The sequence below is a fragment of the Microcaecilia unicolor genome, chromosome 4, assembly GCF_901765095.1.
Source record: "Microcaecilia unicolor chromosome 4, aMicUni1.1, whole genome shotgun sequence".
Lineage (NCBI taxonomy): Eukaryota > Metazoa > Chordata > Amphibia > Gymnophiona > Siphonopidae > Microcaecilia > Microcaecilia unicolor.
In genome coordinates, this window is record NC_044034.1 from 235,409,802 (window position 1) to 236,428,845 (window position 1,019,044).

Below are 1,019,044 nucleotides of genomic sequence, written 5' to 3' on the forward strand. Positions count from 1 at the left end.
TCAGTATTACTGTTAAAGTGAGTGAAATCATTCTTGACTCTGGTCCTTGTGACGTGACATATATAAGAAATTTGGCATAGGAACATGTTAGTTTGTTTTGTTAGGTCTGATTCTCTGAACTATTTGGGTCCATAAGAGACCCCTTCACAAGTGTGAGATTGTGTCAGAAGCAGCCAAAATAGCAGCACCAATTCTCTGCTTCAACTTCCAGTGCTGATATGGTACAGGGGCAAAAGGAAATGGAAGGTGACAGCTGCAGAGGGATAGGGGTTCTTAGTCAAAGGTGTTGCACCCCCAAGGGGTGCAGGAAGAAGTCAAATGGTGAAGAGAAAGGTCTTGGAACTTTCTAGACAGAAAAGACAGTTATTGGTAGTATAGCTGTGCACAACTGTTATGTTAGCAGTTAGCACTATTAGTGGCTAACAGTTATTGGTATATATATATTGAAATGTGGTTTAGGAAGGGGTGTGAGGGTTTCATTGATAAGTTAAAAGGGTGCGGGAACCAAAAACAGTTAAGAACCCCTGCACTAGGGCAACAGCCAAAGCCAGTATTATGCTCCCTCTTTTGTTCTGATCAGTGTGTAGAGCAGATCTCAGAGATGCCAAGGGTGGCCCATCTCAAAGCTGGATATTTATTTATTAGGATTGATTTACCGCCTTTCTGAAGGAATTTACTCAAGGCGGTGTACAGTAAGAATAGATCAAACATGAGCAATAGGCAGTTACAGCAGTAAAAATCTTCAACTAACAATACAAAGTATGGCATGGTATACTATTTGCAATACGTAATAGAACATTATAATTGATAGTGAAGGGTAAGGCAAAGTTGTAACATATAGATGGGTAAGAAGGTAGGAAGAGTTAGACAGTAAGGTGACTGATTTGAAGAAAGGTGCACATGAGGTCAGAGAGATAGTTAAATATTATCTTAGCTAGAGTAGGAGTGGATAAACATGTCCCGCTGCAGTGTGTGCAGCCCGAGTCACTCCTTGTGTGTGTGTGTGTGTATGTGTGTGTGTGTGTGTATGTGTGTCTGTGTGTGAGTGAGTGAGACTAACAAGTTAGTTACATCTTCCATTAAAGGCTTGGTTGAAGAGCCAAGCCTTCACCTGCTTCCTGAAGTAGAGATAGCCCTTGTGTTAAGCGGAGCCTTTCAGGCAGTGCATTCCAGAGTGTGGGGGCTACTCCAGAGAAGGCTCATTTGCAGGTATTGCATCGTGTAATGTCTTTTGGAGAGGGTGTGGTTAGTGAAAGTCCTTGGGAGGACCTTAGTGTCCTTGGCGGTGTGTGGAGGATCATCCTATTCTTCAGATACTCAGGGCCATTTCCTTTCAGGGCCTTGAAGATCAGGCATAGAGTTTTAAATTTAGCCCTGTATTGTACTGGTAGCCAGTGAAGCTTTTGCAAAAATGGTGTGATGTGGTCACGCCACTTGCAACCTTCTATGAGTCTTTCTGCTGCATTCTGAATCAACTGGAGCTGGTGCAGGCCCTTTGTAGTCAGACCATTGTATAGAGCATTGCAGTAATCCAGTTTTGATATTACCATTGCCTGCACAACTGGGATAAGATTTACCTTCTCGATGTAAGGAGAGAGGCAGCATAGCTGTCACAAATAGTAGAAGCAGTTCTCAAAGGTTGCTTGGATTTGGGGAATCAGAGTAAATGTTTAATCTAACTGTATTCCAAGGTTCCTGACTTGTGATTTGAGGGGGAGTTTATGCTTCCCAAAAGGGATTTAGATGTCAAGTATGTATCCACTTGTGTTAGGGACCCAGAGAAGCTCAGTTTTACTTGGGTTCAGGCAAAGTTTGTTGTGTTTAGCCCATTCTTTAATAGATATTAGACAGGTAATCAGTTTATTCAAGGATGTAGGTAAGTCAGGTTCAATGGGTATGAGTAGCTGCACATCATCCGCATAGATGTAGAACTGAGTGTCCATTGACTGAATCGTGTCCATTGACTGAATCAGCTCAGCTAGTGGCTTGAGGTAGATATTGAACAGAATAGGTGACAGTATAGATCCTTGTGGTACCCCGCAGGTCAGTGTCCATGGTGGTGATGAGCTGAAACATTATGGATTGTTGCCTATCTGATAGATAAGATCTGAACCAGGCAAGTACTGGTCCATTGATACCTGTTTCTGTCAGTCATGCTAGCATGATATCATGATCCACAGTGTCAAAAGCTGCTGAGAAATCTAGCAGTACTTGTCTCGGTTTCTGTGAAGATCATCTAGCAGGGATACGAGGACTGTTTCTGTTCCATAACCAGGTCTGAATCCAAATTGACATGGATCTAGCCAGTTACTCTTTTCTAGCCATTCATTAAGTTGAACACAGACTGTTTGTTCTACGAGTTTCCCTAGAAACGGGATGTTGGATACTGGCCTGTAACTTTCAAGTTTGTCCTGCTCAAGGTTATTTTTCTTCAGTAGGGGGCAAACCACTGCCCTTTTTAATGCTGTTAGTAGATGCCCATTAGAAAGAGAGGTGTTCACAATTTTTGTGGCGCCTTCTATAAGGCCCATACTTGCCTGCTGCACTATCTTTGATGGGCATGGATCGAGGGAGCAAGTAGTTGGTCGAAGGTCTCTTAGGATTTTGTCAAGGCTCGCCTCTGTCATTAGGTTAAAAGTGTTCCATCTGTCTCTGTTAGGAGGGAGCGAGTTTGTGCACCCCTGGTTGACTGGTTGGGCACTGGGTGGATTGCCACTCATCATCTTGCAATGCCATTTCCCCTAATCACAATCTCAGAACTGAATTAGCTAGATCCTCTCTCCTGATTTAGGCATTTCCACATGCCACAATGATTATTGGCCAAAACCTAACAATACTGTGGTAGGCATACTGCCAGTGGCGTTCCTGGGGGGGGGGGGGTGCGGTCCGCCCCGGGTGCACGCCGCTGGGGGGGGGGGGGGGTGCCGCGCGCTCCTGTCCTCCGTTCGTTCCATGCTCCCTCTGCCCCGGAACAGGTATGCCTCTTCTTGCCTTATCTGAGAAAATATATAGCAGAATTAGAAAAGGTTAAAAAAAAGAGTGAACAAAATAATAAAGGGGGTGGAACTCCTCTCATATTAGGAAAGGCAAAAGAGGTTAGGGTTCTTCAGCTTGAAAAAGAGACGGATGAGGGGAAGATATGATTGAGGTCTACAAAATCCTGAGTGGTATAGAATGAGAAGTGAATCAATTTTTTACTGTTTCAAAAAGTACGACTAGAGGACACTCAAGGAAGTTACTTGGAAATACTTTAAAAACAAATAGGAGGAAATATTTTTTCACTGAATGAATAGTTAAGCTCTGGAACTCATTGACAAAGGATGTGGTAATAGCGGTTAGCGTATCTGAGTTTTTAAAAATGTTTAGACAAGTTCCTAGAGGAAAAGTCCATAGTCTGCTATTGAGATAGACATTGGGAAGTCACTGCTTAGTCTGGGATTAGTAGCATAGAATGTTGTTACTATTTGGGTTTCTGCCAGGGACTTGTGACCTGGATTGACCACTGTTGGAAACAGGATACTGGGCTAGATGGACTATTGGTCTGACCCAGTATGGGTCAATAATTTTACATTGTGATTCTTTCAAATTGATGCCTAAATAAAAGCTCTTGATTATTAAAGCACAGGCTTCTTTCTTTAACATCTCCTCTGGGTAAAAAGCATAGGCTTGGGTCAAACATAACATAGCACACTTTTCCCCATAACACCTTTGCTGTATATATGTGAATTGGATTTCAAGTCTTTACATTTATTTGTGTAAAATTAACCAGGTCCTTATATTTCAGTTATATTAAATGTGAATTTGGATGAAGGATTTGGAGTCTCCCTTGTTTGGTAGAAAACAATTTCAGTACAACCACAGGTTTACCTATCAGGATATATTTGGTAAGAAGACCTTGTAGAGGCCTCAATACATGCAAATGCTGGCATTTACATATGTATCTCAGATACAAATGGAAACTGAATTTTAGAAAGGTGAATTTACACTTGTAAATTTGTACTACATGCAGATGGCAAGGGGAGATGGTTTAGGTGGAACCAAAATCTTATTGCAGCTTTGACAGATCTTTGGCTTGTAATTGCGCCCTCTCCTAGAGATATCACTTCCACTTCATCAAGGTTTGATGTAGAAAATGGCACAGGGATAAAATTTGTCCCTGTCTCTGCCCTGTCCCCATGGGTTCTATCTCCATCCCTGTGGGCTCTGTTCTCATCTGCAGAAGTCTCGAACACTTATGATTTTATATTTAAATCTTGTTATTAAAGCATAAAAAGGAGCAATATGCTGTGCAACTGTTGTGTATAAATTACAAAGAGAAAACAATAATAACAATGACCAGCTATAATAAACCCTCCCACCACCATCACCCTCTACCCTTCCAACCCCAACAATAGCTGACTTCTACTACCCCAAGGCACCGTCTTCATTCCTGTCCCTGCAGGCCCTGTCTTCGTCCCCGCAGGTTCTGTCCCCATCCCTGTCGGCTCTGTTTTCATCTGCAGAAGCCTCAAACAATTATAATTTTATATTTAAATCTTTTTATTAAAGTATAACAAGGAACAATATGCTGTGCAACTGTTGTGTATAAATTACAAATAGAAAACAATAATAACAATGAGCAGCTATAATAAACCCTCCCACCACCACCCTTCCAACCCCAACAATAGCTGACTTCTACTACCCCCAAGGAATCCTAATCCACCCTGTTAAAATGTCCAGGGGTACAAAATACAACCTGTTCAGTATGCCCTATAGGGGAGAAATATGCCCTTTGAAGCACTGTTATGATTTTTTAATCTGTAGATGAATAAGAAGTCATCAACAATCTCAGGATTCAGTCTAACTCTCCTGTCTTCCACAGCTCCTCCTGCAATAGAAGATGTCTTCTTAGAAGATGTGCTCGTAGCAGGATGTACAGGATCCCCCATGCAAATTTAACTAGCTGTGGCCAGCATGTTTGCTTGTTTTTCCCAAAAATAAAAATATTGTCGCCTGCATCAATCAAACATAGTAACATAGTACATGACGGCAGAAAAAGACCTGCACAGTCCATCCAGTCTGCCCAACAAGATAAACTCATATGTGTATCCTTACCTTGATTTGTACCTGCCTTTTTCAGGGCATAGACCGTACAAGTCTGCCCAGCAGTATTTCCCGCCTCCCAACCACCAGTCCCGCCATCCCATCCCAAACATAAATAACAGTCCAGTTCATTAACAGGCTTCAAAGTAGGAAGTGACACCGGGACAAAGTTTGTCCCTGTCCTCACGGGATCTGTCCCTGTCCCCTCACCATCCCCGTGGGATCTGTCCCCGTCCCCAACTCGTCCCCGCAGGATCTGTCCCCTCCCCATCCCTGTGGGATCTGTCCCCGTCCCCGCAGGATCTGTCTCCACCCCGTCCCCGTGGGCTCTGTCCCCATCCCCATCCCCGCAGTTACTGCGGGTCCCCATCCCCGTGTCATTCTTTAGTTTGATGCTCCCCATTTAAGAAGGGAAATGCATATATATGCCTAAATAGATAAACGCTGGGATTTACATCTTATCTGCAATAGTACTGATACTATTTATTTCAAAACGTTATATCCCACAGTATCTACTTTTCTAGGCAGGGTATAGTAAAACATTCATAACAAAAACATCTGACACTAAAAACAAAAGTCAGGTGTAAATACCATTGTCATCATAATACTTAGCACACCAATTGCTGTATACAGTGTTGTTCACAGTACTAGTCAAAGTACTTAAGTAAAAGTTAAAATAAATATATATGTTAATACTTATCTAAAAGTAAAAGTATAATGACGCACACATTAAAAACTTTACTTAACTGAAAGTTAAAAAATTATTGCCTAATATAATACTTTCTAAAGAAAAAGAAAAAGCACTACAACTTCAATGGATGCAACTATTGTTAATGTTTTTATCCCACTTTGCTTATAGTAAAATTAAATTTAAAAAATGAACATCACTCATGCAAGTGCACTTGTGAGTCATTAATCCAGCACAGCTAAAAAGACATTCAACAACTACACTAGCAGGAAGTGGATCATTCAGTCTGATTTTTATCAGTTCCTTTGAATCAGACCAGGCTGCAATACTACTAATGTCTTCTGACTGGGAGCCAGATGCACTAAGGTCCTCGGAACGAAGAGCCCTTCCCTTACCGATTCCATAGCGAATCGGTAGGGAACAGCCATGCATCAAGAAAATGGAATGCAAATGAGCTGCTCGTTGTAGCTCACTTGCATTCTCTATTCCCTTGGAAGCCAGTCGGCCGGTCAGCCGGTCGAGCATGCGCAGAGCAGCCAAGTGTTATGCTGGCTGCTCTGCGCATGCCAAACACGTCCAAAAAGGACGTCCCTGATGACGTCTGCCTTTTCCGCTTTGCCTGTGGCCGTCCCTGCGCTTCCCTGTGCTGCCTGGGAAAGGAAGACACCGCGCCGCTCACCTCCTCCATGGCCTGCTGCAGGAAGGCTCCAATGCGGCTCGGGTTCCTCCCTTCCATGATCCTAGCAGGAGAGCGCAGTTGAGGACGTCCATCGTCCACATCTTCAACACCCGTCCATCTTCCGCCCCTAGGTCTCTCTCAGCCAATCAGCTGTGATTGGCTGAGAGACCTCCAGGTCTCTCTCAGCTGAGCTAAATGGGATCAAGCAGTGAAGGATGTCCAAAAAGGACGTCTTTTTGGAGTGGTTTTTTTATTATTATAATAAGTGAAGAACGTCGAAAAAGAACGTCTTTTTGGAGTGGGGTTTTTGTTACAGGTGAACGACTTCCAAAAAGGACGTCCCTGACATCATTTTTTTTCTTCTGATTCTTTCCTTTACCCTGACAAGATGTGTAGACCTCCCGTTAGGTTTTCCACGGTAAGGGGATTGGAAAATGGTAGTGCATCTCATTATAATAGCCTTGCAACGGTAGTGCAGCTCATTATAACAGCCTTTGGATCATTTGCATTCCGTTTTTGTTGTTTAGGGTAGGAGAGGCTACATTCTTACATATGACTTATTTGATAAGTCTGTTCATGCATTCAATCAGTCTTGCAGCCCTGGGATGGTAAACAGTGTGAAATATCCAGATGATTTCAAGATCAGAAGCCCACTGCTGCACAGCTTGTCCAGTGAAACAACTCTCATTGTCAGAGTGCATTTCTTGTGGCACTCCATACATTGTAATCAATTTTGTTAAAGCTTCCATGGTGCTTCTCTGGTCAAACATACATGACTGAAGGAAATATTGCAATTAGGCTAGAATAGATATCCACAACTGTTAGAGCATACCTCTTTTTGTTGTCTCTTAGCATAGGTCCAATATAGTCTATTTGCCAGATTTAATTTGCTTATGTGCCCCGCTTAATGTGGCCATATGATATGCAACTTGTACGCTCACACATAAAATAGCGCTATGCACACTCATAGCATTTATGTGTGTGACTGTGACATTCATGTGCATAAATTGTAGTATTCTATAAACTTAGTGCACTAAGGTTATAAAATTAGGGGGTTATTTTTTTATTGTTATTATACTATTATTTTTGTTAGCATTGCAGATTATGTACACCATTATGACATTAATTTTTGAATGCAGTATGTCAAGTTCAATAAACAATAAACATTTAGGGGGGAAATTATCAAGCTTCATTAGGGCCTTGTTGCACTATTTGCCCTTAACGTGATTTAAAGGGCTCTAACACACAGCATGTCCTGCCCTACCATGGTGATATTTAGGTCACTGCAGGTTACATAGTAATGTGATATAAAACATGTGAATGTATGTAAAGCAGCTCATGACTATGTACCTGGTGGTTCAATGGTTGATGGTCAGGAGCAATCCCCAGTTACTCCTGCCCTGCTGGCACTGTCTCCAAAATGGTGCTTCTAGTGTTAGTCTCACAATACTACTGCTAGGAGTCATGTTTACATGTAAGGAAGGTCCTGGTAGATGGTGGGGACCATTTGGGGGTGGGGGTGGGGGAGTTGATTGGAATAGAGAGATGTGATGGGGGGCCCCTTTATGCAATGGCCTGGGAGCATCAGGTTGCGGCTTTGAGGCTCAATGCTTCTGGGCTGCAGTAATAACCCTTGCAAGGTGGCTCAGCAGCAGCATTTTTCATTTACCACAGTAGTCAGCAAACTGCGAGACTGTTATACTGCAGGTTGCTGACTCCTGTGGTAAATGAAGATGCATTAAAAGCTTGCCTTTTTCTGTACCTTGATAACTTCCTCCCCTGAAATTATTGAAGATAACAAGGTTTGTCTTTACTCTCACGTCTCACAGTGTAAAGAGCATTTTTCACTGATTCAAAGCCAGTGGACAAAGAAAGGAAATGCCAAATCTTTCCCATTTAGCTACCATTCTATTCTGTTGATTCTTTAAAGTTACATTAGCTATGGTTATTTATTACTTGTTTGGTATTAAACATATATCTATATGCAAATTTAATATGTGAGCTCATTTTTTGGTAAATGGAAACATAATAATCCTAGTCAAACACCCTGAGGGTTGTCCCCCAGGTGCACTATGAAGGCTGCTTGGACAAAACCTAAGCCATTAGAGTTTGGGGAGAGATGAGAAAAGAGAGCAGGAAAAATGAGTGAAGGAGGAAGCTAAGTTAATTATAACACATCACCACTTCAACTATACTCTAAACACTTTCTCGCTATATCTGTTTGCTTAATTTCTACATTGATATCCATGCACTCCATGGAACACCGACTGTATATTTTACTCCAAAACATTATAAGATTAATTCTATATTGCCATCCATGTATTCTTTGCTACACCAATTGTATCTTATTACTCCAGAATGGCGAATGCCATATCAGAATATTGTAAGCCACATTGAGCCTGCAAATAGGTGGGAAAATGTGGGATACAAATGCAATAAATAAATAAATAATAAATAAAGAAACCATCAAGTCTGGTGAATGGAGGGAAGAAAGCAAGCTGAAGTATTAGATGAGGTAGGTGGAGAAATAAACCCTGTCTAGAAAACTATTAAAATGCCCTTTGGATATGCCCAGAACATCTTAAAAAGTGATCATGTTCAGGAAGACCCAGCTATCTGGTATGAGCTTTCCTATTTCTTGATGGCATTAAAAAATAGTATATGGGAATAGGAGGGGGATTAGATTTTATTGGATATGTCTTTACATTTGGCAGGTTTATGATTTTACAGTTATGATTTTTATAAATCACATTGAATGCCTTGTCCAGATATAGTGGTATATACATACATTTTATGAATAAGTACAATAAACATTTCTGTTTACACTTTTGTATCTATAAATCCCAGCATAACTATTACTTACCTGTTCTGCGAATCCATTTTTTATTCTGTATATTAAAGGGCCCTTTCAGTTCTTATTAACAGAAAATCCCTTTCCCAGACTGAGTGTGCAGCCCTTCATATGAGCGTGAGGAAAGCGGCATTGGTCTGGTTCAAAGCAGCGCTCTCCAAGGCTGCAAATCAGTGTGTATGAGGATGCGAGAGTCCAGCTGTTGCCGTGATACCGACGACAAGCAAAGCATCAAAAAGGAACCTGCAAGTACCCACCTCCCTCCCCCTGTCGGAACCAATTGCAGAGCTAGTTCTTCCTTCCTAGAACGCAGTCTCTCTCCCCCCCCCCCCCCCCCCCCCTCCTGCCAGACCATAGGATCACTGGCGCTTCGCTTCAGGGAAGACCACAACCAAAAGCAACTAGAACGGAGGAATAATATAACCAGGGACAGGCAAAGCAATCCCACGATGAAGGGGGTTGCGCTAGTAGGTACGCTGCTATTTAATTCCCTTTCTTGATGTGATTCCTGATATTTGTTCATGTCATCTCCCACCCCTTCTTTTCTGGTTGGTATGGTTGCAGTGTTTGCTGTGAAGGCCGCAACTAGGTTTGAAGATGTTGACAGCAGTTGTTGGAGGGGCTGTAACATTCTCTGTGTAATGTACGATAAGTATTTATCAGAGCAGAATATATCTTTGGGAAGCTTTGATTGAGACTGCAGATGGAACAACAAGGGCAGGTCAGGTTGCTAGGCCTATGCAAAACCAGCAGTAGTTAGGCAGTGAATAGCACTGATTTATTTATGCAATTTTTCATGTATGATTTAATTGTCTTCTGACATGTTTCCTGCTTTTTTTTTTATTTACTTATGTAATATTTGCATTTCTGTAAGCTTTGTAAAAGCAACTCTCTCCCAGCATCTCATACCCTACCCAGTAAATAAGGTGCAATTATTGCCATGGTGATGAGGTTGCTAGCAGTAGCAGCAGAAGCCTTAGCTTTATCAAGTGGTCATTCTCTTTGGGTCATGCATCTGTATTTTACATCTGTACATAGTCTTTTTTCAAATTTTGAATCAGTTACTGAGCTTTTCCTTTGATTTAGGAAAAAGTGAGTACTGTTCTCTGCAAACATTTAGGCACCCCTGGTGAAACTGTGGGGCTGGTGCACAGGGCTTCAGTGTATAGTTCCCTGATGCAGGCACTGAACAAAAGTTTTACTCTATGCAGTATACTAATGGTGCTGGCAAAAAAAAAAAAAAAATCCAAAAACAAAACAAAACTGCTGTTTTCTGCATTGGACAAGCATGGTTTAATGGGACAGAGTCAACGTGGATTCAGCCAAGGGAAGTCTTGTCTCACCTATTTGCTTCATTTCTTTGAAGGTGTGAATAAACATGTGGATAAAGGTGAGCCAGTTGGTGTATCTAGATTTTGAGAAAGTTTTGGATAAAGTCCCTCATGAGAGAGTCCTCAGAAAATTAAAAAGCTATGGGATAGGACACAATGTTCTGCTGTGGATTTGCAACTGGTTATTGGATAGAAAACAGAGGGTAGGGTTAAATGGTAATTTCTCTGAGTGGAGGAGGGTGAATACAGGGATCTGTACTGGGATTGGTTTTATTTAATGTATTTATAAATGATCTAAAAATGGGAACAATTGGGGTGATTAAATTTGCAGATGACAGAAAACTATTAAAAGTTGTTAAAATGTATGCAGACTGAGAATAATTGCAGGAAAACCTTAGGAAATTGGAAGACTGGGCATCCAAATGGCAGATGAAATTTAATGTGGACAAATGCAAAGTAATGCATTTTGGAAAAAAATAATCCAAAGCATAGTTATCTGATATTAGGTTCCACCTTAGCAGCACCCAAGAAAAAGGTATCATTGTGGACAATATGCTGAAATCTTCCACCCTGTGTGGGGCAGCAGCCAAAAAAGCAAACAATGCTAGAAATTATTAAGAAAGGGATAGAAAATAAGACAAAGAATACTATAATGCCTCTGTATCACGCCATGCTGTGACCTTACCTTACGTATTGTTTACAATTCTGGTCACCATGTCTAAAAAAAATATAGCAGAATCAGAAAAGGTTCAAAGAAGGGCAACCAAAATGATTAAGAAGCTGGAACTCCTCTCATATGAGAAAAGGCTAAAGAGGTTAGGGCGCTTCAGCTTCAATGAAGTTACTTTTAACATCAACAATTTTTTATTCTGGATCCAAATAACAATACAGCAACTCTGAAACAAGTATACATGAATGTCCACTGACAAGCATAAAACAGCAATACAACAACACAGTAAAAGTGAATAAAGCTGTATAATATATAGAGACCACGAAAAATATGGGATCCTATAGTAACTAACCCCAATCCCCAAGACCTAAATTCCCCATCACCACCTATAACAATGCCCGTACCCACCATCCCCTCATTTAACCCTCCCCCACCCCAAGATCTTCCCCCCTAACCACCCAACATCGACCTAATTGTCAGAGGACTTGCTTCTTATATCCCCCAACCAGGGCCATAGCTACATGGGGCCCTGGGGGCCCAGGCCCCCCAGTTGGGAGCACTGGCATACAGCCCAGTATCTCTGTCCCTCTCCCCACATAGCCTGGCATCTCTCTCCCTGCCCCTGTGCATCCCGGCATCTACCTTCCCTCCACCTGCCCTCAGTCTGGCATCTTTCCCTTTTCTCCATGCCCTCCAGCTCCAGTCTTCTGACCATTCCAACAGTGCCACAGATTCAAGAAAGCCTCGTCTGCTGGCCCCTTTGCATCATCTCGCCTATGCAGGAACAGAAATTTGTGCAGAGGGAAGACTTCTTCTGGGCCAGCAGACAATGAGGCTGTCTTGTCTGCAGTACTGCTGGAATGGTTACACTTGGACAAATACAATGTGGGGGGGGGGAGGGGGAGAGGGAGGGGGAGGGAGAAAAGGGGAAGACGCCAGACAGCTGACGGATGCCGGGCTGTGTATGTGGGGTGGGAAGAGAATGCACCCATGTGGGGTGAGGTCGGGGAGGGGGGGGAGAGAGAGAGAGAGGATGCAATGAGGGAGGGAGGGAGGGAGGGAGGGAGGAAGAGAGGTCCAAGGGAGGGGGAGAGATGAGTAATGTACCCTGGGGGGAGGGAAGAAAAAGAAGTGTCAGATCATGGAGAATGGGAGTGGGGTGGGAAGAGAGAGCTGGAATTTTTATTTTCTTCAAAGCAGAATTGAGACATCCAGGTTGGGAAATCTCAAGTTCCACAAGTATTTTAGAACAGGATCTGCTGACATGGAGCCAGTTCTAAAATGCATCCAAGAATAGATGTGTACACACCAGAGTATCCATTTCACAAGCATCAACGTTTAAAATGCCAATGAGCACAATACAGCAACATAAACCTGCATGTACCAGCATTTCAGAACATACATTTATGTGTTGGCACATACAAGTGTATGTTAGCCATTTTACAAACATACATATCTGTGTTGCTGAAGCGTTCACATAGCCCGATATCCTATGCCAATATTGTTTTTTGGGGTGGGGGAGGGGTTAGGGCTCTTCAGTTTGGAGAACAGAGAGCTGACAGGCAATGTGCCCTCTAAGCTGAGGCCTCTACTACTACTACTACTTAACATTTCTAGAGCGCTACTAGGGTTACGCAGCGCTGTACAATTTAACAAAGAGAGACAGTCCCTGCTCAAAGAGCTTACAATCTAATAGACAAGTGAACGGTCGGTCCGATAGGGGCAGTCAAATTGGGGCAGTCTGGATTCACTGAACGGTAAGGGTTAGGTGCCGAACGCAGCATTGAAGAGGTGGGCTTTAAGCAAAGACTTGAAGACGGGCAGGGAGGGGGCTTGGCGTAAGGGTTCAGGAAGGTTGTTCCAAGCATAGGGTGAGGCGAGGCAGAATGAGCAGAGCCTGGAGTTGGCGGTGGTGGAGAAGGGTACTGAGAGGAGGGATTTATCCTGTGAACGGAGGTTACGGGCGGGAATGTAAGGGGAGATGAGGGTAGAAAGATAGTGAGGGGCAGCAGACTGAGTGCATTTGTAGGTAAGAAGGAGAAGCTTGAATTGAATGCGGTATCTGATCGGAAGCCAGTGAAGTGACCTGAGGAGAGGGGTGATATGAGTATATCGGTTCTGGCGGAATATGAGACGTGCAGCAGAGTTCTGAACTCTGAGGCCTCCAACTGCATTGCTCCCAATGGGGATAGTGCTTCAATGTTGTCACTAGGTACAGACATGTTCTCTGGAGTCCTGCAGAGCTTGTTTGTCCCTCACTATTGAAAATATGACAATGAAACAGCACCCCCTACTGGCAGAGCTGTAGGTGGCATACTTCCTCTCAGCTTAGAAGAAACAATGCTGACAGGAGATGTGATAGTAAATCATGACTGGAGTGGAATGGGTAGGTGTAAATCACTTGTTTACTCTTTCCAAAAGTACAAGGGCATGCAATGAAACTACTAAGTAATACATTGAAAACAAATTGGAGAAAATATTTCTTCATTCAACATGTGCTAAAAGTGGTTAGCATAGCAGAGTTAAAAAAAAAGGTTTGGACAAGCTACTAAAAGAAAGGTCCATAAATCATTATTATTATTGGGAAAATCCAGTACTTATTCCTGGGATAAGCAGTATGAAATCTATTTTACCCTTTTGGGATCTTGCCAGGAATTTGTGACTTTGATTAGCCACTATTGGAAATAGAATACTGGACTTGATGGACCTTTGGTTTGTTGCAGCATGGTGATGCTTATGTAATGTTGTATTTATGACCTGGGGTTCAAAAGGACCTGTCTATATTTATTTTAAAATAGCAATACATGTATATATCTGAAAATTTAATCATTGACATTTACAACTCAGCAAGTTATGTATAATCTCAGGCTAACTTCTTACGTTTACTTAGAATTTGGTGGAGTCTTTGAGGTGGGAATTGCACTTACCTTTATGGCTTTCAAAACCACCTCCATGAGAAGGAAGAAGGGGTATTAGAGAAGGTCTTCCTAATTAGCTGCTGTAAAGCAAATCACTGTAAAGTTAGAAATGTAATAGATCAAATTATCAAACCAAATCACAAGATCAAATGTCCTTCTGTGGATTAAGAATTGGTTATTGGACAGAAACCAGGAGGTAGGGTTAAATGGCCATCTCTCTCATTGAAGGAGGGTGAATACAGGAATCTGTACTGGGACTGACGCTATTTAACATATTTATAAATGGGGTTGAAATTGGAATGACGAGTGAGGTTATTACATTTGCAGATGACATGAAACTATTCAAAGTTGTCAAAATGCATGTGGATTGTGAAAAATTGTAGGAAGACCTTCGGAAACTGGAAGACTAGGCATCCAAGTGGCAGATGAAATTTAATGTAGATAAATGGAAAGTGATGCACATTGGGAAGAATAATCTGAATCATAGTTACCTGATGCTGTGGTCCACTTTAGGAGTCAGCACTCAAGAAAAAGACCTAGATGTCATTGTAGACAATACACTGAAATCTGTCCAGTGTGCAGCGGTGGCCAAAAAAACAAACAGGATGCTAGGAATTAGTAGAAGAGGGATGCAAATAAGACCAAAAATATTATAATGCTTCTGTGTCACTTCATGATGTGACCTCACCTTGATTATAGTGTTCAATTCTGGTCGACTATCTCAAAAAAGATATAGTGGAATTAGAAAAGGTTCAAAGAAGAGCGACCAAAATGATAAAGGGGATGGAACTGCTCCTGTATGAGGAAAGGCTAAAGAGGTTAGGGCTCTTCAGCTTGGAAAAGAGACAGATGAGGGGGGATATGATTGAGGTCTACAAAATACTGAGTGGTGTGGAGCAGGTAGAGGTGAATCAATTTTTCACTCATTCAAAAAGTACAAAGACCAGGGGACACTCAATGAAATTGCATGGAAATACTTTTAAAACAAATTGGAGGAAATATTTTTTTACTCAAAGAATAGTTATTTATTTAGATTTTTCCTCACACGTTTTTCAGTAGTAGCTCAAGGTGAGTTACATTCAGGTACAGCGGGTATTTTCCTGTCCCTCAAGAGCTCACAATCTAATTTTGTACCTGAGAAAATGGAGGGTTAAATGACTTGCCCAAGATCACAAGGAGCAGTAGTGGGATTTGAACTGGACATTGCTGGATGTCCAAGCTGGTGCTCTAACCACTAGGCTACTCCTCCACTCCATCCTCCACTCCACTCCATCCATCATCAGAGGATGTGGTAATGGCGTTTAGCGTATCTGGGTTTTATAAAGATTTGGACAAGTTCCTGGAGGAAAAGTCCATAGTCTATTATTGAGATGGACATGGAGTAAGCCACTGCTTGCCGTATGATTGGTAGCATGGAATGGTGCTGCTAATTGGGTTTCTGCCAGGTATCTTTTTTGAGATGCGGTGACCAGAATTTAACACAATATTCGAGGTGCGGTCGCACCATGGAGCGATACAAAGGCATTATAACATCCTCATTTTTGTTTTCCATTCCTTTCCTAATAATACCTAACATTCTATTTGCTTTCTTAGCCGCAGCAGCACACTGAGCAGAAGGTTTCAACGTATCATCAACGACACCTAGATCTCTGTCTTGGTCCGTGACTCCTAACGTGGAACCTTGCATGATGTAGCTATAACTCGGGTTCCTCTTTCCCCCATGCATCACTTTGCACTTGCTCACATTAAACGTCATCTGCCATTTAGAAGCCTAGTCTCCCAGTCTCACAAGGTCCTCTTGTAATTTGTCACAATCCTCCCGTGATTTAATGACTTTGAATAACTTTGTGTCATCGGCAAATTTAATTACCTCACTAGTTACTCCCGTCTCTAGGTCATTTATAAATAGGTTAAAAAGCAGCAGTCCCAGCATAGACGCCTGGGGAACCCCACTAACTACCCTTCTCCATTGAGAATACTGACCATTTAACCCTACTCTCTGTTTTCTATCTTTGCTTCGGTCTTCACTGAGGAATATTTGGGTGGGATAACGGTGGCAGAAATGGTATTCGAAGCTGACGAGTCGAAGAAACGTAATGAATTTTCTTTAAACCTGGAGGATGTAATGGGGCAGTTCTACAAACTGAAGAGTAGCAAATCTTCTGGACTGGATGATATTCATCCCAGAGTACTGATAGAACTGAAAAATGAACTTGCGGAGCTATTGTTAGTAATATGTAATTTATCCTTAAAATCAAGCGTGGTACCGGAAGATTGGACGGTGGCCAATGTAACGCTGATTTTTAAAAAAGGTTCCAGAGGAGATCCGGGAAATTATTGACCGGTGAGTCTGTCGTCGGTGCCAGACAAAATGTTAGAGACTATTATAAAGAACAAAATTACAGAGCATATTCAGAAGCATGGAATTAATGAGACAAAGTCAACATGGATTTTGGTGAAGGGAAATCTTGCCTCACCAATCTACTACATTTCTTTGAAGGGGTGAACAAACATGTGGATAAAGATGAGCCGGTTGATATTGTGTATCTGGATTTTCAGAAGGCGTTTGACAAAGTACCTCATGAAAAGCTCCAGAGGAAATTGGAGAGTCATGGGATAGGAGGTAGTGTTCTATTGTGGATTAAAAACTGGTTAAAAGATAGAAAACAGAGAGTAGGGTTAAATGGTCAGTATTCTCAATGGAGAAGGGTAGTTAGTGGGGTTCCCCAGGGGTCTGTGCTGGGACCGCTGCTTTTTAACGTATTTATAAATGACCTAGAGACGGGAGTAACTAGTGAGGTAATTAAATTTGCTGATGACACAAAGTTATTCAAGGTCGTTAAATCGCGGGAGGATTGTGAAAAATTACAAGAGGACCTTATGAGACTGAGAGACTGGGCTTCTAAATTTAGTTATTTATTTATTTGTTACATTTGTATCCCACATTTTCCCACCTATTTGTAGGCTCAATGTGGCCTTCATAGTACCAGAGAGGCCTTTGCAGGCTCCAGTGTGAACAAATACAGGGTGATGATGTGGTAAGATCAAGTTCATGTGGCACAGCCACATTAGGGAATCGGAGAACAGAAGAGCTGTGTTATGTCTATTACGTGCTTTAGTTTGGTTGTGTTGCAGAGATTAGCCATTTAAGTTGGATCAGTAGGGTATGTCTTTTTAAACAGGTTGGTTTTTAGTGATTTCTGGAATTTTAGGTGGTCGTACGTCGTTGTGTGCTTATGTAGTAAAAACTAGATGTGTAAGTTTTTTTGTATTTAAGTCCTTTGTAGCTTGGGTAGTGCAGATTTAGATAAGATCATGTTGATTCAGATGTAACTCGGGGCTTCTCCGTAGATGATTTTGTGAACCAGGGTGCAGATTTTGAAGGCGATGCGTTCTTTGATTGGGAGCCAGTGCAGTTTTTCGCAGAGGGGTTTTGTGCTTTCAAATCGCGTTTTACCAAGTATAAGCCTAGCTGCTGTGTTTTGAGCGATCTGAAGTTTCATTAAGGATTGTTCTTTATATCCCGCATAAATTCCATTGCAGTAATCTAAGTGGCTTAGTACCATTAAATGGCAGATGACGTTTAATGTGAGCAAGTGCAAAGTGATGCATGTGGGAAACAGGAACCCGAGTTATAGCTATGTCATGCAAGATTCCACGTTAGGAGTCACGGACCAAGAAAGGGATCTAGGTTTCGTCGTTGATGATACGTTGAAACCTTCTGCTCAGTGTGCTGCTGCAGCTAAGAAAGCAAATAGAATGTTAGGTATTATTAGGAAAGAAATGGAAAACAAAAATGAGGATGTTATAATGCCTTTGTATTGCACCATGGTGTGACCGCACCTCGAATATTTTGTTCAATTCTGGTCTCCGTATCTCAAAAAAGATATAGTGGAATTAGAAAAGGTGTAGAGAAGGGCGACGAAAATGATAAAGGGGATGGGACGACTTCCCTATGAGAAAAGGCTAGAGCAGCTAGGGCTCTTCAGCTTGGAGAAAAGGCAGCTGAGGGGAGATATGATAGATGTCTATAAAATAATGAGAGGAGTGGAGCGGGTAGATGTGAAGCGTCTGATTACGCTTTCCAAAAATACTAGGACTAGGAGGCATGCGATGAAGCTACAATGTAGTAAATTTAAAACGAATCAGAGAAAATATTTTTTCACTCAACGTGTAATTAAACTCTGGAATGCGTTGCCAGAGAATGTGGTAAAGGTGGTTGGCTTAGCAGAGTTCTAAAAAGGTTTGGACGGCTTCCTAAAGAAAAAGTCCATAGACCATTATTAAATGGACTTGGGGAGAATCCACTGTTTCTGGGATAAGCAGTATAGAATGTTTTGTACTTTTTGGGGATCTTGCCAGGTATTTGTGACCTGGATTGGCCACTGTTGGAAGCAGGATGCTGGGGTTGATGGACCTTTGGTCTTTCCCAGTATGGCAATACTTATGTACAATACTCTGGTCACCTAGTCAAAGAATTCAGTGAGATTCTACCTTTGGTAAAACCATGTTGTCTCAGATTTTGCAACTTGTTTGATTCCAAGAAATTCACTATACTTTCCTTCAGCATCGCTTCCATTACTTTTCCAATAACTGAAATGAGGCTAACCAACCTGTAGTTTCCAGCTTATTCTCCGACACCACTTTTGTGAATAGGGACCACATCTGCTCTTCTCCAATCCCATGGAACCTCTCCTCTCTCCAAGTATTTATTAAGCAAATCTTTAAGAAGACCCACCAGAACCTCTCTGAGCTCCCTCAATATCCTGGGATGGATCCTGTCCAGTCAATGGCTTTGTCCACCTTCAAATTTGCAAATTGTTCATAAACACTTTCTTCCATGAATGGTGCGATATCTGCTCCGATCTCATATGTACCTTTGCCAGTCAATCATGGTCCTTCTCCAGGATTTGCTTTTTCCTCATCATTCACCAAATAGTGGTTCGCAGCATCTTTCAGTCTCACAATTCCATTTGTATTCTTCCTGCTTTCACTATTATACCTAAAATAATTCTGGTCACTCCTCTTTACATTTCTAGCCATTTGTTCTTCTGCTTGCGCTTTCACCAGACGTATATCTTTCTTGTCTTCTTTCAGTTTCATCCAGAATTCCTCTCTGTGTTCCTCTTCTTGAGTTTTTCTGTATTTCATGAATGCAAACTCTTTAGCCTTTATTTTCTCAGTCAATTGCTTGGAGAACCTTATCGGTTTCCTTTTTTTTCTTGCTTTTATTTACTATCCTTATATAAAGGTTCATAGCCATATTTCAGCCTGGACCACTGCCTTTCCTCTTCTCGTATGTCCTTCCAGCCCATCAACTCTTTCTTCAGGTATTCCCCCATTTTACTAAAGTCAGCATGTCTGAAATCCAGGACTGAGTTTTGAGTTGCTGCCCCCCACTTTAGCTGTTATATCAAACCAAGCTGTTTGATGGTCACTGCTGCCCAGGTGGGCACCCACTCGTACATTAGACATACTTTCCCCATTTGTGAGCACCAGATCCAGCATCACACCTTCCCTTGTGGGTTCCGTCACTTTTTGTCTGAACAGAGCACTATGAAAGGCATCCACGATCTCTCTACTTCTTTCCAATTCTGCAGATGGAACTTTCCAATCTGCATCCAGCATGTTGAAATCTCCTAGCAACAGCAGTTCTCTTTTTCTTTCCCAACTTTTGGATATCTGTAACCTGATATATACAGTGGGGGAAATAAGTATTTGATCCCTTGCTGATTTTGTAAGTTTGCCCACTGACAAAGACATGAGCAGCCCATAATTGAAGGGTAGGTTATTGGTAACAGTGAGAGATAGCACATCACAAATTAAATCCGGAAAATCACATTGTGGAAAGTATATGAATTTATTTGCATTCTGCAGAGGGAAATAAGTATTTAATCCCTCTGGCAAACAAGACCTAATACTTGGTGGCAAAACCCTTGTTGGCAAGCACAGCGGTCAGACGTCTTCTGTAGTTGATGATGAGGTTTGCACACATGTCAGGAGGAATTTTGGTCCACTCCTCTTTGCAGATCATCTCTAAATCATTAAGAGTTCTGGGCTGTCGCTTGGCAACTCGCAGCTTCAGCTCCCTCCATAAGTTTTCAATGGGATTAAGGTCTGGTGACTGGCTAAGCCACTCCATGACCCTAATGTGCTTCTTCCTGAGCCACTCCTTTGTTGCCTTGGCTGTATGTTTTGGGTCATTGTCGTGCTGGAAGACCCAGCCACGACCCATTTTTAAGGCCCTGGCGGAGGGAAGGAGGTTGTCACTCAGAATTGTACGGTACATGGCCCCATCCATTCTCCCATTGATGCGGTGAAGTAGTCCTGTGCCCTTAGCAGAGAAACACCCCCAAAACATAACATTTCCACCTCCATGCTTGACAGTGGGGACGGTGTTCTTTGGGTCATAGGCAGCATTTCTCTTCCTCCAAATACGGCGAGTTGAGTTCATGCCAAAGAGCTCAATTTTTGTCTCATCTGACCACAGCACCTTCTCCCAATCACTCTCGGCATCATCCAGGTGTTCACTGCAAACTTCAGACGGGCCGTCACATGTGCCTTCCGGAGCAGGGGGACCTTGCGGGCACTGCAGGATTGCAATCCGTTATGTCGTAATGTGTTACCAATGGTTTTCGTGGTGACAGTGGTCCCAGCTGCCTTGAGATCATTGACAAGTTCCCCCCTTGTAGTTGTAGGCTGATTTCTAACCTTCCTCATGATCAAGGATACCCCACGAGGTGAGATTTTGCGTGGAGCCCCAGATCTTTGTCGATTGACAGTCATTTTGTACTTCTTCCATTTTCTTACTATGGCACCAACAGTTGTCTCCTTCTCGCCCAGCATCTTACTGATGGTTTTGTAGCCCATTCCAGCCTTGTGCAGGTGTATGATCTTGTCCCTGACATCCTTAGACAGCTCCTTGCTCTTGGCCATTTTGTAGAGGTTAGAGTCTGACTGATTCACTGAGTCTGTGGACAGGTGTCTTTCATACAGGTGACCATTGCCGACAGCTGTCTGTCATGCAGGTAACGAGTTGATTTGGAGCATCTACCTGGTCTGTAGGGGCCAGATCTCTTACTGGTTGGTGGGGGATCAAATACTTATTTCCCTCTGCAGAATGCAAATAAATTCATATACTTTCTACAATGTGATTTTCCGGATTTAATTTGTGATGTGCTATCTCTCACTGTTACCAATAACCTACCCTTCAATTATGGGCTGCTCATGTCTTTGTCAGTGGGCAAACTTACAAAATCAGCAAGGGATCAAATACTTATTTCCCCCACTGTATCTAATTCTTCCAATTGTGTCGATGGTCTGTAGACAGCACCCGTGTGGACCAAGGTTACGTCATCTGTTTTTAAGATGATCCATATCATTTCTTTATTTCCCAAGGCCCCTGGCATTTCAGTCGCTGTGTTATCGTTTCTCACATGCAGAGCAACTGTAGCAAACAAGTGAACTTGCCCATTGTCCACTATCTTAAGCTTTGATGGGTAGAGAAGACTAAATCAAATTTTCATGCCAAACAACTTGGAGCACAGCGGGGCAAATGCTTTGCGTGCAACCGATACTTTGGCAGAGTAATCTTGAAAACACAGTAATCGTGCACCTTGGTATTCCAATTGTGCTCCCGCCCGCGAGGCCTGTAATATCGCCATTTTATGAACATAATTTAACATTTTAAAGATTACCACTCAGGGTCTGTCAGCTCCCTCTTTTTGTTGCCCCAATCTATGGGGTCTCTCCACCCGAAGGGTGCCAGCCCAGTCTGTCAGCATTAACACTTGTGGGAGCCATGATTCCAGGAACCTGCGGAGGTCTCTCTCAAGGAGCATTTCTGGCAAGCCAACAACGCGGAGTTTATTGCAGCGGGACCTGTTCTCTAGGTTCTCTACTTTAGATTCCAAGTGCAGAATACGTGCTATAAGCCAAGGCTGCTCCGCTGCCTGTTGCATGGTGTCTTCGATGTTCCCATCCCGCTGCTGGATCATCTGAAGCTCTGCCGTCAAAGTTGTGTAACGTTCTTCCATTCCGTCCAATTTATCTAAAATTTACTGTAACTTCCTACCAAGTGTTTGTTCCACAGCCTTTTTCATCTCTGCTGTGATCTCAGCTGTCCACTGTGAACTTGGCTTCGGCGAAGGCAGCATGCCTATGTCCGCCATCTTTGCCTCGTACACACGACTTTTCTCCTTAGTCTCTCGCCTTGCAACCTTGGATGCCATCCACCCATCCACGCTACGGACCCGGTAAAATAATCCAGCTGGTAGGACCCACTCTCTCCCGGTAGCTTTTCTCTCTCAGTTCTGGAGGGGGGGGGGGGGAGGCCTTCTAAAGCAGATTATAGCGGTTACTCAGGAGCAGTGGTCCCGCACTACCTCACTACTCCATGACCCAACCGGAATTCCGGATTTTGTTATTTTAAAAGATTTACAGTACTGATTTAGATTCCATCCATTTTATAAAATGTATGAATTCTTTAAATATAATGATAGGTTATGTAGTCCACACTCACTCTACAGGTCATGCTTTAGATTTTATAGGCTACCTTTCAGATACATATTCTCAAGCGATACTAGATCATTAAGGGCCTTGTTTACTAAGGTGAGTTAGGGTTTTTAGCGCGCCTACTCTTAGCATGCGTGCTAACCATGTATGCGCCTATAGGCATATTGTAGGCGCGTGCAAGGTTAACGTGCATTAAATACATTAACACGCCTATAGCGCTGAATAGTAAACAGGGCCCTTGGTCAGATCAATTTCTTATGGATTTTTTAAAATCAAACTGTAATATTCACCTAAGTTAATTAAAAAGAAACAGTACTCACTTTTACATGGTTCGAGCCTTCCTTGTTATTCAGTTAGTTATTTAGATAGCTCTAATTCAATGCTTGACATTTGGAATTTTGGTGTAGAGAAAGTATTATCAGATTTGTCAGAGCTAAAGCAAATGAAGATTAGGTATAATAATAATCCTTGGTTTTCTGAGACTTTGGCACTCTTGAAGAGAACTTGTAGGAGAATGGAGAGATTATGGAGAAAAACTAAAGAGCAATCATATTATACACTTTGGTGTTCTAGCATTAGAAAATACAAGAATGCAGTATCATTGGCAAAGGTTGAGTATTATGATCGCAAGATATAGCAATCTGATAATAATTCTAAAGAATTATTTAAGATTTTTAACAAATTAACTAATATGGATGCTGTTGTCTCTTATTTCACAGAATTTGCAGACCAAAGTAAATAAAATGGGTTTTAATCTTAATTCAGTGCAATAGGCCAACCTAAGTCTTTCTTAACAAATGGCGGTATATAATAAATTATATTAATGGTGGATACAATTGTTCTGCACAGCCCCTGAGGCAGTGGCGTAGCCAGACTGCCAATTTTGGATGGGCCTGAACCCAAAGTGGGTGGGCACAAAATTTTCTCTCTACCCCCCCTCACCAAGCAAAATTTAGTCACGCTAATCAGATGCATTTGTCACACAAGGTAAAGTGCTGCTTTTCAGTGCATCAGATTTCAGAAAATTTATTTAATAGCCTAACACCCTTTTCAGTGAGCTGTTGGCAACTCTTAGAGAGGGCTCTTGAGTAGTACACAGTGCTGAATTACAAGAGTACCATTTTTGTACAGTACAGTGGAGGAGTGGCCTAGTGGTTAGAGTGGTGGACTTTGGTCCTGGGGAACTGAGTTCGATTCCCACTGCAGGCACAGGCATCTCCTTGTGACTCTGGGCATGTCACTTAACCCTCCATTGCCCCAGGTACAAATAAGTACCTGTATATAATATGTAATCCGCATTGAACCTGCTATGCGTGGGAAAGCGCGGGGTACAAATGTAAGAAAAATAAAGAAAAAGAAAAATACATAAAGCATACTTCTCTCCTAAGCAGGCCTGTCATGCTGGAGTAGTGGATACGGGATAATGTTGGAAATGCGGATTGACAGATGCCTCTTTATTTCATGGTATGTGGCAGTGTAGATATATAAGATCATTCTGGTTGGCAATGGCAGGGTTTCTTTGCTTAGTATTTGGGCATCGGGTTTCCCTCACATTTGAAAAAGCGATTTTCTGCACTTCGGGCCGTTGGGGTCTTGTGAATATGGAAGAAAAGTTGTTTCTAGGCAAGGCCTGTATGTTGGGAAAGGAATGCATTCTCAATCATTGGATTCTGGATCATCCCCCCCTCTATCTGGTACTGGAGGAATAAACTGCACCAACACATGATATGGGAATCATGGGAAGCCCACTTGTCGACGATGAGGCAGCAGAGGTTTTTTGCGATTTGGGAGGCCTATTTGAATAAAATCTCACCTGTAGCTCGAAATCAAATTCTGAATAGATTATCACTGGGCTGTTGAAGGTGGCTGGATAAGGGGGACTAGGCATCATAGGGAAGGGTTAGGGCTTTAGGGAACAAGGGTAGGTTGGGACCTGAAGGGTAAAGGTCTCGCCTACATCTTAGAATTCTACCACCATGTTGATATTCGTGATTTGGTTGGGATCTTGGAGTGGGATAGGGGGTGGGGGAGGGGGGTAGAAGGGAAAAGGGCGAAAACTTGATCACGAGGAATTATTAATGGACATTTTCTGGTAAAGTTTGATGTTATCACGTTAGATTTGCTGACGCTTGTTTATTAGAAATTGCATATTGTCGGATTTTGCGATGTCATCAATAAAAAAATTGTTTCAAGTTATAATAGCAAAATCCTTTAAAAAGGATGCATAATATGAGATAACTTCATACAGCTTTTCTTGAGCAGCTGCCCATTTTCCAGGTAGTCGATATATCAGCAATAGACCTATAGAGAAAGCTCCACTTGGGTCAGATATCTTGCAGACCATTAATTCAAGATAGGAGTCTACAAAGCTGTGTATTAATGAGATAGAAAAAAATCTTTTATAGACAAGCACTAACTCACCCCCCTCACTTATTAGTAGGTGGACAGTTTATTACTTTATGACCATATACTGAGAGCTTGAGTCAGAAATCCATGTTTCCACTATAAAAGCTAAACCCGCCCGTGAGCCTTCTATTAGGTCATGAATTATAAAAGACTTATTACAAACTGAACGAGAGTTAAAGTAAAAACATTGGGTTGGAACTAAATGATTAACATCTTTAGAAAATGGAATCAAAGGGACTGGTATTAAAGAATCAAAGAGTCGAGATCTCCGCGAGTCCAGGCTCTGTTTCTGTTTAAAGGCTCGATTGCCCACAACAACCTCTATATTATGTTCACATGCTACAGAGCAATCTATCAAATTGGAAGCATTATTATACAGAGCAGGCTTAGAACGACAATATCGTGATGGACATTCCTTTAATAAAGATGAAAATTTCAAATTCTGATCTAATACTTCCTGTCCAGAATAAGAACTAAAGCCTAACACAGCTATAATAATAACTAAAATCCAATGCATCCTCATTAGACTGTTAAACATTAAATAAAACTGAATCAAATATTTATCTCTAAAACAGCCTATCCAAATTACAATCTAAGAATTAAAAAAAACCCTAATCGCTATCCCTAGTTCAGTGTGAACAGCCAGTGAGATTCAAGCACAGAAATGCTGAGTAAAGCTGGCAGTGCTTTAAAAGTGTTTTAAGATCTTTTCTTTAGTAAATCACAGCGTCTGACTTTAGCACACAGAGTGGAGCAAGCTTCTGCACCCGGAGGGATATGGAACAGCTGAGACATTCAGAGACAAGGTAACAAACTGCACTGAGATTCCAGCACAGAAACACTGAGTGGAGCTGGCAGTGCTTTATGATCTTTCTCTTTAGTAAATCACAACTTCTGGCTTCAGCACACAGAGTGGAGCAAGCTCCCATACCCTGAGAGAGATGGAACCGCTGAGACAGTCGGACAAAGTAAGAAACAGTGCACTGAGATTCCAGCACAGAAACGCTTAATTGCTTTCACTACTGGATATAATCAGATTGGGTTTTGATAAAGGGGATTAGTACTTCCTTGTCTCATTAGATGTCACCTCTGCACATTATTGATCATGTCATGTTAGTAAATCAGTTAAGGTCTTATGGTATATCAGGGATAGTTTTAGCCTGATTTCAATCATACCTTTCTGATTGTGAAGTTCAAGTTAGTTGCAATGATTTGTCTTCATCATGGGTCCAGATTACTTCTGGAGTACTTCAAGGGTCATCTCTCTTAGCTATTTTGTTTAATCTGTACTTACAGCTAATTTGTATCGTATTGAGGATGTTAGATGTGCAATACCATATACAAATGATTTGCAATTTTTGGTCCCAGCACAAAGCTCTATGGATGAAACCATAATGTTTTTGAAGTTATGCATTCATACAATTTGAGCTTGGATGACTGCTAATTGGTTACCAGTAAATTTGACCAAAATGCAGATTTTATGGTTAACTCATAAGATTGTAACGTATGATACAGCTATTTCAGTTCTTCAAGAAATGAGAAATCTTGAAGTGTTATTAGATTCCTCCTTGTCTATGAAGTCGCAAATGCAAAATGTAATTAAAATGGTGTTTTTAAACTGCGAATGTTGTATTTCTGAAGCCATGTAATTTTCATACAGTGGTACCATGCCTTGACTACTGTAATATGTTATATCTAGGATTACCACAATATTCTCTTGGTGCATACTAAATTGCTCAGAATGTGATAGCACAAGTGATAACCAGTACTCCATAACTGAGTCATATCACACCAGTTTGAAGTTGTTACATTGGTTGCCTATTGAAAGGTATGGAAAACAGGTGTGAGGATGTTATAATGCTGTTGTATCGCTCCATGGTGCGACCGCACCTTGAGTACTGTGTTCAATTCTGGTCGCCGCATCTCAAGAAAGATATAGTAGAATTGGAAAAGGTGCAGCGAAGGACGACTAAAATGATAGCGGGGATGGGACAACTTCCCTATGAAGAAAGATTAAGGAGGCTAGGGCTATTCAGCTTGGAGAAGAGACGGCTGAGGGGAGACATGATAGAGGTATATAAAATAATGAGTGGATTGGAACAGGTGGATGTGAAGCGTCTGTTCACGCTTTCCAAAAATACTAGGACTAGGGGGCATGCGATGAAACTACAGTGTAGTAAATTTAATACAAATCGGAGAAAATTGTTCTTCACCCAACGCATAATTAAACTCTGGAATTCGTTGCCGGAGAACGTGGTGAAGGCGGTTAGCTTAGCAGAGTTTAAAAAGGGGTTTACACAGTTTCCTAAATGACAAGTCCATAAACCACTACTAAACGGACTTGGGAAAAATCCACAATTCCAGGAATAACATGTATAGAATGTTTGTACATTTGGGAAGCTTGCCAGGTGCCCTTGGCCTGGATTGGCCGCTGTCGTGGACAGGATGCTGGGCTCGATGGACCTTTGGTCTTTTCCCAGTGTGGCATTACTTATGTACTTATGTTAAGTTTAAAATTTTGACTTTGATTAATAAGGCACTGAGGGCCTCTTTTACAAAGCCGCACTACCGATTCCTGGCTGTGTTAGCATTGCTGCAGGCTTTGTAAAAGGGAGGGGTTAGTCATGACTGAAACAAGTTTAGCCAAAAGTCATAATTTTGGCCCCAGATGATTTCATTTTGTTCCATTATTGAAGAAAAATGTCTGTGTTTTGGTGCTGCCCATGTCCCGCTCATGCCACACTTAAAACACGCCCCCAACATACCCCCTTTAAATTTGGAGCAAAACATTTAAAATCAGGGTGTTGAAAATAGCAACTTGGATGTTTTGAGAGAAAAATGTCCTGCCACCTTATGACGTTTATTATTGCTTGTTAATTGGCAATTATCAATTGGCATCTTAACCAATTAGGTTATGCGCATTGTTATGAAATATGCTTCGATTTCTGCACAGAAATCTTGGCGCGATGTATAGAATCTGGGGATAAATGGAATTCCATCTGAAGGGAAGTCAGACTTAGTAAAAATTACACCTTCTGCAAATTCCTGAAAGCCTTCCTTTGCAATAAGTTCTTATGTTAAACTACTAATGCAACTGTAATTTTAATGTTGTTAACTTTCTGTTGACACATCCTGCTTCTTAACATCACTTTTTGTATCTTTATTATTATCAATGTAAGTACTTTAGAGGCCCTTTTACTAAGCTGTGTAAGTGTCTATGCGCACCCAATGCGCGCCAAAATGGAGTTACCGCCAGACTACCGCATGGCTCTTGTGGTAATTTCATTTTTAGCGCATGTCCGATACACGCGTCTGAAAAATACAGGCATGCATAACAGACGTGCGTCAAGTGGCATTTGACACGCGTAGGTCATTACCGCCTGGATTCTTTACCACTAGGTCAATGGCTGACGGAAAGGTCTCAGACCCAAAATGGACGCATTGCAATTTTGATTTTGCCGCACGTTCATTTTTGGCAAAACAAAAAAGGCATTTTTTACAAGTACGCTAAAAAATGGATCGGCATGCACCCAAAACCTGCACCTACACTACTGCAAGCCATTTTTCAGCGCACTTTAATAAAAGGACCCCTTAGTTAATTATTAGCCACATTGAACTGGTTATGCAATTACTGAAAATGTGGGATATAAGTACCAATAAATAAACAAGCAAGAAGTAAGTGCAACAGGAAAAATAGAGTTGTATTATAAAAAAGGCAATATGGTCTATGTAGCAATGGTATTAGAGATAATTTTCTAGGTCAGATCAGGTTTTTTTGTTTATTTAATGTGGAACTCATTTTGGACCCTGTTTACTAAGGCACGTTAGCGTTTTTAATGTTCCTACAATTAGTGCGCGTGTTAAACATGTAGGTGCCTATAGGGATATTGTAGGCTTGTACATGGTTAATGCGTATACATTGTTAATGCACGTTAAAAATGCTAACTAGCCTATAACGTGGCTTAGTAAACAGGGCCCTTTGTCAGCAACAGACATTTCAAATTCATAGAGTTGCAAAACTGTTTACCACCAAAAGTGAACAATTGAGTAAGTGATTATTTTTCCAATTGGATAAAATTATTTTTAAGGTAATCATAATAAGTATATCTAAAAGCTTTGATTGAGAATCAGAGAGTTCTCTTTTAAGAGCAATGGATTTGAGAATAATAGTTGCATAAAATAACCTTAGTATGAGGAAATGGTATTAGTGACAGACCAGACGTCTGACCAAAAGGAAAAGGTGTTTGTATAACCATACAACATATGTTTTAAAGTTCCTTGTATTGATGGTGGTTGTGGTTGTGATGCCTGTGACATATATTTTTTGTGGAGTTTATAAGGTTCTATGAAGCAAGACAAAATACTGAGGGGCCCTTTTACTAAGCTGGGTAGGCGTATACGTGTGTCCTACACATGTCAGTTTTGAACTACCGCCTGTGTTCACTAGGCACGCCAGAAAATTTCTGGCATGTGGCGCTAATCGGGCGCTAATCGGCATTTTACGCACGTAGACCATTACCTTCCGGTTAATGTGTAAGACTTTACTGCTAGGTCAGTGGGGGCGGTAAGGTCTCAGGCCCAAATTGGACGTGCTCTAATTTTTATTTTGCCACATGTCCATTTTCAGTAAAAAAAAAAAAAAAGGGCCTTTTTCGCAGGTGTGCTGAAAAATGGACCTGCGCGCATCCAGTACACGCGTCTACACCAGTTCAGGCCATTTTTCAGCACACCTTAGTAAAAGGACCCCTGATTGAATATAACTAGCAGAGGAGAGAACTTTTCTAGAAATGGTCCAGAATTCTGACCATTGTTCAGAAGATAAGTTACAGTTTAATTCATGTTCCCAAGATTTTTTTTTAGACCAGAGTTGTCAGGGAAAATAGATTTTAAAAGAATTGTATAAATTGAGAAAAATCCACATGGCCACTGGCTAAGACTGATTTTGCTAAAGTAGTTTCATGTTTGATATCAGTTAAAATGTGGGATGATGTTAAGCAATGATGTAAACTAATGTGAGGAAGGAATTGGAAAATGCTGTTGAACATTATATGCATCTTTTAAATAGAGTCCCTCTGCTATTCAAAGTTATTTACTGGCCAGAAATGGCTGCTGACCAGTTAAATAGCATTTTGGCGCCTAACTGTGAATATTCAGTGTGAGATAACTAGTTATCTCTGCTGAATATTCACAGTCAGCGCTGAAAAGTTAATAGGTTATGTTGCACGATAACCAGCAATATTCAGAGCTGACCGACTAAATTTAGCAGGCAGTTTGGACCACGTAAATAGCAGTACTATCTTTGCACTGAATATTTGCTTAGCTGGTTAAGTTAGCACCAACCAAAAGACCCCTGGATATTCAATGTTGGCCATCGGAAATGGCCCAGCATTGAATATCCAGGGTCATTGCTCACCACATCACTTATGCGGGCTGCCTCCCACTGGCTGAATATCAGCCCCAATCCAGCTTATAATCGAAATAGAAAAACGTCTATATTGTGACCCAAATCGGGAGATAGACGTTTATCTCACAAAAACGAATAAAGCGGTATAATCGAAAGCCGAATTTGGATGTTTTCAACTGCACTCCGTCGCGGATGCGGACAAAGTTGATGGGGGCATGTCGAAGGCATGGTGAAGGTGGAACTGGGGCGTGGTTATCGGCCAATCAGAGATAGGCGCCTTTCGCCGATAATGGAAAAAAAATATGTGTTTTTAGCGAGAATTTAGGGCACTTTTCCTGGACCCTGTTTTTCCACGAATAAGGCCCCAAAAAGTGCCCTAAATGACCAGATGACCACTGGAGGGAATTGGGGATGACCTCCCCTGACTCCCCCAGTGGTCACAAACCCCCTCCCACCACAAAATATGCCGTTTCACAACTTTTTATTTTCACCCTCAAATGTCATACCCACCTCCCTGGCAGCAGTATGCAGGTCACTGGAGCAGTTATTAGGGGGTGCAGTGGACTTCAGGCAGGTGGACCAAGGCCCATCCCCCCACACCTGTTACACTTGTGCTGGTAAATGGGAGCCCTCCAAACCGCCCCCCAAACCCACTGTACCCACATGTAGGTGCCCCCCTTCACCCCTTAGGGCTATAGTAAATGGTGTAGACTTGTGGGCAGTGGGTTTTGAGGGGGATTTGGGGGGCTCAACACACAAGGGAAGGGTGCTATGCACCTGGGAGCTCTTTTACCTTTTTTTTTGTTTTTGTAAAAGTGGCCCCTAGGGTGCCCGGTTGGTGTCCTGGCATGTGAGGGGGACCAGTGCACTACGACTCCTGGCCCCTCCCACGAACAAATGCCTTGGATTTATTCGTTTTTGAGCTGGGCGCTTTCATTTTCCATTATCACTGAAAAACAAAAACGCCCAGCTCACAAATTGTCGAATAAAACATGGATGTCTATTTTTTTCGAAAATACGGTTCAGTCCGCCCCTTCACGGACCCGTTCTCGGAGATAAACGCCCATGGAGATAGACGTTTTCGTTCAATTATGCCCCTCAATGTCTTCTAGTTTCCAGAATCCAAGATTCGCTCAGTCTGTCCAAAATATTACAGAATTGTTAACAGTGAGTCTACAGTTGAATCAATAGATACATTTGAGAAGTTGTGCCAGGAATAATTCAGTGCTTTATCTAATTCAGATAAGCATTGATAAGTAGATTGCATTATTGAGTTAGACTTTAATCATTGTTTAAGTACAGTAGATAATACTAGATGAGGTAGAGTCCCACAGGACTTGTTTGAGATTGTAAGCTCTTTGAGCAGGGACTGTCTTTTGTGTATGGTGTACAGCGCTGCGTATGCCTTGTAGTGCTATAGAAATGATAAGTAGATAGATAGATTTTGACCCAGTTAGGAATGTAGTCTTTATGTAAATTTAACCAATAAACTCACTGATGGAGAATAAAGGCTTTGTGTTAAAAATATAACTCTGAAAAGAAGATCTCAGAATTTTTCTTTGCCAGTAGTTATAGCGCATGGGTTTTCCGCTCACTCCAGCCACTTTTTAGCATGGCTCGAAAATGGCTGAATTTCAGATTTTTTCTATTAATGGCCATGTTCTAATTTCCAAGTTAGCACATGGTTATTACCGCATGAGCCCTTACTGCCTCCTATTTGGCAGGCAGTAAGGGCTCACATGCTAGTCATGTGATAATCGGGCAGCGTGTGGCAGTGAGCCTCTGTTGCTCGATTACTGCCGGGAATGCCTACTCCCTCCACCCCACACCGCAAAATAAAAATGATTTTCTAGCATGGGAAATGGCATGTGGCAAAATCAAAACTACCGCAGGATGCCTGGCGCGCCTGGCAGTAGTGCTGTTTTGCTGCATGCTACCCGTTTGGTAGCCCTACTTCGCCTTTGTAAAAGGGCCCCTAAGTTTCTTAAGTGAACTTTTTGGGGGGTTGTTTACTAAAGCTTAGCTCGAGTTATCTGCAGCAGGACCCATTTTATTCCTATGGGCCCTGCTGCAGAGTGGAGGAGTGGCCTAGTGGTTAGGGTGGTGGACTTTGGTCCTGAGGAGCTGAGTTCAATTCCCACTTCAGGCACAGGCAGCTCCTTGTGATTCTGGGCAAGTCACTTAACCCTCCATTGCCCCATGTAAGCCGCATTAAGCCTGTCATGAGTGGGAAAGCACAGGGTACAACAACAAAAAAAAAATAACTCGAGCTAAGCTTAACAACGCCCTTGGTGTTTTCGAAGCCCAGGGAAATTGGGTTAATAATTGCCAATTTGTTGATAAAAAAGATTTAGGAAATAGAGAAGAAACCATAATTAATATAATGTTCATTTTAGGCGCTATCATCATTTCCCCACTAGGTAATGTAGAGTTTTCACTATTTCTGTAATAGTTTGACTATTATTAAAGATTGTGTCAAGAAAATCTGTATATAAACTGATATTTAGGTATCTAATTTTTGTGGACAATACCAATTTGAATGGAGTCACTAAATCTGGGTTGGCATGTTCAAAGGGAGAACTTCTGTCTTTTAATTTTATATCCTGAAAAATTGGATAAGTTGTCAATTAGATGGAAGAAATATAGGATTGTATGGGTGGGACAGGTTCAACATAATGTCATCTGCATAAATGTCTTATACTATTACAATAAAAATGGCTTTCTGCATCTCTGTAAAACAATACAGAACATTTATATTATTATACTAGTAAAAAAGGCCTGTTTCTGAGACCAATGAAACGGGCACTAGTAAGGTGATGACTTTCTGCCATTAATGTTGTAAATGCAAGTGTTAGGATCTTACCACATTGCAAATACAGGAAAAAATGAGTACACTGGAAATACAGAGAAATAAACCAGTCAGTCTTGTAGTTCCAGCGATGTTCCTGTCCTGCGTGGTGCACATAAAATGACCCCTTCTCCGTCCTGACACTCCTCCCTTATACCCATACACTTCCCTCTGATAGGTCCCTCGACGTCGCGTACCGTTGCGTGGCAACTGTGCACCGTTGACTTGACTCAGAGAAAATGAGCCCTTCTCCTGAGGCTCCTCCCTTCTTCCGATACACGTCCCTCTGATTGGTCCCTGGACGTCGCGTACTGTTGCCTGAGGCTCCTCCCTTCTGCCCATACATTTTCCTTTGATAGGTCTGTCAACGTCGCGTACTGTTGCCTGGCAACTGTGCACCGTTGCCTTCGCTATCTGAAAATGACCCCTTCTCCTGACGCTACTCCTTTCTTTCCATACAGTTCCATGTGATACGTCCCTCGACGTCGTAAGTGTGCACTGTTGCCTTCACTCTCACTGTTCCGCCCTCGACGTCATCACGTTTTGACGTGAGGGCGGGCCAGAGAGAGATGTGACGGACTTACAAATGTTACGATGTTATGAACTCTTCACTGAAGCCACGGAGTCAGCTTCAGAACGTTGGAGGTGCGTTTTATTATAGTAGATATGCTCTCACACATAGAGATGTGCAGAACAATCAGGAAAAAATGATTACCAGTGCAAAAGCAGACATGTTGGCATATAACAAAGCATTTTTTAAAGTTCTTTATCAAATTGTACTAATTTCTGTTTTTTTTTCCCCCAGAGTTGTTCATCATTGTAGATCACCACAGCTAACTTCAGGATGTTAAAGCGAAAGCAAAGCTCTAGGGTGGAAGCCCAACCAGTAACGGACTTTGGTCCTGATGAATCTTTGTCTGATAATGCAGATATCCTGTGGATTAACAAGCCAGTAAGTGAATATATTTGAAAAATTTTACAAAATACTGAAACACCTAGGGTCAGTCTGGTGACTTGGTGGCATTGTTGCTCTTCATCTCCCGGTGGCACATGCTTCAGATTCAGAGAAGAGGAACAGAAGGGGCTGTCTTCAGAGTTTCAATATCCTGTAATCTCTGATTGTTTACTGCTACTGTGTTCTTGTGGACACTCAGGGGCTGATATTTAACTGTGGCAGTCAATGGATAAATAAAAGGTTAAAATAAAACCGGATATTCAGTACTGGTACCCATATACTGGCCATCACCGAGTATCCGGTTTCAGCACCGATTTAGAAGTGGTATCTGGTTAACAGTCATATTCAGACCACTAACCAGATAGCTAACTGGAAAAGGTTAGGACAGCCTTTTTAAAAACATAAGAATAGCCATACTGGGTCACACCATGTGTCTAGCAGTAGTTGCAGTGTTGCTGCGCAGTCTGGGAATACTCATGTTTCTCTACCTGGATGATTGAAATGCACATCTGAGGGAGGAGCTCAAGAATCCATGTCCAGAAGTATTTGAGTGCTGGAGCTACTAGGGTTGGCTATCAACTACCCAAAGTCCCATCTGATTCCAGTGTAAAGACTGGAGTTAATTGGAGCCCTGCAAGACATGGTTTAGAGCTAGGCCTTTCTTCCGGATCAGTGAGCGAATGCCTTAGTCTGTATTGCATCCCAGAGCTGTGTCTCTAGTGTAAGTGCGCGCTAATATTTAGCACACATTAAAAAGTTAGCACACCTATAGTGTGGCTTAGTAAACAGGGCCCATAGTTTTTTCATGTACCATTTTCTTTGTCCATGTTTTGTTTTTTTTCCCCTTGATTCTGTCTTTGTATCGTCCATGGATCTATGGTATCATTAAGACTACTCATTATGGTCACGTCCACATCCCCTCCTTTTTTTTTTGTTAATTCCTGTTGGCTCTGTGGAAGTGGTTTTCTTCTTTCTTTTGAAGCATGGGCAGGCCATGCCAATTAACGTGCACAACTTATAGAACGCTATCAGCTACACAAGTTGCACGGCACTTAAGTGCGCCAACTTATGCATCTTGACCTGGCGTAAGTGGGTACACATAAGTTTAGGCTTTATGCTAGTATTCTGTAATTTATTTATTTCATTTCATTCTCTTCTATACCGCTCAATCCAGCAGTTCTTGGTGGTTTACACTTTCACATACATAGAGGGGCATTTTCGAAAGGAACGTCTAAATCAGAATTTAGATGTTTTACAAAGATGTCCAAATTCCGAACAGGAAAGAAGGTCATTTTTGAAAAAGATGGATGTCTATCTTTTCTGTTTGAAAATACTATGGATGTCCTGTGATTTGGATGTTTTGTGATTTGGACATCCTTTTTTTGGTCCATTTTCGAGCAAAAGATGTCCAAATGCAAGAAGTCCAAAACAGAGGAGGAGTGGCTAAATGGTTAGTACAGCAGGCTTTGATCCATGCAACATGGGTTCAATTCCCACTGCTGCTCCTCGTGACTTTGGGCAAGTCAAATGCACAAGGGGCATTTTTGGGTATGACATCTAAGTCTGAATTTGGACGTTTTTTGTAAAAGGTCATTTTCTACAAAAAAAAGTCTATCTTTTCCTTTTGAAAATGCTGTTTGGAAAAATGTTTTGTGATTTGGATGTTTTATTTTTTGGTCCATTTTCAAACAAATACATCCAAATGCAAAATGTACAAAATACACAAGAAAATCCACAATAAAGTGAAACTGTTCACATGTTCTAAGTGTGGTAAAAGCTTTGGTTGTAATGTAAATCTCAAAGTGCATCAGAAAGTCCACACGGGAGACAAACCATTTGCATGTATAGAGTCTGGTAAAAGCTTTGGTCAGAAGGAAACCTTACAATGCATCAGAGAATACACACAGGAGTGAAACCATTTACATGTCCTGAATGTGGTAAAAGCTTTGGTTTGAAAGAAAGTCTCACAAAGCATCAGAGAATCCACACAGGGATGAAACCATTTACATGCACTGAGGAGGTAAAAGCTTCAGTTACATTGGGACAGGTAATTAGGGAATGTACACTCTTGCTATGAAGTATGAAAAAATAGCACACTGGTATTTACATATATGTAATGAGACCTCCTTTTCATCTATAGATCTGAATTCAAAGCCCAAATCTAATGATAAACAATAGACACAAGGCTCAGATGTTATAAAAAAATAGAAAGCTTGGCGTCAGGTAGAATAGTGGTAAAGTGACATCCCAGGAAAGCAATAGGGCCTCCTTGGAGGCACTGCAGTGGACTTTATAAAATGTTCCCAGGTACACATCTCACCATTGCTTCCTTACCTTGTATGCTGAGCCCCCCCCCCCCCCAAACCCACCCAAAACATACTACCCCAACTGTACACCACTACCATAGCCCTTACAGGTGAAGGGAGCACCAATATGTGGGTACAGTGAGTTTCTGGTGGGTTTTGGAGGGCTCACAGTTTCATCCACAAGTGTAACAAGTAGGGGGAGATAGAAACCTGGGTCCACCTGTCTACAGTGCACTGCACCACTACTAGACTACTCTAGGGACTTGCATGCTATTCTAATTGACCTGAGTATAACATCTGAGGCTGGCAAGTAATATTTTCAATCACGTTGTTTTGGGGGTGGGAGGGGGATAGTGACCACTGAGGAGTAAGGGGAGGTGATCCCCGAGTCCTTCTAGTGGTCATCTGGTCATTTGGGGCACCTCTTTTGTGGAGTAGCCTAGTGGTTAGTGCAGCAGACTTTGATCCTGGGGAAGTGGGTTCAATTCCCACTGCAGCTATTCACTATAAAAACAGGTCTAGCTCAAAACATCTATGTTTTAGTCTTGGACGTCTTTGTTTTGTTCCATTATTGCTGAAAGACGTCCATGTCTTAGGAACGCCCAAGTCCCACCTTGAACACACTCCTGGCACGTCCCCTTGAGATTTGGACATCCTTCTGACGGACTTCAGAGAAAGACGTCCAAAAAGAGGTTTCGATAATACTGATTTGGATGTTTCTGTGAGATGTCCAAATGCTGACTAATGTCGCTTTTTGGACGTCTGTCTCTTTTGAAAATGAGCCTGATGTACAACTTACCAACATAAAGTACAGTGACTTGGATTGACCACTGTTGGAAACAGGATGCTGGGCTTGATGGACCTTTGGTCTTTCCCGGTATGGCAATACTTATATACTTATATAAAAACATACTAAAAACTTTAAATCATTTTAACTAACTGCTATCATGATCTTTATCCTTTCTGAACTCCGTAAGCTTGCACAAAAAACTGAGTTTTTAGCTGTTGCTTAAACTGCTTAATTTCTTGTATTTTACTTAGCTTTAATGGTAGACTATTCCATAAAGTGGGACCTACAACATAGAATATGGTAGTTCTGTACTCATTCTGTACTCATTTAATTGTATAGCATAATGTGAAGGCACATCCAATTATTTTTGCTGTTCATATCTCAATGACCCTGAGGGCTGATAAACACTCATCTTTGCCGATAATTACTACTACTACTACTACTATTTAGCATTTCTATAGCGCTACAAGGCGTACGCAGCGCTGCACAAACATAGAAGAAAGACAGTCCCTGCTCAAAGAGCTTACAATCTCTGACACCTGCCCTGTCAAAATCTTGAATATCAAATTTAATATGGAACTCGACTGGTAGCCAAAGTAAAGATTTTTAAATTGGTGTAATGTGCTCATATCTACCAACATTCATTCATTATTTATTTATAACATTTGTATCCCACATTTTCCCACCTATTTGCAGGCTCATTGTGGCTTACATAGTTCCGTAAGTGGTGATTACCAGTCCCGGATAGGAGAAATACATAGTTGAGGTAGAGGGACAGATTAAGTTAGGTTACAGGAGGAAGGTTCGTCCTATGATAAGAACTAAAGGTAATAGGTTAAACTTCATTCATGACAAAAATAACTTGAACAATTAGGATCATTAGACTGGAAATAAAGATAATTAGCATAAACAATTGAGATATAGAAAATACATGTTGTATAGTTGCACTTTGTTAATCTGCATTAGAACTCTTGCCATTGAGTTTTGGACAATTTGTAAAGCTTTAAGTTGCGATTTAGGTAAGCCAAGTAGCAAACTATTGCAGTAATCAAAGCACGGCATTACATTGCTTTGAATCACAGTCCTGAAATTTGATGGAGTTAGCAATTTTTTTAGATGCCTTAACAAGTGTAATTTAAAGAGCACATCTTTCACAATCTTATTTATATGCAACTTCATGTTCAAATTTGAATCCACAGTAATGCCTAAATCTCTCAAATGCTCTTCTATCACTACTACTGAGCCCTCAAATTGAAAACAATCTGGAATATCCACTGAAATAAAAGGTGGCAACAGCAAAATCTTAGGCCCCTGTTTACAAAGCCTCACTAGCAGCTGGCGGTGCGGTACTGCCAACACAGCCCATTCACTTTGAATGGATTGTGTAGGCAATGCCGCACGTCTTTGAAAACAGGGGGGTTAGTCTTGTTTACATTTAGCTTTAAGCAATTTGCTTTCATAGAACACATTACGGCTTTCAAAATCATTGTTAATTTACTAAGAATTATCTGAATTGAATCATCAATTGAAAGCAAAAATTGGATATTCTCAGCATAATGTCTAAAATTCAAATCCAGACAATTTAACAACTGACACAATGGAAATAAAAATATATTAAAACATTTCTTTGCAGCAATCCAGTATTCAGTTGCTTCTCTCTAAGAACATAAGAGTAGCCATACTGGGTCAGACCAATGGTCCATCTAGCTCAGTATCCTGTTCCTAACAGTGGCCAAGCTAGGTCACATGTACTTGGCAGAAACCCAAATAGTGGCAACATTCCATGCTACCAATCCCAGGGCAAGCATTTGCCTCCCCATGCCTGTCTCAGTAGCAGACTATGAACTTTTCCTCCAGGAACTTGTCCAAACCTTTTTTAAACCGAGATACTGTAACTGCTGTTACCACATTCTCTGGCAGTGAGTTCCAGAGTTTAACTATTCTTTGAGTGAAAAAAATATTTCCTCCTATTTGTTTTAAAAGTATTTCTTTGTAACTTCCTTGAGTGTCCCCTAGCCTTTGCACTTCTGGAACGAGTAAAAAATTGATTCACTTCTACTCGTTCTATACCACTCTCGATTTTGTAGACCTCAGTCATATCTCCCCTTATCTGTCTTTTTTCCAAGCTGAAGAGCCCTAACCTCTTAGCCTTTCCTCGTATGAGAGGAGTTCCATCCCCTTTTGATTCCTCTTCTAATTTTGCTATATCTTTTTTGAGATACGGTGACCAGAATTGAATGCAATACTCAAGATGCGGTCTCACCATGGAGCGATACAGAGGCATTATAGTGTTTTTGGTCTTATTCACCATCCCTTTCCTAATAATTTGTAGCATCATGTTTGCTTTTTTGGCTGCTGCCGCACACTGAACAGAAGATTTCAGCATGTTTTCTACAATGACCAGTAGATATTTTTCTCGAGTGCTGACCCACAAGGTGGACCCTAGCAGCAGGTAACTGTGATTCAGATTATTCTCTCCAATGTACATCACCTTGCATTTGTCCACATTAAACTTCATCTGCCATTTTGATGCCCAGTCTTCCAATTTCCTAAGGTCTTCCTGCAATATTTCACCGTCTGCACATATTTTTTTAAATTCTGCCTATCATTAACCTACAATTCCTCCTTTAGATCCCAGTTTTTAAGTTCCAAAAGCACAGAGCTAAATAAACGTCCTCTTTCTCTCAGAACTTCTGAGAGAGAAAGTAAAGTGGGACCTTTCCTCTCTATTTTTAATCTCAGGGGACTGCTTCAAATAGACCCTTTCAAACAAGCTCAGTGATCTGATTGTCCTTAATAACCTTTGCAAATTTTCTACTTCCGCACACGTTAATTAATTCCTAATTCAGGTTAGTAGCAGTGCTACCCCTCCAGCAGCCAAAGAACACAAAATAACTGTCTTTTAGAACTAAATTTGAGCCTTGCAATTATCCTTTTTAATGTTCTTTGCCTGTTAAGTTTCTACCTCTAGAAATAGTTTCAGCTTAAAACTATGGGAAAGGTTTCCAACTCTAGAGAAAGTTTAAGTTTAAAACTATGGAAAAAGGGTTGAACACTGTGGAAACTACTTAATGATGCTTGCTTCTCTCTTTTTTCCCTCCTAAGACTGAACTAGGCCCTGCTGTGCCTGCTAGAGGCTGTTAATGCTGTGGTACAAAGTGAAGTTTTAAAACTAGGGGAGAAAGGATATGGAGAGTAGTTGATAATTTTTTTTTTTAATTCTGCCTATCAATAACCTACAATTCCTCCTTTAGAGCCCAATCTTTAAGTTCCCAAAGCACAGAGCAAAATAATGTTCACTTACCAGAGAAATGTCCTCTTCGCTCAGAACTTCCCAGAAAGAAAGTTAAGTGGGACCTTTCCTCTCTATATAGTTTTAAATCTAAGGGGACTGCTTCAAACAGACCCTTTCAAGCTAACTCAGTAATCTGATTGCCCTTAATAACCTTTGCAAATATTCTATTTCCTCACACCTTATTTAACACCTAATTCAGGTCAGTAGTTGTGCTACCTCTCCAGCAGCCAAAGGGCCCTGTTTACTAAGCCGCATTATAGGTGCGTTAACATTTTAAACATATGCTAACCATGTACATGCATTAACTGTGTACGCACCTACAATATCCCTATATGCGCCTACACAGTTAGCGCACACACTAATTGTAGGCGTGTTAAAAACACTAACCCCCATTAGTAAACAGGGCCCAAAGAACAGAAAATAACTGTCTTTTAGAACAAAATTTGAGCCTTGCTACTATCCTTTTTAAAGTTATTTGGCTGTTAAGTTTCGAGCTCTAGAAAAGGTTTCATTTGAAAACTATGGGAAAAGTTTCTACTTGTAGAGAAAGTTTCAGTTTAAAACTATGGGAAAAGGGTTGTACACTATGGAAACTACTTAATAATGCTTGCTTCACTCTCTTTTTTTTCCCCCCAAGACTGAACTAGGCCCTGCTGTGCCTGCTAGAGGCTGTTAATTTTGTGGTACAAAGTTGAAGTTTTAAAACTAGGGGGGAAAGGGTATGGAGACTAGTTGATAAAGTTTTTTTTTTAATTTAATTTAATTTTTTTAATTCTGCCTATCAATAACCTACAATTCCTCCTTTAGAGCCCAATCTTTAAGTTCCCAAAGCACAGAGCAAAATAATGTTCACATACTAGAGAACTGTCCTCTTCTTTCATAACTTCTGTAGACATATCTTCTCTCTAGACCTTTCTCTAGATATATCGTCACCTAGATCTATGGAAAAATATCTATTCTCTATAAAGGAGGTAAACAAATTCAATACCTTATTACTAATCCCTATTGATCTTAATCTATTTATCAAAATTGTGAGATTGATTGTTCGAAATGCTGCAGATATGTCTAGAGTTTCTAACAAAAACAAATGTCTACCTTCGCTAAATCCACTTTGGATCACATCAAACATTGACAATGATAGAATTTCTGTGTCATGATTCAATCTAAAACCAAATTGATTGACATCCAAAATATTGTGTACGGTTAAAAAATCTGTTAAACCAGTATACACAATTCTTTCTATTACTTTTGCCAAAAATGGTAAATTGGATATTGGTCTAAAATTGTCCACTTGTTACTTACATCCTTTTTCATCTTTCAGAAGTAGTCTAACCACTGCTTTTTTTTTTTTTTAATTCAACTGGCATACTACCTGTATTTAAACTTTTAGTCACAATTTCAGTAAAAACTGGAGCTACCAAATCCTTCTTCACTTTTAAAATTACTGGTTGACAAACATCTAGCTTACAGTAGCTATTCTTAAACTTGATTAAAAGTCTTCTTGATCAGATCTGCTGTTACTAAAGTAAACTCAGACCATTTTTCATCCTTGCTCAAAGCACATGTGGGCTCTAACAGTAACTGTGAATAATCAAATTCTTCTGTTAATTTTTCCACTTTAGTATGAAATTCCACTGCAAAATCATCACAAGAAATAGTGGGCAAAGAATTATTATTACTTTCCACCTCATTAGTTAATCTAGTAACAATAGCGAACATTTCTTTGATGTCAGATGAGGCCTTCTCAGTGGACTCATTGAAAACAGCACATTTAACCTTACTTTCTGTCTATAATCCACTAACTTCTTTTTTTTATTATCTCTTGTTTGTCCTGTTTGTCCTAATTAGATTATAAGCTCTGTCGTGCAGGGACTGCCTCTTCATGTTCAAGTGTACAGCGCTGCATACGTCTAGTAGCACTATAGAAATGATAAGTAGTAGTAGTAGTAGTAGTAGTAGTAGTAGTTTATTTCAATTATTTACCAAGTATTATGCTTGAACAGAAAAGGTACATCGTCAGAATATTTTACATAACAAACAAGTAAGGAAAATCTTTGACTAAGTACTCTCAAGTCCACAATTATGATGCAAGATTAACTTATATGGAGATATACTATCAAAATCATTTTAAGGAATTTGAGCTCTTACATGTTAATATATACCTTAACACATTTCACCTCATAGATTTCTTGGCTGCGATAAATTCTGTAAGTTGCAAAGACTCAAAAAAAACATGCTTGACCGACTGATAACAAACAATACATTTACAAGGATAATGTAAATAGAAGGTGGCACCCAGCTGGAGAACCCTGGTATCAACAACAAAAACTGTCTACGGTTTTTTTTTTAGTCTCCTTAGAGACGTCAGGAAATATACAAACTTTGAGACCCAAAAACTCTTTATCTCTATTTTTGAAGACTTTTTTCATGATCAATATTTTATCCATCCACTAACTTCTTCAAATATCCAATTTGTGTACCTCTAGAAGGAAACATTCACCACTGCTTCTCATTTCTACGTAATTCACATTTCAATCCATACAAATCCTCATTATACCAAAGTGCTTTATAATTTCTTACTATTTCATCAGTCTTCAGCATAGTATGTATTTCCTCTCACATTATTTTTTTGAACAAAAACAAGGTCTAAAGTATGACCAGCAATATGTGTTGGCTGTGTTAATAACTGGTACCATCCTAATCCCTCTAAGGAAGCTATAAAATTTGAAACCACATCATCAACTTTACACAGATCAGCCTGTATATTAAAATCATCTATTAATATAGATTTTTCCCAGTCCACATTAGAGTTAACTAATAATTCAATAAGATAAGAAAAATCCTTATGGAATATACTGAGGGCTGCATATACAGTACTAATATGTTTACATTTTTAGATATCATCATACTGTATAATTATGGTACAGCCAGGGACCCCCCCACTGGAATGGTGGCGGGCCCAGTCATAGAGCTCAGGCTATTACAGACCTTGGCTGAGTCAGAAATCTGATGGCTGACATAACTGGGAGCTTACTGGAAAAGTATGGCCTAGTTTGTAGCCCGGATTGAGGTCTAAATAAGCTAAATTAGGAAAAGTTAGGAATAGATATGGAAACAAAATGGAGGATTTCAGCACAAAATGGAAGCCGTATCTGTTGCAAAGTGGAATTTTCTCTGTAATGTAGTTAGAAAAACAAGTTGAGAAATGAGTGAGTCATGCCAGGTGCAAAGAAAATAGGGAACTAGCTGTCCAAGAGAGGAGGGAGACTTTCCTGTGAGCAGGATTGTGGCCAGCTATGGTGTGAGAAAGGAAAGGCGTAGCTGGATGCAGGGTCTTGCTTAAGATTTGTGGTCAAGCGAGCTAAAGACAAAACCATGTTAGCAAGATAGAAGCAACTCATTAGCATGAGCCAATCAGTGACAACCATGACATTAGCATAGATCCAATCAGGTATATCTACTGTCATATTATCCATATCCTGAGGGCACCTATAAAAATCAGGGTATTTCCTGGTTTAAGTTAGAGAGAGAAGGGTTGGCACTCTCTCTCTCCAAGGGAAACCAATGTGTCCAGCAGAATTGACAAATTACCTAATTGCTTTCCCTTGTAAAACCTCTAATTGGTAAGAGAAATTATAAAAGATTAGGAACTAATTAACACCGGTTTGCAGCTGGATTATTGTGTTCCTGTGACTAATTGATTGTACATGCCTGTTGTCAATCACTTATTTGACTTGTACCTTGGCAAATAAACTCCTCATTCCAAATGATGATTTGTGGGCTTCACTTAATGATGAAAGGCTGTAAGTATAGATGCTTTTGCTGTATCAGGCTATCATTCGCTGCATTGTATAACCTGTACCCTAAATCCAGTTTGTCATAAGGCTGGTATCTATTCCTTGCCAGTGCTGAGAGGCGGACTAATGCGGGTCCCTTAGACCTAACGTCTCTCTCAGTGGCAATTCCTTTTAGAACTTCACAACTCCTTGATTACCCCAGTACTAATGCTATTTAGAGATGGAGTCAGATTTAAGGTCACTCCAGCCTTCTTGGGGGGGCTCGGGACCCCTAAATTCACAACAATACCAATCTCTATTCCATCAATTGTAATACCTTGTTCTTTCTTTAAATTTAAACTTTATCTATATATAATCAATACTCCTCCTCCTCTTTTACCTAATTTTGACTGAAACTGAGCCAAGTAACTTACTGGACAAATTTGATTAATCAATATACTATACTACTACTACTATTTGACATTTCTAAAGCGCTGCTAGGGTTACGCAGCGCTGTACAATTTAACATAGAAAGACAATCCCTGATCAAAGAGCTTACAATCTAAAGGACAAATGAACAGTCAGTCCGATAGGGGCCGTCAAATTGGGCAGTCTGGATTTTCTGAAAGGTAAGAGTTAGGTGCCGAAAGCAGGACTGAAGAGGTGGGCTTTCAGCAAAGACTTGAATATGGGTAGGGAGGGGGCTTGGCGTAAGGGCTCAGGAAGGTTGTTCCAAGCATAGGGTGAGGCGAGGCAGAATGAGCGGAGCCTGGAGTTGGCGGTGGTGGAGAAGGGCACTGAGAGGAGGGATTTGTCTTGTGAGCGGAGGTTTTGGGCGGGAACGTAAGGGGAGATGAGGGTAGAGAGGTAGCGAGGGGCAGCAGACTGAGTGCATTTGTAGGTAAGAAGGAGGAGCTTGAACTGAATGCGGTATCTGATTGGAAGCCAGTGAAGTGACCTGAGGAGGGGGGTGATATGAGTATAACGGTTCTGGCGGAATATAAGACGTGCGGCAGAGTTCTGAACAGATTGAAGGGGGGATAGATGGCTAAGTGGGAGGCCGGTGAGGAGTAAGTTGCAATAGTCAAGGCGAGAGGTAATGAGAGCGTGGACGAGAGTTTGGGTGGTGTGTTCAGAGAGGAGAGGGCGAATTTTGCTGATGTTAAAGAGGAAGAAGCGACAGGTCTTGGCTATCTGCTGGATATGCGCAGAGAAGGAGAGGGAGGAGTTGAAGATGACTCCGAGGTTGCGGGCAGATGAGACGGGGAGGATGAGGGTGTTATCAACGGAGATAGAAAGTGGGGGAAGAGGAGAAGTGGGTTTTGGTGGAAAGACGATGAGCTCGGTCTTGGACATGTTCAGTTTCAGGTGGCGGTTGGACATTCAACCAGCAATGTCGGATAAGCAGGCCGATACCTTTACCTGGGTCTCTGCGGTGATATCAGGTGTGGAGAGATACAGCTGGGTGTCATCAGCATAGAGATGATACTGGAAGCCATGAGATGAGATCAGGGAGCCCAGGGAAGAGGTGTAGATTGAGAAGAGAAGGGGTCCAAGGACAGATCCCTGGGGAACGCCAACAGATAGGGGGATGGGTGTGGAGGAAGATCCAAGAGAGTGAACTCTGAAGGTGCGGTGGGAGAGATAGGAGGAGAACCAGGAGAGGACAGAGCCCTGGAACCCAAATGAGGACAGTGTGGCAAGAAGTAAATCATGATTGACAGTATCAAAAGCGGCAGATAGATCGAGGAGGATGAGGATGGAGTAGTGGCCTGTGGATTTGGCAAGGAACAGGTCATTACAGACTTTAGAGAGTGCTGTTTCTGTCGAGTGTAGAGGGCGAAAACCGGATTGAAGTGGATCGAGGATGGCATGAGAGGAGAGAAAATCAAGGCAGCGGCTGTGGACGGCACGCTCAAGTATTTTGGAGAGGAAGGGTAGTAGGGAGATGGGTCAGTAGTTGGAGGGACAGGTAGGGTCAAGTGATGGTTTTTTGAGGAGAGGTGTGACTACGGCGTGCTTGAAGGTGTCAGGGACAGTTGCAGTGGAGAGAGAGAGGTTGAGGATATGACAGATGGAGGGGTGACAGTATGAGAGATGGTGTTAAGTAAGTTTGTGGGGATGGGGTCAGAGGAACAGGTGGTGCATTTCGAGGAGGAAAGAAGGCGAGCGGTTTCCTCTTCGGTGATGTCAGGAAAGGAGGAGAAGGAGGCCTGGGTTGGTTGGTTGGAGAGGGTTGAAGTGTGAAGAGGAGGAGGAGATGGCTTGGCATTGAACTCAAAGTTGATCTTTTGCACCTTGTCGTGGAAGTAATCGGCCAGTGATTGAGGAGAGAGCGAGGGGGTGGGGTGGGAGCGGAGGGCACTTTGAGGAAGGAGTTAAGGGTGGCGAAGAGACGACGGGGGTTGGAGCTGAGAGAATTGGTCAGTTGGGTGTAATAGTCCTGTTTTGAAAGGAATAGGGAGGAGTGGAAGGAGGATAGCATGAATTTGTAGTGAAGGAATATAAGGTCTTCATCAGTTATCCATGATTCTGTCACACAAAGAATATCAATATTATTATCGATAATTAAATCAGAAATAATTGGTAATTTATTTCTCACTGACCTTGCATTGATTAATCCCAAATTTAAACTTTTTTCCTTTTCTTTCTCAACAACCTTGTCCATTATAATATTAATTAGCTCTCTATAAATAGACCTCTTCCCACCTTTATAAAAAGCTAAATCCCCATATCTTCCTATTTATAATGGCTTAGACACGCCTATGTGTCACTGTAGAATTGGTGCTAAGCACATCCCATTGTGGTCCCTATTTAAATGCCAACACTAGTGTTTAAATTAAGCCTCTCACCACTGTGCTGCTGAAAATTACCCCATATACTTTTGAAAAAAATGCCTTATTTATCTGATTTGATTTAAGCAAATAAGAACATAAGAATAGCCATACTGGGTCAGACCAATGGTCCATCTAGCCCAGTATCCTGCTTCTAACAATGGCCAATCCAGGTCACAAGTACTTGACAGGAACCCAAATAGTAGTAATATTCCATGCTACCAATCCCAGGGCAAGCAGTGGCTTACCCCATGTCTATCTCAAAAGCAGACTATAGAATTTTCCTCCAGGAATTTGTCCAATCCTTTTTTATACCCAGATACACTAACCACTGTTACCACATCCTCCTGCAATGAGTTCCAGAGCTTAACTGTTCTTTGAGTGAAAAAGAACATTTCCTCCTATTTGTTTTAAAAGTATTTCCATGTAATTTCATTGAGTGTCCCCTGGGCTTTGTACTTTTTCAAACTGTGAAAAATTGATTCACTTTTACCCATTCTACACCACTCAGAATTTTATAGACCTCAGTCATAATCACCCTCATCTGTCTCTTTTCGAAGCTGAAGAGCCCTAACCAATTTAGCTTTTCCTCATACGAGAGGCGTTCCATCCCTTTTATCATTTTGGTTGCTTTTGTTTGAACCTTTTCTAATTCCGCTATATCTTTTTTGAGATATGGCGACCAAAATTGAACACAATACTCAAGTTGAGGTCGCACCATGGAGCGATAGAGAGGCATTATAATATTGTTAGTCTTATTTACCATCCCTTTCCTAATAATTCCTAGCCTCCTGTTTGCTTTTTTGGTTGCCTGTACACTGGGCAGAAGATTTCAGCACATTGTCTACAATGACACTTAGATCTTTTTCTTGGGTGATGACTCCTAAAGTGGACCCTAGCATCAGGTAACTATGATTTGGCTTATTCTTCCCAATTTACATCACTTTGCATTTGTCCACATTAAATTTCATCTGGCATTTAGATGCCTGGTTTATCTGTTTCCTAAGGTCTCCTGCAATTTTTCACAGTCCGCATATGTTTAGCCAACTTTGAATTTTTGTCATCTGCAAATGTAATGACTTCACTTATCGTTCCAATTTCCAGATCATTTAAAATATGTTAAATAGCACCAGGCCAAAACAACCCCCCCCCCCCCCCCCCCCCCCCCAAGTATCCAAAACAAAAGTTTGGTCAAGTTTAGATACCTACCTTGAGGAAAATTTTCAGTGATTTTATTTTATTATATGTTGTAATGTCATTTTTGTATCCACTAAGAAACATGTTTTAGTAACACATTATTTGTTGCATTACTGATATAAAGCTGTGCCTGCAGCATGGTCACCACATAAATATCACTGAGGTCTGAAACTGCTATGCTTCTTTCAACTGATGTGATTAGATTATGAGGAGACTCATGTCTCAGCATTTGTTCCAGCTGGTATCAATTTGTGGAATGCACTGTTCAGACAGCTTCGGCAACTTAGTAGTAAAACACAATTTAGAAAGTTGTTGAAAACACAACTGTTTGTTTCTGTCTTTTAAAAAATTTTAATGAAGAATTGAACTAAATTGAAATTTATATGTATATATTTGTTTTCTTTTCTATTTTTGAATAATGTGAATGTTATCTTGTAAACCACCTAGTCATAGGTGGTATAGAGAAATGTTTAAGTAAATAAATGAATATTATTTCCTGTATAAGCACTAACTGCTAAGTGATTATTGTTATATACTACTGTGTTTATTGTATCTTTTGAATAAATAATACAAATAAATTTGGACTTCAGTAAAATAGCACTCCCTGTGGCACTCCACTATTCACCATCCTCCATTGAGAACATGTATAAAATTAAGATTTATAAAATGTATAAGATCTATACAATTAATTGAGAGGCAACTTTGAGTTGTCCTTTGGGCCTATAAGTTACTTTTCAAATGGAAACTCCCTTCAGAGTTGCCTTAAAAGTAAGCTGACTATCAGCACTGTTGACATGCTATTTTTCTGCATAATTTGTCGGTGCAAAGTATACAGAGTAAAGACAGTGCTGAGATTTCATAATGGTATTTCTACGGGCTCACCCAATCTCATTTCCAGGGGATAACTATTCACACTGGGGTAGATTCAAGAAAGAGCACCATAATATAGGCACTGGGATGATGTGTGTTGAGCGCTAATTCTGTATAACAGCAGTTTAAAGTGGAATTGCTGTTATAAAATACTAGCATAAGTCCACAGTTTCATACCAGACTTTAGGCACGAACACATATGCTACGTCAAAAGCTGATGGAAGTGGTTGCTTGTATTTTTTGGTAGCTGGGCGAAGAACTTCAAGGATTCTATAACCCATATGCCTAACTCATTGGCATGCCTCTGAACTATCTAGGTTTATGCTCCTATAGAAGTTGAGCACTATAGAATTGGCGCACACAGCTTCTATAATAGCGACTAAGGGGTAGTTGTGGGCACAAGTGCTAATTTAAACCAGAAATTGGTGTCCGCGCCAATTAACAGCCAAGTTGTGTATGCCACTACCCTTATTCTATAACGTGCATGCAAATTTGTGTGCTCTTTATAAATTTGGACACACAAGTTTATAGAATCCCGGGGACTGTCAGTAGTGCACATATTTTTTTCCTGTGGAAATTTTTATGTGGACATTCTCCATGGCTAAATACCTGTTTCTTTACAGAGAATCTGTTTAAAAATTACTCTTATATAAAAAGTGATACAGAAATTAAGAGCCTAACAACATTATAATTCTATCTTTCAGTGGGTGCACTCCTTGTTGCGCATTTGTGCCATCATCAGCGTCATTTCTGTTTGTATGAACACTCCAAAGACATTTGAGCATTATCCTCCACTTCAGTACCTGACTTTTGCACTAGATACCTTGTTGATGTTTCTTTATACTGCAGAGATGATAGCAAAAATGCACATCCGTGGCATAGTCAAGGTGAGTTTTTCAAAGATGTTTCTACTGTATACAATACACAATCTTAAAATCGTATGCTTCTAAATTGGCTTCTTTGAAAATGAATTACTACTACTACTATTTAGCATTTCTATAGCGCTACAAGGCGTATGCAGCGCTGCACAAACATAGAAGAAAGACAGTCCCTGCTCAAAGAGCTTACAATTTAATAGACAAAAAATAAAGTAAGCAAATCAAATCAATTAATGTGTACAGGAAGGAGGAGAGGAGGGTAGGTGGAGGTGAGTGGTTACAAGTGGTTACGAGTCAAAAGCAATGTTAAAGAGGTGGACTTTCAGTCTAGATTTAAAGGTGGCCAAGGGTGGGGCAAGACGCAGGGGCTAAATTTATACTAAACATTTCACTAAACTCTTAAATCTAAGAGCATAAATAGTATGTGGCAATAAGGGTGGATTTAGAGTGGGGAAAATGTTAGGAGCTTAGCATTGATTTTCAGCATTAGGCTCATAAATCTAGGCAAAGGAATGGCAGCTCTAAATTTATAAACATAACTTGTAAACTCCAAAATTAAGGTGAATTTTCACCTGAAATTTTAGGTGCAAAAGGGGTCCTTTTATCAAGCTGTGGTAAAAAAAGGACCCTTTGGTAGCAGCGAGGGCCGTTTTTCCCATGCACCAGGGCCCTTTTTACCACAGTGGCTAAAAAGCCCCTCCCACCCCCCAAAAAAAGTCATGCGGTAAGATTATTTTTACTTCATGGCCATGTGACGGGGGGCACTTACCGCCACCCATTTAGGTAGCGGTAAGAGCTCCTACCGTAACATGATGGTAACCCGGCAGCAATTGCTGCCGGGTTAGCGCCACGGTAAAAATTCCAAAAATATTTTCCAGCGCACTGGAAATGGTATGCACTTGAGCCGGAAGTACCACTGGCAGCCACGTTGGGCCGGCAGTAGTTCCGTGTTGCCGCATGGCAACCCTTTCTTAAAAGGGCCCCTAAGTTTGGCTGAAAATACATCATAAATTTAGGTGCCTAGCTTAGCAGTCTGAATTTAGGATCTCAACTTTTTAAAAAATATTGGGTCCATCATTGTTTAGAAGTTTGGATTTTGATTTTGGATGTAAAGGCCTGTTTAATAGAGTGTGCTAAGAATTTAACACATGAATCAGAGTGTGCTGTTAGAGCACAAGTCCTATAACTGTTACCACATTGGCATATATGCTGATTCGAGCACTAACTGCATGCAGTGTTAAGGGGTAGGAACTCTGTTGGTTATGTGCAGAGAATGGGTGTAGATTGCACATTGCAGTTAGTTCACAGTACTTTACCATACTCTGTTGCTTCTGTAGTTTGCAAGAATGCACTTACTGCCTCCTAAAGAGGAGGTGTTAAGCACGCCTGCACTAATTGCCAATATACAGTTCTTAACACACAGTAAAGAGCTTTTCTTTGTGGTAACTGCAAGGGGATTTAATGTGTAGTAAGTGCACAAAATTCATAGCACTTTAGTTACTTGACTGTCCAAGTCTAGGTTAAATAGTTCAACTGATATACGGCTTTGGTGTGGGGAAATCTTGCCTGACCAATTTACTTCAATTCTTTGAAGGAGTAAACAAACATGTGGACAAAGGGGAGCCGGTTGATATTGTGGATCTGGATTTTCAAAAGGCGTTTGACAAGGTACCTCATGAAAGGCTACAGAGGAAATTGGAGGGTCATGGGATAGGAGGAAATGTCCTATTGTGGATTAAAAACTGGTTGAAGGATAGGAAACAGAGAGTGGGGTTAAATGGGCAGTATTCACAATGGAGAAGGGTAGTTAGTGGGGTTCCTCAGGGGTCTGTGCTAGGACCGCTGCTTTTTAATATATTTATAAATGATTTAGAGATGGGAGTAACTAGCAAGGTAATTAAATTTGCTGATGACACAAAGTTATTCAAAGTTGTTAACTCGCGACAGGATTGTGAAAAATTACAAGAGGACCTTACGAGACTGGGAGACTGGGCGGCTAAATGGCAGATGACGTTTAATGTGAGCAAGTGCAAGGTGATGCATGTGGGAAAAAAGAACCCGAATTATAGCTACGTCATGCAAGGTTCCACGTTAGGAGTTACGGACCAAGAAAGGGATCTGGGTGTCGTCGTCGATAACACACTGAAACCTTCTGCTCAGTGTGCTGCTGCGGCTAGGAAAGCGAATAGAATGTTGGGTATTATTAGGAAAGGTATGGAAAACAGGTGTGAGGATGTTATAATGCCGTTGTATCGCTCCATGGTGCGACCGCACCTTGAGTATTGTGTTCAATTCTGGTCGCCGCATCTCAAGAAAGATAAAGTAGAATTGGAAAAGGTGCAGCGAAGGGCGACTAAAATGATAGCGGGGATGGGACGACTTCCCTATGAAGAAAGACTAAGGAGGCTAGGGCTATTCTGCTTGGAGAAGAAACGGCTGAGGGGAGACATGATAGAGGTATATAAAATAATGAGTGGAGTGGAACAGGTGGATGTGAAGCGTCTGTTCACGCTTTCCAAAAATACTAGGACTAGGGGGCATGCGATTAAACTACAGTGTAGTAAATTTAAAACAAATCGGAGAAAATGTTTCTTCACCCAACGTGTAATTAAACTCTGGAATTCGTTGCCGGAAAATGTGGTGAAGGCGGTTAGCTTAGCAGAGTTTAAAAAGGGGTTGGACGATTTCCTAAAGGACAAGTCCATAAACCGCTACTAAACGGACTTGGAAAAATCCAAAATCCCAGGAATAACATGTATAGACTGTTTGTTCATTTGGGAAGCTTGCCAGATGCCCTTGGCCTGGATTGGCCGCTGTCGTGGACAAGATGCTGGGCTCGATGGACCTTTGGTCTTTTCCCAGTATGGCATTACTTATGTACTTATGTACTGACTGTAATCAGAGAAGAGACTAACAGGCTTATTTTAGAAAGAGAAGGGCGCCCATCTTTCGACACAAATCGGGAGATGGGCGTCCTTATCCCAGGGCCGCCCAAATCGGCATAATTGAAAGCCGATTTTGCACGTCCTCAACTGCTTTCCGTCACGGGGATGACCAAATTTCCTGGGGGCGTGTAGGAAGCATAGCGAAGGCGGGACTGAGGCGTGCTTAACACATGGGCGTCCTCAACCCATAATGAAAAAAAAAAGGGCGTCCCTGACGAGCACTTGGCAGACTTTACTTGGTCCATTTTTTCTTGCGACCAAGCCTCAAAAAGGTGCCCACACTGACCAGATGACCACCGGAGGGAATCGGGGATGACCTCCCTTTACTCCCCCAGTGGTCACTAACCCCCTCCCACCCTCAAAAAAATTATTTTAAATATTTTTTGCCAGCCTCTATGCCAGCCTCAAATATCATGCCCAGCTCCCTGACAGCAGTATGTAAGTCCCTGGAGCAGTTTTAGTGGGTGCAGTGCACTTCAGGCAGGCGGACCCAGGCCCATCCCCCCCCTACCTGTTACACTTGTGGTGATAAATGTGAGCCCTTCAAAACCCACCAGAAACCCACTGTACCCACATGTAGGTGCCCCCCTTCACCCATTAGGGCTATGGTAATGTTGTACAGTTGTGGGTAGTGGGTTTTCGGGGGGGGGGAGAGGGGTTGGGGGGCTCAGCACTCAAGGTAAGGGAGCTATGCACCTGGGAGCAATTTGTGAAGTCCACTGCAGTGCCCCCTAGGATGTTCGGTTGGTGTCCTGGCATTCCAGGGGGACCAGTGCACTATGAATGCTGGCTCCTCCCACGACCAAATGGCTTGGATTTGGTCATTTCTGAGATGGGTGTCCTCGGTTTCCATTATCGCAGAAAACCGGGGACGACCATCTCTAAGGACGACCATCTCTAATGTCGACCTAAATGTTGAGATTTGGGCGTCCCCGACTGTATTATCGAAACGAAAGATGGACGCCCATCTTGTTTCGATAATACGGGTTTTCCCGCCTCTTCACGAGGACGTCCTGCGAGGACGCCCTCAGAAAAACTTGGGCGCCCCATTCGATTATGCCCCTCCATGGATTCTAACACCTGGGAACAAATGATCTAATATCTCACTTGTAGCACAAAGAGCTGTCGGAGAGCTGGTGGAAGGGTTAAATCCATTGGTACTATTTTTTTCTGAAGTACTACCTACTTATGGAAAGGGAGAGGAAAGATTGCAAATTACTGAGAACTTCAATAGGTGGCTGAAAGCCTGGTGTTACCAAGAAGGTTTTAGGTACATAGGAAGATGGGGCAATACATAGAAAAACAAAAGACTATTTTGTAATGATGAGCTGTATCTTACTGTGGTGGGAAAAAGATTTCTTGGTGCGAAATTCAGATAATATGTTTCTAGGCATTTAACCTAGGAGTTGGGGGTGGCATATAGAAGGAGGTCAATTCAGGAAGCCACCCACAGCACAAGATAACAATCTTAGCAATTTACTTCTTAGCAACACAGTAGAAGGTGCAAAAAACAAAGGCCTTATTTTTCTTTAGAATTGGTAATCCACAGACTTTTCATCTCTATCAATCTGTGGGGCTTGGATTCCAATTTGTACAGAGATTAAGGTGCTGGGTGCATTGTTAGACTTGGGGTGTGTCAGCAAGTAAATGTTTTTTTTTAATGGAGGCAGATCCGCTTGGTTCAGCAACTATTGAACAGAGAGGCACTGTTCTTACCCATCTGGACTATTCTAATTCCTTGTTCAGCAGGTGTAGTCAGAGAGAACTCAAATGGCTCCAGCTGGGGCAAGGAAGTATGATCATGTAACCCCATTTTTGCAGGCCAAGCATTGGCTACCTGTTGTGTCCCGTATAACTTTTAAAATATTGGAGCTGATATATAAAATTCTTCAGACTGGTTCTGTTCTTTTCTTGATACCTTATACTCCTGCTCGGGCACTTTGGTCAGCTGAGCAGCACCAGCTGGTGGTGCTATTTCCTTGCCAGGTTTCTCTGGTTTCATTGCAAAATTCTATGTATAACATGGTAGGAGCCTGGTTCGGTCCTTCAACATCGGCATCGAGGTCGGCGGAGTTGACGTTGGAATCAAGGGAGCCACCGATGTCGGGAATGGAGGTTTTCCGGCGGTACGCTGTATCTGTATTATCCCCCAAGTTAACATCCAGAGGGAGAGTTTGTTTTTTATTTCACCACACACATGTTCGGAGGGAACTCTCCAAGCCAATACATGTTGTGAACTTTATCTGTGCGCCAAAACACGGACCATGTCGTGTCCTCTGTGCAAGTTGTTCAATAAAATGTCTCCAACATCATCTCCCGAGTTGGTTTGTCTATCAGTCAGCCTTTACTCTCGTTGGTTTGATCTACTTTTCGTGGAAGCTTCTCCTGCCTTTTTTAGGCATAAACAACAACCTGGCTGACAGGCTGAGTAGGGTAATGCAAACTCATGAGAGGTCTCTGAATGTGGGCGTAGCTCGCAAGATCTTCTGAGCATGGGGCACCCCCTCGGTGGATCTTTTCGCCACTCAACTCAATCACAAGGTCCCTCAGTTCTGTTCCAGGCTTCAGAGCCATGACAGACTAGCGTCAGATGCCTTTCTCCTTCATTGGGGAACAGGCCTTCTGTATGCATATCCTCCGCTACCTCTAGTGGGAAAAGCTTTGTTGAAACTCAACCAAGACTGGGAAACCATGATCCTGATTGCACCTTACTGGCCATGTCAGATTTGGTTCCCTCTACTTCTGGAATTGTCCTCCAATTAACCATGGAGATTGAAGTGGTTCCTGACCCTTATCGTGCAGAATGAGGGGTCGCTTCTACGTCCCAACCTCCAGTCTCTGGCTCTCATGGCCTGGATGTTGAGAGCCTAGAATTTTTTTCCTTGGGTATTTCGCAGGATGACTCCCAGGTCTTGCTGGCTTCGCAGGAAAGATTCCACTAAGAAGTATTACTCTGTTAAATGGAGGAGGTTTGCCGTCTGGTGTGACAGCAAGGCCATAGATCCCCTTTCTTGTCCTACACAGACCCTGCTTAAATACCTTCTACACTTATCAGAGTTTGGTCTGAAGACCAACTCCGTAAGGGTTCACCTTAGTGCAATTAGTGCATATCATCATCATGTAGAAGGTAAGCCTATCTCTGGACAGCCTTTAGTTGTTCTCATCATGAGAGATCTGCTTTTCTCAAAGCCCCCTGCCAAATCCCACCAGTGTCATGGGATCTCAACGTCGTTCTCACCCAGCTGATTAAAGCTCTTTTTAAGCCTCTGAATTCTTGCCATATGAAGTACTTGACCTGGAAGGTCGTTTTCTTGGTGGCTGTTACTTCAGCTCGTAGGATCAGTGAGCTTCAGACCTTAGTAGTGGTTGCACCTTATACTAAGTTTCATCACAACAAAGTAGTCCTCCGCACGCACCCTAAGTTCCTGGTGGTGGTGTTGGAGTTCCATCTGAATCAGTTGATTGTCTTGCCAACATTTCTTCCCCATCCTCATGCCCACCCTAGCGAAAGCAGCTTGCACACATTGGACTGCAAGAGAGTGTTGGCCTTTTCCGTGGAGCGGACAAAGCCCTTCAGACAGTATGCCCAGTTGTTTGTCTCCTTTGATCCCAACATTTGGGGAGTCACCATCAGTAAACACACCATTTCCAGTTGGCTAGCAGATTGCATTTCCTTCGCTTATGCCCAAGCTGGGCTGACTCTAGAGGGTCATATCATGGCTCATAATGTCAAAGCCATGGCTGTGTCAGTGGCTCACTTAAAGTCAGCCTCCATTGAAGAGATTTGCAAAGCTGCAATGTGTTCTTCAGTCCACACATTCACATCTCACTACTGCCTTGAGCAGGATAGCCAACGCGACAGTTAGTTTGGGCAATCAGTGTTGCAGAATCTGTTTGGGGTTTAGAATCCAACTCCACCCTCCTAGGCCCATTTTGTTCTGTTCCAGGCTGCATTCTCAGCTAGTTTGTATATAGTTTCAGGTTAATCTTTATTACGTCCTCGCTGTTGCGTGGCTCAATTGACCAATGTTTGTTATTTTGTGTGAGCCTGGATGCTAGGGATTCCCCACTTGTGAGTATAATACTGCCTGCTTGTCCTCGGAGAAAGCGAAGATACTTACTTGTAGCAGGTATTCTCCAAAAATAGCAGGCTGGTTATTCTTACAATCCTGCCCACCTCCCCTTGGAGTTGTTTTTTTATTTTTTCATTTTTGCTTTTGGATTAAACTGAGGACCGCAGTTAAGCAACGGGCGGGAAGGCACTCTGCGCATGTGCAGTGTGGCGCTGCACGTGTGCCAGAAGGCTTTAGCAAACTTCTTTCATTTTGCTATTCAATATGCCAGTTCCCGGGTCAACGTGGATCGTTGACCCACTTGTGAGAATGATCAGCCTGCTGTCCTCAGAGGATACCTGCTACAGATAAGTATCTTCTCTCTCTCTCTCTTCTATCTATTTGTTTATTTATCCATATATCTATTTTGTGTAATCCTCAGTATATTTTTTTAACTTGGTTGCTGTATTTGCTAATTTTTATTATCTATAATAAATATTTCCACATTGGCATTATTCCTTCTTGGGGGTAGGTACTACCAGAACCTTAGGGCCACCTTAGCTGCAGTCATACTTTTTGCAATCAAGTCCAAAGTAATTACTATCTGAGTGATTTTCTGTTATTGTATTTGCACCTACAGATCAAAGTTTGGTTTGATATATCAGCTAAAGCAGAGGGCAGCCTCTCAAAACTCAAAGACCTGAATTTCAAACATGCTGACTTTAGTAAAATGGGGAACTACCTGAAGAAAGAGCTGTTGGGATGGGAGAACAAATGAGAAGTGGAAAGACAGTGATCCAGGCTGAAAGGAGCTAAAAAATTGGTTATCGACCTTTACATGAGGAGAGTAAATAAAAGCAAGGGAAAAAAAGGAAACTGTTTTGGTTCTCCAAACAAGTAGCTGAGAAAATGTATGTATTTATGAAATACAGAAAAACTCAAGAACAGGAACACAGAAAAGAACATCAGATGAAACTGAAAGAAGCCAAGAGAGATATACTTCTGGCTAAAGTGCAAGTGGAAGAACAAAATAACAAAATGGCTAGAAATGTAAGGAGGGGCGAAAAGAATTTTTTAGGTATATTAGTGAAAGGAGGCAGTCTAAAAATGGAATTGTGAGACTGAAAGATGCTGTGGACCGCTATGTGGTGAGAGATGAGGAAAATGCAGACGTGCTAAACAAATACTTCTGTGTTCATGGAAAAATATCCTGGATAAAGACCATGATCAGCTAGCAAAAATACATATGAGAATGAAGTAGATATCACACTATTCACGGAAAAAAGTGTTTATGAACAACTTTAAAAACTGAAGGTGAACAAAGCCATGGGACCAGACAGGATACTGAGGGAGCTCAGAGAGATTCTGGCAGGCTCTCTTAAACATTTGTTTAATAAATCCTTGGAGACAGGAGAGGTTCCACAGGATTGGAGGAGAGTGGATGTGGTCTCTCTTCACAAAAGTGGTGACAGAGAAGAAGCGAGAAACTACAGGTGGGTAAGCCTCTCTTCTGTTATTGGAAAAGTAATGGAAGCATTGCTGAAGGAAAGGATAGTGAATTACCTGGAATTCAGTGGGTTACAAGATCCAAGGCAACACTATCGTGCCAAACATGTGATTGAATTCTTTGACTGGGCAACCAGAGAATTGGGTCAAGGACATGCGCTAGATGTGATCTACTTGGATTTCAGCAAAGCCTATGACATGGCCTCATAGCCTCATAGGAGGCTCTTGATTTGACAGGCTGAGGTTAGCACCGAAAGTGGTGAACTGAATTAGAAACTCTTTGACAGACAGACACCAGAGGGTGGTGGTTAATGGAATTCACTCAGGATAAGGGAATTGCCTCAAGGATTGGTGCTGGGGCCAATTCTGTTCAATATATGTATCAGAGACATTGCTGAAGCCCTTTGCAGATGATACCAAGATCTGTAACAGAGTGGACACACCGGAGGGAATGGAAAACATGAAAAAGGATCTGCAAAAGTTAGAAGATTGGTCTAATGGTTGGCAGTTAAAATTTAATACAAAGAAGTGCAAAGTGTTACATTTGGGGAGTAGAAACCCAAGAGAGCTGTATGTCCTAGGAAGTGAGAGGATGATTTGCACAGATAGGGAGAGAGACCTTGGGGTCATAGTGTTGGAGGATCTGAAGGCGACGAAAGAGTGTGACAAGGTGGTGGCCATAGCCAGAAGGATGCTAGGCTTCATAGAGAAAGAGGTGTAACCAGCGAAGAGAGGAGGTGTTGATGCCCTGTACAAAATACTCCAGGTGGGGTTCAGTTTTAGAGGCTGTATCTTGTCGAGAATGTAAAAAGACTTAAAGCAGGCCAAAGGAGGGCAACAAATATGGTATTGGGCTTGCACCAAAAGACGTATTAGAAGATACTTGAAGACCTAAATATGTATACCCTAGAGGAAAGAAGGGACGGGAAGATATGATACAGACATTTAAATACTTGAAAGGTATTAATATAGAAGCAAATCTTTTTCAGAGAAGGGGAAATGCTAAAACTAGAGGACATTAATTGAGGTTGCGGGGTGGTAGACTTAGGAGGAATGTCAGGAAATTCTTTTTCATGGAAAGAACTCCACTCTTTCCTGCCCTCTGCTTCCGCTTCTTGAAAATGGCTGCGAAGACTTCAAGCTGTGGCCTTACGAGACTTTCGTGGAAGTCTTGTGAGGCCACCACTTGAAGTCTTGCATGCAGGCAGGTCAGCGGTAGGGGGAAAGAAAGAATGGGGTTCTTTCCTGCCACAAAGAAGCCACTAGACCACCAGGGATGTTAAGGTAGGTTCAAGGAGAATAGATGGAGTCATGGGTGGGTGGAGGGGTGGAGGGAGGGAGGGAGGGGGCTGTAAGAAAGGTAAATGGTGTGTGGGTGCAGGGAGAGGGGCTGGAAAAAAGATTGTGATGGAGATGTACATGGATGGGGAATGGAAAAGTGGGAAAGACAGCACATATAGAAGGGATGGAGAGGAAAGGAGAGGAGAAGGGGATATGCTGCTCATGGATGGGAGGGATAGGAAAGGGGGACATGCTGCTCATGAATGTTTGCTTTTTTTGAAATGTACATATTTTCTAATTTTGTATTTAGCAGAGTACAGAATAAAATGTATTTTCACTGCTTATAGAATCTAGCTTTCTTTGGGAGTCAAGGAGACTGTGCAGCAGAGGGCGGCACAGTGAGGCGGGGCCGGGGGTGTGGCCAGGGCAGGCCGGGGCAGGGCCTGGGTGGGGCGGCATTTTATTTTTTGTGTCCTCTTTTTTGTCTCCACAAATAGGGTAACCATAGGTTTAATCATGACTTAATAATAAATATGACTGTTAGGCAGAATGGATGAATAGTTCAGGTCTTTATCTAATATTATCTACTATGTTCCTATGAAACTGCTGGAAGAACTCCAGAGTAAAGTTCTTCAAAGATGTGGAGTGAAAGAAGGCTATTTTTAAGTGCGCATGGTTCATTGTTGTAAAGCGGAAACAGTTTGGCACTACTAAGATGCTACTTTGATCAGGCTATTGGTGCAAAGTCAGTAGCTATGGACTAAGGAAAGTGCTAAGGAAGTCACTGTGAGGCCTAAGATTACTTCAAAAATATTACAGAGGTCTCTGGCTGAAACCAGAGAAATTGGTCTGTATGGAAAGGTGGCATGAAAGGAAAGGGAATGGGAATGGGACTTATATACCGCCTTTCTGTGGTTTTTTTCCAACTACATTCAAAGCGGTTTACATATTATATAAAGGTACTTATTTGTACCTGGGACAATGGAGTGTTAAGTGACTCGCCCAGAGTCACAAGGAGCTGCAGTGGGAATTGTGACTCTGGGCAAGTCACTTAACAATGAAGAAGCCATTGCTAAAGAAAAGCTTTATGATGTGCTGCACAGAGTTTACAAAGAAACACTTGGGACACTGCATGCATATGGAGAGCCAAATTTAAAATGTTAGTTTTGATTGGCAGTTGTCAATGCCTTTATCCTTAATATGTCTGCAACATTATTGAGAAATGAGTCAAGTTCTTTGATCCCAGAACCAGAGGTTGTTGATTGTACCCTCAGTAAGGAGTGTCCACAGTTCAGGAGCCAATGAATGAGCTGTGTGGAGTGTGACGTAACACATCTTAGATAATAAAACTGAACTGATTTTCTTTAGAAAAACTCTTATGGGCCCTTTTACTAAAGCATAATGTGCGCTAATGGAATTAGTATGCACTAAATGCCAAAAAGCTCATAGGTATAAAATGCACTTTTTTTTTAGCAAAGCTTTAGTAAAAGAGCCCTTAGACAATTAGTTAATGATTAAAATATGAGAATGTTAATAGATTTGTTCTATAGGTATGTCAAGGGTTTAATTGTGTTTTATGAGCAGTTTGATGGTTAGGGATATTTTAGTAGTATGGGTTGGGTAGTAAGAAAGACAGGAATTAAAGGGTTGGAGAAGAGTTAGATGATGGGAGGGAAGGATGATAAGGGAAAGGAGTTATTTTTAAAACAATATTGTTGTTACATACGTTTTATGTTAGTATTGTCTAAGTTTTGTAAATTGTTTTGTGAATGTTTTAATTCATTTAGGATTAAAGATAAGTGGCATGTAAGAGAAATTAAAGTGCTCATTTTCAAAGCACATAGACTTATGTAACTTTGTAAGTCTTTGTGCTTTGAAAATAAGCCTCCACATAAAATATGGAAGAAAGTTTGGTGAACTGATGAGGCTAGAAATTAGAAATTAGGGACCCTTTTACCAAGTTGTGGTAAAAGAGAGCCTGTGGTGGCGTCAGAACATGGATTTGCCGCACGCCGAGGCCCCCTTTCAAAGCAGCAGGTGAAAGGTTGTTTTCAGCCAAAAAAAGAGAAATGACCCTACGCTAATCACAGGGATTGGCATGCGGCCATTTCCGGGGAAGAGGCCTTACTGCCACCTATTTAGGTGACAGTAAGGGCTCCTGCACTAACCCGGCAGTAACCGCACAACATGCAATGCTGCCCGATTACTGCCAGGTAAGCCCCAGCACTACAAATATTTTTGTTGCACCGGAAATGGCACAGTTGGGGGTGGGAACTGCTGCTGGACTCCTGTGTTAGCACAGTGGTAGTCCCAATTTGGTGTGCGGCAAAGCGGCAGTAGCCCTACTGCCACTTTGTAAAGGGGCCCCTAGATTAGCCCTTGATTTTCAGGTAGATTTGTCCCTTGCTTTCAATCTTGTACATCATGATTTCCTATTAAATCATCCATACAAAATCAGGATCAATGAGACTGTTTTGGACTGATTTAATTCCTGATGACCATAGTTTTCAGACCTGTGTAGGGAATGATTTTCTTCTGTTCATCTAAGTAAATTAGATGTCTCTTAAGGCTCTTTATATAGCACTCATCCTTTTCAGTATTTTAATTTCTCCACTAGTGTTGCTGATTTAGTCTCTTGGCTAAAGTCCTTGGGGTAGATATTCTGCTTGTGGCAGTGATGTTTTTTTAAACGCTGACCAGCGCCGGCAGAATTAGCTCCTGATATTCAATGCCGGGCCATATCCGGTCACCGGAATCAAATATCTGGGGCTGATTCCTCAGGTGCTGGCCACTGGATCTTATTCGGGTCCTGGCTGATATTGGAACCTCATAAGATTCTATATATCATGCCTACAAAACTGGTGCCGAAACAATATATGCCTAGGCATATTCTATATACAATAAGCCTAAATTTCCACACGGTTTATAGAATATGCCGAGTGCCCGTCCATGCAACTAAATTTTGTGCGGGCAGTTATGTCAAGGAAAACTTGGTATAAATGCTGACACCAAATATATGCGCAGATTGGGTGTATTCTATAACACGCATAGATTTTAGAAATGCCCATGACATGCCCAGTTCTTACCCCCTTTTCAACTATATGACTTAGAATTTACGTGCATCAGATCTTGGATCCAAGATGGCTGCTTGAACCTGGAGTGGGTGAAATCGCTGCCTTCCTCTTTCCAATTCTGCATTGCTGAAGCGTAGAGGAAAGTCGACCCCTGCCTCAGCCTCTGGTTGGCCTTCTACCCCTACAGCTGGACCGATGGACCTTTTTGTGCAGAGTTCTGAAGCACTGAATAGGTCAGGAGGCGGCACGCTTGCGACGCCCAGAGTGAGTGGAGACCCTGGAGCGACGCCAGTGCTAAAGGTCACGCTAAGCCCCGACCATAGAGCACTTCCCCCGCAGCCCCAGAGTGCCAGCTCCCCATTGGCGGCATCAACTTCTCTTCAACCAGAGTGTGTAGCTGAGAAGGGACGAGAGGCGCAAGAACAACTCTCGGAGGATCTAGGGCGCTCAAATGGTTTGAACCCTCGTGGAGTTGTGAAAGGGTCATCTATTGCTGCGGGAGATTTCCTGGCTACAGGCAGTGAGTTGAGTGCTCCTTCTTCATTAATCCAGAAGGTACAGACTCCATCTGCTTTTTTTTTTAGTAGAAAAACTGTCTGAGGTAACCCTGGATAATCTGTGGGCCTTGATAGCTAATCAGGGAAAACTTTTTTGCCCGCAAATCCAAGCTTTGGAATCACAAACTCAAACTTTAAAGGAGAATTTAACACTTGTTGAGAGTGATGTTAAAAAGTTATCTGAGAAAGCTGAAATGCAGGAGAAAACTGTTGAAAAAGTACAAGAAATACAAGCAACTATGATAAAAGATTCTATGAATATGCATAGGAAAATTGAATCAATGGAAAATAACTTGCGAAGTAATAATCAATGATTTTTGAATTTCCCTAAGTCCAAATCACCTAGGGAAATGTTAAGGAAATATATAAAAGAAATTTTTGGGGTCTCTGAGGATTCCATACCTCCCTTCTCTCAAATATATTATTTGCCAAGTAAACCATTAGGAGGCCAAGAGGTTCCTGCAAAAGATGATTTACCTTTAGATATATCAGCAATTCTGGAGTCATCGGACTCTGAAAAAATAATTTCCTCTACTCTGTTGGCCACTGTTACGTTAATGCCGGACAAGATATGGTTGATGAGAATGTTTTTCAAAAATAAAGACAAAGATTTCATGGGACTTAAAATACATATATTCCCAGATGTATCAAGAGAGACACAAAAAAGAAGACGTCATTTTTTGCTACTTAAACCAGGGGTACTTCAAATCGGTGCTACCTTTTTCTTACGTTATCCATGCAAATGTGTAGTCCGGTATCAGTTAACTAAATATGTGTTTTTTGAGCCCTCACAACTCACTGAATTTCTTGTAACCAGGAGATCCGTGGGGGATAAGTTAATATTAATATTAATGTCAATTATTGGATGTTTTTGTTAATAAAGCTCTAAGAATGAAATATGGCTGTTCAGGACCGCTTGGGTGATATTTTCTTTAAATATGTTAGGATACAATAATTCCACTTTTGCAATCTTGGATCTCACGTGGAGGGGCATAATTGAAAGGGACGCCCAGGTTTTCCTGGGGATGACCTCGCAGGATGGCTCCAGCAAGGGGCGGGAAACCCGTATTATCGAAACAAGATGGGCGTCCATCTTTTGTTTCAATAATACGGTCAGGGACGCCCAAATCAGCAAATTTAGGTCGACCTTAGAGATGGTCGTCCCCAGCAGAGATGGTCGTCCCCAGGACTTGGTCGTTTCTGATTTTCAGCGATAATGGAAAGCGAGGACGCCCATCTCAGAAACTACCAAATCCAAGCCATTTGGTCATGGGAGGAGCCAGCATTCGTAGTGCACTGGTCCCCCTGACATACCAGGACACCAACCAGGCACCCTAGGGGGCACTGCAGTGGACTTTACAAATTGATCCCAGGTATATAGCTCCCTTACCTTCAGCCAGATGCACTAACTAAACGGAAAAAGCCCTTCCCTTACCGATCCCTTAGCGATTCGGAAAGGAACGGGCATGCATGAAGGAAATTGCATGCAAATGAGCTGCTCGCTGTTAGCTCATTTGCACACGATTTCCTTCCTAAGGAGGGGAAGCCAGTGCAGAGCAGCCAAGCATTATGCGTGGCTGCTCTGCGCATGCCAAAGATGGCTTCAAACATGCAGACAAGCCGTGTATAATAGCTGTCTACAACCATAAATAAATTGCCATCTACAACCTTAGAAAAAACAAGTCCAGGTGAAAACGTTCAAGTGCTCTTTTTTTTTTAGAGTATGGGTGAAGGATGTCCTTCGCTATGCCTCCATCCAAAATGTGGATGTTTCTGTGAAAAGGATGTCCATGCCTTTACTATGCCTCTGACATCCCTTTATTTATTTGGATTTTGGATCACAAGTAGCAGCAGTGGGATTTGAACTGGCCACCTCTGGATTTCAAGACCAGAGAGTGTGTGTGTGTGTGTGTGTGTGTGTGTCCCACTCCTCCACTCCACTCCTTTGAAGTGTGTGTGTGTGAAGGACGTCCATGCCTTCGCTATGCCTCCACTGACGCACACATACCTACCCCCCTCCCCCCCCCCCCCCCCGGGACCTGCATACTGCTGCGATGGACCTGAGTATGACATTTCAGGCTGACAAAATCAGTTTTTAAAGTTGTTTTTTTGAGGGTGGGAGAGGGTTAGTGACCACTGGGGGAGTCAGGGGAGGTCATCCCTGATTCCCTCCAGTGGTCAGTTCGGGCACCTTTTTGAGGCTTGTTTGTAAGAAAAAATGGACCAAGTAAAGTCGCCAAGTGCTCCTCAGGGACGCCCTTCTTTTTTCCATTATTGCTCGAGGATGACCATATGTTAGGCACGCCCCAGTCCTGCCTTCCCTACGCCTCCGACACGCCCCCCATGGTCATCCCCGTGACGGGAAGCAGTTGGGGACGCCCAAAATCGGCTTTCGATTATGCCGATTTGGGTGACCCTGAGAGAAGGACGCCCATCTCCCGATTTGTGTCGAAAGATGGGCGCCCTTCTCTTTCGAAAATAAGCCTGATAGCGGACTTGAGGACAGTTATCTGTTAAATGTAATTTCTTCATAATTTTCTTACTTTATGTAATTAACAATAACTAACTTTCTGTACAAGCATTGCTTGATTGTAAGATTGAAATGATATTTAAAAAAAAAAAGAATTTACATGAATCACGTTATAGAATACGCTTATTTCTGAGTGTAGATTCTAATTAATGCCAATTAGTGTCAATAATTGCTTGTTAATTGACAGTTATCAGCACTGATTGGCTTGTTAACTAATTAAGTTGCGTGCACAGGTCCAGAATATGGTTGAAATTATGCATACAACTTAAGTTGCGCTATGTAGAATCTGCTGAATATCAGCCAGGACCCGTATAACTGTGTCTGCCCCCTTCTAATACCCATTCCCCCCACCCCCTTGGAAACACAGCAAGACACTCCCCCACCCCACTGGATCCTCCTCCCTCCCCCACCCCTGGAACAGTAAGCCCTCCCCTCCACACCATGGTCATGGGCCTACCTGTCCTTTTCTCTGGTGATCCAGTGGAGAAATGGGCAGGAGCAATGCAGTCTCATTCCTGCCTGTTGTAGCTGTCTCCCAAAAATGGCTGCTGCGACCTCTTGGCAGCTTGCAAGAAAATATTTCTGAGAAACAGGCTAATACAGTGGTTCCCAAACCTGGCTCTGGAGGCATCCCAACCAGTCATGTTTTCAGTATATCCACAATAAATATTCATGAGATAGATTTGCATGCAGTGGAGGTTTGAGAACCACTGTGCTAATATTTAAAAACAAGGAAACAAACCAAATAAAGTAGACATATATAGATTAATTAAGGAGAACCAATGCATTAGGCTGCTCACATAACATTGGGTTTATTCCCTTTAGTATATTGGACCTTGACATGATTTTATGCAGAAGATAGCTTTTGCATTAAAATCTCCAATTAATACACGTTAATGCCTTATTCTAACATAATTTAGTATATTGGTCCCTAAAGGTACTAAGTAATGGAACAGGAAGAGGAAATCCTGCTGCAGCAAGTTAATCAAGACCATGATTGATGGCAAAGTTAATTAATAGATTGCATAGCAGGTAAAAATAACTGCACTCAAAATAGATTAAAGAAAATAGAATGCCACAGTTATTGCTAAACAGAAAGACAATAAACAGAAAGGCAAACAAGCTGAAATTCAGAGGATCCTGTTGGTTATTGTCCAGCTCTTTATACATCACTATTTATGACTGTGTAGTTCAATCTGATAAAGCAATGCCTGTTTCTGGCAAAATAAAAAAGCTAGCCCTATTACACAAAAATAAAAAAAAAAAAAGAAGAAAACAGAAGGGTAAAAATAACAATGAATAACATATAACTATAATCAGTGGCGTACCAAGGGAGGGCGGGGGGGGGGGGGCGATCCAGCCCGGGTGCACGCTGCTGGGGGGTGCTGCGCACCTGTCGACTCCGCTCGTTCCCTGCTCCCTCTGCCCCGGAACAGGTTACTTCCTGTTCCGGGGCAGAGGGACCAGAGAACGAGCGAAGCCGACAGGCGCGCGGCACCCCCCAAGCAGGTAAAAATGCACCGGGGGGGGGGGTTGTCCTTTCACCGGGGGGGGGGGAGGTTTCCTTTCGCTGGGGGTGGGGGTGGGGTCACGCTGCACCCGGGGGGGGGGGGGCATCAGCGATCCGCCCCGGGTGTCAGCCACCCCAGGAACGCAACTGACTATAATATAAAGTCAACACCAACAGAAGGTAACCACTCCACTGAAGATCAAATGCCAAGCAAAGAATAGCAGAGCAAAAACCTCTCTCAGATGGTGTCCACAAACAGTCTTAATTCAAATCGATAAAATGAGCAACCCGACATGAGTCTTGTTTCGGCCCTACCGGCCTGCGTCAGGGGTCTAGGAATTTATAAGACAGTATATTTTCCTAGAACTATTGGATTGCAGCCAAATCTCGTGTTAGGACTGCCAATAGTTTTTCATCTTCTGCACTGGTGGAAAACTCGCAGTTTGAACTATAAACATAGACCGAGAGTCAGCAGTGCAGAAACATTCATCAGCAGCAAGGTCAGACCCCAGAGTCCTGCAGCCAATCAGCTGATTCTGAGTCCATCTGCATGAGGAGATAACATGTGACATGAGCATGGCCAAACATTGGTATGTAGCCATATAACAGGAACCAGGCCCAAAGAGGGCTGACAGGGACACATTTGACATGCTGGATAGATATGACCACACAACTCACTGATTAGTCATAGGGAAGAGGTATAAAAAATATCTAATCCACAGACCATGTGTAGCAAGAACCCATAAAAACAAAGATAAAAACTTAAACCAATCACATTCAGTATATATAATACATGTGAAATAAAAAAATAAAATAAAAATAACATTAGCTAATTAATTAAAATTCAAACCTAAAATTAATATATGAAAAATGTAATACAATCATATAAAAATATAAACATTTAAAAACAATAGCATCTATATCAGAAAAAAATATATAATCAAAACAATATACTAATACCACATAAGCTAAAACATGCCCATTCAATCTTTTCCTAAAGATATTCAAATTATCAGCTCAACTGGCATATAAAATCTTCAAAGAGCAAAATCCAGCAGGTTCTACAATCATAAGTAGGCAATTATATCATCATGTATAAAATCTCACAAAAGGAAGAAACAGTGTAACCTATCATCTTTACAAACGTATAAAGATATAAAATAAATCTAGCTATATATGTATGTGAAACTATTGGGACTATCTTCACCAGAGAAATGACAATTTTTAGGGTGTATTTATCTCTCCCAATATGGTGGTCCACCTACCAATGCCTAGGAAGAAATAAATCACCCAAGGCTGCAGCAGTTTGCTCTTTATTAGATACCTTATCAAGTAATTGTATTATTAGCAGATCAATGATATCTCACTGGGAGTACAGAACATTGCTACACAAGAATTACTTCTATATCTGAGACTCCAAAGAATATACAAGCAATGAAATGCTTTTATTTATTATTCTCCAAATATATGTATAAGAGATTCAAGACTAATTATAAGAAAGCAATTGGATTACTTGCCAATGCAGATACAATTGATTTGTTTCTCATGTGAGAGAGCAGCCCTGCTTGCACAAAGGTGCTGCCTATGACTGTCTCTCACCCTTAAAGCAGGAAGTACAATCACTTTTATATGTCCATTTAGGATACAGATAAAATGACAGTAACACACCTTATTGGATATAATATATTGTAGTCACCACATTAGTGACCATATATGGTACCATTTATTGTACGTGCTTTTAGCATTGCTCGGAATCTTCTTGTGAGACCACTCAGTTCTACATTTCTGACTATATCTTCTTGAGTGTAACTGACTCTGCCCTGTTGGTAAACCACACCATCTTGTTTATGAGGTTTTTGCACCCTAGCCATTCCTTATTTTGCTGCATGGTATGTCCCAACAACTCAGGAGTCATACTGGAACTTCAGAGTTCAGATTACAGTTACCGGCCTGTAAACATTTTCTGTTACTGAACCAAAGTGAGGCTTTGAACCAAGGCTCTCAGTTATGATGATAATATTCAGAAAAAAAAAGAGGGGAAAAAGGGAGAGAGGGAAAGGAAGAACAAGTATTACCTATGCCTAAACATAAATAATATTGTAGGGAGGGGGGGAAAGGAGGGGGAGAGCAGGAGGGGGGAGGAGAAGGGGAAGGGAGAAAAGGAGGGGAAAGCGAAGGAAAGGGGGAGGGGAGTGGGAAGGAGAGGAGAAGGGGAAGAGAGGGGAGGGGAATTGGAAAAAGGAAAGAAGGGAGAAAAGAGGGAAAGAAAAGGGAAGGGAGAAGAAAGGAAAGAAATGTAAAAACAAATAACAATAAATATGTCAAATTATCAAATACTTTACAAACACCTCTGTGATGAAAACATCCACTGAGGTGCAACTAGAATCTTCCCAGGAGAAAAATGTTCATCAACATATACAAACCAAGAAAGGATTGTCATGATGCATGAAACTCCATTAACATGTGATCTCTAAGTGCTTTACAACAGCAGTGCTGGACAGCAGGTAATCTGCGCACAATTTAAGCACAGTACTTACTCTTTCAAAATGAAAGTAGCATAAACTGTGTAGTACCCACATATAAGAAACTTAACTGAATTCATATCTACTAGAACAGCTAAACCAAATGTAGTGATCTGCACATAATAAGTAGATTTCACTTACCAACAAAATTGACCATTGTTTGCGTGTCAAGTTACCGCCAAAATCAAAGAGATTGCTTTTACACAGTCTCCACTGTTCTTCATGTGTGTGCTGCTATGTGGAGCATTTATGCTGTGGCAGCTATTATAGCGCAACATTTTATTCATATCAGTAGGCTTTCGATATAAAGTGGTGTTAAAAGTACCGTTCATTTATCTTGATGTCCATACTCCTACTGTAATTCAACTTAAATTTTAAATTATTCTCCTTAGTACTTAACCATGCATAAAATGCTAAAAACTTATCATCTGTACCATTCCAAATCATAAAAATATTGTCAATATATCTTTGCCACGATAATATGTTACTGTTGTGTGGATTATCAGTTAAAAACTTATCTTCAAAATTGGCAATGTACAGATTTGCCTAAAGCTGTACCTTTGATTTGTTTATAAAATGTACCTTCAAAACAAAAATAATTCTTTTTCAAGGCCAATGTTGTCAATTCTACTATGAATTCTGTAGGTATTCTCAGGTGTGTTGTTCTGCTACTCAGTAAGTTTCATACAGTATCCAATGCTTCTATTTGTGGGATTTTAGTATAGATGGATTCTATGTCTAAAGTTATAAGAAGTAAACTAGTCAATCCATAAAATATTGGTCTTATTTTGCATCCCTTTCCTAGTAATTCCTAGCATCCTAGGAAACTGACTTTGGCCAGATGTGAGATTTGGGGTAGAAACGGGACCTTTTTTTGAGGGGTACTTGGGGGCACCTTTTCCATTGTCTGCTAAAATTTTGACCCATGGACCCCAAGTTTTAATGAAAGAGCTCAGGCTCTACACATCAAATTGTCATAGATTGTGTGACTGGTTGCAGGGGGCCTGGCTATTGTGGGGTGGAGCCCTCAGTGATCACCTCACCCCTGAAGGTTGGCCTAGCATTTGAGTACCAGCACATTTTTTACTAGAAAATATGCACTGGGTAGAAAAGAAAGGGAAGAATCAAAAATTATACATAAGTAATGAAAAATTGTCACTGGCATAACTGAAGTTCCGAAAAGTGTGATGGGAGAGGAAGGGGGTGAAGGAGTGCCAGAGAACCAACCAACAAGTGACAGTTTTGTCTGTAATAAGCAGGGGCGTATCTGGAATCTGGCGGTAGGGGGGGCCAGAGCCAGAGAGGGGGGGCACATTTTTGCCTCCCTCCCCCCCCCCCCCGCCGCCGCCGCCGCCGCCTCTCTCCACCCCCTCTCTCCACCCCCTCCCCGCCGTCAACCCTCCCCCGTTGCTTACTTTTGCTGGCGGGGGGCCCCAACCCCCGCCAGCCGAGGTCCGACCCGCAATCTCCATATTTCGTCTTCCTCCGTGGCCATGTGCTTCAAGGAAGTAACGCTGCAGTGCTGATTCGTAAGCAGCGGGGGAGGGTTGACAGCGGGGAGGGGGGCCAGGGCGAAATCTGCGGGGGCCCAGGCCCCTGTGGCCCCACGCAGATACGCCCCTGGTAATAAGTACTAGCTGATGATCCTTTAGCCAGTTAACAACTGAATTGAGAGAAGCTTGAAGTGGGCCAAGAGAAGGAGAAAAGGGAGAATTTGGAAATAACTGTCGAGGATGTAGAGCGTTAATAGATTCAGAAAACATTTGAGTTGAGCCTAGAAATTGGAAAACAGGCAGGATACTTGACAGATATGCATATTACCAAAGGTTCATAAATCGCTCATTTCTCCACCAGGAAGGCCTGTCGTTTCTGTGATTGGTTCAGTGCTAGAACCAGTATACATTTTTGTAGACACTACATTTTTGAGACTACTGATTCCTCTCTTTTCCTCATATACGTGTGATTCCAAGCACATTATTAATATTCTAGATGATATTTATTTATTTGTGGCATTTATATCCCACATTATCCCAAACAAGTTTGAGTTCAGTGTGGCTTACAATAAACAGTATAGGATACATAACAAAGAATAATGCATAAGAAATTAATTTGTTGTAAGAATCCAATTTTACATTACAGTATCATAAACATACTGGGATAGCTATGTATGTTTAACATTTAGAAAATTGTATATGAAACAGAGAGAAAGTTAATGGTAAATAGAGTAATAACCAATTCAGGTAATAATTAATTGTTTGAGATATGGTTGTTCTTTGTGAGGGTTTATGTGAATAGGAACAATTTGAGGATTTTGCAGAATCTAGTATATTCCAGTATGTTTCTTATTTTGGGTGGTAAGGAGTTCCACCATTTAGTTCCTAGGTAAGTGAAATCTGTAGAATGGACAGTTTTGTAGATCACTTTTTTTGCGATTTGGGAGGTGTAGTCTGAGGTAGCTTCTTGCCTCATATTTAGTGTTTCATTGAGGTAAGTTTATTAATGGTACCATATAGTCTGGAGCTGTGCCATTTAGTATTTGAAAGATAAGGTACATAATTTGAAGGTGATTCTCGCTTTGATGGGAAGCCAGTGTAATTTGATTAATCAAGGGGAGGCACTTTCAAAATGAGAGATTTTGTATATAAACCTGGCTGCAGTGTTTTGAGCTATTTGGAGTTTTTTCAACAGGTACTCCTTACAGCCAAGCATATATGACATTACAATAATCGAATTGGGATAATGTTAATGATTGTACCAATAGTCTGAATGTTTCTGATGAGAAATAGGGTCTGATCCTTTTTAGTTTCCAAAGAGACCTGAAAGATTTTGTGATTACTGAGGAAACTTGAGTATCAAATGTTAAATGTTTGTCTATAATTTTACCTAGAATTTTCAGATTGTTGTCAATTGTGTAACTGTTGTAGTCATTTTGGTCAAACAGGTTGGTAATGACCATGAATTTAGTTTTTTATTTAGCTTGTTTGTATTGTAGTGACTGTCAAGTATCCTGCCTGTTTTCCAGTCTCTAAGATCAACTCCAAATATTTTCTGAATGTGTTTAACACTCTACATCCTCGACAGTCAGGGTTTAGGCTGGCTTTAATAGTTTGTTTTATAAAAGTACAAAAATATCTATGTTGCTTTTATAACATAGTCCTAAAATAGGCACCTTACTGCACTTTAAACATAGGTGTCCTTATAGAATTGCCCCCATGGAATATACACTCCTATGTACACCTTTTTTAGAGTGAGTATAAGGTTGTATATGAGCAATTGTATGCTGCTGGGTATCATTGTGGTTGTTTATTTTATAAAGTTATATAGGTGCCTACGCTGTTATAAAATTATCCCTTGCAAGGGCATTTCTTCTGAGGAAAAAAAATAATGTGGAAACAAATAGTTTGCATGTGTTTATGTAGCATCTATGATATCACTGGCTATTCAAATAAAGTACCATATGGTACCTTTCAGTAGAGTATAAATCATATGCTCTATTTTAAACAAAATTTAGGGCCCTGTTTACTAAGCCGTGTTGTAGTTGCGCAATGCTGAGTCTACTCCGAGTTCCCATTTCAGCCAAGATGTTGAACTCCTTCTGAGTTCCAGCTCCAGCCAAGGGGCAAGGTCTAGTCTGAAGTCCAGTTCGAGTTCCTGTCTGGCTTCAGATTCCAGGATGGGTGTGGGCTCTAGCCCAGTTCTGGCTGCTACAGTGGAGTGCCAGGAAGTCAAGGAAGTTGTGGACTCCTTCAGGAGATGGTTCCTGTTGAATAGAACTCCACTTGGTGCATCCAAGACTCTGATCCTGCCTAGCAGCCGTACTAAAGAGCCTCGTGGCGGCCAAAGCCACTCTGGTTTCCAAGTTCCAGATGTACTAGTTACTTCCTGCCCAGCCATCCAGATTTATGTTGTGAAACCCATTGGGAGATTTCATCACAGCTACCCATGGAGACCTAAATTGTCTTTTGAGACCTGGAGCTCACGTGGGGACACGGGAGCTTTGAGGGGGAGGTGCTGTTATGATTGGGGTCTGAACCCCTCTCAAACTTACCTCTTTCCTGGGGGTCAGCTTCTTAGCTGGCTTCTGTTTCTTTGTCTGTCCTTTCTGAGCTGGCTCTGTCTCTCTGTGCTGGCAGCTTCCAGCAGCAGGGCTCTAATTGTTTCACTATACTGCACCTGTGTGGGTAGTCTGAGTTGTTCTAACTCTCTTTGGGTGTACTGGCTTCAAGTGTTTCACGGTTTTGCATTGGTGTGGGTTGGGCCTCTCTGGGTCAGTGTGCTTTTGCCTAGGTGTAGGGAGTGTGACATCATCAGGGAGGGCCTTGATAAGGAAGTGGTGTTGTTTCCTTCAGAGCCTTTGCAACAGTGGTGTTTGCTTTAGGTAGGGTGGTGCAGTGTGCACTTCTGACTTTGTGTCTAGTTTCCCTGCTTGCTTTTGCTAAGGTCCAGGTTAGTGTTAGTGCAGTGTGCACTGGTGACTGTGTGTTTAGCTTTCCTGCTTTTCCCTTATGATTCCCCTGCTTTTCCCTCTTGGTTTTGGAAGCATTGCTGTGTGTAGGGCTTTGGAAGCTCTGTTGCTGATAGAAGTACTTCAGGGCTTGGTGTTGTTAGGAACACTGCAGAGTTTGCTGTTAGAAGTACTTCTGGTGTTTGTGCTATTGGGAGCATTGCAGTCTTTGCTGTTGGTGTTTGGTGATTTAGAATCACTTTTGGCTTATGTGTTAGCTTCCCTTCTTTTTCCTTGTGGCCCCCCTGTCTTCCCTTTTAGTGCTAGGAGCTCTTCTGGTTGCTTGCCAGAGTAGTGCTTGGGAAGCACCTTGTTAGCTAGCTTGCTAGAGCAGTGCTGAGGTAGCTTGTTAGTTCTGTGTTTAGCTTATTAGTGTAAAGCTCTGCTTGTAGCTTGGTGCTTAGTAGCACCTGTGTTAGCTTTGTGTTTAGTTCCCTGCTCTGTTAGTTTAGGGCTTAGGAGCTCCTGTTTAGTATAGGGCTTAGGAAGTCCTTTTTGTCAGTTTACTGTTAGGAACTCTCCTGCTGGTTTAGGGCTTGGGAGCACGTAGATCAGTTTAGGTTTAGGAGCACTTCTGTTTCCAGTCCTGGTCCCTGTGTCATCGGTATCCAGTAAGTCCTGCCGGCTACTCAAACCCATGAGCTCAACTCTTGGGGGGCTTAGTAGCTAAGTGCAGGTGAAGCTGTGTGGACCAGTCCAGTGTGCTCCAGTCCCGTGTTCCAGTCCTGTGTCCTCCAGTCCGGGGGACCAGTCCAGTGTGCTCCAGTCCGGTGTGTGTTCCAGTCGGGTGTGCTCCAGTCCAATGTGTTCCGGTCCGGTGTGTGTTCCAGTCCTGTGTACTCCAGTCCGGGGGATTCCAGTCCATGTGTTCCGGTTCGCTGGGCGGTGCCTGCAGTCCCTGCCGGTGTCGTTGTGCTTGCCCAGCGTTGGTTGGTGGGTTTTGCCTGCTGCTGTTGCTCCTCGTCAGCAGCCCAAGGGCTCATGTTTGCTCCAGAGCCCAGCCCCGCGGGCTCTGAACCTGAGAACCTGACAGATTGCAAAGGCCCTGAGCCCGGCAAGAACCCCCGCCCAGCTGACCCAGCTGGGGTCCAGCTCCATCGTTGTTCTTGATCCTTCTATGACTCTTCGTCGGTATCGTGGGAAACTTTTGTCTCATCCTGTTTTGAAGAAGACCCCTGAAGCGGCAGCTGAGAGAAAACGTGTCCGTGGCTTGGAATCGCTGAAAACCCAGTTTCAGATATGGACCCTTTCATCACGCTCTCAGAGTATCGCCGCAGCCTTGTCTTGAATCCAGCTTTGTGGGATACTCCTGAAGCTGTCGCTGAGAGAAGACGTCTTGGGAATTCCATGGTCTGGGCCCAGCAGGGGTCCAGTCCCGTTCAAGCAGCGCGCCCAGACAAGCCTCTGAATCCAGTCCGAGCAGCGCGTCCAGCCAAGCCACGGAGCGTAGTCCAAGGGACGCTCCTAACCGAGTCGCCGACTCCAGTTCAAGTGGCGCTTCCACTCAAGCCTCTGAGTCCAGTCCGAGGGATGCTTCTGACCGAGCCTCCGATGCCAGTTCAGGTGGCACTTCCATTCCAGCCTCCGAGTCCAGTCCGAGGGATGCTTTCGACCAAGTCTCCGATTCCAGTCCAAGCAGCGCTTCAAGCCAAGTCTCTGCATCCAGTTCAAGTGGCGCTGTCTACTGAGCCTCCTAGTACCAGTTTGGATCCCAGTTCCAACCCTATTTTTGAGCTGGATCCGTTTCTGACGCTCCATGATTACCGGGTTGCACTTTTGTCTGATCCAGCCCTGAAGAATACTCCTGAAGCTGCAGCGGAAAGAAGGCGTGTCTCCTGGCTTGGGTTCGAAGAAAACCCAGTTTCTGCTATTGATCCCTCTACCAAGCTGTTCTTTTATCGCTTCCAACTCCTATCGGATCCAGCCCTGCGGGATACTCCTGAAGCCCAAGCTGAAAGAAGGTGGCTTCCTGATTTTTCCCGCCAAACTTCTGAGTCCAGCCTGAAGGGCTTTGCCTGCCAAGATGCTGAGTCTGGATCGAGTGGCAGCCGAGATGCTGAGTCCGGAGCGAGTTGCAGCAGTGGCAGCCAAGATACTGAGTCCGGAGCGAGTTGCAGCAGTAGCAGCCAAGATGCTGAGTCCGGAGCGAGTTGCAGTTCCAGTCAAGATGCTGAGTCTGGATCGAGTTGTAGTTCCAGTCAAGATGCTGAGTCTGGAGCGAGTTGCAGCATTGGCAGTCAAGATGCTGAGTCTGGATCGAGTTGTAGTTCCAGTCAAGATGCTGAGTCTGGAGCGAGTTGCAGCATTGGCAGTCAAGATGCTGAGTCTGGAGCGAGTTGTAGTTCCAGTCAAGATGCTGAGTCTGGATCGAGTTGCAGCATTGGCAGTCAAGATGCTGAGTCTGGATCGAGTTGCAGTCCCAGCCGGGATGCTGAGTCTACACCGAGTGATGAGTCCATGATGAGTGCTGAGTCTGCACTGTGTGTAGAGGCCAGCCGAGATACTGAGTCCACGATGAGTGCTGAATCTGCACTGAGTACAGAGTCCAGCCGAGACAATGAGTCCACGATGAGTGCTGAGTCTACACCGAGTGCAGAGCCCAGCCAAGATGACGAGTCCACGATGAGTGCTGAGTCTGCACCGGGTGCAGAGTTCAGCCGAGATGCCGAATCAGAATTGAGTTACAGTCCCGGGCAAGATGCAGAGTCCGGGTCAAGTTACAGTCCCGGCCAAGATGCTGAGTCCGGTGAGAGTTGCCGTCCCGGCCAAGATGCTGAGTCCGGTGAGAGTTGGAGTTCCAGTCCCAGGCAAGATGCTGAGTCCGGGCCAAGTTGGAGTTCCAGTTCCAGGAAAGATGCTGAGTCCGGGTCAAGTTGCAACTCCGGTCAAGATGTTGAGTCCGGTGAGAGTTGGAGTTCCAGTTCCAGGCAAGATGCTGAGTCCGGGTCAAGTTCCAGTCCCAGGCAAGATGCTGAGTCTGGGTCAAGTTGCAGTCCCGGTCAAGAGGCTGAGTCCGGGTCAAGTTGCAGTTCCGGCCAAGATGCTGAGTCCGGAGCGAGTTCCAGTGCCAGCCGAGATGCTGAGTCTATGCTGAGTACCAAGTCAAGCCAAGATGCTGAGTCCGAGTTGAGTGGCAGTTCCGGCCAAGATGCTGAGGCCGGACCAGGTTGCAGTCTCAGGCAAGATGCTGAGTCTACTCCGAGTTCCCATTTCAGCCAAGATGTTGAACTCCTTCTGAGTTCCAGCTCCAGCCAAGGAGCAAGGTCTAGTCTGAAGTCCAGTTCGAGTTCCTGTCTGGCTTCAGATTCCAGGATGGGTGTGGGCTCTAGCCCAGTTCTGGCTGCTACAGTGGAGTGCCAGGAAGTCAAGGAAGTTGTGGACTCCTTCAGGAGATGGTTCCTGTTGAATAGAACTCCACTTGGTGCATCCAAGACTCTGATCCTGCCTAGCAGCCGTACTAAAGAGCCTCGTGGCGGCCAAAGCCACTCTGGTTTCCAAGTTCCAGATGTACTAGTTACTTCCTGCCCAGTCATCCAGATTTATGTTGTGAAACCCATTGGGAGATTTCATCACAGTTACCCATGGAGACCTAAATTGTCTTTTGAGACCTGGAGCTCACGTGGGGACACGGGAGCTTTGAGGGGGAGGTGCTGTTATGATTGAGGTCTGAACCCCTCTCAAACTTACCTCTTTCCTGGGGGTCAGCTTCTTAGCTGGCTTCTGTTTCTTTGTCTGTCCTTTCTGAGCTGGCTCTGTCTCTCTGTGCTGGCAGCTTCCAGCAGCAGGGCTCTAATTGTTTCACTATACTGCACCTGTGTGGGTAGTCTGAGTTGTTCTAACTCTCTTTGGGTGTACTGGCTTCAAGTGTTTCACGGTTTTGCATTGGTGTGGGTTGGGCCTCTCTGGGTCAGTGTGCTTTTGCCTAGGTGTAGGGAGTGTGACATCATCAGGGAGGGCCTTGATAAGGAAGAGGTGTTGTTTCCTTCAGAACCTTTGCAACAGTGGTGTTTGCTTTAGGTAGGGTGGTGCAGTATGCACTTCTGACTTTGTGTCTAGTTTCCCTGCTTGCTTTTGCTAAGGCCCAGGTTAGTGTTAGTGCAGTGTGCACTGGTGACTGTGTGTTTAGCTTTCCTGCTTTTCCCTTAAGGTTCCCCTGCTTTTCCCTCTTGGTTTTGGAAGCATTGCTGTGTGTAGGGCTTTGGAAGCTCTGTTGCTGATAGAAGTACTTCAGGGCTTGGTGTTGTTAGGAACACTGCAGAGTTTGCTGTTAGAAGTACTTCTGGTGTTTGTGCTATTGGGAGCATTGCAGTCTTTGCTGTTGGTGTTTGGTGATTTAGAATCACTTTTGGCTTATGTGTTAGCTTCCCTTCTTTTTCCTTGTGGCCCCCCTGTCTTCCCTTTTAGTGCTAGGAGCTCTTCTGGTTGCTTGCCAGAGTAGTGCTTGGGAAGCACCTTGTTAGCTAGCTTGCTAGAGCAGTGCTGAGGTAGCTTGTTAGTTCTGTGTTTAGCTTATTAGTGTAAAGCTCTGCTTGTAGCTTGGTGCTTAGTAGCACCTGTGTTAGCTTTGTGTTTAGTTCCCTGCTCTGTTAGTTTAGGGCTTAGGAAGTCCCTTTCTTGAGCAGGGCTTAGGAAGTCCTTTTTGTCAGTTTACTGTTAGGAACTCTCCTGCTGGTTTAGGGCTTGGGAGCACGTAGATCAGTTTAGGTTTAGGAGCACTTCTGTTTCCAGTCCTGGTCCCTGTGTCATCCGGTATCCAGTAAGTCCTGCCGGCTACTCAAACCCATGAGCTCAACTCTTGGGGGGCTTAGTAGCTAAGTGCAGGTGAAGCTGTGTGGACCAGTCCAGTGTGCTCCAGTCCCGTGTTCCAGTCCTGTGTCCTCCAGTCCGGGGGACCAGTCCAGTGTGCTCCAGTCCGGTGTGTGTTCCAGTCGGGTGTGCTCCAGTCCAGTGTGTTCCGGTCCGGTGTGTGTTCCAGTCCTGTGTACTCCAGTCCGGGGGATTCCAGTCCATGTGTTCCGGTTCGCTGGGCGGTGCCTGCAGTCCCTGCCGGTGTCGTTGTGCTTGCCCAGCGTTGGTTGGTGGGTTTTGCCTGCTGCTGTCGCTCCTCGTCAGCAGCCCAAGGGCTCACGTTTGCTCCAGAGCCCAGCCCCGCGGGCTCTGAACCTGAGAACCTGACACGCAAACATTTTAGCGCACGCTAAAACTTAGCGTGCACTAACTCTAGAGACACCCATAGAAATATAATGGGTGTCTTAAAGTTTGTGCACCTACAGTGTGGCTTAGTAAACAGGGCCCTAAATTTTGTTTAAAATAGAGCATTAATTAGTGCATTTCTTACTACTCTCCACATATACTGAACTTCAATTTATCTTGGATATGTGGTTTATATTAATTGAAAAAATATTATGATTTTTTTTAGGGTGACAGCTCCTATGTAAAGGATCGTTGGTGTGTATTTGATGGATTCATGGTGTTTTGCCTTTGGGTTTCATTAGTTTTACAGGTAACTGCATCATTTTGTATTACCAACTCATTTAAAATGTACACTCTTCTATTTTGATTTCCAAATGTTATTATTTGCCAAACAGGGTATTAGAATCACAGCAGGGGGAAGAACATGATGTTTTGTCATCTCAGCCTAACATGATGGAGAATTTGACTGCCTTTTTAGAGTGTTCACAGGATGGTATTACTAAACGTACAACCCTGCTGGTTTCCTTTGCCCTATATATAGAAAAAGTAATGGTTTTGAAAGCTAGGAAAAAGATTTCCTATTTTGTGGAGGTAAGCTGCAGACATTTTCTGATGTTTCTAGAGCAACTCAGGCTAGGCAAAAACAGTTTCTTTAGTTATGTCCACAGTTCTGGCTCTAGGAGCAACAATTTTTCTAAAGTTTCCCTCCAAATGTTTATTTTTTTTTCCTAATACTAAATTTGTCTTCTTTGAACCAGATCAGCTAGAAAGGCTCTTGTTAGATAGGGAAGCTAAGTAATCAATTTGGGGTGATATTTGTATTTAAGATCGCCTTAAGATAATTCAGGAAGAATGATATTGAGTTGTTTCTTCATGTTTCTTTGATGACATCAGCACTGTTCCTTCTTCCGTGATGTAGACTATTGTATTTCTGAGTGCTTTTGTTTGTACTTAAATTCAAAATTTTCAATAAAAAATAAAATAAAATGTATACTCTTTTATATATTCAAATGCACCAATGAAAAACAATGAGCACAATATTCAAAAACCTTATTTGGTTAGGTCTGGGTGATGGCCAGATAGGGACTTTTTATTCTTTTTAAAACCAGCCTGGGAAAGTTGCCTGTATAAGTTGTTGCTGCTACTACTACTATTAATACTTATCATTTCTACAGTATTACTAGATATGAAAAGTGATTGTAAGCCCTATGGCAAATGGACTATCCATTCAATACAAACAGGACAAAAAAAGAAAATTAGAAATTTTCATTTATTATGGGAAATGACTAAAAAGAACATGGATATGAACAAGATATTAAGGGGTTAACAAAAGCAGCTGCATAAAGGTGGGCTTTTAATCAGGATGTGAATAAGACCACAGGAGGAGCATGACACACCAGATCAGGAAGTCTGTTCCAAGCATTTGGTGCAGCAAGGTGAAAAGAACAGAGTCTGGAGTTGGTGGTAGATGAAGAGAACACAGAAAAAAGTAACTAACCCGACCAGTGAAGTTCCTGGAGTGATTATATGTAATAAGGATTTAGAGATATCTCTGATATTTTATGGTCAGATTCCCAAGGGTCCAAGGCAGCTTCTGAGGGTTCTTGTAAGGGATAGTTGGTCTCCCCCTTTTTACCCTGTCCTATTGCTGGCCCTGGAGTTGAATCATTTATGGCCTACAACAGCCATAACTGGGATATAGTTATACTTGGCTGTAATCTATTTAGGAAGGTCAGGGTAAGGAGAAAAAAAAAAGGTGGAGGAGTGCATTATATGTTAAGAATAATATTAAAGTGACAGAACTGCAGGACATATGGGGTAAGGAAGAAGTGGTGTGGGTTAAACTGGTAAGAAGGAAAGGAAAATATATTTACTTTGGTGTAATATACAGGTCACCTTTGCAGTCAGAAGAAATGGACAGAGACATATTTACAGACATCCACAAGATAGCTAGGAAAGGGGAATTACTACTGATAGGTGACTTGGAGGGGCATAATTGAATGGGGCCAGCCATCTCTATGGGCGGCCATCTCTGGGGCCGGCTCCATGAATGGGTGGAGCCAACCGTATTTTCGATAAAGATTGCTGGCCATCTTTTTTTCGATAATACGATTGGGGCCAGCCAAATCTCGACATAAATGTTGAGATCGCCGGGTTTGAGATGGCCAGCTTCGGTTTTTGCCCGTAATGGAAACCGAAGCCGGCCATCTCAGATCCGGCCAAATCCAAGCCACTTGGTCATGGGAGGAGCCAACGTTCGTAGTGCATTGGCTCCCTCACATGCAGGACACCAGTCAGGCACCCTAGGGGGCACTGCAGTGGACTTCAGAAATTGCTCACAGGTGCATAGCTCCCTTGCCTTGGGTGCTGAGCCCCCCACCCCCCCCCCCCAAAACCCACTACCCACAACTGTACAATACTACCACAGCCCTGAGAGGTGAAGGGGGGCACCTAGATGTGGGTACAGTGGGTTTGTGGTGGGTTTTGAAGGGCTCACATTTACCACCACAAGTGTAACAGGTGGGGGGGGGGGGGGGGTTGGGCCTGGGTCTGCCTCCCTGAAATGCACTGCACCCACTAAAACTGCTCCAGGGACCTGCATACTGCTGTCAGGGAGCTGGGTATGACATTTGAGGCTGGCATATAGAGGCTGGCAAAAAACATATTTTTTTGGGAGGGTGGGAGGGGGTTGGTGACCACTGGGGGAGTAAGGGGAGGTCATCCCCGATTCCCTCCGGTGGTAATCTGGTCAGTTGGGGCTCCTTTTTGAAGCTTGGTTGTGGAAAAAAAAGGGACCAAGTAAAGCTGGTGAAATGCTCGTCAAGGCCGACTTTCTTTTTTCCATTTTCGGGCGAAGCCGGCCATCTCGTAAGCACGCCCCCATCCCACCCCCTTCCCGCCTTCACTACCCTACCGACATGCCCCCTTGAAGTTTGGCTGGCTCCGCGACGGAAAGCAGTTGAAGCCAGCCAAAATTGGCTTTCGATTATACTGACTTGGCCGACTTCAGGAGATCGCCGGCCATCTCCCGATTTGTGTCGGAAGATGGCCGGCGATCTCTTTTGAAAATAAGCTGGTTAATGTGCCTGATGTTGATTGGACCGTCACTGCCATGGGATCTTGGATTCTCTACAGAAAGGATTGTTTCAGCAGTGGGTAATGGAACCAACGCAGGTTGGAGTTATTCTAGACCTGGTGCTTACAAACGGGGAGAATGTTTCTGATGTTACGGTGGGAGATCATCTGGCATCTAGTGATCACCGAGTGGTTCAATATTAAGACACAGGAGGAGAGGTCTTATTCAAGACTGAAGGTCCTAGATTTCAAAAGAGCTAACATTGCCGAGATGGGGGTATTTCTTAAGGAAGAGTTAGTTGGATGGGAACAGCTGAAGGAAGTAGAACATCAGTGGGCAAAACTGAAAGGATCTATTTTAAAGGTGACAAACCTTTATGTTAGAAAATTGCATGAAAGTAAGAGGAAAAGAAGGCTGCTCTGGTTCTCAAACGTAATAACTGAAGAGGTAAAGGAAAGAAGGTTAGCCTTCAGACATTACAAGATGAGTCAGAAAGAGGAAGACAGGCTAAAATACCTAGAAAAGCTAAGAAAAGCTGGGAAAGCTGTCAGAAAAGTGAAGAGGCAAATGGAAGAAAAGATAGCTGGTATGGTAAAATTGGGGGGACAAGACATTTTTCATATATATATAAGTGACAGGAGGAAGTGTCAAAATAGCATTGTGAGACTCAAAGCTGAGGGGGAGGAATATGTAGAAACAGATAAGGGTAAAGCTGAATTACTTAACAATTATTTCTTTTCTTTGTTCAAGGATGAAAGGCCAGGCGTAGGACCACAGAAGACACATGCTAATGGGGATGGATGTATGGTAGACCAGGACTGATTCTCAGAAGACTGTGTCTGTGAGGAGCTAGCTAAACTTAAAAGTAGACACAGTGATGGGGCCCGATGGGATACATCTGAGGGTACTCAAGGAACTCAGAGAAGTTCTGGCAGCTCCGCTGTCTGAGCTCTTCAATGCTTCCTTAGAGCCTGGAGTGGTCCTGGAGGACTGGAGAAGGGTGGATGTGGTCCCTCTGCACAAGAGCGGAATTAAGGTGGAGGTTGGGAATTACAGACCTGTCAGTCTGACCTTGGTGGTGAGTAAACTAATGGAAATGCTTCTAAAGCGGAGGATTGTGAGGTTTCTCGAATCGAATGGACTGCAGGACCCAAGGTAGCATGGTTTCACTAGAGGCAGATTGTGTCAGTCAAATCTGATTGATTTCTTTGACTGGGTGACCAAATAGTTGGATGTGGGAGGGGTGCTGGATGTGGTGTACTTGGATTTTAGTAAAGCCTTTGACACAGTTCCGCACAGGTGACTGATAAATAAACTAAATAAACTGAGTGCCCTTGGTATGGGACCTAAAGTGACTGGGTTAAAAACTAGTTGAGTAGAAGGAGACAGAGGGTAGTAGTAAATGGAACTTGCTCTGAGGAAAGGGAAGTTATCAGTTGTGTGCCGCAGGGATTGGTCCTCGGGCCGGCTCTCTTTAATATCTTTGTGAGTGATATTGCAGAAGGACTGTCTGGTAAGGTTTGTCTCTTTTCGGATGATACCAAACTCTGTAATAGGGTAGACACCCCAGAGGGTGTAGATAGCATGAGGAAGGATCTAGTGAGGCTTGAAGAATGGTCCAGTAATTGGCAACTAAGGTTTAATGCTAAGACATGCAGGGTCTTGCACTTGGGTTACAAAAATCCAAGGGAGCAGTGCAATATAGGGGGTGAAGTGCTTCTGTGTACAAACGAAGAGCGGGATTTGAGGGTGATTGTGTCTGATGATCTTAAGTTGGCCAAGCAAGTAGAACAGGCAACGGTCAAAGCCAGAAGGATGCTCAGGTGTATAAGGAAAGGGATCACCAGCAGATAAAAAGAAGCGATAGTGCCCTTGTATATAAGTCTCTGGTGAGGCCCCATTTGGAATAACGGTAGCCTAATGGTAGGGCTGCTACTGACTCCAAAACTCCCTTCAACCTCACGTCATGACCTTTCTGATCTAGAATTTCCCATCCCCTGAAAAAACCGCATGCCTTTTAAACATCTAACTATATAAATGACAAGTGACTGACTCACCCGCAGATGCGCAGTAGAGAGGGAAACGGACGCTGAAGCTGGAGCCTGGAGACGAAGCAACATCGCCGGTGCACCAGCCTCCACCCCACATCCCCAACGTCGCCGCTGCCGCCCCCCTCTGTATCGGGCCCGCTGCACTGACATGACAGCGCCTCTCACCTCCATGTGGAAGTGCTGAGCGATCTGCTGCTGCCTGCAGCGCTTTCACACGGAGGTGAGAGGCGCTCTCATGTCAGTGCAGGGGGCCCGGAACGGAGGGGGAGGGAGCGGCGGCGAGGAGGGTAGCTGGACATGAGGGGAGGGCAGGGGGGAGAGAGGAGGGTTGTTGGACATGGGGAGAGAGCAGGGCAGAGAGAAGGGTTGCTGGACATGGGGGAGGGCAGGGGAGAGAGCAGGGTTGGTGGATGGGGGGGGGGCCAAGAGAAAGAGGAGGGTTGCTGGATATGGGAGGAGGGCAGGGGAGAGAGGAGGGTCGGTGGACAGGATGAGGCCAGGGGAGAGAGGAGGGCTGCTAGACATGGGGGGGAGGGGAGGGCAGGGGAGAGAGGAAGGTTGCTGGACATGGGAGAGAGCAGGGTTGGTGGATGGGGGTGGAGAGGCCAAGGGAAAGAGGAGGGTTGCTGGATATGGGGGGAGGGCACGGGAGAGAGCAGGGTTGCTGGACATGGATCAGGGGAAGGGAGGGCAGGGGAGAGAGGAGGTTTGCTGGACATGGATGGATAGAGGTGAGAATTATTACATTTTGCAAAACACAAATCTCGCCCTTTTTAGCGGGCTTAACGGCTAGTAGTAACATAAATGACAGCAGATAAAGATCAGTATGTCCCATCTAGTCTGCCCAGTAAGATGACTGGAGTTGTATTTGCTGCTATATGCAGGTTAGCCTCTCTTGTTTAGGGTTGTATGTGCCACTCCATGCAGGTTACTCCCTCTTTGTCTTTTTTTTTTTAGGCGTGCAACTCATTTAGGTTTTACTTTCAGTTCAATGCTATTGCTGTATAGGGGATTCTGTGTGTATATCTCATGTCTTTTTAGATTTGTTTAATTTATTTAATTTATTTTTTATTTATAGCATTTATATTCTATTACAAGCATAACCTGCAAACTAAAATACAGAGATAAACTAAACACATAGTAAAAAAAGAAAATAATTTTAATGAATTTACAACCAATTTCTTTCTTAGACCACTGTTGGCAATAAAGAGGGGGAGAGATTTATAGATGAGGAGATCCAAAATAAAACTCCAAGCAAAATTATAAGTAAATGGCCTGGCCTGAATATTCCAACCCTATAATTTTCTTAATCAGTTATTCCATCTATCATTCCTTCGGTCTGTTTGACTAGTTTCTTCATATCCAAAAATGTTCGAAGTTGTTCTGGCTCAAAAAAAAACATATTTATTGCCCAAGAACCGAATTAAGCATTTACATGGATATGCCAATAGGAATGTTGCTCCTAACACCCTCGTCTCTTCCCTGAGAGCTAGAAATATTTTCCTTCTGTCTTGCGTTGTCTTTGTCACATCAGGAAATATCCATATTTTATGGGCACAAAAAGTTTTTAATGAGTTCTTAAAATATAACTTTATTACCGCGTTTAAGTCCTGTTCAAATACAAATGTCCGTCGTGTTGTTACTTCTGACAAAGATTATTCCAGTAGAGCAGAAATATACTGAATTCCCGGCAAGGGATCCTGAACTTGAGGCAAATTTTCAGAGCCCATTGGCTCTACTCCAGTTCGAGGAGATAGTGGAAGGTAATAAATTTTATTGAATGGAGGAATAGCAGAAGAAGGATATTGAAGAATTTCTACAAGGTATTTTTTTAAAGAAATCCATCACATTTATTCCTGTAGCCATGGGAAAATTCAGTACTCTTAAATTAAGATGCCTGTTATAGTTTTCTATTTGTTCTATTTTCTGACTTGTCAAAAGTTTGTCTTTAACCAATACATCAGTAATAGATTTTACATTTTTAACCTCTGATTGCATCTGTAAAGCTTGATTCGCAGAATCTTGTTTGACTTTTTCTAACGATAAAGTTAAAGCATCTACTTTACTCATGAGAAGAGATGTATCTTGAGCAGATTTAGTAACTGCAGTTAATTCTTCAATTGCTCTCCAAATAGACTCCAATGTAGCCACCACGGGAGCTTAAGGCTCCAAGCACATTTCCTTTGCAGTTTGGGGTAGAGCCGGCCGCAGGGATTGGTCCTCGGGCCGGCTCTCTTTAATATCTTTGTGAGTGATATTGCAGAAGGCCTTGCTGCTACCAGTTCCCGATTCAGCTGGGCCTTCCTCTATACCCATAAAGTACGCAGGGCATGGTGGTGGACTAAGCTCTGGAGAGGATAAAGATGTCTCAATCCCCACGAGCGCTGTTGCGCTCAAAGCAGGTTTCAATGCTCCAGTATTCTGTGGGGTGCTCGTAGCATATTGATCTAGCGTTTGCTGGATCGGGGATAAGGTTCTGGCCAGCAACAGTTGGCCCTTCACCGTCCCCTTCCTTTTGGTATGAGGCATTAGGCAATGAAAGTAGTAGAAGAAACGCCAGAGAACAGCTCAGACCAACTAGCCAACATGCTCAGGCCGCCATCTTGACACACCCCCTCACTAGCGCTAGTTTATTTAATTTAATGTTTCACTTCACAATGAAATCGCCAGTATACTCTAACCATTAGGTGTAGCCTAGTGGTTAGAGCAGTGGGCTTAAAAATCAGGGGGCCCAGATTCAAATCCCACTTCTGCTGTTTGTGAATTTTGTTTAATCATGAAGAAATTGAATGTGCAGAGTGCCAGATACAACTCTAGCCACCTTGTTGGACAGACTGGATGGACTGTGCAGATCTTTATCTGGTATTTAGAATCCACTAAAAATATATACAAATGGATGTGGAATCATCTAAGTCAAAAAATACAAACAAAAAATATTCAAAATGACCCACTAAACTTCAGAAATATGCGCACGATGGGTATTCAGTTAAAGGAAGGAAAAAGCGTCAAAGAGCTCCAGATCAACCAATCTATAGAGATTGAAACGATCACAAAGATCTACTCTTCATCATTGGCTTAAAAAGAATCTTCCCAGTCTGTTTTATTTCAAATATATTATGATAAGTATGAGGCTGTCCTATCTGGGCTAGGCCACTAGAGGGCGCTAGTAGGAGAATAGGTGGAGGTCGCTAGGACCGGGGAGAGCCCTGGGATGTCCATAGGTGTAGGAGGTTATGGGCTGGGTCCTGTGTAGCTAATTAACCACTTTATACCCCACCTGGGTTGTGAAGGGAAGTGGGCTGGCAGGAGAAGAAGAGAGAGCCCTCTGGAAGATGCTGGCTAACCCTATGGACTTGTGGTGGACTATGGGTCCAAAGGAGATCAGCAGGCTGGAAATCCTGGGGTAAGAAGTCCCTAAAGCATTAGTGTTTGACTGTGTGTCCTCAGTACTTATAGGAACTGTGGGTTCAGTGAAAGGACTGTGTGTCCAAAGAAGAAAGGACTGTGTGTCCAGAACTGTGTGTTCAAAGAGGGGACTGTGTGTCCCAGTACTGAGAGAAGCAGGCTGCAAAAGCCTGGGGTTAGGAGTCCCCAAAGTATTGATGTAGTACTGAGCCCCTGTATCTGTGTGGGGATGCTCAGTGTGAAGACCTATAAATGTATAAAGTATGAAGCTAGAAGAAGTGTGCCCAGGGGCTGGAATGAAGAGTTGCCTGAGAAATATGCAGTTGGTGAGACCTGTTTAATTTGCTTAGTGGGAACCAGGACATCCTGAGCGAGAAGGGGTAGCACCCTAATTTGCATATGATCTGCATATTGAGCACCAGGTCACCCTGAGTGAGAAGGGGGATATCACAATATAAACTTTTTTAGAACCTTTTAAATATATTTGCTTGTTTGCTGTTGTATATGTAGAGTCACACTGTCTTAATGTGACACATTTAAGCCAATGATGAAGAGTAGAGCTTTGTGACCTTTTCATCTTCTGTACATCAGTTGATCTGGAGCTCTTTGATGCACCACCACTTCTCCTGAAGAATCCCTCTGTTTGCAAGTTCAAGGACTTTACTTAAGCCCTGTGCCTCCCACAGACACTCACTGCCATCCATTTGGTCTATGTCTTATTTGATTGTTCTTCCACTAAGTTCTTTTACTTCTGCTCCTTGACTATTCCCACCTCCTATATTTTCCAGGTGGCATCCAGAGTTTTGCTATGATAAGATATTCCATTCACTTTAAACAGAAGCCCAAAGGAGCATAGCCACTTTTTAAAACAAAATAGTTGCTTCCGTATATTCATGCTTTTTCTGCAGTGTGACAGAGCACATATTGTCATATATCTCAATATTATATCTGTCCCAAAATAACTGTTTGGCAGTTCTTGCCTTGGCTAAATTCCACTCGTTCACCAGAAATTGCAACAAACAATCTACTATCCTGCTTATTTTCGAAAGGAGAAAAACGCCCATGTTCGGGAGATGGGCGTCCGTTTCCCGTGGGTGGCCAAATCGGTATAATCGAAAGCCGATTTTGGTCGTCTTCAACTGCACTCCGTCACGGGAACGAATAAAGTTGACGGGGGCATGTCGGAGGCATGGTGAAGGTGGGACTGGGGCGTGGTTATCGGCTGAGCAGAGATGGGCGTGCTCGGTCGATAATGGAAAAAAGAAAGGTGTTTTTAGCGAGAATTTAGGACACTTTTTTTGGACCTTTTTTCTCACGAACAGGTCCCTAAAAAGTGCCCTAAATGACCAGATGACCACCGGAAGGAATCGGGAATCACGTCCCCTGAATCCCCCAGTGGTCACTAACCCCCTCCCACCAAAAAAAACCCACTTGCAAAACCCTTATTTCCCAGCCTCTATGCCACCCTCAATTTTCGTACCCACCTCCATGACATCAGAATGTGTTCGATCCTCTCACAGCCTTTCCCTGGGTCAGATGTGGCTCTGGGGTGCACTGCAGGGTCACATCAGCATTGCATTGTGGTGGGTGTAGGGTATTGGGCTCTGTGATTTCACTGGGTTGTGTTATAGTCTCACGATGTTGGTAGTTGGTAGGCTCTTCTCCCATGGTGCTTTTCCCTCTGCTTACTGGGTCAGAGTGTGCCCTGTTTTGTTTCCGGTAGTCCACGAGGTAGTGACCATTTTTGTAAGTCCGTTTTAGATCCCTTTCGTTTGTTAGCCACGTTACAGAACTTAGTTCTTACCTTGAATGTTGCTGAAAGAGGGCATTGTACACCATTCTGCCAGCTCTGACCTACTGCTAATCTTAGTACCAGGGAGACTCGTTGCCAGTGGGGCACAACCTCTGATCTGCAGTTAACTGTGAGTAAACGCGGCTATTGAAATGAAGGACGTTTTCAGCGAGATTAGTCTTACGGTGTGAACTGGTGTGCCAAGGTTATACAGCAGCAACAAGTCCTGTCCCTGGAGCAATTTTAGTGGGTAATACAGTGCACTTCAGGCAGTTGGACCCAGGCCCATCCCCCCTACCTGTACCACTTGTGGTGGTAAATGGGAGCCCTCTAACCCCCCCCCCCCCAATCCCACTGTACCCACATGTAGGTGCCCCCCTTCACCATTAAGTGCTATGGGAATGGTGTTGAGTTGTGGGGAGTGGGTTTTGGGGGGGGAGATTTGGGGGTCTCAGCACCCAAGGTAAAGGAGCTATGCACCTGGGAGGTAATTTAATGTTTTTTCCTATTTTTAAAAGTGCCCCCTAGGGTGCCCGGTTGGTGTCCTGGCATGTGAGGGGGACCAGTGCACTACGAATCCTGGCCCCTCCCACAACCCAAAGCCTTGGATTTGGTCATTTTTGAGCTGGGACACTTCGGTTTTGATTATCGCTGAATAACGAAAACGCCCAGCTCAAACAAACGACCAAATCTCAAAAACGCCCACATCCAATGCATTTGCCTGGCACAAACTGTATTTTCGAGACTAAAGATAAATGTCCATCTTTTTCGAAAATACGATTCGGCCCACCCCTTCACGACCCGTTCTCGGAGATGGACGTTCTTACACATGGGCGTTTGCGTTCGATTATGCCCCTCCACGTCATGCAGGAAAATCACTTTCTGTGGCTCCAGGGTCCTTTGTACCCTCTCAATAAGCGCTTCTCCCTCCTGATGCTCTTCACTTCCACCTTCATACAGTATCTTCTGGAATATTTACTTTTGCTGTGCTCTATACATTCTCGTATTTGTCATCTCAGGGACACCTCTTATTCTCAGGTTATGTCATCTCACTTGATTCTCCAAGTCCTCTAGCTTTGTATTTACATCTCCCCATAGGGCTTTCAGTCTTATCAATCTAGCCTCCAACCAGTGCAGTCTCCTCCTCCTTAGGACTGTAACTGCAATCACTGGCTTCCCCGTTTGAAGTGACTCAGCAGTATTCCTGGTCAGTGAAACCATAGTGGTTTAGAGGATGTCTGGAAAGCCCTGATCCAGAACATTGAAACAGTATTTTCAGATCAGTCACTAGGACAGTGCTGCAGCAGCAGCAGCAGAAGCATTTCATGTTGTGGGCAGCAGGGAGAAGTGCAAGCATCAGGTCTAGACTTTGGTGCAGAGAGTAACAGTGAAATGGAAAACTGCTGGCAGAAACAAGCGTAAGACTGAGTGGCATTCCATGAGGTGAGGGAGGTGCTGGGTGAGCTGTGACAGAAAATTGCTAATAAGGGCAGCCAAGCAGAAGCTGTGTTGGCAGTACTTACTGCACCAGGGGTGGGTTAGGTAGAGAACTGAAATCTAAGAAATGCTCACTTGTTCGTGCACAGGACATCAGAGATGGGCTGAATTCTAGAGCATCAATATACGAATGATATGATGATGTAGAGAAGAGAGCTTTAGGTTTGTTAGGAATAGGGCAACATTTTGGGCAAAGGGTAGAATCAGGATATCAGTGCTATCGTATAACAGGAAAGAGAACAGTATTTAAATTAGTTCATGAGGAAAAGCCAACATTTGCTGAGGAACACATGGTTTGAAATGAGGTACGTTCATAGGCTACTAACAAAATGGGGAAATTAGAATATTGAAAATCATCAAGACATTCTAAGTAGAATCTGGTAGGTGAGAGAATACTACATGTAATAGAAATCCCCAATACCATAACTTTTTATATAGAGAAGCAGAACCCTTTGTGATCGTTATTCATTATAAAATGAACATGAACTCCAAGGGGTTGTCATACAATCAGCACCACTTCATTCTTTTTATCAAACTCAAAAACAAGTGTTTTTATGGAGAATTAAAACTGACAAAACTAAAGTTAAAGTTCAAAAAAATCCACAAAATAGTGTTCCTCACAAAGTGGTTCCATTTAAATCAGCATGTAGAACTTCACAAACAACTTCATAAAGTAATTTTCTCACTTAAGAGTTCTATTTAAATATCATAGAAGCATCCACTTATCTCTGCAGAATAATTATAATACTGTTCATTTTTTCTTGGCTGTCAAAACTGAAAAACAGATTTCCTGACAAAGGGCTTTTGTTTCACCTCAAGCTGCGTCAGAGGAATAGTTTTTCACACATACTTCACTCTATCATAGTGAATGTTTCAAAATAACACCCTCTTAAAGTCAAGATGCCATAGAGGGGCAAAATCGAACGGAAACACCTATCTCCATGGGCGTTTATCTCCGAGAATGGGTCCGTGAAGGGGCGGGCCGAACCGTATTTTCGAAAAAATGGACGTTTTTGAGCTGGGTGTTTGTTTTTTTTTTAGTGATAATGGAAATTAAAAACGCCCAGCTCAAAAACGTCCTAATCCGAGCCATTTGGTTGTGGGAGGGGCCAGGATTGGTAGTACACTGCCCCCCTGATATGCCAGGACACCAACTGGGCACCCTAGGTCAGTGCGGTGGACTTCAGAAAAAGCTCCCACACGCATAGCTCCCTTACCACGGGTGCTGAGCCCCCAACCCCCTCCCCCAAAACCCACTATCCACAAATGTACAACAGTACCATAGCTCTTAGGGGTGAAGGGGGCACCTACATGTGGGTACAGTGGGTTTTGGAGGCCTCCCATTTACCAGCACAAGTGTTACAGGTGGTGGGGGGGGGGGGGGCCTGGGGCCACCTGGCTGAAGTGCACTGCGGTACCAACTAAAAGTGCTCCAGGGACCTGCATACACGCAGGCCTCTAGGACTGGTTGCTGCTATATAACATTGGCACACCAGTTGACACCTGAAGACTAATCTCTCTGAAAACGTCCTTTATTGGAATAACCGCGTTTACTCACAGTTAACTGCAGATCAGAGGTTCTGCCCCACTGGCAACGAGTCACCCTGGTACTGAGATGAGCAGTAGGTCAGAGCTGGCAGAATGCTGTACAATGCCCTCTTTCCGCCACATTCAAGGGAAGAACTAAGTTGTCTAACGTGGCTAACAGAGGAAAGGGAACTAAAACTGGCTTACAAAAATGGCCACTACCGCATGGACTACAAAAGGAAACACAACAGGGCACACTCTGACCCAGTAGGCAGGGGGAAAAGCACCATGGGAGAAGAGCCTACCAACTACCAACATCGTGAGACTGTAACACAAACTAATGAAATCACGGAGCCCAATACCCTACACCCATCACAATGCAATGCTGATGTGACCCTGTAGTGCACCCGAGAGCCACATCTGACCCAGGGAAAGGCTGTGACAGGATCGAACACACTCTGCTGTCATGGAGGTGGGTACGGCATTTGAGGCTGGCATACAGGCTGGAAAAAAAGTTTTTAAAGTGGGGTTTTTTTGGTGGGAGGGGGTTAGTGACCACTGGGGGAGTCCGGGGAGGTCATCCCCGATTCCCTCCAGTGGTCATCTGGGCAGTTGGAGCACTTTTTTGGGACTTGTTCGTGAAAAAAAAGGGTCCAAAAAAAGTGACCCAAAATCGCGGTAAAAACGCCTTTTTTTTTTTCAATTATCAGCTAAAGGCACCCATCTCTCCTCGGCTGATAACCACGCCCCAGTTCCGCCTCTACCACGCCTCCGACATGCCCCCATCAACTTTATTCGTTCCCGCGATGGAGTGAAGTTGGAAACGCCCAAAATCGACTTTCAATTATAACGATTTGGGCGCCTTTGCGAGACAAATGTCTATCTCCCGATTTAGGTCGCACTATAGGCGTTTTTCTCTTTCAAAAATAAGCTGGATAATCAAATTGACCAATTCGAGCACGGCTGGGTTTGAAAGAAACAAGAAATACAAATCCATTAATATCTCAAATGACCCTTATCACCAAAATATAGTGTTATCCAAAGAAAACCTTCCATTCTATTTGACAATTCAATCTGAACGGTTTAATTGTATTTAAAGCAAAAATCCACTTTTGTTCTTTTTGATGGAGAATTTTACGAATGTCTCATACTCTAGTAGTTAGTTGTATATGATCAATTACTCTACTGTTTAATTCTGAGAATACATGATGCTTATGGGTTAACAGTAGTAGGGCAGTTTAGGAATAGTGATCATAATGTGATTAAATTTGACTTAATCACTAGAGAGGACTTTAATGAAAAAGTACCAAGGTAGCGTTTAATTTTGAAAAGGAGGAGTATGATGGAATTAAGAAATGTATTAGAAAGTACGTAAAATGAGGTATTGCAAAGGTAAAAAAAAATACCACCTTAAAAGCCCATATGAAATTTATTTTGTGCACTAAAAAAGATTGAAGGAAGACAGAAACGCTACCAGCATGATTAGATGATAAAGTGGAGAACAAATCGAATTACACTTAATGCAAAACAGAGAAAATGAGAAGTGAAATTTAGGGGTGAATTTATTAATGTATGTCATCTAGCCCCATGGCTTTGTCCACTTTCAGTATTCAGTTTTTCCAGTTTGTCAGCCAATAGAGGTCCTTCTCCAGGTCCTTGCCCCACCAGAGGCATATCTGGAAAGCATTGCCAGGGAAGCAGCCGCTCCCCCAAACGAACTTCCGACAGCACCTATTTTTCACGTGATCTGTCACGTTTAAATTACAGTGGGGGAAATAAGTATTTGATCCCTTGCTGATTTTGTAAGTTTGCCCACTGACAAAGACATGAGCAGCCCATAATTGAAGGGTAGGTTATTGGTAACAGTGAGAGATAGCACATCACAAATTAAATCCGGAAAATCACATTGTAGAAAGTATATGAATTTATTTGCATTCTGCAGAGGGAAATAAGTATTTGATCCCCCACCAACCAGTAAGAGATCTGGCCCCTACAGACCAGGTAGATGCTCCAAATCAACTCGTTACCTGCATGACAGACAGCTGTCGGCAATGGTCACCTGTATGAAAGACACCTGTCCACAGACTCAGTGAATCAGTCAGACTCTAACCTCTACAAAATGGCCAAGAGCAAGGAGCTGTCTAAGGATGTCAGGGACAAGATCATACACCTGCACAAGGCTGGAATGGGCTACAAAACCATCAGTAAGATGCTGGGCGAGAAGGAGACAACTGTTGGTGCCATAGTAAGAAAATGGAAGAAGTACAAAATGACTGTCAATCGACAAAGATCTGGGGCTCCACGCAAAATCTCACCTCGTGGGGTATCCTTGATCATGAGGAAGGTTAGAAATCAGCCTACAACTACAAGGGGGGAACTTGTCAATGATCTCAAGGCAGCTGGGACCACTGTCACCACGAAAACCATTGGTAACACATTACGACATAACGGATTGCAATCCTGCAGTGCCCGCAAGGTCCCCCTGCTCCGGAAGGCACATGTGACGGCCCGTCTGAAGTTTGCAGTGAACACCTGGATGATGCCGAGAGTGATTGGGAGAAGGTGCTGTGGTCAGATGAGACAAAAATTGAGCTCTTTGGCATGAACTCAACTCGCCGTATTTGGAGGAAGAGAAATGCTGCCTATGACCCAAAGAACACCGTCCCCACTGTCAAGCATGGAGGTGGAAATGTTATGTTTTGGGGGTGTTTCTCTGCTAAGGGCACAGGACTACTTCACCGCATCAATGGGAGAATGGATGGGGCCATGTACCGTACAATTCTGAGTGACAACCTCCTTCCCTCCGCCAGGGCCTTAAAAATGGGTCGTGGCTGGGTCTTCCAGCACGACAATGACCCAAAACATACAGCCAAGGCAACAAAGGAGTGGCTCAGGAAGAAGCACATTAGGGTCATGGAGTGGCTTAGCCAGTCACCAGACCTTAATCCCATTGAAAACTTATGGAGGGAGCTGAAGCTGCGAGTTGCCAAGCGACAGCCCAGAACTCTTAATGATTTAGAGATGATCTGCAAAGAGGAGTGGACCAAAATTCCTCCTGACATGTGTGCAAACCTCATCATCAACTACAGAAGACGTCTGACCGCTGTGCTTGCCAACAAGGGTTTTGCCACCAAGTATTAGGTCTTGTTTGCCAGAGGGATTAAATACTTATTTCCCTCTGCAGAATGCAAATAAATTCATATACTTTCCACAATGTGATTTTCCGGATTTAATTTGTGATGTGCTATCTCTCACTGTTACCAATAACCTACCCTTCAATTATGGGCTGCTCATGTCTTTGTCAGTGGGCAAACTTACAAAATCAGCAAGGGATCAAATACTTATTTCCCCCACTGTATGTGCTGACGTAGTCAGCAGTCCACTCTCCGCTCCCCCTGTGCCTTCAACCTTGCTACGCTACTGTACCCCACTACCTCCAAGTTCAAAATTGCAGCATTGACTCCACTATAGGGACCAGCTACTACATAAAGAGGACACTCATCATAAGCATGGAATTTTCAAGACATGAGGCTGAGATGGGTTTGTTAGACTGCCTGTAAAACACTTTCAACATGGTAACTCAATTGTCTCCTCCTTCTTTTTTGCCCTTCCTTAATGCCCTGTGTAGTAGGATGGGCAACCATACAAATTAAATTTTATTTCATTTGCTGTGTTGTTTCTGGGAATGTTTCTTTTTGTTTGGCCATTTTGTTGTTATAGGAACAAAGTCAATGAATGTGCTCTCTTTAGAAATAATATGCAGCATTTGCAAAGAGGGCACACTCTTTCGAAAAGAATGTACACTCTTTTCCTGATCATGCACAATGGTTTATATATGCACACCTGCTTGCATGGGTGCCCTATCAGGTACCATCATAAATGGCACCATGCAAGGTATACCTGAATATTCAGTATTGGCTGGTATCCAGATCCAGTAATGAATAAACGGGGATTAAAAAAACACCGGCATTTTAAAAAACGCTGACTGCTATGGACTGAATATTGGGAATAGTTTTTCACTCAACTACTATTTTCCTTGAAACATTGCCCAGATAAATGGCCAAATAAAGTTAGCCCCAAAATTGAATTCAGCACGAAGGATATAGCAATATCAAACACACAAATGTCTCAGTATGATATAAAACTTTCTAACTCCACTTAGATCAATAAGAATTACTTGCAACCTTAATGGTATATATCTTTCATACCAAAAGTGTGTCTATCACCACACATCCTCATATGTCCAATTTACTTTTTCCAGACATTTTATTAATCCATATCTTATATTTAACCTTCAATATTTACATAAATTATTTACTATATGTCATAAAAATGCAGGACTGTATATCATATTAAAAAAATCACAAAGAATTTATCTTAAGGGGTCCTTTTACAAAGGCGCACAAGCGTTTTTAGCACGCTCAAGGACCAACTACCAGTATGAGTCATGTTTCAATAGCTCTGCTTCAGAGAAGATGGTCACCTGCAAAGGAATCAAAAAATCTATCATTGCTTCAAGAAAAACTATTAGGTTCATGAAAGGTAACAATTTGTTACCTTTCAAATAACTCTCATACATTCCATATAATAGCAGCCTATGATGAAAGATACTCACTGTGTTTGAACTTCAGCTTGTGGCTAACTTTGCACACTTACACACTTTACACACTTACCCAATTACCCAGCGATGGGCGACTAAAATGATAGCGGGGACGGGACGACGTCCCTATGAAGAAAGACTAAGGAGGCTAGGTCTTTTCAGCTTGGAGAAGAGAAGGCTGAGGGGAGACATGATAGAGGTATATAAAATAATGAGTGAAGTGGAACAGGTGGATGTGAAGCGTCTGTTCACGCTTTCCAAAAATACTAGGACTAGGGGGCAATTTAAAACAAAATGGAGAAAATTTGTCTTCACCCAACGCGTAATTAAACTCTGAAGTTCGTTGCCGGAGAACGTGGTGAAGGCGGTTAGCTTGGCAGAGTTTAAAAAGAAAGGCGTTTTTAGAGAGAATTTAGGACACTTTTTTTTGGACCTTTTTTCTCACGAACAGGTCCCTAAAAAGTGCCCTAAATGACCAGATGACCACCGGAAGGAATCGGGAATCACCTCCCCTGAAGGACAAGTCCATAAACCGCTACTAAATGGACTTCGGAAAAATCCACAATTCCAGGAATAACATGTATAGAATGTTTGTACGTTTGGGAAGTTTGCCAGGTGCCCTTGGCCTGGATTGGCCACTGTCGTGGATAGGTTGCTGGGCTCGATGGACCCTTGGTCTTTTCCCAGTGTGGCATTACTTATGTACTTATGTACTAATGGCAGTTTTTAGACAGCTGAAAAGGTGCCTGAATAATGTTAGGACAGCAAAAAGGCTATTCTAAATTTATTTAGCCAGTTATCCAATCTGAGTAACTGCTGGCACCTGGATTACTTCCAGCAGTAGACCAAGACCCAGATATTCAATATTGATGCCCCAATTAGGCACAGCATGAAATATTCGGGTCTGATTCTGCCCACGGCAGTCAGCACTTTTATGATCCATTAAAGTGGTCACTTCTTCTTTCTCTCAGGTGGCATAGTTTTGGAATGATCTTTCCCTCTTAGTGACTGGTTATCCCTCGTAGTGACTGACTATCTTGTTTTTAGGAAGGCGGTAAAATCAGTATTATTTAATGAACACCTTTTAACTACGTCTTAAATTCTACTGTGACGTATCTCCTCGGCTATTTCCAATCTCTTTTAACTTGTTATCCGCATTGAGCTGAACAGGTATTAGGCAGGTTATAAGAACTAAATTGTTTTTGTTGCCACAAACTGCATATCGGCCTAAGTGATAATCCACTTAAATCATGAGGAATTTATATACAATGCAAGCAGGGATTTCTTATAGTTTTGTCTCTTCACCATTCCATTCCACCTCTTCTGATGCCAGTAGTTTATGATGCTTGTAACCCCAGAGAGTTTCAGCAAAACCAAAAAGGTAGAAAGGCCCCTATGATAAAGACAAACCAGATACACGAGACATAGGGGTGGAAACCCTTGGTCCACCTCTGCTTCTTGTGTGTCTGGTTAACCCCAGAGAGTGTGAAATATAATATGCACAACAGTTTTCACCAGACTACTTGGCAGTCTATTGCATGTTAAAGTAGTAACTGATAAACAAGGAATAATTTACAAATACTAATGTATTTTCATTAACAGGTATTTGAAATTGCAGAAATAGTTGATCAGATGTCTCCTTGGGGCATGTTAAGGATTCCAAGACCTCTTATTATGATCCGAGCTTTCCGTATTTATTTCCGGTTTGAGCTACCAAGAACGAGGATAACAAACATTTTAAAGTAAGTTAATTATTTTTCTTTATGGTTTAATTATTGTCCGAGGACAAACATGCCTATTTATTCTCACATGTGGGTAACACAATCCCGTGTTGCCCGATCTGGAGTTTGTAGCAAGCTTTTAAGAGCTTTGTGGAGCACGAGAAACGCTCAACCGTGCATGCGCAATTGTGTTACGCCTGGCATGAGAGCGCAGTTACCACAGTTTTTTTTACTGCAGTGAAGGGTGACTGCATTTTCGTGCTGCTCTTCACAGCTCAGGCCGAAGAGCCTTTTTTGTGCCTTTCGGCTATTTTCTAAACTGTATTTTTTCATGCCTGCGTTCAGGTTCCCCTGTTGTCCTGCCTTTTTTATTTTTAGTTTCTTTTCCTGCTTTTTAAGTTTCCTGTGTTTTTCTGCATCGCTGGGCCATTTTTAGGCCGCATTCTCTGCGGAGGTTTTTCCTTCCATGTCCACAAAAGTTCCCAGTGGCTTTAAGTGCTGTACCCAGTGCAATTGGACCATCTCTGGTAAAGATACCCATTCTTGGTGTCGTCGGTGTCTGGGGCCTGACCATAGCCCTGCTAACTGTATCCTGTGACTTCGAATGAAGAAAAGGACCCAGTTAGCCAGAGAGGCTCAGCGATAAAGAATTTTTGAAGGCCAGTCTGAGTCCTCGTCGTCGGCATCAGCCTCAATGTCGTCGGCATTGGCATAGATGTCGAGTGTTGCACTGAAATCGGGATCATCAGTACGTATGGCTGCTAGATCTATAGAAGCTGGGAGAAGCGGTACATCAAGTGGGTCTCCACCTGCCTCGATGCAGACTGCTGTACATGGCCCCTGGGATCAACTTGCGTCAGACCTGACCCCAAGGTGGCATGAGGATTTGACATCATATTCATCAGCACCAAGGAGCCTCGATGAAGGCCAAGAAGCATCGGCACCCGAGAAGCATCAGTGCTGGGATGACCACTCCCCCTCCATAGAAAAGGTGCTGGTGTATCGGTCTCCCAGCAGCCAGAACCAGGCTCCCGTTTCACCTCCAGTGGATCTGCAGACTTTTTCTGAACTGTCGCCCCAGCCTTTCTCGATCTCGGTCCTTGATGAGCACATCCTGGCCTTGCTTCCTGAGCTGCTGGCTGGCTTCATGCAACGAACTGCATTGGGGGTGCTTGTGCCTACCTTGCCTCCCGTTGCAGCCCTGCTTGGCTTTCAGCCTGCAGTGCAGCCTCCGACACCGGTGTCACATGCAGCCCCAGTATCGACTGCCACCCAAGCCAGTACCTCTTTGACGTCAGTGGAGGAAGCTTTGCTGGAGTTGAGGCTGGAACTGACTCCTCGACGTCCTTCTCAGGGACATGGTTCTTCTAAGTTGAGGCAAGCTTGGTCTCAACCCTCCTATGAGGAGGTTTTGACTGACACTGATGAGGAGTGCTCATGGGAAGAGGATCCATGGTACTTTTCGGAGGATGAATCCTATGGTATTCCCTCTAACCCCTCCCTTACACAGAGAAGGAGGAAGTCTCCCCCTGAGAGCCTTTCCTTCCCCTCTTTTGTTAAGGAAATAGTGGCTGCCATTCTATTTCCTTTCAAAGTGGACGATGAGCCCAGGGCCTAGATGCTTAAGGTCTTGGACTACTAGTCTCCTCCTAGAGAGGCTGTGACTGTGCCACTGCATGACAGGATCCTTCAGGATGTTCTTGTGCAGAACTGGGAGTCCCTTCTGTCTGTCCCGGTACTGCCCAAGAAGATCGATATTATGTACCAGATCCACAGTACCCTTGAATTTGATAAGCCTCAGTTGCCTCATCATTCCATGGTGGTGGAATCAGTAGGCCAGGAGTTCTAGAGACTATGCTTCAGTTCCCCCTGGCAGAGAAGTTTGAACCTTGGACTCTTTTGGGAGGAAGATGTTCCAGGCCTATATGCTCATGTCACATATACAATCATACTAGTTCTTCAAGAGCATCTACTTGCGGGACTAGGTGTGCAAGATGGTTGACTTGGCTTACTCTCTTCCACTGGAGCAAGCCAAGTTGCTTCACCAGTTGGCCAAACAGCAGAAGGCGTGTTGTAAGTTCTTGGCCAGGGGTGCCAACGACACTTTTGATGTGGCATCCAGGATCTCTTCCCAAATTATAGCAATGCGGAGACTCTCATGGCTGTGTGTTTCTGACTTAGAACCAGCAGTTCAGCAGAAGTTGGCAGATGCCCCATTCCAGGGGATAACTTAACCTCCTTCTTATGATTCCCCAATGTGTCTGTCACACATGAACTTTTACTCTACTACTATATCACTTTACATTTGTTCATACCAAAACTGGTGATCACCATTAAGGTACTATGTAAGCCACATTGAGCCTGCAAAGAGGTGGGAAAATGTGGGATCCAAATGTAACAAACAAACAAATAAATAACCTTTTTGGAGAGAAGGTTGAGGAGGTCACTGACCAAATCAAGAAACACACTGATACCATCTCGTCTATCTCCCGTCAGGTGTCTTATGCATCTGCCTCCTTATCTAGGAGGTCTTTTGGCAAGTCGAGAAGGGGTACGTCTCAACAGGTCACAGCTCAGCAGGTTCGAACCCCTCAGCAGGTCACGGCTCAGCAGATGTTGAATTTACTGGGCCACATGGCATCCACAGTCTATGTGACATCCATGACACGTCTTCATATGAGAACTGCCCAATAAACCCTGGCTTCTCAGTGATGTCAAGCCACGGGAAGTCTGTAAGATGTCATCTGAGTGTCCCTGGAACTTACTTGCTCCCTGTTGTGGTGGACCATTTGATTCAATTTGACTCTGGTTCTTCCATTCCAAATTCCTCAGCCACAAAAAGTGCTGACGATGGATGCATCTTGCCTAGGTTAGGAAGCTCATGTAGATAGGATTCACACTCAAGGTGCTTGATCTGCCCAGGAAACAGATCTCCAGATCAATCTCCTGGAACTGTGGGCAATTTGGAATGCTCTAAAGACTTTCAGAGATTGACTGTCTTGCCAAATTGTGCTCATCTAAACAGACAATCAGGTTCCCATGTATTACACCAAGAAGCAGGGGGGAACCAGATCATGCTCTCTGTGTCAGGAGGCCATTTGGATGTGGCGTTGGGCTTTCCAGCAGGGTGTGCTCCTGCGCCACTTATCTGGTGGGCAAAAACAACAGCTTGGCTTACAAACTGAACAGGATTATGCAACCACAACATGGGCATTGCCTGAGAGATCTTCTGAGTGTGGAGCATCCCCTTGGAGGATCTCTTTGTCACTCACATCAGTCACAAAGTCCCTCAGTTCTGTTCCAGGCTCCAGGCCCATGACAGACTAGTGTCGGATGCCTTCCTCCTTCATTGGGGGACAGGTTTTCTGTATGTATATCCTCCCATACCTCTTGTGGGGAAGACTTTGCTGAAACTCAAGAAAGACCATGAGACCATGATTCTGATTGTGCCCTACTGGTTCCCTCTTCTTCTTGAGTTATCCTCTGAAGAACTGTGGAGATAGAAGTATTTTCTGACCCTCATCACGTATAACAAGGGATGTCTTCTGTATCCCAACCTTCAGTCTCAGACCCTCACAGCCTGGATGTTGAGAGCCTAGAATTTGCTTCCTTGGGTCTTCCAAAAGGTGTCTTCCGGGACTTGCTGGCTTCCAGGAAAGATTCCACTAAGAGATGTTAGTCTTTCAAATGGAGGAGGTTTGCCATCTGGTGTGAGGGCAAGGCCCTAGATTCCCTTTCTTGCCCTACACAGACCCTCCTTGAATACCTTCTTTACCTGTCTCAGTGTCGTCTCAAGACCAGCTCCTTAATGGTTCACTTCAGTGCAGTTTATGCTTATCATCAATGTGTGGAGGGTAAGCCCCTCTCTGGACAGCCTCTATTTTTTTGATTCATGAGAGGTTTGCTTTAGTCAAAGCCCCCTGTCAATCTTCCGCTTATGTCATGAGACCTCAATGTCGTTCTCATCCAGCTGATGAAAGCTCCCTTTACTCAGTGTGCGGCGGCAGCTAAGAAAGCAAATAGAATGTTAGATATTATTAGGAAAGGAATGGAAAACAAAAATGAGGACGTTATAATGCCTTTGTATTGCTCCATAGTGTGACCTCACCTCGAATATTGTATTTAATTCTTATCACCGCATCTCAAAAAAGATATAGTGGAATTAGAAAAGGTACAGAGAAGGGCAACGAAAATGATAAAGGGGATGGGACAACTTCCTTATGAGAAAAGGCTAAAGCGGCTAGAGCTCTTTAGCTTGGAGAAAAGATGGCTGAGGGGAGATATGATATATGTCTATAAAATAATGAGTGGAGTGGAAAGGGTAGATGTGAATCACTTGTTTACTGTTTCCAAAAAAATACTTGAACTAGGGGGCAATCGATGAAGCTACAAAGTAGTAAATTTAAAACAAATCGGAGAAAATATTTCTTCACTCAACGTGTAATTAAACTCTGGAATTCGTTGCCAGAGAATGTGGTAAAAGCAGTTAGCTTAGTGGGGTTTAAAAAAGGTTTGGATGGCTTCCTAAAGAAAATGTCCATAGACCATTATTAAAATGAGCTTGAGGGAAATCCACTTCTTATTTCTAGAATAAGCAGCATAAAATGTATTGTACTGTTTTTAGATCTTGCCAGGTACTTGTGACCTGGATTGGCCACTGTTGGAAATAAGATGCTTGATGGACCTTTGGTCTGTCCCGGTATGGCAATACTTATGTACTTATGCTCAGAAACAGTCTCTGCACCCTTCACATTGCTGACCCTGACCCCCTCTCTCTCTTCAGGCAGGTCAATCCCTGTCCCTCGACAGCATTTCCCCGATGAGGACCGGATACCAGTTCTTTCTCCTGGCCACAGGCCATGACTGCTCAGAAACAGTCTCTGCACCCTTCACATGGCTGACTGTGTTAGATTGATCGTGAGCCCTTGAGCCTAGGTCGAGGCATAGGAAGGACCTTAGCCAAGGCCTAGGGTAGACTAAACAGATGCTATGCAGTAACAAGGTCCACGAAACCCAGCACACTCAGGGAAATCAGCAAGCACTACTAGAAAAGGGAAATAGACCACTCATGCGGGCCGCAAGGCTGAACGGGAACCCACTTGTACAGAGTCCAAGTGTACAAGCCGCAAGGCTAAACCGGAACCCAGTCATATACTAGGGAAGAGGAAAGAACAACGAGAGGTCCCAGAAGAGACTGGTGCTCAGGCGGCGTACACAGCGCTGGGCACTGACACAAAAGGAAAGACGTCAGACCAAACAGGTAGATATAGACAACAACCAGAGGGAGAGAACCCAGACAAAGGCAAATAACCCAGGTAGCAGAAGGCAGTTCCCTACAGTAGGTAAAGGGGGTAAGGCAGGGTCGGAGCAGTACTACTACTAGACTCACGGGACCAAAAGGAGCAGAGCTCCACAGATACGTCAGGAAAGGAAAAGACAGACTGAAGAGAGGGCCAGGGTTCACAAGAGCCAAGTAACAAACACAGTATGCAAAGGGTTAAAGCAGACTAAAGGGAAAGGCTGCTTCTAACTACATAAGTCAGGAAAGGAACGGTGCTCACAAGAGCCAAGTAACAAACACTTCACACAAAGGGTTATAACAAACACTGCAAACAAAGGGTTAAAGTAGACAAAAAGGAAAGGCTATTTCTAACTACATAAGTCAGGAAAGAGGCAGTGGTCACAAGAGCCAAATAACAAACACTGCACACAAACGGTGAAAGCAGGCTACAGGGAAGACTAAACAAACAAAGAAAGAACGTGCGTACTATGGACTAGCCAGCACCCACAGCCAGGAAGGGAAAGGCAAGGCAGACGGAGAGACAGCAGACAGCTGCACAGCAGTGAAGTAATCAGGGAAAAAGCTGGCAACAACCAACAGACACAGAACAACCACAGACAAGGTGAAAAGGCAACCAAACTACAGAGAATACAAACTGTGCCACGAGCACAGGCTAAGCAGGATTACGATAGTTCACAGCTGCTAGGGATAACGCTAGAGCGTCCAATGTAGGGAGAGGTAAGTTTAAATAAGGTCTAAAATCTGACGTCTGCTGCCTCAGATGTCAGCCCAATCCCTGACATGGCCAATTAGGAGCGAGTCCCAGTCACTCCCCTGCCTGTCCCAGTAGGTTCATACCACTCTGACTCCCTCTCCCTCTCTCCCTCTTCAGGCAGGTCAGTCCATGTCTCATGACAGCATTTCCCCGGTGAGGACTGGACACCAGTTCTTCCCCTTCTCTCACTAACCAAGCACTGCATTACCTTTAGGGTCCTCTTGCCATGAGTTAGGTAGCCTGTTTACTCCTTGCAGCCGGTTCTCTATGAGGAAGGTCTGTCCTGCCCTCAGGAAGGTTGCTCTCCTTCTCCTCCTTTCTCTCTTCAGACACAGCAGGCTTTTTACCTGGGCGTCTCCCCCCCCTCCCCCCGAGAGAAATTACCCCACCCATTTAGAAGCCTCACTTTGGCCCCCAGGGTATACTGCTTACTGAGCTAAGTCCTAGCATGTCCCTGATTCCTTTCCCACCAGGAAAGCACTACAGGTGTGGAGCACCTCCCTTTCCAGGGTTTCTGTGTCTGACCTGATAAAGACATCATTAGCACTACTGGGAAGGGAAGGGAAGGGTTTAGAACCTGGGGGAAGCTGCCCTCTTGGTAATTCTGCTTGCGCCTCTCCTGCTGCAAGCCTTCCAGGGATGCACAGCCAGCTATCCAGGTAAAATTACTCCTCTTATAGTATTTTCAGGGCAATAAGATATGAAAAGAGAACACGGAGACCAGGAGGGTGTCTTATACATCACAGGTGTCATAGTGCATGTACATATATTCTTAGCTATATGAGGTTTGGTATGTGGGTGTGTATGTCTGCTTATGTTTATATGCATCCGTATGTGTGTAAGTGATTGTTGGGATTTGTGGAGGATTTATTTGTGTGGTGGGGGGAGATCTGTGGAGGATTTATTTGTGTATGGGGGACATTTGTAGATGGGTGATTATGGGTGCGAGCATGTGAAAAAGTGTTTGGGACATGTTGGGGGTGCATTGGAGGTGCATGTATGCATGTGGTAGTGTGTTTCTATTTGTATCTTTGCATAGGAGGGAGGTATATATGTAGGCCTCTGTGAATTGTGTATGAAAGGTGTGATGTGTGGTTTGCCATGTATTGTTTCTGTGTGTTTTATTTATTTTTATTTGTTACATTTGTATCCCACATTTTCCCACCTATTTGCAGGCTCAATGTGGCTTACATAGTACTGTAAAGGCATTTGCCAAGTCTGGTAGAGAAACAAATACAAGGTGATATTGTGGTCAGATAAGGTACATGTCAGGTACAATGGGGGATGAGGAGGGATAAGGTTATATAGTGTCCATTATGAGCTTTGGTTTTGCTGTGTTGCAGGGTGTAGGTATTTATGTTGGGCCGGTGGGGTATTCCTTTTTGAACAGGTTCTTTTTTAGTGATTTCCTGAAGTTTAGGTGGTCGTAGGTTGTTTTCACATCTTTTGGCCATGCGTTCCACAGTTGGTGCTTATATAGGAGAAGCTGGATGCATAGGTTGCTTTGTATTTAAGTCCTTTGCAGTTTGGGTAGTGGAGGTTTAGGTATGTTCGAGATGATCTGGTTATGTTTCTGCTTGGTAGGTCTATAAGGTTTGTCATGTATCCTGGGGCTTGGCCGTAGATAATTTTGTGGACCAGGGTGCATATTTTGAAGGTAATACGTTCTTTTTTTTAGTTAAATCATTTTTATTGATGAACAACAAAATACAGAAATTAAACAGTTCTATTCAGAATCAGTACGTAACACCAACTTGTCAAACTACACAGAGTTCTTCTTTGTCATCATGAATTTAATTTTCACCCCCCCCCCTTCCCCCCCCCTCCCTCCCTCCCATTCCCTTATCTTATGGTTCAATCTACTCGTTAAACCTCCATTTAGGTTATAATGCTTATATATCGCATAAAATCCACTGATACTGCATTACCCACAAACAACATAATAAAATAACATGTCAGTAACTATGTACTGCAACCCCTACTGCAAAACAGCCCTCTTGAAAAGCCTTCCCTTGCTCCACCCTCCCCCTCCCAGTTATCCCCTTTATTAAACAACAAATCTGTATCAACACTACAACTGACTCCTAGCTCCCTCTCGCTGAACTTCCCGGGCTATACCGTAGCCTGTTAATCTACTATTAAGCAAGAGGAGCTTACATTGCGGTTGCCTGAAATAAAATTCAGGCAAGGCCCCCCTTGAAACAGACTCCCTAGTTATCAACACAGTGATGTACCTTGACTCTGATGGCCCACCACCATGACTATAGAACCAATGTGACCTTACCCTACTAACTTCCTCCTCTCCTGTTAACCTATGGTCCCCTTTCCCAATAGGGAACCCTCTTACTTGCAAGAAGAAAATATATTTAAAAAAAAAAAAGTGTTCAGAGCCTATTTAATATTAAACTCCGTGCCCTAGGTGACAGCGACTGTATATATGGTTCCCATATGTCCAGAAATGCCTTTCGTCTCTTGGGGAAGGATCCCACCCCCCTACGCTCCATAACCATGATCTCATGAAACTTGTTCCTCCAATGCCAGTACTCCGGAGATTTCTCACTTTTCCATGCGCCCATAATAAGTTTTTTACCCACTATGCTGGCCTTGCGTATGAGCTGCTGAGCCCCTCTACCACAAGTTCTGAATACTTCGTATTTGTCCAAAATTATTCCCAGGGGTGAAAACGGAATCTTGTGCATCACCAGGGATTCCAGATATTTGAATATCTGTTTCCAAAAGATCTGAATCATGCTGCACTTCCAAAGAGAATGAAAGAACGTGCCTTCTCCCCGTTTGCACTTGGAACATAACGGGTCTTCGACACCTCCAAATTTAAACACTTGGTTCTTAGCCATATATGCTCTAAAAATTATTCTGTACTGGCATTCCCGCAATCCTGCGTTTACAGAAATCTGCGGAATACGAGATATCAATTTCCGAAAATCCAACTGTAACTGAGGTTGCTCCAAATCCTCCGCCCACCTTTGACCAACTTGTCCCATGTCTTTGCCACCCTCTAGCTCTCCCAGAGCTTTCTGTATTCCCGATACGGACAATCTATCTCCGGGAATATCCCCAAAGAAAGCTCTTAATCTACGCCCGTGACCTCCCTCCAACTTACTGGGCTCCAATGATCTAACATAGTGTGTCAGCTGATGGTATGCAAATAGATGTGTCGGACTAATGCCCACCCCCAGTGCTCCCAGAGATAAAATCCTCCCTCCAGAATCCAAAACGTGTTCAAGTCTAGTGATCCCCAGCTCTGCCCATCTGCGAAATGTTGGACTGTCTGACCCTGGTGTAAACTGTAAATTCCCCTGTAGCGGAAGTAAGTCAGAGGTATCTGCTCCCAGTCCCCACAGCCCACTGAGGTCCCTCCACACCTCTCTCAAGGGGCCCAGTAGTACGCTATTGCGCACATGTTCTGGTATTTCTCTTCTGGCACAATGTAACAAATAATATGGATGAGTTGGCCTAAAGAAATCAAATTCCATATTACGTGGCGTGTAATCTTGTCTCCCCAACATCCAATCTCCTAGGTGTCTCAACAAACACGCTTGGTTGTATCTCCGCATATTCAGAAGCCCCAAACCCCCCTCCCTCCATGGTCCAAAGAGACATTGCAATGTTACCTTGGGCTTCGCATTTCTCCACACGAACTTCCGCAGGTGTCTATACAACTGGCGGAGATCTTTTTGTCTGAGTCGCAAAGGCAACACCTGAAATGCATACAGCCACTTGGGAAATTCCACCATACGAAACAGGTGAACTCTCCCATGTAAAGTAAGCGGCAGCATCCCCCATTGACCCAACCGGCCCTTCATCTTATCTAATAAATTTGTATAATTCAGTTGATATAATTTGGTCGTGCTCATTGCAACTCTCACACCTAAGTACGGGAGGAAATCCGTCGCCCATTTAAGCGGGAACCCAGACTCCCACTCCCTCTTTACACTTGCGTGTGCTGTTAGTGCTAAGGATTTAGAGTAGTTAATCCGGAGACCCGCAAAATCCCCATACTCCTGGAACAGTTCCAATAGGGCTCTCAATGAACGACCCGGTTGTGTAAGATGGACTAATATATCGTCTGCAAATGCAGAAACCTTGAATGAAGAAGCTCCCCAGGTCACCCCCTCCACCTCTGGATGTGACTCGATCTCCCTGATCAGAGGGTCCAATGCGAGCACAAAGAGCAGAGGGGACAATGGGCACCCCTGCCTCGTGCCCCTCCTGATTTTGAACAATGAAGATTGCTCCCCATTAACCCATAAAAACGCCCTGGGATTGTAATAAAGCGCCCCCACAGCCCCTCGAAACATACCTTCTATACCAACTCTTTCCATCACCTGGAACAGAAAGTTCCAAACTACGCGATCAAAGGCCTTCTCTGCGTCAAAACTGACCAGCAGAGAAGGCCTTTTCCCGGCCTCTACAATTTCAAGAGACGCCAAAAGAGCCCTAACATTCTTCCCCACTGATCTACCCTTCACAAACCCGACTTGTGGGGAAGCGATCAAGTCTGGCAATACTCTAGACAGTCGATTCGCCAGAATCTTAGCATATATCTTAACGTCACAGTTTAGCAATGATATGGGTCTATATGACCCTACTTCTGATCCATCCTTTCCGGGTTTCTTTAACACTATCACTTTCGCTATGTTCATGGAGTCCGACATCTCTCCTGTATTGGCCATCTCATTATATAAATTTAACAAGGGAAGTGTCACCCGCTCCTGGACTATCTTAAAGTAGGCCATAGTAAAACCATCTGGCCCCGGCGCTTTTTGTATCTTACTTTGTTGGAATGCCAACATCACTTCACCTTCTGTAATTGGGCCATTTAGATATAGCTTTTGTGAATCCGATATTCGGGGCAGGGTATGATTAATTAAGTAAAGCATACTATCTGGCACTATATCAGTGGGCTCCCGATATAAACATTCATAATACCTTTTAAAGCGCTCCGTTATATCTTTAGCTGTCCTAAGAAGTCTACCTCCCTCTTCCCTTATTTCCAAAATGCTCTTATTACCCCCTTCCCCTCTTAACAATCTGCCCATCAGCGCTCCTGTCTTATTCCCATGAATAAAGTATTGGTATTTATAATACATATGTGATTTCTTCGCCCTCTGATGGAGCAATTCATTCAAGGCCTGCTGTGTGGCTAGAAGAGCACCTTTCCCTTCCGGTGTCATTTTTGCCCCACATCTTACCCTTTGTAAACGGATTTCTTTTTCCAATCTAAGAATCTCCTTATCTCTCATCTTTTTGACCCTGGCCCTATAAGCTATGATCTCACCCCGCATCACTGCTTTGGAGGTTTCCCAGTATAAACGAGGTTGGTGTTGATGCTCCTTATTGTGGTCCGCGAATTCCCTCCATTTCCCAACTATGTACTCCTTAAACTTAGAGTCCCAAAACAATTCCAATGGAAATCTCCAGCCTCCCCTACTCCCCATTTCCCCTAACCCTTGCATCTGCAACCAGATAAGCGAATGATCCGATATTTCACACGGACCTATCTCTGCAACTGATACTTTAGAAAAGAGATCTCTGGAAATGAACAAGTAATCAATGCGTGACTGCGTGAGGTGTGCTCTAGACACATGCGTGTAATCCTTCTGGGTGGGATGTAAAACCCTCCACGCATCAATCAAATCCAGTGTCTTACAGAGAAAAGGCAGGCCCCAAGCAGCATGACCCAAATTCGGCGCATGCACGCCCGTTTTGTCCATCTGAATATCATATACTAAATTAAAGTCTCCACCCAGTATGACATTTTTCCCCTGATAGGGACTCAGCAGCTCTAGAAGAGTTTTGTAAAATTTGCGATCCCAAACATTTGGTGCATAAACATTGCAAAAAGTGTATGTGACATTCCCCATCTCCACTTCTGCCAGCACAAATCTACCCTCTGGGCTCCGTTTAACCCTTTTGATCTGAAATTGCAGGCCCTTACGGAACATTATAAGAACTCCCCCTTTCTTGCCTACCGCCGGAGCGCCCACTACCTGTTCTATCCAACCTTTCTGAAACTTACTATGTTCCGATGTCGTCAAATGCGTTTCTTGTAAGAACACTATATCCGCCTTATGGCGTTTCATTGCTTGTAAGACTTTGGTACGCTTGATGGGTGATGAAATCCCCCCCACATTCCATGATATTACTTTAACCATACCTCATTAGTTCCCAAGCTTTCCAATTAAACTTAATTTTTAACACTTTGATACAGGTCACACCCCCCAGCCCCTGGGCGTGCCCTCCCTCCGATATCAAACTGAGACTGCACCACAGCGCTGCGACCCAAGTCTGCTCTGATGAAATAAAAAAAAAACAAAAAAAAACCATACAAATCCCCGCAACCCTCGTCTGCTGTGTCCCCCCCCCCCCCTCCCTCCCATCCCCCCCTCCCCCCCCCCTCCCCACATTCCAAAAGCGTTACTTGGGTCCTCTTTGAGAACCGGTCACGTTCCCGCCCCTCCCCTCACCCCGCGACATCTTGTACCATACTGATTTATATTACCCCTACATAGCACACATCTCCCTCTCTCGGAAATGAATAACACACAGTCTCTCCCTCCTCATTCTAGGACATACTTTCAACCTACATTTATATTGTTCAATGTAGCTGCTTGCTTATGTCACAGCCATCTTCTTCTTTTGCACATGCTTCAGACCAATCTCTCTGTCCCTTTTCCCCCCAGTCAATGCACTGGACTGCTTCTGGAGTCCACAGCTGCGCTACTCTCCTCTGGATGAGTTGTCATCCGCTTTACAAACTCCTTCGCCTCCTCTGGAGAAGTAAAAACATGTTGCTTACCATCATTCTGGACTCTCAGCTTGGCGGGAAATAACAAAGCAAAACGTGCTCTTTTCTCATGTAGTTGCTTGCAGACCTCTGAAAACCGTCTACGCTGGGCTGTCACCGCTGCCGAAAAGTCCTGGAAACATAGAACAGTTGATTCTTCATATTGAATCCTTCCCTTCTGTCTCCAGGCACGCAAAATTTCCTGCTTGTGGTCGTAATTCAGCACTCTGCAAATCACTATTCGTGGTCTCTCTTCCCCTTGTCTTCGCTGCCCCAGGCGATGCGCCCTTTCAATCTTAAGACAGTTCTCCAATTGTTTCAGGGCAAGTACCTGGGGCAGCCATTTTTCCAGGAATCCCCGAAGGTCTACTTCTCTCAGGGACTCCGGCAGTCCCACCAGCCTTAGGTTGTTGCGTCTGGACCTATTCTCTAGGTCCTCGATTTTTGCCTCCAGACTTTCCAGCTTTTTTTGCATGGCGCTTTGGGCTGCCACTTGCTGTGTTGATTGATCTTCTACATCTGACAGGCGCTGTTGGAAGCCTGCCATATCTGTTTTTAATCCTTCAAGTTTCCCGTCCATCTTTTCTATTTGGTCCGAGATCCGTTGTAGTTTCCTATCAACTGACGCCTCTAGATGGCTCGAGACTTCTGCTGCGATCTCCGCCGCCCAGACTGATCCAACCGATTCTCCCGAGGAGGCCGCGTCCGCCATTTTACTCTCTCCCACGCGGCTCCTCGTCCCGTCTTTCCTGTTTGCTTTTGTTGTCATCGCGGCTGAAATAGAGATCGCAGCTGATTTACACCGCCGGGAGATTCCCCCTGCTCGGTCTACGCTTTTTTGAAGGTTTTCTCGCTGATTTTGATGTCGCTAAGGGCAGATGTTAGCGAGGGTCCGCGGAGCTCTAACGTGCGGCGTCCTCCCCTTAGCCTAGCATCACGTGACTCCCAGGTAATACGTTCTTTAATTGGAAGCCAATGCAGTTTTTCTCGGAGGGACTTGGCACTTTCGAATCGTGATTTACCAAATATCAGCCTGGCTGCTGTGTTTTGAGCGATCTGAAGTTTCTTTGTGAGTTGTTCTTTGCATCCTGCATAGATTCCATTGCAATAATCTGCATGACTTAGTACCATTGATTGTATTAGGTTGCAAAATATTTCCCTTGGGAAGAAAGGTTTTACGCGTTTAAGTTTCCACATTGAGTGGAACATTTTCTTTGTTGTAGAGTTCACTTGGCTCTCAAATGTAAGGTTGCGGTCGATTGTAGCGCCGAGTATTTTCAGGCTGTCTGAGATAGGAAGGGTGTGGTTTGAGGTGATTAAGGTTGTGGGTTTGTACATATTGTGCTGGGATGATAGGATGAGGCAATGTGTTTTTTCAGTGTTCAGTTTCAGTTGAAAAGAGTTTGCCCATGAGTCCATGGTGTTCAAACTGAGTTTGATTTCGTTGGTAATTTCTGTTAGATCATGTCTAAAGGGAATGAATATTGTGACATCGTCTCCATAGATGAACGGATTGAGGCCTTGCTTTGATAAGGAGTTGGCCAGTGGGATCGTCATTATGTTGAAAAGTGTTGTTGATAGTGGTGATCCTTGAGGTACTCCCCAGTCTGCTTTCCAAGGTGGTGATATGTTTGAGTTTGATTTCACTTGGTATGTTCTGGTGGTTAGAAAATCCTTGATCCAGCTAAGTATATTTCCACCAATCCCGAAGTAATCTAAAATTTTTAGTAATATGTTGTGGTTTACCATATCAAATGTGCTCGACATATCGAATTGGAGGAGAAGTATGCTTGCCAGTAGTTATGTCCTACTTGAATTTGGCCAGGAGAATGACTAACACAGTTTCAGTACTATGGAGGGGGCAAAATCCCGATTGTGATTCATGTAGTAGTGAGAACTTATCCATGTAGTCAGTAATCTGTTTGGTCACCAGTTTGACAGCTAGTGGGATAGATGCAACTGGGTGGTAGTTGGCAAGTTCAATTGTTTTTTTTCTTGGTATCTTTTGGGATTGGGGTGAGTAGGATGTTGCCGTATTCCTCAGGGAAAAGACCTTGTTGGAGCATGTAGTTTAGGTGGGATGTGAGGTCTGTTATGAAGTGGTCAGGGGTGGATTTTAGTAGGTAGCTGGGGCAGGTATCCAGTTTGCAGTAGGTGCTGGAGAACCTTTTGATCGCCTGGGTGACTGTATCGACGGTGAGGGGTGTAAAGTTTGACCATGTTCGGTCAGCTGGGTATTCTCCGGGGTTTGGATCCAAACTATCGATGAAGTTTTCGGTATCAGTATTGTCCCAAGGTAGTGTTTTACGTAGGTTTGTAATTTTTTCATGAAAGTATTTAGCGAGTTTATCTGCAGATGGAGTGTCTGTATTGGTTGCGGTGACCACTGTAGTGTCTAGTAGTTTGTTCACAAGTTGGTATAGTTTCTTTGTGTCTTTGTAATCTGGCCCTATTTTAGTTTTGTAATATGTTCAGATGTGGAATGTATATGTTTGTGTATAATGAGGGATGTGAGTGGAAGACATTGTATAGAGGGTAACTACAGATGTGATGAGGGTGTGTTTTGGATGTAGATGTGTGTGGGAGTGTAGTGGATGTTCCTGTGTATGTCTATAATAAAGAGTGTGTGTGGGCCTTATGTGTGTTTTACATGTGCAAGTTATCTGTATGTGGGGCTAGTATGTGGTGGTATATTTAATGGTTTCTGTGAATGTGGAGAGGTGTTTATGTATGTAGATGTTGTGTGTGTGTGTATCTGGGAAGGGAATAGGAATGTATGTGCTGGTATATAGTTTTGGTGTGTGGAGGTGTGAAATATCTGTGTGTCTAAGTGGGCATATGTTTGGAGGTATATATGAGGTGTGTTTGTATAGAGATGACTTGGATGGTTGTATGTGTCTTTGCTTCTATATTTGGTAGATCTTTATTTGTAGGTGTTTTGTGTGTAGAGTGTAGGTATGGGTTTATAGGTAGTGCTGGAGTTGTCAGTTTGTACGTGTTGAGGTATGCATGAGGAGGATGTGTATATAGTAGTGCTGTCCAATTCATGATTCAAATTGATTCGCTGATTCGTTTTGGACGAATCGATTCGTTTTGCAAAATATTTGGGAGTCTTGATTTGGGATTTCCCCACCTCTCTCCCTCTTACCCGCTGTCACTGTTTCACTCCCTTTTCCCTCTTACTGTCACCCAAGACGTTGCTTCCATTCCTCCTGCTGTCACCCAAGCCGCTGTCACTGCTTTGCTCCCTTTTCCCTCACGCACGCTGTCTCAGCCGGAACGGGAACTGACATCACTGGGCGGACCAGCAGTCGAGCCAAGCAAGGACTCAAGGAAGGACTTGGTTAATCTGTCCACCCCCGCGCAGCCGTCATTGCCAAGCAAGTAGGTTTAATACAGGAGTGGATGTGAGGCTATTGAGTCCACCACTGTAAGCAAGTAAGCCAATTTGGTTAATCTACTCCTCTGCCCCCACAGCCATCATTGCCATAAGCTCAAAACAAACAAGCAAACCTTTGAGCTTCTGCTTCCAAATTGTTGTTGTTTATTGTTGGTCCGCTGTTGTACCCATTTTTCTTCACTGTTCTTCTATATATTGGGTAATATACATGGCAAATTAGATCTCTGGAGTCCTTTTCATGTTTGCACATCAAATCTTTGTTAAATATGGGTTACACTAATCTTTACCAACTATATGATGAAGATGATTGATATGAAAAAATGGTTTCAGGGCCTATGATAGCTATCAAATCCCTGTATAGATCGAGTAATCGGCAAACGGGATTGATTTAGTACTGAAAGGAACCATCATAGACCTTGGTACTTTGAGGCTGTTTTCCAAATTACCCATTCTTACTGGATAGTGGTGATGTAATTTCAGTACTATATTGAATGAGTGAACCCCACTACCACGCTACTGCGATTTAGAGGATTATTTACAATACCCCATATCATGAAAAGCATACAAATGATAAATATTTAAAAATAATGGGCTCGATATTCAAAGAATGATTAAATGGCCAGGAGAGTCTTCTTGCCATTTAAATTGTCTGCCCATGGCTAACTGGGCATTTTCAGTGGCACTTAACCAGATCGTGCGACTGTAAATGCCTAGTTAGTGCAGTCAAATGACATTTCATCATCTTGACTCTACCCAAAAAAATCAAATAAGGCACCCCAAAATAATGTAGAATATGAATTCATATATTTATTTCATATTATTGAAAATCTTCTGGTTCAAATCTGTCCTTTCCTTGTAGACGTTCTGGAGAACAAATCTGGAGTGTTTCCATTTTTCTTCTCTTCTTTCTACTTCTGTATGGCATTCTTGGTGTTCAGATGTTTGGAACTTTTACTTATCACTGTGTTACAAATGATACTCAGCCAGGGTAAGTATATATGTTTCCTCTTTCTATTTACAAGTTAAAAATGTTATCTATTTTTTTTATTGACTTGTGCCACTCAGTTGTTCCAGTGACTGCATTTCTTACTGTTTTCATTCTGAATGCATTTCACAATCTGAGAATTCACTTTAATCTGTCTTCTTGGTTAGCCTCTTTCTTAATTCTGCCTGCAGCTATTAATGGTTTTAAAACCCAATATTGGCCTCAACATTTCTTTATCAGGTCTTTCTGATGATTAGGAACATATTGGTTTGTTTCTCCTCTTCTTTATGCTTCCTTTGTTGCCACTGCTAAAGTGCTATTTTAGTTCAGTAGCATAGTAGATTATACCACATAGATGGTAATTTTATAACAAGCAATCCATGTGTGAAGGCCAAGTAAGTGCCTATTTCGAGTCTATTTTATAACGATAATTCCAAACAGCAGGAAGACAGGTAATCTGCAATCTCCACTATGGAAGAAATTGATAACAGCAATAGATAACAGCAGAGAAATGTATTATTAGACAAGATAAAATCATGCCCAACATGTGTTTCGTCCTAAATGGGCTGTATCAGAGGCAAATACTATTGTAAAAACAAAACAACAGGAAATCATATGAATAAAAAAAGCAGTATCCAATTAAATAAATAAATAAATAATAGCTGGATGAACACTTGTGACATAATACCTGTTCGTGAACCAGTTAGGTGCAGGCAGTGTATAAGTTGTGAAAGTAAATAAAATAAAATAAGAATAATTTCCACATATTGTGACATCTGTATCATACAATTAAACTTTGTGACATTTAAACAAAAGTATAGATCATGTATTTAAAATGGGCCTCAAAAAATTGTGTAAGGGGGTTCAAGACAAGTATGTTACATAACCTTATGGTGTGTGTTAGGGTTTCATCACTAGGCATTACTATAAAAAAGGAAGAAAACAGGAGAACAAGATCCTTATGGGTGATTACAAAAGGAAATGCAATGAGGACAACAAAAGGAACCAAGGAGTCCATGAGATGTAAAATCTCACTTAAATTTATTCGACAAACCATGAAGACAGTTCATGTTTCTGCCAAATATAGAGAAGGCAAGTAGGAGGCAATAATTCTAGAACAAAGACATTTAAATTAAATGTAAATGGTGGACTGAATGTATCTCTGTGCAGTTCTGCTCCAGAAGGTTGGCTGGTGAAGCGTTTCTTGCTTGCTTTCTGTATATGTTTGTTGGGAACTCTCATACAAAATGCAAAGGGGCTGTTCAAGGGCCAGCTACCCCCAGCTCAAACCTCCTTCCTAGTGCAGCAAACACTGGAGTGTTACACCCTGAGGCCCCCATAGATGGGAACCAGAGGATTGGGTTCGGCGGTAGTATCAGGTGAGGGAGTGCCTTCTTCTCTAGGACTCGATATCTCATTGTCACCTCTGGTTGTCATTCCTCCACTGTGCCCGGCTAAGAAACGGGTCAAAGATGGGTCCCCTTAAGACGTGGAAGTCACTGTAGCCCCGGGGATTGTGTCAGACCTAATGGAGTGCATGCTGAGCTTATTGCTCTGGGAGTTTTGCAAGATTTTACCTCCTTGATGGTGGTTCCACTGGACAATATTTGGAAGGCTGTTCAAGTGCTAACTGCTACGGTGTTTAAATCTGCCCAAGAAACTTCATTGATTGTGAGCAAAATGAATATGCTAACTACAAAGTTGGAATCGAATAGACATGGTATTTGAATACCTCAGAAGAAGCTAAGGGGCCCTTTTACAAAGGCGTGTTAGGCTCTATATGCGTGCAGTGTGATTCAAAATGAGACTACTGCCAGGCTACTGTCCCCCCCCCCCCCCCCCCCCCCCGGCGGTAATTTCAGATTTGTCTCGTGCCCACAATACCTGGACAATTTATTTATTTATTTCCTCCCATGCACGGTGTTTCTAATTGGGAGTTGGTGCTTGCCGACCGGTCACCATGTATGTAGTGCATGCACCCTTACCGCTAGATCAATGGGTGGCGTTAAGGGCTCAGGCTGTTTTTAGGCATGTGCTGGTTTCAGTTTTACCAGGTGTCCTTTTCCTGTCCCATTTAAAAAAATACTTTTTTGTAGGCCCAAAACATGCGCTTACACTACTGCAGACCATTTTTTACTGCGGCTTAGTAAAAGAACCCCTAAGACAGATGTTAAAAACTTGGAAACTTCAGCTGCTGCCATTATTAATGATAATGTAAGGCTGTCCCAAAAGATAGAGCAAATTGAGAATTTCAGTAGAAGGTTAAACCTTTGTATATTGAATTTCCCTAAGTCGGCTGGTATGTCCCCTGTGGATTTCTTTAAAAAATACCAAATTGAAGTCTTGAAATGTTTCTCTATGTCTATTCTTCCTATGAACAAGGTGTATTTCTTATCAGTTGCCATTAAAAATGCAGGGGAATTACCAGTGATAGGAGATCAGGCTCCTCACCAGGATGTTAATGAGCTGCAGCATTTATCAGCTGTATTGGAAGACTCCCTTTCTGATGTGTCTGATTGTGTAACATTTCTATTGTCTTTTGTGTTTGAGCAGGACCTTAATTCTGTTGTGAGACTGTTCTTTCATAATTTACAGAGGCCCCTGTTTACAAAGCCACACTAGCAGCTTCCGCACCTTGGATGCATCTTTTTATTAGCATACCCTTGCAAGTGTTTAGTATGATATCTGGGTTTAAAATATGTAATTTTTCATCCACAGCATCTGAGAGCCTTCTTAGGCGGGCTGTTTCAGTTTAAAGCCTTAGCTATTTGTCTTATGCATTTATGCTCTCCTTAGTATTTTAGGCCGCCACCCCCTCTCCTATTAGTGGTCTAAGTGTTATAAAAAAATGCAACACATGCATATTGATCTCAGTTTTAAAAGAATATGGCACAGATAGCTGATGCATCATTCTTTTCCGTGAAGTGGCATCATCTGAATAGAGGATTTGAAATGACTGTCTTTTATTTCAATAAAGCATAGCATTCTGACAAAACATATATTGGAAAAATGCCTTATGAAAACCATTTAGAGAAACCACACGATATACTTTGAGGTCACTGGATCAAACTGTTCGCCGTGTAGGTTTGCGGACAACAAATTTTGATCATTAAAAAAAATTTGAGTTATTACAAGTATGACTAAAGATTTCTCTAATGGGGGTCCTTTTACTAAAGAGTTGCCACATGGCAACTCGGAACTTCTACTGGTGCGCACCCCCCCCAGCCTGGCCTTGCGTTTTTTGAGGCTTTTTACTTGCTGTGGTAAAAAAGGCCCTGGTGTGTGGCAAAAATGGATGCCACCGCTACCGCAGGGCCTTTTTTGCAGCAGCTTGGTAAAAGGGTCCCATAATTAGTTAAAACAGCATTTTTTTAAAGGGGAAGGAGTGGTAAATTAACAATTTGACAGTAGCAGAGCACTGTGCATATGAAGGTTATGATAAGAATTAGGGGCGAGCAACAATAGGAATTCTAACCGTGATTAATTGCACAACCAAAACTTTTAATCGCACAATTAATCACAATTAATCACAATTAATCACGCTTAACCAATATTGAAACTGAAAATCAATACTTTGGAACCCTGTACATACTTTTCAGTTTTCAAACGGTGGTCCAGACATCATTTTTGAACAAATACTCAGCATGGCTGATTAAAATCCTGCACATACTTTCCAACTGAATTGTCTAACGTTGACCCAGACACCCTTTTGGAAGGGGAACACATGTTCACCATGGCTGAGATTATCCTGTACATGCTCTTCAATTTTTTAATGTTGACCCGATTTGAATGAAAGTAAAATATTCTTCTGATAAATGGATTGGTTGAATACTATGAGACTATCTAGCTGAATACAAATTTAGTCATTGGTCCTACCTCAACCTAGAAATATGTGGACAGTCCAGAAAAGGGCTACTAAAACGGCACAGGGTCTGCAACAGAAATGTTTCCCTCAGCTGCCTTCAAGGGACCTGCAACAATTCCCACAGGCACATTCTGTGCTAGAAATTCTTCTCTCAGACACCTGCAAGGGACCCGTAGCAATTCCCACACAACACGTTCAGCGCTGATCTGGAAGCCTTACCTTTCAGCGTTTGGCAGCAAAATATGAAGTTGCATCAGAGGGGGGTGGGGGGGTGGGATGTGGCAGAGGCAAGTCTTCCAGGTCAGCAGCATAAGCAATCAGTGCCACTGCCTGAAACACCATGAAGAGTCTGAGAAGTTCTGAGAGAAGAGTGCATTTCTCTGGTAAGTGAACATTATTTTGCTTTGTGCTTTGGGAACTTAAAGACTGGGGTTTAAAGGAGGAATTGTAGGTTAGTGATAGGCAGAATAAAAATATAAAAATGCAAACTTTATCAACTAATCTCCATACTCTTTTCCCCCTAGTTTTAAAACTTGATCTTTGTACCACAGCATTAACAGATAGCTTCTAGCAGGCACTGCAGGGCCTAATTTAGTCTTAGTGGGGAAAGCAAAAAAAAGAGAGAGAGAATAGCAAGCAATACTAACTAGTTTCCATAAAGTGTACAACCCTTTTCCCATAGTTTTAAAACTGAAATTTTCTCTAGTAGTAGACACTTTTCCCATCGTTTTAAACTGAAACTTTTTCTAGAGGTAGAAACTTAACAGCCAAAGAACTTTAAAAGGTAGTGGGCAGGCTCAAATCTTGTTCTAAAAGACATCGGAGCACGCTAGGGAGGTAAAATTCCTTGATGAAATCAAGGACAGCTTTAAGGAGCAGCTGGTACAAGAGCCGACAAGAGAAGGAAAAATTCTACACCTAGTCCTTAGTGGAGCGCGTGATCTGGTGCGGGAGGTAATGGTGCTGGGGCCACTTGATAACAGTGATCATAATATGATCAGATTTTATATTAGCTATGAAGTAAGTATACATAGGAAATCAAATACGTTAGCGTTTAACTTTAAAAAAGGAGACTATGATAAAATGAGAAGAACGGTGGAAAAAAAATTTGAGGAGTGACTGCGAGGGTCAAAAATTTACGTCAAGCGTGGATGCTGTTCAAAAACACCATCCTGGAAGCCCAGGCCAAATATATTCCGCATATTAAAAAAGGAGGATGGAAGACCAAACGACAGCCGGCGTGGTTAAAAAGTGAGGTGAAGGAAGCTATAAGAGCTAAAAGAAAATTCTTCAGAAAATGGACGAAGGAACCGACTGAAAATAATAAGAAACAGCATAAGGAATGTCAAGTCAAATGCAAAGCACTGATAAGGAAGCCTAAGAGGGACTTCGAAAAAAAGATTGCGTTGGAGGCAAAAACACATAGTAAAATTTTTCTTTAGGTATATTAAAAGCAGGAAGCCGGCAAAAGAATCGGTTGGACTGCTAGATGACCGCGGAGTAAAAGGGGCAATCAGGGAAGACAAAGCTGTAGCGGAGAGATTAAATGAATTTTTTGCTTCGGTCTTCACCGAGGAAGATTTGGGTGGGATACCGGTGCCGGAAATGGTATTTGAAGCTGACAAGTCGGAGGAACTTAATGAATTCTCTGTAAACCTGGAGGATGTAATGGGGCAGTTCTACAAACTGAAGAGTAGCAAATCTCCTGGATCGGATGGTATTCATCCCAGAGTACTGATAGAACTGAAAAATGAACTTGTGGAGCTACTGTTAGAAATATGTAATTTATCCTTAAAATCGAGCGTGGTACTGGAAGATTGGAGGGTGGCCAATGTAACGCCGATTTTTAAAAAAGGATCCAGAGGAGATCCTGGAAATTATAGACCGGTGAGTCTGACGTCAGTGCCGGGCAAAATGGTAGAGACTATTATTAAGAACAAAATTATGGAGCATATTCAAAAGCATGGATTAATGAGACAAAGTCAACATGGATTTAGTGAAGGGAAATCTTTCCTCACTAATCTACTACATTTCTTTGTAGGGGTGAACAAACATGTGGATAAAGGTGAGCCGGTTGATATTGTGTATCTGGATTTTCAGAAGGTGTTTGACAAAGTACCTCATGAAAGACTCCAGAGGAAATTGGAGAGTCATGGGATAGTAGGTAGTGTTCTAATGTGGATTAAAAAACTGGTTAAAAGATAGAAAACAGAGAGTAGGTTTAAATAGTATTCTCAGGAGACCACGTGATGCGATGAGCTGAGCAGGACGTGACTTGCTCTAGCTCCGAGACTCGCTCCCCCTAAACTGCTTAATTAACAATAAAGCGGCAACTACCACCATTAATCAAGACTACAAGTGCGTATGGACAAATATATTCAAAAATCGCCAGGTGGTATGGCGCTGCGCACTGCAAAGAAAGAAAAAAATAAAGCGGGAACCCTGGATGGAGTTATGGCGGAAGGCCCGGGAATCGCGGCAACGACGCATAATTTTACAGAGCAGCAATTGATTCAACTGACCTCTGCTATCGAAAAAGCTTGGGCTCCGAAATGGTCGGCGTTGCATGACAAATTAGATCAATATCAGACTGCGGTGGATGGCTTGGGGATCAGGACGGGAGATCTGGAGGCCAGAATGGCGGCCCTCGAGGATGAAACACGAGGTTATGGGCCAGATATCCATAGTCTGCAAAAACAACTGAAAGAACAAACTGCAAAGTTGGAGGACCTAGAGAGCCGTTCGCGGAGAAATAATGTCCGTATAGTTGGGCTCCCAGAGCAATTACCAGAACGAAATCTAGAAACCTGGCTTGAAAATTGGCTAGCAAAGGAACTGGCGCTCACGGATTCGTCTGGCTCGCTGGTAGTGGAACGGGCACACCGAATAGGGCGAAAAATGGAAGCAAACAATAGGCCAAGAGTGGTGGTGGCGAAAATCCTTAATTACAAACACAAAATCGAAATATTACAAGGATTTAAACTAAAGAGAGACTCACTTAAATATGGTGGACGCAATATTCTGATCTTCCAAGATTACACAACATTGGTTCAGGAGCAGCGTAAGAAATTTCACCCATTGTGCTCACAGTTGATTGAGAAAAAGATAAAGTTTGCGTTGCAGTATCCCGCTAAGCTGCGGCTGTGCATTCAGGATAAATGGCAATCTTTTAATAAAGTGGAGGAAGCACAGGCGGCTCTGGCGGAACACCAGCTGTTGGACAGTACGTAGAAAAAAATGAACAAAACTGTGTAAGAAGGCATAATTGATTGTGAGTAGGATCTTTACCGGGGAAAATGGGGAGAAAATATGTTGTATAAGAATGGGGGAGGGGGTCTCAAAGCATAGGCACGTGGTTTTTACATTTTCGCAGGCATTGCGACCTGGGAAATGTTTCGGGGTAGCATTACAGGATGGGGTAATGGGAAGTATCGGGAAGGGTTGGGAAGGGATTGGGAGGGGGGGAGGGCAAAATATATTTTAGTATGGCTCAGCCAAAGCAGAGACTCCGAAGGCACAGTATTTATCCGAGGGCAGGACAGGGAGCAGATACAATCAAAGCATGAGACACACAGGGCAACGGCCAAAAGTCAAAAAGGGCGCCGAACATTAGGGTATCACATTCAATTTAGATCATGCCCGTGCGAATAATAACATGGAATGTGGGAGGATTTTCCTCTCCAATTAAGCGGGCAAAAATACTGGCAGCCCTGCGGAGACACAAGGCAGATATCGCCTGTTTACAAGAAACCCGCCTGACAGTGGCAGAACACAATAAATTAAAGAAAACCTGGGTAGGAGAGGTGTTTGCCAGCTCCCCCCGGGGCCGTAAAGGTGGTGTTGCAGTTTTATTTAGAAAAGGATTGGCGTATAAGGCCTCATTGATAGCCACAGATCAGGCGGGGAGGTATTTGATGTTAAAGGTATGGTTGCAAGGGATGGAAGTAAATTTGCTGGTAATTTATGGGCCTAACACACATGATCCTGAGTTTTATCAAACAATAATGAAGTTATGCAATCTAAACGGAAACCGCCCATTACTGGTAGTGGGAGACTTAAATTTGGTAATGGACCCAGTCCGGGACTGCACAAATCCAGGCTCCTCTCATTATCAAGGACATAGGGGAGAGACACTACCATGCCTAGTACACACACAAGATCTGGTTGACACATGGAGAGCCTTACACCCAACAGAAACAGATTTCACGCATAGATCTCGGGCGCATGGGACGCAAGCTAGGCTGGACTATATATTAATATCACGTGGGGAGTTCCATAGGGTGCAGAGGGTAATTATAGGACCGGAAGAAATATCTGACCATGCTCCAGTGTGGCTGGATCTGGAAACTAATATTGCAGAGTCATGCGGGAAAAGATGGAGGTTCCCGGCATATCTAGTAGCAGATCCACAATTCCAAAAATATATTAACAAGAAGTGGGATGATTTTGAGGCAGATAATGCGCAGCATGCGGACCAAGCATCCCTATTTTGGTCGACCTCTAAGGCCGTCCTCCGGGGATCCATTATAGCTTATGTCTCTCTTAAAAAGAAGAAAGTGGCAGCTAGCGTACTTTTACTAGAAGCACAATTGAAACGAGCACAGAAAGCTTATGCGGAGAATCCAACCCCAATGAGGCTAGAGACGTTGAAAGCCACACAGGTGTCCCTTAACACATTGCTGCATGAAAGAGAAACACACTCCCAAATATATAAGAAATATAGGTTAGAGAGATATGGTAATCGACCGGGTCGCATGTTGGCTCGGGCTATAAAGACCTGGAATGGCCCAAGGACAATTGATGCGCTTAGAAATCGACAAGGCCAGCTAACTAACAATCCAACACAAATTGCAAAAATTTTGGCTTCACACTTTGCCACTCTATATAAAAAAGAACAGCTAGAAAGCCCGCAGAGGATTAGGAGATATTTGACACAAACAGGACTTCCTAGGCTGACAGCTGAGGAACAGCAAGCCCTAAACGCTCCTTTGACGGCAAAAGAATTGCAGGCAGTAATAAAAAAACTGAAGTCATACTCGGCGCCAGGGCCAGATGGATTTTCAGGCGAATTTTATAAGATGTTGCCACTGAAGGCAAGAGGGGCATTGATAGACTATTTTGAAGAGGTGATAGAAGGTGGCAAGTTGCCCCAGTACGCTAATACATCAACAATTACTTTAATACTAAAACCAGGTAAACCAAAAGAATTAGCAGAGTCGTATAGACCCATATCGTTATTGAATGTAGACATTAAAATACTAGCAAAAATTCTGGCGGAGCGCATGGCCGATGTTCTTCCAAGACTGATAGGACCGGACCAAGTGGGATTTGTTAGGAATAGGTCATCGGTTTTAAACGTACGAAAGGCCCTGGTAGCGATGGCTAGATGTCAGGAAAGGAGAGACCCCGCGATGCTCCTGAGTCTGGATGCTGAGAAAGCTTTTGATAAAGTGAGTTGGGATTTCCTCTTCCAGACTCTGGAGCATCTGGGATTTGGGGAATGGTTTGGAAAAGCAGTAAAAACCTTGTACAGCCAACCGAGGGCGGCAGTATTGGCAAACGGGACTTTAAGTGAAGAATTTCAAATAGAACGTGGCACGAGACAGGGGTGCCCCTTATCTCCGCTATTGTTTGTGCTCACTTTGGAACCGTTACTGAGACAAATAAATGAAGTAGAAGCCATTAAAGGAGTGAGTTTCGATAAGTACCAACTAAAAGTGCTAGCATACGCCGATGACCTTTTGGTGATAATTACAGATGTTGGGCGCTCGCTTAACCCCCTTTTAGAGGTATTAGACAGGTACAAGAAGGTGGCCGGGTTCACCTTAAATTTGGACAAATCCATGGCTCTGTCAGTTTTCTCTACTTTGGCAGAAAGAGAGGGGCATGGGCTCCCCTTTAAACAAGCAGATGGGGTACTCAGGTATTTGGGGATATGGTTATCAGCAAATCTGGCACAGGTTTATACACTTAACATACAACGATTACTGAGGGACACCGAACAGAACCTAAGGGGGTGGGAATCATTGCCACTAAATCTATGGGGAAGAATAGCCCTGTTTAACATGTGCATTGTACCTAAATGGTTGTATGTATTTCAATTGTTGCCATTATTTTTGAGAAATAAAGAAGAACGCAGTCTGAATAAAATGTTAAGAAAGTTTTTGTGGAAAGGGAAAAGAGCTCGTCTATCTCTAGGCACTCTGTGTACCCCAGAAGAATATGGAGGTATGGGATTAATTAGTATTAAAAATATAACAGCTGCCAGCGGGATGCGTCACATCAACGATTGGTTCCGCCAGACCTCCTATTTCTCAAATACAGAGTTGGAACTCAGCTTGCTTCCACAGACTCATTTTAGTAACTGTCTACATTCAGGAGGAGGGGACATTCCAGAGATACTGAAAGTTACGGGGATCATGAGCTCAGCTAAGGCAAACTGGAGATGGATATGTCGGAAGTACCAGTTCTCGCCCAAAGTAACACCTTACCTTTCTATTGTGAACAACCCTAATTTCAGGCCAGGATGCATCTACCCAGCTTTTAGTAGATGGAAACTAAAAGGAATGACATATTTGTTACAAGTGTTGACGTTGGAAGGCAAGCTTAAGTCATTCTCAGAATTGAAGACAGAGTTTTTAATCCCTCCAAGAGATTATTTTCATTATGTACAGCTGCAACACTACATTAAAACACTGCCATGGACAGACTTGACGGAGGACGTACAAGAAGAATTGTCCTCAGCGTACTCTTTAAGAGCGCAGGATAAAGTACCGTTGGCATTCCATCATCGCCACATAAAGGATATGACTCCGGAGGTGGATTATGGGCGGTTGGCCGAAGTCTGGGGAAAAGATTTAGCCACAGACATTACTGAAGACCTGCTCAAAGACTATATTTTGTCAATTAAGAGACGCTCAAAATATGCAGTACACTGGGAAATACAGTATAAAACTGTGATGCGAATGTACGTGGCGCCTAGAAGGGCGTTTCATATGGGCATGTCCCCATGGGGGGAATGTCCAAAATGTGGAGTAGATGGAGTGACGTTGGGTCACATGCTGTGGACATGCACAGGAATACAAAAGTTCTGGAAAGACATTACATCCCATGTTTCTAAATTGTGGAAAGTGAAATGGCAGCTAGATGCGAGACTGTTGTTTAACCACTTCGGAGCACCGTGGCGCTCTGTGAAGGGGCTGAAAATATTCTTAGGAAAAACTGTCATAATAGCACAACAATGCATAATGGCCAATTGGATTACAAATAAATGTCCCACGTTGCAGGAATGGAGAGTGCGTATGATTACTCTGATGCGAATGGAGAAGACGGCAATCAGGGATATTTCGTCAAGACACGGGGAAAACTGGCAGAAATGTTGGTGTTTATTTTTGAGTACACTAACCCCAGCGGCGAGAAGCCGACTTTTGAACAGATAACTATAAAAAGTCTGAGTCTCATGTATGGAACCAAGTTGGTTTAAAGGGTTGGAGAACGAAAAGGGGAAGGGGGGGGAGCCAAAGGGAAGGGATAGGGGTGGACGGGGAGAGGGAAGGGGGGGGGGGGGGGGGGGGGGGGGGAAAAGGAATTGGGAACTTGTTAGAAAGAATGATGTTAGCATGGTCATAATTGTACAAGGTTTAAATTATAACAAATGATTGGTTACCAATAATGTTAATGTCTAGTTCCATAATAAAAATGATTTAAATATAAATAGTATTCTCAATGGAGAAGGGTAGTTAGTGGGGTTCCCCAGGGGGTCTGTGCTGGGACCACTGCTTTTTAACATAGTTATAAATGATCTAGAGATGGGAGTAACTAGTGAGGTAATTAAATTTGCTGATGACACAAAGTTATTCAAAGTCGTTAAATCGCGGGAGGATTGTGAAAAATTACAAGAGGACCTTACGAGACTGGGAGACTGGGCGTCTAAATGGAAGATGACGTTTAATATGAGCAAGTGCAAAGTGATGCATGTGGGAAAGAGGAACCCGAATTATAGCTACATCATGCAAGGTTCCACGTTAGGAGGCACGGACCAAGAAAGGGATCTAGGTGTCGTCGTTGATGATACGTTGAACCCTTCTGCTCAGTGTGCTGCTGCAGCTAAGAAAGCAAATAGAATGTTAGGAATGGAAAACAAAAATGAGGATGTTATAATGCCTTTGTATTGCTCCATGGTGCGATCGCGCCTCGAATATTGTGTTAAATTCTGGTCGCCACATCTCAATAAAGATTTAGTGGAATTAGAAAAGGTGCAGAGAAGGGCGACGAAAATGATAAAAGGGATGGGACGACTTCCCTATGAGGAAAGGCTAAAGCGGCTAGGGCTCTTCAGCTTGGAGAAAAGGTGGCTGAGGGGAGAAATGATAGAGGTCTATAAAATAATGAGTGGAGTTGAATGGGTAGATGTGAAGCGTCTGTTTACGCTTTCCAAAAATACTAGGACTAGGGGACATGCGATGAAGCTACAATATAGTAAATGAAAAACAAATTGGAGAAAACGTTTCTTCACTCAACGTGTAATTAAACTCTGGAATTCGTTGCCAGAGAATGTGGTAAGGGCGGTTAGCTTAGCGGAGTTTAAAAAAGGTTTGGACGGCTTCCTAAAGGAAAAGTCCATAGACCATTATTAAATGGACTTGGGGAAAATCCACTATTTCTGGGGTAAGCAGTATAAAATGTTTTGTACTTTTTTGGGATCTTGCCAGGTATTTGTGACCTGGATTGGCCACTGTTGGAAACAGGATGCTGGGCTTGATGGACTTTTGGTCTTTCCCAGTGTGTCAATACTTATGTACTTATTTTCTGTTTGTTATTTGCTGGAGAGGTAGCACTGCCACTGACCTCAATTAGGTGTTAATTAAGGTGTGATGAAGTAGAATATTTGCAGAGGTTACTATAGGCAACCGGATTACTGAGCTAGCTTGAAAGGGTCTGTTTGAAGCGTGCCCCTTAGATTCAGAACTATATAAAGAGGAAAGGTCCCAATTAACTTTTTTTCTGAGAAGTTCTGAGAGAAGAGGACATTTCTCTGGTAAGTGAACATTATTTTGCTTTGTGGTTTGGGAACGTAAAGATTGGGGTTCAAAGGAGGAATTGTAGGTTAGTGATAGGCAGACTAAAATTATAAATAAGCAAGCTTCATCAACTAATCTCCATACTCTTTTCCCCCTAGTTTTAAAACTTGAAATTTGTACCACAGCATTAACAGATAGCCTCTATCAGGCACTGCAGGACCTAATTTAGTCTTCTTCTCGCCCACCCCCCACAAAACCCTCCCACTCCTAGCACAACTGTTCATTTATAGTCAGTTATTGTTATTAGGGTAACAAGCAAGTAGTGCTTTTACAGAGTCTTAAATACATTTTGTTACCTTCTAAGAAGAAAACACTAAATAAATCACACAATATACCATATAAACTAAAGACATTTTTATATTAGGCTAATATCCTTAATACCTTAATGCTAATACCTTAGCAAGTTTTAAATTATTGAAAAACTCAAAAATATTAAGATAGAGTCAGCAGTCTAGCAGCGAGAGGGGTGCTATCCAGTCTTTTGCATTGAATGTCACAAGTATGATTATCTTCCAGTTGGTGAGCGGTTATATGTGTGTGCCTGATGCAAAGAGCTTCTAGCTCTCAGAGAGCATGTCCCCATTCGTAAGCAGTATATCCATATAACCGCATTGCCATCTGCTGGAACAGTTCTAGCTGTAGAGAATCTAGGATCTCCCTACTTCTAGAAGACCCTGCAGTAGCGATATCCCAATCAGTATTTGACATATTAAAATCACCTTCCCCTTTCACAGCTATATTTTGAATGTCTTCAATTAAATCTCTGTCTGTGAAAGAGGCCTGTATTTCCCATTCCTTCTTTCCAGATTGACTCACAGTACCTCTTTCTTGCTTTAATATTATCATAAACATATACTCCTTTTCTTCCTGCTCTGTCTTTCGTGAACATATTATAGCTCGGTATAACTATATCCCAGTTATGGTTATCTGTAAACCATATCTCCGTGACTACCACTACATCCAAATCAGCCTCTTTTATACTACAGACATTAGCATATACTGCTTTCCAGACATTGTTCCTTTTTTCCATTTGTGTAGAGGTATTCAATGCTTCACTTACATGAGGGCTTATACTTACCTGAGGGTTTTGATCACCCAGCCCCATTGATTTTTTTTTATATTTAAATTCTTATTGAACCTTTTCATTTAACCATACATCAGAAAATTGTACATCAGGTATAAGTACAAATTTTGAGATGTACAACTCAATAATACAACTAAACAACAACATATTCACCATGGTGTAAGTGTGTCTAGGCCTCCAATCCCCTGTAGAATAATATAAAGTACTTAAAGTACAGATAATAAAATTCCCTGATACATCATTGTGTCAACCTACTGTACATACGTAGATAATATCTGCCCACCACGAGACATATAAGAGGGCCCCATCCCTCTGCCTCCCAGCTGAGGTTAGTCCAGAGAGATACCCCATTTTTCGGCACTAGATGCTAAGAACTGATGTAATGGTCATCTCCTGTTCCATTATTCTACACATCCCTGTAGATAGGCTATAAAGCGCCCTCCATCAATAATACTGTGAAGATTTGTAACCCAATCTGTGGGCTTAGGTGACTAATGACATTTCCAATACAATGTGATCGTCAGCCTGGCCACCAAGAGCAAAAAAGTAAACAGATGGGTTCTGTCCAGTACCGCAAAGCCAGTGTCCATTTGAATCTGTAACATAGCCAGACGATAATAGCATGGGTAAACTTGTGAGGATATGCGACTATAAACACACCAAACAGTATCCCACAGTTGACCAAGCCTGGGGCAGTCCCACCACAGAGAGAGGGTGTAGTGTCATCAGTTCTTTGCTGTTTACGTGGCGTGAGATAGACTCACCTAAGCAATTTATATTGTGAGACTTGGTGCTCCACTGCTGTAACAGTTTTTCTCATAATCAGTGTAATCAAGACCCATTGCTCATCTGAAAAAGAATGCAGAAGATCCTATTCCCATTGGTGGCAATCCGTGATGAGCTTGTTCACCTGCTCTCCCAGCAAAGCTTTACAAAACAGATAATCCCTTCATGCAAATGTGATTCCCAGAACATAGACTCAACCGGATGTAATTTCCATGTAAAGGCTTCTCTATGTGAATGTAGAAAGTGGCAGAAGAATGAGGGGGTAAGGAACACTGGTCCAGAATCCGGGCTTTAGAGAGTATCACTCCATTGTATACGAATTAAATAACAGTCTTGATCCCATTCTCCTGTAACTAATCAAACTGGGTTCTACTTCCCTGTCTTGGGAAGAATAGAAAGGAGCCCTGAAGGGCCAGCAAGCAAGAAAGTTTAGGTTTCAGCTTGCAGTGTTTAATAATTTATATTCAGATAAATAACATAGACCAAGGGATAAGGCAAGAAGATTAAAAAAAAAAGAAGGGAACTTGTCTGATATCATGTCTGAGGTAACATAGATAATTGTTCCATTGCAGCCCATTGTTAGTCTGGTAATGCTTGCTGCCAGAAAAAAAAGAGTTCTCAGGTTTGCTGCACAATAATACTGTTTTAAATTAGGAAGAGCGAGACCTGATTGCATTAATGTCTTAAGAGTTATCCATGGTTTCTTGCCAGCCCAAATAAAGGCTGATGTAGCTCTATATAACTCTTCAATTAAGTTGTTTGGTATTATGCAGGGGACAAGCACACCTCAAGAGTGGAAATGATAAAGCACCAAGATGATTCGAGGTGGTGAAAAAACAATCTCTTTACTGATGGCTGTATATTCAATCTTGATTAAAATCGAGTACAAAGACACACTCCCAGACAGACTCACTCGTCATCAGATTCACTGCTTATTCTCTTTCTACTTCTTTCTTCCTGTCACCTGATCAGAGGCTCTGGTCTATTTGATTTGGATGATATGCGAGGTCTAGATCATGACATGGGCCTTGAGGAGTGGGGGTTGCAATATGGGGCTCTGGATTTAGCCCATTGATATATTTGACCCCTCTTTACATTTTGTTTCTTTTAATATAGTTTTTAAACTCATCCATTCAATCAATAGCATATTTTATCACCACATCAGAGTTGTCCTCTAATTTAAGTGCATCAGTGTGACTATGAAATTCTACTTTTGATGTTCTTTGAGGTTTCAATAAGTAGCATAATTAAATCTAGTGAGCACTTAAGTATTACACACCATTTATCTAAAAAAGATTGGTCATCTTGATACATAATGGGACGCTTCATAATTCTGAGACCTCTGATGGAGGCAATACTCCAACAAATAAGTATAAATCAATTCATTTTTTATCATATCATTTTTAATGTTGATAAAATCAGTCTGCTTATCTAAAAGTGATTGTGATGTCTCTTCATCTTCTTCTAATGAGCATTTCTCCTGTAATAAATTGTATAGACGATCTTCTGGATAACTCAAGATGTTGTGCCAGGGTTGAAAGGCCATGATGGGTCTTCAAGTAGTTGAAGTCCGAAGAGTGAGGAGAAAACCAATATTCCCATTCAAACACAAGCAATTCTCAGGAGTGGAAGTGATAAAGCACCAAGATGATCCGAAGTGGTGAAAAAACTATTTCTTCAATCTTGATTAAATTAAGTACAAAGACACAGTCCCAGACAGACTCACTCAAGTCATCAGATTCACTCCTAAAAAAGACCTAAATCTCGCATATCATCCAAATCAAATAGACAAGAGCCCAGATCAGGTGACAAGCAGTGAATTTGATTTGGAATAAAACAGCATCTATGCAGATTGGCTCTTCAGCCTCGCACTGGTGCCTACTTTACCAAAGATCTGCTCCCCTGAGGTTAAAATCCAGCTATGCTTCTGTTCCCACAACCTTGTAGCTCGGCTTCTCCTCTCTCTTTCTTCTCCCACACTTGTACCCCAGCTTCTCCATGTTCCTCTCTCCTCTCTACCCCTATAGTCCAGCATTTCCCTGTCCCCTCTCCCTTCCCCTCCAACGCTATGGTGCAGCAGCTCTGTGTCCCCTCTCTCTCCCCTTCCCCCTTATGGTCTAGCAGCTCCCTGGCCCTTTTTTCCCCCTGCCTCTCCCCCCAAAAAAATGCAGCTTCAGTAGGACAGCAGCTTGGAGGGGAGAGCTGCTGCAGGATAACCCAGCCTGGTGGCAAGAGACGTGGAGGGGCATTATTGAATGTCGCCGGCGATCTATGTTGGCGGCGGCGCTACAGCTGGCTGGAACCGTATTATCGAAAAAGATGGCCAGCCATCTTTCTTTTCAATAATACGGTTTAGCCCGGCCGAATGCCGTGGAGTTCGCCGGGTTTGAGATGGCCGGGTTTGTTTTTCAGCGATAATGGAAAGTTATGTCGGCCATCTCAAACCCCGGCCAAATTCAAGGCATTTGGCCGTGGGAGGAGCCAGCATTTTAGTGCACTGGCCCCCCTGACATGCCAGGACACCAACCAGCCACCCTAGGGGTCACTGTGGTGGACTTCAGAAAAGCTCCCACGTGCATAGCTCCCTTACTTTGGGAGCTGAGCCCCCCAAATCCCCCCCCCCCAACCCACTACCCACAAATGTACTGCACCCACTAAAATTGCTCCAGGGACCTGCATACAGCCTCTAGGACTTATTGCTGCTGTATAACTTTGGCACACCAGTTCACACCTGAAGACTAATCTCTCTGAAAAAGTCCTTTCTTGGAATAACGACGTTTACTCACAGTTAACTGCAGATCAGAGGTTGTGCCCCACTGGCAAAGAGTCCCCTGGTACTAAGATTAGCAGTAGGTCAGAGCTGGCACAATGGTGTACAATGCCCTCTTTCAGCACCTTTCAAGGTAATAGCTAAGTTCTCTAACGTGGGTAACACAGGAAAGGGAACTAAAAGTGGCTTACAAAAATGGCCACAAACGCATGGACTACAACAGGAAACAAAACAGGGCACACTCTGACCCAGTTAGCAGGGGGGAAAAGCACCATGGGAGTAGAGCTCAGTACCCTACACCCACCATAATGCATTGCTAATGTGACTCTGCAGGGCACCTGACAGAAAAGGTGTCACACTCACCCGAGAGCCACATCGCAACCAGGGAAAGGCTGTCGGAGGATACAACACATTCTGCTGTCATGGAGGTGGGTACAGCATTTGAGGCTGGCATACAGGCTGGCAAAAAAGGTTTTTAGTTTTATTTTTTTAGTTTGGAAGGGGATTGGTGACCATTGGGGGAGTATGGGGAGGTCATACCTCATTCCCTCCAGTGGTCATCTGGTCAGTTGGGGCACCTTTTTGAGGCTTGGTCGTGAAAATAAAAGGGCCAAGTAAAGCCGGCGAAATACTGCTTAACGCCGCTTTTTTTTCCATTATCGGCGAAAGCCGGCCATCTGGTAGCCACGCCCGTGCCCGCCCATGTCCCGCCTTTGCTAATCTACTGACACGCCCCCTTGAACTTTCGCCGACGAAGCGACGGGAAAGCGGCGATGCTGTTAAAAATGCCGCTTTTGATTATACCGATTTCACCGCTTTTAAGAAATCGCGGCCATCTTCCGATTTGTGTCGGAAGATGGCCAGCGATCACTTTCGATTATAAGCTGGACAGTTACACAAATCACAATGTTGTGCTTCTTCCTGGATTGTGTAAGTAGCAAACCATACAGTAAAAGTGAAAACCTTCTAAGTGTGGTTTACTGCTTACACAACCTGGGAAGGAGCACAACATCGAGGTTTCTGTAGCTGCATCTCCTGTGGGTCCAGCATCTCTCTCAATCTCTTCCCTCCATCTCTTACAGTCCAAGAACTCTCTTGGTCTGGCATTTCCCTCCTCTCCTGTCCCCCTCTCCCTTCAGTCTAGCACCTCTCCCTCTTCTTTCCTCAGCCTCCCTGACTTCTTTTTCTTCTTCCCTCAGCCCCCTCTGCAAGTTCAGCATCCCTCAGCAACCTCTGGGAGTTCAGCTACTATCTTCTTTTGTCAGCAAATTGTGTCAAAGGAGCAGTATGCAGCAGAGGAAAGGCTCCAGATCTGCCCAGGGAATGTGTCCTGACTGCTGCTGCCTGCAAAGAAGTAAAGAAGGGGGAGAAGGGGGTGGCTGGGGCAGAACAATGGAGAAGTGCTGGATCTGTGGCAGGAGGAGGAGAGAGGGATATGCTGCAACTTAAAAAACAAACAAACAAAATAACCACTGCTCTGTATGCTGGCACTGCGACACCCCTACCAGGTGCTTACGACACACTGGTTGAGAACCGCTGACTTAGAGGAAAGGAGGAATAGGGAGGATATGATGCAGACATTAAAATACTTAAAAGGTATTAATATGCAAACTAATCATTTTAAGAGATGAGGAAGCGGTAGAACTGGAGGCCATGAGTTGAGGTTGCAGTGTGGGAGCAATGCCAGGAAATACTTTTTCATAGAAAGAGTGGTAGATGCCTGGAATGCCCTCTTACGGGAGGTTGTAAAGATAAAAATGGTGATGGAATTCAGGAATGCATAGGATAAACACAGGAACTCTATATAGAAAGAGGATGGAATCCAATTAAAGCAAAACTTAAATGATCTCTTAACTGAAGTGAGCGTTGATGGCAGCTTCAGAGGTTGGAAAGCAAGACCAATGCTGGAAAGATCGCTAAGGTGTGGGTCCTGTAAATGGCAAAAACAAATCAGGATGAAGGCTGGAATGGGCTTCGAGTCAACTCCAGTAGTTGGAAAGTAGGACCGGTGCCAGGCAGACTGTGCCCCAAAATTGGCAGCAAGAGATAGAGATTAAGGGCCTGATTTTCGAAAGAGATCACTGGCCATCTTCCGACACAAATCGGGAGATGGCTGGTGATCTCCTGAAGTCGGCCAAATCGGTATAATCGAAAGCCGATTTTGGCCGGCTTCAACTGCGTTCCGTCGTGGGGCTGGTGAAAGTTCAAGGGGGCGTGTCGGCATGGTAGTGAAGGCGGGACGGGGGCATGCGTTGAGATGGCTGGCTTTGCCCGATAATGGAAAAAAGAAAGCCGGCCTTAATGAGAATTTGGTCCGCTTTATTTGGACCCTTTTTTTTCAGGTCTAAGTCCCCAAAAAGTGCCCGAACTGATCAGATGACCACCAGAGGGATCGGGGATCACCTCCCCTGACTCCCCCAGTGGTCACTAACCCCCCTCCCACCCTCAAAAAAAACAACTTTCAAAACTTTTTTGCCAGCCTCTATACCAGCCTTAAATGTCATACTCAGGTCCCAGCAGTATACAGGTCCCTGGAGCAATTTTAGTGGGTGCAGTGGACTTCAGGCAGGCGGACCCAGGCCCATCCTCACCTACCTTTTACACTTGTGGTGGTAAATGGGAGCCCTCCAAACCCCCCCCCCAAAACCCACTGTACCCACATGTAGGTGCCCCCCTTCACCCCTTAAGGCTATGGTAGTGGTGTATAGTTGTGGGGAGTGGGTTTTGGGGGGCTCAGCATCCAAGGTAAGGGAGCTATGCACCTGGGAGCTATTTTTATTTATTGTTTTACTTTTTAGAAGTGCCCCCTAGGGTGCCCGGTTGGTGTCCTGGCATGTGAGGGGGACCAGTGCACTACGAATCCTGGCCCCTCCCACTACCAAATGCCTTGGATTTGGTCGGGTTTGAGATCGCCGGCTTCGGTTTCCATTATGGGCAAAAACCAAGACCGACCATCTCAAACTCGGCCATCTCTGACATTTGGGCGGCCCCAACTGTATTATCAAAAAAAAAAGATGGCCGCCCATCTTTTTCGAAAATATGGTTGGCTCTGCCCCTTCGCGGTGCCGTACTCGGAGATGGCCGGCGCCTTTCGATTATCCCCCTCAATGTATACTAGTGTTTTATCTTGAAAAAATGGGACCTTTGCAGAGTGCCAAATTCAGGTCTGGCTACCTTGTTGCACAAATTGGATGAACCATGCAGGTCTTTATCTGCTGACATTTACTATGTTGGTCCCAAGCAATTTACTCTGTGAATTGTGTGGAGAGAGAAATTGTCTTCAAGTACCAAGAAATGTAGAAATGCAGTCCAGGAAGAAGAAAATGTGGCAGAAGGATACAGAATTAATTCCCATCATTTTGGTTGGCACAGGCCTGATTAAAAGGAATGTTCAAGCACATCTGGATATGTTGCCTATACATATTATGTTTTATGAAATCCAGAAGGAAGCTGTGCAAGTACTGAGACGATACTCCTCATACCTTGGCTTAGGAGTGAGGTTCATTAGTTCATTATGAGCACCACTAGCCATTTGGAGACATTACCCCCCTCCCCCCACCACAGAAAACTCAATCTGTCAGAGGTGGCTCTGCACAGTCAGAAAAAGACAAAGAAATATATAAGGAAAATATTTGGATAAAGTGGTGCTGTAGCCAGGGTGACAGCTCTGTGGGAAAACACTTTGCAAGACCAGGACACTATTAATGACTTTATGGTGAGAATATTAAAAGGACATTTTAAAACAATCCAGGAACTAAGACCTTTGAAGTTAAAATGATGAAATACTTTGACACACACCAGACAGAACTTAAAGGTCTGGGTTTCCTATCATATTATAAACCACAGCACTCATAAACATTGCAGCAGCAAACAGCATACTGAGAGACTGGGGGCAAGATGCACTAAAGACTCATTAAAGCCCTTTCCTTACCAATTCCCTTAGCGAATCGGTAAGGAACAGGCATGCATCAAGGAATAGGAATGCAAATGAGCTGCTTGTAGCTCACTTGCATTCTCTATTCCGTCGTTAAACAGTCGGCCGGTCGAGCACGCAGAGCAGCCAAGCGTTATGCTGGCTGCTCTGCGCATGCCAAATACGCCGCCCGAAGACGCCGCACTGCTCACCCCCCTCCGATGCGGCTTCACAGAGGACAGTGCAGTTGAGGACGCCCATCCAAAAAAAACGTCCATTTTGGCCGTCATTCCCCCTGCAATAATAAAAATGTCTTTTTTGTCAGTGCTTGACTCAGCTGAGAGAACTGGAAGTCTTAGAGCCAATCACAGCGCGTTTAGCTCGGCTAAACGCGTTGTGATTGGCTCAGGGACTTCCAGGTGCCACTGAATATCCCCTGTGATTGCCTCGACACTGTGCGGTTAATGTCAGGGCAGTCCGGAGGCAGAGTCAGTGAGGACCCAGCATTTACTGTATGCTTAGCTATGTGGGTGTTGGCACTGAATATTATTTTGGTGGGTTACCTGGATATTCAGTGCCAATGACAACCCTAGCATTGCCTATTTGGGTTAGATTGAGCCTGCAGTGGTCAGCAACTTTAAAACTGCTAAATGCCTTGGGTGGAATATTGGTGTATTTGATTCCTGCCAAATAACAGGCTTAAACTAAACAAATAGTACCAGCATGATCAACACATTATGGGAGCAATTCTGCAGTTGGCACATCTAACTAGATTAGTAAACTATAACAAAAACCCTTATCAAAACGCTTCAAATTAAAGAAAAAATTCTCATTAGTTTATAATGTACAAATAATTGTTTTTTTAAAAAACAATAAAAAATGTATAAATAATTTTTTGTTGTGCTCAGTTTTTTTTGGTACATTGCCGTGAACAGTCCAAGTTTTGCAGGAACACCACATTCACATCATAGCACATCCTACCTCCATCCTAATCAAAATATAATGAAATGACAAACAATATCCAAAAGATGATATCAAACACTACTATTTCAAAAAAAGAGGATATTGTATAGCAGCTACTTAGCTTATGTAGGAATTGTGCAAGTCCAGAGATCTTCTTCCTACAAAATTCTTGTTCACCACAATACTTTTTACAAAAAAACACTCCGTGCAAAACGTAGGATCAACAGATCACTGTTCAAAGATTTTAGTTCCCAACATGGGCCATGTTTCGCCAAATTAATGGCGTCTTCAGGGGAACTGATTGTTCAGCAAAACCATGGAGGAGCATCACCCTTTCTGGTTCAAAACCCCCTCTGTGGTTTTGCTGAACAATCAGTTCCCCTGAAAACGCCGTTAATTTGGCGAAACATGGCCCATGTTGGGAACTAAAATCTTTGAACAGTGATCTGTTGATCCTACGTTTTGCACGAAGTGTTTTTTTGTAAAAAGTATTGTGGTGAACAAGAATTTTGTAGGAAGAAGATCTCTGGACTGGCACAATTCCTACATATGCTAAGTAGCTGCTATACAATATCCTCTTTTTTTGAAATAGTAGTGTTTGATATCATCTTTTGGATATTGTTTGTCATTTCATTATATTTTGATTAGGATGGAGGTAGGATGTGCTATGATGTGAATGTGGTGTTCCTGCAAAACTTGGACTGTTCACGGCAATGCACCAAAAAAAACTGAGCACAACAAAAAATTATTTATACATTTTTTATTGTTTTTTAAAAAAACAATTATTTGTACATTATAAACTAATGAGAAATTTTTCTTTAATTTGAAGCATTTTGATAAGGGTTTCTGTTATAGTTTACTAATTTGATATTTGAAACCGATTTTTGTGGTCACCCAGAATTGTGTTTGACATTTAACTAGATGCCTGGAGGGCATGTAGTAGGAGCCTATTCTATAAAGGAATGTAGGCAACTAGTTTGCTTTACAGAATTCTAGGCGTAACCAAGGAAATATGTGTCTAACATTTAGGCAATTGTGCTTATGCCAGCCATAGATGTGGTGTATGTGCAAGCACCTCAGTGTGGCAGATACCCACATAACTTAACTCATGTGGGAGGGCATACCCTTGATTTAGTCCTCACGCAGTCAGATTCTTCACTGTTCCCATCTGTTTTCTCTAGTGCACTTCACCCTTGGACTGAACACTTGATTATTTACTTCTCGATCACGCTTTCTGTCCCTCATTCTCAGGAATATCTATCCCCACCATATAAATTCTCTAGGAGTCTGTCTAAGATAGACCCTTCTGATATTTCCTCCTCCCTTTTCTGTTTTCCCCCAGTTTTCGATTCTTTGTCTGTTGAAGATATGGCTACTAGTTTTCTTAATGTACTTTCCTCAGCGCTGGATCAGATTGCCCCTATGCAGCCAGTTTGTACTTCCACCTCCGCTAACAAACAACCGTGGTATCATGGTGGGTTACGTCTTTTGAAAAGGCAACTTTGTAGAGCTGAGTGTTGTTGGCTACACTCTTAAGTCTTCAGACAACCTTCTAAGTTATTGTGCTGTCTTGAAACACAATAATTACCATCTAAAAACTGCTAAATCCCTTTATCTCAAGAATCGTATTAAAAAGGCTCCAAACCTCACTAAAGAACCTTTCTCTATTTTTCACCATTTGACATCTCCTCCAAAAGACAACTGTATTCCAGGGGGGGGGGGGGGGGGACTCACCTGTACCCTCAGCTGAAACTCTTTCCCTTTATTTTCATTCCAAGGTTCAAGATCTTGTTAAGTCTCTCCCTTCCCTCACCTCCATGGAGCTCGGTCCCTTCTGTCTTCACCTTTAATCTCTTTATCAACTGGAGATAAGATCTCTTCTTCATTTGTTGGTTCTCATCATGGTCGTCTTTTCAATTGCAGACCCTCCACTCACTAACTAAAACAGTCTCAGGCATGCATGCCACTACCTGTCCCCTTGATCCATTTCCTTCTCCTTGGTTATCGACTCCCCAACTCTACCTCTTGCAGAAGCTTCTTTCAATCATAAATTTTAGTCTGCCCTCAGGACAGGTGCCATTATCTTGGAAAGTCACTGTGGTGTGCCCCATTCTCAAGAAACCATCTTTAGACCCTCTATTCCCACACATTATTACCCTGTTTCCAATTTGTGTTTTTTTTCTAAGGTTCTGGAAAAGATTATTTTCTCCCAATTATCTCTGTTTGCTGATAAAACATTAGCTCTTCACCCAAGGAAATATGGGTTTAGACCTCTTTGTAGCACAGAAACAGCACCCATTTTTATTGTTCCCACCTTTGTAATTCCCATATCCCTTATTTGTTGTGTTTGTCTGTCCTACGTAGATTGAAAGCTCTTTCGAGCAGGGACTGTCTCTTTATGTCCAATGTACAGCGCTGCATACGTCTAGTAGCGCTATAGAAATGATTAGTAGTAGTAGAAACGGTCCTTACTGTAGTCCTGAACGAAATTTATTCCCATTTAGATAAACATCAGATCGTCCTTGCTGTCTCACTTGATCTGCTTCATTTGATCTGGTTAATCACACCGCTTTGTTATCCCATTTATCTTGATGGGTATCACTGGTTCTGTACTATCTTCATTTTCTTTTTATCTCTCTGATCATTCTTTTCAAGTTTTTACTATATCTTCTAATGCTAGGCCATGCCCATTATCCAGTGGTGTTCCACAGGGTTCAGTTCCTTCGCCACTACTTTTTAATTTGTTCCTAAGTCCTCTTGCAACTCTTATTCAATCTATGGGTATTTTATTTTACTTCTATGCTGGCAACATACTCCTGGCCCGGTCTGTAATTCCATTTTTATTTTTTATTTTCGAACGTGTGACACTAACTGGGTGGTAATTGGCAGTGTATGCGTGCTGACAATTACCGCCCGGTTAACACGTGAGACATTACCGCTAAGTAAATGGGTGGCGGTAAGGTCTCAGACCCAAAATTGACATGCGCCAATTTTTATTTTGCTGCACGTCCATTTTCGCCCCCCCCACCCCAAAATAAATTTTTTACAGTTGCGCTGAAAAATGGATCTGCCCGTTTCCAAAGCACATTCTTACACTAGCGCAGGCCATTTTTCAGCGCACCTTAGTAAAAGGACCCTTAAATGTAAATGAGAAGCATAAATTATAGTATAAGATAATTTTGAGGACAGTTTTTAATGGTACTTACCTGAGAAAAATGGCCTGACTGAGAATTGTTCTCCTTGTAATTGGCTGAAAGTGTGCATGGCTTCCATAATGTTCTTTCTTTTAACCACAGAAAATGAGGCTTTCCTATTGGCATGTTTAGAACAGCACACGTGGATCTGATTTTCAAATTTACAAGTGCTATTCTGCTATTCCATTTTTCCCCACACATGTAACAAGTGCGAAGTGTTCAAATGTGTTTTTAGTGTGCTCATTTTGCAGTTGATAATTTGTCAGAGAAATTTCCTGATGTACATATTTTAATTTTCATCTATTAGGACTACTTTACAGTTGCTCTCTAAGTGAATTCAAATTGAGTAGTTATTAATTTGTCTTAATAGACTATATATTTTGCTTTCACAGAAATGTGACCTGGAACAATTTAGCTATTCCAGATACTCACTGTTCACCAGATGGAGAAGGATATCAATGTCCACGAGGCTTTAAGTGCATGGATCTTAAAGATCTGGGACTTACAAGGCAAGAACTGGGCTACAGTGGCTTTAATGAGATAGGTCTGTCTTACTGTTAAAAACATATTTTCAGTATTCATTTAAAATGTTTACAAAAGTGATACAATATATGGACTAATGATAGTTTGACAAACAATTCTATTTGAAATTAGTGTACTGGAAAGCATGTTTCCCAATAGATAACTTGTATTTTCTGCATAAAACATTTGGCTTTAAGCCAGTGGTCTGTTTTCCAGGTACTCTGGACTTTTGAATGTTGAAATAATTTCATAATGTACGTCTGCATGTCCTAACCATTGAGAAGTAGAAACTATATAACTGAATGATATTGCCTATTTGAAAGTCTGAGGGCTTCTTTTCCAAAGCCGTACTACCGATTCCTGCACAGCAAATGAGAGGAAGCCCATAGGAATTGAATTGGCTTCCTCTCATTTGCCGCACTGAGAATCGCTAGTGCGGCGGCTTTATAAAAGAAGCCCTGAATGTTTTTAGTGATTGGAGCATTGAATTGTCAATCAAAAATTCCAAGTTTCTAATCACAACTATGTATGTTATTTGAAGAATTATTTTCCCACATTTTGAGCCTATGAATTAAATTTTTACTATATAAAAATATGTTAAAACTAATTTTAGGATCAAGTCATTCTATTCCCTTGTACCTTCTGCTCTTATTCCTATTGATCCAATACAAATGTAGGGCTTCTTTTACAAAGCCATGCTAGCGATTCCCATATGGCAAATGAGAGGAAGCCCATAGGAATTGAATGGGTTCCTTTCATTAGCTGCGCCGGAATCGCTAGCGCAGCTTTGTAAAAGAAACCCTTAGAGATCTATTTACTAAGTTGCATTATGGCAATAATGCATTTTATTGACCAATTAGCACACACCAATTGCCATTAATATATATTATGTGCCAAAACACAGCATAATGCAAAATTTGATCTTAGTATTAATTAAATAATAATAAGCAGCAAGGCATGTAAAAGTATGCAAAACAGCTGATTATTATACAGCATGAATAACACAGCTTGTAATAATGTTTGCAAGATATGTTATTCATGGAACGTTAACAACACTGAAAGAAGTGACCTTAATTTTCCTCTGAACCAGTGATTCTCATCCCAGGCTTCGGGCCACACTTAAGCAATCAGGTTTTCAAGACTTCCAAAATAAATATATGAAATAGTTTTGCATACTGTGTAGGTAGTGCATACAAATTTTCCTCACGCATATTTATTATAGATATCCTCAAAATATGACTAGCTGGGTGTACCCCAAGGACTGGGTTAAGAACCCCTGTTCTGGACCAGTGACCTGCTAATATGCGGGCCACTTTTTGCAGGGAACAACTGAAAGTGACCAGTAATTAGAAAATATAGCTTTTCACATTCCCTCTTTCCCTTAAAAAATGGCTCTCCCAGACCCATCCACCCCCATCCCTAATCCTAATCCTTTTAGAACATTCCAAGCCCCCTCCTAAATCTGCCACCACTCCTCTAGCCCCAGTCCCTATAGAACATTGAAAATCTCCCTATGAACTCGCCCCTACTTTACTCCTTTCCCCATGGTATCTTATTGGAGAACCCCTAGTGGGTATTGGGGATAAGGAGCAATCTCAGTTCTTTTCTGCCTGTGAAGCTCCCTCTTGACAAATTATACCCACATGAACCTAGAAGTAGTATACATGCTACTGCTGCTAGGGGTCAGCTTGCCAATTAAGGAAATGCAGCATATGGGAGGTGGATTTCCTTTTTGCTGTGACTGTTGCATTGCCAGTGAGATATGTATTATAGTATTTTGGCTATGAAAGATGTAGAATAATTTTGACAGGGTTGGACATTGGGTCTTATTTATGCTTTTATTTGGTTATGAATAATCTAAATTTTATCACAAACAGTGCAGGACCAAAGCAAAAAAAAAAAAAAGGCAAAAGAAAAAAGCTAACAAATCAAAAAACAGCATATGTGCACTGAAATCCACTCATTCATTCATAAGTGTGACTGTTTAGAGTGATTTGAAACATGTGAGCCCATTAGCTGCTGCTTCTTTTTGGGATTTTTTCAAGCAAGCAAGGGAGCATCCTCATCACATCCCTGCAAACACAAACTCCAACCCTACCCTGTCCTCAAGCTCAAACTCCATCCTCACCCTGTCCCCACAAGCTTTGACCCCATCCCCACCCTGTCTCTAAAGCTTTGACCCTGTTCTTTCATGTTTTGTGCTTTTATATATTATGTAAGGCCTTTTGTAGGCCCATAACCAATATAACCAAAATGTGTGGGAAAATGTGGGATACAAATGCAATAAATAAATAAATAAAAATATTAAACATGTATGTATTCAAATTTTAATCAAAATACTGTTATGATTTTATTCCGTGGACGAATAATAAACCATCAACAATCTCAGGATTCAGCATGGTTCTCCTTTCTTCACTGTTCCTTTCCACAATAGAAAATGTGTTCTCAGAAGATGTGCTGGTAGTAGGAATGCTCAAGATCCCCCGTACAAGTTTGATAGTTTTGGCCAGCACTTTTGCTTATTTTTCCAAAATAACAAAACAAAACAATAACAAAAATCATCATTAGCATTACTTGAACATAAATTACTGTCCAGTTCCAAACATGCTAAGTCACATGCATTTGGCGTGTGACACACATTTGTGCCTCTTCTCACACTCACACTCACATTCATTTGGGCCCACCTCACATGCATTCTGGCTCCCAGGCAGTGTTCCCTCTAAGCTGCGTGGCCGCATACCATTTTTTAAGTTGCCGCTCAGCAGTTTTTCACTGCTGCATAGAATGGGTATCAGGACTTTCCCCACCTCCCTCCTGCCACTATCCTGCCGATACTGCTGTTGCTTCTTTAGATGAGCAGCAGTGGCAGCAAAATAAGCTGTACTCACCCTGGGGTTGGACTCTCCATAGGTACAGCTGCCGGTCCCACCCTCTTGGACTTCACTTCCTGTTCTGGGGCAGCTGGCAGCCACACCAATGGAGAGTCTGGCCCTGTGGTTAGTGTAGTTTCTTTTGCCTCCACTGATACTCATCCGGAGAAGCAACAGCAGCAATGGCAGGGGTGTCAGGGCAGGAGGAGGGAACCGAGGGGAGGTAGATGCTGGATTGGGGCGAACAGAGGTGGGACAGAGGCTGGATGGGAGAAGGAAAGTAGAGGTTGGATGGAAGGGGAGGAATGAGGGCAGACGCTGGATGGAAGTGAGGAGAGAGAGAGGGGGCATGTAGTTCAGATTTATAAATCTGTTAATCCTGACTTTTTAAAATTGGGTTTCAACATTTATTGCGGGTATACATTTAAATGCTGATATTTACATGTGTAAATTCCAAATAGGGCTTCTAAAATAAGGAGCACAATGCTTTTAGATCTGAAACACTTTTCTGGTATTCTTTAACTCTTCTTATCTCCCTTTTAGATCCAAGGCTGTATACCTCATTACTTTGAAGGGCATAATCGAAAGGGGCACCCAAGTTTTCCTGAGGACATCCTCGCAGGACGTCCCGGCGAAAGGGCGGGGAAACCCGTATTATAAAAGAAGATGAGCGTCCATCTTTCATTTCGATAATACGGTCAGGGACGCCCAAATCGCGATATTTTGGTCGACCTTAAAGATGGTCGTCCTTACAGATGGTCATCCCCGATTTTCAACGATAATGGAAACCGAGGATGCCCATCTCAGAAACGACCAAATGCAAGCCATTTGGTCGTGGGAGGAGCCAGCATTCGTAGTGCACTGGTCCCCCTCACATGCCAGTACACCAACCAGGCACCCTACGGGGCACTGCAGTGGACTTCATAAATTGCTCCCAGATACATAGCTCCCTTACCTTGTGTGCTGAGATCCCCACCCCCCCCCCAAACCCACTCCCCACAACTGTTCACCACTACCATAGCCTTAAGGGGTGAAGGGTGGCACCTACATGTGTGTACAGTGGGTTTGTGGTGGGTTTTGAAAGGCTCACATTTACCATCACAAGTGTAGCAGGTAGGGGGGGATGGACCTGGGTCCGCCTGCCTGAAGTGCACTGTACCCACTAAAACTGCTCCAGGGACCTGCATACTGCTGTCATGGAGCTGGGTATGACATTTGAAGCTGGCATAGAGGCTGGCAAAAAATATTTTTAAAGTTTATTTTTTTAGGGTGGGAGGGGGTTGGTGACCACTGGGGGAGTAAAGGGAGATCATCCCTGATTCCCTCCGGTGGTCATCTGGTCAGTTTGGGCACCTTTTTGAGGCTTGGTCGTAACAACAAAATGGACCAAGTAAAGTTGCCCAAGTGCTCGTCCGAGACGCCCTTCTTTTTCTATTATCGGTCGAGAACGCCCATGTGTTAGGCACGCCCAAGTCCCGCCTTCGCTACACTTCCGACACGCCCCTGTGAACTTTGGTTGTCCCCACGACGGAAAGCAGTTGATGACGCCCAAAATCGGCTTTTGATTATGCCGATTTGGGCGACCCTGTGAGAAGGATGCCCATCTCCCGATTTGTGTCAAAAGATGGGCGCCCTTCTCTTTCGAAAATAAACCTCTTTGTGTGTCTCAGTTATATTTCTGCTGTAAAGTTACAAAAAACCCACAACACCAAATGCCTGTTAACATTAAACAGGCACTACTAGTGTATAGAGTTCTAGGTAGTGGTTTAAAATCCAAAACTTCCTTTAAACCTGAAAAAAGAAATAAATGTACATTTTCTGGTTATAAATATATAAGGTTTTTTTTTCACCTTTTTGTCAAGGCTCATTCATTAAAGAACTGTGTTCCATTTTTAAAGGCCCGTGGTGCTGTGTTTTTTTTGTTTAGAATCTATGCTTAGTTCATATCAGCCCAGCGCCTAACTTTATGCAACCTACAGTGCAGCAATTTTCAACCTTTTTCATCTCGTGGCACAATGACAAGGTGCAGAAATTGTCAAGGCACATCATCAGTATTTTAAAGATATATTTTATCATTTAACAAATGAGTATTAAGATTGTGTTCAAAGTTCAATAATTAAAATTTTAATCATTGTGTAATCTTTATAGCCACAAATAACATGCAATAATTTAAAGTGAATACCCCCCTCCCCCATCACCACCATCACCCTCATATCTTTAAAATAGTAAGGCTTGGAAGGTCTTTCTATACATGTTAAGCATTGGTGACAAATGAAAACAGATGCAACAGGAGAACTGCACTTGGTTCCATGTGCCATCAAAAATATCATCCTCCACAGGACCTTCCAACCCTAACCCTAACCACACCAAAGGCCTGAATTAGACACTCTGTGCTACTGTCCCACTCAAAAGATACACTGTATGGAGGCTTGGTGTAATGATGATCCATACAATTTTGGTAAAAAACAGCAACAAGTCTTTAACATAAAGTTTCCCCTGGTCTAATACTAAGTAGAAAAGAGTTAAAAAAGTAGAGATTAAATCAATTTGCTCAGACTCTGAAAAACAATATTACAGTTACAATTTAAAAAAATTTACAGGGTAATCTTTCATAGAAAAACAGAAAATTGTGAGGAAATTCCTAGCTATGTAAACCCCCAAATTCTCAGAACTGAATTAGTTAAATAAGGCTCACCAGTCAATCTTGGCTTTAGGGGACAGACACCAGCATTGTGTGCATCCTCGGTATTTGCAGCCAGTACATCCTACAGTGCTGGCATATGCCTCACATTTTTTTCTCCAATCTTATACCAGACAAAAACTAGGAAAGCATACACAAACTTTTGACTCAGTCTCAGTAATGCTTTCTCTAAGATCAGCTTCACTTCAGAACTCAGCTTACCAATATGTTCACATTTCTTCATTGTTAAGTCTTATGCCCCCACCGTGTCATTGGTCATTCAGGTGTATATGCTTTATATTATATTATATTTGCTTACCTGTTCACCATAGTTATCCAACTTAGCCTTTTATCCAAATAAAGTATATAAATATAGTCATCTTTAAGACTCTTTTTATAGATTTTAGCCCAGGGAATGTCATCCGACGTAGACTATGTTTTGCTATATATACGTAATAGCTGTATCAAGGTAATTCCCAGTGTCGGGCATCAAGAAGCCTCCATTCTCTGGCGTTTTTTTCTGCAGCGGTCAGTGACAGAGGCAGCAGGCAGTAATTCAGACAGCCTGCTTGCACCAACCTGAGCCTGCTCTCTGAGGCTTCCCGTCTATGTGGAAGCGGGAAATTACGTTAGAGAGTAGAGTTGGAGTTGGTGCAAGCAGGCTGACTGAATCACTGCCTGTTGCCTTCGACCGCTGCAGAAGAAAACTTTAAATTCTGAGTCACTAGCTGGGGATGGGGGAGCAGCTGCGGCATACTGGTTGAAAAACGCTGCTATAGAGAATTACCACCCAGGTGTAATTTCTTAAAAGGCTTCATGTTCACTGAACGTTTTATAAAATACTATCACACTTTTGCACATGCAAGCTTAAAATCTGTTTTCTCTCCTAGAAGCCTTATACAAAATTATCCTTCACATACCACAAAGAGCATTTTATTCTTTTTAAGAGAGATGTGTCAGATTCACCATTATTTGATTAATGCCAATTTAACCCCTGTAGTAAAATTATTCACTTAGGTGCCCTTGTATTAAGCTCCATTAAGCAGCTAGCTTGGGTTTTATTGTTACTTGTTTCTTCTGTCTCTGTACCTCCTTGCTGATGTTTGCTCTCTGTTTGTGCTTGTACACAGGTATTTAGCTCCATATTGCATGCTGCCCAATTCATGCTCCCCTCCCCCGCTACAGTGTGAAGGTGATGTCACTCTCCCGCCAGGATATCTTCCCACCCGGTGCAAGGTTCTTGTGTCTTTGGCTCCATATTGCACACTGCCTGATTCTAGCTCCCCTCCCCTGCTACAGTGTGAAGGTCTTCGGCTTCATATTGTACGCAGCCCGATTCTAGCTCCCCTTCCCCGCTAGAGTGTGAAGGTAATGCAACTCTCCAACGAGGGTATCTTCCCACCCAGTGCAAGGCGCTTGTGTATTGTTACTGCTTCTACTGTCCCTGTATCTTTTTGCTGATGTTTGCTCACTGTTTGTGCTTGTATACAGGTCTTTGGCTTCATATTGCACGCTTCCCAATTCCAGCTCCTTTCCCTTGCAACAGTTTGAAGATGATGTCACTCTTTAAAATTAAGAATGGTACCGGAAGATTGGAGGGTGGCCAGTGCAATGCCAATTTTTAAAAAAGGATCCAGAGGTGATCCGGGAAATTATAGGCCGGTGAGCGTGACGTCGGTGCTGGGCAAAATGGTAGAGACTAAAGGACAAAATTACAGAGCATATTCAAAAGCATGGATTAATGAGACGAAAGCCAACATGGATTTAGTGAAGGGAAATCTTGCCTCACCAATCTACTGCATTTCTTTGAAGGGGTGAACAAATATATGGATAAAGGTGAGCTGGTTGATATTGATGGGTATAATCGAACGCGGATGCCCATCTCCATGGGCGACTATCTCCGACGACGGGTATGCGAAGGGGCAGGACAGACTGTGTTTTCGAAAAAGATGGGTGTCCATCTTTTGTTTCGATAATACGGTTGGTGCCGGGCAAATCCATCAGATTTGGGTGGACTTGAGCTGGGCGGTTTCGATTTTCAGCGATAATGGAAACCAAAGCCGCCCAGCTCAAAAACGAACAACTTCAAGGCATTTGATCGTGGGAGGGGCCAGGATTCGTAGTGCACTGGTCCCCTTCACATGCCAGGACACCAACCGGGCACCCTAGGGGGGACTTGTAAAAAGTTAAAAAAAAATTTTAAATACCTCCCAAGTCCATTCCCTTACCTTGGGTGCTGAGCCCCCCAAATCCCCCCAAAACCCACTGCCCACAACTCTACACCATTACCATAGCACTTATGGGTGAAGGGGGGCACCTAGATGTGGGTACAGTGGGTTTTGGGGGCGGTTTGGAGGGCTCCCATTTACCAGCACAAGTGTAACAGGTAGGGGGGGATGGGCCTGGGTCCACCTGCCTGAAGTCCACTGCACCCACTAACAACTGCTCCAGGGACCTGCATACTGCTGTCATGGAGCTGGGTATGACATTTGAGGCTGGCATACAGGGCTGGCATAAAAAAGTTTTTAAAATTCTTTTTTTTTGGTGGTGGTGGGGGGTTAGTGACCACTGGGGGAGTCAGGGGAGGTCATCCCCGATTCCCTAGTTGGGGCACTTTTTGGGGACTTGTTCGTGAAAAAATGGTCCAAAAAAAGCGACCCAAATTCTCGCTACTGCCGCCCTTCTTTTTTCCATTATTGGCCGAGGGCGCCCAGCTCCTCAGCCGATAAACACGCCCCAGTCCTGCCTTCACCATGCCTCCGACACGCCCCCGTCAGCTTTGTTCGTTCCCGTGACAGACTGCAGTTGGAGGCGCCCAAAATCGACTTTTGATTATACCGATTTGGGCGCCCATGAGAGAAAGACTCCCATCTCCCGATTTGGGTCGAAATATGGGCATCTTTCTCTTTCGAAAATAAGCTGGATTGTGTATTTGGATTTTCAAAAGGCATTTGACAAAGTACTTCATGAAAGACTCCAGAGGAAACTGGAAAGTCATGGGATAGGAGGTAGTGTTCTATTGTGGATTAAAAACTGGTTATAAGATAGAAAACATAGAGTAGTGTTAAATGGTCAGTATTCCCAATGGAGAAGGGTAGATAGTGTGGTACCCCAGGTATTTGCTAGGACCGCTGCTTTTTAACATATTTATAAATGATCTAGAGATGGGAGTAACTAGTGAGTAATTAAATTTGCTGACGACACAAAGTTATTCAAAGTTGTTAAATCACAGGAGGATTGTGAAAAATTACAAGAGGACCTTTACGAGACTGGGATACTGGGCATCCAAATGGCAGATGACATTTAATGTGAGCAAATGCAAAGTGGTGCATGTGGGAAAGAGGCACCTGAACTAATGTGATGCAAGGTTCCACATTAGGAGTCACCAACCAGGAAAGGGATCTAGGTGTCATCATGAATGATATGTTGAAACCCTCTGCTCAGTGTGCGGTGGTAGTAAGAAAGCAAATAGAATGTTAGGTATTATTAGGAAAGTAATGGAAAACAAAAATGAGGACATTATAATGCCTTTGTATCACTCCATGGTGTGACAGCACCTCAAATGCTGTGTGCAATTCTGGTCACCGCAATTCAAAAAAGATATATTAGAAATAGAAAATTAGAAGTGCGACAAAAATGATAAAGGGATGGGATGACTTCCCTATGAGGAACAGCTAAAGCGCCTAGGGCTCTTCAGCTTGGAGAAAAGATGGCTGAGGGGAGATATGATAGAGGTCTATAGAATAATGAGTGGAGTGGAACAGTTAGACATGAATCACTTGTTTACTGTTTCCAAAAGTTCTAGGACTAGGGGGAATGCTATGAAGCTACAAAGTTGTAAGTTTAAAACAAATTGGTGAAAATATTTCTTTACGTGTGATTAAACTCTGGAATTCATTGCCAGAGAATGTGGAAAGCAGTTAGCTTATCAGGGTTTAAAAAGGTTTGGATAATTTCTTAAAAGAAAAGTCCATAAGCTATTTTTAAGATGGACTTGGGGAATATCCACCACTTATTTCTAGGATATGCAGCATAAAATGTATGTATTGTGCTGTTTTGAGATTTTGCCAGGTTCTTGTAACTTGAATTGAGCACTGTTGGAAACAGGATGCTGAGCTTGATGGAGCTTTGGTCTGTCCCAGTATGGCAATACTTATGTTCTTATGTTCCCACCGGTGCAAGATGCTTGTGCCAGAGGCGTGTGCCGAGGGAGCTCCTTGTGCGCTCTCTAGGTGCCTCCTTGGGCACCTCTGTGGTAAGTCTCCTCCCTCTACTCCTCGCTATGCGTACCTCTCCTGGCCCTACGATGGCACCCTCATCTGCTCTCCCCATCTCCCTCTCTCCCCATCCCGGTGCTCCACCGGCCGCAGCCCCACCCCCCACTGTATGCAATCTTCCTACTGCTTTTGCCCCATCCGCCCCCATGCTGCCTCCTCTTGATCTCTGACTGTCTAGCCTTTTGAAGGTAGGTGTACTTAATGTACGTTCACTCCGTCATGAATCACGGAGACCTGGCTACATATCTGGTTACACTGTTTTACTCTTAGATGCTTGCCCTTCTGACTTTCTCTCTCTTCATATTCCCCGCCCATCCCACCCCACCCCATATTTCGCTCTTCTCTCTACATTACACAATGCACCATCAAACCTCTCGTAATTTCAGAAGGTCTTTTTGCTGTGCCGATCCACAAAGCAGGTAATACATTGGATTTTGTCTTCTCCTCCCCTACTCTGAATATTCTTTCTGGCTCTCTCCTTGCTGTGCCCATTGTCTGGTCTGACCACTACCTTCTTACATTCTCTGTAGCAATCCTCTCCCAGTCCCCATCTCCTATTTCTCAAAGGCCATTGGTGAAGAAGTGCTCTCCGCTCTCTCTTACTATTTTGTCCCCCCTCCCCTTCTCTGCCTGTAGACCTTTGTGTCTCCCACCTAGACCATTCACTCCATTCACTTCTCGACCAGAATGCACCCTTGGTTAGCAGAGCACCTTCCCATGCCCACTCTGCCCCCTAGTTTTCCTCCGCACTCTGCCTTCTGCACTCCCAACTTCATTCTGCAGAAAAGAAATGATGGAAATATCATTCTGCCTCATCCCATGCCTTCTTTCCCATTCGCTATTGTGAATCCTGTCGCACACTTCGCTCAGCCAAAGCCGCCTTCTTTAGCAACAAAAGCATTTGTTCTTTTAACCTCCCCCAGGTGCTATTTTGCATTCTTCATTGAACTGCCCCGTCCTCTGGATCACCCCAGATTTTGACCCCTCTATTCTCTCATTGCATTCCCTTTCATCTGCTTGCCAGACGAAAACAGCCCTTCTTCGCTCTGCATTACTTCCTACTCTTCCTTCTTCCCCCTCTCCAAACCCTCTTCCTGCCTCTGTTCATACCCCAGTCTCACTCTCTCCTTCGTCCTTTCTGTCTCCCCTCCTTCTGCCACCTGTCCATCCTCATCTTGGTCTTCATTTAATTTGGCCACTTCACTACTCTTACCCCATCTCTGAGCTCCCTCAATCCTTTGTCTTCCCCTGATGATCCCTGGCCTGCTGCCATTGTTAAGCGCCTAGCTCGCTCTGTCATCCCTCATCTATTCCCCCTACTTTTTTCCTCACTGTCTGAGGGTACGGTGTCCTCCACTTGGAAACATGCGTCTGTCCACCCTCTTCTCAGAAAGCCACACTTAGACTCAGCAACTTCTGTGAATTTTTACCCCATCTCCAACCTACCCTTTTTCTCCAAAGTTCTAGAAAAACTTGTTGACCCACAACTTACCCAGCACATTGATTCCAGTAACATCCTGCACCCCTTCCAGGTGGGCTTTCACCCAAACCATAGCACTGAATCCTTACTTATTTTCCTCTATTATCTCAATTGTAGTTCTCTGGATCAACATTTTTCAGTGATCCTGATATCCCTAGATCTGTCCTCTGCTTTCAACCTTGTTGATCACATGCTCCTGCTTCAACCTCTTTGCTCAGTTGGTATCTCCGTCACTGTCCCCTCTTGGTTCACTAGTTGTATCTCCGACCGCTCCTACCATCTCTTGTTCAACTGTGAATCTACCTACCCTTTTCCGTACACTCAGGAGTCCCTCAGGGTTCCATACTTGCGCCTGCTCTGTTTAACATTTTCTTGTCCCCCTTCTTTACTGGCATTCAAAACCACACTTGCACACCTTTTTGCTATGCAGACGACTTTCAGATTTTCTTTAGGGTCACCAATTCTTCTTCAGTCACCACTCTCAACAACTAAGGTTTTCTAAGGTTTTCATGGGGCTTAAGTCCAACCTCCCATTTCTCTACAGCTCCAGATGTGAAGTGTTTTCTCTTCTTCATGTCACACCTCCCTCCCCGCCCCTAGCCTTGACAGCAAACCTCTAGTGTACAAGGACTCCAATAAGATCTTAGGTGACACATTTGATTCCTCTTTGACCTTTAAACCTCACATTGACTCTGTTCTTTGCTCATCCTTCTTTGCCTTCCATCAAATCTATTCAGTTCACTCTCTCCTCCCAGCCTCTTTATTACTTCCTCTCCTCCATGCCCTTGTAATATCACATCTGGATTAGTGCAGCTCCATTTGTGCTGGCCGCCCTGTCCAAAGCATCAAACTCTTACAGCTAGTCCAATCTACTATGGTTAAACTTCTCCACTATGCCCATCGCTTTGATCACGTCACCCCCCTCCTACAGTCCAGACACTGGCCCCCGATCTCTGCCCATATTACAGTCAAAATACTCTGGTGTATAAATCTAGATTTTCCTCTGGCCCTTTCTATACTATTTATCCCCTACTCTCCCCTCCGTTGCCTTAGATCTGCTGACAACATTCTCCTCGTATTACCTCCACCATTTCTCATCCACTTCAACCACACCTGTGACGCTACCTTCAGTTACTTAGGCCAAAGCTTTGGAATGACCTCCTTCACCGTATCCATGACCAACCCATCATCTTCACTGTTAAGCAGGCCTTGAAAACCCATCTCAATACTGTGTTCTACTTGCCTACACCCTAGACTTCCTATGTACCTGCTACCTCCCATCTCCTTTTCTCCTATTATTCTCTACAGCTGCTAATCTTTCTCTCTTTTTTACATGCATTTTGTAATCCGCTTTGAAGTGTATTCCAGGCCCTCTGCAGTATATCAAGTTTGTGTATTAAATAAATAAAAATGAATAAGTATGCATCTGCACCATTGGCTAGCATGTGTTAAACAGCAAAAATAGAAGAATCAGTTCAAATGCAGAGGAGTGGTGTGGACATGGTGTGGATGTCTTCACACTCCATGGTAATGGTTTTTGGCACATCCAGTTGCCAAATAGAATCCCATAATCCTTGCCCACTTCAAGGGGGTTTGTTGTGGCTCTTCTGCCTCTTGGCTGTCCATTATGAGAGCAATTGCATTATTTATTGCATTTGTATCCCACATTTTCCCACCTCTTTGCAGGCTCAATGTGGCTTACAATATACATCATGAATGGTGGCAACATGAAAAAATATACATTTAGTATTACAGAAGGATCTTGGGTAACATGATAATAAAACATGATAGTAGTTTAACAAGCAAAATTGTAAGACAGTTCTGGATATATGTATAGGAGTTCACATTTATTGATCTTTGTGGTATGCCTTGTTAAAGAGATGGTCTTCAATAGTTTGCGGAAGTTGGTTAGTTCATAGGTCGTTTTTAAGTTGCGCGGCAGCGCATTCCAGAATTGTGTGCTCAGGTAGGAAAAGGTTGACGCATGCGTTAGTTTGTATTTTAGACCTTTACAGTTGGGGAAGTGAAGATTAAGGAATTGGCAGGATGATTTTTTAGCATTCCTGGGTGGTAAGTCTATCAGGTCTGACATGTAGGCTGGGGCGTCTCCATGAATGATTTTGTGAACTAGGGTGCATATTTTGAACGTGATGTGTTCTTTAAGTGGGAGCCAGTGTAGCTTTTCTCGTAGGGGATTAGCACTTTCATATTTTGTTTTACCGAATATGAGTCTAGCTGCAGTGTTCTGAGCTGTCTGAAGTTTGTTGATTATTTGCTCTTTGCAACCAGCGTAGAGTGCGTTGCAGTAGTCTAGATGACTGAGTACCATTGATTGTACTAGGTTGTGGAAGACGGTCCTTCTTCAGTGTAGATGATTGCCTTGTCTTCCAGTACAAGCTGCTGGAGGACCTTTACTTGCTTGCAGAGGACTGCTTCCTCTGCTGGTTGAAAAGTTGCATCTACTTACTTAGGAACCTTTTTACTAAGCTGCTTAAGCATCTACGAGTGCCCAATGCGCCAAAATGGAGTTACCACATGGCTACCGTGTGGGCCTTGCAGTAATTTCATTTTTGGTGCGTGTCCGCTACGTGGGTCCCCCCCCCACCCAAGTTTTTTATTTTCTGGCGCGCGTCAGCTACACGCTCCAAGTGGCATTTGGCACACGTAGGTCATTATTGCCCAGTTACCATGTGAGACTTTACCGCTAGGTCAATGGCTGGTGGTAAGGTCTCAGACCCAAAATGGATGCATGGCAATTTTGATTTTGCCACACGTGCATTTTTGGCAAAAATTTTAAAAAGGGTTTTTTTTTACAGGTGCACTGAAAAATGGATTGGCGCGCGCCCAAAACCTATGCCTACACTACCGCAAGCCATTTTTCAGCGTACCTTAGTAAAAGGACCCCTCAGACTTTTATGATAGCTGTTGCTGAGTAGCTAGCATACTGCCATGCAGCTTGCAGTTCTGCAAGTAATTCTTCACTTAGGAGCCCTTTTACAAAGGCACGTTAGGCACTACGTGCGTTCAGCATGCACCAAAACGAGACTTCCAGACTTCCGTGCCCCCTTGGTGGTAATTTCAGATTTGGCATGCGCCCATACCGCCTGGATGTTTTAGTTATTTCCTCCCATCTGCTAGATCAGTGGGTGGCGTAAAGGGCTCAGTTTTACCGCAGGCCCTTTTCCTATCCCATTTTTAAAAAACACCTTTTTTTACAGATGCAGTAAAAACTGGCCTGGTGTGTGCGCCTATACTACCGCAGGTCATTTTTTACCGTGGCTTAGTAATAGAATTCCTTGGTGAGGGCTCTGTGTATAGAAATGCCTCAGTTGCCACAGGTCCCTGGAGCAAAGTCTTTGTTTCAGCACGGGTTTCTGTTGGAGCCATCTCTAATCATAGTTTTGACAAAAGTGAGAGAAGAAAGAATGAGGAGTAATATGTAGCTGCTGAGTGGAGATAGACAGAAGAAAGAAATAGAAAAAATGATTAAGGGGAATGATCATCTTCGAAGACAGATGTAGAGAGGAAAGGAAGACAGGATAAGAAAGAAGAAATAAAAATGAGACTCTATGAAAAGAACTTAGATAAAAATGTCACAAGAAATGTTGAAAGGAGAGGCTGGGGCCAAGTGGGTAGTAAAATGTAATGTCGGACAACAAATGTAGAATGCATTGTATTTTCAGTTAAGTAACTAGAACATTTAATCTCCAAATGTCAACCCTGATAACTTAAATTTACATAGTACAGAAGGAAATACATTTCTGTATCTCCAGTGTTGCAAAGAATTCAGATTTCTCAGAGTTTCTATTTGAAGTTTGTGGTTGCTTATTCTGTATTTGATGCTCTTCCTGTATTCTGCAGAAGTGATAGAAGAGAGGTATTCTTCTAGTGTTTAGTTTCTATGTAGGGACCTGTAGCAGTCTGGCTTGTTCTGTTTTTTTTTCTAGCAGAATGTATATTGGTGTTCTTTAGTGCTGCCTTTTAAAGGTAGGATTATTGCTATTTGAGTTCTGGACATTAGTGCTATTTTATTATAACAACCTTTCTGTATAGATAACATTAGAACATAACATAAGGACATAGGTGTTGCCATACTGGGACAGTCCAAAGGTCCATTAACCCAGCATCCTGTTAACCCAGCATCCTGTAGCCAATCTAGGTTACAAGTACCTGGCAAGATCCAAAGACAGTACAATACATTTTATGCTGCTTATCCTAGAAATAAGCAGTGGATTTTCCCCAAATCCATCTTAATAATAGCTTATGGACTTTTCTTTTAGGAAGCTATCCAATCCATTTTTAAATCCTGCTAAGCTAACTGCTTTTACTACACTCTCTGGCAATGAATTCAAGAGTTTAATTACACGTTGAGTGAATAAAATATTTTCTCCAATTTGTTTTAAATTTACGACTTTGTTGCTTCATTGTATGCCCCCTAGTCCTAGTATTTTTGGAAAGAGTAAACGAGCGATTCACCTCTACCCGTTCTACTCCACTAATTATTTTATAGACATCTATCATATCTCTCTTCAGCCTTCTTTTCTCCAAGCTGAAGAGCCCTAGGCACTTTAGCCTTTCCTCATAGGGAGGTCATCCCATCCCCTTTATCATTTTTGTCGCACTTCTCTGTACCTTTTCTAATTCCAATATATCTTTTTTGAGATGCGGTGACCAGAATTGCACACAGTATTCGAGGTGCAGTCACACCATGGAGTGATACAAAGGTATTATAACGCCCTCATTTTTGTTTTCCATGCCTTTCCTAATAATACCCAATATTCTATTTGCTCTCTTAGCCACCACCGCACACTGAGCAGAGGGTTTCAACATATCATGAACGATGACACCTAGATCCCTTTTCTGGTTGGTGGCTCCTAATGTGGAACCTTGCATCACGTAAATATAGTTCAGGTTTCTCTTTCCTACATGCATCACTTTGCATTTGCTAGGATTAAACATCATCTGCCATTTGGATACCCAGTCTCCCAGCCTTGTAAGGTCCTCTTGTAATTTTTCACAATCTTCTCTTTAATTTAACAACTTTGAATAACAGCAAATTTAATTACCTCACTATTACTCCCAACTCTAGATATTTATAAATATGTTAAAAAGCAGCGGTCCCAGCACAGATCCCTGGGGAACCACACTATCTACCCTTCTCCATTGAGAATAGTGACAACCCTACTCTCTGTTTTCTATCTTTTAACCAGTTTTTAATCAATAATAGAATATTATGTCTTATCCCATGACTCTCCAATTTCCTCTGGAGTCTTTTGTGAGGCACTTTGTCAAATGCCTTTTGAAAATCCAGATGCACAATATCAACCAGCTCACCTTTATTCATATATTTGTTCACCCCTTCAAAAAAATACAGTAGATTGGTGAGGCAAGATTTCCCTTCACTAAATCCATGTTGGCTTTGTCTCATTAATCCATGCTTTTGCATATGCTCTGTATTTTTGTTCTTTATAATAGTCTTTACCATTTTGCCTGGCACCGATGTCAGGCTCACCAGTCTATAATTTCCCAGATCACCTCTGGAACCTTTTTTACAAATTGGCATTACATTGGCCACCCTCCAAACTTCTGGTACCATGCTTGATTTTTTTTTTTAATTTTTATTAAATTTCCAAAATATATAATTGAAGAAAACATCTTGAAATAGGCAAAGGGACAATATTACATCAATTAACATAAGTCAGAAATAACAAAAAGAGGAATCTGAAAACATACCATTCCAAAAGTCCACAATTATTGGGGAAAGGCATTATATCTTCCAGGTTTATAGAGATTTCATTTAGTTTCTATTACTCTTCAGTTTTGAATACCATTTCTGGCACTGGTATCTACTACTACTACTAATAGCATTTGTATAGCGCTACCAGACGCACGCAGCGCTGAACACTTGACATAGAGAGACAGTCCCTGCTCAAAGAATTCATTTAATCTCTCTACTATGGCTTTGTCTTCCCTGAGTGCCCCTTTTACTCCTCGGTTGTCTAGCGGTCCAACTAATTTTGCCAGCTACTTGCTTTTAATATACTTAAAAATGTTTTTACTATGTGTTTTTGCCTACAATGCAATCTTTTTTTCCCTCTTTGCCTTCCTTATCATCACTTTGCATTTGACTTGCCATTCCTTATGCTGTTTCTTATTATTTTTAGTCAGATCCTTCTTCCATTTTCTGAAGTATTTTCTTTTAGCTCTAAAAGCTTCCTTCACCTCGCCTTTTAACTAATGCAGCTGTTGTTTGGCCTTCCTTCCTCATTTTTTAATACATGCAGTTTTGAACAGCATCTATTCCTGACGTAAATTTTTGACCTTTGCAGCTGCTCCTCTGAGTTTTTTTTTCACCTTCTCATTTTATTGTAGTCTCCTTTTTGAAAATTAAATGCTAACGTATTGGATTTTCTGTGTACTTACTCCATAGCCGATATCAATTCTGATCATATTGTGATCACTGTTATCAAGCGGCCCCAGCACCATTAACTCCTGCACCAGACCATGCGCTCCAATAAGGACTAGGTTTAGAATTTTTCTTCTCTTTCCAGCTCCTGTACCAGCTGCTCCATAAAGCAGTCCTTGATTTTGTCAAGGAAGTTTACTTCCCTAGCATGCCCTGATGTTACCCAGTCAATATCGGGGTAATTGAAATCGCCCATTATTATTGTGTTCCCCAGTTTGTTAGCCTCCCTAATTTATGGTAACATTTCTACATCTGTCTTTTCATCCTGGCCAGGTGGACGGTAGTATACTCCTGTCACGATCCTTTTCCCCTATACACATGGAATTTCAATCCATAGGGATTCCAAGATGTGTTCTGTTTCCTGCAGAATTTTCAATCTATTTGATTCAAGACCCTCCTTAACAGACAATGCTACCCCGCCACCAATTCGATCCACCCTATCACTATGATATAATTTGCACCCTGGTATGACAGTGTCTCACTAGTTATCCTGCTTCCTCCAAGTCTCAGATATGCCTATTATATCTAAGTTTTCATTTATTTCTTAAGCTTCTGGCATTTGCATATAGACATTTAAAACTATGGGCCTTTTTTACCAATCTGCTACAAGAGGGTGCCTGATCGTCAAGGCCCCCTTTTACCACTGCAGATAAAAGGGAAGTCTTTCTTTCCTGCATGAAATGGCGGTGCAGCTAGTAAAGCACTTGTCGCTTGGCCATTTTGAGGGAGAGCCCTTACTGCCATCCATTGCCCAAGTACCACCGGATACACCCTGGTGCTACAAAAATAAATATATTTTTGTAGCACCGGATATGACGGTACGCTAGGGGTGGGAAATACTGCTGAGCTGCTGTGGTAGCCAAGATGTACTTCCTGTTTAGTGAGCAGTAAGCCCGCATTGGGTTACCACTCCTAAGTAAAAGGGGCCCTATGTTTATTGATCCTATTTGCATCTTGCTCAGCAGTTGACAGTGATAATTTGAAATCTTGAAGATCTTTCTGCTTTTTATTTAAGGACACCTGGTCTACTATGGTCTGAATTGCAACCTTGCTATCAGGATATCCTATCTTCCCTGTTTTGGTGATATTTTTGAAAGATACCTTGTTCCGTACCATGTGCTTCTGAATGACTATCAACCTTCCTCCAGTTTCTTGTTTGAAAGCTACTCTATCTCCTCTTTAAATGCCGATTCCACCAACCCATCATTCTGGAATAGGCTCTTCTTTCCCTAGAATGTTGGCCAGTTTCTTACAAAACTAAAACCCTCTTCCCTGCACCTTCGCCTCATCCAAGCATTGAGACTCCGGAGCTCTGCTTGTCTCTTGGGCACTGCGAGTGGAACGGAAAACACTTCTGAAAATGCTACCCTAAAGGTTCTGGATCTGAGCTTTCTACCTAAGAGCCTAAATTTGGCTTCCAGAACCTCTATCCCACATTTTGCTATATCATTGGTACTCACATGTACCAAGACAGCCGTCTCCTCTCTAGCACTTTCTAAAATCCTATTTAGGTTACGCTTGAGGTCTGCCACCTTCGCACCAGGTAGGCAAGTGACCAGACGATCTTCACGTCATGCCATGTATCTCTTTGCATTCCTAATGATCGAATCACAAACTACAATAGCCATCAACCCTTCCTTCCTGGACAGGAGCTCCTGTAGACAAAGCCTTGGTGCGAGAGGATATTGCATCCCCTGGTGGGCTGGTCCTGGCTACAGGATTACTTCCAGCTTCACCAGGTTAATGCTGTCCTTTTAGAATACCTGTCTCCTCAAAGGCAGCACAGGGGTTGCCAGACTGGAGGTGAGACTTCTCTACATTGTCCCTGTAGGCCTCCTCTATGTACCGCTCTGTCTCCCTCAGCTCCTCCAAGTCTGCTACTCTAACCTCAAAAGAACAGACTCGTTCTCTGAGAGCTAGGAGCTCTTTGCATTGAGCACACACATATAACCTCTCACCAACTGGGAGATAATCATACATGTAACACTCAGTGCAAAAAACTGGATAGCACCCCTCTTGCTGCTGGGCTGCTGTCTGCATCTTAGTATTACAGAGTTGTTTATATTTCAACAATTTTTATTGACGATATAACAGAGTTAACAGTCAACAGTCGCATTATATATCCATTTGAAAGTAAAACAAACTGAGTACAAGCATGTTGAGATATCATCAAATATTTTTGTTAACATTTGCTCCCCTCCCCCTCCCACTCCACTCCTCCCACCTTTCAAAGTTATTTCGATCTTGGTATTAGTTTCTAAACATAGTGCAAACAAGTAATCTCACCATTACAATCAATTTCTATAAACATCAACATTCAAATGAAGTATAGCGAGCTTGTTTCTTATAGCTCTCCACCATCGTACTTTTCAGCTTTTGATTGAAAATGACAAGACAACCGGTAGTACCATAGCATACCTTGTCACATCTAACAGCAATAAATCTATCAATACTTATATTCTTAGTCAACATTATGTTTCCTATTTTTTCTTTGTTGTATTGCCTCCCCCTCTTATGACTACCCTCCAAAGCCTCCCCCTCCCCCCTTCCCTCCCTCTTCTCCCTGCTAATGCCCATTGGTGTTTTATGCATTTCCGACTGCTACAATATATTAATGACCAAGCTCTTCGCCCTGTGAGACAAAGTATCTATGTAAGTACCCCAAATCTTAAGGAAAGTTTGTTTCCTTTTCCTTGATCCTTTAGTCTCCTTTGCTTCCCACACCATCAGCTGGTGGACAAGGTTACGCCAGTGCCAAAATTCCGGCCCATTTTCAGCCGTCCAGTGTTGTAAGATGCATTTTTTTGCCAACAAACTGAGTTTACGAAATAATAAGGTTTCCTCCTGTGTCGCCCCCTAAAGGATCCTGGTATGTTCAAAAGCAATTGCACTGGTGTGCCCGCTATTTCTTGTCCTAGTATGTTTGACATGTAATTAACAATTTTCCCCCCAAATTGTCTGATTTGCCTACAATCCCAAAAAGCATGATAGAAAGTGTTGTCTGCCCTCCCATAGCGCTTACACAACAATGTTTGTACCCCCCCCCCCCCCCCCCCCCAAATTTTGTTAGCTGTTCTTGGGCCATATAGGCTCGGTGTATCACCCGGTAAGCGCATTCCCTGTATTGTGCCCCACTGATCAATCTCGAGATCCCCTTCAATTAAAGTGTTGTTTAATTAAAACTTCTTAAGGTACTATGGATAGTAGATTAATATAAAGAAGCTTAAGGTTATATGCTATACTGGGTAATTTATTTAATATTTGCTTCTCAGAAACTAATTAAATGTAATTAAAACTCAAATGAAAACTCTCCTCTTGTTGACCTGGAATCCATGTTTTGCAGGGTTTTGTTAATGGAGCTCTGAATGCTCCCCTCCCCCCCTTTCAGGCCCTCAGGCCCTCATTACCTTTGGAGAGATGGTGTTATGGGGCCCATCTTAACTTTTCTGCCTGGGGCCCATTCTAGCTAGGCCACTGATGTTTACTTTTCAGGTCTAACCAGAATACCCCTTCTTCATATCTGTAAATGATGATCTTCAATGTGTTGCAAAATTTTTAGAAGATAATAATTTATATATTAATGTGCCAGACGGTCCTTTTAATAAAGTACATTAGGCACTTAATGAGCAGTCAAAGTGTAAAAACAGGCTAATGCACAACCACATTAAGTGGTTTTGTGGTATGCTTGTTTGTGCATGTTTAACAACGTGTTAGTGATTTTTAAATAATTTTTTGTGAGGGGTCATGTCATGAGTGGAGAGTGGGCATGGAAGCGTTAGCCAGCTAATGCATTATACAAGCTGCAAAGGACTTAAATACAAATCAACTTACGCATCCAGTTTTTCCTACATAAGCACGCAACTGTGGAACGCATTACCAAAAGCCCTAAAAACAATGTTCCACCAGCTGAACTTCCGGAAATCACTAAAAACTAACCTGTTTAAAAAGGCATACCCTACCCATCCAACTTAAATGCATGATCTCTGCAACACAACAAAAGTAAAGTACGTAATGGACATAACACAACTGTTTCGTTGACTGTTCCACATGAATTCTATCTTACCACATCATCACTTTGTATTTGTTCATACCGGAGTCCGTGAACGCCTCTCCGTAACTATGTAAGCCACATTGAGCCTGCAAATAGGTGGGAAAATGTGGGATACAAATGTAACTAAATAAATAAATAAATAAATGAATACTTCTCCGAGGACAAGCAGGCTGCTTGTTCTCACTGATGGGTGACGTCCACGGCAGCCCCTCCAATCCGGAATCTTCACTAGCAAAGTCTTTGCTAGACCTCGCTCGCCGATGCGCACCGCGCATGCGCGGCCGTCTTCCCGCCCGAAACCGGCTCATGCCGGCCAGTCTTCTTTTGTCCGCGCTCGGTACGGTCGTGTTTTGCCGTTCGCGCCCCTAAAGTTGACCTCGCGCGTCTCCTTTTCTGGTTTCGCTACAAAAAAAAAATAAAAAAAAGATTTGGAAGATTTCCCTTCCCGCTACTTCCAGTTTTTGCCCCGGTAAGTTTTCTTTCGTCTTCGGGGTAGGCCTTTTTTCAGGCCTCGGGTCGAATTTTCTCTTCCCCTCGTTTTTGGTGCCTACCGCAATTACGAGTTTCGATTTCGCTGACGAGATTTTTCCGCCCATGTCATCGAAGTCTCCCAGCGGCTTCAAGAAGTGCACCCAGTGCGCCCGAGTAATCTCGCTCACTGACAGGCACGCGTCGTGTCTTCAGTGTCTGGGGGCTGGGCACCGCCCGCAGGCCTGTAGTCTCTGCGCCCTTTTACAAAAGCGGACTCAGGTAGCGAGATTGGCCCAGTGGAACGTTTTGTTCTCGGGCTCTTCGTCGGCATCGGCACCGGGGGTATCGAGTGCATCGACGTCTCCAGCGTCCAGACCTTCATCCTCGGCCGCCAGTGCATCGAGTGCATCGAGGCATCGACCCTCTGCATCGGCGCTGAGACATCGGACGACTGTGTCGACGTCGGTGGTACCGGGACCTCGTCTGCTGATGTTGTTGGACGGTGGTGCTTCGTCTGGAGTGCAGGTGAGGGCTGTCCATTCCCCTGCTGGTGGCGGTGAGCCTTCGGGTGGGTCTCCCCCTACCCTGAGGGCTCCTGCGGTACAGCCCCCCCGAGACCGACCTTCTTCGGCCTCGGCCCCGAGGAAGCGACGGCTGGATTCTACGTCCTCCTCGTCGGTGCCGGGAAGCTCCGGTGACGTGCTTCGTCCCAAGAAGTCGAAGAAGCATCGACACCGGTCCCCTTCCCGCGTCGGCACCGAGAGCTCTGGGTCGCCGAGGGAGTCGGCACCCAGCAGGCATCGGCACCGAGAGGACCGCTCACCCTCTGTTCAGGAGGTGTCGATGCGCTCCACTCTGGACAGCCCGGAACAGCCTCCACGCCCGGAACAGACTCTGACATCGACACCTGCATCGGCTTCCACGTCTTTCTCCACAGCCGCTCTGCACGAGTGTCTCCGGGCCGTTCTCCCAGAGATTCTGGGAGAGCTGTTGCGCCCTTCCCCTCCAGTACCGGGGGTGCTTGCGCCACCGGTACCGTCGAGTGAGGCGCCGGCTGGCCCCTTGCCCGGGGTGAGGTCTCCGACATCGGTACCGTTTGCGGTACCGACTGCGGTCGCCTCCCAGGAAGGCTCCCCGACTACGTCGGCGGAGGGAGCTTCGCCGGTGCGGGCGCGGGAGTCTACCTCTCGACGCTCCCACCGTGGCCGGGGTTCCACGGAGTTGAGCCGGGCATGGCTTCAGACACAGGTTCGTGAACTTCTGTCTGATACCGATGGTGAGGCCTCGTGGGAGGAAGAGGAGGACATCAGATATTTCTCTGACGAGGAGTCTGATGGTCTTCCCTCTGATCCCACTCCCTCTCCTGAAAGGCAGCTTTCTCCTCCCGAGAGTCTGTCTTTCGCTTCCTTTGTCCGGGAGATGTCTACGGCCATCCCCTTCCCGGTGGTTGTGGAGGACGAGCCCAGGGCTGAAATGTTTGAGCTCCTGGACTATCCTTCTCCACCTAAGGAAGCGTCCACAGTACCCATGCATCATGTCCTCAAAAAGACATTGCTGGCGAACTGGACCAAGCCATTAACTAACCCCCACATTCCCAAGAAGATCGAGTCCCAGTACCGGATCCATGGGGACCCAGAGCTGATGCGCACTCAGTTGCCTCACGACTCTGGAGTTGTGGATTTGGCCCTAAAGAAGGCTAAGAGTTCTAGGGAGCATGCTTCGGCGCCCCCGGGCAAAGACTCTAGAACCTTTGGGAGGAAGGCCTACCATTCCTCTATGCTCGTGGCCAAAATTCAGTCGTACCAGCTCTACACGAGCATACACATGCGGAACAATGTGCAGCAGTTGGCGGGCTTGGTGGACAAGCTCCCCCCTGAGCAAGCCAAGCATTTTCAGGAGGTGGTCAGGCAGCTGAAGGCGTGCAGAAAATTCCTGGCCAGAGGGGTGTATGACACCTTTGATGTTGCGTCCAGGGCCGCTGCTCAAGGTGTGGTGATGCGCAGACTGTCATGGCTGCGTGCCTCCGACCTGGAGAATAGACTCCAGCAGCGGATTGCGGACTCGCCTTGCCGTGCGGATAACATTTTTGGAGAGAAAGTCGAGCAGGTGGTAGAGCAGCTCCACCAGCGGGATACCGCTTTCGACAAGTTTTCCCGCCGGCAGCCTTCAGCTTCTACCTCTACAGGTAGACGATTTTTTGGGGGAAGGAGGACTGTTCCCTACTCTTCTGGTAAGCGTAGGTACAATCCTCCTTCTCGACAGCCTGCGGCCCAGGCTAAGCCCCAGCGCCCTCGCTCTCGTCAGCAGCGTGCGCCTCAGCAAGGCCCCTCGGCTCCCCAGCAAAAGCAAGGGACGAGCTTTTGACTGGCTCCAGCAGAGCATAGCCGACATCCAAGTGTCAGTGCCGGGCGACCTGCCAGTCGGAGGGAGGTTGAAAGCTTTTCACCAAAGGTGGCCTCTCATAACCTCCGATCAGTGGGTTCTCCAAATAGTCCGGCAAGGATACACCCTCAATTTGGCCACAAAACCTCCAAATTGTCCACCGGGAGCTCAGTCTTACAGCTTCCAGCACAAGCAGGTACTTGCAGAGGAACTCTCCGCCCTTCTCAGCGCCAATGCGTTCGAGCCCGTGCCATCCGGGCAAGAAGGGCTGGGATTCTATTCCAGGTACTTCCTTGTGGAAAAGAAAACAGGGGGGATGCGTCCCATCCTAGACCTAAGGGCCCTGAACAAATATCTGGTCAAAGAAAAGTTCAGGATGCTTTCCCTGGGCACCCTTCTCCCCATGATTCAGGAAAACGATTGGCTATGCTCTCTGGACTTGAAGGACGCCTACACGCACATCCCGATACTGCCAGCTCACAGACAGTATCTGCGATTTCAGCTGGGCACACGTCACTTCCAGTACTGTGTGCTACCCTTTGGGCTCGCCTCTGCGCCCAGAGTGTTCACGAAGTGCTTGGCTGTAGTAGCAGCGGCACTTCGCAGACTGGGGGTACACGTGTTCCCATATCTCGACGATTGGCTGGTGAAGAACACATCCGAGGCAGGAGCTCTACAGTCCATGCAGATGACTATTCGCCTCCTGGAGCTACTGGGGTTTGTGATAAATTATCCAAAGTCCTATCTTCTCCCAGTGCAGAAACTCTAATTCATAGGAGCTCTGCTGGATTCTCGGACGGCTCGCGCCTATCTCCCAGAGACGAGAGCCAACAACTTGTTGTCCCTCGTCTCGCGGGTGCGAGCGTCCAAGCAGATCACAGCTCAGCAGATGTTGAGATTGCTGGGCCACATTGCCTCCACAGTTCATGTGACTCCCATGGCCCGCCTTCACATGAGATCTGCCCAATGGACCCTAGCTTCCCAGTGGTTTCAGGCTGCTGGGGATCTAGAAGACGTGATCCACCTGTCCACGAGTTTTCTCAAATCCCTGTATTGGTGGACGATTTGGTCCAATTTGACTCTGGGACGTCCTTTCCAAATTCCTCAGCCACAAAAAGTGCTGACCACGGATGCGTCTCTCCTGGGGTGGGGAGCTCATGTCGATGGGCTTCACACCCAAGGAAGCTGGTCCCTCCAGGAACGCGATCTGCAGATCAATCTTCTAGAGTTACGAGTGGTCTGGAACGCTCTGAAGGCTTTCAGAGATCGGCTGTCCCACCAAATTATCCAAATTCAGACAGACAACCAGGTTGCCATGTATTACATCAACAAGCAGGGGGCACCGGATCTCGCCCCCGTGTCAGAAAGCCGTCAGCATGTGGCTCTGGGCTCGCCGTCACGGCATGGTGCTCCAAGCCACATATCTGGCAGGCGTAAACAACAGTCTGGCTGACAGGTTGAGCAGGATTATGCAACCTCACGAGTGGTCGCTCAATTCCCGTGTAGTGCGACAGATCTTCCAGGTGTGGGGCACCCCCTTGGTATATCTCTTCGCATCTCGAGCCAACCACAAAGTCCCTCAGTTCTGTTCCAGGCTTCAGGCCCACGGCAGACTGGAATCGGATGCCTTCCTCCTGGACTGGGGGGAGGGTCTGCTGTATGCTTATCCTCCCATACCTCTGGTGGGGAAGACTTTGTTGAAACTCAAGCAAGACCGAGGCACCATGATTCTGATTGCTCCTTTTTGGCCGCGTCAGATCTGGTTCCCTCTTCTTCTGGAGTTGTCCTCCGAAGAACCGTGGAGATTGGAGTGTTTTCCGACCCTCATCACACAGGACAAAGGGGCGCTTCTGCATCCCAACCTCTGGTCCCTGGCTCTCACGGCCTGGATGTTGAGAGCGTAGACTTTCCTGCTTATAATCGAACGAGAATAACGCCCAAGTTCCGACCTAAATCGGGAGATGGGCGTTCTTCTCACAAAAACAAATAAAGCGGCATAATCGAAAGCCGAACTTTGGACGCTTTCAACTGCACTCCGTCGCGGATGCGGACAAAGTTGACGGGGGAGTGTCGGAGGCGTGGTGAAGGCGGAACTGGGGCGTGGTTATCACCCGAACAGAGATGGGCGCCCTTCGCCGATAATGGATGCATTTGTAGCTAGAATTTAGGGCACTTTTCCTGGACCCTGTTTTTTGACGAATAAGGCCCCAAAAAGTGCCCTAAATGACCAGATGACCCCCAGAGGGAGTCGGGGATGACCTCCCCTGACTCCCCCAGTGGTCACTAACCCCCTCCCACCACAACAAATGATGTTTCACAACTTTTTACTTTCACCCTCAAATGTCATACCCTCCTCCCAAGCAGCAGTATGCAGGTCCCTGGAACAGTTGTTAGGGGGTGCAGTGGACGTCAGGCAGGTGGACCCAGGCCCATCCCCCCCCTACCTGTTACAATTGTGCTGCTTAATGCTACTAGTCGTCCAACCCCCCCCAAACCCCCTGTACCCACATGTAGGTGCCCCCCTTCACCGCTTAGGGCTATAGTACTGGTGTAGACTTGTGGGCAGTGGGTTTTGAGGGGGATTTGGGGGGCTCAACACCCAAGGGAAGGGTGCTATGCACCTGGGAGCTCTTTTACCTTTTTTTTTGTTTTTGTAAAAGTGCCCCCTAGGGTGCCCGGTTGGTGTCCTGGCATGTGAGGGGGACCAGTGCACTATGAATCCTGGCCCCTCCCACGAACAAATGCCTTGCATTTATTCGTTTTTGAGCTGGGCGATTTCATTTTCCATTATCGGTGAAAAGCAAAAACGCCCAGCTCACACCTTGGCGAATAAAGCATGGGCGTCTATTTTTTTTAAAAAATACGCTTCACTCCGCCCCTTCACGGACCCGTTCTCGGAGATTAACGCCCATGGAGATAGGCGTTTCTGGTCGATTATGCCCCTCTTTGCCTCTTTGGGTCTGTCAGAGGGTGTCTCCCGCATCTTGCTTGCTTCCAGGAAAGATTCCACTAAGAGGAGTTACTTCTTTCTATGGAGGAGGTTTGCCGTCTGGTGTGACAGCAAGGCCCTAGATCCTCGCTCTTGTCCTACACAGACCCTGCTTGAATACCTTCTGCACTTGTCTGAGTCTGGTCTCAAGACCAACTCTGTAAGGGTTCACCTTAGTGCGATCAGTGCATACCATTACCGTGTGGAAGGTAAGCCGATCTCGGGACAGCCTTTAGTTGTTCGCTTCATGAGAGGTTTGCTTTTGTCAAAGCCCCCTGTCAAGCCTCCTACAGTGTCATGGGATCTCAATGTCGTTCTCACCCAGCTGATGAAACCTCCTTTTGAGCCACTGAATTCCTGCCATCTGAAGTACTTGACCTGGAAGGTCATTTTCTTGGTGGCAGTTACTTCAGCTCGTAGAGTCAGTGAGCTCCAGGCCCTGGTAGCCCAGGCTCCTTACACCAAATTTCATCATAACAGAGTAGCCCTCCACACTCACCCTAAGTTCTTGCCAAAGGTTGTGTCGGAGTTCCATCTGAACCAGTCAATTGTCTTGCCAACATTCTTTCCCCGTCCTCATTCCTGCCCTGCTGAACGTCAGCTGCACACATTGGACTGCAAGAGAGCATTGGCCTATCTGGAGCGGACACAGCCCAACAGACAGTCCGCCCAATTGTTTGTTTCTTTTGATCCCAACAGGAGGGGAGTGGCTGTGGGGAAACGCACCATATCCAATTGGCTAGCAGATTGCATTTCCTTCACTTACGCCCAGGCTGGGCTGGCTCTTGAGGGTCATGTCACGGCTCATAATGTTAGAGCCATGGCAGCGTCGGTAGCCCACTTGAAGTCAGCCACTATTGAAGAGATTTGCAAAGCTGCGACGTGGTCATCTGTCCACACATTCACATCTCATTACTGCCTGCAGCAGGATACCCGACGCGACAGTCGGTTCAGGCAGTCAGTGCTTCAGAATCTGTTCGGGGTTTAGAATCCAACTCCACCCCCCATGGCCCATGTTTTATTCTGTTCCAGGCTACACTCTCAGTTAGTTGGATAAGTTTTTAGGTCAATCTCAGTTATGTCCTCGCCGTTGCGAGGCCCAATTGACCATGGTTGTTGTTTTGAGTGAGCCTGGGGGCTAGGGATACCCCATCGGTGAGAACAAGCAGCCTGCTTGTCCTCGGAGAAAGCGAATGCTACATACCTGTAGAAGGTATTCTCCGAGGACAGCAGGCTGATTGTTCTCACAAACCCGCCCGCCTCCCCTTTGGAGTTGTGTCTTCCCTTCTCTTTGTCTTGCTACATATGAGACTGGCCGGCACGAGCCGGTTTCGGGCGGGAAGACGGCCGCGCATGCGCGGTGCGCATCGGCGCGCGAGGGCTAGCAAAGACTTTGCTAGTGAAGATTCCGGATTGGAGGGGCTGCCGTGGACGTCACCCATCAGTGAGAACAATCAGCCTGCTGTCCTCGGAGAATACCTTCTACAGGTATGTAGCATTCGCTTTACCGTATGCTAACTGGCTAATGCAGAGTTAATGCAGAAGCACTTAGCACCTCCTAAATAGAAGGCAGTAACTGTTGCTGTGTTACTCTCAACAGGTACTGTATGCTAATGAACACTTTCATACGATCTGCAATAAAAAATAGAGGGAATGTCTTGAAAGGTGCTGCTTTATATCTGGGCTTAGCATGCAGTAAAATCCGAAGTTACAATGCATTAAGCCCAAATTCTAGCAACACTTTAGTAGAAGGGCTCTCAAATTAGTAAATATATTTTCCTTTTTAATACAGAATTTGTAAAAGACAAATCCAGTTGAAGGATGATAGATATGATGTATAAATCCAACTTTGGACATTTTGCTGAAAACATCCAAAAATCAAGTAGTGAACAAGGCCATTTTGAAACACGTCTATCTTTTTGTTTCCAAAATGACCATTTTCTAGATGCTTTCTGCTTAGTGCATCTATTTTTTTTGGACCATTAAAAAAAAAATTAAGCCATTGGGATGTAGGAGGCAGGGCCGCCGAGAGGGGGGACAGGGAGGACAAAGTTCCCCGGGCCTCCAGGGGGTGGGCCCGGCGCCGCAGTCCGGCCCGCCCGCCTTCCTTCGCTCCCTGGCATTGAATTTAAGCGCCTCACCTTCAAAAGCACAGCAAGTAGCGTCAGACCACTCCTTCCTTCCGTGTCCTGCCCTCGCCTGACGTAACTTCCGCGAGGACGGGACACAAAAGGAAGGAGTAGTCTGCTGCTGCTTGCTGCACTTTCAAAGGTGAGGCGCTTAAGGACAGTGCAGAGGGCCCGGGGGTGGTGAGAGGACCCAGTGGCGGGTGGAGGGGGGGCCCGGCGACCTTGGGTGGGGGGGCCCGGGGCGGCCCTCCCCGGGCCTGGCCCAGTCTCTCAGTGGCCCTGGTAGGAGGAGCCAGCTTTCGTCGTAGACTGGCCTTACAGGCATCCCAGCAGAGCAGTGGGGCACCCTAGGGGCCACTGCAGTAGACTTCACATAAAAGATCCTAGGTACACATCTCACCCACCAAAAACTTACTGTCCTCAACTATACACCACTACAATAGCCCTTATGGCTGCATGTGTCACCTGTATGTGGGTACAGTAGGTATTTGGTGGGTTTTGTGGGGGCTGACACTTTCCACCACAAGTGTAACAGAGTAGATAATGATTATGATCCTGGGTCCCCTTCTCCACAGTGTAGTTCACCAACCACTAGTCTACTCCAGGGACCTTCTTAGGACTGGCCAAAACATCTGAAGCTATCATAGAGGCTGGTAAATAATGTTTCACATCTTTGGGGGGGGATGAGAGGGGGTCAGTGACCACTGGGGGAGTGTCTTTCCTTTATTCTTCCTGTGGTCATCTGTGGACTCATTTTCGAAAGAGAAGGACATCCATCTTTCGACATAAAATGGAAGATGGACGTCCTTCTCACAGATGTCCAGATCGGTATAATTGAAACCCGATTTTGGACGTCTCCAACTGCAGTCCGTCGCAAGGACGTCCAAATTTCAAGGGGGCGTTTCGGAGGCATAGCGAAGGTGGGACTTGGCCGTGCCTAACACTAGGACGTCTTTGACCCATAATCGAAAAAAGCAAGGACATCTCTAACAAACACTTGGACGTTTTCACCCGGACGTGTTTTTTTAATGAATAAGGCACAAAAAAATGCCCGAAATGACCGGTACTAACCCCCTCCCACCCTCAAAAAAACATCTTTAAAAATATTTCGTGCTAGCCTCAGATGTCATACTCAGGTCCATGACAGTGCATGCAGGTCCCTGGAGCAGTTTTAATGGGTACTGCAGTGCACTTCAGACAGGTGGACTCAGGGCCATACCCACCCTACCTGTTACATTTGTGGAGGAAACAGCGAGCTCTCCAAAACTCACCACAAACCCACGGTACCCATATACAGGTGCCCCCCTTCACCCGTAAGGGCTATGGTAGTGATGTACAGTTGTGGGTAGTGAGTTTTGGGGGGGTCTTGGGGGGGCTCAGCACACAAGGTAAAGGAGCTATGTTCCTGGGAGCAATTGCTGAAGTCCACTGCAGTGCCCCCTAGGGTGCCTGGTTGGTGTCCTGGTATATCAGGGGGACCAGTGCACTACAAATGCTGGCTCCTTCCAAGTCCAAATGGCTTGCATTTGGACGTTTTTGACATGGACGTCTTTGGTTTCGAAAATCACCGATAATCCGAAAGGTCCAGATTCAAGGACGTCCAAATCTAGGGATGTCCAAATTTAAGGATTTGGATGCCTCTCACGGTATTTTCGAAACGAAAGATGGACGTCCATCTTTTTTCGAAAATACGAGTTTTCCCGCCCCTGGATTTCGACATTTTGCAAGGACGTCCAAATCGCAACTTGGACGATTCTTTCGAAAATGCCCCTCCTGATCGTTTAGGGCACTTTTTTTGTGGCTTAGTCAATATTAAAACAGGTCTAGACAAAAAACATCCAGCTTTTAGCCCTGAACATTTTTGTTTTGTTCCATTATGGCAGAAAACAACATCCAATTGTTAGGAACACCCAAATCATGCCCTTAACATGCCCCCTTGTGATTTGGATGCACAACAGATGAACAGCATAGAAAAACATTTAAAAATGGGTTTCGAAAATAGCAATTTGGATGTTTTTGTAAGAAAAACATCCATCTGCTAGTTTATGACACTTTTTATCTGCTAGTTTATGCCACTTTTTGGTCGTTTTTGTCTTTCAAAAATGAGCCCCATTGACTACTAACTAGGTTTCAGAAAATAATTTATTTAATAGCCTAACACCCTTTTCAATGAGCTTTCAGAGGCCAAAACCTCCTGCCTCAGGTCAGTATAATGCTGTTATGGTATCCTTTCCTGACCTAAGGAAGGAAGTATTGGTCTCTGAAACTTTATTAACACAGGTACCATATTACTTTATCTTAAATTAAAAATAAAATTATTTTCTTTACCTTTGTTGTATGGCCATTTACTTGTTCTCATTGTGTTGCTCCCAGTCTCTAGATTCTGCTTTCCAAGTCGTCTTTCTCTTGCCAAGGTTTCCTGTCCATTCATCACCTATGGCTTTTCATCTTTTCCTCACCCGTGTTCTCCACATGCCCCTTCCTCTTATTCTCCAGTCTTTCCCTACTCTGTCCTCTCCCTCTTTCCATCCAGCAACTCTCCTCTTTCTCTCCCCATCCTTCCAGTGTCTCCCCTCTTTCTTTTGCATCCAGCGACTCCTTTTTCTCCCTACCCTTCCACCCAGTGTCTTCCCTCTTTCTCTCCTCATCCTTCCACCCATCTACCCTCTCTCCTGATCCTTCCATCTAGTGTCTCTATCTCCCCTCTCCCTCTATCCAGTGTCTCTCTATCTCTACCCTTTTCTGTTCAGTCTCCCCTCTCTCTCTCCACATCCTTCCACTCCCCTTTCTCTCTGCATCCTTTCATCCATCTCCCCTCTTTATCTCCCTATCCTCCCATGTCCAGCAGCTCTCTCCCTTCCCTCCAATCCCTTCTTCCTCTCCCTCCCATGTCCAGTAGCTCTCTCCCTTCCCTCCAGTCCCTTCTTTCTCTCCCTCCCATGCCCCAGCAGCTCTGTCCCTTCCCTCCAGTCCCTTCTTCCTCTTCCTCCCTTGTCCAGCAGCACTCAAGCCCCTTCCTCCTCCCCCTCCCATGTCCCAGTAGCTCTCTCCCTTCCCTCCAGTCCCTTCTTCCTCTCCCTCCCATGTCCCAGCAGCTCTCTCCCTTCCCTCCAGTCCTTTCTTCCTCTCCCTCCCATGTCCAGTAGCTCTCTCCCTTCCCTCTAGTCCCTTCTTCCTCTTCCTCCCTTGTCCAGCAGCTCTCCAGCCCCTTCCTCCTCTCCCTCCCATGTCCAGTAGCTCTCTCCCTTCCCTCCAGTCCCTTCTTCCTCTCCCTCCCATGTCCCAGCAGCTCTGTCCCTTCCCTCCAGTCCCTTCTTCCTCTTCCTCCCTTGTCCAGCAGCACTCCAGCCCCTTCCTCCTCTCCCTCCCATGTCCCAGCAGCTCAGCCATTTTCCCTCCAGGCCCGCCCATCCACATCCTTTGTGCGCTGTTGCTGCCCTTTTGTCCCGCGGAGGCAGCGTTCAGCATTTCCTTCCTGCCCTGTCTTCTCCCTAGGCTCCGCTGCATCGGTCCCTGCAAGTGGAATCCTTCTCCTTTTCGCCCGTCACGCTGCGCTGCCATACACACAGGCAGCTTTGCTCCCCCCTGCTGCATTCATCCAGACCTAAACAGGAAGTGCATCAGAGAGGGCCAGATGAACGCGGCAGGGAGGAGCGAAGCTGCCTGTGTGAATGGCAGTGCAGCGCGACGGACGAAAAGGAGAATGCACTTGCAGCGGAGCTTGGGGAAGACAGGGCAGGATGGAAACACTGAACGCTGCCTCCGCGGGACAAAAGGGTAGTGACAGCACGCGAAGGATGTGGATGGGCAGGCCTGGAGGGAAAATGGCTGGGCCTGGGCCCACTCAGGCCTGCCCGTGGCTACGCCCCTGGAAAGTGGACGCGCTGCGGTTAGCACGTGGGTTTGCCACGCAATCCGACCACTTTCTAGCACGGCAGAAAAATAGCTATGGTTGGCTTTTTAAAAAATTTTAAATTAAGTATTCTAACAACAATAGAGTAAAAACATAGTTAAGGTATAACAGCAAGGATATGCGTTGATTTAAACCATATAATCAACCTAATTGTATCAGAGTGGAAAGATAATTGTCCAACATTTTCCATTTATGCAGTCTGGCTGGTATGCCTGAGGAGTGGCCATTACCACTGGGAGACCTTACTGCCACTTATTTAGGAGGGGGTAGGGACTCCCATTCTACTCCTGTGCTAATCAGCTAGCACATGGTAGTATCTGTGCTACCCGATTACCATAGGTACGCCTACTCTTCACTCTCTGGATGCGCCTCCCACAGGAAAAGAAAATTACCACGTGAGTAGCACGTGCTGCTGTCCGAACTAACGTGGCTTAGTAAAACATCCCCTTAGGGTGGAAGTAACTAATGCGGCATACTACAATGACTCCTTAGGGTGGAAGTTATCAACGTGGGCTACTGTTAAGTTGGGTTATTTTACCACACTTCTGGTCAGGGTCCCATTTTATGCAAGGAGACCCTGTGCTAAAGTAACCCAATGTGTGGTAAAATAACCTGATTTAACAGTAGCCTATATTGATAATTTCCCCACTTAGACTTAAAGGGACCCTTTTACTAAAGCTTCTTAGCATTCAGCACACATTTTAGTAAGTGGGCCCCAAAATAACTGAGGTGGGGATTTCAAAAAATCTATATAGTAATATATTTTCAGCAATGAAATGGAATTCTTAGTATTAAGAGAGAGACAATAAATGTATCTGCTTTAACTGCCAAATGCTTTCACAGAAAGAATTGTGATACCTTCTGCTTTAAAGATGTGCTTTTATTTTCTCTCAACAGGTACAAGCATATTTACTGTGTATGAAGCAGCATCTCAAGAAGGTTGGGTTTTTCTTATGTACAGAGCAATTGACAGTTTTCCCCGGTGGCGCTCCTATTTCTATTTCATCACATTAATCTTCTTTCTTGCGTGGCTTGTTAAGGTATTATTCCGTTTTTTTTTCCCAGAGCTACTAAAAATACATATAATTTTGAGCAATCACTTCTTTGTCTTTCTTATCTGTATATAGTTATTTTTCTTTTCTTTTAGAACGTGTTCATAGCAGTTATCATTGAGACTTTTGCTGAAATAAGAGTACAGTTCCAGCAGATGTGGGGATCTAGAAGCAGTACTACATCAACAGCAACTACGCAGGTAAAATGCTTTTCAGTCTTTATTGTAAGCCTTTGAAAACACAGGAGGCAGAAAGGATGCATGATTCTTTGTGACTATCTTCCTTATCATAAAAGTATCCTGGGTCAAATGGAACAGTTTCAGCCCAGAATTTACTCCGGTGGAATTACCAAAAAGCCCCCTTACCTATTTATTTCCAGATGTTGGAAGTGGTGATCCTCAAGCATCCTTGTTTTTTTTAAATCATTTATTTATAATTTTCATTTTACAAGGGTCCATTGCAAACAGTAATACAGAGATGACTGCACATTAATACAAGATAAGAAGAAAACAATCCCAACTAGATATATGGATTATATACAATCTTTCTCTTTCTTAGACCACAAAGTAAAGAAAAATAGGGAGAGTGAGATAAGACAAGGAGATCAATTAAACAGTAAACAGAAAAAAGAAAACATGGTATTAACCTGATTATCCCCAGATATTACTCATCTAATTCATTATTCCACATTGATCATCTGGTTGGCTTCTTCAAGACCAAATAAGGTGTATAGTCAATTCATTTCATTGAGAACATACTTATTGTCCAGATTTTTAGTTAGAAATAATACATCTGATTACATTCTCTCTCTTTTAAAAACCAGAAATTATTTATCAATACATATACTTAAGTCTCTAATTCAAATTCCACTGATTAAAGCAATCCCAGTTTTCACAGGCTTTGCTCCTTTCGAAGTAATAATTAAGGAAATATTTCTGAGGAAAACTTTAGGAGTCATACCTAGAACTCTGGGAAAAACAATAATCTCGACATTAATCATGTCGTGATAAATGGATGATTAATCTCAAGCATTCTTGGTTGATCGGTGTAAAAGAACATGTCCTTTGACACTTTTCCAAATATTTTTTACCCTCAGCTACTGACTTTGACAATAACCAATTCCACTACTTAATTGTGTATAGACAAAAAAAGAAAAAAGCTTTTTTCATGTTTTAAAACTGTTCTAAGTTAATTTCACAATGTTAAGGTCTTTAGTGAAATTTAAAATGGTATACAATAAGTTATTCCTTATGGATTCAGCTTAAGAAAATATACAATCTCACTTCATTACATTGAAAAGCAATACAAACCCTCAAAAATTTCTAGGTTACAACTCACCAGTAAATTCCACCAAAATGATACACAGCTTGAGTCCTACTGTTAGGAGGATATTTAGTTGCAGTATCACTGCAGTATGTAGTAGAAAGTCAGTTTAAGCTCAGACATAAGGAAAACTCTTTAGGGCCTCTGTGCTTAGATGATGGATGGAGGATATAGAAGGTCTATATCCTCTTGAATATTTTTTCATATTTTGTTGTGCATTAAAATATATATAATTCTGTATATATAATATAGCAACTCCTTTGTTGTCAAAATTTCTTTTACTATTTTTTAGAATCACTTTTTCTTTGATTTAGCGTTGTTATTTAAGGCTGTGCATTGGAACAAAAAGCAGCAAATCCTATGCTAACTTTTTAATACATTGGCTGCTGTACAAGTTTTAATAAAATTAGTCACTCTACATGCATACATCCTGTCAATTCTTTTGTGGTGGCAATCCACATATTTACTTGCTGTATCTCAGGGTCAGCATTTTTCTTGCCTGAGATAATGTGACAGCATACTTTGGTGTTTTAGTCAAAGTTAGCAATTCATAGGGAAATGTTTGTTGTTTCACTTAAGTTTTCACTTTAATATGGGAGTGGAAGAGTAGCCTAGTGGTGAGTGCAATGGACTTTGATCCTGGGGAACGGAGTTCGATTCCCACTGCAACCCCTTGTGACTCTGGGCAAGTCACTTAACCCTCCATTGCCCCTGGTACACAATAAGTACGTGAATATATGTAAACTGTTTATATGGGACATGCAGGTAATGAACCATAAAATAACTTTACAACAGTAACTGAGAATTATTAGCAAAGCTAGGCCTCTGTGAACAGGTTATGAACAGGTTAAGAGTCACTGAGGCCCTCATGATCAAAAGCAAACGCCGGCGCTAGAGGCTGTTAGTGCCATACTAGCACCGGCGTTTGCTACCACCCCATGATTAGAGCCCTTGAGCGCGTGAAACAACGTGCTCGAGGGCTCTTTGCGCAAGTAGCATGCAAGTGCATGCTAATCAGGGCTCAGCGCATTCATCACCAATGATCAGTGGCCAGCGCGCCAAAATTTGGGTCGCTGGCCGCAGCAAACCCTACGCCAGCTCCGAGCTGGCATTAGGGTTTGCAGATCATTGGGGAGGAATGACCTCCAGTCCCCCCGACGATCCCAGCCACCCCCCAGGTTCAGGGAGGGCTGGAGATCCGGTGGGTCTCCAGCCCCCCCAAACCCCCAGAAAATGGTCCCTGGTGGTCTAGTGGCCGCCGGCCAAGCCCCCTCCCACCCAGCGACGGGGTGGGCTGGAGGTCCGGCGGACCTCCATCCCACCCCAACTCCTGCCCCCCCCCCCCCAGCGTTGTCTGACCAATCTCTGGTGGTCCAGCATAAAAGACAACCCCCTCCTGGCCCCCCTACCTTAGTTGGAGGAGGGAGAAAGCCTGTCTCTCTCCTCTTCCTTGGGTTGACGCCACCGCAAAATGGCGGCGCCCAGCCCCACCCAGTGCATCCTGGGATGCGCTGGGCGGGGCTACAGAACATATAAGGGAATCGCTCCCTTATATGGTCTGAGTATGCTTTCTGAAATAAATAGGTCTTAAGATGTTCCTAAATTGCAGAAGAGAGCTTTTTTGATTAATAAAGGTCTACTGAAGGGGGAAGTTTTCAATGTGGACTACCGTTAAGATGGGTTATTTTATCACAAGTCATGTTACTGACACCTATTTTCTAGGCAGTAAAGGCTCACGTGCTAATCCTGCTCTAATTGGTTAGCATGCGGCAAATGTAGTTACGCTATCCGATTAGAGCAGAACATGCCAACTTTCCGACCCTGAACATGTCCTCAGTGCTAAAAATAAAATCTGTTTTTTAGCATGTGGAACGCGTGCACCAATCTTGAAACTACAACTGGACACCTGAGCGTGCCCTGTGGTAGTGTTTTTCACCTGCAGCTTAGTAAAAGGGCCCTTATATTTGGAAGCAACGTATGTCATTTGGCATAGAAAAATCTTTCAAGTAGGAGATACTTTTGCAGTCCCTTATTTTAGGTATGTATTGAATTTGGTTTTTAGAATAATTTTCATAATTTTTGATCAATAGTTTTCACCATCTATTTATTTATAGGGCTAAAAGTCTTTTTATCGTTGATTAAGGAGGGAATTCATTGAGTGGTGTTAGAGCCTTAAGTCACATTAATTAGCCTTAACACAACTTAAACGACCCTAACACCGCTTGATTAATAATACTGTGGCAAAATGTAAGTTTGCTGCAGGTTATATGGTAATGAGATGTAAAATATGCAAATGCAATCTAACCAGCTTCCACAAAGCTTTGAAAACACATCTCTTCAACAAAGCCTACAAAAGTCATCCTCAATGAAACAAATCATCCCTTAAACCACCCAAGTACACCAAAAACACCTCTCACACGACCTTACCTAACACCTTTCCATCTAAATCCTCTTATACCTCAGCCTGTGATCAACTGTATTTAAATCATGTAACGACTCTATCATAACCATACTCTGTAAGCCACATTGAGCCTGCAAAAAGGTGGGAAAATGTGGGGTACAAATGCAATAAATAAATAAATGAATAAATTACTATACACATACCATAATGCAGCTTGAGATGATACACTGCAAGTTGTGTGATGGTCCAGAAATCATGGTAAAATAACTCCAGCTTTTTTGATGGGGTTATTTTACCATCCAGGAGCATGGGGCCGCAAAGATGCAGCCTGATGCTCCAGAGCCACCAGATTAGGGTCCCCTCAGGCTTCCGACCCCCCAACAAGAACAAGCCCCCTCCTCCACTCTTCCACCTCTTGGTATTATTGGTGATCCAGTGGGGTCCGGGGTATCTTCCTGGAGTCCAGGGATCTTCGGACAGGAGCAATGCCCAATCACACCTGCCCAGTCCTGTGGCAGTTTCAAAATGTTGCCCCTAATGGTAGTTTCACTAGGTGCACAGTTTTGAAGTTGGTGCAAGAATTTGGCAGGAGCACTTGGTCATTGCTCCTGCCCAAAGACCCCCTGACCACAAAAAGATCCCCCTGAATCTCCCCTGGACCAGCAGTGATAGCTAGAGGTGGGCCAGTGGGGGAGGGGAAATGGAAAGGCTTGTTCTTGTGGGGAGTGGGGGGGGGGGGCATTGTCGAGGGGGCTGGAAGCCTGAGAGGATGCTGATCTGATGTCCTGGGCAATGGGAATAATGCTGCTTGCGAGGTGGCTTGCAAGCAGCGTTAATCTCGCTCCCCGGGATCCCTCAGGTTGCTGAATCTCGCAGGGAATCAAAGTGCAGTAAAAGGCGAACTTTCACTGCACCTTGATGAATTCCCCGTAAGTATACATCTCTTTGTTATTGGTGAGCATGGATTAATCATCCTTTTTCATAAAACTGCAAACCATTTATGTTTGCAATTGGTTTTGTTTGATATTACATGATCTAACACAACACTAATCAATTTAGTGATATGATGTGAAATCATTAATTATTGCTTTTTAGAAATTTAGGACCCTGTTTACTAAGGTGTGCTAGTATTTTTAGCGTGTGCTAAAAATTAGCATGTACTAACCGTGTAGACGCTCATAGGAATGTTATGGGCTTCTACATGGTTAGCGCACATTTAGCACAGCTTAGTAAACAGGGCCCTTAATGTTTCATTTTATGTGTTCATATTTATTTGTTTTTTAAGACATTGGTATTGTGGATCATATATTTTATTTCACTTTTGCCATTGTTTATATGGTGTGTCAGAAATTAATGTAATGGTTATTGTCAATTGGTTTTATCTTTTAATTTATTTTGTTTTTTTACATCATGTATATTATTTAATGCATTTGAATAATGTATATATGTTTTTAACTGTACAGTGATACCCATGACAAAGGTATTTCAAAACATGGCCATGTTGAGTATTTTTGCTGTATAGCCCAGTAAAGGTACCTTTGTACTAAAACTAGGGGTGGGCAACGATTAAAAATGTTAATCTCAATTAATAGTGCAATCAAAAGTTTAAATTGCATGCATTTTGGGCACATGCGTTTCCATTTTTTTAATGTTGTCCCAAACCACATGCTACTTGCAACCTTTTTGACCTTTCTGAACAGATGCTCAGCATGGCTGATTATCCTTTACAACATGCTGTTCAATTAGTGGTGGACAACGATTAAAAATTTTAATCAAAATTAATCGTTGTATTAAAACTTTTAATCATATGATTAGTCAAACCTCTGGGCTTCTGGATGGCTTGGTACTAGTAAATTCCCATTGCATGGAAATGTTTTAAATCTACTAAATATAATAAAAGGTTGCATAGACACACTTCCTTCTCACAGCACATTGTTCCCCCTCCCCCTCCATACAAGTACCTACCTTTCTCCTCTCCTGCTGCATCCTTCCTCTGTACATACACCCAAGTGTCTCCTCTTCTGCTATTAAACCTGTTATGCCTTTGTTATGCCTGACACTCAGACATCAATTTGCTGCTGCTATCCCCCCCCCCCAGCACACAGGTCCAGTACCCTCCTTCCTTGCATTTATCTGGATTTTCATAGGGTCTCCGGCAGCGATTCCCACATGCTAGTTGCAACATATGCTGATGCATTCCCTCTGCTACGTTATGGCAAAGTAAAATAGGATAGGCAGGGGAGAGAAAACAATGCTGGACAACAGACTAGAGTTAAAATTTTTGATAATGATTAAAAAAATAAATTGCAATTAAAATTTTAAAACATTAATCACATTAATAGTGCACTAAATGCTCACCCCTAACTGAAACGTACTAAAATGTGGTTTTAGTGCATTTTAACATCAATTGCCTGTGTGCTAAGCCCATATTTAAGGCACCAGTATTTTAAGGATATTCATTTTTTTTTTTGTATTCTACGTTTCCCATTAGCCTGAGGGACATGCAAACAGTTAATGCAGGAGCACATACTGCCTCCTATTTAGGAGGTGCTAAATGCTCCTGTGTTAACCCTGTGTCATCTAGGGGCCCTTTTACTAATCCACGTAAGTATCTACGTGCGCCAAAATGGAGTTACTGCCTGGCTACTGCGTGGCTCTTGTGGTAATTTCATTTTTGGTGCGCGTCTGATACGCGCATCCAAAAAAATAATTTTTATTTTTGGACGTGCGTATTGGGCACTTACTAAGTGGCATTTGATGCACGCAAGTCATTACCGCCCGGTTACCGTATGAGACTTTACCACTAGGTTTATGACTGGTGGTAAGGTCTCAGACCCAAAATAGACCCGTGGCAATTTTCATTTTGCCGCATGTCCATTTTCGGCAAAAATGTAAAAAAGGCATTTTTTGGAGGTGTGCTGAAAAATGATTCTGCTTGTGCCCAAAACACGCGTCTACACTACCACAGGCCATTTTTCAGTGCACCTTAGTAAAAGAAGCCTCTGATTAGCATGCGCTAATGTGAACGTGCTAACTAGATAATACTTCCATGACAATTCCCTGCCCATGAAACTCCCCCTCTTTAAAAGAAATTACAAAAAAGTATAAATAACACATGATTAGCACACACTGACAGGCAAAGTACCGCAGAGTGATTTAACATGTTTTATGGTAAGCATTTTTCTTGTGTTAAACGTACATTAGTGCTTAACACGATTTAATAAAAAGAGCCCCAATGTCTTTTAACAGGGCTGGTCTTAGCAATTGCGGGGCCCTATGCAGGCCAGTTTGGTGAGGCTCCCCATCCCACCTAGCGCCTCCTCCACCTAGCCCCGCCCCTTATTGACAAGATGTGTTTTAAACATTTTTTTAATTCAAATAAAGACAAATCAAGCAAAACTTGTACAGAAAAACTAATTCAAATATGCACAATGCTATCATAGGAAACCTGTGGGTTTAAAAAGCAAAACCATGTGCATGTAAGGACTGGTTAAATGAATTAAAACAAATCTCTTAATATGTAATACTTGGTAGCAGTAATGAAACAGTGATTGAATATTCACATAGCAAGCAGCCTAAGCCAACAGATTTGTTTTCCACTGAACATAATTAACTTTGTATGAACTTGGCTGCTGATAGTGTGCTGAACTGGACAATGTTGGCACATTTAGAATAACTGTGGACAGTTCTGCAAGAAGGAAACCCTTCCCTCGTTAATCAATACCTTCTCTGTGAAATAGTAATAATTAAAAAAAAAGGCAAGTGCGTTTTTATACTATACCACTGCATTCCACAAAGCAAAAGGAGCAAGTTCCCACATGCCATCTTTTTATCTTTTGATGTAGGCACAGGAAAAAAAAGATTTTAAATGCTCCCAGGTTTCAATCTAATTCATGTTTAATGTGGGTTAACATGCCATAAATAAGTAAATAAATAGATAGAAACTCTGAGTGTTGAGCTCCTGATTCTCATAACATGACATCTGTTTAGTGGCCCTTTACCAGGAGAAAAAAAATCTCTGCACAAATATAATAGTACTAGGGTGTCCCTTTAACAAGCCCCTCCAAATGACACAGATATTACCTTGATTTTTTTACAGTATCCTCCCCTCCCCATCTCTTTAACATCTTCTTTAAAATGACTGCCGAGAATTCCAACAGCGGCCTCGCAAGATTTAAATTGCTTGTCTGGGGCTAACTGGTAATATTCAGTGGCCCTTAAACGGATAGATAGCCATTTATCTTTTGATAACCACGCTAAACTCACCACAAAGAAAATGTTTGATATGATGTGGATATTGAAACGAGTGAAGCCTTATCTCCCACTCAACACTTTCCGGAACCTGGTACAGTTTACTGTTATTACCCACGCCGACTACTGCAACAATGTCTTTTTAGGATGCAAAACCCAAATACTGAAGAGACTCCAAACTGCTAAAAACACGGCTGCCAGACTTACTTTTGGCAAATCAAAATTTGAAAGTGCATCACCTCTTTGAGCAAAGCTTCACTGGCTCCCCATCAAAGAAAGAATAAATTTTAAGATCAACACAATGACCCACAAGATCATCCACGGTGAATCCCCTGGCTACATGAATGATTTGATCGACCTCCCTGCTAGAAACAGATCTATTTCTTCACGAACTTATCTTAACCTACACCTTCCCAATTGTAGAGGAATTAAATACAAGACCTACTACGCATCCAGTTTCTCCTTTTTGGCCAGCCAGCTTTGGAACGCTCTACCCAGACCAATCCGATTAATAAACGACTTCTTGCCCTTTAAAAAAATGCTGAAAGCTCATCTCTTTAAGCAAACCTACCCTAATGCCCCAACCTAATCTCGCCAACCTCCACTCCCAATTCTGTTCTGACTTAAATACCAACCTCCCATCCTTCTCTTTCCATCTCTCCTTAATTTTATCCCTCCTTACCCCTTTTCTCCCAAATTACACTATCCTATCCTGTCTACCCTCTTTTATCCTAGTCAAATATTATCTAGCTCAACTTATCATACACTACTAAGCCCGACTTTACGTTGTTTTACTACTGTTTTATTGAAAAGTTTTTCTTAACTTTGTGTTTCAAATTACTATGTAAGCCGCATTGAGCCTGCATTGTGTGGGAAAGTGCGGAGTACAAATGTAATAAATAATAATAATAATAATACCATTGAATATACCCAGTCTGTGCCTAAGCCAAAACTGGCTATTTTGTGGGCAGTCTGGGGGCTGAATCGACACTTATCTGGCTGTGCCAATGTTCAGCACTTAACCGATTACATTAACCAGATAAATAGGACCGCATAAAACACAGTCCTAACCAGATATTCAGTGCTGGTGCGCAAATATGGCCTGGCATTGAATATCTGGGAATACTGCTGGTGGCAGCCAAAATGAACTGACCGCGACCAGCTTAATATTGACCCCTATGTTTGTGCTTGATGCAGTAGAAATTTAAGTGACCTGCTAAAGATCACACAGTGAATCAGTGGGATTTTAACCTGGTTTCCATGGGTCTCAGAGCCTGCTACCCTAACCACTAGGCTACTGCTCTATTTAGACTTGCTTTCGTTAAGTAAGAAAACTACAATGCTCATCATTTGTAGTGTCTTTAGTAAAGATTGTAGCAGAATTGATAAAACACTGCATCCTGAAAGCAGATGTGACATGTTTTAGTTTCATTTATGTAAGTAAAATTCTCCTGACAATGTCTTTTTAATCCTCAAGATGTTTCATGAAGATGCTGGTGGGGGATGGCAACTAGTAGCTGTTGATATGAACAAACCCCAAGGCAGAGCTCCAGCATGTTTACAGGTAAAATAAGGATTTGTGTTGTGGAATGGATGAAGAGAGAAGTGAAAACTACCAATACTTTGCATCATGAACAGCACTGATCTCTCTCTTGTACCCGTAAAATAGAGAAGTAGCAAGTAATGAACTTCATAGTTTATAATATTTTTCCAGTATTCAGCATAAAATGGAATAAGAGTACTTTATAATTTAAAAATTCTATATGATTGAAATATGTAAAAAGATGTAAATTAACTTTTATTAGAAAAACATTCATTTATGTACAATAACTCATTATATTCTATATTATAACTGTTTATGGAAGTTTTTGTTATTGTTATAAGGGCGATTTAATAACTACACATGTGGGGCTAGATTCTATATATCATGCCTAACAAATTGCTGCCGAAAAAAATATGCCTAGGTGTATTTATAAACTATGCCTAAAGTTAGGTGTGATTTATAGAATACGTCTAAATCTAGGTGTAGTTAATAGAATATCCCCAGCGCCCATTTTCTGCGACTATATTTAGCCGTGGCTATTTATGCCAATGAAAACATGGTGTAAATGCAACACCTAAATTACACATGGAATGGGCGTATTCTATATTACTATGCACAAATTAAAGGAATGACCACACCTTCCTATGCCCCTCCCATGGCCACAACCCCTTTTCAGATCCACGTCTTAGAATTTATGCGCATCACTTAATAGAATATAGTTAGACAGTTACGCATGTAAATTCTAATTAATGCCAATTAGTGTCAATAATTGCTTGTTAAGTGCAATTATCAGTGTTGATTGGCTTGTTAAGCTAATTAAATTGTGCGCATATATCCAGAATACAACTGGATTTGCGTGCGCAACTATATAGAATCCAAGGGATAAGGTAAAAAGTATGTGCATAAATTTTTCTGTGCAGACTTTGCCAAATATTCAACGCAATAGTATACACATACTTCTGTCAAGAGGCTGAAAAAATAAGGGCAAAAGGGAACGGACCCTCATTTTGAAATCAATAACCCGAAGAAATACAGAGTTTGACTAACTATTTACAGTTTTGAAAAGTATTGAAAACTTGGATTTACATTCAGCCTGATTTCAAAATATGATTATTGACTGTATACAATGTAAGAAAAGATCATTTCAATCATTTGTATCAGATTTAATAGCCTTTCTATTATTTTTACAATTGTAATATTATGATTGTTCTGCTGTTTATATTTTATGAAAGTTTGTAAACCGCTTTGGTTTCTGTGGGTGTAAGACGGTATATTAAGTAAATAAATCAAATCAAGTCAAATCAAGAAAGAAAGGGAAGATAGGGAAGGAAATATAGGAAGGGAGAAGGGGATGGTAATGGAAAAAAAGGGAGAGAAAAAGGGAAAAGGGGAGCAGGAGAAAGGGGGAGGAGAGAATGGGTAAAGTGAGGGAAAAGAGAAAAAAGAACAAAAGGAAAAAAAGGAAGAATAAAGACAAGAGAAAAAGAGAAAAGGAAACAAGGGAATGAGAAAGAAGACATGGAAAAATTGGCAGCACAAGCAGGTACTTGCAGAGGAACTCTCCGCCCTTCTACAGGCCCAAGCGGTTGAACCCGTTACACCAGGGGAAGAAGGGCTGGGATTCTATTCCAGGTACTTCCTTGTGCAAAAGAAAACAGGGGGGATGCGTCCCATCCTAGACCTAAGGGCCCTGAACAAATTAGGATGGTTTCCCTGGGCACCCTTCTTCCCATGATTCAGGAAAACGATTGGCTATGCTGTCTGGACTTAAACGATGCTTACACACACATCTCGATACTTCCAGCTCACAGGACGTATCTTCGATTTCGGCTGGGAACACAGCACTTTCAGTACCGTGTACTGCCTTTTGGCCTGGCATCTGCACCCAGAGTGTTTACAAAATGCCTAGCTGTAGTTGCACCGTTGCTACGCAGACTGGGAGTGCATGTGTTTCCTTATCTCAATGAATGGCTGGTGAAGAGCACCTCGGAGGAAGGTGCTCTGGAGTCCATGCGAATGACTATTCAGGTGCTGGAGCTACTGGGGCTCATCATAAATTATCCCAAGCCCCATCTTACCCCAGTTCAAAAATTGGAATTCATTGGAGCTCTGCTCAACACTCAGACAGCTCGAGCTTATCTCCCCAAGGCGAGGGCAGACAACATTCTGTCCCTGGTGTCCATGGTTCGAGCATCTCAGCAGGACACGGCTCAGCAGATGTTGAGACTTCTGGGGCACATGGCCTCCACAGTTTATGTAACGCCCATGGCATGTCTACATATGAGATCAGCTCAATGGACCCTAGCTTCCCAGTGGTTTCAAGCTGCGGGGGATCTAGAGGATGTAATCCAACTGTCCACCGACTTTCAGAATTCGATCCAATTTGACCATGGGACGACCATTCCAAGTTCTTCAGCCATGAAAAGTGCTGATGACAGATGCATCTCTCCTGGGGTGGGGAGTTCATGTAGATGGGCTCCACACTCAGGGAGCCTGGTCCTTTCAGGAAAAAGGTCTGCAGATCAACCTCCTGGAATTAAGAGCAATCTGGAATGCTCTAAAGGCTTTCCGAGATTGGCTGACCAACCGAATAATCTTAATTCAGGCAGACAATCAGGTTGCCATGTTTTACACCAACAAGCAGGGAGGCACCGGATCTCGCCCTCTGTGCCAGGAAGCCGTCCAGATGTGGCTTTGGGCTTGCTGTCACAGCATGTTTCTCCAAGCCACTTATCTGGCAGGCGTAAACAACAGTCTGGCCGACAGGTTGCACAGAATAATGCAACCTCACTGAACATGAGCGTTGTCCGTAAGATCTTCCGAGTGTGGGGCACCCCCTTGGTGGATCTTTTTGCCACTCAGATCAATCACAAGGTCCCTCAGTTCTGTTCCAGGCTTCAGGCCCATGACAGACTAGCGTCAGATGCCTTTCTCCTACATTGGGGGACAGGCCTTCTGTATGCGTATCCTCCCATACCTCTGGTGGGGAAGACTTTGCTGAAACTCAAGCAAGACTGCGGAATCATGATCCTGATTTCACCCTTCTGGCCGTGTCAGATTTGGTTCCCTCTTCTTCTGGACTTGTCCTCCGAGGAACCGTGGAGATTGGAATGTTTTCCAACCCTCATCACTCAGAACGAGGGGTCACGTCTACATCCCAATCTCCAGTCTCTGGCTGTCACGGCCTGGATGTAGAGAGCTTAGAATTCGCCTCCCTGGGTCTTTCAGAGGGTGTCTCCTGAGTCTTGCTTGTTTCCAGAAAAGATTCCACAAAGAGGTGTTACTCTTTTAGATGGAGGAGGTTTGCCATCTGGTGTGACAGCAAGGCCCTAGATCCTCTTGTCCTACACAGACCCTGCTTGAATACCTTATACACTTATCAGAGTCTGGTCTCAAAACCAACTCAGTAAGGGTTCATCATAGTGCGATTAGTGCCTATCATCGCCGCGTAGAGGGTAAGCCTGTCTTTGGACAGCCTTTAGTTGTTTGCTTCATGAGAGGTTTACTTTAGTCCAAGCCCCCGGTCAAACCTCCACCAGCGTCATGGCATTTCAACGTCGTTCTCACCCAGCTGATGAAAGCTCCTTTTGAGCCACTGAATTCCTGCCATCTGAAGTACTTGACCTGTAAGGTAATTTTCTTGGTGGCTATTACTTGAGCTCGTAGGGTCAGTGAGCTTCAGGCTCTAGTGGTTCATGCTCCTTATCTTAAATTTCATCATAACAGAGTAGTCCTCCGCACGCACCCTAAGTTCCTGCCAAAGGTGGTGTCGGAGTTCCATCTGAACCAGTCGATCGTCTTGCCAACATTCTTTCACCGTCCTCATACTCGACCTGGCGAAAGCAGTTTGCATACCTTGGACTGCAAGAGAGCATTGGCCTTTTACGTGGAGCAGACATAGCCCTTCAGACAGTCCACCCAGTTATTTGTTTCCTTTGATCCCAACAGGAGGGGAGTCGCCGTCAGAAAACGCACAATCTCCAATTGGCTAGCAGATTGCATTTCCTTCACTTATGCCCAAGCTGGGCTGACTCTAGAGGGCCATGTCATGGCTCATAATGTTAGAGCCATGGCTGCGTCAGTGGCTCGTTTAAAGTCAGCCTCCATTGAAGAGATTTGCAAGGCTGCAACGTGGTCATCAGTCCACACTTTCACATCTCACTACTGCCTTCAGTAGGATACCCGACGCGACAGTCGGTTTGGGCAGTCAGTGCTGCAGAATCTGTTTGGGGTTTAGAATCCAACTCCACTCCCCTAGACCCATTTTTGTTCTGTTCCAGACTGCACCCTCAGTTGTTTATGGTTTCAGGTCAATCTATGTTATGTCCTCGCCATTGCGAGGCCCAGTTGACCAATGTTCGTTGTTTTGAGTGAGCCTGGTTGCTAGGGATATCCCACATGTGAGAACAAGCAGCCTGCTTGTCCTCGGAGAAATCGAAGATACTTACCTTTAGCAGGTATTCTCCGAGGACAGCAGGCTGATTGTTCTCACAAACCCGCCCACCTCCCCTTTGGAGTTGTTATTTGCTTCTTTTTATGTTTTTTGATTTAACTGAGGGAACGCGCTGACGCGACAGGTGGGAAATCAGTCTGCGCATGTGTTGTGCGCGCTGCAAGCGGTCCAGAAGACTCTGGCAGAACTTTTTTTATATTTTGCTTGCAAAATGCCGATTCCTGGGCCGACGCAGACGTTGACCCACATGTGAGAACAATCAGCCTGCTGTCCTCGGAGAATACCTGCTACTGGTAAGTATCTTTGCTATATCATATTGGGGGCCATGGCCACTCACATAGCCATGCCATGGATTTGTAAATAATATTTGCCCTGGAAAGAAAAGTAAGTCTTGGTCAAAGCTATTGCAGTCAGTGTTAGAATAAACCAAATGGGAATCCTACGATTGCTTGTACAGTCTCTGAGTACCCCTTCTATGACATTCAGTGCTTCTGGTTGAGGGATATTAGTATAGAGAGCACTGATATCAAGAGTAACAAGTAAAAGGTCAGATATATCCCCATCAAAATCTTCTAATAAGTTAATCATCTGTCCAGAGTCTCTTAAATATAAATTAATCTTAGGGACAAATGGCCGCAAAAAAGAATCCACAAACACAGATAGAGGTTCTAGTACACAGCCCTTACCAGGTACTATGGGCCTGCCAGGTGGATTTGTGAGTAATTTGTGTGTCTTGGGTAGCATATAGATAGTGGGTACCACAGGATGTTTTGTAATTAGGAAATCTTTTTCTTTGGCTATAAGGAACCCTCTGACTGATGCTAATATTACTTCTTCAGTATCCTGGAGTTATGCAGTAGAGTCAGAACGCAAGGTGGTGTAGTATTGCACATCACCTAATTGTCTTTCTATCTCTGAGATATAATATTTACTATTTTGGACCACAATACCACCTCCTTTATCAACAGGTTTGATGACAATCGATAAATCATTGGCCAGAGAACATACAGCTTCCTCTTCCTCCCTTGATAAATTGTAAAAATGGTTTTCTCTGTCTTGCTAATAGCGCCATTTCTTGTTGCACACAGGCATTGAAGGTGTATATCAACGGGACTATAAGTCGTGGTGAAACCCACTTTGATGGCCTTTTTACTATAGAAATGTCTGTGTTGACTACCCCACAGTTAGAAAAAGCCTGTATGATCTGTAATTTTTGTGTAAATTAGATCCACCCTAGTTTTTATAGGTGATGTTAAACTTTTATATACAAAATTTATATATATATATATATATATATATATATATATATATATTTCTTTTTTTTTTTTTGTTCCTTATGTTTGTTCCAACATCAGTTAGTTTTCATATTTATATATTTTTATGTATTTCTGTACTTATATATTTATCATTTTACATTTTTATTGAATTTGTAGTGTATGTTTTCTTTCATTTATTCCGTTTGCTTATAGTCTGACCTTTTGTATTTTTTCAGTATATATAGTTTGTGAGTGACCCCTGAGACAGGCGGCAGCATCCGCCGAAACACGGTCCCGTGTTGGATTCTTTTTGGTGCTTGTTCAATAAAATTTGAGTTTTAATCTACCTATCAACTGGAAGTCATTGAGTCATCCCCTACTCTCTTCTTGGTATTTTGGGTTCATCATAGGGGTTATCTTCCTGCTTTTGGGTGTTGTACATGTAGCTCTCATCCTCCTCCATAAAGATCAAAGCTGTTATGTTTCCGTGTAGTGAGCCCTTGGTTCATAGTGAAGGCCTACGATAGACTGAATCCTACTGGGACTGGACAAGGGTAAAAGTGGTTTGGCTCAAGTAGGCCACCAGGTTCTGGAAGGCAGTCCCACAATAAAGTAAAAGGGTACTGAAGCCACGCAAGCAGAAGAGGGAAGCAGCTGCAGGCAGCCAGAAATAAAGCACAGAAGGCAGTAAGAGCCCCATCACACAAGAAGCCAAATGCTGGCCCAGAGCCCACACATATAGGAAGCAAGGCTAGTACTGGAACCCGTGCACACAAAAAGCAAGGCTTGTACTGGAACCTGTTCAGCCAAGAATCAAGGCTTGTACTGGAACCCGCACACACAAGCAGCAAGACACTGCACTGGAACCCACACACACAAGCAGCGGGACACTGTGCTGGAACTCACTCACACAGAAAGCAAGGTGTTTACAGGAACCCACTCTCTCAAGAAGCAAGTCTTATACTGGAACCCGTTCACTCACGGCTTTACTGTAACCCACTCTGGCAAGCAGACGGAAGGCAGCTGGAACCTACTCATACAAGCAAAGGTTTCTCAAGACCCACAGGAGGAAAACAGCAACTAGGGCGGCTAACAACGCAAGACAGTCTAGACAGAAGACTGGTGGGTTTAAGTGCTGCCTCTCTGTCGGCATCTGACGTCATCTCGTACACATGCACACGTAGAGGATGGGCAACAGGTCCTATAATGCAAGAGTGAAGACTCCTTCTTGACACACTCTGCCAGAGTGGTCCAGGTGGCCACTCCCTCTGACCCTGTCAGCTGTGTGGTCCTGAGGTCACGAATCACGGTAAGACCGTGACAAGCAAAGACTTCATTTAGTCTCTGCACTATGGACCTGTCTGCCCTAAGTGTTCTTTTTACTGCTTGATAATGGTCTAACTGACTTCCTCACAGGCTTTCTGCTTCTGTTGTACCTGAAAAACGTTTTTGCTATGAGTTTTTCCATCTACAGCAAGCTTCTTATGAAATATATATCCTATTGCAGATACATTAATTCCATTAAATGTGTATTATTAGAAAAGAATAGAAAGATACTTTGGGGTCAATATTCAGCGCTATTTAACCAGGTAGGAGAGGGTTCTACGTGGTTAAACAGTGCTGTCCTGCTCAGGTGCTGATATTCAATAACACTTAACCATAGAGTGCTGCTGAATATCATCTCCCAACACTATTTGGTTAGTGCCAGATTTTGTCTGAAGCAGAAATTAGAGCACACCTGTTAAGTTACCTAGGCAATACTGATGTTCAGTGCTGGTACCCGGATAAGTAAGTGGACAAGTAGGACCGCAGAAATAGTAATCCTAACTATGCCCGGTTAGGTTTCTTGGTATGAGCACTGAATATCTGCTGGACCTGGATAACATCTGGTGGCTTTGAAAGTTCTAGATATTCAGTGCCAGTACCTGGATTAGGTTCAGAACTGAATATCCAGGTCTAATTGGGGTTTTATTGGATGATTGTGCTGTATGTTGCTTTCTTATTTTAATTGGTGTTCTGTTTCTTTCTGTTTTGTTTTAATAATTTTGTAAACCACTTTGACGTCTGACAAATAGGGTGGTATATCAAATGTTTAAATCTATTAAACTATTAATTCAGCCCACGACAGTCAGCCTTTAAAACAATTCTGACCGCTGCAGGCTAAATATTGCCCCCTTTTGTTTCTGGTAAAATTATATTTCATTCAACATGTTTTACTTGTGTTTCTTTCCTTGCAGAAAATGATGAGATCATCAATTTTTCACATGTTTATACTAAGCATGGTGGCAGTAGATGTCATTGTTGCTGCTAGTAACTACTACAAAGGAGAGACTTTCAAGAGACAATATGACGAGTTTTACCTTGCTGAGGTGAGTCATATGTAAATTATTCTAAATTTTCAGAAACACAAAAATGGAAAAATCAATGCCATTTTCTTAAACTTTAAATATGCATAAACACATACAATCAGGCTTATTTTCAAAAGAGAAGGGCACCCAACTTTCGACACAAATCGGAAGATGGGCGTCCTTCTCCCAGGGTCGGCCAAATCGGCATAATCGAAAGCCGATTTTGGGCGTCCTCAACTGCTTTCCGTCGTGGGGACGACCAAAGTTCACGGGGGCGTGTCGGAAGCGTAGCAAAGGCGGGACTGGGGCGTGCCTAACACATGGGCGTCCTTGACCGATAATGGAAAAAAGAAGGGCGTCCCTGACGAGCACTTGGGTGACTTTACTTGGTCCATTTGTTCTTACGACCAAGCCTCAAAAAGGTGCCCGAACTGACCAGATGACCACCGGAGGGAATCGGGGATGACCTCCCCTTACTCCCCCAGTGGTCACCATACCCCCTCCCACCCTAAAAAAAAACTTTAAAAATATTTTTTGCCAGCCTCAAATGTCATACCCAGCTCCATGACAGCAGTATGTAGGTCCCTGGAGCAGTTTAAGTGGGTGCAGTGCACTTCAGGCAGGTGGACCCAGGCCCATTCCCCCCCTACCTATTACACTTGTGGTGGTAAAGGTGAGCCCTTCAAAACCCACCAGAAACCCACTATACCCACATGTAGGTGCCAGTGGCTTAGCCACAGGTGGGCCTGGGTGGGCCAGGGCCCACCCACTTAGGGCTCAGGCCCACCCAACAGTAGCACATGTTTAGCAGTAGCTGATGGGGATTCCAAGCTCTACCAGCTGAAGACTTCCCCCTGATGGAAATGAAAATGGTGTGCTCCACGTTACTGGCACCTGTGAATGCTCAGTTTTCAGCGCATGCCTGCTGCAGACTGCCAAGGTAGAGAGAAGCATTTTTCCACCAGCTTAGATATTTTTTGGGGGGAGGAGGGGGAGAACACTTGGTGCCCACCCACTTTTTGCCTAGGCCCACCCAAAATCTGCTGTCTGGCTACGCCCCTGGTAGGTGCCCCCCTTCACCCCTTAGGGCTATGGTAGTTGTGTATAATTGTGAGGAGTGGGTTTTGGGGGGGGGGGGTTGGGGGGCTCAGCACACAAGTGAAGGGAGCTATGCACCTGGGAGCAATTTGTGAAGTCCACTGCAGTGCCCCCTAGGGTGCCCGGTTGGTGTCCTGACATGTGAGACAGTCATTGGAATGTTTTTATGTTTCACTTATATATTCTATTATTTGTCGTCATTTGCTTATTTCTGATCTGAAGAAGAAGGTATTGCTTTTGAAAGCTAATTAAAAGACATGGTGGTAGTGACTCCCATAGGCTGGCCTGCCTGGTCCTGGCCCCTTTTCTCTACTTTAGGCAGCCCGCCTCTGAGGAAACAGGAAATTATGTGAGAGGCAGGCCGCCCGCAGTAGAGAGAAGGAGCCGCCTCCTTTTGAAAAACAAGAAAAGAATAGAAAAGGTAATTTCGGGGAAGGGGGATGGGGAGGGAGGGCAGGGGCGTTGGCAGAGGAGTTAGGGTGACAGCTCATTTTCTTCCTCAGGCGGCTGTGGACCGGGTAAATAGCATATAGGTGCCCAACCACTAATATTTAGGGGGAGATAACTGGTTATCTCCGCTGAATATTTCCTGTTAGCGCCTAACACATAACCAACTATATTGCTTGACTTATCTGGTTAGGTGCTGATATTCAGCGTTTAACTGGATAAGTTTAGCGGTCAAATAGGACTGCATAAATAGTTTTCCTGTCTTTAACCGCTAAAAAGCTAACCAGTTAGCACTGAATATTGGCATAACCAGTTAACTTTTTAGTGATTAAAAATGCTGATATTCAATGCCAGTCGCTGGAAATGGGATGGTATTAAATATCTGGGTTTAACACCAGCAGCGGACAGCAAAAGTGCTGCCCACTGCAGGCTGAATATCGGGCCCCTATTGCTTATCAGAAATATTTAACACAGTATCTTCAAGGGAATTACAAAAAAAAAAAAATAGAAGCTCCCACTGCAAGTGATCAGGCTATCAACTTAGGAAATTCTTTATGCCATAACTATGTGGCTAAAGAACAATTTGTTTATTTATTTATTTATTAGGATTTATTTACCACCTTTTTGAAGGAATTCACTCAAGGTGGTGTACAGTAGGAATAGATCAATCATGAACAATAGACAATTACAGAAGTAAAAATGTTCAAATAATACAAAGTATGGCATGGTATACTACTTACAATGTCAACACAATACGAAATAGAACATTATAATTGATAGTGAAGGATAAAGCAAAGATGTAACATATGTCTTATTTGTAAGAAAGTAGGAAGAGTTAGAAAGTAAGGTGATTGTTTTAAGGAAAGTTGCACATGAGGTCAGAGAAATGGTTAATTATCTCAGCTAGGGTAGGAGTGGATAAACATGTCCTGCTTCAGTATATGCAGCCCGAGTCACTCCTTGTGTGTGTGAGCGAGACTAACAAGTTATTACTTATTCCATTAAAGGCCTGGTTGAAGAGCCAAGCTTTCACTTCTTCCTGAAGTAGACAGACTTGTGTTAAGCGCAGCCTTTAAGGCAGTGCATTCCAGAGTGTGTGGACTACTCCGGAGAAGGCTTGCTTGTGGGTATCACATCGTGTAATGTCTTTTGGAGAGGGTGTGGTTAGTGAAAGTCCTTGGGAGGACCTTAGTGTCCTTGGCAGTGTGTTGAGGATCATCCTATTTTTCAGGTACTCAGGGCCATTTCCTTTCAGGGCCTTGAAGATCAGACATAAAGTTTTAAATTTAGCCCTGTATTGTACTAGTAGCCATTGAAGTCTTTGCAAAAATGGTGTGATATGGTCACGTCGCTTGCAACCTTCTATGAGTCTTGCTCCTGCATTCTGAATCAACTGGAGCTGGTGCAGGCCCTTTGTAGTCAGACCATTGTATAGTTCATTGCAGTAATCCAGTCTTGATGTTATCATGGCATGTACAACTAGACATTCTTTTTGCAGAAATACTGTGTACTCATTGTAGAGTGGAATCAGGTTATTTCCATTGTATCAGAATTTTTAAATTTATAAAGTAATAGTAATTATTATTTATTTTCTATATTTTCTAGGTTGCATTTACAGTTCTTTTTGATTTGGAAGCTCTTTTGAAGATCTGGTGTTTAGGATTTACTGGTTATATTAGTTCATCTCTCCACAAATTTGAATTGCTGCTTGTTGTTGGAACTACTCTTCACATTTATCCAGACCTCTACCATTCCCAGTTTACCTATTTTCAGGTACTATGCATGGTTTTAAAATAAGTCATCTATTATTGTGCCTTACATGTTCAATAAGTGGTATGTATATGCATACTTTGCACTGGGCTTTAAATAAGGCTCAAAGTTTCTGTATTCAAAGAGCACCCATAAAAAGCATGACAGTGAAAAAATATCCAGTGTAAATAAGCTAATGATATATGTCAGTTTTTCATAAGAGCCCCTCAAAGTTTTGATTCTGTTACTAAATTTTCAAATGATAGACCACAGAATTAAATTTATAAATGGCTACTTGAATTATTCAAGGGCAACTTGTAATTGGAGTACTGTTATGCAAAGAAAAAGTCAGAAAGACTTTCAGAAAAAAATATATAGCAGGAGGAATTTTAAGTATTATAGAGGTGTATTTTCAAAGCACTTAGACTTACAGTACTATGTACTAGATGGTTGTGAGGTAGTGAGATCTCTGGATTCTGAGGGCAATGTCTTCAAATGGATTATGTTTGTGCATACCATGATAGTAATGACCCTCACGTCTAAACCAGGAACAGTATGATCTCATTCTCTCAGATTTACTGCTAATTCTTGCTTTGTGCCAAAGACAGCTTCCTTCTGGAGTTTGTAAGATGTTATATGTGCATAGGCAATTTAACCAGGTGCGTTTGAAAATTATTTTTAATGAGGCTTATGACACCCAAAACAATGGACACACCAAAAATTCAAATAGTGGATCATTGCAATTCTTATATCTTTTTTATAAAGATCTTTTCTTTTCTTAAAAAAGGAGGAAAAAGACCTCAGGTAGCTGTGACTGTTTTACCTAACTGAAATGCAAGCAAACCTGCAATAAGGTAGACATTTATAATTTACACACAGCTCACAATTTTCTATCATTGGTCTTAAAAAACCTCCATAATTTTTAATTCAGAGTGTAAACATAAATTCTTCTCAACAAAGATGAGTATATACTAGGTGTGCATGGAAACAAATCACTTAACAGCAGGGGCGGTCCCAACGGGGACCCGTTTCACCTCGTCAGCTTCTGTATAACCCCTGCCTTCTCCCCAACGCTGCACCTTGTACTGCCCCTGACCTGCCCACTTTTTTGTTGAGCTGTCTGTGGAGATACTCAGCAGCAATGTCTGGCTAAGTGCTGCTGAACATCACCACTTAGGCAATGGTAAGAGATTTAACCGGGCAGGAGAGACTCCTGCCCATTTAAATAGTTTTGAATATCTGACGGACTGTTTATAGAATAGAGGTGTAAGTTTGTTATGCGCACAACTGCAAATTAATGCCAATTATTGGCATTTATAACCAATTATTTGCCAATATAGTGCCAATTAATTAATTGTTATCTGCATAACTGGCCCAAAATTCATCTGCCTAGCTACATGGGCCCCAGCACTGAATATCTTTCGAGACCAGCTTAACTGGTTTTGAATGTCAAAGTGCTGCTGATCCCCCTTCCTGATCCTTCAAAACAGCCCTCTCCATCCTATTCCTCCCTTTAGCCCTCCAGACTCGAAGCCCTCTTTCCCCCATCTCTGAAACGAACCCTTGCCACCCCTCCTCCCCAGTTCTAGGTAGGCCTTCTCAGGTCTACCTGTATCCCTGGTGGTCCTAATGGGGTGTTGTGGGCAGGAGCAAAGCTCCATCGCTACTGCCCCTTGCTACTGCTGTCTGCAAATGGCTGCTGCTACCTCTCTTTACTGCCGCAACTTTCTTGAAAAGGTTGTAAATATATGAATTATTTGAATACAGGTGAAAATTGAGGTGCACTAACCTATACGTCTCAATTCGTACTTCTATGATCTATCTAAAATGACGTTTCAGATGTCTTTGTAAAATAGCATCAAAATTGGCGCCTTCTTGCTTACTTAACCTAGGCCCCTGTAATAAAATTAACCCCATATATATTTTCAGTGATGTTATCCATTTAGGTAGTAGTACAATAAAAAAAACACATCTTAGGGAGGAAGTTATCAACATAGGCTATTGTTAAGATGTGCTATTTTACTGTTAACCTCACGGGTCATTTTACTAAGCTGCTGTAAAAACGGCCTGCGCTAGTGCCAGCCTGTATTTTTGACGAGCGCTGAGGCTCCCTTTTCCCACAATGAGTAAAAGGCTGTCTTTTTCTGGAAAATAAATGGCCATGTAAGTGAACCACTTGCACGCAGCCATTTTGAGGGGAGCATCCGTTGAGGTGGCAGTAAGGGCTCCCGCGTTAACCCAATGGTAACTGGGCAGCGCACTGTGCTGCCTGATTACTTCCGGGTAAGCACTGGTGCTACTAAATAGAAAATATTTTTGTAATACAAGAAATGGCGTGCACTTGGGATAGTTCAGGATTGGCATGTGGCAAGCCTTTTGCTGTGCACCAATCCTTTAGTATAAGGGCCCCTCATTTATTAGTAAAGAAATCTCATTGCACAAAATGGAGCCTCTGCTAAAATAGCATAAGTTAGTGTAAAATAACACATAACTATATCATTGCATAAAATGGAACCTGTGCCAAAATAACATGAGTTAGTAGTAAAATAATACGCCTTAATGGTTCACTCATATTCCTAACTACACCCCAATAAAATTAATAAGTATAACCAGAAAAATTAAAAGATTCTAAAATATTATTTTTATGTTTGCAGGTTCTTAGAGTAGTTCGACTGATTAAAATTTCTCCTGCCTTGGAAGATTTTGTATACAAGATATTTGGACCAGGAAAAAAGCTTGGAAGTTTGGTTGTATTCACAGCCAGCCTTTTAATAGTAATGTCAGCAATTAGTTTACAGATGTTTTGTTTTGTTGAAGAATTGGACAGATTTACAACTTTTCCCAGGGTAAGTGTCAAAAAGACTGTTATAAAATATTGTATTTTTACAGTATTATTGGTAGCACTAATGCTGTCAAATAAATTGTCTTGTATAAAAATGATGAAGAGATGCAATAAGAGATGGAGGTGTTATGCAATACATGAAAGAAGAGATCTTATAAAGCACCTTCTGAGGTTTTTATTTTTCAGTTGTAAATCACTTTGTTTCCAGTTTGAAAGGCGCTATATCAAGTACTAATAAACATAAACGTTCTGCCTCTTTAACGTGTTTTATGGGTGGAAAATGATTCTTATTTAGGCTTTAAAAAATGGAACATATAAAGATACCATGTACTAATACAGAATAGGAGCTTGATTTTATAAAATGTGAGAAGTTCACAAAGCTGCCTATTCTAAGCCTATTTTATAAATGCAATATAGTCACCTATGGAGGCAATTCTATACGTGGGTGCCTCTACTTAAAAGCCCCAAGGCTATGTGAGAGGACCCAATTACAGCATTTCCCAAACTGTGTGCCACGGCACTCTGGTGCACCACAGCAAACTCTTAGGGGTGCCGCGACCCTTCTTGACCTCCCTCCCGCTGCCCACAAACCAGCATCACTCTCTACTTTCCCCTCCCGCAGGTCTGGAATCTGCCACTTCTTGCTTCTTCCCCTGATGCCGCTGCAGTGCTTGCAGCTTACATTTTCGGGCCGCCCGCGATTCACTCAGGCACTGCGGGGACTTCCCTCTGCGGCATCTGGCCCTCACAACAGGAAGTTGCATCAGAAGTTGCCAGAGCCAGTGATGGGAGGCGGGACAGGTGGTTGGGAGGCGGGAAAAACTGCTGGGCAGACTTGTACAGTCTGGGCCCTGGGAGAGACAGGTGCAAATCAAGGTAAGGTATACACATGAGTTTGTCTTGGGCAGACTGGATGGACCATGCAGGTCTTTTTCTGCCGTCATCTACTATGTTACTATGTTAGAGAGGACTGGACGCAGCAGACTGGGAAGGCCCTGGAGTGCCTGCCTGTGTGAATCACGGACAGCCTGAAAATGTAAGCTGCAAGCACTGCAGCGGTGGCAGGAAAAAGAGAAGGAAGTGGCAGTGATCCTGTACCTGCAGGAAGGAAGGTAACTAGCGATGCTGGATTTGAGGAAGGCAGAGGTGTGCTGGATTTATGGAAGGAGAGGGGCTGCAGGGAATGGTGGGCTGGACTTTCTGGGAAGAGTGGGTGCAGGGAAAGGGAGACCCATGTGACCGGAGTCTCCACCTGTCTCGAGGTCTCCTGCTATGCAGACCCTCCCCCCCCCCGGGACCAACCATAGTTGGACCGGACCCCGAGGAGACGTGTGGATTCCATGTCATCCTCCTCGGCACCAAGGAGCCTCGATGACAGGCATTGAGCGAAGGCAAAGAAGCACACTGTGCCGGGAGCTCCGGGGCATTGAAGGATTCGGCAACCGAGAAGCGTCAGTGCCGAGAGGATCACTCCCCCTTCATACAGGAGTTGCCGATGTGTTTGCCTCTTAGTAGCCCGGTACCTGCACCTGAGCCTCAGCAGATTCTGTCACTGGCTGATCCACTGACCCCGCGTCCTTCTCCGATGGTGGTTCTCGACGAGCGCATCCGGGCCCTGCTTCCAGAACTTCTGGAAGGACTGCTTCGCCAGTCTGCTTCAGTGTTGGAAGTGCTTGCGCCTTCTGTACCGTCTGCTGCAGTGGCGTCTGGCCCTTCACCTGCAGTGATGTCCCCGTCCTCAGTGCCCCTTGTGGCACCGGTGTCAGCTGCCACCCAGGTCGACTCTCCTTCGACGTTGATGGAGGAAGCTTTGCCACAGTCAATGTGGGCTTTCGACTCTCGACATCACCATCGAGGACATTGATCCTCAGCGTCGAGGCAAGTTCAGTCTCGAAGTTTCCTTAGGAAGGTACTTTCTGATACTGAAGAGGAGCATTCTTGGGAGTCATAGGGAGATCCCAGATACTTTTCTTCCAATGAGTCGTATGGAATTCCTTCTGAACGTTCCCCTCCACCTGAAAGGAGACTGTCTCCTCCTGAGAGTCTTTCCTTTACATCTTTTGTCCGGGAAATGGCTACGGCTATTCCATTCCCTATGGAGGTGGAGGATGAGCCCAGGGCTGAGATGCTCGAGGTCCTGGACTATCCCTCTCCAACTAAGGAGGCTGTGATGGCTCCTTTGTATAAGGTACTGAGGGAAGTCCTTATGCGGAACTGGTCGTTCCCTCTGTCTGGCCTCGTGATTCCGAAGAAAGCTGATTCCCAGTATCGGATGGCAGATGTACCTTGCCGGGGGGATAATCTTTTTGGAGAAAAAGTAGAGGATCTTGTCAACCAGATCAAGAAGCACAATGATGCTATGGATTCTCTCTCTCACCGGGCGCCATCTGCTACAACCTCTATGCTACGCCTATGCTAGGCGTAGGTACACTCCGGCTTCTTGGCAGCCTACCCAGGCTCAGCCCCAGCGTGCTTGTTCTTGTCAACAGAGTGTGCCTAAGCACTGCTGCTCCCCAGCAAAAGCAAGGGATGGGCTTTTGACTGGCTCCAGTTAAGCATAGCCTCAGTAAAAGTGTCCGTGCTGGATAGCTTGTCGATTGGAGGGAGGTTAATGTTTTTTCACCAAAGGTGGCCTCTCATAACCTCCGACCGGTGGGTTCTTCAAATAGTCTGGTTAGGATACACCTTCAATCTGGAATCCAAACCTCCAAATTGCCCACCAGGAGCCCATTCTTACAGCTCCCAGCAGAGGCAGGTACTTGCAGAGGAACTCTCCACCCTTTTAAAGACCCATGCCGTCGAACCCGTTCCACCAGAGGAAGAAGGGCTGGGATTCTATTCCAGGTATTTCTTTGTGCAAAAGAAAACAGGGGGGATGCGTCCTATCCTAGACCTAAGGGCCCTGAACAAATTCCTAGTCCGAGAAAAGTTCAGGATGGTTTCCCTGGGCACCTTTCTTCAGGAGAACAACTGGCTTACACACACATCTCGATACTCCCAGCTCACAGGAAGTCTCTTCGATTTCTTCTGGTAACACAGCACATTCAGTACCGTGTACTGCCCTTTGGCCTGGTCGTTCCCTCTGTCTGGCCTCGTGATTCCGAAGAAAGCTGATTCCCAGTATCGGATGGCAGATGTACCTTGCCGGGGGGATAATCTTTTTGGAGAAAAAGTAGAGGATCTTGTCAACCAGATCAAGAAGCACAATGATGCTATGGATTCTCTCTCTCACCGGGCGCCATCTGCTACAACCTCTATGCTACGCCTATGCTAGGCGTAGGTACACTCCGGCTTCTTGGCAGCCTACCCAGGCTCAGCCCCAGCGTGCTTGTTCTTGTCAACAGAGTGTGCCTAAGCACTGCTGCTCCCCAGCAAAAGCAAGGGATGGGCTTTTGACTGGCTCCAGTTAAGCATAGCCTCAGTAAAAGTGTCCGTGCTGGATGGCTTGTCGATTGGAGGGAGGTTAATGTTTTTTCACCAAAGGTGGCCTCTCATAACCTCCGACCGGTGGGTTCTTCAAATAGTCTGGTTAGGATACACCTTCAGTCTGGAATCCAAACCTCCAAATTGCCCACCAGGAGCCCATTCTTACAGCTCCCAGCAGAGGCAGGTACTTGCAGAGGAACTCTCCACCCTTTTAAAGACCCATGCCGTCGAACCCGTTCCACCAGAGGAAGAAGGGCTGGGATTCTATTCCAGGTATTTCTTTGTGCAAAAGAAAACAGGGGGGATGCGTCCTATCCTAGACCTAAGGGCCCTGAACAAATTCCTAGTCCGAGAAAAGTTCAGGATGGTTTCCCTGGGCACCTTTCTTCAGGAGAACAACTGGCTTACACACACATCTCGATACTCCCAGCTCACAGGAAGTCTCTTCGATTTCTTCTGGTAACACAGCACATTCAGTACCGTGTACTGCCCTTTGGCCTGATGTCTACGCCCAGAATGTTTACAAAGTGTCTAGCAGTAGTCGCAGCGTCGCAATGCAGACTGGGAGTGCATGTGTTTCCTTATCTCAACGATTGGCTGGTGAAGAGCACCTCGGAGGAAGGTGCTCTGGAGTCCATGCAAATGACTATTCAGGTGCTGGAGCTACTGGGGTTTGTAATAAATTACTCCAAGTCCCATCTCACTCCTGTTCAAAAATGAGTTAATTGGAGCACTGCTGGACACAAAGACAGCTCGAGCTTATCTCCCTGAGACAAGGGCAGACAACCTCCTGTCCCTGGTGTCCACAGTTTAAGCGTCTCAGCAGGTCACAGCTCGACTTTTGGGGCATATGGCCTCCACAGTTCATGTAACACCCATGGCACGTCTACATATGAGATCAGCTCAATGGACCCTTGCTTCTCAGTGGTATCAAGTTGCAGGGAATCTGGAGGATGTGATCCAGCTCTCCACTGATTTTCAAAATTCTCTTCAGTGGTGGACAATCCAGTCCAATTTGACCATGAGACGACCATTTCAAATTCCTCAGCCACAAAAAGTGCTGACGACGGATGCATCCCTCCTACGGTGGGGGGCTCGTGGATGGGCCTCACACTCAAGGAGCCTGGTCCTTCCTGGAAACAGGTCTTCAGATCAACCGCCTGGAATTACAAGCGATCTGGAATGCTCTGAAGGCTTTCAGAGATCGACTGTCCAACCATATCATCTTGATTCAAACAGACAATCAGGTTACGATGTACTACACCAACAAGCAGGGGGGCACCGGATGTCGCCCTCTGTGTCAGGAAGCTGTCCAGATGTGGCTTTGGGCATGCCATCAAGGCATGTATCTCCAAGCCACTTATCTGGTGAGTGTAAACAACAGTCTGGCCGACAGACTGAGCAGGGTAATGCAACCTCATGAGTGGTCACTGAATATGGGCATAGCCCGCAAGATCTTCCGAGCGTGGGGCACCCCCTCGGTGGATCTTTTTGCCACTCAAATCAATCACAGGGTCCCTCAGGGATGGGATTTGATATTTTCTGTGGTTACAATCAAAGCAGTGTACATATCGTATACAGGTACTTATTTTGTACCTAGGTTATTGAAGAGTTAAGAGACTTGCTTGGAGTCACAAAGAGCTGCAGTGGGAATTAAAACCAGGACTAACCATAAATTCTCCCTCCTGGAACTGGATAACTTAGCAGCTCTTCTTAAACTTCAGTGAGAATTCAAATGTATCTGAATCATTCTATTGGCTTTCTTATTTAGGTGACAAAGAGGAACATTTTCACTATTACTTCTAAGTCAGACTTTGGACGTTTTGCACTAAATGTCCAAAATCCACATAGAAAACATGACCATTTTCAAAACTGCAAAACTTCTATCTTTTTTTTTTTTAAATACCGTAACAAGGTTTGTGCTCTTTGCGTTTACCTTTTCAGGCCATTTTTGAAAAAAAAAAAAAAATACAAGTTAAAAACGTAGAAAATCAAGCAATTGAGATGTAGGAGGGGCCAGCATTTTTTTTTTTTTAGCAAACTGGTCCCCCAGACATCCCAGGAGAGCAGTGGGGCACTCTAGGAGTCACTGCAATGGACCTCATATAAATTCTCCCAGATGCACATCTCACCATTGATCCCTTATCTTGTCTTTTGAGCCCTCCAAAACCCACCCAAAGCCCACTACCCCCAACTATACACCACTAAAATAGCCCTTATGGGTGAAGGAGACACCTATATGTGGGTACAGTAGGTTTTTAGTGTGTTTTGGAGGGCTCACCGTTTCCACCACAAGTGTAACAGGTAGGGGGAGGTAGGGTCTGGGTCTACCTGGCTACAGTGCACTGCACCCACCACTACACTACTCCAGGGGCCTGCATGCTGCTCTAATAGACCTGGCTATAACATGTGAGGCTGTCTTAGAGGCTGGTGAGTACTATTTGTAGTCACATTTTTAGGGGGGTGGGGTGGAAGAATGAATGGGGTCATCCCTGATTCCCTCCAGTGGTCTGATCATTTAGAGCACCTTTTTGTGCCTTATTCATTCTGAAAGCAGGTCTAGACCAAAATGTTGAAGTTTTCATCCTAGATGTTTTTGTTTTGTTCCATTATGGATGTAAAATATCCAAGTGTAATGCCTTAAACCCACCCTAATCCTGTCTTCAAAATGCCTCAAAATGCCCCCTTTTGATTTGGACACACTGCAGACAAAATGCATAGATAGACTTCTGCAAAACAGGTTTCAAAAACACCAATTTGGACGTTTTCAGTAGAAATCCATCCAAATGGTTCTTTGTGACACTTTTTGGATGTTTTTCTCTTTTGAAAATGAGCACCAAAGTCAATCTTTCAGTACCTTTACTTAGGCTGGCTCATTCTGTCACAGAGTCGCTAGTGAGAGTGTGGGCAGCTACTTGAGAGGGACTCCCAAGGCTAGAATACTAGACAAGAATAAGATGAGAACTAGAATTGCTCACTGCACCTCCAAAGAGTGCATCCAGCATAAAAAGTCAAATAAGGGTTACTGAAAGCAAAGAGCTTGATAAGAAGCTGGAATTCTGATTCATCAGTAAGGAAGGCAAAAACAGGAACCAAATGTACAACTAAGAAAGAAAATAAGACAAGAGAGAAGCAGCATGGAACAAGCCCAGAGATGGTACAGGAATACCTAAACTGCTCTGGGCTGGTCCCACTGGGCCAATCGGGAACAGGAACTAAGATTACCAGAAATACAAGACACAATTAGGCATAAGCTAGCTAGAATCAGGCTTCCAGAAGCAGAGTAACTGTTCCTGAAAGACAGGTTCCCTCCTACTCATGGGTCACTAGTTTGAGTCTGGCTTATGCCTCACAACTATGAACAACACTAGAAAAAAAAGCTGAAATTTAACAACACTGGAAAGAAACATGACAGTTTGGAAGTTTTCCTGTCATTTCTGGTTAGAAATTATGGGGCCCATTTACTAGGCCATGGTAGGCTCTACATGCGTGCAGTGCGTGCCCAAATAAGACTACTGCTAGGCCAGCATGCCCCCCTGGTGGTAATTTCAGATTTGGCGTGTGCCCATAATGCCTGGATGATTTATTTATTTATTTCCTCCAACACGTGCTGTTTCCAGCGGTAATTGGCAGTTGGACGTGTCGACCAGTCACCGCGGATATAGTGCATAAGCCTTTACCGATAGATCATTAGGGTTCATTAAGTGCTCAGGCCGGTTTTAGACGTGTGCTGGTTTTAGTTTTACCACATTCCCTTTTCCTGCCACATAAAAAAAAAAAAACCCTTTTTTGCAGACGTGGTAAAAACTGGCCCGACACATGCCTAATGCACATGCCTACACTGCTGCAGGCCACTTTTTACTGAGGCTTAGTAAAAGGGCCCCTATATGAGATGATATGGGAAATGGCATTTGTATGCCCCATGTCATTTTCAGGAAATGCACATCTCTATAATGTAGCATCTATCATAGCTCTACCACTTTCTGTATGCAATGAATTTTTTTTTTTACTGTGACATATGTTTTAAAGTTTGCTGTTTTTTTAATTTTTCTACCTTATATGACAGTTGATATTTTGGGTTTTGCCTATTTGTTATCCATAGCGCAATAATTTTGTGAATCAAGCACTAAATGACTGCTCACCCTGTGATATTTTTATGCATTCTCACCTTCTTTATAGCTGACCAATAGTATTAATATACACAGTTGCCAAAGCAGCAAATAGGTTAATCTGATATTCTTTTCTTATGTGTGCTTTAAATCTATAGTTTGTTTTCGATTTGACAGAATAGTATATATTAATACCTAAATATTTCTTAGAACAGGTTTGCCAGTCTACTATTCAGGTTCCTCCTTATAAAACTGTAGCTTGACTTGCATCAACAAAATAGCTAATTAAGTAATAGGGAATAAATACTCAAAAGAAACTTGACAATCTGTTCTGTAAAGTAAATGAATTCTGAAGTCTTCCATTTGCATAAATCTCTAGGTCTCATTTTCACAGCTGTTGGTTCTGTCAGCTTGATGGTTGCATTTCAAATTCATTTTAACATAAACTGAAGGAAGTGTACCTTTCAACTAAAAATATCTTGCTCTGAAAGAAAGATTGTTGGGTGCAAAGCGCATAATCATTGTACATTGCATTGCCTTGTTATTTTCTTAAAACTAATGTTATCTAACACATGAAACTTTAATAATACATAAAAGGTAACTGAAATGCCATTTGAATACTTTTAGAACAAAGTTCATTATGCTATTTTAAACTAAATACAAGGTTTTAAGAGACAACTATCTTCCTTTCTTTAAAAAAAGACAAATTGTTTGATAAATCTTGCACTTACAATAAGAAAGCATGTAAATCATTAAAGATTTCTACTGGTGCTGAGAAATGGATGAGTGAAAAACTGTTTTATCACTCTGCACTGTATGCCAAGGCACAAAAGTTATAAACTTTTAAATTATGCATTATCCCCCGAATTCTATAAATGGTGCTTTAAATTGCATGTGCCCAATTTGTGCATTCAATTTAATTAAATAACAAACCAATTAAAGCCAATAATTGAAATTTTAACAAGCAATTATTGTTGCTAATTGGCTTTAATTAAAATTTACACACATAAATTTGTTTGTAGGATCCACATGTAAATTTTACTCAAAGGTCCTAAAAGGGGACATGGTTATGGGAGGGTCATGGGCGTATCAGGAGCGTTCCTTTAATTTGTGCGCATTGTTATAGAATTCTGGGGATCTGCACCTAATTTAGGCATGGGGATTTACACAAGGGTTTCATTGGTATAAATGGCTGCACCTAAAAGTAGTCGTGGTTCCCTATGCTAAGTGCCAAACTTAGCACCGTTTATAGAATAGCATTTAGCACTTTTTTTTTCAGCGCTGATTTTTTAGGCACCATGTATAGAATTTAGTCCTATGGAGTCAATTGTTCAACAAGGTGACTCCACTTAGGCATCAAGAGAATGCACCATAATGGTACCTGGGCAACCAAGTGTTATAGAAAACTAGCGTAATCGCACCCACCTAAATGTAGCAGGAACACACATAACTGACAGTAATTTGTAAGTTACATGCATAAGTGGGAACCCATCCATATCCCGTCCACCATGTGTATACCCCATTGCATTAATGTGCAATACCACCTATACACGCTGTTACAGAATAACACTTAGATGACCTGCTGGCACATCTGCAGGTAAGTGCTAGTATTCTGTACATTTAGGTGCATAAGAGACAGATAAATGCAGGCATCCAGTTATAGAATTGCCCTTCACTAGGGTAATTTTATTTCAACCCAATTATGTTTCAGATACATGTACAAATTATATACATTTTCAAAGGAAAAGTATACATATACTTTACTTTTGAACATTACCCAACAGAAATAATCTGCATAAAGTTATGCCTGCTAATCTGTGTCCAGAAAAGTTTTACGGAAATGTTTGTGATGGTGTATAACATTGAAATGCAAGACTTTTTTTAGCCAGTGCCTGCATTCTTTTTTCCTGCCTTCCAAAAATGTCCCAAGGTCTCTGAGTATATGGGTTTTTTTCTAGTAAGACACATGACAGCTGCAAACCTGTGCTATTCAGGGTGAAAAGCAGGTACTTTCCAGATAGAGCTATTCTACCTTTTGATAAATAGTCACCAGTATTTTCTACATAATCAATCCATACTGCTGTTTTGAAAGGATATGAAAGTTGTGAAAATGCTATCCTCCAGACAGTAGAAAACAGTGTTTAAACTTCCACACTGATTCCTAAGCCATTGTCTTGGCAGAAGAGATTGACATCTCAAGATGTGCAAATGAAATCCTGCTGGACATTATCATCTAGGGTTAAGAGAGGGAGAGCAGAGATTATCTCTAGCGAGCCCTAGTTGTTGCCCCATGGAGCTTGTTCTGCTCTGATTTTGGTTTTCCCAGGGTCTTCACTTATCCACAGTAGTTTTATTATTTTAGGGGCCCTTTTACCAAGCTGTGCTAACAAATGGCCATCACTATCCCTAGCACTGGTATTTCCCATCCCTGAGGCCACTTATAGTGCGGCAGTAAATTGATGCCATTTTCCCTATTAATGGCCACGCACTAATTTCTCCATTAGCATGTGCCCATTAGTGCGTGAGCACTTACTTTTATTTTCTAAGCAGTAAGGGCTCATGTGCTAATCAGTTTAGTGCATGGCTATATAGCTGCGCTAACTGATTAGCACAGTACATGCTTACTCTCCACCATCACACTAAAAAGTAAAATCTACCCAAAACTACCACGGGACACCTGACCGTGCCCTGTGGTAGTGCTTTTTATCCTGCAGTAAGCACATGTTAATGCTTACTGCAGCTTAGTAAAAGGACCCCTTAGTGAAAGCACATGGAAAGCAGAATCACAAGCGCAATCTTATCACTCTTGGCTTGAACACTATGAACGAATGGGCCAATTCATTTCATCTGAAGTTGAATGCTGAAAAGACTCACTGCCTCATTTTATCATCCCAACATAACAAATATAATCCCACTATTCTGAATACTCCCTCTCTCTACCTATTTTGAACAGTTTGAAACTTCTAGGGATTAGAATAGATAGCCACTTAACACTGGAGACCCAGATAAATAACACCACAAAGAAAATGTTTTATTCAATGTGGAGACTTAGGTGAATAAAACCCTTTTTTCCTCATGATGTCTTCCGCAATTTGATACAGTCTATGGTCTTAAGCCAGATGGATTACTGAAACATTATATATGCAGGCTGCAAAGAACTTCTACTCAAGAAATTACAGACTGCTCAGAATACGATGGCAAGACTGATCTTTGGCAAATCTAAATTCGAACCCGCTAAGCCCCTTCATGAAATACTGCACTGGCTTCCCATTAAGGAACGAGTTGCCTTCAAGGTTTGCACCTTAATTCACAGAATAATCTATGGAGAAGTTCCAGAATATATGCTTGAACTGATTGATTTACCACCTAGAAATAGATCCAGTCTCTCACAGTCCTACTTGAATTTACACTACCCAGATTGTAATGGTCTTAAGTACAAATCTATGTATGCCTCCAACTTTACTTTTATAGGCACACAATTGTGGAATGCCTTATCCAAATCAGTAAAATCTACCCAGATCTATCTAAATTTCAGAAAATTATTGAAGTCCGTACTGTTTAAAAAAGCTTATTCTCCAGGTTCAACATAATTTAACTTTTAGTATTAACAAGGTTTAAGGTCACTAATTAACTTTATTATCTTTTTACATATTGTTGTTTTAAAGGATATTTACTATCTTACTATTTACTGTATAATTGTACTTCTTGTACTGTAGCCTGTACTGTAGCCTTCCTACAGATTAGTGTAAGCCACATTGAGCCTGCAATTAGTGGGAAAATGTGGGATATAAATGCATTAAATAAATAAATCAGGAGTCCCACAGGGATCCTCAATTTCTCCAATCCTCTTCAATCTCATAATGACTCCACTAGCCAATCCCATACCTTTTTTGTAGCTTTTCTTTGCACCGCTTCAATTCTTTTTACATCCTTAGCAAGATACAGCCTCCAAAACTGAACAAAATACTCCAGGTGGGGCCTCACCAGTGACTTATACAGGGGCATCAACACCTCCTTTCTTCTGCTGGTCACACCTCTCTCTATACAGCCTAGCAACCTTCTAGCTATGGCCACCGCCGTGTCACACTGTTTCATCGCCTTCAGATCCTCAGATACTATCTCCCCAAGATCCCTATCCCCATCTGTACATATCAGACTCTCACCGCCTAATACATACGTCTCCCGTGGATTTCTACTCCTTAAGTGCATCACGTTGCATTTCTTCACATTGAATTTTAATCGCCAAACTTTAGACAATGCTTCTAGCTTCCACGGATCCTTTTTCATGTTTTCCACTCCCTCCAGGGTGTCCACTCTGTTACAAATCTTAGTATCATCCGCAAGAAGGCAAACTTTACCTTCTAACCCTTTGGCAATGTCACTTACAAATATTTTGAACAGAATCGGCCCCAACACTGATCCCTGAGGCACTCCACTGCTCACCTTTCCCTCATCCGATCGTATTCCATTTACCCTCTGGTGTCTGTCCATCAAACAGTTCCTAATCCAGTTCACCACTTTGGGTCCTATCTTCAGCCTGTCTAGTTTATTCAAGAGCCTCCTGTGGGGAACCGTGTCAAAAGCTTTGCTGAAATCTAAGTAGATTACGTCTATAGCACACCCATGATTCAATTCTCTGGTCACCCAGTCAAATAATTCAATGAGATTCGTTTGGCACGATTTACCTGTGGTAAAGCCATGTTGTCTCGGATCTTGCAACTTATTGGCTTCCAGGAAATTCGCTATCCTTTCCTTCAGCATCGCTTCCATTACTTTTCCAATAACCGAAGTGAGGCTTACTGGCCTGTAGTTTCCAGCTTCTTCCCTTTCACCACTTTTGTGAAGAGGGACCACATCCGCTGTTCTCCACTACCACGGAACCTCTCCCGTCTCCAAGGATTTATTAAACAAATCTTTAAGAGGACTCGTCAGAACCTCTCTGTGCTCCCTCAATATCCTGGGGTGGATTCTGTCCGGACCCATGGCTTTGTCCACCTTTAGATTTTTAAGTTGTTCATACACACTCTCTTCCATGAACGGTGCTATATCCACTCCATTCTCATATGTACTTTTGCCAGTGAATTGCGGTCCTTCTCCAGGATTTTCTTCTGAGAAAACAGAACAAAAGTATCTGTTTAGCAAATTTGCTTTTTCTTCATCATTATCTATATAGCGGTTCACTGCATCTTTCAGTCTCACAATTCCCTTTTTAGTCTTCCTCCTTTCATTAATATACCTGAAGAAATTTTTGTCACCCCTCCTTATCTTTCTAGCTATTTGTTCTTCCGCTTGCGCTTTCACCAGACGTATCTCTCTCTTGGCATCTTTTAGTTTCATCCGGTATTTCTCTCCTGCTTACCTCTCAGACATGATCATCCTACCCCTTAAGAACACACTGAAAGAAGTGAGAAACTACTTAATCCTCCTCTACCAGAGATGCGACAAACTCATTTATAAGTCTGTTCATTCTGCGAACTTCCCCTACCTTGGAAAAAAGACAGCTGAGGGGAGAATGATAGAGGTCTATAAAATAATGAGTGGAGTGGAAAGGGTAGACGGGAAGCATCTGTTTACTCTTTCCAAAAATACAAGGACTAGAATGCATGCAATAAAGCTACAAAGTAGTAAATTTAAAACGAATCGGAGAAAATTTTTCTTCCCTCAACGTGTAATTAAACTCTGGAATTTGTTGCCAGAGAATGTGGTAAAGACGGTTAGCTTAGCGGAGTTTTAAAAAGGTTTGGACGGCTTCCTTAAGGAAAAGTCCATAGACCATTATTAAAATGGACTTAGGGAAAATCCAGTGCTTATTTCTGGGATAAGCAGCATAAAATGTTTTGCACTATTTTGGGGTTCTTGCTAGGTTTTTGTGACCTGGATTGGCCACTGTTGGAAAAAGGATACTAGGCTTGATGGACCTTCGGTCTGGCCCAGTATGGCAATACTTATGTACCTATGCTCGAAGATGTGGAATACCCTACCAACATCTCTAAGATCCCTAACACCCCATATTACCTTTTGAAAACACCTCAAGACTTTCCTGTTCAAAAAGTTCCTACCTGCCAACAACAAAAAGGAAACATCTTCAAGGATGACATGAATCATCAAGACCCTTCACTCAACTATACTCAAGACTCCAATACACCCTAACCTACCTCCAGCATCCTGATCCACAGAATCACTAACCACGCAGAACCGTCCAACCAGATCTTCCCCCTCCACCATTTGAAGCACCATGATGACCACCTTTTGCCTATCCTCAACATAATTTCTCTGCCTACTGCCCACCTAAAATATAATTCCATTTAAAAATGTAATTCTCTACCTCTATTACCTCCACGTTAAAATGTAATTCATTTTTTGCTGCTTATCACAGAAATAGCAGTGGATTTTCCCCGAGTCAATTTAATAATGATCTATGGACTTTTCCTTTGTTAGATTCTTGATATACCAGTTTTCTGTGGTGGAACCAAAATGGTTTTACATATTACGTAGGTATTTTCTTTGCCTCCTTAGTGTGCTCAGAATCTAAGTTTTGTACCTTGGCAATGGATGGTTAAGTGGGTTGCTCAGGGACACAAGGAGCCACAGTGGGAATCAAACCTGATTCTCCCAGTTCCTGGCCCACTGCAATAACTATTTTAAGCTATGTTGGTATTCTAGGAACTGGTGTAATATTTGTAATGCTGCCCCTATATATGCTTCATGGCTGATGATAGGTTGACTCTGTATGAGTACCAGCACCTTTCTTCCTATTAAAAAAGCACTGTTAAAATGTATGTGCACAATGCTTGATCTCACCCAGAATCAACCTCCCCTCTCCCACCAGAACACTGCTTTCCTGTGTGCCTGAAATTGTGTGGATATAGGTTGTATGCACATGATTTTATGTGCATAATTGGTAGCAATTTTAATAAAGCCCATTTCCATACATAAGGGTAAATTTTCAACACAAAATTATATATGGGGCGCTGCGGAGCACTGACTGAGATGGCAGCATTATCACTGTGCTCCTGAAGACTCCTATAATTGTTAGAAATATCACTCTTTCATGTGCAACAACTGAACATTATCGACTAACCCTGCAAGGCAAAATCTCTTATGGCATCTGGCAAAAACAGCAAACATCACAGAACTGAGCTGGTATCGCCGCAAAAAGGGCTGGCTGGAAAATTGGAAGACACAGACACAGCAGCCATTTTGGATGAGATCAGCATCCTCAACGATTTAATAACAGAAACCAAGGAAGATCTAAACAATATTAAAGAAGATCTCTCGGTCACTAAATCAGACCTATCTATGTTGAATTCTAAAGTTCTAACTTTAGAAACAAAATAAGTAACAGCTGATGAGAACATAAAAATGCTGCAAAGATAAGTCAAGAAGATCACATTACTTGAGAGGGAAATGGAGGACAGTAACAACAGAGCACGGAGAAACAACATCCATTTACTAGGCCTTCCTGAAAACCTAGAAGGCGCTGATACAATACAGTCTTTAGAGAAATTCATACCAAACATCCTGGGTCTTCAATTTTCTAAGGATTTCAAATTGGAACGTGCACATAGAGTTCTGACTCAACGAGGGCCTAAGGATAAGTATCCAAGGCCCATTGTTATGCAGGTTCTGCGATATCCTCAAGCAATGGAAATACTTCAACATGCTTGCATTCGTGCCCCTGTGAAATATGAAGGCCAGGAGCTGCAATTTTTATCGGATCTCTGTAAAGCCACAGTTAAAGCCCAGAAACAACGTCTGGCATATTGGCCTGAACTAAAAGAAATTACTACTAGATATGGTCTTCTTTACCCAGCTTGACTGTGTGTAACCTACAACAATGTTACAAAATATTTCTCTTCTCATGATGCTCTAGCCTCTTAATTAGAAGAAATAGCTCCAAGTAAAATTGACGGAAGTTGAATCTTATTTACCTTAACATGTATCTATACTGCAATTATGTCCTCAGTACAATTGGAGGGGCATAATCAAAAGGGGCGCCCAAGTTTTCCTGAGGACGTCCTCACAGGACGTTCCGGCGAAGGGGTGGGGAAACCAGTATTATCGAAACAAGATGGGCGTCCATCTTTTGTTTCGATAATACGGTCGGGGATGCCCAAATCTTGACATTTAGGTCGTTCCTACAGATGGTCGTCCTTGGTCGTTTCTGATTTTTGGCGATAATGGAAACTAAGGACACCCATCTTAGAAACGAACAAATGCAAGCCCTTTGGTTGTGGGAGGAGCCAGCATTCGTAGTGCACTGGTCCCCCTGAAATGCCAGGACACCAACCGGGTACCCTAGGGGGCACTGCAGTGGACTTCAGAAAAAGCTCCCAGGTACATAGTTCCCTTACCTTGTGTGCTGAGCCCCCCAAAACCCACTACCCACAACTGTACACCACTACCATAGCCTTTATGGGTGAAGGGGGGCACCTATATGTGGGTACAGTGGGTTTTGAAGGGCTCACATTTACCACCACAAGTATAACAGGTGGGGGGGATGAGCCTGGGTCCGCCTGCCTGAAGTGCACTGCACCCACTAAAACTGCTCCAGGGGCCTGCATACTGCTGTCATGGAGCTGGGTATGACATTTGAGGCTGGCATAGTGACTGGCAAAAAATATTTAAAAAAATGTTTTTAGGTTAGGAGGGGATTAGTGACCACCGGGGGAGTAAGGGAAGGTCATCTCCGATTCCCTCCGGTGGTCATCTGGTCAGGCGGGCAACTTTTTGTGGCTTGGTCATAAGAAAAAAAGGATCAAGTAAAGTCGTCCCAAGTGTTCATCAGGGACGCCCTTTTTTTCCATTATGGGTCGAGGACGCCCATGTGTTAGGCACGCCACAGTCCTGCTTTCGCTAAGCCTCCGACACTCCCCCGTGAACTTTGGTTGTCCCCGTGATGGAAAGCAGTTGGGGATGCCCAAAATCAGCTTTCCATTATACTGATTTGGGCGACCCTGTGAGAAGGACGCCCATCTTGCGATTTGTGTCGAAAGATGGGCGTCCTTCTCTTTCAAAAATAAGCCTGTTAGTGTCCTGAATTTTTGTTAGATACTAATTATTGCTTCTTTGCAGGGTCATCTGTGTTCATATTAGATCAGCATTGCTGCACTATTATACATATTGGAATGTTTATATGTTTTTATTGTTGATATCTGAAATAACCACTATGATATTCTCTTATCATAGGAGTCAGTGAGGGGTTGCTGGTCATCCGGGTCTCCACAACTCATGGTTGGAACATACTGTGTGTGTTATGTATACACTGTTATGTTTTTTGTTCATGTACTCAGGTTACAAATTGCATCACCTTTAACTCATAATATCAGTCCCATTCAGTGGATAACTGATCCAGCATCGCTGTTATCAATATTTTATAATTTCGACATTACATTACATTATATTTTTCCTTAATGTTAAGGGCTTTAAGAATCCCATTAAAAGGAAAAAAAATTTAAACTCCTTGACCAAACGTTCACCAGATGTTATTTTCTTTCAAGAAACACAACTAACAGATTACGAGTCAGCCAGACTTAAAAGTAACTGGTCTCTCCCTCCTATATTCTCTGTAGCCGATGGGAAAAAATGGTGTTTTGCCACCCTCATAAGAAATAGAGATAACATTAAATTATTATCATATGACAAAGGTTCTGTGGGTAGATGTGTTAAAGCATCACTGATAATAGATGATAAACCTTTAATTCTTTTAAACCTATATTCCCCGAATACCGACTGTCCTGAATTTTTTCATACAATTGCATACATAATTACATCTGAAGGGAAAAATCTTTTGTGATTGGTGGTGACTTTAACCTCATATTGAACCCAAATTTAGATAGGAAATCTATGTTTTCACGTAAGAAAACCAAAGCTTGGTTTGTTCTAAAAGACCTAATGATACAACTTAAACTTTGTGATGCCTGGCAATTATTACATGATAATGAGCGTGATTATACCTTTTACTCTCCATCACATTCTCGTATTGATTATTTCTTAATTTCTGAGGTTGTACTAAACAATGTGAATCATACCTGTATAGACACTGTCTGATCATGCCCATGTTTCAATCTAGTTTAATGGCATGTCCTTGAAGCATCCAACCAAATCATGGCATTTCAATTCAGCATTATTAGATAATATCTCGACTTTATAAAAGAAATATCTAAAGAAATCAATGACTATTTCCAATTCAACACCTTAAATGAAACTAACTGTACAACTAGATGGGACGCTTTTAAAGCTGTCATAAGTGGCACAATCATTCGATTCTCCGCCAAATTAAAAACATTTTTACAATCTGAAATCATTGAACTTGAAAAAACTATACAACACCTTGAACAAATCCATTAAAAACAACCCTCCAATTTGGCAACATTAGACAAATTTTAAAATGTATGATATAAATACAACCTACTTCTAGCCAACCATGCTAGCAAAGAGATATTCATGAAATTGGCTCAATACTATGCTAATAATAACAAATAAGGTCACTTGTTAGCAAGCTACTTAAAGACTAGAGCAGAAAAAAAATGATATTTCAGCCATTAACAATGATAACAATGATTTAATTACAAACAAAGTATATTCAATGCTTTTCAACAATTCTCATTCAAATCAGAAGTCGCTATAAAAGATGGAGATCTTGCCTTTCTAAATGATCTTAAACACCAAACCCTTAATCCAGGTGATAATTTTCTATTAACTTCCCCTATAACAGAACAAGATGTTATATCTACATTAAAGGCTATAGCAAAAAAAAAAAAGGCTCCTGGGCCCAACAGTTTTACTCTAGAATTTTATACTAGCACCTATCTTAAGCTCATTCTATAACTACCTAATTCAGTCTGGTGAGGTCAATGATACTTTTACGGAAGCTACCATAATCTCCTGAAACCTGGAAAGGACCCCCATTACATACAGAACTATTGTCCATTATCATTAATCAATCTTGGTGCCAAAATATATGTCAAAATCATATCTGACAGATTACAAGTCATCCTACCGAAAATTATCAATCCAAACCAAACTGGCTTTATGCATGGTAGATGTTCATTTGATAACACAAGACTGTTTACCAATGTCTTACTACATACGCAAAACTTAGCTACACCGTTTGTTGCCATTGGGTTAGATGCAGAAAAGGCATTTCACTGTGTTGAATGGCCTTATATGTTTCATATTCTTAGCTGGTTTGGTTTCTCACCTGATGCAGTTAAATATGATTAAAGTTTTACATACACATCCAACTACTAAACTGTTTATGAACGACCTTTTCTCCCATTCTTTCTGTCCAACCAGAGGCACTAAACAGGGTTGCCCTCTTTCACCCCTACTTTTTAACATTACCCTCAAACCTCTACTAATAACTATTCAATCATCAGAACAAATTAAAGGAGTTGAACTATGTAACCTATCAGCCAAACTATCAGCATATGCTAATGATGTTTTGTTGTACACAACACCTTCCTCCATACCACACATTTTAGAAGCAATTAATAAATATTCCATTGTATCTGGCCATAAGCTAACTCCATTCAAAATGGAAATGATGCCACTGAACTCTGCTAGTTTCCAGTATAACTTCTCTCAGTTTCCCTTTAAATGGTCACCTTCTGTTTGAAATATTTGGTTGTATTCTTTTGTACAACTTTGAAAGAGACTGTAAATCAAAATTCTGCATTCCTCTTAAAATGTATATCTGAAATGAGTTCTAAATGGTCACCACTCAGACTCTTCTGGTGGGGAAGGCTGGACACAATAAAAATGATGATAGCTCCTAAGGTGAACTGCACACTCAGCATGTTACCTACCTTTCTTGATCCTGGCACCTACAAATACATGGAACAATTACTAACTAAATTCTTATGGGCTAATAAACCCCTGCGCAGTGAACTAAAAAGAATGAAATGTGCCAAGAACAAAGGTGGAGTAATCCTCCAAAGCTTTTTCGAGTACCACATGGCTTTTCTTCTCAGACAAAGCTCTAATGGATAATCTCTTCAGATGTATCCAAAGATCCATTATGGTTACAATGGGAAGCTGAGAAATGGCACTCAACACCACTACACTCCTGGGCACACATGCATACGGCATCTAATAATCCCATACTGGCTGCAACTCAAATGGCTTGTAAAACATTGGATTCTTTTGTTCAGCATCCTTACCTTTCAACTACTAGCGTGCACATTTGGAATAATCCAGAATTTAAGATCAATGGTAAATGCATCTATTGGCCTAAATGGATCGCTGCTGGTATTTGGTATGTTTCTCAGCTTCTTGATCAAAATAACTGGATCACTTATGCTGTTTTACAATCCACTTACATCTTAAATAATCAATGTTTTCCCCAATGGTTACAGCTAAAACACTGTATAACTTCCAGCATTGACATTCACAACCTTACTACAGTTTCACCGAGCAGCTGGGACTTATGTCATCAAATTTCCAAAGGATGCAAAATTGCTTCTAATTGGTATAAACTCTTCCAAAACTGGCATTTCCACACAGTGCCTGGATTGGAAAGTATATGGAACAAAGAACTTAATACTACTTTAACTTCAAATCATTGGTAACTTGTCTGGTCTTCACGTTATAAAACCACTAAATCAGCAGCTTATACTCAGACATCCTTTTTTATACTACATAGAGCTTTATGGACTCCAAACAAAATTTCCAAAATGTCAGAAAATACATGCTGGTCCTGTAATACAAGCAGTGGAACCTTGGATCACCTCATATACCTGTGTTCATTATTGTCACAGTATTGGAATCAAGTTTGGAAAACAACATCACAAATTTTAGACATTTCTGACCCTCTTTCTTATATCATTATTATAATTGGAGAACAGAGTTTAACTACCACTATCAGCACACATGCTGCAAAATTATTACATATATTAATTCAAATCGCGGTTAAGATGATCTGTCACTGTTGGAAAGACTTTACCAAACTGTCATATGACATGTGGTGGAATAATGTCTGTTTAATTGCCAAATTTGAGCATGCTGCTGCTGACAAAAATGGATCCCTACCATCATTCAAGAAAGTTTGGTCTCCTATTCAAATTTTCTCTTCAATTTCATAGCAGCGTGATCTTATTGATTTTGCTTTCTAGTGAATACTTACTCTCTTCTTTATGCATAATACTAACCATTCTATTATTGGTCACTTATTTCTCTTTTCAGTGTGTATCTGAGTACTATGTTAAATGGTCAGTTACTTATGTCAAATTTTGTTGTTTATATACTGATTACCATAAATGAATAAAAAACCTAAAAAAAATTATATACATACTTCCATTTTGAAAATTACCCCAGGGAAACTATGCAGTTTATTCCTGCTACTTTCCACACAGAAATTCTATTACTTATTTTATTGAAAGTAACTCCAATTTAAAATAGTAAAGACACACTCAAACCAGACCACATACCCCATAACAGCAATCATTATCACAATCAACAACCACAAGATAACATCTACTGCTATCAAAACTCAACCCTAGCATCAATCCCCACTAACTTTCTGGGAGAGCAACAGCAAAAGCTATTACAAAAAATGAGTTTTCAGGAGGTGTTTAAAACATGGAAGAGACTGTACTCTCCTTAGAGATTCAAGGGAGAGAATTCCGCAAGGAAAGTGCCAAATTAAAAAAAATCTTTTTTTTTCTAGTACACATCAAGGGGGCCTCCTTGACCAAAGGAATCGAGAAAGTAAAGGTGCCTGAGCATCTCAATGTCCTAGATGGAACATATGGATGTAACAAAGATGTCAACAATAAGGGCACTTTCTCATAAATAGCTCTATGAGTAAGGATCATCAATTTAAATCAGATCCTATAAAACACTGGCAGCCAATGGTAATTCACATACGAAGGTGTAATATGATCAAACCTGGAGACCATACCCAGAACACGAAGAGCAGTATGCTGGAGGGTCTAATGTTTCTTCAAATTATCGCTTGGGAAATACACATTAAGACTGCATTAGCATAATCAAATTGAGACATAAAAAGTGTGTACATCAATACCTTATCACATATCCTCACACTGCATGCAATTTATGAAGCATAATACATCCTTGGCGAACTATGAAGTCCACATGAGCAGTAAAGGTCAAATGGGAATCAATATTGACTCCCAAGTACTGAAAAGATTCTACAATGAGTAACTCAATGCCATTTAATCTAACAAATACCCCCGGCTGACTCTGCCTCCTGGTCATCCAAAATGCCTTCGTCTTCTGTACATTCACCACCAGTAAACGAGTGGTCAACCACTCCATCACTGAGGATGAACAAGCCTGCATATTTACTAAATCCAGAGAACCCTTTCAACTTTCACCACAAGCAATAGATCATCAGCATAAATGTATGGACTAATCCCAAAGCTTTGTATCACTCCAAGCAGTGGACTCAAAAAGATATTAAACAGCACCGGGGAAAGTGCAAATACCTGTGGCACACCACAGAATAAACGCTTCGGTGCTGAAATTTCAAATCCATCCACTACTGAGAATGTTTGACCTGATAAGAAACTGTCAAACCAAGACAGTACTGTTCCAGCAAACCCCACATCTTTCAGTCAGATCAATAATAATTTATGGTCCACCATACCAGATGCCAAAGCGAGGTCTATGGAGATCAGAAAAAAACAAATCTCCACTATTTAATATAACACACATTTCATTAATACATTTCACCAGGGTTGTCTCTGTACTATAACCCATATGAAAAGCTGTTTGTCTTTGGTGGAGCAACACATTATTTTCCACAAAATCAACCACCTGTTGCACCACGCAGCTATAGTTTGGATTCCTGTTTCCCACATGCATCACTTTGCCCTTGCTCACATTAAACATCATCTGCCATTTGGATGTCCAGTCTCCCAGTCTCTTAAGGTCCTCTTGCAATTTCTCACAATCCTCTTGCAGTTTAACAACTTTGGATAACCACGTGTTGTCAGCAAATTTAATTATCTCACTAGTTATTCCTATTTCTAGATCATTTATAAATATGTTAAAAAGCAGTGGTCCCCAGCACAGAGCCTTGGGGAACCCCACTATCTATACTTTTCCATTGAGGATACTGACCATTTAACCATACTCTGTTTTCTATCTTTTATCCAGTTTTTAATCCACAATAGGGCATTACCTGCTATCCCATGACTTTCTGATTTCCTCAGGAGTCTTTCATGAGGTATGTTGTCAGATACCTTTTGAAAATCCAGATACACAATATTGATGAGCTCTCCTTTATCCACATGTTTAGTCACACTTTCAAAGAAGCATAGTAGATAGGTGAGGCAAGATTTCCCTTGACTAAAGTTTTGCACTTTAGTCACATGAATTATCAAGTCACCGATCAGCACTCCTGTGTGCCTATTTTAATTTCATAAGTTTTGGTTTGTTTTCCAGCTTATAATCGAAAGAGAAAAATGCCTATATTGCGACCCAAATCGGGAGATGGGCGTCTTTCTCCCGTGGGCACCCAAATCGGTATAATCGAAAGCCGATTTGGGCGTTTCCAACTACAATCCGTCAAGGAAACGGGTAAAGTTGATGGGGGCGTGTTGGAGGCGTGGTGAAAGCGGAACTGGGGCGTGGTTATTGGCTGAGGAGAGATGGATATCTTTAGCTGATAATCGAAAAAAAAAGGCGTTTTTACCGCAATTTTGGGTCACTTTTTTTGGACCCTTTTTTCACGAACAGGTCCCAAAAAAGTGCCCCAACTGACCAGATGACCACTGGAGGGAATTGGGGATCACCTCCCCGGACTCCCCCAGTGGTCACTAACCCCCTCCCACCAAAAAAACCCCACTTGAAAAACTTTTTTTCCAGCCTCTATGCCAGCCTCAAATGCCGTACCCATCTCTATGACTGCAGAATGTGTTCTATCCTGTGTCAGCCTTTCCCTGGTTCTGATGTGGCTCTCTGGTGAGTGTGACACCTTTTCTGTTATGCGCACTGCAGAGTCACATCAGCAATGCATTGTGGTGGGTGTAGGGTATTGGGCTCCGTGATTCCACTAGCTTGTGGCAAATGCTCACGATGTTGGTAGTTGGTAGGCTCTACTCCCATGGTGCTTTTCCCCCTGCTTACTGGGTCAGAGTGTGCCCTGTTTTGTTTCTTGTAGTCCATGAGGTAGTGGCCATTTTTGCAAGCCAGTTTTAGATCCCTTTCACGTGTTAGCCATGTTACAGAACTTAGTTCTTCCCTTGAATGTGGCTGAAAGAGGGCATTGTACACCATTCTGCCAGCTCTGACCTACTGCTCATCTCAGTACCAGGGAGACTCGTTGCCAGTGGGGCACAACCTCTGATCTGCAGTTAACTGTGAGTAAGCATGCTTATTCCAATAAAGGACGTTTTCGGAGAGATTAGTCTTCAGGTGACAACTGGTGTGCCAATGTTATATAGCAGCAACCAGTCCTAGAGGCCTGCGTGTATGCAGGTCCCTGGAGCACTTTTAGTGGGTACCGCAGTGCACTTCAGCCATGCGGACCCAGGCCCATCCCCCCCACCTGTAACACTTGTGCTGGTAAATGGGAGGCCTGCAAAACCCACTGTACCCACATGTAGGTGCCCCCTTCACCCCTAAGAGCTATGTTAGTGTTGTACATTTGTGGGTAGTGGGTTTTGGGGGAGGGGGGTTGGGGGCTCAGCACCCGTGGTAAGGGACCTATGCATGTGGGAGCGTTGTCTGAAGTCCACCGCACTGACCTCTAGGGTGCCCAGTTGGTGTCCTGGCATGTCAGGGGGGCGAGCGTACTACAAATCGTGGCCCCTCCCACAACCAAATGGCTCGGATTAGGACGTTTTTGAGCTGGGCGTTTTTAGTTTCCATTATCGCTAAAAAAAACAAACGCCCAGTTGAAAAACGTCCATTTTTTCGAAAATACAGTCTGTCCTGCCTCTTCACGTACCCGTTTTCGGACATAGACGCCCATGGACATAGGCGTTCGCGTTCGATTATGACCCTCTTTATGTACTATGTTTACTGCATTGTACAATAAAGTTTAAAGCTGTTCACTACTTCTACTATTAATCATTTCTATAGCTCTACTAGATGTATGCAGAATGCTACACATTATATGCAGGTACTTTCTGTGTCCCTGTAGGTCTCACAATCTAAGGTATTTTTTGTATCTGGGGCAAAGGAAGGCAAGTGACTTGCCCAAGGTCACAAGGAGATGCAGTGGCAATTGAACCCAGATTGCCAGGATCAAAGCCTGCTGCACTAACCAAAAACAAAGAAAAAAAAGTAAAATACAAAATCAAATGATCAATTTAAATTATAATGAAATATAGTATTCGAAATGTTAATATACATCATCATGCCAATGTGAGGGGCATGGGTGGTTCAGGGGCATGCATATCATCTATGTATGTGGGTTATAGAATACTAACAATTATGAGCCTAACTGCCTACACTTGGGCGTGAGCATTTACACCAGCCATTGAGCTGGCATAGGTGCTTGAGCCAAAAATTAAGTGTATAATTGTGGACTTCTGCTAGTATTCTATAACGACAATAATGTACATAACTGCCATTATTGAACTGGCGCTTAGTATGCATCATCCCAGCGCCTAACTTTAGGTAGTTGTGATAATCAGGCTTATTTTCGAAAGAGAAGGATGCCTATCTTTCGACACAAATCGCAAGATGGGCGTCCTTCTCACAGGGTCGCCCAAATCGGTATAATCGAAAGCCAATTTTGGGTGTCCCCAACTGCTTTCCGTTGCAAGGATGACCAAAGTTCACGGGGCGTGTCGGAGGCGTAGCGAAGGTGGGACTTGGGCAGGCCTAACACATGGGCGTCCTTGACCTATAATGGAAAAAAAGGGCGTCCCTGATGAGCACTCGGACAACTTTACCTGGTCCAGTTTTTCTTACGACCAAGGCACAAAAAGGTGCCCAAACTGACCAGATTACCACCGGAAGGAATCGGGGATGACCTCCCCTTACTCCCCCGGTGGTCACTAACCCCCTCCCAACCTCAAAAATGAACTTTAAAAATATTTTGTGCCAGCCTCTATGCCAGCCTAAAATGTCATACTGAGGTACATCGCAGCAGTATGCAGGTCTCTGGAGCAGTTTTAGTGGGTGCAGTGCACTTCAGGCAGGTGGACCCAGGCCAATCCTCCCCCTACCTATTACACTTGTGGTGGTAAATGTGAGCCAAAACCCGCCAGAAACCCACTGTACCCACATCTAGGTGCCCCCTTCACCCGTAAGGGCTATGGTAGTGGTGTACAGTTGTGGGTAGTGGGTTTTGGGGGGATTTTGGGGGGCTCAGCACACAAGGTAAGGGAGCTATGTACCTGGGAGCTTTTTCTGAAGTCCACTGCAGTGCCCCCTAGGGTGCCCGGTTGGTGTCCTGGCATGTCAGGGAGACCAGTGCACTACGAATGCTGGCTCCTCCCATGACCAAAGGGCTTGCATTTGGTCGTTTCTGAGATGTGCGTCCTTCGTTTCCATTATCACCGAAAACCAGAAACGACCAAGTCTAAGGACGACCATCTGTAGGGATGACCTAAATGTCAAGATTTGGGCGTCCCCAACCGTATTATCAAAACGATGAATGGACGCCCATCATGTTTCGATAATACAGGTTTCCCCGCCCCTTCGACGGGACATCCTGCGAGGACATCCTCAGGAAAACTTGGGCACCCCTTTCGATTATGCCCCTCAGTGTGAACCACAACAAGGCATGGAGTTCTCATAAAATACAGACAGAGGCAGTGCACTGTCAAAAAAAGGCAAAGGCTTTATTCTGTATAAAACAAAGAGAAATAAGTAGCATGTTCCCTCACAGGCTTTTCACTCTCAAAATTCTCTCTTAGGCAACCTTTACACAGGCTGTAGCTACTACCTTTAAGTCCACAGTATGTACACACAGGTCTTCTTCTAGCCAGACTGCAAGACTAGCATCCTTATGTAGCTTAAAGCTTAGCCTACCTTGTATCAAGTCAAGTAGGTTTTTCACACTCCAGGGTGGATACTTTCTTCCCAGGGCCTCCCTGGTGGAAACCTCTGTATAGGGGCCTCTCTGATTTGTACTGCCCCAGGGCTTTTAGCTCCCTTCTAGCCTGAGCCCCGCCCCTCTAAGGCTCAGCCTCTGCAGCCTATCACCACGTGCTGCCAAGAGGATGAACTGTCAGCCTCCACCTCGGCAGACTAGCACCATATGACACCCTCAAAAAACATCTTTAAAATTCTTTTGTGCCAGCCTCTATGCCAGCCTCAAATGTCATAGTCAGGTCCATCACAGCAGTATGCAGATCCCTGGAGCAGTTTTAGTGGGTGCAGTGCACTTCGGGCAGGCAGGCAGGCATTTCTGCAGCTGATCTGTAAGGATTCTGTTTCTGTGTCCTCAGGACGACTCACACAGAAACAGAATCCTTCCAGATCAGCTGCAGCAATGCGCCGGCCCGGAGACCGGCGCTGAAGAGGACTTCAGCTGGCAGGGGTTGGGGACTCCCACCAGCACAGGTACCTGACGGTGGCGGCAGCAGGGGAGGGTTGGTGGCGGCGGGAAGGGCGGGTCGAAAGGAGAGGGTTGGCGGTGCTAGGGGAGGGTCAAAAGTGGTGGCGGCGGTGCCGGGGAGGGGGGGGGGCTAAAATGTACCCCCTCACCTCGGGCTCTGGACCCCCCTCCCGCCGAAGTCTGGCTACGACCCTGATATAAATAGGTAAGAGAGTATGAAGAATTAGAAAGTAAGGTGACTAATTTAAAGAAAGTTGCACATGAACCACATTTTTATGATCACATTGATTTACTAATAATTTTAAGTTGGTATAATTGAAAGTTACTGTTGGTAATTATTTTGTGATTTTACTTCTGTATTTTTGAAGTACAAAGCACAGCTAATATATGATAATAACAATCTATGTTAAAATATAGCTTGTGAAATTACTCCTGATTTTTCTCACTCTCTTCAGGCATTTATGTCAATGTTCCAGATCCTTACTCAAGAAGGATGGGTAGATGTAATGGATCAAACTCTCAATGCTGTAGGACATATGTGGGCCCCTGTTGTTGCAATATACTTTATCTTGTATCATCTATTTGCTACACTGGTAAGTTTTCTTTTCCAAAAACATCATTGAAAAATTTCCATATTACTGATTTAGTGACTTCAGATACTCTTTTGGGTCTGTTGTAAACTTGTATTAATTTCTAATATTGTAGTACATCAAAATGAATCCCTTATCTTCTTATTCCATATGGTAGTCATCTCTTCATTTAAGTTGAACTTCCTTTAATACTAGTAAATTAGATGTTGACTTAAGAGTTAATTTTATAAGTGACTTGAATATGCAAAACAGCAGTTTACATATCCAAGTGCAATTGGAGCTTATGAAAACAAAACCCAGTGGATAGGCTCATACTAAATAAACTAGTTTGCCATACTTGGTCCAGGTTTCAATGGTAAAAAATAAATGCAAGCTGTGTTATTTAATCAAATCACAAACAAGAGGACTCTTATTACTTATATAACAAGGATTCAATAGACCTACACATAAACCTGGCAGAGAGAGAGACAGGAGAAATATCTTTTAGACAGACATGTGACCCTCAACATCTCTGACAAAATTCAAATGCATTGGCTTCTTCTGAAGAATCGTGTTATTTTCAAAATCTTCCCCGTCATCGTCATGACCCCTGACGCAGGTGCGGAGCGTCGAAACACGGCCCGTGTTGGGTCTTTTTCTAAAGACTGTTTTTCAAAGGTTTATAATTAAAGAACTGTGTCCCTCTTTTTAAGGCCCTTTCTACTGTAATTCATTGTCATTCCCCATTACTATTTGGGCTTCTTTTTTGTAAGTCACATTGGACCTTTTTAGGGATTTTGTGACTAATTAATCTCTTTGTTAGATTAGAGTAGATGTGTGTTTATTCATATCACCGTAGCAATGTGTAAAATAAATATTAAGGGACTCTTTTACTAATCTGCACTGGTAACTGGGCTTAACGCATTCTAACATGGGTAGATTATATTAGATGTGTGCTTATTCATATCACCATAGCAATGTATAAAATAAATATTAAGGGACTCTTTTACTAATCTGCACTAGTAAATGGGCTTAACTCATCTTAACATGGGAATTTCCTACTCACTAAGCCCATTTCTTGTGTAGCCATAAATTCGACCTTTTTCTATTATATCTTTTTCTGGCTGTGTTTTAATGTTAACATTATCTTGCAACCACTAGAAAAAAATTAATGAAGGAGCACTTACCACCTCTTATTTTGATGGTGCTAAGAACTCCTGCATTAAGTCAGCATTATTCAGTTAGCAATCACTAATGTCAGCGTGTTAGCTCAATAGTACTTTCATACCTATTCTCCATCCCTGACACATCCCTTCCAGAAAAATACTGAGTGGTTAGCGTGTGCAAATGGCAAAACTAATTCAAAATGCTTTACTGTGTCCTGCTTAAGGCCATTTTTCCTGCATTAAACACTCATTAGCCCTTAACACAGTTTAGTAAAAGGACCCCTAAGTCCCTTAGGTGGTCAACTCCAGTTTCCAAAAGAGGTTTGAGCAAGGGGCAGAGCCAGGAGAAGGCCAGCAGTGGCAAACTCAACATCAGCAAAACAAAACAAAGAAGGGAGAGAAAAATATGTCTTGAGGCCTCCTAAATTTACTCAAATGGTTAATCCCACACAAGGGTGATGAAAGATTATTACAAAATCTAGGGATAAAACTAGATAAGGCACTAGCTCCAGCCCATACAAATAGGAAAGTAGAAGAGAAGACAAAGAGATGCCGTCTAGCCTGCTGAACACTACTACTACTACTACTACTACTACTTGACATTTCTATAGCGCTACTAGGGTTATGCAGCGCTGTACAATTTAACAAAAAGGGGCAGTCCCTGCTCAAAGGAGCTTACAATTTAAAGGACGAAATGACAAGTTGGGGTAGTCTAGATTTCTTGAATAGTGGTTAGGTGCCAAAGGCGACATTGAAGAGATGGGCTTTTAGCAGGGATTTGAAGATGGGCAGAGAAGGGGCCTGGCTTATGGGCTCAGGGAGATTATTCCAAGCATGGGGTGAGGTGAGGCGAGGCAGAAAGGGTGGAGCCTGGAGTTGGCGGTGGTGGAGAAGGGTACTGAAAGGAGGGATTTGTCTTGAAAGCGGAGGTTACGGGTAGGAACGTAAGGGGAGATGAGGGTAGAGAGGTAGGGAGGGGCTGCAGATCGAGTGCATTTGTAGGTTAGGAGGAGAAGCTTGAACTGTATGCGGTACCTGATCGGAAGCCAGTGAAGTGATTTGAGGAGAGGGGAGATGTGAGTATATCGGTCCAGGCGGAAGATAAGACGTGCAGCAGAGTTCTGAACGGACTGAAGGGGGGTGGCAAAGTGGGAGGCCAGTGAGGAGTAGGTTGCAGTAGTCGAGGCGAGCGGTAGACTCTAGTCTGTGCAATGGCAAAGCACACCTGCTGGTTTGTACCTGACTGATCACTATTGTGAGACAACAGACATGTGTATAATAATTCTTTTCCCTTCTCACATATATATCCTCCATGGTTGTATATAGGTTTTTTTTTCCTTCCCTCATCTCTAATTTTATAAGTTGGGTTAAATACATTAAAAAAGCAGCTGTTTGGGTTAAATACATTTTTAAAAAGCAACTGTTCAAGAAGGAATTGGCTACAATTAAGGAAGCACCCAGGATTACTCATTTCCCATCCAATTTACTACCACCACTGCCTCAGAGAATGAAACAACAGAGGAATAGATGGGTTACAGTAGGCTCTGGTAGACTAAGATCCTTGACACAGAAACACTCACACTCCCAAGTTCAGCCCCTGTCAAATTCTTTTGCAGCGTTGAATCATTATGCTGCTGTAAAAAGAAGTACTGTGGTGGAACCAGAGGCAATGAAAGTAGCACAACCCAAGAAACATCCCCCAAATAATGACAGATTGGTGAAAGGCAGAAAATTCTTACTGATCGGAGACTCCATTATCAGAGGCATTAACTTAGGAACACAGTTCAGGGGTTCTAACCTAGTGAAATGTCTTCCAGGATCTTCAGCTACAAGATGTACAGACCAAATACTGAAAGTGATCCAAGATGAGAGCGAGGCTTCAAATGCTGATGTTGTAATTCACCTGGGGACAAATGACCTGGCCAACAATAGCAAGTTTACAGCACAGAGAGCGTTCCAGAAGCTTGGGGAGGGACTGAAATCTTTGGTTCGGACTGTGGCTTTTTCTGAAGTAATACCTACATGGGGGAAGGGAGAGGAAAGACTTCGCAAAACAGTGGAATTCAATAAGCAGTTTGCGTCTTGGTGTAAAGAAGAAGGTTTTAGATACATAGGAGCATGGGGTAATACATGGAAAAATAACAGGCTGTACTGTAATAATTGGCTACATCTTTCGTTGATGGGAAAATGGATCCTTGGGGAGAAATTCAGACAGTATGTTTCTAGACATTTAAACTAGAAGGTGGGGGTGACAAAAGGAAACAAGGGATTTCAGAAAGTCACCCCCAGAATAAACATGATGGCAAAGGGAAAGGTCATTTAAATTTAGAAAACCACCTAAGCTCACTAAACACATGGAAAGCAATGAGCACAAATGCTCGTAGTCCAAGTAAAAAGGTTCAAGACTTACAAGCCCTGATGTTTGAAGAAAACTTGGATATTGTTGCTATTACAGAGACACGGTTCAACGATTCCCATGAATGGGATGTGACCGTACCGGGCTATAATCTTTTTAGGAAGGATAGAGTGGGCTGAAGAGGTGGAGGAGTGGTGCTGTATGTGAGAGACAGTATCAGAGCAGCTGAAATGCGGGGAACCTGGGGAAAGGAAGAAGCTTTATGGATCATCCTGGAAAAAGAAGGAACCTATATCCACACGGGTGTTATCTACAGACCTCATGCACAAATGGAGAAGTTAGACAAGGATCTGATAGAAGATATTCAAAAGATTGGTATGAAAGGGGAGGTGCTACTGTTGGGAGATTTCAGTTTGTCTGATGTGGATTGGCATGTCCCGTCTGTGGAATCGGAAAGAAGTAGGGAGATTGTGGATACCTGTCAAAAGTGCCTTGCTCAGACAAATGATGACAGAACCCCCGAGGGAAGGGTCGATGCTGGACCTAGTGCTCACGAATGGAGGAACTGTTTTCTATATCCAGGTGGGTGCCCACTTATGTAATAGTGATCATCACAACATATGGTTTGATATAAGGGCGAAGGCAGAGTCGGACGCACAAAACTCAAAGTACTGGATTTCAGACGTATTGATTTTGATTAAATGGGGGAATACCTGAAGAAGGAGCTGTTGGCATGGGAAAGCATAGGAGATGTGAAAAAACAAGCTAAAGGCTGCTATAAATATGGCAAATGATCTTTATGCAAGTAAAGTAAACAAAAACAAGAGAAGCAGGAAGCCTATATGGTTCTTCAAACAAGTAGCTGAAAAAATAAGAGCAAAAGAGGCTTTATTTAAGAAATACAAAAGAACGCAACGAGAGGATCACGGAAAAGATTATTGGATTAAACTCAAAGAAGCAAAGAGGGAAATAAGGCTAGCGAAAGCGTGAGCGGAAGAAAAAATGGCTAAAGATGTAAAGAGAGGTGACAAGACCTTTTCAGATATATTGGAGAAAGGAGAAAAGATAGGAATGGAATTGCGAGACTGAAAGATAATGAGAATGGCTATGTGGAGAGTGATGAAGATAAAGCAAACGTGCTAAACAGTTATTTCTCTTCGGTGTTCATGGAGGAAAATCCTGGAGAAGGACTGCGGTCGGCTGCCGAGGGAACATCTGGGAATGGAGTGGATACTGCGCCTTTTACGGAAGAAAGAGTTTATAAACAACTTGAGAATCTGAAGGTGGACAAAGCTATGGGGCCAGGTGGGATACATCTCAGGATACTGAGGGAGCTCAGAGAGGTCCTTGCGGGACCTCTTAAAGATTTATTTAATAGATCTTTAGAGATGGGAGAGGTACCGCGTGATTGGAGACAAGCGGATGTGGTCCCTCTCCACAAAAGTGGAGACGGGGAAGAAGTGGGAAACTACAGACCTGTAAGTTTCACGTCGGTGGTTGGAAAAATAATGGAGTTGCTACTGAAAGAAAGAATAATTAACTTTCTAGAAACCAACGGGTTACAGGACCCGAGGGAACATGGCTTTACCAAAGGAAAATCCTGCCAAACAAATCTTATTGACTTCTTTGACTGGGTGACCAAAGAACTGGATGAAGGACGTGCATTAGATGTAATCTACTTGGTCTTCAGCAAAGCCTTTGATACGGTCCCCCACAGAAGACTCGTGAATAAGCTGAAAGGATTGAACTTAGGACCGAAAGTGGTGAACTAGATAAGAAACTGGTTGACTGGTGGCAGAGGGTGGATGGTAAATGGAATCCGCTCGGAGGAAAGGAAGGTGAACAGTGGAGTTCCTCAGGGGTCAGTGCTGGGGCCTATTCTGTTTAATATGTTTGTGGGAGATATTGCTGAAGAGTTGGAAGGAAAGGTTTGCCCTTTTGCGGATGACACAAAAATAGCTAATAGAGTAGGTAGCCTGGAGGGAGTAGAAACAATGAGAAGGGATCTCCGAACGTTAGAAGAATGGTCGACGGTTTGGCAGTTAAAATTTACTAAACTGTTGCCTGGGGTATCTCTTTCTTCTGGTTTCTTCTGTACTGTTATACTTATTCTATCAGAAACTGTTATTTTTCTTTTTTTCTTTCTGCTGATAACGGTTTTTGATAGAACAAGTTAAAATTTAATGCCAAGAAGTGTAGAGTGATGCACTTGAGGTGCAGAAACCCAAAAGAGAGATACCCAATAGGAGGGGAGAGATTAGTAAGCTTGACTCAGGAGAGAGACCGTGGGGTGTTGGTGTCTGAGGATCTAAAGGTGAAGAAGCAATGCGACAAGGCGACGACCATGGCCAGAAGGATGCTAGGTTGCATGGAGAGGGGTATAACCAGCAGAAGAAAAGAGGTGTTAATGCCCCTCTACAAGTCATTGGTGAGGCCCCACTTGGAGTATTGTGTTCAGTTTTGGAGGCCATATCTTGCTAAAGATGTAAAAAGACTGGAAGCGATGCAAAGAAAAGCTACAAAAATGGTGTGGGATTTGCATTGCAAACCATATGAGGAGAGACTTGCTGACCTGAACATGAATACCTTGGAGGAAAGGAGAAACAGGGCTGACATGATACAGACATTGAAATATTTGAAATATGTTAATCCACAAACGAACCTTTTTTGGAGACGGGAAGGCGGTACAACTAGAGGACATGAATTGAGGTTGAAGGGGGGCAGACTCAGGAGTAATGTCAGGAAGTATTTTTCACAGAGAGGGTGGTGGATATGTGGAATGCCCTCCCATGGGAGGTGGTGAAGATGAAAACAGTAATGGATTTCAAACGTGTGTGGGATAAACACAAAGGAATCCTGTTTAGAAGGAAAGGATCCACAGAATCTTAGCAGAGATTTTAGGTGGCGACGCCGGTAATTTGTAAGCGAAATCGGTGCTGGGCAGACTTCTACAGTTTACGCCCTGATCGTGACTGAATAGTTATGGATGGGCTGGAGTGTAAATGTTAAGGGGTTTCAACGTTAGCTTCGGAACTTAGTACAACAACAGTACTGGGCAGACTTGTATGGTCTGTGCCCTGAGAATGGTAAAGACAAATCATGCTCGGGTATAAAGTATCACATACCATGTAAAATGAGTTTATGTTGTTGGGCAAACTGGATGGACCATACAGGTCTTTATCTGCCGTGATTTACTATGTTACTGTGCTTGCACAGCTTCCTAAGCCCTCATCCATGCTAGTTGGGGGCAAGGCAGTTGGGGGCAAGGCAGCACATTGATCAGAGAGTAAACTCTAGTCTATGTACTGCCTGAGCATACCTGCTGGTTGGTACCAGACTGGTGGGTATTGCAAGACAGCACAACTTTACTTTGATAAGCTGCATATAGTCGGCCAAATGGGTGTGGGCCTGCAGGGTGAAGGAGGTATATGGTGCTGGACTCCTACTGCAAGCTATTAGGCACAGACAGGGAAATGTGGCCTACATCTGTATCTGCTGTCCCCTTCCTGGGGGTGGTACTGCAAATGTCTACCTAGCATCTTTGTCAAGGGATACCTGTGATGAGAACTTGTTTCCAGGCTCCACATGCAACTGGACTGTGGGCCCAGCATGCTAGTTTTCCACAAATGCTTATATCTTGTACCATCCAGCCCCGTAAACCCCAGCTGTCCTACACACCAGATATCTGTAGTCAGCATTGGTGTAGGATATGCCCAGATTGTGACCCCCCATGGGACAGATGACTACAGAGTGCAGTGGTGATGTAGGTGGGCAGTCAGCCCTATATTGTGACCCACAATGCTGTTTATCTGAACTTCTTTGTCTTCTCATATCCAGGTAACTATAGCTACATAAGGGGTAGTGGCATTGGTCATTACAGCTGGCCACCCTTCCCCAGCTCCCCAGAGGGACACTGTCTATGCTTTGGCTTTAGGGTATCTGTGAGTGAGGCCTTTCCTGAGATGAGGCATTATGCCAGACATTGCCTGCATGTCTCTCTCAGACAGATTCCTTGTGCATCTCCTTACCATCTGAGTGGCCAGGGTGCCATGGATGTATCTGGCCTAATGTCTCACCTCAGGAAAGATCCCACTCACATATGCCCTACAGCCATGACCTGGTAGAAGGGACTGGAAAGGGTGACTGCAGTCATGTGTGCTTCCCCCCACTGTGGAACCTGGTAGCAGCTTCTATATACCTCACATCTGTGTCAGATGCTAAATGCTATTGCTGGCTGTGGCAGGGCAACATACATTCCCTGTCACCTCTTTTCTAGCTACTGGAAACGTAATAGTTTGGGGTGTGGCCTACGATCCTGGGGGTAGCCGGTTTGAGTCCCACTGGAGCTTCTTGTGATGCAGGCCACATTAGATCCCTTTCCATTGGGCAACCCTCTGGTTGAGTGCTTGACAGTAAGGAGGAGATGCTCTGATTGTGGACACTGAGGGCTGTTTGGATGCTTCTCTCCTGGTCTCCAACCCCCCCCCCCCCCAACCTCATTCTACAGTCTCCTTTTCCCAGGAATTGGCTAGTAGTGTTTAAACCACAGCAGTTGTTAGCCTTGCATATTAACACATATTTTGGAAAACGGAGACACAGACCTTTGTATGCATATATCAGAAAACATTGTATTTAGAACAAAAATAAAATTTTAAAATATTTGCAAGTTCTTGTCCATTGACTTCATTGTGGCTACAGCCACTGCTGCAGCTGCTCCTCATGGAGCATCTTGAGCTCCCTCAGAATTTGCCTCTGAATGTGGCGCATGACTGCCAGCTCCTACTGCATGTCTCTGCACATGCCTATGACTTAAAGCAAGAGCTGTGCTAGGGTGGCTGTCAGAGGGAGCTCACCAGGAGGTGTGGCAGCTGTTTCAGGAGGAGACTCAGCTGCTGTGACCTCCTGCCTAGCTGTCGGGGGGGGTGGGGGGGGCTCTTCATCAGCCTTTTCTTCTCCCTCCAGTAGGATCATGTCCCTCCAGGGGTCCTCCTCCTCCTATAGTTCAATCTGCTGCTGGGTATGGGCCTGTTGCAGGGAACCTTCCACTGCCCAGGGTCCACTTCTTCCCAGGACCTCTTGACAGCAGGCTGGGCAGCACGTGGAGGGTGGCCTTTGTGTTTAAAAGGTTTCCAATTAAGAACACATCCTACGTGGCTTGCATAGTATTCAACTTGCTATCAGTAGGCAGGCACAGGGACAGATGGTGCTGTTGATTGTTACCTGGGGGACATCTATGATCTATGGCACCAATGAGATGGCATAGCAGGGAATCTTGGAGCCACTGATGTGATAGTTGTTTGTTCCCTGAGAGGGTTGTTTCTCTACAGACGTGCAAGATGGGCCTGGGTCTTCCTGCTGTTTGCTCCTGTAGCACCGCCTGAGTACCTCAAGATACCTGTGGATGCTATATCATCTGCAGAACACAAGTTGGTAGAGAGAGGGTTCAGGTTGATGGGGTTTCTTGGCTTGACATACTTACTTTTTAATGACATGTTGTGCAATGCTCCTCACATAACCTGTGACAGAGCTGGGGGGGGGGGGGGCTGAGGAGGTGGGTAAGCAGTACACAGACATAAGTGCTGTGTGAGCTGAGGTGGCCATGGGGACAGAGGAGGGCATGGTGCCCTTTCTGTAGAGCATATGTACTGTTTCTGGGAGGTGGGGATGGGCAGTGGGGTAAAGCAGGTGTGCCTTTGGGTGGCTTCATATACTTTTGTGAGCTGCTGCCAACATTCCAATCAGTATGTTTAAAACCCAGATATGCTAACCGCTGTTACCACATCCTCCAGCAACGAGTTCCAGCGCTTAACTGGAGTAAAAAAACATTTCCTCCTATTTGTTTTAAAAGTATTCCAATGCAATTTCATTGTGAATGGGGCAGCATGCTGGGGGGGGGGGGGTGGTGTTAGGGGGATCAAGAAATGTTCAGCCCCTCATTTCAGCATATAATGGTTAGTAGAGAGGGCCCCATGGGAGCTGGGAGACATGTTGTGGATTGTTGATGTGGGCCACGGCAGAGGGGAGGAGTCTGATGGTCATCCTTCAGAACTCACTGTATCTGACTCTGCCTATGTATGTTGCTTGCACATGACTGGTAATGTTATCCTGTGGGGCACTGCTTCACACTCACTTTCCAGGCTGCTCTTGATTGATCTCCATGCCCTCGTGCAGTTGTTGTGGGAAGGCAGGTGGTGGTGTCTTTTAAATATTTTTGTCCTGTGCCTGAGGCATAGAGAAATTAGGCTGTCTTCTGAAAGACATGTTGCCCAGAGTGAGGGGCACTCTTCCACATGCAGAGGTATATATGCACATTTTGTACATAGCGGGAATGTCCTGCCGTTGGCGCAGACATTTTATCGATGTGAGGACCAGTACTGCCATTGCACGTTTTCCATAGTGTATTTCCCATTGTTAGATATAATTATCTCAGAACATCTATGTTGTTTGCAGTGCATCCTTTTATTGCATGTTTTTTAAAGTAATTTTGAATATCGGAAAACACTAATTTACCTTTTTCATTATAGACTTACCCTCCCCTCCCGTTTACTAAGCCGAACTAGTGGCTGTCGTGCAACAATGCCAACACAGCCCTTTCAAAGTCAATGGGCTGTGTCAGCATTACTGCCTGGCAGCTGCTAGCGTGGCTTTAGTAAACAGGGGGGTTAATTTTTTACATGTTTTCCTTTATATCAAAAATGCTCCTCAGAATCTTTTGATTACCAACCCCAGTAAAAAGAGATGTCTACATTAGTACGTTAGTGATTACCAAAAAAGGTGTGACCAAATTTGCAGGTATGGTTAAATGCAATTACATGATGGTATTTGCAAATTTGGTATGTGTGTGTGTGTGTGTGTATATATATATATATATATATATATATATATATATATATAATTTGTTTTTACTGTTTCATATGAAAGCAGTATCTAACAATAAATAGCTGCACTGCAGAATGAATGTTTATCAGCTTAAAGATCTTTTTCAAGTTGTACTGCAACTAGTACAGTTGCATAAGCCTTCTAACAACAATCTTAAATCTATAATTACACCTACTATTGTACTTTGTCAGAATTGTGGTGAATTTCCTGATTTAATCCTTAATTGCATATGTCTTTGTTGCTTCGAGGTTGTGATTTTCAAAATACATACCTTGTCAAAGTAATTGCTCTTTCAAGAGGAAACTAGGTGGGAATAATATTGAATGTTGAGGACAGATGTCCACAGTTTTATAGAGCTGACAGAGAAAGGCATAGGAATACTTTTGGAAAGAATAACAAAACATAATTTAAGATGCATTTTCTTATTTTAAAGAATTCATAACCTAGTAATGAAAGCATAATTCTCAGAGCAAGGTTATGATTTTAGTTTGATTCCTTTATCCATTTTGATGTCAATTTTCACAGAAATGGGGCTTTTGAAATTGCTTAACACATGCATACCTCTTTGAGATGGAGAGTGCATGAATGTACATAATTCATATTTCCAAAAGTATGCACTTAAGCTTTCATGGAAAATGTCTTACATATGAATAGCCATACTGGCTCAGACCAGTGGTCCATCTAGCCCATGTCACAAGTACCTGACAGAAACCCAATTAGTAGCACCATTCCATGCTAGCTGTTCCAGGTCAAGCAGTGTCTTCCCCTTGTCCATCTCAATATGGACTTTTTTCCCCAGAAACTTGTCCAAAGCTTTTTCAGACCCATATGCTAACTTCTGTTACCACATCCTCCAGCAACGAGTTCCAGAGCTTAACTGGAGTGAAAAAATATTTCCTCCTATTTGTTTTAAAAGTATTCCCATACAATTTCATTGTATGTCCCCTGGTCTTTGTACATTTTGAATGAGTGAAAATTTGATTCACCTCCACCCGCTCCACACCACTCAGGATTTTGTAGACCTCAATCATATCTATCCTCATCATTGCACTTTTCCCAACTCAATTTTCTAAGGAAAACTTTTCCCCTTAAAAGCAGAAGCTAAGTTAGCAGGTAAAAAATGCACTCTGATTGTATACATATGCACTTCTTTAAAAAAAAAAAAAAAGGAAATGCTTTCTATGAGCTTCTTTTTTCTGAGCTGAGGACAGTAATATTGCAGCCATTTGTACTATATGGAGATGTATAATGTCATAGTTTTGAACTATTACTGTATGAATAGAATAGGAACATTCTCCAAATAAATGAGTTAAAAGCAAAAGCTTCTCTCCAACGCAAGTGCCTTCTCATTATTTTTCTGATTTGCCTTGACTTGAAGTTCTAACATTTAAAAAGAAATAGGGTGCCAATATGGCAAAACCTGTAAGTAATAATTGTGAGGTTTGAGATGGTGCTATCTCCCCAAAGGATATCAGAGATGCAAGGAACATGAACACTCCCCCCCACCGATCTTCCCCTTGCAATGGCTTGCGATTACATATATGTCTTTTATATGTATATTTCTAATATATCTTTTATTTTAATGCCACTGTTATATACGAGATGTGTTTTTTATGTTTTTATTATATATGTTATATTTCTGTTCTAGATCTCTGAAGAAGGCCCTTTTGGCCGAAACACGGACCGTGTTGGGTTTTAATAAATTATTTTGGTTTCCAACATCTGTGGCTTCAGTCTGGTCCTTCTGGATATCTTCCGCCTGTTTTGTTGTTTTCTTGTGTTTTTTGCGGGAGATTTTGGACTCTCTTTGTTGCTTTCGGACTTGTTTGCAGAAATTTAAAGGACTTGTATGTCATAGAAGGTAAAAAGCTGATATGCAGGGACCAGGAAACAGAGAGTCAATAGAACTAGAGAGCATGAAATGAAGTTGCAAAGAGGGAAAATTAAAAGTAACATTAAGAAATACTTTTTTCACAGAGAAGGTTGTGGATTTATGGAATGCTGTTCCATGGAAGTGAAAGGGGTCAAAAAGTGGTTTCATTGAAAAAGACATGGAATAAACAGAGGTTCCCTATATAGCATGAAGATAGAATATAAGTATTGAGTGTTTCTATGCATAGTAAAACTTAAATAACTTTCACAATTTAAAGAATAAAACAACAAGAGGCAAGAAGAGTGTAGACTACATCTGGTGTCAGTTACAACCTTAAAGACGAAAAGGGGTGAGGGGAGTAAGATAACCCTCATGGAGTCCCACGTACAACCCTAGCTGCCTTTCTGGGGAGACTGAATGGGCCATATTGGTCCTTATGTGCCATCTTTTACTATGTTGGTATGTATAGCATTCTGTACAACAAGTATCTTGACTTTTCAGCTGAAATGAGGCAGAAGTAAATGGCAGAAAGGAAAAAGCTCATTGCAACATTGAAGTTCAGCATATCTTCCCTGATTATGCATTAGATCCATTATTAACCACCAACTGGCATAATATATTAATTAAAGGACTAGGATGACTTGCTGGTCTGTTTATCAGATGATGCAGTCTTCCTGCTATCTCTAATGACAATAATTAGTTCCTTTGTCAGTATGTTGGGATAGAAATCCATTATCTTGCCTTAAATATTTTGAGAGAGGGGCAATTCTATAACTGGTTGTACAAATTTGGTTTCTAGATACAGTGTAAGTTAGCATACATTTAGATGCACCCACTTAACGCTGTGTCGGGTAGCAGGTGTAATTGCACATGCCTAAATGTGGCGCTTTAGTATGTAACTTATTGTATTCTGTAAGTTACGTGTATAAGTGCTGGACATGCCCATGCCTTATTCATGCACCTCCCCCTGTGCACATTACCTTGCATTTACAAGCTAAGTAAGTTGCACACTAAAGTTATAGAATATCACTTAGCACCAAACTACTACCACTACTACTACTATTTATCATTTCTATAGCGCTACAAGGCATACGCAGCGCTGTACACCATATACAAAAAAGACAGTCCCTACTCAAAGTGCTTACAATCTAGATAAGACAGGTAAACAGACAGAACAATTAAGGGGAATTGAATAAATAGGTGAGGTTAAAGGACAGGGCAAGTAACACATAACTATAATAGCCACATACATAACTGCTAGTATTCTATAATTTACCTGCATACTTGGCATGTAAATGTAAATAGGGTTTTTTTTTGTATGAAATTGGTCTTTTCTAAATATGCCTTCCAGTGGTGAGCCAAAGATGTAAAGTATCTGGGAGTTCTGTTTTATCCTGATTAAAACACCATTTTAGATATAACAATTTTTGCAATGAGTTAGAGAGGTCTCCACATGTTGGTCACCATGTTATCTATCCTGGTGGGGATTTGTAGATTGTAGATGTAATAAAAATGATGATCATGTCTGTGATCAATTGTTCTCTGGTCATGTTCCTATATATGATCTCTCAGAAATTTTAAAAATTGGTTGAGGGAGGTGACAATACCTAAAGGTGCATCAGAGCTGTGAACTTACCCCTCTGTGAACTCCATCTAGCAGAATGAGTGGTGTCTTCTTCCAGGAGCATCAATGCTGATTCCACTGGACACTGAAGAAGACGCCTGTTGACGTCACTGGTGGGGGGGCTAATAACTTTCTATAAGAGGCTGACACCATTAAATGGTTTGTGGGATTTAAATCAATATGTACAAATGCACTCAGTCTGCTGCCCCTCACTATCTTTCTACCCTCATCTCCCCTTACGTTCCCGCCCGTAACCTCCGTTCACAGGATAAATCCCTCCTCTCAGTACCCTTCTCCACCACCGCCAACTCCAGGCTCTGCTCATTCTGCCTCGCCTCACCCTATGCTTGGAACAACCTTCCTGAGCCTTTATGCCAAGCCCCCTCCCTGCCCGTCTTCAAGTCTTTGCTTAAAGCCCACCTCTTCAATGCTGCGTTCGGCACCTAACCCTTACCGTTCAGTGAATCCAGACTGCCCCAATTTGACTGCCCCTATCGGACCGACCGTTCACTTGTCTATTAGATTGTAAGCTCTTTGAGCAGGGACTGTCTCTCATTGTTAAATTGTACAGCGCTGCGTAACCCTAGTAGCGCTCTAGAAATGTTAAGTAGTAGTAATATGTAGAGGGGATACTTAAAGCTGTTATTTCTCAGACTGTAACATTTTCCTTGGAAGTAGTTCAGAAATTGACTAATGCAGATTATAGTATTGTAACTTTGAATAAACGTTTGACAGGGGTAGAAGTGCAGGTATCTTCTCTACAGTGGCGTACCTAGGGTAGTTGACACCTGGGGCTGGTCATTTTTTAACACCCCCCTCCAAAATCCAGTACTAGGCATACCGAGAATACAAAACACTCAGGACCTATAGAGCAATTCTACCATATCATAAGCAGTAATTTGTATGAGTCACACAAGGAAAAGGAAAGCATCTTAAACACTACAGTGAGCACTAGAACATCAGTTCACCTACTGTAAAACGAAACCAGACAGAATAGAACAGATCATGGATCCTGCACAGTCAATGCCAACTGAAAGCCATGCGTTTTTCACAAACACAGATACACCCTAATCCACTATAGAATAAGTAATCATAAACTTTCTATTTAGACAAAAATTAAACTGAACCCCCAAGATGCCAGACTCTGCATACAATGCAACACCACAGAAACAGAAAATGTCCTCTAGTACTGTGCAAAATATAAAGACAGCAGATGTAAATTTGAAAAAAAGAAAAACCTAACAAATACTAATCACCACTTTACAAATTAACAAATAGAAATAAAACAAATATAGAAAATAAAATACCATTTTATTGGACTAATACATTTAGCTTTCAGAGGCCAAAACCTCCTTCCTCAGGTCAGTACAGTATAGTGCTGTAACAGTATCCTATCCTGACCTGAGGAAGGGGGTTTTGTTCTCCGAAAGTTAGTCAAAATGTATTAAAATTAGTCCAATAAAAAGATTACCTTATTTACATGTTCTATTTATAAACATGTATTAACATAGCTACAATACTACTTTATCCTAAAGCAAAAAAATAAAAATATATATTTTATTTACAGTTTGTTGTCTCTGGTTTCTGCTTTCCTCATCATCTTTTCACTGTCTTCCTTCCATCCAGCATCTGTCTTCACTCTCTGTCTGCCATCCAGTGTCTGCCCTCTCTGTTTGTCCCTTCATCCAATGTCTGCCCTCTCTCCCTGCCCCTTCTATCCACTGACTGCCCTCTATCTCTGCCCCTTCCATCCACATCTACCCTCTATCTCTGCCCATTCCATCCACCATCTGCCCCTGTCTGCCCTCTCTCTCTCTCCCCATTCCATCCACTGTCTGCCCTTTATGCCCCTTCAATCTACCATTTGCCCTTCCTCTCCCATCCATCCAGGGTCTACCCTCCCTCTCGCTCCCCCTTCCATCCAGGATCTGTCCCCCCCCCCCCTCTCTCTCTCTCTCTCTCTCTCGTTGCCCCACTTTTTGGCCCCCAGTTCCAGCCCCTTTATCCCACCTGCCCCTAGTTCCAGCCCCAGCCCACATCTCCCACCTGCCCCCCCTTTTCAGCCCCACTATCCCACCAGTCCCCAGTTTCAGCCCCAGTCCTTTTCTCCCACTAGTCCTGAGCTTCAGCCCCAGCCGCTTTTCCCTGTCACCTTTTCAGCCCTCAGTCCCCACAGTTTCAGCTCCTGCCTCTTTTCAGCCCCCAGTTCCAGTACTAGCTCCCTTATCCCACCTACCCTCCTTTTCAGCCCCCAGTTTCAGTCCCCTTCATCCACATGCCTTGCATTAGAGACCCCCTTTTCAGCCCCAGACCTATTCTCCCACCTGCCCCAGGCATTGCCCCATTCTCCCTCCTGCCCCCTTCTCAGACCCCAGTTCCAGCTCCAGGCCCCTTCTACCATCTGAGCCCCCCTCCCCGACCCAGTCCCCTTCTCCCATTTCAGCCCCCCCCCCCTCTCTGACCAGTCCCCACCTGCCTACCCTCAGCTCCGTGGACAGACGGCAGCCCTCTTCTCCTGCCACCTGGCACACTGCCTTTAAAAAAAATCTGTGAAGTGGTTAGAACTGTGTCCCGCCCTCACGGAAATAGGAAGTTACATCAGAGGAGGGTGGGACACAGTGAGGGAAGGCCCGATAAGGCGATTTGCTTCCTTTACACACAGATGCGAGGCGCCACACCGCCGCTTCACAGATTTATTTTAAGGGCAGGGTGCCGGTTGGCAGAAGAAGAGGGCTGTCGTCTGTCCATGGAGCTGAGGGTAGGCAGGTGGGGACTGCGGTGCCAGCGGCCTTTGGGTGGGAGCAGTGGGAGCGGAGCATCCCCCACCTGCTGACACCTAGGGCAGACCGCCCCCACCACCCCGCCCTTGGTAAGCCACTGCTTCTCTACAGGCTGCCTCTCTCTGTAATAAAAGATTCGTATAACGTTCATTTAAAGTTAGAAATGATGGAAAATGCTAATAGACCTAGAAATCTGTGATCCAATCCACGATTTTTAAATTTTCCTTGTATCTGTTATCGGCAGAGATTTTATTGAGGAAATATCTCAAGGAGATCATGGGTTTAGCTATCGCTGAAATTATTCCTGTTATTAATTGTTACAACTTAACAGATTTAAAAACATTTTAAACCCAACTTCAATGGTATCAACAAGGAGCAATAGGTCTCATCGGAAATTGACTTAACGGCTTTTCTTGAAGATAATCAAGAAATGTATAAATACCAGATCTACTCTTTTGGTAACATTGGGTGTGGAGAGTGATAAATCATTGATTTTGAAGCATTATTTCCAGAATAAAGAATTGCATCTTTGTGGTGCAAAAGTCTGTATTTCCATAGCGTCATCAGCAGATGAATCCAGAAACCAGTGGGTTGTATCTGTCTACCAGCAGGTGGAGATAGAGAACCAAACTGAAGGGAGCTATACCAGCCAGCCAGCCCCTAAGCTATTTAGTTTATCTCTATCTCCAGCAGGTGGTGGATGGACCTGTCTCATCTCCTGGTTTCCCAGAGCCTGTGCTGTCTCCTGAGCTGGTAGCCAGTTGAGACCAGGGGTGGCTCTGTGGTCTCTGACCCCCTTTGGAAGCATACTGGCTTGCCTGCCTGTCCCTGCTTCACTCTGTGAAAGTCCCTCTCTCCCTGTACCTTAGATTCTCTCTGCTAACTTCCTCACATAAAAAAAAACCAAAAACAAAACAGAGAGACTTAGAGCGATTCAGGCAGTGCTCTGCTCCTGCTGCTTTTTGTTGTACGGGAGTTTCCCTCTGCAGAGGCAGGCAATTGTTCTTCAGAGGCAGCGTTTTGATTTTGAGGGATTTTCTGTCTGTTCAGAGTTGGGTGAGTGCAGCTCTGTAATATTCTTTCTGTCGCCTCCATTCGTGCCGCAGCTGTGCCTGTTGCTATGGCAGCCGAAAATGTGAAGCGCTGTGCCTGTTGTGGGAAGCGCAGGTTGACGGCGAGCGTTTGTTCTGTGGGCTTCTCAGACTCAGGCGGAGGAGAGTTGGGGTCGTTTTCTTCAGGAGCACCAGTTTCCTGCATGGGGATCGCTGACGCGGGCACCATCTTGGAATCACCGTCTGTCTCTTCCCCCAGTTCTCTGGCGCTTCCTCATGCTCCTACGACCCCAAAAGGCCAAGAGATGGCTTGCTTGGGCAGTGAGGGGTCCTGTTGTTCCTTCTAGGCCAGTTGCTGTGGCGGAGGGGAGCCTGGCTGATTCAGGAGCAGGCTTTTCTCCTGAATTCATACTGTTACTGCATCAGGCTTTTTTGCTAAAACACACTGTTCCTCCTCCTCCTCCCTCGTGGGGGGGGGGGTCTAGGTGGACATGATCCTTCTCTGGAGGGTGCCGATGGAGGTCTGATGCCTGCTGGGCTAGATCAGACTAAAAAGCGCAGACGCAGGGATTCTGGTTCAGACGCGGGTTCTATTGAACCGCTTTCACTCACTCCCTCTCTGCTTCCCTGAGAGCCGCAGGCTTAGAGGATTCAGAAGAGGGGGGTTCATCGTGGAGGAACCAGATGATCCTTCCGCGATATGGATTTTTCACAAAGAGGAACTGTCCTCCCTCATTTTTTCTGCCCTGGAAGTGTTACACATTGAAGACCCTGAAGCGCCAGATGCTGCCGCTGTGAATGTGCACATTGCTAGCATGAGGAGACCATCCAAGGCCTTCCCGGTGCATGAAGCCATCCAGGAACTCATCATGATGCAGTGGTTGGAGCCGGATGCACCTTTACAGGTGACTAGGGCTATGTCTCGCCTAAATCCTGTGCAGAGCAGTCAAGCAGAGAGATTTGAGCTTCCATGCGTCGATTCCCTTGTGACGGTGGTCACCAAGAAAATTAACCTTCTGGTGGAAGGCAAGGTGGCGTTAAAAGACTTGCAAGACAGAAGGCTAGAAGCAATGCTGAAATGAGCACTTGAAGTTTCAGCTTTGGCTCTTAAAGCTTCCGTGTGCAGTTCCTACGCAGCTCAGGCTTCCCTTGATTGGTTAGAACAGTCTGTGGAGCAGGAACCGGAGGCTACCTGCCAGATGACAGTAGTTCCAAAGATGGAGGCGGCTCTAGCATACCTAGCGGACGCATTATATGATTTGGTTAGAGCCTCAGCCAAAATGATGGCTGTGGCAGTCACCTCTCATAGATTGCTATGGCTTTTGGCATTGGGCCACTGACATGGCATCTAAGCAACGCCTGACTAAGTTACCCTTTCGGGGTAAACTTCTTTTTGGAGAGGATTTGGAAAAGATTGTTAAAGATTCGGGGGACTCCAAAGCTCAGCAGCTTCCGGAAGACAGACCCAAGCCCTCAGCTTGCTTGGGACCCTCAAGTTCTTGGTGTCAGGTTCTCAGGTTCAGAGCCCGCGGGGCCGGGCTCTGGAGCAAACGTGAGCCCTTGGGCTGCTGACGAGGAGCGACAGCAGCAGGAAAAACCCACCAACCAACGCTGGGCAAGCACACTGACACCGGCAGGGACTGCAGGCACCGCCCAGCGAGCCGGAACACACGGACTGGAATTCCCCGGACTGGAGGACACAGGACTGGAACCCCGGACTGGAACACTGGACTGGAATCCCTGAACAGGAGGACACAGGACTGGAACACTGGACTGGAGCACACCGGACTGGTCCACACAGCTTCACCTGCACTTAGCTACTAAGCCCCCCAGAAGTTGAGCTCCTGGGTTCGAGTAGCCGACAGGACTTACTGGATACCGGATGACATAGGGACCAGGACTGGAAACAGAAGTGCTCCTAACCCTAAACTGATCTACGTGCTCCCAAGCCCTAAACCAGCAGGAGTGTTCCTAACAGTAAACTGACAAAAGGACTTCCTAAGCCCTATACTAAACAGGAGCTCCTAAGCCCTGCTCAAGAAAGGGACTTCCTAAGCCCTAAACTAACAGAGCAGGGAACTAAACACAAAGCTAACACAGGTGCTACTAAGCACCAAGCTACAAGCAGAGCTCTACACTAATAAGCTAAACACAAAATTAACAAGCTACCTAAGCACTGCTCTAGCAAGCTAGATACAACTAACAAGGTGCTTCCCAAGCACTACTCTGGCAAGCAACCAGAAGAGCTCCTAGCACTAAAAGGGAAGACAGGGGAGCCACAAGGAAAAAGAAGGGAAGCTAACACATAAGCCAAAAGTGATTCTAAATCACCAAACACCAACAGCAAAGACTGCAATGCTCCCAATAGCATAAACACCAGAAGTACTTCTAACAGCAAACTCTGCAGTGTTCCTAACAACACCAAACCCTGAAGTACTTCTATCAGCAACAGAGCTTCCAAAGCCCTACACACAGCAATGCTTCCAAAACCAAGAGGGAAAAGCAGGGGAACCATAAGGGAAAAGCAGGAAAGCTAAACACACAGTCACCAGTGCACACTGCACTAACACTAACCTGGACCTTCGCAAAAGCAAGCAGGGAAACTAGACACAAAGTCAGAAGTGCACACTGCACCACCCTACCTAAAGCAAACACCACTGTTGCAAAGGCCCTGAAGGAAACAACACCACTTTCTTATCAAGGCCCTCCCTGATGATGTCACACTCCCTAGACCTAGGCAAAAGCACACTGACCCAGAGAGGCCCAACCCACACCAATGCAACACTGTGAAGCACTTGAAGCCAATACACCCAAAGAGAGGTAGAGCAACTCAGGCAACCCACACACAGGTGCAGTATAGTGAAACAATTAGAGCCATGCTGCTGGAAGCTGCCAGCACAGAGAGACAGAGAGACAGAGCCAGCTCAGAAAGGACAGAGAAAAGAAACAGAAGCCAGCTAAGAAGCTGACCCCCAGGAAAGAGGTAAGTTTGAGAGGGGTTCAGACCCCAATCATAACACTTGGTTTAGAGAATCCAGACGATATAGACCAGGTAGACCTTCTCCGGCCTTCCAGCGGCCTAGGTTTCAACAGCGAAATTCCTTTTGCACCGACAAAAGAGGAGCAGGGTCTGGAACACAGCAGAGAGCAGCCTCTCGGCCTTCCCAATGATGGGACACCGGCCCACTCATTGGAATTAAAAATAGGGGGTTGGTTGACTCTATTTTTTCAAGAGTGGACCAAGATTACCTCAGACCAACAGGTTCTCGAAGTCATCAAAGAAGGCTACAAAATAGAATTTGCCGCACAGGTTGGAGATTCTTTCTTGAAGTCCCAGTGTGCTACTTCTGCCAAGCGGGATGCAATTCTATCCTCTGTACGAGATCTAGTGACCATTGGAGCCATTGTCCCTGTGCCGAAGCTCGAAGAACGCATGGATCGATATTCCATATTTTTCATCATCCCGAAAAAAGGAGGATCATTCAGACCTGTTCTTGACTTCCGGAAAGTAAATCACCTCCTGAGGGTTCATCATTTTCGCATGGAAACGCTCCGGGCAGAGATTGCGGCAGTACAGCCTCAAGAGTTCCTGACAGCATTGGACCTGAGAGAGGCCTATCTTCATATTCTGATTTGGCCTCCACATCAGAGATTCCTGCGGTTAGCAGTTTCGGGGCACCATTTTCATTTTCGAGCTTTGCCTTTCGGATTGGCCACAGCTCCCCACACCTTTTCCAAAGTCATGGTAGTGGTGGCAGCCTCTCTACAAAAGGAGGGAATTCGAGTTCATCCCTATCTGGACGACTGGCTCATTCGAGCATCGTCGGAGAGCCACCTGGCTTCTCAGCGCGTGGTGGAAGTTCTTCAGTCCCTCAGTTGGATAATCAACTTCTCCAAGAGTCATCTATTCCCTTCCCAGTCGCTGGAATACCTGGGAGTGCAGTTAGATAAGGCACAAGGATTGTTTTTTCTGCCTGAGGGCAGGAAGATCTCAAGTGAGAGGTCACTTGCGGATGCCGTGCCCTCAGGTGTGGAACTATGTGCAAGTACTTGGTTCAGTGGCAGCCGTGATTGAGGTAGTGCAGTCGGCCAGAACACATATGCATCCATTACAACTGGCCTTACTGAGCTGGTGGTCTCCAGTATCGCAGGATTACTCTCGGCATCTTCCATGGCTGCTGAAGGCTCGAGCCAGTATGATTTGGTGGCCCCCAGCCGCCCACTTGAAATGGGGGATGCTCTTGGCATCCCCTCAGTGGGTGGTAGTGGTGACGGATGCCAGCCTTTTCGATTGAGGGGCTCACTGTCTCTCGCTGTGTGCGCAGGGTCGCTGTTCGACGAAAGAAGCTGCCTGACCCATCAATCGGTTGGAGTTGAGGGTGACTTGGAACGCCCTGCTAGCGTTTTGAGAGAATCTTCAGGGGACTGCAGTCCAAGTGTTCTTGGACAACATGACGGCGGTGGCTTACGTCAATCGGCAGGGCGGGACTCACAAGCTTTGCAGTCCAAAACGAGCAAGATTCTCTCTTGGGCAGAGAAATGGCAGACTTCCTCAGTCGGCACCTTCTGGATGCAGCAGAGTGGGAGTTGTCAGACAGCACATTTCAATGAATTTGCGATCGTTGGGGTTGGCAGGAGATGAATCTCATGGCATCACAACGGAATGCCAAAGGGGCCTGATTCTTCAGCAGGCGCAGAGAGATCAGCTCGGCAGGGCTCGATGCTCTACTTCAGCCGTGGCCACTAGCAGATCTGTTGTACGTATTTCCTCCTTGGCTGAGTTCTACACAGGATCAGCAGACACCAGAGGTTGGTGATCCTAGTGGCTCCGGATAGGCCTGGACGGAGCCACTAGGATCACGATTATTAGCAGGATCTCCTCTTTGCCTTCCTTTAGCGACGGATCTTCTTTATCAGGGGCCAGTTGTAATGGAGGATCCCTCCCACTTTGGTCTTACAGCTTGGCCTTTGAGAGGTCGAAATTGAGATAAAAAGGGCTATTTGGAGAATGTTATAGCTACCTTGCTGCAGGCTCATAAACGTTCCACTACGACAGCTTATGCTTGAGTGTGGCGCACCTTTGTTGCTTGGTGCACTCTTCGGGAACGGGATCCCTCTCAGACTACGGTTTCTCAGATGCTAGATTTTTTGCAGGAAGGCCTCCAGAAGGGTTTGGCTTATAATTCCCTAAGAGTGCAGCTGGTGGCTCTTTCCTGCTACTGAGGTCGCCTTTCCAGGTATTCCTTTGCGGCCTATCCAGATGTTTCACGTTTTCTCTGAGGGGTTCTCCATCTTAGGCCCCCCTGTCGTCGTCCATGTCCAAACTGAAATTTAAATTTGGTGCTCAGAGCGCTGCAGCAAGTTCCCTTTGAACCGATATGTAAGGTGTCAGAGAAGGATTTGATGCTTAAGACAGTGTTTTTGGTGGCTCTGGCATCAGCTCACAGAGTCTCGGAGATTCAGGCTTTGTCATGCCGGGACCCCTTTCTTTGATTTTCTGAGGCTGGGATTACGTTGCGGACTGTTCCCTCTTTCCTTCTGACAGTGGTGTTAACATTTCATGTCAATCAGGATATTTTCCTGCCTGTCTTTAACTAGGAGGATTATCCAGGCCATTTTGATTCCTTCAAGCTTCTCGACATTCGAAGGGTCCTGATGCATTATTTACAGGTGACCATCTTTTTGTTTTGCTGGCAGGTCCTCACCGTGGAGAAACAGCGTCAAAGCCATCTATTGCACGGTGACTCAGGGAAGCCATTACTTTGGCTTATATTCTAGTGGGTTGATCTCCTCCAGCAGGGCACCATGCCCACTCGACTTGAGCTCAGGCTACTTCATGGGCGGAAACGGGAATCCTCTCTTTGGAAGAAATTTGTCGGGCAGCTACTTGGGCGTCATTGTATTCATTTTCCAAACATAATAGAATAGACGTCTCTGCTTATAAGGACGCATAATTTGGAGCAACGGTGTTGGCGCGGGGAGCAACGGATACCTGCCCTACATAGGGACTGCTTTGGTACATCCCACTGGTTTCTGGATCCATCTGCTGATGACGCTATGGAAGGTAAAATTATGCCTTACATAATCATTTTCTTTCCTTTAGTCACAACAGATGAATCCAGGATCCCACCCTGATTTTTTGTTTCCAATGTGCAGATCAGAATTCTCGTTTAAGATGAAAGAAAAAAAAGGAACAAAGGAGTACAAAGAACTTTATGAGTGCTCCGGACACTTCGCGTCTCTCGGAGCTGACATATAGTGTTTTGAGTTAACATTTTAAGTGGCAGTTTGTGCCATGAACCACATGTTTGTGGTTCATTATTTGTGAGGAAGTTGGCAATTTTGCTTGTTATCTACTATAATAAAACTCACCCTCAACATTCCGAAGACAACGTTCTGAAGTCACTCAGTCACTTCCTGAAGGGTTCGTCAGTTCATGGTGGTGAAGCCACAACACTGACCATGTCTCTCTGCCCCGCCCTTGCATGACGGACCAATCAGAAAAAACACCCTCAACGTTCTGAAACACAAAGGACCATCACAAAACCGTTCCCAGGCAACGCTAGGCGATGTAAGATGGACCTATCAGAGGAAACTACGTGGCAATAAGGGAGGAGCATTCACCAGCAGAACGGCTCATTATCTGTGCAGCACGGAGAGCACAGAACCACCGCTTGAACGAGAGAAGAATATTCCTGCTGTGGGTATGTGCAAAAATACACCGGGGGGGGGGGGGGGGGGGGGGGGAAATTTAAAAATGCCTAATGCCGGTACTGAAGAGTGCCGGAGGGCCTATAGCACAGACTATATTTGGGTTCGCTTGACGTGGAGTCGCTGGAGCCGGAGAACAGCGTGCCCCTCACCATCTGGGACGTGGGCAAACAGGAGAAGCTGCGGCCCAGCTGGAAGGATTACCCACGACCCAGCCAGCAGCAAACAGCGACCAAGGAAGGGGGGGGAGTAGGGAAACACACGGAGCGTGTTTCCCTACTCCTTCCCTGCCTAGGAATCGCTGGAGACTGGCTGCTAAACTAACGAAACAACCGCACACCGACGCACCACCTCCATCATTCGAAAGGCATCCACTCTTTCTTCAACAGAAATGCAAACTAATAATACAAAACAAACAAAGAATACCCGGTTTCTCACGCAGCTGCAGGTAACTCCCCACCCCCTTCCTCTTCCCCTTTTGCCGAAGCGGCCGTGCCCAACCATCCCCAGCCTCAGGCAAGCCGTCTCCCACCTTGGGGATTCCCCGAGCACCCGGAAAAAGACGGTGCTGCTTCCCGCAGCGCATAATGTTCCAGCATTCCCCTGCAGCCGGCCTGAAATGGACCGAACATACCGGATCATCCCCCGTTGGCCCAAGACCGTGCTCCTCTCCCTTCCGCCAACTTAAAACAACCATCCCCGTTCTCAGGCAAGCCGTCTCCCACCTCCAGGATGCCCAGAACCCCAGCCCAATGGAAAAAGACGGCGCTGCTTCCCACAGCACATTTCTCTTCCAGCGTTCCCCTACAGCAGCCCTGAAATGGCCAAAAAATACCGACAGACCAAAAACTTGCTCCTCTACCTTCCGCCCATCTAAAACAACACTGCTGCCTCAGCACAACACAAAAAAAAACCCACCACTCAGCAAAGGCTGACCCCCCTACAACCACATTTACATTTCACCAACAGAAAGACCCCCCTCCACAAACCTCCTTGACAGACAAAACCACACACACACACAATACAACACACACACACCCTCAAAGCCACACACCAATCCATCCCACTTTGCCAGCACAGCACAGCACATCCCCCAACCCCCCAAGCAAAAAACAAAACAAAAAAAAAAGACACACATCAACAACCTGCACACACACCCCACTCTCTCTCTCTCACACACACACACACACACACACACACACACACACAAAATAACTCTGTGACACATACACACACACAAAAAACCCCACATGCTAGCGCCCGTTTCATTGGTTTCGGAAACGGGCCTTTTTTACTAGTAATATTATATTTTCTACAGCTTTGTGATGGGACATATACTAAATATCTTAGGGGCTGGCTGGCTGCCTGGCTGGTATAGCTCCCTTCAGTTTGGTTCTCTATCTCCACCTGCTGGTAGATGGACACAACCCACTGGTTTCTGGATTCTGGATTCATCTGCTGTGACTAAAGGAAAGAAAATTATCAAGTAAGGAATAATTTTATCTTTTCTCAATGTTGCCAAGGTTACACAGCTCAGGCATAAAGCCATTTTAGCTCTGAAGCCTAGAGTTGTGGCCTTAGGTGCTATGCTTTTTTCTTAAATATCCTTGTAAATGTATGCTCACCTTCCAGGGTAAAGAATATATTTTTGGGGATTTATTGCAATTAGGACAATTATTTAAAGGATACTGCAACTAAAGCTTTAGGGTATAGGAGTATATAGATAAATATCAATGCCATAATGTATTAGTTTTTATATAGCCTAATTTTTCCCTCTTGTCTCATTTTCCTTTTTGTGTATAATTGTCTCCTCTCTTGATGTGGGCTAATTGGTTTTGAATTTATTATTACTGTTTGGTAATTTTTCTTCTAACTCCATTTCTGCACCTCTTTAAGAATATAAGAATAGCCATACTGGGTCATAAGTACATAAGTACATAAGTAGTGCCATACTGGGAAAGACCAAAGGTCCATCTAGCCCAGCATCCTGTCACCGACAGTGGCCAATCCAGGTCAAGGGCACCTGGCACGCTCCCCAAACGTAAAAACATTCCAGACAAGTTGTACCTAAAAATGAGGAATTTTTCCAGTCCATTTAATAGCGGTCTATGGACTTGTCCTTTAGGAATCTATCTAACCCCTTTTTAAACTCCGTCAAGCTAACCGCCCGTACCACGTTCTCCGGCAATGAATTCCAGAGTCTAATTACACGTTGGGTGAAGAAAAATTTTCTCCGATTCGTTTTAAATTTACCACACTGTAGCTTCAACTCATGCCCTCTAGTCCTAGTATTTTTGGATAGCGTGAACAGTCGCTTCACATCCACCCGATCCATTCCACTCATTATTTTATACACTTCTATCATATCTCCCCTCAGCCGTCTCTTCTCCAAGCTGAAAAGCCCTAGCCTTCTCAGCCTCTCTTCATAGGAAAGTCGTCCCATCCCCACTATCATTTTCGTCGCCCTTCGCTGTACCTTTTCCAATTCTACTATATCTTTTTTGAGATACGGAGACCAGTACTGAACACAATACTCCAGGTGCGGTCGCACCATGGAGCGATACAACGGCATTATAACATCCGCACACCTGGACTCCATACCCTTCTTAATAACACCCAACATTCTATTCGCTTTCCTAGCCGCAGCAGCACACTGAGCAGAAGGTTTCAGCGTATCATCGACGACGACACCCAGATCCCTTTCTTGATCCGTAACTCCTAACGCGGAACCTTGCAAGACGTAGCTATAATTCGGGTTCCTCTTACCCACATGCATCACTTTGCACTTGTCAACATTGAACTTCATCTGCCACTTGGTCCATCTAGCTCAGTATCCTGTTTCCAACAGTGGCCAAGCCAGGCCACAAGTACCTGGCAGAAACCCAAATAGTGGCAACATTCCATGCTACCAATTCCAGGGCAAGCAGTAGCTTTCCCCATGTCTATCTCAATAGCAGACTATGAACCTTTCCTCCAGAAACTTGTCCAAACCTTTTTTTAAATACAGATATACTGATTGCTGTTACTGCATCCTCCAGCAAAGAGTTCCAGAGTTTAACTATTCTTTGAGTGAAAAATATTTCCTCCTTTGTTTTAAAAGTATTTCCATGTAACTTCCTTGAGTGTCCCATAGTCTTTGTACTTTTGGAATGAGTAAAAATTCGATTCACGTCTACTCATTCTACACCACTTAGGATTTTGTAAACCTCAATCATATCTCTCCTCGTCCTCCTCTTTTCCAAGCTGAAGAGCCCTAACCTCTTTAGCCTTTCCTCATGCAAGAGGAATTCCATCCCCTTTATCGTTCTGGTTGCTCTTCTTTGAACCTTTTCTAATTGTGCTTTTTTTTTTTTTTTTGAGATACGGCGACCAGAACTGAACGCATTACTGAAGGTGCAGTCGCACCATACAGTGATACAGAGGCATTATAGTATTTTTGGTCTTATTCACTATCCCTGTCCTAATAATTCCTAGCATCCTGTTTGCTTTTTTGGCCACCACCGCCGCACACTGAGCAGAAGATTTCAGCATATTATCCAAAACTACACCTAGACCTTTTTCTTGAGTCCTGATCCCCAAGGTGGACCCTAGAATCAGGTAGCAATGATTCGGATTATTCTTTCCAATGTGCATCACCTTGAATTAGTCCACATTAAATTTCAGGTGCCATTTGGTTGCCCAGTCTTCCAATTTTCTAAGGTCTTCCTGCAATATTTCACAGTCTGCACGTGTTTTAACAACCTTGAATAGTTTTGTATCATCTGCAAATTTAATCATCTCACTCATCATTCCAATTTCCATATCATTTATAAATATGTTAAATAGCACCAGTCCCAGTACCGATCCCTGCAGCACTCCACTGTTCACCCTTCTCCATTGAGAGAAATGACCATTTAACCATACCCTATTTTCTTTCCAATAACCAATTCCTAATCCGTACCAGAACCTTGCCTCCTATCCCACAACTCTTTAATTTTCTCAGGACTCTCTCATGAGGAACTTTACCGAAAGCTTTCTGAAAATCTAGATACACTACATCAACTGGCTCACCTTTATCCACATGTTTATTCATGCCTTCAAAGAAATGAAGCAAATTGGTGAGGCAACACTTCCCTTGGCTGAACCCATGCTGACTCTGTCCCATTAAACCATGTTTGTCTACGTGTTCTGTAATTTTATTCTTTATAATAGTTTCCACTATTTTGCCCAGGACTGACATTAGGTTTACCGGTCTGTAATTTCCCAGATCACCCCTAGAACCCTTTTAAAAAATTTGTATTACTTTGGCCACCCTCCAATCTTCAGGTACTATGGACAATTTTAACGACAAGTTAAATATTACTAACAGCAGATCAGCAGTTTCATGCTTGAGTTCTTTGAGTACCCTTGGATGTACACCATCCAGTCCAGGTGATTTACTACTCTTTATCAACTTGGCTCAGTACATGTTCCAAGTTCACAGAGATTTCTTTCAGTTCCTCTGAATCATCACCCTTGACAACCATTTCTGGTACAGGCAGATCTCTTACATCTTCTTCTATAAAGACAGAAACAAAAAATTCATTCAGTTTCTCCGCTATGGCCTTGTCCTCCCTGAGCCCCCCTTTTGCTCCTTTGCGATCTAACTGTCCCAAGATTTCCCTCACAGGATTTCTGCTTCTGATGTACCTGAAAACGTTATTACTGTGAGTTTTACCCTCTGTGGCAAGTTTCTCTTCATATTCTCTTTTAGCCTTCTTTGTGAATGCTTTGCATCTGACTTGTCAGTGCTTGTGTTGCTTCTTATTTTCTTCATTTGGGTCCTTTTTCCATTCTTTGAAGGACAATTTAGAAATTATTCTGTAGCTGGTAAGACTGGAAAAGTTTAAAGACTCGTTTTTAAGAATAAGATGCAAGAGCATTCTTCTTTGGAACTGGAAAGTCACCTGCAGAAAGACTGTGATTTACTATAATAGAATAACAGGTAGGAGATCCAAAGTGGAATCTTGAACCAGTTAGGTGGAACTGAGTTAAGAAGACTAGTAGTAGAATGTGAATTAGATGTAAGCTTTAAAAGACATGAACAGACCATCAGGAGATAAAACTTGAGAAGTAAAAGAAGTAGCAACGTCAGAAAGTTGTACAGACTACTGAACAGGAGGAGCATTTGAGTTAGCACCTGCCAAAAGAGAAACCTGAGTATGAGTAGAAAAAGTCTGAACAAGCTTATCAGTGTTGGAAATAAATTGAAACTCAAATGCACCTGCTGTAAGAAAGGATGGAATTGAACATTTACATCCTCCTGCTGTCAAACTAGCAATGATATAAGAATTTCTAAGAACATATGAACATAAACATTGCCATACCGGGACAAATCAAAGGTCTATCAAGCCTAATATCCTGTTTCCAACAGTGGCCAATCCAGGTCCAATCATCTCACATTGGTTAATAGATTTCTGAATCAAAGTAGTGTAATAAGAGCGCAAGCCTCCTTCAATTTTTTATAATTGTTTGGGTTTTTTTTTGTATTTTATTTATCAGTTGGCAAAATTCATGAGAATGTCAAGACCTCAACACACTCCAAGGCCAGTACAGCAACAAACGAGTAAGCAATCAATATAGTTGATCTCTTAATCATAACTAGTATATCAATGTTACTGTAGTCTGCCAAACTAACTACAACCGCCAATGGACGCTTATCCGATGGAGTGAGTAAATAATCATACATCCTCCTAAAAGTTTCCCCATTATCCAATAATCAACATCCATTCCGTCAATCAAACCATCCCCCCCACAAACACACACACACTTCCCTCCCCCTCGCTTCCCCTCAGCACAAGGGTTTTAACTACTAGAAGTCGAAAAGGAGAGTTATCCAAAAAGAAATTCACGCCTACTCATCCAATGCTTCAACAGGGTGATGAAATTTACAAAGAAACTTATTCTACAGTTCTAAATAAGTGCATACCCAAGGTTTGGAATTGTACTTATACCCTCGCAATACAAAAGTACCCATTCTACATATCCACTGGACCCAGACTGATGGGTCTGAATCTATATCTGTGATCCATTCCTTCAGAATCAACTTTTTAGCCAGACTTCTGTGGAATTCAAACAATTCTGTCCACCTCCCTGATCTCCTCTGGTTCCTAATCTCCCGACATGAGTAAGGTGTATGTGTATGGAATTGGGATTTTTCTTACACCAATATGAGTTTTCCTGAGTTTATTGCTGTCTCCAACAATGCTTACATAAGGCCATGATGGGACCAGGGATGATAATTAGAGACGTGAGGTTTGACCATTTTAAAGGAAGCTATATCAGCAAACAATTTGTCACTGTAAAGGCTGATAAAGGAAGTTCGGAGGAAACCCAGCAGCAAACAAAGTCAAAGTCTACGAATCAATGCGGCCAAGACCAAGAGAAAGTTGTAGTTGTGTGACAGCTGGAAAAGAGTGTGTAGAAATTGTAACAACAAAAGTAATTAAGTAATGATCAGTCCCTGAAAGCACCAAAGGTGAAAAATTAGAGTTGGGTTGAGGCAAAACCAAATCAAGAATATTACCACTTACATGAGTAGACGTGCAGGGGCATAATCGAAAGGGACCCACAAGTTTTGGTGAGGGGCGGGGTAACCTGTATTATCGAAACAAGATGGACGTCCATCTTTCGTTTCGATAATACGGTCGGGGATGCCCAAATCCTGAAATTTAGGTCGTCCTTAGAGATGGTCATCCCTAGATTTGGTCGTTTCTGATTTTCGGCGATAATGGAAACCAAGGACGCCCATCTCAGAAACGACCAAATGCAAGCCCTTTGGTCGTGGGAGGAGCCAGCATTCATAGTGCACTGGTCCCCCTCACATGCCAGGACACCAACCGGGCACCCTAGGGGGCACTGCAATGGACTTCATAAATTGCTCCCAGGTACATAGCTCCCTTACCTTGTGTGCTGAGCCCCCCAAAACCCACTCCCCACAACTGTACACCACTACCATAGCTCTTACGTGTGAAGGGGGCACCTCGATCTGGGTACAGTGGGTTTGTGGTGGGTTTTGGAGCGCTCACATTTACCACCACAAATGTAACAGGTAGGGGTGATGGACCTGGGTATGCCTGCCTGAAGTGCACTGCACCCAGTAAAACCGCTCCAGGGACCTGGATACTGCTGTGATGGACCTGAGTATGACATTTGAGGCTGGCATAGAGGCTGTGAAAATATATTTTTAAAGATTTTTTTAGGGTGGGAGGGGGTTAGTGATCACTGGGTGAGTAAGGGGAGGTCATTCCCGATTCAGTTCGGGCACCTTTTTGTAGAGTGGAGGAGTAGCCTAGTGGTTAGTGCAGTGGACTTTGATCCTGGGGAACTGAGTTCAATTCCCACTGCAGCTCCTTGTGACTCTGGGCAAGTCATTTAACCCTCCATTGCCCCTGAATATATGTAAACCGCTTTGAATGTAGTTGCAAACACCTCAGAAACGTGGTATATCAAGTCCCATTTCCCTTTCCCCTGATTGTAAAAAAAAATAGGACCAGGTAAAGTCATCCAAGTGCTTATCAGGGACACCCTTTTTTTTCCATTATGGGTTGAGGACGTCCATGTGTTAGGCACACCCAAGTCCCGCCTTTGCTATGCCTCCGACACGCCCCCATGAACTTTGGTCATCCCTGCTTACGATTATACCGATTTGGGCGACCCTGTGAGAAGGACGCCCATCTTCCGATTTGTGTCGAAAGATGGGCGTCCTCTTTCGAAAATGAGCCTGAAGGTGACCTGAGGAGGGGGGGGGCGGGGGTTTCTGGGGAATTTAAAAATAAAAGAGTTCTGCAGGTCCCGGCTTGATAGTTAGCTGGGGCTTGCATAACTGCCCAAAATTATCCCCCGATATTCAGTTCCATGCTATTTCTTTGTTAAACTGTAGGTCCCTCCATACTGTCTGCAGATATTTCAGATGTTATTTTATCTCACCAAGATATGACTCTAGAACGTTGAGGAACCATATTCTTATCATTGTCTCCTGACTGGGTGTTCTGGTTTTTTTTTTTGTATCAAGATCCTCGAAATGTATAGGATGAGGTTGCTGCATTTATTTCTGACCTTCTCTCTCATGCAAGGCTTTCTTCTTCCTTTCACTCTCCCAAGTCTTGACTTTTTCATTTGCATTCTAAAATTCCTCTTCATTTTCTTCTAATCTATTATCCTCCTGGGACTCTCTTGTTCAAACTCTGTCTGAAGCAACTGTTAAAATAAATATTCAGCTTGTGGTGGTCAGTGGTTTTTTTTTTATGGCCGCCACCAGCGCTATTCCCAGATATTCAGTGCAGGGCCATGCCTGGGTACCGCCACTGAATACCCAGGCAAACACGGTCAGCTAACAGTTATGCAGTATAGCAGGGATACTTACCTGTAGCAGGTATTCTCTGAGGACAGCAAGCCATTCATTCTCACATTTGGGTGATGTCATCCTTGTCGCCTGGCGCAGAACGCTTGAAATAACATACTACAGCTTTAAGACACGTGCCAGCATCCCCACTACTCATGCACAAGTGCCTTCCCACCTACCGCGAGAGCGCAGGACCAGCAGGACAATAGTATATCAGGAGAGGAGGCAACTTCAAGGGGAGGTGGGAAGGTATGTGAGAATGAATGGCCTGCTATCCTTGGAGAATACCTGCTACAGATAAGTATCCCTGTTTTCTCCAACAACAAGCAGGCCATATTCTCACATGTGAGAATCTGTAGCTACCAGGCTCACTGAAAACAGCAATATCAGGACAATAGGACATCGCAATGGCGAAATCAAAAACGAATTAACCTAAAACTATATACAAACTGTGTGAGAGGCTGTCCTCAAGTGGGATGCTGATGCCACCACAGCTCTGACATTATGACCCTCAAGAGTCAGCCCAGCCTGGGCGTAAGTAAAAGAAATGCAATCTGCTAGCCAATTGGAGATTGTGCGTTTCCTGATGGCAGCCCCCATCCTGTTGGGATCAAAAGAAATGAAAAGCTGTAGGGCCTAGTCCACTCCATGTAAAAGGCCAGTGCTCGCTTGCAGTCCAAGGGATGCAGTGGACAGAATGGAAGTAAGGTTTGGGAAAAAATATTGGAAGAACTGATTCAGATGGAATTCCAACACCACCTTAGACAGGAACTTATGGTGTATGTGGAGGGCTACTCTATTATGATGAAATTTAGGGCCTAAAGCTCAGTGACCCTGCGAGATGAAGTAACAGCCACAAAGAGTATGACCTTCCAGGGCAAGTACTTCAGATGACAAGAATCCAGCAGATGAAAAGGAGCTTTCATCAGCTGGTTGAGGACAATGTTGAGGTCCCATAACACAGGCGGAGATTTGATAGGGAGCTTTGATAATAGCAAACCTATCATGAAGTGAACAACTAGAGGCTGTCCAGAGATGAGCTTACCCTCTACATGGCGATGGTAAGCACTAATTACACTAAGGGGGTCTGTGTAGGGCAAGAAATATGATCTAGGGCTCTGCCCTCACACCAAACAGCAAACCTCTTCCCTCTGAAAGAATAGCAGTCTTTGTGGAATCTTTCCTGGAAGCCAGCAACACCTTTGGAGACATCCTCCGGAAGATGCAAGGAAGCAAATTCTAAGCTCTCAACATCCAGGCTGCGAGGACCAGGGACTGGAGGCTTGGTTACAGAAGAGATCTCTCGCTCTGCATGATGAGAGTCAGAAAACGCCCCAAGATTCTTCGGGGGATAACTCCAGAAGAAGAGGGAACCAGATCTGCCTGGCCCAAGAAAGCAGTGATCAGAATCATGGTCCCCTGGTCTTGAATTTCAGCAGTCTTCCCAATGAGAGGGATGGGAGTATACTCATACAGAAGACTGTTCTTCCAATGAAGGAGAATGGCTTCCAATGCTAGTCTGTCATGTGCCCTGACCCTGGAACAGTACTTAGGGACTTTGTGATTGAATGGAGTGGCAAAGAGATCCACAGAGGGGGTGCCCCACACTCGAAAGATCTCATGGGTAACACTCATACTGAGTGACCACTTGTGGTTGCATGACCCTGCTCAGTCTGTTGGCCAGACTGTTGGATTTGCCTGCCAGATACATAGCCCTCAGAACTATCCTGTGCTGGACAGCCCAGTGCCACATCTGGATGGCCTCATGACACAGTGGGTATGATCCTATACCCACCTGCTTGTTGTTTAATACATTCCAACCTGTTTGTCCATTTGAATGAGTACAGTTTGGTTAAACATCCGATTTCTGAAAGCCTTTAGAGTGTTCCAGACTGCCCATAGCTCCAGGAGATTGATCTGGAGAACCAATTCCTGAGCTGACCAGCACCTTGGGTGTGAAGCCCATCTAGATGAGATCCCCACTTTGGTGGGATGCATCAGTTGTCAGAACTTTCTGAGGCTGAGCAATTTGGAACGGAAGTCCCATAGTCAAATTGGTTCGAATTGACTATCAGAGAAGTGATGGAATCAACTCCGGTGTCACTCGGTTGACATCTACTAGGTTCCTGGAGGCCTGACACCACTGGGAAGCTAGGGTCCACCGGGCCATTATTATTGTGTGAGAATGTGCCATGGGTGTGCCACTCAAGTGACCGAGTGAACTGGAAGAAGATGGGACTTACATAGTAACATAGTAAAATAGTAAATGACAGCAGATAAAGACCTCTACGGTCCATCCAGTCTGCCCAACAAGACAAACTCATTTTACATGGTATGCAATACATTATATATAGACCCGAGTTTCATTTGTCCTTGCCATTCTCAGGGCAAAGACCGTACAAGTCTTCCCAGCACTGTTCATGTACTAAAAGTTCTGAAGCTAACGCCGAAGCCCCTTAAAATTTACACTCTAGCCCATCCATATCTATTTAGTCACGATCAGGGCATAGACCATAGAAGTTTGCGCAGTACTGGTTTTGCTTCCCAGTTACCGGTGTTGCTACCCAATCTCCGCTAAGATTCCATGGTTCCATTCCTTCTAAACAGGATTCCTGCGTGTTTATCCCACGCATGTTTGAATTCCATTACCGTTTTCATCTCCATCACCTCCTGCGAGAGGGCATTACATGTATCCACCACCCTTTCCGTGAAAACATACTTCCTGATATTACTCCTGAGTCTGCCCCCCTTCAACCTCAATTCATGTCTTCTAGTTCTGCCGCCTTCCCGTCTCCGGAAAAGGTTCATGTGCGGATTAATACCTTTCAAATATTTGAATGTCTGTATCATGTCACCCCTGTTTTTTCTTTCCTCCAAGGTATACAAGTTCAGGTCGTCAAGTCTCTCCTTGTACAGTTTGCAGTTCAAATCCCATACCATTTTTGTAGCTTTTCTTTGTACCGCTTCCAGTCTTTTTACATCTTTAGCAAGATACGGCCTCCAAAACTGAATACAGTACTCCAAGTGGAGCCTCACCAATGACTTGTAGAGGGGTATCAACAGCTTGTTTCTTCTGCTGGTTATACCCCTCTCTATTCAGCCTAGCATCCTACTGGCCATGGCCGTTGCCTTGTCAAATTGTTTCTTCACCTTCAGATCCTCGGACACCAACACCCCAAAAAAGTACAAAACATTATATGCTGCTCATCCCAGAAATAGTGGATTTTCCCCAAGTCCAATTTAATAGTGGTCTATGGACTTTTCCTTTAGGAAGCCATCCAAACCTTCTTAAAAACTCTGCTAAGCTAACCGACTTTACCACATTGTCTGGCAGCAAATTCCAGAATTGAATTACACGCTGAGTGAAGAGTTTTCTGCTTTTCACCAATCTGGCATTGTTTGGGGATGTTTCTTGGGTGGTGCTACTTTTATTGCCTCTGTTTCCGCCACAGTACTTATTTTTTCAGCATCATAATGATGCAACGCAGCAAAAGAATTTGACAGGGGCAAAGTTTGGGAGGGTGAGTTCTTCAGTGTCACAGATCTTAGTCTTCCAGGGCCTACTGTTGTTTCATTCTCTGTGGTAGTGGTGGTGGTAAAGTGTCTGAGGTGCTAACCAATTAAGTGTCACTGAATATCTGTGGTTAGCCACAGTCTAGTGATTTAAATGGCCAGGAACTTCTCCTTGCCATTTAAATCACTTTGACTATTGACCCTCTGGGAGGAGTAGCCTAGTGGTTAGTGCAGTGGATTTCAATCTTGGGGAACTGAGTTCAATTCCCACTGCAGCTCCTTGTGACTCTGGGCAAGTCACTTAACCCTCCATTGCCCCTGGTACAAAATAAGTACCTGAATATATGTAAACCACTTTGAATGTAGTTGCAAAAACCTCAGAAAGGTGGTATATCAAGTCCCTTTTCCCCCAATCTTATCGTTCTTGGTGACTTCAACTTTCATGTTGCTGCTCCTGTTTACCTTCAACATACTCATTTCCTGGATTTCTTGTCAGACTTAGGTCTTAGGCTCAACATCTCTAAGTTTATCCATTTTCTTGTTAATACTTATTGCTGATGACATCTGCTGCTGTATAGTTGGAGTATAACATTTAATCTGTTGGAGAGCTCCACATTTCTCACAAGGAATGGAAGAAAGTGACTATATGTAAAGTTTTTGCTGCCCTGCTTGTATTCTGCCTCTGCCTTAATTCTCCATGATTTTTTTAAACCTGCCTAGAGTAAACTGTTGTGATTCAGAGCAGATCAGCCATGTGGTCTGCTTTTATATTGGGAACTGAGTAATACATTGTGTAGCCGGCTAGCTCTCATACTCCAGAGCCCACTCTCGGTGACTGCCTAGGGTGGCCCAAAAGGTCAGGGCTTAGAGTTCTCTTCTTCCAGCTGGTTATTTGTGCTCTGATAGACTCTGCAGTACTTTGAGTTGGAAACTAAAAGATGCCTGGTGGTACAGCATAGATGAGACATAAGTACTCTCTCCTTCTCCTAGTAACAGCTTAAAGGTGATAAGGTGGATCACCGATGTCCAAATTCAAACCATTGACAAAACAGTAGGTCAGAGGTCAGTATGACACTTCTGAGTCCTGTCTGTAAAATGAAACAGCTTAAATATGTTGACTGGATTAGCACAACACTACTGTAAGCATTTCTTCTGTGTCTAAAAGGCTGGAGATTTCTTGCTGGAGAGCTGTCCTTAGCACATAGGTAGGGCTCGGGAGGCAGAAGCCAACAGACAAAATTCAAAGTTAGGAGCTCCCTTATATATTTTCCTAACTTTCCCTCCAGGACTAAAATTTCTAAAACGGCATCTATTGTCAGTTGAAAGAAATCTTGGAGTGACTTTACTAGCCAATATGAAATAATAAATTTGGGTTCCTTGAACGATAGTATTGTGAAACATGGTCCATGTCAGGACCCAATAACTGAGGCAAAGAAAGTTGTTAAAGTTTTATTTTTGATAAGAAATTATAAGCACATTATGGCACATAAAAATTAAAAAAAAATTGTGATGATTAGTTGCCTTCTGGACATTTTTTGACCTATGGGTCTGTGACAGTTTTCATGAAAATTTATGAGCACATTTAATAAATTTAAAGAAAGAAGAAGGTAGAATATGAAATTGTATTTCTCTATGGGATTATTGATAGTTATGCCTGAAACAAGGTAGCAGGAGCTAAATTCAAACAGGTGATAGTAGCTGAGGAGAGAGGAGGGAAGGAAAAAGAGAAACAAAATGGGGGTGATAAGGAGGAAATGGGGTATTATTATTTTTTGTTACATTTGTATCCCACGTTTTCCCACCTTTTTGCAGGCTCAATGTGGCTTACATTTTACCGTTAACGGCGTTAGCCGATTCCGGTCTGAACAAATACATGGTATGAATGAATACAAAGTAATATTGTGGTAGAATGAGGTACATGTATGGTAGGTAATTGAAAGGGAGAGGAGAGGAAGAGTCAGGTAATGTCCATTACGGTCTTTGGTTATATTGTGTCACAAGTGTTCAGGTATTTTATGTTGGGTCGTTGGGGTATGCTGTTCTGAACAGGTCTGTCTTTAGTACTTTCCGGAAATTTAGTTGGTCGAGCGTGGTTTTTACTGCTTTTGGCAGTGCGTTCCATAGTTGTGCGCTTAAGTAGGAAAGGCTGGATGCATAGGTGGATTTGTATTTGAGTCCTTTGCTGCTTGGGTAGTAGAGGTTTAGGTATGATCGTGTAGATTTTGTGGTGTTTCTGGTTGGTAGGTAGAGGAGTGTGGTAGCCATGTTAGTCCACTCTTAAGGTTATCAATAGAAATCAAACAAAATAAAACATGGAAAAGAAAATAAGATGATACCTTTTTTATTGGACATAACTTAATACATTTCTTGATTAGCTTTCGAAGGTTGCCCTTCTTCGTCAGATCGGAAATAAGCAAATGTGCTAGCTGACAGTGTATATAAGTGAAAACATTCAAGCATTACTATGACAGTCTGACAGGGTGGGAGGATGTCCCCATGCATACCTCCTACCCACTCCTATCCTCCCACCCTGTCAGACTGTCATAGTAATGCTTGAATGTTTTCACTTATATACACTGTCAGCTAGCACATTTGCTTATTTCCGATCTGACGAAGAAGGGCAACCTTCGAAAGCTAATCAAGAAATGTATTAAGTTATGTCCAATAAAAAAAGTATCATCTTATTTTCTTTTCCATGTTTTATTTTGTTTGATTTCTATTGGTTGGTAGGTCAATGAGGTCTGTCATGTATCCTGGTGCTTCACTGTAAATAATTTTATGAACAATCGTGCAGATTTTGAAAGTGATCCGTTCTTTGATTGGTAACCAATGCAGTTTTTCTCGGAGTGGTTTGGCGCTGTCAAAATGCGTTTTTACAAATATAAGCCTGGCTGCTGTGTTTTGGGCGGTCTGAAGTTTCTTTATTATTTGATCCTTGCATCCCGCATAGATTCCATTGCAGTAGTCTGCGTGGCTTAGTACCATTGACTGTATCAGGTTATGAAATATTTCCCTCGGGAAGAATGGTTTCAGGTGTTTTCCACATTGAGAAAAACATTTTCTTTATGGTGGATTTCGCTTGGGTCTCTAGTGATAGGCTACGGTCGATTGTTACTCCAAGAATTTTCAGGCTGTCTGAGATAGGGAGGGTGTATCCTGGGGTGTTAATGTTTGTAGGTTTGTATGTATTGTATTGGGATGAGATGATGAGACAGTGTGTTTTTTCTGTATTGAGTTTTAATTGGAATTCATTTGCCCATGAGTCCATGATGTTTAGGCTGAGCTTGATTGCGTTGGTGATTTCTGCCAGATCGTGTTTGTAGGGGATGTATAATGTAACGTCATCAGCGTAGATAAATGGGTTGAGGCCTTGGGTGGATAAGGTCTTGGCTAGTGGAGTCATCATGAGGTTGAAAAGATAGAAGAACCAAACATGGAAAAGAATGAAAGGGGAAAGATGCAGATCCTCATCACAGAGACAGACAGACAGACACATTCACATGCACTCCACATACAACACCCCTGCCCTCATTTTTTTTATAATAATCCACATACACCCTCCCTTCACGTTCAATCCCTATATACTGTATACCCAAATACATATGGGTAGAAGAACCAAACATGGAAAAGAATGAAAGGGAGAAAGATTGTGCTGTGCAGGCCCCCATCACAGAGATAAACAGACACACATATTCACATGCATTCCACATGCAACACCCCTGTCCTCATTTTTTTATAACAATCCACATACACCCTCCCTTCACATTCAATCCTTATTTACTGTATACCCAAATACACATGCATATGTACCCGCTCACAACTGTATACCTTCACATATCCCTCACCCACACCCACATCCTCTCTTCTCTTCCCCTCTCCAACTCTGCCCTCCATAGTCCACATCCCCAAGCTCCATATATATCTCAACTTTCCAGGCATAGTGAGAGAGCCACACACAGAAACCTCTTCCAAAAAGACCTACCGACAACCACATATACATGCCATATACACCACACAACCACTAATACAACCCCGCATACAGAATAGCAAACTCAAGTTTGTGAAATGGAGAAATGTGAAATGCAAATTTTTAAAGTTATAATAGCTAATAGAACTGCCCTTTGATTATTCATATACTTAAAAAACTATAGTGGAGGAAAAAAAAACCCTTAGCTTTTGTGTAATTCAACCAGCTCTTATGTAGTTATCCTGCTTATTTTCGAAAGAGAAGGGCGGCCATCATCCGACACAAATCGGGAGATGGTCTGCTTTCTCCTAATGCCGGCCAAATCGGTATAATCGAAAGCCGATTTTGGCCGGCTTCAACTACTTTCCGTCGCAGGGCCGGCCAAAGTTCAAGGGGGCGTGTCGGCAGTGTACCGAAGGCGGGATGGGGGCATGGTTAAGAGATGGCCGGCCTCGGGCCGATAATGGAAAAAAGAAGGCCGGCCCTGACGAGCATTTGGCCGACTTTACTTGGTCCCTTTTTGTTCATGACCAAACCTCGAATAGGTGCCCAAACTGACCAGATGACCACCGGAGGAAATTGGGGATCACCTCCCCTTACTCCCCCAGTGGTCACCAACCCCCTCCCACCCAAAAAAAAAAATTTAAATACATTTTTTTGCCAGCCTCTATGCCAGCCTCAAATGTCATTCCCAGCTCCATGGCAGCAGTATGCAGGTCCCTGGAGCAGTTTTTAGTGGGTGTAGTGCACTTCAGGCAGGCGAACCCAGGCCCATCCCCCCTACTTGTTACTACTACTACTACTACTATTTAGCATTTCTATAGCGCTACAAGGCGTACGCAGCGCTGCACAAACATAGAAGAAAGACAGTCCCTGCTCAAAGAGCTTACAATCTAATAGACAAAAAATAAATAAAGTAAGCAAATCAAATCAATTAATGTGAACGGGAAGGAAGAGAGGAGGGTAGGTGGAGGCGAGTGGTTACAAGTGGTTATGAGTCAAAAGCAATGTTAAAAAGGTGGGCTTTCAGTCTAGATTTAAAGGTGGCCAAGGATGGGGCAAGACGTAGGGGCTCAGGAAGTTTATTCCAGGCGTAGGGTGCAGCGAGACAGAAGGCGCGAAGTCTGGAGTTGGCAGTAGTGGAGAAGGGAACAGATAAGAAGGATTTATCCATGGAGCGGAGTGCACAGGAAGGGGTGTAGGGAAGGACGAGTGTGGAGAGATACTGGGGAGCAGCAGAGTGAGTACATTTATAGGTTAGTAGAAGAAGTTTGAACAGGATGCGAAAACGGATAGGGAGCCAGTGAAGGGTCTTGAGGAGAGGGGTAGTATGAGTAAAACGACCCTGGCGGAAGATGAGACGGGCAGCAGAGTTTTGAACCAACTGGAGTGGGGAGAGGTGACTAAGTGGGAGGCCAGCAAGAAGCAGATTGCAGTAGTCTAAACGAGAGGTGACAAGGGTGTGGATGAGGGTTTTGGTAGAGTGCTCGGAAAGAAAGGGGCGGATTTTACGGATGTTGTAAAGAAAGAAACGACAGGTCTTGGCAATCTGCTGGATATGAGCAGAGAAGGAGAGAGAAGAGTCAAAGATGACCCCAAGGTTTCGAGCTGAGGAGACAGGGAGAATGAGAGAGCCATCAACAGAAATAGAAAACGGGGGGAGCGGGGAGGTGGGTTTGGGGGGGAAAATGAGAAGCTCGGTTTTGGTCATATTTAATTTCAGGTGGCGTTGAGACATCCAGACAGCAATGTCAAACAAGCACGCTGTATCTTTGGTTTGGATGCAAGGTGAGATATCAGGGGTAGAAAGGTAGATTTGGGAGTCATCAGCATAGAGATGGTAGGAAAAGCCATGGGATGAGATTAATGAACCAAGGGAAGAAGTGTAGATAGAAAAGAGGAGGGGACCAAGAACAGAACCCTGAGGTAAGCCGACAGGCAGAGGGATAGAAGTAGAAGAGGATCCACCAGAGTGAACACTAAGGAGGAAGGGAGAGGTAGGAAGAGAACCAGGAAAGGACAGAGCCCTGGAATCCAAGTGAGGACAGGGTATCGAGAAGTATGCTGTGATCGACAGTGTCAAAAGCAGCGGAAAGATCAAGAAGAATGAGGATGGAATATTGACCTCTGGATTTAGCTAGTAATAGGTCATTGGAGACTTTAGTAAGTGCAGTTTCGGTTGAGTGGAGAGGGCGAAAACCAGATTGTAGTGGGTCAAGAATAGCATGTGAGGAGAGAAAATCAAGGCAGCGGCGGTGAACAGCACGCTCAAGTAATTTGGAGAGAAAAGGAAGGAGGGAGATGGGTCGGTAATTAGAGGGACAAGTAGGGCCGAGTGAAGACTTCTTAAGGAGAGGTGTGACCACAGCATGTTTAAAGGCATCAGGGACAGTCGCAGTGGAAAGTGAGAGGTTGAGAAAGTGACAGATAAAAGGAATAAGAGCAGGAGAGATAGCATTAAGAAGGTGGGTGGGAATGGGATCAGAGGAACAGGTGGTACATTTTGAGGAAGAAAGGAGAAGTGTAGTTTCCTCAATAGTAACTTCAGGAAAGGAGGAAAGGGAATGAGGGGAAGGAGAGAGAGGGGAACGGACTAGTGGAGGGAGAGGTGGTGAGGTAGAGAAAGCAAGGTTTATCTTTTGAACCTTGTTGTGAAAGAATTCAGCAAGGGTCTGAGGAGATAATGAAGGGGGGGTTGGGGGAGGGGGCACCTTGAGGAGAGAGTTCAATGTGGTGAAGAGAAGTCGAGGATTAGAGCCAAGAGAGTTGGTCAGTTGGATATAATAATCCTGTTTGGCACGTAAAAGAGCAGATTGGAAGGAGGTCAGCATGAACTTAAAGTGTAAGAAATCAGCAAGGGCCTGAGATTCCCGCCAGAGGCGTTCGGCGGAGCGGGTACAGGAACGTAGGTAGCGGATATTAGAAGTCAGCCAAGGTTGGGGTTGTGTACGCCTTACAGGGCGGGTCATCAAAGGTGCAAGAGTGTCTAAGGCAGAGGATAGAGTATTGTTGTAAGAAGAAACAGCCTCGTTGACAGACGTGGATGGTGCCACAGTAGAGAGGAGGTTTGAAACATGGGAGGATAGAGATGAAGGGTCAATATCATGAAAATTCCTAGATAAATTAGATAAGATAGGACGGGACTGGGAGTGAGGAGATTTAAGTGTGAAAGTTATAAGATGGTGCTCAGAGGAGGGAAGATCAGAGGCAAGGAAACTAGAGGGTGAACAATTGGAGGAGAAGATGAGATCAAGACAGTGACCATTTTGATGAGTGGGGGAGGTGGAGCATAGTTGGAGATTAAAGGAGGACGTTAAAGCGAGTAACTTGGAAATATAAGAGTTGGAAGGATCATTAGCAGGAATATTAAAGTCACCAAGGATGAGAGAGGGGGAGGAAGGATCATGGAAGAAGGCAAGCCAGGCGTCAAAGTCACTGAGAAAGGATGAAAGGGACTTATCAGGGGGGCGATAAATGACCGCTATTCGAAGAGGCAGAGGAGAGAAAATGCGGATAGAGTGGACTTCAAAGGAGGAAAAACAGTGAGATTGAGGTGGAAGAAGGGGTTGAAATTTGGAGGAGGGAGAGAGAAGTAGTCCAACTGCCCCCACGGCCAGCAGGGCGAGGAGTATGTGAAAATAGATAACCGCCATGGCACAGGGCTGCGACTGAAGCAGAGTCATCAGGGCAGAGCCAGGTTTCTGTTATTGCGAGCAGATGGAGGTGACGCGAGATAAAGAGGTCCTGGATATAGGCGAGTTTGTTACAGATAGAGCGGGCATTCCATAGGGCGCAAGAGAAGGGCAGAGAAAAGGAGGGGAGTAGAGAAATGGAGATGAGGTTAGAGAGGTTGCGGTGAGATCTGTAGAGTTGGGATAATAGTTGGTGAGGGGGGCCAGGATTGGGATTGATGTCACCGGCTGAGAGTAAGAGAAGGAGTAAAAGAGAGCGGAGGAGAGTAGGAGAGGTGTGGCCACGAAGGCGTCGAAGGCGAGGGGTATTTAGGTGGAATGGGGAAGGCAAAATGGACGGAAGAAAGAGGCGGAGATTAAAAGCCAAGAGGGAGGAAGAGGGTAGGAGAGAAGGTGAGGTGATGAAGTCGATGGATGGGCAGTGAGTTCCTGTAGCGGAGAGAGGTAGGGGGTGAGGGAAAAGATTAGGAAGGGACAAGGCTAGGAAGAGAATGTGAATAGGGGCCATAAATGACTGAGGTACTTTAGCAACTGGGAAGAAGATTAGATATAAAGAGAAAAATGCCCCGCGCGCCGTTAGGCACGCGGCACCTAGAGCAGAGGCCCTGAGTGGATCGGAGTGGACCTGGGTGTCACCCCAGAGAAGGCTGTAAGGATATGCAGATGAGCTGCAAGTCCTCCACAGCACCTGAAAGGCAGCCGGTGATAGAGCTGGGCACCTCTCAGCTGAGGAAAGGCTTACCAGGGGTTAGGCCGAAGCCAGCATTCCTCCCCCTGAGGGTCACCAGCGTTAGAGATGGCCACCATTGGTTTTCGCCGAATGGAAACCCAGGCCCATCCCCCCCTACCTGTTACACTTGTGGTGATAAATGGGAGCCCTCCAACCCCCCCCCCCAAAAAAAAAAACCCACTGTACCCACATGTAGCCCCCCTTCATTCCTAAGGGCTATGGTAGTGGTGTACAGTTGCAGGTAGTGGGGTTTGGGGGGGGGATTTGGGAGGGGGATTTGGTGGGCTCAGCACCCAAGGTATGGGAGCTATGTAGCTGGGAGCAATTTGTGATGTCCACTGCAGTGCCCCCTAGGGTGCCTGGTTGGTGTCCTGGCATGTGAGGGGGACCAGTGCACTACGAATGCTGACTCCTCCCACAACCAAATGGCTTGGATTTGGCCAGGTTTGAGATGGCCGCCATTAGTTTCCATTCGGCGAAAACCAATGGCGGCCATCTCTAATGCTGGCGATCTCTAAGGGTGGCCCAAATGTTGAGATTTGGCCGGCCCCGACTGTATTATCGAAACGAAAGATGGCCATCTTGTTTTGATAATACAGTTGGGTACGCCGCTTGACAGGGCCGTCATTAGAAATGGCTGCCCTTATAGATGGCCGCCCCCATTCGATTATGCCCCTCTATGTCAGCTTAAATGAGCTTAAAGCAAAGCAACACATCATAGGAGAAATAAACTCCAATATATTATAGTAATTTAACAAGTAACTGTAGTCGAAACAGTGTAATTCAAACCAACAGTGACTCTTTGCAAAGTTATAGCAGACCACTATGGTCTTTTTTTAAAATTGATTTTAAAAGAACAATATAGCAATAAAGCATATTTGGGGAAATGCATACAATATCATATAGCCAGAGAAAAAAGAAAGCATTCAATCAAATTACTAAAGCAACTAGCCCACATTATTGGAACATCTTAATTGAGTGGTGTAATGAGAAAACGGGAAATCTGAGTAACATAATAAATCACTTATGCAGACAAAAAGAACCAAACATAGTAGAATCCTATTTAATTCTTCCTCAAGCTATCTAAAATAACATTACTCCAGAGCTACAGATTAAAAAATCTGATGCTCATTTAAATAAGATTCCAACTGACTTGGTTTGAAAATAGTATAAGTACTATTCCCATATGTAATCAAACATTTACAAGGAAACTGCACCCTACGCCTGGAATAAACTTCCTGAGCCCCTATGTCTTGCCCCATCCTTGGCCACCTTTAAATCTAGACTGAAAGCCCACCTCTTTAACATTGCTTTTGACTCGTACCACTTGTAACCACTCGCCTCCACCTACCCTTCTCTCTTCCTTCCCGTTCACGTTAATTGATTTGATTTGCTTACTTTATTTATTTTTTGTCTATTAGATTGTAAGCTCTTTGAGCAGGGACTGTCTTTCTTCTATGTTTGTGCAGCGCTGCGTACGCCTTGTAGCGCTATAGAAATGCTAAATAGTAGTAGTAGTAGTAGTAGTAGTAAGGAAACTTCAAGAAGAAAGTCCCCCCTGTAGCCAAAACACGAGATTTAAGCTGTAGGAACTCCTTCCATCTCTGTTGTGTCATTTTAGATACACCTGGAAATATTGTTACAGATTGTCCACAAAACACATCCTGTTTCTTCTTAAAATAAGTTTTTAATATCATCATTTTCTATTCTACTTTCTGAAAAGTCACAAGTAAAGTCACAAATAAAGTTATTGAATCATGTGAAAATTATAAGGGCCCGATATTCAGCACTTTTAACCAGCCAGGAATGGCTCCTGGCAGCAAAATAGCACTTAGCTAGCTAAGCGCTAATATTCAGCGTGAGATAGCTGGTTATCTCTGCTGAATGTTAGTGCTTAGCAGCTAGCTGCTAACTGTCTATGTCGTGTGACTTAGCCGTCCAAGCGCAAACATTCAGTGCTAAACCGGCTAAATTGAGCGTTTAAGATAGGCCGCTTTAATAGCAGACCTATCTTTAAATGCTGTTAACTGGCTAATGCTGAATATTCGCTTAAAGTCAGTTAAGTTGCCACGCCCCAAAACTTAAACTGAACATTTAACGCCAGTCACCGGATACGGCCCAGCATTGAATATTCGGAGTCAGCACTTGCGGCGGTAGCTAACCACACTTCCTGCCGACAGCTGAATATCATGGAGTATGAACTTAGTTAAATCCAACTGTCAGGTGAAGAGGTTGAATCCATATTCCCTTCAGCATGCTCAATCCTGGTACCCCTGGGAATATAATATGCATATCCTGTATAGGAAGTTATAAAATATCTTTAAAATACATAGTCAATTACTCTAAAGGTGCCAAATAGTGCATGAGAGGGAAATTCAAAATCATTAAATTACAGACCCTGAATGCATTCTTTGTGTTTTCCAATCGCCTACACATATTTAAATTATCTTTCACTACAACAGATAAGCTGTTTATAAATGTCGCGTTCTCGAGGGCCTTGGCATGCTTTCAGGTCCTCGAGGCGGAACTGGGAATAGTGAGTCCTTGGACCCCTGCCGAGGAGCGGCAGAGGCAGGCAAGACCACCCTGGAGCGGAACACACGGAAGGGCCGGACTGGACCTCTGGACTGGGAGCAGGCAACTGGAACTAGCAGAACAGGAACCTCTTCACCTGCACTTAGCCACCGTTCCGCTGGAGTTGAGCTCCAGCATGCAGGCGGCCAGCAGGGCTTGCAGGACAAGGTGGAACTGGAATCCAGAGCACCCGCCCCAGGTCTAGGAAACATGAGGGAACAAGTTATACTAGACTGCACTAAGCGCTGCACACAGCCGCTAAGCCAGACACACCGGACAGACTAGACAGACAGAAGCTTATCAGGAGCAGGGACTAGGGCAGACATGCAAGCAGGGAAAAAGGGGAGACAGGGAATACCCACAGGGCAAACCCACTAGCTAGGTCGAGGCAGGTAACAGGATAAATCCCCCAGAAGATACACGCTAGCTAGACAGATACAGGAATCAGGATACATAAGCAGGGATCCGGATAAGCACACAGGATATACAAGCAAGGTACAAGGTAGACACACGGGACAGAAGGTAGCTAGGCAGAGTGGAAAGCCGGATAACACTAGCTAGCCAAAACCAGGACTCAGGACGAACAAGCAAGGACCAGGATGTGCACACAGGATCTACAAGGTTCAGGATGTGCACACAGGGAAGATGGCAGCTAGGCAGAGCGGAAAGCCGGATAACCCTAGCTAGCCAAAACCAGGACTCAGGACGAACAAGCAGGGACCAGGATGTGCACACAGGATATACAAGGTTCAGGATGTGCACACAGGGAAGATGGCAGCTAGGCAGAGCGGAAAGCCGGATAACCCTAGCTAGCCAAAACCAGGACTCAGGACGAACAAGCAGGGACCAGGATGTGCACACAGGATATACAAGGTTCAGGATGTGCATACAGAATATACAAGCAGGGAGTAGGGCAGGCTGCAAACACAGACGGGGAAACCAAGGCTGAACAGCAGGCTCCAAACACAGACTAAAGGCAGAAGGGATAGCAGCCCACGCAGAAGGGCAACCAGCCCACAGGTACTGGAAACAGAAGGGCACCAGCCCACACAGAAGGGCAAGCAGCCCACAGGTCCTAAACAGAAGTGAAAGCAGCCCACAGGTACAAAACAGAAGAGCAAGAAGCCCACACAGAAGACAGGCTTAGAAGCAGCGCAGCAACACACTGACTAACCTGTAGGCCTCTGGGCATGACACCAGACAATGACACCATGCGAAGGCCCTGACTGCAAGCACAGGCCTTCCTTATAAAGGAACTCACTGATGAGTCACCATCAGCAGGACAGAAGCAGGAAGTTCCTTGCCTCCAAACAGAGGCTTGACACACAGAGGAAGTGAGCCCACAGGAAGGACAAGCAGGAGCCATCTTGGATACTGGCATAGAGGAGGCGGCAGCCATCTTGGAAGAGGCATAGCCCACACAGCTGAGGTCCAGTAAGGCAATCAGCACACAGAGCCAGAGAGAAACTAAGACAGAGACAGACACAGAGACAAGCAGAAGCCAGCACAGCTGCTGGCCCCCAGAAATGAGGTAAGTCTGAGGGTGGTCACGGCCACAGACGTGACAATAAAGTTGAAAATTGGGCTTTCATAGTAGAGCACTTTTGATCAGACGAAACCAGTTTTTCCTGATGGGCTTTAATCTCATTAACATCATCTTCTGTAAATTTACAAAATTTACTTTAAGTACTTTGAAGATTAGAATCCATTTTTGTAACAGCTGCCCAAACATCCTTTAAAGAAATGTCCAATGAAGGAATCGATATAGTATCTGATTGGACCACAGATGGTAATTTAAATGGAACCAATGCAGAAGAGAAAGTGTTAACCTTATCAGTTAAGTTAGAAGAAATTGGAATGGGTGTCCCCGGAGTCGAAGAATCCCCCAGGGACAATACCGAGCCTGCTTCAGAACGTGACATCCCATCGTTATTAATCATAGGTTGAGGGGGTGGGGTTCATTTGCTTGACGTGAGAGAGGCTTCTCTAGGAGAACTAGTACTCAAAGTTTGAAGAGGTTTATCCATGGTACCTTTAACCACTGGAGACCGATGACACAAAGTGCCACTTCCTTTTCCCCATTAGAAACAAGAGTATATGGCTCCTCAAAGGCACCAAAAGAGCACCAAAGGGGTGTGGTGTGACCCTTTGGGCATACACCCCTGGCTGCATTCCTTGTAGGGGCAAGATGATATAGACCACTCGATTACCACCAGCAACACACTCCAGTCAAATAGATGTTCTGGACTTTCCGCAATAGGGGCAAGATGATATACAGCACAAGGCCCCCCAGCTGACATCAGCAGTCCAACTGTCCGCATCTGTGTCTGCACACAACTACCACCAGCAGCACACTCCAGCCAAATAGATGTTCTCTTCTCTGTGGTCTTTTAAGTATATGGAGAATCAATGGGCAGCTCTTACCTCATTGGTTATTATAACACAAACAATTTGTGTTTATTGATTTTCTTTGTTTGATATTGTTTCACTCCAACTTGATTTATTTGTAAAAAGTGAAATGTGCCATGGTGTCACATGCATCCTGGAAACTAAGCTATCTGGATGGAACATCTTGCTTCTAATTCATGAATAACCCACTCAAATTATAACTGCATTTTCTTTTAATTGTAAATTTCATGTGTAGTAGCAATCTTATTTGACTGGGTATAGTTTGTACGTAGAAAAATAGCTTTCACGTTTTGCTAGATATACTCTAGTGTTTACTAAATCTCAGATGTTCATTGCTTCATAAACTGTGTGCAGCATGATTACTTAATTTCATGCATACAGGGAAATATAAGAATAAAATTAAATAACTACCTGGTACAAGATTGTGCTAAGCTGCTAAGTGCCATAATAGCTAAAATGAGCTCATAATTCTCAGAACAAAAGGGATAGGTTGCCTACTGAATCACTCAATGCAGAACTACAGTATTTCCCTAGCAACCCTGTTATTAATTTTTTTGTTCCTAATATATAGTTATTTTCATTTTTTAGTGCTATTTCACATTTATTGTATTTCAAATTAGGATTTAAATGTACTGAGAAGTACAAGTAAAAGTAATTATGAGTACTTAGATAATGATTTATTTACTTTGGATGGTTAAAAGCAAGGACTAGTTCCAAGTACTAAGCTAGCACATAAACTAAAGATATAGAGCACAGTTTTTTAACCGGTTGCTTATGTGTAAAGGCCAAGTAGACCCCTATTTCAGGGCTATTTTATAAATACATATAGGGGCCTATGTGTTTTTATAAAATGTTAGGGGCAACGCATCAAAAATTGCTCCTAACTTGAAGCTGTATAGATTTACATAAGCTCAGGAGTAGATGTGAATAGTCACATATAAAGTACATGCATATATATATATATATATATATATATATATATATATATATATATATCACAACTTCATGCTTCACTCAAACTCTTTTGCTGAACACACCTACACATGGGTCAGCATAAAAGTATTTGCAACACCCACACTTTTATGCGTGCAATAAAATCATAAAGAAGGGTTTTACATATATAAGTCTTGCTGAAAATTGAATCTGCAACCTTGCCGGTTACTGACTGGAGGTTTGTGACTGAGCCACAGAGGCTAGTTAGCAATACCTCCAATTCCAGGAAAATTGACTATGAGTGGCAGAAAGGGCATCAACCTATTCTTGCACCATAAATAAAAACATCATCAAACTTGTTTAATAGGAGGGAAAAGGCCATAGGCATAGCCACCAATGTTTCTCAACAAAATTGTGGCTTATAGACATCAACAGTGAAAAATCCTTCAACAAATTGTAAAATTGCATTTAAATATATTTTTAAAATTAGTAACTTGCAAATACCTGTCTCAAGCTTATTCCCATTTATATAGCTGCACTTAGCCCCTCAGCTACATAGTAAGATCTTTCATTGTACTGTAGGAAAAGCTTATCTATGTTACTTGAATGATCTAATGCTTGTCTATTAGGTGTTTCATTGGCATTATGCTGATATTGAGGGGCATTTTCAAAAGGACATCCAAGTCAGAATGGGGCCGTTCACATCAGAATGTCTCAAACGAACATCAGTCTCACATGTGTAACACCTCCTTACAGGGAGCTCCTGGATCCGGGGCCCAACCTAGCTGGAGCCTCCCAAAGGCAGTCTCCATCGGTCCCCTACTCACTTGGTGCTTGTTGCCTCCACCTGAGGAAGAAAAGTGTTTACAGATGGATTTAACTTCTTCTCCCCCCCCCCCAGGAAAAATCCAAAAGACTTCTGTGAACAGGGCTGGCTTATAAATTAAACAGGTTTTATTGAACTGTTTACATAGACTTCTTATTTACACTGTCTTATGCATCTAAGAAAAAAGGATTTCTTAGCACATCAATTCAGTTACCATAAACAAACACCAATGAATTTCAACAGTCTTGATACTTATACTTAACCCAGTACTTGTGCACTTAAACCAACAGCATTGGTCTATAACTCAAATCTTTAGAACCAATGATTTATAGTCTTTCTCACCTTTCATGCCCTTTCAGTCTTGCTTGCCAAGGTAGTAGCTGTAAGCTCCTCCCAGTTTCTTAGCTAGGTCAATGTCTGGGCATGGCTGTGTCACCTAGGTCCCTCCTCTCCTTTCCTAGCAAGTCCACCCCCTTACAGGCCCCTCAGATCTCACCCCTCCACTGGAGACTTCTTGGACTGAGGCTGCTGTGCTGAACTTCCAGGCTGTCTATGCTTGGCCCTGCTGTGGCTGCCTGGAAGCTTGTTGTAGCGCCGGTGTATACCTGGAGGTAATGAAGTAGTGCCGCGCACTACCCAGTTACCGCCAGGTTAGAGCAGGAACCCTTATCGCCACCTCAGTGGGTGGCAGTAAGTGCTCCTCCTCCCCCACCCCGAAATAGCCGTGAGGCTATTTTTCCAAAAAGAAAGACCTACCTTTTACCTGCTGTGGTAAAACAGGGCCTAAGTGTGTGTGCTTCCAAAGTGCTGCAGATCTATTGTCGAAAGACTCACATATTATCAAAAGACTTGACATGGCCATGTTGCGACTGACGTACCTCCGTCAGGAGCCTTGTATGATATAAAAAAGATGTAAATAAATATGAATATGCAAATAAATATGGATATCTAACAAATACAAGATAAAAACGCAGTACATCAATAAGGTACTATAAGAAAACAAGTTTAAAACATGATGAATTAATGAATTAAGTAAGATTCATTTGGATTCCAGGGTTCTGTTCTTTCCTGGTTCTCCTCCTACCTCTTGCTTCGCACCTTTAGTGTACACTCTGGTGGACCCTCTTCCATTTCTAGCCCTCTACCAATCGGTGTGCCTCAAGGTTCTGTTCTCGGTCCTCTCCTGTTCTCCATCTACACTTCTTCCCTTGGCTCTCTGATATCATCACATGGCTTTCAATACCATCTCTATGCTGATGACTCCCAAATCTACCTCTCTACCCCCGAAATCTCAACCAGCATCCAGACTAAAGTTTCAGCCTGCCTATCTGATATTGCTGCCTGGATGTCTCAACGTCATCTGAAACTTAACATGGCCAAAACCGAGCTTCTCATCTTTCCCCCTAAACCTACCTCTCCTCTCCCCCTTTTCTCTATTTCTGTGGATGACACTATCATTCTCCCTGTCTTATCAGCTCGTAACCTTGGGGTCATCTTTGACTCCTCTCTCTCTCCTTCTCTGCTCACATTCAGCAGATTGCCAAAACCTGTTGTTTCTTTCTCTATAACATCAGCAAAATCCATCCTTCATCTCTGAGCACTCTACCAGAACTCTTATCCACACTCTTATCACCTCTCATCTTGATTATTGTAACCTGCTTCTCACTGGCCTACCTCTTAGCCATCTCTTCAATCAGTCCAAAACTCTGCTGCGCGACTCATTTTCCACCAAAGTCGCTATGCTCACATTAGCCCTCTCCTTAAGTCATTTCACTGGCTCCCTATCCGTTTCCGCATTCAGTTCAAACTTCTCTTATTGACCTATAAGTGCATTCACTCTGCCGCTCCCCAGTACCTCTCCATATTTTGACAAACACAGTACTAAGGGGATCTTTTACTAAGCTGCAGTACCATTTTTAGCTCTCAGTAGAAATCAACTGGCGGTAAACCCCCGAGATGCTCATAGGAATACAATGGGCATCTCGGTGTTTAGCGCCAGCTGATTTCTACCGTGAGCTAAAAACACTACCGCAGCTTAGTAAAAGACCCCCTAAAATTGTTGCAATGAAGTAGGATATTATCAGGCTTATTTTCGAAAGAGAAGGACACCCATCGTTCGACACAAATCACAAGATGGGCATCCTTCTCACAGGGTCGCCCAAATCGGCATATTCGAAAGCCGATTTTGGGCGTCCTCAACTGCTTACCGTTGCGGGGATGACCAAAGTTCACGGGGGCATGTTGGAAGCATAACGAAGGCGGGACTGAGGTGTACTTAACACATGGGCATCCTCGGCCGATAATGGAAAAAAGAAGGGTGTCCCTGACAAACACTTGGACAACTTTACTTGTTCCTTTTTTTTTTTACGACCAAGCCACAAAAATATGCCCTAAATGACCCAGGCCCATCTCCCCCCCTACCTGTTACACTTGGGTTGGTAAATGTGAGCCCTCCAAAACCCACCAGAAACCCACTGTACCCACGTCTAGGTGCCCCCCTTCATCCCTAAGGGCTATGGTGTACAGTTGTGGGGAGTGGGTTTTGGGGGGGGGGGGGGGGGTTGGGGGGCTCAGCACACAAGGTAAGGGAACTATGCACCTGGGAGCTTTTTCTGAAGTCCACTGCAGTGCCCCCTAGGGTGCCTGGTTGGTGTCCTTTCATGTGAGGGGGACCAGTGCACCATGAATGCTGGCTCCTCCCATGACCAAATGGCCTGGATTTGGTCGTTTCTGAGATGGGCATCCTCGGTTTCCATTATCACCGAAAATCAGGGACAACCATCTCTAAGGTCGACCTAAATGTTGAGATTTGGGAGTCCCTGACCGTATAATCGAAACGAAAGATGGACACCCATTTTGTTTCGATAATACGGGTTTCCCCGCCCCTTCGCGGGGACGTCCTGCGAGGACGTCCTCAGGAAAACATGGGCGCCCCGTTTGATTATGCCGCTCTATGTAATTCACATCTATAGTAAACTGACAGTCACAATGAATAAATTGCTGCTGCCGAATACAGCATGCCGTGCTGTACAATAGAGAAATATTGAATATCTAGTGTGAGAGTGGATAGATGGCTGTATGTAGCCAGTATACAGGCTCACTGTTACTGAATCATGCTTAGGTGTCCTGGTGGCACTTTCACAGGTAAGTGTACACTTAGCATTTAATTGTTAGTATTTTAGACACGGGCACATGTAAGGAGTATGTAAATGTGTATGCATAGATTATAGAATTTCCCTTTTTACCCACAAAAGCACTATTCTGTAATGGCTTTTCTTACATATATCGAGCATAAATGAAAGGAGGTATATACATGGGTAGAGCATGGGTGGGACATAGGCAGAGCTCCCAGTTACACACATAACTTATGGGGTCTTCTGCTAAGGTGCACTCACTAAAATTGTAGGTGCGCTAAATGTTAGAGGTGCCAATGCATTCCTATGGGCATCTCTAACATTTAGCGTGCCCACAATTTTAGCGCACGCTGAAAATGTGAGTGCGCCTTAGTAAAAGATCCCCTAGGTTATGTTATGCATGTCAATGTTCCATTTAGGCACTCACAGTTACAGCAGCTCTATAGCTGCTCTAAGTGCAGATATGTAAGTTTTAGGTGTATCAATGCCAGGTTATGCTAGTATTCTATAATGGAACCTGGGTGCCAAGGTGCCAATATAGAATTGGTTCCTACCACATGGCCTTGGGGCATTTAAATTAAATCGACCAGTTGAGGAATTGCCCCATTATTGTACACTGTTTATAAATAACCCTGTATGTGATTTTAGAATAGCACTAGATCTGCCAAATGCAAGTAACTTTAAAATACACATTTTTAAAATGATGTTTCATTTATTTTACAGATTTTATTAAGTCTCTTTGTGGCTGTTATTTTGGACAATTTGGAACTTGATGAAGATTTAAAGAAACTTAAACAGGTATGTAGAAACACTCACACTAAACCAGTATAATAACATTTATTCCTACTTCAGACTGAAAAAAATAGTTTTGCCCTTATATTCAGCAATATATTTATAGTGCTGATTGCTCCATAAGTTTCAGTGTTCCAGGGCCGTTTTAATGGCCGAAAGCACTGAAAGTCTGCTTCACCAGCTCACCTGTTCTAGTGGCAGTAGCTTGTTGCTTCCCTCTACTGGTCTGATCAAACTCACTACTATATACCTGCATTGGGGCCAATTTGAAGCAGGAAGTGGCTTGTTTACTGTTTCAAAACAGCCCTAGTGCAGGCAGCTAGTAGGAGCATTAGAAAAGCAGAGCAATGGAGGAAAACAACAAATGCCTGCTGCTGGGTTCAGCATTTTCAGAGGATTGAAACTAGAACTAGAGCATGGATTAATGAGACAAAGTCAACATGGATTTAGTGAAGGGAAATCTTGCCTCACCGATCTACTACATTTCTTTGAAGGGGTGAACAAACATGTGGATAAAGGTGAGTCGGTTGATATTGTGTATCTGGATTTTCAGAAGGCGTTTGACAAAGTACCTCATGAAAGACTCCAGAGGAAATTGGAGAGTCATGGGATAGGAGTTAGTGTTCTATTGTGGATTAAAAACTGGTTAAAAGATAGAAAACAGAGAGTAGGGTTAAATGGTCAGTATTCTCAATGGAGAAGGGTAGTTAGTGGGGTTCCCCAGGGGTCTGTGCTGGGATCGCTGCTTTTTAACATATTTATAAATGACCTAGATATGGGAGTAACTAGTGAGGTAATTACATTTGCTGATGACACAAAGTTATTATAGTCGTTAAATTGTGGGAGGACTGTGAAAAATTACAAGAGGACCTTACGAGACTGGGAGACTGGGCGTTTAAATGGCAGATGACGTTTAATGTGAGCAAGTGCAAAGTGATGCATGTGGGAAAGAGGAACCTCAATTATAGCTATGTCATGCAAGGTTCCACGTTAGTCACAGACCAAGAAAGAGATCTAGGTGTCGTCGTTGATGTAACGTTGAAACCTTCTGCTCAGTGTGCTGCTGTGGCTAAGAAAGCAAATAGAATGTTAGGTATTATTAGGAAAGGAATGGAAAACAAAAATGAGGATGTTATAATGCCTTTGTATCCCTCCATGGTGTGACCGCACCTTGAATATTGTGTTAAATTCTGGTCGCCGCATCTCAGAAAAGATATAGTAGAATTAGAAAAGGGTGCAGAGAAGGGTGACGAAAATGATAAAGGAGATGGAACGACTTCCCTATGAGGAAAGGCTAAAGCAGCTAGGGCTCTTTAGCTTGGAGAAAAGGCGGCTGAGGGGAGATATGATAGAGTTGAACGGGTAGATGTGAAGCGTCTGTTTACGCTTTCCAAAAATACTAGGACTAGGGGGCATGCGATGAAGCTACAATGTAGTAAATTTAAAACGAATCAGAGAAAATATTTTTTCACTCATCGTGTAATTAAACTCTGGAATTTGTTGCCAGAGAATGTGGTAAAGGCGATTAGCTTAGCGGAGTTTTAAAAAGGTTTGGACGGCTTCCTAAAGGAAAAGTCCATAGACCATTATTAAATGGACTTGGGGAAAATCCACTATTTCTGGAATAAGCAGTATAAAATGTTTTGTACTTGTTTGGGATCTTGCCAGGTATATGTGACCTGCATTGGCCACTGTTTGAAACAGGATGCTGGGCTTGATGGACCTTTGGTCTTTCCCAGTATGGCAATACTTACGTACTTATGTGGGAGAGGGGGCTGGGACTGCAAATGATGCTAAGTTTGGATTTGTGGCTGGGGCTGGCAGGGGACTGATGCTGAGGTTGGGACTGGGGCTTGGGTTGGGGATGGCTGGGGTCTAATGCTAATGCCAGGGTATGTGGAATATGTTCTCAGTCTATCAGATTTACTGCTAACACTCATCGTGTACATGCATCATGCCAAAGAAAGCTTCCCTCTGGAGTTCATAAGATGCTACATGTATATGCAACTTATCCAGGTGTGCTTAAAAATTCCTTTTAATCAGGTACCCAAAACAAAGAAGTATTTCTGTATTCTTCTGCCACATTTTTGTGATCTCAGACTCCATTTTGTGGTACTTGAAAATGTTTTCTCTGTCTACACAATTCACAGAGGGGCCCTTTTACTAAGGCGTGTCGAATAATGGCCTGCGCTGGTGTAGGCGCATGTATTGAACGCGTGCAGGACAATTTTTCAGTGCCCTTTCAAAAAAGGCCTTTTTTTGGCCGAAAAAGGGCGTGCAGCAAAATAAAAATCTGTGCACGTCCATTTTGGGCCTGAGACTGTACCGCAACCCATTGGCTTAGCTGTTAGGTCTCACAAGTTAACCGGGCTGTAATCATCAGCGCGCATACTTCCAATTACCGCCCATTGGTGCCACATGGCAGAAAATAGAAATTATTTTCTGCTACATGTTTTGGATGTACGTCAAAATTAGAATTACCACCCGGGGCATGCGGTAGCCGGGCAGTAGTTCTAATTTACACACCTTAGTAAAAGAGCCCTAGAATAATTGCTTGAGATGACACCTCTATGATCAGTGGTGTTCTTGTATGTTTTCTCTTTCACCACTATATACTACTTAACATTTCTAAAGCGCTACTAGGGTTACGCAGCGCTGTACAGTTTAACAGAGAAGGACAGTCCCTGCTCAAGGAGCTTACAATCTAAAGGGCAAGTGTACAGTCAGTCAAATAGGGCAGTCAAATTGGGGCAGTCTAGATTTCCTGAATAGAGGCATAAAGGTTAGGTGCCGAAGGCGACATTAAAGAGATGTGCTTTGAGCAAAGATTTGAAGATGGGCAGGGAGGGGGCTTGGCGAATGGGCTCAGGAAGTTTATTCCAAGTATAGGGTGAGGCGAGGCAGAAAGGGCGGAGCCTGGAGTTGGCGGTGGTGGAGAAGGGTATTGAGAGGAGGGATTTGTCCTGTGAGCGGAGGTTTCGGGTGGGAACGTAAGGGGAGATGAGGGTAGAGAGGTAATGAGGGGCTGTGGACTGAGTGCATTTGTAGTTTAGAAGGAGAAGCTTGAACTGTATGCGGTACCTGATCGGAAGCCAGTGAAGTGACTTGAGGAGAGGGGTGATATGAGCATATCGGTCCAGGCGGAATATAAGACGTGCAGCAGAGTTACGCACGGATTGAAGGGGGGATAGATGGTTAAGTGGGAGCCAGTGAGGAGTAGGTTGCAGTAGTCAAGGCGAGAGGTAATGAGAGAGTGGACGAGAGTTCGGGTGGTGTGCTCAGAGAGGAAAGGGCGAATTTTGCTGATGTTAAAGAGAAAGAAGCGACAGGTCTTGGTTATCTGCTGGATATGTGCAGAGAAGGAGAGGGAGGAGTCGAAGATGACTCTGAGTTTGCGGGCCGATGAGACGGGGAGGATGAGGGTGTTATTGACTGAAAGGAAGAGGAGAAGTGGTTTTGGGTGGAAAGACGATAAGCTCGGCCTTGCCCATGTTCAGTTTCTTTTCAACCAACTTTTTATTTAATGGAATGGGGATGTCCACTGTGGCTGTAACCTCTTCATTCTCCATAATTCTCTTAGGGTCATGATCCCAGTGCTTTTCCAGTACAGTGATGTTATTTAACTTTTTAATGGATGACACAGGACAACTAGTGTATTTCTGTACAGAAACTTTCTGCCATCAAAGCTTCACAGCCAGTTACAACATGAGTGACCATTTCCAACTCTTTAATCTACAGATTTCTGTTGCACCAGTTTTTTCTATGCTTTTTGTTAACTGTCTCTTCTGTAATCCACTGTCCTAGGCTGTAACTATCAATTACTCATCCTTAAGTTTTAATTCATCCCTCCTTAATCATTCATATGCTCGATTTTGATTAACAAAATGGTTCCTGGAGTAATACTTTGTATTCCCACTGTGTTTATCCATTTTCCACTTTGTGTTCCTCATTTACTGACACAATTCCTTGAAGAGTTTTTTCTCATCCTTTGCAAATTTTGATGCTTCCTTTCCTTTTGGTACCAGTGGATCCTCACTTATTCCTTCTACTTGTCAGATCACTTGTCCAAGTTTAATAATGGAAATGGATTCTGTACATTTATTTTCATATTTCAATATCTTTTGTGAATTTGGATTTTATGACACCATTAAATAAGCCTGGAGGCCTATGATAGTAGCTTATTAGGTGTGAAGGGGCATTTTCGATATGACATCTAAATCCAAGTTTGGATGTTTTGCTGAAAACGTCCAAAAATCAAGTGGCGAGCATAGTGAATTTCGAACCAGAAAAACATCTTTTTGTTTCGAAAATGGCCATTTCCTGGATGTTTTGTAGATATTATGTGCTCAGTACATTCTTATTTTGTGACTATTTTTGAAAACAAAAGTCCAAGAGAAATATGCACAAAAAAAAGCTAGTGGGACGTATGTGGGGGGGGGAGGGGGGACCAGCATTTTTAGTAGACTGCCCACACAGATATCCCAGCTGACCAATGGGACACCCTAGAGGGCAATGCAGTGGACTTCATATAAAAGGTCCTGTAGGGATCTTAGAGGTACTTATATCAGAACATTACAAGATAGCAATACTCTGGATTTGTGTCTAGGGTGTGTACCTCTGAAGCCCACTACTAAGCTAACCGTGCTGGAAATGAACAATGCCATAGGTGGAATCTATATATATATATATAGTTATTTATTAGGTAGAAAAATATATATAAATAGTTGGGAAGCAATGTGCCAAGCAAAATACAAAAATAACTTGCTATAAAATTAGATTATCACCAATATATATTATATTCTGATTATCCTAATGCACTAACTAAAAGAGTGATTACACAACCCAGTACAATCATGAATTCCTAATGATTGTTATAAGAACTTATCACACGTCTTATGCAAATACAGTTATCAGCTGAATACACAGACCAAAAGTCCTGCCGTAAACCTAACTTTTCCCGACTATAGGTAATAAATCCTGATATCTCACCTTGCCGTCTATGACAGACTACCAATGGTAGAGAAGCAGATTTTTGCTCTGACTCGAGCTGAAGTCTCAGCGAGTCTCAGTTCAGAGATAAGTCCCAGGGTATATCTGAATGTAGATTACACAGTCTTAGATAAGGCCTGAGGTTGTAGCTGAGCAGATACTGTGAGTTTGTTACGAGGCACACAGTTCACTGGTGTTAGGAAAATCAGTCTCTGGCTCTTCCGAGTGTTCTGTTCACCTGCACATCTTCCGGTGTGTCTCCTCTCTGGGCTTCTTCCAACTTCTGAACTTCCTTCAGTCCAAACCTTTGGTATCCAAGTGTCAGATGATACCTGTGGACCAATCAAATACGATTACCTAATGTCCAGCCAGCTGCATGGTCAAGGGCAGAGCCCTGCCTGGCTATACTCCTCAAATGTTCCCAGGAGATAACGACTAGTTTGCACCAAAGTATATGTCCTTGGATGAAGTAATCTTGAAATGCTTGGCAGTAATTGGTCTTGGCAAGAAAGCTGGATTCTGATAGTTACAGATGTATTCAAGGCACAGCCTGTAGAATCCATATTGTTATAAGAATGGTTCAGGCTTGTATAGGCCCAGACCAGCAAAGGTAAGATCTCAGGTAAATACCCCTACAGTCCCAGATACACATCTCACCGTTACCGCCTTATATTGTATGGTGAGCCCTCCAAAACTCACCAAACCCCCCAAAAAGTCTATCTTCCGCTCCGTGACGCTTTTTGGACATTTTTCTATTTCAAAAATGAGCCTTCTAATCTAGTTATTATTAGGTAAGGGATGGTAAATAATACCAAAAATACTATAATGCCTCTGTATTGCTCCATGGTGCAACCTCACCTTGAGTACTGCGTTCAGTTCTATCGCTGTATCTCAAAAAAAGATATAGTGGAATTAGAAAAGGTTCAAAGAAGAGTGACCAAAATGGTAAAAAGGATGGAAGTCCTCTCATATGAGGAAAGGTTAAAGAGGTTAGGACTCTTAAGCTTGGAAAAGAGATAGATGAAGGGAGATATGATTGAGGTCTACAGAATCCTGAGAGGTGTAGAATGGGTAAAAGTGAATCGATTTTTCACTCTTTCAAAAATACAAAGACCAGAGGACACTCGATTAAATTACATGGAAATACTTTTAAAACAAATAGGAGGAAATATTTTTTCACTCAGTTATGCTCTGGAACTCTTTGCTGGAGGATGTGGTAATTACGGTTAGTGAATCTAGGTTTAAAAAAGATTTGGAGGAAAAGTCCATAGTCCATAGTCTGTTTTTGAAATGAACATGGGGGAAGCCACTGCTTGCCCCAGGATTGATAGCATGGAATGTTGTTACTATATGGGTTTCTGCCAGGTATTTGTGACCTGGATCGGCCACTGTTGGAAGGAAGATACTGGGCTACACAGATCATTGACCTGACCCAATATGGCTATTCTTATGTAGTTCTATGAAATCCATTCCTCTTTTGACTAGGGGAATGTACATTCTTGGCATACACTGATACTTATAAATGAACTCCTGAGCATAGAGTTTTCTCATTCATACATCCAGTTTTTCAATGTATTAAGCTAGTCTACACTTACAAAGTTGTATGAAAGTGCATGGATTGCCAGTTGATTATCTCATTATGTCAATGCACTCTTCAGTATCAGTTTTTATCCCCTTTAATATTCTTCACTAATCTTTTCTCTTAGTGACATATGCTTGATTATCTCTACTTCCTCTGACTGTTGAGTTCCTTTATCTCATTTGGCAGTTTTTCTAACCGACAGTGTTCATGATGGAGGTTCTATCTGATGTACTAGCAACTTTCTCAGATTTACCATCATTGAAAAGAAAAGATACAGATTGTGGAACTACATAGTATATTTTCACCTGTTTTGTCTGTATTCTCAAGAGCATTATAATTCTGGGCCCCTGAGGCAGGCATTGTCACGCCGAAACAAGGCCCGTGTTGGGTCATTAAGAATAAAGGACTCTTATTTGTCACAGTCTTGAAGGCTCAGTTGTGCTTTTTTCTTTGGCTGCTAGTATTTTGGTACTTTTGAACCCTCTCTTGTGTCACCTCTGAATTACTGCTGTCTCTAAAGGTAAGGCTAAACCCAGAACCCAAAGAATTAGTAAGAGTATTCAATTAATTATATGCCAAGCAACAGAAGTAGCAACAGGGACTCTACCTGAAATATGCCTTACTTTGAATCTTGTGCACTGTGCATACTATCTTAAAACTAAAATTTCTGATATTTCTGATATTTGATTGTTTACCACTAGTTTTGGTGGCTTTTCTACTTACTTTAAAAGTTATTTTGAACTAGTCATCCTGCCTCGCCCCCACCTTTTCTCTAAAGCAGTCACCTGTTCTAGGAGACAGTTTTATTGCAAAGCAGAGGTGTGGTAAGGGGTTGTTGTTTTTTTAGTTCAAATAGTTTACTGAAATTTTCAATAAAATAAAACCATTAATAATAGTCATGAATAACAACATTATAATGATACAAAGGTATACAATAAGAACTAAGAACTAAGTGGAGAAAACTGGAACAAAGGAAATTATGCATACATCCTCAATTAAGCAGAAGATAAAAATAAATCTATTGGCATCCAAAGTGATTAAATTTGACTTTTTTTAGTAAGGTGTTTTAATACAGCTTAGGAGATTGGCTTCACAGCTAACATGTTGTATACGTTTGGTTGTTTAGGCCTCACACCCTGCCCCTCAGACCACTCACCCCAAGGGTGACACTTCCTATAGAATTATATAGAGGGGCATTTTCGATATGACGTCTAAGTCTGAATTCAGAACAGGAAAGTAGGTCATTTTCAACAAAGAAAAGTCTATCTTTCCCTTTTGAAAATACTGTTTGGAAAAACGTTTTAAGATTTGGACGTTTTATTTTTTGGTCCATTTTCAAACAAAAAACGTCCAAATGCAAAACATCCAAAATAAAGGAGGAGTGGCTTAATCATTAGTGCAGCAGGCTTTGATCTTGGCAATATGGATTCAGTTCCCACTGCAGCTCCTTGTGACCTTGTGCAAGTCAAGTGCACGAGGGGCATTTTTGGATATGACGTCAAAGTCTGAATTTGGACGTTTTTGCAAAACGTTCAGAATCAAAACAGGAAAGAAGGTTATTTTCAAACAAAAAATGTCCAAATGCAAAACACACAAAATCCACAAGAAAAGCCACAATAGAGTGAAACCATTCACATGTTCTAAGTATGGTAAAAGCTTTGGTTGTAATGTAAATCTCAAAGTGCATCAAAGAGTCCACACAGGAGAGAAACCTTTACATGTTTACAGTGTGGTAAAAGCTTTGGTCAGAAGGTAAGCCTCACAGTGCACCAGAGAATACACACAGGAGTGAGACCATTTACATGTCCTGAGTGTGGTAAAAGCTTTGGTTTGAAAGAAAGCCTCACACATCATCAAAGAATCCACACAGGGATGAAACCATTTACATGCACTGAGGAGGTAAAAGCTTCAGTTGCATTGGGACAGATAATTAGGGAATGTACACTCTTGCTATGAAGTATGGAAAAATTGCACTCTGGTATTTAGATATATGTAATGAGACCTCCTTTTTATCTACAGATCTGAATTCAAAGCCCAAATCTTATGATAAACAATAGACACAAGGCTCAGATGTTATAAACAAAATAGAAAGCTTGGAATCAGGTAGAATAGTGGAAAAGTGACAACCCAGGAAAGCAATAGTACATCTTTGGGGGCACTGCAGTGGACTTTATAAAATGCTCCTAGGTACCCATCTCACCATTGCTCCCTTACCTTGTCTGCTCAGCTCCCCAAAACCCACCTAAAACCCACTACCCCCCACTGTACACCACTACCATAGCCCTTACAGATGAAGGGATCACCAATATGTGGGTACAGTGGATTTCTGGTGGGTTTTGGAGGGCTCACAGTTTCCTCCACAAGTGTAACAAATAGGGGGAGGTAGAAGCCTGAGTCCATCTATCTGCAGTGCACTGCACCACTCCTAGACTACTCCAGGGACCTGCATGCTATTCTAATGGACCTGAGTATAACATCTGAGGCGGGGTAGTAATATTTTTAATCACATTTTTGGGGGTGGGAGGGGGTTAGTGACCACTGGGGGAGTAAGGGCACCTTTTTCTGTGGCATGGAGGAGTAGCCTAGTGGTTAGTGCTGTTGACTTGATCCTGGGGTAGTGGGTTCAATTGCCACTGCTGCTATTCGTTATAAAAATAGGTCTAGCTCAAAACGTCTTAGTCCTGGACGTTTTTGTTTTGTTCCATTATGGCTGAAAAACATCTAAATCTTAGGAATGCCCAAGTCCCACCTTGAACATGCCACTGGCATGCCCCCTTGAGATTTAGACGTACTTCTGATGGACTTCAGAGAAAAACGTCTAAAAAGTGGTTTCGAAAATACTGATTTTGCAAACTTATGTCACTTTTTTGGACGTTTTTCTCTTTTGAAAATGAGCCTGATAGTCTGCCTAATCCACTGTCAATCTCTTTGAATTAATTATATCTAAATTGCAGCCAATTTAGAGAGCAAATCATTTTTGATTGCAGTGACTCTTCAGCTGTCTGCTTTTTTTATCAGGTGCTTCTGCTTTAAATTAAAAGGATATATATATATATATATATATATATATATATATATATATATATATATATATATATATCACCAGGTTTAATGTTGCAAGGATATTAATTTACTTTCTCTTTTCCTTAAATAAACATTTTCATCAGAGGTCTGACCCTGCTGACGCTGTTAGCAGCATTAGTATTGTTGGAAGGATAATCAAAGAAATCATTAAGTCATGTAATTGTTACCTCATTAAGTCATGTAATTGTTACCTATTAATTGAGATCAGTTTTATTTCTGGGTCTCTATTTAGTAAGATCTATCCCTTGAATTAAGTCTACAACCAAACCCACTGTACTACATATCAGATATTTAAAAAAAAAAAAACACACCATAAAACAGTTTTTAAAGCCTGAAAGGATAAGCTGAATCACTGTGTATCCCAATAATAGGCAAGGAAGTACATACTCCCACAGAGTAAATCTGAACAGGCTCTTAGATCTCACATTAAGGCAACCACCTGCTTCTTGTAACTTACAGAACAAGTGAAGGAAAAAATAGGACTGAGACTTTGGTAGGCCTTTTTCTTTCTGACCACAGGTACAAAAAGCTCCTACAGTTTAAGTATGGCTAAGAAACATCATGCTCCCGAAAAAGCTGCTCTCATTACAATTTCTGTCTTTCCAGACTGAAAGCTTAGTCCAAGGCGAGAGTCTGTTTTCATGTGCTAATTTTATGCACATTGAATCCGTCATGAAAGAAATACAAGAAATAAGAGAGGAGGTGGCAAGACTAAGAAGCATCTGTGACAACCTGAAATCCATCTCAGAAATGCATCTTTAGGCATTGGGGATCTCTAGCAAAGAGAAAGAAAATGTCGTGCAGAAAAAGGACAGCCAGTCACAGATTATCAGATCCTGCAAACTCACCCCCCCAAAAATCCATCTTCTGTTGAACTGAAGAACTGGTTTGCAGCCCTGGAGCTGCTGAATCAGTGGCCAATAAGAAGTAAAATATAGTGGTGGTTGGTGATTTCGAGGTGTATTGTCTGCCTGGTGCCAAGATTCGAGATATAGTAGAAAGCTTGCCAAGACTCATCAAGCCTACTGATCACTGTCTTATGCTGCTCATCCATGTTGGTACAAATAATACTGCTAGGTATCCGATTGAACATATCAAATGTGACTTCATGGCTCTGGGACAGATGGTGAAGCAGTTAGGTGCACAGGCTGTGTTCTCATTGAGCCTTCCTGTTGAAGGGAAAGGCCGAATGAAGGAACCTCACATCCTAGAGCTGAAGAGACGGCTGAGGGGAGACATGATAGAGGTATATAAAATATTGAGTGGAGTGGAACAGGTGGATGTGAAGTGTCTGTTCACGCTTTCCAAAAATACTAGGACTTGGGGCATGCGATGAAACTACAGTGTAGTAAATTTAAAACAAATCGGAGAAAGTTTTTCTTCACCCAACGCGTAATTAAACTCTGAAATTCGTTGCCGGAGAACGTGGTGAAGGCTTAGCAGAGTTTAAAAAGGGGTTAGATGGTTTCCTAAAGGACAAGTCCATAAACCACTACTAAATGGACTTGGGAAAAATCCACAACTCCAGGATTAACATGTATAGAATGTTTGTACGTTTGGGAAGCTCGCCAGGTGCCCTTGGACTGGATTGGCCGCTGTTGTGGACAGGATGCTGGGCTCGATGGACCTTTGGTCTTTTCCCAGTGTGGCATTACTTATGAATGTGTGGATACGTGGTTGGTGCCAGTGAGAGCGCTTCAGTTTCCTAGACCATGGGATCTACTGAGCAGTGATGGTTTCCATCAAGCAAAGAAGGAATGAAGTGTTTTCCATAACAGACTAGCTACTGTACTAAAGAGGGCTTTAAATTAAAGTTGCTGGGTAAGAAAAGCCCCAAAGCCATTAATAACCCTCAGGAATATAAGACATAAAATATCTTTATAGAAAGGAGAAAAAAGAGTACTATCTGTAGAGCTTTATAAACCAATGCCTGTAGTATGGAAAACAAATTTCTAGATCTTGAGGCTACAATGGTAGAAGCCAACTTGGATTTAGTGGCGATCACAGAGATGTGGTTCACGGAGAACCATGAATGGGACATAGTTATACATGGCAATAATCTATTCAGGAAGGACAGGGTAGGAAAAAAGGGTAGAGGAGTGGCATTATATGTTAAGAATAATATTAACATGACAGAATTGCAGGACATATGGGGTAAGGAAGAAGCACTGTGGTTTAAACTGGAAAGAGGGAATGGAAAATGTATTTACATTGGAGTGATATACAGGCCTCCTTCACAGTCAGAAGAAATGGACAGAGATTTAATTGAAGATATTCAAAAGATAACTAGGAAGGGGAAAGTACTACCGATAGGTGATTTTAATACTCCAGACGTCAATTGGGGTGATGTGCTGCGGGGTCGACTAGAAACAAGGGGATCTTGGATTCCCTACAGGAAGAATTGTTCCAGCAGTGGGATGGAGCTATTCTAGACCTGGTGCTTACAAACGGGGAGACTGTTTCTGATGTTACGGTTGGAGATCATTTGGCATTTAGTGATCACTGAATGGTGTGGTGCAATATTATGACACAGGAGTACAGGGCTTATTCAAAATTGATGGTCCTAGACTTCAAAAAGAACTAAATTTGCCAAGATTGGGGAATATCTCAGGGAAGAGTTAGTTGGTTGGGAACAGCTAAAGGAAGTAGAACATCATGGGCAGAACTGATAGGAGCTATTTTATATTTAAATCTTTTTTATTGACTGAAAGGTCAGTACATATAAACAGAAAACATCAACTTGAACACTAATCTAGTACAAGAACATCAGTCAGCATTTCACAGTCAATGAAATTTCTTTTTTTTTTTTTATCCCCGGACACCCCAACCCCGTTTCTTATCCCTCTACTTTAAATCTGTTTATATTCGTTGTAGTTGATATTAACAGAGACCACAAATACTATTTCAGAACGTATATTAATAAACAATCTTATATCATGGAATTATCAAGTTTCGCTTCACATTCCACAATGAACCATAGTGTAACTCTTTAATCCGTAATTAACCCCTTTCTCCTGCCTTTCCTAGTTATCAAACCCTCCCTCCCTACCCTCCCTTCCCTTCAAGATCTAGGATACTTTCAAACAGTCTGAATACAAGCTGTAGTCACTAGAAGTTCAACAGGTAGCTCTTTGAAGCATGTGGTAATGTCTGTATAAATGGGTTCCATTTCTTTAAGAATTGCTGCAAGTCTGATTCTGGCCTGCCTTGGCACATCTGTCTTTCCAAACGCATTAAAGTCACCATTTTCATTCTCCACACCTGTACTGAGGGACCATCTGGAGAAAGCCAATCTACCAGAATTGATGCCTTCGCTATGACTATGGCCCGGTTTATGAATGCAATGCAACCTCCTGGAACCGGGGATTTCACCTCAGGATTACCAAATAGCAGCAACGGGGAATATCGCCAGTCTATAGCCCACAATTTAGAGACTTGGCTCAAAATTTTTTTCCAAAATTCCTCCACCTGTGCACAGCGCCAGAACATATGCCCCAAAGTCGCTCCCTCCTTCCCACACTTGGGGCATTCTCCATCTGGGGAGGCTCCCATGTGAAACGCTCGCCGTGGGGGAATGTGTAGTCTGAGGGCAAATCGATATTGCATCTCCCAATGTGCTGATAGTAAGGAGGATCACTGGATTGTCAGGACATGTCTTTTGAACATGTCAGACGTTACTGTGATATTCAAGTCACTCTCCCATTCCCCAGCGTATTTATCATAGTCCAATTCCAGTTTATGATCTTTGATGTGTCTGTGATGGTATTTCAAAGGCACTTTCTGTTGAGAGTTGAATGAGAATGCCTCCGCCATTTCCACTTGGACATCTTCTGTTAGGTCTTCCCATTCCAGGCTAGACACATAATGTTGTAGCTGCCAATAGTGAAAATAATCTTTCGGAGTTATCAGCTTTGACCTTTGAAGATCTGTAGATGATTTTAGTTTCCCTTCCTCTGTTAGTATTTGTTGAAGATAAATTATTCCTTGGTCTTCCCAGCGTTTAAACACCGTGTATAAATCTCCTGGAGGAAAGTCTGGATTCCCCTTCAATGTCAAGTATGGAGTAGTTTTATAAGAGAATTGATGCATTCTGCAAATCCACTTCCAGGTTTTTTGCGCAGTCTGTAGAATGTTAGTAGCCGTCAAAACTGGGAATGTTCTCTTACCCAAACCATGAAGGGCACTACTGAAGTGGAGGGGTTTTAATAAGTTTTTCTCCATTTGAGTCGCTGAAAAATCTGATGTGTTACGGAACCAGTCATTGATGTGTCTCATTGCACAAGCCACCGTCATTTGCCGCATACTCAGCACTCCCATTCCCCCATATTCTTTTGGTATCTCCATCACTGCCTGAGGCAGTCGCGGTCTTCTCCCCTGCCAGAGGTATTTTCTTAGCATTACATTCAACTGCTTTTCATCTTTACTAGAAAGGTACAATGGCAAAACTTGAAAGATATATAGCCAGCGTGGAACTATCATCATGTTATACAACACTATGCGTCCCGTGAGAGAGAGAGGTAGCCCCTGCCAATGACCCAGCCTTGTTGCTGTTTCAGTCAGCAGTTTTTGAATATTCAGATTATAGAGTTGGGATAAATCGCTCGGGATCTGCACCCCCAGATATTTGATGGTTCCTGCCGCTCTGCGTAATGGGAATTTAAATCTCTGCATATCATCGGGGCTGGTCTGAATGTGCATAACACTAGATTTCTCTAAATTGACTTTAAAGCCTGAAAGTTTACCAAATTGGGAGACCCTGTTTATCAGCACACTCAGTGACGTTGTTGGTTTAGAGGTCATTATCAATAAGTCGTCTGCAAACGCTAATGCTTTCACAGTCTCTCCCCCTACCTCTACCCCAGCTATCTCCCCCTCTCGTTTCAGGCTCCTCAGCAGTGGTTCTATCGAGAGGAGGAAGAGGGCCGGAGATAATGGACAGCCCTGTCTCGTGTCTCTTGCTATAGAAAATTGTGCTGTTCTTGAGCCATTGATCAGTACTGCAGCTGTGGGGCCCGAGTATAATGATTGGATCGCCTGATATGCCCATCCCTTGACACCTATGTGTTGTAGCACTGCAAACATGTACTCCCATTCCACTCTGTCGAACGCCTTCTCGGCATCCAGACTCACCAAGATTGCCTTTGTTTCTGTACAACTACATTGTCCCATTGCCATGAGTAGACGCCTCACATTTACTGCGGAGTGCCTATTTCGTACAAAGCCCACTTGCTCTGGTTCTATTAATGTCGGTAACACTCTCTGAATTCTGTTTGCTAGAAGCTTGGCCATGATTTTTGTATCCACATTGATTAGTGATATGGGCCTATAGGAGTCTGCCTGTGTTTCTTTTCTTCCTGGCTTTAACAGTAATGTGATTAACGCTTCATTAGCATAGATTGGGAATTCTCCAAGTTCCACCACCTCTTCATAATATGAGAGCAGAGGTCGTATTATTTGCTGGTTTAACATTTGGTAGAATGCACTAGAGAACCCATCAGGCCCCGGAGCCGAATGTTTAGGCAACGTTTTAATTATGTCTTGTAGTTCCTTCCCTGTTATTGGTGAATTAAGTTCCTCTAACTCTATCTCTCCTAGCTTGGTTAGCCCTGCCCGCTCTAGATACTGATTAATAGAGTCTGTAGAGTGGGGCAATGACGTAGAGTATAAGTCTTGATAGAAATCTCGAAACACCTTCGCTACCTTGTCTCTTTGGTTTTGAATATGGCCCTCCTTGTCCTTGACCGCCATTATTACTCTGCTTCCTCCCCAAGTTTTTATTACGCGTGCTAACATGCCTCCCGATTTGTTCCCAAAGCGTTGTAACCGATATTTCCTACGTATTAATGCCCTAGAGGCTCGGTCTTGAAGGAGGGTATCTAACGCTATTCTTGCTGACTGCATTTGCTCTTTGAAGAATGTATTGGGATTATTAATGTACCTGCGCTTTGCTTTTTGGAGTCTTTTTTCTAGGTTGGTGATTGCTCTAGTGATTCGCCTTTCTCTTTTAGCTGTGAATGCTATAATTGCCCCTCTTAATACTGCTTTAGCTGCTTGCCAAAACAAGGATGTCTGGCTTTTGTGGGCTGCATTAAATTTTTCATACTCCTCCCAGCTATCTTGTATATAACGTTTGAATTCAGTGTCTGCGGCTAAGTATGCTGGAAAGCGCCAACCCGCCCCGACTCCAAATGATTCTGGATCTGTCAAGTCTATCCATGTCATCGCGTGATCTGAGACCTCTTCTGGCCCTATTACTGCGTCTGCTACCATATGAAACATGTTTTGATCTACAAGGATGTAATCTATCCTGGACCAGCTGCCATGTGCCCGTGACAAGTGAGTATAGTCTCGTGAGTCTGGATGAAGAGTCCGCCACGCATCCACCAAATTTAGTGATTGCATGAATTGTGGAAGGGCTCTCGATCTCATTCCTCCCCTGTTGGCCCGTCTAGGTGCTGAGCAATCTAATGTTGGATCTGCTACGAGGTTAAAGTCTCCCACTATAATTAGGGGGAGAGCTCTGCGAATGAGACATCGTTGGGCCACCCGCTCATAGAATGATTTGTCAAATAGATTTGGCCCATACAGTGCTACCAGTATATATTCTCGATGTTGAATCCATAGATGAATCATCAGATATCTCCCCTGAGAATCTCTTTCTATAACTTCCGATTTGGCCACTAATCCCTTGCGGATCAGAATAGCTATTCCTTTACTCCTCCCCTCAGCTGGAATCGCATGAACTTCTCCTACCCACGCCCGCTTCAGTTTCTGATGTTCTTCTGTATTGAGACGGGTTTCCTGCAAGCAGGCTACATCCGCTCTATGTTTTTTAAGGGCTGCTAGAATTTTTGTTCTTTTGATTGGGGATGAAATACCTCCCACATTCCAAGTGAGGAACCGAACTAAATTGTGCTTAGTCATTACTATGTCCAGTTGTCGTGTAGCGGTGAAATTTTTTTTTTTTGTGAGGAACCCCGGGGCCCAGCTCCACCCGTGTTCCTTCCTATCTAACCACATGGCTCCAGTGACCTGTTCTGTTGCCCTTCCCCTTTCTATGTGTCCAACAGAGTGTTGTTCTCTATGTGTCCCAGAAAGTCTTGCACTTTACTTTCCCTCCCATCCCCCCCTCTCTCCCGCCCCCCTCCCCTCCCCCCCTCCCCCCTCCCCCCCTATCCCCCTTGACTCCAACCTTGCACTCCCCTCTCTTATCTTAGATCAGGTGTGCTGAGTCAACGATGGTAGGGTCTCCTCCCTCCCCCCTCCACACTTGCCATATATAGTATCTCACAGTTCAAACTTGTTCATCTCTCTCTGCCGGAAAAACACAGCGCTGTAAATCACTTCATATAGTACTTACTATTCAACATTTGGCTATTCAACCAACGTTCTGGCGTCCAACTGAGACTTAACTTTAGATTACTGAGTTTCTGGCTCTCAAAGAGTTATGTTATGTTCTTCAACTGTTGTTTCCCCCCTGTTCAGAGTTTTTATGATCCTGGAATTGAAGTGATTCTTGAGCTTCTTTTGGAGAGCCAAAGGATCTCCAGGTGCCGTCCATGTTGATTTTTAATTGTGCTGGATATAGTAGCAAAAACTGTTGGTTCCTCTCTGCAAGTTGTCTGCAAATCGGGGTAAAAGCTTTCCTGCGTTCCTGTAACGCCTGAGAATAGTCTTGGAACACTTTAATACTAACTCCATCCAAGTTTAAGGAATCCCATTTTAATCGTGCTCCCCTTAAAATTTCTTCTTTATGTACAAAATTATGTACTTTAACAATCACTGCTCTTGGTCGAGTTCCATTATTAAGTCTTTTCCCCAATCTGTGAGCTCTTTCCAGGCAGAGTGGTCCCATGCTGTCAGAAAGGGCAAATTCTGATTTTAACCAGCGTTCTAATTGTTCCGCCAGAGACCGATCCGGAATCGACTCCGGGACACCTATAAGTCTCAAGTTGGATCTTCGAGATCTATTTTCAAGATCATCCATTTTCATTGCCTGTGCTTTCAATTCTTTTTGTATCTCTTGCAACGACGCCACAGCGCTAACTGCGGCGTCCTCTGCTTCCGACACACGTGCTTCAAGTTCGCCCGTTCTTTTTGTTGTTTCACCAAGTTTCGTTTCTACGCTTGTTAGCCTTTCAGCAATCTGGGTTAGTTGCGGTTCCAAAGCGGACTTTACCGCCTCTGTGAGTTGTTCGAGTTGAGCCTGGTGGAACCTTGGCGCCGAGTCTGACGCTGGGCTCGGCGCCATCTTGTTTTCGCCGACCCCTCGCTGCTTCTCTGGCTCTTTTTTTGTTGTTTTCCCCGTCATCGCTCTAGTTTCGCGGATGATATAAGAGTCCATGTGTCTTAAGTTTGTTTCCGATTGCGTTCCTTCGTTTTTCAGCAAGTCAATCCAGTTTGTGGAGGGTTCGAGGGAGGGAGAACCCGAGAGTGAAAAGGAATGCGACCTCTTCCCTCAGCCCATCACGTGACTCCTCCTCAATAGGAGCTATTTTAAAAGCAACAAACCTTTATGTTAGAAAAGTACATAAAAGTAAGAGGAAAAGAAGGCCACGCTGATTGTCAGTAGCTGAAAAGGTAAGAGAAAAAAGGTTAGCCTTCATAAATTACAAGACAACTCAGAAAGAGGAAGACAAGCAAAAATACTTGGAAAAGCTGTCAGAAAAGCAAAGATGCAAATGGAAGAAAAGATAGCCAATATGGTAAAATTGGGGGACAAGACATTTTTTTATAGGAGAAAGTTCCATAATAGCATTGTGAGACTCAAGGGTGAGGGGGAGGAATATGTGGAAACTGATAAGGATAAAGTTGAACTACTTAACAGTTACTTCTGTTCTGTGTTCACGGATTAAAGGCCGGGGTTAGGACTGCAGAAAACAATTGTTAATGGGGATGGATGTATGGTAGACCTGGACTGATTCGCAGAAAACCATTCGTGATCAGCTAGCTAAACTAAAAATAGACATAGTGATGTGGCCTGATGGAATACATTCTGGTGGCTCCGTTCTCTGACCTCTTCAGTGCTTCTTTAGAGTTTGGAGTGGTCCCATAGGATTGGAGAAGGGCAAATATGGTCCCTCTGCACAAGAGCAGAAGTATGGAGGAGGTTCGGAATTACAGACCTCTTAGTCTGACCTCAGTGGTGAGTAAACTAATGGAAACACTTCTAAAGCAGAAGATTTTGAGGTTTCTTGAAGCAAATGGACTGCAGGATCTGAGACAGCATGGTTTCACTAGAGGCAGGTCTTGTTAGACAAATTTGATTGATTTCATTGACTGTGTGACCAAACAGTTGGATGAGGGAGGGGTGCTAGTGTTATGATTCTGCCGGTTTGGCTGAGGGGGAGGGGGACGTCTCTTCTGATTGGCTGCCAGGGTTGGGCTGACGTCAGGGGATAGTACTTTAGCCTGCAGCTGACGAGTCCCTCTGCTTTGGCGTTACTTACACTTGGTGGTAACTGGAAAGCCGGATAGTTTTCTCTTAGAATGTGCTCTGGGTTCTGACAGGGATCTGTGTTTGTGTTTTTCTTTTCCTTGCCTCTGAGTTAGCTGCTGCTGTGTGTGTGTGCATAGCTCTGTAATCAGGGCCAGCTGCTCGTTTGCTAGTGGGGGCAGGGCGTTGTTCAGCCTCCGGGGCTGTGGGCTGAGTGAGAGTGTTATCTCAATTGTTTGTTTGTTTGAAGGATTTCTCTCCTCGGGTGCAGTGAGTAACCCTTTGTGTTCTGTGTGGGCTGTGTCCCTGTCTCTTTTGGTGTGTTGTTTAGTAGGGCTGTGCTTCCCCTCTGTACGGAGCTTTCTTTGTTGTTATAGGAGCTCTCTCTCTCTCTCTCCCTCTCTCCCTCCCTCATGTGCTGGCCCTGCAAGCTTAACCCTTTGTGTGCTGTATCTCTGCCTCTTTCTGCTGTGGGAGTAAGGCTTAGGCTTCCTGCCTCCCTTTTTGTGTCTGGTTCCTCTGGGTTCTGCCTGGGGGGCTTCCTACCCTTTTGGGGGCTGCTGTGCTAGTTCCCTGTCCTGCGCTAGTCCCCTAGGTGGGCTTGGCCTGCTCTGGTTCTTTTTGTTTCTCCCTCTGCCCTATTGCTGGTGTTCAGCGCGTGTCTGGCATCTTGGGGTCCCGGGGGGCCCTCTGAGTTCTTTCACCCCTCCCTGTGTGTGTCTGGGTTCCCATTCGGCCATGAGGCCCACATGAGTGGCTCTGTGTGCGTGGGTTCCAATCCGGCCACGAGGCCCGCCTGTATGCCTATTTCCCTTCTTCCTGAGGGACCGGGGAGGGGTAGCTTAGGGGCATTGTGTAGCTGGGGTGTGTGGTGATGTGTCGGTCTCCCCTTGGCCTGGGTCGGCACCCTGCTGGCCTCGGCCAGGGCCCAAGGGCTAACGACCAACCCAACGGATTACAGCTAGATGTGTTGTACTTGACATAGGAGCTGACTCTGTGGGTGTTGTGGGTACTTGAGCACCCCCAATATTGAGAAACTTCCTTGTATGTGTCCAGGGAGGGGTTATTTCCATTGGGCTTAGCACCCCCAATAATTTTGAAAAGTTGGCTCCTATGGTACTTGAATTATAGCAAAGCCTTTGACACGGTTCCACACAGGCGACTGATAAATAAGCCAAGTGCCCTCACTATGGTTCCGCATAGGCGACTGGTAAATAAACTGAGTTGCCTCGGTATGGGCACTAAAATGACTGATTGGGTTAAAAACTGGTTATATGGATGGAGACAGAGGGTAGTGGCAAATGGAGGAAAAAGGATGTTATCAGTGGTGTACCGCAGGGATCGGTCCCTGGGTCAGCTCTTTTTAACATCTTTGTGAGTGATATTGCGGAAGGACTCTCTGGTAAGGTTTGTTTCTTTGCGGATGATACCAAACTCTGTAATAGGGTGGACACCCCGGAGGTGTGGATAACATGAGGAAGGATCTAGCGAAGCTTGAAGAATGGTCCAATAATTGGCAACTGAGATTTAATGCTAAAAAATGCAGGGTCATGCACTTGGATTACAAAAATCCAAGGGAACGGTGCAGTATAGAGGGTGAAATACTTCTGTTTATGAAAGAAGATCGGGACTTGGGGTGATTGAATCTGATAATCTTAAGGTGGTCAAACAGGTAGAAAAGGTGACGAACACTGCCTACAAAACTACTGACATCACCAACACTACCTAACACTCCCACAAACACTGTCCACAAAAATCCAGCATGAACACTAATAAGCTACTGATAATAATCTATCTCATTCCCGTGGAGGGGCATAATGGAATGAAAACGTCTATCTCCATGGGCGTTTATCTCCGAGAACGGGTCCGTGAAGGGGCGGACCGAACCGTATTTTTGAAAAAAATAGACGTCCATGTTTTATTCGACAATTTGTGAGCTGGGCGTTTTTGTTTTTCAGTGATAATGGAAAATGAAAGCGCCCAGCTCAAAAACGAATAAATCCAAGGCATTTGTTCGTGGGAGGGGCCAGGAGTCGTAGTGCAGTGGTCCCCCTCACATGCCAGGACACCAACCGGGCACCCTAGGGGGCACTTTTACAAAAACAAAAAAAAAGGTCAAAGAGCTCCCAGGTGCATAGCACCCTTCCCTTGTGTGTTGAGCCCCCCAAATCCCCCTCAAAACCCACTGCCCACAAGTCTACACCATTACTATAGCCCTAAGGGGTGAAGGGGGGCACCTATATGTGGGTACAGTGGGTTTGGGGGGTTGGACGACTAATAAGCATTAAGCAGCACAATTGTAACAGGTAAGGGGGGATGGGCCTGGGTCCACCTGCCTGAAGTCCACTGTACCCCCTAACAACTGCTCCAGGGACCTGCATACTGCTGCCAGGGAGGTGGGTATGACATTTGATGGTGAAAATAAAAAGTTGTGAAACATCATTTTTTGTGGTGGGAGGGGGTTAGTGACCACTTGGGGAGTCAGGGGAGGTCATCCCCGATTCCCTCTGGGGGTAATCTGGTCATTTAGGGCACTTTTTGGGGCCTTATTCGTGAAAAAACAGGGTCCAGGAAAAGTGCCCTAAATTCTAGCTACAAACGCATACTTTTTTTCCATTATCGGTGAAAGGCGCCCATCTCTCCTCGGCCGATAACCACGCCCCAGTTCCACCTTTGCCACGCCTCCGACACGCCCCCGTCAACTTTGTATGCTTCCGCGATGGAATGCAGTTGAAAACGTCCAAAATCGCCTTTCCATTATACCGATTTATTCGTTTTTGTGAGATAAATGTCTATCTCCCGATTTGGGTCGAAATCTAGGCGTTTTTCTCTTTCAATTATAAGGTGGATAATCTACCATGCATGGACCACCCCCAACATCAACAATAACCCAACCACAATACACCAACTCTATGTACAACCTATTAACAACTCACCAGACCAAAAATACAATAACCAACCAAAAGGAAAAATCTCCACATATGAACACCACCAACAGAAAGAGAAAAAAAACAACAACAACAAATTCAACCACTGAGGAAACAGACAACTAATAAAAATAAACACATCTAACCTCCCTACAGAACCATACCGCTCAATCCGAATAGGATACATCAACGCTAGATCAGCAGTAAGCAACTCAGTAGACATACTAGACTGGATTACCACAGAGAATCTAGACCTTCTATTCATCACGGAAACATGGTTCCATGGCCCTACAGACCCCGCCATCATAGAGACATGCCCACCAGAATACAAAATCACCCACTGGACAAGAAATGGAAAAAGAGGTGGCGGAATAGCCATAATTTACAAATCTGAGTTCACCATCACTACCACTGGTGAATCCACCTCACCACAACTCGAAATCGCCTCAACAAGAATCAATCATCCGAACCTACAAAGGACACCTCAACGCAATCCTATTGTACAGGCCACCAGGAAAATGGAAAGACTCCCAAACGCAACTCATGGACTTCATCTCGAACACATGTGTCTCTGCCTCAAACATCCTCATAATAGGAGATATCAACCTACACCTTGAAGACGACACCTCAACAGGCACACAAGAATGCAAAGAATTCTTAAAACTCTGGGACTTACACGCACCTAACACTCAACCAACACACGTAAAAGGACACACACTAGACATCATTACACATAAATTCGACCCAGACTCAACTCTCCTACTTACAGACACAAGATGGACACCCACACCATGGACAGACCACCATAAAGCATACGTCTCCCTCCACTGGCGAAAAATACACAGAAACGCAGTCAACAAACATGAACAAACATCATATACCACGAGAGGAAAAATAGACCCCACAACATTCTGGCAACAGGTCTACCATAATGAATGGTCAACAAATGCAGACACCATTCAATTCCTCCAAGAATGGGACGATATATGTAAGACAACATTAGACACAATTGCCCCAATCCAAACCAGAACATCACACAGGAAAAAATCAAATCCATGGTTACCGAAGAGCTGAAAGAACTCAAAACAAAAGTCAGAAGACTAGAACGCGCATGGAACAAAAAGAAAGATGAACACACACTGAATGCCTGGAAATTACTTCGGAGGAAATACAAATATACCATAAAACAGACTAAAAGACTACACAATGATTGGACCAAACTACAAAGACACACACAAACTCTTCTACCTTGTAAATAAATTGCTAGACACCACACCAGTTACAAACAACAGTAAAGATACACCAGGGGTCGACGACCTTGCGAAATACTTCAAGGAAAAAATTATACAATTACGACTTAAAATACCCGCCAGCCCTATAGAATACACCACACTCCTAAACTGTCTAGACCCCAGAAGACGGAATATATCCAGCAGACAGGATCTGGACCGAATTTGAATTAGTATCAGAAGACCTCATCTCTAAAACACTCAAAAGATTCGCCAAATCCCAATGCAAACTAGATATCTGCCCAAACAACCTCATGAAATCAGCTCCTCAACAATTCATAATAGACCTAATGAACCACGTGAACTTCATGCTACAAAACGGACTTTTCCCAAAGGAAAAAGGAAAACTTTTACTCACCCCAATACCCAAAGACACAAAGAAAAGCGCAAGTGAAATAACTAACTACATACCAGTAGCATCTATACCACTAATAACCAAAATAACTGAAGGGATGGTAACCAAACAACTCACAAATTATCTCGACAAATTCTCAATACTGCATGATGCCCAATCAGGATTCTGGTCAAATCACAGCACAGAAACAGTATTAATTACCCTAATGACCAAATTTAAACAAATGATTGCAACCGGCACCAATATACTCCTCTTACAATTTGACATGTCAAGTGCCTTTGATATGGTTGACCACGGAATCCTATTACACATACTTAAATATTTCGGCATCGGAGGCAATGTCCTAAACTGGTTCAAGGGGTTCCTAACCTTACACTCATATCAGGTCACATCAAATTCAACTACTTCTGCTGCATGGACATCTGAATGTGGAGTACCGCAAGGATCCCCCCTCTCACCAACTATTTTCAACCTAATGATGATCCCCTTGGCAAAACGTCTATCAAGCCATAACCTTAACCCATACATATACGCCGATGATGTAATGATATATATTCCTTTCAAGCAAGACATTAAAGAAATCTCCAACGAAATCAACCAAAGTCTACACATCATGAACACCTGGGCAGATGCATTTCGATTGAAACTAAACGCAGAAAAAACTCAATGCCTCATACTTACCTCCCGATACAACACGAAAAAATTTATCGCTATTAACACACCTAAACTAAATCTGCCGATCTCAGAAACTTTAAAAATCCTTGGAGTCACTATTGACCGCCACCTAACACTTGAGACTCACGCGAACAACACAACCAAAAAGATGTTCTACTCCATGTGGAAACTGAAAATAATAAGACCGTTCTTTCCAAGATCTGTCTTCCGCAGCCTAGTGCAATCACTCGTACTCAGTCATCTGGACTACTGTAACTCACTATACGCAGGCTGCAAAGAGCAAATACTGAGGAAACTTCAAACAGCCCAGAACACAGCAGCTAGACTCATCTTCGGAAAACCAAAATACGAAAGTGCAAAACCCTTACGTGAGAAACTACACTGGCCCCTGCATACATGTCTGATTTAATAGACCTGCCACTCAGAAACGCTAAAAGATCATCCTGAACTCTCCTCAGTCTCCACTTCCCGAAGTGCAAAGGCATAAAATACAAAGTACTGCACGCATCAACCTTCTCTTATATGAGCACGAAATTCTGGAATACACTACCACGCAACCTGAAAACGACCTACGAATTAACCGACTTCCGCAAACTATTGAAGACTCATCTCTTTGATAAAACTTATAGCAAGGATCAAAACACATGAAGTCCATACACACTAATAGAAATGCATCAATACACTCTCTTCTGAATTCTCTTCCCCTGTACTCTCACCACATTTAAAACACTACCCAGAGATAAAATTGTTATACCCTAATGTTTCTTACTATTGTTCTATCGCCCTATCATTTTCCCATTGTTACATTCCATTGTTCTATTCCCCTAATGATATTTTGACTTTGTCTTCCCATAACCCTCACAATGTAACCCATAATCGAATTGTAACAAATTGTATTTCCATCATTCACAATGTATTGTAAGCCACACTGAGCCCGCAAATAGGTGGGAAAATGTGGGATACAAATGCAATAAATAAATAAATTATCAAAGCCAGAAGGATGCTCGAGTGTATAGGGAGAGGGATGACCAGCAGGAAGTAAAGAGGTAATAGTTCCTTTGTATAAGTTTCTGGTGAGGCCCCATTTAGAATATTGTGTGCAATTCTGGAGACTGCACCTACAAAAAGATATAAACAGGATGGAGTGGTCCACAGGGATGCTACAAAATTGAGTAGTGATCTCTGTCATAAAGCATATAGGGACAGGCTTAAAGACCTCAATATGTATACTCTGGAAGAAAGGCAGGAGAGAGAGGATATGATAGAGATGTTTAAATATCTCCGTGGTATAAATGTACAGGATGTGAGCCTTTTTCAAATGAAGGAAAACTCATTCCTATGCCCTCTCATTCCATAGGATTGAGTTAAGGGGAAATAGGCTCAGGAGTAATCTAAGAAAACTAGCCGTTGAGCCCGTAAAAACGGGCTAGTATAGGAAGGGGGGGTTGAAAGCCCCCCCCCGCCGCCGAGTTCGCCGCTGCCGCTCCCCCTCTGAGTTCGCCCCCCCCCCCCGGAGCCGTTGCCACCCACCTTCCACCTGGTCGGGCCCTCGCTTCGCTATTGAAACAGCGAGGGCACGCAGCACACAGCTCTGCTGCTGAGCTGCCGTGGCCTTCCTTCTTCTTCTCTGCCTGTGTACCGCCCTCGTGTGACGTAACGTCGTCGAGGGCGGGACACAGGCAGAGAAGAAGAAGGAAGGCCGACGGCAGCTCAGCAGAGCTGTGTGCTGCGTGCCCTCGCTGTTTCAATAGCGGAGCGAGGGCCCGACCGGGTGGAAGGTGGGTGGCGGCGGCGGTGTCCCTCGCAAATGTGCAGTAGAGACCCTCTCTGTTCCGCCTCCATCATCACGTATTGATGCGGGGGTGGGGCAGAGAGGGTCTCTACTGCGCATTTGCGAGTGAGTACGACACTCACCATTTATATGTTTGATACTCTTTCACAGAAAGAGTAGTGGATGTGTGGAATGGCCTTCCAGTGAAGGTTGTGGAGACAAGGACTGTGTTTGAATTTAAGAAAGCATGGGACAGGCACTTGGGATCTCTTAGGAAAAGGATGAGTTAAAAAAAAATCATCCAGAACTTTCCTCAACCTCCACTTCCCTAAGTGCAAAGGCATAAAGTATAAAGGACTACATGCTTCAACCTTCTCCTACAAGAGCACGCAACTCTGGAACGCACTACCACGCGGCCTGAGAGCGGTCTACGAGTTGACAGACTTCCGCAAACAATTGAAGACCTATCTCTTTGACAAAACATACCGCAAGGAGCAAAACATATAAATCCCATATACATCACAACAATGCCTCAAGATATTACCCCACGTAATCCACGTCCCCGTACTCTCCCATTCAATATCTACCCACAGATAAAAACTGTCTACCCCATCGCTCACTTGCTATTATTCGATCAGCGTATTAAATCCCTTACACCATATCCTTTAGTTTCCACGCCCCAAAGGCGACTGATCTGACCTTGTCTTCCTTTATCTGTTCACAATGTAACCCATAATCGTAATGTAATGTAATATAAGAAACTGTATTTCCATCATTTACAATGTATTGCAAGCCACACTGAGCCCGCAAATAGGTGGGAAAATGTGGGATACAAATGCAACTAAATAAATAAATAAATAAATTACTGAGAATGGGCAGACTGGATGTGCCATTTGGCCCTTATCTGCCATCATGTTTCTATATTTCTATGCCTTGCAAAATATTTATATTAGGAATTACAAACTATCTGCATATTGCAGATGGAGAATGGTTTGCTACGTTTTTCATGGTGAACTTGATGTATTTAATCAATTCAGGGATTGTTTTGTACATTTCATGGCAATTTATTATCCATGAATGTGGGATACAATCAAGGGCTTTCTTATAGTCAATCAGTGCTATACTGAGATTTCTGGATTTTTTTAGCACTAACCATAATAGTTTTATTCAGCATTAAGTGGTCCTTACTTCCATATGCTCCCTTCGTCTTACCCTTCTGTTCTATTGCTTTCATTTTCCTGGAACCCGGCATATTTATTTCCAAAGAATATAAAAGCTTAATTTCTCCACCTCTGGATCTTTCTCTTCGCTTTCTTCTTCCTTTTAAGTTGACATCTTTCATTTATTTCACTCTAGTGTGGTTCTGGATCTCTCTGTCACTACCTTATCCTTGCTGTTAGTATTTCTGTTGTGAGCCTTCTCCTCTGATATCAACCTTAGTCCTGATGTTCCTTTCTGAATCTCTTCTTTCTCTCTCTGCATCAGCCCTTCTAAATGTATTTCTTTTTGGATCCCCTCCCCTCTTTCTCCCTCTGCAACAGCCTTTCTTTTAATGCTTTTTTTCACACTCTTTCTTTCTCTCACTATACCAGCTTTTTTCCTGTTTTTTCCTTCTGAGGCTCCAGTTTCTTTTTTGAAATGTTTAAAGCAACCAGTGCAACAGATTGTGAATAAATCATTGTCCTCGGGCTTAGTACCTAAACAATTGTTCATCCTGTTTTGAAGGATCAGAAATTAGATCCCATAAATCCAAATTATTATAGGACAATATCCTCTGCCATTTTTGGCAAAGGTTCTTGAAAAATCAGTGATACATCAATGTAAAGATCATTTAGAGGAATGTACAGTATCAGATTATTTTCATTTGGGGTTTAGGGAGAGATATGGAATTGAGACTGATGATATTAGTGATATAATCTGGAAAGGTTTTGATTCAGATGCTTTCTATGTCCTTGTGATGCTAGATATCAAGTTTCAAGTTTTATTTAGGCTTGATATTCCGCCCTAGAGCACACTGAGCAGTTTACAGTAATTTAAAATCATAGGGAAGAAAAGTAAAAAGAGCTACAATGAATTAGTGATAGGAAAGAGCAGAATGGGAAAACTGGAGAGCAGGGAAGAGGAGGGAGGAGGGGAAGGGAGGGAGCAGCATATCTTTGCAGCATTCAATACAATAAATCATCGGATGCTGCTGAGATGGCTAATGAATATTCTATAGTTTCAGTCTTTTCTGACAGGATGCAACAAGTGTGACAACTTACTAATTATTTTGAATGGATGCCTATTGGTATAGAAATTCCTCAAGGTTTAGTACACATTAGCTGTTTAATTTAATATCTATGTATAGCCAATCTGAACTTTGTTTAAAAATGTAAACATTGTTTATTGCTATTTGCTGATGATATACAATTACTGGTCCCTGTTGTGTGGTCTGGAGATGAGACATTTCAATGTATAGCTGATATTATGAGACAAGGAAAGGCTTGGCTGTGTATGCATAGATTGAGTTTATACCTAAATCTACACTACCCAAGATGCGATGGTCTCAAATATAAATCAACCTACGCATCCTGTTTTTCTTACATCAGCGCACAACTATGGAACGCACTGCCAAAAGACCTAAAACCTACGTACGACCACTTACACTTCAGAAAAACACTAAAAACTCACTTAAAAAGGCATATCCTACCGATCCAACATAATTGACAGACCACTGTGACACAACACCACCAAAGACCGAAATGGACACCATACAACATTTCCACTGAATGAATCTTTTATGTGGTCCTACCAAATAAACCTATCCTACCACAACATCTCCTTGTATTTGTTTACCCGGAGCCTGAAAACACCTCTCCAGCCACATTGAACCTGCAAATAGGTGGGAAAATGTGGGATACAAATGTAACAAATAAAAATACAAATATGTAAAGAAAGCAGAGTTGATGCTTTTATCATGATCAATGGCTACTGACTCTTTGAGAGTCTTGAAAACTGAAGTCTATGTATTTCAGTTTGTTTCAGATTCATGGAATTTAGAGATTCAGACTGATTCCCAACTATCATTAAGATCACCCATGAAATTTGTAGTCCAAATAAGCTTTTTAAAGTTCAGGATAATACATAAGTTGAAACCTTTTTTTGAGTTTTGATCATTTTAGGTTAATAGTCCAGGCTTTGGTGATAACATATTTGGATCATTGAAGTGTTACTTATTTGGAAATAGCAAATTGTCATCTTTGGGCATTGCAAATAGTTCAACAGCAGTGAGGATTATTATTGAAATATTCTGTGGTGATCATATAACCCTTTTGTTTTAAGGAATCTGTAGAATCCAGTATCAAAATATTTGCAATCAATATTCTACTTTATATTTTATTCTGTATCTTTTGGGATGTCATTAAGTTTTTCAAAAGAATATATCAATAACAATGTATAGGAAGTGGAGAAAAAAGACTTCAGTGAATATCGGAGTCACTCCTATTTGTAAGGCAAAAACCTTCAGAATTGTAGGAGGCTCTGTTCAATCATGAGTCATTAAAAAACTCCACTTCAACATTATAAATAGTTATAAATGACAGATACCTTCCATAGATACAGAATATGCTGTGTGAAGCTAAATAATGATGCTCACAGTACAGTACTTATCTTGGATTTTCACAGTTGTAGTATTTTCACCGTCTACTACATCCAGCGTGCCTTCTGAACTGCAACTTTACAAATCCCACCAGGGTTTACCCTGTTTCACCTTTCTAGGCTGCTTCAGGGGAAAATAAAGATGAATAATTCAATCTCCAAGAATTATTAATTCTTCACGAGCAACTCTTCAACAAAGCCACTTCTTAAAATGGCGGAGGGCTTGATGCCGAAAGAATTTAAACTCTCATACATCACACTACATCAAGACACCCCTAGGTTCTCCTTGGTTACAGAAAAGCTTTCCATTCTATAGCCGTATTCAACCCCTGCGGAATGACCGTATTCAATGTAAATATCCATCTTTGTTCTCATTGTCGTAATGTTCGACGTACATCTCCTCTGCATTCCGTTACCTTAACTCATTCCAGCACAATATATTTCAAATCCTCAAATGCATGTTATTTATGCAAAAAATGAGATACTAAAGGTTCATTTAATTTCTGTGTTTAGACACAATGTCTGTGCTCAATTAATCTTGTTTTTAAAGGATGAGAAGTTTGACCGATGTAATATAAATTACATGGGCACACCAATATGTATATGATGTTATTGGAGAAACATGTAGTTTAAGTATGTAAACCAAATACTTTCCCTGTATGTACATCTTTAAATTCGGTGGAATCCCACATAATGTGACATACTGAACAGTTTCCACATATTCACATTATTTTTTTTTTAGTTCAAAAGCTTTATTCGAGTTTTAAAAGTACAAGAAAATCAATACAAATAGATTTTGTTATGCATAGATATCTCCTTTAATATAATCGATGTAGCACATCCACATTCCAACTTCCATAACTTTTCTAAAATGGCACTGCTTGTGTGTTGCTTTGCACTTTTTCATATTAAACTTCATCTGCCATATAGATGACAGATCTGGGTGGACATAAATGATAATCAGACTCACACACTCTCTCTCTCAGCTCTTTCGCAGTCAGCACCAAAACAATCACAGGGAAGTGCTACATTGGCACTTATTTGTGATTTAAAGATGGTCTAGGTCCCCACATAGATCTTGCATTGACTGTACATCAATGTGCTATCTGGAATTGGAGATAGGCATAGAGAATGCCACAACACCCATGACATACCCCCATACTGCCCCCAACACACTTCCACCGGCCCTAGACATTTTAATGGCTTAAATGTTTTGGCCTGCCGTTTTGTAAAATACCAGCTTATACATTTTGGCCCCCAAAATTTATAAGAGCCAGGACTGGGATGTTTAGCATGAATAATGGTTGTAAAATGACTGCCATAGGAAACAGTGCTTCAAGCTATAGCTATATAATGCTAGGTTCCACATTAGGAGTCATCACTCAGGAAAAAGATCTTGATATCTTGGCGGACAATATGTTGAAATCCTCTGTTCAGTGTGCAACAATGACTAAAAAGCAAAAGAATGTTCTTAATTTTACAGTTGTATATAGAATACTGTGTGCAGTTCAGGTTGGTGCATCTCAAAAACGTTGTAGCAGAATTATAAAGGTACAGAGAAGGGGGGGCCAGAAGGATAGAATGAGAAAAGGCTAAAGAAGTTTGGCTTTTCGGCTTGGAGAAGAGACACCTGAAGGGAGATATGATAGAGGTTGTAAAATCATGAAAACATGTAAAAACACTCAGGGGCCCTTTTACTAAGCTGTGCTAAAAGAGGCCATGCCTATCAGTGACCACCTACATAGCTAGGGTTCTCCAAGACATCCAAGTACTGCCTCCTGCTCCTCCTCCTCCCTCCAATAATTCAGTGCAGCTGCGCTTGCTGTCTGCCCTGGTTGATGCAGCAAGGTTCACACTGACACACACACAGGCCAGCAGCATCAGAGGTCACCTGATGTAATGGTGCATGCATGTGGCGACCTTCATGTGCAGCTGGCCCATTCATTTGTCAGCGTGAGCCTTGCTGCATCATCCTGGGCAGAGAGCAAGTACTGTGTTGAATTACTGAAGGGACGACTAAGAGGACTTGCACAGTGGCAGATAACTGTGGTTTATCACCAGAACGGTAAGTGTTTGATGTAATGGATCTCAGATGATGACTGATATGGGGGCTGGAGTGTGGATGCAGGGAGGTGGGCTGGAAAAAAGATTGATAGTGTATGTGTGCAGGGAGGGGGACTGCAAAAAAGATGGATGATGTTTATATGTGGGGGGGGGGCTGAATAAAAAGGTGGATGGCATGTAGGTGCAGAGAGGGTGGCTGGAGTGTGGGTGCAAGGAAAGGGGCTGGAAAAAATATAGATGGTAGGCCTTGAAAAAAGATGTATCGTGTGGGTATGCAGGGAGGAAGGCTGGAAAAAAGGTAGATGGAGTGTGGGTGCAGGGAGAGGGGCTGGAAAAAAGATAGATGAAGTGTGGGTGTGCAGGGGGGACCTGGAAAAAAGGTGAATGGAGTGTGGGTGCAGGAAGAGGAGCTGGAAGAAAGGTGGATAGAGTGTGGGCGCAGGTAGGGGACTGGAGTATGGGTGCAGGGAGAGGGGCTGGAGAAAAGTGGATGGATTATGGATGCAGGGAGGGGTGCTGGTAAAAAGGTTGATGGATTGTGGGTACAAGGAGGGGGGATAGAGTGTAGGTACAGGAAGAGGGGCTGGAGAAAAAGTGGATAGAGTGTGGGTGCAGGGGGAGGGGATGGAAAAAAGGTGGATGGAGTATGGGTGAAAGGAGGGGACTGGAGTTTGGGTGCAGGGAGGAGGGCTGGAAAATATGGATGGATACAGGGAAGGTGGCTAGAAACAAAAGATGCATCGTGTGTGTGTGCAGGAACGGGGGCAGGAAAAAAAGATGGATGGTGTGTGTGTACAGGGGGAGTGCCTGGAAAAAAGGTGGATAGAATGTGGATGCAGGGAGGGGGCTAGAAAAGCCATCACTAAGTGAAGATTTCCCACTGAGTTATTATTTAAAGATGAGGGCGATAGGTGGATGGGGAAATTTGTTTTAAAATTGTTGTTTTTGAATGCATGTTATTTGTGGCTATAAAGATAACACATTAAAAATTTTAATTATTGAACTTGTTAAATGCATTTGTTAAATGCTAAAATATATATATCCTTAAAAAAACTGATGGCCTGGCTTGACAATTTTTAGGCCTTGTGTGCCATGAGATGAAAAAGGTTGAAAATCACCGGTCTAGCAAATGGCTGTTTTCGAAACAAAAAGTTGGGTGTTTTTCTAGTTTGAAAATGGTCATGTTCACTATTGGATTTTTGGACATTTTTTGCAAAACGTCAAAAATCAGATTTAGACGTCATATTGAAAATACCCCTCACTACTAGCAAAGCTAGCTACTTTTATACATTTTATTTTACAACAACTGGCTAGTTCAGTTGGCTGCTTTTTTCTTCTGCAACTTTTATTTAGCTGCTACTTTTCTGTGTCTCTTGTTTCTTTGTAACTACAAAAATATGGAACCAAATCTATATGTTTCACCATTGTATATGTGGCAACTTACTATAGATTATTACACAAAAGTAGAAGGTAGTGAGCATGAAGAGAGAAGAGGTTCAAGTATGTTCTCAAATCTTGGTGCTATTGCAGCCACCAAACAGAATAGCAGACTGATTGTTAAAGTCTAGCAAGCTTCAGTGTGCCTGCCTGTTCTGGGCTTCATGAGCATGAATTAAGAAAGTATTGTGCATTACTCTTTATTCCCTGCCCCTCATACACAAAGGAACCATACAATCATAACATATGTCTACAGAAGTAATACTATGGGAGGTAAAAATGAGAAGAAGTAGATAAATGAAAACCACATATCTGACATGTGTTTGTCTCTAACGTTGCACATAAACTGCTCTATCTGGCCCTTAGTTTGCAGCATTAAAGATTTTCATTCATAGAAGCCTTTCACTATGGCTAGGAAAGTGATTCAAATTTTATACCTTTCTGATAGAGTTCTATACTTACCAGAGCTAGATCTCTTTGGGTTTATGTCCTTTATACTCTATGTGCATTTCGTTTTGTAAGCCACAATAGTTCTGTGCTTGTCAGCATAATTTAGATTCCTAGTGATCACAAGTCCTGCAACGTGTTTTCAAAAAGTCCCCAGCCTATGCACCCTCTTGATTTTAATTAGTTCCTTTTCTAAACTCAGGCTGAGCGTTTCAGATAGCCAGATCTCCAAAATTAGAATTAGCTTTCAGTCTTTCACTGTTTCAGGAAAAACAATAATGCAAATGTTGTTCCATCATCCTCTGTTATCTTGATCCTCAATTCAGTCCATCGGGGTTGTATGTTCTTTTCTCAAACATGTGAGCTGTTAGATGAGTTGTTCCACTGCCATCTCCTGAGACGCCAGCTTATTTTCATTCACCTCAGGTTGAGTTGCATGTTTATATAATTGCTCTTTGATTTCTTCATTAAAGATTAGAGTTTGCTAAGAAGTCCCAAGGCTATAGAAGTATTTTTAGAAATTTATTCAATCATGTCCTCCATTTTTAATATAAGCTTTTCTGACTCAGATGATATTTTAGGTTCTAGGCTTTTAGAGTTTTCATGAATGCCTCATTGTGATTTGGCTGATCTTTCCTTAGGTTCTTTTATAATAAATTTGTCTTTATATCTCCTAGCACAGTGATTTTCAACCTTTTACATCTCACAGCACACTAAAAGGTGCAAAAATTGTCAAGGCACACCATCAGTTTTTTAAGGATATAATAATTTATCATTTAACAAACGAGTATTAAGATTGTGTTCAAAGTTCAATAATTAACATTTTAATCGTGGTATCTTTATAGTCACAAATAACATGCATTCAAAAGCAACAGTTTTAAAGAGAATACCCCCCCCCCCCCCGCACCACCTCCAACACCTCATCCCACCATCTCCTTATTTTTAAAATAAATAAAGCATGGAAGTTGTTTCTATACATCTTCAACATTGTGTGACAAATGCAAACAGATGCAACAGGAATGCTGTACTTAGGGGCCCTTTTACTAAGGCGCACTGAAAAATGGTCTGCGGTAGTGTAGATGTGTGTTTTGGACTTGCGTAGAATCATTTTTCAGCGCACCTGTGAAAAATGCCTTTTTAAAATTTTTGCCAAAAATGGAAGTGTGGCAAAATGAAAATTGTCGTTCATCCATTTTGGGTCTGAGACCTTATCGCCAGCCATCGACCTAGCAGTAAGGTCTCACACGATAACCGGGCGTTAATGGTCTATGCGTGTAAAATGCCGATTACCGCCCACTTGCCAGAAAATACTAATATTTTCCGACTCACGTAGTGGGCACACGGGCCACGCGGTACCTGGGTGGTAACTTAGAATTACTGTGCGTTGGGCGCGTGTAGGCGCTAACGGGGCTTAGTAAAAGGGCCCCTTAGTTCCTTGTGCCATCAAACATATCATCCCCCCCAGGACCTTCTGACTCTAACCCTAACCACACCAAAGTCCTGAATTCGACCCCTTTGCTACCGCCCCACTCAAAAGATACATTGGTGCAATGATAATCAATACAATTATGATAAAATGGCAAAAAGTCTTATCTGCCCTCTCTCTGACGCTTCCTGCCTGTGCAAATGTGGGAAGTTACATTAGAGAGTAGAGTTGGGGGTTGGCAAGAACAGGCTGTCTGAATCACTGCCCACTGCTGCCAACCGCTATAGAAGAAAACTTTAAATGCTGGGTCGCTGGCTGGGGACTGCTGCACACCTGGGGAACAGCCACGGCACAACAATGTGCCGCAGCACAATGGTTGAAAAACGTTGTCCTAGCAGGATATTCTTAACAGAAATAAGTGCTAAATAGATCTGGAACAATAACTAGTGGCTGTTTCACCAGCCTCTACTTAGCCTCTGTCTTATACAACTTCCCTCCAATTAGCCATAACAGGATGTCCTGCATACATTTTGAAAATCTGCTGGTACCTGCACAGGGAAAGTATGCACATACCATTTCTATGTTTTTTCAGTTATAAATTTACCTTGTTTTGGGATAATTTTATAAATGATTTTCATGTGTAAAACTGTGTTTTATGTGCATAAATGGATTCTTATAAAATTAGATCACGCCTAAAATTTTATGTAGGGCAAGTTGGTGCATAGTTGTACAATAGTCATACACAGAGGTGAAATTTCAGAATACCATGGCTATATGTATATATTCATGAAACATATATGGTAAGATTCACACCTGCTTTTGATCAGGCATAATGTCCATACCTTTAATGTATATGTCTTCATAAAACCACACCACAATAGGGCTCACTTATCCTAGGGGCTCTGTTCTAAATGCACCCTCTTTGGAGATAATTCTATAAAGAGGGTGCCAAGAATGCACATAAATGTCCAGGATATTGGTATATATGTGTGTCTTACCAATAAAGTTTTTTTATGAATTCCAAGAATACAGTGAGGTCAGTATTCAAAAGCATATGTGCTTTTTTTTTAAAGACAGTTACATTTGGCCATTTTAAGTTGCTCATTGCCATTTTAAATTGCAATGCAGCCATAATTATACATTTCAAGTGTTCTAGGGTTTGATAATATTCAGTCTTTCCACAGATATAATTATCTGTTCAATTCAGGATGCATAAGTAAAAGGTAAGTCATTCCTTTAACATTACTCATGAATTTTAAGTGATCCTATGTAGATGGATAGGGTCACTTAACATACGTGGAGGGGCATTTTTGACATGACGTCTAAATCTGAATTTGGACGTTTTACACAAAACGTCCAAATTCTGAGCAGGAAAGGTCAATTTCAACAAAAAAAAAGTCTATCTTTTTCTTTTGAAAATACTGTTTTGCAAAAACGTTTTGTGATTTGGACGTTTTGTTTTTCGGTCCATTTTCAAACAAACGTCCAAATTCAAAATGCACACAATCAAGCCATTAGGATACAGACCATAAGAAACGTTTCAGTCACAGGAAAGCATTCATAGAGTATAACAAAGTTCAAACTACTGTAGAATCAGTCTGTTCTATTGCATCTGAAAAATTATTTTGTAGGAAGACTAATATTTCAAAATATCAAAACAGTCAGAAAAATACAATACAACAAATGTATTAACTATATTACAAAAAAAAAATAAATAAAACAGCATGACCTATCCTTTATCAGAATCTAGGTCACATAATGCTGCTGCAAATCCATTCTGCTCTGGTAGTGTCTGGCAGTCCAGGGGGTGGAATCTGGGCTGAGCTTTTAATTACCTGGTTAGCACAATATTCTATCTGGTTAGTTATCCAGGTACCAATTTGCATATCATGGATACCCACTAGACAGGCTATATTCTGATACTCAGCACTGGCTGTTATCCAGATACCAGTGCTGAATATCTGGGTATAAAAAAAAACAATGGCTGGTGTTTAAATAAATGCTGATCACATGGCTGAATATTGGGTGGGGGAAGGATTTTATATTTTTGCATTTGTTCATTGTGTGAAATGATGAAAGGATGTATAAATGTGACTAATGAACTAAACAATAATGTAATTTGAGTATGCAATCATGTTCTTCAGCTAGATACAACCAGTGTATGTGAAAATGGGCCAAACGCAATGTGAAGGATACATCCAACTGAAAAGCAAATTACAGAATTTTAAAGCTCAAATCTTTACTAGAACAAAGTTGTTTCTCTCCTGCAGGACACATGCCACAGATTTTAACTGTGCCGTAATAAAATTTATTTATTTATTTATTTGAAACATTTCTAAACTGCAGTATCCACTAGTCCTAGGAGCTGTACATCAGCAACATGCACAATATAAAAGACACAAAAAACATAGCAGAATACACAAAAACTACAGCAAGGAACCACCAAATGAACTGCCCTGAGCTGGACCTGGGGCAGGGACGCCGCTGCCGCTCCCCACCCAGGATCACTACCCCCCCCCCCCCACAGGATCACTGCCAGAACCCTCCCCCAGGATCGCCACTGCCACGCCCCTCCCCCCCTGCAATTCTGCCTACCTTGGCTGGCGGGGGTCTCCAAGCCCTGCCAGCAGAAGCATTCCTCTAGCGCTGTTCTTCACTCCGCTGCATTGCCTGCCCTGCCCCTGCGGCTGCTTTTCCCCTCACATTGCGCATGCTCAATTCAAAACCGAGCATACGCGACATGAAAGGAAAAGCAGCCACAGGGCAGGCAATGCAGCGGAAAGAATAACAGCACTGGAGGAAGACTTCTGCTGGTGGGGCCTTTGGGACCCCAGAAGTCCCAAAGCCCAGTGTCTGCTCCTCCCCAGCCTCTAAGGGGGGGCCTGGTGCTGGAGTTTTCTCTCTCCTGCTCCTGTCGGGATGTGATCATCTGGGTCCTGTCAGGAGCAGAAGAGAGCGAGAGACCCCAGCGGCGGGCCCCCCTTAGAGGCCGAGCCCAGGGGAATCTTGCCCCCACCACCCCCTCTCGGTGGCCCTGGGGGTAAGTATGGTGACAAAAGTTGAAGGGAACTTGTAAGGAGAATCTTAAATACCAGTAACAACACTTTGTAGGTTATACAATATTCTACCAGAAACCAGTGTTTGGCTCTCAGCAATGGAGTCGTATGGTCATATTTCATTGAACAAAAAAGTAGGTTCACAGCAACATTCTGTATCAATTACAATCATTTAATCTCTCTCTGACAGATGCGTCTCTATATTTCAATTTGTTTATTAATTTTCAATTTTTAACAAGATTACACTTGTTTTGAAATACAGCAATAATTACATTAATAGAAATTCAATAATTTCCCATATAAGCAATTAAAACTAAAAAGAAATTAATACATATTATCACAGACATATATTTTAAGCTTCCTTAAACCACATTTAATCCTGAGGCGAACAGAGTTAGGGAAGAAATTTAAATTAAACTTATATAAAGAAAATAAGGTGGCGCAAATATTCCCAAATTATTTAACTATTAAATTTGTTTAGAATCTAGAAATGATTTTAGACTATCTGGTGAGAAAAAAGTGTATTTGACCTGACCCAACCTAACTAAACATTTACACGGATAGGCAAGAAAAAACATCCCGCCTATTTCCAGTGTTCTTGATTTTAATGCTAGAAAAGCTTTCCTTCTCTGTTGAGTCGATTTTGTAACATCAGGGAAGATTTGTACTTTTATCCCACCAAAACAGGTTTGAAGATTTTTGAAATAAAGTTTCATTATATTGTTCAAATCCTGTTCGAAAACCAGGGAAACTATCAGGGTGGACCGGTCTGCATTTTCATCCACCGTCTGTTCTAATATAGCTGAAATATTCTCAATGTCTAAGAGGCAGATGCACTAAACGTTTTTCATCGTTAAATGAGCCCTCGGGGAAGAATTTCCGATCCTTTCCATGCACTTAAGCCTATTTTCCGACGACAGTAGCAGCTAACGAAAACGGAATGGAGATGAGCAATTAGTGTGAAAACCCCATTGAAACGACATGCACTAACCTTTTCCGATTGCCTTTACGCAGGAAAAAGGCAGGAAAACTAACGAGAGGTCTGGACCTCTCGTTAGGACAGCTCTGTGCCAGGAAAAAGTGTTAAGTGAAAAAATAAACAAACTTTGAGCCAATCCCAGCGCATTAGCAGAGCTAAAAGCGCTGTGATTGGTCCAAAGGACCTCAGAAAACACATAAAAAAATAAAACTAAAAAAAGGATCGGGAGGGGGCAAGGGCGCTCATCAGGAGCGTCCTGTACGGACGGCCTTGCCCCCCCCCCCCCCCCGCCGCTGCTCCCACCCCGAAAAAGCAAAATTGTAGCAGCCCCTGCCCCCCTCCCTTCCTCACTACTCTCAGCTCCGCCTCCCGACATCCTCCGTCTGTGCCCCGCCCCCTTTGGGGGTCGTCGCCGCCATTCCCCTTCTCCATCGGGCCCCCCTCCCTCTTACCGGGCCCGTGCAGCGCCTCTCTCCTCTGTCCGAAGGCGCTGCACGGGCAAGAAGAAAGCTGAATCAGCTGATGCCTGCCTTCGCGATAGAGCGTCTTTCTCCTCCTGGGCCCGCCCCTTTCTGACGTCGGTAACCTACGTAGGTTACTGACGTCAGACAGGGGCGGGCGCAGCAGGAGAAAGACGCGCCATCGCGAAGGCAGGCATCAGCTGATTCAGCTTTCTTCTTGCCCGTGCAGCGCCTTCGGACAGAGGAGAGAGGCGCTGCACGGGCCCGGTAAGAGGGAGGGGGGCCCGATGGAGAAGGGGAATGGCGGCGACGACCCCCAAAGGGGGCGGGGCACAGACGGAGGATGTCGGGAGGCGGAGCTGAGAGTAGTGAGGAAGGGAGGGGGGCAGGGCTGCTACAATTTTGCTTTTTCGGGGTGGGGGGAGCGGCGGAAAGTGGGGAGCAGCGGCGGGGGGGGGGGCAAGGCCGTCCGTACAGGACGCTCCTGATGAGCGCCCTTGCCCCCTCCCGATCCTTTTTTAGTTTTATTTTTTTATGTGTCAATTCAATTTGCCATGTGCTTGTGATTTGACTGTTTGTGGCATGCGCAGAGCAGCTAACATAACGCTTGGCTGCTCTGCGCATGATTTGGGGGCCGATTAACGATGTGTATTGTGATTCTTTGATACATTGTACGTTTCAATACCGATTCCAGCATGTGTGACTTTTTTTTTTGGTGCATTTTTCGTTATTTTAAAATCGTTAGGGACTTTAACGATTTAGATTTTTTTACGTTTGGTTGCTGCATCTGCCTCTAAGTTAGAGTGTAATCCATTCTGTTTTTTCCCATTCTCTCCTTTGGGGCTTGAAATGTAATATATCTTGTTAATAGGCGGCATTGCTTCCAGAGGCATTTTTAAAACTTCATTTAAGTATTTTTTAAGTAAATCATAGGGATTAGTCCCAGGGAGTTTGGGAAAGTTCAATAGTCTCGTTTAATCTTCTATTGAAGTTCTCAATTTGATCCAGTTTCCTTCGAATATCAGCATTATCTTTAACCACACTAACTTTAAACTCTTGAAAAGCGTCTGCTTTATTTTGGAAATCAGTCATTTTTTCAGCAATACCCATTTTTAACTGGTCCACCTTTAAATTCAACTCTTGAAACTTTTTTTTAAATGTACTCACTTCTCCTGAAGTTTGTTGTAATGTCTCGTCCATTTTTCCCAACATTGTCCAAATCATTGTCAGATTTACCTCTCTCGTAGTTCTTAAAGATGTTTCTTGTACTTTCGGCGTCTTCTCCGGCGCTTCCCGCCCCTCACAAACAGCTTCACCCGAAACACTTCCGGTAGGGCGTCGCTGTTCATCGGGCCTCGTCGTGGACGCCGGGCATGGAGGCCTCACAGTTGCAGGTGGTGAAAGGGATATTTCCTCTCCTAGCAGGGCCTCCGCTTCCCCAGAGGACCCCGCTATAGGATCCGTATCTCCTATTCTCCGAGGACAAGCAGGCTGCTTGTTCTCACTGATGGGTTGACGTCCTCGGCAGCCCCCTCCATCGGAAAGTTTACTAGCAAAGGCCTTTGCTAGTCCTCGCGCGCCCATGCGCACTGCGCATGCGCAGCCGTCTTCCCGCCCGAAACCGGCTCGAGCCGGCCAGTCTTCTTTCGTCCGCGCTCGGTACGGTCGTGTTACGCCGTTCGTGCCCCAGAGAGTCGACCTCGCGCGTCCTTTTCGACGTGTTTTTTCTTCTTTTTCGTTACAAAAAGTTCGTGAAGCGTTCCGGAAGACCCTTTCGGGTTTTCTGCCCTTCCCGTAATTTCTCAGCTTTTGCCCCGTAAGTTTTCTTTCGTTGTCGGGGTAGGCCTAGTTTGGCCTCGGTCGAGATTTTTCTCCCCTTAAATTTTGGTGCTTCAATTTTCGCCATTTCGGCTTTTGATTTCGCCGGCGTGATTTTTCCGCCCATGACATCGAAGCCTTCCAGCGGCTTCAAGAAGTGCACCCAGTGCGCCCGGGTAATCTCGCTCACTGATAGGCACTCTGCGTGTCTTCAGTGTCTAGGGGCCCAGCACCGCCCTCAGAACTGCAGTCTGTGTTCCCTGTTCCAAAGGCGGACTCAGGTAGCGAGATTAGCCCAGTGGAACGTTTTGTTCTCGGGCTCTTCGTCGACATCGGCACCGGAGGCATCGAGTGCATCGACGTCGTCAGCGTCCGGACCATCTTCCTTGGCTGCCGCTCCATTGACTGCATCGAGGCATCGGACCTCTGCATCGGCGCCGAGGCATCGGGCGACTGCATCGACGTCGGTGGTACCGAGACTTCGTCTGCTGATGTCGTCGGACGGAGGTGCATCATCAGGAGTGCAGGTGAGGGCTGTCCATTCCCCTGCTGGTGGCGGTGAGCCTTCGGGTGGGTCTCCTCCTACCCTGAGGGCTCCTGCGGTACAGCCCCCCCGGGATCGACCCTCTTCGGTCTCGGCCCCGAGGAAGCGACGGATGGATTCTACGTCCTCCTCGTCGGTGCCGGGGAGCTCCGGTGACATGCTTCGGAAGAAGTCGAAGAAGCATCGACACCGGTCCCCTCCCCGTGTCGGCACCGAGAGCTCTGGGTCGCCGAGGGATTCGGCACCCAGCAGGCATCGGCACCGAGAGGACCGCTCACCCTCTGTTCAAGAGGTGTCGATGCGCTCCACTCTGGACAGCCCGGAACAGCCTCCTCGCCCGGAACAGGTTCTGACGTCGACGCCTGCATCGACCTCTCAGCCTTTTTCTGCAGCCACTCTGAACGAGAGCCTCCGGGCCGTTCTCCCAGAGATTCTGGGAGAGCTGTTGCGCCCTACCCCTCCGGTACCGGCGGTGCTTGCGCCTCCGGTACCGTCGAGCGTGGCGCCGGCTGGCCCATCGCCCAGGTTGAGGTCCCCGACGTCGGTACCGCGTGCGGTGCCGACCGCGGCCACCTCCCAGGAAGGCTCCCCGACTACGTCGGCGGAGGGAGCTTCGCCGATGCGGGCGAGGGAGTCTACCTCTCGACGCCCCCACCGTGGACGGGGTTCCACCGAGTCGAGCAGGGCGAGGTTGCAGACACAGGTTCGTGAACTTGTGTCTGACACCGAGGGTGAGGCCTCGTGGGAGGAAGAGGAAGATCCCAGATATTTCTCTGACGAGGAGTCTGAGGGTCTTCCCTCTGATCCCACTCCCTCTCCTGAGAGACAGCTTTCTCCTCCCGAGAGTCTGTCTTTTGCTTCCTTTGTCCGGGAGATGTCTACGGCCATCCCCTTCCCGGTGGTTGTGGAGGACGAGCCCAGGGCTGAAATGTTTGAGCTCCTGGACTATCCTTCTCCACCTAACGAAGCGTCCACTGTTCCCTTGCACCATGTCCTAAAGAAGACATTGCTTGCGAACTGGACAAAACCTTTAACTAATCCCCACATCCCCAAGAAGATCGAGTCCCAGTACCGGATCCATGGGGACCCAGAGCTGATGCGCACCCAGTTGCCTCACGACTCTGGAGTTGTGGATCTGGCCCTAAAGAAGGCTAAGAGTTCTAGGGAACATGCTTCGGCGCCCCCGGGCAAGGACGCTAGAACCTTAGACTCCTTTGGGAGGAAGGCCTACCATTCCTCTATGCTCGTGTCCAAGATCCAGTCTTACCAGCTCTACACGAGCATACACATGCGGAACAATGTGCGGCAGTTGGCGGGCTTGGTTGATGCTCTTCCCCCTGAGCAAGCCAAGCCTTTTCAGGAGGTGGTCAGGCAGCTGAAGGCGTGCAGAAAATTCCTGGCCAGAGGAGTCTATGACACTTTTGATGTTGCGTCCAGGGCCGCTGCTCAAGGTGTGGTGATGCGCAGGCTCTCATGGCTGCGTGCCGCCGACCTGGAGAATAGACTCCAGCAGCGGATTGCGGACTCGCCTTGCCGTGCGGACAACATTTTTGGTGAAAAAGTCGAACAGGTGGTAGAGTCTCTCCACCAGCGGGACACCGCATTCGACAAATTCGCCCGCCGGCAGCCTTCAGCCTCTACCTCTACAGGTAGAAGATTTTTCGGGGGAAGGAAGACTGCTCCCTATGCTTCTGGTAAGCGTAGGTACAATCCTCCTTCCCGACAGCCTGCGGCCCAGGCTAAGCCCCAGCGCGCTCGCTCTCGTCAGCAGCGCGCGCCTCAGCAAGGCCCCGCGGCTCCCCAGCAAAAGCAAGGGGCGAGCTTTTGACTGGCTCCAGCAGAGCATAGCCGACATCCAAGTGTCAGTGCCGGGCGACCTGCCGGTCGGGGGGAGGTTGAAAGCTTTTCACCAAAGGTGGCCTCTCATAACCTCCGATCAGTGGGTTCTGCAATTAGTCCGGCAAGGATACACCCTCAATTTGGCATCAAAACCTCCAAATTGTCCACCGGGAGCTCAGTCTTACAGCTTCCAGCACAAGCAGGTACTTGCAGAGGAACTCTCCGCCCTTCTCAGCGCCAATGCGGTCGAGCCCGTGCCATCCGGGCAAGAAGGGCTGGGATTCTATTCCAGGTACTTCCTTGTGGAAAAGAAAACAGGGGGGATGCGTCCCATCCTAGACCTAAGGGCCCTGAACAAATATCTCGTAAAAGAAAAGTTCAGGATGCTTTCTCTGGGCACCCTTCTCCCCATGATTCAGCAAAACGATTGGCTATGCTCTCTGGACTTGAAGGATGCCTACACTCACATCCCGATACTGCCAGCTCACAGACAGTATCTGCGATTTCAGCTGGGCACACGCCACTTCCAGTACTGTGTGCTACCCTTTGGGCTCGCCTCTGCGGCCAGGGTGTTCACAAAGTGCCTAGCTGTGGTAGCAGCGGCACTTCGCAGGCTGGGGGTGCACGTGTTCCCATATCTCGACGATTGGCTGGTGAAGAACACATCCGAGGCAGGAGCCCTGCAGTCCATGCAGATGACTATTCGCCTACTGGAGCTACTGGGGTTTGTGATAAATTATCCAAAGTCCCATCTTCTTCCAATGCAGAGACTCGAATTCATAGGAGCTCTGCTGGATTCTCGGACGGCTCGCGCCTATCTCCCAGAGACGAGAGCCAACAACTTGTTGTCCCTCGTCTCGCGGGTGCGAGCGTCCCAGCAGATCACGGCTCGGCAGATGTTGAGATTGCTGGGCCACATGGCCTCCACAGTCCATGTGACTCCCATGGCCCGCCTTCACATGAGATCTGCTCAATGGACCCTAGCCTCCCAGTGGTATCAGGCCGCTGGGGTTCTAGAGGACGTGATCCACCTGTCCACGAGTTTTCTCAAATCCCTGTATTGGTGGACGATTTGCTCCAATTTGACTCTGGGACGTCCCTTCCAAATTCCTCAGCCACGAAAAGTGCTGACCACGGATGCGTCCCTCCTGGGATGGGGAGCTCATGTCGATGGGCTTCACACCCAAGGAAGCTGGTCCCTCCAGGAACGCGATCTGCAGATCAATCTTCTGGAGTTACGAGCGATCTGGAACGCTCTGAAGGCTTTCAGAGATCGGCTGTCCCACCAAATTATCCAAATTCACACAGACAACCAGGTTGCCATGTACTATGTCAACAAGCAGGTGGGCACCGGATCTCGCCCCCTGTGTCAGGAAGCCGTCAGCATGTGGCTCTGGGCTCGCCGACACGGCATGGTGCTCCAAGCCACATATCTGGCAGGCGTAAACAACAGTCTGGCCGACAGGTTGAGCAGGATTATGCAACCTCACGAGTGGTCGCTCAATTCCCGTGTGGTACGACAGATCTTCCAGGTGTGGGGCACCCCCTTGGTAGATCTCTTCGCATCTCGAGTGAACCACAAAGTCCCTCAGTTCTGTTCCAGGCTTCAGGCCCACGGCAGACTGGCATCGGATGCCTTCCTCCTGGATTGGGGGGAGGGCCTGCTGTATGCTTATCCTCCCATCCCTCTGGTGGGGAAGACTTTGTTGAAACTCAAGCAAGACCGAGGCACCATGATTCTGATTGCTCCTTTTTGGCCGCGTCAGATCTGGTTCCCTCTTCTTCTGGAGTTATCCTCCGAAGAACCGTGGAGATTGGAGTGTTTTCCGACCCTCATCACGCAGGACGAAGGGGCTCTTCTGCATCCCAACCTCCAGTCTCTGGCTCTCACGGCCTGGATGTTGAGGGCGTAGACTTTGCCTCTTTGGGTCTGTCAGAGGGTGTCTCCCGCATCTTGCTTGCTTCCAGGAAAGACTCCACTAAGAGAAGTTACTTCTTTCATTGGAGGAGGTTTGCCGTCTGGTGTGACAGCAAGGCCCTAGATCCTCGCTCTTGTCCTACACAGACCCTGCTTGAATACCTTCTGCACTTGTCTGAGTCTGGTCTTAAGACCAACTCCGTAAGGGTTCACCTTAGTGCAATCAGTGCATACCATTACCAAGTGGAAGGTAAGCCGATCTCAGGACAGCCTTTAGTTGTTCGCTTCATGAGAGGTTTGCTTACAGTGTCATGGGATCTCAATGTCGTTCTCACCCAGCTGATGAAACCTCCTTTTGAGCCACTGAATTCCTGCCATCCGAAGTACTTGACCTGGAAGGTCATTTTCTTGGTGGCAGTTACTTCGGCTCGTAGAGTCAGTGAGCTTCAGGCCCTGGTAGCCCAGGCTCCTTACACCAAATTTCATCACAACAGAGTAGTCCTCCGCACTCACCCTAAGTTTCTGCCAAAGGTCGTGTCGGAGTTCCATCTGAACCAGTCAATTGTCTTGCCAACATTTTTTCCCCGTCCTCATTCCTGCCCTGCTGAACGTCAGCTGCACACATTGGACTGCAAGAGAGCATTGGCCTTCTATCTGGAGCGGACACAGCCCCACAGACAGTCCGCCCAATTGTTTGTTTCTTTTGATCCCAATAGGAGGGGAGTGGCTGTAGGGAAACGCACCATATCCAATTGGCTAGCAGATTGCATTTCCTTCACTTACGCCCAGGCGGGGCTGGCTCTTGAGGGTCATGTCACGGCTCATAATGTTAGAGCCATGGCTGCGTCGGTAGCCCACTTGAAGTCAGCCTCCATTGAAGAAATTTGCAAAGCTGCGACGTGGTCATCTGTCCACACATTCACATCTCATTACTGCCTGCAGCAGGATACCCGACGCGACAGTCGGTTCGGGCAGTCAGTTCTTCAGAACCTGTTTGGGCTTTAGGATCCAACTCCACCCCCCGAGGGCCCTGTTTGTTCTGTTCCAGGCTACACTCTCAGTTAGTTGGTAAATTTTTTAGGTCAATCTCAGTTATGTCCTCGCCGTTGCGAGGCCCAATTGACCATGGTTGTTGTTTTGAGTGAGCCTGGGGCTAGGGATACCCCATCAGTGAGAACAAGCAGCCTGCTTGTCCTCGGAGAAAGCGAATGCTACATACCTGTAGAAGGTATTCTCCGAGGACAGCAGGCTGATTGTTCTCACAAACCCGCCCGCCTCCCCTTTGGAGTTGTGTCTTCCCTTGAAGTGTATTGTCTTGCTACATACTGGACTGGCCGGCTCGAGCCGGTTTCGGGCGGGAAGACGGCTGCGCATGCGCAGTGCGCATGGGCGCGCGAGGACTAGCAAAGGCCTTTGCTAGTAAACTTTCCGATGGAGGGGGCTGCCGAGGACGTCAACCCATCAGTGAGAACAATCAGCCTGCTGTCCTCGGAGAATACCTTCTACAGGTATGTAGCATTCGCTTTGTTCGGGAAATAGGCGCGAAATAGCGCTCGAGACCAGACTGAGGTACCGTGGGAGTTGAGGTAGGTGGGGGAGCTGCCTTCATTGTCCCCTTTCTTTTAGTATGTGGCATTCTTTTACCAAGTCGGGTTCAGAGCTGCTGTTCCGTACAACCTATTGCGCCGCCATCTTAAGTCCGCCTCCGCGTCTCTAAAGCACAATACAATAGTCTAAGCGTGTAATGACAAGAGCATAAATAACAATACATAGTGCTTTTTGGTCAAGCAAGTGCTGAACTAATCAAATCTATTGTAATTTGAAGAAGCACACTCTGACCACAAATGATACATGATACCTAGAGAGGTTGGAGTCCAGCAGTACACCTAGAACCCTGATTATATCACTGGGCTGCAGGGATGCTTCTCCAAAAATGAGGAAAGGTAATATGGGGAATGATTGAGTTTTACTAAATACTTGATAGTGCATGCTTTGTAAATTAAGTTTATGTAGTATTCAGTCCTATATATACAACAACAACAACAAACAAACAATGGTCTTGGGAGATGAAAATACTATTTTCAGCATATGAAAGCAGAAAGGGAAAATAAAAGAGCTCCTGAACCAAGGAAGGAAAAGCGTCTCAGCTTCACAGACAAGAGACATAAAAATAATTTCTCATCAAAATAATATATTTCCTTTTACTTTATTTATTATTTTCATGTGATGGTAATTTCCTGCGCTGACAGTTTGCTGATCTTATATAAATGCCAAGGCTGCAATCTGATTATATCATGGGTGTGCTTCAAATAGAATACAGTAGACAGTATATTATGTCTGCATTTTAGAGAATGTTTGTTACTATTGAAACCTGACTACAGCAAACAGCACAGGAGGGATGCAAAGCATGAAAATAAAGACATCTTAAGAAACAAAAAACATGTTGTCATGAGCAGCCAGTTAGAAGTGCAAAGGGGATTTCTTAAGTTAAGAGGGTGTTGTCTTTCCTTCTGAAATTTTCTAGAAAATGTGTGATTAAATTTCATGGTAAAGAGTATGTTTTCTTTGATCCCTTGGAACTGAGTATGATGTTAGCTACACAGGAATCTACAATTAGAAACTGACGATCCAAAAATCAGCTGACGGTGTTCCTAGATATTCAGTGCTGCTCCATGCCCGGGCACTGGCACTGAATACCTGGTTCTAGGTTGGCTGCTAAAGCTTATGTGGTTAAGATCAATATTCAGTGCATCGATCTAGAGACATTTTGGACACATTCCCCTTCCCTCTTCCCTCCAGGTTTCCCTAATCCTTCCGTCCATTCCTACTCTTCCCCAATATCTCTTGTAGGTTTTTCTGCTGTATTAACTTCATTTTACTGCATTGGCTTCTGCCTCTGTGGTCCGTTGTAAGCCACATTGAGCCTGACACTGTTGGGAAACTGTGGGGTACAAATGAGATAAATAAATAAATACTGAACTGATATTTATGCGGCCCAATTTAAGCAGCTATCTTATAAAATCAAGGGCTGAATATCGGCACTTAACCACATAAGTACCAACTCCCCCTCCCCTCCAGAATGCCCACAAGATAGACGGTTTCAGCACAAGCACGAACTGCAAATATTCAGTGGTGCTAGGGGGGGGATTTTATATATATCGCGCCTAAAAATTCCACAAGGAAAATATTTCCGTGTACATAACTACGTAAGTACATAAGTAATGCCACACTGGGAAAAGACCAAGGGTCCATTGAGCCCAGCATCCTGTCCACGACAGCGGCCAATCCAGGCCAAGGGCACCTGGCGAGCTTCCCAAACGCACAAACATTCTATACATGTTATTCCTGGAATTGTGGATTTTTCCCAAGTCCATTTAGTAGTGGTTTATGGACTTGTCCTTTAGGAAACTGTCTAAACCCTTTTTAAACTCTGCCAAGCTAACCGCCTTTACCACATTCTCTGGCAATGAGTTCCAGAGTTTAGTTACACGTTGAGTGAAGAACGATTTTCTCCAATTCGTTTTAAATTTACTACATTGTAGCTTCATCGCATGCCCCCTAGTCCTAGTATTTTTGGAAAGCATAAACAGACGCTTCACATCTACCCGTTAAACTCCACTCATTATTTTATAGACCTCTATCATATCTCCCCTCAGCCGCCTTTTCTCCAAGCTGAAGAGCCCTAGCCGCTTTAGCCTTTCCTCATAGGGAAGTCGTCCCATCCCCTTTATCATTTTTGTCGCCCTTCTCTGCACCTTTTCTAATTCCACTATATCTTTTTTGAGTTGCGGCGACCAGAATTGAACACAATATTCGAGGTGCGATCGCACCATGGAGCGATACAAAGGCATTATAACATCCTCATTTTTGTTTTCTATTCCTTTCCTAATAATACCTAACATTCTATTTGCTTTCTTAGCCGCAGCAGCACACTGAGCAGAAGGTTTCAACGTATCATCAACTACGACACCTAGATCCCTTTCTTAGTCCGTGACTCCTAACGTGGAGCCTTGCATGACGTAGCTACAATTCAGGTTCCTGTTTCCCACATGCATCACTTTGCACTTGCTCACATTAAACGTCATCTGCCATTTAGACACCCAGTCTCCCAATCTTGTAAAGTCCGCTTATAATTTTTCACAATCCTCCCGTGATTTAACGACTTTGAATAACTTTGTGTCATCAGCAAATTTAATGACCTCACTAGGTACTCCCATCTCTCTATACCAGACCTGAGGTACACCCTATACTGTTCATAGAATATTAAGTGCTCTATGCTATATTTAAAACTTGCTCAAACATGCCTTTCTGAAGAAAAGAACTTGTGACCCTGTTAGAACTGTCAAGATGGCAAACTGGCTGATGCAAGCAAGAAGGAATATTGACAGTTATTTCTGTACTACACTGGCCTTTCTGCCTTGCCTCACTTCACCCCATGCTTGGAATAAACTCCCTGAGCCCATTCGCCAGGCCCCCTCCCTGCCCATCTTCAAATCCTTGCTCAAAGCCCACCTCTTCGATGTCGCCTTCAGCACCTAACCACCATACCATACCATATTCAGGAAATCTAGACTGCTCAACTTGACATTTCGTCCTTTAGATTGTAAGCTCCTTTGAGCATGGACTGTCCTTCTTTGTTAAATTGTACAGCGCTGCGTAACCCTAGTAACGCTCTAGAAATGTTAAGTAATAGTAGAAGTAGTAATAGTACTACACTGCCAAGCAGGGGTCAGTGTGATTATATTACCCTCATACCCCCTCCAAAAGTATTTAAAAATAATAAATAATGCTTAAATAAAGCACGATGGAACATTGGGCCTCTTGAAACAATGGTTGGGGGCAATGTCTCTAAATAAGTTAGCTTTGCATATATCATGACGCTAACTAACTGCACTCCTAAGCAACAGTATATGAAGTAGGATCTCAAACTCTCATGTTTACTGCTAATGCTTGCCATAGTACTTGTATGATATCAAAAGAGAACTTCTTTCTGGAGTTCATAAGATGTAACTTTTTGTATGCAGCCTACCCAGGTGTGCTAGGAAATTACTTTTAATCAAGCCAGTGGCAGTTAATACATTGGGATAGTACATATTTCATTGGTCTGTAACTGCATTTATTGGTATTTAAGGATCTTTTCCTTCTCCACCTGATTGATGTAATAATCTGTAAATGTCTATAATCAATGCTGTTCTGTGCAGTTTGAGGAAATTGGTGTTCTCTTTAAAATCTGGGGGGGGGGGGGGGGGGGGTGATACATAATTAGGATTGTTTAGTTCTCCACAATAATGTGGAAGCCCTGGAGAAATGACTTGGAAGAAAGAACTTGAGACAACTCAGTTTCCCAAAATTTGGATTCTGTCATCCAAGGAACTGTGGAAAATAAGTATACCTGAGAAATATGTAGAAGATACTACATAGTGAAACTGTGGTATCTCTAGAATATTGTCTACTTTCAGGTAAATAGAAGGGGAGCGGAGGTGAGTGGGAATAGACAGCTGGTTTTCAACCTCTTCACATTGTGCCACACTTACAAGGTGCAAAAATTGTCAAGGCATACTGTTCCTTGGGCGCATGCCCAGGTACAATCCTCCTGCAGAAGTGCCCCAATAATCGAAGCTAATAGCCTGCATAAATTTGCAGGCTATTAGCTTTGATCATTGGGGCTTTATTTCCCCACACTATTCCTATGCTAATTTTAAATCGCTGTTCAGAACAGTGTGGGGAAATTGATCGTCCAATGAATGAGGCCAAGGGAAAGAATAACTCACACACAATATCATCAATAAGAAATACTGTTAAATGTTTTTAGTCAGCAGTGACAAACTTTGTAGAACTAGATCAACAAAGATTTTTGTCCACTCTGCAACTTTTTGTCAGGTCAAACATTTCAACTTTGTTCTCTTTTTTTGATTCTGGCTCCCCACAGTGTTAATTTTTCCTTAAAGGAGATAACCTTGTCAGTACAAGTAAGAATATTTTCATTCTTTCCCTGCATGCTCTTGTTAAGACTATTCAAGGCTTGGAAAATATCAGCTAGGAATGCAACTCTATTTCACCAAGTCTCATCACTAAGCAGGTCAGCCAGCTCAGACTCTTTTGTGGTTTAAAAAAAATTTGAAGCTCTTTCCTCAGTTCATACAACCTTGAAAGCACCCACCCTTGATACAGCCATCTCACTTCCATATGCAGTAGAAGTTGAGTGTGAGCAACTTCCAAGGCAGAACACAGTGCTGAAAACAACCTCGATTTTATGGCCTATTCTTGATGTAGGTAATCATTTTGATTGTCTCAGCCAGTTCTTTTTGGAGTTCAGGTACTATTGGCTTTGAAATGAGGGCCTTGCTGCGCAGGAAAATGTGTAAAAACAATGCCAGGGTTCTTTTGTTTGGCCAGTGCAATAAATCCTCTTAAGTTTCCCAACATTGAGGGAGCACCATTCATGCAGATGCTGATACATGATTTCCATGACAAATTGTGAGAATTGAAATAGATGTCGACAACATCAAAAATGTCTTGGCCTCTTGTTGTTTCTGGAAGTGATTTGCAAAATAACAATTGTTCAATGATGGCTCCATTACAAACAAACCTGCTGAATGATAGGAGTTGAGCTTCTCCACTGATGTCAGTTGACTCATCCAACTGGATGATCTATTTATTTATTTATTTATTTATTTATTTGGTTCACTTGTATCCCACATTTTCCCAGCAGGTTATAATAGTTATATAAAAATTGACAAAGACAGTAACGTAAGCTGCTAATTAAGAGAATACGGATGGGAAAACAGGAGCAACAAAAGGGAAGCAGACATAAGGCAAAAAGCGGGAAATCAAACAAAACGGAAATAGGGGTTTAAATAGTATTGAGGGCTTTGGGATAGGCTTTACTAAACAAATAAGTTTTCAGTAATTTTTTAAATGTTGGGTGATCCGTTGTCTCTTTCAGTAGTCTCGGCAAAGCATTCCAGGATTGCGGGCTGATGTACAAAAAGGAAGAAGCTTAGATTGACTTGTACTTTAGATTCCTGCAGGAAGGATAGGGCAGAGTACGATAAGTATGAGATGACACCAATGAATTTCTGGGTGGTAAATCTATCAAATCACACATGTAGACTGGTGCTTCTCCGTAAATTTATTTATTTATTTATTTATTTGTTGCATTTGTATCCCACCTTATCCCACCTCTTTGCAGGCTCAAAGTGGCTTACAATACATCATGAGTAGTGGAAGAGTGTTAGTAATATAAACATTTAGTATTGCATGATTTTGGTTAGTATGATGATAAAAACAAGGTAGTAGTATACAAGCAGATTTTAAGAAACAGTTCTGAAATTAAATAGGTGAGTTGTGTAGTGTATATTCACTTGGGTTGGTCTTTTTTGTATGCACTTTCAAAGAGATGGATCTTCAGTAATATGCGGAAGTTCGTTCTGTCATAGATCGATTTCAAGTTGCCCGGCAGTGTGTTCCATAACTGCGTGCTCAAGTAGGTGAAGTTTGACGCGTGCATTGATTTGTATTTCATTCTTTTACAACTGGGGAAGTGCAGAACGAGGAATGTGCGGGATGATCTTCTGGCGTTCCTAGGTGGTAAGTCTATTAGGTCAGACATATAAGCTGGTGCATCTCCATGGATAATTTTGTGAACTAGTGAACATATTTTGAACGTGATTTGTTCCTTAAGTGGAAGCCAGTGTAATTTTTCTCATAAGGGCTTGGCACTTTCAAATTTTGGTTTGCCAAATATGAGTCTAGCTGCCGTGTTCTGGGCTGTCTGGAGTTTCTTGATTATTTGTTCTTTGCAGCCGGCATATAGTGCGTTGCAATAGTCTAGATGACTAAGCACTAATAATTGTACTAAGTTACGGAAAACACTTCTCGATCTTATGTGTTAAGGCGCAGATTTTGAATTCAGTACGGTCTTTAATGGGTAGCCAGTGAAGACTCTCACGGAGAGGCTGTGCACTATCGAAGCGAGTTTTTCCAAAGATTAGTCTGGCCGCGGTGTTTTGAACCATCTGGAGCTTCTTCAGAATATAGTGTGTACAACCAGCGTATAATCCACTGCAGTAATCGATGTGGCTTAGGACCAATGAATGTATCAGGGTTCGAAATATATCTCTTGGTAGGAGTTGTTTGATGCGTTTAAGCTTCCACAAAGATAAGAACATTTTTTTCGTAATCTGCTTAACATGTCTATCAAGCTACAGATGGCTGTCCAACGTGACCCCGAGAATTTTCAAACTGTTCGAGATTGGGAGGGTATAATCAGGAGTAACCAATGCTTTGGGAATTGACTTGTTATGTTGTGAAGAAAAAACAACAAAGAAATCGGCTTTTTTAATGTTAGCTATCACTTGTGACTCAATGTGTTCAGATATGTCATATATACACCGACTAATAGTGTTATCTAACATGGGGATTTTGAGATCTCTTGTTCATATGTTTCACCAAACATTATATTTACAATTTTACAGCAGGCTGGTAAAATTACTGACTCAGCAATTGTATGTGGTATCATCTTTTTTGCCACAATTTCAGCAGTGGCATGCTTCCTTCTTGAGCTTTGTCAGAAATAGTAGTGATTTTGGTAAATTGTTTAGCCTGATGTGTTTGACCAGCTACAACCATTTTAAACTATTCAGTTGGTTTCTTGCACAGAAGCAATGTACTTGTGTGAAGGTGTCTTTTCAGCTTACTTGGAACCATATTTTGGTTTTTCAGTTTCTCACCGCAAACAACACACTCAGGACATTTCATTTCTTATTCAGATGAAATGAATCCAAAGGACAAATAGTCTTCATTATACTGGTACACAATGGTTTTTAGAACTAAAACTGATGGTACCATGTGCGTTACTACCTGAACTAGTGCCAGCCACTCCTATTTCATTGACATCATCTAACTTACATTTTTTAATTAAAAATGTATCCATGTCTGAGAAGCCCTGAAAAAAAAAGTAAACATAATTAGGAACTAAATTCAGACAATCACCCAAATACAGGTCACAAATTAGAAATAGAAATATGAAAACAAAAATTGAACTGTTAACCCCAAGAAGTCTCAACTCAGAATGGTCACAAACAAGGGTCCAGGCTTCCGTCCAGTATCCAGGCAACTCAGAAATACCATTCTACCATGAGGAACAGAAGCTAGAGCACCAAGAACATTTCAAGCCCCTGAATATAATAATGTCAGCACCAGAACACATTTTCCTAAAATACTCCAGCTCTCAAACAGCATTTGCATAATAAGGAATAGGCATGCAGAGTGCTCTAGGATGGTCAGTAATATTATTTCGGTATAGCACAGGGGTTCTCAAAAATGTTGCTTTACTTTGAACCACATATTAAATTTGTTTTTACTCTAATTGACTGCATTTCTCACTACATCAAAATATAGACATATTCATGCAAGCAAGGCAGATCATATGTAAAAGGAAAGAAATGTCAAGTGGAGTAAAAATTAAGTCATAGTACAACTGTTTAAGGAGAGCATATCTGTACCAGAATAAACTGCAGGAAAGCTCTAAATATACAAAACAAAATCTGTAATGGGTATCTAGAGTCCAAGTCTATGCATACACATTTTATGCTTAAAAATTATTTGTAGAACTGGCACAAATAAAAAATAAAAAAAAGAAAACTTATGTGATCAGCATAGGTGCCAGTCTTCTAACTCTGGTCCATTACACAAATGATCTTCCTACAATGGAATTTGGCGAGCTCTTTTATGCTGATAATTGCTGTGCTTCTCCAGTTTTATCTTTTCACTCTGTGGATCAGACCCTGAATGAGGATGTAACCAAATTGACAGAATATTGCACCATGGTGACTCCAGTTGAGTACCACCAACACTACCTGATCCATTCCACTTCCACAATATCAGTGCCAAAAAAGAGCATCTACACAGGTGGCCAGAGACTAAACTTTAGTGATCCTTGGCCAGAATACTTAGGAATGCCTTAAAATCGTCACCTTCTGGGAACACAAAAGAAATAGAAAGTTTAATGGCTCAACATGGTAAACTAAAGTTACAAACACTTCAGATCTCTTGCCTTATTACACTCAGAAGCAACGTACTGCACACCTGTCAGCCAAAGGCCATCAGAAATCATACCCCTAGAATTTTCAAAGGTGCCGCAAACTATGTATTTTCTTTTAATTAAAAAATAAAACACATACTGCAGTGGATGTGTCACTGACTACAGCACAGCCTAAAGCACAAGCAATAAATACATTATTAATGTGCAGAAAGATCATGCGAAAGCAGTTATCTTTTGTGCAGAAATTCAAGTGACTTTTTATGGCTGCTTTGTTCATGGGTTGCCCCTGGCTTTTGCAAGTAAATTGAAGACTTAATGTTAAAAAAGATATATATAGCATGGATTAGAGGTGGGGGAGGGGGAGCCACACTCATCTCATTACACTTATGGCTTTAGTGGCAAACCGGTTAACTGGCACTGTGCAGGAAGTCCTCCAGTCCACCCCCACAAATCCACCACAGGATTAACTGGCACTCTGCAGCAAATCCTCCAATTCCTCCCTTCAATAATTCACTGCGACTGCACTTGCTCTCTGCCTGGGTTGACGCAGCAAGGCTCACACTGACATGCGTGGGCCAGCTCCATGTGTAGTATGCAACACACATGCATCAGATCAGGTGACCTCTGACGCTACTGGCCCATTCATGCATCTGTGTGAGCCTTGCTGCACCAGTCTGAGGAGAGAGCGAGTGCTGCTGTACTGAATTATTGAAAGGAGGAGAAAAGATGGTATTTGGATGACTGAGGACCCTGAGTAGGTAGTTTGAGAGGCTTGTGACTCCCATGGGAACCTCACAGGAACTACCTCCATGCCAGCAGACCTAGAGGTGATTCCTGTGGGATCCCCACGGACTTCTGTTTAGCTATTGGACATGGCACTCCTCGGGAGCTGCCTCAGCACACTGGTGTGCCACTGTACAATGGTTGAAAAATGCTGGGATAGACACTATGGACCCGATATTCAAAAATAAAGCTGCATGTCTAAATTTAAGCTCCTAAGTTAGGTGCCTAAATTTTTAGTCAAACGTAGAGGGGAATAATTGAACGGCGCCAGAGAAATAGATTGCCGGCAATCTATTTTGGTGGCGCCGCAAACAGCTGGCCGAACTAATCAAAGAAGATGGCCGGCCATCTTTTCTTTCAATAATACGGTTTGGCCAGGCCAAATGCCAGAGTTCGCCAGGTTTGAGATGGCCGGTTTTGTTTTTCAGCGATAATGGAAAAAAATGCTGGCGATCTCAAACCTGGCGAAATCTAAGGCATTTGGTCATGGGAGGAGCCATCATTTGTAGTGCACTGGTACCCCTGACATGCCAGGACACCAACCGGGCACCCTAGGGGGCACTTCTAAAAATTAAAAAAATATATACAAAAACCTCCCAGGTGCATAGCTCCCTTACCTTGGATGCTGAGCCCCCAAAATCCCCCCCAAAACCCACTACCCACAACTCTACACCACTACCATAGCCCTTATGGGTGAAGGGGGGCACCTACATGTGGGTACAGTGGGTTTTGGAGGGGTTTGGAGGGCTCAACACTTACCACCACAAGTGTAACAGGTAGGGGGGGCTTGGGTCCGCCTGCCTGAAGTCCACTGCAACCAACAAAAACTGATCCAGGGACCTGCATACTGCTGTCAGGGAGCTGGGTATGACATTTGAGGCTGGCATACAGGCTGGCAAAAAAGGTTTTTATTTTTATTTTTTTAGTGTGGGAGGGGGTTGGTGACCACTGGGGGAGTACGGGAAGGTCATCCCCCATTCCCTGCAGTGGTCATCTGGTGAGTTGAGGCACCTATTTGAGGCTTGGTCGTGAAAATAAAAGGACCAAGTAAAACCGGCGAAATACTGATTAATGCCGCTTTTTTCTTCCATTATGTGCTGAAGCCAGCCATCTGGTAGCCACGCCCATGAGCCTTCTTACCACTTAGACGTTTTTCTGCCATAGTGGAACAAAAACATCCAGGGCTATAAGTTGGACATTTTGGTCTAGACCTGTTTTATTAATGAATAAGCCACAAAAAGTGCCCTAAATGACCAGATGACCACTGGAGGGAATTAGGGATGACCTTCACTTACTACCCCAGTGGTCACTAACCCCCTCCCACCCCTCAACAATGTGATTAAAAACATTACTTACCAGCCTCTGTTCCAGCCTTAGATGTTATACTCGGACCCATTAGAGCAGTATGCAGGTCCATGGAGTAGTGTAGTGGTGGGTGCAGTGCACTGCAGACAGGTAGACCCAGGTCCATACCTCCCCCTACTTATTACAGTTGTGGAGGACACTGTGAGCCTTCAAAACTTACCAGAAACCCACTTTACCCACATATAGGTGCCCCATTCACCCATAAGGGCTATTGTAGTGGTGTACAGTTGGGGGTAGTGTGTTTTGGGGGGCTCAGCAGATAAGGGAGCAATGGTGAGATGTGTACCTGGGCGCACTTATTTGAAGTCCACTGCAGTGCTCCCTAGGGTGCCGCATTGCTCTCCTGGATGTCTGTGTGGATAGCCAGTTTAGTAAGAATGCTGGCTCCTCCTATATCCCAACGGCTTGATTTTGTGCGTTTTTTACTTGGACTTTTTTTTCCAAAAATGGACCAAAAAGATAAATGCACAGAGCACAAAAACTAATACAGTAGCAGCCATTAAAAAAAAAATAGACATTTTTGTGTTTTGAAAATGGCTATGTTCCCTACTTGAATTTTGGACGTTCTTGGCAAAACCTCCAAAGTTGGACTTAGACATCATATTGAAAATGCCCCACCACGCCACTTACACATGCCCTTACAGAGTGCTTAGGTGCCCTGATAACCCTTTAAACAGTAGTATTTGAACCTGACTTACCTGATTCTTATCTCACTCTCTAACCATTAGGCTACTCCTCACTACAAATATCTATGGCAGGGTGCATAAAAACACTCATAAATTACACTGGATCCATTTTGTTTTTATCTTTGTGATCTGACATTGACAAAAACCTGCCCCCAATGTTCAACTGGCAGCAGTGAGCATTTTGCTGGCCACCACCAGCGTTATTCCTGGATATTCAATGCCGGACCCTCTCTTGGCTTCTTAGGTTATTTGTTTCTTGTTGCTTCATGTACCCCTGTTGATCTGGACTTAAGTGAATGCTTTTATTGTTCTTGTTGTTCTTTTTGATTTCCCACATCTTGTTCATTTTATAATTGTGTTATTTCTGTTATGCTTGATCATTTACTTTGTAACCTGTGTTTAGATTTAAATTAAAGAAAGACCTTTGCCTTTCTCAGAAGTTCAGGATGTTACTAAACCATTTTGTGGCAATATGGTCATGTGACCTTCTTGTGTGTGTAGTGAATATATTTGTCTTCAGAAAACTTAAAGCAGCTGCAGGGCATGTATACCAAGAGGCCTTTTATCTGTTTAGAATCGTCTAGAAATTATTTGCCCATTCAGTGCTAACCACAGTCACAGGACCCACTTCATACATCAGTAGTAAAGTGAACTCTGTTTCATCTTGGAAATGTCTACCAAATTATGTTGATAGTACTTGGTAAATAAATAGCTATGGGTACTGTTGTTTATTTTGGTAATTATTTTTGTTATTACTCTATCATGGCTATGTGAGATGTACACCTTTCCTACTACTCACCCAGTGTTACAAAATAGCTGCACAGTAAACAACCACTTTCCTTTCCTATATAGTGTTTTCACTCATATTCCGTTATGGTATCACAGAACATATAAAGTATATACATAGGTGTAACATCCCTATGTCTGGGCGCTTCTGGGTCCAGAGTCTGAGCGAGCTGGAGCCCCATGAAGGGCAGACTCCGTCGGACCTTCGCTCACTCACTCACTTGGTGCGTGGTGCCTCCACCTGGGGAAAGAAGGGTTAGCCGGTGAGATTACCCTTTTCTCCTCCAGGCACCTAAACGTCAAGGTCCAAACCCCTGTGGGAAGCAAGGCTGGCAGTTAATATAGGCTGTCTTGAGGACAGCTGTCCTCTTTCTAATCCAAAATGACCATTCTGCAGTCAGCAGCTTAACTGAAAAACCAGTTTATTGTTCAGCTGTAAACTACAAGGATATTCCAACTGCATGAACTCTTCATCAACGGGTGCAAACTTTAAACAAGATGTACCTCTGATATTCCCTGGGGGAACTCCAGTATTCTTTCTCCTCCCTCGGGTATATTTACAAGGTGCTCTGAAGTAGAATTATTTACACTTTGTACCCACTCCTTTCCATGCCTGTCCCCCAAAGACAGTGTCCCAAAGGCTATGCGCCTTTCTGTGTCTCAGGTCCAGACTCTTGTGGTCTGACCTCCACGAAGGGTGGCCTTTGCCCTGACTACAAGATGGGCACTCCCTTGCTCTGATCCTGCGCTCCTGGGCTGGGTCTCTCCACTGCCAACCCAGAGCTTTCCTTCCCAGTCACTGTTTTTCTTAGCAGCAACTCTCTTCTTCTATAGTTAATGGACTCACTTCTTTTAGTTCTAGGACTCCTCTTTACCTTCCAGGTCAATGGCAGGGGACCATCAGGCAAGCAAAGACCAGGGACCAAAAACTGAACTCATCCCCACTAAAGGGCAACTAATTCTCTTTTAATTAACAGCTAACTCCACCTCTCCTGTCACTCCTATCCAGAAGGGCATTATCTTTCTGCATTTTATTCCAAAGTTACTCCCCTTGGACTGAGTTTCCTCCCACCCAGGGACCTCGCTGCAGGGACTTACTGTCTTAGTTATCCCATCTAGCAGGGGATTACATAAGTATCTGAGATCTCCATGGTTTCTGCACTTTTCATAAACTTGCATATATCTGAATCTGTTAATTGTCTGAGTTCTGTTGTAATATAGTCTGTATTTGAATGGAGACTACTTAGAAACTTGTGCTCTGAGGTACATAAAATCTTTTAAATTTATAAATCTAAATGAGGATTACAGTTCCAAATCAAGCCAACTGCCTGCCCCTGATTTGGATTGAGTTTTGATTTCATCCTCACCAGTTAACCTAACTGGATTTTATGTGATTGATACAGTGTTAGGTATTCTTATCTAGCAACAACAATACAGTGGTAAAAGAGGGGCATTTTTTTTCTATCTGTAAAATGTTGAGAAATTTGCTTTTTTCTTTCAGCTTGAACTTTAATGCAGTGGTACAGAATCTGCAGTTGTCCTCCTTAGGCTAATGCATTCTAATTTGGAATATCTAGAGCGCCTTTTAAAATTCCTGCAGCTATAATAATTACAGATTATAAAATGTGTCATCTAACCTACTCACTGTTAATGGCAAGTCTATCATATTCGTGTTCTGCAAACTAAATTGGTTGTCTGATAAGTCAAAAGGTGCTATGTAAGGTATTACTTATAAAATGCACTAAAAAATAGAACAGTGTGTCTGAGGAACTGTATTCAGTTTTTCTTAAATATGAATTCCTACCTGCCCACTGCTTTAAGATACAAGAAAAATAGTAAGGGAGACAAGGGCACACTGTATGTATCACCAAGATTGTGGCATCCCACATTATCCTAAGAATTCTCATGTTCAGTGTGGCTTACAACAGAGATTATTCACAGCATCAAGAAAGTAAGATATCCATGGAGTGGAGGAGTGGCCTAGTGGTTAGGGTGGTGGACTTTGGTCCTGGGGAACTGAGGAATTGAGTTCAATTCCCCGCACAGGCAGCTCCCTGTGACTCTGGGCAAGTCACTTAGCCCTCCATTGCCTGCCACATTGAGCCTGCCATGAGTGGGAAAGCACAGGGTACAAATGTAACAAAAATAAAAAAAAATAACAGCATAAGGATGTAATACAATTATAATAGTAGAAATAAAGAGCAACTGACTATCAAATAAAATGTACAGAGAATTAAAGACTTGGGATAGGCAGAGCATTATAAACCAAGGAGTTAGGAGTTCATTTTCTGTTAATAGAAATTTTTTAGAAGAGGAAACTTTTAAAACTTTACAAAATTTCAGGTAGTTATGATGCCATTTAATAAAGCAAGAGGCAAGAAGTAGTAGGAAAACCAAATGAGATATTCCAGAAGGTGTATCGCAGAACTCTGTTGAACTGGCAGAGCTGTACCTCAATGGTTCTTAGGGAAGTGCATTTATTTGAAATGACATAGGTAATGTCAACAATGGATTTCAGTGAAGCCTTTGATACGGTCCCTCACAGAAGATTCAGCTAAGTGGGCTGAACTTAGGACCCAAAGTGGTAAAATGGTTGGAAACTGGTTGACCAACAGGCGACAGAGGGTAGTGATAAATGCAAACTGCTCGGAAGAAAGTAAAGTTAGCAGTGGAGTGCCTCAGGGGTCGGTGCTGGGGGCAATTCTGTGTAATATATTTTTGAGAGACATTACTGGAGGATTAGAAGGAAAAGTTTGCCTTTTTGTGGATGACACGAAAATAGCCAATAGAGTGGACACTTTGGTGTGTGTAGAAACCATGAGGAGGGGTCTCCAAATGTTGGAAGAATGGTCAAGGGTCTGGCAGTTAAAATTTATTGCAAAGAAGTGCAGAGTGATGCACTTGAGGTGGAAAAATCCAAAAGAGATGTACTGGATAGGAGGGGAGAGATTGGTAAGCACGGCTCAGGAGAGGGACCTTGGAGTGATGGTATCTAAGGATGTCAAGGCGACGAAACAATGCAACAAGGTGTTGGCCACAGCCAGAAGGATGCAGGGCTGCATAGAGAGGGGTATAACCAGTAGAAGAAAGGAGGTGTTGATGCCCCTGTACAAGTGATTTGTGAGGCCCCACTTGGAGTATTGTGTTCAGTTTTGGAGGACGTATCTTGCTAAGGATGTAAAAAGACTGGAAGTGGTTCAAAGAAAAGTGACGAAAATGGTATGCGGTTTGTGTAGCAAGACAGTACGAGGAGAAACTTGATGACCTGAATATGTATACTGTGGAAGAAAGGAGAACCGGGGGTGATATGATACAGACATTCAAATATTTGACAGGTATTAATCCACATACAAAACGTTTCCAGAAATGGATAGGTGGTAGAACTAGAGGACATGAATTGAGGTTGAAGGGAGGAAGACTCAGGAATAATGTCAGGAAGTATTTTTTCACCGAGAGGGTGGTGGATACTTGGAATGCCCTACCACAACAGGTAGTGGAGATGAAAATCATAACGGAATTCAAAAATGCGTGGAATAAACACGTAGGAATCCTGTTTAGAAGGAATCAATCCAAAGAAGCTTAGCAGAGACTAGGTGGCAACACTGGTAATTGGGAAGCAAACCAGTATGGGGCAGACTTCTACAGTCTGTGCCTTGATTGTGGCTGGATAGTTTTGGATGGGCTGGAATGAAGCTTATCAAAGGCTTTGATAACAACTTCAAATGTTTTTGAACAAAGACAGTGCCAGGCAGACTTCTGCGGTCTTTGTCCTGAAAATAGCAAGGCCAAGTTCAGGTATACATATGTTTTATCACCTTGTATCACCTCATTCTTCAGGCAGACTGGATGGACCATACAGGTCTTTATCTGCCGTCATCTACTATGTATGTTATTATGTATATTCTGTATTGGTTAATGTCATTGGCAAATGAAAACAAGCAGAAAAACATGAAATTTAGGGAGGGGATTGTGTGCTGTCAATAGTGCACACTTTTCTGAAACAGCATGCATGCTTCCTGAATAGTAGGGGAAAGGGAAAGGGGTGAAATTTGATATACCGCCTTTCTGTGAATATGATCAACGTGGTTTATATATTATATACAGGTACTTATTTAGTACTTGGGCAATGGAGGGTTAAGCGACTTTTTATAATTTGGTGGATATTCCATCTACAGATCATATTCACATGGCTCTTTAAACAGTAAAGTTTTAATTTTCTTTAAAATATTCATTATGACACTCTCTAATCTATGTTCCAAGGGCAATGAATTGCATAATTGAGGACCCACGATTGAATGTGTTTGATTACAGCTTAATGTTTGTTTTGTTGGCTCTACATAATGATACCATAATGGAAGAGTACTTGCTTGGTTCAGATCCTATCAGACAGGCAACAGTCATACTGTTTAGCAGCGCCTCATTACCACCATAGGCGCTGGCCTGTGGGGTACCACAAGGATTGATACTATTGCCTATTCTGTTCAATGTCTAACTCAAGCCACTAGCTGAGCTGATTCAGTCAGTGGACACTCAGTTCTATATCTACATGGATGATGTGCAGCTACGTATACCCATTGAATCTGGCTTACATAAACCTATTACCTGTCTAACATCAATTCAAGAATGGGCTAAAAACAACAAACTTTGCCTGAAGCCAAGCAAAACCAAGCTTCTATGGGTCCCTAACACAAGTGGGCACATACCTGACATCAGTTTCTCTTTTGGGAAATACAAACTCCCCCTCAAATCACTACTCAGGATCCTTGAAATACAGCTAGATTCAACACTTACACTGATCCTCCAAATCCAAGCAAATTTCAAGAGCTTTCATTTGCAACAACTGCACTGCCTCTTTCCTTACATGTCTCAGTTGTGCATGCCATGATAACATCAAGACTGTAATGTACTCTACACTGGTTTGATTACAAAGGGTCTGCACCAGCTCCAATTGATTCAAAGAACGCTGCAGCAAGATTAATAGAAGGTTGTAAGTGACGTGGCCACATTGCACCATTTTTGCAAAAACTTCATTGGTTACCAGTGCAATACAAGGCTAAGTTTAATACTCTCTGTCTAATCTTAAAGGCCCTTAAAGGAAGTGGGCCAGAGTACTTGAGGAACAGGATCTCCCTCTACACACCTTTGAGGTCACTAAGGCCCTCCCAAGGAGTATCCCTAACCACACCCTCTCCAAAAGACATCTCACAATGTGGTACCTGCCAGCAAACCTTCTCTAGAGTAGCCCCCACATTTCAGCACTCCCTGAAAGTCTTCACTGAACACAAGACTATCTCTGCTTCAGGCAGCAGGTGAAAGCTTGGCTCTGTACCCAGGCCTTTAATGGAACAAGTAACTATCTTGCTAGTCACATACACAAGGAGTGAAACTGGCTGCACACACTATAGCAGGACAAGTTTATCCACTGCTAACCTACGATAATATTCAATCACCTTTCTGACTTCATGTACAACTTTCTGTAAATTAGTCCCCTTATTTTCTAATTCCTGTTACCTGTCTATATGTTCCATCTATGGTTACTCCTTATGTTGTCTATTAAAATGTTTTATTACATATTGTATTGTTATTCTAATATTTTTACTGCTATAATTGTCTATTGCTTATGCTTGACTTATTCTTGCTGTACATCACTTTGAGTAAGTTCCTTTAAAAAGTTGGTAAATAAATGCTAATAAATAAATAAATACCCTGCATTTGTGCTCAATATGATATTTTTGGACAATAGTTAATTGAAGTACTAAAAGTAATCAACCCAGGCCCATATCTCACTCTCTTACACTTTGGTGGAAAGTGTGAGCCCTCTTAAACCCACCAAAAACCTACTGTACCCACATAAACGTGATACCTGTTGCTATAGGGCTATTGTAGTGGTGTACAATTGGGTACAGTAGTTTTCTGGTGGGTTTTAGAGAGCTCATCATAAAATATAAGGGGGCAACAGTGAGATGTGCACCTGGGACCTTTTATGTGAAGTCCACTTCATTTTTTTTTTTTTTTTGCAAATGGTCACAAAAGAAAAACACACTGACCACAAAATGTCTAGAAAATGGCCATATTCAAAACAAAAAGATAGGCGTTTTTCTGGTTCAAAAATCACCTCTTGATTTTTGGATGCTTTCAACAAAACGTCCAATATGAGATTTAGACGTCATATCGAAAATGCCCCTCCAAATGTAGTATGATTATGGTAAGTGAGATATGTTCCAGAAATTTTGTGCCTGTTATAAGATGTGATTCTATTAATGGGATTATAATAGGTCTGCATAGAACACTGAGTGGATTTGGAAGCTTGATATCACTTGTAATCCCAAAGTCACTGAATTTATCTGTTCTTAGATGATGTGGAGGGGCATAATCGAATGGGGCGCCCAAGTTTTCCTGAGGACGTCCTCACAGGACGTCCCGGTGAAGGGGCGGGGAAACCCATATTATTGAAACAAGATGGGCGTCCATCTTTTGTTTCGATAATACAGTCGGGGACGCCCAAATCTCAACATTAGAGATGGTCGTCCCCGGTTTTTGGCGATAATGGAAAACGAGGACGTCTATCTCAAGAACGACCAAATCTAAGCCATTGGGTCATGGGAGGAGCCAGCATTCGTAGTGCACTGGTCCCCCTCACATGCCAGGACACCAACTGGACACCCTAGGGGGCACTGCAGCAGACTTCAGAAATTGCTCCCAGGTGCATAGCTCCCTTACCTTGGGTGCTCAGCCCCTCAACCCCCCTCCTCAAAAAAAACCTACTACCCACAACTGTACAATACTACTATAGCCCTAAGGGGTGAAGGGGGGCACCTAGATGTGGGTACAGTGGGTTTCTGGTGGGTTTTGAAGGGCTCACATTTACCACCACAAGTGTAACAGGTAGGGGGGGATGGGCCTGGGTCCGCCTGCCTGAAGTGCACTGCACCCATTAAAACTGCTCCAGGGACCTGCATACTGCTGTCAGGGAGCTGGTTATGACATTTGAGGCTGGTGTAGAGGCTGGCAAAAAATATTTTTAAAGTTTTTTAGGGTGGGAGGGGGTTAGTGACCACTGGGGGAGTAAGGGGAGGTCATCCCCGATTCCCTCCGGTGGTCATCTGGTCAGTTCGGGCACCTTTTTGAGAGACTTGGTTGCAAGAAAAAATGGACCAAGTAAAGTCGGCCAAGTGCTCGTCAGGGACGCCCTTCTTTTTTCCATTATCGGCCGAGGACGCCCATGTGTTAAGCACGCCCCAGTCCCGCCTTCGCTATGCTTCTGACACGCCCCCATGAACTTTGGTCATTCCCGCGACAGAAAGCAGTTGAGGACGCCCAAAATCAGCTTTCGATTATGCCGATTTGGGCGACCCTAGGAGAAGGATGCCCTTCTCCTGATTTGTGTCGAAAGATGAGCGCCCTTCTCTTTCGAAAATAAGCCTGACAGGATCGCAAGAATTCCAAATTAAAGCATGGTAGTTGGTCTTCTTTGCCATAGTCTCACTAAGATATGCACATGAAGGCCTGTTTTACATAGAACATTGAAATCAGAGTTCAGTATGTTCAGACTAAGGTATGCTCAATTCCTGTGGTATTTTACAAAAACCTTTTGCCAAATATAGAGCCTTTTGTAAAATACACCTAAGGGCATGCAGCCATTTTAGAGATATAAAGGTGGAAAAATGAGCAGCATAAATTCAACAGCTTCTATATGGAAGTGCTTTCACATGTAAGTGGTTGCTCTTCTCTATGTAGTTGGCCTATTTTTCAAACCTATATCTATAAGTGTTGCTACTTAAGTAAGTACATACATTCATAAGTACATACATACATAAGTATTGCCATACTGGGACAGACTGAAGGTCTATCAGGCCCAGCATCCTGTTTCCAACAGTGGCCAATCCAGGTCACAAGTACCTGGCAAGATCCCAAAACAGTATAATACATACATTTTATGCTGCCTATTCTAGAAATAAGGAGTGGATTTTTCCCCAAGTTCATTGTAATACTAGTCTATGGACTTTTCCTTTAAGAAGCAATCCAAACCTTTTTTAAACCCCGCTAAGCTTTTACTACATTCTCTTGCAATGAATTCCAGAGTTTAATTACACATTGAGTGAAGAAATATTTTCTCCGATTCGTTTTAAATTTACTACTTTGTAGCTTCATTGTGTGCCCCCTAGTCTTAGTACTGGGGCTGCATTTTGTTTGAGGCAGAAATAACAGGGTTAAGGAGAATTGCTCACTTAATCCCTTGTATAAAGCCCTGGCCAAAACAAATACATTAAAACAAATCTTTATGTTCCTCTGAGCTGAAACAAAGCCTATCAGACACAGCAAAGATGACAAATGATGCTAGAAACATCCAAAATTCAGTTGGGGAATATAGCCATTTTCAAAACAGAAAAACATATATATATTTTTTCAGAAATGGCTATTTGCTAAATGTTTTTGCGCTCTGTACGTTTATCTTTTTGGTCCATTTTTGAAAAAAAAAACATCCAAGTGAAAAACGCACAAAGTCAAGTCATTGGGATGTAGGAAGAGCCAGCATTCTTAGTAGACTGGTCACTCAGATATCCCAGGAGAATAATGGGGCACAGGTACACATCTCACCATTGCTCCCTTATCTTGTATGCTGAGCCCCCCCAAAACCCACTACCCCCAACTGTACACCACTACAGTAGCCCTTATGGGTGAAGGAGGCACCTATATGTGGATAAAGTGGGTTTCTAGTGAGTTTTGGAGGGCTCACAGTTTCCACCACAGGAGGAGGTATGGGCCTGGGTCCACCTGTCTGCAGTGCACTGCACCCACCACTAGACTACTCCAGGAACCTAAATACTGCTCTAATGGATCTGAGTATAACATCTGAGGCTGGCATAGAGGCTGGTATGTAATGTTTTTAATCACAATTTTGGGGGTGGGAGGAGGTTAGTGACCACTGGGGGAGTAAGAGAAGGTCATCCCCGATTCCCTGCAGTGGTCATCTGGTCATTCAGAGCACTTTTTTGTGGTTTAATCATTAATAAAACAGGTCTAGACCAAAATGTCCAACTTATAGCTCTGGCTCTTTTTGTTTTGTTCCATTATGGAAGAAAAATATCCTAGTGTTAGGAACACCCAGATCCTGCCCTTAACACCCCCCCTCCCTTGTGATTTGAATGCACCTGACGGATAAACATCTAGAAATTGGGTTATAGGACCAAAACAGGTTCGCCTTGAGACTACTAGGTGCAGTGCCTTCTATTTCACTGCCCCTGCTTCATGGACTAATTTACCATTATGTATTCGCAGCGTTACTACCATCAAAGAATCCAAGCAAACTATAAAAACAAGGCTATTCGAGCATGCCTTTGACCCATAGATGGCTGGTAATAATTGTCACTCTCTGTCTACCTGCTGACCATCCCTGAAAGTTTTCCTTAAACCGATGCTTTAAAATGTGTTCTATTTGGTTATTGACTGTTCTTTACCTTTAATATGAATAGTTTTCTCTGTCCTATTATTGCAGTTCCTTTTCCTTTATTTTTCTATGTAAATTTTTAATTTACAAATTGTACACCGCCCTGTTCTGCGTATCAGTATGGGCAGTATAGAAAGTCTGAATAAACTATAAACTATTTGAAAATATCAATTTGGATGTTTTTTGTGAGAAAAACGTCCAAATGCAGATTTGTGCCACTTTTTGGATGTTTTTCTCTTTTGAAAATGAGTCCCATAGTAGCATAGTAAATGATGGCAGATAAAGACCTGTACGGTCCATCCTGTCTGCCCAACAAGATAAACTCATAGCATAGGATACGATGTGATACTACATATGTGTACTTGATCTTGATTTGACCTTTCCATTTTCAGGGTACAGACCATAGAAGTCTGCCTGGCACTGGCCTTGTTCTCCAACTTCTGAAGTGTACTCGAAGCCCCACTCCAACCCATCCAAATCTGTCCTGCCACAATCAGGGCACAGACTGCAGAAATCTACCCAGCACTCGCCTTGTTCTTCAGCAACTGAAGCTGAATCTGTCTGGCCACGATCAGGGCAGAAAGTGTAGTAGTCTGCCCAGCACTGGCTTTGCTTCCCAATTACTGGTGTTTGCCATCTAATTACCACTACACTTATTTGGTTCTATTCCTTCTATACAAGATTCCTTTGTGTTTATTCCACACATTTTTGAATTCCATTACCACTTGTGCGGGAGGGCATTCCAGGTATCTACCACCGTCTCCATGAAAAAGTACTTCCTGGCATTATTCCTGAGTCGGCCCCCCCTGCAACCTCAATTTATGTCCTCTAGTTCTACCACCTTCCTGTCTCTGGAAAAGGATTTTTTGTAGATTAATACCTTTCAAATATTTGAATGTCTATATCATATCACCCCTGTCTCTCCATTCCTCCAGGCATCTTCAGATCCTCAAGTTTTTTCTCATTCGTCTTGTGACGTAAACCCCATACCCTACCTTTGTTTTGCAGAAATGCTGCAGCAGGGGTTGCCTCTTAAGCTGCTTTGCAGCATTTTTACCCTTCATCTATACTCATAACAAGGTGGCACAGTTACGACTTTACACAAATTTTCAATTCAAAATGAGAAAATCAGCATGCTAGAAATAAAATAAAGCCACTCAGCATATTGGAGATGAAAACAATCTATTCTATAGCACTAATTATTTACTTAAAGCTGAACTGCAACAAGATAAAATATCAACAAAATGTTCCACTAATGCAATTCAGTCCCGAATTAAAATGCTTGATCATTTTCCAAATCTTCAGAAAAATACTTTGCAATCCAGCAGCATATTCAAACCATTCTGCTGTATTTCCTGCAGATGGAATATCCAATATTGTTTACACTGTAGTAATAGTTTGCCTAATCCCCACCTGCGATGGTTAATGCTAACTGTTGTACAAGTGTCTATGATCCCTCTAGGAAGTGAAGGGTGTGCCTGAGTAGAATCCGTTACTTCCTGTTGTTGCTGCGAGTAATAATAAAATGAGTCTTTAAAATTTTTTAGCTGGCCTGAGAATGTCCAAATACATTTCATGTAGTTTCTATTAAAGTTTTGTTCATGAGTAAAGGTATGTTATTTTCCCCCCACTGCAGCTTCTGTGATTCTGGGCATCTGAACCTTCCATTGCCCAGAGTCACAAGGAGCTGCAATGTTGGAAAAAATAGATAACATATCTTTAATCACATGATTAATCGTGATTATAAATTTTAACTGAAATGTAGCCCTAAAAAAATTAAAGAATAAAAAGCAATGGAAAGATAAGAAATACAAAATACAAATTGAAAAATTACATATTAAAGAATCAAAACCAATATGTAGAATAGCTATAAACAGTCTTACAGTTTTCAAAGCCTACTCAGAAAAGCAAGCCTAATTATATGGTGTCAGAAGTAAATTAGCCATGGGAAGTTGCACATTGATTCAGTTTCCACTATCACTGAGTTTGGCAGGGAATTGTGCTAAGAATTTTAAGTGTTTCAAATGCCAGTGGTGTAATTATGAAATTGTAGCTGACTTGAAGGAACAGCAGATGAAAAAACATGATGTCATTCACCTGGCATTCATTGGTATGGAAGCATATGAGTTGTATGAGACCTTGAACTTTGAGGTTGAAGCAGACAAAACTGATGTGACTAAAATTCTGGGAGCTTTCAAAAATTAGTGCATCCAAGAAACAAATATGACTTACGAAAAGTACATCCTGAATAACAGGCTGCAGAAAACAAATGAATGAATTGATATGTATCAGTGGCGTAGCCAGAAGGCAATTTTTGGGTGGGCCAACAGGTTGGATGGGTGGGCACTAGAGTTGCCAACTTTTTTGAAAGAGAAAAAACAGCAACCTGATGCACTCATACTCTGTCCCTACCCCACTCCCCATAACTTCAATGAGGGTTGCAGTGCAGGCTTCAGTGGCTGCAGACCAATTGAGAGCTAAGGGAAGTACAATAGACTGCACTATTCAGCCCCACTGAGCCATGGTCCTCCAACACATATATGGTATTGAAGCCAAACACATTCTGCATCCAGAGAACCTCCTGACCCTCCACCAACAATGGATACAGAGCACAGCAAGGACAATTCTCCATAAAACTCATCATACAAAGAAATTTTGTTTTCTAGTGTAATCTCAATTACAGACATATTATAAATTAACTTTAAAAAAATCTATAAAACAAAAGTCACTCAGAACCTAGAACAAATCTAGCATGCCAACACTAACTTCCAAAAAAAAAAGATCCTAACTATGAAAAAGAAGTGCCTTAAATATTATAGTAGGGCCCTAAAATACAAATACATTTATCAGGAAAGCTGAACAAGCCAAATTACTACAGAATGCTACATGGAAACTTCATGCTAACAGAATACCTCAGTCACACAAACAAGACACAAATGCCAAATACAGAATAAGTAACCACAAACTCTAGAAATATAAATTAAACGGAAACCCCAAGAAACTAGACCTTGCATGTAGTACAACACCAGAGAAACAAGAAAGAAAAGCATTTGCTCCTGTGCAAAATATAAAGATGGCACATGCCAGGGATGGTGTTAGGGGATGCAACTAGGGCAATTGTGCTTGGTTCCTTGGTCAGAGAAAGCCTGCATGCTGGAAGCTGAAGGCGCAGCCTGGTAATGGACTTTGGGGTCCTTTCCTAGATTTTTGTTCTGGACCCCAGCCATGTTTAACATCAACTTTGGCAAGATGTACATTTCAAATCCAACATGTTATATTCACAACATTGAAAATAAAATATTTTTAATACCTTTTTGTTGTCTGGTCATTTTTTCTCAAATCATATTGGTCCCAGTCTCTGGTTTCTGCTTCCCTCTGTCTTCTGTTAAATAACTTGCCAGTGTCTCCTATTTGACATTTCTTCTTTCTTCATGTCCATCATCCATCTCCCATCTCTGTTTTCCTATATTTCCTTGTCCAGTATCTCCCCTGTGTTCATATCCCCTCATCCATCATCATTCCTCTGTGCACCTATGCACCCCATGCCCAGCATATCCCTTCTGTATTCCTATTCTCCCCCTTGTCTGGTATCTCTCCCCCCCTCTGTGTCCATATACCCCCCCCTCCAGTGTCCAGCATTTTATCTCTATTCCATATCCCCCGCCCCCCCCCCCCTTGTCAGGCCCCTCTGTGCCCATGTGCCATCCCCATACAGCATCTCACATTTGTGTCCCTGTCCCCATGCTCCCCTAATGCCCATCATCTCCCTTCTGTATGTGTATACTTCCCTATGTCCCCTTTCTCCCTCCTCCACACACACCAATGTGTCCCTCTCCTCTCTGATCCCACCCCCCAACCAGCTTCTCTTCCTCTCTTTCCTTCCCCTTATGCATCTGGCTCTTTCTCCCTGCACCTCTCTCCCTTCCCTCTAACACCTCCCATAGGTCCAGCATCTTTCTCCCTTTGCTCCAGCCCTCCTTGCAGGTCCACATCTGTCTCCTTTCCTTTCAGCCATCATCTGCATATCCAGCACCTCTCCTTCAGCCCCCCCCCCCCCCCCCCACATGTCCAGCATCTCTCTCCTTTTCATCCAGCCCCCCCTACATGTACAGCACCTCTTTCCCTTTCATCCAGCCCCCCTACATGTCCAGCACCTCTCCCCTTCACTTCAACCCTCTGCGTATCCAGGACATCTCCCCTTTCCCTCCACCCCCCCCCCCTGCATATCCAGCATCTCTCCCCTTCCCTCCAACCTCCCGTCTGCAAATCCAAAACCTCTCCCCTACCCTCCAACCTCCCCTCTGCAAATCCCAAACCTCTCCCCTTCCTTCCAACCTCCCCTCTGCAAATTCCAAACCTCTCTCCTTCCCTCCAACCCCCCCTCTGCAAATCCCAAACCTCTCCCCTTCCCTCCAACCTCCCCTCTGCTAATCCCAAACCTCTCCCCTTCCTTCCATCTTCCCCTCTGCAAATCCCAAACCTCTCCCCTTCCTTCCAACCTCCCCTCTGCAAATCCCAAACCTCTCCCCTTCCTTCCATCTTCCCCTCTGCAAATCCCAAACCTCTCCCCTTCCTTCCAACCTCCCCTCTGCAAATCCCAAACCTCTCCCCTTCCTTCCATCTTCCCCTCTGCCCCTGGCAAGTCCAGCACCCTTCAGCCTTCTGTTCCCTCCCCTCCCCTTCCTGGGCCAGCACCCCACTGACTTCCTCACCCTCTCCCACCCCTGCAGCGCTTCTTTTAATGCTGTTGGCTGCTGTGCACAGTCTCCCACCCCCGCGGCGGCGCTTACACTTTGCTACGGCGCTGCCTGCCTGCCAGCAACTCTACAGATGCGGCACCGACGTCCGACGTCTTCCGTGTCCCGCCTCCGTAAACAGGAAGTTACATCAGCGCGACAGAGGGAAGGCCCCGGAGTAGGAAGTCGGACATCGGTGCCGCATCTGTAGAGTTGCTGGCAGGCAGGCAGCGCCGTAGCGAAGTTTAAGCACCGCCTTGGGGGTGGGAGACTGTGCACAGCAGCGCCGACAGCATTAAAAGAAGCACTGCGGCAGGGGTGGGAGAGGGTAAGGATCTTCTGGGCGGGCCTGAGGCTAAACTGGGTGGGCCTGGGCCCATCCAGGCCCACCCGTAGCTACGCCCCTGATATGTATCTAGCAGAAATTATTATTATTATTATTTGTTGCATTTGTATCCCACATTTTCCCACCTATTTGCAGGCTCAATGTGGCTTATATAGTACCGTGATGGCGATCGTCAGTTCCGGTAAGAGAAATACAGAGTGGTCTAGTGTTGATGTTCATAGATGACAGAGTATTTTAAGTGATCAAGGAGAGAGAGTTAGATTTTGTCCAGTTCTGGTGAGAGTTTTGATTGTGTTGCAGAGTTCAGGAGTTTAGTTGGTTCATTCTGGTATGCCTTTGTGAACAGGTTGGTTTTTAATGATTTCTGGAAGTTTGTTAGGTCGTGCATTGTTTTCATGACATTTGGAAGTGCATTCCATAGTTGCGTGCTTATATAAGAGAAGCTGGATGCATATGTTGTTTTATATTTTAGTCCTTTGCAGCTTGGGAAATGGAGATTTAGGTATGTGTGTGCTGATCTTTTTGTGTTCTGGTTGGGAGGTCTATAAGGTCTGCCATGTAGGGTGGGCCTCACCGTGAATAATTTTATGGACCAGGGTGCAGATTTTGAACACGATTCGCTCTTTGATTGGGAGCCAATGTAGTTTTTCTCATAGGGGCTTAGCACTTTCGTATTTCGTTCTTCCAAATATGAGTCTAGCTGCAGTGTTTTGGGCAGTTTGGAGTTTCTTCATGAAATGAACCATCTAATAAAGTTGTGCATGTATAAAGATTTAGAGGACTTGATTGTATGTGATAGAATTGTTATTAGCATCAGGGACTATGCTACATGGCAAGAGTTCCTCTGGATGTAAAGTCTTACCCTGAATGATGCCATGACAATGCCTTTTTATTCAGTCACCTCCTATGTTGTTGCTGTGCCTAAACAGTGTCCAAAATAAACTTGTGAGTGTAATTAAACTTTCAATATTTCAAAATCTATAAGCAAGTCACACTGTTAGTCACAATAATAAGAAAGACTGATCTGATGCAGCTCTTCGCTTTAATTCACTTACTTGACTCCAATTCATATTCCAATAACATAGTCCCAGAGGCCAACTCACCAAGTTTCGTGGAGTACTGCATCGGAGGATAAGGAAAGAAATGCCACTAATGTTCTCTGTAGAGCTACATGAAGAAATGTTCATATGTTCATAAACATTGAGCTTCAGCTTGTTCTGGTTCCTAACAGCAACAGTTAAGCTCCGCACATCAACATATGACATTACTTGTATTGAACAACTTATCAACAACAGATGACAACCGGAAAGAACCTTACAAATGCAATATTGGGCTTAAAATATGTTTATGAATATGCTAAAAATGTTTTTTTTAATATGCTGAAAATAGAAACAAAGAAAAATGTAGGCAGATAAACATATGGCCTATCCAGTCTACCCACCCATTCCATCTACTCTCCCTATCACTCCCTTAGAGATCCTATGTACTTGTCACAAGCGCTCTTGAATTCAGAAATTCTCTTGAATTCAGAAGCTGTTTTCATCTCCACCACTTCCACTGGGAGGCCATTCCATGAATTCACCACCTTTTCCATGAAGAAGTATTTCCTCAGGTTACTTCTGAGTCTGTCTCCTTTCACCTTTATCCTATGCCCCCATTCCAGAGCTTCATTTCAATTGAAAGAGACTCACCTCCTGTGCATTTATGCCGCATAGATATTTAAATGTCTGTCATATCTCCCCTCTCCCGCCTTTCTTCCAAAGTATACATATTGAGATCTTCAACTCTGTCCTCATACGCTTTATGACGAAGACCACTGACCATTTTAGTAGCTACCCTCTGGACCGACATCATCCTGTTTATATCTTTTTGAAGGTGTGGTCTCTAGAATTATACAGAGGCATCATCACCTCATTTTTCCTACTGGCCATTCTTCTCCTTGTGCACCCAAGCATCCTTCACTTTTGCATCGCCTGTTCTACCTGTGTTGCATTTGCTCACTCTTTGGAGCTCTCTCAAACTAAAGCTTTATGGTTTCAAACGTGTTTCTTCTGGCACATATCTGCTATGAACCTACTTTTTAGGCAGGGTGGGGGCGAGAGAATTTGGTTTAGTCGGTGGGGAAGGGCACTGTTCAGTTTCAGGACTTTTGGGGATTTGCTAACTTTTGAGGAGATCCAGGAACAATTTGACCTCCCTAGTAAAGATCTATTTACTTCTGCAGATCAAACATCAGGAACCTAATTAGCCATGGGAATTAGCACCAAAGGAAAACATTCTTAGGTGTATTCTGTAAACTGTGCCTAAAGTTGGCCACGGTTTACAGAATGCGCCTAAATCCGTCCACGTGACTAGAATTTAGGCGCAGCCAATTATACCAGTGAAAACCTGGTGTAAATGCCCACGCCTAACTTTAGGCATGGAGGGGGTTATTCTGTAACAGTGTGTAAAATTTTGGAACACTCACGACTTGCCCATGCTCTTCCCATAGCCACACCCCATTTTGGGATCTGCGTGGAAGAATTTATTTGGACTAAGTTATAGAATACGCTTAGTGAGTAGTGTGTATAAATTCTAATTATTTGCTTATTACCATCCAATTATCAGCGCTGATTGGCTCATTAAATTATTATGCATGCAAATTGGCTACATGTGCTGATTTGTGCACTTAACTCGAGGTGCCATATATAGAATTAGGTGGTATATGTCCCAGCGGGGTTGGTTGCGGGGAGGGGGGTGGATGAGGACACTGAGCATTTTGAGATTCTTTGGATAGCATTGGGAAAGATTAAAGACCAGATATCTGTTTTGTATAATTTTATTCGGGGAATGACTTTTCAAAAATATACTTTTATGTCATACTGGGAGTGGGACATATGATTCTTGCTCTTTGGCATTATACACCAGCTAAGTTGAAATCCATATTCCCCTCAGCTTCTGGTCTTTGTTGGTGGTGCGGGGCGGACAGATGGGGCTTTCTTTCATATTTGGTGGGAATGTACAAAGCTCCAGAAGTTTTGGACTACTATTATCAAGCTCGTGTTGGCCAGTTTGGGATGGGCCTTTCCTGGAGGAAAAGTCCATAGTCTGCTATTGAGACAGACAGGTGAAGCAACTGCTTGCCCTGGGATTTGTAGTATGGAGTGTTGCCACGTTTTGAGTTTCTGCCAGGTACTTGTGACCTGGCTTGGCCACTGTTTGGAAAACAGGATACTGGGCTAGATTGGTCTGACACAGTATGGCTACTCTTATGTGCTTATATAATCCACCTTAATAATCAACCCCCTCAGTCCAATTACCCTTAATCACTGTTAGGTTACTATGATCCATTGTACTGAATGCAGGGCTGAGGTCTGGAAGAATTACTAGGGCAGATTATTTGTCTACTAGAAGCATAGAAACAGAGAAAAATGAAGGCCTATCCAGTCTGCCCACCCATACCGTCTACTATACCTTCCTATCCTTTAGAGATCCTGTGTACATGTCCCAAGCTTTCTTGAATTCAGATACAGTCTTCATCTCCACTACCTCCACTATGAGGCTGTTTCACACATTCACTGCCCTTTCCGTGAAGAAGTATTTCCTTAAATTACTTCTGTGTCTGTCCCCTTTCATGTTCATCCTATGCCCCCTCTTTCTAGAGTTTCCTTTCATTGAAAGAGACTTGCCTCCTGTGTATTTATGCACAAAGGTATTTAAATATCTCCATTGTATCTCTCCTCTCTCCCCTTTTTCCAAAGTATACATATTGAGATCTTTAAGTCTGTCCACAGACTCAGGAGTAACTTAAGGAAATACTTCTTCATGGAAAGGGTGGTGAATACCTGGAACGGCCTCTCAGTGCAGGTGGTGGAAATAAATACACTGACTGATAAAATTATTAGGGATGTACACTGCCAAAAAGATTTATAGATACTGTTTCATATTTTTTCTGCTTATCTGTTATAAGTGTGCACCTTGTATATATACTAAACCTTTTTGCATGCATGAAATCATTTGTACTGTATGCACATTAATTCATAGGTGTACATATGAACAAGCAATTGATATGCACAAAAGTTTTTAGGTGCCCAAATAAGTATGTCATCAAACATGTCAGTTAATTCTTCTGAACTATAGTGGCACTTATAAATGCACTCGATTGCAAGGGGAGGTATATATGTGGGTAAAACATGGGTGGGAGGTACTGTAAGTTACATGCATCCTTGCTGCATTTAGGGGTCCTTTTACTAAGGTGTGCTGAAAAATGGCTTGCGGTAGTGTATGCACAGTTTTTGGGCGTGTGCCAATCCATTTTTCAGAGAGCCTATAATGAAAATTGCTGCGCGTCCATTTTGGGTCTGAGATCTGACCACCAGCCATTGACCTAGCAATATAGTCTCCGCGGTAACCAGGCGGTAATGACCTATGCGCGCCAAATGCCACTTGGCGAACTTAGCTGAAGTGCCAGAAAATAAAAAATATTTTTCAGGCGTGCGTAGCGGATGCACGCCAAAAATGAAATTAGCACAAGGGCCACGCAGTAGCCGTACGGTAACTCTATTTTGGCGCATGTTGGGCGCATGTAGACGCTTACGCGGCTTAGTAAAAGGCCCCTTAGGCACCTGCAGTTATTCCAGGTCAATGGCTGATGTAACTGCGAGCACTTAAATTTAAGGTGCACCAATGATGGGGTTAGACCAGTATTCAATAATAGTATATGGGCACCCAGATACCATTATAGAATATGCTCTCACGGTACGGCATCAGAGCACCTAAAAGGAGGTACCCACTTATGGAACTGCCACTTCTCTTACCAAGCTGCTAAATTCTGTAACGCCCTACTGACACCAATGCTCAACATCAACTGCTGCACTCCATTCCGTAAAGCCTTAAAATCCATTCTATTCAAGAAATACGTCTTACCAAACTCCTCGTATGTCTAGTTCCCCAACATGACATTTTTAATATGTCTAAAGAAAAAACTGAAGTCCCTTTCTCTGTATGTATGCATTAGACTGATTTTATCTACCTGCTAATCCGCTCTGTATTCTGCTATGAAACTTGTCTTCCTAATGTAGTCTTGCTAATTCTCTTTACACTGTTATCCACTCCTAACCTCTTGAGGTGTGAGAGGAACATAAGCATCTGGTAAAGTACAGTAAACTAAAGTAAAGTAAGTAAATGTAAGGGGTATATTCACATGGGTGGAGCTTGTGAAGCTGCCATTTACATGCTTAACTTACAGAATACTGTAAGTTAACGTGTGCCCTTGTTACATTTATGCAACCGCAGATCTATGGCCAGTGTAACTGGGGGCATGTAAATATTTGTCAAGCCAATGCCAGGTTGCACTAGTATCCTATAATTGAATTTCAGCACCCAGATGCCATTATAGAACAGGGTCTCACCGTGCAGCATTGCAGCCCCTAAAAATGGGGCACCAAATTATTCAAATTGAACCCCTAGGGGCAATTTAAAAATGTCCTTAATATGACTCTGGACTTATAACATTTTCCGTTAATTTTTTCTGTTATTTTTTGTAATACATTTTAACAATTCAGATCACAGATGCAACAGTTGTTTTGCCCATCTGTACTCTTGTAAGTACTTTTGCATCTGTGAGTTTCAAGATTTCATACTTTTGCATGACTTTCTAAAACCTTTAAAACTTCAACTGCTATTTTTAATCATACTTTTCAAATGCTTTTCTGAATATATGCTTCTAAGTGAAATTTTTAAAATTAATATTACAAAATGAAGGTACTTTAGCATTTACAAAAACATCCAGAGGAATAGCCATGTATGTGTGGAGCAGCAAAAATGACACAGGTTGATAACATCATATATACTAACCAATTTATTGAGGCATGGCCTTTCAAGGACAAGAGTCCACTTCATTAGATGCATCTCTTGTACTTGATAACTCGTGTTTCAATAAATGGGCTAGTCTACAGAGTTCTACCAATTTCTTAGTTTTGCACAAAAAAATATGTGTGACTATGATATGTATTCAGCTTTCTATTACTGTACAGTTTTACTATGATTCTTTTTTTTTAAGTTGTTAATGTAACTCTTTGTTTTATATGCAAAGAGAATAAATAAATGAAGCAATAGATTTAAAAACATGCAATACACTGAGGGGCCCTTTTACTAAGGTGCAGGAAGGGTAACATGTGGGTAGCACATGCCAAATCGACACCACCGCCGGGCTAGCACATGTGCCCAGTGGAAATTCTCAGTTTGGTGTGCACCGAATCCTACGTTAGAAAATAATTTTCTATTTTCTACCATGGGGGGCATTCCTAGTGGTAATCAGCAGTTGGCACGTGCTGCATGGTTACCACGCGGGTAGCACGTGTGCCCTTACCACTAGATCAATGGGTGGCAGTAAGGGCTCAAACCATCAATAGCCATGCGCTAATTTTAATTTCAGCACACGCCCATTTCCGGCCCATTGAAAAAAGCCATTTTTTCCAGCCACAGTAAAAAAATGGCCCAGCACGTGTCCAAAACACGCGCTCACACTACCACAGGCTACTTTTTACCGCGGCTTAGTAAAAGGACCCTTGATTGTTTTACTGTAAGGTTTTTTTTCCCTGATTCTTCATTTGTTTTAAGTTATGTATTCCAATGTTTCCATCTAAAAACGAATATATTTGATATCAACTTAGCACGGGAGGATATTTGAAGAAAGAATATTTCAACATTTAAACTGATGGGAAAAAAGGTCTGTTTTAACAATGGGGATTTTTTTTTGGGGGGGGGGGGGGACTAAAGGGTTTTTGCAGTATAAAGTAATTACACATAACCCAGAATATTTTCCAGTCTTTATTGGCTTAGGAAATGACTCACTTTTAACATAAAACCATCTTGCATCTCATTGCCATATAATTAACTCTAAACATGCTTTTCTTATGTGGTTCTTTGCTGCCATCTTCTGTTTCGTGCAACTGATTGATTTCATTTCTCTTCTAAGTTACAGCAAAAACAGTTCTATAACTTGTTACATTTATTTTTGTAGCTTAAACAAAGTGAAGCAAATGCAGATACCAAGGAAAAATTACCTTTACGATTACGGATCTTTGAGAAATTTCCTAACCGGCCACAAATGGTGAAAATATCTAAACTGCCTTCTGATTTCACAGTTCCCAAAATAAGGTAGCTCGATATTTTACTTACATCTGTGTGATAAAATCCAGCTATTGCACATGAAGCTGACAAACATTTTTCATGAGCTTGTATAACCCTGTGCTACTGGTGATGAATCCTGTTTGCCATTATTATTTCCTGTGTGCTTTCAGCATTTCAAAGTAATAAAATCCTGTAATTGGTAAAACATGTTAATTCCTGTTTGCTATGAAGATAAGGATGAAGTAATATGATAATTTAATTCCACATTTTATTTAAAGGGGAAAGTAAATTATTTAATCAAATGTTATCAAAACAGGATAAGAATTGTAACAGCACAGAGGAGTTGATTCAGTAATCGAGCCATGCCCTGCCACTTAGAGGGGCATTGTCGAAAGGACGTCAAAGTCAGAATAGGGATGTCCATGTCAGAATGTTCCAAAAGGATGTCCATCTGACATGTATTTTCGAACAGGAAATACATTGACATTTTCTGTTGAAAATACATGAGATAGACATCCGTGTGCTGGAGATGTCCAAGCTATGAATAGGAGAAAACAAGGGACATGGCAACATTCTTGAAAAATGACAACACAAACATCCAGAAACAACATGGGTGAGAGTGAGGAAAGTTCCAAATGACCAAGGCAAACAAGGAGTAAGAGCATCCAAGAGTTTATTTGCCAAAGTAAGCTGACCCAAAAGACCCTACATGGGCCGTGTTTCAGCAGAATGCCTTCCTCAGGGGTCGTAGCGGTTCAGATAAATCGGCTTTGCAGAGTATATAAATGGAAAAAAAAACATTAAAATGCTGAAGCAATATGTGTTGCGTGGAGTGCGATTCAGGCTATCCACAATGAATATGCATGAACTTGATTTGCATACACTGCTTCCATTATATGCAAATCTCTTTCATTTTTATTCATTATGGATATCCTGAAAACCTGACTGGCAAGGGGTACTCCAGTACCGGACTTGGGAAACACTGGTCTAGTACACCCCCGATCCCCTAATCCCACCTCAGAGATGAACCCTGCCTGATCTCCATGATACCCCCCAGGATTCTTTGGTGGTCTACTGAACCCTGACTCCTCTGCAACCCTTCCAGACCCTCTCATGTAACTGTAAGTCAGAAGGCAGGAGTGATACCCACTGGCTCCTGTTTCTACACCACCAACTTTAAAAATGGTAGTTCCTGATGCCCCACAATCTGAATTCTGGGATGGACCATGTGGGATCAGATTATTAAATAAGGGAACTTTTTTCCTTATTTTGAAAATCAGGGCAGAGTCTGCCAAATAAGGCACATATAAGTGTTATAGCGTTTAATTGCAAGGGGTGGTATATATGTGGGTGAACATGGGTGGAAGAATACTATATGTTACATGTATCCTTGCTGCATTTAGATGCCTGCAGTTATAAGAAGGGGGAGAGGGGACAGGGGAGTTGGGGTCCACTAGACCACCAGAGATTTTTATTTGGGGGGGGGGGGGTGTTGGAGAGGATTGGAAAGTTATCTGGGTGTGGAAGACTGGGAGTTTACTAGATCATCAGGGATTTTTTAGGATGTCGAGAGATTGGGGGTCAACTCTAGGGTTGGGGTGAGTGATTGGCAATCAGGATATCAGAGGGGGTGGGGGGATTAGGGGATCAGAAGATTAGGAGGTCATCTCTGGGGTTGGGATGATGGGGGATTGGAGGAATCACCTTTGTGGTCATCAGGTGGAGAGTCTGGGGGGGGGGAAGATCAGCATAGCGTAAAGGACCTGCAATTTCATTTTAGGTCCCCAAAGGCAAGTTGGAGGTCCTTTAGGCTATGCTGTGATTTGGCATTAAAGTACCAGCATTATGCTCAGGCTTTCTCACTTCAGCACACTTCTCTCTATCTGCCCTTAATAGTGAATTAGCCTTTTTACCAATTTTAAAATGTGCTGTGTACTCAAGACTATGTGCTGGGTTACCTTGTGCAGAAAAACCCCTTTCTGTATTTTGTGCTTATAAAATTGTGTGCTAAAGCCACACTAAATCTGTGCAAAACCAAAGGGCACTTTACTGCATTAGCCCAAGGGTTAAGTTCAGGAGAAGATTAATATTCTTACCCTTCTGTTTACTAAGCTGTGCTAGTGGCTGTTGATGCGGTAATGCTGACAAAGCCCATTCACTTTGAATGGCTGTGTCGGCATTGTACTTGGCTTAGTAAACAGGGAAGTTAATTTGTGGAGACATGGTTAAAGGACACAAAAACGTGTTCACGTTTCTGAAAGGTTTTATTTATGGTAACAGAGGTTTGGGTACAGATCCTATAGAAAACTAGAACGATATTAAAATAAGAACATTACTGATCATCTACTTAGGGGTATGTTTACTAAGGTGCATTAGCATTTCTAACGCGCCCTTAAATTTAAGGCGCGTTAGATACTAACGTGCCTATATATTTCTATGGGCGCATTAGCGTGCATAAACCATTTACGCGTGTTAAAAACGGTAACATGTCCATAGCGCGCCTTAGTAAACATAGGCATTAGTTTTCTCACAACTTACAACACATTTTAAGCCTTTTTTTTCAATTGTTATTGAATTTTCAATACAAACCAAGTGAAATATACTTGTACAGAAATTCAGCCATCATATCATATAACAAGCAGGATGTAACTTGAAAAAAAGGAAAATACATATGACATCCAAACTAGTCCTCTCAAAGCAGGAGAGACAACAGATAATCGAAAAAAGGAAAAAGAAGTAAATACAACTAATCAGCAAGAATATTCCTTTCGAGGAGAAACATAAAAAGAAATTGTCAACTTTGTTTCTGTGTAACTTTAGCAGCATCAGGGAAAACTTGAACCTCTAAAGTACAAAACGTAGACATACAATATTGAAACATAATTTCAACAATCAATCTCTATCATAGTCCAAGGTCATTGTGACCAAAAGAATAGAGAGTATTGCTACCCCTTCTTTAGAAGACTCAAGAAATGCTGTTAAATCCAAGCTATTTTGGGAGATAGGGGAAAGAACATCAGCCCCCTCCAAACCTCTTTTTTTCTTAAACAATGGTAAATAGAAAATCCTAGAAATTGGGGGCAATAACTGGGAAGGCACTTTCAACTTTTCCAACATATATCGTTTGAACATCTCTTCTGATATTCCAGGAATTTTAGCAAAATTGATAAAGCGTAAATTCCTCTTATAGACTTGCATTTTCCAAGTTCTCAAGTTTGAAATCCACACTTGTCATACCCTTCACTAAAGAAGCTGTAAGAGCAGTCAAAGATTTAGACTCAGTATCCAAACTTTGAACAGAGTTGTGCATGATTCCTGAGAGTCTAACACCTATGTTCCAAATTAGAAATTCTAGTATGGTCAGAAGACAATTGGGCAGTGATAGATTGACCTAATGCCACAATAGTCTTTCAAATCTCCTCCAATGTAAAAGCTGCAGGTCTTACCTGTGAAAACAAACCAACTGATCTGGTCCCGGGTTTAGACATATCAGATGACAGAGCAGACCCCTTCTGTGTTGGAACTGCTTCTAGCTGTGATTCAACGCCAGTGAAAGAACATCCAGCTCCTTCCAGACCACAACGCTGCTGCACCACGGCTCCTACAGGAGCCTCAGCCACTGGCAGGCTAATCAATGGTATCCTTGCCTCTGGGCATGATGGGGTTCCTTCGACAGCCCTCTCTCAGACTGGCTGGATCCATTAGCAGAACTCGCGTGTCAGAGGACAGCGAGATGTCGCTATCCAGGAATGGAAAGGCAGATGCTTCTGTCTCTCGAGCTAGCAGTGGATCCCTGGAAGGTGTTGGCGCCGCAAAATCCTCTAGTTTTGTTTGAACCAAATGTGGGGTATTTCAAGCCATTTATATCTTTAGACATTGAGGCTCATATTTACCAGATAAGATTATCCAAATAAGATATCTGGATGTTCTGCAGACCTATTTGGTTCAACTGAACCAAGGAATATAGCTGATAAAAGCTATCCAGATAAATTAAGGCCAGCTATTTGAGCAACTTAGGTTTAACTGAATGGCAGCTGAATGTCAACTCTGTCAAGGTGAATTTTAACACTTCCAGCCATTGCCCTGCCTCCTCTTGATATGTATGTAAGTAGTTCCTTGGTAGACTGAAAGTGAACATTCCCGCTTATGCATTTCTTCTCCTCCCACACAAACACACAGAGAACAAAAACCAGCACATTTTGTACAGACATGGAAAATACACTCTGAATCAAAAAAAAAAAACAAGGATCTTATTCATTGCTGAGGATTTTAATATAACTCATTACTTTCCTAAAATCTAATGAAAACAGTGGTTAATGTAACATGAGGATTTTAATAGTTCCTTATCTTAATGGATGCATACCACAACAGTTTTCAATAGGTTAATGCCACACATTGGGTGAGCATTATTACTATAACTGCATTGTTTTCAAAACAGTCAATTTTTATTCTTTAGTATTCACTTCATGTTACGTTCCTAGCCTTGATGTTGGGGTTTTGATTTATTTTGTTTTACCGCTTATTGAACTGAATTAATCATTTTCAAAAAATGTTTGCAATGAGCAGAGAACTGAGCAGTGAATGTCCTTTGAAAATAGTTGTAAATGAGGCTATTTCTAGCCAGGGGCAAGACAAGATTTGAAATGAATTCATTTGTTATGCAACCTGACACTTAAGATAATTTGTTATAAAAGCAGTTATCTTAAATAAAATATGCATTTGATTCTAGAATCTAGTGTTGAATTTAATTGGGGAATAGCTTAGTCTTTGTAAAACAAAACAAAAAAACGCAATAATAAAATATTGGCAATATGCTAGGCATAAAATACCTTAAAACTGGCATCGAACCCTGTAATTTGAACAGATTGTACTTTTACAATGCTTTTAAAATCAGAGACAAGCATATTTCATTTTGAGTTCTATAAGCATTTGGTTGCTTTAAACTGGCAATTTACTTACCATATTGTCAATTTGTAAGTAGCATTAAATACTATTATTACCTTTTTAAAAAGCTTAAAATGTGCAAAGTAAACATGAAAGGAGAATTGATGGATGCACTGCTAAAAGGTTATACAGTTTTGAGTAATGCTTTGGCTTAAATGGCTTACATGTCAATTTCCATGAACAGGGGAATTCACACTCCTCAGGACAATTGCCACTCATTCCTACCAGCACTCATCCCAATAGCATATGTCAACTACAAGTAGTAACAGAAGGGTCCTTTTACTAAGGTGCGCTGAAAAATGGCTTGTGGTAGTGTAGGCGTGGGTTTTGGGCATCCGCCGATCCATTTTTCAGCACGCCTGTAAAAAAGAACTTTTAAAATTTTTGCAGAAAATGGACGTGCGGCAAAATCAAAATTGCCGCGTGTCCATTTTGGGTCTGTGACTTTACCGCCAGTCATTGATCTAGCAGTAAAGACTCACACTATAACCGGGTGGTAATGACCCGCGTGTGTCAAATAGATGCGTCCGAAATTCAGATGCATGTATTGAACGCGCACCAAAATTGAAATTACCGTAAGAGCCACGCGGTAGCCAGGCGGTAACTCCATTTTGGCATACGTTGGCACATGTAGAGCCTTACGCGACTTAGTAAAAGGACCCCAAAGCTTGGCTGCAGCTTTATTAACAATAATTGACATTAGCATATAGCAAAGCAGATATTTTACAACTATAACACCTAAATCTGGTTTCACCCCAAAGACTAGATGGTGCTATCCTAGAAATGTGGAGGTTAATTCCATAAAAACCTTCCTATTTTAAGGCACCAAGAATATGCCTATTTGGAGCCTATTCTATAAACAAAAGTAAGCACTTACTTTTTTTTATAGAATATTAATATAACAGGTCAAATATGCACCTATATTATAGATGCACACTCTTATACCAGCCACAGAGGTGGTCTAATTTTAGTGCCTAAATTGTTAAAGAATGTATCTAGATTATAGCATTTTATTAACCACACTTCACCCAAATGTTATGTGAATGCCCACCTGCAAAGTATATGCTATCAAATATTGTAGAACAGTGCTTAGCCAGAAACTGCTCATGTAAATGACTAGAATACTGGCTTCTTATACGATTAACTCCAACTCTCTAACGTGTACACATCCACCATAGTGAAACCCTTCCTACACCAGCCTACGGTGGCACAAGGCTGTAGAGTACTCATGACTGTCATTTGGCATATTTCCCCCAAATTACCCAGGTTCACACAGCAGTGTTTGCTGGAATCCTCATAATTGCCATCTTTCCTCCTCCTCCCTTCCCCTCAAGTCAGAGGGAGATGTCCTATCCTCTCTATATACCATCCCCAAGCTGTTGCAACACCCACCTCCACTTTACATCTCCAGTCCACTCTGTTACAGTAAGAGGGCAGGTGGGTGGAACACTATGGTGCCCCACCAGTTCTTTACTCACCCACAACTACTACAGCCAACCAGCGAGCAGGTTATAACAACCCTGCCCATAAATTCTACATTCCCATGCTACCAACCCCTTTTCTTCCCACACAATACTTGTCCATCCGTTTCTCCTTCCACCTAAGTCTTTAGCCCTTACCACAAACCCCATTTCCAAGTGAGCCACTGCCCAAGAGGGTTCAGCCATGTTGTGCACCCTGCCTCCAGAAACCCTCTTGAGGCATGGGGGATGCTTTCTTAACTAAATGAACATTGACTCTATTTCTGCCCCCATTAGTTTAATTATTATATCTATGATTTTTGTGGGGTTTTTTTTATTTTGGACTTGCAAAAAGCATGGCATATAACATACCACATTCATTTACCGTTTTATTATTAACAACCAAAATGCTTTGTTTTACACAAGGGAAAGTTTTATGAAGCAGTTTATTGACCGTCAGCAGCAGGATACAAGCTGCTTACTCCGAAGACTACCTTCAGCATCTTCTTCTTCATGTGACCACTCAAAAAGGTCTGGTATTGAAGAAAACAAGTATATTGATCAAAAGGTAAGGATTTTTGTAGCCTGCTGTTTTCTTGTTGTAAAACTAACCTTGGTAAGAAGAAATCTTGATGTCTGAAACTTTCACAGCTGTGGGAAAATTCAGATCCACTAAAATTTAGATGCACTCTGTTTAAATGTACCAGTATATTTTAAATTATTCTCAAATATTTCTGACTTAGGGGTCTTTTTAATAAGGTGTGCTGAAAAAATGGGCTGCGCTAGTGTAGGCGCATGTTTGGGCACGTGCAGATCCATTTTTCAGAGTGCCAGTAAAAAAGGACTTTTTAAAATTTTTGCCGAAAATGGAAGTGCGTCAAAATATAAATTGACGCGCATCCATTTTGGGTCTCAGACCTTACCGCCACCCATTGGCTTAGCAGTAAAGTCTCACATGGTAACCGAGGGGTAATCACCTATGCACGTAGAATGAGAATTACTGCCCGGTTTCCGCCGTATGCCGGAAAATAAAAATTATTTTCCGGCGCACATAGTGGATGCACTTAAAAAACAAAATTAGCCTTGTGGTAACTCCAAATTGATGTGTGTTGGGTGCACGTAGGCGCCTAGTTAAATGGCCCCTTAGTATTCTATCAGGAATTTTTTTCTTCAGAGATATGAAATGAAGAGTCATCCTTTGGGCTTTCCCACATCACTTTCTGGGAAAGTTAGCTACTGATGTAAATTAGCTATGGCATACTGCTAAAAAAATATAACTACACCTCATTTATTTATTATTTGTTACATTTGTATCCCACATTTTCCCACCTATTTGCAGACTCAATGTGGCTTACATAGTACCGTAAAGGCGTTCGCCATCTCCGGTAGAGAAACAAATACACAGTGATGTTATGGTCGAATAAGGTTCATGTGTTAGAGACACATTGGGGAATCGTATAGAGGAAGAGTTAAGCAGTGTCTGCTACAAGCTTTGGTTTTGTTGTGTTGCAGGGTTTAGGCACTTAAGTTGGGTCGGTAGGGTATGCCTTTTTGAACAGGTTGGTTTTTAATGATTTACGGAAGTTTAGGTGGTCGTATGTTGTTTTCACGGCTTTTGGTAGTGAGTTTTATTTTTTTTTAAACAGGCACTATGATTTATGTTGGTCGGAGTAGTAGGAAAAAACAAGGGTGAAAGTGAGGAAGTTTCCAAATGACCAAGGCAAAAAAGAAGTAAGAACATCCAAAAGTTTATTTGCCAAAGTAAGCTGACCCAAAAGACCCAACATGGGCCATGTTTCAGCACAATGCCTTCCTCAGGGGTCTAAAAACATAGAAATTATAAAAACACAGCATGAATAAATAAATAATGATACAAAATAATAATGTTATGGGTATAAATAAAACAACATAATTATAAAAATGTATATAAATATCAACATATAGAATAGAGAAGACTATATTTTGGCAGAAGAAAATGTGAGCATGTGAACAGTGATATGGAAAAAATGAATATGCCCCCAAAAATGACACTGCATTGGTGGGAAAATAACAGTGAAAAATAATAGAAATGGCGAAAGGTAACCAAAGCGAGAAGACACAGTAATTTGTGAATAAAAAGATAAAGAGTGAAAGGTCATAAAACATATAAGATATAAAGTGACGAAATGTATGTACTTATACATACCAAGATGGTTCGAATAAATCAGCTGTGCAGAGTATGTAAATGGAAAAAAACATTAAAATACTGGAGCAAAATGTGCTGAATGCAAACGCAAAAATAGATGGTCTACAAATATATATCACCATGTGTTCATATGAGTCCAACAAGCTTATTTTCGAAAGAGAAGGGCGCCCAACTTTCGACACAAATCGGGAGATCGGCGCCCTTCTCCCAGGGTCACCCAAATCGGCATAATCGAAAGCTGATTTTGGGTGTCTTCAACTGCTTTCCGTTGCGTGGATGACCAAAGTTCACGGGGGCGTGTCGGAAGTGTAGCAAAGGCAGGACTGGGGCGTGCTTAACACATGGGCGTCTTCGACCGATAATGGAAAAAAGAAGGGTGTCCCTGACGAGCACGTGGACGACTTTATTTGGTCCATTTTTTCTTACGACCAAGCCTCAAAAAGGTGCCTGAACTGACCAGATGACCACCGGAGGGAATCGGGGATGACCTCCCCTTACTCCCCCAGTGGTCACCAACCCCCTCCCACCCTAAAAAAAACTTTTTAAATATTTTTTGCCAACCTCAAATGTCATACCCAGCTCCATGACAGCAGTATACAGGTACATGGAGCAGTTTTAGTGGATGCAGTGCACTTCAGGCAGGGGGACCCAGGCCCCCCCCCCACCTGTTACAGTTGTGGTGGTAAATGTGAGCCCTTCAAAACCCACCAGAAACCCACTGTACCCACATGTAGGTGCCTCCCTTCATCCCTTAGGGCTATGGTAGTGGTGTACAGTTGTGGGGAGTGTGTTTTGGGGGGGGGGGGTTGGGGGGGGTTGGGGGCTCAGCACCCAAGGTAAGTGAGCTATGCCCCTTTGAGCAATTTGTGAAGTCCACTGCAGTGCCCCCTAGGGTGCCCGGTTGGTATCCTGGCATGTCAGGGGGACCAGTGCACTATGAATGCTGGCTCCTCCCACGACCAAATGGCTTGGATTTGGTCGTTTCTGAGATGGGCGTCCTCGGTTTCCATTATGGCCGAAAATCGGGGACGACCATCTCTAAGGTCGACCTAAATTTTGCGATTTGGGCGTCCCCAACCGTATTATCAAAACAAAAGATGGACGCCCATCTTGTTTCGATAATACGGGTTTCCCCGCCCCTTTGCCGAGACATCCTGCGAGGACGCCCTCAGGAAAACTTGGGCACCCCATTCGATTATGTCCCTCCAAGGCAATAGCAGTATATAACTAGACAGTATCAGCGTGATCAGAAAAACCAACCTAGGAAATTTAAACCTGTACCAAGCAACATAACCGTATACTAACATCGTGCACATCTACAAAAAATATGAATGTAGGGGTATAATCCAAAAAGAATCCACATGTGTGGAGAACTCAAAAGGTCTTTGGAATCCGTGGTTCTTTGTTCCCACTTTTCTTCTCTTGTAGGGGTATAATACCCCACTATATGATCCAAGCGGACAGTATATGAAAATGCAAGTAACCATGCAGGGGGCAGAAAAATTGAGTAAGGACGCCATCATAGTAAAAAGGAACATCGCCTTGTTTGTTTATATTCAAATGTACAAATATCAGAGAAGGCTGATGAGATGTACTTGGTAAAATATTACCATGACTTACTAAAACAAACCTTGCTAAAATTATACAATAAATATCGTATAAAAATATTTAAAAAAATAAAAATAAGCTTGGGGACTTGCACAGGTATGTGGAAATACCAACACTTCCAGGTACAAGAGCTGAATTTTACTCAACTTCACATATAAGAGGAGTCAATTGAGGAGCTGAAATCCAAAACTATTTTAGATTTTTCAGAAGTTTTTAATTACTACACAGTTAGGCATAATTGCCCAATCAGTTCTCCAAAGACCGATCCAAATGTGCAGTTTCCTGACTTGAAGAATTAAAAAAGCAGACAAAGACACATTTTTAAATATGCATGAATTCCTATGCAAATCCAAATAAATAAATATTTTTGGGATGGTCTGAATCATGCCCGCTTTGTATCTATGCATTGAGAAGCATTTGCACATTAAAGAGCAGCTTTGTAAAATCAGCTTTTGCACGTGCAGATACCATGCATTCCTTCTGAAATGTTTCTTGTCAAGTATTGCAATAATGACTAATGAGGTCATTTTCATGGTACTTTCATGTTCTGATATATAACTGGGTTAAATTAATGTAGTTGCATTATTTTAAATATGGCCTTGTTCAATAATCTGTGGAGGGCAATTCTATAGAGGGGTGCCTAAATTTAGGTGCCTATTAGGAGCCTCTTCCATAAAGAGCGCATATGTATCTGGGTGTGAGCACTTATGCCAGCCATAGAACTGGTGTAAACGCTGCCTTCTAAATTCAGCAGATACGTGTGCACCCCACTCGTGCTCCGCCCAGCTGGCCTATATGAACTCCTACCTGTACATTTTATTCTATTGAAGATATATGCATACATACCAAAAAGCACACAACCAGATTGCTGTCATCTACTCATGTATGTATTCACATACATGCATAAATGACAAGAATAACAGCATTTACAAATGTGCATGCTGCCAACTTTAGGCAGCTTCCTATAGAATAAGCTCCTTAGTGTCTGTTTTAAGGGTTTAGTAAATTGATATTAATAACACTCATATAAAATGATTTTAACATATGCATTAGTATTAATTCCACTGCATACAGAAGTTCCTTTGTGCTGTTAATTGCAGATGTACAGCATGATGTTAGGTTTGTCAGCAGTAAGGCAAAAGAAAAATCCTGTCTAAGCAAGTGGAAAATAACAGCTTTTCTGTGAGTTTCAAGTCATGCTTACTTGTACTGATATAAATAACAGGAACTACCCAGAGAACAAGTTAAACTAACGGAGGACATAAAAAGAATCTAATGAGACTACTGAAGAAAGGAAAAGTGGATAGTATAAGACAAGTCTTTAAGATGTAGAATGTGAATCACTATAATTTGTATTCGTTGTAAACACTTCATAGCATTGTTTCAGGGAGAGTTTTGTGGTAAATGCAGATTTTTTTTTTGTGCCGGTACGCGCCGTTATGGAGTTGGAGAGTGGAGACCTAGGAGTGTTGGTTATTGAGAAATAGTTGCTGAGTGCTGTGTTACCATTTGTTTGCCCCAGTCTCAACCTTGTCACCCTTACATTCCCCGACTTGCCTCCTTTGTATCTTATCTCCTCAGCTCCTTGTTCACCCCTGCAACCTCTGCCCCACCCACAACCACCCCTTCCTCTATATCTGGCCTCTTCCCCTCCCCCACTCACTACCCTCAAGCCCACACACCTCCCATTATACTCCCTTACCTGTTTGGTTTCTGTCTATTCTTGTTCTGTTTATCCTATGTGCTGCTGCTGTGTGTGTGAGGATTGTTGGTTGCTGCTGGGAGGATGAGTGCTTAGTAGGTGTGGCACAAATGTTTGTTGTTGCTGAGAGAGTGATTGCTGTGTGTGACTGCATTGTTTGTCGGTGGTAGGAGAGTGAATGATTGCTACTGCTCTGAATGTAAGGCCTCTGTGCTGGTGGTGGGATAGTGAGTGCTGGGTGGTGTTTGTTTGGTCCTAGGTCTCACTAGGTAGGTGTGCACCGCGGTGTGTCTAGGGTTAGTGGGTTGCACCTATATTGGTGGGATATGGATGCACTGAATCCATTGGTGGCTCACATGTTGGAGGAGGAGGAGAATTTGGAGGGGAGGCCCCACAGGAGATATCCGCATCCCCGAATATGCAGGCCTAGCACCTGTTTCAGTGACCTCATCGATGCTGTTACGTCTTCCAGGCAGGAACTGGATTTGTGAGCCCTTGGACCACTGCCGAGGAGCGGCAGTGGCAGGCAAAACCACCCCACACAGGGAGAAGGCAGAACTCTGACAGGGCCAGCTAGACTTCACCTGCGCTTGACCACCGTTCCTCAGGAGTTGAGCCCCTGAGTGCAAGTGGATGGCAGGACTTACCGGACAGGGCCGGAACTGGATACCAGCAGGATACACACAGGGACTAGAACACACAGGGAGGCTAGGCAGAATACTAGACTAGGACTCTCAGACAGACAAGGGACAGAACTGAAAGCTGCCAGGCAGCCACTGAATAAGACACACAGGCAACCAAGAACTAGACAAAGACATACAACAAGAAACAAGACTGGGAAACAAGCAATACAGTACAAGAAGCTACACAAAGATTAAACTAGAATCAGGCAAGAATACAGACTATAATCTGGACTAGGCAGAAGTGCAGCAGCACCCCAACATACCAGGACCTTAGGCGATGCAAAGGCAAAGCAGAGAGTCTCCACATGGCTAATAAGCCCAGCAGCAGCTGAGATTCAGATGCAGCAATCACCAGGCAGCTACGGGTGCTGTGCAGGCTCAAACAAGACAAGCAAGTCTGGCAGGCCAGAAGATCCGGACTGTACTGGGCTGAAGTCTGGAACGAGAAACAGCACACAGACAATCCAATGCAGCCACCAGGTTTGGCCACCAGAGGGCAAGAGGAACATAAACCAAAACACAGGCAGAAAGCATACTGAAACACAGAGAGGCTTAACACACACAGGTGCAGTATAGTAGAGCACTCAGAGCCATGCTGGAAGCAGCCAGCAGACAGAGACAGAACTAACTCAGGAAGAACAGACAGAAGCCAGCTCAGAAGCTGACCGCCGGAAATAAGGTGAGCCTGAGAGGGGTCACGACCACAGACGTGACAGATGCCCAATGTCTCGTTAGGTACCAGTTTTACAGGACTACCATCTGGCACCTGTTTGACCAGCTCCAACCTCTCCTGTAGCCCAGCACCCAAAGTAACAATCCCATCCCTGTCCACCTGAAGGTCACAGCGTCCCTTTCTTTTCTGGCCACTGGTAGCTTCCAGTCTGTCCTAGCTGTAAATACGGGCCTGAACTAAGAGAGCAGAAGACTCCTTTACAACTTGATCGAGACATCTAAAAGTTGGTAATTTTGTTTATAATTAAAGTTATTTATGAGCACTTTCTTATTGCTGTTCCCTAGGCAGGACATGGTGTTTATGGAGAATACTTTTTGGTGTAAACATTCAACAGATGGAGCGACGTTCTTTAAGTTGCCATTTGAATTAGATTACATTGAGTGCTAAATGTTCCATCCACTCCTTTGAGTGCTAAATGTTTGATCCAATTTCTTGTTTCTATTGTTGTCATTCCAAGAAGTTATTTAAGTGCATTCTGAGTGAAATAGAGGGGCATTTTTGAAATGACATCTAAGTCCAACTTCGGATGTTTTGCTGAAAACATCCAAAAATCGAGTAGTGAAAATGACCATTTTCAAACCAGAAAATGTCTTTATCTTTTTTTTTTTTTTTTCAAAAATGGCTATTTCCTAGATGTCTTTGTGCTCTGTGTATTTATCTTTTTGGTCTATTAAAAAAAAAAAAACTCCAAGTGAAAAACACACAAAATCAAGTCATTGGGATGTAGGAGGAGCCAGCATTCTTAGTAGACTGGGCACATAAACATCCCAGGAGAGCAGTAGGGCACCCTAGGGGACACTGCAGTGGACTTCACTTAAAAGCTCCAAGGTACACATCTCACTATTGCTCCCTTATATTGTACAGTGAGGCCTCCAAAACCCACCAGAAACCAACTATACAGCAAATTGGAAACAATCTATTCAGTGTACAATACTAAACAGCCTTTCCTGGATGTTTTAATTGCTTTGAATATCTGCTGGTAGGTGGACAAGCACTCAAGTATGAGACCAGTCTCTGGATCTCTTCACTGGGTATAGTGAATTTGATGGGGAGCTGCACTTAGAAGTAGACCCCACTGTCCAACCAGTCCAGATGCCTTTGTGACATCTGCCAGCCACCATCAAGGAGAAAGGCAAAGCAGATTTACAAGAGTTTAAGGGTCACAGGATTGTAGTTAAGATACAGGAGCTGTATGAGTGGATATTAGTACTAAGAATACATATAGACTCCAGACTACTCAACCAGGGTCTCCATCAAAATCATTACACCATGTCAGCCATGGAGGATATTTTTCTAGATTTACACAAAACTAATTTTTTTTCCTGCCTTGACTCTGTTCTGTTATGTGGTCCTAGATGAGCAGAGCAGCAAATTGACCATGATTAAGACTCTGTTTGGGAAATATAGACGGTGCAGACTTCCCTTTGGAATATCCAGGGCACCAGAAGAATTTCAGATGCACCTTCATGATGCAGTGTCTGGCCTGAGAGGGACGGCATGGATAGATGATGACTATCTATATATGGCTGTGGAGATACCATCAAGCAGGCTCAAGCACATCCGTTTTGCATTTTTTGCCGCAGCTGCCCTGAGTGTGGTGGCCGCCAAAAAAGCAAACAGAATGCTAGAAATTATTAGGAAAAGGATGCAACATAAAACCAAGAATATTATAATGCCGCTTTATTGCTCCTTGGTGCGACCTCACCTTGAGTATTGTGTTCAATTCTGGTCGCCGTATCTCAAAAAAGAAATAGCAGAATTAGAAGAGGTTCAAAGAAAGATGACCAAATTGATAAAGGAGATGGAACTCCTCTCATATGAGGAAAGGCTAAAGAGGTTAAGGCTTTTCAACTTGGAAAAAGAAATGGTTCAGGGAGGATATGATAGAGGTCTTGAAAATCCTGAGTGGTGTAGAATGGGTAGAAATAAAAGTTTTACTCTTTCAAAAAGTATGATGACTAGGGGACACTCAATGAAGTTACATTGTAATACTTTTAAAATGAATAGGAGGAAATATTTTTTCACACAATGAATAGTTAAGCTCTGAAGCTTGCTTCTAGAGGATTCAGTAACAGCAGTTAGATTATCTAGGTTTAAAAAAGGTTTGGACAAGTTCCTGGTGGAAAAGACCATAGTTTGCTATTGAGATAGACATGGGGTAAGCCACTGCTTGCCTGGGACTGGTAGCATGGAATGTTGCTACTAATTGGGTTTCTGCCATGTACTTGTGACCTAGATTGGCCACTGTTGGAAGCAGGATACTGGGCTAGATGGACCATCGGTCTGACCCATTATGGCTATTCTTATGTGCTCTAATATATTTCTGGACAAAATATTGGTAGGATTGTGGTCCTAGTGGCTCACCCCATTCCTCTCCTTATAAAGGAGTAGCATTTCCCTTGTGAAAATCAGTCTGAATCAGGATTGGTTCAATATTGTTTCTGGTTATTGTACCAAAGGCTTCTGAGGGAACTAAGTGGGAATCTGACTTTACATGAGGTTACTAATTCTATTGTCTAGTTCTCTAAATAAATCATAAGTAAGCTCACACACTGGATATATGAAAATGCAGTTTATGTCAGTAAACATTTGATCATGGCCAATTCAGCATAGCTCTGAGCAATTTGTTGGGCTCATTTTCAAAAGAGAAAAATGTCCAAAAAGTGGCATAAATCTGCATTTGGCGTTTTTTCTCACAAAAACGTCCAAATTGGTATTTTCAAAACCAATTTTTAGATGTTTTTCTATGAAGTCCATCAGAAATGCATTCAAATCACAAGGGGGCGTGTTACGGGTCGGATTTCGGCATTCCTAACACTTAGACGTTTTTCAGCCATAATGGAACAGAACAAAACCGTCCAAGACGTTTTGAGCTAGTCCTGTTTTTATAACGAACAAGGCACAAAAAGGTGCCCTAAATGACCAGATGACCACTGGAAGGAATCAGGGGTGATTTCCCCTTACTCCCCCAGTGGTCACTAATGCCCTCCCACCCCCACAAAATGTAATTAAAACATTACTTGCCAGCCTCTATGCCAATCTCAGATGTTATACTCAGGTCCATTAGAACAGCATGCAGGTCCCTGGAATAGTCAAGTGGTGGGTACAGTGCACTGCAGACAGGTGGACCCAGGCTCCTACCTCCCCCTACCTGTTACACTTGTGGAGGAAACTGTGAGCCCTCCAAAACTCACTAGAAACCCACTGTACCCACATATAGGTGCCCCCTTAACCCGTAAGGGCTATGGTAGTGGTGTACAGTTGGGGGTAGTGGGTTTTGGGGGGCTCAGCAGACAAGATAAGGGAGCAATGGTGAGATGTGTACCTGGGAACATTTTACGAAGTCCACTGCAGTGCCCTCTAGGGTGCCCTATTGTTTTCCTGGAGTGTGTGCAGGAGACAAATCTATTAAAAATGCTGGCTCCTCCGACATCCCAATGGCTTGATTTTGTGCGTTTTGCACTTGGACGTTTTTTGTTTGAAATGGACTAAAAAACAAAATGTCCAAATCACAAAACCTTGTTCAAAACAGTATTTTCGAAAAGAAAAGATAGACATTTTTCTTTTTTGAAAATGACCTTCTTTCCTATTCAGATTTTGGATGTTTTTAGCAAAATGTCCAAAGTTGGACTTAGACATCATATCAAAAATGCCATTCCACATCCATGTACTGAAATCTTTCATATCAGCTGTAATTCTTGTGTACTGCTTTGTAATTTATTCATAAATACAGTATTAACAAAAGATATAGTGGAATCGAATAAGGATCCTACAGCAATAAAAGGGGAGTCCACCAGCGACAAATCTTAAAAATCTTAAAGGTCTAGAGCAGAGGTTTTCAAATTCATTGATTTCAATGGGGATATCTTGAAAACCCAACTAGCTGGGTGTGCCCCGAGGACTGGTTTGAAAACCTCTGGTCTAGAGTGTTATATTTGCATGGGTTGATTCAAAATGTTCAGGGTAATCTATCTGCAAGAGCCAAGATGGCAACACAAGAAGCAGAACAGATGAAGAAATCTATATGAAGATGAATTTATTCAACCAAGAATGCTTTTTGTATCGCCATCTTGATTCAAAATGTTCTGCATATTTGCTGTAACATAGTTCATGTGTGCTTCAACCACTGTTGTGTATTGAGTAAACATGTGTCAGTGTTGTTATAACATGTTTAGGACCACAAAACCTTTCTGTGTGATTATCTATGAGTGGATAATCAGAAATCTAGGCATACCGTGCAGCACATCAGAAGGCAGGCCAACCGCAATCAATTTGACAACTTTAGATCCAATTAGAAGGAAAAATCAGGAACACAACCTTCATGATTCAGTTCTCAGTCTCTAAGAGAAAGCAGACTACTCTATTTCTGAGTTAATAGAGTTCATTTCATCAGCAAATTCTGAAAGTTTAAACTTGCTAGAATGACATGGTTTAAGTTGGTTAATTTGGATCCATTTAAGGATATCTTCACCTTCAATATTTTTCTTACTGCAAATATGGTGTGCAACAGGTGAAGTTTTATCCAAAATAGGAGAAGGACCCTGCCATCTGGGCAAAAATTTGCTTTCTTGGCTTTCTGCTTAACAGAGTTGTAATAGAATACTTTGTTGGCAATTTGGTATTCTTTGGAGGTAATCCTCAATCACAGTAGGCTTTTCTACTTCTGGCAGAGTTCTCCAAATTCTTTTGGTCAAAGGCAAATATACTTTCTAAATATTGTCACAAATGTACCAAAAGACTCCAAGAAAAATACAAACGACATTACCAGCTACTGCCCAGTAGCATCTATCCCATTAGTAGTCAAACTAATGGAAGGACTGGTGACCAAACAACTCAATGACTACATAAACAAATTCACTATACTACATGAGTCACAATCAGGATTTCGACCCCTACACAGCACCGAAACAGTACTACTCACTCTCCTAACCAAATTCAAGCAGGAAATAGCAATAGGTAAGAGCATTCTCCTCCTCCAATTTGTCATGTCAAGTGTGTTCGACATGGTTAACCATAAAATACTGCTCAGACTCCTAGAATACTTCAGAATCAGTGGTGGCACTCTCAATTGGATTAAGGGTTTTCTAACCACAAGAACATATCAAGTGAAATAAAAAACAAACGTATCGTCACCGTGGAAACCAGGCTGCGGAGTACCACAAGGATCACCATTATCACCGATCCTTTTCAACCTCATGATGACTCCACTAACCAAGACCTTATCCACCCAAGGCCTTAACCCATTTATCTACGCTGATGACGTTACATTATACATCCCCTACAAACACAATCTGGCAGAAATCACCAGCGAAATCAAGCTAAGCTTAAACATCATGAACTCATGGGCAAATGCATTCCAACTAAAACTCAATACAGAAAAAACACACTTTCTCATCATCTCATCTCATCTCAATACAATACATACAAACCCACAAACATTAACACCCCAGGATACACCCTCCCTATCTCAGTCAGCCTGAAAATTCTCGGAGTAACAATAAACCGTAACCTATCACTAGAGACCCAAGTGAAATCCACCATAAAGAAAATGTTTTTCTCAATCTGGAAACTCAAATGCGTGAACCCATTATTCCCGAGGGAAATATTTCATAACCTGATACAGTCAACGGTACTAAGCCACGCAGATTACTGTAATGGAATCTATGCAGGATGCAAGGATCAAATCATAAAGAAACGTCAGACCACCCAAAACACAGCAGCCAGGCTTATATTTGGAAAAAGCATTTTGACAGCGCCAAACTACTCCAAGAAAAATTGCATTGGCTACCAATCAAAGAACGTATCACTTTCAAAATCTGCACAACTGTTCATAAAATTATTTACGGCGAGGCACCGGGATACATGACAGACCTCATCGACCTACCAACCAGAAACACCACAAAATCTGCACGATCATACCTAAACCTCCACTACCCAAGCAGCAAAGGACTCAAATACAAATCCACCTATGCATCCAGCTTTTCCTACCTAAGCACACAACTATGGAACACATTGCCAAAAGCAGTAAAAACTACACTCCACCACCTAAATTTTCGGAAAGCAGTAAAGACAGGCCTGTTCAGAAGAGCATACCCCACCGACCCAACATAAAAATACCTGGACACTTGCGACGCAATATAACCAAAGACTGTAACAGACATTACCTGACTCTTCTTCCCCCTTTCCCTCTCTAAGTTCCCCCCAATTGTACCTACCATACATGTACCTCATTCTACCACAATATCACTTTGTATTCATTCATACCAAGTATTTATTCAGACCGGAATCAGCTAACTCCGTTAATGGTAATATGTAAGCCACATTGAGGCTGCAAAAAGGTTGAAAAATGTGGGATACAAATGTAACAAATAAATAAACAAACATCATTTGTCCTATAAAGAAGATGGAGAAGTATTATCATGTCTCTACCTGTCATCATTTCAAATTGAGACACACAAGTAGAATGATGGGGAGTGGCTCTGCTAGCCATCAGTACCAGAAGCAACTTCATTCCACAGCCTTACCTAAGGTAGACACATTCTTCTTCAAAATGCTAATGATGGTTCAGTTAGCCCTTTCCGCTTGGCCTGCCGATTGAGGATGATATGCAGTTTGGAGCATGTTCTTCACGCCTAACAATTTCTGCAGTTGTTTAATAACATGTCCTGTGAAATCAAAATGTTGGTTAAAGTTCACTCACATGAGTACATGATTCAGCAACAGAGAGGCTGTAGTCTCAGCCATGGAGTTAGGGGTGGAAAGGTATTCCACACACTTGTAAACATACAAGTGATTGTAAGTATGTACTAGTTGCTGCAAGAGGACCAGACCACCAGACAAATCCAATCAGTCTGGATGTCACACCAGGACATGGTAATCCTCTTATTCTTCAGGAGTGTCCAGTGGGATGGAGATAAAAGCTGAAATTTGCAACAAGCCTCTAGTGTACAACTTCACATTCTGATACACGAAAGCCACTTGTTTCAGCATCTCTTAGATAAATCTATTGCCTTGGTGTCCTGGGCAGGGTTCAGATAGGCATGTTGCAACATGATCTTTTATATGAGCAGGGCACAACCAGTTGTACAGTACCATGCTTACTCTACCAAGTCATCAGGTCTTTGTGAATTTGAAACATTTCTTTGGAAGCATAGTATCCTTAGCTCTTCGTCATCCTGACAATGCTTTTGAAGGTTGAGAATAAAAGAGTAGAATTGTCAATAGTGGGATCTTTCTTCTGTGCAGTTACAAGATAAAAGGTGCACCACTACAGGAATCTCAGCTAACTGCTTTCCTGCTGTCTCATAACAACCTTGACAGCTAAGGCCCTGGTACTCGCAAATTGCCAGAGTTCTCCTGAAATGGCATCTTCTTATGTTAGTTAATCAGCAAGGCCATTTCTCATTTTGTCAGAATTGTCAATGTAAATTATAAATATTCTAATCAGAGTTGTTTTTTAGATTATGAAATCGCAAACTGTGACCATGAGGCCTATTTTACGTCAAATGTAGAGGTTGGAATTGAGATGTCAAGGTCAGAATGTGCTCATTTTTAGTGGTATTTTAGAAACGAATCTGCCAATTCAGAGCCTTTTCTAAAATACCTGCAGGAATACACATGTATTTGCTGGCTTGTGCAAATGGGAGCATCTATTTTACAAGTATATATGTTGAAGAAATGAACAGCATGTATCTGGCAGCTTCCAAATGGAGGAGTTGACACTTACACCTGGAACTGACAATTTCACAATTTACACATGTAAGTGGCACCACTTCACATGTAGCTGTCTGATTTTACAAGCCTTCATGTGTAACTGCAGCTGATTAAGCAACAAGGTCACAATTTTAACTTGTTTTCATTGTAGAGGAAGACATAAACTACATGGGATTATATTGTAACCCACATTGAGCCTGCAAATATGTGGGAAAATATGGGATATAAATGCAGCAAATAAATACATAAATAGCACTGGTAAAAATGAGCACTTTTGTAAAACCTATGTATGCCTTTCAGCTGGTGTAAAACCTGACATGTTACTCAAAAAAAGGGGAATACACATGTAGCTTTTAGTCCCACCCAAGCCATGCTCAGATGACATTCCCTTGAAATATGTGCATTGTGTAAACCTCAATGTGCAAATACCAGCTTTCTGAAATTGGTGTATACATGTACATGTGAAATGCACATGTAAATGACACTATTTACTAGAGAATATGTTTCTAAAATAATGGCTATTGTGTTCATTCTCTGTTTTTGTTTTTATTTGTTTGTTTTTTGGGGTTTTTTTTGTCTTGGTTAATTTCTTTACTGAATAAGCCAAGCAGTAAACATTACAAAAAACAATGCATATGACCACTCTGTGCCATATGTTATCAATCATTATTCAAAGGGTAACCCCAAATGGTGATCCCAGATGCACTCCTAATGCTAACAATACCCAATTCATAGTTCCACTTGTTTTTTTTTTCTTCTTCATTTCTCCTCCATCATCTGCCCCTTAACCTCCTACCCCTACTTCCCTCCTACCCTGGTTTGCTAGCCCAGTTATATAGATCTATATAATGCCCAGTATTTGACTCTTCTTCTCCCTGTATCACTATGTTCCTTTTGTAACTCCCACTACATCATTTCTTTCATACTGTCAACCCATCAAGCAGTGTACGTGTGTGTGGGGGGGGGGGGGGGGGGGGGAAGGAGGGAAGGAGTGTTTCCTCTGCGCTCCAGGCCCCAATGTAATGGATCTCTTTTTTTAAATATTTGTAGATTAGAGTTCCTTAATCTGCATCAGAAAATGTCAATGGTCTATCTTTGGTGATAGATTGATTTTAGCACTGTTCAACGAAAATGTAGTATTATGTTATTGCTCAATACTAACAAGAAAATGGCTTGTGGTTTTAAACATATGGCTTGCTGAAGCATTATTATGTTTCTTTCGTCCAGTATTGTAATTTTGTTCAGTGCTTTTCTCGATTAAAAATGCAAAAAAAGTTTTGTATAAAATTCAACAACTTTTCATAACATGTAAGTTTGATGATAATGCTACATCCTTCTATGGCCACAAGAGATACTGTTCTGTGATAACACTTAATACATTTTGTACTGTGAGAAGCAATTGCAAACCTCACGTTCATGTTCTCACTTGCAATCTTGTTTCATTTTGTCTCACACTTTATAAATTTAAATGCTGTAACTAAGGGGAAAAAGCAGGATTTTTGTTATCCAGTATGCTTATATTTTAACAGAAAAATACAGCAGAAAAGGAATCTTTGAATTTTAAGAATAAATTATTTCCTAAGATAAACATACTCTATACTGAAGTGGCACAGAATTTAGTGCTACTTTATAAGCTAACCAATTTGTTGAGGCATGAGCTATCAATGATGGGAATTCAATTTAGGAATAAAGGTGACCATTAATTATCACCTAGCCAAACGTAACTGTCAGTTTACAGTGTTAACAGTGTGTAACTTGTATAGCCATTGTTGGTGGCACCTGTCAGAATGGTAGCATATAATAGCATATATCTTTGACTTTAGAATCAATTACATTATGCTTGAAGTGATCTACAGTTTGTCATAATGCATTAGAACTTAGGGGCCCTTTTTCTAAACTGCATTAAGCAATAGGAGTAATTCTATAAAGAAGGCACTAATAAATATGAACATAAATGACCAGAATGCTGGCATATTGAAGCGAATTGTGTGTGTATGTAAATGACAAAAATCTGGCTACGCACTATTCTGTACATATGCACATATTTTTGATAGCCCATATTTTGTAGGTGGATGTTCAAATGGGCTGTCTGGGTGGAGCACAAGTGTGACTCACATATGCTATTTATTGAAAACTATAAATTATTATTTTTATTTATTTACCACCTAGTAAAAATATTCAAATAACAATACAAAGTATGGCGTGGAAGGGCATTGTTGATAGAACGTCTAAATCAGAATTTGGATGTTTTACAAAAACGTCCAAATTCTGAACAGGAAAGAAGGTCATTTTCTAAAAAGACTAGGAAAAAATTCCCGTTTCTGAGCGCAATGAAACGGGCGCTAGCAAGGGGCCCCCTCCCTCCGTCCCTCCGAGCTACTTGCCTTGTTCGCTGTGGCGTTTCCGTTTCGGCCCTCGTCGAGTGTCATAGCTCCACCCTCGATGTCATGACGTTTTGACGCGAGGGCGGTGCAGACACTCCAGTGCACACCGGATATCTCGGGCGCCTCAACTTCCGTGGAGGCTTCAGAACGTTGGGGTTGCCTTTTATATAGAGAGATAGACGTCTATCTTTTGTGTTCAAAAATGCTATGGATGTCTTGTGATTTGGACTTCCTTTTTTTTTTGGTCCATTTTCGAACAGAAGATGTCCAAATGCAAGACATCCAAAACAGAGGAGGAGTGGCTTAATGTTTAGTTCGGCAGGCTTTGATCAACATGGGTTTAATTCCCACTGCTGCTCCTTGTGACTTTGGGCAAATCAAATGCACAAGGGGCATTTTTGGATATGACATCTAAGTCTGAATTTGGACATTTTTTTGTAAAACATCCAAAAATCAGAACAGGAAAGGTCATTTTCTAGAAAAGAAGTCTAACTTTTCCTTTTGAAAATGCTGTTTGGAAAAATGTATTGTGATTTGGGGGAGTAAGGGGAGGTGATCCCCAATTCTCTCCAGTGGTCATCTGGTTATTTGGGGCACTTTTTATGTGGAGTATGGAATAGCTTAGTGGTTAGTGCAGTGGTCTTCCCACATTGAGTCCCGCCCTCCTCTGAGGTAATTTCATATTACCATGAGGGCGGGCGGGACTCAATGTGGGAAGGCCCGACGACGACGTTGAGGAGATTTTTACTAGCAGGGCGGACGCGAGGCGCTGCCTGCCACTCCGGTGCTTCGAAAAAATTTTTTAAGGCAGGACAGGGTGGGAGCAGGAGAACGGAGCTGGTAGGTGTGTCGGGTCGGGTCGGGTGGGAGGGGGGACTCAGATGGGAGAAGGGGATTGGGAAGGGGTGGGGGAGCTCAGAGGGGTGCTCAAAGGGGAGAAGGGGATTGGTGAGGGTGGGGGAGGGTGCCCAGAGGGAAGAAGGGGATTGGGGAGGGTGAGGGAGCCTAGATGGGTGCCCAGAGGGGAGAAGGGGATTGGGGAGGGTGGGGGAGCCCAGATGGGTGCCCAGAGGGGAGAGGGGGATTGGGAAGGGTGGGGACAGACCCTGGATGGAAGGAGGGAGCGTGAAGGAAGGCAGACCCTAGATGGATGGGAGAGGGAGGGCAGACGGATTGAAGGGGCAGAGAGAAAGGGCAGATGGTGGGTGGAAGGGGGAGAGAGAAAGAGGGCAGACTGGGGCAAATGGTGGATGGAAGGGGCAGAGATAGAGGGCAGATGTGGATGGAAGGAAGGGAGAGAGAGAGAGAGACGGCAGATGTTGATGGAAGGGGGAGAGAGGCAGACTGGGGCAGATGGTGGATGGAAGGGGCAGAAATAGAGGGCAGATGTGGTTGGAAGGGAGGGAGAGAGAGGGCAGACAGTGGGTGGAAGGGACATTAGAGAGGGCAGACACTGGATGGCAGAGAGAGAGCGAAGACAGATGCTGGATGGAAGGAAGACAGTGAAAAAAAGATGAGGAAAGCAGAAACTAGAGACAACAAACTGTAAATATATATTTTTATTATTTTGCTTTAGGATATACAGTAGTATTGTAGCTGTGTTAATAAATGTTTATAAATAGAACATGTAAATAAGGTAATCTTTTTATTGGACTAATTTTAATACATTTTGACTTAATTTTCAGAGAACAAAACCCCCTTCCTCAGGTCAGGATAGGATACTGTAACAGCACTATACTGTATTGACCTGAGGAAGGAGAATTTGGCCTCTGGAAGCTAAATGTATTAGCCCAATAAAATGGTATTATTTTATTTTCTGTATTTGTTTTATTTCTATTTGTTAATTTGTAAAGTGGTGATTGGTATTTGTTAGTTTTTTCAAATTTACATCTGCTGTCTTTATATTTTGCACAGTAATAGGGGACATTTTCTGTTTCTGTGGTGTTGCATTGTATGCAGAGTCTGGCATCGGGGGTTCAGTTTAATTTTTGTCTAAATAGAAAGTTTATGATTACTTATTCTATAGTGGATTAGGGTGTATCTGTGTTTGTGAAAAAGACATGGCTTTCAATTGGCATTGACTGTGCAAGATCGATGATCTGTACTATTGTGTCTGGTTTCGTTTTACAATGGGTGAATTGATGTTCTAGTGCTCACTGTAGTGTTTAGGATGCTTTCCTTTTCCTTGTGTGACTCGTAGAAATGACTGCTTATGGCATGGTAGAATTGCTCTATAGGTCCTGAGTGTTTTGTATTCTCGGTATGCCTAGTACTGGATTGGGGGGGTGGGTGTTAAAAAATTACCGGCCCCGGGTGTCAACTACCCTAGCTACACCACTGCGCAGATGTTCATATTATTATTTTTAATTGTACAAAACTCAACTTATTCATAAATGTTTATTTTAAATATGAATCCACTACAAAACTCAGAATAGGTGTGAAAACATAAATAGTCTAAACAATAAACAAAAAAAAGTTACACTGAAAAGAAAAAGAGAAAAACTTATCTAGAAAGGAAGGAAAAGCCTCAAAGAGCTACAAGTCAGCAGTGACCTAAAGAGCTAAATTGATCACAAGGATCTTCTCTTCATCATTGGCAAAAACCTTCAACTTTTTAGTATAGAGTCCCGACTTGCAAAAGCATAAAATCAAAATACCCACAAATACTGTCAAACGTCTTATTCTCTAAATGACAATGCAGAATGTAGCCATTTGCTTGGTGCACACTTATCTTATCGGGCTCTGCTTCGTTCATCTCATATGAGCCAGCTTCTTGATTCAGAAGGCCCTCATGACCAACGATGGCCAGCGTGTCTCAAAAATCTCTTTTATCACTGCTGCATCAGGGTCCAGTCACCTGGGGCTATCAATAAAACACAGAATCAGGAGAAATCAGGCTCAGTACTCATCAGTAACACCGAAAACATCATATCACTTACTTCTCTTCACAGAGCTGACATGTCCAGCTGTGTGTAAAAGGCTCACAAACACAGTCAAGATGGCAACCTCTTTATAGAAAATGTGAGGTCAGATGCCCTCAGACATTTCAACTAGTCAGTTTCCACACAGGTATTTTCAAATAAAATGACACCATTCAATATGGGAATTTAACCCCCCCCCCCCCCAGTTCCAAAGAATTAAGGATGAAAATCCACCACTGTTCTTGCCTCAACAAAACTTTCCAATGATCCCCTCCTCTTTTTAATGGAGCAATCCACTGTAAAACTAAACAACGCAAGTCGCTAAAAGTATGTTTGGTGCAGAAACAGTGGGCTGCCACCGGTAGTCCCAATCCATGTGTTTGTAGGGCACTTTTATGCTCAGTCAGTCTTTTAGCAAGCCTACATGTGGTTTGTCCAGTATACAATTTACTACATAGGAATGCCAAACAATAAACTACATGATCAGACTAGAGAGTTGCACGGGGACAGACATCTAACCCGTCCCTGTGCAGAATCTAACCTGTCCCTGTGGGAATCTAATTTGTCCCCACCATAAGTAATCTGCTCCATCCCAGCTCCCGGTACACCCAACTCTTTCCATGCCGCAGTCACCTTGACCTCCCCCCCCCCCCAAGAATACCTGATTCCATAAGCAGTAAAAATACTAGTAAAATTAACATAAATCATTTTCTAACATACTCTACTAAGACAGCAGGTGTACAGATCAGCACAGGACCCAAAGCAGTCCAAATTCCAAAACAAGTAAAGTCAGAAACAACACAATTTATACCTAATTGTTCAACCACCCTTAGGATTCACCTTTAGTTTTGAAAAGCAAAACCATGTGCATGTAAGGACTAGATAAATGAATTAAAACAAAGTTTAAAGCAAATGCCCTTAATATGTAATACTTGGTAGTAATAATGAAACAGTGATGGAATATTCACATAGCAAGTAACCTGAGGCAACAGATTTATTTTCTACTGAAAATAATTAACTTTGTATGAACATGTCATCTAATTGCTGAACTGGACAATGTTGGCACATTTAGACTAATGCTGGACAAAACTTCTGCATGAAGTAATTCCTTCCCTACTTATTCAATACCTCTCTGTAAAAATATAATAATAAAAATAGCATGTGCATTTTTATAATATACCACTGCAATCTACAAAACAAAAGGAGCAAGTTCCCACATGCCATCTTTTTCTTTTGATATAGGCACAGGAAAAAAATGTAAAATGCTCCCAGGTTTTAACCTAATTCATGTTTAATGTGGGATATAAATGTCATAAGTAAATAAATAAATACATAGACACTCTGAATGTTGAGCACCTGATTCTCATAACATGATATCTGTTTTAGTGGCTCTTTACCAGCAGAAAAAAAATCTCTGCAAGAGTATAACAATGCTAGGGTGTCCCTATAATCAGCCCCTCCAAATGACACACTGATTACAATTTAAAACTAATTACTACTCTACCTATGAAATGTTATTCCGTTATTATACTTCCTTTGTGTACATCCATATGCTGCACAAGCCGGCATATTTGAAAATATAAGTGAGATTAAATAAAAATACCACCAACAATAAAGAATGACAAAGTGGATACAGCAGTTCATAGGCTTGATTGCTTTGCTTTCAGTGTATGGTGATGACGGCTGCATGAGGAAGGGAAAACAGAGACTCACCTAAATGGCTTCAACGTTTTATCATCCCGTCTCCATCCATCCACCTCCCCTCCATCCTGCGTGCATGCCCTCCTGCACATACCTCAAGGCACCCTGGTGGTCTAGTAGCTTCTTCGGGGCAAGAAAGATCCCCACTCTTTCCTGCCGCTGATCCTCTCACTGTCTCCACTTTTTAAAAATGACTGCCAAGACTTCCGGCGGTAACCTTGCAAGACTTCTGTGGCCGCCGCTGGAAGTCACAGCAGCCATTTAAAAAAAGCAGAGACGAAAGGATCAGCACTGCTGCAGCGGGCAGGAAAGAGTGGGGATCTTCCTGTCCCAAAGAAGTCACTAGACCACCGGGGTACCTTGAGGTATGTGCTGGGAGGGCACCCTGCACTTGGAGGAGGGAAGGCACTTCTGCGGGGATCCCACAGGACCTGGGTCCATCCCTGTGGGATTTCCGTGAACTTGGGTCCATCCCCGTGGGAGCCCCACAGACCTGGAGGGGATCCCCACGGGATTCCCATGGTACCCACAGGAATCCCGCTATCCCCGGTTCCATGCAGCTCTCTAGATCAGACTTGCATGTTGTTCTCGTCCTCAAATCATATTTCTTCTCAGTGATCAGATCAGTGAAAACAGATGCCTCGCCTCGATCATCATATTTTTTATTTATTTATTTTTGTTACATTTGTACCCCGCGCTTTCCCACTCATGGCAGGCTCAATGCGGCTTACATGGGGCAATGAAGGGTTAAGTGACTTGCCCAGAGTCACAAGGAGCTGCCTGTGCCTGAAGTGGGAATTGAACTCTGTTCCTCAGTTCCCCAGGACCAAAGTCCACCACCCTAACCACTAGGCCACTCCTCCACTCATAAAACATACAATTGCCACACTTAAAATGACCCACTTCACTAGGCTGATCTCTCTGAACACTCTCAGGACTTGGTGGCACAGCAGGGCACAATGTTTCTTTCAAATTCCTGCCCAGACTAAACGCAAACCTTAGCGCAGAATTCGAAAAAACAGGAATGGTTCTGACTTGGAGCTCTTTGAGGCTTTTCCTTCCTTTCCACTTTTTCTCTTTTTCTTTTGAGTGGAACTTTTTTGGTTTATTATTGTAAATATGAAGGATTATCTGTACCATGATTTTTCCCCCCTCATTGAATTTTGGTAATTAAGGGCCCTGTTTACTAAGTTGCGCTTTAGGCGTGCCATTGTTTTTAGTGCACTCTAATGCTAGAGACACCATATGGGTGTCTCTAGCATTATAGAGCACACTAAAAACGCTAGCGCACCTTAGTAAACAGGGCCCTAAATAAAATTAGACATTCTTAATATTCATGTGTATTCATTATTTAAGAATTAATATATGTGGTACATTATTTACAGTAACAACCTCCTAATCTGATTTATACAGAAAGAACCAAAGTATGCTCAGTTTATTGGTCAACAAATTAACGCTATATGCTTTATTTTTTACAGCTTCGTAAATCAGTTTTCAGCATCAGGGCAAGAAATCTTTTGGAAAAAGAAACAGCAGTCAGTAAAATCCTCAGGTACAAAACTGATTCTTTTTGGTTTTGCTATTGTACTGCTAATCCCATAGTCCCTTGATGTTGATTGTTCTGTGGTTAAAAGGGGATGAAATGTGATGATTTTCATATAGTAGGCAAAATCTTCTTTCTGTATTACTCATGCCAAAGAGCTAAAACACCTCCCAGTAAAGTACACTTCTACAGTTTGTTTATCCTGTCTTCTCTCTCCTTATTTCTTGGATTTGAGGGTTAGTTGATCAAGGCCTAGCTAATGGTGCCTGTGACTTATTCTTCGTAGAGCACTGTAGTTGTTGCCATTGTCTTTTGTGCTCTTAGCACGGGTCTTCTCCAGTGGCATAGCCAGACCTGACATTTTGGGTGGGCCCAGAGCTAGTATGGGTGGGCACTATGTATATAGATGTGAGTAGCATTTCTTGGGATACTCCTAAATAATGCCTTAGAGTGCACTTGATGAAGGATTTCTAATGAACAGTCTGCCCAACAAGTGTCTTGCATCAACATAAACCACATAAATACTTGGAGCCTATGTTGCAAACCTTAACACCACCAATTCTGAACAAACAAATATCAATAACAGCACCTTGAAAAAGGCAGCAGTGAATATACACAACAGCAATACGTGTCCCATTGGAAAAGCCAAACAAGTTAGACTGATATAGATCCCCTTACAAGCCACATGCCAGAAGAATCTTTCACCTTGGTCACATTCAGAACACAGACCAACCCTCATCAATTACAGAAAAAAGGACCAAAACTTTTAAATTGTCCTGTAACTCAGGTAACAGACAGAACAACTAAAGGGTAAGGGGAATTAAAGAGGAGGGGATAAACATCTCAAAAAGGATATAGTGGAATTAGAATATATCTGCCTGAAAAACATAAATACAAACTTTTCAAGGCATGCAAAGTTCTATATGCCACATATGACAATTGAATTTTAAGTATAGCAAGGACAACCCTATTTAAACCCTGGAAAAAGTAGTTACCTTTAAAAAAAAAAGGGAAAAAAACCCCAGCAATACCATCTCTGCACAATATTATGTAAAACTGTAGGGAACAGTTATACAAACTGAAGCAGCTTGGTTTCATGGGATTTTCGGAAGCACTTGCTGGAAAAAGTCATATAATCTACAGGATTCTAAGAAACTGACTCTCTTCCAAAGAGATTGTAGAGATTTAAGGCTTAAAGCAGGTTTTAGCTTTAAACTATAGAGTTTTTATCATATTTTAATTAAATCTGAAGGCGCTTGATGAGAATAGCAACTATTTAAGACGACATTTATGCTTACATCTGTTAATTAAACAAGAATCATTAATAGAATCTCATCACTTGTGTAGACTTTTTGTACAGAATAGTGTTAAATCAAATTTGTATTACTGATTAACAGTGTTAGAATGCGTGAATTTTTGACACTTTGGTAACCTGCAAGTGTGTGTGTGTGTGTGTGTGTGTGTGTGTGTGTGTACATACACACACCTGTATTTTGAGAATTCAGGTTGGAAACCTCAATAAAAGATTAAGAATTAAAAGTTTCAGGTACTCCAGCTCTTCTACCCATATTTCACATTTTTGTAAGGTTGATAATACACAGTCAATTAAACAAAAAAAAAAGGATTCATTGATAAATTATTTTTGCTACTAGCATAGAATAGGAGAAAGCCCCCAAATAGATCCCAAAGGTAAAGAGCCATTAACAGGATGATGTTAGCAAATTCCTAAGGTTTTACAATTGGAGAAAGCATTCTGATTCAATTAGTGCAGCTACAATGGAAACCACAGCCTGCAAATTCACTTCTCAGGCTGTGTTTACAGCAGAGGAACTGCTTGTTGTAAACTTAATTACCGCTCCGGTTCTTTTCATTCCCTTGCTTACCTTGAGCTCGATCTCCTCCGGTCGATTAAGCAGGTTTAGGATAGGTCAGTCGCTCCACAAATTTGTCCATAGGTTCAGCAAGCTTTGTTGAGAGAAATCCGTGCTCAAGACAAAATGCTGATAAATATGAAGGGGAGCCCAGGAGCTCGGCAGGCACATGTCCTCCCACTACTATAACTACAACTGACTCGTGCGAGGGATGGGGGCAGGAAGGAACGAGGGGGAAGCCTGACGGGAGCTGAGGGCAGGAAGAGCTGCCTACAGCTTTGCTCCAGCCATGCGTTTGGGGGGGAGGCAATGCCCCCCTCGCCCCTCCAAACTATGCCAGAGTTCCGGAGGACTAAAATCTGGTGAGCTGCTGTTTTTTCTGCCGGCTTTAGACATTGCTGCTGCAGCTGCTCAGATGGGGCAGAAGACTGTTCACTCTTTCTCCCGCTGCAGCCTAATCGGCGCCTAGAGGACCGGCACCAATTGGAGGAGCAGGACAAACTGGGTGGGCCTGAGCTGAGATTGGGTGGGCCCAGGCCCACCCGTAGCTACGCCCCTGGACTTCTCTGATAGTAACCTATACATGCACTAATGAGGTCTAATCCTATTGATTTTCTGAGATCTAATGATTTCAGGCTCTCTCAGGCCAATATGACTAGTATTGCAGAAGTACTGTAAATCAGAAAATATTTATACAAGGGGTGGGGAAAATATGAAATGGCCTTGACTGAAGGTGGTAGAGGTTAAAACAATAATGTAATTCAAGAAACACGGGATGAACAGTGATGATCCCTATATACAAAAAAGGGAAGAGAACAGAAGAAAGAACTGTTTTTGGAATGAAACTGGGCATACCAGTTGGACCTTATGATCTTTGCCATCATATTTTTTGGTTCTATGGGGGGGGTTCCATATTCAGCCATTGGCGGTGAATATTTTGCTTACTGCCGACGGCGTTATTCCTCGATATTTTAAGCCAGGACCTATTCAGGCTTTGGCTGTGAATATCTGGTTATTTTTAAGCAGGCTAACACGTGGAAGGGCATTTTCAAAAGGGGACGACCATCTCTAAGGGCGCCCATCTCTGAGGACGTCCCCGCGAAGGGGCGGGGCATCCGTATTATCGAAACAAGTTGAGCATCCATATTTTGTTTCGATAGTACGGTCGGGGACACCCAAATCTCAACATTTAGGTCGACCTAAGAGATGGTCAACCTAAATGTTGAGATGGTCGACCTTAGAGATGGGCAACCTCGGTTTTCGGCAATAATGGAAACCGAGGATGCCCATCTCAAAAATGACCAAATCCAAGACATTTGGTCGTGGGAGGAGCCTGCATTCGTAGTGCACTGGTCCCCTGACATGCCAGGACACCAACCGGACACCCTAGGGGGCACTGCAGTGGACTTCACAAATTGCTCCCAGGTACATAGCTCCCTTACCTTGAGTGCTGAGCCCCCCCCCAAAAAAAACCAAAACCCACTCCCCACAACTGCACACCACCACCACAGCCCTAAGGGATGAAGGAGGGCACCTACATGTGGGTACAGTGGGTTCCGGTGGGTTTTGGAGGGCTCACATTAACCACCACAAGTGTAACAGGTAGGTGGGGGTGGGCCTGGGTCCGCCTGCCTGAAGTGCACTGCACCCACTAAAACTGCTCCAGGGACCTGCATACTGCTGTGATGGAGCTGGGTATGACATTTGAGGCTGGCAAAAAAATGTTTTTTCATTTTTATTTTGGATGGGAGAGGTTGGTGACCACTGGGGGAGTAAGGGGAGGTCATCCCTGATTCCCTCCGGTGGTCATCTGGTCAGTTTGGGCACCTTTTCTAGACCTGGTCCTGAAAAAAAGGGACCAAGTAAAGTTGGCCAAATGCTCATCAGGGACGCCCTCCTTTTTTCCATTATCGGCCGAGGACGCCCATCTGTTAAGCATGCCCCCGTCCCACCTTCGGTACACTGCCGACACCCCCCCCCCCCCCCCCCCCCTCCGGGAACTTTGGTCGTCCCCACGACGGAAAGCAGTTGAGGATGCCCAAAATTGGCTTTCGATTATGCCGATTTGGGCAACCCTGAGAGAAGGACGCCCATCTCCCGATTTGTTTCGGAAGATGGGCGCCCTTCTCTTTCAAAAATGCCCCTGATAGCCACCTATGTCAATATTCATCGTTTAAGTGGCCATGGGTTACCACATAAAAATAGGATAGACATTTATACGGTCCCATTTATGCGCTAATCCTGTCTGCTTAAGTGCTGATTATCAACACTTAAGTGGCCCAAGTGCTGACTTCACCCCTGGAATACCTCCAAGACAGTCGGCTTTGTGTTCAGTGCTACCCATGATACTCATTGGCACTTACCCGGTTAAATGCCGTTGAACATTAACAGCTAGCCCCAACCAAGCGATTTAACTGGTCAGCGGCTGGCTAAATTGTTTTGAATATCGGGCAGATAATCTACTATCCCCCCCTGTTCACTAAGCTGCGCTAGTGGCTTCTGTGCGGCAATGCCAACACAGCCCATTCAAAGTGAATGGGCTGTGGTGGCATTAGTGCACCACAGCCATTAGCACAGTTTAGTAAACAGAAAGGTATATGTCTTGTAGAAGCTGTGACAATTTAAATTAATGGTGCTCAGATTAATAGATGATTTATTGTTAAGGAACATCATTTGTATAAACTTTAGACTAAAAAGGAAAGAGAGAAAAAGCAAAGTGGATGGAGAATGGATGATTACAAACAGCCAAATGAAAGAGGAATGGAGGACTGTTGAAACAACCAATGACTAGAAAAAAAGTATAAACCACCACTGTAAATAATTATTTATAGCATCTCTGTCAGGTTCTCAAGGGTAGTCTGGAATCGTGAGCCCTTGGGCTACTGACGAGGAGCGGCAGCAGCAGGCAAAACCCTCCAACCAGGACTGGACCAACAGGACTGGAGTAGAAGCTATAGGCAGGCTAGGCAGGAATAAGCAGAACCGGAATGGACTTGGCTTGGCAGGGACCAGAATCAGGAAACAGAAGCAGGAATCAGGAACTAGCGTGACTGGAACAATACTTCACCTGCGTTTGACCGCTGTTCCCTAGGGGTTGAGCCCCTAGGTGGAGGCAGCCGGCAGGACTTACTGGACGGAGTGGATCAAGACAGACTTGACTAGACAGGATACAGGGTCTCAAACAGGCAGGAAACAAACACAAGCTGGGCTAGAACAGGGTACAAGGTATAGGGTCTCAAACAGGCAGGAAACAAACACAAGCAGAAGGGAAAGGAAGCCAAAAGCAGACAGGGAAGGAACAATCAGCACTGGATTCAAGACAGAATACAGGATACTCAAACAGGCAAGGAATACAGACTAGGGACACTAACTAAGAAACAAGGCTAAACAAGACAAGGCAGAAGTACACTGAGCACAAACACCAACCTGGACCTTTGGCGTTGCAAAGGCAAAGCAGAAAGTTTCCTGGTGGCTAATAAGCCCATCAGCAGCAGAGGCTCAGCTGCAGCAATCTCAAGGCAGCTAAGGGTGAGGCTAGCTTCCAAACTTCAACCCAAGTCTGGAGGGCTGGAATATCTAGACCGGACCGGAAAGAAAGTCTGTAATGAGTAGGGAGACAGCAAGACAGTCTATGGCAGCCACCGGTTCTGGCCACCAGAGGGCGAGGATAGCACAGCCAGAGAAAACAGTCACAATCGTGACAATCTCAAGGAAATGGTATATCAAAAAGGAAGGATAAGCCTCAAAATCTATTGTCAACGCTCATACTTTTTCAGTGTTGCTTTTTGTTCAGTCACAGGCATAAAAAAAACCTCCTTTTGGATTTTGTGAAATATCAACTATATTCGCTTCTGAATTATTTTCTGAGATTATTCTTTAATATTCACTTGCAAATGACTCTAAATACAGTTTTCAATGTCTTCTATAATAGAAAACTTAGCTGCTACTATGATCCACGGGTCCAAAAGCTGAAGGCCAGAGTTTCATGGTGTAACCACCGCTGCTTCAGGGATATAAAACTGGACCCAAATGTCATAGCAGCAAAAACAGTTCTTCATAAAAAAGAATACAATTAACTCACTTTGGTTGGTATTCAGCAGCGCGGCTATCGCCAAGATAAATGGCTAACAGAAACCAGTCATTTATAGCCCCACATTTTTAGTGGCTAAAGATAACTGGCTATATGTCTGAATACTGGTGGATATTTCTCAGAAAACATGGCCACTTACACATAGCTAACCGCGATAATAAATATCGGACTCGCCATGCTCAAAGCCTCTCAGTTTTGAGAATGGCAATGTGGTGGCCGATCAGTTTTGAATATTGCTTGGGATCATAATGAGTTATGTGATATGTGACAGTAGAACAATTTAGCATCCTGCACAACCCATAGGCCAAACCTTGGACAGCTCCCCAGGTAGGTGAGGTCTTCCACAACCCTGTACACGGGGGCTGATGGTGAGGTGGTCAGATTTGACTATGTCCTCAGGTGCTGTCGCTGTCATACGCAGATACAAGATACATGCTAGCCGGTCATGTCGGCCTCATAGATCTGGTTATACGCATAAACTGGGAATATTGTCTGACATACCTGGTGATGTTTGGGAAACACTGTAATATCTGCCTGTCTGTTCTCTAGCACTCTGTGGCCTGGAATTGTGCAAGCTAGTCCTCAGCCATGAGCACCAGCTCTGTCCTGTTCACTGGAGGGCTGGCCTGCACACCTCCCATAACCTCTGGAGAAAATTCCAGAGCTACTTATGGAGGTAAGAGAGATTTCCACAGCCTCTGACCCAGATGCTGCAAGAGCACTAGCAGTAGAGGCCTTAGTAAGCCTCCTGAGGACAAACAGGAGCACAACTGTGCTCAGAGATTAAGACTGCAATGTATTGTTTTAAAAAAACAGCTTATTGCTTCCTAAAATATATGGTTGTACAATGCTGACAACAGCTGTGGTTTCAACAATGATAGCACATCCCTAGGGAAAGGAGACTGCACATGCTGGGGTAGGAGAGAGAGGGTACAAGATGTGTCTTCTGGCCCTCTGTGGTTATACTCATATCGATTCCCCATAACTGACAGATGGCCATTCTCAACTCTGGAAAGTGAAGCTGCCTCAACAGCTCTTGGGGGGAACCACTCTACACCCTTTAAAGGGGGGTCTGCAAAATCCTTATTGCCTGCTGCATAATTTTGTCCATCATGAAAATAGGCCCTGCTACTGTCCCAAAAGTAGCAAGCACCAATACACCCAACTGAGGGTGATAGCCCCCCCCCCCCCCCAAAAAAAAAGAGGAGCTAGATCAGGAATTAAACCTGCTTCCCTTACATCTCCAGGGCAGTGCCCAAACCATTAGGCCATGCCTCCAGTACATCACTGTGGCAAGTCATGACTTGACTTATTCACTTTTATAACAGGCCTAGGATGGGCATACTCTCAGTTCCAGTCATGAAACATCATACTGCTGTTATCACATTAGGACATTCAAAGTGTAGTGCAGCTCTAAACACTCCCCCAGATCGCCCAGTCAGGGAATATCCAACTTGGAACGCCTAGCTCAGTTGGACATTTGAGGCAGATGGCAGTCCTTTTTGACAAGTCCATATGCTTCAAAAATTAACACCATAGTAATATGATAAATGTCGGTAGATGGCCGCCGAATAGCGGACGCAGGAACCGTTGGCTCCAGATGCCATCGCCGCAACGGACTGTTGCCTGGCTGCGGTCTGTCCAGATTTTTTTGGTTAATACCTTGTCTGGGTCGCCTCGGAGCCCTGATCGTCTTTGGGTCTGTTCCTGCTTGCTTTTCTGTCACCATCAGCAACACTGAGGGTGGCCGATGTCAGGAGGGTCGCATCCAGGCCGGCAGTGCTGCGGGATGATTCATCTGTGGGGCTCTACAGGGTTCATCAGCGGTCCCGTCGCAGGATGGCCGGGTGATTGCAACATGGGAGGTGTCCCAGCGGCTGCGGAGTCACGATCCTGTCAGTAGGAGTGGAGCACGGAGTGGTGGTATAGAGGGTGGGCTGAACCGTTGCCTAGCCTAGTCTGCCCTGCTCTTCACTGACGTTCCTGCAGCCCAATCACTGGCTGTCTGAGGCCTGTCCTGTGCACTTTTGCGGTGGGGGCAATTTCTCCTGGCATTGTCTCTTGGTATTGTCGTCGCCCTGCTGTTGGGGTCGCCTGGCTTCCAATCGCCTCTGGTATCCTGAATTGGCTGAGCCCTCTTCATTTCACCCCTCGACCTGTACTGCCTCCTGTGCAATGGACTGATAGCTGAAGAGCTCTTTCCTGCTGACAAGCTTCTCGGCCATTTGTAGTTTGAGACTGCCTCCTGCACTGCACTGCCTCCGCCTTCATTATTTGTCTGTCTGATTGGAGAAGTTGGAGAACGGCTCCTAGCCATGATGGGACTTCATCTTTTTGCCTTCCCGGCTGTTTACTCCTGGTCGCAAGATCTGATTCTGGACTCATTTCTCATTTCTCTTTACTTTCTCTTTCTTCCCCTACCTGCTACATGTTTATTTCTTTATATTTTATATTTATCTTTCCTTCCTTCTGCCTCCAACTGTCATTGTAATTCTTTTCATTAGTTCATTGTAAGCCGCTCTGGGGCTGCTTTAGTGGCAAAAAGCGGGGTATAAATGATCTAAAATAAATAAATAAATAAATAAATAAATAAATAAATAAAGACTTGCATGACCCATCCAGTATGCCCAACAAGGCAGCCAGAGTTGAACCTGGCATTCTGCACAGGTTCCACTTCATGATTAAACACTGGTATACTTAATCTCTGTCTCTCCCTGCCAATTTAGGAGCACAGACCATAGAAGTCTGCCCGGCAGCGGCCCTACTTCCCAACTACTGGAGTTGCCATCAAAGCCCACCCCAGCCTTGATCCTGATCTGTTTCTGCCATTTACGGGACCCAGACCATAGAAGTCTGCCCAGCACTGGTCATAATTCCCCACCTCTGAGGCTGTTGTCAAAGCTCACTCTAGTTGTGAGGTCATTTAAGTTTTGCATTAAATGGATACCATCCTTTTTCTATATAGTGTTCCTCTATGTTTTTTGTTTTCACAACCTTCCGCAGAAGGCATTCCAGACATCCACCACCCCTTCTGTGAAAAAGTATTTTCTGACATTGTTCCTAAGTCTCCTACCCTACAACCTCAACTTATGACATCTAGATCTACCGCTTCCCTATCTTTGAAAAAGATTAGTTTGCATATTAATTCCTTTTAAATATTTAAACATCTGTATTATATCCCCCTTATCTTTCCTTTCCTATAGAGTATACATATTGAGGTCTTCAAGTCTCTTTCAGTCGTCTTTTGGCACAAGCCTCATATCATTTTTGTCACCTCTCTCTGAACCATCTCAAGTCTTTTGATGTCTTTAGAGAGATACGTCCTCCAAAACTGAACACAGTACTCCAAATGGGGCCTCACCAATGACTTATACAAAGCCATTAACACCTCCTTTTTTCTACTAGATATGTCTCTCTCTATGCAGCCTAGCATCCTTCTGGCTACAGTCACATTGTCACATTGTTTCACTGCTTAAGTTCCTCTGCCACTATCATCCCATGGTCCCTCTCCTGGTCTGTGCTTATCAGCCTCTCACCCCTTAGTAAATACAACTCTTGGGTTTCTACATCTCATGTGTATCACTCTGCACTTCTTCGCATTATGTTTTTTAACTTTATTTTTATTTAAATTGTTTTGGTTTTCCATTTGATTACAAGACAATAGTAGACAATTCTTCTAATTGACAACATGGTTAACAGATATAAATAGTCCAGAACTACCTCACCTAGTTTCTCCAGGTTAAAGTGTTTTTCATTCTCCAAGATTGAATAAGAGGGGAGTTGGTCTGGCAATTATTTATAAAAGTTTTTTTTCTATCTAAGTTTATCTGATTCTGCTAATTTACCAGGTCTTGAATATATGTTTTGTAGATATCATGGTGACTTGTACCCTTCTAGAAGATCAATTTGAATATTATTATTATTATATCACTCGCCAGGTTCGTGGGGCTCAGTTCAGGATACCATTTATGAACTCTTTTGGTTTTATGCTATGCAATGTAATAGCTAGTTCTTTTGGGCAATTTAAACCTACCATTAGAACAGAATTCTGATCTCAGAGTATACGGTTTTAAAATTTTTCTAGATTCCTGGAACTTTGTATTACTCTCTCAGGATATTACTCATGACAAAGGTCATGCTCTAGACTTTATTTTTATTTCTAACGCATCCCAGCTGATCTCTAATTTGGTATGGTCATCTGTTCCTTGAACAGATCATTTTAAAGCTGATGTTAATTTTCATATTTCTGTGACACCTGTTTCTAAACCACAATCATGACGTGTAGTTAAATCCAGAGGTAGAATCAATGCTCACACATTTTGGCCATTGGTTTCTAGTCAATTAAACATCACAGAAACTGACCCAAGTATTCAAAAGCAAAGTCAGGACCAAATTATCGTTTCAATCTTAGATGTTGTTGCCCCCCTAAAGTCTAGAATAGTTAAGTCTTCTATATCGACTCAATGGTTCTGCGAATCTCTGAGAGTAATGAGACAAAACTGTAGATGTTTATAGAGATACTGGAGGAAAAAGCAGGATATTGCTATCAGGAGTAAATGGAGAAATGCTTTGAGATCTTACAAATTCCATGTTTCTGAAGCTAAAAAAGCCCATTATGCCAAAATCATTAGTTTTGATCAGGTGTATTCTAAGAAGTTATTTTGGTTGGTAGAGCATCTGTCTGCCCCTTCAGCAGATTCCGTACTTACTACTAACTCTCAACCATCTGTTCAGACATTTGCAGACTTGTTTTGCAATAAGATCTCAACTATTCAAGAAGAACTTTTAAATACTCAATTTCAAGCACCTGAAGTATATCATGAGGTCACAGCCACTGATTCTCTCTTAGTCATTCCGGTTTACCAAACATGGAATACTTTTAAATCTATCACTGTTGATGATGTTAGAGCCCTATTGCCTAAACTTACAAAAAGTCATTGCATGCTTGATGATAGTCCCTCTTATTTATTTACTTATTCTCCATCTACTATCATTCTATGGTTAGTGACTTTCATGAACCATCTATTGGTTTCAGGCAAATTTCCTTCAGAGATGGGTCATATAGTACTTACTCCAATATGAAAACCTAAAGATCTAGATTTGTCTCTTGCTTCTAGCTTTAGGCCTATTGCCAGTATTCCATTGTTTATTAAACTAATGGAAACTCTGGTTAGCAAACAATTATCTCAATTTATAGAATCACTTTCTTGTTTTCATCCATCTCAGTTTGGATTTCGAGTCCAACATAGTATGGAATCCTTACTACTCGTATTGACATCTATAATCCATAATTATCTATGCAAGGGAAAACAGTTATCGTTGCTACAATTTGATATCTCTACCACATTCGACTCAGTAGATCATGATCTACTGATATTAAAGCTAAGCAAACTCGGCTTTGCAGGTCCAATTCTGAACTGGTTTGGTGAATTCTTAAGTAATTGTTTATATAAGGTTTGGAAGGTGAGGTTTTGTCTAAAGATTGGCTCTCACGTAATGGGAGCATGGGACTATGTGCAAGCCCTGGAGTCTATGGCGGCAACTTTAGAGGTGGTTTGATGGGCAAGGGCTCACATGAGACCACCACTACAGTTGCTATTGCCCCACTGCTCTTCGATGTCTCAGGACTACAGTTGTCAGCTTCTCTGCAGTCCTCAAGCAAAGTCCAGCATGCTATGGTGTCTTCAGTCGAACAATCTTTTCCAGGGAAATTCGTTAAGCACTTCACACTGGGTATTGGTGATAATGGTTGCCAGCCTGAAAGGGGGAGCACATTGTCATTATAACAGCCCATAGCAAGGAAAAACGTAAACACAGATAGTATCCGCACTATTCACAAACGGTTTCTTTCACCAAACCAAAATGCAAAAAATAAAGATCAAAATAAAGATAAAAGTAAAAATAGAGCAAAACAGGCACAGATGCAAAAATGCAAAATGAGATCAGACTGCTACCACTCATACAAAAACTGCCCAATGGATGACAGAATTCAAAGGGACTGCAGACGAAAAATCCAACGCTGTTCCAGGCAAAGTAGTCTCTTCCTGTGGTCGCCTCGCCTGATGTGCTCCATCACATTATCAATCGCCCAGAATTGGAGTCCCTCAAAAGAATGATTTAGGTCTCTGCAATGGGCCACCAGAGGAGCCCCCAACTTCTGATTTTTGAGGCAGGATTTATGCTTACTTAACCGAGTGGATAATTTGCGTTTAGTTTTGCCCACATATAATTTCCTGCAAGGGCATTGTACAATGTAAACAACAAATTTGGACTGGCAAGTAGTGTCACATCTGTCTGTACATTTTGCCATCAATGGGATTGATGAATTCCGTACATTCGCGGGTCATGGCACAAAAGGAGCAGGTGCTGTACCTTTATGACCGCCAGTGGTAATTGAGCATTGGGCAGTTTTTGTATGAGTGGTAGCAGTCTGATCTCATTTTGCATTTTTGCACCTGTGCCTGTTTTGCTCTATTTTTACTTTTATTTTTATTTTGATCTTTATTTTTTGCATTTTGGTTTGGTGAAAGAAACCGTTTCTTCTTTATCTCGATCATGTAACTTTCTGCTTTTTGTATTTCCGTTTGTTAAATCGTTTCAAAGCATTATTTTGGTTTTCTATTCTTCTTTGGAATAAGTTACCTATTCAAATACGTTCGATAATGAATCTTTTTGCTTTCCGAAAGGCATTGAAAACATATCTGTTTTCTGAAAATGGATAATTGATGTATATAGTTTACTTAATTTTCCTTTTTTAATTAATTTGATATTTTTTATGTTTCAGTTTACTTATTTAGTTACTTCACCTTGAATTCCGTTTGGAAGATTTGGCAGGTTATAAGACCCTTGATAACATAACATAAGATAATTCAAACTGATGTCGCTATTGAATTGCCTGCTTTGCAGTTGATATTTTATACTGTTGAACATTGGATGATGGTGCATAGATTAATGCTGAATTCAGTAAAAACAAAGCTGTTGTTGATCAATGGCTCTGGAGGGCCTATGGAGTCCAGCATTGTAATTGGTCAACAGGTTTACTTTTTCTCCTCCTCAGTGAGGGTTTTGGGGGTGATGCTAGACTCTACGGGCACTTTGGAGCTACAGGTTAATAAGGTGGTACAAAAAACATTTTTTCTTGTGCAAAAATTATGTTGCATTCGCATTAGTTTTGGCTACTGGTTCAAGCTTTGTTATTGAGTTCTTTGAGGGGTCCTCTTACGAAGACACAGCAAAATGTGGCCTGCGGTAGTGTGAGCACGTGTTCTTGGTGCGCGCCGGGAAAAAGGGCTTTTATTCAATAGACCGGGAAAAGAGCCTGCAGTAAAATTGAAACCAGTGTATGCCTATTTATGGCCTGAGACCTTAACACCACCATTGAGCTAGCAGTAAGGGTTCATGCGCTACATGCGCAGTAACCAACGTACGCCGCCGATTAACGCCAGAAACACCACATGCATTAGGAAATTAAAAAATAATTTGTCCCAGCTTTATGGGCACGCATCAAATCTAAAATTACTGCTGGGGGGGGGCGTGCTAGGCTGGCAGTAGTCTCATTTTTGTGTGCACTGTGCACACATAGAGCCCACCGCACCTTTGTAAAAGGGCCCCTGGATTATTGTAATGTTATTTATCTAGGCTGTTCCCGAGTCTTAATGCATAAATTACAGACAATCCAGAATACTTCGCTAAGGTTGATATTGTCTTTAAAACATTCTGATCATTTGTCAGAATATTATTCTAAAGTTCATTGGTTGCCAGCAGCTGCAAGGGTCATTTTCAAATTATCTTGTTTGATATATAAGGTTCCTTATGGTCTAGCTCCTGTTTATTTGATTCAATGTTTTGTTTTTTTCAAATACTATTCATTCTTCCAGGTTTGTACATTTATTTTCCTTTCCTTCAATGAAGGGTAAAGTAAGAAAGACATATACAGATTCTCTGCTTTCTTATCAGGCAGCTAAATTAGGCAAAGAAATTTCCCCTTTGATAATTCAGGAGTTGAGCTATGTACATTTTAGACGATTGCTTAAGACATTTATTTAGGAACTATTGAAGGAGGTGAATGTATTAGGATGTTTGATTAATCCTTTTGTTATTGTATTTCCTGGGATGTCCAGTCTCTTTGTATGTAATCGGCATTGAACTGCATGGTAGTGTGAGCTATAAGAATACAGTGTTATGTTATGTTATGAGGTTTGCGCCACAAGACGTATGAGGAGGGACTTGTTAAAATATATACCCTTGAGGAAAGGAGAGACAGGGATGATATGATACAGACTTTCATATACTTGAAAGGTATTAATGTGCAAACAAATCTTTTCCAGAGATGTGAATGTGGTAGGACATGAATTTAGATTGCAAGGGGTTGACTCAGGAATAATGTCAGGAAGTACTTTTTTACGGAGAGGGCGGTAGATGCCTTGAATGCTCTTGTGGAGATGAAAACAGTAATGGAATTAAAAAATGTGTGACATAAATACAAAGGAATCCTGTATGGAAAGCATAGAACCAAACAAGCTTAGCAGTGATTAGATGGCAACACCAGTAATTGAGAAATAAAGCCAGAGCTTGGCAGACTGTGGCCTGTGCTCTGATCATGGCTGGTCAGATTCAACATCAATGATTGGAGAACAAGGCTAGTGCCAGACAGTCTTCTATGGCCTGTGCCCTGAAAATGGCAAGGACAAATCAAGATCAAGTATGCATATGTAATATCACATCATACCTTATGCTATTTTATCTTGTTGGGCTGACCATATGGGTCTTTATCTGCCGTTATCCACTATGTTACTATGCTACGGTATGTTATATGTTACTGTTAAAATCTAGAAAGTGTGCTTATGTGTGTGTGTGTTTTTCTTTGTGTGTGTGTGTGAGAGAGGGAGAGAGAGAAAGGTTTAAGATGTATTGTTATCATAGATCCTTTGTGTTAACAGGATCAAAGGTGAATTTTATTTCTTCTGCTGTCAGCTCTATGAATTATAGGTACCTTTGCATTGCTCTTTGACAAATAAAATGCCAATTCAGTGTTACAGTGCCTACAGACCATTAACTGTCTAGACTGTGCACCCTGCGGAGCACAAAACTGTTGGCCTAAAGTCAAAAGTTAGCGAAAGCCTTTTTGTGGATAACAATACAAAGATCTTGAAAAACTAATTAGGAGGAAAGAATCTATTACTGGTAGCAAAGGATATTTCTTTAACACACACTAGCAACCCTTTTTAGAGTAGGAAATATAAGGAGCTTATTTGGATATGATTCAAAATGTATACTGGAGTCCTTCATAGCGCTCATTAAAACCTTAAACAAAAAAGGAGAAAAGAAACCTGCCTGAGTCAAATATAGTCCAATAAACAGGGTAGGTTAAAACGTGGTAAACTAAATACATTTTACAATATTGAAACATAATAAAAAGATCATTGCACCTTTTATAGCCACAGTTATTAAAAGTTCAGACCTCAACTGGTTTCTTAGGGCCTCATTTAGAAAGCCGTGCTAGCGATTCCTATGGGCTTCCTCTCACTTGCTGCATGGGAATTATTAGTGTGGCTTTGTAGAAGAGGCAGTAAATCATTTGTTACTTCGCCTATATAAAAGAAATCAACCAACACCTCTTGCCAACATGTGGAGGCGCATTTTTGATATGACGTCCAAATGGCAAAAAAAAAGTTTATCGGTAAATGTGCAAAACATTAAGGGCCTCTTTTATCAAGCTGCACTATAGGTTCCCAAGCGGCAATGCCGACAAAGCCTATTCAAAGTAAATGGGCTTATTTGGTATTACCACACCAGAGACTGCTGTCGTGGTTTGATAAAAGAGGCCCTAAATCCATAACAGAAGAGGTAAATAAACATGTTCTGATATTTGAAAATACATTAAAAAAATGTTTTTAAAAAATGATGCACTGCGAACATCATAGATGTTTTGAGATAAACACTACACAAAACATGTAACAGCAGTAGTGATCCCTGCTTCGAGAAAACATATGGCGCAAAGGCAGGCCATTCTCTCCACATGCAGAATATGCATATGTATGCCTCTGCATGTGGAAGAACATTCCTCATTGTGGACAGTAAAGTCAATGTGCAGGGAGCCAAATTTCTCTGTGCAGGCATCTAAGCTGCTGGCCCTTCTGTTCCTCAGGCACAGGAGAGAAATATTTAAGCACCACCACCACTTCCTACCCCTCAATGTCTCCATGAGTTCATGGAGATCCATCAAGAGCAGCCTGGAAAGGTGAGTGTGAAACAGTGCTCTCCAAGATCACATCACCACTCATGTGCAAGCACCATACATAGGCAGGATGAAATACAGTGAGTTCTTTTTTGATGTTGTTGCAATAAATTTTATTGATTTTTCATAATAAAGAATAGCAAAACATTGATAAAGTCAGAATGTCCAGAATACTCAATAACAAGTAATTATGATGCTCCCTCCACAAATCATTAAATACTAAAATGAGAGGCTGCACATATTTGGACTCCCTAACTCTCTCCTCCCCCAGCCCCAACATGCTGCCCCATGCCTACATACTGATGGGAATGTTGGCAGCAGCTCACAAAAATACATGCACACCCAAAGGCACATCTGCTTTACCCCACTGCCCATCCCTACCTCCCAGCAACAGGGCACATGCCATCTATCACAGGCTATGTGCGGAGCATTGCACAGCATGTCATAAAAAAAGTATGTATGTGAATCCAAGAAGACCTATCACCTGAACCCTGTCTCCACCAACTTGTGTTTTGCAGATCATTTGGCATGCACCATGACCTTGATGTGCTCAGGCGCTGGTACAGGCGGATATGGCAGGAAGACCTCAGAGTCTGTGTAAGTACCACTGACATTGTACCCCTATAACAGCTCTGTCCTGGATCCAGGGCCTGAGTATGCAGCTACCCTCATTTCAGTGTGCCCACAACCCCCATATCCACTAGAATGTGTTGCAGCCAACCCCAAATATATGGGATGACATGGAAAAGAAGGAAGATGGTGGAAGGGATGATGGATATCACCCTCCTGTGACCAGTAGAAAAGTGGCCAGCATGTCACTCACACCTACCTAGCACATTGTACCAGCTATGCAGGGTAAATAAAACAATAACCAGAAAGACCCACAGTGAGAATCAAACACACCCCCTGCATTGAGAATCCACAGGTCTAATCCCTACACAACACACTGTGAAGGGGTGGAGCAGATGGAAGTGGAAGGGGAAGGAGTGAGGAGGCTCCAGAGCAAAATGAGACAGAACAGAGCCTTGCCTTTACTACTTCCCCAGAGAGAGAGAAGAGATTGTAAGCTCTTTGAGCAGGGACTGTCTTTCTTCTATGTTTGTGCAGCGCTGCGTATGCTTTGTAGCGCTATAGAAATGCTAAATAGTAGTAGTAGTAGAAAGGTTAGTGCCCCCTGAAAAATGGAGGAGAGAAAAAGACTACACTACCCAGCAGCCCCGGCGCAAGCCCTGGTACAGAGATTACCTTCCCCAGCAAGTCACAGGGGAGAACTCTGACAAGGCAAGGGAGGGGCCCCTGGAGAGTAATCAAGTGGAAAAGGAACAGCTGAAAAGTGGGTGGGACGAGGAACTCTTGGAATGGCAAGAGGCTGAGGAGAGGGAGAGAGAGGAGAACCCAGAGGAGCCAATGAACCTCACAGCCTGGGCTCATTCCTTAGGAAAAAAGCAGAAAAAGCAGGTGAACTCGTGGTATGGCAGCTGGGCTGCAAGAGGAAAGAGAAAGGGTCATGAGGGAGGAGGGTCAGTGTATTGAGAGAGTGACCCAAGAAAGGGTGGGACCTTTTTTTTTTCCCCAAAGCGAGTCAGGCTGTTTTGAACTGTGTGTTAAAGAGTGCTGTTTGAAGAGGGGTTATTGACTCCCCCTGTGTGAACTGCTCACAGCGGGAGGAAGCTGTTGTGGGAAAGTGTTTGCTCTAGCCTGAAGAAGTGGTTTATTGGGAACTGTTTATTGGGACTGTTTGCCAAAGCACCAGGAAGAAACCGGGAGCAGTTTCTTTCTTTTTCTTGTTTTTTTTTTGACTGCCCTTTACGGACATTCTCCCCCTTTTCAAAGGGGAGGGGGAGAAGGAGAGCACGGGGCTGTAGACTGCTTAAGGTGGAACAAACTGAGTTCTGGAAGCAGTGGAGTGGTGTTGTTTTTTTTTTTTTTTTTTTTTTGCTGTGCTGTGACCCTGAAAGGAGAAACCGTGTGATTGTGTTTTTTTTTTTTTTTTTTGCCTGCCTTATTTCTGCACTGCTGGACTGTGAATCCCAAGCGAATAAAGATACTTACTGAGTTGCTTTCTGGAGTTTGGATTTCTTGGAGCCCTGCCCTGTGGACTGCAGTGAGCTAGGAGGCTGAGTGGCCAGGGCGGAGGCAAGATCCTGAGGACCCCTGGAGGAGGGACAGGTCTTTCACAACACACACACACCTGATAAATGATTGTTCAAGGAGGACAGTACATTGACCACCGAGGGCTGTGAGAGCACATGATGCCACTGTTAATATATGGCCTAGCTTTAAGGCTACCACTGGAATAGTGATGGCCAAAGCTATGCAGCCAAGAACAACTGGGAAAAAAATACTGACTAGGCCAAAGAACAAGCAAGTGAATTAATATTTGATGGCCTCTCATTGCCTAGAGCCCACACTGATTGTATATACCAGTTAGGCTTACTGCCCTGGAAAACATCCTTCAAGGCCAGAGATGGGGGCCCTTGAAACCTCTACATGATAGTTGGACACAAACACCTCCTTAGGGAAACTTCCATCTGTCCTCTCTAATGATTCCATACTCTCCAGCATGGGTTTTACGTTCAATAAACGATCATCAGTTGATTCTTCTAGGCCCAAAGTCTGCACATTTGGAATCCACAAGAAACTGCTCTTTTTTCTTTATGGCATTCCATGTTTGGAACAACCTCTCATTATCCCTCTGCAGTAACACATCATTAAAACAGTTCTCAAGACCTCTCTTTTTATACAAACATTTGGATCTCCAGAGAAATAAGGTATGCCTACCACCTTTTAACCCTCTTCCTTGCCTCCTTCACTTTTATTTAACTTCCCATTACCCATCCGTCTTAATCTGTTTGTATGTATTCTGTATGGTGTGAGTTCATTACTTTTACCACTTTCCCATCATAACAATTGCATTCCTCTTCCCTTTTCAAATATGTGTGTAGCATGTAAACCACTTAGTTCTATCTAGCCAGTTAAAGCAGTATAGAAAGTATTAATAAACTATAAACTAAACTTTGCGTACTTGTCCCCCCCTGCTCCCCCCCCAAAATATACCCATGAGTCATGGGATGATGTGCACTCACTGGCATCAGTGAGGTCCCCAAATCAGCTAGAATGATTACATCACAGATAGATGCCTCCTAACCTATGTTTCCCACCTTGTAGTATGTAAACTGCCTTTCTCATGGGGGTCCCAGCAGAGGTGGCCAGAAGAATGGGACGATTAAATAGGGTCTCCTGCCATCTCCCAGCCTGCTGTATGCCACATAGGCATGGGAGCACACACACACCCACATCCCTAAGAAGAACAGTAACAGAGGCCCCATCCATGCAACAGCACAGTGGCATACTACCTCCTAGCCAGTGCCTGGTCACTCATGGCCCTCCACCAGGGCCAGGACCCATCTTACATGTCAGGGGGCAAACAGCTATCATATCATTGGTTCTGGGGTTCCCTGCTGTGTCATCTCATTGGTGCCACAGATCATACATATCCCTTAGGTAACAACCAGTAGCCCCCAGCTGCCCCTGTCCCCACTAACCGATAGCCAGCTGCACCACTATGCAAGCCATGTAGGATGTGTTGACCTAAATTTCAAACCTTTTAAATGCACAGGCTACCTTCCAGCTACAGCCTAGTCTGCCCTGGACCAGCCTGCTGCCGAGAGGGCCTGGGAGGAAGTGGTGCTGGACCCTGGGTACTGGGAAGTACCCCTCATCCCAAACAGGACCATACCCAGCAGATGGAGGAAGAGGAGGACCCCCTGGAGGGACATGCCCCCCCAGAGGGGAAAGAAGGGGCGGACGAAGAGCCTCTCCCCCCAGGCAGTTAGGCAAGAGGTCATAGCAGCTGAGTCCACCCCTGAAATGGTTGCCATGCCTGCCGGCGAGCCCCCCTATCCTAGCTCCTACTACAAGTCATAGACATGGGCAGAGATGTGTAGCAGGAGCTGGGAGCCCTATGCCACATTCAAGGGCAAATACTGAGGGAGCTCAGGATGCTCCATGAGGAGCAGCTGCAGCCACAGTGAACTCAATAGATAATAACTCTTGTAAATAGTTGAAAGTTTTATTTTTGTTATAAATACAATATTTTCTGATATAAGCATACAAAGGTCTGTGCCTCCATTCTCCAGAATATGTGTTGAAGCCCTGATATGCAAGGCTGACAAGTGCTGTGTTTTAAACACTAGTAGCCAATCTCTGGGAAAGGGAGACTGTAGTACGGGGGAAGGGGGGTTAGAGACTGGGAGAGAAGTGTCCAAAGGGCTCTCAGTGTCCACAGTCAGAGCTGCTCCTCCTTACTGTCAAGTGCTCAACCAGAGGGTTGCCTAATGGAGAGACTCTTAATGTTGCCTGCATCACAAGAAGCCCCAGTCAGACTCAAACACACCACCCCCTGAATCCCAGACCACACACCAAACCATTATGCCATGCCTCCAGTCAGCAATAACAGTTGAACTTAGGTGGTGGACCACTCCATCACCTGACACAGGTGTGAGATATGTGGAAGGTGCTACTAGTTTTTTTTTTTTTTTGGGGGGGGGGGGCATGGAGAGGAAGCACACATTTCTGCACTCTCCCTTTCCAGTCCCTTTTCTCAGGTCTTAGCTGCAACATTGCCTGCATGTCTCTCTCAAACAGATCTCTTGTGCATCTCCTTATCACCTGAGTGGCCAGAATTCCCCCAGGACCTGGCAGTGAAATATCTTAAGATTTTAAGATAATTTCAACTGAGTCGTAGAACTATTGAGATTAATAGTTCAACTGGGATATCTCACTATTTGCTTTTTCGTTTGTTTGTTTTTTTTCCTTTCTCTATATTGAGCTCCTGTGTGTAATCCTCCTCCTATCTTTTTGATATTGGGGATAATCATTTCCTATTAAGGGCTACATTTATTGTAACCTTATTCCTATTCCCTTGAGTTTCTATGTACAGTGTTTAATTGTATAATTTTAAAAATTCAGTAAATAACTTTTGTACCTGGAACCGTGGAGAGTTAAGTGATTTGTCCATGTCATAAGGAGCTACGGTGGAAACTGAACCCAGTTCTCCAGGTTCTCAGCCCACTGCATCAACCATTAGGCTACTCCTCCTAACTGGAAAATATCAGAGAGGGTGCAGGGTAGACAGATCCCTCCTGTCTATGTGGTGGGAATGTCTGTGGGTGAAAGATTTTGGTGCAGAAACTTTGAACTGTTGAAAAACATTAATGGAGTTAACCTATTAGATTGTAAGCTCTTTGAGCAGGGACTGTCTTTTTTCTATGTTTGTGCAGCGCTGCGTATGCCTTGTAGCGCTATAGAAATGCTAAATAGTAGTAGTAGTAGTAACCTACCCAAGGCACCTAAGCTGTTTCTTTTGCAACTATTACCTGAAGAGATTGATGCTAAAGGAAGGAAGGAAAAGGGGGATCAGAGGCATCCCCACCAGCAAACTTATGGTTAGCACATGGAGGGGGAAGATGAGGGGGGAGAGGGGAATGTGTTGCCCTTCCCCCAGTCCACCCCTGGGAATCCCCAAAATTGGAAGGCTGGCTATGCCCCTGGTTTATAACGTTGGCTGTATTGTTTGGTTATAAATAAAGTAATAAAATAAATAAATATTGAACATGAATGTATTTTAAATATTGTATAGCACATTAGTGAATTCTGCTTTATAGTTAGGCTGTATTTGCCTGGAAATATTTGAATGAGAAACTGAAAAGCAAGAGCAAGTAAATAAAATAAATAAATAAATATTGATCATTTGAAAAAATATAGGGCCAGATATTTGAAGCAAGTTATGCATTTCTTGGCAGGTAACAAATATATAACTTCCTTATGTGTCTGATTTCATCTGGCTAAATGGCCAGATTTTAACCATATAATAAGTTGCCAACATTGGGAGAGGCAAAAGTGGCAATATTCAGAAATGTGGAGGGCAATTTTATAAAGGGCACCTATACCTGGACACCAGAAAGGTATCTGTCTGGAGCCTATTTTATAATGGGAAGCAGGTGCCTTTCAGTCATACAGCTGGTATAAATGCTTGAGCCTAGACTGCTAAAGAATGTATGTGAATTACAGTAGTCTACAATTTACTTGTTAACCCCTGGATTCTGTATAGCAGGCCTAGCATTCTGTGACAAAATCCAAGCATATCTCTCTATATAAAATGCACCTCCAACGTTCTAATGAAGCCTCCAAAAGTCCCAACGTTCTAAATCCGTCGTGGTGTAGATTGAAGTTTGCCCCGCCCTCGCGTCAAACATGATGACGTCGAGGGCGGAGCACTAACACTCAACGAATTGCCGAACCGCTGCTACGCAACGTAACCTGACGTCAAACGCTTCGCGAAACACAACAATCATGAACAACTGCATGGGGACAAGGGAGGAGAATGAGCAGCACAAGTGGTCACTTTCTGAACAGCACGAAGATGACGAACATCGCTGGAAGGAGATTACAATTTTGAGGCCCATGCTCCAGCTCCCGGTATGAGCAGCATCCTTACAAAATGCCCTCCAAGAAAAAACTACCCACACCTCAAACAAGTCGCATACCACTTCAACCCCCCCCCCCCCCCCCCCACACACACACATAAAATCAAAACGCAGCCTTCCACACAAACGGGGGAGAGGCAGAAAGGCAAGGGGAGAGGACGGATGGGAAGAGGTGGCGGGGGGGGGGGGGGGTCCACAAACTCAGATTGAAAGAAGTGGGAGGGATTTCTGGAACTCAGACAGGGGTGGGAGAGGGGGAGGGGGAGAGGAAGGAGAGGGGGGAGGGGGCAAAGGGGAAGGAAAGAGTAGGAGTGGGGTAGGGAGATGGGGGGAACCACACTCTCTCTCTGTCACACACACTGTATCTGTGTGAACACTCTCTCTCACACTCACTGTGTCCAACATACGCACTCGCACACAGTCATTCTGAAACACACACACTCACTCACAGATACACAAGCACCCAGTCTCAATCTCTCTCTGACACACAATCGCACAGTCACTCTCTCTCTCTCACACAGTCACAGTCACTCTCACACACACACTCTCTCAAACATACACACTACGAGGAAAACCTGGCTAGCGCCCGATTCATTTGTTTCGGAAACGGGCCTTTTATACTAGTTTTGTAATAATGCACATAACTTAATTGGCTTAACAAGCTAATCAGCATTGTTAACAGCACTTAACAAGCAATAATGAGCACTAATTGGCAATAATTAGAATTTACACGCATAACTCACTAAACATATTCTATAAAGCACTGTGCCTAAATTATAATGCACGTAGGCAAAAAGGGGCATGGTTATGGGTGGGGAAATGGACATTTCGTGGGCAATGTACACACACTGTTATAGAATATGGCCCTTTGTGCCTAATTCTTTATGTTGGGATTTACGCCACATTTTCTTTGGTGTAAATGGAGGTGCTTAGTTTTAGGCGATACGATATCAACTAAGTGTATTCTATATACCATGTCTAAATCTACTACTACTACTACTACTTATCATTTCTATAGTGATACAAGGCATACGCAGCGCTGTACACCATACATAAAAGACAGTCCCTGCTCAAAGAGCTTACAATCTAAATAAGACAGGTAACAGACAGAACAACTAAGAGGTAAGGGAATTAAAGGGGGGGGGGGGGGTAAATCTAGGCGCCGCTTATAGAGTACGCTTAGGCAGAAATGTTTTCCGCACTGACTTTTTAGGCATCACATATAGAATTTGGCCCTGTGTCCACCCTACCCATGCTCTGTCCAGACTTCCCCAATGTACACCCACTTTTAAACCACACACCATTGCATTTAGGCACCATATTATACAGTAGTATGTAGCTTGAAGATTGGCATTTATGTGTATATTTGTTGGTATTCTAGTCATTTTCATGCACTTTTTGCACCTATATGTTGGCATCCTCTTTACAGAATTACCCCTTAAGGGAGTAATTTTAAGACTTTTCTTTGTGTAAAATTGCCTTACATGCAAAAAGGCCTTTTATAAAACTAAATGGTGGTATTATGTGTGTATGCAAAAGGTGCATGTAGGCACTCCTGGAGGTGTAGCTTGGATGAAATAGGGGCAGAACTGTAATGCATGTGCATATTTTATAAGATGTGTGAATATACCCATAGAGTACATGCATATATTTACACCTACCTTGGAGCAGATGTAAATATGTGTGTTTGCATTTTTGTATCGCTGGGACTGGATCTGGGAGCCTATTTTATAAAACCTGAGTTGCTTTTAAAATAATTTGAATGTTTTGTTTCATGACTGGTGAAACTTACTCTGTTTATATAGGCGCTGTGAGGAAATAGCTGCCATAAAGACTGGTCACATTTTATCTGTTCATAAGACATGGTTATTATTAGACAACTTTGTTAATTGATACACCTATATAAACTTAAATGAATACTTTTCTCTTTTATAAATACACACATCTTGTGATATTCCCCTTCTCACTCAGGGTGACCTGGTTCTCAATATGCAGATCATATGCAAATTAATGTGCTACCCCTTCTCGCTCAGGGTGACCTGGTTCCCACTGAGCAAATTAAACAGGTCTCACCAACTGCATATTTCTCAGGCAACTCTTTAGTCCAGCCCCTGGGCACACTTCTTCTAGCTTAATACTTTATACTTTCATAGGTCTTCACACTGAGCCTCCCCACACAGATACATGGGCTCAGTACTAACTTCAGTACTTTGGGGACTTTTAACCCCAGGCTTTGCAGCCTGCTTCTCTCAGTACTGGGACACACAGTCCTTCCTTCTTTGGACACACAGTCCTTCCTTCTTTGAACACACAGTTCCTATAAGTACTGACAAAGAGTCCAACACTAATGCTTTAGGGACTTCTTACCCCAGGATTTTCAGCCTGCTTCTCTCCTTTGGACACACAGTCCACCATAAGTCCATAGGGCTAGCCAGTATCTTCCAGGGGAATCTCTCTTCTTCTGCTGCCAGCTCACTTCTCTTCCTTTCACCTCTCAGGTGGGGTATAAAGTGGTTAATTAGCTACACAGGACCCAGCCCATAACCTCCTACACCTGTGGACCTCCCAGGGCTCTCCCCGGTCCTAGCGGCCTCCATCTATTCTCCTAGCGCCCTCTAGTGGCCTACCCCGGATAGGACAGCCTCATACTTATCACATACCCCCACCCTTAAAATAATTGCTGCTCTACCTCAGCAACCCTCTAAGCCTTCTCCACTGAGGAGCAGCAATTCTTCAAAGGAGGGCATCCACTTTTCCAGGCTCATCCCTGCTCTATCCATGGGCCTCACCACCCCCCATCTAGGCTCCTCATCCCCCTCTTAGCACCTCACATGGCCCGAGCCCTTCCCTTTCACTGGGCACCCAACAATACCATGATCCCTCCGAGAAAGAGGAAACCTTATGAAGCCTCTCTTAGCACTTCACATGGCCCGGGCCCTTCCCTCTCACTAGGGCGCCCGACAATACCATGCTCCCACCGAGAAAGGCGCTCTGGAGCAGGTCCCTTCTGACCCTCATCCCCTGCAAGTCCCAACACCTGGTTCTCAATGTCCATCTTTTTAGATCTTCTCCATCGGCCATCGACCCAGGCAAGTGCTCTGGCCTTCTCCTCTCCGGCTCCTCCGGCTTCTCAGGCCTCCAGCCTTCCTGGCCGTCCGATGGGGTGCAGCCTGCAATCACAAAAAAAACACATCCAAGTGTGGCCTGTTTACTCTCCTGGCCCCCACACTTGTGCTGCACCTCCTTGTGGGTGTGTGTGTTTGTGGCCTCCTCCATCCCCTACAGCCACTCCCAAGCCTCCAGATCTTACAAATCCACCCTCACCTCCCCCCTAGGTACCCTTTACCTGGGGTAGGTGAGCAAAGTGCTTTTGCTAGTGTTGGCCCCCTCGACGGGCTTCTGGAACACGGCCTCTGGAACCTCCAAGGACACCTCCATCTCTCTTCACTGGGGATACACCAACTGCCTGGGTCTACACCCGTCCTCAGCTCTTCCCTTGGCTTCACCTTTCCACCAGTAGTATTCCACTGCCAAGGGTAGCAGGGATCCTCTGACATCCTTATCATCCGGTGGTTGTTCAACAGTCACGTCCCATCTGGGGTGCCATTAGTGATATCCCCCTTCTCAGGGTGACCTGGTTCTCAATATGCAGATCATATGCAAATTAATGTGCTACCCCTTCTCGCTCAGGGTGACCTGGTTCCCACTCAGCAAATTAAACAGGTCTCACCAACTGCATATTTCTCAGGCAACTCTTTATTCCAGCCCCTGGACACACTTCTTCTAGCTTAATAATTTATACTTTCATAGGTCTTCACACTGAGCCTCCCCACACAGATACATGAGCTCAGTACTAAATTCAATACTTGGGGACTTTTAACCCCAGGCTTTGCAGCCTGCTTCTCTCAGTACTGGGACACACAGTCCTTCCTTCTTTGGACACACAGTTCCTATAAGTACTGACACAGAGTCCAACACTAATGCTTTAGGAACTTCTTACCCCAGGATTTTCAGCCTGCTTCTCTCCTTTGGACACACAGTCCACCACAAGTCCAAAGGGCTAGCCAGTATCTTCCAGGGGAATCTCTCTTCTTCTGCTGCCAGCTCACTTCTCTTCCTTTCACCTCTCAGGTGGGGTATAAAGTGGTTAATTAGCTACACAGGACCCAGCCCATAACCTCCTACACCTGTGGACCTCCCAGGGCTCTCCCCAGTCCTAGCGACCTCCACCTATTCTCCTATCGCCCTCTAGTGGCCTACCCCGGATAGGACAGCCTCATACTTATCACAAACTACTGTCTCATTTAATTCTCAATAACCTACTATTATAGAAAAGCTGTTATGTTAGGATTATTTTATTGGTTTCGGTTTATTATCACTAATTTTGTTCAAAAATATGTTTGGCAGTTTTGCCATTTGAATTTGTAACTATTCATGTACTTTGTAGAATTACCTACTACTTATTGTATCTTCTACAAAAATCATAAATAAAATATTTAAAATAAAATAAAAAGCACCTTTTTAGATTTCAGTGTTAGGCATCCCATTATAAATCCAGATTCTAACACCCTAATTCTATATCTGGCATTCAAAATTGCATGTACAAATCTGCACACGCACCCAATTTGCATGTTCAATTTACATGACAAATAAGCCAATTAGCACTGTTAATTGGGTGCCAATAATCAATTATTGGTGTTAAGTGGCATTAATTTCAATTTATGTGTGCATGTTTAGTGCCGGGATCCACGCATACATTTTACATGCAGATCAAAAAAGGAGATGTGGTAATGGGAGGGACATGGGCGGATCAGGGACATTCCTTGAATTTGCGCACAGAGTTACAGAATAAGGGAAGTCTGTGTCTAATTTAGGCACAGGAATTTACACCAGGTTTCAGTTGGGCGTGGATCCGCTGCCAAACACTATTCTATAAACAGCGTCCATCTCTGAGTGCCACTTATGGAATAGCGCTTAGCACTCATTTTTATTGGTACCGATTTTTTTGGTGCCATATACAGAATTAAGTCCTAAATGGATATGTTATTTGTCTAGATTTAGGCCTATGAATGGTTGGCCTCCCCATCTGAATATCAGGACTATTGGCATTAATTATTGCACTTCTAACAATATATGCATGTCTAGGGATTTTTTGATATACAGAAAAGCTGTAGGTAGTTTTCTTTGCTGTGATCAACAAGTAGTTATTCAGTTCTGAGAACTTGCTTATGCACGAGTATTTATTCTTATCAATGTATTGATTTTAAGGGCCTGTACAAGACAACGCATGTTGAGTGGATCATTTGAAGGACAACCTGCCAAAGAAAGATCAATACTTAGTGTGCAGCATCATATACGTCAAGAACGAAGGTAAATGTGCTCTGGATAATAGGATAATAATGAGTGTACCTGTAAGATAACTTACCTTGTGCTACAACTGAAAAAGGTGTGAGCAAAATCCAAATAAACAAATCCAAGGGCCTGATATTCAGCCAGCAGCGATCAGCGTTTCGCTGACTGCTGCCAGCGTTAAACCTGGAAATTCAGCACTGTTAAATGCGATTTTTGGCACTTAACTGGCTATGAAGAACTGTATTAAAGATAGGACTATGTTTTATATGGGCCTATTTATGCAGTCACCTTAAGTGCCGAATATTGGCATTTAACTGGCTAAGTGCCGACTCTGCCCCCAGAACGCCCCCAAAATAGCCAGTTTTAGTTTGAGCACTAACCAAGCATTTTCAGCAGCACTATCCAGTTACAGTGATGTAAACAGCCCCGTACAGTGATGTAAACAGCCAGGAGCCTCTCCTGGCCATTTAAATCATTTTGAATATTGGACCCCAAATAAAAAATAATAATATATAAATCACTCTTATTGAAAAAAAATGTAATTAGTGCTTGTAAGTAAAGACTCAGTTGTATGGAGTGGAGGAGTAGCCTAGTGTTTAGTGCAGTGGACTCTGATCCTGGGGAACTGGGTTCAATTCCCACTGCAGCTCCTTGTGACTCTGGGCAAGTCACTTAACCCTCCATTGTCCCAGGTACAAATAAGTACCTGTATATAATATGTAAACCACTTTGAATGTAGTTGGAAAAACCGCAGAAAGGCGGTATATAAGTCCCATTCCCTTCCCCCCCCCCCCCTATATTACGAAATAATCTTTGTAGCCTAGAAGGCAAAATAGAATGAAAAACTGTAAAGAAATATCTTCCTAGGTAAGAAAGACAAAAGCAAATAAAGAAAGTTTTCCAAAGTAAAAAAGAAAAAGGGTAACCCTCTGGTTAAAGCTTGAAAGATGGAGATATAGAGCTACTTTTAATCTGGCCACAGCCTCTGTTTCATAAGGCAAGAGGGAACAGTGGAGATTAGGAATGAAGTCCAAAAGGTAGAGATGCAGCCCAAACCTAAAGGTTAGTCAGAGAGAACCACTATAGCTCTGAATGTGAATCCAGTGAGGTGGCTGGGTATTTGGAAACTAAAGAGATGCTTTAATGGCCTGGAGCTTAATGAGCTTGTGTTCAACTGATGGCTAGGGGTAACCAGGAAGAAAACTCCAAGGACAATGCTGTAACCTAGTATTTGGTGAGAGAGATCTTGCATGGAAGTTCAAAAGTGAAAGTCAGGATTATGTTGGGGCTTAGAGGATTTGCCTTGTTTCTGCCAAACAGGCAGTCTCTGATCAAAGTTTACTTAGTGCTCAGATGGAGTTAGGCTTTTCATTATCTTCTGTTATTTATTCTTTTTTCTTTTATCTTGTGTATATACTTTTTAAGAAGAAAAGTTTATATTTGGAAACTGTGTTATGCCTTGCCGTTGGCATATTCACATCTGTGAAACAACAGAAAGCTTATTATTTCAAATGTCATTGCTTTCACAGACTGGAAAGTAATCAGTACAAAGATCAGAAGAAGAAATGATTTCTATTAAACCAGATTAATGTTTTGTTGTTAAAGATTCAAGAATATATAATTAGGGCCGGTACAAGAGTACTGGGCACTCTAGGCGAACCTTCAGCCTTACCCCTCCCCCCAAGACATCATTCCTAAAATTTTATAAATGGCGCTTAAAATTACTCGCACAATTTAATTGAATAACGAGTCACTTATCACTAATAATTGGGTGCTAATAATTATCAGAACTAATTGGCATTAATTGAAATTTATGCGTGCATTTTTAGTCGTGGGAGTTCAAGCATAAATTATATGCACATCTCTAAAAAGGGGTGTAGCCATGAGAGGTTCATGGCAGATCAGAGATGTTCCTAGAATTTCTGCGCACTGTTATAGAATAAGAGAGATCCACACCTAATTTATACATGAGGATTTACATCAGGGTTTACTTGGTATAAGTCCTCGTGTAATGTTAGGCACCGATCCCAGCACTAAGTGTATTCTATAAACAGCGCCTAACTTTCAGCACTATTTATAGAATGGAACTTAGTACTTTATTTTTTCAGTGCCAATTATTTGGTGCTATATATAGAATTTGGTCCCATATTTTTTAAATATTACACAATGAGAGCAATTTCTAAAAATCAATTACTCAAGTAATTGGGTTATTTGAACACTGGCCACCCTTCTTGTAGGTAAAAGTATGATATGATGGTTCATTGAATTTGTGTGGCTGTCAGGATCTATTGCTTTTCTTTGACTGCAGCCACTCTTTGCTGCCACCTCAGAAGCTGCTGCCCTAGGCAACCGTCTACTCTTTCCTAATGGTGGTTCAGCCCTGTATATATGTTTTTGAGATAAAATCAGACAAGAGAGATGGTACTGTACATTAAATCTCTGTTTCTTTATATTGGCAACATATAAACGTTAAAATGTTATATTTGGTTATGTTTTTGTTTCAGATCTCTAAGACATGGTTCAAATAGTCAGAGAATCAGCAGGGGAAAATCTCTTGAAACCCTGACACAAGACGTAAGTGCACATGAAACAAAAATTTCAGTTTGGTAAAGGAACAAGATTTGTTTTTCTACATATGCCTATTCAAATTTGTTACTCTTTTCTATATTCTTATTTTAAGTTACACTAACAATAATAAGTAGAAGGTGGTGGAGTACTACTAATATTTATTTATTTATTAATTATTTATTTATTACATTTGTATCCCGTGCTTGCCCATTCAAAGCAGGTTCAATGCGGCTTACATAGTAATAGGGAATACAGCAAATTGTTAGAGAAGGTATAAGTTAAGTATAACAGAATAATAAAAGAGATATGTAGATAGAGACTACTAATAGCGACAGCAGGTGTATATATAACTCACACCTAGACGTTTTCTACAAACAGAGGAGTCAAATATAATAATGAGCACATAGAGGAAAAAGCCTCAGTCAACCCTTACCACTTTATTTAGTAAAGGCATTAAATGGTTCCAGAGTCTATTACTGGCAAAGAAAAACCCCTCCAGTGCACAATGTAAAATAATGAGTGGAGTGGAACAGGTGGATGTGAAGCGTCTGTTCACTCTTTCCAAAAATACTAGGATTAGGGGGCATGCAATGAAACTACAGTGTAGTAAATTTAAATCAAATCGGAGAAACTTTTTCTTCACCCAACGCATAATTAAACTCTGGAATTCGTTGCCGGAGAATGTGGTGAAGGCGGTTAGCTTGGCAGAGTTTAAAAATGGGTTAGACGGTTTCCTAAAGGACAAGTCCATAAACCACTACTAAATGGACTTGGGAAAAATCCACAATTCCAGGAATAACATGTATAGAATGTTTTGTATGTTTGGGAAGCTTGCCAGGTGCCCTTGGCCTGGATTGGCCGCTGTCGTGGACAGGATGCTGGGCTCGATGGACCCTTGGTCTTTCCCAGTGTGGCATTACTTATGTACTTATATTTTTCTTTTCAAAACTTGATACTGAAATCAAGTAATTTTTAAAGGATTTTCAAAACATTTTTCTAAAACAGTACTTAGTTTTCATATAATCAGTCACCACAGCCATTAATAAATGAAGTGATAAGGGTCATCTGAGGCTTTTTCCTCCATGTGCTTATTATTATGATATTTGACTCCGCTGTTTATAGAAAACGTCTAGGTGTGAGATATATATGTAACCTGTGGTTTGTTTAAGAACATGATAGAATGAGTCCTGGGTGGCAAGTCACTGAGGAAGTGGCTGGAGGACTGGGAGGAGCTCAGAGAATATATAAGGGAAACCCCAGGGAAAGGATCTTGCCTCTGGTTCTGCCTCTAGATAAAGTAATCAACTCTGTGTGTGGGAGTTTGGTGTTACTTTTGGTTCCCCTGCCAGACAACCCCCATCGCCTCCGCCTCCTGTAGCATTGTAACCAGTGGATCGATTACCTGGGCAGTAAGCTGTTATATTGCATCAACCAGTTGAGGAGTCTGAACACTGCAGATTAAGGAGTCCAGCCATAACCAGGGCTCAGGTGGGATTGCAGTCTACCCTGGCTGATAGCGAGATCTTCGGGGTGTCAGCCCGAAGGGAGTAATTAAGTTACTGGAAGTCCAGCCTGGATGGTATTGAAGTACATCGGGAGTGTGAAATCTGCTCTGGGTTTTAATTGAGCTGCAGGATAGGCATGAGGGCTAAGCCTGTGTATTAGCACAGATATGTACTATTGCTTATGATCACCTGGAGAGAAATATGAATCACAATTGACTGTAAGAAGATCAATGCAGTGGAAACCATCAGTTAAGAGTTAATAAATGTTCCAGTTCTTTTAGTCCTCTGAGTGTCATGTGGTTCCTGAGTGGATGAACTGATGGGACCAGAGTGAGTAAGTCACAATAATATTCAGTTTCTCTTGAGCCCCTTCTAACCTGGGATAGCAGAACTGGGTTACATAAACCTTATTTTAAATTATCCATACTTTATATGCCAAGATATAAATAAACCTGCAAAGAAGTAAACTGTAAAACTGAATGCTTTTGCAGATAATAATGCAGAGGTGTAGCCAGACCTCGGTGGGAGGGGGGGTCCAGAGTCCGAGGTGGGGGGTTCACAGTTTAGCCCGCCTCCCCTAGCCAACCCCTCCAATTAGGACCCCCCTCCCGCCGCCGCTCCCCCTCCACCGCTGCCGACCCTCCCCCATCGCCTCCGCCACCAGGTACCTTTGTGGCAGAGGTCCCCAACCTTCCAGCCAAAGTCTTCTTCAGCGCCGGTTGACTCCGGCGCCTTCGCTGATGATCTGTTTCTAATTCCTGACGTCCTGCGTGCACGTCCTGTATGTAGCCCCGTGTAGGACGTGCGTGCAGGACATCAGGAGTCAGAAACAGATCATCAGCAAAGGCGCCGGAGTCGACTGGCACTGAAGAAGACTTCGGCTGGCGGGAGTTGTGGACCCCTGTCAGCAAAGGTACCTGACAATGGCGGCGATGGGGGAGGGTCGGCGGTGGCGGGGAAGGGTCAGCAGCGGGAGGGGGGTACAAAGTGGCAGGGGAGGGTCGGCGGTGGGGGGTCAAAAGTAGAGGGGGCCAGGGCTTAATCTGTGGGGGCCCATGCCCCCGTTCTCCCACCTAGCTACGCCCCTGTAATAATATACACATTTAAAACATATGCATACTGGCCAGGTGTAGGAAGTGAATTTCTCCTCAGGAATATTGAAAAGGAAAAATATTTTACTCATGAAGTTTGTGTATTGTAATTATTGTGTCAGAACAGTATAAATTTCATAAACCCCTTGTACACACAAAATAGATTTCAAGGAAATGAACTTATTCTACCTTAATAATTAGCCATTATGGGCTAGATTTTATGTTTAAATCTGTTTATTCAGCAGTGACATCAATATCAAACAGTTACTAATTTTAGCATTTGCATATCAAACATTTTTCAACACCCCTTAACAGATTTTCCCTCCCCAACCCTTCCCTCCCCTCCCCAAAACTTAGATGTTCAGCAATCTACTGCGTACTGATGAAGTCATCGTGTCCAGAATGGGGCCCAAAGATTTTGAAATTCTAAACCCCTGGCTAATGTTATATCCTATACCTCAAGTCTCTCCATTCGCAGCATCCTTATCACGTTTACTTTCCACTGCTGCACAGTTGGGCGCCGGTGGGATAACCATGTCTGTAAAATGATCTTTTTGGTCATTATTATAGTTCGCTCTACAAATTCCCACATTCCACTTGGTATAGGTGTCATTAACAGAGGATGCCCAAAGAGCAAAAGTGGGTCCATATGTCAACCTGAAGCCCAAATTTGTGAAACAGTGGATAAAAGCAATTTCCAAAAGGTCTGAATGACTGGACATCTCCAAAACATATGTCCTAGAGATACTCCCAGTACTCCACACTTCAAACAAGCACCTGAAGAAGATACGCCCATATGAAAAGCCTGCCTGGGAGTCACAAAAGCTTGTAACGCAAATTTATATTGCATCTCCCAAGGTTCCACTGACTTAGTACATCGCAGAATCCTTAGGATGTGGTCCCAGTTGGTTAGCATTGGTAAATTAATAGACAGGTCGATAATCCACGAGGAGGAATATTGAACATAATTAAACTCTGCCATGTTATCTCAAATGTATTGATGATAAAACAACAGGGGTACTTTTTGTTGTGCCCCCAAAGAAAAGGCAGAGGCCAATTCCTCCTGTACATCTTCTGCTAAACCTTCCCATGGCAGACTTTGAGCATAATATTGCATTTGGTAATAAAAGAAAATACTTTAGATGATATCTTAAATTCTCTCTGGAGCATAGAAAAGGGCTTAAGCTGACCTTCCTCAGTCACTACTTGTAATATGTAGACTATTCCTTTCTTCGCCACCTGAAAAAAGGTGCATGTATTTGTCTTGGAGGAAAATCAGGGTTATTGCAAAGTGAGAGAAACGGTGTCACCTTAGAGGATAAATGGTGATGACATATCCAGCGCCAATTCACCTTTGCTGTTAGAAGAATACCAGAGACTCTAAGCTCAATGGGAGCTCTTCCCCCCTCTGTTTGCAATAAGCAACAAAAATGAGTTGTAGGCATCAAATGCAATTCCAGGCCTGTTTCAGAAAATTCATGTGCATTACGAAACCAGTCACTGATATGCCTCGTGGCACTGTCAGCTGTAAGATGTCTGAGGGTTAAGTCCTAGACTCCCATGTTCTACTGGGATTTGAAGCGTGGAGAGTAGGAGATGTTCTCGTCCACCGTTCCATAAAAATCCCCCTAGATATTGGTTAAGTTGTCTTTCATCTGATATCTTCAAGTAAATGGTAATTCTCCGAGGACAAGCAGGCTGCTTGTTCTCACGACTGGGTGACGTCCGCGGCAGCCCCCACCAACCGGAAGAAGCTTCGCGGGCGGTCCGCACGCAGGGCACGCCCACCGCGCATGCGCGGCCGTCTTCCCGCCCGTGCGCGACCATTCCCGCCAGTCCTTTCTTTTCCGCGCCTGGAGAGAGTCGTGCGATTGCCGCTCTCTCGTTGTCAGCCCCGGAAAACCGTTGCGTTTTCGCGAATTCGTTTATTTTTTGTTTCTGTCGTCGGGCGCTTCAGTTTTCTTTTTTCCTCTAAAAAAAAAAAAAAAAACAGAGAGCACGCGCTTTATTTTCTAGCGGGGGCGTCGCGGTCGATTATTTTTCGAGGTGTGATTTACCGCCACCATCGACGACTTTAACTTCGCCGACGCGATTTTTCCATCGATGTCCTCGAAGGTCCCGAGTGGATTTAAGAAGTGTGGTCGGTGCGGCCGGCCTATCTCGCAGACCGACACCCACGCTTGGTGCCTCCAGTGCCTCGGGCCGGAGCACAATATCAAGTCGTGTTCTTTGTGTCTTGGTCTCCGGAAACGGACTCAAGTTGCGAGGCAAGTTCTTCGGGACCGCCTTTTTGGAACTTGCGCCGGCCCCTCGACGTCGACCTCGACGGCATCGGTATCGACGGCCGGTTCTTCGGTACCGGTATCGAGGCCCGAGAAATCGGCACCGATGGCATCGACCCCAGGAGCACAGGTCCCGTCGGCCCGCCGGTCCTCCGGTGAGGGTAGGGGTGAGAGGCCGCGTGGGCAATCGGCCCCGGTCACTCCCTCGGCCCATGGCCCTCGGGACCGAACCCTGTCTGACCCGGTTCCTCGAGACCGAGGGGGATCGACCTCCTCCTCCTCCATGCCGCCTGGCACCGATGACGGGCACCGAAAGAAGTCTAAGAAGCGCCGTCATCGGTCCCCTTTGAGGCTTCCGGCTCTTGGTACCGGCGAGGAGTCGACGCCGAAGCGTCCGCGTCGAGAGGAGAGATCCCCTTCGGTTGTGGAGGTACCGACGCGTCAGGGTCCCAGCACTTCGGTGCAGTCTCCTGGACCCGAGCAGCTTCCGGCACCGACGCCTCTACCGGCCCCCCCATCTTTCCCGGCAGCGGGCCTGGACGAGTGCCTCCGAGCCATCCTTCCGGGCATCCTGGAAGGGCTGATGCGCCAGGCTGTGCCGGCGCCGGGGGTGCTTGCGCCCTCGGCGCCATTGACTGTGGCGCCGGCGAGCTCTAGCCCGGTGCCGAGGCTGTCGACACCGCCGCCGCTTGCGGCGCCGGTCTCGACCGCCACGCAAGTGGAGTCCCCGTCTACGTCGATGGAGGGAGCTTCGTCCCCGCCGGTGCAGGAGTCCACCGCTCGGCGACACCGAGGCCTCGGTGCCTCGACGTCGAGCCGGGCCCGGTTAAGGACTCAGCTACATGAGCTTATGTCCGACACCGAGGAAGAGGCCTCGTGGGGGGAAGAGGAGGACCCCAGATATTTCCTCAGAGGAGTCTGCGGGTCTTCCCTCGGACCCCACGCCTTCACCAGAGAGGAAGCTCTCGCCTCCTGAGAGCCTCTCTTTTGCCTCCTTTGTAAGGGATATGTCTATTTGCATTCCCTTTCCCGTGGTCTCTGTGGATGAGCCGAGGGCTGAGATGCTCGAGGTCCTCGACTATCCATCACCACCTAGAGAATCCTCCACGGTGCCGTTGCACAATGTCCTCAAAGAGACACTGCTTCGGAACTGGATGAGACCACTATCTAATCCCATCATCCCCAAGAAAGCAGAGTCCCAGTACAGAATCCACTCGGACCCAGAGTTAATGCGGCCCCAATTGCCCCATGACTCGGTGGTCGTGGATTCTGCTCTCAAGAGTGCACGGAGTTCGAGGGATACCGCCTCGGCGCCCCCGGGGCGGGAGTCTCGCACTCTGGACTTGTTTGGGAGGAAGGCCTACCAATCCTCCATGCTCGTGACCCGCATCCAGTCATACCAGCTCTATACGAGCATCCACATGCGGAACAATGTGAAGCAGCTGGCGGACGTGGTCGATAAGCTCCCGCCGGAGCAGTCCAGGCCTTATCAGGAGGTGGTCAGGCAGCTGAAGGCGTGCAGAAAGTTCCTGTCCAGGGGTATCTATGACACCTGTGACGTGGCATCTCGTGCTGCGGCCCAAGGTATAGTGATGCGCAGGCTCTCATGGCTGCGTGCCTCTGACCTGGACAACCGCACCCAGCAGAGACTGGCCGACGTCCCTTGCCGGGGGGATAATATTTTTGGTGAGAAGGTCGAGCAGCTGGTGGACCAACTGCATCAGCGGGAAACCGCCCTCGACAAGCTCTCCCACCGGGCGCCTTCAGCATCCACCTCAGCAGGTGGACGTTTTTCCCGGGCCCGGCAGGCTGTGCCCTATTCTTTTGCAAAGCGTAGGTACACCCAGCCGGCCCGAAGGCCTCGCCAGGCACAGGGACAGCCCCAGCGCGCTCGTTCTCGTCAACAGCGTGCGCCCAAGCAGCCCCCTGCGCCTTCACAGCAAAAGCCGGGGACGGGTTTTTGACTGGATCCACGGGAACATAGCCGCCCTCAAAGTGTCCGTACCGGACGATCTGCCGGTCGGAGGGAGGTTAAAATTTTTTCACCAAAGGTGGCCTCTCATAACCTCCGATCAGTGGGTTCTCCAAATAGTGCGGTGCGGATACGCCCTCAATTTGGCTTCCCTGCCACCAAATTGTCCTCCGGGAGCTCAATCCTTCAGCTCCCATCACAAGCAGGTACTTGCAGAGGAACTCTCCGCCCTTCTCAGCGCCAATGCGGTCGAGCCCGTACCACCCGGGCAAGAAGGGCAGGGATTCTATTCCAGGTACTTCCTTGTGGAAAAGAAAACAGGGGGGATGCGTCCCATCCTAGACCTGAGAGGCCTGAACAAATTCCTGGTCAAAGAAAAGTTCAGGATGCTTTCCTTGGGCACCCTTCTGCCAATGATTCAGAAAAATGATTGGCTATGTTCCCTGGATTTAAAGGACGCATACACTCACATCCCGATACTGCCAGCTCACAGACAGTATCTCCGATTCCGCCTGGGCGCACGGCACTTTCAGTATTGTGTGCTGCCCTTTGGGCTCGCCTCTGCCCCATGAGTGTTTACAAAGTGTCTCGTGGTGGTAGCGGCCTACCTACGCAAGCTGGGAGTGCACGTGTTCCCATATCTCGACGATTGGCTGGTCAAGAGCACCTCGGAGGCAGGAGCCCTCCGGTCTATGCAGTGCACTATTCAACTTCTGGAGCTGCTGGGGTTTGTGATAAATTACCCAAAGTCCCATCTCCAGCCAACTCAGTCTCTGGAATTCATAGGAGCTCTGCTGAATTCCCAGACGGCTCAGGCCTTGCTTCCCGAAGCGAGGGCCAACAACCTCCTGTCCCTGGCTTCGCAGACCAGAGCGTCTCAGCAGGTCACAGCTCGGCAGATGTTGAGACTTCTGGGTCATATGGCCTCCACAGTTCATGTGACTCCCATGGCTCGTCTTCACATGAGATCTGCTCAATGGACCCTAGCTTCCCAGTGGTTTCAGGCCACCGGGAATCTAGAAGATGTCATCCGCCTCTCCACCAGTTGCCGCACTTCACTGCTCTGGTGGACCATCTGGACCAATTTGACCCTGGGACGTCCATTCCAAATTCCGCAGCCCACGAAAGTGCTGACGACGGAAGCATCTCGCCTGGGGTGGGGAGCTCATGTCGATGGGCTTCACACCTAGGGTCTGTGGTCCCTCCAGGAAAAGGATCTGCAGATCAACCTCCTGGAGCTCCGAGCGATCTGGAACGCACTGAAGGCTTTCAGAGATCGGCTGTCCTACCAAATTATTCAAATTCGGACAGACAATCAGGTTGCAATGTATTACACCAACAAGCAGGGGGGCACCGGATCTCGCCCCTTGTGTCAGGAAGCCGTCGGCATGTGGCGTTGGGCTTGCCAGTTCGGCATGCTCCTCCAAGCCACATACCTGGCAGGTGTAAACAACAGTCTGGCCGACAGACTGAGCAGAGTCATGCAACCGCACGAGTGGTCGCTTCATTCCAGAGTGGTACGCAAGATCTTCCGAGAGTGGGGCACCCCCTCGGTGGACCTTTTCGCCTCTCAGACCAACCACAAGCTGCCTCTGTTCTGTTCCAGACTACAGGCACACGGCAGGCTAGCGTCGGATGCCTTTCTCCTCCATTGGGGGACCGGTCTCCTGTATGCTTATCCTCCCATACCTTTGGTGGGGAAGACCTTACTGAAGCTCAAGCAAGACCACGGCACCATGATTCTGATAGTGCCCTTTTGGCCCCGTCAGATCTGGTTCCCTCTTCTTCTGGAGTTGTCCTCAGAAGAACCGTGGAGATTGGAGTGTTTTCCGACTCTCATCTCGCAGAACGACGGAGCGTTGCTGCACCCCAACCTTCAGTCCCTGGCTCTCACGGCCTGGATGTTGAGGGTGTAGACTTCACTGCGTTGGGTCTGTCTGAGGGTGTCTCCCGTGTCTTGCTTGCCTCTAGGAAGGATTCCACTAAAAAGAGTTACTTTTTCAAGTGGAGGAGGTTTGTCGTTTGGTGTGAGAGCAAGGCCCTAGAACCTCGTTCTTGCCCTGCACAGAACCTGCTTGAATACCTTCTGCACTTATCAGAGTCTGGCCTCAAGACCAACTCAGTAAGGAATCACCTTAGTGCGATTAGTGCTTACCATTATCGTGTGGAAGGTAAAGCCATCTCTGCAGAGCCTTTAGTCGTTCGATTCATGAGAGGCTTGCTTTTGTCAGAGCCCCCTATCAAGCCTCCTACAATGTCATGGGATCTCAACGTCGTCCTCACCCAGCTGATGAAACCTCCTTTTGAGCCACTGAATACCTGCCATCTGAAGTACTTGACCTGGAAGGTCATTTTCTTGGTGGCAGTTACTTCAGCTCGTAGGGTCAGTGAGCTTCAAGCCCTAGTAGCTCATGCTCCATATACCAAATTTCATCACAACAGAGTAGTGCTCCGCACCCACCCAAAGTTCCTGCCGAAGGTGGTGTCGGAGTTCCATCTTAACCAGTCAATTGTCTTGCCAACATTCTTCCCCAGGCCGCATACCCGCCCTGCTGAACGTCAGTTGCACACATTGGACTGCAAGAGAGCATTGGCCTTCTACTTGGAGCGGACACAGCCCCACAGACAGTCCGCCCAATTGTTTATTTCTTTCGACCCTAACAGGCTAGGGGTCGCTGTCGGGAAACGCACCATCTCCAATTGGCTAGCAGATTGCATTTCCTTCACTTACGCCCAGGCTGGGCTGGCTCTTGAGGGTCATGTCACGGCTCATAGTGTTAGAGCCATGGCAGCGTCAGTGGCCCACTTGAAGTCAGCCACTATTGAAGAGATTTGCAAGGCTGCGACGTGGTCATCTGTCCACACATTCACATCACATTACTGCCTCCAGCAGGATACCCGACGCGACAGTCGGTTCGGGCAGTCGGTGCTGCAGAATCTGTTTGGGGTGTAAATCCAACTCCACCCTCCAGGACCCGCATTTATTCTGGTCAGGCTGCACTCTCAGTTAGTTGTTCTTCGTAGGTCAATTTCTGTTGTATCCTCGCCGTTGCGAGGTTCAATTGACCTGGGTTCTTGTTTTGAGTGAGCCTGAGAGCTAGGGATACCCCAGTCGTGAGAACAAGCAGCCTGCTTGTCCTCGGAGAAAGTGAATGATACATACCTGTAGCAGGTGTTCTCCGAGGACAGCAGGCTGATTGTTCTCACCTACCCTCCCTCCTCCCCTTTGGAGTTGCGTTTTCATCTTTTGCTTGTCATTCAACTGGCGGGAACGGTCGCGCACGGGCGGGAAGACGGCCGCGCATGCGCGGTGGGCGTGCCCTGCGTGCGGACCGCCCGCGAAGCTTCTTCCGGTTGGTGGGGGCTGCCGCGGACGTCACCCAGTCGTGAGAACAATCAGCCTGCTGTCCTCGGAGAACACCTGCTACAGGTATGTATCATTCACTTTGTTGAAATATACACAACCGTTTAGGAATAATTATCATATTGTACAAAGTTATCCTACCTAACAAGGTGAGAGAATAAGCATGCCAGGCTTGTAATTTAGTTCGAGTATCATTTAGCAGTTTAGAAACATTATTATCATAAAGTTGTCTCAAATCAGAAGGGATCACCACACCAAGATACCTGAATGAGCCCTCCACCCACTTCAGTAGAAAGTCGCTCCTCCAACAGGTACGAGTGCCTGCCTGCACCTCAATAACCTGAGATTTACATAAGTTTAAGGTGAAACCAGACAATCGACCATAACGGGTCACCGTTTGGCTTAATGTTGCCAGAGATTGCTTAGGGGCAGTTAACAATACCAACAAGTCATCGGCAAATGCAAATGTCTTGATGAGGTGATCATGAATCTGAATCCCCACTATGTCCTTTTTAGATTTTAAATCTCACAACAATGGTTCTATGGATAGCAAATACTGTAGCAGGGACAATGGGCATCCCTGTCTCGTATCTCATGAAATGCAAAAAAGAGAGGTTCTCAGCCCATTTATTAAAATAGTCGCTGTTGGTGCTGCGTATTTAGAGCTTGGAAAAACCAGCCCCCAGGAGCAGAGGCTGCCTTTCTCAGCTCCTCTCTCTGCCCATTGACACATCTCCCGGGCTAAAAAATAAAAACTATTTTTAGCATGGGATTAGCGCGCACTGATTACCACACTACCATGGATGCCTCAGCACATTCTATGGCAGTACTTTTTGGCGCATGGTAGGCATGCGCTAGTGCCTACTGTAGTTTAGTAAAAGGGCCCCTTAGTTACTAATTCTGATCTTTCTGCTCTGTTGTCAAACTGGCTATATTTCCCTTCCAGTCTTTTATGTGGTTCAATGTGAAAAGTCTTACTTGGAGTCCAGATAGGCAACATCTATAACTCCACCTTGTTCCACCTATTTCTTTTCTGTTCAATCAATTTTGTCTGACAAGATCTTTTCTAAAATTACATTTACTGATATCCTGTAATTTACTTATTTTACAGTACTGCAATATCCTTTTCTGTAGTCATATTTCCATAGTTTTACCTACTACCAAAGTTAACCTGACAGCTATACACCTCTAGTATGTTTATAATTTATGGAGAAGGATTACCTGAAATGTTCCAGTTTCTCATTACCTCCCCTGTCTCTAAGACAAATTTAACGGAACTGTGTGTTACAGGTAGCATTTTCTTGAGCTTGTTCAATGCGGAATATACTACATCAAATACCATTGCCATATTGACTCTCATTTGTACCCTAAATAACAGCTGAAATGTCTGCAGCTTCTGCAAAATATGGCTACCTGGATGTTGATGGGTGCTCATATTGCCCCTATTTTGTTGAACCTTCCTTGGCTGCCAGTTGAGGCCTGTATTCAATTTAAACTTATTCTTCTGCTTTTTCAGGTTTTGTTTTGGACAGGTCATTGTACTTCCAAACTGTGTTACAGCCATATGAGTCAACTAGAAGGCTGAGGTGTTTCCAAAAATCTTTGTTGAAGGTTTCATTTGATACAAAACTGAAATGTATTTGAGCATGTACATTTTCTGTGGAGTGTGTTACCATTGGATGCTTGGCTGGAAAGATATTACCTCTCTTTCCAGAAGAAAGTAAAAACTTGTCTATTTAGACAGAGGGCTTCTTGATTTATAATGACGCATTTTTCAGTTGAACCAAGGGCTGAAAGGGTGAATTGTATCCTATTTATGTATTTATTTCCAGAATTTGATTATCATGCCTTACTAACAGCTAGAGGCATGTTACAATAAAACATCACAATAATATAATATTATATATTGGACTGGGAGGGGGTAAGATTGTAGTAGTATTATTATGATAATTTATTGTAACATGCCTCCAACTGTTAGTAAGGCATGATAATTAAACTGGAAATAAATACATAAATAAGTACTTTCTTCTTTAATACATAAATGCATAAATAAGTACTTTTTAAAATATATATTTTAAGTTGTGGAATTCATAATTATTCATACAGGGCTATTCATTTAAAGCCATTTGATTTGGAATGATTAGAAATAATACTGAAAAAGAAATATTTGCTCAGTGAAATAGTGTGTTTGTAGAAAAGCCTTTTCAAAAGAAAACATTTGCTGGTGAAATTAATAGGATGTCTTAAAATTATTTTACCAAATAAAGGGGCTCTTTTATTAAAGTGTGGCAGGATTTTGCAATAACATACGTTAACAGTAAAAATTAATGTGCAGAAAGTATAAAGCCTGTGCAATAAATGCAAGGGGCATATGCACCATCTGCCCTGCATTTACTGCTCAAGGCAGACCGATACCACAGCGGCACTGTGTTACAGCCTTGGAAAAAGCATGGGTCTGCGCTATCTGCCCAAGCATATAACATAGCCCTTCCCAAACCTTATAAAATGTAGCCAGGTAGTGTTACTGGTTCCCTTCACCCTGCTTCCATCCCCCTTCCAACTTGATTCACTCATTTATTATTATTATTATTATTATTATTATTAATAATAATAATAATTACATTTGTACCCTGCACTTTCCCACACATAGCAGGTTCAATGTGGCTTACATAGTAAATAGAATTACAAAGTCTTGAAGGAGAATGATAAAAGTTGTAGTAAACATAGTAGTAGTGGGGTTTTGAGGATATGTAAATTGAGCATGGAGAGGTAAACAAAGATAGGCTGAGCAAAAGGAGAAGATATTGGGAGGAGTAAGGAGTAGGAAGGATGGAGAGGAAGAGATTGAGGAATGAGCATAAGGAGATTGTGAGACATGATCAAAGGTATAATAACCGTCGGGGCAGGAATCATGTGGGTGGGCTTAAAAATGTGAGTCATTAGGGTAAGCTTTCTTGAAGAGATGGGTCTTCAACATTTTTCTGAATGGTAGATGGTCATTGATTGTTCAGATGGATCTTGGAGAGCGTTCCAAAGCTGGCTGCCCAAAAAGGAGAAACTGGATGCATAGGAAGTCTTGTATTTAATACCTTTGCAGTTGGGAAGGTGTAAATTGAGGTAAGTACGAGAAGACAATGATCTATTTCTGGTTTGGAGGTCGATGAGGTTATTTATGTAGTTAGGGGATTCTCCATATATGATCTTATGAATCAGAGTGTGGTCTTTAAAATGTATTCTTTCTCTGTTGGGGAGCCAGTGAAGCTTCTCTCGAAGAGGTGTTGCACTATCAAATCTTGACTTGCCAAAGATAAGTCTGGCTGCCGTGTTTTGGATAGTCTGAAGTTTCTTCAGGATTAGGGTCTTACATCCTAAGAAAACACTGTTGCAGTAATCTGCATGCGTGAGTACTGTGCATTGTACTAGTTCCGAAAGGTGTCCAGGGGAAGGTATGATTTCACTCGTTTCAAAATCCACATCATATTAAACATATCCACATCATATTTGATCATTTGTCCCCTGATCTTTCACCAATCTCCTCAGTCCTGGATCCAATCCCCTGATCCTCTTTTAAGAACCTCTCTCTGATTCCCCAACCTTCAATCTGATCCCCAGTAACTGTATTGCTATGGATTTACAGCCTGCTTCACTGACACAGACTACTCAATAATTACTGTGGATTCTTTTGGATTCATATTAGGTAAATGAGACCTTTATTAGAGGTGCTAAAATCTACAATGATTAAGATATATACAATGATTAAGCTATATACACACAATGATTAGCTATATAACTAAAAAGAAACAATACCTATCTATAAACAATCATTATATCACTGGTCTCTACATCTAAGCAATCATAAGAGTTCTTAGACCAGGAAAAGAAGCAGTAATACACTATACATACAACATCACTGGTCAGGAACTTCAGGCCCTTATCTCATCAGCCGGGAGGCCCGTTGCAGCGAAAGCCCGAAGTCTCCTTATGACCAGGAACAAGTCTTTTCTGCATGATGCATCCACCCACAGATGAGCCTCAAAGCTCTGCTGCAACAAACCCCCCTTTTTATTAAGCTAAAGCTTATTTTTAGAGCCAAGGAAAATTACAGAGTGCTTGAGAATAGGTAAACAAGCCATACTGTGGGGATGTGGTCACATGTTTCCAAGTCCAGGTGGCCAGTCTGAACTTCAAAAACAAGCACCACCCTCCTCTTCACATACCAAATTAATTAGAGCTGTGTCTTATCTTCTGCATTCCAACTTATTGTCACACAATCAAAGTTAAACAATCATTTTAAACAGAATTACTTCTAATCAACAGTACAGACCCCAAGTGCACTTGTTAGTCAAGGCAGATAGAGTTGAAAAGCAATCTCTAAAATCCTTTTTATTACAGTAACCCATCCCACAAATCCAAGCCCTGCCCACATGTTTCCAAGAAAACCCTCCCCATACCATCTGCCACTTCACAGCATTTATCTGGAGGTGATTTCTGGTAGTTCAATGGGCCAGAGTGGGAATGATCTCTCTCCACTCATGCTCTGTCCTGCTTTGGACACAAATATGGTGGCAATGACCCCTAGTAGTTGTCTCATGGAACTCTTCTGGGAGACAGCCTTCTGTATAAAGACAAATTGCCAATATAAGAAGGGCTATCTCTCTAGCAGTGGTATTGTGAGACTACTTGTAGGGGGTCATCACTGCCATATTTGCTCCCTGAGCCAGACGTAATGGGTGCAGAATGGGAATGTTTCCACCGTGGTCCACTGCAGTACCATAATCACACCCAGGTATGTCCTGAGTTGGTAAGGGGACTGAGGGTATGAGTGGATGGGGAACATTCCCTTGGGGACATGTGGGTGGGTCCTGGATTTGGGGGTCAAATTAAGGGGGTAGGGGATCAGAGTGGGGGTCCTTATAAGGGGATCAGATGGGGGTAATTGAAACTGAGAAGGGCATGGCAAGGGGGTGAAGAGGACCTGCCACATTAGGTCTGTGTAAATCACTAACAACTAAACAAATCCCCAATATAGAGAGAAAAAAATTATCCAGAATCAAAAAATAGTCAATCCCAGAAAAAGGTATATCACATACATAGAAAAGACACACTCTATATATGTAACCTCTCTATATATGTAACCCTTAATTTATTTTAATATATCCAAATCTTCTTTTATTTATTATTTAAATTTTCTATGTAATAATGTTAAAGCAGGAGTACAAAAAAGATTCCCATTAGGTCTATGGCCAAACTACCATACTGCCTGGAGCACAGCTGCATTTATCCAACTCCTTGAGGTGGTGATAAGTTCAACCACACTATCGGTATTTGTTACAACTAGTACATGGTACCTATCTGTGCACTGGTTGTCACAACTGGCCATTCCTCCAACCTGCCCATGTCATGCCCAGCTCCTTCCTCTACCTGCGTTAGGTAGCAAGCTGTTGGTTTTAACACTTGGTAGATGATAGCACAGGTCTGTGTTAATGTCTACCTCACTGTGATACCTGCTTGATGCTGCATAGTAAAAGACCCCCAAAGTGTTTTGGGTGTAATAGTGTGTTTGTAGAAAAGCTTTTGCTTTGCTGTGAAAAGGTATGAGATCTGTTTCCTATAGGCTAGTAATCAATGTTTAATTTTCCCATTAACGTATTCCATTTCCTACCCACCCCAGTCAATTTTTATGATATATGCATAGGGCATGTAACTGGGAAGTGAGACATCCAAGTTGGGACATTCATATTTTCCTGTGTATTTTACAAATGGTTCTGCTGAAAATAGTACCTTTTGTAAAATGCATGCCTATCTTTACAAAACAGGTCCAAACTAGGAGAAAGCCACTGCTTGTTCCTAGGATCAGTAGCACGAATCTTTCCACTACTTGAGACATATGGAGGCTCATTTTCAAAGCACATAGACTTACAAAATTATATTGGTTACTGTGGAGCTCATTTTCAAAAGAGAAAAAAACTCCAAAAAGTAGCATAAACATTTTCTCACAAAAATGTCCAAATCAGTATTTTCAAAACCTATTCTTAGACGTTCTGAAATAATGGGTTCCACCTTAATCAGGATGGAGCCAGGCTGGTGGCGCTAATTTTAAAAATGAGATAGAGCAGCTTTTAAACTAGAATGGGGGGGGGGAAGCCAATAGTCACCCAGGAGCACATAGTTCAGTGTGCAGTATCCTTGAAGGATACTATTGAAACAGGACATTTAGGGAATCCCAGTACAGAGGTTTCAACAATGCAGAGAGTAAGGATGCATATTATCCTCGTCAACTTCTAAGGAGCTTGTAGATCCAAGGAAAAAACACAATTTGAAGTGCCTGTATACAAATGCTACAAGCCTAAAAAATAAGATGGGAGAGTTAATATAGCACTAAATGATGAGGTAGATATAATAGGCATCTCAGAGGCTTGATAGAAAGAAGACAAACAAAGGGATACTATGTTAACAGGATACAAATTGTATCGCAGTGATAGAAAGGATCAAATTGGAGGGGTGTTGCGCTATATGTTAAAGAGGGAATTGAGTCAAATAAAATAAACATTCCACATGAAACAGATAGCAGCATTGGAATAATTATGGATAGAAATTTCATGCTCATAAGTACATAAATGTTGCCATACTGAGACAGACCAACGGTCCATCAAGCCCAGTATCCTGTTTCCAACCGTGGCCAATCCAGGAGAAAATATTTCTTACCAGAGAATGTGGTAAAGACAGTTAGCTTAGCAGAGTTTTAAGAAGGTTTGGACGGCTTCCTAAAGGAAAAGTCCATAGACCATTATTAAATTGGACTTGGGGAAAATCCACTATTTCTGGGATAGGCAGCATAGAGTGTTTTGTGCTTTTTTGGGATCTTGCCAGGTATTTGCGACTTGGATTGGCCACGGTTGGAAACAGGATGCTGGGCTTGATGGACCTTTGGCCTGTCTCAGGATGGCAATACTTATGTACTTATGTACCTGGCAAAATCCCAAAATAGTACAATACATTTTATGCTGCTTATCCTAGAAATAAACACTGGATTTCCCAAGTCCATTTTAATAATGGCTTGTGGACTTTTCTTTTAGGAAGATATCCAAATCTTTTTTAAACCCCACTAAGCTAACTGCTTTTATTACATTTTTTGGCAATGAATTCCAGAGTTTAATTACACGGTGAGTGAAGAAATATTTACTCTGATTCGATTTAAATGTACTACTTTGTAGCTTCATTGCGTGCCCCCTAGTCCTAGTATTTTTGGAAAGAGTAAACAAGTGGTTCACATTTACCTGTTCCACTCCACTCATTTTTTTATAGTAATAGTAAATGACAGCAGATAAAGACCTGTATGGTCCATCCAGTCTGCCCAACAAGATAAACTCATTTTACATGTTATGTGTTACTTTATGTGTATACCCGAGTTTGATTTGTCGTTGCCTTTCTCAGGGCACAGACCGTAGAAGTCTGCCCAGTACTGTTCTTGTGCTAAGTTCTGAAGCTAAGGTCGAAGCCCCTTAAAATTTACACTCCAGCCCATCCCTATCTTTTCAGTCACAATCAGGGTGTAGACCATAGAAGTCTGCCCAGCTCCCATTTTGTTTCCCCAATTACCAGCATCGCCACCCAATCTCTGCTAAGATTCCATGGAACCATTCCTTCTAAATTGGATTCCTTTGTGTTTATCCCACGCATGTTTGAATTCCATTACCATTTTCATCTCCACCACCTCCCGCGGGAGGGCATTCCACATATCCATCACCCTTTCCGTGAAAAAATACTTCCTGACATTAGTCCTGAGTCTGCCCCTCTTCAACCTCAATTCATGTCCTCTAGTTCTACTGCCTTCCCGTCTCCGAAAAAGGTTCATTTGCAGATTAATACCTTTTAAATATTTGAACATCTGTATCATATCACCCCTGTTTCTCCTTTCCTCCGAGGTATACATGTTCAGGTTAGGAAGTCTCTCCTCGTACGGTTTGCAATGCAAATACCATACCATTTTTGTAGCTTTTCTTTGCACTGCTTCCAGTCTTTTTAGATCTTTAGCAAGATACGGCCTCCGAAACTGAACACAATACTCCAAGTGGGGCCTCACCAACGACTTGTAGAGGGGCATCAACACCTCCTTTCTTCTGCTGGTTACGCCTCTCTCTATGCAGCCTAGCATCCTTCTGGCCACGGCCGTCGCCTTGTCACATTGTTTCTTCACCTTTAGATCCTCAGACACCAACACCCCAAGGTCTCTCTCCTGAGGCGAGCTTACTAATCTCTTCTCCACCTATCCGGTATCTCTCTTTTGGGTTTCTGCACCCCAAGTGCATCACTGTACACTTCTTGGCATTAAATTTTAACTAAATTGATCCAAATAAATATACCTCACCACCTTCTGATTAATTCAAAAATATACAGATCAAATTTAATAAGGTACTACATAACCCATTATTCATGCATATTACTTCACATATTAAACCGTCTTGTTCCTTGCGGTACAGTGACAAAAATACATTTATGCACAAAACAAACAGGCAAACAGTCATCAGTCCACTACTTGATCCATACGTCCATGAATTGAGTCTGTAATCCTGATCCAACTGGCTCTCCATTCAATCTTCAATAGGGAAGCAGTGACGTAACTACTTGTAATCACTCCTCCAAGGGAATGCATATGTATCCAATTTGACTAATACTTATCTTAGCATTATTCGGTCCATCATACGTCCAAGTGAAAGGGTGGCAAATTCCATTTGTATTCTTCTTCTCATCAAAAATCACTTAAACGCTTCACTGCTTCTCAATGTGGGCCACATTTCGGAATCTTCTTCAGGAGAAGCAATCTGTATAATTACAACACAATCCTCCAAGAGCAAACACAAATGATATCACAAAAATTAGTACCCAACTTTACTCAACAATTACATCTTATTACAAAAAAAAAGAGAAAAGGTCTCCTAGGATATAGTATTAAATTTTAACTGCCAGACCCTCGACCATTCTTCTAACATTTGGATATCCCTTCTCATTGTTTCTATTCCCTCCAGGGTATCCAATCTATTGGCTATTTTCATGTCATCTGCAAAAAGGCACACCTTTCCTTTCAACCCTTCAGCAATATCTCCCACAAATATATTAAACAGAATAGGCCCCGGCACCAACCCCTGAGGAACTCCTTCTTACTTTTCTTTCCTCCGAGCGGATTCCATTCACCACCACCCTCTGCCACCTGTTGGTCAACCAGTTTTTTATCCAGTTCACCACTTTTGGTCCTAAGTTCAACCCTTTCAGTTTATTCACGAGTCTTCAAAGGCTTTGCTGAAGTCCAAGTAGATTACATCTAGCGCACGCCCCTCATCCAGTTCTTTGGTCACCCAGTCAAAGAAGTCAATAAGATTCATTTGTCAGGATTTTCCTTTGGTAAAGCCATGTTGCCTTTGGTCCTGTAACTTGTTGGCTTCTAGAAAGTTAACTATCCTTTCTTTCAGCAGCGACTCCATTATTTTTCCAACCACCGACGTGAGACTTACCGGTCTATAGTTTCCTGCTTCTTCCCTGTCTCCACTTTTGTGAAGAGGGACCACATCCGCTCGTCTCCAATCTTGTGGAACCTCTCCCGTCTCTAAAGATCTAAAATATTTAAGATGTCCCGCCAGGACCTCTCTGAGCTCCTTCAGTATCCTGGGATGTATCCCATCCGGCCCCATAGCTTTGTCCACCTTCAGATTCTCCAGCTGTTTATAAACTCTTTCTTCTGTAAACGGCGCAGTATCCACTCCATTCCAAGACGTTCCCTCGGCAGCCAAATGCGGTCCTTCTCCAGGATTTTCCTTCGTGAACACTGAAGAGAAATAATTGTTTAGCCCGCTCGCTTTGTCTTCATCACTCTCCACATAGCCATCCTCATTATCTTTCAGTCTTGCAATTCCATTCCTATCTCTTCTCCTTTCTCCAATATATCTGAAAAAGGTCTTGTCACCTCTCTTTACATCTTTAGCCATTTTTTTCTTCCGCTCGCACTTTTGCTAGCCGTATTTCTCTCTTCGCTTCTTTGAGTTTAATCTGATAATCTTTTCCGTGATCCTCTCGTTGCATTCTTTTGTATTTCTTGAACAAAGCCTCTTTTGCTCTTATTTTTTCAGCTATTTGTTTGGACAACCATATAGGCTTCCTGCTTCTATTGTTTTTGTTTACTTTCCTCACAAAAAGATCAGTCGCCATATTTATAGCAGCCTTTAGCTTGGATCACTGTTTTTCCACTTTTCCTATGCCTTCCCACGCCAATAACTCCTTCCTCAGGTATTACCCCATTTTATCAAAAACAATACGCCTGAAATCGAGTACTTTGAGTTTTGTGTGTCCACACTCCGCCTTCTTCCTTATATCAAACCATACGGTGTGATGATCACTATTACATAGGTGGGCACCCACCCAGATACCGGAAACACTACCTCCATTAGTGAGCATTAGATTCAGCATCAACCCTTCCCTCATAGGTTCTGTTACCATTTGTCTGAGCAAGGCACTTTGACAGGCATCCACAATCTCCCTACTTCTTTCTGATTCCGCAGACGGGACGTTCCAATCCACGTCAGACAAATTGAAATCTCCCAACAGTAGCACCTCCCCTTTCATACCAATCTTTTGAATATCTTCTATCAGATCTTTGTCTAACTTCTCCATTTGCGCAGGAGGTCTGTAGATAACCCCCGTATGGATAAAGGTTCCGTCTTCTCTTTCCAGGACGATCCATAAAGCTTCTTCCTTTCCCCAGGTTCCCCGCATTTCAGCCACTCTGATATTGTCTCTCACAGAGCCACTCCTCCACCTCTTCGGCCCTCTCTATCCTTCCTAAAAAGATTATAGCCCAGTATGGTCACATCCCATTCATGGGAATCGTTGAACCACGTCTCCGTAATAGCAACGATATCCACATTTTCTTCAAACATCAAGGCTTGCAAGTCTTGAACCATTTTACTTAGACTACGAGCATTTGTGCACATAGCTTTCCATGCGCTTAGTGAATTTGGGTGGTTTTCTATATTTACATGACCTTTCCCTCTGCCATTATGTTTATTCTGGGGGTGACTTTCTGAAATCCCCTGTTTCCTTTTGTCACCCCCACCCTCTAGTTTAAATGTCTAGAAACATACTGTCTGAATGACTTGACCTTGTCTTCCGTGAGTGCCTCTTTCACCCCTCGGTCACCTAGTGGTCCAACCGATTCTTTTGCCAGCCTCTTGCTTTTAATATACCTTTAAAAAATTTACTATGCATTTTTGCCTCCACCGTAATATTATTTTCAAAATCTCTCTTTGGCTTCCTTATCAGTGATTTGCATTTGACGTGCCATCTTTATGCTGTTTCCTATTATTTTCAGTTGAATCCTTCTTCCATGTTCTGAAGGATTTTCTTTTAGCTCTGATAGCTTCCTTCACCTCACTTTTTAACCATGCCAGCTGTTGTTTGATCTTCCTTCCTTCTTTTTTAATACATGGAATGTATTTGGCCTGGGCTTCCAGGATGATATTTTTGACCTTCGCAGCTGCTCCTCTAAGTTTTTTTTCACCGTTCTTATTTTATCATAGTCTCCAATTTGAAAGTTAAATGCCAACGTATTGGATTTCCTGTACTTACTCCAGAGATTATATGAAATCTGATCATGTTTTGATCACTATTATCAAGAGGCCCCAGCACCATTACCTCCTGCACCAGATCATTCACTCCACTAAGGACTGTCTAGAATTGGTCCTTCTCTTGTTGGCGCCTGAACCAGTTGCTCCATAAAGCAGTCCTTGATTTCATCATGGAATTTCACCTCTCTAGCCTGCCCTGATGTTACATTTATCCAGTCAATATTGGGGTTATTGAAATCACCACAAAAATATATAACAAATTCTACATAGATAATCTGTACCAGAATGATTGCAAATGTTCTAAAAGTGGAGAAAAGAAGACCTCAGTGAAAAGCAGGAGACACACCCATTTGTAAGGTAAGCCTTCATTATAAGGGTGGCTCCCTGTAATCATTGGTCATTAAAAAAACTCAACTAGTGAATATAAACAAAAAAGTCCTTATATAGCGATAACACTTATTGATACAGAATTTAACTTGAAAATAATGCTCATTAACAAGACTAACAATTGTGTTTCACAAAAACTTATCTTGGAAAAGTCCAAAACTTGTGTCATCTACTATCCTAACAGGAGTACCCTCTTTCACTGATCCAAGCTGCTTCAGGGGAACAAACTCACTTAACAATCCAAGATAGTAGATCAACTGCAACTTTGCAAACATAGAGTCAGTCTTCTGGCAATGAACACTCACAAAATGGCAACAATCATTTTACAGACACCCAGATTTAAAATCTAGCATCCCAGGTCATTCTGCACAGCATATTGACATCACTGCCTAGAAGAATCACAAAAATGTTTTCCATTCTGAAGCTGTATTCAGCCCTCTAGGGGTCACAAATTGCAACGTACATATACCCTATCCATTGAGAGACTGTCGGCCTTCCCCCAGTTTCTAGTTTAAAAGGCTGATCTATCTCCTTTTTAATTCCAATGCCAGCAGCCTGGTCCCACCCTGGTTAAGATGGAGCCCATCCTTTCAAAATAGGCTCCCCCTTCCCTAGAATATTGCCTAGTTCCTAATAAATCTAAAACCCTCCTCCCTACACCATCATCTCATCCATGAATTGAGACTCTGGATCTCTGCCTGTCTCTTGGGCCCTGCGCGTAGATGGGGAACATTTCTGAAAATGCTACCCTGGAGGATCTGGATTTCAGCTTTCTAAATAGGAGCCTAAATTTAGCTTCCAGATCCTCCCTCCCACATTTTCCTATGTCATTGGTACCTACATGTACCAAAACAGCCGGCAAATCCCCAGCACTATCTAAAATCTTATCTAGGTAACACATTAGGTCCGCCAATTTCACACCAGGCAGGCAAGTGACCAGGCAGACCTCACATCCACCAGCCACCCAGCTATCTATATGGCTAATAATCGAATCACCAACTACAACAGTTATCCTAACCCTTCCCTCCCGGGCAGAAGCTCCTGGAGACACATCCTCAGTAAGAGAAGATATTGCATCCCCTTGTGGGCTAGTCCTAGCTACAGGATTATTTCCAACTTCACCAGGTGATGCTCTCCTTTTAGGAGGCCTCCCTCCTCCAAGTCTACTCTAGCCTCAAGAGAACAGAGTCATTTTCTGAGAGCTAGGAGCTCTTTGCATCAAGCACACACATATAGAGGAGCATAATCGAACGCAAACGCCTATCTCCATGGGCGTTTATCTCCAAGAACGGGTCCGTGAAAGGGCGGACCGAACCGTATTTTCGAAAAAAATAGATGTCCATGTTTTATTCGACAGTTTGTGAGCTGGGCGTTTTTGTTTTTCAGTGATAATGGAAAATGAAAGCGCCCAGCTCAAAAACGAATAAATCCAAGGCATTTGTTCATGGGAGGGGCCAGGATTCGTAGTGCACTGGTCCCCCTCACATGCCAGGACACCAACCGGGCACCCTAGGGGGCACTTTTACAAAAAAAAAAAAAAAGGTAAAAGAGCTCCCAGGTGCATAGCACCCTTCCCTTGTGTGTTGAGCCCCCCCAAATCCCCCACAAAACCCACTGCCCACAAGTCTACACCATTGCTATAGCCCTAAGGGGTGAAGGGGGGCACCTACATGTGGGTACAGTGGGTTTGGGGGGGGGGGTTGGATGACTAATCATTAAGCAGCACAGTTGTAACAGGTAGGGGGGGATGGGCCTGGGTCCATCTGCCTGAAGTCCACTGCACTCCCTAACAACTGCTCCAGGGACCTGCATACTGCTGCCAGGGAGGTGGGTATGACATTTGATGGTGAAAATAAAAAGTTGTGAAACATCATTTTTTTGTGGTGGGAGGGGGTTAGTGACCACTGGGGGAGTCAGGGGAGGTCATCCCCGATTCCCTCTGGGGGTAATCTGGTCATTTAGGGCACTTTTGGGGGCCTTATTCATGAAAAAACAGTGTCCAGGAAAAGTGCTCTAAATTGTAGCTACAAACACATACTTTTTTTCCATTATCGGCGAAAGGCGCCCATCTCTGTTCGGGTGATAACCATGCCCCAGTCCCGCCTTCACCACGCCTCCGACACGCCCCCATCAACTTTGTACGCTTCCGCGATGGAGTGCAGTTGAAAACGACCAAGTTTGGCTTTCGATTATACCGCATTATTCGTTTTTGTGAGATAAACGTCCATATCCCGATTTAGGTCGGAACTTGGGCGTTTTTCTTGTTCAATTATAAGCAGGATAGCCTCTTACCAAATGGGAGATAATCATACATGTGGCATTCATTGCAAAAGACTAGATAGCACCCCTCTCACTGCTGGACTGTTGTCTGCCTCTTAGAATTATATTTGTTTAATTAAAAGTTCTTCAGGTATATTAGGGATATTAGATGAATATAATGAGCCTTTAGATTATATGGTATAATGTGTAATTTATTTAGTGTTTGCTTCCCAGAAACTAATTAAATGTAATTAAAACTCTAATGAAAACACTCCTCTTGTTATCCTAATTAGAATAATGACTATAAATGAAGAGTTGTGCTAGAGGTGGGTAGGAGCTGGGGAGAGGGTGGGAGTGAAGACTGAACTATGTCCTGTTGTGCCTGCTAGATGCTATATGTTCGTGCTGTGGTACAAAAAGGGAAAAAGGGTATAGAGACTAGTTGGCGCCCATCTCTGTTCGGGTGATAACCATGCCCCAGTCCCGCCTTCACCACGCCTCTGACACGCCCCCATCAACTTTGTATGCTTCTGCAATGGAGTGCAGTTGAAAACGTCCAAGTTTGGCTTTCGATTATACCGCATTATTCGTTTTTGTGAGATAAACGTCCATCTCCCGATTTAGGTCGGAACTTGGGCGTTTTTCTCGTTCGATTATAAGCAGGATAGCCTCTTACCAAATGGGAGATAATCATACATGTGGCATTCATTGCAAAAGACTAGATAGCACCCCTCTCACTGCTGGACTGTTGTCTGCCTCTTAGAATTATAGTTGTTTAATTAAAAGTTCTTCAGGTATATTAGGGATATTAGATGAATATAATGAGCCTTTAGATTATATGGTATAATGTGTAATTTATTTAGTGTTTGCTTCCCAGAAACTAATTAAATATAATTAAAACTCTAATGAAAACACTCCTCTTGTTATCCTAATTAGAATAATGACTATAAATGAAGAGTTGTGCTAGAGGTGGGTAGGAGCTGGGGAGAGGGTGGGAGTGAAGACTGAACTATGTCCTGTTGTGCCTGCTAGATGCTATATGTTCGTGCTGTGGTACAAAAAGGGAAAAAGGGTATAGAGACTAGTTGATCAAGTTTTCTTTTTCTTTTTTTTTTCTTTTGCCTATCAATAACCTACAATTCCTCCTTTAAACCCAAATCTTTAAGTTCCCAAAGTACAGAGCAAAATAATGTTCTTTTACCAGAGAAGTGTCCTCTTATCTCAGAACTTCTCAGAAAGAAAATTATGTGGGACCTTTCCTCTCTATATAGTTTTGATTCCAAGGGGACTGCTTCAAGCAAACCCTTTGAAACTCACTCAGTAATCATATTACCCTCAGTAACCTTTGCAAATATTCTACTTCCTCACACCTTAATTAACACCTAGTTCAGGTCAGGTCAGTAGCAGTTCTATCTCTCCAGCAGCCAAGGAACAGAAAATAACTGAAGGGAAGGAGTATTCTTGTAGGGCTGTACTACCCTCTATCGGGACAGAATGAACAGACAGATGAAGACACGTTTACAGAAATTAGGAAAGCTGGAAAATTGGGGTGATTTCAATTACCCCAATATTGACTGAATAAATGTTACATCAGGGAGTGCCTGAGAGATAAAAATTCTAGATGTAATAAAGGACTGCTTGTTGGAGCAACTGGTCCAAAAACCAACAAGAGGTGGAGCCATTTTGGATCTGGTCCTTGGTGGTGTGCAAGGTATAGTGCGAGAGGTGGTGGTGTTGGGTCCCCTGGGAAACAGTGATCATATCATGATCAAGTTGGAGCTACTATCTGGGATGAACCCACAAAGGAAATCTACTGGAGCTGCATTTAATTTTTGAAAGAGCTACTATAATAAAATGAGGAAAATGGTTAAAAAGAAGCTAAAAGGATCTCCTGCAAAGGTTAAGACATTAAATCAAGCATAGACGTTATTCAAAAATACCATCTTGGAAGACCAGATCAGGTGCATTCCACGTATTTGCAAAGGTGGAAAGAAGAGAAAACGACAGCCAGCATGGTTAAAAGGTGAAGTGAAAGAGGCTAATACAGCCAAAAGAATGTCCTTCAAAAAATGGAGAAAGGACCCAAATGTAGAAAATACATGTATGCATCCATATGCGACAGCATGCATTGATCGCTGGATGCCCCACAGCATATGAGCATTTAACAACATTTGTTACACCACGTGCGCCTATTCTGTAAAGTCCATGCCCATCTATGTACCCTTTAACGAATATATTCGTACATTTTGATTGTCATTAAGGTGCACACACCCTTTATAGAATTGCCATTCATATGTCTAAAGTTATCTGTATAAATTTATTGGATTTTTTAAAAAGTACTTACGAGGGTAACACCATTGCTGACTTTGGGACATTTTTACTAAGCTGCAGTAAGTAACATATACAGATGTTAGCATCCAGGAACCATTAGCATGATGCCACATTAATAATGGCTACCACATGCTAAAACCAGCCAATGCAGTAAAAATTCTGGAGTAGTTGCTTGGCGTGAGTAGGGTTGGGATCCAGGCAGAGATAGAGTAAGGCCAGCACTATCAGCTAGCATGTGGGTCGGTGCCTACACTAGGTGTCCTGACTGCCACAGTCTGGTAGCATGGCCACAGCCCTGAAAAGTTAAATTACAAACATCATGATCAAGCCCCTCATCTCATTCAGGGCCCCTTCCAAAGATCAGACCCCCCCCCTCCAGATCAGCACCCAAAATGATTAACCCTATCATGAGACCCACACCCCCAACATTCAAGCACATTCACTGGTACATAGCCTCCCATCCCCAATCTCCCTAAAACCACATTCCAATCCTTCCCTTACATCCCACTCCCCCCCTCAGTCCCCACCCATCATGTACTCCAGCAATCCCTTGTCTAGTGTACAGGACGGGAGCGGTCCCCTTTCACATTACACCAGCCAAGTCCTAGATTCAAAACAGCAATCCTGACCCTTCATAGCAATGTCAAGGTATTACTGCTAGGGGTCAATCTGCCATATTAGGATAATGTGTCAAAAGCAGGTCTTTATAGAATAGTTCCTAAGTAGATGTCCACTTGCTCTCTTAAACCTTCTCTATATATACAATAACAAAGTCTAGACTGTGTGTCAAATTATTCTAACACATTTTTAAGATGCAGTATACCTTTGGCCCCCCACTTCTCACCATAGGTTTGTATATTATTTTGTCCTCCGATTTAATCATAATGAAGTATATGACAGTAATATACTCTGACCGTTATCTGAAAAAAAAGATGTAAAATAAGGCCTTCTTGTTTTCTTTTCTAGCACTCCAGTACAGTGAGATACAGAAATGCACAGAGAGAAGACAGTGAAATAAAAATGATCCAGGAAAAAAAAGAACAGGCTGAAATGAAAAGGTAACCAAAAAGAACATATTTTGCAGTCTGTGAAATTTCTTGATTTGCAAAACAGTAAGTTAATCATTATTGTTTTTTAAAGGAAAGTACAAGAAGAAGAATTAAGGGAGAATCACCCATATTTTGATAAGCCACTTTTCATAGTTGGCCGTGAGCACCGATTCAGAAACTTTTGTCGGGTTGTTGTTCGAGCTCGCTTTAATGCGTAAGTATAAAAAAGCACCCACCCACCCCCCCCCCCCATGTTAAGAAATGGTTAGTGAGAAATTGAAAGATCAGGTTCAGCTATATGTAATATTTTTTGTGATTTGTTTTGTCTCCCTTTAGTCTCCACCAGGAGATGACGCTTTAGATACTGAATCTTTTTATGTAGCATGGTTCTACTGAGCTTGGATAGGGAGCATAGGGATATGCTTAATGCACCAACTAGTGCAGATTAAGTAGATTGGGTGATTACTGAAAGCTCACTGTGTACATCCCCTGGGCTGGATGGATTTAGGGGAGAATTTTACAAGAATTCTAAAAAATGAAATTGTTCCACCCCTTACAGCAATGTTCCAAAGTATAGTTATGTCAGGGAATATACCTGAGTCTGTACAAATGGTCCGAATTCTGGTTCTCCCAAAACTGAGAAAGGACATGCTGATGCCTGAATCATACTGGCCAATCTCTTTATTGAGCCATGAACCAAGTTGTTAGCCAGAATTCTGGCTAATAGATCAGTGTGGATGATTCCAGTTCTTATAGCTGAACCACAAGTGGAGGTTTTGTGCAGAATAGATAAGTGGTCAAAAATGTGCAGAGAATATTAGCTTTTTTAGAGGAGGTCCATATAGGAAGATACCATCTCTACTTATCAGCTTAGATGTTGAAAAAGCGTTTTGAAAGAGTGATATGGAACTTTACCCGGGTGGTAGTGTCGGGGCTTGATGGGGGTGCTTGACTGTATGATGGCGGGGGTTGGGGGAATGCCATGGATGGGTAGTGTTGCCACGGGTAACTGTCATGTTCTGTTGTACAATGTGGCTATTGCATTACATGCCAGACCAGTAGCTCAGAAAACCTGCGCTATTGGCCCAGGCATGCAAAACAATGGCCATGTATTAACTGTGTGCTAAATTCAGGACAGATGCAGGGCACACCCCCAGCATTTACCACACAAGCTTTGCAGCTACTGCACATTAATTGTTGTGTTAAACGTGCAGAAACTTTCTGCACTTTAGGAAAAGAGCCCCTTAGAGTTTACCTTCATATCCTTTGAAATATAATGAAATATGGGATAGCCGTTTATATTTATTTCTGAACTTCAGATGTGTATTTTGTTTTTGTAGCTCTAAAACAGATCCAGTCACTGGAGCAGTGAAAAACACCAAATATCACCAACTATAGTGAGTATTACAAATTGTGTTGGATCTAGCTCATACCTTTCTCAGTAGTAATTGTTTAAATGAGCAAAATTATCTATAGGCAAATTTTTGCATAAAGATTAACTACATATTGGCACAGCCTAAGCCTTAAGAGGGTAATTTTGTAAGGAGACACCTATTTTAAGCTTGAAAATAGATGCCTGCTTAGGAGCTATTTTATAAAGAAAAGTAGGCACTTACTTTTCTTTATTAAATAGTAGTGCATGTAGCATAACCCACACTGGATAAGCAAACATGAGAGGACCAATCCCCTCAGCAAAGCAATGAATACAGAAAGGAGGTGATGACCAAGAGGGGAACAAAGTATTCAAGAGTCCACCATTGTATTGTATATATGCTCCACAACACGTGTACTTTTAACTGCATTTCTACGCAGGCATTCTGAAGGCAGGATACCAATGCACTTGGAGAATCATTTCAAATGAAAATGAGTAAATTATAGGATTATATAATCTATGGTGGCAATTCCAATAATTAGTGCTCACATTTGGGCACCCTGATACAGCACGGTTTGTGCCAATTCTATAGCAGCAGCTGGGCACCCAGATTCCATTATAGAATACTACCACAAACCAGCATTGATGTGCAAAAATGTACGCATGCCCACTTATGGCAAGTCAGTTTTGGCATGAATAGGCATATAAATATGGCAAGTTGCATGCGCTTCTTAAAGTATTATATAAGGTGCATGTATCAGTGGGAGACATGCCCATGTCTTGTCCAAACTCTACCCAAATGTACACTCCCCCCCCCCCCCCCCCCCCCCCCCGAGATGCATGCAATTCCACTTCAACGTGTCCCTATAGATTAGAGCTTAGGGTAAGTGCGTGCATAAGTGGCAATAAAGGTACCATTTACACACAAATGTAGTACCTAACTGATGGCACACAGTTGTAGGATTTATCCCCCAGATTCTATATAGGTCACCCAAAGTTGGGCACACAGGAAATTATGAGTTAATGAGTTGTCAACAATCAATAATTGGCATCAATTTGGATTTGCACGCACATCGGCCTAGTTGCTATTCTGTAACATACATGCCTAAATTATATATCGTACAAATCTAAAGGGGACACGGGTGGGTCAGGGGTGTTCCTAGAAATTAGGTGCGATGTTGTAGAATACTTGGATTTTCGCCCACAACTGATAGCAGTTTAGAAGAAGGATTTACACCAGGTTTCATCAGGCACAAGTCCTCATGCCCAAAGTTGGGCACAAGAATCCATTTTAAGCACTGTTCTCTAAAGGTCGTTTAACACTAAGCAAACTTTGTAGAATTGGCACAGCATGGATCTTAACAGTGACTAACTTTGGGTGCCATTTACTGAATCTGACCTGGATTCTATATAGTGCACCTAGCGTTCCGTGACGAAATCCAAGCATATGCTGTAACAACACGCCCAATTTAATTGGTTTAACAAGCCAATCAGCATTGCTAACAGCACTTAACAAGCAATAATGAGCACTAATTGGCGATAATTAGAATTTACGCACACAACTCCTTAAGCATATTCTGTAAGGCACTGCTCCTAAATTTTATTGAGCGCATGTAAAACGAGACATGGTTTTGGTCAGGGAAAGGAGTGTTCCAAAATTTACATGCGTTGTTATAGAATATGGCCCTCTGAACCTAAATCTACGTGCTGGGATTTACGCCATGTTTTCGTTGGTGTAAATGGTAGATCGTAGTTGTAGGTGCTAGCACATCAACTAAGTGTATTCTATTTATCGCGCCTAAATATAGACACCACTTATAGAATACACGTAGGCAGAAATGTTTTCAGTGCAGATTTTCAAGGCGCCATATATAGATCTTGCCCTATGTGTGCAATTGTGCACAGTGTCCAAATTTTTCCCATGTGCACACCCATTGGCAAAGTATGCATCATTGATTCTACATATATACTTATAAAATCACACTCAGGAAAAATATTCATACATATTTCTGCTGTTCTTCTGAAGAAGGTGTCCTTTGAATTTTTTATAAATGTAATAGGTAATTTTAGTAGAGATATGTGCCATTTGCCTACGTAAGAAATATGAATAAATGTGTAAATCAACATGTACAAATAAATAAGAGACTGGGCATCCAAATGGCAGATTGTATTTAATGGGAAGAAGTGCAAAGTGAAGCATTTAGGGAAGAGGAATCCAAACTATAGCTACATGATGCAAGGTTCTACATTAGGGTTAACAGCCCAGGAGAAGGATTTAGGTGTCGTCATTGATGATACATTGAAACCCTCTACTCAGTGTGCAGCAGCAGCTAAGAAAGCAAATAGAATGTTAAGAATTATTAGGAAAGCAATGAAGAATAAAACTGAGAATATTATAATGCCTTTATATCACTCCATGATGTGGCCACACCCAGAATACTGTGTGCAGTTTTGGTCACCGCATCTCAAAACAGATATAGAGGAACTAGAAAAGGTACAGAGAAAGGCGAGAAAAATGATAAAGGGGATGAGACAACTTCCCTATGAAGAAAGTCTAAAGCAGCTAGAGCTCTTCACCTTGGAGAAGAGATGGCTGAGAGGAGATATGATAGAGATGTATAAAATACTAAGTGGATTAGAACTGATGGACGTGAATCGCTTGTTTACTTTCTCCAAAAATACAAGGACTAGGGGGAATGCAATAAGACTACTAAGTATTAAAATTTAAAACAAATCAAAGAAAATCATTCAACATGTAATTAACAGGGTTTAGAAAAGTTTTAGATACAGTCCTAAAACAAAAGTCCATAAGCCATTATTAAGATGGACTTGGGAAAATCTACTGCTTATTCCTGAGATAAATAGTACAAAATCTGTTTTACTCTTTTGGGATCTTGCCAGGTACATGTGTCCTGGAGTGGGCTTGAAGGACCTTTGGTCTGTTCCAATATGGGGATGCTTATATAGTTGTGTACTCCTAACCCTAGTTCTATGTATATCCACCAGCACTTAGAGATTTACAGGAGGGGTGTTCTCAGTTTGGCTTGACTGGTCCTTCAAAGTATATGTGCGCTACATATTTAAGAACAGCAGTGCATGTATATTCTGGAAATCTCCCCATTAGAATTTAGACTTGCTTCAAGTCACACATGTCAGTTTATTTATTAATTTGGATTTTGCTCACACGTTTTTCAGTATCTCATGGTGAGTTACATTCAGGAATTTCCCTGTCCCTGGAGGGCTCACAATGTAATTTTGGACCTGAGGCAATGTAGGGTTAAGTGACTTGCCCAAGATCACAAGGCACAGCAGTGGGATTTGAACTTGGCAGCCCTAGAGATCAAGCCAAGTTCTCTAACCACTGGTCTATGTCACAGAACCTGGGATGGTGAACCAATGGGCTGCAGCCAGGGTGCAGCAGACAAGTCCTCTGGGGAGGCGCAGAGCAGAGGTGAATCAGGCACCGAATACAAACAAGACACCAGACATGGCAAATAGACAGAGCATACTCAAGACATGCAACAAGCACCACCAAAAAAGGGAGATAGACCACTCAGGCGGGCCGCCAGGCTGATCTGGAACCCACTCATACAGAGTCCAAGCGTATGGACCTCACAGCCGAACTGGAACCGAATCATACCAGAGGGAAGGGAAAAGAAACAGAATGGAATCTCTTGAACAAGTACTACTCAAGCAGTGCATACACACTGCACTAAACAGAGCCACAAACAAAGGGTCAAAAGACCCTACACACAGGCACAAAGAAACTGAAGAGGAAAATACAACCCCACTTAGACTCACATGGTAGAAACCACAAGTAAAAGATAAGAAAACCACACAGGAATGCAGCACAGGACTGGGCTTAGAACCACAGCTATAGATGAATAGTCCTAACTAAGTCAAACAGACGTCACACAGACAGGTAGCTCAAGGCTGAGCTAGTAGTCCCAGCTAAACGGAAGAGCTGTCCACTCGTGCCACACAGAGAGGCAGCTCAAGGCTGAGCTGGTAGTCACAGCCAACAGAAGAACCACCCACTCAAACAGAATCAAACAGAGAGGATGCACAGGACTGTGCTAGTAGTCACAGCTAAACGAAAAAGCAACCCACTCAAACACAACCAGAAACCTCACAGAGAGGACTCAAACAGAAAGCACACAGGGAAAACTCAAGACAAGGCCACACAAAGGAACACTCACGGCTATGCCACACAGCACTCAAGGATAAGGGAAGCCACTTATGAAGGAACACTCTAAGCTATACCATACAGCACTCAGGGAAGAGGGAAGCCACTCAAAGGAATAAAGGGTGTGCCACTAGGCATTCAAGGAAAAAGGGAAGCCACTCATAGGAATACACTAGTCTGTGCCACACAGCACTCAAGGGAAAAGGAAAGCCACTCATAGGGACACTCAAGGGTAAAGGTACCACCTATAGGAATACACAAGGCTGTGCCACAGAGTCAAATAACAGACACTAGAGACAAAGGGAAACTCAAGCAAACAGGGAAAGCTGCCTTTACATACACAAATCAGATAAGGAGCAATGCTCACAAGAATCAGGAGTCAAACAGCAGACAAAGAGTTGAAGCGGGCTAAAGGGAAGGGCTGCTTCTAAAACACACCAGAAAGAAGCAGGGCTTACACTGCAGTCAAAGGTTTAAAGCAAACAAAGGGAAAAACAAACAATGTTCTTACCAGAACTCAGCCAGCACCCACAGCCAGGTAAGGTAAGGAAAGGCAGGCAGAGACTGAGCACACCCAGCTGTGCGGAAGCAAGGTAATCAAGGAAACACTCCTTTCCCTGACCAAAACCATGTCTCGTTTTACATGCGCTCAATAAAATTTAGGAGCAGTGCCTTACAGAATATGCTTATTATTTATGCATTTTCATGTATTTATATCTTATTTTTTTTGTTTGCTTATAGTGCACGTGACCCCTGATGCAGGCATTTTTTTTCCACTGAAACACGGTTCCCTGTCAGGTCCTTGACTTTTGCTGCCAATCCAATAAAGACTGATTTTTTTAAAATCTTATTTGGTGTCTGGAGGTCATTTGGCCCACTCCTTATTCTTGTCTTCCTTTTGTTCCAGAATTGTACGCAATAAATGAAGTCTCACCATAGTGTTATACAAGGGCATTATCACCTCCTTTTTCCTACTGGCCATTCCTCTCCATAAACACCTAAGCATCCTTCTAGTTTTTGCCGTATTTTCTATCTATTGGGCCACCTTAAAATCATTACATAAATCACACCCATGTCGAGCTCCTTTTTTCATGCACAAAAGCTCTTCACACCCTAAACGGTATCATTATTTTGGGTTTTTCAGCCCAAATGCATGACCCCACATTTTTTAGCATTAAATCTTAGCTGTCAAATTCTGAACTATTTGTCAAGCTTTACTAGGTCCTTCCTCATGTTATCCACACCATCAGGGGAGTGTACCTTATTGCAGATGTTAGCATCATCCGCAAAGAGGCAAACCTTACCAGACTACCCTTCAGCAGTATCACTTACAAAAATATTAAAAAGAACTGGGCCAAGAACCGAACTTTGCAGCACACCACTAGTAACGATCTCTTTCCTCATAAGAACATAAGTATTGTCATACTGGGATAGACCGAAAGACCATCAAGCCCAGCATCCTGTTTCCAACAGTGGCTCATCCAGGTTACAAGTACCTGGCAAGATCACAAAACAGTACAATACATTTTATGCTACAGTTAGTTACCACTACCCGCTTATCACCTTCCACTCAACTATAACCTAACCAAATCTGTCACTTTATAGCCAGTACCGAGGGCACTCAGTTTATTTATTAGTTGTATATGTGGAAATGTGTCAAAGGCTTTCTTAAAATGTAAATACACTACATCTAGCACTCTCCCTTGATCCAACTCCTGGTCTCCCAGTCAATTAAGTAAATCAGATTTGTCTGACAAGACCTGCCTTTAGTGAAGCCATGTTGCCTTGGGTCCTATAATCCATTGTATTCCAGAAACGTCACTATTCTCTGTTTTAAAAGTGTTTCCATTAATTTACTTACCACAGAAATCAGACTTCCAGGCCTGTAATTCCGAACCTCTTCCTTACTTCCGCTTCTCCAGACCTCTGGGATTGAAAAAGTCAGCCAGCGAAACACCTGAAATTCCCTAAGGGCTCCTTTTACTAAGCAGCGGTAAGCCTAAAACAGGCTTACCGCTCACTATAACGGAAGAATTACCAGGCTACTGCAGCAGCCCGGCGGTACTTCCCACCCCTACCGCGCTGTCATTTCCAGTGCTACAAAAATGTCTTTATTTTTGTATCGCTGGACTTTACCCGGCAGTAATCATGCAGTTCTGCATGCTGCCCAGTTACTGCCGGGTTAGCGTGGGAGCCCTTACCGCCACCTCAGTGGGTGGTGGTAAGGGCTCCCCCCAAAATGGCTGAGCGACAACTGCTTTACTTGCAGCCTGGCCATTTCCTGCAGGAAAGTGAGACCTTCCCTTTTACCAGCGCCGGCTACCTTTTGTCACAGCTTGGTTAAAGGGGCCCTAAGTTCAGTATACTCATATGTATGCCGTCTGGCACTATTACTTGATCCACTTTTACTTTAGCTAGCTCCTCACGAGCAGTGGGAATTGAGCCCAGTTGCCACTCCTCTACTCCCCATGAAGAGCATTGTAGTGTTTTCATATAAAATAGTTCCCTAAATGGAGCCAGGATTCATGCAGGAGAAATAAAGTAAAGTGAAATTATGAGGGTGGGGGTGAATATTTGCACAGCATTAACTATAAACACAGAATTATTATAAGATATTATTTGAACAAAAGATCTCTGTTACCATCAGCTCTAACTATTTTTCTTATGTATCTTTTGACAGTGATTTAATAGGCTTGGTTACATACCTCGACTGGGTTATGATCGTTGTTACAATCTGTTCCTGTATTTCTATGATGTTTGAATCGCCTTTTAGAAGAGTCATGCATGCACCTACATTACAGGTATCATTATTTATTTATTTATTGCATTTGTATCCCACATTTTCCCACCTCTTTGCAGGCTCAATGTGCCATCTGTAGACAGAAATATTTAGGGTAGCAACAGAGAGGGCAAGCTATGTATGAGGGGAGACAAGCTAAAGTGACATTTCTATGCTCACCACCAGATCACACACACCCTTGCCTTCATTTTTAAATTAGCAATAATATTAAGACACAGCACCTTCTATGCATAAACAAACTCTCCCTCTCCTCCCATGAGCCAGTTTCAGTTGCCCAATAAAGCTACCTTATAACTGATAGCATCATTCAACAAATTCTCTTCTATATAGGAGTGAAATCTGGATTCCTATAGGACTGGAAAGAATTTCAGTATAAACTCTGAACCTCTATATTCCCCAACAATGGAGCTATCCACCTTAAAGCTCACCACACAAAAAATATTCAATTTCTAATTATCACCTCAGAAACAGTACATGATCCTTCCAGTGTCAGACACTTTCCTTAAAGCAGATGGGCTTTTATTTGTGTGGTGACTATATAGGATGTGGAAACTAGTCTTGAGCATTTTTATTTTGTATGGCGAGGACCACGTTTGGTGGCCCTGTTCACAGAGCCTGTCTTCAAATAAAGAAAAACACTTTACAAATAACACAATACCGTACAAAAAGACACTTGTATAGCAAACGTACCACACTATAATAGCCCTAACTTCCAGGACTCAAACTATAGCAATGCTACCTATGAAAGGCAGCACTATAAATAGTACACTAGGCCCTAAAGCACCAAACACCCTACTACCAGGAAACTAGATCAAGCTGTTACAGGTTCCTACACAGACACTTTGGGGGCAATTCTATAACTGGGCACCTTCAGTTAGGCACACAGATGGTGTATGGTAGGAGCCGATTCTATAAAGGAACCTAGACACATAAGTTCCATTAAAGAATACAGTAAAATGCTGATTATCCAGACTATCGTCTGCAGGGGGTGGTCCGAATAATCCTAAATCCAGATAATTGTAATAATAAAATTGTTTACCAGAACAGTGGCGTAACTTAGATGGGCCCTTCCACAGCACGGCACTCCACAGCCCCCCCTCCCCCCCCCCGTAGATATAAAAAATATAAAAAACAATTATAGATTTTTTTCACCTATCCCAGCGCCTGCAGTGATTCAGTTGTTGCTGCCTGCACCGGCTCTGCAGGCTTCCATCGGTGGTCCCGGCATCTGACTGACCGTCGCTGAACCCTGTCCCCTCCCTGGTGTACCTTACAGGCATCCCTGGAGCCTTCAGTGATCCAATTGTTGCTGCCTGCGCCAGCGCCACAGGCTTCAATCGGCCGGGTCCCGCCAGACAGGAAATGATGAAAGCAAGGACGGGACTCGGCCAGTGGCACACAGGCACTCGCAATACATTGGAGCTTCATGGTGGCTTCTTTCTATCCACCTCCAGATGGTTCCACATCCTTCTGGTGAGCAATTTAAATTTTTCAACTATCTGTGGGAAATGGAGACTGGGGGGTGATGCTGGCCAGATAATTGGACATCCGGATGATTGGTGTTCGGATAATCGGCGTTTTACTGTATTAGCATAAGGGGCTATCAATGCAGCAAAAATTTAGGTGCTTGCACTCACACTAGTTATAGACCTGATTTAAGAAGGCACACCTAGATGTGGTAGGGAAGCTCATAACTTACAGTGTTTTATAAGTTATGTGTGTAAGTGGAAGCCCCGCCTATGTCCCACGCATGTGCAGCCCCAGTGTATGCCTTCCTTGCAAATACATGCCATATAAGTTAAGCGGGTATTTGTAAGATAGAACTTAAGTGCTATACTAGCATTTGCATGCATAAGTGTGCACATATGTATGTAAATACTAGTATTCTAAACATGTATTTACATAGTGTGTGCATTCATTTTAATGCCTAAGATATAGACTTGCCCTTTAGATGCTAGCAGAATCTTTCATCTCAAACATGCAGAACACAAACAGAACCTCACCAGACACAGAATAGAGAACAACAAAAAACATGCAGAAAAAAACTGAAATGAAAACCCCTTCCCCTTGAAAGAAGCCAGACTCTATAAGTAGTGCACTACTGGTAAAAGAGAAATAGGAATATTTTTCTCCTATTCTCTGCAAAATATACAAGTAGAAAAGAAATATATAATTCCCTAAGCAGACACATGCCAAGACTCAAAATGAATTAAATACATGTTTTTTCTTTCCCACTTTGTTGTCTGGGCATTTTATTTTTCTAATTGGGCTGGTCCCAGTCTTTTCCACTTTCCTTGTGTCAGTCATCTTCTAAATTCGTTTTTCAGTATCTCCTTTCCACATCTCTCTCCTCCTGTCTTCTTCCATTCTACACTGATCTTCTCTTTCATCTTTTTTTTTGGGGCTATTTCTTTTATGTCTGCTTCTCTACTCAGATTTTATTCTTCATTTTACCTGTCTCTCATCCTCCAGTCCTTAGTTTCTCTCTTTCTACTTCTCACCTACCAGCTTTCTACCTCCCACTCTCATCCCTCCCAAACCGTCAAATTATCCCCTCTCTCTTTTTCTCTCCTTTACCAGCCTGTTCTCCCTTTCTTTTACTCAATCCATCATTCTCTATTTCCATCTTCTGTACACACCATCCCCAAGCCCTCTTCTGCCTTCCTCTTATTCTCTCACCAGCCCCAGTTCCTTTCCTGTCACTCAACCCTCCTGAATCTAGGCCATTTGTTCTTATTTCTCTTACCTCCTACCCAGCTTCTTATTGCTCCTCTTTCTGTTTGCCTTTCCACAGTCCCATCTCTTAACACTGCTTGTCAGTCTCTTCCTAGGCCCTCCAGACACTCTTTCTTTCTTTCTTTCTTTCTTTCTTTCTTTCTTTCTTTCTTTCTTTCTTTCTTTCTTTCTTTCTTTCTTTCTCCATCCCACTAGACACTCTTCTCTCTCTCTTTTCACCACCATGTGCCTACCCACGCACTAGTACAGGCTCTTTCCACTTTCTCCATCCCATGAGAGTCTTTTCCTCCCCCACCCCTCAGACCTGATCCAAGCTGATTCCTCACCACAGTATGCAGCCTCATCAGCAGCAGGAGATATGTTTAATGAGATGTCATCTCCTGCTGCTGTGGGAGCAGTCCTGCGATAAGAGCTGCTAGATTTTGAAACTCTTATCATGAGACTGATCCCACAGCAACAGTAGATTACATTTCATTAAACACATCTCCTGCTGCAATGGAATGGCAACAGTAAGTTCAGGGCTGGCCCTAAGTGTACCTTTAGCCATGCGCTTCCCTGAAAGGGTGGCTCAAGGCCTCCCACCATGTCTAGCATCTCCCTTTCCATTCCTTACCCCTCCATAGTCCAGCATCTCCCCTTCCCTATCCCCCCAAGGGTGCCCAGCCTCTTTCTCCTTTCTCTCTCCTCTGTCTGAGGTGTCCAGTCTCTTCCCTACCACCTCTCCAAGGTGTTCAGCATCTCCAGTTCCCTTCCTCCCCCCTCCCACAAGGTAGTCAATATCTCCAATTCCCTCCTCTCCAAATCTCCCTCTGAGGTATTTATCTCCCATTCCTTCCTCTTCTCACTCCCCAAGGTGCTCAGCATCTTCCCTTCCTTCCACCCCGTTCTCTGCATCTCTCTCTCTCCTCCCCTCTCCTCAGGTGCTCAGCATCTTCCATACCCCCTCTCTTCCTTCTCCCCTCTGGGACAATACCAGTGCATCTAAAAAAAAATCATGCATCACAGTTGGCACAGGGCCAAGAGCATCTGCGCATGATCAAGACCTGCTGCATCCCACCTTCTCCAAAAATAGGAAATTGAAAGGGAGCAGAACTGGTGCATGTACAGATGCTGAAGGCTTCAAGCCGGCCATGATGAGTCTTTTGTGGATCAGCCCAACCATAGGAGCAATACCAATGCAGTACTGAGCAAGTCATTAAACTGGGCAGGGATACAGTTACCCTGAGCCACCGTGTATCGATACCTATGATCATTACTAGGTCAAAAGTTGCATACTATATAATTATTTAATAAATTATCCATTGCATGCAATTAATTCACAGATTTTGGCCTTGCTTTTCAGATTGCTGAATATGTATTTGTGATATTCATGAGCATTGAGCTTAATCTGAAGATTATGGCAGATGGCTTGTTTTTCACTCCAACAGCAGTCATAAGAGATTTTGGAGGTGTAATGGACATTTTTATATATCTTGTAAGTTGTGACATCTTAGTAAATTTTTATTGCATCTTTTACTGTTATAAAGTTAGCAGTATTTGTACTTGTCTTATTCGTCTAACACTAGATCATTTCTGATTTTGTGAAATGTCAAATGTTTTAACTTTATATGTGCTTAGAGAATTATGTTAGATGTAGTAAAATAAATAGCTAGGACAGTAAAGTCACCTGATTTGAGTTCTTGTAGTACATGAATTTCATAGTCCTAATTAAAGCTTTAACAATTAGAGCTTCGGGGGCAATAATCAGTCTTGGTTTTTTCTTACAAATTCCATTGGTGATTTTAATACATGAAGTTTTCCTTTCATTACTGCCTAATGAAAAATTACAAACAGAAATTTGCACACTCTTTTCTGTGGGTAATGTTTTCCATTGTATGCATATGGTCCTTGCCCTCTCCCCCAACACAACTCTGCCCCCAAGAATGTCTCAGAACAGAGCATGTAAAAGTTCATGCATTACAGGCATTATTGAACAACATGTATTTTTTTCTGCAGTGTCAGTGATTAGTAATAATAGAACCTATTATTGCGGGTAAAACATTGTTTTACCTGTAAAAATGATTTTGATTCTTGCCTTCCTTAGGCATGATTTATTATGAGTTAGTCCAATCTTAGGGTTTCGGATTATTAAATAAAGTAATAACAATATTTAATGAAGCTCAGTAGTGGAGCAGGATAGTCAACTGCACAAAGTTTATTTCTTTGTTCTCTTTCTGTTTCTGAAGAAAGCTGTGTTATGAAACTGATAATTGAGGTCAATGATAATAAAATCAAATAGGCAAAAGTAGTTGAATTAAAATAGCTGCTGTATTTTCTCACTGGCTAATTGAAACAGATGAAATTAAGTTCATTAGTTTATTGAAATGAAATGATACTTTTGATATTGTACTTACAACACAGAAACAGAGAAAATGACAGAAGATAAAGAACATATGGCTCATTAAGCCAATTTATCAATACCATCCATAATCCCTTCCTTGGAGATCTTATGTGCTTGTCCCAGGCTTTTTTGAAATCAGATGCAGTTTTTGTCTCCATCACCTTCAAAGGGGGGCCATTCCACGCATCCGCTGCACTGTCCGTAAATATTTCCTTCAAGTATTCCTAATCCTTTACCTTTTCACCTTCATCCTATGCTCCCTCATTCCAGAGCTTCTTTTCAATTTAAAGAAACTTGCCTCCTGTGCATTTATGCCATGGAGGCAGGGGCGGACTGACAAAGATCTGAGCCCCTGGGCAATAAGGCTCATGGGCTCCTCTCTGGATCCCCCAACTCTCTCTCCATCCCTCCAGATCCAAATCTCTATCCCCTCCCCAGATCCAACATCTTTTTCCCCCTCCCTCCCTCCCTCCCTCCAATGCAACATCTTTCTCTCCCTCCAACCTCCCTATCCAACATCTTTCTTCCAACATCTTGGCTAATACAATCTCAAAACAAAGTAACCATACCAAAACCCATTCACACATGGTATGGTTATTTTGTTTTGAGATTGTATTAGCCAAGAGATATTGGTACATTGATATTAAAGAGATACTGAATACTCAAAAGATGTATTTTCCTGGCAGGTAATGCTTCCTTTGTTTTTGAGTCCACCCCTGTGACTTCTTGACACCCATCTGTAAATTGTTTATTGAATTGAGCATTTTTGTTTTTGCTCTTTATACCCTCAAGTTCTTTTTATGGATCATAGCTACCTTCATATTACATTGAATCTCAGGTACAGGAGGTATTGCATTACATTTTATTTATTTATTTATTTATTTATTTATTTATTTGCTGCATTTGTATCCCACATTTTCCCACCTCTTTGCAGGCTCAATGTAGCTTACATTATACCGCAATGACAGCTGTCATTGTAAGAGAATAATAGAGTATTGTTACAATTAAGGTACATTAGTTGTCAAGGGAGTTGGGAGTGAAGAAATAGAACGTATCAGATATGCATAATGTAATACAAACTATAGTGTAAATAATAACAATATGATTAAAGGAATCAAATTAAGGAGTTCAATATTGAATTAGTTCTGATGCAGATGTGATGGAAAATCTTTTATGAAGGATTCATATTGTAGGTCTCGTTAAATAATTTAGTTTTCAATGACTTCCGGAAGGCTATCAAGTCACGGGTTGTTTTCAAGTCTTTCGGAAGTGCATTCCAACGTTGCACGCTGATGTAGGAGAAGCTTGATGCAAACAATGACCTATATTTAAGTCCTATATTAAGTCAATAGACAACTTTCTCTTCTTACTGAATGTAATTATGCCCTCAGCACTCATTCTATTACATTATGTTTTATGTCATGACTTGTCTCACATCAAATAGAACGTCAATCTCTGCCATGACTAGTTCATTTTTAGTAACTTAGTAGATGACGGCAGAGAAAGACCTGCATGGTCCATCCAGTCTTCCCAACAAGATAAACTCATATGTGTTACTTTATGTATATACCTGGCCTTGATTTGTATCTGCCATTTTCAGGGCACAGACTGTAGAAGTCTGCCCAGCACTAGAATCATCTCCCAACCACTAGCCCCGCCTCCCACCACCGGCTCTGCTACCCAATCTCTGCTAAGCTTCTGAGGATCCATTCCTTCTGAACAGGATTCCCCATTATGTTTATCCCACGTATTTTTGAATTCCGTTACCATTTTCATCTCCACCACCTCCCGTGGGAGGGCATTCCAAGTATCCACCACTCTCTCCGTGAAAAAATACTTCCTGACATTTTTCTTGAGTCTGCCCCCCTTCAATCTCATTTCTATTACTACTACTACTTATCATTTCTAAAGCACTACTAGACGTACGCAGCGCTTTACACTTGAACATGAAGTGTCCTCTAGTTCTACCGCCTTCCCATCTACGGAAAAGGTTCATTTGCGGATTAATACCTTTCAAATATTTGAACGTCTGTATCATATCACCCGTTTCTCCTTTCCTCCAGGGTATACATGTTCAGGTCAGCAAGTCTCTCCTCATGCTTCTTGTAACGCAAATCCCATACCATTCTTGTAGCTTTTCTTTGCACCGCTTCAATTCTTTTTACATCCTTAGCAAGATACGGCCTCCAAAACTGAACATAATACTCCAGGTGGGGCCTCACCAACGATTTATACAGGGGCATTAAAACCTCTTTTCTTCTTTTCCTCTCTCTGTATAGCCTAGCAACCTTCTAGCTACGGCCACCGCCTTGCAACACTGTTTCGTCGCCTTAAGGTTGTATCCTGGAATGTCCAGGGACTCAGACACCCTATAAAAAGGAAGATTATGTTGGCCCTCAAGAAAATAAGGGCTATGGTAATTCTCTTGCAGAAAACATGCCTACCTGACATCAAACATTTTGTATCCGGTTCTAACTGGATTACTGAATACTGTTATTTTTGCTGTCTCTTGGGGAAAAAGATGGTTTAGCCATGTTGTTCAATAATAAAGGTTCAAATTAAGCAAGAATTGAAAGATGATGAAGGTAAATGGCTAATACTCCATGTTCTCATTAACAACAACAAATTGATCTTGGTAAATATTTATGCTCCAAATAAAGGTGAACCTGATTTTTTTTCGCTCCCTAGCAGAAAAACTTACAGAATGTGCTCCTATTCCCATCATCCTAACAGGAGATTTTAATATGCCTCTAGATACTTGGATAGACAGACAGTCAAAATCAATATACCAACCTCCTAGAGCACACGCTGTCCTCCTTTCCATAATGGAGAAATTCAATCTAATTGACTCTGGAGACATCTAAGTCCAGATTCTATAGAATACACCTTCTTCTCTGCTCCTCATCAGAGCTACCTTTTTGGAGACTTTAATACCCAGCTTTAATGGAAGATCAATACAAAAAGAGGATACAGGAATTTATTACTAATTTTTTCATATGGAATCAAGCCCCTGAATCTATCCTATTACGGTCTGGGAGTCCTTTAAGGCCTCTCCCAGAGGATAATTTATTGCTATAGCTGCTCATCTTAATAAATAATGGTATCAACTCTTATCTGAACTTGAACAAAACATTAAATATATCACTTCTTTCCCCCTCTTAATTCCATTTACCAGCTCAAGTACAAATAGAATAAAATTTGGAGTGATAAAGCTGCAAATGAACTTTTCCTCCGAAATAGAACATTTTCAGAACAAAACAAATTGAGTCGCATGTTAGCTGATTATTTGATAAGAAAACTACTAAAAATCGAAATACTACTAATTAGACAAACTTTTCCCCAAATTAATCTCACCACAACGAGTAATATTTTACAAGCTATCAGAATCAGTTTACTCCCCAACAGAACTAGACAACTACCTGCCTAATATTTCCTTACCATTGTGGAGAGCTCAACCTCTTTGCAAAGTCCTATGACAGAGCAGGAAATACAGGAAGCTATTAAACAACTAAAAAGTAATAACGCTCCAGGCCCAGACAGCTTCCTCGTGAGTTTTATAAGATGTTCAGTAAAGAACTGGCTACCAAATTATTATCCTTTTTTAATGCACTTGAAGAAAATAACATTTCTAATAGGTTCTCCAAGGCTATTACCATAATACTACCCAAACCAAATAAAGATCCCACCTTGGTTTCTAATTATAGACCAATACCTTTATTAAATGTGAATTATAAACTTTTCCCAAAACATTTGTCCAAATAAGTTCTGTTATTCACCTGAACCAAGTTGGCTTCATAAAAGAATGATTAATTACAGATGATGCCCAATTATTCCAAAAGATCGCCATAATGGCTAAATCCATACCCCATCCTATTATATCTATGGCTGTAGACGCTGAAAAAGCATTTGACATAGTGGAGTGGAACTTTATGTTCAACATCCTTAAAAAAAAATTGGTGCTCCAGCTTCCTATAGCAATAAAGTTAAAGATATAGTAGAATTGGAAAAGGTACAGCGAAGGGCGACGAAAATGATAGTGGGGATGGGACGACTTTCCTATGAAGAGAGGCTGAGAAGGCTAGGGCTTTTTAGCTTGGAGAAGAGACGGCTGAGGGGAGATATGATAGAAGTGTATAAAATAATGAGTGGAATGGATCGGGTGGATGTGAAGCGACTGTTCACGCTATCCAAAAATACTAGGACTAGAGGGCATGAGTTGAAGCTACAGTGTGGTAAATTTAAAATGAATCGGAGAAAATTTTTCTTCACCCAACATGTAATTAGACTCTGGAATTCGTTGCCGGAGAACGTGGTACGGGCGGTTAGCTTGACGGAGTTTAAAAAGGGGTTAGATAGATTCCTAAAGGACAAGTCCATAGACCGCTATTAAATGGACTTGGAAAAATTCCACATTTTTAGGTATAACTTGTCTGGAATGTTTTTACGTTTGGGGAGCGTGCCAGGTGCCCTTGACCTGGATTGGCCACTGTCGGTGACAGGATGCTGGGCTAGATGGACCTTTGGTCTTTCCCAGTATGGCACTACTTATGTACTTATGTACTCTATACATATCCAACTGCACAAATTCTTGCAAACAATTCTCTCTCCAAAGTTCTAGCCCTTCAAAGAGGAACACAAAAAGGATGTCCCTTATTCCCCTTGCTCTTTAATCTGGCATTAGAACCACTACTTACTATAATTAGATCAAATTTTCAAATATAGGGCATCACTCTTAATAAGACTAAAATTAAAGTGGCAGCATATTTTTTTTCCAATCCCAAAACCTGTATCTCAAGATTCCTACATATTGTTGATAATTATTCTGAGTTTTCTGGATACAAAATTAATAAACGAAAACCAGAAATAATTCCCTTCAATATTTATGTAACCACAGACATAGGTTCTGAATTTGGTCTTCTATAGTCTTCTACAGGTTTTTGATATTTAGGCCTAGGTTTATTAAAGGAGGCTAACTTAAAAAAAACTTCTTCAAATAATAAAAGAATTAACTGGAGTCCATTGTATTTAACATAGTGGGGGAGGCTTGAAGGTATCAAAATTACAGTGGCGTAGGAAGGGGGGGCGGTGGGGCAGTCCGCCCCGGGTGCATGTCGCTGAGGGGGTGTCGGCTCCGCTGGTTCCCTGCTCGCTTTGCCCCGGAACAGGTTATTTCCTGTTCCGGGGCAGAGAGAGCAGGGAACCAGCGGAGCCGACACAGCTCCCAGCAACGTGCAGTCGGGGTGGATCGGCCCTACTGCTCGTCCCTCACCGCTTTGCAATGTAAGTACGCGCTCCGGGGGGGTGCGCTCCAGAGGGGGGAGGGTGCGCCGTGCTGCACCCGGGGGGGGGGGGGGGGTGCAAAGGTGACCCGCCCCGGGTGTCAGCTGCCATCGCTACGGCACTGCAAAATTATACAATCAATTTCATTTTCAGCATGTTACTAATACTTTTTCTAACTACTTTATGTCACCATATAGACACGTTGCTATCTTAATTTTTATGGGGCTCTAAGGTACCAAAGATTGCTCTTAAAATACTAAAACAAACATAGATCATTTATTGCTCAACAAGCCTGTTATTGGATTTCGGCACCTTCAACTTGCACTCCAATATTGTTTCAATTAGAAAAAGAATTATGGCAGAATTACTTGCTAAATAATCATTTGCCTTTTTTCTTACCTATACATTTAGTCTCTGATCCAATTATAACTGCTTCTCATGAATGTCTCTTGCAGTGGATAATTTAATGGAAGTCACAAGTGCAGCTTCTGTACACTCTGGTGTCCTTTTCCAAAGGCATGCTAGTGTTTTTAGCGTATGCTGAAAATAAGTGTGTGCTGAACGCTAGAGATGCTTATACATTCCTATGGGTGTCTCTAGCATTTCGTGCTAAAAACGCTAGCGCACCTTGTAAAAGACACTCTCTATGCTCTGGAGCAATCCACACCTCAAAATAAATAAACCCATTTTTCTAGCCTGAATAGTATAATCACGGTATCTGGCTGTTAGATTACATAATTAAAGAAGATCAATTAACTTTTTTTCAATCATTACACTAAAGCACTTGCAGCATCACACAACATTTCTGGCAGCAAGTATGGAAACTGTTTCCTCAGTCTTGCATATTCATCAACCACTCTCCATAGGTATTGTCATTTTTGGATCACTTTCTATAGATCTAAACTTGGATAAGTATGATACCAAGCTACTACATGTATTCTTAGCCTTAGCTTTAAAAACAATATTGCATAATTGGAAAGATAATTCTCATCTTAATATACATTTCTGGTGGCAATCTGTGCTATAAGTTCACAAATTTGAAATATCACTAAGGGCCTGTTTACTAAGGTGCGTTGGTGTTTTTAGCGCACCTACACTTAGCGCATGTGCTAACCATGTAGACGTCTATAGGGACATTGTAAGCACATACATGGTTAATGCGCATTAAAAATGTTAATGCGCCTATAATACTGCTTAGTAAACAGGGCCCTAAGTGAAAAAAGGGGATCCCTCTTATCAACCTCCAAAGTATGGGCCAAGCTTGATCAATATTTATCTCCTACATAGATTATGTCCTTACCAAAATTGGATATTAGTTTCCCCTTGTGATCTTCAGTCTGATTGGATTCCCCAATAGAGCATACTATGAAGTTACAGTTTTAAACTAATGGCTTAATCTTGACTTCACTGTTGTACCTATACATTACCTGCATGTTATACTACATTACTTGTTCATTACCTGCATATTATTTATATTACCTGCATGTTATTCTATCTTACTGGAATGCTATTACTCTTTTCCTTCTCCTTTACTTGTTGTTGTTAATGTTATATACCTTTTTACATAAATAAAATTACTTGGACTTTAAACAAAATAGGATAAAACCCTCAGGCTGACCACATCTGTAGTCAGGCAGACTGATATGTGGCAGGTGTAGTTCTGACCTTTCCAGAGAAGCTAGAAGTTGTAGGAAACTGGTAGAACAGAAGGAGTGTCCAATATAAATAATGGGAGACCAAGGTTTCAACAGAATTCTCCTCTGACTATAAACCGGTACTTCACATTGGAGCAGTGTCTTAGGTTTTATAGCTCCTGGCCCCTGACCTTCCATCAGCTAGGGAGTACCTTCCAGCTAAGCCTTATCAACTTAAGTTTCAGAAAATAATAAGCCTTTAGCTTTGTCACCCAGACCTGTACTGGGGCCTCAATGATCAAATTCCCCGTGCTGTTCCATACAGTGCTGAAAAATTAATGCGGGAACAGTGCAGGGAATTAAAGCCCTGATGATCAAAACTAATAGCATGCAAATTTAGGCACGCTATTAGTTTTCATCATCTTGCAGCCCCCCAACCTCTCATCCCCAACAGAAACCCCCATAAGCCCCTCCCTGACAGAGAGAGTCCAAGTGGTCTAGTGCCCCCCCCCCCCCCCGATCCTTCTTCCGTACCTCGAAGTGCACTCCTGTCCTTGCTTCCGAGACAGGAGTAGCCTTCGGGAGGTCTCCTGGAGGGTGGACCCTCGAGTAATCTTCCCCCCCTCCCAGGCAGAACCACAGGCAAGAAAAACTCTGGCTACCAAATAAGTACTAGACTTAATAAATGTTTATTCAAATAGTCAAAGAAGCCAATAAGTAATTATTGAAATATTAAAAAATAAAATCCCAATAGAGTATAATATGTAGCTAATAAAAAAACAGAGTTTTCCCTGAGAGCTATCAATATGTCCACTTGCTAATGTAGACACACTGAGGCTCTTCATCCTCAGTTCTGTTTTCTCTTATATACCTTTTCTTCCTTTCTTTATTATCTTAATTACCCTTCCTATCTAATGAATATGCATCTTTCCAGAACATTCTATTTCCTTCTATGATGAATCCTGTTCCAGCACTTTCTACCATCTTCCAACTCCTCTTATTGGTTCCTTTATTGCATGGACAGTTTAAGGCCTGTCATGTAGATAAGCATAAGTTTTTATTACATAATGGGTGACCTATGTCCCAGTTATGCATAGTCACCAAGATAGTGCCCATGCCCTCTTGCTAAAGCTACAGTTTCACCCAAACCCATTTACTTCTCCTTTGATTGTTTATCTGGATACTGCAGATGTACTTAGTCATAGGAGTCTCTGGCTCTTGGTTGCTGACAAGCAACTTATCACAAGATAGCATAGGTCAAATGTCAAAACACAAATTTCTACAGCCTTAGAAGGGTAGTTATTAAAAAAAACACATTTATAGCTGTCTTGCAATTTCAGGTCTGCTCCCAGCTCAAGAAATGCAAGATGGTTATACTAAAACAAAATGCTAGAAATACGGAGGGTTTGCACCTTGCCGTGGCCTCTGTGATATACAGAGATGGAAGAGGGAGTAGTACTCCCTCCTTCTTCTAGCACCACCTTCAAACTCCAAGAGAATTTCTCTCGTATATGGTAGGGAAGCCCTTCCTAGCGAATCCCAGGATGCACTGGACAAGGCAGGGCGCCGCCATTTTGGAGGCAGAGCTGGAAGTAGGACGGAGTTCCATTCCTCCTCCATCTCCTCAAGGTATGGGGCAAGGTTAGGTGGGCAGTAGACCACCAGGGGGGCTGGAGATCCACCGGACCTCCCTGTCTGGGTAGGTTTGGAGGGCATCTGTCAGGGTGGGGTTGGGGAGGCTAGAGTTCCTTTGGACCTCCAGCCCCCTGTGTCAAGTGGCTTGTGGGCAGTTCAAGAACAATTTAAGGCTGATAGATGGCACAATCCATTGTCACCTCAGCAGGAGTCCTAAAGGGTCCCAGTACAGTTAACAGGATCCTAATTAAGGATATTGCCTTTGAGCTCAGAGTCTCAGGGTCTCACTACTGCTGCCTACATATTGTAAATGATAAAAGATGAACTAATAATCTTGTAAAATGGGGCTGATAATCCTATCTGCACCTTACAGAAAGATTAAAAAAGAGGAAAATATATTTGATCCATGCCACCCCTATGATAGGACTTATGGGTAAAGAAGGTAAAGCCCTTTTGTTTCACAAGAAGGGGATACAACTAATACACATTGTAAAAACTGTTATTTTGTTGATGCATTGTCACACAAGACTGTTTGAATGCCTTTGAAATTCACAGATTAAATGTTGATTCATAACAACAGATTTGGAATTGGCTAAATTATTGAGTGTACAAGAGTCTGGCCTCCTGGATTTATCCAGTCCCTGTCTTGGTCCCAATAATTAATAAATCTATTTGTGTTCGAATGCATCATATGTGGGGATATGTGTTCAGACCATGAAAGGCCAAATAAAGGCCACACAGCCGAATTCATAGCCACTTGAAGTGCCTGAAGTACTCTAAGTGAGGTATTACCAGAGACTTATACAGAGGCACTATCACCTTCTTTTTCTTGCTGGCCATTCCTCTCTTTGTGCATCCTTCTGGCTTTTGCCATTGCCTTTCTGGCTACCTTAAGATCATCAGGTATGATGACCCCTAAGTCCCACTCTTCTTTTATGTCCAGAAGTATGCCAGTCCCTATGCAGTAACACTCCCTCGGGTGTTTGTAGCGCTAATACATGACCATGATTTTTTAAGTATTAAGTCTTAGCGGCCAAATTATGGACTGTTCTTCAAGCTTCACTAGATCCCTTCTCGTGTTATCTACTCCATCAGGGGTATCTACCCTATTGCATATTTTGGTATCATCCGCAAAGAGGCAAACCTTACCAGACTGCTTTCAAAAATGTTTAAAAAGAACTGGATTAAGAACTGTTCCTTGAGCCACAACACTGGCACCACCCTTTTCCTCAGAGTGAATTCCATTTACCACTACTTTTTGTTACCTTCTACTCACCAGTTCCTAACCCAGATAGTCACTGTACAGTCTGTACTAAGGGCATTCAGTTTATTTATATCACTTATGCATAATTGTTTCAGAGGTTTTACTAAAATCAAAATACACCACATCAAGCATTCTCCCTTGATTCAACAGTCTGGCCACCTAGTCAAAGAAAACAATGGTGCCTCAGGTCCTGTAATCCACTGAATGTGGCAAACCTTACTATTCCCTAAAGGGCCTATCTTTCCCAACCTCCGCCTTACTTCTGCTTTTGTGGAGAAAGACCAATCTGCCCTTCTCCAGTCCTCTGAAACCACTTCTGTTTCTAGAGAAGAATTGAACAGGTCAGACAGGAAAGCTGCCTGATATTCCCTAATTTTCTTCAGTACCCCTGGATGTATTCCTTCCAGTCCCATCACTTTGTTTACCTTTAGTTTAGCTAGCTTCTAACGAACAAAGTCTTCTGAAAATTGTTCAAGGCCTACTACATTTCCATTCATATTTGTGTTTGTCTTTTGTGGTCCTTCTCCCAGCTCTTCATCTGTAAACACAGGACAGAAATATTTATTAAGCAATTCTGCCTAATCCTTATTATTATTATTTAATTCTTGTATCCCTCTGTTATCCAAAAAAACAAGTTTTGGTTCAAAGTGGTTTACAGTTTCACAGTTAGCAGGTTACAATGATGTGATGCAGTTACAAATGGATCAACTGGTTTGCAATTTTACAGTAAGCGAAGTTATGGTGCTGTTTTACAGTTACAAAGTGGTGTGGTGCACTCATCAGCTTCTATGTATTCCTCCCCTTCACCTTCGAGTTTCACAACACCACTTTTTTATTTCTTTGTATCACCAACACATCTAAAAAAATGTCATGTTCTTCCATTGCATTGTATTGGCTATTTTTTCTTCTATTTTCATTTTTGCTTTCCTGGCTATTTAACCAGCTTCTTTTAGCTTTTCCAGTATTGTCACCTGTCTTCCTCTTTCTGGGTCTCTTGTGCTATATGAAGGCTAATATCTTTTTTATTACCTTTTCAGCAACTACTTTTTAGAACCAAAGCAGCCTTATTTTCCTTTTCCTTTATTTACTTTCCTTACAAAAAGTTTTATTGCCCCTAAAATAGCTGCTTTCAGTTTTGCTTGCTGCTTTCCTACTTCTAGATGTTTCCATCCAGCTAACATTTCCTTCAGATAATTCTCCATCTCAACAAATTTAGTTTTTGTGAAGTCTAAAACCTTCACCTTTGAGTGAACCCTTTCCACACTTGTCTTAATATTGAACCATGCCAGATGATCACCCACTATAACATCAGAAACACTCTCCCTGTTCGTAAGCACTAAGTCCAGTATGGCCCCATCCTGTGTGGGTTCCATTACCACCTACTGGAACAGTTTTCCCTGTAAAGAATCTAGGATCTCCCTACGTCTAAAAAACCCTGCAAAAGGGATACCCCAATCAACATCTGGCATATTAAAATCACCTTTTAATAGTACTTCCCCTTGCAAAGTTATATTTTGAATGTCCACTTCTGTGAAGAAACCTGTATATCACACCAATGTAAATACATTTTCCATTCTCTCTTTCCAGGCTGACCTACAGTGCCTCTTCCTTACCCCATAAGTTCTATAATTATTTCACTATAATGTTATCTTTAATATATAATGCCATTTCCCCCTTCCCCTCCCTTTCTTCCTACCCTGTCTTTCCTGAACAGATTATAGCCTGGTATAACTATATCCTAGTCATGGTTCTCTATGAACTGTGTTACCATGACCGCCACTAAATTCAAATTAGCCTCTTCAATCACAGCCTGTAGATCCAGAACCTTATTTCCCATACTATGTGCATTAGTATACATTGCTTTCCAGATGTTGCCTCCTTTTCCCATTTGTGTAGTTGTATTTAATGTTTCACTTACCTGAGGGCTTATATTTACCTGGAGGCATTGATCATCCAGCCCCAATGATTTTAGTTTAAAGCCTTCTTCAATAGATTAGCCAGTCTGCTGCTGAAAACACTTCTTCCCTTCTTTGATAGATGGACTCCATCATCTGCTCAGAAACCCTTGGAAAATCATACCATGGTCAGGAAGCCAAAATGCGCTCGATGACACCATCTGCACAGCCATACACTCATTGCCAGGATACAAGTTTCTTCCTTGAGCTTTAACCTTGACAGGTTGGATTGATGAGAACACCATCTGTGCACCTATTTGCAAGGCCATGAAGTCATTTTTGACACATTCTTTGGGTATCATTTTTGTCAACATAGATGAGCAACATCAGATAATAGTCAGTAGGCTTGATGAGTCTCTTAGCAATATCTCAAATCTTGGCACCTGGCAACCAGCACATCTCCTGGGACGTCAAGTCTGGTCAGCAGATGGATGCCTCTCTATCCCTTCATGGGAGATCACTGACCGCCACTATCTTTCACTTCCTAGTGGTACTGATCCAGCAACTTTGGGTTTTTGAGCTTTTCCGCTGTCCAGTTCCTGGGATTCTTTCACCTTCTTCAGCTCTAGGGCTGCATACCTTAAATGTGCCCCTCCAGGGCGGTGAAAATGTCTTCTGTACATGAATGTACCAGGAACAGGATTTGGAAAAGTAAGTAATTACATCTAAAAATCTAAGGGGCATACTTACTGAAGCGTGCTAAGACGTTAGCATGGAATTTAGCACATGCTAACCATTAGTGCAGCCAGCAGGCTAAAAATCCAATGCTAGCTGCTTTTCATGGGCTGGGGATTGGGATTTAGGCCACACTACAGTACTGACACAGTTTTAACAGCTGTTTTAAACGAGATCTACCCCTACCTTGACAAACACAAAGTTGTACTTGCAATATCCCTTGATCTCAGCTGCATTCAATTTGGTAAATCATAATTTTCTATTGGTGCACCTATCCTCCTTAGGTATTGGTGGAATAGTTCTAGCATCGTTTACTTCTTTTCTGTCTAATCACTCTTATAAGCTTATTACCTCTTCTTCTAAGCTTCTCCACACCCTCTAACTTGCGGTGTGCCACATGGATCAGTCCTGTCACCTCTCCTCTTCAACTTATTTCTGAGTCCTCTTGCTACACTGATCCAATCAACTTGAGTGTCTTTTCATTTCTATGTCAATGATTTTTTTTTCTGCTGTATCCTACTAATCTATTTAACCCAACTCTTGTTCCTTTCCAAGATTGTCTAGCTCTAGTCTCCAGTTGGTTAACTATCTGCAAATTGGTGTTAAACAAAGAAAAAACAGTGGCATGTTGGTTCACTGGTGGCCATTTCACATTTACCATCCCTTTGACTCTCTTTAGGACTCCTATTTGCCTGGTAGAATTGTTTCTTTACTTGGGAATTATCCTGGATTCCGGTCTTAATTTCTCTACTGAAATCTCTAGCCTATGTAAATCCAGTCATTTGTGTTCAATTTGTAGATATTTTGATCAAGGCACATTTCACTCTCTTATACTGTCTTTATTGATAACTAGGCTTGATTACATTAACATTGTCTACTTAGGTTGCTCTCGCTCAAATTTGAAGAAGCTTCAGTCAATACTAAACATGGCTATTAAACTCATATGTCACACATGAACAGTTGACCATGTTTCTCCCCTGGCTTCCAATACAAAAATGCATTTCATTCAAACTCATCAGGCTTGTTTTAAAGGCTGATAGAGTCAGTCTTCCTGACTGTCTCTATGCTCTCACAATTCCCTATTCCCCAGCACAACTCCTTCGCTCAATAAACAACCATCGTCGTGTCCTTCCACATTTTAAAGCAGCTCAACTTGAATCCACCTACCATCATGCATTTTTTTTGTAGCTCCTGCCCAATGGAACTCCCTCCCATTACTTATATGGTCTAAACTTTCCTTTAAGAACTTTAAAAAAGCTCTGAAAACCTGGCTTTTTAAACAGGCTTTTGATTAATTACTTAAAGATTGAAATTGTTGGGTTGTTGTGTCTCACTGTTAAATCCTCCCCTCTCCCCAGGCCTTGCACTATATACTGTCCTCCTGGCCTCCCCCCATCTTATCTATTTACCCTTCATCTTCGATTGTGCTACTGCTGAGTATCCTATCAAATATTGTTGTTCTTTTCTGTTTTTAGCCTTTAAACCGCCCAGATCTGCAAGTTAGCTGGGGCGGTATAGTAAGTGCAAATAAACTATATAGTTGTAAACTGCATATTTTAGTTAGCACATGGTAAATAGCAAATGCTGTCATACTGTCACTTGTGGAATCAGTGTAGATTCTCTTAACACTTCCTTGGGCGTCTCAGTGAGTACTGCCAGCTGATTTCTACTTTGAGCTAAAAACAAAAAACGCTACTTCAGCTTAGTAAAAGCCCCCCCCTAAGTGCACCCTCAGTTACTGTGAATAAACATAATGTGCAATAAGGAACTTTCCTGTGTAGCAACTGCAGGGGACATGCTGGACACATTGCCAGGAGTTATCACACAGCCTTTGCATTTACCACATGTTAATTCTGGCTGTTAAAGACATGGTAAGGGCAAAAAAAAATTTTTACCACATTTTAGTAAACAGACCTAAAACTTAACTTCACCTCTTGATGTATAATTAATTTTTTGCATTAACTGGTTAATACAGATCACATGATATAACACAACTTGCATTAAACCATTTGAATATTCATGTGCTTCTATGCATGCATTTTATGTAAAACAGCTTATTTACCTTTCTCTGTTTATTTTATTTATCATTATTAGCGAGACAAGAGCTTGTGACTAATACTGTTTTAATATATATAGGGGAAGGGATGGGATTTAGCTCATTCCTTTTCTCAGTTGTAACTCAAGGTGAGCAACTTTTCAACAAGTAGTTTCCTGTCCCCAAAGTGCTTTCAGTCTAAGGGCCTTTTTTATCAAACCACGCTAGCAGTTTCCAAATGGCAATGCTGACGGAGCCTGTTCAAAGTGAATGGGCATTGTCGGCAGTACCGCACTGGAGCCGCTAGTGTAGCTTGATAAAAGAGGCCCTAAATTTGTACCTAAGTTTGTACTTAGTCAGGACCACATGAAACTGTAGTGGGATTTGAACTTGGCTTCCCTAGGTCATAGCCTGCTGCTCTAACCATTAGGCTATTCATCCACCTCATTCCACCCAAATGCAAGCTTTTAAAAATATTAATGCATTCAAGTACTTTTATAAGTAGTTCCCTGTATCTCTGAAAAGATTTACTTGATTTCTATCACTATTTTGGTTACTACAACCTGTGCTTCTATATCAAAGTTGTAAAAATGTAAGTATATAAGGCCTATGTTTAAAAGGCAAAATAGGTGCCTATCCAGCTTATAATCGAAAGACAAAAACGCCTATATTGCGACCTAAATCGGGAGATAGGCGTTTATCTCCCAAAAACGAATAACGCGGTATAATCGAAAGCTGAACTTGGACGTTTTCAACTGCACTCCATCGCGGAAGCGTACAAAGTTGACGGGGGCATGTCGGAGGCATGGTGAAGGCAGGACTGGGGCGTGGATATCACCCGAACAGAGATGGGCGCCTTTCGCCGATAATGGAAAAAAAGTATGCGTTTGTAGCTAGAATTTAGGGCACTTTTCCTGGACCCTGTTTTTTCACGAATAAGGCCCCAAAAAGTGCCCTAAATGACCAGATTACCACCAGATGGAATCGGGGATGACCTCCCCTGACTCCCCCAGTGGTCACTAACCCCCTCCCACCACAAAAAAAGATGTTTCACAACTTTTTATTTTCACCCTCAAATGTCATACCCACCTCCCTGGCAGCAGTATGCAGGTCCCTGGAGCAGTTGTTAGGGGGTGCAGTGGACTTCAGGCAGGTGGACCCAGGCCCATCCCCCCCCTACCTGTTACAATTGTGCTGCTTAATGCTTAGTCGTCCAACCCCCCCAAACCCACTGTACCCACATGTAGGTGCCCCCCTTCACCCCTTAGGGCTATAGTAATGGTGTAGACTTGTGGGCAGTGGGTTTTGAGGGGGATTTGGGGGGCTCAACACACAAGGGAAGGGTGCTATGCACCTGGGAGCTCTTTTACCTTTTTTTTTTTTTTTTGTAAAAGTGCCCCCTAGGGTGCCCGGTTGGTGTCCTGGCATGTGAGGGGGACCAGTGCACTACGACTCCTGGCCCCTCCCACGAACAAATGCCTTGCATTTATTCGTTTTTGAGCTGGGCGCTTTCATTTTCCATTATCACTGAAAAACAAAAACGCCCAGCTCACAAATTGTCGAATAAAACATGGAAGTCTATTTTTTTCGAAAATACGGTTCGGTCTGCCCCTTCACGGACCCATTCTCGGAGATAAACGCCCATGGAGATACGTTTTCGTTCAATTATGCCCCTCCACGTTCCTTAGAAAGTAGGAATCCAGAACCATGTCCAGTAGCAGACACACACAAATTTAAACCTGCTTTGAAGAATATATAAATATAGTAAAGGAGGCCCGTTCCAGTGCAAATGAAATGGGCGCTAGCAAGGTTTTCGTCGCCACCCCCTCCCTCCCTGGCCAACCCCTTCGTTGTTCTGCCATTGCTCCGCCCCCAACGTCATGACGTTTGACGCGAGGGCGGGGCCCGGAGCGATTTCCACCCCGCCTCCCTCCCTCCCTGCCAACCCCTTTCGTTGTTCTGCCATTGCTCCGCCCTCAAGGGCGGGGCCCGGAGCGATTTTGGTGGCTTCACCACCACGAACCTTCAAACCTTTTTGAAGGAAGTCGGGGCTTGGCTTCACTGACGTCAGTGCCCTCAGAACGTTGAGGGTGAGTTTTATTATAGTAGATGTTATTTGTACTTTCTTTTTCTGCTGTGATCATGTTTTTTTTTTAATAATATCAACCACTTTGATATATTTTTGGTATGAACAGCAGTATAACAAATCTACCAAATAAAGAGATATTCTATAAACTGGGCACATACATTTACATGCCTACCGTGCATATGTTTAGACTAGTAATGTATCTGCACATAGGTGTGCACATACCACCTATATGTCAGTAGGGTGCCTAAGCTCTATTTGCAAATACCTACTCAACTTACATAGAGGGGCATAATCGATCGCGAACGCCCATCCCCATGGGCGTCTATGTCCGAGAACAGTGAAGGGGCGGGACAGATCATATTTTCAAAAAAAATGGGCACCCATCTTTTTTTTCGATAATACGGTTTGTGCCGGGCAAATGCATCGGATATGTGCGGATTTGAGCTGGGCGGTTTCGTTTTTCAGCGATAATGGAAACCGAAGGCGTCCAGCTCAAAAACGAACAAATCCAAGGCATTTGGTTGTGGGAGGGGCCAGGATTCGTAGTGCACCGGTCCCCCTCACATGCCAGGACACCAACCGGGCACCCTAGGGAGCACTTGTAACAATTTTTTTTTAAAAAGTAAAATACCTCCCAAGTCCAAATCTCCCTTCCTTTGAGTGCTGAGCCCCTCAAATCCCCCCCAAAACCCACTGCCCACAACTCTACACCATTACCATAGCCCTTATGGCTGAAGGGGGGCACCTAGATGTGGGTACAGTGGGTTTTGGGGGCGGTTTGGAGGGCTCCCATTTACCAACACAAGTGTAACAGATAGGGGGGGATGTGCCTGGGTCCACCTGGGTGAAGTGCACTGCACCCACCAACAACTGCTTCAGGGACCTGCATACTGCATACCCTGCATACTGCTGGGTATGACATTTCAGGCTGGCATACAGGCTGGCAAAAGAGTTTTTAAAGTTCTTTTTTTTTGGTGGGAGGGGGTTAATGACCACTGGGGGAGTAAGGGGAGGTCATCCCCGATTCCCTCCGGTGGGCAGTTGGGGCACTTTTTGGGGACTTGTTCGTGAGAAAAAAGGGTCCAGAAAAAGTGACCCAACTTCTCGCTAAAAATGCCTCTCTTTTTTCCATTATCAGCCGAGGGCGACCATCTCTGCTCGGCCGATAAACACACCCCAGTCCCGCCTTCACCATGCCTCTGACACCCACCCCCGTCAACTTTGTTCGTTCCCGTGACTGAGTGCAGTTGAAGACGCCCAAAATCGGCTTTCGATTATACCGATTTGGGCACTTTTGCGAGATGGGCGCCCATCTCCCGATTTGGGTCGAAATATGGGCGCCCATCACTTTTGAAAATAAGGCTGATAGTATGTATTTGCAAAGGAGCATACATAGAGAAAGAGCATGAGTAGGACATAAGTGGGGTTCCCACTTATATGCATAGCTACAAGTTACACACCCCTGACATATTTTGGTGCTTGCACTTACACCAGTTCTATGGTTTGTGTAAGTGCAGGTGTCTAAATGTTAGGCGCACCGATATAGAATAGGCTTCTACAGCCCACTTCTAGAATTGCCACCTTTTCAAGTACCTGCGTATTTTATAAAATATACATGTATCACCAGTATATCCCGGCTCTACCCAGCCTAGACATCAGTTAAAATTAGGATGGCAATAGCCAGTCCAGAGCGGTCAGCATTTTTTATAGGGTGTGAATTAGACCCAATTGGACTGAATTACACCTAAATATTCAGTACCAGCCTTATCTAGCTACCAGCAATGAATTTCCAAGTCTATTTGAGCCGCCAGAGGTTATCTGGATCTGGCCAATATTAAGGGCCAGTACCTGGATAACTAGCCAGTCATAATTAGGATAGCATACTGGGGTCCTTTTATCAAGCTGCGTAAATGGGGCCCTGTGCTAGCGACAGGGACCCTTTTTGTCACAATGCTGCCCTTTTTACTGCAGCTGGTAAAAAGGCCAAAACATGGCATGGCCGTGTAGTAAGATTTCACTTAACCGTGGGTCCATGTGGAGGAAACATTTAATGCCACCCATTGAGGTGGCATTAAGGGCTCCAACGCTAACCCGGAGGTAGCCAGGTAGTGCACAGTGTTGCCTGATTAGCGCCGGGTTAGCGCCGCACTGGAAAATATCTAGCTATTTTCCATAGTGCGGCAAATGGCACGCATCAGGGCTGGAACTACTAGGGGCACCCACATTTGGCCTGTGGTAGTTCCAGATTAGCGCACAGTAAGCTCAGGTGGGCTTACCACCAGTCTGTAAAAGGGCCCCTCTATGAGGTCCTACTTGCCTGGGCACCAGCACTGAATATTGGTGGTGCCCAGATAAATTATTAGTATGTCTCGACTCTGCCTCAGACCACTCTTGATTATCAATACTGATATTCAGTGGCGCTCTCCAGTTTATTGCTGCTGAATGTCAGCTCCTGGTTCAGATCACTAATTAGCCAGATAGGAACCTCTCCTGCCTGGTTAAATAGCGCTGAATATTGACCCCCTAGGTGTATTCTTTCTTTGCACCAACGTTTTACATGTGTATGCACTATGCATATGATAGGCTTTACATGGGGGAAATGCTATATAGAATCACCCCCGTCACATTATTTCACACTTCCTGTAAGCCTCAGTTTTTCTAATTTCATATCATAATCATGTTTAACCTTTTCTCTCTCTCGGAGATCACTAGTCATATTTTCTGAGGCTTTAGATGTGCTTTAAACATAAATATAAAACTTAATTTTATTTTCCTTCTCTTATCAAGGTAAGTTTGATCTTCCTATGCTGGATGCCCCAGAATGTCCCTGCTAAATCTGGTGCTCAACTTTTGATGGTACTACGATGTCTCAGACCTCTTCGGATTTTCAAACTAGTGCCTCAGATGAGAAAAGTTGTAAGAGAATTGTTCAGTGGCTTCAAGGAAATATTTTTGGTATGTAGGATATTTTACTTTTTGTTTCAGGTTTTGACAGGTGCTTAAATGCCAAAGCAACATACAAAAATAATAAGCAAACGTAGAGTTGCTTATTATAGATATGAAAAATCACGACTTTCTGAAAAAATAGAGTTTTCCAAGAACAAGCAGGATATTGTTTCTCACATATAGGTGACATCATCCAGTGGAGCTATGTGTGGACCAGGGGCGTAGCCAGACACCCAATTTTGGGCGGGCCTGGTCCCAAGATGGGTGGGCAGAAGAACCCCGCCCCATCCCACATGTGAATTGGTCTCTCCTTCTCTCACCTGCATGCTATATGGTCTCTCAAATATCCCCCCTCTTCCGCATACCCTTTAAAAAGCAGATTTTCACTGGCAGTGAGCAGCAACTAATATACACTACTCAAGTTGGCCCCACAGCCTTCCCACTGATGTAACTTCCTGTTTCTGCATAGGTGGGAATACACCAGAGGGAAGGCTGTGGGGCCGGTGCGGGCAGTATGTATCAGTCACTGCTCGCTGCAGGTGAAGATCTTCTATTTACAAGGTATGCAGAAGGGACAGTTTTGGGGAGATTTCAGCTGGCGGGGCTTGGGAACCCCTGCCAGCCACATCATAGGTGTGCTGCTACTAGGCGGGCCTGACCCCAAAGTGAGTGGGCCTGGGCCCACCCAGGCCCATCCTTGGCTACGCCACTGGTGTAGACGCAACCCAGTGTTCTGTTACTTTAAGAAGCCTTTGGTAGTATTGCACTGCACACGCATGAATGCCTTCCCACCCAGCATGTTGGACTTGGGCGGGACCAGCAGTCTTTGCTTTTCCACAGAGCAGAGAAGTCACATTCAGGGAGCTCTCCTCAACACATCAAACTTCCTTTATCTTTTTGGAGTGCCTTTCTTCACAGTACACAGATTTTTCTTATATTTCTTTCTATTTAATTATTTTATCCTTTGCCCCTTAATTTGCATTAGTTTTTCGGCAAGTTTAGGTTTTCTTGTTTTTGTTTTCTGTGGCTCCTGAGGCCCACTTAGGGCCAAGCACCGTTTGAGGAACTTCAATATTTTGTAGTAAAGAGATTTTTTTCTTCTCTCACAATTGAGCGTTTGATTTACGTTGGCTGTTTTCCCCTCGATGTCACATAAAACTCCCATTTGTTTCAAGAGGTGCTGTAGGTGCAACAGAGTCATTTCTGGGACTCTGACCATAAAACCCCTAATTGTGTTCTCTGTTTAAAAATGCAGGCAAGGCAGATCTCGGGATCAGGGGCGTAGCCGGACTTCGGCGGGAGGGGGGTCCAGAGCCCGAAGTGAGGGGGCACATTTTAGCCCCCCCCCCCCGCCACCATTGTCGACACCCCCCGCCATTGCCGACACCCCCACCAACAACAACCTTGACCCCCCCCCCTGCCGATGATCCTCTCGACCCCCTCCCCCCGCCCACCATCGCCTACCTTTGCTGGCTGGGGACCCCAACCCCCGCCAGCCGTGGTCCTCTTCTTCCTTCGTTCTGTTTCTGAGTCTGACGTCCTGCACGTTGTACGTGCAGGATGTCAGACTCACAGAAACAGAACAAAGCCTTGCGATCTGCAGGGCTTCATTTTGTTTCTGAGTCTGACGTCGCAGGACGTCAGACTCAGAAACAAAACGAAGGTAGAAGACTTCGGCTGGCGGGGGTTGGGGTCCCCTGCCAGCAAAGGTAGCAGACGGCGACGGTGGGTTGACGGCAGGTTGGCGGAGGGAGGGGGGTTGAGAGAGTCATCATCGGGGGGGTCCAGGGTCAAATCTACGGGGGCCCAGGCCCCCGTGACCCCATAGTAGCTACGCCACTGCTCGGGATTATGGATTAATGTAGATAAATCTCAGGCCCTTAGTTTGTCTGAGAATTTGGAACACCGCTGTGGAGGTCCCTTCCCTCACTGGTGGGCAAGACAATCAATAAAATATCTGGGCCTTAACATCCCTAGAAATTTGTCACATTTGCACCACGCTAATATAGCACCTCTTTTAGAGGTGACTGGGAGGCTCTGTGGATGCTGGAGTTCATTACCTGTTTCACTAAGGGGTAGAATACACTTGTTTAAAATGATTATCCTACCAAACTGGTTATATGTTCGCCAACATTTACCCTTAATTTTGAGAATGAAGGATATGAAGCTGTGGAACAACATCCTTCGCAAATTTTTGTGGTCCAATAAGAATCCGAGGCTACCCTTACCTCAGCTTAACTTACCTTATGGAGAGGGTGGTCTGGGTCTGCCAGACTTCAAATATTACAATGTTGCAAGTAATATGCATAAAGTAAGAGATTGTATTTTTCACATATCATACATATCATTTTATTGTGATATTGAATATGAGGGACAATTTTGTGGTAACCTATCTCCTGCTTATTTAATCCATGCTCAGACACTGGCATACCCAAAATTCTTGAGGAAACATGTTTTGTTGTGGGCGCTGCATTGGGCCTGGCATCATTTCAAGAAACGCGATAGCCTTCTGGCAATAAGTTCCCGGTATTTACTGATTTGGGGTAATATAGATTTCCCTCCTGGTCAATCGTCAGTGGAGAATGGGCACAGCAGGGAATAATAAGACTCCCAACATGTTATTGCCAAAGAAGATAAGGCGGGACCGATTATCTTATCATCTGCTGAGCTTAAAAGGATCTATGACCTTTTGAATTGTCCTTGATATTATTATCTGCAACTATGTCATTATGCAGACGCTCAGCTGAGATCTTTCCCAGCAGCATTTACAGACCCTGACTTTGTTGATATCTAGCCGATACCATCAATAACAAAGGGACTTCTACGATATCATTATGCTGCTTTGATGAAACCCTGAGGTCTCCATCCATTGTATTGAGTAGTTGCTTTGTGGATAGCAGATTTTAGCTATCAGGATATTAATCTATTTTTATGTAGTTTACAGACTGCCTCTCAATTGGCAGGGAGTATTCAATTACAGGAACTCCATTAAAAATTTATTTTGAGAATGTACATTCATCCATCCAGGGCTTGGAAGATGGGATGGCCTACTGCAGGATCCTGTGTTAATTGTGGCATTCTTGATGCCTCTTATAAACATTATGTTTGGGATCGCACACCAATTCGCCGCTTGTGGCAGATAGTTTGAGCACTCTTGAGTCGTATGTACCACTGTAATTGGAATATGACCCCTCAGGTGTGCCTGTTGGATAATGTAGCCACGCTACCAGGAGGTACACATGTTTCACATCTCTTTTTATGTAAAGCTTCATTGATAGCCAAGCGTTGCATCTTGGCCCAATGGATACATCCAGAAACTCCAACTTTGACACAATGGCACAATTACATTCATGATTTGCTGAGGATGGAATGTAGGTATGTTGAACATCGCAGTTATTTGTGACATAGAAGATTTCATAAGACTTGGGTGGCTCTTCTGGACACTCTTACTGCTTGAGGGCGTTCTACCATATTGAACACTTTCGGCGTTTAGTTATTGAAAACATTGGTATTTTCTCTGTTAGTCCTGTACTTCTCAGGGGAGAGGAGATTCAAACTTTTCAGGTTTTCAGTTTTGGTACTTGAATTTCAGTTTTATGCACAAGAACATTGTGTCTTTGCTCTGTATTTTCAGCTGCATTAATTTTGTATATTTTGGTAATAAGTCAATAAAAATATTTCACCATAAATAAAATACAGACAAGGACTCAAAAAAGCAGGGAGGTCCTGCACAAGAAACTTTTTGATGCTTCTACGACAGAACCATCAACATCATTATTGGAGGCATCGGTCCCATGGCTGGAGAAGCTGCACTGGACATTGGGGGTGCACAGGAATCTAGGAGGTCTCTCCTTGCTTTGACATTGGTCATCAGTAGAGCCCCGTTAGTTGGATGCATCAGACCTGACACCGAGGACATGCCTGGATTCAACATCATCCTCTTTGGCACGAGGGACCCTGATGTCATGCATCAAGTGAAGGCAAAGAAGCACTGACATCAGTGGCCTATGAAACACAGTTCCAGGAGCCGTGGGTCATCAGCATTTTCGATACCCAAGAAGCGTCAGTGCCTCAAAGGCTGCTCTCTCTTCATGAAGTCGGTGCTGGTGCGCCAGTCTCCTAGCCTTTCACAGACTGTCACTGAACCAACACCAGCCTTGCCTTTACCAGTGCCTCCAAGGAACAGTTCCAGGTCATGCTAATCAATTGTCCTTCTAACTTTTTTCCGAAAACCTCAAGCATATCCTGGTGAAAGCGTACTGCACATCTTGGACTGCAAGTGATCCTTAGCCTTCGTCTGGAGTGGATTAAAGCCCATAGACAGTCCACTTAGCTTTTTGTTTCTTTTGACCCAAACAGGATGGGGCCAGCCATCAGTAAATGTACTTTATCCAATTGTCTAGTAGACTGCTTCTCTTTCACTTATGCCCAGGCTGGGCTTACTCTGGAGGGGCATGTCATGATTCACAATGTTAGAACCATGGCTGAGTCAGTAGCCCACTTGATATCAGCCTTAATTGAAGAGGTTTGCAAAACTGCAGTGTAGTCGTCAGTCCACACATTCATATCTCATTACTGCCTTGAACAGAATGTCCAATGCAACAGTGAGTTCGGTCAAACAGTTCTGAAGCATACTGCTGCGATGGACCTGAGTATTAAATTTCAGGCTGGAAAAAAGTTTTTAAAGTTATTTTTTTCAGGGTGGGAGGGGGTTACTCACCACTGGGGGAGTCAGGGGAGGTAATCCCCGATTCCCTCCGGTGGTCATCTGGTCAGTTCGTGCACCTTTTTGAGGCTTGGTCGAAAGAAAAAATGGACCAAGTCGGCCAAGTGCTCGTCAGGGATGCCCTTCTTTTTTCCATTATTGCTTGAGGATGCCCATCTGTTAGGCACGCCCCAGTCCCGCCTTCACTACACCTCCGACACGCCCCCGGGAACTTTGGTCGTCCCGCTACGGGTAGCAGTTGGGGATGCCCAGAATTGGCTTTTGATTATGCCGATTTGGGTGACCCTGAGAGAAGGACGCCAATCTCCAGACTTGTGTCGAAAGATGGGCACCCTTCTCTTTCGAAAATAAGCCTGCTAGTTTCCTAAGGTCCTCTTGTAATTTTTCACAATCCTCTTGCAATCTAACAACTTAAATTAGTATTACCTTACTAGTGAGGTAATTAAATTTGCTGACTACACAAACTTATTCAAACAACTTTGAATAAGTTTGTTCTGTCAGCAAATTTAATTACCTCACTAGTTACTCCCATATCTAGATCATTTATAAATATGTTAAAAAACAGCGGTCTCAGCACAGAACCCTGTGGAACACCACTATCTACCCTTCTCCATTGAGAATACTAACCATTTAACGCTACTCTCTGTTTTCTATCTTTAAACCAGTTTTTAATCCACAATAGAACACTACATCCTATCCCATGACTCTCCAATTTCCTGTGGAGTCTTTCATGAGGTACTTTATAAAACGCCTTTTGAAAATCCAGGTACACAATATCAGCCCACTCACCTTTATCCACGTTTGTTCACAACTTCAAAGAAATGTAATAGATTGGTGACACAAGATTTTCCTTCACTAAATCCATGTTGCCTTTGTCTCATTAATCCATGCTTTTGAATATGCTCTGTAATTTTGTTTTTTATAATAGTCTCTACCATTTTGCCTGGCACTCAGGCTCACCGGTCAATAATTTCCCAGATCACCTCTGGAGCCTTTTTTTTTTAAATTTGGCGTTACATTGGACACCCTCCAATCTTCTGGTACCATGCTTGATTTAAAGATAAATTACATATTACTAACAATAGTTATGCAAGTTCATTTTTCAATTTTATCAGTAGTCTGGGATGAATACCTTCCAGTCCAGGCGATGTGCTACTCTTCAGCTTGCCAAATTGTGCCATTATATCTTCCAAATTTATAGAGATTTCATTCAGTTCATAAGTACATAAGTATTGCCATACTGGGAAAGACCAAAGGTCCATCAAGCTCAGCATCCTGTTTCCAACAATGGCCAATCCAGGGCACAAATACCAGTTTATTTGACTCGTCAGCTTTGAGTACCATTTTTGGCACCGGTATCTCTCCCAAATCTTTCTCAGTGAAGACCGAAGCAGAAAATTAATTTAATCTCTCTGCTGTGACTTTGTCTTCCCTGAGTGCCCCTTTTACCCTTCTTTCATCTAGCGGTCCAAATGAATCTTTTGCCAGCTTCTTGCTTTTAATATTGTGAAGATGAGGCTATTGTGAAGATGAAGCTCCCACCTCAGGATCCCAGGTCCCTATTTCACTCAGGGTGAGCTGGTTCTCAGTTTGCAGATTTTATGCAAATTAGTCTACTACCCCTTTCTACTCGGGGTGACCTGGTTCTCAAAAAGGCAAACATAGTCAGGTCTCATCAACAGGATTTTTCTCATACAAATCTTTATTCCAGCCTCTGTGGCACACTTCTTTTAGCTTAAAACACTTTCACAAGCTTAAACAGTTCTTCCAGCTTAACCATTTCTTCCTACTCAGTGCAATCTTCCAGCTTAAACATTTCTTCTTTCACAGTTCAATACCCAACAGATTTCTTCCCCCTGAGCCCTCCCACACAGGCATCTGGGCTCAGTACTAACTCAGTCCTGGACACACAGTCCTTCCTTGTAGCACACAGTTCTTATACTTGATACTCTAGGGCCTTCTTACCCCCAGCCGTATTAACTCAGTCCTTCTTTGTAACACACAGTTCACCACCAGGCCATAGGGCTCAGCCAGTACTTTCCATGGGGATCCTCCTGCTTCAGCTACCAGCTCTCTTCTTTAGCTGCTAGCTCTCCTCTTTCCCTCCCACTCATGTGGGGTATTAAGTGGTTAATGGCCAAACAGGACCCAGCCCATAACCTGCTGCACCTGTTTCTATCCCCAGGACTCTCCTCGGTCCTAGCGACCTCCTGCTATACACCCCTTACTGGCTCCCTTTAGTGACTCACCCAGCCCTTCTCCCTGGACATTTTAGGGGAACAGCACCCTCTAGGGGCCTAACCAGGGTAGGACAGCCTCTTCCTTCTCACAATATACCTAAAAAAGTTTTTACTATATGTTTTTGCCTCCAATTTAATCTTTTTTTCAAAGTTTCTCTTTGCCTTCCTTATCAGCGCTTCACATTTGACTTGCCATTCCATATGCTGTTTCTTTTTTTTTTATTGTTTTATTTATGCATTTATATTCTTTACAAGCATTTACATTTTGAACAAGAAAAGCAGAAAAGTATAGTCTGGGAGGAATCAAAATCAAGAATAATAAATTTAGATCTTATATTAGACCTCTAAATGAGGGGGGAGGAATCCCTTATAAACTCAGGAGATGAGATTTAAAGAAGAAATCATTACATTAAAGGCCTAACACGTTCATCCACCTTAATCACATTATCACTCTTCCCTTATCTCAGAACATAACCGTGCAAATCCTGCAAGTCTCATATTCTTTTTTTGCTCTATAAAATGTCTTAACTGTTCTGGAAGAAAAAACACATATTTTGTTCCCAAATATTTAACATTACATTTAAAGGGGTAATTTAAATTAAATGATGCCCCTATAGCAATAGTATCAGTTCTTAACGCTAGGAAAGCTTTCCTTCTCTCCTGGGTTTGCTTAGTCACATCGGGGAAACGGGAAACCCATATCTTCCCCCCGTAAAATAATATTTGTAAATTCTTTAAAGCTAATCTTCTCACAGCCTCTAGATCTTGCTCAAATATAAATAAAACAAGCAAAATTTGTCTCTCAGTTACTGAAGTTAAAGATGTTTCCAACATTTCCGAAATGTTCAATTCTCCTTGAACTTGTGGTAGTTTCTGTGAATCCTCCCCATTTTTCGTATGAGGCAACTAATACATTTTATTTAAGGGGGGAATAGTTTCTGGGGAAAATTTTAAATTCTCAATCAGATATCTTTTAAATACCTCCAAAGGAGTATACACAGGCACACGAGGAAAATTCAGTAATTGAAGGTTTAACCTTCGATTTTAGTTTTCAGATTGTTCCATTTTATGATGTAATATAGCATTGTCTTTTATCAACTGACCAGAAGTTTCTTTCACTTTTTTAACTTCATCTTTTATAGTGTCTATTTTCCCATTAACTTCGGTTTTCATAGTGGCAAACGCTGTGGAAAATTTTCAATAGTACTCACAAGCGTCTCTATTTGATTTGCAGAGCTTGTCACGGTCCGATCTAAGTGCTGGAACATATCCCAAATGGAGTCCAGCGTAACCGCCACCGAAATGACCTTTGTTGTTTCAGGCCTTGTTGGGGAAACCAGAGTTCTCCGAACTTCCACCGGGTTCTCGATCACGAGACCCTGATGCTGAGGGCCTCCAGTATCCTCTCCATGGACTGGAGCACTCACTCGTATGTCGGGCCCGGCTGGATGCGGCGGTGGGTTGAGAGTCAGAGGTGAAAGTGTTAAGTCCAGTCCCAAAGTCTCGGCTTCTCCTTGTAAGGTGGGATATCTCGTCGTGAATCTTTCAATGCTCTGCTGCGTGGGTGATGATGTTCTGGTCGTCGAGGTAGCGACTTTCATGGAGCCCTTCCATTTAGAATGAGCATAATTATTTTTAAAGAAAAGAGAAAAGTCCATTAATGGCACAGTTAGCATAGAGAGAACACTCACGAGGAGCTTAGCGTGCCGCCATCTTGCTCCACCACCACCCCCCCCCCCCCCCCCTTATGCTGTTTCTGAATATTTTCAATCAGATCCTTCCATTTTCTGAAGCCATTTTCTTTTAACTCTAATAGCTTCCTTCACCTCACTTTTTAACCATGCCGGCTGTTGTTTGGCCTTCCATCCTCCTTTTTTAATACATGGAATATAACTGGCCTGGGCTTCCAGGATGGTATTTTTGAACAGCATCCACACCTGATGTAAATTTTTGATCTTCGCAGCTGCTCTTCTTTTTGACCGTTCTTCTGGTTTTATCATAGTCTCTTTTTTTTAAATTAAATGCTAACATATTAGATTCCCTCTGTGTACTTACTCCAGAGCCTAAATCAAATCTGATCATATTATGATCACTGTTATCAAGCAGCTCCAGCACCATTACCTCCTGCACCAGATCATGCCCTCCATTGAGGACTAGGTTTAGAATTTTTCCTCCTCTTGTTGTCTCCTGTACCAGCTGCTCCATAAAGCAGTCCTTGTTTTCTTCAAGGAAGTTTACCTCCCTAGCATGCCCTGATGTTACATTTACCCACTCAATATCAGGGTAATTGAAATCACCCATTATTATTGTGTTCCTCAGTTTGTTAGCCTCCCTAATTTCTGATAACATTTCTATATCTGTCTGTTCATCCCATTCAGGTGGACTTTAGTAGCTTCCTATCACTACCATTTTCCCCTTTGCACATGGAATTTCAATCCATAGGGATTCCAATATGTATTTTGTGTCCTTCAGAATTTTCAATCTATTTAATTCAAGACCCTCCTTATCATACAATGCTACCCCTCCACCAATTCGATCCACCATATCATTTTATGCACTTCGCTTTTTTCACATGAAGCTCCATTTTCTATAGGATGTCTAGGTCAGAAAAAGGATATCCAAGTAGGGACATTCAAAAATTTCTTGGTATTTTCCAAAGGGTTGTCAAAATCAAAGCCTTTGTAACATATGTTTAAAGACATGCAGGAGCACACCTGTATTTGCTGGCACATACTGCAGGAACAGCCATTTCATATGTGTAAGTGCCGATTTTGTCAGCAAATACATATTTAAGTGCCAGACTTAGTAAAACTACATGTAGAAGAACAGCCACAGGTTTTGATTTTTTAGGATTTTTTTTTTAAAGGCCAGAGAGAAAAGCTCAGTTGCCCTCTTAGGCCCTCTCATCAAAAAGCATCAAATTTGAACAGAAATCAGTGAATCAACAGCAGGAAGTCTGATATTGACCAGCATTTTGTTCTTTGCTGCATCAGGGACTATGCTACACTCTCTAAAAATACAGTAATAAATACAGAGCATTGGTTCTTGAACATTACGTCAATCAAAATGAACAAATGAATTCCTAAGGAAAGGTGAGCTGAAACCTAAAGTTGATAACTGCAGCAAAAGACCATGCATTACAGATGAGACAGTTCACAGCAAGCATAGAAAGGACTGGTAAGATTTTTTTTTTAATGTAGATTATGTAAGAAATAAGTGGAAATGGATCTTGTTGCTTGCTGCAGACTTCTTACGAAAGAAGATCTATATATATAAAACTCACCCTCAACGTTCTATTGGCTTCTGACGTCACTGAAGCCAAGGTTCGTATGAAGCCTCGAAAAACACAGTCTCTGGGCCCCGCCCTCGTGTCAAACGTTATGACGTTGAGGGCGGAGGCGGAGCAATTCACCAACATCGACGACGGGTGGGGGGGGGGCCACAGGAAAGCCTTGCTAGCACCCGTTTCATTGGCTCCAGAAACGGGCCTTTTTTTACTAGTTTTTATATAAAAAGACACAATATTGTGGTACTTCTCATGCACTGAAAACTGTGCAAACACTATGATATTGCTGAACCAGAAAATTCCTGGGAGTACGACCTTGAGAGAATTGTGGAGAATACTTAAGTTGTGATCACCTGAGACATTCCCTTTGCAACTGATAAAAAGCTTGATGTGAGAAAACTGGACATAGCGGTAAGGAAGGAAAACAGAATAACGGCTTTGATAATAGAAGTGTTAGTGCCAAGTGATTATTCTGTACATGATGTGAAGAAAGAGCAGATCCTTGAGTATTAAGAAATGCAATCAGAGACCGAGAAACTGTGGCAGAAAGATAGAGAAATAGTCCCCATTGTACTGAGTGACACAGACCTGATTAAAAGCAATTTTCAATCAAACTTGATAAGTTGCCTATACATATTACATCCAATGAATTCTAGAAGGAAGCTTTTTGCACTGTGAAAGTATTAAGGTGAGTATTAGCAGTAAATTTAAATATTAGATCACATGTACTCTGGCTTAGGAGTGAGTTACCGCATGCACAAATTAACCCATTTGAAGATATTGTCCCTGTCAAATAGCTACAGTTAATGTCCTTGAATGTCATGAAACATTATGTTATAAACTCAGACATTTTTTTTAATGAAGATGCTCTGAAAGCAATTATTTTACATAAGCTTTTGGGGACTGATCCCACTCAATCGAGCTACAGGTCCATCTTTTGTTCTTATTTAGATTTTATTTTAAATGTTTATAAACTACCTTGATGTTTCTACAAAGGACGGTATATCAAGAATTGTAATAAACATAGATACTGTCGGAGTGACTACAAAAACTCCAATGACTTAAACATAGCTCACATCTATTCTTTAGTCATATAAACCTAGGGGCGGGCCCTTTTACTAAGCCATGTAAGCGTCTACGCGTGCCAAAATGGAGTTACCGTCTGGCTACTGCGTGGCTCTCGCGGTAAAAATAATTTTTGTTTTCAGAAACGCGCACAGGTCATTACTGCCCGGTTACCACGTGAGACTTTACCACTAGGTCAATGGCTGGCGGTAAGGCCTCAGACCCAAAATGGATGCGTGGCAATTTTCATTTTGCCTGACATCCATTTTCGGGAAAAATTTTAAAAAGGCATTTTTTACAGGTGCGCTGAAAAATGATTCTGCGCACGCCCAAAACACACGTCTACACTACCGCAGGCCATTTTTCAGCGCACCTTTGTAAAAGGGCCCCATAGTGATGTGCTTTTATGTATGTAACCTTTAATTCAAACCACTCAATCATAATTCAAATTCATGTCACATGAAAACCATACACTCAATCTACTTGTAATAACTAATGAACAATAAATGATGAAAATTACATAAATAGTCAATAGGAAAACAGAAATTGAAATCATTTTTAATTTCTGAAAGTTAGATGAAATATGTCCATTCAGTGTTAGAATTCAAACCAGGCAGTCTCATGGAAAAGTCCTTCTATTAGCAGGATTAATTAATTCTTAGGTTTGAAGGGTAATCTCACATGTCAGACACTAACCACATTTTTAGTGAACAATGACTGATCTACCCACCAGTCTTGGATATGTACCCTCTATGCCAGCGTTTCCAAAACTGTGTGCGCCACGGTGAACTCACAGGGGTGCCACGGCGGACAGTTGCTTACGAAGGGAGGGGCAGACAGGGCCGGTGGCAGGGCAGTGTAGTGGTCGCTGCGGTGGCAGGAAAGAATCCTACTCTGATTCTTCTTTCCTACCCTCTGCCACTCCTCTGTCTCCCTTTCCTCTTCTGTGCTGTACTGCTGCTGCCAGGTTTTCAAACTGGCTGCCGAGACTTCGACAGCACAAGACTGCCACCGGAAGCCTCGGCAGCCATATTGAAAACCCAGCAGGCAGCGAGCAGTGCAGCATAGAAGAGGAAAGGGAGACAGAGGAGCAGCAGAGGGCAGGAAAGAATCAGAGTAAGATTCTTTCCTGCCCTCGCAGCGGCCACTAAGGATCGAGGTTGGTCTTCTCGGGGGGGGGGGGGGCATTAATGTGGCGGCAGCAGCTGCATCGGCATCCACGTTGTCATTCTTTATTGTTGGTAGCGTTTTTTATTTAATCTCACATATTTTCAAACATGCTGGCTTATACAGCATACGGATATACACAGAGGAAGTATAATAGCAGAATAACTTTTCATAGGTAGAGTAGTAATTTGTTATAAATTGTAATCACGGTTTCATTTGAAGAGGCTGGTTATAGGGACACCCTAGCGCTGTTTTATTTGTGCAGAGAAAAAAAAGAGATCGGTGTGGCTGGGGGGGGGGGGGGCACGTAGACCGGTATGGCCCGGGGGGGAGTGCCGCGAAAAATTGCTTGCACACAAAGGGTGCCGTGAACTGAAAAAGTTTGGCAACCACTGCTCTATGGGAAACAAGTAGGGGAAATTGCTTTTGTGATGTTACTCCCTTAATTCTTCATGTAAAGCTCTGGCCAAAACAACTACTTTTTAAAAATATGTGTGAGGCTGGTCTTCATCCCGATAGCTGTATTGTTCCCCATATACATGTATTCCCTTTGTGAAATAGGGAATACACATGCGTGCGTCTGGTAGCGCTATACAAATGCTAATAATAATAATAATAATAATAATAGATTTTTGCCATGCCCAAGCCCCACACAAACCATGCTCGACTCCCTTGACATCTCTGCTTTGTGTGGATCTTCCCATGTAAATAACAGCTTTCTGAAATCACTGTTTACATGTATAAATGTCACTATTTACATATGGAGATGCTTTTATAATAACTCCCTATACTTCTCTAGTGTGATCTGAAATTACAACAGGATTAAACAGTGCAAAGCTTTTATCGTAAATTATATACTTCTAGATTGTAGGTAATATTTCTTAAACCCAAGTCTGAAATACTTTGCATGTAATTTAATTGTGCATATACTTAGGACTTCACGTGTCATTTTGAAAAAAAATTATCTATCTATCTGTATCAATTTATTACACGTACAATAAATAGATTACTCAGTTCTCTTACAATGTAGTTTTTAGTTTTATTTTATTTGGATTTATTTCATGTTTTTACAAGTTACTCACAGTTAATATTACTTCTACAGGTCTCTATTCTTTTACTGACCCTAATGCTTGTTTTTGCAAGTTTTGGAGTTCAGCTATTTGCAGGAAAACTGGCTAAGTGCAATGATCCTCACATTAGTATCAGGGTAAGTATCTATTTTCTTTCAAAAAGTTTTATTTGAATACTAGTAAAAAAGCCCCGTTTCTGATGGAAATGAAACGGGGGCTAGCAAGGTTTTCTTCAGAGTGTGCATGTGGGAGTGTGTGTGTCCCTGCCCTCTGCCCTCTCTCCCTTCCCCTGTGCTGTCTGTCCCCTCCCCCTCCCCCCTCGGAGTCCAGTCCTTCAGTGTTAAGTTTCCTGCTGTGCTGTGTTTGTGTTACAGAGAGAGTGAGGGCTTCTCTCTCCCCTCCCCCCTCTGAGTCCTTCACTGTTACAGAGAGAGGGATTTCGTGCTGTGCTGTTTTCCTTCACTCATGGGGAAACCGGATATCTCTGGCGCTGGAAAGGTTAGGACACTAACAGGCTCATTTTCAAAAAAGAAGGATGTCCATGTTTCAAGATAAATCGGAACATGGACGTCCATCTCCCAGAGACGTCCAAATCAGTACAATCGAAACCCGAATTTGGACACCTCCAACTGAAATCCGTCGCAAGGACGTCCAAACTTTAAGGGGGCATGTCGGAGGCGTAGTGAAGGCAGGACTTGGGCGTGCCTAACACTTGGACGTCTTTGACCCATAATCAAAAAAACAAGGATGTCCATGACGAACACTTGGACGTTTTCACCCAGACCAGTTTTTCTTACGACTAAGGCACAAAAAGGTGCCCGAAATGACCAGATGACCACTGGAGAGAATCGGGGATGACCTCCCATTACTCCCCCAGTGGTCACTAACCCCCTCCCACCCTAAAAAAACTTCTTTATAAATATGTGGTGCCAGCCTCAGATGTCATACTCAGGTCCATGACAGCACATATAGGTCCCAGGAGCAGTTTTAGTGGGTACTGCAGTGCAATTCAGACAGGTGGACCCAGGCCCATACCCCCCTATATGTTACATTTGTGGAGGAAACAGCAAGCCCTCCAAAACCCACCAGAAACCCACTGTACCCACATCTAGGTGCCCCCTTCACACGTAAGGGCTATGCTAGTGGTGTACAGTTGTGGGTAGTGGGTTTTGGGGGGCTCAGCACACAAGGTAAGGGAGCTATGTTCCTGGAAGCATTTTATGAAGTCCACTAGGGTGCCCAGTTGGTGTCCTGGCATGTCAGGAGGACCAGTGCACTAGAAATACAGGCTCCTCCCACATCCAAATGACTTGCATTTAAATGTTTTGACATGGACTTCTTTGGTTTCGAAAATCACCGAAAGTCAAAGATGTCCATGTCTAGGGACGTCCAAATTCAAGGATGTCCTTGGTATTTTCGAAACGAAAGATGGACATTCATCTTTTTTCAAAAATACGTTTTCCCTGCCCCTGGATTTGGACGTTTTACAAAGACGTCCAAATCCAAACATAGACATTTCTTTCGAAAATGCCCCTTCACATCAGTTGTGGATGTTCAAAAATACCATCTTGGAAGCCCAGACCAGATGCATTCCACGTATTTCCAAAGGTAGAAAGAAGAGAAAACGACAGCCAGCATGGTTAAAAGGTGAAATGAGAGAGGCTATTACAGCCAAAAAATGTCCTTCAAAGAATAGAATAAGGACCCAAATGAAGAAAACAAGAAGCAACATAAGCATTGGCAAGTCAGATGCAAAGCATTAATAAAGAAGGCTAAAAGAGAATATGAAGAGAAACTTGCTGCACAGACTAAAACTCACAGTAACAACTTTTTCAGGTACATCAGAAGCAGAAAGCCTACAAGGGAATTCGTAGGACCATTAGGTCACAAAGGAGCAAAAGGGGCACTCAGGGAGGACAAAGTCAGAGTAGAAAAACTGAATGAATTTTTTGGCTTCGGTCTTTACGGGAGAAGATGTATGAGATCTGACTGTACCGGAAATAATTTTCAAGGATTAGCTAAAAAATTACCCCCAGGGTGTACACAAGTTCTTAAATTTGTGTGTTATGCCTTCATTCATGTGTTACTGTCAGTGTTATATAGTAACTAAGTAAATTTAACTAATTATTGTACTTAAGTAAACATTTTGTCACTTGTACTTATAAAAAAGTACAGGACATATTTGTTACTTTTATTATTACCAAAGTAATAATTTCACCAATTTTTACTACTTTTACTCAGTTACATCTGATGGCTTGCAGTTAAAAGTAAAAAGTAAAAGTGAAAGAGAGAGGTAAATGGTGATTTCTTAGTAAACCAAATGAAACAGGATTTTGCTACTGCAAACTTTGTCACACAAATAGTGGATTATCTCATCTTAAAATTTGCTATTCAGTGAATATAGCCTGTGAGAACAGTGGAATTGCCTGTGTTTGTTGTACTGGTTACTGGTCTCCAGCCAAACAGAACAGTGTTGAGTTGGGTCACTTTGAAGTGGAGATGAAGCTGAAGCTGGTTGTAATTCTTGGTAAATATCTCTACATCAAAACTTCTGGTCATTCCATGGAAAATGTACATTGGGCTATAACTGTCCACTGGCTTGATAGAGTCTTTAGAGAGGAAGTCTGCTTGTCTGGCTTTCAGAATGAAGGGTTCTCACACATTTGATGCAATAGTCCTCGAAGATATTCAGAGTTTGCCATCAGATGAAAAGTTGTTAGAACAACAGACAATGATTACAACCTTGAGAAAGCCGAACAGCATGACGATAATAACAAAGTTGAAGATGAAGATGCAAATGATGAATTATAACCATTAATGCAGGTGACAATAAAAATGATGATGATAAAGAATTCTTTGCTATGTGCTCAGATGTTTCAGACAGAGATTCCCTTGATCAATACCTGGAGACCCAGTCAGAAGGCATCAGTAATATTGTAGCCTAGCCTGATTTGAAGAAACTTATCAGACTGAACAATCCATTTTCTGCTAGTGTACTTGTTCAACACCTTTTAGCATGAGTGACAGTCATTAACAAAATGTAGTTTTACTAAATCAAAGTGGATTGAATTGAAGAGCAGTAAAGTTGTTGGTATAAAAATGTTAACAATACCTACATTCATTGTAGTTTCAGTACTTATACTTTTTACTCAAAAAGTATTATATTAGGCAATAACTTTTTTACTTTCACTTAAGTAAAATTTTTAATGTGTTCACTGTACTTTTACTTTTATTTAAATATTAAAATATACATTTATTTTTACTTTTACCTAAGTACTTTGACCTTGTACTTTGAACAACACTGGTTGCTATGCAGTAATGATAGAGTTTAAAAAAGTTTAGTTCTAGGCATCCAGTAGCCTGCTTCTTAAATTCCAAAATTATTTTATTTACAGTGCAATTAGCTAAGCAAGAACTTACTATAAGAAGGAGATATGGATAGCTTTAGAGAGTCTGGGTACATACAACAGTGATGAGTTTTTCTCTGCATTGTTTGTTGATTAAAATTTGTTGTGAACAGATAATATGTTCTTATGGTCTCAGAAAGACATTGCTGTAGTGTCAGCTCAGAACCTTTTATCTGAAATGAAGACAGGCAGCTCCTTGTGACTCTGGGCAAGTCACTTAACCCTCCATTGCCCCAGATACAAATATGTACCTGTATATGTAAGCCGCATTGAGCCTGCCATGAGTGGGAAAGTGCGGGGTACAAATGTAACAAAAATAACAAAACTAAATACATCAAGGAATTAACAACTTCTCCAACAACTGGGAAGAGGCTTATATCCTGAGTCATAAAATGGATACAGGACACATCCAATGGGAGAAAGAGGAATTAATCATAAAAAGGGGGTTCTGCCCTGTAGAATCAAAGGTTACAGACCCAAGGCTTTCTGAGTCAACTAATCACATACCCCAGGATAACAGTATGGCATAGATTTACAGAACATGAGCCATGCCTTGCAAAATTAAAAATTCAGGGGTAAAACGTCTGCCACCGGCAATGAGCGTATTGCAGACCATCGCTGGCATTGTTCTTAGATATTCAATGCCGGGCCATTTGTGGTTTATGCAGCGCCGGCTAACATATAGGCCAGTTAAGTCAATATTCAGAACTTAACCGGCATAGGTTGCTGCATAAAGATAGGACTGCGTTTTATTCGGTCCCATTTATGTAGTTAAGTGCTGGCTGATTAAGTACTGACTCCGCTCCTAGAATGCCCCCATGCTAGCCAGTTTTCATTTAGGGGCCATTTTACTAAGCCACATAGACGCCTACGTGCGCCTAACATGCGCCAATTTGGAGGTACCGCGTGACCCTTGTAATTTAATTTTTTACGCACGCCCGCTATGCGTGCCAGAAATATATTTTATTTTCTGGCATGCAGCAAAAATCGGGTGGTAACTCTGACTTGATGTGTGTGGGCGATTACCGCATGGTTAACAAAAGAGACCTTCCAGCTTATTTTCGAAGGAGATCACCGGGCATCTGGCAACACAAATCGGGAGATGGCCGACAATCTCCTAAAGCCGGCCAAATCGGTATAATCGAAAGCCAATTTTGGCCGGCGCCAACTGCTTTCCATTGCGGAGCCGGCCAAACTTCAAGGGGGCATTTCAGTAGGGTAGCGAAGTGGCGTGCTTTGAGATGGCTGGCTTCGCCCGATAATGGAGAAAAGAAAGCCGGCCTTGACGAGCATTTCGTCGGCTTCACTTGGTCCCTTTTTTTCCACGACCAAGCTTCAAAAAAGTGCCCCAACTGACCAAATGACCACCGGAGGGAATCGGGGATGACCTCCCCTTACTCCCCAAGTGGTCAACAACCCCCTCCCACCCAAAAAACATTAAAAAAAAAATTTTTTTGTCAACCTCTATGCCAGCCTCAAATGTCATACCCAGCTCCCTGACAGCAGTATGCAGGTCCCTGGAGCAGTATTTAGTGGGTGCAGTGCACTTTAGGCAAGTGGACCCAGGCCCATCCCCCCGCTGTTCGATTATGCCCCTCCCTACCGCTAAGTCAATGGCTAGTAGTAAGGTCTCAGACACAAAATGGACGCATGGCAATTTTTATTTTGCTGCACGTCCATTTTTGGCAAAAACAAAAAAAAGGCATTTTTTGCAGGCACGCTGAAAAATGGATCTGTGCGTGCCCAAAACCAGCACCTACACTACCGCAGGCCATTTTTTCAGCGCACCATAGTAAAAGGACCCCTTAGGCACTAATCACTAATTTTCACCACCCCTAACTGGTTAAGTGCTACTGAAAATTAGTGGATAGCCCTGAACAAGCGATTTAATTGGTCAGCGGCCATTTCTGGCCAGTTAAATCATTTTGAATATCGATCAGAAAGTGCGCATATGATACATGTTTTGGAATACACACTGAAAAATGTTTTAATATACTTTATATTTTGTTTTGCCTTAGGAAGAATGTCATGGTATATTTAGAATTAATGTCAGTGTTTCAAAAAATCTAAACTTAAAGCTAAAGCCTGGAGAAAAAAAGCCAGGATTCTGGGTGCCTCGTGTCTGGTAAGTAAAAATAAATTGAGTAATTTTTGAAAAAAATGACATGCTTAAGCAATGTTCTCTAATATTCTATGGAACTTCAATAATATTCTAAATATAAAAATTCTAAATTTAAGAATTATAACAAAAGTGATTACATTACAATCACAATCAATACAAAAAACTAAACTTTATTTGTGGATATGCATAGTTTTTCTTGGGAATATTAGTGTATATTTCTTTATTTACTTTCCTACTTGTTTATTAAACCATGATAAAGGCTGCTGTGCGCTAATTCCAACACAGCCCATTCACTTTGAATGGGCTGTGTTGGCATTGCCGCGCGGCTTATTAAACAAGAGGGTTTGTATATTGTGAATTATTCTTTAAAGCATAAATAAAAAGTTTTTGAAAAACTAGACATTTTCTTTTTTTTTTTTTTAAGATTGCGTAAGCAGTAACACTGGCATCTATCTATGAGACAAGAAAATGTGTGAATATTTCATGACAACATATATTTGCTTGTGGTTGTACCTGTTAAGCAGTGGCATTGCTGTATAACAAGGGGTTATACATTTTTTAATTTGTACCTGGAAAGGAGGGGGGGGGGGTCCAGGGGTCAGAGAGGCTCCCATGAATGACTGCCACAGCTATGGTGGCTGGTGCAGCTGCTTTGTGCTCGAGGCTGGCATTGAGTAAGCTAGCCTGGGGAGAGGTTGTCAGAAAGGCCCCGGCTCTACTGGAGCCTCAGGGCCAATGTGGGAAAGTTACCATATGTGTGCATGATGTCATCACATATGTGCAACAGTGGCATCACAGTCCACTCAAGTGTGGAGGCAGGAGGATGCAGCTTGTAACTCCAGCAAGGCCTAAGAAAGTTTTTGGGGCCTCCAGAATTTAAAAATGTAATTGTTAAAGGGGTCAGGGGGGTCTGGAGAGGCTGGATAGTTGGTGGCATCATTAGGCCATGATGGTGCTGTAAGCAGGGCTGGTCTTAGAGCGAGGCGACCGCATAGGGCCTCGCGCTGAATGGGGCCCCGCCCCGACCGCCCAAGCTCCAGTCCCCCCTCCCAAGTCAGGGCGGGACCAGAGCTGAGAGAGGGAAAGGAAAGGCGCAGCTGAAGTCACCCCGCCCCGACTGCCCGAGCTCCAGTCCCCCCTCCCGAGTCAGGGCGGGACCAGAGCTGAGAGAGGGAAAGGAAGGCTCCCGAAGTGCCGAGCAGCTCGCATGCTTTTCACTGCTGCTGCTACCTGCCGGCCGCTGTAACCCGACGTTGACGAGGTAACTTTTAAAATTCAGAAGGAGGGAGGGGGGGGTGGCAGGGAGGGTGTAGCAGTACAAGCGTGGTAGGACTGGAGGTGCAACTTGTAAATTTCCCAGCTTCTGTTATTCACTAAACTGTGCTGATAGGAAGAGAGGACTGCAAACAGAGTAAATTCCCTTTCACCTGTGCAGTCTCCAGTTCTGCCTACAGTCAGTACTTGATTCTTAGGTCCTGATCTTCCAGGTCATCAGATCTCTTTGTTTCAGTTTGGATGTTCTGGAAAAATAAAGATAGTCCCTTTTATGCAAGTAGCAAATCGCAAGCAACTGTGAGTGCTGCCACCTGTGTGACAGTTCCTTGGCAAACTATTAGCAGGGTAGTTTGCTTTGCCTTCCACAGTCATCATTCTTCCTCCCCATAAGGAGGGGGGGCCTTGGAGCTGGGAGGGAGGGGGGAGAGCCCTGGAGCTGGGGGCCTTGAAGCTGGGAGGGAGCTTGGAGGGGATGGCCTGGGAGCTCAGAGGGAGCAGCCTGGGAGGGAGGGGTGGCCACTCTGGAGCTCAGAGGGGAGGGGTGGCCAGCCCTGGAGCTAGGGTGGGGGTGGAGCTAGTGTAAGGGTGGAGCTAGGGTGGGGCGGGCTAGGATGGGGCCCCATTAAATTGGTCTGCATAGGGCCCCGCACTTGCTAAGACCGGCCCTGGCTGTAAGTTGCTCCCATGCATGTTTGTGTATGCATGATTTGGTGCGATTAGTCCCAGGGGATGCTGGGAAAGTGAGGGGCATGCTTCATTGCTTACAACTCAAAAACAGCATTAAAAATCGTGCCTGCACAGTAGTGGTCACAGAGACTGGCACAGACACCTGATTTTTATAAAAGTAATTTCTGGTGATATGATGTGTGTGTGTATGGTGGTGGTGGGGTGTTAATAAAAAGCAAGGGTTATTTATATGGAAATTTTACAGTTTTGTGAACATTTATGCTGTGCAGCATAGATGATGCATAGTTCTTTAAGGGCCCTGTTTACTAAGGCGCGTGCCTACAATTAGTGCCTATAGGGATATTATGGGCACATACATGGCTAATGTGCATACATGGTTAACGTGTGTTAAAGATGCTAATGTGCCTATAACGCAGCTTAGTAAGCAGGGCTCTAAAGATGAATGTGGCTCAGACAGAGGTCTTGTAGGTAGGTAAGAGTGAATTGCCACTAAAATTGAGTAAAATCAATTTCTTGAACCAAGAGTTAGCAACCAGCTTGGAGGTACAAATCTCAGGAGTCTGTTTGATGTCTTCTCTTACACTTGAGACTCAGAGAAAGCCAGAATAAAATTGAAAATCGTAAGGCACTTGAGACCTTTCTTCAACCCCATGATTTTCTAATAGTTGTTCAAGCAAGTGCTTTAAGTGATCAGGATTATTGTAATGGAATCTGTCTGGGTTTACCTAAATATGTGTTGAAGAAATTGCAAATAATCCAAAGTATTGCAGTGTGTATGATTGCTTTTAAGAATTTGTAGGAAGATGCAACTCTTTTACTATATATCAAGTTTCAAGTTTAGGTTTATTAGTATACTGCACCAATGGTACAAGCCACCTGGTTGGTTCACAAATTTACAAATTGGTAAAGCAATGAAAGGAACTACAATTGCAATAGATAAGAAAAACAAAAAGGAGAAGAAAAGGGATAAGATAGGACAAGGGAGGTGATAGGAAAGCAGAGTTGCAGCAGAGCGTACATACAGAGCTCAACTCAATCAATACCAGAAAAAGCATCTTGAAAAAGAAATATTTTTAACTCAGACGGAGGTAGAGTGGCAATGAGTTCCAAGATTTTAGACCGTTATTATTAAGAGTTTTGAATGAAAGATGCATTGGTTACCTGTCGAGTCCAGAATTATGTTAAAGTTTTGTGTATGACATTTAATGCCTTTTATGATAAAGGCATGTTTATGTGAAGAAATATTTGAGAGTCTATACCCCCAAGTGGATATTCTATTCTCAGAATGTTTGTAACCTGTACCTTATAACACTAAGGGAGTCTAAATCAGTGAAAAGGCAGTCTCAATGTTTTAAGTTACTGTTCCACTAATATGGAATAAATCTCTAGTAGAGTTAAAAATTGTATCTAATTACACGAGTTTTAGAAAACTAAAAACTTGGATTCTCAACATGTGTTATAGCTCCTTTCTAGGGGAAAAGGAAGGATAACTTTACATTTACTTGGTTGGGGTTGGTGAAGATGGTAATTTTGTATACTGTATATTGTGTTTTGTAATGTATGTTTTATACCAGGGTTGCTCAATGTCAGTCCTCAAGGGCCTCAATCCAGTCAGGTTTTTAGGATTTGCACAATGAATATGCATGAGATCTATTTGTATACAATGGAAGCAGTTTATGCAAATAGATCTCATGCAAATTCATTAGGAAACTCCTGAATGGGTTGCGGCCCTCAAGGACTGACATTAAGCATCCCTGTGCATTAAATTAAATTATGCATTTTGCATTTATAAAATTGTTTAAAAGAATCATACAAAGAACTGTTTCGTGTAGCACACCACTGATAACACCCTTTTTCTCAAAGTAAACTCCCTTTATTAATGCTTTTTGCCACCTTCCACTTACTCAGGGCTAGATGCATCAAAGTCGTTGGTAATTCCCGTTCCCTACCGATTTCATAGCGAATCGATAGGGAACAGGAATTCACTAAGGAAAGGGAATGCAAATGAGCTACTCGTTGTAGCTCATTTGCATTCTCTATTCCTTTGGTACCTGAGTCGGAGAATCGGGACATCCCTTTTGATTATGCTCCTCTTCCAGGTCTCTTCAGCCAGTCAAAGCGCGTCTAGCTTGCAGGTGCCAGCTAAACGTTCTCTGATTGGCTGAAGAGACCTGGAAGAGGAGCATAAAAGAACTTTTTTAGTTCTAGCGCAAATAATTTGGGGTAGTCTTTTTTTTTCCTTTTCTGTCGGGTCAGCCATGTTGCCATCATGAGCGCAGAAGAGGGGGATCAGAGAGTCCGGAGGAGCGCTGGGGGGGGGGGGAGATCTGCCCGCCACGACAGCAGCAAAGAAGGGATGCAAAAGTGAGGGCAGGCAGTAGGGATGGAGATCCGCTGTGAGCAAAACGGCAAAAAAACAAAAGACCAAGCGCAGGGAGAGTATGTCCATAAAGGACGCCCCTCACGTGCGCTCGCTGCTTTTTTTTTTTTTTTTACTTTTTTTGGTGCCTTTTTCTTTCCGATTCCCTCACAGGAGCCCTAACGAGAGGAGCAGACCTCCCGTTAGGGTTCCCACGGTAAGGGAATCGGAAAAACGGTAGTGCATCTCATTATAATGAGCTGCAACGATAGTGCAGCTCATTATAATAGCCTTTAGACAATTTGCATTCTGTTTTCGTTGCCTGCTACCATGACAGGAAAAATGCCCTTGGTGCATGCCCCGGTAAACTACTTGCGTTTTAAACTGCCTGGAACCAGTTTAAAACGCAAGTTGTGGGCTCGTTAGGTTTTGTGCATCTGGCTCTCAGTGTCTAACTCAGTCTGTCACTTTAGGGCCCATACCAAGGGCAGTTTGTATATGTTGCCTATGTGGAATCATGTCTAAGGCTTAAATCTGAGTACACCTTCTCTAGTGCTCTTCCTCGATCCAACTCTCTGTGCAGGACCCAAGGCAGCATGGCTTCAGTAGAGGCAGGTCATGTCAAACAAATCTGATTGATTTCTTTGACTGAACGTCCAAACAGTTGGACATGGGAGGGGTGCTAGATGTGGTGTGCTTGGATTTTAGCAAATCCTTTGACACGGTTCCACACAGGCGACTGATAAATAAACTGAGTTCCCTCAGTATGGGACCTAAAATGACTGCTGGGTTAAATACTGGTTAAGTGAAAGGAGACAGAGGGTAGTGGTAAATGCAGCTTGCTCTGAGTAAAGGGATGTTATCAGTGGTGTACCACAGGGATTGGTCCTCGGGCCAGCTCTTTTTAACATCTTTGTGAGTGATATTGTGGAAGGACTGTCTGGTAAGGTTTGTCTCTTTGCAGGTCATACCAAACTCTGTAATAGGGTGGACATTCTGGAGGGTGTGGATGGCACAAGGAAGGATCTAGTGAAGCTTGAAGAATGGTCCAATAATTGGCAACTAAGATTTAATGCTAAGAAATGCAGGGTAATGCACTTGGGTTACAAGAATCCAAGGGAACTGTACAATATAGGGGGCTAAATCATGTAGAAAATGTGACAGTCAAAGCCAGAAAGATTCTTGGATGCATAAGGAGAGGGATGACCAACAGGAAAAAAAAAGAGGTGATAGTGCCCTTGTGTAAGTCTCTGGTGAGGCCCCATTTAGAGTACTGTATACAATTCTGTAGACCACACTTACAGAAAGATATAAACAAGATGGAAATGGTCCACGGTCCAGAAGGTGGCTGCAAAATTGGTAAGTGGTCTCTGTCATAACACATATAAAGACAGTCTTATGGAACTCAACATGTATACGCTGGAAGAGAGGCGGGAGAGAGGGGATATGATAGACATTTAAATACCACAGTGGCATTAATGTGCAGGAGGTGAGCCTTTTTCAAATGAAGGAAAACTCAGGAATTAGAGGGCATAGGATGAAATTAAGAAGAAATAGGCTTAGGAGGAATCTAAGAAAATGCTCTTTCATGGAAAGGGTGGTGGTTGTGTGGAATGGCCTCCTGGTGGAGGTCGTGGAAACAAGGGCTATGTCAGAATTTAAGAAAGCGTAGGACAGGCAAATGGGATCCCTTAGGAAAAGGAGGTGGATGGGCAGACTGGATGGGCCATTTGGCCCTTATCTGCCATCATATTTCTATGTTTCTGTCTTTGCTTTCTTCATCAGCTTCCTCTGGACCACTCAACATGCCAGGTGCCTCCACATTCCCTTGATGAACCACTGTCACAGTCTATTGTTAGGAGCTTTTTTATATCTCTGACCACTTACTGTACCGTGGCCACTGGGTTACGTGTGAAATTCCAAGACAAGACTCATAGGTTGCCTATTTTCTGATAATTTCACATTAATTACTTTAAAATGCTTCATGATAGCCTCATTCTATTCCTCAGTGAAATCACTCAACACATCAACATCCTTAACGACCATTCTCCAAAACTCAGTAACTCTGGACCAGCTGTCTTCACACTGGACAGGCTACTTTCTTTTTGGCCTGGTACTCCTAGTCCCAGTATTGCACTTGGCACCCAGTTGTTTTTCCATTGCTTGATTTCATTAATCGCCTGGACCAGAGCACTCTGATGGCCAACACTTGGTTCAGTATCATATTGCTCCTTGATCAGCTCAGATACATGACCCGAAATCTGTACAGCCTCCACCAGGTCTCTCTTGACTTCCAACTCTTCCTCAAGTCACTTCTTCAATTATTCTGTCTGATACTACAGCTCTGTTTTCAGTCAAGACTTGAGCGTCTTGAGTTGTGAACTTTGAATTAAATGGTACTTCTACTACTACTTAACACTTCTAAAGCGCTACTAGGGTTAAGCAGCGCTGTACAGTTTAACAAAGAAGGACAGTCCCTGCTCAAAGGAGCTTACAATCTAATGTGCAGACAATCAAATTGGGGCAGTCTAGAGTTTCCCTGAATAGAGGTAGAATGGTTAGGTGCTGAAGGCGACATTGAAGAGGTGGGCTTTGAGCAAGGATTTGAAGATGGGCAGGGAGGGTGCTTGGCGTATGGGCTCAGGAAGTTTATTCCAAGCATAGGGAGAGGCGAGGCAGAAAGGGCGGAGCCTGGAATTGGCGGTGGTGGAGAAGGGTACAGAGAGGAGGGATTTGTCCTGTGAGTGGAGGATTTGGGTAGGAGTGTAGGGGGAGATAAGGGTAGAGAGGTAATGAGGGGCTGCAGATTGAGTGCATTTGTAGGTTAGTAGGAGAAGCTTGGACTGAATGTGGTACCTGATCAGAAGCCAGTGAAGTGACTTGAGGAGAGGGGTGATACGAGTATATCGGTCTAGGCGGAAGATAAGACGTGCAGCAGAGTTCTGAACGGATTGAAGGGGGGATAGATGGCTAAGAGGGAGGTCAGTGAGGAGTAGGTTGCAGTAGTCAAGGCGAGAGCTGATGAGAGAGTGGACGAGAGTTCGGGTGGTGTGCTCATCCTCCACCATCAAGGCTTCATTAAGTTGGTTCCCAAAATACGGATCTATTTCTCCAAGGTGACCCTTGCTTGAGAAGCCTTCTGGAGTTGAGTAACCAAATCCTCAAGCTCCCTCAGATTCTTCCTCCTGGATACTTTCAAGCTGGGCCAGCTGAGCCTGTCTCTGTGCCAGCTGGTCATGCGATATCCATATACTACTGTTTAGCACTGCCTCTTGGTGCTTCTGCACACTGATATACTCCATGCTGATCTTGTTTTGAAACTCTGCTGATTGCTGGGTTAACAGCCCATTCCCCTCTGCCAGTCTGGTACATTCTTAGTTGACTACTATTTCTCTCTTACAGGATCCTTCCTCCTGGAGTCTCAATTTTTGTACTTCTACTTAGAGCACTGTGTTCAGGGCCTTCAATGCTTAGGCCTTTGCTTACAGCTTCTTATGGCTGCGCAGGCATTTAGGGGGATCTTTTACTAAAGATTAGTTTCAGTTATCTGCAGCAGGGCCCATTTTATTCGTATGGGCCCTGCTGCAGATAACTCGAGCTAATCTTTAGTAAAAGACTCCCCTCAGTTACCTTTGCACTGTTGCTGCCAATTCTTGCTGTAGCTGCTTCACTTGTCCCGCAGCCTCTGTTTGGACATGACATTCTTGGGCCTAGCTTGTCAGCAAATATGGTCTTTAAGCTCTTTGATTGCTTGCTGCTGCTGCTGCTGTAACAGCTTCCCATCCACGGCTGCCATCTGTTTAAATTTCACTATTACTTTAGTGGTCAGCAAACTCTTTATCTCATCAAAATGGTCAGTTGGAGCACTCCCTTCCAACTGTCCTTGCAATTCTGCAACCTGCAGGTTACCGCTTTCTTCTCTTTCACAGTTGTTTTTTTTTTTCTTTTTTTCATCCAACAGCTCATGGTAATTTCTTTTGAGCCATGCCTCTTCCTAGAGCAGCTCTGAATTGGTTATGTGACTGGATGACTTCAACCAAGGCATTCTCATGCTGCTCCTCAGCAGTCCAGATGAGCTCTTTTGCCTCTTCCAGTTCTTTAAGTAGCTCACCTGCCTATCTGCTGCAATGTCTAAATGGAGGACTTAATTATCTTAGTATTCTAAAGGGCTTATTTTCAAAGCACTCAGACTTACAAAGTTCCATAGGTTACCATTTAACTTTGTAACTCTAAGTGCTTTGAAAATGAGCCCCATGGGGGATTACATACAACATACACAATCTAAAACAAATATAAACCAACAAACATAAAACCTTCTATCAGTTCAAGAGCTAATCAGTTCAGATCGTCACAGCTATAGTCCTAATTTAGTTCATACTATTCAGTCCATTTTACTCATCAATTATAGTTCAAACTTGTACCATAGGACTGCTGAAAAAAAGTTTTCAATTCTTTTCTAAATTGTCTTTCTATTTGGAGCTCACATATTTGTAAAGGTAAAGTTTCCACATCTTGGGTCCAATTACTAAAAGCACAAAAGATTTATACTCTTCCAATCTAACAGATATAATAGTGGGAACATCTAATAATCTCTTGTTTGCTGACCTCAATGCTGTAGGAGGCTGATATAGTTTCAAATTTGATGACACCATCACTGAAACACAATTTTTCAACACTTTAAAAACTAATAGCAAAATCTTAAAGCAAACCTGACTTTCAATTGGCAACCAATGTAATGTCTTTAATATTGGTGTAATATGGGAGAAAGTGAACATCTACTAATGATCATTCTTGCTGTGGCATTTTGGGCAACCTGAAGTGCTTTCAACAAATTCTTAGAAATCTCAACCAAAAGTCCATTACAATAATCAAAAGATGGACAAACCACACTCTATACCACTGTACGAAAATTATATTCATTAAGAAAATCCTTCAACTACCTAACAGTTTTCAACTTAAAAAAAACTTGTATTATTTTCAAAACTTGTGTTTTCATGGTCATTGATGAATTTCCCAGGTTACGAATGCTCTGTAAATTGGGATGGATATCATTACCATTGAAAAGTGGGAAGGGGCATCCTGCAGTGGATGGATGGAAAGCAACAGAATTTGGGCTTTGGCCACATTCAGTTTTAAATGATTCCACTTTATCCACTGCTCAATGACAGTCAGACATAGTCATAACATATAAAAACATTTCTCAAATGATTGAGCTATGTTTAACAAAAACTGAATATCTTCAGCATAGATTCTAAAGTTCAATCCTAAACAATATAGTAACTTACATATTGGCAACAAAATTATAAAATAATATTGCTGAAAGACATGACCTTGTGGTACACCAGTGGAACACACTAACTCAGAGGATGTGGTATTCTCTTTCATCACACAAAACTTCCTTTCATTGAGAAAAGAGTGAAACCCTATCGCATGCAAATGATTAAGCATTATTTCATTATTGATTGTGTCAGAGCATCAAAAGTAATTAAAACAATAATAAAAAATATATTTATATTGATATTTAAAAGTGAAGGATTCACCACAAACTGAATTAATAATGAAATAAAAACATTAAATTTCAATGAGATACCAACTAGTAGGGAAGATTAATACAACTCCATGGTCTGCTATTGAGACAGACATGGAGAAGCAACTGCTTGCCCTGGAATTTGTAGCATTGAATATTGCCATGATTTGGGTTTCTGGTAGGTACTTGTTACCTGGCTTGGCCACTGTTGGAAACAGGATACTGGGCTACATGGACAATTGGTCTGACCCAGTATGGCTACTCTTATGTTCTTATATTCTGATGTTCCCTTTTCTCTTTTCTGGTGTTCTTCCCTTTTTTAGCACCATTGAGTCATTTGATTTGGCCTCTGCTGTTTTTTCTTTCATGTCATCAAATGTTCCCAGTGACTTCAAATGCTGCACTTGGTGCAACAGGACCATCTCTGGCAAGGACACCTATTCTTGATGTCTACAGTTTTCAGGCTGTGATCATACCCCTGCAAATTGTATTCTCAGTCTTTGTATGAAGAAGAGAACACAGTTGGACAGAGAGGCTCAGAGTGACAAGATTTTTGGAGCCAGGTCCGAAGACTTGATGTTAGTGTCAGCATCAGTGTCTTTGGTGTCGACATCGGCATTGGGTGTGTCTGTCCATATGGCTGCGAAACCCTTGCATACTGGGAGTGACCATGCATTGAGTGGGTCTCCATCAAAACCGAAGCCAGCCACTATGCAGGTCCATAAGGTCCGATCAGTGTCGGACCCGATCCTGAGGCGCTGAGAGGACTCAACGTTGTCCTGTTTGGCACCGGGGAGCATCTATGCCAAGCACTGATCCCCCCTCAATGAATGGTGCCAGGAGCTCTGGGGCACTGAAGGTTTCATCAGTTCCCGAGAAGTGTCTGTGCCAGTAGTCCCCTTTGTCGGTCCCTCTCTTCCCCAAGAAGATTGACACCCCCTGGGTTTGATAGGCCCCAGTTGCCTCATCATTCCCTGTTGGTAGAATCCACACTCAAAAGGGCCAGGAGTTCTAGGAACTATGCTTCGATACCCCCTGGCAGAGAATCTAGAACCCTAGATTCTTCATGCTCATCTCCTATATCCAATCGCATTAACTGTGCTTGCGGTCCTTGGTGCGCAGTATGTCTGATTTATCAGACTGTCTCCCACAGGAGCAGGCTGAACCTCTTCGTAGAATGTCATAAAGTCTTGGCCAGGGGTGCCTATAACACTTTTGATGTGGCCTCTAGGATCTCTGCCTAGTGATGCTCAGGCTCTCTTGGCTGAGTGTCTGACTTGGACCCGGTGGATGCCACATGGTGGGAAGATAATCTTTTTGGAGAGAAGGTGGAGGAGGTCGCTGACTTCATCAAGATACATACTAATACCATTGATTCTCTGTCCCACCGGTACCTTCTGCACCTGGGGAGGTTTTTTGGCAAGTCGAATAGGAGTACTTATTACTCGAGGACTAGGTACACCCCTTCTCCTTGCCTGATTCAGGAGGCTCAGCTGCAGCATGCTCATTCTCATCAATAGCATGCACCTAATGCCCAGATGGCTCCCCAGTCAAAGCAGAGGGCGAGCTTTTGACTGGCTCCAGCAGAGTATAGCCACTGTAAAAGTGATTGTCTTGGATGACATGCCAGTCGAGGGGAGGCTGAAGTTTTACAGAGAAAGGTGGCCCTTTGTAGCCTCTGATTGGTGGGTTCTTCAAGTAGTCCATCATGTACTTGCAGGGGGATAGCACTTCTGTATGCTTAACCTCCCATTCATCTTGTGTGGAAAACTTTGCTGAAGCTCAAGCAAAACCACGGGCCCATTATCTTGATCACTCCCTACTGGCCCCAGCAAATCTGGTTCCCTCGTCTTCAGGAATTATCCTTCAAAGAACCTTGGACATTGGAGTGTTTTACAACTCTCATTACGCAGAACAAAGGATCTCTTCTGCATCCCATCCTCTGGTCTCTGGCCCTCACAGCCTGGATGTTGAGTGTTTAGAATTTACTTCCTTGCATCTTCCTGAGGGGGTCTCCAGGGTCTTGCTGACTTCCAGAAAAGATTCGACTAAGAGGTGTTACTCTTTCAAATGGAAGAGATTAGCCGTCTGGTGTTAGAGCAAGACTCTAGATCCTATTTCCTGCCCTATACAGACCTTGCTTGAATACCTTCAGCATCTCTCCAAGTCTGGTTTCAAGACCAACTCTGTAAGAGTTCACCTTAGTGCAATTAGTGCTTATCAACATGTAGAGGATAAGCCCATCTCTGGACAGTCTCTAATAGTTCGCTTCATGAGAGGTTTGCTGTTGACAAAAGCCCCCTGTCAAACCTCCACCCATGTCATGGGACCTCAACGTCGTTCTCACCTAGCTGATGTAGCTCCTTTTGAGTCACTTGATTCCTGTCATCTGAAGTACTTGACCTGGAAAGTCATATTTTTGGTGGCTGTTACTTCCCTGACCTCATGCCCATCCTGATGAAAGCTCACTGCACATCTTGGACTGCAAGCAAGCATTGACCTTTTAATTAAAGCAGACTAGGCCCTACAAACGGTCCACAAAACATTTTGTTTCTTTTGATCCCATTGGGATGGGGGGTCGCCATTGGGAAACACACAGTTTCCAGATTGCATTTCTTTCACTTATGCCCAGGCTGGGCTGACCCTTGAGGGACATATCAAGGCTCACAATGTCAGAGCCATGGCTGCATTGGTTGCCCACTTGAGGTCAGCCTTCATTGAAGAAATTTTCAAGGCTGCGACATAGTCTTCAGTTCACAAATTCATATCTCATTACTGCCTTGAGCAGGATACCCGATGCAACAGTCAGTTTGGACAGACAGTTCTGCAGAATTTGTTTGGAATCTAGAGTCCAACTCCATCCTCCTAGGCCCATTTTATTCTGTTCCATTCCAGGCTGCACGCTCACTCAGATTGTATATAGTTTCAGGTTACTTTTTTGCCCTCATGTTGCAAGGTCCAATTGACCACTGATAGTTGTTTGTGGTGAGCCTGGTAGCTAGGGATTCCCATCTGTAAGAATTATAGGCCTGCTTGTCCTCGGAGAAAGGGAAGATACTTAACTGTAGCAGGTATTCTCCGCAGTCAGTGGGCCTTATATTCTCACATACCCTCCCACCTCCCCTTGGAGTGGTCTCCTTTTTTATGCTTTATATTGTACTGCTGGTTCCCGTTCTTGTGGTGGACGGGAGGGCACTCACACTTGTGCGGTGGAGTGCGTCTTGCGCTCAAAGTCCTATTTTTAAGCTTGTTAGAAGCTCTGGACAGGCAACGTAAACCCCGTGTTACCCTTGTGTGAGAATATAAGGCCTGCTGTCTTCAGAGAATACCTGCTAAAGGTAAGTATCTTCACTATACACGAAGATCTACTGAGACTAGAGGCAGAGAAATGGGAAGCAGCTGAAAAATACAGCGGTGCTGTGACAGTGTGTAAGATCATCAGTGCCATTGAAACAAACTGAAAGAACTCAAATACCATGTGTACATAAGGGCATTTAATTGCTGCGATATCGTGGATGTCACCAAGGGAGTTTTAAAAAAGTGCATATGTGCATGGAAAAACAGTGTGCATAAGGAACATTAAAAGTCTGATGGGAAAAATAGACAAAAAGAGACGCTAAACAGTTTGCATAAAAAAGCTTTAAAATACAACAATGTCATGAAAGATAAAATTAAAAAAGTCTAATACATATGCAACCCAGTCCAGTGGATTTAATTTATAATACCAGTGGTCTGGGGCTGGTGCTGGATTGAGGCTGTGACAGGGGCAGGTCCGGGCTAGAATGTTGCCATGAGTGCCGCGGTGACAGGATGCCCTGCTGCACGTGGGGAGAGAGAGAGAGTGTGTGCGCTGGTGCACGTTCACGGGTCTTCTGCATGTGTGGCGGCTGTAGGGGGGCAGGCAGAGAGAGCAGGCAGTGCTGAATCTGCTTGTAGTGTTTCTGCGCATGTGCTATTTTGCATGGTGACACCTAAGTTCAGGCCTACTCTGGAGCTGACCCGATTTGAAGTGCTGGGCCAGTTCTGATGGGAATCTGTGGTGTCGGTTTGTGCTGAGGAGAGTCAGGGAGTGTTAAGAAGAGTCTTTTGTGGATTTTGGAGCTAGATGCACTATACACCAGGATTAGACGGGTGCAGGCATCAGATTGGAGGTGCCATGGAAATGGCATCGGGAGCCAGTTTGAGAGGGCTCCTGTGGCTGCTGGCTCAAGCACTGGATATAAGGAGAGTGCTGCAGTGAAAAACTTATTTCTAAGGTAAAGAAACTGTTGCTTTATTATTTCCATTGGATAGAAAGTTTCTGAAATGGTTGTATTAGGATGGTGAAAGGGTTTAAAATGCAGCATGTGCCCAGAACTTTGACAGAGCTGCAATCAGGTTTCTGTCAGATTTCTTGTCAAAGTAATGTGTATGATTGAGTGCTGTGTGAGAGAATTGAATTTTAACTTAATTTTAAAGGAATTCTGATATTATCATTCAAGAGTGCCTGAAGTAGTTAAGTTGTGAAGCCTGCAGCGACATTTGGCTTCAGGGACAGGAGTGATTGATTTAGTGTCTGGTAAATAATTTTCTGAAAGCAAACTCTCTTTATATTTGGGCCCAATTTGAGGAAAGAGCCATCTGAGAGGTAGCCTAGAGTCCCAGGTGGCAGAGATAAATTTCCCTGAGAGATTTAGGGACATTTTAACAAGAACTGCATTCAAATTGTTTCTAGAAGAAAAAGAGACCAGCACTGGCTGTTTTAGTTTGAGTATTTAAAGCATCTTGTCATTGAAGGAAAGACTGTGTTTTAAAGTACAGAAAATGAACACTGTCATTGATTATGAAAAGCAGCAGCAGTAGTGCTGTATAATACTGTTCTGGATACATGTGCATTTAAATTTAAATGTTAGCATCTTTAGTAATAGAGAATTGGAATGTAGAAATGTGTTACTTTTATACTACATAATAGACAGCCCTGGCTGGGAAAGTAGAGAGTTGGCAGGTGCTATAGATTTTTTTAAAAACTGTTCTGACTTTAGCATCAAGAGTTGTTTACACTATCATTGAGAACTCAGTAAAAGTTGGCAGTGTATGATATTTGAGATTTTGCTTCTAATATGCTCCTGTTTAAAATAAATTGATGAATAAGGTGGCAGATAGCATAAATGTGAAAATTATCACTTTTTCTCTTTCACATGAAAAGGTATATAACAAAAGCCTGCTCTGAGCTGGTAGTCTGTAACTGGTGCCTTGTGAGTACATGACTGTTATAAGAGGATATATTTGTGGGGAGGGTCAGAAGAGACTCTTGAATTAACTGTTTGTTTTCTTAGCATAGGGACATAATAAAAATTTCTTATGATAGTTCTAGTATAGCTTTAAGGTATTGCCTTGTTGATTTGTTAAAGTCAGGCAGTAGGGGTTCCTGAACGGAGAAACCTGGGAACAACATCTAAGAGCTCCAACTAAAGAAAGAAGAAAAAATGAAGAATAACAAGATGGACCCAAAAAGAAGAAAGTGAGGTGACAGATGTACATTTAAATGTATGGACTAACAATTCAAACACAAAATAATACTTACCTTGATAAGCTAAGTTCCCGATGTAAATAATTCTGAAAGACAAAAAGGTGACACAAATAATCATTTCTAGTTTAGACAGTATGTTGACAACATTAAAAATTTTGATTAAAAAGTTGTTAGTGTAAAAATATTACTTATCTGATCAATTTTTTTTTGTTTGCACTTGCTTTCTCTTGTTTGCCATACAGTTTTGCAAACTGGATCCAGTCAGGGTACTATAAGAAAAATATAAAAACATTTGCTTATAACTCGGTGTTTAAAGTTTTTTTTTTAAGAAAAGTAAAATTTACCCCATTCCTTCCCTGAACTTTCCTCATTCCTCAACCCATTCTCCTTCCTTAATTTCCCTATAATTTATGTAAGACTGCCCTCCAGAAGAAAGCCACACCTGAGGTAAAGGTCATTGACTACAAAGAATAAAGTAAAGGTAAGGTGTGGTTGGCTCCTGGGGGGGCGAGGCTTACATATTTATGCATGTATTGTAAAGAATATATGTATCTCAAAACTGAGCTCTGAAGTCGAAACCAGATGGAGCCCAAAAAAAAAACAACCAGAAACATAAATTAGATGAGTACAAAGGAAAAGTTGTACATGTATCTGCAAGAAATGTGAAATATACATATGGGTAGCACAGTTTGATAATTATATGACATGACAAATAGACCACAGGGTGCAAATGGATACGGGAAGGTGTTTCCAAAGAAGTTTGCTTATTCTGTGTAAATAAAAAAGAAAGAAAGAATGAATGTGGGTGATATAGTTTTGATTGACCTTTTGCATAGCATGACGGGGGGACCAATTGGTACAGGTAGATGCAGAAGGGGTATGCCCAAATAAGTCTTTGCTCTTCACGAAGAAACAAATTATCCATATCACCTCTTCTCCATGTAGAATGAAAAATCTTAAAGACAAAAAATTTAAGGTCATCCATGGAATGACCTGCCTGGTTCCAGTGACTAACTAATGGTGCTCACTCTATGGTCGCTTGATGATTTGTGTTTTGATAATTCTTTTCATTATACCTACATATAGCAGAGAGCAGGGACATTAGATGATGTACAAAGTTTGGGAAGTATTACAATCAGAAGAGTGACTCAATGTGAAGGTCTTATTGGTCTAAGGATAGACAAAGGTTATCTATTGCTAATGCATGTTTGCATATGCTACAGGCACCACACTTATTGTGTCCAAAGTCTTGGTTCTTTACAGATGTAGAAGACAATGCAGGCAACACAGAGGGCACCATCTTCTCTTTCAAGTTTCTCTCCCTTGAGTAAACTACCACTAGATTTTATTTTTGAAGCACTCATACCCTTCAAGGATGTGCCCATGTCTAAGAATTGATTATTGAATGTGATGTTTATGTTTATTAAAATTTGTTATACCACCCTTTCTGGACAAACAGGTCAGGGCAGTTTACAAAAAAACAAAAAAAAAGCTCCATTAAAAACAAAGATAGAAAAGAATTCCATTGTGATAGGAAAGAACAACCCTGGAACCAATAGCATACATAAATAACAATTAAATAAACATGGTTAAAAACCCCTAGTCAGGAAAAATCAGCACTGAGATAATACAAATGCAACAGAACAGAAAAATAATGGGATTTATGTAAAGATCTATTTCTTAAAAGAAGGTTCAGAATGAATAGAGGGTGCTATGTCATTCCAGGGCTTTGGATCAAGAAAATAAAATGCAGTGTGTTTTGTGGATTCAAGATGAGCTAGTTTGGGTGCTGGAAGAACTAGGCGGTAAAAGTCCAAAGAACGTAAAGATCTTGAAGGAGTGTAAAGGATAATCACAGAAGAAAGAAAAGAAGGAAGACCACTGTGATGAGTTTTGTGAACCAGAGAAGACAGATAAGGAAAGGGCAATCATTGAAGCCAAAAAAACAAAAGACTGACATGATCAAAGCATTTGGCTCTACAAAGAAAACGGGCAACGGAGTTATGAATTGTTCTAAGTCTTTTTAATTGAGAAATAGGAAGACCAGCAAGAATAGAGTTACAATAGTCAAGTTTAGAAATAATAAATGCATGCACCAGAGTGTGTAAAGAGGCAAAATCGAAGTAAGAACAAATAGAATGAATCCTACAAAGAGAACAAAAACCTGACTAGATATGAGAAGCTTAAGGTGCATACTATATCTGGAACAGATTTCTCCCTGTTGGTGGTAAGTAAATCACCCCAATCCACTAACCTTGCTCTTCTGTATTCCATGAATACATGTCTAGTTGGTTATCCTCTGCTGTGGAATCGATGGGGCATGGCAGCAGCCTGTCTTTCAAAATCCTCAAAATTAGCACAAATTCTTCTCAGTCTGAGGAACTGGAAGAGGGGTGAGTTTTTCTTGAGATTATGATAATGATAACTGGTAAAATGTAGAAACACATTTCGATCTGTGGGATTCCTGTATCTTGAAGTGGTCAGCTGATTAGTGTCTTTCTTGATGGTGAGATCGAGGAAACTAATTTCTTGCAAATTGTATTGGATCTTAAATTTCAAATTTATATCTCTGGTGTTCATCCAGGCGAAAAAAGCATTTAATACAGTCACTTCACCTTTTCATAGTATAAATATATCATCTATATATCTTAAATATAGTTGGATGTTTTCTTTAAAAGGGTGATCATCTAGGAAGGTCATTCAAAATTAGCTACATACAGATTGGCAAGATAAGGAGCCATTGAGGCCCCCATCACAGTTCCTTTGATCTGCCGGTAAAAATGATTTTGAAAGCAAAAGTCATTGTTGGTCAAGGCGATGCTGACGAGTGTGACAATAGAATGATTAGGGATACGCCTATGGTGAGTGCAGCCCTTCCCTTAAGTTTTTCTCTACGATAAGCAGTGCCTCCAGCTGTAGGATGTTAGTGTAGAGTGTGTCAATGTCTAGAGTGACTAGTATAGTACCAGTCAAGTCTCCGTCAAACTGTTGCAATAGATTAACCATATGCATAGTGTCCTTGATATATGAGGGAATCAATGGTACATAAGTGCACAGGAAAAAAGTCATTAAAAATCCTTGCCTGAGATTACGGGTCTGCCTGATGGATTGGTGACAGATTTGTGAATTTTGGGCAAAATATACAATGTGGGGACAGCCAGGTTTTGTACCTGTGAAAACAGACTTTCCTTTGAAGTCAGGAAGCCTGCTTTGTGTGCGATATTCATGAGTTCTGCAATTTCTTTTTGTATGGCTGGAGTTGGATCTGTTTATATTGGAGCATAGTACTGTCTGTCTTCTAGTTGTCTCTGCACCATTTTAATGTAATCATCACGACTGAGGATGATGATGCCGCCTCCCTTGTCCGCTGGCTTGATCACAATCCTGTAGTTGTTGGCAAGAGCTTTTACGACTGTCTGTTTAGTTCTTGTAAGATTGTAGAAACATGGATTTTTCTTTCAGTCGATATCTTTCAAGTCTCTATTGCCACATAATTTCATTGGAATGGCCAGAGAAGTTTAAGTTACCATCCAAAAGTGCCCCTATGTGTGCTTCATTTGCCTGAACTGTGCTGTGATCCTCAGATCAGTTTTCTGGACTACAATTGAATTTGTTATATATTCTTGCTTCCTACCGCGGCACTAGGCATGGGAGGCTGCTCTGCCAAGCTCCGTGACATCAGACGCTCTCCCTATATCATCGGAGCGGTTAGCGGCATGCCACCGCTTGGCATGCAGCCTAAGGCGCAAGCCAAAGGCACACACCTCTGCGTGGCACCTTGGTGAGGTGCCAAGATTGAGACCTTGGGCAGGTTGAATAGCAATTGATGGTTTTGAGGAGTATAGTAGCTGATAATTGCGAAATTGTTTGAATCATTACTGGTGATATTTTATCAATTTTATCATGTGGGTTAATATTGAGATTGTTTTATGTGTGTATGTTCAGTAGTTTGAATAACTATTTATGAAGAGTGAGTGAAACTTAGCCAGGATTGGTTCTAGATGATTTGATAGTAGTTATTCTACGAATTTGCTCTTGGGGATCCCAGTAAGTTAGATTGAGTTGAGGTCTCTCTCTCTCTTTAGGTTTTAGTATTTTTAATAATTTTTAATTCTTTTAATGCAAATTAGAATAAAAATGGCATGGTTTTGTTTTTTTAATTCTAGGTATCCTGACGGTCACAGGATCTAGTATAGCTGAAATAGAGTCAGTATCTACTTGTATTCCAGTTATACAGTGGGGGAAATAAGTATTTGATCCCTTGCTGATTTTGTAAGTTTGCCCACTGACAAAGACATGAGCAGCCCATAATTGAAGGGTAGGTTATTGGTAACAGTGAGAGATAGCACATCACAAATTAAATCCGGAAAATCACATTGTGGAAAGTATATGAATTTATTTGCATTCTGCAGAGGGAAATAAGTATTTGATCCCCCACCAACCAGTAAGAGATCTGGCCCCTACAGACCAGGTAGATGCTCCAAATCAACTCGTTACCTGCATGACAGACAGCTGTCGGCAATGGTCACCTGTATGAAAGACACCTGTCCACAGACTCAGTGAATCAGTCAGACTCTAACCTCTACAAAATGGCCAAGAGCAAGGAGCTGTCTAAGGATGTCAGGGACAAGATCATACACCTGCACAAGGCTGGAATGGGCTACAAAACCATCAGTAAGACGCTGGGCGAGAAGGAGACAACTGTTGGTGCCATAGTAAGAAAATGGAAGAAGTACAAAATGACTGTCAATCGACAAAGATCTGGGGCTCCACGCAAAATCTCACCTCGTGGGGTATCCTTGATCATGAGGAAGGTTAGAAATCAGCCTACAACTACAAGGGGGGAACTTGTCAATGATCTCAAGGCAGCTGGGACCACTGTCACCACGAAAACCATTGGTAACACATTACGACATAACGGATTGCAATCCTGCAGTGCCCGCAAGGTCCCCCTGCTCCGGAAGGCACATGTGACGGCCCGTCTGAAGTTTGCCAGTGAACACCTGGATGATGCCGAGAGTGATTGGGAGAAGGTGCTGTGGTCAGATGAGACAAAAATTGAGCTCTTTGGCATGAACTCAACTCGCCGTGTTTGGAGGAAGAGAAATGCTGCCTATGACCCAAAGAACACCGTCCCCACTGTCAAGCATGGAGGTGGAAATGTTATGTTTTGGGGGTGTTTCTCTGCTAAGGGCACAGGACTACTTCACCGCATCAATGGGAGAATGGATGGGGCCATGTACCGTACAATTCTGAGTGACAACCTCCTTCCCTCCGCCAGGGCCTTAAAAATGGGTCGTGGCTGGGTCTTCCAGCACGACAATGACCCAAAACATACAGCCAAGGCAACAAAGGAGTGGCTCAGGAAGAAGCACATTAGGGTCATGGAGTGGCCTAGCCAGTCACCAGACCTTAATCCCATTGAAAACTTATGGAGGGAGCTGAAGCTGCGAGTTGCCAAGCGACAGCCCAGAACTCTTAATGATTTAGAGATGATCTGCAAAGAGGAGTGGACCAAAATTCCTCCTGACATGTGTGCAAACCTCATCATCAACTACAGAAGACGTCTGACCGCTGTGCTTGCCAACAAGGGTTTTGCCACCAAGTATTAGGTCTTGTTTGCCAGAGGGATTAAATACTTATTTCCCTCTGCAGAATGCAAATAAATTCATATACTTTCCACAATGTGATTTTCCGGATTTAATTTGTGATGTGCTATCTCTCACTGTTACCAATAACCTACCCTTCAATTATGGGCTGCTCATGCCTTTGTCAGTGGGCAAACTTACAAAATCAGCAAGGGATCAAATACTTATTTCCCCCACTGTATCTACTGGAAGACTGTCAGGTGGCCTGGATATTTAGTTGATTGTTCCATGACAATGAGGCAATGTATTGCTGTGATTCACAGCCATGGGGTGTCCTCAAGGAAAAAGTTGGCTAAGCGAAGGGAACAAGTTTTAAGACCAATCTCTATTGGTAGTTCAGCTGTTATTCTTGAACCAAACTTACCAATTCCTTGATAGATTGGTTTGTAATAAAGCTGATCTGGTAAGAGATTTAATTGGTGGGTCTGATCTGGGTTTGACTTTTATAGTTGAAACTTGGCTTTCAGATTATTCTACCCCAATTGTAAATTTATGGCCACCCGGTTATTCAGTAGCCTATTCTCATTGTGAAACCAAAAAGGGTGGTGATATTGCAGTGGTTTATAAGAATGTTTTGCCTTTGACTATTATTTCATCTTATAGGTCCCTAAGCTTAGAAATGGTGTTATGCCAATTAGCTGCTTCTAATTCTGTGAATATAATTGGGTTACTCGTTGTTTATAGACTGCCAGGAACTTGGTCTTTAATATCCTCTGTGCTTTATATTCAGATTGTAGAAGCTAGTGCAAGATTTTCTGGGTAATACTGGGTAATTGAGGATAGCAAGGACAATAATACATGTGAGTTTTTGGAATTTTTACAGACTTTACAGTTTTCTAAGTTGCTAATGGTTCCAACTCATGAGAAAGGTCACACTTTGGATTTTCTTTCTGGAAATGATTAATTTCTGATAACTTTTTGTAACTGGGAATCTGTGATTTGGTCTGATCATTTGTGTTGTAATTTTATACTGAATATTACTACTTCTGACAAGTATAACTGTTTTAAAAATAATAGGTTCGAAAGGGGAAAGGTTGATAGTGCAAACTATTGGCCAGGGTTATTCCTCAGTTGGAAACACCAGAAGTACACTCAAATCAAAGAATATTAGATGAAATGGCTCCTGAATGTGCAATCAAAGCTACAAGAAGGCTGAAACCTCCTTGGTTCTCTAATGAGCTTTTAGAGTTCAAGAAAAGTGCTGAAGGTTAGAGCATAGTTGGAGAAAATCTAAAACTGAAGTAGAGAGGAATTGTTGGAAGATTACTCGGGTTGACTATAAAAAAGGTTTAAATTTAGCTAAAAGAACATACTATTCTAAGCAGGTAGGGATTGAAAGACCTAATTTAGGAAGTTATTTGGCTTGCTACAAGAAAATTTATTGGTGTCAAATGCTTCCATTTCAGCACAGCCTTCTGCAGAGGCCCTGGCTAGTTATTTTGCCTCTAAAGTATATAATATTTATCAGTCATTCCAGACCTCACTGGAACCTAATTATCATGTTAAGCTAAATATTGATAAAGTGGCTCTTGCAGATATGCCGTTAGATAGATAGTGATCTACCTTTGAGCCTGTATCTTCATCTTTCATATGTCCTTTAGTAAATAAGCTGTCTAGATTGGGTTTTCCATTAGACCTTATTCCTTCTAATCTATTAAGAGATCCTCCTATTGAGTTATTAACATGGCTTGTTCTGCTTGTTAATACTGCATTAAGACTGAACTGGTTCCCTCAAGATTCTGGGAATATTGTTCTTACTCCCATAGCTAAACAGCTTGGTGGGAACTTAACTTCAGTCTAACTTTAGACCTATAGCAAATATTCTATTTCTCGCAAAGTTGTTTGAGTTTGTAGTGGGTTCTCAATTATCAAATTAAACTGATAAATATAACCTTTTGCTTAGTTCTCAGCACGTTTTTTTACCATTTAATAGAAACACTGTTATTGTCTTTAACATCTGAAGTTAGACGTATTCCCCTGTATTCTGTAAAGTGCGCCTAGGGGTCCTTTTACTAAGCTGCAGCCATAAAGTGGCCCGTGGTAGTGTGGGCAAATGTTTTTGGTGCATGCTGGGCCAGTTTTTACCACATCTAGGAACAAGGGCTTTTTTTCCAATGGGCCGAGGAAAGGGTCTGTGGTAAAATTGAAACTAGCGCGTGCCTATTTACAGCCTGAGCCCTTAATGCCACCTATTGATCTAACGGTAGGCACTCACATGCTAAATGCATGGTGACTGGTCACTGCGTGCCAACTGCCAATTAATGCTGGAAATGCCACGCACGGTAGGAAATTAAAAAATAATTTGTCCTGGTGGTATGGGCACAAACCAAATCCAAAATTATGGCCAGGGGGGCGCGCTAGCCTGGTGGTAGTCTCGTTTTGGCACGTGCGAAGAGTCTATTGCACCTTTGTAAAAGTGCCCCTCAGTTTGTGGTGGATCCTTCACTTTTAATATCAATATAAATATATGTTTTATTATCGTTTTAATTGCTTTTGATGCTCTGTATCATATATTTTTATCTGTTTAGAAACATCATTATTTTCTGTGCAAACATATTATATTGATTTTTTAACTGTCATTCCTATGACTGTCATCCCAAATAGAGAATTAAGGAAGCTGTATTGGGGAGAGAGCGCAACATAGAAGGAGGGTGGAAGTAAGGGCCAAGGAGGGTGTGGGACAGAAGGTGAAGTAAGGGTGAGGTGGAGAGAGATGACTAGAGATAGAAGGAAGTGGAAGGGGACCTTGGTTTGGGTGAGGAAAGATCCAGGGAAGAAAGGAATCCAGAATGATTATATAGGAGAAAGAGGTAGAGGAAGTAATAGGAAGGAGAGACAGAAGAAAGAAGAAAAAAGCAGAAGGGGACAGAAAAAAGGAAAAGAATATGCTAAAGTATTTGTTGCTGAGGAAAAGGAAGAAAAGTTGAAAATAATTGAAATAGAAAAGAAAACATTTTTTAAATATTCTTAGGGATCTTTATGTTAATTGTGATGATTTGTATAACCAGCATTCTGGTCCTTCTGCCTCTTCCTTAGCAAACTACTTGACAGATGAGCTGGCAGCTCCTGCAGATAGAATTTAGTCTACTTTTTCCAATATTGGACCAGATAAGATTAATTCTTTATTGGTTAGACTTTCAAAATCATCTTGGTTGCTTGATGGCTGTCTGGCGTACCTTATAATTTGGATTACTATATTCTTAAATAGACTTTTTGAATTAGATCAATGTCTAGCGAATATGGGAGAGATAATTCTTATCCTCATCTTGAAAAATACTGCTTTAGGTCCGAGTCAGCCATCAAACCGTCAAGCCACTTTTATCTAAAATGTCGGAAGCTGTAGTTGCAGAGCAGGTATGTCAATTTTTAGGGAACTAAACAATTTGGTTTCAGGGCCTTTCATAGTATAGAGTCAGCCTTGTTAGCACTGGTCTCAGATGCTAAAGCTTTGCTGACGAAAGGAATTGTGTCTTTCTACTGCAATTTGATCTGACAGCTGCTTTGACATGGTAGATCATACAATTCTTCTCCTCAAATCGAGCTCGCTAGGAATTACTGGCAAGGTCTTGTCATGGTTCTCAGACTTTTTACTGAACAGACTTTATACTCTTAAAATGAGGGAGGTTTTAACTGAGAGCTGGATTTCTCCCTTTGGGGCTCCCCAGGGTTCACCCCTTTCCCCTCAGGGCCACCAAGAGACGCAGCTGGGCCTGGGGCAGGACTGGATTGCCGCGAGCACTCCCCCCCCCCGCCCGGGCCGCCACCGTGCACCCTCCGCCCCTGCACCTTTCTGTCTCTGAATCACTGCTGTGCTACTCCCTCACTCAGTCCTCTCCTGCTCTAGTGTTCCTGTGCGCTGGGACTCAGGACCTGAATGATTGCATTAACATGATATCGTGTTAATATAATCATCCGGGTCCTGGGCGGCACACAGGAGCAGGAGAGGATAGACCCGGAAGCAACAGGAAGAAGATTGCCGGTACCGGGCCCAGGAAAGTTTGCCCCCCTGCCCCCCCCCCCCCCCCCCAGCGGCCCTCTCTCTCTTATCTTATTTAGTATATAGCCTGCCATGAGTGGGAAAGCGCGGGGTACAAATGTAACAAAAATATTATATATATATATATATATATAAAATCTTGCTTTGAGTGAGGTTTTTCTGCCTTGAAAGTACAGTTTTATTCCTATTCAGATAATATGTTTATTTTAGTCCCAAAATCTGACGAACATCTTACTATTGTGTCGAAGATTGCCTCCTGCATCTCACTCATTGAACATCACCAAATAATTCATGGTTTTAAATGAAATAAGAACAAGACAAAATTATTATGGATAAATACTGTAACTAAGTCAATTCCTGAAACACTTAAAATCTCCAAAGAACTGTTGAGGTACTTGGTTTTATCCTAGACTCTACTCTTTCTTTTGAACCACAAGTTAGTCTTATTGTTAAGTCAGTGTTCTTTAAATTTGGATTGTTTGCATAATGTTTGTCTTATTTTGACAGAAAACATTTTGCTGTATTACTTGAGGCTCTTGCTCTATCTCACTTAGATTACTATAACAGTCTGTATTCGTCTATCACTGTTAAATTGCAAACTAAATTGCAGATCCTACAGAACACTGTAGCTTCCAGACTTATATTCCATTTAAAGAAGCACAGTAGTATCACTTCAACCCTGATTTCTCTACACTGGTTACCTGTACAAGCCCACATCTCATTTAAACTAGCCTGTTTGGTATTTAAAATGTTTAATGAAATCGGTCCAGAATATCTGTTAAACTTGGTGATCTTTCCTTTTAAGAGATCCTCAAGAACAAGAGATCCTTTTTTCTTATTCTTTCCTTCATTTGTTGCTATTAAGTATAAGAAAATTCTAGAAAAATCTTTTGTTACCAAGCTGTTCAATTTTGGCTCTCATTACCTGAGGACCTGCAGTCTGTTACCTCTTACACAGTTTTTTGTAAGAATTTTAAAGCATACTTGTTTAGGAAATATTACACCTGAATTCTGTAGAATTTATTGTGTTTCTTCTTCTTCTGGTTTAATATGTGATTAGTCTGTAACCCGTTTTGAACCACCATCTGGTTTGGGATTTAGCAGGATATAAGCGCTGTGTCATATCATATCATATCATATCATATATATAAGTATGTCTTTTTATACATGTTCATTTGATGTGTAATACTTTTATAGATATATATGTACATGTTTTTATAGATTCCTGATGCAGACGGAAACGCTGAAACACCACGCTGTGCCGAGTCTTAGAGCTGTTTTTTATTACAATAAACCAGATTGGATTGGACTGGACTTGACTCCTTTTGTTTGTTCTTTGAGTTGGAAGTGCCATCAGACACCTTACTCCCTTGTTTTCTCTTGTGACTTTCTGTAGTGGTGTCTTTGTTCCTCCACTTTGGTGCTGTTCTCCCGGCATGCTTTTTGGATCTATAATTATCAATCACATTATAATCGGATGTTTTATTTTTTTATAAACAGCCAAACCAAAGCGATCTTCAGAGACACCAGCATAATGCCTTTCTGCAAGGATTTATTAACTATCTCTGGTTCTTTCAATGCTTTAATGATAGATGGGTGTACCAAATCCAGGTGTACTCTCAGGAACCTTGTTGAGGGTCTAAGGTGGACAAAGCCTTCTGAGACCCTAGGCTCGCAAACCTGAAATAAATGGGATCTACAAAAAATGTAATTAATCAAATCAAGCAAGATTTATTCAGTGATTTCAAAGGTTACAGAAATGAAGAAGGAATTAATAAAGGCTCAAGAAGCAAATATGTGAAGGTTCTTGAGGGAGCACTGCATTTACTACTCACTAATCAAGGAATCCAGACACGCAATGCTTGAATTCTAGCACTATGCACTTATTTATATACTAAAATTGTTACTTGATTTCCTCATACGTGTTTCCCATACGTGCTTCCTTTGCTAGCCGTCTCCTCAAAACCTGTTCAAGCTGGCTCTGTAAAAATGCCTTTTCAGCAGCACTTGCTTTTTCAGCTCAAAGATTGTGACTCTTGTGTCACAGGAAACATAAACCACAGCCTAGTCCTGCACCTGGGCTTGTGTCTCGCCTTCATTTCTTTAGCTTGCTCTACAGCCTCCGCCAGGCTTCAAGCGCCAATTGTGTTCCTAGGATCCTCTTTCTCTCCCAGGAGCCTCCCTATTGCTGGGCTTTGGACACCTAATTGTTCTTTCTCCCAGGAGCCTCTCTGCTGCTGGTCTTTGGGCACCGATTGTGCCCATAGAGGTCTTCCGCTTCTTCCTGATGAGCCGTCTGCTATCTTCAGGAGGAGTCTCCAAAGGCCCCTTCCCTGCCAGGTTCACAGCTCAGCTTTTTTGTGAGTCTAGCGCTCTATGATTCCAGCCCTTTAGAGCCTGTGAGCTGCAGTTCCAGGTTTTCTCCAATAGAAGGGAACCACCCCTCTCAGCCAGAGGGTCAAGAGACCAGAGATCCTGTATAGAATCTCAATATTATTGAATGACTGAGGGGTCTAAAACCCAGAGAGGTCATATTCTGGTGAGGAGTTTTCCCTGAACACCTAACCAGCTTCAGTTACCTTTACTTAATGTGTGTGCATTATTAACCACAACTTTATCAACTTTAATGGATAATCCCCCCAAATGTGTAAATGTGGAATCATTTGTCTGCCTTTTCTCCCAGTGAGTGATTTACATATTGTGCTGTTCATATAAATTGCACACACAACTTAATTAACAAGCCAATCAGTGCCAATAATTGATATTTAACAACCAATTAGCAACACTGGCTTTAGTTAGAATTTACATGCACAACTTTCTAAGCATATTCTATAACACAGTGCGCGTAAATTCTAATGCGCATAGTCAAAAAGGGAGCATGGCTATGGCGTGGAATGGGTGGGTTGTGGGCATTTCAAAAAATTATGCGCACTATTATAAAATACACCCGATCTGTGCCTAACTTAGGCACAGGTTTTTAATCCTGGTTTTAGGAGGCCTAAATGGGTGTACCTAAATTTTAGGTGCAAGATCGGCAAGTGAGCGTATTCTATATACTACACCTAACTTTAGGCGTAGTTTATAGACTCACGCTAACCACGTGGTTTTGTGGCACCGATTTTTAAGGCACCATTTATAGAATTTTCACCTGAATGTATAAATTGTTTTTTTTTCCCAGAGCGCTGCTATGAGCAGCACAGAATATGTCAGAAAGCTCTCTTTCTCAAACAATTCACCTCAGCCAGAGAGAATAAATCTGCCTTTCAAAATCACTTTGGCCAGAGATTTCTTCCTCTCCTGTGTCTCAAAACCCCCTCTCTTTAGGGGATTTCAGTTAGAAATATTAAGAAAAAATTTTGATCTTTCTTGAAGATCTTCCTTATTTTGTTTTGGAAATACCTGGAGCATAATTTGAATCAAATGTCGCAGTGCATAAAGGAGACGTGATTTAAAGTGAATGAGTTTACCTCTTTGGGGGTAATTCTATAACTGTGAACCTATATATAGGTGCCTAAATTATGCCTATATCTTGTACCCATGTATGCAGTTAGGCATGAGCATTTATGCCGGCCCTAGAGCTGGTATAAGTGCTTGTGCCTAACTTCTGGAGTATTCTATAAGTTTTGTGGCTAAGTGGGAGTTCCGCCCATGTTCTGGCCAGACTCTGATGATGTGTACACACACCTTTAAAATGTGCGCGACATAAGATATGTGTATTTAAAGACTAGCACTTAGGCAGATTTTCAGCATTTACATGAGTATGTTCACACAAACAAGTGTATATGCTAGCATTCTAATCATTTACGCAAGTAATTGGTGCATACATGTTAGAACCTACTTTATGGAATTACACAATGACTTGGAATTCACTGAAGAAAACATGTGACAGATGTGATTTATAAATGAGGCCCTAAGATCTTGGATCTGTGCTATTTTGTAACCGAGCAGTTCTCAGACGTTAACTGATGAAACTCACGATGCAGTATTTTACTTTACAATAGGGCAAATCCTCGGAACTTCAACTTTGACAATGTGGGAAATGCTATGTTGGCGCTCTTTGAAGTCCTTTCCTTAAAAGGTTGGGTGGAAGTCAGAGATGTTATCATTCATCGTGTGGGACCGGTAAGCATGCACATGAAACCTTTTATTCACCTCCTGAAATAATTTCTTCAGGTTTGATTAACAATGCATTATCTGTTTGTGTAGATCCATGGAATCTATATCCATGTGTTTGTATTCCTTGGATGCATGATTGGATTGACCCTTTTTGTTGGTGTTGTCATTGCAAATTTCAATGAAAACAAGGTAAGGATTCTGATTTTATACCTATTACTTCTGCGCTTAGAAATATATCCATGGCACTGTGTTAGATTTAGACAATGAAGTTCCATAATAATAGTAAAAAGTATCAAAATTCAGTCCTTTGTAGAAAACTTCCATGGGAGGCTAGGGGCTAGAACACCGGCAGTGATTGAAGTGCCCCCTTTCCAGTCCTGCACCAACAGTGACAATTCAGTTCTTCAGTCTACATCTTCTTCCTCTGTTGCCAGCAGTGTCATGCTCTGAATTGTGCAGCATTGTGGTGTTCTGTGTGGTTCAAACCATGACACTGGCCGTGGTCAACAGAAAAGGAGGATGTGGTCTGAGGCACAATGCTGTCTCTGTCCTCTTAACAAACTGGAATGGCCGGGATGGATACATAAGTGAGGGGATCAGAGAGAGGTCAACAGAGTAATGGATGAGCAGAGGCAAGAGAAAGAGGGAGGGAAAGAGAGTGAGTGAGTGGGTGGGAGTAAAATTGAGTTAGGAGAATCAGAGGATTTGTGGATTGTGTGGGCAGTTAGGGGAAAGAGTGATTGAGGGGAGTGGAGGAGCTGCAGTTTAAAAGATTGGGGTCGGGTGATGAGGCAAGAAGGTGAGGGATGAAAGGAGATATGGAAGGACAAAGAAGGAGTAACTGAAGGGATCAGAGAAAGTGCAGAAGAGCGGGAAGAGAATGAGTGAATTGGTGGTAAAGGAAGATGAGGAAAGAATGAGCGTTCAATTCTGGTGGCCACATCTCAAAAAAGATATAGTGGAATTAGAAAAGGTGCAGAGAAGGGTGACGAAAATGATAAATGGGATGGGACGACTTCCCTATGAGGAAAGGCTAAAGTGGCTGGGGCTCTTCAGCTTGGAGAAAAGACGGCTGAGGGGAGATATGACAGAGGTCTATAAAATAATGAGTGGAGTGGAATGGGTAGATGTGAAGCATCTGTTTACACTTTCCAAAAATACTAGGACTAGGGGGCATGCGATGAAGCTACAAAGTAGTAAATTTAAAACGAATCGGAGAAATGTTTTCTTCACTCAACGTGTAATTCAACTCTGGAATTCGTTGCCATAAAATGTGGTAAAGGCAGTTAGCTTATCAGAGTTTTAAAAAGGTTTGGACGGCTTCCTAAAGGAAAAGTCCATAGACCATTATTAAATTGGACTTGGGGAAAATATCTCTGGGATAAGCAACAAAAAATGTTTTGTACTTTTTGGGGGATCTTGCCAGGTATTTGTGACCTGGACTGGCCACTGTTGGAAACAGGATGCTGGGCTTGATGGACCTTTGGTCTGTCCCAGTTTGGCAATACTTATGCACTATGTGCTTATGAGGGGAGTGAAGGTATTCTGAGGTGTGAATGAGAAAATCAGAGGTGGGGATCAGGGATAACATGAAGGGATCATAGGTGCATGAGTGAGGGAAAAGATCTAGGATCCCTTCTTTGTCCTCCTCCCTCTATGATCTCTCTTCACTTCCTTCACTTCCTCTTCTTCTCTTTCACTCTTCTTCTTTCACTGTATCTGTGCCCCTCTTGCCTGAGGTCTCCTTTCCGTTTTCCTCCTCTGAGATCCCCTCTTCCTCTAAATCTCTATTCCTTCACTTGTTCTCTATCCTTTTCCTCCTCTCTTCATAATGTTGATCACTAAGACCCCTTTTTCACCAAAAACAAGAAAAATTAATTAACTGGACAAACAAGAAATGTAATACAATAACTATTAAAATAAATTAATAATACATTTGCATGGTGTGACTTCTGCCATACTGAGGAACTAGGTGGCTGCGTGTGGCTGGGTCTTTGGCCCAACTTTTGTAATCTGACAGAAAAATCGAGCTCATCAGGAGATGGCAGAGTGAAATCCAGCTTATTGAAGCATGTAAGGTTGGTGATCATTTGTGGGGTGACTTGCGGTGGTGCCTGGAAGCCGCAGAAATGATGCACCTAAAACGCTTAATCCACTGTGGGAGAAGAACAAGCCAGACTCACCTAAGATGACGTCCCCCCCTCACCGAGCTTGCGGCCCAGCTCTCAGACACGCTGGCAAAAGAGATTTCTACATTGGTAGCTGCAACCTTGGAAGACAAATTAAATAAACTTCACACGGTGCTGGAGGAAATTCAGGAGTATTTTGATTCATATGCCAAGCGTCTGCATGAGACGGAGGCCCGAATATTGGCTCAGGAAGACCACATGGCATGCACGGAGGAACAGATGGTACAGCTTCACGCAGATAATGCACAGCTCATCACCAGCGTTGAAGACCATGAAAACTGTACCTAATGTATGATCAGTGGGTTTACATAAGGAGGTGAGAGACTCTGAACTGTGCAATATATTTGTCTTGTGGCTCCCAGATCAGCAGACTATGAAAAATGTGCAAGTTTCTATTGTGTGTGAACGGGCCCATCGTGTGAACGGGTCAGATCAGATAGGTCATTAAGAGCACGGCCTGTGATTGTGAAATACCTCAACTGGTCTGACAAAGAGAGCATTATGAAAGCCTATAGGAGGCATGGATAATATCAGGGACACAAATTGCTCTTGTTTAATGAATACTTGGCCCAAGTAGCACAAAGTAGGAAGAAAATGGCACCAGTGTGTGCTGTGCTGCGCAGTTGCAAAATGACTTTTACTCTGTTCTATTCCGTGGAATTGAGGGTTCGGCATGATAGCGAGGTCTTCTTCACATCCATGGAGGAGGCCAGGATATTTATAAACCATTTACCCCTTATGCCACGAAGGACTTAGTGATTGGAGGCTTTCCTATATCAGTGGAGTGCGGCTGAATGTATTTGTAAAAGTGTGAGCTTGCCCTTGAATGTTTCATCTGCAACTCTGGGGCCCTTGAGAAATGCAGCCGCTACATTTCTCGGAATCACCATCCTGTCATTTGGGGTTCTTTAACCCAGATGGGCCAACTTTGGCTTGCCCAATTTTTGCCCACTGAAGGATATTTTCACTGATGAGGTGGGAGTATTCAGGCATTGGAAGCATGGAGTCAGGCATACAGACTCTCACTTAGATGGGGTATCCTTGGAGGGTGGAAGGGTCAAGGATGGGGACAAGCTGGATTTGAGAATGTTTATGGCTATGTCATTGTTATATAGTATGCCTGTTTTATTATGTTGTGAATGTGAGTGGATGGATACTGCTTGGTGTGTGGAGGGATGACTGTTTAGTGACTGGGTGTGAACTGGAGAGGAAGGGCTCCAGGGATTGATTGTGGAGAATTACAACTTGGGACTTATTGGGTTTCACATGTCCTTTTTGAATGTCACTTGGAGTAAGGATTTTCTCCTGGAATGTGGAGGTATAACATCAACGGTTAAGTGCTCAAAACTTTTGACCATACTGAACTGCATGAAGGCGGATTTGGCTTGCATTCAGAAGACAAAACTTTTAGAGAAGGAACATCTTAAGCTTAGCGCTTTTGGGTGGGGGAGGTGTTCAGCTCCTCCTCTGGGGGACAGCATGGCACAGTAGAAATTGTATTTAGAAAATCCTTAGCGTATTCGTGGAGGGTTGTTACCTTGTACTTCAATTGCCCCTACAAGGTCATGTCTTCATTTTGTTAGTTTTGTATGGGCCTAACGCGTATAACACACAATTTTATATGCACTTGGTGCACTTTTGTGCCCCATGTATTGGCTGCACTCTGTTGGTGGCTGGTGACTTTAATTTGGTTGCAGACCTGCTAATGGACTGCTGTGCTCTGCTACAGGAGTCTTTAGGGGAGCGGGAATGGGGGTTAGGCAATTTGTATCAGACTTTGGACTTGGTAAACCCGTGGAGGTTGTTACATCCTGACACTAGGGATTATACTCATTTGTCCCATGCTCATGGCTCCTTTTCCTACATTGACTATTTCCTGCTCTCCTCTTTTGCTTTTTCGGCAGTGGTCAGGGCTGGGATTGGAACTATAGCGGTCTCGGATCATGCGCCTATTGCATTGGAGCTTGTTGTACATTCATATTTTCAGAGGGAGTGATCCTGACACGTTCGCTCCTACTTGGCCCAGGGGGCTGATTTTCAAAAATTACTATGAACCAAGTGGGAGGAATTTTGTTCATATAGTGACCTACATAAGGATAACCCAGTTTTATTTTGGAAGACCACCAAGGTGGATATCATAGCCTACACTAGTGTGCACAATAAAAAATGTAATGCCAGTATTATCATTTTAGAGAAAACCCTGCATAAGGATGAAGTGTCTGTGCTCAAGCCCCTATGGAGGCTCATAAGGAACATTACTTGACCATCCAGGTAGCCCTTAGTTCTCTACATCATTCTAGAATGCAGAAGATGATGGTGGGGTGTATAAGTGCAGATATTATAGATTTGGTAATAAGTCAGGCAAACTCCTGGCAAACCTGAGGCATAGGCCTCCAGTATTTACCCTTTAAAAACCTGATGGGAGTATTCATGCCCAGCCTCATAGCCCCATTGTAATCCACCGGGCCTGCCTTCAGGTAATCAGGACTCCAAAAGAAAATCAGCAAGTTTTTATTTCCTTGGGGTTCACAGTTCAGCAGTTCCAAACAAAACAGGAATCTAAACAAAGCCCCACTGTTTTCCCTTCTCAGGGGCATAAGCACAGCAGGGTAAAAACAACATAAATTCTTCACTGCTCCCAAAACTCAGTTTGTTCCACCTTAAACAGTCCTGCAGCTCAGTGCTCCCCTCTGCAGATTGCAGTAAAAACAAAAACACACACAAAAAGGAAACCACTGCTACCGGTCTTCTTCCGGTGCACTGGCAAACAGTTCAAAAACAAACAGCTTCCTTTCACTGTGAGCAGTTCACACAGGGGGAAACAATAATCCCTCCTCAAAACAACACACTTTTTACTCTGAATAGTTCAGTAATCCACAGTTCAAAAAACAGCTTGAACTCTCACTGGGGATTTGCAAGGGTCCCACCCTTTCTGGGTCACACCTTCAATATCACTGACCCTCCTCCCACATGACCCTTCTTTCCCCTTTCAGCCCAGCTGCCATACCAAGAGGTCACCTGCTTTCTCAGCTTTTTCCCCAAGGATTGAGCCCATGCGCTATGTCCGTTGGCTCCTCCAGGCTCTCCTCTCTCCTCAGCCTCTTGCCACTCCATGGGTTCCTCGTCCCACCCACTTTTCAGCTGTTCCTCCTTTTCCTGATTTCTATCTGGGGACAACTCCCTAGCCTTGTCCAGGTTCTCCCCTAGAGGCTGCTGGGGGAAATAGTTTCTGTACCAGGGTTTTCCCCGGGGCTGCTGGGTAGTGTAGTCTTTCTCCCCCCTCCATTTTCCCGTGGGGAGAAACCCTTTTCTTTTCTCTCTCTGGGGAAGTAGCAAGGGCAAGGCTCTGTTCTGTCTCCCTTTTCTCTTGACCCTCCTCACTTCTTCCTCTTCCACTTCCATTTTATCCACCCCCTCGTCCTCCTCTTCACATACCCCCCCCCCCCCTTAAGAGATTTCCCCTCTCCAGGTCCCTAGGCTCTGTACCCTCCTCCCCCATTCGGGATAAAGCATCCACATTGCTCAGGGCACTGCCTGGCCGATGCTCCACCGAATAGCGGAACGGCTGCAGAGCTAAATACCAGCGCATTAGGAGGGTGTTGTTATTCTTCATCTGATTAAGCCATTTTAGGGGAGCATGATCGGTTACCAGCTTAAACTCCCTCCCCTCCAAATACACCTGACAGGCCTGGACTGCCCATATAATAGCCAAACACTCCTTTTCAGTCGTTGAGTAGTGGGTTTCATGTGGAAAGAGCTTCCTACTCAAGTATAGCACTGGATGCTCTTCCCCCTCATGTACCTGGGACAACACCGCTCCTAGTCCTACCCCGGTAGCATCAGTCTGCAAAACGAACCCCTTTCCAAAGTCCGCGGCCTTCAACACGGGCTCCTGACACAAGGCTTTTTTCAGGGTTTCTATCGCCCTCCTTCCTTCCTCCCCCCCACTTTAATTGATGGGGCTTATTCCCCCTCAGCATATCCGTTAGAGGGGCGGACAGGGTGGAAAAATGGGGAATGAACCGGCGGTAATACCCCAATGAGCCCCAAGAACCCCCTTAGCTGTTTTTTCGTATTCGGCCGGGGAAACTCCTGGACACCCTGGACTTTGTCAATAAGCGGCCTCACCTCGCCCTGACCTACCAGATACCCCAGGTATTTCACCATCCTCTGGGCAAAGTGGCATTTCTCTGGGTTAAGCGTTAGCCCAGACTTCCGGAAGGAACTAAGAACTGCTCGAACCCTGGCTACATGGGTATTCCAGTCTCTGCTGTGAATGACCACATCATCCATGTAGGCTGCAGCATAGCTTTGATGTGGTCGCAGCACCCTATCCAGAAGGCGTTGGCAGCTAGCTGACGCCGAGTTCAACCCAAAAGGCAAGCGTGTAAATTGGTAAAGTCCCTGGGGCGTACTGAAGGCCGTCTTAGGACGGGCCTCCTCAGACAAGGGGATTTGCCAGTACCCTTTGGTCAAGTCTAAGATGGTGAGGAACTGGGTCGTACCCAGCCTATCTAATAATTCATCAATATGGGGCATGGGGTAAGCATCAGTCCTCGCAATGGTATTTAACTGCCGGAAATCGATGCAAAACCTCCATGACCCATCTTGCTTAGGCACCAGCACCACCGGGCTTGACCAGGGACTATTGGACTCCTCGATCACCCCAAATCCCAACATCTCCTGAACCTGCCTTTTTGGGGGGGACAGCCTATAAGGCCTCTGCCTAACCACCTTCCCCTCCTCCATTACAATTTCATGTTGCAGCACATGAGTTTGCCCAGGACAGGGTGTTAGAACATCTTTAAATTCACTCAGGAGCTCTTGCATTTCCCTTTTCTGGGCAAAACCTAAGTGGGCGTTGATGTCCGGTACCCCAGTCCTAAAAATCTCACTTATCTGGGGACCCAGATCCTCCTCCGCCTCCTCTTTAGCCAGAGCCTGAAATCCTTCCCTCTCAATCCAGGGCTTCATTAGATTAACATGGAAAGTCTGTACCTTTCCAGACCCCCGGGTTACTTCATACGTCAGAGGCCCCAGTCTCCTACGCACCACCCAGGGTCCCCTCCACCTACTCTCAAACTTGTGTGGGGCCTCTGATACCAATATGAGGACTTCCAGCCACAGGCTGACTTAACCCCGGATATTCAATGCCAGGCATAAATGGCTTCCGTCTTTGACTATCCAGGTATGACCACTGAACTAATAGTTAAGTGAACACCAGCCAATATCTGACCGCATTTGGACAACATTTAATCTCCTCAGCACCGAATCAGTTACACAAGCAACTCACAGGTTCACCAAGACCCACTGCAAACTGGATACATGTCCCAGTCATCTACTCAAGTCTGCCCCAGACCGCTTCATAGCAGACCTTACATCCCATCTAAACTTCATGTCACAACAAGGTCTCTTCCCTGAGGAACATGGCAACATCCTATTCACCCCAATACCAAAAGACGCCAAGAAAAGCACAAACGATATTACCAATTACCACCCAGTTGCGTTTATCCCATTAGTAGTAAAAATGATGGAGAGCTTCGTGAGTAAACAGCTTACAGAATACCTGGACAAGTTCTCAATACTACATAATTCACAATCAGGATTCCGATCCCACCATAGCACCGAAACTGTCCTAGTCACCCTCCTGGCCAACTTCAAGCAGGAGATTACCACAGGCAAAAGCATACTCCTCCTCGAGTTTGACATGTCGAGCACATTCGACATGGTATACCACAACATACTACTAGGAATACTAGACCACTTCAGGATTGAAGAAAATGTACTTAACTGGATCAAAGGCTTTCTAACCACCAGAACTTATCAAGTAAAATCAAAGTCAAACATATCACCACTGTGGAAAGCAGTCTGCGGAGTATCTCAAGGATCACCATTATCACCAATACTCTTCAACATGATAATGATTCCACTGGTACAGTCCTTATCCAACCGAGGCCTGAACCCATTCATTTACGCAGATGATGTTACAATATACATCCCTTTCAGACATGATCTGACCGAAATAACCAACAAAATCAACGATAGTCTGAACATCATGGACTCCTGGGCAAATTCATTCCAACTGAAACTGAACACCGAAAAAACACATTGCCTCATCCTCTCCATATAACAAATACAAACCTACAACCATAAATACTCCAGGACACACCCTCCCTACCTCGGACAGTTTGAAAATACTCGGTGTCATACTCGATTGCAACCTTACCCTCGAGAGCCAAGTAAACTCTGTAACAAAGAAAATGTTCTCTTCAATGTGGAAGCTCAAACAATTAAAACCTTTCTTCCCAAGAGCAACTTTTTTATGCCTAATACAAAATGGTCCTAAGCCATGCAGATTATTGCAACGGAATCTACGCGGGCTGCAAAGAACAACTCATTAAAAATCTCCAGACCGCCCAAAATACAGCAGCCAGGCTGATATTCAGCAAAACGCGCTTCAAAAGTGCCAAACCCTTCCGAGAAAAGTTGCATTGGTTCCCAATCAAAGAACGGATCATCTTCAAAATCTGCACCTTAGTCCCATGTATGGCGTAGTCCCAGGATACATGATGGACCTTATAGACCTTATAGACTTACCAATAAGAAACAAAGTCAGATCATCAAGATCCTACCTAAACCTACACTACCCAAATTGCAAAGGACTGAAATACAAAACAACTTACACAGCCGGCTTCTCCTACATAAGCTCACAACTATGGAATGGGCTCCCAAAAGCTGTGAAAACAATCCAAGACCACTTGAACTTCAGGAAATCACTAAAAACCTACCTCTTCAAAAAGGCCTACCCCAACGACCCCACGTAACCCTCTTCACCTACCAACACAGCATGACTATGATCGAACAGGACATCACACAATCCTCATCCATTCTGACCCTCCACTTATACCTCATACGATCACTATACAACTATTTATTATCCACCGACTGGGCAAACGCCTTTGACGGTACTATGTAAGCCACATTGAGCCTGCAAATAGGTGGGAAAATGTGGGGTACAAATGCAACAAATAAATAAATATTTAGACTGGTGCCCAGTTAATTCGCTGTATAAAGTTGGGACAGCTATTTTGCTGTCCTAACTTTATGTGGATACTTACCCAGTTAGCAGACTGAAAATTGCCACTAACTGGCTAATTTACCTCTCCACCCCCAGACTGCCCACAAACTAGTCTGTTTCAGCATAGGCAGTTAGAATGGCTATTCAGAGAAGAATTCAACAAGTGATGCCCCCCCCCCCAGTTTAAGCCCCTCCCCTTGGAACAAGTCCCCCTGTGCAGCAGAACCCCTCATGCACCAGATCTCCCCAGGCACAAGGTCCCACCTGCACAAGACCCCCCCCCCCCCCCAGCTGAAGACACCACCCCTCACAAGGGCTTTGAAAGCATTGGTGGTCCTGGGGGGTCTTCAGGCAAGTGCAAGGCCCTGTTAATCCTGCCTAGTCTGACGCCTTCAGTAAAATAATTACCTGTATATAATGTGTAAACTGCTTTGATTGTAACCACAGAAAGGCACTATATCAAACCCCATCCCTTTCCCTTACTTTGGGGCCAGACATATGACTCCATGCACCTTTTATAAAATACAGCTGTACTTTTCAGCGTCTCCATTTTCCAATGCATATCATGTCTTGCTTGCCCAATATAAAATTACCCACTCTGCACCTGCATTCCAGGAAAAGCCAAATGCAGTTCACAAGGGTGAATGTATTTTGGAAGTTAATTCACATTATTATAGTCCAAAAGGTATTTCTTGAATTCATCCTGTTTTAGTATATTTCATTTTTTATTGTAAAACAAGTTAAGGCTATTACTTAAATTAGTTAATAAAGAGTTTTGTATAAATTTTCTATTTAATTTACATGCAAATAAAGCTAATGCGGTTATAAATTGTTCACAGTAGGTGTCCCTGTTGTTTCCATTTTTGAACATTAAATAAATACATAATTTCACAGCCTTTCCTAGTACATTATTATATTGTTAATTTATCTGTTTATGACTATGGTGTGACAGCTTCATGAATTTTATAAGGCTGTAAGACAATAATAATGATTTTATACTGCTATTATATGTTAATGTTGGGAAGATTTTTCTTTCTCATATACTGATTTTCTCTTGAAAACTGATTGCATATAAATATATTTCTTTCTTCATTATCTGGGATGAGTAGAGGCTGGTTACTTTTTCCTAATAAAAGAAAGAGGCAGTGGGCCCTTACAAACAACCACAAAGTAGCAAACAGCAGGACCAAAGCTCAAACTGTGTATTTCCAATTGATAAATAAAGTTCACTACAAATGAAAAATATACAATAAATGCATTTAAAGGTTCATAAAATAGGATATGCTTTTTTTTATATGATATTAACATTTGTCATCAGATTATGTTAAAATGTATTTTCAGGGGATTCATTTGGCTTAAATATTTTTGAACATATTTTTCAATATAATTAGTATCTATGAATTATAAATATAATCTTTGTGATTTAGTTCTTTTGCTTCTCTTTACTTTTATTTTTAAGGGATTGTTTTAATTGACTTCTATCTGTGGATATACATCTAGTACATTAATCCAGAGTAAAATTCTGCGGCACGACTTATTTTCCGCCAGAATTGTTATACCCACACTAGCCCGCTCCTCAAGTCACTTCACTGGCTCCCTGTCCGCTTCCGTATTCAATTTAAACTTCTTGTACTGACCTTTAAATGCATCCACTCTGCAGCCTCCCATTACCTCTCCACTCTCATCTCTCCCTACATTCCTCCCCGTGAACTTCGCTCACTGGACAAATCTCTCTTGTCGTCCCCCTTCTCCTCCATTGCTAACTCCAGGCTTCGCTCCTTTTCTCTTGCGGCACCTTATGCCTGGAATAGACTTCCTGGACCTATACGTCTAGCTCCATCTCTTCCTGTTTTCAAATCTATGCTGAAAACCCACCTTTTCACTGCTGCTTTTTAGCTCCATTACTCCCTCACCCATAACTGTCTTGTCTGTCCGTATTATTTAGATTGTAAGCTCTTTTGAGCAGGGACTGTCTCTTTGTGTCAGGTGTTCAGTGCTGCGTGCGTCTGGTAGCGCTATACAAATGCTAATAATAATAAGCTTTTTCTCCATGGTGTGTGTCAGTAACTTGCTCTTATTTAGGTTTGGTTTGTCCAGACATATCTCCAAGAATTATTTCTTTTATTCATGACTGTATATTAATATGTTTTCTTCTGAATTTTTGTATTGTATACTCCAGATACAGATTTTGCCCAAACATGACCATGTCATGCTGTATGCTTAGGGGTCCTTTTACTAAGCCGTGCTAAAAAGTGGCCGATGCTAGTGTTAAGTGCGTGAGTTTTCCACGTGCTGTGGTCACTTTTAGTGTGGTGATAAAATGGCTACCTTGCCATATTTTCCTGTAATAGCCACATGCTAATTTCCCCATTAATGTACGGCCATTACCACAAGAGGCCTTACTGTCACATATTTAGGACGTGGTAATGGCTCCCCTGCTATTCCCTTGCTAATCAGATAGCACACAGTAAAATGCCCACACTACCTGATTAGCACAGGCACACCTATTCTTCACCTATGGGCATGCCTTGTTTAAACCTCCTCGTCTAAACTTGTTTACTGAGTATCTTCACCAAAAAAGAATAAAGAATAAAATAAAGAAATAAAAGCAAAAATGCTGTATAATTTTTCTTTTTATTCAACTGCCATTTGGATGACAGGGCTATGCAAGAATATTACATAGGAAGCAAGTTAGGAACAATCTCATCAAATACAGAGATGAAGTTGCCTGTTAAGAAGAAGTTGCTTGCATATACAAATGTCTCCTTTCATATATACACATAATTCTGGCATCATCACACATTCCTTGCATTTCATTTAGCTCGTTACTAGTTTATCTCAAACCTTCTGGTGTCTAACTTTCTCTCCCCTTTTTTTCCCTCATGCTGCACTATCAGACACCTGTTTCACATGTCTTGCCAACCTCTGTTCTTACTTTCATCTCATGGTCATGCTGGAGACATCCGTGCCTCTACTCCCTTTTTACTCAGGGTTCTCAGTACATTCTTTTATTAAGGTTATTATAATGTCAGATTTTCAGTGTCAGCTATTCCAGCTGCACTTCTGGAGTCCATTTTATATTTGCGACTCCATTTTGTCAGTTTTAATATATACAATCCTCCCTTGAACGCTGTATGCAGCGTTCACAATTTTTTTTGGCAAACACTATAGTATGTCTAGCATGTTTGAGCTCTATGGGGATATAGTATTTCTCATTACTCCCTTTCTAGAGGCCGTCATAGCTAGCATACAGTTTCTGTCAAGTGTTATTCATGATTAATCTTTGAATAGATTTTATTACATGCCATTCTTTCCTTTGTCTGTCCATGTCCTGGATATATGTTAACATGTTCCCTATGTGTTATCATAGTAGTATTTGTTATCTTTGTCATCATGTTCCCACATAGTTTCATACAGCATGGGATAAGACAAAGCAACAACAGTATTACAACTATGAAGACCATTGTGACTGAAACAAGACCCTTTAACCATGGGCTCAGGGATCCAAACCATCCGGTTATTGAATCCCACCAAGATGTGTCTAAAATTCCCCTATAATCACTCACTTCAATTCTTGCCAGTGAAAGAATGCGCTGCATTGCATTTTTAACAATTATTGATTGATTTCTAATAAGTGAACAACACGATGTATCATTCACTATGCTGCACACTCCTCCAGATTGGGCTAACATAAAGTCAACCGCCATGCGTGTGTGCATTGCATATCTCGCTGTATCATCAATTTCCTCTTGAAGTGCTGTTATAGCTATATCTAATTCATGTGTTACAACATGTAATAGTGATTGTAAGCGTCTGATTGACATACCCATTTCAGCTGCAATAGCAGATCCTGCAAATGGAAGCCATCCAGTGGCTGACAAAGCATCTAAACGTGTCTTAGTCATAGGATAGGTACTGTTAATATAATCTAATGCTAATTGTAAAGCTTGGTCATCTCCTGTCAAAGCACTAAAGGAGGTACTAGAAACATCTCTTTTACGTCGTCTCTGACTATTAGAACTATGTGATGTGTCATTTAATGGAATAATCAAATCAAATAAATTTAGTTGAACAAGAGTGCAGAACTTATAACATGATGGAAGATAGGTGTACAGGATATTATCACATAACAAATAATCTCCCAACCGTAAAGACTGTAGAGAAGTTAGGTTATGATATAAAGCATATGTTTGAGAAAAAGGAAAAATAGGATTATTTAGTGCCTTAAGTGAAGAACATGCAGTAGGCATAGCAGTAATGGCTTGTATAGAAGAGGCATTAAATTGACATAATGAAAAGAAGAAAGTCAAATTTGTAAGAGTAAGGTTAGTAGAAGTCACATAAGAAGTTGTGAACGTTCGGTTACAGAACATTTTGTTAGCACAAGCTATAGATGTTGCAGTCTGATTTATGACATAGGATCCTTGTAACACAGTCCAATTTCGAGATTGTATGTCATAAGTATAATTACATAAAACATTAGGCATCATACCCTGGAGTGAACTAGAGTTTATCAGACACCAATAGTTTAGTGCAGGAATGGTATGAGCAAACAAAGAAGGCAGACGTTGAGCAGTAACATTGGTCCAATATTGTCTGTGTTCATGACCCCGACCCAAATAGCAGGTACCATTACTGAAACAGTTATGAATACCTTGTAACTTAATCATAGAGTAAGGATGAACATGTGCTGGAATGGTAAGTACAGAAGTAACAAGTGGAGTGCAAACAATACAGTTAGTCAGATTAAGAGTCTTTGAGGCATGTTGAATTCTCTCAACATATGTATTGAGTCCATAAGTAAGTCCTACCAGCAAACAGATTACAAAAGCCTTCATAATCCTTTTTCACTGGTAATGTTGTTAATCAATGTTCTCTACTCTCTGGAGGTGCAATAGTGGTTTCTATTTCCTCAGGTAGTCCTAGATCATGAACCTTACGTATATCAGATAAATGTACCCAAGTGGTATGGTCTGATAATCTTGCTGATGTATGAGTTAATTCCTTGATCTCAAATGGTCCTACGTAGATAGGATCTTTCCAGGTTTTGTGTGTGAAATTCTTCCGAAGTACTTTCTGACCATCCGTTGGAATCAGAAGATTGCAGAGCACCTCTCACGAGCTGATCAGTATCGTAAGACCGATGCACCGGTGATCAATCAACATCCGTAGGTATCGGAAAATTGCAGTGGACCTCTCACGAGCTGGCCAGTATCGTAAGATCGGGACACCTTAATGCAAAAATCGAACCAAAAAAATATTGGCTGTGCGTGCACGGTCCTGCCGCGCAGGTCGCCAATTGTTTAAACCTCCTCGTCTAAACTTGTTTACTGAGTATCTTCACCAAAAAAGAATAAAGAATAAAATAAAGAAATAAAAGCAAAAATGCTGTATAATTTTTCTTTTTATTCAACTGCCATTTGGATGACAGGGCTATGCAAGAATATTACATAGGAAGCAAGTTAGGAACAATCTCATCAAATACAGAGATGAAGTTGCCTGTTAAGAAGAAGTTGCTTGCATATACAAATGTCTCCTTTCATATATACACATAATTCTGGCATCATCACACATTCCTTGCATTTCATTTAGCTCGTTACTAGTTTATCTCAAACCTTCTGGTGTCTAACTTTCTCTCCCCTTTTTTTCCCTCATGCTGCACTATCAGACACCTGTTTCACATGTCTTGCCAACCTCTGTTCTTACTTTCATCTCATGGTCATGCTGGAGACATCCGTGCCTCTACTCCCTTTTTACTCAGGGTTCTCAGTACATTCTTTTATTAAGGTTATTATAATGTCAGATTTTCAGTGTCAGCTATTCCAGCTGCACTTCTGGAGTCCATTTTATATTTGCGACTCCATTTTGTCAGTTTTAATATATACAGCCTCCCATGCTGGAAAATAAAAAAAATATTTTTCAGAATGGAATTAGCATGCGCTGAGCAGGAAACTACTGTGGGATGCCTTAGCATGTCCCATGGTAGTGCCCTTTTTGCGTATAGTAGTCCCGCGTTAGGCCTACCACACCTTAGTAAAAGGGCCCCTTTTTAATTTAATCATAATTATTTATTTATTGTACTTTTTTTATTTAACCCTTATTTATCAATTGGAAATAACAAAATCAAACCATTGGGATGTAGGAGGAGCCAGCATTCTTAGTAAACTTGCCACACAGACATCCCAAGACAGCAGTGGGGCACCCTAGGGGGCACTGCACTGGACTTCAAATAAATGCTTCCAGGTACAAATATCACTGTTGCTGCCTTATCTTGTTTGCTGAGCCCCCCAAAACCCACTACCCCCAACTGTACACCACTACATTAGCCCATATGGGTGAAGGGGGCACCTATATGTGGGTACAGTGTGTTTCTGGTAAGTTTTGAAGGGCTCACAGTTTCCAACACAAGTGTAACAGGTAGGGGGAGGTATTGTCCTGGGTCCACCTGTCTGCAATGCACTTCACCCACCACTAGACTGCTCCAGGGAGACCCATATGCTGCTCTAATGGACCTGGCATCTGAGGCTAGTATAGAGACTGGTAAGTAATGTTTTTAATCTCATTTTTGGGGGGTGGGAGGGGGTTAGTGACCACTAGGAGAGTAAGGAGAGGTCATCCCTGATTTCCTTTAGTGGTCGTCTAGTCATTTAGTGCACTTTTTTGTGGCTTTCATTAATAAAACAGGTCTAGACCAAAATGTCCAACTTAAAGCCCTGGATATTTTTGTTTTATTCCCAAAAATGTCCAAGTTCTAAGAATGCCAAGGTCCCACCCTTAACATGTCCCTGATATGCCCTCTTATGGTTTGATCACACTTCTGACAGACTTCATAGAAAAGCATGTAATAATTGGTTCCGAAAATACTAATTTGGATGTTTTTTGGAGAAAAACATCCAAATGCAGATTTCTGCCACTTTTTTTTACATTTTTCTCTTTTGAAAATTAAACTTATAGTAACCTATATAACTTGTAAGTCTATGTGCTTTGAAAATGAGCCTCCATTTTTCTCAATTGGGAGCCAGTGCATAGAAAGAAGAATGGACATAATCCCCAGGATTCTATATAGCGAGACTTAAGTTTCACATGCAAATCCAGCCTTATTCTAGATTTATGCATGCAATTTAATTACTTAACAAGCCAATCAGCGCTGATATTTGCCACGTAACAAGCAATTATTGACACTAATGGGCATTAATTAGAATTTACACGCAGAACTCTGTAAGAGTATTCTATAACATGATGCGAATAAATTTTAAACTGCCTAGTTGAAAAAGGGGCATGGCCATGGGCGTGTAATGGGCAGGTCATGGGTGTTTCTAAAATTATGCGCATTCTTATAGAATACATCCGGTCCACACCTAATTTAGGCATCGTCATTTATAGCAAGTTTTACTTGACGTAATTGCCCATGACTAAATTTAGTCACGCGGATGGGCACTCAGCGTATTCTATAAACCATGTGAAATAAAGGCTTTGTCTATAAGGTACGCATAAATTTGGGTGTACTTTAAGAAAATAAGAACATAAGAATAGCCATATTGAGTCAGATCAATGGTCCGTCTAACTCAGTATCATGTTTCCAACAGTGACCAAGCCAGGTCACAAGTACCTGGCAGAAATTGTGGCAACATTCCATTCTACCAATCCCAAGGCAAGCAATAGCATCCCCATATGTGTCTCAATAGCAGACTATGGACTTTTTTCTCCAGGAACTTGTCCAAACCTTTTTTAAACCCAGATACGCTAACCACTGTTACTACATCCTCCAGCAAAGAGTTCAAGAGCTTAACTATTCATTGCATGAAAACATATTTCCTATTTGTTTTAAAAGTATTTCCATATCTTCCTTTAGTGTCCCCTAGTCTTTGTTCTTTTGGAACAAGCGAAAAATCGATTCACTTCTACTCGTTCTACACTAATGTGTCTATACAATCCAGAATTTGTCAAGAGCCAGGCAGCTGCATGTTGCACACTTTGAAGTCTCTTTAAACTCTTATCCGGCAGTCCTATAAATAATACATTTAATCATCAATGTGTTAAATCACATGTCCCTCCCATGCATATTGGGAATCTGTCAGAAAAAGTGCCTTTTACTTTTTTACTTCATTCCTCGGGAATGTTCTACTCCTTTCTCTTCATTCAGATTCCTCTTTCAAAATGTTCAAAGTTGGCCTGAAATCCCACTTTTTTTATATTAGCCTTTGGTGGTTAACAAGAAGTAAGGTCTGGATAAATTGTTTTTTTCTGATTTGAGGAAGCCTGCAGTCTTTTTGCTCTGGTACTATGGCCATGTTTCTTGTATGACTGGTTGCTTTCCTATTCTTTTTATGGAGTTATTTCCTGTGGATAAATTTTGTATTTCTTTATCACCTTGACTTGTATTGTAAAACAATAGGCCTAAATTAGTTGAGCAAAATCAGATACAGAGAAATAGGGCTGAGGTCTACAAAGTTGATGCAAACAATAGAAACAGGAACTGACAATACATGAAACATGATTTTCAAAAGCCAGCCCTACGTCCAGTTCAACTCTCAAGCTACATATTTGATCCTTTGCTACTATAGTAGATCCATCCCACATCATAACAGGGCAAGAATAAGAGCAACTTTTCTCTATGAACCCACAAAAATTCCATTTTAGAAGAGTTCAGTTGAAGGTTGTTTAGTACCATCCAATTCTCAATTGCAGTTAGACAAATCAACAACTTATCTAACTGATCCCCGTAGACAGAACCCAAAGAACTATATAGCAGAATGTCATCTGCGAAAGTATGAATATGGATCCCATGGCTCATTGCAGTATCAATTACAGGCCTTGTAGAAAGAGAGAGCCCCGAGAGACACCAAACAACATGGGCTTTGGTTTAGAAAGCTCAGAGTTGACTGAAATATAATGACATCTGCCTTCTAAAACCAATCTAAACCGTGATAAAACAACATCACAGATCCCAATTCCAGATAACTGGTTCAATAAAATGGAATGATCCAAAGTCTTAAAAGCTGCACTTAGATCTAGCAAAACCAAAAGAACATCAATCCTTTTATAAAAGTATTTCCAGCTATCAACAACAATGTCTATCAAAACTATGCTGTTGCTGTGAAATTTCATAAAACCCTACTGAAAATCAGACAGCATACCCTGCTCTTCAACAAAATTGAGCAATGGTAATAAAACTACCGTACTTTCTCTAGGACTTTAGATAAAAAGGACAAATTAGAAACTAGTCTAAAATTGCTAGACTCTAGTGTATGTTTTTAAAGAACTGGGTGTACAACCACAGTTTTCCAACTAATTGAGACTACGCCTTGTTTCAAAGATTCATTAATTGGAGGCAAAAAGGACTGAATTGCTACATCATTAATAGTCATCAATAAAGTTGATGGACATGAGTCAAAACCTGGAGCAGGGGGACAAAGAGTGTAACTAGTTCACAGAGATCCTCTAATGAATTTGTTGAAATTGGTTTAAAATATTACTTACTAATTTCCTTTGACTGCTCTGAATAAATTATTTCTGAACCTTAAAAGAACATCAGAAGCAAATGCTTCATACTCTAAATCCAATCCAGAATGAATTTTTACAATATTCTCATTTTAAAAAATCAAATAAAACTTCACAATTTAAATGAGAAGTTGATGGCTCTAAAATACTTTAAGAAGCAGTAATCACATTTTTTGTCAATGCAAAACAGAATATACTTTACTTCATACTCAGCATTCAGAACTGAGGGAAGATGAAAGGAATAGAATCAAATAAAACAGGAAGTAGTTCTTAGTTTGAAAAAACTTCTTTCCCCTCCATTATTGTCAATCATTTGATTCATCACCCATTTAGAACTAACAAGATTGTTGCACAAGTTGAGCTTCTGTACCTTAACTCCAAGTATTGCATTGTTCAGCTACTAGTATTCAACATAGTATAATTATTGAAGCATCCTTCTGTGCTAAACTGTTTTTATTGTGGGACCTCAGAGAGAAGGGAAATGGAGAAATAGAGAGGTTATATGAAAAGGTGTCATGAGAAGTGAAAAAGCATGGCAAGATAAGAAAGAATGAAAGATAAGATTATAAAATGAAAGCCAAGAGGGGGAGAGAGCTTGGAGAGACTGAGAAGGAGGAAGAAGAAAACAGTAATAATCTATGGGCCAATATGCATTAGTTACCAGGTGGTGAAGTCATAACTCTCTCTTTAGATTTTCAAAAACTTAAACAGGGGGGCGTGTCAAGATGGCGACATGCTGCTGATCGTGGCTAAGCTCTTTCGCTGGTTGCTCTGAATTAACAGTTTTTCCTCAATCCTGATGCCTCATACTAAACGCAAAGGGCCGGTTAAGGCTGTTTCCTTGATGGCCAGAACCTCCTCTCCACAGCAGCAATCTATTGAAAGGTTCGCTACGAGAACCCCCCACCCAAAATACCGGGAGGAGCCCTGCTGTTGCTCTAGGAGGAGGAGACCCTGGAGACTTGGGGCTGGATGTCACTCTCTCTCCCCCAGCTTTCAACCCACTGCCTCTCCCAGAAGGTCGCTTGTCTCAACGGAGGTCTCCCGAATCGGAATGCATTGAGGGTAGGCCTCTGGATCGAGGTATTGAGAAGGCAAGTCCCGATGGAGGTTTGAGACCTGTTTGTGTTTCAACTGAGCACGTCACGCCAACAAAAAAGCCAGAGACGGTAACATTGGAGAGCATATGGGAAGCTCTCCAACAATTGGATACTACAGTGGCCAAATCTATGGCTGAAGTTTTAGCTTTAGTGAGTGCTGTTGATATTCTATCTAATTCCTTAGAAGGTATTAAGACAGAATTTAATACTCAAGTGACTACAATCAAAGAAGATGTTAAGAAGTTACAAGACTTTTCAGCTATAATGATAAAAGACAAAATGATATTGCCTTGAAAAGTTGAGCAGATTGAGAATTACAACCGCAGATTAAATCTTCGCTTTTTGAACTTTCCAAAATCCCCAGGTGTTACCCCTTTGGAAGCGTTCAAGAAATATTTGCTTGAAATTTTGAAATTTACCCTGGAAGCTATTCCTCCGATAAACCAGATATATTATATACCAAATAAAAGAGTCTAGGAGGAACCTTTGGAAATGATTCATCAAGAAAGTAAGAAAGATTTATTGAATAAACTAGTATAAAAGGCTCGTTTCTGAACACAATGAAACGGGCGCTAGCAAAGTTTTCCTTGGAGTGTGTATGTTTGAGAGAGTGGTTGTGCGAGTGACTGTGTGAGTGTATGGGGGACAATTTCCGTTGTTCCCTTGTACTTCCCTTAGCTACCCTTCTGCCTTGTGAATTCTGCCCATAGAGATAGATTGTGTGAGTGTCTGTGTGTGTGTCACAGGGGGAGTTCGTGTATGTGTGTGTGTGTGTGTGTGAGTGAGAGAGGGTGGGGTGGGCTGTGAGGTTGGGGGCGAGTGTTTGTGTTATTGTGTCTCTCACAATGATAGGGGGGAAGGGGGTGGTGAACTGAGAGGGTGTTGCAGGGGGCTTGGGGGGGGGGTCAGGTTTGTTGGGGGGGGGGGGGGTTGGCCATGTTGTTGCTGGCTGGTATTAGTGTGGTGCTTTATTCAGTGTATGTGTGTGTGTTTTTTGCTGTGTTTTTGAGGGGATGTGGCGGTGTTTTTGTGTGTGAGATTGAAAGGTCATGTGTGTCACAGAGATAGAATGTGTGTGTGTGGAAGTGATGGAGAGTGTGTTAAAGTTGCTATGTGGGGTTGAGTGTGTGTGTGGAGTTTATTGTATAATCAGTGATATCTGTATGAGGGAGAAGGACAAAAAAATTAGACACCCGGAATGCTAGAAAGAAAAGGGGAAGCAGTGACAGCCGCTGAAGAAGAACCTACTGTGCAGAAACTGTCTACTGCCTATGTCCATCTTATTCTTGCTGTTCGCCCCTTTCAGTGAAATTTCTTCAAAAACAGTGTAAATACATTCAAATATGCATGCACAAAACCTTAGGGTTTCAAGACGGCATGCTATTTCATCTTCTGTTGCCTCGGGAACCCACCTATACTGTAAGCTCATCAGGACAGGGACTTCTTAAAAATTAACAGAACTTACGAAAGAAGAGGGACGTGACAACCTCTGAGGTAGGGGGTAGAGAGAGGAGATAGCAGTCTTGGGAGGAGGGAAGAGAATATGCAACAATAGCTGTCGACAGTGAAGGAAAGAGAAGATGTGACGACCTGGGAGGGAGGAGAAGGGGAAGGATATGTAAGAATACTTGAGGTAGGGTAGGATGAGGAAGTGCTGGCAGTTCCCAGAGCGTACAGGTTCATGTGCACGGGCTGGGCACCCGAGCTGATGCTGACAGGCTTGGGGGCTGCGGGTAGGAGGAAGGAGCGACAGTGGTGGTTGTGGTAGCAGCTACTGCGGCCGTGGAACCTGGTACGGTGGCGGTGCTCACTCTTGGTCCACTAGCGCCACCGGTTGCACGTCCTCGAACCCCCGCTCCCCCACTGCTTCGTTCCTGCTCGGCCATGGCGGCAGCGGCATCCCATCCGCTCTCCCATCCTGATCGGAGGCACAGGGTCCAGCCGTTACCCGCCGCTCAATGCGCACACGCATGTTCTTTGTGCCCTCTGCTCCCGGCGGCAACCTCCCTCCAAACAGTCACACGTGCACGTGTCATTGCTCCGCCCTCAACGGGATAGGGGCTTGGTGATGCGACGGGGGGAGGGGGTTGTGTGATGCGCCGGGGGGGGGGGGGTATGCGCTTTGTGATGCGCCGTTGCTGAGGGGCTGGGGTGATGCGCCGGGTGGGAGGGTTAGAGTTGTTTCGTGGGCAGGGGGAGGAGTAGGCAAACACGCTCCTTGTGTTTGCCTACTCTTCCTCCTGCGTGTCTCGCAGATTGGCAGGGGAGGGGCTTGGGTGATGCTTCGGGGTGGGGGTGCTGTTGCAATTCGTTGAGTGTCAGTGCTCCGCCCTCGACGTCATTACTTTGGACGCGTGGGCGGGGCAGACACTCAAGGAGAAAAAGTGGTCTCTGCCGCCTCACTTTTAGAATGTTGGGAAAGTGAGGCTTCATTAGAACGTTGGAGGTGCGTTTTATATAGAGAGATCTGAATTATTAGAAGCATCATTGTCTGAAGATTCTGAAAGAGTGACTTTATTGGTCTGATTTGTATTCAAACAAGACTTGGAAGCGGTGAAGCATTTATCCCTTCGAAATCTACAAACTTTGTTCTATGGTAAAAAAATGTGGAAATTTCCTGATGTTACAAAACAAACACAAGAAAGGAGGAAGGCTTTTTTGGCTCTAAGAACGGAAACTTTGGCAATAGGGGCATCTTTCTATCTCAACTATCCATGTAAATCTGTAGTTAATTATATTGAATTAAAATATGTATTTTTTCTTCCAGAATAATTACATGTTTTTATAGATTTAAAAAAGGTGACCACAGGTAATATCCAATAGTAGAGATTAAGTAATGGCTAGGGTGGGGATATAGCGTGTTAAGCATTTTTGAAATTATTTCTTTAAGCTTGTCTCCTGAGTTTTTTTTCATGTACACGTCCCCCCCACAGGTGATCTAAAAAGGAATAATAATTTTTTTCCTTTTTTTTCCCCTATTGTGAAGTATCTTGTAATTTACTTTTCCGCTTTTCTTGTTCAAGTATTTGACTTGTAAGAATAGTTTGTATAATAACAATTAACAAAAAAAAACTTAAACAGATAGCATTGGTTCTTTTAAATCACTATACGGAGCTCATTTTCAAAAGAGAAAAATGACCAGAAAGTAGCATAAATCTGCATTTGGATGTTTTTCTCATAAAAAGATTAATAAATGTAGCTGCTAAGTGGATAATTTATTCATTTAGTTTAGGCCTGATGACTCTGGGTTTCAGGAATGAATATGCATGAGATAGATTTGCATATTCCGCTTCCATTATATGGAAATCTATCTCATGCTTAGTTAGTGTGGATATCTTGAAAACCTGACTGGCTGGATATAACCCTATATTTATAGATTGATAAACACTGCAGTAGAGAGACAGACATAGGAGCGAACTTTTCAAAATGATCAGGAGTGCTAAACCCATTGTGGGACATGAATCAAGAACATAGGAAGAACCCTTTATTGCTGAAAGCATTATAGAACAAAATTTGGCATCCATGGTCCTCAAGCTCCACTACCCAGTCAGGTTTTCAAGATTTCCACAATGAAATCTATTTGAATACAGTGGAAGCAGGTACATGCAAATCAATCTCATCTATATTCATTGTGTAAATCTTCAAAACCAGACTTAGTCACCTCTCCCCTCTCCAATCGGTTCAAAACTCTGCTGCCCGTCTCATCTTCCGCCAGGGTCGCTTTACTCATACTACCCCTCTCCTCAAGTCGCTTCACTGGCTCCCTATCCGTTTTCGCATCCTGTTCAAACTTCTTCTACTAACCTATAAATGTACTTACTCTGCTGCTTCCCAGTATCTCTCCACACTCGTCCTTCCCTACACCCCTTCCCATGCACTCCGCTCCATGGATAAATCCTTCTTATCTGTTCCCTTCTCCACTACTGCCAACTCCAGACTTCGCGCCTTCTGTCTCGCTGCACTCTACGCCTGGAATAATCTTCCTGAGCCCCTACGTCTTGCCCCATCCTTGGCCACCTTTAAATCTAGATTGAAAGCCCACCTCTTTAACATTGCTTTTGACTCGTAACCACTCGCCTCCACCTACCCTCCTCTCCTCCTTCCTGTACACATTAATTGATTTGATTTGCTTACTTTATTTTTTGTCTATTAGATTGTAAGGTCTTTGAGCAGGGACTATCTTTCTTCTATGTTTGTGCAGCGCTGCGTACACCTTGTAGCGCTATAAAAATGCTAAATAGTAGTAGTAGGTTGTAGCCCTTAAGGACCGTGGTTACCTACATCAGAAGCAGAAAGCCTGTGAGGGAATCCATGGGACTATTAGATCACGAAGGAGCGAAAAGGTCACTCAGGCAGGACAAGGCCATAGCGAAGAAACTGAATGAATTCTTTGCTTCAGTCTTTACGGAAGAAGATATAAGAGATCCACCTGTACCGGAAATGGTTTTCAAAGTTGACGATGCGGAGGAACTGAAAGAAATCTTGGTTAACTTGGAAGACATACTGAGCCAAATTGACAAGTTAAAACATGATAAATCAGCTGGACCAGATAGCATACAACCCAGGGTACTGAAAGAACTCAAACATGAAATTGCTGATCTGTTATTACTGATCTGTAACCTGTCGTTAAAATCATCCATAGTACCTGAAGATTGGAGGGTGGCCAATGTAACACCGATTTTTTAAAAGGTTTCCAGGAGCGATCTGGGAAATTACAGACCAGTAAGCCTGACATCAGTGCCGGGGAAAATAGTGGAAACTATTATAATGAAATAAAATTTCAGACCACATAGACAAACATGATTAAATGGGACAGAGCTAGCATGGGTTCAGTCAAGAGAAGTCTTTCCTTAGCAATTTGCTTCATTTCTTTGAAGGCTTAGTGAATAAACACATGGGTAAAGGTGAGCCAGTTGATGTAGTGTATCTGGATTTTCAGAAATCTTTTGTCAAAGTTCCTGATGAGAGACTCCTGTGAAAATTAAAGAGTCATGGGATAGGAGGTAATGTTCTGTTTTGGATAAGGAATTAGTTATTGGACAGAAAACAGAGGATAGAGTTAAATAGCCTTAATAGAGGAGGGTAAATAGTGGAGTGTCACAGGGATCTGTACTGGGACGGTGTTGTGACGAAATACTTAGCCACCTACCCAGGGTTACCCCGCAGCCACTTAGAGGGTCTATCCCCAGGATAGCTCAGGTCTGCCTGCACCTGCTGCTTGTGCTTTACACTGGCACTCTCCTCCCACCAACTGGGTCACAACAGCCTCTGGGCGAGTCTCCCGCTCCCAAATTATCCCCAGTGATTTCTAGATTACTGGTGCCACACTTCCAGTGGTCCTACAGTTCTCAGACAGCACTCACAGATCCAACACACAAACCACCAGGATTCTTTATCAGTCCAGACAGGCAGAACGAACAAACAGTTGTGTTTATTCTAAGAACTTGGAACAGTGGACAAAAATGTGCAACAATAACAGGTAACTGAAATATCGGTCAATTAGAAAACTAACTAAAACATTTGCATACTGTCTAAACAGTACCTGGGAAGATCAGGACATATAATTGTTCACAGAGCCTTAGCAAAAATATCTGTTTCTTTCTTTTTCCAGGCTAAGACTGAAGCAACAGCCAGCATCTGCTGGGTAATTTTCAAAACTCCAGGCCAGTCAGAGCCCAGAACAGTCAAGTTTCAAATAAAAACTGGTTGCATCACTACAGACACTTCATATTTTCTGTGTGCTAAATAAAGAAAGAGAAGTCAGTCCTCTCTAACAGCTTTAAGCATAAACATGCACCATCTTCTGGCCAAACAGGAGAAATATACTTCAGAACATAATGCAGGAAAATATCCAATACATTTACACACTGTTTCTTCACAGATGCTATTTAACATATTTATAAATTACCTGGAAATTGGAGTGATGAATGAGGTGATTAAATTTGTGGATGACACGAAACTATTCAAAGTTGTCAAAACACATGCGGATTGTGAAGAATTGCAGACGACCTTAGGAAACTGGAAGACTGGGCATCCAAATGGCAGATGAACTATAATGTCAATAAATGCAAAGTGATGCACATTGGGAAGAATAATCCGAATCATAGTTATCTAATGCTGGGGTCCACTTTAGAAGTCATCACTCAAGAAAAAGACCTAGGTGTCATTATAGACAATAAGCTGAAATCTTTTACCCAGTGTGTGGCAGCAGCCAAAAAAGCAAACAGTATTGTATTCAATTCTGATCGCCATATCTCACAATAGATATAGCGGAATTAGAAAAGATTAAAGAAGAGCAACCAAAATTAAAGGGGATGGAATTCCTCCTATATGAGGAAAGGCTAAAGTGGTTAGAGCTCTTCAGCTTGGAAAAGAGACAGCTGAGGGGGAGTAAGATTAAGGTCTATAAAATCCTAAGTGTTGTAGAATGGGTAGAAATGAATCCATTTTTCACGCTTTCAAAAAAGTACACAGACCAGGGGACACTCAATGAAATTATATGTAAATACTTTGAAAACAAATAGGAAGGAATATTTTTTCACTCAAAGAATACTTAAACTCTGGAACTTGCTGCCGGCGGATGTGATAAGAGCAGTTAGCGTATCTGGGTTTTTTAAAAGTTTGAACAAGTTCCTAGAGGAAAAGTCTTTTTTTTTTGTTACATTTGTACCCCGCGCTTTCCCACTCATGGCAGGCTCAATGCGGCTTACATAGTCCATAGTCTGTTATTGAGATGGACATGGAGAAAGCAACTGCTTGCCCCAGGATTGGTAGCATGGAATGTTGCTACTAATTGGGTTTCTTACAGGTATTTTTGGCCTGAATTGGCCACTGTTGGAAGCAGGATACTGGGCTAGATGACCATTGGTCTGACCCAGTATGGCTATTCTTATGTTCTTATCCTCAAGGACTGTGGTTGCCCACCCCTGTTATAGAAGCTTAAGTCTCATCCACTGCCTGAAAGTGATCCTATAACACTTGCTCTGCTTTCAAGCCTATTTTAAAAGAGAAATTCCTTACAGAGAGAGGGATCACAAGAGTCATGTGGAAAGAAAGCCCAGCCATCATTCTAGTTGTTGGATGGTTCACAGCTTGTGGTCATATGCTTATGGTCATGTGCTTGAAGAGGCACAACCTACCTATAAAGGAGTGTGATTGCATTATCAACAGGTACTGTTGTGTTTTATTTTTGATCTTGCATCACCTCATTATGGGCAAGAAGGGGAAGGTGTGCAAGGAGCAATGGATACTTATGTGACTACCTCCAATATTCTTTCTCTGCTGAAAGCCCTCAGATTGAATACAGCATTGGGAGAAAATATCTTCAAATCCCTTCTTTAAAGTTTCTAGCTCTTTTGAACCCTTGTTGGGTCAGGGGATAGAAGGGCCCTGATTCATGTTAGAAGGAATGAAAAAGAGACAGCTTAATTGACATCAGTTCTATCTGTGTCTGTAGCCCCTTGGGAGTGATAGTGCCAAGCAGTGGTGTGCTGGAGCGGGCTCTCACGGGCTTGCGAGAGCCGTTTGTTAAGTTTTTAAGAATTTTGGGAGCCGGTTGTTAAAGTAGGCCTCCCCATGGCTACTTTAACAACTGACTCCCAAAATGTGGGCTTGGGCCACCTCCTGAATTCTCTTTTACATTGCTGGCAGTGATGCTGGCCCCACCACCCAAGTAAATAGACTGCTGTTGCTCCTGCTTCCTGTTTCTGACTCTGAGCATCAGGCTGAGACTTTTCTTGCAAGCGCAAGAAGGTTCCATCATGCTGCTCAGAGCCAGAAACAAGCAGCAGAGAACGGTGGCAGTCCATTTATTGGCTGGTGGGGCTCAGCAAAGGTATGCCTGGCGTGCCCACACAAGGGAGGGGAGAAAGAGACATGTATTTCCACCCCCCCCCCCCCCCCCCCCCACACACACACACACAAAATTTCAGGGCTGGCTATGCCCGGAGAGAGAGCCCGTTGTTAAAAATTTACCAGCACACCCCTGAGTGCCAAAGCCTCTTGGATAGCGAGAGGTCCTCATCTATCACTACAGTATTGAAGCCAGTATCTTTTACTGGTTATTCAAGATTTGGCAGGGGCACACTCACAGTGTTCTGAGCCCTCAGGCAATAAGGGCTATGGGTCCTTAACCACCTATCAAAAGTGATTAGACTAGATGGAAGCTAGAGGAGAGTGTGCTCTCTACTGCTGCGGGTCCTCGGGCCAGTGGTCAGTCTGACACTAGGTTTTGGGGGTCCATTATCTATGAACTCTTATAAAGAACAATTGAATTTGGAAATTTGGAGAGTGGTGTCTAAGATGGAATTGACTCTGGCTGTTTATCACAACTCTGTTAATTCTCCAGGGAAACTGTTAATAAGAGAGTACAAGGTGATGTATCAGACCATACTAGGAAGCTTCATTTCCTTGAGGCTGTTAATAGTTCATTGGTGAAGGGAAATTTAATGTTAAAGAATAAGATAGAGAGGGCTGAACATCTTTTCCAGTCCCAATAATTTTAGATTTCTAAATTTTCCTTATAATAATCTGATTTCTGCTAAAGAGATGTTGAATCAATATTTCCTGGATATTTTACCTATGGGCCCCTCTTCTCTCCAAAAGGTCTCTAAAGGAAGCATGCTATTGGGGAATTCTATGGAATAAGTGCTAATATTAACGTGCATTATGCATATAAATGTTTAGAATAGTGCATGTATGCCAATATTCCACCTAAGCACTGTTCTGTATATACACACATATCTTGCATGGTGTGTATTTGCAAGGGGAGCATGTACAGGGATGGAGCAAGGGTGAGAGCTAAACTTACACTCATAACTTATAGAATACTATAAGTTGTATGTATGTATATATATATATATATATATCTCTGGCACGTAGGCATTAACATTTACACCAGCTCTATGGTTGCTGCAGGTGCTTGTACCTACATGTTGCATATACCCAGTTAGGCTAGTATTCTATAAAGAAAAATAGGCGCCTATATTCCTTTACAGAATAGATTCCTACTAGGCCTTAACTGTAAATGCCCTGTTGTAGAATTGTCCCTATCCCCCTCATTTTATAACTTGTCATCTAAATTTAAGCACCATTTGCATGTAAGTGCCAGGTGAGCGTAAGTGCAAGGGGGTGTTCATAGGGAGAGGAGCATGGACAGGGCAGCATTTTTGTACGTAACTTACCGGGTACTGTACTGTTAAGTTACGTGTCAAAGTGCTGCATGTAGTCGTGCACCTTTAGGCCTCTTATTGGCATGACATGAGTGGGCACACCTAAATATAGATATGTTGATACTGATATACGGTAGTATTCTATATTGAAATCTTGGTACCCAGATGCTATTATAGAATTAGTGCTCAGCTTGCTGCACCTATTGTGATGCTCAGTTATAAATTGACCTCTTATATTCCAAGAAGTTTGGGGAGGATATTGGGAGATGAGGCAGATGATCCGTTGGATACTAACTTGACTGCCTCCTTGGAGACTTCAGTGCAGGAGGACTGTGTTGGTCACCTTTGTGGAATGTTTCTGATAGAGTTTTGGTATTGTCTTTCATATTTTCAAGGTAAGATTGGCACCTTTACAAGGTCATGTTTTATATGTATATTCTGATGTTTCTTCTAAAACCCAAGGAGCTCAAACAGAGTTTCTTAAGGTAAGGCCAGATCTTTATATATTGGGATCCCTTTTTTTTAATTTCCAGGAAATATACTGTGAAATTCCAAAGGAAAGAATATGTTTTTTTATGATCCAATGTGCTTGAACGGACTTAAACAGGCTCAAGAAGAATTGGTTAAGAGGCAGTTCATTCTGGTCTCTTTAACGACTGATGGTAAAAAGGGATTAAAAATTGTATCAAGTTAGTTTAGGAATTAGCTGGTGATGCTGTTTTCTTTTCTTCACTTTGCTTTTTCTGTAATAATGTATTTCTTGACCCTCCCAATTTTCTTTTCCTTTTTTGAGACTATGATATGTGTTTGTATATGCTTGTGTATGAATTGTTCTGTGCGAGGGAGTGAGTAGTACAAAGCAGGGGCGTAGCCAGACCTTGCAGTGGGAGGAGGCCAGAGCCTGAGGTGAGGGGCACATTTTGGTCTGCCGCCCCACTGCCACCTCACTGCCACCTCACCGCCCCCCTCCACCGCCGCCTCGCCACTCCCCGCCACCTCGCCACCACAATTTAAAACGGCTCAAGCCTTCATCTAGTTCCGGTCTCAGCGCCACCGGGTTGCCTGCCCTGCTCGCTCTTCCCCTCATGTCCTGTACGCTCCTTTTTGTGAAATTGAGCATGCTCAGTTTCACTAAAAGGAACGTGCTGAACTTGAGGGGAAGAGTGAGCAGGGCACCAGGTAACATGGCAGCGCTGAAACCACACTGGATAAAGGCTTCAGCTGGTGGGGGTTGGGGATCCCTGCCAACAAAACCAGGGGCCCAGAAGAAATTTGGGGGAGCCCAGGCCCCCGTGGCCCCACTGGTACAAAGCAGTTTTCCTTAAGAATTCTCCTTCACTGTCACTGAAACTGAGCCACCTTAAGGGAGGTGGAGCTAGCCTACTGAGTCTAGGGGGGCGAGGCTCTGGAGCAGATCAGGAAGGCCCCAAAGGAATCCTCCAAGGGAGTGGAAATTGGGACTGCAGTACCTAAGGGGATTCCCAGGGAAGGAAGAGTAGCTCCAAGTAAGGACCTCCCAGTCTATGCTAACTAGGCCACTGGAGTGCCAAGGAAGAGACCTAGCTGTAGATCAGTAGTTTCCCTGAGGTAGGAAGCAATGCTCAAGTCTCTGCCTCCAGGACTTGTATATATAAGGAAGATTGCCAAGGCAGGAGATACCCTTGACTGCAGATAGAACCTGATGATGCTAGTGCATGACTGTTCTGAACCGCAACCACTATATTGCTATGAAGTAACAGACCGTCAGTATATATAGGTGATTTTATTTTACCTGCAACCCTGTGTGTATGGCTGAGAAGACTCCAGGCCCTGCCCTCACTCACACTGCTATATATTGTGGCAGTGGTGAGATTAGTGCTTCTCTGTAAAAGAAGACAATTCACTTACCTCCAGGCCTTGGGGCCTCAATACAGCAGTGTAGGGTTTTGTACTGTTTTATTATATATGAATGTAATTTTGTAACCCATTCTGGGCACTGCTGGGAGGACGGGTTAAATAATGGAATAAATAAATAAATGGGACTATCCCTGCCCTAGAGAGGAACCTCAAACAGTGTAATAAATGCCAAATAGGCAGGATTTAGTTTTCTCTGGTTAGAAGATAGCGGTGCTGTTAGCGCAAGAAAGAAAAACCTGCCTAGAGGGGTCAGAAAAGTTCAATGGAATGTGTAGTTTGGCTGTAGTGCAAGCCAGCCAGAGGAGCTGGCAGGTTTAAAGGATAAAACAATTAGCAATCCTGAAGGTTTTTTTTCTAATCAGAGTCTAGAGTGCTTTTGCAAGTGTCTGAGAAGCAGATTCTAGGGCCAGTGGATAAACACTTAGGGCTAAATTCTATAAATGGCGCCTAAAAATTGGTGCAATTAAAATTAGCACTTACTTAGCCCTATTCTATAAATGGTGCTTAAAGTTAGGTGTCATTTATAGAATTTCGCTTAGCACCTGCAACTGTGATTTAGGTGCAACCATTTACACCACTGAAACCTTGGTGTAAATCCTCGTGTTTAAATTAGGCGCAGATCCATGCACAGATCCCCTTTATTCTATAAAAATGTGCATAAATTAAAGGAACACCCTAATCCACCCATGGCTGTCTTGTGGCCATGGCCCCTTTTTGGTTGCATGCATGACTTTTAATTAAATTCAATTAGCACTAATAATTGCTAATTGCTTGTCAATTATTGGCAGTAATTGGCTTGTTATTCAATAATTTGCATGCGTAAATTGGGAACGCATCCAAATTTACATGCACAATTTTTAGCGACTTTTATAGAATTCGGTGGTGTCTTACAAAGGGGTAAGGAAGCAAGACTTTATGATAAAGACCAGGAATGGCAGCAGGCTTGTATAACCTTACAGCAGTATCTTGTGGACAGGTCTAATTCCTGTTCCTAGGAATAGGATGTGCCTGACAAAGAGAGAAGCTAGGGAAACAACAGGGCAAGCAATCCCCAAATTCCAAAATGGTGATCAAAAGGAGCAGATCATACACTTACAGGCATAAGGGCTATTGAGTGGTATACAGTTGGGTATAGAAGGTTTTTGGTGGGTTTTGGAGGGCTCACCATACAGTATAAGGGGGCAATGGTGAGATGTGTAGCTGCGACGTTTGTGTGAAGTCCACTTCAGTGCCCCACATCTCTGCTGAGATGTCTGTGTGGCCAGTCTACTAAGAATGGTGGCTCCTCCTACATCCCAATGGCTTGATTTTGTACGTTTTTCAGTTGGACTTTTTTTTTTTTCAAAAATGGTCCGAAAAGATAGATACACTGAGTACAACAATATGTAGTAAATGGCCATTTTCGCTACTGGATTCAGGTTTCAAAATGGCCATGTTCACTACTGGATTTTTAGACGTTTTGTGCAAACATCCAAAGTTGGATTTAGACGTCATATCTGCATCATTTAGGGTTGTTCTTGACATAGATTTATTTTAGACACTAAGACAACTCTTGTTTTCTATTCTATTGTATCAAAGTTGTTCCAAATGTTTTTGTGCTTTCCTTTAGGGTACTGCTTTGTTGACTGTAGATCAAAGAAGATGGGAAGATCTTAAAAGCAGGCTGAAGATAGCACAACCTCTTCATCTGCCACCTCGTCCAGGTATGAGTTATTTTGATATTATGTTGGACAATTTTCCAATAATTTAACATTCGTATTACATTAGAATTTGCAGGTACAGTGGATACTGCAAGTCCACATCATTTACACGTAGTACTAAACTTGGTGGAAAAGCTGGTGATTCTAAAAAAAACCCCTTTCTCTCCTTTTCTGTAAATTTCCATGTGACCGGGGAAAGGACTGAGTACACAGCTCTATTAAAGCAATAGATGCTCATTGTCCTCTTTGCCCATGCTGTAATTTTACCATTTGCCATGCTGATCACTGCTGCCAGTCTCTTTTGCCACTCCAATCACTGTTACCAATCTCTTTTTTTCTAGTGGGTTCAGTTATCCTCACAAACAAAGATATGTGAAAGGCAATTCTATAAAGAACGATCAGTTAAATAGGGGCATGCCTAAATGATAGAAGCCAACCAAATTTTGGTTTCCATTTCATCACTGAAACTGGACCAAAATTCAGGTTCAGGTTTCGGCCGAAAATGCACAGCCATTTTTAGCTGAAACCGAAACTCTCTCCCCTCCATCCCCATAATCACTCTCCACCCCATCCCGCCCAACCACCAAAGGCCCTTCTTGGGCCTACCTTAGGAAGCCTTGGTGGTCCAATGGCTTCTTCAGGGGCAAGAACGAACCCTACTCGTTCCTGCCCCATGCTGCTGCTCCGTTGCAATGTCTGGTGAGACTGCCATGGGAGATCCTGGCATCCATTTTGCGATTGGAACCAGCATGGGCGGGAGACTTGCTCATTCCTGTGCTGGTTCCAGTCACAAACTGGCTACCAGGACCGACTGCAGCAGTCTAGCGAGACTTCCATGGGAGGTCCTGGAAACCATTTTGCGACTGTGGGCAGGAGACTTGCTCCTTCCTGTGCTGGTTCCAGTCGCAAAATGACTGCTGAGACTGACGCAGGAAGTGTGTGTAAGTGGCTATGATTGCATTCCTTATACATAAGTACATAAGTACATAAGTAATGCCATACTGGGAAAAGACTAAGGGTCCATCGAGCCCAGCATCCTGTCCACGACAGCGGCCAATCCAGGCCAAGGGCACCTAGCAAGCTTCCCAAACGTACAAACATTCTATACATGTTATTCCTGGAATTGTGGATTTTTCCCAAGTCCATTTAGTAGCAGTTTATGGACTTGTCCTTTAGGAAACCGTCCAATCCCTTTTTAAACTCTGCTAAGCCTTCACCACTTTCTCCGGCAACGAATTCCAGAGTTTAATTATACGTTGGGTGAAGAAAACTTTTCTCCGATTTGTTTTAAATTTACTACACTGTGGTTTCATCTCATGCCCCCTAGTCCTAGTATTTTCGGAAAGTGTGAACAGACGCTTCACATCCACCTGTTCCACTCCACTCATTATTTTATATACCTCTATCATGTCTCCCCTCAACCGTCTCTTCTCCAAGCTGAATAGCCCTAGCCTCCTTAATCTTTCTTCATAGGGAAGTCGTCCCATCCCCGCTATCATTTTAGTCGCCCTTCTCTGCACCTTTTCCAATTCTACTATATCTTTCTTGAGATGCGGCGACCAGAATTGAACACAATACTCAAGGTGCGGTCGCACCATGGAGCGATACAACGGCATTATAACATCCTCACACCTGTTTTCCATACCTTTCCTAATAATACCCAACATTCTATTCGCTTTCCTAGCCGCAGCAGCACACTGAGCAGAAGGTTTCAGTGTATTATCAACGACGACACCCAGATCCCTTTCTTGGTCCGTAACTCCTAACGTGGAACCTTGCATGACGTAGCTATAATTCGGGTTCTTTTTTCCCATATGCATCACCTTGCACTTGCTCACATTAAACATCATCTGCCATTTAGCCGCCCAGTCTCCCAGTCTCGTAAGGTCCTCTTGAAATTTTTCACAATCCTGTCGCAATTTAACAACTTTGAATAACTTTGTGTCATCAGCAAATTTAATTACCTCGCTAGTTACTCCCATCTCTAAATCATTTATAAATATATTAAAAAGCAGCGGTCCTAGCACAGACCCCTGAGGAACCCCACTAACTACCCTTCTCCATTGTGAACACTGCCCATTTAACCCCACTCTCTGTTTCCTATCCTTCAACCAGTTTTTAATCCACAATAGGACATTGCCTCCTATCCCATGACCCTCCAATTTCCTCTGTAGCCTTTCATGAGGTACCTTGTCAAACGCCTTTTGAAAATCCAGATACACCATATCAACCGGTTCCCCTTTGTCCATATGTTTGTTTACTTCTTCAAAGAATTGAAATAAATTGGTCAGGCAAGATTTCCCCACACAAAAGCCGTGCTGACTTGGTCTCAGTAATCCATGTCCTTGGATGTGCTCTGTAATTTTGTTTTTAATAATAGCCTCTACCATTTTCCCCGGCACTGACGTCAGACTCACCGGTCTATAATTTCCCGGATCTCCCCTGGAGCCTTTTTTAAAAATCGGCGTTACATTGGCCACCCTCCAAACTTCCGATACCACGCTCGATTTTAAGGATAAGTTGCATATCACTAGCAGTAGCTCCACAAGCTGAAGACAGTTTCTGCTGCTTCTGTGTCCTTACTATGTGCTGTGTATTTTTAGCTTTCATTTGGTATGTGCATAAAAAGGTGCCTTGGCTCATTGGGGTCTATTTATTAATAAAACAAAAGTTCTTCACAAAAGTGGAGGTTGCCCATAGTAACCAATAGTGCAGCAGGTTGCGGACCTGGGTAATCAGGTTCAATTCCTGCTGCTGCCTGATGGTTGGTGGGTTGAGATCCTGAAGAACCTGGTTCAACTCCCTCTGCAGCTCCTTGTGACCCTGGGCAAGTTACTTAGCCCTCCATTGCATCAGGTACAATATCTAACTTATGGGCCGATGATCATTTCCCCACGCTGTTCCAAACAGCACAGTAAAACAGGACAGGGAAATAATGCCACTATGATCAACACATGAAGGCCCTGTCCAACGCTGTGAAAGAGGGGCACTTCTGATCGGGTCCCCTCAATGTATGGATATAATGTCTAATTTGCATATAACAAAAGGACGAATTCCGAGGGAGATGCCAGGAATCCCGGCATTGTGCGAAGGTTGGACACTGACCACCACCCACCTCTGACAACTGCCCTACGTAACAACACCCCTGGCGTAACCATGATACAAAATGCGATCTACCCTGACCTGCAAGGAAGCTCAGATTGTCTCAAATATCCAAAAAAGAGGATGGTCCCACTGCTCCCCCCAAGCGGGCTCTCCACCACTCCCAAGCTAACAAGTGGTCGCAGGAGTGGGGATAGTTTGATTCATGCCCCCATGGAATGGATCACATTAAAACCTGAAAAAGGGGAGGCAGCTGTCTCCCAAATGCCTGAGGGGGCAAATGTAGAGTGCCCAGTGTGTAGTTTGTGGATCCAGCGTAGGATCACTGCAACATTATAGAGTCTGAGATCGGGTAAATTAACTCCCCCTTCCCCCCTGTCTCGAGTCAGTTTATTGTGTCCAATTCGCGCACGGTGCGCCCCCCATATAAATGAAGAGATTATCCCCCTGTACATTTTTTCATCCTTACTTTTAATCCAAAGTGGCATCATTTGAAGGGGATACAAAACCTTAGGCAATAGAACCATTTTAACTAACGCCACCCGTCCTAAAAACGAGATAGGAAAGTCTTTCCAACGACAACAAAGATCACATATGGCCTCTAGTTTCTCCCAAACATTCTTCCTATACATTATAATATGGTCCAAGTGTAAATATTTGATAGGGCCTGGGGTCCAAGCTAAGGGGAAATCGGATAAGTGTTTACATGGACGATTGGTAGATAGCACCATTGCCCCAAACTTCTGAATGAGATCAATAAGCACAGGGATCCCCCCCAGATGCCTGGCCCAAGAATATCAGCATGTCATCTGCAAATAGGTTAATTTTGTATTCTTGGGTCCCTACCACAATGCCCTTTAGCTCTCAAGACTGTCGGATCTTGCTAGCCAGAGGCTCAAGTGATAGAACAAATAACATGGGGGACAGAGGGCACCCATGTCTTGTTCCCCACTCCAGTGCAAAATAATCAGTTAAGTCTCCGTTGACAAGAATCTCCAGGTTTGCCCCCCACCTCCCCGGCCTGAACCGCACTCAAAGCATGAAGAATATTTGTAGAGGCATATCTTTCTGGCACAAAGCCGGTCTGGTCATCTTGTATCAGGGTGGGGAGAACTTTCCCCAATCTTGAGGCCAAAATGCCACAAATAACTTAATATCCTGATTTTAACAGTGAGAGAGGATGATAAGAACCCAGTTTTTCATGGTCACGCCCAGGTTTAGGTAAAACCATTATAGAGGCATGAGTCAGAGAGCCCGTGGACTGACCTTGGTTGCACAAGGCGTGACATAAGTCACGAAATGAGCCAATGACCTAAGCCCCCAGCAACTCATAAAATTCAGGGCCCAGCCCATCTGGCCCAGGTGCTTTAGCTAATTTAAGTTTTTTAATGGTAGCTTGTATCTCTTCCCCTGGAAAAGGTGCATTTAAAGAGTCTAACTGTTCATGTGGCAGAGACAGTAGGTGAAGTCCTTGGAAGAAGGCCTCACGCTGAGCCACATCACAGTGAACCGAGTCGTATAAAGATCTATAAAAGTGTACAAATGCAGCTTGGATCTCTTCCTCTTTCATTAACAACTGCCCTGACGCAGACTTAATATGTGAGGTCACCTGCCTTGCCGGCCGATTGCGGACTAATGTTGCTAACAGTCTACCTGCCTTATTTCCCCATCTATGAAGTTTATATTTATATAATTGGATATCTCTCAAGGCGCGTTGGCTCAAAATTTCATTTATGATCCTTTCAGTTTGCTATAGATTTCCCTATCTCCCAGATCCCTGCGGGTCACATCTCCCACTAGCATTTTGGAGTTGTTTGAGCAGGGTTAGATGCTCCTCATCCCTCTTCTTGCGCATGTGAGCGGTTTATTCTATAATTTTCCATCTTATCACCTCCTTTCCAGCCTCCCAAAATGTGATTGGGTTTGTGTCACTAGACTTATTATCACTAAGATAGTGCTGCCACGCTTCTGTTAGAAAAATCCTAAACTCAGGATCTAGGTACAACATGGGGTTCATACGCCACTCTGTGGAGGCTTTTCTCCCTAGTAGTCCCAGGTCCACCCACACCATACAGTGGTCCGACACCGCTTCTGCTTCAATGTCAGCAGATAAGCTATAGAAAAAAGAGGGGAGGCTACTAAAATGTAGTCTAGTCCAATCTAGCTTGCACCAGATATCTAACAAACCTAGTGTTACCACCCCTCTCGGCTGGACTGTAGTGATGTGCTCTCAGATACCTGATGGTTGTAGTCGTGGCGAATATCCAGGGAACACACACTCACAGCTGAGGGAGTGGAACAAATAAACTAACCTCATCCTTTACTCTCAAAGAATAAAGGAGGAAAAGAAGCTAAATTTAGGATTTGTTCCTGAACTGGATGAACCGCACATTCAGATTTGCAAATTATCTTTTTCTTTATTGAATACAAATGCAAACAAATTTTCATTCAAATAAACTCGAATTCACAATTTGTGTGTGGTTTAATAGAACTGCAATAACATACTCAACATTCAAATGTAGTTTTACATGTATATCCTTACCTTTTTCTGTTACTTTCAACAAAATCACCTAAAAAGGCAGAAAAGGACCTTTTCAGATAAATATTTAAATTGTCTTTTTATCAAAATCAGATATTTGTTTTAATACTCTTTCCTTGCTATTGATGTCAGAATTTGAGTCTTTATGGGTATGATGGATGTTTGTGCAAGGATCTCAGTTGAACCCAGAACACTTAGGCAAGTCAGGAAAACATGGATTTTTTTTATATTTGGTGTTGTTCTGTTCTTTAGTTTTCCCTTAAAATGTTGTAAACCAAAAAAAACTATCCTGCTTATAATCGAACGAGAAAAACGCCCAAGTTCCGACCTAAATCGGGAGATGGACGTTTATCTCACAAAAACGAATAAAGCGGTATAATCGAAAGCCGATTTTTGGACGTTTTCAACTGCACTCCGTCGCGGATGCGGACAAAGTTGATGGGGGCGTGTCAGAGGTGTGGCGAAGGCGGAACTGGGGCGTGGTTATCTGCCGAACAAAGATGGGCGCATTTCACCGATAATGGGAAAAAAGTATGCGTTTTTAGCTAGAATTTAGGACACTTTTCCTGGACCCTGTTTTTTCATGAATAAGGCCCCAAAAAGTGCCCTAAATGACCAGATGACCACCGGAGGGAATCGGGGATGACTTCCCCTGACTCCCCCAGTGGTAACTAACCCCCTCCCACCACAAAAAATGATGTTTCACAACTTTTTATTTTCACCCTCAAATGTCATACCCAGCTCCCTGGCAGCAGTACGCAGGTCACTGGAGGAGTTGTTAGGGGGTGCAGTGGACTTCAGGCAGGTGGACCCAGGCCCATCCCCCCTACTTGTTACAATTGTGCTGCTTAATGCTTATTAGTCGTCCAACCCCCCCAAACCCACTGTACCCACATGTAGGTGCCCCCCTTCACCCCTTAGGGCTATAGTAATGGTGTAGACTTGTGGGCAGTGGGTTTTGAGGGGGATTTGGGGGGCTCAACACACAAGGGAAGGGTGCTATGCACCTGGGAGCTCTTTTACCTTTTTTTTTGGTTTTGTAAAAGTGCCCCCTAGGGTGCCCGGTTGATGTCCTGGCATGTGAGGGGGACCAGTGCACTACGAATCCTGGCCCCTCCCACGAACAAATGCCTTGGATTTATTCGTTTTTGAGCTGGGCGCTTTCATTTTCCATTATCGCTGAAAAACAAAACGCCCAGCTCACACATTGTTGAATAAAACATGGGCGTCTATTTTTTCCCAAAATACGGTTCGGTCCACCCCTTCACGGACCCGTTCTTGGAGATAAACGCCCATGGAGATAGGCGTTTTCGTTCAATTATGCCCCTCCATATGTCCTTCAACACCCTTTGCCAATGTCACTTAGCTGTGGTCAAATTTATTTAGGTGAGGTCTTTCTTGCGTTGGAGCTCAGCTGGAAATCCGGCAGAGGATAATTCACCGATCTCTTCTCCCTAAACCTCACTTATAAAGAAAATAACTGGGTGCAAAATCTTAAAACTCCCTGCTTGTCCAGGAACTGACTCCACTCTGGTGACAATTAATCAGTTCTCAATACTGTGGCCACACTCTCTAATTGAAATAAAATAAGTTGCAGGAGTACTCAGTTCAAAACCTATTTCTCACTGTTAATTCCCTATTCTATAAGGCGGCCAGAAGCTTTTACACTCCATTCAGGGATCTCACACAGTAACACATTCCATATTCAAATAGTGATTCAACATTGCATCTCACAGACTTAACATATAAACATAACATTTCCCTGCACAGCTATCAGATCAATCTGGAGAATACAGCAATCATACAAAAGCAGGGCTTAATCTGCCAACTGACAAACCTTTCACTGAACTCAGAGCACTCACAAACAACACACCTTTTCCACAGACACAGCCTAATAGCTTCTTTCTCCAAATAACAGATTTACCTTCAATTTCCCCTTTAATCACCCTTTAAATTCTAGCACATTTCTTTCCCTGACACCCTTATAGTTTCTCTCACTTAGTATAACTACCAGCAGAAATCACAGTCTCCCACACTCCTGTGTCTCAACTGTTTTTCCCTATTCTAAAAAGAGTAGGCAGCCATGTGTCCACTTAATACCTTAGCATACAGACTCTCATTCCACAAAATTGTAACTCACTTTTTATCTCTTGGAACCCAGTTCTATCTCTGAAACACCCTTCACACTCACCTCAGCTCACTTTCAATATCAAAGTACCCTTTTTCAATGTCACATTTCCAGCCAGCAGCATCCACCAAAATCCTGGAACAGCCCCCAGAGACCCAGGAAAATAACATTTAATATATATTACCATATATTACACTAGTTCAGATTGTAGTAAGCCTATCCCCCTGTTCTCAATCCCTTTAGGTCTTTTTTTTAATGGATTATAGTCAACGAGGGGGTCTGCAGTGATATTGAAGTCCCCACCTATCACTAATTGGTAGTCTCGAAGTGGCACCAGTGCTGCTAAGAGTGAGAAGAATTTCTGAGAATACACATTTGGAGCATATACAGAGCAGAGGGCAATCCTCTGGCCCTGCAACACCCCCACCCAAATTACAAATCGACCCTCTGGGTCCTGTACTAACTTATGCCGAGTGACATCCAAGGCTTTATGAATAAGAATAGCTACTCCCCGCTGCCTGTTTTTAAATGAAGCAAAAGCAATCTCTCCCACCCACCCCTGTTTTAACTTAGCATTCTCTAAAGGGTAAAGATGGGTCTCCTGAGCCATAAGGACATCCACTTCAAGGCGCTTACAGTAATTTAACAATTTTTTCCTTTTTATAGGCGAATGAATACCATCCACATTTAAAGTAGCCACTCGCAAACTACCTATCCCACCATCGAAAATTCACACCTGTTCAAATCAATAGCACTGATTAAACCCCTAGGGGCAGCATCCCAGCTAAACCGCCCCCTGTGGGATGTATAATCTTTTGCAGTCGCAGATCCAGCTTCTCCCAGCTAGCCACACCCATAAGCACGATCAGCCTCAACAACCACCCACTCCCCAAAACCTCCTTTAACCCTTCCCCCACTTAACATAAACCCCTCCCACATTGAAAAAGATAGTCTTCCCTTCCCCCCAAACCCCTCCCTTCTTTACCCACCATTTAAACATTACAGCTTTCATAAACCCCCATAACCAGACAAACCCCAGCCAATCCCCTACAGTCATACAACCCTATTTGTTTCGCTCATCCCATCCCATTTCCCTCTCCCTCCAAAAATATACTCAAGAAACAAAGCAACCCCCTCTCCCCTCATCCACCACATCATAAATCAACCCCCCATAGTGACCTAGAAACACAGGTTCAAACATCAGCGTTAACAAGAAACAATCAGAAAGTATATCAGATGCCAAGCCCCAAATATGTGAAACCAGCAAGACCTGCCAAAGTCCCGGCTTGCTTCAAAACTGAAAAGTTAACCAATGTGCGATATGCTGGCAACATCTTTGCTCACAGGTCCAAGCTATACAGTAAACCGCATATCATTCAGATTAAGATTTTGTACCGACTTGCGAGCCGGTTGTTTCCCACTGCGAGCCGGCTCTCCTCCCTCCCGCCCGCCCGATCCGGTCCCTCACCTGACTCTTCTAATTCTTCGGCGGGGCAGGCAGTCTTGCCTGCCCGCTACCAGCGCTGACTCTCCCCTGCCGGTTTGCGCTTTAAAAATGGCTGCCGAGACTTCCAGAGGCGGCCTCGTGAGACTTCTACTGAAGTCTCGGCGGCCATTTTGAAGTGCGAACCGGCAGGGAAGAGTCAGCGCTGGTAGCGGGCAGGCAAGACTGCCTGCCCCGCCGAAGAATTAGAAGAGTCAGGTCGGTGAGGGACGGATCCGGAGGGAGGGAGGAGAAGTCGCCGGTGAACAACGTGGGAGGGGTGGCAGGGGAGAGAAGGGAGTCCCTGGGCATGGGTGGATGGAGGGTAGGGGAGATTAGGGTCACTGCTGGACATGGGTGGATGGAGGGCAGGGGAAAGAAGGGTCACTGCTGGGTATGGGTGGATGGAGGGCAGGGGAGATTAGGGTCACTGCTGGACATGGGTGGATGGAGGGCAGGGGAGATTAGGGTCACTGCTGGGCATGGGTAGATGGAGGGCAGGGGAAAGAAGGGTCACTGCTGGGCATGGGTGGTTGGAGGGCAGGGGAACTACTACTACTACTACTATTTAGCATTTCTATAGCACTACAAGGCGTACGCAGCGCTGCACAAACATAGAAGAAAGACATTCCCTGCTCAAAGAGCTTACAATCTAACAGAACAAAAAATAAATAAAGTAAGCAAATCAAATCAATTAATGTGAACGGGAAGGAAGAGAGGAGGGTAGGTGGAGGCGAGTGGTTTCAAGTGGTTACGAGTCAAAAGCAATGTTAAAGAGGTGGGCTTTCAGTCTAGATTTAAAGGTGGCCAAGGATGGGGCAAGATGTAGGGGCTCAGGAAGTTTATTCCAGGCGTAGGGTGCAGTGAGACAGAAGGCGCGAAGTCTGGAGTTGGCAGTAGTGGAGAAGGGAACAGATAAGAAGGATTTATCCATGGAGCGGAGTGCACAGGAAGGGGTGTAGGGAAGGACGAGTGTGGAGAGATACTGGGGAGCAGCAGAGTGAGTACATTTATAGGTTAGTAGAAGAAGTTTGAACAGGATGCGAAAACGGATAGGGAGCCAGTGAAGGGTCTTGAGGATCATTTATTTTTTTTTTCTTGGATAATGCATTGCCACCCCCCACCCTCTCTCCCCGGCTATAGTCAGCTCTGCAATTTGGGGGGGGCACAGAGGGGGACGAGGGGGGGGGGCGGCGCAGAGGGGGACCGGGGAGAGAGCCTGTTGTTAAACATTTACCAGCACACCACTGATTGTGTATCTAGATTCTCAAAAGGCGTTTTATAAAGTACCTCATGAAAGACTCCAGAGGAAATTGGAGAGTCATGGGATAGGAGGTAGTGTCCTATTATGGATTAAAAACTGGTTAAAAGATAGAAAACAAAGAGTAGGGTTAAATGGTCAGTATTCTCAATGGAGAAGTGTAGATAGTGGGGTTCCCCAGGGGTCTGCACTGGGACCGCTGCTTTTTAACATATTTATAAATGATCTAGATGGGAGTAACTAGTGAGGTAATTAAATTTGCTGATGACACAAATTATTCAAGTTGTTAAATCGCAAGAGGATTGTGAAAAATTACAAGAAGACCTTATGAGACTGAGAGACTGGGCATCTAAATGGCAGATGATGTTTAATGTGAGCAAGTGCAAAGTGATGCATGTGGGAAAGCGGAACCCAAACTATAATGTAAGGTTCCACATTAGGAGTCACCGACCAGGAAAAGGGATCTAGGCGTCATCATTGATGATATGTTGAAACTCTGCTCAGTGTGCTATAGCGGCTAAGAAAGCAAATAGATTGTTAGGTATTATTAGGAAAGGAATGGGAAAACAAATATGGCTAGGGACTCTGTGACAGAATGAATCAGCCAAAGTAAAGGGGGAAGAAATGGGCAGAGCTGGGGTGGGCTGGGGGTGGACCCTAAATGTCCTGCTGAGTGGATCGGACCCCTTGGCAGCTCTGGGGACCTGCAGCACTGATTTTAATGGGTAGAATCAGAAACTACAAATACTACACTGGTTTGGGATGTAACTTTAAAACAAGGTCTGGCCAAAAAAATCTCCTTTCAGGAACTGTGTAACTTGGCAGCTCTGCTTAAGCTAATGTGGGCACTCAGATTTAGCTTTTTTTTTTTTCTGTTTTTGACTGAACCACTTTATCAATTCCTTTACTTTGGCTTCTTCATTCTGTCACAGAGTCCCTAGCCAGGGTGTGGGCAGTTACTAGACTGGGACTTCAAAGACTTGTATAGTAGACAAATAAAACTAGGATGTGCTTCCAAGAAGTACCTCAACAGAACAGAGCAAACAAGGACTACCAAAGCATACTTGATAAGAAGCTGGAACAGAGCTGCCAAGTTACCCTGTTCCATGACAGAGACTTGTTGGCCAGTGTGATTTTGAACTTACATCCCAAAGCAGTGCGGTATTTGTAGTTCCCAAGCCTAATAATTGAAATTGGTTCAGCAAGTCCCACTGTGCACCAGGATAGGATTGTCAGAAATCCAGGACTAGCCCCAAATCTCCCTGCTGGAACTGGGGAACTTGACAGCTCTGCTGGAATCCTGAGGCATCAGAAAGCAAGACAAAAGGAAGAACCAAATACACAGCTTGATAAGAAAACAAGACTAAAACAGCAGAGAATAACCCCAGAAATGGGGCAGAAATAAACTTTCCTTGAGCTGGCCCCTGCTGGGCCAGTCAGGAAGAGACAGCTGAGGGGAGATATGATAGAAAAGTCTATAAAAATCCTAAGTGGAGTGGAATGGTAAAGGTGCCTTGATTGTTTACTCTTTCCAAAAGTACAAAGACTAGGGGACACTCCATGAGGTTACTTAGCAGTACATTTAAAACAAATAGAAGAAAATAGTTTTTCATTCAATACAAAGTTAAACAGTGGAACTCATTGCCAGAGCTAGTGGTAAAAGTGTAGCTGGGTTTACAAACATTTGTTCAAATTTCTGGAGGAAAAGTCTATAAACTGTTATTAATATAGACGTGGGGAAAGCCACTTCTTACACCCGAGGTAGGTAGCATGAAATTTTGCCATTTTTTGGTATTCTAACAAGTACTTGTGACCTGAATTGGCTACTGTTAGAAACAGGATACCGGGCTAGATTCATCTTTTCTCTGACCCCAGTAGGGCAACTCTTATGTTCATATGGGTCCAATTTTCAAAGCGATTTATATGGCTAGAAGAGGCTCCTAGCTGTTTAAATCGTAAGCCTGAAGCTAACCAGGCATTTTCAGTGGCACTTAACTGAATAATACCACTGAAAATACCCAATAAGCGCTCAAGCTGAAAATGTCTACTTTGGGGGCATTCCAGGGGTGGAGTCAGCACTTGGCCAGTTAAGTGCAATGTTTGGCATGTAAATGATTAAGATAACTGTATAGATAGGAACGTATAAAATGCAGTCATATCTTTATGTGGTTCTTCTTAGCCAATTAAGTGCCAAATATCACACTTAACTGGCTATGTTTTAGCTGGCTTCCTATACCTGGAAATTCAATGTCGGAGCCTGGACATGGCCTGGCATTAACTTTCCAGGCTTAACGTCAGCAGTAGTCAGCAAAATGCTGATTGCTGCTGGCTAAATATCAGGCCTTATTTTTTTAACATAGAGGGGATATTTGGACTTTGGATAGGTCATCTTAATACAGGGGTAGGCAACCTCAGCCCTCAAGGATTGCAACCCAGTTAGAGTTTCAGAATTTTTCCAATGAATATGTATGAGATCTGTTTTCATGCATTGCATCCATTGTATGCAAATAGATTTCATGCATATTCATTGTGGAAATCCTGAAAACTCAACTGAGATTGCCCTCCCTTTCTTAATACATGCAAGTCTTTGGCCTTCTCAGGTTTTAAGATTAAGATATTTCTTACACAATTATTCATGGCCTTTAAATGTTAAATGGAGTACAGCTCATAGGCGCCCGTATAAGAGGCTTGGGGAGGCTAAGCCTCCCCAGCCCAATCTTGGACTTCCCTGGCGTGGGGCACAGATCTTTAAAAGAGATGGCGCCTAAGCGCCAAATGCTGCAGCGACCGGTCTGACTCTGCCTTCTCCCCCCTCCCGCACGAGTCTTCCACCTCCCCTCCCGCTCTCACCCATCCGCGTTGCTCGTTTTTAAAGCCTGAGGCATTCTCCCTCCAACGCCGGCACTTCATATAGCCAGCCTTAATCTGCCTGCGTCGGAGCCTCTCCCTCAGACGCGTCCCGCCTCCTGTAATACAACTTCCTGTCTTACGCAGAGGTGGGATGCGTCTGAGGGAGAGGCTCCGACGCAGACAGATTAAGGCTGGCTATATGAAGCACCGGCGTCGGAGGGAGAACGCCTCAGGCTTTAAAAATGAGCGACGCGGATGGGTGAGAGCGGCGGAAGAGACAGACGGAGGGGGAAGAAAGCAAAAACTACGGATGGCAGGGGAGAGAAGAGTCGCTAGTGGGCAGGGGGGAGAGGAGGGTTGCTGCTGGACATGGGTGGATGGAGGGGAAAGCAGCCTACATGGATGGGTGAGAGCAGGCGGAAGAGACAGGACCTTGGAGGGGGGAGAAAGCGAAAGCTACGGATGGCAGGGGAGAGAAGAGTCACTGGTGGGCAGGGGGGAGAGGAGGGCTGCTGCTGGACATGGGTGGATGGAGGGGAGAGCAGCCTACGCAGATGGGTGAGAGCGGGCGGAAGAGACAGGACCTGGGGGGGGGTAGAAAGCAAAAGCTACGGATGGCAGGGCAGGGGAGAGAAGAGTCGCTGGTGGGCAGGGAGGGCAGGGGGGAGAGGAGGGCTGTTGGACATGGGTGGATGGAGGGGAGAGCAGGGTTGCTGGACATGGGTGGATGGAGGGGAGGGCAGGGTTGCTGGACATGGGTGGGTGGAAGGAGAGGAGGGTTGCTGGACATGGACGGAGGAGAGGGAAGGGAGAGAGAAGAAATGCTGGACATGGATGGAGGGGAAGGGAGGAGTGAGGAAGGAGATGCGATGAGATGAGGGAAAAGGAAGAAAGTAGAAAAACTGCACATGGATGAAGAAAATAGGCAGAAGCTGGATCCACTGGACTGTCAAGTCTGCGGAGGACCCAGCTTTTACTTACGGACGTAGGACAAGAAATGAAGAAGAAAGGCGGAAAGTAAGGAAATAAATGGAAAGGAAGTCCTGGAAACGGAGTTAAGAGGACAGATAGCAGCAGAATCGGATACTGGGCCTGCATGATCAGAAAAACAAAGTCACCAGACTACAAAGGTAGAAAAGATCATTTTATTTTCATTTAAGTGTTTGGAATATGTCCACTTTGAGAATCAAGTGCTCAACATTAAAAGTTTATATTTATTTACTTATTTATGGCATTTTATCCCACATTAAACATGAATTAGGGTGTTTTGTGGCTGTTCATGAGAATTGTGATATTATGATCCCTTGTTTCATATTGTTGACGGTCTGCATTTTCCGTATGGGTGGTATATTGGTGTATTAGGTTCTGCCCAGTGTAATATTTATGGTACAGTAAGGTTCTGAGTGTGTTTTTTCACAAAGTTGTGCATAGTGTTTTGCAGTTGAGCGATTGTGGTTAGTATATGCTTTGAGCAACCACTTTATTCTTTGACATATGATACATATCTAATATCTAAATGTAATAAAAGGTATTAATTGTGACTTTTATTTTTACTTATTTATTTTTTTCTGTGTGTTATCAGACAATTATGGATTTAAGCTCCACCCCTTGCTCCACCCCCTAACCCCGCCCCCTTTAGCCTCCCCAAACAGTTGGGCCACCGACCGCCTATGGTACAGCTCCTAGTTAGAGAGTATGCAATTTAGATCTTACTTTATTATCTGTATCAGATACTGAATCACACTTCTATAATATAGCTTTAATGTTATTTCTCATTTTGAGAAAAATTCACCAGCTGTGTCCTTATTTAGAGAGGCCTGATCTAGGAAAGGTGACTCAGGCTATAGTTATGTAACTCCTAGTTATTGTAATACATTCTGGGGCCAAAGCAGAAAACTTCCCACATGGTTACCAAGGGTTTAAAAGTGTTTTACTGCATAACAGCAATGCAGAAAGGATTTCAGCGTGAGTATTAACTCACAAGGAAACTCTTAACGCATACCACATTAAAATGAATTCAGGTATTCCTCAGCATACACCATTTAAAAAAAATGTTTTGGTCAAGTGGCTACTGCAGGAAAAATTACACCAGGTCTGAGGCAGCATAGGTTGGTTCCATGTGGTTAGTTTCTCAGATGATCTAAATCATTTTTAACAACAAAATATCTACATCTATTAGAGCATAAAAGAGGAAATATTTGAAGATAAAATATCAATGGGACCCTTATACCAAACTGCGGTAAAAGTGGCCTTGGCACATGCTTACACGGGTCATTCCTGCATGCTAAGGCCATTTTTTCAACACGTGGGAAATGGACAAGTTTTCCATTTTTTAAATTAATGGCCACACGCTAATTTTCCCATTAGAGCGTGAACCCCTACTGCCACCTGTTTTGTAGGTGATAAAGGCTCAGCGCTAATCGGTTAGCGCAAAGCAATGTAGCTGCTCTAACTGATTAGCACAGTACATGCTTATTCTCTGCCCATGGCCCACCCTAGCACTAAAAGTAGAAGCATGTGCAGATGCCAAAATCACTGTGGGTTGCCTGAGTGCACCCCTCGGTAAGGCATTTTTAAGCTGCAGTAAGCACACATTAGTGCTTACCACAGCGTAGTAAAAGGACCTCAATGTTTGCGGGAGGATTCTTCTCATCATAAATAAAAATATGTTTATAGCATAGACAACTATCACAAACTCCAATAAATAGAATTTGCAGTTTTTAAATATTATCTGAAAGTATGTTGCACACATGGTACATTTAATATATTTTTTACTTTTTTCAGATAATGATGGATTTAGAGCAAGAATGTATGATATTACTCAGCATCCATTTTTTAAGAGGACAATTGCTGTACTTGTTCTGGCCCAGTCCGTGTTGTTGTCAGTAAAGGTATTTTTATTTCTTAGTGTATTTTAATACTGTTACTACTGTAGCACTCATTCATATTTCAGTGAAGCATTCTATCTATACAGAAATGCTATAGATAAACATTCTAGAAATTATCATTTAATTCCATATTCCTTTCAAACATGACTACATCATACTGTTAAAAAGTGGAAAGCATGAGCATTCTACTTTAAAGGTATCGCTCATTTGGCTGCTTCACTCTTTAGTGATAGCACCAGAAGACTACCATTTGAGCAGTGGTTCTTAACCCAGTCTTCAGGACACACCAAGCCACCAGGTTTCCAGGATATCTACAATGAATATGAATGAAGTAGATTTGCATACAGTAGAGGCAGTGCATGCAAATGTATCTAATGCATATTCATTGTGGATATCCTGAAAACTTGACTTGCTGGATGTGCTCTGAGGACTAGGTTGAGAGAACCAGTGAATTAGAGGAATTTAGGTACCATTTTGAACCCATCAGCCAATGAAGCAGGAGTGACAGGGGATTGCTGCTATCCACCCAATACTCACTGGTAGGTGCTAATGATTTGGGGAGGAGGGATTTGGAAAAGGAGATGCTGGGGGCTGAGGGTGTTGTGACTCTAGGTATGAAGGGGGGCAGGGCCATAGCAAGGGCTGTGCAAGTGATGTGACCATACAAGGCACAAAGGAGATGGGGGTACCAAAATTGCTCCCTGTCTATTGTCTCCTCTTCTTGGCCGCAGTGCAATGGATTGAGTGTATGCATCAGGGGACATGTCTCACAGACTGCGATTCTGGCTCAGTATGGTCCTGGTAGGGGAGGACGAGTTGTTTGTTTCCAGAACTAGCCCCTTTCAAAGGCTCCTCAGAAGCATCAGGCCATGCATTAGTGACCTGAGGCTCCTGAGAGGAAAGATAATGCCAGCTTACAGCTGGCACTATATTTCCATGAATAATGCATCTTGGGAGATCATATGCAAACTGGATTATTTATTTTGCATAATAGTGAACTTTGAATGCATTATATGATTTGCATCTGTTTATTACTTAAGAGCATATGTATTGCCATACTGGAACAGACCAAAGGTCCATCAAGCCCAGCATCCTGTTTCCAAAAGTGGCCAATCCAGGTCACAAGGACCTGGCAAGATGCCAAAACAGTACAATATGTTTTATGCTGTTTATTCTAGAAATAAGCAGTGGATTTTCCACAAGTCTATTTTAATAATGGCTTATGGACTTTTCTTTTAAGAAGCTATCCAAACCTTTTTAAAATCCCACTAAGCTTACTGTTTTTACTACATTCTCAGGCAAAGAATTCCAGAGTTTAATTACACATTGAGTAAAGAAATATTTTCTCTGATTTGTTTTAAATTTAGTACTTTGTAGCTTCGTTGCATTCCCCCTAGTCCTATTATTTTTGGAAAGAGTAAACAATTGATGTCTACCTGTTCCATTCCCCTCATTATTTTATAGACCTCTATCATATCTCCCTTCAGCTGTCTGTTCTCCAGGCTAAAGAGTCCTAAATGCTTTAGCCTTTCCTCATAGAGAAGTCGTCCCGTCCCCTTTATCATTTTCATCACCCTTCTCTGTACCTTTTCTAATTCCAAAAATCCAAAGAACAATTCTACGTGCAAAGCTCAGCTTAAAATAAAAGAAATGTGGAACTTGATACATCTATACAAAAGTTATGATAGCAATAATAAATTCTTTCAATATTATGGTGATAAAATTTTTTAATTCTTCATATTTATGCTTATGGGAGAAAAAAGCCTCAGCAGTCACAAGCTTTTCACTATGGGGTTCAAACATTGTCAAATCCACTCCGTCAGGAGGACCACAGCAGCCCGTTGACTCAGACCAATCATTGGCAAAAACCTCCTGAAAACGTTTTTGAAATTTCAATGCTTGTAACAAAATATTTTCAAAACTTTCTGAATTTCAATTCAATCAAAATATTCCTTTGCAGCAGAGTCACCAAATCTTAGGCATACTTATCAAATATGATTGCATAATATAAGAGCACTTAGCTTTGAGAGTGCTCCATCTCAGACCCCATCCCAGTGGGGACCCATTTCACCGGTACTGGCTTCTTCAGGGGAAACTAGGGTCATGGATAGTTCTTCTGTTGTTGTGACCTCCGTGTTTGTCGGCCCTGAATTTCGGCCTTTTCTAATTCCACCATATCTTTTTTTAGATGCCGTGACCAGAACTGCACACAATATTTGAGATGCATTATAATGTCCTCATTTTTGTTTTCCATTCCTTTCCAAATAATACCCAACTCTCTATTTGCTTTCTTAGCCACCGCCACCGCACACTGAGCAGATTAACTTGTGTTGCACTATAAAAAGTGCATTAAGAACAAATGACACAAGATTTTTCTATTTAATGTGTGGCATTTGGCACAAAAATTGCGTTATTCCATAAGGGGCCCTTTTACTAAGCTGCATTAGGCGTTAATGCGCATCTAACGCAGCAAAAAAAAAATCCTAACCCGGGATGTGCTAATGTGGTATGCATTAGTTTTGGGATGTGTGTACGATAACTGTATGCTAATTTTCTTTTTTTCTACTTTTTGAGGGGATGTGTCAGGGGCAGAGCGTAGGCGCTCCTGTGCTAACCATTTAGCACATCTACTTTACCGTGTGCTTACTGGTTAGCACCGATTGATGCAGGAGCCCTTATCCTCTTCTTAACAGGTGGTAGTAAGAGCTCCCATGGTAATTCTTTGAATGGCCATTGGCTGATGATAACATTAATTCATAGTCATAAATGAAATAAATAGAAAAAAGGGAGTTTGACAGTCTCAGTAAAAATGGCCTTAGCGCATAGGAAATACGTGCACAAGGGCACACAAAGACCAATTCTTACCACAGTTTACGTAAAGGACCCCTTAATACACATTGGGGCTCTTTTTTGAAACAGAAAAACGTCTCCAGAAGAGGTTTGTTTGCGGATTAATACCTTTCAAATATTTGAACGTCTATATCAGTGATGGCGAACCTTTCAGAGACCGAGTGCCCAAACAGCAACACAAAATCTAATTATTTATTCTCCGAGGACAAGCAGGCTGCTTGTTCTCACTGATGGGTGATGTCCACGGCAGCCCCTCCAATCGGAACACTTTCTAGCAAAGTCCTTTGCTAGTCCTCGCGCGCCGATGCGCACCGCGCATGCGCGGCCGTCTTCCCGCCCGAACCGGCTCGTGCCGGCCAGTCTTCTTTTGTCCGCGCTCGGTACGGTCGTGTTTCGCCGTTCGCGCCCCAAAGTTGACCTCGCGCATCGTTTTATCGACTTTGTTAAAAATAAAAAAAAAAAAGGTGTCGGAAGGAGACCTTTATGGTTTTCTCCCTTCCCGTACTTCCAGTCTTTGCCCCGGTAAGTTTTCTTTCGTCGTCGGGGTAGGCCCTATTTAGGCCTCGGTCGAAGTTTTTCTTCCCCCTATTTTTGCCGTGCCATTTTCGCCATTTTGAGTTTTGATCTCGCCGGCGCGATTTTTCCGCCCATGACATCGAAGTCTTCCAGCGGCTTCAAGAAGTGCACCCAGTGCGCCCGGGTAATCTCGCTCACTGACAGGCACGCGTCGTGTCTTCAGTGTCTGGGGGTTGGGCACCGCCCTCAGGCCTGTAGTCTGTGTTCCCTTTTACAAAAGCGGACTCAGGTAGCGAGGTTAGCCCAGTGGAACATTTTGTTCTCGGGCTCTTCGTCGGCATCGGCACCGGGAGTATCGACTGCTTCGACGTCGTCGGCGCCTGGACCTTCATCTTCGCCCCCGATTGCATCGAGTGCATCGAGGCATCGGCCCTCTGCATCGGGGCGACATCGGAAGGCTGCGTCGGCATCGGTATTGAGACCTCCTCGGCTGCTGATGTCGTCGGACGGTGGTGCTTCGTCTGGAGTGCAGGTGAGGGCTGTCCATTCCCCTGCTGGTGGCGGTGAGCCTTCGGGTGGGTCTCCTCCCCATTCCGAGGGCTCCTGCGGTACAGCCCCCCCGAGACCGACCTCCTTCGGTCTCAGCCCCGAGGAAGCGACGGCTGGATTCTACGTCCTCCTCGTCGGTGCCGGGAAGCTCCGGTGACATGCTTCGTCCCAAGAAGTCGAAGAAGCATAGTCACCGGTCCCCTTCCCATGTCGGCACCGAGAGCTCTGGGTCGCCGAGGGAGTCGGCACCCAGTAGGCATCGGCAACGAGAGGACCGCTCGCCCTCTGTTCAAGAGGTGTCGATGCGCTGCCCTTTGGACAGCCCGGAACAGCCTCCACACCCGGAACAGACTCTGACGTCGACGCCTGCATCGGCTTCCATGCCTTTTTCTACAGCCGCTCTGAACGAGAGTCTGCAGGCCATTCTCCCAGAGATCCTGGGAGAGCTGTTGCGCCCTACCCCTCCGGTACCGGGGGTGCTTGCGCCTCCGGTACCGTCGAGCCAGGCGCCGGCTGGCCCATTGTCCGGGGTGAGGTCTCCGACATCGGTGCCGCTTGCGGTACTGACTGCGGTAGCCTCCCAGGAAGGCTCCCCGACTACGTCGGCGGAGGGAGCTTCGCCGTTGCGGGCGAGGGAGTCTACCTCTCGGCGCTCCCACCGTGGCCATGGTTCCACGGAGTCGAGCCGGGCACGGTTGCAGACACAGGTCCGTGAATTTGTGTCTGACACCAATGGTGAGGCCTCGTGGGAAGAGGAAGAAGACATCAGATATTTCTCTGACGAGGAGTCTGAGGGTCTTCCTTCCGATCTCACTCCCTCTCCTGAAAGACAGCTTTCCCCTCCTGAGAGCCTGTCTTTCGCTTCCTTTGTCCGGGAGATGTCTACGGCCATCCCCTTCCCGGTGGTTGAGGAGGACGAGCCCAGGGCTGAAATGTTTGAGCTCCTGGACTATCCTTCTCCACCTAAGGAAGCGTCCACAGTACCCATGCATCATGTCCTCAAAAAGACATTGCTGGCGAACTGGACCAAACCATTAACTAATCCCCACATTCCCAAGAAGATCGAGTCCCAGTACCGGATCCATGGGGACCCAGAGCTGATGCGCACTCAGTTGCCTCATGACTCTGGAGTTGTGGATTTGGCCCTAAAGAAGGCCAAGAGTTCTAGAGAACATGCTTCGGCGCCCCCGGGCAAGGACTCTAGAACCTTGGACTCCTTTGGGAGGAAGGCCTACCATTCTTCTATGCTCGTGGCCAAGATTCAGTCCTACCAGCTCTACACGAGCATACACATGCGGAACAATGTGCGGCAGTTGGCGGGCTTGGTGGACACGCTCCCCCCTGAGCAAGCCAAGCCATTTCAGGAGGTGGTCAGGCAGCTGAAGGCGTGCAGAAAATTCCTGGCCAGAGGGGTGTATGACACCTTTGATGTTGCGTCCAGGGCCGCTGCTCAAGGTGTGGTGATGCGCAGACTCTCATGGCTGCGTGCCTCCGACCTGGAGAATAGAATCCAGTAGCGGATTGCGGACTCGCCTTGCCGTGCGGATAATATTTTTGGAGAAAAAGTCGAGCAGGTGGTAGAGCAGCTCCACCAGCGGGACACCGCATTCGACAAGTTCTCCCACCGGCAGCCTTCAGCCTCTACCTCTACAGGTAGAAGATTTTTCGGGGGAAGGAAGACTGTTCCCTACTCTTCTGGCAAGCATAGGTACAATCCTCCTTCTCGACAGCCTGCGGCCCAGGCTAAGCCCCAGCGCGCTCGCTCTCGTCAGCAGCGTGCGCCTCAGCAAGGCCCCTCGGCTCCCCAGCAAAAGCAAGGGACGAGCTTTTGACTGGCTCCAGCAGAGCATAGCCGACATCCAAGTGTCAGTGCCGGGCGACCTGCCAGTCGGAGGGAGGTTGAAAGCTTTTCACCAAAGGTGGCCTCTCATAACCTCCGATCAGTGGGTTCTCCAAATAGTCCGGCAAGGATACACCCTCAATTTGGCCTCAAAACCTCCAAATTGTCCACTGGGAGCTCAGTCTTACAGCTTCCAGCACAAGCAGGTACTTGTAGAGGAACTCTCCGCCCTTCTCAGCGCCAATGCGGTCGAGCCCGTGCCATCCGGGCAAGAAGGGCTGGGATTCTATTCCAGGTACTTCCTTGTGGAAAAGAAAACAGAGGGGATGCGTCCCATCCTAGACCTAAGGGCCCTGAACAAATATCTGGTCAAAGAAAAGTTCAGGATGCTTTCCCTGGGCACCCTTCTCCCCATGATTCAGCAAAACGATTGGCTATGCTCTCTGGACTTGAAGGACGCCTACACGCACATCCCGATACTGCCAGCTCACAGACAGTATCTGCGATTTCAGCTGGGCACACGTCACTTCCAGTACTGTGTGCTACCCTTTGGGCTCGCCTCTGCGCCCAGAGTGTTCACAAAGTGCTTGGCTGTAGTAGCAGCGGCACTTCGCAGACTGGGGGTTCACGTGTTCCCATATCTCGACGATTGGCTGGTGAAGAACACATCCGAGGCAGGAGCCCTGCAGTCCATGCAGATGACTATTCGCCTCCTGGAGCTACTGGGGTTTGTGATAAATTATCCAAAGTCCCATCTTCTCCCAGTGCAGAATCTCGAATTCATATGAGCTCTGCTGGATTCTTGGACGGCTCGCACCTATCTCCCAGAGACGAGAGCCAACAACTTGTTGTCCCTCGTCTCGCGGGTGCGAGCGTCCCAGCAGATCACAGCTCGGCAGATGTTGAGGTTGCTGGGCCATATGGCCTCCACAGTTCATGTGACTCCCATGGCCCGCCTTCACATGAGATCTGCTCAATGGACCCTAGCTTCCCAGTGGTTTCAGGCTGCTGGGGATCTAGAAGACGTGATCCACCTGTCCACGAGTTTTCTCAAATCCCTGTATTGGTGGACGATTTGGTCCAATTTGACTCTGGGACGTCCTTTCCAAATTCCTCAGCCACAAAAAGTGCTAACCACGGATGCGTCTCTCCTGGGATGGGGAGCTCATGTCGATGGGCTTCACACCCAAGGAAGCTGGTCCCTCCAGGAATGCGATTTGCAGATCAATCTTCTGGAGTTACGAGCGATCTGGAACGCTCTGAAGGCTTTCAGAGATCAGCTGTCCCACCAAATTATCCAAATTCAGACAGACAACCAGGTTGCCATGTATTACGTCAACAAGCAGGGGGGCACCGGATCTCGCCCCCTGTGTCAGGAAGCCGTCAGCATGTGGCTCTGGGCTCGCCGTCACGGCATGGTGCTCCAAGCCACATATCTGGCAGGCGTAAACAACAGTCTGGCTGACAGGCTGAGCAGGATTATGCAACCTCACGAGTGGTCGCTCAATTCCCGGGTAGTGCGGCAGATCTTCCAGGTGTGGGGCACCCCCTTGGTAGATCTCTTCGCATCTCGAGCCAACCACAAAGTCCCTCAGTTCTGTTCCAGGCTTCAGGCCCACGGCAGACTGGCATCGGATGCCTTCCTCCTGGACTGGGGGGAGGGTCTGCTGTATGCTTATCCTCCCATACCTCTGGTGGGGAAGACTTTATTGAAACTCAAGCAAGACCGAGGCACCATGATTCTGATTGCTCCTTTTTGGCCGCGTCAGATCTGGTTCCCTCTTCTTCTGGAGTTGTCCTCCGAAGAACCGTGGAGATTGGAGTGTTTTCCGACCCTCATCACACAGGACGAAGGGGCGCTTCTGCATCCCAGCCTCCGGTCCCTGGCTCTCACGGCCTGGATGTTGAGAGCGTAGACTTTGCCTCTTTGGGTCTGTCAGAGGGTGTCTCCCGCATCTTGCTTGCTTCCAGGAAAGATTCCACTAAGAGGAGTTACTTCTTTCTGTGGAGGAGGTTTGCCGTCTGGTGTGACAGCAAGGCCCTAGATCCTCGCTCTTGTCCTACACAGACCCTGCTTGAATACCTTCTGCACTTGTCTGAGTCTGGTCTCAAGACCAACTCTGTAAGGGTTCACCTTAGTGCAATCAGTGCATACCATTACCGTGTGGAAGGTAAGCCGATCTCAGGACAGCCTTTAGTTGTTCGCTTCATGAGAGGTTTGCTTTTGTCAAAGCCCCCTGTCAAGCCTCCTACAGTGTCATGGGATCTCAATGTCATTCTCACCCAGCTGATGAAACCTCCTTTTGAGCCACTGAACTCCTGCCATCTGAAGTACTTGACCTGGAAGGTCATTTTCTTGGTGGCAGTTACTTCAGCTCGTAGAGTCAGTGAGCTTCAGGCCCTGGTAGCCCAGGCCCCTTACACCAAATTTCATCATAACAGAGTAGTCCTCCGCACTCACCCTAAGTTCTTGCCAAAGGTTGTGTCAGAGTTCCATCTGAACCAGTCAATTGTCTTGCCAACATTCTTTCCCCGTCCTCATTCCTGCCCTGCTGAACGTCAGCTGCACACATTGGACTGCAAGAGAGCATTGGCCTTCTATCTGGAGCGGACACAGCCCAACAGACAGTCCGCCCAATTGTTTGTTTCTTTTGATCCCAACAGGAGGGGAGTGGCTGTAGGAAAACGCACCATATCCAATTGGCTAGCAGATTGCATTTCCTTCACTTATGCCCAGGCTGGGCTGGCTCTTGAGGGTCATGTCACGGCTCATAATGTTAGAGCCATGGCAGCGTCGGTAGCCCACTTGAAGTCAGCCACTATTGAAGAGATTTGCAAAGCTGCGACGTGGTCATCTGTCCACACATTCACATCTCATTACTGCCTGCAGCAGGATACCCGACGCGACAGTCGGTTCGGGCAGTCAGTGCTTCAGAATCTGTTCGGGGTTTAGAATCCAACTCCACCCCCCTAGGCCCATGTTTATTCTGTTCCAGGCTGCACTCTCAGTTAGTTGGTAAATTTTTTAGGTCAATCTCAGTTATGTCCTCACCGTTGCGAGGCCCAATTGACCATGGTTGTTGTTTTGAGTGAGCCTGGGGGCTAGGGATACCCCATCAGTGAGAACAAGCAGCCTGCTTGTCCTCGGAGAAAGCGAATGCTACATACCTGTAGAAGGTATTCTCCGAGGACAGCAGGCTGATTGTTCTCACAAACCCGCCCGCCTCCCCTTTGGAGTTGTGTCTTCCCTTCTCTTTGTCTTGCTACATATGAGACTGGCCGGCACGAGTCGGTTCGGGCGGGAAGACGGCCGCGCATGCGCGGTGCGCATCGGCGCGCGAGGACTAGCAAAGGACTTTGCTAGAAAGTGTTCCGATTGGAGGGGCTGCCGTGGACGTCACCCATCAGTGAGAACAATCAGCCTGCTGTCCTCGGAGAATACCTTCTACAGGTATGTAGCATTCGCTTTGCAAAGTGTCAACAGATGCCGGTACTCATTATGGGTGGGGTCACCACATATGACTCCACCCCTATGATAGCTACACCCCTTACACCAGCCATGGCGCATATAAACAGACATCATTGAAAATATTATACTAGTGTAGAAGAAAAAAATAACATGATTTTTTTTCATTATAAATCATTTCTGTAAGCTGTTACAGCTCCAGTATACCCAGTGCAAAATAAGACAGCAGATGTAAATTCTCAAATTGGACATATTCCAAACACTAAAATGAAAGTAAAATGATTTTTTTCTACCTTTGTTGTCTGGTGATTTTGTTTTTCTATCCATATTGGTCCTAGTCTCTGATTCTGCTGCTCTCTATCTGTTCTCTTAACTCTATTTCCAGGGCTTCCTTTCCATTTATTTCTTTACTTTCCTCCTTTCTTCTTCATTTCTTGCCCTCCATCCATGTCCAGCAACCCTCCTCTCCTCTCCCCTCCAGCCACCCTCCTCTTCCCCCCTGCCCTCCCCTCCAGCCACCCTCCCCTCCCCCCTGCCCTCCCAGCACCAGGCAGGCCTCCCACCAAGCACCAGGCCTCCCTCCCTCCCACCCAGCATCAGGCCTCCCACCCAGCATCAGGCCTCCCAACCACCCAGCATCAGGCCGCCCTCCCACCCACTGAGCACCAGGCTGCCCGCCCTCCCTCCTCCGAAATTTAAAAGGCATACCTGGTCGGGGTTAAGGCGGCGTCGGCAGCGGCAATGAAAAGTGTGTTGTTTGCTCAGCGCGCCTTTGGCCTTCCCTTCTGTCTCTCAAGCTCTGGTCCCGCCCTTGCGGAAACAGGAAATGAGGGTGGGACCAGAGCTTGAGAGACAGAAGGGAAGGCCGAAGGCGCACCAAGCAAACAACACACTTTTCGCTGCCGCTGCGGACACCGCCTTAACCCCGACCAGGTATGCCTTTTAAATTTCGGAGGAGGGGGGCCCTGGTGCTCGGAGAGAGGGCGGCCTGGTGCTTGGTGGGAGGGAGGGCGGGCGGCCTGGTGCTTGGTTGGTTGGTTGGTGGGAGGGAGGACCAGGAACGGCGTGCATACGGGCGGGAGGGCGGACCAGCGACGGCGCACGTACTGGCGGACCAGCGACGGTGTGCAGACGGACCAGCGACAGCGCACGTGCCAACAGAGAGGGCTCTGCCTGCCATAGGTTCGCTATCACTGGTCTATATCATGTCACTCCTGTTTCTCCTTTCCTCCAGGGTATACATGTTCAGGTCGGCAAGTCTCTCCTCGTACGGTTTGCAACGCAAATCCCATACCATTTTTGTAGCTCTCCTTTGCACCACCTCAAGTCTTTTTACATCCTTGACAAGATACGGCCTCCAAAACTAAACACAGTACTCAGTAAATCATCCACAGCAGGCCACTTGAGAACCTTGTTACGTCTAAGGAACATTTCTAATGTTTATTTTCTCTCTCCCATCTGTGAATGGAATGGGAGCCCTACCCGACACTTATAACAAACAATATTTTCCTTTACCTACACTCATTGTGTGGCTCCAGTTTGTCCTGGCTCCAGGGCCCGCACTTGCTCCTACTGTCTGAATATCGGCCCCATTGAGTCCAATATTCAGCAAAATGTTTTGGTTAAAGAAAAATCTATAATTTATTTGGTTACTTTCAACTGGATGTTTAACAAGATATCCAAATAACTCAGCTTCTAAATAAAGTCAGATAAATATATGCTGATATTTTTATCTGGATATCTTAGGCCTGGTATATCTGCAGCCAACTTATCCAGATAACTTTAACCAAGTATGTATTAGTTGAATACTGCCACCGTCTGGCTAATGATGGAACGTATCCCTGCCATGCCTTTGACTCACCTAATTTTAAATAAGTCCATACTCATTCTTCACCAATAAACCCACCCAGTCCCCACTCCATATCTCAACAAGCAGCACAGGATTTTGACAGGGGGATGATATGAAGCAAACGCCGGCGCTAGAGGCTGTTAGCACCATACTAATGCCGGTGTTTGCTAACGCCTCATGATCAGAGCCCACGAGCGCGTGAAATAATGCGCTTGAGGGCTCTGAACGCAACTAGCATGCAAATGCATGCTAAACAGGGCTAAACATATTCATCCCCTATATGGTGTATAGCCCCGCCCAGCGCATCCCAGGATACACTGGGCAGGGCTGGGTGCTGCCATTTTGCGGTGTCGCAGGAAGAGGAGGGAGGCAGGCTACCCTCCCTCCTCCAACACACAAGGTAGGGGGGACTGGTGGACCCCTTGCTGGGGGACTAGGAGGGGCTGGAGTCCCACCGGATCTCCAGCCCTCCCTGAACCTGGGGGGGGATAGTCAGGGGGGGACGGGAGGTCCAGCGGACCCCCAGCCCCCCTGTCAAGGGGGGGGGGGGTTGGTTGGTCACCACTAGGCCACCAGGGAACTTTTGCTGGGGGAGTTAGGGGGGGCTGGAGACCCACTGGATCTCTAGCCCTCCCTGAACCTGGGGGGGGGGGGGGTGGAGATCGTTGGGGGGACTGGAGGTCCACCGGACCTCCAGCCCCCGTTGCTCGGGGCAGGGGTAGTTGGGGCCTGGTGGTCCCAGGACCTCCAGCCCCTGTGTTTGACAGGTTTGGGCTTTTGACAGCCCAGACCTGTCAAACAAGTGCGGGAGGATTGTGCTGAACGCATGCTCAGGCACAATTCTCCCGCACTTCTACCCCATGATCAGAGATAATTGCGTGCTTAAATTTGCATGCAATTTTCTCTGATCATAGGTCTAATAACGCCCCACGCTGTTCCAGCGCTATTTTTGGAGCGCTGTATGCAAGAGCGCGGAGTTTTGATCTGTTAGTGCACTGATTATTTTTAGTGTGTAGTAGCCACTACTGCTGAATCACATGCTAACTGCTTGGTGTAATTTAGGCCCCAATAAATGCTAGGAATGTCCAGACTGTATATGTGACGATGCTACCAATGAATCTAAGTCAGACAACATTTGGATTTAATACTTTATAATTCAGCCTAAATCTAAGAATTACTTTTTTAAAAGTTCAGCTGGGAATAATCATATGGTTTAGGTGTCTGCATTGTTTTTAACGATGTTTTTATTTTTTATTATAGTGGGATGTGGATGAACCAGTGACCGTTCCTCTAGCAACAATGTCTGTTGTCTTCACATTCATTTTTGTTCTAGAGGTAAAGAATTTCACCTATTTCAGTATATTTGACATGGAAAATGAAATGCATAATAGTTTTTATTGTTCATATGTCAAGATATAGTTCTTACAATCCATAAGAAAAGAAAGTCAAAAGTTACTATCCCCTCATGAGTAAACACTGAGCGTAACCATTACAAGGTTGATTCACCCAACTTTCAACCACAAAGAAAGATTAGGCAAATAAAATATCAAGAAATGTTTTAAAATCAGAGCTGGAGGAGGACCCAAGCAGGAAGTCCAATAGCGACTTTTGAGTTTTTTTAAGTAAACAAGGCTGTGTATTATTTTCCTACAAATAGCTGCTTAGGGTTTTGTAATCGTTGTTTATAATTTACTATTTCTAACTATAATCTGAAGTTAAACTTCTGGGCTCTGATGCAGGAATGTTTTTGTTATTGTTGCGTGGTAGCCCTTTGGAGTGTATCAAGTCTGATAGCAACATTTAGGGGCCCTATTACAAAGGCACGGTAGAGCTACCACACAGGTAGTGTATGTCAAATTACCCCTATCGCCGGGTTAGCGCAGGAGCGCGGTGGTAGTTGGTGCGTGCAGTTTCCCATGGTAGAAGATAATTTTAGAGTTTCTACCATGGGGGCGAGAGGTTGTTCCCAGTGGTAATCAGCAGCATGGCCATGCTACCCAATTAGTGCTGGGTTAGCATGTGAGCCCTTACCGCTAAGTAAATAGGAGACGGTAAGGGCTCAATATAAAACTTATATTCCACCATGTACCTCTCGGATCAATGAAGGTTACATAAAAAAAGCTGATCATTTCCAGGAGATAACAAAAAAATATAAATTAATTATAAAATGATGACTTATTAATCATTACAATTTAATACAAATTTCTTGAATAAATAGGTTTTTATGCGCTTCCGAAACTGACTGTAGTCATTAAAAGTAAAAGACTCTGAACATACTTATTGAGACAAGCTGCCGGATAAGAAAAGAGAATATTTAATAGTTTATTTCTTTTTAAATTTTTGTATAGATGGAAAGGTAAGTAGAGCCAATGTTATAGTGACTCTAGTTTTTTGTAGGTTATCAATAGAAATCAAACAAAATAAAACATGGAAAAGAAAATAAGATGATACCTTTTTTATTGGACATAACTTAATACATTTCTTGATTAGCTTTCGAAGGTTGCCCTTCTTCGTCAGATCGGAAATAAGCAAATGTGTTAGCAGATAGTATATATAAGAGAAACATCAAAGCATTACTTTGACAGTCTGACAGAGTGGGAGGGTGAGGGTATGCATGGGGACATCAAAGCATTTCATTGATATTCTAACAGAATGGGTGTTGGTAGGTGAGAAGAGGGTAATAAGCAGAGAAATAAAAAGGGGCCCTTTTACAAAGCCACTTAAGCATCTATGTGCACCCAATGCGTGCCAAAATGGAGTTATCGCCTGGCTACCGTGTGGCTCTTGCGGTAATTTTATTTTTGGCGCGCGTCATACGCACGGATGAAAAATAATTTTCATTTTCGGACATGCATATTGGGCACATGCCAAGTGACTTTTGACGCACGCAGGTCATTATCGCCTGGTTACCGCATGAGACTTTACCGCTAGGTCAATAGCTGGTGGTAAGGTCTCAAACCCAAAATGGAGGCGTGGCAATTTTCATTTTGCCGCGCGTCCATTTTCGGCAAAAATGGAAAAAAGACATTTTTTACAGGTGCGCTGAAAAAGGATTCTGCACACGCCCAAACCACGCGTCTACACTACTGTAGACCATTTTTCAGCACGCCTTTGTAAAAGGGCCCCAAAGTGATTCCAAAAGTAGGCTGGAGCTGAACCATATAAGATCTTATAAATAAAACCAACAAATTTAAACCAAATCCTAGCATGCACAGGATGCCAATGAAGCTTTCTATAATATTAACAAATGCTGTCATATTTTTTCAATGAAAAATTGAGTCGCAGTGCCACATTTTGAATGGTTTGAAGTTTCTTCATCAATTGTTTAGGGGTTCCCAAATAGATTATATTGCAATAATCCAATAAACTCAAAATTAAGGATAGTACTATAAGTCGAAAGTAATCATGATCAAAATATTTTCACACACGTTGTAAATTGTGCATCAGAAAAAAATATCTTTGAATAAGTGCCCTGTTTACTAAGGTACGCTAATGTTTTTTTTGTCTTAGTATTTTTATTGATTTTCAATACAAATGCAATCAAGAAGCAACAACTATGTAACAGTGAACAATTGTACAAAGTTGGTGAAAAATCAAAAAGGGGGAAAAGAAAAAAAAAGAGAGGAGGATACATAGCAAAGATACATTATATGCAATGGCCATATACACCCAAAGAGCAGCAGTTAGTGATATTTAGCACAACATCCACCTTATAATTGAAAGAGAAAAACGCCTAGATTTCGACCCAAATCGGGAGATAGACGTTTATCTCACAAAAACGAATAAATCAGTATAATGGAAAGCCGATTTTGGACGTTTTCAACTGCACTCCATCACGGAAGCGTACAAAGTTGACGGGGGCGTGTCGGAGGCGTGGCGAAGGTGGAACTGGGGTGTGGTTATTGGCCGAGGAGAGATGGGCGCCTTTCGCCGATAATGGAAAAAAAGTATGCGTTTGTAGCTAGAATTTAGGGCACTTTTCCTGGACCCTGTTTTTTCACGAATAAGGCCCCCAAAAATGCCCTAAATGACCAGATTACCACCAGAGGGAATCGGGGATGACCTCCCCTGACTCCCCCAGTGGTCACTAACCCCCTCCCACCACAAAACATGATGTTTCACAACTTTTTATTTTCACCCTAAAATGTCATACCCACCTCCCTGGCAGCAGTATGCAGGTCCCTGGAGCAGTTGTTAGGGGGTGCAGTGGACTTCAGGCAGGTGGACCCAGGCCCATCCCCCCCTACCTGTTACAATTGTGCTGCTTAATGCTTAGTCGTCTAACTCCCCCAAATCCACTGTACCCACATGTAGGTGCCCCCCTTCACCCCTTAGGGCTATAGTAATGGTGTAGACTTGTGGCAGTGGGTTTTGAGGGGGATTTGGGGGGCTCAACACACAAGGGAAGGGTGCTATGCACCTGGGAGCTCTTTTACCTTTTTTTTTGTTTTTGTAAAAGTGCCCCCTAGGGTGCCCGGTTGGTGTCCTGGCATGTGAGGGGGACCAGTGCACTACGAATCCTGGCCCCTCCCACGAACAAATGCCTTGGATTTATTCGTTTTTGAGCTGGGCGCTTTCATTTTCCATTATCACTGAAAAAACAAAAACGCCCAGCTCACAAATTGTCGAATAAAACATGGACGTCTATTTTTTTCGAAAATACGGTTCAGTCCGCCCCTTCACGGATCCGTTCTCGGAGATAAACGCCCATGGAGATAGACGTTTTCATTCAATTATGTCCCTCCATGTCACACTAGGAATCTTTGAAGTAAGATAAAAGTGGAAACCATTTCTCCTCATGCAGAGCAAATTTAAATGATTTTTTGCAAGATATTTCATATTTATAAGTTTGAAACAATAAGTTCCACCATTCTTGGTAGGTGACTTGGTCCAATGATTTCCAGTGCAAAAAATTACCCTCAAAGCCAATGAGAGCATAGTATTAACAATTGCACATTCATTAGATTTTAGGTTATTCTGAAAACATTGGTCTTTAAGTATCACATATTTATAAGATATTGAACCCGGGAGGTGGAAAACATCTACCAATAATGACCAGATACCTTTCCAGTATTTTTGAATACATGCACAATCAAATATAAGGTGCTTAATATTGCCTTGCTGAGATTGGCAGGACCAGCAAAGGCTGGAATTTGAGGGGTCAATCATATGTAATTTAAGAGGTGTCCACAATGCACTATGCATGAAGAAGAACATAGATTGCAATGTTGACGAAGATTTGGAGCATTTAAACAAGGAACTCCAAGTCTGCTCCCATAAATTATCTGGAATAGACTCCTGAATGCCTTCTTCCCAACATTTACACAGACCTGCGCATCTAGTAAGGGGTTTTCTCCACATAAATTTGTAAATGTGAGAGGCAACATGACCCGTGTGCTGAAACCGGAGATTTATGGTGATAATTTCAGGTATTTGCAGCATTTGCTGAATTTGAAGTTTACTTTTTTTTAGTATGGAACTAAGCTGCAACCACTGATAAAACTGAGAGTCTAATAATGAAAATTCCGCTTTCAGATCTGAGAAGGATTTCCACGCTTGGCTTTTGAAATCAATAAAATCTTTAAGGGCCCGTATTCCTATTCACTGCCATTGAGCCCAAGAAACCTGCTTTTTATCAGTTTTAAACCTGGGATTGTTCCAAATGGACGCAAGCGAAGTTTTGGACCAAGGAGTATCTAAAGACTTGTCAAAGGATGACAATAGCTTATGGATACCACTAATGATTGGGCTGGAGACAATGTTACTAGGAAGACGCATGTCAGTTAGGTATGAGTGCGATAAAGGGTCAAGAATGGAATGCTCGAAAACTAGCCATCTGGGCAAAGAGATTGCGTTCGAAGGAGCAATCCATTCCAAGCCCTGGCGTAGAATGAAAGCTTTGTGATATAGCAGGAGATCAGGGAATTTAACACCGCCCTGCAATTTAGGCAGTTTCAGTTTACATAAGGAGATTCTGGGTACCTTAAAGTTCCATAGAAAATTGGATAGCAATTTTTCAAGCCGCCTATAGAAGGAGCTAGGAAAAAGAAGAAAGATCATACTCAGAGCGTATGTGATCTTAGGCATTAACAACATTTTAATAGTATCCAGCCTCCCCCACCAGCTAAGATTTAATGGAGACCACTTTGATATAGCAGACTCAATTTTTGTAAATAGTTTGTTGGAGTTGAGTTTCATAGTGGTTAGGAGGTCCCTTGGTCAAAATAGACACCAAGGTATTTAATAGAGGTAGCTATCTACTTAGTAAACAGGGCCCTTAGAGTGACTGACTAACAGAAGTTTTGTTTTTTCTGTATTTAGTTTAAGTTTATGTTTTTTCATCCATAATTCTAAGGTGTTAAAAATGTTATGGAATAAATCCAAGTGAGATGAAACCATGGAAGTAATAGGAACCATAACAACCATAATCGTTATATCATCTGCATACCTGTACAAATAAACACCTAGGGGCCCTTTTACTAAGCTGCGTGGCTCTTGTGGTAATTTCAGTTTTGGCGCGCATATGATAAGCGCGGCCGAAAAATACTTTTTATTTTCGGACACGCATATCGGATGTGCGCCAAATGGCATTTGATGCACGTAGGTCATTATCACCTGGATTGACATGCACCCAAATCCCCCACCTATACCACCGCAAGCCATTTTTCAGCGCAGTAAAAGAACCCCCTAATTTCTCCAAAACATAGCCCAACAAATACATATTAATATTGAAGGAGAAAACAGGGAACCCTGTGGGTAGACCACTTGTATTTTTCCATTTATCACCATTCATTTTAACTCTATAAGAGCAATTTTTCAAGAAACCTGAAAAACACTTGTAAACATCACCAGTCACTCCTATATTATCCAGTATCTGCAAAGAAATGTCATGATCTATCAGATCAAATGCACTAGAAAGGTCAAAATGTAGCCCCAGAGCTTTTTTACCTTTAGATAGAAGTCTTCGAATATTACAGAAAAGTGAACCAGTAACTGTCTCGGTGCTACAGTTTTACCTAAACCCTGATTGTGAAAGATACAATACATTATATTGATCCTAATAATCCGTAAACTGAGCGGCCACCAATCCCTCCATAAGTTTACAAAATAAAGGAATGGAGGCAAAAGGTCTATAGTTTAACAATTGACTAGGTTCCTTTGTAATCTTAATGATAGGGGTAATAATGATCCCATATTAGAAAGAAAAATCCCAGATTATAACGATGATTGCAGCCAATTTAGTAGTGGCTTTTTAAATTTACTGGATGCTGATTTCATGATATAAGGAGGGCAAAAATCTAATCTGCAGCATATAGTAAAATATTTTTGAACAATATTTCTATCGAAGCCCATGAAACAGAGGAAAATTATTTCCATGTTTTATCCACGAGTGAAAAAGTAAAGGTAAAGTCCAAAAATTCTGATCTAGAAAATTATCAAAAAAATTTCTAATAGAACTAATTTTATCGCTAAGATACCTTGCCAACTGTTTGGCTGATGGTTTATTAACTACTTCTGAAGTAATACATGATTCTGTGCTTGTAAGGTTGGTAAGTATTTTAAAAAGCATCTGAAAGTGTCTAAAGTGTTACCACTGATCTATTTAGAATAATAATCCTTTCTCTTTGATTTCATAAAATCTTATATTCCTTATTTGCTAATCTCCAGTTCATCGTATTCTCCATTAAAGGTTGTTGTGAGTCAGGTGGTGGGAGACAGATTGATGGTTCCAAAGGGGATGGGGGGAATCAGCTACCTAGATAGGGGTTATTTTATGGATAAGAGTATGGCAGAGGGATTTACAATCATGGATGGTGCTTCTTGAATCTTAGGGGATTGGAGGGATCACCCTTGTAATTGGGCTTTGCATTCATGGGCTTGTTAGCCCAGGGGATTTTGATATGCATACATACATTCTACAAGATCTATGCTCCCTTTAGTGTTTGCTTTTTAGTGTGTGTATACTATATTAATCATTACATTAATGACTGGATGAGTGCTACATAGCTTCCTTCCAGACGAATGTATAAGAAATTTTCTATCTAAAAAAACAAGCCAAAAGCCAGTAAACACTGAAGGTATAATTTCTATCTCTTCCAAACGCTTATTCTAAATGATAGATGTCATGGCCAATGGTAAATTCATGATAGCACAGAAGGCACTTTCATAGCATCACATAGAGTGCAGTGTCCATACAGGATGTTGTATCATGACAGAAAAGGGCTCTTAGCAATGACAGTGAAGCTGAAACCTCTCTTACCTTGATTATGAAGAAGCTGTGATCCCTAAGCTACTACTAACAGAAGATCATGGTGCAACTAACTAGCTTATTTTTGAAAGGGAAGGACGCCCATCTTCCGACACAAATTGGGAGATGGGCGTCCTTCTCCCGAGGTCGCCCAAATCAGCATAATCGGAAGCCAATTTTTTGCATCCTCAACTGCTTTCCATCGCGGGGATGACCAAAGTTCACGGGGGTGTGTCGGCAATGTACCGAAGGCGGGACGGGGGCGTGGTTAAGAGATGGGCATCCTCGGCCGATAATGGAAAAAGAAGGGCGTTCCTCACGAGCATTTGGTTGACTTTACTTAGTCCCTTTTTTTCACGACTAAGCCTCGAAAAGGTGCCCGAACTGACCAGATTACCACCGGAGGGAATCGGGGATGACGTCCCCTTACTGCCCCAGTGGTCACCAACCACCCTCCCACCCAAAAAAAGAAATTAAAAAACATTTTTCCAGCCTCTATCCAGCCTCAAATGTCATACCCAGCTCCATCACAGCAGTATGCAGGTCCCTGGAGCAGTTTTTAGTGGGTGCAGTGCAGTTGAGGCAGGCGGACCCAGGCCCATCCCCCCTCCACCTGTTTACACTTGTGGTGGTAAATGTAAGCCCTCCAAAACCCACTGTACCCACATGTAGGTGCCCCTCTTCATCCCTAAGGGCTATGGTAGTGGTGTACAGTTGTGTGGGGAGTGGGTTTTAGGGGGGGGTTGGGGGGCTCAGCACACACGGTAAGGGAGCTATGCACCTGGGAGCAATTTGTGAAGTCCACTGCAGTGTCCCCTAGGGTGCCCGTTTGGTGTTCTGGCATGTGAGGAGGACCAGTGCACTACGAATGCTGGCTCCTCCCATGACCAAATGAGCTAGTGAAATAAAGGAAAACATTTCTGGCAAAGCTACAATAAATTCAGTTTGTGAACAATTTTGAAACTGAATTAACAGATGAATGCATTCCCATAAAAACAGTAACAAAAATTAAGTGAGACCAATGATGATTTTTGATCTTCAGACACCCAAAAATATTTAAAATCCTGAAGGAGGTCATGAGAATAAAGTGTTCATTCTCACAGAGCTAAATAAATTCAAAGCAAAGAAAAATAATTTTGTAGCAATTTGAGAGTAATAAACATTTTTGAAAACAGGTCCAGATTGTTCTCTCTAGTGAGAAATAAAATCCAAACATGTGAGTAATCTAAAGAATTGCAAGGTCATATTGATCCTCTTTCAGAAGCAAATTGGAAGCTCAGGGGTCCTTTTACCAAGCTGTGGGGAAAAGGGCACTGTGGTAGTGGCAGGGGCCATTTTCCCTGCACACCAGGACCTTTTATCCCGCAGCGGGGTAAAAAGCCCCTAAAAAATTGCCATGCTGTAAGATTACTCTTACCACTTGGCCATGCAGCGGGGAGCACTTACCGCCACCCATTGAGGTGGCAGTAAGGACTCCCATGGTAACCCGGTGGTAACCCCTGATTACTGCTGGGTTAGTGCTGTGGTAAAAAAAATTTTGTTGCACCGGAAATGACGCGCGCTCGAGGCAGAACTACCGCCAGAGGCCGTGTTGGGCCGGCGTTAGTTCCGGGTTGCCACGCAGCAACCCTTTAGTAAAAGGGCCCCTCAGTGATTTATATGTGATAAGAATGAAGCAAGAGATGTAGCTAGGTGGGGTGCAAGAGGAGCAGCTGCTCCCCAAATGGATTTTGAACGAAATGGTGCTAGATCGGCCCTTCAGCCTTGCACTGGTTCCTGTTTTACAAAAGGTCTGCTCCCCCTGACATGAAAACCTGGCCATGCTTCTGAATACAAGCATAAGAAAGTGAGTTTTATATCGTACAGTCCTAACCAAGAAGGCAATAATTAAAACTGGCCACAGAAACTTAACTGTGAGGTTTGTATCAATAATCAAAGCTAAAGTCCATTTGGTTTGACTGGGGGTCTGAAATTTAGCTGGCAGTGAACAGCATTTTGCACATTGCACTGCAGATTCAGTAATCTATATCCACTGTCCCACAGATATGGCATTGTCAATCTGTGTAATACTCTAGTTATCTTATGGCAGGACTTTTACCACTACAAAAGTAGGTGCCTACTTTCTTTTATAGAATGGACACCAATTGTGTTTTCTGGGCACCCATCTATAGGTGCACTGTTATAGAATTACCCTCCAACATACACAGGTATGTTCTGTAGGAAAATTGGCTGAATGTGTTCGGGCAACAAGTATGAGTGTACTGTTGTTACTTGCACTGCCACTGAGTTACTTTAAATTATTAATGGCCATGGCTTCATTTGAAAATCTGGAGGAAAGGGCTTAAAAATTTATGCTGTAATAAACATGTACAGTACTAAATATATAGAAACATGTTCTGTATTATCATTTTTTAATGTATGCATGGGTCTCATAAGGTGGGATAACATTAGGAACCATGCAAGTTTAAAGCCCCATTTTGCATAAAATATCAAGGTAGGAATTTGAATATCCAGGTCAGGATTTCCACAGTATTTTCCATGAGGTTCTGCCAAACACAGAGCCTTATCTAAAATCCATATAAAGATGATGGCAAATACATATATACAATGTTACCCCTAAGGACAGAATTGATGTGAGCAAAACTCTTTACCTTATGAATACTTCTTCTTCTTCTTCTTCTTCTTCTCTCTCTCTCTCTCTCTCTCTGTCTCTCTCTCTCTTTCAGAGAGGGTGAAAAAATTTCCATGAGCCATCCTCTGCATCCTTTCCCCATTTGTTTGCCTGTAGTTTGTCTATATGTTTATATCTACTTTGAATTTTACTCAGCTATGGATGTTTAGTGCAACTAAGAGGGAACATTGCTCCCCCTGTATGAACTCCACTCTTTAAAAAATAAAGGGGACAGTAGGGGCATGTTTGAACTCAGCAGGAAAGGACCCCTTCACTGTCAACCAGCTGCCTCCCCCAGTACCTCTGTTTACTGAAGTTATTATGCCCACAGGAAACTATAAAAAAAAATCAAAATACGGCATGACAAAATAATACACCATATTAAACAGAATAGTATTATTTATCTAAGTCTTGTATGGTACCTAATAAGGAGGAGGGAATTTGTGAAAATTTAAATTCTCCAGATAGCTTGGATATATCTATATTCCTTGAATCATCTCAAGAGCCTATATTACAAATAGATCTACCCTGTGTTGGTTTCCTTTCAATCAGATGAATATAAAAAGCTTATTCTGAAGGCATATTTTCCTACGAAAAGAGAGTCCTTTTTTTGGGACAAAAGATTATGATCTTCCCTGAGGTTGCCAGACCTACTCAGCTTCATCATAAGGCCTTTCTTCTGCTGAGGCCTAGGGTTTGACTTTAGGTGCCTCCTTTTTCTTGAAATGTCCATGCAAATGTCTGATAAAGTGTGGGGAAAATTCATATATCTTTTTAGACCCGACTCGTTTAGAAAATTTGTATTGGAGAAAGAAGCTTTGAATAATGTTCTTTGTTTTTGTTTCCTGTTTGGGTAAGATAAATAGAGGTTATGATTGAATATAAGCAGGTCTTGCTGTTTTTCTTTTCTTATTACCTTTATACTTGTGTAACCTTTGTTGCATATGTTTTACCGTAATGTGGACTGGTATGCTGAATTGATTTTAATATTTTGAATTGCCTGATTATTTGTTTTCTTACATTTTCCATTATAGGTTTTGAATAAGGTAAGTTTAAAATTTCAATTCAAAATAACAGAATAGTATTTGCAGTATTCTGAAAATATATGCAGGATCTTTAACACTTGGTTCTCAGTCAGCCCTAGCTCCCCAGTCCAGCATCTTCCTGTTGGCCATGCATACAGTAATGTTCAGCAGCACTGTAATAGAAAACTTGAGGTTACTGGCAACCATAAAATAATTTACCAATCAGTGTTTTGGTAGGTTCCCAAATGGCCACTAGGCTTCAGTTCTGCTAGCCTTTAGTTTGCGCTGAGTTATCAAACATTAGATACAGCTGATACAGATAATATGCATTATCTGTACCTAATGGTTAGAGCAGCAAGCTGAGAACCAGGGATGGCAGGATTCAAATCCTTCTGCCATTTCTTGAGATCTTGGACATATCATTTAACCCTCCACTGCCTCAGATACAAAACTTAAATTGTAATCCCTCCAGGGACAAGAGCATATCTATTGTATCTGAATGTAACTTGTCTTGAGCTACGACTAAGAAAGGTGCGATCTAAATCCAAATCCTAAATCCAGTACTAGGTATACTGTAAAGTAGAACAACACACTACAAATATTACTCAGGTCTACCATACTAATAGCAGTAACTTCCATGAGTCACACAAGGGATCTACCTAGGAAAAGGCAGCACCACAAACACTGCAGTGGGTACTACAACATTAATAAACATATTGGAAAACTAAACAAGCCAGATTAGTACATATTGATCCAGCACAATCAGTGCTAACAGAAAACCATGTATCTTTCACACACGCAGACCACAAGTAGACCCTCTCCCTGTATAGAATAAGTAACCGCAAACTAAAAATAGAAATATGTAGACAAAATTGAAACTGAACTTCCATGAAGCCAAACTCTACATACAGTGCAGCACCAAGAAAGAGAAAGTGATGCATGTCCCCCTGTACTATGCAAATATAAAGAGGGAGTGATAGCAGGAGGGAGGTGGGGATGGTCCCAGTGCCCCACTGCATGGCAGTGGAGAACTGCTGCGCAGCTGCTCAAAAATGGTACGCAGCTGCACAGCTACAGAGTGTTATTCCCTCAAGGAGCTAAAACAGCCAGGTTTATGAAAAAGTGAAAAACAGATCTGGAGAAGGAATTTGAGGCACAGGAATGAGTGAAATCTTCAAGTAGGTGGGTAAGATGAATATATAAGCCCAGCTGCAGGAAAACTGCTATAAATTGTTATACAGAATGTACTTAACACCAAAGAAAGTTGCCAGATAGTGAGGGGTGGTGTGGATAAGGGCTGTTGGTAGAGATGTGGGAAGGAGAGAAACTTCTGGCACATAAGTGGGAGTGTTATAAGGCTCAAAAATTTGGGGAAAGTACATTGCTAAAAGTGGGAAATGGGATTTAGACATGATTGACTGCAACAAGATTCCTATTGATGGAGTCTATTCAGAACTGGATCCAAATCTAAGGAAGTTCATTTCATACTGTTGGTTCTGGAGCTAATTGCAAGATAATGGAGATGGACAGACATATTGTCAGAGAGAATTTTGAAAGCTAGACTGAGAGAGATTAATATGATGTATAAGGTAACAGCACAGTCCCCCAAAATATCATGCAATCTGGGGCAGTTTGAAAAGTGGTTTATGGAGAGCCATCTTCTAACTGTAACATAAATGATATATATATTTTTTAGAATTGATAATAAGGGTAACATGTGGGTAACACATAAGAAGAATTGGCAGGGGAGGGGTGCTGGTTACAGGAGGGAGTGGGAAGGGATAAATGGGCAGAGGGAATTATTAGATTATCAGGCTTATTTTCGAAAGTGATCGCCGGCGATCTTCTGACATAAATTGGGAGATGGCCGGCGATCTCGCAAAAGCGGTGAAATCGGTATAATCGAAAGCTGCTTTTTGACACCATTGCCGCTTTCCCATCGCTGCGCCGGCGAAAGTTCAAGGGGGGCGTGTTGGTGGCGAAGTGAAGGCGGGACATGGGTAGCCATGGGCATGGCTACCAGATGACCGGTTTTTGCGGATAATGGAAAAAAAAAGCGGCGTTAATCATATTTCGCCGCTTTTACTTGGTCCTTTTATTTTCACGACCAAGCATCAAAAAGGTGCCCAAACTGACCAGATGACCACCGGAGGGAATGGGGGATGGCCTCCCCGTACTCCCCCAGTGGTCACCAACCCCCTCCCACACTAAAACAATAAAAATAAAAACCTTTTTTGCCAGCCTCTATGCCAGCCTCAAATGTAATACCCAGCTCCCTGACAGCAGTATGCAGATCCCTGGAACAGTTTGGTGTTGATTGCAGTGGACTTCAGGCATGTAGACCCAGGCCCACCCCCCCCCTACCTTTTACACTTGTGGTTTAAGTGTTGAGCCCTCCAACCTCCTCCCCCAAAAAACCCACTCTACCCACATGTAGGTGCCCCCCTTCACCTCTAAGGACTATGGTAGTGGTGAAGAGTTGTGGGGAGTGGGTTTTGGGGGGAATTTGGGTGGCTCAGCACCCAAAGGAAGGGAGCTATGCACCTGAGAGGTATTTGTATATTTTTTGTTATTTTTAGAAATGTCCCCTAGGGTGCCTGTTGGGTGTCCTGGCTTGTGAGGGGGACCAGTGCACTACAAATGCTGGCTCCTCCCACGACCAAATGCCTTGGATGTCGCTGGGTTGGCAATCGCCAGTATTTTTTTCCATTATTGCTGAAAAACAAAACCGGCCATCTCAAACCCGGCGAACTCTGGCATTTGGCCAGGCTAAAACCGTATTATTGAAAAAAAGATGGCCGGCCATCTTTTTCAATAATACGGTTCCGGCCAGCTGTAGTGCCGCCGACAAAATAGATCGACGTTCGATTATGCCCCTCCACGTAATAGGTTGAAAGCAATGTATTGGAGTTTCTGTTTAGTATGGTGAGACAAATGTATTGCGATGAAAGAGTATTAGGTTTAGTCTGAACAATAACCCTGTAAGATATTATGTTTGTAAGTTGGAATAATAATAATTTGCAAAATGAGGGGCCCTTTTACTAAGCCGCGTAAGCATCTCAGTGTGCCCAATGTGCGCCAAAATGGAGTTACCACCTGACTATCGTGTGGCTCTTAAAGTAATTTCATTTTTAGTACACAACTGAAAAATAATTATTTTCGGACGTGCGCCAAATGCATTTGGCGCATGCAGGTCATTACCGCCCAGTTTCTGCGTGAGACTTTACTGCTAGGCCAATGGCTAGTGGTAAGGTCACAGACCCAAAATGGATGCGCGGCAATTTTCATTTTGCTGCACGTCCATTTTCGGCAAAAAATTTAAAAAGTCCTTTTTAACAGGCATGCTGAAAATGGATCGGCACGCACCCAAAACCCGCGCCTACACTACCACAAGCCATTTTTCAGCACGCCTTTGAAAAAAGGACCCTAAATGTTATATTGTAACAAAATCCATATTGATGTGATATGGCATTGTAACCAAAGTCATAGCAGTGCTTTCGTGTCACAATGGTGATGGATAGTTTAGTATGTGTATATTTCTAAACATGCCTCCTCTTATAGGTTACAATGAAGATTGCTGCCATGTCACCAGCAGGGTTTTGGCAAAGCAGAAGAAATCGATATGATCTCCTGGTAACTTCACTTGGTGTTATCTGGGTGATACTTCATTTTGCATTACTGGTAAGAACAAACCATCATTTCTGTACAGACTAATTTCTATGCTCTGAGCAATACTAAATATTCTTATTAGCTTTTCAAATTAATACTTTTTATCAGACCAATGCAGAAATAGTCTTTGTAGCTCTATTAGTCCTAAATACAACTGAATTCTTTGCAGGTATTGGTATTAAACCAACACAAACAATATACAAGAATGCTATACATGAGCTTTTGAGATTATGAGGGCCTCTTAATAAACAGGGAGGACAATAGTATATAGTGCTTTAAGTGTACATATAGGAGGTCGTTTTAGAAGGGTTAGGCAGTATTTTCATGTGCAAAAACACAACTCAAAAAGCAAAAAATGTGAAGCTTAGCACTAGGGGGCCCTTTTACTAAATGGTTGTCACGCGGCAATGGGTTCGCCATGCGGCCTCCGGCAGTAGTTTCGCCTCGAGTGCATACCATTTCCGGTGCAACAAAATATTTTTGTAATTCTTACCATGGGCTAACCCGGCAGTAATTGAGCAGCGCCGCCGCTGCCCATTACTGCAGGAGCCCTTACCGCTATCTCAATGGGTGGCGGGAAGTGCTCCCTGCCGCATAGCCATTTTTAGGGGCTTTTTACCTGCTGCAGGAAAAAGGACCCTGGCGCACAGGAAAAATGGCCCCCGCTGCTACCACAGGGCCCTTTTATTACCGCAGCTTATTAAAAGGACACCTTGGTCCTTTAATTAGGTCCTTTTGTATATGTAGTTTTGCAAAATCTAGCACTTACAGTTTTATTTGCTGATAGTTACCAGCCTTGTGCCCCATGCAATTAATCAGACAGCCACACAGATTAGCAGCAAGAGATGTGTTTGTCTATGGCCACAGCACAACTTAAACTAAAATGTATAACTTAACACTGAAACAGCATTAACAATTGTAAAATACATAGCTGAAACTTTTTGCCCCTTCTGAACCTAAGGGAGAATCCCTTTTGTGAAGTACACAGCACTTATATTAAACTTTCTTCCAATTGCATAAGTAGTGCCACTGAAAATGGCCAGTTAGTGCTTAAAGTAAAACCGGTTAAGTGCCAAAGTCACTCCATAAATAGGACTGCATAAAAGTCAGTCCTATCTTTATATAGAGCCCCATTGCTGGTTAACTGCTGAATATTGCATTTAACTGGCTATGGTGTAGCTGACTTCAGAAACCCAAAAATTCAATGCCGGACATGGCCCACCATTGAATTTCCGGGCATAGCACCAGCTGCGGTCAACAAAATGCTGAGCGCCATCACTGAATACCGATTCCTATGTGTGTAATTTTATGCACATAAATTGCTCTAATAAAACTACCCCAGAGAAGGCTTATAATTTTATGTGACCCATGTGTACGTGTGTTCAGGGTCGGAGTTTGCACAGAATGCAGGCAAAGCAAATTTATGCACTTTATAAATTAAACTCATATGTGCACAAGCGCATACTTTATGAGCTAATATTTTATACCTATGTGTTTTTATAAAATAGACTCGAAATAGATACCTAATTGGTCTTTACACATTGGAAACCTATTATAGTATCACCTCCTTGATGATATTATTATAAAAGGTCACCTGGGTTAAGAGGGTTGGAGGGCAAAAGAATTTAAATAGCAAAACACCAATTTCTGCCCCACCCTGGTTAATAGCTGCAGGTTCTTATACTATCAAATGTATAAATCCCTATTTGGATACAACTGCGAAGATTTAGCATAAAATGAGTCCAATCATGTTGAAATATAAAAAATATTCTGCGTTTTTATCCATAGAATATAATTCACATTTTGCACCAGGTTTAAATAGCAGTGTCTTTCAACAATGGGTAATTAAGGGCTCCTTTTACTAAGAGGCGGTAAGCCCAACATGGGCTTACCGTTCACTATACAGGAAGTACTGCCGGGCTACCACAGCAGCCCGGTGGTACTTCCCACCCCTAATGCACCATCATTTCCGGTGCTACAAAAATTTATTTATTTTGTAGCGCCAGAGTGTACCCGGCGGTAATCGGCTCATTTGCTTGCGATTTCCTTCGAGCATTGCTTGCTAGTTCAAACTCGTTATCTAAAAGCTATGGTTTTTGCGGGGACTTTTGTGCATCAGCACCTTAGTCCTTCTTTTATCGTTACATTTTTCAAATTATGGCCGTCATCAAATTAATCATTCAAAGGGTAAAGGATCATGGATTTGATATACTGCCTTTCTGTGGTATAACCAAAGTGATTTACATTTATTATATGCAGGTATTTTCTCTGTCCCTAGAGGGCTCAAAATCTAAATTTTTTACCTGAGGCAATGGAAGGTTAATTGACTTGCCCAGGGTCACAAGCAGCCATATGGGAAGCAAACCCAATTAGAAGATGATAATGATGATCACATGTGTTCTTTGCCTCAGAGTCTATTTTCCCATACTGGGGGCAATTCTTTAATTAGGCACTTCCAAATAGATGCTCAGTGGGTGTGCAGGTGGCGCCTGTTCTAAAGAAAAGTAGGTTCCTACTTTCTTGTATAGAATAGTAGTGTAACATTAACATGCCTAACATTTAGGTACTCAACATTTCACTAGCCATAGAGCTAGTATAAGTGTGAGCACCTAAGTGCAGCAGGTGCATGTGTAATTTACAGTATTCTGTAAGATACACCTCTAAATGAGAACCCCGCCTGTGCCACACCTATTACTCCACCCCTGCATGCACTCCTTTGCAATATGTGCTGTGTAAGTTAAGCAGACATTTGCAAAAGAGCAATTAAACTCTGGAATTTGTTGCCAGAGAATGTAGTAAAAGCAGTTAGCTTAGCAGGGTTTAAAAAAAAGGTTGGCTCACTTTCTGAAAGAAAAGTCCATAATCCATTATTAAGGTGGACTTGGGGAAAGTCCAACGTTTTTTCCTAGAATAGCATCATAAAATGTATTGTTCTGTTTTGGGATCTTACCAGGTACTTGTAACCTGGATTGGCCACAGTTGGAAACAGGATGCTGGACTTTATGGACCTCCAGTCTGTCCCAGTATGGCAACATTTATGTTCTTAACTTACGTACCTATGTGCATACCTACTCACTTAAATGCTAATATTCTAAACATTTGTTCTTGTAAAGTGCATATAAATGTGAGTGCCTAGGTAATTGCCCTGATTATGACTACAATAATGTTGTATTCAATTTTATCATCATTTATGAAAAAATGTTAATAAAATATGTTGTTTTATTTGATTTCCAGAATGAATATACCTATATGATGGGTGCATGCATAATTGTCTTCAGATTCTTTTCATTTGTGGAAAACATGTAAGTACTAAATACTATAGGATGATTACACTTAAATCAGTTTTTAACACATACAGCTGTGAAAACTGAAAGATACCTTGAGAATTTAGAGCAGGATTGAACTCTGAAAATATTTGATTGTAGATGCTCCCAAATTACACTAAACAATGTCCCGATGCTCCTGGTCCTCAACTTAATGGGGCAAGGAAATCTAAAGACCTTCACGTCCCCTTCCAATGTTCCCTTGCATCAGTCCCCCCTCCCCGCCCCCGCCAAGGAGCTCTTCTTTCAACAAAGGTACCTTCAAGTCATCTCCTTAGTTGGCCTTCCTTTAGAAATTCTGGGGTTTAGAGTATATGGGACATGAGCAATGTCTAGTTATTCCTGCTTCTACTGGCGCTAGGTTTAAAAATGGCACCAGTGACTCCTAATGGTAGTCTCACAGCAGGGGCTTAGCCAGACCTCGCCAGGTGGGGGGGCACTGTTTAGCCGCCCCCCCCCGAGCCGCCGCCGCCACCACATCGGACCCCCCTGCCGGCCTGCCCACGATCCCCTGAAACCCCCCTCCCACCACCAACTCTCCCCCGCCGTCGCCGCCCGCCCCGTTGCCGCAAATGATACCTTTCTTGAAGAGAGAGTTCCTTCCGCGCTCGAGTAGCGCCTTTCTTCAACGAAGTTCCGGCAATCAGCTGTTTCGATGCCGGCAGCGTAGCTGGCGTCGAACAGCTGATCGCCGGAACTTCGTTGAAGAAAGGCGCTACTCGAGCGCGGAAGGAACTCTCTCTTCAAGAAAGGTATCATTTGCGGCGACGGGGCAGGTGGCGACGGCGGGGGAGAGTTGGTGGCGGGAGGGGGGTTGAAGGGGATCGTGGGGCAGGGGGCCAGGGCCAAATCTACGGGGGCCCGGGCCCCCTCAGGCCCCACGTAGCTACGCCACTGTCTCACAGTACTGTCACTAGGGATGAAGCTGCCATACAAGATGTAGCCCTGCCTCCTTATGAAAGCCTCTCCCCCTCACACAAACCAAACCCTCCTCCTCCACCTACTCCATCCTCCCATGACACCCTCAGGACATAGCCGCAGGTAATCCCTGGTAATCCCCCACATCCGATACAGAGTCAGTAGTTAGAAAAAAAATTGGATGTCATCAGCATATGTACGGTAAGATACCTGCAAAGATTGAAACAACTTGCATAAAGAGGCCAAATAGATATTAAACAGTACAACAGGTAAAGCTGAACCTTGCAGGACCCTCGTATGCAGAGGCTGGGATATTGAAACCTCATTTCTAATACAGACCACCTGTTGTCTTTCTCTCAGAAAAGATTCAAACCAAGATAAAACAGTACCACCTATGCCACAGGTATATAGGTGTGTCAATATTATATCATGATCTAAAACATCAAAAGCAGCAGAGATGTCTAAAAAAGCAAAGACATAATTTTGCCAGCCATCAAGACCTTGTCTAACTTCATCAATTATCAATTAGCCACTACAAGAAGCTCAGTACTATGTACCTTCCTAAAATCGTATTGATTTCCATCCAAAATTGGAGATCTTAACAAAAAATCAGCTAAGTGTTTGTAAACAATGAGGACATACACTAGATTTAGTTATCTCCAGTCCCGTTATATTTCCATCTGTTGGAAAGTTTTGAACAATCCTAATCTCATGGACTGACCATCATCTCCTCCTTTTTTCTCTCTCTCTCTTGTTACATCTGCCATCTCCACCCCCGATCAGGCCAGTGGAGAAGGAAATTGCATTCTATTGATCCTAGTTCTTTTCCTCCTTTCTTGGACCTCTTTTCTGGTGACTTTGCAAACCTACCCCTTGACAAACAACTGCACTTATGGAATTCTCTTCCCTATGGGATTGGTAGCATGGAACGTTGCTAATAATTGGGTTTCTGCCAAATACTTGTGACTTGACTTGGCACTGTTTGGAAACGGGATACTGGGCTAGATGGACCTTTGGTCTGACCCGGTATTACTACCCTTATGTGTTAATAATTGGATTTCTGCCAGGTACTTGTGACCTGGCTTGGCACTGTTTGGAAACGGGATACTGGGCTAAATGGACCTTTGGTCTGACCCGGTATTACTACCCTTATGTGTTAAAATTGACAAGGTAGCTCCACTACATTTTGTAAAAGCTCCCAATCCTAACCATATACCTTGGTTTCACCAAGGTCTTACTCTCCTCAAGCGCCAAGTAAGGAAAGCAGAAAGACTCTGGCATGAACACAAAATGCCAGACATTTATCTCGCCTGCAAAAATCAACAGCATTATTACACTGCATAACTGCAAAATGCCAGAAGGAATTTTATACTAACTTGATCCAGAAGACATGGACTCTATAAGAAACTGTTCTCAGTTATTAATGACCTTACACAGCCACATTTAACACCAGATTCACTTGCTGTTCCTACTGCTGATACAGTAGCTCAATTTTTTCTTTCAAAACTCAGTTCCCTACAATCATGTTTTCCTGTTATTGTAGATAGCTGTGACCCTATTCAACAATCACCAACTCCAAGTTGTCAGTGGTTTTCCTGCAATGTACCCTCTGAGGAGGCTGTGACTAAATCTATCTCTGTTTCAAGTATTACAACAAGCATTTGGATCCAATTCCTGAAGTTTTGGCCAAGGGAATTGTCCCTGAGTCTCTTAAGACTGCGATAATATGTCCAGTCCTCAAAACGAACATCTGTAGATCCCTCTGTTCCAGCCAACTTATCACCCTATCTCAAATATTCCAGTTTTGGCAAAGATCATTGAAAATATTGTTTTCCAGCAACTGTGATCACATCTTGAATCTGTGTTAGTCTTACACCATTGACAATCCAGTTTCAGAATGGATTACAGTACAGAAATTGTCTTGGCAACTCTTCTAAGTAAGATCTACAGTAAATTGGAAGAAGGCTTCATCACTGTGGCAGTATCACTCGACCTGTCTGCTGCCATTGATGTCATTAATCACACTCTTCTCTTTCAAAGGCTCACCTCTATTGTATAACCAACATAGTTTATAATTGTTTTGCATCTTTTTTTCAAAACCATATGTTTAAGGTAACCATGAAGGAGGATACATTATCAGCGGATTATGATCTCTCATGTGGGGTCCCACAAAGGTTCATATTATCACCAATTTTCTTTAATCTTTTTCTCAGTCTCCTCGCTGTTCCAATTCTATCTTTAGGCTTAAGTGCATATTTTTATGCGACAATATTTTTATTATTCAATACACTGCTAATACAAACCTTGATTTTGGACTGCTGCGAGTTTGCCTACATAAGGTTGCTAGCTGGTTGCATGAACATCATTTAATACTAACCTACAAAAAAACAGTAGCACATTGGATCACAGGCATGCATCCCTTCCTTCTGTTACAACCAATACTCTTTGGCCTCTCTGCCTCACCTGTTGAAAGTTTTAGATATCTTGGAGTTATTTTGGACTCTAAACTCATATTTTCAGAGAAAATTTCTTCGATACTCAAATCAAGCTTCATGTGTTTCCAATGTCCAGGTGAGTGCTCACATAGGCAATAGTGATCATCACATGATATGGTTTGATATAAAAGCAAAAACAAAGTGCAGATGCACAAAACTCAAAGTACTGGATTTCAGACATGCTGATTTTGGTAAAATGGAGAAGTACCTGAAGAAGGAGCTGATGGCATGGCTAGACAAAGGAGAAGTGCAGTGGTCCAAGCTGAAAGCTGCTATAAATATGGCAACAGATCTTTATAAAAGGAAAATAAGGGAGTCACGTGATGTGCTAGAGGGAGCAGGACGCGAGGAGAGCTCTCTCTGAGGAATCTGGCCCCTTTGCAGCTTACACCTAACCCTGCACAAACAGAATAGCGGACCAAAAACACCAGTGGGTAGCCCAAAACGGTATGGACAAATTTGTGGATTCCACTTCTAAAGGAATGGCGAGTAGAACGAGCAAACGCGAGAAAGAAAAGACTCGGGTGGAAGACGCACTGGCGGAAACAAAATGGCCGCCGGGTGGAAGCGTGGGATTCAACAAAGAGCAACTCGCACAGCTGACAGCAGTAGTGGAAGCCGCCATAGAACCGAGGCTGGAGAAACTCTCGACGCAAATTGCAAGTTTTACTGCCTCGCAGGCAGAGCTTACCCGGAGAACCGGAGAACTTGAGCAACGCGTCTCAAATTTGGAAGACGCCACCACAGCGACAACCCCGGCGGCCGTAAATAAACTTAAAGAGTCAGTAGACTCACTCACTGCAAAAATAGATGAGCTTGAAAACAGGTCCAGACGGTCCAATCTACGGCTGATAGGCGTGCCGGAGTCGGTGGGAGACAGAACTCTTATTACGGAGCTGGAGGCCTGGCTAAAAAACGAGTTTGCCCTTTCTGACCATGCGGGGGCCCTGAGCCTTGAGAGAGCACACAGGCTGGGACCGCTCGAGAAGACCGCCAGACACCGAGGCCAGTGATAATCAAAGTTCATAACTATGTACACAAAACAGAAATACTAAATGGATATCGTTTGAAACGGGAGGCCACAAGCTTAAAGGTAACACGGTACGAATATATCAGGATTACTCGGCTGCTTTGCAAGAGAGACGGAAAGTATTTACCCCGCTGTGTAGCAGATTACATCAGGGGCGTATCTGCGTGGGGCCTCAGGGGCCTGGCCCCCGCAGATTTTGCCCTGGCCCCCCTACCGCCATCAACCCTCCCCCGCTGCCGTTCTTACTTTTGCTGGCGGGGGACCCCAACCCCCGCCAGCCGAGGTCTGCTTCCACCTGCCGCTGCCTTCAAAACTTCTTCTTCAGCCGGCGGGGGACCCCAAACCCCCGCCAGCCGCCCCGCGCTGTTTAAAATTCATCTTCGGCCTCCGTGGCCGTGCTGCTGGGATAGGCGGCGCTGTTGAAATCCACTTCGGAGTCTGACGTCGTTGTACGTTGTACGTGCTGCGACGTCAGACTCCGAAGTGGATTCAACAGCGCCGCCTATCCCAGCAGCACGGCCACGGAGGCCGAAGATGAATTTTAAACAGCGCGGGGCGGCTGGCGGGGGTTTGGGGTCCCCCGCCGGCTGAAGAAGAAGTTTTGAAGGCAGCGGCAGGTGGAAGCAGACCTCGGCTGGCGGGGTTGGGGTCCCCGCCAGCAAAAGTAAGAACGGCAGCGGGGGAGGGTTGGCGGCGGGAGGGGGGTGGTAGAGACTAAGTTATTGGTGGCGGTGGGGGCTCGGCGGCGGCGGGGGGGGCGGGGGGGGGGGCGCTAAAATGTGCCCCCTCCCTCTGGCTCTGGCCCCCCCTACCGCCGGAGTCCAGATACGCCCCTGGATTACATACCTTGCAAATCCCCTTCATGTTAATATACCCAGCAGTGTTGAAAATTAAACAGAATGGAGTCTGGAGATCGTTTGATTCAGAACAAGCGGCTAAAGACTTTGTGGGTAGTATTGAAAGCAAAAGGGACAGTGACAAACACCGGCTGAATAGAAGAATCGGCGCAGCATGGATAACCACTGGTTTGGGACAGGAGCTGAAGTTCAGGTCCGTGAACATTTATGAGGAACAGTTTGCAGGGTAACAGTCTCTTGGATATGGGGGTCAGAGAACCTCAACATTAAGGTGACTTTCAAGTTGTTGTTGTTGTTGTCTAGGAGGGAGAGGGGGAAAGGGGGGAGGGAGGGGGATCTGGGTGGGGGGAGAGAGGGAGGGGGTAAGCAAAAGGGGGGGAGGGGATTTATGCTAGAAGAGAGGGTGGATGGTGTGAATGGAGTAAGCGTGATTTATGAGAGGTTGCAATGGTCCCCAGTAAAGCCACAGTGCAGATCTCCCTGGGAGAGGGGCTGGGCTCCTGGGGAGTTAGACATTGGTATTCTGAAGGTACCCATGAAAAGGAAGAGATATTAATCGCAATAACCTAAAGATTGTATCTTGGAACGTCTCTGGTATTACATCACCAGTGAAAAGGTATAAGATCCTCACGCAACTTAAGAGGCAGGGAGCACACATAGCATGTTTACAAGAAACAAAATTGACGGATGCAGAACATGCAAAACTCAAACAGCAATGGGTGGGTGATTGTTATTTCTCCTCATCAGGGAATAGGAAAAGTGGAGTGGTTGTCCTAGTTGGGAAGGGACTACCATGTCAAACAAAACTGATATATAAGGACACAGAGGGACGGATTGTTTTACTGTACATTAATTACCAGGGGCAAAAATTCTACCTGTGCACAGTCTATGGTCCAAATAACTATAGCCCACATTTCTTTCAGTCTCTCATTGCGTTGGGAATGGAACATACTGATGCACCCTGGGTGTGGGCAGGTGATTTCAACCAAGTGCAAGACCCTACATTAGACAGACTCTCCACCCAGGCGACTCCAGGGGTGGGAAGGGGGAGGGGACTACCGATTCTTTGCGATCAATTACATTTGACAGACGCATGGAGATCCCTACACCCCACCACCAAGGACTATACTCACCAGTCCAAGGCCCACCAATCTTGGTCTAGGATAGATTACATCTTGATATCTACCTCGTGGTTCTTTAAAGTCCAAACGGCAGCAATAGGCCCAATGGCGGTATCGGATCATGCTATGATCTGGATTGATCTGGAGCTCTCGGGGGGATCCCAGGGGGTGGGCGCTGGAAATTTCCCTCATACTTATACCAAGATTCCCAATTTAAAGAATATTTACTTAAGAAATGGCAATTCTATGTTGATACGAATTTCGACACTTGTGAATCACCAATAACATTCTGGGAGGCCTCTAAGGCAGTTATGAGGGGGCATGTGATAGCATATCTGAGTGCCAGGAAGAAACGCCTGGCCTCGAGCATCCTGAGGCTAGAAAGGGAATATGGATCAGCAAGGAGGAGATATTTATTACACCCAAACGAGTCCAATAGGGAGTTGATGTCTGCGGCCCAGGTAGCATTGAATTCCCTTATACATGATCAGGCGTTGAAGCAGCTAATGGTCAGACGCCTGAACTTTCAGCGCTTTGGCAATAAGTCGGGTAAACTTTTAGCGAGAATAGCAAGAGCAAATATGCCAAGACAATTTATACCAGCAGTCGTGAATAATAAGGGAAAGAGAGTAAATCAACCGCAGAGATTGCACAAACATTCCATACTTATTTCACGGATATATACGCTGCACAGGAGCGCTTTCAGGGCCCAATAACACGAGATTATTTGGAGGACGCCAGAATGCCTAAGTTAACAGAGGAGGCACAACGGGCGTTGGCAGCTCCAATAAGAGCGCAGGAGGTTTGTAGAGTCCTAAAGTCGCTGCGTCTGGGTTCTGCACCGGAGGCGGATGGGCTCTCTAATGAATACTATCGGTTGTTGACGCAGCAAGTGACTGGGCCCTTGGTGGAATACTTTGAGGCGGTAGTGGACCGGGGGGTTCTTCTCGCCTGGAGAGAATACTGCTTTAATAACACTAATCCTAAAGCCAGATAAACCACAGGACCAGGTTGAGGCATACCGACCCATATCGCTACTGAATGTAGACATTAAAGTACTGTCTCGGGTGCTAGCAGAGAGACTGATGTCATATATACCTAGCCTTATTGGAGAACACCAAGTAGGGTTTGTGAGAGGGAGACAGGCCACACAACACGTGCGCAGGGTGCTACTAGCAGGGGCATATGGGCAGAACACGGGAGACCCACTGTTATTGGTAAGCCTAGATGCCGCTAAGGCCTTTGATAAGGTAAATTGGGATTATCTGTTTGAGGTGTTAGATTACATCGGGTTGGGGGGCTGGTATCTAGAGGCGGTGAAAGCGTTGTATAAAGATACCCAGGCAGAGATATTGATAAATGGAACCAGATCCGCTTCCCTTCGGGTGGAGCGAGGGGTGCGACAGGGTTGCCCGATGTCACCATTATTGTTTTTAATATATCTCGAACCCCTACTCCGTACTATTCTGTTAGACCCAGAGATACAGGGGGTAACCTTATATAGGGAAAATATTAAAATACTAGCCTTTGCAGACGACATGTTTCTTACGCTCACTCACCCAAGAACATCAGTAGAGAGATTGTTGGAAGTGATAGATGAGTTCAGTTTCTTCTCTGGGTTACAACTAAACCTGCAAAAATCATTAGCTTTACCAATATCAACGACGCTGTGCTCGGAGTGGGAGGGACATTTTCCATTTCAATGGGCTACAGAACGCTTAAAATATCTAGGGATTATTATCACGGCAGACATAGCTAATGTATACCGAGAAAACATAAGCCCGTTGAAGAGACGTACACAAGAGCTTTTACAGGGGTGGCAGGGGTTGCTATTGTCCTTACAAGGTAGAATTGCACTGTACAACATGTTCATATTTCCCAAATGGACATATGTATTTCAAATGATCCCAGCAGTGTTGGGGTACAAGGAGGAGAGGTGGCTACACAAAGCACTGAGAAGGTTTTTGTGGCAGGGTAAGAGAGCGCGTATAGGGCTTAAGCAATTAATGAGAACACATAAGAAGGGGGGTTTGGGGTTGTTGGACCTAAAACTGTTCATGATAGCTGGTAGTGTTCGACATCTGTCGGACTGGTTCCGCACAAAAGAGTTCTATTCATGTACGGGGGTGGAAACATTATTAATGGCTCCCTTAGATTTTGCATACTGGCTACACGCTCCGTCGGCTGAGTTGCCCACGGTGGGAGCCTATAGACATATAATAAACCCCCTGCGGAAAGTGTGGCGCTGGATGTGTAAAGCCTTCACCTGGAATAGTGCGGTCTCACCCCTGCTCCCCTTGAGGGGTAATTTGGCCTTCCCCGAGGGAGGAACATCCAAGTTGTTTCAGAAATGGACCTCCCGGGGAATACAATATATATTCCAGGTAGTCACAGAACGGGGGACCCCTAAAACCTTTCAAAGTATGTGTGATGAGTTTGGGTTAGATCAGGGGGACTACTTTGCTTACCTACAAATTAATCACTATTTAAAGACCCTACCGGACCAAAGCCTGACTCAAGACATATGGGACACTATGAATGACTTTTTGGGTCTGGAGGCGCAGTTGAAAATACCTTTGAAATATTTTCACTGTACCCTACGGGATTTGCAGGAAGCAAATGATTGCACTAAAGTGTCAACTCTCTGGCAAACAGAACTTCAGTGGAAGATGGATCCGGGACAGTTGGCAATCTGTCTATCTACAGTACATAAAGTAACGGAGAACGCAATCTGGAGAGAAATGCAATACAAATTTGTTATGCGAATGTATATATCGCCACACCGAGCCTATAGAGCAACTTTGAAACAGACTGATGATTGCCCAAAATGCGGGAGAGTGGGAGCCACCTTGGGACACATGTTTTGGGCTTGCCCCCTGGTGAAACAGTTCTGGACAGAGCTGGGACTTAAAATCTCACGGATGTGGAAAATCCGGTGGCGCCCCTCTCCGGGTCAACTGTTCGACAAGTTCATTGTGCAAGGACAATCGCCTGAAGGTTTGAGGGCTTTTTTGAGGCGCACTGTCTTGATGGGAAAGCGAACAATTTTACAACTATGGCTGCAAAAAGAGGGGCCTAGTGTTTCGCAGTGGAGAGGAGCCATGATGCAGTGTTGTATGCTGGAAAAAAGAGGAGTTGGAGACCTTGCTTCAAGAAGGGGAGACAGTTTTTGCAAGATCTGGGCTCCATACTGGGATACCTTGACACCAGTTGCAAGAAGCAGACTTTTAAACTGTTAAAAACTGAGTCCACCAACCGAATAATAGAAAGTTCCTAAGAGTGGGAGGGGGGGAGGGGGGATGATTGGGGGGGGTGGGAGGGGGGGAAAAGAGGGGAAAACATTAGCAACAGACGAGAATGTTTTGGTTATACAGATTGTGTTAATTACACTATGTTATTATTGTGATGGAATGTTTATTATTGTTGCAATAAACAAGATTAAAAAAAAAAAAATAAAAGGAAAATAAATAAAAACAAGAAACAAGAAGCCTATATGGTTCTCCAAATAAGTGGCAAAAAATAAGGGCAAAGGAGGCTGTGTTCAAGAAATACAGAAGAATGCACCAAGAAGATTATGGAAAAGATTACCAGATTAAACTCAAAGAAGCAAATAAGGAAATACGACTAGCGAAAGGACAGGTGACACCTTTAGCCATTTTTTCTTCCACCTGTGCTTTCGCTAGTCGTATTTCCTTCTTTGCTTCTTTGAGTTTAATCTGGTAATCTTTTCCATAATCTTCTTGGTGCATTCTTCTGTATTTCTTGAACACACGGGTGACAAGACCTTTTTAACATATATTGGGAAAGGAGTAAAGCTAGGAATGGAATTGTAAGACTGAAAGATGCTGAGAATAGCTATGTGAAAAATGATGAGAATAAAGTGAACATGCTAAACAAATAATTCTCTTCGGTGTTCATGAAAGAAAATCCTGGAGAAGAACTGCAGTCGGCTGCCAAGGGTATATCTGGGAATGGAGTGGATATTGCACTGGAAGAAAGAGTTACAAACAACTTTAAAATCTGAAAGTGGACAAAACTATGGGGCCAGATGGAATATATCCCAGGATACTGATGGAGCTCAGAGAAATCCTGGTGCAACCTCTTAAGGATTTATTTATTAAATCTTTAGAGACTGTAGAGGTTCTGCAGGCTTGGAGATGAGTTGATGTGGTCCCTATTTACAAAATGAGGGACATGGAAGAAGTGGGAAACTACAGGCTGATAAGCCTCATATCGGTGGTAGGAAAAACAATGGAGTCGCTGCTGATGGAAAGATAACTTTCTAGAATCCAATGGGTTGTAGGATCAGAGGCAACATTGTTTTACCAAAGGAAAATCCTGCCAAATGAATCTGATTGATTTTTGACTGAGTGACCAACGAACTGGATAAAGGACATAGGCTAGATGTAATTACGTGGATTTCAGAGATGAAAACAGTAGTGGAATTCAAAATGTGTGGGATAAACACAGAGGAATCCTTTATAGAAGGCGTGGAACCAAACAAGCATAGCGGTGATTAGATGGCAAACACCTGTAATTGGGAAGCAAAGCCAGTGCTGGGCAGACTTCTTCAGTCTGTGCCCTGATTCTGGCTGGATAGATTCAGCTTCAGTAGCAGGAGAACAGGGCCAGTGCCAGGCAGATTTTTATGGTCTGTACCCTGATCGTGGCTGGACAGATTTGGATGGATTGGAGTGGGTCTTCGATGACAACTTCAGTAGTTGGAAAACAAGGCCAGTGCTGAGCAGACTTCTGTGGTCTATGACCTGAAAATGGCAAGGACAAATCAAGATCAGGTAGTATGATGTAGTATCACATCAAACCTTATGCTATGAGTTTATCTTGTTTGGCAGACTGGATGGACCATACAAGTCTTTATCTGCATTCATCTACTATGTTGTTAGGTTTTTATCTGTTCCTGGAGGGCTCACAATAACATATACTGGAATTAAGGTGGGATTTTTACCTGGGTCCCATTGTTTAAAGTTCACTGCACTAACCACTAGACTGCCCCTCTGCTCCCATCGGAGTTAGTAATGGATAAGTAGAGTGACCAGTTATCCAGCAGCACTGCAGAGGATCCAAATCTGGCATGGATCCCAAAGTATATGTCAGTAAGAAGATTATCTGTATAGCAGTAGAAACTAACTGCAAACTCTTCAATAACTTTTGCTAATGGTTCTAGTCAGCCTGTTTTCTTTTTTTTCCACTTCCTTCCTTTTACCTGTGTTTTACTGTCTGATTTGTAAACCATTTTGATGACTGTCCTAAAGGCTATATGGAAAATATATAACCTAAACTAACCTAACCTATCCTCCATAACCACTAATATCCAAAACCTTACACAAACTTCATCAGAAAAAGATCTTAGTGATTATGCATAACCTCTTTCTGGCCTCTTCTACTAGAATTTTCAATTCAAGAGCTATGAACCAGGGAGATGTTCTTAAATCCCAACATCCAGTCTTTAGCACTCATAGGATAGTTGTTGCGTGCACTCTATTTTCTGCCTTGCATTTCCTATAAAAGGTGCAGGATAACTTGATTACTTCCAGGAAATGATTTCAAATGGAAGAGATTTTTAATATAGTACTCCCATAAGAATAAAAAACCTATTCACATGATCTCCAGCTTCTCTTCTAGAATATCTTTTAGAATTTTCAGAGAAGGACTTGAAAACTTTATAAGAGTACACCTAAGTGTATATAGCAGTATACCTTGATCAACACAATGATGTGTCTATTTATATTCATTCTATGGTTCTGAGATTTAAGAGAGCTTTATTACATGTTCAACCACTATCACATATACCTAGTTCCATTGGGATTTAAAAATATGGTCCCTACAAAGTTGATTGAAGTCTCAGGACCTCTAAATTCAGCATCCTTCTTGGAAGGTCCTGTTTCTTGTGATAGTAACATCTGCTCACAGGATAAGTAAATAGGCTAGAACTAGCATCTTACCTTACAAAGAATTCTTTCATAACATGAGTTTTGAGAATTCATCGTAAATTTCAATCTTGTGAGTTTCACTTAAATTAGTCTCATGTGCATCCTATATTTTTGTTACAAAATCACACCCTACAAGGGTGAATTAGCTGTTTATTAAATTTCAAAAGAACATCAGCATACTTTATGTAGGGAACCCAACCTCATCTATAATCAACTTAATTGGTTTAAATAAAATAAAAAAACTGGGAATATCCAGTTTGAGAGTGCCCTTTCCCTTATTCTATATGATATAATCAAGGCACATCAAGTCAGGACCATGGGATTTGGCCCTCGAGGACCACGGTTGCCCAAAATCAACGTATGCATCCAGCATTTCCTATTTAAGCGCACAACTATGGAATGCACTGCCAAAAATAGTAAAACAACGTACGACCACCTAAATTTCCAGAAAGAACTAAAAACAAACCTGTTCAGAAAGTCATATCCAATCGACCCAACATAAAAGCCTGCGTACATGCAACACAACAAAACCAAAGATCGAAATGGACACACCCCAACTTCCCCCCTCCTCCTGTTCCCTATTATACCTACCTTACATGAACCTTATTCTATCACAATAACACCTTGTATTTGTTCATGCCGGAACTGGTGAACACCACTACGGTACTATGTAAGCCACATTGAGCCTGCAAATAGGTGGGAAAATGTGGGATACAAATGTTACAAATAAATAAATAAATCCTTAGCCTTGGCATTTTATTTTAGTACTGTCATTCAGCAGTCCTACCATAAAACACCTAGGCTATTCCTACGTGGATGAATATCACCTTTGTATTGATCATATAAGGTTTCTACCCTTCCTCTGCCATAACTGTGCCCAAGTCCCCTAAGTATAGGGATTGAATATCTGCAGAATATTGATTTATAACTTTGCTGTCAACTGGTAAAATTTCCCCTCTCATGAATTCACAGTAGGAAAACAAACATAAATTCAAAGGTATATTTTAATAGCTAATATAGAATATTTACTTAAAATAAATTTGCATTGATTGATTGTTGCTCAAACAAGATAGCCTATTCAAGTTGCTTATTTTGAGGAACAATATGAAGCTTAAAATTTGTTGAGAGATAACATTGTTTTTTCTTCCTGTTTCCAGGTGACACTAAAGATGCTTCTCTTGACTGTGGTTGTCAGCATGTACAAGAGTTTCTTCATCATAGTTGGGGATGTTTTTGCTGCTGCTTTGTTATGCGTTTGCAGGAGTTGTGCTATTTGGCACAGTGAAATATGGCGAGAATATTAACAGGTTGATATTTGTCTTCTGCCTTATCTTTACATAAATTGTATCCAGATGAAAAAATTTATTTTCATTCTAATGAACATGATATTTTATTTGCCAAGTCTGAACTGAGAAAAGTTTGCTCAATGAAGACATTATCTGTTCTATTGTATACTTTGGTTGTCTTCCCAAATAGTAACCTAAAAGATCAGTAATAAAAAAAAATTCTTCATGTGACAAGTTCTTTATATTTGGAGATTGTCTTAAAATACACATTATCTTTTTTGACTTATGACAGTTTCAATGATGTGATAACACACAAAAATGCTATGGATCATCACTATATCAGAGACAAATATTCAGTTCTCTGTTGGGGTCCTTTTACAAGCTGCAGTAAAAAGAGGCCTTAGCATGCCTTAAGGCCATTTTTAACACAGCCATAAAGATGATGGCCATGCACTCATGTTGCCATCAGCATGTGGTCATTAAGTAATATTAGTGTGTGTGCACTTAGCTACACCCATTTTGTAGGTGGTAAGGGCTTACATGCTATTTCTGCACCAACCAGTTAGCACACAGTAATGTAGCTGCACTAACTAATTAGCACAGGATTGCCCACTCTCTGCCCCCCAGACATGCCCCTCAAAATGTTGTGTATAAACAATTTTATTTGAACCATAAAATGAAACAAAAATATACACTATACCATAAACCATTCCACAATTTTTTATCAATACTGGTTCCCTATCCCAAACTATAGAGATATATTCTCATTAATATCATAATACAAATTATATGTAACATGTTAACAACCATAGCAACATTACAGAACTGTTTCCCAGCCATCTACCCCCCCCCCCCCCAATCTCTTCCCCACCTTAACCTTAACACTTCCCCCTCCCCTAACCCCCAATTTTTATCAGAGTAATGAAGTATTGCCTAAGGCTTGGTTTCTGATAGACCCTTGTGATCCTGAAGGAAAACCCTCCTTTATTCCCCCTCTCCCCCATCTCTCCCTGTCTTTCTCCCACCCAGTTCTCCCTGTTTGTGACCTAACCCAACCCCTCTTTCTGTGAGGCTGTCATTGGAATGCTTTTGTGTTTCACTTATATATTCTGATATTTGATCAACATTTGCTTATTTCTGATCTGAAGAAGGATTACCTCCAAAAGCTAATCAAAAATATATTAAGTTACTACAATAAAAATTATGTCATCTTATTTTCTTTTCTATATTTTGATTTACTTTGATTAGGTGTATAGGTGTTGTAAATGATCAGAGGCTGGCTATTTATGAACACGTGCTATAACATACCTGCCCTGTGCGTTGGCTATGTTTTTGTGCTTTTCTAACAATAGGCCCTTTCCAAATAAAATAATCACCCCCACTTTTCTGTGGTGGGCCCTTCTATGTAGTCCCTCACCCACGAGCACTGTAATTTACCATATTCAGTACAGGTGAGATGCATTTCTTGCAGTAACGCTACTTGTGCCTTATTTCTATTTAAAGCTTGAAGTATCTTGCTCCTTTTGATGGGGCAGGATAGTCCCCCCATATTCCAGGAAATTATTTTAACCATTGTTTATAACATCATACCGACTGGAAACAAAGACAATTGTATACCAAATGTAAGGAGGAGTGACCCAGCCTCCACTCCACCTCCAACAATTAGATGCCCTTTGTAAGCCCATTCTAATACCTCCACCCATACAGTTTGGGTTATTAGTCTTTAATATCTGATGCCTACCCATCTGCTCTGTATCCCACCATGAAAGCTCTCCCTAACCCCTATTCCTCTCCCATTCATATCCCCTATATCCTTCCCCTCCCCATGTAGTCCGTCCCCCACTACCAGCATCACCTTTACCCTCATGCTCTGCACCCCATTTACCAAGTCCAAGCTAATGGACTATCACGCTTTAACCCAGCCCCTCCGCTCCCCCCAACCTCAACCATCAGTTGCCTAGCGGTTTCTGGTGTATTAATCTACTAAATTATTGAACTTAAAGCTAAGCACAGCTAGAACAGAAAGAATGAAGCAGTCAGTTCTCCCTTCAGTTTGAGCTGCTGTTAAGGGTAACAACACAACATAAGAACATAAGAATAGACATACTGGGTCAGACCAATGGTCCATCTAACCCAGTATCCTGCTTCCAACAGTGGCCAGTTCAGGTCACAAGTACCTGACAGAATCCCAAATAGTAGCAAGGTTCATGCTACTGATCCTACTACTTACTACTATAGCGCTACTAGACGTTCACAGCGCTGGACAAACAGTTACTTTCGCCATGTCTGTCTCAATAGCAGACTATGGACATTTCCTCCAGGAACTTGTCCAAACTTTTTTCTAAACCCAGATACACTAACCGCTAATACCACAACCTCTGGCAATGAGTTCCAGAGCTTAACTATTCATTGAGTGAAAAAATATTTCCTCCTATTCGTTTTAAAAGCAGTAGCATATCCAGACCTCAATTTTTGGGTGGGCCTGGGGGTGGACTAGGTAGGCATGACCCATGCATTTTCTCTCTGACTTCTCCCCCCACCCCCCCACCCCCAAGCAGTAAAGATGAATACCTTGGCTGGTGGGGATCCCCAGGCCCTGCCAGCTGTAAAATCCATTCTGGAGCTCTCATCCCCTCGGCAGTCAGCTGCATGTTTCCAGCCACCAACACTGCCCCCCCATGCATGCTCAGTTCAACCAGCATGCCCCATGCATACATGCACAAGGGTGCCAATTTAACTGAGCATGCATGGGAAGTGAGGGGGTAGTGACGGCAATAGCAGTTGGGAACACACTGCTGACTGTTGTGGGGATGAGACTGCTTGGGGACTCCAGAAAGGACTCTTCAGCTAAACTAATGATGTGCATCACCACTGGGTGGACCTGAAGTGAAACTGAGTGGGCCCTGCCCACCCGGACCCACTCGTGGCTACGCCACTGTTTAAAAGTAACACCATGTAACTTTCTTGAGTGTCCCCTAGTTTTAGACTTTTGAAAGAGTAAAATATCGTTCTACACCACTCAGGATTTTGTAGACCTTTATCATATTCCCTCTCAGCCATCTCTTTTCCAAGCTGAAGAGTCCTAACTTCTTAAGCCTTTCCTCATATCATTTTGGTGGCCCTTCTTTCAACCTTTTTTAATTCTATTATATCTTTTTAAGACACAGTGACCATAATTGCACACAATACTCAAGGTGTGGTCATACCATGGAATGATATAGAGTCACTATAATATTCTTTGTCTTATTTTCTATCCCTTCCCTAATAATTCTTAGCATTCTGTATGCTTTTTTGGCTGCTGCCACACAGAGGCGTAGTTAGGTTTTGACGTCTGGGGGAGCAGATTTTTGTAAAATAGGCGCCAGAAGGGTAGGCCGGCCATAGCATCCCACAGCAGAGAAGGTGCAACTAGACATTCCTAGAAAAGTCAAGGTACTGCTAATGCGCCCCAAGCCAAGGGGACACTGGTGGCTTTTTTAGAGTCTCATTGGGATTAGCACATTTTCCAAGGGAATGTACCTAGGCTCTGACTCTCCTATAAAGGGTAACAACCAAATAGGAACTTTTACAATGTAACCTATGAGCTGCTGCATTCTTTATTGTTGGTAGCATTTTTATTTAATCTCATTTATATTAAACATGCTGGTTTGTGCAGCATATAGATATACACACAGGAAGTATTGGTTTAATTGTTTGCAGTACTAATTTGTACTACACTTTAAATCATTGTCATTTGGAGAGTCTAGCTATAGGGACTCCCCCTCACACCCTGTATTCGTGCACAGATGTTTTCACCTAGTAAAGGATCACCAAAACAGACATCAGATTCAGATGTGATTCCATCTGTCCCAATGAAAGAAGAGTTTGATTTTACTTCCATTTAATTTCAGCATATTCCATCTTTATAACGCCGGGCTTCCCAAAGGCAGATTACAGCAACAGTTGGATATTCTCACTGAAATTTTGCCATCTCTGTATAGTATAGAACAGTGTAGAAAAATGAGCACTAAATACAGAGATTATAACTGCGGTTTCTACCAGCTATAATAATTTTTAATCTGTTTTAGTGATGTCCAATTTTTATTTCTTGATATTTATATCTAAATATGGGAAGCTTTCAAATAAATTAAAAAGCTATCAAATAAGTGAAAAAGAAAACAAAATCTTTGTCCTCCATCTTTTAAGGCACTGCCTATCCAACTGGACCTAGATAGGAACACCCCATCTCCTGTTTTCTTCAATCTACTTGGACATCGCCCCTTGCTTTCCTGGCCCCCCTCCTCTCTGGGTCTGCCTTGCTTCCCCCCCCCCCCCTCTGAAATCTCTTGCTTCCCTTGATGACCCCTCTTCTTTTGACTATCTTGGTCTGCCCTCCCCACACACACAGTGTATTTTATTTCAATTATGTCCTTTTTAAAATTTATTTTATGGGCTGAAGGCGAGAGAGAGAGATTGTTTTTGTGTGTGTCCACCCCTCCCCATTTTTTTCTTTTATGGGCTAAAAAAGCAAAAAGGGCTGTGTGTCTACCTCCCCCTCCTGTCCATCGATTGCCTTCTGTAACCCCACCCCCCTCCTGTCCATCTATTGCCTTCTGTAACCCCCCCACCCCTCTCCTGTCCATCGATTGCCTTCTGTAACCCCCAACTCCTCCTGTCCATCGATTGCCTTCTGTAACCCCCCACCCCCTCCCTCCCTCCCTCCCTCCCTTCCTTCCTCTCCTCTCCTCCCTGAGAATGATATTTTTAGCTGAAACAAAACAGCTAGTGCTGCAGAGGAGGAACCCTTCCAATTTCCATCCCCAGCCCACACACACAGTCAGCAAGCACAGCGCATGCAGTCCCTTACCCCACACAGCCGTCAGAGTCAAGAGCTTAGCTGAAGCTGAGGCCGAGAGAGGCTCCACGTTCGAGCATCAAACAGCTGGGCTCAGTCTGTACTGGTGCCGAACACCGCACTGACTGGCACTGTGCCCGAGGAGGAGGACCCCTGGGCCTGGCTCTGGCTCTGCCTCTACAGTCTGCCCCACAGTGCTGCTTAAGAAAGTTGTAGTTGGGTCCGTCAGGAAAAGAGACGATGAGGTCAGAGGAACGTCGTTGACGTCGAGACTCGAGAGCGGGTTGTCCTCCACCACGGTTAGCTCAGCTGTCACTCTGTTCCCTTCCTGGTGGTGCTGTAGTAGCCTGTATGTTATAGCACCCTTCCTTCTATTTTCTCTCCATCAACCAAATCCTAATCCACAACAGAACATTGTCTCTTATCCCATGGATTTTTAATTTTCTCAGGAATCTGAAAATCTAGATACAACATATCAAGCCAACATTATTAAGCCATCCAGAGCTCCTCATCATGGGTCAGCTCCCAACCCTCAGCCAACAGTCCATCCAGAAAGAACCAGCCTCTCTTCCTTGTAGGTTTGACTCACATGTGAGACCCTCAACTTTGCAGGGTAGAAAACTACAAATATGATCCTCCTTTGAAATACAGCAGAGTACAGATAGAATTGAAAAATGAACTTGCAGAATTATTGTTAGTAATATGTAATTTATCTTTAAAATCAAGCATGGTACCGTAAGATTGGAGGGGGGCCAATGTAACGCCTATTTTTAAAAAAAGGTTCCAGGGGTGATCCAGGAAATTATAGACCGGTGAGCCTGACGTCAGTGCTGGGCAAAATGGTAGCTACAATTATAAAGAACAAAATTACAGAGCATATTCAAAACCATGGATTAATGAGACAAAGCCAATATGTATTTAGTGAATGGAAATCTTGCCTCACCAATCTATTATATTTCTTTGAAGGGGTGAAGAAACATTTGGATAAAGATGAGCCAGTCAATATTGTGTATCTGGATTTTCAAAAGGCATTTGACAAAGTACCTCATGAAAGACTTCAGATGAAATTGGAGAGTCATGGGATAGGAGATAGTGTTCTATTGTGGATTAAAAACTGGTTAAAAGATAGAAAACAAAGAGTATGGTCAGTATTCTCAATGGAGGGTAGATAGTGGGGTTCCCCAGGGGTCTGTGCTAGGACCGCTACTCCTCTAGATCATATTTATAAATGATCTAGAGATGGGAGTAACTAGTGATGTAATTAAATTTGCTGATGACACAAAGTTATTCAAAGTTGTTAAATCGCAAGAGGATTGTGAAAAATTACAAGCGGACCTTACGAGACTGGGAGACTGGGCATCCAAATGGCATAGTATGTTTAATGTGAGCAAGTGCAAAGTGATGTATGTGGGAAAGAGGAACCTGAACTATAGCTATGTAATGCAAGGTTCCACATTAGGAGTCACTAACCAGGAAAGGGATCTAGGTGTCATCGTTGATGATATGTTGAAACCCTCTGCTCAATGTGCAGTGGCGGCTAAGAAAGCAAATAGAATGTTAGGTATTATTAGGAAAGTAATGGAAAACAAAAATGAGGACGTTATAATGCCTTTGTATCGCTCCATGGTGCGACCGTACCTCGAATATTGTGTGCAATTCTGGTCACCGCATTTCAAAAAATATATAGTGGAATTAGAAAAGGTACAGAGAAGGGCGATGAAAATGATAAAAGGGATAGGACAACTTCCCTATGAGGAAAGGCTAAAGGGGCTAGGGCTTTTCAGCTTGGAGAAAAGATGGCTGAGTGGAGAGATGATAGAGGTCTATAAAATAATGAGTGGAGCGGAATGTGTAGACGTGAATTGCATGTTTACTCCTTCCAAAAATACTAGGACTAAGCACGCAATGAAGCTACAAAGTAAAACAAATTGGAGAAAATATTTCTCACTCTGGAATTCGTTGCAAGAGAATGTAGTAAAAGCAGTTAGCTTAGCGGTGTTTAAAAAAGATTTGGATAGCTTCCTAAAAGAAAAGTCCATAAGACATTATTAAAATGGACTTGGGGAAAATCCACTGCTTATTTCTAGGATAAACAGCATAAAATGTATTGTACTGATTTGGGATCTTACCAGGTACTTGTAACCTAGATTGGCCACTGTTTGAAACAGGATACTGTGCTTGATGGACCTTCGGTCTGTCCCAGTATGGCAATAATTATGTACTTATGTACTTGCATCTGGATTTGTGCAGAATAATCTTGAAAACATAATGTGCAGTTGTTATTATGGGATAAAGGTTTCTCCATTTTAATTGCTTGGACTAATGTTTGCGCGAAGTTTAATATCTTAAATATTACTGCATTTGATCTATGATAGTTGTGCACCTAATTGTAGCAATTGAGGAATCTAGGTATCCAGAAACTCCAGGAGTTCTCCATCCAGCAGGGTCTCCAGCAGGCCTATCAGGCATAGGGCAGTATGCCGAGATGACTTTCCTGGTCCTCCACATTTTGTTCTAGGTCTGCCAGGTGCTTTGCATGCTTGTCTTTAGCTGTGTGGATTCCTGGGCCTGATCCTCGAGTGTGCAAGTGTGCTGTTGATGAGCTTCGAATGCCAGTCCAAGACTGTCTAGGCATTCATGAGCAGTTTCTGCCCTGTCAAATATTTGTTGGAGCTTTTTGTCAAGACCTGTTTCCACCACAGCCATCATCTCTTCAGTTATCTCTGTTGTCCAGGCCAACCTGATTGATGGACACTGAGGGCTTTGCGGAGCAATGCTCTGGATCTTAACATCTTTAGACCATTGCTTCTCCATATCCTTACACTGGGGTTTTGATGTCATGTCTTCCTTCAATTCCAGCTCAAGAGCACCTCGCTGATGCCATAGATATTTCCAGGAGTGAGCTAGATAGTTGTTGCCTCCAAATGGGTGGATTTATACAGAATGTGGGTCAAAGTAGATGGGGGAATGGAGGAGTTCTGCCTATCAGTTCTCACTCCTTCCCATGGTGTCATGTCTCAAAAAATTTATTTTTAATTTTTTTTGGTACACGGTTAGTACATGCACATTTGTCATATACCACAGGACGCCTGAGCGTGCCCCATGTCATTTTAAGCTGTGTTAGGTGCTCTTTAGTGCCTAACACAGCTTAGTAAAAGGGCCCCTAAAGTAATTTGATTTCAGGGGACACTAAAAATGTCCCACAAAAGATGTAATAGCTTTTTATATCTCTTAATATTCTCTCCTCAAAGAGGAAATATTAGAGCTGATGTATTTCTCTTTTTTCTAAACAGGCATGCAAATTTTTCTTCAGCTGGCAAAGCCATCACTGTACTTTTTAGAATTGTGACAGGTGAAGACTGGAACAAGATTATGCATGACTGCATGGTAAGTATCGTCAATAAACACAAGAAATCTGCTTATGAAAAAATATAGCATTCCTTTACTAAGATGTGCTATGAAATGGGCTTAGTGCATTTTAACACTGGATTTTCCCACATGCTGAGCCCATTTCTAACACGGGCTTAGCATGTGGGAAAATCCAGTGTTAAAATGCGCTAAGCTAATCTTTTTCTTTTTGTAGGTCTCATGCTGTTTTTTTCCATTAGCACACAAGTGCTGCTGCAAAAATAATAATTTTTTAGCACTTACCACCTCCTGTGTAAGAGTTACTAAATGCTCTTGTATTAAGTCTGTATTATCCAGTTAGCATGTGCTAGTGTGGATGCGCTAGCTGGATAACATATCCATGTCCATACCCCACCCATACCCCACCCCCTCTCAGCACCACTTTAATTAGTCCCAAATATTTAATACCAGGCCATGTCCAGCCACCAGCATTGAATGTTCAGGTATGACCAGACTTCTCCAGGTTGCCAACATTTATGTGGGTCCTAGCTGATATTAATCCTGGACCCACATAAGACACTAATGCAGGTCCTAGCTGAATGTCGACTGGGTCTTGCATAAGGGGATGTGTGAGGGGTGTCATTTCTCAGCTGTTCAAATCTACCCCCACCAAATCAGCATCCAGCCTGTCTCCCAATGGACAACATGTCAACAAAGTGCTTCCACGATATTCCCACCCGCCCGACACGCATCCATGGTAGTATAGAAGGACATAGCAGGAGTGCTTCCCCTCCACTCCCATCTCATCTAGATCTGGGTATAAAATGGTGCCTCCATGAACCCTAGTAGTAGTACCAGAAGACTACCGCCAAGGTACAAGGATGAGCCATTTTGCACCCAGAGCCAGACAGGGCAGGAGTGGAGGGGGTCCACTCTTGACCCATCCCATTATACCACAGATACTCCCCCCTCATTAAGTCCTGAGGTGTTGGGTGAGTGGGGAGAGGAAGGGGGCAGCTTTGGTGCCATTAAGAAGGTGGTCAATTGGGTGGGAGGAGCATCAGGGAAGTACTTTATGGACATTTTGCCCATTAGGAAGGGGGTTGGTGGATAGAAGGAGCATTGGGGGCAGTTTGTTTGCATTTTGCCTGTCTGGAGGGGAGTTGGGTAAGTCATAGGTGGAGCATTGGGGGGTGCTGATTTGGCATGGGGGGGATTGCAACCAGGGGATCAGAGATGTTGGTGGGGGCAGGATCAGCTCAGCAGTTTAGTGGATGTGACCCAGTAGTTATGCAGGTACCAGCTGATATTCAGTGCCGACACCTGCATAGTTAACCTGGCAAAGTTAGAACTACTATTTATGCAGTCCTACATGCCCAGTCAACTATGCAGCCACCAGCACTGAATATTACTGGCACCAACGTAACTCTCTTGGCTGCTCCCCAACTCTGCCCTTGGAATGCACAGTCTTAAGATGGTCAGTTAATGCAGATATTCAGTGACACTGCCCAGTTAAGTGCTACTAAATATCGGCGGCTGGCCCACTGAGCTCTATCTAAGCGGGCAGGAGCCTCTCCTGCTTGCTTAAATTGCTTTGAATATGGGGCCCAAAGTTATTATGATACTGTGGTTGGATGTTCTTTCTGTTTGATCCTGCTTGATTTTGGGGAGTGGGGGAGGGGAAATTCTTATGAACAAGATATGTTGGGTGCATGTAACATTCTTTGTTTATGTATTGTAGCAAAATTTGTTATTGCAAGACCGTTGAGTATAAGAGCCAAACACTTCTGGTCTATACTGTGCATTATCCCCCAGATTCTACAAAGGGCGCAGATCCCAGATAGGTGCTCAAAGTAATTAGTGAATGGGCTCCAATAATTTACGTAGGAAATTATAATTGTTGCAAACTACATCTGCACGCTTGATTTTTGTTAGGGAAATTTCATGAAGCAACTCCACTCTTAAACAAATTGCATTGGTTTAAAGTTGATTTGTGTCTTCATTTTAAAATAGCTTGCATGGTTTATAAAAGTTTTCATAAACTTAATTCGGAAAATATAGTGCAACTTTTAACATTTACTTATAATAGTTCACATTCAAGAAGTATACAGAGGTTAAATTTAGGTTTTCCATCAATGAAAAAGGTACACCTAAAGTCCATTTGGGAATAATGTTTTACTTTCAGAGTGCTAAAATCTGGAATAGTGTTCCATATCAGATTTGTCAAATTTTATCTTGTTTTTAGGCACTTAAAAATTATTTATTTTTAAACCAACAATTGTAAATTGGTCTCAAGATGGATAAGGAAAATTGATTTATAGTCCCTCAAATGTGAAGGATTCTTTGTTATAAGTACATAAGTATTGGCACACCGAGACAGACCAAAGGTCCATCAAGCCCAGCATCCTGTTTCGAACAGTGGCCAATCCAGGTCACAAATAACTGGCAAGATCCCTAAAAAGTTCTATACATTTTGTGCTGCTTATCCCAGAAATAAGCAGGGAAGTTTCCCCAGGTCAATTTAATAATGGTCTATGGACTTTTCCTTTAGGAAGCCGTCCAGACCTTTTTAAAACCCCTCTAAGCTAACCGCCTTTACCACATTCTCTGGCATCCTTTGGTTTAAAAGCAGAATATAAAATGAACAATACAATGTTTTTCAATAAAAGATTTTTTTAAAAACCCTCACATTTACCAATGAATTAACACAGATGAAGTCAGTTATCATGCATTAACACAATCTAATGTGTATTAAAAAGTTTCTTTTTAAAATAAATTTGTGAAATAAGCCAACAAATTTCATGAAAAAGTCTAAAAATGACCCAAAATTGAGCAAAACACTTTTTCTGTGCACATCCATACTTTCAGTCAATCTATACCAGCCATACAGGGATTAATTGGAGAATCACCAAAATAAGGACAAAAAAGGCAACTACAAAACCAACAGTTGATCACCAGGAGGGCTATGATGAAACACTGTAACAAGCCAATGGGCTCAACACAGAACCGTGTTTTGGTGAACACCTGCTTCAAGAGTCACAAAATCTAAGACGCTGCAGTGCCTAGCTTGTATATATACAATAGCCTCTATAGAGAAAGTATGTGTGCTGAGTGCAAGAGCGCAGGAACCACCAAACTTCCACAAAAGCAGTTTTGTGAACGTTTGGTGGTTCCCGCACTCTTGCACTCAACTGACTAGTGAAGGAGAAGTGCTGCTCTGGATACAGAGTATGGTAACTTCTTGTGGATAGATTTATACTACAAGAGGAAGATATGTTTTTAAACCCCTGCAGTTTTAATCCTGATGCAGCCATTTTAAGGTGAAATGTGTCCACGCCAGATGCTTGTGCTTAATAAATTTCATACTCCTGATCTGGATCATTATGCATCACTATAGTCTCCCCAGCCCCTCCCTCAGGCAATGGGTGCACGCAAGGGTTCATACATCCTTAAAATACACAAGATATTACCAAAGTCGGTGGTTCCCAAAGCTAGTCCTGGAGGTACCCCAGCCAGTCAGGTTTTCTGGATATCCATAATGAATATCCATGAGACAGATTTGCATGCACTGCTTCTACTGTTTGCAAATCTCTCATGAATATCAGTTGATTATATATAAATCTTCTATCACACCATATTATACAAATAAATGCTCTTCCCCAAAATGTGTGAAAAGAGTGCTCAGTGCATCCCCATCATTCCAACCCTGGAACATGATGGTTACCAGATGATAATCATTGCACCAACAGCTATTATTATACTTAAATAAAATATTGAAGAAAACTATACTTATCTTAAAGTCTGGAAGCCAATCAGTTCCTTATCAAGCTGCTGATGTCTTCTTAAATTATGTTCCAGAGAGGAAATACATCACATCCTTGTGCAGAAAAATGTTTCATACACATCCCTGTTCAAACGTTTTTGTTCTCCGTATGAGTTAGTTCTCTTTAAAAAATGTCCCCCAGAAAACATATGTACTAAGAGACTATTTTCATAAAGTCCCAGAATACTTTCTCCAAAAATTATCTCAAAAATATATCTGGGTTCTCAAGAATTCTCACTTCTTCAGCTAGAACCATCCACTGTTAAAACGAACCTACTCATCCAACTCACTCATTGTACAAGAACTCCTGTTATAAAACCATGCGAGCGCTACTCTGTGCTCTTCTCCTTGATTCTTAATCCTTCCCAAACGATCTTGACCAGATTACCTCTCTTGCCTTCTGGTACCATACACCCCGTCCTGCTCTGTGCCTAACTTAGGCGCTGGTATTTACATGAAGTTTTACTTGGCATAAATGGACGTGCCTAGAGTTAGGCTTAGGCATGGCCACTTGGTATATTCTATAAACTGGCTAGGTCGTTTACAGAATACACCTAGGCAGAAATATTTTCGGCGCCGATTCTTCAGGCACCATATATGGAATCTAGTCCATCATGCTTAAGGTTCAGAGCACAAATCTTTTGAATACTGGGCCCATACAGTAGAGATATTCCAGAAACAGCTACCAAAATGGTATGGAGTCTATACAAAAACACCTTTGAAATAATTCTAAAGGACCTAAATATGTACACCCCAAGAGGAAAAGAAAAGAGAGGAGATATGATAGAGACATTTTAAAATCACAAAGATACAAATAATATGCAGGCAATTTTGAGTAGAAATGCAATTATAGAACAAATGGTCATATGTAGCTCCAGGGAGTTGGACTCAGGAAAAACATTTTAAAAAAGATACCTTTCCAGACAAAGTGGTGGATGCATGGAAATCTGTGAGGGCAGATGGAAAAAAAAAGTAATGAAATTCAAGAAAGCAGGGGATAAGCAACATGGAGGGGCATAATCGAACTGGGTGACCATCTTTAAGGGCGCCCATCTGTAAGGACGTCCTGGCAAAGGGGCGGGGCATCCTGTATTATCGAAACAAGATGGGTGTCCATCTTTTGTTTCAATAATACGGTCAGGGACACCCAAATCTTGACATTTAGGTCGACCATCTTGACCTTTAGGTCGACCTTAGAGATGGGGGACCTCGGTTTTCGCCGATAATGGAAACCGAGGACACCCATCTCAAAAATGACCAAACCCAAGGCATTTGGTTGTGGGAGGAGCCAGCATTCGTAGTGCACTGGTCCCCCTGACATGCCAGGACACCAACCGAGCACCCTAGGGGGCACTGCAGTGGACTTCAGAAATTGCTCCCAGGTGCATAGCTCCCTTACCTTGGGTGCTGAGCCCCCCAAAACCCACAACTCTACACCACTACCATAGCCCTTAGGGATAAAGGAGGACACCTACATGTGGGTAGAGTCGGTTTCGGGTGGGTTTTGGAGGGCTCACATTTACCACCACAAGTGTAACAGGTAGGGGGGGATGGGCCTTGGTCCGCCTGTCTGAAGTGCACTGCACCCACTAACAACTGCTCCAGGGACCTGCATACTGCTGTCATGAAGCTGGGTATGACATTTGAGGCTGGCATAGAGGCTGGAAAAAAATGTATTTTTTTTGGGGGGGGTGGGTGGTGGTTGGTGACCACTGGGGGAGTAAAAGTACTACTACTACTACTACTACTTAGCATTTCTATAGTGCTGCCAGGGTTACGCAGCGCTGTACAAGTTTAAACACGGGGAGGGACAGTCCCTGCTCAAGAGAGCTTACAATCTAAAGGTAATAGACTACGCAGTCAGTGTAGGTAACAGGAATGGGGAAGGTGGTTAGGCGCCAAAAGCAAGGGAGAAGAGATGGGCCTTGAGTAAGGACTTGAAGATGGGCAGGGAGGGCGCATGGCGTATGGGCTCAGGAAGTCTGTTCCAGGCATAAGGTGCTGCGAGGCAGAAGGGGCGGAGTCTGGAGTTAGCGGTGGTGGAGAAGGGTACAGATAGGAGTGATTTGTCCTGAGAGCGGAGGTTACGGGTGGGAACATACGGGGAGAGGAGGGTAGAGAGGTAATGGGGGGCAGCAGATTGAGTGCACTTGAAGGTCAATAGAAGAAGCTTGAACTGTATACGGTAGTGGATTGGGAGCCAGTGAAGCGACTTAAGGAGGGGGGTGATATGAGAGTATCGGTTCACGCGGTAGATAAGACGTGCGGCGGAATTTTGGACAGATTGAAGGGGGGATAGGTGGCTAAGCGGGAGGCCAGCGAGGAGAAGGTTGCAATAGTCAAGACGAGAGGTAACGAGTGAGTGGACGAGGGTGCGGGTGGTCTGTTCAGAGAGGAAGGGGCGAATTTTGCTAATATTATAGAGGAAGAAGCGACAGGTCTTAGCTGTCTGTTGGATATGGGCAGAGAAGGAGAGGGAGGAATCGAAGATGACTCCGAGATTGCGTGCTGAAGAGACGGGGAGGATGAGGGTGTTGTCAACAGAGACGGAAAGTGGGGGAAGAGGAGAAGAGGGTTTGGGTGGAAAGATAAGGAGCTCAGTCTTTGCCATGTTCAGTTTCAGATGCCGGTTGGACATCCAGGCAGCGATGTCGGAAAGGCAGGCTGAAACTTTGGCCTGGGTTTCAACTGTGATGTCGGGAGTGGAGAGGTAAAGCTGGGTGTCATCGGCATAGAGATGGTACTGGAAACCATAACATGAGATCAACGAGCCAAGGGAAGAGGTGTATATCGAGAAGAGAAGCGGTCCAAGGACAGATCCTTGGGGAACCCCAACAGAGAGCGGGATGGGGGTGGAAGAGGAGCCATTAGAAGATACTCTGAAGGTGCGTTGGGAAAGATACGAGGAGAACCAGGAGAGGACGGAGCCCTGGAACCCAAATGAGGACAGTGTGTCAAGAAGTAAATTATGATTGACGGTGTCAAAGGCGGCGGATAGGTCGAGGAGGATGAGGATGGAGTAATGGCCTTTGGATTTGGCGAGGAACAGGTCATTGCAGACTTTAGAGAGTGCTGTTTCTGTCGAGTGTAGTGGGCGAAAGCCAGATTGAAGCGGGTCGAGGACAGCCTGAGAGGAGAGGAAGTCAAAGCAACGGCTATGGACAGCACGCTCAAGTAATTTGGAGAGGAAGGGTAGAAGAGAAATGGGGCGGTAGTTGGAGGGACAGGTGGGGTCAAGTGATGGTTTTTTGAGAAGTGGTGTGACTACTGCGTGCTTGAAGGTGTCAGGGACAGTAGCAGTGGAGAGAGAGAGGTTGAGGATGTGACAGATTGAGGGGATAACTGTAGGAGAGATGTTGGTAAGCAGATTGGTGGGAATGGGATCCGAGGAACAGGTGGTGCACTTGGAGGAAGAAAGAAGGCGAGCAGTTTCCTCTTCGGTGATCTCAGGGAAGGAGGAAAAGGAGGCCGGGTTAGGTTGGTTGAGGGAGTGGGTTAAGAAGTCACAGGGAGGAGAAGGCTTGGAAGTGAATTCAAGGTTGATCTTCTGCACTTTATCGCGGAAGTGGTCAGCTAGTGATTGAGGAGAGAGTGAGGGAGGGGTGGGAGCGGAGGGTACTTTAAGTAGGGAGTTGAGAGTGGCAAAGAGGCGACGAGGGTTGGAGCCAAGAGAATTGGTTAATTGAGAATAATATTCCTGTTTGGCAAGGAATAGGGAGGATTGGAAGGAGGATAGCATGAATTTGTAATGGGTGAAGTCTGATAGGGTGCGAGATTTCCTCCAGAGTCGTTCAGCAGATCGGGTGCAGGAGCGAAGGTAACGGATGCAGGGGGTTAACCAGGGCTGCGGATTAGTGCGCTTAGTGGGGCGAGAGACAGATGGTGCTAGGGTATCCAGAGCGGTGGAGAGAGTTTCATTGTAGGTAGAGACAGCCGTGTCGACAGATTCAGAAGACGAGATGGAAGGGAAGAGATTGGAGATGTGGGAGGATAGGGTAGGGGGGTCGACAGCTTGGAGATTCCTGAAAGGCGTGGTTATAGTTGGGCGAGGTTGAGGGGGAGGGTGATGAAGTGTGAGGGTAATTAGGTGATGATCTGAGATAGGAAGGACTGAGGTGCAGAAATTGGAAGGTGAGCAGGAAGAGACGAGAACGAGGTCGAGACAATGGCCATCACGGTGAGTAGGGGTGGTAGAGCATAGTCGGAGGTTAAAGGAGGATATCAGAGTAAGGAATTTAGAAGCGTAGGCATTGGATGGGTTGTCAACGTGAATGTTAAAATCACCAAGAATGAGGGAAGGAGATGCGGGATCAAGAAAGACGGTGAGCCAAGCGTCGAAGTCAGTAAGGAATGAAGAGAGGGGTTTGTCAGGGGGGCGGTAGATGACTGCAACTCTGAGTGGTAATGGATGGAATAGCCGGATGGAGTGAGCTTCGAAGGACGAGAAGCAGTGAGACTGCGGTAGGAGGAGGGGTTGGAAACTACAGGAGGGTGAGAGAAGTAGCCCGACGCCTCCACCGCGGCCATCTGGGCGGGGAGTGTGGGAGAAGAGATAGCCTCCATGACAGAGGGCCGCGACTGAGGCAGAGTCGTCAGGGGAGAGCCAGGTTTCAGTTAGGGCGAGCAGTTGGAGGGAACGAGAGATGAAGAGATCGTGGGTGAAGGGCAGTTTGTTGCCGATCGAGTGGGCATTCCACAAGGCACATGAGAAGGGGAGGGAAGAGGGGGGGAGGAGGGGAATAGGGACGAGGTTGGAGACATCACGGAAGCGTTTGAATGGAAAGGAGGAGGACAGGTGGGGGGGGCCTGGATTAGGGTTAATGTCTCCCGCGGATAGCAGGAGGAGGAGCAAGAGAGTGCGGAGGAGGGTGGGGGAGGTCGGGCGACGAAGGCGACGAAGACGGGGTGCACATAGGAGGAATGGTGAAGGGTTAATGGTAGGAAGGAGATGTTGGAGATTAAGGGCTAGGAAGGAGGAGGGGGACAGGAGAGATGGTGAGGTGGTGAGGGATGCCGTAGCGGGCAGGATGGGAGGGAACACAGGAGGGCAATGGGTTCCAGCGGTAGACAGCGGTAAGGGGAGGGGAAAAAGATTAGGAAGGGACAGGGCAAGGAAGAAGATGTGGACAGGGGCCATAAGTAGTGGTTACAATGTGACAGGTGTAAGTGTAGTGACAGAGCGAAGAGCCGGAGGCTTGGAATTGGTGGGATTGATGTACTGGAGAGTGGGTAAGTGCGTGGCTGGCAGGTTAGGAGGCAGGCAAGTGTGGCAGTGGCTGCAAGCTTGTAGGCGGGGTGAAGCAGGCTGGTGCGGATGGACAGGAACGAGCAGGGAGAGGCAGGTGGGCTGGAACAAGCAGTGAGGCAGGTAGGTTGACAAGTTAGCAGGTCAGCAGGTAAATCAGTGGGAGACAGGTTAGCGGGCGGGTTGGGGCATGCTGGTGCCGATGGATAGGAATGAGCAGGTAGACGCTGGAGAGCAGGTAAGTTAAGGGCTGACAAGTTAGCAGGTGGGCTGGAGCATACTGATGCAGGAGGACAGGAGTGAGCAGGGAGAAACTGGAGAGCAGGTATGTCAATGGCTGGTGAGTTAGCGGGCTAGTAAGCTAGTAGGCAAGTAAGTCAATGGCTGACAAGCTAGCAGGTTGGCTGGAGCAGCTGGTGCGGATGAATAGGAACGAGCATGGAGAAGCTGGAGAAGGCAGTCTGGAGCAGATGGACTGAGACAGGCAGGGAGAAGCTGGTTCAGGTGGATTGGAACACGCTGGAGCAGATGAGCTGGAGCAGGCAGGCTGGAGCAGGTACTGGAATAAGTAGGGAGAAGCTGGTTCAGGCGGACTGGAACACGCTGGAGCAGATGTGCTGGAGTAGGTAGGCTGGAGCAGGAGTACCGGAGCAAGTAGGCTGAAGCAAGCAAGGAGAAGCTGGAACAGTCGGACTGGAATGCTGGAGCAGGTGTACCGGAGCAAGTAGGCTGAAGCAAGCAAAGAGAAGCTGGAACAGTCGGACTGGAATGCTGGAGCAAACAGGGAAGCTGGATCGGTGGACTGGAACAAGCTGGGATTGGAGCAGGTGTATCAGAGCAAGTAGGCTGAAGCAGATGGGCTGGAACAAGAAGGGAGAAGCTGGAACGCTGGAGCAAACAGGGAAGCTGGATTGGTGGACTGGAACAAGATGGGATCATGCAGACTGGAACGAGCTTGGAGCAGGCGGACTGGAACACACTAGAGCGTTTGGACTGGAACAAGCAGGCTGGAGTAGATGGACTGGAACAAACAAGGGGGACGCTGGATCGGCGAACTGGAACAGGATGGGCTCAGGCGGACTGGAACAAGCTGGGAAACTGGAGGGCCGGAACAATCTGGGGTCAGGCGGACCGGATCGGAACAAGCCAAGCTGGGATCAGGCGGACTGGAACACGGTAGACTGGCTGGATTGCAGCAAGCAGGGGGGAGCTGGATCAGCGGACTGGAAGAAGCTGGAACCGTCAGACTGTAGCAGGCAAGCGGAGAGAGGCAGGTTCGGGTGGACCAGGGAAAGCTGGAGTAGCTGGGGTGTTCTCAGAGCAACCGAGCAACTGAGCTGGGCTGCCCTCAATCAGCAAACGAGTTTTGCTGGAGCGTTAATACTTCCTCCTGATGCAGGGAGATTTGCTGATCCGTGGTGCCTGTGGTGGTCATCTGGTCAGTTTGTGCACCTTTTCGAGGCTTGGTCTTGAAAAGAAAGGGACCAAGTAAAGTCGGCCAAATGCTCATCAGGGACGCCCTTCTTTTTTTCATTATCGGACAAGGACGCCCATCTCTTAACCACGCCCCCGTTCTGCCTTCGATACACTGCTGACACGCCCCCTTGAACTTTGGTCATCCCCGCAACGGAAAGCAGTTGAGGACGCCCAAAATCGGCTTTCGATTATGCCGATTTGGGCGACCTTAGTAGAAGGACGCCCATCTCCAAATTTGTGTCGGAAGATGGGCGCCCTTCTCCTTCGAAAATAAGCAGGATAGGATCCTTAGATGCAGGAAAGTGAAAGAGTGAAAGATGTACTAGAGATTAACAGAAGTTCTACCAACTGCAACAGAAAGTGATTTACAAAATGCAGTTATTATTTTATTGGTCTGGTATTTTCAAAATGAGTCTGATATATTATTAAAATCAATGGGAAATGCTTTTTATGCACTGTTCCTTTAATTTTATATGTGCTTTTCTTTTCAAGGTACAACCTCCTTTTTGTACTCCAGATAACAGCAGATACTGGGAAACAGATTGTGGAAATTATGCAGGAGCACTTATGTATTTCTGTTCATTTTATATCATCATTGCATACATTATGTTAAATTTGCTTGTAGGTAAGTAAAGCCATTTATATTGTCGTGGGGAAGGGGGAATCAGGCACGACTCTAGGTTTCTCCTCCGCACACATTGAACAGTTCTTAGAAATACACAGGGCTTTTTTTGTGCCGGTACGCACCAGTACGGCGTACTGGCACCTTTTCTCGCACTCCCCTACTTACTGTTTTTTTCTAGGACTCGGCAACCGAATGGTGCAGGCAGCGATTAAGAGAGGCTGGCAGCGTCAGAGCTTCCCTCTGCGAGTCCCGCCTATGCGGAAACAGGAAGTTGAAACAAAGTAGACGGGACTCGCAGAGGGAAGCTCCGACGCTGCCAGCCTCTCTCAATTGCTGCCTGCACCGTTCACGCTGCCGAGTCTGATGCTGGCAGCCTTTCTTTATTGCTTCGTAGCAGGCAGGCAGGCAGTGGAGAAGGAGGACGGACTGGGGAAAGAAGAATCGATAGAAGGGGAGGGCAGGGGAGAGAGGAGAATGACTGGACATCGATGTAAGGGGAGGGCGGGAGAGAGAGGAGAATCGCTGGACATGGATGGGAGGGGAGGGCAGAGAAGAGAGAATCTCTGGACATGGATAGGAGGGGAGGGCAGGGGAGAGAGGAGAATTGCTGGACATCGATGTAAGGGGAGGGCAGGGAAGAGAGAATCGCTGGACATGGATGGGAGGAGAGGGCAGGGGAGAGATGAGAATCGCTGGACATCGATGGGAAGGGAGGGCAGGGAAGAGAATTTCTGGTCATGGAGGGGAGGGGAGGGCAGGGGAGAGAGGAGAATCACTGGACATGGATGGCAGGGGAGGACGGGGCAAAGAAGAATCGCTGGACATGGATGGGAGGGGAGGGCAGGGGAGAGAGGAGACATACTGGACATGAATGGGAGGGGAGGGCAGGGAAGAGAGATTCGCTGGACATGGATGGAAGGGGAGGGCAGGGGAGAGGAGAATCGTTGGACATGGATGAGAGGGGAGGGAAGGGGAAAGAGGAGAATTGCTGGACATGGATGACAGAGGAAGACGGGACAGAGGAGAATCGCTGGACATGGATGGGGGGGAGGGCAGGGGAGGGAGGAGACATACTGGACATAGATGGAGGGGAGGGAAGACAGGAAGGAGATGCACATGGATGGGAGGGGAGGGCATGGAAGAGAGGAGAAATGCTGGAAATGGATGGAGAGAAGAGCAGGAGATAAAGGAGAATTGCTGGACATGGATGGATGGATGGAGGGGTTTAGGGGGATAGAGGAGAAATGCTGGACTTGGATGGAGGAGAGGGGAGAGAGAATTATTGCTTTATATGAATATGAATACAGGGGAGGGAAGAGAGGAGAAATGCTGCACATGGATGGAGGGGAGGAAAGAAAAAAGAAGAAGATGCACATGGATGGAGATGAGGGACAAGGAAGAGAGGAGAAAAACTGCACATGGATGGAGATGAGGGAAAGGAAAGAGAGGAGAAAAACTGCACATGGATGGAGAAAATAGGCAAAAGCTGGATTCACGTTATACCTCCTCCAGTCAATTCCATGGAGGAGGGCACAGCTTTTACTTATGGTTGTAGGGTCAGAAATGAAGAAGAAAGGAGGAAAGTAAAGAAATAAATGGAAAGGAAGCCCTGGAAACGGAGTTAAGAGAAGATAGAGAGCAGCAGAATCAGAGACTGGGACAAATATGGATAGAAAAACAAAGTCACCAGACAACAAAGGTAGAAAAAAATAATTTTATTTTCATTTTTGTGTTTGGAATATATCCAATTTGAGAATTTCCATCTGCAGTCTTATTTTGCACTGGGTATACTGGAGCTGTAACAACTTACAGAAATGATTTATAATGAAAAGAAATCAAGTTATTTTTTTCTCCTATACTAGTATAATATTTTCAATGATGTCTTTATATGCGCCATTGCTGGTGTAAGGGGTGTGGCTGATGTAGGTGTGGCTATCATATGGGTGGAGCCATATGTGGTGGCCCCACCCATAATGAGTACCGGCACCTTTTTTTCTACAAAAAAAGCACTGGAAATACACCAAGGAGCTTTATTATATTCTCAAACAAAACACAGCCTTCACTTTTGGCAGATGTATTCTCTCTGCGATTTCCAAACCACAAACAAGCTTCAGCTTTGGCAGATATATTCTCACTGCAGTTTCCAAAGTCCTCAAGCATAACAGTCTGTGCATTTCCCTGTTCTTCTTCCTCTCAGCACAGTTCAAACACAAATCCCTGACTTTCAGAATTTAGACATATGGGTTGAGCATCCAGGCTTCACCTCCTTCTAAGGGCTTAGGCCTTCCTCAGTTTCCTGGTCCAGCATCCTGTTTGGAGTCCTCCATGCCTCGGGTTAGGAAACCCGCTTACTCCTGCTGGCTACCAGCACCCACAGCTCCTTAGTCCAGCATTTACTATAGGGTCCTCTTTGCCCTAGGTTGGATAGCCCATTCATTCCTGCTGGCTATCAGTGAACACAGCTTCTTGGTCCAGCCTTCACTTTAGGGTCCTCTTTGTCCAGCGTTGGGTACACCATTTACTCCTGCTGGCCAGTTGCTGTGAGGGAGTTCTTTTCCCTGGGCTAGGGCTCTTGCCTCCAGTTCCTTCTCTCTCTCCAGGGGGATCTCCTCTTTCTGCCTTATTAGCTCCCTCCTTTCTACTCAGGTGTTCTCAAGCCACTCCCTTTGGGGCTCCGCCTTCTCTTGATTGGCAGATAGGAGTTTAGGGAAACTAGAAATTTCTCCTTCTAGGTGGCTTCCCTGTTTCTTAGGGAACACGAAAAAACCTGCCAATCCTTGGGATTCTGCTCCAGGTTTTCTTTCCCCTCCCAAGCTCTACATCCCTCCTTAGGCTCCTTTATACATCCCAAATGAGAGAAGTGGAATGTGTGCTCTGTAACTGCTCCTCTCAACACCACAATATGTATATTTATGTTATGCTATGCTATAATTGAATAATAATTGCCGTGGTTATTTGAAGGTTTTTCATTTAAAAATTTTAAGTTGCCTCTTAGAGTTAAACCCTTTTGTACGTTGACAGTGTACAAACAGTAAAGTTTGTAAGAAAGCACCAAACATAGGACTGAGAGTCAGAATACAATCAGTAGCAAACAGAAGTTATAATAGGAACAATTGTTTGTTTCATATTTTTAGCCTGTATATATTGTAGTCAGTTTTCAAAAAGAAAGTACCTCCATTGTTTCCCTTTGAAAATTATTAATTTCAATGAACATACACTAAAAGTGTCCATTTGCTTTGCATCTGCTACATGTTAGGCAAAATTGAACATGTCTATTTTAAAACTGAAAAGCTGAGATAAAGTACTTACACTATGAAAACTTGCATGCACTTTTAGCTGAGCAGAAGATGACAATGTTAGGCCAATTTTCCTGGGTAAGGGGCCTGTTTATTAAAGTGTGCTAAGCAAAGGGCCGGTCTTAGGCAGGAGCAAGCAGTGCGGCCACACAGGGCCTCACCCTCCCAGGGGCCCTGTGCTGCTGACTGCACAGGAATGGGGTTTGTGGCTTTTTTTTTTGTTTATGTTTTTTCCCCTCTGTTTCCTTTCCCTCCCTGTGAGTCATTGCTGTGCTAGTAGCGGTAATGAGAACAATCTGTCTGGATCGACCTGGCCCTTCCCTCTGCAGTGTCCTACCCGCGCTTAAACAGGAAGTTACATCAGAAGAAAGGTCTGTTCGGCCCAGACAGGTTGCTAGGCTATAAGGGGGAAGGGGAGATACAAGACAAGAAGTACTGGACCATAGGGATGGAGGGGAAGGGGGAGGAGACAAGTAAAAGCTGGATCATAAGAGAGAAGGGTGGGGAGAGTAAAGAGAGAGTTGATGGACCATTGGGGTGGAGGGGAAGGGGGAGAGAGAATTGCTGGACCTTAGGGGTGAAAGAGAGGGGAGAGGGAATTGTTGGATCATAGGGGTAGATGGGAAGAGAGAGCTGGACCATAGAGGTGGAGGAGAAGGGAGAGGGGATAGGGAGTGCTGGACTATAGGAGTGGAGAGAGAGGATTGGGCAGGACATGGAGATGGGCTACAAGTGTGGGTGGAGAATGAGAGAGGAAATATTGGGGTAGAAGAGTGTAGGAAGCAAGAGGGAGGGGAGATGCTTGGCATGTTGGAACCATGTGAGAGAGACCATCAGGGAACTCAGGGGAGAGGAGTGAGAAGAGGATGGTGAGTACAGAGGGTAAATTATTCATTGAGGTGGGGCTAGGCGTTGGATGGAGCAGGGTTGGGTAAGGGGTGGGGCTTGGCAAAGGGCTGGGGGACCCACCAAACTGGTCTGCACAGGGCCCTGCAATTGTTAAGACTGGCCCTAGCTAAGCAGTTAACATGGGTTTCAGAGTACAGCCCCACAGGTAAAAAGATAAGTGTTCCAATCTCGTGTACAACAATCTCCATCCTCCTTCTGGCTCCTAAATAACATGGTCAAGCCCCCTCCCCTCTCACCCCCACAAGATTACGATCAACCCCACCTCAGTTTATACAGCCCAGTAGTATTCATTTAATTTGTGACAATATAAAAATAAGTAACTTATGCATTCACCAGTTGCCGGAAAATGCATAATTTGCTTAAAATATTAGCCTGAGTATGACCAGGATATGACCATTTGGCAACTCAGATTTCACTAATTAATATGGGAAGCATCTACCCTGTTCAAATGAAATTACTTTGAGGCTTTGTTGCCAAGTCCCCTATCTCCTCTATTTTTAATTCAGCAAAAGAGCTCTGGACTTTGCCCTCTCACAACCTCCCCCTTGTACAGGATGCGATTTGATGCCCTACTCACTATCTAGTAGAAACAAAAGCTTCTGGGCCTTGTTTGCCTCCAAATCCATTTTACTCCCTATGCCCTTGGTCTTCCCTCACAGTCTTCAAAGGCTGCCAACAGGTCAGGTTGTCCCTGTCTAATATACATCAACCCTTCGGGACCCATATAGTTAAACCCCTGAAGACGCCTCCGGGTGAAACGCATCGTTTGCTTAGGGTTTGACGCTGTTGGAAGCTGTTCATTATACCGACCAACTGCGGTCATGTTGATGATTGAAAGTTGGTGAGGTGTGGTATATAAATGGGACAATGAGACATTAAAGGACTGAAATGTAATGGGAAGGAAAGTGAAAATTTCCAGAGGATATTAACTCACTTTGAAGATCTCGTAATATAAAGTTAGAAGTGGTACATTGAGGAGAGAAAATACTAAGGAAGAAAACGAAGTATACTGAGCAATCAAGTGTTTACGCACTATTTTGGATTGATTTAAGAACTTGAAAATATACAAGTGGAATATACTTGGTGGACTGTTATAAGAACTTATGAACATAGAGTGAAATCTTTGTTTAAAAAAATGTTTTAAAAAAGTGTTCAAATAAAAGTTTGTTCCTATGTACTTCAGGTCCCAAAGGGTCATGTATAATAGAGGAATATAGGATGGATGATGGATGATTGAAAAGAGAGAGTGGATTGGATGAGTGGTAGAGGAAGAGGAATATAGAAAAACCATTAGGAAACACATGTGCAGGAATGATTTATTATATGTTTGCAATAAAAGAAAAAATATATAAAAAGTTTTTAAGAGTAGTTACTTAAGGGTTGATTTAATCATAATTTGTAACCAAGTAGGAAAAAGGAGCTCATTAGTATTAGTACTGTCTAATATACATGAGAGAGATTTGTGTGCATACTACCACTGGCTGCAAATCTATCCAGTTAGCATGCACTAATGTGAGTGCACTAGCTGGATAACTCTTCATTGTTCATTCCACACCCATGACCTGTCTCCTCCCAAAAAAATATTAAAAAAAAACACAAATAATGTGCTTTAAGCCTCTTTTCTTCTGTTAAGCACATGTTAGTGCTTAGCACAGTTTAGTAAAAGGGTACCTAAGTTAGTTCAATTGCTTTTTTTTTCTTTTTTCTTTTTTCTTTTTTCCTTTTTGTTTCTATTCATTAACCTAGCTTCCTTGTAATCACCATTCTGTGGCAGTTACTCCAGCCTCTTTGGAAGTCTGATACTAGGCTTCGAACGGGGCAAGATTTTGATTTGCTATATTTGTGATCAAAACTGTGAAAGTAAATTTAGCCAGTTAGCACTGAAAAGCCATGATGATAGGCTAAATTGAAAACATTCCCTGGAAATGCTTGTAGAGCTGCTGCCTTTCTAACTGGATAAATGTGGGCATTTAAAAATATTTTATGTGTACAAATTTAAACAGTTAGATGTTGGGGAAATTTTTATCTAGTTTGGTTTATCTAATTAATTTCTGAGCTTAGTTTTTTTCTGTAATGAGTGCTAACAAATACTTTCCCTCGATAATCAAAATGATTTAACCAGCCAGGAACTGCTCCTGGCCAGTTAAACAGCGTTTAAGCACCTAACTACAGATATTAAGCAGGAGATAACTGGTTATCTCCTGCTGAATATCCCAGTTAGTGACTAGCCACTAACCAGTTGTATCATGTGATATAGGCGGTTATTCAGCACCAAACTGACTACTTCCTGAGCCGGTACGTCAAGCTCCATCTCTGGCCGTCTTCAAATCTAAGCTAAAAGCCAACCTTTTTGATGCTGCTTTTAACTCCTAACCCTTATTCACTTGTTCAGAACCCTTATTTTATCATCCTCACTTTAATATTCCCTTATCGTTTGTCCTGTTTGTCTGTCCTAATTAGATTGTAAGCTCTGTCGAGCAGGGACTGTCTCTTCATGTTCAAGTGTACAGCGCTGCATACGTCTAGTAGCGCTTTAGAAATGATAAGTAGTATGTTGAGCAGTCAAAATAGGTCGCTTAAATAGCAGGCCTATCTTTGACCTCTAAAATGTTTACTGGTTAGCACTGAATATTGGCATATCCGGTTAACTTTTTAGCATCCAAAATAAATCCAGATATTCAATGCCTGGGTTTAATGCTGGTGGCAGGCAGCAAACGCGCTGCCTGCTGCCGGCTGAATAACAGTCCCTTTGTGATGTTTTCTGGATCTTAAATGTAATCATTTATATTAAAGACTTTTTTCCATATCTAAATCCTGTTCTGTTTTTAAATATTATAGGTTTGCCAACGTTTAATTCTCTAATTTTGCTTTCAGCTATCATTGTTGAGAACTTTTCACTGTTTTATTCTACTGAAGAAGATCAGCTTCTAAGCTATAATGATCTTCGCCATTTTCAAATTATTTGGAATATGGTTGACGATAAAAGAGAGGTAAGTCACTTAGGGGCAGAGTTATCAACATGAACTACTGTTAAGATGCAGTGGTGTTCCTAGAGGGGCTGACACCCGGGGCAGATCGCCGATGTGCCTCGCCGCCCGGGTGCAGCGCCCCCCCCCCCCCCCCCCCCCCCCGGTGAAAGGACACTCCCCACCCCGGCGAAAGAACCCCCCCCCCCCCGAGTGCATGCCACTGGGGGGGGGGGTGCCGCGCGCTGGTCAGCTTCGTTCGTTTCCATGCTCCCTCTGCCCCGGAACAGGTTACTTCCTGTTCCAGGGCAGAGGGAGCATGGAAACGAACGAAGCTGACCGGCGCGCGGCACCCTCCCAGCGGCGTGCACCCGGGGCGGACCACCCCCCCCGCCCCCCCCCCTTGGTACGCCACTGTTAAGATGTTATTTTACTGTTAATCCTAGCTATTAGTAACAAGGTCTCACTGCAAAACATAAGACTTGTGGTAAAATAGCATGACTTAGTCACGTAATTATCAATGTGGACTACTGTTAAGACATGTTATACCACTAGCTCATGATGTAAATATGTGCGCTTATGTGCATTTTATTTATTTATTGGGATTTGTTAACTGCCTTTATGAACAGATTCACCCAAGGCGGTGTACAGCAGATCTAGATTAACATAAAACTTGCAATTTTGTTAACATCATAACAATAGTAAAATGACCAAATATAAACATAAATACAATAAATGAGGTAAACTTGGAAATATGATGTCAGTACAATTCTGTAATAGACATCATGGAAGAATATTCAGATAACGTAGATATAATACAATGTCAGCATAATACCAATGAAACAATAAGCAAGCAATAGAACATTCAAATAACATAGATATGATGTTAATGCTTTTCTATCTAGTTGAGGGGCCAAGTGCAGATACATAGATGGGGACAAGATGGGTAGTACAGAGTCAATTGGGATAAATAGATAGGTGGCTAAACTCAAGGTAAAATCTTTGTACAGTTAAACATGGTAAGAGAATGGTCTAAGTTACAGGGTTTCCAGCAAGCTAGTCAGTCGCCACATGTATTAAAGGCTTGTGAGAAGAGCCAGGCTTTAACCTGCTTCTTGAAGTAGAGGCAGTCTCGAGATAGTCGTAGCCCCTCTGAGAGTAAATTCCAGTGTGGGGGAGGGGCTACTCCTGAGAAGGCTCGCTGTCGGGTATCACATCATACAATTTCTTTTGATGGATAGTGATGATCCTTGAAAAGACCTTAGAGGTCTCAAAGGTGTATAGAGAGCTAACTTATTTTTTAAGTACTCTGGCCCATTTTGTCTGTGGACCTTGAAAATCAAACACAGAGTTTTAAATTTAGTCCTGTAAGGTAGCCAGTGTAGGTTTTGCAGGAAGGGTGTGATATGGTCACGCCGCTTGCAGTCTTCTATCAGTCGGGCTGCAGCATTCTGAATTAGTTGGAGCTGATGCAAGCTCTTTTTTTGTTTGACCAGTGTACAGGGCATTACAGTAGTTTAGTCATGACATTATCATGGCATGAACCACTGTGGTCAGACTTGTCTTTTCAGTATACAGAGAGTTTTCATAGTTGCCACAGGTGATAGAGACAATTTGTAAAGCCTTCAGGACTAGGTTTGGGAACCACTACTCTAGGCTCTTTTTCCTGTCCTACACAAAATCTGCTTGAGTACCTTCTGCACTTATCAGAGTTTTGATTCAAAAGCAACTCTCTTAGGGTTCATCTCATTTCAATTGGTGCTTACATCAGTGTGGAAGATAAGCCCATCTCTGTACAGCTTCTAATTGTCTGCTTAATGAGAGGCTTGCTATTATTTAAGCTCCCTGTCAAGCCTCCCACAGTGCCATGGTATCTCAATTTCATTCTTACTCAGCTGATAAAAGCTCTATTTGAGCCACTTGATACTTATCATCGGAGGTTTTTTAATCTGGAAGGTCTTGTTCTTGGTGGTGATCACTTCAACTTGCAAGGTCAGTGAATTCTAAGCCCTAGGAGCTCATCAACATTACACAAGATTTCATCACAACATAGTAGTTCTATCATAAGTTCTTTCCTAATGTGGTGTCAGAGTTCCATCTTAACTAGTCAATTGTTCTGCCAACATTTTTCCCAAAATCTTATGCCCATACTGGTGAAAGCGCACTGCACACTTTGGACTGCAAGAGAGTCTTTGCCTTCTATCTGGAGCAGACTACAGCCCATAGACAGTCCACCCAGTTTTTTGTTTCTCTAGACTCTAACAGGATGGGGCAGCCATCGGTAAACTCGTGTTATCCAATTGGCTAGTAGACTGCATCTCCTTTACTTACTCCCAGGCTTGGCTAACTCTAGAGGGTCATGTCACAGCTCATCATGTCAGAGCCATGACTTCATCAGTAGCCTTTTTGAGGTCAGCCTCCATAGAGGAGATTTGCAAAGCTGCAATGGGTCATCTATTCGCACGTTCACATCTCACTGTTGTCTTCAACAAGACTCTGCCTGGGCTCTGTCAGATGATGTCACCCATATGTGTCCTGTTGACCTCAGAGAACACATGCTACAGATGAGTAACTTTGCTTTATTTCAGGTCACCAAGATCCAGTGCATTTTTTCTAGTGAAAAAGGTGCTGGTACTCAAAAGCTAGGCCACCCTTCAGGGGTGGGGTGATCACTGAGGGACCCATCCCACAATAGCCAGGCCCCCTGCAACCAGTCACAGAATCTATGACAAGGCAGAATTAGTGTGTAGAGCCTGAGTTCTTTCATTAAAACTTGGGTTCTATGGCTCAGTTTTAGCAGACAATGGAAAAGGTGCCAGTACTCAGTACCCCCAAGTACCCCCTCAAAAAAAGTCCTGCCTAGATCAGTGGTCCAAGTAGGTACCTAGGGTAGATATTCAGCCGGCAGTGGTGAGCATTTTCTTTAACCACTGCCAGCACTGTTCCCTCTAAGCTGAGCAGGAACCATGGATAATCTGAGATGGTTCTTATTTGCTGTGGTAATGACAGGGCTTTTTTTGTGGGGGTATTTGGGGGTACTGAGTACCAGCACCTTTTCCATTGTCTGCTAAAATAGACCCAAGGACCCCAAGTTTTAATGAAAGAGCTCAGGCTCTACACACCAATTCTGCCTTGTCATAGGTTCTGTGACTGGTTGCAGGGGGCCTGGCTATTGTGGAGTGGATCCCTCAGTGATCACCCCACCCTTGAAGGGTGGCCTAGCATTTGAGTACCGGCACCTTTTTTGCTAGAAAAGATGCACTGGGTAATGCGTTCCAGGTTTTATTAGCCTGATATGTGAATGAACTATCAAAGATTTTTTTATAGCGAGCACTTTTGATCGCTATGGAATGGTACTTCAATATTGTGTTTTCAGTCACTAGGGACTGGCAGGTTCCCTGGAGTCCTGCAGAGCTTGCCTGTCTCATACTATTGAAACTGTGGTAGTGAGACAGCACTCCCTACTGGCAGGACTGTAGGTGGAGGACTCCCACTCAGCTTAGAAAAAACAGTAGCCACTGGCATTTTTCCTGGATATTTAATGCAGGGCGGGTTCAGAACCCTTATTTTATCATCCTCACTTTAATATTCCCTTATCTCTTGTTTGTCCTGTTTGTCTGTCCTAATTAGATTGTAAGCTCTGTCGAGCAGGGACTGTCTCTTTATGTCCAAGTGTACAGCGCTGCGTACGTCTAGTAGCGCTATAGAAATGATAAGTAGTAGTAGTATGTCCGGACACCTGCATTGAATATCTGAGTTTATGCAACCAGCTATCTCTTATGTAGTTAAATGCAATATTCAGCACTTAACCGCCTAAGCGACACTAAATAAAGATAGGACTGACTTTTATGCAGTCCGATGTAACTGCTAGGCAGTTAAGTGCTGAATATAACTGCCCACAAAATAGCCAGCTTTGTGGTCTGTAATGATATTAACTGGTTAGTGCCACTGAACAGCAGCAGATAGCCTTAAACAAATGATTTAACCAGCCAGAAGCCATTTCTGGCTGGTTCAATTGCTTTGAATACCAACCCCTTCCTTTAGCATTGCTTTATAAATTCACATGGACACCTATGGTTCTCATTTCCAAGAAAGAAAAACATCTCAAAAGCAGTACAAATCGCCAGATGGATGTTTTTCATGGGGAAAAGTCCAAGTTGTGACTTTCTAAACTTGATTTGAGATGGGTTTCTCTGCAGTTCATCTAAATTGCAAGGGGGGTTGGTGTTGGGAGCGTTTTTAGGGCAGGATTTGTGCAAGCTCAGAATTTGGACATTTTCCCAGGATAATGGAACAAGATTAAAATGTCTAGGGTAAAAATTGAGACTTTTTATCTTGACCTGTTTCAATCACGACTAAGTCACAGAAGGGTACCCTAACTGACCAGCTGACCATTGGAGAGATTGATTCCCCCCCCCCTCTTAATCCCCAAGTGGTCACTGACCCCCTCCCATCCCCCAAAGATGTGACAGTGACAGTACATAACAGGCTTTGTGACAGCTTCAGATATTATGGCCATTCATATTAGAGCAGAAGCTGGTCCCAGGAGTAGGCTAGTGGTCAGTGTAGTGGACTGTAGAGAAAGGGACTCAGGTCTATATCCCACTCTAACTAGTACACTTGTGATGGAAATTGTGAGCCTTCCAAAATCCACAATATATCAACTATACCTATAGATAGGGGACACCTACAGACCTGAGGGCTTTTGTAGTGGTATACAGTTAGGTTTTTAGGTGTTCCCGGAGGGCTCACAATACAAAATAAGGATGTTAAGGTAGGACTTGTACGTGGGTCCCTCTATGTGAATTTCACTGCTCTAATCACTAGGCTGCCCCTCTGCTCTGCTGGGATGTCTGTCTGGTCAGTTTCCTAGGAATGGTGCTATGTTCAGGATGAGAATTTTTGCATTTTCACCAAAACATCTACAATTGAAATTGGATTTCATAGCGAAAATGCCCCTCCACATGTCTTTCTAAATTACCAACACAAAAGCAGTCTAAATCACTTCTAAAATGAAGTGCATACTTTCATTATACCTCAGGGGCTAGTGTAAATATATGTGGCTGAAGTACGCATATAGGTATATAATATTATAACCTACGTGCATACTTATGATTCTGCTGCACTCCAACAAATCTGTTCCCCCAAGCACACCTACAACCAGGTCACATATAAATATACTCCTGTTTGTCACAGTGTATATTTGTATGTGTAGTATGATTTTATAAGAGGCATTTTCCCCCGGATTCTATATAGTGTGCTTAGAGATCCATGCCAAAATCAGTGGGGATTCTATAACAATGCATGTAACAAGCTAATGCGTGCTGATAACAGCACTTAACAAGCAATAATAAGCACTAATTGGCACTGATTAGAATTTAGTCGTGCAAGTCGCTAATCATATTCTGTAACGATGTGCGTCAAACTTCTCATGCGTGCATTCAAAAAGGGGCATGGTTATAGGCGGGGAAATGAGTGTTTCATGGACGTTCCAAAATTTACATGCTCAGTTATAGAATATGGCCCAGTGCGCCTAAATGCGGGGATTTATGCCACATTTTTGTTGGTGTAAAAGGATATGCATAGATTTAGGTGCTGAAATATGAACTAAGCGTATTCTATAATTGGCACCTATATCTAGGCACCAATTATAGAATACGCTTAGTCTCAGTGCCAATTTTGTAGGCATTATATATATATATATATATATATATATATATATATATATATATATATATACAGTGGTGGAAATAAGTATTTGATCCCTTGCTGATTTTGTAAGTTTGCCCACTGACAAAGACATGAGCAGCCCATAATTGAAGGGTAGGTTATTGGTAACAGTGAGAGATAGCACATCACAAATTAAATCCGGAAAATCACATTGTGGAAAGTATATGAATTTATTTGCATTCTGCAGAGGGAAATAAGTATTTAATCCCTCTGGCAAACAAGACCTAATACTTGGTGGCAAAACCCTTGTTGGCAAGCACAGCGGTCAGACGTCTTCTGTAGTTGATGATGAGGTTTGCACACATGTCAGGAGGAATTTTGGTCCACTCCTCTTTGCAGATCATCTCTAAATCATTAAGAGTTCTGGGCTGTCGCTTGGCAACTCGCAGCTTCAGCTCCCTCCATAAGTTTTCAATGGGATTAAGGTCTGGTGACTGGCTAGGCCACTCCATGACCCTAATGTGCTTCTTCCTGAGCCACTCCTTTGTTGCCTTGGCTGTATGTTTTGGGTCATTGTCGTGCTGGAAGACCCAGCCACGACCCATTTTAAGGCCCTGGCGGAGGGAAGGAGGTTGTCACTCAGAATTGTACGGTACATGGCCCCATCCATTCTCCCATTGATGCGGTGAAGTAGTCCTGTGCCCTTAGCAGAGAAACACCCCCAAAACATAACATTTCCACCTCCATGCTTGACAGTGGGGACGGTGTTCTTTGGGTCATAGGCAGCATTTCTCTTCCTCCAAACACGGCGAGTTGAGTTCATGCCAAAGAGCTCAATTTTTGTCTCATCTGACCACAGCACCTTCTCCCAATCACTCTCGGCATCATCCAGGTGTTCACTGGCAAACTTCAGACGGGCCGTCACATGTGCCTTCCGGAGCAGGGGGACCTTGCGGGCACTGCAGGATTGCAATCCGTTATGTCGTAATGTGTTACCAATGGTTTTCGTGGTGACAGTGGTCCCAGCTGCCTTGAGATCATTGACAAGTTCCCCCCTTGTAGTTGTAGGCTGATTTCTAACCTTCCTCATGATCAAGGATACCCCACGAGGTGAGATTTTGCGTGGAGCCCCAGATCTTTGTCGATTGACAGTCATTTTGTACTTCTTCCATTTTCTTACTATGGTACCAACAGTTGTCTCCTTCTCGCCCAGCGTCTTACTGATGGTTTTGTAGCCCATTCCAGCCTTGTGCAGGTGTATGATCTTGTCCCTGACATCCTTAGACAGCTCCTTGCTCTTGGCCATTTTGTAGAGGTTAGAGTCTGACTGATTCACTGAGTCTGTGGACAGGTGTCTTTCATACAGGTGACCATTGCCGACAGCTGTCTGTCATGCAGGTAACGAGTTGATTTGGAGCATCTACATGGTCTGTAGGGGCCAGATCTCTTACTGGTTGGTGGGGGATCAAATACTTATTTCCCTCTGCAGAATGCAAATAAATTCATATACTTTCCACAATGTGATTTTCCGGATTTAATTTGTGATGTGCTATCTCTCACTGTTACCAATAACCTACCCTTCAATTATGGGCTGCTCATGTCTTTGTCAGTGGGCAAACTTACAAAATCAGCAAGGGATCAAATACTTATTTCCACCACTGTATATATATATATAAACTCTCCCCCTTTATGTGCATATCCAAGCATATATTCATGAAAACTCCTTCATAAAATTAAGGGGTCCTTTTACTAAGCAGCAGTAATCACTAAGGCATGCTTACTGTACAGGAAAATTCACTACCATGGGGTGCGCTCAAGCATCCTGTGGTAGTTTTGCCATTGACACATGCTTCCCATGCCCTGGGGGGGGTTTGGGAGGCAGAGAGTACACATATCCTGCATTAATTGGTTAGTGCAACTACATTGCGGCACATCAACCAATTAGTGCATGGTTAGCGTGGGAGCCCTTACCACCTAAATAGGTGTTGGTAAGGTCTCCCACGCTCATGGCCCAGTGCTAATTGGAAAATCAGCACATGGCCATTAATTGAAGAAATGGAAATTCAGCCATTTTACAGCCGCATTAAAAGTGGCCTAAGCAGGGCCGCCGCGCCCCCCCCCCCCCAGATCGCAGCCATCCCTCCACCCACAATTGTCGCCGCTGCCCCCTCCCAGATCACTGCCGAAATACCTTGTGGCTGCCGGGTATCCCGAGGTCCCACCAGCAGAAGAGCAGCACTGAAGTTGTTCCTCCAGGTCCTCCCCAGCCGTCAAGGAGCTGGAGAGAGAGAATCCCCAGTGCTGGGCCCCCCTTGGAGGACTGGACAGGGGGAATTTTGCTCCCACGGCCCCCCTCTTGGCAGCCCTGGGCCTAAGCATGAAGGGAAACCCATTCGGTAGTCACAGTGCAGGCCACTTTTTAGCATAGCTTAGTAAAAAGTCCCCATACTTTTTATTGGGTTTCTTAATAGATTTTTTTTTTGTTACATTTGTACCCCACGCTTTCCCACTCATGGCAGGCTCAATGCGGCTTATATGGGGCAATGGAGAGTTAAGTGACTTGCCCAGAGTCACAAGGAGTTGCCTGTGCCTGAAGTGAGAATTGAACTCAGTTCCCCAGGACCAAAGTCCACCACCCTAACCACTAGGCCACGATTCTGTGCAAACCTTTAGCTGCTGTTATTTTTTTAAGTGAAAAATAAAATGAAAATACACTTAGATATATTGTTCACAGTGCAAAAACACTGATAAATTGTAACTTTCAGTATCCTCCATAAACACTGAAGTTTCTGGAAAATAAACACCCAAGCATGATGAGGTAAAGCTTGATTAAAACTAGATCCCACAATGAATATCTCTGAGTATTTCTGTGATAGGAGAAGACTCACAGTATCTCAAATATTTATTTTCTATGTGTATGGAAGATAGTTGCAATAACACCAATAATATTAGCATTAGAATATAATAATTTACATATTATTTTTAAAATTGTTAACCAGGGGGTAATCCCTACTTTCCGTGTGAAGTTTCTGCTGAGGCTGCTGCGTGGAAGATTGGAGGTTGACCTGGATAAGGACAAGCTTTTATTCAAACACATGTGCTATGAAATGGAGAGATTACACAATGGTGGTGACGTTACTTTTCATGATGTATTGAGGTAATGCATGTATATTTTTACTTATATATATATAGGAGATAGATATTACATCTCAGTGCACATTATGTTCACTATTAATTGATTATTAGTGATATACAAGTAAATAAATCAAATCAATGCATAAGTTTCGAAGTCCAAAGAAATCTGCAAGCTTTTTTTAGTCAGAAAAAGAAGGGAAATGGGGACAATTTTATTTTCTTCTGTCAGAGACTGTTACTTGCTTAACAGAACAAAAATTGTTATTCTTTGTGTATTGCTTATTTTTTCTTTGTGTATCGCCTATTTTTTTTCTATTAATTGCTATGGGACACTTTTACTAAGCCACCTAAGCGCCTTCGTGCGCCAACACGCACAAATTCTAAGTTACCACCCAGCTACTGCGTGGCCCTTGTGGTAATTTTATTTTTGGAGCGCATCCCCAAATTTTTTTTATTTTCTGGCGCACATCAGCTACGCGCGTCAAGTGGTATCTGACGCGCATGGGTCATTACCACCCGGTTACCGCGTGAGACTTTACTGCTAGGTCAATGGCTGGCGGTAAGGTCTCAGACCCAAAATGGACACGTGGCAATTTTCATTTTGCCGCACGTCCATGTTGGGCAAAAATGAAAAAAGGCATTTTTTACAGGTGCGCTAAAAAATGATTCTGCACGTGCCCAAAACACACGTCTACACTACCACAGACCATTTTCAGCACACCTTAGTAAAAGGACCCATAAGTGCTAATATTGCTATTAGCATAATTTTTAAAAATTACCATGTTATCACTTACCGCCACCCATTTTCTAGGTGGTACGGGCTCATGCAATATCCCTGTACTAACCAGTTAGCATGCAGTAATGTAGATGTGCTAACTGGTTAGTGTAGGAATGCCCACTCTCTGCCTAAAAATTAAAAAAAAAATTTTAATGTGCAGTTACCACACACTTATTTTAAAGTTGCTACAGGGGGTCTGAACGTGTTTTGCGGTACTCTATTTTTAGCTGCATTAGGCATGTATTAGCACCTAATATAGCTTAGTAAAAAGACCCCAAAGTGAATACATGCTTTCAAGGTTTTTTTCTATGGTAGGAGTTCAATCTTGGCATGTTCTTTCAGTGGACTTATGCTTAAGTTTAGAATTACTGGAGTTAAAAGAAGTTGAAGACTCATTTGTTCATTCTGGCTTTTAATATTAGTTCTTAATTTTTCTGCTTTCTTTATTTTATTTTTAGCTTTTATTTGGTCTATTTATTTTTGTATATATGTATCTGATCTTTATATTGACTATTATCCCCTTAGATTCTTGAGATAGAATACAAACATAATAAAATTAAATTAAATGAACGACTATGAGAGATTCAAGATGGTGCTCTGAAGGAAGATGCATTCACTAGGGCTCCATTTTCCTCATTCTGTTATGCCTAAAAAGAGAAAGGGTAAATCAGGTATTCACTCTTCAGTGGTTCTGGTTATCCCTACTTTGATTCAATCAGCTGTGGAAACCTTTGAGGAGAGAGGGCCATCTACCAGAGATGGCTTGCTTGCATCACCTTAGGCAGTAGCAGAACTTTCAGTGCTGATCAAGCACAATGTTTTGCTAACTCCCAAAGAGCAGGTCTCTCTGGTGAGCCTAGCTGATGCTTAACTAAGTTGCGAAGGGCAGGAGCAGTCACATTTCTCCTTCCATGGGAGTTCGGATCAATGTTGTCATGGTTATCCGGTTAGAAGGAAGCAGGTTGCAGAGCCCAGAGCAGCCCAGAGGTGTTGGTGCCATAGAGGAAGGTTAATCAGGTGTGACAGAAACCTCGGTTACTGTTCCTGAGAGAGCCAAATCACTATAACCTTGATTAATCTGGTTAGTCCCCTGGTATTCATCCCCCGGTATTCATTCTAGAGGAGATAGAGAAGTTAGTGGTTGGCCTTGGCCAGAATTTGTCTTTGCAATTGTCACAAAATATGGCGAAAATCTCCAGTTTTGGTTCTTCAGGAGGCTCAGTTGTCAGTGTTATAGTCTCATGTGGAGAAACTGGATTTGATCATTTAGAGAAACTGGTTGATTCTGTCGTAAAGGATCATCTCAATTTGCATTCCAAATGTGAAAATTTGGAGAATACTATCAGGCTCATTTTCGAAAGAGAAGGACGCCCATCTTTCGACACAAATCGGAAGATGGGTATCCTTCTCCCAGGGTCGTCCAAATCGGTATAATCGAAAGCCGATATTGGATGTCCCCAACTGCTTTATGTGACAGGGACGGCCAAAGTTCAAGGGGACGTATCGGAGGCATAGCAAAGGTGGGACGGGCATAATGGAATAAAAGGGCGTCCCTGATGAGCACTTGGATGACTTTACCTGGTCCTGTTTTTCTTACGACCAAGGCACAAAAAGATAGCCGAAATGACCAGATGACCACCGGAGGGAATCAGGGATGACCTCCCCTTACTCCCCCAGTGGTCACTAACCCCCTCCCACCCTCAAAATACATCTTTCAAAATATTTTTTGCCAGCCTCAGATGTCATACTCAGCTCCATCACAGCAGTATGCAGGTCCCTGGAGCAGTTTTAGTGGGTGCAGTGCACTTCAGACAGGTGGACCCAGGCCCATCCCCCTCCCTACCTGTTACGTTTGTGGAGGAAACAGCGAGCCCTCCAAAACCCACCACAAACCCACTGTACCCATAGCCCTTCACCCATAAGGGCTATGGTAGTGGTATACAGTTGTGGGGGTGGGTTTTGAGGGGCTCAGCACACAAGGTAAGGGAGCTATGTACCTTGGAGCAATTTCTGAAGTCCACTGCAGTGCCCCCTAGGGTGCCCGGTTGGTGTCCTGGCATGTCAGGGGGACCAGTGCACTAGAAATGCTGGCTCCTCCAACGACCAAAGGGCTTGCATTTGGTCGTTTCTGAGATGGTTGACCTTGGTTTCTATTATCGTCGAAAATCAGAAACAACCAAGTCTAGGGACGACCATCTCTAAGGACAACCTAAATTTCAAGATTTGGGCGTCCCCGACCGTATTATCAAAACGAAAGATGGATGTCCATCTTCTTTCGATAATACGGGTATCCCCGCCCCTCCATCTGGACGTTTTGTGAGGTCATCTTCAACAAATCTTGAGCGTCCCTTTCAATTATGCCCCTCTATGTGTCATAGGAATCTGTGGCTAATTAATTTTCCATGGACTCCAAGAATATCTGCTCATGAACAGTTTAAGAAATATCTCATTGAGACTTTGCATGTACCATCTCAATCTGTTTCACCAGTGGCAAGGACTTATTATTTACCACCTTTTAAAAAGAAATCGGGGGAGGATGGACATGACATTATTTCCTCTATTTCTGAGGACAGTTCGGAACCTACTGCTTTTTTTTGAGATATCTAAATTGATGTGGCTATTTCCTCTACTCTGTTAGTGACAGTGGCATTGGATCCTGATTGTGATTGACTACTGAAACTTTTTCTTCAGACATAGGAATCTTCTTTTCTTTCCTGATGTTGCAAAAAGTACTCTAAAATGACCTAAGCAGTTTCTTGTGATGTGGTCCAGAGTTTTGACTCGGGGGGGGGGGGGGGGGGCATTATTTTTACTCAAAGACTTGTAATTCAACTAACAGCTTCAACATTTTCCATTGTGAAAAGTACGACAGAAATTTAGGGGGTCTTTTACTAAGGAGCACTGGCGTTTTTAGCGCGCTAAAAATAGGCACGCACTAAACCTAAAGACGCCAATGTATTCCTATGGGAGTTTTTAGCACGTGCCTATTTTTAGCGCACACTAAAAAAGCCAGTGCACCTAAGTAAAAGACCCCCTCACTTTACATCTGATGAAATTACTACTCACCAAATGGATAGAGTTAAAAAGGTGCTACAAAATTATTTCATTGCTTCTACAGACTTGCTTTGTACATCGATAGAGCATTAATACTGCAAATTTACTTGTGTGCCAAATGTCTCATTACTTTCTACATATATATTTATTTTCCAGTATGCTGTCATATAGATCTGTGGATATTCGAAAAAGTCTTCAGCTGGAGGAGCTCCTAGCCAGGGAACAATTAGAGTATACAATAGAAGAAGAAGTAGCCAAGCAAACAATACGCATGTGGCTGAAAAAGTGCTTGAAACGTATCAGAGCAGTAAGTTAAAAGTATTAATCTGTCACAGTCATCTGTACCGATCTAGAAGTTCGTTCATTCTTGAATTCAATTTTCTAAGCTGGAAAACTGGTTCATGATTAGGGGCTTCTTTTCTTAGATGCCTAGAAATTATAAATCTAGGTGTTAATTAGGGGCTGTCTGACAGCCCGATGATCAAAGGTAATTGCAGGCACTAGAGGCCACTAACACCGGATTAGCACCCACATTTACCTGCCCCCTCATGATCATCAGGCTGACAGTGCCTGAGTGAAGCAATAGTGCAGAGCTCATTTATATTAGATTTAAGTGAGCTCTGCGTGTATTTCACCCCATGATCAGAGAACAGTGCTGTGATCGTAGGGACGGAATAGCGCCTTAACCCTACGCCAACTCAAAGCTGGCATTAGGGTTAAGGCTCTGTTTCCACCCCCCACCCCCTTCAGAGTCAGGAAGCCCAGACTGTCACTGTGAGCTCAGGCTGCCACTTTTTACCCCCCTCCAAAAGTGAGGCCCTGTTTGCTTAAAGTACTTCTCCAAGCCCCCACACACCCCCAAACAGCGACACCCCCGAGCCCCCGCTGACACGAGGGCACTGAGGCTGGAGGTCTGGTGGATCTCCAGCCCCCCCTAACCCCCCGAAACCCCAAATAAATCTCTGGTGACCTAAGTGGGCTGCCACACCAACCCCCCACCTGCCCTGGTGGTGTAGTGGACCTCTCCCCCCGTGCTGGCGGAGGGAGTAGCATACTCCCTTCTCTTTCCAGCACCGCCTTCAAAATGGTGGCACCCAGCCCTGCCCAGTGCATCCTGGGATGCACTGGGTGGGGTTTCCCGACTATATAAGGGAGAAACTCGTGTGGGGGCATGTGCATACTGTATACGCAAGTAAATGCCATTTTTCTAAACATTTACATGTGTAATGAATGGGTGCATAAATGTTAATGCCTATGTTATAGACCTGCCCATGATGTGCTAGATTCTATGAACCTGAGCTTTCTTGGGAAAATGTGGGGTATAAATGTCATAATAAATAAAAATAAATAAAAAAATTTGGCGCCAAAAAAACGCACTTAGCTTTATTCTATAAACCTCACCTAACATTAGGCATGGTTTATAGAATACACATAGCGGCCATTCCCGCGACAGCCCTCCAGAAACAGAAAAAACCTTATGTACCTAAATATATAAGATACCTGCAAGCCTGAAGGCTATTGAAGTGATGTACAATTAGTAGGTACTTTTCTGTTCCTGGAGGGCTCACAATTACAAAAACAAAGAGTTAAAGTGGATTTTGAAACTGGGTCCCTTGGCTTACAGTCCACTGTCTACTACACTAACCACTAGACTGACCCTTTGTGGTGGTTTTGTAAGAATGCTGCAATACACATCCCTTGTTTAACACTCCCCCCCCCCCCCCCACCGTTCAAAATTTGGGCATTTCAGTTTGTAAAACGGATGTTCATACTGGACATTTCCAAGACATGGGCGTCCTTTTGAAAATGCCCCTCCATCCCAGTGTGTCTATAACACATTACAACTCTTTGTACATGTTCTCTCTGCCGGAGATGGCAAACGCCTCTACAGTATTATATAAGCCACATTGAGCCTGCAAATATGTGGGAAAATGTGGGATACAAATGCAACAAATAAATACATAAATATATACTGTTATTTGAATATTTTTTCTGCTGAAATTGGATATTGTCTATGTCCAGATTGTTCATGCTGTACACCACCTTGGCTAAATTTCTTCCAAAAAGGTGGTAAATAAATCCTATATAAATAAAATAAATGATACTGCTCTTTTTAAAAAAAATGTTGTGTTTAGAAGAACTGTTTCCATTATGCATACCACCAAGAACATAAGTGTTTCCCACTACCTTATAGATATTTTACAAAAGGCTCTGTGTTCAGCAATCCTTTAAAAAAATATTCTGGAAATTATGTATGCCCTGGCTTGGACATCCCTTTATCCTCCTAGACAAGCTATGCAAAATTAGGTTTCACAGCAATAAAGGAACTTCAGCACTTAACAAAAAATGAATTACTTTGAGGTTGATATTCAAATTAAATTCTCCTCCCACCCCCGTCCTGTACTCTGTGTTTAAATTTTGTTTGGTCAGTGAGTTAGCTGATCAAACTTTAGCTGCCACCGAAGAAACAGTTCATGAAGCATTCTGAAAATGTGGTTTGCCTTTAGTTAAACAGTGTTGATATTCCGCGTTATCTAGTTAGCTGGTTAAGTCTGGTCACCACTATCAACTAGAGATGTGCCTTCATTAGCACACATTTGGTTCATTAGCCTATCTTTAAAATATAAAGAGCATGCAAAATTGATATAATGTGCATTTACCTACAAATTTAACATGCTTACATTCCATAAAATAAACCAAAAATGTCTGAAAATAGAGAATATTAAAATATATATATTTGTCTATTCACACCCCTGTTACCAGCTGTCCTAATTTTAGCTAGATGTGCTAATCAAGGGGCCCTTTTACTAAGCCGTGTAAGCGTCTACACATGCCCAACATGCGCCAAAATGGAGTTACCACACGGCTACTGCATGGCTGTTTGGTAATTTCATTTTTGCCACGTGGCTGAAAAATAATTTTTATTTTCTGCTGCATGTATCAGACACGCACCAAGTGGCATTTGGCGCGGGAAGGTCATTAACACCCAGTTACCGTGTGAGACTTTACCGCTAGGTCAACGGCTGGCGGTAAGGTCTCAGACCCAAAAAGGACGCGTGGCAATTTTCATTTTGCCACACGTCCATTTTCGGCAAAAATTTTAAAAAGGCCTTTTTTTACAGGTGCACTGAAAAATGATTCTGTGCACACCCAAAACCTGTGCTTACACTACCGCAGGCCATTTTTCAGCACACCTTAGTAAAAGGACCCCCTAATTAAATTATTTGGTTATAAACATCTTGACAAAGTTAATCAATTAAACTTAATTAATTGTGCAGTTCATCACAGTACTGATTATCACCTCTTTGAATTTATCACTGTATAACTATCTTTTGGGGGGTTCTGTTTTTGTTTTGTTTTAGAAACAACAGCAATCATGTAGCATCATCCACAGTCTTCGAGAAAGTCAACAACAGGAACTGAGTAGGTTTCTGAATCCTCCCAGTATTGAAACAACACAGCCAAGTGAGGATATGAACTCAAATAATCAGGACAACACACAGCCAGAGGTAAGATCTGTACTGCAGATAAATGTTTTTGATTATTTTACAAACTAGAAAGCAAGTATTAAAATTAATATTTTATGTGATGTTTTCTAATTTAAACCTACAGTTTCAAATATGCTAAGGATTTTCTGCTATTATATGCCTACATAATTACTTAGCACATCTGTCCTATTGTACCTAATTTATCAAAGGTTTGCACATTTGAATGGGATTTTGGATACTTTTCCATTTGAGTTCCAGGCCAAACATGGAACGGACACATTACCGTTGTCTGTCGTCGATACCATTCATTGGGGCTTTGATCGAGGAAATCAATATGTTATGGTCCTATTGGACATAGCTACAGCATTCGACACATTAATTGCTTATTGAATAAACATTTGAGTTCTTTAGTGATTGCTGAATAAGCTTTATAGTGGTTTGAGTCATTTTTAATAGACCAACAATAGCGGATAGCCCTGAAAAAGCGATTTAACTAGTCAGTGGCCAGTTAAATCATTTTGAATGTCAACCAGCTTTTATGCAATGTTGCAACCTCCTTAGAATTTTAGATAACACAGGATGGGAATCTTTTTAAATAAATAAATACATTTGCAGTTCAGTACTATCCTATATAATAATTTGCACCTTTAACGTTCTACCTCTGGATGCCTGGGTTCGTAACACAATTCCCATTGGTCCGCCCTCGCGTCGGAATGTGATGACATCAGAGGGAGGATCAATGAGAGAGAAGGGAAACCAGCACCAGCCAGCCACAGAATGTTGAAGGTGAGGATTCCATCGCGGAAGAATCGCCCCCTCCCTCCCCCCTGTTCTCCGAGTGCCAGGCCCCACCTCTCCTCTAAGTTCCAGGCCCGCTCCCCTCCCTCCCTCCTTATCCTCCCCTCCACTACCCTCCATGCCCCCCTCTCCTCCGAGTTGCAGACCCCTGTGCCTCCCTCTCTCCCTCCCTCTCTCTCTCTCCCCTCTGATTGGCAGCCCGACCTGCGTTGCCCGCCCTCTTCTCCCAGTCCTCTGCCTGCCCCTCGCCTTCCTGCATGCCAGCCTAAATTTAAAAGTTCTTACCTCTGGGTCTGCCGGCAGCAGTTAAAGGCGAACAGGCACGGCGCTTCAGCCTGCCTTCCCTTCTATCTCAGCTCTGCCTCTGGGGCCCTTTTACTAAGCCGCATAAGCGTCTACGCGCACCCAACGCACATCAAAATGGAGTTACCACCTGGCTACCGCGTGTCTCTTATGGTAATTTCATTTGTGGTGTGTGTCCAATACACACATCTGAAAAATAAATTTTATTTTCAGAAGCGTATATCGGATGCTTGCCAAGTGGCATTTGACGCGCATAGGTCGTTACCGCCCGGTTACTGCGTGAGACTTTACCACTAGGTCAATGAGTGGTGGTAAGGTCTCAGACCCAAAATGGACACGTGGCATTTTTCATTTTGCCGCACGTCCATTTTGGGCAAAAATAAAAAAGGCATTTGTTACAGGTGTGCTGAAAAATTATTCTGCGCATACCCAAAACACACGTCTATACTACCGCAGGTCTTTGTAAAAGCACCCCTCGGTGTTTTCTTTAAAACTGATTGTTGCCGACTATATTATCCCGATATTCAATGCCAGGTGCACAGCTGGGAGCACACTTTATAGAGTAGCAGTCTATGCACATTTTTTTCATTGTGCAAATTTGTGCTCCATTTACTGAATCTATTCATAAGAGGGCAATTCTATAAAGGAGCATCCAGAGGTCACCAAATTTGAGTCTATTCCTTAAAGGAATAGAGCTGTGTCAATGTTTGCTCCTAGATTGTTAAAAAAATGTGATAAAATTATAGTAATCTATAATTTATGTGCATAATTGTGTGCCCCAGCCATAGTCTGCCCAGACTCCTCTCATGTGTATGGCCGCCATCAAATTATGTGCCATTACTCTTAGGCACCATTTCACAGAATAACACATAACCGGGGGAGGAGCCTGGACCATAGGAGCCAACTTTTCAAAATGATTGGGAGTGCTGAAAATTTTTTTTTTACAGGCAGTGCGTCCCCCGCCCCCAAATACCTTAAAATTCTGTCTACTGCTGTCTTCACCTGGGCAGTGGCAGCGCCACTTATAGGCTGCCTGCAACCTGCACCAGGACTTCTTCCCTTAACAGTCCCACCCCTCAGTCCCCCTGTACTCTGCAAATATAAAGAGATGCAAATTTCAAAAACTGACATATTTCAATCACTATACTATAAATTAACAAATAAAACAAAAAATGGAAAATATGATATCATTTTAGTGGACTAAATACATTTTTCAATTAGCTTTCAAAGGCCAAAACCTCTTTCCTCAGGTCAGAACAGTATACTGCTGTTATGGTATTCTGTTCTGACACAAGAAAGGAGGGTTTGGTCTCTAAACATTAGTTAAAAATGTATTAAGACAGACTTCCGGTGACGTCATGAGCTCGAGTGCAGCTCGATACTGAAGCTCCGAGCCTAATCCCCCTTAAACCACCGCAATCCACAATAAAAATCAAAGCAAGGTACTTACTTTATATGGAAAAATACCTAACAAGTTCGCCCACAAATATGGCGCAAAAAACGCTGAAAAAAGATAGAAGCAAAGCGAGTAGCGGCGACACTAAGACGCTGGAGGAAACCGCGCCAATAGGGCCTATATTTACAGAGGCTCAGCTCCACCAACTGACGCAAGCGACCGAAAGGGCCTGGGAACCCAAATGGATAAGCCTGAATAGCAAACTGGAGGCATATCAGACGACCCTGGACGGGTTCAGTATCCGGCTTGGAGATTTAGAGACGAGGGTCTCGGCAACGGAGGATGACACACGAGGATATGGCCCCGATATCGCAGAATTAAGGCAACAAGTGGTGGAGCAGCGCAACCTCCTAGATGCATATGAAAATAGAGCAAGAAGGAATAACATACGCATTATTGGACTAGATGAATCTGTCCCGGAGCGCAACCTTGAAACATGGTTGGAAACTTGGCTATCTAAAGAGCTGGCGCTCACGGACACGATGGGCCCAATGGTCATTGAAAGAGCACACCGCATGGGCAGGAAAATGGAGAATAGAAATAGGCCACGTGCAGTCATAGCGAAGATAATGAATTACCGACATAAAGTAGAGATAATGCAAGGCTTCAAAATTAAAAGGGACTCGCTACAGTATAACCAGAGGAATATTTTGATATTTCAAGATTACTCTACTGCTGTCCAAGAAAAAAGAAAACAATATCATCCGCTTTGCTCAGAACTGGCACAGAAAAAAATTCGATTTCGACTACAATACCCAGCTCAACTAAGAATATATATACAGGAGAAATGGCAGCATTTTTCCACGGCAACTGAAGCCAGGAAACATTTAACGGACAATAAAATCTTGGAGGCAGTTTAAGTTAGCCTTCTGGCATAACTGAAATAATATACAAATCACAGCAAGTATTACTGAATATGTGGATAGCAAGATTATTGTTTATTGTTTAAAAATGTTGGGGAATCGGGAGCTCCAGGTGATCACCGAGGTCACAGGACATCCACCTGGAATATCCAGGTGGATGTACAAAGGTCACATGCGTGGATGGGATGGTAGGGGGAGGGGGGGGATTAGGGAAGAAGAACCTACTCTAAATATGGTAAATAAGGGACAAAAGACAGAATTCTTCAGAAATATTGAGGTTATGGTAAAACATGGAAATATGTTGATCAAGATATATGCAAGGTCCCTAGCGGGCACAAATGTTATGGGTTATAAGCGTCAAAATATGTGTATAGCCATGCAACAATGCCAATTAGAATTATAACATGGAATGTAGGGGGCATAACATCCCCTATAAAACGGAATAAAATACTCACAGCCCTCAAGCGACACCGGGCAGATATAGCCTGCATACAGGAAACCAGATTAAATGATATAGAACATTCTAAATTACAAAGATTATGGGTTGGAGAATGCTATGCGGTGAATGCCCAGGGGCGGAGGGGAGGAATTGCGGTCCTAATTCGTAAAGGGTTGGCCTGTAAAGTAACAGTGGTAGAAAAAGAGAAACAAGGTCGATATATAACACTACGAGTATGGCTACAAGGGTTTGAATTTTACTTGATTGGGGTATATGGGCCTAATGAATATGATAAAGAATTTTACCGGACGCTGGGAAGTAAATGTCTCCAATACCAACAGGGTAGGATTTTAATACTTGGGGACCTCAACTTAGTTCTTAACCCAAGAGAGGACACCACTAATCCGCAGTCGGCACACTACTCCGGACAATGAGCAGGAGAGCTGCCAATGTTGTTAAAGACGTTAGACCTGGTGGATGTGTGGAGAACACTACACCCTGGGGAACGTGATTATACACATAGATCAAGGGCCCATGACACACAATCGAGATTGGATTATATTCTCTTAGGTCGTACTATGTTCCACCAGGTGAGGGGGGCAACCATAGGACCGGAGGAGATCTCTGACCATACTCCGGTATGGATGGATTTAGAGTTACCAGATGACAGGACGAGAGGGGCAGGGTGGAGATACCCGGCATATTTAGACGGGGACCCTCAATTTCAAAAATATCTACTGGATAAATGGGGAGACTACTCATTTCATAATAAAGAGCATGCAGAGACAGACCCAATCTTGTTTTGGTCCGCACTAAAGGCGGTTCTTAGAGGGAATATTATTGCATATTGTAGTACCCAAAAGAAACGCCGAATGGCAACAATATTACAACTGGAAAAACAGCTCTCCAAAGCTAAGCGCATGCACATTTCAAGACCCTCCCAGGTCACATTGGAACATTTAAAGACCATACAGGTCACACTTAATACTCTACTCCATGAAAAAGAACAAAGATCAGCAGTGTATTATAAATATAAATTACACAGATTTGGGAACAAAGCGGGACGCTTACTGAGTAAAGTCATAAAACGTTGGGGGGGCTCCCGGACGGTGGCGGCCCTGAAAGATGAGCAGGGTAAGCTTAGAGTAACACAAAGTGAAATTGGGAGAATCTTTACTACACACTTTACACAACTGTACACATCAGGAAACCAAGTAAATAAGCAGGTGATACAAGACTACTTAACTCAGGCGGGTCTGCCCATTATAACACCTGAAGACTTAGCTATACTCAATGCTCCATTAACCCTAACGGAACTCCAACAGGCTATAAAAAAATTGAAAAACCGAACGGCACCAGGGCCAGATGGATATACTGGGGAATTCTATAAAATCTTACCCCTAGAAGGCCAAAAGACTCTGTTGGAGTACTACGAAGAGGTGATCAATGCAGGGACATTTCCCAAATATGCAAATACAGCTTTAATTACTTTAATCCCTAAACCAAAGAAATCGCTGGCTAAAGCAGAAGATTATCGCCCAATATCCCTAATAAACGTTGACATTAAATTACTGGCAGGAATGTTGGCAGACCGAATGGCAAAATGCCTCCCTAACCTAATAAGTTCGGAACAAGTTGGATTTGTTAGAAATAGACAAGCCACACACAATGTCCGGCGGTTGTTATTAGCTATAGCGTCATGTCAGGGGCAGGAAACGCCAGCGGTAATAATGAGTGCAGATGCAGAAAAGGCATTCGATAGGGTGGGGTGGGACTATCTCTTCCAGACTATGAGGACGATGGGGATTGAGGGCTGGTTCATGCAAGCAATAGAAACACTGTATTGTAACCCGGGGGCGAGTATTATTGTCAATGGTATAAAAGAGACTGAGTTTAAAATAATGAGGGGAACTAGACAGGGGTGCCCATTATCCCCTGCCCTTTTTGTGATATCATTGGAGCCACTGTTGCATATATTAAGAAAACAGACAAGCATCACGGGAGTGCAGATAGCAGGTCAACATATAAAGGTATTAGCTTTTGCAGATGACTTAATGATGACCATAACAGACCCCCCTAGATCCATGGCACGTCTGATACAGGAGATCGAGCGATTTGGACAAATCTCAGGATTTAAATTAAATTTGACTAAGACTGTAGCCCTGGAAATAGTAAAACATCCACACAGGGGATGGACTGCTGGATTTCCCCTTGCCTGGGAATTAAATTCTGTTAAATATTTGGGAGTGCAAATACCGGCAGATCTTTCTCAGCTATACGATCTTAATGTAAACAACTTACTCAAAGAGACCATACAGACATTGCGGACCTGGGGCGCCCTTCCAGTATCCCTATTGGGTAGGATTGCACTCTTTAACATGGTCATTGCACCAAGATGGACATATATATTCCAAACCTTACCTCTATACCTGAAAAAAAAAGATGAGCGCACATTACACCGCCATACGCAACGATTTCTCTGGCGGGGGAAGAAAGCACGACTACCGATCTCTATATTGACTATCCCGGTGGAATATGGGGGGCTAGGATTGTTGAATATTCGCTTCATGAGTATAGCTAATGGCATGAGACATATAAATGACTGGTTCAGGCAGACCAGTGATTATACTAACACAGCCCTGGAGCTGGGGGTGTCCCCGGGGATGCATTTTAGTAACTATCTGCATGGCACTGGAGTGGAGGTTCCATACCCCCTGAAGCACTCTGGGATAATGACAACTGCCAGGGCTGTCTGGGAATGGGTGTGCCGCCTCCACCATTTTTCACCTAAGGTGACACCATATTTGCCTATCTGTAACAACCATTCCTTTGTACCAGGACAAATGTACACTGTATTCAAGAGGTGGGAGAGGAAAGGTGTGGTATACCTTCTCCAGGTGGTGACTGCTGAAGGCAGACTCAAATCATTCAATGAACTACAAACCAAATATGGTTTGCCTGCCAGTGATGAGTTTTATTATAGACAACTACGTCATTACGTGTCATCCTTACCATGGACATCGTTAACAGAAGACGTACAGGAAGAAATCTCCTCAGCATATTCTTTGGAATCCCAGCAAAAAGTACCTATGGCATATCACCATAGACATATACGAGATACAGCTTTGGAACTGGACTATGCCAAATTAGCACATACCTGGACCCTGGATTTACAAACTAAAATAACTGCACAGATGTTACAATCTCACATATTGCAGATTCGGAAGACCACAAATGCAGCTGCACACTGGGAACTACAATATAAGGTGGCTTTGAGACTTCACGTGCCACCGAGAAGGGCATTCCACATGGGACTATCCCCTTGGGGCGAATGCCCAAAATGCGGAGCTCCAGGAGCGACAACGGGACACATGCTCTGGCATTGTAAATACACGCAAAGCTTTTGGCGGCAGATTGTGACCCAGGTAACCACTATGTGGGGACAAACGTGGCATTATGATGCCCAATTATTATTTGGACAACCAAAACTGGGGAAAAGACCCAAACGAGGATACACAGCATTTGTGAGGCGAGCCACACTTGCAGGTAAAAAGACAATACTGTCAGAATGGATATCCCATCAACCCCCCAGGGTGCAACAGTGGAGGACACATATGATACACATGATGCGAATGGAACGCATGGCTATAAGGGACCTAGATTCTACAGAAGGAACACAATTCCAACAATGCTGGAACCCGTTTTGGATTACCATGACAGCAGCAGCGAGAAGTCATATCTTAAATCCCTGATAATAAGACTTTGGAAATAAGTGGATGTAGGAGTGGGAAAGAGAGAGGGAGGGTAGGGGTGGGTGGGGGGGAGGAAGTTAAGGGCAGGGGGGGTGAAAATTAAAAACACTGTTTTCCAAATATGGTTTAATATGAATGATTGTAGAACCGGTAGAAAACATACAATGTATATTTACCATGTGTTGTTTATTAATAATAAAAAAAGATTTAAACATAAAAATGTATTAAAATTAGTCCAGTAAACATATCACCTTACTTCAATTTTCTATATTTATTAACACAGCTACCACACTACTTTATCCTAAACTAAAAATAAAATTCATTTTTTCCTACCTTTGTGGTCTGGCCGTTTACTGTTTCTAATTTATTTTATTTTATTTTTGTTACATTTGTACCCCGCGTTTTCCCACTCATGGCAGGCTCAATTCTGCTTACGTATTGTATACAGGTACTTATTTGTACCTGGGGCAATGGAGGGTTAAGTGACTTGCCCAGAGTCACAAGGAGCTGCCTGTGCCTGTGTTGGTCCCGGTCTCTTGTTTCTTCTTTCCTCGATCTTTAACTTTCCCCCCTTTCCATCCAGCGGCTACCCCCTCTCTCCCCCCTTTCCTTCCAGCATCTGCCCCCTCTCTCCCACTTTCCTTCCAGCGTCTGCCCCCTCTCTCCCCCCTTTCCTTCCAGCATCTGACCCCTCTCTTCCTTCTTTCCATAGCGTCTATTTTCTCCATCCATGTGTAGTTTTTCTCTTTTCCCTTTCCCTCATCTGTCAGTATGCATCTCCTTCCTCTTTCTTCACTCCCCTCCATCCATAATGCAACTCATTCCTCTCTCTTCCCTCTCCTCCATCCATGTCCACCATTTTCCTCTCTCTCCACCCCTCCATCCATATTCATCTCACTTCCTCTCTTCCCTCCCCTCCATCCATGTCCAACATTTTTCTCTCTTCCCTCCATCCATGTGCATCTCCTCCTGTCTTCCCTTCCCTCCATCCATGTCCAGAATTTCTCCTCACTCCCCGCCATCCATGTGCATTTCCTCCTGTCCTCCCTTTCCTCCATCCATGTCCTGCATTTCTCCTCTCCCCTCCATGTACATCTACTTCCTGTCTTTCCTCCACTCCATCTCCAGTATTTCTCCTCTCTCCCCTCCGTCCATGTGCATCTCCTTCCTGTCTTTCCTCTCTTCCATCCATATGCAGCATTTCTCCTGCCCTCCCCTGCATTCATGTACAGCAACTCTCCCCTGCCCTCCCCTGCATCCATGTTCAGCGATTTCTCCCCTCTTTCCTGCCCTCCCCTGCATCCACGTTCAGCGATTTCTCCCCTCTTCCCTGCCCCCTCCCCTGCATCCATGTTCAGCGATTTCTCCCCTCTTCATTGCCCACTCCCCTGCATCCATGTTCAGCGATTTCTCCCCTCTTCCCTGCCCTCCCCTGCATCCATGTTCAACAATTTCTTCTCTCTTCCCTGCCCTCCCCTGCATCCATGTCAGCGATTTCTCCCCTCTTGCCTGCTCCCTGCCCTCCCCTGCATCCATGTCAGTGATTTCTCCCCTCTTCCCTGCCCCCTGCCCTCCCCTGCATCCACGTTCAGCAATTTCTCCCATCTTCCCTGCCCTCCCCTGCATCCATGTTCAGCGATTTCTCCCCTCTTCCCTGCCCTCCCCTGCATCCATGTTCAGCGATTTCTTCCCTCTTCCCTGCTCCCTGCATCCATGTTCAGCGATTTCTCCCCTCTTCCCTGCCCTCCCCTGCATCCATGTTCAGCGATTTCTCCCCTCTTGCCTGCTCCCTGCCCTCCCCTGCATCCATGTCAGCGATTTCTCCCCTCTTCCCTGCCCCCTGCCCTCCCCTGCATCCACGTTCAGCAATTTCTCCCATCTTCCCTGCCCTCCCCTGCATCCATGTTCAGCAATTTCTCCCCTCTTCCCTGCCCTCCCCTGCATCCACGTTCAGCAATTTCTCCCCTCTTCATTGCCCCCTCCCCTGCATCCATGTTCAGCGATTTCTCCCCTCTTCCCTGCCCTCCCCTGCATCCATGTTCAGCGATTTCTCTTCTCTTCCCTGCCCTCCCCTGCATCCACGTTCAGCGATTTCTCCCCTCTTCCCTGCCCCCTCCCCTGCATCCATGTTCAGCAATTTCTCCCCTCTTCATTGTCCCCTCCCCTGCATCCATGTTCAGCGATTTCTCCCCCTTCCCTGCCCTCCCCTGCATCCATGTTCAGCGATTTCTCCCCTCTTCCCTGCTCCCTGCATCCATGTTCAGCGATTTCTCCCCTCTTCCCTGCCCTCCCCTGCATCCATGTTCAGCGATTTCTCCCCTCTTCCCTGCCCTCCCCTGCATCCGTGTTCAGCGATTTCTCCCCTCTTCCCTGCTCTCCCCTGCATCCGTGTTCAGCGATTTCTCCCCTCTTCCCTGCCCTCCCCTGCATCCCTGTTCAGCGATTTCTCCCCTCTTCCCTGCCCTCCCCTGCATCCGTGTTCAGCGATTTCTCCCCTCTTCCCTGTCCCCTGCCCTACCTCTTAAAACTCATTTTACCTGACTGAACAGCAGTGAAAGAAGCAGAGGACAGCCGGCTCGTCTTCAGCTTTCTCCTTCCCTCTCAGCGTCCCGCCCTTCCGTAAACAGGAAATGAGGGTGGGACCACAGCTGAGCTGAAAGGGAAGGAGAAAGCTGACGACGACAAGCCGGCTGTACTCTGCTTCTTTCACTGCCATTCAGTCAGGTAAAATGAGTTAAGCCCTGGCTGGGCAGCAGGAAAACAGGAGGGCAGGTTTCAAAATATTGGGGGTGCTTGAGCACCCACAGCACCCACGGAGTCGGCGCCTATGGCCTGGACACACTGGAAGATGGCTGCTTAGGAGTAGAGCTCCCTCAATCTGTTTAGCAAAATGCCATTTAACTATTCTATTTCTGGCACAAAAAACTACTAACTGTATGAGCTTATCTCTATGATATGTCGACTAACCAGACTTGTAAAAACAAAGCTCCTCTACCTTTGGGTTCCAACTGTAAACAACTAAAACAAGACTGTCTGATGCCAGTCAAAATGGCGCAGATTCATAAACACTGTGAAAAGCTGGAACCGCTCATTTCGGAGCTCAGCACGATTAAATTAATGATACAGGACAATGCATCTGGCCTTGCTGCAATTAGATTAGAGATATTAGAAATTAATTGTCAGCTCAAATCCTGCACTGACAGAGTGGCTAATGTGAAACAGAGGATTTCGTGCATGGAGAATGATATACATTGTTACAAAAAAGATCATGAAATGCTTGAAAGTCTCAGAGTGGCCTTGTAAGACTCTAATAACCATTCTTGGCGAAATTATAAAAACAAGTCTAGCTTTTTTGGGGGGTAGTTGTCAACATGGGCTATTGTTAAGACAGGTTATTTTACCACAAGTTGTGCTATTTTAGCACAGGGTCTCATTGCATAAAATGCGCGGTCGTCTTCCCGCCCGAACCGGCTCGTGTTCATCAGTCTTCTTTTGTCCGCGCTCGGGACGGTCGTGTTTTGCCGCCGTTTCATGCCCCTCAGAGGACCCTCGCGCGTCTTTCGTGTTTTTCGAAAAAAAAAAAAAAAAGAGAGAGAGAGAACCTTTTTCCCGTATTTCTAGCTTTTTCCCAGCGTAAGTTTTCTTTCGCTTTCGGGAGCGGCCTTGTTGGCCGCCCGCATGGGGTTTTTCCCCCCTTTTTGTCTCGGTGCTTCTTGTCATCATCGCCAATTTTGATTTCGCCGGCGAGATTTTTGCGCCCATGACATTGAAGCCTTCCAGCGGCTTCAAGAAGTGCACCCAGTGCGCCCGGATAATCTCGCTCACTGATAGGCACGCCTCGTGTCTTCAGTGTCTGGGGGCTAGGCACCGCCCGCAGGCCTGTAGTCTTTGTGCTCTTTTGCAAAAGAGGACTCGGGTAGCGAGATTAGCCCAGTGGAACGTTCTGTTCTCCGGCGCTTCGATGGCATCAGCATCTAGAGATTCGTCGGGTGCATCGGCGTCAGCAGCACCGAAGTCTTCGGACATCGCATCGACGTCGACTGCATCGAGGCGTCTTCCTCCTGCATCGTCGATACCGAGGCTTCGGAAGAGTGCGTCGGCGTCACCGGGACCCCCTCTGGTGCTGATGTTGTCGGACGGTGGTGCTTCGTCTGGAGTGCAGGTGAGAGCTGTCCATTCCCCTGCTGGTGGGGGTGAGCCTTCGGGTAGGTCTCCTCCTGCCCTGAGGGCTCCTCCGGTACAGCCCCCCGGGATCGACCATTTTCGGCCCCCGGCCCCGAGGAAGCGACGTCTGGATTCAACGTCCTCCTCATCGGTATCGGGGAGCTCCGGTGACATGCTTCGCTCGAAGAAGTCGAAGAAGCATCGTCACCGGTCACCTTCCCGACTTGGTACCGGGAGTTCTGGGTCACCGAGGGAGTCGGCACCCAGCAGGCATCGGCACCGGGAGGACCGCTCACCCTCCATCCAGGAGGTGTCGGTGCGCTCTACCCCGGACAGCCCGGTACCGCCTCCATGCCCAGAACAGATTCTGACCTCAACGCTTCTCAGTCTTTCTCCGCAGCCGCTCTGCACGAGAGTCTCCGGGCCGTTCTTCCTGGCATTCTGGAAGACCTATTGCGCCCTTCTCCTCTGGTACCGGGGGTGCTTGCGCCACCGGTGCCGTCGAGTGAGGTGACAGCTGGCCCTTTGCCCGGGGTGAGGTCCCCGGTACCGGTGCTGCTTGCAGTACCGGTTTCGGCTGCCTCCCAGGTGGACTCCCCGACGAAGTCGGGGGAGGGAGCTTCGCCGCTGCCGGCCAGGGAGTCCACCTCTCGACGCTCCCACCGTGGGTTCCACGAGTCGAGACGGACACGGCTTCAGACACAGGTCCGTGAACTTGTGTCTAATACCGATAATGAGGCCTCATGGGAGGCAGAAGAGGACATCAGATATTTCTCTGACGAGGAGTCTGATGGCCTGACCCCACTCCCTCCCCTGAAAGACAGCTTTTTCCTCCCGAGAGTCTGTCTTTCTCAGCCTTTCTCCGGGAGATGTCTACGGCCATCCCCTTCCCGGTGGTTGTGGAGGATGAGCCAAGGGCTGAAATGTTTGAGCTCTTGGACTATCCTTCTCCACCTAAGGAAGCGTCCACAGTACCCATGCATCATGTCCTGAAAAAGACATTGCTGGTGAACTGGACCAAGCCACTAACTAATCCCCACATTCCCAAAAAGATAGAATCCCAATATCGGATCCATGGGGACCCAGAGCTGATGCGCACTCAGTTGCCTCACGACTCTGGTGTGGTGGATCTGGCCCTGAAGAAGGCTAAGAGTTCTAGGGAGCATGCTTCGGTGCCCCCGGGCAAAGACCCCAGAACCTTAGACTCCTTTGGGAGGAAGGCCTACCATTCTTCCATGCTCGTGGCCAAGATTCAATCTTACCAGCTGTACACGAGCATCCATATGCGGAATAATGTGCGGAAGCTGGCGGACTTGATGGACCAGCTCCCTTCTGAGCAAGCCAAGCCGTTTCAGGAGGTGGTCAGGCAGCTGAAGGCATGTAGAAAATTCCTGGCCAGAGGGGTATTTGATACCTTTGATGTTGCGTCCAGGGCCGCTGCTCAAGGTGTGGTGATGCGCAGACTCTCATGCTGCGTGCCTCCGACCTGGAGAATAGGATCCAGCAGCGGATTGCGGACTCCCCTTACCGTGCGGATAACATTTTTGGGGAAAAAGTCGAACAGGTGGTAGAACAGCTCCACCAGCGGGGGTAACGCTTTCGACAAATTCTCCCGCCAGCAGCCTTCAGCATCTACCTCATCAGGTAGGCGTTTTTATGGGGGAAGGAGGACTGTTTCCTACTCTTCTGGTAAGCATAGGTACAATCCTCCCTCTCGACAGCCTGCAGCCCAGGCTAAGCCCCAGCGCGCTCGCTCTCGTCAGCAGCGTGCGCCTCAGCAAGGCCCCTCAGCTCCCCAGCAAAAGCAGGGGGCGAGCTTTTGACTGGCTCCAGCAGAGCATAGCCGATATCAAAGTGTCCGTGCCAGATGATCTACCGGTCGGGGGGAGGTTGAAAGTTTTTCGCCAAAGGTGGCCTCTTATAACCTCCGACCAGTGGGTTCTCCAAATAGTCCGGCAAGGATACACCCTCAATTTGGCCTCCATGCCTCCAAATTGCCCACCGGGAGCTCAGTCTTTCAGCTTCCAGCACAAGCAGGTACTTGCAAAGGAACTCTCCGCCCTTCTCAGCGCCAATGCGGTCGAGCCCGTGCCATCCGGGCAAGAAGGGCTGGGATTCTATTCCAGGTACTTCTTTGTGGAAAAGAAAACAGGGGGGATGCATCCCATCCTAGACCTAAGCGCCCTGAACAAATATCTGGTCAAGGAAAAGTTCAGGATGCTTTCCCTGGGCACCCTTCTTCCCATGATTCAGGAAAAAGATTGGCTATGCTCTCTGGACTTAAAGGATGCTTACATGCATATTCCGATACTGACAGCTTACAGACAGTATCTCCGATTCCGTCTGGGAACGCGTCACTTCCAGTACTGTGTGCTACCCTTTGGGCTCGCCTCCGCGCCCAGGGTGTTCAGAAAGTGTCTGGCTGTGGTAGCAGCAGTGCTCCGCAGGCTTAGGGTGCACGTGTTCCCTTATCTCGACGATTGGCTGGTGAAGAACACATCCAAGGCAGGAGCTCTACAGTCCATGCAGATGACTATTCGACTCCTGGAGCTACTGGGGTTTGTGATAAATTATCCAAAGTCCCATCTTCTCCCAGTACAGAGACTCGAATTCATAGGAGCTCTGCTGGATTCTCAGACAGCTCGTGCCTATCTCCCAGAGACAAGGGCCAACAATCTGTTGTCCCTTGTCTCCCGGGTGCGAGCGTCCCAGCAGATCACAGCTCGGCAAATGTTGAGATTGCTCAGCCACATGGCCTCCACAGTACATGTGACTCCCATGGCTCGTCTTCGCATGCAATCTGCTCAATGGACCCTAGCTTCCCAGTGGTTTCAGGCTGCTGGGGATCTAGAGGACGTGATCCACCTGTCCACGAGTTTTCTCGAATCCCTACACTGGTGGACGATTTGGTCCAATTTGACTCTGGGACGCCCTTTCCAAATTCCTCAGCCGCAAAAAGTGCTGACTATGAATACGTCTCTCCTGGGGTGGGGAGCTCATGTCGATGGGCTTCACACCCAGGGAAGCTGGTCCCTCCAGGAACAAGGTCTACAGATCAATCTCCTGGAGTTACAAGTGGTCTGGAACGCTCTGAAGGCTTTCAGAGATCGGCTGTCCCACCAAATTATCCAAATTCAGACAGACAACCAGGTTGCCATGTATTACATCAACAAGCAGGGGGGCACCGGATCTCGCCCCCTGTGTCAGGAAGCCGTCAGCATGTGGCTGTGGGCTTGCCATTACGGCATGTTTCTCCAAGCCACATATCTGGCAGGCGTAAACAACAGTCTGGCCGACAGGTTGAGCAGGATTATGCAACCTCACGAGTGGTCGCTCAACTCCAGAGTAGTGCGCCGGATCTTCCAAGTGTGGGGCACCCCCTTGGTAGATCTCGAGCCAACCACAAAGTCCCTCAGTTCTGTTCCAGACTTCAGGCCCACGGCCGACTGGCATCGGATGCCTTCCTCCTGGATTGGGGGGAAGGCCTGCTGTATGCTTATCCTCCCATACTTCTGGTGGGGAAGACTTTGTTGAAACTAAAGCAAGACCGAGGCACCATGATTCTGATTGCTCCTTTTTGGCCGCGTCAGATCTGGTTCCCTCTTCTTCTGGAGTTGTCCTCCGAAGAACCGTGGAGATTGGAGTGTTTTCCGACCCTCATCACCCAGAACGAAGGGGCGCTTCTGCATCCCAGCCTCCAGTCTCTGGCTCTCACGGCCTGGATGTTGAGAGCGTAGATTTTGCCTCTTTAGGTCTGTCAGAGGGTGTCTCCCGTGTCTTGCTTGCTTCCAGGAAAGATTCCACTAAGAGGAGTTACTTCTTTTTATGGAGGAGGTTTGCCGTCTGGTGTGACAGCAAGGCCTTAGATCCTCACTCTTGTCCTACACAGACCCTGCTTGACTACCTTCTGCACTTGTCTGAGTCTGGTCTCAAGACCAACTCTGTAAGGGTTCACCTTAGCGCAATCAGTGCATACCATTACCGTGTGGAAGGTAAGCCGATCTCGGGACAGCCTTTAGTTGTTCGCTTTATGAGAGGTTTGCTTCTGTCAAAGCCCCCCATCAAACCTCCTATAGTGTCATGGGATCTCAATGTCGTTCTCACACAGCTGATGAAACCTCCTTTTGAGCCACTGAATTCATGCCATCTGAAGTACTTGACCTGGAAGGTCATTTTCTTGGTAGCAGTAACTTCAGCTCGTAGAGTCAGTGAGCTTCAAGCCCTAGTAGCTCATGCTCCTTATACCAAATTTCATCATAATAGAGTAGTCCTCCGCACTCACCCTAAGTTCTTGCCAAAGGTGGTGTCGGAGTTCCATCTGAACCAGTCAATTGTCTTGCCAACATTATTTCCCCGTCCTCATTGCTGCCCTGCTGAACGTCAGCTGCACACATTGGACTGCAAAAGAGCATTGGCCTTCTATCTGGAGCGGACACAGCCCAACAGACAGTCCGCCCAAATGTTTGTTTCTTTTGATCCCAACAGGAGGGGAGTGGCTGTGGGGAAATGCACCATATCCAATTGGCTAGCAGATTGCATTTCCTTCACTTACGCCCAGGCTGGGCTGGCTCTCGAGGGTCATGTCACGGCTCACAATGTTAGAGCCATGGCAGCGTCAGTGGCCCACTTGAAGTCAGCCACTATTGAAGAGATCTGCAAAGCTGCGACGTGGTCATCTGTCCACACATTCACATCTCATTACTGCCTGCAGCAGGATACCCGACGCGACAGTCGGTTCGGGCAGTCGGTGCTTCAGAATCTGTTTGGGGTTTGACTCCAACTCCTCCCCCCCTAGGCCCATTTTTTATTCTGTTCCAGGCTACACTCTCAGTTAGTTGAATACGATGTTAGGTCAATCTCAGTTATGTCCTCGCCGTTGCGAGGCCCAATTGACCATGTTTGTTGTTTTGAGTGAGCCTGGGGGCTAGGGATACCCCATCAGTGAGAACAAGCAGCCTGCTTGTCATCGGAGAAAGCGAATGCTACATACCTGTAGAAGGTATTCTCCGAGGACAGCAGGCTGATTGTTCTCACAAACCCGCCCGCCTCCCCTTTGGAGTTGTGTCTTCCCTTGTCTTTGTCTTGCTACATACGGGACTGACGAACACGAGCCGGTTCGGGTGGGAAGACGACCGCGCATGCGCGGTGCGCATCGGCGCGCGAGGGCTAGCAAACGTCTTTGCTAGTGAAGATTCCGATTGGAGGGGGTGCCGTGGACGTCACCCATCAATGAGAACAATCAGCCTGCTGTCCTCGGAGAATACCTTCTACAGGTATGTAGCATTCGCTTTATGGGCCAGAAAGGAAGTGTTTTTCTGAACAGTCCTTCTAAGTATATTTATAAGATATATTCTATAATGGCAGTATACATATTCCTCAGCACTTTAATCCAACTGCATTTCCACCTGCTCACTCAGCCTCCAACAAATTTGTCTTTTGTTCCTGGGGCTTGGTGGAGTGTTTGATCTTGAGGATGTGCATACCTCTGACTTTCAAATCCATATCCTCTGGGACAAAGTTTGACCGTCTAAGGAAGACTCCCTTACACAGGGCTGTAAGTGGTGCCATATACACATCTGCGTTGCCACTGAATATAACTTCACACTACATACACATATGTATCCCATGTGAAGCCACTCTTCTATTGTGTAGGTTTTTTTATAAAATTGCCCTGGCTCTTTAGTGTAGCACCACATATACACACATCTTCAGTGGCATTATGCAGATTTTCTGAAAGGCTTGGCGTTCTCCACTTTTATAAAACATTGACCTATTTTACACAGCTGGTACATGCCCATTTCTCCAATGTTAAACAAGAAAGAAATACGCACCCTTCTCCTCTTGATCCCAGGCAATAATAAAAAAATTTGTGGATGCCCCTTTCCCTACCCAGTGGCGTACCTAGCATACTTGACACCCGGGGCCGACCTCTTTTTAACACCCCCCCTCTCTCTGTGCCTTTCCATTCAGCTGTGCGTGTGCATCTGCCCTTTCTCTCCCTTCTATCCAGCATATAACCCCCCTCTCTGCCCCGTTCCATCCAGCATCTGCCCCCTCTCTGTCCCTTTCCATACAGCCGCATGTGCGTCTGCCCTTTCTCTCCCTCCATCCTGCATATGCCCCCTCTCTCTGTCCCTTTCCATCCAGCTGTGCATGTGCATGTGCATCTGCCCTTTCTCTCCAGCATATAACCCCTCTCTCTGCCCCGTTCCATCCAGCGTCTGCCCCATCCCTTTTTATCCTTGTCTGCCCCCTCTCTGCCCCTTTCCATACAGCCGCATGTGCGTCTGCCCTTTCTCTCCCTCCATCCTGCATATGCCCCCTCTCTCTGTCCCTTTCCATCCAGCTGTGCATGTGCATCTGCCCTTTCTCTCCAGCATATAACCCCTCTCTCTGCCCCGTTCCATCCAGCGTCTGCCCCATCCCTTTTTATCCTTGTCTGCCCCCTCTCTGCCCCTTTCCATACAGGCGCATGTGCGTCTGCCCTTTCTCTCCCTTCCATCCAGTGCATGCCCCCTCTTTCTGCCCCTTTCCATCCAGCTGTGAGTGTGAATCTGCCCTTTCTCTTCCATCCAGCGTATTCCCCCTCTCTCTGCCCCTTTCCATCCAGTGTCTGACCCTCTCCCTGCCCCTGTCCCTTTCCATCTAGAGTCTGCCCCCTCTCTGTCCCTTTCCATCTAGCCGCACGTGCATCTGCTGCCCTTTCTCTCTTTGCCTTCCATCCAGCCTATGCCCTCTCTCTCTTTCCCCTTTCCAACCAGCATCTGCCTCCTTTCTCTGCCCCTTTCCAACCATTTTATGCCCCCCCCCCCCCTTGCTGCAGCTTAATGCTCTTCCAAACTGAGCAGCAGCAGCAGAAAATGCAATAATATGTTTTTTAAAAAGTCAACGCAGGCACAAAAGAGAGGGAAAACAGTATACAAGTACAACAAGGTAAACAAAAAAAGAAGCAAACACTGGGCCTTCAGGATTGAGAAAAAACAGATATTAAAGGACTCCATTTTTTCTCAATCCTGAAGGCCCAGTGTTTGCTTCTTTTTTTGTTTACCTTTTAAAAAGTCAAGGCAGCACAATTTAAATAAATAAATATTAAGATCGCACTGCGGGGCCTAATTACCTGGCTCTGCTCCGGACCTGGGATGGAAGTGGGCCTCCAAGATTCTTCTGCTGAGTGCTGATACTACCAGTGTCCCTGGCGGGGATGGAGTGCAAGCGCAGCAGGAAGCGGAGGGCGCAGGCTCGCGACTGCACTGAAGATGGCGGGCAGCCGCGAGCCAGGAGGGAGAGAGGAGCCAGCCAGCCATCGGAAGAGACGTCAGTCCGCACTGGCGCATGGGGTACCGTGCCGCAGGGGAAGGAAGGCTGAGCAGCCGTCGATCGAGATGGGCGGGACTCTGTGGAAGAGAGAAGGAGGAGACGCACGCAGCGAGTGGCAGGCAGCAGAGAGATGTTAAGCGTGCGCCGGTGCGAAGGCAGGCCCAATTGACAATGGAACAGAGGTTAGACACCCCCCCATTGGGTTGCACCCGGGGCGGTCCGCCCCCACCGCCCCGCCCTCGGTACGCCACTGTCCCTACCTCAAGTCCTTTTCCAAGTTTCAGCATGCCAATCCCCCTTTTGATTAAATCTAAGAAAAGGGAGAGCCGATCCCTCTTTTAATAGCACCATCCTCCTCCTTCTCTAAAATATCCTCCACTACCTTGCTGATCCCTACCATCACCCTCTCAAAATCATCTGAAGGAAACTGACAGGAGAACTTGCTCCTGTTTTCTGTCTTGGCCTTCGCTTATAGGATATTGATCATCAGAAAAAAAAACCACCTCTTCTCAGAGAAACAATGAATGAATTAAAGTGTAATTAAATAAAATAGTTGAATTAAATCCATAACAATGAGGATACATGGCTATATTATAATTAATGTGTGTGAAAGGCAGTTCTATAAATTCGTGCCTATGGATAGGCACCAAATACCCACGTTTGTGACAGAATACTAGCACATATGCAAGTAAGAGGTGCCAATAATTGGCACTTACCCATGTACATGCTTGCTACGATTCTAAAAAAATCTGTGCATATTCTCTTTAACACATATGTGAAAGAGAACATTCATGTGGGCAGAGCATGGATAGGCAGCTCTACTGGATGTATGCATAACTTATAGAATACTGTAAATTAACCACAAATGGGGTGCCACATAGCTGCAAACACTTGTTGACATGGCATAAGTTGTCCCAGCTATATGTTTGTGCATAAGTGGCACCTTTTTTACTGTATTCTATAAAGTGAAAAGGGACTTGATATACCACCTTTCTGTGGTTTTTGCAACTACATTCAAAGTGGTTTAGGTGGTATATTCAAGTACTTATTTGTACCTGGGGCAATGAAAGGTTAAGTGACTTGCCCAGAGTCACAAAGAGCTGCGGTAGGAAAACCCAGTTCCCCAGGATCAAAGTCCGCGGCACTAACCACTAGGCTACTCCTCCACTTACCAGCATAGGTGCTCTTGTATAATACCACTTGGCACCATGATCTTTGGTTCTAATTTTGTGATGCTCTGTTGTGCGCCATTTACTGAATTGCCCCCATAGCTTATAACATCATATCAATATTTAAATCTAGAATTGATTAATTTGTACATTATAGTTAATTTGCTTTTAATTTTTTTATGCTAATAGTTTTCATTTCAAGAATACACATAAAGAATTGCAAGGAGCAGATGTAGTGAGTTTTATATTTAGAAGATACAATGAAAGACAAAAAAAACTGTTCATTAAATTTACTGATTGTTTTTTTGTTGATTCAGACAAGCAGCCAGCAGCAGCTGCTCAGCCCAACTCTTTCTGATAGAGGTGGATATCGTCAAGATTCTACAGAAGCTGGAAAACCCCAAAGGAAATTTGGACAGTGGCGTTTGCCGTCAGGTAGATGGACAACATGTTCATTATCCATGCATGTACTATACAGACCAGTACTCCTTTTTAAAGAAAGCTTGTCAGCTATGTGTAGGAGAATGCTAAAGATTTTGAGATTTAAAATTGTTGAAATGTGTGAACTCTTTTTCTTTCCTAGCATAGCCATTTCTTGGCAGCAAGAGGAAAGTTCCTTGTTCATGTAGAATATTTCAGGAACTCTTTAATTGCTTGAAAAGAAAAAGTACCAAAAGTGATCATACTGTGACTGTGAGAGTATAGTAGTAGCTATTATAGTGTACAGTTTAAAAATAAGGACACATAGCATCAAATAAATTGTTAAACATTCTCTTTAGCTCTGAGTGCAGAAGCTCCAGTAGCTATAGATTCAGTTTAAAAAATTTATAAACCTTCTTGAATGCTGGATTGTTAGTCGTTCCTTCCATTTCTTTAATTCAGGGAGATAGTCTGCACCAGAGAATGGAGTTACTGGGCCTCTGTTGTGGAATTCACTACCATCTGAATTAAGAAAGGCTCCATCATTATTAATTTTTCACAAAAGTCATATGACCTATTTATACAAACAGGCCTTTGAAGAAAATGGCTAATTTGTGAATCATACAGTTTTATTACAGTCTTAAATTAAGTTTTATGTTTGTTATATATTTAGATTATTAGTTCTTATGTTTGATTTTATTATGAATGTATTTTTGTACACCACTTAGAATTTCAGATTATGCAGTATGAGGGTCTTTTACAAAGGCGCGCTAGCGTTTGTAGCGTGTGCTACTAATTAGCATGTGCTAAATTCTAGAGACATCCATAGGACTATATGGGCATTTCTGATGTTTAGCACATGCTTATTTTTAGTGCATGCTACAAATGCTAGCGTGCGTTTGTAAAAGTATCCCTATATAAATATGGTAAATAAATAAATAAAGCAGTATGCAGTTCTCCTTGTCTACTATAGAGAATGGGGCTATTCTCATCAATACTATGAGGCTGATACTCAAAGCGATTTAAGTGGGCAGGAGCCTCTCCTGCTCGCTTAAGTAGCTTCCTGCCACCTAACTAGGAATATTCAGTGGCACTTAACCAGACAGTGCCACTGAATATCCCCTGAGACCGCCCAAACAAAAAACGGACAGGTCAGGAGCAGCACTGGGGGTTGCACTGGGGAGGAGCCCCAGGTTATGCAGGTGCTGGCAATATTCTGTGCCAGCACCTGCATAGCTAAGTGGCTTCATTTAGGACAGCTGGCCGCTTAGCTTTGTGCGTGCCGCCTCTAAATATCTTACCAGTATTTGCATAACTTTAAAAAGATATTTTTTGATTTTCTTTTAATTTTGTTTTTGTTTAATAAACCTCTGAGCCCCTTCAAGCCCCCCCCCCCCCCCCATGCTCGTCACGGACGCCCTTCTTTTTTCCATTATCAGCCGAGGACGGCCATCTCTTAACCACGCCCCCGTCCCGCCTTCGGTACACTGCCAACAGGCCCCCTTGAACTTTGTGCGTGCTGCCTCTAAATATCTTACCAGTATTTGCATAACTTCAAAAAGATATTTTTTGATTTTCTTTTAATTTTGTTTTTGTTTAATAAACCCCTGAGCCCCTTCAAGCCCCCCCCCCCCCCCCCCACCATGCTCATCATGGACGCCCTTCTTTTTTCCATTATCAGCCGAGGACGGCCATCTCTTAACCACGCCCCCGCCCGCCTTCGGTACACTGCCAACAGGCCCCCTTGAACTTTGGCCGTCCCCACGACAGAAAACAGTTGGGGCCGGCCAAAATCGGCTTTCCATTATGCCGATTTGGCCTGCCCTGAGAGAAGGACGCCCATCTCCCGATTTGTGTTGGAAGATGGATGCCCATCTCTTTTGAAAATAAGCTCGTTTAATTACCCCAATATTGGCTGGATAAATGTTTCATCAGGGAGTGCTAGGGAGGTAAAATTCCTAGATGTAATAAATGACTACTTCTTGGAGCAACTGGTCCAGGAACTGACAAGAGGAGGAGCTGTATTAGATCTAGTCCTTAGTGGAATGCAAGGCATAGTACGAGAGGTAATGGTGTTGTGTCCACTGAGAAACAGTGATCATAATATGATCAAATTTGAACTAATATCTGGAGTGAAGTCACACAGGAAACCTACTGGAGCAGCATTAGGTTTTAAAAGGGTGACTATGATAAAATGAGGAAAATGGTTTAAAAGAAACTAAAAGGATCAGCTGCAAAAGTTAGGACTTTAAATCAGGCATGGATGTTGTTTAAAAATACCATCTTGGAAGCCCAAACAAGGATATTAGAGCCAAAAGAACATTCTTCAAAGAGTGGAAAAAGGACCTGAATGAAGAAAGTGTACTATGCCATATTTTGTATTGTTATTTGGATATTTTTACTGCTGTATTTCTTATGTTTGACTTACTCTTGCTGTACACCACCTTGAGTGAATTTCTTCAAAAAGGCAGTAAATAAATTCTAATAAATAAATAAAATAAGAAGCAACACAAGCACAGATTAGTATCAAAGTTTCTTTAGGCTTTGAATTTAGATTTTTGGGACTGCTGTAATGATGTAATTTTTGTCTTCAGATTTCTGTTTGTAAATTGTGATCCCTTGTTCTGTAGTTGATGAGGGTCTGTCTGTGTTTTGGATATGACTGAGATGCAGTATTCTGTTTGAATGTAGTTTCTATATATAGAGATCTGTAGCTGTCCCACGTGTTCTGTTTTACTAGTAGTAGATATATTGGTGTTTTAGGACTCAATGTAATATGTGTTGTGCTGGGCATGTCCCACATTATGCCATTTTAAGCTGCTTTAGGTGCACGTTAGCAACAAGGGTCATAGGCCTACCTCCCAAACTCCCATTCAACAGATCACTGATTCTATATCTGTTGAACTATTTCTAATTCACTTTAAACAAATACTATTTGGAATGATCTGTATATTTTGCTTTCTAGATGCTGCTTAGGCACTAGGTCAGTGGTTCTCAACCTTTTTTCAGTTGGGACACACATATATGCTCACATATATGACACACCACATACATGACCCTCACAGACGTTGGGTCTGACACAGTATAGCAGCTCTTATGAGTTAAATGTAAACATGTTCTGCATTCAGAAAAATCCAACCTCCCCTCAACAACAGATGCAGATCAGAACTAGGAAATTTCTCCATAGAAGTCATCGTACAAAAAAAATATTCTGATTTTCATGTCATCAGAGAAATAGCAACATAAATCTTTCCACTTCCAGGCATATTGTGAAATAATACAAAACCTGAAAAATAGTAACTCAGCATACATGTAGCAAACATATTACACAACAGTAGCACTAATCCTACAATTCAAGCAGTAAGAACCCTACCTATAAATAGGCAGCACAATGAATTAATTGATTGATTGATTGATTTGTGACATATCCCACATTATCCTAAACAAGTTTGAGTTCAATGTGGCTTACAGTATACATAAGAATAATGCAAAAGAAAGTAATTTTTTGTAAGAATCCAATTTTATAATACAGTATCATAAACGTACTAGGATAGCTAGAGATGTTTAACATTTAGAAAATCTATTATGAATGAGAAATTGTACATAAAGCAAAGAGAAGGTTAATGGTAAATAGAGTACTAACCAATTCAGGTAATTAGTTGTTTGAGATATGGTTGTTCTTTGTGATGGTTTGTTTGAATAGGAACAATTTGCAGATTTTGCGGAATCTGTATTTTCCTGTATATTTCTTATTTTGGTGGTAAGGAGTTCCACCATTTGGTTCCTAGGTAAGTGAAGTCTGCAGAGTGAACAGTTTCGTAGATCACTTTTTTGCAATTGGGAGGTGTAGTCTGAGATAGTTTCTTGCCTCATATTTAGCATTTCTTTGAGGTAAGTATATTAATGGTACCTATAGTCTGGAGCTCTGCCATTTAGGATTTGAAAGATAAAGGTACATAATTTGAAGGTGATTCTCGCTTTGATGGGAAGCCACTGTAATTTGATTAATAAAGAGGAGGCACTTTCAAAATGAGAGATTTTGTATATGAACCTGGCTGCAGTATTTTGAGCTATTTGGAGTTTTTCCAACAGGTACTCCTTACAGCCAGCATATATGGTATTACAGTAATTGAATTGGGATAATGTTAATGATTGTACCAATAGTCTGAATGTTTCTGATAGGAAATAGAGGCTGATCCTCCAAAGAGACCTGAAAGATTTTGTGATTAATGAGGAAACTTGAGTATCAAATGTTATATGTTTGTATATAATTATACCTAGAATTTTCAGATGTCAGTGGGGAATGAAGTGTTGTCAATTGTGAAACTGTTATAGTCATGTTGGTCAAATACGTTGGTAATAACCATGAATTTAATTTTTTCTTTATTTAGCTTTAGTTTAGATTCTGAGGCCCAGGTTTCTATCAAATTTAAGCCAAGTTGTGCCTTTTGTAAGATGTCTTGAATGTTCTTTTTGAAGGTTATGTATATGGTAACATCGTCAGCATATATGAATATTTTGAATCCTACTTTTCTAGTCTGTTACCTATTGGTGACGTCATTACATTAAACAGTATGGGCAATAGTGGAGAGCCCTGAGGGATGCCACAGTCCGGTGACCAAAGAGAGGATAAGATTCCTTTCATTTTCACTTTGTAAGATCTTGATTTCAGGAATCCGTAAAACCATTTGTGGAGTATACCACATATGCCAAAGTTGTCTAGTATGTTTAGTAGGATATTATGATCTACTGTATCGAATGTGCTAGACATATCAAACTGCATTATTAAGATCTTAGACCCTATGCTAATTTATTTTCTGAGATTTGATACTAGGGTTGTAAGGACAGTCTCAATACTATAGCATGGCCTGAAACCTGATTGTGATTTGTGTAGTAGGAAGAAATGTGAAAGGTAGTCCATAGGTTGTGCTGCTAGTTTTCCTTCCATCGCCTTTATCATCAAAGGAATGGAGGCTACTAGTCTGTAGTTTGTTATATCAGTTATGGTGGTTGAATTGTTTTTTGATATTGGTATTAGGATAATAGAACCTTTATTATCAGGGAAAGTGCCATGGAATAGTAGGAAGGCGATATGCTGCTGAAGCAGTTTATTGAATATATTAGGAGCTTCCTTCATAAGGTAACGAGGACAAGGGTCTAGTATGCATTGTGAGGTTGAGTATTTTAGGAAGTAATGTTTTACTGTGTGATGGGTTGGTAGTTGGGTTCTAAAACAGCAATATATCTACTACTAGTAAAACAGAACATATGGGACAGCTACAGATCTCTACATAGAAACTACATTCAAACAGAATACCGCACCTCAGTCATATACAAAACATAGACAGACCTTCATCAAATACAGAACAAGAGATCACAATTTACAAATAGAAATATGAAGACAAATATTGAACTGGGAACTGCCTCTGTCCATTCAAACTTCACCCTTTTTCTCACTTCCAGTTCTCTGTCTCCTTTTTACTTTTTCATCTGTCAACTTTCCATCTCCTTCTCGCACTCCCTAGCTCTCCTATGTCCCATCTCAATCCTTCCCCAGCCTCATATTCCCTTCCATTTGTAATCTACTCTGCATTACCACATTTCTGCCCTCTGTGTTCACTATCCTCCTCTCACTCATCAGCTTGACAACCTACCCCCATGGTTCCCCATTTCCTGGTATCTCCCTTCCCTTTCCCTTCCTGCACACTTATAGGCCAGCACCTCCTCCCTATTTCTCCTCCCCCACCTTTGTAGTCTTGTTTTACTTGATCTCTCAGCAGCTTTTGATTTGGTTAACCTTTAGCAACTGTACATCACTTGTTTGGCATAGGTGGTATAGTAAGTTTTAATAAACTATAAACTGATATCTCCCTATACCTTTCCCTCCAGCATGTCTCCCTCTCTCTTCTTTCCCTCCCTTCCGTGGTCCAGCATCTCTTCCTCTCTACTCTCAGCCCCAGGCTCCAGCATCTCTCCCTCCTCTCTTCTGTCCCCAATCCAAACTCTGTGCCTCTTTTTCCCTCACTCCGCCCCTCCAATACATCTCTCCCTCCCCCCTGCTCTAATGTTTGTCCCCTCCCCCTCTCCTTTGAACCCCAAATGCAACATCTCTCTCTCTCTCTCTCTCTCTGTCTCTCTCTCTCTGCCTCCCCAATCCAACTTCTCTATCTCTGCTCTTAGGTCCATCATCTCTCTCTCTCTCTCTCTCTCTCTCTCTCTCTCTCTCTCTCTGTCTTTCTCTCTCCCTCTGCCCCTGGGTCCACTATGTCTCCCACTCTTTCTTTCCCCCCACATCCAACATCTCTCCCCCTCTCTTCCATCCCACCCACTGCCCTGAGTTCATTAATTCTCCATTTCTCCTCCCTCCCTTCTCTGCACCTATGGGGCTAACATCTCTTACTCTTTTCCTCCATTCCTCCCCAGTTCCAACACCTCTTCCTTTCTCCCTCCCTCTCTTCCCAGGTCCAACATCTTTTCCTCTCTCCTTTCTTCCGTCCTCCCTCTGCCCCCAGTCTAGCGGCTTTTTTTCTCTCCCTCCCCCAAGTTCAACATTTCTTCCCCTCTCCCTCCCTCCTTCCCTCCCTCCAGATTCAACATCTCTACCCCTCTCCCCCCCCCCCCCCCCATGATTCAACATATCTTCCTCTCTCCCTTCCGCTCCCCTTCCCCAGGTCCAACATCTCTTTCTTTCTCTTCGTCCACTCTAAGTCCAAGATCTCTCCCCCTCTGCCCCCTCCACCTTTGGGTCCAACATTTCTTCCTCTCTCCCTCCCACTGATACCTCCAGGTCCAACATCTCTTCATCTCTTCATCATTCCACCCCTGGGTCCAACAACTCTGCCTCTCGGCTTTCCATCTTCCCCTTCCCCCCAGGCCAATCTCTCTCCCTTCCTCCTCCCTCCACCCATGTCCAGCATCTCTGCCCCTCTTCCTCCCTCTCCCATTTGAACATTTTTTCATCTCTTCCCTTCCTGGATCCAACATCTCTTCTCTCTCCCTCTCTTTCTACCTCCCAGGGTCCAAAATCTCTTCCTCTCTCCCTTCAGCCCTCCAGGTCCAACATCCCTTCTCTCTCTCTCTCTCTCTCTCTCTCTCTCTCTCTCTCTCTCTCTCTCGCTCTCTCTCTCTCTCTCACCCTCCTTCTTCCCTCTGACCTTGGCTTCAACATCTCTTCCTACCTCTATCCTTCTCTTCCCAGTCCAGCATATCTTCCTTTCTACCCCCTCCCCCTCAGGACCAAAATCTCTCTCTCTCTCTCTCTCTCTCTCTCTCTCTCTCTCTCTCTCTCTCTCTCTCTCTCTCACTCACTCCACCCTTGGGTCCAATACCTCTTCCTTTCTCCTTCCCCTCTTCCTTTCTCCCATGTCCAACATCTCTTCCTCTCCCCTTCCCTCCATACCCCCCTATGGTCTGAGATATCTTCCTCTCTCTTTCCCTCTTCCACCTCCAGGTCCTACATCTTTTTCTGTCTCCCTTCCTCCCCCCAGGTTCAACATCTCTTCTTCTCCCACTCCCCCCTCCACCCCAGGTCAAACATCTCTTCCTCTCTCCTTCTCCCCTCTGCCCCCAGGTCCAGCATCTCATTCATTCTTCCCCTACCCTCAAGGTGCAACATCTCTCCCTCCCTCCTTCCTCTGCCCTTGGGTCCAACTTCTCTTTCTCTCTTTCTCCCCACCTCCAACCCCAGGTCCAACATCTCTTCTTCTCTCCTACCCTCCCTCTCTCCGCCCATGGATCCAACTTCTCTTTCTTTTTCCCTTCTCCTTCCCGTCCAATACCTCTCTCACCCCTCCCCAAGTCCACCCTCTCTCCCTCTCTCTCAATCTCTTTCTCTCCCTCCCTCCCTCCCTCCCTCCCCCACCCCTAGGTTCATCTGTTCCTCTCTCTCGCCTTCTCCCACCAGGCCCAACATATCTCCATCTCTAGTCTTTGTACATTTTGAAAGAGTAAAGAATTGATTCACATTTACCCATTCTACCTCACTCAGGATTTTGTAGATCTCAATCCTCCCTCAGCTGTCTCTTCTTCAAGCCAAAGCATCCTAACCTCTTAAGCCTTTCCTCACGTGAGAGGCATTCCATTCTCTTAATCATTTTGTTGCCCTCCTTTGAATCTTTTCTAATTTGGTTATCTTTTTTCAGTTGTGATGAACAGAATTATACACAAAACTCAAGATGTTGCTCATCATGAAGTGGTACAGAGGCATTATGATATTCTTTGCTTTGTTTTCTATTCTTTCCTAATAATTCCTAATATTCTGTTTGCTTTTATGGCTTCTGCCACACACTGAGCACAAGATTTCAGGGGTTTTTTCTGTGATGACACCTAGATATTTTTCTTGGTTGTTGATTCCTAATGTGGAATCAAGCATCATGTAGCTATGATTTGGATTATTCTTCCCCATGTGCATCACTTTCCACTTGTCCACATTAAATTTCTTCTGCCATTTTGAGACCAGTCCTCCACCAATTTCATATAGTCCGCATGCAATTTAACAACTTTGAATAGTTTTGTGTCATCTGCAAACCTTACTGGTCATTCCTATTTCCAGATCATTTTTAAATATGTAAAAAAGCACTCATTCCAGTACAGATCCTTATGGCACTCTACTATTCACCTTCACCCAATTGAGAGAATTGGCCATTTAACCATATTCTCTGTTTTCTAGTTTTCAACCAGTTGACAATCCACAACAAAACATTGCCTCCTACCTCATAGCTTTTTAATGTTCTCAAGAGCCTCTCATGAGGGACTAGTCAAAAATTTCTAAAAATCTAGATAAGCTACATCAACCATCTCACCTTTAACCATATGTTTATTCATGCCTTCAAAAAAATGCAACAAATTATTGAGGCAAGATTTATCTTGGTTGAATCCATGTTGACTCTGTCCCAATTAATCAATGTTTGTCTATGTGTTCAGATGAGCAGTTGCCATTTATAAGGTCCAACTTAACCAGTTAACTTTAACCATATAATACTGAATATGAGTTCTAACCTATGAAGCTTTAGCTAGGCCCTTCCTTGCTTCTAACATTATCTAACCAGATAAGTTTTGGAGAGACATCAAATTGCTGTTACTCCTTTTTTGTTGGCATTGCCGCACCAGGGACCACTAGCATAGTGTAATAAAAGAGGCCCTATATGTTCCATTTTGCTTATACCCTATGCTATCTATTAAAATGTTTTATTGCTTATTGTGTTGACATTGTAATATAGTATACTATGCAGTACCTTGTATTATTTGAATATTTTTACTGCTGTGATTGTCAGTTGCCTATGTTTGACTTATTCTTGCTATACACCGCCTTGAGTGAATTTCTTCAAAAGGGCACTAAATAAATCATAATAAACGTCTAAAAATAAATTGGGCTGCAAGTTAATCACAGTTAACTCTGTGATTAATGCATTCATTTTTAATCATAATTTAAAATATTAATCACAGTGCAGCATCTCCTGTCTCCTCCAAACATCTCTTCTGTTTCATCTATTCCCAACCCTTGTCCTAGGTGTGATCCAGCATCTTTCACCCCACCTGTGACTCATCACCCCCACCCCCATTCAGGTCCATCTTAAAGCTGGTCTTCTGTTGATCCCCTGCAGCCCTAAAAATTAACTAATTGTTTGGCCACATGTCAACTGATCAGCAGCCTGTGATATTCAGCTTTGAAGGTTTGTCCTGTTAACTCAAAAAGTTAATTGAATAAATCTCCCCAACCCTGTCTGCAACATGGGCATTGGCACATACTTTATTCAGAAAATAAATCTGTTCAGTAGGCATAATAATTTATACAATATTGTTCTATTTCATTTTCTAGCACCAAAACCACTCAGCCATTCTGTGTCTTCTGTCAACTTGCGGTTTGGAGGTCGAACAACTATGAAGTCTGTTGTATGCAAAATTAACCCTATGTTAGATGTGGCTTCCTCTGGGTCTGAAGTGAAAAAATGGTGGACAAGGCAACTAACTGTAGAGAGTGATGAAAGTGGTGACGATCTTCTTGACATGTAAGGAAAAGAAAGAAGCCAAGTCAAGCTACTGTATGTTGTAATTAAAAAAAAGTATAGTATTTTTATATTGCTTTTCCTGGACATTACATATAATGTATGTTATAGTTTGTTCTATCTTGAGTGGAAGAGTGGCCTAATGGTTAGTGCAGCAGGCTTTGATCCTGACAGCCTGGGTTAATTCCCACTGCAGCTCCTTGTGACCTGGGGTAAGCCACTTAGGAGCCCTTTTACAAAGGTGCGTTAGGTGCTATATGCATGCAGTACATGCCAAAACGAGAGTACTGCCAGGCTACTGCGCCCATAACGCCTGGATGATTTATTTATTTATTTCCTCCCACGCACGCCATTTCCAGTGGTAATCGGCACTTGGTGCGTGCTGACTGGTCACCGTGCATGTAGCGCGTGAGCCCTTACTGCTAGATCAATGGGTGGTGTTAAGGGATCAGGCCGGTTTTGGGCATGCACCGGTTTCAGTTATACCGCAGGCTCTTTTCCCGTCCCATCAAAAAAAAGCCCTTTTTTTTCCAGACGCAGTAAAAACAGGCTCGGTGCAAGCCCAATACATGAGTATACACTACTGCAGGCCACTTTTCACCGTGGCTTAGTAAAAGAACCCTTAAACATCTATTGCACCAGGTACAAAAGAGTGTGAGCCCTCTAGGGACAGAGAAAGTACCTGCATATAATGTGTACAGTGCTGTGTAGCACTATAGAAATTATTAGTAGAAGTAAATTATGGAAGGGATAATTTGTAATAAACTGTATGGTTGCAAAATATATAGATCTCATAGACAATTTTCAAACATAGCTAGTAGTTTCTCTTTGAAAATTTCTTGCAAGGCACATGGCAGAGCTTCCCTAAACTGATCCTGTGACCCCGCAGACAGTTGAGATTTTTAGGCAATGTCTAATATATGCCGAATAACCTCATGCATATTCATTGTGGGTGGTGTGAAAACCCAACTGGCTAGGGGTTTCCCAAGAAAAGTTTGGGAAACCCTGTTATATGGAAACAAGTGTTCATATATTTTGCATCTCCTGTTTCTGTAAATGACATAGGGGCCCTTTTATTAAGCTGCAGAAGGGCTACTGTAGCAATGGAATGCAGCAAATTGGCCCTATTACAGAAGTCCGGCAGTAGTGCCAGTATGTGTCACACACCATTTTTGAGCACTGGGGGCTTACCCGGCAGTAATCGGGCAGTGCTGCATGCTGCCCTATTACCGCTGGGCTAGCGCAGGAGCCCTTACCGCCTCCTAAATAGGAGGCAGCAAGGGCTTCCCCAGGAAATAGCTGAGCGGCAAGTGCTTAACTTACCACATGGCCATTTCCGTATTTTAAAAAACAGCCCATTACCACTGCGGTAAAAGGGGGCCTCTGCGCACACCAAACCCATACTCCAATGCCACCGCAGGGGTCCTTTTACCGCAGCTAGGTAAAAGAACTCCATAATGAGGCAAAATGCCATGTGTAAATTTAAAAATCCAAATGTACATACATTGTTCACGCCAACCTAAACATTTGTGAAAAATACCTTTTTTAACCTGGCTAAAAATTATGCACATTTTGAAAACCCACACATTCTTCAGTTGCTCAGATGGGTCAGACTTTCAAAATAGCAATAGGGGAACAACAGAAAAATATCAAAAACAGGAAAAAGTTTGTTGTATCATAAATGAGCCAAGAATGAAACAGTTTTAATCTATAATAAAACTATTTTTGAAAAGCAAAAAAACAGGAAGAGAACTCATCTGAATCCCATGCTAATAGTGTTACACACTGAAGCTCAAAGGGATCAAATGCAGTCATAAGAGTTCAAGCTTCCTTAACCATAGAACTTTTCAAAATAATTCGCCAAATTCATTAAGGGGGTCTTTTATTAAAGCTTAGCTTGAGTTATCTGCATCAGGGCCCTTAAGTAAAAGACCCCCTAAGTTCTTATTTCAAATCTGTTCAAAATAAAAGAAACAAACAGCAAACACATCAGATGTGGGAAAAAAAGACCCAGAAAGGTTTTATATAACTTAGCCAAAAAAACTTCACATCAACAATACTTTCAAACATTTATTTATTTATTAATTATGACATTTCTACTCTGCATTTTCCCAAGAAAGCTCAGGTTTAATGCGGCTTACATAACAAATTAACAAGAAGCATTACAAAACAATTAATATTAATACAAGAATACAACTATTTAAAAAGATTTCTTATCATATTAGCTGAACACAGATCAAAAGACATGAGTTTTAAGTAAACTTCTAAATTAAATATAATCGACTGAGTGGCATACTTTAATGACTCATTTACAAGTATAGAATCAGTCAGCTACCATCAGAGTTATTTAAATGTATACAAAAATACACAGATCTCAAAACTCCATAATCAAAATATTTCACTTAGTCTTGTGGTGTATTCTTACATTCTATTTATCTCAAAGCACTCAGGATATTTAAATATGAGTACTGCTCCTTTCTGAGCATTTCAGTATTAGTACTGCTTCCTGACAAGGGCATCTCATTTTGCCAATGGCTGCATCAGAGGAGAATACCATTATTTGCATACATATCTTTGAAAATGTTCCTCAAGATACATTAGGTAACATAGGGCTAAATGTATTAAAAGGTGCTAACGTGAGTTCATGCATGCTGTTTACCACTTATCCCATTTAATGCAACAGAACCTACTTGCTAATAGCACACACTGATGTAGCCCATAAAGCTGACAACTTTGACATAAAGATGACTTCCATCATTAGGTGCAAGGCAGTCATTGAAATCTGATGGCATACAGAAGGTTATCATGCTCTCTCCTCTCATCTCCCTGAGTACCATTGTATTTCATTCCTTGTGCCCTGGATGGTGCTTCAGTCTGGTAAATCCTCCCTTAGCAATGACAGTGCCTTCTGTTCCTGATGTACAGTTCGCTGATCCTGAGCAGTTCAAACAACTGATCACTGAATCAAATGGGCTGTAGTCACCGGGCTTCCTCTCCCCTTGTGACAGCCCCGGTAGTCATTAAAGCTTGAACATACATACAGTTTTCAAAAAGAAACAAGGCCGGTAGTTTTCCCTTGAAAATGTCTTGCAAGGTATATAGCAGAGCTTCCCTGGGATCCCACAGCCATATGCAAACTGACCCCATTCATATTCCTTGTGGGTAGCCTGAAAATCCATCTGGCTGTGAAGTTTTCAGGATAGGTTTGAGAAGCCCTGTTATATGAGCACAAAAGTACCCATGAATTTTGAATCTCCTATTTCCAGAGGTGACGTGATGAGGTAAAATATCATGTGTAAATTTAAAAATTCAAATATATGTGCATTGTGTACTCTCATATGTTCATTTTGTTTCTCCTCCCCTTGTGACAACCATGGTAGTCACTATAACTTGTACGTATACAATTTTCAAAGGTAAACAAGACTAGTAGGTGTCCTTTGAAAATGTCTTACAATGTATATGGCAGGTCTTGACAGACCTGTACTCTCTATTAATCCTGATTCCTGGAGTTAGGAGAAAAATACACACACAAAAAAAACCATAAGAAATTGATTCTACTGAAAAAAAAGAAGTAATAATGGTAACACAAGGATCCTGTTCCTTTTTCATGATACTCACCTGGCTTGACTCTGTATTCCCCAGATTCTATAAATGACGACTAAAGTTGCGTGTGCAATCTGCACGCATAGCCAATTCGTGCACGCAACTTAAGAACATAAGAGTAACCATACTGGGTCAGAACAATGGTCCATCCATCCCAGCATCCTGTTTCCAACAGTGGCCATGCCAGATCACAAGTACCTGGCAGAAACCCAAATCACAGCAACATTCCATGCTACAAATCTCAGGGCAAGCAGCTTCCTCCCCATGTCTTTCCCAACAGCACTTTTCCTCCAGGAATTTGTCCAAACCTTTTTAAATTCCAGACACGCCAACTGCCGTTACCACATCCTCTGGCAAAGAGCTCCAGAGCGTAACTATTTGTTGAGTGAAAAAATATCTCCTCCCATTTGTTTTAAAAGCATTTCCATATAATCTCCTTCAGTGTCCCCCAATCTTCGCACCTTTAGAACGAGTAAAAAATTGATTCACTTCCACTTGTTCCACACCACTCAGGATTCTGTAGACCCCAGTCACATCTACCCTCATCCGTCTCCATTCCAAGCCGAAGAGCCCCAACCTTTTCAGCCCCTCTCCATACGAGAGGAGCTCCATCCCCTCTACCATCTTGGTTGCTCTTCTCTGAACCCCTTCCAACTTCACCACATCTTTTCTGAGATACAGCAACCAGAACTGAATGCAATATTCAAGGTGCGGTCGCACCACGGAGCGACACAGAGGTCCTATGGCATTTTTGGTCCCATTCACCATCCCTTTCCTAAAAATTCCCAGCATCCTGTTTGCCCTTTTGGCCGCCGCCACACACTGAGCAGAAGATTTCAGAAGGACCTTACGAGACTGAGAGACTGGGCGGCTAAATGGCAGATGACGTTTAATGTGAGCAAGTGCAAGGTGATGCATGTGGGAAAAAAGAATCCGAATTATAGCTACATCTTGCAAGGTTCCACGTTAGGCGTTACGGACCAAGAAAGGGATCTGGGTGTCGTCGTCGATAATACACTGAAACCTTCTGCTCAGTGTGCTGCTGCGGCTCGGAAAGCGAATAGAATGTTGGGTATTATTAGGAAAGGTATGGAAAACAGGTGTGAGGATGTTATAATGCCGTTATATCGCTCCATGGTGCGACCGCACCTTGAGTATTGTGTTCAATTCTGGTCACCGCATCTCAAGAAAGATATAATGGAATTGGAAAAGGTGCAGCGAAGGGCGACTACAATGATAGCGGGGATGGGACGACTTCCCTAGGAAGAAAGACTAAGGAGGCTAGGGCTTTTCAGCTTGGAGAAGAGACGGTTGAGGGGAGACATGATAGAGGTATATAAAATAATGAGTGGAGTAGAACAGGTGGATGTGAAGCGTCTGGGGGCATGCGATGAAACTACAGTTTAGTAAATTTAAGACAAATCAGAGAAAACTTTTCCTCACCCAATGCGTAATTAAACTCTGGAATTCGTTGCCGGAGAACGTGGTGAAGGCGGTTAGCTTGGCAGAGTTTAAAAGGGGGTTAGACAGTTTCCTAAAGGACAAGTCCATAAACCGCTACTAAATGGACTTGGGAAAAATCCACAATTCCGGGAATAACATGTATAGAATGTACGTTTGGGAAGCTTGCCAGGTGCCCTTGGCCAGGATGCTGGGCTCGATGGACCCTTGGTCTTTTCCCAGTGTGGCATTACTTATGTACTTATGTACTTATCTACAATGACACCTAGACCCTCCTCCTAAGTGCCAACCCCCAATGTAGACCCCAGCAACTTAATTGTTTAACAAGCTAATCAGTGCCAATAATTGGCCGCTAACAAGCAATTATTGGCACTAATTGGTACTAATTAGAATTTGCACATGCAACTTTCTAAGCATATTCTGTAAAGTGGTGTGCGTAAATTCTAATGCGTGGATCACAAAAGGGGACTTAGCTATGGGAGCGGCATGAGTGTGCCAGGGGTGTTCCTAACATTTATGCACACTGTTACAGAATATGCCCAATCCACACCTAAATAAGATGTGGGCATTTACATCAGGTTTTCATTGATGTAAATGGCTACACCTAAATTTTAGTTGAGGGATGGCCACTAAGTGTATTTTTTATTTATTCAAGGTGCTTGATATACCTTACAGAGTCCAAACATGGCTACTGCATGGTGTACAATACCAAAATAAAAATTTTAAGGGAGAGGACAAAAGGGAGGGATAGACAGCAGAATGCAGATTAACCAAAGGCCTCAGAGAACAGTTTTAAGCAAAGTCAATTTTGAATAGGAAATCTATGACCGAAGAGAGGAAGGAATTGAGTTCCAAAGAGTGGGGCCTAAAAAGCTGACGGTAGGCTCTTGGGATATAGTTAAACGAAAAGATGGGAGAGAGGGTACTACAAGAAGGTTGAAAACCAGAAGAGCAGAGGGAATGAGGTGGAGTATAAGGGATAAGAACTGAGCGAAGATAAGCAGGGGCAGAGGGGAGGTGAGACTTGAAGACTAGACAGAGAATTTTAAACTTTATTTGGGTAGAGATTTGAATTCAGTGTTTGGAATGTAGAAGCAGAGTAACATAATCGAAATGATGAGCAGAATGGACAAATTTTACAGCAGTTAATTGTATAAGTTGAAGATGCTTTATAGAGTACAAGAGGAAACCAGCATATAAAGAGTTGCAGTAACAACCGAAATAAGAAGAGTGTGAAGAAGTGGTGGATCTAAGTAGGAATGAAGAGACCAGCTTAGAATCAAAATTAACCCGAGGGTTTTCACCGTGTCCGAGTATGGAAAGAGATGGCCATCAATAGAAGTGGGGAGTAGGAGTAGCAAGGTGACACCAGGATTGGGAGAACTTATGGCTTCACATTTCGTGGAGTTGAGGAAAAGATTACTTTTCTTCAGCCAAGAGGAAACATGATGAAGACAGTTGTGGATTGTGGTGAGAGATGAAGTGAAATTAATGACCTTGCAAAGAACCTGAATGTCATTTGCATAGCAGAATGGTACACAGCCCTATTCCTGAATAAGTATTAGAAGGGGTGAGAGGAAAATATTGAACAGGGAAAGTGCCAAAGTGGATCCCTGAAGTACACCCAGGGTGACCAGATAGGAGGAAGACTCAGTGGATCCATGAAACAACTGAAGGAGCGTCCTGTAAGATAGTCAGTGAACCAAGCAAGAACAGTGTCACGTACCCCTTAGGGAATGACACTGAGAGAGAAGGAGAGAGTGATCCACCAAATCAAATGCAGACAATTTGGTGGATCAAAGGAGATAACTGTGACAGAATAGTGCTGATCCAGAGTGGTGTGGATAGTGTTGTAAAATGATAAAAGGAGAGTTTCAGTACTGTGATGATGACGGAGGCCAGACTGGTAAGGATGGAGTGCATTAGTGCTTTCAAGAAAATTATCTAGCTGAAGAAAGACTATCTTTTCTGAAATGTTTGAGAAGAACAGAAGATTGGAGATGGGACAAAAATTAGAGGGAAGAGAAGGATTGAGAAGAGGTTTGTTTTTTTTAAATGATGAACAAGGGCATGTTTCCAAGTAGGTGGAAACTGACCAAGAGTAAGGCTGGAATATAGCAGAGGAAGCAGCAAAGGGGAGAGGAGAGGAAATAGACAGTTGACAAGGTGAACAGGTCAAGGGTCGAGAGGAAAGGATGAAGGATTGAGAGACCTAACTATCTGAAGCACGTTGGCACTAGATGGGAGAATGAAAGATAACCAGGTTACCGTGAAGGTTGTGACAGAGGAAGAAGAGAGAAGTTCAGTAGGAGAGCCAGAAGGTAAAGGAGGAGTGGATGATGAAAGAGCTATAGACTGACATGGAGGGGCATAATGGAACAGAAACGCCTATCTCCATGGGCGTTAATCTCCGAGAACGGGTCCGTGAAGGGGCGGACCAAACTGTATTTACGAAAAAAATAGACGCCCATGTTTTATTCGCCAATGTGTGAGCTGGGCGTTTTTGCTTTTCAGCGATAACGGAAAATGAAAGCGCCCAGCTCAAAAACGAATAACTCCAAGGCATTGTTCGTGGGAGGGGCCAGGATTCGTAGTGCACTGGTCCCCCTCACATGCCAGGACACCAACCGGGCACCCTAGGGGGCACTTTTACAAAAACAAAAAAACAGGTAAAAGAGCTCCCAGGTGCATAGCACCCTTCCATTGTGTGTTGAGCCCCCCAAATCCCCCTCAAAACCCACTGCCCACAAGTCTACACCATTACTATAGCCCTAAGGGGTGAAGGGGGGCACCTACATGTGGGTACAGTGGGTTTGGGGGGGTTGGACGACTAATAAGCATTAAGCAGCACAATTGTAACAGGTAGGGGGGATGGGCCTGGGTCCACCTGCCTGACGTCCACTGCACCCCCTAACAACTGCTCCAGGGACCTGCATACTGCTGCCAGGGAGGTGGGTATGACATTTGAGGGTGAAAATAAAAAGTTGTGAAACATCATTTTTTTGTGGTGGGAGGGGGTTAGTGACCACTGGGGGAGTCAGGGGAGGTCATCCCTGATTCCCTCTGGGGGCAATCTGGTCATTTAGGGCACTTTTTGGGGCCTTATTCGTGAAAAAACAGGGTCCAGGAAAAGTGCCCTAAATTCTAGCTAAAAACGCATCCATTATCGGCGAAGGGCGCCCATCTCTGTTCGGGTGATAACCACGCCCCAGTTCCGCCTTCGACACGCCTTCGACACGCCCCCATCCACTTTGTCCGCATCCGCGACGGAGTGCAGTTGAAAGCGTCCCAAATTCGGCTTTTGGTTATACCGCGTTATTCGTTTTTGTGAGATAAACGCCCATCTCCCGATTTAGGTCGGAACTTGGGCGTTTTTCTCGTTCGATTATAAGCTGGATGGGGTCTCAGCAGGGGGTGAGGGAAGAGCAATAATGAAAGGGCTACAGACTGGTACAGGGTCTCAATTTTTGTTATCCAGGCTGCACCCAGGTTATCTGGTGGGAGCACAGATGGATCATATGACAGTGGGACAGTCTGTGTTGGGGCCAACTCTGACAGGATATGATGGGTGGTTTTGTTAACTGATTTTTAAAACAACAGAATCATTGTGATGTAGGTTCCATGATTAATGACTAGCATTTTCATTTATCCCAATTGACTAATCAATTTACCCCTTATAAATATATTAATGGGGAAATGACCATGGTTTACTACTGATTTAAAGGCTAGAAAACAGAATTGTAGGGAACTAGAAAACGTATGGCTTCATTCTAAATTGGATTGTGGAAGACAAAAATGGAGAAATAGTATTAATCTTTTGAAAAAAGGACATACAGCAGGCAAAATGATTGCTTTACTGTAAGAAAATTGCATTAGGAGGTAATGAATCAAGAGAATAATTGATTGAGATTTATTCAAAATAGTATCATCATTGTTTCAGAAACCACCTGGTTATGCCAAGATGTTAGGTCCATCTGCAGAAGAGCTGGCTAATTATTTTATTCAGAAGATTCGACTTTTGAGAGCTCAGTTTCAAACTCAATCTGTCTTATGTGCTCCTGCTTATCAATACTGGGAGGATGTTGCTAAGGTGGAACCTGATCACTTAGTACCTCTTATTTCTAAATTTAGTAATATGATCAAACAGTGGAGTGCCTCAAGGATCGGTGCTGGGGCCGATTCTGTTCAATATATTTGTGAGTGACCTTGCCGAAGGGTTAGAAGGTAAAGTTTGCCTATTTGCAGATGATACTAAGATCTGTAACAGAGTGGACACCCTGGAGGGAGTGGAAAACATGAAAAAGGATCTGAAGAAGCTAGAACAATGGTCTAAGGTCTGGCAATTAAAATTCAATGCCAAGAAATGCAAAGTGATGCACTTAGGGAATAGAAATCCACGGGAGACGTATGTGTTAGGTGGCGAGAGTCTGATAGGTACGGACGGGGAGAGGGATCTTGGGGTGATAGTAACTGAGGATTTGAAGGCGACGAAACAGTGTGACAAGGCGGTAGCTGTATCTAGAAGGTTGTTGGGCTGTATAGAGAGAGGTGTGACCAGCAGAAGAAAGGGAGTGTTGATGCCCCTGTATAAGTCGTTGGTGAGGCCCCATCTGGAGTATTGTGTTCAGCTTTGGAGGCCTTATCTTGCTAAGGATGTAAAAAGAATCGAAGTGGTGCAAAGAAAAGCTACGAGAATGGTATGGGATTTGCGTAACAAGGCGTATGAGGAGAGACTTGCTGACCTGAACATGTATACCCTGGAGGAAAAGAGAAACAGGGGTGATATGATACAGACGTTCACATATTTGAAAGGTATTAATCCGCAAACGAACCTTTTCCGGAGATACGAAGGCGGTAGAACGAGAGGACATGAAATGAGATTGAAGGGGGGCAGACTCAAGAAGAATGTCAGGAAGTATTTCTTCACGGAGAGAGTGGTGGATGCTTGGAATGCCCTCCAGCGGGAGGTGGTGGAGATGAAAACGGTAACGGAATTCAAACATGCGTGGGATAAACATAAAGGAATCCTGTTCAGAAGGAATGGATCCTCAGGAGCTTAACCGAGATTGGATAGCAGAGCCGGTAGTGGGAGGCGGGGCTGGAGGTTGGGAGGTGGGGATAGTGCGGGGCAGACTTATACGGTCTGTGCCAGAGCCAGTGGTGGGAGGCGGGACTGGAGGTTGGGAGGCGGGGATAGTGCTGGGCAGACTTATACGGTCTGTGCCAGAGCCGGTGGTTGGGAGGTGGGGATAGTGCTGGGCAGACTTATACGGTCTGTGCCCTGAAGAGCATAGGTACAAATCAAAGTAGGGTATACACCAAAAGTAGCACACATGAGTTGTCTTGTTGGGCAGACTGAATTGACCTTGCAGGTCTTTTTCTGCCGTCATCTACTATGTTACTATGTTACTATCTACCATTGGAGGCAGTTATTTGGTTAACATCTTTTCTTAATTTAATATTCGGGAATGGATTGTTTCCCTTTTGGCATGATTACATTAATCCCTTTACTGAAAGATAAATCCAAATCTGTAGACTTATGTACAAATTATAGACCAGTTGCAAATATTCTTTTTTTAGCCAAATTGGCTGAGTCATCTGCAGCATTACCTAGATAGACACAATATTTTAGATTCTCAATAATCTGGATTTATCTAATATTTTAGTACTGAGACTTTATTGTTGTCACTAGTAAAAAAAGGCCCGTTTCTGATGCAAATGAAACGGGGGCTAGCAAGGTTTTCTTCTGTGTGCATGTGGGAGTGTGTGTGTCCCTGCCCTCTGTCCTCTCTCCCTTCCCCTGTGCTGTCTGTCCCCTCCCCCCTCGGAGTCGAGTCCTTCAGTGTTAAGTTTCCTGCTCTGCTGTGTTTGTGTTACAGAGATAGTGAGGGCTTCTGCCCTCTCTCCCCTCCCCCTCTGAGTCCTTCACTGTTACAAAGAGAGCGATTTGATTTCGTGCTTTGCTGTGTTTTCCTTCACTGTTTGTGTTACAGAGAGAGCAAGGGCGGGGCAGACACTCATGGGGAAACCGGATATCTCTCCCCCTTCACACTTCCGGCTGGAGGCTTCATTTAGAACGTTGGTGGTGCCTTTTATATATAGAGATTAACCTCAAAACTTCAAGATATTTAATTAAGGACATTGTGCTTTACTAATGTACTTGGACTTATCCTTTGCTTTGATGTTTTAAATCATGATTTATTCTTAAGTAAGTTAAGAATACGTATAGGGATTACTGGGGCAATATGGAATTGGTTCTCTGGATTTTTGAGAAATCGTTCATATCATGTGAGAAGACCCAGGGGCCCTTTTACTAAGCCGTGTAAGGCTGTACACGCGCCCAATGTGCACCAAAGGAGTTACCGCCCAGCTACTGCATGGCTCATGTGGTAATTTCATTTTTGGCGCACGTCCGATATGTGCATATTGGATGCACGCCAAGTAGCATTTGGCGTGCATAAGTCATTACCACCAGGTTACTGTGTGAGACTTTACCACTAGGTCAATGGCTGGCAGTAAGGTTACAGACCCAAAATGGACATGCAGCAATTTTGATTTTGCCACACATCCATTTTTGGCAAAAAAAATTTAAAAACAACAACAATTCCACCAGTAAAAGTTATCTCTTATAACTGTTAAAATATTTTTTCTTTTTAATATGCAGTGCTCAGACTATACTAACATACCGTATACCATATATTGTGGTGTCGGCCTGCAGCATTCACTTCATAGCACCAGTCCTGCCTACCTCCTAACAAGCGGATTCTTTGTGTTGAACCGCTGTAGTTAAAACACTGGTTATATACAGATATGAACACTTATCTGTGAATGTCTTTAAAGTGCCAACGGTAGGACCGATGTAAATGCTGCTGGACCTTCACCCTTATGTGACAGTGAAGTTAAAAGTAGGATTCCTTCATTATTCCCAATGTGGGGCCACGTTTCACCGTGTTGGCGTTTTCAAGGGAATATATTTCGACTTTCTACAAAGCTGAAAACATATAGGTATCAGTCTAAAAAGTCATTTTATGTTGTATAGTCTTATCTAATGTTACTCATTCACAGTATATCACTCTTTTTCAACTTTTCTCAGTAAATATTCATTTAGATTCTCTATTTCGGCTTACCGGGAGTGATCACGAGCCAGGCTCATCCCTGCTAGTATTGACCCGGCGCCAACTAATGGCGCTTTTTATATACGTCAGTCAACAGCTGACTGCAGTAATCAAGTAAGCTGTAATTGTGTCATGATAGTGGTTATGTGATTAGCCAATCTATTTCTTTATTGAGACCCTGTGGTTGTACTGTATTCCATAGATAGATGAATCTTTGTTCATGTTTCATCAGTATGACTGTAATATCACCCCCCCCCCCCCATCGTAGTTGGATGTGCCTGAGAACTACATACTTAAGATCTGATTCTCTGTGACCTTTAGCCTGCCAATGCACTACTAATGAGGTCTCACTTTTGTTCAACCTGATGTTACTGAGGTGTTCACCAATCTGCTATTTTTTAGTTTAAACAGCTTTGTCTGTCCTATGTACCATTTTAAACATGGACAACAGATGGCATATATCACTTGGGCAGTGTTGCAATCAGTTTTGGATCTCAGGTCAAAACGTCTGCCCATGACTGGATTGATGACATAATTAGTCATTTTTTACAGGTGCGCTGAAGAATGATTCTGTGCACGCCCAAAACCTGCGCCTACACTACCACAAACCATTTTTCAGCACACCTTAGTAGAAGGACCCCTCAGAAAGATATCTTCTTTCTGGTGTTCAGAGTGTGGAGTACCCCAAGGTTCTCTCCTATCTCCCATTCATTTTAATATGTTTTTTAGTTCTTTAGAATCTGTGTTGCAGTCTTTGAATTTATCATTTTATATATATACAGATGATGTACAAATTATTATTCTTTTTACTCCCCCAGCTACTGATATTTTCCTCTTAGGAAATATCTCATTGGATGATTGCTCATAAGTTAAAACTAAATACAGGGGGGGAAAGTCTGTACTTTGGATATGAGGGAGAAATCAGTCTTTCTCAAATTTAACATTATAGTTAGATGAAATCCTAATACCTTTACAATCTACTGTCAGGAATTTAGGAGTAATGCTGGGCTCTATATTCAGTGACAAAAGACACAGATTCATCATGTCATTTTTGTGCCTTTTGCTAAGCTATGTCTTATTCACCAGATTCGTCCCTATTTTTTTACTGATGATTTAAAGAAATTAGGTTATGCTTTGTTCTTTTCCTCTTTGGATTATTGTAATGTCCTATATATAGGAGTTATAAAGAATTTTTGTCTCGGCTACAGATGATTCAGAATACGGCAGCTAGTGTTATTTTGCATAAGGATTACTGCCTTATTGGCATCACTACATTGATTTCCTATTAAGACTTGTACTGAGTTTAAAATTGTGTGTACTGTTTTTAAGATTTTAAACAGGTTGTGTCCTGTTTACCTAGCCACATTATTAAGAGGGGCATTTTCGATATGACGTCTAAATCCGATTTTGAACGTTTTGCAAAAATTGTCCAAAACTCCAGTAGCGAACTTGGCCATTTTCAAAGCAGAAAACATCAAACTTTTGTTTTTAAAACAGCCATTTGCTATACATTTTTGTGCTCAGTGCATCTATCTTTTAGGACCATTTTCGGAAAAAAAAATCCAAGGGAAAAACACACAAAAAAACAGGCCATTGGGATGTATTGGGGGAGGGGGAAGTATTCTTAGCAGATTGGCCAGACAGACATCCCAGCAGAGCAGTGGGGCACCCTAGGGGGCACTGCAGTGGACTTCACATAAAAGGTCCTAGGTACACATCTAACCTTTACCCCCTTATGGTTTGCCCTCCAAAAACCTACTGTACCCAATAGCCCTTATGCCTACAGGTGTCTCCTCTATGTGGGTACTGTAGGTATTTGGTGGGTTTTGAAGGGCTCATACTCTCCACCACAAGTGTACCCGTTAGAGTGGGTTATGGGCCTGGGTCCCATTTTCTACTGTATACTGCACCAGCCACTAGGCTACTCCAGGGACCTGTGTGCTGCCCATAACATCTGAAGCTGTATGTGCTGTTTCTTTCACAGGTTTGGGGACTGGGAGGGGATCCATGACCACTGGGGGAATAAATGGGGTTATGCCATAATCCCTCCCATGGTCATTTGACACCGTTTGGTCATTTAGTCATGATTAAAACAGGTCTAGCCAAAAACATCTTAATTTTGGCACTAGACATTTTCATGTTGTTCCAGTATTGCAGAAAAATGTCTATCTTTTGGTGTTGCCCATGTCCCGCCTAAACCATGCCTCCTTGAAATTTGGACAAACTGTGGAGCAAAACGTCTAAAGTCGGGGGGTCAAAAATTGTAAGTTGGACCTTTTGGAGAGAAAAGTGTCATTCTGCCACCTTATGATGTTTTTTGAACGTTTTTCTCTTTTGAAACTGAGCCTCTAAATATGTCAGTCCAACATAAATCTGGAGACAGTTTCATTGTAATAAATTGGATTTATCTTTAACTTCACATATTTATCTATTAACATCTCATAAGAAGTTATTCCTAACCATTGCTCCCAATTTATGGAATTCTCTCCTTGTCGAATTGCAACTTGAATCAAATTATTTGTACTTTCTCAAACAGTTGAAAACTTGGTTATTTGAAAAACATTTATGTAATATATAACAGCCTGTTAGTTCACACAGTGTAAATTTAATTTTTGTTTCTTACGGCTTTTATTTTCTAAGATAATATGGTCTTTTAATCATATTTTATTGTAAATTGTAATTTTAATGTGCCACAACAATTTTCCTGTGATTGGTTCAAGGTAGAATTTCACTCTACTTTGAACCTTTGAGTATCAGACCCTTAGATGGAACACTGAAAAAGATAACTATAAAAACAAAAATGATTTTCCAAAGAAGGGAAAATGATAAAACTAGAGGACATGAATTGAAGTTGCGGGGGTGGTAGACTTAGGAGTAATGTCAGAAAATTATTTTTCGTGGAAAGGGTGGTTGATGCCTGGAGTGCCCTCCCAAATGAGGTGGTAGAGAAAACAAATCCATGGGATGAACATAGAGGATCTCTAATTTAGAAAATGAATTTTTTTATTTTATTTATTTGTTGCATTTGTATCCCATATTTTCCCACCTATTTGCCGGCTCAATCTGGCTTACATAGTACCGTGAGGCGATCGCCTTTCCGGTATGACAAATACAGAGTGATATTATGGTATAATAAGGTGCATGTGTGACAGACACAGAAGGGAATAGAAAGGAGGAAGCGTTCAGTTATGTCCGGTTCAAGTATTAGTATAGTTGTGTTGCAGGATTCAGGCATTTAAGTTGGATCGTTAGGGTATGCCTTTTTGAACAAGATAGTCTTTAGTGATTTCCGGAAGTTTGGTAGGTCATACGTTGTTATTGCGGCGTTTGGTAGTGCGTTCCAAAGTTGTATGCTTATATAGGAGAAGCTGGATGCATAGGTTGATTTGTACTTCAGTCCTTTGCAGCTTGGGTAGTGAAGGTTTAGGTTTGAGCGTGTTGATCTTGTTGTGTTTCTAGTTGGTAGGTCTATGAGGTTTAACATGTATCCCGGGGCTTCGCCGTATATGATTTTATGAACCAGAGTACAGATTTTGAACGCAATACGTTCTTTGATTGGGAGCCAATGCAGTTTTTCTTGTAGGGGTTTGGCGCTTTTGAATGTCGTTTTACCAAATATAAGCCTGGCTGCGGTGTTTTGAGCAGTTTGGAGTTTCTTTATGATTATTTCTTTGCATCCCGCATAGATTCCATTACAGTAGTCTAGGTGGCTCAGTACCATTGATTGTACCAATTTGCGAAATACTTCCCTTGGGAAGAACGGTTTTATACATTTGAGTTTTGAATGATATGCAACCCTTTAAATTGTGTTATTTTATATGTGTTTGCATGTCAAGTAGTGCTTAGATGGCAACTCTGGCTGCATCAACTAAAGGCCAGTGCTGGGCTGGCTTGTAAGATCTGAGTCCCACATATAGCGAACCAGTTTAGTATAGCTTGGAGAGAGCTTTGACGGACTTTTATGCCAATCTGACTTTTATGGTCTGCATCCCGCAAATGACAAGACGGATTCGGATAGGCTGGAGTGAGATTTGATGGCAACTCCAGTAGTTGGAACATAAGAGCAGAGCCAGAAACACCAAAAAAAGACCATGATTAAGTATATATCACGTTCATTGTTGATTTAATCTTAGATTGATAATGAATGCGACTGTTGGGCAGACTGGATAGACTCTTTAGGTCTTTTTCTGCCATCACTTACTATGTTACTATGTTTGTAGGGAGAGCTTTGTTATACATCTGTTTAGCAGAGCAGATGAAACAAAACTGAGGAGCTGAGAAGTCTGCAGTGCTCAGATAATGTCGCCCACTTGTGTACCTGACTAATTCCTGCTTGTTTATAGCAAATACTCACCCACTGTACAGAAATGAATTTGAAGGGATATGCATGTGAATGCTGTTATTCTAGTCAATTGTATGTGTATGTTGACACATACCCAAGTAAGTAGGTGACCATTTTTTAGCTAAACACTGTTCTGTGATTATGCACTTAGATGCAATGATGCATAATTCGTGGGTGGACATTCATGATAGTCACAGTTTGGGCAGAGCACAGGCAGAGTGAATACTTAAAACATAAGGGTCGATATTCAAAATGAGTTAACCAGGCAGGAGTGGCTCCTGCTCGATTAAATTGCCTGTATGGGGCACTTAACCAAATAGTGCTGCCGAAATCAGCTATGTTGTGGGCAGTCCAAAGGCAGAGTCAGCACTTATGCACTTAAGTGCCAGGACTCAGCACTTAACTGTGGAGGAGTGGCCTAGTGGTTAGGGTGGTGGACTTTGGTCCTGAGGAACTGAGTTCAATTCCCGGCACAGGCATCTCCTTATGACTCTGGGCAAGTCATTTAACCCTCCATTGCCCCATGTAAGCTGCATTGAGCATGCCATGAATGGGAAAGCACGGGATACAAATGTACCAAACAAAAACAAGATAACCAGACAAATCAGACCTATCTTTGTCCAATTTCACTTTTCTAGTGAAGGGCCGAATATTGGCCTTAACCGGATAAGTGCCAGACAACCGCATATATCCAGATATCCAGTGCCGGTGCCTGAACATGGACCAGCATTGAATATCCAAGCTTAAAGAAAGTAGCTGAATAATTCCCCATAGATTATAAAATCTTATAATCTAAGCCAGTTCTTTAACAATTGTAGGTGTGAGCATTTACACCATCACTGTGGCTGATTTATATGATTGTGTCTAAAATATAGGTGCCAGTTATACTAATATTCTATAAAGAAAAGTAGGCGGCTATTTTTCTTTACAGAATAGGCTCCAAGGAGGTACATTCTTGCTACCTAAGAGTAATTTATAGAATTATCGTCACCGTCACTGTCACTACATATACATATAAGTTTATAGTGATATATTGTTACTACAAAGGTAAAGTTTTATGGAGAGCAGCACAATGAATATCCATATTTTTCTCATTTTAATAACTTAGCACCTGAAGTGGCCAACGTACAAACACAAGATCTTTAATTTATGTATCTGCTCAGTTTATACTGTTTCTCTGGAGCACTTTTATTATTATAAAATTATCTTACAAGAATAGTATTTTTACTAATTACAAATTAAGAATTTAATACATATTATTTTCTCTGTTATTTTTAAAATATGCAAATTACTAAATTGAAAGATATTAAATATGATTCATTAGTTTTACAAAAATGTAAATATTGTGGTTAATTATGCAAAAAGGTAGATTTTGTTAAAAAGTCTTTAACATCAGGATGTAGCTTGAATTATTTTTAGGTGGTTATATACATAATGAAATTATGAAAATGTTATGGACATCTAGAAAATCAATTTTTCTGGTAAAAAAAAAATATAAATTAAAAAATGACCAATCTGCTGATATCTTTACTGTCATTAATTTTTTTCACTTAGGAAATGCATTTTTGTTATTTTCAGCATATTTTGTTCATTCTACGTTTAATACGTTTGTAAATTTAAAAAAATGTGATTATTCATAAAATATTCAATATCTCTTTACAGTTAATGTTTGTGTTTTGTTTTAAAGATTATTAGGAAACAAGCAAAATGTACTTTTCTTTAATAAATGATATAGGGGGCCTTTTACTGAAGCATAGCGTCCACTAACAAACATCAGTATGCAGTAAGTGCCACATAGCCCATAGGTATAAAATGAGCTGTGCAGCATTTAGCATAGCTTAAGGGCTCCATAGTGAATTATGATCATATTATTTTAAACCGGAAAGGTAACTCAAGATGCTATTTTTAAGGACTACAAAATACACCAGCTAAAGAGAATTGTTCTTTGTTTTAAATTTATGATAAATACATGTATGACATTTAAGGGAAAAGCTAACCCTGAGTTTCCAATAAATTATTAAATGAAAAGACAATGTTGTGTTTGTTTTCTGAGAGTATTTTGTAAAAGATTTGGCAAACGTTCTATACCTGACATTTATAACATTGTGTCAGTAAATATTATTTTTATGTCCATTTGATGATGTTTCTCTAAAGCTTTCATTTCAGAGGGGAGCTATTGAATATAGCAACATAATAGAGCAATTTTTCAACTTGTCTTCAATTAACAAAAGGATGGGGTACTTTTTACCTGTGGAATTTGCACTTTTCAGAGAAAGTGTGCATTTACTTTCAGTTTGTACCTGGTATTTGTGCAAACAGATTTCATCAGAAAATAATACACAAAGACTTATTTATAGATAGACTAGTAAAAAAGGCCCATTTCTGACACAAATGAAATGGGCGCTAGCAAGGTTTTCCTCGGAGTGTGTATGTTTGAGAGAGTGTATGTGAGAGTGACTGTGTGTGAGAGAGAGAGAGTGAATGTGCAAGTGTGTGTGTGAGAGAGAGTGAGTCTGGGTGCGAGTGTGTCTGTGAGAGAGCGAGTGTGTGTGTGAGAATGAGAGTATGTGCAAGTGCATATGTGAGACAGTGTGAGAAAGAGAGAGAGTGTGTTTCACACAGATACAGTGTGTGCGAGAGAGAGTGTGTGAGACACAGACTCTCTGTGAGACTGAGTGTATGAGACCAAGAGAGTGTGTGAGTGACTGTGTGACACATAGAGAGTGAATGTGATACAGTGTGAGACATAGAGTGTGTGAGAGACAGTGTGTGAGAGTGAGAGAAAGACATTGACTGTGAGAGAGAGAGAGTGTGTGTGTGAAAGAGATACCTCCCCCACTCTCTGGTGTCAGGCCCCCTCCCTCCCTCTCTCTGGTGTCAGGCCCCCCCCCCCCTCTCCCTCTCTCTCTCTCTCTCTCTGGTGTCTGAGCGTTACTGTGCAGGACGCTGAGCTCTGGCTGTGCTTCAAGGAACTGACCAATCCTATTTAATAGAATGCACCTCCAACATTCTGAAGCCGAGAAACCTCGTGTGGTTGGTCACTTCTGCTTATGACGAACCCGGAAGTATGTGATGTCAATTCAGGAGATGGATACAGAGAGCAGGAATGCCTCAGCCATGCAGTCAGCTTCAGAATGTTGCAGGTGTGTTTTATTATATAAGATATATAAGATATGCAAAAAATTACCCCCCCCCTCCCCCCCCCCCCCCCCCCCCCCCCGTGTTTTGTGTTGTTTTCTCATCAACCGCTTGGAATTTCAGTGTGAAATTTTACAGCTTTACTTGTTGTTACAATCTACAGGGTCCTTTTACAAAGCCACAGTAAAAAGTGGCCTGCGGTACTGTGGGCATGTCTTTTGGGTGCAAGCTGGACTACTTTTTACCGCTGCTAGAAAAAAGGCCATTTTTTAATGGGCCAGGAAATGGGTGTGCACAAAAATTAAAACTAGTTCACGTCTATTTACGGCCTGAGCCCTTACCACCAACCATTGACTTAGCAGTAAGAGCTCACGCACTACCCGTGTGGGGAGAGAGAGGACTTCAGCAAGATGAATGGGGGTGGTCTGTGCCAAGGGAGGGAGAGGGCTGGGAATTGGAGAAAAGTGTATGGTGTGTGTGTGTGTGTGTGAGTGTGATTGGTTGGGGGGACTGAAGAAAGGTGAACAGAGAGAGAGAGAGAGAGTGTGTGTGTGTGTGTGTGTGTGTGTGTGTGTGGTGGAGGGGACTGGAGAAAAGTGGATAGTATGTGTGTTGTGTCTAGGGTGGGGAGGTTGGAGAAAGGTAGATGGTGTGTGTCATGGGGCTTGGGAGTGGACAGAAGAGGGGGAAGATACCTTGGGGTGAACAGAAAAGGGGTCTTTCTGGGTGTTAGGGAAAAGCATAGGGAGGGCAATGAAAGCTGAATGATGGGGAGAGAAAACTCTAGAAGGCTTTTTCCCTATCCCACCCCCACTGCATGAACACCTAATTGTAGGTGTGTTAAAAACGCTAGCGCTCCTTAGTAAATAGGGCCCTAAGTATTACAAAAACCACTATCATACGTGGGAATAAGTTATTATCATAGGTCTTTTTTAAAAGAAAGAAAGAGGAGGAAAGAATCAGCATCAAAAACTCCCTATCCATGGTGAAAATCTACTGATTCAAAAAAGCATTTTCTTTCAAATACATATAAACACACAAAAAATAGTAAATTGTTGGCAAATCCACAATCCAAAAATGAATCCTAGTGATACTTTAAACTAGAACAAAGCAAGTAAGCTTACTGCATTCAGGGGGTCTTTTACTAAGGCGCACTGGCGTTTTTAGCATGCATTAAAAATAGGCACGCGCTAAATGCTAAAGACACCATAGGAATATATTGGTGTCTTTAGCGTTTAGCACGCACCTATTTTTAGCACACGCTAAAAACGCCAGCGCACTTTAGTAATAGACCCCCTCAGTGTCCATTACAAAAAATCAAAAGAGCATAACCAGCAAAAAATGTCATAAGGGTCACTTAGCTGGAAGAACCAGCCATAAGTCCATTGATGTAGCTCAAACCAAGCCTCTACATGCAACACTGAACAGCGCACTGCTAGTTCCACTTGATGTTTTTCTTCAACAAGAGTGCCTTGTTTTGTTTCTCTAAACGCTGCTTCAGGAAGAATCTCAAAATATCAGTGGATTTCACACAACCTTAACTGAGTTAAAAATGGCACCAGGTTTACAATCTAATATGAATACATACCTTAAGAACAATCATCAGTGAAATCTCTTACCCCCCCCCCCCCCCATTTACAAAGCCGTGCTAGCGGCTATGTCAGCATTGTTGCATGGCTTTGTAAACGGGGGTTATATCCGTTTTACTTTATCTTCTATTACTCTATCACCTTCTGATGATGATTGTTTATTTCTGAACTTCTGATAACCACTGTATTATGTATTAACATGGGGCAGTGAGATTAGAATATGCAGTGAAATTAGTATACATATACATATATAATATGATCCCCTGTATAAGCATCAGCTATAATTGTTTGTTAATTTGTAAATTGCTATGTTTAAAGTATTTTATTAAATTTTTGAATAAACATGGACTAAAAAAATACATTCACATGTCAACAGAGGCATGTAGATGTGTATATCACATACCTGGATTAATACCAGTTTGAGCTGCTATTTACACATGCAGATCTACACCCTGCAGAGATTTCAAATGGACACGCTTTGGATGGAACTAAAAATCTACATGTGTATTCCTCATTTTGCAAATGTCAAGTATTACACCAGTTAAAATACACTCAGATTTTTTTGAAAGTGTTTATTCTGCCCAGTGCTTTATACGATGGATTAAGGAAGTTCTTTATCTTAATCCCATGTAGTTCATTTCTACCTCCAAAATAAAACCAAGGTAAAATTGTGGTCTCACTACTTAGCCGGTGACACCAGAACTGTAAGGGGTGCTTTTACTATGCTGTGGTAAGAAATGGCCTCAGTATGCCTTTTCACTGGTCTGATGACATTTTTTACCATGACCGTGAAAAGGGGCTACTTTCTATTTTTTCAATATATGGCCATGCACAGTTAGCATTAGCACGCAACCATTAAAAAAAATTACCATGGGAGCACCTACCTCACCTGTTTAGGAGGAGGTAAGGGCTCCTGTGTTAACCATGAACTAACCAGTTAGTGCACGGTAATGTAGATGCGTTAACTGTTTACTGCAGGATTGTTCACTCTCTGCCCACACTTAGCTTGCAGACATGCCAAAGCTAACACAAAACACTATAGCTTTTGTTGTGTTAAGGGCATGTTAGTGCTTAATGCAGCTTAGTAAAAGGGCTGGGCTACTGTTAAATTGGGTTATTTTAGCACAGGGTCCCATTTTATGCAACGAGACCCTGTGCTAAAATAAACTAACTTGTGGTAAAATAACCCTCTTAACAGTAGCCCATGTTGATAACTTCCCCCCTAAGGGCCCCTTTTACCAAGCTGTGGCAAAAGGGGGCCTGTACTAGTGCCAGCACATGTTTTTCACGCACGCCGAGGCCCCCTTTTACCGCAGCGGGTAAAAGGGAAGTCTCTCCTGCAGAAAATGGCTGTGCTCAAGTAAAACACTTGCCATGCGACCATTTCGGGGGGAAGCCCTTACTGCCACCCATTGAGGTGGCAGTAAGGGCTTCCATGCTAACCCAGCGATAACTGGGCAGCGTGTAGCACTGCCCAATTACCGCCAGGTACACTCTGGCACTGCAAAAATAAATATAGTTTTGTAGTGCCAGATATGATAGTACACTAGGGGTGGGAAGTACCACCACCCCTAAATGGAGGTTCCTCCTATTTAGCGAGCAGTACGGCTGCATTGAGCTTACTGCCGCTTAGTAAAAGGGGCCCTAAGTTTGTAAAATGGAGCAACTACATATGAATGGCACCACTTACCCAAAGAAGCTGTGAAATTGCTGCTTGCAGGTGTATGTGCTGCCACCTCTACATGGAAGCTTCCAGGTTCTGCCATTCATTTTTTAGAAATGTGTATTTATAAAATAGCTGCATGTACAGGCAAATACATATGCACTCCTGCAGGTATTTTAGAAAAGGCTCTGTGTTGGCAGAGTCTTTCCAAAATACCACTGGAATTGAGCACGGCCCTATCTGGACATCTTAATTCCGATGTCTGTGCTCCATATAAAATAGGGCTCCATGCCCGCTGTTTATCTCTTTGCATTTGGATGTATAACTTATACATTCAGTTACTGAATTTCACCACTGAATGTGTGTTTATCTTCCTTGAAACCACCTCAAAATCACTCTCCTTTTCTAGATGATAGCTTTGCCCATTTTCCCTGGGATTCTATATATAGCGGCTTAATTTCCTTATGGAAATCGAAGCGTATTCTATAACAATGCATTTAACTTGATTAGCTAATCAGCACTGTTAATTAGACATTAACAAGCAATCATCAGCACTAATTGGCATTACGATTTACGCACACAACTCACTAAACATATTCTGTAACATGGTGCACCGAAATTTTGAATTGCATAGTTGAAAAGAGAGCGTGGCCATGGGTGAGGCATGGGCATTTCTAAAATCTATGCGTGCTGTTATAGAATACACCCACTCAGCACCTAATTTAGGCATCGGTATTTACACCAAGTAAAACATGTAAATGGCCACGACTACATTTGATTGCGTGGAGAGGCGCTTGGCGTTATTCTATCTACCACACGGAAATTTAAGCCTATTCTATAAAATTTAGGCATACTTTACAGAATACACCTAGGCATACTTTTTTTCCACGCGGAATTTTCAGGTGCCATATATGGAATCTAGGGCCCCGTTTACTAAGCTGCATTGTAGGCATGTAAACTTTTTAGCGTGCACTTAGTAAACAGGGCCCTTATCCCTTTATGAATAAAATGGGCAAAGTTATGTAGAGAATTGGTGCAGATTAAGGAAAAAAACATTTATGTGGCCAGTGCTGCCACTGATCAACTTCACGATGTGGAAGGAGTAGGCTACAAAGACTTCTGCAAGAATCTGTACCTTTAGAAGATGAAGAACAAGTAACGGAATCTTTGGTTGATCAATGGACTGATATGATTAAGATGAATAAAACGATCATACAGAATGAATTGCATTATGCTACTTTATTACAATATTGTAGAATTAGAAAGATTCCTAGAGGTCCTTAGGATTATGAAGGAGCCTTGTTTGTTCATTGATGACGAAACGTTTCTTAATCAGTGGTGTTCGATTCTGTGACGAGAGGCAACTTCAGAATGTTCCATAATATATGTACTTTTAGATGCATATAGCTGAGGCATTTCCTGGTGCATGTTTTTGGTGGGGTATACATATATATAAATACAGGGTGAGGGGAAATAAAAGTAACCCCCTAGAGTTTTTTGCTGTTTTCTCAGCAACTGCTTTGAATTTCAATGAGAAATTTTACTTATTTAGTCATCATTCTTATGTATTACTATTAACCAACATTTAATTATCTTAAGCTATGTTGATGTTACTGACATTTTAGTGTTACTACCTAGCGATTTTTGCACATTACAAATGTTCGAGCTAAAACACAGTAAAATATAGTCATTCAAACGATACAATTAACAATGTGTCAGAAGTTTGCAGTCACTGTGAATGCTCAAAGTGTCCATCCCCAGCTTCTTTAACACAGGCCTTGAGACGCATTGGGAAGTTCTTAACAGCTTTGTTGATTGATCCCTGTGACAGACTGTCGTATATCATGTGCAGTGCTTCCTTCAGTTCAGCGGTTGTTTAAGGCTTTGGATGGAGCTTGTGATAGGCCTCCAACATTGCTCCCTAGACAAAAGTCTACATCACTGTGATGTCATTAACAATAAGCTGGTACCCCATTTTTTGTTTGTATTTTCTTTCTCAAATAATGGTAGTTTTACAGTGCAAACATTTTTGAATGTGCGAAAATCGCTGGGTGGTCATGCTAAAAGTTTGTATCTTTGCCATGTTAAAAGATGTTATCTATGTTTATGGGCTGAGTGAAATGAGTTAAACAACAATGCAGTGGGTTGTAGACCTGGTGGCCATGTTCAGGTTCATGTGTTTAAAACCGAAAACCATATCTCTGCTGGTGGTCGATGATTATCAGTGGCAGAGCAAAAAGATATTCAATTGCCAGTATCCATTGTACACTGAGGACAAAGAACACATACAAATCAGGCACACTCTAAAGGAGGTTAAAATGCGGGTGGGTAATGTGGGCGTGGGTTGGGCATGGTTTGAGTTATTATATCATCAAAATGGGCGGGGGTAGGCATGACCTGGGCGAGTCCTCGTTTCTGATTGGCTGAAATCCCAGAAGTGGGTGTGTCACCTGTCAAAATCAGTTAAATTTGGCAAATGTTAGTGAGTTACACTACTCACATAACAAAAGGAGCAAGTTGCCACAAATCATCTTTTTCTTTTGATCTAGGCACAGGAAAAAAAAGATTTTGAATGCTCTCAGGTTTCAACCTAATTCATGTTTAATGTGGTATATAAATGTCATAAATAAATAAATAGATAGATAGATAGATAGATAGATAGATAGTTAGAAACTCTGAATGTTGAGCACCTGATTCTCATAAAGTGGCCCTTTACCAGGAGAAAAAAAATATCGGAATGAATATAATAGGGTGTCCCTATAACCAGCCACTGCAAATGACACACTGAGTATGATTTATAACAAATTACCACTCTACCTACAAAACGTTATTCCATTATTATACTTCCTCTGTGTACATCTATATGCTGCACAAGCCAGCATGTTTGAAAATATAAGTGGGATCAAATAAAAATGCTACCAGCAATAAAGGACGACAACGTGGATGCAGCAACTCATAGGTTTGTTTCCTTTGTTATGAGTATAGTTAAATAACGGCTGCATGGTGGGGGGGGGGGGGGGGGAGGAAACAGAGATTAACCAAAGTGGTTTCAACTTTTTGACGCCATCCTGGCTCCTGTTTTCTTCAACATCCTTGGGCCAAATAGGTTCATTAAACCAAAGAGGTTAGATAAAATAGGAGCCGAAGTGATGTCAACACGTTGAAACCAATTAGGTTCATTTCTGTTTCCATGCCAACATGCAGCCGTCATCCCCAAACACTCAAAACAAAGCAAACAAACCTATGAACTGCTGCATCCACATTGTTGTTCTTATAACAGAATAACTTTTCATAGGTAGAGTAGTAATTTATTATAAATTGTAATCAGTATGTCATTTGGAGGGGCTGGTTACATTAAACATGAATTAGGTTGAAACCTGGGAGCATTTAATTTTTTTTCTGTGCCTAGATCAAAAGAAAAAGATGGCATGTGAGAACTTCCTCCTTTTGCTTTGTGGATTGCAGTGGTATATTATAAAAATGCACTTGATATTTTTATTACTATTATTTAAAAGACAGATATTGAATAATGAGGGCAGAGCTACCTTCATGCAGAAGTCCAGAGTCAGTCTAAATGCGCCATTTTTGTCCAGTTCAGCACACTATTAGCTGCCAGGTTCATACAAAGTTAATTATGTTCAGTGTAAAATAAATCTGTTGGCTCAGGCTGCCTGCTATGTGAATATTCCATCATTGTTTAATTATTGTTACCAGGTATTACATATTATGGGCATTTGCTTTAAACTTTGATTGTTTTAATTTGTTTATCTGGACCTTAAATGCACATAGTTTTGCTTTTTAAACTCAAAAGTGAATGTTAAGGGTGGTTGAACAATTAGGTATAAACTGTGTTGTTTCTGACTTTACCTATTTTGGAGTGCTTTGGGTCCTGCTGATCTGTACATCTGAAGTCTGCAATTTTGGAAGATGGAAATGAGAAAAAAAATTAAATTCTGGATGTACTCTGTACAAGTTGTTTACTTTTGCAATGTGATGGATGCCTGTTCTAATGTGTGCATGTGATAATCTTTGAATAACTGCCTATGCTTATGGCTATGATTTCTGAACATGTGGCATCATTAAACGACAAGCTTAAATGCTCAGTTGGGTATATATGCTAATTTCAACTTTGTTAAATGTTTCAAACATATCCATCTATTTGCTCTCATGATATAACTGAATTCTAGTATTCTGTCTCACTTTATTTTCAAATGTAAGCCACATCGAACCCGACTTTGCTTGGGATAATGTGTGATATAAACATTTTTTTAAAATCCTTTATCCTCCACCTTTTAAGACACTGCCTGTGCCTACCCGCTGGATAGTGATGGCACAAGGAAAGCAAGTTTAGTCCAGTGAAGACTAACTCAAATAACCTGTTCCTTAGTTGGGCCCTAGTATTACCATATTGAAAATGCCACCATATCATGCCTCTGTGGTTATGTTATGCAATGCTAAAAAATCATCCAGAGACTTTCTTGTATTACACTTCCCTCAATGTAATAAAATCAAATATAAAACTATCCACAATGCTGGATTTTACTACTATTACTACTACTACTAACCATCATTTCTATAGTGCTACTAGACATGCACAGCACTGTACACATCATACCAAAGTACAACCAGATGGAACTGTTTGCTCAAATAACTCCGCCAAACTGAAAACTCACTTGATAAGATTGACCACTAACAATAGAAATAACTAACCCTCCAACTAAACTTGCAATAACAACAACTCTGTCTATATTCACCTTCTATCCTAAGTTTTACAAACATGTTATATGATCAGGAGTTAATATTATGCTATTATTAGTAATTTTGTGTATCTCTCTCTATGTAATCAGAACGCCTCGTCAGTTCTACTTTTGTTATATTGTGATCCACATTGAACTTGAATCCTATTTCAGATAATGTGGGATATAAAAATGTCATTAAATAAATAAATGTTCCACTAATAAGTTAAATGATGAACTGGATTATATGAAAGAATTATATAACCTTTGGATGTATGACTAGAAACAAAAACATATACTTATTTATTCAATATCACAATTCCTCATGTACAGCCACAAAGCAACCTTTTTGGGTGGATAGTGTTCACAATGAGCTCCTTTTATTATCGACCAGATAGAGATAGGAGTTTTCAGTTTTGGCACAGTATGAGTCATCACAAGAATAAAATATAAGAAAACCAATGGACTGCATTAGAGGCTTATGGCACGAAACAAAATATATTTTTTTAAATTTAGACTTATAAAGCCACTTGTACTTGAAACATGTTCAATAATCCGTGTGTGTATCTAAAAGGTAAACTTCTGAGGCAGCCTGGACAGAGAAATCATATTAATTTGTTAATTCTGTTTAAGTTTGGTTCAGTCCTGTAAAGTGGTAGAATGCCATCTGGTTTTAATTACTCAAATGTTTAGCTTTTGCTAGACTAGAGGTTAGAAAGGTCAGAGAGAAATGAAACTTTCTTTGTCCCTTTTTGAGTGATGGATTGTTAAGGCTAATGCTGTTTAGAAGGAGATAGTTTAGATTTAAATAATTCTAGATAATTTAGATTTTGTCTTATAAGGAATTCTGATTTCTGCTTATTTTAAAATATGTTTTATTCTGTTTAATTAATAAGTTCTATTTCTTTATGTAAAATATCTTTTTAATTCAGTGTTACATCTTTGTCTGACTTTCAAGTGAGATTTGTCTGCAGTTTAAGAGGTCATCATCTGGTTTGAATTATCCACAATCCTAGCTAGGTGAAAGAGGTCAGGAAAAGTCAACTCTTCTCCTTGATGGATTATAGCTAAGTGTAGGACTGGTCTCCTGAAAGTAATAAGAAACCATGTCTGTGTGTCATTAAGCAAGATTGGCCCCTTAATGAATGCCAGAGTCCAGTTAGTATTTCAAGTTATGAAGTTAGCTGGGAATCTGAGAATTTAATAATAAAATGCAGGAGATAGGTGCCACATTGTCTAGTTTGAGAGGCCCCAGGTCATAGGTCAGTTTAGGAAATATCTCAAACCTATGTAACTGATATTTTTGAGTAAATGTGTAGAGATAATTAGTTCAAGACAGGGTAATCAATCTATTCTTTACCATCTGGTGAGAAAGGGGGGCTAGAAGGGTTTAGGACCCTATATAAATGAGAACAGAAGCAGCTTACGTTAGACGAGAAGGAACCAAGACAGGAGACACAAGACACAGAGAGCTGAAGAGAAGGAGAGAGCTAGCGCTGATGTCCTACTTTGTTTGCTGGCAAATAAAGAAGATTTATCTCTCATTCTGGTGTGTGGTGTTTGACTCCTGAAGTACCACAGATTCTGCTAACAATAGTGGTAATTCCTGCAACAATTCCTGGTGTCAGAAGTGGGATCCCGAACCCTGCATCAATTTCTGGCACCCAACTGACTGAGGAACACTGACCGGGTATGTATTTTGTATTCTGTATTCTGTATTGTAATCCTAGGAAACTGTAAACCAGCCCCTCAAAAGTTGAGGGAAGGGGAGTCTGATCAACTCCCAGCGAAGGCCTTAGTACCTTCTAGTCTAGTGGGGACTAGCAGGGAAACCGCCAGAGCTTATCTGTATTTGAACAATCTGAAATTGTTGGGTGGGATTTTTTGTACAGTGTGTGTGATGCATGAATGTTAAATGAGTGTGGACTTCTTATAGCTGCGGTTCCAGTTAACGCGAGTTCAACTGGCCAGCGACGGAAGGAAGCGATTGTTGTTTGTCTACCTTGTGTCTCTGGACGTGTGGACCCCTTACCACACTTCCAAAAAATGTTCCCTTCCTTTCTGTGTGTTGTAACTGTAAGCATTATGGGAGGGACATCGTCTAGTCAAACTGGTACTCCCCTAGATTGTATGCTTAAGAATTTTAAGAAAGGATTTTTAGTTAATGATTATGGACAGACTTTAAGCTTAAGTACTCTAAGAACTTTGTGTGAAGTTGAGTGGCCATCTATGGGAGTGGGGTGGCCCCCTGGTGGCAGCTTAGATATTGAAGTAATCCGGAAGGTCTACAGCATAGTTGTAGAAGAACCAGGATATCTTGAACAACTCCCCTATATAGATTCCTGGGACAGCCTTGTGACTGACCCTCCCTCTTGGTTAAAAACCTATATGGGATCCCCGGTGAAGTTCATGCTGGGCCACGTTCAAAGAAAGATTATTAGAAAATCTAAACTGGAGGAGGGACAGAGTCCCAGGAAGCCCACCATCCAATCGGTGGCTTCCGCCCCTACTCTGTCTGAGAAACCCATACTCTCTTATGACCCCTCAGATCTTGAGCCACCACCTTATGGCCCATTGTTGAGGTTCCGCTCCACCCCCAGAGATCCACGGTGTCCAGCCCAAGCCTCTCCAGCACAGGCTTCTCCGGATAGTTCCTCCCCTTCTGTGCAAACCCCGCCACATCCTAGGTTGGACTTTTCAGCCAGCATCTACCCTTCTCTGCCACATCCTTCCCTGCTAACCTCCCATGACCCGCTTTGGGCCCCACTCCCTGACTCCTCAACTCCCGACAGCCCAGCCTCTCCCTCTAGTACCCCTTCCCACTCATCAGGGGCCCAGCATCCCCTTCAATGGACTGAATCACCTGTGATCACCTCTCAGCCTATGAGTACCCCTCCCCATCCCTCAGGGGTTCAACACACCTCCCCTGAATGGGTTAGACCCGCTGCAATCACCTTTGAGCATGATAAGGGGGTAGCTCCTAGCTCTACCTCAGGTTCCATTCCCACCTCCTCGAGAGCTCTGCCCCTCCGTCAGGTAACCACCACTCGACCGGATCCTAATAATCAGGATCAGGTTATACAGGCACAGGCCTACCAGTATGTACCCTTCACAACCACCGATCTCCTGAATTGGAAGACGCATTACCCCTCTTATACTGAAAAGCCTCAGGCAGTGGTGGATCTAGTGGCTAGTATTATGGCCACCCATAACCCAACTTGGACTGATTGTCAACAGCTCCTCCTGACCCTCTTCACAACTGAGGAGAGGCGGAAGATTTTACAAAATGCTGAGGCCATCACGCGAGCGCGTGTCCCCGAGGGGACACAGGACCCAGAGGAATGGGTTAAAGCTCGGTTCCCTCGCGCAGCTCCAGCTTGGGATTCAAATAACGGGCAGCACTATGAACTGTTGTCTGGCTATTGCCGGGACTTGCTGGAAGGTATGAAGAAAGGCATAAAGAGGCCCATTAATCTGGCAAAGGTCTCTGAAATTCTCCAAGGGGCAACTGAATCCCCTGGGGCCTTTTTAGAGCGACTAATTGAAGCCTACAGAACATACACCCCATTTGACCCTGAGGCACTAGAAAACCAGAGAATGGTGAATAGTGCATTGGTGGCCCAGAGTATGCCAGATATCCGGAAGAAGCTGCAGCGTCAGGAGGGATTCGCAGGGATGAATACCACCCAGCTAATTGAGATTGCAACAAAGGTTTTCGTTAATAGGGATCAGGAGATGCGCCGAGAGGCTGACCGGAAGATGCAGAAGAAGGCCGACCTTTTGGCGGCAGCCATTACTAATTCCACCCTTAACCGAGGTCGACCTCTAGCCAATGGGAAACCAAAGTGGGACCCTGGACCGCCAGCCCGGCCTCGAGATTCCTTCAATCAATCCCGGCCACGAGGGGAGAATCCCAGACCACGATTGGAGAGGGATCAGTGCGCCTACTGCAAGGAAAGAGGGCACTGGAAAGATGAATGCCCCCAGAAGCGCCAGGGACTGAGAAGGGGACCAGGAGATCGAGGAAGCCGAGGCCGAGTTCGAGAGGGAAGGTATGAGCCTTCTGAATCTGACATCATTGGGATAGCCGAGATGGCAAAATGGGATGAATAGGACAGACCGGGTTCCTACAAACTGGGCTCCCAGGAACCCATGGTCAAGCTAACCATAGGGAGCCGCTCAATTCCATTCATGATTGATACAGGAGCTGAACACTCTGTTGTGACGGAGCGATTAGCGCCTGTGTCTGGAAAAACTGTCCGAGTGGTGGGAGCCACGGGGGTGCAGAACCGGAGGCCCTTCCTGACGACCCGTAGATGCCAATTAGGCTCACATACAGTCACTCATGAATTCCTGTATATGCCAGACTGTCCAATCCCTTTGTTAGGCCGGGACCTGCTGTCCAAGCTTAGGGCCCAAATTTCCTTTGACTCTGATGGCCAGACTTCAGTCTCCTTTCGGCCCCCGTCATCCAGCCCTAAGGGCATATTGAGTTTCTGCTGCCCCCTTGAAGAAGAATGGCGGCTGCATCAGTCGCATGGCCAAGTTGACCTACCCCTGGCCGACAGCTTCCAGGTCAATGGGGTATGGGCAGAAGATAATCCCCCAGGGTTGGCCCGAAATATTCCTCCTGTTCATGTAGATTTACTTCCAAGTGCCCGGCCAATCCGTCTTCGTCAATACCCAATTCCCCGAAAGGCTCTGGAAGGGATTCAAGCACATCTGAATCGTCTGTTATTCCATGGAATTATTCGACCTTGCCAGTCTCCATGGAATACGCCACTGTTGCCAGTTCAGAAGCCAGGGACTGAGGACTACCGGCCAGTCCAAGACTTACGAGTGGTCAACAAATCCACTATTTCATTACACCCTGTAGTGCCTAATCCATATGTCCTGCTTGGATTGATACCTTCTGGAGCTACCCATTTCACGACACTGGACCTAAAAGATGCCTTCTTTTGTATTCGGGTGGCCCCCGCCAGTCAACTGCTTTTCGCCTTTCAATGGGAAAACCCAGTAACAGGACGGAAGCTTCAGTATACATGGACCCGCCTGCCACAGGGGTTCAAGAACTCCCCCACCATTTTTGGGACTGCCCTAGGACAAGACCTTAAGACTTTTAAATCTGAGCCTTCTAGGCGAGTTTTACTCCAGTATGTAGATGACCCCCTGATTGCAGCAGTGATCCAGGAAGAGTGTTTCGAGGCTACCAGAGAATTGCTGGAGTTACTCTTGGATGCGGGCTATAAGGTCTCACGCTCGAAGGCCCAACTCTGTCAGTCAGAAGTGAAGTATCTGGGTTTCTGCATTTCCCAGGGAAGTCGGAGACTGGATGTCAGTAGGAAGCAAGCGGTTGCTGCAATTCCCCAACCCAAGTCCAGAAGGGAAGTTAGGGAATTTCTGGGAGCAGCCGGATTCTGCAGAATTTGGATTCCGAATTTTGTACTGATGGCGAAACCCCTTTATCAGGCCACAAAGGGGGGTGAAAAGGAACCATTTGAATGGGGACCTATTGCTCAACAATCCTTCATCGCTATAAAGAAAGCCCTACTCCAAGCCCCTGCGTTAGGCCCTCCTGATGTGGAGAAACCTTTCTCACTGTATGTCCACGAGCGACAGGGGGTTGCTCTGGGTGTGCTGACCCAGATGATGGGTTCCTGGCAGAGGCCTGTTGCATACCTGTCTAAACAGCTGGATGGAGTGGCTAAAGGATGGCCAGCCTGCCTGAGGGCCATTGCAGCAACAGCCTTACTGGTCCAGGAAGCTGACAAGTTGACCTTGGGGCAAGAACTGGTTGTCAAAGTCCCCCACGCAGTTCTCACCCTCATGGAGTACAAGGGCAACCACTGGTTTACAAATAGCCGCATGGTTAAGTACCAAGCCAGTTTATGTGAGAATCCACGGATACACCTGGAAACAGTGGCTACATTCAATCCCGCCACTCTTTTGCCAGCATCTGAGGGACCACCAGATCATGACTGTATCCAAACCATGGATAAAGTCCTACAGTTGGCCAGCCTTAATGTGGAGGATTACCGAGGAGAATTAGACCTTTCCTCCTGGTGGTGGTCATTGACCTCATGGATACGTCCCCTGTTCATTTTCCTAATAGTCTTAGTTTTAGCAGGATTGTTGTTTTGTTTCTTGGCCTCATGTGCTTCGGCAGTATGCCGTCGGACCTTAACGAGTAGGGTAATGGTGATTCACAAGCCTATTCCTAGACGTTATGCCCCAGGAGGATGTATGGAGTTGGGATCACTATAGTCCCCAGAGTTTGAGTTGTGAGACTTATCTCTGCATAAGCTGATTTTAGTCTCAAAGGGGGGAATGAGGCAGCCTGGACAGAGAAATCATATTAATTTGTTAATTCTGTTTAAGTTTAGTTCAGTCCTGTAAAGTGGTAGAATGCCATCTGGTTTTAATTACTCAAATGTTTTGCTTTTGCTAGACTAGAGGTTAGAAAGGTCAGAGAGAAATGAAACTTTCTTTGTCCCTTTTTGAGTGATGGATTGTTAAGGCTAATGCTGTTTAGAAGGAGATAGTTTAGATTTAAATAATTCTAGATAATTTAGATTTTGTCTTATAAGGAATTCTGATTTCTGCTTATTTTAAAATGTTTTATTCTGTTTAATTAATAAGTTCTATTTCTTTATGTAAAATATCTTTTTAATTCAGTGTTACATCTTTGTCTGACTTTCAAGTGAGATTTGTCTGCAGTTTAAGAGGTCATCATCTGGTTTGAATTATCCACAGTCCTAGCTAGGTGAAAGAGGTCAGGAAAAGTCAACTCTTCTCCTTGATGGATTATAGCTAAGTGTAGGACTGGTCTCCTGAAAGTAATAAGAAACCATGTCTGTGTGCCATTAAGCAAGATTGGCCCCTTAATGAATGCCAGAGTCCAGTTAGTATTTCAAGCAGGGGCGTATCTGCGTGGGGCCTCAGGGGCCTGGGCCCCCGCAGATTTTGCCCTGGACCCCCCTACCGCCATCAACCCTCCCCCGCTGCCGTTCTTACTTTTGCTGGTGGGGGACCCCAACCCCCGCCAGCCGAGGTCTGCTTCCACCTGCCGCTGCCGTAAAAACTTCTTCTTCAGCCGGCGGGGGACCCCAAACCCCCGCCAGCCGCCCCGCGGTGTTTAAAATTCATCTTCGGCCTCCGTGGCCGTGCTGCTGTGATAGGCGCTGTTGAAATCCACTTCGGAGTCTGACGTCGCAGCACGTACAACGTACAACGACGTCAGACTCCGAAGTGGATTTCAACAGCGCCTATCACAGCAGCACGGCCACGGAGGCCGAAGATGAATTTTAAACACCGCGGGGCGGCTGGCGGGGGTTTGGGGTCCCCCGCCGGCTGAAGAAGAAGTTTTTACGGCAGCGGCAGGTGGAATTAGACCTCGGCTGGCGGGGGTTGGGGTCCCCCGCCAGCAAAAGTAAGAACGGCAGCGGGGGAGGGTTGGCGGCGGGAGGGGGGTGGAGAGAGTCATTGGTGGCGGTGGGGGCTTGGCGGCGGTGGGGGGGGGGGCTAAAATGTGCCCCCTCCCTCTGGCTCTGGCCCCCCCTACCGCCGGGAGTCCAGATACGCCCCTGATTTCAAGTTATGAAGTTAGCTGGGAATCTGAGAATTTAATAATAAAATGCAGGAGATAGGTGCCACATTGTCTAGTTTGAGAGGCCCCAGGTCATAGATCAGTTTGGGAAATATCTCAAACCTATGTAACTGATATTTTTGAGTAAATGTGTAGAGATAATTAGTTCAAGACAGGGTAATCAATCTATTCTTTACCATCTGGTGAGAAAGGGGGGCTAGAAGGGTTTAGGACCCTATATAAATGAGAACAGAAGCAGCTTACGTTAGACCAGAAGGAACCAAGACAGGAGACACAAGACACAGAGAGCTGAAGAGAAGGAGAGAGCTAGCGCTGATGTCCTACTTTGTTTGCTGGCAAATAAAGAAGATTTCTCTCTCATTCTGGTGTGTGGTGTTTGACTCCTGAAGTACCACAGATTCTGCTAACAATAGTGGTAATTCCTGCAACACTTCTACAAAACAGATGAAGATATGATTCCATGTACCTCAATGAAAGGAGAGTTTAATCTTAGTTCCATTTAAATTCAATATATTCCATAATCTTTATACACCAGGCTTCCCAAGGCAGATTACAACAGTTAAGATGAACCCATCAGGAAACAGGATATCTTCACTGAAATTTGGCCATCTGTATTGTATAGAACAGTGTAGAAATAATGAGCACAAAATAAAGAGTTTATTAACTGCTGTTTCCACCAGCTACAATCATTTTTGAAGCTGTTTACCCTAAATTGTTTTAGTGACAATTTTTATTTCATGATATGGGAAGCTTTAAAGTAAATTAAGAAGCTGTCAAATAAGTAAAACAAAAACGTTTGTCCTCCACCTTTTAAGGCACTGCCTATCTAAACATAACAACTTTAGACTTTTTACAGATGACCAGCCATAAGGCAATCCTTTATTTGTAATAATCTGCTGCTATTATTTTCAATAGCGGGTGCTATTGTTTTGGGTGTACTAAACCCACGACAAGCTCCGCCTACTGGCTTCAGCTCATACAATCGATAGGCTCACGTCGTCTCCAGTTTTCTCCAACCCCCTTGGAGGAGGCGGTACCCGCAAATCCCGTGTTCCGGCGTCGGTCCTCTGCTCTGACGGAACTTCCTGTCCGGTAAAAGCCGGGGCCCGGGGAGAGAGGGACGTTTTAGGGAGAGAACAGAGAAGTTGTGTCATAAAGGGACGGAGTACTACCGGAGAAGGTAAGCTTCGGGATAGTGGGTGGGCGACATCAGGTAAGAATGTGAAGGGGCGGGCGCTGGATCACGGATAGGGAGGAGCGGGGGAAACATGCTAAACCAAGAAGACAGAGGGAGAGATGGCTGACCACGACCGGTCGGATTGGGTTCCTTATGCGTGTGAGAGTATTAAGGGCAGCCGAATGCGTGTTGTGACTTGTTATGTTTGTATTTGTACTCTTTTCAGACTTTCATTACGTCAGTCAGCTGGCTTCTGCTGACTGAATCAAATCTCGGGTATACAGATAAAGTATCACATACCGTGTAAAATGAGTTTATCATGTTGGGCAGACTGGATGGACTGTACAGGTCTTTATCAGCCGTCATTTACTATGTTCTGACTATTGGGATTAATGATAGTTTTAGGTGTCTGTTTTTCACTTGGTTAGGTGTTTGGGGGTAATTTTACAATACAAAGGGCTTCTTTTAGAAAGCCGCTGCATTGTAAAAGTGTATTTTGATGTATTTCAATTGATGCAATTTTTTAAAATATTTGGTATTATTTTCACATTTTTACATGTCATTACATTGTAAAACCTGTTTACTTAATACATTTAAAAAAACATTGTTTTTAAAACTAGAATCATACTCTTAAAAAAATCATCTTGAGGAAACTATTGCACCACACTTGAAAAAAAAATTTTGTGCACAGATTTATTTTCAGTTGTGAATTTTTATAATTTTATATTCTGCCCCAGACTTGACCCCCACCATGCTTTCTGTCTGCTCAGGCTCCAATCCTGCATCTCCTCCAGCAGTTTCACTCCCCAATTAGCTTGATCTCTTTCCCACCTTGCCAAGAGAAGTTCAGTCCTCTGGTTTTTCTGCTCCCAGTCCTTTGTCTAGGATGAAGCTCCCCCCTCAACTTTCTTTTACAGCTCAGCAAGACTCCTCCCCCATTCTCCTTCCATTCTTCTCCCATGTCAGTCTCCTTAGACTCCCATTCCCCCCACCCCCCCAGTAGTGACACCCATAGCTGTTTTCACACCTCAGCCCACATACTCCTTGCTATGTTTCTAAAATCTTTATTTCTACCTCCCCCCTTTGTACACACTCCTTAGCACCCTCAGAGCCCCCCCCCCCCCCCCCACATACCCTAGTGTAGACACTCTTTTTCAGGCCTTACCCCTCCTCCCACTTTGCCTACCACATCCAATTATAGCTCTAATCCTCTGTTCTCTCCCTCTAGCACTCACAGCTCTCTCAAACCCACCCATAAGCTCTCCCCATGGCTTTCTGTACATTCTCCCTAATACTCCTCGGTGCTTTCCTTGTGGTTCTTCCTCCCCTACTCTCCACATTATCCTTGGCATTTACATGAGTGGAGGAGTAGCCTAGTTGTTAGTGCAGTGGACATTGATCCTGGGGAACTTTGTTTGATTCCCACTGCAGCTCCTTGTGACTGCGGAAGTCACTCAACCCTCCATTGCTCCAGGTACAAATAAGTACCTCTATATACTATGTAAAGTGCTTTGAATGTAGTTGCAAAAACCACAGAAAGGTGGTATATAAAGTCCCATTCCATCTCCTTTCCTTATTCATTCTCCAGCTTATCTTCTCTCTTTCCTCTCCCCTTCCTGCATGGTGAGAAGCGCAGCCATGTTCTCCGAGGACAAGCAGGCTTATTAATTCTCACAAAAGTCTGAGAGCTTTTTGGAGTGCGAGAAATGCTTCAACCCGCATGCGCAAATGCCTTCCCACCCGCTATGCGAATGCAGTCTCCTCAGTTCGTTTTCTACCACAGTGAGGAGAGGGCGTGTTTTCTTATTGTTTCCTCGCATCGCTCGGTCCTAGAGAGCTTTTTTGTGCCTTTCAGCTATTTTTTTGTTCATTTTTTTCATCTTTTATTGTGTTCCTGTCGTGGAACCTCCGTCCTGTAATTTTCCCTTAAGTTCTTAGTTGGTTTGCCTGGTTCTACGTTTCCTTTTATTTTTCATCATCAGGCTGCTTTTAGGCCTTGACTTTGGCTGGGAACTTTCCTTTCTTTTTTTGCCATGCCTTACCCCTTTTTCAGGCACTATCACTTCATTTAATTTAGCTGAGTAAGTTTTTCCTTCCATATTCACAAAGGTTCCCAGTGGCTTCAAGTGCTGTACCTGGTGCAATTGGACAGCCTCTGGGAAAAACACCCATCCTTGGTGTCTGCAGTGTCTTGGGCCTGACCATAGCCTCACTAACTGTGTTCTCTGTCATCATATGAAGAAGAGAACCCAGGTTTCCAGAGAGGTTCAACGAGAGAGGATTTTTGGAGCCAAGTCCAGTTCGACGTCGAGCATCGCTCCAGCATTGGGAGCGTTGCTAAGCATTGCTGCTGCTATGCCCACACTAGGAGCAGTGAAGCATTGAGTGTTTCACCACCTGCCTTAAGGCCTCCTGTGCAGGGCCCCTGGGACCATCCATCGTTGGACTCTACCCCGAGGCGACTTGTGGATTTGATGTCGTCCTCAGTGTCACCCTTCAGGTGAAGGCCAAGAAACATCATCTTCAGTTGCCCTTGACACATAGTGCCGGGATAGTGAGAGGAGTGTACTATTGTCCATCTGGCCAAGATGAACAGACAGATGCAGAAATGTTATCAGAAATTAGGGAGGCTAACAAACTGGGGAACACAATAATAGTGGGTGATTTCAATTACCCCGATATTGACTGGGTAAATGTAACATCAAGGCATTCTAGGGAGGTAAAATTCATTGATGAAATCAATAACTGCTTTATGGAGTAGCTGGTTCAGGAACCAACAAGAGTGGGAACAATTCTAGATCTAGTCCTTAGTGGAACACATCTGGTGCTGGAAACACTTGATAACTGTGATCATAACATGATCAGATAATCTCTGGAGTAAGTACACACAGGACATCCAATATGTTAGCATTTAACTTTCAGAAAGGAGACTATGATAAAATGAGAACAACGGTAAAAGAAAACTTAGAGGAGCACTGCGAAGATCAAAACTTTATCGGGCGTGGATGCTGTTCAAAAAATACCCTCCTGGAAGCACAAACCAGATATATTCCATGTATTAAGGAGGAATGAAGGCCAAATAACAGCCAACATGGTTAAAAAGTGAGGTGAAAGAAGCTATTAGAGCTAAAAGAAAATCCTTCAGAAAATGGAAGAAGGATCTGACTGAAAATAGTATGAAACAGCATAAGGAATGGTAGGTCAAATGGAAAGCGCTGATAAGGAAGGCAAAGAGAGGCTTTGAAAAGACGATTGTGTTGGAGGCAAAACACACATAGTAAAAACTTTTTTAGGTCTGTTAGAAACAAGAAACCGGTAAAAGGTTCAGTTGGACCACTAGATGACCAAGGGGTAAAGGGCACTCAGGGAAGACAAGGCCATAGCGGAGAGATGAAATGAATTCTGATCTTTGGTCTTCACTGAGGAAGATGTAGGAGAGAGACCAGTGCCAGAAATGGTATTCAGTGCTAGATGGTATACATCCCAGAGTACTGATAGAATTGAAAAATGAATTTGTAGAGCCATTATTAGTAATATATTATCTTTAAAATCAAGCATGGTACTGGAAGAAGGTGACCAGTGTCGCTCTGATTTTTAAAAAGGGTTCCAGAGGCGATCTGGGAAATTATAGACTGGTGAGCCTGACGTTGGTGCCGGGCAAAACAGTTGAGGCTGTTATAAAGAACAAAATTACAGAGTATTTACATAAGCATGGGTTAATGAGACAAAGCCTACATGGATTTAGTGAAGGGAAATCTTGCCTCACCAATCTACTATATTTCTTTGTAGGGGTGAATAAACATATGTATAAAGGTAAGCCAGGCATTCCTACTCCCTGCCCCCTCCCCCCCCCCCCTCGCACAAGAAAATAAGTTTTCTAGTGCATAAAATGGTGCATGCAAAAAATCAGAACTACCGCAGGGCACCAGTGCTGATTTCCCACTCGGTAGCCTTACCGCCACTTAGTAGAAGGGCCCCTATATGCGGTATATCAAGTATAAATAAACTTGGAATGTTTTGTACAATTTTACCAAACCCATACTCATCTGAGACTGTGATACCAGATGAAGATTTATAGGCTTATCTGCAAATGGCACAGCTGCCTTATCTATCTGAGCAGCAGAGGAATAGTTTTGGAAAAAATATACAAATTCAGCAGGTGATCATGGCTATAAAGACACTTAAGCCAGGCAAATCACACGCCATTGAATGAAAGTATCATCTCTATACCTTTTTATAAAGACAAATCTTATCTCTGAACGGGTGATTTTGGAGATATGTCCTCAAAACAAGCCATGTACAAGTTAGCTATGTCTGGTGCTATAGCTGAACCCATTGTCGGTAGGTATCTTGAAATCTGAAGTAATTGTTTGTCAGGGCAATGCTTGCAATAGAATCAGATTGTTAGGTATCCTACAATATTCTGTCCATCCTCTCCATATTTTTTTTTTCAGTGACAAATAACGTTTTGACTTCCACACATGGTTGAATTCTTTAGGTCAGCAGTTCCCAAACCTGGACCTGGAGGCACCCCAACCAGTCAAGTTTTCAGGATACCCACAGTGAATATTCATGAGAGAGATTTGCAAGCACTGCCTCTGCTACTTGCAAATGTATCTCATGAATATTCATTGAATGCACCTTTAAGTAACCACTATTTCAACCTTATAATCAAAATCTTCTGTTTTTTTATTAATTTTTCATATGCTATTAACACATTTTATCAAATTTCATCATACACAATATCAATTATTATTTCCCTCTACACTATTAACATTCATACTATACACTACATTTATTCCTTTTATCTACAAGACCATAGCATAAGTCTATTCATATTATAAGCAGATGGTATGTAGTCTCTTTATCAAAGATAAAAGTTCTTCCCTTAAATCTTCAGACACTTATATCTTCATAGCTTTCACATTAAATATTTGTTGTATAATATGTAAGGCTTGACACCTTTCTTGCTTTAAAGTCCTTCAGCAGGATTTCTGCCGTTCTTTCCCAGTGATGTAATGCTTGAAATGAATGCTGTCATTTAATCTCACACAAAAGAGTCTTCTGCTGAAATTCAAAAGCTATGCATCTTGTAGTCCAAAATTATTTACATCATATTTCAAGGTGTCGATAAAATCAACTCTGTAGTGTCCCACACTGTCAAACCTTTCACTGTTTGCGGGTATGATCACAGCATACAAGCAGCTTTCCACACCGTCAAACCCTTCACTGTTTGCGGGTATGATCACAGCATACAAGCAGCTTTCCACACCGTCAAACCCTTCACTGTTTGCGGGTATGATCACAGCATACAAGCAGCTTTCCACACCGTCAAACCCTTCACTGTTTGCGGGTATGATCACAGCATACAAGCAGCTTTCCACACCGTCAAACCCTTCACTGTTTGCGGGTATGATCACAGCATACAAGCAGCTTTCCACACCGTCAAACCCTTCACTGTTTGCGGGTATAATCACAGCATACAAGCAGCTTTCCACACTGTCAAACCCTACGCAACCGATGCGTTTCACCCAAAGGCATCATCAGGGGTTTAACTGTGAGAAAAATAAGATTGTTACCATGATGATTACCTCTCATAATAATGCATTCAATATGCTATGTTCCCTATATTTTAACACATTATTACACAAAAGTACCTTAGATATCTCCTGCAACTCAAACAGGTTGCTCCTCACAGGAGTCTGCAAAAAATGGCGCCGCTGAAAACCTGACTGGCTGGGGTGCCTCCAGGACCGGATTTGGGAATCATTGTCTTAGGTTGAAGAGATTGTGTATGGATTTTGACAAGTTTGATAGGCAGTCTATTATTACACAGAAATTTCATAATAGAGGATACCCTAGAGAATGTGTTGAACAGTGCTTAGATAGAGCAAGATTGAGGAGCAGAGGAGAACTTTTGACAACTCGGGCTGAAAATCTGCCCCAGGTATTGTATGTACATTGCATTTTTCTCACCTTGCGGGTAGGATTCAATGTATAATACGTAAACATTGACATATCATGGAGGGACACAAGTGTTTTAGAGTTAAGAGGCTGCTTGTTGCATATCCCAGATAAAAGAACCTTAAAGAAAAAATGTCCTCATTGCTTCATGAGACCTTACCTCTAAGTCAGTGGGTTGGTAAGGTCTCGGGACAAAAATGGACACTTGTTGGTTTTCATTTTCCGGCACATTAAAAAAATGCCTTTTGTTCTAGACGCACTTAGGAAATGGACCAGCGTGTGTCCAAAACATGTGCCTATACCATCACAGGCCACTTTTAGACGTGCCTTAGTAAAAGGGCCCTTAAGTTTGTAACATGCGTGTGCTACTGCTTCCAACATTTTTTCAGCATACATTGAGAGTGAATACGAGCCGTGAGGCGGAAACTGGGATTTCCTCATGGGTATTCCTTAATTGTTGCTTTGATGTGTTGGGTTTATTTACAAAGAAGATGGATGCAACCCCACATTTTAAATGAACTTTTTAAACTATCTTTATTTGTGACACATGAACAGCAGTGTTGATTTTCAGTCTGGGTTTTAATGGTGGTTCTTGCCACTTTTTTGAGTATAGTAAAACTGTATCCTAACAGGTTTACTGTTTTTTTAAGGGAATTCCTCTTTATCCTTCTATAGTCAGTTTCCTTATTTGTACAAGTGTTCTACATTGTAAAGCTTCAAAGTTCTAATCCATTTTATTAGTAGGCATATGTATTATTTTTTTGATATTTCAAATAGCACGCTTCCCATTTTCCACCTTTCACCTACTACTACTACTTAGCATTTCTATAGCGCTGCTAGGGTTACGCAGCGCTGTACAAGTTTAAACATGAGGAAGGACAGTCCCTGCTCGAGGGAGCTTACAATCTAAAGGTTACAAACTATGTAGCCAGTGTAGGTATCATGAATGGGGAGGGTGGTTAGGCGCCATAAGCAAGGGAGAAGAGATGGGCTTTGAGTAAGGACTTGAAAATGGGCAGGGAGGGCGCATGGTGTATGGGCTCGGGAAGTCGGTTCCAGGCATAAGGTGATGCAAGGCAGAAGGGGCGGAGTCTGAAGTTAGCGGTGGAGAAGGGTACAGATAGGAGTGCTTTGTCCTGAGAGCGGAGGTTACGGGTGGGAACATACGGGGAGAGGAGGGTAGAGAGGTAATGGGGGGCTGCAGATTGAGTGCACTTGAAGGTCAATAGGAGAAGCTTGAACTGTATACGGTAGCGGATCGGGAGCCAGTGAAGCGACTTGAGGAGAGGGGTGATATGAGAGTATCGGTTCACGCGGTAGATAAGACGTGCGGCGGAATTTTGGATAGATTGAAGGTGGGATAGATGGCTAAGCGGGAGGCCAGCGAGAAGAAGGTTGCAATAGTCAAGACGAGAGGTAACGAGCGAGTGGATGAGGGTTCGGGTGGTCTGTTCAGAGAGGAATGGGCGAATTTTGCTAATATTATAGAGGAAGAAGCGACAGATCTTAGCTGTCTGCTGGATATGGGCAGAGAAGGAGAGGGAGGAGTCGAAAATGACTCCGAGATTGCGGGCTGAAGGGACAGGGAGGATGAGGGCATTGTCAACAGAGACGGAAAGTGGGGGAAGAGGAGAAGAGGGTTTGGCTGGAAAGACAAGGAGCTCAGTCTTTGCCATGTTCAGTTTCAGATGCCGGTTGGACATCCAGGCAGCGATGTCTGAAAGGCAGGCCGAAACTTTGGCCTGGGTTTCGACTGTGATGTCAGGAGTGGAGAGGTAAAGCTGGGTGTCATCAGCATAGAGATGGTACTGGAAACCATGTGATGAGATCAGCGAGCCCAGGGAAGAGGTGTAGATCGAGAAAAGAAGCGGTCCAAAGACAGATCCTTGAGGAACCCCAACAGAGAGCGGGACGGGGGTGGAAGAAGAGCCATTAGAAAATACTCTGAAGGTGCGTTGGGAAAGATACGAAGAGAACCAGGAGAGGACAGAGCCCTGGAACCCGAATGAGGACAGTGTGTCAAGAAGTAAATTATTTTGATTTAATACTTCGTGATTTCAGTTTTGAACTGTAATGGTGTGAGTTACTTTTTGGATTTGTTACATTTCTTTTGCCCTGTAGAGATACATGTCTTACTAATCCGCAGTATGATTGATACGCATTTATTTCCGGTTGAACGATTAACCGATAGCATTTCAGGATGCCCGCTGCATATTTTACCACAGGTTTTATTTTGCCGTTAAGCTGGTGTTTTTCTCCTTTTTAAATGCTATCATATTGTGCTAGTGTTCTATGAAAAAGGGTGTATAGCATTGTTTCCAAGCCATGCATTCAACCTAGTTTCCTGCTATATTTCTCTATAAGCAGTATGTTCTTTAGTTTTAATAGACACAAGCTCTTTCTTGCAAAAACATTTGTGCTCGAATACCCTTAAGTTTTACTTTCATGATGGCAGCGCTGGTTCGCTGCTCACCTATAATCTTCACATTTTCATTGCACTAATCTACAACTCGTTTTACTTTAATAAAATCAGTCTATATATTTATCTTTAATTTTTTTCCCGATACAAAGGATGTCAGCCATACAAGAAAATATTATGTTGTTTCCTTAATGATCTACCATGCCTGTCCATCAATCTCTAAGCCCCGCTTCAGTGAATGTCACGTATCTCTCATACTTTTTCTGCTTTGCTCGTTTTGCATGATTGATTTCGTACTGCTTGCCCAAGCTCCCTTACTGTCAGCTGTTTCGCTCTATTGCTTTACAGTCTCCCTTTCTTTGTTTGTTGTGTGGCAAGTGTATTATCTAGTGTATAGTGAATGTACCTTACCCGAAGAGCGTACATGTGTTTTTTTCTTTTTTCTTTTTACTTGCTATCTCTGGAATAGGTTTCAGGGATTCTTTCTAGGAACATGCCATATATCTTTTTATTTTATTTCTCTCTTTTTCCTTTTCTTTTTTTATTATTATTATTATTTCTTTCACCAGTGTCACGCTATAACCATTGGCTTTGATATCGATGCCTGGGGCTTACACCCATTGAAGGGGACCCTCCAATGGATGACGGTATCTCAATTATTAGATTTTGAGCAGACTTCCATTCCATTTTCGGAGTGGCCTGCGGATTCGGCATTATTGCCCACATATGAGTTACCTAGTACAGATGAGCGTGGGGGCAATAAAGAGACGTCTAGCGCCTTTCATTGCGATTGTGTACAGATTGACTCGGGCATTCAAAATTCTAGAAATGGTTAGTTGTATACGCGGGAGAGCCTAACCTATAAAATTTTCATTTTACAGCATTGTAGCGCTAAGGGTTTGTAGACCCCTGAGTGGTTTGTAGACCACTTAAGGTCCATTGGGGTGATTATGTTGTAGCTAATCAGCGGGACCCTTTGGACCGCTGCTCCTCGACTCAGAAGACCTTATTCGCGGGTTTTTTGGGTTCTTTTTGGGAGTGTTTGCAATGTCCCTTTTTGGGGACTCTATCTTGGGTTGGAGCCCATGGCCAATTAACCGGGACAGTTCTTGGCAGACAGATAATCTGGGATTACTCCTGTCTTTAGAAGCACACTCTGGGGAGTAGTTTTCATTAATTTGGGATAGAGTAGTATAAATATATAATAGCTGACACTAGGTATTTATTCACTTATTCACCCACTCTTTGGGTACATCCCTGTTTGCTGTTTTTATTTCTCTGTTAATGTCACCTGCGGTCAAAGCGTTGAGCTTTCCGCCAATTAGTAATTTTTATTTTGGGTCCCTATGTTGGAATACATTAATAGATGCGTGAGTATGATTGTGTTATGTCTCTGTATGTTCTACTATCAGGATAATCATCGCATGTTTTTGTAAACTGTTAGCACATTATCATTTCTAGGTCTCCTTGTTATCCCTGAAGCTGCCTTTTGAACCACTAACCTTGTACCAGGTTCTAGGTCTGGTCAATATATATATTATTATTAATCTAGTTCATTTTTTCTATAGCAAATTACAGATCTGAAGCTTATTTGTAGACCACTTGCTCACTAGGTCCCGTTATTATATATATTGGGTGATGTTGCTCACTACCCATTATATCATATCTTCCTCTCCGCACCCAACACCAGATACTGGTGATCTGACATCTATTCAGATCTCTGGTAAGGACTTTTTGCAGGCTCATCTTTTCCAGAACCTACATGTCACTTTACGTATGAGCTCTCTATTACAACAGACAGCGATCGTGATTTCAGAAGATACTTCCATCACCTGGACTAGTTATGAGTTTTAAATTCCTGCACATTAGACTTCTGCTCTGATTATGACTATTTCCTAAGCTACCCTTCTTTCTGAATCATCTAACTCGTAAGTCCTGCTGGCCTCCTGCAGCTGAGGGCCCAACCCTTGGTGAATGTTAGTCATCGCAGGTGAAGATTCCATACCTATTGGCAATAGATTTCAATACATTGCCCGTGCCTTTTTGACTATTTTTGTGCACCATATTCCTGACCCTCCATACCTAAATAACTTGAACAATCAACATCATCTCTTAATTTTAATTTATATTGTTTTTTTTTTGTACCCTTTTCTTTTGTTCCATATACTTTAACATTGTTATTTGATCATCTCTTCATAATAATTACCAATCTGTCTTGCACATTATGCAAGTCAGAAGTGGGGATATATTATGCAAATCCCAATTCCTAGTATTAAGAGGGTTGCAGTTGAAGCTCTGATCCCTACCAATCAGGAGATATAATTTCATATATACTATTGCTATTTATGTAAATTGGCTTTTCGTTATTGAACCCTTATGGTTTCCCTTTTGCTTTTGCACTTAATTAGCACTGTTTTCTCCATGTTTACATTGTCTTTCATTTCTTTTGACATCTATATATGATCTGACTCTTGATGGACTGAGTATGATGGGGCATGCCTAGAATAAAGACATGGAAAGATCCAAGTTTGTACACCACAAGTACGTCTTCAAGATCTATCCAGGCCCAAATGATGTTAGATCCCCCAAGGTTGTGGCAATAATCTTTACACCTTGCAAACTACTGGACCACAAGTCCTGGGTCCATGTGAAAGATATACAGGTTTACTCAGCCGCAGAACCAGATGTTAACAGCCTAACCATCTCAAGACTGGCCACTTCCTTCAGCTGGCCAGCCTGAAAACCCAGATCTCCGTCCAGATTCTTCAGCGCTTCCACCGCCTCAACCATGATCGATGAAAGAGAATTTAGAACTGATACTTAATTTGAGAATTACTGTTGCTGTTTATGGACATTATAGATTATTTTCAGTTTAGCAGTAATCCTGTCTATATATTGAAAAGGTTTTATTTTTATTTTCCTTTTATTTCCTTTATTGTTCTAATTGTTTTTCTAAGAGTTTCCCCGTTATTTCTGTTTATGTAATTTAGATTGAAGTTTGCTCAGACACAAGGGTAACATCAAACCCTAATACTGGCTAAGATATCATAATGTAGGTGTAAACCCTGTTGGTATCAACCAGTTATGCAATTGTTTAACTTTGGTGTAGGCTTACTTAAGCTTACTTAAGCTGCATGTCTTTCTGTAGGTTTGACTAAGCTCCAAGTGGGGTAACGGATATATAAAATGCTTCCCATACTTCCAGGTCATTATGCATATGTCAAGATCCATGCATGACCTTTGTTAATATAAATATTCCTAGGATTGACCATTTTTGGCAGTATTAGGCAACCTCATACTTGCTATCCACTTTTTAGTGCTCATGATTGGATGCCAATGACGAGTAATAGTAAGGTCCAGGCACTCCGACCTGTTTAAGGATTCTGAATACCTACAACCTTAAACAGCCTGCAAACAGAGTACTAACCATATATTTGTTGAGCCCATAACAATGCTTAATCGAAACCACTGTTCCTTCTCAAGACCACTGAGATACATACATTAGATTATCTCCCTATGCACTATGCTACAAATACAATAGAAGCCATAGAAAGACCTGAAAGTGTTTATTAGTACGATCCACCTGAAATTGCTATTACCTATACTTCATGGGATTTTGTAGATGAACTCATGGATTTGTCCCATTCATAAAACCTCTCTCACTACAGGTTTGAGTAAGTCTCAAGAGAGATGACATCTGGATTAAGCCCAAGGGATTGGGTAATATAAAGGGAATTCCATATGCCCAAATAATATATCACCTGAGAATGAAGTTTCCTGTCTTGCACCATATCTTCTAGCAATTTGTAAGACCAAAACTCCCCCTCTCGTTTGATAGCTTGCCACCTTCTGGAATGGATGATGATGAGCTTGACGAGCTTTGTGTCACCCCTCTCCAGAGGGGGTGACAAGTGGGGAATGTATAATTATGATACAGCCAGAGACCCCCCCACTGGAATGGTGGTGGGCCCAGTCATAGAGCTCAGGCCATTACAGACCTTGGCTGAGTCAGAAATCTGATGGCTGACATAACTGGGAGCTTACTGGAAAAGTATGGCCTGGTTTGTAGCCCGGATTGAGGCCTAAAAGTTAAGTTAATAGATATGGAAACAAAGTTACAAAGTGGAATTTTCTCTAATGTAAGTTAGAAAAACAAGTTGAGCAATGAGTGAGTCATAGCAGGTGCAGAGAAAATAAGGAACTTGCTGTCCAAGAAAGGAGGGAGACTTTCCTGTGAGCAGGGTCTTGCTTAAGAAGCGAGCTAAAGATAAAACCATGTTAGCAAGATAGAAGCTACTCATTAGCATGAGCCAATCAGTGACAACCATGACATTAGCATAGATCCAATCAGGTATATCAACTGTCATATTACCCATATCCTGAGGGCACCTATAAAAATCAGGGTATTTCCTGGTTTGAGTTAGAGAGAATAGGGTTGCCACTCTCTCTCCAAGGGAAACCAATGTGTCCAGCAGAATTGACAAATTACCTAATTGCTTTCCCTTGTAAAACCTCTAATTGGTAAAATAAATTATAAAAGATTAGCAAATAATTGACACCTGTTTGCAGCTTATTATATTCCTATAATTAATTGATTGTACCTGCCTGTTGTCAATCACTGATTTGACTTGTACCTTGGCGAATAAACTCCTCATCCCAAATGATGATTTGTGGGCTTCACTTAATGATCAAAGGCTGTAAGTATAAATGCATTGTATAACTTGTAATCTAACGTCTCCCTTAGAGGCAATAACTCCTTGATTACCCCGTTACTAGTGTTATTTAGAGATGGAGTCAGATTAGGGTCACTCTAGCCTTCTTGGGGGGGGGGGCTCGGGACCCCCCAATTTTCAACAGGACCTACTCCCCACCTCTTCATTTAAAGTCTATTATAAATGCCTTGGTGCATTTATCAAAGGAGATGTATATTCACCGATAAGCACATTTTGCCAGGGGGAGTTTGAACCCCACCCCCTTTTGAGTACATCTTTGCTACAGCGCTTTTTTAATACCTTTGGTACAGCATAAAACTTTTCTCTTTATGTGGCTGTAAGGTTATGTTCAGTGGGCTGGGTAGAGCTGCCAGTAATTGTAGCGATACAATATTGAAACAAGGTTGCCATTTTAGAATGAGATTCTATCATACAGTAACTTGATTGCAACAGCATGTGGCTTTTATGCTTTAAAGCTACTATTCTATTGGTTTGGTTGTCAAAATTTGCTATATAGTACATAGTGCAGTTAGTTTTGTAGTGCTGTACATATTTTTTTTTATGGTAGTTTGCTTAATTTGAAAGATGCATACACTTGCTTGCTAAATGTTCATTTATTATTTTTCTATATATACTCTGTATAAGTGGCACTTTTGGGAGTTTTCAGTATTTCTCTGGCATAGGTTCTTTTTTAGTGTCTTTTTTTTTTTTTTTACATATGTTTCTATGTAGATGTTGTTGTTTTAAAATTAAATCTTAGGCTTTGCTGATAGAGGTGTTTATATCTTTATTACAGCTGTGAAAGACAGAACAGTATTTTTTTTATTATGATTGGTTTGCATATAATCTAAAATTTGTGTTCTTTTTGTGATTTGCTATATGATCTGAATATATCTTTTACACCTTCTATTTCTTTTTCTTTTTTTTTCTTTGTCCAATTAATTTGTACAGTAATACATTGTGTTTTACACTGAGGGCCCTGTTTACTAAGACGCCAGCATTTTTAGCGTGCGCTAATTCTAGACAAACCCATATATTCCTATGGGTGTCTCTAGTGTTAGCGCGCCAACATTTTTAGCGCAGCTGTCATGAAACACCTAGCCACCTTCCTGGGGTTACCCCGCAGCCACTTAAAGGGTCTATCCCCAACATGGCTCAGGTCTGCCTGCAGCTGCTGCTTTTCCACACTACTACTACTACTACTACTACTATTTAGCATTTCTATAGCGCTACAAGGCATACGCAGCGCTGCACAAACATAGAAGAAAGACAGTCCCTGCTCAAAGAGCTTACAATCTAATAGACAAAAAATAAATAAAGTAAGCAAATCAAATCGATTAATGTGAACGGGAAGGAAGAGAGGAGGGTAGGTGGAGGCGAGTGGTTACGAGTCAAAAGCAATGTTAAAGAGGTGGGCTTTCAGTCTAGATTTAAAGGTGGCCAAGGATGGGGCAAGACGTAGGGGCTCAGGAAGTTTATTCCAGGAGTAGGGTGCAGCGAGACAGAAGGCGCGAAGTCTGGAGTTGGCAGTAGTGGAGAAGGGAACACTAGTACCCTCCTCCCACCAACTGGGTCAGAGCCGCCTCTGGGTGAGTCTCCCACTCTGAAATGATCTCCAGCGAGTTGTAGGTTACTGGGGCCACACTCCCAGTGGTCCCACAGTTCCCTGTAAAATGTTGACCAACAGGCATGGGAACCCTGCTGGCACCAGTATTGTTCATATGATGTCTATGTAAATTGAATCTTGTCTTAAGCATCTGGCCTGTTTCTCCAATATAGCATCCTTCGTTACATTTTTTACACTGAATGTAACAAAGGATGCTTTAGCTGACACAAACAGGAAGAAAGAACCAGTATATATTTGAAATCTTGTTGACTGGGCTCTGATTGGCTTGGAGTTTGAAATTACCTAGCTGGCTGAGGCTTCAGTCCTAGCCAGGAAGAAAAGAGAGCAGAATCTCTTTGCTGAGGCTCAGTAAACAGTTATATATCCTGATCTTCCCAGGTACTTTTCTAGGAAGTATGCAAATGTTTAGTTAGTGTTATAATTGATCCACTTCCCCTATACTGTAGATTAGTCTCCCTCTCCGCATCTGAATTTCCATAGTATACTCCATCACCTGCCACCTTCCCTTGCCCAAAAAGCTCACCTGCCCATAACTCCCTTCAAAAACCCCCTTAATGCCTGCCAAACCCTCCTAACAGGCTTACTCAGGGGAAGTGAGCCCCTAACCCCCAGCCATCTCAGCATACACTTTTAAAGCAAAAATAACACCTAGAAAATAAAGTGACGGAGCAAATCAATACCATTTAGTCTTCAATGAATATTCCTTATCTGTCTGCAGATGGTGCAATTTGTCTCAGCCATTAGTAACTAGTTGCCGCCTGGGTCTGTCTTTCACAGCTGATATCTGTGATTACTGTTCCACAAGCTGAGTCTACTGTTTCTCCATTGGCAGGAGTTGAATTTCCTCTTCCTTGCTCATTATGTGGTAGTGCGTTCTCCCATCTTTGTTAAAGATGAGTGCAGAAGGGAACTGCCATTGGTAGTGGATCCCTTCTTTCCGGAGCCACATAAGTCCTTGAGTTCTCCTCGCTTTTTTTGTGTTGCAGCTGCTGTGTCCTGATACACCACAATGCCATAGGTATCCAAGATAATAGTCAAATTTCCTCTAGCTTTCTTCAGAATCTGTTCTTTTTATCTTGAAGTTTTGAAAGTGCTCCAGAACATTGGGAGGCACATTGGCATGTTTCTCCCCTAGAGCGCTGTGCACAAGTATTATCTCGGTTTGTTCAGAGTCTATTGTACATTATCAGAGAGAAGAAAGCTGGCAATTTTCTGTGCTACTCCTTCACAATCTGTATACTCTGGGAGATCGGGAATCCATCGAAATCTGATTGCATCAGCAGTTAATGGTTTTCAAGTTCCTTGATCTTATCTGCCCTATCACCTGCTGTTCTTTTCAGTTTCAATAATTGTTTTTCTAGGTCAATTGTTGCTTCTGCCTGCAAATATCATGCACCATCTAAGATATCTTCAAGAATGTCACTGACATCATTTCTGGGTCTGGTGGGTGGGTCAAATTGCTGCGTTCGTGGCTAGGGCCGGTGCTAGACATAATGGAGCCCAGGGCAGAGGTTAAGGAGGGGGCCCCAAAGCTTGCTCGCAGATTGTCCCTCATTCAATTTTAAGCAAGTTTGAGGTCCCCAGTGACAGCCCTGTTTGCCCACTCCTAACGCTAGCCCTGTTCAAAGCTGAACTCGGGCAGGCAAAGCAGGCAGTAACAAATGGATCTTAAGAACTTATGACCATTCATCTCAACTTAAAAAAAAAAAAAAAAAACACACACACGGAATTTATTCCACAATTTGGTTTTGGTAACCAAATAAACAACTTTTTATGTAGCAACTAAATGGACTGCAAAAACTAAAGCAATCAATGTGTTTGTACCTGAAGACTGTGATACATGGAAAGATTAAAGAGATCATAGACAATCACATAACTATCTTGAACCTGACCCCTGCATGCGACTAGCCTCAAGCTAACTGTTTGCGACAGGCAGCCAATGAATCCTTTCTAACTTTGGAGTAATTTTGCTCCTGTGGCCCACAGCCTATAAGCAGCATTGTCACCTGCAGGCCCAAAAGATCTTCACTGAAAGGCCTAGATACAACATTATTATAACCTAGGCTGCTCAATACTAATATCTGGAGAACGGACCTAAATTCCCCAGGAGTTAGAATGTTAATGCCTTCTCACCAACTGCAAGGAAGTTCCTAGCAGCCACCTTGCTACTATGTTCATGAAAAAGAAGTTGTAAAGTTTTATTCCTTAGCTTCTTGGTGAAGACAACCAAATGGAGGTACTACTAATCTGAATGTGGTGAAAATCCATGGGGGGAAAAAACATAATACTTCCGTTTTGAGACCAAACTGTTCTCAGTTAATTATGTACTGACTAAGCAAAATAGTTCTGAAACTGAGTAACACGACCTATGGAGCTAGAACCTGGAAGTGAAAAAGAATGTGTGAAAAATGTGTGAGTGGACAGTAGCCAGGGTTGAAGCCTTGACGATTGGCGCTACTGCTCACAAGTTTCAAACTTGTGCCAATTCAACCCCTTTTTATGTATGTTACCGGATATCATGTGTATAGCAGATCATTCTTTGAATAGTTTTCAAAACATTTAATTTTTTTAAAATGTATATCCCACTTTAGCCCAAAGCAAGTTACAATAAAAACATACATTTTGTATCTGCCTTTTTAGGAGAGCCATTTCTTCAAAGCTAGTCATAAATATTAGTCTTGAAAAAGAGTACCTGCAGCTTGCTTTTTGATCTTTTATTTTGGTGTGTTGAAAAATAAAAGCATAATTTTAATGACTAAAGTGGTTTTGATATGTGCTTCCTTGGTGGTGATGGCTAATGCCAGAACTGCATGTAAAATACCTAGAAACTATGGGTTTAATGTCTCGTTAATTAAAAATGCAATATAATTTTTATTAAGAAAACAGAAGCCCTTTGTGCAGGTAGAGCACACATGCATATGTCTACATACATTCTCCCACACTAGCTGCTGCTGCTGCTCCTCACGCTAGAAGTTCCCAGAATGTTCATCTGGTCTGTTGCTGCCTCTACCTGGCAAAGGTTCTAGGGTCTTTTGAGGGTGGAGAGATTGTGACTCAGACATGCAGAAAAGAAGAGCGGGATTGCTGACAGGTTTTCAGGCTAGAATACTGACATCAGTGGTGACAACTGCAACAGGAGTTGCTGGGCTCAAAGCTGCTGAAAAACATTCAAACTACACAGGGAAGGAGGCAGTCTCTATGGTCAATCTAGTCCTGGCTGCTTCCTCCTTTATACTCTCTAGCATTTTCGTTCTTGCAGGAGAGAAACAGGAGAATAACAAAAACTTCTCACAAATGGGTGACATCATCCGACTGAGACCGGTTCGGACACTATCAAAGTGTACTGTCACTTTAAATCTTTAAGACAGTGTGCGCCCCCCCCCCCCCCCCCCCCCATTGCGCAGGTGCATTCCGCCTGATGCGCGAGCACGGGACTGGCAGTCTTTCGTTTTCCGCGGAGCAGAGAGGTTGTCACTTTGATCATTCCTCAACATGTAAACTTTTGTCTTTTGTTGTCTTCTCTTTTCAGGACAAATTTTCTTCATATTTTATACTTCTTTCATAGTTTACTTGATTTTCATATATTATACAATTTTTGTTTTTCAATTTTTTTGTTTTTCAGCCCAAGGGACTTCTGAGCCCTTTTCCCTACTTGAGAACCATCGACCTTTTTTGGGTACATAGTTACTCGAGCTCCCCAGGCCATAGAGTCTTTTGACCTCACATTGGCTGTTTTTCCCTCCATGTTATTGAGGATGCCAAGTGGCTTTATGAAGTATATTTGGTGCAATAGGACTATTTCAGGCAAAGACCCCCCTAACTGCTGCTACTAATACTACTACTTATCATTTTTATAGCGCAACTAGACGTATGCAGCACTGTACACTGAACATGTAAGAAACAGTCCCTGCTCAACAGAGCTTACAACGTAATCAAAACAGACAGACAAGACAAGGGATAAAGGAATTACTTAAGGTGGGAATTATAAAACGGCATCCTGTTTTTCAAACAGTGGCCAAGCCAGGTTACAAGTACCTGGCAGAAACCCAAATCCTGGCAACACTCCATACTACAAATCCGAGGACAAGCAGTTTCTTCCCATGTCTGTATCAATAGCAGACTAAGGACTTTTCCTCCAGGAATTTGTCCAAACCCCTTTTAAACCCAGATACACTAATCACAGTTACCCATATCCTCCGGCAAAGAGTTCCAGAGCTTAACTATTCGTTCAGTGGAAAAAACATTTCCTCCTATTTGTTTTAAAAGTATTTCCATGTAACTTCCTCAAGTGTCCCCTAGTCTTTGTACTTTTGGAACAAGTAAAAAATCAATTTACTTCTACTCATTCTACACCACTCAGGATTTTGTAAACCTCAATAATATCTCCCCTCATCCGTCTCTTTTTCCAAGCTGAAGAGCCCAAACCTCTTTAGCCTTTCCTCAAGCGAGAGGAGCTCCATCCTATTTATCATTTTGGTTGCTCATCTTTGAACCTTTTCTAATTCTGCTGTATCTTTTTTTTGAGATACAGCAACCAGAACTGAATGCAATACTCGAGGTGTGGACGCACCATAGAGTGATACAAAGGCATTATAGTATTTTCGGTCATACTCGCAATCCCTTTCCTGATAATTTCTAGCTTCCTGTTTTCTTTTTTGGCTTCTGCCACATACTGAGCAGAAGATTTCAATGTATTATCTACAATAACCCCTAGATCTTTTTCTTGAGAGCTGACTCCCAAGGCGGACCCTAGCATCAGGTAACTATGATTTGGATTCTTTCCAATGTGCATTACCTTGCATTTGTCCACATTAAATTTCATCTGCCATTTGGACGCCCAGTCTTCCAATTTGCTAAGGTCTTCCTGCAATATTTCACAGTCCGCACGTGTTTTAACAATCTGCTGTTAGTCTCCTCACTCGTCATTGTGATTTCCATATCATTTATAAATATGTTAAATAGCACCAGTCCCAGTACAGATCCCTGCGGCACTCCACTGTTCACCCTTCTCCATTGATAGAAATGATCATTTAACTGTACCCTCTGTTTTCTGTCCATTAACCAATTCCTAATCCACACCAGAACCTTGCCTCCAATCCCGTGACTTTTTAATTTTCTCAGGAGTCTCTCATGAGGAACTATGAAAAGCTTCCTGAAAATCTAGATACACTACATCAACCAGCTCATCTTTATCCACATGTTTATTCATTCCTTCAAAGAAATGAAGCAAATTAGTGAGGCAAGACTTCCCTTGGCTGAACCTGTGCTGACTCTGTCCCATTAAACCATGCTTTTGTTTATATGTTCTAAAATTTTAGTCTTTATAATAGTTTCCACTATTTTGCCCGGCACCGACATCAGGCTTACCGGTCTATAATTTCCCGGATCACCCCTAGAACCCTTTTTAAAAATCTGTGTCACATTGGCCACCCTCCAATCTTCATGTACTATGGACAATTTTAAATGACAGGTTACATATTACTAACAGCAGATCAGCAATTTTATGCCTGAGTTTGAGTACCCTTGGATGTGTGCCATCCGGTCCAGGTGATTTACTACTCTTTAATTTGTCAGTTTGGCTTAGTACATCTTCCAGGTTCACCAAGATTTCTTTCAGTTCCTCCGCATCATCACCCTTGAAAACTATTTCTGGTATAGGCAGATCTCTTACATCTTTTTCCATAAAGACAGAAGCAAAGCATTCAGTTTCTGCGCTATGGCTTTGTCCTCCTTGAGTGCCCCTTTTCTCCTTCATGATCTTACGGTCCCATGGATTCTCTCGCAGGTTTTCTGCTTCTGATGTAGAGAGCTGCACGGGAACAGGGATAGCGGGATTCCTGCAGATCTAGAAGTCTTGCGAGGTGTTGCTTGTAGTCTTGGCAGCCATATTAAAAAAGCAGAGAGGAGAGTACCAACACCGCTGTACTGGGCAGGAAAGAGTGGTGATCTTTCCTTCCCCGTAGAAGTCATTAGACCACCAGGCTGCCTTGAACTATGTGCTGGGAGGGCACCCAGGATCTGAGAGGAGGTGGATGGATGGAGTCAGGAAGGTAAAAGGGTGAGTCTTTCTCCTTCCTCGCACTGCTGTCATCTCCATACACTCAAAACAAAGCAAGCAAATATTTGTGACATTTATATCCCACATTAAACATGAATTAAGTTGAAACATGGGAACATTTAAAATCTTTTTTTTTTTTTTTCCCCTGTGCCTGTATCAAAAGAAAAAGATGGCATGTGGGAACTTGCTCCTTTTGTTTTGTGAATTGCAGTGGTATATTATAAAAATGCACTTGCCTTTTTTATTACTACTTTTTCACAGAAAGGTATTGAATAATTAGAGAAGGGCTTCCTCATGCTGAAGTTTTGTCCAGCATAAGTCTAAATGTGCCAACATTGTCCAGTTCAGAACGCTATTAGCTGCCAAGTTCATACAAAGTTAATTATGTTCAGTAGAAAATGAATGTTGCCTCAGGCTGCTTGCTATGTGAATACTGCATCAAATATTACATATTAAGGACATTTGCTGTAAACGTTGTTTTAATTAATTTATCCAGTCCTTACATATACATGGTTTTGCTTTTTAATCCCAAAGGTGAATCCTAAGGGTGGTTGAACAATTAAGCATAAGCTGTGTTGTTTGGTGACTTATTTGTTTGGAATTTGGACTACTTTGGGTCCTGTGCTGATCTGTACATCTGCTGTCTTATAGTACGGAAGAAAATGATTTATGTTACTTTTACTAGTATTTTTACTGGTTAAAGAGTCTGGCTTTCTTAGGAAAGGGGGGGTGAAGGTGACTGCAGCATGGCAAGGGATTAGTGGGCTGGGAGCTGGGATGGAGGAGATTACTTGCGGCGGGGACGGGCAAGGATGGGTTAGATTCCCCACAGGGATGGATGGGGACGGATTAGATTCCAGCAGGGACGGGTTGGATTTCTCTCCCTGTGGAACTCTATTCTGATGTATCTGAAAAGTTGTTACTGTGAGTTTTAGCCTCTACGGCAACTTTCTCTTCATATTCTCTTTTAGCCTTCTTTTATTAATGCCAGTGCTTATGTTGCTTCTTTTGGGTCATTTTTCCATTCTTTGAAGGACGATCTTTTGGCTGTAATGGCCTCTTTTACTTCACCTTTTAACCATGCTGACTGACGTTTTTTTTTTTCTTCTTTCCACCTTTGCAAATACGTGGAATGCATCTGGACTGGGCTTCCAAGATGATATTTTTTAATAACATCCACACCTGATTTAGTGTCCTAGCCTTAGCAGCCGATCCTTTTAGTTTCTTTTTAACCATTTTCCTCATTTTATTATAGAAGCCCTTTCGAAAATTAAAGGACAGCTACAGTAGATTTCCTTTGTGGGTTCATCCCAGATAGTAGCTCAAACTTGATCATGTTATGATCACTGAAATGACAGCTACAGTAGATTTCCTTTGTGGGTTCATCCCAGATAGTAGCTCAAACTTGATCATGTTATGATCACTGTTTCCTAGGGAAGCCAACATACCACCTCTTGCACTCTGCCCTGCATGCCACCAAGGACCATATCCAAAATAACTCCCCCTCTTGTCGGTTCCTGGACCAGTTGCTCCAAGAAGCAGTCGCTTATTACATCTAGAAATTGTATCTCCTTGGCAATCCCTGATGTAACATTTATCCAGTCAATATCGGAGTAATTGAAATCACCCATTATTATAGCGTTGCCCAATTTGCCAGCTTTCCTAATTTCTATAAACATTTCTTCATCCATCTGTTCATTCTGTTCTGGTGGATGGTAGTACAGCCCTACAAGAATACTCCCTCTTTCACACATGAAAATCTATCCATAATGATTCTATGCTGCTATTTATGTCATGTGGAATGTTCTTTCACATATAGCGCAATCCCTCCCCCCCCCCCCCCCCCCGCCTCCTCCAATTTGTTTTCACATCTGTGTTGAGGATTCTTAGCCCACACCTCTTCATCGAACTGCTGTAATTCAGACACATTCGTAGGTTTTCATGCATGAACTACTTGTTCCGTGTCCTGCCACAGCATCTATATTGGGTTTAAATTAGGTCTCTGACTAGGCCAGACCAAAACCTTAATTTTATATCACTTCTGCCTCCTATTGGAAGGCAATTTTTGGAATAAGCTTCTGGGTTGGAGCTTAGTGGTATTTGGTGTCCATTTGTTATTTAAGGGTTTTGAGCTGGGGTTTTCAACCCAGTCCTTGGGATGCACCCATCCAGTCATGTTTTTAGCATACCCACAATGAATATGCATGAGAGAGATCTGCATAGCACATGTGGATATCCTGATTGGCTGAGTAGATAAATCAGAAAGCCATGGGTTAGAGCCGCTGACTCTGGCTTCTAAGGCAAGCTATCCGCAAAAAGGAAAAGTCCAAATGCAGTAATCAGTGAGCATATGTTTAACTGCCATGTTAAAATCACTTCTTAACTGCACGCTACAGCTTGCAGTAGCTGTCTGCATCAGCCCCTGAGTGTGTCTGAAGGACTATGTTGAGAACCCTTGGATTAGAGGCATCTCACCCAAAATACTTTTTGGGGCAATGAGGAGATGGATAAGGCGCACTATAATACTACTTGATCACATGATATTTTAACATCTGGGGGAAAAGGGCTTTTGATGATTCTTTTAAAGCTTCTTCCTACAGGTGTAGGTAAAGTTTGGGGGCTACAAACTACAACTCTTTTTTTTTTTTTTTTTTGTTAAAACTGGCCTGCAAAGCATGGATTTTTTTTCCTACACATGCCCTTTTGCAAAATTTCATGTTAGTTTGGTGTTTTCCATGATCTTGTGTTGCAGCAGCTCATCAATGTTAAATGTACCTTTACTTTTGTTCATAGAGGAGTACATGTGAAAGTTTGTATTATAAAAGTGCAGTTTCTTGCAAAGGTTTTGTGAGGACAAGCAGGACATCATGTCCTTGCAAATAAGTGATGTCATCTGACAGAGCCCGATGCTGAGTAACTTCCCGGCTTCTTTGTAGAAGCATTTGAAACAGCACACTGTGCACATGTGCACGTCTTCACACGCATCACCACCATGTGGGACTAGGCAATTTTTCTTCCACTCTAGGGCATTGGAAATTTATTCTTATATCTCTTTCTCAGCTCATGTCTCTCGTGTGGCTCAGCCTGTTTTCCTTTATTTCGTCAGTGCTGCACAGAGCCAGTATTCTGTTTCTCCCCCTTTATTTCCCTTAGATTTTGCGGCACTTTTTTTTTACTATAAATCTTGTTTATTGATATGCATAATAGGATACAAAGGAAAGGACTTGACAACATCAGTCAGAAAAAAACAGTATCCATACAGACATAATAAACCGCTAATATAGGCGTTGATTTTTATCCCAAGAATCCTTCTATCCCTCCCCTACTAATTCCTTTTGTTTTTTCGGTCAAGAATTCAGAATCTTACTACGTGCAGTTGGAGTGAGTGAGTCCCAAAAAGGAAACCAGGTTTTACAAAATAGATATCCTTTTTTTTGAAGCTAAGTCAGAGATTCCTGTCCGTTCTAGGGAGCAGAGGTGGATCATAGATGAGCGCCACTGAGGTATTGTGGGGCCATTGTGATCCAACCACAGTTGAAGGATTACTTTTTTTGCCATTAGCATAGATCTTTTTAGAAAAGCCGTCGAGCCTTGAGGTGCAGGACCTGAAATGTGGAAAATGTCAAATAGTTGGCTGGGTGTTGGATGCCATTTGATGTTCCAGAGCTTCGATACGTGATTAGATAGTTCTTTCCAAAAAGTCATTGGCAAAGAACAAGACCAGAACATATGTCCCAGATGAGCTCCACCGGAACACCTAGAGCATGAGTTATTGTTTCTTAATGTGGCTCGAAAGGCTCTAGGAGGCGACATATGTAGTCGTAGCACAAATTTGTAATGTAGCTCCCACTAGTTAGCATTTTCTGTCAAATGATAAGCATGATTCTACTTGCTCTGGTTGGAGCTTCAAACCCAGTTCTGAGTTCCATTGCTGAGTTACTTTGGTGAAGTCATATTTTGTAGTCTAATCTCTTAAATAAGAGTGAAAGTATTTCAGCGGGGTACGTTGCTGAGCATCAAGATCTAGAACCTCATTCAAACGCTCCCAAACCTCTAGTGACAATGCTAGAGGAGATAAAGAATGTACATAGTGACGAAGTTGAAAATAGGCAAACATATCTGCATCATTTAAACCAAATTCCTCGCAAAGAATCGTAAAATACTTTATGGCTCCCCGCTCTGTAACCACATGAAATAGATAATGTATCCCCCTGGAGGACCACCTGCGAAATATCAAAGAAGAACCACCCACTGGGAAGACCAGATTACCCTGAATAAGGAATAGAGGGGACATCTCAGCATTTATGGAGTAAAACTTACATATCCATCGCCAAGCTTGATGCAGCGGGAGAAAGATAGCTGCAAATGTCCCAAAGGGGGGGCCCTCCCTACTGGGGCATGGAGCCAGTAGGCAAAATGTAATGGCTTGAGAGAGGAGATCTCTGGGTGCAAGAAATAAATTGTGTAGAGTGAAACCAATCATAAAGATGGAGAGCACAACTGGATATTGAAAAGAGTCGGAGATTCAATAATCCCAATCCCCCCTTGGCACGTGGTAGCATGGCTCTAGAGAGAGGTATTCGAGCCCGCTTTCCTTTCCATAGAAATGTAGTCAATCTCCTGTGCAGCCATCTTTCATCTTTATGACATAACATAAGGGGTATTGTTTGAAAGGTATAGATCCATGTAGGAAAAAGAACCATATTGTACAACGCTACTCCCCCTAGCAAGGATAGAGGTAAACCTTGCCATCCCTGTAAAATCTCCTCTATCTGGGTCTTTAGTGCTTCCAGATTTATAGTAGAGAGTTGTGTTAAATCTGAGGGGATATAAACACCCAAATATTTCACCGCTTTGTGTTCCCACTGGAGGGGAAAAGGGCCCTCCCACATCTCTTTCACTTCTTGCTGAACTGGGAAGGCTACTGATTTTTGGTAGTTCGGAGAGAGCCCTGAGAAAAAGCTGAATTCATCAAGAACAGATAACAACTGGGGTAAACCTTGTTGTGGTTGAGTAAGTGTGAGAAACAAATCATCTGCAAAGGCCAGAATATTTACTGTTTGTCCTGGTAGAGAGACCCCAAATATATCGGGATCAATTAGTATTGTACGCAGCAAGGGCTCTAAATAAAGCAAAAATAAAAGAGGCGAGAGTGGGCAGCCTTGTCTTGTACCCTTCTGAACTGCAAAAGTGGGAGATTTATATCCATTTACTAGGAGACGGGCTGATGGGTTGTTATATAGGGATTGAATAGCTTGAAAAAAAACAGCCCTTCAGCCCCACATAGGATAAGACCTGAAATAGATAGTCCCAGTAAACCTTATCGAAGGCCTTTTCTGCATCTAGGCTAACAAGTAGTAGTTGTTCTTTAGTAAATTGACTCCTTCAAAACAGCATGCTGTCCCCTAACAAACCCCACTTGGTGGTCTCCTATTAATGTAGGGATGTGAAGAGCCAAACGATCGACCAAAACTCGTGCCAAAATTTTAGATCTACATTTAATAATGAAATTGGTCGATAAGATTCTACTTTGTCTCGTGGTTTACCTGGTTTTGGAATAAGGGTGATCAGGGCCTCATTCTCCCCTGGAGAGAAGAAACCCCGCTCACCACTCAGTCATAATAAGCTATAAGGGATCCACAAATGTGAAGTTCTAGCATTTTATAGTATTCATGTGAGAAGCCCCATTGGAAGAGATTTAATTACTTTTTGAATTTCTTTGGCTCTTAGAGGTTGGGATAGCTGAGTTCAGACTGCCTGGGGAAGACATGGCAAGCCTGCATCCTCTAAATAGTCCCGAACTGAGGGACCAGGGCCCCATTGTTCCGCTGAGGACAGATTTGTGAAATAAGAGTGGAATGCAGATATTATTCCTTCTTGGTTTGAAACACAGAGCCCCTGTTTAGTAGTAATTGTGGGGATAAAGTGGCGTGGTGACTATGTGCGAACCACTTGGGCTAATAACTTTCCGGTTTTATTGCCAAATCTTTGAAAATTGTGTCTTCGTGCCAATAAACGCAGTTTCGTTTTTTTCATGGATAAATGAGTTTAATGCAATTAAGGCTGCTCACATTCTCACGATTTATATGGGATGGAGTCAGGAGATATGCTTTTTTTTGCTGCTCAATAGTCTTTTTCTAGCTTTACAATTCCTGCCTACAAGCATTTAGTTCTTGCGCTCATATAGGCTGTCACTTCTCCCCTTATTACAGCTTTGGAAGCTTCCCAAAAGAGGATAGGAGAAGAACACGAGTCCACGTTCGTTTCCTCATAAAATTCCCATCGGGATTTCAGGTGCTCTAAGAATTTGCTATCCTGACTCAAATAAGATGGGAATCTCCAGGTACAAGACAAGTGGCCCCTCCCGTCTACATCTATATCTACCCCATATTGGCGAATAATCAGAAACTGCCAAGGGTCCTATATTAGCTCGACGTACCTAAAAGAACCATGCCTGAGATAGTAAAATATAATCTATGCGGGCCCAAGATTGGTGGGCCTTGGATTGATGTGTATAATCTCTTACCATGGGATTTAATAGGCGCCATGGATCTACCAATTGTAAAGATGTGCATGAAAAGGGGAGCCCTCTACCTTTCCCTACCGCCGGGCAGGCTCTTGGGGATGAGCGATCTACCATCGGATCCATTACTTGGTTAAAATCTCCTGCCCAGACCCAAGAGGCGTCTGAATATTTGTGTCCCAGGGCCGAAAGTGTTTGAAAAAATTGAGGGGAATATATATTGGGGGATTATACTGTGCAGAGAGAGAATTTCTGGCCTTGATAGTTGATATGAATCAACCCAATCCTACCCTCATTATCTTTGTACACTAATTTGGACTGACACTGCAACCCTTTTTTCAGTAAAACAGCTACCCCACTTCGTTTGTTACCCGAGGAAGATAAATAACAATTCTCCACCCATTGTTGTCTAAGTTTCATGTATTCTGCGTCCGATAGTTTGGTTTCCTGTAGGCAAGCAATAGTTTCCCGGTGGTGTTTTAATTGCATCAAAATCTTGGAGTGCTTCACTGGCGAGGATATGCCTGAAACATTCCAAGACACAATACAAAGTGCCAAATCACCTATCAGTGCCTCTGGTTAATTGAAAAGCCATCAAATTATCTTGCCCATTTACAGAGCCCCCAGGGGATCGCCAATCAACATATGCAGATTCATCATATAGGAAACAACGGTCTTGTATACCATAACCCACACTCACCCTTTCATCCTCTTGTCTCTTCACAGTCTGGAGGTCACATATGCTAGAGCAGAGAGCCAACCTTGACATATATTCAGCATGCGAGATATTACCTTGTACATTATACATCACACTCACTCTTTCTACATCTTGTGCCTTCAGAATCATTGAGTAATCCCAAACCCTTCCCGTCCTCCTTACCCCCTTGTTACCAATGATCCTGGAAATGAGGAAAGGGACAATAGTCAGTGTTGTTGTTGTTATTATTATTAACATTTGTATAGCGCTACCAGACGCATGCAGCACTGAACACCTGACACAGAGAGACAGTCCCTGCTCGATAGAGCTTACAATCTAAAAATGCAGATAGACAAGACAGTTAAGGGCGAGGAAAGTACTGGGTGAGAAGGAACAAGGATAGGGGAATTGAGTAGTGGTCAGGAGCCAAAAGCAGTGGTGAAAAGGTGGGTTTTCAGCATAGATTTGAAAACAGGTAGAGATGGAGCTAGGCGTACAGGCTCAGGAAGTCCATTCCAGGCATAAGGTGCTAATAAGGTGTTAATGCCAGAAAGGGTGGGGGGGGGGGGCTTCCTTCCTTCTATGAAGCTTCATCCATCTACAAATCTGCAAACCTTTACCCATTGGCATGTTTACAGTGTGCTTAAATATAACCATTCTCTTACAGTAATAGGTCATTAGATAGATCTTGGTAGAGGTTGTAAATATACAGATCGTGATCTCACACGTTCTCCAAAGATTGTATCCATGTCTGAGCAGTTTCTGGGTTAGTGAATGAGTGCCAGCGATTTTCATGGTGTACTCGCAAATTGGCTAGATATTGTAGAGAAAAATGCAGGTGCTTAGTTATCAGTTGGGAGCAGATTGGCGAAAAGGCGCGTCGTTTCATGGTGAGAGCAGCAGCGTAGTCTTGAAATATCTTAATCGAATGTCCTTCAAATTGTATATCTTCAGGCTTTATTTTTATAGAGGCACAAAATCTGAGCTTTTTGTAAGTAACGGTGAAATTTCGCTATGACCACCCTAGGCCTGTCGTCTAAAGTATGAGTAGGCTCCAAACAATGTACTCAATCTAGATGAATGACGCCTTTATCCCCCACCGACGGGAATTTTTCCAGCAACCAAGACTCTAATGCTGTAGATAAGGAGGATTCTTGAAGTGATTCCGTGAACCCAACAAATCGCAGGTTTTCACGGCTCGCTCTGTTCTCCAAGTCCTCAATTTTCACCTGTTGGGCGCGGGAGAGTCTCCAAGCGTTCTATATCTGCATTGTGAGACTGAAGTGTATCTTCCGCCTCAGAAACCTGACACTCCAGCTCGCCGGTCCGTCGTGTTAGATCCGAGGCAGTCTGGGCAATCCCTTCAATTTGTTCCGAAAGTTGCATGAACCTAGAATACTGATTCATGGGGCGTCGATGGGGGAGACTGTGCCATCTTGTCCTCTTTTGGGCAGGTCCAATCCTGGCCTCTCCGTGATGATTTCGACGACATAGAGAGCGTTGTTCTATTTATAAATTTGTCCATAGGCTCCCAGATTAATAAGTATAATGAATATTTTCAAAAAACGCCATGCATTTTGTAAAAAGAGTTGAAAGAAGAGGGTCCCTGAGTAGCCAGTTTAGTGTACGTCCACCACCGCTCACAGCACCACGTGACCTCAGTTTTGTGGCACTTCTAAGTTTTCTTTATTTTCTGTGGCTCACGGCCTCTGTAAGACTGAGCACTCTGGATGGTGTGAAATTTCTTTCCTTTTATTTTTTCATCATTGAGACATTTTATTTCACTTGGCTATGTTCCCTGAAATGTACCCCCAAAACTCCCGGTGATTTTAAAAAGTGCTCCCAGTGTGGCAGGATCATGTTTCTTATAGACACTCAAATATAGAGTAGTGGTTAGTGCTTAGATCTGGAAGCAGTCAGGTCAGTTGTTTGAGGCTTGCTGTGTCATGTCATTTTGTGTAGTCCTGAAGAGGTGATGAGATAGGACCACCTGAGGGGAGGAAAACTTCACTGGTGTATCTTACCTTCTCCTGCTGAAAATTGCATTTAAACTTGGGAAAAGGTAAACTTGGGTTGAATAGGTAATTTCATTGTCTTCTTTTTGTTAAATTACTCTTAGTGCATTTTGAAACTTGGCATAACATCAGTTTAGAGCACAGTAACCAGTTGAGGGAAGCCTCTATTTAGTGTTTGATTCCCTCCCTCCCCCTCCCCCCCCCCCCCCCAAGGCTGATGTTTGATTTTATAGGTGCTCCAGCCAATTAGGGGGAAGTCTTTGCAGACTGAAGTAGATTTGGGGGGGGGGGGGGGGGCTTTTTTTTTTTTTTGCAATGTGCTGTGTCTTTATTTTAGGAAAGGGTTATTTAAATTCTTTATATTGCTGGGGAAACTGTTGCTCTATTTTACTTTATTTTTGTATCTTAGAGAGGACTTCATTTATTTTTCTCTTTAAAGAGCTTGAGTGTCTCCTTTGTCCAGAAAAGATTTCAGTAAGAGATCATATAATTTTAAGTGGAAGAGCTTTGCCATCTGGTATGAGGGTAGGGCCCTATATCCTTTTTCTTGTCTAGACAAATACTGCTTGAGTATCTTCTGCAATTGTTAGGATTCACCTCCATGCAATTGATGCTTATCAGTATGTGAAAGGTAAGCCCATCTCTGTACAACCTTTGGTTGTTTGATTCAGGAGAGGTCTGCTGTTACTCAACCCCCCTGTAAAACCTCCCACAGTGTCAAGGGATTTCAATGTCATTCTCACCCAACTGATGAAAGCTCCATTTGGGCCAGTTGACACCTGTCACTTGAAGTTTTTAACCTGGAAGGTACTATTTTTGGTGGTGGTCACTTCAGCCCCAGGGTGAGGGAGCTCCAGGCTCTAGTAGCTGATCCACCTTACACAAGATTTCATCACAACAGGGTAGTTCTCTGCATGCATCTGAAATTCCTTCTTAACCAGTCAATTGTTCTGTCAACAGTGTTGTTGTTGTTTATTGTTTATTAATTCTTCCCAAAACCCCATGTCCATCGTAGTGAAAGGGCCCTGCACACCTTGGACTGTAAGAGATCCTTGGCCTTCTACCCGGAGCAGACTAAAGCCCATAGACAGTCCACCCAGCTTTTTGTTTCTTCCAACTATAACAGGATGGAGACAGCCATTGGTAAATATACCTTATCCAGTTGGCTAGCAGACTGCAACTCCTTTACGTATGCCCAGGCTGGGCTGACTCTTGAGGGTCATTTCATGGCCTATAATGTCAGGGCTATGGCTACGTCAGTAGCCCTTTTAAGGTCAGCATCTATAGAGATTTGCAGTCCACATATTCACATCTCATTATTGTCAAGAGTAAATTTCCTGATTCAACAGTCAGTTTGGCCAGTCAGTGCTTCAGAATCTGTTTGTGGTCTAGAATCCAACTCCACTCCCGTAAGTCCCTTTGGCTAAGCCTGAACAGAAACAAAACACACACATATGCAAAAAAATAAAAAATAAAACACAATGTTAAAAAATTTCTGGGCCTTAATCTGTTGCAGGTCTTGTTTATTTTTCTTTCTTTTTTTGTCAGCCTGGTAGCTAGCGAGTCCCATCTGTGAAAATGTGATGTCCTGCTTGACCTTGGTTAAAACGAAGTTACTCACCTGTAGCAGATGTTCTCCGAGGACAGCAGGACATATATTCTCACACACGTGCCCACCTCCCCTCAAAGTTGTATTCTATTAGTTTTTTTTTAATAGACTGCCTGGTCTCTCATGGCCACAGCGGGCGGGAAGATGTGCGCATGTGCATGGTGTGCAGATCCAAATGCTTCTAGAATAAAGCTGTGAAGTTGTTCGGCACTGGGCTCTGTCAGATGACGTTGCCCATCTGTGAGAATGTTTCCAGCTGTACTTGGAGAACACTTGCTAGGCTGCTACAGGTGAGTAACTTCATTTTACTTGGTAAAAAACATGCAAAAATGTTAAAACTATAGCATTTTTGTGAGTTTCAGGGCGTATTTTACTCATGAAGCCTCTATTATGAAAGTTTCACAATATGCTACATTAGACTTTGTCAAATATGAACACAGTTGTAGAAATCTGTACTCTTATGTTTCTTGCAGAAGCCAACGTAATGGTGGAACTCCATGCATGGCATGAACATATCGTAAAATGGCACAGTCTGAGATTAACCTGGACCACGACATTCCGATTCTTCATCTTTCTTCCTTCTGGGCTAAAAGTATTATAGGACTCCTAGCTTTTGTATGTTTTGCAAATAGCTTTGATGGAGATTTTGTCTTTGATGATTCAGAAGCCATTCTCAATAATAAGGTTTGTGTATTAGATTTAAGAATGCAGAATTTTCTTAAATGTATTTTTAAAATAAGTGGAGAAAGCATGGAGAGCACGTCTCAAGGAATTCTTCCCAACTCCTCTACTTGAGTGTGTATGTGCTGGTGCATGTGTTCACATGTTGGTCTATGTAGGCTGTGAAGCCTGTGTGCATATATATCTGTTTTTTCCTTAGCTTCTGGACTTGTACCATCCTTAACAAGCAGGGTGTTATCCTTTCATGCCAGGAGAGGGAGGTAGAGAAATTGATCTTTTCCAGTGATGTCACTGTTTATAACCTGCCGTTACTCGTAGTAAAGTTCCAGTATTTCTCTACTTCTAGCAGAGATTAGGTTGTTCAGGCTGGTACTGCCGGTCCCTGCCCTAGCTCCCAGCAGTGCAGGCCTTTGCCTCCCAGCTTGGTTGAGCCTAATGACCGGCTCCCAGGTTTCCAGATCCATCAACCAGACCTGGTCAAGTGCAGAGCTTGTCTCCACTGTCCCCAGTCATCTCCCTCGGGCTACCAGTGGGCGAGACTTTATGACTTGGCCCCTGCCTTGCCCAAGGGGGTGTGGGTCCCCATCCCTCCCTCTTCTCTTGCACCTTCTTGGGTCCTTCCTCTGAGCTTCCCCTTCAGGCAAACAAACTGGCTGGGGTTACCTGGTTTAGCTTTTCCCTTGCATAGGGAGTTAAGCTATGTAAAAAAAGACAAAAATAAAAACCTTGCCTTTGCAGCCTTAGAGAAACAGCCCACCTGAAGGAGCAAGCAAGCAGGGGGATGGCAGGAATGGCAGAGTCCCGGACTGCAGTGAGCCTATACTACTACTACTCATTTCTATAGCGCTACTAGACGTACGCAGCGCTGTACACATGAACATGAAGAGACAGTCCCTGCTCAACAGAGCTAGCCTATGTGGACCATCAGGTGCTGCATGACCTGTGGGAGCCAGCAACTTATTACAGCTGTGGGTTCCCTTTCCCTTCCTATGACAGGTCATTTTCAACTTTGGAAATTGTCCCAGGGAGGGTCTGGGGGACTGTCCAGATGTCTGTGGAGACCACTTTCTCAGGGCCAGTGAGACCCTCATCCTGTTATCTTTGGCAGGAATTGTGGCCATTTTAAGTGCAGGCAGTCCCCATTAGGGTTTGGTGGGTCATGACTAATAAGTACCTGTATATAAGATGTAAACCTCTTTGGGGCTCATTTTCACAGCACTTAGCCTTCCAAAGTTCCATAGAAACCTATGGAACTTTGGAAGGCTAAGTGCTTTGAAAATATGCCTCAAAAGGTGGTTTATCAAAATCCCTCCCCTTTCCCTTTTACTAGTAGAGGATAAAACCTAGAGGCAGACATTGTAAGAAACACAGTCTTTATTAGCTATAAGCTCCCAGGAATTCAAAATGAGGCAAGCAATGCTCCAGTTTCTGGATGCTTTTGCCAAATGCATCCAGGAACAGCAGCATTGCTTGCCTTGATTTTTCTGTTGGACCAGCCAAGGTGATGTCTGCAGTTTTACACTAGCTGGTAATCTTGTCCCTGATGCAGCCAGTGTCTCTAGCGAAACATGGCCATGTTGGGCACAGATGTTTGAATTCCTGGGAGCTTTTAGCTAATAAATAAAGACTGTTTCTTACAAGGTCTACCTCTTGGTTTTATCTTTCACATTGGATTTGGGGGGACCACCTGCCTTGTTGCTTTTTGACTCCTTTTACTGGTGGAACAGTCCCAGTCATTGTCTTTAGCAGGGGATTTCTCTGGACCTGTCTGATTTGGGTGGTGGTCACCACTGATGTCAGTCTCTTTGACTGTGTAGCTCGCTCTTTGGACTGAGAGGTTCAGGGATGCTGGTTCTTGCTTGGATGGCTCTTGGTCCATCACCATCTGGAGACGTTACAGTCAGATTGGCTCTAGTGAAGTTTCTTCCTCTGGTTTGAGGAAGGGTGGTCTGGGTGATGGTGGACAATGCCACAGTGGTGGTTTATATTAACAAACAAAATGGTACCAGGAATCAAGCAGTGGTACTGGAGGCTGCTGCACTCTGTTGCTGGGTGGAAGCAAATTTACTGGCCTTGTTGGCAGTCCACATTGCCAGCATTGTTCAGGTAGACTACCTCAGTCTGTCTTTCCTAGATCCAGAGGACTAGGAGCTGGGGCAGGCAGCCTTTCAGCTCCTTCTGAACCGCTGGGGGCAGCTGGTATTTGACCTCATGGCTTCGAGCAGCAGTGCCAAAGTGGATCACTTTTTCAGCTGCTGGAGAGAAGTGGCATCACATGGTATAGATGCCCTGGTTCTGCAGTGGCCCAGGGAGGAGCCCTTATACGTCTTCTTGCCGTGACCTCTCATAGGCTGGGTACTGCGCAGGATTGTGTGCCATCCCTTTCTAGTACTCCTAGTGTTGCTAGGTTGGCCTTGTAGGCTGTGGTAGGTCGACCTGGTTTGTCTGTTGGTGGGCAATCTGCTTTGTCTTCCCAGGGGTCGCAGATTGCTCAGGCAGGGCCCAGTAGAGATGTGAAATATCTGGATTCCTTTTGGCTTATGGTTTGGCCCTTGAGAGGCAACACTTAGTGAAGAAACGGTGATTGCCACTTTGCTTAAGGCATGCAAGTCTTCCAACTCCCTGGCCTCTGTCTGGGTTTGGAAGGTCTTTGAGAGCTAGTGTGTCCAATGCTTGCTTTCTCCTTGGAAGGTATAGATTTCCGAAGTTCTCAGGGTTCTACTGAAGGGTTTCACGCAGGAGCTGGTGCTGAACTTGCTAAAGGTTCAGCTGGCAGTTCTTTCCTGTTTTCATGGCAAGATCTGAGATCTCTCCCTCGCTGCTCAAAGAGCCATTGCATAGGTTTTGAAAGGGATTGCTCATTTGTTCCCCATGTTTGACCGTCTCTTCCCTCCTGGTATTTGAACTTGGTGCTGAATGTTCTTTTCTGTACTACCTTTGAGACTCTCAAGTTGGCCTCTATCAAGGACCTCACTCTGAAAACAGTCAGCCTTGAAGGTGTTGGGCTTCAAGCTCTGTTGTGTCGAGACCTGTATTGCTTTCTCTTGGAGGATTTGTGTCTATCCACACTTTTTTTTTTTCTTCCTTAATGTGATCTCCTCCTTCATGTGAATCAGTTCATCTGCCTGCCCTCCTTTGCGGAGAGGGATTTGGATTCTGCTTCCAGGAGGCTCCATAAGCTGGACGTCCACAGGGTTCTGTTAAGACACGTGTAGAAGACAAATGAGTTTCTCCTCTGATTATCTTTGTGTCTGTTTCCATGGGCTCAGGAAGGTTAAGGCGACGTCCAAGGCCTCCATTGTATGTTGAATCAAGGCAGCTGTTGAGACTGTTAACTTTTGCAAGAACAAACAAGAGCATGCTAGGTTGAGGACGTTGGGCGGTGACCTGGTCATTGCTACATTCCTTTGTGAAGCATTACAGGTTGATAGCCAGAGCCTGTTTGGACTTTGGCAAGACTGTCATTCAGGAGGCATTGTCTTCTGCCCTGTGAGTCTGCTTGGGTATTTCCCGCTTGTTAAAGATGATACAACCCAGACTCTAAGAAGGTGAAATTTGGTCGTATCTGTTAATTTCCTTTACTTTAATCGGGCTGCACCATCTTTGAACCCTACCGCGGAACACTGTGACTTCTGCAACTCTTGGGATTCTGTCCTTTTCTCCAGTGGTGGTTCAAAAAAGAGAAAAAAAGCAATTCCTTTAAAACTGCATTGTGTTTTGGGGCATAGGTGTGTCCTGTGGCATCTTCTGCTGCCTTGGCAGAGGAATACTGGAACTTTCTTATGATTACTAGCAGGTTATGTTGATAATGTCGCTGGAAATTATCAGTTTCTCTATCTTTGCTGGCACGAAGGGTTAACACCCCGCTTGTTAAGGATGTTACAGCCTGATTAAAGGAAAGGAATTTAACAGGTATGACTAAATTTCACAATGTATGTTATCTGTTCGTTTCTGTATGTGTGTATGTGTATGGATGTGTTTCTATATTGGTATTGACTTTTTTGTAACTGATAGGTAGAATAGATGAAAGGGGAAGGTAGTTTGAAAGGTGACCTATGCATGCTGCTTCTCCCATCGCTTCCCCCACCAAATGCAGAAATCTCCCTTATGCAGCACCACAGCTCATCTCACTTTCTGTGGCTAGAGCTGCCGTTTAGTGTTCTATGCCCACTGCCTTCCTATTGACTGGATCCAACCCACAATCTCTGCTGCTAATAACACTAGAAGCAGGCAGGGCAGGCTCACTCACTTTGGAGAGGGTGGATTGGAGAACTGCAGATAAAAGATTTTAGCTTCTGAAAAATGTCCAGACACATTAGCTTCCATGTAGCTTCTGGACATTAGTGCAAAAAAATCCTGAGTCCTGAAAAAAGATTTGTCAATCTTAGCCTCCTGAGCATAACTCACATGGCCTAAACGTTTGAACCGAAACTATGTAGGTAGTGTGCTAATGCCTTAATTTGACAAAACTCACAGCAACAGATATTAGCACTACACAGCAACTAATGAGAAAACTGTATAATTCAATCAGTAGTTTTAACAAATATATATATTTAAAAAATCCCAAAACAAGACTACCAGTAATTTAATAACAAAATATAATAAAAAAACAGAGTACAAAAAACTGTGAGTGAACCTATTTTTTTATTTTTGTTACATTTGTACCCTGTGCTTTCCCACTCATGGCAGGCTCAATGTGGCTTACATGGGGCAATGGAGGGTTAAATGACTTGCCCAGAGTCACAAGGAGCTGCCTGTGCCTGAAGTGGGAATCGAATTCGGTTCCTCAGTTCCCCAGGACCAAAGTCCACCACCCTAACCACTAGGCCACTCCTCCACTCAGCCTATATGTATATCTAGTTGAATCTAGGTCAGTGTATTATTTAAAGATTAACACACCCCTTCTGTTTTTACTTATCTTGTCTTATCATGCTGCACACAAAAAAAGAAATACTACCATAGTAAAAGGAAAATATAATCCTTAAATTTTTTGAAGTGGAAGAGGGAATTCTCAGAGATATAATTGCCCATGCGGGGATATCCACTGCAAAGCTTTTCTCAATGCGTAATTCTTTGCAAACCTGCAACAATATAAAACAAAAGATCCTATATAACGATTTGCACCTCCCAACATTCTACTTCTGGATGCCTGGGTTTGTAACATGCATTCCCGTTCATTGCCCCACCCTCACGTTAAAACGTAATGACGTCAGAGGGCTGAACAATGAGGGGGAAGGGAACGCTGGAGGCGAGATGATAGGAGGAGAGAATCGTGGGACATCGAAGGGGAGGGCAGGGCAAGAATTTTATTGATTTTAGAAAGACAAACAATTTATCAATCAATAACATCAAATAATATCAACTGTAACACAGAATTCAAACAAAAGAGGAGAATTGATGGACATGGATGGGATGGGAGGATAGTCATAGGCTCCCCATATAAGAGGCTTGGGGAAGCTAAGCCTCCCTAGCCCAACCATGACCTTCCCCTGGCTGCTGCACCCCCCTCAAACGCAGGGCTGCCTGGCGCAGCAGCACTGCAGCCAGGCAGCTCTTGGACGGTCCCTCCGCTCCTTCCTGCCCTCAGCTCCCCGATCGACAGCCCTCCTCTCCATTCCTCCCCCCCCCCCCTTGCGTTTGTTTAACCCTTTTACTTTCAGGCGCAGCGACGGCAGTGAAGAGAACAACACAGTGGGCTCGCCTCCAGCTTCTCCCTTCCCTCACAGTGTCCCACCTTCTGCAATGATGCATTTCCTGTTTCCGCGAGGGCGGGACACTGTGTGAGGGAAGGGAGAAGCTGTGTTGTCGTCTTCACTGCTGTCGCTGCGCCTGAAAGTAAAATGGTTAAACGCGCGTTGGCGGGGGGGAAGGAACGGAGAGGAGGGCTGTCAGGGAGCTGATGGAGGGCAGGGAGAATTGCTGGACATAGATGGGAGGGCAGGGGGAGAGAAGAGATGGCTGGAATTGGAGAGGAGGGCAGGGGGAGAGAAGAGATGGCTGGAATTGAAGAGGAGGGCAAGGGCGAGAGGAGAATTGCTGGACTTGGATGGATGGAGGGGAGGGCAGGGGAGAGAGGAGAATTGCTGCACATGGATGAATGGGGGCAGGGGAGAGAGAAAATTTGCTGGATATGGGTGGATGGAGGAGAGGGCAGGGGAGAATGGAGAGTTGCTGGACATGGATGGATGGAGGAGAGGGAAGTCAGGAAGGAGATGCACATGGATGGAGGGGAGAAAAGCGAGGAGAAATGCTGGACGATGGATGGAGGGGAGGGAAGTCAGGAAGGAGATGCACATGGATGGAGGGGAGAGAAGCGAGGAGAAATGCTGGACATGGATTGAGGGGAGGGAAGAGAGTGGAAATGCTGGACATGGATGGAGTCTGCGTACTCTTTATCTTTTAAAAAATAATATAAATAAAAATCACAAAAAAAAGAAAGATTAAAACAAAAAAAAACATAGATAAAACAATCATACCCCTGGAGCATATTACTCATTATGCACCCTTCCCAATTATTACTTATCATGACGGAACATTTCTCCTAACGGTTCCCTCAAAAACATAATTGCCATTACATGATAACCTTGCTAGTGCCCGTTTCACTAGTGTGAGAAACGGGCCTTTTTTACTAGTACAGTAATAAAAAGCGATAACCATATATATGAGCCTCAAAATATTATCTTTAACTATTGAGACTTCAAACATATAAGTAACTGAGCTGCTAAGCCACTATCATCATAGTTAATGTATCTGTTTCCCCACCAGCATATAGAAAACTGCACACAGAAACCAGTAATGAAATAATACAAACAATAGATCTTTTCTCATTTCACATATGGAATAATCAAACAATGGATCATTTCTCATTTCACACATTCTCCTTTCACATTGCTTAAACTAAAGCCACTGAAAGATAAAGGTGCAGTACTTAATTCATAGTTTCTGAGTGAGGAAACACCCAGCAGCTGTTGCACCACAACTCCTCTTCTATAATCCGAACTTCCAAAGATCGGTGGCTCTGACTGGCAAGATCCCATCTCATGCCTGACACTGCGGAGTTTTGATTCACTCTGCCACAATCTGTGGAAAAATATTTAACAAGTGCACCCGCTTAGCAGCTATTGGGAAAAGCTTTTAGCGGCACAGTGTGTTCTTTAAAAAAAAAAAATAAGTGAGGATATTCAGTGATCAAGAAGCTTGTCCATCTTTTAGGTGGTAATTCACCTTTGTAGTGGATATCCCCTCATGGGTGAGAGATATGTCTGAGAATTCCTCCTTTCACTTAAAAAGTTTAAGGATTATATTTTTCTTTTACTATGGTAGTATTTCTTTTTTTGTGCAGCATGATAAGACAAGATAATTAAAAACAGAAGGGAAGTTTTACTCTTTAAATAATGCATTGAGCTAGATTGAAGGAGATAAAATCCCTGTGTGTGTATATAGATATATCTAGATAGAGATATAGGGGGGGGGGGGGAAGTTTGGTACCCTGGAACCCCTTGTCTGATCAGGCTCTTTTTTTTTTTTTTTTTTTTTTTAAACTTTAGATGTTTATTGAGTATTTTTTGCATTTAGAACCATTAAATATACAGCAGCTTATGTTTCCGTCTCATTGCATGGTCTCAACATACACTTTCCAACTAACTGGTATTACAAAACATCACAACCTGTTAATTCCAAACTATTCCCTTTGAACAATTCCCTCCAACCATGTTCCCCCCGTGTTATCCCCAGCTTAGCTATTCTCTTACCTAACACAGGTGGTGGAATGAACATTACCCCCAATACCCTCCCCCCTTCCCCCTACCCGTCTCCCCTCCCTGGAATGTGTCCCAAACCCCTCTAAAGTTTCTCAATCATTTGTTGAAGTCTTGTCCATCCCCTTTTACGTCTAAGCTCTCCCTCCCTCCTATATACCGTTAAACGCTCCATGTGCCACAAAAGTCTCACTTCCAATCCCCTATATTTGGGGGATCCACTGATCTCCAGCAGCATGCAATAAGACACTTGCCAATCCCCACCGCATAAATTTACTCTCCTCCCACAGCTCTCGCTCATTATACATTCCCAGTAAGCACTCCCATGGACCGCACACCAGAGAAACTACCATGGTTCGGGCCAGCGCTTTCGTCACTGCCTGCCAAAATACTACCACCCCCGGGCATGTCCACCACACATGTAGAAATGTGCCTTTCTGTGCTTTACATCTCCAGCACTCATCTGATGCTCCTGAATACATCTTCAACCTCTCTGGTGTGTAATACCACCGCGTTAGCACTTTATACGCATTTTCCTGTATTAACACACAAACCGAGGCTTTCTGTACTTCCCCACATATATCTTCCCATTCCCGCTCTGTAAATTGGCACTGCAGATCCCTTTCCCATGCTTCCTGAAATGAATATGTTTTATCCTCGTCCCCTTGAAAGAACCGGTATATCACCGATATAGGTTTTGGGACTCTCCCCAACATAATCCACAAATTTTCTAAACTTTCCCTTTCCCGTGGGTATCCTCTCCTCCACCCCTCTTTGTCTATAAAGTGTTTTAATTCCATATATGCGAATCCCTCACCCGCAGGAATCCTGTACCGGGTACACACCTCCTCAAAACTCCACATCCCACTCCCATGAAGCACATCCCGAAATTTCACCACTCCCTTCTGCTCCCATCTCACAAAGGTAGCATTTTCCCTGCCCGCCCTAAACTTAGGTTCCCACTGGAGGGAGGCCATTGATGATACTCCATCCTGATCAGGCTCATTTTGAACTTCATGTCTTTTTTTTGTTTTCTAATGGTTTCCCCTAATGCCAAGTTTTGTCTGTTAAATATTCAGAGTTATTTTGCCCCCAGACAGACATTCTTGATCCCTTTTGTCTAATTCTTTCCAACTTCTTTTGGGTTGGAAGAATAGCAATGCGTGTGATAGACTGCATGTGGTAGAAAATAGTGTTGCTAAAGAAAAATTAAATTGTTTTGCAAGAGACTGGTGCATCTCTGGAGATATTTTCAAGCTTCACAAAACTGTACTAAAATAATTTTCTTCCTACATCCTTGTCACCTTTTATAATTCAGATGTTATTTGTCTCATGTTGTCAAAGTAAATCAGTGCTTTGGCTTTTGGTAGGGCTGTTGAATTAAATCAGTGGCTTGAATAGCCACATACCTAGCCACTCAGTGTCATTAAATGTATAAGCTGTTTATTTTCAAATCGAAAAACAGCTATATTCTTCATCTAATTCCTCAAGGATCCTGGTAATTTTATTGCCAATTTATTGTCTGTTTTCTGAATGAAATGGGCATGATAATGCAGTATGCATTTATGATTTGGAGTTGCATATTCTCCTAGAATATGAAATAGAGAGAGAGTAATCAACAGTTAAAGTAGTATTGTCTTATTTGTTACTATATAGAAATTTGCCACAAATAGGCTGCTGAGAGGTAGTAGGATTCAAAATGAGTTCATTTCAAGAATTAACAAGGTTCCAATAAAAGCAGTAAATAAAATCTACTATTGCTGTACGGAACTAAGCTGTATTGTCATAATTTTTCTTGCTGTCTGGAGAGGAAATCAAACACTTCCTATTACAGGATGCCAGAATCTCCCAGTGCAGAGCACTATTTAAATCGTGCTTTTTAAAAGTACTTAACTTGCATGTATTTTACTGTATCTATGCACTAGGTTTTACTTTATAATACTTAAGGGCCTCTTATCCTGATAGACCAGTCCAGATGTATTATGCCACCTTACTAGTAGACAGAAACAGAGAACATAGCCTTTTGCAATGAGCACTGTCTGATCCCATCCCCACAAGCCTCAAACAGTTATGATTTTATATTTAAATAATTTTATTAAAGTATAAAAAGAAACGATATTCTGTACAACTCGTTTTATAAATCACAAACAACTCCTGTGTCCCCTCCCCCTCCCTCATCACAAATATCCTCCACTATCGGGAAAACTGAACAACCTGAATTACTACAGAATGTTACATAGAAAATTCATGCTAACAGAATACCTTGGTCACACACACAGAACAGAAATGCCAAATACATAATAGCTGATCAAAACTGATTAAGGTATATTAAACCAAACCCCCAAGAAGCCACATCAAAGAAATAGAGATGCATTTCCTTCTACACCTTGCAAAATACAAAGCTCATACATGCCAGGGATGGTGTTAGAGAAGTGCAACTAGGACAATTGCCCCCAGCCAGAGAGAGCCCTAAGTCTGCTATAACCTAAAGAAGATAGTGTGGTCCCCTCCCAAATGTTTTCCCTGTGTCCCGGCCATGTCTAAAACCAGCACTGGCAGGATACACATTTTAAATCTGACCTATTCTAATCACAAAATGAAAATATTTTTTTCCTACCTTTTTTTTTGTATGGTTATTTTATTTTTCAAATAATGTTTGTCCCAGGCTCTTTCCCCCTCGATCTTCTCTTAGCTCACTCACCAGGGTCTCCTGCCCATTTGACTTTTCTTCTTTCTCCATGCTCACCATCCATCTTCCATTTCTGTGTACTTATCTTTTCCCATGTTCAGCATCTCCCTTTACTGTGTCCCCTATACTTTCCTGTCCAACATCTCCTCTGTGTCCATCTCCCTGCATTTATCATCATCACCACTGTATATCCCTGTCCTCTCCACCTGTGTCCAGGATCACTCCTCTGTCCAGCATCTCTTCTGTGTTCCTGTTCTCTCCCATGCCTAGCATCTTCCCTCTTCCGTACCCCCTCGCCCCCATGTATGGCATTGTCGCTGTGTGTCCATATGCAGCATCTCCCCTTTGTGTTCCTGTCCCTATGCTCCCATCCATGCCCATCATCTCCCTACTAATTCTGTATACCTCCCTGTGTCCAGCTTCTCCCCTCTCTTCCTCCCCACACCAATGTGTCTCCCTTCTTTCCAACCCCCCATGGGTCCAGCACCTCTCCCCCTGCCTTCTAGCCTCCCCCATGGGTCCAGCACCATTCTCCCTTATCCCTGTCCTCCCGTGGGGCCAGTGCCTCTCTCCCACCCCCACCCCGTGGGGCTGGTGCCTCCTAACCCCCACCCTGTGGGGCCGGTGCCTCCTAACCCCCACCCCGTGGAGCCGGTGCCTCCTAACCCCACCCCGTGGGGCCAGTGCCTCTTTCTGAGCCCTCCAGCCCCCCCATGAGTCCAGCACCTCTCCTAGCCCTCTCATGGGTCCAGCAACTCTCTCCCTGCCTCCCAGCCCCCTTCGTGGGGCCAGCGCCTCTCTCCCAGCCCTCCCTGTGGGGCCATTGCCTCTCTCCCAGCACCCTCCATGGGTCCAGTGTCTCTCTTTCTTCCCCATGCCCCCACCATGGGTCCAGCGTCTCTCTACAAGCCCTCTTCCTCCCATGGGTCTAGTGCCCTTCTTCCTTCCCCCAGACCCCCCCCCCCATTGGGTCTTGAGTTCCTCTCCCAGCCTACCATGTGTTCAGCATCTCTCTCCAAGTCCCCCCATGGGTCAACATCTGTCTCCCCCACCATGGGTCAAGCGCCTCTCTACCTTCTTCCTACCCCCCTGATGGGTTCAGTGCCTCTCTTCCTTCTTCCTGCCCCCCATAGGTCCAGAGCAACTCTTTCTTCCTCCTACCCCCCATAGGTCCAGAGCAACTCTTTCTTCCTCCTGACCCCAATGGGTCCAGCCCTTCTCTTCCTTCCTCCTGCCCCCAATGGGTCCAGTGCCTCTTTTCCTTCCCCCAGCCCCTCCATTGGGTCTTCTGTTCCTCTCCCAGCCCACTGTGTGTTCAGCATCTCTCTCCAAGTCCCCATGGGTCAGCATCTGTCTCCCATCTCTACCATGGGTCAAGTGCCTCTCTGCCTTCTTCCTGCCCCCCCCCCCCATGGGTCCAGAGCAGCTCTTTCTTCCTCCTGACCCCCATGGGTCCAGCACCTTTCCTCCTGCCCCTGATGGGTCCAGCTCTTCTCTTCCTTCCTTCTGCCCCCCCCAATGGGTCCAGTGCCTCCCTTCCTCTTGCCCCTCGATGGGTCCAGCACCTTTCTTCCTTCCTCCTGCCCCTTTGATGAGTCCTGTGCACCTCTCTCCCAGCCCCCCATGAGTCCAGTACCTCTCTTCCTTCTCCCAGCCCCCCATGAGTCCAGCACCTCTCTTCCTTCCAGCCACCCATGGGTCCAGCGTGCCTCTCCCAGACCCTCCCATGGGTCCAGTGTCTCTCCCTCCCTTCCCTTAAGACCGAGTGATTGGTCAATGGGATGAACTGTAGCCAGTGTGATCCACGATGATCCGGGCACCTTGAGGCTTTTTCTCCCCAGTAATTCACCAATGACACATTATTAGGCATGACTAAGTTTTAGTACATGTCCATTTTCTCCTTATTAAGTAGTGGGAATTGTGAGCATCAGTATATGTGTTTATAGTTATTTCCACCACCACTTGATACTGTATTTAGAGTATGCAAAAATAAGTAATCAGTACTCAACCCCAAGACATGTAACTCCATGAATCTCCAGTGAAAACTTGATTGCCAGTAATAAGGGCTTTAGGGTGAGATCAGAAAGCAGTGAGGAAAAGGAACATCTCAGCTGCATGCCTTGAAACAGTCTGATAGGCAAACACAAAAAACAATTAACAAGCAGATAGTCCAAAGGCTTTTTTTTAAATTAAGTATTTCATTATACATACAGGAAATTTTGAAAAATACAAGAGAAATTTTACACACCTAACTCCATCACAGACGCTGGAGTATCTGGACATTCTGTTCGACACGGTACAGGAGTAAGATACTCATGGATCTTCCTCTATCAGTTAAGAATTCCTCCATCCAATGCAATACATTACCTGCAATACCTAAAGAACTCAGGGGTCCTTTTACAAAGGCACACTAGCAGCTTTAGTGCTTGCTAAAAATGCTAGCGCACCTGTGTAAAAGGACCCCTCAATTTATACAGCTGAATATTATAGTCTACCGTATCAAATGCATCAGTAAGATCAAACTGCAGTAGTATTGCAGCCTTAACTTAGGCAAATAAAATTTTTACTTCTGAGGTAGTAGCCAATAAAACTGCTTCGGTAGACTGGAAAGAACAGAAACCAAATTGCAAGTTTAAACAATCAAATTTAAAAAAAAAAGAAATCTGACAATAATTCAGCTACATAAGCTTGTATAATTAGCTTGTTGACCAACATCTAATTTTGCATTTTAAAGAATTGGTGTTAAAATAATACCGTGCAATTGCAGGAAAAAGGGAGATCAAAAGTGCCCCCACGAAAAGTACAAAATGAATCTCCACTTATCATAAAAGATTTCAAGATGGTCTTGTTCAGCTTATCCTACAACAAGGAGGAAAGCAGTCTCGGCAACCTTCCACAGACCTTGCATTTCAAACTGGTAAAGTCTGTGTTTCAAAGGTTCAGGTTTCTTTTCTCCAGACAAAATACATGAAAGAAGCAGCATAGATTCTTAGCACTTCAAGTCCTTTTGAAATGAGGTTCATACTTTTGATATTTATTAGAATCCTGCACCTTTCAAAATTTAACAATAGTAGCAATATTCGGTACACTTCTAACATGGTTCTTTTAGCTACTGAGTTTCTGTAGAAACAAGAAGTTTAGGGGGTTGTTTTCAAAAGAGAGATATGTCTCAAAAATGGCATAAAGTGGCATTTTTTGAAACTCTGATTTGAGATGTTTTTATCTGCAGTGCATCTAAATCACAAGGGATCATGTTGGGGGCGGGATTTGGGCATTCGCAAAAGTAGGACGTTTTTCTGCTATAATGCAACAAAATAAATACGTCAAGGGCTAAAAGTTAGGTGTTTTGGTCTAGACCTGTTTCAGTCATGCCTAAGTCACAAAAAGGTTCCCTAAATGACGAGGTGACCACTGGAGGGATTAAGGCATGACTCTCCCTTACTCCTCTAGTGGTCAATGAGCCCCGCTCCAAAAATGTGAAAAAGTCCATACCAGCCTTTGACAGCTTCAGATATTATGGCCAGTCCTGTTAGACCAGCAAGCAGATCCCTGGAATAGCTTAGTGGTCGGTGCAGTGGACTGTAGAGAAGGGGACCCAGGCCCATCTCTCACTCTAACTGCAACACTTGTGGTATAAAGTTTCAGCCCTCCGGGGGGGGGGGGGGGGGGCGTGGCAAGATGGGGGCGTGATCCTGCCGTTGTTTTCTTCTTTATATTTATTCCTGAAAATATGCCTCATACAAAGAGAAAAAATAATCTTTATTAATGAATTAATATAACCTTACTAAAATTAAATCCATTCCCTTAACCCATTGTTATACATCAATCACTACATACATACTCTTATTCACCAACACACTTAAAACCATAAACACTTTTCCAAAATACTCTTTCAGTACACAATTAAATGACATATGTCTGGTAGTTTCTCATCATATCAAAATTTCTCAACAACATATGGTTACTACTCTTTAATCATTTGTATATCCAGTGAATTGGAGTCTCCCACAAGAGCAAACTTCTTTCACATCGCATTCAATGGATCAGAGTCACCAACTTGTAAAGTTAAAGTATTCTTTCCTGCTGCAAACCATTGTGTTGTCAATGATGATAACAGTCATACACATCCAGTAACCATATGTTGTTGAGAAATTTTGATATGATGAGAAATTACCAGATATATGTCATTTAATTGTGTACTGAAAGAGTATTTTGGAAAAGTGTTTGTTTATGGTTTTAAGTGTGTTGGTGAATGAGAGTATGTATGTAGTGATTGATGTATAACAGTGGGTTAAGGGAATGGATTTAATTTTAGTAAGGTTATATTCATTAATAAAGATTATTTTTATAAATGTTAAACGGTTACTAGTGAGTAATTTGTAGAATAATGTGTAACCAATTATAGAGTATAGACCTTGACTGGGTTTGTGATACAAAGAGAAAAGGGACTTTGAGGTTTGTCCCACCATCTACCTCAACGTCGTCCCCAATCCAGCAGAGATTAGATTGTTTCCTCGCCGGAGCATCTCCATTAGAGTTTAGGGGGTGAGTCCCACTGCGGAGGAAGTCAGAGGAGTGAAGCCTCTACTGGGACACGAAACATCTCTTTCTCCCCCCTCTGATTCCAACACTACTCCGTATCCAGCATCGACTGCTTCGCTGGGAGGTAGCCAGCACGTTTCCAGAAGTGTAGTGGGCGAGGCTCCTACAAGGGTCCAGTGTTGCAGCGAGAGAGCCTGGAGAGTGGGACTCAGGGTACAACTGGAGTCCCTGACATACCATCGGAGGTGAATCTGGAAAAGATTTGGGTGATGCTTCAAAGGATGGACTCAACACTTCAGAAATCCTCAAGTGAGGTAACAGCTTTGAATCTTATGTTTGAAGATCTTGTTAAGACAGTTGAGTCAGTGAAAGAAGATCTTTCCACTTGGATCAAGCAAATTCAAGATGATGTGAAACAGCTTCAAGACTTACTTTGCCTCGATTAAAGATAAATTAGCTCTCCATAAAAAGATTGAGCAGATAGAGAATTTCAACAGACGTTTACATCTCCACCTACTGAACTTTCCTTTATTTAAAAGATACTTGACTGAAAAGTTGAAAATACCACAGGACGCTATTACTCCTCTTAATAAGATTTATTATCTGCATAAGAATCCCTGGAAAAAAAAGAAGGAGAAGGTGGAGAGGATATAAATATTGATGTGAATAATATTTCCGCTATTTTGGAACAATCAATAGAAAATGCTACTGAGCTACGCTTCTTGTTTCCTTCATGTTTCAACAAGATCTCAATGAGGTTCTAAGACTTTATTTTAGATACTCAACTGTATTTTTGGCAGAGAGAAAAATTTGGATTTATCCAGATGTTACCAAATCAACTCAAGAACGGAGAAAATTGTTTTTGACTGAGACAGGAAACATTGAATTTAGAGGGAACCATTTTTCTTGCTTATCCATGTAAATGCTTGGTCCAATATGGAGAGACCAAATATATTTTTTACTCTCCAGAGCAATTAAAAGCTTTTCTTGATTTAAAAAAGATAAAATAACAATAATGTTAGAAATAGAAGAATAGGGCCACTGCTCAGGAAGAACTGAGTTCAATTCCCACTTCAGGCACAGGCAGCTCCTTGTGACTCTGGGCAAGTCACTTAACCCTCCATTGCCCCATGTAAGCCGCATTGAGCCTGCCATGAGTGGGAAAGCGCGGGGTACAAATGTAACAAAAAAAAATCTGCTTTGTGGATCAGAGAATAATTATCAGCAGCACATAGTTCTAATTTTGTTTTTACCAGCTATGCATATGCTATTTTCATTTCAAATGAGGTAATGTGGTTAGGGAATAAATCTGTGATTGGCTACAGAGAAAGTGGGAGAGGACCAAGGCTAGCCATTGGTGTTGAATAAAAGGTAAAACAAAGCAAATCCTCAAAAAAACTTAGTAAAAAAAAAACTTGATGCAGATCTGTGTTTCGTCACAGAAGTGCTTCCTCAGGAGTCAATGGATACTGGTATGAGTAACTAGAAAAACAATATTCACAATTTCAACAAAGTCAGTACTAGCAAAAAAAGGGAAAAATTGCCTACTAATGACAAATTTAATTGCTGAGCAATTAGCAGCACAGTCCCAATGAAGCAACCGCGAGCTTCAAACAGCAGCTGTTTGTCATTAGTTGAATTGGTCTTCCCCCTCCTTCTTCTCTCTTCTTCTATTTGTTGCAGTGGGGGAATTACCACCACCCTTTTTTTTTTTTGGCTACAGAGACTCATTTGCTAGATTGTAATATTTTTTGATTGGTTATGGTTTGGTTTATTAAGCTTGACATACCACCATATCTGACTGGCAGATCACAACAGTTTACAAATTCAAAATACACACAAAATTAGGGGGAAAGGAACTACAATATTCTTGGATAGAAAAGATACACAGTCGCACCAACTGGGGAGAGAGGGCAAATAGGGCAACAGGTAAGACAACATGAAAGGAAAAAAGGACAATCTGCAGGAAGAGCTAAAAACAATCAAAACTGGCCTAATCTGGAGGAGAAGCCTTTTTAGAAAAACATGTCTTCAATAACATCTTGAAGGTTTTAAACGATTGCTCGGTCCGAAGGGGGAGGAGAAGGGAATTCCATGGAGAAGGGGATGCAAAGTAAAAAGCACAATGTCTAGTTGATTCTAGCTGGGCATTGTGTGGGCTGGGGAAGATGAGATGAAAATCATTTGTATTTCAGTTCTAATATCTATAAAGTTTGAGATATTCTCTGTAATATTTTTCAATTTGTTTTTCAGGACCTCAGAGCAGAAACCTCACTTGGTGATTTGTGGATACATGATTTCTGGGGTACTAAGCTTAGCAGTAATGCCAGCCATAAATCATATCGACCTCTTACAGTTCTTACCTTCAGGTAATTTGTTTTATAATGAGCTTAGAACAAGTCTGCAGAGAGAAAAAATTGCTTGGCAAAAGTGAGATCTTTATGATGCCAGTTGAGTATTTAGTGAATTACAGCACTTTGTAAATTAAAAATGACTTATTCTGCATTCTTGTGTAAAGGCCTGGATTGAATAGATGTCTTGCACATTAGGGGATAACTTTATAAACAATTTGTGCATGTAAATAGTAGCCTAGTGGTTAGTGCAGTTGACTTTGATCCTGACGAACTGGGTTCAATTACCACTGCAGCTCCTTGTGACTCTGGGCAGGGCACTTAACCCTCCATTGCCCCAGGTTCAAATAAGTACCTGTATATACTATGTAAACCGCATAGGGGTAGAGAATGGGCTGAGTTGGAGCAAGATTGGCACTTACGCCTTCATCTTATAAAATGCAGGCATAAGTGACAATACTTATTGGCGCATTCATGCACAAAACTATGCCTTCCTCAGAATAGGTATAATTTTGCGCAGCAGCCTTCTAGTGGGCTGTAAAGGCATATAGATGCATACGTTCCCTTTTAAAAAAAATAGGTACAACTTATGCACCTATGTGCTTTTTCGGCCTAGATGCCCTGCTATACAATTATCCTTTCTCATAACAAAAACCTGATTTAGTGAAGCTTTTTTTCTCATTTTGAGTCTATATGGGGAGAAATTAATAAATCAGGCCCTTCATGCAAAAATGTATGACAGTAACTTCAGCTTCTGAATGAATCATCTTGATGAGGCCTTCATGTTATCTGATTGCAAGCTACTAAAACAAATCTTCTAGAGCAGAGTTGGCCAAATCACTCTTTCAGGCCTGCAAACATGCGGGAATGCAGATCTGTCTCGAGTGTATTCATTGGGGATATACTGAAAATCTTGCTTGTAAGGTCTTTTAAAGCAGTGGTTCTCAACCTATTTGCTGCTGGAACATACCTTAAGAGACTGCAATTGTTATAAAATACAGCCATCTGATTGTTATGTAAAGCTCGAAAATTTGATTGGTTGCCAGTTCAGTATTATGTTGAGTTTAAGATTTTATGTTTAACACACAAAGCTCTACATTCAGGAAACCCTCTCAATTTATCCAAATTAGTTTTCTGTACACTCAAAGTAGAACTCTGATTTTTTTGATTCTCATCAACTTGTACTCTGTCCACCATTACGAGCTTACTATAAGTCTACCAGACACTCTGCTTATCACCGAGTCTTTGAAATAATTTCCCTCCTGACATCGGGGAGAGCTTTCCTTTAAAAAAATTCAAATCTGCAATCAAATCCTACTTTTTTACAAAAGCTTTTTGCTGACCTTAGCTCTAGTTGGGATTGTTATGGAGGTGAAGTTCATGCAGAGGATGGTCCCTCTGTTTATATAATACACAAACACGGTTATGTATTCTTACTATTTCAAATCTCTTTATTGGTTTTAATGATTAAAACATAAAATACCAATCAACGTATTGGACTAGATTCAATTTCTGTCCACGACAGCGGCCAATCCAGGCCAAGGACACCTGCACCAAACCTCTAAGTTTGGTGCAGTTTATAGAATAGCACCTAACTTTAGGCACAGCCATCAGTAGCAACTAAAACGTGTTGCAAATTGTCACACCTAAATTAGGCGCAGATCCCACTGTATTCTGTAACAACACATGCAATTAAAAGGAACGCCTCCAATATGCCAATGACCCTCCCATTTCTGCACCTCCTTTTTTGACTCGTGCATAAGATTTAGGTATGTACATGTTAATTGATTCTGATTAATGCAAATAATTGCTTGTTAAAAAAACAATTGGTGCTAATTAGCTCATTCAATTAAATTATGCGTGCATGATTGGCAAGTAGAGGGGGGAGATCCTTGATACAGTTTATTAGGTGAAATATGTCAGATGTAGTCCCCTGATGGAGAGAGAATGATATTAAAATTTTCATGATAAAATGATCAAAGGCATTAAAAACAGCATCATTGTTGTGCATATTAGTATTAATAAGTTATTAGTGATTGGAGACTATAGTGGACCTGTGATGAGGTGTTGTAAAGCTTAAAAACGATGGAGAATTTTGAGTGACACTGCTGAGATCCATGGAAAATTGAAGAAAGAAGTAACTTAGATTTGTTCAGCCTGGTAATATTTGGCTCTTCTGAAATTTATATTGCTTTGGAGGATATGATGTGGTATAAAATATGCATAATTGATCTTGATCTTTCTTTGCCTTATTTGGGGCACCAACCATAGAAATCTGCCTGGCACTGGCCTTCTGAACTACTGGATTTGCTGTTGAAGCCCACTGTAGTCCATCCTGATCTGTCTTGCCATATACGAGTCACAGATCGTAGAAGTCTGCTTGCCATTGGTCTTACTTTTCCACTGCTGGTGTTGCTGTTATAAGCACCACTCCTGCCCTTTATAACACAACAACTATGAGGTCATTTCTATTTTGTTTTGATACCATCATCTCTCTATTTAAGGATCCTCTGTGTTTATCCCACACATTTTAAATTCCATCATTCTTTTTGTTTCTGCTTCCTTCACTAGGAGGACATTCCAAGCATCTACTGCCCCCTTTGAGAAAATTTTCTTGATGTTACTCTGGTCTACTACCCTTCAACCTCACACCCTGCAATCTCAGTTCTTGTTCTCTAGTTTTACTGCTTTGTATGTATTCCTCTGTTCTTCTAGGATATACGTATTCAGATCTTCAAATCTTTTCTCTATGCCTTCCTCTGAACTGCTTCAAGTCTTTTTATGTCCTTTACAGCCTCCACAACTGAATATGATACTCCAAGTGGGGCTTACCACTACTTGTATAGGTGCATTAACATATCCTTTCTTCTGATGGTTATGCCTCTGTTTGTACAGCCTAGCATCCTTCTGGTTATGGCCATCACCATGTTATATTGTTTTGCCATATTGAGATCCTCAGACAGTAACATCCCAAGGTCCCTTTCCTGGTCCATCCATATCAGCCTCTCATCCCCAGGTACATACCGCTGTTTTGGATTTCTGTACTCCGAGTGCCTCACCTAGATAGGATTTTTGATAGTGCTGGGGAGGAGCCGGCTGCCTTGGTACATGTGGGTACCAATGACATAGGAAAATGTGGGAGAGAGGTTCTGGAAGCCAAATTTAGGCTCTTAGGTAGAAAGCTCAAATCCAGAACCTCTAGGGTAGCATTTTCTGAAGTGCTACCCTTTCCACGTGCAGGGCCCAAGAGACAGGCAGAGTTCCAGAGTCTCAATGCGTGGATGAGATGATGGTGCAGGGAGGAGGGTTTTAGATTTGCTACGAACTGGGCAACATTCTGGGAAAGGAGGAGCCTATTCCGAAAGGGTGGGACCAGGCTGCTGGCATCGGCATTTAAAAAGGAGGTAGAGCAGCTTTTAAACTAGAAACTGGGGGAAGGCCGACAGTCGCTCAAAAGCACAAAGTTCGGGATAAGGTATCTTTCAAAGATAAAACCAAAATAGGGAAGATAGGTTGCAAAAGAGACCGTAGTAGATCAGATGTCCTTAAATAAAAATAAAAATCAGACAAAAAATTGCAAATTAATACTGTCAAGTACTGAACATGATGCAAATAGGAACAACAAACATAGTTTGAAATGTCTATATGCGAATGCCAGAAGCCTAAGAAATAAGATGGGAGAGTTAGAATATATTGCACTAAATGAAAAATTAGATATAATAGGCATCTCAGAGACCTGGTGGAAGGAGGATAACCAGTGGGACACTGTCATAACGGGGTACAAATTATATCGTAGTGATAGGGTGGATCGAATTGGTGGAGGGGTAGCATTGTATGTTAAGGAGAGCCTTGAATTAAATAGATTGAAAATTCTGCACGAAACAAAACACATCTTGGAATCCCTATGGATTGAAATTCCATGTGTAAAGGGGAAAAGGATAGTGATAGGAGTGTACTACCGTCCGCCTGGGCAGGATGAACAGACGGATGTAGAAATGTTAAAGGAAATTAGGGAAGCAAACAAACTAGGCAACACAATAATAATGGGTGATTTCAATTTCCATCAATATACCAATATCAATAATCAATATACCAGGATTATTGATTAACAATGCTACTACCCAAGGATATGACAGCTGGTTAGAGATTTTGAATATTCATAAAGCCATGATTCGATTGGAGTTACACAGTGCCTCTTTGGCAGATTATTGTAAACAGGAAATCGTTCCTAGAAGTTTAAGAATGCTACGGGGCCCTAAAATGTTTCAGGAAGATGAAAATTTCGTGACACAATGGAATATGATACTTAATAGGTGCTCTCTCGATTTGATGGTACTGCTGGTAAAGAGAACACAAGAACAAATGGTGATCGAGAAGACACGATGTGAGGAAGCGTTGAAGATACAAGAGGAGTCAGTTAATTATGCGGAGGAATGTAAAGATCTTAAATGTAAATTAGATAAGTTCCAGAGAGAACTGCGTGCCCAAAAGATTCGTAAATATCAAAGAGATGAGAAAGATTATAAAGAGGGATATGTTTATCCCTGGATGAGGAAGGAACCAGTTGAAACTAATGTTAAAAAACAAACTAGATTTCAATTTTCATCGGATACCTCAAGTAGTAGTGAGGATGTTAATGATCCGCCAGGGGATATGAGAAAAGAAATACACGTAAAAAGCAGGCCCTGGAAAGGGCGAGTCAGAGGGAATCGGAACTTCAATCAGAGACCTCAGACGCGATCCCAGAGACGCAACCAGCAGTGGTGAACATCTCAAATCGAGTATTAACATCGATGGAAATGGCAGTGTTGGCTAGAGGACTTTTGTTTATACCTACGGGATTTCATGATCCCTTTCAATTTCGCATGGATTTAGAAAAATTCATCCGCAAGTTGAATCTCAAATTGTTTTTTGCTTCAAATGCAGTAGAGGAGAGCATGGATAGATCGCTAGTTAGTGAACCTTCCAAGTGGAGTCCTATGGGCAATTTAGAAGCTGTCCTGACTACTTTTAAAATGTGTATTTTGAAAGACTTGGAGGAGATGGAATCTCACTTGCCTAGATGTAAACTTAATTTGAACAAAGATGAAAGGGCTGCCCTGCACGAATTAAAAAATGATTCTACAATAATTATTTGGAAGGCAGACAAAGGAGGGGCAGTGGTGGTGCAAGATACGATACACTACATGGAGGAGATAGCACGTCAGTTGGCTAATGGGGACACATATTTGGAGGTTGTTGAGGATCCTTCTGAGGAGGTACAGGAGCTTATTAAAAGATTATCGGACAGAGGCAGGAAAGAAGGTTTTCTTACGGAGAAAGAATACAAATTTTTGAACTACCGTTTTTTTAAAGTTCCTGTGTTTTATACGTTGCCGAAGATCCATAAGAATATGGAACATCCTCCTGGTCGGCCTATTGTGTCAGCCAAGGGTTCTTTATTGGAACGGGCAGCGCAATATATAGACAAGATCTTACAACCCCATATGTTTCTGATAAAATCTTATGTACGAGATAGTTCTCATTTTTTGACATTAGAGGCGTTACAGATACAAGAAAGAACCAACGTCTTACTAGTAACGTTGGACGTCTGTGCCTCGTATACGTCAATACCTCAAGAAGAAGTAATAACAGTATTACAACAAATTATGGATTCTAGACCTCGTCCACAAATGGTGCCAACGGATTTTGTTATTGATTTAATTCGTATTACTTTAACTAAGAATTATTTTACTTGGAACAAGAAATTTTATTTTCAGAAGATAGGGATCTCCATGGGTGCTGCTTGCTCTTCCACCATTGCCAATCTCTTCAAGAAGTATTTTGAGACGCGATGGATTTACACGTCCATCTTATTTAGGCATGCCATATGTTGGCTTAGATACATAGATGACATTTTCATGGTTTGGAGGGGCACAGTGGAGCAATTGAATCAATTTGTGGATGAACTAAACGCATGTCATGAAACGATTAAGTTCGAAGCCAAACATAGCGCTTCAGCCATCGCTTTTTTAGATATTTGGGTTACCTTAGAACATCAGCGGGTGGCCACTTCTGTTTACATTAAACCTACGGACCGCAATACTACTTTACAATTTGCAAGTATGCATCCTCATCATTGTAGAATGAATATTCCATTTGCTCAATTTCTTAGATACAGGAGGATTTGTTCTTCCACTATGAGTTATCAACAACAGGCTAACCAGCTAGAATCGAAATTGATTAATAGGGGTTACCCCAAGAAATTGATGTCTACAGCTAAGAAGAGAGCAAAGAACAATCATAGAGATTGGCTGCTGTACCCCAGCCAAAAGACTCAGGGGCCAGAGGAGGTGTTAACATTTGTGACACGTTACAATGCCCACACAGATAAAACGTCTAAGATTGTTAAACGGCATTTACCTATGTTGAAAGTTCACCCTTGTTTTCGGGACTTGAGAGTGATTTTTGCTTTTCAACGTAATAGTAATTTTAATGACACCTTATGTCCAGCAGAGGTTTGGAATCGAGACATGATTAGAAGACATGATGATGGTTTTCATAGCGCTTGTGGACACTGTTCTGTGTGCAATATTATGTTAAGTTCTAATCAATTTATTCATCCAATTTCTGAAAAGTCATATAAGTTGCATTCCATAACAGATTGTACTTCAGTGAATGTAATATACATCATAATGTGCCCTTGTGCATTATGTTATGTGGGACAGACTTCGCGTCCTTTAAAAACCTGGTTAATAGAACACAGACATTGTATCCAAGCGGAGAAGACATATGAACCTATGGTCTCGCACTGTGTACAACATCATCATCAATTTTCTGAGTTGAGGTGTATAGTACTAGAACAAATGAGAGTTTTGGAAAGAAGAGGTGACATCAGACGTCTTTTAAGACAAAGAGAACAACGATGGATATTTGAGCTCAAGACTGTCATACCCAGGGGTTTAAATGTAGCGATTGAATGGAAAGCGTTTCTCTGATTGGAGCATTTTCGGGTGACGTCAGACGCTGAGTATATAATCGGATTGTGAAAGCGAAGAGACCGTCCGCCATGTTTTGAACCAGAGTTAAGTGGAGACGGCGAGACATTAGAAGCTTGGATTTTTTCTCGATACACACGAATTTTCCCCTGAAGCAGCTATAACATAGCGAAACAGGGCCACCCTGTCGGGACTTTATTTAAGTGTGGAGTACAATGGATGCGAGGCTGGATTTATAAAGCAAGATAATTCTTCAGCCAAGATAAGTACTCTTTCCAAGTCTTTCGAATTTAAACTTTATTATTTTGGTCTCCTTTACAAATGTTTGCATAGTACATGGTCAAGTCAGTGGCAAAAGAGTGTTTGGCAAAAGAGTGGTGCAGTGTTGCTGTGGAGTTTTTTTTGAAGACACATGATTGATACAGCTCCCTCATTACACAAAAGGCTTGTCCTTTGACAAAGAGGTGCTGCTGTAATACCTGATGTCTTTTTTTCTCCACATTGTGTGACTACTGGAAATTGTATTGCCTAAGGGCAGCCATAGTTGCTTGCAAGCAGGTTGTATACCAGGTAGAAAGAGATATATATTGTTTGATTTCAATTTCCCCAATTTTGACTGGGTAAATGTAACATCGGGGCACACTAGAGAGGTAAAATTCTTTGATGAAATCAAGGACTGCTTTATGGAGCAGCTTTTACAGGAGCCAACGAGAGAAGGAAAAATTCTAGACCTAGTCCTTAGTGGAGCGCATGATCTGGTGTGGGAGGTAATGGTGCTGGGGCCGCTTGATAACAGTGATCATAATATGATCAAATTTGATATTAGCTTTGAAGTAAGTATACACAGGAAATCCAATACATTAGCGTTTAACTTTAAAAAAGAAGACTATGATAAAATGGATGGTATTCATCCCAGATTACTGATAGAACTGAAAAATGAACTTGCGGAACTATTGTTAGTAATATGTAATTTATCCTTAAAATCGAGCATGGTACCAGAAGATTGGAGGGTGGCCAATGTAATGCCGATTTTTTTAAAAAAGTTTCCAGAGGAGATCCGGGAAATTATAGACCGAGGAGTCTGATGTCAGTGCCGGGCAAAATGGTAGAGACTATTGTAAAGAACAAAATTACAGAGCATATTCAAAAGCATGGATTAATGAGACAAAGCCAACATGGATTTAGTGAAGGGAAATCTTGCCTCACCAATCTATTGCATTTCTTTGAAGGGGTGAGCAAACATGTGGATAAAGGTAAGCCAGTTGATATTGTATATCTGGATTTTCAGAAGGCATTTGATGAAGTGCCTCATGAAAGACTCCAGAGGAAATTGGAGAGTCATGGGTTAGGAGGTAGTGTCCTATTGTGGATTAAAAACTGGTTAAAAGATAGAGAGTAGGGTTAAATGGTCAGTATTCTCAATGGAGAAGGATAGTTAGTGGGGTTCCCCAGGGGTCTGTGCTGGGACCGCTGCTTTTTAACATATTTATAAATGATCTAGAGATGGGAGTAACTAGTAAGGTAATTAAATTTGCTGATGACACAAAGTTATTCAAAGTAGTTAAATCACAGGAGGATTGTGAAAAATGGTAGATGACGTTTAATGTGAGCAAGTGCAAAGTGATGCATGTGGGAAAGAGGAAACCCAATTATAGCTACGTCATGCAAGGTTCCACGTTAGGAGTCACTGTATTGCTTTGGTATTGCAGCCTGCTCACTTGATCACCACAGACTGCTCACAGAATAAAATACTACAGATTCTTTTGGATTCGTATTGGGTAAATGAAACTCTTTATTAGTACTTTAAATGGAGAGTGTATAAGTCATTTTTGTTACTGCATCACAATGATTAAGAAATAAACATACTAATCGAGTACATTACTAAATGAAGGCTATAGAAAAGTAAAATAAGAAATATATATATATACATCACCACTGGTCAGGAATTTCAGGCCCTTATCTCATCACCTGGGGGGCCTGTTGCAGCGAAAGCCCAAAGTCTCCATATGACCAGGAACAAGTCTTTTCTGCACGATGCGTCCATCCACAGAATGAGCCCTAAGGCTCTGCTGCAAAAAGCCCCCTTTTTATTAAGCTAAAACTTATCCAGGAATGTACATGAGGTTTCAGTCATATGCTCTCAGTTCAGGTAAACAAACCACTGGCCAGGTGTTATATCTCCCGAACCTCAAGCATACCCCGCCTCCCTCCTGCACAAGCTGGCTTCAGAGGCATTCCAACCTGTTCTTGAGATGTGCCTTATCTCATATATTGTTCTTAAGATGTGCTTTATCTTATACATTATTCTTGAGTGTGCCTTATCTCATACATTGTTCTTGAGATGTGCCTTACATTCTAGCCTGTTCTTTGAGATATACCAGGAAAGTCACTTTTGGTCAAAGACAGTGGATTTTAAAAATGTATTATTGATTAAAGCAAGACTGAAAAGCAATGTTTAATATTTTCCATCACAATCGCCAACCAAGAAAAGGATCTAGGTGTCGTTCATGATACGTTGAAACCTTCTGCTCAGTGTGCTGTGGCGGCTCAGAAAGCAAATAGAATGTTAGGTATTATTAGGAAAGGAATGGAAAACAAAAATGAGGATGTTATAATGCCTTTGTATCTCTCCATGGTGCGACTGCACCTCGAATATTGTGTTCAATTCTGGTCGCTGCATCTCAGAAAAGATATAGTGGAATTAGAAAAGGTGCAGAGAAGGGCGACGAAAATGATAAAGGGGATAGGACGACTTCCCTATGAGGAAAGGCTAAAGCGGCTGGGGCTCTTCAGCTTGGAGAAAAGACGGCTGAGGGGCGATATGATAGAGGTCTATAAAATAATGAGTGGAGTGGAACGGGTAGGCATGAAGCATCTGTTTATGCTTTCCAAAAATACTAGGACTAGGGGGCATGCGATGAAGCTACTAAGTAGTAAATTTAAAACGGGAATCAGAGAAAATGTTTCTTCACTCAACGTGTAATTCAACTCTGGAATTTGTTGCCAGAAAATGTGGTAAAGGCGGTTAGCTTAGCAGAGTTTTAAAAAGGTTTGGGCGGCTTACTAAAGGAAAAGTCCATAGACCATTATTAAATTGGACTTGGGAAAATCCACTATTTCTGGGATAAGCAGCATAAAATGTTTTGTACTTTTTTTTTTTTGGATCTTGCCAGGTATTTGTGACCTGGACTGGCCACTGTTGGAAACAGGATGCTGGGCTTGATGGACCTTTGGTCTGTCCCAGTATGGCAATACTTATGTACTTTTCATATTTTAACTGCTAAACATTAAACCATTCTTCTAACTTTTGAAGATCACTTCTCATGTTGCCCTATCCTTTCAGGGTGTCCACTCAGTTGCAAACCTTTGTGTCATCCGGAAAAAAGCTAACTTTTCCTTCTAACTCTCCGGCAGTGTCGTTTACAAATATATTGAGTACAGTTGGCCCCATTACCAATCCTTGAGGTACTCCACTACTCACTTTTCATTCTTTCTAGTGAATTCCATTTACCACCACCCTTTGTCATAGCAGAAGTTTTTGAAAGAGTTGCCATACTGGGTCAGACTAGTCGTCTGTCTGTCAGCCATTTTCTAATCCAGTTCACCACTTTGTGTCCTAAGTTTAGCCTGCTCCGTTTATTCTTGAACTTTCTGAAGTTAAGGCAGAACAACTCAAACCAATAGTCCTTAAATCTTTAAGAGTTTTTGTGATTTGTACTCTTGTCCAACTGTAATATTGAAACACTTGTACTCGGAAGCATATGATTGGTAAATTTGTATACTTAATTTGATGTTTATATTGGGTACATTTCCACAAAATAGTGCTATAACTTTAACTCCTTTATTGAAAGACAGTACTAAATCTCATGAACTATGTAATAATTACAGACCAATTGCTAGTATTTCATTTTTAGCAAAAATTACTGAATCAATGGAGGCATATCAACTGTAAAATTTTAATATTTTAGATCTACAACGATCCAACTTTAGGAAGTATTTTAGTATTGAAACATGTTTATTAGCTCTGACATCTGAACTTCCAATGATATTGGACAGGGAAATGTGCATTATTAATGCAATTGGACCTTTCTTTTGCTTTTGATGTGGTAGATAATAACCTATTGAGTAAATTGGAAACTATAGGGAGTGGAGGAGCAGCTTAATGGTTAGTGCAGTGGCCTACAAGCCAGGGGAACTGGGTTTGATTCCCACTGCAGCTCCATGTGACTCTGGGCAAGTCATCTAACCCTCCATTGCCTTAGGTATAAAATAAGTATCTATATATAATATGTAAACCACTTTCATTGTTACCATAGAAAGGCAGTATATAAAATCCCATCCCCTTTCATTATGGGTGTTGCGGAAAGGTGGTTCCTCAGATTTTGTAAAAAAAAAAAAAATCAGTCTTAAAAGTTAAACACCATGGGTTAACTACTACTTGAAAACTGGACTGTGAAGTTCCTCAGTCCCCTATCCTTTTTAATATGATCTTTAGTTCACTGGGTAGCTTACTCTGGTCTCTAAAATTGTCCCATTATGTATATGTGGATGATGATCAAATTATTTTTCCTATAACTTCTTCAATTATTGATACATTCTATTTTGTTAATAACTCTTTTCTTAAAGGTACCCCAATGGATGATTGTCCATAAGTTAAAACTGAACGTAGAAAAGACCACAGTGCTATAGGTGGGAGGTAGAAACCACCCAATTTCATCAGTGGAATTAAAACTAGATGAGATTGTAGTAACAGTACAAACTGCTGTTCAGCATTTGGAAATTTTGTTTGGTTTAACTCTATGTGGTAAGTCCCAAATACTCCATCTTAGGGCAATTTCATTTGGAAAGCTTGATTTTCTCTGTCATATTCGGTCTAATTTTTCTACAAATGATCTACAGAAATTGGTTCTTGCTCTAATTTTCTCTGTCTTGGATTATTGCAATGTTCTTCATTTAGGGCCAGATTCAAAACATGGCACCCACTTAAAGACTGAGCACCACTGTCCTGACTGCAACTATCAATCTCTCATCCTTAAGTTTCAGTTCTCTTCCTCTTAACCATTCATGTGTCTGGGTTTGATCCATGTAGTGGTCCTGGAGTAATACTTTATATTTTCCGCAGTATTTGTGAATTTGACATTTGTTTTTCCTTGTTTAGTAATCAAGTTCTTTAAAGAGCTTTTTCTCTTGCTTTGCATATTCTGTTGGCTTCATTCCTGTGGTTAAAGGCAGGGCTTTTTTTGATGGGGTACTTGGGGGTACTGAGTACCAGCACCTTTTCCATTGTCTGCTAAAATTGACCCATGTACCCCAAGTTTTAATGATAGAGCTCAGGCTCAACACACCAATTCTGTCTTGTAATAGATTCTATGACTGGTTGCAGGAGGCCTGGCTATTATGGGGTGGGTCCCTCAGTGATCACCCCACTCCTGAAGGGTGGCCAAGCATTTGAGTACCGGCACCTTTTTTTTTACTAGAAAAAACACACTGGTTAAAGGTGGAGCCTCACTCATTCCTTCTGCTCCTCAGAATACCTACCCAAGTTTGATGGGCCAGTGAGGATCAAGTTGTAGTGGTTTAAGTGGGAAGTATTGAAAGACTGGTAAAAGCTTTGAGATGAAAATTAATACATCAAAGGTACACAAAAGGAAGAGGGAGATGGGAAGATAGGAAGTCAGTATGGTCAGCTGGATTTTATTTATTTATTTTATTTGTTACATTTGTATCCCACATTTTCCCACCTATTTGCAGGCTCAATGTGGCTTACATAGTACCATAAAGGCGATTGCCAATTCCGGTATGAACAAATACAGAGTGATGTTGTGGTAGAATAAAGTTCATGTGTAACAGACACATTAGGGAATCGTAGGGAGGAAGCGTTATGTCCAGTACGAGCTTTGGTTTCATTGTGTTGCTGGGTTCAGGCATTTAAGTTGGATCGGAGGGGTATGCCTTTTTGAGCAGGTTAGTTTTTAGAGATTTCCAGAAGTATAGAGAAGTGGTATGATTGTAGCATATTTGAATGTCTTGGGAGTAGTTGCATTGGAAATTGATAGACGGAGTAGCTGCTGGAGGAATATTATTTTATTTAATTATTTAAAAATTTATATTCCACCTACAACTAAGCAGATTACAATAGCACAATATAGTTTAAACAAATAAAACTCAAATTAGAAATCACACAAATAAAACTAAAATTAAGTTAACAAAATTTAACATATTAACCGCATGCCTACACACACAAATATATTTCCAGTAGTTTAAAAATGTTGTTCTGCTACAGTATACAGAATTGAACATATTAGCTCCATGCCTGCACACACACATTCCCTCTGAGCCCTTTCTTTCCCAATCATGAATGCAAAGTTTAAAGGAGATGAGAAAATGCACACTTTCCTCCTGTGATTTTACAAAGGTTGGAAAGGAGCAAAGGAAAGGGAGAGCACTAAAGTTGGCGGGGGGGGATGACCTAGTTGAGAACTGAAGATCAATTTTGTGAACCTTTCCATGGAAATAGTCACTGTGGTAGTTGCAGGTTCATAGCATGCATTTTTTTTTCCTTGGTGCATTCCCCATAAGGGGATGGGATTTGATATACCGCCTTTCTTTGGTGGCTGTCAGACCGCTGCACTATTATCCTACCATACCCACCCTCCTACAATTTTTCAATCTCTCTCTTCCTCTACTCGCCAAAGAACTCAGGTGCAGAGTCTTGTTTGTGTGTCTGTCTCTTTCCCTGCAATGATCGCATTCCCCCTTTTCAGCTAGGGGCCCTTTTACAAAGGTGCGGTAGGCTGTATGCGTGTGCAGCGCTTGCCAAAACGAGACTACCTGCAGGCTAGCGTGCACCCCTGGCAGTAATTTCAGATTTGGCCTGCGCTCATAATGCCTGGACAAATTATTTTTTAAATTCCTACTGCACGCAGCATTTCCGGCGTTAATCAGCAGTTGGCGCGCGCCGACCGTTCACCATGTGTGTAGTGTGTGAGCCCTTACCGCTAGATCAATGGGTGGCATCAAGGGCTCAAGCCGTAAATAGCCGCACACTGGTTTCAATTTTACCGCAGGCCCTTTTCCCAGCCCATTGAAAATAAGCCCTTTTTCCCGGATGTGGTAAAAACTGGCCCAGCACGCACCCAAAAGATGCACTCACACTACCACAGGCCACTTTTTAATGTGGCTTAGTGAAAGGACCCCCTACTGCAGTGCTCTTTCTTTCCTCAGCATATCAACTGGGGACAAAGACGTGCCACCTCCCCCACAGAAAATATACACTCCTTGCAGGCAAATGAATGAGTGTTGTTTTGGGGTTTTGTTTTTTTTTCAAACCCTTCATATATAACAGCATAAAATGCAAATTAACATACTGACAACAGTAACTTAAGGCTCCTTTTACAAAGCCTGCAGTAGTGATTCCCGGTGCTGCAAATATGGCAAAGTCCATTCAATTCCTATGGGATTTGTTGTATTTGACATGCGGGAATCAGTACTTTGGCTTTGTAAAAAGAGCCCTTAATGAACAAAAACAGTAAATAAAGCCTTCTACAAAAGAATCAAAGAACCACCACAAAAGTGGAAGACATCATGAGCAAGTCCCAAGAGTGCCAGTGAAAACGTTTTATTCCTCAAATGCAGCATCCACTCTGATCATACATGCTGATTATTTTTGTTGTTTTTTAACTCATGCTTTTATTATTTATATCCTACTCTTCATATTGATTGCTCTATGCATTATATTCTTTGTCTACTAAAATGTATCGCAATATGCCACTCAATTTATGTCTTGTTTTATTTATGAGGACCCTGATGAAGCCTGGTTGCCAAAACACAGCCCATGTTGGGTATATCCCATCAGTGGATATACCCAACATGGGCAGTGTGCTACATTTGAAGACAAAAACTTTTTCACTGGCAGTCTTGTGACTTGTTCATGGTGTCTTCAATGGTGACTTAATATCATGCCATGTGACAGAGGCAGGATATCCATGTTTATATGCTTGTTTGCCAAATCACCCTTTCCCCCTCTGATAATATGGTGTGTAGTGTTGTGTTGAACCACTGCTACAGACTAATGTGGGGATGAATAGAAAAGGATGTCATGGGCAGGAAAATGGATAATATCAAAACTAATGTCTGTGCTTCACCAGTGGAACAATATGGGTCTTTCATATGCTTGTTCATTTTTGTTTTTCTGCATTTAATAGTTAAAAGAATCCAGTTCATACATTATATTGTTACCTTGACTATTAGCCAAATCCAATTCGTATACAATATTATCACTGTTTATTGAAGTCTAATTTTAAGGGGGGGGGGGGTTGTTTGTTTATTTTGCTTCTGCAACAGTTTTTGTTGCAGATCACAAATTACTAATGGATGTGATTTTTGTTTTGCTGCAGGGTTAACTACATCTTAGCTGGCGGCTACCATCCTGTTGGTTTTCATGTTGTCAATATAATACTGCACTGTATTGTTTCTCTGCTAATGTTTGATGTCTTCTCAATATTGTTTGGTGGTTTGACGTACAGTAGTAAAGGAAGAAGGCTAAACCTTGCTCCAAAAGCATCACTGTTTGCTGCTTTGCTCTTTGCTGTACACCCTTTGCACACTGAATGTGTAAGTATTCATATTTTATATATCTGTAAATTTGATTTATTTTCTGTATATTTTTTTCAAATCACTAAATACAGGGCCAAAAGCATTCTATTTAAAGTGCCATAGATTGATATCCTTTAGTGATATATTTATATGGATGCAAAAAGTTATTAAGTTAATGACACAGCTGTTCAGATCCCATATTAATGAAAAGAAAGTTGTCCTGTACAAAAATTGGAAAAGAGTAAACAGAGTGGAATATAGGCAAATATTATGCCAAAAAAAAAATCTGTGAAATGTCACCCACCTCCAGCTAATATGCTATTGCACTACTTCCAAGGATTCAACATGGAGGCTAGTAAAGATACCATCCCTTATATCAGTTACATGGTCCAGAATACAACCAATCAACTTGCAAGTCAGCTACTAATCAGCCGACAAGCTGATTACATCAATGAAGCCCAATCGATTTCTAGGTTGAGACCCGCAGGAGCTACAGTATTTAAAAAGAAAGTCCATCTCTGTGCCTTGTAGTTTAAAACAGCTTGCTTGATGTTCCAGATTTTATATGGAGCTACTTCTGAATTGTTGATGAACTTAGTTTCTATCCCCTTGTCTAGATTTTCTTCTTGTTTGCATAGTCAATTGGTGCTTTGTTCTCCTTTTTTCAAAGGTATACGTTTTGTTAGAATGGCTAATACTATATTTTTGCTTTCTGGGATATCTTTTTGAAACCCTCTGTCTGTTAGAACAGTCTCAAATTATTTAGTGTTTCATAAAAAATTAAAAAAAAACTTTTTTGTTTGATCTTGATTTTCTGACATTTTTAGGCATTGATTGCTTGATGTTTTCATTAACGATATATTATTATTATTTTATATTTGAATTGAAGTTTTATTAATTCTGATGGGATTTTATGTTCTGTTTATATTTTTGTAAACTGCTTTGGACCCATTTTAGAGGACATAGCAGTTAATAAGAGTCCTGTGCCCTGATCGTGACTGAATAGATATGGATGGGCTGGAGTGTAAATTTTAAGGGGCTTTGACGTTAACTTCAGAAATGTTTGTACAAGAACAGTGCAGGGCAGACTTCTACAGTCTGTGCCTTGAAAAGGGCAAGGTCGAATCAAACGGGTATACATATAAAGTATCTCATACCATGTATAATGAGTTTATCTTGTTGGACAGATTGGATGGACCGTACAGGTCTTTATCTGCCGTCATAGACTATATTATGTTATGTATTGATACTTACTGATATAATTGTAAGGGGAGATGCTCATAGGGGAGGGGCCTATATGCATGTAATATATATCTTACATTTTTAGGGAGTACCTATAGAATGTTATCCCTATAATTCTGTATTTAGGCACACCCATTTATGCCAGCCGTAGACCTGGCGTAAATGTGCAGTTTTCGTTAGCATTCTATAAGAACATTTACCATTTGTAATTGTTCTTTTAGAACATGCTCATTGCCCATGAAAATATGGCTCCTAAATGCTGGTACCCTGTTATAGAATTACCTCCTATAAAAGCAATTCTATAACAGTGCTTGCAGTTGCACACCACATGTGTGTGTAATTGTAAAGAAAACCGACTATTATGTTCATAAGTGGCAGCAATCCAGCTATGTTCTATTCTGTAAGGGCATGTGTAAGTGGCATAGCTTGTAAATGCAAGGGGCGTTTACATAGGAAGAATTAGGACGGGGCTTCCAGATATATATACGACTTACAGAATGCAATAACTTAAGCATGCTCTTGGTGTATTTAGGGGCCTGCAGTTACACCAGGTCTATGACAGGTGTAACTGCAGACATCTAAACGTAAATGGTGCTGATAACTGGGTTACACTAGTATGCTACACTGTGGCTGATGTGAGTGTAGGTTTTTTGCAAATTTATTGAGGATGATATATCCCAAGTTATATTGAAATTGGTCAAGTTTTTACAGTTATGCAGAAAACAAGCTTTGTATAGTTTGGGTTTTTTTTTTTAACACTGTATAATAATCAGGGTGCCCAGATGCTATTTTACAATAAGCTCTTGCTGCAGGGCATTAGGGCACTTAAAAGGAGGTGTCCACATATAGAATTGTCCCCTGTTTGTAAAGTAGCAACCTGGTCTTCATACCTTTTTCTTGCACTTAGTGCTTGGACAAATCCACAATAATGACCAACATGTTTGGTCAAGTTGGGCTGGCTAAATCTGTGTAAACTAGCAATTCTGTGGGGCGTTCCTAAATATGGGACAATACATAAAAACAGAAGCGTCACTCTCTTGTGTGCCTGTTTCAATCCTGCTTTGTCAATGGAAAAAGCATTCTAACAGTTGCTCCCTGTGAGTTGCAATTATTCTTAAAAGCTGTTTGTGGGAAGGGACACACATGCTCAGAACTTTACACTGAGTTTTGAGCTCTGGGAGAGCTGTTCCGTCCTGGTGACGTGCAGTGACATCACCCAGTTGTTTGTCTTATTAATCCAGCTAGCTACAGAAAATACATTTCTTGTCAGTGTCATTTATTAATAAACTTTTTCTTCTTAAGGTTGCAGGAGTTGTTGGCCGAGCAGACCTGTTATGTGCCCTGTTCTTCTTGCTATCCTTCCTTGGCTACTGTAAAGCATTTTTACAAAGTAAGTAGGACATTAGACATTTTTTCATATTTACAGTTCACAAGTTAAAAATAATTGATTTTAACTTGAATATATCCATTATTTAAGTCTGTTAAAAGTGAAACACAGTTAAGTTGAGACCAGTATGTGTCAAATCCACTGACTGATTCAGAGAATCTAATGTCTAAGTTAGGATGGGCCTACAAACAAACGTGAAAGAGTAAATCCTGTTTTGTTTTTTTTGTTATTGGCAGAGTTAATCCAGCAAAACTGGCTAGCTTTTAGCAAAGCTCTTAAGAGCAGTAGAGACAGAACACTGGCGTATTTAAAGCTACTTCTGCTGTGTTTAAATTCAGTGAGAATGCAAGAGTAGGCTAAAATTTGACTATTTTTGCAATGCACTTTTGTGATATTTGTACTTGTTTATATTATGGACAATTTCAATTTTTATAGTCTCATATAATGAGATTATAGAAAAAGTTCTGGAACATTAAGGATTGTACATGCTGTACAATAACAAATACAGAAGTACACTGAATGAAATAATTTAAATCTTCTGTGCTTTAACAGTTGTATGTAGTCAAAATTGTTTATAACCATGAGTTATTTATTACCATGGCTTTTCTTTTGTAAACCATTCTGATCCATAAGCTGATACGGTATATAAGACTCGATATGTCTATTAGATTGTAAGCTCTTTGAGCAGGGACTGTCTCTCTTTGTTAAATTGTACAGCGCTGCGTAACCCTAGTAGCGCTCTAGAAATGTTAAGTAGTAGTAGTAGTATATGTTATGTTCGCTCAACTCCCTTAATATCCTGGGATGTATCCAATGACTGTGTCCATGTTCAGGTTTTCAAGTTACGATACAACAATATAATATGGTAATAAAATTTGTATTCCGCTATATATCGTTGAAGTTCACTGTGGCTAACATAATGAAGCTATTCATTACTAGGAATTACAATGCCAACATCATAAAGTGATCCCAACAGAAATATCAAACAAACATTTTAAAAGCTTTCCAAAATAAAAATTTCTGATATTGTTGAAAGGTCATATAGTCCCCAGATGTCAGATGTGAGTTTTGGCTTTTGTCTGGTTATGGGTTCTTTTCTTTAGTCCCGGTTCCATTTCCCAGAGGCAGTAGGTTGTATCACACACGGCTGTGGCTTGGAAAAGGGTATTTTATTTAGAAATAGGCTTACAGCACTTGCAGGGGGATGATCAGAAGCAAACGCTGACACTAGAGGCTGTTAGCGCCATACTAGCACCGGCGTTTGCCAACACCCCATGATCAGAGCCCTTGAGCGCGTGAAACAACACGCTCGAGGGCACTGAACGTAACTAGCATGCAAATGCATGCTAAACAGGGCTAAACAACGCCAAAGATTGGGTCGCTGGTTGCAGCAAACCCTACGCCAGCTCCGAGCTGGCATTAGGGTTTGCAGATCATTGGGGAGGAATGGTAAGCCCTGTCCAGCATGCATTTGCATGCTGGCAGGCCCCTATTCCCCCCAACAGCAAACCTCCCAGCGACAGGAGGCTGGAGGTCCGGCGGACCTCCGGTCCCCCCAGTGATCACCCCCCAGGTTCAGAGAGGGCGTATAGCCCTGCCTAGCGCATCCCATGATACACTGGACAGGGCTGGGCGCTGCCATTTTGCGGCGTCGCAGGAAGAGGAGGGAGGCAGGCTACCTTCCCTCCCCCAACACACAAGGTAGGGGGGACTGGACCACCAGCAACCCCTTGCTGGGGGACTAGGGGGGGCTGGAGACCTACCGGATCTCCAGCCCTCCCTGAACCTGGGGGGGGATCATTGGGGGGAACCAGAGGTCCAGTGGACCTCCAGCCCCCCTGTTGCTGGGGGGGGGGGGGGTTGGTTGGTTACCCACTAGGCCACCAGGGAGTTAGGGGGGGCTGGAAACCCACCAGATCTCCAGCCCTCCCTGAACCTGGGGAGAAGGATCGTCGGGGGGGACCGGAGGTCCGCTGGACCGCCAGTTCCCGTTGCTCGGGGGAGGGGTAGTAAGGGCCTGGTGGTCCCATGGACCTCCAGCCCCTGTGTTTGACATGTTTGGGTTTTTGACAGCCCAGACCTGTCAAACAAGTGCGGGAGGATTGTGCTGAGCGCATGCTCAGGCACAATTCTCCCGTACTTCTACCCCATGATCAGAGATAATTGCGTGCTTAAATTTGCATGCAATTATCTCTAATCATAGGTCTAATAACGCCCCGCGCTGTTCCAGCGCTATTTTTGGAGCGCTGTTTGGAACAGCGTGGGGTTTTAATCATCTGTTAGGGCAGAAAGGTATTGCAGCGCTGCTTCTGTTTGTGTCTGTGTCTGCCTGTCCTTCTGATTCTGTTTGTGTGAGGGAATGTGTGTCTGACCTTCTGTTGGTGCTGAGGTAGGGGGGTATGTGTGTATCCTGTGTCTGAATGTGGAGATATATGAAAGTGTGTGTGGGGAGGGGGTCTGAATGTATGCCCTGTGTTTGAATGCCTGTGTCTGGCCTGTGTCTCTCCCAGCATCTTCCTGGTACAATTTGGTCTGTTTGATCTGATATCTCTTGATTGCCAAAGAGGTGTAAATTCATTTAAAGGTCCAGTTCTTGGAGACTAGGTTCTATTGTTCTTCCTGAGCAGTGGTCCTAAGACATGTAAACTAAGCCAAAAAGAATAGGAGACATCCTGTCTATCTATACTGACATCACCAGGAATCAGACCGGGAGGGGGGGGGGGGGGGGAATATCAGAGTTGTTTGTATTATCTCCCAGAGGCCTCTTGTCTTGTCACCTGCCTATATATATTTTGCCATTTTTTCTTCTGCCTATGCGTTTGCTATCCTGATTTCTTTCTTCATCTTTCTCAACTTTATGTGGTATTCATTTTTGCATTCCTCTTTTTGTGACTTCTATATTGCCCTTTATATAGCTTCTTTCAGTTTAGGCCACTGTCCTTCCACCTCCTCTATCACATCATATCCTGCTAACTCCTTCAAGTATGTTTCCATTTGGCTGAAGTCTGTGTGTTTGAAATCCAGGACTTTGATTTTGTTATGACCGGACTCCACTTTGGCTCTTATTTCAAACTATACCATGCTGTGATCACCACCACCCAGGTGTCCCCTCCCCCCTCCCCTGAATATTATACATGCTCTTTCCATTTATGAGTACTAAATCCAGCAAAAATCCCTTCCTGGTGAGTGTCCTTACCATTTGTCTAAGCAAAGCCTCTTGTAGAGCATCCACTATCTTTCTACCCATTTTCAAATTTGCAGATGAAATACTCCAGTCCACAATTAATAGGTTGAAGGTCAACACTTTCAACACCTCCCCTATCCTTCCCACCTTTGCAGTGTCATTGATAAAGTTTCTGTCCAATTCTTCCGACTGACTTAGAGGTGTGGAGATTATCCCATTGTGGATTAGTATTGGCTTCTTTCCCTCACACCCCCTACATTTTAGCTGCTTTTATATTAGCTTTTACAAATAGAAATACTCCTCCATTTTTGCCATCTCAATCCCTCCTGAATGGGTTATAGCAAGATATAGAGAGATCCCATTCATGAGACTCATCGAACCAGCTTTCTACCAATATTTAGATGGTTTGCTTGTATTTTGTAAAGTTTTTGTTTTTGTCACTTCCTTTCCTTCATTGAGATAGTCTCTTGTTATTTATGTCATAGTAATATTTATGCTGGAGGTAACTTCCTGAACTCATTGTACTCCTTCTACCACCCCCTTCCTCTACCTTAATTACCTGTCCACATATTGATGGAATATTTCTATTTTACCTTTTAAAATTGTTGAGGTCGATATTCAAAACAATTTAACTGGCCAGAAATGGCCCCTGGCCGGTTAAATAGCCTGTTTTGGGCTAACCACTAATTTTCAGTGGCACTTAACTGGTTAGTGCCTCTTAAAATACCTGGTTAGCGCCGAAATGAAAACCGGCTATTTTGGGGTCATTCCAGGGGTAGAGTCAACACTTGGCCAATTAAGTGCTGATATTCAGCACTTACCGACCAGATTATATAAATGTTAGTCCTGTCTTTATGAGGAGACCTATATGTGTGCTGAATATCACACTTAAATGGCTATGTGTTAGCTTCCTCCAGAAATCTGGAAATTCAATACCAGTGCCCAGACATGGCTCAGCTTTGAATTTTTGGGTTTAATGCTGGTGGTGGTCATCTGATTGCGTTAGCTGAATGTAAGGTCTTTTATCTTTAAATATTTTCTATATATGCTTTCTGTAATGTATTCTGTATGCCTGATTTTCTCATTGACTACAGACCATATCGAGCAGGATAATTATTCAAACATCTTTTAGAGTTCCATTATGAGCATTTTAATTATATGGGCAAACTAATCTAATATCTGACCACCGCACCCAAGCTGTCTGTCTTCTGAGGCTTTGTTGGGCAAAAATCTTTTGTTGCGCCATGCTGCCTTTGTGAATTCTGACTAGTGTGATATGTCTTGATTTTTGTGGTTGTTCGAGTCTTGCCACATCTGAGTAAGTGGAAAGTGATAAGTTTTTGTTTATAGAGCTAATCTTAATCATTTTGCATTCCACAGCTATTCTGCCTGAAGGTAGTCATAGAGCACTTTTGTGGATATGATGTCTTTTATGTTTGGTTTTGGTGTACTCTGCTCTGGGAAAGGGCAGATTAGAATTAATAAATTCTAATTCACTCAGTACTCGTTACAGCCGCAATGTACATGCAAATACTAGGCCTCAGCAAAGTAGTTATGCATATCATTCCCTTACCTGTTTAAAAAGGAGTTTGTACACATTGCTGACTCAAATCCCTCTGAAAGCAACACTCCAGATCCTTTTTGCGATTCCACTCCTCCTAGGCTGCCCTTATTTTACAAGAGTAATCACACAATCCCAAAATTAGTAGCTGACATTTTTTTGTTTTGTTCCTTAGTGGCATCAGTAACTTTTCCTTATAGGTGCCTCAATCAAAATGTGTAGGTTCTTTGTGTCAATCATCATTCGTGGGACATGCATTCAGAATGCTATAACATTATAAGAACATGGACTATCTTAGCTTGGGTTTCATGTATAAATTAGGATATGAATAAGTAGATATTCCTTTTAGTCTTATCAAATTAGACCTACTGCAACAAAAGTGGCTCTCTTACAGTCTGCCTTACTAGATAATAGCTATGTGATCCTCCATTTGTGATTTCACTTCACATTATTTATTTTTATTTTATTTTTTCAATTTCGAATACATGCAAGCAATAAACTGCATGTATAGAAGAGTAAACAATATAAGAACAAAGTTTGGAAGAACTAACTAAATAAATGTAAGTCAACACGTACTCTCTAGTTCACCACACTTTGAAGGTCCCAATACTGATTATTTGCAAGATAAAAAAGGAGAAAGCAGAGAGAGTGATACCACTTTCCAGGTAACTACTCTATATAGTATTTACAAGTCTAAGAGTATGGTCAAAATAAGATGATCCTTCATCCTTATGGCTGCCAAGAAAGAGGATAATTGAGAAGGAAGAAAAACATATGTCATAATAAAACTATGTAAGCCACATTGAACCTGCAAATAGGTGGGATAATGTGGGATACAAATGCTATAAATAAATAAATACTTAGTAGATCTCTACTTTATTACACATTAGCAGGGAAATTTTAGAAAAAATAAAAACAAGTCACACAACTGCAATACCCATGGTCGAAATAATAATTCTTTATGGTGTTTCTGAGTTTCTTTGGTCACATCTGGAAACATTCTAATCTTACCGTTCAAAAAAAAAAGATCTTCCCGATGTTTAGAATACATCTTCACTATCTAAGACGAGGCCTATCATCAAGCAATCTATCACTAAGGTCTAGCAGCTCTCATACTTTACTGTTCAGGCTGCTCAAAAGCCTAACACAATTTAAGACCGAGCAACTCCAAGCTTGGGAATCACCCCAACCTGCTTGTCAACAGAAAAAGTGATATTACTTACCTGTAATAGGTGTTTTCCATAAATAATAGGATCACTAAGGCATACAGTCCCACCCACTTCCCCGAGAGTTGTCTTCTTTTTACAGCTTTTGAACTGAGGTGTTGAGGAGACTACTGTGCATGAGACATGCTATGTGTGCTCAGAACTTTACACTTAAGCTCTGAGCTGTGGGAGAACAGTTCCATCCCTGATGCTGTTGGATAAAATCACCCACTTATGTGCCTTATCAATCCTGCTTATGGCAAACATCTATTACAGGTAAGCAACATCACTTTGTCCAACAATTTCTCGTAGAAGTTTTGCTCCAGGAAAATAAACTCAAGAGTTAATCATAATTGGGTTCTACTGTACATTCTGGGGATACTAATCAAAAGTGCCCAAGTTGGTATGAATATTGCAGGTTCCTCTGCCCACAGAGTTCCACCAGTAATCAGAAAACTGATTAATAAAATATTGTTATTATCTGCAGAAATTTACAGGTAAGTTTTAATCAGTAGGAGTGGAGGAGTGGCCTAGCGGTTAGAGCACCGGTCTTGAAATCCAGAGGTGGCCGGTCCAAATCCCACTGTTGCTGCTTGTGATCCTGGGCAAGTCACTTAACCCTCTATTACCTCAGGTACAAACTTAGATTGTGAGCCCCGAAATATCCAATGTACCTGAATGTAACTCACCTTGAGCTACTACTGAAAAAGGTGTGAGCAAAATCCAAATAAATAAAAGCGTGCCTAGGTTTAAATATTCAAACCTGCTTGCATTGTTCCTCTACCCTGAGAATGCCTCCAGAATGAACAAGTGAAAGTATGCACATTATTCAACAACATGCATAATTTACTCATAGCCATACTTTTGCAGATAAAATTAATTTTTTTTACCTATGGTAGGGCTTGGAATATTTTCCTCCCTATGAACAGTTTTTGTCTTTCTAGCATACCGTTAACTGTTGCTTTTGTTTGAGATCTTAATCACAACTTTTGTATTGATTTGACAGATAATAAAGAAGGAAAACAATTTTCTATATCATGGATACTAATGAGCATTCTCCTGGGTGCCATGGCTATGCTGTGCAAGGAACAAGGAATTACAGTATTGGTAAGAGCCATCACATAACTATCTATATAAATAATTCTCACCTCCAACGTTCTGAAGCTCACTCTGTGGCAGGGAAACACTGAAGCCTTGTACTGTTGGTAGGCTAGGCTGTCAGCACCACTCACTCATAGACCCACCCTCAGCCACACACCATCCAGACATAATTCACAACCCCAAAGTTCTAATGAAGCCTCCACAAGTCCCAACATTCTAAATTTATGGTGGTGTAGATTGAAATTTGCCCATGAGTGTTTGCTCCCGCCCTCGCGTCAAATGTGATGATGTCGAGGGTGGAGCAATGGCACTCAACCAATCGCATCGCTCCACCCTCGACATCATCACGTTTGACGCAAGAGCGAGGCAGACATCGATCTACACCACTAAGAGCCAGCCCCCCTCTGTCCTACATTAGCTCACACCCCCCCAAAGTCAACGCCCCTCACCCCTACAACCCCTCCAAGTTGCCACCACTACCACCCACCCCCCGAGGTCGCAACACCCACTGCTCCACCCTCCTCCCCCCCCCACAGTCGCCCCAGCCACTGCTCCACCCTCTCCCCCCAAATAGGTCGCCGCCGCTAACCCCTCCCCTGTCCTACATCAGCTCAGCGCCAGTACCCCTCCTCCGTCCAATACAAAAACAATAACCTGCAAAAATGCTTTTAAAAATGAAGCGGGGCACCGCAGGCAGCCGTCAGCTGTGCATCCGCTCCTCCTCTCACCTCTGACGTTGCTGCGCAATGCGCTCCTCCGGGGTTCTTCTCCAGGGGCAGTGACGTTAAAGGTGAGAAGAGGAGCGGATGCACAGCTGACAGCCGATGGCTGCCTGCGGTGCCCTGCTTCCTTTTTAAAAGCATTTGGGAAGACGCCGGCAGACAGCCGCAATGCCACAGAAAGCACCGATGATGGGGAAGATGGGAAAGGTGCCGGCAGAGAGCTGCAAAGCAGCGGACACGCCACCAACAGGAAGACTGATGACCCCGAGGTACGCCACTGAAGTAAGGCGGCGTGACAGCGCAAGGTCCCTCCCCCTCCCCTCTCCCCCTTCCTGCCGCAAGCTTTAGTTTTCATGGTCTCATGCAGCTTCCTCAACTTTAAAAAGGAGGTGTGTGGAATCCATCTCTATACTGGACCCTCTCTCTCTGGGAGGGAGGGAGGCAGGCAGGCAGCCTGAGGGTGAGAGGGAGGGAGCCAGCCAGCCTGAACGTGGGAGAGGAAGGGAGGGGAGGGGGGCCCACGCCCCTGACAGGCAGAGGGAGGGTGGCCACGGCCCAGTCAGGGGGAGGGAGGGGGGGAGCCACGACCCTGACAGGCGGAGGGGGGGGAGCCACGACCCTGACAGGCGGAAGGGAGGGGGGGAGCCACGACCCTGAAGCTGGGAGGGGGAGGGAAGACAGGGGGGAGGAGGAAGGAGACAGGGAGACGGAGGGGGGGGCCCCTGCCGCACACTCTCTTTCTTTCTCACACACACACACTCTCATTGTCACACAGACAGTCTCACTCTGTCACACACTCTGTCTCACAGACACACACTGTCTCACAGACACTCTCTCTCTCTGTCACACACACACTCGCACATTCACTCTCTCTCACAGTCACTCTCACACACACTCTCTCAAGCAACGTTTCATTTGTGTCAGAAACGGGCCTTTTTTACTAGTATTTAAATGTTATTTTTGATGCTATAGTGAATAGCTTTTATCTAATAAGTCTGGGGATGTGATCTAATTTATGGATTCTGGATAGACGTTAATACTGTACTGGAGTCTGTATAAGGTCAGAATTTCTTTTGATCGAGCTATATTTTTACTTAAGGGGCCTTTTACAAAGGTGCAGTAGTGTTTCTAGAGTATGCCAATCGCTAGAGACATCCATAACACTATATGGGCGTCTCTAGCATTTGGCACATGCTTATTTTTAGCATATGCTAAAAATGCTAGCACACCTTTGTAAAAGGGCCCCTTAATTTGTACTACTATTAAATTGGTGAGCCTCACTATAGTTACACCTTTGGATAGCTCAGTGGCATACCAAGGGGGGGGGGGGGCGGTGGGGACAGTCCGCCCCGGGTGCACGCCGCTGGGGGGGGGGGGGGGGGGGTGCCGTGCACCAGTCAGCTTCCTTTGTTTCCATGCTCCCTCTGCCCCGGAACAGGAAGTAACCTGTTCCAGGGCAGAGGGATCATGGAAACGAAGGAAGCTGACCGGTGCGCGGCACCCCCCCCAGCGGCGTGCACCCGGGGCGGACTACCCCCACCGCCCCCCCCCCCCCCTTGGTACGCCACTGAGCTATCCAAAGGTGTAACTACAGTGAGGCTCACCAATTTAATAGTAGTACAAATTAAGGGGCCCTTTTTACAAAGGTGTGCTAGCATTTTTAGCATATGCTAAAAATAAGCATGTGCCAAATGCTAGAGACGCCCATATAGTGTTATGGGTGTCTCTAGCGATTGGCATACTCTAGAAACACTACTGCGCCTTTGTAAAAGGCCCCTTAAGTAAAAATAGAGGCGCCGGGGGGGGGGGGGCGCTGCACCCGGGGGGGGCAGGGCGCATCGGCAATCCGCCCCGGGTGTCAGCCCACCTAGGAACACCACTGGGATAGCTTGCCTTGAAATGGAAAGAGACAAGTGCTTCAGTAAAGGAAAATAGGCATATGGGTGTGTCAAGTGTAATTCCTAAGGAGAAGGCAGTTTAAGCCCTCTAGAGTTGTATACAAATTAAAGGAATTGAATAAAAACGTAGGTAAGAAGGAACAAAAATTTAATAACACGTACTGCCTTGGCTTTTGGATATCTATCATTATGTAAAAGTGACACTGACTCCTGTTAGTTTTGTTTTACTGTCTTGATTTTGTATTTCTTAGAAAAACAATACATTTCTGGGGGGGGGGGGGGGGGGGGGGAACTTAAGGCTGTGGATTAAGTTCAGTTGTCATAGCAGTAAACTGTCTTGTACAATTCAAATTAAGGACTCCATTTGCTAACATATTTTAATGCAAGTTAACACACATTAACAGTGTTAAACATAAGCCCCATTATTCTCAGTAGGGCCCATTTACTAACTGTGGGGCCCTTCTACTAAACTGTGATAACCTTTGCCCTTACCACTCAGATAAAGCAAAAATTACCATGTACTAAGGGCAAAGGCTGTGCTGTAAATGCAGGAGATATAGCCACCATCTTTCCTTCATTTAGTGCACAGAGCAGATGGTTTCCATAGAGGCACCAAGTTAAATTCAGTGCCTCATAGTAGGGATTCTCCCATGTTATGCAGTACAGGCCAGGAACAGAAATATAAAACACCCAGTGGTGGTGGTGTTCCCAACCCTCCTCACTCAGTAGCCCCCTCCTTGATCCTCCTCTTGTCAGCTCTCCCATCTTGGCCCCAAGCCCTGATGGAATAATTGTTCTCTCCCGAGTCACAAGCCAGACCCTTCAACTCAGACCTGCCCCCCCCCCCCCCCCCCATATACCTTGATCCCTTTCTTTAAAATTTGGGCGCCCTCTGAGCCCCCAGCAACAGTCCTCCGAACCCAAACAGTCCAATCCTGTACCCCCTCCCCCCCCCCCACTGAGGAACCTGACCCCCCCATGACGTATCCAGATATCCGTAAGGTTCTTAGGTCATCCAGGATGGCAGCAGTCCTTCTGTGCTGCCATCTGCATAGGCATCTCCTCTATAATGGTGCCTAAACTCCTAGCTGTTGTCTCACAGTATTACCATGAGACAACTGCTAGGGGTCAGGCACTACTATGGAGGAGATGCTGACCTAGGAGGCAGATGAGAAGGACCACTGCCTCCCTGGATAACCTAAGAACCCTGTGGACCCCAAGCTAGGGAATGAAGGCGGAGTTGTAGGGTGGGAGGAGGGTAGAAAAGGGGTACAGGTTCCTGAGTGGCAGGGGATGGTTTATGAACAGAGGGTGTAGGATTGGACCCCGGGGGGTGGTTGAGGAACTGTTGCCAGAGGTTCAAGGCCCTGAATCTGTAAGGGGGGGGTGGGGTGGGGGGTCAGAGGATGGTGAGTATTCTCTTGTGTCTTGGGGTCGGGGTGGGTGAGCCAAACACAGTGGGATTGGGAGGGGGGCACTTTGAGGGGGTTTGGGAGTGCCACTGCATTCAGTGTTGCGGGCATGCTTTCAGATTGCCAATAGCACAGTTTTACTTACCACCTTCTCTTGAGGTAGTGGTAAGCTCGACTCTGCTATCGGCAGTTGGGACAGCTGATGCAGGTTATAGATCCATGCATGAGCTATCATATCTCTTCACACTTCTGCACAGACACGGTCTATTCACGTGTTAGTCAACTAACACCAGATTTTAATGCAAAGACTCCCATTTTAGCACAGTAGACAGAAGCATGAGCCTACACTACTATCTGCCAGGCTGAAACCCCCATGTTAGCTGCTTTAACACAGCTTAGTAGAAGGGCTCCTGTGTGCTTAACTCAAATTAACGCATGTTAATGTCCATTAGTGAATGTTAACTAATTAATGATTGTTAGCTGAATAAGGACCTTAATTTGCACTCGTGTGCTCTCCACTGCAAACAGACAGAGCCTCCTGCAGCACAATATAAGGGTAATTTTGTAAAGCATTTTCCGTATACGAACCATGTTTACATGTAGATGCTGATCTTCACTAGTATTGTACAAAGCAATCTGATGGGCAGATGATCAAAAGCCCTGTGCTGTTCCAAGCAACACTCTAAAAATAGCACTGGAACAGCACGGGGCTTTACCGCCCCCCTATGATCAGAGATAATAGCATGCAAATTTATGTGCGCTATTAGCTCTACTCATAGGGGTACTTCTCTGATCATAGGGTTACTTCTGCAGGAGGATTGTGCCTGGGCATGTACAATCCTCCCGCAGAAGTTGTTGACAGGTCCGAGCTGTCAAAAGCCCAGATCTGTCAAACAACAGACGAGGTTTGACAGGTCTGGGATTTTCTCCTGGACCTGTCAAACCTAAGCCCCCCTCCCCCAAAGCACAAAAACCCTGGTGGCCCAGTGGGACCGCTAGCTTCCCCCCCCCCCCCAAACAAAAATGCCCTGGTGGTCCAGTGGGACCACTAGCTTCCCCCCTCCCACCCTCCACTAAAATGCCCTGGTAGTCCAGTGGGACCGCTATCTATCCGCCCCCTGCCAGTCCTCACCACTGACTAATCAGAGGGCAGTATACACGTGCTGCCAAAGCAGGGGACTCTCTCTGCAGAGGCAGCTCACACTAGCTGGCGGCTCAGGGAAGAGGGAGGGAAGCAGTGGTGGTTGAATGCAGCCCGTTACGTTCATGGAGGGCATAGAATGGCAATCCCAGGGTGGGCGGTGCATCAACAGCGGCAGACTCGGAGCTGAACACCAAGCTGTAGCAGCTCTGCGGCCTGAACGAGGGTGTCGGCAATCACCAGCCACACCAGCCCAACCATACACAGAGTTCAAGGAGTTCTTTAGGAAGCAGATCAAGGACATGGAGTAGATGCTCAAAGAGTGAGACATGAGCTGCCCGACCCAACCTGGACCCCTCCCTCCCCAGCACCTCGGAAACTTATGGAAGGCAAGTTTTAAGGAACAGATAATAAGAGGAGGGAGAATAATGCTATAAGAGTGAGGAATGAAGGAGAGAGAGAGAGGGACGGGACCAGAGAGAGGATGCCTTAACCGCTGCTAGAGACTGAAGGCAAGTTTTAAGGACCCCATGGGGGTAAAGCAGGATGGGAGATGTTGGAACCATATGAAAAGGAGGAGGGGGGGAGGAAAGCTTAGTACTACTTCAGCCTTTTACTTGTAACAAAGCAGCATGTAACGAGGAAGAAGTACTTAAAACTGGTTCAGATAATACTTAGGTAAAAGAGCTCGTGCCTGTCATGTACTCAGTAACGAAAGTAATGAAATGTTTAATTAAGTATTGTAACGTGCTACCTTTTACTTTGTTACTATACAACACTGATGAATTCTATAATGGCATCTAGGTGTCTAGATTACATTATAGAATAGAGAACCAACATTTAGGCTCTGTCACTTACCTCATGTGAAAGGGAGGCATGTGAGCATGTAAATGTTGCACTTTAGCACGAAACATATAGTATTTTATAAGTTACATGCGTAAGCCCCTCTTGCAGTTGTGTGCTATGTGGGTTGTGCGCTAAGTTGGCAGAATACTGCTTAGCACCCAACCAGCACTTACGTGTGTGAATGTAATATGCACATGCATAAGTGCTAGTATTCTAGAATGTTAGCACACAAATGACGCTTACATGTATGTGTTAAGATTATAGAACAGAGTATAGGTACATGTTTACACTTTCTTCAGAGCAGATTTAAATTTTTGTGAGAGAATTTATACTGTATTAGGGATAGTTTTAAGAGGTTTATAAAAGCATATAGGTGACTATTTTGCCCTTAAAAGGTAGATGCTTATTTGGATGTTTAACATATAAGATTGGAAAATTTTCATAATTTGATGCTACTTGTTTACAGTTAATATATAATATTGGACTAATCAAAATTCTCTGATTTGAAATTTATATTAATTTGGAATATATTATGTAATCCAATTTTTAAAAAAGTGTAATTACTTAAATCAGAATTAAAATATCACTTTATTTTATTTATTATTAGGGCTTGAATGTTCTGTTTGATGCCTTTGTAATTTGCAAAATTAATATGGCGGGTCTTATCCAGAAGTTATTACACAGGGACAAAGCATTGGAGGTGAGTGCTGTCAATTTGATTATGGTTTATATCGCTTGTTTGCATAAAACATGTTTAATAGATGAGGAGCACAAATAATTTCAAAGAGACTGGGTGGAATGGGTAGTGATAATTTCTGGAGCACACAAAGAAGGGGTGGCGATATTGATAGGAAAAATGTAAAGTCATACAGAGTTACAGACCTACAGGGGTGTTATGTGCTGGTGCAATTCCAGTAACATCATAAATATTTTGTCCTCGTCAATGTGTGTGACCTGAATGCCTGGGAGAAGCTTTTTTGGCATGATGTAGGGAGACAGCTCTAGCCTTTAAAGATCTTCCATTCATCATAGCAGGAGGTTTCAGTCAGGTTATGTATCCCATGGTAGATCGGTCCCTGGCACAAGACAATATTACAGCCAACAAAGATATCCTAACCAGTCCTGAAAATTTTAGGTATTAGGAGGAAAAAAACTCAAATTATAAAGGCACACTCCTAGTGTTGGTATCACCAACTATTAGGAGGTCCTTCAAATCATCACAGGTAAAAAAACCTCCTTCTTTTTTGTTATTTTGCAAGTACTAATTTGTTCACTCTATTTAAACAAAAATAACAAACCTGTCTATTTCTAGTACGGGGAAAGGCACTTATCTTATCCAATTTGCAGTCAACTCGACACCTTCCACGGCCCGACTAGGCCTCAGTTTCGTGTCCTTCTTCAGGGTGCCGTGGTGTCTGACTGATCGAATCTGTAGAAAAAGTGCATCATCATTTCCACATGACTTCGCTAACAAGGCTACTCAGAATAATAGTATAATACGTAAATCTTTTTTCTTACAGAGTGCTCTCCAATCTGTTCACGCTTCCACAATCATTCTCAAAATGGCTCCGCTTTATCTAGAGGTGACGTCAGACGCCTTCGCATTTCGCTCCACCTCTTTGTTGTCACTCGACCACACTTCACACAGCGTCTTCTCAGAAGAATTTATTCCATTCAATTTTGGTATTCAATCCAAACGGAGTCAATGTATTTAAGCGGAATATCCATCGCTGTTCTTGTCTAAGTAAGAGGAGTTTCCAGAGCATAGCCGACATCAACGTATCAGTGCCGGGCGATCTGCCGGTCGGGGGGAGGTTGAAAGTTTTTCACCAAAGGTGGCCTCTCATAACCTCCGATCAGTGGGTTCTTCAAATAGTCCGGCAAGGATACACCCTCAATTTGGCCTCCAAACCTCCAAATTGCCCACCGGGAGCTCAGTCTTACAGCTTCCAGCACAAGCAGGTACTTGCAGAGGAACTGTCCACCCTTCTCAGCGCCAATGCGGTCGAGCCCGTGCCATCCGGGCAAGAAGGGCTGGGATTCTATTCCAGGTACTTCCTTGTGGAAAAGAAAACAGGGGGGATGCGTCCCATCCTAGACCTAAGGGCCCTGAACAAATATCTGGTAAAGGAAAAGTTCAGGATGCTTTCCCTGGGCACCCTTCTTCCCATGATTCAGGAAAACGACTGGCTATGCTCTCTGGACTTGAAGGACGCTTACACGCACATCCCGATACTGCCAGCTCACAGACAGTATCTGTGATTTCAGCTGGGCACACGTCACTTCCAGTACTGTGTGCTACCCTTTGGGCTCGCCTCTGCGCCCAGAGTGTTCACGAAGTGCCTGGCTGTAGTAGCAGCGGCGCTTCGCAGGCTGGGAGTGCATGTGTTCCCTTATCTCGACGATTGGCTGGTGAAGAACACATCCGAGGCAGGAGCTCTACAGTCCATGCAGATGACTATTCGCCTCCTGGAGCTACTGGGGTTTGTGATAAATTATCCAAAGTCCCATCTTCTTCCAGTACAGAGACTAGAATTCATAGGAGCTCTGCTGGATTCTCGGACGGCTCGGGCCTATCTCCCAGAGACGAGAGCCAACAACTTGTTGTCCCTCATCTCGCGAGTGCGAGCGTCCCAGCAGATCACAGCTCGGCAGATGTTGAGATTGCTGGGCCACATGGCCTCCACAGTTCATGTGACTCCCATGGCCCGCCTTCACATGAGATCCACTCAATGGACCCTAGCTTCCCAGTGGTTTCAGGCTGCTGGGGACCTAGAAGACGTGATCCACCTGTCCACGAGTTTTCTCAAATCCCTGTATTGGTGGACGATTTGGTCCAATTTGACTCTGGGACGTCCTTTCCAAATTCCTCAGCCACAAAAGGTGCTGACTACACATGCATCTCTCCTGGGGTGGGGAGCTCATGTCGATGGGCTTCACACCCAGGGAAGCTGGTCCCTCCAGGAACGCGATCTGCAGATCAATCTTCTGGAGTTACGAGCGATCTGGAACGCTCTGAAGGCTTTCAGAGATCAGCTGTCCCACCAAATTATCCAAATTCAGACAGACAACCAGGTTGTCATGTATTACATCAACAAGCAGGGGGGCACCGGATCTCGCCCCCTGTGTCAGGAAGCCGTCAGCATGTGGCTCTGGGCTCGCCGTCACGGCATGGTGCTCCAAGCCACATACCTGGCAGGTGTAAACAACAGTCTGGCCGACAGGTTGAGCAGGATTATGCAACCTCACGAGTGGTCGCTCAACTCCAGAGTAGTGCGGCAGATCTTCCAGGTGTGGGGCACCCCCTTTGTAGATCTCTTTGCATCTCGAGCCAACCACAAAGTCCCTCAGTTCTGTTCCAGGCTTCAGGCCCACGGCAGACTGGCATCGGATGCCTTCCTCCTGGACTGGGGGGAAGGTCTGCTGTATGCTTATCCTCCCATACCTCTGATCGGGAAGACTTTGTTGAAACTCAAACAAGACCGAGGCACCATGATTCTGATTGCTCCTTTTTGGCCGCGTCAGATCTGGTTCCCTCTTCTTCTGGAGTTGTCCTCCGAAGAGCCGTGGAGATTGGAGTGTTTTCCGACCCTCATCACACAGGACGAAGGGGCGCTTCTGCATCCCAACCTCCAGTCTCTGGCTCTCACGGCCTGGATGTTGAGAGCGTAGACTTTGCCTCTTTGGGTCTGTCAGAGGGTGTTTCCCGCATCTTGCTTGCTTCCAGGAAAGATTCCACTAAGAGGAGTTACTTCTTTCTATGGAGGAGGTTTGCTGTCTGGTGTGACAGCAAGGCCCTAGACCCTCGCTCTTATCCTACACAGACCCTGCTTGAATACCTTCTGCACTTGTCTGAGTCTGGTCTCAAGACCAACTCTGTAAGGGTTCACCTTAGTGCAATCAGTGCATACCATTACTGTGTGGAAGGTAAGCCGATCTCAGGACAGCCTTTAGTTGTTCGCTTCATGAGAGGTTTGCTTTTGTCAAAGCCCCCTGTCAAACCTCCTACAGTGTCATGGGATCTCAATGTCGTTCTCACCCAGCTGATGAAACCTCCTTTTGAGCCACTGAACTCCTGCCATCTGAAGTACTTGACCTGGAAGGTCATTTTCTTGGTGGCAGTTACTTCAGCTCGTAGAGTCAGTGAGCTTCAGGCCCTGGTAGCCCAGGCCCCTTACACCAAATTTCATCATAACAGAGTAGTCCTCCGCACTCACCCTAAGTTCTTGCCAAAGGTTGTGTCGGAGTTCCATCTGAACCAGTCAGTTGTCTTGCCAACATTCTTTCCCTGTCCTCATTCCTGCCCTGCTGAACGTCAGCTGCACACATTGGACTGCAAGAGAGCATTGGCCTTCTATCTGGAGCGGACACAGCCCAACAGACAGTCCGCCCAATTGTTTGTTTCTTTTGATCCCAACAGGAGGGGAGTGGCTGTGGGGAAACGCACCATATCCAATTGGCTAGCAGATTGCATTTCCTTCACTTAGGCCCAGGCTGGGCTGGCTCTTGAGGGTCATATCACGGCTCATAATGTTAGAGCCATGGCCGCGTCAGTGGCCCACTTGAAGTCAGCCACTATTGAAGAGATCTGCAAAGCTGCGACGTGGTCATCTGTCCACACATTCACATCTCATTACTGCCTGCAGCAGGATACCAGACGCGACAGTCAGTTCGGTCAGTCAGTGCTTCAGAATCTGTTCGGGGTTTAGAATCCAACTCCACCCCCCCTAGGCCCATGTTTATTCTGTTCCAGTCTACACTCTCAGTTAGTTGGATAAATTGTTAGGTCAATCTCAGTTATGTCCTCGCCGTTGCAAGGCCCAATTGACCATGTTTGTTGTTTTGAGTGAGCCTGGGGGCTAGGGATACCCCATCAGTGAGAACAAGCAGCCTGCTTGTCCTCGGAGAAAGCGGATGCTACATACCTGTAGAAGGTATTCTCCGAGGACAGCAGGCTGATTGTTCTCACAAACCCGCCCGCCTCCCCTTTGGAGTTGTGTCTTCCCTTGTTTGTCTTGCTACATATGGGACTGACGAACATGAGCTGGTTCGGGCGGGAAGATGGCCGTGCATGCGCGGTGCGCATGGGCGCGCGAGGACTAGCAAAGGCCTTTGCTAGTGAAGTTCCGATTGGAGGGGCTGCCGTGGACGTCACCCATCAGTGAGAACAATCAGCCTGCTGTCCTCGGAGAATACCTTCTACAGGTATGTAGCATTCGCTTTATATAATGCCTTTTACTGAAGTGTAAAAGCAGTTTACAATCAAAATAATAATACATTAAATGAAAAACAACACTAAGAGCACAAAATGTAGTGTCAGGTCTACATTAGCATCACTAAATTTTCAAGGATATTTACAAAAGTCCTGATGAAGGAAAACACTGCTGGAAAAGCCATGTTTTCACAAATTTGCAAAAACTCAAATAAGAAGAAGCTACACGAATCTCATCAGGCAGTGAATTCCACAAAGATTGACCAATATAAGAAAAACTCCCTTTCTGGTAGTTGACAATTTAATCTCATCAAGAGCTGGAAGATGAAGGGAGACTCTTCCATGACAACCAAAGAGTCCGTTGAGGCACATATTTCTTTAGCTTCTGTGAGAGATAAACTGGGAGATCCCAATGGTATGACTTATATACTAAACATAAAATCTTAAAAACCATATGTGCTGTCACAGGAAGCCATTACAGCTGGGCAAAACAGGTGTGATATGATTATACTTTCTAGTTCATCACAAGTCTAACTGCTGTGTTTTGCTCTAGTTGCATTCTCTGCAGTCCAGTTTTACTAAGTCCTTGAAAAGGAGAATTGTGGTAATCAAGCCGACGTTACTATGGTGGTAACAACTTTCAACAAATTACATTTAGTCAATACAAGTCTCAACTGAAATATCATTGTAAGATGGAAAAAGCAAGACTTCACAACATTACCGATCTGTAAATTGAACTTAATCATATCATCACATCGAAAACCCAGAGCTACTATGTCATGTAATAGTGGGAGTGATCTATCATAAATCACAGGCAGCACCCTTAGCACATGTTTCGGAGAGATCCAAATAGCCAATGACTTGTACGAGATAGGAGATAGCAGGAGAGAGATTGATAAGCGCAGCTCAGGAGAGGGACTTTGGGGTGATGGTGTCTGAGGATCTGAAGGTGACGAAGCAATGTAACAAGACGGTGGCCATGGACAAAAGGATGATAGCAGCATAGAGAAGGTTCTAACCAGAAGAAGAAAGGCAGTGTTAATGCACCTGTACAAGTCATTGATGAGGCCCCACTTGGAGTATTGTGTTCAGTTTTGGAGGCCATATCTTTCTAAGACTTGAAACAGTTCAGAGAAAAACGACAAAAATGGTATGGATTTGCTCCACAAGACATATGAGGAGAGACTTGATGACCTCAAGATGTAATTCCTGGAGGAAAGGAGAGACAGGGGTGATATGATACAGATATTCAAATATTTGAAAGGTAGTAATATAGAAACAAATCTTTTCCAGAAACGGGAATGTGGTAGAACTGGAGAACATTAATTTAGATTGCAGGGGGAGCCGACTGAGGAATAACATCAGGAAGTACTTTTTCACAGAGAGGGTGTAGATGCCTGGATTGCCCTCCCGCAGGAGGTGATGGAGATGAAAACAGAAATGGAATTTAAAAATGCATGTGATAAACACAAAGGAATCTTGTATGGAAAGCATGAAATCATACAAGCGTAGCAGTGATTAGATGGCAACACCAGTAATTGAGAAGAGAACAAGGCCAGTTCTGGGCAGACATCTACAGTCTATGCCCTGATCATGACTGGACAGATTCAGCTTCAGTAGTTGGAGAACAAAGCTAGTGCCAGGCAGACTTCTATGGTGTGTACCCTGAAACGCTTATGTAGTATCACATCACACCTTATGCTACAAGTTTATCTTGTTGGGCAGACTGAATGGACCATATAGATCTTTATCTGCCATCATCTACTATGTTACTATCCAGCTCATTTTTGAAAGAGACGGACGCCCATCTTTAGACACAAATCGGGAGATGGGCGTCCTTGTCCCAGGGGCGCCCAAATCAGCATAATCGAAAGCCGATTTTGGGCGTCCTCAACTGCTTTCCGTCGCGGGGATGACCAAAGCTCCCAGGGGTGTGTCGGAAGCATAGCGAAGGCGGGACTGGGGCGTGGTTAAGAGATGGGCGTCGTCGGCCAATAATGAAAAAAAGAAGGGCATCTCCGATGAGCATTTGGCTGACTTTACTTGGTCCATTTTTTCTTGCGACCAAGCCTCAAAAAGGTGCCCGACCTGACCACCGGAGGGAATCGGGGATGACCTCCCCTTACTCCCCCAGTGGTCACTAACCCCCTCCCACTATAAAAAAAAACAAGTTTAAAAATACTTTTTTGCCAGCCTCAAATGCCATACTCAGGTCCACCGCAGCAGTATACAGGTCCCTGGAGCAGTTGTAGTGGGTGCAGTGTACTTCAGGCAGGCAGACCTGGGGGGGGGGGGGGCTCAGCACCCAAGGTAAGGGAGCTACGCACCTGGCAGCAATTTGTGAAGTCCACTGTAGTGCCCCCTAGGGTGCCCAGTTGGTGTCCTGGCAAGTGAGGGGGACCAGTGCACTACAAATGCTGGCACCTCCCCCAACCAAAGGACTTGGATTTGGACGTTTTTGAAATAGACGTCTTTGGTTTCCATTATCGCCGAAAACCGAGGCCACCCATCTCTAAGGTCGACCATCTCTAAGGTCAACCTAAATGTTGAGATTTAGCCGTCCCCGACCGTATTATCGAAACGAAAGATGGACGTCCATCTTGTTTCGATAATACGGGTTTCCCCACCCCTTCGTGGCGCCGCCCTTAGAGATGGTCGTCCCCGTTCGATTATGCCCCTCCACATCATACTAGGCATGCTAAAATCAATTTATTGCAAAAACCTTAAAACCAGACATGGAAACATTTCAGCCAGTGCCTAAATTAGGGATATAAAAATATCTCAACTTTGCCTTTATGTAAGTTCAGTTATGTCTGGCAGCATTTTTACCTTTCCAAAGGAGTTAAGAGACATTTGCATCTAGGAACCTTATGTTTGTAACAGGTACTTATCTGTGAGGCTAAAACACTACTTTTAACCTGGAATATCCAGATCGTATACTTAAATGAACTTACATAAGAGAAAGCTGAGCTATTTTTGTACCCCTAACACAGATGTTCACTGAAACATGACTGTGTCAGATTTCATGTTTTATTTATTTATTTATATATTGTAATAACTTTATCTTAGCCATACTGTCTTTATCTGTTGATTTGTTGAGATTATAGCTATCAACCCCTTCCTGTGCATTTTTGTTAGGTTTTGCCTCTTTATTTCCACTATTTCAATATAGAGAGTGATAGGGAATATGTAATCCATATAGCAACACACTGTATACTCTTGCCTTTAAAGCACATCAAAAGTATTCACCCTTAAACAAACACCTCTTGAGAAAGCAAAAATTGGGGAAGGAAAAAGCCTCAATAAAGCTCCAGGTAATGCAAACCCTTTGGACCTGGAGTTATCATCGGCATAAAAAAACCTTCCTTACTTTGCCATCTTCACTTTTTATTTAAAATACTGTATTAATCCAAATCCTTTAAAAGGTGTACTTATCTTTCAATTTCTATATATATGTAAAGAGGTCCTTTAGAGAGTCATCTCAATCAAGTGATCTGTTTGTTCAAGTCCCTCAATGATAGTCGACAATGGCCAGCGTTTCGCAAGGCTGCTTCAGGATATAGTCATCTGGGATTCTTGACAGCGCACTCACTCTGCTCTCAAAAGATAGTGTGTGCTGTCAAGAATCCCAGATGATAATATCCTATATTGAGGCTTTTTCCTTCCAATTTGTGCTTTCTCAAGAGGTGTTTGTTTAAAGCCAATACTTTTGATGTGCTTTAAAGGGAAGAGTATACAGTGTGTTGCTATATGTGGTAAGATAAGTGACATTTTATCACCATTATGTTTTCAACACTGCTTTGAGAGCCTCTGCCATAGCAATAGAAAACCAAACATTGTTGTGGTTGCAAACTACTAGCTTCGGGAATAATGTGCAGGAAAGGGCTTCTTGACATTCCCTGTAGGTTACATGGAGGGACATTTTCAATATGACGTCTAAATCTGACTTTGGACATTTTGCTGAAATTGTCCAAAAATTAAGTAGTGTAAATGACCATTTTCAAATCAGAAAACGTCTATCTTTTTTCTTTGAAAATGACCATTTCCTAGATGATGTGCTTAGTATATCTATCTTTTTGGACCATTAAAAAAAAAATCCAAGTGAAAAATGCACAAAATCAAGCCATTGGAACGGAGGATCCAGCTTTCCTAGTAGACTGGCCACATAGTCATCCCAGCAGAGCAGTGGGGCACTGGACTTTCACATACAAGGTTCTAGGTATACATCTAGGTATATTGTATGGTGAGCCCTTCAAAACCCACAAAAAAATCTACTGTACCCAACTATATACCACTACAAAAGCCTTCATGGCTGTAGGTGTTACCTAAATGTGGGTACAGTAGGTTTGGGGGGCTGAAACTTTCCACCACAAGTGTACTAGAATGCATTATGGGCCCGAGTCACTTTCTTTACAGTGCACTGCACTGACCACTAGGCTATTGAAGGAACCTACTTGCTGCTCTAATAGGACTGGCAATAACATCTGAAGCTGTCATAGAGGCTGGTATGTACTGTTTCATTTACATCTTTGCAGGGTGGGATGGGTTCAATGACCACTAAAGTAGTGAGGGGGGTGTCCTTCCTTTATTCCCGCACTGGTCGTCTGGTCATTTAGAGCACTTTTTTTGTGGCTTATTTGTTAATAAAAGAGGCTTAGACCAAAACATCTAACTTATAGCCCTGGATGTTTTTGTTTTGTTCCATTATGGCAGAAAAACGTCCATGTGTTAGGATCGCCCAGACCCCACCCTTAACACACCTCTGACATGCCATCTTTTGATTTGAACGCACTTCTTTTTTTTTTTTTTATATATATATATATATATAGCCTTTTATTGTTAACCAAGCATTATACAATCAAATCGAAACAGTAACAAAGTTCGCTGGTACAATCATCCCCATCCCCAATTGTATAAAGTCCCTCCCCCTCTCCCTACTCCAGTGGTGGCTGATCCTGCTCCTTAAATTGTTCATATAACGTCCATATTTTTGCAAAGGTCTGCATAGTCCCTCTCCGTATTGCCGTTAACTTTGACATCTGGTAAAGGAAATCCACTCTCTGATTCACCACCTGTATTTCTGGCATTTCCACCTGTTTCCATGCTCTGGCCAAGGCGATTTTAGCTGCTACAAAGTATTGGCTCGCCAGTCTATGGTGCTAGCTAGGTATCGATGCCGGCCTGAAGTGTAGTAGGCATTGTTCTGCGCCTCCTGGGTATGGTTTTTGGAGTACTTTATTGACCAGCTCTACCACCTTAGTCCAATATGTTCTTGCTTTGATATACTCCCAGCATATATGAATAAATGTGCCCCTATGGCCACACTCCCGCCAACACTGTCCTGACAATCCTGGGTACATTTTTTGTAATTTGGCTGGAGTATAGTACCACCAATATAACATTTTAAACCCGTTTTCATTTACGGATTGTGCTAGTGATACTTTAAGCAAATACTTATAGTTCCTCATCCATACTTCTTTATCATAAGATTGTTGTAACACCCCTTCCCATCTCGCATGATAGATTATCTGGGGGTCTGTACAGCCTAACAGCGCTAAATAGATGCGCGTTATACTTCCCTTACCACCCCCTCTGCACATGGCTAATTCCAAGGCTGTGTCAGCTAGCTCCAACTCATCGTGTGCTCGCTTCTTAATGAAATTACGGAGGCAGCAGTAATAGATTAAATCCCTCTCCACTAGTCCAAATTCCTCCTGAAGGGCATCAGATTTGAACGCACTTCTGATGGACTTTGTAGAAAAATGTCTAAAACTTGGTTTCAAAAATAACAATTTGGACATTTTTGTGAGAGAGACAAAATGCAGATTTATGCATTTTTCTCTTTTGAAAATGAGCCCCATAGTCTCTTTTGAGATGAAGAAGCAGTGGATCAAATGAAAAGAGACATTAGTCTGTAATTCAGTCACGCAGAACTGCCCTTTACCTCTAGAAAGTTTGGCATAGACTAACCAAGATATAGTATTTTCCTCAGAAAAAGTGTTTTCTGCTTTCCACTCACCTCCATTAACAATAGAACTCAGATCATGCCTTCATGATGGTAGAAGACAAAGCCACTGCATGGTATCTAGCTCAAAGCTAGCATCAGAGTATTGACTGTATCCAAATTGCATGGCTGTGTACATCATCTTCAAAGAACAAAATCTATGCTTATGACCAAAACTTGTATTAGTTAAAAATGCCTGTGTTTGAATAAAATACCTTTCTGTTCACAACCTTTAAAATTGATTTTGTTTGCTTTTTATTTATTTATCACGGTTTTATAGCAGTACAAAAATGATGCTAGGATAATAATAAAAGCCTTCTGATATTCATCATATTTAGGGTGCTGCCTTGCTAAGCAAAGGATTTCTGCTCAGAATAATTTTTATGGCATCTGGAGGAACAGCAATTCTATATGTACGCTGGCGAATCATGGGTACAGGACCACCGGCTTTTACTGAAGTAGACAACCCAGCATCTTTTGCAGACAGTATTCTTATTAGAGTAAGTAGTAGATTTGATCATCCTTTACTCAGAGAAAAATGCCATTTTACTACCTTCTGTGATGGTCTCAGTTAATGAACAGAAACTAGGGATGAGACGATTAGCTGGGACTTACCTTTGATACTGCTTCTGATTTCCCCCACTATCCCTACTATGTAAAGAGCAATATGAGAAGGGTGTACTTTGTCCATGACTGACCCAACCTGATAAAATATAATAACCGGAAGAAATATCTGTGTTATAGTTGATCACAAACGTTTATGCTTGAAAGATAAAAGATCAAATTTTTAGCCATCTACCTTAGAAACATCATCAGACTTTGCTAAGTTTCCTGAAATTTTCCACAAATTTTGATGATGTTTTAAACTTGGAGCATAGGCAAAATTTTTTGAATAGTAATAAAATGGGTTGCACTGCATGGTTTGTAAAGAAGATAGCTTGGTCAGTCAGGAGAGACTGTAACCTTTAATACATACGTAGGTTGAATGAGAAAGAGATCCTATTTATAGATTAATGTAATAACAGATTTTTCACATTTTATTGGCAATTTTATAAATTGGCACCTCAGTCTAAGTGCCACAGTGCCGGGCACTTAGCATAAATTCTATAATAGCATCATGGTGTCAAGCTTCCATTATAGAATACTAGCATAAGGTTGGCATTGACACGCCCATCTATAAGCAGGGGCGTAGCCAGACTTCAGCGGGAGGGGGATCCAGACCCCGAGGTGAGGGGGTACATTTTACCACCCCCCCCCACCATTTTTGACCCCCTCCCCCCTGCTGCCACCAGCACCACCTTTGATCCCTCCCGCATCAACCCTTTTGACCCCCCCCCCTTCCCGCCGTCATCGTCGGGTACCTTTGCTGGCGGGGGTCCCCAACCCCCGCCAGCCGAAGTCCTCTTCTCCGGCGCGGCCGCATTGCTGATCTGCAAGTAAGGCTTCTGTTTCTGTGAGTCTGACGTCCTGCACGTTGCATGTTGTGCATGCAGGACGTCAGACTCACAGAAACAGAAGCCTTGCTTGCAGATCAGCAATGCGGCCGCACCGGAGAAGAGGACTTCGGCTGGTGGGGGTTGGGGACCCCCGCCTGCAAAAATACGCGACGGCGGGGGAGGGTTGGCGGCGGGAGGGGTGATTGAGAGGGTTGGTGGGGAGCCAGGGCCAAATCTACGGGAGCCCATGCCCCCGTGGCCCCACGTGGCTATGCCCCTGTCTATAAGTGTGCCTTCTTACACTAAGTCAATAGCAGATGTAAGTTGGCATGCCCAGGTGCACCAAATGACGCACATAGTTTTGTATAGAATAGCACCTAGTGCACATAGATGCCTGTCAGTTTAATGGTGCTTTTGATGCACCTAGGTTGCACCTAACTAGGTGGCAAGTTACAGATTTGCCCCCTTTGGGCTAGATTCTGTATATGATGCTGAAAAAAAATGAGCACTGGGTGCTGTGAGTTGGACACCGTTTATAGAATAGCGTTTGGTGCCAGAATCCGCGCTGAATTTTAGGTGTGAGGGATTACACCAAGTGAAACCTGGTGTAAATTCACGTGCTCAAATTAGGCACGAATTGGCCTTATTCTGTAACACTGCTTGCAAATTCCAGGAATGCCCATGCCCTCCCATGGGCACATTCCCTTATCGGATCAACATGAAAAAATTCATGTGTACATCTTTATAGAATAGCGACTATAATGATGCGCATATAAATTTCAATTACCATCAGTTAGTGCCAGTAATTGATAGCGCCCAATTATAGGTGTTAATTGGCTCATTAAGCAATTAAATTGCGCACGCAGTTTTGAGCAACATATATAGAATTAGTGTCTATGGGAAAAATGCTTAGTACATAGACCCTGAAATGACTTGCTTTCCCCTAACAATGTTGTATTATAGAGGATCTGATACGTTAACTTTTACTTTTCACCTACGTTTTAGGAATGCAAGGTTGGTTTGCATATGCATTTTTAAAGATGCATTTATATATCTATTTTTGTTGAATTAGTTGGACTGGGTTAGATCTTCTTACCCCAATTCAGAAAGAGCGTATGGTTAAGAGAAGATGCATTTTGTTGGCTTGTGATATTCACATTGCTTTCCCTAGATGATGCTATAATACCCTGCATCCTTCTCGGAAGAGACAGCAAAGATATTGCCATTTTCATGGAATATTTTTAATTGGCACATTTTATTTTGATTTTATCTGGTAAAACTGAAAAATATTTCACCCTTGGATCACAATGAAAATGATAAGCTATGGTGTTAAATAATTGCTTGCTCATTTAGATAGAGGTGAAATAGTCAAATTTATACTCTTCTTTTTTACAGTATAGTTTCAAATTGAAATCTGTGGATGTTTTTAAGGCTAGTATCAAATAAATGTTTATTTTTCTTTGACTGACAGGCTTTAAACTATAATTACTACTATTCATTGAATGCATGGTTGCTACTGTGTCCCTGGTGGCTATGTTTTGATTGGTCAATGGGCTGCATACCCCTTATTAAATCAGTCAGTGACTGGAGAATAATTGCACTAGCAGCACTTTGGTTTTGCTTAATTGGCCTGATATACCAAGCTCTGTGCTCTGAAGACAGCCATAAAAGAAGGTAAGAGACTGTGCTTAAACCTTAAATCCCTCATTTAAGGTTGAACCCTTAGTATTATTTTGTGAAATTTAGTAATGATAATTTAGCTATTATGTTGAACCAATATCTAGCAAGCGTGTTTCAAATAAATATTTATAGCTATTACATTTTCATCCCATTTTAGACACATCATCCTTTGCTGACTAGTCATAAGGAAACTTGTAGGAAGGAGATATGGATGGCTGCTCTCTTCTTTCTCAACTGGTTTTTTGAGATCCTTAACATTGCAGGTGGTAAAAAGTCATTTGTGGTCAGAACAGAGTATAATTTGTGTTGTGTCCTCAATTCACAAAATGTAGCTTTAAAATATTTCATATGGTGCATCTTTGATAATATTACTCAAAAGAGATTTAGATATGAAATAAAAAGGTATTTTGAAAGCATTTGTTCTACACTTGAAAGAAGAGGTGACAGTTTAAAAATCCAGTAGTGTGCTAGTAATAGCTTGTCTTCAAAAGTTCCGGGATTTGAATTTGCCAGGCACATTTGGCTTGATACTGTAGTTTCTTTTCAGAAGCAAAAAAGTTAAAAACACTAAGGGAGGGATTTCATCAAGGGGCGTTATGGCCTTAACATGTGTTAAGGGAAGTAGCACGCTCTAAGCGTGGCAAATGAGAGGAAGCCCATTCTATTCCCATGGGCTTCCTCTCATTTACCGCACAGGAATCACTAGCATGGCTTTGTAAAAGAAGCCCTACATGTCAAAGCCCATCCTGTACCTATGGGCTTTTAGTATTTAACACACACAAATTCCCTTAACACGTGTTAAGATGCGTTAAGGCCATAACACCCTTTGATGCATTTCCCCCCTAAGGACATCTTTTACTAAGGTGCACTAATGATTAGCACATGATAAGTGCTATGAAGCCCGTTTTATACCTATGGGCTTCTTAGAATTTAGTGCATGCTAATCATTAGCACTTGCTAAATCCATTATCGCACCTTAGTAAAAGGAGCCCTAAAAGACTGGTTTGTCCCAGTCTTCTGAAGCTAATAGCTCTTTATAGCAATAAGAACTTTTGATTGTCAACATGGGCATCCTATGTGACTTGCAGATTATACTTACTCAGTTTGCTAGCTAAGATTTATTTTTGTTTTTCTTATGCACATGCATTTCCTCCGCCATAAAGATGTATCAGGAACGGTAATAATTATTTCTGGAAATGACATCATTAGACAATGCTTCCCTGGTACATGCTGATAACAGCTCCTGCAAGGATCATACAAAGCTTTGCATTCTGTTTTTTACACCGGTGGAATATTTTAAAACAAGCTAAAAGCTTTGAAGGAAGTATTCCCATTCTTTTGCTAGCTTGGGGGCCCTTTTACTAAAGTGTGTTAAGCACTTGACATGTGGTTGACATGTTGAAACAGCTACCGCTGGACCACGTTAAGGGTTTTGTGGTAGTTTGCCTGTTTCTGTGCGTTAATCCATGCGTTACTGAATTTTGTTTGTCAGGGAGCACATCATGGGTGGAAAACAGATGTGGAAGCTGGTTCTGTCCCCACTGGGTGCTGTGTATAATTTGCAGCTACCGCATGGTATATTCCTGCATTAAACCGTGGTAATTACAGATTTTACTGTGGTTTAGTAAAGGTGCTGTTAGAAGCAAGGTTCAAGCAGCAGACCATTTTTTTTTTACCCAGCAACTCCTTTGTTCTTCTTATAGCTTTCAGCTCAATCAGAATTGGACTTAATTGGGCTATAGCACCATGAACCTACAATGCAACCACGTGGGGATTTTTCCCCTATTTTATATCAGTTCTCAACTTTTAACTTGCACATTGAAGTAACACTCCTACTTTGCAGTCTGTGAGATCCAACACTAGGCTATTGTTTTGCTTACTGAAGGTCCTGATCCTGTGGTTTTTGTCTTTTGCTGACTTCTAAGGTAAAAGGCCCTGCATCATGTGGCTGAAGGCTCTTAAAGAGACTATCTGTTGATCACAGCCTACTCCTTGATACACTGTCCTCACTTGGATTTCAGGGCTTTGTTCATTCCTGGTTTTCTTCTTATCTCTCCCAGCATACCTTTAGTGTATACTCTAGTGGATCCTCCTCTACTTCTATCCCACTGTCAGTTGGTGTACCTCAGGGATCTGTCCTGGGACCTCTTCTTTTCTCCATCTATACTTCTTCTCTTGGTACTCTGATCTCATCCCATGGTTTTCAGTATCATCTTTACGCTGGTGACTCCCAGATCTACCTCTCCACACCAGAAATCTCAGCCGAAATCCATGCCAAAGTATCAGCCTGCCTGTCTGACATTGCTGCCCGGATGTCTCAGCGCCATCTGAAACTAAACATGACCGAGCTTCTTATCTTTCCCCCTAAACCAACCTCTCCTCCTCCCCCATTCTCTATTTCTGTGGATAACACTCTCATCCTTCCTGTCTCATCAGCTGGTAACCTTGGGGTCATCTTCGACTCCTCCCTCTCCTTCTCTGCACATATTCAGCAGACTGCTAAAACCTGTCGTTTCTTTCTCTATAATATCACCAAAATTTGCCCTTTCCTTTCTCAGCACACTACCAGAACCCTCGTCCACACTCTTATCACCTGTCGCTTAGACTATTGCAACTTGCTTCTCACATGTCTCCCACTTAGCCATCTCTCTCCTCTTCAATCTGTTCAAAATTCTGCTGCACGACTAATATTCTGCAATTCATCTCTCTATATAAAAGGCAAGACCAACGTTCTATGAAGCCTCCAGCCGGAAGTGTGAAGGGGGCGAGATATCTGGTTTCCCTATGAGTGTCTGCCCCGCCCTCTCTGTAACACAGTCAGTGAAGGAAAACAGCAGAGCACGAAATCAAATCGCTGGCTCTGTAACAGTGAAGGACTCAGAGGGGGGAGGGGAGAGAGGCCAGAGGGCAGGGACACACACACTCCCACATGCACACAGAAGAAAACATTGCTAGCCCCCGTTTCATTTGCATCAGAAACGGGGCTTTTTTTACTAGTTAAAAATAATAAAAGAACAATACATAATCAAATAACATAAATAAAACATAAAAACAATCAAAAGAAAATTATGGGCTCGATAATCAGCACTATTTAGCCAGCAAGGAATGGTTTCTAGCCAGTTAAAAAGTGCTTAGCTGGATAACCGCTAATATTCAGCGCAAGATAGCCGGTTATCTCCACTGAATATTAGCGCTTAGTGGCTAGCCATGAACTGGCTATGTCATACGACTTAGCCGATTAAGTCGAATATTCAGCGCTAATCCAGCTAAGTTTAACAGTTAAGACAGGCTTGCTATTTATTTTATTTGACCTATCTTTAATCGCTAAGTACTTAACCGGTTAGTGCTATCAGCTTAACCGATTAAGTTCTACAGACAAAATTGAAACCGGATATTCAATGCCAGTTGCCAGATACGGCCCGGCTGTATATTGGGATATATATGCTACCTGCCACCGGCTGAATATCGGGATGGGTTATATCTATCTATCTATATCTATTTATATCTATCTATCTATATATATAGATAGATAGATATAGATATATATAGATATAGTGCAAAGGTCTGGGACCAAAAAAAAAATACATGCAGTTTACCGGAACGTGCGCTTAACCGTTGCGACCCAAAGAAGCTTGACATCTGATAAACATATGTACAGTACTGTTTATTATTATACATACAGTATATAGTCTCCGTTAACTGATGTTAGGCTTACTTGAAGTAATCAGTTATAGTCCTCTGTACACTATTGGGTCTGTGAGTTCTATAGACTACGTCTGCCAGACGGTAAAAACTGTCATAGCACTGACATCCAGTGGCCTCCAGATAGGCCCGCATGGTGTTGAGACTCTCCAGCGCTCTTGCAAAATTGACAGGAGGAGGTTGTTGAATTTCGTCAGCATATGCCTTGCTGCTCATTTCATCATCAGCCGTTGTTGCCTGCGTGTAGGCGCATATCTCGACATCAGTGCTGTTGTCAGCTGTTTGTAGATCGTAATCAACAGTTACGTAGCGATGAATCTCCTCTTCAGTAACACCGGCTGGGATGTCAATAGCCTATTCATCTGACGCGTTTGCAACAGCTGCATCTGTTTCATTCCTCTCCACATCCTTAACAAAACTTGCCCGCTTGTAGCAGTTCACAATGGTTGCCTGTGTAACATGATTCCAGGCTTCTTTCTGCATATGTAGGGAATCCAACAGTGATAGATTACCAGCCAGTTCAACAGCACGTTTATCCTTGCCAGTCTGGTCATCCATAATGCTCATCAGACAATGTAGCACAAGAGCCTGATAATGTTTTTTGAAATTGGCTATTATGCCCTGATCCATAGGTTGGATCAGAGAGGTAGTGTTTGGTAGCAGGAAGACCACCTTGACATTAGACAGCCTGACATCATCCCTGTGTGCAGCACAATTATCACAAAGCAACAAAATCTGACGCTTTTGTGCCCGCATTCTAGTGTCTAACTTCTTTAGCCACTGCTTCCAAATTTCCTTAGTCATCCATGAATTTGCGTTAGCCTCGTCTGACACAGGAAGTTGCTTAACTTTCTTGAAGCAACGGGGCTGTTTGCTCTTTCCAATGACGAAGGGTTCCAGCTTCTCACTCCCATCCATATTGCAGCAAAGAAGGATTGTCAGTCGGCCCTTCGATGTTTTACCTCAGTAGTTTCGGCATGTTTGAATGTAAGTGTTCCATCAGGAATCACTCGCCAGTAGCGACCATTTTCGTCAGCATTGAAAATGTCACGAGGTGCAAACTTGTTCAAGATGGTAGGAAGAACTGAAACAATCCAATTTTCAGCACCAAAGTCATCAGTGTCTTGTTTCTCACCATGCTGTTTCTTGAATTTTATGTTGTTCCTCTCCTTCCATCTTTCCAACCATCCAACAGTGGCTTTGAATTCAGTTAGTCCAAGACTTTCAGCTAGCTGGTTAGCTTTCTCCATAAGCAGTGGACCACTGACAGGAAACTGCTCCTGACTTGAGAAAACCACCGAAGAAGAGCATCTTCTACCTCCTCAGCTTTTCCCACCCTTTTACGTTTCCTGTGTGGATCTGTATTGTTTTGCCAGTCTTCCAGAAACTGATCTTTCTGCTTCAAGACACATGAAATTTGACTGGGATTGACACCATATTCTTTAGCAATAGATGCTTGACTTTGTTTTCTAATTTTTTAAGAACTTCTATTCGTTCAGCCAGTGTTAAAGTCTTACAGTTCCGCCGCGACGACGACTCCAGTGTAACTCTAACAACATTCTTTCGCTTATTCTGCCTGTGGCAGTTAAAGGGGGCGGTAAATTTGAAATCTCGTTGGTTGTCATGCGCTAATCGGCTTCCACATTCCATGCGTGCGCTTATGCAGAGTCTTTCCCACAGAGGAGCGGTCTTAAACCATGCATATAAGCGAATCTTGCACTTATCAGTGGTGCGCTAAACTGAAGTTTGTCCCCATAGAAATTGATAGTGCCAAAAACAATTTTTTTGTAGTTTTCTCAGCCACTGCTTTGAATTTCAGTAAGAAATTTATGTTATGTACTTATTTGGTCATCTTACCTATGTATTACTATTAAACAACATTTAATTATCTTAAGCTATATTGATGTTACTAACAGTTTAGCGTACCTAGTGATTTTTGCATGTTAAAAATGTTCAGGCTAAAATACAGTAAAATAACATCATTCAAACAAATGTGTCAGAATTTTGCAGTCACTGTGAATTCTCAAAGTGTCCAACCTCAGCTTTAACATAGGCCATCAGTTGTTTTGGGAAGTTCTTTACAGCCTTGTCAATCAGTCCATGTGGCAGGCCGTCCCATATCATTCGCAGTGCTTCCTTGAGTTCAGTGATTGTTTGTGGCTTTGGGCAGGGCCACCGAGAGACTGAATCAGGCCTGAGGCAGGGCCATTGGATCCGGGGCAGGGCCGCTGTCGCCCCCCCCAAATTGTCGTCCGCTGCCGCACCCTTCCGATTGCTGCAGCTGTTGAAATATCTTGGCTGACTACCTGCCCTGCAGCTGCTTTTCCTCTCAGGGCATGCTTGGTTTCAAAGCCAAATCAATACAAAAACAAAAGACATGAAACTGATAGTTAAGGCTGTTGTCACCAATCTCTCCAAACACGTAATAAAATGATAACTTAATACTAATGATCACAAGCTGTTGGTTAAAAAGCTATTATTTGAAAGAGCCCTCAGAATATACCACCACATTTAAGGCAATATCATTTGTTTTTTTGCCTGGTGGAATAGCACCTCTTTCATTGGGCCTTTTCTTATGTGTGCATATACGTGCTATTGCAACAAGCCAAACGTGCTAACAATATGCTAATAAATAGTGCTCAAAATCACCACGAACTTATCTTTTAAACGATTCCATAGCTGACTCCGTCTTGCAGCTTTGTTATCTTTATTTTCTTCATGAACCTTTTATGATGACTTATAGTTTTTCAACTGCCGATCTCTCACATTTGAGTCCATTAGATTTCCCCTAGTCACACCCGACACTGCGGGTTTCACTACTTTCCTCAGGGACTCGGGTTAAATGTCATGTTGTCTCTTGTTATCGGCTTAGATGATTTCAAAGCCAAGCATGCATGCCTGAAAGGAAAAGCAGCGCTGGAGGAAGCTCCGGGTTCTCTGCAGCCTCCAAGGGGGGCCCGGCGCCAGAGTTTTCTCTTTCCTGCTCCTGTCAGGATGCGATCACTTGGGTCCCATCAGGAGCAGGAGAGAGAAAGAGAGAGATCCCGGTGCCGGGCCCCCCTTGGAGGCCCGAGGAATTTTGCCCCCCCCCCCCCTCCCCTCAGCGGCCCTGGCTTTGGGTTGAGCTTGTGATAGGCCTCCCACATGCTCTCCAGACATGGTAGTCCAAAGGGTTTAGATCTAGCAAATTTGGAGGCCACTGGTCTTTTGTAATAAAATCTGGGCAGTTGGCATGGAGCCAGTCCTATGTGATGGTGGGCTCGGTCTTATTCCTCACATGAGGAGTTCCTGGCTGATATCGATGAGAAGCGCTTATGAGAGTCTGAGGAGGATCCATTGTACTTCTCCGAGGAGGAGTCTTATAGTATCCCAATTGACCCCTCCCCTCCACAGGAAAGGATAAAGTCTCCACCTGAGAGTCTTTTCTTCCCTTTTTTCGTTAAGGAAATGGCGAATGCAGTTCCAATTCCTTTGGAAGTGGAAGACGAGCCCAGTGCTAAGATGTTTGAGGTCCTGGACTACGAGTCTCCTCCTAGAGAGGCTGTGATGGTCCCTTTTTACAAGATCTTATGAGACATTCAGATGAAGAACTGGGAGTCCCCTTTGTTAGTCCCTGTCCTTCCCAAGAAGATTGACACTATGTACTGGATTCAGGCTTCCCCTGGGTTTGATAGGCCTCGGTTGCCTCATCATTCCCCAGTGGTGGGGTCTGTGCTCAAAAGGGCCAGGAATTTTAGGGACTATGCATCAGCGCCCCCTGGCAGGGAAGCTTGAACTCTGGATTCTTTTGGGCAGAAAATGTATCAGTCCTCTATGCTCATCTCCCATATTCAATCATACCAGCTCTACATGAGCCTATACTTACAGTCCTTGCTGTTTTGTATGATTTAGCAGACTCTCCCACCGGAGCAGGTTGAATTTCTTCTGCAGCTGGTCAAGCAGCAAAAGGCTTGTCATAAGTTCTTGGCCAGGGGCACCTACAACACTTTTGATGTAGTGTCCATGATCTTTTCTGAGAGTATAGCGATACACAGACTTTCATGGCTGCATGTCTCTGACTTGGACTTGGCAGTCCAACAGAGGTTTTTAGATGCTACGTACCAGGGGCTAATCTTTTTGGAGAGAAGGTGGAAGAGGTTGCTGACCTCATCAAGAAGCACACCGATACCATCGATACTCTATCCTGCCGGGCACCTTCTGCAATTACTTTCTCATCTAGAATGTTTTTTGGCAAGGCAAAGAGGAGTACAGTACTTACTACTCACAGAGGCATAGGTACACCACTTTTCCCACCAGTCTCAGCAGACTTAACCCCAGTGTGCTCATTCTCATCAACAGCGTGCATCTAAGACCTAGATAGCTCCCCACTCAAAGCAAGGGGCGAGCATTTGACTGGCTCCAGCAGAGCATAGTCGCTGTAAAAGTGACCATCCTAGGTGACTCCCTGGACCGGGGGAGGCTAAAGATTTTATCAAGAAAGATGGCCCCTTGTAACCTGTGACCTATGGGTCCTATAAATAGTCTGTCTTGGTTACGCCCTGTATTGGCGAAACAGACTGCCAGATTGCCCGCCGAGAGCGAATCAACCCTCAGTACAAGCAGGCACTTGCAGAGGAACTCTCCGCCCTTCTAAAGGCTCATGCTGTTGAGCCCATTCCACCAGGGGAAAAAGGGAAGGGATTCTATTCCAGATACTTCCTTATGCAAAAGAAGAGAGGGGGAGATGTGTTCTATCCTAGACCTAAGGACTCGGAACAAATTCCTAGTCAAAGAAAAGTTCAGTATGATTTCCCTGCGCAGTTTCTGCCCATGCTTTCTGGACTTAAAGGATGCTTACACTGTCATCCAGATACTTCTAGCTCACAGGAGGTATCTTCAGTTTCAGCTGGGGCACATCACTTCCAGTACCATGTGTTGACGATGATTGGTGAAGAGCACGTCGAAGGACGGAGCTCAGGAGTCCATGAGGATGACTGTTCGGGTGGTAGAGCTACTAGGATTTGTTTTAAGCTACCCCAAGTCCCATCTGCTCCCTGCCCAGTGATTGAAGTTCATTGGAGCCCTGCTAGACACTCAGCGGGCTTGAGCTTATGGCCTCCACTGTTCATGTGACACCAATTGTATGTTTTCACATGAGAACTGCCCAGTAGACCCTAGCTTCCCAGTGGTGTCAGGCCACAGGGAACCTGGAGGATGTCATCCAAGTGTCACCAGAGCTGGTTCAGTCTCTGCTTTGGTGGATGATTTGATCCAATTTGATTCTGGGACTCCCATTCCAAATTCCACAGCCCATGAAGTTGCTGATGACGACCAGATCACAACTTCTATATCAGGAGGTCATTGGGATGTGGCATTGGACAGTCTAGCACGGAATGCTCCTCAAGGTCACTTACCTGGTGGGCAGATCCAACAGCCTGGCCTACAGACTGAATAGGGTTGTGCAACCATATGAGTGGTCATTCAACATGGGCATTGCCCGTGAGATCTTCCAAGTGTGGGGACCCCTCAGTGGATCTCTTTGCCACTCAGTCCAATCACAAAGTCCCTCAGTTCTGCTCCAGGCCCACAACAAGGTAGTGTTGGATGCCTTCCTCCTTCATTGGGGGTCAGGTCTTCTGTATGCATATCCTCCCATACCTCTCATAGGGAAGATTTTACTGAAACTCAAGCAAGACCATCGGACCATTCTGGTTCCCCCTACTTCTGGAGTTATCCTCCAAAGAACTGTGGAGATTGGACTGTTTTCCAACCCTCATCACACAAAATGAGGGATCTCTTCTGCATCCCAGTATCCAGCCTTCACAGCCTGGATGTTGAGAACTCAGAATTTGCTTCTTTACATCTTCCTGAGGGTGTCCCCTGGATCTTGCTGGCTTCCAGGAAAGATTCAAGAAAGAGATGTTACTCTTTCAAATGAAGGAGGTTTGCCATCTGGTGTGAGGGCAGGGTCCTAGATCCCTTTTCCTGCCCTACACAGGCCCTGCTTGAGTATCTTCTACACCTCTCTGAGTCTGGTCTTAAAACCAACTCTGTAAGGGTTCACCTCAGTGAAATTAGTTCTTACCATCAACATGTAGACAATAAGCCCATCTCTGGACAGCCTCTAGTTGTTCGCTTCATGAGAGGTTCGCTATTGACAAAGCCCCCTGTCAAATCTCCACCTGTGTCATGGGACCTCAACATCGTTCTCACGCAGCTGATGGAAGCTCCTTTTGAACCACTTGATACGTGTCATCTGAAGTACTTCACCTGGAAGGTCATATTTTTGGTGGACGTTACTTCAGCTCGCAGGGTCAGTGAGCTTCAGGCCTTAGTAGTGGATGCACCTTATACTAAGTTTCATCATAACAGAGTAGTCCTCCACAAGCATCCTAAGTTCCTTCCAAAAGTTGTGTCGGAGTTCCATCTGAACCATTCGATTGTCTTGCCAAGATTCTTTCCCCAATCTCATGACCATCCTGGCAAAAGCACATTTCACACCTTGGACTGCAAGTGAGCATTGGCCTTTTACTTGGAGCAGATTCTATAAAGTGCGACTTGAGTTGCATGCACAAATCAAGTCGTATTCTGATTAGTGCTTGCAACTTAATTATCTTATCAAGCCAATCAGCGCCAATAATTGCCACTTAAGCAATTATTGACACTAATTGACAATTAAAATTTGCGCATACAACCTCCTAAGTGTATTCTGTAAAGTGATGCTTGTAAATTCTAAGATGTAAATTGGAACAAGGGGTGTGGCCATGAGCATGGAATGAGTGGGTCATGGGCATTTCTAAAACCTATGCGCACTGTTACAGAATACCACCCACTCCACACCTAACTTAGGCATAGGTATTTACACTAAGTTTTACTTGGTGTAAATGCCTGTGACTAATTTTAGTTGCGCGGATGGGCGCTAGGTGTATTCTGTAAGCCACACCTAACTTTAGGCATAATTTATAGAATATGCCTAGGCATAGTTTATGGAATACACCTAGGCATATTTATTTTCTGTGCTGATTTTTAAGGCGCCATATATAGAATCTAGCCCAATACTTCTAACGTACGTTTCATTAATTTTTTCAGAGGCTTATTCAAGACCCTCAATGTCAGGTTCTTTGTCAGACATTCATCAATAAGTCATTTTGCACAGTAATATTTGTTGCAAATTACCCAAATTTGCTTAAATTACTTTGCTAAACAACAAAGTTAGATTACAAAATCTACATATCCCTTTCTTTTTTAACCAATCATCGTGAATGTATGTATATAATAGAAATCATAAAAGCATAATTAATAGAAGATGATAAAAAAGCTAAAATGAGTTTAAAATATGTACGTGATAAAAAGAACAAGGACCATCAGTGGGAGAAGTAGGATTCAAACCTTAGCTTGTCTGGTTCCCTCAGAGAAAGTAATTCTTTCTCTTTTAAACTGTGCTTTACTTTGGGACAGTATAACTGGTGGTTAAAATAGTTTGCCACCTTTCTCTTTCATGACATACTAGATTAAGGGGGTCTTTTACTAAGGTGTGCTAGCATTTTTATCTGACGTTAAACGCTGAGACACCCATAGGAATAGAATGAGCTGCTCAGCGTTTAGCGCCAGCTGATTTTTAGTGTACACGCACCTTCTAGCTAGCGCACCTTAATAAAAGACCCATATAAAATAGAACAGAGCATTGTAGTTGGTTTACTGATATATCCAGAAAAAAAGAAATGCAGCAAAATCACTCCCAAGGCTATAATAGTGGATGTGAGATATTTGAAAGGGATTTTCATCCCTGGGTAGTAGAGACTTGCACATCAAAAATCTTGGGTTCATTTGTGGTTCGCTTGAAAACAATTTTCACTGTTTTAGGACATTTTTTAAAATTGTCTTCAAATGTTTTTGCTAATCAAAAATTTTAACAAACTTTAGAATTGCTTAATGAGTGAAAATCGATTTAGCATGTGTTCTTTGTGGGTTAACGTGTTTTAAATTCATTTTGCGTGCACAACATTTTAAAGCCATGTTTACAAATGCTCATCCCTCTTGGGCAGGAATGGACAGAATTGGGTAGAAGGTATATAGAAGGGAAATTAAAATTGTGTGTGTGACTGAATTGACCCCTGTGTAGAATAGAGGGTGATAATTGATCATCAGTGGTATCTCAGTTCCTGCTCCCTCAAATATCTTTTTTGAGACATGATAAATATCCTCTAACTATCCCAGTTATCACCTGAACCAGCTCACTTTAAACAATAACTATTTGTGAAACCTCAAATATGCTAGAGCCCAAGAAGACAGGGAGGGGGGAGCGAATTGACTTCTTTGTTAATAAAGGGGCCCTATTATTAAAGCTTAGCATACACTAGTCAGCCACATTACCCTGATAGCACCTGCTCCCTAGGTGACGCAAGAAAGCTTAATGTACACTAACAGACATTAGTGTATTCTAAATGCAGCGTGGACCCTAGGTATAAAATAGGATGTGCAGCATTTAGCACACGCTAATGCCTGTTGGCATATATTAAGCTTTAGTAAAAGTGCCACAGATTGTTTATATGAAGTATGAAAGAAATCACTTTGTAAAGGGGTGTGTGTATGTACACACACACATATAAATGGAAATAGTGAATTATGTTAAAGAATTTTAAACCATGTACATTAAATACTTTCTTGCACTTCACAATTATTGATATATTTTAAGATGCTTATTTTATTATTTACAGAATTCTTTCATTGGGCCTGGGATTTCTTATAATCCCTTTTCTTCCTGCAAGTAATATGCTCTTTCGTGTAGGATTTGTTATTGCAGAGAGAGTCATCTACCTCCCCAGTGTTGGATATTGCATGCTAATTACATATGGATGCAGTATATTAAACAGACAAGTAAAAAAAAAGGTATTTGAAAATTTACCACTGTGAGTAACAAAGGTAAAGTGGAAGCTCTGTAATCTAGTGATATGTAACACGTGTCTTCTTTCTTTAAGAAACTTATTGCTGCTGCTGTACTAGGAATTGTGCTCATAAACGTGATGCGCTGTATTAGCCGAAATAAGCAGTGGAGATCTGAGGAGCAACTTTTCAGAAGTGCCTTGTCTGTGTGTCCTCTTAATGCTAAAGTAAGTGGATGACAGTGGCGTAGGAAAGGGGGGGGGGCAGTGGGGCGGTCTGCCCTGGGTGCACGCCACTGGGGGGGTGTCGGCTCCGCTGGTTCCCTGCTTCTTCTGCCACGGAATAGGTTACTTCCTGTTCTGGGGCAGAGAGAGCAGGGAACCAGCAGAGCCAACGCAGCTCCCAGCGACGTGCACTCGGAGCGGATCGGCACTCCCGCCCGCCCCCTGCTTTCATATGGCAATAAAAATGCGCTCGGGGGGGGGGGGGGGTGCGCCGTGCTGCATCCGGGAGTGGCGACCTGCCCCGGGTGTCAGACACCCTCGCTACAGCACTGGTGGATGATATTCCAGATGTTTAATACTTTACTGTGAACTAGTTTTCAAAACTTTTCAGATGTCAAAGCAGTTATGCCATACTTCTGTGGAATGGTACCTGGGGATCTTTCTGCAGGTACAGGTATCCTAACACACAATACAGCAAATCTCAACGTTAATGCTCATCAATGTTAGGTAACAAAGGTGTGCAAATATTCTGTACACGTAATGCTCTTTTATATATTTGTTCTGTTTCAGTTTATACCTAAAGAGTAGCTTCTGAGAGTCTAATTGATGCATATTATGGTGCATTCTGACAGCATAGTTTGGAGATCTGGGTGTAAATTTCAAGAGGACTGCGTTAATTTGAGAATGGAGTAATAACACAATGACTGTGTAAAAATGTTTATGGTAGGGAAGGAAGAGCCTCAAAGAGCTTAAAATCTTGCAGATTTAAAGAGCTGAGTTGATCATAGCGATTGGCACTTCATCATTGGCAAAAACCTTCCCCACAATAACATTTATGCTTTTTTGTGAAACATTCTTGTTGTAGAAAATACTCACTATCCTATAACGTTCATAGTCCAACTAATTACTGGTAGTGCAAAAATAACATTACTCATCTCAGTAGAACTCAGTTTGAATATAGAGTGAGCATCAGAGCCATCTCTGTAAACTCTCCGCACCCCTGGGCCAACGATGGCCAGCGTTTCACGTAGCTGCTTCAGGGTCCCAGACGGCAGGGTATTTCTAGGAAAGATGAAAGGAAATCATTGACAGCACTCCATAAGATGCGCTAAAGGCAAACACACTCACAGTCTCGTACATGCACAGACAATGCTCAGGTTCCTCAGAGCCTATTGTGTTCACAATTGGTCCTCAAAACGGCCCCCATTTAATAACATAGTGACGTCAGATGCCAAGAACCAAACAGCCTATCAAAAGAAAGAACTAGTAAATATGGTACTATTCAATACGTCCATTCAGCCCACTGAGTTCTAGAGAACACAATCTAAATATCCACTTCTGCTCTTGTTGTAGAAGTATCCACTGACGGTCTGGGAAATGGTTGAGATCTGGCTTCCCAAGGAACTTGAGCTACAGCTAGAGGGCCCACTAATCAGAGCTGAGAGGGTCCACAGGATTGGGGCCCCTAGGGAAAATTGTGGTAAACCACGTCCCATGATTGCCTGCATCTTCAATTAGGCAGAGAAGGTGCCGTTGATGTCTCATTATAGGCTGAAACGGTCACTGGAATATAAAGGATCCAAAGTGCTGTTATTCCAAGACTTCTCCACCAAAGTGGAGGAGTGGCCTAGTGGTTAGGGTGGTTGACTTTGGTCCTGGGGAACTGAGGAACTGAGTTTGATTCCCGGCACAGGCAGCTCCTTGTGACTCTGGGCAAGTCACTTAACCCTCCATTGCCCCATGTAAGCCGCATTGAGCCTGCCATGAGTGGGAAAGCGCGGGGTACAAATGTAGCAAAAAAAAAAGTGTCCAAGCAACGAAGATTATTGTCTCCTTATTGTATGCAACTGTACCAGAAGGTGATCAAATTCGCACTGAAGTACAGATTAGCCATGATAATAAAACTCTGACTCTAGACACACCAGTGGTGCTTTAATCTTTTTTGGACAGCCATCCTGCCTAAAGTTATTATTCATGAACTTGTCTCTGTCTCACATAGCACTGTTCTGAATGGTTTTGACCCAGCTGACCAACTCTCTGTTGCCCTTTCATTTTTCTTTTTGCCTTATTCTGCGTTTTCCGGATGCCTAGGGCATGGAGGTTGGACTTGCAGAGACTTCCGAAACTGAGGTTTGGGCCATATGCTGAGCAGTAGTTGATATATATTTTGGATGGTTATCTGCCACCCAGCTCGCCCAAAGACCTGCTCCTGGACATCCTCTGTATAAGGGGATGGTTATGAAAACTGGTTTTGCTATATAGTGTTGTACTTGTATACTGTTTTCCCTCTCTTTTGTGCTTGCGTTTGCTATATAGTGGACATTAATGTTTACTTCGATACATACGTTTCTTTCCATGGGAATGGGGGGAGGAGGAATGATTTTTGGATCTTTATAGGATGATTGGGGTGCGGAAAAGGTTGAAGGACGAATGGGGGATGATTGTTGTTCTGTATGGCTGGATTTAGTGTGCATGTGGGTGAGAAAGAATAGGAAATGGGAGGGGAAGGAAAGGAATTTGGGTAGGATTCTTCTAGCATATTTTGTGTGTGTATTATTAGAGGGGTTAGTTCTCTCTCTTTGACCGGGCCGAATGAAGAAAATAAGAAACAATATAAGCGCTAGCAAGTAACTGCAAACCACTGATAAAGAGCTGGCTTCTATTGGCCTTGTAGAGTGCTGCTGGCTCACATGTGCCCTGTGCACAGGTTCTAACCTTTCTCTTTTTCCCTCCCTTTTCAAGCCCCAATGCAATCTTGTGAGAGTTGTTGTTATGTCCCTGGGCCATCTGCAACTCCCAGCCCCTGTGTGCTATGATGTTGTATGCATAGGCACTTCTATTTCTCTTGCCTATCTCATCTAGAATCTTCCTCTCTGCTCTGCCTCTCTGATTGCACTTCTCTGGGGATAGCAGCCTCACCATTGAACAGTCTTTGTAGCCTCTCCCAGACCCTTCTCATTTGCATATAGTCCCTCCTATGGCCTGACTCTGGGAACTGCTTCCACATCCTTGGCAATAAGAGCCTGGCCAACAGGAGGGTGCCTTGAAATCCAAAATTCAGCATGTGAATTATAGACACCATTTTCTCAACATCCCCAACCCTGCAATGTCTTGTTTATGTGAGTACACAAATACAACAGTACACTCAGACCACTGGGCACCACATTAGCATGCTTAAATTTACACAAACATACACACCTATTCTGTAAAAGGCATACTTACCTGCATTCTCTTTTTAGAATATATGAGTACAATTGGGCGTGCCCGTTTAATGCCCCCCCCCCCCCCCCCCATGATACTGAGCATCCTTTGTAGAATTGGCCCCAGTATGCGTACCTTTGCACACACAGAAAAGAGTATTTAGGGGGGGAGGTGTACTTATCTGTGTATAACAGAAATGTTTCAGATGAACATTGACAATTGTATGCAATTTCCTCATATACTTTTGTACCACATATATTGAAATGGCTAGCTTTACAAATGTATATATTTGGCACAAAGGGGCTCGTTTTCAAAGCACTTAGATTTACAAAGTTCCACAGGTTACTATATAACATTGTAAGTCTAAGTGCTTTGAAAATACGCCTCGGTCAACTCGTGTTTGGAAATTGAACGGCTATGTATATACTTGAAAGTGCATCCATAAATCTGAAGTTATACACACTATTGAAAATTTATACCATGAAGTCCACAATTTCTTATGCATTTGCAAAAAAAGAAATCTGAATATGAAATGTATACAAATTGTTCTAATCTGTATTGACAGGTACACTACAATGTTGGAAAAAATTTGGCTGATAAAGGCAACCAAACTGCTGCAATCAAATATTACAGGGAGGCTATAAGGTATTTAGCTGTTCTTTGCTTTATTGAGCTTCAGAAGTGTACTTTCTAGGTACTGAAACACTAAAAAATCATTTAGGGCTATATAGGTTACCAGTTTAAATCTGTGTTATTTCTTGTATTGAAAACTGTGTTATGAAGACATGAAGTGTATGTAATATAATGCTAGGTGTTTATAGTAACTGTCTTTTCTTAATCCTTAAGGTTGAATCCCAAGTATGTGCATGCCATGAACAATCTTGGCAACATTTTGAAAGAAAGGAATGAGCTCCTGGAAGCAGAGGAACTGTTGGCCCTAGCTGTACAAATACAGTATGTAAAAAATAAAATAAAATGTTTTAAATGATATCGGAGAAATGTGTGTATTTCTGAAGTGCATTTTTAAATTTGATAGGCCAGATTTTGCCGCTGCATGGATGAATCTAGGAATAGTGCAAAACAGCTTAAAAAGATTTGAGGAAGCCGAACAAAGCTACTGGACTGCAATTAAACACAGAAAAAAATATCCTGACTGTTACTACAACTTAGGACGTTTGGTGAGTTTTAAGTTGCCTCTTTTTGTTTTTCTTTTTACAGTCAAAACAGGAGTATATTTAAAAAAAAATAAATCTTAGCAATAGTTCATTCTGTTTCATTTACTCTAGCAGATTGGCAGCAGTAGGTTAAAGTGAGCCTCTTGAAGTAGAAAGAGAATCCATAATAAAAGTGTGAAGAAATGTGGCACCTCTAGACATATTTAGGGTGGCAACGGAGGGGGGGGGGGGGGGGGACATGCCAAAATGACATTTCTACATATCATACCCCAAGACACTACAGCCTTCTATTCATAAAGAAGCCCTCCCTCCTTCTGCCAGTTTCAGCTACCCGGTAATACTGTCATTATAATTGATAGCTTCATTCAACAAATTCTTTTATGAGGGAATGCAGTCTGGATTTTGTATAGGATTGGTCAGAATCTCAGTATAAACCTAGAAACTCCAGTTCTGTATTATAAACTCCATATTCCCCAACAATGGAGCTATCTTCCCCTTACAACTCACCATACAAAAAAATATTCAAATTGTGATTATCACCTCAGGTACACCACATGCTCCTTCCACTGCCAGACACTTTATTTAAAGCAGATTTCTTTTTGTTTATGTGGTGATTGTACAGAATGTGGAGACCATTTTTTATTTTTATTTTGGGTGACAAGGACCACCTTTGCTGGCCCTTGCCACAGAGCCCACTTTCAAATAGGGCAAGACACTTCAGAAATTACACAAAACCCTGCAAAAAATATCCAAAACCTGTCGCTTCTTCCTCTGCAACATCAGCAAAATTTGTCCTTTCCTATCTGAGCACACCACACTATCTCTCGTCCACGCTCTCATTACCTCTCGCCTTGACTACTGCAATTTACTCCTCACCGGCCTCCCACTTAGCCATCTATCCCCCCTTCAATCCGTTCAGAACGCTGCCGCACGTCTTATATTCCGCCAGAACCAATATACTCATATCACCCCTCTCCTCAAGTCACTTCACTGGCTTCCGATCAGATACCGCATACAATTCAAGCTTCTCCTCCTTACCTACAAATGCACCCGGTCTGCGGCTCCTCACTACCTCTCTACACTCATCTCCCTCTATTTTCCCGCCCGTAACCTCCGCTCACAGGACAAATCCCTCCTTTCAGTTCCCTTCTCCACCACTGCCAACTCCAGGCTCCGCTCATTCTGCCTTGCCTCACCCTATGCCTGGAACAATCTTCCTCAACCCCTACGCCAAGCCCCCTCCCTACCTATCTTCAAATCTCTGCTTAAAACTCACCTCTTCAATGCTGCTTTCGGCACCTAACCTTTCGTGAAATATAGTATGCCCTATCAGACTGACTGTACACTTGTCTTTAGATTGTACACCTGTCTTTTAGATTGTAAGCTCCTTGAGCAGGGACTGTCCTTCCATGATAAATTGTACAGCGCTGCGTAACCCTAGTCGCGCTTTAGAAATGTTTAGTAGTAGTAGGAGTAGTAGTATATACTGCAGGAAATGAACCACACTATAATAGTCCTAACTCACCTATGAAAAGACCTATAAATATTACATTGGGCCCGAGCACCAATATACTAGAACAAGCTAGACTGTTACAGGTTCCTACACAGACACTACAGGCTAGTAGAATCCTTCATCTCAGTCACATGTGCAAAGCATGGACAAACCCTCATCTGATTCAGAATAGGGAACCATAAAAACATGCACACAAAACCTGAAATGGAGATCCCCCCAAAAATCCAGACTCTATAATCAATGCAATACCGATAAAAGAGAACAGAAATGCAATGACTGCAACCCATGCATGCTTAGGTAGTCAAATCCAATGTGAAGGGAATAGATCTAACAGAGTACATTACATGCATAGTTGCTATCAATTTGGTAAGAGCAGTAAGTGTGCAAGCTTTAAATGTATGCCACTGTGCATGCATACTGTGGATCCAGTCTCCTGTGTTACCTTCTAAAAAGCTGCATTGGGAGGCATATGTTGTAGGTTTTGTGACGTGTGTGGATAGCAATGTCCTTCAGTCATAAATCTTGCAGGTTTCATAACTTTAAAAAGGTTACTTTTTAAAAAAAAAACTTGTGTTATCTTAATTCTTTTTATAGAGAGCGAATTTTGTTTAACCTTTATTTTGTAACTAAAATGTAAAACAGCCCAGTAGGTACTAAAGCAAATCAAATCACCTGTCTTGGGTTTTCATGCTAAATGTTTGCAACTTTCTTTAAATTAGTCACCTTACTTTCTAACTGTTCTTACTCTCTTACCTGTCTATATGTTCCATCTTTGCTTTACCGTTCACTATCAATTAAAATGTTCTATTATGTATTGTGTTGACATTGTAAGTAGTGTACTATGAAAACTCAAAAATCCAAAATACTGAAGAGCAAAAAAATTTGGTGATATTAAGTAGTATACTATGCTATACTTTGGATTGTTATTTGAATATTTTTACTTCTGTAACTGTCTATTGCTCATGTTTGATCTATTCTTACTGTACACCTCCTTGAGTGAATTCCTTCAAAAAGGCGGTAAATAAATCCTAATAAATGTGTACAAGTGACATCCTTGTACTACACTTAAGTGAAAATGATCAGCAGCCCCTCGCTGTTCCATACAGCACTCTAAATTTAGCACCAGAACAGTGCGGGGAATTAACGCCCCCATGATCAGAGCTAACAGCATGCAAATTTAGGCATGCTATTAACTCTGATCATAGGGGTACCTGCAAGAGGATTATGCCTGGGCATTCGCCCAAGGCACAGTTCTTCCCCAGGAGTTGTTTGACAGGTCCAGGTTGTCAAAAAAAAAAAAAAGCTTGGACTTTTCTAACAGCAGAAGAGGATTCCTTTCAAACCTAAGCCTGCCCCACCTCCCAAACACAAGGCATAGAGATCCATTGGACCTCCAGGCCCCACCCCCATCCCCCAAACACTGAAAGATCCTGGTGGTCCAGTGGGACTACTAGCTTCCACCCCCAGCACTAAAAATACCCTGGTGGTCCAGTGGGACCGCTAGCCCTCCACACTGGTACCCTCCTCCCCCGTGGCCTACCTCATAGTTGGAGGAGGGAGGGACTAGCACTCCCTCCCTCTTTTGTGGACGCCTCCTCAAAATGACGGAGCCCTGTCCAGTGCGTCCTGGGATGTGCTGGGCGGAGCTTAACCCTTACATGGAATGGGGCTGTGGAATGATAGGCATAGGTCGGTTTGCAGGGAGTTAATAGGTTCATGAGGTGACACAAAGCAAGGGAATAAATGATAGCCAAAGACACACCTACCTGGGATGCATATGACAATCAGGACAAAGACTCACAATCGGATCTCCTCCATTTGCTGCCAATCCAACTAGTCCCAAAAGACAAGTAAGATCAGCAATTGTACATAATTTGTATTGGCTGTAAATGGCTGCTCTCCACGTCAGTGTTCTTTGTGAAATATATCATACACATGTAAAACCTTCACCCTGGCCGTACCATGCCTCCAATATTAAAAAGGTAGAAATGAAGGCATAACTAACTTGTCCGTGTATAAGTCAAACTTGCCTTTTCAAACTCACAGTTTGATGCCATTTACAAATAAGTGTCAGGGTTTACAAGTAGAAATCACAAATAGGGCTTCTGAATTAATGGTCATTTTTTCATTGCAGATTCTTTATAAAATTGCTACGGGGCCTGTTTTCTAAAATGCTGCTGTTTTTGCACTTACCATGGGTAATGTGTAAATATTAACACATGGTAAGTGCAAGGCCCATTGGTAAATACAGGAGACATGGTCAGCTCATAAATCACCACCACATAGTAAATGCATTGACAAACATAGCGGTAAATACATGTGTTCTACACACCGTTGTATTTACTGTGACCCCATGCACTAAAAGATTTAATATACCCGATTCCCTGAGCCACATCCTAACACCTCTGATTTTCCCCGAGTCTCAGCATCAATCTTTCATCCCTGGTTCCCCAAGTCTCAGCATCATGTCAACTTCCCAATCCCCTAAGCCCCAGCATTACCCCCTCCCAAGTCACAGCATCAGCTTCCTCCACCAATTCCCCTCAAGTCACAGCACTGTCCTGCTTCCTGTAATTCTCCTCAAGCCACGGCATCTCCCTCAATCCCCTCCCTTAGAGGTCAGAGCTGCTATTTGAACCCAGGAGACAATGGGTGAGCAGCATCCAGTGATCATTTTTGCCCTGCCACTACACTACCACGGAAATCCTGTGTAAATGCCGGGGGGGGGGGGGGGGTAGAAGGTCTAGGAGGGATGGGGGAAGAAGGGTCAACTACCTCTTCACTGGGATAGGGATGATGCAGTGATTTTGGTGGGGGGTAGGGGGATCAGCAGAGTTAGGATGCTGTTAGGAGAATTGGGTATATTTTATTTTTAATGCACAGAGAACGTAAATTGCTCCAGATATCATAGTTGCACTTAACATCTCCTTTTGAGGAGGCATTAAATATACTTGCTTCATCAGCAGCTTTTACAGCCCAAGGTAATTTACTGAGTGTTAACTGCAAGCACTGTCCATGCCCTATTTCGACCAATAAGCTGCCCTGATTCCACCCGATACCACACTAAGCAGCTCAAGATTTTTACCACAAAGGCTGTTTGTAGCACACAGTAAACATCAGGGGCGTAGCCATGGGTGCCTGGGCCCACCCAATTTGGGGTCAGGCCCGCCCAGCAGCAGCACAGTGATTCCGGTCGCAGGCTCCGGTCCCCATCATCGTCCCTTCCCCCGTGGCGTGCCTCAACTTTCACCCCATCTTCCCTCACCTTCCTTGTCCTTGCAGGCCCGCCCAGCAGCGATTCCACTCGCAGGCTCAGCTTCTTCGGCTCACACACGCTGCCTGCCGGCTGCCGCTCAAAATCTCCTTGCAGCTACTAAGCGGCAGCGCTAACCTAACCCGGAAGCCCCTCCTCTGCAGAGGAGAGGCTTCCGGGTTAGCGCTGCCACTTAGTAGTTGCAAGGAGATTTTGAGCGGCAGCCGGCAGGCAGTGTGTGTGAGCCGAAGCTGAGCCTGCGACCGGAATCGCTGCTGGGTGGGCCTGCAAGGAGGGTGAGGGAAGATGGGGTGAAAGTTGCGGCACGCCACCGAGGAAGGGATGATAGGGAAAAGTGTTACACGGGGGAGGGAAGACGGGGACAGCAGCTGCATGGGGGGAGGGAAGATGGAAGGAAAGATGCTGCACAGGGAGAAGGGAAGATGGAAAGATGAGGCATGGTGGGTGGGGGAGAAGCTGCACGGGGAGAAGGGATAGATGCAGTAAAGGGGTGGACGGGTGAGGAAGGGAGAAGTCTTGGCTGCATATGAGGTGGAGGGGAGGGAGACATGCTGTATAGGATAGGTGGTGAGAGGGGGAGAAATTTTGAACATAAGGGTGAAGAGGAGGGGAGAAATGTTAGAAATGATGGTAGAGGGGAGGAAGGGAGAGATGCTGTATGGGAAGGGGAGAGAGACGTTGGACCCAGAACACAAAGGAGAGGGGGAGAGAGATGGTGGACAGTGGGAATGAGAGGGGTGGATGAGAGGGAGGGAGAGGTACACAGTAGGTGGTGAGGGGGGGAATGCTGGACCATGGGGGAGAGGACAGGAATGAAGAGAGAAGGGGCAGGAAAATAAAAGGCTACCAGGGTGGGGTGGGGAGGGGATCAGATGCTGGTTAGAAGGGTGGAGAGAGAAAGATAATGGGGAATGGTGGAACCCTGTGGGAGAGGGGAGGAGGGGGTGGCAAGGAAATGAATGAGAGAAAGTGATTACAGAGGGTAGAAATATGGTAATGGGAAGTAGGTTAAAGATAAAAGAGAAAGTAGAGATGGGGAGGAGTAAGATGGGGAATGGGAGAGCTAGTGGGTGAAAGAAGAAGATGGAAATTTGATAGGTAGTTGAAAAGTAAAAAGGAGATGAAGAAGGGTGAGAGAGAGGCAGAAAAGAGCTACAAAGGAATGATCAATATGTCAGAGGCAGGAATAGTGAGGGAACAGACAGGCGAGAGGAGAAAAGACAAATGAACTGCAGCCGCTTGAAGAAGAATTAGCAGACGACAGAGAGGAAAGCAGAAAAGAGAAATTGGAACCAGCAAGATGGAAAAATAAAATGTCCAGACAACAAAGGTAGAAACAAAGCATTTTATTTTGAATGTTTTAAATGGAATATGTTAGCTTTTGGAAATGTGCATAGCAATTGTCTTTGTATTGTGTTCTTTAGAAAAGGAAATGCATCTCTGTTTTATGTCTCCAGTGTTGCAGTAATGCTGTATTTAACTTCTTGGGGTTCCTTTTCAATTTTTGTCTAAATATTTTTATTTCTAATTTGTGATCCCGTGTTCTGTATTTGGTGAGGGTCTGTTGGTGTGATAGTAATGGCAGGTGGGAAATTGGAAGGGAGGCAAAGAGGAGAGGGAATCGGGGAGGGAAGCCCTCCTTTATTTTCTGACCTGGGCCCAAGCAGGTCTAACACCAGTCCTAACCCTTGCTGTATAGCTGGTGAGGATTCCCAGACATCCCCAGCTAAGGACCTCCTCCAAAGGTGGCCAGAACTCCCTTCTACCAAGCTCTGGCAACAGCATCCTTGAGCCATCGACAGCTAAGCATGTGTGGGGTGCTGGCATCAGTGGCTTAGGGTCATTGCTGCTGCCTGCCAAGCTTTGTAAAAAAGAGTTCTGGCCACCTTCAGAGAAAGCCTTCAGCTGACTGAGCTTGAGGATCCTCATTAGCTAAAGTATTTATATTTTGAGGTGGAGGTAGGGCGGAGCAGAGAAAATTTTGTGCCCACCCACTTTGGGCTCAGGCCCACCCAAAACTGGCTGTCTGGCTACGCCACTGGTAAACATTAACATGAGCCTGCACTAACGGTTAGCATGACCTAAATCCCACAGTAATGGCTTAGTGCATTTTAGTAATCAGATTCCTATAGTAGTACATTTATTTGGCCCAGAATTTTTTTTATGGATAACTGGCTAACATTTACATGTCATAGGCTCTATTTTATCATAAAATATTTATTTGACAACTCTTCGCTCACAGAAGGTAAGAAAACCTTTGCAGAATGTTAAGTAAAGGTTATTTCAAATTACTACAACTATTAAAAAAAAAAAAAAAAAACACTTCAAATCGCACCACAAATCTCCACCAACGCTCCAGGTCACAAAAGATATTGTTGCAGCCCTAGCCATTTTAAACTTTCCTCATAGGGAAGTCATCCCATCCCCTTTTCATCGCCCTTCTCTGTACCTTTTCTAATTCCACTAGATTTTTTTTTTGAGATGCAGTGACCAGAATTTCTCACAGTATTCGAGGTGCAGTCGCAACATGGAGCAATACAAAGGCATTATAACATCCTCATTTTTGTTTTCCATTCTTTTCCTAATAATACCTATCATTCTATTTGCTTTCTTAGCATTTAGTGCAATATATTACTCCCATCTTATTTCTTAGGCTTCTGGCATTCACATATAGACATTTCAAACTATGTTTATTGTTCCTATTTACATCTTGCTCAGCAGTTGACAGTAATTATTTGCAATCTTGAAAATCTGTCTGTTTTTTAAAGACACCTGGAGAGGCATTTTTGAAAGAAACGTCTAAGTTGGAATTTGGACGTCTTTGTAAAATGTCCAAATTCAGAGGCGGGGAAAAGGTCATTTTCAAAAAAAGATGGACATCCATCTTTCATTTTGAAAATACCAAGGACGCCCTTAGATTTGGACATCTTTGATTTTTGGCGATTTTCGAAACCAAAGATGTCCAAGTCTAAAACGTCCAAATGCAAGTCATTTGGACGTGGGAGGAGCCAGCATTTGTAGTACACTGGTCCCCCTGTGACATGCCAGGATAGCAATCGACACCCTAGAGGGCACTGCAGTGGACTTCATAAAATGCTCCCAGGTACATAGCTCCCTTACCTTGTGTGCTGAGCCCCCCAAAACCACTACCCCCAACTGTACAGGCGAAAGGGGGCACCTATATGTGGGTACAGAGGGTTTCTGGTGGGTTTTGGATGGCTCGCTGTTTCCTACACAAATGTAATAGGGGGGGGGGGTTATGGGCCTGGGTCCACCTGTCTGAAATGCACTGCACCCACTAAAACTGCTCCAGGGACCTGCATGCGCTGTCATGGCCCTGATTATGACATCTGAGACTGGCAATCAATATTTATGTTTTTTTAAGAATGGGAGGTGGTTAATGACCACTGGGGGAGTAAGGGGAGGTCATCCCCGATTCCCTTCGTTGGTCATCTGGTCATTTCAGGCACCTTTTTTTGCCTTATTCGAAATAAAAACAGGACCGGGTGAAAACGTCCAAGTTTTAGTCTTGGACGTCTCTGCTTTTTTCTGTTTTGGCTCAAAGACGTCCAAGTCTTAGGAACACCCAAGTCCCTTTTTCATCACACCTCCAATACGCCCCCCTCTGATTTAGATGTCCTTGCGACGGACTTTCGCTAGAGACGTCCAAAATCGGGTTTCGATTATACCAATTTGGACGTCTCTGAGAGATGGATGTCCAAGTGCCAATTTATGTCGGAAGATGGACGTCCATCTCTTTTGAAAATGAGCCTGCTGGTCTACTATTGCAACCTCACAATCAGGATACCTTATCTTCCGTGTTTTGGTGATATCCTTGAAAGATACCTTGTTCCAAACCATGCACTTTTGAATGACTGTCGGCCTTCATTTATTTACCTAGACTTAATAGATGTTGAGGTGGGATTGCGATAATATATGAGTTTTTTCCATCTAAATATTTTGGACACAGTAAGTGCTCCTTTTTTGGAAGTTGTATCATGTGGAGTAGTTGATGATAAATTTGTAGAATCCAACTGTTTTACTTGATTTTATTGTCCTCCAGGAAAGTGGGCAAATGCCAAAGTTCTTTATACGATTTTATATCGTGGAATGTTTTGAAGTATGATTTTTACTTAATTATTGGTGGGGAGGAGCTTACCCAAGATGGTTGCAGCTGACTTCATGCTGCAGGATGCCATCCCCCTTCCTTACCTTATGGTTAAGCATAAATCGAAGACCTGGGTTTTTTCGATGGAGCCCAGGGTGAGTTCTTTCTAGGTCAGACCAATGAATGCCTTTGTGGTACAGGACGCAACAGTGTTGACCCCAGCTTTGGCTGGGGGGAGGCGGCATGGCAGAGGCCTCTTCTACCCCCCATTAAAACAGTCAGTCTCTCTCTAGAGCTTCAAAGCCTTCCTGCACATCGATTGATGACTCTAGGACTGTGATCGCGGCACTCCAGCACCTGACCTGCGTGGAGAAGAATGAACCTGCAGTAACGGGGCTGGAACCTCATTCATCATTGCTGGAGTTTCAGGATGTGGGGCAGATGAGTGTCCAGTCTAGAAAAGAATCTTCTTTATTGCAGCTACCAGGTATTGTCACTTAAAAGCTGTGTGTGAGGTCGGTATTGCCCTTTTACGGAGGCTAGGAATCTTTAATTTGGAGTCTATATGGGAAGCTATTTCAGCTCTCCAAACTTCTTTGGGATCACAGATAAAAAAGAGGCGATCACACATAGACCTGATTACACCAGACTTAGCAGCCTCAAAGAGTAAGTTAGCTGATTTGGGAAATAAAATGGATGCAGTTGAAACGAGGTTGGAAGTTTTGGAAACCCGAGGAAACACTTGGATAAAAGATAGTATGAACTTACGTGCCAAAGTTGAGAACTTGGAAAATGCTGTCAGACGTCAAAATCTTAGATTTGTAAATGTTTCCAAGCAATGTTCTATTTCCGCCTTGGACATGTTTAAGAGATATCTCTCTGAAATATTGAAGGTGCCGAAGGCCTGATATCCATTGGTCTGTAAAATTTATTTTCTACCAGTTGGCAAGAGGCAAGAACAGCCCAACCAACATGATTTGCTAATAAATAGTTTGGATTTGACTGGTGCACTAGAGCAGTCAGATTTGGATGTCCTGGCTTCTGCTACTTTATTAGTGCATCTGGCATTGGACTCTGACAGGGAATGGCTTTTGAAGCTATTCTTTAAATAGAAAGATGTTTTGTTTATGAATTATAAGAAGGATGTATCCTGATGTAACTAGAATAACACAGAAGAGGAGAAAGCAATTTTTGCTATTAAGACCAAAGGTGCTCCAGTTGGGGGTAACTTTTGTTCCTCGTTTTCCCTGCAAATTTGTTATAACCTTTCAAGGTGTTGGATATGTTTTCTTTTATCCTGGGCAGCTTATTACTTTTATAACAAATCTGTGATATCTTCTAGTGCTCCTTAATGAATGTCCCTCTTTCCTGTTGGAGCTTAGTAAGAAAGGATATTGTGCCCATCAGCAGACAATCTCCTTTGTATTTTTCCTTGTTCAAACTCTGCCTTTGGTAGCCCTTCTCCACTGTATTGTGAACTAACAATAGTGGCTGTTTTATTTTTGTTTTGTATTTTTTTCAGTGTTATTTTCTTTATTGTAATAATATGCTATATATTTGAAATTGATAAATAAAATATTTTTAAAAAATTATTAGTGATGTAAATCTGCACTTAGATGGTGAGTTGGACATTGAGGCAAAATATTTCCCAGAAATTGTTAAGGTGTTGGGCTGTGAACGGCCTTTAGACATTGTAGCATTTTCAACTGCTGGCCCTATAACACCTGGCTAATTAATTGTCATCCTACCCCCTGTTTGGACCATTTTCTTTTTCAATTTGTAATCTATTGGTTGGATCACTTCAGACACACTCCCATGTCCAAGCATTGAGGCCCTTACCAGGGGAAAGGTGCATACAACTCATTTTTGGAACAGGATTGATGAGTTACAGCATCATCATAGAAGGAATGGAAGAGAAGCGAGAACCCGGGCTTGGGGCTACCTCCTCCTTCAAGCAGTGCTGGGTCTTCACCAACAGCAGCTGCAGCAGAGGACTGGCCAGAGGAATTAATCAGAAGAGGTTGAGCATATCTCTTCATGTTTTGCTGAGCCAACCCCACAGATTCTTCAGTAGCTGGGTAGACAGGAATTTTACCACGGTGTTTAGGAGCCATAAGATAAAGAAAAGAACCAAGTAAACCGTGGGACTCCTAGTAGGCCTTAGCAAACCACTGCCATCTTGATCTCTGCTACCTGGTTATAACTGTTTATAAATAAATAAACAGTATTACAATTAGGTCTTATATAGAGGAAATGAAAGTATGTGTTGTACTCCATTTTCTATGTTTATCAGTAATGGGTGGCATTTGACTGCAGTGATGTGCCTTAACTTAATTATTTGAGCATTAATACTTCAATTTATGACCAGATATAATGTCTTCAGGTTTGTCTCTCAGACTGTTCACAATTTGCAAGTAGTTTAATTACTGTGAACATACTTGAGATGTAGTTATAGTTCTATGTGTTTATGTGATATAGAAGCATCCTGGAAAAACAAACATATAGAGTCAAAATCTTGGAAGTATTTTATACATACTGCAGAATATAAGAAGTGAAACTAAATGTCATGTTAACATGTGTTGTCTTACCTTCTTCAATTTCAGTATGCAGATTTGAATCGTCATTTAGATGCACTCAATGCCTGGAGAAATGCCACAGCTTTGAAACCAGATCATAGCCTGGCATGGAACAACCTAATTATATTGCTAGATAATACAGGTATCGTTTTCTTTTAAACTCTGCTCTCTCTTGATCAAAATGCCACAAAGAATTAGAACCAACATAAACTTCATTCAAATTAATAATCAAATAGCCATAATGAAGAACACATGAGTTTTGTCATCTAGCCATTTTCATTGGTTGTCTCAAATTGCCAATGTTATTTTCTTCTACATAATCCAAGAAATGAAGCCAAAATTAAAGGAATGTCATCCTTAAAAACTATTCTGTTTCAACTATAAGCTATATTTTAACATGTTGTTCTGTTGTGGGATGTTAAAATTCATTTCCATGTGTATGCAATCATTAGTGTTGTAGCCAAAACTAAAAAAAGTTCCAGACTTTTTTTTATTATTATTAAGTATGGTACGTGTAGGATTAAAACAACAATTCAAGAGTTAGTGGCTTAGGTAGGATTGAATGGGCCCCAGATGAAAAATTAAGATGGTCGTCTATAACACCATCTCTTCCAACGTAGAAAAAACCTGAAGGGTTGGGGAACCTTCAGAGCTCCAGTAACCAAATTCTGCAAAATATCCATTCTAGATCTATATAGAAAATCTGTCATCATAAAGCAGAACTAATGTCCAGGATTCAAACAGCAACAACCCTACCTTTAAAAGGCAGCATCCTAGAAAACCAGTATACTTCCTGAAGGAAAAACAGAACAAGCCAGACTACTAAAGATCCCTACATAGAAAGTAGCAGAATACCTCACGGCTATCACTCCTGCAGAATACAGACAAAACACCAAATAAACAACTACAAACTAGAAATAGAAACTCCAAGAAGTCTGAATACAATGCAACACTGGTGAAACAAAAGAGTATTTCCTTTTGTACTATGTAAAAAATAAAGTTATCAGAGTTGCACTTTTCAAGATGTCATATTCAAGTTACTTAACTGAAAATAAAATGTCATCCGCAAGGTTGTCGTCTTCCCATAAGAAATTATATATCTCGATATTGCTAAAATTATATAATTCTTTGCCTTAAATATCCGATTGGAGCAGAATTGTTTGAAATGTTGCAAGCTAATGAAGACATGGTTATTAAGAAAAAATACTTATAATACCTACCATGCTATTAAATATTTATAAAAACAACATATTAAAAATTTGATATTTAAATTGTAATTGTATTAGTTTTTTTATTTCTATCCTGAATTACGATGTAAACCATCCAGAGCTAATGGTAGTGACAGTATAGAAAAATTTTTATTAATATGATTATTATTTATTATCTGGCAATTGTATTTTAATAATCCACTTGGTGCTAGCCTCTCCTTTCAACTTTTCTTGTGTTGTCTTCATCTATAGGTTCCTTTTCAGGGTCTCATTTTTATTTGTTCTTCTCCTGTCTTCCTTTCCTCTCTGTATCTGTCTCTGACATTGACTGTTCTCCTTAATCACCACTCAGCAGCTAGATTTTACCTCTCATTCTCCTCTTCTTTTGCCCTCTAGTCTTTGCTTTCCCTCATTTCACATCTTGCATACCTGTGAGCTTTCCATCTTCCACTCTACTACTACTACTTAACATTTCTAAAGCGCTACTAGGGTTACGCAGCGCTGTACAGTTTAACAAAGAAGGACAGTCCCTGCTCAAAGGAGCTTACAATCTAAAGGACGAAATGTCAAGTTTGGGCAGTCTAGATTTCCTGAATAGAGGTATAATGGTTAGGTGCTGAATGCGACATTGAAGAGGTGTGCTTTGAGTAAGGATTTGAAGATGGGCAGGGAGGGGGCTTGGCGTATGGGCTCGGGGAGTTCATTTCAAGCATAGGGTGAGGCGAGGCAGAAAGGGCGGAGCCTGGAGTTGGCAGTGGTGGAGAAGGGTACTGAGAGGAGGGATTTGTCCTGTGAGCGGAGGTTACGGGTAGGAACGTAAGGGGAGATGAGGGTAGAGAGGTAATGAGGGGCTGCAGATCGAGTGCATTTGTAGGTTAATAGGAGAAGCTTGAACTGTGTGCGGTACCTGATCGGGAGCCAGTGAAGTGACTTGAGGAGAGGGGTGATATGAGCATATCGGTCCAGTCGGAAGATAAGACGTGCAGCAGAGTTCTGAACGGATTGAAGGGGGGATAGATGAGGAGTAGGTTGCAGTAGTCCTGGCATCCAGCCCCTTTCTTTTTTTCTCTTACCTGCTACCCAGGCTCCTCATTCGCTTCTCAGATCTGTCCCTTTCATCTGTTTATTTCCAGCTTTCTTCAGCTGCCTCATACCATCCCCTTTCACACCTTTTCTGTCCCTCCAGTCTTCCACACTTTTCGCTTCTTATCCCCTTCCTCCATTCTAATCCCTTCTCACCAATTCCCTACCTCTTTCCTTCATTCTGACCCATGCTGTCTTTTACTCCCTCCCTATCTGCATTCTGAACTCCTTCTCACCCTTTGCCTTTTTCCATTGCCCATCCCATATTTCTGCATCGGCCACTATACCCCTTCTTCTTAACTAGGCAATGAGCTTTTGCCTACTTTGGACTGAAACTTTGGAATGAAATGCCACTAGAGTAATTATCTAAGTTTTAGAAGGTTCATAAAAGCTTGGATATTTAATTGTTGAGTTATATCTTATCTAAAGGATCATTTTAATGGGGTTGGATATGAGTATTGTGAGGAGGGGGAGAGAGTTTTTTTTTTTTTAGCACTGCCACCTTTAACTCAATACCCTCCTACTACTCTCTGGAATAAATATAGACCAAAAAAGACAGTTGCAAATAAACTTGCGGCCAACAGAGAGCATCCCAGGTCTTTTGGGGGCCCTTTTACTAAGGTGCGCCAAAAAATGGCCTGCGCTGGTTTAGGCGCTTGTATTGGACGTGTTCAGGTCCATTTTTCAGCATGCCTGCAAAAGAGGCCTTTTTTTTTTTTTTTTTTGCTGAAAGTAGATGAAAATGGCCATGCGGCAAAATAAAAATTGGTGCACGTCCATTTTGTACCTGAGACCTTACCGCCACCCATTGACTTAGCGGTAAAGTCTCATTCGTTAACCAGGCGGTAATCATCAGTGTGTGTACACTGCCGATTACTGCCTGGTTAGCGCCATGAGATAGAAAATAAAAAATATCGGATGCACGTAAAAATTTGAATTACCGCCTGGGGCACATGTTTTACACATGTAGGTGCCTACGCGGCTTAGTAAAAGAGCCCCTTAATAGTTGCTAGGTGCCCAAAATAAAAAGAATGTTCAGGAAAAATCCTGGCCATACCAATGAGGAGGGAACCTCCTGAGAAGGGGGAGGAGGGAACCTCTTGAGAAGGGGGAAGAATAGGTTCCCCAGCCCATGGAAGTGGAAAACACTAGTGCTCCAGATGAGGTCAGGGAAGAGCCCATGGAATTGGAGAGCTCAGTTCCTATATCCCTATGGAAGGTGAGGAGATGGAAATAGAAGCTGACATTTAAAAAGCCTCTGGAAAAGTTGGGGATTAATTCAGCAGCTACCCAGTGAATAAAGGGTTTTCTTTTTTTGTTTTGCTGGCAGATGTGGGGGGGGCGGGGGTATAATAGAATTCAGGCCTCTCTATTATGAGTGATTATGCTTGGGATCTGTTTGAGCCCTAGGCTTGTTAGGAAGGGCCAAACACAAAACAGAACAGAGATATTTTGGGGTTTTAGGTAGTTTTGGTTAGCACCAGTGTTTTGTTGAAATAACTGTTTGAGGGACAGGAAAATTTTTTGGTGGGGGGGAACTCTCCCTCTTGCATAAAGATTAAACCAGATTCTGTTGTCTGGATAAAACTTTGTTTGAGCAGAAGGAGGACAATTGTTTGCCAGGCAGTAATAAGAACTGCCAGAAAGAAGCTCGTTTGCATAAAGCTCCTCTGGTCCTTGGTTGAATTTATTTTTCTTTTCCTTTGAGGACAATATGAAATGAAACTGAAACTTACATATTGCAAAAAGGATACAGGTAGTCACCAAGCTAGGGGTTTATTCCTTTTCAAATTGCAATGCTTGGACTATATGCTTTTATGTCACCCTGAATTAAAATGGAGTTTCAAAGACTGACCCTGAAAAGTGCCACTTGCTTTATACTGTGTATTCTGTTTATTGTGTTGAGTTTTTCTTACCTCTGTGAGCTACTGCTAGGAGGTGCTACATCACAATATTTATTATTTTTGAGTGTATAAGGATAAGTGCAGTTATATATCTTCTGTAGAAGTTCGTAACTCACCTAGAGTTTATTGAACTATGTGTTTAATACATTCTTAATAAATATTAATTATAATGCTGCATATTTGGAGGGTACAAGACTTGCCTACAGTGGTAAAGTGTAAAAATGAGATGTATCATCTTCTCAAGATGAAAAGACTGGACGTAGTAGGAATTACCGTAAGCTTGGCATCTTTATCAACAAATTTGGTCCCTGGATTGGAAAAAACCTACCCCATAGAGCACAAAGTTTTATCTTAAATCTGTAAATTTAAGCACAGGGAAAAGGTAGTGGGGATGGAGAGGGGGGAAATTGGGACATTCTGTATATATTTTGCTTATTCATGTTACCGTGGTGAAGAAGCAATGCCAGTGGTGGCATGTTTGCATAGAAGAACCTGTATAGAAGGGGAGAGAAGGGTCCGGATTCTGAGGTTAGATGTATTGCTTATTATTTAAACTTACATACTCAGTGTACTTGGACGTAGTTGATAGCTCTCTTTATTGTACTGGTTGAATATTATATCTTTGTCTTGTTTTGTGTGGGTTCCATAAATGTTTAATAAATATTAATTATAATGTGAGACGTTTTTAATGCAAGGATGTACAATAAAATATTTACTGTGTGTACTAGTGACATAGTTAAATACAGAGTTGTATGCACTGGTGAAGAAGTCCTTTGTTGAAATTTTCTGGCAGGCAAGATATAATTGCCTCATGGAATGTACTCCTTAAAGAGATGAACAGTTGCCACCCTAGGACCCATTCCTAACACTTCAGTGTCACTGAGGGGCTCAGCATCAAAGGAGACTTTCTTGTAAGTCCTCATCTAGACAAATGGATAGCCATTCCCAGCAGGTAGCCTCTAGAAACAGGAAGGTAAAATCTGGGCAAAAGAATTAATTGTAAAAACAATTATTTCTTATGATTTTTTGCTGTCTCTCTGTATTCAGGTAACTTGTCACATGCAGAGGCAGTTGGCAGAGAGGCCCTGGAATTACTTCCCAATGACCATTCTCTTATGTTTTCCCTGGCAAATGTACTAGGAAAATCCCAAAAATACAAGGTATGTATTTTTCAACTGAAAATATCTGTCAAATGTTATAAAGCTTATTTGGGGCCCTGTTTACTAAGCCACACTATAGGTGCGCTAGCATCTGCAAATTTTTAGCATTCGCTTAAAACGCTAGTGTACCTTAGTAAATAGGGCCCTTAGCATGTAAATTATTTTATCTGTTCCCAAGATATTTTGATTTGATTTGATTTTTTTTTCCCTTCAATAATCCTGAGTGCCTCAAGCTGTGGAATGTTGGTGTATAATGACTCTATATCCATTGTGACTAGGATAGTATCTGTGAAGGATCACTCACAGATACTATCCTAGTCATGTATAGGAACTGCCAGCAAGCATAAGCGTTGCCGTACTGCGACAGACCAAAGGTCCATCAAGCCTAGTATCCTGTTTCCAAACGTGGCCAATCCAGGTTACAAGACAAAGATCCATCGAGCCTAGTATCCTGTTTCCAAAAGTGGCCAATCCAGGTTACAAGTACCTGGCAAGATCCCAAAACAGTAAAATAGATTTTATGCTGCCTATCCTAGAAATAAGCAGTGGATTTTTTCTAAGTCTATCTTAATAAAGGCTTATGGACGTTTCTTTTAGTTATTCAAACCTTTTTGAAACCCTGCTAAGCTAACTGCTTTTACCATGTTCTGTGGCAACGATTTCCAGAGTTTAATTACACATTGAGTGAAGAAATATTTTCTCCGATGTTTAAATTTACTGCTATGGGTCTTTGAGTACCGGGCCTGAAGAGCTTCTTACAGAGATCTATGCTGCAGGGGAAAAGAGTACTGCTACTGAATTGGAGAGATTGCACCCGTCCAACTCTGGCTCAGTGGAGGGTGCAAATGATAGATATGTTGAAATTAGAGAGACGTGGAGTACATGACTTTGAAACAGCAGCTGGCAGAAATCTGACAAAATATGGAGCCTCTTTTGGGACACATTGCAACCAGCAGCCAGAAGTAGACTTCTCAACTTGAACTTCCTGGGACACCTTGCCAGACTCTGATGTGCTAAGCAATGCCTCTACATGTCAGGAAACGGGAGAGGGGAGGGAGGGAAAGGAGAGGAGATGGGAGGGGTTAGGGGGGAAGGGAGTAGGGATGGGTTGTTTAGGGGAGACATAAGACAAATTAACTGACGGTAATAGATATTAGATAGCTGCTTGCTGTAAAGTAATGTGGTGATGTTGAAATTCATGAATGTATCTTTTTCTTGTGAATAAAAAAGATTTAAACATAAATTTACGGATAGCTTCATTGCGTGCCCCCTAGTCCTAGTATTTTTGGAAAGAGTAAACAAATGATTCACATCTACCCATTCCATTCCACTCATTATTTTATAGACTTCTATCAGCAGTCTCTTCTCCAAGCTGAAGAGCCCTAGCCGCTTTAACTTTTCATAATAGGAAAGTCGTCCCATCCCCTTTATCATTTTCATCACCCTTCTCTGTACCTTTTCTAATTCCACTATATCTTTTTTTGAGGTGCGGTGACCAGAATAGCACACAGTATTTGAGATGCTTTCACACCATGGAGCAATACAAAGGCATTATAACATTCTCATTTTTGCTTTCCATTCCCTTCCTAATAATACCTTACATTCTATTTGCTTTCTTAGCCGCAGCCGCACACTGTGCATAGGGATGACACCTAGATCCTTTCCCAGGCTGGTGACTCCTAATGTGGAACCTTGCATCACGTAAATATAGTTTAGGTTCCTCTTTGCTGGGGGTATGGACAGGAGCTTAGTGCACTAGAAAGTCCCACATTAGCATGAACTTAGTCCATTTCCTAGTACCGTTTAGTAGACATACCCCAGAAAGAGACAATGTTTTGAGACTTTATTTCAGACATAAGAAGCAATCATTTCTTGGTTTACAATTATGGGTATTTCTGGATATGGCTAGAGCTACGCAAAGGAGAAGGAGATAGTTTTTGTTGCTTAGGGTCCTTCATAAAAGGCCTGCTTCTTTTTGAAATATCCTTGCAAATGTATAATATGGTATAATAATAACGCAAAGTATATTTTCTTTAAAATGTCACAGTTATTATTGTTTCTTAGTGACAAAGATGTTCTCCCTGATTCTGAAGATAATCTTCCTGACACCTAGTCTGCTTGGACCATTTTGGAATCCTGTTTTGAAGAAGAATTGGATTTAGTTGCCCTAGCTGGTTTTTGTCTTTTCCTTTTGATAAGTTTTTCTTCTGAATATCTCTCTTCTTAATGTCTCTGCCCTTATAGAGGACTTTAAAATTAGGGCATATGTTAAATTTCTTGCCTTTTCTATTTTTATTGCTTTTCTTGTCATTTATGCTCTATTATTTCTTACCAAGTGTTATACTTGTTTTTGAAATTGTGAAATTGCATAAAAATAAAATAAAGGAATCACGTGATGCTGTGAGTGGCAGTAGACGTGCAGTTTACAGGCTGCTCGGGATCTCATCTCTAATAGTCTTATTACTGCTTCCCAAAGCTCAAATTTGCTGGTTTTCGCCACAGGAACCTCCCAGCAGCATAAGGACAAATATCTAACCAGATCTACAATGGCGACTTCTTCTAAACCACTTAAGAGAAAGGAGGAATGGAGCTGGGCCCTAGAGGCTAATATGGCGGCTTCCTGTCCACAGTCACAGCCTCACTCCGACTTTCTGGTACTAGACCTGATGGAATCAGTGGTGCACGCGCTGTATTCAAGGTTCATCCATCTCTCTGACCGATTAACAGGTTTAACAGCGCTAACATCAGAGCTTACCCGCTGTACAGGAGAGTTGGAGGTGCGCGTGTCATAGGTAAAGGATACTCAGCAGGCCCAGGTGGAGGGACTAGCTGAATTGGAGTAGCTAACTCAGGAATACCAGCAAAAACTTGACGATTTGGAGAACCAGTCACATCGAGACTACCTTCAGTTTGTGGGCTTCCCGGAGTCAATTGCAGAAGCTAAATTAAAACAAACCCTGGAAACCTGGCTTTTGGCAACGTTTCCCGAGGCTGGAGAGAGTGGAGCGATCCACCTAGATCGGTCTCACCACGTGGGCCAGCGCCCAATGAGGGATCTTCGCCCTCGTGCGATAATAGCTAAATTCCACCGCAACACACAAAAATTGATGGTGCTCCGGCTATATAAAGGATGCAGAGGTGAAACAAAGTTCAATGGTAATTTGATTAAAATATTTCAGGACTACTCTGCTGCATTGACTATCCGGCAGCGAGCTTTCTCCGCCACATGGGCTACACTGGTGGAGAAACAGCAGTGATTCAGCTTGCAGTATCCAGCTATACTAAAAGTGCTCAGAAATGGCAAGTGAATCTCTTATTCCTCATCAGAAACTGTTATGGAGTGACTTAACTGCCTTAACACCACTTGACCAGACAACTACACTAGCTTTGTAGCAGTTTGTTATATATTATATGCTATCTGGGCTGTGGGTGTCCTTACCAGAAGATCCTGATTTGCTTGGGCCAAGAGATAACATCCCACGACCCCACATCCTATTAATGCTGTTTGATATTGGGAAGCGTAAATATGTTTGGTTTGGTTTTGCATTTGTTCTACTGTTTGGAGATGGGTACTCATAAGCATTATAGTGGCTCGCTGTCTTACCTGTCGATGATGGGTATGGTGCAGTTGAAGGGCTATGAGGAGGAGAGTGGGTGATTGGGGATGTTCACCAACTCAACTGTGCTCAAACGTCTGCGGGATGGAAGTTTTATTTGTACACTACCTACACAACTGGAAATAGTGGAACCACTTGGCTCCCCTTACTTGGACCTTACACTACTACTACTACTTATCATTTCTATAGCGCTACTACACTGGGGACTTTCCTCTGTTTCTGATGTTTCTCTTATCTCCTTCCCCATGGCTGGAGCTGGGCAGCCTGGGGCTTATTGATATTTGACGAACTCGTAGATCTTATTTTAGAGCTGTACTTGCTGGCTAATTTATTAACACCTTGCCTAATATCTTGGAATGTTTTGTGGATTACATCCCCTGTCAAGCGTTCCAAGATTTTGTCTATACTCAAACACCACAAGGCATCTATTGCTTGCTTACAAGCAACCAAGCTTTCTGATGATGAACACCAGAAGCTGCACCAGCAGTGGGTGGGGGAATGTTATTTCTCTTCCTCCGCTGGCCGTCGAGGGGGAGTGGCCATTCTCCTTAAGCGAGGTCTTCAGTGTCAATCACGCCTAGAGGCAAAAGACACAGAGGGGCAATATGTGTTAATACACTTGAATTATTCAGGTCAAGAATATTATCTTTGCACAGTCTACGGGCCCAACGCATACGATGCTGCATTTTTTCACACTTTAATTTGGTTAGGCCTGCAACACAACAGTGCCCCCTGGATACTCCTTGGTGACTTCAACCAAGTGTTTGATCCAATCCTGGACTGTTCTTCACCTCGGGCATGTAATGCACTGGGGAGAGGTAAAATGCTCAATCTTGTAGACCCATGGTGATTACTTAACCCTACATAGTGAGATTATTCACATCTGTCACATGTCCACCAAACCTAGTCCTGAATAGATTACATATTGATCTCCACCTCTATGTTCTCTAGAGTTGCTAATGAGGTTTTTGGCCCCATGGAAGTGTCTGATCACACCTTGATTTGGATAGATTTGGAACTGGGACCTCCAGTAGCTGTCTCGAGATTTCCCTCCTATTTAGTCTCAAGCTCAGATTTTGGGAGTTCCTAGCAAAACAGTGAGCATCTTATTTAGAAACAAACAGCATATACCAGGAGACCCCCCTCCCTTTTTTATTCTGGGAGGCCTCAAAGGTGGTCCTACGTGGAGACACAATTAGCTATATGTGTGCACATTCCAAAAGACTTTCTCAGGGAATACTTCTTCTAGAACAGCGTTACAGGGTAGCTAAGCAGGCCCATGTGAACTGTCCCTCAGTGGCCCACTATGAGACTATGATGCCCACTTTGGCAGCTCTGAACTCCTTGATCCACGAGCGCACAAAAAAAAATCATTTTTTTTCCTGTGATTTTCAATACTACCAATATGGTAATCAGACAGGCAAGCTGCTGGCCTGGGTAGTGAAGGCATGGTCCCCTACAAAATTCATTCCCACCTTAATAGCAACACATGGCTCTGTAAACATCGCCCTGCAGAAATTGCCCAACTGTTTTTTGATCATTTTCCCAGATGTATGTGGCAGTCTCAGCACAAGTAGGTGCATCAGTGATTGATTACCTTGAGGATTCTGGTATACCCACTCTTCCTCCAGAGGCACACACTCAACTAAACGCACCATTGTGAGCCGGGAGGTACAGCAGGTAATCAAATCTCTCTCATCGGGCACAACTCCTGGGTCTGATGGGTTCTCTTCAGAATATTATAAGATGTTGGTACACCAGCTGATGTACCCCTCTTACTGCTTATTACAGCACAGTTATTTCTGGAGGCGACCTTTCCCTTCAAGGTAATGAAGCCCTCATAACTTTAATCCTCAAACCCGGTAAGAATCTGGATCGCCCGGAAGCCTTCCGTCCCATCTCTCTAATTAATGTGGATATAAAAATTCTGGCACTTATCTTTACGGATAGACTGGCTCCACATACACCATATTTGGTGGGTGACCACCAAGTGGTGTTTGTTAAGGGTCACCATTCTGTATTAAATGTTCGAAAAGCACTTCTTGCGGTCATGCAGAGCCAGTCTTCTCAAGACCCTCTGTTGCTGGTTAGCTTAGATGCTGAGAAAGCATTTGACCACATACACTGGGATTATCTCTTTCAGGTGCTGCAATAGGTGGGGATAGATGGCTGATTTTTCCAGGCGATTTCAGTATTATAGAACACACCCCTAGCTGCCCTTATAGTTAATGGTCTGCATTCTCCTTCTTTCCCAGTGGGCAAAGGCACCAGGTAGGGATGTCCACTGTCCCCGTTGCTATTTTTATTGGATTTGGAGCCCCTACTATGCACCATTGCCAAAGATCCAGACATATCAGGTATCTCATTGCGCACCTCTCCTTCAAAGTATTAGCTTTTGCTGACAATATCCTTCTCACTCTTACTAACCCTCAGTATTCCCTGTCACACCTATTGGATAATGTTCAGGAATTTGGTTTCTACTCAGGCTTCAAGCTTAACTTACAAAAGTCGGTGGTATTGCCAGTGCAGTCGTTGATCTGGGACTGTTGGTCAGAAGAGTTCCCACTACAGTGGGCAATTTCCCAGATTAAATACCTTGGCATTTACATCCCTGCAGATTTGAAGTGGTTATATACGATTAACATTACACCACTTTGGAGCATTAAGAAAGTGACACTATCAATGTGGCAGACTCTCCCTATCTCACTATGGGGCAGGGTTGCCCTTTACAACATGATTATGGTCCTCTAGTGGTCTTATGTCATTCAAGTTCTTTCCCTTTTCTTGACATAGAGGGATGAAATTGCAATGCATCACCTGCTAGTGCACTTTCTGTGGAGGGGACATCGTTCCCATATCTCATTTCCTCAAACATACTTGCCCCGTCCAAAGGGGGGCTTGGGGGTACTTAATATTAAGCTGTTCTCGGTGACTGGTTGCAAGCGACACCTGACTGGTTTAAAGGTACCACATTTTTCTCTTGCACTACCACAGAGTTTAGTCAGCTGGGCTCCCATCATTTCAGTTTTTGGCTTCAGGCATCTTTGGGAACTATTCGCCCCACCGACCATTTCGTCCCTCTTTTTCTACCCTTACGTAGGGCATGGTGATGGATATGTAAATTTCATAAATTGAATCCACATATATCGCTCTTCGCCATCTTTTTGCCGTTGGAAACGCAATGGACTTATTTACCTTTTTCATGTATTGACAGAGGATGGCACACTCAAATCTTTTGCATATCTGCAGGTTGGCCATAATCTTCCAGCCACAGACTCCTTTTCCTATTTCCAGTTATCTCACTATATAGCCACCCTCCTCCGAGCATCTTTATCCTCAGAAGTGTAGAAACTGTTGGTGGAAATATTTGGGCTAGATGCCCAATTGTTAGTTCTCATTAAGTACTATCATGGGCATTTGAGGGAATACCAACCCACTGTTGCATATATCCTACTTGCTCAGAAATGGTCTGCCGAGATGCAAGACTCTCAACTGCAAACATGTTTGCTAAGCTCATACAAAAATATGGGGAGTGCTGACCTCTGGGAATTACAATTTAAATTGATTATCAGGCTTATTTTCGAAAGAGAAGGGCACCCATCTTTCGACACAAATTGGGAGATGGGCGTCCTTCTCCCAAGGTCGCCCAAATCGGCATAATCGAAAGCCGATTTTGGGCATCCTCAACTGCTTTCCGTCGCAGGGATGACCAAAGTTCACAGGGGCGTGTCGGAAACATAGCGAAGGCGGGACTGGGGCGTGCTTAACACATGGGCGTCCTCGGCCGATAATGGAAAAAAGAAGGGCGTCCCTGACGAACACTTGGCTGACTTTACTTGATCCTTTTTTTTATGACCAAGCCACAAAAATGTGCCCTAAATGACCAGATGACCGCCAGAGGGAATCGGGGATGACCTCCCCCTACTCCCCCAGTGGTCACTAACCCCCTCCCACCCTAAAAAAAACAATTATATTTTTTCCAGCCTCTATGCCAGCCTCAAATATCATACCCAGCTCCATCACAGCAGTATGCATGTCCCTGGAGCAGTTTTAGTGGGTACTGCAGTGCACTTCAGGCAGGCGGACCCAGGCCTATCCCCTCCCTACCTAAACTTGTGGTGCTATATGTGAGCTCTCCAAAACCCACTACAAACCCACTATACCCACATCTAGGTGCCCCCCTTCATCCCTAAGGGTTATGATAGTGGTGTACAGTTTTGGGGAGTGGGTTTTGGGGGGCTCAGCACACAAGGTAAGGGAGCTATGCATCTGGGAGCTTTTTCTGAATTCCACTGCAGTGCCCCCTAGGATGCCCGGTTGGTGTCCTGGCATGTGAGGTGGACCAATGCACTAAGAATACTGGCTCCTTCCACAACCAAATGGCTTGGATTTGGTCATTTCTGAGATAGGCGTCCTCGGTTTCCATTATCGTTGAAAATCAGGAACAGCCATCTCTAAGGATGACCATCTCTAAGGTCAACCTAAATGTTGGGATTTGGGTGTCCCTGACCATATTATCGAAATGAAAGATGGCCACCCATCTTGTTTCGATAATACGGGTTTCCCCACCCCTTCACGGGGAAGTCCTGCGAGGATGCCCTCAGGAAAACTTGGGTGCTCCCTTCAATTATGCCCCTCCATGTGTCTTTATATCTCCCCGCATAGAGCTTTCCAAGCTATGCTACCTCCAGGAGATGGTTGCCCTAAATGTCTTGGGTCTGTAGCACATCTGGGACATATGTACTGGATTTATCCTCCGGTTCTAGCTTTCTGGACTCAACTGTGTGCTCATGTGTCTTGAATGTTGCGAAGCCAAGCCAAGATGTGCATGAGAGATTCTTTTAAAAAGAGCATCTGTTATGGGGGGAAAAAACTATTCTTGACACTTGGCTTAAGCCAAATCCCCCTACTGTACAACATTGGCAGTCCACTATGATTACATTAAGCATGCTGGAACAGAAAGATGTTCATGATCTATCCTTGGTACAGGGATATCGCCTTCTCCGGTGTTGGTCCCCATTCTGGGACCTCACATGCTTACAGCAGAATACTGAATGGCTAACCTGTTAATATCTCCTGAGTAGGCTGTGAATTGATGGGTTGGTGGACAGGTGGGTGGGTGGGGGGTTTAATCTGTCTAATGTCCTCGTGACTGGCAGTGGAGTATCTTGATACCACTGTGTAAGTCTTGCTGCATTGAGTTTTGGCATTGGCCTTTGTTGCTTTCAATAAAAATATACTTATTAAAAAAAAAACATAAAAAAAATAAAGTAAAATACACCATCCTGTACCTATTTGCAAATATAGTAACATAGTAAGTGACGGCAGATAAAGACCTGTGCGGTCCATCCAGTCTGTCCAACAAGATAAACTCAATTTACTTGATATGCGATAACTTTATATATATACCCGAGTTTGATTTGTCCTTACCTTTCTCAGGGCACAGACCGTATAAGTCTGCCCAGGACTCTTCTGGTACTAAACATTCTGAAGCTAACGTCGAAGCCCCTTAAAATTTACACTCAAGCCCATCCCTATCTATTCAATCACGATCAGGGTGTAGACCGTAGAAGTCTGCCCAGCACTGGTTTTGCTACCCAATTACCAGCGTCGCCACCCAATCTCTGCTAAGATTCCATGGATCCATTCCTTCTAAACAGGATTCATTTGTGTTTATTCCATGCATGTTTGAATTCTATTACCGTTTTCATCTCCACCACCTCCTGCAGGAGGGCATTCCACATATCCATCACCCTCTCCGTGAAAAAAATACTTCCAGACATTACTCCTGAGTCTGCCCCCCTTCAACCTCAATTCATGTCCTCTAGTTCTACCACCTTCCTGTTTCCAGGAAAGGTTTGTTTGCGGATTAATACCTTTCAAATATTTGAATGTCTGTATCATGTCACCCCTTTTCTCCTTTCCTCCAAAGTATGCATCTCCTCGTACAGTTTACAATGTAAATCCCATACCATTTTTGTAGCTTTTCTTTGCACTGCTTCCAGTCTTTTTACATCCTTAGCTAGATACGGCTCCAAAACTGAACACAATACTCCAAACATATTCAAACATATACCACCTGATATTCAGCAGGCAGCGGGCAACACTTTTAATGTCCACCACCAGCGTTAAACCCAGATAATTCAGTGCCAGGTCATATCCAGCTACTGGCACTGGATATCTGGTTTTATTTTTGGCTTCTAAAACTTAACCAGTTAAGATAATATTCAGCACCTGACCACTTAAGTTAAATCGGTCATAGATAGGACTGCTATTTGTGCAGCCTGATTTAACTAGTTGTCTTATGTAGTCAGGCACTGAATATTGGCACCTAACCTCATAATTCTCCCAAGTTAGCTGTGAATATTCAGCAGAAATAACTGGTCGAGACCCACTGAATATTTGTGGTTAGTTTCAAACAAGCTATTTAACCGTCAGTGACTGTTTCTGGCCTGTTAAATAGCTTTGAATATCAGCCAGATATATCTTTTACCCATTGTGATGACCTACTAGTACTGGTCTCAAATAAACGCAAAAAAAATGCCAGAAAAAAAAGGGCAAATCTGTGCACAAACAGCCAATCCACATTATTTATATCCCATTGTGGGCGCCGAATGGTGCCAGCTTCAAGAAATATATACAGTATATACAATTAAGGTACAGTGGTGAATGGAGTCTAACCCATTATAAAGACCTAGTGCTGATCTTACAATTACCTATATCATCAATGACAAAAAAATAAACAATCCAAGCGCCACTGGGGGTGGGGGGAGGTTTACATATATTAAAATCAATTGAAAATGATAAAATATATGAAGACCAAGAGCAATATCATGAGCCAAGTAAAAGAAATATCCTGCAGCTTTCTGAACAACTCCTTAACTCAAGGTAGGTAAACGAATGAAAATTGCAGTCAAGCTGTGTAAGACTATTTCTTTTTTCTTTAAAAACAGTCTAATTTTTAAAAAAAAAGTCCCTTTTAAGAAAAAGAAAAATTACCTATAACAGGTACACTGTGAAAATAGCAGATCATTAGTCTTACAAACTCATCCTCAACATTTCTCAGTCGCCTACTCCCAATTCGGAACTCGGCAACATACTTTTAAGTATAAACTGGCAAATTAACCAGGAACTTATATAATAATGAATAATAGCAAACAGAAATTGAGGCAGGCTGTGGAACTGCTTCTACTGCTCAGGATCTCCCAGATACCTGGAAAAGAACCTACACTTATTATTATTATTATTATTATAGCAGCATTTATATCCCACATTTTCCAAATATGTTTGGTTCAATGTGGCTTACAGAAGAAGATATCAGTGGTAGAAAGTTACATTGTGGCTTACAAAAGATATCAGAGGTGGAGAGCTGCATGTGGAAATACAATGGTGATTCTTACATTTAAGATGAACAAAAGATATCATTGGTAGGGAGTTAAAAGGAAGTATCTGGTGTCTTACATAGCTATTTTGCACAGAAGTTATCAGAGGTAGAGAGTTATATTGTGGACGCGCCTGGGTAAATTGTTACAATTAATATGAACAATAGGCATGTAGTTACAGTTGAGCTGAACTGTAGGTAATTGTCATGAGTGCTTCAGTAGACAGAGAAGGGAGGGGGTAGGGGAAAGGTAGAAAGTTTTTATTTAGTCATAATCCGTCAATTCTATATGGTCAGTTGTAGAGCGAGGTTGGCTCGATTTTGTTGTCTGTGGGTAGGAACTTCTTGAATAGGAAGGCCGTGAGGTGTTTCCTAAACATGGTGTGGGGTGTTAGGGACCTTAGCGATTTTGGCAGGGCATTCCACATCTTGGAGCTTTGGTAGGGGAAGTTCGCAGCGTGAATGGATTTGTAGATGAGTTTGTGGCAACTGGGGTAGTGAAGGGTCAGGTAATTCCTCACTCAGTATGTTCTTGAGGGGTAGGATGATCATTTCTGATAGGTAGGCAGGCACTTCACTGATTGTGAGCCAGACCATGGTACAGAGTTTGAAGGTAATGCAAACTTTGATTGGGAGCCAGTGTAGTGCTTGTAGTAGAGATGTGTCTCTTTTGTATCTTGGTTTCCTGAAAATGAGTCTGGCTGCTGTATTTTGGACTGTTTGGAGTCTCGTTATGATTTGCTCTTTGCAACCTGAGTAGAGAGCATTGCAGTAGTCTAGGTGTATAAGAACATTGGATTGAACAATGAGTTGAAATACTTTAATGAGGAAGTTGTTTCTAATTCTCCTGGGTTTCCACATCATGTGCAATGTGTTCTTTATAACCTCTGTGACCTTGGGTTCAAGCGTCAGTGTTTGATAGATGATTATTCCCAGTAGTATTAGGTTCTCTGAGAGGAGATAAGTGGTCCCTTCGATGGTTATGTTGGGTGGGAGGTTTTGTTTGTTTGGTGCTGTTATTACCAGGAATTGAGTCTTTTCTCTGTTGAGTTTAAGCTTGAAGGCAGTGGTTCAGTTTTCTATTGTGTTTAGGCTTCTTTTCTCTCTGAGATGTCTGTGATGTCGTTTGATGTCATTTCCGAATGGGATGTATATGGTCAAGTCATCTACATATATGTAAGAGTTGAGTCCTTGATTTTCGAGAGTTTTGGCTGGAGTGGTCATCATGATGTTTAAGAGAATTGGCAAAATTAAGGATCCTTGTGGGACTCCTGATTGAGCTTTCCATGTAAAGGAAAGTTTGTTTTTCATTTTGACTTGGTATGATCTCTTAGGAATTGCTCGAACCATTGGAGAACTGCTCCATTTATGCCGATTTTATTGAGTATTCTTATTAAGGTGCTGTGGTCAGCCATGTTGAATTGTAGTAGTAGTAGTAGTAGTAGTAGTATGTTCCTGCCTTGACTGATTTCTCTTCTGAAGTTGGCGATGAGTGCAGTTACTGTTGTTTATGTTCTGTGGCGAGATCTAAATCCTGATTGAGAGTCATAGAGTATTGAGAAGTTGTGAAGGTATTCTGTGAGTTGATTATTGACAATGCTTTCTAGTAATTTGGCAATAAGAGGTATAAAAGCCACTGGTCTGTAGTTTTTGATGTTATTTTTGCTTCATTTGGGATTTTTGGGGATAGGCGTTGGGATGATGTCACCTTTTTCCTCAGGGAAGACACCTGCAGTTAGTAGCTCAGCTAGGTAGGTTGTGATACTTTCTAGGAACTGGACGGGAAGTTTCTTTAGTAGGTAACTGGGGCAAATATCCAGAGATCTGTGGGATTTGGTTGTTTTGAGAAGTAGTTGCCGAATTAGTGTCGTATTTGGAGGTGTGAATGATGACCATGATCTGTCTGTGTCAAATGGCTCTTCACTTCTGGTGAGTTCATCTGAGTACAGCTCCAGGTCAGGGTCATTTATCAGGAAGGAGGCTCTCATTGATGTTAGGAGTGAGTTTATTATGCTGTATAATTTTTTTGTGTTTTTGTAATCTGAGCCAATTATTTGCCTGTAGTGGTTGAATTTGATTGTTCTCAGTTTCGCTTTGCATTGTCTGAGTTTTGATTTCCAGTTTGTTTTGTTTTCATCTGTTTTGTGTTTCTACCATAGCCTTTTGAGTTTTTTGCATTCTCTTTTGTGTTCTTTTAGTTTGTCATTATACCATGGGTTCATATTGGTTCTGAATGTTTTCTTCATTTTCAAAGGTTCAATGTTGTCGAGGACTGTCGGGCATCTGGCCTCCCAGGATGTTAGGAACTGCGAGGAATTGCTGGATAGCAACCAGGAAGTGGAATAAATGTTGTTCTAGAAGGTTTCATTGTTGATTCTACCTCAGGATACGTAGGTTGTATGGGTGATTGTGGTTTGGGTTGAGGCTTCTTTCCAGTTGAGGGTCACGAGGAGTTGGAGATGGTCCATCCATGGTGTTTCTTCCCATTTTATGTCCTTGTGTGTTATGTGGTGGGTTTCTGTGAATTTGTAGGCAATTAAGTCGAGTGTGTGGCCTTTCTTGTGGGTAATTTGAGGGGGAGGGGGGTTTGGACGTTCCATTGTTGAAGGAAGTTATAACATTCTTTGGCACTTGTGTCTTTCGAGTTTTCTAGGTGTATGTTTAGATCACCAAGTAGCAGTATGTTTGAGTGTGATAACCATGTGTTGGAGATGAAGTCAGTGAATTCTTGATAGGAGTCTGAGTGTTTTCCTGATGGTCTGCAGAAGAGGATGCAGCAGAGTTGATCTTGGAGTGTGTTGTCTCGTATTGTGCAGGATAGTTTTTCGAGCCGAGGGGAGCTGAATTTGGATGTGAATTCCATTTTGAGGGAGAATTTGAAGATAATTGATCTTCCGACTCCTTTTTTCTTGTGTCTTGTGGTGTGTATGATTTTGTATCCTGGGAGGCAGATATCATTTAGAATGGGGTCGATTTCATGACAGATCCAGGTTTCCATAATGAATAGTGCTCCTAGGCTTTCCTCCTCTTTCCAGTCACAGATGATTTCTGTTTTTCTCACTACTGATCTGGCATTTATGTATGAAATAGATATTGGTAAATATGTGAGGGGAGACTTCTTGCATTTAATTTTGATGAGGTTGTGCTTGGCAGTTTTGTTTGGTTTTATATTTCTGTTGTTTTTGCATTCTTGTTTCTGTAGATTCGGGCTCTATATGTTGTTGTGTGGTAGTGTGAGGATAGGATGTGCGTGGGGAATGATTGGGATATTGTGCATGTTGTCTGTGTTGAGGTTGGGTGTGCTGTGGATGGGGGGAAGTAGGAGTAGTGCGATTAAGATTGCTTTGAGGTGTATGTATTTCTTGATTATGGTGTTGGTAATTTTCTCTGAAGTTTATTTTATGACATTCCTTTCTCACCACTTGGGTCAGGGTTGCTGTCTTTGGGCTTGATCTAGGTTGGGTGAAGGGGAGAGTGGCTGGGGGTAGCAGGAGGATAAGAACGGAGCAAGAGGGTGTATCATAGGGTGGCACTGTGCAGTGATGTGGCAGTGGAGCAATGGAGAGGAATCTATTGGCTCCTCGGTGGGTTGTCTGGTCAGATTTTGTGATCTATGTATGGGACTAGTGGGCTATCTTTAGGGTAAGCAATTTTGTGTTATGCAGCTGTATGCAGCTTCTAAATTGTATTTATATGATCCTATGCAGTCATTGTTTTCAATTCTGGATACTAGATGAAGCTTGCTTCCACTTGAGAGAGATACTGTTTTTTAAATCTATGATAAATCTTTACTTGCATGAACACAGTACTCTGGAATCTTCTAACCTATTAATTTTGTTACCCTTTTTTCAGGAATCTGAAGCCCTGTTTCTCAGAGCTATTAAAGTCAATCCAAATTCAGCTAGTTACCATGGTAATCTGGGTAAGAACACTTTATGCAGTAATGGTACATTTTTCTCTAGTGTAACGTAATTTGACAGTGTGGTTTTATTGTTTTAATAATGCTAAAACATTTTCAAGCAATTTTATGAGTTACTGTGATACCAGTGAAAATAGAATACACAGAAGAGTATATTGCAACTCACTATAAAATGTTTAAAATTTGTGGGTTAGATGTCTAGGCTTCAAGCGACAGTACTCCATTTTCATTCACCACTTAGTGTACCCCCTACGTTTCCACCATCTGCTTATAAAACAGGAGTTATATAAACAAGAGCTGAAGTTGATTTTCCATATTATATCATTTTATGAAATGTTATAGTTTAATGAATATCAGTACTGAAATAATAGAAAATTCTTAACCAACTCAGCTGACTCCGTTAATTTCCTTTGAAAGATAATCAGCTATATAGTGTAATATAAAGTTACAGCAGGGAAGATTTTAGAAACCTTAAAATGTATACAGTAGTGATTTGGGGTATCCTTGTTCAGTACAAAGATAAAAACATCAGACCTACCATTTTCTTGTAAATTGATTTTATTTTATTATGAATTTTTGTTTTATCATTTATATTTCTTAACTTTCTGAGTCAAATATTACTAGATCAGTATGAAAACATCACAGTCAGCATTTTCTTTTTAACATTAGCCATGGCATTTAAATATTTTACATATATTAAGCACCTTTGTCTGCAGAAATGGTGATGATTATATGTATACAGTGTTATACAGATAGCTGACAATATTCAGCAACTACATACAGCTCTACAAATACATTTAGGATAGCCTTTTCACTGGTCTAAATTTATCCATATAGCTATAGGGGATAGTAGCTGGATATCACCAGCAATTTGTAGACTTAAGTGGAATGCTCATACTCTACCCCAGCACTATCCAGATAGTACTAGGACTGTCTGTAAGAATTACCAGCAACACTATTCTTATAGTGCCAGGGGTTTTCAACCCAGTCCTCGGGGCACACCCTGAAAACCCTGACTGGCTGGATGTGCCCCGAGGACTAGATTGAAAACCTCTGGTATAGCGGTTATTGCTATAAGGATAAGTGTTTTTGAACAGCGGGCCTTACGTGAATACATAATAAATGTAAACATAACAAGCAGGAAGCATTTACTTCAGAGTTTTGATCTATCAGGGCTTTTAGAGTCATCTGTGGATCGTCTTCCCTCAAAGGCCACCCTCTTGGTTACATTTCTTGTTGAAAGAAGGCCAAACAATAACCAGTGTGGTTTAATGGTGAGGTGGAAGAGGCAGTGTGAAAGCCAAAAGAGCATTTTTCAGAAAATGGAACACAGGGATGAGCACAAGCACTGCCAACTTAGATATTTTAAAAAAAAAGTAGTAAGGTAAGCCAAGCGAGACTTCAAAAAGCAGCTTCCTATTTAAACAGGAACTAATGCTAAAAAATCTTCATGTATATCTGATGCAAAAGACCCATGAGGCAATTGGTTGGACTTCTGAATGACGAAGGGGTAATAGGAGTGCTCAGTGAGTATAAGGTAACAAAAGATGAGGAAAACAATTTCTTTGCCTTGGTCTTTACTCAGAAGGATGTTGGGATCACACCTCCACTGGAAATCTTCTATGATGATAGTGATTCGAAGTGACTAAAACACATCACTGTAAGTTTAGAAGATGTAATATATCAAATTGACAAACTCAAGGGCAACAAATTACTAGGACTGGACAACATCCACGCCAGAATCTTGAAAGAGCTCAAACATGAAATTGCTAATTTATCTGTAATCTAGCATTTAAAATTGCCATGATAGCTGAGGATTGGAGGATGGCCATTATAAATGCCAATGTTTTAAAAAAAAAGGGCTCCTGGGGTGATCCTGGAAAGTAGACCGGTGAACCTGTTGTCTGTGCAGTGCCAAATAGTTGAACCTGTATTTAAAAAAAATTACTGATCATATAGGTAAACATAGTTTAACACTAGAATTACTAGAGGAGTCATTTTAACCCCTAACAAAATTAGATTGTTTACCTTTAACTAATTTATGAACAAATTATTTCATGATTGGTGTTTTACATGAGATGTACGTTTCAAGGGGTTAGCTACTGTACTTTCCAAGATATGAGGTCACACCTGAAAAATTGAAGAGGTCAGATTGACCCCCTTTGACGTTTCAGCCATCTTACTGTGGCTTTCTTCAGGGTGAAGTAAGGGGAGTCTGTGTAGGGAACTGTTTTTGGGTTTGTTTGTTTGTTTGTTTTTGTAATACTTCTCAATCTGGATTATTTTAAGTGGCAAAAGTCATTGATCTCTGTCTATTAAATTTACCATCTCCAGAGGGAACATGGAAGGTCACGCCTCTCCTCAAAAAACCTTCACTAGACCCTACCTGTCCCTCCAACTACTGCCCTATTTCCCTCCTGCCCTTCCTCTCCAAGATACTTGAACGTGCCGTTCACAGCCGTTGCCTTGATTTTCTCTCCTCTCATGCCATCCTCGATCCGCTTCAATCCGGTTTTCGCCCTCTACACTCGACAGAAACGGCACTATCTAAAGTCTGTAATGACCTGTTCCTTGCCAAATCCAAAGGTCATTACTCCATCCTCATCCTCCTCGACCTATCCGCCGCTTTTGACACTGTCAATCACAACTTACTTCTCGCCACACTATCCTCATTTAGGTTCCAGGGCTCTGTCCTCTCCTGGTTCTCCTCCTATCTCTCCCACCGTACCTTCAGAGTACATTCTCATGGATCTTCCTCCACCCCCCATCCCGCTCTCTGTTGGAGTTCCTCAGGGATCTGTCCTTGGACCCCTTCTTTTTTCAATCTACACCTCTTCCCTGGGCTCACTGATCTCATCTCATGGTTTCCAATATCATCTTTATGCTGACGACACCCAGATCTATCTCTCTACACCAGACATCACTGCGGAAACCCAGGCCAAAGTTTCGGCCTCCTTATCTGACATTGCCTGGATGTCCAACCGCCACCTGAAACTAAACATGGCCAGGACCAAGCTTATTATCTTTCCACCCAAACCCACTTCTCCTCTCCCTCCACTCTCTATCTCAGTTGATAACACCCTCATCTTCCCCGTCTCATCTGCCCGCAACCTCGGAGTCATCTTCGACTCCTCCCTCTCCTTCTCTGCACATATCTAGCAGATATCCAAGACCTGTTGCTTCTTTCTCTATAACATCAGCAAAATTCGCCCTTTCCATATCATCAAGCTGATCAATCCATAGACTGGTGGGTTGTGTCCATCTACCAGCAGGTGGAGATAGAGAGCAAACTTTTGCCTCCCTATATGTGGTCATGTGCTGCCGGAAACTCCTCAGTATGTTCTCTATCTCAGCAGGTGGTGGTCACACACAGCAGCAGCTCTGGCTAGGCCTCCAAGCCTAATTTTTAGGTTTTGTTGAGTGCCTGGGGTTGAGGGCTCTTTTGAGCAAGTGCAAACCTGGTGGTGCCAGGTCCCTCCTTTTCTCCCCCCTCCCGCTGGCTCCGTTAAAAAAAAAAAAAAAAAAATTTTTGAACGTCCTTAAAGGCGTTTATTTCGACGTTTATTTAAGCGTCTATTGCAGCTACTCACTGGGACACCAGGTCGTTACAACTCGGAGCGGACAGCAGGTAATTTTTACCTTTTTATAGCGGGCAGGGGGTTCCCCGATTCTTCTCCTCGTGGCATATGGCGTCGGAGGGCGAGGGCACAAAGGGTCGCTCCCCGGGTCGCTTGAGCGCTTCTAGAGGGGATGCGGGGGTCTTCAAGCCTGATTCGCCCTTGTTAGGTGACAGTTTCGTGACCGATGAATGTCCCGGTCCTTCCTCCGGCGTGGCGGTTTTTCCCGCCATAAACGCCCATCCCCCGCTCCTCGCCTCCGCCATCTTGGCCGGCCACGTGGCTCGGACGGCTTCTTCTTGGGCCGCCCTTGAGGTTGGAGACATTAATGCCATGAACGCCCTTAATTTGGGCGACGGCACAAAAGCGGCTAAAGTTAAGAGCCGTTCTTCCCGCGCGGCTCCTTCGCGGAGTTTCGCGCCGGACGCCATTTTGGATGCGCAGCATGTCTCTCCCCCGCTGTTGCGAGCGCCGGTTGAGGGTGCGTCTAGGGCTATTGCCCAGACTGCGGAAGTGCACAGTCTGGGGGGTTTCTCCCCCGAGTTTGTTTTGCTGCTGCATCAGGCCTTCCTCATGCACAACGCTGCCCCTGCTCCCTCGTCTGGTAAAGAGGTTGAGGTTCCCAGAGGTAAACGCCCTCGGGTTGATTCCCAGGCCTTGGAGGAATTTGTCTCCTCCGATGTAGATGAGGGCAGCGTGTCTGAGGTCTCCCAACGGTCCTTTGCGGATTCCTTGGTGGAGACGGATCCCCGCTCGGATGGAGCGGATGACCCCTCTGCAGCGCGGCTTTTTAGCCCAGAGGATTTGCCCAACCTGTTGTTACAGGCCATGGACACTTTGAAGATTTCCTCTCCGGAGGACGTCTCTCCCTCAGCCCCTGTTGGCTCTGCCATTATGCTGGGGACGAAGCGCCCGCCTAGAACCTTCCACGTGCATGATGCCATTCACACCTTAATTTCGGCTCAATGGGATGTCCCAGAAGCGAGCCTTAAAGTGGCTAGGGCTATGTCCCGCCTCTATCCTTTGGCTGTGATTGAACGTGAGGCCTATCTGTGGCCTACCGTGGATTCTTTAATCACTGCGGTGACTAAGAAAACGGCGTTGCCGGTGGAAGGTGGCACGGCCCTAAAGGACGCCCAAGACAGAAGATTGGAGGCGGCCTTAAGGTCGTCCTTTGAGGCGGCTGCTTTAAGTTTGCAGGCCTCAGTTTGCGGCTCCTATGTGGCCAGGGCGTGCCTGACTATGGTGCAGCGGGCTTCCCCCTCGGATCATTCCTTGAGGGCTGATTGGCCGGCCCTGGAATCGGGCTTAGCCTATTTGGCAGACTTGCTGTATGATGTCTTGAGGGCCTCAGCGAAAGGCATGGCTCAGACAATCTCTGCGCGGCGGTGGCTTTGGCTGAAACATTGGTCTGCTGACCACGCCTCTAAATCCCGCCTGGCTAGGTTGCCTTTTAAAGGCAAGCTGCTCTTTGGGGTCGAGCTGGACAAAATCGTGACCGATCTCGGCACGTCTAAGGGCAAGAAATTACCAGAGGTCGGGGCTCGGGCTAGTACTCGTCCAGGTACCTCCAGAGGACGGTTGCAGGAAGCCCGTCGGTACCGCCCGGGCAAGTCGGGTTCCTCTGCCCCCTCTTCCTTCAAGAGGAATTTCTCCCCCAAGCAGCATTCCTTTCGCAGAGACCGCCGTCCCGGAGGTGCTCCCTCCGGTCCTCCCCCAGGGTCTCGTACCCAATGACGGGGTCTTGGTCCACGCCCCAGTGCAGATTGGAGGACGGCTGTCCTCGTTTCTGGGCGAGTGGACCACAATAACTTCAGACGCGTGGGTGCTGGAAGTCATCAGAGACGGCTACAAACTAGAGTTCTGCCGACCCTTAAAAGACGGGTTTGTACTCTCTCCCTGCAAGTCTCCGGTCAAAGCTGTGGCAGTGCAGCAGACCTTGGACAATCTGATCCGCCTGGGCGCGGTCGTTCCGGTGCCAGAAAGTCAGCTTGGCAAGGGACGTTACTCCATTTACTTTGTGGTACCAAAGAAAGGAGGTTCTGTCCGGCCTATCCTCGACCTCAAAGGGGTCAATCGGGCCTTGAAAGTGCGGCACTTTCGCATGGAGACTCTCCGCTCTGTTATAGCGGCAGTGAAGGCAGGAGAGTTCCTGGCATCCTTGGACATCAAGGAAGCGTACCTGCATATTCCCATCTGGCCTCCTCATCAACGCTTTCTGCGTTTTGCAGTCCTGGGACGACACTTCCAGTTCAGAGCCCTCCCTTTCGGGTTGGCTACTGCTCCGCGGACCTTTTCCAAAGTAATGGTGGTCATCGCGGCCTTCCTACGAAAGGAAGGGGTACAAGTCCATCCTTATCTGGACGACTGGTTGATCCGAGCCCCCTCTTATGCAGAGTGCGGCAAAGCTGTGGACCGGGTAGTTGCTCTTTTGAGCTCCCTGGGATGGATCATCAACTGGGAGAAAAGCCAGCTGCGCCCGACTCAGTCCCTGGAGTACCTGGGAGGTCGATTCGACACCCAAGTGGGCAGAGTGTTCCTGCCAGACAATCGGATTGTCAAACTTCAGGCTCAGGTGGACCAGTTCCTAGTAGCCTCTCCCCTTCGGGCTTGGGACTATGTGCAGCTGTTGGGCTCTATGACGGCCACGATGGAAGTTGTGCCCTGGGCCAGGGCTCATATGAGACCGCTTCAACACTCTTTGCTGCAGCGCTGGACTCCGATGTCGGAGGATTATGCTGTGCGCCTTCCCTTGGACCCAGCAGTGCGCAAGGCGCTGAGCTGGTGGATGCAGACAGACAAGTTGTCTGCGGGAATGCCTCTGGTGACCCCAGAGTGGATTGTCGTCACGACGGACGCCTCGTTGTCGGGCTGGGGAGCCCACTGCTTGGGAAGGACAGCGCAGGGGCTCTGGTCTCCTGCAGAGGCAAAGTGGTCTATCAACCTCCTGGAACTCAGAGCCATTCGGTTGGCGCTTTTGGAGTTCATCCCGGTACTGGTGTTGAAGCCTGTACGGGTCCTGTCGGACAATGCCACGGCTGTGGCCTATGTCAACCGCCAGAGAGGTACCAAGAGCGCCCCTCTAGCCAAGGAGGCTATGAATCTTTGCCAGTGGGCGGAAGTGAACCTGGAGCAGCTTTCAGCGGCCCACATTGCCGGAGTCATGAATGTCAAGGCGGACTTTCTCAGTCGCCATACCTTGGAGCCCGGAGAGTGGCAGCTATCTGCTCAGGCGTTCTTGGACATCACGAAGCGCTGGGGCCAGCCGAGCCTAGATCTGATGGCGTCATCGGCCAATTGCCAAGTGCCGCGCTTTTTCAGCAGAGGACGGGACCCTCGATCCCTGGGAGTAGATGCTCTTCTCCAACAGTGGCCGACACAAGAGCTTCTCTATGTGTTCCCGCCCTGGCCCATGTTGGGCAGGGTGCTAGACCGGGTGGCAAAGCATCCCGGCAGGGTAATCCTGGTGGGTCCGGATTGGCCCAGGCGTCCCTGGTATGCGGACTTGATCAGGCTCTCAGTCGACGATCCTCTGCGGCTGTCAGTGGAGCAGGGCCTGTTACATCAGGGTCCCGTGGTGATGGAGGATCCCTCCCCCTTTGGTCTTACGGCCTGGCTATTGAGCGGCAGCGTCTGAGGAAGAAGGGCTTCTCAGACAAGGTCATCGCCACTATGCTGAGAGCGAGGAAGTGCTCTACTTCTACTGCTTACGCCAGGGTTTGGCGTATCTTTGCAGCGTGGTGTGAAGCAGGCTCACTTTCTCCCTTCACTGCTCCAATTTCTTCAGTGTTGGCGTTCCTGCAAGAAGGTCTGGAGAAAGGCCTGTCGCTCAGTTCCCTTAAAGTCCAGGTAGCGGCTCTGGCTTGCTTCAGGGGCCGCCTGAAGGGTGCTTCCCTGGCTTCGCAGCCAGATGTGGTGCGCTTTCTCAAGGGAGTTAGTCACCTGCGCCCTCCTCTGCACTCAGTGGTGCCTGCGTGGAATCTCAACCTGGTACTAAGAGCATTGCAGAAGCCGCCTTTTGAACCCTTGTCAAGGGCATCTCTGAAAGACCTGACGTTGAAAGCAGTCTTTTTGGTGGCTATCACTTCAGCCAGAAGAGTTTCCGAGCTCCAGGCGCTCTCATGTCGAGAGCCTTTTCTGCAGTTCACTGAGGCAGGAGTGACTATCCGCACAGTGCCTTCCTTCCTGCCCAAGATTGTTTCTCGCTTCCATGTGAATCAGCAGCTCTGTCTCCCTTCCTTTCGTAGGGAGGACTACCCAGAGGAGTACTCTGCTCTTAAATATCTGGATGTGAGACGAGTCATCATCAGATACTTGGAAGTGACCAATGATTTCCGGAAATCGGATCATCTGTTTGTCCTGTTTGCAGGTCCTCGTAAGGGTCTGCAGGCTGCTAAGCCTACAGTGGCAAGATGGGTCAAGGAAGCCATTGCAGCGGCTTATGTGGCCGCGGGGAAGGTGCCGCCTATCCAGCTGAAGGCTCACTCCACGAGAGCTCAGGCGGCCTCGATGGCAGAGGCCGGATCCGTCTCCTTGGAAGAGATATGCAAGGCGGCAACTTGGGCTTCGGCTCATACATTCTCCAAGCATTACCGTTTGACTGTGGCTGCACGGGCGGAGGCCCGGTTTGGAGCTTCAGTGTTGAGGTCAGGGATTTCAATGTCCCGCCCTGGGTGAGTACTGCTTCGGTACATCCCACCAGTCTATGGATTGATCAGCTTGATGATATGGAAGGTAAAATTATGTATAATCATACCTGATAATTTTCTTTCCATTAATCATAGCTGATCAATCCATAGCCCCTCCCAGATATCTGTACTGTTTTTATTCTGGTTGCATTTCAGGTTCAAGTTTAGTCTTCAGTTACTTCAGAAAGACTTCGTGTTCAAGTTTTTTTTTTTTTTTCACTTGGATTCTTCAAGAGTTAAGACGAGTTTGTGTTACAGTGAGCTGCTGCATTCCTCTCCCCTCCGTTTTACGGGGCTGGATTGAGACTTAAATTCTGCCGGCACTCCCTCCCGCTTCGTGCGGCTGTAGGGCAGCTTTGTACCCCTCCCGCTTCGGCGGTGTTAGGGTCAGTCAGCTCCTCCCGCGGTTGCGGTTGCAGGATAAGCCAGATCCCCCCGCATCGGCGGGTGTGGTGTCCCTCCCCCGCTCCGCGGGGATGAGCTGGACGGATTCCCCTCCCCCACTTGTGTGGGGATGAGCTGGGTTAATTCCCCTCCCCCGTTTCGGCGGTGGTGAGCTGGGCAGAGTGTCCCTTCGTGGGTGTAATTCTCTAAGTGCTGAGTCCTGCGGATGGAGCTTTGATATCGACATACTGAGGAGTTTCCGGCAGCACATGACCACATATAGGGAGGCAAAAGTTTGCTCTCTATCTCCACCTGCTGGTAGATGGACACAACCCACCAGTCTATGGATTGATCAGCTATGATTAATGGAAAGAAAATTATCAGGTATGATTATACATAATTTTACCTTCCTTTCGAACACACCACCCGAACTATCATCCACTCTCTCATTACCTCTTGCCTTGACTACTGCAAACTACTCACTGGCCTCCCACTTAGCCATCTATCCCCCCTTCAATCTGTTCAGAACTCTGCTGCACGTCTTATCTTCCGTCTGGACCGATATGCCCATATCACCCCTCTCCTCAAGTCACTTCACTGGCTTCCGATCAGGTACCGCATACAATTCAAGCTTCTCCTACTTACTTACAAATGCACTTGATCTGCAGCCCCTCACTACCTCTCTACTCTCATCTCCCCCTACGTTCCTACCCGTAACCTCCGCTCACATGTCAAATCCCTCCTCTCAGTACCCTTCACCACCCAGTGGCGTACCAAGGGGGGTGCGGTGGGGGCGGTCCGCCCCGGGTGCCAGTGAGTAGGGGGTGCTCCGCTCCCGCCGCCTCCCGTGGCCGTTCCCGCGGCGCAGCACATTTAAAAAACCGGCGAAGCAGCGTTGCAGGAGCGCCTCGTGCCCTGCTTGTAAAAAAAAAAAATCAAATCTCCTTCCCCTCCTTCTCCTCGTCTTGACGTCGACTCGGGCCTTCCAATCAATTTGATTGGAAGGCCCGAGTCGACGTCAAGACGAGGAGAAGGAGGAAGGAGATTTGATTTTTTTTTACAAGAAGGGCACGAGGCACTGCCTGCGACGCTGCTTCGCTGGTTTTAACGGGACTGAGGTGGGGAAGGAGAGGGGCGAAAGGGACTTGGGTGGGGGTGTTCAGCGGGGAGAAGGGGAGGGGAGAAGGGGACTGGGGTGGGGGTGTTCAGAGGGGAGAAGGGGACTGGGGTGGGGGTCTCAGAGGGGAAAAGGGGAGGGGAGAAGGGGACTGGGGTGGGGATCTCAGACAGGGGAGGGGAGAAGGGGACTGGGGTGGGGATCTCAAAGGGGAGAAGGGGACTGGGATGGGGGTGTTCAGAGGAGAGAAGGGGACTGGGGTGGGGGTCTCAGACAGGGGAGGGGAGAAGGGGACTGTGGTGGGGGTCTCAGACAGGAGAAGGGGACTGGGGTGGGGGTCTCAGAGGGGAAAAGGGGAGGGGAGAAGGGGACTGGGGTGGGGATCTCAGACAGGGGAGGGGAGAAGGGGACTGGGGTGGGGATCTCAAAGGGGAGAAGGGGAGGGGAGAAGGGGACTGGGATGGGGGTGTTCAGAGGAGAGAAGGGGACTGGGGTGGGGGTCTCAGACAGGGGAGGGGAGAAGGGGACTGTGGTGGGGGTCTCAGACAGGAGAAGGGGACTGGGGTGGGGGTCTCAGAGGGGAAAAGGGGAGGGGAGAAGGGGACTGGGGTGGGGATCTCAGACAGGGGAGGGGAGAAGGGGACTGGGGTGGGGATCTCAAAGGGGAGAAGGGGACTGGGATGGGGGTGTTCAGAGGAGAGAAGGGGACTGGGGTGGGGGTCTCAGACAGGGGAGGGGAGAAGGGGACTGTGGTGGGGGTCTCAGACAGGAGAAGGGGACTGGGGTGGGGGTGTTCAGAGGGGAGAAGGGGGCTGGAACTGGGGGATGAAAAAAGGGGCAGAGAGAGAGAGAGGGGACAGATCCTAGATGGAAGGGGGGGCGAGAGGGAGGGCAGACCCTGGATGGATGGGAGAGGGGAGGGCAAATGGTGGATTGAAGGGGCAGAGAGAAAGGGCAGGCAGTGGATGGAAGAGACATTAGAGAGGGCAGACACTGGATGGCAGAGAGAGAGAGAGAGAGAGAGAGTGAAAGATGCTGGATGGAAGGAAGACGGTGAAAAGAAGATGAGGAAAGCAGAAACCAGAGACAACAAACTGTAAATAAAATATATTTTTTTATTTTTTTTGCTTTAGGATAAAGTATTGTAGATGTGTTAAATGTTTATAATAGAACATGTAAATAAGGTAATCTTTTTATTGGACTAATTTTAATACATTTTGACTAACGTTTGGAGAACAAAACCCCCTTCCTCAGGTCAGGATAGGATACTGTAACAGCACTATACTGTAGTGACCCGTGGACGGAGGTTTTGGCCTCTGAAAGCTAAATGTATTAGTCCAATAAAATGGTATTATTTTACTTTCTATATTTGTTTTATTTCTATTTGTTAATTTGTAAACCGCCAACTCCAGGCTCCGCCCTTTCTGCCTCGCCTCACCCTATGCTTGGAATAAACTCCCTGAGCACATACGCCAAGCCCCCTCCTTGCCCATCTTCAAATCCTTACTCAAAGCCCACCTCTTCAATGTTGCCTTCGGCACATAACCATTTACCTCTATTCAGGAATTCTAGACTGCCCCAACTTGACATTTCGCCGTTTAGGTTGTAAGCTCCTTTGAGCAGGGACTGTCCTTCTTTGTTTAATTGTACAGCGCTGCGTAACCCTAGTAGCGCTTTAGAAATGTTAAGTAGTAGTAAAACTATCCTCTGCCATTTAAAAAAAATGTGGTGAAACTGAGGCAAGGAGACAGTTCCAAGACAACAATTGGATAAGAACTCAATGCCTTTATTGTGATTTTATATGCCTGTGGCACCTACAAACCAAATGGTCTTTCTGTGGGCCCCAGATTTTTCATTGACAGTATGCCACAGCTTCAGATGTTATGGCCAGTCCAATTAGAGCAGCAAGCAGATCCCTGAAGTAGCCTAGTGGTCAGTGCAGTGCACTGTGGAGAATGGGTCCCAAGCCCATATTCCACTCTGTTATACTTGTGGTGGAAAGTGTCAGCCCCCCAAAACCCACCAAAAACCTACTGTGCCCACATATAGATGACACCTACAGCAATAAGGGCTATTGTAGTGGTGTATAGTTGGGTACAGTAGGGTTTTGGAGGGCTCACTATACAATATAAGAGAGGAACTGTGAGATGTGTACCTGGGAGCCTTTATATGAAATCTACTGCAGTGCCCCCTAGGGTGCCCCACTGCTCTGCTGGGATGTCTGTGTGGCCAGTCTACTAAGAGTGCTGGCTCCTCCTATATCCCAGTGGTTTGATTTTGTGCATTTTTCACTTGGATGGGATTTTTTTTTCTTTCAAAAATTAGACCAAAAGATAAGCTCACAGAGCACAAAAACCTCTACCAAGTGGCCATTTTGGGGGGGAAAAATAGACGTTTTGCTGTTTTGAAAATCGCTATATTCACACTATTCGGTTTCTGGACATTTTGAGCAAAATGTCCAAAGTTGGACTTTAGACATCATATCACAAATGCCCTTCTATGTCACCCTCCATTAAAAATAAAATCCTTTTTTCTACCTTTATCGGACATTTAATTTTTTTCTAATTGTGTAGGTCGCAGACTCTGTGGTTCCTTTTTTTTTTTTTTTTTTAATTTGTACAGTCTTTATTAAGCATTGAAACATCCCTATTCAAGAGATGATACTACATGAGGAAAACAATCATGTAAGTAATTTCAAACAAAGTAACCCCAATATATACCCCATCCAGTTGCAGGAAAACACTTTGGAAACAACGTTAATTTCAATGCTGCCAATTTCTCAAACAGTGACCCCAAGTTTATGAAGTTTTGGTGAAATACCCTTACCCCAGCACCCATCGAACCCTCCCAACTGAACCAACCCAACTCCCCACCTTCCCCAGCTCATCCCCCCTACTCCTCCCCCCTAACATATGCAGTGCTTCAGAAAAGGCTCCCATATCGCCTCCCACTTCGCCTCCATATGACTTCGCACAGCCCGAAGTCTCTCCATTTCACATATGAACCACAATTTGTTTAACCATCTCGTCAGAGGTGGGGCATTTGTGGATTTCTAATGTGCAGTTATCACAGCTCTCGCCGCCACCATTGCTTGCCTGGTCAACAATGCCTGAGACTTAGTAAGACCTCGTGGGTTTTTTGCAAATATAAAAAATTCAGGAGACCATTTAATAGGCCTTTGAAACCAAGTTTGCAATCTGTATTGTATAGCTTTCCAATAGGCCTGAATTTTAAAGCAAGTCCACCAAATATGCCCCATGGTACCCTTTTGACCACAACTACGCCAGCACAATGGTGAAACACCAGGAAACATATGATGCAACCTAACCGGCGTCAAATACCACCGGTATAGCACTTTAACTACATTCTCCTGAAAAGGAAGTGAAATAGAAATCTTGGACCAACCATTCTCAAAGAAGGACCAATCACCCTCGTCAATATTCATCCCCAATTCCCGCTGCCACCGCTCCCTGTGAGCCTGGTTAGGGCCCAGCTGTCTACGTTGATAAGAGTACAAGCAGGTAATGAGGCGCCTAGTAATTTTAGAATCCTCACAAAGGTCCTCAATAAATGAATCCTCAAGCACTATGATAGCCTGATTCTCCTTTGATGTAAGAAAATGCCTCAACTGACAATAAGCAAACAACTCATTAAGTAAAATGGGATATTGTTCTTTCAGAGAATCAAAAGAAAACCAGACGGCCTTCATCGAATAGCTGACCCCAGGACACCAGACCCAAAGATCCCCACCGAGAAAAGGGCCCTGCAGAAACACCAGGAGAAAAGAGTGGGTTATTCGCTATTGGTGACAATTTAGAAAGCACCGCGTCCGGCTTAGCAAATAGCCCATCCCAATAAAAAAAAAAGTAGAAAAAAATCGATGAGCACAGATCCTTAAGCAAGGATCTATGTTTACGGAAGCCACATCAAAACATGAAGCGGGCACGAGCCCACCTCAACCTGTTCCAATTTCACCCATAACTTATGGGGATGATCCTGATACCATTCAAAAGCCGCTCGCACCTGAGCCGCTTTATAATACCACAAAACATTTGGGACACCCAGACCCCCCTCCTCCAATCCTTATACAATAAAGCCCTAGGCAACCAAGGGCGCTTTTTAGCCCAAACAAAACGAACCAATTTATCTTGCACTCCCGCCAAGAAGCCCCTGGAAACTCTAAGAGGAAGAACTTGAAAAAGATACATCAAACGAGGTAGTATATTCATTTTTAATACCACAATTCTACCCAGCCAAGTCAGATCAGTAGCATCCCACCTCTCTGGATCTCTATAAATAGCCCTCAAGAGAGGAGGATAATTAGCCGAAAACAGCTCTGAGAAGTTAGAAGTAATAGTGACCCCTAGATAAGCTATACCTCCCAATACACATTTAAAAGAAAATGATTGCTGGATAGACTCCAAAACCGGATGGGAAATTCCAATCGCAAGAGCCTCTGACTTATTCATATTTAATTTGAAACCTGAAACTGATGAATAGAGCGACAAGCACTTCATCAAATTGGGCAGAGAGATCAACGGTTTTGTCAAAGAGAGAAGCACATCATCAGCAAAAATCGCCAATTTGTATTCCCTATTGCCAACAAGAATTCCTGATATATTAGGATCCGACCGAATGTACATCGCAGGAGGTTCCATGACCAATGCAAACAACAATGGTGAAAGAGGGCATCCCTGTCTAGTCCCTCGGGACAAAGAAAACATCGGGGAATTACTGCCATTAACCCGAACACATGCCCTAGGTGATGTGTATAGAGCCCAGATCCATCCACAAAAACCCGAACCAATTCCAAATCGATCCAACACTTGGAACATAAAAGGCCAGTGGACTCTGTTGAAGGCCTTTTCAGCATCCAACCCCAATAAACAAACAGGAAGGTCCCGTTTCTTAGATGTGTGGATCAAATTAACCATTCGGCAGACATTGTCCATTGCCTGACGATAGGGAATAAAACCCATCTGATCTGGATGTATTAAGTCAGGAATAACTTTTGCAAGACAGCCAGAACCTTTACCAAAATTTTTATGTCAGAGTTTAATATAGAGATAGGGTGATAAGAGGCACAGTCGGTCGTGTCCTTAACCCAGTTTGGAAATAACTGCTATCCAGGCTTCCATCATAGAAGAAGGTTATCAATAGAAATCAAACAAAATAAAATATGGAAAAGAAAATAAGATGATACCTTTTTTATTGGACATAACTTAATACATTTCTTGATTAGCTTTCGAAGGTTGCCCTTCTTCGTCAGATCAGAAATAAGCAAATGTGCTAGCTGACAGTGTATATAAGTGAAAACATTCAAGCATTACTATGACAGTCTGACAGGGTGGGAGGATGGGGGTGGGTCGGAGGTATGCATGGGGACATCAAAGCATATCATTGATATTCTAACAGGATGGGTGTGGATAGGTGAGGGGAGGGTGATCAACAGAGACATACAGCTTTATGGTTTATAATGGGCTAGGAACCCCAGATCCTTGTTAAGTCCTTTCTGTTGGGTGTTAAAATATTCAATCATTCTGACTTCAAAGGTCTTACGTTCTTTTATGGTTTTAAAGTTACCTTTCAGTATTCTCACTGTGAAATCACTGGTACAGTGTCCTGGTTCTGTGAAGTGCTGTCCCACCGGGATGGGGGCCCTACTGGCTGTATTGTTCATGTGATGTCTAGGTAAATTGAATCTTGTCTTAAGCATCTGGCCTGTTTCTCCAATATAGCATCCTTCGTTACATTTTTTACACTGAATGATATATAACACGGCTACCACACTCCTATCATAGAAGAAGGAAACTCATCTTTCACTAAGATCTCATTTAGAAGCTCTGTCAATATGGGTGCCAATTCCCCCCCGGAATGCATTATAAAAGTCATTGGGCAACTTTTCTTTATTCAAAAATGACCTTTTCTAGTTGTATTTTGAATGTTTTGTTCAAAATGTCCAAAGTTGGACTTAGATGTCATATCAAAAATGCCCCTCCACATATAAGCTGTTATGATGTACTGGTGTACTGCAGTAGAGGCAGATGATTAGCAGTTTCCGTACAACAGAGCAGTGAACTCTACCAGTAGTTCCCAAACCTGGTCTTGGAGGCACCTCAGCCAGTCAAGTTCTCAGGATATCCACCGTGAACATTCACGAGCGATTTGCATGCACTGCTCCCACTGCATGTAAATCTCTCTCATGAATATTCATGGTGGATATCCTGAAAACCTGACTGGCTAGGGTGCCTTCAAGACCAGGTTTGGGAACCACTGGACTATACTGCTAAAACAACATGGAATACTGGTAAATAAAAATATTTCATAAAGCAGCATTAAAGATTACTAGTCTTCTACTCTTCCATGACTTAAGCTTTCAAGCACACAATTTTTATTTGGCAGCATAAATTGCTCTTATGCCACCAGGAAATTCCTTAGTTTGGAAATAAACTATTTTAATGTTGTTCTCAAGTGATTGGCAAGATTGCACAATACACATTATTGAAAACTATTGCTAATGCAAACTCTTTATTGCTGTTTCAGCTGTGCTGTATCATCGCTGGGGCAATCTCGAGGCAGCCAAGAAACACTATGAAATTTCTTTGAAGCTTGATCCCATTGCACCTGGGACTAAAGAAAACTATAGCCTCCTCAAAAGAAAACTGGAACAATTGCAAAAGAGAGGCCATATCTGATGTCTTCTGGTCAGGCCGTACATGCATGCTGTGTACTATTGTTGCATGGTGCTTAATGGAACTGATAAAATGGTTGCATTCCCACAGATCTCAAAGAACTACAGCACCAGCAATGGACGTTATACATGGATGATGTGATTTTTCCATTGGAAGTATTTAGTTTTCAGTAGTTATGAATTTTGAATTTTCAGGAAAACAAACAAATCTTGAACTGCTGTCAGGTTTTCAGAAAACCAAACTTAGTCAAGAGTGTGAAATTAATTCAAGATAGACTGTAACTTACTCTTTAGTACCTGACAAAATCATGTACATTTATTTTTACTTGTATCCATTCATATTTCTTTATTTTCATACTGTTGATGTCCTGTTACAGCAGAAGCACATAAAAGAATGGATTTTCTACAAATAAATCTACATTCATTCATTCTTAAACATTGCTAGAACTATTCCTGTACTATGTGATCGATTGTAGGTCTTGGCTTATCTGTCCTTAAACTGTAATAGTTTTTCTTATAAAGTAAAATACTTGTGATAATTTGTTTTTCAAAACTTTTGTACCTATTTCTTGCAGTACTCAGGCAGTCATGAGGTATATGTAAAAGTCTAAATCACCATTTTATAAAGCCTGGCTATGCATGTCTCAAACCCGAGTGCATGCAAATGGCAATGGGGTGTGGTCTGGGTGTGTTTGGGGCAGGACAAGGGCATGGCAAGTTAATAGACATTTTTATCCCCCATTTCAGAAGGGGACAAAACATCTATATTCTAAAAGATTAATATTGGGAGTTACACCTGCTACCAAGTATGCTTAGGTGTTGGCACACTGCTCCTACTAAACAGCATTCCACCAGAAGAATATGGGGAGGTTGCCCCTTTAATTCCCCAGTGGTTCCTCCCCCCCTCCGCTACACCGGCAAGGAATGCCAGTCTCTGTAACAGCATTAGGAAAATATACACTTATATTTCTAAAATGGCAGGGATAAAGGTGTATGTTTATATTGCTATTCTACTGTTTATTTGCTGGTTTTCAACCTGTGGAAATTTAACATTTGTTTTCTAAAATGGATATTTATGCAGCTCGCAGTTGGCGCATAGATGAGTATTTCTTCTGTATTTTAGAACAGCCTCTACGTCAGCAGATTCTGTTCTAAAATATTAGTGAAACTTGAGATGTCCTGACCTCATCTTGTCTAAAATGGGGCTGCCCATGAGCTACTCACATTATTCTGAAACACTTGCCTTGTGATATATCTTTTGCTATATTCTTTATATAACAACTTCTGAAGGAAGACTGGTGGTTGTCCTGCTTCATATAAGATAGTTTTATTTTATGAGGAGATTTGAGAGTGCTAACAATAAGGATGGATGCATTTTTTTAAACTTTCAGGTACTGTACTATGTGCTGTATAATATACGTGATTGTAAATAGCATTTTGCAACTTTGCATGTATTTCACATTTTACTACAGAGACAGAGTGCTGTGACCTACAGCTAATTCAAGACACTAATTTCCTTGACAATGAGCCATATTTCTGTCTGGATGTTTATGAAATGTTTGAAGAATTTGAAGAGTAAGAGATCATATTATTTAAATATCTTGGATATTTGTCTTGTTCACTAGAATATTCAGTATTTTTCTGTAGCAGAAGTGTAATGTGTATTAGTTGAAAACTTTGTGTAATTTGCTTTGTTTACAAATAAATGTAATTGGATACTTTGAAAATGCACATTGATACCAGCAACAGAAGGGCCAAACATGTTTTTCTGTCTGGCATAAACTCATTGATTCATTGAAACAAACAAGCCTGCTAGAATCCAACTTTGCATTCTGATTTGGATAGATGCATATGGAGACAGATTAGCAAAACAAACTGCCAGCTTTGTTTTTTGTGTAATCAATATGATAAAGTTTAGAAACTAGAATTCTGAAAAGCAGTTTCGAACTGCCAGTCTATCTGTAGAAACCCAATTTTTTTTGCAAAAGAAAATAAACATTGATGTAGCTGGACAGTGTAAAGTTCCTGTATGTGAAGAAATAGGGAAAGGGTGATAAGTGTGTGGAATGCCACCCTGTGGCAACTGCTGGAGGCTAAAATAGTAACAGGCTTACAAATGCATTAGAACAAGCATAAAGGATCTTTAGTTGCAAAAAGTACATTGAGATAACTATCCCCATGGCCTCCAGTGTTGCTAGCAGAAGCAAGAACTAAGTTGATACGAAGAGTAAATATGAAAATGGTGATAGCCAGATTGATCGAACAAGCTAAACGTTAGCTCAACAGTTTCAAGTGGATGAGACATGCTCCCTTATTGTGCTTTTTTTTACATGCAGGCCTTCTGACATCAGCGCATCACACCTAGGGCCTTGTTTTTACTAAGCCGTGCTAACATTTTTAATGCACACTAATGCTAGAGACACACACAGGAATATATGGGTGTCTCTAGCGTTAGCGTGTGCTAATTTTTAGCATGCACTAAAAACACTAGCACACCTTAGTAAACAGGGCCCCTAGTGACTAAACTTATAATTGGTTCCAGATCAATGCAGTAGAATCTGCATTTGTCTGTGTAACCATTTTTTCTTTGCTGGCTGTGAGCCATCTTATCCATGGTCCACTATTCTGGGCTATTATCAACCTCTCCTCTTTAGGTTTAAGATTTACTTTTCTTAACCATTACAGTCTCAAGGGTTTTCATCAACTTGCAATTCCTGAAGTAATTTTCTTTTATTCTTACAGTATTTGTGCTTTAGCCACTTTTTTCTTGTGGCTGGTCTGAGTCTCTTTTTTTTTTTTTTTTTTTTTAATTTATTTTCCAAACATCATACAAAGCATAAAAAATACAGTGAGCACATTAAATCAGCAAGTTACTGTCAGAATCAAACGAGAAAAAAACAAAATGCCCCAGATTGAGATCTTGCAGCCAAAGGCAGCTATAAAGAAACCCCCCTTATCCCCTGAACCATCTTTCAGCCCATTTACACCCATAGAAGAGGGGAGGGTTTTCTGCTTGCACTGAACTAACAGCATTCTGGAAGCTGACAGGATATTGGTCTGATTCTCTTAAAATATTTTTTTTTCTCTTCGTTGGTCATGGATTCTCACTCATTTCTGTTTGCCCAGACACTTGTCTGAATTTAAGAATGGAGCCTGACTGTAGCCATTTGCTTTTGTACATCAGTTTTTCTGTATATTTGGCATTATTGATGCAGTTAAGTAGGTTTGTAGGCCTATGATGCCAACTCTATCCTCCAGATTCTATAAAGGTCACCCAAAATAATTAGTTAATGGGCTCCAATAATTGAAATATTGGTGCTAACGAGCACTAAATTGGCACTAATTACAATTTGGGTGCTGATCTGGCTAAGTGCTATTATGTACCAGTGGGCACCTAAATTGGATCACGCTCAACTCAAAAGGTGGCTTGGCCATGGGAGGGACAGGGGCAGGTCAGGGACATTCACAAAAGATGCATATAGTTTTACAGAATAATGGAGGTCCATGCCCAATTTGTGCGCCAGGATTTACACCAGATTTCAGCTGGCATAAGTCCTCATGCCTAAAGTTGAGTGCCTAATGCGGTGCCCAGCGTTATTCTATAAAGCTTGCTCATCCCGAAGCGCCCTTTATAGAATAGCATTGAGTGCCAAATGTTCTGAGCCATTTATAGAATCTGTTTCTAAGACCTATACTGCCTTCAGCTCTTGGGGTTTACAATTTCAGCATACAGATGTTTTTATAGTTACCTGGTAGGCATAGATGAATTTTTTTGTTCTTCCATCCAATTTTTGAAGATCTTTATGAGGCCAGTCTATGATTCCAAACCCATATTAGGACTACAGGGCTTATGCACTGATTAGTAGTGTTTATTTTATTCAAGCACTTTACAATCTGTTAAGTCTGACTTCTGTGGTAAGTAAATTAATGAAAACGCTGTTAAAACAGAGAAAAGTAAAGTTTTTGAAATCCAATGGATTACAGACAAGATTATAATACCGAACAAGCTTGTTTTTTTTTTTTTTAATTGCTTAGACCTGAACAAGACGAGTGCTATGTCAAATAGTTATAATAAATAAATAAATAAAAGTTGGGCTCCTAAATTTGTGCCTAATTTTCATCTGAAAATTCATCTTAATTTAGGAGCTGCCATTTAGGCCTGCCATTCATTCGACTAGATTTATGGACCTAATTTATGAGCTAGTACTGAAAATTAGTGCTAAGCTCAATCTTTTTCCCTGCCCAAAATCCGCTACTGTTGCCACCCTCTCCTAAATTTAGCAGCACAATTTTCAAAGTTAGGAACATATGTCCTTTGACGATCAGGCCCATTGAGTACATATGTAACAATTATTTAAAAACTAGTAAAAAAGACCCATTTCTGACTCAAATGAAATGGGCGCTAGCAAGATTTTCCTCATAGTGTGTATGTTTGAGAGAGTGTGTGTGACAGAGAGAGAGTGAGACTGGGTGCGAGTGTGTGTGTGTCAGAATGACAGTGTGTGCGCGTGCATATGTGAGACACAGTGAGTGTGAGAGAGAGAGAGAGTGTGTGTGAGAGACCACAGAAATAGCTGAAACAGAAGCGAAAGAAGAGGCTGTGTGAAGCGGTGTCCCTGCGTGCAGGAAGTAAAACTTTTAAGCAGACGGCTGTTACAAAGGGGAGGGCCAGAGAGGGGTGGAGTGGGAGGGGGGTCCTGAAACGACATAGTGGATGAATGGGGGGTCCTGGAACGACAAGGGGGGAGGGGGTGTTTGCGGCGCCATTATGTTGGACTCACTCGAGCGACATTTTCCTTCAGCAGCACTAACTTCTCACCTCCAATGTTCTGTGTTGCCTGGGACCACGTCATAATGCAGCAGTGATGTGTCAGACTGATCTACGGATCCTTCCTGACCACCACCTCCGAGGGAGCCACGGTCCCAGGCAGTACAGAACGTTGGAGGTGAGAATTATTATATAGGATAAGATATAATCAAATAGGGGCCCTTTTATAAATGTGCATTAGGCACTATGCACATGCAGTGAGCACGTAATCGCGGCTTCTGCCAGGCTATTGCACCTTGTGGTGGTAATTTTAGATTTGGTGCACGCCCATAATACCTGGATGATTTATTTCCTCACACGCATGTCTTTTAGGGCTGTAATCGGCAGTTGGCAAGCGCTGACTGGTCACTACGCGTGTAGTGCATGACCCCTTACTGCTAGATCAGTGGGTGGCGTTAAGGGTTCAGGCCTGTTTTGTATGCAGGCCGGTTTCAGTTTTGCTGCATACCCTTTTCCTGTCCCATTTTTAAAAAGCCATTTTTTTCGCAGACACAGTAAAAACTGGCTCAATATACATGCCTACACTACTGCAGGCCACTTTTTACTGCAACTTAGTAAAAGGACCCCATAATCAGTAAAAGTAATGTACATCTCTGCTCCAGGTAAATCAGCAGTTTCAATAAAAACCTTTAGTTCTCTCTTCTAACCACTGGATGTCAGTAGCAATACTGGCAGTATTGCCTAGAGACTGTGTATCTTCTCCATTTCTTAGGCTTTTTTTCTCTCCAGCTTTGCTAATAACACTGTAGCAACATAGAGGCCCATACTGAATATTAAAAGGTTTCTTTTCCTAATTTTTGCAGTTAGCTGGACAGACCTTAATATTGTAAATGTTCTCTAGTTTGCCAAAATTGTGACAGACAAAATTTATCTTCCCAAAATTAGGCAGCACTCAGAGTGTTCCCACAGTGCATTGTTTTATTTTTACCAGATAAAGAACAGGTCTAAAGTTTCCCAGACAACTTTGTCCATATAACTGTACACATATATTCAGCTGGAGCAGATTCAGCAAAATCAACAACAAAGAAAATGTTCCACTCAATGTGGAAACTTAAATGCTTGAAACCATACTTCCTGAGGGAAACATTTCGCAACATGATACAATCAATGGTACTAAGCCACGTAGATTACTGCAACGGAATTTATGCGGGATGTAAAGAACAAATCATAAAGAAACTTCAGACTGCCCAAAACACGGCAGCCAGACTTATTTTTTGAAAAACGCAATTCAAAAGCGCCAAACCCCTCTGAGAAAAACTTCACTGGCTCCCAATCAAAGAACGTATTGCTTTCAAAATCTGCACCCTAGTTCATAAAATTATCTACGGTAATGCCCCAGGATACATGACAGACCTCATAGATCTACCAACCAGGAACACAACAGGATCATCACAAACATATTTAAATCTCCACTACCCAAGCTGCAAAGGACTCAAATACAAATTAACCTATGCATCCAGCTTTTCCTATATAAGCACACAACTATAGAACGCATTACCAACAGCCGTGAAAACAACGTATGACCATCGAAACTTCCAGAAATCACTCAAAACGAACCTGTTCAACAAGGTATACCCTGACCCAACATAAATGCCTAAACCTTGCAACACAACGAAACCAAGGCTCGGATTAAACATAACTCATCCTCTCTTGGAAACTATAGCTCGCAATGGACATAAAATAACTCTTCCTCTCTACGATTCTTCACATATGAACCTTATTTTACCTGTCACTATCCGTATTTGATCATACCGGAATTGGTGAATGCCTTTACGGTTATATGTAAGCCACATTGAGCCTGCAAATAGGTGGGAAAATGTGGGATACAAATGCAACAAATAAGTAATAAAATATACTGTAGCAGGACTTGCTAATCAACTTCTACCCTAGCTGAGAGCATGTTCATGCATCTTTCTGACTTCAAGTGCAGCTTTCTTTACATTAAGTCTTCTTATTTTCTAATTCCTGTTACTCATTTCCTAGCTGTCTATGGATCTCATTTTCAAAAGAGAAAAGCGTCCAAAAAGTGGCATAAATCTGCATTTGGATGTTTTTCTCACAAAAACATCTAAATTGATATTTTGAAAACCAATTTTTAGGCATTTATCTATGAAGTCCATCAGAAGTGCGTTCAGATCACAAGGGCAGGGCCGTGCCAACACGGTAAGCGAGGTAAGCACTGCAGGGGGGCGCCTGAGGTCCGCTCAGTTGCAAAATCTTTTACTTGAAGTTGTGATTCTCCTCTCTCCCCTGCCTTCCCCTCTTCACGTAGCAGTGCTCACTGAGGCAGGCAGGCTCTGCTGAAGTTGTTTGAAAGAATACAACCAGTGCTATATATGTCTTTGGTGTGGGAAGAACTCCTCAGTCAGGGTGAGCTTGAACAACATTCAAATTAAAGAGAACAGGTTTGGAGGGAGGTGTGCAAGTGAGACTGGGGAGAAATAAAAAATAGTGTAATTGTTAAAATCTGTAAGTGGTTCAAAGTTTTTCTGAGCATGTACACCGAGAGGAGGGCATGATGACTGCAATGATGTGTGCATAATTATCAGGTAACCTGAGATAGCTAGAGCTAAAAGCCATTTCATTGGCTGATGGTTCCAACAGTAGTTTCAAAGAAGTTTAGCTGACTGTTTAGTGTTGAATAGCTGGTAAGTGAACATCTGATTGCTTTTTTTTGTGTTTGTTTTTATATAAAACATTCTCCTTGGATAGGAAGAGTAAAGAGTTTGTGATATGTGAAAATACATTTTGCTTTAATGAAATTGCTAAACTTTAGAATCAGTGCTAGCGATCATTTTCACGGTTAAAAATCATAAAAAATTATTTGCGATCAAGTATTTTGCAAGAAAAGCTTATAAGCCTTGCCATGATTGCTATTGAGAATGATATATGTGCCCAGTTAGATATCAAAGATTTAATTACTAATTTCATGAACATGAAAGCACGAAAAGCTAAGTGGTTGTAAACCCTTTATTTGTTCAGCAATCCCACAAAGATGCACTCCATCTTTCAGCTCCTACTTCCTTTGCATCTTGTGCCACACGGGGGGGGGGGGGGGGGCAACTGATAGTCTGCAGGGGGGCGCCAGAGACCCTTGGCACAGCCCTGCACAAGGGGCATGTCAGGGGTGTGTTAAGGATGAGATCTGGGTGTTCCTAACACTTGGACATTTTTCAGCCATAATGGAACAAAACAAAACCGTCCAGGACTAAGATGTTTTGAGCTAGACCTGTTTTTATAATGAATAAGGCACAAAAAGATGCCCTAAATGACCAGATGACCACTGGAGGGAACCTGGAATGAGCTCCCCTTACTCCCCCAAACCCATTCCCCAAAAATGTAATTAAAAACATTACTTGCCAGCCTCAGATGTTATACTCAGGTGCATTAGAGCAGCATGCAGGTCCGTGGAGTAGTCTAGTGGTGGGTGCAGTGCACTGTAGACAGGTGGACCCAGGCCATACCTCCTGTTGCACTTGTGGAGGAAATTGTGAGACCTCCAAAACTCACCAGAAACCCTCTATACCCACATATAGGTGCCCCCTTCACCCTTAAGGCTATGGTAGTGGTGTACCTGTTGGGGGTAGTGGGTTTTAGGTGGGTTTAGGGAGTAATGGTGAGATGTGTACCTGGCAGCATTTTATGAAGTCTACTGCAGTACCCCCTAGGGTGACCTATTGCTTTCCTGGGATGTCGGGGGGACCAGTGTACTAAAAATGCTGGTTCCTCCTACATCCCAAATGGCTTGATTTTGTGCATTTTGCACTTGGACTTTTTTTTTTTTTAATGGACCAAAAAACAAAATGTCTAAACCACAAAACCTTGTCTTAAACAGTATTTATGAAAAAAAAGATAGATGTTTTTCTTTTTTGAAAATGACCTTCTTTCTTATTCAGATTTTGGATGTTTCTTGAAAAATGTCCAAAGTCAGATTTAGACTGATATCGAAAATGCCCCTCCACATGTTCCACCTCTGCTATCTGTTAAAATGTTTTACTGTGTATTGTGTTGACACTATATACAGCATACTATGCAGGCTATGTACTGTTGTTTGAATATTTTCACTGCTGTAATTGTCTATTGCCTACACCACCTTGTGTGAATTTCTTCAAAATGGCAGTAAATAATTCCTAATACATAAATACAATCAATACTCTTTCAGTGTCCATCACAATATTTTATCTCCCTTCTGTTACAGACATTAGACATTTACAAATAGTAGAAGCCTCAAACAGTGGCATAGCCACAGAGTGGGGCTTGCGGGCATGGGCCCCCTCCCACTTTCAGCTCGGGCCCCTTCCAGACCTGCAGCATCCCGTTAAAAGGCTGTTAGGATGCCGAAGCCATGCCAGCCAAAGAAATACAGTTCCTGAGCCGCTCCCTTCCTCCTTGCGCTGCTTCTTTAATGCAGAAGTCAGTGGCATGCCTCCAGCCGCTGATGCCGGGACTTCTTTCATATGCTCAGTTTGTGTAAGAACTGAGCATACTCGGGGAATCCTGGAGTCGATGGCTGGAGGCACACTGCCAACTTCTGCATTAAAGAAGCAGCGCAAGAAGGAAGGGAGCGGCTCAGGAAATGTATTTCTTTGGTTGACGGGGCCTTGGCATGCCCGTCTGCAAACGCATAGGCGTAGTTTGACAGTTTCATTTGGGGGGGGGGGGGGCAAAGGATGGGGCGGGGCATATTAGCATATTTATTTGCATATATGTATATATGCAAATGATATGCTAATATGGAGGAAGGAAGGGAAAAAGAGCTGGCTTTTTTGGGGAATAACCATAATGATTATGTATGAGATATCAAGCCATCTCTTTCTCCCTTCCTTCCTTCCTTCCTTCCTTCAAGAAGTCAGACTCAGCATGCAGCAATACCAGAAAAGGCAAAATATCACAGATGCACATTTCAAAAAGCTGACATATTTCAATTAATAAATTCTGAATAAAATACTTTTTTCTACCTTTGTTGTCTGATCATTTAGTTTTTCTATTCGCTTTGGTCCCAGTGTCTTCTGTTTTATGCAGTGTCATCTTTCCAGTAGGCTTCCCTCTGCTCCCCACCCCTCCCAGTCCCATCCATCTCCTGCTCCTTCCCTCTGCTCACCTCCTCTCCCAGTCCCATCCATCTCCTGCTCCTTCCCTCTGCTCCCCACCCCTCCCAGTCCCACCCATCTCCTGCTCCTTCCCTCTGCTCGCCTCCTCTCCCAGTCCCATCCATCTCCTGCTCCTTCCCTCTGCTCCCCACCCCTCCCAGTCCCATCCATCTCCTGCTCCTTCCCTCTGCTCACCTCCTCGCCCAGTCCCATCCATCTCTTGCTCATTCCCTCTGCTCCCCACCCCTCCCAGTCCCATCCATCTCCTGCTCCTTCCCTCTGTTCCCCACCCCTCCCAGTCCCATCCATCTCCTGCTCCTTCCCTCTGCTCACCTCCTCTCCCAGTCCCATCCATCTCCTGCTCCTTCCCTCTGCTCTCCACCCCTCCCAGTCCCATCCATCTCCTGCTCCTTCCCTCTGCTCACCTCCTCTCCCAGTCCCATCCATCTCCTGCTCCTTCCCTCTGCTCCCCACCCCTCCCAATCCCATCCATCTCCTGCTCTTTCCCTCTGCTCACCTCCTCTCCCAGTCCCATCCATCTCCTGCTCCTTCCCTCTGCTCCCCACCCCTCCCAATCCCATCCATCTCCTGCTCTTTCCCTCTGCTCACCTCCTCTCCCAGTCCCATCCATCTCCTGCTCCTTCCCTCTGCTCTGCTCCCCACCCCTCCCAGTCCCACCCATCTCCTGCTCCTTCCCTCTGCTCGCCTCCTCTCCCAGTCCCATCCATCTCCTGCTCCTTCCCTCTGCTCCCCACCCCTCCCAGTCCCATCCATCTCCTGCTCCTTCCCTCTGCTCACCTCCTCGCCCAGTCCCATCCATCTCTTGCTCATTCCCTCTGCTCCCCACCCCTCCCAGTCCCATCCATCTCCTGCTCCTTCCCTCTGTTCCCCACCCCTCCCAGTCCCATCCATCTCCTGCTCCTTCCCTCTGCTCCCCACCCCTCCTAGTCCCATCCATCTCCTGCTCCTTCCCTCTGCTCCCCACCCCTCCCAGTCCCATCCATCTCCTGCTCTTTCCCTCTGCTCACCTCCTCTCCCAGTCCCATCCATCTCTTGCTCCTTCCCTCTGCTCACCTCCTTGCCCAGTCCTATCCATCTCTTGCTCCTTCCCTCTGCTCCCCACCCCTCCCAGTCCCATCCATCTCCTGCTCCTTCCCTCTGCTCACCTCCTCTCCCAGTCCCATCCATCTCCTGCTCCTTCCCTCTGCTCTCCACCCCTCCCAGTCCCATCCATCTCCTGCTCCTTCCCTCTGCTCACCTCCTCTCCCAGTCCCATCCATCTCCTTCTCCTTCCCTCTGCTCCCCACCCCTCCCAATCCCATCCATCTCCTGCTCTTTCCCTCTGCTCACTCCTCTCCCAGTCCCATCCATCCTCCTGCTCTTTCCCTCTGCTCACCTCCTTGCCCAGTCCCATCCATCTCCTGCTCCTTCCCTCTGCTCCCCACCCCTCCCAGTCCCATCCATCTCCTGCTCCTTCCCTCTGCTCACCTCCTCTCCCAGTCCCATCCATCTCCTGCTCCTTCCCTCTGCTTTCCACCCCTCCCAGTCCCATCCATCTCCTGCTCTTTCCCTCTGCTCACCTCCTCTCCCAGTCCCATCCATCTCTTGCTCCTTCCCTCTGCTCCCCACCCCTCCCAGTCCCATCCATCTCCTGCTCCTTCCCTCTGCTCACCTCCTCTCCCAGTCCCATCCATCTCCTGCTCCTTCCCTCTGCTCTCCACCCCTCCCAGTCCCATCCATCTCCTGCTCCTTCCCTCTGCTCACCTCCTCTCCCAGTCCCATCCATCTCCTGCTCCTTCCCTCTGCTCCCCACCCCTCCCAATCCCATCCATCTCCTGCTCTTTCCCTCTGCTCACCTCCTCTCCCAGTCCCATCCATCCTCCTGCTCTTTCCCTCTGCTCACCTCCTTGCCCTGTCCCATCCATCTCCTGCTCCTTCCCTCTGTTCCCCACCCCTCCCAGTCCCATCCATCTCCTGCTCCTTCCCTCTGTTCCCCACCCCTCCCAGTCCCATCCATCTCCTGCTCCTTCCCTCTGCTCACCTCCTCTCCCAGTCCCATCCATCTCCTGCTCCTTCCCTCTGCTCTCCACCCCTCCCAGTCCCATCTATCTCCTGCTCCTTCCCTCTGCTCACCTCCTCTCCCAGTCCCATCCATCTCCTGCTCCTTCCCTCTGCTCCCCACCCCTCCCAGTCCCATCCATCTCCTGCTCCTTCCCTCTGCTCACCTCCTCTCCCAGTCCCATCCATCTCTTGCTCCTTCCCTCTGCTCCCCACCCCTCCCAGTCCCATCCATCTCTTGCTCCTTCCCTCTGCTCCTCACCCCCACCCCTCCCAGTCCCATCCATCTCTTGCTCCTTCCCTCTGTTCCCCACCCCTCCCAGTCCCATCCATCTTCCCTCCGCTGCCCCCCCCCCCCCCCCGCGAGGTCCAGGATCGTGACTCCATTTAACCCCTCTCTTCCTCCCTCCCTCCAGCGCAGGCAGCAGTCTTCTTCAGCCTTTCTGTGCTCCTGGCAGCGGTAGCGACGTATACACGCTGCCTTCGGTCTACCCCGGAAGCCTTCTCTTCAAGTTCCTGTTCCCACCTATCCATCCTAAAAAGTTGTTTTGTGGCTATGCATGAGGAATTGTGATATTGAATAAATATGTTTTTGTTCCTAGTCCTGCATCCAAAGGTTATATAATCCTTTCAAGAAAGCCAGTTAATTATTTATCTTATTAGTGGAACATAACCACAAAAGCATAGCATGGTTGCATGTTCATTATGGTAATATTAGAGCCCAGCTAAGGAACAGGTTAATTTGAGATAGTCTTTACTGGACCAAGCTTGCTTTCCCTGTGCCATCACCATCCCGCTGAATACTACTACTACTTAGCATTTCTATAGCGCTGCCAGGGTTACGCAGTGCTGTACAAGTTTAGACAAGGGGAAGGACAGTCCCTGCTCAAGAGAGCTTACAATCTAAAGGTAATAAGGTGCAAGGATGTATTTTTGATTTTTGAACAATAAATTAATTAAGCCTTGCTCCATCAATCTGATTTAATGAGTCCTATTTTTGGTATAGGTTCTCAGGTTATCTGGGGGCTATTTATAACACCTATTCACAGTTTATACCTAATTGTTCAATCACCCTTAAGATTCACCTTTGGGTTAAAAAGCAAAACCATGTGCATGTAAGACCTGGATAAATGAATTAAAACAAAGTTTAAAGCAAATGCCCTTAATTTGTAATACTAAGTAGCAAGAATGAAACAGTGATGGAATATTCACATAGCAAGCAGCCTGAGCCAACAGATTTATTTTCTATTGAACATAATTAACTTTGTATGAACTTGGCAGCTAATAGCATTCTGAACTGCACAATGTTGGCACATTTAGACTGACTCAATATAACTTCTGCATGAAGGAAGCCCTTCCCTTATTATTCAATACCTCTCTGTGAAATAGTAGTAATAAAAAAGGCAAGTGCATTTTATAATATACCACTGCGATCCACAACACAAAAGGAGCAAGTTCCCACATGTCATCTTTTTCTTTTGATGTAGGCACAGGAAAAAAGATGTTAAATTCTCCCAGATTTCAAACTAATTAATGTTTTTTTTAAATTGTACTTATAAATAGTAAGTCTGATTGTTAAGCACCTGATTCTCATAACATGATGTTTGTTTTTGTGACCCTTTATGTAGTAAAAACATCTCTGTACAATTACCAGGAGTCCCTATAAGCAGCCACTCAAAATGACACTATGATTTAAAATTTAGAACTAATTACTACACTAATTGATGAAACCAATGCTTCACTGAAGTCTTGCGAGGCCGCCCTTATGAGCCTCAGCAGCCATTTTAAAGAAGATGCGGCAGAAGGAGGGTCAGTGCCAGCAGCGGGCAGGAAAGAGGGGGGATCTTTCCTGCCCCAAAGAATCCACTAGACCACCAGGGACGCTGCCTTCAGGTATGCACTGGGAGTGGGACCCTTCGGCTCAGGGAAGCAGAGAGGAGGTCTGTAATAGGTAGGTGGGTGGGGAGGATACTGTAAAAAAAACATTAAAAATTAAATTTTTTAAAATGCAGCCGGCTTGTGCATAGGGATGTACACAGAGGAAGTATAATAAGGGAATAACTTTCCATAGGTAGAGTAGTAATTTGCTATAAATCGTAATCAGAGTGGAGGGGCTGGTTATAGGGACACCTAACCCTGTTATTGGTGCAGAGATTTTTTTTTTCTCCTGGTAAAAGGCTTCTAAAACAGACATCATGTTATGAGGATCAGGTGCTCAATGTTCAGAGTTTCTACTTATTTACGGCATTTTATCCCACATTAAACATGAATAAGATTGGAACTTGGGAGCATTTAAAACATTTTTCCCAGAGAGAGTAATGCATTGCCCCCCCAGGCTCTCTCCCTGGGTATAGCCAGCTCTGCAATTTGGGGGGGGGGGGGGGTGCACAGAGGTGGACCACGGAGAAAGCCAAAAATTTACCAGCACACCACTGGATGAATACCTCATTTTTAATGAATAAGGCCTTTTGTCAAGAAAGTAAAGGTGGCATTAATGCTGATAATAATGAATAATAACTATACCCAAGAAATACAGATTTTGACTTTCTGAAAAGCCCTTGAAGAAGTTCAGAGGGGAAAGCTGATTAAACTGGGGACTGGGGAATAGGAACAAAAAGTTAAAGACTTTAAAGGCCTCTCTAGCACAAGCAAAAAGGAAACATATGACTTTCTTAGATGACAACATTTAAACTGAGTGATATCTTTGAGAGTGGAAATAAATGCATTAATGACGAAGGATGCTAACAAATATTACCATCAAATGTGAGAAGACTGATAGAATATTAGTATTGAATGGCCTAAATATATGTCATGCAGATTATTCAAATAATACAATGAGGGCCACAGAAGGAGAGATCAAACATATATTTGTATATTATTACACAGAATTATACAAATTGGATCTTTTCAGTCATGAAGATCAAATAGATGAGTATTTGATTAAAGCTCAATTGTCCAAGGTGGAAGACAGTCATAAGAATAGACTAAAAACAACTACCTCAGTGCTTGAACTCAAGCAGGATATTTTTTAATTAACATGTTTATTAATTTTTAGAAAGAAACAGCATCTAAAGAGCAATTGAACAATGCAAGACCCAGATCACTTAAATACACCACCAGCTCCCTAAATAAACAAAACAAGATCAGAAACCCCTCCCCTTCTCACACCCACCCATCACTCTACCCACCTCCCCCCCCCCCCCCGAATCCCCATATCTCAATTAATAGCTTGCAAGATAAGCTTGCAAATTCTCCCACAAAGAGTGGAATTGTGGTTGCCTATTCACCCTAAGAGCAGTAAGTGTTTCCATAAGGACCATATGACGTGCATAAGACCTCCAAACTACAATAGGAGGAAGCATAGGATTCTTCCAGTGCCTAGCCATTAGGCGGCGAGCTACAACTCAACCCAAAGATACTTGAACATGTATAGAAGGAAAAGCTCCCCTCCCCCATTGCCAACAAGCAACTAATAGGATCCAGTGCAAGAGACACCCCAAAGATTTTGTGCAGCTCTTGCAACACATCTTTTCCAATACTTTTGAGCCACTGGGCATTCCCACCACTGATGGAAAAATGTATCTCTCGACCCACACCCCCTCCAACAGTCAGCTGACATAAAAGAGGGGACAGCTTCTATAGGTGTACGAGCGTTAAATGCCACCGCATCAGAATTTTCAAGTTAGCTCTTTAATAGCAGCAGAGACTGAGAATTTATGGGGTCTCAAAAGAATTTTGGACTTCTGAGAGTCAGAGAGGGCAACCCCTAGATCTGCCTCCCAAGCAAGCATATATGGTAACTTCTGAAATCCCTGAGATATTAATAGTGAATACAAAGAAGAGATTAACCTCCTAGCCCCCTTATGCAGTACCCATAGCTCCCCCCACCCAGTCAACAGTCTAGAATATACCCATGCCCCTCACCTTTCAAACTCAAAAACTGTCTAACCCATTTATGATTATAAATTCATTATGGGAAGTCCAAATTCACACTGTAATTAAGGAAAAGATTTGAGTAGCCCACCCTCAAAAAGTTGCTAAAGCATAGTGCACTCCAAATCCTTCCCACCCCACCTTAGCCTCCCTATCCTGATGTTCAACCAAGACCTCTTAGAGGAGGATATTTTGGAGATGGAGAAGGATTCCTCTCTGGTGGGGGATCTGGAAAGGGAGGGGGACCCCTCCATAGTCCCCCTCCACCTTTCTGGAGAGGACCCCAACATCCATAGAGAAGAGTTGCCACCGCTGATAGCTCAGGTCTCCACTGTGCTCCATTTTGAGGAGGAGAATGTGGCTGGTCAGGCAGTGGCCAAGGCAGTGGATCCACTGGTGGAGGGTATCCGGAGTTCCTCTAAGACTTTTCCTATGAACCAGGATATCCGGGATACGATTTTGGCAGAGTGGAAATCGTCATATTTGCCGTGTCGGGTAAGTCCATGGGAAAGTTGTACCCCATTCCAGAGGAGGATAGGGATTCCCTGCAGCCACCTACAGTGAATGATCTGGAGGGAGCGATCACTAAGAAGACTACCATCCCAGTGGATGATGGTGCCACTCTTAAGGATCCGCAGGACCAGAGAATCAAGACCCTCTTACAGGGTAGTTTTGTTCTATTAGCGGCAGCGCTGATGTTTCAGGCTTCAGTCTGTGTCAGTTTGGTGGCTAGAGAATATTTTTACTGGGCAGAGTGGATTTTGGATTCTCCACTGATGGATCAGAGGGTCTTACTCCAGGACATAGTGAAACTGGAAATGGGTGCTTCGTTTTTGGCGGATGCCTTATATAATCTTTTGAGGGCCTTGGCTAAGAATATGGCGTACTTGTGATGAGATTTGTGAACTATGCAGACAAAGCCTTATTTTATTCTGTTTCCCCGAGTACTGATTGGAGGAACAACAGTGAGAAAACCAGACTCTATGTCATACTGCACTTGAGGATTCTGATAGGCAGAGATTATAAAAGAGACTGCCTTAAATGCAGAAATCTTGTACATGTTCAGTGTGGTTTTGTTTTCTCTGTCTGTGCTTATTTGCAGGCACAGAACTCCTGTATATAATGAAACCAGCAGACGGCGGCAGAAGGCAAACATGTTGAGTTGATGGCTTGATTTAATGCATTGGTGTTCTGTTCACTTTATTTTGTGAATTGGTGGTTCATCTTTGTCTCTAATCCGCACAAAATGAATCTAAGCAGAATTAGCTATTTAGCCTTTAGGGATGCAAGGTAATTGAAAGCAGTCATTATTGTAATGTTGTCATATTTTCTAGTTTCCCTAATTTCTGCTAACAATTCATTATTTATCTGTACGTTCTAGCCTTGTGGAGGATAGTACAGCCCCATCAGTATTCTCTTTCCTTTCATAAATGGAATTTATATCTATAAGGATTCCATGTTACTGTTTCCTGCTGAATTTTTAGTCTGTTTGATTCAGTTCCTTCTTTAATATATAGTGCCACCTCCCCTCCAATTTGAACCACCCTATCATTGTGATCTAATTTGTACCCAGATAACACAGTGCCCCACTGGTTATCTTTCTTCCACTAGGTCTCTGAGATGCCTATTATATCTATTTTTTCATTTAATTCTATATATTTTAATTCTCCCATCTTATTTTTTAAGTTTCTAGTATTTGCATAGAGATAATTTTGTTTGTGTCTACAAGATGCTTATAAGTTGGCAGCAATAGTTTGCCATCTTTACTCTGCTTTTCCCTTAAAGGCTCCTAAATTGCTTTTGCCTTTGTTGCAACCTCTCTATCGGGATGCCCTAACTCTCCACAAAAGTGGAAGTAAGGAGAAGGTTTGGAACTAAGTATTCTGACCTCAGTGGTGTGTAAATTAACACTGCATAAATAGAAGATAATGAAGTTTCTGAAATCCACTGGATTATAGGCTCTGAGGCAACATGGTTTTACTAAAGATAGGTTTTGTCAGACATTTAATTTCTTTGACTGAGTGACTAGAGAGAGCCTTGATGCAGTGTATTTAGATTTCACCAAAACCTTTAACATCTAAAGTGACTGACTGGGTTAGAAACTGGTCGAATGGGAAGAAGTGACATTTGTTCGCCAAAGAGGAGTGTGACTTGGGTGTGATCATATGTGATGATCTTAAGGAGGCCAAACAGGTGGAAAAGACAACGGTGAAAGCTAGAAGGATGCTTGGGAGCATAGGAAGTGATGATACCCTTGTATAAGAATCTGATGCAACCTCATTTAGAATATTGTTTATAATTCTGGAGACTGCACCTTTAAAAAGAAATAAACAGGACGGAGTCTGTCCAGAGGAAGGCTACTAAAATTGTGAATGGTCTTCATTATAAAGCGTATGGGGACAGATTTAAAAATCTCAATATGTATACTTTGGAAGAAAGGCGGAATAGGGGAGAAATGATAGAGACATTTAAATATCTATGTGACATAAATGCAGATGATGCCAGTTTCTTTCAACTGAAAGAAGCTCTGGAACAAGGGGGCATAGGATGAAGGTGAAAGGAGATAAGACTCAGAAGTAAACTGAGGAAATACTTCATGAAAAGGATGGTTAAGTTGTGGAATGAGAAGTGATGGAGACGACAACAGTATCTGAATTCAACAGTATTTAGGACAAATACATAGGATTTCTAAAGGAGTGATAGGGAGAGTAGTTGGCATGGATGGGCAGACTGGATAGGCCATATGGTCTTTATCTGCCTACATTGTTCCAGTTGAGGATTTGTGACTAAGTCAAGTGCTCTGTAGGATAGCAGGCTTACTGCAAACCTATAAGTTCTCAAATTCAAGAAAACCCCCCAATTACAAGCAGTTTCTGTAACTTCAAAAGACTCTAAATACTGAATCAACAAATAATGATTAACTAAATCAAAAGCTGTGGGCAGATCTAGGGAGATTAGAAGGGCATCAGACCCTCTATCCAAGCTCAAGTTATTCATAGAGGACACCAAAACAGGAGATAATCTTCCACAAATACTTCAAATTGCTGCTCACGCAATCAGTTTCCCTGAAAATGGGAGCGTAGATACAGGTCTATAATTAGCAGGCACATCCAAGGTCAAGTTATATTTTCTTTTAATAATGGACCAACTACAACCTCCTTAAGTCTATCAGGAAACAGGCCTGTCTGTAATAAAGTATTAATCACTTCCTTTTTTGCACAATTTGTAGGACTCACCATGTTTTTTTTTTTTTAATTAGGCAACCAGTATAGGGATCTGTAAAACGCCCATCACGGCTTGATAACATGTAATGTTTACTCAACATCAGCTGCAAAGAGAAGAAAAAGAGAATTTAATTTATTCATTGATCCAGAAGTTTCCTCTGAAACCTTGGGGGATCATTTTTTTATATATCAAGCTGCTTTTATGTATGTACAATCTTTATTTCAAAGTAAGGCAAAATTTTGTGCTACGAGAGGAATAAGAACATGGGAATTAAATAAAGGAGTACTGACACATGATTACAGACCTTTAACCATTGAGAATAAAATCCTGTACTGGTTACCTATGGCCATTATTTTAGAACAAAAATTAATTTTCCTTCCCTTCTTTGATCCTATTATTATAAGCTCACAACTGGGTCCTATATTTAACTTTATCTGATTGCAACTTCAAGTCTACCAATTCTGTATTAAACCAAGGAGGAAATTTGAATTTCTCTCAGGACAGCAAAATATAGCTGTATACCATTGTCTATCAATTGTTTACTAAATGTAACACTTAAGAGCTTCCACATCCAAAACTTGCAAAAATCTTTACATAGATAACGTATTCCAAAATCAATAATATGAGATGCAACTGTCTTTGATAATTACACTTGCACCAATGAACACAAAACCAAATGATGTTCTGACCAAACCATGATACTGATTAATAGTATTACTACTTCTACTAATCATTTGTATAGTGCTACTAGACGTACACAGCGCTGTACACATTATATACAGCTACTTGCTCTGTCCCTTGAAGTTTTTTTGTACCTGGGACAATGGAAGAGTTAAGTGACTTGTCCAAGGTCACAAGGAGCTGCAGTGGGAATTGAACCCAAGTTGCCAGGATCAAAGCCCGCTGCAGTAACCATTAGGCTACACCTCCACTCTGGCAACAGTCTCAGAGCCTAGCAGCCACCGCTGACATGAACACTAAATCCAGGGTATGACCTTTCAAATATGTCGGAGAAGTCATGTGAAGGGCAATTTTTTAACTGGGCAGCCACTCTTGCGTGCATTAAATTTACAGTATTTGACACACATAAGTGTGCACGTACCCATAAAAGTGATAGCAGGGCACCTAAATGCCACAGCACGTAAATGCAAGGTTGTTCCATACATGGGTGGAACAGGCACAGGCAATGGATAGAGCTCCCACTTACATGCGGAACTTACAAAATACTGAAAGTTACACAATTCCCTGTCTCATTAGGCACTTCCAGTAACACCATGTCTATGGCTGATATAACTGTGGTGCCGGCGTCTGACGTTAGTCTATATAAGAAGGCACCATTTGTGTTAGAGTACCCACTGAAGACTCGAACCAGATAGCCATAAGAGTGAAGTGAAGCATTGATTGTCACATGGATTTTCACTGTTATTATAAGTTGTATTTCTTGTTTTTAACAGTGATACCTGCCACGGACCCTGAGGAAGTTCCAAAACTTTAGCCATAATCGGCTGTGGATAGTGTGAACATGCTGGGCATCCTGAAAAGATAGGTTTTTTGCATTTCATTACATGGACTGTAAAAGTTAAATAGTTGATGGAGGTTTTTTGCCTATGATGACAGCAAAAGTTCCTTGAATTTAATGTCTGTGTGCCTAAAAGAATGGAGTCTGTTGAGACTTTAGCCTCCAATTTGTTTATTATTATTGCGAGTGCAGCGGATAATTACATTACAGTGATTTTTATTAGATGAGGATTGTTTTGGTGCCAAGGGGCGCCCGTCACTGGCAAGGCTTCTGGTGGCAGGCAGGCAGGCAGGCACACAGTCAGAAGGTTCTGCTCCTTGATCTGTCTCTCTTCTTCTCTTGTGTGCCAGTACTCAGGTTATTTCGTTAATGCATTAACTATGCTCTGCTACCACAGGTCCTTCTTCCTGCCTTGTCCCGCCTCTTCCTGTAAGAAATACTTCCTGTTTCTGCATAGGTGGGAGGGGACGCGATAGGAAGAAGGACCTGTGGTGTTAGAGTTGCATTAACGTGATAACCTGGGTCCCAGCACACAGGAGCAGGAGAGAGACAGACCGAGGGAAAGAGCAGATACAGTAAGTGACGGGGGGTGGGGGGGCCTGCCCCGGGCCCTACTTTGTCTCTTGGCGGCCCTGCCATGGGCACATAATTATAAGGCACTCTGATACTGGTTTACCCTGGCATTCTATAATGGAATCTGGGTTCCTAAAAGCCATTATAGAATAGGCTGTCACTACACATCCTCGGGCCACCAAAATAGAGATACCTAGTTATAGAATTGCAGTATTGTATATAACCGTGTAACTTCATAATATTATTTTTTTAAAACCGTGGGGTCGATATCCAAAGCAATTTAACTGGCCAGAAACAGATCCTGGTTGGTTAAATAAACTGTTTAGGGCTAACCACTAATTTTCAGTGGCACTTAACTGGTTAGCACTGAACTAAAAACTGACTATTTTGGGGGTGTTCTGGGGTGGAGTCGGCACTTGGCTGGTTAAACACTCATATTCAGCATTTAACAAGCCAGGTGAACAGAATAAACAGGACTGTATAAATGACTTTATGCGGTAAGCCACAGCCTGTTAAGTGCTGAATATCGCATGTAACTGGCTATCAGGCTTATTTTCAAAAGAGAAGGGCGCCCATCTTCCGACACAAATTGCAAGATGGGCGTCCTTCTCACAGGGTCGCCCAAATTGTCATAATTGAAAGCCGATTTTGGGCATCCTCAACTGCTTTCCATCGCGGGGATGACCAAAGTTCACGGGGGGGGGGGGGGGGGTGTCGGAGGTGTAGTGAAGACGGGACTGGGGCGTGCCTAATACATGGGCGTCCTTGACCAATAATAGAAAAAAGAAGGGCGTCCCTGATGAACACTTGGACGACTTTACCTGGTCCTTTTTTTCTTACGAATAAGCATAAAAATGTGCCCTAAATGACCAGATGACCATCGGATGGAATTGGGGGTGACCTCCCCTTACTCCCCCAGAGGTCACTAACCCCCTCCCACCCTCAAAACAAATTTAAAAAAAATATTTTTCCAGCCTCTATGCCAGCCTCAAATATCGTACCCAGCTCCATGACAGCAGTACGCAGGTCCCTGGAGCAGTTTTAGTGGATGCATGCACTTCAGGCAGGCGGACCCAGGCCCATCCCCCCCTACCTGTTACACTTGTGGTGGTAAATGTGAGCCCTTCAAAACCCACCACAAACCCACTGTACCCACATGTAGGTGCCCCCCTTGTGGGGAGTGGGTTTTGGGGGGGTTGGGGGGCTCAGCACACAAGGTAAGGGAGCTATGTTCCTGGGAGTAATTTATGAAGTCCACTGCAGTGCCCCCCTAGGGTGCCCGGTTGGTGTCTTGGCATGTCAGGGGGAACAGTGCACTACGAATGCTGGCTCCTCCCATGGTTGGATTTGGTCGTTTCTGAGATGGGCGTCCTCGGTTTCCATTATCGCCGCAAATCAGGGACGACCATCTCTAAGGTCAACCTAAATTTCGCGATTTGGGCGTCCTTGACCATATTATTGAAACAAAAGATGGACGCCCATCCTGTTTCAATAATACGGGTTTCCCTACCCCTTTGCCTTGCATTGAATTTCCAGGTATAATGCAAGCGGCGGTCAGCAAAATGCTGATTGCCGCTGGCTGAATATCGCACCCCCTAGAATAACTTGTCAGAAATCAATTTTACTTGTATATTAAAAAGCCTTAAAGTAATAAATTAGGATGCTCCCAAAATAAGTGGTATAATAATAATAAATAAACATTCAATATTCGTAGGTGCATGATAAATAAAACATACCATTAACCTGCATGTTGTAATATCGAAAACTAAGAACATAGAGGGTAGTTTTATAAAGATATGTATCTTAATTCCTTGTGGTACATCAAATAAATGTGAATTCATGAACTATAACTGGGTGCCTAGGATAAGCGGGGTAAGATGATATCTACTTAGGCACTATTTTGTAACAGAAAGTAGGCGCCTACTTTTCATTATAAAATGCTAGCGTAAATGGTTCGCATGTACATTTACACCAGCTAAAGGGCAGGGATAAGTCTGTAGGGGCAAAGGGCCCCTGCATAAGCACTATATACAGCACTATATGCCACCATACAGCAAAGGTATATAGAATTTATGGCACAAATATATGGCACCTTCCAGCATTACCAACCTGACTTTAAAATACAGACTTTGGCTAACTTCATCTTTCACTGCTAAGGCTAGAGTGTGTGTGTGTGTGTGCAGATCAGCCAAGGACCACTGGAAATCCCTTTGGTGACTGAGCAGACATAATGGCTGGAGAAACAGAATACAACAACGTTTACTGAGACAAAGCACTGTTCCGTCAGAATGCCTCTGTTTCATCATGCATGTGATGTAATGTTTTGATTTCCTGAATCCATATTTGGAAGTCCCAGACCTGTTGTCCAGACTTTGTGGCACATTTACACCCTAGGAAAGCACCTTAGTTTCTGAAAACACTGACTTCATGGTTCAAGCGTCCTACATTGAGGTGCTGGTGAGACAGCATTGCAGTTCCTGAAGTCACAACAATCTGAAATGAACAAGCATGTTGCAAGGAACATGTGGGGTCCATACCAAGCTAAGAGCTACATCATCACATCATCTGGAACTGGCCTTTTCTCTATAAAAAGGACTGTAAACTAGGACAAAGGGCTGTTTTGCATTTCATCTGGGCAGCCCTTGCTTTGTGCCTGACTGACCATCTAAAGAACACTCTGCCATCTGTTGGGTGTCTGCACTATTTACTCAGGTTGTATGTTCGCCATGTAGTTCTGAATAGTGCTATGGGAATGGGTGGCAGAATTATAAGCCTGTCTAGGGTAATGTACATTTACTCTTAAATGTTTCTATGATGTCATTATCTTTATTCTTGCCTTCTTTTCATATTATTTTTGTTGCTATTGTAAATAAATAAGTACTCTATTTTTTATAATACTCTTGCTGTGGAGTTAGTTCTGTTATTATTTGAGTGTTGTAAACTCGGATTTAGAGATAAGAGGGAACATTTGCTTCTGACACTACTTTGTGTCCCATTCATCTGTAATTTATACTGTGTCACATTTCCAACAACACTCTGTGTACACCCCACATGTCTGCACCAATATTTGTCACATATGTACATAAATTGAAGTGTTTTAGAACTGGGAGACAAAGAAAAGTAGGGATGGATGAATGATCTTCCAAAATGATGCAGAGGACACACTTAAAAGTGAATAAAGTTTAATGATCTTTATTATTGATGCCAACTGTATTAGGATTCCATGCAAAATGGTAAAAGGACTCAACACGAGGCCATGTTTTGGCACCAGTGCGCCTGCATCAGGAGTCATACTGTCTACATATAAACATACAAACAGAGATACAGAAAATACAGCTGTGCACACAAGTACGCACTATAATGTCATGGTGCATACTTTTCAACTAGGTGTTATTCTGTAAAGGGTTAGTTTTTGTACATATGTTGACACATCAGCATGTAAATGATTAAGGGCCCCTTTTAAAAAGGGGTGGTAAGCCCAACGCAGGATTACCACTCACTAAAAAGAAAGTACCGTCAGGCTACCGCAGCAGCCCAGTGGTACTTCCCACCCACCCCCAGTGTGCCATCAAATCTAGCGCTACAAAAATATATTTATTTTTGTAGTGCCGGTGGTAATCAGGCAGTGCCGTGCACAGCCCGGTTACTGTTGGGTTAGCTCAGGAACCCTTACTGTCACTTTAATGGGATGGCAGTAAGGGCTCCCCCCCAGAAATTGCAGCCATTTCTTTAAAAAAAAGACCTGCCTTTTATCCACTGCGGTAAAAGGGGGCCTCGGAACGCATCAAAAACACATGCTGACACCAGCACAGGCCTCTTTTGCCACAGCTTGGTAAAAGGGGCCCCAAGATACCCCAGAGTGGGTGAAGTATATGCCCCCCTTATAGACATACCCCCTTAGCTCCTAGACTATTTAATTTAAATAGGACAAACTTTTAAAAATAACTTTTTTTTTACAGCTATATGCAGTACTATCATCTTTCCCTCCTACCCATGTTAAGACTGTAGGATCAGCATCAATCAACCAGGTAACTTTTCACACTAAAGACCAGATTTTCAGCTAGCACAATCACCAGATAAAGTGAAATGACTACTGTTACATGGGCGACTTGGGCATCCAAGTAGGCACATGGATGACCTAAATATATTTGTGGACAAAAGGTGTTTTATCTGGGGGGGGGGGTTGTCAGATCAATTGTCATCTCTCTCTCTCGCTCTACTGATTAATTTTAAAATACCTGTTCTGCATACTGAAATTAACTGTTTGAAAGATAATGTACCCAAGCAACATCTAAATGCAACAGAAATAAGTGTGATGGAACTGAATTACCCAATGATACTATGCGGCTGGTTCTAGTTTCTGACTCACCCCCCTCCAGTAGTGGACAAACCACCAGCAGGGAACAGCTGAGCAGCAAATAGGTTAAGAAAATATTTTTTTTTAAATCAGAACATTTAAAAAATAGTAATGACATAATCTTTTCTTTTATTCCATGATATACAGCTCTTCACATTGATGTAAATAATCTGATGCAGCCCTCAAAAATACCAGCATGGCACTAGTTACTATAATGTTTGTTTTCCCAAACCAGTACACTTCAGAGATTCTTAGTGAATAGCTGCTGAGAGGAGACCATAACCTCTTGATTTCAAAGTAACCATTATTTCACTAGTGCCTCAGCATTTAATGTAAGAAAGGTGTTTTGCCATAAAGTTTCCAGAAGAATTCAGTAGGGTTGGAAAAGGGTCGGCACAAGCAGGAAGCCCTTGTCTATGCTATAAAAAAAAAAGTCCTAAGCAACAAAATGAAACCATCAAAGAGCCAAGAGGAAGAAGGTCCCATGAGTCCTTTCTGGCATGTAGTCCTTTCTTGAAAGTTAACATTGAGTGAAGTGTGACCTCAAAACTAGCTTCATTCAAATGGACTGTGCACAAGTCAAAAGTTCACAGCATTTTGTTTTTTCACCTGTTTCCTACAGTTTCAAGAAACTTCTGAAGAATTAATGTGTAACTATATCTGGTCGCTGGGCCAAATTTTCTCAAGGGAAAATATATTACTGTATAAAAGAAGAAAAATAGATGTTTTCAGTTACAAGGGAATGTTTCAGTAAAATAATATTCAAAATCTATGCTAGCACTAATATTAATAACATCATAAGAATGTTCAATGCCTTTTGTTATATAAGAGCAGTATTACTTTTCTGGATTGTGCAAGGCGTGCTAAAGTCTAATAGCTATAGCTGATAGATAAATGAGATAAAGGATTCTTTTTATGTTTTTTTTTCATCTAAAAAGAAGTTTTTTTTACTGGGACCCTGTAAATGAACTCTGTTGCAGTGAATTTCCTGATATACTAAACTTTTCCTGGAGTCTGTTGCTAGGCAGGATGTCCTATTTTAATGGATACATCACTTTAAATCGTTTCATCTCTGTGACAGGATATTTACACAATGAAAACATAATCCATGAATACATTTTAATTGACACAGGGGTGATCTAAATGCATATGTATGATCTCTATTCTATAAAGTATGCATCTCATAAGCTTTCTCAAGTTACTGATATGTACCGTCTGGGAATGGGCTCAGAGATAAAATTTCTGGATACATTACTGATTTTTGAAACAATGTGTTTTGGAACCCACACAAGAAAAATCAACTTTTTATTTCATTCTAAGTACACTGAAGGACCTGGTTTAGAAGGTAACTATAGCTGAATGACACTTAACTGACCGTAGTGTAGTAAAATTTCCTTATAAGAAGAAATGTCTAAGTAATCTATCACAAAAATATCTGATTTTACAAGGTACTAAATAAAAATGAAGCTATCTAGAAACTAACAGTTCAATATTCAAATCTGTACCTTCACCAGCTGCCGAGGAACATGTAACTTCTCTATCCATGTATTTAAAAAAAATTATCCAACAATCTAACAGAACAGCCTGATACTATGAGACAATTCAGTTAGGCGCAATGATGTCGCATGCAGAGCGCCAATTCTATAATGGCATCTGTGAGCCAAGAAGCCTTTATAGGATACTAGTGTAAACTCAAATTAGCATGCCAAAGTGTAGGTGTGACCATTTACACCAGATCAACGGCAGACATACTTGGGTGCACCTACATGTCTGAAAGACTTCTGAAGACTCACTGCTTTGTAAAAGCCTTTCTAGAGGAATAAGAGTCTCATCTGATGGTAATAATAATTTTGCAGAATGTGATTTACTGTTATTTGTAAGTGTACAATTTTAACTATGACATTAACAATATAGCTTATATTTCCCCACATACCTCGCAGTTCACATTATAAAAGAAGGTGGACATTTTCAGGAAGTACAATCATCCAACCCCTGATTAACATTCAAGAAGAAAATTAACCCTGTCTAGGGTTACCATTGGGCTCATTTTCAAAAGAGAAGGACGCCCATCTTTCGACATAAATCGTAAGATGGACGTCCTTCTCACAGAAACGTCCAAATCAGTATAATCGAAAGCCGATTTTGGACGTCCCCAACTGCACTCCATCGCAGGGATGGCCAAAGTTCAAGGGGGCATGTTGGAGGCATAGCGAAGGCGGGACTTGGGCGTGTCTAACACTTGGATGTCCTTGATCCATAATGGAAAAAAAGAAGGACGTCCCTGACAAGCACTTGGATGTTTTCACCTGGAACCTGTTTTTATTACAACTAAGGCACAAAAAGGTGCCCGAACTGACCAGATGACTACCAGAGAGAATCAGGGATGACCTCCTGTTACTCCCCCAGTGGTCACTAACCCCCTCCCACCCTCAAAAAACATCTTTAAAAATATGTCGTACCAGCCTCAGAGCAGTTTTAGTGGGTGAGTGCACTTCAGACAGGTGAACCCAGCACCATCCCCCCTCTTACCTGTTACGTTTGTGGAGAAAACAGCAAGCCCTCCAAAACCCACCAGAAACCTACTGTACCCACATCTAGGTCCCCCCCTTCACCCGTAAGGGCTATGGTACTGGTGTACAGTTGTGGGTAGTGGGTTTTAGGGGGCTCAGCACACAAGGTAAGGGAGCTATGTACCTGGGAGCAATTTATGAAGTCCATTGCAGTGACTCCTAGGGTGCCTGGTTGGTGTCCTGGCACATCAGGGGGACCAGTGCACTACAAATGCTGGCTCCTCCCACGACCAAATGGCTTGTATTTAGTCATTTCTGACATGGACGTCTTTGGTTTCAAAAATCACTGAAAAAGAGGGAGGGAGGAAGTGACGTCATCGGGCTGCATGGACGCTTAAAAGTGCAGCTCCGGCTTCCCGCAGTAAAAACGAGCGATTCTTACGCATAAAAACGCCAGGAGAGCCGAAACCTAGGCTAAATTGAGCCCAAATAACGATCCGCAGCAATATATGAGCTCCGCTCGAGCGCGACAAGATCTCTCGCGGTTTGCCTATACCGGAGGCGCGGCGGAGCCAAAAAACAAAATGGCGGAGGCTCGGAAGGCAAGAGAGCCAATGAACGGAGAAAGCCCCAGATCCCCAGGAAGTCAGCCGGAACAGCTGAAAAATATGGAAATAGAGGGAGAGGAGGTCCCAAATTTGCAAACATGGCTGCAAAACATCAGCGCAGACCTAAAAGCCTTGCGAACTGAGGTGGCGACGCTCGGGGCCGATTTGCGAGGGGAAATTCGAGAACTGGGCTCGCGCCTAGAAGATACAGAGACACAAGTGGAGGCTCATAGCGAAACGCTGGGCGCAATCGACCTTCAGATGACAGAAATGCAGGGTGAGCATCAACAACTGCTGGAAAAAATTGAAGATCTGGAAAATAGGGGCCGTCGTAATAATCTAAGATTCCGGGGCCTCCCGGAGACGCCAGCATACCAAGAGTGCGAGCAAGTGATTCAAAAACTGGTTAGCGACCTATTAACAACACATGGAGATGCGGTGGAACCAGAAACAGTACAGCTGGAGAGGGCACACAGAGCACTGGGACCAGCACGCAATAATCAATCTAAAGATATCATTGCCTGCTTCTCCAGTTACAAATTGAAAGAAAAAGTGCTCAAACTGGCAAGGCAGGCCCCAGAATACAAATGGGACACATATGCAATCGAAATTTATCAAGACCTGGCAGCAGCGACTCTGAGGAGGAGAGGCGAACTAAAACCTTTCACAAGATATTTAAGAGAGCTTAAGATCCAATACAGATGGAAACATCCCTTTGCTTTGGTCTTCTATAAAGATGGGAAATTACATCAGATTAAAACAATACAGGAGGCACGCCTAATTTGTCCAGAGGCTGCGGGCCAGGATGAGAGACCAGCAACAACCCCTGGGAAACAACTCACCCGGAGCTCTGCTCCACCAAAGTGGCAGCGAGCAGGAAAAGGTCCAAGGAGGCTAAAACGCCAGCAGTCAGCGTCACGAATTACTTGAAACAGGGGAGACTGATAAACTGGAACAGAATTTGATGACAATGTTATTGTTTCTGATGAAAGAGCTGCACAAGTTGAGCAACTCTCCAGACATGTTTGAAAGGTAGTTTTGTTACTGTTATATATGAGAAGATTGTGGGAAGTTGTACTATGGCTCACTCCTCCTACTTTAGACACACACTGGGATACACAGAGGTGTCTACACTATGTAGGGGGATGAAGGAGGGGGGAGGGGACACAATGGAGGGGAAAGGAAAGAGTGGGAAAAGCAGAGATATGATATATGATCTGGTCCATAGGCATAGAGTGATCATGACACATGCGGCGATAGGAGAAGACCAACATACACACTAAGGTACAATGGGAGACATTAAATGTATGTCACTTAATGTACGAGGATTAAACATACCTAGAAAACGGCAGCTATTATTTAGGGAACTGCAGAGGCTTCAAATAGACATAGGGTTGATACAGGAGACACATCTTAAACCCCGATATGAACAGTTATGCAAGCATAAACTTTTCCCTTCTATTTATTATGCTTCTAACACAGATGGTACGAAAAGCAAGGGAGTGCTTATAGCACTTAGTGGCAAGAAGCCCTGGGAAATAAAAAAGGTACAAAAAGACAGGGGGGGGGAGGTACTTGCTGATTGTCCTGGCACTAGCTGGACGAGTATACACGGTGGTAAACATATATGGGCCTAACATACCACAAGGAGACTTCTTTACAGAAATAGATCAGGTAATTACTAGAAATATTGAGGGGTCCTTGCTTATAGGAGGGGACTTCAACTTGACAATCAACCCATCCCTAGATAACTCAGCCTTCACAAAAAACTATGCCAAACAAGATAGGAAAAAATTTCAGGATTTTATAACGCATTGGCAGTTAATAGATTACTGGAGAAGGGATAACTCAGAACAGCGGGCATACACATACTTTTCAGCAGTGCATCAATCCTCCTCACGAATTGATATGTGGCTAGGGGATACTTCTCTTGTGGGGGTAGTTGGAGGTCTGCAGATTCTCCCCAGTACGTGGTCTGACCACTCACCGGTGATACTTCAACTTAGAGGGCAGGGACCGCACCAAAAAAATAGAACCTGGCGCCTAGACGATGCACTGCTGATAGATCCAGCAAATATCTCCCAAATAGAACAATACATTAGAGACTATATTGAGTTTAATGATAATGGGGAGGTGTGGCCAACCACTGTTTGGAAAGGGCTCAAGGCGGTCACTCGGGGCCATTTAATAGCATTGCGATCGCGGGTGTGGAAGGCACGTTGTGCTAGAGAAACGGAATTGCGCCAACAGTTGGCTACAGCCGAGGCAGAATTACATCAGGGAATAGATCAAGATCTCTCTAGCCGCAGGGCACGGAGGCTTGAACTTCGTAATCAATTACATGACCTTGAATTAGCAGACCTGGCGGAGAAATTACAACGAGCAAGACAGACACACTTTGAATTTGGCAATAAGCCCAGTAGGCTTTTGGCCCACAAACTAGCACAACAAACTAGCAGGAACTTAATAGGGGGCTTACGAGATGAGAGGGGCAATATCCACTCAAACAATGAATTCATAGAATCAGCATTCAGGGGATATTATAAGGCTCTCTATAGGCCAGAAAATGAAGGGGAGCAGGAGGAAATTACAAAATATCTCGAAGATATCGATCTTCCGACACTCCCTGAGCTCTCGGCCCACAAGCTAGGAGCCTCTATCACATTGGAAGAGGTGGAACAGACAATCCGCGATCTGTCCCTCAATAAGGCGCCAGGTCCAGACAGATTTACTAATAAATTCTACAAACTGTTCGGGAAATTGTTAGCCCCCATACTACTTAAAGTGTTTAATTCACTAGATGAGTCAACAGGTTTACCACCCACCTGGAATTTGGCCACAATCACAGTACTGCCAAAACCAGGAAAAGACCCTCAACTATGTAGCTCTTATAGACCGATCTCTCTGCTTGGAGTAGACTATAAAATATTTTCTAAGATCATGGCCACCAGATTGCAGAAATGTCTTCCTTTACTTATACATGAAGACCAGGCAGGGTTTGTGCAACATCGCCAAACATTTGATAACATAAGGCGAACCTTGCAAATATTGCAAGGGGCACAAATTACTAAAACACCCTTATGTATACTATCACTTGACGCGGAGAAGGCCTTTGATCGGGTCAGCTGGCCATTCCTCTTCGCGGTCTTGAAGAAAGTGGGCATGGGGGGGAAATTTGTAGAATGGTTACATCTTATATATAAGTCACCAGAGGCAACTGTTCGTATTAATGGGACTTTAACTCGACCTTTCCAACTCCACAGAGGCACTAGGCAGGGATGTGCATTATCCCCATTACTATTTGCTTTGGTAATGGAACCATTGGCGACTAAAATCAGAGCCAACCCAGACATCAAAGGCCTGAAGGGGGGGGGCTTTGAAAGCAAGATCTTATTGTTTGCAGATGACATTTTGCTCACCATAAAAGATCCAGTGACAGCTTTCCCGATCATAGGGGATGAAATAAAATCATATGGAGCTGTCTCTGGATTTAAAATCAATTTTGAGAAATCAGAAGCTCTTGACGTAAACTTAAATAGTACCACCCTAAAATTGTTGAAAGAGCAATTTCCATACAGATGGGCCAGTAAATATGTTAGGTATCTAGGGGTTAACATACCACGCCACCTGGAAGATATCTTTAGTAATAACTTCCCTAAAAGAGTGCAGGACCTATTCCAAGAACTAGAGCGTTGGGAAAGCCTGAATTTATCCTGGATAGGTAGGATTAATGCTGTAAAAATGGTGGTTCTTCCAAAGCTCCTATACCTATTTATGGCCCTCCCAATATCCATCCCAGACTCCTTCTTTCGAGGCCTACAGGGTAGAGTATTCTCCTTCATCTGGAGGAGGAGACCACCACGGGTACGGCGGGAGACAATGTATCAGTTTAAAGACAGAGGGGGGATGGGGGTGCCCTACTTTCGCAGTTATTACCATGCAGCACACCTGCGTATCCTGGCAATCTGGCTACAAGACACAAGGAAAATTTGGACCTGTATAGACCAGAGCTGGTTAGACCCATATCCACTACGGGCAATACCCTGGTTGCCGATACATAAGCTTAAGGAAATAACTAAAAAGAGCCCTTCAATTATCCAGTGGCCACTCACTACTTGGTGTAAGACTAGAGAACAATTTTTCCCAGAGCGCATATATTTTAAACATACATATTTAAGATTTGCCCCACGTTTTGGCCCGGGTAGAATAGATACAGCGTACAAGGAATGGGAGAGCATGGGTCTATGTGAGCTGGGACAAATGCACGATCAAGGTCAGTCACCATCATTCCAAACACTTTGTCAGGAACATCAACTTTCCCCACTTCAAGCATTCCAGTATTGGCAGGCAAAAGATTTTATCGGCCGGAGAGCGGCAGAGGAACTTAGTCTGGAAGAAACACAATTGGAGAAGGGATTGACGGGAGGGGGAGGAAGAGGGGGTGTCTCCAGACTCTATAAAGCGCTATTAGCTCGCACCTATCCAGTAGAATACTATACACATAGATGGGAAACTACACTTGGGGCCTCCTATGACCCCAAACAATGGGCTTTGGCCTTCCGATCATTGCTTAGAGTATCAGTGTCCAGCGCTATGGTAGAAAACGGGCACAAAATTCTATATAGTTGGTACTACACTCCCAGTCGACTGGCGAAAATGTATAAGTCAGGCTCGGCCCTATGTTGGAGGAACTGCGGGATGGAGGGGGATATGTATCATATTTGGTGGTCTTGTACTTATGCAGCTCGATATTGGGAAAAGATATTGGCTTTTGTAAAGTTAGTGACAAGCATTCAATACCAGATGAGCATGGATTACTGTCTTCTACACTTTAGACCGCCAGCAGTCAAAAAGCATGTACACCAATTTGCCACACAGGTGTTTGTGGCGGGCAAGCTAGTATTGGCGGCAGCTTGGAGGAAGCCTCAGTTACCTGACCTGCCATCGGTGCTGGAAAAACTGAATTATATCCAATTGATGTCAAAACTCACCGCAATGCGTAAAGGACAAATGGCACACCACATGAAGATATGGGACCTTTATAACACTTGGTTATCAGCAAATGTGAACATATAGAACCAATTATACAAACACTCTAAGGGGTGGGAGGGAATAGGGAGGGAGGGTACATAGGGTTTCTATCTTGTTTAGCAATCGATGTTCATAGTCTCAGCGAAGTAAAAATACCAAAGTTGTATTAATCCACTGTGAAATTTGATCTATTGCTATTGATGTTAATAATGAAAAATGACATAAATAAAAAAGTGAAAAAAAAAAAAAAATCACTGAAAATCAGAAATGTCCATGTCTAGGGACATCCATCTCTAAGGATGACCAAATTTAAGGATTTGGACGTCCCTGACGGTATTTTCGAAACGCAAGATGGACGTCCATCTTGTTTTGAAAACACGGGTTTCCCCGCCCCTGGATCAGGACATTTTGCAAGGACGTCCCTTTCGAAAATGCCCCTCTATGTGGCTCCAGAAAAAGGAGGACAGATTGAGCCAGTCTGGGTTTTACTTCCATTGCTTTCAATGGAAACAAAACCTGGACTGGATCAATGTGTCCTCCTTTTTCTGGAGCCATTTGGTAACCCTAACCCAGTCTACTTAATGTTGCAAAACAAATTTCTTAAATATATGTTTTAATTTGTTTACGAACCTGAAAATAACTTGAAGAAGAAAGCAGAAGGATCTCAACATCTTTATCAAGGTGGATAGCCTGAAATGAAAAGAGATTATTAAGGGCCCTGCTTACTAAACTGCACTAGAGGTATGTTAGCATTATTAGTGTGCACTAACCATGTAAATGCCCATAATATTCCTATGGGCATCTACATGGTTAGCGAGTGATAATTTTTAGCACATGCTAAAAATGCTAGGGCACCTTAGAAAACAGGGCCCTGAATATCCTAGATCTTTTCATAGCTTTTAGAGAAGGAAAAACAATTAAAGCTGTTGATCTAGTAAATCCTTGATTTTCGAGAAAAAAATAAAATGGGATAGCAAATACATGGGAGCTAATCCGTGAACTACTTTATATATAATACAGAAGAACTGTTTTAAATCTAGCGTGAACTGAAAGCCATTGACTCTTTTTAAAACATAAACATAAAGATGTGCCTTTACATTACCTCCCATGGTCTCAATGTGTTATGTTAAATAAGAATGTTATGTTTATAACTCTTCATACTGTATTCAATGAACTTGATACTGTTGTAAAAAAGCCACTAAGACACTCCATATTTACCCCAAAATGGAACAACCCTACCTTTAAAATTAACAAAGCTTGTATAAACTGGCCTTTATGGAAAAAAGCCGGCATATGGTCATTAAATGATATTATAAAAGACAAAACCTGGGTTCTCTTCTCTCAGCTATGCTTGAAATTTGGTATTCCTAATACCCACCACTACAAATGGATACAACTTAAGCACTGCATAACTGCTACTACTGACATTACTAAACTTTCTACTGATCCTCCTAGTTGCTGGCAAATTTTGTAGAACTTTAATGTTATCTAAAGGAGCTGCCTCCAAATGGTACAAAATATTTCAACAAGCAAAATTCAAAGCACCTACTAATATTATGGAATCCTGGGAACATGATTTAAATCTTCAACTCGACGAACAACTATGGAATAAATTTTGGCTTAGAGCTACATATACTACTAGATCTGCATCTACATCGCAATCCATGTTTTACCTGGCATATAGAGCTCTCTGGACTCCAAGTAAACTTGCCAAACTAAAAGCATCAGTTCCCAAAAACAACACGGAAAAATGCTGGTCATGTAATAAAGATAAAGGAACTCTTAAACATATTATCTACTCCTGTACTTTTCATATAGGAATATTGGAGATCAATATGGAACACCATATCATCTACACTGAAGATCTCGGAATCCTTTTCATATGAAATAGCCATATTAGGATCATTAGCTATACATTGCCCACTGGATAAATATCAATCACAACTTTTGGATATACTTCTCCATACGGCCTTAAGAATACTTTTCTTCTGTTGGAAAGACTTATCCAAGGCAACCTACTTTTTTTTTTTTTCACCTTTATCCACATATTTCAAGGCAACCTACTTAACATGATGAAACTCAGTATGCATACTTGCCAAATATGAATATGCAGCAGCTGAGAAGTATAATTCAATGACTAAATACAGGAAAATATGGACTCCCCTTCAAGATCAAATAGTACTCTTGTGTAGATATGTACTCTTAACTGTCTGTTTTCACGATATGACTACCTACCCATCGTTACTAATCCATAACCATATCTTGTATCAGATGTGTATATTGTTTGATGCTCAGTTTATTGTTCATATTTGTTTACTAGCTAACATTTTAGCCATTTGTGTTTTGTTTCATTGATAAAATCAAATAAAAAAATATTGGAACTAAAAAAAATATGGTAATACAGTATCATATTTTTTTCAAAGAATATATCAAACGATGAAGAGCAGTATTTTAAATAGATTGCAGCCTAATTGTTGAACTGATGCGGTAGCTGTTTAAGGTACCTCGTTTAAAGGTAATAAACAGAAATAAAACAAAACAGAGAAAAGAAAATAAGATGATACCTTTTTTATTGGACTAACTTAATACATTTTTTGATTAGCATACTCGCCTAAGATTGTGCTTGATGAAAAAGGTTCTTTGAGTTAAAGTAGTAACATGAATTTATATCCCGCTTTGGTTAAAGTGGGATATAAATGCTGAAAAATAAATAAATAAATAAATAAATGTAATTCAGTATTCTATAAGTTATGCACGTGTATTGGAGACATACTCAAACCCTTCCCATGCTTTGCTCATGTCTGTGCCCCCTTGCATTTACGCATTATCATATAGAATATTGCACATACGCATGTAAGTGGCACGTTTTTGTGCACTTACATACGTATAACTGTAAACACCCAATTATAGAATTGCTATTCACACATAAATGTGGGGCAGGCTCTAAAATAAAATGATCTAATATTTAGCTGCTGTCATCCTGGGACAGAGCAAAGGTAGGCTTTAGAATGATGTGATATTTGGCCACTATCCAGATAACTTATCCATTTAGTGCAGGCCTACTGAATAACAGATTTAAGCTAGACAGGTGGAGGGTAATTCTAAAACATTGAGCTAGAAAAAAAAAAGGGTAAGCAGATGCCTATTTCAAGCCTACTTTTCTTTACTGAATGCATAAATGGCAGAAAATATGTTTACATTTAACATTCAAGCTCTTCTACCAGCCCTAAGGCTGGTGTAAATGTCCATGTCTAGATGTTACCAAAAGTGGTTTGAAAACATAAGGGCACCTTTTACTAAGCGGCAGTAAGCCCAACGTGGTCTTACCGCTTGCTATACATGAAGAACCGCCGGGCTACCCCTAGCATGCCGTCATTTCCAGTGCTATAAAAATTTTTACTTTTATAGCGCTGGAGTATATCTGGTTACCAGCAGGTTAACACAGGAGCCTTTACTGCCACCTCAATGAATGGCGGTAAGGGCCCCCCCCAATAATGGCCACGTGGCAAATGCTATACTTGCCGCCTGGCCATTTCTTGTAGGAAAGCGAGACTTCCCTTTTAGCAGCTGCGGTAAAAGGGGGCCTCGGCGCACATGTAAAACACACGCCGACGCCACTTCCGGCCCCCTTTTGCCACAGCTTAGTAAAAGGGGCCCTAAGTGAATCAAGACCAATCAATCATTTGAACTGGAGGAAAAGACCTCAGCAGTCGTGAGCCCACCTCATCTTGCCACAATTTGTGTGGCCTACTGTATAGTGGCTCAGTGGCGACTCCTTTATCATTCATAGGTTAATAAAAAACCTCCATAATTTTTTTAACTACTTTCTTTCATGATTACGTAATAAAAATTATTCACACATTGAGTTCTATCTAACATGCTGAAAAAAATGCCATACTGCCATCTCTATTAAATAAAGGAAACCCTTATCTTGTCATTAGTTGTGTTAAGACGACACATATTGTGTCCTTTGTCCCTACGGTGGCCTGCCATTTTGCACTCAGGCTTCTCAAGGGACCATCTCCTGACAACTGACATAACTGTGTACCCATCATTAGCTGAATGGCTCAATAAGGCTACTCAAATTTTACTCACTGAAGCTGCTCAAATTATTCATCTGGAAAGAAACAATGCAAATCACTCATTATGCCTAATAAACATGCTGTCAAACAGCTTACTCATTTTAACATTTAAGATCAATGACCCCCTTTAGGATAATAATCATGACTGACAATATCAAATACTATGATCTTATGATATGCACTTATTAAAATTATATCAAAACATATAATATGCTGTACCCTTAAAGACAGTGAATATATCACTCATGTAAACATATCAATCCCACCATTGTGTCCTAACACTTAAGGCTAGATTGTATATATGATGCTTGAAAATTCCCTGTGGAAAATAATGTGCCTAGGTGTATTCTCTAAAGAATACCTACATTTTATACAATAGGCTTAAATTTCCGTGCGGTATATAGAATATGCCAAGTACATCTCCATGTGACCAAATTTAGTTGTGGCCATTTACACCATTTTCTATGTCTGCTCTTGGTCCCTCACCTATTTGGTAACCGTATTGTAGAAAATCTTTAGCATCATATCTATGTTAATTGGATGTGCTAAAATAATAAAAATTCTTCATCCTAAAGTCAGATAATACTAACTGTCAATTGTTGCAGAACGTAGATATGTCCTAATCTGCATTCAACCAAGAAATCAGGCAGCGTTCTTACTCAACTTGAGAGGCCCAAATGCTGTGCTGCGTAAAGGGTAATATCCATTTATGTTTATTAAAAGAACTTTGTATACTGCCTTGCTTTACCAGATCTAGGTGGTTAACAATTTAAAATTAACAAAACCATCAAAAGAAAAGAATGCCTTAATTTGACAGGACAGACCTCAAGGTAACCTAGCATGTTAATGATAGTTTAGCTTTCTCCAGTTGCAGTTTTCTCAGTAAATCCTCCCCCGCCCCTTTCCTCAGATAAAGTAAATGCTTGGCAGAAAAAATGAGTTTTAAGCAGAATTTTAAATCTTTTTATGTGTAAATATCTTTATTAAATTGAAATTATGAAGTACAAAATGCAATGCACAACAAACACCCAAAGACCCATCCAAACCCCCCAATAAACTGGCCTCCACTCAATTCTTTTTATAATCTATTCCAAAGATGTGAAGCCAGGCAATAAAAGCCTCTGTCTTATTCCTTCCCACAGCGGAGGGAAGAAGAGAAGAGAGAGGGAGAGAGACATATTGGTGTGGGGGAGGAAGAGAGGGGAGAAGCTGGATACAGAGAGATATACAGAAACAGTGGGGGGGATGATGGGCATGGAGAGCATAGGGACAGGAACACTAAGGAGAGATGCTCCATGCGGATGGTCTATGAATACAGAAGGGCAATGCCGGATATGGGAGAGGGTATATGGACACAGAGGGAAGATGCTAGACATGAGGGAAAATAGGAACACAGAAGGTAGATGCTGGACTTGGGGGGGGCACAGGGACACAGAGGAGTGATGCTGGACACAAGTGGAGGAGATAGGAGCATATAGTGGTGATGATGATGAATGCAGGGAGATGGACACAGGGAGATGCTGGACACCTCTCTCTCTACAGCCTAGCAACCTTCTAGCTATGGCCACCGCCTTGTCACACTGTTTTGTCACCTTCAGATCCTCAGATACTATCACCCCAAGATCCCTCTTCCCGTCTGTACATATCAGACTCTCACTGTCTAACACATACGTTTCCCGTGGATTTCTACTCCCTAAGTGCATCACTTTGCATTTCTTCACATTGAATTTTAATTGCCAAACCTTAGACCATTCTTCTAGCTTCTGCAGATCCTTTTTCATGTTTTCTACTCCCTCCCGGGTGTCCACTCTGTTACAAATCTTAGTATCATCTGCAAAAAGGCAAACTTTACCTTCTAACCCTTCGGCAATGTCACTCACAAATATACTGAACAGAAATGGCCCCAGCACCGATCCCTGAGCCACTCCACTACTCACCTTTCCCTCATCCGAGCGAATTCCATTAACCACCACCCTCTGGCGTCTGCCCGTCAACCAGTTCCTAATCCAGTTCACCACGTCGGGTCCTATCTTCATCTTATTCCTTTTCCCAGGTCCCTGTCATTTCAATCGCTGCGATATCATTTCTCACATACAGAGCTACTCCTCCACCTTTACAACCATCTCTATCCTTCCTAAATAGATTATAGCCTGGTATGTTTGCATCCCATTCATGGGAACCATTGAGCCATGTCTCCGTGATTGCAACTACGTCTAAGTCTGCCTCCAACATCAGGGCTTGAAAGTCATGAACTTTATTGCTTAGACTGCGAGCATTTGTGGTCATTGCTTTCCATCTACATTTCAGTGGAATTTTTATCTTCTGTTTAGTTTCTTGTTTAGTCTCACTTCCTGCTGTGTTGGTAAGAACTGATTTGTTAAGATTGTTGTTTTCATTGCTTTCTTTTCTACTGACACATCTTGTCTTTAGCTGGGGGTGACCACTTGAAGTGAACTGCCTCCATATGCCACCCCGCCTTCTAGTTTAAATGCCTAGAAATATATTGTCTGAATTTCTCCCCAAGGATATTTTTTCCTGCCACAGTGAGATGCAGCCCATCGTTACAGTATAGTCTTTTGTTTTTCCATGTATTGTCTCATCCTCCTATGTACCTAAATCCTTCTTGGTGACACCAGGTTTTGAGCCAGCTATTGAAATTCTCAGTACTTTACAATCTTTTCTCTCCCTTTCCAAAGGTAGGTAGTACTTCAGAGAAAGCTGTTGTTTGTATCAAAGGTTTTAACCCCTCTCCCAGCTCCTGAAAAGCTCTCTGCGTGGCAAGTGGGGTATTACTGGACAAGTCATTTGTCCCCAGGTGGATAACAACATCAGTGTTTGACTCCTTAGTTTCTTCTCTGATTATAGAGATTATTTGCTTGGTACTCCTGGTAGCTGAAGAGCTTGAAAGGCATTTCACTTTGCATGGCCCCTTGAACTGTGTTTCAAAGTTAGTGCCTCTGATAATGGAATCCCCTAGTACAATTTTGTTACATTTGTACCCCACGCTTTCCCACTCATGGCAGGCTCAATGTGGCTTACATGGGGCAATGGAGGGTTAAGTGACTTGCCCAGAGTCACAAGGACCTGCCTGTGCCTGAAGTGGGAATTGAACTCAGTTCCTCAGGACCAAAGTCCACCACCCTAACCACTAGGCCACTCCTCCACTCCAGCAACAGTTTCCTGGTATGAGTTTCAACATTAGTGATTTGGGGGGTGTCTTTTCTCTTTTGGTACCTTCATATCTTTTTGTTCCACCTTCATTGCTTTTTCTTCCGCCTCAGTTCTATTTTCAGGAACATCACAGTGCTGTAATGGAGCAAAAGAATTCTGTAGGGGCAACACTTGTGAGGGCGGATGCTTCTGTGCCACATAATGAAGTCTGCCTGAGCCTACCGTGAACATGATTTGAAAAATAAAATGACCAGACAAAAAACTGAAGATACTTACCTGTAGCAGGTATTCTCCGAGGACAGCAGGCTGATTGTTCTCACATGTGGGTCAACGTCCGCGTCGGCCCAGGAATCGGCATTTTGCAAGCAAAATATAAACAATGTTTTGCCAGAATCTTCTGGGGTGCGTGCAGTGCGCATGCGTGGATGACTTCCTGCCCGTCGCGTGAGCGTGCCTCCTCAGTTTAATCAAAAAGCATAAAAACAATCAGCCTGCTGTCCTCAGAGAATACCTGCTACAGGTAAGTATCTTCGCTTTCTCCGAGGACAAGCAGGCTGCTTGTTCTCACATGTGGGATATCCCTAGCAACCAGGCTCACTCAAAACAATGAACATTGGTCAATTGGGCCTCACAAAGGCAAGGACATAACATAGATTGACCTGAAACCATAAACAACTAACTGGGAGTGCAGCCTGGAACAGAACAAAAATGGTTCTAGGGGGGTGGAGTTGGATTCTAAACCCCAAACAGATTCTGCAGCACTGACTGCCCAAACCGACTGTCGCGTCGGGTATCCTGCTGAAGGCAGTAGTGAGATGTGAATGTATGGACTGATGACCACGTTGCAGCATTGCAAATCTCTTCAATGGAGGCTGACTTTAAGTGAGCCACTGATGCAGCCATGGCTCTAACATTATGAGCCGTGACATGGCCCTCTAGAGTCAGCCCAGCTCGGGCATAATTGAAGGAAATGCAATCTGCTAGCCAACTGGAGATTGTGCGTTTTCCGATGGCGAATCCCTTCCTGTTGGGATCGAAAGAAATAAACCACTGGGCGGACTGTCTAAAGGGCTTTGTCTGCTCCACATAAAAGGCCAATGCTCTCTTGCAGTCCAAGGTATGCAAACTGCTTTCGCCAGGGCAGGTATGAGAACGGGGAAAGAATGTTGGCATGATGATTGACTGGTTCAGATGGAACTCCGGCACCACCTTCAGCAGGAACTTAGGGTACGTGCGGAGGACTACTCTGTTGTGATGGAACTTGATATAAGGTGCATGCACTACCAGGGCCTGAAGCTCACTGACTCTACAAGTTGAAGTAACAGCCACAAAAAAAACGACCTTCCAGGTGAATATAATTAGGTCTGCCAGAACCATTTGGGCAGCGGAAACCATGGGCTTTCTACTATCCTGTAAAGGACTGCATGTTCCCTCCAAATACTTAATTACCCGGACCTTGTATCTGCTCTTGATGATTTTATACAGTCTGGGCAGTAGCAAGCTGCACAATTAGAAAGAAACCCAGTATTCAGCAGGGGCGTAGCTACGGGTGGGCCTGGATGGGCCCAGGCCCACCCAGTTTAGCCTCAGGCCCGCCCGCCCAGAAGCAGATGCTTACCGTGACCGTCTCCCACCCCTGCTGCAGTGCTTCATTTAATGTTGTTGGCGCTGCTGTTACAGTTTCCCACCCCCCGCGGCGGCGCTTTACACTTTACCTGACAGCAACGCTACAGATGCAGCGCTGACGTCCGATGTCCTGTTCCGGGGCCTTCCATGCTGATGTAACTTCCTGTTACGGAGGCGGGACGCGGAAGGCCCTGGAGCAGGACGTCGGATGTCAGCGCTGCATCTGTAGCGTTGCTGTCAGGTAAAGTGTAAAGCGCCGCTGCGGGGGTGCGAAACGGTAACAGCAGCGCTGACAACATTAAATGAAGCGCTGCGGCAGGGGTGGGAGAGGGTGAGGAAGTCAGTGGGATGCTGCGTGCTGGCCCAGTTAGGGGAGGCAGGGAGGGGAGGGAACAGAATGGTGCTGGACTTGCCAGGGGCAATGGGTTGGAGGGAAGGGGGCGAGGTTTTGGGATTTGCAGAGGGGAGGTTGGAGGGAAGGAAGAGAGGTTTTGGGATTTGCAGAGGGGAGGTTGGAAGGAAGGGGAGAGGTTTTGGAATTTGCAGAGGGGAGTTTGGAGGGAAGGGAGAGAAGTTTGGGGATTTGCAGAGGGGAGGTTGGAAGGAAGGGGAGAGGTTTTGGAATTTGCAGAGGGGAGGTTGAAGGGAAGGGAGAGAAGTTTGGGGATTTGCAGAGGGGAGGTTGGAAGGGAGGGGAGAGGTTTTGGGATTTGCAGAGGGGAGGTTGGAGGGAAGGAGAGAGTTTTTGGGATTTGCAGAGGGGAGGTTGGAAGGAAGGGGAGAGGTTTTGGATTTGCAGAGGGGAGGTTGGAGGGAAGGGAGAGGTTCTGGATATATAGGGGGGTGGAAGGAAGGGGAGAGGTGCTGGATATGCAGGGGGGGTGAGGGAAAGGGGAGAAGTGCTGGATATGCAGAGGGTTGAAGTGAAGGGAAGAGGTGCTGGACATGTATGGGGGCTGGATGAAAGGGAAAGAGGTGCTGAACATGTAGAGGGGGCTGGATGAAAGGGAGACAGATGCTGGACGTGGGGGGGGGGGGGCTGAAGGAGCGGTGCTGGATATGCAGATGATGATATGCAGAGGGAAGGGAGAGAGATGCAGGGAGAAAGAGCCAGATGCATAAGGGGAAGGAAAGAGAGGAAGAGAAGCTGGTTGTGGGGTGGGATCAGAGAGGAGAGGGACACATTGGTATGGAGGAGGGAGAAAGGGGACATAGGGAAGTATACAAATACAGAAGGGAGATGATGGGCATTAGGTGGGAGCATGGGGGATGGCACATGGGCACAGAGGGGTAATGCCTGACCAAGGGGGGGAACGGGGATATGGAATAGAGATAAAATGCTGGACACTGGAGAGGGGGGTATATGGACACGGGGGGGGGAGGGGGGGAGAGATACCAGACAAGGGAGAGAATAGGAACGCAGAAGGGATATGCTGGGCATGGGGTGCATAGGTGCACAGAGGAATGATGATGGATGAGGGGATATGAACACAGGGGAGATACTGAACAAGGAAATATAGGAAAACAGAGATGGGAGATGGATGATGGACATGAAGAAAGAAGAAATGTCAAATAGGAGACCCTGGCAAGTGAGTTAAGAGAAGACAGAGGGAAGCAGAAACCAGAGACTGGACCAATATGATTTGAGAAAAAATGACCAGACAACAAAAAGGTATAAAAAAATATTTTATTTTCAATGTTGTGACTATAATATGTTGGATTTGGAATGTACATCTTGCCAAAGTTGATGGTAAACATGGCTGGAGTCCAGGACAGAAATCTAGGAAAGGACCCCAAAGTCCATTACCGGCTGCTCCTTCAGCTTCCAGCATGCAGGCTTTCTGTGGCCAAGGAACCAAGCACAATTGCCCTAGTTCCATCCCCTAACACCATCCCTGGCATGTGCCATCTTTATATTTTGCGCAGGAGCAAGTGCCTTTCTTTCTTGTTTCTCTGGTGTTGTACTACATGCAAGGTCTAGTTTCTTGGGGTTTCCGTTTAATTTATATTTCTAGAGTTTGTGGTCACTTATTCTGTGTTTGGCATTTGTGTCTTGTGTGTGTGACTGAGGTATTCTGTTAGCATGAAGTTTCCATGTAGCATTCTGTAGTAATTTGGCTTGTTCAGCTTTCCTGATAAATGTATTTGTATTTTAGGGCCCTACTATAATATTTAAGGCACTTCTTTTTCATAGGTAGGATCTTTGTTTTTGGAAGTTAGTGTTGGCATGGTAGATTTGCTCTAGGTTCTGAGTGACTTTTGTTTTATAGATTTTTTTAAAGTTAATTTATAATATGTCTGTAATTGAGATTACACTAGAAAACAAAATTTCTTTATATGATGAGTTTTATGGAGAATTGTCCTTGCTGTGCTCTGTATCCATTGTTGGTGGACGGCCAGGAGGTTCTCTGGATGCAGAATGTGTTTGGCTTCAATACAATATATGTGTTGGAGGACCATGGCTCAGTGGGGCTGAATAGTGCAGTCTATTGTACTTCCCTTAGCTCTCAATTGGCCTGCAGCCACTGAAGCCTGCACTGCAACCCTCATTGAAGTTATGGGGAGTGGGGTAGGGACAGAGCTTGGGTGCATCAGGTTTGCTGTTTTTTTCTTTTTCAAAAAAGTTGGCAACTCTAGTGCCCACCCATCCAACCTGTTGGCCCACCCAAAAATTGCCTTCTGGCTACGCCACTGGTATTCAGTAGATATATTAAGATAATTTATTAGCATTGGTATCTTACCCAAAAGTTGTACAGGCAAATCAGGCAGTCACATGGTAGAACAGCAATTCACGACACGTCTACAGCCTTCTGGAGTCTTCTGTCTTTCTATCTCCTCTAATACCCTTCAGACTCCCCTTTTTATACCATTTTGAACCTATTCATTTCAATGGACCCTAGCTTTCTCACCAGAGCTCTTGGCCCTTATCAGTTGATAAGAATGACTTCACATGTTCCCAAACTCTAAGTATAAACAAATTATGTTTAGGACAACATCTGTAAAGAAATGACTTCACAGGTCATTTTGCCCTCCTCAGCTCCCCCTCCCTCTACTTGCACCTGACCCACTACTAACTTGCATTAGCCAAAACATCTTCGCTCATGACTTCTCGCAGGTGCCAGTCCCAGCATTGTTGACAAGAGCAAAGTCCCCCTCCCTTGTCAGCTCTCTGGGAACTCACTTTAGCTTGTGCTGCAGTGAAACGTATTTTGTATCAGAGATGAATTTTGATTCTAAGAGGCCTAGCTCTTAGCCTGAGCCATTGGCCTGTATTTCACTGAGAGCAAGTGGCAGTATATTTCTACACAGGTCAAGTACTTCAGATGACAGGAATTCAGTGGCTCAAAAGGAGCTTTCATCAGCTGGGTGATAACGACATTGAGATCCCATGACACTGGTGAAGGTTTGACTGGGGGCTTTGACAAAAGCAAACCTTTCATGAAGCGAACAACTAAAGGCTGTCCAGAGATAGGCTTACCCTCTACACGCTGATGATAAGCACTAATTGCACTGAGGTGAACCCTTACGGATTTGGTCTTGAGACCAGACTCTGACAAGTGTAGAAGGTATTCAAGCAGGGTTTGTGTAGGACAAAAAAGAGGATCTAGGGCCTTGTTGTCACACCAGACGGCACACCTTCTCCATTTGAAAGAGTAACACCTCTTCGTGGAATCTTTCCTAGAAGCAAGCAAGACTCGAGAGATACCCTCTGAAAGACCCAAGGAAGCAAATTCTAAGCTCTCAACATCCAGGCCGTGAGAGCCAGAGACTGGAGGTTGGGATGCAGAAGCGACCCCTCGTTCTGGGTGATGAGGGTTGGCAAACACTGCACTCTCCATGGTTCCTCGGAGGACAACTCCGGAAGAAGAAGGAACCAAATCTGACGTAGCCAGATGGGAGCAATCAGAATCATGGTTCCGCAGTCTTGCTTGAGTTTCAGCAAAGTCTTCCCTACTAGAAGTATGGGAGGATGCGCATTACAGGATGCCTGTTCCCCAATGCAGGAGAAAGGCATCTGACGCTAGCCTGTCATGGGCCAGAAGCCTGGAACAGAACTGAGGGACCTTGTGATTGACCTGAGTGGCAAAAAGATCCACCGAGGGGGTGCCCCATACTCGGAAGATCTTGCGGGCGACATTCATGTCCAGTGACCACTCATGAGGTTGCATTATCCTGCTCAGCCTGTCGGCCAGACTGTTGTTTAAGCCTGCCAGATAAGTGGCTTGGAGAAACATGCTGTGACGGTGTGCCCAAAGCCACATCTGGATGGTTTCCTGACACAGAGGGCAAGATCCGGTGCCCCCCTGCTTGTTGGTGTAATATATGGTAACCTTATTGTCTGTCTGAATCAATATGATTTGGTTGGACAGCCGGTCTCTGAAAGCCTTTAGAGCATTCCAGATCGCTCGCAATTCCAGGAGATTGATCTGAAGACCTTTTTCCTGAAAGGACCAGGCTCCTTGAGTGTGAAGCCCATCTACATGAGCTCCCCACCCCAGGAGAGATGCATCCATCGTCAGCACTTTTAGTGGCTGAGGAATTTGGAATGGACATCCCAAGGTCAAATTGGATCGAATCGTCCACCATTGCAGAGAATTCCGGAAGTCGGCGGACAGTTGGATTACATTCTCTAGACTCCCCGCAGCTGGATACCACTGGGAAGCTAGGTCCATTGAGCTGATCTCATGTGTAGGCGTGCCATGGGAGTCACATGAACTGTGGAGGCCATGTGCCCCAGAAGTCTCAACATCTGACGAGCTGTGATCTGTTGAGACGCTCGAACTATGGACACCAGGGACAAGAGGTTGTCTGCCATTGTCTCGGGAAGATAAGCTCGAGCTGTCTTTGTGTTCAACAGAGCCCCAATGAATTCCAACTTTTGAACTGGGGTGAGATGGGACTTGGAGTAATTGATTACGAACCCCAGTAGTTCTAATACCTGAATAGTCGTTCGCATGGACTGTAGAGCACCTGCTTCCGAGGTGCTCTTCACCAGCCAATCGTCGAGATAAGGGAACACATGCACTCCCAGTCTGCGTAGCGACGCTGCGACTACCGCTAGGCACTTTGTGAACACTCTGGGCGCAGACGCCAGACCAAATGTGCATCCTGCCAGTGCTGGTGTTAAACATGACGGGGGCCCAGGGCAGAAATTTGGGAAGGGACCCCAAAGCCCACTACTAGGCCATGCCTTCTTTAGCTTCCAGCAGGCTTAGGACTCTCTCTGGCCAGGGGGCAGGTGCCCTAGTTGCACTCCCCTAACACCATCCCTGGCATTTGTGATCTTTATATTTTGCCTCTCTTTCTAATTCTTGGTGTTGTGCTACATGCAAGGTGTGGCTTCTTGGGGGAGAGAGGAGACAGGGGTTTTGTTGATCCTTGTTCTGTATTGTTTGTGATGTATAAAATGACAGTTGACAGAATATTGTTTCTTTGTATACTTTAATAAAATGATTTAAATATAAAATCATAACTGTTCGAGGCTTGTACAGATGGGATCAGACAGAGCTCACGGAGACAAGGTGGGGGCAGGGGCAGAGCTCATGGGGGCGGGGACAGGATGGGGGATGGGGACAGAGCTTACAGGTACGAGGCAATGTTTGTCCCCGTGTCATTTTCGACAGAGCTTACAGGTACGAGGCAATGTTTGTCCCCGTGTCATTTTCTACTGCTGAACATACATATTAATTTAAGTGCCAGTGCTGGCTGAATATTGAACCCTAAAATGCAGTCCAAAATTAAGCCAACATCGTTTAATTTAATAGCAGTGTACAGAAAATATAAAAGGAAAATACATTATTTAAAAAGTGGAAGAGCAAATAAAAACATACAAAGGCATACAAACTGCCTAGTTAGCTGTAAAACCACAATAAGACAAGCTACAATGGCATTAAGAGCATCTTGCCAAAGAAATAGGAGCTAATAAACATGCCACAGGCAGAAAACCTTCCAGAGAGAATCAGAGGGGAAATTAAACAGAGTATGAAAGGAGCACTCAGGGAAGATTAAATCATAGAAAAAGTAAATGAATTCTTTTACTCGGTCTTTACTGGAGAGGATTTTGAGCAGAATCAGAGCTATTCTTTAGCTAATAGCAGAAGATATTGCAGAACAAACTGGTAACCTCAACACATACAAATTAGCATCTACCCAAGTAAACTGAAGTTAACTTAAAATAACACATTTCAGTACTAGTAATGGTATACAACAACCATAATTTCAAGCAGATTTGCTATACCGGTTAAGAATAACTTGCAGATCACAGCAGTGTACAAAATCAAAAAGCACAGATAAGGAAAAGAACTACAATATGTTGACAAGAAAGAAATTCACACATGCATCATGCAAAAGAGTAGAAGACAAGATAGACTAGAAAAAGGGAAATAGTACAAAGCCTGAGGGGGGGGGGGGAGGAAGGATTGGAGAGAATGGATAGTAGTATACTAATAGTGTGTATTTATTTAGATTCTGCACGTTTTGAGCAAAACATCCAAAGTCGGACTTAGACGTCATATTGAAAATGCTCCTCCACGTGGCTTACTATCAAAACCTATATTCTACAATCAAACACTAGCCCTCTAGGGAATGATATTAAAGATACTGAAGGCACTGGACTTTACTAATTGTGTTGGGGGGGGGGGGGATATGAGGAAGGATGTGTTCTGAGAGGTGTAACAGGTATTTCCCCATTGGAGACACCTGAGGGTGCATATTCCAGTCTGATATATAGGAGGCAAGTGAACTTAGTGTTTTGTTTGTAGGGGAAGAGGCTAGAAAATGAGTTGGAGGGAGACAATTTGCTGGACACCATGTCCTAAATTCCATGCTGGAAGTTTAATTACATATTTGATAATCCATCTTTTGACTAGCATCAACAATATCGAGTACAGTAGAATCCCACCCCAATCACACACTATTTAAAATATAGAACCCAAATATAGCAGTACAACACTTCCACACAACATTTATTAATCATTTACACTCATAAAAAACACAAAGAACACAATGGAGCATGCTACACCACAAAGTCTTAACTAAACTCTGGGGGTACTGATTGACTCTGCATTCTCTTTTGGGCCGCAGATTCAGCACCTGATTCGTACCTCATTTTTTAAATTGCATCTCTTAAGTAGGTTATGTCGTCTTCTTCCTACAATTGATTTTGTGAGAGACGTGGAAGCTATGGTGCTATCTGGTATTGATTATTACCTTGGACTACCTGCAGCCTGTACCCAATCTCTGCAAATTGTTTTGAATTCTGCAGTACACCTTATTTTTGGCTTGCTGAAATATGATCATATTTCGGATTAAAGCGGTTGGGCTGGCTGCCGGTAGTATTCAGGGCAAAATTCAAGTTGTTGATGATGATTCATCAAGTACTATGATACTGCTGTATATTTGAGAAAAGTTATTAAGCGCTATGTTCCATTGAGACAATTGCGGTCCATGACTGCTGGAAATCTAATTGTTCCTGCTATGAATTTATTTTGCTTGGATATTACAATGGGAGGACCTTTTTCCATTGCTGCACCCTTTGAATGGAATTGTTTGCCAGCTAGACTGAAAAATGAAAAACATTTGCTGACACTTAAGCATAAGTTAAAGCATCATTCGATGTGTCTGGCATTTTTGTTCCTGCTATGTAAATAGCTTGCTAGTATTTTTGGACTTTTTTTTTACTTTCTGACTATGAAATTTTTGTTGTTGGATTGTTTTTTTTATGTAGTTTGTTTTTCTCTTTTATGTGGGCTTTATGAGTGCATTTTGTACCTCGCTCTGGATAAGGGTGGGATACAAATAATAAAATCTAAATATACATGCCAATAGCACTGCAACCAGTTGCATCTTCACTTCGGTTTAAAGTGAGAAAGGAACGAAAGACCAGCATCAAATAGAGAGTCTGTTAGCCAGTGCTGGTGAAGGATCTAGGGAAGAGGAACTCAGGATCATTAGAAGAGGAGTTTGTGGTCCCTATCTGAGAACCTACAGTAGCAGCCCCCAAAGATCTGACACTAGGGTGTGGACAAATCAATTAGGAACACATAAGAGAGAATAGTGGGGTGGAGTTACTGCTTAGTGGTTAGAGCACTAGGCTGAAAACTAGGGAAGTTCAGTTAGAATCCCATTGCTGCTTCTTGTGATCTTAGATAAGCCACTTAACCCTCCATTCCCTCAGGTGCAAACTTAGGTTATGAGCCCTCTAGAGAAAGAGAACTATGTAGTGTACCTGAATGCAATTTACTTCAGCTACTATTGAAAAAGGTGTGAGCTAAATCCAAATAAATAAACAGCATAACTACAAATCCAGAGTTCTGAGAACCCTTGGGAATATTGGGAGCAACAAGGGAACTAGGCATACGCAGTTGTGGAGAGGACCTAAAAGTATGTAAGGGTACAGGGTAGAGGCCGGCCGAAACCAGTGGTTTTGGTTTCGGCCAAAACAGAATCAGTGAGCGAAATCTGTGACTCGGTTTCTGCTAGAACAGGAACTGAAACTGAAAATGTAGCCCCGCCACTGCTGCAAGACTGCACCTCTCAAGCCAGCCTCTCACCCCCACAAGAGAAAATCCATCCTCCACTTACTGGCCTGCCCTCCAGCTCCACCCACCCTCCCCCATCCCCTTAGGCTCTCCTTAGGCCTACCTTCTAAAGGCTCTGGTGGTCTAGTGGCTTCTTCAGAGCAAGAGAATCCCACATTGCTCCTGGTCCCACTGGCTCCATGTTCAAAATGGTGTCCAAAACTGCTGCAGAAAGTTGCAGCTGCCATATTGGAATTGAGAATGACATGAGCAGGAGACTTACTCCTGCTTATGCTATTCCCAATTCCAAAATGGCAGCAACAGCAGGGGCAGGGCCACATTTTCAGCGAAAACCTGAACCCGAACCCAAATTTTGGGTCAGTTTCAATGCCAAATCCAACACTGTAATTCAGTCTGCTGTATATACTACAGGGGCACAAAATAGTTCATGACTGTGGTTTATATTTTGGAAATTACTGAAGATACTTATGAACTGCGATAGGAAAGGAATGGAATGAACTGCTTTGTGATTGCATATGTTCATTCAATAAATTTAATTTTCTGTTTGCAACACTATTGGGGCAATTTTATAGCTTAGTGCAAATATGTAGGCACTGCAATGGGGCATGCTTAGTGCCAGTTCTATAATGAGACTTAGGTGTGCCTAACCCGTTATAGACTACTGGTGCACCAAAATTTAGGTGACCCCACGTAGGACAAGTCAATGGCTGGTGTAAGTCAGTGCAACTAAGTGTTCAATACAATATGCGGAGGGGCAGCCGCAGCCCAACCATTAGGTCACCTGAGGTGGGGGCCTCAAGCAGGCCTCTTTTGAGAGCAGCATCTCCCCTTCCTTCCTCCACCCTGTTCCCGAGTTTACCTTCTTTCTTCATATTCCAAAAGGCACCGGCAGCAGGAGAGATTCCCATATGCTGCCCTGCTTCCAGCACCCACCTCATCTCTTTACTGCAGCCGCCTTTCTGATGTAACTTTCTGTTTCTTCAGAGGCGGCAACAGTAGAGAAGAGGTTGGTGCCGGCAGCAGGGCAGCGTGTGAGAAACGCTGCCAACGCCAGCTTTTGGAACATGAAGAAAGAAGGTAAACTCAGGGAACAGGATGGAGGAAAGAAGGAGGAGATACCAGAACTTGGCCTGGGAAGGCCGCATCTCAGCCTGGGGTGGGAGTCATCTTGCCTTGGGCTACCCCTGAATGTGCGTAATAATATTTTATAACTTACCTGTGTCGCTTGCTGACATGCCCATAGCCTGCTCATGCTTTGCCCATATGCATGCCCCCTTCACAGTTAAGTGTTAAGAAGCTTTGGCACATACTTTCTAGAACAATACCTAGCATTAATGCTCACAAATGCCAATTATTGGCACCTTTGATGCGCATAAGTGCTAGTATTCTATAAACTAAGAGGTCGATATTGAATGTGATTTAACCGGCCAGAAATGGCTCCTGGCCGGTTAAATTGCCTATTTGGGGCTAACTTAATTTCCAGCGGTACTTAACCAGTTGGTGCCGCAGAAAATAATCTGCCCCTGACTGAGGTCACCAAATTGAAAACTGGCTATTTGGGGGTGTTCCAGGAGTGGAGTCAGCACAGGTGTTGATACCCCTATGCAAGTTATTGGTAAGGCCCCACCTGGAGTACTGTGTTCAGTTTTGGAGGCCGTATCTTGCTAAGGACGTAAAAAGACTTGAAGCGGTCCAGAGGAAAGTGACAAAAATAATATGGGGCTTGTACCAAAAGGTGAATGAGAAGAGACTGGAAGACCTGAATATGTATACCCTAGAGGAGAAGAAGGATACGGGAGATATGAAACAGATGTTTAAATACTCGAAAGGTATTAATTTAGAAATACATCTTTTCCAGAGAAAGAAAACGGTAAAACTAGAGGACATGAATTGAGATTGTGGGGTGGTAGACTTAGGAGTAATGTCAGAGAGGGTGGTTGATGCCTGGAATGCCCTCCCGAGGGAGGTGGTGGAGAAAATAAAATCGGTGAGAGAATTCAAAAAGGCGTGGGATGAACACAGAGGATCTCTATTTAGAAAATAGATGGCATAAAAAACAAAGCTTAAATGGTTGCATGTGTGTTTGCATGTTGTGTGGCACTTAGATGAAGAACTAAGGACGGTGTTGGGCAAGCTTGCTGGCAGTCTGGTTTCAGATGGGCAGGAGAGAGCTTAGATGGAAACTCCAGTAATCATAGTTCAGCACCCAAGAAAAGGAAGATCTAGGTGTTGTTGTAGACAATACACAGAAATCTTCTGCCCAGAGTGTGGCAGCAGCAGCCAAAAAAGTAAACAGGATGCTAGGAATTATTAGGAAAGGGATGGTAAATAAGACTAAAAATGCTATAATGCCTCTGTATCTCTCCATGGTGTGACCTCACCTTGAGTATTGTGTTCAGTTCTGATCACCGTATCTCAAAAAAGGTATAGCGGAATTAGAAAAGGTTCAAAGACATGTGTCTTATTTTTCACTTGCCTGAGTCTACGGCAATCTCTTATGAAGTTGTGATTTTGCGAGCGTCTTCTCCTAATATCTCTCTTCTAGACTCAGATAAGAAACTGTTCAATATACTGTTAGCTGTCGCTCTGCACTTAATTGTTTCAAATTGGAAAAATAATGTGAATCTTAATTACAATGAATGGTGGAGTTATGTCTGTGTGATAAGAAAATTATGAAACAATTCTGGCCCATAAACATCACAGGGTTAAATCTGTCCTAAAGACTTGGGCTTGCTTAAACCTATTTTGTCAGGGACCTCATAGCACTAATTAATCTTATGTTTTGTGTTATTTGTCTAAAGGTATTATCATGGAAAGATAATGTTGTTTTGATCTTTATCTACGCTTATTTGTCATGGATTGTTGATATTGTTTGATTTTGTGTTTGCTTTTGTATATTATGTTTTGAAAAGACCTTCAATAAAAATATGAAAAAAAGAAAAGGTTCAAAGAAGATCAACCAAAATGATAAAGTGGATGGAACTCCTCTCATATGAGAAAAGGCTAAAGAGGTTAGGATTCTTCGGCTTGGAAAAGAAACAGCTGAGGAGAGGCATGATTGAGATCTACAAAATCCTGAGTGGTGTAGAACAAGTAAAAGTGATTAATTTTTTTACTCTTTCAAAAAGTACAAAGACTAGGGGACACTCAATGAAGTTGCATGGAAATACTTTAACAACAAATAGGAGGAAATACTTTTTCACTCAGTGAATAATTTAGCTCTGGAACTCTTTGCTGGAGGATGTAGTAACAGCGGTTAGCGTATCTGGGTTTAAAAATGGTTTGGACAAGTTCCTGGAGAAAACGTCTATAGTCTGCTTTTGAAACACATGAGATAGTCACTGCTTGCCCTGGGATTGGTAGAATGGAATGTTGGTACTATTTGAGTTTTCTGCCAGGTACTTGTGACCTGGATTGCCCACTGTTGGAAACAGGATTCTGGGCTAGATGGACCATTGGTCTGAGCCAGTATGGCTATTCTTATGTTAATTATCCCATCATACATCCCTGGAAAAGGAAAAGAAAGGATTACTGGAAACCCTTGAGCAACAGACTAAGGAAATAAAGGAATTGCAAGCCAAGCTGTTGGCCACCAATGCTTATATATTTCTTCCATTCCTTGGGAGATTCTTTACACTATCGGAAACAGGCTTTCCAGTTGCAAGCATAAGTATCCCTTATGGAATCCTCCCTTGAGTCCCTGCAGAACAATGGGGAAGAGCATCTTAAAGAATTAAAGGAAATGAAAAACTTCACCTATACAGTTGTAATGTGACCGAACCTTAGGGGAAGTGAGCTGACTACAGGAGGTCCTCAGTCAGCATATTCTTCTCATGTAAGAGTAGCATGGTGAGAAGGAACAGCTCAAAAAGAATTACCAAGCAGTGGCCAAGGAAAAAATTAGTTGGGAACACAAGAAGAAGATAACCTTTCAGCTATTACAGTTGCAAAAACAATTGGAACAGACTGTTCCAGCTGACTACTCTGGGTGTAAGGAAAATCAGCTGACCCCCAGATATTCCTGAAAAAAACTAAGCCACTGATGGTCTCAGAAGAGGAATGGATTCAACAGAAGCAGGAATTAAGGGGGCTTATGGACCATATTTACCTGCTGGTGGTTTAGTTCTATCAGGCCCAAGCAGAGGCTGCAAGCCTGGCACCTGCAACAGGTATTAGCAGCCTCAATACCCCTGTGGCAGTATACAGAGCTAAGAGGCCAATTAACTGGAATTAGTTGGAGCCATAATGGGACACTAGCCCAAATTCAAATGCTGACGAGCCTAAATGCTATGCTCCACGCGCAGGAATTGAGCCTCCAGAATTTAAATGCAGTGGTTCACTTCCTCTCAGCAGGTGCAGGGAAGAGAGAGTGAGCAGAGCTACTGCATTTAATATATTTGTGAGAGCTATTGCTGAAGGGTTAGAAGGAAAGGTTTGCCTTTTTTGTGGATGACATGAAGATAGCCAATAGAATTGGATATCCTGGAGGGAGTAGAAACAATGAGAAGGGATCTCCAAAAGTTAGAAGAATGGTCGAGGGTCTGGTAGTTAAAATTTAACCACTCAAAACTAAATAGGGTAACTCTCTTATTCGGTTTCTTTACTGAATGTATTTTCTCTCAATGATAGAAGCCTAAATATCAGTACAAACATTTATTGAACCATTTTTGTCTTATTTTAAACTCAATCTAAATTATAATGTAATTTTAACGAAAGTGCTCAGATAAGTGCATTATATCCACCCTGGACAAGGAGCCATCTCCTACATACTGCACTCTTCCACCATCATCGCACTGAGTCCAGTCTCCCTACCTGTTGAGTTTCATTCTAAAATAAATTGATTTTAATCTCAAAAAGTCTCTATCCGTGTTAATGAAAACAACTACTTATCTGAAGGCCGCACACTCAGTTTGTTTTTGTTCCTCAAGACTTCAGGCTGGCCTTGCTCACGTTGCTACAATGGAATATAAAACAACAATAAAAACAGAAGTAGCTAGTTCTTTTTAAATACTTGGAATGGACAATAATTGGGAGTCATTTGGAATAACACACACTTCCTATGGCAAATGCCACCTGTATTCCCTGGCTATACAGTGATTGCAGATCTTGAACTTATATGACCTGGGTAAGTCGCAGAATTCTCTTCCTTCAGTCGCTCTTGACCTTCAGATGTGTTCTGATAAGTCTGATGTCTTCTCTTGCCAAGGCAGGTGCACTTTTATGTTGATATCGACAATGTCCTTGATGATGTTTATCCAGACCTCTTTTAGACCCCTTCTCGACCCCTCTACACGGAGAGGTAAAGAGCGTTAGATCATCCAAAAGGGTTTGAATAGTTTCTATAACCTCCAGGGTTACCCCGTCCCATGGGGGTCTGTTCTGGGGAGGCATCAGCTGCCGCAATTCAAACCTGATCCCCATGACCACTGCTTTCTGTCTATCTGGACCTAGGTGTATCCTGGGCCATTTATGTTCCCACATATATATTTCTAATCTACTCTTTCTGGTCCAGTCCGTGTAGTTTATTTGTGTATAGTAGATAATAAGGAAAGAGTACATATAATACAATATGTAGGAATAAAGACAAGGATAGTTTTCTGGAATAAGATCTTATTTATTCTTACCAAGATAAAGTCTTCAGTTTAATACATACATCTGGGTTCAAATGCACAGAGCTCTGCCGTCGGTCAAGTGCTGAAGAAGCTTCTAACTTTTCTGTCTGAATGTTAACTCTTTTATAGGCACAGATCTCAATGGCAGTACCTATTTTTTTTTCATCTTATTGGCCAATATCTCTGTACCAATTTTTTTCCCTTTTCCGGCAGATGGTCATTTGTACTTTTTTGTAACATCTTGTACCAACTCTTTCCTGTTCTAGTTATTTTGAAACATTTCTTTTCCGCCCCAGGTGTCCATCTGCACCCAACTGTCTTTTCCGGTAAACATCTCTTGCTCTTGCTATTTTAAAACCTTGTACCATTTCCGTTACCCTGAACATCTTATTTTTATTTTTTTATTGTTTCCAAACTGTCTTTATACTAGTATACCAGTTTCACAATCTATTTTATATAATCTTATGACCTGTGTGCCATCCTATAGAAATACAAGCTTGATTTTACAAACCATTTTTATCTATTATTCTATCATCATATATGCTATATTCAATTTGTAATTAGTTTCAGGTTTTATTAAGACTTCATCATATAGTCCTGCATTTGCAGGTTCTCAATTGTTATGCCATTAGTGGGTTTTCAGGCCTAGTCAAGGCTTCTCTGCTGACCAAAGTCCTGTAACCTGGCTTACCACCATCCCAGTGGATACTCAAGTTCCAATCCATATTAACATTCCCCTCTTCACCCTATCCCATAGGGTGACACCAGGGTTAACGTACCATGGTACCATCCATTCCAGAAGGTATCCTTATAAAACTGTTGTTCTGCAGAGTCTATTCTAAAACCTGATATGGTCAAATTACTGAGATTCAGATCATAACATAGGCACTATTTCAGTCATTTCTTTTATACCAATACTTTTTCTCAACCCATTAGTATGCAGGTTCTAACTTATTCTTACCTAAGTGAGTATATATTGTTATTAATCATAAAATCTTTGGTTATATACTGATTATATCTTGAGTATATATTTGCATTGATTTGCATAGGTTATGTAAACATTTTTCTCATGTATCACATCATCTTATAAAGCTTTGTATGGTTATATGGTATCCCTGTGTGCTATTACCTGATTATACAGTTGCAGACATCTCTCTAGTGTCTCTAGCACTTGCATAGCGATTGGTCCTCCTCAGAGGGAGATAGTCCAAAGTGTTATCTCCTGTGGTGTTGGGAAGGAGATTTTCGTACAGGACATATTGTCCTGCGGTTGTCTTTTTCATTATTGCAGTTTCAATTAAGCGTTCTACTAAGCCTCTAGCACAAGGGATTATGCAACATCCTACTAATACAAAAATTGCTACCACTATAATTATAGTAGTGGCTGCTGAAATGATAAATGTCTTCCATTTACCAAAAGCTCTATCCAACCAACCAGTCCAGGATGTATCTACGCCAGAGTTTTCTGCCAACTCTTGTGACAGTGAGGTTAAGCCTTCCAAAGCTCTGGTGATTGATCCATCTGGAGCAGTATTGTTGGGGATAAAGGTGCAACACTGTGTACCTATTTTCCGGCACACCCCGCCCTCTGCTGCCAGAAGTTGGTCAAGCACTAATCTGTTTTCCAACGTCATCCGGCTAGTGGCGTCTAATTGCGCTGCAATTCCTTGAACTGCATCCCTGGTATAATTGACAAATCTCTGCTGGTTGTAATATATATAATTGATCCAGTCTAAATTCTTATTTATAGTAGCCCACCAAAAGAAAGCTGATTCAAATCCTGCAGCTATTTGGTTTCTGGCTTTGAACTCATCAGGAACCCCTCTTGGAACTCCAATTGCATCTATATAGACCCGATCATCAAAAGATCCAGGCATTGCATTTCTCTTCACTCGTGAGGAAGAGCTGCTATGAGGAGGGAGCAGAGAGGCTATTATAATTGGAATTACCAATTTTACTAAGGCACATCTGCCTGTCCAACTTCTGTGAAGTGTATGGTGGATAGTACGGGTTCCACAATACCACCATATGTCTGCTCTAGCTTGTGAAAAGTCTGTGAGATTTAGATTTCGTAGAGTCCCTTTTTCTAGGGTTGTGTTACAATTGGTCAAATTTCCTAGAAACCGTGTATTTTTCACCCCATATCGTTCCAGACATGTATGATATCTGGTAGCAGGATCTGGAATCCTGAATGCAGGTGGAACCCTCAGCCGAGGGGGTAGGTAGGGGTGGTGCTCGTCAAGATGTTGACAAGACTTATTCACTTCAGTTGTTACCTGAAGCAACTCTAGCATACACCAAAAACCATCTGGATCATTGTGGAGATCTAAAGGGAAAGGAACTACTGTTGGTTCTGCTCTTGCATGGGAACAAAAATAACAATTAGAGACATTCAACTCTTTGTAGTATAATGCGCCCATTCAAGCCACAGGTTTGTTTCTCCAAATCCTGTCTCTAATGCCATCAAATCTTTGGAATTATTAATTGGCACAATCTGGTAAGGAATCTTTACTTCTGGGATCTTTGTTGGCATCAAGGGATTCTTTTCTGGTTGGGCTGGGGGTGGAACAATCTTGAATTTTCCAACGGGGTCTCTACCTGAGGCATCAATTCCTAAGGAATAAGTTCTGTATGTAACAGCCGTTACTCCTCTGAAAGTGATAGCCACTTGATTACATTTGGTCATTGGACAGAGGCCATTCACTCGCAATTTCATGATAGAAATGCTCTTTTTGAGATCTGGAATCTCACTACCTGAGTAGGGAATCCATGAACCTGTGTACCACCATACTTGTGCCCAGCTTCCGCAATTGGAGAAGGGACACAGGTATACCTCAAAAGCTGACAAATATTGCTGTACAGGATGTTCCCCACACATTGTGTAAGCACACACATCAAGGGTTATTGTGGTCGTGTCTTTTGTGGTGGGTAATGTTATTTCATAGGTGGTCGTAAATTGTTGCAGAAATTTTTCTAAATCCTGTGCTCCATGTACAATGGGCATGGTGAGCACACACAAGAAAAGGGCCAGGCACTTCATGTTGGTCGTTTTCATAATCAAATACTGTATCAAGATTGTACGAAGGGTAAATGACGGCTAATGATTAAGGTAAGCAACAAAATTATCCCTAGGGTCTTAGCAAGAGCTGCTATCACAACAATCAGTATTCCAAAATATATCAAGGCTGGATATATCATTAGGCGTCACTTGAGTATGGGGGGTAAACTCTAATAGCCCCTCTTTCAATGGGATCGGGTACTTCAAAGAGACTATATATTTCCAAAGGTCCCAATCCAACCTCTCTGAGAAACAGAAAAGGTATCCAATCAGTGTCAATTACGGCGTATGTGAATAACCAAAAATCTACCACGTCACCAGTTTCTGGTCTTATTAGGAGATCGTCGGTCTGTTCAACTTGTAGACCCAAACTTCCTCCAAACAATACCAGAGTGTGAGTAACTGTTCGACTGGGGCCAAGTGTCCAATTCTCAAGTAAAGGTTCACACAGTGTCTGATATCGAGTGAGGGGATCCCAGTTGGGATTGTCTTCTGGAGCGGGGTCCCAATGGGGAAATAATAATTCACGAGGATCTAGCAGATACTCTGGGGGTACAGGGATTATCTGTTCACCTAAATTGAAAGGCGACAATGGTGGAGATTCTCTTCCACGGGACATATATTGGTAGCTCCTTTGGGATTCTGAGCTATCTAGGAGGACGAGTAGCTGGGACTCTGGTACCTGGAGAGGCTAAGGAAGTATTCGTGGAAGGAGGAACGTTACTAGTAGGAACCAGATGATAAGGAGGAGGGGTGGGTCGTAATCCAGGCAAGGTAATATTATCCTCAAAAGTAGTTGTACGATTGGGGACAATATAGACCGAGCTACTGATATTATTGGGAACACTTGTAGCATGCAAAATAGGAGAATTAGTGAGGACAGGAGTAGTTGCAGAGTTTTCAATAGGCACTGTAGGATTGCCAGTTGAAAAGTCTGTTGTGGCAGATGTGTCTGCCCAGGGGGTAGGATTGCTGGTGGCAATGGGACTGATCTTTGTGATCGTTTGGAAGGATGTGTGTCTAAACAGGCGTGTGAATGTGGTGTTCTGTTGGGGCTTTGTGTAGTCTGCAGTAGTAGTTATTGGAACTGGAGTGGTTGCAAACACCGAGGCAGTAGCAAGTACTGCTGGGGTGGTGGCAAGCACTGCTGGGGTAGTTGCAAGTACAGAAGTAGTTGCAAGTACTGTGGCGTTTCCAACGGGTAAGGTGACGTTACCAGTGGGAAAGGCACTAAGAGTGATCCAAAGATCTGCAAGGTTCCTGTCCACCGTATAGGTAAACAGGGTAGTGAAAAACAACACCAAACCTATACAAAGTATGATCATGCACACAAGTCCAACAGCAAACAGTCGAGCAGATGGAAAGCAGAAGAAGAGGGTGTACTGATGTAACACCGTTACTGCTGCTGAAACAACACTGTTGGCATCCGTATCGTCTGGAACGGTGTCGTCTTCCAGAAAAGTGCCATCAAAGTCGTTGGACCAATGAGAATTGGTTTCAGATAACTGTTCTGAGTCACACTTATCAACAGGGTAAGGGTAAAGTTCAGTGTTCTGAGGATCTGGTTCCTTGATGTCGTCAGGGGCAGCAAGGTTCTCAGCAGTTGGTTCCCTGCGGAGAACTTTGCTAGCGGGGGAGGATGGTGGTATTAAAACTTTCACAGGAGTGGTTGGGAAAGGTGGTATCGGAATAGGAACTTTATGTAGAGAAATAGTCTGTAAGGGAATGAGTTCTTCTGGAGTAAACAGCGGCGGAACTACTTGTGGCATTTATCTGGCTTGATTCGGGAAATACAAATGTAGAATGTCAAGCAGCTCACCGATGTTGCTCTTCAATTTCTGTACTGTTGAAAAGTGAATAGAGCCAGGTTCACCCGGAGCTATTTCTTCCAAATCTGCTGCAAAGTTACGGATTCTGATGAGGCGGATACGAAGATCTACGTAGGGAAGTGGGAATTCTGGAACACTGGAAGGTGGAGGTGAGGATGGCCACTCAAATGCAGGTTCGAGTACTGGTGGTTGTTCAGGTGGTGACTCTGGAGATTCAGGGATTGTTTGGATGATGATATCAGCAAGATCAAGGAGGTGCGATTCAGGAGATGGATGATCTTGGTTAATTAAGTGATTAAGTCTTTGATCGAGTTGATCAAGATGATTAAAGAGAGTCGGGTGTGGGGTCGGCGGTCTTGGGCTCAGTGGCGGTGGAGATGGGGTTCGTGGTCTCTCTAGTGGCTGCTGTGCTGGAAACATCAATGGAAACATCCAGGAGGCCTGATTCGGTATTCGGGTAGGCTCGTATATCTTTCAGATGGACCCAGGATGTGTGGTCCTCCAGCTTAGCAGCTGTTGCTGACAGGGCTTCTATCTTGAAGGGCCCAACGTAGATGGGGTCTCGCCAGGTTTTGTGCGTGTAATAACGCCGATGCACTAGATCGCCCACTTTGTAAGGGGGGGATCTATTGGCATCACAATCCCCTCTTCTGTCCGAAATGGCCTGTGGAATTGAGGACAGAGAACTTACAATAGTCTGCAAGATATCCCAATATACGGAATATTGATCGGGCACTTGAGTGTCTGGATTGCCAGGTAGAAGTCGCATTGGGCGACCTGTACATAATTGGAAAGGCGTCAGTTTAAGGGAAGAGGATGGAGTGGCACGAAGCGATAAGAGTGCCAGTGGGAGGGCATCAAGCCAATTCTTTATCCCATTTGCCATAAGCTGACGCAATTTTGTTTTAAGCAATCCATTGTATCTTTCAACCAAACCATTACTGGTGGGTTTGTAAACACAGACGGTTCTGTGCGTAATGCCAAGTGCAGGAAGGAGGTTCTGTAAAAGTTCATTCACAAAATGCGTACCATTATCTGTGGTAATTTTGGCAGGAATACCAAATCGAGGAATAATCTCATTACACAGTGACTGTGCCATCGTTTGTGCGGTTTCTCTAGAGCAAGGGAAAGCTTCCACCCACTTGGAGAAACCGTCCACGCAGACAAGCAGATACCGTTTACCACGAACAGGTGTCTGCATATCTGTGAAATCTATATACCAATGTTGGCCAGACACCTGTTCGTGGTAAACGGTATCTGCTTGTCTGCGTGGACGGTTTCTCCAAGTGGGTGGAAGCTTTCCCTTGCTCTAGAGAAACCGCACAAACGATGGCACAGTCACTGTGTAATGAGATTATTCCTCGATTTGGTATTCCTGCCAAAATTACCACAGATAATGGTACGCATTTTGTGAATGAACTTTTACAGAACCTCCTTCCTGCACTTGGCATTACGCATAGAACCGTCTGTGTTTACAAACCCACCAGTAATGGTTTGGTTGAAAGATACAATGGATTGCTTAAAACAAAATTGCGTCAGCTTATGGCAAATGGGATAAAGAATTGGCTTGATGCCCTCCCACTGGCACTCTTATCGCTTCGTGCCACTCCATCCTCTTCCCTTAAACTGACGCCTTTCCAATTATGTACAGGTCGCCCAATGCGACTTCTACCTGGCAATCCAGACACTCAAGTGCCCGATCAATATTCCGTATATTGGGATATCTTGCAGACTATTGTAAGTTCTCTGTCCTCAATTCCACAGGCCATTTCGGACAGAAGAGGGGATTGTGATGCCAATAGATCCCCCCCTTACAAAGTGGGCGATCTAGTGCATCGGCGTTATTACACGCACAAAACCTGGCGAGACCCCATCTACGTTGGGCCCTTCAAGATAGAAGCCCTGTCAGCAACAGCTGCTAAGCTGGAGGACCACACATCCTGGGTCCATCTGAAAGATATACGAGCCTACCCGAATACCGAATCAGGCCTCCTGGATGTTTCCATTGATGTTTCCAGCACAGCAGCCACTAGAGAGACCACGAACCCCATCTCCACCGCCACTGAGCCCAAGACCGCCGACCCCACACCCGACTCTCTTTAATCAATGACTTTATCCTCATTATAAGTGATTGGCCTTTGCCTATTTGTTGTATCACACAATCTTGATTGGACGGGAGGACAGTTGAGACCAAATGTTGATTATAAAGAAGTAGTTATAAAATTGTTTGCCTGCCAGTTGCAGAAAGTTCAGTAAAGTTGAATTTACATAAAGACATAATCCTTGGAGTGCTGTGTAGTTCTTTGGAGCGGAAGTGAGGACGCTTGCTCCCTGTAATGGCAGAAAACCCTTTCTGAAGCCTAGCTTCATTCCCCATTGCTACCAGATCTCTATTCTGGACCTTTGACCTACACCCAAGCTCGACTAGAAAGGACTGTATATAGTATAGGAAGTGTAGAGTGAGTGCAGAGGTGTGAGAAAAGAAGAGAAATCTTTTGGTGATGACCTGGGTTGGACTTAGAAACTAAGTGAGCTAGCAGTGTGGGGAGCGAGACACGGTTACACAAGGAATCAGCTAAAGGTCTCCTTAGGTTATATAAGGCCCTGTTTTGGAGGAAAAGGGGTCTTTTGCCTTTTTTCTACCTCCCTAAAAAGGAGGCTCAGTGCTCAAGTATAAGAAGCCTCAGTTCTGTAGAGAGAGGGTCCCTTAGCATTAGCACAGTCAGCGGCAAAGGAAAATAAGGAATAACTCTAAGCAATTTGTAAGAAAGGTGAACCTTCTAATGAGCAGATGGTTTAGGATTAGGCTGCTGCTGGTGAAGTGACCAAGAATATAAGCTCCTCTTGAACTGTTAGTTCCTGTCATGGATAACAGCTGCATGCAGAGAGCCTCTGGCCATGGCTGTACTGACCACTGAATTACTACAGCTCTGAAGCAGTTAAAGCAGCCTTTTCTCATTTTTTCCACAAAAGAACATCAGCATTAAGTACTCCTCTATTATTTGCAAATAAAATTTAACGGTTGCCTCCAACAATAAATCTTGTGAAATATTCCCATGGGTTGCAGTTCATCTTTTATTCTAAAAAAAGCTTCCACCAGTCAACATAGAACAACCTGTTTATGAGTAGGTAGAAATCTGCTCAAGTGTAAAATTAGCTATGAAAATACAGATCTGCCACCAAGTATTTACAAAGTACACTCTAGCAGAATTATATTGAATAGCCAAATGCATTTGGTAGACGAGTCTACTACTCAGAAAATGGATTTTTTTTTAAAGGGCGTCTTAATAAAGAGATCCTTTATCTAAGAAGCATTTCGTGAGGTTTTTTCTTTTCTTTCTAAGATTCACTACTTTACCTTTCTTTAGCTATTTAGTACATTTTAGTTTGCCTTTTCTTTTAACATATTAACCTTGACAAGTCATCTTTTGGATTTGAACAATTTTGTTCTCAATTCACTTTTCTGATACAGAGTGAACATGAGTGCTATAAGCCCCTAATGGGAATTAATTGATGTTTCAGTGATTAACTCTGACTCTATCATCCCTAAAGGACCAATTTTTTTCCTGAAGTGCCCATGCTTGTTATTCAGTCTGCAATCTGAGAAGCAAGGAATTTTTTCTCACACACAGGAACCATACACAGTACAATAATTCATATACCAAAATGTAGTTCATATTTACAAAGAGATATTTGACAGAACAACTTTACTTTGCAAACAGCTATAGTAAAGAAATTACATTTGAATGTGATTCCTTTATAGAAATAGCTTTCTAGAAAACTGTTTTAAGCAAATATAGACGCACAAATGTAGATATGAACACAACTAAATAAGCAGTCAGCAATTTTTCTGCAAAAGTTAGATTTAAAATGTAGTAATTCTCCATAGATTGCTTAAAATTAGATGCTGGGATGATGTTCTCTACACACAAATTCTATAACAGTAGTTGTGCACACAACTGCCATTATAGAATACTAGTGCAAGTTCCCATTCGGATGCCGAACTTTAGGCATGAGCATTTATGCTTACTCAATGGTTGGCATAACATAGTAGATGATGGCAGATAAAGATCTGTATGGTCCATCCAGTCTGCCCAACAAGATATACTCATAGCATAAGATATGATGCGATACTACATACAGTGGGGGAAATAAGTATTTGATCCCTTGCTGATTTTGTAAGTTTGCCCACTGACAAAGACATGAGCAGCCCATAATTGAAGGGTAGGTTATTGGTAACAGTGAGAGATAGCACATCACAAATTAAATCCGGAAAATCACATTGTGGAAAGTATATGAATTTATTTGCATTCTGCAGAGGGAAATAAGTATTTGATCCCTCTGGCAAACAAGACCTAATACTTGGTGGCAAAACCCTTGTTGGCAAGCACAGCGGTCAGACGTCTTCTGTAGTTGATGATGAGGTTTGCACACATGTCAGGAGGAATTTTGGTCCACTCCTCTTTGCAGATCATCTCTAAATCATTAAGAGTTCTGGGCTGTCGCTTGGCAACTCGCAGCTTCAGCTCCCTCCATAAGTTTTCAATGGGATTAAGGTCTGGTGACTGGCTAGGCCACTCCATGACCCTAATGTGCTTCTTCCTGAGCCACTCCTTTGTTGCCTTGGCTGTATGTTTTGGGTCATTGTCGTGCTGGAAGACCCAGCCACGACCCATTTTTAAGGCCCTGGCGGAGGGAAGGAGGTTGTCACTCAGAATTGTACGGTACATGGCCCCATCCATTCTCCCATTGATGTGGTGAAGTAGTCCTGTGCCCTTAGCAGAGAAACACCCCCAAAACATAACATTTCCACCTTCATGCTTGACAGTGGGGACGGTGTTCTTTGGGTCATAGGCAGCATTTCTCTTCCTCCAAACACGGCGAGTTGAGTTCATGCCAAAGAGCTCAATTTTTGTCTCATCTGACCACAGCACCTTCTCCCAATCACTCTCGGCATCATCCAGGTGTTCACTGGCAAACTTCAGACGGGCCGTCACATGTGCCTTCCGGAGCAGGGGGACCTTGCGGGCACTGCAGGATTGCAATCCGTTATGTCGTAATGTGTTACCAATGGTTTTCGTGGTGACAGTGGTCCCAGCTGCCTTGAGATCATTGACAAGTTCCCCCCTTGTAGTTGTAGGCTGATTTCTAACCTTCCTCATGATCAAGGATACCCCACGAGGTGAGATTTTGCGTGGAGCCCCAGATCTTTGTCGATTGACAGTCATTTTGTACTTCTTCCATTTTCTTACTATGGCACCAACAGTTGTCTCCTTCTCGCCCAGCGTCTTACTGATGGTTTTGTAGCCCATTCCAGCCTTGTGCAGGTGTATGATCTTGTCCCTGACATCCTTAGACAGCTCCTTGCTCTTGGCCATTTTGTAGAGGTTAGAGTCTGACTGATTCACTGAGTCTGTGGACAGGTGTCTTTCATACAGGTGACCATTGCCGACAGCTGTCTGTCATGCAGGTAACGAGTTGATTTGGAGCATCTACCTGGTCTGTAGGGGCCAGATCTCTTACTGGTTGGTGGGGGATCAAATACTTATTTCCCTCTGCAGAATGCAAATAAATTCATATACTTTCCACAATGTGATTTTCCGGATTTAATTTGTGATGTGCTATCTCTCACTGTTACCAATAACCTACCCTTCAATTATGGGCTGCTCATGTCTTTGTCAGTGGGCAAACTTACAAAATCAGCAAGGGATCAAATACTTATTTCCCCCACTGTATGTATACTTGATCTTCATTTGTCCTTGCCATTTTGAGGGCACAGACTATAGAAGTCTGCCCGACACTGGCCTATCTCATGCCTAAATATAGTCAGTTACACATGTAAATGTTAGTATTCTATAACCTAAACACGCAACTGCCTGACATGCCCCCAACCTGCCCATACATCTCCGTTCATGTCCCCTTGAAGTTACTTGCTTTGGAATTTAAGGGCACTTATGCATATAATGGTTAATTATTGCTAATTATAGCCTACTGCTCATTAACATCAACTATCTATTCATTATAAAATTAAGTTACACACCTTAATTTAGGCATACTTTAAGCCTAAATTTCCGCATGGTTTATAGAATACACTGAGCGCTCGTCGACACGACTAAATTTAAGCATGGCCATTTATGTCACGTTTTACTTGGTGTAAATGTCGACCCCTAAATTACTCATGGACCAGGTGTATTTAACCATGTAATGCTGAATTTATGTGCATCACATTATAGAATACACTTAGCTGAGTAAATTCTAATTATTGCTAGTCAATTGCTTGTTAATTGGCAATTATCAGTGATGATCGGCTTGTTAACTGGCAATCAGTGGTGATCAGCTCATTAAGTTGTGCGAATAAATACAGAATACGACTGTATTTGCACACACAACTTAAGCCACACCATAAAATCTGGGGGAAAGCACTTTGCCATTATTAGTCAGAAAAACCTCAACTTTTTTTTAAATTAATTTGCCATTATCAGTACATAATCAAGAAGAATGATGTACAAGATTACAATCAAAAAGAAAACTTTTAACAAAAGCAAGGAAAAACACTAGCCCACATCAAAAGGGGACAGCAATACCAAACATGAAATGAAGTACCCCAAAAGGAAAAAAAAGCCAGAGCTCCACATTTTTTAATACAATAATAGGCAAACATCAACAAGAAGATGTAAAGTGTAGCTGCAAAATAATGCAAAAAAACCCCAGTGGCAGTCGAAAGTGCAAGATTCTCAACTGAGCGTTTCACTCAAAAGCTTCCTCAGGAGTTGCCATTCAAAGCACATTGTGTTATTTGACGCTGCCACTTACAAAACAAAATCTCCAAATAAATAAAAGATTCAGTTTATTCAAAATGAACCCAAACAGTACTGTCGCTATGGTACTCTCACCATTGACCCTGTAAACTATGCCACTATTTTATAAAGTCAAGTAGGTCAAAAATAGCGGAAAAAGACAATAAGTTGTGGAATATGAATATTGATCACGGAGGGGGAGAGGACCTCAGACTCGTGCCAATTTCTGATCAATGAGATCATAACAATATAGTCACGTTAATGTAATCACTGGTCCTCTAACACCAACCTCCTCCTGAATGTTTCATACATGCGCTTCTAGCATCCAATGCCTATAAATACCATATGTCACAGCTAAATAACAAAAACCACAGCTACTTAGCTTGTTTGCTGCTTTGATTACGGGCCTCCCCAACGGTCCCGTTTCGCCAACTGGGGCTTCATCAGGGAAAGAGAACCCAGCAACAACAAACTGTGGTACAAACCTAAAGGCAAACGCAAACAACATCCACTTATTCATAAATCTCACCAATTTAAATTATCAGACCCCAAGATCTCAGCATACCAACTCACCCAGCACCCGAAATCTTACCCAGCAAGCTGTTGGTGACGTAAAGGAAAACGCGCCATCACTACCCAAAATTCAGTGGAGATTTAAATCTTACCATGGCGGAAACGTCACGAACAGCTGATGGTGAACAATATAGATAGAGAAACACATCCGGTACAAAGCACTCACACTCAAAACATTGAAGAACCAACACATACAGTACACGCCATACAAATCTATCAAAGATATACCCCACCATTTGATTACACTAACATCGTACTCATATGTCAAACACATATTGGAACATTATAAATTTCAGCTCAACCACGCAACCCAATGCACACATACCTTCAAATATTGAATATTATACAATTTCTATATTGAACATTGTAAATTTTTCAAATGCACAATGAAGTGTTGTTCAAACACACAACCAGATATCAACACACCTTCATGCCAAAGAACTTTATTGTTCTTCTAATATTAATGCATCCTCTCATGTAGAAAATCCTCCATTACATTAATGGCTGCCAGTTCTCACACTCGTGTGTGAAAAATATGTAGAAAAATAAAAACCACCCTGCCCACCCAACACTGTCAACACTATGGAAAGACAGCGAAACTGATGATTGCGGTTAATATACATGTCTGTATCAAAAGAAAACAGTCCAATCTATTTTAACATTCAATCCAACAGGTTCAACTGCCTGTAAATCAAAAATCCATTTTTGCTCTAATTGTAGCAAGTGCCTGTCAATGTTGCCCCCTCGCATTTTGGGCGCAACTTGATTGATCACTCTCACTGTGAAGTCTTCAAAAGTATGAGGAGTCAACAAACAATGAGGGACCAACGGAGCCCCAGATCTAAAATGGGCGACACTATGCCTGTGTTCGTTCATCCTCAGGTTGAGGGGTCTGGTGGTTTTACCTACATATATTTTTGGGCAGGGACATTGCAAGATGTATACAACATGTGTAGATCTGCAATCAGTATACGTCTTAGAGCGATACCTTCTTCCATTAACAGGGTTTGTGAACTCTTCACCTTCAGAAGTAACTCGACAAGTCATACAATGGCCACACTTGAAATGGCCCGCCCTTCTAGAGAGGGACAATTCTTCGGCCATTGCCGGCAACTCTGAGGGACTGATCAGTTCTTTCATATTTCTCCCTCTGGAGAAAGCAATTAATAACTCCTGGTCCTGAAAGACATGGTGTGAGCGCAACATATCCCAATGTGTATGTAAAATATGTGCTAATTGTTCACTCCCCACCATGTTCCTCATGACACAAACCATTTTATTGTCATCAGATGTTTTACTTGTGGGAACAAACAGGAGGTCTCGATTGATGTATTTTGCTCTCTTATAAGCTGATCTTAAAACTTTCAAAGGGTACCCCCTTTCCAATAACTCATAAAAGAGGATTTTGGAATGTTCTTTAAAATCTTCCATCGAGGAGCAAATGCGGCGGAATCTCAAAAATTGAGAATAAGGCAAGAGTTCACAAATCCTGTTAATGGAAGAAGGTATCGCTCTAAGATGTATACTGATTGCAGATCTACACATGTTGTATACGTCTTGCAATGCCCCTGCCCAAAAATATATGTAGGTAAAACCACCAGACCCCTTCAACCTGAGGATGAACGAACACAGGCATAGTGTCGCCCATTTTAGATCTGGGGCTCCGTTGGTCCCTCATTGTTTGTTGACTCCTCATACTTTTGAAGACTTCACAGTGAGAGTGATCGATCAAGTTGCGCCCAAAATGCGAGGGGGCAACATTGACAGGCACTTGCTACAATTAGAGCAAAAATGGATTTTTGATTTACAGGCAATTGAACCTGTTGGATTGAATGTTAAAATAGATTGGACTGTTTTCTTTTGATACAGACATGTATATTAACCGCAATCATCAGTTTCGCTGTCTTTCCATAGTGTGGACAGTGTTGGGTGGGCAGGGTGGTTTTTATTTTTCTACATATTTTTCACACGCGAGTGTGAGAACTGGCAGCCATTAATGTAATGGAGGATTTTCTACATGAGAGGATGCATTAATATTAGAAGAACAATAAAGTTCTTTGGCATGAAGGTGTGTTGATATCTGGTTGTGTGTTTGAACAACACTTCATTGTGCATTTGAAAAATTTACAATGTTCAATATAGAAATTGTATAATATTCAATATTTGAAGGTATGTGTGCAATGGGTTGCATGGTTGAGCTGAAATTTATAATGTTCCAATATGTGTTTGACATATGAGTACGGTGTTAGTGTAATCAAATGGTGGGGTATATCTTTGATAGATTTGTATGGCGTGTACTGTATGTGTTGGTTCTTCAATGTTTTGAGTGTGAGTGCTTTGTACCGGATGTGATGTTTCTCTATCTATATTGTTCACCATCAGCTGTTCGTGACGTTTCCGCCACGGTAAGATTTAAATCTCCACTAAATTGTGGGTAGTGATGGCGCGCTTTCCTTTACATCACCAACAGCTTGCTGGGTAAGATTTCGGGTGCTGGGTGAGTTGGTATGCTGAGATCTTGGGGTCTGATAATTTAAATTGGTGAGATTTATGAATAAGTGGATGTTGTTTGCGTTTGCCTTTAGGTTTGTACCACAGTTTGTTGTTGCTGGGTTCTCTTTCCCTGATGAAGCCCCAGTTGGCAAAACGGGACCGTTGGGGAGGCCCGTAATCAAAGCAGCAAACAAGCTAAGTAGCTGTGGTTTTTGTTATTTAGCTGTGACATATGGTATTTATAGGCATTGGATGCTAGAAGCGCATGTATGAAACATTCAGGAGGAGGTTGGTGTTAGAGGACCAGTGATTACATTAACGTGACTATATTGTTATGATCTCATTGATCAGAAATTGGCACGAGTCTGAGGTCCTCTCCCCCTCCGTGATCAATATTCATATTCCACAACTTATTGTCTTTTTCCGCTATTTTTGAGCTGTTAGTTATTTCATATAATTGAGCGGAGTTGCTCCCAAAGTTTTTTGTTACTTTAATAAAGTCAAGTAGGCACATACTTGACTTCGAAAATAGCTGTGTGAAACCTCATGTTAACTAGGAGCAACTTTATAATATTACCCTCGTGTAGAGCAATTCTGTAACAGTGAACATATATTTAGGCTCCATCTCCCTCATTCTGTAGCTTGGCACCTTTCAGGTAGACGTTCCTTGACAGGAACGCTGCGAGTTACGGTACTCTTTAAGTTACGTGAGTACAATTCTCTGCTGTCATAGACATTTCAAATTGACTGAAAGACAATTGGCCTAGCAAAGATTTACTGCATCAAAAATCATTAGAACCCTGAGGCAGGCCGTCAAGGCCAAAACACGACTCGTGTCGGGTCGACTTTTTATTTGTATAAAGACCTTGTTCAAGAACACCATCTGTGAGAGAGGTTTTTGTATCTACTGTTTGCTTCGCTTTCGTGTTCCTTGTGGAGTGTTCACCTTCTGTAGGTGTTGGATTCTGTAAACTATACCAATAGCTAGGCGGCGGCAGCATAGGTTGCCCTGCTGCCGGTCCCAGCCCCTTCTCTACTGTGGCCTGCCTCTGATGAAACAGGAAGTTACATCAGAGGGAATCACTGCCACCTTTTGAAAAACAAGAAAATAAAAGGTAAATTCAGGGAAGAGGGTTGGGGAAGGAAGGGCGGAGGGCGATGCTGCCTCAGAAGAGTGTCACTTGAAGCCCCCGCCTCAGTTGGCTTAACGTCAGAATTTGTATAGTGTGATGATATTTTGTGAGCAATGAAGAGGGATTAGAATGAGCATTTATAATGTATAACTATATGTAATCTATTTTTATTGTGTATGTTTTTATTGTAATCCATCAAGCGTGTTGATTGTGCAAACTATACATTTTTGAATAAAATAAAATATACTATTTCTTTAGTAACAGCTGAAGTTTCAGTACAGCTATTCTATTTAGCTGTACTGGGTGCCTTTAATTTGCACTGAGATTTTACAATGCCTATCAATAGTTATGCTTTATTTTAGACATGGAATTTAGGGGTCCTTTTACTAAGGTGCACTAACGGATTTAGGGCTCTGTTTACTAAGCCATGCTATAGGTGCACTAGCATTTTTAGCACATGCTAATGCTAGAGACACCCATAATTTACGGGATTCTTTGCACTATTTACAACATTTAGAAACTTTACAGATAGTGGCTGGGGAACCGGTATTATTAGTCATGATGAATGTTAGCGCGTTATACACCAACATACCTCAGGATGTGGCTTTACAAACAGTAGATCAGTACCTTTTCTCAGGCTCCTTTATCAAGAGATAAACTATTATTATTAAACAGGTTGAGTAGTTTAATGGTGAAACAAAATTATTTCGAATTTGAAGGAAATCTTTTTCTCCAGGTGAAAGATGTGGCCATGGGGGGCCACGGTAGCCCCTTCCATTACTTGTCTGTACATGACAAGGTTTGAGAATTTATATGTGTACGGAAGCAGTTTTAATTCGTACATTATTTCTTGGAAGAGGTTCATGGATGATGTTATCATGATTTGGCGAGGCACAGAGGAGGAACTCAGGGAATCTGTGACATATACTAATAGGATGGATAGTAATATTCAGATCACCACCGAATGGGACAAAAAACAGATTAATTTTTTGGATATAAAGATATTTTAAACACGTAAGTATTTCGTAAAGATACGTGCGGAAACATGATATTACATTATTCTAGTTATCATCTTAAGCACTTGTGTGACAATATTCCAACAGGTCAGTTCCTCTGGTTGAAGCAATTGTGCTCCACTAAGGATCCATTCAAATTCAGGCGGGGATGATGTTTCAAAGATTTTTTACAACAAGGATATTCTAGATCTATTCTTAAAAAAGCTTATAAAAGAGTACTATATGCAGAAAGACAATGGGGTTGATACAATCTACTCCACAAGAAAACACTAATTTGTTGGTATGTGTCTTACCTTTTTAGCCTTTAATGCACAAGATTTGTTCCATTATTATGAAGTATTGGCATGTTTTGGAAATTCATTGTTCCTTAAAGGAATAGCCAAAGTTTGCATAGAGGAGAGGGAAAACTTTCGGAGAATTGTTATCTAACCCTAGAGCTCCCATGTTAGAAATAAAAGGACATTTCAAATGCGGAAAATGTGTTTACTGTCAGTATGCTATCGAGACTTCTGCAGTTACGATTCCTCACACATCCCGATTCTTGACATCTAAAACTTATTGCAACTTACTGGGGTTGGTTTACTGTATTATTTGCCCTTATGGGCTTTACAATATTGGTCAAACTACCAGAAAAATAAAAACACATATAGGGGAGCACATTAGTAATATTAAAACTGGGAAACAGGAGGCTCCCTTAACAGCACACTGGAAGGACTTTAATCATTTAATTACTGAATTACAATTTGTTGTATTTTTTTATTTTTTATTGCATTTGTATCCCACATTTTCCCACCTTTTTGTGGGTTCAGTGTGGCTTACAATATGAAATGAATGATGGAAATACAATTTGTTACAAATTGGTTATGGATTACATTGTGCAGAGTTATGCGAGACAATCGAAGTGTCGTTAAGGAGTGTAACAATGGAACACAAACATTGAAACATTGGAAGGAGACAATGGGAGCTTAAAGGGCAATAATAAGGCATAAAGACATATGGTATACATATTTCTGTGAGTAAAGGTATGAGTGATGTGAGATTACGGGGGATGAAAGTTCAGAAGTGGATATATGATGCATTAATGAACAGTAAGTGTGGACTTTATGTGTTTTGGCTCTTTCCGTAAATTTTTTCAAAAAGATGGGTCTTCAATAATTTGCGGAAGGAAGCTTGCTCGTGGATCGTTCTTAAGTTGCGCGGCAGTGTATTCCAAAACTGCGTGCTCATGTGAGAAAAGGTTGACGCGTGTAGCATCTTGAGGCATATTTTCAAAGCACTTTGGGAGGCTAAGTTCCATAGGTTTCTATGGAACTTTGGGAGGCTAAGTGCTTTGAAAATGAGCTCCCTTGTATTTCAAGCCCTTGCAATTGGGGAAGTGGCGGTTGAGGAACGTTCGGGATGATCTTTTGGCGTTTCTGGGTGGTAAGTCTATTAACTCAGACATGTAGGCTGGGGCTTCGCCGTGAATGATTTTGTGGACTAATGTGCATACTTTAAAAGTGACGCGTTCCTTGAGTGGAAGCCAGTGCAGTTTCTCTCGTAATGGTTTTGCACTTTCATATTTTGGCTTTCCAAAGATGAGTCTGGCTGCTGTATTCTGGGCTGTTTGAAGTTTCCTCAGTGTTTGCTCTTTGCAACCTGCGTATAGTGAGTTGCAGTAATCCAGGTGGCTGAGTACAAGGGATTGCACTAGGCTGCGAAAGATGGATCTTGGGAAGTATGGTCTTATCCTTTTCAATTTCCACATGCAGTAAAATTGCTACAAAAGGAAGCTTGAGGGGGAAAGGAACATAGATTCATATATTTGTGGAGCCCAACACATCCAAAGGGACTGAATATGGAAACTGAATGGGATTCATTGATTTCATGTCTACCTAAGGAAACCAATTAAGGAGATATTTAAACCGCAAGCTGCATTGCAGAAGCACACAGAGTGTGATGACATGTATTGTGGACTGGGCTCTCTTGCGGAAGAGCAGTTGCGTAAAACTATGATGAAGGTATTTCCATGAAGATTTTGAGTATGTATTAGAGGTAATTTAAAGTATTATTCTTTTTTGTAAATGAGTGTTTGTGTTGAGTGGATAATGGAATTACATGAATATGTTTTTACAGTGCATCCCTTTGAATAAGCCGAGAGCGAAAATCAGCCAGAGTCACGGAAATGCTGTGAAAGAAAGAATAAGCTGGCGCAATTGAAAGGAGTTTGGTTCTTTGGAACTTTGAATTTTGACATTTATGGATATTGGAAGTTGGAAAGAATTGTTTGGACCACAGTCATGGATTTATGTGATAAAAGATGCCGAATGATGGTGCGTCTATGACGGACATTAGTTGAATTTTGCATTTGTGGACTTGATCCTATATTTGGACTTAAGAGTATTTGATCTTTACTGGAGCATTAAGCTTTAGATAAGTATTGTTTTTTTATTTTAAGGTCCTAATAGGTGTGAAAGTCACGTTGCATATTGTATAGAAGCAATCATCTACCAGTTTCTGATTTATTTGTGTTGTAGTTTGTTCTTATATTTTTTCATATCTTTATAATAATCTGTTTTGTATTACATTTTCTGTTTACCCTTTTAACTCATTCACTTGATTATTGGTGGTTATTTGTGTTTATATAGTTTTTGATGTTATTGAAATCGAAGTTTTTTCTGTGCTATATATTTTTGTAGTTAAAATGTAATGCCAATAAGTGCAGTGTGATGTACTTAGGATGCAAAAATCCAAAGGTGATGTACCAGATTGGAGAAGAGAGATCGATAAGCACAGCTCAGGAGAAGAAACTTGAGATGATAGTGTCCAAGGATCTCAAGGTGACGAAATAATGTGACAAGGTGGTGGGATGGCCAGAAGGATGCTAGGCTGCAAGGAGAGGTGTATAATGAACAGAAAAAAAAGGCAGTGTTAATGTCCCTGTACAAGTCATTGGTGAGGCCTCTCTTGGAGTATTATGTTCAGTTTTGGAGACCATATCTTGCTAAGGACATAAAAAGACTAGAAGTGGTTCAGAGAAAAGCCACCAAAATGGTATGGGGTTTGCATTGCAAGACATATGAAAAGAGACTTGGGATCCAAGATGGCAACAGTTTGACTTAGTGCTAATGGACGCGATTTCCGTGGTGCCCTAGCAGACCTGGATAGAGCTACCTTACCTGTCGTTGAAATGGGGAAGCGACGAGGCAAAGTCAGGGATAGTCCCTCCGACCCTGGTAGTAAACCACTTGCAACACTTTTTCCAGCTTCAATAATGGTGTGTCCATTTGTGTACACTAGAGACTACAGTAAGTATATTTTTGTTTTGAGACACATTTTATGTATGCGCATCATTGCACTATTGGCATTTACATTTTAATATTTAAACTGTAGCAATTTTTTTTTAGAGACGCTGATATCCATACTCATGTTGGTCTCTGCTCTAACGCTGTAGGCGTCCTTGCTTTCATATATACTCACTCAAAGCAGTATTGCACTTTTGTTTTTAATCTTCAGACTTCAGCAGTTTTGCTTTTTAGAGTCGTTGATATCCACACTTCTTGTGGTCCCTGCTTTAATGCTGCAATCGTCCCTGTTTTTATGTATGATCACTCGTAGTAGTATAGCAGGAAGTTTACTGGCAATGTGGTGGTATCATTTTATTGTGTTTAATTCTCCGACGATGCTGTGTTACTATTTCATTGCGCCTCTGTCAGCCTTTAAGGGCATTGATAATTGTTTGTCATACATAACAATAAGTGCATCATTTTATAACACGGCACTTGTAACATTTTAGATATTTTATCATTATATCATGTTTATATATGTGACATTGCTGTGCCATGACGTTGTTTTGATTGCATAGACGTTTTGTATATAAGCATTTCTTATAAACACATCACACTAGTCATGTCAATACACAATGTAGTGTCAATACACCCTATGATACCTAAACTAATGTTATATTATTAGTCGTGATCCGCTCTAATTTTATTTTTTGTTTTTTATTAATTCTTTTTGATTTATGATTATAGGGATTCCTGTTTGAGCTGGGGTTTTTCCTTTACTTTTATGCACCATATGTGAGTAGCATTTTTATTGTTTACATTTATCTTCATTTTTTATCTTCATTTATTTTCATTATTTATCTTTCATTTTCATTTTGTCATAATTTTTCCTTTTTTCTTTTTCCTTATTTATTTTTAATTCAATTTTCTTTTTTTTAGTTCTATTCATACAACCCCATTCCTCATTTTTGGTAACAAAGTATTATTTGATTGTGTCCATATTCACTTTTTTATAGTTGCCCCTTTATGAAGGTCTCAAATTAAGTATGTGCCCTTTTATTATCTCATTTATACATTTTTTATACATATTTGTATTGAAGTTCGTAACCTATACCAGTGCCCTTTCTTTGCTGTTATGTGATGTCAGATTTTATTATGCTTATATATATATATATATATATATGTTTATATGCACTGTCATACAATTGTTGCATTACATATACTTCTTTTATATATTTTTTTCTTATATATGCTCTTTTATGTACATGTATAAATATATATATATTATTTATATTGGACAGTGCGTAGCAATATGCTTATTCATGCAATTATTCTAGTATACTCTATGTATACTTAGTAATATTCCATATTTTATTATTTGTTTTTTGTCAATTTATATATTTGACATATTTTGCTCGTATGTGTGTTATATTTTATTTATTATGATCTATGATAATTATTATATATTTGTTCATTGTAGCCCCTGACGCAGCCCTAGGTGGGCGAAAAACGGCCTGTGTTGGGCGATTTGTTCATACACGGTATCTTCAATAAAATCTTTTTGTTGTGATATTGATCTGCTAGCTTTCTTTCCTTCAATTGGAGTACTGCATGCAATTCTTGAGGCTGCACCTACGGAAAGATATAAGCAGGATGGAGTGGAACCAGAAGGCGGCTACCAAGTTGGTAAACAGTCTCTGTCATAAAACATATAGGGGCAGGCTTATGGACCGCAACATGTATATGCTGGAAGAGAGGTGGGTGTGCCGTTTGTGAGCCTTGGCCCAGAGATGGCTGCGTCAGGATCACTCAACCACCTCTGGGTAGATGGAATCCTAAGAGTATTCCAAAGAACTGGACTGGATCGCAAGTGGAGGTGAGCTAAGGTAGCTTTAATGGCACAAGTACGAACCACAAGTAAAAAAGGCAAACAAACGGCTCAGCAATAATGTAAAAGAGAGGACAATAAGCAGCCTAGCTGCACATCCTAACATTAGTTAAAGCAACACAAAACATTAAGCATACAATATAGGCAAATAGTAAGACAGCCTAGCTGTACAAGAACAGCAAACATAAAAGCACAAGAGACTAGTCAAAGGCCCGCTCTGGAGGGGCAATGGAAAACAATAGCACATAGCTGAAAGTGGTGAGACTGCTGGCAGTCAGATAAAGGTTCATTCTGTCAGGGCTCTCATGTAAGCTGTGGGACCTCCGCAGAAATCTCTCTCAGAAACAGGAGATGAGCAGCAGCAAAGCAAAGGAACTCAAAATAGTCTCTTGTAGAAGAAAACAGTCACAGAGGCACCCGAGCAGACTGCTCCCAGGGCAACCAATGCCCGAGCCAACGCTCCCAGGGCAAAGGGATTAAATAAAGCAATGTTCGAGCCAAAGCTCCCAGGGCAACCGACACACAGGTACAGCACAGCAAGCAGGAACAGCCCACACGGATCCCTCCGTCCTCCAAGCACAGCCACCTCATCCAGGAATATTTCTCGTTCCAGCACACAGAGTCCAAAATACAGCACAGGGCCTATTCACTGCAGCCAGCGACCAGGGACTCACTGTGGATGATAGGGACTCAGCTGAAGGGCAAGAAGCACTCAGGACTCCAAGGCTTAGAAGCAGGCTTCACTGGAACAGAGCTCTCAAGACTCCAAGGCTTGGAAGCAGGTTTCATTGAAACAGAGCAAGAAGAAGAAGAAAGCTGCAGCAATGCTTCAGGCCAAGGCCTGACAAGGAAACAGCAGATGGAACTAGCAGAGCCACAGACATGCCTGAGCTCAATCAAGGATCATTGCCAGAACACTGAGTGCACAAAGAAGCCAGCTTAAGAAGGGCTCAGCACTGATGACAACACCAGCTTGGCTTTCGCCACTCTACAGTGACCCCACAGATCACTGGCTAGAAAGGTAAAACTAATGGGTCTAGATGGAATAGGGCACTGACAAGCAAGGCACAGATGTGGACAACCATAACAGCAGGAGATAGGGGAAATGATAGAGACATTTAAATACCGCAGTGGCGTTAATGTACAGGAAAGGACAACTCTGGAATGAGAGGGCATAGAATGAAGCTAAGGGGAAATAGGTTTATGAGGAATCTGAGAAAATACTGTTTCACAGAAAGGGTGGTGGATGTGTGGAATGGCCTCCCGGTGGAGGCTATGGAGACGAGGATTGTGTCAGAATTTAAGAAAGCATGGGACAGGCACATGGGTTCCCTTAGGAAAAGGAGGAGCTAGTGGTTACTGAGGAAGGGCAAACTGGATAGGCCATTTGGCCCTTATCTGCGGACATGAGTCTATCCAGCTTAATTTTGAAGGAGATCGCCGGCCATCTTCTGACACAAATCGGGAGATGGCCGGCGATCTCCTGAACCCGGCCAAATCAGTATAATCGAAAGCCGATTTTGGCCGGCGCCAACTGCTTTCCGTCGCGGAGCCAGCCAAACTTCAAGGGGCGTGTCGGTAGGGTAGTGAAACAGGATGGGGGCAGAATGGGGGCGTGGTCACGAGATGGCTGGCTTCGCCCGATAATGGAAAAAAGAAAGCCAGCCCTGATGAGCATTTCACCGGCTTCACTTGGTCCCTTTTTTTTCAGGATCAAGCTTCAAAAAGGTGCCCCAACTGACCAAATGACCACCGGAGGGAATCGGGGATGACCTCCCCTTACTCCCCCAGTGGTCACTAATCCCCTCCCACCCAAAAAAAAAATATTTTTTGCCAGCCTCTATGCCAGCCTTAAATGTCATACCCAGCTCCCTGACAGCAGTATGCATGTCCCTGGAGCAGTATTTAGTGGATGCACTGCACTTCAGGCAGGTGGACCCAGGCCTATCCCCCCCTACCTGTTGCACTTGTGGTGGTAAATGTTAAGCCCTACAACCCCCCCCCCCAAACCCACTGTACCCACATGTAGGTGCCCCCCTTCATCCCTAAGGGCTACGGTAGTGGTGTACAATTGTGGGGAGTGGGTTTTGGGAGGATTTGGGGGGGGGGGGGCTCAGCACCAAGGTAAGGGAGCTATGCACCTGGGATCAATTTTTGAAGTCCACTGCAGTGCCCCCTAGGGTGCCCGGTTTGTGTCCTGGCATGTCAGGGGGACCAGTGCACTACAAATGCTGGCCCCTCCCATGACCAAATGCCTTGGATTTGGCCGGGTTTGAGATGGCTGGCATCAGTTTCCATTATCGGCGAAAAACGATGCCAGCCATCTCAAACTTGGCATCTCTGACATTTTGCTGGCCCGAACCGTATTATCGAAACGAAAGATGGCTGGCCATCTTTTTTGATAATATGGTTCGGGACTGCTCTTTGCGGCGCCGGCCATACAGATGGCCGGCGCCGTTCGATTATGCCCCTTCACGTTTCTATTACCCTTCAAAGAAGACAAAAGGTCAGAGGCTTTGGGGCTAGTCTTATGAAGCTTCTCCAGAAGAATGCCCTCATGTAAATGAAATTTACAATCTTGCCTATAATTATGTCTGTAAGAGGTTCTCAAAATGCATTGGCCCTTCATAAAAGCTTTGAAACACCTCTCCTGTATTGTTCAAAACAAAATATTCTCGTATATCCTGCTCCAGTAATGGGAAAACCTGCATGTCATTTATTAACTGATCACTGAATTTCCAATAATGCTGACCTCGGGGGGGGGGGGGGGGGGGGGGCAATTGTTCACCTTCTGTCTTGCCTCTGGGACAGAAGTAACCTTCTGAAGGAGTAAATCTTTACTCCCCCAGGCAGAATTCCAGGCAAGAAAAACTCTAGCTACTAAATAAGTATTAGACATAATAAATGTTTATTCAATTGTCAAAGAAGCCAATCAGTAATTATTGAAATAGTAACAAAATAAACTCCCAATACAGAATATGTAGCAAATAAAAATAGAGTTTTCCCTGGGAGCTGTCAATATGTCCACCTGCTAGTGTAGGCACATTGAGGCTCTCCATCCTCAGTTCTGTTTCCTGTTAAATACTTTTTTCTTCCTTTCTTCATTATCTTAATTATAATTACCCTTCCTACCTAATGAATATGCATCTTTCCAGAATATTCTTTTCCTGTTATGACATCTCATATTCCATCAAAGTCTATCATTTTATTCCCTTATTATATTGACAGTTAGGGCCTCTCATGCACATAAGCATAAGTTTTCATTTGATATAGGTTGACCTATGTCTTTGGTATGCATAGAGGCTCATTTTCAAAGCACTTAGCCTCCCAAAGTTCCATAGAAACCAATGGAACTTAGCCTCCCAAAGTGCTTTGAAAATATGCCTCATAGTCTTCATACCAGCCCACTCCACCCTTACAGTTTTATCCACACCCACTCACTTCTCCTTTTGATTGTTTATCTAGATACAGAAGGCTTTCTTAGTCATAGGAGTCTCTGGCTTAGTTGCTGACCAGCAACTTATCACAAGTTAGCACAGGCCAAAAATGTCAAACCACAAATTTCTACAGCCTTAGAAAGGTATTTTTCAGAAAAAGCACATTTATAATTCTTTTGCAACTCTTAAGTCTGCTCTCAGCTCAAGAGAAGCAAAATAGCTTATATTAAAACTAGAAATATGTATGGTTTGCACCTTTTCATGGCCTCTATACTATACATATCCCCTCTTGTGGGGCCTCAAACCAAGCAAGAGGGCCCACACTATGACTTTCAGGCTTTAGAGGCCTCATTAGACAGAGAAGTAAGTCATGGACCCCAGAGCAAATTATAGTCTGTATCTACCCTTAGAAGGGAACATGAGAGTAGGGAAGCTGGGCTGGAGCATAGGCTACCATTACCTTTGTAGCTGCAGTAGCCATAATTTGGCAGCATGCAGTCACGGCACAGGAAACAGAATACAGAACATAAGACCTGCCACAATCAATATTACACAAGAAAATAAGCAAGGGCCGTAACCATGAGGCTAATCAATGGTATGTTCTTCAGCAAGGAAGTGTGGGAGAGAGTGACAGTGTTGGCTAAAAACGAGAACCTCAGCATAAGCATAAATATGCAATCTGGCAAGATTATGAATGTTGTCCATTAGAATATGTGTTCAAATAACAAGAAGAGTTCAACAGGACTATTTAAAACATTACAAAGTCCACAGTGGGATGCACGAAGATAATCAAGTGCCATAAAATTATAGGAGGTAATTAACATATTAGCAAATCTGATCACAGGATACAAAATGAGAAAATACAAAACAGTAAACTAGTATCATGGAATCTTATGGGAAATAACAGAACAAGGGACTAGGAGAAAGATAATACAAAAAATAGAAAACTAGAAAAAAGTCCATAGGGTTTTGTAAATATAGACAGCAAGAAAGCTGGCAAGTCTGTGTCATTTAAAAAAAATTTGCTTCTGATGGGCTGACAATTCAGGAGACAGATGCATCATCAGTGATCAGCATTGGTTCTGGTATTACAGATCAGCAGGCTGTACACAGTTGCAAGGGAGATCATGGTACAGGGGCGTAGCTACGGGTGGGCCTGGCTGGGCCCAGGCCCACCCAATTTCAGTCCAGGCCCGCCCAGCGCCAGCCCCAGCACCCATTGCCGGCCACTGCTGCTTTTCCTGTTGAGCAGCAGGGCCGGCGCTACAAAAAGAAGAAGCGCTAACGGCGCTAAAGACGAGAAATGTTAAAAAAAAAAAAAAAAAAAGCGCGGCACCGGCAGGCACTGTCTCAGCAGCCTTGAGGCATTGGCTGCTGAGGCATTGGCTGCTGGCTCGCAGGCTCCTTCCGCAGACGGGAGGAGCCTGCGAGCCAGCAGCCAATGCCTCAGCAGCCAATGCCTCAAGGCTGCTGAGACGTGTCAGTGCCTGCCGGTGTGCCGCGCTTTTTTAACATTTCTTGTCCTTACTCCTTAGCGCCGTTAGCGCTTCTTCTTTTTGTAGCGCCGGCCCTGCTGCTCAACAGGAAAAGCAGCAATAGCTGGCAATGGGAGCTGGGGCTGGCGCTGGCATGCAGGGCGGGCCTCGTCGAAGAAAAGAGGGAAAACATGGAAGGATGGGGAGAAAGAGGGAAACATGGAAGGATGGGGAGAAAGAGGGAAAACAGATGGAAGGATGGCAGAGAATGAGGGAAAACATGGAAGGATGGGGAGAAAGAGGGAAAACAGATGGAAGGATGGGGAGAAAAGAGGGAAAACAGATGGAAGGATGGCAGAGAATGAGGGAAAACATGGAAGGATGGGGAGAAAGAGGGAAAACAGATGGAAGGATGGGGAGAAAGAGGGAAAACAGATGGAAGGATGGCAGAGAATGAGGGAAAACATGGAAGGATGGGGAGAAAGAGGGAAAACATGGAAGGATGGGGAGAAAAGATAGAAAACAGATGGAAGGATGGGGAGAGAAAGAGGGAAAATGGATGGATGGGGAGAGAGACTCTGGATGGAAGGATGGGGAGAGAAAGGGGAGAGACTGGAAGGATGCAGAGAGAAAGGTGAGAGACTGGAAGGATGTGGAGAGAGAAGGGACACTGAACAGAAAAGGGTAGAGTGATACAGAGACACTGGTTTGAAAGAGGGAGAGAGACATTAGATGGAAGGATCAGGAGAGAGGATAGATGGATGGAAGGATGGGGAGAGAAAGAGGGAAGACGCTGGATGGAAGGGTAGGGAGAAAGAGGAGACACTGGACGGAAGGATGCAGAAAGAAAGAGGGGAGACTACTGGAAGGATGGGGAGAGAGAGGGGAGAGCTGCTGGATGGAAAAGGAGAGTAGTGAAAGACTGGAGAATAAGAGGAAGGGGCATGGGGAGAACAAGGGTGAGAAAAAGATGAAAAGCCATAAGTAGATGAAGGAAATTAAAGAATGGATAGTAAGAATGAATTAAATCAGGACAGAGAGAGAGAGGCAGAAAAATATTGAAGAAAGCAAAGAAAAAGGAGAGAAAATGAGAAATGGCCAGGAAACCATGGCAGAAGAGTTAAGCGAAAACGAAGGAAAGCAGAATCTAGAGACTGGGAGCGACACAATGAGAAAAAGTAAATGGCCATATAAGAAAGGTAAAGAAAATAATTTTATTTTTAATTTAGGATAAATTAATGAAGTTTCAGAGATCAATACTTCCTTCCTTAGGTCAGGCGAGGATACCGTAACAGCATTATACTGACCTGAGGCAGGAGGTTTTGGCCTCTGAAAGCTCATTGAAAAGGGTGTTAGGCTATTAAATAAATTTTCTGAAATCTGATGCACTGAAAAGCAGCATTTTACCCTGTGTGACAAATGCATCTGATTAGCGTGACTAAATTTTGCTGGGGGAGGGGGGTAGAGAGAAAATTTTGTGCCCACCCACTTTGGGTTCAGGCCCATCCAAAATTGGCAGTCTGGCTACACCACTGTCATGGTATACACAGGAGGGGGTTCACATGGGATGTATCATGCTGCTTCAGAAAAGCTTCAACTAATAATAAAAGTATGATTCAAAACAATACAGCAATTAAACAGAGTAGGGCCATATGCTTTACACAGTTCTAGTTACATTTAATACAGAATAAAATGAATTTTGAACAGTGTAATTTAGTGAAAATAGAGTTCCTAAGAAAACTAATTAATAGCTTGCATAAGAAATAACATTAGGGCACCATGTAATCAAGGAAGTGCACTGTTTCTCCATTGATACAAAACAAGGCTCAGAAAGGACATAGAGTAGGAGAAAAGTTTAATATTCCAGCTTTTTACAATTAACATCTGAACGGTAAATATGCTAGGTAGAAACATCTATCTTATTGCTAAAATAATAAAGGACACAAGGAACTCAAGTTAGGGGAAAATTCATTTCAATTAACCTAAAAAAACAAATTGAGAACGGGGGCTCATTTAGATAATGGTCCCAGATAGGAAATCTAATGACCTATCTCATATATGGTGAAAGGGAAAACAATGTAAACAGATTAAGGCAAACTAGGCAGTTGCCTAGAAAAGCACTGTCCTTTTTCTTGAGCAGCATAGAACATGTTCATGCAAGGTACAGAAAAAAAATCTTAACTTCTGTTAAACATTCATCTAGATTCACTGTTCCTGGGATACAGAACACATATGTATATATTGTAAAAGTGTGTAACATGTACACGTAACAGAAGATACAGGCATGAGCCTTTCAATAAATCTCACAGTTAATGTAAAAGTTATCTTTGTAGAATACCTACTATATAGGATCAGAAAAGTTAATAACAAGCTTTGAACCCAATCTAATAAAATTGAGCTGTAAAAAAGTACCAATCCTAGTGAAACAAAGGTGCACCCTTGACTGACCTTTACAAGATTCACATAGATCAGGCAAGAAATATAGCACACAGGTCTCTACAATCAAGATGGGGCAAAGATAGCCTCCAGGTAAAAGTAATTTTTAAGGAAAAACATACATTGGAGAAAGACCCTGATTCTGTACTGAATGTGGAAAACAAAGTACACTTTAGCTGTGACTATGTACTAAAAATGGTGATAAGAGACAGAATATAAGTAGCTAACATGCCTACTATGGAATTAAAAAAAGAAATCTTTCGTTATAGTGTATACACAACTAATATGTATTCAGGAGAGAAACTATTTCTATGTACCGATTGTACTACCCACAAAATTAAAAAATGGTCACCTATAGTGATTGTATATAAGGGGTAACACAAACACCCACAAACAAACAAAAGACAAAGACCTAAGAGGCGGTAGATCAGATCAGTCTATTTGAATTCAGAACTGGGCTTAATCTTATGTATGATATCCAAGTGGATTACCACCACAATGTACCAGGGCAAGAACTACTTCTTATGTGCACAAATGCACAACATTGCATAGCCATTGCAGAAGTAAAAGAAAGTCACAAGCAATACTGTTTAAATGCTCCATGGACATTTTTTAAAATTTCTGTAGTTAATAAAAAAGTCTTAGGATACACATGCACATGTTTAAAACTACACCATTTCTTTCAACAATAGTATGTAAAATCCCTGTGAACAAAGAATAAAACAAGAAGTACAAGTTTGGTGATTGAGCAACAAATCATTCAATTGTTTCCCCTTAGTCTTCCTAAAATACCTCTATCTGTTTATAGTAGAATACCAGATGCCTGTGAAGAAACAGGAAGGTAAAACACAAATAATACATTTTAACAAGGTATAGTTACCAGTTAAAGGTACGAACCTGCCTGACAAAGAGGCAACAATAAATACAAAATGAGCTGAATGCAGCATGAACTTTTCTGGTTCCTAGTTCTGATGGTATTAACACTTTGTTTTAACATATAAATGTCAGAGCTTCTTGCTATATGCAAATGTGCTAGCAACCTTCGAAAGCTAATCAAGAAATGTATTAAGTTATGTCCAATAAAAAAGGTATCATCTTATTTTCTTTTCCATGTTTTATTTTGTTTGATTTCTATTTTAGTGGTGCTGTTTTCTCTAAGGTCTTGGCTATTCTGAAACTGTAGTTGTCTTTTCATCCACATGTGGATAGTCCAAGGCCTCTAGGAAATCCTCAACAGTCAGCTTTTCTTTTTGTCTCTGATCTCCTGTCTAGGAGTTCTTGCACAGATAATGTGTTGTTACGAGGTGCTCGGAATACCATGAGCAGCCAGATTGGTTTCTCCTCTTCAAGCTCGATTAAAAGATTCTGATTCATTTAGCTGGGGGATGGAGATTCTCCACAGTTTGATTGTGTCCCGAATCAAGACTGCTACCCCTCCACCCTGTCTCCCTGGTCTTGATTGATGTTGAAACCTGTTGGGCATAGTTCAGCCAGTGGTAAACCCCCGCTTTCATCTAGCTAGGTTTCACTTATTCCTAATATGTCAAGATGCTGTTCATGGATGACAGCATGGATCACTGAGGATTTCTTTATAGCTGATCTGGCATTTACCAGTCCTATGGTTCCCGAGGGTGGTTTGGGGGTTGCTATGTCAGTTGTTTTCTAGTGCAGTAGGGACAATCATAGGTCTCTTTGATTTATCAGACCAAACTCTTTTTTTGGGATAGATATTAGTTGGGTGGGAGTGGGAAAATGCACCTCGAGATTTCCACTGTATTTGTATTAAGATGCTAGATTGGACATTGAAAGAAGTCTGGCACTGCATCTATGGTCACAGCATGATTGACTCTATGATTGGAAGAGTTTGCAGTAGTTGAAGAACTGAAGATTTGAGATAAGTAGTTTTCTTGTTTATTCCACTTGGAAACTTCCACATAAAGTTTATAGTCTTCTTTATAATGCAACGATATTGTTGTGCAATGATAGATATCAGTGATCAGTCATTGGGTTTTGGTCACATTTGTTTCTCTTAGCACAATTCTTTTGTTTTTGCTGATTTTATGATTTGATATTTTAGGTTACTAATAGAACCTGGTTAGAGTATAGTTTAATATTGAATAGGTTTTCCTAGGGTGTCTGTAAAAATATATATTATTACATATAGCGTGTCCCAAGTATTTTGATATAGAGATGCTAGATTCCATCATTATTTAAGAAAAAGTGGGAGGAATATCTCCAGGTTAATGGGAAGCATGTGAATTCCCTGACTCTCTTTTGAGAGACCACAAAAACAGTTCCTAGGGGGGAAATCTTAGCGTTTACAAGAGACAGAATGACCTGAGTGCAAGTCTGCTTAGGTTGGAGAGACAGATCCAGAAAGATAGGCATGAATCTCTTAAGGGATCCTTGCAACACAAGAGTGCTGGCCTGCCAGACATAGAAAATAATGTGAAAGATTGGTTGTAAAGAACAATCGAGTTTACTCCATTGGAGTTGGAAAAAGTGCCAGTATACTGTATCTTTTTGACCCTGCATTTGTTATACAAGCAAAAGTACTATGTCCTGATGCTGGTATTTTGTGGTGCTGGGAGAGGAGGAGGAGCTGGACTGGGGTCGTTTTTTTTGGAAATAAAACTAAAAATTGATTGGATTTGATGTTAATACTGTATATACTATTTAGCACCAAAGCTGTTTACAATACCAAAACTAATACAAGTACAATGACAACAATCACGATTTAGTTTTTTCCTTTAAAATTTAGTGAAATTAAGCAAAACAGGATATTTTACTGAAATTTTTGTCTAATTTCAAATAAAAGCCTGTGTTTCTTCTTGATGCAAGGTGCTGAGATTAGAGCCCGATGCTGGTTTGTACATGAACATCGGGTAGTGGTGATTTTTCTGTGACAGACTTAGGGGCCCTTTTACTAAGTTGCGATAAAAAGCGGCTTGGGCTATCACTAGTGCGCATGTTTCTTACACACTGAGGCCTTTTAGCGCGGCTGTAAATGGCTACATATTTCCCACATTAATGACCAGGTGGTAATTTCACAATTAGCACAGGGCTATTAGTGCCGGAGCACTTACCAACACCTATTTACTAAGAGCTCCTGTGCTAACCATACACTAATTGGTTAGAGCATGGTGATGCAGCTGCAATGATTAGTACTGGGCATGCCCAGTGCTAAAAAGTAAATAAAAATAAATAAAAAGTATTGTTTAGTACGTGAGAAGTGTGTGCAGATCCGAAAACTATTGCGGGATGCCTGAACATGCTCCGCAGTAGTGGATTTTAACTTGCGGTAAGCATGTGTTAGGGCTTACCACAGTTTAGTAAAAGGGCCCATTAATGAGGTCTGAAGGCATACTAACTGGGGAACACCTGTACAAGATAATGCAGATGGTCCTTATGAAACTATGAACTTACTGTTCTTGTAAATGAAAGCCCAAGTAAGCTGCTTTATTCTTGGTGGAAATGAGAGTTATAATAAAAGCCATATTCATTTTATAGCCAAAGATAAAACCGAAATATTTAATATATTTGGTCTCGGTTTCAAAGAAAAACAGACAGAACTCCATTGTGCTGTAAAAGCTTAGAAAGAAGTATTTAATTTTGTCACATAGTCCAGTAGTTGACCTTGAGAAAATTTCTACAGAATATAATCTTGTATGTACATAATATTTATAGAAATAAACAGCTGTGATTTCTTGGCAATTCTATTACAGTGTTTACAGATTACAGAAGGTAAATGCAAATCAATAAATACAACTGTATAAAAATGTGCCACACAGGAATGTACCATCCAAGGATGAAATTACATGTTATGTTGCATGAATTTAATCTAAAAGAAGGGCCAATTGGACTGTCTAATAATCCGACAGAAACATGTTTCACTCCAGTTCCACTAGGACATCACCTTCTCCAACTGTTTCACCAGCTGTACAGTGCACTGATTTCACCTAAAGAATAAATAAATAAATAAATGTAAGGCACCACAGTAATTAAACTTGTTTTTTTAGATTCAGGACTAATTTTATGGGGAATAAAGGTTAAGAAAAAATAGATAAAAGTTGAAACCTTTCTGATGGATTAGCTTAATACATTTTGTGATGAGCTTTTGGAAGCTACATTTCCTTCAACTAGTTTTTAAAACTAGAACATGGCCTATTGATTACTTTTATTTCATTCATTTCCCATCTAACAATCAAGTACTTAAGCCAGTACCTTCTCTATTTATCTTGACTTTCTAGGTTCAATGCCATCTTGATGATTTACCAAAGATGATGACCTATAGAAATGATCCATTTGCCATTAATACTTTTTTTTTTGCTTTCTTTAATAAACAGGTCATACATGATGAAACTTCAAGAAACAAACAGAAATAATTAAACTGTAAAGGTGGTCATCTGGTGTTACTTATAAAAAAAAAAGTATGTCTATATACTCCTGGCTGTGCCATCCTTGGGGTTCTCAATGTTGCTTGTGTATCTAATTTTTCTTACTGATCACCGAGTCAAAATTAATAAAGCATGTTCCCAATTATCATTCTTATAAAATATTTTCACATAAAGATGCAGTTTTGAGTTGCATGTCACTCTTGTCAGAGGAATTTATTTAGGGAGGCACCTGGCTGCTCAATGGCAGTATTACACGATGCCATGCTGAGGGACTCAAGTTTGATTCCTGGCTCAAGTCTTCCATTCTCTAGGTTATCCAGACCTGAGGATACTGTGGAGAAAGAGCATTCATTGCCAACACACTCCAATGAAACTTAGGGAGGAAGCTATCAAGCTGCATTAGGGCTTGAAGTCACATTATTTGTCTCTTAACACGACTTAAAGGGCCCTAATGCAGACCGATGTGTCTCACCACGGGCTATATAGCAATTAGATGTAAAACATGCTAATGCATGTAAAGCAACTTATTACCATATAAAAACCATAATGTGACTTGTGGTGTGCCCTGGAGGGGGAGGATCTTGTGATGTGGGGGACAGGCTTTCAATTGAGGAGTGCCTGGATGGGTGGGGAGAGGAGCATGGTATGGAAATCACAGCAGGGTGTATTGGGCTGTGGCTTGGTGGCCCGATGCTCCTGAGCCACTAGTAGAATAACATTGTTTGCTTTAATTGCAATGTGCAGTCCAAGCCCATAATCTGCCCCATAATATGGTATGCAGTTTGCACATAAATTAGCTCACACTGTCACACCAGCATAATAACAGTTACTGCACTATAACTGTATTATAACTGCTTAGCACATTTTAGTAAACAAAGCCCCAAATTACTTAAATGAATGGATCTTCCAGATTCAGCACCAATTAACCCCAAACCGTACTCTATTCTTTGCTCTATATTTATGGGTTTCAAATATGTAAATAAATGCTTACATTTTCCACAAATTAGCTTTCAAATATTGTGATTCTGATTGCGAGGAAAATCATTTTCTTTATTAGAAATAATGGCAACGTATTTTATTTATTTTGATTTATTTACCGCCTTTTTGAAGGAGTTCACTCAAGGCAGTGTACAGTAAGAATAGATCAAACATGAGCAACAGGCAATAACAGCAGTAAATATATTCAAATAACAATACAAAGTATGGCATAGTACACTACTTCTCTATTTTTCCTTTATTTGGGTTCCTTGGAGGCATATTTTCAAAGCACTTTGGGAGGCTAAGTTCCATAGGTTTCTATGGAACTTTGGGAGGCTAAGTGCTTTGAAAATGAGCCCGTTGGTCTACTATAATCTATAATATCTTACTTCCAAGGATTATCGTACGTGTTAACCAAGACCCCCAATGCTATTGTTAGTTTATCAAACTGACCTCAACACCTCCACCCCTGGTCTATCACCAACTGGTGAAACAGAACCTTAATATAAAGGATTCCAGGGATTCTGTGGGGTTATTCTTATCATAGGTCTTAATGCCCAATTGTTATAATTTGAACCATACCAGGAAAAACTTAACTTTGCATTGGTTGTCTGAAATCAACACATACTATTACATCTTACATCAAATTGTCTTAACAACACTAATTGTTCATTTCTTCCATGTCCAAATACCCTCATTATTTTACTACTTATGCCTAACCACATTCTCCCCTCAGTCCCATATATAATACACTTAGCTGAGTTCTTTAATCTTCTCCAGCCGGCTGGTAAACGTTCTCTTTTGTTTCCAACCCTGTCTCCTGTTCATGAGATCATGAGATCTGTGCGGTTATGCTTTCACTGGCATGAGTGTATTCGGATTTCCTCATAACCCCGTTCCTTCCTTTCTCTTTACTGATTTAAACTTTCTTTTCCGACAAGTATGTCTTGTTTCGCGATGTCTATCGCTGCTTCAGGAACTTTTTATAACTCTTATTTCATGCTTTTGATTCCGATGTTATGGCGCACAAGATGGCCGCGGTATTTTAATGACGCCCTCAGGAACCTCCTCCAATCACCTTGCACCTTTTGTTTAAAGGGCCAATTAGTAGAACGCCTTCCATTCTACATTTTTATTCAGTCCCCTAGGCATAGTTGTTTTGAATTGATAAATCAATCGCTGTTCCCGCTGCCATACTTGTTGTTTAATATCCCCCCCTCTCATACCCTTGCTAATCACTTCCAAAACCATAAACTGCATTTGATCAAAAGAATGACCCTCCTCTGCACAGTGTTGTGCCACAGGTGCCTCTGGTTTTTTATGCACAATTCCATGTTTATGTTCTATAATTCGTGTTTTGAATTTTCTTGAGGTGTGTCCTATATAAATCTTACTGCATGGGCACATACATGCATACACTACGTTCTCTGTATCACAATTTGATTGTCCTCTTACTTTGATCGTTTTTTGACCATGCTCCCATTCTAAAGCTGATCCCTCTATAATATTTGGACGAATACTGCATTTACCACATTTCTTGTGTATTCCAGTAGTTATCTGCCCCTTAGTCCACACGTCTGATCTGCAAAGAGTGTCCTGCAGATTCGTGTTTCTATTGTATGACACCATCACTCTTTTATCCTTGAATTCATTCTGTGTTTGGAGTATCCCCCAATGTTTTTTCAATATTTTGGTTATCTTGTCTGATTCTTTTGTGTATTTCAATATACAATTAATTTGCGGTTCTGGTACTCTCTCCTTGGACCGCAGTAACCACTCTCTATCATTAAACCTCGCTCGTTTCTGAGCTTGTTTAATCTCCTTGTTGGGGTAACCCCTCTCCTTGAATTTCTTTTTCAATTCCTCTGATTTTTCCACATATTTCTGAGTGGAATCGCATATCCTTCTATATCGTATGAACTGCGAAAAAGGTAAGCTCCCTACCAGATGTTTAGGATGCATGCTATCATACGCCAAAAGTGAGTTACTATCCGTTGGTTTTGTGTACAGATCCGTGTGGAGCTCCTGTCCTTCTTTTTGAATCCATTTGTCTAGAAAATTAATATTGACCCGATCTAAATTGTGGTCAAATTTAATTGTTGGGTGACACTGATTCAATTTCTCAACAAACTCTAGAAATTCCTGTTCCGTGCCTTCCCATAACACAAAAATATCATCTATAAACCGTCCCCAGTATATGATTTTCTGCCATTCAGGGGCGGTGTAGATGTACTTCCGTTCAAAACGTGCCATGAACAGGTTTGCTATTGAGGGGGCAAATGTAGCCCCCATAGCTATTCCTGCTGTTTGCAAATATAGCTGGTCACTGAATAAGAAAAAATTGTTTTTCAATGCCAAACCTATTAGTTGTTGTAGAAATGTTGTTGGGACTGTCCATGGTCTCTCTCGTGCATCCAAAGCTTGCTCTGTCACTTCTAGTGCCTCATTTTGGGGTATCGAGGTATACAATGCTCTCACATCAAGTGTAGCTAGTGTTGTTAAATATGTAATCTTGACTTTAGCTATCTGATTTAAAAAATGCGTGGAATCTTTAATGTATGATGGTATTTCCACCATAAGTGGACGCAAATACGTATCAACATACTGGCAAATCCGCTCAGATATTGAATTGCGGGCTGACACTATAGGCCTGCCAGGAGGTTTGCTAAGATTTTTATGAATTTTGGGTACTGTGTAAAAAATGGGAGTTCTAGCTTGCATATGACATAGAAATTTATTTTCTTTTTTATTTTTTTTCTTTGTTCTTTGGAAGAAATGAACAATTAGTGTTGTTAAGACAATTTGATGTAAGATGTAATAGTATGTGTTGATTTCAGACAGCCAATGCAAAGTTAAGTTTTTCCTGGTATGGTTCAAATTATAACAATTGGGCATTAAGACCTATGATAAGAATAACCCCACAGAATCCCTGGAATCCTTTATATTAAGGTTCTGTTTCACCAGTTGGTGATAGACCAGGGGTGGAGGTGTTGAGGTCAGTTTGATAAACTAACAATAGCATTGGGGGTCTTGGTTAACACATACGATAATCCTTGGAAGTAAGATATTATAGATTATAGTACACTACTTACAATGTCAACATAATGTGTAAGGTAAAATTATGTATCATACCTGATAATTTTCTTTCCATTAATCATAGCTGATCAATCCATAGACTGGTGGGTTGTGTCCATCTACCAGCAGGTGGAGATAGAGAGCAAACTTTTGCCTCCCTATATGTGGTCATGTGCTGCCGGAAACTCCTCAGTATGTCGATATCAAAGCTCCATTCGCAGGACTCAGCACTTAGAGAATTACACCCACAAAGGGACACTCTGCCCAGCTCACCACCGCCGAAATGGGGGAGGGGAATTAACCCAGCTCATCCCCACACAAGTGGGGGAGGGGAATCCGTCCAGCTCATCCCCGTGGAGCGGGGGAGGGACACCACACCCGCCGATGCAGGGGGATCTGGCTTATCCTGCAACCGCAACCCCGGGAGGAGCTGACTGACCCTAACACCGCCGAAGCGGGAAGGGTACAAAGCTGCCCTACAGCCGCACGAAGCGGGAGGGAGTGCCGGCAGAATTTAAGTCTCAATCCAGCCCCGTAAAACGGAGGGGAGAGGAATGCAGCAGCTCACTGTAACACAAATTCGTCTCAACTCTTGAAGAATCCATTGAAAAACTTGAACACGAAGTCCTCCTGAACAGGAACTGAAGACTAAACTTGAACCTGAAATGCAACCAGAATATAAACAATACAGATATCTGGGAGGGACTATGGATTGATCAGCTATGATTAATGGAAAGAAAATTATCAGGTATGATACATAATTTTACCTTCCATATCATCATGCTGATCAATCCATAGACTGGTGGGATGTACCGAAGCAGTACTCACCCAGGGCGGGACATTGAAATCCCTGACCTCAACACTGAAGCTCCAAACCGGGCCTCCGCCCGTGCCGCCACAGTCAAGCGGTAATGCTTGGAGAATGTATGGGCCGATGCCCAAGTTGCCGTCTTGCATATCTCTTCCAAGGAGACGGAGCCGGCCTCTGCCATCGAGGCCGCCTGACCTCTAGTGGAGTGAGCCTTCAGCTGGATAGGCGGCACCTTCCCTGCGGCCACATAAGCCGCTGCAATGGCTTCCTTGACCCATCTTGCCACTGTAGGCTTAGCAGCCTGCAGACCCTTACGAGGACCTGCAAACAGGACAAACAGATGATCCGACTTCCGGAAATCATTGGTCACTTCCAAATATCTGATGATGACTCGTCTCACATCCAGATATTTAAGAGCAGAGTATTCCTCTGGGTAGTCCTCCCTACGAAAGGAAGGGAGACAGAGCTGCTGATTCACATGGAAGCGAGAAACAATCTTGGGCAGGAAGGAAGGCACTGTGCGAATAGTCACTCCTGCCTCAGTGAACTGCAGAAAAGGCTCTCGACATGAGAGTGCCTGGAGCTCGGAAACTCTTCTGGCTGAAGTGATAGCCACCAAAAAGACTGCTTTCAACGTCAGGCCTTTCAGAGATGCCCTCGACAAGGGTTCAAAAGGCGGCTTCTGTAATGCTCTTAGCACCAGGTTGAGATTCCACGCAGGCACCACCGAGTGCAGAGGAGGGCGCAGGTGATTAACTCCCTTGAGAAAACGCACCACATCTGGCTGCGAAGCCAGGGAAGCACCCTTCAGGCGGCCCGTGAAGCAAGCCAGGGCCGCTACCTGGACTTTAAGGGAACTGAGCGACAGGCCTTTCTCCAGACCTTCTTGCAGGAATGCCAACACTGAAGAAATTGGAGCAGTGAATGGAGAACATGAGCCTGCTTCACACCACGCTGCAAAGGTACGCCAAACCCTGGCGTAAGCAGTAGAAGTAGAGCGCTTCCTCGCTCTCAGCATAGTGGCGATGACCTTGTCTGAGAAGCCCTTCTTCCTCAGACGCTTCCGCTCAATAGCCAGGCCGTAAGACCAAAGGGGGAGGGATCCTCCATCACCACGGGACCCTGATGTAACAGACCCTGCTCCACTGGCAGCCGCAGAGGATCGTCGACTGAAAGCCTGATCAAGTCCGCATACCAGGGACATCTGGGCCAATCCGGACCCACCAGGATTACCCGGCCCGGATGCTTTGCCACCCGGTCTAGCACCCTGCCCAACATGGGCCAGGGCGGGAACACATAGAGGAGCTCTTGTGTCGGCCACTGTTGGAGAAGAGCATCTACTCCCAGGGATCGAGGGTCCCGTCCTCTGCTGAAAAAGCGTGGCACTTGGCAATTGGCCGATGATGCCATCAGATCTAGGCTCGGCTGGCCCCAGCGCTTCGTGATGCCCAAGAACGCCTGAGCAGATAGCTGCCACTCTCTGGGCTCCAAGGTATGGCGACTGAGAAAGTCCGCCTTGACATTCATGACTCCGGCAATGTGGGCCGCTGACAGCTGTTCCAGGTTCGCTTCCGCCCACTGGCATAGATTCATGGCCTCCTTGGCTAGAGGGGCGCTCTTGGTACCTCCCTGGCGGTTGACATAGGCCACAGCCGTGGCATTGTCCGACAGGACCCGTACTGGCTTCAAAGCCAGTACCGGGATGAACTCCAAAAGCGCCAACCGAATGGCTCTGAGTTCCAGGAGGTTGATAGACCACTTTGCCTCTGCAGGAGACCAGAGCCCCTGCGCTGTCCTTCCCAAGCAGTGGGCTCCCCAGCCCGACAAAGAGGCGTCCGTCGTGACGACAATCCACTCTGGGGTCACCAGAGGCATTCCTGCAGACAACTTGTCTGTCTGCGTCCACCAGCTCAGCGCATTGCGCACTGCTGGGTCCAAGGGAAGGCGCACAGCATAATCCTCCGACATCGGAGTCCAGCGCTGCAGCAGAGAGTGTTGTAGTGGTCTCATATGAGCCCTGGCCCAGGGCACTACTTCCATCGTGGCCGTCATAGAGCCCAACAGCTGCACATAGTCCCAAGCCCAAAGAGGAGAGGCTACTAGGAACTGGTCCACCTGAGCCTGAAGCTTGACAATCCGATTGTCTGGCAGGAACACTCTGCCCACTTGGGTGTCGAATCGAACTCCCAGATACTCCAGGGACTGAGTCGGGCGCAGCTGGCTTTTCTCCCAGTTGATGATCCACCCCAGGGAGCTCAAAAGAGCAACCACCCGGTTCACAGCTTTGCCGCACTCTGCATAAGAGGGGGCTCGGATCAACCAGTCGTCCAGATAAGGATGGACTTGTACTCCTTCCTTCCTCAGGAAGGCCGCGATGACCACCATTACTTTGGAGAAGGTCTGCGGAGCAGTAGCCAACCCGAACGGGAGGGCTCTGAACTGGAAGTGTCGGCCCAGTACTGCAAAACGCAGAAAGCGTTGATGAGGAGGCCAGATGGGAATATGCAAGTACGCTTCCTTGATGTCCAAGGATGCCAGGTACTCCCCTGCCTTCACTGCCGCTATAACAGAGCGGAGAGTCTCCATGCGAAAGTGCCGAACTTTCAAGGCCCGATTGACCCCTTTGAGGTCGAGGATAGGCCGTACAGAACCTCCTTTCTTTGGTACCACAAAGTAAATGGAGTAACGTCCCTTGCCAAGCTGATTTTCTGGCACCGGAACGACTGCACCCAGGCGGATCAGATTGTCCAAGGTCTGCTGCACTGCCACAGCTTTGACCGGAGACTTGCAGGGAGAGAGTACAAACCCGTCTCTTAAGGGTCGGCAGAACTCTAGCTTGTAGCCGTCTCTGATGACTTCCAGCACCCAAGCGTCTGAAGTTATTGTGGTCCACTCGCCCAGAAACGAGGACAGCCGTCCTCCAATCTGCACTGGGGGGTGGACCAAGGCCCCGTCATTGGGTACGAGACCCTGGGGGAGGACCGGAGGGAGCACCTCCGGGACGGCGGTCTCTGCGAAAGGAATGCTGCTTGGGGGAGAAGTTCCTCTTGAAGGAAGAGGAGGCAGAAGAGCCCGACCTGCCCGGGCGGTACCGACGGGCTTCCTGAAACCGTCCTCTGGAGGTACCGGGGCGAGTACTAGCCCGAGCCCTGACCTCTGGTAACTTCTTGCCCTTAGACGTGCCGAGATCGGTCACGATTTTGTCCAGCTCGACCCCAAAGAGCAGCTTGCCTTTAAAAGGCAATTTAGCCAGGCGGGATTTAGAGGCGTGGTCAGCAGACCAATGCTTCAGCCAAAGCCACCGCCGCGCAGAGATTGTCTGAGCCATGCCTTTAGCTGAGGCCCTCAAGACATCATACAGCAAGTCTGCCAAATAGGCCAAGCCCGATTCCAGGGCCGGCCAATCAGCCCTCAAGGAACGATCCGAGGGGGAAGCCCGCTGCACCATAGTCAGGCACGCCCTGGCCACATAGGAGCCGCAAACTGAGGCCTGCAAACTTAAAGCAGCCGCCTCAAAGGACGACCTTAAGGCCGCCTCCAATCTTCTGTCTTGGGCGTCCTTTAGGGCCGTGCCACCTTCCACCGGCAACACCGTTTTCTTAGTCACCGCAGTGATTAAAGAATCCACGGTAGGCCACAGATAGGCCTCACGTTCACTTTCAGGCAAAGGATAGAGGCGGGACATAGCCCTAGCCACTTTAAGGCTCGCTTCCGGGACATCCCACTGAGCCGAAATTAAGGTGTGCATAGCATCATGCACGTGGAAGGTTCTAGGCGGGCGCTTCGTCCCCAGCATAATGGCAGAACCAACAGGGGCTGAGGGAGAGACGTCCTCCGGAGAGGCAATCTTCAAAATGCCCATGGCCTGCACTAACAGGTTGGGCTAATCCTCTGAGCTAAAGAGCCGTGCTGCAGAGGGGTCATCCGCTCCATCCGAGCGGGGATCCGTCTCCTCCAAGGAATCTGCAAAGGACCGTTGGGAGAACTCAGAAACGCTGCCCTCATCTACATCGGAGGAGACAAAGTCCTCCAAGGCCTGGGAATCAACCCGAGGGCGTTTACCTCCGGGGGCCTCAACCTCTTTACCAGCCGAGGGAGCAGGGGCAGCGTTTTGCATAAGGAAGGCCTGATGCAGCAGCAAAACAAACTCGGGGGAGAAACCCCCCAGACTGTGCACTTCCGCAGCCTGGGCTACAGCCCTAGACGCACTCTCAACCGGCGCTCGCAAGAGCGGGGGAGAGACATGCTGCGCATCCAAAATGGCGTCCGGCGCGACACTCCGCGAAGGAGCCGCGCGGGAAGAACGGCGCTTAAGTTTAGCCGCTTTTGTGCCGTCGCCCAAATTAAGGGCGTTCATGGCATTAACGTCTCCCACCTCAAGGGCGGCCCAAGAAGAAGCCGTCCGAGCCGCGTGGCCGGCCAAGATGGCGGAGGCGAGCATCAGGGGATGGGCGTTTATGGCGGGAAAAACCGCCACGCCGGAGGAAGGACCGGGACACTCATCGGTCACGAAACTGTCACCCAACAAGGGCGAATCAGACTTTAAGACCGCCGCATCCCCTCTAGAAGCGCACAAGCGATCCGGGGAGCGACTCTTTGCGCCCTCGCTCTCCGACGCCATAGGCCACGTGGAGATCAATCGGGGAACCCCCTGCCCGCTATAAAAAGGTAAAAATTACCTGCTTTCCGCTCCGAGCTGTAACGACCTGGTGTCCCAGTGAGTAGCTGCAATAAACGTTTAAATAAATGTCGAAATAAACGCCTTAAAGGACGTTCAAAAATTTTTTTTTTAACGGAGCCAGCGGGAGGGAGGAGAAAAGGAGGGACCTGGCGCCACCAGGTTTGCACTTGCTCAAGAAGAGCCCTCAACCCCAGGCACTCAACAAAACCTAAAAATTAGGCTTGGAGGCCTAGCCAGAGCTGCTGCTGTGTGTGACCACCACCTGCTGAGATAGAGAACATACTGAGGAGTTTCCGGCAGCACATGACCACATATAGGGAGGCAAAAGTTTGCTCTCTATCTCCACCTGCTGGTAGATGGACACAACCCACCAGTCTATGGATTGATCAGCATGATGATATGGAATAGAGTATTTTAATTGATAGTGAAGGGTAAAGCAAAGGTGTAACATATAAAGTCAAAGAAGGAGAAATACAACATGATAGAATACGTGGAGGGGCATAATCGAATGGGGCGCCCAAGTTTTCCTGAGGGCGTCCTCGCAGGATGTCCTCGGGAAGGGGCAGGGAAACCTATATTATCAAAACAAGATGGGTGTCCATCTTTCGTTTCGATAATACGGTCGGGGACGCCCAAATCTTAACATTTAGGTCGTCCTTAGAGATGGTCGTCCGCGGTTTTCAGCGATAATGGAAACAGAGGACGCCCATCTCAGAAATGATCAAATCCAAGCCATTTGGTCGTGGGAGGAGCCCTGCCTGAAGTGCACTGCACCCACTAAAACTGCTCCAGGGACCTGCATACTGCTGTCAGGGAGTTGGGTATGAAATTTGAGGCTGGCAAAAAATATTTTTAAAGGTTTTTTTTTTTAGGGTGGATGGGGGTTAGTGACCACTGGGGGAGTAAGGGGAGGTCATCCCCGATTCCCTCCGGTGGTCATCTGGTTAGTTTGATCACCTTTTTGAGGCTTGGTCACACGAAAAAATGGACCAAGTCGGCCAAGTGCTCATCAGGGACGCCCTTCCTCTTTCCATTATCGGCCGAGGAGACCCATGTGTTAAGCACGCTCCAGTCCTGCCTTCACTATGCTTTCGACATGCTCCGTGAACTTTGGTCAACCCCGCGACGGAAAGCAGTTGAGGATGCCCAAAATCAGCTTTCGATTATGCTGATTTGTGCGACCCTGGGAGAAGGAAGCCCAATTCAAACTAGAACCTCGCATAGAAAGAACTCAATACCGTGGTTCAATGAAGAATTGAAAAAGCTCAAAACACAAGTTAGGAAACTAGAATGTGCATGGAATAAAAAGAAAGATGATCCCACACTTAATGCTTGGAAACAACTCCAAAGAAAATATAAATACACCATAAGACAAACCAAAAGACTATACTACAAAACTGAAATTGGACCAAATTACAAGGACACACACAAACTCTTCCAACTCATGGATAAACTACTACACACCACACCGGTCACGAACAACAGCAAAGACACACCAGGAGCCGATAACCTCGCGAAGTACTTCAAAAAGAAAATAGTACAACTGCGACTTAAAATACCTGTCAGCCCCATCGAATATGCTACACTCCTAGACTGTCTAGATCCAGACCCTGGAGTATACCCAGCAGATAGGATTTGGACCGAATTTGAGATACTATCGGAAGATCTCATCTTCCCAAACGCTTAAAAAATTTGCCAAATCTCATTGCAAACTAGACATATGCCCCAATAACCTCATGAAATCGGCCCCCCAACACTTTATAAGAGATCTAACGAAACATGTGAATATCATGCTACAAAATGGACTCTTCCCAAAAGAGAAAGGAAACATTCTACTTACTTCCATACCCAAAGATGCAAAGAAAAATGTGAGTGAATTAACCAACTACAGACCAGTAGCATCCATTCCCTTAATAACCAAAATAACAGAAGGGATAGTAACCAAACAACTCACAGACTATCTAAACAAGTTCTCAATTCTACACGACTCCCAGTCAAGATTTCGTTCTAATCACAGTACTGAAACAGTACTAGTCACGCTCATGACTAAATTCAAACAAACGATTGCAACCGGCAAGAATATATTACTTCTACAATTCGACATGTCAAGCGTCTTCGACATGGTTGATCATGGAATCCTACTACACATCCTTGAATACTTCAGTATCGGAGGCAACGTTCTAAATTGGTTTAAAGGATTCCTAACCACACGCTCATATCAAGTGACATCAAATTCGATTACATCAGCCACATGGACACCTGAATGTGGAGTTCCACAGGGATCTCCCCTCTCACCGACTATATTCAACCTAATGATGACACCCTTGGCCAAACTACTATCAAACCAAAACCTCAACCCATACATTTACACTGATGATGTAACGATCTACATCTCATTCAAACAAGACCTCAAAGAAATTTCCAATGACATAAACCAAAGTCTACATATCATGCACTCCTGGGCAGATGCCTTTCAGTTAAAACTCAATGCAGAAAAAACCCAAATGCCTAATACTCACCTCTCAACACAACACGAGCAAATTCACCACCATCAACACACCGAAACTAAATCTACCAATTTTGGAAACCCTGAAAATTCTTGCAGTTACCACTGATTGGCACCTTACACTTGAGAATCACGCGAAAAACACAACCAAAAAGATGTTCCACTCAATGTGGAAATTAAAAAGAGTAAGACCATTCTTCCCAAGGACCGTCTTCCATAATCTGGTACAATCATTAGTACTTAGTCATCTAGACTACTGCAACTCACTCTACGCTGGCTGCAAAGAGCAAATACTCAAAAAACTCCAAACAGCCCAGAACACGGCATCCAGACTCATATTTGGAAAATCAAAATATGAAAGTGCAAAACCCCTACGAGAGAAGCTACACTGGCTCCCACTCAAAGAACGCATCATGTTCAAAGTATGTACCCTAGTACATAAAATCATCCATGGCGAGGCCCCAGTCTACATGTCTGACCTGATAGACCTACCACCCAAGAATGCTAAAAGATCATCTCGCACATTCCTTAATCTTCATTTCCCCAACTGTAAAGGTCTAAAATACAAATTAATGCATGCATCAACCTTTTCCTATATGAGCACGCAATTCTGGAACGCACTGCCAGGCAACCTAAAAGCGACCTATAAACTGACCAACTTCCGTAAACTACTAAAGACCCATCTCTTCGACAAGATATACCAAAAAGATCAAAACATGTGAAACTCTCACATATATTCAGAAATGTTAATAATGCCTTATGTTATATTACTATCATGTATTCCATTACCATTCAACCCAAAATCCTTCTGTAACACCAAATGTCTATTCTTTTATCATTACCACTATCCATGATGTATTGTAAGCCACATTGAGCCTGCAAAGAGGTAGGAAAATGTGGGATACAAATGCAATAAATAAATAAATAAAATCTCCCGATGTGTCAAAAGATGGGCGCCCTTCTCTTTCGAAAATAAGCCTGAGAGTAAATTAATAGGATAGAAATGGTTGTTTCTCCATCATTCAATTACGGTGTTTATAAAGTAGTACTGTATAGTGAGTGGGTTGGAAGAGAGATGTAAAATTTAATTTTCCTACTAAAGTCGTAACTGTAAAGTAACTGTAAAGTAATAGCAAACATCAAATTAATGCATCATGTCCCTCTTTGGGTCTCTTTCTTGACCATCTTTCTTTTTTATATTCATGTATTTCTTCATTTTTTTGGATTAAATAGGTATCTCAGGTTAATAGATCATTATCACTACTATGCATTATTTAACACTTACGATGTAGTGAAATTCAGAAGGGCTGATTCACCAAGGATATTCTCTCATTCTCTGTTTATGAGAAGAGCTTTGTGAATCCGGTCCAAAATGTTTAGATATTTTGGAAAAAAGAATTATGAATAATTAGGGAAAAGGAGCATACCCTGGCCAATGGCAATTGTTTTCTTGAGTACACAGCAAACAGGAAATGCGGGGAGGGGGGGGGGGGGGGATTTCTGCCACATCTTAATTTGGCTGAACATTAAAGACCGATTAATATTAGCTATGTTTTCACATTCTAGTCAAACCCTAATTTTGTATATTTATACTAGAGTGACAGATTACATGCAGTTGGAAATGACATAAAGAGAAGCATACCTTGGCAGTTTTAGCAGCACTCATACTGTTCTGCATTTTCATTGCTTCAATTACACAGATTTCCTGTCCTTCTGACACCTGATGAAATAAAAATACAACATTGGAAAAACACAACAGACTTTAGAATACTATATCATCTTTTAATAAACTGTATACTAAAGTTTCCGCCCCTTAAAAGAAAAGTCATAAAGTATACAACATAATAATAGAACTGCTTCTCTTGGTTAACAGCAGCAATGGAATGGTTACAATGTGGAATCATTTCAGTTTCTAGAAGCCTCAGGCTCTCATTTTGTATTCAGAGGTGTAGTTTGGGGGGGGGGGGGGTGCATGGGGAGTGGCTGCTCTCTCAAACAGATTTTAGATGAAATGGCGCCTATGAGGATTGGCCCTTCAGCCTTGCACCGGTGCCTACTTTACAAAGGGTCTGCTCCCCTGACCTCAAAACCTGGCTACGCTTCTGCTTATATTGCAGGTGTCAACAAATAGTACAGTACTAATGGAGGTGTGCAATAATGTCAGACACAAAACACTGGAAACTGAAGGACCTATGTACTAAACTGTGCTACAATATATATATACTAGTAAAAAAGCCCCGTTTCTGATGCAAATGAAACGGGGGCTAGCAAGGTTTTCTTCAGAGTGTGCATGTGGGAGTGTGTGTGTCCCTGCCCTCTGCCCTCTCTCCCTTCCCCTGTGCTGTCTGTCCCCTCCCCCCTCCGAGTAGAGTCCTTCAGTGTTAAGTTTCCTGCTGTGCTGTGTTTGTGTTACAGAGAGAGTGAGGGCGTCTCTCTCCCCTCCCCCCTCTGAGTCCTTCACTGTTACAGAGAGCGATTTCGTGCTGTGCTGTTTTCCTTCACTGTTTGTGTTACAGAGAGAGCGAGGGTGGGGCAGACACTCATGGGGAAACCGGATATCTCTGGCGCTTCACACTTCCGGCTGGAGGCTTCATTAGAACGTTGGTGGTGCCTTTTATATATATATATTTTTTTAAATTACATTTGTACCCCGCGCTTTCCCACTCATGGCAGACTCAATGCGGCTTACATGGGGCAATGGAGGGTTAAGTGACTTGCCCAGAGTCACAAGGAGCTGCCTGTGCCTGAAGTGGGAATTGAACTCTGTTCCTCAGTTCCCCAGGACCAAAGTCCACCACCCTAACCACTAGGCCACATATATATATATATTTTAACCTGTTGTGGATTAACAGCTGAAGTTAAGATGCATTAGGTGTAAAATCTCTGCATTAGCTGTTGTGGGTATTCGCAGCAAATTGGGGAAGGCAGCTGTGCACTTAATGCAGGGAAATGGTTGGTACTGTGGCGTTAACAGTAAGGTTGACTATACGGAATGTAGTTACTACATCCCTGAAAAAAAATAGCTAATTATTCCACATTACCTGCAACTTTTGCAATGAGTGCACTGTAACGACCTCTCAGGTAACTGCAGGCATAGGAGCCAACTTTTCAAAATTATTGGGGGTGCTAAGTCCAGTAGAAATAACTCCTCCCTGGACATATACAAGGAATTTTCTCAATATTGGGGTACTCACGCACCCACAGCACCCACAGAGTCAGCTCCTATGACTGCAGGGAGCAATCCCCACTCCTATTAGGAATTTCCATGTGTTATTTTTTTTATAAATCCTTTTTATTAATTCAAATTGCCAGCAAATCAACAGTACAAATCAGCTACTCAACATGATAAACCAGCAACAGAAACTCAACAATCCCTTCCCCACACCACCATAACCCCCCTCCCTCTCTATTATTTATTTATATAGCAGAGGTGTGGGTCAACTAGAGTCTATTCAGTCCAGGAGTCAGTTACGGGCTGCAGGGTGTAGCAAGGACCATAAAGGCTCCCATATGTGTTGAAAACATTTACCTTTAGCTGAAGATATGTCTTCAATGTCTTGTAAATTGATCATTTGAGATCACCAAGTGGAAAGGCTCAGTGCCCTGGAGTCTTGCCAATGCAATAAAATTACCTTTTTTGCCAAAAGTACCAGGTGCCTGAGAAATCCCAACAGTCCTGCGGTGGTGGGAGAAGACAAACCATAGTCTTCAAAGAACAGCTTAGGATCCAGTTTAAGAGAGAAGGCCCATTGTGACTTTATCGTCCATCCTAATTGGTTCCAAAATTCCTGGATCTTCAAACAGGACCAGATCATGTGACCCAGGGTTGCAGGGTTATAGCTACATTTGGGGCAGCACCGTATAGCTGCAATTCTGGCTCTGCTAGCACAGTGGGGTGAAATGAATAAACGTAACACAAATTTGTATTGTATTCCTATAATAACACATCAGGTGTGAAACTCTTTGTTGAATGAGGAGTGCGTTGAATATGAGACACATCGAGGTACCATTAGGTCAACTGTCCATTGGCATGCCAGACAAGCATAGTCCAGCTCTTCAGATGAGTACTGCAAGTATTTGTGATGATAGGCCAAATGTACCATATTTTGCGAACTTAGTGTAACAGCTTCATTCTGAGTTTCATGCACATTGTTACACAGATCTTTCCATGGCAACTGTCATATATAATGCGCTAATTGAAATTAGGCAAACCTATCCCCAGGTGGTAAGTTATGTTTAGGTTTAGCACCGAGTTCCTGGAAAGGTTGTAAGCGTCCATCTTCTGTAAGTAATTGTGACAGGTAATAAATCCCTATGGATCTCCAGCGAGCAAAAACTATAGAATCCATACCAGCCAGGAAATCTGGATTGTGTCGCAATGCCAAAAATGGGGTCACTGCTGTTGAAAAATGATGCCTACAGAGCCATCTCCACACAGCCCGTGCCGTTTGTAGAAACAGATTCAAATGTAATAGCGGGAGGCATCTACCTGCATTGTGTGAAGTTGCCAGCTGAAATGAACATCAGCAAACAAAGTAGCTTCTAAACAGGGCACTGAAAATCCTTCTCTGTTTTGGTATGAGTCATTAATATGTCTCATGGTGCCCGCCACTGTGAGATAAACGCATGCTTAAAAGGCCCAACTCTCTATGTGAAAGGGGCTTTTGAATTATAGAAATAGGCAAGCGAGCTGTTTTACCCTGCCACAAGTAGTTCTGCAACAGAGCATGCACTCATGCCACACCCTCAAGTACAAAGGGAGCATTTGAAATGCATACATCCATTTAGGTGCTAGAAGCATCCACGCAGGGAGACGGGATAAGCGCGCCAAAGCCCAAGAACCTGTTTGGTGTGAGCCAAAAGCGGGTGTACATGCTTTGCACACTTTTCTGACAAAGTGGCAGGGATACTAACCCCAGATATTTAAGATGTCCCCCTCCCCAACTAAAAGGAAAATCCCCCTCCAATCGGTACGTAATTCCACGTGCGAGCACAATGCCACAGACTTTGCCATATTAAGGCAGAAACCTGACAGGCTACCATAATCAGACAAGAGCACCAGAAGCCGAGTAATTGACCCCTGATGTTCGGTCAATGTCAGCAGCAAGTCGTCGGCAAAAGCAAGGAGTTTAATGACCTGATGCTTAATTGCTACTCCATGAACCTAAGGATTATTCCTAATCATGCACAACACAGGTTCCAATGTGAGAAGAAAAAGTAGGTGAAAGAGGGCAGCCCTGGCGTGTGCCGCTCAAAACAGGAAATGGGGCTGGGCGGACTCCAATTCACTAGTAGAGCTGACTAAGAATCTGCCTAAAGAACCTCTACATCCCATGAAACCAGCCTGTAACACCCACATATGATAAAGTTTCATAGATAAATGGCCAACTTCACACGGTCAAAAGCCTGCTCCACACCCAGGCTTGCCACCAATAAGGGGATATCCTTCTGCTTATAGTATGTCATGGCCAATATCACTTTACAGACGTTTAAAACTGACTGAAGTCCCTTACAAAAGCCGTTTGGTCGTGGTGTATTATCTTTGGTAATACTATTGCCACCTAGAAGCTAAGATTCCAGACAGGGTTATAATGTCTATGCAGATTTAAGATATAGGGTAATAGTTCTTGGGTTGTTCATGTGGTCTACCTGATTTGGGAATGAGGGTAATCAATTCTGTATTAGCGTGGGACAGGAATTTCCTGTATGTTAGAACTGCTTCATAGTAATCTAATAATGGTGAAAATAGCTGTAAAGAGAGCAATCTTGTAATATTCTCCCATAGACATCTGGTCCAGGGGCTGAGTGCAACTTAAGATTCCAATAGCCTCCTGCAGTTCTTTAGCTGTTATGGGGTCATTTAGATGGGACTGAAGTTCTGCAGCTGTGTAAGATACTTTTGTGCTGCTACAGAGAAATCTGGAGAGGATTCTTGTTGTGCATATAATTCACAAACATGATAAGTAAATGTGCTGCAATTGCATCTATTTAGATGTAATTGTCCCTCTGGAAGTGCGGATTGTGGGAATATACCACAGCCTGCCCCATGTCTTGGTCACTTGGGCTAACAGTTTCCCCGCTTTGTTACCATAGTGAAACAATTTATGTTTTCTACAGAGTGTCGAGAGGGCTATGCACTTGTGTATGTAGGAGTTAAGTGCTATGCGTGTGGCCTGTATGGTATCATAAGCTGAGGGGTTGGTCTTGCAATGTAGGTTTCTTGGCTGCCTGTAATTGTGCTCTAGTGTCCACTATACCCTGTGCCATGCACTTCTTGCGTGTGCTTACAAAGGCAATGATAGCCCCCCGCATCACCGCTTTCCCCGTGGGCCAATAAAGTGCAGGGATCATTCATGTGCTGCTCATTATGGCGCTCAAATTCTTTCCACTGTTCTTAAAAATATACTAAAAATTCTCATGAGGAATATAAATAAGAGGGAATCGCCAGCCTGTTTTTGGGTAAAATAGGGACCTGTTTCATAATCTATCCAAATGAGCGCATGGTCTGATATCTCCTCAGGATCTATCATCACTGATGACACACAGGGAAACAAAGCACGGTTCACTAGAATACAATCTAATCTAGAGTGTGTGGTGAACCCTGGAAGTATGAGTGTAATCATGCTCTTCAGGATGGAAAAGACCCCAAAGGTCCACGAGATCCAGTGTCTTACAAAGGCCTGTAATTCATTTCCACCATTAGAAAGAGTGGAAGATGTCCCTGCTGAGCAGTCTAAAGCAGTGGCGTAGCCAAGGGTGGGTTGGGTGGGCCCAGGCCCACCCAGTAGCAGCATACCTATGATGTGGTTGGCAGGGATCCCCAAGCCCCACCAGCCAAAAACTCCCAACAAGTGTCCCTCCTGCATACCTTGTAAGTAGCAGAGCTTCGCCTGCAGTGAGCAGTGACATACATACTGCTTGCATCGGCCCCCACAGCCTTCCCTCTGATGTATTTCTGCCTAGGCGGAAACAGGAAGTTGCATCAGAGGGAAGGGTGTGGGGGCCAACAAGAGCAGTGTGTATTAGTTGCTGCTTGCTGCTGGTGAAAATCTGCTATTTAAAAGGTATACAGGAGAGGGGGGATGTTTGAGAGAACATATGGCATTGCAGGCGAGAGAAGGATAGACTAAATCACCTGTGAGACGGGGCGAGGTTCTTCTGCCCACCCATCTTGGGCCCAAGCCCACCCAAAATTGGGAGTCTGGCTACGCCCCTGGTCTAAAGAAGGATCTAGGACCATATTCATGTCTCCTGCTATTATACTGGTAAGCCTGGAAAATAGCAGCATTCCTGCAGTACCTTCCTATAAAAGGGCTGTTCTTTTGGGACTGGACCATACATTCCCACAAGTATTAAATCTTTACCATGTAAATTTAATTGCACCCTACAAAATAGCTGTGATTATCCTGAAAAATCTGCCAAGTGGTACAATGGACAATCTTGTGGATCAAAATAGCCACCCCACCTCTATGATCCTCAGAGGGTGAGCAAATTACCTCTCTCACCCACTTGCGTTTCAATTCTAATGGTGCTCCTGCCCAGACAACCTGGTCTCCTGGAGACATATAATATCAGCTTTATGATGATTTAAAACCCCTAATAAATTAGTTCTCTTTATGAGGGAATTAATGCCATAGACATTACACAATGCAATTCTCAGGTTACCAACAGCTGGTCCACTCATCCTCTCAAGTTCCCATGCCTCTTCCGGGCATATATATATATATATATATATATATATATATATATATATATGGGTGTATGTAAATTAGAGTGGAAATGTGATTGTCAATATATAACACTCCTGGGACAGGCTGGGTTCTTAGGAGAGTTTGATACACAAAAAAAAAAAAATAAAAAAAATATATATATATATATATTTTTTGTGTATCAAACTCTCCTAAGAACCCAGCCTCTCCCAGGAGTGTTATATATTGACAATCACATTTCCACTCTAATTTACATACACCCAGTGTCTGCATTTGAACAACATTCTGCCTTGTGCTTTGTCTTTGAAAAGTCTTCATTCCCCTCTCCTCCCCTAAAACCTTTCCCCTCCCCTCCTTCCCTGCCCTACCCTCCATCAAGAATCCCCGGGTTCTCACGCATGTGAGCCAGGTTAGTGCAGGAGCCCTTACCACCACCTCAATGGGTGGTGGTAAGTGCTCCCCTCCAAAATGGCAGCGTGGCAAGTGGTTCACTTGCCGCATGGCCATTTCTTTGGGAAAAAAAAAGACAGCTCTTTACCTGCTGTGGTAAAAGGGGGCCTTGGAATGTGTCAAAAACACGCGCCGATGCCAGCACAAGCCTCCTTTGGGTGGAGGAGTAGCCTAGTGGTTAGTGCAGCGGACTTTGAACCTGGGGAACTGGGTTCGATTCCCACTGCAGCTCCTTGTGACTGTGGGCAAGTCACTTAACCCTCCATTGCCCCAGGTACAAAATATGTACCTGTATATATGTAAACCGCTTTGAATGTAGTTGCAAACCACAGAAAGGTGGTATATCAAGTTTCATTTCTCTTTCCCCTTTCCCTTTTACTGCAGCTTGGTAAAAGCACTCTACAATGGCTAGATAAAAACAGGCTTAAACTAAACTTGAGCAAACGTCATATTATGTGGATTGCTGATCTGTATGTTTCACTCGGCCTCAGATCCAGGTGCCATCTATTAGGGGTATCTTTTGGTGGATTCTCTTAGCATTTTGGGGTTGTCATATTGACCCTTGACTTACTTTTAAGACCCAGATCTTGTTTCTTCATCCTTCAGTAATTGCATGCTTACATAAGTATTGCCATACTGGGAAAGACCAAAGGTCCATCAAGTCCACCATCCTGTTTCAAACAGTGTCCAATCCAGGTCACCAATATACCTGGCAAGATCCCAAAAAAGTACAAAACATTTTATACTGCTTACCCCAGAAATAGTGGATTTTCCCCAAGTCCATTTAATAATTTGGACGGCTTCCTAAAGGAAAAGTCCATTTAATAATGGTCTATGGACTTTTCCTTTAGGAAGCCGTCCAAATCTTTTTAAAACTCCGCTAAGCTAACCACCTTTACCACATTCTCTGGCAATGAATTCCAGAGTTTAATTACATGTTGACAGAATAAAAATTTTCTCCGATTCGTTTTAAATTTACTACATTGTTGCTTCATCGCATGCCCCCTAGTCCTAGTATTTTGGAAAGCATAAACAGATGCTTGACATCTACCCGTTCAACTCCACTCATTATTTTATAGACCTCTATCATATCTCCACTCATCCGCCTTTTCTCCAAGCTGAAGAGCCCTAGCCATTTAGCCTTTCCTCATAGGGAAGTCGTCCCATCCCCTTTATCATTTTTGTCGTCCTTCTCTGCACCTTTTCTAATTCCACTCGCACCATGGAGGGATACAAAGGCATTATAACATCCTCATTTTTGTTTTCCCATTCCTTTCCTAATAATACCTACATTCTATTTGCTTTCTTAGCCACAGAAGCATACTGAGCAGAAGGTTTCAACGTATCATCAACGACACCTAGATCCCTTTCTTGGTCCGTGACTCCTAACATGAAACCTTGCATGATATAGCTATAATTCGGTTCCTCTTTCCCACATGATCACTTTGCACTTGCTCACATTAAATGCAATCTGCCATTAGACGCCCAGTCTCCCAGTCTCGTAAGGTCCTCTTGTAATTTTTCACAATCCTATACACAATGCTATACACTCATCTTTAGATCCTGACACATTTTGAATTTACTACACTTTCTTGTCCTTTAGCACCTAGATAATGGAAATGTCCTCCTTAGTGGGATTAAACAAAAAATTCTAAAGCTACAGACCATCCAAAATAATGCAGTGAGGCTTTTGAATTATTCCAGTAAACTTTATCATATTACCCTTTTATTGGCTGTGGTGCATTGGATCCTGGGCACAGGGCTGACTCAAGGGACTGTGGCGCCCTCAGCCAATTTTTGTTTGGCGCTCCCCTTGCCTACATTAGCGCTTATTCTCCCCCACCTTGGTGCTCTCCCACATCAGTTCCCTACTAGCCAGTCAGCCCAACTCATCCCTACTCGTTACTGCCCTATTGGCTGCTTTCTTCAAAATGCACTACTAAAGAGGTCAAGCTACCCTTATATGTCAGCTGACCTCCCCCCCCCTCCAGTGTAGTACTACAAGACTGTCACTAGGGGTCAGCAGCACCATTTTGAAGAAGTCTCTAGAACATCAATTAGGGGTGCTTGAATAACCAAGTCCACATAAAGGAAATTAAGCATAGTGGGTGGGGTGAACACAACTGACCAGGCTGTCTTTATATATAGAGCACAGCAGGTGGTGCACACAAGGAAAGTCTTGTGGGTAAAAGAAATGCTAGAGGTAGAACTGCAAAACTCACCAGTCTCTCTGCCTCTCATCGACACAGTCTCATCGACACAGTTTACCATCCTACTTCCATTCCATTTACACCATACTCGTGCTATGCCTTCGTCCACCGTGGCCTATCTATACAACCAACCCTCCCCAGCAAGTTCTCAAGAGACCTTCTTCCCTACCTAACCTGTGCATACCATATGCTTTCTTTTCTCTCAGTCCATCTTCATTTTATTTATTAAAAAAAAAATACAATCTGTATCATTTATTTCTTTCTCAGTACCTCCATGCCTTAATGTCTTCTTCTTCCTCTTCATCTTCTTGTTTTTCCCTCATCTTTTTTCTCCTAAAAGCCTGTTTCTTCCTATTCTCATCTTCTTATTCTGTTTTTCCATCACTTTTTTTCTCTTAATGCAGAGTTTGACTTTGGTTTTGGGGTAGGGTGCTTATAACCCCCCCCCCCACACCCATTCTATACTTCTCTGCTCCCTACTTCCTCCTGAGCTGACCTGCCTTGCCCACACTATTCCTACCCCAATCAATCCACCTTGGTCCAGGGGCGTAGCCACGGGTGGCCTGGTGGGCCACAGTTTGGGTTTTAGGCCCACCCAGCAGTGGAGGCAGTGGAGCGGAGGGAGCAGGCTGAGCTCCGTTCCTGCATCTGCCTCCCTCTCCCAGACGCTGCCTACCGCCGCCATGATCGCAGGATCTACCCCTCTCCATCTCAGCACTCATCAGCAGCAGCGCGGTAGCGAATCATACACGCTGCCTTCTTCTAACCCGGAAGCGTCTTCTCTGCCGCGTCCAGCCCCAGCAGAAACAGGAAGTTCTGATAATGGGGAAGGAACGCGGCAGAGAAGACGCTTCCGGGTTAGAAGGCAGCAGCGTGTATGATTCGCTAGTACCGGCGCTGCTGCTGATGAGTGCCGAGACGGAGGGGGTAGACCTGCGATCGTGGTGGCGGTAGGCAGCGTCTGGGAGAGGGAGGCAGATGCAGGAGCTCAGCCTGCTCCCACTGTAAAGTTTTGTGAGGAGAAGAGGGCGGGCAGGTGGAATTGAATGGGAGGGAAGGATGGAGCCCGGAGGGAATTGCAGGGGAGAGAGGAGAATCGCTGATGACTGGAGGGAGGGGACAGGGAGAAAATAGAATTGCTGGTATGGATGGATAGAAGGGGGCAAGGGGCAAGAACAGAATTGCTGGGTATGGATGGATAGAAGGGGGCAGGGGCAAGAACAGAAACGCTGGGTATGGATGGATAGAAGGGGGCAGGGGCAAGACAGAATTGCTGGGTATGGATGGATAGAAGGGGCAGGGGCAAGAACAGAAATGCTGGGTATGGATGGATAGAAGGAGGCAGGGGCAAGAACAGAAATGCTGGGTATGGATGGATAGAAGGGGGCAGGAGCAAGAACAGAATTGCTGGGTATGGATGGATAGAAGGGGGCAGGGGCAAGAATAGAAATGCTGGGTACGAATGGATAGGGGCAGGGCAGAGTTGAGAATTGTTGGGTATGGATGATGGAGGGGAGAGGGAGAGTTGCTGGACATGGGGTGGATGGATTATACGGCAGGGGAGAGGAGGGTTGCTGTCATGATGGATGGAGGAAGGCAGGGGGGTTGCTGGACATGGATGGAAGAGAGGGAAGGGAGAGAGAAGAAAATGCTGGACATGGATGGAGGGGAAGGAAGAGTGAGGAAGGCGAATAGATGAGATGAGGGAAAAGGAAGAGAGGAGAAAAACTGCACATAGATGAAGAAAATAGAAGCTGGATCCACTGGACAGTTGTCTGCAGAGGACCCAGCTTTTACTTACGGATGTAGGGCAAGAAATAAAGAAGAAAGGCGGAAAGTAAAGAAATAAATGGAAAGGAAGCCCATGGAAACGGAGTTAAGAGGACAGATAGCAGCAGAATCGGATACTGGGCCAGCATGATCAGAAAAACAGTCACCAGACAACAAAGGTAGAAAAAAAAAATCACTTTATTTTCATTTTAGTGTTTGGAATATGTCCACTTTGAGAATCAGGTGCTCAACATTAAAAGTTTATATTTATTTACTTATTTGATGGCATTTTATCCACGATAAACATGAATTAGATTGGAACCTGGGATCATTTAATTTTTTTTTTCCTGGAGAGAGTAATGCATTGCCTCCCCCCCCACCCCCCCACAGGCTCTCTCCCCAGCTATAGCCAGCTCTGCAATTTTGAGGGGAGGTGCACAGGTGGACGGGGGAGGGGGGGGGTGCAGAGGTGGACCGGGGACGAGAGCCTGTTGTTAAACATTACCAGCACACCACTATCTAGTGCCCACCCATCCAAACCTGTTGGCCCACCCAAAAATTGACTTCTGGCTACGCCATTGCCTTGGTCAGTGCCCCTCCCCTGCAGGACAGGCTCACCTATCCCTCATACCTCCTAAGCAGCTTCATCTCACACTTCTGAAATTTTTTATCCCCACCCTTCCTGTCAAGGATCATATTACTATTTTCCCTTCCCAGAGTCTCAGTCACAATTAGTAACTGGTACTCGTAGACTAAAATACACAGCAGTTCAACATCCAGAAAGGTCATATGAGCTGCTCCACCACCTGTATGCACAAACCTTGGAAGCTCAGCAATCAAGCTGCTCCACAGCCCCCAGGGCAGGCCACATTTGCATGTGGTGCTTCCTGCCCTCAGACTGAAAAGCCCCAAAGATCATATGCTGAGCAGTAAATCAGTGAGCCCAAAGGCATGCATTCATAGCAATCTACTATTGCCAGCCCACTTGACAAAACTCTAGCATTCACAGAGTGAATGGGCTTGGGGAATGGGAATGTTGTAATACCTTTGTTTCACTCCATGGTGCAACAGTACCTCAAATACTGTGTGCAATTCTGGTCACCGCATCTCAAAAGAGATATATGCGGAAGTAGAAAAGGTACAGAGAAGGGCGACAAAAATGATAAAAGGGATGGGACTATTTTCTTATGAGGAAAGGCTAAAGCGGTTAGGGCTCTTCAGCTTGGAGAAGAGACAGCTGAGGAGAGATATGATAGAGGTCTATAAAACAGAGTGGAGTGGAATGGGAAGATGTGAATTACTTGTACTTTTTCCAAAATACTAGGACTAGTGGACATGCAATGAAGGTCCTAAGTGGTAAATTTAAAACAACCGAGAAAATATTTCTTCACTCAAGGTGTAATTAAGCTCTGGAATTGTTGCCAGAGAATGTGGTAAAAGCAGTTAGCTTAGCAGGGTTTAAAAAAGGTTTGGGCTAATTGTCCTAAAAGAAAAGTTTATAACTACTATTAGATGGACTTTGGAAAAATCCACTGCTTATTTCTAGATAGCAGCATAAAATCCATTTTACTGTTTTGGAAATTGCCAGGTATTGGACTTGGAGTGGCTACTGTTGAAACAGGATACGAGCTTGATGGACCTTTGGCCTGTCACAGTATGGCAACGCTTATGTTCTTATGACTCTATATGCCTTCTACAAAAATGGAAATTGGCACCTCATTTGGTAGTAGCAGCAGCTTTGGCACAATGCCTCCATCCTTTATTAGGAAGACTCCAGCACAAACATTTTCTCCCCTCTCCTTTTACCAAATATCCCCTTCTTCTCTTGCCAGCATCATTATCTCCCCAATTCTCTCTTTCCCCAGCCCACATGATGTAGAAGGATATGGGGGTGGCACACCACTATAGCAGTATTACCATCAATTATGGTGCCCTGCACAGCCACACAGGTCATACATCTCAAAAGGTAGTCTGTAGCGGAGCTTGCTGTGAGTGAGAATGGAAAGCTAAGGCAAAATGTCTCATTTTCAAAGCACACAGATTTACAAAGTTATTTGGAGGCATATTTTCAAAGCACTTAAAAGTTCAATAGTAACCTATGGAACTTTGTATGTCTAAGTGCTTTGAAAATAAGCCTCATAACCTACCAGTCTGGATTGGGTCTAGCAGGATGGAAAGGAAAACAGAGTTTACCCAGGAGATAAACAATATAAATTACTTCCTTATAGGCAATACAATAAATTTGACCACATAGGCAGTAAAATATTTCCTTAATAGAATATTCATACTATTAGCATGCCTGATAACGTAACACACTATTGTTCTAATAGTATTTTTTAGCTAATAGCACATAAAAAGCTTAAATGAACACTCTTTTGACTTTTCTTTAATTCTTTGCTCCTCTCTGCAGCAAAACTGTATAAAAATAAACTTATGTGATATCTTTTCAGTGTTGAGGACAAACATTTTAGACTATTTAAACCCTAAGAGAGGATGTGAAAGAATTGGAGGTTCTATAAAAGTACCAAAAGCATGTGCCTCAGATGTCTACCATGAAGGCAGAGGATTAAGAAGGTAAAATTATGTATCATACCTGATAATTTTCTTTCCATTAATCATAGCTGATCAATCCATAGACTGGTGGGTTGTGTCCATCTACCAGCAGGTGGAGATAGAGAGCAATCCTTTTTGCCTCCCTATAATGTGGTCATGTGCTGCCGGAAACTCCTCAGTATGTCGATATCCAAGCTCCATCCGCAGGACTCAGCACTTAGAGAATTACACCCAAAGGGACACTCTGCCCAGCTCACCACCGCCGAAACGGGGGAGGGGAATTAACCCTCATCCCCACACAAGTGGGGAGGGGAATCCGTCCAGCTCATCCCCGCGGAGCGGGGAAGGGACACCACCCCGCCGATGCGGGGGGATCTGGCTTATCCTGCAACCGCGGGAGGAGCTGACTGACCATAACACCGCCGAAGCGGGAGGGGTACAAAGCTGCCCTACTGCCGCACGAAGCGGGAGGGAGCGCCGGCAGAATTTAAGTCTCAATCCAGCCCCGTAAAACAGAGGGAGAGGAATGCAGCAGCTCACTGTAACACAAATTCGTCTCAACTCTTGAAGAATCCATTGAAAACTTGAACACGAAGTCCTCCTGAACAGGAACTGAAGACTAAACTTGAACCTGAAATGCAACCAGAATATAAACATACAGCTATGATTAATGGAAAGAATTATCAGGTATGATACATAATTTTACCTTCCATATCATCATGCTGATCAATCCATAGACTGGTGGGATGTACCGAAGCAGTACTCACCCAGGCGGGACATAGAAATCCCTGACCGCAACACTGAAGCTCCAAACCGGGCCTCCGCCCGAGCAGCCACAGTCAAGCGGTAATGCCTGGAGAAGGTATGGGCCGATGCTCAAGTTGCCGCCTTGCAAATCTCTTCCAAGGAGACGGACCCGGCCTCTGCCATCGAGGCCGCCTGAGCTCTAGTGGAGTGAGCCTTCAGCTGGATAGGCGGCACCTTCCCCGCGGCCACATAAGCCGCTGCAATGGCTTCCTTGACCCATCTTGCCACTGTAGGCTTAGCAACCTGCACCCTTACGAGGACCTGCAAACAGGACAAACAGATGATCCGACTTCCGGAAATCATTGGTCACTTCCAAGTATCTGATGATGACTCGTCTCACATCCAGATATTTGAGAGCAGAGTATTCCTCTGGGTAGTCCTCCCTACGAAAGGAAGGGAGACAGAGCTGCTGATTCACATGGAAGTGAGAAACAATCTTGGGCAGGAAGGAAGGCACTGTGCGAATAGACACTCCTGCCTCAGTGAACTGCAGAAAGGGCTCTCGACATGAGAGTGCCTGGAGCTCGGAAACTCTTCTGGCTGAAGTGATAGCCACCAAAAAGACTGCTTTCAACGTCAGGTCTTTCAGAGATGCCCTTGACAAGGGTTCAAAAGGCGGCTTCTGCAAGGCTCTTAGCACCAGGTTGAGATTCCACGCAGGCACCACTGAGTGCAGAGGAGGGCGCAGGTGATTAACTCCCTTGAGAAAGCGCACCACATCTGGCTGCGAAGCCAGGGAAGCACCCTACAGGCGGCCCCTGAAGCAAGCCAGAGCCGCTACCTGGACTTTAAGGGAACTGAGCGACAGGCCTTTCTCCAGACCTTCTTGCAGGAACGCCAACACTGAAGAAATTGGAGCAGTGAGGGAGAAATGAGCCTGCTTCACACCACGCTGCAAAGGTACGCCAAACCCTGGCGCAGTAGAAGTAGAGCGCTTCCTCGCTCTCAGCATAGTGGCGATGACCTTGTCTGAGAAGCCCTTCTTTCTCAGACGCTGCCGCTCAATAGCCAGGCTGTAAGACCAAAGGGGGAGGGATCCTCCATCACCACGGGACCCTGATGCAACAGGCCCTGCTCCACTGGCAGCCGCAGAGGATCGTCCACTGAGAGCCTGATCAAGTCCGCATACCAGGGACGTCTGGGCCAGTCCGGACCCACCAGGATTATCCAGCCCGGATGCTTTGCCACCCGGTCTAGCACCCTGCCCAAATGGGCCAGGGCGGGAACACATAGAGAAGCTCCTGTGTCGGCCACTGTTGGAGAAGAGCATCTACTCCCAGGGATCGAGGGTCCCGTCCTCTGCTGAAAAACGCGGCACTTGGCAATTGGCCGATGACGCCATCAGATCTAGGCTCGGCTGGCCCCAGCGCTTCGTGATGTCCAAGAACGCCTGAGCAGATAGCTGCCACTCTCCGGGATCCAAGGTATGGCGACTGAGAAAGTCCGCCTTGACATTCATGACTCCGGCAATGTGGGCCGCTGACAGCTGTTCCAGGTTCGCTTCCGCCCACTGGCATAGATTCATGGCCTCCTTGGCTAGAGGGGCGCTCTTGGTACCTCCCTGGCGGTTGACATAGGCCACAGCCGTGGCATTGTCCGACAGGACCCGTACTGGCTTCAACGCCAGTACCGGGATGAACTCCAAAAGCGCCAACCGAATGGCTCTGAGTTCCAGGAGGTTGATAGACCACTTTGCCTCTGCAGGAGACCAGAGCCCCTGCGCTGTCCTTCCCAAGCAGTGGGCTCCCCAGCCCGACAAAGAGGCGTCGTGACGACAATCCACTCCGGGGTCACCAGAGGCATTCCTGCAGACAACTTGTCTGTCTGCAGCCACCAGCTCAGCGCCTTGCGCACTGCTGGGTCCAAGGGAAGGCGCACAGCATAATCCTCCGACACCGGAGTCCAGCGCTGCAGCAGAGAGTGTTGCAGTGGTCTCATATGAGCCCTGGTCCAGGGCACTACTTCCATCGTGGCCGTCATAGAGCCCACAGCTGCACATAGTCCCAAGCCCGAAGAGGAGAGGCTACTAGGAACTGGTCCACCTGAGCCTGAAGTTTGACAATCCGATTGTCTGGCAGGAACACTCTGCCCACTTGGGTGTCGAATCGAACTCCCAGATACTCCAGGGACTGAGTCGGGGGCAGCTGGCTCTTCTCCCAGTTGATGATCCACCCCAGGGAGCTCAAAAGCAATCACCCGGTACCACTTTGCCGCCTCTGCATAAGAGGGGGCTCGGATCAACCAGTCGTCCAGATAAGGATGGACTTGTACTCCTTCCTTTCGCAGGAAGGCCGCGATGACCACCATTACTTTGGAGAAGGTCCGCAGCAGTAGCCAACCCGAAGGGAGGGCTCTGAACTGGAAGTGTCGGCCCAGGACTGCAAAACGCAGAAAGCGTTGATGAGGAGGCCAGATGGGAATATGCAGGTACGCTTCCTTGATGTCCAAGGAAGCCAAGAACTCCCCTGCCTTCACTGCCGCTATAACAGAGCGGAGAGTCTCCATGCGAAAGTGCCGCACTTTCAAGGCCCGATTGACCCCTTTGAGGTCGAGGATAGGCCGGACAGAACCTCCTTTCTTGGTACCACAAAGTAAATGGAGTAACGTCCCTTGCCAATCTGATTTTCTGGCACCGGAACGATCGCACCCAGGCGTATCAGTTGTCCAAGGTCTGCTGCACTGCCACAGCTTTGACCGGAGACTTGCAGGGAGAGAGTACAAACCCGTCTCTTAGGGTCGGCAGAACTCTAGCTTGTAGCCGTCTCTGATGACTTCCAGAACCCAAGCGTCTGAAGTTACCCTGGTCCACTCGCCCAGAAACGAGGACAGGCGTCCTCCAATCTGCACTGGGCCATGGACCAGGGCCCCGTCATTGGGTACGAGACCCTGGGGGAGGACCAGGGCGCACCTCCGGGACGGCGGTCTCTGCGAAAGGAATGCTGCTTGGGGGAGAAGTTCCTTTTGAAGGAAGAGGGGGCAGAGGAGCCCGACTTGCCCGGGCGGTACCGACGGCTTCCTGAAACCGTCCTCTGGAGTTACCAGGGCGAGCACCACGGCCCGAGCCCTGACCTCTGGTAACCTCTTGCCCTTAGACGTGCCGAGATCGTCACAATTTTGTCCAGATCGACCCCAAAGAGCAGCTTGCCTTAAAAAAGGCAACTTAGCCAGGCGGGACTTAGATGCGTGGTCAGCAGACCATGCTTCAGCCAAGC

The 1,019,044-nt window shown here is 43.2% G+C and overlaps 3 protein-coding genes across 4 annotated transcripts in view; all 3 read left to right on the top strand.

The window, feature by feature from the left end:
- The first annotated feature begins 9,691 nt into the window (after window positions 1–9,691).
- NALCN (sodium leak channel, non-selective) lies at window positions 9,692–700,647 on the top strand. The gene is given in 46 exon segments (XM_030201343.1): window positions 9,692–9,771; window positions 34,197–34,343; window positions 50,119–50,301; window positions 80,193–80,276; window positions 99,517–99,656; window positions 116,759–116,887; window positions 142,932–143,083; window positions 177,667–177,809; window positions 177,917–178,021; window positions 187,274–187,360; window positions 195,286–195,417; window positions 198,547–198,714; window positions 201,345–201,536; window positions 229,006–229,143; window positions 284,424–284,498; window positions 365,424–365,560; window positions 372,364–372,505; window positions 395,046–395,119; window positions 423,065–423,166; window positions 425,653–425,722; window positions 453,489–453,580; window positions 453,663–453,785; window positions 454,912–454,968; window positions 461,810–461,930; window positions 466,008–466,139; window positions 486,400–486,567; window positions 500,145–500,249; window positions 505,538–505,644; window positions 534,645–534,765; window positions 534,850–534,948; window positions 567,303–567,396; window positions 583,541–583,647; window positions 595,975–596,049; window positions 610,220–610,339; window positions 613,562–613,610; window positions 613,613–613,629; window positions 627,180–627,245; window positions 627,247–627,329; window positions 635,436–635,529; window positions 646,527–646,659; window positions 653,739–653,854; window positions 662,500–662,657; window positions 666,624–666,774; window positions 669,830–669,976; window positions 690,534–690,651; window positions 700,454–700,647. Coding segments are annotated over 45 exon segments (5,208 nt in total). The 5' UTR covers window positions 9,692–9,771; window positions 34,197–34,235.
- Window positions 700,648–736,991: 36,344 nt separating this feature from the next.
- Window positions 736,992–899,675, top strand: LOC115469062 (protein O-mannosyl-transferase TMTC4-like). Of its 2 annotated transcripts, none has more exons than XM_030201344.1 (18): window positions 736,992–737,073; window positions 769,168–769,378; window positions 786,617–786,732; window positions 802,088–802,304; window positions 804,831–804,918; window positions 811,872–811,972; window positions 818,593–818,685; window positions 829,540–829,701; window positions 832,109–832,311; window positions 844,716–844,887; window positions 844,977–845,108; window positions 848,872–848,951; window positions 849,153–849,260; window positions 849,343–849,484; window positions 860,980–861,094; window positions 866,195–866,307; window positions 881,158–881,227; window positions 897,574–899,675. In XM_030201344.1, the coding sequence occupies exons 2-18, from the start codon at window positions 769,217–769,219 to the stop codon at window positions 897,723–897,725; spliced, it is 2,226 nt and encodes a 741-aa protein (XP_030057204.1). In that variant the 5' UTR covers window positions 736,992–737,073; window positions 769,168–769,216; the 3' UTR covers window positions 897,726–899,675. The 2 variants fall into 2 exon arrangements, with proteins under 2 accessions (XP_030057204.1, XP_030057205.1); XM_030201345.1 differs by lacking the exon at window positions 736,992–737,073 and adding an exon at window positions 737,161–737,229.
- A 105,036-nt stretch (window positions 899,676–1,004,711) lies between these two features.
- Window positions 1,004,712–1,019,044, top strand: part of LOC115469681 (protein O-mannosyl-transferase TMTC4-like) — a 90,333-nt gene continuing 76,000 nt past the window's right edge. The window contains exon 1 of the mRNA XM_030202469.1: window positions 1,004,712–1,004,801. Coding sequence (XP_030058329.1) covers window positions 1,004,712–1,004,801 — 90 coding nt within the window. The remainder of the gene's footprint in view (window positions 1,004,802–1,019,044) is intronic.

Excerpts from the sequence above, each read along its gene's own strand:
- LOC115469062 (XM_030201344.1), top strand. The coding sequence starts at position 769,217 with ATGGCACAGTCTGAGATTAACCTGGACCACGACATTCCGATTCTTCAT. Across the intron at positions 829,702-832,108 it reads CAGACAGTATTCTTATTAGA|GCTTTAAACTATAATTACTA; the intron begins GTAAGTAGTAGA and ends TTTGACTGACAG. Across the intron at positions 866,308-881,157 it reads GAAAATCCCAAAAATACAAG|GAATCTGAAGCCCTGTTTCT; the intron begins GTATGTATTTTT and ends CCCTTTTTTCAG.